Genomic DNA, 1,077,797 nt, shown 5'->3' on the forward strand with positions numbered 1-1,077,797 from the left:
AGCCCAAGGGATGAATGTTGAGTCACATACACACATTTTAAAAATAAAATCTCTTTATTTTTAAAATAAAATTTGATTAACTTATCATCTTAAAAAAACCTTTGCACAATCCATTCACATTGGGCCAATATTAGTGTCTTTTTTTAACTATTTAAAGGAAATTTTTTAAATGGCATTTTATGAAATACAGAACCATGTAGAATATTTTTGCAAATTTATGAAAATATTAAAAGACCAACTATATAAAAAGCTATGTTTTAAACAAATGAAACCATATAGAAATATCTTTCATAACACAAATGGAAGATAATATAAACAATGATATATCTGTAAACCATTCACTTAGAAACGTCTAATCATCTTAAGTCACTGCTCCTGTTTTATCTAAATGTTAGTTTATTTCTCTTTGCATATTAAATATACGTAGCTATGAGCATTCTTTGGAATTCATCAAGTTAGAGTCATCAGTTAGAAAAATCATATTAATGAAACAAAGACCAAGATACTCATAAATTTCTTGGATGAAGTGATATAAAGGCAGCAATTTTACTAATCTCAGCACCATTCCTCACCCATCAGGCATTTTAGACTCCACTCTGGCCATATTTGATCTACTGCTGGGTAAGTATCCATAATTCATGCTTAGGAGCCAAACAATCCCATGGATGATGAGATGATGAGGAAGTCTTGGGAAATCCATGAAGAAGTGATAGCTTATGGTGAACGATGTTCAATTCGTGATCTCCAAAGAAGACAATCTAACTTCAGGACCAGGGACCAGGCTTGATCACTCAAGTGCTTTTGTGTAGCAGAGTTTTATTAAGTGAAAAGGGAGAGAGAAAGCTTCTGACACAGACATCAGAAAAGGGGCGGAGAGTGCCCCCCTAACTACTGTTAACAAGGGAGTTATATACTTTTTTAATTAGTTATTACAGTAAATCAAAAGAATGTCTCAAGGTTGTAAAGATCTTACTAGACCCACTCCCATAATTTATATTTTAAGATAATAGGATTAGCCAGAAGGTTTTCAGGAAGGAGAAACTGTCCTCAAGCAGGATACATTGTTGTTATATAATCTTTACTAAAGAATGTAGAAAAAAAGTTTGTCCTTTCCTCCTCCTTGAGAATTCCAGACCCCTATCTCCTCCTTGAGAGCCTCAGACCCATTTATCCTCCTCGGGGACCCTGAACTTCTTATCAACCTGCCCAGGAACTGACTCTCTCAGCTTAGTACATGCATCCAGGAATCTGTAGAAACTCATCGTGTATTGGAATAGGCAATCATCCTAAAGGCAGATACTTACGCCCCAAATATCACATCATTCATTCACCTGCTCATTGTCCTCGGCGTTTCTTATCAGTAAAATTAAGAAGGATGGGCAATCATCTTGTCCAGGTCTAATGGGTCCTGTAACTACACCCATCGCCATCATTCAATGAAAACAAATTGCTGCCCCGTGGGTTCAAAATAATTCACAGATGTGTCTTGTGAGATATTTTTGAGAAATAAGAGCAATTACCAACATTTGAAAACCATGAGATGTTTGGTTTATTATAAAAGAGAAGATCTGGCCAAGTCCGATGTGCATTTCCACAAGGTAAAGGCTGCTGGAGCTTAGTCGGACAAGGATTTCCTATTTGCTCCTGTTGCTCAGCCTGCTTCAATGCCCACTTCCAGAAGGCAGTGAGGGTGGGTGTGCTCGTGATTGGTCATTTCAGTCATGGCCGACTCTGCGACCCCATGGACTGTAGCCTGTCAGACTCCTCTGTCCGTGGGATTCTCCAGGCAAGAATACTGGAGCGAGTTGCCACACCTTCCAGGGGATCTTTCTGACCCTGGGATCGAACCTGCATCTCCTGCAGATCCTGCATTGCAGGTGGATTCTTCACCACTGAGCCACCAGGGAAGCCCTCTCAACTGTCTGTCCTTCCACAGGGCAGAACTCCAAGACTGAGGGAAGGTGTGTCGTTGCCCTGGGTTGACTTCATTAAACTAACTCCCTGTACCAGGCAGCTGACCCCTGGCCCCATCCAGTTACTAGCCCTGACCCCAGCCCTCTCTCTCCACCCCTGGGACAGTTCCACACCTCTTCCTGCCTTTCCATTTCTCCTCTATTCAATGCTATGAGATCAGACAGGGAGCACAGTCAGAAAGAAAAGAGGAAAATACAAGGATTTTTTGATATAGTTCATCCTCTGTATCTGCAGGTTCCACATCCATGGATTTAACCAATCACAGATTGAAAACATTTTAAAAGAAATTGCAAAAAATTCCAAAAAGCAGGGGTAAAGTGTATGAATTTGCTACAAGCTGGCAACTATTTACTTAGTATCTATATTATATTTGCAACTACGTGCATAGCATCTACATTGTATTAGTTATCCGCCTGCAGCGGGGGAGACCTGGGTTGGATCCCTGTGTTGGGAAGATCCCTGGACTAGGGCATGGCAACCCTTTCCAATATTCTTGCCTGAATCCCCACGGACAGAGGAGCCTGGTGGGCTATGGTCCATGGGGTCGCAAAGAGTCGGACATGACTGATGGACTAAGCACAGCACAGCAGTTACTATGAGTAATCTAGAGATGATTTAAAGTGTCTGGGAGGATGGAGGTTATATGCAAACACTATGCCTTTTAATATAAGGGATTTGAGTGCTTACAGTGTAGAGGATGAAACCAGGCCGGTGTACAGCCAAGACAGTAAACTGTGATTTAGACAAAATGGTTTTCGGGATCAGCAGGTGCTTTGAAACAGAAGTAACTATGAAACACAGGACAGCAAAAATTTGATTAAAATGGGATATTTGTTTCTCATAAACTTATCTGCCCCTACCATTTACTTCCACCAAAAATTATTATCTCATCTGACACCACAGTGAGTAGCTGAGAAAACAATATCAATGCTGAGAAAGAAATTTTAAAATCCATGGTGGGGACACGAAATGCCATGTGCTCTGTGGAAACAGAGAATTCGATTCAACTCTGAAAGGAATCTGCTCTATTAGATTTATGGGTAGATTAAAAAAAATAATTTTATTTACTTATTTATTTCTGTCCGTGCTGGGTCTTCATTGCTGCTCAGGCTCCTCTCTAGTTGTGGTGTGTGGGCTTCTCATTGCCATGGTGTCTCTTGTCGAAGGGCACAGGCTCTAGACCACTGGCTCAGTGGTCAATGGGAACGGACACCCTCTTCCAACAACACAAGAGAAGACTCTATACATGAACATCACCAGATAGTCAACACCGAAATCAGATTGATTATATTCTTTGCAGCCAAAGATGGAGAAGCTCTATACAGTCAGCAAAAATAAGACCAGGAGCTGACTGTGGCTCAGACCATGAACTCCTTATTGCCAAATTCAGACTTAAATTGAAGAAAGTAGGGAAAACCACTAGACCATTCAGGTATGACCTAAATCAAATCCCTCATGATTATACAGTGGAAGTGAGAAATAGATTTAAGGGCCTAGATCTGATAGATAGAGTGCCTGATGAACTATGGACTGAGGTTCTTGACATTGTACAGGAGACAGGGATTAAGACCATCCCCATGGAAAAGAAATGCAAAAAAGCAAAATGGCTGTGTGGGGAGGCCTTACAAATAGCTGTGAAAAGAAGAGAAGCGAAAAGCAAAGGAGAAAAGGAAAGATATAAACATCTGAATGCAGAGTTCCAAAGAATAGCAAGAAGAGATAAAAACGCCTTCCTCAGTGATCAGTGCAAAGAAATAGAGGAAAACAACAGAATGGGAAAGACTAGAGATCTCTTCAAGAAAATCAGAGATACCAAAGGAATATTTCATGCAAAGATGGGCTCGATAAAGGACAGAAATGGTATGGACCTAACAGAAGCAGAAGATATTAAGAAGAGATTGCAAGAATACATAGAAGAACTGTACAAAAAAGAGCTTCACGACCCAGATAATCATGATGGTGTGATCACTGACCTAGAGCCAGACATCTTGGAATGTGAAGTCAAGTGGGCCTTAGAAAGCATCACTACGAACAAAGCTAGTGGAGGTGATAGAACTCCAGTTGAGCTATTCCAAATCCTGAAAGATGATGCTGTGAAAGTGCTGCACTCAATATGCCAGCAAATTTGGAAAACTCAGCAGTGGCCACAGGACTGGAAAAAGTCAGTTTTCATTCCAATCCCAAAGAAAGGCAATGCCAAAGAATGCTCAAACTACCGCACAATTGCACTCATCTCACACGCTAGTAAAGTAATGCTTAAAATTCTCCAAGCCAGGCTTCAGCAATACGGGAACCATGAACTTCCTGATGTTCAAGCTGGTTTTAGAAAAGGCAGAGGAACCAGAGATCAAGTTGCCAACATCTGCTGGATCACGGAAAAAGCAAGAGAGTTCCAGAAAAACATCTATTTCTGCTTTATTGACTATGCCAAAGCCTTTGACTGTGTGGATCACAATAAACTGTGGAAAATTCTGAAAGAGATGGGAATACCAAACCACCTGATCTGCCTCTTGAGAAATTTGTATGCAGGTCAAGAAGCAACAGTTAGAACTGGACATTGAACAACAGACTGGTTCCAAATAGGAAAAGGAGTTCATCAAGGCTGTATATTGTCACCCTGTTTATTTAACTTATATGCAGAGTACATCATGAGAAATGCTGGGCTGGAAGAAACACAAGCTGGAATCAAGATTTCTGGGAGAAATATCAATAACCTCAGATATGCAGATGATACCACCCTTATGGCAGAAAGTGAAGAGGAACTAAAAAGCCTCTTGATGAAGGTGAAAGTGGAGAGTGAAAAAGTTGGCTTGAAACTCAACATTCAGAAAACGAAGATCGTGGCATCCGGTCCCATCACTTCATGGGAAATAGATGGGGAAACAGTGGAAACAGTGTCAGACTTTATTTTTCTGGGCTCCAAAATCACTGCAGATGGTGACTGCAGCCATGAAATTAAAAGACGCTTACTCCTTGGAAGGAAAGTTATGACCAACCTAGATAACATATTCAAAAGCAGAGACATTACTTTGCCAACAAAGGTTCGTTTAGTCAAGGCTATGGTTTTTCCTGTGGTCATGTACGATGTGAGAGTTGGACTGTGAAGAAGGCTGAGCACCAAAGAATTGATGGTTTTGAACTGTGGTGTTGGAGAAGACTCTTGAGAGTCCCTTGGACTGCAAGGAGATCCAACCAGTCCATTCTGAAGGAGATCAGCCCTGGGATTTCTTTGGAAGGAATGATGCTAAAGGTGAAACTCCAGTACTTTGGCCACCTCATGGAAGAGTTGACTCATTGGAAAAGACTGATGCTGGGAGGGATTGGGGGCAAGAGGAGAATGGGACGACAGGATGAGATGGCTGGATGGCATGACTGACTCGATGGACATGAGTCTGAGTGAACTCTGGAAGTTGGTGATGGACAGGGAGGCCTGGCGTGCTGGGATTCATGGGGATGCAAAGAGTCGGACACAACTAAGCGACTGATCTCATCTGATCTGATGTGGGATCTTCCTGGATCTGGGATCTAACCTATGTCTCCTGCAATTGGCAAGCAGATTCTTTACTACTGAGCCACCAGGGAAGCCCTATGGGCTTATTACACTGAGTAAATATTGGACTCCAGACAGTCCAATATTTTTGAGAGCCTTGTTAAGACTGGCTGTAATCTGTACACATCTTTCTTATATTGTGTGATTTCAGGGCTCATGTATGACCGTCTTGAAACCAAATATGGATATGATTGAATTTCCTTTGTTAGAGAATCTTCACATGGTGAAAATAAAGGTCCTGAAGACTTACTTTAAAAATATAAACAGACTAACCAGGAGGCACCTACTGTTGACTTATCCACTAGCAAGGATCAGCATGTACCTAGTTCAGTCCATGAGGATAGGAGCTTTTTGGAGGTGGAGGGCCTGGGGGAGGTTTAACACAGTTTGTTTCTACATCTTGAGCAGGAAGCATGATGTTGTATCCCTCTGGGGTGTCTTCATCTTCTTATGCATCAGCTTTCCAGGAAACCACAAAACATTCATTCTCCATTTATGTATTGCAAGGTTTTAGAAGACCCCTCAGCTTCCTAAGCTTTCCCGAGAATAAAGACTTGCCAGGGTGAACTTAAATGTTGTCATGAAAATTTTAAGTGTCTCTGGAGTGATAAATGCAGTTATGGAAAAGCTCTCTTAATGAAGCAGGTATCCCTTTGGGCAACACGGTTCCTGCAGTTGGCACCCCTTCATGAGGAAGGATTCGTTTCCTAAGAAACCACCATGGAATTGCCCACTCTCGTCCCTCTCCTGCTAGTCCTGTGCACACCCATCATCAAGTAGACCATGGACCAGTTCTGGAATCCCGGTAGATCCTGCACTCATGCTGCCGCGTGTTATCTGAAGCACTAAAAACATGTAAGTGCAACTGGGTGGTGAAACACCATCTGCTGCCTCAGATTTGAGGTTTTGCAAGGTTGTCACATGGGTGTTTAATGTTTCAGTGCTTCCTATTTGCATTCAGATCAGTCATACGTAGAAGACAGGCTGGTTCATCTTTCAACAGCAGATAAAAGAAGGAAAGATGATGTTAAACCTCCAAGAGACAGAAGCTACAATTTTTAAAAATAATTTTATGTATTTCTGACTGTGCCGGGTCTTCATTTTCTCTAGTTGAGGCGAGCAGTCACTCCTCTCTAGTGGTGGTGAGTGGGCTTCTCATCGCAGTGGGTTCTCTTGTTGCCAAGCGTGAGCTCGAGGGCACATGGGCTTCAGTGGTTGCAGCACGTGGGCTCAGTAGTTGCGGTTTTCAGGCTCTAGAGCACAGACTCAGTAGTCGTGGTGCAGGGGCTTAGTTGCTCCGAGGCATGTGGGATCTTTCCAGACCAGGGATCGAACCCATGTACCCTGCATTGGCAGGTGGATTCTTTACCATGAGCCACGAGGGAAGCCCTGAAGCTATGATTTTTTAAACTGGGCAAGGAAGGCAATTAATTTCTCTTACAGAAAAATAAGCTGCCTAATGATATGGAAGGGATTCCCAAGGACAAACTGAACTTGGAAAATCATAGGGTACATAAATAAGTGTGATTCTCACACCATGCCCACTTTCCAGGTTAATTGAAAAAAATTCCTGACTCACGACTTTGTTCAACTTTAGAATTATATTTTCAGGAGAAACTAGATTTTCAAGGAAGATGAAAAAAGATTGTAAAATCAGGAATAAACAGTAATACCAATTAAATGCTCATGCTGGGAGCAAAACAGGGATTTCACTGTCCTGAGTGGCAGCTGAGTCAGCCGCCCAAAGGAACTGGATGATTTCTGAAAACAAAGGTCATGTTTCAAGAGACACAGTTAGTAATGAAATGAGGCATGTTTTGAGCATGCAATAAGAAAAGCTGCTGCCAGATAGGCATAAAGCTTTGAGTCCTGAAAATAACCTTGAATTTATTGTATAAAATATCTTAGTAACCAGGAACTCAGCCCCTTCCAGGTTGATGGTGCTGGGTTGCTGTCTAAGGGAAGCCACCCAGAATAGTGCTCACTGGGAGGAAGAAAGTCTAGACTGCGTGACAGAGAAGAGAGCTGATGACCATTGTGGATCAACTTGGGACCAGCTTACCAAGAAGGCTGTCGTCACCTCACTAATTCTCCTCTTATACATTGCAAGAAATTGGGACCAACCAGGATTCGAGCACAACCATGCCTGCATGGAATAAACGCAATGTGAGAAGCAGGTAGATCTGAGTAGCCAGGAGAGGCAAGGGGTGGATGGCATTGGGTTCTGTTGAAGCCACACCCAGAGCCTCTTTGACCAGGTCAAGGCACCCATCCCCAGCCGCCATGAGGAATGGTGCTAACTTCTCAGCGCTGTCCCCGTTCTGCAGAGAGTGGCCCTCGTTAGAAGATAGGACCTGTTCCCGACCCTGAGGGCAATCAGAACCCAATGATGAATAGGCATGTATGTACAGAAAACTGACCCCCTAACTCAAAATGGATCAACTCTCCCTTTCTCCTGAAGGTACTTGAATAAATCATGTGTCCCTAAATCCCTGTTTCAGACCCTGCTTCTAGGAAGCTAATTGAGGATGACTTCCAATTCTAAAGGCTATTTTAATAAGAGTTAGTAAATTGCACTCTCTTCCTAGTTGTTTTTTGAGCCCAGAAATCTTGCAATACTTTAGTCCTGAAAATTCCAAAAATTTAATGTAGCTGTTTTTTTAAAAGATTTTCTACACGCAAAATTATTTTGTCTCTGGAAAGTGACTGTTTTTCTTCCCTTTCCAAATTTATATATTTTATTTCTTTTCCTGCTTTCTGTGCTGGTCACCTTGAAGATATTGGACACAGAGGTTATTTTGCATCTCAAAGGGACAGCTTTCATTGACTTGATTAAGCAGTATGTAGGATATTTTCTATGTGTTTTTTGGTTGATAACATTTTAGGTAAGGTTATTTCTATTCTTAGTTTACTAAAAGTTTTTTTTTTTTTTTTTTTTACCTCGAATGACTTTTGTTCTCTTAAAAAAAAAACTTATTCCACATCTATTGAGTTAAACATATATTTTTCCTTCAATCTGTTATTGCTATGAATGACAAATTCAAAAGATCTTTAATGTTATCTTACATTATGATCTCCAATGAAAGCACAAACAAAAAATGAGAGCAAACAGACAATTAGGAAAAAGAGTTTTATTTACAATCACCAGCTACTTTGTATCTGGACCAAATAAAGATGCTACATCTTTTCTCATTGGTGTCAACTCCTTTGGTTAGAGGATGGTGATAATTACCTATCATCAGGTAAAATAATGTCTGACACATGTCTTCATACTTGTGGAAAACATTTAAAACTACACAGTTGTCTTCTGCATCACTTTCAAGCCACCATGTCATTACAACTTAAAATCGCTACTTTACAGAAACCTGGAATCTCCATCACAGAATATGCAATAATACAATATTGTCAAGTCAAGTACCATAGTAGCAAGGCTTCTTGTGAAAGTTTATTGATTTTGTGCATTTGTGCTAAGTTGCTTCAGTCGTGTCTGACTCTTTGCAACCCTATGGGCTATAGCCCACCGGCCTTCTCTGTCCCTGGGGTTCTCCAAGCAAGAATACTGGGGTGGGTTACCATGCTCTCCTCCAGGGCATCTTCACGACCCAGGGATTGAACCCACGACTCTTATGTCTCCTGCATTGGCAGGTGGGTTCTTTACCACTAGTGCCACATGGGAAGCCCTCTTTGATTTCACATCACATTATTTCTGCAGATATTACAATATATGCACCTATTTGGGCCAAAAAAATAAACATATTACCTAATATATTAAATACTATAAATTATAAAATATACATATGGGCTATATAAATATAATATGTATATAAATATATACACATATAATTTGGGCTTCCCAGATGGCACTAGTGGTAAAGAACCTGCCAGACAATGCAGGAGACAGAAGAGATGTGGGTTTGATCCCTGGGTCAGGAAGATTCCCTGGAGAAGGAAATGACAACCCACTCCTGTATGCTTGCCTGGAGAATCCCATGGACAGTGGAGCCTGGTGGGCTACAGTCCGTAGGATCACAAAGAGTTGGTCATGATTGAAGCCACTTAGCATGCATGCATATATAATTTAAGAATATATAGTCAGATTTATTCTACTTTATAAAGTTAATGAATCTTGTGCTAACAGATTTTTTTTTTAATTCAATAGCATTTCTGTTCATGGAAGACATCTATAGAGAGAAAAGAGAAATGAGAAAATATACTATCCAGGAGGGGGAAAAGGAAGCTCTTTGGACAATTATCAAGTGAATAAAAGGACTCTTTAAGAAATATGCATTGTGGTTTCTCTCCAAAATTATTCAACCTCATTAACTCCAGTGGTAACCTGCAAAGTTGATTTTGAGGTGTTTTCAGCTGGAATCTATCAGAACATATCTATTTCTTAAAGAATACAAGTATTTGAGGGAAATTTCTAAAAGATGTGAGAAATAAATTCACTTTCTGTATTATTTTACATTAATAGTCTCCAGTGGATAGATTTGTCCTATTCTTGCTTTCATACTGTCTTTTATGGTAATAATTATTTATGAAGATGTGTCTGCTTATTCAGACTCTAACCTAACCTTATAAGTCTTTGCATCCCAATTTTGCTTTGTCTAGTACTTTTTTTTTTTTAACCCAGGGAGGTGCTCAATCAATATTTGTTTAATGAATTAACTAAATACCAATTGGTCCACAAATTTAATTGCTTGAGATTAAGTGCTTTGTGCAAATAATTTTCCCTTTGATGCAATAGGTATTTTTAGTGAGGCCGTCAAATATTTTTATATTAGGAATGGAAAATTTTCCATTCCCCGACCAGAAAGCAATCTCAAAACACAGCGGTGATAATGTCTAATTACTAAACCACCAGGGAACGGAAGCTCCCTACTTTAGTGTGAAAATAAAATAGAGGCTGATGTCCTCATTAGTCTTTGAAACATCCTCACACTGTAAGACTGGAAGCGCCTTCAGAGGCCATTGGATTCATCCTAGGCAGGATGATAACTCCATTATGCAAAAAATATTGTTGCCTCTCTTACATAAGAATCTTCAGTGAAAAAACTTAGAAAATTGTTTAAGTGATAAGTTTTCATGACACTACATAACAAGATAAAAATTATAGACATGACCTGGCTGTTATGTTTATATATCATTAAGCCGTTGAATGTAATGGGTCTTTTTAACTAAAATTGTTCACTCCAGAAATTATTTTCTTGTTATTAAAACCCTTCCAGTGACCAAGAGTATATTTATTTTCCAAACAGTCACCGGAAATCTGCTTCTTTGATTTAAGCCTATTGCCTGCTCTTGGCACATTATTCATGAATATATTAATAAAATGGTTGCTTATTGCAAATTCTATCAGGTATTTGTGTATATACTTACATGCTGTTGCTATTATTATTATACGAATTTTTTAAAATTCACAGAGACAATGGCTAAATCTAGCCTAATCTTTTTCTCCAAATTAAGTAATCAATTACCTCTTGATCGGTCATTCAATATTGAGCCATAACTATTAGATCACTAGAAATGATCAACTTTATTGTCATAAACGGTTGATAGCAACAGTTGCTTATGGATTAAACTAAGATATCCCATATAACATCAGGTGTTACATGTAGTACACAGAAGATAGATGTTTGTTATCTTAATTTGAGTTTCCTAGAAGCAGACATTGGGATGAATACGTGCATGTTAAGCTGCTTCAGTCGTGTCCAGCTCTTTGCATCCCTATGCACTGTAGCCCGCCAGGCTCGCCTGTGCATGGGATTTTCCAGGCAAGAATACTGGAGTGGGTTGCTGTGCCCTCCTCAAGGGCTCTTCCAGATCCGGGGATCAAACCTGCATCTCCTGCATTGCAGGCAGATTCTTTACTGCTGAGCAATCAGGGAAGCCCATTATAATGAATGTGTGTGCAATTATTTTTAAAAGAAGTGCTCCCAAGGAAGATCAAGACGGAAGCAAGACAGGGAGAGGAAAAAGCAGTGATCTGAGGCATAAGACCCACTCACAGAGAGTAGGATTTATCGTGGCTAGTAGTACTCTTGCCTGGAAAATCCCATAGATGGAGGAGCCTGGTAGGCTGCAGTCCATGGGGTCGCTAAGAGTCGGACACGACTGAGCGACTTCACTTTCACTTTTCACTCTCATGCATTGGAGAAGGAAATGGCAACCCACTCCAGTGTTCTTGCCTGGAGAATCCCAGGGATGGGGGCGCCTCGTGGGCTGCCGTCTCTGGGGTCACACAGAGTCGGACACGACTGAAGCGACTTGGCAGCAGTAGGGGAATGCTAGATTATAACTGACATCTCAGAGATGTCTAAAGCCGGACAAATCTGTTGGGCTTTCAACAGTTATTGCTTGGTGGCTTCAGGAAGGTAAGTGAGGGAGGGTAAGGGTATAAAAAGAAACACCCAGGCACTTCTGACTCTGCAATTACTGACAAAGTGGCCCCACAGCCTGAGGGCAGTGCCCGGAAGATCTGTGGGTGCTGGCCTTTGAAAGTAGGTCAAAAGGGTACGACCTACACCAGACTTGTGAATCTGAGGTGGCCTGGGCAGGGAACCAACAATGTCTGCCACCTCCAGTTGGTGCCTTCACGGTGCTGAGAAAATGCAACTAGCACATTTAAGGGCTGATGTAGTACAGTGCAGGGATTAGTAAAAGAACTATCACTGTAAATCCAACATAAGCTGAGGCTGTCAAACTTATCCACATCGGCTGGAGGGGGGCTGAAGAGACTTGTGAAAGGCTTTGAACTAAAGTCAGCCTCTAAAATATGGAAGACTTAATTGCATGGAAGAGAAGAGAGGACATTTTAAGTGGATGCAAAAGCAAAATGTTGTAGACTGGGAAGCAAACGTGGAGAAGGATTTAGGACTGCAGAAGATTTGGGAGGAATAATGCCTGGGGCAGAAGATTTGGGAGGAATAATGCCTGGGGAAGGGAAAGGAGGAAGCAGGATTGGGGAGGGGGAGCCATGGACTCCTCTGCCAGCTGACATGGCCCGGGGTCAGCCCCGAGGACTCTCCCTTAGTGACACCACATTGAGCAGAAAGGGCTGGACTCTCACTACCGCCTTATCCAGTCAGTGATGAGTCATTCCGAGAAGAGTCGTGCCCTTGGCTGGAAAGCTGAGGTAGTCTCTAGAAGGATAATTGATTTCACCTCGGCTTTCTCTTTGATTTATAAACTAGAAAGATATGATGAAAAATAAATGTAAATAAGCATAAAAGAGCTCTTTCAGTCAGTATGAAATAAAACATATACCGGAGAAGAATACATCACAGTGTAGTTGGCCATATTTTCTCTTTCTCAACGGTGCATAAAACAATATTGAATCTTACATTGGATGAAATATGCCACAGAACCTGGCTGACACATCACAGGTTCTCAATGAAAGTGAATGGACTTGATTTTTCAATTATTTGTAAAGTTGTCAATCTTAAAGGACTTAGGCATTTAAGTCATTCCAGTAATGCTTTGGAAAATGAACACAATGGAAAGTAAAAACTAATCATTTAATTAATATCTTTTTAATGTATTTAGAGTTTTATCATTGACTGGAAGAAGTAAATGTCATCTCTCTTTCTAACCACGCTTATATCCAATCAGTTGTAATAGTCCTAGGAAGAGAGTTAATTAAAAATATGACAATAACAAAACAATGAACTCAATTTTCCCATTGTTTTAAATATCTTCTCAGCACACCAGGACAATCTTAAAGATATTTAAGTTTTCAAGAATTGTTGAGATTGAAGCTTCACTTGTATCTGAAATGCCAAAGCAACTGATTTAGGAGCAGAATTAACTAAAAGAGTGAATTGTTTGACCATTTCAGCCAGAGCTCGAAAGGCAAGTACAATTTATGGTGTCTCCATGGTCAAGAGAAAAGCAGAAGAAATCAACTGAGTTACTCAAAGATAAGACCATGAGCTTCTATCTCCTCCAAAACTGCCTTTATCATCCCAGCTCTTTCTCAGCTCCTCTGTTATTCTTCTTTGGGGTTATTGGCCTCATTTCATCCCTCTCCTTTTTCCTAAATCAATTTAATTCTCACCCCATTTGCAGTAATTTATGTAGACTGATTATCAGGCTTCTAGCAAATGAAATTTCTGTAAAACTGAATTTCGTCATTATTCATGCATATATGAAAGTTGCTAACAATTTTCCTCACAATAAGAAAGTGCTTATGAGCTGCTGAGTCACGCATACTACATCAAAGTTCATATAATTTTTTTCATACTTGTGATTTCAGTTTGTAAGTTGCATATTATTATGGGAAAATGTTCATCTCTGATATGGTCTTTTATACACTGTTATTATTATTTTTCCCCAAATGCTTATCAATGGGTCAGACAATGCATTCAGTACCCCAGACTCAGAGCTAGTAGGCAACGTGTGGAGAATCTGTCTTAACTTACGCAGAATGCCTTCGGGCTTCACAGGTGGCCCTAGTGGTAAAGAACCTGCCTGCTGATCCAGAAGACACAAGAGACGACAGGGGTTCCATCCCTGGGTCGGGAAGATTCCCTGGAGGAGGGCACGGTAACTCACTCCAGTATTCTTGCCTGGAGAATCCCCATGGACAGAGGAGCCTGGCGGGCTACAGTCCATGGGGTCCCAAAGAGTTGGATGTGCCTGAAGCAACTTAGAATGCAGGCAATGTGCCTTTAGTTTGCTTATTTTTTTCTGATTTATGTAGAATGGATCCTATTCTTGTTGGAATAATATTGAAAATAATGGAAATAGTAGTATACATAAAAGCTTTGAAACATACACCAGTGTATGGTGTGGTAGTAGTAAGGTAGCATTAGTCACTCAGTTGTGTCCAACTCTTTGTGACCCTGTGGACTGGAGCTTGCTAGACTCCTCTGTCCATGGGATTCCCCAGGCACGAATACTGGAGTGGACTTTCTCCAAGTGATCTTCCCTACCTAAGGATCGAACCTGGGTCTCCTGCACTGCAGGCAGAGTAAAAATCCTAGCAATGATGACGAAGAGAGAGCTGAGGGGCCGAGTCACTGACCAGCCTGCACAGTGAGAAAGGCAACAACCAGTCAGGAGTCCGAACATGAGTTTGAACAAACTCTAGGATATGGTGAAGGGCAAGTTAAGTCTGGCGTGCTGAGTCCATGGGGTGGCAGGGAGTTTGATACGACTAAGTGACTGAACAAGAAGGACAGATTTCAAATAAAAATGCATATAAATTAAATATATTTTTAACTTCTGGAAATATATGTTACATAATCTAGCTCCATATAAATGCCCATCACCAGAAGACTAAATGCGAGTTTCCATCATTTCCATCTCTAATAGATGTGTGCATGTAAGTGAATATGTATATTCGTTTATATTCACTTGCAAGAATATATATTCCTATTCCCTCTTTGTTACTGGAAGACTTTGAACAAATATATAAAGAAAATATAATCACAGAAATTCAGAATTGGGGAAAACCAACATTCTCTTCACCTGTGCCATTTGGGAAACTGAAATTCCTCAGGTTAAAGAAACCCGCCAAGACCTGGCAGTTGGTGGATGGCAAAGCCAGCGTCAGAAACCCTTTTCTGAACAAACAGTTCAGTGTTCTCTCCACTGGCCGGCTCCTGGTTTTATCCCCTCATTGCTTATTCATTTGATCAACAGTCGAGTGTGACTTTAAGAATTAAGAGTCGGGATAACATAATATTAAAGTGATAAGTCTTTTTCCCCTGAAGTCAATGAAAACAGCCTCCATATATTTCGCTTTTCCTAAAATTTCCCTCCTGCATCAACCAGAACTGTGAAAATACTCAGAAGACTGGAAGATTATTTCTTATCCCTGAAGCGCCTAATATTTCCAGGTGTTTTCACTATGTGGGAGGAAAAAAAAAGCTCCTGGTTTTGCTCTGATGTCTGGAAAAGATGTTAACTAGACACCTTTTTATTCCACAGCTCTGGCCCAGATGAAAAGTTCTTTTTCTTGGAAATTGAAGCTTATTTTTTATTGCTGCCCGGGAATACTGAAGCTTCCTGAAAGCTTCGGAGTACCTTTAACTTTTTGGAAACCCAGATGCCTCCTTTCTGCTGAAATTATTACCCCAGTGGATTTTGAGTGAAATTGAGATTTTTTAAAAAAAACTTCAAACTTGATGCTAAGTGATTGAACAATTAGTGTGGCTCATATATGTGGACAGATGAGTAAGAGCTGTTGATTATCTGACTCTAGATTAGCTTTCTGGATTTTATTTTTTTTTGGTGAAACATATTTTCTTGCTGATTTTTATATTTTAATGGCCTTAATGTAGCACATAATGGTGTGTTAATTCTTTCCTTCCATTAAACCTGAAATACCATACTTTGGGCTTCTCAGGCGGCAGCGCTAGTGATTAAAAACCTGCCTGCCTATGCAGGAGACATAAGAGATGGGGGTTCAATCCGTGGGTTGGGAAGATCCCCTGGAAGAGGGCATGGCAACCGCTCCAGTATTTTTACCTGGAGAATACCATGGACAGAGGAGTCTAGTGGGCTATGATCCATAGGGTCACAAAGAGTCCGATAGGACTGAAGCAACTTAGCATGCGTGCGCCATACTTTAGTTCAAACTGTTGAATCTAATCAAACTGCCAAAAAGGCATTCATTTATTCATTCATTTAATCATTCTCTAGGCAAATATTTGCTGAAATATTACTATTCTGTGCCAGGCACTGGAGTGACAGTAAGGAATGATCAAGCAGAAGTCCCTGCATTCATGGAACCTGCATTTAACTGGGAAGAGGTAGATAATACACAGTAGGTGAACAAAAGATGTGAAACCCTGGGCAAGGCTTCAAAAAAAAAAAAAGCCAGAAGAAAAGGTTCTTGGTCTGGGAGGCAGATTTAGACAGAGCAAAGAAGGAGGGGGAGCAGAAAGGGGAGAAAGATGAGAGGGAAGGAGGAAGGGAATAGTAAATTAACAAATAAATGAGGCTTCTCTGATGGCTCAGCAGAAAAATCAGGCTTCTCTGATGGCTCAGGAAAACAATCTGCCTACAATGCGGGAGACACAGGAGACTAGGTTTGATCCCTGGCTTGGGAAGATCCCCTGGAAGAGGAAAAGGCAACCCACTCCAGTAATCTTGCCTGGGAAACCCCACGGACAGAGGAGCCTGGTGGGCTACAGTCCATGGGGTCGTAAAGAGTCTGAAGCGACTGAGCCCACATGCACAAGCGAATAAATACTTCTGAAAAATCTTGCTCAGCCTCACATCTCACACATCTAGTTATCTTCAGTTTTTGAGTCTTTCCTGCCTTGTCAACATGAATCACAGTGATGGACCTGCCCGTCTCTACAATTTCTATATGGGAGGGGCATCAGGAGGTCTATAATGTTTCAAATGGGCATTAGGGAGGGCCATCTGGGATCTGAGCAGTCAGCCCTGGGAGAGGCTGTTCCCAAGGCACAGGGCAATGTCCAGCGAGGGATGCAGCTGTGAGCCATCAGCCATCAGGCAAGGGATGGGTACAGGAGCCTTGATGAGGGGATCTGGATGAGCACCCACCATCGAGACCAACATAAAGTGTCTTTCATGAAATGACAGAGTATTGAGCTTTATGCAATCAACAGTGTACAGAGCTACAATAGGGAGTGAATGTGCTGAAAACCGTAGGTTAGAAAGAACTCCCCGGGGAGCAGGATAAGGACAGAGACAAAAGTCAGAGGCTGGATACAGTGGGGCCAGTTTGGAGGCTGTGGCAGTGGTGGGCAAAATAGAAGTAAAAGATGTTGAAGAGGGATGCTGGATTACTAAATGGTGGAATCAACCTGATTCAGTGACTTACTGGACAATCCAGGTAAACTGTAGAGAGGAATAAAAGATAGCTCTCAGAATAGGGGCTATTGAATTCAGTAAAATGATATACTTAATTGTTGTTGTTCAGACGCTAAGTCCTATCTGACTCTTTGCGACCCCATGGACTGCAGCAGCCAGGCTTCCCTGTCCTTCACCATCTCCTAGAGCTTGCTCAAACTCATGTCCATTGAGTCGGTGATGCCATCCAACCATCTCATCCTCTGTCACCCCCTTCTCCTCCCGCCCTCAATCTTTCCCAGCAGTTCAGGGTCTTTTCCAATGGATCAGCTCTTCACATCAGGGGGCCAAATTATTGGAGCTTCAGCTTCAGCGCTTTTAAAATATTTCTTGAACCCCAGATTCTATGATTTTGTGACCTGATGACTCAGAACTATGTTTAAGGACTGAGATGCTTTTCAGTCCCTTTGAGTTTGGTTTCAGGCACTAGGGAGACTAGGCCTTTCTCTCAGAGCTGTCAGGGGGTCTTTGGGGTCAGTGAGAAGCTCAGAACCTTCCACACAGCAACTGGGTCCTTCCTACCTCTGCTCTCAAGAGGTGATGTCCTTGTGTTTTCTGCAAACTGGGAGAGGGAAGAAAGTAGGTCGTTCCAGGCATTTAGTACTTTGGCAGGAAAAAAAAAGTATATCAAAGTTTGCTAAAAAGAGAAAATGTTATTTTCTTTTATTTTGACAGAGTTTGTGTGGAGGATCTAAGACTTTCTACTGAGTCACCAACTCAGCCGCAATATAACTATTTCAGCTTCCTGGGAATACTATTTCTGAATCGCAGTGATACAATGATCTGAACATTTCAATGCTTTCAGGAACCTAGAACATACCATCTTTGCTTCACAGCTGCACACGGTCCTTATGGTAATATTCGTCATTGCATGGTGCCCTATATGAAAATACCACAGAATAAAAGAAATGTTTTAATTCCTGAAAGAAATGTTCAAACAGCAATCCCCTATTCCACAAGTCTCTTTTTCCCTCAGAAAATATGCAAAAAGCAATACATGAGTCATTTGTTAAAAGTTCCATGTTTTCATTGCAAATTCCTAGTCAGGCTTTGGAATTGATGCTTCTCTTCTACGATTCCCATATTCTCTGAGTCACCAAAGTTTTTGGATGTTGGCAGGAGAGTCTGTTCCTACAATGTCCTCACAGAGTTATACGTGGCCAGGAAGGAGCAGGGTGCCAGGATTTGAACTAGGAGTGAGGGTGGGTATCATTCTTCCATCCAGGCATCCATGACCCCAGTCCTGGGCGCTGTGGTTCCCAAAGCTTCCCCCTATGATGTGCAAATAGAACTCTCAGCAATACTGTTAAAGTGTAGCCAGTGATTCCATAGGTCTGGGGCCGGGGAGCTGAGAACTTGCATTTGTAACAAGTCCCCAGGTGCTGAGGATGCCTGTTCAGGAAATGACTGGTTTAGGGATTCCCTCTGTCTCTCCTCCAGATATGCCCTACTTGCACAGGATGATCACGTGATCCAGGGCATCTAGTAACATGAGATTTGGCTGCTGCTGCTGCTGCTGCTAAGTCGCTTCAGTCGTGTCTGACTCTGTGCGACCCCATAGATGGCAGCCCACCAGGCTCCCCTGTCCCTGGGATTCTCCAGGCAAGAACACTGGAGTAGGTTGCCATTTCCTTCTCCAATGCATGAGAGTGAAAAGTGAAAATGAAGTCGCTCAGTCGCGTCCGACTCTTCGAGACCCCATGGACTGCAGCCTACCAGGCTCCTCTGTCCATGGGATTTTCCAGGCAAGAGTAAGGCTTCTTCTAAACCACACTGTGGCTACCCAGGACTCTGGAATTTCCCGCCCCCTGTTGTGTACACACATCTCCCCAGTCTGTCCTTCCCCCGGCCCCTCCCACCACCAGTGCGAACATGGCGTGGTTCAGTAGGGGTTGGCAAAGGGTCAGCCTTTGGAGAAGAGAGAGAGAAGCGGGTGGCCCTCTGTTCAGGGACCTCCATTTGCCTTTTTGCCCCAGCAGGTAAATGTTAGAGGTGGTCTTTTTTTTTTTTTTAACTTTTTATTTTGTATTGTACTATAACCAATTGATGAACAATGCTGTGATGGTTTCAGGTGAACAGCAACGGGACTCAGTCACACACACACATATATCCATTCTCCAAACTCCCCTCCCATCCAGGCTGCCGCATAACACTGAGAAGAGCTCCCCATGCTCTATAGTAGGTCCTTGTTGGTGATCCACTTTAAATACAGCCGCGTGCACCTGTCCATCCCACACTTCCTAACTATCCCTTCCCCCTATGCTTCCTCCTACCAATCCTAAGTTCCTTCTCAAGATTTTTTGATGTGGACCATCTTTAAAGTCTGTATTGAATTTGTAACAACATTTCTTCTGTTATCCCATTTAGGTTTTTTGGCCGCTATCTTAGCTCCCCAACCAGGGATCCAATCCGAACCCGCCCTGCATTGGAAGGCAAGGTTTTAGGACCAATCCCTGGGCGTGGTCTTACATGTGTTCGCGTGAATGACAGGAAGAGATTCCATCTGGAAATGTTTTCCCTGATTTTAAAGCCAGGGCACAGTTTGGATGGTTCTGTTTCATGAGAACCTACTGCCTCTAAAGGTCTTCTTAGAACAGTGGGAGAATGTTTCTTCCCTTCCATAGAAGGGTCCACACCTTTCCCAGGTGACTGCGCCATGTAGGGGACAGTGCCGGCTTTGGGAGCTCATAGCTTTCAGCTGAAGTCCAACTTCCTGTGTGAATTTGAGTAAGTCCATCACTTTTGAGCAGGAAGGCATGCTTTGGTCTCAGTTTCTTGATCTTTATAATGGGAATACTACCCTACTCTCTGCCACATCTTCCCCATTTCCAGCTAACTTCCCTTCATCCTTTGGCCTTTAGCTCAAATGCCATCATTTTTTTTTTCCATTGAGAACATTTTTATTGAAATATATTTGACGTATAATATTGTGTGAGTTCCACATGGGCAACACGTCAATTTGATACTTTTTTATATTGGAGCGTCTTAACTAGATCAGATGCTTGGAGCTAAGATGGGAGTAACTGGCAGCCTTTCCTCTTTTCATGCTCCTGAGTTTGCTTTATGTCTGCTAGCCCAGTGGATTCCTAGAGCAGGGATCATGTCTCCTTAATTGTCTGCTGCGTCTTCTTTACTGGCACAGAGCCTGACACCTAATGGATGCTCAACCTGTGTTTGCTAAATGAGGAAATGAATGTGTGGCTATTGCTACAATTGCAGAGAGAATTTCCTAAGTGACTGGCACTGAGTAGGTGCTTTGCAAGTGATACCCATGATTTTTCAGTGCCGTTGACACTGGAATCACATGTTGTATCTTCTCATACTCAATCCATGCGGGAGAACGGGGTGAACTTGGAACAACTACAGTCTGAACTGTCCAAGTCAAGAAAAAAATGTGGTGTGATAAACTACTGGCCCGAACAACTAGAAGCATGACACACTTTTTAAAGGCTTAAGGAAACGAGAGATCCATAATTTAAAACGCAGGATCAAAAGTGCAAAAAAGCGGTCCTTAACTCATTTTGCTTGCCCCTCACAACTCACACCACAGGCAGTCCAAGAGCACACATTCTTGAAGAGCAAGGGGTGAAAAGGAATTCCCTCCTGACATCACCTAACTCCCCCCTTCCTCTCCTCATCTCTGGGGATTATCTTATCTGTCCCTTTAATGTCAGCCAGCCCAAATAGCCTCTTGTCAAATATTTCTGGGGCCTGTACTTGAAGAAAGGAACGATTCTCTCAAATCTTTGAACAGGACATTTTTCTTTCTTTCTTTTTTTTTTTTATGTCAAAATAAACCATCTGCTTGTACAACTGTTTCTAATTACTTCCCTGCCTAGACTCTCCACTTGAGGGGTTTGGTACCAGCACCCCGCCCAGAGTGCTGCCGCCCAAACCCTCGCAGGCAGCTCGTCCACGCCCTCGCAGCTCCGGGTAGAGCCCGGGTCCTGCACGCCTGGGTGTTTGCGGGTCCCTCTGCCCGGCCATCTGCTGGGGGCACGTCTCTCCCCTCGGCCTCCCCGCCCCCCCGCCCCCGGGAGCCCCACCTCGCAGCCACGCTCCTTGCTTCTGCAGCCTGGAAACTCAGCATGCGTCCCGCAGGCTTGGCGAGCGTCTTGCTGCTGGTGTCCTCCCTTCTCCTGCCGGGGGGGCTGTCAGCTGTTCCACAGAGCTTTTCGCCGTCTCTGAGGTAAGTCTGGTTTGTTTTCCTTGAAGACAGACCTGCCCTGCCTTGCGTGCGGGACTCAAAGCTCCAGGATGGCTGCCCCAAGCCAAGGGCAGTTAGGAAGTTGGACGCCAAATCAACTGTTTTTCAACCTGTTCCGATGATTCTTCTTCCATCTACACTGTGTATTACCTTACCCCTGTTCATTTGCCCTTCCTTGGGAAAAATACAATCATTGAATACATTTATCATTTCCTCCTACTCCAATACGTATCAGGAAGAATTTTCTGCCATGCCAGGTGTACCTTTGTGCTCTCACCACGTAGAAGGCAGAGCTATTGCGTGGGGCTCGCATTAACATTTTGCATGACATTTTCAAAGAGGATTGGAGGCACATCGCGATAACTAAACTTGTATGCTTTGAAAGTATAGTTTATAAGTATCGCTTCTTGCAATTTGAAAAAGCCTTATGTCTTCTGTTATCATAACCTGTATGGTTCTTTCTATATAATCATCTCTCCTTTTTCATAAAACAACTGCTCCTGACCATCAGCTTGCAACAGGACTTTTGAAAGAGAACTGAAAAGTCAGCCAAGAGTCAGACTTTGGATTAATTTGCATTTAATCTAAATGCGCTGTGTAAGGTTCAGTGGCGGACCTCCAAGGGGCAGGCCCGGATCCTCCAGTTCACCTGGAAGACGGTCCTCTTCTTCGGTGGGGCAGGTCACCACTTAGACATCTGTGGTCATTTCTCCGGTGATGACCAGTGGATAGCATCAGCTTGGTTCTCGGAGAAACGGGGGAGGAGGGGGTGCCCAGGCTAACGATCCCCAGGGGGTTGGCGTTCGGTCTCCAGTTCGGGATCTGGGTGGACCCTGGGAGGCCGCGGCGGCGGGGCGGGTTGGGGGCGGGTGCTCGGAGCAGAAGGAGCAGTGCCTGGACGTGATCGTGGCCCCCGCTGTGGTCTGTCGTCCCTGCAGGAGCGGCCCGGGCGCCGCCGCGTGCAGGCTGTCCCGGGCCGAGTCGGAGCGCAGGTGCCGCGCGCCCGGGCAGCCCCCAGGGGGCGCTCTGTGCCACGGCCGCGGCCGCTGCGATTGCGGGGTGTGCATCTGTCACGTGAGCGAGCCCGGCGTGTACTTCGGGCCCCTGTGCGAGTGCCACGAGTGGGTGTGCGAGACCTACGACGGCAGCACCTGTGCAGGTAAGGGGGCGCGGCGCCGGGCCCTCCGCACGCGCTCCCCAGGGGGCTTCGGCCCCTTGGGGGAAGCGGAGGCTGGGGACCACCGCATCAGCATCCTAGAAGCCACCACGGGGAGCGGGGGAGGGGGGGAGGGCCCTGCCTTCCGCCAGTGGGTTCTGGAATCACCTCTCTTAACCCCGACCTCTGCCCTAGGGCCCAGACTTCAGTGGAAATAATATTTGCTAAGGTTCCCTCGCTCGATTACAAATCTCAGCTTCTACTGTTGCTTCCTCATTACAGACCAATCCTCCCCACTTCCCCGTAAATGGAGTTATTTCGCTGGGCTCTCCACCCTGATCACGCATGTTAATCATCATATTTGCAGAGTGGAAGCCCCTCCACCCTGATCACGCATGTTAATCATCATATTTGCAGAGTGGAAGCCCCTATTTGTTTTATTTCTTAATTGAAGGGTAGCTGATCGACAGTGTGGCCTTAGTTTCTGACCCGTGTTTTCTTTCTTTACCAAGGAAGTACAGGAGAATGTGATTTTCCTAAATTCTAGGGAAGCCCACTGTGTTTTTGAATGTGGATTTGCCCTCTCGTAGGTAGCATGTAGTTGACACGTAGTGGCCTATATCAGAAAACCGTACACCAACACGAGCAGGCCCCTGTTTTCTTGGGAGCGATGGCTTTTGTATTGTTTTTGCTGCTCCCGTTTTTTGGCTTCAATGCAGCTTGGTGTTTTGTAAGGGTGGAGTGAAAATACATTCATTTCCTTTGCACATTTTAAAGGAGTGATTTGGGTTCTCATACTGGAAGGGGTCAAGCTACTTCTTCGAAGAGAACACCCCTCACGTCTATAACCAGTTTCTCATAACAGCACCGTTTGCTTGGAGCCAAGAACCTCAATCAGGTCATTGTGAATGATCCAGGCCCTCGGTCAGTGAAAGTGCATCCTCAGTGCACTTTTGTGGGAATACACACAGTGCGTTCCCACCAGTGTTTGGCAGACTCGTAGGAAAAAAAAAAAAACCCACTTATTTTACCCACAGTGTACTGAGAATAAGAGTCCAACACTAACAGAGAGATCAAGCATGAGTTTATAGAAAAATGTTTTTTTTTTTTTTCTCCTGTGGCATTTGGGCCTAGAAGCACAGGGAGGGTACGTAATATGTGGGCTGTTTGACAATGAAAAAAAAAGTCATATAAGTAATTTGGAGGGCCACAGGTGCTCCTGTGTGTTTGTGTAGCCTTGGAGGCTGCGGTTCAACCCTTTAAAAGTATTGAATGCCACAACTTATTTTAGCTTGTCAGTCCCACATGCTACAGCACTATTAAGGGCAGCCCTTTGGAATGAAAGCTAAGAATTGTCTAATATTTCTCTCCAAATTCAACTGTTACCTGGCTTCTCTGGCTTTGATTGCCTCTGGCAAGGCCTCCTCAATATCGTGAGTTCTGGACACATTTTTCAGGGCATTTTGCATTGTTCTTTGATTGGAAACATCAGAAGCAGAATGCAGTTTTTTAGCCAGTAAGCTAGTTCTGGTTACCAGTAGCTTGAACTCCCCTTTTAAAGAAGCTGATCGGTTTCCTTTCTGTTAGTTAAAGGGTAGCTGTGGTATGTATATGTACTCTGATTATCTCCCATGGAAAATGACTTTTTGTTTCATCCTGACATCTTTGTCACTACATTCCTTCCATCCTGGTGCAAAATGCAGCCCTGAGTCATGCATGGTTTTGTTTGCTTGTGTGTACATTCCTGCTTCTCTATATTTAAGACCGAATGAAAGAACTGCGTTTGTTTCCAGTCCTCATCTTTCTGACTGTTGCCTATTGATGCCGGCTCGCTGGGCCTGGTGTAGAATCTGCGCCTGCAAATGCACTGGCTACATTTGCCAGGTCAGTGAGGACAGCCTTACACACAGTCTATCTGGTTATCTTGCCAGCTTGCCCGCTTATTCTGTGCTTCAAGTTTAGCTACTCCATTCTGTCTGCAAGAAATAATTCCTATATTATGGCCAGTAAGATAGAAACATGGGCTTCCCCAGTGGCTCAGCAGTAAAAAGAATCTGCCTGCAATACAGGAGACACAGGGGACATGGGTTCGATCCCTGGGTCAGGAAGATCCCCTGGAGAAGAAAATGGCAACCCACTCCGGTATTCTTGCCTGGGAAATCTCATGGACAGAGGAGCCTCCTGGGCTACAGTCCATGGGGTTGCAAAGAGTCGAACACAGCTGAGCACTCACTCAAGATAGAAACAGCAGGTTGTCTTTTATGTTTTATGTGCTTCTGGGCCTTGGTCTCTGTGATGAGCTCCTATAGATGATTTTCAAAAATAGAGTAACTTCCAGAGACTTTCCCCACCTCTGTGAAGAAAACACAGTTCTGCTCTGGCAGGGTATCATAGAGTGGTTAAGACTGTGGGCTCTTGGAGAAGTTTTCCAGGATTTGAATCCTACACTTAACATCTGTCTGAACTTGGGCAGTTACTTAACATTCCTGAGCCTTGATTTCTTCTTCTGTAAAATGGGAATAATAAAGTAGCTATCTTATGGGATTTTTGTGAGGTTTAACAGATGCAGGAGACTTAGAATAGTGTTTTGCATAAAGTCAGTACTCAGTACAGATGAATATGCTTGTATATGTCTATATAACATTATTTTGGGATGCGCAAAAGGTGAGCTAGGATGAATGGATAGAAAGAGATAGATAAAGAGCCTGGCTTTGTGTTTGTTAGTCAGTTGATACTGTGAAAGCAATTTAGTTTCATTAATGTCTTGGGGGTGGGGGGGACCTGTTATTGATCCAAAGTTCAAAAGGTCAAGCCAGGACAGCAATTTTGGCTCAACGGGAGAGCAGCTGTAGGAGATACACTGTGCTCTTTTCAAGTTAAGTCCACTGGGATTCTTACACCGTGACTCATAGGAGACATACTTACTTTAGATGAGCTGGTTGAAAGTGATGACGTTTACACACGATCACAAGTGGTCTCTCTCTCCCAGTCTCCACTGGCTCCTGGCACATGGATCTTCCTCCAAATTCTATAGCATAAAGATCTGACCCAGCGATTATTCATGTGGATGTGATGGTCTAATGAGGAGGAAACTCATTTTAGTGAAATATTTCTTTAAGAACAGTCAAATGTTTGATTCTATAAAAACAAATATTTGGTTTGGAATTCAGGATATCCTGAATAACCCCCTGGGTACCTGTGATTACACTTAAAGTATTGGTTTCTTAAACATTTTTCCAATCACTTTTTGAAATACATCACTTAAAAGAGTTTCAGTTTTAGGAACTTGGAAAAGCTAATTGAATCCACTGTAGCCAGTTCTCTAAAGTGCTATTGGAGAAGGGAATGGCAACCCACTCCAGTGTTCTTGCCTGGAGAATTCCATGGACAGAGGAACTTGGCAAGCTACATACAGTCCATGGGGTCACAAAGAGTCAGACACGACTGAGCAACTAACACACACACACACACACACACACACACACACACACACATACATAAAGTGCTATATGGCCTTCCCTGATGGCTCATTGGGTACAGAATATGCCTGCAGTGTGGGAGATGAAGGAGACTTGGGTTTGATCCCCGGGTCAAGAAGATCCAGGGATCAAACCCATGAATCACATGGGCAGAGGAGCCTAGAGGGTTACAATCCAAAGGGCTGCAAAGAGTTGGACACGACTGAGTGACTAAGCACTCACACTTGCACACACTAAGTGCTGTATATTTGCTAGACTCTCTGTTTACTGTTAAAGATGTTGTGCTATTAAAGAAGTGGTGTAGTCGCTTAGTCATGTCTGACTCTTTGCAATCCCATGGACTGTAGTTCACCAGGCTCCTCTGTCCCTGGGATTTCCCAGGCAAAAATACTGGAGTGGGTTGCCATTTCATTCTCCAGAGGATCTTTCTGACCCAGGGATTAAACCTGTGTCTCCTGCATCGGTGGGCGGATTCTTTACCACTGAGCCACCAGGGAAGCCCCGTAAGATGTTGTAAACACATGCATGTGTATAACTGAATCACTTTGCTGTATACCTGGAACTAATGCGACATCAACTGTATTCCCATATAAAAGGAAAAGTTAAAAAATAATAAAATGAAGGTCAGTTAACTCCAGTAATCCCACTGCTGGGCATACACACTGAGGAAACCAGAAGGGAAAGAGACACGTGTACCCCAATGTTCATCGCAGCACTGTTTATAATAGCCAGGACATGGAAGCAACCTAGATGCCCATCAGCAGATGAATGGATAAGAAAGCTGTGGTACATATACACAATGGAGTATTACTCAGCCATTAAAAAGAATACATTTGAATCAGTTCTAATGAGATGGATGAAACTGGAACCTATTATACAGAGTGAAGTAAACCAGAAAGAAAAACACCAATACAATATACTAACACATATATATGGAATTTAGAAAGATGGTAACAATAACCCTGTGTACGAGACAGCAAAAGAGACACTGATGTATAGATCAGTCTTATGGACTCTGTGGGAGAGGGAGAGGGTGGGGAGATTTGGGAGAATGGCATTGAAACATGTATAATATCATGTAAGAAATGAGTCACCAGTCCAGGTTCGATGCACGATACTGGATGCTTGGGGCTGGTGCACTGGGACGACCCAGAGGGATGGTATGGGGAGGGAGGAGGGAGGAGGGTTCAGGATGGGGAACACAGGTATACCTGTGGCGGATTCATTTCGGTATTTGGCAAAACTAATACAATATTGTAAAGTTTAAAAATAAAATAAAATAAAAAAAATACAGGTGCTACAAAAGATGAGGAATACATGACAGGTTCCCGCTGAGTAGGGAGATTCAGAGAAATACCAAATGCCTATAAGGCAAAGAAGAATATAATTTCTATGTATTTCTATGAGGGTTCCATTAAGGTGGGAATTAAATATTGTGATGTAAATTCTGGAAAAATTGTAGCATTTGACATAAGTCTTTTAGTATAAGGAGGTTTTTATTCCAAAGGGTGGACAGTTGGAATTCTGAGTGAAGAAAAATGGAAGAAATGGTTTAGAGGCAGAAAAACATGTGGGTGTGTTTGGAGAAGAGTGAAGGGTTCTGGGGCTGGCTTCACTGGAAATTAGGGCTGTGGGAAGCCTAGTGGAAGATATGTTGAGAGCTGCAGCTCTCATCTGGCAGAGAGCTCTGAACCTGAAGGTGAAAGTGAAAAGTGAAAGTCGCTCAGTCGTGTCTAACTCTTTCGCGACCCCATGGACTACACAATCCATGGAATTCTCCAGGCCAGAATGCTGGAGTGGGTAGCCCTTCCCTTCTCCAGGGGATCTTCCCAACCCAGGGATCGAACCCAGGTCTCCTGCAGAAGAACTGCAGGCAGATTCTTTACCAGCTGAGCCACAAGGGAAGCACGCTGAATGTGAAGCCTGTGCTCAGTTAAACAGTATATAGGAACCATGAAGCAGTTTGAACATGGGAGTTTGAACATAATTGATGGTCAGTGATTCATGGAAAGTAATATGGTGCCTGGGGGCCCAGCAGGTTGGGATTGACACTTGATGGGGAGGAACTCAGGTTAGATCATGTTTAAATACTAGTTCCTGGGGGAGCGAATAAGGATAGAATTATGAGGCATTTTAAAGACTGCTGGAAGATAGAATCATGCTTCAGTACTCAGGGATGAGTAAGATGGTGTCAGTGATAGAACTGATGGAAGAAAGTCAGGAGAAAGAATCAGAAAACTCATCAATGGTGAGAAGGCCCTGCTAAATTAAAAACTCTTATTTTTATCTGGAATTGCTGTGAAATGAAGAATGATCGCTTATAGAATGAGTCTGGACTTTATGGCACTTCTGGGGTTAGATAGGAATCTTGTCTGAATTGTTAACTGGAGTTAACTTGTTTCTGTCATTCATCCCTGAGACAGTCATTTGATTTCTCTGAAAGTTAGTTTCTTTTTCTGGAACATCTTTATGGATATAAAGAACTTGACATTCTTCAGGATATTATTCACAATAATTTTTATGTATAAGTACATTTAATATCTATATAATTTAAAGATTAATTTATTCAGTTCAGTTGCTCAGTCGTGTCCAACTCTTTGTGACCCCGTGGACTGCAGCACTCCAGGCCTCCCTGTCCATCACCAACTCCTGGAGTTTACTCAAACTCATGATCATTGAGTCGGTGATGCCATCCAGTGATCTCATCCTCTGTCATCCCCTTCTCCTCCTGTCCTCAATCTTTCCCAGCATCAGGGTCTTTTCAAATGAGTCAGCTCTTCGCATCAGGTGGCCAAAGTATTGGAGTTTCAGCTTCAACATCAGTCCCTCCAATGAAAACCCAGGACTGATTTCCTTTAGGATGGACTGGTTGGTTCTCCTTGCAGTCCAAGGGACTCTCAAAAGTCTTCTCCAACACCACAGTTCAAAAGCATCAATTCTTTGACGCTCAGCTTTCTTTATAGACCAACTCTCACATCCATACATGACTACCGGAAAAACCACAGCCTTGACTAGATGGACCTTTGTTGGCAAAGTAATGTTCCTGTTTTTTAATATGCTATCTAGGTTGGGCATAACTTTCTTTCCAAGGAGCAAGCATCTTTTAATTTTGTGGCTGCAATCACCATTTGCAGTGATTTTGGAGCCCAAAAAAGATTAATAGATTTAATTTATTCAGATTAGGAAACATCCTTATAAGCATTGATTTAAACACACATGGTATGAAAATACTTAAAATACATGGAAATACCCCTAATATGGAAGTATTAGTAATTTTTTCTGGCAGCTATTTCTGACGTCTACACTGTTAAGTAGTATGAGAACTGTGTATGATTATTCATGAGAGCTGGATTTTCTGAATCCTTATAGTCTGTCCTAGAACTGTGGGACCTACTTGCTCCTCACAGTTGCATTTTACTTAAAAGTTTTTTTCAAAACTGGAGTATAGTTGTTTTACAATGTTTCTACTTTACAGCACTGTGAAGTAGCTATGGTGTGCATATATCCCCTCCCTCTTGGACCTCCCTTCCATCCTCCCATCTCACCCCTCCAGGCCATCACAGAGCGCCGAGTTGAGCTCTCTGTTATACAGCTGCTTCCTACTAGCTATCTGTCTAACATGTGGTAGTGTATACATGTCCGTGCTACTTTCTCAATTCATCTCCCTCATCTCACATGCCTCCACCCCATGTTCACAGGTCCATTCCCTACACCTGCGTCTCTGTCTCTGCCCTGAAGATAGGTTCATCAGGACCATTTTCCTAGATTCCACATACATGCATTAATATACAGTCTCTCTTTTTCTGTTTCTGACCTATTCACTGTGTATGACAGATTCTAGATTTGTCCACATCTCTACAAATGACCCAATTTTGTTCCTTTTTATGGCTGAATAATATTCCATTGTATATTTGCATTACATCTTTATCCACTCCTCTGCTGACTGACGTTTAAGTTGCGTTCATGTCCTGGCTACTGTAAAGAACACTGTGATGAACACTGGGGTACATGTGTCTTTGGAATTAGGTTGCATTTTTCTTTGAATAACTGTCTCCAAACCTATTTTGTGGAATCACTCTTCAGTTTTTCTTTCTTAGTGGTCTTCTGTTTTCCACCTTGCCCCCCCCACACCCCCCCTTAGCTGCAGTTCTGTATCCAAAGATTCAACCTACCTTGGATCATGGAGTACTGGGGTACATGTTTATTGTAACACATCCACATTGTAAGTGGCATTGTGCAGTTCAAACCTGTGTAGTTCAAAGGTCAGCTGATTTAGTGAAACATTAGTACAGGTCCTAGAGACATCAGGGGTGGGCTTGTTTAATCACAGGAATGTAAACCAACTTAAGACTGAATAGTAATCATTCTAGTTCTTGAAACTCTCTGATTTCCAGTCCTGTACTTCAGTCCTCTCCCTGCTCTCCAAACTTTTCTTTCTCTCACTATTCATCATGTTTACTTCATTTCCAAATTCTGCTCATTTGGGGCAAGGAGTTCAGCTATTATTTCTATTATCTTGTTTCTTGGTCATCCACAGTCTTTGAAGTCTTGGTGTCTATTCTAAGAGTTGATGTCTTTAGGTATTAATGTTATATATATATTCACTTTTTTCAAATCTTGCTTTATCATGTATGCTACTGCTCTAAGTCGCTTCAGTCGTGTCCGACTCTGTGCGACCCCATAGATGGCAGCCCACCAGGCTCCCCCGTCCCTGGGATTCTCCAGGCAAGAACACTGGAGTAGGTTGCCATTTCCTTCTCCAATGCATGAAGATGAAAAGTGAAAGTGAAGTCGCTCAGTCGTGTCCGATCCTCAGCGACCCCATGGACTGCAGCCCTCCAGACTCCTCTGTCCATGGGATTTTCCAGGCAAGAGTACTGGAGTTGGCTGCCATTGCCTTCTCCGTTATCATGTATATGTACTTATAAATAATATAAATACCAAGGCCTGGGGAAGTTCTCTTTATGCATATATATTCTGGTTGCCAGTTAAAGCATATATGCTGCTGCTGCTGCTGCTAAGTCACTTCAGTCATGTCCGACTCTGTGCGACCCCATAGACGACAGCCCACCAGGCTCCCCCGTCCCTGGGATTCTCCAGGCAAGAACACTGGAGTGGGTTGCCATTTCCTTCTCCAATGCGTGAAAGTGAAAAGTGAAAGTGAAGTCTCGAAGTCGTGTATGACTCTTCTCGACCCCATGGACTACAGCCTACCAGGCTCCTCTGTCCATGGGATTTTCCAGGAAAGAGTACTGGAGTGGGGTGCCATTGCCTTCTCCGTAAAGCATATATATGTGTATGCAAATATGTATTTGCTACCTTAAATTTATACACATATGTTATATACATCTGAATACATAAATATGTCTTCAGACATATGTTTGCATGTATATGTGTTTATGGCATGTATGTGGGTATTAATATATGAGTATATGCACAATTGCATTTACCTATGTGTGTAAATCTACATGTACCACAAAGACACACCCAGGTAACCCCTCTTTCCGAAAGACTGCTGTCTGCAGAGGGGAGTCCATTCCATTTTCAAATCTTTGCAATGCTAATACTTCTGATAGAAAAGGCACCTTGGGTTGTTACCACATTTGTAAACCTACTACAAACCAACAGCTTATTGGGGAATACTTTGGGTGATTGCCTCTTCAAAACATCTCATGAAGACAGTGGGAAGTTACTTGGTTGGTTCCTAATTTGGTTGTCTTTTTCACTGTTCAATCAATTAGGCTGCTGAAGTCACATTTGAACTACGATTCATATTTGGTAAGAATGAATGAATGAAAGTTGCTCAGTAGTGTCTGACTCTTTTTGACCTCATGGGCTGTAGCCCACCAGGCTCATCTGGCCATGGGATTCTCCAGGCAAGAGTACTGAAGTGGGTTGCCATTCTCTCCTCCATAGGATCTTCCCAACCCAGGGACTGAACCTGGGTCTCCTGCATTGCAGGCAGATTCTTTATTGATGGAGCCACCAGAGAAGCCCCATATTTGGTAAAGAAGTTCTCTAATTCTAATACTAAAACTTTGTTCATAGACAGGAATGAAAAATGACTCCCTTTCCTACTTTTTAAGTGAAAAATAGTACTGCTTTTGTCACTAACATATTTTTATTCTGCATACATTTTATGGAGAATCTGAAAATTCCTTAAGGCCCCCTGTTCCATGCTGAAGCTTTGAATCCAGGGTTAGATGCAAAATCACTGAGGATTCTTCTTACAGCTCGCAGTCCTAAAACTATAAACCAAATCATAAATTTTCTCTATCCTCAAGGCAATAATATTTTCTTGTCTGGTTTTGCCTATAACAATAAATTCTACTATTACAGAAATTTGATTTCCTGGTTAGTTCATCTGAATTTTCTAATCATACCTCAGCAGGGAGAAAAAAGGAAATAAGTAAAATGAGATAAATCAACTTTTATGTCTAACTGGACTGGGCTTCCTGGATGGCTCAACAGTAAAGAATCTTACCTGTAACAGGAGACACAGGAGATGTGGGTTCAGTCCCTGGGTTGGGAAGATCCCCTGGAGGAGGAAATGGCAACCCTCTCCAGTATTCCTGCCTGGGAAATCCCATGGACAGAGGAGCCTGGTGGACTACAGGGGTCACAGAGTCAGACATGACTGAGCACAGGCGCGAACTTCAGGAGAAGACAACTGGATTAGGAGACAGAAGAAACAGTTGGAGGTGTGGTGGGGGACTGAAAGGGAGCTATCTTGTAGGAGGAATTTGGTTGAGCTTTCTACCTTTCTTTCTGCCTAGAATGTATGTGGAGTTCCAGAAGTCTGTCTTTAAAATTGAAGTGTAGTTAATTTACGACATTGTGTTCATTTCAGGCATGCAGCACAGTGGCGTTCAGATGTCAATGTGTGTGTGTGTGTGTGTGCGCACGTGCATGTGTGAGTGTATGTTTTTTTTTCTGTTCTTTTCCATGGTAGGTTAATCTAAGTTATTGAATATACCTCCCTGTTTCGTACAGTAGGACCTTGCTCTTTATTTGATATATAGTAGTCTGTATCTGTTAATCCTATACTCCTGTTTTATCTTTCCCCTTTGGTAACCATAACTTTGTTTTCTATGTCTGTGGATCTATTTCTGTCTTGTAAATAAATTTGTTTGTGTTATTTTTAGTTTGCGCATGTGAGATGTAATATTTGTCTTTCTCTGTCTGACTTACTTCACTCCATAGGATAATCTCTAGGTCCATTCACGTTGCTGCAAATGACATTATTTCATTCCTTTTTATAGCAGATATTTCATGTTGTGTGTGTATATTTATATATTATTGCACCTCCTTTGGGCTTCCATTATAGCTCAGTCGATAAAGAATCCACCTGCAATGCAGGAGGCCCAGTTCAATTCCTGGGTCGGGAAAATCCACTGGAGAAGGGATAGACTACCCACTCCAGTATTCTTGGGCTTCCCCTGTGGCTCAGCTGGTAAAGAATCCACCTGCAATGTGGGAGACTGGGTTCGATCCCTGGGTTGGGAAGATCCTCTGGAGAAGGGAAAGGCTATGAACTGTAAAGTCCATGGAGTCACAAAGACTCGGACACGACTGAGTGAGTTGCACTCACTCACCACCTCCTTTTATTGACATATATACCTTAAGTGCCTCAGCACATAGAATGAAATTCAAGTAAGTTAAATATGTATGTGCTGTGTCTCCCCTTCAGTCTTATTGTTAATTAAAGCCTCTTATTAATATTAAATTTAGGATGTATACATCCCTCTTTTCCCATGATTATATAAATATGTGTTATGAACACATATAGATAGGTTGTTTCCATTCATTTTTCTTGCTTTTTTTCTTTAAGAATAGATCATGGCCCACAGTCTAGTTTTTACATATATGATTAAGAATTTTCATAAGTATATGATGTGCTATAGTATGAATGTATTACGTCATTAGACTGTCTGCCTATTAGTGAACACTCTGGTTGTTTGAAGTTTTTGTTATTTTTGTGTTTTTTGATATAGAGACTTTAAAGAGCATTCGATTTAAAATTGCTCACACATACTCATACTCATACACTCACACAGCTCTCTAGCACTCTGGCTCTTGCACAAGCAAGTACACACTAGAGTGAGTTGGGTTCCGAGACACTTAAGAGGGCATCTCCAGGCAACAGAAGTGTGAATAAAAGTGTCTTCCTCTGTTGAGAATCTTGGCAAAGGGAAACTTCAAACAGGGTGGAACCGGGAGATATGAAGCTTTTGTCCTTTGGGAAATTTCGATTCCAAGCCTGATCTGGGATTCAAGGTCTTGAGTCACATCTGAGAAGGAGGAGGAGTATAGTACTGCTGGGTAGAGAGGGCCACGGGGGATGGGCCAGGGCATTCTCAGAGCCCCACATGGGTAAATTCTCAAGCTATTTCCCATTAACTCTTAAACTGATAAAGATTGAGAGCTGCAAGAAGGTTGCAAATCTCATTTTCTTTGGAAAAGAGTGCTTTGTCTTTTCAAGGATCACATTTCCTGGCAAATAAGAAACTCTATTTGGTAATAGAACTCATTCTTCTGTCTACTCTAAATCATCTTATTTAAGGCTGGCTAGAATGATGGCTTTGTAAAGGGAAAAGAAAAATAAGACCTTGATAAGAGTGCTCACTGGTCTGACCTTGTGTCACCTCAGTCTTAATTTATGTGGTGGGACAGGCTTCTGTGCCAAAGTGCCTATCCTCCTAATTGTACGTGATCGCTTGTTCGAACATCAAATTGTTCCAAGTCAATAGTGACCCACTCCAGTTTCCTGATTTATTATTTCATCTGGATATTTCCTAGGAAAAGGCGGGCTAAATTTTTTTCTGAAAAGAGGCCAGTGAGTTAGGTATTGCTTAGAAGCTTCTCTTACAGCAGTGCATGAATGTAAATTTGTGATTTAGCCAATGAGAATTAGGAGCCCAAAGCTCCTTTTTGAGAATCAAAAAGCACGGTCAATGTATTTCCTAATTGGTCATTACTGCTCTTTCAAAGCTGTCATTTTCTGCTGTGCACAACAATTAGACAAAACTAGTTATTTCTCTAAACAAAATGACTTGGCCATTTAATTAAACCCTTTCTTCTCCAAAATACAGAAGACAAGTTATAAACTTTTTTTTTTCTTTCTTTATCAACACCATTATTTATATAAGTTCTAAAAGCAGTATTGATGTGAAAATAACTCATCTTTAAGAAAGAAAGAACATTTTTAAGAAACTAAGAAAATATTTTTTTGAGAAAGAAAGCAAATAATTGATTTGTTAGCTGTGTACTGGATAGACTTCTTTTGATTTCTTCCTTGGGCTTCCCTGGTGGCTCAGATGGTAAAGCGTCTGCCTGCAGTGCAGGAGACCCGGGTTCGATCCCTTGTTGGGAAGATCCCTTGTTGGCTTCCCTTGTTGGGAAGATCCCTTGGAGAAGGAAATGGCAACCCACTCCAGTATTCTTGCCTGGAAAATTCCATGGACTGAGTAGCCTGGTAGGCTACAGTCCATGGGATTGCAAAGAGTCAGACATGACTGAGCGACTTCAGTTTGAATAGATTTGAGCCCTAAAATTAGTGTTGTGTTAGTAATACAAAAGAATAATAGAAAAATATCTACTTACTTTTGAGCATGCTTTGATGGAAAATATTTTCATATGTATGAATTCATTCACTTTGCTGACAAAAGTCCGTATAGTCAAAGCTATGGTTTTTTCCAGTAGTCATGTGCAGATGTGAGAGTTGGACCATAAAGAAGGCTGAGTGCTGAAAAATTGATGCTTTTGAATTGTGGTGCTGGAGAAGACTCTTGAGAGTCCCTCGGACTGCAAGGAGATCCAACCAGTCCATCCTAAAGGAGATCAGTCCTGTGTGTTCATTGGAAGGACTGATGCTGAAGCTCAAATACTTTGGCCACTTGATGTGAAGAGCTGACCCATTTAAAAATACCCTAATGCTGGGGAAGATTGAGGATAGGAGGAGAAGGGGGTGACAGAGGGTGAGATGGTTGGATGGCACCACTGGCTCAATGGACATGAATTTGCTACAGTCCATGGGGTCGCAGAGTCAGACATGACTGAAAGACTGAATAACAATGAATTCATTCACTTCTTCTATAACTTGAAAGAGGTGGTCAAAATTATTCTTCTTCAGGGACTTCCCTGGTGGTCCAGTGGTTAAGACTCTGTGCTTCCAATGCAGGGGGTACAGGTTCAATCCCTGACTGAGGAGCTAACATCCCACATGCAACACTGCACAGTCAAAAAGTTACATATATATATATATATATATATATATATATATATATATATATATCTCGGAGAAGGCAATGGCACCCCACTCCAGTACTCTTGCCTGGAAAATCTCATGGATGGAGGAGCCTGGTAGGCTGCGGTCCATGGGGTCGCTAAGAGTTGGACACAACTGAGCGACTTCACTTTCACTTTTCACTCTCATGCATTGGAGAAGGAAATGGCAACCCACTCCAGTGTTCTTGCCTGGAGAATCCCAGGGACAGGGATTCTGTCCTGGTGGGCTGCCATCTATGGGGTCTCACAGAGTTGGACATGACTGAAGCGACTTAGCAGCAGCATATATATATATATATATAACATTTATATATATATAAAATTCTCTATCTATCATGCTGAGTAACCCAAGAAGAAATATGTCCCCCACATCAATAGGTAGCTTCTCTTCAAGCATATTAAAGTTGTCCTGAGACAACATATTTAGGGGAAATTGTTCAGTTGCCGAGTCTTGTCCAGCTCTTTGCAACCCCATGGACTACAGCACTCCAGGCCTCCCTGTCCATTACCAACTTCCAGAGCTTGCTCAAACTCATGTCCATCGAGTCGGTGATGCCATCCAACCATCTCATTCTCTGTCATCCTCTTCTCCTCCCGCCTTCAGTCTTTCACAGCATCGGGCTCTTTTCTAATGAGTCAGTTATTTCCAACAAGTGGCCAAAGTATTGGAGCTTCAGCTTCAGCATCAGTCCTTCCAATGAATAGTCAGGGTTGACTTCCTTTAGGATGGACTGGTTGGATATCCTTGCTGTCCAAGGGACTCTCAAGTCTTCTCCAGCACCACAGTTCAAAAATATCAATTCTTGGGCACTCAGCCTTCTTTATGTTATAATATTTAGGGGAAATATTTTCATGAGTTTGGAGTCTTGAAATGAGAACCTCATTATTCAGGAGCCTCATTTTTCCATTGAAAATATATCTTGATTTTTTTCCTTTTTTGTGGAGAAGCAGATTGTGCCTCTCCTTTCTGTCGTATGTCAGAGATAGTGCACATAATAGCTCAAATATTGGGCAGGAGAAAGAACACCTCATTCATTTAGCATCAAAAGAAGTCCAGGTAACAGAAATCACTGAGGCTAAATTACTCATACCAACAAAGAGCTTTTCTCTCAGCTGTAACTGAAATTCTTAGAGTGATTGCATTTAGCACTAAATAAGGATTCACTGGAGTCAGCAATAGGGGAAACGCTTTCACAACCTTTGGTTTTCCTTTTCCATAAAATCAAAAGAAAACATAGGTAGGAGAGTTGAATACATATTTCTTATTTTCATGGACGTGAACTAGTATTATTTTGTGTATTACCCATTTTGGATAGTATGACTAAATCAACTTAGATATTATTTTTGCTCGTATAAAATTAAAGTGTTTATAATATAAAATCCAGAAGTTCAAATACATGCGCTTAAAAATGTATGTATGGCATTTTTTAGAACAAAGAGATATGAATTGACGGCAGTGCACCAGGAAAGAAGAAAAGTGTGCAGAGAAAACTGAACAATTTTGATTAGGTCATCATGAGCGTTACCTTTGTGCCCTGAAGGTGGGCATGTCAAACCTTTGCATCTTGACATGCGGGTTCTGGGGACATGCTACATCTATCACTCATCAATCTGCCTGGCATGTAACGTTTCTGAATGCTTCTATCTCAGACAGCCCTGCTTAAATGCTGCTGCTGCTAAGTCGCTTCAGTCGTGTCCGACTCTGTGCGACCCCATAGACGGCAGCCCACCAGGCTCCCCCGTCCCTGGGATTCTCCAGGCAAGAACACTGGAGTGGGTTGCCATTGCCTTCTCCAATCCATGAAAGTGAAAAGTGAAAGTGAAGTAGCTCAGTTGTGTCAGACTCTTAGGGACCCCATCGGCTGCAGCTTACCAAGCTCCTCCATTCATGGGATTTTCTAGGCAAGAGTACTGGAGTGGGATGCCGTTGCCTTCTCTGTGCTTAAATGCTAGATGAAGAATTTTAAGGCTTTTGAGGGATAGCACACTGATTTGTTATTCATAAAGCCTTTCTGTGCGTGCATATACATGCGTGCTTAGTCATGTCTGACTCTTTGCCAGCCAGGCTCCTCTGTTCATGGGATTTCCCAGGCAAGAATACTGGAATGGGTTGCCATTTCCTTTTTCAGAGGATCTTCCTGACCCAAGGATTGAACCCGAGTCTCCTGAGTCTCCTGCGTTGGTAAGAGGATTCTTTACCACTGCGCCACCTGGGAATCCCAATAAAGCCTTCATTGAATTTAATAATCTGCCCTTTAGGAGAGCTGAGTGAGAATGTTTGGACAGGATGGAAATGCAGAGGCAGACTGCTCTAGAAAATGCCTGGGAATTGGAATTAAAAAAACAAAGCAAGCTCCTTGTTCTTTCTCCAATATTGTTGTTCACTGTGTGTCCTTGTGAAAGTCACTTAACTTCTCTGAGCCTCAGTGAAATTAACTTTCACAAGCATTTGTTAAATATCTCCACAAGAATGTCTAGAGAGGTCGCTCTGCTTTTTCTGCGAGGTGGGTAGGTAGGTGGGAGTGGAGGAGCTGAGGGCAATTATTTTCTCAGCCATAGGATTTAACATAAATATTTGAATACAGTGGTTCCTCAGTGGAATTAATGGATTGATGTGATTGTGACAATCTGATATTTAGATCTAATTTGGGGGTCATTATGTTTCCTTTTGAAGTGTAACTGTGTTAAGTTGATTACATCGAAGATTATATTGGCATCTTGAGGATTTTTATGAAGGGATGAGAAAATTTTTAAGGAAAAGCAAAAATGTATCTAGAAACTAATAGTCAAGAAGGGATTCATATCATTTTCATAAAAAGGAATTCCTTAATTATAAACATAATTTTTCTGTGTGTCAGAGGGGAAGAGTTCCTTTCCACTGTACTTAAATATATACAATCTGTTGTTTTATGGCATCTTCCAGCTGATCTTTGCATAAATGCATGCTCCAAAGGCCATGGTGGTGGTGGTTTAGTCGCTAAGTCACGTCTGAACCTTGTGACCCCTGGACTGTAGCCCGCCAGGCTCCTCTGTCCATAGGATTTCCCAAGCAAGAGTAGTGGAGTGGGGTGCCATTTCCTTCTCCAGGGGACCGTCCCATCCTAGGGATTAAACCCTCATCTCCTGCACTGCAGGTGAATTCTTTACCACTGAGCCACCAGGGAAGCCCCCTAACGCCGTAAAATACAGCAATTTAATGAAAACCAAACTATTGACCCATGTCACCACATAAGCAAATAGGCTCAGTGGCTGGCTGTTTCCATGCGCGTGTTCAGTAAGCCATTTATCTACTTTTAAATTAAATTACTGTCTTTAATTTTCATACCTGTTCTGCCTTAGAAGAGTATTTTATGTAGCATGATGTGTTTGGTTTTTGGATGAGCTATTTTGGGACTTTCTTTTATGTCCTGAGAACTTCTAAAAAGCATTGTAATAAGTCTGTGTATTTGGTATTATCCAGATTTCTGTTCTTCAGATTTTAAACAATGGAGCTCAATTTGTTTAAGAGGAAGAAGAGTGTAAACAGTTTCAAATTGTGTGAGAGGTCAGTGCCCCCAGTGGTTGGCCAGTGAACCATTGTAAAGTCATTGGCACCACTGTTATGCATGTAGCTCAGTAATTTAATGCACAATGTATTTCTTGTTTCTAGTGAAGAACTGTAGGTCCTTTAGGGACTAATTTCTCCATGAAGTTTGATTGATTCTGAAATGCAAAATACTTACAGTTTTATTGGAAGTCAGTATGAGTATAAATATTTTTGACAAAAATGTGTGTAATTAGTATTTCTAATAAGTTAGTTGGTATAAATTAGTCACCAACATTAAAAGCTGAAACTGAAACTGGACCACTTTTTCATATTTAAAAAGGAGAAGGCAATGGCAACCCACTCCAGTATTCTTGCCTGGAAAATCCCATGGATGGAGGAGCCTGGCAGGCTGTAGTCCATGGGGTCACAAAGAGTCAGACACGACTGAGTGACTTCACTCACTTTTCATATTTAAAGACTTATACAGATATAAAATTTAGAGATACAGATCATTGTGTCGTATGTGTGTAATCACTATGCCATTTATTGGTTCAGTTACCAGCTATTTATGGAGAACTATGTGGTTAGTTGGCGGTTTTTTTTTTTCAGTCCCTCGGTCGTGTCCAACTGTTTGTGACCCCATGGACTGCAGCACGCCAGGCTTCCCTGTCCTTCACTATCTCCTGGAGTTTGCTCAAACTCATGTCCATTGAGTCAGTGATGTCTTCCAAACATCTTGTCCTCTGTCGTCCCCTTCTCCTCCTGCCTTCAATTTTTCCCAGCATCAGGGTCTTTTCCAATGAGTCAGTTCTTCGCATCAGGTGGCCAAAGTATTGGAGCTTCAGCTTCAGCATCAGTCCTTCCAATGAATACTTAGGACTGATTTCCTTTGATTGACTGGTTTGATCTCCTTGCCATCCAAGGGACTCTTAAGAGTCTTCTCCAACACCGTAGTTCAAAAGCGTCAGTTCTTCGGCACTCAACTTTTTTATGGTCCAACTCTCACCTCCATACATGACTACTGTAAAAACCGTAGGTTTGACTAGATGGACCTTTGTTGGCAAAGTAATGTCTCTGCTTTTTAATGTGTCGTCTAGGTTTGTCATAGCTTTTCTTCCAAGGAGCAGTGTCTTTTAATTTCATGGCTGCAGCGATTTTGAAGCCCAAGAAAATAAAATCTGTCACTGTTTCCATTGTTTCCCCATCTCTTTGCCATGAAGTGACATGACCAAATGCCATGATCTTCGTTTTTTGAATATTGAGTTTTAAGCCAGCTTTTTCACTTTCCTCTTTCAAGAGGCTTCATCAAGAGGCTCTTTAGTTCCTCTTCAGTTTCTGCCATAAGGGTGGTGTCATCTCTGTATCTGAGGCTGTTGATATTTCTCCTGCCAATCTTGATTCCAGCTTGTGCTTCGTCCAGCCCGGCATTTCTCATGATGTTCTCTGAATAAAAGTTAAATAAGCAAGGTGACAGTATACAGACTTGACTTACTCCTTTCCCAATTTTGAACCAGTCCATTGTTCCATGTCTGGTTCTGTTGCTTCTTGACCTGCATACAGGTTTCTCAGGAGGCAGGTAAGGTGGTTTGGTATTCCCATCTCTTTAAGAATTTTCCACAGTTTGTTATGATCCATACAGTCAAAGGCTTTAGTGTAGTCAATGAAGCAGAATTAGATGTTTTTCTGGATTGCCAGTTTATTATCTGATGGATTGTGTTAGGAGCCAGAAGACTGAACAGTTATACTCTTGAGCTCAACTCATTTTCTCTACAATATTGCATCCAGAGAAGCTTCTAGTTATTGAAACGTGTATTTTGATTTGTGTTTATACTCTTTAAATACAGGTTACCATTTCATTAGGATTGTTAAAGATGAATGAGAAATAAAATGATAGGTTGTATGTTAAACAAATGCTAGTTACAAATCTTGTTATTTTTACTATATTCAAAGTAAAATAAGATCTTTCTTTTTCATTATATTCCTTATGTACACATAATTTCCATTTAAATTAATCAAAAATAATATTCCACATGAAAATATCATGAACTTCCTATTATAAGAAAAAGAAATCTAAGTATTAAATAATTTTTGAGTGTACCTCCAATATTTGATTATAAGATGTGATGAAATTTAATTGTAGCACAGTATGATGTAGGAATAAACCCTGAATATACTATGAAATCGGTGTTGTTCTGTATAATAATTTCTTCATGACTTCCCTTCATATACTTTTCAGTGTATGAATACTTAAATAAGATGGAATAATTCAGGCTTGTATGGAGTGAAGGGGATGTCTTTCAGATGTACTGTTGTGTCTGACTCTTTGGGATCCCATGGATTGTAGCCCGCCAGGTTCTTCTGTGCGTAGAAATCTCCAGGCAAGAATACTGGAGTGGGTTTCTATTCCCTTCTGTAGAGGATCTTCCCGACCCAGGGATCAAACCCTGGTCTCCTGCGTCACCTGAATTGACAGGTGGATTCTTTACCACTAGCGCTACCTGGGAAGCCTGTCATTCAGATACTCATTGGTTTATCAGATCAAACAGTTTTCTTGGGTCCAAATAATAGAAAACCCAACTCAAATATGCTTAAGGAAAAAAAAAAAAGTTTGCTGGCCTACTTAATTGAAATATTTAGGAAATGGTTCTCAAAGTGTGGTTCAACTGGGAACTTGTTAGAAATGCAGATTCTGAGGCCCCTCCCCAGATTTACCTGCTCAAAAGCTCTCACCGTGGGGCTTGGCCATCTGCTTAAACAAGGTCATCATATTGTCCTGATAACATAGTAAAATTTGAGAGCCACTGGTCCAGGATGGAATCTGTCTTCAGGTGCAACTCAATTTCTTGCTCAAGGGATTATACTAGGACCTAAATGTGGGTTGTGGACCCCAGGGACAGCCCCATCTCCAAGCTTCACATGGTAGCCAGTGGCAGCTTAAGATACCAGTCTTCATAGCGTGTCATCCAGTGGACAAGAGAAATGATTTTACCTTCACAGTCTTCAGTACCAGATGGAAACCTGTGTCCACTTGAAGAATGAAGAGAACTAGAAATGGAAACTGTATAGATCAACATATGCAATATGTTTTTCTTTTATGTAAGTCTCTTTAAAAGAAGAGAGTCAGAGGGAGAAAATATGACTGCAATAAAGACAAAAAGATGAGCTACTGGAGAAACAACAGGAGATGAGGTGGCTGGGGATATGAAGGCTATTTGAGGAATCGGAGGAAATGGTAAATAATATAAATCTGCAACATGGGGTTCATATTTTAGAAGTCTAGACCTCTTGCAGCTTTAAAACTTCATAAGCTATTCAAGTGTCATGTTTAATATTGTAAAATAATGATAATTTTAATCATTCATGCCACTGCTATTCTCAGTGGCTACATTACTATTCATTTATTCAGTCAATGCATGTTTAGCACTCTGAGGGCAGTAAACACACAGCCAGCATTGTTCACTTTACTTAGGTTAGTTTTACACAAAAATATGACTATACTGTACCTGTCAAGTGTCACCTTTTTAAAAAATGTTTTCTAAATTGCATCAACCAACTGGTAAAACAAAATCTAAAAATATGTAAAGAACTACTAAAACACACTCTTAGGGTCAATACTTTATAATAAAATTTTCTTTATTATATTTCTTCATAAACCTCGAGTTTGTTTTATGGCTTCTAGGTTTTTCCAGTGATTTTGATGACCTGTCTTATTTTTTTGTTTGTATATCTTCCTTAGATGAGAACAAATCAGATTTAGCATATTACTCAAGCGCATTAAATTTCACAAGAGAAATGTGTGGTTATAGCTGTAAGGCAGGTGTTATGATCCTGTCAAATTGCTCGTGCTAATTTCGAGCCATGTCAGGGAGGTTGCTGGGAGACGTAAGAGGAGCACAGGAAATTACAGGGAGCCTGTTGATAACAACATGTCCTTGTACCGTCACCTAAGATAATCCCTAACCTGTCACATTACCAATGCTCTGGTTAAAACAGAAGGCCTCTATTGCAGGTTTGAAACTTCCCAGGTGGCGCTAGTGGTAAAGAACCCACCTGCCAATGCAGGAGACACAAGGGACTTGGATTCAACTCCTGGGTCAGGAAGATTCCCTGGACGTGGGAATAGCAACCCAGTCCAGTATTCTTGCCTGGAGAGTCCCATGGACAGAGGAGCCTGGTGGGCTATGATCCACAGGGTCCCAAAGAGTTGGACTTGACTGAAATGACTTGGCATGCATGCATGTGTTGGAGGTTTACACCAATATCACTGAGAAAAGAAAATTAGGATGATTCTGAAAATATGGTTGTTATTATTGAAAGTTTAGCAGTGAAAATATGGATAAAATTGGCATTTTTAATTGTGATGGCAAAAAAACATTATTTTTAAAATAAATATATTTGATTATAGTTAAATTACTTTGGTTGTGTTTTGTCAACTTGGTGACCATAAGAATTCAGTTCAGTTCAGTTGCTTAGTTGTGTCTGACTCTGAGATCCTATGGACTGCAGCATGCCAGGCTTCCCTGTCCATCACCAGCTCTCAGAGCTTGCTCAAACTCATGTCCATCAAGTTGGTGATACTATCTGACAATCTCATCCTCTGTCATTGCCTTCTCCTCCTCCCTTTAATCCTTCCCAGCATCAGGGTCTTTTCCAGTGTTCTTTGCATCAGGTGGCCAAAGTATTGGAGATTTAGCTTCAGCATCAGTCCTTCCAATGAATATTCAGGACTGATTTCCTTTAGGATGGACTGGTTGGATCTCCTTGCAGTCCAAGGGACTCTCAAGAGTCTTCTCCAAAACCACAGTTCAAAAGCATCAGTTCTTCAGCTCTCAACTTTCTTTATGGTCCAACTCTCACATCCATTCAAGACTACTGGAAAAACCATAGCTTTGACTTAGATGGACTTTTGCTTGCCAAGTAATGTCTCTGTTTTTTAATATGTTGTCTAGGTTGGTCATAGCTTTTCTTCCAAGGAGCAAGCATCTTTTAAGCATCTGCAGCATCTGCAGTCACTATCTGCAGAATTAGCTGTGATGTTTTCTGTCATTGGCTTCCTAAGGCCGTCTTCTAGGGAAATGCATTTTCTAGGTGTGTGTCTTTAATCAGTGCCCTGGGTAATTATCAAGCTCAGATATATTGGCAAAGTGCTGGCCTAAAGTAAGAGTTTCATTTACTTTTCAAGAAAAGGAATACAGGGAGCTCGTAGACATATATCCAGTCTCAGCTTGTGAATTTTATTTTGTTGCTGATCATTCAGTGTCAGAAAGAAGGTTTAACCTCCCTCCCTCACCCGGTGCCGAGGAAGACAGGTGAAAGGTTAACCAGGTGTGTGTTCGGTGTGTGGTTGGCACAGAAGGAGAGGAGCATAGAGCCATGCAGAAAGGTTGGCACCTAGGAGGTGGTAATGAAAGAAATCTTGGGATTCAAAGGAGGAGACCAAGGGGATCTTCACTGTGATGGGAGAGGGGTCACAGAGGAGGAAATTGGGGCCCCAGTAAGTGGAGATACTGATGTCTGTGTTTCCCAAAAGATGTTTAGATGAAGCAAGTCTTGCCTCTCAACCCAAGGAACCAGCCCTTGGACTGGCATTCGGGGGAGTATAAGGCTGTAGACACATGCACAGTGGCTTGTCTAGTTGGAAGACGTGGTCTTTTCAGAACAATCTGCTCACCCTGTATTTTCTTTTTAAAGGTAGTTTTTATGTTGTTGTTGTTCCGTCACTCAGTCGTGTCTGACTCTTTGCAACCCCAAGGACTGCAGCACAGCAGGCTTCCTTGTCCCTCACTATCTCCCAGAGTTTGCTCAGATGCATGTCTATTGAGTCAATGATGCTATCTAACCTCTCAACCTCTGCCGACCCCTTTTCCTCTTGTCTTCAATCTTTTCATCATCAGGGTCTGTTTTTAGCTTAACATATACATTTAATTGATTCTATATCTTGACTTAAAAGAGTGACATTTCAGAGTTCATTCCTTTACTTTTAAGTAAGTAAAGGACATATGGCTGCTTCGTTTTCCCCCGACTGGTTGTAGAACTGGGAGGGATGGCTTTAGGAATGGACATGGGAGGAGATTCCAGGTCACAGGCTGGTATTCTTGAGCTGTGGAGAAGGCAATGGCAAGCCACTCCAGTACTCTTGCCTAGAAAATCCCATGGATGGAGGAGCCTGGTAGGCTGTAGTCCATGGGGTCACTACGAGCCGGACACGACTGAGCGACTTCACTTTCATTTTTCACTTTCACTTTTAACTTTCACACAATGGAGAAGGCAATGGCAATCCACTCCAGTGTTCTTGCCTGGAGAATCCCAGGGACGGCAGAGCCTGGTGGGCTGCCGTCTATGCGGTCTCACAGAGTCGGACACGACTGAAGCGACTTAGCAGCAGCAGCAGCGGCATTCTTGAGCTGACTCTTAACTCTGCCTTGTGTGAGCTGTGTCAGGATGTGAACGCTGCTAAACCTGTCCAATAACTTTCTTGTCTGTGACCTGAAGAATAGGACAGCTTGATAGAGAGTACTACTCACTCAGCATAAACTGTGTGCCCAGGCACTGTGCTAGGTATCCTATATATTATTCATGGGATTCTCAGTTCAACTTTGTGAGAATAGCACTGTTGTGTTCTGACAACAGCAATAACTATTAATCTGCCTTACAGGATTTTGAGAGGGTAATCAATGAGGTTAGAGACATTCAACAAGCAAAAATCATATTCCAAAGTATGGATAAAATTCTGCTTCTTTTGAGACATAAACTATATACAGCTTTGCAAGATAGTTTCTGCACCCCCCCTCCACAACTCCTACCCATTAAATTTTTATGGAACCCCTCATCTGTTTGCACATGGCATATAGGGAGTACAAATAGGTGGCACTAGAAGTCAAGAACCTGCCTGCCAATGCAGGAGACATAAGAGATGCGGGTTCAATCCCTGGGTCGGGAAGATCCCCTGGAATAGGGCATGGTAACCCACTTCGCTATTCTTGCCTGGAGAATCCCGTGGATAGAGGAGCCTGGTGGGCTACAGGCCACAGGCTCACAGAGAGTTGGACATGATTGAAGCAACTTAACATGGCAATATATTTTGGTTTCCCATCTGTGCTTTGAAAAACCAGATAATATAGATGAATATGTATGGAATTCAGGGTTAAAAATATTGGCCAGATAGAATCTTGTCTGTCTTGATTTGGCTGTGTGACACCTAACAGGTTATTTCACTTCTTCTGAGTCTATTTCATTGGAAGAGTGAGAATCATCTCTCTTATGAAGCTTAAATGAGACCATGGAAGATGACCTATTGCAGGGATTGACAAAAATTGGATCACATTTAAATGAAGTGTCATGGTTGAATGAGAGTTTGCAGAATAATTCTTTATAAATGCAAGTCAACGCCATCAAATCTAATGACAGAATGATTCTTGTCTGAAAAGCGTGAAGGTAAATAATGTTAGAGTAACATTTGGTAAGATCCCTTCTGAAGGAAGAGAGTTAGTAAACTTGTATTCTCTCTTGCGCCAGAGGAAAAAGCCTAAATATACTGCCAGAGATAAGGTCGCTGACATCAAAGGACGCCTGAGTACGGATGCATGCTGATAAAATGGCTTCAGTTTGTCTGACTCACCGGTGAAAAAATAGAAACCATTGAGAGGTGGACTGAAGGTCCTGGTGTGAGGATTGCTAGCTTTCAGAATAAGTGAAAAACAAAATGCTCTTCATCTTGGACTTTGTTTCAAGCTTACTTGCAGCGATGGAAACATTCAATAAGGGTAACAGAACTTTGTGATGGACTGAAAGTTTGTGCGTCCTCCCCCCGCCCCCATCACGTGTTGAAGCCCTCCCTGCCTCTCATATGATGTGTATTAGGAAGCAGGACCTTTGGGAAGTGACTCGGTTTTTTCCAGTAGATAGTTAGACCATAAAGAAGGCAGAGCGCCAAAGAATTGATGTTTTCTAATTATGGTGCTGGAGAAGACTCTTGAAAGTCCCTTGGACAGCAAGGAGATCAAACCAGTCAATCCTAAAGGAAATCAACCCTGAATATTCATTGAAAGGACTGATGCTGAAGCTGAAACTCCAATCCTTTGGCCACCTGATGCAAAGAGCCGACTGATGGGAAAAGACCCTGATGCTGGGAAAGATTGCAGGCAGGAGAGGGGAACAATGGAGGGTGAGATGGTTGGATGGCACCACGGACTCAATGAACATGAATTTGAGCAAACTCCGGGAGATAGTGAAGGACAGAGGAGCCTGTCATGCCGTGGTCTGTGGTGTTGCAAAGAGTCAGACACGACTGAGCGTCTGAACAGCAACAACATAGGTTTAGATGAGGTCATGGCAAGTTCCCCCATGATAGGATTAGTGCTCTTATAAGAAGAGGAAGAGACAGCAGAGCTCTTGTCCTTCTCCACCATGCGAGAATGTAGTGAGAAGGCAGCAGTTTGCAAGCCAGGAGGAGGAGCCTCCCTAAGAAACAAATATCCCAGCACCTTGATCTTGGACTTCCCAGCCTCCAGAACTATGAGAAATCACAGTGTCATTTGAGGCTCCTGGTATATGGTGTTGTGTTATAGCCACCTGCGCTAAGACACTCTTAATGGGCAGCTATTACTTAAGCACAGGGTTCTCTTAGGCAAAAATGAATAGTCCAACCCTGAAACCAGTGAAACCAAGACTGGTTAAAATAATGTAAACACAGTGTGAGAAGCCTTGAATTCTGCCTGGGATTGTCACTTGGGAAGTACCCTTTGAGCAGGGCCTGGAAGAAGGAGAGGGATTTGTATCCTTGGGGTATGATAGCATCAGAGAGGTGAGACATTCATCGCAAATGAGCACAGAGAAGAGGCTGAACTGCAAATCACTGTGTTGACAAAATATGCCAAGTCTGACAAATGGAGGCCAAGTCAAAAGTGGCAGCCTTGGGTCTGTTCATCTTCTCGCTTCAGAGTTTAGTCTGACAGATTTGCAGAGAGAGGGAGCAGAGTTTCTTGGTCATTAGAGAAATCATCACCGAAGGATGCACTTTTCTGTTGATGAACTAGGAGCCCCTTAGTATTCCCCGCATCAGAGTTGCCCCAAAGCCAGACATTTACTGACATTTAGTAAAGACCTCTCAGATTTCTTCTTCGCGCTGGCTCCATGTTAATAAGTGGTATACTGGAGTGTTGCACACCTGAGATCTCTCTGCTTCTGGGCAAACTGTTTGCCTGAAAATTCTATAAAGTGAGTTTTTGAAGGTCTGTTGACTTTTCTACTCTTTCAAATGCTTCTGTACCTCCAACTTCTTATTCTGGAAATCACGGTGAGTTAAGTGTGTCTGAATTTTGTCATTAAGGAAATGGCCTGGTTCTCTGTCTCTGATGAAAGATGGAGGAATCAAGTGTGTGGGGCTCCTTTTCAGCATTTTTCTCCTCTCCCAGGTCAGCAGATGGCAGAGCTGGTTGGGGCCAAGGTCTCCTTCTGACCGCCCTCTTAAATCATCTTCGCATCCTGGTCATGGCAACCATTTGTCTTATAAAGCTCACAGCATCCAAATTAACCCACTTTGGGGATTTCTCATCAAGAGAAGGTTTATATAAACAGGGATAAGCTGTGCAGTTGAATTTGGATTGTTACTGTTGGAAGGGATTGTGAGATCAGGTGGCAGGGGGTTCATGTCTCCAGACAGATTCTGACAACTTTTTCTCCATTATCCGTGTGCCATTTTCTTCTGCTGCACGTCCCTTTGAGGATTTTAAATATTCTTCTTGGTTTTCAGCTGAATCAGAGGATGGTGAAGTCTTGAGTCCCCTGGATGAACATTTTCTTACGCGAGAATCTGGATTGTGAACAGCACCTTCTTTGTCAAGTTTAGCGGCTTCAGATACTGAGCTGTATTTGTGGTCATGCTTGACTGTTATTCAGTTAGGAGGTGATTTTGCTATTTTGGGAGATGAGGGAAATGGAAATAAATGGGGTTGCTTTTTGAGTCCAGAAATCCATTTGGCGCAATGGAGCTGACACACTTTATTGCCATTTTTAGGGTCTCCTTCTAATTTGCAGTGGATACCGATTCCCTGCTTAGATTTCCTAAGGCCACTTCTGTTAGTCAGAAAGGAGACTGGGGTAGCCAGAATTCCCTGTACAGATCTCTCTCCTCTGCTTTCTTTTCTCTGATCCCTCCTTTATTTTTCTTTCCCCAGAATCCCTTAGAGCTTGGTGAGCTTTTCCTTTCCTTCCCCTTCTGTGCTCCTAGGAAATCCATTTTGTAAAGCACCCGGATTTAATTCAGCAGCCCCAGAGGGTGATAGGTTCAAATGTAGCCACCACAGGAATTTTGAAAATCTCTTCAAAGAGCCTGGCTTTTGAGTGTATTGTCTTGTGGTACAATCCTCTTTTGAATTTCAGAAGCCTGATGTTGATTCTTCCTTTCTCTTTGCATTGCTTTTCTAAAAATTCTTAAATTCCCCACTCCCCTTCATCCTCCAAAGTCAAATGGAGATGGGTCAAGCTACCTAGGGTATAAATGCATTGAACAGCATTATTTAACAATAATCTCTCTAGGTAGGCATTTGCTAGGAGTGAATCCCAAGGTTTCTGAGATTACTTAGCACATAGTAGATGCACAAATAAGTAAATAAATAAGTAGGTGAATGGATGGCAGGGAGATGGAAATGACAGATTTTGTTGAATGAGCAGATTTCATGTCATCCTCAGTTCAGTTCAGTTCAGTTGCTCAGTCGTGTCCGACTCTTTGCGACCCCATGAATCGCAGCACGCCAGGCCTCCCTGTCCATCACCAACTCCCGGAGTTCACTCAGACTCACGTCCATCGAGTCAGTGATGCCATCCAGCCATCTCATCCTCTGTCATCCCCTTCTCCTCCTGCCCCCAATCCCTCCCAGCATCAGAGTCTTTTCCAATGAGTCAACTCTTCCATGAGGTGGCCAAAGTACTGGAGTTTCAGCTTTAGCACCATTCCTTCCAAAGAAATCCCAGGACTGATCTCCTTCAGAATGGACTGGTTGGATTTCCTTGCAGTCCAAGGGACTCTCAAGAGTCTTCTCCAACAGGCGCTCAGCCTTCTTCACAGTCCAACTCTCACATCCATACATGACCACAGGAAAAACCATAGCCTGGACTAGACGAACCTTTGTGGGCAAAGTAATGTCTCTGCTTTTGAATATGCTATCTAGGTTGGTCATAACTTTCCTTCCAAGGAGTAAGCGTCTTTTAATTTCATGGCTGCAATCACCATCTGCAGTGATTTTGGAGCCCCCCAAAATAAAGTCTGACACTGTTTCCACTGTTTCCCCATCTATTTCCCATGAAGTGATGGGACCAGATGCCATAATCTTCATGTCATCCTAAGCGTCTTCAAAATTTGGCTCATTGGAGGTGCCATCTAGAGCTAAGAAAGCCTCTTGTTGTTGTTCAGCCCCTTAGTCGTGTCTGACTCTTCTCAACCCCATGGACTGTAGCCCACCAGGCTCCTCTGTCCATGGCATTCTCCAGGCAAGAATACTGGGGTGGGTTGCCATTTCCTTCTCCAGGGGATCTTCCCGATCCAGGGATCGAACCCACGTCTCCTGCATTGGCAAGTGAATTCTTTACTGCTGAGCCACCAGGAAAGCCAAGAAAGCCTCTAGTAGTTTGAAGGAAAAGGCTGTTTTAATTTTCTGGCTTCCTTCCTTAGCAAGAACGGAACTCTTGCCTTTTGAGCTTTTACCCTTCCTCCCCATGAAGGATGGGGAGGATAATGAAGGATGATGATCCTGATGAAGGCTTTCTTTAACAAGACACTGACTTTTTGAAAAACAAACAAACCAACATGAGGCTGCAGTATTTCCCATTAAATCACTTTAATATGCCCAGTGTCCTGTCCTGTTTATTATGATTCTCAGTGTTGCCAGTAAATTGTGTCCTGAATGTCCTTGATTGAAATGTACATTCCGCATTTGGGTATGTGGACCAGTGTGACTCCTTTCTGTGGGTGTGAAATGACATCTGCGTTCCGGACAGGCTTCAACCACCCGACAACTGTTCTCCCAAGTGATCTGTGAGCTGGGCCTTCGTCACCTGTTCAGTCTGCCAATATATTTTCCACATCTGTCCTCCCAGTCGCCCCAAGATTTATTTTGCTTGCCTGACGGCAAAATGTCCTTGTACCTGAGGGACTGAGGCCAGGGAAACATCGATCTCTTCTTTCTTTGACACGAGTCCATTAGCTTCATCTGTCTTGAGGACAAACCCGGCTAAGAGCCTATCTGATTTTTCTTCTTTGGGGACCTTTCAGAGTTTCAAGGTTACAGAGAAATTGGCTTTGTGCAAAGCCTGTTGCCATCTGTTGCTGGTTTCTAACCTCAGAGCCATTTAAGAGATGTGCCACGTTAGATTCACGCAGACGTTTTAACTAATTATATGTCCTCGTACTTAACCCAAGAGCAAATATTAAGGTTTGTCCTATCTGTGCCATTTATCTAAATATCCCCCTATTCAGCCTGTTTTTGGCTTTTTTTGACATAGTGTTTATCTGTGATAAGATGTCATCTTCAGCGGCAGCGTGTGTATTCTGGATGATCATAAAATAATAATGCATGTGAATGGAGATCCGAAAAGCAAGCAGGGGATTTGGAGATTCCTGTTTTGTTTTAATTGAGAAAACTGAAACCCAGAGAGCTTATGTGGCTTTCTGTCAAAGTCTCAAAATTAGCTCATGTTTCAGGTGAAATTTGCTTTTGGATTTTAAACAGATGATAACACTGAACTTTTGGTGACTGTTTGCTTATTTCTCAGTGTTCTTAGATTTCTTAACTAAGAAATGACTATTTTTTAAGGTATAAATATTATTTTCTAGTAAAAATTTGAAAGAGGCTAAAAAGTAGAAGCTTCAGTCAGAATATGCAACTATACAGCTCTTTCTCTCTCTATATACACATATATATGGGCTTCCCTGGTGGCTCAGTTGGTAAAGAATCTGCCTGCAATGCAGGAGACCTGGGTTCAATCCCTGGGTTGGGAAAATGCCCTGGAGGAGGGCATGGCAACCCATGCCAGTATTCTGGCCTGGAGAATCCCATGGACAGAGGAGCCTGGCAGGCTGCAGTTCATGGGGTCACAAGGAGTAGGACAAAGTTGATCGACTATGCACAGCATATATATATATACACACACACTTCTATACAAATAAATATGATAATTATATTAATATTTTATGCTAGATTTTCTTTTATTATATTACATATGCCTCATATTCACTTCCTCACATATAAAGTTCTAATCTTAGAGCTTTTTTAAGGAAACGTGTGCTAAGGAAATAAGGAGAGGAAGGAATATGCTATATGCATGAAGATGCATTTTGCACTGATGCCTATAAAAGCAAAAAGTCATCGGCAGATTGTTTATCCAATAGTAGAAACTGCATCATAGCACAGTAAATTAACATGATAATTTGCAGTCATTGGAATGATAAGTACGAAGATTTTGTCTGTGGACATAGGTTGTAAAATCAGATTTTAAAAACCACAACTACTGTTGTTCTGCCTCCTCTACTATCAGTTGTGGGAAGGGTATGTACGCATACAGACAAATATGAAAAATTCTGTGAAAAGCTAACTGGTGTTGGTGTGATTGTCACTGCTTTTTTTTCCTTTGCTTTAAAGTTCTTCTGTGGTTTCATATGGGTTCATACAGCATGATTACAATCGTGTGATATGTTATGTCAGGAAACGGAAACGCACTAGGTGAAAAGGATGGCAGTGACATGACAAGTACTGAACGTCGTGTGTAAATGTGACAGATATTTCCAATTGGCCAGGGAGGGTTTTGAATGCTCAGTTGTGCCTTGGGAACCATAAATTGAATAAGACCATATGAAAGGTGCTGGTTATTTCCAATTCCCAGCCCTATATTTCCAATAAATTAATGTTTTAGAAAGACCATTGGCTTCAAAAGGCTCCAAAATATGTAAATAGCAGGAATGAAGACTGAGCCCCAAATCCCTGGTGTCCATTCTTTACAAATGTGTGATACCGAAGTGGTGAGGATATTAGGGACTGAGCTTGCTCTTGGCATAACCTTGAAATAGTCCACCTTTGTTTCCGGCTGCCACAAGGATGACGCCCCATCTCTCTCCCAACTGACATGAGCATGGATCCCTCTTCCCCAGGCTTGATTTTCTTTTCCCATCCCAGAGTCTCTCGTCCACCTGCCACCCTCTCAAGGATGCTCAGGACTTAGTCTGGTTTTGGAGTGCTGCTTCCTCCATGGTGCTGTGTATAGGGGTCTTCTGGGAGCAGAAATTAACAGAGGGTAAATTGTTTTTTTGAGCTGATAGTGTTTGGTACTTCTCAAACCATACTGTAGGAGGGGCCTGCCTCACGTAGGGTGAGTCCAAGTCAGGGAGGCAGAAGAGGATTGAAAAGATCTTGACTCAGAGCTACTGGGGAGATGTAGGGGGTGTCCTGGCATCTGTCTGGGACATTCCCCAGTGGCTCAGAGGTAAAGAATCAACCTTCAATGCAGGAGCCACAGGAGACTCAGGTTTGATCCTTGTTTCGGGAAGATCCTCTGGAAAAGGGCATGACAACCCACACTAGTGTTCTTGCCTGGAGAATCCCATGGAAAGAGGAGCCTGGTGGGCTACAATCCTTGGGGTCACAAAGAGTCAGACATGAGTAAGGCAATTTAACATGTTAGCATGCCTGGGACATAATTAGGAAGAAGATTTTCTATTTAAGGTAGGGGGTGGTGGTGGTGTAAACTTACATGGTTCACATAACCTGCATAGCTTCCCTTTATCTTGAGACAAGGATTCTAGTAAAAGGATTCATTGAGCTAAAAATTAATATCTTATAGCTTACAGTGTGTATTTCATAATTTCTTGTTGTTTAGTCTGACTCTTTGCAACCCCATGGACAGCAGCACGCCAGGCTTCTCTGTCCTTCACTATCTCTTGGAATTTGCTCAAACTCACGACCATTGAGTCGGTGATGCCATCCAACCATCTCATCCTCTGCTGCCCCCTTCTCCTCTTGTCCTCAATCTTTCCTGCATCAGGATCTTTTCCAATGAGTTGGCTCTTCATATCAGGTAGCCAAAGTATTGGAACTTCAGCATCAGTCTTTCCAATGAATATTCAGGGTTGTTTTCCTTTATGATTGACTAGTTTGATTTCCTTGCAGTCCAAGGAAATCTCAAGAGTCTTCTCCAACATCACAGTTCCAAAGCATCAATTCTTTAGCGTTCAGCCTTCTTTATGGTACAACTCTCACATCCATACATGACTACTGGAAAAACCATAGCTTTGACTATACAGACCTTTGTCAGCAAAGTGATATCTCTCTTCTTAATATGCTGTCTAGGTTTGTCATAGCTTTTCTTCCAAGGAGCAAACATCTTTTAATTTCATGGCTGCAGTCACCATCCACAGTGATTTGGGAGCCCAAGGAAATAAAGTCTGTCACTGTTCCCATTGTTTCCCCATCTATTTGCCATGACGTGATGGGACCAGATGCCATGATCTTTGTTTTTTGATTGTTGAGTTTTAAGCCAGCTTTTTCACTCTCCTCTTTCACTTTCATCAGAGGCTCTTTAGTTACTTTTCACTTTCTGCATTAAGAAAGGATGGGGTATTTTCAAAAGCTTTATTGTCCTATGTTGATTTTCTTAATACTCTTTAATTTCCCCACCAGCCTGTTCCCACAACTTGTTTACATGCTGACCCTCCCCTTCAATCTATATTTCCTGTCTGTATTACTCCAGGGTCACTATTTTTTCATAGAATATTTCTACTTGAGTGATTTACTGATATCTGAAAATTAACATATCGAAGCCAAGGTTCAAAATCGTTTCCTGTTGCAAGACAACAGAGTACTCAGTATCGAATTTCTCACTGTAATCAAATTCCACTTACTCCAAAGGTAGATAAGCTCCCAGGGAGGCCGGGGGCCAGCAGGGATCAAGTCCAAGGCTGGGAACCAGGAAACTGGGGCTGAGCTTCCTTCTGTCAGTGCACAGCTCTGTGATCATGTAAATCATTTAACTTCTCCCACTTCACACCAGGGGTGGCTTGACCTACTTAATCTGCAGAGCTTCTTCAGCCTTAAAAAATTCTTGTTCTCTTCCCTGATTTTAATATTTAATGATATGCATAGTTGTCCTTTTGCTGCATGAGAATTAGGCATGAATGATAAATGGCTCACAATGAATGGCTCTAATTAGTTATAACCTAGAGAAAACACATCCATTTTTAAGTCTTTCCTCTTCTCATTTTATTGGGTTTTCCAGTGTCAGTAGTTAGTATCAGCGGCATTTCATTTTCCCTGGGAACCTTGCATCCTTTTATTATTGCATCCTCAACCTCTTCTCTCTGTTGTTTTCATCACAGTGGCTGTGGACACATACGTTAAAGACTACTGTAATGTGTCCTCAGTCACTCAGTCGTGTCCAGCTCTTTCTGATCCCATGGACTGTAGCCCATTAGTCTCCTCTGTCCATGGACTTTTTTAGGCAAGAATTCTGGAGTGGGTTGCCATTTCCTTCTCCAGGAGATCTTCCTGATCTAACCCAGGTCTCCTGCATTACAGGCAGGTTCTTTACCACTAGTGCCAACCGGGGAACCCAAAGACTGTTAAGCTGGATATTATTTCCCAAATCACTAGTTGCTCCCTGTTGTAATTCTATGGTACTGTGTTTCTTTCCTCTGTCATTCCCTCTCATCCAGGGAAGATCCCTTGTTGGCAGCTTCTTGCCTATCCTGAACAAAGGTTAAAAACCTAGAGATGAGCATGGAGAAATTAAGAAACAGGGTCTATGCTACAAGAGTTAACAGTCTAGGGAGTTGAATTATTGAGCTGCTTGATCACCTTGGGTAGGGTCTGGAGAACCAAGGCAGCTGAAGGAACATGGCATAGGGCAACACCCACCATGGGAAAGACCCTGGAGCTCACCTTCCCAGCTGGTGGGGGTCTGACATGGTGAGAGAAGAAAGAGGGGGACTTGACATTACAGGATGCAGGGAGCTAGAATGGAGGCTGTCTGATAAAGTGGTCTTCTAGGCTCTGTAAGTTAACTTTACCTGATAAACATCATATTCATTATTATAACTATATTAATTGACCACTGTGAATGGGTTTCCCTAGTGGCTCAGATGGTTAAGGATCTGCCTGAGGTGCAGAAGACCTGGGTTCGATTCCTGGGTGGGGAAGATCCCCTGGAGAAAAAAATGGCAACCCAGTCCAATATTCCTGCCTGGAGAATCCCCATGGACAAAGGAACCTGGCAGGCTACAGTCCGTTGGGTCACAAAGAGTCGGACACAACTGAGTGACTAACACTACATGAATGTAAAAGGCACTATGATAAATCCTATAAGAGGGCCATTTTATTCCTCACATTATCCCTTTCAGGTACATGCTTTTTTAAATTTTTTATTTATTTTATCTTTATTATTATTATTTTTGATATGGACCATTGATAAGTCTTTACTGAATTTATTACAGTATCGTTTCTGTTTTATCTTTTGGGCTTTTGGCTACAAGGCATGTGGAAGCTTAATTCCCAGACCAGGGATGGAACCCACACCCCTGCATTGGATAAATCATGGGTCAGGAGTCTAAAGCATAGCAATCTGGGGAAGCTTGGGTTCAGTCACGTGGGTAGCAGTTGCTGGAGCCAGCTTCTGGAATGTCTATTTAAGGCATGAGGAGAAGACATTTGCTTTCCCCTTATGCTTACCTGACATGACATCCCCAAAGCATGTAATTGCCGTATTTGTGTTTTCCTGTTGAGATGGACCCAGACACTTAAACCAGGAAGGCATCAAGACTCTGAAAGTTCTATGTCATTGAGCAAGCTAGTCATAAAATGAAGCTGGAAAGGAAAGAAAACCTTTGATTCCCTTGGTATCTTCTAATTGAAATTGGCCACATGGAAGTCCTGAGCAAAGATGCTCTTGACCCAAGTGGCCTGGTACTTCTCTTCCTGAGCTGGAAGCACATCACGTCCCTGGCCCCATGTGGCCCTGTAGCACCTCTTAAGGGCTGTTCCTTTGGACGACAGCCAAGTGGTCTCTAGAGAAATTATCTGGAAATTGATTCTGATGCTAAGGAGTCCTTGAGAGAAATAGCATCTGTCTCTTGTTTCAGAGTAATTCAGCCGATAGATATTTTCTTTTTAGGCAGGTACAAAATTCCATGCTGCTCAAAGATGAGTGTTCCTTATGTAGGCTTTAATACTTGGACAGTTCCAGTAGAGGTGGGGGAGATTTTGATGCCAATCTCTGATTGGAATGTTTTTCCAGTAGTAGCATGTGGTTCTGTGGTAGGATTTCAGTCAAGTTTTCCGCTCAGTCATATGATTTGGTGCTTCTGGTATTTATGTTCTCATTTAGTATAGATGACCCGTCACTGAACATTTTTGTCATGCCTTTTTTCCTTTTAATTTAATAGCAAAAAAATAAAAAGAAGAGTTCTCTGTGTGAGACCTCATATGACTTCCATTGGGAGCTGTGTCCACTTTCAACTTCCATTTCCTTTTAAATTCCACTGGCTGGCCTTAGTTTCCACATGTGCAGCTGGGAAGGCTCTTGTGTGAAGCCTGGTCATCATATTTCCTTTGCAGATCTGAGTGCTTTTTTTTTTTTTAATTTCTCAAATATGATGCAAAATCAAGACTGTTGAAATAATTTGTAATGGTGTGGCCAAAGGTGGAAATATGAGGCATACATTTCTATAGAGATATATATTATAATCATCCTTTTGTATATCATTTCATACCTGTGAAACACCTTTATGAATTGTTATGCTTCCTCAGGTCATTTGGGAAGGGCTGGTGTTTGCATTGACTTATGTCTAGAGATCTACAGTGAGATGTTTAGTGAGATTCATTTAGGGTTTTACAGAAATAAAAGAATCAAGCAATTTTGACTCATCAAGCCTTTAGGATTTTACAAAAATAAAGGAGTTATAGTGATTGTAAAATTCCTAGAAGAAAGCATAGGCGAAACATTCTCTTAGGTCAGTCTCTCCAGTTAATGGAAATAAAAATGAAAATAAATAAATGGGACCTAATCAAACTCATAAGCTTTTGCAATGCAAAGTAAATATAAAAAAATGAAAAGACAACCTGTGGAATGGGAGAAATTATTTACAGATGATGCCACAAACAAGGGCTTAATCTCCAAAATACAGAAACAGATCATACCACTCAACAGCCAGAAAACAAACAACCCAATTGAAAAATGAGCAGAAGACCTTAATAGACCTTTCTCCAAAGAAGACATACAGATGGCCAGTGAGCACATGAAAATATGCTCAACATCACAAATTATTAGAAACACGCAAATCAAAACAACAGTGAGGTCCCACCTCATAACTGTCAGAATGGCCATCATTAAAAGTCTCCAAATAACAGATGCTGGAGAGAGTGTGGAGAAAAGGGTCCCCTCTGACACTCTTGGTGGGACTGTAAGTTGGTGCAGCCTATGGACATCAGTGTGGAGGATCCTCAAGAAAACTAAACAGAACTCCCACATGATCCAGCAATCCCACTCCTGGGCATATAACCAGACGAAACTATAATTCAAAAAGATACATCACCCCTATGCTCATAGCAGCACTGTTCTCAATAACCAAGACAAGGAAGCAACCTAAATGTCCATTGACAGGTGAATGGATAAAGAAGATATGGTACATATATACAACAGAATACTACTTAGCCATAAAAACAACAAAATAATGCCATTTGCAGCAGCATGGATGCAACCAGAGATTATCATACTAAGTAAATTAGAAGGAGAAAGGCAAATACTGTATGATATCACTGATATGTGAAATCTAAAATAGGGCACAAATGAAGTTATCTGCAAAACAGAAGCAGACTTACAGACATGGAGAACTGACTTGTGGTTGCCAAGGGCAATGGGGACAGGGAGAGGCTTGAACTGGTAATTTAGGCTTGGTAGATACAAACTGTTATATATAATGGGTGAACAACAAAGTCCTACTGTATAGCACAGGCAGCTATATCCAATATCCTGGGATAAACCATAATGGAAAAAAACTAGTTGTGTAAAACTGAGTCACTTTGCTGTCAGCAGAGATTGGCGAAACGTTGTAAATCAACCCTGCTTCAATAAAACAAAAAGTTATGATGGCTGAAAACTAGAGTTTTGGTGATGATCACACTGCAGTGTATACAGAAGTTGAATTATAATGTTGTACACTTGAAATGTATCTAATGTTATAAACAAATGTTCCTGCAGTTGAAAAAAGGGATTAGTTTACAAGATGGGAAATGTCTTTGAATTTAAAATATATACAGATGGTCCCAATCATTTGTTCAGATGGATATTTGCGTGCACGGTTGTGGTATACCTGGCAGCTGATTACTGCCAGTGGGGCCGCCTCCAGCCTACTAGTATAAATGGCCTCCTGGTTCCCAAATGTTCATTATCAGAACAGTCTTGCTTTGTTTTTGCATTGTGTCTTTAATCACATACTGAGAAAAGAAAGAAAAGTGCTTCCCTCATAGCTCAGTCAGTAAAGAATCTGCCCACAGTGCAGAACACCTGGGTTCAATCCCTGGGTTGGGAAGATCCCCTGGAGAAGGAAATGGCAACCCACTCCAATATCCTTGCCTGGAGAATCCCATGGACAGAGGATCCTAGTGGGCTGCAGTCCATGGGGTCGCAAAGAGTTGGGCATGACAGTCTTGCTTTGTTTTTGCATTGTGACTTTAATCACATACTAGTCATATCCTGCTTATTTGCAAAAAAGAATTTCAGACTTCATCTGTGTTTACTCCATATCCTTTTGTTATACTGTATGACTTCTACATGACATATTGGTTCTTACTTTAATTCCTATTAACTCTATCAACTCCTACCTCAGATCTTTGCATGTAGAATTACACAGAGGTACTTGTCACAAAATTTGTTGAATCAACAGTGTAGAAGGCTACAGTAATTTGCTTTACCATGGAAGGTTATACAGGTTTTAACGGATTTATCTGGAGAAAGAAAGCAGACCGTTTTCTCACAAGAAAATGTTCTTTTCTTTATGTTCTTTGTGTTCGTATTTTCTCTGTGACTTTCACTGTAAAATGCCCTCCCTCAGTTTTGAAATTAAATCAGCAAGAACAAGGACAGTGGTCAAAAGTTGCCGCTTCTGGCTCGGACAAGAAATTTCGCATGTTGCTTCCATCCTCTTAATGTGAATTGCCTGTAAATAGACTTTAGCAATTGATTTTACTTTTTGTAATCAGCTGCCCCCAGAGGGATCATAATGGATGGCCTTGAAAAAGGAAGAAATTTCTATGTGTTTGACATGCTTTCATTACAGTAATTGTGGAAAAAGAGAAGAAACAGGATGTGACTCAGGACTTGGGGGTCTCTGTGCCCTAGTTTGCTTCTCAGATGGAACTCAGTGCCTGAAACGCATTCCTGCCTTCTGCTGCTGGCTCCGCTTGGCTTTCCGTGTGGCCATCGGCTGACCTTGGTCTCCCTGTCCCTGCTCCATCCCCTGAGGCCATCCCCTGCTGCCCTTGTGGGCCACAGGTGTCTCCCACCATGCCATCCCACCTACCAAATGTAGTCCCCTAGGTACTCCCATTCTAGGTGCTCTCTCAGGATAAAGCCATCAGGATGAAGACTGAATTCAAGATCGCCTTTATTTGGTTGATCATGGTTAGAATCGTCTTTGATCATTGCCTGCAAGCTTCAACGCACTAGCAGAGAGTCCAATAAAATGTATCATGCAGTATCTCTTTATAAATTGTTTTCTTTAAGAGGTATGAACAGGACTTCCCTGGTGGTCCAGCGATAAAGAATCCTCCTGCCGATGCAGGGGACACGGGTTTGATCCCTGGTCTGGGAAGATCCCACATGCTGTGGAGTAACTAAGTCCTTTACCACAACCACCAAGCCCGTGTGCCTGGAGTCTGTGCTCCACGGCAAGAGAAGTCACCATGATGGGAAACCCAAGCACCACAATGAAGAGTAGCCCCCACTCGCTGCAATGAGAGAAAAGCCTGCACAACAACAACAACAACAAAAGTTAAACAAAAAGCAAGAACTAAAGAGCCTCTTGATGAAAGTAAAAGTGGAGAGTGAAAAAGTTGGCTTAAAGCTCAACATTCAGAAAACTAAGATCATGGCATCTGGTCCCATCACTTCATGGCAAATAGATGGGGAAACAGTGGAAATAGTGGCTGACTTTATTTTTCTGAGCTCCAAAATCACTGCAGGTGAGGATTGCAGCCATGCAATTAAAAGATGCTTACTCCTTGGAAGGAAAGTTATGACCAACCTAGACAGCATATTCAAAAGCGGAGACATTACTTTGTCAACAAAGGTCTGTCTAGTCAAGGCTATGGTTTGTCCAGTGGTCATGTATGGATGTGAGAGTTGGTCTATAAAGAAAGCTGAGCGCTGAAGAATTGATGCTTTTGAACTGTAGTATTGGAGAAGACTCTTGAGAGTCCCTTGGACTGCAAGGAGATCCAACCAGTCCATCGTAAAGGAGATCAGTCCCATGTGTTCATTGGAAGGACTGATGTTGAAGCTGAAATTCCAATACTTTGGCCACCTGATGAGAAGAGCTGACTCATTTGAAAAGACCCTGAAGCTGGGAAAGATTGAGAGCGGGTGGAGAAGGGGACGACAGAGGATGAGATCACTGGATGGCATCACAGACTCAATGGACGTGAGTTTGGGTAAACTCAGGACTTGGTGATAGACAGGGAGGCCTGGCGTGCTGCGGTTCATGGGGTCACAAAGAGTCAGACACGACTGAGAGACTGAATTGAACTGAAACAAAAAATAGTTACGAACAGAGCCCACAAGGTTCCTCTTTATAACAATGAGTTTAATATAGTGATATTCCTGCTGACCGATCTTGGAAATGAAAGTTTCATTCACAAGGATGAAATTAAAGCACTATCAAGTTTAAAATGTCACGCAGGTCTTTGTCAGTGAGGTTCATTATGCTGTATTATTATATTCGTACAATTTCTGTCTTCTAAGGAGCTTAATGTTCTCACTGAATGTTAAACAACTGCCACAAAATTCTTGTGAGATTATTATTTTTCCCAATGACATAAAATTTCAAAATTATTTACTAATTAATCCTTTTGAATTTCTCCAAAGTAGGGCAAATTCGAACAGTCAGGAGCCCCCTCCTCTCCAAAGCTGGGTTGGTTATTGCATCTCCCATCCTTCACTTTCACGTAAATGATCCTTAGATGCACAAGAGGCATTCTTCTGGGAAATGACATTTTGTAGCCTTTCAAACAGCTTCTTTAAAACAAAAGAGAATAAAAACTGGACACATGTGTAAATCTTCTGGGAACCCTGTGTCTAGAAGAGGAATTTGAGTCAACTCCAATATCCAGTCTGGAAGTGCCTTGGAGTTTTCCAGGACAAAAGCAAATACAACTTGGAATCCTACCCAGTCTGTTACCAGTTGAAGTCACTCACAGTTTGTCTAACCCTAGTTGTTCTTGCTCCTTCCTCTTGACAGTAAATAGAATAATAACTAAAAGTTATTTGTTTTAGACATAGGAAGCAAACTTATGCTTACCAAATGGGAAAGGGGAGGAGGAGGGATAAGTCAGGAGTATGGGATTAATAGATACCCACCACTATGTTTTGGGACTTCCCAGGTGATGCAGTGGTTGAAGAATCCGCCTGCCCATAAAGGAGACACAAGAGATGCAGGTTCAATCCCTGGGTGGGGAAGATCCCCTGGAGGAGAAAACGGCAACCTGCCCCAGTATTCTTGCCTGGGAAATTCCATGGACAGAGGAGCCTGGTAGACTACAGTCTGTCTGTCTGTCTTTTCCCATGGGGTTGGAAAGAGTCAGACATGACTATGCGCATGCATACACACACAATGTATAAAATAGATAAACAGCAAGGGTTTACTGTATATATGGCACGTGGACCATATTCAGTATCTTGCAGTAACCTATAATGGAAAAGAATCTGAAGCTGTGCGCCTGCAACGAACACAGTGTTATAAATCCACTACAGTTTAATAAACATTTTTACAGTTACTTTTAAACAGCACAGTGGTATAGATCTCAATAGTTGTTATTCTGATTATTAATTTTATTGTGCACCTCCTGTTCGGTTTTGTGGTGGAGGTGGCGTTTGGCTTGACTGAGACTCACCTCTTGGCTCTTGCTGTTTGCCTTGATGACTTTGGCTTGTGTTGCCTGGCCTGTATTGTAGGTTCTGGAATCTGTTCTAGGGAGAACTCAAGTGGCTTGGATCTGATTCTTAGGAGGAAAAAGGGATAGGCAGGAAGGTGGTAGGAAGTCCTTTCCTAATTCCAGTCTTTCCGTGACAGCCCAACCTTCTGGAAACGTCTGAGTTATACTCCTCTGCTGGACACTCGCAGCCATGGTTGACCCCGGCATGGGGAGCTGTCCGAGGTTCCAGCCACCGGCAGCAGGTGCCACCAGCCCATCCTCTCGTTCTCAGAGTCTAGATGGGGTGTGGCTCTTGTATGTGCGGGCCTTGTCACTCTTGCAGTGGTTCAGTTTCCAGGCAAAAGCAAGGAAGAGCTTTCCCATAGAGGGTCCAGCTATCTGACACTGATATCCTCACTTGAAATACAACAATTGGGGGAGTTTCCTGGTGGTCCCGTGGTTAAGACTTCAGCTTCCAGCACAAGGGGTTCAGGTTCAACCCCTGTTGTTGTTCAGTCGCTCCATTGTGTCCGACTCTTTGCAACCCCGTGGACTGTCCCTTTTCCCTGTCCTTCTCTGTCTCCCAGAGTTTGCTCAAACTCATGTCCATTGAGTGGGTGATGCCATCCAACTATCTCATCCTCTGTCACTCTCTTCTCCTCCTGCCTTCAATCTTTCCCAGCATCAGGATCTTTTCCAATGAATCAGTTGTTCACATCAGGTGGCCAAAGTATTGGAGCTTCAGCTTCAGCATCAGTCCTTCTAATGTATATTCGGGGTTGATTTCCTTTAGGATGGACTGGTGTGATCCCTGGTCAGGGAGTGAAGATCCCACATGCCTTGTGGGCCAAAATCCAAAACGTAAAACAGAAGCAATATGGTAACAGATTCAAGAAAGACTTTAAAAATGGTCCACATTAAAAAAAAATCTTTAGAAAAATACATTGATTGCAGGAGACCAGAAAGAAATCTTATGAAAAGGCAAGTTACTTTTAGATATTATCCAGCAGGAAAGCAGAGTGTTCCAGAGAATCAGAACGCCCTCCAGTAACCCTTAATTTCACTCCCCACTTAGGATATGTGATTGAAAGATCTGTAAATGCTGTGTGACCTTAAGCTCTACCCTTCAGTGGGGTCAGTCTCTTCTTGTACTGCTTATTGTTGGACTCCCATGAAGCCAAGTTTTCTCCAAGGTGTATTCCATGGATACACTTTTGGACGAGTGATGAGCAAACTATAGTCTGGGGTTTGGGGTGGGGCTCACACACTGCCTAATGTGCTTGCTGAAGTCCCTTATGATCTAATGTTTGGGAATCCCTCATCACAAAGATGGAGGATGTGAGGACTGGAGGATGCAGTGTAAGCCAGCTGCATCCTGCTTCCTCTGCAGTCCTTTTCCCCACGGGCTCCAGTGGTGTGCCTGACCTCCAATGGATGGGTTAGATTAACCCCATTCGCGGAAGCAAAGGGATGCAGGCAAAACAAAGTGAGAATTTACACTGCCCCAAGGGAAATACCCTCATTTAAAGGCGGAGGGGATTTCATAGGCTTAAGTGCACACTTAGAACACCAAAACGGATTCTCTTAAATAGGTGCCCTTCTGAGAGTGAGAGAAACACATTAAGCACTTAACAGTCTTTAATTTTTATGTAAATCGGTATTTTTATTCTCCAATTTAAAAAGTGTGGTGTTAAATAAAACACAGATGAAGAAAACCACACACAACCATGCATAGCTTAAGAAAACATTAGACGATTGAATTCTCAGGACAAGTAATTGAAATCTGCAGTCATGCCAGAAGCCACGTGTCCCATCCCAAGTTTGACCTGACTCTCTGCCTTCGAAAGTGACCACTGACCGGGGCCCGGGTCCTTTACTCATTTATTCACTATCTGATAGGCATTGATAGAGTATGAGGCACTTACATCAGCCTTTCCTCTTCCATCTGAAGCATTTAGAATGACATGTCAGATATCTAAGACATAGTTCTAAATAAACCTGATTCTCCTGATCAGACATGGTTTGATCCCTGGGTTGGGAGGATCCCTGGAGAAGGGCATGGCAACCCACTCTAGTGTTCTTGCCTGGAGAATCCCATGGACAGAGGAGCCTGACCAGCTACAGTCCATGGGCTTGCAAAAATTCAGACACGGCTGAGCACACACACAGAATTTAAGATTCAGCACCTTGTTGGTAATGATGAGAGAAACAGATATGATTAAGTCACAATTTTGTTTGTTTCTATAGGACTTAAACTCTAAGAGCAGCAGACATATTGCAAAGGAAATATTAGTAGTCAAAATGTCAGTGACTTTTTCCCCCTAAGTTCTCATATGCCTGGTTATAGTTTTTGAGATGGGAGGAAAGAGAAAAATGCATTTAGAATGTTTGTTTTCTCCACCAGTCTTTTCCTGGGAGAGAAGAAAGAATGAGGCAAAATGAATTCTCTTTCCCCATTTATCTCTCCATCTAGAGATTCCATCCTCTAACAGTTTCCTTCCTCTGATTTAAATGCGATGCTCCTGGAACATGTTTTACGTAGACCCAATAAAACAGGATTAGTCTGATAGCGGTGTGTTCAAATTGGCACAAAATTTGGAGCAAGTGCTATTTCCTACCTGCCAGATGTTGTATCTGGTCAAAGAAACGTGGGATAATCTATGTTACAATCTCCTGGGCCTTGGTATATTGTGAAATTTAGGGAAGGAACAAAATCAGGATTCAGGCAGAAGGATCTAGAACATGAGAAGAAAGGAAATTGTGTGCTTACCCGTGGGGCTTCCCAGGTGGGACCGGTGGTAAAAAACCTGCCTGCCTGTGCAGGAGATCTAAGAGATGGGGGCTCAATCCCTGGATTGGGAAGATTCTCCTGGAGGAGGGGATGGCTACCCACTCCAGCATTCTTGCCTGAAGAATCCCATGGACAGACAAGCCTGGTAAGCTTCAGTCCATAGGGTTGCAGAAGAGTTGGACACAATTGAAGTGACTTAACATGCACACACACAGCTGCTTACCTACGTGTACATTTTTCTAAATATGTGAACCCACTATTTTAAGGCTACTTTTAGTCAGGATCGGGGTGAGGTTCTCAGGGGCATGACTGCTTCAGACAGTGGGATATTGTAGGGTTTCACTCTCCAGAAGGAACTGCTGGACCTGTGAGGAAATGGTGATAGGAGTTTGAACTGATCATCAAGCCTTAGAGGATGGAAAGTACTATTCTGAAATAATGAAGGAAAACACAGCACATTCCTTCCATGGTGGCTAGGATCAAGGAAAGAGCTCCAGCAGTGTCCAGAATTCACCCCTTTGCTGCATGGATGCAGTGTCTTTGTTCATGATTAGCAGAGAGCATGCCTTTGCATGTGACACTGCTGGGCGGCTCTGAAATGACCTCCCACATGGCCCCTGGAGGATGCCCTTGAAATTTTTCAAAAAAGCAAGAAACCATAGAAATTGAAAGAACTTATCTTCTTTGGGGAGGGGTTCATTCCTGGAGGGGGTCATTTCCCCCTTGGCCTCACCATGTAAAACCATGGGGAGGTAACAAGTACCAGTGCTGAGAACTGAGACTGCCTTCTTTTGCTGTTAAAGATGACAGAGTCGAGCTTTGGGACATCAGGACATCCGAGCAAACAGTAACTAAACAAGCAGCACATCCTGTACCGTGATGAACGGTCATGTTGAAGAGCAGGAGTATTCAAGACTGGGTGTCCATAAATCCTGAAGTCACTACTCTAACCTTGATGGTCATCTTAGGCTAATGTGACTTGGTAAGGAAAAGCTGACTCACTGGAAAAGACCCTGCTGCTGGGAAAGATTGAGGGCAGCAGGAGAAGAGGGTGACAGAGGATGAAATGGTTGGATGGCATCACCAACTCAATAGACATGAGTTTGAGCAAACTCTGGGAGATAGTGAAGGACAAGGAAGCCTGGTGTGCTCCCATCCGTGGGGTCAGAAAGAGTCAGACATGACTTAGCGAGTGAACAAGAACAAAGTGAGGATTATGTGAAAAATTCAGAGTGTAGCTGAAATATGGGCATATCTTTCAATCTGCAAAGACAAAAGACAATTAAAAAAACACCTGATTTTAAAAGTAAACATTTTTTTCTGAATGTTGAAATAATTATTGAAAATATTTTGCATTTTGTGAAGTTTATAAAGATGTATTCCCAGGGGAGCTGTCAAAAGTACCATGGTTAGGATAGATCCATTTTAGAAAATTGAAATATTTTTGTTATAAAACTGCTCATTCCTTAGTAGTTGATGTCTCCATCAAGCAGTTGGTTTCCAGGTGGATACAAAAGTAGATGGAAGGGAATGGAGTCCTCTGATAAAGTCAATCCAGTGAGAATTTGGACATGACAATATGATTGCCACGCCCAGTAACTTAGTTGCTATTTATACTACATTTGAGATTTGTTTTGAAGGTTAAATAAAATAATAAGAGTGCTTTGTAACAATATATGCAAGCAAAATGCCACTACTAAAGCAAGTGTTCTGTGTATGTCTTTAAATATCTCTTTCTAAGTAATCATCAAGAACATAAAAATGCTACCATCCTTACATTGCAATCACCATTCTGACAAATTCATTCTAGTTATGCAAATCTAAATATGTCCTGTGTATACATTTTCCATGAGAGGAGATATTAAAAACTAAATACTGAATGCAGAAATGTTGCATGAACATTTCACCTTCGCACCTATTTTGCAGGAAAATAGTTTAAAGAAGCCACAGTAGCATGAGCCAAATGACTGCCAACTGGCTGATTCCTTGCTTTAACTTGCTCTGATAGCTGCTGCTCCTGCCTTGAATGTGTTTAAGGGGAACATTTTACCTGGCAAATTTCTCTACTGTGCATTCCACTGTGCTTGGAGAAAACGACATCTTCACATCATGTCAGAGAAAAAACAGCATCCCGCAACCTATTTGTACAATTAGGGATAATTCTATGTAAGTGGAAGCCGATGAGGGCAGAATAGAGTGGTCAGCAGGTCATCTCTCCATGCAGTGTTAATACAGAGACATTCTGGGTGTCCATGCTGTGTTTTAAGCTCTTACCAACTCTTAAGCTTGCCTACTTATTTATTATAAACATTAAAAGCAGAGACCTTCACAAAAGGGCAAAATTAACAGTGAGTGCATTCACACAAAGAAAATGTATTTGAATGAGGTGTCTCTGCTGTTACAGGGATTGTCAGTGGGGTTGTCTCAAAGGGTGTTTGTGGTTTTCTCTAAATGGTTTGACTTTGACAATCAAGAGCATGTAGATTACCTGTACCAGGAGTATGCACATAAGTGGCATTTTTTTTGTTTTAATTTTTACCAATTCCATGAGTACTTTTTTTGAGTGCCTACTATGTACTGGGGCTTCTCTGGTAGCTCAATTGGTAAAGAATCTGCCTGCAATGCAGGATACCAGGGTTCAACTTCTGTGTTGGGAAGATCCTCTGGAGAAGGAAATAGCAACCCACTCCAGTATTCTTGACTGGAAAATCTCATGGACAGAGAGAGGAGCCTGGCAGGCTACAGTCCGTGAGGTCACAAGGATTGTACATGACTTAGCAACAAAGCCACTCCTATATACTAGATGTGAATGTCTTTGAAGGACTCAGAGTCTAGCAGAAGATATAAATAAATGAATAACTAGAAATGCTGTATTTGGTGCTGGGAATACACTGGTGGCAAAACATATCAGTGTCAAGAACAGAAAGGATCTGAGACCCTTACTCTCTTTGCAAGCTAACAGGTTAGCCTGGCGATGTCATGAATGGTACCAGAAGACAAAAAATTCTGGTTCAGAGACAAAGGACTATATTTGTTACTCATATCAGGACAGACAGCATAAATCTCATGTTCATATCAGTTCTTCTTGCTCTCCAAATCTTATGGGAAATTGCAGTGAATGTCCACATGAACACCATGTACACAATAGTGAATTTATAGTTTCTACTTCATGAGTGAATCTTACTAATCTATACTTTGTCTCAAAATCACTTACTATTAATACATTCAAATTTTCAAATGTATTACTGTTTATGTTTGTACTACCATTTATCATTGCAATGATAATGACAGTTATCATATAACTCTGTATTATTAGTGGAAAGAATTTTTAACTTTTATTTATGTATTTATAGCTGGGCTGGGTCTTTGTTGCTGTGTGGCTTTTCTCTAGGTGTGGCGAGCAGGGGCTACCCCTCATTGCAGTGCTGGGGCTTCTCACTGCGGTGGCTTCTCTTGTTATGGAGGATGGGCTCTGGGGCCCACGGGCTCAGTAGCTGTGGCTCCCGGGCTCTGGAGCACAGGCTCAACAGTTGTGATGAATGGGCTTAGTTGCTCTGCGGCCTGTGGAGACTTCCTGGACCAGGGATCGAACCCGTGTCTCCTACATTGGCAGTTGAATTCTTTACCACTGAGCAACCAGGGAAGCCCAGTGGAAAATGTTTTAATCTGTATTTACTTTTTATTTTCAACAAGAATTTTCTTATTTCATATGACCTTCGATTTTTTTTTCTTGATAAATATCTGAGCTTTACCTTTCCTTTTGTTGGATTTTAAATACCTAATAGAATTCAAATAACTTCTTGATCAATTTTACTAATTTTTATCACTTTATTTACTATATATTTATGTATTCTTCCTCTGCTGTTATTAAGGCTTTGTGTTATTCTTTTTAATTCTTTCTAAATTTAGCACTTATTTTCTGTACTTTTGCTTTGAACTTGAATTGCTTAACACTGTGGATCTCATCGTATACTGATCTATTACAGTGTGAATAGTAGGTCACAAGGGGTGTATGGAGTACATGGCAGACACTTATGTACTCAAACAGAATTTACACCTTCCCGTACCTACGATGACATTTCTCTCCTGCTCTTTGCTGTGAGGAGTTGACTTTTGTGATCAGGGAAATGACCTACTTCTTTGCACTTTACTGATTCTCATTAAAAGATGATAAAAAAGAGTATAATAATACATTGAAAAAAATATGGTGCATGAAATATTTTTATTCTTTTATTTAAAAAATTGCAACACTAATGTGTGTGTGTGTGCTCAGTCGTGTCTGACTCTTTGTGACCCTGTGGACTGTAGCCCTCCAGGCTCCTCCATCCGTGGGGTTCTCCAGGCACGAATACTGGAGTGGGTTGCCATTTCCTGCCCTGGGGGATCTTCCTGATTCAGGGATCGAGCCCGAGTCTCCTGTATTGGGAGTTAGATTCTTTACCACTGCGCCACCTAGAGCACCCCACAACACTAATAGATCATTCTTATAAAGTAGAAATGCAGTAGAATATAAAAGAAAAAAAAAAAAAAAACTGAGTGTCTCCCTGTCCCCTCATTGACAATACTAAACTGTATTTTTTTAAGAGAATTATTTTTTTAATTAAAAGTATGTTTTAAACTTTTTATTTTCTATTGGGGTATAGCCGATTAACAATGTTGTGATAGTTTCAGGTGAACAGTGAAGGGACTCAGCCCTACATATGCATGTATCCATTCTCCCCCAAACTCGCCTCCCATCCAGGCTGCCACAGAACATGGAGCAGAGTTCCCTGAGCTGTATGGTAGGTCCTTGCTGGTGATCCATTTCAAATAGAGCAGTGCGTACCTGTCCCTCCCACACTCCCTAATTATCCCTTCCTCCCATCTTTTCTTTCCCCCCAGCAATCCTAAGTTTGTTCCCTAAGCACATGTATCTCTTTCTGGTAAACCATGTTCTTAATTCCCTGTCCCCTCCCGTGACCTTCTGTGATTTGGACAAGAGGTCCTACCTCAGGGCTTTTTCTCAACCTGAAGGACGATCCGTAACTGACTTTCCCGTCCTCTTTCTGCTTGCTAACACCCACAGAAGCAATTATACCAAGGCTTTACCCAAGCACTGAACAAGGGCAGCTTGGGGCGGCAGCTTTCCAGGTCTTCAGAAACTTGTCAAGCTAACAACAGAAAAGAGACTGGCCGTGCTGGATCCAGGTCTGTAGATCTGAGAGTTGTTTGGGCAGCAGAACGCCCACATCTGTTCTCTTTCCTGGCTCTGTGTCAGTCCTGGGATGGCCGTGCAGTAGTGACGTTAGGGGGTGCTTTGCCCAGAGGCCCCGCTGCTTTTGAAAGGTGGGTTTTCCTACCAAGTGAATATTCTTTTGGTGGTGGGTCAACTGCGACATGCAGTGAACTAACCCGAGGACATTTGAGTGAACTTCAGATGTCCTAAACTGTGATCATGTCCTGCTGAGCAAAATAAGACGATGGGGTGTGTTTTCCTCTTCAGTTTGATTCGGGATGAATTACCAGGGGGCATAACTTTCTACTTTTATGTAGCACCTGTGACATTGCAGATAGAAGACATTTGCACTTTTTGATTGTGAAAGACAAAACCACAACCCTGTAGTTTCTTCATCATGTTTCTTTGGGGATACACTTCCTGTGTCATGTGTCAGGAGAGCAATGGTGTTTTGACGAGAGGCATTGGGCTTCCATTGTGTGGCGCAGCTGGTAAAGAGTCCGCCTGCAATGCGGGAGACCTGAGTTCGATCCCTGGGTTGGGAAGATCCCCTGGAGAAGGGAAAGGCTACCCACTCCAGTATTCTGGCCTGGAGAATTCCATGGGCTGTATAATCAGTCCGTGGGGTCACAAATTGTCAGACACGACTGAGCAACTTTCACTTTCATCATTGTCCATAGCAACCATAAAGAGCACGTTATCAGGTTGTTAAGATACTTTAGAGATGAGCCAGGTATTGAAGGTGAAGTAACAGGTGCATAAAAGGGGAAGCAGGGAGGGCTTGTTGGCAGTGCTGGGCATGGAGTGGCTCCGTCTTCATGCCGTCTGCCCGCCCTCTGCGTTCACCCAGTGGCTCCAGACCTGGAGGCATTCGCAACTCAACAGGAAACACAAGAGACTCATTAACTGAGATAAAATCGTCTTCAGGTTTCGTGTCTCCTTTGTTGTGGGCTCTGATTTGCATGTGATTTCTGATTTCCTTTGACTTGTGTGACATGTCGGAGTCTTGTCTCCTGAGATCTCTCTCTTGACTCTGAACTGATTACCCAGGGTGACATTGAAAACATGAGAGGCTTCCAGTTTCTAAGGATTGTGGATTTTAAAGACAGGCATTTGTTTGTTCAGTAGAGATGGTGGTCTTGAAGGTGTAATTGGGAGAACTAAGGCTTTTTGTACAAGGAAAGAAAAAATAGAGACACTGGGGAAGATCTGGGGGAGGGGGGCGTTGCTGGGTTTGGGGAAGAGGAAGTAAAGGAAATCTGGTAGCTAAAGGGTGTATCTGAAGAATATTTCCTCTCTGAGCCCCAGTAGGGGACTTCCTTGGTGGCTCAGTGGTAAAGAATCTGCCTGCCAGTGCAAGAGACATGGGTTCAACTCCTGGGTCAGAAAGATCCCCTGGAGAAGGCAACCCACTCCAGTATTCCTGCCTGGAGAATTCTGTGGACAGAGCTGCCTGCTGGGCTACAGTCCATGGAATCGCAAAGAGTTGGACACGACTGAGTGACTAAACAACAAATGCTCCGGTTGGCATCCCACGATAATACAGTAGCCCTTCATGTCCACGGGTTCTGCACCCATGAATTCAGAACCCACAGATACGGAGTGCCACAGTCCTGCACCATTTAATATTAATTACTTAGGCACTGCAGATGTTGGTATCCGTGGGGTCTTCTGGAACCAATCCCCTGCAGATATTCAGCGACAACTGTATGCAGTGTAAACCCTTTTCCTTCTATCCTCGTGCAAAAATTTCTGAAGACATTGCTTTCTCATGGGTCTGTGCTATGTGTGGGTGCTCAGTCGCTTCAATCATGTCCAACTCTTCGTGACTGCATGGAGTGTAGCCCACCAGGCTCCTCTGTCCAGGGATTCTCCAGGCAGGAATACTGGAGTGGGTTGCCATGCCCTCCTCCAGGAGATCTTCCCAGCCCGGGGGTGGAACCCGAGTCTCTTGTATCTCCTGCACTGGCAGGTGGACTCTTTACTGTTTAACCACCAGGAAAGCCCCCATTTGTCTGTGGTGAAGTCAGATCTGTTTGTTTATTTTCTGCATTTTCCACCAGAAGTTCCATAAGGGAAGAAGGACAGCCTTTTCTGTTCTTGGCTTCAGCTCCAACAGCAAGGACAAGTGCTTGGTACAGAGTGCTCCAGTACTTACTGAACAAATGACATTTATTTAGAAATAAATTATTATTTTTATGATTGTATTGACAGATAAATGATTTTTTCCTTATTTTTCATCCCACTTCAAATGCTATCTATTTCTAGCATATGTGGTTTTTAATTTTTTTTCTTATGATAAAAAATATAATTTCCTTAATGTTTTTAAAATACAGAAAAATGTGGGGCAGGGAAAGCACAATTTCATCTGCCATAGGAAACCATTAGCTCTTTTACATTCTTCTAGTCATCTTGTGTGTTTTTATATAGCTGAAGTTAACTATAGCATCATTCTGATAATTAATTCTAGCTTGTGTTTTAAGGAAACACAGATATAGCAAGCTCATAGAACCACGACACAACTAAGCTTTTGGAAATAATATCCCATTGATCCTATTTTCTTTCCACATCTGCTTGATGAAACTTAGAGCTTGGGGAGGCATTGCTTGCAAGGGAGTCTGGGGAATGGAGTTGTAGCACACCAGACTTATTCTTGAGTATTATTTCTTATATTTTTATTTCCTTTATCTAGAATGCTTTTCTTGCTGCTGTTCACAAAAGTGATCCATTGACATATTTTAAGTTGCAATTCAAAAGTCACCTCTGCAGAGAAACCTCACCTGCTCAGTGACCCCCACATGGCCCTTTCTGAGTAAAACCCACCAGGCAGTTCATTTCCTCTGTAGTGTTTCTGACCATCTGTAATTACTGTGTCTCTTGACTCTCTAATCCCCTAGAATATAAGCTCCAGGAGGGCAGGAACTTTGTTTTATTCTGTACTGTATCCACAGGACCTAGCATTTGGCCAGGACTTTACATATTTTATCCACATTTGTTTCTGATGGATTCACCAAGATTGTAACTTTAGACTTTTTCCAGCTTACCACCTTAAGAACTGCAGCAATGGGCATCTTTGCACAAAACTGTCTACGTTTCTGACAGTTTTCTTGGTTTAAGAAAAGATGAGCTACTGGATAATCAGGTTGGGAACATTTTGCATTTGCAGAACTGTTTTATAAGAATACTGTTTCAGTTCAGTTTCCTGCCAGCAATGTGTGAAAGCTTCCATCTTATCTCATCACCACTGGAACTGAATATTTTCATGTTTAAATCCTTGCTAATTTTTTTTCTCATGGAAGTGCAGAGGTTTTTTTTTTAATAATTATAAACATTTTTCAAGTTTTAGAATATTATGAATATTCATTCTTGGTCATATTTTTAAAAACAAAATTTACATCGTTTTGTTTTATGCTAGAAGTTTTCAGTGCCTATGTAGTCAAAGCCATTGATTCTTTCCTTTGTGACTTCTTTTATTGAAAGAAAGTTTTATCCAGACAGCAGGAGAATATTCAGTCTTTAATTCTTTGATGTTTTCAATATTTCAGTTCTTTGAGATACTTTCTGTATCAAATTTATATTCATGAATTATATTTTAGGGGCTTTTAAAGTTATCTTCTTTATCAAATTTGAAACTGGCTTATATTAGTAGGAAATGAAAAAACATCGGTTTAGAAAGTAAACAGAACACAGACAAAAAGGAAAGACCATAAAACTAAAATGTTTTTATATCTTACGTATTTGTCTGTTCTTGTTCCAGCATCGAGCAAGTCTGAAAATCACATTTGAACACTCCCCCCACATTTTAACTGTATTTGCAACATAAATTATTATAATGTTCATGCTCTAAGTGGAATAATGCCAGCAAACCTGGTTTGCTTAGCACAATGTTGTGATTGCCTCAGTATCAATTTATTGGATAATATTATTGTTATCCAGTACTCTTGCCTGGAAAATCTCATGGATGGAGGAGCCTGGTAGGCTGCAGTCCATGGGGTCGTGAAGAGTCGGACACAACTGAGCGACTTCACTTTCACTTTTCACTTTCATGCATTGGAGAAGGAAATGGCAACCCACTCCAGTGTTCTTGTCTGGAGAATCCCAGGGACGGGGGAGCCTGGTGGGCTGCCGTCTATGGGGTCCCACAGAGTTGGACACGACTGAAGTGACTTAGCAGCAGCAGCAGCATTATTGTTACTGGAGGGTGAGGTTGGAACATGGACCTAACTGCATCCTTGAAACTGATCACAGTGACTTCCAATAAGTGAGGAGGAATGCGGGGAGGAATTTGATTTTAGCCATACGGCATGCCAGTCATCCTTAATGCCTGACTCTAGAGTGAATGGAAATAATATGCCCTCCTGTGAGTCCTTTAAGTGCTAACGTATCAGCTGAAACCCTTAGACGAATCTCTTTGAAAAGCAGTGTTCTCCAATTTCCTGTTGCTGCCTTCAGATTGAAATTAAAATCACCAATATTTTATAACTGTGAATAGTTACTGTAATAATTGATTTAATTTAATTTAACAATGTGCCTGCTAAGGCATAGATTATGCAGTGACCTTGAAAGAATGAAGAATATTAGAGGAATTAAATATGCCCTATGCTGATTTCTTAGTTTTCCTAATTTATTGGCTTTTCTTTGAATAGTCATTCTCTTCTCCTCTATTTTGGAAAAAAACAGAGCCCCAGGAATAGAATAGAAGATGATTTTAATTTGAAGAAACTATGGGTTTATCTGTTTAGGTATTATACATGAGAACTGTGAAAGGAAGTTCAGAATTGAGCATGCAGAGAAAGTAATTGAGTGTCTGATTGTGTGGCAGACAAAACCCTAAGGTCACATCCTTGGATAGTCCGTTCCCTATTGAGTGGAACCTGTGAGTTGCCTGTAACCAGTAGAATATGGCAAAAGTGATGAATCTTACGGACAGAGGAGCCTGCCAGGCTACAGTGCGTGGGGCTGCAAAGAGTTGGACACATCTGAGTGACTGAACACTGTTTCTTATGGGTTACTGGAAAAGGGAGATTATACTAAGACCTTGTCAAGTCCTTGAAAGGAAGATTCAGGCCTTCTCTGAAGTTAGAGAGTCAAAGCATCAGATCTTCCCCACTCCCCCACATTCCCCATGGCTTTGAAGAAGCAGGATGTCATAAATCTTACAGCCACCAGGAAAGGAATTTTACCAATAACCAGAGGGAGCTGGCAGGTGGACCTTTCCCTATTTGAGCCACCAGATGAGAACACAGCCAAACCTACACCTTCATGACAGCCTTCTGAAGCTCTGATCAGAAAGCCTAGCTAAGGTGCCTCCAGAATTCTGATCTGCAGAAGCTGTGAGATAAGGAATGGGATAGGCTTTCAGTTTGTGGTCATTTGTTGTGCTGTCAGAGATAATTAAAACAAGCAATCCCCAGGATGGCATCAGCTAAGGCAGGGAGAATTCACTTCTCTGACACAAGATGTGAAGTTCCTTTCACTCTCAGTTTGCAGATTAATTTGAATGGTGTTGTTCTAATTTGAAATTATGCTCATGTCTAAAGAATGATCCGGTCTGATACTCCTTCTATTCCTTTCCTTGTGAACACTTTTTTTTTTTTTTTTTTAATTAGGATTATGTTTTGTTTGATGGAAGTTACTGAAGGCTTAAGCCTGGACAACAGTCTTTTAAGATAGCTCTCCTGTGGACAATTTTTATTAAGAGAGACTGATAAAGATATCAAAAGGATTATTCTTGAAAGAATACCCCCTCTGACTAATAGTTGTACTTACTTCTCTGAGTTTTGAACTTCTTTACGATTCTACTACTCTTTTACTTTTTGTCTATTCTCATTTAAGCCATTTTGCCTCCGAGCTCAAGCTTTCCAGTTGTCTTCGTGTTTGGCGACCTGGTCTCCTTTTCCCCTTGTCATTTGTCCCTTGTCTTTGATGGATGATGCTGAGTTTCCCCTTCAAGTCTACGTGCTCAGGGTGCTTATTTCAGTTTGTATCCTCTTCCATTCCCGTTCTGGGTTCACTCTTAACCCTGCCTCGTTGCGTCTTCCCCATGCCACTCAGCATTCGAGAAATTTCTGTCTCCTTCCCTCTTTAAAATTTATCTCCACTGTAGAATTTCATTTTCTGCTTGGCAAAGTTCAAATTTAGATATGTGGAGCTTAGGCCTGTTCCTTTGTGGGATTCAAGTTTTGTGTTTACTCTCTTCAAGAAGTGAACAAATCGATATGCAGCTTTGAGTGAGCACAGGATTTCTCATCATCATTGGATGGAAGATCACATATGAGCATCTCACCTGAGCTCTAGGATTGTGGACAGTGAATTATAGATTGTAAGTGAGCATGAAGACCATTCCCAGTATAGGTATGGTCCTTTGGAATCAGAAGCATTGCAGGGGAACTTGGTTTTTCTTTGATCAGAGGACATCTGCTATAGATTAAATATTTGTGTCCCCCTTCCCCCAGATTCACATTTTGAAATCCTAATCCCCCAGGTGATAGTACTAGGAGGTGGTGCCTTTGGAGGTGATAGATCATGAGGGTGGACCCCTCATGAATAGGATTAGTGCCCTTATAAAAGAGGCCCTAGAGCAAACATGCTCCTCTCACCACATATTGTTGTGTTCAACTCCTTGTGACCCCATGCCAGGCTTCCCTGTCCTTTACTAACTCCCAGGGTTTGCTTAAACTCATGTTCTTTGATTCAGTGATGCTATCTAACCATCTCATGCTCTGCTGAACTCTTCTCCCTTTGCCTTCAATCTTTCCTGACATCAGGGTCTCTTTCCAGTGAGTTGGCTTTTCACATCAGGTGGCCAAAGTATTGGAGCTTCAGCCTCAGCATCAGTCCTTCCAATGAATATTCAGAACTGATTTCCTTTAGGATGGACTGATTGGATCTCCTTGCAGTCCAAGGGACTCTCAAGAGTCTTCTCCAGCACCACAATTCCAAAGCAGCAATTCTTTGGTGCTCAGCCTCCTTTATGGCCCAACTCTCACATCTGTACATGACTACTGGAAAAACATAGGTTTGACTAGATGGACCTTTGTTGGCAAAGTGATGTTTCTGCTTTTTAAGATGCTGTCTAGGTTTGTCACAGCTTTACTTCCAAAAAGCAAGCATCCAAATCTGTCGACATCATGATCTTCGAATATCCAACTGGCAGAACTATAGGAAATACATTTTTATTCTTTGTAAGCCACTCAATCTGTAGTTTTCTGTTACAGCAGCCTGAACTGATAAGACAGTCTTCTCTCTGGAGTCTGTTTCTCCTCTATGATTACCTTCCCTTCAGTCCCTCTGTGTGCCAAGGTCTCCTCTAGTTCTTGCATCTGTGCTTCATCCTCCAAATCTGGGACTCGGAATATATTATAATAGACATTATAAGAATTGCTTGGGTGTTTCCTGTACCAGGACATAGCGGTGGCTTGGTGTCCTGCCCATTTGTGGGGCAGGAAATACTTTTATTTGTGCTGGTGAATTCATTTTGTCTGGGTTGTCTTTCTTTATTAAAAATCTTGCATTCTTTTTCGTAACAAACATTTAGTGACTAATTATGTTTTTCCAGGCAGTTTACAGAGGGCTGTGGAGAGTTTAAAGATGAATAAGAGTTGCCTTTCTCCTCCCAGATGTAGTAAATGTGAGACCTACTGGGAAGGTGACATTGATGTTTGGTGGGTACACATCTGCTGTGGCATAAGGTCCGTACTTGGCTAGACATACTAAAAATGAGAATTTTGGGCTTTCGAGCTTGAGACACAAAAAAGACTTGTGTGTGATTCTTGTGCAAAAGAAAGTTTAATAAAATTATTACTTGGTGACAAAATAACATTATTGTTATCATGATGATAAAGATAAGATGTAACACCAGAAATTCTCCCAATTTCTTGTTATGTCTTTGCTGCTGCTAAGTCGCTTCAGTCGTGTCTGACTCTGTGCGACCCCAGAGACGGCAGCCCACCAGGCTCCCCCGTCCCTGGGATTCTCCAGGCAAGAACACTGGAGTGGGTTGCCACTGCCTTCTCCAATGCATGAAAGTGAAAAGTGAAAGTGAAGTTGCTCAGTTGTGTCCAACCTTTAGCGACCCCATGGACTGCAGCCTACCAGGCTCTTCTATCCTTGGGATTTTCCAGGCAAGAGTACTGGAGTGCGGTGCCATTGCCTTCTCTGGTTATATCTTTAAGAGAGTATTATAATTTTAAAAGAAGAGAGTATTTTAATTTTAAAAGAGAAATCATATGCTCTTTAAAATTATTTTCATTAATCAAAAAATTAGTATCTGTTTTAAGATTAGAATTCTTGTGCTTTTGTAATTCTCTCATACTTGTAAGTCTGAAGCTTTTAATATGGTCTTTCATAATTATACTTGAGATTAATTGAGAACCATTGACCCAGTGAAATCAAGTTCTGAAATTGACTTACCAGTAATGAATTCTTGATAAGGATGTATTATTCATATCTGCGGTAATTATTTTGGACTAACGATATTCTAGATTAAATTGATCTTGGAAAATACCTTACATGCAATACTTCCTGATCTCAAGACACAACTCAGTAATGAGTAATATAGAGTAAATTTTATATTCTTGCAATAACTGGGAATGAGGTGCTGCCCTGAGTGTGTATAGAAATACATATACAGCATTCATTTGTCTAATATTTGAATTTATTTGTATGTAATTAGTACCCTAAATTGTAATACCTTCTGCATTGCTAACCATTATTTTGTGTCATGAGATTTTAAACATATCTCATGTTTAACGTTTTCATGTGATGATGGGTAAGTGAGGACACATTCTAAAATAGCAAAAGCAAAATAGCTTATATGGAAATATTCCATTCTGTGCATCCCCATCTTTTTGCATGGTATAAAGTGTATTGATTGGTTTATGGAAACTTTATAACTAAATATATATTTATTGCTGGATTAAAGATAAAAGTGGTCAAGATGTTGGCCTCTGTTAAAAACCTGCTAATTTTCATCATTGGAATTATTATGACTTTATATCCTTCAGTAAATAGAATAAAAGTCTCCCTTGGAAAAAATAAGTTACTCAAAGCAAATTAATTCTTCCTGGTCAGCAAGGTGCTATTCCATGAATCCTATCTAATTAGTTTAATTTTTTTAGTTAGGAATCATTTTTAGGAGTTCATTTTCTGAAAGTGTCTCATTTCTCTTTTTTATATCATTTGTGTAGTGAGAGGAATATATTTATAAGTGATGATAAATGTTAAAACAGATTACTTATCTCTAGTAATACTTACACCTGTTAATATATGAAATTTTAATTTTCCTTCTAGCTGTTCAAAATCACTTGCATTTAACATCTGAATTTCAATTCCTTTTATATCCCTTTTATGTGAAAGTGTAACCTTGAATCTAAAACGACCACTGAAAACACCGCCTTAAAAACTCAAGAACTTGAAGATACGTGGCTGTGGCGTGTGCACACCCTCACGTACCTGAACTTGGGTGACTTTAGTTCCTTCCATCTTTGCCTCTGATGCCCCTGGGCTAGAGGAGCCTGAACTCATATTATCAGGCGCTTTAACACTGGCCGCCAGAGGGCTCCCATATTCCTTCCATCTTAGTATAAAAATACAAAGTGCAACAGCTCCTGAAATTCTCCATCAAACAAAAAGTGTTGTAGTATTTATGATAAAGTTATCTTTGGGAGGAAAATGTTCCAAACTCACTGTGTTCTTACAAAATGACTTCAAGGAACAAACTTGAGAAATTCACATTTTCATGAAAGCAAAGCGATGACTTTGTGTGGTTGGTTTCGTTTTTGTTTTTGGAGACCGTGGAATAGACTGACAATTCTAAAGACAGTACTCAGCAACTCCATTGAAAAAAATATTGACATTAGCTATTATGTGCATAAAACCGTTATATATTTATAAATGATATAAAATATGATTCTAGTCATTGGAGTACAGGACAAGTAGACTTGTAGATTATCCTGAAATGGAACTCTGGGTATTTTTGTTAGCCTAGCTTTTGGTATTTCATGCAAGGGTGGGATTTCTTTGGGTGGTCGTTGTGGTAAGAGGAATAATGTCACAAGTGATGTATGTTTCAACTGGAGAGGAAGGAAAGGGTTGCTTTCTTTGTGGCTCTTTCCTCTGGTTCTTTCTGTGCTAACTGAAAACCAGTCCCTGGGGCTGAGACTTTGCCAGGTAACTCGAAGGGTTTCTAAAAAGCAGCTAATGCATTTGTCATTCTCCTGTTTTCTTTAAATTGAGATTTAATTTATTTTTATTTGTTATTAATTTTTAATTTAATTTTTTGGCCATTGGGCTTCCCAGGTGGCACTAGTGGTAAAGAAGCCGCCTGCCAATGCATGAGACGTAAGAGACTCGGGTTTGATCCCTGGGTTGGGAAGATCCCCTGAAGGAGGAAATGCAACCCGCTCCAGTATTCTTGCTTGGAGAGTCCAATGGACAGAGGAGCCTGGCTGGCTACAGTCCATGGGGTTGCAAAGAGTCGGACACCCCTGAAGCGACTTGGCATACACAAAGCCTGTGGGATCTTAGTTACCCGACCAGGGATAGAACCCACCCCTTCCTGCATTGAAAGCCCAGAGTCTTAACCACTGGACCACCAGGGAAGTCCCCTATTTTTTTTTTTTTTTTTGCGATCACTTGTCTGCCTCTGACAATCCAGGCACTATCCCCAGAGTTTATGTCTGCAGGCATATTTCTGCCATGAGGTGGACAGTAGGGTTAGCATTTAAAGGGAAGATTGTAATTCACAGCAAAACAAACTTTGAAAACAAGAATGTAAAGAAATTCTTTGAATTCAGGTGAAACACTTCAAATGAGTCTCTAGATTGATCTTATTCTGTGATGTTTTTAAACTTCAATTTATCATCAGTCACTGAAAATGTGATCTAACTATTCTACCTCTTTCAATTACTTTTTTCTCGAATACATCAGTCATTATTTCTGCGCTTAAATGTGCATCAAGGAGAATAACAACATGGAGGGCCTGCTTAGCTCAATTATACACCCACACCTCCATGCCGTCTTTTCGACTGTGAGACTGCAATATTGTCTTACAGAAGAAAATAAAACAATCTGTTCCCCCTTTCATCCATTATGTTCTTCTGGTCTAAGGATTATTTTGTGTTTTCTCTAGAGAAAGATAATTTAAAAATAGAGCTAATTTTGTTTTATCTTGTACTTATCAAAATCGTTTTAAAGCAGCATTATGAATTCTGTTTTAATCTGTGCTTTTGAAATGATATTTTGCGATGCACACTTTTTCTGAAGCCTCGTCTGTGCCAATGGTTCCCGTCTGCCCATAAGATGAAAGGAAAAGTGAAAGTTGCTCAGTCTTACCTGACTTTTTGCGACCCCATGGACTATACAGTCCATGGAATTCTCTAGGCCAGAATACTGGAGTGGGTCGCCTTTCGCTTCTCCACGGGATCTTCTGAACACAGGGATTGAACCCAGGTCTCCTGCTTTGCAGGTGGATTCTTAACTGGCTGAGCCCCCAGGGAAGCCCTCTCCGCACGATATTGGTGATTGAAAAACACCACAGTCCTTAGGCTTAGATTACCACATCTCCTTGAAAGGTGCTTAGAAATGATCAGAGGGTAAAATTTAGTTTGGAAGTTCAGGTAGAGTCAGTTATGGTTACAACCAGGTAGTAGCCAATCTAGAGCCGCTCAGCCCGGTGATTCACTGGCTTGTGTTTGGTGCCACTCTTGCTCAAGGAAACCCAAACTGTTGCAAGTGGTAATTAACTGCATTTGAAACCATTGTTTATCTCTAGCTCAAAATATGTGTCAGCAAAAGAAAAGATAAAAAAGATTGATAGCAACTATATATCGCCCAAGCCCACAAATTATTAAAATTCTCTTGTGTTTTATATTCCCTGTGGAAGCCTTTGAATTAAAAATGAAGGACAGTCTTTTTAGTGAGATAGGTTTTGCTTAGCAAAGTCTGCTCATTGTCCTACCATTTCTAAGTTCCTCTTATTTAGAAATGAAAATACCTGGAAATGTTTTCATTAATATAGCCAAGCAGTTTTACATAAAGCAATTGGTTCCTGCCTTTCCTGAATCATTACTTCAGTTCTGAAATTCAGTATGTTTCGATGCTGCTCCAGATGTATGTATTTACCATTTAGAAAAGAAAGTGTGTCCCTCTCTAGACTCCGTGAAATCAAATTGGCATGAAATGAACTTTGGCTCCAAAGCTTCTGCTGACATTTATTTGCAAAGGTTTCTGTGGCCAATATTCCTGCTGCCGAGGTGACATTAAACCTGGCTGGTCACCAGGGAGAACTGTGGCTTTTCTCTTCACTCATTCCGGGTGTGAGAAAAAAGGAACTACTTCAGGATATGCCAACCTTGTTTGATTTGGCTTTTTCTGCCCCAAGCAATCCTTGATATTTACATTTCAGCAAAAGACCAAAAAAACTAAACTAAAATAAAAAACTGAATTCCCAGCACCAGGGAGACAATAATCAGGGGGAGAACTTAACACTGCCTGGCTTTTTCTTAAAACGTATGTTAAGTCCCTCTTCCTAAAGCCTCTGATGGTACATAGATACCTTGTGTGCTGGGGCTGTTGATGTCGATCATTTTTATCCCTGGATTTGGGGTATCTTTAACATAAAATATAAACATTTATCTTAGAATTCTGGTTCCCAATCTTGACTGGGAATGCTTTTTAATTCCTAATGCTCAGGCTGCATCACAGACCAGCTGATCAAAATGTCTGTGGTTGGAACCAGGAGTCCAGTTTTTTAAACCTCCTAGGTGCCTACAGTATGGAGCCAAGTTCAAGAGTCACTGTCTCATAAACCCACATCCCCAAGTGATGTCGTCCGTCTTGATGTGTGTAGCAGATGAGGACCCTAGGCTACAGGTCTAGATGTTCTGGAAATGCCTGGTGTTTTCTTATAACTTGATTTAATTTTAATAACAAGTTGCACACTCCAACCTGTGTAATTCGGCCACTGTGGGGGAAAGTTGATCTTAGCTAATTTAGGTTTCTTTCTTTCCCTAGGATTGCAAGTGAGTTTCAAGGGAATTGAAACTAGCTGGAGAGGGTGCTAGTCCAGGCTGCTTCTTAACCCCTTGCGCTGGCCTTAGCCAAAAGGACATCAGCATATCTGTCCAGCGATGGGTCTGTGGTCCACCGGGTCTCCTAAGCACTTCCCCTCCGCCTTGCTCCATCCCACATGAAGGGCTCTCTTTCTCCCATGCCGGGTGGTGTGTGAGGCATTGAGGTGAACTGGCTGAATCTGCCCTGAAGCCCCATCCAACATTTTCTCTTCCGCATCTTCTCCACACTTGCAAAGTGGCTCCCACGAGGTTTGCTGTTTCAGACAAAATGAGAGAGATATTGAATGAAAATATTAAGAAAGGAACCAGAATTAAACTGGAGCTTCTGATCAGCAAAACCAGAGTCTCCTCTTCGTCTTTAGACAAAAGCTGTACATTCCTTTTTAGTTGAAAAGAAACCATAAAAAGAAGCCTCTTGTCTTGAAGCAGTTTTTTCACATGGGAATGTTTGATTGAAAATTATCATTGATAAGTATATTACTATCAAAGTTCAACTTCACATTTTTTGCTGCTGCTGCTGCTGCTAAGTCACTTCAGTCGTGTCCGACTCTGTGTGACCCCATAGACAGCAGCCCACCAGGCTCCCCCGTCCCTGGGATTCTCCAGGCAAGAACACTGGAGTGGGTTGCCATTTCCTCCTCCACGTTTTTTTGCTAGACACGTCTAATTTGTCTCTGTTTCCTCAGGTACCTTTGTCATTTGTCTGCACAGGATGAATCACCTTTAAAACTGTATCAACTGGTGCCACCTCCACTGGATCAGGCAGACTTGTGTTAATCCCATTGGTGCTTCCTCTCTTGTCATTGAGAAATTCTCCCTAATTATTGATGTGGATGAATTACTTCATTTTAGAGAATGTTTGAAGCTGATTTATGGATGATTTCTTAATTAGTATCTTTACTGAGTACGCCTCAGCTTGTCTAACTCAGTTCTGCATAACCTTGGCCTTCAGAAAATATGATTCTCCCTTACAAAGTCCAAGTTAAAGATGCATAGCTTTTCTGTTTCTATTGTTGTAACCACAATATCCACTAATCATGTGCCTGTTATGTACCAGACACCATGTTCCTACTTTACAAAGATTGTCTTGTTTAGTTCGACAGTCTCCATTTTACTGTCAGATGAGGAAACTGCTCAAAACACTTGTCCAGGTTTATTCAGCTTGATAATCACAGTTAGGACCTGCTTCACACTCTTAACTATTAGACTTAGACATACAAATTAAGGCAGTTCTTGATGTTTGAAATGTTTTTGTACACATATGCGTGTGTGTGTGTGTGTGTGTGTGTGTGCTCAGTCATGTCCGACTCTTTGTGACCCCATGGACTGCAGCACACCAGTTTCCTCTGTCTTTCACTGCTCCCAGAGTTTGTTCATATTCATGTCCATTGAGTTGGTGATGTCATCCAACCATCTCATCCTCTGTCACCACCTTCTCCTCCTGCCTGCAGTCCTTCCCAGTATCAGGGTCTTTTCCAATGAGTCAGCTCTTCGCATCAGGTTCTAAAAATTAAATATGTTCAAATTCATAATGGAATTTCAAGAGAAGCTTGGAAATGTTTTGGAAATAAACCCTTTGGAGGTAATGTGATCGGTACTATCGAGACTTCCACAGAAAGTGTCTTGATCCTGTGTCTGATATGGGGGATTGTGCTTAGGGCACCTTGGTCTAACCCAGAGCTGCCCGATGGAACAGGAAGCTTGATGGAGCCTTCTTTCTCTGCACTGACCAGCATGGTACCCTCTTTGCCTCTTTTCTTTTCTGTTGGCCGCTCTGCATGTGGAATCTTAGTTCCCCAGCCTCTACTGCAGGAGGATGGAACCCAACTCTCCTGCAGTGGAGCCTTGGAGTCTTAACTACTGGACCACCAGGAGAGTCCCATATTTTCTTCTTCTCTTCTTTTCTTTTTTCTTATCATTTTTCTTCCTTTTCCTCTTTTTGTTGAATAAAGCAAATAAACACAAGCTTTGGCATCAGACAATGTTTAATTCCTAATAATAATAATCTGAGTAAATAACTGAGTTTTTCCTTTCTAAATGCAAGTAAATAGTAGCACCTACTTGTATGGTTATTTTTAGGATTAATGGGATGATCCTGTAGAGTTACTGCTATACATCATCTGTTCATGGTGATTTGATCGTGGTGATGGTCCTACTTCCCCAGTGCAATGGTAAAGAATCCACCTGCAATGCAGGAGACACAGGAGATGTGGGTTCAATACCTGGGTTGGCAAGATTCCCTGGAGAAGAGAATGGCAACCTACTCCAGTATTCTTGCCTGGAGAATCCCATGGACGTAGAAGCCTGGCCAGCTACGGTGCATAGGGTCGTAAAGAGTTGGACATGACTGAAGCAACTTAGCATGCCTGTATGCTTGCACTAGTGGTAACATTAAAAACTGGTAAGAGAAAGGTTTGCTACAGATTTCAAAGAACTTGTACTCAAATTCCCATCTTCTGTTTTCATTTGCTTTTCTTTCTGCACTATCGTTTTGCATCCTAAAAATAAATAAAAGTCTCCAATTATAAATGTGGGGCTTCATTAATAAAACTTCCCACTACAAAAGAAAACAATAACATACCAGAATCAGTGATTTAGTATGACCAAAATTCCAGAAATTGATTTTTCAGTAGTCTGCTCTGTTTTGTTTTTTTTTTTTTAAACAGACCCTTAGCAGTGCTTTTTAGAGGGCAGCATTTGTTTTGTGTTATCTGCAATTGGAAAGTTTCAGCCCAAGCCCCAGAAACGAGTGCAGAAGGGGCGAGTGATAGAGGAAACCTGGTATTGTTTAGGGAACATAAACTAAAGCAGTCATCTCTTGGCCAGGACACATGCCAAGTCACGAATCAACTTCCACCCTCCACTGTGTCAAAGCTCCGTGGAGGAGATGGCATCTAGTCACACTCCCAAAAAATAATCATCACTGTGTTCAGGGTGTCCTGCTGACTCCACAGGGCTGGTGGCAGGATGCTGGAGACATTGCAAGGCTGACTCACTGCAACCAAGGGACTTAGCACATGGCAGGAAAGGAGAGCAAGTTTAAGCTGAGAGTACACGTGATTTGCTAAGATTCCAAAGCAAGAAGAGTGGAACCAGAGCGTTGCTGGGCACATCACTCGTCTGTGGGGCTAGAGAAGGAATACAGGATACCAGCAGCCAAGACGGGCTTCCAGGCAAACAGGTTGGTGTCTCAGTCTTGAGAAGGAGATGGAAACGAACAACAGGCAGGCTGAAAAAGTGGCCAACTCACTGCCTTCTGTCTGCTCTGGTACAGTCCTTTTGGATCTGACTCCTGTCTTAAATAAAAATGCTACTCGAGAGATACGATTTTGGTAGAAATTAAAGAAGAAAGGACTACCAAATGAAGGAATGATAAGAAATTCTGCAGTGGAAGAATATTTACAAACTCTGGGTGGACCCAGACCAACAGACCTTTGCTAATATGGGAGCCGTGTTTGGTGACATATGGCTTGGGGTAATATTGGAAAGTTATTCCATATTCATTAGTTCATTCGAGGCTTCCATGGTGGCTCAGCGGGTAAAGCATCCACCTGCGATACAGGAGATGCAGGAGATGTGGGTTCAGTCCTTGGGTCAGGAAGATCCCCCGGGGGAGGAAATGACAACCTACTCCAGTATTCTTGCCTGGGAAAGTCTATGAACAGAGGAGCTTGGTGGGCTACTGTCTGTAAGATTGCAGAGATTTGGACACGATGGAGCACACATGCATGTTATCTAAGAGTACTAAAAAGAAAAAAAGCTCATCAACTCATTAGTTCATTTGTTCTTGTACTTACTCATGTTTTAGGCACTGTGGTAGAAGTGGGAGACCTAGCAGGAAATAAAACTGGGTAAAATTCTCTGCTCATTTTTAGCTTTCATTGTAATATGGGAAACAGACCGTAAGCTAGAAAATAAGCAAAAATAAAGTATGTTAGATGGTGATAAATCCTACAGAAAATTAAACAGGCAGGGGGATTAGGGATTGATGGGCTGAGGAGGACCGTGGTGTTACATAGGGTGGCCAGGAAGGACTGACAGTTGCCAATGACCTTCCTTTGTATTCAAGGACAAGAAGGCGGCAGTGTGGCTGGGATGCAGGGAATGAGGGGCAGGGGCTGGAGCTGACGTTGGAGGAGCAGTGGGTGGGGCCAGGGACACGGTAGAGTCTGATGGAGACACAGCAGAGACCTGGACCTGGATGAGGGCCCTGGCAACTATGAAAGAAAGTGAAAGTGAAGGTCACTCAGTCATGTCCGGCTCTTTGTGACCCCATGGACTGTAACCTTCTAGGCCCCTCTGTCCATGGGGATTCTCCAGGCCAGAAGTCTGGAGGGGGTGGCCATTCCCTTCTCCAGGGGATCTTCGCAACCTAGGGATTGAACCCAGGTCTCCCGAGTTGCAGGCAGATTCTTTCTCTCTCAGCCACCAGGGGAGCCTGAAGGCATCGACAAAGTCTTCATGCCCTCAGGGATGCTGAAGGGCTTCCCGGCCCCCTTTCCTGACAGATTATTCATCCACAATGAGCTCAAGTAAAATCGTGATCAAAACTCTATGCTGATTATGTCTGTCCCTCTAGCCTAGTTATTTTTCATCTGGAAAACTACACTAAAAAAAAAATGTAAAAGATGAGACTCCTATTATTCCATCCAGTTTTTACTTCTATTGTCCTAGCCCTGGAGCTTATGATTTCTGTGACTCATAAGGCATATCATGGAGGAATCTGAGTCCAACTGGAGACGCCAATAAAGTGCTCTCAAAAGTGACATATATATACTACCACGTGAGAAATGGGCTTCCACTGTGGCTCAGTGGTAAAGAACCTGCCTGCCACGGAGACATAAGAGACATGGGTTCAATCCCTGGGACAGGAAGATTCCCTGGAGGCGGGCACAGCAAAGCACTCCAGTATTCTTGCCTGGAGAATCCCAAGGACAGAGGGGCCTGGTGGGCTACCGTCCATGGGGTCGCAAAGAGTCGGACATGACTGAAGAAACTTAGCACACACACACGTGTGTGGAAAATAGATAGCTCATGGGAAGCATCTGTAGAGCACAGGGATCTCAGCTCAGTCCTCTGTGAGGACCTAGAGGGGTTCGATGGGAGAGTGGGAGCAGGGCTCAGGAGGGAGGTCATACATGTATTCTTACAGCTGATTCACATTGTTGTACAGCAGAAACTAACACAACTTTGTAAAGCAACTCTATTCCAATTAAAAAATATTGAAAAGAGATAAAACTTCCCTAGAAGCATGGTTTTCGAAGAATGATATGGATGACTGCCTTGTGGGAGGCATGGAGGTTAGGAGTGAGAGACCAGTTGACCAGCCTTTCCACTGATGGAAGAAAAATGTGGTGAGGTTCGTAAGTGCAATGCTGAGGGAGGTTCATCCACTCGGCAGAATTTATTGAGCATCTACTGTGTTCTAAAATGTCCCATGTATAGGGTTCTGGGCTTCCCAGAAGCTTCCCAGAATTCTTTAGTGGTAAAGAATCTGCCTGCCACTGTAGGAGATGCAAGAAACATGAGTTCCATCCCTGGGTCGGGAAGATCCCCTGGAGAAGGGAATGGCAACCCACTCCAGTATTTGTGCCTGGAGAATCCCATGGACAGAGGAGCCTGGCAGACCACAGTCCACAGGGTCGAAAAGAGTTGGACACGACTGAGTGACTGAGCATAGGGTTCTAGGTACTAGAACAAGTCAGGGCTCCTTGCACTCATGATATTTACCTTCAATGAAAATAAAGAAAAGTCAGATTTGAGGAGCCTTAAACCAGACACTGGAGAAGGAAATGGCAACCCATTCCAATATTCTTGCCTGGAAAATCCCATAGACAAAGCAACTTGGCAGGCTAATTGTTCATGCGGTCACAAAGAGTTGGGCACGACTAAAGCGATTTAGCACAAACCCAGACACAGGAACACATTTTATTAATCCAGGCAGAAAAAAAGCAAAGAACACGAACAAAGATTAGCAATTGCATACAGCCTTAGAGTTAGGAAGATGAAGCCGCGTCTTCAAAGGAAAAGAGACTGGTTGATCCAGCTGCAGGCGAAATAGTGCTGGTGGACACAATACAGGTTCATTGCTCAGCCAAAGACCTCATCTCAGGTCAGGCAGGGATTGCTTTCCTTTTGTGTAAATTCAAAATGTAAACTAAATGGAAATAATGCTCCCGCTCAGTTGTGTCTGACTCTTTGTGACCCTATGGTTTGTACTCTGCCAGGCTCCTCTGTCCATGGGATTCTTCAGGCAAGAATACTGGAGTGGGTAACTGTTCCCTTCTCTAGGGGCTCTTCCCGAGCCAGGGATCAAACCCAAGTTTCCTGCATTCCAGGCAGATTCTTTACCATGTGAGCCGCCACTCTTTAGCTCCCTTTCCTGGAGCTTATCTGTTCTATCAGACAAAAATGATCGCCTATCTGAGATGAAATAAATATGGTGCCAGATCCAAGATTTCTTAGAAAATAAATTGATTGCTGGAAGTGTTTCCGCAGTCTGTGAATGACCCTACATTAACTGTTGACAAGAGAAGTGGGGTTGGGTGTAAACAGTTGCCTTCCGTTCTTCAAACGATTTCCCCTTCAAGCCTCTTTGTGAGAACCCAACGCTCTGCCTTTCTGGCCAGCAGAGTTGGCTTAGAATACATTCTGGAGTGTGTAGGTTACCACTCGGCGTATTGGAAACCGGAAGTGTTTTTGCTAACTAAATGTCGAATAGATGAAACTTTACTCTCGAGACAGAATATTTTGACAAAAACACCATGTACCTTTATTGACAGGGTGCCTTCTGCTTTGGATTCATGCTCATCTAAGACTGTTTGTTTCTCGTGTCAGACATCCATTGACTTGTGATGAATGCAGGTGACTTCCAAATGTCAAAGCCTGAACACTTTGCTTGTTCACTCAAGGAGCATGTGTTGTTCAAATTCAGGGTCGCATCTTGTTTTTCTCTTGACAACACTTTGATCTTAAAATCTGGAAATGCATCGGACCCTTGATAGCGTGTCTGTGGCTGTGAAAAGAAAATAAACCCATGTGCTCCTGAGGGGCTCCATCCTAGTAATCTTCAGTCCTTCCAGAAACAGCATGCATCACTTCCAGTGATTCAGGGCCAGCTTGTGGGAGTGACAGCCACTCCACACTGCCATGAGCAGTCGCTGCATGGACCATGATGACTTGCCCCAGAGCTTTATTTCTCAGACCAGGTCTGTTGTGGTAGGGGTGAAATGTGATGGTTGAGAATTATGGATTGTGGCCAACTGAGTTGTCACTCTTTGGTCTAATGTGGGTGAGAAAGAGAAGGTGACAGAACCATTTTTTACTGCAGTTAAGTGTGATTAATCTTTGTCTTCCTAACGCAATTAAAAGAAAAAAAAAAAAAAAAAAAACCCAGTATTTTTTTTCTTTTTTCACCACCTCTCCTCTACACTGCAAGTTAAAGTATTCTATACAAGTGAACAGGAGGGAACAATTGCTGCCTTGCTGGAAATTCTCCCAGTTAAAAGCATGAAAGTGTTAGTCGCTCAATTGTGTCCAACTCTTTGTGACCCCGTGGACTGGAGCCCACCAGGCTCCTCTGTCCACGGAATTCTCCAGGCAACAGTATTAGCCATGCCCTCCTCCAGAGGATCTTCCTGACCCAGGGATTGAACCCAGGTCTCCCACATTGCAGGCAGATTCTTTACCATCTGAGCCACCAGCAAAGCCCAATTAGAGCCTGTCTTTATTTCTTTTTTCTCTTTTTTATTTTTTTAAATTCTGAAAACGTGAAAACATATTTAGAGGAAACTTGGAAAATACAGAACAAAGTTACATATAGTTCCATTATATATTATACAATCATTTTTAAGTAGATAAGTGAAGATTTTTAGTTGGAGTTTCAATATCAAACTCAAAAATTAATAGAATGAATATACAGAGAAATAGAAAGATGTAGTAGACCTGAAAAACACTATTAACTAAATTGATGTAATTAAGCTTTATACAGTTTTCACATAACGGTATGATACAAATTCTATTCAAGTTCTCATAGACTCTAAACCAGTAGACACTGGAACATATCCAGGGACATAAGACCAGGTGCAAAAATTTCATGGTCTAAAGGTATTGAAATCATACAGAGTCTGTTCTCTTATCATATATCTCTTATGATAGCCTGTCTTTGAAAAACAAAAACAATGAATATGGTTGATGATACACTTCAGAGTATATATAACCTGCTCACGTTGTCCAGGTTGTGGTTTATTTTATAGAGGAAATAGTTCAGTACTTTTTATTAGTGAAGATAGATTGGAAAGCTCAATCTTTCTCATTCATTCTTTTTGCCATTATTCATAAATCAAAAGTTAAAATTTGACACTTGATTTCTAAAGTAGGGGATATTAAAAAAAAAAGTGAATCCATCTAAGTTTGGGAAGGATTTAGATGGTCATTAGGTTGAGTTATTTTAATAGCTTTCTCCACTGATGTGATTTTATATGTGTTTGTGTGATTATTTGAGCTGTCTCCTGTGCTAGAGTCTAAGGCGTATGGAGGCAGGGGCTCAGTGTGTGGGCTGACCGCTCCCCGCAGAGAACCAGTCATGGACCATGACCTGGAGTCAATCAGCTCTAGCTGGAATGTTTATTGATATAAAGACTGAGTGATTGAACTACCTACCTATAACTAGTGTTTTGTGCAGTTTCTGTTTAAGGGGGTTGTCTAAAATTTTTTTGAATACTTCTATCAAAGAGGAAGTAAAGTTCCATATAATTTACATGTTTACATGTTTGAAAGTTGTTGTTCAGTTGCAAAGTCATGTCTGACTTTTTGCGACCCCATGGACAGCAGTACTCCAGGCTTCCCTGTCCTTCAACATCTTCTAGAGTTTGCTCAAACTCATGTTCATTGAATCAGTGATGCCATCTCATTCTATTGTTCCCTTCTTCTCCCACCTTCAATTTTTCCCATCATCAAGGTCTCTTCTAATGAGTTGGTTCTGTGCATTAGGTGGCCAAAGTATTGGAGCTTCAGCTTCAGCATCAGTCCTCAGTACTGAACTGATTTCCTTTAGGATGGACTTGTTTGATCTCCTTGCAGTCCAAGGGACTCTCAAGAGTCTTATCCAACACCACAGATCAAAAGCATCCATCTGCTTTATGGTCCAACTCTCACATCCATACATGACTACTGGAAAAACCATAGCCTTGACTATATGAACCTTTGTTGGCAAGGTGATGTCTTTACTTTTTAATATGCTGTCTCAGTCTTAAAGTACCTTGAGCCTTTTTTTTTTTTTTTTTTTAAGTAGTGGGACTGTTAGAACTGTTCCAGTTCATTTTAGGAAGATATCTTACAAGACAATCCTGTTGACTTTGAAAACCTTTGGAGGTGTGTGAGACAAACTTTAAATGATGGCTGAGTTCATAAAGTTCAACTAAAGTATTTAAACTATAAGCTTTAATTGTTATTTTTGAAACTATTATGCTAGTTGGTTCAAATCAGAGGTCTTCAGTATTATTTCATGTAATTAAAATGTGACTAAAAAGTCACTAAGTATTAATAGGAATCATTAAGAGTTCCTTACAAGATCAGATGGTAGGACTCTCATGGTTCCACCATCACTGCACTGAAATTCTTTCTTGTAGCTTCAAGTTTCTCTTCAAGCTTTTTGTTATCATTAGCATTTATTCACTTATTCAGGTGTTAAGTACTAATTCATGTCCTACTATTTTCCCTGGCTTAGATATCATGCTTTTTTAAAGCAATAAAAGGAATAAAATTAGGCATTAAAGGGATCAGATCAGATCAGTCGCTCAGTCGTGTCCGACTCTTTGCGACCCCATGAATCACAGCACGCCAGGCCTCCCTGTCCATCACCAACTCCCGGAGTTCACCCAGACTCATGTCCATCGAGTCAGTGATGCCATCCAGCCATATCATCCTCTGTCGTCCCCTTCTCCTCTTGCCTCCAATCCCTCCCAGCATCAGAGTCTTTTCCAGTGAGTCAACTCTTCGCATGAGGTGGTCAAAGTACTGGAGTTTCAGGACAAACAAAATGTTGTATATACACACAAAAAAATAAGAGTCAAAAAAAGGAGTGGACATAGGTGAAACATACCATGCACATTTCATAGATTTTCATGCCATTTTCATAGATTTTCATTCCATGCACATTTCATAGGCAAAGGGATAAAATTTAGCAATTAGATATTTCATATAAGTGGAGAAAAATATTTCTCCTTTTGTGTTTAGTTCATTTGGCATAATGTTTTCATTACAATCTATGAAATGTGCCTATGAAATGTGCATGGAATGAAAATCTATGAAAATGGCATGAAAATCTATGAAATGTGCATGGTATGTTTCACCTATGTCCACTCCTTTTTTTGACTCTTATTTTTTTGTGCATATATACAACATTTTGTTTGTCCATTCATCTGTTGATGGACATTGTTTCTGCCCTTTGGCTGTTGTGGATGGTGCTGCAAAGAACATTGGCGTACACTTTAAAAAACAAGAATACAATAGTTTTTGAAGTCAAGTTCATTGGGAAGGTTTTCACGAATTTGAAAGAGTGACAGATACTGGAAAGATGTCATGTCCACTTGCTTCATGCTTTTGTTGAGAATCTACCTTATCCATTAAGTAATTTAGGTAATTTATTGGTGATTTTGTGCTTTTCTTGAAGGTTTCATACTTTTTAATTTGCTCTCCAAGAGTCAAGATAAATGTGTACATCTTAAAATAAACATACACCCTATTTAAAGAACGAATCTTTCCAAATGATTCCTTAGAAGGAAACTGTTTATTTGAAGAGACATTAATTTAAAAAAAAAGTGATTTGGGTACTACTAAGTGCATTTTAAAAAACAAAAAGTAGCTCAGGATGGCCAGAGGAATAGGGCATTGGGGAAAATTTCTCAAAACCTGGGTTTAAGGAATCCTGTTTCCTGAATCCCCAGAAGAATGAGGATCCACAGTCTAAAATAGGTTTCTTTGTGCAAAATAAAAACTCACTCTTATTTTTTTAACTTCTTAAAAATAAAAAATAAAAAACAAAAAGTAAATATGCACTAAAATCATTTGCAGTATTTTTCTACTTATCTAAGAAGCTAATTTCTATTTTAAGAGCATATCTAGAGAGGATCAATATTCAGTACATTATCTAACAAGTAGTGTGGTTGTTCACCTCAAATTAAAAATCAAGTTCATAGGGCAACAGTGGAGAAACAGACATAGAGAATCGACTTATGGACAAGGGGAGAGGGCAGGAGAGGGTGAGATGTATGGAGGGAGTAACATGGAAACTTATATTACCATATGTAAAATAGATAGCCAATGGGAATTTGCTGTATGGCTCAGGAAATTCAAACGGGCTCTGTACCAACCTAGAGGGGTGGGATGGGGAGGGAGATGGGAGGGAGTTTCAAAAGGGAGGGGATAAAAAAATCAAGTTCCCAATTGTTCTGCTTAATAGATGCTTAAGTGTATTTTAGCAGAGTCAAAATATAAATGACTGTATTTTTAGAATTCAGTATCAGTGTATTTAGATGCCAGTTGCATGTTAATCGGTCTTCCTGTCAAAATCTAAGCTCCATAGATCATAAACAGCATCTTTATAGCAGATTTTCTAAACATTGTGTCACCTGATAAAGTCCTCTTCACTTCCTAGCACTTAAGATTAAGATGAGGGAAGGAAAGCTATTGAAATATGAAATTCTTCTTTGAATATGAAATTATAAAGTGAGAATGTACAAATGCAGAATAGCTTTAAACTGTTACCTTGCAAAATGTTTTGTTTTCCATAACACTAGCGTGATAAAGTAAAAAAAGATTGATCAAAATAATGAGTCTAAATAATAGCCTTTCACTATCATGAAGATGATTATAGTTATCAGTAGACGCCTAGAAGCACTATGTCCCAACTCCTAACATTAGGTCCAGTTTTTATTGCATGGTTACTTAAAGCCATGTAATTAAACTAACCGAGGGTTATTTAGAATAGAAAAATTTAAAAATCCTGTTTAAGCGATATTAACAATAGATAATTAAGGTACCTTCTTCCCAATGGCTGGATGTTAATATCAACATTCAACTGAATTTAAGCCAGTGCTGAATACCATCATCTAGAGCAAACTTCTAGAACGACAAGAATATATCTGAAGATTGACTACTCATTTCATGCTTATTCATTTTATCATTGAAAGGTTTTGTGGTCACATTTCAAAAGACATGCTGGCTAGACTAACCCAGTTGGAACTTTTATTATTTTCATTCAAAGTATCTTTGAATCCCTCTAAAAATCATGAATGGAGAAATTTCTCTAAACTTCCTCTGATTTGCTGGAATCTAGACTGCCTTGGCAGAGAAGGCAATGGCACCCCACTCCAGTACTCTTGCCTGGAAAATCCCATGGATGGAGGAGCCTGGAAGGCTGCAGTCCATGGGGTTGCTGAGGGTCGGACACGACTGAGCAACTTCATTTTCACTTTTCACTTTCATGCATTGGAGAAGGAAATGGCACCCCACTCCAGTGTTCTGGCCTGGAGAGTCCCAGGGACGGGGGAGCCTGGTGGGCTGCTGTCAATGGGGTTGTGCAGAGTCGGACACGACCAAAGCGACTTAGCAGCAGACTGCCTTGGTGCATGTTTCTGTGGAAAAGTAAGCTTTTGGTCCAGAGTCATTTCTTAAGGATAAGTTGAGGGTTTGCCCAAGAATCTGAGATCAATCTAGAAGTGAAAACAAGTTGACACAAATTGTCATTATCTTCACAAACAACCACAAAAAATGTCCCAAGCTGTCTTTAAGCTCTCAGAAGAAAATTTCATTCCTAAAAACGTTGATGGAGAGAGTTACCAAAACATTTTGCTTGCAAGATTTGCCAATTCAAAGACTTTGTTCATCATCATTTTCTACGGAAAGTTCCAGCTGAACATTTCTCGTGTTACCCTGAGGAACTGTATCAAACATTGACAACAAGCTTAATTTTTGTTATAAAGAAGTTTAGAAAATATATTTCCTATGGCTCTCTAGTTTAGCTTCTTGACATACATTTTGTATTCGATCCTTAGTTTATTTTATTTTCTTGTTCTTAAATATGGGTGCCTGGGGAAGGTTGGTGGTCCTATAGTTAAAAGGACTCTGCCTGGCAAATAATCAGAAGACAAGGCTATACTTATTTCTTCCAAGAGCAAAACTAACTGCCTTTCTCTCCCCCAAATCAGGCTTACTGCTAGAACAATGTTGCATTTTTTTAATTTCTAGAAGCATTTAGTTTCCAGAAGAGAAAATACATAAGACAGCATCCACTTTCTCTAGCATCAGATCAGATTAGATCAGATCAGTCACTCAGTCGTGTCCGACTCTCTGTGACCCCATGAATCACAGCACACCAGGCCTCCCTGTCCATCACCAATTCCCGGAGTTCACTCAAACTCACGTCCATCGAGTCAGTGATGCTATCCAGCCATCTCATCCTCTGTCGTCCCCTTCTCCTCCTGCCCACAATCCCTCCCAGCATCAGAGTCTTTTCCAATGAGTCAACTCTTCCAATGAGGTGGCCAAAGTACTGGAGTTTCAGCTTTAGCATCATTCCTTCCAAAGAAATCCCAGGGCTGATCTCCTTCAGAATGGACTGGTTGGATCTCCTTGCAGTCCAAGGGACTCTCAAGAGTCTTCTCCAACACCACAGTTCAAAAGCATCAATTCTTCAGCACTCAGCCTTCTTCACAGTCCAACTCTCACATCCATACATGACCACTGGAAAAACCATAGCCTTGACTAGACGGACCTTTGTTGGCAAAGTAATGTTTCTGCTTTTGAATATGCTATCTAGGTTGGTCATAACTTTCCTTCCAAGGAGTAAGCTTTTAATTTGATGGCTGCAGTCACTAGCTGCAGGGATTTTGGAGCCCAAAAAAATAGTCTGACACTGTTTCCACTGTTTCCCCATCTATTTCCCATGAAGTGATGGGACCGGATGCCATGATCTGCATTTTCTGAATGTTGAGCTTTAAGCCAACTTTTTCACTCTCTGCTTTAACTTTCATCAAGAGACTTTTTAGTTTCTCTTCACTTTCTGCCATAAGGGTGGTGTCATCTGCATATCTGAGGTTATTGATATTTCTCCTGGCAATCTTGATTCCAGCTTGTGTTTCTTCCAGTCCAGCATTTCTCATGATGTACTCTGCATATAAGTTAAATAAACAGGGTGACAATATACAGCCTTGACATACTCCTTTTCCTATTTGGAACCAGTCTGTTGTTCCATGTCCAGTTCTAACTGTTGCTTCCTGACCTGCATACAAATTTCTCAAGAGACAGATCAGGGGGAGGAGCCAAGATGGCAGAGGAGTAGGATGGGGAGAACACTTTCTCCCCCACAAATTCATCAAAAGAGCATTTAAACGTCGAGTAAATTCCACAAAACAACTTCTGAATGCCAGCAGAGGACATCAGGCACCCAGAAAAGCAACCCAAGTCTTCGAAAGGAGGTAGGAAAAAATATAAAAGACAAAAAAAGAGACAAAAGAGGGAGGGACGGAGTTCCGTCCCGGGAAGGGAGTCTTAAAAAGTGAGAAGTTTCCAAACACCAGGAAACCTTCTCACTGCCAAATCTGTGCCAAGCTTTGGAAGCACAGAGGGCAACATACCAGGGAGAAAAAATAAATAAACAATTAAAACCCGCAGATTGCGAGCCCTACGGTAACTCCCCCAGCGGAGAAGCAGCACAGATGCCTGGACACACCATTAGCAAGCGGGGGCTGGGCAGGGAGGCGCGGCGCGGGCTGCATCGCTTAGAGTAAGAACCTGGCCTGAATACCCTGAGCACTATCTGAGCGAAATAATTTGGGCTAGTAAACCAGACTGTGGGATATCTACCACGCGAAAAGCCAGCCCTAACCTATGACACCGCCAGGCCCACGCACGGAACAAAGGACTGAACAGAGATAGCCGGCTGCAGACCTTCCCCCTCTGGTGACAGGCAGCCAGAGCCGGAAGGGGGCAATTGCAGTCCCAGAGAGACATTATCTATAAAACTGTAAGCAGGCGTCTTTGCTAACTAAAACTTCTTGGTCTGGACGGTCAACATCTGCCTGAGAAGGTGCGCCGGTTGTACACCCAGAAAACCGAGTGGCGGGGTGCCTGAACCTGAGCTGCTTGGACCTGGGAGGTGCATGCAGCTCAGGGCCGGCCTCGGATGGTTCCCGGTGGAACAACCTAGAGCCCGAGCCGTGTGGGCAGGGAGGCTACACGCACCGTGAGCGGGGGCAGACCCAGTGTGGCTGAGGCACTGTGAGCGCACGCCAGTATTATTTGTTTGCAGCATCCCTCCCTCCTTCCCCACAGTGCGACTGAACAAGTGAGACTAAAAAAAAAAAAAAGTGTCCTCCACCGTTCCCTTTGGGTCAGGACGGAAACCAGACACTGAAGAGACCAGCAAACAGAAGAAGCTATAACAGAGGGAAATGCCTTGGAAGCTACAGGCAATAGATTAAAACCCTGTGGTTACTACGGACTACATAGGAAGGGGCCTATAGATCTTGAGAAATATAAGTTGGACCAAGGAACTAGCCAAAAATGAACTGAACCCACAATACTCACAACAAAACCAGAGAAAGTCCTAGATATATTTTTACTATTTTTATGATCATTCTTTCTTTCTTTTTTAATTAAAAAAAAATTAAGTCATCTATTGTTCCTCTAATTTTCACTTTTATAACCTATTACTTTGCAAAAAAGAAAAAAAAAAGACCCTATTTTTTTCTTCTTCAGTAAACTTCATAAATATATTTTTTATAATTTTTTGACCTTGTTTTTTTTTTTCTTCTTCGTTTCTTTAACATTGTATTTTTGAAATTCCAAACTCTACTCTAGATTTTTAATTTTAGCTTTTTGGTATATGTTATCAATTTTGTACCTATAGTTTTTTTTTTATAATTTCTGTGACTTTTTTTCCCCCCTCTGTTTCTTTCTCTTCTTCTTTTATATAACATTCTATATCTGAAATCCCAAACTCTACTCTAGATTTTTAACTTTTGCTTTTTGGTATTAGTTATCAATTTTGTACCTATATTTTCTTTATAATTTTCGTGACCTTGTTTGTTTTTGTTTGTTCGTTTTTTCTCTCTTTCTTTTCCTTCTTTTCTTTAACATCGTATTTTTGAAATTCCAAACTCTACTCTAGATTTTTAATTTTTGCTTTTATGTATTTGTTACCAATTTTGTACCTTTAAGAACTCAATCTTCAGTACCCATTTTTCACTAGGGAGTGAGATTACTGGCTTGACTGTTGTCTCTCCCTTTGGACTCTCCTTTTTCTCCACCAGGTCGCCTGTGTCTCCTCCCTAACCCCTCTCTACTCTACCCAACTCTGTGAATTTCTGTGTGTTCCAGAGGGTGGAGAATACTTAAGGAACTGATTACTGGCTGGATCTGTCTCCCTCCTTTTCATTTCCCCCTTTTATACTTCTGGCCACCTCTGTCTTCTTCCTCCTTCTTCTCTTCTCTGTATAACTCCGTGAACATCTCTGAGCGGTCCAGTTGTGGAGTGCACATAAGGAAGTGATTACTGGCTAGCCCACTCTCCCCACTATTGATTCCACCTCATCTCATTTGGGTCACCTCTAACTCCCTCCTCCCTCTTCTCTTCTCCATGTAACGCTGTGAACCTCTCTGAGTGACCCTCATGGTAGAGAAACTTTTCATCTTTAACGTAGATGTTTTATCAGTGGTGCAGTATAGAAGGAGAAGTTTTGAAACTACTGTAAAAATAAGACCAATAACTGGAAGCAGGAGGCTTAAGTCCAAACCCCAACTCCAGGGAACTCCTGACTCCAAGGAACATTAATTGACAGGAGCTCATCAAACACCTCCATACCGACACTGAAACCAAGCACCACCCAAGGGCCAACAAGTTCCAGGGCAAGACATACCAAGCAAATTCTCCAGCAACAAAGGAACACAGCCCTGAGCTTCAAGACACAGGCTGCCCAAAGTCACCCCAAAACCATAGACATCTCATAACTCATTACTGGACATTTCAGTGCACTCCAGAGAGAAGAAATACAGCTCCACCCACCAGAACACCAACACAAGCTTCCCTAACCAGGAAACCTTGACAAGCCACCTGTACAAACCCACACACAGTGAGGAAATGCCACAATAAAGAGAACTCCACGAACTGCCAGAATACAGAAAGGACACCCCAAACTCAGCAATTTAAACAAGATGAAGAGACAGAGGAATACCCAGCAGATAAAGGAACAGGATAAATGCCCACCAAACCAAACCAAAGAGGAAGAGATAGGGAATCTACCTGATAAAGAATTCCGAATAATGATAGTGAAATTGATCCAAAATCTTGAAATTAAAATGGAATCACAGATAAATAGCCTGGAGACAAGGATTGAGAAGATGCAAGAAAGGTTTAACAAGGACCTAAAAGAAATAAAAAAGAGTCAATATATAATGAATAATGTAATAAATGAAATTAAAAACACTCTGGAGGCAACAAATAGTAGAATAACAGAGGCAGAAGATAGGATTAGTGAATTAGAAGATAGAATGGTAGAAATAAATGAATCAGAGAGGATAAAAGAAAAACGAATTAAAAGAAATGAGGACAATCTCAGAGACCTCCAGGACAATATTAAATGCTACAACATTCGAATCATAGGGGTCCCAGAAGAAGAAGACAGAAAAACCATGAGAAAATACTTGAGGAGATAATAATTGAAAACTTCCCTAAAATGGGGAAGGAAATAATCACCCAAGTCCAAGAAACCCAGAGAATCCCAAACAGGATAAACCCAAGGCGAAACACCCCAAGACACATATTAATCAAATTAACAAAGATCAAACACAAAGAACAAATATTAAAAGCAGCAAGGGAAAAACAACAAATAACACACAAGGGAATTCCCATAAGGATAACAGCTGATCTTTCAATAGAAACTCTTCAAGCCAGGAGGGAATGGCAAGACATACTTAAAATGATGAAAGAAAATAACCTACAGCCCAGATTATTGTATCCAGCAAGGATCTCATTCAAGTATGAAGGAGAAATCAAAAGCTTTTCAGACAAGCAAAAGCTGAGAGAATTCTGCACCACCAAACCAGCTCTCCAACAAATACTAAAGGATATTCTCTAGACAGGAAACACAAAAACGGTGTATAAACTCGAACCCAAAACAATAAAGTAAATGGCAATGGGATCATACTTATCAGTAATTACCTTAAATGTAAATGGGTTGAATGCCCCAACCAAAAGACAAAGACTGGCTGAATGGATACAAAAACAAGACCCCTACATATGCTGTCTACAAGAGACCCACCTCAAAACAGGGGACACATACAGACTGAAAGTGAAGGGCTGGAAAAAGATTTTCCATGCAAATAGGGACCAAAAGAAAGCAGGAGTAGCAATACCCATATCAGATAAAATAGACTTTAAAACAAAGGCTGTGAAAAGAGACAAAGAAGGTCACTACATAATGATCAAAGGATCAATCCAAGAAGAAGATATAACAATTATAAATATATATGCACCCAACACGGGAGCACCGCAGTATGTAAGAAAAATGCTAACAAGTATGAAAGGAGAAATTAACAATAACACAATAATAGTGGGAGACTTTAATACCCCACTCACACCTATGGATAGATCAGCTAAACAGAAAATTAACAAGGAAACACAAACTTTAAATGATACAATAGACCAGTTAGACCTAATTGATATCTATAGGACATTTCATCCCAAAACAATGAATTTCACCTTTTTCTCAAGCGCACATGGAACCCTCTCCAGGATAGATCACATCCTGGGCCATAAAGCTAGCCTTGGTAAATTCACAAAAATAGAAATCATTCCAAGAATGTTTTCTGACCACAATGCAGTAAAATTAGATCTCAATTACAGGAGAAAAACTATTAAAAATTCCAACATCTGGAGGCTGAACAACACGCTGCTGAATAACCAACAAATCACAGAAGAAATCAAAAAAGAAATCAAAATTTGCATAGAAACGAATGAAAATGAAAACACAACAACCCAAAACCTGTGGGACATGGTAAAAGCAGTCCTAAGGGGAAAGTTCATAGCAATACAGGCATACCTCAAGAAACAAGAAAAAAGTCAAATAAATAACCTAACTCTACACCTAAAGCAACTAGAAAAGGAAGAAATGAAGAACCCCAGGGTTAGTAGAAGGAAATAAATCTGAAAAATTAGAGCAGAAATAAATGCAAAAGAAACAAAAGAGACCATAGCAAAAATCAACAAAGCCAAAAGCTGGTTCTTTGAAAAGATAAATAAAATTGACAAACCATTAGCCAGACTCATCAAGAAACAAAGGGAGAAAAATCAAATCAATAAAATTAGAAATGAAAATGGAGAGATCACAACAGACAACACAGAAATACAAAGGATCATAAGAGACTACTATCAACAATTATATGCCAATAAAATGGACAACGTGGAAGAAATGGACAAATTCTTAGAAAAGTACAACTTTCCAAAACTGGACCAGGAAGAAATAGAAAATCTTAACAGACCCATCACAAGCACGGAAATTCAAACTGTAATCAAAAATCTTCCAGCAAACAAAAGCCCAGGTCCAGATGGCTTCACAGCTGAACTCTACCAAAAATTTAGAGAAGAGCTAACACCTATCCTGCTCAAACTCTTCCAGCAAATGAAGCAACTGACAAACAACTAATCTCAAAAATATACAAGCAACTCCTACAGCTCAAATTGCAGAGGAAGGTAAACTTCCAAACTCATTCTATGAGGCCACCATCACCCTAATACCAAAACCTGACAAAGATCCCACAAAAAAAGAAAACTACAGGCCAATATCACTGATGAACATAGATGCAAAAATCCTTAACAAAATTCTAGCAATCAGAATCCAACAACACATTAAAAAGATCATACACCATGACCAAGTGGGCTTTATCCCAGGGATGCAAGGGTTCCTCAATATCCACAAATCAATCAATGTAATACACCACATTAACAAATTGAAAAATAAAAACCATATGATTATCTCAATAGATGCAGAGAAAGCCTTTGACAAAATTCAACATCCATTTATGATAAAAACTCTCCAGAAAGCAGGACTAGAAGGAACATACCTCAACATAATAAAAGCTATATATGACAAACCCACAGCACACATTATCCTCAATGGTGAAAAATTGAAAGCATTTCCTCTAAAGTCAGGAACAAGACAAGGGTGCCCACTTTCACCATTACTATTCAACATAGTTTTGGCCACAGCAATCAGAGCAGAAAAAGAAATAAAAGGAATCCAAATTGGAAAAGAAGAAGTAAAACTCTCACTATTTGCAGATGACATGATCCTCTACATAGAAAACCCTAATGACTCCACCGGAAAATTACTAGAACTAATCAATGACTATAGTAAAGTTGCAGTATATAAAATCAACACACAGAAATCCCTTGCATTCCTATACACTAATAATGAGAAAACAGAAAGAGAAATTAAGGAAACAATTCCATTCACCATTGCAACGGAAAGAATAAAATACTTAGGAATATATCTACCTAAAGAAACTAAAGACCTATATATAGAAAACCATAAAACACTGGTGAAAGAAATCAAAGAGGACACTAACAGATGGAGAAATATACCATGTTCATGGATTGGAAGAATCAATATAGTGAAAATGAGTATACTACCCAAAGCAATTTATAGATTCAATGCAATCCCTATCAAGCTACAAATGGTATTCTTCACAGAGCTAGAACAAATAATTTCACTATTTGTATGGAAAAACAAAAAACCTCAAATAGCCAAGTGATCTTGAGAACGAAGAATGGAACTGGAGGAATCAACCTACCTGACTTCAGGCTCTACTACAAAGCCACAGTTATCAAGACAGTATGGTACTGGCACAAAGAGAGAAATATAGATCAATGGAACAAAATAGAAAGCCCAGAGATAAATCCATGCACATATGGACACCTTATCTTTGACAAAGGAGGCAAGAATATACAATGGATTAAAGACAATCTCTTTAACAAGTGGTGCTGGGAAATCTGGTCAACCACTTGTAAAAGAATGAAACTAGAACACTTTCTAACACCATACACAAAAATAAACTCAAAATGGATTAAAGATCTAAATGTAAGACCAGAAACTATAAAACTCCTAGAGGAGAACATAGGCAAAACACTCTCTGACATACATCACAGCAGGATCCTCTATGACCCACCTCCCAGAATATTGGAAATAAAAACAAAAATAAACAAATGGGACCTAATTAACCTTAAAAGCTTCTGCACATCAAAGGAAACTATTAGCAAGGTGAAAAGACAGCCTTCAGAATGGGAGAAAATAATAGCAAATGAAGCAACTGACAAACAACTAATCTCAAAAATATACAAGCAACTCCTACAGCTCAACTCCAGAAAAATAAATGACCCAATCAAAAAATGGGCCAAAGAACTAAATAGACATTTCTCCAAAGAAGACATACAGATGGCTAACAAACACATGAAAAGATGCTCAACATCACTCATTATCAGAGAAATGCAAATCAAAACCACTATGAGGTACCATTTCACACCAGTCAGAATGGCTGCGATCCAAAAGTCTACAAGCAATAAATGTTGGAGAGGGTGTGGAGAAAAGGGAACCCTCTTACACTGTTGGTGGGAATGCAAACTAGTACAGCCACTATGGAGAACAGTCTGGAGATTCCTGAAAAAACTGGAAATAGAACTGCCTTATGATCCAGCAATCCCACTGCTGGGCATATACACTGAGGAAACAGAAGGGAAAGAGACACGTGTACCCCAATGTTCATTGCAGCACTGTTTATAATATCCAGGACATGGAAGCAACCTAGATGTCCATCAGCAGATGAATGGATAAGCAAGCTGTGGTACATATACACAATGGAGTATTACTCAGCCATTAAAAAGAATACATTTGAATCAGTTCTAATGAGGTGGATGAAACTGGAGCCTATTATACAGAGTGAAGTAAGCCAGAAAGAAAAACACCAATACAGTATACTAACACATATATATGGAATTTAGAAAGATGGTAACAATAACCCTGTGTACGAGAGAGCAAAAGAGACACTGATGTATAGAACAGTCTTATGGACTCAGTGGGAGAGGGAGAGGGTGGGGAGATTTGGGAGAATGGCATTGAAACATGTAAAATATCATGTATGAAACAAGTTGCCAGTCCAGGTTCAATGCATGATACTGGATGCTTGGGGCTAATGCACTAGGACGACACAGAGGGATGGTATGGGGAGGGAGGAGGGAGGAGGGTTCAGGATGGGGAACACATGTATACCTGTGGTGGATTCATTTTGATACTTGGCAAAACTAATACAATTTTGTAAAGTTTAAAAAAAAAAAAAAGAGGCAGATCAGATGGTCTGGTATTCCCATGTCTTTCAGAATTTTCCACAGTTTATTGTGATCCACACAGTCAAAGGCTTTGGCATAGTCAATAAAGCAGAAATAGATGTTTTTCTGGAACTCTCTTGCTTTTTCGATGATCCAGCGGATGTTGGCAATTTGATCTCTGGTTCCTCTGCCTTTTTGAAAACCAGCTTGAACATCAGGAAGTTCATGGTTAACATATTGCTGAAGCCTGGCTTGGAGAATTTTGAGCATTACTTTACTAGCATGTGAGATGAGTGCAATTGTGCAGTAGTTTGAGCATTCTCTGGCATTGCCTTTCTTTGGGATTGGAATGAAAACTGACCTTTTCCAGTCCTGTGGCCACTGCTGAGTTTTCCAAATTTGCTGGCATATTGAGTGCAGCACTTTCACAGCATCATCTTTCAGGATTTGAAAAGCTCAACTGGAATTCCATCACCTCCACTAGCTTTGTTCGTAGTGATGCTTTCTAAGGCCCACTTGACTTCACATTCCAGGATGTCTGGCTCTAGGTCAGTGATCACACCATCGTGATTATCTGGGTCGTGAAGCTCTTTTTTGTACAGTTCTTCTATGTATTCTTGTGATCTCTTCTTAATATCTTCTGCTTCTGTTAGGTCCATACCATTTCTGTCCTTTATCGAGCCCATCTTTGCACGAAATGTTCCTTTGGTATCTCTGATTTTCTTGAAGAGATCTCTAGTCTTTCCCATTCTGTTGTTTTCCTCTGTTTCTTTGCATTGATCACTGAAGAAGTCTTTCTTATCTCTTCTTGCTCTTCTTTGGAACTCTGCATTCAGATGTTTATATCTTTCTTTTTCTCCTTTGCTTTTCGCTTCTCTTCTTTTCACAGCTATTTCCCTAGCATAATCGATCTAAATAAGATTATATAACATGCTTTCTTAAGTCATTATTCTAAAATACTGAACCATGGAGCCAGGTGTGTTCCTGAAAGTTACGTTGGAAGGAGGAAAAATTGAGAGTGAGAGTTGAAACTGAGAAGTGAGGTGGGAAACACAAGTTCATGGGTACTGGATTTGAATCAGATTTTATGATTTGAGACAAGCCAGTTGCTCTCCCTGGGCCTACATGTTGACTTTCTGATTCTAAACTCATAAGGGTTTGGTCAATAACCTACTGCTAATGAACATAAAGTACCCAGCATAGGATCTAACATAAGTACTCAGTGAAAGTTAATTTCTTCCTTTCTTACTCTCATTTTTACTTTATCTTAATGAAAGTTTTTGAGTCAGTTGGTGCAAAACCTCTATTAATTTTCCTGTGATCACCTCAATAGCAAATATTGCCTTATCACAGAGGATGATTTCTGGTCAGATTAACTTATTTTAATCACATGTTAATAATTGGTCCCTCAGAAAATACTGAGGGCCAATGATACTTGTGCATATTCAAGAAACCAATGGTATTTAGGTATTGAAGCCAATGGCATTTAATAAACGTTTACTACATAGTCTTTCTTTGCTTATCTCTGTATTGAAGTAGACCCTTTTTTATTTCTATGGTGAACATGATCTACATTGTCAATAAATTATTTCCTAGACCTCTTCTGGCATCCAGTGTTCCTCTCCCTCATTGTGATCACACATTTTATAAGAACCGTGAGCATATAGAGACGACCATGTTAAAGTGATACATCCTGCTGCATTCCATGATGAGTCTATTGAAATATGTGAATTCATAATATTTTAATCAAGTTGATTATTACAGCCCTGACTACAGAAAAATTATATCAGCTCTGACTGCCAGAAAGTACGTCTTGGTAATCAGAGGATTGCATCTCCAGGACCTTCTCTCTCTCTCTCTCTTTTTTTTTTTTGATGACCACCCAGAACTAAAACAAGTTTTGGCCTAGTAATTTAGACAGTATTTAAAATAGGATATATATCTTAAGTGAGTAAAATCGATTAATATAATTTCATATACAATTTAGTCTTTAGAGATACAGATCATTTCAAAGAAAGGCTTTTTTTTCCCAAAGATTTTTTTTTTAAGAGGACCATTTTTAAAGCCTTTATTGAATTTGTTACAATATTTTCTGTTTTTTGTTTATGTTCTTTTTCTTGGCTTTGAGTCATGTGGAATCTTAATTCCCTGACCAAGGATCAAACCCACATCCCTTGCATTGGAAGGCAAAATCTTCACCACTGGGCCAACAGGGAAGTCCCCAAAGAAGGGCTTCAAGTTCAACCATTCAGACTGAAAAAATGTGGCAGTTTGAGGATGCTGTTGCCTGTGGTGTTGCTTTGGCAAAAGTTAAGTTGAAAGTATAAATTTTGACAACTGGGCAATTAATTTTATTAACATACAGCACAATGGTAATCACAGTGAATTTCCTAGATTTAAGAATCCTAATTAAATAAAATTATTCATTTAAAAACATACACATTTTTCACATAAAACAAAAATGTTCCTCTCCTCTCTTAGCTAGATAATTAAAGTTGTCTTATGGATCAAACCTATTAAATTACTATAATCCACTCCCAGGTATTTTCACCTCAGAATGGACTCTAAATGTTGTCTATATCTTATCTGAAAAAGAAGGGATTCTCTAAGAGTGTTTGCATTAGAAGCAGTTGAGTTTTAGTCATAATTATCTGTAGTTGGTTAGTTGCAGCTTAATCAAAAAAAGAATTATGCAATGAGGGTTTATTAATCCTATGTCAAACTTTGGTTACATAGATGGAAACTATATTTGAACCAAGCTTTAAAATCTCATATGAATTAAAGCTTATTATTAATGTCTGTGCAAACCATACACCATAATTTTGCCAGTATTAGAATGAATAAGAGTCATTTGCAAGTCATTTGAAGGATAATTATAATTCCAAATATATAAAACAGGTTTTTGACCTAGGCTTGAGTCCTTTAATTTATATTCATGTAAATGTGGAAATTTATACAAATGTATGAAAAATATGATTTGCAGGAAGAAAATGCTGGATTCATCACTACTTTTATTATTTACCAGTAGTGTGCCCCTGGACATTAATTTTATGCCTTCTTCCTCATCTATGTATGCATCAAACTTTTTTTTTTTTGGCAATTACTGTGTGCCAGAAAATTGGATAGGAACCAAGGATATAAAATTAAGATGGCACATAGCCTAAAGAAGGTAACCGTTTAATAGGGAAGAAAGCCATATCAAGAGATAATTATGGGTTAGTGAAGTAGTAGATATGTACATAGTATTATGGAGCCTGGAAAAGATTTCTTTTCCAGTTGAGTGTGGGAGGGCATTTCAAGAAGAAGAGAAAACATTAACAATGAACTGACTTACAGTCCTCGGTGGAAATGAAAGTCATTTACAGCCATTTTAGAAAACATTATGGACATATCTATTAAACTTACATATTCATATAACATTTAATTCATCAACTTTACCTTCAGAAATTAATAATAAACTATTTGCATGTATGGGCAAACCAATATTCATGGAGAAGTTCACTTATCTGATTCCTTTCCACAATATCCTTTCAAAAATAATTGTCCCAGGAAAAAAAATCCCTCTCTTCAGTGATTAATAATAAATAAGAAATTAGTATGAGACCTGTAAAAGTAATATAAGAAATACAGAACATAAATAATAATCAAAACTCAGATAATAAGTCAACATCTGAAAGACTGTACTGTGAAGCTAAAAATAAATTATGAACGACTTATGAAATTAAAAAGAAAGGATTATTTTTAATAGATAAATTGCTTCTCAGCAATGAACTTAAAAAGAAGATGCAAGTACTCAAGGAGAAAATTATACAAGACAGAAAAAAATTTTAAGGATTTAATAAATACTTACATAATGGTTATTATGTGACAGTCACTATCTTAAGCACTTTACAATTGTCATCTGACTTAATCCTTATAATAACTATAATACAAATACTACTGTTGTTCCCATTTTACAGACATGAATTCTGGGATATATAGAAAGATTAAATAACTTGCTGAAGTTCACACAGCAAAGATATATGGTGAGGGTACTTATAAATTAAAAAAAAAATTCCTCTTAAAATTCTTGCAGAAGTAAAATAAACCCAAACTGCAGCCTACCAAATATGATGTCATAAAAATTTGCAATATAATGACAGAAAAGAGACTAAATCCTTTAACTTCTAAAATCCACTGCTCATAAAAATCATGAAAATGTCCAACAACCAATAGAAAAGTTGGCAAAATATATAAGCAGAAAATTGTAAGGAAATGAGACAAAGAATGATTTTGTTTATAAAATAAAAATGATTTATAAACCAAAGAAAACATGTTGAATCTCATCCATAGTTGACACATGTCAACAAAATGATCCAATGTAATTTTTGATGCTCAGATCAACTCAGTTTCCTTGGTGATATTCCATGTTATGTGTTGGCAAGTGAATCCTCACACGTTGTTGGTGAGAGTGTACTTAGTATCATTTTGGAAAAAAATCTTTTATGATATGTATGCCCTTTTATCCCTAAACTTCCCTTGTAATAATTTACCCCACAGATCTTTTCAGACTTCTGCTTAAAGATGCCTGTTTAAGGAAGAACCCCTATGACAACACTGTTTGCAGTGGTAAAAGATTAAAACTAGTTAAGTGAAATCATTAAAAGTGGTGGCTACATGGTTGTGGTGTATAGACAGTGGAATATTATGCCTCTGTTAGAGTGAGTAAAGCAGATCTCTATAGGCTAAGATGTTGACATGAATAGGGGTTGGGAGACAATTCTCCATGGGTCTCTTATGTTTCTGTCCTTTTTTCATCACATGCACTGATTGCTTTCATTCCAGAATATCATTTCATGTATGTTTGTACAGTCTTGCAAGACACAGCCAGTGTCTCTTTCTGAAGCAAAGAGGGTCTATTTATAACCTAGTGTAATAAAATAGCACACTCTTCTTTGGCACAGATTCTGGCATGCTTTGTTATTATTCAGTCGCTCAGTTGTGTCTGATTCTTTGTGACCCCACGGACTGTAGCATGGCAGCCTTTCCTATCCTCCACTCCCTCCCGGAGTTTGCTCACAGATTCATGTCCATTGAGTTGGTGTTGCTACCCAGCCATCTCATCCTCTGCTGCCCTCTTCTGCTTTTAACTTCAGTCTTCCCCAGCATTAGCGTCTTTTCCAACGAGTTGGCTCTTCACATCAGGTGGCCAAAGTACTGGGGCTTCAGCTTCAGCATCAGTCCTTCCAGTGAATGTTCAGGGTTGATTTCCTTTAGGATGGATTGGTTGGATCTCCTTGTAGTCCTGGGGACTCTCAACAGGCATGCTTATTCCACATGTATTATAAGAATCAGGATCCCGACCCAGGAGATTTCTCTCCCATAAACCTCCACATGTGTAGGAATCACCCGCTCCTCCTTGTGTTGTCCTGTGGGGACTGGAGCTTGGGTTACTGACAGAAATCAAGATTTCAGTTACTGCTATTGATGTGAGTAATACAGTCCTTAGACTCTGAACCCAGAGTCTCATGTCTTCTGCCAGAGTCCATGAAATGGTGCAGGCTTATTTGTTCTTACTAGTTTCAAATAGAGGAAAATCAAATCTCAGCCCTTTCTTTGTATTTTTTCTTTACTTGTCATGTTATAAACATACAGAATACTTAATATTACAGTGTCTTGAAATTAAGCATGCTTTTGTTGAACAAATATTAAAAGCATAGGTGATCATCTTCTGTTTTTAGGTATATCCATTTTGTGTGACATAGAAGCAAGGGTATTACTTTCTTTATGATTTCTCTACTTGTTAACAGTAGGACGAAGAATGGTGTTCAGTTTGAAAGCCAGTGTTTTCAGAAACAGAATTTGAGTATAAATACACATGGTAAAGTAATTAGCCTCCAATTAAAATTAATTAATTTAAAAAATACATGTGGTGGTTGTTTCAGATGTGCTCCTGTACCTGTAACTCATCTGTTTGTGAAAACTTTTTTTTTTTAATTATTAACTTTTATTGGAGTATAGTTGCTTTACAATGCTGTGGTAGTTTCTACTGTGCAGCAAAGTGAATCAGATATAGCCCCTCTTTTTTGGACTTTCTTCCTATTTAGAGTACTGAATAGCGTTCCCTGTGCCATACAGTAGGTATAATTATTTTATACACAGTATCAGTAGTGTGTGTGTGTATACACACACACACACACACACACACACACACATATATCAGTTCCAGTTCTTCCCACCCCCCTTCCCCTTTGGTACCCATATGTTCTCTGTGTCTCTATTTCTGCTTTGCAAATAAGATCATCTATACTGTTTGTCTAGATTCCACAGATATGCGTTAATATACGCCTTCACAGTTCTTTACAAAATCTCTCCAAGATATATTTTAGGTAGAAAAATAACATCAAAGCTAAGAACAAAGTCTGTTGCTAATTTTAAGAAAACTGATAAGTGAGTATATGTGAGGATTTAACTTTATTTAACTTGAAGCTTGCATATTTGGCTAAGCAAAGGAAATACTGCTTTTAATTCCTTTTCAAATTTTCTCTGATACTTGCTGTGAGTTTTCCTCTTATTTTCCAACTGTTCACTGAATGCCAGTGAAAAAAGTAAAATAATTAAACATGACTTAGTTCAAGCTTGCTTAAAACTTAGTGTGATTCAGTGGTGTAATGATGAGCTTAGGTTTAATTAACTCTCTTCAGAATAAATATTCCAGTCTCTTTTTATTCCTTTTACTTTCCTTAGATTGTCTAAGATACACTGGGAAATATGGATTTTACTGATGCTATGTGTTCAGGCAGGATGGAGGAGGGTGAGGAGGCAGAAAAGGACAAATGGCAGGGTGGGAGAAAGAGGGGAAGGTGCCAAAGGATTGAGAAACAACTGATAAGATAAGGACTTAAATGTCAATTGAATTAAGGAATAAAAAGCATATTAAATTTTCTAATGTCAGTAGAATGGTGGGACTGAAATCGGAATGTAGATAAAAGGTGAGACTGGGAGTGGAACACTACCTACCTGGAGCTTTAAATAAGGAATGGAGCATTGATTTGGAATAGAGACTAAGAATAGGGACTTGGGTTTAATAGAGGGGGTGTTGATTACCTTTAGTAGAGACCAGGAGATGATGAATTTCACGGTGTAAGAGAAAGGTGCTAACAACAAAGCTGAGGTTGAATCAGAGGAGAAAGAAGAAGCAGGGTTTCCAAAAAACCATATGGCAAAGAAATCCTTGAAAAGAATGGACCTCGACACAGCCTCTGGGGCTCAGGAAGGAGGCAACGTGGATGAGGGTTCCTTAAGAGGGAGAAAGGATAGAAAGCTGGGGGATTTCATTCCTGGTCACCCTTGTGGGTACCCAAGCTGAGTAGGAGACTGGACAGCTTCGTTGAAAGTTTAGAGGAATTGTTTAAAGGCATTAACTGAGAATTTTCGCTTCAGTAGGTGAGGATGGTAATACTGGTTTTCTGTTTTTTCATGTCATTTTGATAACCAAATAATACGAATTAAAGTGATTTGTAATTCAGAATTTTAATATGTTTTTTTATTTTTCGGTGTTCTATTATGGTTTGGTCAGAGAAGGCAATGGCACCCCACTCCAGTACTCTTGCCTGGAAAATCCCATGGGCAGAGGAGCCTGGTAGGCTGCAGTCCATGGGGTTGCTAGGAGTTGGACACGACTGAGCAACTTCACTTTCACTTTTCACTTTCATGCATTGGAGAAGGAAATGGCAACCCACTCCAGTGTTCTTGCCTGGAAAATCCCAGGGACGGGGGAGCCTGGTGGGCTGCCGTCTATGGGGTTGCACAGAGTCGGACACGACTGAAGTGACTTAGCAGTAGCAGCAGCGTATGGTTTGGTAAAGCTATTTTCCAGAGTAAATATCTCTATACCAATGTAAAAAGAAATGGAAGATACATTATCTAGAATGATTAAAAAGGGATATTTTGAAATTGAATGGTAGGTGAAACTTATCTATCATGGATTATGATGATAACTATAACTTTTCAGAGACATAACTCATGACTCAGTCACAGAGAGTGCATCCTGGGGGTTGGTAAGTTTAGAATTGTTTGTATTTTTTGTTTAAACTTTCTTTTCTTTTTTTTTTTCTAATTTTATTTTATTTTTAAACTTTACATAATTGTATTAGTTTTGCCAAATATCAAAATGAATCCGCCACAGGTATACATGTGTTCCCCATCCCGAACCCTCCTCCCTCCTCCCTCCCCATACCATCCCTCTGGGCCGTCCCAGTGCACCAGCCCCAAGCATCCAGCATCGTGCATCGAACCTGGACTGGCAACTCGTTTCCTACATGATATTTTACATGTTTCATTGCCATTCTCCCAAATCTTCCCACCCTCTCCTTCTCCCACAGAGTCCATAAGACTGTTCTATACATCAGTGTCTCTTTTGCTGTCTCGTATACAGAGTTATTGTTACCATCTTTCTAAATTCCATATATATGCGTTAGTATACTGTATTTATGTTTTTCCTTCTGGCTTACTTCACTCTGTATAATAGGCTCCAGTTTCATCCACTGCCGGGGACCAGCCCCGGCTGATCCAGGGTATTCAAAGCGGGGACGGCGTCGGCGAGGATCAGGAAACAACTGCTTAATTAAACGTTAATTAAGGATATAAAGAGTAATAGAATAAGGATAGCTCAGTGAGGAAATTCAGTGGAGAAAAGAGGCTGAATAATTCAGCCAGAAGGTAAGAGAAAGAACGACATGGTGAGACCAAGTTTCGGTGAACAAGGCCCGCACTTTATTTTCCAAAGTAGTTTTTATACCTTAAGTTATGCATAGAGGATAATGGGGGAAGGGGTAGAGTCATGCAGTAAGCCAGGCTTTCTTCCTGCAAACTTATCATATGCAAAAGCTTAGGTGATTTGCATCATCTTCTGGCCCGCAGGCCTGTTAACATTTTAAGACCTTTTCTTCAGAAAACTTATTTTTCTCTAAAGGTGATTGGTCAGGAGCCACCCTCCAAAAGCATTAGATAAAGTTGCATTCCTACAGAGCAAAGGTGTGGTGGGCTATAACAAGAAAAAGAATTAACTCAAGGGTCCCAGGTTACAAACATTAAAGCTACTATTTACACCAACTATATTAATCAATACACTGCCAGGGACACAGCAGGTAAGGGATATGGAAACTTAGCAGCAAACACTGGCCCAACAAGTGAAAATCCCTTCACCAATACAATTTCTAATCAATCTTTTAACTACTCAAAAGAATCTGTGTTTACACAGTTTAGAACATCTCCTGCCTCTCACAGTTGGGAGGCTCTGAACAATCACATGTGGCCGGAAAAACCTATTCAGGCAGGCTAGAGGATTTCCAAAGGAGTTTGTAGGTTAAACACTGTCACACCCAGGAATTATTAACTGGAACTGTAAGCTAACTCTTTTTTCAGAGAGGTAGTGGGGGACAGCCCCCCGTAAAGTCAGAGGTGTAGGTGAAAGCACAAAGCAGAAAGTAGGCAGACTCTGGTTTTGGGGGTAGATTGCTTGAGAATTTCCAGGGAGACTCCTGAGGCTTGATCCCGCCTTTGCGTATGCCAAGCCTCCTTCCTCATGACCTTTGCCAGGGGCAGAGCTCGCTCCCCGCAATCCACCTCATTAGAACTGATTCAAATGTATTCTTTTTAATGGCTGAGTAATACTCCATTGTGTATATGTACCACAGCTTGCTTATCCATTCATCTGCTGATGGACATCTAGGTTGCTTCCATGTCTTGGCTATTATAAACAGTGCTGCGATGAACATTGGGGTACACGTGTCTCTTTCCCTTCTGGTTTCCTCAGTGTGTATGCCCAGCAGTGGGATTGCTGGATCATAAGGCAGCACATAGGCAAAACACTCTCCGACATACATCACAGCAGGATCCTCTATGACCCACCTCCCAGCATATTGGAAATAAAAGCAAAAATAAACAAATGGGACCTAATTAACCTTAAAAGCTTCTGCACATCAAAGGAAACTATTAGCAAGGTGAAAAGACAGCCTTCAGAATGGGAGAAAATAATAGCAAATGAAGCAACCGACAAACAACTAATCTCAAAAATATACAAGCAACTCCTACAGCTCAACTCCAGAAAAATAAATGACCCAATCAAAAAATGGGCCAAAGAACTAAATAGACATTTCTCCAAAGAAGACATACAGATGGCTAACAAACACATGAAAAGATGCTCAACATCACTCATTATCAGAGAAATGCAAATCAAAACCACTATGAGGTACCATTTCACACCAGTCAGAATGGCTGCGATCCAAAAGTCTACAAATAATAAATGCTGGAGAGGGTGTGGAGAAAAGGGAACCCTCTTACACTGTTGGTGGGAATGCAAACTAGTACAGCCACTATGGAGAACAGTCTGGAGATTCCTGAAAAAACTGGAAATAGAACTGCCTTACCTTTCATGTATTTATTCATTATTTTTGGCTGTGCTGGGTCTCATTGCTGTGCAGGCTTTTCTCTAGTTGTGGCGAGTGGGAGCTGTTCTCTAGTCGTGGTGCACGGACTTCCCATTGCAGTGGATTCTCTTGCTGCAAAGCATGGGCTCTAGGGCACTCGAGCTTCGGTAGTTGCAGCTCACGGGCCCCGTAGTTGTGACTCCCAGGCTCTTGAGCACCAGGCCCAATACTTGTGGGGCAAGGGCTTAGTTGCTCCAAGCCAGGTGGGATCTTCCCAGATCAGGGATCAAACCCATGTCTCCTGCATTGGCGGGAGGATTCTCTACCACCGAGGAAGCTCCCAAACTGTTTATATTTTCATATGAAGATATTCCTTCTCTTTGGAGCTCAGGCTAATACCACTGTTGTCATACTCTTTTCCTATTCTCAAAACACCTTGAGTTTAATGGCTTCAAAACAAGCGAGCATGCTGGCTATTATGGCAAACTTTCCTTTCTTTCTTTCTGTTTTTCTTTTTTTTTTTTAACTTCAAACAGCAATAGTTTATTTGTGCTCACATGTCCATGGTTTGAGTGGGAGGGTGTGCTCAGTTGTGCTTGACTCTTTGCAACCCCGTGGACTGTAGCCCACCAGGTTCTTGGTCCATGGGATTTGCTAGGCAGAATACTAGAGCGGATTGCTATTCCCTTCTCCAGGAGATCTTTCCCCACACAGGGATTGAACCTGCTTCACCTGCAATGCCTGCATCAGCAGATGAATTCTTTACCACTGAGCCACCTGGGAAACCTTTGGGTGGGAGTTGGTTGACATAAACTAGTCACACGTTTGGTTCAGATCTGCTCCACAAGTCTTGTCAATTGATGATAAAAGAGAAGAAGTCAAGCCCCAGCTGTACAAAGCATATTTCAAGCCTCTGCATAAAGATCCACTAGCATCCCATAGGCCAAGTGAGTTGTGTGTCCAAGCCAATTTCCTTTCCTTTCAATCCTCTAAACATACTGCTCAGTTAAGTTTGCCTCTCCTCTTCCAATATATATGGTTTCTATAAGAACTACTTGTGAATGAACTGTGTGTAGTTTTTATTTCTCCTGAAATGAGTAGGGATGTCAGAATAATGTAACAGTATTATATCCTAAAAAGCAACTTTGCCCTCTGATTTTATTTCCAATTTAATTTTTCTGTCTACTGATCTAGATTTTAATTTTTTAAAAAGGGAGTCAACAGTGACAACTTATTTAAAAAATTTTTACCTTGTCCATGAGTTGCTTTCTTTCTAATTTTCTAAATGACTTCTGGAGTTCCTAAAAAGTTTTAAAAATGAATACTAATGAGCTCAATTTAGTCTCCATGCCAACTACTGATAAGTATTTTTTTTCTGCTGACTGATCTTTGTATTGTAGAAAATGTCTTGACTTAAAGTGCTTTACTTGCTTTTAAGAGAGTAGTTTCATTTTTTTCCAATCAAGTGAACCAAACTGTCAACAACTTTTATTCAGTACCTGCTTTTATGAACAGCTTAGAGAAGAGGTACCTTAGGGGGTTATTGAATTAATAGAAAAGTCCTTGCTATTAGAAGATTTACATTAAAGTTGGACTGAGCATATAAATGTTTATTAATTTTTGAAGTAAGTGAGAAGGAAATAAAATAATAAATTGCTACCATCTGCTCCTTTTTAGTTGGTTGAGGATAAAATACCTCAAGAATCTCTTGATCGTAATGCTTGAAGACCTTGAGGTGATCATAGCTTTGTTTTAGTCATTGCACAGACTTCTTTAAGGAGCAATAGGAGAGGTCTCTCTTAAAAAATAGATTTTTTTAAAAGGTAGATTATTAAAAGTCCATGTTTTTGGTAGTGTCCACTTCTGGGCATATTAGAAGCTCTGTATGGGGAAACTTTCCACAGCCCACTGGAATTTAGGAGTTGCAACAGGGCCAACAGGAAAGGCCCGGTATTTTTTTCAAACAAATAAAGTGGTTTTATTTTCTAGAAAATAGGGTTTGGGGAATGGAGGCGTCCTAGGCAGAATGACTAGAAAGATAAGTCATGGAGAATCATTTTATCTGTTTCCCAATGACTGCCCAGGCAGTGTGCTTTGTTATATGGGGGATTTCTATTGGATTTTTTTCCTACTGACTTTTTAAGATTTGTTTTTATTGGCATGCAGTTGATTTACAATGTTGCATTAGTTTCTGCTGTACAGCAAAGTGAGTCAGTTATGCATGAGTGAGCTACCCAAGAGTGTATATATAGACATATATAAACATGTATGTATGTACATATATGTGGCCTTTGTCATGTGCTTGCCCGTTCACAGCTGTTTCACCTATATATACATATATACGTATATGTATCTCCATTGAGGCCCATATATACATATCTCCATTGACCCGATTCCTTGACACATATGTTTATCTAAATGAGAAGGAGGTGGGTGATGGTAAGCATGGAGCTTCATTTTGTTCCTAGTAAAACTAGGGAGATGTCACTCATTCCCGGTTTCCTAGTCTGGTTACAGTGTTCTGAGATTCTTAGATTCCAGTTTGACTAAGTTCATTTCCATCAACTAAGAAATACTGTTGGTGGATAGTGAGAAATGGCAACCCACTCCAGTATTCTTGCCTGGAAAATTCCGCGGACAGAGGAGCCTGGCGGGCTATAGTCCATGGGGTTGCAAAGAGCAGGACCCGACTGGGCGACTTTCACAAGACTTGAGTGGCTTCTATCATTTGGAGTATTTGAGATGAAGAGACGCTCTTGAATAAAATACCCCTACACAGAACAACAAGCCAAGGAAGAAACTAAAGGAGCTGAGGGTACATTTTATTTTTTTTAATTACAGAAGAAAATGAGGGAATCTTGGTAAAGGTTTCTGATGAAAAAGCTCTTAGAACTGGAGCTAGAGGAACAGAGAACTGAAAGTTTCTATCATCTGGTCCAGTAATCTTTCTTTCTCTTTCCCTTCTCAAGACACCTGAGAAATACAGTACATCCTCTAATGATGGGGTAGGGTGGGAACACCAGCTTCTTGATAAACGTGGATAAAACAGAGCAGGGAAAACAATTCTAATACTTCCCCGTTAAAGACACTTGGGCTTCTCTGTTGGCTCAACTGAAACTGCCTGCAATGCAGGAGACCCTGGTTCGGTTCCTGGGCTGGGAAGATCCCCTGGAGAAGGGATAGGCTACCCACTCCAGTATTCTTGGGCTTCCCTGGTGGCTCAGCTGGTAAGAAATCCACCTGCAATGCAGGAGACCTGGATTTGATCCCTGGGTTGGAAAGATCCCCTGGAGAAGGGAACAACTACTCACTCCAGTATTCTGGCCTGGAGAATCCCACGGACTGTATTGTCTATGGGTCACAAAGAGTCAGACACGACTGGACTGAGTGACTTTCACTCTAAAGACACATGCCCTGCATCCCTTGAGAAATACTGTATCTATGTACGTGTTTAAGTTGTCAGACCAAAAAGAACAAATGATTCCTGAAATGTTAGAATATTAACTCACCTGGTGAGGATCAGAAGACCAACTATGGCAGAATATATACGAGCACCTAGATTTCCCGAATTTCCAAGCTAGGGCTTGTGTCTGAGTGTCTTGTATAATTTTTGACTATGATGTATAATTATATGTTTGTGAAATTTACTACTCAAGATTCAGCCAAAACATTGTGTATTGTTTGCTATAGTTTATATTTTATGTTTTACAATTTGAAATTATTTCAGGTTACCAGAATTCTAATGTTAAATCCCTGAATCTTAGCAGTATTCAACCCAAACCCACTTTAAAAATGAACCTATCAGGATAATGTACAGTATTCTAGTGGGTGCTTTGAGTAACAAGTAGGATTTTGTTTCATGATATTGTCAGTAGCAAATAGATTTGGTAACAATATCCACCACCACCCCCCTGATTTAATATGTTGAATGTGCTGTTTGAAGGGACTACCTTGCTTTATTGTAACAAAAACAAGATAACTGAGGCTGTAGTATGGAGTTTTCAAGGTGAAAGGAAGCTTGGGGGTGATTCAGTCCAATCTCTTAACTTTGCAGATCAGCACAGTGACGTCTAGAGAAATCAGATAACTAGACTCCTGAATTCTTTAATCCTCCAACTTTAGCATTATTTAATTTTCAATAGTAAAGTCTGATGATTTTGCTGTTAGGATTCTTTCAACAAGTATTGAGTAATCCACTTCTGAGCATGTGAGTAACAAAAGGAAACATAAAAAACTAAACTGGTGTCATCAAGCCGCCAGTCCTCACTGACACCACTTTTCCTGGAGCAAAAAGGTGCTCTCGTGTTTGTTGCTGTTCTGTTGCTCAGTCACGTCTGACTGTGACTCCATGAACTGCAGCACGCCAGGCTTCCCTGTCCTTCACTATCTCCCTGAGTTTGCTCAAACTCCTGTCCAGTGAGTCAGTGTTGCCATGCAACCACCTCATCCTCTGAGCCCCCTTCTCCTCTTGCCCTCAGTCTTCCCCAGCATCAGAGTCTTTTACAGTGAGTCAGTTCTTCGCATCAGGTGGTCAAAGTCTTGGCATTTCAGCTTCAGCACCGGTCCTTCCAATGAGTAATCAGTTGATTTCCTTTAGGATTGACTGGTTTGACCTCTCATGTTTACCGCATTGCAACTAAATGGATAATGTTGATTGTAATAGGAAAAACACAACTTTTCAGCTAAGTGAGCTAATTATACTTTGTTCCTCTTATTTGTAAAACAAGGAAACAAAATCTATCTCACTGGCTCTTTATGGAAGCCAAAGAGACTTGCCTGCATAGAGTACTTATCACTCTACCCGGCAACCAATACTTATTAGTTTTCCTTTCCTCTCCTCTTTTCCACTTTCCTGATCCAGGTCACATGTGGATTAGTGTCCAGGCAAGACCAGAGAGCAGATCTTTCCATTTCTGGGCCAAAATTCCCTTCTGCACAGAATCCTTCCATCCTTCACATAGAAGTGGGAAGTAACTATCTAAGAAGCCTTTTTTTAAAATAAAGAAACAGGGAGGGACTGGTGCCCCTGTCTTGAAAATAGTCATTTCTATTACAAACCATGAAATAATTGTAAAATTAGCCAAGGGGTCCTCTTCTTAGAATTTAGATGTGACATTGTTCTTTTGTTTCTCATACCTAGAGAGGCTGGGAGAACTATAGTGGCTTAGAAAGAACAGGAGAAAAATTGAGTGTGTCCATTATTAAATGAGCTTGTTTGAATCCATCGGACATTAGGATACAATGCTGGTCTTGGAAGTTTACCTTTTTGACCAAAGCAAGTAGATCTGTGGGCTTCCCAGGTGGCTCAGTATAGAGTCTGCCTGCCAATGCAGGAGATGAGGGGTAGATCCCTGGGTTGAGAAGATCTCCTGGAGAAGGAAATGGCAACCTACTCCAGTATTCTTGCCTGGGAAATCCCATGGACAGAGGAACCTAGTGGGCTATGGTCCATGAGGTTGCAAAGAGTCAGACACAACTTGGCAACTAAGCAACAAGAAGTTAGATTTGCGGGGCCAACTGAGTTCTCAGATTAAAACCGTCTATTTCAAGGTTACTGTGTGGCTTTAACAGTGTATCTGACATGCATAGACAATAATTTTTTAACATCTATCCTCCTATAGATGAAAAATTATTTTCAGTGGTAATGATGGGGTAGTAATTAATAATCAAGATTTATTTCCAGCTTTATTAAGATACAGTTGACATGGCATTATGTAAGCTTAAGGTGTGCAGCATAATAATTTACATATAAATAATAGCCGCAATAACTTTGGTTAACATCTGTCATCTCATAGAAATACAAAGAAAGAAGAGAATGTTGTTTTCTCTTTGTCATGAGAACTCTTAGGATTGACTTCCTTAACTTTTGAATATACTGTACTTCAGGGTCCCCAACCTCCAGAATTTAATGCTTGATAATCTTAAGTTGACCTGATGTAATAATAATAGAAATAAAGTGCACAATAAATGTAATAATCTTGAATTATCCTGAAAACACTCCCTGCCCTGGTCAGTGGAAAAATTGTCTTCCACAAAATTGGTACCTAGTGCCAGAAAGGTTGAGGACCACTGCTTCATTGCGTGTGTGTGTGTGCGCACGCTTAGTCACTCAGTCATGTCCGACTCTTTGCAACCCCGTGGACTGTAGCCGCCAGGCTCCTCTGTCCATGGAGATTCTCTAGGCAAGAATACTGGAGGGGGTTTCCGTTCCCTTCTCCAGGGGATCTTCACAACCCAGGGATTGAACCTGGGTCTCCTGCACTGGAGGCAGATTCTTTACCATCTGAGCCACCAGGGAAGCCCAGTGTATATTAACTATGGTCATCGTGTTGTATGTGACACACTGGTGCTTATTCATCATACAACTGGAAGTCTGTACCTTTTGGCCACCTTCATCCAATTCTCTGTCCCCGCCCCGTTAAGTACAAACCTCTTTTTTTATGAGTTTGGTTTTTGGCTTGTTTGTTTGCTTGGCTCGTTATTTTCAGGTTCCATGTGTAAGTGAAATTATGCACTATTTCTCTTTCTCCATCTGACTTATTTCACTTTGCATTTTGCCCTCAGGTCCCTTCATGTTGTTCCAAATGCCAGGATCACCTTCTTTCTCATGGCTGAGTAGTAGTCCATTCCACCGCTGCCCCCTAGCCCAAGGAGACTGGGACCTGGCCCTGCTATCACAAAGATCTTCACATGGCTTCCAGAGCCTGCTGTGGCTTTCCGCCCAGTCTGGGGTGGTGCAGATGTCCTGGGACTGGGGGTGATCAGGGACCTCGACTGTGGGAGGAGTGGGGGAGAAGAGGGGCTAGCAGAGCTGTGGAAGCGCATGTGGACCTGGGCCAGGCGGTCGGTGGGAATTCTCAGGCCCTCCTAGTGTAGCACAGAAATGGGGACGGGGGAGCTGCTCTGGGCTCTAGCCATTTATTTTCATATCTAAGAGGGAATAAAAAGACCACATCTTATGTGTGAATATCTTTCCCAGTATCAGGGTCTTTTCCAGTGAGTCAGTTCTTTGCATCAGGTGGTCAAACTATTGGAGCTTCAGCTTCAGCACCAGTCCTTCCAATGAATATTCAGGGCTAATTTCTGTTAGGATTTATGGTTTGATCTCCTTGCAGTCCAAGGGACTCTCAAGAGTCTTCTCCAGCACCACGGTTTGAAAGATAAACTCTTCTGCACTCAGCCTTCTTTATGGTCCAACTCTCACAACCTTATGTGACTATTACAGAAATCATAGCTTTAACTTTATGGACCTTTACTGGCAAAGTGATGTCTCTGCTTTTAAATATTCCATCTAGGTAGGAAAGAGGGTAATCAGGATCTATTACTTGCAGCTCTTGAGGATTAAATTATGCCCCACTAAAGGATGGGTGAAATCCCTCCATCCGGTGCCTTGAATGTGACATTTGGGAAGACAGTCTTTGAAGATGTAATTAAGATGTGGTCCTCCAGAAGTCTGAGGGACTCTAAATCCAGTGACCTGTGCACTTATAAGGAGAAAGATTTGAAGACACAGACACACAGAGGAAAAACCACATGAAGACAGAAGCAGAGCAAGGAAAGCTTGCTCAGACAAGGAGCACCAGGATGGCAGGCAGCCACCAGTAGATGGGAGACAGGAATGGGAGCATGTCTCTGGCAGATCCTCTAGAAGGATTCAGACCGTTGGCATCTTGATGTCAGTTTGGGGGCACTAGAGCTGGGAGTGAGGAAATTTTTGTTGTTTTAAGCCTTTCAGTTTATGGTACTTTAGATGACAGCTGCAGCTAACTAGTACACAGTGGATAAAGTGTTTTGCCAAACGGGATGTTCGGCAAAGCCACGTTGTTGACACTACAGTGGCGATGACCTTGCTTCGATAATACAGCAGCCTCATTCCCTGAGGTTGGCCAAAGTTCTTTGTAACCTTGGGTAAAGAGGATCTTCCCTGGTGGCTCAGACGGTGAAGAATCTGCCTGCAACACAGGAGACCCAGGTTTGATTCCTGGGTCAGGAAGATCCCCCGGAGAAGGAAATGGTTACCCACTCCAGTATTCTTGCCTGGAGAACTCCAGGGACAGAGAGCCTACTGGGCTACAGTCCAAGGGGTCGGAAAGAGTCGGACATGACTGAGTGACACTTTCCCTTTCAAAGAGTAGGACTTATTTAAAGATTCTTTTCTTTCTAAAAACATTGTGTACTTATCTCCTGATAAAGTTATATAGGCTATTCCTTGGTAATTTTTGACAGTAAAAAAAAGTCTACTCCCATGTGCTTTCCTAAATGGAGGAAAGAGAATCAAGAAGACCCTACCGGGCATGAAGTTTAGATAAAAAATAAAAGCAGATGACCCTATCCTACCTTGGCTGTCATCTTTGCCTGCAGTCAGATGCTTAAGGAAAAGCTGAAAACACATTACCTGGCAGCGTGTGCCTAAGATGTTAACATAAGATGTGAGGAAAAGGGGCCTCCTAATAAAAAAAATTGTGTATTCTAAATAAAGTTAAATAGCTTTTTCTTGAAAGGACTGCTGGTGGGCTTCAGTGTGCTGGTATATATCATGACTCGCTAAGAGAAGAATACAGCATGTCTCTTTCCATGTTTATTTTATCATAGAGCCTTTTATGGAAGAAGTTTCTGAAACTGCACCTCCATGTACTAATAACTCTGGGGTATAAGCACCTAAAATATAGCTTCTACTGATGTTTTATGGAGTCATTGTGAGATGAATGAGCCTTTTAGTATCATCTGTACATTGTGCTTATTTTTCCTCTATTTTTCCAAATCTCCATTTTAAAAAGTCTGTAACCTTTGACCCACAAACCATTACCCACCTCTGTATATATACCTTAGTTTGGAGTTTAAGATCTTCCATCCAATATAAGAGATGTATTCTTTTTCTAGATACTTCCTTGTCTCCTAAATCATTCTTATTTTCTTCATAGTTGATATTGGGCTTTCGTTATTGGGATGAACCATAAGAAATAGCTGGCATTTAACTTATAGAAGTGGCTGTTTCTTTGCTGTATGACACAGGGAGCTCAAACCTGTTGCTCTGTGACAACCTAGAGGGGTGGGATGGGGTGAGAGGGAGATTCTAGAGAGAGGGGATGTATGTTTACCTATGACTGATCCATGTTGGTATACGGCAGAAAGCAACACAATATTGTAAAGCATTTATCTGTCAATTAAAAATAAATAAATTTATTTTAAAAGTGGCTATTTCACATTGTTTAACCTAATACACTAATATTATTAAAGAATCATTACAGTGACCGATATTCTTAATTCACCAAAAGAGGTTTAGCCACTTTAAGAATTTGGCTCAATACGTTCATAAATAGACTGGCAGGAGAGATCACTTATGCTTGTCAGTGATACCCAGCTGGCTGAGATTGACAGGATCGTGTAGGACCAGACAGGGATGCAAGATGATACAATCAGTTTGACAAAGTAACATGCTCTGGATAAAATGAATTGCAATTAGGGTGCAGGCAAGGTGTTGTTGTTTGTGAAACAGAATAATTAATTCAAAAAATGCAACAGGAATAGAAACCCTTATGTGGACTGGGCCACATGCAGAGGAGTTTTAAAGTCAGAGCTGATCAGAGACCCAGGCTCTGCCCGACATGCCCGCGTGGCATGCCTTTGAGCCATCCACTCGGACCGACCATCTGGACCTCATCGTGTAGATTTTGGCCTCCACCTCGAATGACTGTTGGCCCCAGATCAATGATTCCGCTTCATTGTGGCCTATGAGAAATTCATAGTGCCTGAAATAGGCACTAAGACATGGCATTGTCATCTTGAATAATATACGAATACTCTCTCCCTAGTGGCTCAGATGGTAAAGAGTCTGCCTGCAGTGCAGGAGACCCGGGTTCGATCGCTGGGTCAGGAAGATCCCCTGGAGAAGGAAATGGCAACCCACTTCAGCATTCTTGCCTGAAGAATTCCATGGGCAGAGGAGCCTGGTGGGCTACAGTCCATGGGGTCACAAAGAATCGGACAAGACTGAGTGACTAGCACCTTCTTCTTCATTCTCCCTGCAACCCATTCAAACTCTGCTCACCTTTCAAAGCCCAGTTAAAGGTCAAAGAAGTCCAGAAAATCTTTCTCCTCTTCTGTAGGTTGTAGACTACATCCTTCAACTTCATACAACATACAACAAATGGTTCTGGCTGAACATAACACAATCCTCTTTGCATATTAGCCTTGACTTTGCAGTTTGTAAATCCCTTGAGGACAAAGACCAAGGATTGTATGTGTTTTGCACTTCTGTCTAATATGCAATCAATGAAGACATTAGCTGGCTTCTTCAAACAAGACTTGATAAAATTAATGACTGCAAAAATTAAAACAGCAAAATGTTGATTTGAGAAAATGAAAGGTTGAGAAACTTTTGTGAAGGTGGATGGCTATGACTCTTATCCTTTTGACTCCTGAACCAAATTTTCCCATCAGGAAACAAAATGTATACTTATTTTTCATGTTAATCTTATCCCAAAGTGGGAAAATTATAAATATATAGAGATATATATTTAATATATCTATGCAATTTATTGCATATGAAATTCAAATAAACATAAGGCCAATGTTTAGTAGAATTTTATCTAAGATTCCTTACTTAGAGTTTGTGATCTTATGTGTTATAAAATGCAGCTAAATGGAAACAATTTTTATTGGGTTTTGGTGTCTTAAATGTGCAAGTGCTTGGTGGACTTTTTTAGTGCTAAATTTTCTGATCATGTGTTTTTTAGACCTCTGGTTAATTATCTAGCCTAATGTCTGTATGAGTTAATGTTTTTAGCATGAGTTATCAAAGTTGATTTTGGAAATAAAGCCCACATAGTCCATTGTATGGAGTATAAATAGTGCCCCCCCCCCGACCCCACCAGCTGCTGCCATATACTTGTGTTTGAATTTATTATGGTTCATTCCTGAGCCAGCATCAGTCTTAAGATTCTTTGGAGAACAATCTAAGTCTAACTGGATGTTGTTAAATTCTCAGGCCACGGTAAGTGTGACTGTGGCAGATGCAAATGTGATGAAGGATGGTTTGGTGACGCTTGCCAGTACCCAACCAACTGTGACCTGACCAAGAAAAAGAGTAACCAAATGTGCAAGAATTCTCAAGACATCATCTGCTCTAATGCAGGTAAGAATTCTGTCCCCAGAGCATCCTCAAATGAAATAATCAAAGTTGGGTTCTTAATGGAAATATGTAGGCATTGAGAAATGTTGAACCTCAGAGTGAGACTGCTTTTGAGTGTATTTTTTTTTTTGAAATGAAATTCAGATAAATCAATTGGGGAAAATGTCATCTTGCTGAGACTGGCAAGTCTGATGCTCTCCAGCTGTTCCACATGCCTCCTTCAAGCAGGATATTTTCTGGAATAAAAACCCCTGACAGCATTCTATGTCAACTGTGAGCCATGTTTTCAAATGCTGGATTAATTCTCTTAAAAAGGATTTGTATGAACTGAATTAATTGTTCTCTGTTACAGATCAAGGGGGCTTTGAATTCATATGTTACCATCATATAGAATTAAACTTTTCAAATTTGACGGAGGTTTCAGGTGCCCTGGATGTGAAACCCATTGAAGAAGATAGTGACAGCAAGAGTTTTATTTAACTGAAATATTTTTCTATCTTGTAGATTTCATTTAAAATTATTTTCTTAGAAATGTACAGAGGAGCTGTTAAAATTAATTACCCAAATCATATAAAATGCAACAACTATGGTTTGGGTTTTAATGGTGTTTAGCCAATATTACTATACTTAAATATTCTTTTGACAGTTGAGCACACAGAAGCTCAAAGTCAGTTTATATTCTCAACCCCGGTTGAAACTGGGAATGCTCCTGTCCTCACTGGAGGCTCTGATTTCATTGCTTTGGTGTCTGATATGAACTGTAGTGGGTTTTTAAAGTTCTCTGGATAGTTCTTCAGCACAGTGGTCCCTAATCTTTTTGTCACCATGTACCAGTTTCATGGAAAAATTTTTCCAAGGACTGAGAGTGGGATGGATGGTTTAGGGATGATTCAAGGGCATTGCATTTATTGTGCATTTTATTTCTATTATTATTACATCAGCTCCATCTCAGATCATCAGACATTAGATCCTGGAGGTTGGGCACCCCTTGTTAAGTAGATCTGGGGGTATGAGTTTTTGCTTTGTGTGCTCCAGGCCAGGGTTTGACGACACGTGAATACCTGCCCTCCTGAAGTTCCTGTGGTTGGGGGACTCCTTTTACAATCAGAGCTGGGACCTTTCCACAGCCTTTGAGGGGAATTGCTCTGTGAAGATTCAGAGCAGTAGGCTATTTTGTTAGTAGTAATCGGGGCTATTTCCAAGGCAAGTTGTGACTGGTGCAACCTGGAACCATGACGGAAGTCCTGACAGTCAGATGTTAACTGTCACTCTCCTGGCTTCTCTCTAGCACTTCCTTCTTTTCTTTCTTCTTAGTAAAATCTTTTTACTTCTGGTTCACAATACCCACCCTCCAAACACATATGTGCACACACACACACACACGCACACACCCACTCTCCCTCTCTCTCAACTTCATGCTTTCTAAACTTCTTTCAGTAATAAGTTTTGAAATCGATTTCAGTTCTGTTTCTTTGTAGTCTATTTTTGGATTGATTGATTTTCAAATCCAGTTTTTCTTTCTTTTTAATAATAATACATTTAATAATTATTAAAAATTTAATAATATGTTTTAACCACCTAAGAATTAGTTTAACTGTGTCTTTTAACTAAGAATTATTTAGCTATTTAATACTTTAAAATGTATAACTATCATGGAATCTAAACGTGTGATTCACTACATCATCATCTCAACACATCCAAAAGGAGGAAATTTACAGAATTGTTTTAGTAGATGATGAAACACGTAGGATAAGGTATAAGATGCATTTCTAAGATATCTTTACCTCTATTTTTTAACATGGATGTAGTATTTTTATGTAATCTACTGTGCCTATGCCAGCTTTGCCAACAATGCCTTTTATAGCATCGCCCCCACCTCTGTTCCAGTCTAGGGGCAGTGTTACGTCTGGTTGTCATAAATCTTCAGACTCCTTTAATGTGTCTTTAGACAATTTTCACAGACAACACAATCTTTTTTACTCTCCTCTCAGTTTCTTAGCCTTTCAAGTTTACTTTGGGGATCTTGTCCTCACATGTCTTTCTTTAATGCCTACTTCTCCCAGCCTAGTTCAGGCCCACTGCCCACAAGTTGTGTTAGTCTGAGTCCCTTGGACAACAAGGAGATCACACAAGTCAATCGTAGAGGAAATAAACCCTGACTATTCATTGGAAGGACTGATGCTGAAGCTGAAGCTCTAATACTTTGGCCACCTGATGGGAAGAGCTAACTCATTGGAAAAGACCCCGATGCTGGGAAAGGTTGAAGGCAAAAGGAAAAGGGAGCAGCAGAGGATGAGATGGTTGGATGGCATCACTGACTCAATGGACTTGAATTTGAGTAAATGCTGGGAAATAGTGAAGAACAGAAGAGCCTGGTGTGCTGCAGTCTATGGTGTGCTACAGTCCATTGGGGTTGCAAAGTGTTGGACACGACTGAGTGACTGAACTGAACTGAAGATGTTGCTAAGAGTCGGATACGACTTAGCAACAGACAACAGCAACAACTGAGTTGTTACTACTGATCTTTCCCCTTCATACAGCAGTGTGGTTTTCAGGAAGCAGCTTGGAGCAGAAAGGGAAGAGGAGCTGTATGGAGTGGGGAAGAAGACCGAAGGGCAGGGGGAGAGGGAGATGGAGCTGGGGACCAAAGGAGTCCCAGAAGGTGGCTCCAGAGGGGCACAGAATGGCCAGGCATAGTCTGCAGAGCTGAGTCAGAGCAAAGCGAGTCTCCTGCACCATCGCATCAAGGATATAGGCCGGTGTTCAAGACAGGGAGTCATCCTAGAAAGAGCCAGCTATATTAGGCAGAACGAAAAGTCAGAACTAAAATAATCCAGCAGGAGACAGAAGACCAATTCTAGAGACTGAGCTAATTGGCAACCAAGAAAGAGCCACGGTTTGACACAGCATGAACGCGCGAGTCTGGCGCGTCTGCTGGGGCTTCCATATGCTGTTTCTTGGAGCCTCAGTTGTGAATTCCACTTGATGAGTAAGACAGGAAGGCTCTGAACTGTTGTAAACTTCCCGCGTCACCCAGGGATGGTTCAGATGTGTGGATTGCAGGGAGCCAGCCTGTGGGGGACGTCAGGGAGGAGTTGTAGAATTCAGAGCAGAGACTATGCCTTCTCATCTTCCCTGAAAACAATGATGGCGTCATAATCCTCATGATGGTACACCTCTCTCCCTAACCGGGAAGTGCTCCTGGTATTCCAACAGATACATTCTAAAATCCTTGACCAATATTCTGGATCCCGTACTTTCTGCCTGCAGCAGACACTTTTCTCCAAACTCAAGTCAGAGTCTTCACTGTTGTTTAATTCTTCATCCTTATTCGTTAGCTCAGACTCTGTCTTCAGCATCACAAGGCTTTTCTCCATCTCCTTTTCTTGAAATTCTATCTGTATACCAAGTGCCAACTCAAAACTTACTCCTTTGCTGTGCCTTTCCTCCTTCACAGAGCCAGCCTGAGGTTCATGCTATCTTTATAGCTTTTGTCACAAATGTGTTGCAAATGCCTTTGTGGCATCTGGTTTCATATCTCCATTGTGTACTAAGTATCAATCATCCAGCACATTCTTCTTGATCTATAATTTACTTGGTTTTAATTTTATTCCTCTTATTATCTCCTATAGCACCTACAACTTCACCAGTGATATAATAAGCAACGAGAAAATGTAATGAATAGAGATGTGACTGGTTGAAAGACAACATAAATAAATGTGAAAATGAAAAAGATGGGTGATAATTAGGGGAAAAAAAAGAGATGAGGCAATCCCATGAATCGTAGCATAGATTCAAAATGAACTTTTATAAATCAAAATAGTTTCCAGGAGAAAAAAAAAAAACAAGAAAATGAAATGTAATAAAAGTAAAATTCACACAGGCATTCTCAAGGAAGAAAAATAACAAGCTCAGATTCTGTGAAATCACCATTTATTTGTGACTGTGAGAGAAAGAAGTGACCCATGTAACAGAATCACACAGAGGGTTGGAAATCAGGAAACAGTGGGATCCATAAATATAAAATATGTCTGGAGAAAATATTTGGGAATATGACTAATGTACTCGAAGTCTTAATGGGAGAAGACAAGGAACCCAGCATTTTCTGGAAGTCTATAATGTGCTAGATACAATAGAGTTTTTAGAAAGATGACAGGGTGATATATTTATCACTTGTTCTTCAGAGTAGCTCTATGAAGTAGACATTATTTGCAGATAAGGAATTTGAGAGTTAGAGATAAAAAACAGTGACCTCAAAAGTGTACAGCTAGAGGGGATTAAGACCTGGATTTAGCTTCAGAGCTTCCTTAGTCCTAAATCCATACTCTGTCTGGTTCAACACATAGAGGATTTCCAATATTCAGTAGCTCAATTCAAATTTCAATATCTTTAGTTCTTTTCCATCCTTTACCTCTCAAAACCAGTCACTGAGTCATCTTTTCTTTCTCCTGAAAATATCCCCATGTGTATTTCCTTTTTTCTAAACTCATGACCGTAACGCGGGTCAGCCTCTATCTTCTTTCCTGCAGACTAATGAACCAACATTCCTTCAAATCCACTTTACCTCATTTCAATGCATTCACCATGTGACAACCAGAATAACCTGGTGGAAGTAAATGCCTGATCACATGACTCCCTTGTTGAAATATTTCAGTGGCTTCTCGTTATTCTTGGATGAAAGTTGGAAATCTTTAATGTGACCTCTTTGTTGTTGTTCAGTTGCTAAATCGTGTCTGACTCCTCGCAACCCCATGGACTGCAGCAGACTAGGCTCCCCTGTCCTTCACTATCTCCTGGAGTTGGCTCAAATTCATGTCCATTGAGTTGGTGACAGTATCTAACCATCTCATCCTCTGCCACCCCCTTCTCCTTTTGCTTTCAGTCTTTCCTGCATCAGGGTCTTTTCCAATGAGTCGGCTCTTCCCATCAGGTGGCCAAAGTATTGGAGCTTCAGTATCAGTCCTTCCAATGAACACTCAGAGTTGATTTCCTTTAGGATTGACTGATTTGATCTCCTTGCAGTCTAAGGGACTCTCAAGAGTCTTCTCCAGTACCACAGTTTGAAAGCATCAATTCTTCAGTGCTCAGCCTTTTAGATTTCCATAAACTTCACCATTAGTTGCCTTTTTTTCCTTTCATGACACCCTCGGCTTTATTTTCCACTATACACCAGCTATTTTTCCCCCTCTTATTTCCTCTTTTACTGCAGAGCGTTTGCTTTTGTCTCTTGCTGGAAGTGGGCTTCTTCACCATCTCACTTCTCTTTGCTGTTATTTTTTCTTGGCTTTCAGTTCTCAGTTTAAGAGCCATTCCCCATTCCCCAGCCATTCCTCTTTGACCACCAGGTCTCAGATAAATCCCTTTACTGTGTGTTTCTGCAACATTGTGCACTTCTCCATTTATTTTATCACTTTGGTTTTTACTCATATAAAACTTTAAGAGGAGGTTATGGCTGAATTGATCACCTGTTGCATTTCCAGAGTCTAGGATGAGATCTAGCGAATGCCAAAGTCTCAGTTACTCTGTGGTGATGGATGTGATGACCAATTAAAGATTAAAAAATAAGCATTAAAAAGGAAGCTACTCAAATGGACAATCTACTTCTCAGTATCTTTTGAATGCTGTTTTATTGTCAGTGAACTCACTCTCAGGGGTTGTAGTCAAATCCTTTTACACTTGACAGGGTATGTGGAGAGCAGTAGACCAGATGGCTGTGGTGCCTCTGTTTCACTCTGAGCTGCCCTGAGAGTCTGGTGAGGTTCTAGGACTCCATGCATAAGAAAAACCCACTCTGGGCCCTTTGTCACAGGGACATGGGTATCACTTTAACACTACAGATATGAAGTTTTTAGGAACATTTGAGTTTTTCATTTATTTAAATTTGATAATGAAGCCACAAATATTTATTGTATAAATAATAAGCTCAAATATTGCACAAAGCATTGAATAAATAGCTGGTGAGGAAGATAAGCAAGGTTACTTTTCTCACAAAGCTTAGCATTTTCTGCTTTAGTTCACTCAGACGCAGGTGTAATCAGAAGATATTCATTCATGCATTGATTGGATGGACATTTATAATGTAACTCTGCTCTTGGGGAGTTCAGATTTACATTCATGAAACTATTAGAGGTCAATCATAATAGCTGTGTGCTATAAAATGTAACTAATGGGCTACAATAATCTCAAAAAAAGAATGTCATTATCCATCTCATCATACCCAGTAAAACCTAATTGGAACATAAAATTGATTGGAATTGTCTTTATCCATGAAAGAGAGGTTAAAATTCATTAATTATAATTTATATGCATTTAACAAATAATTTTTGCTTTGTTTTAATGGTTTAGGTACATGTCACTGTGGCAGGTGTAAATGTGATAATTCAGATGGAAATGGACTTGTCTATGGTAAATTTTGTGAGTGTGATGACAGAGAATGCATAGATGATGAAACAGAAGAAATATGTGGAGGTATGTATATTAACTTTGCAGAAAACAACATAAGTACTTGATTTTGTCACCTGTTTCATTGAACTTCTATCTCTATGAGTTTATATACTGGGTTTACTCATTTAAGCTGAACCTATGTTTATTTGGAAAATACTTCATATAAGGAGATATAGACTAAGGCATTCAGAGCAGATTAATAAACCTTTGTTGTTGTCGTTCAGTCACTCAGTTGTGTCTGACTCTTTGCAACCCCATGGACTGCAGCATGCCAGGCTTCCCTGTCCTTCACCATCTCCTGGAGTTTGCTCAAACTCATGTCCATTGAGTCGGTGATGCCATCCAACCATCTCATCCTCTGTCATCCCCTTCTCCTCCTGCCTTGAATCTTTCCAGGCATCAGGGTCTTTTCCAGTGAAAAATTGTTTATACTTTTTATTTTGTAACCATTTTATTGAAGTATTATTTACAGTGTTGTGTTAGTTTTAAGCGTACAGCATAGTGATTCAGATGATATATTTGTGCATATATGTATATTCTTTTTTCAGATTCTTTTCCATTATAGGTTATTATAAGATATTGAATATAGTTTCCTGTCTTATGCAGTAGGTCCTTGTTGTTTATTTTATATAGAGTAGTGTGTATCTGTTAATCCTAAACTCCAAATTTATCCTAATTTATCCCTAACCCCGGTATCCCCTTTGGTAACAGTGTGTGTTTTCTATGTCTGTGCATCTATTTCTGTTTTGTAAATAAATTCATTTGTATCATTTTTTTAGATTCCACTTACAAGTGATATCATATGATACTTAGAGCAGACTAGTATTTTTTGAGTTTTTCTCTTTAATTTTTTATTATTTTTTAATTGAAGGATAATTGCTTTACAGAATTTTGTTGTTGTTTTCTAGTACTTTTTAAATGCAGAATCACATTGTTCCCAGAGAAGAGCCCGATCATTATGGCAACAGGCCAGTTGCCTGGTTCTGAAGTAGTCCTAGTTGGACTCTATCTTCTTTGCTCAGCTTTTATTTTGCCTCTTTTCTCCCAGTCTCTCTATTGCATGTTTTAATTTCATTTTCTTTCCCATTTTGAACCATAACCCTGTAAATACTCTCATGTGCTATTGGGGACATTGAAGACCAATTGGATTATTAGCCTGGAATCTATCCCTCCCCACACACTTAGATAACTTTTTTCATGATTGTTTCTATGGACAACCATTACTCAATCCATTTTTCTGTTGTATCAATTATTGCAGGCTTGCTAATGTCAAGAGCTGCAATGAGTACTTCTTATTCAATAGGTAACTTACCAGGATCCGAAATGACTTGGCAGAGTTAAATGGAATTTAGACTCCTGTCTATCTCATGCCTGGCTTCCCTGATGGCTCGGTGGGTAAAGAACCTGCCTCAATGCAGGAGATGCAGGTTTGATCCCTGGGTCAGGAAGATCCCCTAGAGCAGAAAATGGCAACCCACTCCAGTATTCTTGCCTGAAAAATCCCATGGACAGAGGAGCCTGGAAGGCTACAGCCCAAAGGGTTGCAAAGAGTTGGACACGACTGAGTGACTATGCACACACACGTACTGTCTGATGCCAAAGACTGTGCTATTGATTGCTCCCCATAGAGACCTGCCCTGGAGTTTGGAGCTCCACAAGGAAAGCCCTTCTTACCACTTGTACTGTATTAATAGTTCCCTTCTCTTCTGCTTCCCTCTCTGCAACTCTGTGCCCAGGGTTTCAACCAAGACTGGCACAGGGCAGGAAAGTAAACAGCAGTGAGAATCACTTCAGTTTGGGAACACTCTTCTCTGCTGTTATGAAACATTTTAACCTGCTTACCTCTGGCCTAATCTCTCTATCCATAAGTAATTAATTCTTTCATTGAAATCTGAAGAGACTCTGTCCACAGAATCCTATCCTGCATACCAAATGGGTGATTTCAGAGGAGTATTTGCCCTGAAAGGATCAGGAGCCAGCGGGGTGGGGAGGAACCAGAAGGCCATCAAGTGTCACTAAGCTGCTGCTTTGTTTACAAAACAAATTGAGGCTTCAGTTCCTGTGGTCATCCAGATGCTCTTGTTTTAGGTCAGCTCGGAGCTCTCTCTCTGGTGTCCTAGCTGTTCCACCAACCAGGATAAAACAGAAAGAGAAGAACCTTCATTTTTTCCTCCCAGTGACCGAAGCTCGATGCTGCTCAGACAGTTCTGCTAAAGGGCTTGTTCCAAAATGATTAGAAATTAGATAAAGCTACCCACACATGTGATGTGTTTGTCTTCCTGGGATTTCATTTGCAGTTATCACAGATCAAAAAACAGGAAGGGAACGTGTGGAGCCAGTGTTTTCTGATACACACTGCCAAAGCAAAGTCTATTTGCGTGTGTAAATATAAACATTGACCTGGAAAGAACAGGAAATGTTTAATGCTCAACCTTTCCACTCATTATTGCTGTTGGTTTGAGGCTAAAGCAATTTCATGGTGCAAACTCTCTGACCACAGATAACCAACATTCCTGTAAAATCCTCCGGCGATGGCACTGTGTAGGATTCTAGATTTTTCCATGTATCACTCACATGAAAACAGTCTGTTGAGAGGTGATTCTACAGCCCAATAGGGAAGCAATTCAAAGAGAGATTTTCTTACTCCATCAGTTTGCACAAAGCCAAGAATGATGTTCATTGCCTGGGCTGTGTATTGTCCTAAGGCTTATATTTTATCTCGGTTATCCAACTATGTCTTATTACAGTACTTTCACTTGAATTATGAAGATATCTGCTTAATTTTCCATATCTGCATATGGTATAGCTTTACATGATTTATTCTAATAATCCTGTTCACCTCTATCTCAATGATTTTTTAGTATAACCTTATCAGTACTGAATTTTATAAGCATACAAAGAATTTGGGTGTGAGGAATGAAGATTTATGATCATTTATTAATCTCATGGTAAGCCTTACATGAGATTAACGAACTGCTGCATGTTACATAAATTTCTTATAATGACAGAGGAAATAAACTTTGAAGATTTCTGAGATTATACTACTTTAAGTATAATCTACTTAAAGGAAATTCTACTTTAAGAAGTTAATCAAGCCTTTAAAAAAAAAAATGACTCCTAGGAAAAGCTTTTAGTAAGCAATTGTCTTGTTTTCTTTCAGTGTAACCCTCAGGTTCCTGAGGCTTGTGATATAACACTGGCTCATGATATTTTTGTGTGCATACATATAGAGATAGTTTTAAGTCCATGAATAAAATGTATAGCTTTTATATTTTACTACTGATGAAATCATTTGATGGTCTTTATGTCAGCTTAAGTGAAAAAGTTAAAATTTGCTGTAGAAATGATCCTTGTCTATTAGCTTATGTGCTTAGTCACTCAATCGTGTCCTACTCTTTGCAACCTCATGGACTGTAGCCTGCCAGGCTCCTCTGTCTATGGGATTCTCCAGGCAAGAATACTGGAGTGGGTAGCCATTCCCTTTTCCAGGGGATCTTCCTAACCCAGGGATCGAACCCAGGTCTCCTGCATTGCAGCTGGCTTCTTTACCATCTGAGCCACTAGGGAAGCCCCATCTCCAGCTTAAGAAGAGATTTTCTGTAGATACTCCAATTGCAGCTCATTTAGACAGAAAACATGACATTATACACTGGGTCCTTGTCTTTTTCTCTATATTTCACTCTAGCACTTTCTCTTCATCTCTGACTCTCTCTGTCTCTCTGATACATATCTACATGAAGGAAGTCTCATCTGAGAGGCAAAAATAGCATGAGACCAGCATATTTTATCGTATTTTCCCCTTCATATGTGTGTGTACCAGGCCCTACTGACACTCCCGCTGTTGGCCAGAAATGCCAGAATGTGTTTAGAAAGAAAAATAGCCTTGCTATTAGTTTCCCATGGAGGCTCTGGGATGATGGCTGATGGAGAAGAGAGAGGCAAGAGCAGACTTTAGCCATAGACTGATAAAGCATAAATTCATGTACAGCAGAAAGAATAGACTAAAAACGAAAATGGTGCTGTTTTTCATCATAGGTGCAAGAACACACGTTCATGGTTGTTGACATAACTACAGAAAAAAAGAGGATATACAAGGAGATTTGGGGCGAAAAAGACTTGTCATCTTTTGGGAATTTGTAGGGTTGCTGGACATGGGCACAGAAAGTGATGAGGTGACATCATTACAGATTGCATGGACATAAGTATGAACAAGCAGAGTAATAGTTTATGGAGCAATGGGAGCTGCAGTGGTGTGGGGGCAGCTAGAGACAAAATGATGGGCTGCCCTTACCCAGCACTTGTATCCTCTTGACAGATAGGAAGGGGATTTGACTTTAATACCAAGGGTCCATGCTGTTTTATTTGTAGTTAGTAGTTTAAGTACTACTAAAAGTTGATTTAGCTGAAACCCTCTGCCACATGGTAAAACACAATAGCTTGTTGGATACTGTTGAATGAAAAGATGAAATGTTTCCTCTGGCTAAAGAAATGGCTCAGTCATTAATACTGTGCATCCAAGGAAGTATGCACCATTGGTTTCTCATGGTTAATTTCAAATGACTCAAGAAATGCTCTCAGAGTGAATGCTTATATACATTTGAGTTTGATGTACATATTTGTGACTGGAGGCCTGGTAGACTTTCTCTGTCTTTCATGCAGTTTCTTGAACACTCTGTCATTTTCCTCAGCCATCTGGCTAGGACAAATCAGAGGACACCTTGACTTGCTTTATGTGTGTGATGATGTAGATGTGGGCACACCTATGATGTTTTGGTGGCACGCTATATAATTTGATTATTTTAAGCAAGAACCATGGAGCAGGTTGATTATTTCCAAAGGCAGAAGTGATCACCAAGAGGTAGAAAGTTAATTCTGCTTTTGAAAGCTGCTTTTTTTCCTCACTGTGTAAAATTCATTTTGGGTAAAGGCCACGGAAAGTGTTACTGTGGAAACTGTTACTGCCAGGCTGGTTGGCATGGAGATAAATGCGAATTCCAGTGTGACATCACCCCCTGGGAGAGCAAGCGAAGATGTACATCTCCAGATGGCAAAGTCTGCAGCAACAGAGGTGTGTCTTTCATATTCATTACCACGTAATTGGGGAAAAAACAAAGCTCTTTAATTATTACTTCACCTTTCCTGTGTATTTCCTTCCATTTGGAAGTCATCTTTTATAGGCTTTGACTTTAATGTAAATCAACATTTCCCATACCAACAAGCGTCCCTTTCTTATTTTTTTTTTTACTGGGCAGAAGGCAGAAAGATAAGAAAGTTGCTGTCATACTTGCAGCTTCACTGAACAAATAGTTAACTCAGGGCCTGTAATTTCTTTGGCAGCCCTCCAGAAATGACATGGTAGAGCAAAAAGGCGATTCTGGTAGATACTTCTGTTAAATGTCTCTTGACTAACAGAACCAGCTACAGCGTGACCATCTCATTATTCAGAGGGTATTCCAGAAAAAACTTGTCTTAATTAAGTCAATCAAAGGCTTGGTTACAATACTGAATTGATATGGAGTCATTTAACTTTGATACACAACAATAAAAATATGATAGTGAATAAAATATAGCCATGTGAGATTGAGATTGACCTTAGGCAGGAATTTAAAAAATATATTAGTATTGCTATCGTGTAATTTAAAGTGAGTTAACTAAGTGTTGATATCAAATCAACTAGTATTAAACACTTGGAAGAAAATTCTTGAAAATACGTGTTCTTTTTCCCTTTGTCAGCTGTCCTGGTAGATAAATAGCCATGTTGGGCTTTTCTGACTACTTGAAGTTATCAGTAAGTAGTCAGTTTCCTTCTATAAACAAGTTAAAATCTAGAAAGCTGGAAAATTATTTTTTTGCATTTCTATAAATGAATGACACATTTTAATAGGTAATGCTTACATGGAAAGCCTAAACACACTACCAGTTTTATCTTTTTAAAGGTTGACACAGAAAAGTAAAATATGCCCAATTTCTGTACATAGAGAAAGGGAAGCAAAAGGCCTGAACTTGGGACAAAAATTATAAGGAAAAGTCCTCTCTTTAACTTATGCAGAGCAGGTCTGATTATTTATCATACTCACTCACTTATATTTTCATTTATTATATAAGCTATGTAGGAACCATCGCTTCACGAATGCCCTATTGATGGACATTTAAATCACCAGTGGTTTTTCAATGACATGATACCACCATATTTAATGTTCCTATACATGTGCTTTTCAGTTCTTTTCCTTGCCTCTACATACGTGAATTGAAGTGAGCTGTTATACGTAACATACATCTAAAGAGTCTATGTTGGGAAACTGCCATCTGGAAAGTTGTGCATTTTATACTCTGCACCTGCACAAACTCTTGATCCTAAAACAATCTTCTTTTTCATTTCTGTCTATCTGATGTCTGAAATAATTCTAACTCGCTGTTGTTTAAAGTTCTCTTAACCCTTAATCATTACAGGTTGAGTGGTAAGCATTTTTTACATTTATGTATCGTCATTATTTCTCTCGACAAAACTTCCAATTAGTGTCCTTTGTCTATTTTTCTGTAGGCATATTTGTCCTTGGATAATTCATTCATAAGAATTGGTTATGTTTGTGAAAGTAGCTTTGTCTTTTAAATACATATGACTGCATGTTTCAGCTGTTTTTATCTTTTAGTTCGTTTTTGGTGTCTTGCCCTCAGCCAGAATTTTAGATTTTTATGTCGTTAATTCTTTTATTTTTTTTTCTTTAAATAATTTGCTTTGACTTTTTTGAATAAAAATGAATTTTATTTTACATTTTATGGTTTTATATCCTTAAATCTTTAGCTGGAATTGACTTTGATGTAAGAGGTAAGAAAGGGATTTAACTTTGTTCCTTTCACAAATGATCTAAAGATCATTGCCCTAAAGATGATTATTAATAGTTCACACAAAATTATATGATTTACAACTTAACACTTCTCTATATGAATCTCCAAAAAGCCAGAGTCCTCGCTCTCCGCCTATGCCAGTGTCGTCTATAGCCTGGGCTCATCTGACCCAGCCATGCCTGCTTTTCAGTCTTTCTGGATATGCTCCTTCTGCTCCAGTAGGTCAGGTCTGCTGAGGATCCCATGTCCATCCCCACCTTCCTTGGCTCACTCTTGCTTTCTTGACCTCCCTTGAATTGTTCTACCTCCAGACCTCCTAAAACATTTCCCCTTCTCTCTTCTTATCCAGACCATCTACCTTAATTACTTCTGCTCACATTGACTTCCACTTGCCCAACTTTTAGAGTATTTGTGTCCTTGTTTACAAAATGTTAGTGCTTCACGTGCTAGTTTTTTTATTAGCCTTTTTTTTTTTTGGTCAAATAAATTGTAAACCTCTTGAGAGCAAGGGTGACATTTTTTGTTAATTGTGTTGGTATTATCTCTGAGTCCTACCAGCACGGTGTTCCTGGCACATCCTGGAATCCCACAGAAGTATCGGCATGGATAATAACTTTTGTTTATGAAGGATCTCTACTGTCCACTCTAGATGGTGTTTCATAATTCCCAAACACGTATATTTTCCAAATATAAAGTGAACAACAGAAGAAAGAGCAATGTGTAAGATGCTTTCTTTCATGATTTTTCTTCATTCGACCCATACAAAATTATTTTTCCCCTCTAGGGATTTGTGTGTGTGGTGAATGTTCTTGCCACGATGTGGACCCCACTGGAGACTGGGGGGATATTCATGGGGACACCTGTGAGTGTGACGAGAGGGACTGCCGGGCTGTCTATGACAGATATTCTGATGACTTCTGTTCTGGTAAGTGCTTTTCTAACTCCTGTTTTTATTTTTTATTATTATTATTATTCTTTTAAAAAAAGATTTATTTATTTCTTTTATTTGATGGTGTTGGGTCTTAGCTGTGGCCTATAGAATCTACTTCCCTGATCAGGGATCGAACCTGAGCCCCCTGCACTGGGAACTCAGAGTCTTTACCACTGGACCAGCAGGGAGGTCCCTAATTCCTGTTTTTAAATAAGAAAGTGTTCATTTCCCTCTTTTCAAGATTTATTCTGCTTCTCCAAGAAACTGTGAAAGAACTGAATGTGCCTTCTGAAGAATTTGAGACCCATAGGACTCCTAATATCAACCCGAAAACCCTTTAGAGAATTTGCCACAATGGGCAAAGATTGGAGATGCAAACACACCCACTCTCTGAAAAGCAGTCTAGTCTTTCACCAAAAAGAACTATTACCTCCACGTATCTAATACTTAGCAGTGAGAACACGAAGCTAGCAGACCTGACCATGAACAGGAGAGGTACCGTTAAGGCAACTGTTATTAACACAGCACAAAACGAAAGACAATGTGGTTCTCGTAGGAATTTATTGCATTGCTTCTTCGGTATAATTTATATACTAAAAGTTGTTCTGCATTAAGTCTACAATTGAATATCAATTAGTAGATTCAAAAATTCTATGTGGACCAGCTACTCTTTGCCAGCATCTGTGCTGCATCCGGGCCACTGGTTCCAGCAACGAAGGAGACAAAGATAATCCTTGACAGGGAGCCTGTAGTCTAAATGCAAGGGGCTTCCCTGGTAGCTCAGCTGGTAAAGAATCCGCCTGCATTGCAGGAGACCCTGGTTCCATTCCTGGATTGGGAAGATCCCCTGGAGAAGGGATAGGCTACCCAGACCAGTATTCTTGGGCTTCCCTGGTGGCTCAGTCTGTAAAGAATCTGCCTGCAACATGGGAGACCTGAGTTTGATCCCTGGGTTGGGAAGATCCCCTGGAGGAGGGTATGACAACCCACTCCAGTATTCTTGCCTGGAGAATCCCATGGACAGAGGAGCCTGGCGGGCTTCAGTCCATGGGGTCGCAAAGAGTCGGACACGACTGAGCGACTAAGCACACACAATCTAAATGAAAGGGAAAAAAAAAAAAAAAACACACTGCCAGAATTTCTAATAGTGCAAAGGAAAACAATAAGCAGTCAGATTTATCTTTAAAAATGTCACTCAACAAAAATGAAGTAATAGATTTTATTACATGGGACAATCCAGGAGGCATAGACACATCTTCATGCTTGATTGCTTGGTTTGTGTAAGGAAATAGATGGGGAACTCTGTCTCCAGAAAAAGTTTCCCAGCAAAGGCAGATAAAAGAGCTACCCTTTTTAATTACGATGATGCAACTGCAAAGACTTCTCTGGCCTGGCCCAGGGGAGCTGGCTCCTGTAGCTTCCCCCTGCAGAAGAATTGCCCTGTTCTGATGATCCCTCGGGCTTGGGAGAATTTCCTGAATGGGCTCTCAGAGGTGATGGGGTCGTAGGCTGAGATTTGAACAATAAGACATCAGGCTGTGATTGTGATTTTATTATTCCTTTGTTGAAGTGAGCTGAATGTGGCCAGTTCTCCACAGTCTGCCTCCCACACCTAACATGAGAAATATAAGCAAGAGGAATCTCATTATCAGAGATCCTACGCTGAGAGATACCTGTCAAGTTCGTTCACACACCTCATTCCATTTTATGTTCGCACTGACTCAGACAGGGATACATTATCATCTACGTGTAAGAGGGAATGTTCAAAGAAATTAGCGACTTGACAAGTTCACACCGCCCTTAAATGTCACCTGAAAACAACTTTAGCTGAAGTGCTCATGTCATTTAATCTCCAAATGATGCACAGAAGATGCTTCAATTTTACTTTGTTTTGGTAAGGAAGAGATGTCCTTTGAATGCTTAAAATTCTTATAAAACTAAGCTTCTCTGAACATTGTTTTGATCTGGGGTGGGCATCAATGTCTGGAGTATTTCTTCATGCTTATTAAATCTTTAGAATTCTGTATACAATGCTTAGCAAATTACTAGTCTTCACAATTTTCCCAATTGCCCAGAGTTGCACCATGAGAAGGGAGCCATGCAATTGACTATTGAGTGTGGAAGTACCTTAGTGTTAGGAGATAGAATATCCACATCCACCCCAAGGATGTGGATATTCTCTAGTGATTTATGCCAGGCTGGAGTGGAATAAGACTCAGATAAAATGAAGCTTTATTTTTAGCTCCCATTCCAGCCACCCTGAGAGTTTTGAGCTTATTTAAGTCCAAGAGAAATCTCTCATTGGATTATAGTTGGCTCATCTAATTGACCTTCTAATTTTATTTATTTATTCCCACTCTTTCCATTCATGTATTCAATAATGCACTTAAATGTAAATATTTTGTGCCTGATCCATCATGGGTACAGGAGACATGATACAAATTTTAAAATATGATCCCTGCTCCCAAATAAATCAGTTGTATTTATTTGTTCTTTCACTCCTAAAGTGTATTTATCACTTCTTTCACACTTCTTTCACTCCTGTTCACTGATACATGAATTCATCCATATACAAATATGACTCATGTACCCACAAAGATACACATGCATGTTCATGCCTCAAAGAGGATACTCTAGACAAATTTTGAGTGTGACTGAAATGACAAGGGCATGACCAGCCATCCTGAAGTATATCAGCTGCTCTGTTATTCCAGTTCTATGAACTGCTCCCCTGAACTGACTTTCTGATTCTGAAATAACTCCTTTCTTCCTGATGACTGCTTACCAATCTGATCCATTTTGCCAAATTCCCAAATAGGAAAAAATATGCTGCAGTGTGACTTTCCACTTTTTCAGCTTGCTCCTGCCTAGCAAAATGATGAAAATATAAGGTTAGTTTTGGCCTGGAGTTCCCTTAGTTTGGAAAGTAGACTCATTTGGTAGAACCGTATTATGGGAGGAAACTTGTCTTTGTGGATTAACAAAGAGTTAAGGGAAGAAATGGAAGGAAATGGTTACATACATTCAGTTTACATTGTCTTGAAAGGGAAAAATAATATATTAAATGACAACTGCTAGTTAGATTGAATTCATTTCCCCCAATGTTTTCTCTCCATGGTCTTCATATTTCCTTGTGAGAAGCAACTTGTAAATATCAGATTCCAGTTCATGAGCATTTTTTTGTTCATTTTCAAGGAAAGAAATAGCCTCTGTGGAAGAAGAGCATTCTGGAATGGATGGAATTACATATGTCCTGGATTGATGTTTCTGAGGTTAGATAGCTTAACACAAAAGAGTGCAATGATCACACACACAAAAAAGCTTTGGTGTCAGCAACCTCTTCTATAATTTCTTGAGAGCCTTTAAAGCTCAGTGTTTTGATTTTTTAAGTAAGTTTTTTTTTTTAAAAAGAATGTTTTTGGCTGTGCTGGGTCTTTGTCGCTGAGCGGGCTGGGCAGGGACTACTCTCCCTTTGAGTGCGTGGGCTTGTCACCGCGAGGTCTTCCCTTATTTCGGAGCACGGGCTCTAGGGCGCTCAGACTTCAGTAGATGTGGCGCATGGCCCCAGTAATTGCAGCTTCTGGACTCTAGGATGCATGGGCTTCAGCAGTTGTGGTTCCCAGGCTCTGGAGCACAGGTTCAGCAGTTGCAGTGCACGGGCTTAGTTGCTCCAGAGCTTATGGGTCTTCCTGGACCAGGGATCGAACACACGTCTCTTGCCCTGGCAGGTGGATTCTTCACCACCGAGCCATTAGGGAAGCCCCTAACGCTCAGCGTTGCCATGATGCTCTTTGATGATGTCTCTTGCTGCCAGCTCCCCACCCTGTGATGCAGTTCTGGCTGTGATCCTGTTTACATGCCAACATTAGACACTGTTGTTTTTCCCTTGTCATGAATGTGTGTGTGTGTGTGTGTGTGTCTAAGGAGTGTTCATAGGTCTTTGAAAACAGTTCTCTAATGTACATTCCATGTATTTAATATCTGCGATAAAACAATACATTCTATATCTTTCATCTCTATTTTGTTGATTCCCTTGTCTACAGAGTTTAAAAGAATCTTTGTTAGAATCAATGAAATGAACTTCTGAAGGCCAAATATATGTGGATACATACACACCTAGATTTGACACACTAGCATTGAAACATGATGTTTCAGATCAGGGTGGTAGAATTCACTTCTTCTAGTTCTCTCATTTTAAAGATAAAGTGAGATGGAGCCCAGAAAGGTGAACCAGTGACTCATTTAGATGGAGGACACGGATCTCCTAACTTCTTCACTTTTCCTTTTTTCTCCATTTGTTTTTGAAAGACTCTGATATAGTATGTTATGACAGTCTAAAGGATTTTCATGATAAATAGATCTTATCATTTCTAAACTTATAAAACAAAAGCAAGCATTTTCATCATCTTCATTTTATCGCTATAAAATTGAGAAATAGTAACCTCAGAAGAGAAATTGCAATTTCAAGTTTTGATTTCCTGTCTTTTCTGAAAAGCTAAATACCTGCTTCAGAATCTGGTATTGATACCTTGCATTTCTAACTGGTTTCCTAAACCCACTGATGAAATACCATAAAGAATTTTAGTAGAAAAAGGTACAGTTTCCTTTAGAATGGAATCCATAACTTATTTTTGGCTGCATGTGACTTTAAGTTATTGAAGAATATATAATATAACTTTTACAACTGTGAAAGTGTAGTTTTGTTTATGTTTTCACTCGTCAAGTTCATCTCTGGTCAACATTTAGGTTAGCATTACCACTGTCAATACTATTCTTCACGCTGCTAGACTAGAGTTACAGTCAAGCCTTTTCTCTATTACTTTTACATTTGCTTCTTCTGTGATATTCATCGGGGTATTGAATTTAGGTATACCTACTTTTCCCCAAACAATGAAACCTTCAGAAACATTCTGTATGCCACTATTTCCTCATTTAAACTGGTTGCCATATACTCACTGACTCTCAGGAATTACTTTCACTGTGAACGTTTTACTCAAGTCATTCATTTTTTTCATAACCCTTCTTCCCCCAGCGTGAACTTGTTCACTGGATGTTGGCTTCTGGTGGCAAAGTGTAGAGGGCACAGCCGTGGATGATTTGAGGAGGCCAGGGCCCATCCTGAACTAGGCAGTGTTCTCCCACTTTGATCCTTTCCTAGTTAGAGGCCAGACCTTTCAGCCCGGCCAGTCGCAGCAATGACAGCATCCCATCAGTTCTTTCCAGTGTGTACACAATCGACCACAGCTGTTTCTGAGAGTGCCTTTTGCTCAGCTGAGGCAGGGGCTGGGTCCAAGCCTGAGGCCACACACAGAAGCTTAAGGATCATCACACATATGGTTTTTGTTTGGAGTTGGCGATGCCTAGAGATGACGCATAAACTCAGAGTAGTAATCCTTGAGAAGGTCCGTGATGCCGCATTAAATGCACAGGAAATAGAGGTGAAGACCTTATGGACCACGTTTCCTCTAGAACTTGTAGAAATGCTCAGAAATAGCAGAAGGACAGAAAAGTGAAGCCGCATAACATTAGGGGGAGAAGCACAGAGAGTAAGGACTCAGCGAGGCAAATAGAACAAAAACAGAAGGGAGTGGATATGAGGGCAACAAGGGGAAGACTTGCAGAGATTTCTTCTAGGTCTAGTGCATCTGTACATTTTTTTAACATTTGTTAAAGCACCCACAATTAATCTGACTTCTTAAGATACTAACTAGACCAGATTTTAATTTCAAGAATCTCTATTAATAGTGTCTGTCCATCTTCATGAATTTGTTTTATGCTACTGAAATTTTTTTTTTAATGTTGACATGTGAATGAACCTCAGACAGAAAGTAATGGCTATTCTTTTTTAAAAAAATGGTTACTTATTTTAAAATTACTTATTATTAATTTATTGATTTATTAATTTATCATTTATTTGCATTCACTGGCTCTTATTTGCCATGCCTAGGATCTTCGTGGTGGCGTGCTGTAGGATCCTTAGTTGCAACATGTGGGATCTAGTTCCCTGATGAGGAATCCAACCTGGGCCATTGCATTGGGAGCCTGGAGTCTTAGCCACTGACCACCAGGGAAGTCCCTGTAATGGCTGCTCTTAAGCCAACTATGGAACTTCAGAGTATCCTCCCATCAGTCCCCATCTTCTTCCACACAGACTCTGACTTTATTCCACGTGCCAAGGGATCAGGATGCTCACTGCCCATGAATTCCAAGCACCTGCAGTAGTAGGTGGCCTTCTCCTGAGTACTTAGGAATTCCCTGGCCTCCTCACCTACTGGATGCTTTGTTCTAACTTCCACAGCTATTTTAAACTTTCAAGAGGAAAGCTTTTTCCCCCCCCTTTCAATCTAACTGTGTTTTTCAGTTTTATTGTTGAAGTGTCAGCTCGTCTTCCGCAAATGGCAGCATGTTCTGTACTTTGTCCAGCATCCTCCTGGCACATTCAAGTGCCCTACAAATGATGCTGCTTGTCTCCCAGAATTTCAAAGTCACTGGCTCTCATAGAACAGCAGAATTGATTGTACTTTAAATGTTAAAGATTTTGTTTTAAAATCTGTTTTTTATCTATGCATTTGCAATACAGCTCTGTTTGCAAATTTTGCTCTAAAAATTATATGAGGACAGGGAAGATGGGGAGGAACTTTGTAAGCTAGGATAAATGGCTAGAATCTAGGGAACCCAATAACCTCAGAGCTATAAGTGTTAGTAAGTTAAATTTTTATAATAAAAATTCCTGTGTTTGAAGGTCTAAATGATCATAGTCACATGTCGTATGTATCTATTAGTAATCAAAAATTTTTCCTTTAAAATTATGAGCTCTAAGACAAAGTGTTAGTATCAATAGCAATTTGTTCCATAGATTCTGTTACATAGCAGGTGCTCAATAAACTTGTTGAATGGAATTTAGTGTAAATGAGAGATTTGGGTTCCATAGTCCCTAATAGCTCATCCTATTCTGACTGTGATTTTATGACTTATTCCATGAAGAAGCCTGTTTATGATGAAAAGCTTCCTGATAGACGGATGCTTCAAACTTGACAGATGGACATCTGCCCACAGACCTCATGAGATACTGATAAAACAGGCCAGTCTTCACTGAAGGCCAGTTTTCATACTCTGTGATATATATTAATATCAATGGACATGAGTTTGAGTAAGCTCTGGGAGTTGATGATGGACAGGGAAGCCTGGCCTGCTGCAGTCCATGGGGTCACAAAGAGTTGGATACGACTAAGCAACTGAACTGAACTGAATACAAAATAGCATGGATTTTTAATCCATTAGCAACATACTTGATTTACTTAAGGAAAGTATGATTCCACTTCCTTTAAAATCCTTCATGCATTTTTGGAGGAATTATTGAAATCTACTTTACTTTGCATTTGTAATAATGAGTTTCAGAACGGTTATGAAGAGTTAGAAAAACTCAGCTAAGTTATTCATTCCTTTTGGTTCCTACTTGGTTAGATGTGTGGGCTCAAATGAATAAAAATAACAATAGCTCATTTTTATGTAGCATTTTAAGATACATTATATACTTCTTGATAAATGTGGATAGATAATGCGGTTTAGAATGAAGAACCTAAATGTCAAAGAGGGTGTCATTTGACCAGCTGTATTCTGTAGGGAGCAGGGTCAGGATTTGAACCTACTTATGTGATTGATAACCTGGTCTATTTTCTGCTATACCATATCACCACTTATCACAGTTTTTTGAAGGCTCTGTGTCCATGTGTAAATAAATTAATTTCTTTCCTGACCTCTTTTGTGTGTATGAAATTAGTCTTCAAGGGTTGTGGGTAGTAAAAAGGTCATGAAAATAAAGTCTGGGAGACTCCAGGAGCTGAGACCCTGTTTCAAAAACAAATTGCTTTCCATTTCCTATGGCTCTCCTCCATATGAATTAATCTCCAGACCCATTAAACCCTCCATTTGGGCCCCAGCAGGCTAATTCAATCTCATGCACTTGGATTTTGAAAGATTCAAGTTGATAGCCCTCCAAACCTGTTTATCTGATCTGGAGTTGTTGCTTTTCTTTACTCTTAACGATCAATCAATACAGCTTGGGTATTTAAGAACGTTGTTGAAAAATGGACTTTTGCCTTAATGTTTTCTATGAGATCCTGAGTTCTTTGTCACACTCACTGTTTGGAAACTAATTCTGACTTCAGTATGTTTTTCTCATATACATGTGTATGTGTATATATATATAATACATTTTTACATACACTAATATACATGTATACTCTTACTCTCATTGTGAAGGTCACGGGCAGTGTAACTGTGGCAGATGTGACTGCAAAGTAGGCTGGTATGGGAAGAAGTGTGAACACCCACGTTCCTGCCCGCTGTCAACGGAGGAGAGCATCAGAAAGTGCCAGGGAAGTGCCACTCTGCCATGCTCAGGAAGGGGTAAGTGAGGGTCTCAGGCCTTGCCACCCACCACTTCTAACCCTGTGAGTCTAGTGAATTCACTTTACACGTATCTTATTTAAAAGGTAGCTGAGATTCCTGAATGAGGAACAATTTGCCTTTTCAGAATAATGACTCCAGTATCCACGAGTGAAAATACGGAGAACTATAATCTCTCTCTTTCTTCCTCTCTGTCATAACCGCCCCCACACACATTCACTCACTCACTCAGTCTACTTTAGCTCTGAGATTTGTTCAATTTCCATCTAGTTCAATGCTGCATTAAAAGAAGAAAAAAAAAGTTTGAATATTTGCTCAGAGCTTTGTCAATAAAACCATCTAATTGTCCACTGACATTTCTGAAACTTAATAACATCCTACTGAATTGTAGTGTTGGCTTTTGAGAAAGCATCGTATAAACAGCTTGGAATAAGCTTTCCTGGTCTTGGATGGCATGTAGCCTCAGGTGTGTTCTTGGTACCAGATCAGTACACACTGGAGGAGAAGGAAGGATTCATCTAGGGGAAAGCTGGTTTCATTGTTTTTGATTTATCAAAATAAGAAATACAATTTCACCTTTCATGCGAAAAATGGCAAAATTAAGGCGAAATATGCTTTTGGAGGAACTGGTAATTGAAGTTATTACAAATTTTATTCATGAAAAGGGAAAATGAGAAAGATTTCCCTTATGTGAATGTTAGATCAGAACCACCACAATATTGTAAAGTAATTAGCCTTCAATTGAATAAATTAAAAAAATTAATTTTATGTTGCAGGGCTTTTTTTTTCTTTTTGAAAAATGAATTTTTGAGATTGAATTCAAGTGTCATAAAATTTGTGCTTATAAAGTATACAACTTAGAGGGTTTTTTTGTTTTACTTTTTACTGTATTCATAGAATTATCTGACCTTCACCACTGACTTGTTCCAGAACATTTTCATCACCACAAAAAGAAACTTGGTACCCCTTCCTGGTCACTCTCCATATTCTCCCCACTCAGCCCCTGGAAACCATTAATCTTCTTCCTGTCTCTGTACTTTTGCCTGATCTGGATATTGCATCTAAATAGGAACTGTGTTCTTTTGTGTCTGGCTTTTCTCACTTAGCTTAATGTTTTCAACGTTGTAATGTGTCAGTACCTCGTTTTATGGCTGCATAATATTCATCTGTATGGATATACCACATTTGTTCATCCACCCATCTGTCAATCAACATTTGAGTTGTTTATTCTTTTTGGCCATTATGAATACCATTCTATGAATATTTATTTACAAGTTTTGTGCAAAGAATTTTTTTTTTTCATTTCTCTTGGATATCTGCCCATGAGTTGGAATCGCTGTGTCATATGGAGTTCTATGGTTAGGTTCTTGACGTACCGTAACACTGGCTTTAAAGTGACTGTACTATTTTAGTTTTCCTTCAGAAGTGTATGAAGCTTCCAATTTCTCCACATCCCCACTGTTATTTATTATCATATGTCATCTTTTCTCTATTATTATTTTTTTGAGAGGTGGGTAGAAAACCCTCCCAAGTCTCCAAGGTTATTTGTAACATACTGTTTTCCTGTACTCTGGTATTTATCCCTAATGATTATAAGAAAGAGGATAAAATATGGATAGAAGGAATTTTTAATTTCAGAAGCATTTCGGATTTGCCCCATCCTTCACTAATAACCCCAGACAGGAACCACTGTTATACCAGCATTAGTAAAATATTGTGATTCTAGTGCTTCAGCAAGCCTATTATGCTCTTAAAATAACAAAGACTAAAAAATCAGTTTTTCTTGGACTATTGTTATTTATTGCTAAGAATAGCAAGCTATATAATAGAAAAATAAGAAAAGCATATAAAATATCTTAAACATAGAAAATGACTTTAAGTATGTGTGTATATATATATATCTGCCAAAGTTTTCCATTTGTCTTGAATTTTTATATGATGTTAGTGCAAGAGAATTATTTATGGACTTCATATATCAATGTTTAATAAACTCTGACAAACATATTTGTCTCCTACCTTTATGAATAATCTTTATTTAGTTCCTATTTTTCAGGACTAGAGTATATTTAAAGTTTATTGTACCAAAAAGGTGTTAATATGTAGAGAATTATACTTTTTATTTTTTTTGAAATTCATTCAAGCCTTTTGATGCTCTTTACCAATTGTAAGCTTCTCTAGTTTCCTCACAAGGAAACAGAGATGTTGATGAGTGAAGAGGTTTTCCAGGGAACTGTAACAAAATGTAAGAATTTTGAGAATGAAGACCAAGGATTTATGACAGGCAGGCCAGTGCTCGGACCAATGGTCAGAGACTTCGTTTTTCATAGGGCTACATCTGCAAACTCATGAGCACTGGAGGTTTTAAAGCAAATGGCCAAGATGGAAACTTCCAAAGGATTAGTTTTGCGGTTTATGAATGACAACTGCAGCTGTGGTTACATGAGTGAAGAAAGCAATTACAAGGCCCATCGGTTCTCCAGCCGGAGAGCCTCAGCAGCTCACCAGCTGGGGCCAAGGGGAAAAAAAAAAAGCAATTCTCCTGGTAGAATTAAATTAGATTACTTGCTTGTGCCAGTGATGACTATGTGTGATCATTATGTCTTAAAGGCAGGGGAATAATTTAGAGGATGTCTTAAATTCTTGGTTAATCCTGTAATTCCTTGATTTCTATCCCTTCATTTAGTTAGATGATTCTCCTGGAGCCAGTGTGGATATCCAGTGATTCATCCTAATTTCTGCTCCTGGGGTTGGGGGGTGGGGTGCAACTTTCTCGACTTTCCTATCAGTGTTCCGCTCTAAGGGCAAAAGAGCCGGACACGACCGAGCACACAGACACGGGCAATGTCTACACATTGGTTTTCAACTCTTCTTGGTTAAAAATACACTTTTATTGTTATTGAGGTTCTCCTGGGTACGTGGTCTGGCTTTGGCCAGAAAATATGAGCAAAAGGGATGTTATCACTTCCAAGTGGAGGATGCGGAGGCAGTGAGAGATTGTTGTGCTGTCGTGTTCCCTGGCATGGGGATTTTCAGTGTTTAAGATGGTAGCTGATCTAAATAAGGAGATGTCTGCTGACCCACCAAAGGTCTATAACACAAATGAGAAATAAACCTTTGTTGTTTCAAGTGGCTGAGACATTGGGGTTTTTGTTATGGCCACAGAACTCCTGATCATACTCTCTTCTGCATGCAGAATTAGGGAACACAGCCAAAGCAACACAACCAAGCTAGCAAATGCAGCAAAAATCACACTTAAATCCAAAGAGGTAGGTATAAAAAAGTTGAGGTTTATTATTGTATATATATTGAATGTATCACATCAGCATGGGTATCTAAATCAGCATAAATAGGGACTTCAATGGCAGTCCAGTGGTTAGAAATCCATGCTTCTGCTGCAAGAGACATGGGTTCAATCTCTGGTTGGGGAACTAAGATGCCATATGCTCCATGATATGGCAAAATCAAACATAAATATATGTATATTTTATAAGTGATATATTTATATTATTCTGTTAATATCAGTAGCATTTATGGGCACAATAAAATGCTAAGAGCATTAAATGCATTACCTTTTTTAATATTCCCAAAACACAATGAGGTAGGAAGAAATATAATTCTTCTACTTTTCACAAAAGAAGAAACTGGAACAATCTGTCATCTTACCTGGTAGGTGCAGGAGGTACAAGTTTTCATAGAAATTTTAATCCAGGCCCTTCAATGCAACAGCTGTCATTTAAGATAATTTACTAACATTCTAATTTGTTAATGTGTTCTTATAACAATTTTCTGAACAACTTGCAGTGAATATATTTTCGTATTATAAGTATTCTTCTGCAAAATTATTGATATGGCTACATAGCATTCCATAATATGGTTGTATCCATAGCAAAATAATTTAATCAACCCTCTTTTATTAGAAATCTAAATTGTCTCTTATTTTATTCAAGTGCAAATGTCATACTTTATACTCTTATAGAAGAACATTTGCATAAACCCTAAGTATTATTCTTAGCTGTGGGTTTGTTGTTGTTCAGTGGCTCAGTCATATCTGATTCTTTGCAATCCTATGGACAGCAGCAGGCCAGATTCCTCTGTCCTCCACTATCTCCCGGAGCTTTCTCAAACTCATATCCTTTGAGTCCATGATGCTATCTAACCATCTCATCCTCTGCTGCCCCCTTCTCCTTTTGCCTTCAATCTTTCCCAGATCCAGGGTCTTTTCCAGTAATTTGGCTCTCTGCATCAGGTGGCCAAAATATTGGAGTTTCAGCTTCAGCATCATTCCTTTCAATGTATATTCAGAGTTGATTTCCTTTAGGATTGACTGGTTAGATCTTGCTGTCCAGGGGACTCTTGAGAGTCTTCTCCAGCATCACAGTTGAAAAGCATCAGTTCTTTGGCTCTCAGCCTTCTTTATGGTCCAACTCTCACACCCATCCATACACAACTACTGGAAAAGCCATAGCTTTGACTCTGTGGACCTATTCAGCAAAGTGATTTTTCTGCTTTTTAATATGCCGTCTAGGTTTGTCACAGCTTTCCTTCCAAGGAGCAAGGATCTTTTAACTTCATGGCTGTGGTCACTGTCCGCAGTGGTTTTGGAGCCCAAGAAAATAAAATAGGTCACTGATTCCGCTTTTTCCCTTTCTATTTGCCATGAAGTGATGGGACTAGATACCGTGATCTTTGTTTTTCAAATGTTGAGTTTCAAGCCAGCTTTTCACTCTCCTCTTTCACCTTCTTCAACGGACTCTTTAGTTCCTCTTCACTTTCTGCCATTACAGTGGTATCATCTGCATGTCTGAGGTTGTTGATATTTCTCTCAGCAGTCTTGATTCCAGCTTGTGATTCATCTAGCCCAGCATTTCTCATGATGTTCTTTGTATATAAGTTAAATAAGCAGGGTGACAATTTGCAGTCTTGTCTTACTCCTTTCCTGATTTGGAACCAGTCCATTGTTCCATGTCTGGTTCTACCTGTTGCTTCTTTGATCCACATATACAGGTTTCTCAGGAGACAGGTAAGATGGTCAGGTATTCCCATATCTTTAAGAATTTTCCACAGTTTGTTGTGATCAACACAGTCAAAGGCTTTAGCATAGTCAATGAAGAAGAAGTAGATGTTTTTGTAGAATTTTCTAGCTTTCTCCATGTTCCAAGCAGTGCTGGCAATTTGATCTCTGATTCCGCTGCCTTTTTAAAAGCCAGCTTGTACATCTGGAAGTTCTTGGTTCACAGTACTACTGAAGCTTAGCTTGAAGGATTTTGAGCATAACCTTGCTAGCATGTGAAATGAGTGCAATTGTATGGTAGTTTGAACGTTCCTTGGTGTTGCCCTTCTTTGAGATTGGAATGAATACTGACCTTTTCCAGTCCTGTGACTACTGTTGAGTTTTCCAAATTTGCTGACATATTGAGTGCAACATTTTAACAGCATCATATTTTAGGATTTAAAATAGCTCAGCTGGAGTTCTGTCACCTGCACTAGCTTTGTTCATAATAAGGCTTCCTCAGGCCCACTTGACTTCATACTCCAGGATGTCCGACTTTAGGTGAGTAGCCATACCATTGTGATTCCAGGTCGTTAAGACCTGTTTTGTATAGTTCTTCTGTGTATTCTTGCCACCTTTTCTTAATCTCTTCTGCTTGCTTTCCTTGTGGTTCAGCTGGTAAAGAATCCACCTGCAATGTGGGAGACCTGGGTTTGATCCCTAGGTTGGGAAGATCTCCTGGAGAAGGGAACAGCTACCCACTCGAGTGTTCTGGCTTGGAGAATTCCATGGACTATACAGTCCATGGGGTCTCAAAGAGTTGGATATGACTGAGCCACTTTCATTTTCACTTTTTCTGTTAGGTCCTTACCATTTCTGACCTTATCATGCCCATTCAAGGGCATGAAATATACCCTTGAAACCTCCAATTTTCTTGAAGAGATCTCTAGTCTTTCCCATTCTATTGTTTTCCTCTATTTCTTTGCACTGTTCTTTTAAGATGGCCTTCTTATCTCTCCTTCCTATTCTCTGGAACTCACTTGGGTGTATCTTTCCCTTTTTGCTTCCCTTCTTCCTCATCTTTTTGTAAGGCCTCCTCAGACAACCACTTTGTTTTCTTGCATTTCTTTTTCTTGGAGGTGGTGTTGGTCACTGACTCCTGCACAGTGTTATAGATCTCTGTCCATAGTTCTTCAGGTACTCTATCAGATCTGATCTCTTGAATCTATTTATCACTTCCACTTTTTAATCATAAGGTATTTGATTTAGGTCATGCCTGAATGGTCTAGTGATTTTTCCTACTTTTTTCAATTTAAGCCTGAATTTTGCAATAAGGAGCTCATGATTGAAGCCACAGTCAACTCTAGGCCTTGTTTTTGCTGAAAGTATAGAACTTCTCCATCTTCAACTGCAAAGAATACAATCAGTCTGATTTTTATATCACCCATCTGCTGATGTCCATGTGTAGAGTCATCTCCTGGGTTGTTGGAAAAAGATGTTTGTAATGACGACCATGTTCTCTTGACAGAACTATGTTAGCCTCTGCCCTGCTTCATTTTGTACTCTAAGGCCCAAACTTACCTGTTATTCTGAGTATCTCTTGACTTCCTACTTTTGCATTCCAATCCCCTATGATGCAAAGTACATCTTTTGAAACAAACTGAGATCATTCTGTCATTTTTGAAACTGCACCCAAGTACTGCATTTCAGATTCTTCTGTTGACTTTGAGGACTACTCCATTTCTTCTAAGGGATTCTTGCCCACAGTAGTAAATATAATGGTCATCTGAATCAAATCTGCCCGTTCCTGTCCATTTTAGCTCATTGATTCCTAAGATGTCAATGTTCAATCTTGCCATCTCCTGCTTGATCACATCCAATTTGCCTTGATTAATGGACCTAACATTCCAGACTTTTAGGCAATATCATTCTTTATAGATGGAACTTTACTTTCACCACCAGACATATACATAACTGAGTGTTGCTTCTGCTTTGGCCCAGCCTCTTCATTCTTTCTGGAGCTATTATTGCCTTCTGCTCTTCCACAGTAGCATATTGGACACCTTCTGACCTGGAGGGCTGAACTTCTGCTTTCATATCTTTTGCCTTTTCATACTGTTCATGGGATTCTCGAGGCAAGAATACTGGTGTGGGTTCCATTTCATCCTCCAGTGGGCCATAGAACTCATCAGTATGACTGGTCCATCTTGGGTGACCCTGAATGGTGTGGCTCATAGATTCCTTGAGTTACACAGCCCACTTTGTCATGATAAGGCTGTGATCCATGAAGGAGTGGATGTGGATTGAAAACATTTAAATGCATAAAAATATAACTTCTTAATAAATGTTCCCAAACAATTTATATTCTCTAGAATAATTGTATCGGGGTGGAAGAGGGTTTCCCTCCGCCTACCAGTAGTGACAATTTAAATAATTCGCTTTCCATGGGGTGGTTTCTGTTTGTGTTGAAACTTTTACCATTTATCAAACTCCTTTCACTGACTTCTGTAATCATCAAAATGAACAGTTTATCTGCAGGCATTAGTACTCAGCAGCTCGTGTTTGCAGCGTTTGCCCTCTTTGGTCATCATTCATCCTTGTGTCTAAATCATTGTCTCGTTTGGTGCCGCAGTCCCGTGTTTGTTGTCTGTCCCCTGTTCCCTTTGGGTTTCTTTGATCAGACTTGTTGCACATACTTGTTGCACGTGTTTTGGCCCTTCAACACACATACCCATACACCCCCGCAAGGGGAGGCGTGAGGTGGGAGGAGAATGACAAATGGAAGCTAATTATTGAATATCATAGCTTCTAGAAAATAGGAACTGTGTCCTCATTTTTATCAATTAGTATGCCTTAATTAATGAATTAAGCAAGTTGGTTCAGTTTCCTCACCTAGGAACATAATTTGAAAGAAGGATAGCATGCCAAATTTGCACCATGTGGAGATTTTTCAATTTAAATTATCATTTATCTCTTCTTTTTATTGGCAAAGCACACCTTTTCTCGTTTTGATCAACCAGAGAAGCTTTTTGTGATGCATGCATTTTTTTTAACCTGTTTTTTTACTCTACGTAATTATTTTATAACTGTAATTTTTCTTATTTATATATAGAGAGATACAATTGTTATTTGAAATAGAAAAAAAAATTTTGTTTTAAGTCCTCTAAAAAATTATTGTCAATTTTTGTGGGTAGGAGGGTCTTTTAATTTTTTAATAAAATTTTTATCAGCTTTATTGAGATATAGATGTAAAAAAAAATTGCACACATTTAATGTATATAATTTGATTAGTTTGGACGTGTGCGTATACCTGTGATGCCATCAGCACAGTCAGGGTGATACAGAGATCTGTTACATGTCCCTGTGTCCTTTTCCTGTGTGTGTGTATGTAGTAATGCTTAGCACAAGCAAACATTGACTATCTAACATAGTCAGACTAACAGAAGCAGAAAATAGAATGGTGGTCACCAGTGGAGCAGGGAGGAGGAAAGGGGGGAGGTTTTTTCCAGTGGGTATAAGTTTTTTTTATACAAGGTAAATAAGGTCTGGAGATCTCCTATACAACATAGAGTGGATAGCTAACAATTTGAACTTTTTTGTGTGGTTTTGTGAACTGAAAAAAATTGTTAAGAGGATAGTTCTCCAAACATTTTAAGTACTGCCCCACCTACTGTGGTTTTGATTGTATTTTTAAAATTCCCAGAGGCTTAATTAGATATCTTATTGTTAGTGAAGTGGGAAATGTATAGACAAGAGAACCCACTATTTCCTTTGAGTAGTACTTTGAGTACACTTTGTCGACAAAGGTCTGTAGAGTCAAAGCTATGGTTTTTCCAGTAGTTATGTATGGATGTGAGAGTTGGATCATAAAGAAGGCTGAGGGCCGAAAAACCAATGCTTCCAAATTGTGGTGCTGGAGGACTTTTGTGAGTCCCTTGGATAACAAGGACTGTTATCCAATCAATCCTAAAGGAAATCAACTCTGAATATTCATTGGAAGGACTGATACTGAAGTTGAAACTTTGGTCACCTGATACGAAGAGCCGACTTACTGGAAAAGGCCCTGATTCTAGGAAAGACTGAAGGCAAAGGAGAAGGGGGCAGCAGGAATGAGATGGTTAGAGACGAACAAGATGGCAGAGGAGTAAGTGAACGTGGAGGACATCTCTCTCTACGAGTACATCAGGAATACACCTTCAGACACAGAAGTGCGTTCAGAATGCCAGCTGAGAGTGGGCAGGAGTACCTGACCACTGGAAAAGAATATATAGAACCACGTAAAACTCGGTAGGCCGAAGGAACTAGGGGTGAATCAGGAGTGTTAGGACTGGACCCGCCCTCAGCAGGTGCGGGCACTGAAGCAGGGGTCCATCCCCACCTCGGGGCAATTGTTTGGGTCAGAGGAGATGGTTAGATAGCATTACTGACGCAATGGGCGTGGATTTGAGCAAACTCCAGAAGTTAGTGGAGGACGGGGGATCCTGGTGTGCTGTAGTCCACGGGGCTGAAAAGAGCTGGACGTGACTTAGGGACTTAACAACAGCAACAACTTTGAGAAGGAGAGTGGGATTCAGATTTTCTCTTTACTAAGTATTCAGTTTGATCGATCCCCTGCGTCTGTCAGAGCTTGGGAACTCTGGAACAGTCATACACTGAATTATGACCTTTCAGACGTAGTTGCTGAGCACCCCAGCCAAAGAAGATGCAGAAATGATCCTGTCAGATAAGCTTCTTTACTCTTCCTTTTCCAAAAGGAATCATCCTACTTTCAGTGATGCACCAAATGGGGATAATATCAGTGAATTGGGAAATCATGCCAGAAGCAGAAGTCTATATTTTGTCCTATTTATAGACATTAAATGATGAGACATCAGTCTTTGGATCCCCAGGGTGTCTCCCACAGATCTCTGAGCACACCTTAAACTTTCAGTGTCTCTTTTATGGCTTTTAAGTATCTCTAAAATCATGGAATGACCCAGAGTAGAAAAATAGTATCTAGGAAGAGAAAAAGCCTCTTTGTTATTTGCTTCCTTTGTACTCAGAAAATACGTATTAGAATGTCTTAAACTGTAGAACATTTCACAAAACCTCGACAATGTGAATGCTATTTATTATGACTTTGTTAGGGCTGCCAGGGTGGCACAGTGGCAAAGAATCCACCTGCTGATGCAGGAGACGCAAGAGACACGGGTTTGATCCCTGGATCGGGAGGATCCTCTGGACGTATTCTTGCCTGGGAAATCCCATGGACAGAGAAGCCTGGCGGGCTACAGTCCATGGGGTCACAAAGAGTTGGATCTGACTGTATGTGCATGCACACACACACAACTTATTTAAAAAATAATATGGGGAGAAAAAGATTGGGATCATGGAAGAACGAAATATAGCGCCTCCATCACTCTTCACGGTTTCATGATGTGCTGGGACATTTTCTACCCTCATGAGGGACCGAAGGTGCAGGTGCCTGTACAGCTGCAGACTGGTGTTTTTCTGGCCAGTCCGTATTAAATCTGATATTTAATCTCTCGATTCTATGAAGAAGCAGCGTTTACTAAACTACAGGCATAATTTGTGTACATTGAAGGAAATTGCTAAATATAATGGAAGCAAGCCAAGAAAAGAAGATCTCATGTAAGATGACTCGGTAGGAATTCTCCTTTCCAGCAGGCAAATAATTATCTCTGTTCCTCTTCTTTATTTCACTGTGCCTTTCCTCTTGCTATTTTAATATTCAGCAGAGCAGAAAGGAAAAAAAAATTCAGAAGCTGAATTGAGTAATTTTTGTCTAATCTTTTAGAAAAGATGGTACAAAGTAACTCAATGGAAAATAATAAATGTAATATTTTTTTCAGATAACCTGAGGATTTTCTGATCCATAGTCCAGAAAACTGTATCACTCCCCAGACAAAGTGAATATTTTGTGTGTGTGTTCCAGTCAGCGATCTTGCTTAAATGGTTTGTCTCCGGCAACAGAACATTTTGTGTCAAAGATAGAAATCAATCCAAATAAATGGACAATTTTTATTACATTTTGCATAACTTTTATGGAGTAAATTGAAAACTGGCAAAATTTTCTGGCTAAGAAAGTTCCCAGTAAAGACTGCAACAAATATTGTCAAAATCTATTTGAAATGAAAATAGAATATTGGGCATGAATTCAATCCTGATTTCTCTAAGTGACCTTAAAATGAAATGTGTGACAACCATGACAGTTTTGTTACTATAATTATTTATTTCTATTAAAACATTAAGCCCACTGTGTAGGATATAGTGTGGGGCTCTAATGGTTATCTACCTGCTTTTATTCAACATAAACAAGCAAACCAGATACATTTCATGGGGAACAGTCTCTTCTGGTTATCAGCAGTAATCTTCACAGAACTACACATTCTATACACTTTGTTTTTAATAGAAAAATCCATGAGGCAGAGTATCATTATCATGTCTAGATTTTAGGGTCATGTAGATGATCAAAACTCTATAATTCCTTTCTTGGATACATAAGATGTCATTAAAAATTATATGGCTTGTCGTTATGTTAAATGTCCATGATAGATACATAAGCAAATATTATATTGTTCAGTTGCTCAGTCGCGTGACTCTTTGCAACCCATGGACTGCAGCACACTAGGTTTCCCTGTTCTTCACCATCTCCTGGGGCTTACTCAAACTCATGTCCGTTGAGTTGTTGATGCCATCCAACCATCTCGTCCTCTTCTCCTGCCTTCAGTCTTTCCCAGCATCAGGGTCTTTTCCAATGTGTTGTCTCTTCACATGCAAATATTATATTCAACAGAAAGTAGTATGTTCAAGGTATAACCATACTAGAGCATATTGACATCTTATGCATCATATTTTCATTAGTGATGTTGCTTATCAAATTTAATAAATCTAATATTCATTGATCATTTTACCAGGTATAGGGCTTCCCCCCTGCCCCCGATGGCTTAGGGGTAAAGAATCACCTGCAGTGAAGGAGATGCAGGTTCGATCCTCAGGTAGGGATGATCCCCTGAAGGAGGAAATGGCAACCCATTCCAGGATTCTTGCCTGGAGAATCCCACAGTCAGAGCAGCTGGTGGGTTACAGTCCATGAGGTCGCAAAGAGTCGGACATGACTGAGCACACACACACTTCATTGTTGCCATAGAAATGCTGGGTTAACCTTCCTCAGTGCCTACTGCAATGCATCCTTGCTAAAATACTAAGTTAAATGTAACTAAAGTGACCAAGATATAGCCTTCTTATACCTGAGGCAAGTATGTTAGCATCCTTTCATGTGGTTTCCTCTTTCCTTTGCCTCCAATCATGTTTACTTATCTAATGGAATAGGGGAAGACACAATTCTACAGTGACTGTTTTATTAAGAGGCATTCATATTAGCAAAGCAGTGAAATAACAACAGTTTAGTGGTTGGACTGGTATTTTGAGGGCCCCATTGTCTATACTGGGTATATGTACATATACCTGCCTATTTTAAATGGCAAAAGGACACAGCATTGCAGCGAGGCAAGGAAGTGGGCTTATGTGTTTGGGCTGAAAGACTCTAGACTGAATCTGGGTTCTCACTGGGGCTACCTTACTGGTGACTTTGAACTTCACTGCTCCAGGCTGCTTTTCCTCTCCTTCACTTCTCTCTGCAGCAAGTGCCCTTGATTCTATATTCTGACTCATTTGGATCCTTAGATTCTACGTGCTCTCATGGGTCCCATGGGTTTCATTTATGACTCACCTTCTTCACAGACTTTCTCTGGTTTTGCATCACTAACCTGACAGCTGAGTACTCTTCAGAAGAATCAGGTGACTCGCTATGCTGTTTTCTAGACTCTGCTTTCTCCCAAGTGACTGCTTTGGATACAGACTCATATTCTTCAGTTAAGACGTCCTTTCATTTGGACTGCAACAGTTAAGATGGATGAGATTTTGGCTCTTCATAAATATTTATTTCTCATGTGATGCCTTTTATTTGGATAAAGGAAGAAAGACAAGATTCTTTGGCTTCCTATTTAAGTTTCTAAATAGTCTTGGCCTCTTTGCTGCTCAAAATATCCATGCCATGTGGATGTTGTAAATAGCACCAAATGGTCTGGCATAGCACTGTCATGAGCTGCTTAAAGTTTGAATGGTCCCAAGAATGAAACTGTAGATATTTGAGGTCACATGTAACGTTCTTTACAAGGACATCAAATCATTTTCCAACGTTTCTTTCTCTGGAGTTTTTCCTGTGGCCCTATATTGCACAATAGTTCACAGAAGGAGCTTAAAAGAAATGTAAAAAAAAAAATTGTCAGCAGATAATGGAGTCTACAGTGACTAGAAAGTTCTCTTACACAGCTTCACTTGATGAATTTGCTAGAAGTTTGCATATCATGAATTATATGGAGCTATAGCCACAATGGTTTGCCTTGGAAATGAACAGAGATCATTCTGTCGTTTTTGAGATTGCATCCAAGTACTGCATTTCGGACTCTTATGTTGACCATGATGGCTACTCCATTTCTTCTGAGGGATTCCTGCCCACAGTAGTAGATATAATGGTCATCGGAGTTAAATTCACCCATTCCAGTCCATTTCAGTTTGCTGATTGCTGGAATGTCGACATTCCCTCTTGCCATCTCTTGTTTGACCACTTCCAATTTGCCTTGATTCATGGATCTGACATTCCAGGTTCCTATGCAATATTGCTCTTTACAGCATCGGATCTTGCTTCTATCACCAGGCACATCCACAGCTGGGTGTTGTTTTTACTTTGGCTCCATCCCTTCCTTTTTTCTGGAGTCATTTCTCCACTGATCTCCAGTAGCATATTGGGCACCTACTGACCGGGGGAGTTCCTCTTTCAGTATCCTATCATTTTGCCTTTTCATACTGTTCATGGGGTTCTCAAGGCAAGAATACTGAAGTGGTTTGCCATTCCCTTCTCCAGTGGACCACATTCTGTCAGCATTGTCACCCTGCTTAAACTTATATGCAGAACACATCATGAGAAATGCTGGACTGGAAGAAACACAAGCTGGAATCAAGATTGCCGGGAGAAATATCAATAACCTCAGATATGCAGATGACACCACCCTTATGGCAGAAAGTGAAGAGGAACTAAAAAGCCTCTTGATGAAAGTGAAAGAGGAGAGTGAAAAAGTTGGCTTAAAGCTCAACATTCAGAAAACGAAGATCATGGCATCCGGTCCCATCACTTCATGGGAAATAGATGGGGAAACAGTGGAAACAGTGTCAGACTTTGTTTTTTTGGGCTCCAAAATCACTGCAGATGGTGACTGCAGCCATGAAATTAAAAGAGGCTTACTCCTTGGAAGGAAAGTTATGACCAGCCTAGATAGCATATTGAAAAGCAGAGACATTACTTTGCCAACAAAGGTCCGTCTAGTCAAGGCTATGGTTTTTCCAGTGGTCATGTATGGATGTGAGAGTTGGGCTGTGAAGAAGGCTGAGTGCTGAAGAATTGATGCTTTTGAACTGTGGTGTTGGAGAGGACTCTTGAGAGTCCCTTGGACTGCAAGGAGATCCAACCAGTCCATTCTGAAGGAGATCAGCCCTGGGATTTCTTTGGAAGGAATGATGCTAAAGCTGAAACTCCAGTACTTTGGCCACCTCACGCGAAGAGTTGACTCATTGGAAAAGACTCTGATGCTGGGAGGGATTGGGGGCAGGAGGAGAAGGGGATGACAGAGGATGAGATGGCTGGGTGGCATCACTGACTCAATGGACGTGAGTCTCAGTGAACTCTGGGAGTTTGTGATGGACGAGGAGGCCTGGCGTGCTGTGATTCATGGGGTCGCAAAGAGTCAGACACGACTGAGCAACTGAACTGAACTGAACTGATAGCCACAATATGCCAGCAAATTTGGAAAACTCAGCATTGGCCACAGGACTGGAAAATGTCAGTTTTCATTGCAATCCCAAAGTATGGCAACGCCAAAGAATGTTCAAACTACCGTGCAATTTCACTTATCTCACATACTAGCAAAGTAATGCTGAAAATTCTCAAGCTAGGCTTCAACAGTACATGAATCAGGAACTTCCAGATGTTCAATCTGGATTTAGAAAAGGCAGAGAAACCAGAGATCAAATTGCCAACATCCGTTTTAGCATAGAAAAAGCAAGAGAATTCCAGAAAAACATCTACTTCTGCTTCATTGATTACACCAAAACCTTTAACTGTATAGATCAAAACAAGCTGTGGAAAAGTCTTAAAAAGATGGGAATATCAGACCACCCAGCTGCCTCCTGAGAAATCCGTATGCAGGTCAAGAAGCAACAGTTAGAACCAGACATGGAACAATGGACTGGTTACAAATTTAGAAAGGTGTACGTCAAGGCTGTACATTGTCACCTTGCTTATTTAACTTATATGCAGAGTGCATCATGTGAAATGCTGGACTGGATGAAGCACAAGCTGGAATCAAGATTGTCTGGAGAAATATCAATAATCTCAGATAGGCAGATGACAGTACCCTTATGGCAGAAAGTGAAGAGGAACTAAAGAATCTCTTGATGAAAGTGAAAGAGGAGAATGAAAAAGGTGGTTTAAAACCCAACATTAAAAAAACTAAGATCATGGCATCCAGTCCCATCACTTCATGGCAAATAGTTGGGGAAACAATGGAAACAGTGAGGTACTTTATTTTTTTAGGGTCCAAAATCACTGCAGATGCTGACTGCAGCCATGAAATTAAAAGACACTTGCTCCTTGGAAGAAAAGCTATGACAAATCTAGACAACATATTAAAAAGCAGGGGCATTACTTTACTGACAAAGGTCAGTATAGTCAAAGCTATGGTTTTTCCAGTAGTCATGTGTGGATGTGAGAGTCGAACTATAAAGAAAGCTGAGCCTTGAGGAATTAATGCAGTCCCTTGGACTGCAAGGACTGCAATCAGTCCTAAAGAATTAGAAGGACTGATGCTGAAGCTGAAACTCCAATACTTTGGCCACCTGATGCAAAGAGCTGACTCCTTTGAAAAGACCCTGATGCTGGGAGAGATTGAAGGCAGGAGGAGAAGGAGGTGACAGAGGATGAGATGGTTGGATGGCATCACTGACCCGATGGACATGAGTTTGAGTAAGCTCCAGGAGTTGGTGATGAACGGGGAAGCCTGGCTTGCTGTACTCCATGGAGTTGCAAAGAGTCAGACGTGACTGAGCAACTGAATGGAAGTGATATCCCAATGGGCTGTCCCAGATAGTACAGGCTGTACAGGTACAATCTGGCTGTCCTAGATGGTGGCTCAGATGGTAAAGGATCTGCCTGCAATGCAGGAGACCCTGGTTTGATTCCTGGATTGGGAAGATCCCCTGGAGGAGGAAATGGCTACCCACTTCAATATTCTTGTCTGGAGAAGTCCATGGACAGAGGAGCCTGAGGACAGGCTACGGTCCGTGAGTCACAGAGTTGGACACGACTGAGCGACTGACTCTTTCATGGTCATTGTCCTGATAAGATGATGGCAAAACTTACACACTTGAGTATACTTTACTGTAATTATAAAGAGGCAAAACCCAAGGAGTGTAATTCATGCGTGACTCTAAATCTGGATGATTCTGTTGCATAAAGAGAGAAACCTGGAAGGACCATAGTGGTAGAGAGTCCTGGGTGTGGTCAGAGGCCTAAAGTCTTGTGGCTGCACGAAGGCGTGGCAGGGCTGGAACATACTGACCTTATGTAACCCTTTCCCGAGCGTCCCTCCCACTACTTGTGTGATCCCTGGGAAAACCCTTGGCAGGCATCGACCTCCTGTTTGGGTTGAGGTGCCCACACACGGTGCTACAGCTCTGTGCTTCCTCTCAGCATCTGTAGCCTCATCCCGTCAGCCACTTTGCAATCCTGGGGCCGCGTGCCTCTGCAAAGGCAGGAATTCCAGACATGGCCACACGGCCTATGAGAACCTCACAGCGTGCTTGTGCTCATCCCGTTCATTGTTTGTGTGGCCCTGGGAAGTTTCATTTCACTTTACAGACTGTCAGTTTTATCTCTGAAAACTGTAGTATAATGGCCGTTTCCTCTAAAATGTTGTGAGGGATGATTAAGATGGTGCATAAGAAATTGTCTTGTTAACTGGAAAACCAACCTGCAGTTGTGAGGGATTACTGGGGTTTAAGCAGATGACGCAACAGGTGAACTCAAGGCCATAGAATGTTAGAGAGAAAATAAGATCAGTATTCATTCACCTCATTCATTAATTAATTCACACATTCGACTTATATTTATTGGGGTCCTACTGTGTGCCTAGAACTGGTCTAGGTGCATAGGATAAAATAATAAATAGGCAGCTAGTGTCAGGCCTCTCAGACAGCTTGTGGTCAGTTTGGTTGGAGAAGTGAAGTGAAGTGAAGTTGCTCAATTGTGTCTGACTCTTTGTGACCCCATGGACTGTAGCCTACCAGGCTCCTCCCTCCATCCATGGGATTTTCCAGGCAAGAGTACTGGAGTGGGTTGCCATTTCCTTCTCCAGGGGGATCTTCCCGACCCAGGGATCGAACCCAGGTCTCCCACATTGTAGGTAGACGCTTTTACCATCTGAGCCACCAGGGAAGTCTAAAGAAGAAAATAAATAGTTTTTCTTAGCATTAGGAGATGAAAGTCAAGATAAAATGGCCAAGGTGGGTTATGCAGCCAGCTCCAGATAAGGGAGTCAGGGACCCTCTCTGAGGATTTCTTCTTGGCCAGATCTAAGTGTTGAAATGGGGCCAGAAGAGGGAAGATGGTCAGAAAACAGAAAAAAAAAAAAAAAGATTTATACCATACTTCAGACTCATGAAGGTTTTCTGGAAGAGATCAAAGTTGGGTGGGCTTTGTTCTTTGAGAATCCAGAGAGGAGACTTAGAATTTGTTGAAGAAGTATTTTAAAAATACCAACATGAGCTCCCACCTGACTTAATCTATCTGTGAGATGGCCTGGGCATCAGGGATTTTAAAAGCTCACTGGTGACTTCGCTGTGTGGCCACATTTAGAATCAATGCTCTGCAGAGTTGTGTAATGGGCAGAGTCCTGCCACAGAAGGACGGACACTTTTGTTTTTGTCCTACTTCCCACAGAGCAAATGGGCCTTCGGGAGTGCTTAAGAGTTGCAGAAAAATTACTGTCCTGTGGGGTCTTTGCCGGATGGTCTGTTGAAAAGGTGGAAAAGCAGTGAGGCAGTGGGGGGTGGGGGCATGGGAAAATTATGCTCTTAGTGAAAAGGATAAAGAATTTTCAAAACAGGAAGTCCCATCAGGAGGTACAGAAATATAAAAGAGTATGCTATATTTGTTCAGGGAATTGCTCCATCCACATTTTTGTATATCTGAGGTGGCAGTGAGAATCTGTATTTTAGAATAGATCCAGTGTAATTATGAAGCTTTTGGGTGTGAATGCTGGGGCTGAACCTCTTTCACAGTATTATCCTTCCCTGGTCCTCAGTTGCCCAGAGCCCTTAGTCTGACTTGCAGCCTTCACGGGTTGCTTTCTGAGAACTAATCTGTGATGGGTTTTCCAACCAAAATTAATTTATATTATAATGAAAGATTCTTAGACTTCTATATCCCAGGATTCTTAACCTGAAATTCACACAATTCTGGCAGTTTATGGTTGGGTGTCAGGGCAATAAGTAACTCATATAATAGTGGAAATGAACTGTACATACCTTTTTATATTTTTATAAAGATGGGGCCTACGGTTTCTTTTACTGGGTTCTCAAAGAACTGCAAGATATCAACAAAAGGTGTGATATTAAAACCACTGCATAAAACCAAAACACTTTTACAGAGAGGTCAGAGCAGATTATTAAGAAACATATTTTGCATTAGATGTGCCTTAACTATACATTGTGTGGTTTAATAGTTAAACTAGTCAATTATGCAAATAGTAATCAAATGTAGAAATACTTGGTGATATCCAGTTGTATTTGTAACTTATGAAGTGACTTCTTTTTCTCTTTATTGAAGTTTAGTTGATGTGCAATATTTGTGTAAGTTTCACGTGTCTGACATAGTGATTTACCATTCTTAAAGGTTATTCCATTCATATTCCATTTACTGTAAAATGCTGGCTAAATCCCCTGTATTGTACTGTATGTCTTTGTAGCTTGTTTATTTTATAGTTTGTAGTTTGTACCTCTTAATCTCCCACCCCATCCTGTTCCTCGCTCCTCCCCTCTCCCCGCTGGTAACCACTGGTTTGTGCTCTATATCTGTGAGTCTGTTTCTTTTTTTGTTATCACATCAGATCAGATCAGATCAGTCGCTCAGTCGTGTCCGACTCTTTGCGACCCCATGAATCACAGCACGCCAGGCCTCCCTGTCCATCACCAGCTCCCGGAGTTCACTGAGACTCACGTCCATCGAGTCAGTGATGCCATCCAGCCATCTCATCCTCTGTCGTCCCCTTCTCCTCCTGCCCCCAATCCCTCCCAGCATCAGAGTCTTTTCCAATGAGTCAGCTCTTTGCATGAGGTGGCCAAAGTACTGGAGTTTCAGCTTTAGCATCGTTCCTTCCAAAGAAATCCCAGGGCTGATCTCCTTCAGAATGGACTGGTTGGATCTCCTTGCAGTCCAAGGGACTCTCAAGAGTCTTCTCCAACACCACAGTTCAAAAGCATTTTTGTTATACTCACTAGTTAGTTTTGGCTTTAGGTTCCACATATAAATAACATTAATAGTATTTGTCTTTCTCTAACTTGTTTCACTTAGAATAATATTGTCCAAGTCCATCCTTGTTGTTGCAAATGTCAAAATTTCATTTTTTTTTATTTTATGGCTGAGTAGTATTCTATTCTAGGTATGTATACATACATATATATATATATATATATATATATATATATACATATGCACACACACATGCCCATAAACACACACACACACACATATCTTCTTCATCTGTTCTTCTGTTGATGGAGTCTTAGGTAGCATCCATATCTTGGCAACTGTAAATAATGCTGCTGTGAAAATTGGGGTTCACGAATCTCTTTGAATTAGTGTTTTTGCTTTCTCTAGAATTAAATACCCAGCAGTGGAATTGCTAGGTCGTATGATAGTTCTATTTTTAGTTTTTTGAGAAACCTCCAGACTGTTTTCCATGGTCACTGTACAAATGTACATTCCCACCAACAGTGTATGAGGCTCTCTTTGCTTTCTTGCCAACATTTATTATTTGTGGCCCTTTTCAATGATAGCTCTTCTGACTGATGTGAGGTGATATCTAAGTGTGGTTGTAGTTTGTATTTCTCTGATGATTAATGATTAATGATGTGGAATATCTTTTCCTGTGCTTGTTGGCCATCTGTAAGTACTCTTTGGGAAACTGTCTATTTAGATCTTCTGTCCTTTTCTTAACTGGACTGTTTGCCTTTTGATGTTGAGTTGTTGTTGAGTTGATGTATGAGTTGTTTATATATTGGGGATATTAACCCCTTATTGGTGTTATCATTTGCAAGTATTTTCTCCCATTTAGTAGGTTGTCTTGGCTTTTTTTTTTTTTTTTAATGTGTTCACAAGATTTGAGTTTGGAATGAAATGATGGACCAAACTCAAAACCATTTTCTTCTGAAGCGTGAGAATTTATCACTGAATTTTCTTATTAGGATAATTAGAAACATAGATAAAATTTCAAAGAGGGGGGGAAAATTCCATTCCTGTGTTTCCATTTGAACAGAGTGACATTTCTTCTCTAATGCTCTGGGTTTTATTCTCTACTCATGACAGGTGTCCATTCTGATTAATAAATGTTGCAGTCCTGAATGCTCAGAAGAGTGTAACCTGCCATTCTAGAAATAACAGGAGTATAGGAACAAGAACAGAAGGAAATTTAACTTGTATGCTAATAAAGTTCTTTTTGAATTTTATTAATATATATAAAAATGTAATAAAGAAACATAATTGGTGTTTTGCAATTCCTCCATGGCTCCAAACTAAGGTTTAGCTAGTCTATAAACTTCTTTCCAATCAACATTCAGTCATGTTATTATTGTTTTAACTTTAGCTAGTTTTGTCCATATGAATCCTGGAATTATGAGGGACAGGGATAAATTATCAAAGAAAATTTCAAGCAGTGTGTCAGAGCACATAACCTGAGGAAATAGTAAAGTAGATAGACAAATAGGTCATGCAGCAGCAATAACTCCTGTGATTATTAATCTTGAATGAACCAAGCTCTACCTTCCTGGGCTTGAAATTGTTTATCATACATGTATCCATTCATGTATTCATTCCTTTATTCAATGCAATTAATTCCATTGGCAATATAAAGTGACAAGTAGACTCTTCTTAATGGTTACCTTAATGGAATGATTTGCATGGCTGTTTTTTGAACTTTGATGTTGCTGCTAGATTCTGGTTCAATCCAGAATCATAGAAATGACACCATGGCATAAACTGGCCTGAGAGGAACGCTGTGAGTGAGAGTAATGGCTTTTATTTGTTCAGTGTAGGCGATAAATATGCAAAGTGTTCATAAGACCGTGGCTGATGCTTACTCGAGATCACAGACTCCCAGTAACAGAAAGGTACGGCATTACTGCTGCTGGATCACGCTGAAGAGCCATCCCCAGTTTGGGACATATTACAAGTTGGATTTTATGTCCTGAAAAAGTCTAGCTTTCTTGATTATGTATTTCATTCCTTTGCCATTACGTACAGTGCTAAGGATATAGCAATATTACACAACATCCATGTCAACTGAGTCTTTTAGAGGTAGATGGTAGAATCCTAGTTCAACCAGAAACAAAGGACTTATGTGCTTACATAACCTTGAAGGTCAGGGGTGAAGATGAGCTTTAGAACTAATGGAAAAACCTTTATATGTGTCTCTCTCTTTCTTACATGTAGGCACACGCACACACACACACACACGCACACTTACACACATAGATGCAGGCACACGACCACACGAAGCTGCCCCCAACACATGCATTTCTGCTGTGTTAGAATTTTATCTTAATCTTGCCTACTGTAGATGAATTATTCTCCATGCAGAAGGGTCATGGGTTCTAGCCACCTAAGGTTATATGTTTCTTTGCCCTCACAAAGGAAAATGAGGGCGTGGAGAAAACTCCCCTGCAGTTCCAGGCAGAAACAATAGCTGGTGCATCACCTTAACTTGGAACCATGATCAATTTTGAACCAGTTCTTATGTCCAAGGGCTTCCCAGCTGGTGGCAGTAATAAAGAATCCACAGGCCAATGCAGGAGACGCAAGAGATGAGGGTTCAATCCCTGGGTCAGAAAGATCGCTTGGAGTAGGAAATGGCAACCCAGTTCAGTGTTCTTGCCTGGAAAATTCCATGCACAGAGGAGCCTGATGGACTACAGTCCCTGGGGTTGCAAAGAGTTGGATGCGACTGAACATACACGTATGTCCATAAAGAGAATTGATGGAGTATTGAACTCGGCTCACCCCAGGAGCAGTGCCAGGGTGGTGATAAGTAACAGTTTAAGACTTCAAAGAAGGATTTCCCTGACAGTCTAGTGGCTAAGACTCCAAGGGTTCCATTCCTGGTTGGGGAACTAAAATCCCACAGGCCCCATGGTGCGATCGAAAAAAAAAAAAAGATTTCAAAGAGCCCTTCTGGGCAAACGAAACAACGTTTACTGGCTACAACCACATTTCAAGCTGTATTGATCTTGAGAATCTTTGATTACATGTAGCACCATCTTCCCATAGCAAGATTGATACGTAGCATATTTTTCAGATTCATAGTATAAGGACACCATGACCTGATTAGGCAATTCATGAATAACTGTGGTAGGAGAATAATAATCCCCAGAGACAGTCATGTCCTGATCCCTAGAACCTGTGATTATGCCAGATTATGTGGGAAGGAGGAAAAAGTCACACATGAAATTAAGATTGCTAAGGGGCTTCTCGGGTGGTGCAGTGGTAAAAAACCCTCTTGCCAAAACAGGAGTTGCAAGAGACCCATGTTTGATCCCTGAGTCAGGAAGATACCCTGGAGAAGGAAATGGCAGCCCACTGCAGTATTCTGGCCTGGTAAATCCCATGGACAGAGGAGACTGGTGGGCTACAGCCCAGGGTGTCGCAAAGAGCTAGACACAGTTGAGTGACTGAGCACACACACATGTACACACAGTCAAGAGAGTGTAGTGAATCATCTGGGTTGGCCCAGTGTAATTACAAGGGTCCTCACAAGGTGAAGAGGAGACAGAAGACTTAGAATCAGAAGGAGGTGACGTGGGGATTGACTTTTCGTTGTTGACTTGGATGATGGAGGAATGGGACCCGGAGCCAAGGAATGTGATTGGCCTCCCGAAATTCGAAAAGGCAAGGGATTATTTGACCGTAGAGTTCCAGAGGACTCAGTTCTGCTGACGCCTTTATTTTTAGCCTACTGAAATCCATTTAGACTTCTGATCCCTGGAACTATAAGGTAGTACATTTTGTGTCACGTTTAGCCACCGAGTTTGTGGAAATTTGTTATAGCAGCAATAGAAAATTAGTACAGGGACTTCCTTGGTGGGCCCAATGGTTAAGACTTCGTACTCCCAATTCAGGGGTGTGGGTTCAATCCCTGGTCATCAGGGAGCTAAAATCCCACATGCCTGGTGGCCAAAAAGTACAACATAAACAGCAGAAGCAATACTGTAACAAATTCAGTAAAGAGTTTAAAAATGGTGTTGTGTTAGTCACTGAGTTGTGTCCAACTCTTTGGGACTCCGCGGACTGTAGCCCGCGAGGCTCCTCTGTCATGGAATTCTCCAGGCAAGAATGCTGGAATGTGTTGCCGTTTCCTTCTCTAGGGTAAACTCCCAACTCAGGGGCTGAAGCCAGGTCTCCTGCATTACAGGCAGATTCTTTACCAATCTGAGCCACCAGGGAAGTGGTAGACATCAAAAAAATCTTAGAAAGAAAGAAAGAAAGAAAACCAGTACAGTGTCACAAGGAAATATTCTTTGGCATAGACACTAGGATATAAATCAATAAATCAGAATCTTTTTCTGAGTGACTTACGTAGGCCCGTGAATTTCTTTAGACTTTTACAATCTGTAAAAGAAGAATACTTAGAAGGTATTTCTTTTACTGCTAGTACTTCACCTACCAGTATAAACCTAAAAAGCTGACTAGTGTATAATTTCCATATTGATTTTCCTTTGCATTATTTTAAAATAATGGAAATTAGTTTTTAAACATAACTTTATATCCTGCTTTTTGCAATTATATGAGATCTTATAGTTTATCCCACTTTGTAATATGGTCTGGATATGTTGGTTTTAATGGCTGTATACTGTATTAAGAGATTTTGACCACATGTAACATTCATCTTTATTTCCTCATTTAATCCATTTCTCTACTTAAATGGCTCATGAACACAATTATATGATTTTCATATTATGGTCTGAATTTTTTTTCCGGTTTCGACATTTAACAATGCACATTTGGGTGTGCATTGTTACCTGGAGTAAGTAAGTAGATCTAAGTTTTCCTGGGCCTACATTTTGGGAGTCTCTTTTAATAAAATGAATTTTAAATTACAGGTACAAAATTAGTTAAGATGCATTTTTATTTAGGATGAAAAGGGAAATCAGCATACTTGTTTCCATCTTATTTACTGTATGTACTTTTGGCTGTGCTGGGTCTTCGCTGCTGCGTGCAGGCTTTCTCTGATTGTGACAAGCAGGGTCTACTCTCCAGCTGCAGTGCACTGGCTTCTCACTGCTGTGGCTGCTCTTATTGCGGAGCACAGGCTGGGCGTCCAGGCTTCAGTGGTTGTGGCACACAGGCCCAGTTGCCCCCGGGCTTGTGAAATCTTCCTAGACCAGGGATTGACCCATGTCCTCAGCTCTGGCAGGTATTATTCTTAACCATGGCATCACCAGGGAAGTCCAACATACTTTTTTAAAGCAGAGAGACACCACAAACATCACAAAATCCAGAGTACGATGGAATTACAATTTTTATGATTTGGCTGTAAGTGACTCTGTATATATACATCAAGACTTGTTTCTTCCCAACTTTCCAAAGTTTGCAAATGAGGGTTGAGCCTTACAGAATACGTTCACTGTTATGACTTGATCTCTGGCCTGAAGGCTCAATATTTCCATTTTTGTTTCTTTTTCATTCAGGTTGCCTGAACCCCTTATAGACCTCAAGATCTTCCAGCAAAATATAATCATGACCTGGAGTCTTGGTTTCACAGTTCATAAAAAGCTAGATTTTTAGGTAATAGAAATTCAGAGTTACAACCGTTCTGACTATTATTTCACCTCACTTGAAAAGAGATAAGGAAGCTGATCAAGGCCAGATTGAAGCTAAGCCTAAAATGAGCTGTGCCTACTCGTTGAAAAATGTTCCCACACTCTAGAGACTTTATTCTACCTTTAAAATGCTCTTGTCCATCCTTCACAAGACTTTGGAGACTGGAGATTTTCAGAGTCTTAACGTGTTGATGTGAAGATAATATGGAAAGAAAGCTTTTTTCAAAACTTTTTTTACCCTCAACAGCTTCTCTGGGGGAGGAAAAAGAGGATTTTATCTCAGTCAAAAGGGAATAAAACTGTTGGCCCTGACAAATTAGGGTTGGAGGGGATCATTGAAATCAGGAAGTGCGAAAGTTGGGGGATTATCCCTAAAGCCTGGATCAGACAAGGAAATCAGCTGGAGGCAGTGCAGATTTAAGTGAAGATGGGCACGCTTGGGTCAAGGGCCCGGGCTGATTGGAGCAAAGAGATAGAACAAGAAGAAATGGGAGGAAATGTTTTAATGGATTGAAGACAGGGTGGATATGAGTGGAAAATCTTTATTTCAATGAATACAGGGCCTTCTTCCATGGATTTAGTTCTACATTCCTGACACTGATCTAAAAGGGAAAAGAAAAATTGAATCTAGAGTGAGGTTGGTATGTGCGTATATATTTTCCTATACCTGTGACTTAATTCTAGAGTCAATTAGCAATAATATGGGAATTTTCCATTATTTATGCTCTTTTCTCTAATAGAGTAGATTCTGTTTTGCAGACAGATGAACAAAATTTGAATTCATTAATAATAGGTAATTTCTGTCACTGTGGTTAACATTATTAATATGGATTTTATTCTGCATTTAACATGTATGTTTTAATCTTTTCTATTAAAAATAACATCATAAATTTGAAGAAAACTTTAAAAGTTGATACCATAATGTAATCTGTAGTTTATTCATTTAACTTGACCCTGTGATAGGGTGATCTAATATTTAGTGTATGATCAACAATCTGTAAGAAATTTGTAGAGATTACCTCTTAAGTAATCCTCTTCTAGGATGATGAATACTTGTTTTTTTCTAAAAGTCTAAAAACATTTGTTTAATGAATTACTCATATTTTCTTGTACTGAAATGGTTTTCTTATTTCCGTCCTAATACCTAATGCAGAATTCTATTTTATTTCTCATCCCACATGCAGAAGCACTGTGTCATCATTTTAAAGTGTAAATGCATTTAGTTGCTCTCTTCTGCATGGTTTCCATATAGATTCCTGACTAGATATCCTGTAAAATTATAAAACTCAGGTCTCCTGTTGATTTTTATCTGAGGATGGGTAATGAGTTTAGCTTTGAGTCATTGTAGTTAAAAGCTGTAAAGAAAATCATTGCAATCACACTTAACCTTCACATTGCGTGGATCCAAGGCACGACGAGATTATAAACTGGACAACTGACGTGAGAACTCTCTTCTTCATGTTGGAGGAGATCATCAGGGTAGTCTACTGAATAATCTGCACATACAACATTTTACTTATTTATTTATGTTTTTATTGAAGAATAGTTGATTTACAATGTTGTGTTAATTTCTGCTATACAACAAAATGATTGTTTTATATATATATATATACACACTATATATTAACACAATCTATATATATATTTTTTTCTTTTAAAATATTTCCTTCCATTATGTTTATCAGAGGGTACTGAATATAGTTCCCTGTGCTATACAATCGGAACCGATGTTTATCCATTCTGTGTATAACAGCTTACATCCACTAACCCCAGCCTCGCTCTCCATGCCCTTCACCTCTCCTGTGCCTTCGCAACCATAAGTCTGTTCTCTTTGTCTGGGAGTCTGTTTCTGTTTCATAGATAGGTTCATTTCTGTCATATTTTAGGTCCCACAGTAAATGATATCATATAGTATTTGTCTTTCTCTTTCTGACTGGCTTCACTTAAGACGATGATCTCTACTTCCCTCCATGCTGCTGCAAATGGCATTGTTTCATTCTTTTTATGGCTGAGTAGCAGTCCATTGTGCATATATACCACATCTTCCTTATCCATTATCTGTTGATGGACATTTAGGTTGCTTCCATGTCTTGGCTCTTGTAAATAGTGCTGCTATGACCATAAGGGTGCTTGTATCTTTTTGAATGATCGTTTTCTCTGGATGTGTGCCCAGGAGTAGGATTCGTGGCTCATTGGTAATTCTGGGCTTCCCAGATGGCGCTAGTGGTAAAGAATCAGCCTGCCAATGCAGGAGATGTAAGAGATGCCAGTCTGATCCCTTAGTCGGGAAGATCCCCTGGAAGAGGGCATGGCAACCCACTCCAGTATCCTTGTCTGGAGAATCCCATGGACAGAGGAGCCTGCAGGCTATAGTCCATAAGGTCGCAAAGAGTCAGACACGGCTGAAGCAACTTAGCACAGCACAGCACAGCACATGGCAATTCTATTTTTAATTCTTTGAGGAATCACCATACTGTTTTCCATAGCAGCTGCTCCAGCTTAAGAATATAGAACATCTTAAAGAAATGAAATCTTACTTTTTTGCATATATACTATAGCCTTTTGAGTCTGTTTTAAATTTCATTCAAAATACTTTATTGAATAAAACAATTAAAGTAACCAATTTAATATTCCATTAGGCTGATTAAGCATGTCCCTCTGAAGTGTATTGAAAATAGCAATATATATAGGGTCTTGTATTCATTTAGAGCAGTCATGGGTACAGGGTGACCCAGAGCCCCCAGGGTTCCTAGAGGTATTCTGGAGATATCCTGGAGGGATCCTAGAAAGGATACTTTGGAGAGAGAAAAATCTGGATTTGTTGCTATTCCATTACCCCTATCTCTTACTTCTTCCAGGTAAATTTCACTTACATATGTATTATTTAGTAAGGATCTATTAATAATTTCATTTGGAAAAAAATGTTTCTGCTGGTTTCTTGTTGCTGTTGCTGTTCAAACGTGAAAACCTTTGCTTTAGTGAAAGCAAACACTGTTTCTTTCCGAATTTATCTCCAGTTTAGGCAAACATTTATATTCTATGCTCTAATAACTACAGTGCATTTCATTTTCCCTGTTCAGAGCCTTTATGTGTTCACCTGAAATGATTTAAAAATAAACTGTCACTCCAAAAGGAAAAAGAAGCATCTGTGGATGGCAGGCTCAGGATTGTAGGCACACCTAGGGTTGGTCACAGACTGAAACCCAAATGTTGAGAAAGAATAAAATCAAAAGAATAACTGTGTCCAGTGCTGCCATGGGGCTTGAACCGCTCTGCATTTTATTTCTCTTAAATCTGTGACTTTCCTGAGAGTTAGACAGGAGGGCCCAGCATCAAGGATTTGACCTCCCTTCAAATCCTGGGCGCTGCAATCCGCTGGAGCCACCCGCAGATTCTTTTGTTGATAAGTGATTCAGGAAGAGACGAGGGACCCTCCCCACCAGCAGGCTGCAAATGAACTGAACTGCAGCCTGGTTCACGACGTGCGTGGCTAACAGTTACTTTCGTTTTTTTGTAGAGGGTGGCAAAGGCATTTTTTATAGTAATAAGGTGCAATCTGTGAATCCTGCCATATACCAGATTAAAAGAGCTGCTGCTACATCCGTGCAGAGAGTAGAGGCAGGTAATTATTCAGAGATAATGCTTCCGGGACAGAACGTTTTCATCCATAATGGTCCCCTGCTGAGAGATAAATGGAGAGGCTGAGGCAGCTTACTTATTTCTTGAAGCCAGAGATGTTTTTTCAGTGACACAATTGCAGCTCTCATGATTACCTTTCCTGTTTTACCAAATGAAAGGTTGTAGATTTTAATCATCATGTCTGATGGAGGGCGGATGTCATAAAGTGACAGAAGGTGACAATGGCCTGCAGTGTGCAGACTGATTTAGTACACAATCCTGGTGCAGGATCGGGAGAACCACTTCCTTATAAATAGGTAGACTGTTGGCTTATGCATCTTCTCAAATTCTAAATTAGTTCTGTTCCTACCAGGTAAGACTTCGTCTGTCTTTGCTTTGACGATGAAAATTCAGCTGGGAAGTGACCTCTGAGATGACAGATTTCATTAGATTTCGGGGATGACTCGGTTTCATCTGTAGCTTGAGGGTTACCTGTAGGACTAGATGGCTCTATAACTGTGTTCTTTGAATGGAGACAGTCCCTTTCTCTGATCTTGTATTTATTAAATAAAGGACTTCATCATTGTGTGAAGTGGACAGAAATAATATTCTGCCTAACTTGAAATGTCTGAGCTGGCTGCTAACTAATGGAACAGAAACCACTTGGTAGATGGTTCAGGAGAAGTTTGATGTGGTTTGTTCCCTTGCAGTCTATTTGCCTTGATCCTTTTGTAACTGTTAATAACTGGTTTTGATTGTCTGAGCATCACCAGTTTTCCTTGATTTTATGAGAAGTTGCCTTGCCTCCTGTGATTTTTGTCCTATCTCATCAAAATCCTTTTCTTTGTATATTTTTAAAGGCATAGAATATTTGCAACTAAAGGTTTTTTCTTGTATGAAACCAAAAAAAAGTTCACCTGGCTCCACTCTGTGTTTGTATTTGGATCCTACGCTCAGTCATTCTGACTCTTTGTGACCCTGTGGATGGATTCTCAGTCCTCCAGACTCCTCTGTCCATGGGATTCTCCAGGCAAGAATACTGGAGTGGGTTGCCGTGCCCTCCTTCAGGGAAACTTCTGGATCCAGGGATCCAACCCTCATCTCTTATGTCTCCTGCATTGGCAGGTGAGTTTGTTGTTGTTGTGTACAACTAGCACCACCTGAGCGGTCCATGTCCTGCCATAGTAATCATTAACTTTTCCTGAGCATTTGCTTCTGTTCTAAGGGCATCACATAAATTTATCATGAATTATATAATGTTTTAAAAAATACTCAGTAGGTGTTTTCACTCTACCCAGAAAGAAATTGCACTCAGGGAGATGACTTGTGAAGGTTCTCATAGCTGAAAAATGGGGGGATTTGACTCCGTTGAGTTGAATGCCAATGCCCAGTCTCAAGCAAGGTACAAGGTGCTTTACTGTTCAAAGTGTGGTCCTTGTATCCACAATAGCAGCATTATGTCATCTTGGAACTCATCAGAAAGGCAGAATTTCAGACCCCACCCCAGACCCACTTAATCAGAATCTGCATTGTTAACACCATCCCTGGGTGATTGATATTCACCAGGAGGATTAGTAAGAGCCGCACTGTTCCTTTGTTACAGGTCTGCAAACCTGTTTTGCCTCTGTTTAGGACAGGAAGGGTTTAGAGAGGATGTCAGGGTGAGTGATGATGCCTGCTTTGGAGAACTTGTGAAAAATTATAGCAATGTCTCAATGTTGAGACTTTTTTCTTAGCACAGTGGGAAAATGATTCTTCTGGTTTCAATGACGACAGGCAAAAGAGTGCCCTGGGAAATATCCCTATGAAATCCTAAAAGAAAATAATGATAATAAATTCAGAAAGACTTATTGAGGTATCCGAGCATGTTTTTAAAATCCTTTTCTGTCCTAGCACCACATCTTTTAATTCTGGATCATTCTACTTCATGTCTTGGCACTGTACTTCTGCCCACTGGAAACACATTTATCAGGTTATTATGAGGGCCTGCCTTTCGGCCTTGATGGAGACAAATTAACGACTAAGGTGTGCTGGCCTCTTCCAAGCTGGATGGTAAATTTGTAGAGGAAATTGAAATCTGTAACTTAAATACACTAGGAATGTACTTAACCTTTAGACTCTGAAATGCTTTCTCAACATGCAACACAGGAAGGTTGATATTTAAGCATTTGACAAATTAAGGTTTAAGAAGGAAGTTCCTTTTTTTATTTTGAAAGATTGTGTTAATTATTGACGAGGCCAGGAAATATACTTTACATGGTTTTTCTTCATGGGGTAGTATTTCAATTCAGTGTTTTGAACAGGCCCTAGAAGTAACATTTAAAAATCGGAAACTAAAAGTGATATATGCACCTCCTGAAAGAGAAGCCTAATTATTTTCATCATTTTTCATAATATTATATTTGTTGTTAACTTTAATTATTCGAACACTCAGTAGAAATGAAACTGATATTTCAGGCTCTGTGATGATTAAAGCTTCTGTCAGCTTTAATCTCACTATCCTAATAGAATAAATTTGAGTTGGTGTGTTCAGTGAAATAACCACAAATTGAAACTTCAGAAACAGGTAGCAGTGGATGAATGTCCATTTCTTTTCTCTTGACAGCTCTGTAGAAAGGGATAATGACGGTCCAGAAAAAAATGCTTACAGCCTGATATAACCAGCAATAGCCTATTTCCTAGATTTAAGACATTCAGTGTTGAAGCAGACCAATGATTTTGTTGCTGTTCAGTCGCCAAGATGTGTTTGACTATTTCCGACCCCACAGACCAATGATTGGCAGTAAGTAAATAACAGTGTTGGGAGTAGAAATGTTACATAAAATGCCCACTTTGAGAAAAAATTAAAATTAGCAAATATTTATTAATTTTATTATCCATAACAAATCTAAGTCTTTTTCATAAACAGTGCTGCAAATTCTTCATAATTTCTTTTGCTATTTTAAAATAGGCATCATCATAACCCATAAATGTTCAGACCCTTTCCCATACTCCTTGATCTGTGAAGCATTTTGAAAATGGCACTCTAATTTCATGGTGCAAAAAAGAATAACAGATTTGTGGGCATTTCAATGTTTTAAAAAGGAATTGTAAGTGAATAACAACTTTCCTCAAGACAAGCAGCTGACCTTAAACGTTAGTCGCTGATTGGCCTTTGTACATGAATGATGGGCCTTCTGAAGAATCAGTCACATCTCTTTCACCTAGTTTTAAAAGTACTGTCTACTCCAGGAAACCTAGCAATTTCTAAATGCCTTGATTTTTGCTTTTCTTGTGGAAGTTTCTTTTTATTGCACACACAATGGCTTCCTTGTATTTCAGTGCTTTGTAAAGGTTTTTTAAAATACACATGAAGGATTTGAATTTAAATTAAAATCCAGCTGCACACATTCTTATTAAAATTAATTCAATTGTGGAGAAAAGCTAATCAGATATTTTCTTGTGTTGTTAATTTGCCTCTCCTCAGGCAATGAAAGTACATCATTTTTAAAAGAAATCATTTCAAGATTCATCCTAATTTCAAAAAACTGAAAAAGTCTTAGAACCCAGAGATTGGCTAATTAAATACTTTTTGATGATGATCTTAGTTTACTCAACAGAGAGCCAATGGGGTATCTTGAAAATTTGCCTGAAATAGAAGACAAGATCTGAATGGAAGTCCTGGTTTGGACACTTTCATGCTGTCACTAACCAGAGGTCATGTAACCTTTCTGATTCTCCTTTATCTTGTCTGCGAGTAAAGATAAGACTCTTGTTAGGATTAAATGAGGATTAATTGTGCAGTTTTCTGTTTCACTAATTTCTGTAATAGGTTTTGTGGTTTACTTTCATTTTCACTGCTTTTCAAAGTGTAGTCTGCATTGAAGAATTTCACTTTCACTTACCTTTTTTCCCTGGGGATTTTATTTCTTTCTAGCTTTATGGCATTGTGATCATATAACATAAATAAAGAAATCACGTTTTAGAATATTTGAGTGATTTTTATGTGAACTAGTATATCATATGGAGGCTTCCCAGGTGGCTCACGTGGTAAAGAATCTGCCTGCCAATGTAGGAGATGCAGTCAGGAAGCCTGGGTTCGATCCCTGGGTCGGAAGATCCTCTGCAGGAGGAAATGGCAATCCACTCCAGTATTCTTGCCTAGAAAATTCCATGGACAGAGGAGCCTGGTGGGCTCTAGTTCATGGGGTCTCAAAGGATCGGACACGATCAAGCACACACACGCATGCATGTGAGGTATAAAGTCAATTTTGGTAAATGTTCTATGGGTGAAAGTGAAAGTCACATCTGACCCTTTGCGACCCCACACACTATATAGTCCATGGAATTCTCCAAGCCAGAATACTGGAATGGGTAGCCTTCCCTTCGCCAGGGGATCTTCCCAACCCAGGGATTGAACCCACGTCTTCTGAATTGCATGCAAATTCTTTACCAGCTTCGCCACAGGGGAAGCTCAAGAACACTGTAGTGGGTAACCTATCCTTCTCCAGGGGATTTTCCCCACCCAAGAATCAAACTGAGGTCTCCTGCATCGCAGGCCGATTCTTTAACAACTGAGCTGTCAGGGAACCCCTTTGGGTAGTTTAAAGAAATTAGCCCTAGTAATGATTTTGTCCAGATCCTAAATGATCCTGTTTAGATTTGATCTATCCAGGACGGAAAAGTGTTGGTCGCTCAGTGGTGTCTGACTCTTTGTGACCGCATGGTCTGTAGCCTGCCAGGCTCCTCTGTCCAGGGGAAATCTCCAGGTAAGAATGGTGGAATTGGTTGCCGTTCTCTTCCCTAGATGGTAGAAAGGAGAGTACTAAATTTCCCATAACAATAATCAATTTCTCATTTTGTTTCTAGTAGTTTTTTTATATCATATGTATTGATGAGACATGATATGGACAAAAAATTCATGACTTTATGTATTGATTAACATTCAAATTATAAAAGAACAAACTCATATGACATTGTTTGTTTAGTTTTTTTATATTAAGTTCTGCTAGGTCTGAAATTTATGCTACTGTTTCTTCATACTATACACTTGATAAATCTTCACCAACAGTTTTACTTATATTCATTTTCTTGAGTCAGATTTATCTTTTATGGGCATCACATATTTGAATATTTGATTTTTAAAAATTTTTATTGAATCTGTGAATCTTTTAAGAGGGTAGGGATTAAAGTATTTGAGTTTATTATCCTGATATATTTTGTTTTACTCCTGCCAACTTCTTTTATCCTTTTTCATGCAATTTTTTATTTTCTGAATTTTGCTTCAATGCCAGTATGAAACGCATTGTATAGGTTTTAATCTCCAATGCTTTGCAAATAAATATATCTCTTTTTATGTTTCTGATTCTCTTATAATATTTTAAAAACATTGTCAGTATAAATTTTTGTAATTATCAAGGTCTTCAGTTGAACGATGTCATTTGTCTTTCATGAAAGATTATCTTCATTTCATTTTCCCCCATCTTTACTCACTGAAAATTATTATTATAACTTTAGATTTTTAGAATTCACTAAATAAAATTAAATTATGACTCTTTCATAATGCTTCTGTTTCAAATAGTATTTTTGACATTTTCATTGAACTGTTTAACCCTATTTATAATAGTTATTCAGAGAAGGCAATGGCACCCCACTCCAATACTCTTGCCTGGAAAATCCCATGGACGGAGGAGCCTGGTAGGCTGCAGTCCATGGGGTCGCTAAGAGTTGGACACAACTGAGCGACTTCCCTTTCACTTTTCACTTTTCTGCACTGGAGAAGGAAATGGCAACCCACTCCAGTGTTCTTGCCTGGAGAATCCCAGGGATGGGGGAGCCTGGTGGGCTGCTGTCTGTAGGGTCACACAGAGTCGGACACGACTGAAGCGACTTAGCAGCATAATAGCTATTAACCCCAACTACTGTAAGTAGTGATTACAGTGCTTATAATTGGTCCTATTTTCCACGTTTCCTGTGTTTTTGATGCCTTTTATTCACATTTCTCTGTTCTTAAAAGAATTTTCTCTGTGTAGTTTACCTTGAATATCTAAAATTATTTTTCTGTTTTCCCCAAACCTTAACATCACGTTCCCTTTAGAAATCTTTATTTTGAGTGATAACATTTTATCTAAATGTTCCATTTCCTTCTGGTATTTTAATTATAATAAATCTGATCCTTTGTAGGTGATCCACATTTATTTGCCATCTTTATATTCAATTTCCATCATGATGTGAATCTCTTTCAATTGCATTCTTTCCCTGGAGCATGGTAAATCATTTGTAGCTTGATTTTGGGTTCAGGATTTCAAATAGGGTTCAAATTTCAAAATTTCAGGATTTGTGGACCTGATTTTGGGTTCAAAATGCTTTGGTCAATGATTTTTCAGTGTCCTTTTGTACTGTTATGCCTGATTCTTCCTAGGACGACCCGTGATTTGTAGATCGGATAGACCTACAGCCAGCATCATCTGCCAATAATTTTGTCTTTGTTCATTTCTTCTGCATTTTTGAAATTATTGTCATTTTTATTCAAAATCACTGATGAGACTGATTTCCACCCCCTTGTGAGTCTGCCCTTTATTTTTTTCTCCATAGAGACTTTAATGTTACAAATGTGCTTGATTTTTTATGTTCTTTTTCCCTTCTCACCCAGCTCTCTTATCTCAAATAGCTCTTCCACATGACTTTTTTTTTCATTGAACCTATATCTCTTATTGCAATCAACAAAGAAAAAAAAGATCTTGTAGGGCTAAAAAACTTTTTAGAAGCATGTGTATTTTCTTAACTTGACTTGTCACTGTGCTTGTTCTGTAGTTCTTGCCATCTCTGGGTGGTTTACTCTATTCTCTTTAGAAATATGCAGCGACCATCAGTTTGCTAAAGGCAAAGGTACCTCCTACAGTAAGGACATTCCTGAACTGTCTCCAACCCAATATGTTTGAAAATTTTAATTGATCCTAGAATGTTTACAAAAATATTTACTTATTTATTTGGCTGCATCTGCTCTGAGTTGCAACACATGGAATGTTTCGTTGCAGTGCGGGAGCTTCACTCTGGTTGTGGAGCGTGGGCTTAGTTGACCTGCGTCATGTGGGATCTTAGTTCCCCAACCAGAGACTGACCCTGTGTCCTCTGCATTGGAAGGTAGATTCTTAACCACTGGACCACCAGGGAAGTCCCTGATCCTAGAACTTTTCTCAAAAAAGTGCACAAAGCATCTCACAGAGCCTATGTTTCATGGAATTATATTTGACCACAAATGGCTAAAGATATATCATTTTATAAGCTGTAAATATTATGAGAAATCCTTTGCTGTAATTATCCGCTAGTATTCATTTTCACTTTAAAGCCAATTTGCTTTGATTTTATATTTAGATAGAGCTTCTTTACAAATGAGAATAGTGATGAAGAATTTCCCAGTGTTTTTCCGTGTTTTGTAAAAGTAGATATAGATGTTCAGTATATATGTATGTATGTATAATAGTTCCTCAGATGAGGAAAATCATTTAATGAGGCTTTTATAAATACATTTTGGACACCCACATAGAGAAACTGCAGAAGAAATTGCAAACATTTTTCACACACATCATACTATCTTAGATTACACTGAAACATTGCAAGAGTGCTAAAAGATGTCAAAGTAATTAATTGCAGCATGTGAACTTGTGTTTTTTGCCTAAATTTGTCAATTGAAGAACTTCGTATTTTGGGGGGAAACATTGTAGTGTCAGTACCTCACTTTTTGGGTATCAAAAAATTATGCTCCATTATTTTATAGTGACAGAATATGATAGAATACGAAAGATGTTTATACAAAACTATATAAAAAACAAAAATGAAGAGAGTTCCCACGGGTATAGTTGGTCATCAAGACAAGCCTTTCAACAAATGTTGCTTACAGTTCAGTTCAGTTACTCAGTCGTGTCTGACTCTGCGACCCCAAGGACTGTAGCATGCCAGGCTTCCTCCATTACCAACTTCTGGAGCTTGCTCAAACTCAGGTCCATCCAGTTGGTGATGCCATCCAACCATCTCATCCTTTGTCATCCCTTTCTCCTCCCACCTTCAATCTTTCCCAGCATCAGGGTCTTTTGAAATGAGTCAGTTCTTCACATCAGGTGGCCAAAGTATTGGAGCTTCAGCTTCAGCATCAGTCCTTCTGATGAATACTCAGGACTGATTTCCTTTAGGATTAACTGGATCTCCTTGCAGTCCAAGGGACTCTCAAGAGTCTTCTTCAACACCACAGTTCAAAAGCATTAATTCTTTGGTGCTCAGCTTTCTTTATAGTACAACTCTCACATACATATGTGACTACTGGAAAAACCATAGCTTTGACAAGATGGACCTTTGTTGGCAAAGTAATGTCTCTGCTTTTTAATATGCTGTCTAGGTTGGTCATAGCTTTTCTTCCACAGAGCAAGCATCTTTTAATTTCATGGCTGCAGTCACCATCTGCAGTGATTTTGGAACCCAAAAAATAAAGTCTCTCACTGTTTCCATTGTTTCCCCATCTATTTGCCATGATGGGACCACACGCCATGATCTTCGTTTTCTGAATGTTGAGTTTTAAGCCAACTTTTTTACTTCTCTTCTTTCACCTTTATTAAGAGGCTCTTTAGTTCTTCTTCGCTTTCTGTTGTAAGGGTTGTGTCATCTGCATATCTGAGGTTATTGATATTTCTCCCAGCAATCTTGATTCCAGCTTGTGCTTCATCCAGCCTGGCATTTCACATGATGTACTCTGCATATAAGTTAAATAAGCAGGGTGACAATGTACAGCCTTGACGTTCTCCTTTTCCTACTTGGAACCAGTCTGTTGTTCCATGTCCAATTCTAACTGTTGCTTCTTGACCTAAATACAGACTTCTTTCACCTTCATCAAGAGGCAGGTCAGGTGGTCTGGTATTCCCATCTCTTTAAGTACTTTCCACGGTTTGTTGTGATCCACACAGTCAAAGGATTTGGCATAGTCAATAAAGCAGAAGTAGATGTTTTTATGGAACTCTCTTGCTTTTTCTATGATCCAATGTGTGTTGGCAATTTGATCTCTGGTTCCTCTGCCTTTTCTAAATCCAGCTTGAACCTCTGCACTACATATAAAAGAGACAACTAATGGGAACCTACTATATAGCACAGGGAACTCTACTCAATGCTCTGCAGTGACCTAAATGGGAAGGAAATCCAAAAAAGAGGGGATATATGTATATAGCTGATTCACTGTGCTACAACAGAAACTAACATCACATTGTGAAGCAACTATACTCCAATAAATTTTTTTAAAGTAATGGTTAGAATTTAAAAAAATGATGCTGAAGTGATGAAATAAATGTATGAAAAAGAATGAATGGACACCATAAATAACCGAATGTCAAAGCTAAAATTACCAGTTTCTAGAAGAAAACATGAGACAATATTTTAGCAACCTTGGGTTAGGTGGAGATTTTTGTAGGAAATGAAAGAACACAAACCATAAAATAAAAATTGATAAATTGAACTGCCTCATAGTAAAAAGTCAACTTCTAGTTATCAAGATACTGGTTCAGTCAGTTCAGTTCAGTCATTCAGTCGTGTCTGACTCTTTGCAACCCCATGGACTGCAGCACTTCTGGCCTCCCTGTCCATCACCAACTCCCGGAGTTTACTCAAACTGATGTCCATTGAGTCGGGGATGCCATCCAATCATCTCATCCTTTGTCATCCCCTTCTCCTCCCGCCTTCAATCTTTCCCAGCAACAGGGTCTTTTCAAATGAGTCAGTTCTTCACATCAGGTGGACAAAGTATTGGGGTTTCAGCTTCAACATCAGTCCTTCCAGTGAACACTCAAGACTGACCTCCTTTAGGATGGACTGGTTGGATCTCCTTGCAGTCTGAGGGACTCTCAAGAGTCTTCTCCAACACCACAATTCAAAAGCATCAATTCTTTGGCGCTCACCTTTCTTTATAGTCCAACTCTCACATACATATGTGACTACTGGAAAAGCCATAGCCTTGACTAGACAGACCTTTGTTGGCAAAGTAATGTCTCTGCTTTTTAATATGCTGAGAGTCCCTTGGACTGTAAGGAGATCCAACGAGTCCATCCTAGAGGAGATCAGTTCTGGGTGTTCATTGGAAGGACTGATATTGAAGCTAAAACTCCAATACTTTGGCCACCTGATGCAAAGAGCTGACTCATTTGAAAAAATCCTGATGCTGGGAAAGATTGAAGGCAGGAGGAGAAGGGGATGACAGAGGATGAATGGTTAGATGCCATCACCAACTCAATGGACATGAGTTTAGGTAAACTCCGGGAGTTGGTGATGGACAGGGAGGCCTGGCCTGCTGCGGTTCATGGGGTCGCAAAGAGTCAGACATGACTGAGCGACTGAACTGAGGTGTAGGTGCTGGTAATAAAATGAAAAAGAAAATCACACGTAGGATAGCTTATTCTCAATACATATGTCTAACAATTACTTGTACTTAAAATGTATAAGCAACTTTTACTACTCAGTAATAAAAGATAAAGAACTCAATTACATGGGGAAAAGACTTGATTAGACTTCACAAAAGAAGACATATGCTTGGCAAAACCATATGGGAAAGTATTCAGCATCATTATCAGGGAACTATCCATGAAAATCTCAGTCAGTTATCCACCCCTGTATAACCATTAGATGGATAAAATCAAAGACACTAAAAACACCAGATGTTGGTGAAGATGTGAAGCCCAGAATTCTCATATTTTGCTGTTAGGAGTATAAAATGGAACACCTATAACTTGGAAAAAATATACTCTGTGCCACTTAGATGTTAACCCAATGTAAGTGATGAATGTCTGCAAAAAAAAAAAAAAGAAAGAAAAGAAAATAATGGATACGTAAATGGTGACAATTCATAAAATGAAATATTTCTCAACAATAAAAAGTAATACACACTACACATAATCATATGGGTTCTCTGGATGATATACACAATAATATGGATCTATTTATACAACTTTTATCCTCATTCAAAAAATAATTTGTGGAGGAAAATGCATTCTTTTCTGTCTTGACCTTAGTTTTTTTGAAAACAGATGGTCAGGTTTTCAATTTTGGAAGTAAAAATGCTGCTTTTCTGAAATATTGATTCAGAAAAGGGAAACTTCTAAGTCACAGACTAAGTTCAGCCATAAGCCATAAGTTCATCTGGTAATACTGTTTTTATCTCTGATGATTGCTGTCAAAGACAAAGCAGTAGTTCTCAAACTTTAAGGTACATCAGAATCTCCAGGAGTTTCAGATCGGCAGATCTGGGGTGGAGCCTGAAATTTTTCATTTCTGACAAGTTCCCAGAAGAATACCTCTGGTCCAGAACAGAGGAATGCTGTTGGATAATGGGCTTTCATGGTACTGGTTGAAGAGCTCAGAATAACAGTTAACTGTCCAGTTTGTATTTCAAGGAGTGCATGAATATCAGAGTATGGTGAGAGCAGCTGCTGAGTCTTGAATTTCAAGGTAGATCACTGATCTGACCTTTGTTTGAGTTCTGGTAAACCACTGTGAAGAAAGCTGAGCACCAAAGAATTGGTGCTTTTGAACTGTGATGTTGCAGAAGACTCTTGAGAGTCCGTTGGACTGCAAGGAGATCCAACCAGTCCATTCTGAAGGAGATCAGCCCTGGGATTTCTTTGGAAGGAATGATGCTAAAGCTGAAACTCCAGTACTTTGGCCACCTCATGTGAAGAGTTGACTCATTGGAAAAGACTCTGATGCTGGGAGGGGTGGGGGCAGGAGGAGAAGGGGATGATAGAGGATGAGATGGCTGGATGGCATCACTGACTCGATGGACGTGAGTCTGAGTGAATTCCGGGAGTTGGTGATGGACAGGGAAGTCTGGTGTGCTGTGATTCATGGGGTCGCAAAGAGTCGGACACGACCGAGTGACTGAACTGAACTGAACTGACTGAAACCACTATAAGGCATACTCATAATGAATATCTACTTCTGGACAAAATTTTCTGTTTCTATATCCACCTGGCCTCTGAAGAGCAATTGTGAGCTGTTATTAAGCCGTGTCACTGGTTTATTTAATGGGGTGGGATGGTGTGGTAGATTTTATTACTGTGTCCAGTTCTTTCCATGTCGGCTGCCTTGTGACTTATATGGCTGTCTTGGGGTGGGGAAAGGGAAAGGATATTTACCCATTGGACAACAAGCTTAGTCATGTGACTTGTCTTGGCCAATGATAAGTGAGTAGGATGTACAGTTCTAAGGAGAAGCTCTAAAAGCCCTCTTCTGCTTTTTCAATTGTTTTTCTCCTTTGCTGTAAAGAGTGGTATTTCACAGACAGTGGCCATTCCATTGACCAGAATGAGAAAAATATGTGCAGAAAAGTTGCAGCCCACACGTAACCTGAGCAAGAAATAAACATTTGATCTTCTATGTCAGTGAAATTTGGTGGCTGTTATTGCAGCAAAATCTAGAGAAAATTATTGAAATATCCCATACCTCGTAGTTTATGCCAGATATCAGACTAGGCTGATTATGTATATTACTTTGCTTTTAGTTACCATAATAATCCTGTTAATTAGATATTTTTCCTTCAAATTATAGGAGAGAAAATAAGATTTACAGAGTTAACCACATTAATTCTGGTAAGAGATTTCTTTCAATTATACAACAGTGTGGTAATACATAAAATGTTAAGCTATAAATAAATAAGATTATGTGGGCAGACGACCAAGTTTATCAAGAAATATTGTCAGAAGAGCCGACTCATTAGAAAAGACCCCACTGCTGGGAAAGATTGAGGGCAGGAGGAGAAGGGGGCAACAGAGGATGAGATGGTTGGATGGCATCACTGACTCAATGAATATGAATTTGAGCAAATTGCAGGAGATGGTGAAGAACAGGGAAGCCTGGTGAGCTATAGTACATGGCGATCACAAAGAGCTGGACACTAGTTAGCAACTGAACATCAACAGTTGTTCGTTGAACCTGGGCTTCCCCAGTGGTGCTATTGATAAAGGACCTGCCTGCCATGCCGGAGACATAAGAGAAGCGGGTTCAATCCCTGGGTCAGGAAGATCCCCTGTAGGAGGGGATGGCAACCTACTCCAGTGTTCTTGCTTGGAGAATCCCATGGACAGAGGAGCCTGGCGGGCTACAGTCTGTGGGGTTGCAAAGAGTTGGACACGACTGAAGAGACAGCAAATCCCAGTATCTTAATCAATGGGCAACTACAGAAAGTAAAACCTTCTCTACCAGAATTGGTGTTTCCATTAAAAGTTAATTAAATAAAATTTTACCACTCAGTGCAAAAACCTCCAGTTAAAAATGTTCACTCTTTAAAACTCTGAATATTATTTACTTGGGATTTTTTTGGAGTAAATGGGCTAGGATTTTGACGTTTGAAAGTTGAAACTAGGTCCCAGTAAGATGAATGAATGGGGAAACATTATTAGCTGATTTTAGAAGCTTTTAGTTGAGTAAATAAACATGTTAAACTTGACAGATAATTGAAGGTTTGATTGTTAGTGAGGCAGTAAATGAGGAATTCAAAGGAGAGGCGGTAAAAGGTCTGGAATCCAAGGTCTGTGCTTAGGAGATCTGTGTTGATGAGTAAACCTGGGGTATTCAAGGTGAAGTACTTTCCCATTAAGATGGGAAAGATTCCAATAAAGATGTTTTATGAGGAAAGATTAGCGCATCTATTGGGCAAGGCATTTGGGACTAGCTTTCTCAAAAGCTTTATTTTTAAAATAAATGTTATGGTGCATCTGCTCTCTGCCAAGTGTTCTCGGTGTGAGTCGTACGCAGTAAACAGGAAATATATCTGCGCTCACAAATCTCTTACATTCCAGTGGGAGAAACAAACCAACAGAAGGGACGAGCTTCTGAAATCCTAAATACAATGAAGAGACTGATAAGAGAGGACTGAGTGTGACCGTGGGGAGCGAGTGGTATTTGCAGGAAGAAGGGGGAAGAAGGGATCAGCAGAAAAGGCCATGGATGAAAACCTGATGTTTGAGCTGAGCTCCAAATGAACTTGAGAGTCGCTTGGATTAAAAGGAGATCAGTCGAGACAATCCTGAAGGAAATTCACCCTGAATATTCATTGGTTGCTTAAGCTGAGCTCAAATACTTTGGCCACCTGATGTGAAGGTCAACTGATTTGAAAAGACCCTGACACTGGGAGAGGTTGAGGGCAAAAGGAGAAGCGGGTGGCAGAGGATGAGATGGTTGGATGGCATCATCGACTTGATGGACATGAGTTAGAGCAAACTCTGGGAGATAGCAGAGGACAGGGGAGCCTGGCGGGCTATAGTCCATGGGGTCACTAACAGTTCACAGGAGTTAGCAACTGAACAATAACAAGTGAATGAACTAAGAAAACAAGCTGGGGAAAGGCTGGAGGGAAGAGTGATCCTGGCACCCCAGCGAGGGAAAATGCTTTAAGGCAGCAGTGAGGTTCTCATGTTCTGTGATATCACCAAGGCCAATGCTTCCCACATTTAGAAAAAATATATAGATCCTTTTGAAAATAAGGGTGTGTGTGTGTGTTTCCAATGTCGGGCTCCTTTTAAAGAATTCATTTTATAGGCAAGTAGACTCAATTTCTATTTTTATTTGTCTTTTGTAGCTTCATGGGTATGTCTTATCTGTAACAGCTGTATTGGGAACATGTAAATTACATATTATATAGTCAAAAAGAAAATGAGAATGCACAATTATCTGGGAAGTTTCCTATCATTCATGCATACTTTAAAAAAAATAATTTTGGTTGCCTAAATGATCTGTGCAACCTCAGCAAATAAGAGTTTCTCAAGCTTTTGTAGCCCAAAATATTATATGAAGCAAAAGATTTAGTCAGTGGCCTATCCCCACCCCTGACCCCCCTTTCCCCAAAACCTCAAACCAAAGAAAATTAAACACATGTTAAATATCTGGATAAATAAACCAAATAAAAAAAAAACAAAATAATATATATATTTTAATAGAATGAATAGAAATATTATCTCTTTGAAATAAACTCCACTTTAATCATAAGCAAATTACTTATGTTAATTACAACATTATGTCATGTCATATAGTTATATGCAGTAAAAAAAAAAAAAAAACTCTCAAAGTTTATTTTAAAGAGAGTATAATTATGTTGGTCTTCCCTGGTGGCTCAGTGGTAAAGAATTGCCTGCCAATGCAGGAGACATGGGTTCAGTCTCTGAGCTGGAGAGATCCCCTGGAGAAGGAAATGGCAACCAACTCCAGTATTCTTGCCTCAGGAATCCATGGACAGAGGCACCTGGAAGGCTGCAGTCCATGGGGTTGCAAAGAGTTGGACATGACGTAGCGACTGAAAACATGATTGTGTTATATTCTCAGAGGTTAGAAATACTTAAAATGTGGCTCCATTTCAATTCTTGCTGTTGTATAAATACTTCATTAGTATAGATGGTAGGGACAGAAAAAACGTCTCTTAATCTGAAAGCACTCAAGTAAAGAAGATTAAATCCATAGCTTCTTATATATTTGGATTAGCTCCAATAATATAAACCTGAACAGTATATACAAGTTATTGATTATATATGAATAAAGATCCAAAATCACTGTGGAAAGACTCTTGAAAGTCCCTTGGACTCAGGAGATCCAGCCAGTGCATCCTAAAGGAAATCAACCCTGAATATTCACTGGGAGGACTGACGCTGAAGCTGAAGCTCCAATCCTTTGGCCACCTGATGCGAAGAGTCAACTCAGTGGAAAAGACCCTGATGCTGGGAAAGACTGAAGGTGGGAGGTAAAGGGGACGACAGAGGATGAAATGGTTGGATGACATCACCAACTCAATGGACATGAGTTTGAGTAAACTCCTGGAGATGGTGAAGGACAGGGAAGCCTGGCATGCTGCAGTCCAGGGGGTCACAAAGAGCTGGACATGACTGAGCGACTGAACAGCAATGAATAAAGATGCACATATCAAGCCTTTTCTAATACTCTAAACACTCGCTGTGTTGATTTTCTACTTTTCTATGAGAATCTGTAGAAAATCCATCCTAAAAATGCTTCACTATTTATATTCATCATAGTTTAATTTTGGCCTAGTTTGACCAGTATCGAAATAAAAAGTGGAGGAAACCATTACTGTTTGTCTAACCATCAACACCCAACCACATATCTACTCTAAGTGACATAGTTTCCAATGAACTATTGCAAAATACAGAGCCTATAGGACTCTAAGAATTACTAGTCAGTTTACTCAGTGATGAGATTGAATGTGCTTTTCCCAGGGTAAGAGACCCACTCCAGTACTCCTGCCTGGAAAGTCCCATGGACGGAGGAGCCTGGTTGGCTGCAGTCCATGGGGTCGCTGAGTCGGACACGACTGAAGTGACTTAGCAGCAGCAGCAGCAGCAGCAAGAGACCACATTTTGACAGTTTCCCTTCCATTTTACTGTTTTACACGATACATTGAAAAAATGCAGAATGTGTTTCCTTTTCAGTTTGTTCCTAATGTTAGCCAATTGATTCCCAATGGCAATTCAGAATAGAACATTTAAATCTGGAAATATACTTGGGGAATCAGAAACCTTCACAGAGGCTTTTTTGTCGGGGAGAACAGTGACTCTCTCATTAGGCAGTGCCAAGTGCACCTGTGCTTCTAATCATCAAACATGTATCTGCTTAGGGCAAAAGTTACCTTAGTTTACTGTCATTTAATCTTATGATTCATTTCCAAGCTGAATGAGTCAGAAGCCTGCACGACCTCTTGTTTAATGAAGGGCTACTGGGGAGAATGTCGGGCTCCCCATAAATGCAGATTCTGCCTATTTGATTGGAACTCTGTTCAAACATTTGTAGATTATAGGCTTGTGATATCCTACTTATATTTTCACCGATTTAAAAATTAATTGGAACCTTTTCTTTGACTTTCTTTAGAGACACTGAGTTCTAGCGCTAGGTAAGCAGGGTATTTTTACGTGCCTTGAATCACTTAAAAATAGCTTCAGTGTGTGCTCTGCAGAGATGGGAAGGAGATGTTATAACATATCATGATTCCTCACATCCTCTGTGTAATAAACTGGTCATGATTTTTAATACTTCAGTGTGTTCCAGTGTTTCCGAATTGATATTGCCACATCTTGTGCTGGGAACAGCGTTCATGGTATTTGTTTGAGTGCCAAAGATTCCGTTTGCTGCCTTGTTAATTTTTGTTCTAGCTGATACCATCAAATATGTTTTATGAAGAAATTTAATTAGAGTCATTTTGTATATGATATAATTAAATAATCACATCCAACTTAATTCTGAAATTAACTGTTCTTGGAGGCTGATATTTGAATCTACTAAATCTAGACACTTGCACGGGTACCAGTTAAAATTTTTTCTTTTTATAGTCATAAAGAGTTTTATGTTTTGATCACCAAAGTGACAAAACGGGAGCATACATCAGGAGTTGTTTAGAGCAGGCTTTGCTGAACCTGAATTTTCAGTACATGCTGGCCTTTTCAGTGACTTCCATGTGATAGTATTTTCAAATAAAAGTATTTAAAAATATTTCAATTCGATCTGTGCTGTATATATCCATAAAGATGTGAATATATGTGAGCATATGTGTATGTGCATGGATTGGCTTTGAAATCAAATCGATGATGGGGGAAGCAAAGTCAAAATGATTGAACAATAATTTTAAGGCCATCAATCATTGTTTCATCATTGGCTTCATCACACAAATAGAAATGTGCCCATTACTATATGCCAAGTACCTCTTTTACTCTTGGTTTTCATGGGAATTCCATATGTGCATAAAAAGTACACTTCCTGGGAATCGGTACTATATTTTCCCATTGTTCAACATTGCCAGCTCTCAAATTAATCTGATGTAATTTATCTGCTCATGACTCTGTTGATTTTGTGCAGGAACTTAGTTCTGTAACAAAAACTAATTCTCACTACTTGTGTTGCACCATTTAATTATTACTGAATGAACACTGATTAAAATAAAAGAAAGCCCTTTATTAAAGGAATGTTCCTAGTACACAACAAACTATGTTGTGTGTGCTCAGTTGCTTCATTTGAGTCCGACTCTTTGCAACCCTGTGGACTGTAGCCCATCCATAGTGACCCTATGGACTGTAGGCTCTGTCAATGGGATTCTCCAGGCAGGAATACTGAAGTGGGTTGCCATGCCCTTCCTCAGGGGATCTTCTTGATTCAGGGATCCAACCAGTGTCTCCTGCATTGCAGGTGGATTCTTTACCAATGAGCCACCAGGGAAGCCCCATAAATTATATTACCAAATATTAATGTAAGGTCCGTAAAGTCAAAGCCATGGTTTTTCCATTAGTCATGTATGGATGTGAAAGTTGGACCAAAAAGAAGGCTGAGCACTGAAGAATTGACACTTTTGAATTGTGGTGTTGGAGAAGACTCTTGAGAGTCCCTTGGACAGCAAGGAGGTCAAACCAATCAATCCTAAAGGAAATCAGTCCTGAGTGTTCATTGGAAGGACTGATGCTAAAGCTGAAATTCCAATACTTTGGCCACCTAAAGCAAAGATCCCACTCATTGGAAAAGACCCTGACGCTGGGAAAGATTGAAGGCGGGAGGAGAAGGGGACGACAGCGGATGAGATGGTTAGATGCCATCACGGACTCAATGGACATGAGCTTGAGCAAGCTCCAGGAGGTGGTGAAGCACAGAGAAGCCTGGGATGCTGCAGTCCATGGGGTCACAAAGAGTCAGACATGACTTAGCAACTGAACAATAGCAACGTAAGGATAGAAGAAAGGAAGGATCTGTAATGAAAAAATATATCAAAAAATATTTTCACTTGTCATTCATTGGACATAATTTTAAGGTGTGTTGAGGGGTCATTATTGGAAGCTAAACTCCCCTTTTCAAAGAAAGTCAGTGACATTATTGTGTAGACAGTTTGGTAGGAATGAAATGTACTTTGCATGCTCAGTAGCTCAGTCGTGTCCAACTTTTTGTGACCCCATGGACTACAGGCCACCAGGCCTCTCTGTCCATGGAATTTTGTCCATGGCAAAAATATTGGAGTGGGGTGCTATTTCCTGCTCCAGGGGATCTTCCAGACCCAGGGATTGAACCTGTGTCTCTTTTGTCTCCTTCATTGACAGGCAGATTTTTTACCTCTGTGCCACTTAGGAAGCCTCCATACTACAGTTGATCTTAGCCAAAAAGCGGAGAAGCAAAATGTACTTTAATTCCATATAAAAGTAAAAACATCATATTTGTCATTGCTACACAGTGTGTATATTAGAAACTGCTGATGCCCTTAAGGGATAGCATTTGAAGAACAAAGGGAAGAGAATATGGTGTCACGTGTATGAGTTGAGAATAAAACGAATTAGCATTTGGCTTCTGATGTTCATTTATTTTCTTACTCAAAAAAAATCAGGCATTGCATTCTTTTTGGGTAATTATGAAATGCAAAATGAGATAGAACTGGAAATCTTTCACAGTAATTTCTTTTGGAGTTTTGGCCAGTATTCCCCCATGATAGAATTTTCTTTTGTTCTGAGATACACGGGATGAAATTGCTTGAACAAGTGATATTTGAAGATACCGATGATTGTTTCATAAGAAGCACAAATACTCATATTTCCTTGTCACTGGGAGTTAGGTGAGTCATCTTCAAATTGCTTCATATGAAATATGATCAAGTCAATTATTTAAAACACAACCTATAGATATTCCTGAAATTGTTATCCTTTTTGAAAGAAATTAAATATTTACTTTCAATATGTTTTCTAAAACAAACTGTTTCAGAACAGTGAATAGGTACAAGATTTCAATTTGAGTTTTTAGGTATAAGGAAGGCTTATTCTTCCTGGCTTTTTAGTTTTCATTTTACTTAAGTTGATGTTATTCTTCTGCATTTCATGCACCGTCTTTGTGCCTTTCTGACTACCTCATTTCATTGGATGCTTTCAACTTTTTCCAGCATCTTTTTTGTTGTTGTTGTTTTTGAAATATTTTGCACTTGCCTCCTCTCTAAAATGCATTAACGCAGTTTCGTTTAAACTTCAGATCATCCAATTATTAGAATAGCACTGTGTAGACAACACATGAAGAAATGAATCATTCATCCATTTCCCGTCTTTTGTCTCCTTTCCTGATTGAAGGGTTCAATAAATTGCTTCAACTCATAATGACTAAGAGAGTTAAATACTATTTTTACCCATTCAGCTGGGTTTTAAATACAGCATGTGGACCCGTCATTCTGTCATGGGCAGGAACTCTGGAAATTCTTGACAGCTTATAATCTTTCCTACTTATATTCACAAGGAAAAATGATTATACTTAAAAGCAGGAACTTTACACACTAATTTTTAAATCAACTTTCAGAAAGGCAAGAACCCCATGAAAATCAGTGTCCTCCTTTCTTTTGCGAAAGTTCTTATCTCAGAGAACAAAGCGGTCAGCATTTAAGGATTTAATGTATTAAATGTGTTACTTTGTCATTTAAATAGAATATAAGAAGTCTATTTGTGATAACACTTGATTTACTTATATGTAGATGTTCTAAGATTTAAATCCATATGTATTTAAATCCAAATTTGAATCCATATGGAAGTCTGTATGGTAGAAAATATTATTTCCGTGTAAGGAAAAAAGTATAACATTGTGACCCGTCAATTTATTTTTGTAGTTAATTTATTTTTAGCTGTGCTGGGTCTTGGTTGCTGTACAAAGGCTTTCTCTAGTTGTGGCGAGCAGGGGCTGCTAGGGAGCATGGGCTTCTCGTTTTGTCGGCTTCTCTTGTTGCGGAGCAGAGGCTCTGGGCTTTTGGGCTCCATAGATGGGCATGCGGGCTCAGTAGTCGTAGCACCCAGGCTTAGTCACCCCACAGCCTGTGGGATCTTCCCAGAGCAGGGCTCAAACCTGTGTCCCCTGCATTGGCAGGTGGATTCTTAACCACTGGGCCTCTAGGGAAGTCCTGGCCCTTCAGTTTAATCTAAATCAAACCAAGCCCTCTCACTGTTTATCATTTACCCTGATATGTATTTTTTTCATAGCACTTTTTATTACCTGAAAGCATATATATGTATATTTTTTTGCTTTACTTCTAAAACTCGATTTTAGCCATTAGAATAGAAACTACAGAACAGGGCACAAGTTTCTTATTTAGACCTAGACGAGTAATGACACATCAGGGACTATGGTGTTACTGTGATGTCCCAATGAATAGCTGATAACTGACTCACTGACTAAATGAATTGCAAAAATCCACTACTTATTTAGTTGTTGTTGTTCAGTTGCTCAGTCATGTCCAACTCTTTATGACTCCATGCCAGGCTTCCCTGTCCTTCATCATCTCCCGGAGTTTGCTCAAACTCATGTCTGTCGAGTCGGTGATGCCATCCAACCATCTCATCCTCTGTTGTCCCCTTCTCTTGCCTTCAGTCTTTCCCAGCATCAGGATCTTTTCCAGTGAGTCAGCTCTTCGCATCAGATGGCCAAAGTATTGAAGCTTCAGCATCAGTCCTTCCAGTGAATATTCAGTTTACTTAGTATGAGTATACATTTTGCTACTGAGTACTTTCCATACCTGGCATTTATGGCTAAAGGTATTGAAATTGAAATAGTCACTGAAGGATATTACCATGGACTTTGGTGTTAGTCAATGCATTTTCTTTTTAAACAAATGTATTTATACATTTTTGATGTGGATCATTTTTATAGTAAAGACTTAATTTGTTTGTAGTATTGCTGAATTTGTTATAGTATTGCTTCTGTTTTGTGTTTTGGTTTTATGGTGAGAAGCACTGTAACTTCTTAATCAACATCAAGTTTTTTCTCCTCTTCCTGGGTTGTTACCTAGTGAGCCTTTAGATTAGCCCCCAGGGTGTTGGCTCCATTTCTACAATAGAATCGACATCTAGATTTCTAGAAACTCTTGGAAAAGCAGTTGTGGTTCCGTTGACCCAGATCCCTGACGGCTGCACGACTGCAGCATTGTTCTCTGCCTAATCAAAGCAGCTAATAATGATTAATGCCAACGAGTGTGTGCTCAGTGGGAAGAACGGAACTTCTGGATGTCGTTCTTAACTGTCCTCTAGATCGATGTGTTTCCATTGGCATAATTTTCCATTTTTTTTTTTATATCCACAAAGGTGTGGACTTTAAGCACCATCTGGAGAAAAAAAAAATTGTTGTTTGGCACTAATTTAGGGTATATTCTACCACTCCACTGAATTTCTCAATGAATAAAGCCCTGCCATGGTAGCTGGTATAATTACTTTCCCTAGTTGGCGTTCAGTAGTGAAAAAGATTATTTCTAATATGAAAAAGCTTAAATATTATAGGAAAAATACAAATATGCTAAAAAGAATCATCAAAGGATTTAAACAGTTTTCTCAAAGGAAATAAAATAATGAAAAATGTATACATAAAAGTTCCTTTGAAATGGAAATTTAAACTTTGTAAATTGGAAGGATTTTCTTCATGCAATTCAGTGTTGAGATAAGGATTCACTATAAGTAACCAGCTGTGACTTAGTTTCTTAGGGTAATTTACAGTGTAAATTATGAATATTCCTGACTCAATACTTTTATTTCAAAGAAGCTACCTAAACAAAAACCACAGAGATGCAAATATTTCTATATATAAAAATACTTCACAGTTTTCTTCCAATAGTAGGAAAATGAAGACAATTTAAATATCTAATAATAGAATTAAATGGCTAAATGCAAAAGAATGAACAGCCCACACTAAAAGTTTTCAAAGGATAAATGAAAGATATGAACAATGATCATGATATATGCAGAATAAACTGGTTTTAAAATATATCCACAAATTTTCAAATATATCCACAAGTAGCTCAAATGGTAAAGAATCTGCCTGCAATGCAGGAGACCAGGGGTCTATCTCTGGGTTGGGAAGATCCTCTGGAAAAGGGAATGGCAATCAATTCCAGAATTCTTGCCTGGAAAATCCCATGGACAGAGGAGACTGGCAGGCTACAGTCCCTGGGGTTGAAATGAGTTGGACACGACTTAGCGACTAACACACGGAACACACACAAACCTATCGAGTTTTATATTATATATATTGCATATAATCTCTTTAAAAGAAAGAATAGAAACAAATAAGCCAAAAATGTATAAGTGGCAATCTCTGAGTGATAATATATAAATTATTTTTTTTAATTTTCTAAGTTTATATTCATTCAGTCACTAAAATGTGATGAAATATCTTGGTTCTTGTTGTTCGGTCACTAAGCTGTGTCTGAATCTTTGGACCCCATGGACAGTGGCCCTCTAGGCTTCTCTGTCATCCTTCACTATTTCCCAGGGTTTGCTCAAATTCAAATATCTTTTGAATCAGTGATGCCATCCAACCATCCCATCCTCTATCATCCCCTTCTCCTGCCTTCAATCTTTCCCAGCATCATGATCTTTTCCAATGAGATAGCTCTTTGAATCAAGTGCCCAAAGTATTAGAGCTTAAGCATCAGTCCTTCCAATGAATAATTCAGGGTTGATTTCCTTTAGGACTGACTGGTTTGATCTCCTTGCAGTCCAAGGGACTCTCAAGATTCTTCTCCAACACCACCAAACACATCTTGGTTAGTATGCTTATTATTGTTTCTTGCTCAGCATGCTTATTAGCAGTTTCCCTGATGGCTCAATGGTAGAGAATCTGCCTCCGGTGCAGGAGACATAGGAGACTAGAGTTCCATTTCTGGGTCAGAAAGATCTCCTGGAGGAGGAAATGGCAACCCCCTTCAGTATTCTTGCCTGGAAAATTCCATGGACAGAGGAGCCTGATGGGCTAGGGTCCATGGGGTCTTAAAGAGTCAGACACGACTAAGCACAACAATATTTACATTTAGCATGCTTATTATACACTGAACTATTTAGAAGGCAGTTTCTAAGACAGATTATATACAAAATACCACAGGATTATGAGAACAGTCTTTTAGATTTCTATTTGCCAAAATTCTATTTGCCAAAACTATTTTTGCCAAAATATAGAAATCAATCATGTTAAGCAGGTGATTTAGTAGTAATAGAAATAGTTACCTACATTAATATTTTCTATTTTCAAAATCCTCTGTGATGAAAACTAAATTTGTCTGAAATTAATTTGTAATAAAATACAAAATTTTGTGTGGCAAAAATTCACTATAAACATTTTATAAATTACTAAATTATTCTGTCTCTCACTATGATTAAATGTTTTTTTTAAAAAAATATTAATTAATTTAGCTGCATTGGGTCATTATTGTAAAATGAGGAGCTTTGATGGTAAAAAATTTGCCTGCAATGTAGGAAATCTGGGTTCAATCCCTGGGTCAGGAAGATCCCCTGGAGAAGGAACTGGCAACCCACTCCAGTATTCATGGCATCCCATGGACAGAGGAGCCTGAGCAGGGCTACTGTTCATGGAGTCACAAAAAGTCAAATATAACTGAGCACTAACACACTCACATGGTGAAGGGTCTTCAGTTTTGGCATGCCAAGTTTAGTTGTGATGTTTGGGATCTGGTTCCCTGACCAGGGATTAAACCTGGGCCACCTGCATTGCCTGGAGGAGGGCATGGCACCCACTCCAGTATTCTTGCCTGGAGAATCCCTAAGGACCTGGGATTCTTAGGGGCCCGGTGGGCTGCAGTCCCTAGGGTTGCAAAGAGTCAGACACAGCTGAGCAACTAAGCATAGCACAGCACAGAACCTGCACTGAGAGCACAGACTCTTAGCCACTGGACCATCAGGAAAGTCCCTAAATAGTTTTAATAGACCAATGCAGTGGCCAAAGATAAAGCGAAAAGCTGCATCAGTTTACAAATATCTATTTGAAGGAGTTGGAATGCTGTTAAAATAGCCAGGGCTCGAGAAGCCAAGATCTCATAGAAAATAGAAGAAATATGCTGTGAACCCGTTATCCTATGCAATGCTTTCCCCTCAGATTATTTGCTAATTTTCACCTTGTGCAGGGAAAGAGGGGGAGAAGCCAACAGAGGGCTTGGCTATAAGGAGAGAAGACATTTGAACTTTCTAGAATCTTAAAGGGATGGAAACTAAATAAGGTTGAAGCTGCCAAGACTGGCAGGGCTTGTAGGATCATGATCTTGGACGTGCAGAAAAGGGAATCAAATACTACACCCTAATTTGTCTCCAGGGGCTTCCCTGGTGGCTCAGATGGTAAAAGAATCTGCCTGCAATGTGGGACACCTGAGTTTGACCCCAAAGTCCTTTAAGATCCCCTGTCACTCCAAGGCATTTGCTCATTCATGAGCAGTGAAAGATTAAAGACCAAGAAGCCAAGAACATAATGACTAACAAACTGATTAGAACTTCAGAGAGTTGTGTGGTGTTCAGGAAACAAACACTGAATTTCAGGGCCCACTGAGAGCATGGATCGTAAACATCTACAGAGGTGTTGGAGAAATCAGACCTAACAAAGGCTGCAACGTAAGTCAGCTCAGCCCTTGATTGGACTGGGGAGAGCCAGCTCTGATTTGGGCATGTGCTAGAAAATAAGACAAATAATCTCAGGAGAAGTATTTCACAAGAGTTTCTTCAGTGTCCTGCAGTTAATTAAAATGTGTCAAAGCAAACCAAACCAAGAAACAACCAACTAGGACCATTTGGAAAACAGACAACAGAAACAGACCCAGAAATACTACTGGAAATTAGATATACATGACCTGTGTTTAAGAAAAGAGCCTGAGATTAGGAGCAAGATAAGGGTGCCAAACACAGTTTAGCACAATTTGGTGAACCTAGTCAGTACATAAAGACAACAAAATTATAAAAAGACATAAGAAATGAGAAGGAAGAAAACTATCATTATTCACCAATGACATGAATATCTGCTTATCTAGATATTCAAAAGAATTTCAGGCTAATTAAAAGTAATAATATTTCAAAAATTCCTAGAAAGCAAGAATCTAAGAAAATACAAGTTTTATAACTTTATCCCAGCAACAATGCTAGACACAACAGAGTATATTCTATGTGATTCCATTTACATAAATTTCAAAAAAAGTATGTCTAATATAGTAGTGATAAAAGTTAGATAGATAGTTTTGTCTAGGGATTGTTGAGGGGGACAAAAGAGGAACATCTGGAGGTTTAGAGAATGGTATATGTCTCCATTTGTGTTTTGCATGAGTCTGTTCACTTTATGAAAATTAATTAAGTCATAGGTCCATGACTGGGCAATTTTCTGTACATTTATATAAAATGACTTAAAAATTAATACACTAAAGTATGAGACACCTACATAAGATTTTAAATATTGAAAAGAAAGGCCACAATTAAAATTATGATTAATGCATTTTTCCTCTTAATAAAGAAGAGTATACATATGAATCAAGAAACACATAATTTTAGTTTTAGAATCTTGTTGACTTTCGAGCATCTGTTCACTTTCATTCTTCACAGGTTTTAAATTTTTATTGAAATTTAGACCTGAAAACACATCTATGTCTCTGATTCATATTTTTATGGTAAACTCTGAAGTGAGACAATTGTTGTGAACCCAGGAAATTATTCAGAGTGCAAGAGATGTGTCTTCATATTATTTATGGGGAAGAAATAGCCAATAAAGTCCTAAAATCATCAACTTGCATTGCCACCTTGTTTACATGATAATTCATGTTAAATATTTACGTTTTTACTTGTATATTTCAATCATTTTCAATCAGAGTATTATAAGACCCGTGTGAGTAAGGTACCTAAGTAAATGATTGAAAAAATGAAAACAGGAATAGCTAGGTTATCTTTTGAATTATAAATAGATTTTTTAAAGTATTTTAAATATTTTTATTTTAAGATATTGGCCCTGTGGATATTTCTCATGGGAATTTTATACGTTTGTAGACACCTTCCTTTTCAGTCAAATGAAGCAATGTCAGATGCTCTGCACACCTCTGCCAACCCGTCACCCAGATCATTGGCTCCAAGAACTCTCAGCTGGTTTTCCATCGTGTGTCTTGTGCACTCTCATTCAGGTTTTCTCCATACTGCTGTCAGGATGATCTATCTAAAATCCAAATTGGATTTTCTAATTTTCCAGCTTAAGGGGTGGCTCAGTGATAAAGATTTTGCCTACTAAGCAGGAGACATGAGTTCCATCCCTGTGCTGGGAAGATCCTCTGGAGAACCCTCTCCAGTATTCTTCCCTGGGAAACCCCATGGACAGAGGAGCCTGGGGGGCTACAGTCCATGGGGTCACAAAAGAGTTGGACATGACTTAGCAGCTATCAAGCTTAATGCATTTTAAACCTTTAGGAAGAATCCAGACTCCTTTCTTCTTCCACATCCACTTAGGCTAACTATAGATCTCAATCATGTGTTACTTTTTCTGAGAAGCTGCCTGGATGTCCATGTTCCCCCAGCTATTTTTTAAAATGTATTTATTCATTTGGCTGCACCAGGTCTTAGCTGCGGCAAACAGGGTCTAAGTTGCAGCATATGGGATCTTAAGTTGTGCCATGTGGACTCTTAGTTGCAGCTTGTGGGATCTAGTTCCCTGACTAGGGATCGAACCTTTGGAATCTTAGCCACTGGACCCCCAGGGAAGTCCCAGCTACTTTGGTCACATTCTTAGCGTACTGTGCTTTAACATGTAGGCATCTTTGTCTGATTTGTTCAATAAAATATTGGATCACAATAAACTGTGGAAAATTCTTCAAGAGATGGGAATACCAGACCACCTGACCTGCCTCTTGAGAAACCTGTATGCAGGTCAGGAAGCAACAGTTAGAACTGAACATGGAACAACAGACTGGTTCCAAATAGGAAAAGGAGTACATCAAGGCTGTATATTGTCACCCTGCTTATTTAACTTCTATGCCGAGTACATTGTGAGAAATGCTGGGCTGGAAGAAGCACAAGCTGGAATCAAGATTGCTGGGAGAAATGTCAATAACCTCAGATATGCAGATGACACCACCCTTATGGCAGAAAGTGAAGAGGAACTAAAAAGCCTCTTGATGAAAGTGAAAGAGGAGAGTGAAAAAGTTGGCTTAAAGCTCAACATTCAGAAAATGAAGATCATGGCATCTGGTCCCATCACTTCATGGGAAATAGATGGGAAACAGTGGAAACAGTGTCAGACTTTGTTTTTTTGGGCTCCAAAATCACTGCAGATGGTGACTGCAGCCATGAAATTAAAAGACGCTTACTCCTTGGAAGAAAAGTTATAACCAACCCAGATAGCATATTAAAAAGCAGAGATATTACATTGCCAACAAAGGTCCATCTAGTCAAGGCTATGGTTTTTCCAGTGGTCATGTATGGATGTGAGAGTTGGACTGTGAAGAAGGCTGAGCACCGAAGAATTGATGCTTTTGAAGTGTGGTGTTGGAGAAGACTCTTGAGAGTCCCTTGGACTGCAAGGAGATCCAACCAGTCCATCCTAAAGGAGACCAGTCCTGGGTGTTCATTGGAAGGACTGACGCTGAAGCTGAAAGTCCAATACTTTAGCCACCTCATGTGAAGGGTTGACTCATTGGAAAAGACCCTGATGCTGGGAGGGATTGGGGGCAGGAGGAGAAGGGGACGGCAGAGGATGAGATGGCAGGATGGCACCACTGACTCGATAGACGTGAGTTTGAGTGACGTCCGGGAGTTGGTGATGGACAGGGAGGCCTGTCGTGCTGCGATTCATGGGGATACAAACAGTCGGACATGACTGAGCAACTGAACTGAACTGAAGGAGTGATGAGGGCCAGAATGAGAGAAAGGGAGAGACAGAGACTGAGAGACAGAGTTGGTTGTTTTCCTAAAAATGCATGGGTCTCTTAAGTTCACAGTGCCATTGAATCTCAGTTTTCTCATCAGGTCTTCAAACCCCAAGAGATTTTTGAATAAGGTAAATATAACTGATGCCACATACCATGGTTTTATATTTTGTCAGATATATACTAACAGCATTAGAAGATGTGCCTTATTTTCTTTCTTTTAAGAAGAAAAAATACGTTTGTTTTCGAAATGAACAAACTGGTTTGCAAATATGTTTTGTAAGGAGATGGTACATATTTTTGTCCCTCTGTTGGTGTTGTTATTATTGTCTTCTTCCCTCATAGGTCAGTTGGTAAAGAATCTGCCTGCAGTGTGGGAGACCTGGGTTCAATCTCTGGATCAGGAAGATCTCCTGGGGAAGGAAATGGCAACCCACTCCAGTATGCTTGCCTGGAGTATCCCATGGGCAGAGGAGCCTGGCAGGCTACAATCCATGGGTTCACAAGAGTCAGACATGACTTAGCGATTAAACACACTGTTGTTGTTTTTCAGTCACTAAATCGTGTCTGACTCTTTGCAACCCCATGGACTGCAGCACACCAGGCTTCCCTGTCCTTCACTATCTCAGGAAGTTTGCTCAGATTCATGTCCGTTAAGTCAGTGATGCCATCCAACCATCTTTTCCCTCTATGCTTGATATTATTAGATACTTAGACGTTTCAATTAGACATTTCCCTAGGACTTCCTCTTGCATTTAGAGTAATTTTAATATCATGACTCTTATTTCATTCTGAAAAGCAAGACGTATATTACATTATATTCTGATAGTGTTAATTACTTGTGGCATTTGTCCAAAATTAAGAATAGGTATAACTTAGTCATTTAAATTTATATTTATGAGTTAGTAGATACTGGATTGAATCTTGGCCCCACTATTCACTGACTGTGTGACTTTCACTTAAGTACTTAAACCCTGTAAATCCATGTGCCTTGTCTGCAAAACAGGGATTAAATCAGGACCTTCTTCCAAGGGGTCATGTTGGAGAAGAAATCAAACAGTGGACAGGGAGTATTTAGTACAACACCAGGAAGTGAGTTGCAGGGCCACAGTCACCCCACTGTCTCAGGGTAGGTCTGTTTCCTTGCTGACAGGACATTGTCAGGAATTCCATCCCAAGACCAACCAAGATGTGGAAAATCCAAATTCACGGCCTGAAGACAATGAAGGTCTCAGTGAATGTCTAATCCCCTGCAAGTGCTTTGTTATAATTATTTAAATGTATCAACTGCTAGATGGGAAAAAGTGGGAGAATGTTCAGGAATGTTCATAGAATGCAGGAGAAGGAAACGGACACTCCAGAATTACCACTTTGATTGATGGTGTAGAATAGGTGTTTGGTTTATCTTCTCTGTTGTCGTGTGTGGGGGAAAGTGGACATATTGCAAAAAGCAATTGTTAGACATGCATATTTAAATGTAGGAAGAGAAGTGGTAGAGAGATATATTTAGTCAAATTAATGCACTAATAATTTATCCTCAGAAAATGCAAATCCCTGTTGTAGTTCTCTTCCTGCATGAAATTAAAGCATTCTTAGTGCAGGGACACTGCAGAACTTGAGATCATCTTGGTGTATGAGCGAAGAAGCAACTTGGTGTATATAATGTTGTGTTGACAATGTTATTTTGAGTTTCTTCTCTGCTTCTTTTTTTTTTTTAAAGATTTTTTTATGTGGACCATTTTTTTTAAAGTCTTTATTTAATTTGTTACAATATCATTTCTGTTATACATTTTGGTTTTTCTGCCACAAGGTATGTGGGATCTTAACTCTCCCACTGGTGATTGAACTTGCATTGAAAGTCAAAGTCCTAACCAGTGGGCGGTCAGGGAAGTCCTTCTCCTTTGTTTCTTAATTAGGACTTCTAAATCTGTAAACCCAGTTTTTGCTTCCCCTTTATGTGATACTACAGAAGAACTGTACAAAAAAGATCTTCACGACCCAGATAATCATGATGGTGTGATCACTCACCTAGAGCCAGACATCCTGGAATGTGAAGTCAAGTGGGCCTTAGAAAGCATCACTACGAACAAAGATAGTGGAGGTGATGGAATTCCAGTGGAGCTATTTCAAATCCTGGAAGATGATGCTGTGAAAGTGCTGCACTCAATATGCCAGCAAATTTGGAAAACTCAGCAGTGGCCACAGGACTGGGAAAGGTCAGTTTTCATTCCAATCCCAAAGAAAGGCAATGCCAAAGAATGCTCAAACTACTGCACAATTGCACTCATCTCACACGCTAGTAAAGTAATGCTCAAAATTCTCCAAGCCAGGCTTCAGCAATACATGAACCGTGAACTTCCTGATGTTCAAGTTGGTTTTAGAAAAGGCAGAGGAACCAGAGATCAAATTGCCAGCATCCACTGGATCATCAAAAAAGCCAAGAGAGTTCCAGAAAAACATCTATTTCTGCTTTATTGACTATGCCAAAGCCTTTGACTGTGTGGATCACAATAAACTGTGGAAAATTCTTCAAGAGATGGGAATCCAAGACCACCTGACCTGCCTCTTGAGAAACCTATATGCAGGTCAGGAAGCAACAGTTAGAACTGAACATGGAACAACAGACTGGTTCCAAATAGGAAAAGGAGTACATCAAGGCTGTATATTGTCACCCTGCTTATTTAACTTCTATGCCGAGTACATTGTGAGAAATGCTGGGCTGGAAGAAGCACAAGCTGGAATCAAGATTGCTGGGAGAAATGTCAATAACCTCAGATATGCAGATGACACCACCCTTATGGCAGAAAGTGAAGAGGAACTAAAAAGCCTCTTGATGAAAGTGAAAGAGGAGAGTGAAAAAGTTGGCTTAAAGCTCAACATTCAGAAAACGAAGGTCGTGGCATCCGGTCCCATCACTTCATGGGAAATAGATGGAGAAACAGTGGAAACAGTGTCAGACTTTATTTTTGGGGGCTCCAAAATCACTGCAGATGGTGACTGCAGCCATGAAATTAAAAGACGCTTACTCCTTGGAAGGAAAGTTATGACCAACCTAGATAGCATGTTCAAAAGCAGAGACATTACTTTGCCAACAAAGGGTCGTCTAGTCAAGGCTATGGTTTTTCCAGTGGTCATGTATGGATGTGAGAGTTGGACTGTGAAGAAAGCTGAGTGCCGAAGAATTGATGCTTTTGAACTGTGGTGTTGGAGAAGACTCTTGAGAGTCCCTTGGACTGCAAGGAGATCCAACCAGTCCATCCTAAAGGAGACCAGTCCTGGGTGTTCATTGGAAGGACTGACGCTGAAGCTGAAACTCCAATACTTTGGCCACCTCATGCTCATTGGAAAAGACCCTGATGCTGGGAGGGATTGGGGGCAGGAGGAGAAGGGGATGACAGAGGATGAGATGGCTGGATGGCATCACCGACTCAATGGACATGAGTTTGGGTAAACTCAGGGAGTTGGTGATGGACAGGGTGGCCTGGCATGCTGCAATTCATGGGGTTGCAAAGAGTGAGACATGACTGAGCGACTGAACTGAACTGAACTGAATCTATCAGTCTTATCTCTGCCTGCATTTAAAGCAAACATCCACTATTACCTCTAAAATTCATTTGCTTCTCTGTTACAACCTCCCACTGACATGTCATGTTCAGGTGCATGAGCTGACTGGTTGTTGGCAGTTCTTGTAACACTGGGCATACCTTTCCCCATTGATTGCTGCCATTGATAATTGCCCTTCAGAGAAGCAACTGGAAGCCTTAATATCCAGATAATATGATGTATATTCACAGAGGAACTTATGTCATCAACATACTACTCTGTTTTCAAAATGCACTCACATTTTAACTTGTTTGTAATAGTTGGCTATACTTCCCTTTTCTTTCTGGATTACTAAAAGGCATCCTTATTAAATATGTTTCTAGGGAGTAATTTAATTGTTTTTTTGTTTTTGTTTTTTTTGAAGCTCCATGTATCGTTATTGTCATTGTTTAGTCATTAAGTTCTGCCTCACTCTTTTGTGACCCCATGGATGCTAACCCACCATACTGCTCTGTCCATGGGATTCCCCAGGCAGGAATACTGGAGTGGGTTGCCATTTCCTTCTCCAAGGATCTTCCCGATGCAGGGATCGAACTGGCATCTCTACCTGCCAATTTTTTGGTCAATAAAATACATCTTAGATATATATTCAGGGTCCTCTGTTGCTCAAATAGTGTTGATTAAGTTGATTAAACTGTGTTCCCAGTATTGCTTCTGATAGAAAACTACTCCAAAGGCAGAAAAGAAAGTACCTTGACTTAGCCTTAAACATAATGAAGCTGATATGGTGTGTGAGGGTTTAAGATTTGAAAACAAATGTAATTGTTAGCATTTAAGTTCAGTGAGCTTTAAAGTTATGCTTAGCCCAGTGTACTTTGGTTTTAATTCAGCTTGCATAAAATTTATCATTTACTGTTTAAATAAATTATTTCTTTGAACATTTCTTGTAATTCATTATTTTAAGTCTTAAACATGCCACCTCTCTGATGATATGCTAATCATGGTAAATGGTCTAATCTAACACATACACCAAATTGCAAACCCCAATGATATAATTTTAACTTCCTCCTCACCTGCCCATCACACATTAATATAAAACTTTAAAAAATGCATCTTGTGATGCATTCTTATCCCCATTTTGCATGTTACTATGGGCCACTTTCTTTCATCTTGACTTACTTTATTTTGTATGACTCCTCTTACCTATTAGCTAAACCTGCCCAAAGCACAATAGTGGTTTTCTTTATACTTACAAAATATGTTGAGGTCAGTTTTCATTCTGTGGAAATTGGAATTCGTATTGGAGGGTAACGTTTTCTTCCTTGGGACCATCAATCTTAATAGTCTCATCTGTTTGATTTAGGTTTTAGACACTCTCCCTCTAAGTTCCGTATTAGCACCTAGAATGCTGTCTACATGGTGGAATATTAATGATCGTCTCTACAGATGATGAAGCAGAGAACGAACGGTTCTCTGTTGATTAATCTGCACTAGAGTAATCCTGAATGGAGGGAGCAAAGGAAAGACTTTCCTGAGTTTCCTGTCCCTTCTTATCTCGTGGCTGGCACTCATGATAAAGAAGCTCATTTGTAAGAGTTCATGAACAGTTTCAAAAAAGTAGTGTAAAAAGATGAATTTCTTCTTCCAGAGATGGCCTACTTACTGATTTAGGTGAATAAATTAGCATTCTGTCTCCACCCAGAGTGAATGGCCAATTAGTCGGGCTTTAAGTAAATTAATCTACACCTGAAATTCTGACAGCAGGCACAGCTCGAATGTGTGCAGCAGAGGTTTTGGCTGGTACCAGATATATCTGCTCTTTAAAAAATATAAGAGCATAGTGTGGGATGAAATGCAGCTACAGGTTAGGTCATGAGAAAGGCTACTGGAAGAATGATCTTAATTAAAGTGAATCCTTTCAAAGTGCTCTTAGCTAGAATATTTATGTTACAATTTGAGATGAAATTACATTGCCTTGTTTACTCATGTAGGTAGAAATAGGTGTAGATAAAAGGCTAGAATTCACTACAAAGTTAACAGTAATTGTCCCTGGAGCTGAGTGTAATGGGGAATTTACTGCCTTATATGTATGTACTTTATTTTTATTTACATTGATCCTGTGTTGATTTATGGTCATGAATTACTTTGAAAATAACACATTTAAATCAGCCCAATCATAGTTTTAAATGCAAAAGGCACTTAGTATTTTCATGCATGTGTGTGTGTCCGTGTATGTAATATTTTAAGATCTACTTGCAATTAGGAACGTGATTTTTAACAGGGGTTATGGGGATATACATTAAAAAATATAGTAAGTGCATGTCTTAGGTCATGGTATGAAGTTTTAATGTCTTGCATAAACACTGAATACAAGATGCAAATGAGAAGCCTAGATTAAAAGGTATCAAACAGACTTCAGCATCATGGAGCACATTTTAGATCCATCAATATCTATATAGATCGATCAGTATCCATGAGTATCAGGCTGGAGTACCGCCAAGGTTCTATTTTCAACATCATAGTGATACCTAATCGAGCCTTCAGTGGTGGTTGTGCATGGGGGCTGGACAAGTGGCAGACCACTTCCTAGAGGATGGGACAGTGGTCAGTCTTAAAGGAGGAAGTGTAAACTTGGGTGAGCTGATTTTCATGTGAGCATGCATATGTGCACATGTATGTGTGTGTGTGTGTGTGTGTGTGTGTGTGTGTGAGTGCAGAGGCCTCTGTATTTGGACCTCTTGAGAAGGGGAGAGGAAAACAAGGAATAAATGCAACTCAGCCTCAGCTGAGCTCTTCTTTATTTGAATTAAGGTGATCTTCCCTCACCTGTCTTAGAGTTTCTCAATAGCAGCACAATTAATATTTTCAGCTAGCTAATTCTTTGTTGTGGGGCTGTCCTCTGCTTTGTAGGGTGTTCAGCAGTGTTTCTGTTTGTTACTAGACACCAGGGAAGCCTGCAACCCATCATTACACTCAAAAATATCTCCGGACATTACCAAATGCCCCTGGGGAGCACGATTTCCCCAGGATGAGAGTCACTGCTCTCTCTGCTTGTAAGAAGTCCAGGACTTCCCTGGTGGTCCAGTGGTTAAGACTCTGTGCTCCCAGTGCACAGGGCAGGGGTTCCTGGTCCAGGAAATAAGATCCCATGTGCTGTGCAGCAAAAGAAAAAAAAAATAAGTGACTTATTTCTGGTTAAGGGACTGTAATCCAGAGACCCTGTACTCTTTTCCTACACAATTTCTGACAGTCAGAGAAATAACAAATAGGACCAAGAAGACCACAACAGACTATAGAAACAGATGTGTAAATGACCTGGTTATTGGTATTATCACGTAACAAACATCAGGGTTCAGTTCAGTTCAGTCGCTCAGTTGTGTCCGACTCTTTGCGACCCCATGAACTGCAGCACGCCAGGCCTCCCTGTCCATCACCACCAACTCCTGGAGTCCACACAAACCCATGTCCATTAAGTCGGTGATGCCATCCAGCCATCTCATCCTCTGTTGTCCCCTTATCCTCCTGCCCTCAATCTTTCCCAGCATCAGGGTCTTTTCAAATGAGTCAGCTCTTCACATCAGGTGGCCAAAGTATTGGAGTTTCAGCTTCAAAATCAGTCCTACCAATGAACACCCAAGACTGATCTCCTTTAAGAAGGACTGGTTGGATCTCCTTGCAGTCCAAGGGACCCTCAAGAATCTTCTCCAACATCACAGTTCAAAAGCATCAATTCTTTTGTGCTCAGCTTTCTTTATAGTCCAACTCTCACATCCATACATGACCACTGGACAAACCATAGCCTTGACTAGATGGACCTTTGTTGACAAAGTAATGTCTCTGCTTTTAAATATGCTATCTAGGTTGGTCATAACTTTCCTTCCAATGAGTAAGCATCTTTTAATCTCATGGCTGTAGTCACCATCTGCAGTGATTTTGGAGCCTAGAAAAATAAAGTCAGCGACTGTTTCCACTGTTTCCCATCTATTTGCCATGAAGTGATGGGACTGGATGCCGTGATCTTCGTTTTCTGAATGTTGAGCTTTAAGCCAACTTTTTCACTCTCCTCTTTCACTTTCATCAAGAGGCTTTTTAGTTCCTCTTCACTTTCTGCCATAAGGGTGGTGTCATCTGCATATCTGAGGTAATTGATATTTCTCCCGGCAATCTTGATTCCAGCTTGTGCTTCCTCCAGCCCAGCGTTTCTCATGATGTCCTCTGCATAGAAGTTAAATAAGCAGGGTGACAATATACAGCCTTGACGTACTCCTTTTCTTATTTGGAACCAGTCTGTAGCAAATATATTTAAGAAAAGATGGCAAGACAGGTATTTAGACAATATCCAGTCCATGTGTGCCTAGTCGCTCCATCTTGTCCAGTAAAAACTACTATCTTTACTGACTGTCACTCATGGTGGTTTATGTATACATTTGTTGGTCTTCAGTTGGGAGCTTGTGTGTGTGTGTTAATTGCTCGGTCATGTCCGGCTTTCTGTGACCCCATAGATTGTAGCCCACCGGGCTCCTCCATCCGTGGGATTTTCCAGGTAAGAATACTGGAGTGGGTTGCCCTGCCCTCCTCCAGGGGATCTTCCTGACCCAGGGATTGAACCTGGGTCTCCCTCATTGCAGGCAGATTGAGTCAACAGGGAAGCCTTATACATGGTTTATTCTAAGCTCTGGAACATTTTGAAGCCTAATTTCAGGATACTTGTGTTCATCAAGGTCTTGTGTTAGATTCTCCCAAGGAAATGACTGATCTTGGATCTCTTTAGCTTTCTTTCTAGTTTACTCAAGGAATCCCAGACTCACCTTCTCCGCTTTTGTTGCTTGAAGTGCTGCTGTGGGCTTTGACCCTCAGGACCTCTTTCATATGAGCTGATGCTAATTGCTCTTATTCCAGCTCACAGTTTTGGTTTTGAGTTTTTTGAAGAATTGCATGACTTCCCATAAGCACAGCCATGGAATAAGCACTGTAAGTCCAGTAAATTTCTATTCTTTTTATTACCAGAAACTAACGCCCACATACTATGTACTTCATTGTAATATATCTTTTGTAACACTTCTTCAAAAAGTGAAAATTAATAAGAACTGATTTAAAAATCACATCTCCACACACACACACACAAAATAAGTAGGGGATAAACAAGAAACTTATATTTGGAAGAGAATGCATTTAGAATGTTTATTAATTATACTTTCCATAAAGCATTTATCATTTCCTAGCCAAAAAAAGAAAATAAATATGTGAATTAAAATCCCCAGTGGAATTAGTGCAAGTTCTCATTACATAATATATCATGGACTTCCCTGGTGGCTCATATGGTAAAGCATCTTGCTTGCAATGCAGGAGACCTGGGTTCGATCCCTGGATTGGGAAGATCCTCTGGAGAAGGAAATGGCAACCTACTCCAGTACTCTTGCCTGGAAAATCCCATGGACAGAGGAGCATGGTGGGCTACAGTCCACTGGATCCCAAAGAGTTGGACATGACTGAGCGACTTCACTTTCACTTTCATGGGCAAGCAGTCAATCCTTTGGACTCTCAGGCAATCAGATGTATTTAAGCCAAAGATATCTCAAAAGTGAAAAGTGAAAGTGAAGTCGCTCAGTTGTGTCTGACTCTTTGGGACCCAGTGGACTGAGGCCCACCATGCTCCTCTGTCCATGGGATTTTCCAGGCAAGAGCACAGGAGTGGGTTGCCATTTCCTTCTCCAGAGGATCTTCCTGACCCAGGGATCGAACCCAGGTCTCCCACATTGTAAGCAAGACGTTTTACTGTCTGAGCCACCGGGGAAGTCCTGATTAATCAGGATTCCTCTGACACTGCTTTTTGTGCGATGCAAACTTCATCATTGTTTCAAGCATCTAATCTCTTATCCTTTCTTTGTTTTCTTTTATTACCTAATTTCATTGGCTGAATAGCTTTTGCAGCAGCGATGTTGACTATTATTGCTAGGATTGATTGACTAGCCTTCCTCTTTGGCTAGATTAGCTGAGAGCAGAAGTCATCTCCCTGAAGAACTGATATTGCAATTTCCTGTTCCTTCAAAGAATACATTGCTTTTCAAACAGTGGCACAAATGTTTTTGACAATTAGCAATTCCATGTGATTTGTTTTTTATTAGTTTGTATTCACTTTGATTTTATCCAAGACTTGAGTAAGAGACACATAAGCAGAGTTTAACTCATAACATGAAGGGACCCAGGGTAAAATTAGGTTTTATTCCAAACAAACGACTATTTAACCTATGTATGAAAGTGTTAGTCGCTCAGTCTTGTCCAACTCTTTGCAACTCCATGGACTGTAGCCTGCCAGGTTCTTCTGTCCATGGAATTCTCCAAGCAAGAACACTGGAGTGGGTAGTCATTCCCTTCTCCAGGGGATATTTTCCTGTAGTCAGGGAGATACAAAGGCTTGCATGCTGCTGCTGCTAAGTCACTTCAGTCGTGTCTGACTCTGTGTGACCCCACAGAAGGCTTGCATGAAGGACTTGCGTTTCAAATACCTTTATTTTCTGACAGTTTTTCCATTACCAGTACAAGCAGCTAATCGCATGTGTTTGAGAGTTCTTTCTCTTGCAACATCATCCTTCTTTTTCTCTTCCCCTTATTTGGAAGCATATTTCTCTTTCTTCCTCCATCTCTATGCTACTTTTAATATTCTTATCAAAGAATATTCTTTATCTTATCAGAGAATATTGAATATTCTTATCAAAGTCAATATCCTTATGAAATGTTTGCTCTTATCAGGTAGTGTCCAAGAAACAGGGAATGCCTCATCTGCTTGGTCCTCGTTCAGTTTTTCTAGGTAGCTAAGATTAGTCATTTGCCTTTCTGCACAGTAAACTTGAACTCCAGGAGATGGTGCAGGACAGGGAAGCCTGGCATGCTGTAGTCCATGGGGTCGAGTAGAGTCAGAGACGACTTGGCGACTGAACAAGATTAGCCATGGAAATATTGATGTTCTCTGCTCAGTATTACATCGTATTGAAATAGTCATTCTGTCCTGTCTCTTGAAACACCTGTTCTTTTGCCATTGAGTATGAATATCGTTTAATAAAATTGGTAAAATTTTGTGAATGATGTCATCTTCCTTGAAGAGATAATTTACTTTTTGTCTGGAAGACATATGTACAAAGGCAGATAACTTCAATCCAATCAGGTATTAGCATGACTTCTAAAGTGAAAACCTGGAATGTTTATGTTCTGTTCATCAATGCCCTCCTTCTCAAAGGTCCCTGAGTTCCAAGTACTACCTTGCCAGCCAGATGAAAAAGCCAAAATCTCCATCTAGTTTATTCCTCTTTTAGATGTTGCTTCCTGCTTAATGCTTTATCCTCTTGCCCTAAAAAGTTCAGGCTTGACAAATGTATGAAGGGGATTATTTGTGTATCAAGGAGAACTCACTACCCTATGGTTCCATTTTCTCTAGAATCTTGGCCACTTAAGTCCAGGCTGCCTTAGGAGGCTTTGACTTAATCTCATATATTAAACTTCTTGCTAGTTAAAAATTGTTTCTGGGGCTAAAGAAAAAATGGAAATAGGACTTTCAGGTGTCATAGGAGTTTGTTGAAAAATAACATCAGAATAAAATACCTTTTAAAGAATTAGCATATTTAGTCTAGAAACCATAAGTTATCTGAAATATGTTTTGGTAAAAATAAAAAAGGAAGTGGACATTCATATAACAGAAAAATGGATTAGCTGTGAAAATGATATATTACTTCCCATTATATAAAATTATATTGATAATTGCTGTTGTTTAGTGACTAAGTCTTGTCTGACTCTTTCGGACCCCATGGACTAAGGCCTGCAAGGGTTCTCTGTCCACAGGATATCCCAGGCAAGAATACTGAGTAGGTTGCCATTTCCTTCTCCAGGGGATCTTCTCAACCCAGGGATCAAACCCTTGTCTCCTGCATTGCAGGCAAATATTTTTTACCACTGAGTCGCCAAGGAAGCCCATATTGATAATTATGTGATTCTATTTGTGGGGACTTCCCTGGTGGCTCAGATGGTAAAAGCATCTGACTACAATGTGGGAGACATGGGTTTGATTGCTGGGTTGGGAAGATCCCCTGGAGAAGGAAATGGCAACCCATTCCAGTATTCTTGCCTGGAAAATTCCATGGACGGAGGAGCCTGGCAGGCTATAGTCCATGGGGTTGCAAAGAGTCAGACAAGACTAGCGACTTCACTTCACTTGGCTTCACTTTTACTCTTTAGGTTATACTTTTTTTTTTTTTTTTTAAGTTTAAACACTGTACCACAAGCAAATATCACAGTGGTGCTTAGAAAATCCAAAGGGCAATATTTTAAAAAATATATATTTCTGTTTTTGTCCCTTTAAAGTTATTTATTAAGTGCATTCATGCTCAGTTGCTGAGTTGTGTTCTGATTCTTTGCGACCCCATGGATGAGGTAGCCCATCAGGCTTCTTCTTCCATGGGATTTTTCAGGCAAGAATGCTGGAGTGGGTTGCCATTTCCTCCTCCAAGGGATTGCCTAATTAAGTAGGTATTCCCAATTTAGTAAATTTTAAATGAAAAGTTTATTTATTTCCTAAGATTATAGAATGTGTAAGTGATAGATATTAAATTCTATCTTAGGTCTTTCTGAACCCAGAGCACAAATTCTTAACTTTTATCAGAGACTGCCTTATTGACTTTAGTTCCTTTAGTGATGAAAGCTTACTCCTTACCATGGCAGTACGTTCCATCAGAGTGAACTACTCTGATGTGTGTAATATTATTTATTACAGTATATTAAACTGTTTCCCTGTACCTCTTGCCTATTAATTCTGATTATGTCAACTGTGCTATAAAATGGCAAAGTTAAAGCAAGTTTGCTATATCCTTAAATTGTAAGATTATTGAGTTTCTGACATTTTTGGCTGTGTAATTCCCAGGCTCTGCATATTTTTGACACTGCTTTATTGAGAAAAAAATGTCTTAAGACCTGAATATGTTTTCCAAAAGTGAATGTAAAATGTATGGCTAAAAGTACACCTAATTATCGATAGGGCTTTATTTTTTACGAAACATTTAGTTACATAGATAAATTATGTTTAGGATTTTACTTGTATATTTTTTTAATTTAAAATATTTTTATTTTAATATACTTTTGATGTTAGAAGACTTAAGAATAGTACAAACTGTCTTTGTTTTTTTTTGCAAGAACAGTTTGAGGAAAAGTTGCTCACATGGTATTAACAATAGCTTCAAATTTAAATGTACATGTACACATATATCCTCATATATGGATACTCTTACGTATATACTCAATGTTCTTTCTAATGTTTCATCATTTGGAAAAATTAATATTGGCAGATTCAGAAATAAAGAATAATTAAGAAATAAGTAGAAAATATTGCTTTATAGTTTATTTTTTCTTCACTGTAAAAGGTTAGCTCATTGATAGAAATGTATTGTTTATTGTTACATGGATTTCATTATTCAATTTGTAAAATAAATTTTCTAATTATCTCTGGTGTGGAAAGAGAGTCCACACTTGTTTCAAATCAATTTAATTAGCACTCTTGAACTATGAAGGAAGTGATATATTCACTCACACTTTTGAATTTTTTAAAGTGACAAAACCAAGCAAGAATTTAAAAGTGATGAGGATTTGATTCCACGTTTTCCCTCTTTGCCCAAATATAGTTTATCTTCGAGAAACTTCCTATAGAAATGTTTCTCCGATTGTATCAGCTCTTTCTCTGGTAAATAGCATTTGTTGCTTTGTCTATCCTTTGACATTTATCTCATAGAGTATTTCCTGGTGAATTACAATTGCTTGTGCTTAGGACCTAGAATGGAGTCATTAATTCAGTACCAAACAAGTATATGCCTGGATGTAATAGGATTTTTTTTTGTAATTTTTAATTGGAGGATGATTACTTTACAATGTTGTATTGGTTTCTGCTATACAACAACAGGAATCAGCTGTAAGTATATATATATCCCCTCCCTCTTGAACCTGCCACGTACCATCCCATCCCCCCACCTCCCCAGGTCATCACAAAGCACCAGGCTGAGCTCCCTGAGTTATACAGCAGCTTCCCACTGCTGCTGCTGCTGCTAAGTCGCTTCAGTCGTGTCCGACTCTGCGACCCCATAGACAGCAGCCCACCAGGCTCCCCCGTCCCTGGGATTCTCCAGGCAAGAACACTGGAGTGGGTTGCCATGTCCTTCTCCAATACAGGAAAGTGAAAAGTGAAAGTGAAGTCGCTCAGTCGTGTCCAACTCTTAGCGACCCCATGGACTGCAGCCTACCAGGCTCCTCCGTCCATGGATTTTCCAGGCAAGAGTACTGGAGTGGGGTGCCGTCGCCTTCTCCGGCAGCTTCCCACGAGCCAACTGTTTTACACATGGTAGTGTATGAACAGCAACACTACTCTCTCAACTCGTCCCACCCTCTCCTTCCCTACCTTGTGTCCACAAGTCTATTCTGTACATCTGTGTCACTATTCCTGTCCTGCAAATGGGTTCATCAGTAGCATTTTTCTAGATTCCGTATGTATGTGTTAATATGTGATATTTGTTTTTCCCTTTCTAATTTACTTCACTCCGTATGACAGACTCCAGGTTCATCCAACCTCACTATAACTGAGTGAGTTTTTCTTTCTTTTTATGGCTGATTTTTGTTTGCAGAATCCCTAAACTTTGTGAAGCAAGGTGCCACCCACTATCTGGCCAATAGATTTACCAGCTAGGAAGATGGAGATTTCTTTTCTCCTTTATATTGCCTCATTTGGGATTGACCACATTGATTAATTACGTAAGCTCCACATTTCCAAACCCATTCATTCTCTGTTGTTGTTGTTTAACCTTAAAACTATTGCTTAGTTTCTGAGTTATACTGGTAAGTGAGTGTGATAATGGCTACCTACTTTAGAAAATTTTTGTTAGAAATAAGTGAGTTGAGTAATGTTAGTCATTATAGAAACTAATCTTAAGGGTGAAATAATGAGATCATCTTACTTCGAGGTCTAATAGACTTCCTCTGTGATATTCTCCGCAAGACCTTGGGAAAGCTCTACAGAAAAGTGAGCTCTGCTGCTGCCATATCGCAATTTCAATTTTAGACAGACAACAGAAAATGATATAAGTGCGCCATTTGTTCAAATGCCTTGCGTGCATGCTCGGTCACTAAGTTGTGTCCAACTCTTTGAGACCCCCATGGACTATAGCCCGCCAGACTCCTCTGTCCATGGAACTTGCCAGACAAGAATACTGGAGCGGCTTGCCATTTTCTCCTCCGTGTGATCTTCCCGACCCAGGGATAGAACCCTCAACTGTTGAGTCTCCTGCATTGGGAAGCAGATTCTTTATCTTCGGCCCAAAGGTCTGTGATTGATTACTTCAATCCTTGTATACTAAGAAAACATGAAAGGAAGGATTGACATTTATCCTCGTTTTTAAAAAGTCACCAGCATCTCTTCCTTGACTAGCTGAAGTAGCATCAGTGTGGCTTGAATTATAAGACATCCTCCTGCTCACTTTGAAGCAGTAGGTGAAGGTGCCTCTTCCCTTTAAATTTGTCTGATGGAAGATGACTTTATTCTCACACACGAAATATTTGTACTTAGATGAAATGGTACAGAATATTATAGTTCTCGAGTGTTTAATTCCTCCTTGTGGAAATTTCAAGGGAACTTCAGATGCATTTGGCAGGAGCTTTTCCTGGTGCAATCAGGTTGCTATGGTAAACCTATTATTTTAGGCGAAGGACGACTGTGTTAGTGAAGTGCTAATCTCTTTTCTGTTTTATGTGAGCCCCTAATTACTCTCCCACTGTTGAGCCTGTATGCAAGTGTGGTTTTGCCGTTTTAAAAAGTAGAAGAAAATAAGGTTGTAGAGAGTGTAACTGCTGCTCCCAAGCTGGCAGGTGCCTTTGATGATGTTGCTCTTCTTAAATCATCTCATTCTGGATCAGAAAATATAGTTAATTTTTTTTTTTGAGAAATAGAAAGAAATGGATTTTATGTGAGTTATTGAAATTACAGCTTCTCAACATGTTTTTAAATTAAATATGTAAATACTAATATCTATCACAGATATTATACAGTTACAGATCCCACCTACAGTTCAGTTCAGTTGCTTAGTCGTGTCTGACTCTCCTCGACCCCATGGACTCCAGCAGGCAGGCTTCCCTGTCCTTCACCGTCTTCCAGTGTTTGCTCAAACTCATTTCCGTTGAGTGAGTGATGCCACCCGACTATCTCATCCTTTGTCATCCCCTTCTCCTTCCACCTTCAATCTTTCCCAGCATCAGGGTCTTTTCTAAGGAGTTTGCTCTTCGCATCAAGTGGCCAGAGTACTGGAGCGTCAGCTGCAGCATCAGTCCTTCCAATATTCAGAGTTGATTTCCTTTAGGATTGACAGCTTTGATCTTCTTGCTGTCCAAGGGACTCTCAACAGTTTTCTCCAGCACCACAATTTGAAGCATCAATTCTTCAGCTTTCAGCCTTCTTTATGGTCCAACTCCAATGTCTGTACATGACTCCTGGAAAAACCATAGCTTTGACTATGCAGACCTTATTCAGCAAAGTGATGTCTCTGCTTTTTAATATGCTGTCTAGACTGGTTATAGCTTTTCTTCCAAGAAGCAGGTATCTTCTAATTTTGTGGTTGTAGTCACCATCTACAGTGATTTTGGAGCCCAAGAAAATAAAGTCTGTCAGTGCATGAATCCACCCACAGCCTGAAACAAAGAGATCACTACTTAGAGTAGGGCTCAGGCATGTATTTAGTAAAAAGCTTGCATTTAGTGATCTACTAATGGTGTGGACTAAGTACTGTGGGATTAGATAGAACACTGCATTCTGACAGGTGACTAAACTAATCAGGGAGGACAAGGGAGGGTTTATGGAGAGATTAAATTTAAATAGGCTAGTGAACACTAGGTTGAATTTTATAGAGAAAGTTGTAGAATATACGGCCAGTGAAGTGTAGAAATTTAAACCCCTATGGGGAGTTCCCTGATGGTTCCACGGTTAGGACTCCGAGCTCTCACTGCCAAGGGCTGAGGTTCAATCCCTGGTTGGGGAACTAAAATCCCACATGTTGTGAGGAGCAACCAAAAAAAGTTTTTAAAACCTCACATGCTATAATATTCTGTTTTGTTTATATACCATAATTTTATTAATGAGTCTGGATCTGATAGATATTTGTGTTCAATCTTTTGAACTATGACTAAGTAATAGATATTGAGTAAATTAATTAATTCTTCCTCAAGTGAAAAATAAAATAAACACATATGCCAGTAGTGTGTTCATGGTTGTCAAAGAAACCAGTAATACGTAGTCAGGAAACTTATTATATGCCTCAAAATGTTAATTAAATGGTCACCATAAACACATGTACCCTCAAACTTAAGAACTGATGTTGCCCTGGTAACCGGGAGTGGATTATGTCTCAGGAATGGTGTGACTGGTGTTTCCCACGTCTGTCTGCCGTGGACTCGTCAACTACGCTCACTGCTGCTGTATGTAGTTTGCCTCTGTCCACAGCCTGGATCATAGTTGTCATTCACGCATCTACCCATGAGAGGACCAGTGTGTTCATGCAGAGCAGGCAATATTATGCACAGCTCAGAAAATCTGGGTTCTAACACCAACACGGCTACATGGCTAATGTCTACTTTGCTAACCTTCGGCAAGTCATTTAGCCTCAGTGTACTTGAGTTTCCTCGTCTCTTAAATAAATTGTAGAGACTCATGGATCCTTATGACATTTTACAAAAAAATAAATGCATGCTGGTATGTATTTTTCCAGGGACAGATCCGGGGTCTACCAGTTAGAGTTCTTGATTGCTAATAAAGGTCACCAACTTCATTCACTGAGATGAAAAAATATTTTATTCCAAGGGCTTAGGCTCAGAGTGGACAGCTCGCTCACACAACAAGCCAGGGAAGCAAGGCACTGCCACGAACCAGCCGTCACTTTGGAGCGTCAGCCTCCACGCCCCTGGAGGCTCATGGCTGTGCTGTCACACTTGCCACTCTGCCACAGTCCCCGTGCCTTGCTCTCACCCTCAAGAATCCAAGCCCTGGCCAAGGGTGTCTGGTGTGTCCCTGCTCGGTCCACCAGTCCCCTGGAAGAGGGGTATCATTGCGGGAGGGGGAGGGCTCTGTCTCCTGCTGAACTCAGCTCTGCCTCCAAGTAGAAAGACGGGTTGAAGGGAGGCCAGAAGAGCACTATCTATTGCTGTATCTTTCATCAGATTCTCAAAGGGACCATGACCCTGACACTTCTGCCAGAAAAGATTATGAATCACTGTGTTAGACTATCTTTAATTACAGCGCTGAAGTGATACGATTCTAAATACTAATTTTTCTTTTTCCTATCGTATCCCAGCTCAGAATTTCTTTAGCATGACACAAATGCAGTAACAGAATGACTAACAGCATTGCAGGGTCAGCCCTGAAGTATCTTATGATCATTTCAGTGGGTGTGTAATTATGATGGTTGGGATAATGACAGGGAGCTAACAGATGTCTTGGAGTAGTCACTCGGCTGAATTTCTGGCAAACCAGTCCCAATTCCTCAGAAAAAAAGAACTGTGCTTTCTCATACAGCCTCCTGGAGCTCCGTGATGATATATTAAGACACAATATGGCCGAATGTTTAGAGGCAAACTTTAAGCATGATGGGAATAGATATAAATTTGGAATCTATCCCTTGAGAGCTGGTTCAGCAGAGAAAGTTACTTGGCCTCAATATGTCTCCATCTCCTGTTTAGTAAAATGATAGTCATAATGTTAGTGCATGTGTGGTATCATGAACACAAAAGGATGGAGTTGAAGAAATTATAGTGTTTGAGGCATAGTTATAGCTCAGGAAATAATGATGAAAGTCATAAGGAAAATAATTAAGAAATTCCCAAACTGTGAACCAAACTCAATTCCAAAACAAGTTTCTACTTTTAAACTTTAAGTCAAGGTTAATAAGGATATTTAGGACATGAACTCTCACCCACGTCCCATGTTAAGATGAATTCTGTGAACTCAAAAACTCACACCAAATCAGCACTAAAATATCATGTTGAAATGTATCCATGAGAATTTTTTTTTGCTTATGTGGCAGACAGACCCAAATTAAAAATATTTTTAATGACCATATTAGTTCAAATTGTGTCAGAATAAATAAAGTTGATTCAGTTATGTTAAATGGTCTCCTCATAGTGGAATATGAAACATCCAGGGAGTTTCATCACTGAATGAGTCTTCAAAAAGGAATGAAACAGAACATGGAAAGTAGAAAACAGGAGTCACCTACGAGCCAGGAGTTGTCGCTTCAGCTCCAGCTCAACCTCCTAGGCATTTATGCTTGACTTTCAGCTTGAGCTTAGGGATGTAGGAGAAGGTATTTGCTGAATTGTTAGCAGACAAAGACTAGATACCGATCCAGGAGGTCTGGTCTAATCAGGTGCTCGTTTTCCTGAAAAGTCTTCCTGATTCTGTGAGTCTCCTAATGAGCGTGTTTTCCCTGTGTGTTTTGCAGGTAAGTGTGAATGTGGCAAGTGCACTTGCTACCCGCCGGGAGACAGCAAGGTGTATGGCAAGACATGTGAATGTGACGATCGTCGCTGTGAAGACTTGGACGGCGTGGTCTGTGGAGGTGAGCAATTCTCACAGCTCTCTGCCTGCAACCTGCGTTATCTGCTTTTCTTATTCTGCTTCTCCTTTAAAAAAAAATTCTGTTAAAAAGAAGATATACAAAAAGCCATATACAGTTAGCATATGGTAGTGGTGATGGTGGTTTAGTCGCTCAGTCGTGTCCGACTCGTGCGACCCCATGGACTGTAGCCCACCAGGCTCCTCTGTCCGTGGGATTCTCCAGGCAAGAACACTGAGTGGGTTGGCATTTCCTTCTCCACAATTAGCATATACATATATGCATATACATACACAATTAGACCTATACAATTAGTCATATACAACTGGGTTGGTAATGACCTCGTACTCTGAATTTATTCCGTGTGTATGTACGTGAAAGGACACAGCATCCTATCAGTAAAAGAAGACAGACACTAAACCAGATTCTCTGAAGACGGAAACGGTTTGCTTCAACCAAGCAGTTTCCAGCTTTTATTCCTCTACTGATAAAAATTGATCCGGGAAGAATCACCTGAGACTTGAAAAGAGAAAAAAAGTAAAATACACTCCAAGTTAATTACACAGTAACAAGAGATACACGCTCTGTTTTCATAGTGAATCTGAGACCCAGACACAAGCTTGTTACTGTTAGTTGCTCAGTCATGTCCAGCTCTTCGCAACCCCATGGACTCCTCTGTCCATGGGATTCTCCAGGCAAGAATACTGCAGTGGGTTGTCATTCCCTTCTCCAGGAGATCTTCTGACCCAGGGATCAAACTTGCGTCTCCTGCATTGCAGGCAGATTTCTTACCGTCTGAGCCACCAGGAATAAGCAACATAGAGGAAGAATGAGGCAGATAGGGGGTCATTACAAAGGTAATACTGCAAAAAGGAGAGTCACAGGGATAGAATGTTGCCAGTGTCCACATGAGCTTCATCCAGGGGAGGGGATGAGGGTCAGCATGGTTCCATTTCAGTCTTGCAAAGATCCATATTGTAGAAGGTGCGTGCTGATTATGGCCCCTCCCAGGTTTCTAGGACAATTGAGGTGAACCGAACCTAGAATCACACAAACAGAATATAATTCTATCTCTTTAAGATAATTCAGTTCAGTTCAGTTCAGTCGCTCAGTCGTATCTGACTCTTTGTGACCCCATGAATTACAGCACGCCAGGCCTCCTTGTCCAACACCAACTCCCGGAGTTCACTCAGACTCACGTCCATCGAGTCAGTGATGTCATCCAGCCTCTCATCCTCTATTGTCCTCTTCTCCTCCTGCCCCCAATCCCTCCCAGCATCAGAGTCTTTTCCAATGAGTCCTCTTTCAGTATCCTGTCATTTTGCCTTTTCATACTGTTCATGGGGTTCTCAAGGCAAGAACACTGAAGTGGTTTGCCATTCCCTTCTCCAGTGGACCACATTCTGTCAGACCTCTCCACCATGACCCGCCCGTCTTGGGTGGCCCCACGGGCATGGCTTAGTTTCATTGAATTAGACAAGGCTGTGGTCCTAGTGTGATTAGATTGATAATTACCATAATGAATTGGGTATTGTTATTGGGGGGAAAGCCCCCCAGGCACATATAAGTGAGGAGAGCTGACCATCCATCTCTGTCATCTCTCTGACCACCACGTATGGCTGTCTAGCAACTCTCTCTTTAACCAACTATAAAACACTTGGAATTTCACCAAAAGTATTTTCCTCTTTCCTTTTTCTGTGAACCAAGGGAAAAGGCCCTTTTTAATAACTGTTGGGCCGGGTGTTTTCTCTCCCGGTTCCCATGACAGCCATCCTCAGAGATTGTTCCTCCTACCCTAGTCTCACAAACGGAAAAGTGAGTGAGGTTTGAGGCGTTAATGTCCCATCTCTGCAAAGTGCCAGACCCACGGTAGGAGCTGTGGAGTTTAGTTCACAGATCTCTCGCTAAACCACAGTTTTCCCGAGAGTGACATACAACTGTGTGTACTTTATGTCAATATTTAGTTTAGATTTTCCCTTTACTTCTAGTAGTCATCAGAAATATCTAAACAGACTATAGTCCCTTTTATTGTTGTCATTAAGTACCTGATATAGTACAGACCTGTTACATGTGCATACCCATAAAATAATGAATCCCCCTCCCCCCAGTGAATCTCTCTTTCTCTCCAGCTTTGGGGAGGAAATCAAGATAAAACGAATCTATATATCTTCTTGTTAGATGAGATCTAATGTTTACTAGGTAAATGAGAAAACATCTCACAGTGATAGCTTTTTAATTTTTGACTCTCCGTGTCTCCACTTGGTCCATCTACCCAGAGTTGTCTGTGCCCTGGGGGTGGGGTGGGGGGTACTGACTCCCATTAGCCAAACCCGTAAATGTACAAACTAAACATCAATGACTTGAGGCTATACAATCAGAAATGTAATTGCCCTAGAGACTAGAATTTTTGTAAAAAAAAACGATGAGAAGTCAGAATCTGAGATTAAGATTTGAATGCAAGTCATCTATTGGAAGGGGATTCCCAGGTGGCTGAGTGGTAAAGAATCTGCCTGCCAATGCAGGAGGCACAGGAGATATGGGTTCCATCACTGGGTTGGGAAGATCCCCTGGAGGAAGAAATAGCAACCTGCTCCAGTATTCTTGCCAGGAAAATCCAAGGAACAGAAGAGCCTGGTAGGCTGCAGTCCATGGGGTCACAAAGAGTTAGACATGACTGAGCACGTGTGAGCATGAGAGATTATTGGAAAAGGAAATGAGTTACCGGTAGGAAAGTGGGAAGACGTGACAATGGAGAGGGCAGCCAATGAAGACCATGCTATCAACCCAATTACTGCTGCGGTCAATTGGAGCTTAATCCCAGTTCAGAGGAGGAAACTCTAGAGGTCCGAGTAAAGCACACAATTCTATCATCAGTCATGGGTTGAGGATTGCTTCTAGGAGGCGTTAATTCCCAGGCCACATCCAGCTTGTCCCACAGGTACCTGATCAGAGCAGGCTTCGGTGGCTGGAGTAAACCTCTGGGCAGAGAACCTCAGGGGGTGCTGAGTGAAAGTCATCTTAACAAGAAGGATGGTGCTGCTGGGACACCCCCGCAGAAGGGCCCCCAACTCTCCTGCCAGGTGGTCTGTCCTTTCTGAAGTGCAGATTCTCATTCTTTGACATGGTCTACATGTTGCTGATCATCCAATCCACCCTCTCTCTGGTTGTATGCAGGATGAAGCACAGTAGATTAGGCAGTAGCTGGAGATGTGTTGATCTATTAATAATCTTTATTCTCCTGGTAGAACCTTGGCTATGATTTTTAAGATCCTTCCTCTCATATTTAGAGATTAATTCCTAGGTGGTCGATCTTCCCCAATATAGATGATATCGGAACGTAATTACCCGAGGATGAATGTGTTTCAGGGTTGGGGAAAACGCTGCTGCTACCTCTGTGTGCCCTGCCGCGTGTGTACTCGTTCAGTCATGTCCCACTCTTTTGCGACCCCATGGCCTGTAGCCCGCCAGGCTCCTCTGTCCATGGGAGTTTTCAGGCAAAAATATGGGAGTGGGTTGCCATTTCCTCCTCCAGGGGATCTTCCCATCCCAGGGATCAAACCCGAGTCCCTGACATCTCCTACATTGGCAGGCGGATTCTATACCACTGGGTGTGTCTGCTAGCACCGGACACACACTAATCAGATAAGCATAGCATCTTTGACCTGTATAACTGGATGGATTCTATCAGTGCTTTTTCTTAAATGGTAGCAACCCGCTCTGCAAAATCACCTGTGCATTTAATTTCATGTTTTACTGACCAAAGGATCTCAGAACACTTTTCAAGTATGTAAAGGAAACACACCTTGGAAATTTCCCTTGAAAATATTTTATGTTGTTGTTCTTTTTTAAAAAAATATTTATTTATTTGGCTATATCAGGCCTTAGCTGTGGCGCACGGGCTTTCTAGTTATAGCACGTGGGCTCCAGAGCATGCAGGCTCCTTAGTTGTGACCTGGAGGCTTAGTTGCCTCACGACATGTGAGGTATTAGTTCCCGAACCAGGGATCAAACCCATGTCGCCCACATTGGAAGGTGGATTCTTGACCACTGGACCGCCAGGGAAGTCCCCGTGTGGTTGTTCTTAAATTTCACTTTGATATTCGAATAACGTCCTTGAGAGAATTGGGGTTAGGATGATACCGTTAATTTAAAAGGTGTCTGTGGATAACGACGCTCAATTTCACTTACCTTCTCCTGCTTTCTCCGAGCTCTGCACCCCAGGTGACAGCATGAATCCTTACATTCTGGCACAGATTTTGCACTGGAGCCAGTGCACACATCTGTACACATTCCAGTGGGTAGTGGTTTTGCTTTCCTTTTCGTTCACTTGTGAATCTTCACTATGATGGTGGCTCAATCCTACTGCTTGGAGGAGGTTAGTTCCAGGAGAGGGGGAGATGTCCGCATCAGCGGTCAGCTCATGTGTATCCATAGTGACTTCTAGCTAGAAATGCTGCACATCATTTCCAGTCCACACTGATGCTCTGGAAGTGTTCCCCAACAAGATAAGTCTAGTCTTGGTATTCCTGGTGCCTATGGTCTATAAAGGGGCTTCCATAGTGGCTTAGATGGTAAAGGATCTGCCTGCAATGGAGACCCAGGTTCGATGCCTGGGTTGTGAAGATTCCCTAGAGAAGGGAATGGCAACCCACTCCAGTATGCTTGCCTGGAGAATTCCATAGAGGAGGCTGGTGGCTACAGTCCAGGGGATCGCAAAGAGTCAGACATGACTGAGCAGCTAATACACACATGGTTTATAAAGGTGCCATGCACAGGGAGTTGGCAAATACTGACTCTTGAGGGAAATATGGGGCTAGCTAGGATCCCACCTCTGCTCCTGGCATTTTCAAAAACCAATCAGTACATAACCTTGTTTCATGTGTGTTTCTATGTGAAGACATACTGGGTCACATGTAGTTGATTCACTGACATGGAGCTCATGGCCAGCAGCCCTGTAACTCATGCCTGAACGAAGATGCTTTGGCTCACAGGTTTCTCCCTAAGGTAGGACCTCACAGCCTTTTTGCACTTAGGAACACTGGCTAGCACTTCAGCACTGTACTTGGAGGCCATCAAAAACATCAAGATCACCAACGGAAGGTGCAAAAATGCGAAGAGTCTAGCACCTCCTATACTGAGAAAAGCACACTGGTCTTCAGTGTAAGAACTGAGCCAAGAAGGCAGAGCATGACCTTCTTTGACCTTCGCTAGGAGTGTGAACCTTGCACACCTCCATTTTTCACCATTTGCCCTGTGTTCTCAAATGCCCTGGAAAGCTTTTTGAGTGTTGATTTTCAGGAATACAAATAAATTTTAGGGAGTAGGCAAGTTCTCAAATATGAATCTTCAAATAATGAGGATCAAGTGTAATTCATATTCTCACTGGAAACATCACTTCCCATGTGAGTTTTGCACTTGGCCTCAAATTATGATTTCTTTAAGACAGTTGTGGAAGGAATTGTTTGAGCCTTGACTATTATAGGGGTTCCTTGGTAGCTCAGCGATGGCAATACCACCCTGAACACACCTGATCTCGTCTGATCTTGGAAGCTAAGCAGGGTTGGGCCTGATTAGGACTTGGATGGGAGCCTGCCTGGGAATATCAAGTGCTGTAGGCTTTGGGCTTCCCTGGTGGCTCAGATGGTAAAGAATCTGCCTGCAATGCAGGAGACCTGGGTTCTATCCCTGGTTTGGGAAGATCCCCTGGAGAAGGAAATGGCAACCCACTCCAGTATTCTTGCCTGGAGAATCCCATGGACAGAGAAGCCTGGCAGCCTATAGTCCATGGGACCGCAAAAAGTCAGACACAACTGAATGAGTAACACTGACTATTATAATCTTGAATTTAATTATTTATTTATTTATTTGGCTGCACCTGGCAGCATGTGGGATCTTAGTTCCCTGACCAGGGATCGAACCCATGTCCCCCTGCTTAGAAGCATAGAGTCTTAACCACTGGAACACCAGGGAAGTCCCTTGAATTTCATTTTTTTTTCTCTGCTGTTCTCTGGAAAGAAATTACAAGGGACATGCTGCTAATTAACAAGTTTGAACATACAGTAATTCCAGTATTAAAATATATGGCATACTAGACCCATTGATAAGGAGACCACAAGTTCCCTTCACAAACATTTATGTAAATGTAATTTGCTGTTTAGAAATATAAATGGCAAATTATAACATCAGTTAAGTCTACAGACATGAGGCTCTCTTGGTTCCAACCTTGGCCAGCCACTTATTCCCAATATAACCTGAGGCAATTTACGTATCCCATTTCTCTTATAAAAGATGATTATATGTCTCTTGGAGGGTTATTGTGAGAGTGAATGAGTTAATGCATATAAAGCACTCAGGGTCGTATCCAGCACATGTGTCACAAGTAGATATAGATATTACTGCCATTAGTGTTGTGTGTGTGCCAAGTCACCTCCGTCGTGTCTGACTCTTTTCGACTCTATGGACTGAAGCCCACCAGGCTCCTCTGTCCATGACATTCTCTAGGCAAGAACACTAGAGTGGGTTGCCATGCCCTTCTCTGGGGATCTTCCCAGCCCAGGGACGAACCCACATCTCTTATGTCTCCTGCATTGGCAGGCTGATTCTTTACCACGAGCGCCACCTGGGAAGCCCATCATTAGTGTTATATACACATATAAAAGATGAAAGAGCCAGTTCAGGTGGAGTTTATGCTGTGGATTACTGTAAACTATGGGACATAGACCAGAACTCATGTTTGCTTATTAATTCTGTTTTATAACAGTTTATTCAGAATGATAACTGTCTGCTTTTTTCTTTGCATAAAGCCATCTTTATCCTCACACTTGACATTAAGCTACCAAATCAAAGTGGCCACATGCATCTCAGGAGTGTTTTTAGTGGCTCTTACTCAGCAGGGTACCTAGAGGGAAGCATCTCATGGGTTTGCAAGCGTGAAGTAACACAAATAAGATGACACTGGCCCTTAAGGTTCGAACCACCACATGCATCGCCAGTTTCTGTATTCCTGAAAATCCCCATTATCATAAGAAAAGATTATCTTATTTCATATTATCCCATCATGTATATAGCACATAACTAAGTCAGCAAATACTCATTGCATACTTGTTCATGTAATGAGCGTCACTGCCTCTCAGACACAAGCATGCCTGTAATTTCTCCTAGACACCTTTACCTCTGACCTGTCTGGTTGCATTCCTCTTGGTTCAGTCTTTTTTTTTTTTTTAAACATTTTTGTTTGAAACTGACTTTTAAGCAGAACACTTAGTTTACTTTTAAAAATGTATATTCATTCATTTGGCTGCAGCAGGACTTGGTTGTGAAGTGTGGGGTCTTTCCTGGAGGCACACAGGTCCCCTCGTTGTGGCGCCCGCTCTCCAGAGCGCTCAGGCTTTGGTAGTTGTAACCCGCAGGCTCGGTTATTCCACGGCACATGGGATCTTAGTTCCCCGACCCGGGATCGAACCTGTGTCCCCTGCGTAGCCTGGTGGATTCTTAACCACTGGACCACCAGGGAAGTCCCATCTTGATTTAATCTTTAACCCATGGAAACTTGCTCTGTCTCCCACTATTCTGCCTAACTGACTCTCTGGGATTATTCATAGTTCCCAGTTGCCCAAATCTGAGGTGCCATGCAGTTCTCATTCTGCGTGGCCACTTTTTAGCATAGGGTCGTGGTTACTCTGCTTTCGATTCCTCTTGACATGGTCTTCTCCCTGGGCCTCAGAAGCACCTTACCCCGTTTCTTCTCTCTCTTCTCTTGTAATCACTTTATCTTATCTCTCAGAGGCAGAAGGAAGCTGTTGGTTTTGTTCAGTTGCTAAGTAATGTCCAATTCTTTTGTGATCCCATGACGGTAGCCTTCCAGGCTCCTGTGTCCATGGGATTTCCCAGGCAAGAATACTGGAGTGAGTTGCCATTCCCTTCTCCAGGGGATCTTCCCAACCCAGGAATCGAACCCACATCTCCTGCTTGGCAGGCAGATTCTTTATCAGCCACTGGGGGAAGCTCTCAGAGCCTGCCAATAAATCTTAGCATTTCCCTATAAATTGCGTTTGGATGTCTTTTCTGCTGACTGTTTGCTGCCCTTGCATAACCTCAGCTTCTTCCTGTTTTCTCTTAAGGTCAGTGTCTCCCAAGATTATTTCTTAGCATCGTTCCCTCCTGGCTTCATACTCTTCAAATTCAAATTACTTATTTCCAATATGGAAATTCCTCCATATTCTGCATGGTTGAAACTGACGTAATCATTTATTTTTTCTTTAATTCAGGAAATATTGTTGAGCCCCCACTGTTAGCCAGCACTGGGGATTTCATGATGAATCTATTAGAGTTGATGGTCACACTTGAAGGGTGGCATTGACAAAGAAAGGACAGTGAGGCGGATGGTCTGAAAGGAGAAGCACTAATTCAATGAAAAGATACATGATAGGGGATTTGGCATAGACTGGAGGCTACAGACACCTTTGCGAATGTCTTAATATCTGGTCAAAACTATACGATGCCTAATATGTACTTGTGTGTGCGTGTTAGTTGCTCAGTCATGTCTGACTCTTTGCGACCCCATGGACTGTATGTAGCCTGCCAGCCTCCTCTGTCCACGGAATTCTCTAGGCAAGAATACTGGAGTGGGTAGCCATTCCCTTCCCAGGGATCTTCCCAACCCAGAGATTTAACTCGGGTCTCCTGTGTTGCAGGCAGATTCTTTACAGTCTGAGCCACCAGAGAGGGGAACTAATATGTGCTTGAAATGTATTAATCAGCTAAACATCGTGACCACCACATTTGGTAATCAGGTCATAATATTTAGCCAGATGAGGGGAGGTGGATTGACCCAGGAGTCACAGAACAAAGTGTGCTCAGGCATATGGCAGAAAGAGAGGATGACATGGTCAAGGAATTTTTGAGAACCAAAGAGAAGCTCTGTGTGATAGATGATAAGATAGCAAAGAGGACAGAATATGATAGATTTTGTAAACACGTTCTTGATTTGAAAGCCTTTACTGTGGCTTAGCTGGTAGAGAATCCGCCTGTAATGTGGGAGACCTGGGTTCGATCCCCTGGTTGGGAAGACCCCCATGGAGAAGGGAAAGGCTACCCACTCCAGTATTCTGGCCTGGAGAATTCCATGGACTGTATAGTCCATGGGGTCACAGAGTCAGACACGACTGAGTGACTTTCACTCTCACTGAAAGACTGATCGGAAACCATAGAAGCGTTTAAACAAGACAATAGCACAATCACTCTGTTTACCAAGTACCCCTGGCTGCCAGGCGAGGTCTGGATTGCTGGGAGGAGTGTGTGTGTGTAGGGTTGCTGGGTAAATGTGATTTTAGGAGATGAGTCCTGGTGAGAGATGCAGGCAGGTTAGCTAGATTTAGGACAGTAAGGATGGAAAACCTGTGATGTATTGGATAACATACTAGAGACAACATGACGACGGGCTCCTGAAACCTTCGACTCACTGCAGGGGACTCGGCCCTCTGTTAGACCCCTCCTCCAGCTCCCCAGAAACAGATGAGTATGGTGGATGCCAACCAGGCCACGTGGCTCATGGCAATGTGACCTATGGCTGATAAATTTCAACTAGATTGGGAGGGATTAAGAATGAACTGTGAAAGTCTTATGGGAAGGCCATGCTTTTCTGTGAGTGTTGTGTCTCAGCCAATAGGCATGTCTCTTGAGAATTTCCTGGAAGCTGTGCTTAAGGAATCATTGGAAGAGATTTTGGGCTCCTATGGGGCATAAGACTTCTAAGCCAGAGAAGCCTCAATATCTGTGCAATGTGGAGTTCATCTCCAGGCATCTGAACTGCATTAACCTGAAGTAAAGGTTATCCCCAGACCGCAGTATAAAGCTGTTATCCTCATGAACTGCTGTAAGGATGCCCATGGAGAGGAAAGCTGACAGGATGTGGTTCCTGTCCCATCCCACATACCTCCAAGGAGACCAGTGTCAATTGTCGATCTAAATGTTTAGTTGAACCTGACAAGAGTGCCCCCCACCCCACCGGGAGTAAAATTCCCGTTTATGGATATTCATGATTGAAAGACATGAGTGAGGGGCAGGGTGACTTGTGGGGTGACTCACAAGTTTCTGGTTTGAGCAGTCAGATGGGTGGAGGAGACTATGGTTTTTTTGTCTTGTTGTCTCCATTTATTGAAAAAAAGAACGCTTTTTTCACAGAGGGCATTGGGAGTATAGAGTCTTAGCCACTAGACCACCAAGGAAGTCCCAATACATCTGTTTTAGATTTCTTGAAGCACCAACTACAGAATGTTTAGGAAGTTGATGTCATATAAACCAGCAGTTCTGTGCCTAGAGGAAAGAGTGGCAGTTACTTTGTTCAAAGAATTTAGTTTCCACATCCTGTGGCCAGTCCTAAAGGAAATCAACTCCTAATACCCACTGGAAGGACTGATGCTGAAGCTGAAGCTCCAGTACTTGGGCCATCTGATGTGAAGAGCTGATTCATTGGAAAAGACCCTGTTGCTGGAAAAGACTGAGGGCTGGAGGAGAAGGGGACAACAGAGGATGAGATGGTTAGATGGCATCACCCACTCAGTGGACGTGGATTTGAACAAATTTCAAGATATACTGAAGGACCGGGGAGCGTGGCATGCTACAGTCCATAGGGTCGCAAAGAGTTGCACGTGACTTAGCGACTGAACAACAACATCACGAGGCAGCCCATGGAGAACAAATCCTACCGTGAGGCATGCGTGAAGCTCACTAGCATCATCCCTCTGGTGTGGCTTCAAAAAGCAAAATTGACATCGCTAATCTGGGTAATTTTCTCAGTTCACTGCCAGACCCTGAGTCATAGTATCTCTGACCTTGCATCTGGAGGGCTGGACGAGAAGCCCACATATCTAATGTGTGTGTGGCCAGAGATCAAAATTCAGATCCCTGACTCCAAAGCTGGGACTCCCTGAGCATTTCCGCAAACAAGTAAAACCCCAAATAATGTAAACCTACTTAGTTAGGGGGCACGTGAGAACTAACAGGCAATGATGTCCATCCACCTTTCCAACAAAAATAGGACTTCCCGGAAGGCTCAGCATGGGAAGAATCTGCCTGCAATGCAGGAGACACAGGAAATGTGAGTTCGATCCTTGGGTTGGGAAGATCCCCTGGAGAAGGAAATGGCAACCCACTCCAGTGTTCTTCCCTGGGAAATCCCATGGACAGAGGAGCCCTGCAGGCTGTGGCCAAATGAGTCACAAAGAGTCAGAAACAACTGGATGGCTAAGCACCGACAAGTACCAACATTAACGCTGCAAGTGATTAAACCAATTCTGGTAGGCTGGGATCAGTTAGCAAGCATTCCTGAAGGTGAATGTAAGCAATTGCATAATTTTAAGCAGTTCAGTTTGGATTACACCAAAATTACAACCTGAAAATGAGGGTCATGAGAGTGACTGGCACAGAGAGAGTCAGCACGAAGACTATGCCTCGCTTAATCAACTTAAACTGGTGAGCAAAGTGATGGTTCAGTGGTAAAGAATCCACCTGCCAAATTCGATCCCTGAGTCAGGAAGATCTCCTGGAGAAGGAAATGGCAACCCACTCCAGTGTTCTTGCCTGGAAAATCCCATGGACAGAGGAGCCTGGCGAGCTATATAGTCCATGGAGTCGCAAAAGAGTTGCACATGACTTAGTGACTGAATGGCAACAAGCAGTGTTCAGTGATCGTAGACTGATGTGGACCTTCTCAATTCTCTATTAATGACAAAAATATTATGTGATCTACACATGCATGGATTTTTTTTTTATCAGATTTCACTACTGAGAAAAAAAGCTTTGGCTGGAGTGATAGTCCCTGGGATGTATTTGTATTTTAGTGACACTAGACTTTAAGATTTCATAAGGAAAATGTATCTATGTGTTGGCTCTTATATGTTTAATTGTTCCTCGTGGCTCAGACAGTAAAGAATCTACCTGTAATGCAGAAGCCCCGGGTTCGATCCCTGAGTCAGCAAGATCCCCTGGAGAAGGGAATGGCTACCCACTCCAGTATTCTTGCCTGGAGAATTCCACGGACAGAGGAGGCTGGTGGGCTACTGTCCATGGAGTTGCAAAGAGTCAGACATGACTGAGGGACTCACACTTTCACTTTCAAGCTTAACCGGAGAACTCCCTCTGGTACTCCGTATATCCAGGATGAGAAGAAGAAGTGGACTGCTTACTGCTTTCCTTTTTCCTCTCAGCTCCTGGAATGAGCCTATGAGTCCAATTTAAGGAACAAGAAAGGATAATGAAGAGCCACCTCTTAATTACACAATCAGTTCACATTTCTTCTAGGAATTCTTTGGTTCGTAGCTGCAATTTGAAGATGATCAGGCAGCCTGAGAGTATGACTGCAGTAACACCTCCGCCGCCCGCCCCCAGGCACTCCTGGACTTATGTTGACGGTCCAGACCACTGACTCAGGCCACGCCTTTCTTAGCTGGATGATCTGAGTGGCATCGTGATTGTCTCCTTGTCTCTGAATTACATCTTAAAACCGCAAACCCCTTTCCTGAGCTTGTACATGTGCCAGTGTTGGGAGGCACCCTGCCGGCCTGTAGGCCTTGTAATTGCCCAGCCTGGAGACAGTGGCAGAGACATCAGTGGATTATTGGACAAGGAGTTGTTTTTTATATGTTTATTTGTCTATTTTTGACTGTGTTGGGTCTTAGTTGCGGCTGACGGGATTGTCTGACGTGTCCCGGGCTCAGTAGTAGCAATGAGCTGGCTTAGTTGCCCTGCAGCATGTAGAATCTTAGTTCCTTGGTCAGGGATCAAACCTGAGTCTCCTGCATTGCAAGGTGGATTCTTAACCCCTGGACCATCAGGGTAGCCCCTGGACAAGAGAATCTTGCAAGTCCACAACAAAAGTTCCTGGAGCAACACCCCACCCATCATATGGCAGGTGGCAGGACATGGCAGCAATCTTTGGTACTCCGGGGAGGAGGAGCTTAACATTTACAGGGGGAATTGAGATCACGCTGGCTCATCATTACCAGAGAGACCAGTGGCTGGGGCAAGAGGCAAGCACATAAACTGTTACTGATTAAGTGTATAATTAAGAGGATTGGATGGTCATATGAGTGAATCAGAGACTGGTTGAGCAGGGAATGTGCAGAGAGCAAGGGAACAGCCATCTTGAGTGGCCTGACTATATAGCCAGTTAGGACTGTGTTCAGCGATAAGTAATGACGCAAATAAGCCTGCCGGTTGTCACTTCGGGGTTGGATGGATGGCAGGGTGACTGCCTGAGAGCCATCAACGTCCCACACACCTTCTCTCTTCCCTCCCACTCTGCCCTTTCGTGCCCATTGAAAACCTCCTGTTGTGCCATCTTTTAGGAAAGAAGAAAGGGAAAAGAATAGGACAAAGGGCAAAGGATATGCGCTAGCTGAGTCTGTCTCATTTTCTTTAGATGACAATAGCTTTCCTGGAAACTTTACCCAAGGGATTTTCTTTTTTATCTCACTTAATAGAGTTAAGTCCTAAGGGCAACTCTAGGTCAAAAGGAGCCTGAGTAATCAAATATTTTCCAGATGAACATATCAGCATCTCCATGAAAAAAATGAGGGTCCTCCTATTATTAACAAGGTGAAAAGAATATTGGGCAGACAGTATGTATTAATAGTAGCTGATGCAATTAGATCCATTCACGTGGGCCAGTTACTTAATTGAGCACCATCTTTACAGTGTATTAAGAAAATGTGTCTCAGAGCCAATGGATTCATTGGAAATGTCATTGTCTAGAACATCACCGCTCAGGAGTATTTTCAAAGATAATGGGAATGTTCCATATCTGTCTTTTTCAACACAGTAGCCGCTGGCCATGTATGGCTGTTAAACACTTGAAATACGACTAGCGCGGCTGAGAAACTGAATTGTAAATTTCATTGAACTTTAATAAATAGTCACGCTGATTAGTGATCACTACATTGGACAACACACATCCAGAACGTTCTTGGTGAATATTTTGGTGTAGGCGAAGGGAAGAGAATAGAAAGAAAAATCATGGTTGTGGGGTTGGGGGGAGGGTCTGCCAGATGCCAGGAGAGGGTGAATGGCCTTGGAAATGAAAATCAAATGGAAAGTTGCTCACCTGTATGAAGACTTGGGAAGCCAAGTGAAGGCAGATTTAGTAGACTTCAAATGTTTCATTAGGCTGGTTCTCCCTACAGGTTCTAGAATGATCTATTACACGCTTATTACATAGATAGGGCTTCCCTGGTGCCTCAGTGGTTAAAGAACCCACATGCCAATACAGGAGATACAGGTTCGATCCCTGGATCCGGAAGATCCCCTGGAGTAGGAAATGGTACACACTTCAGTATACTTGCCTGGGAAATCCCATGAACAGAGGAACCTGGAGGGCTGCAGTCAATGGGGTTGCAAAGAGTCGGACACGACTAGGGGACTGAGCATGCATGTACAAATCACAGATAACATCACTGTGAATTCTACCCCCAAGGAGAGATGCCGTTCTCCCTGAATGTGAATAGATTATTCTCCCAGTTCTGCCACCCCTGGGTGTTCCACACATTGGCCTGGGTCAACAGAATAGGGCAGATCTGGCAAAAGTTGACTGAAACTACTCTTGTGCTTTTTATCATCTTTTTTTTTTTTTTAACTCTGACTTTCAGTATGATTCCACTCAGTAGGTCTCCTTTATGAAATATTCTCCTTGTTATTTTACAAGACAACATAATCATATTTTTCTCCTTCTTTCCTGGATAATCCTACTTGTCTGGCTTCTCCCTTCTACCCTACCATAAATATCAGATTTTCTCAAGATTTACTTCTTCCTAAGTGGGCTCATTGACTTCCAAAGCTTTAAATGCCATCTCCTTTGGGAGACTGCAGCATGGACAGCCCTAGTGCCAACTGTCCTCAAATGCCAGATCTGTGTCAGTTGCTTATTGACCTCTCCTTGGTTGTCTTAAGAGCATCTCAGCCACACAAGGTTCAAAACGGAGCTGATGTTCTGCTCTCAGCTCTCCCTCCTGCAGTTCCGTTGTCTATTAGGCTGCATTGTTAGAGAACCCGGTCTTTCTCTCCCTCACCTGCCATGTATAATCCAGCAGCAAGTGCCATAGGCACCCCCATCAAAGGAGATCTCAGCCAGCTCTCCCTATCGGCATTGGCATCAGCCTTGTTGAAGCCTGCATCACCCTTCGCCTGGGCTCTGCAACACCCTCTCACTTTCCCCATCCTCACCGCTTCCCAACACACCAGAATCTCTCTCACCCAGTTGCCAAAATGTATTTGCAAACTGTAAATTATAACACATCACTCTCTTGCATAACACCTGTCTATGATTTCCCCTTCCTCTTAGAATAAAATCTAAATGCCTTACCAAGGATGAATACTTTGCTATGTTCTGATTCCTAAATATTTCTCCAACTTTATTGTTTTTTTTTTCCATTTTTCTTCCTCATTAGTCTTCAAATACACTGCCTTTTTTCCCCCCACTGCCTATAACATGCCAGCTCTTTCTTATTCTGAGAATTTTCATTCGTTTTTCCAGAACATTGACTGTCTAGCTCCTTCTCAGCCCATGGGTGTCAGAGAGCTGATTCCTCCAGTTAATAATGTTCTCTCTGCCATATATACCACCACCCTCTTTAATTCTTCCATTGCTCAAGTGTATTTGTTCCCACGTTGTTATTTGTTTTCTTCCCAGCAGACTGTAAGCCCCTAAGAGTGGAGCTGGTACAATACCTGGTGCACAAGAAAAAAGTTTTTGAATGGATGACCAAATTATTAGTTTAGAAAGAAGATAGTATTAAAAGCTTTAAAATTTTTTTGAATAAAGAGAAGTCATGTAAATGGCAAAACGTTTAAATACCGTTGGGCTTCCCTTGTAGCTCAGTTGGTAAAGAATCCGCCTGCAATGTGGGAGACCTGGGTTTGATCTCTGGGTGGGGAAGATCCTTTGGAGAAGGGAAAGGCTACCCACTCCAGTAATCTGGCCTGGAGAGCTCCATGGACTGTAGAGTCCATGGGATCACAGAGTCAGACACGACTGAGCGACTTTCACTTTTAAATCCCAATGCATTTTGACCATTGTCTGGGCAAGATGCCAACCTGACTATATGGAAGGGTGTGATAAATAAGCTAATAAATGAAAAACGATCTCCTATTTCCTTGCATGTAAATTATATATTAAATTACTTGTGGTGAGGAGCCATTTATTCATTCTCAATAATATCCTAAATCAAGAGCAGAGTGTCTTTTTCTGGCATAGAGATTAAATTATTCCATTTATGTGAAATGATGGTAATGCTTACTCACCCAGAGTCAGTAAGAAACATAAACATTTGAAAAGTCCAGAGCTTCATGAGATTGATACTAAAAGCTCTTTCTTGTCCTCCTCCTCCTCCTTCTTCTCACCACACGTTATCTACCTTCAAAGGTGCTTCCCTGGTGGCTCAGATCATAAAGAGTCTGCCTGCAATTCGAAAGACCTGGGTTCCATTCCTGGGTTGGGAAGATCCCCTAGAGAAGGAAATGGCAACCCACTCCAGTATTGTGGCCTGGAGAATCCCATGGATGGAGGAGCCTGGCAGGCTACAGTCCATGGGGTCACAAAGAATCAGACACGACTGAGCAGCTTTCACATACATACACATTAAAGGTGGATAACTTGTTCTGAGCTTCTAAAGTAGACTTCACTTTAAGTAGACTTTTGTTTTATTGGGGAAGTCAAGATGGAATCAGTTCCATAACTGTTACTTGAGTATGTAACTGTTACACAGATTTGCTAACTTCATTCCACTCTACAGGATGTAGATAAAACAGAGCCATCTAAGAGCTGTCTGTTGACTTTGAACAACCAGTTATTAACCAGATGACCTGCAAACATGTCCTGGATTCGGTTTATGATTGTCAGTTGGAATTTGTGGGAAAAAGATAAGAGAATTTTGTTGAAAAAAACCTCACTCTACAAGTGTTTTTGGAGGATCCCCTGTGTATAAGGCAGAGTACTTGGTACTCTGAAGACTACAGTAATTTATCAGAAGTGATTCCTTCTGTCAAAGAGTTCTGTCAGGTAACAGGTTTATCTGATACATAACTGCATATCACAAGGTGGAAGAAAAAAAGTTGCACTGTAGAGTTGAAAAATAAGATGGTGTAGAAATTCAGAGAAGATGAATTTCACTTGGGGATATTAGAAAAATCTTCCAGAGGCAGTCATTGCCCCTGTGCTTTGAAAATTCAGCAGGATCTGGTTGTATAGAGTAGATAACTATCTTGGCAAAGTCATGAAGTCAGGAAAACCCCAGAACTACATAGGGAAGGATGAGTGGATCAGAAAGTGTATGGAGGGGACAGGAAGTAAGGTTGGAGAAGCAGCTGGGGCTCTATTTTAGGAACCTAAGACACAGAAGGTTAGACTGGGTGAACTTCTTCCCATTAGCATTAGGGAGTCACATAGTCCTATATCTCAAAGCTATGTCGTGAGTAGAGTTGTTTTATAGGAAGCTGGGAGCCAGAACACTGGAGGAAGACATGATCTAAGGTTTCTCAAAGGTTTCTGATGATGATGCATGTACCTGCTAAGTTGCTCAGTCATGTCCGTCTCTTTGCACCCCTAGGGACTATAGCCCTCCAGGCTCCTCTGTCCATGGGGATTCTCCAGGCAAGAATACCAGAGTGGGTTGTCCTGCCCTCCTCCAGGGGATCTTCCTGACCCAGGGATTGAACCAGCATCTCTTACGTTGCCTGCATTGGCAGACGGGTTCTTTACTACAAGCGCCACCTGGGAAGCCCTCTGATAGTGATAGGAGTGCAGATTTCAGGGGTTGTTTCAACAGAATCTGGCAACTTCTTAGATGAGGTGAGTGAGAGAGATCGAAATATGATCCAAAACATTTTGAACTGGTTGACCAGCAGAGTTGGTCTGCTTGAACGGGTGAGCTACATAGAAAAATAGCTTTTAGAAAGAAAATTATGTCTCCAGGTCTCCAGGTAGCTTTTGGATGTTAGTAGAACACAATGTGTGAAATCCCAAGTGCGGAACTTAGGAGAGATTTAAGGGCTGGATCGCTGTGGTTAGCTAAAATCCTATGATTTGATGAATTTTTCAAGAGAAGATGATTAAGGCTGGACAGTCAGGGGATTCCTACATTGATCCGGTCAGGCAAAAAGTAGAGGAATAAATAGACAAGGGAGGAGTGTTGAAAGGATAAGGCAAGTTCAATGTCATGAAAACCAACTTAGGAGAGACTTTTTAAAAGGAAAGTACCCACGAATGTCAAATGTATACCTTACAACTATGCAGCTATTTAAAAAGACAGGGATTAAGAAAAGTCTCTTAGATGTCTCAAATTGATAGTCATTGTCTGTTGGCTTTTTAAGAGTTACACTCTATTTTTTAAAAAATCTTTATTTCCTTAGTGGCTGTGCTGGGTCTTTGTTGCTGCCCAGGCTTTCTCTAGTTGTGACGAGTAGGAGCTATTCTCGAGTTGGACTGTACCAGCTTCTCACTGTGCTGGCTTCTCTTGTTGCTGAGCTTGGACTCTGGAGCACAGGCTTAGTAGTTGTGGTGCTCAGCCTTAGGTGCACGTCGAATCTTCTCAGATCAGGGATAGAACCCGTGTCCCCTGCATTGGCAGGTGTATTCTTAACCCCTGGACCACCAGGGAAGTCTAGTAGTCATGGTTTATTTTCCATAATGAAAGGTATAGGCATTGTGACACGTGGAAAATGAGGAAACGCTGAAATTAAGGAAAACTGGAGTCAGGTTCTAATCCTGTATGGTTCTGTGATTTGAGGCAAAATTATTTAATCATGTATGGATATGAGAGTTGGACTATAAAGAAAGCTGAGAACTAAAGAATTGATGCTTTTGAACTGTGGTGATGGAGAAGACTCTTGAGAGTCCCTTGGACTGTAAGAGATCCAACCAGTCCATCCTAAAGGAGATCAGTCCTGGGTGTTCATAGGAAGGACTGATGTTGAAGCCGAAACTCCAATACTTTGGCCACCTGATACGAAGAGCTGACTCATTTGAAAAAACCCTTTTCAAAAGACCCTTCCCAAATGGTGGGAAAGATTGAAGGCGGGAGGAGAAGGGGATGACAGAGGATGAGATGGTTGGATAGCATCACCGACTCAATGGACCTGAGTTTGAGTAAACTCCAGGAGTTATTGATGGACAGGGAGGCCTGGCATGCTGCAGTCCATGGGGTCGCAGAGTTGGACATCACTGAGTGACTGAACTGAACTATTTAATCTCTCCAAGCCTTAGGTTCTTGACTATAAAATGGTGATAATGCTTGACTCAATGGGCTATGGTGAGATGCAGTTCAATAAATTAGTGTATGGACAAGAAATAGGCCTGTTAATCCAGGTCTCTCTCAAATTTTCCTCCCAGTTGCTTTTGATTCACTTCCAGATAGTCATGTGTTATGGGGAGCCATCACCTGCATTCATGGGTAGTTAGGTTCTATAAGTCTTAATAATTAATTGCAAGCAATTAAATATTGGCCACCAATCCCTCCTTGGGCAGACCTGAGTGTAGGAGGAGGCAGATGGAATATGTTTTGGGGATCCTGCCAGAGCGAATGGTCAAGGCAGAATGGTCTCAAGAGATCAGAGGGCCTGACCAGTTTGGATGATGATTTGATATGTCCCTGGAATGTAGGGCAGGGACCACCATGATTTTTCATTAGATTTTTTTTTTTTTTGCATTTTCACATTTGATTTTGCATTCCCTGGTGCTAGCAAAATGCTCTGTATATAATCATTAGGAAGAAGTTGCCAAACAAATAGCTGTTTTGTTTGTTTCTTTGGAGAGATCTGGCCATCCGATATGCACATCGAGGTAAAAAGAACAGAGCATTGATTGGAAAAAAGAGAAACGAACGTGGAAGATGGTGCAATCACGTGGGGTGTTGGTGGCCAGCGATTGGCCCGATGTATATGCCGGTGATTAACGGTCACAGATATCATGTTGCATCTACACCAAAGATAAACATCCCCAAACCAGGAACCAGTGACACAAACAAAAGGGGAAAAAAAATATGAGTCTAAGCCTGGTGCTGTTTTTAAGTTCTGTTCAACAATCGGAAGACACCATTACTTACACTTATATCTGTTGTTATTAGCAAACAGAGGGGCACAGGGAGAGAGGTGTACAATCCTGGATGCCATTCGTATGGAAGTTAACCTTCAGTTTTTATTTGGAAATAAGAGAGGGATCAAGAAATGTGGCAGGCAGTGGACCGGTCTGGGTATCAGGGTGTGCACAGTGAGGACAAGCAGGGGGACCCATCCTGGTGACGAAGCAAACGGGCCCTACTGTGTATCCAGAAAGGATGATCACCTTGCATTTTAATTTGTTCCAAGCTTTCTTTCTCTCCGGAGTCCGTCTCTGATGCGACATTCAAGAGGACTGTGTTCAGCTAGAACTTGGGTGTGAAGTTCTTTTAAAGGCTCACATGCCAGATCGACTGTGGTTAAGGAGAGTGTGTTTGTTCGATAGGAAACGAGATTTCCCTGGTTGACATATGTCTCCTTTAAAGAGTGTGACTCACGGCCTGTGTACCCGTCTCCTCCTCTCGCCCCACCCCGTGACTGCCTCGCAGGCCATGGGACGTGTTCCTGCGGTCGCTGTGTTTGTGAGAAAGGATGGTTCGGGACGCTCTGCCAGCATCCGAGGAAGTGTAACCTGACAGAGGAACAGAGCAATAGTCTGTGTGAATCGGCAGATGGCATATTGTGCTCGGGAAAGGGTGAGTATCTGCTGGAGCTTGGACGGGTTCCCTGTTCTTCCGTGTGGTTTGTATTGTACAGCAGCATGGTCCGTACAGCCGGCTTATCCAGGCTGAATGGAAACCATGCTGTCCTCTGCTCCGACCAGACTTTGAGCTTGAATTTCTCCCATTCATACGATCATGGAAAGTATTATCAGAAGGAAAGTCTCAAATTTACCTGTATGCTGCTTTCTTTAGTCGTAAATGAATTAGCGATAAAAACATGTGTGTGCTAAGTGGCTTCAGTTGTGTCCAACTCTTTGCAAACCTATGGACTGTAGCCCACCAGGCTCCTCTGTCCAGGGGATTGTCCAGGCAAGAATACTGGAGCGGGTTGCCATGCCCCCTCTCCAGGGGACCTTCCCGACCCAGGGATCGAACCCACGTCTCCCGTGTCTCCTGCATTGGCAGATGGGTTCTTTACCACTAGTGCCAACTAGACATGTGTAACCTAATATCCAAAAAAAAAAAAAAAAAATGAAGCCTTCAAAGTGGTTACAGTCTTCAAGTTGATGGAATAGGAACAAATAAATTCAAGAAGAAAAGCAACCCCACCCAGTGCCCCTCCCCCACCCCCAAAGGGCACTTTTTTTTTTTTTTTTCTGAGTAGGGAAAGAATACTAATTAATAGACTGAGTTTTAGATTTTTTTTTGCAAAGTGAGGTTTTTTGTAATTGATTATTTTTAATTTTTATTGTTTTTGGCCACACATGGCATGTGAGATCTTAGTTCCCTGACCAGGAATTGAACCCATGCATTTGAAAGTGTGCAGCCCTAAGCACTGGACTGCCAGGGAAGTCCTGAATTTTAGGTAGCTTGATATTGACGTTTTTGTATAAATTTTCCAAGAGACTTTAAAATCCTGCTCTCGGTGCATGTGGGCCTATCTAAAGGCTGTCACATTCCTCTTTGCTATTGGCTAGGAAGCAAAGCTTCCTTGGTGGCTCAGACGGTAAAGAATCTGCCTGCAATGCAGGAGACCTGGGTTCAGTCCCTGAGTTCGGAAGATCCTCTGGAGGAGGGAATAGCAACCCACTCCAGGATTCTTGCCTGAAGAATCCTATGGACAGAGGAGCCTGGCGGGTCCATGAGGTCGCAGAGTCAGACACGATGGAGCGACTAAGCCTTGAGTGGCTGGAAAACACCTAGAAATTCTGGAAATGTGTGTGTTCTCACTGAATGTTCAAGAGCTGCTCTGCATGGAACTAGATGCCTGGGGGCTTCCCAGCTCACTAGGCTCCTTTCAGAATGGATGATCCCCACTTCCCAACGTGGAGCTGAAGCTGAAGCTGCATTTACCCTCAGACACCTACCCTGGGGACAGGATTAGCAGGTAAATACCTTTCTGAAGAAGACACAGGGAAGAAAGAGAATTGCCTAATAGCCAAGGAGGCGTCCTCAGAAGTAGAATAAATATTCTGATTAGAGTCATTACATTCTGAAGACAGAGACTCATTTTTTAAGCATCATTAATGTAGAAAAAATATATAAAAAAATAGATTGACTAAACATTAGCCCAAAGGAATTTCCTTAAAATGAAACAGGATGAGAAAATCTCTCTAGTTAACGCCTTTTCAAATTGTTTGCTTTGGGTGGTGGAAATCTATTCAGGTATCAATGAAGAGTTGAAAGCATATTTGTCTAAACTATCTGTTTGCCCTTCAACGGGTAGAGAGTTTTAAACCTGGAAGGAATGTAAAAGTGTGATCAGTATCAGGACCTCTTATAGCCTCAAGGATGTTCGTTTTGAGGTCCGTGTTAGTGATGAAGCTGGCATGCCTGGTTGGCAGTGGCTGGCTGTGGACTCCTCTGTTTCTTCCTGTTCTGGAAGAATCCTTGCTGAATTGTAGAGCAAAAAAGGCGTTACACATGAGATCATGGAATTGTATTCTGTCAGTGAACAGTGGGGATGCAGAAATTATCCTTGTCAGCATGGAGGAACCTGCACCCCAAGAACCGCAAGAAAAGAATCATGAAACGGATTAAGGGTCTTCAACATGATGGCTGAGAAGAGACACCCCCTTCTGAGTTATTTAAACGGGGCCATCTCTTTCTGGATTCATCTCATGGACTTGCCATATTGCCGTGTACTTTACCCCCGAATTTGTACATGAAAACCCCTCACCCTGGCTTTCGCAAAGGAAATAAGTCTTTTTCTTTCTCCCGTGAAGGGGCAGATGTGAGCAGAGGGTCCTGAGATCCCCAGGGCACAGCAGTTTAGCAGCCCAGACCCAGCTGAGTGTTTCCAGCAGAAAAACGAACCTGCAACACGGGCTTCCCTGGAGCTGGGAATAAAGCTGCCACCTCAGGAGACGATGAAGAAATAGCGTTTTATTTCTTTACAAATTGATAGCCAAGACAATAAATCACTCCATAGAAAAATTTAAAACAAGATACATTGTTGTGACCTTCATAACAGATGGAGGAGTTAGAACAGTAGTGAAGTCTGCCTGCTGGGATGTTGGGTTGCAGCATTTTGTCAGGCTTGATGGATGAAAAAGAAAGTCCGACTCTGTCAATGGAGCAGCAAACAGAGAGGTGCCTTGCCCTGACACACAATGGGCTTTTGTAAATAACTGGAGATGAACGCAGGGCCAGGTCTCCCCTAAACTTAGCTACCTTTGACGGATGCATGATACAATTCATAGGATGTTTGGGGATTTACTCCTCTGGATCCAAGAACACACACTAACCTTCTTGTAACTTCCACCTCGATATAGGTCATGCCCTCTAATATCCTTAAAGATGCTGTTGTGTGACAGTTCTTAATTGTGTGTCATTCAATGACCCCTTACACTCTTACATTGGTACTTGTCATCCAGATTAAGTCCATGGTACACCCCCCCCCACCCCGCCCCATCCCTCATCCCTGGCCCAACCCAGCCTGTTCTTCATGCCTGGAAAAGAGAAAGGGTGAAAAATCATGTTTCAAAAGCCACCCTTTGCTCTGTGTTCTGGTTGCCTCACTCAATGGCTGTCTGGACAGAATCTATAGGATGCACAAATCATTTTTGAAACTGCATGGAAGTCTTCCTCCCCCTCCCCCTGGGAGAAGCATCACAGATAGATGCAAGAGTAGACTGAATCAGATTGGAATCTTAGGTTAACTGATGTACTTCCATTTTCTCATCTTCGAAGGCAGAAGAGTTTCATTTCTTTCCCCTTCTTACATACTAAGGATGCTCTGAAGACAGATGAGAAAATGTGGTTGATTGCTCAGGAATGGAAGCCAGTAAGCAGCACGGAAGGAAGATCAGAGCGCTCTTTAGGGTCCTTACACTAAGACAGACAATAAAGGAGTTAGGTGATGTGGTCATGAACTTACTACCCTAGAGATCCTGCCAAGACGGGCCAGCTGCCTCCTTCAGCTGGACTGGGTCTCATGAGTGTAAGTGGGGCCCGACCGGTGGAGCTGAATAGTCGATCCCCTCTTGGCAGTCCTGTGGCCTGTGTTTGTCTGTGTCTGTCTGAGAATCCTTTGCCTAAGTGGTTCCCTTTCTACGCACGTGCAGTTTGAGCCCTGACTACTGATAAAAACAAGTCAGAGCACTCTACAACAAAGGCGTGGCTCTCAGAGGTCCTGATACCGGTCACACTGTGTTAGTATTACATGCTATGCTAATCCTAATTTTACAAGCAGAAAAAGTTCCTACCTCTGAGAGGCACAAATAGAAAGAACAACACAGCTGGGGAAAATGCTGACTGAGAAAAGCTACTTTTTCATCACATATACAAAAATCAATCCCCATTTTTCACTTGAAGTAGTTCAGTGTCTAGTAGACTTTTGGAACTGGAGTTTACTTGTCAAATGGTCCATCCAAGATACCATATTAACTTTAGCTGAGCTTAACCAGTTTTAGGAAAATACTTTGTTATAGCCTGAAGCTAAACATTCCAGAAGCAAGAGCAGTAATTAGAATAGTTTCAGGGCTAGGGGGTAAGTTTAAAAATGAAACGTGAGATCTTTTCATGAGTTGTGACAAAAAAGATATCCTAGGCATAATTGTGAATATCATGAACATAGAAAGTCATTTACTTCTGCTGCTTTGTAGAAATAATTTTGAAATGTAAAGGGGACAACTGTTTTACAAACAACTAAAAACAATCAGATTCTTCCAATAATCATGGAATTAAAGAATGAAATATGGTATTTTCTGAAGCAGTTACCATGAAAAGTCAATGAAATGCCCCAAGTCTTTTTTGTTTGCACTCAGATCGCTAACCATTTACTAAATGAGCTTATGGTAAACACTTCCATGCCTAGAAATTGGAAAGAAAGTTTTTAAAAGTACGACAAATACATTTCTAAAATAAGGTAACACCGTACCTGAATGAGACCAAGAAGAAGCCAGCATCCTTCACAGACTTTAGCCAGAAGGTCTCTGCTCATTGGTTCCTAAGCAACCACCAGGCTGTCAGTCACTCATCAGAACTGAAAATTGTCTAGAATTTGCTCAAGGAAATGCAAATCAACGAGACCCTCAGGAAAGTAAGACAAGACTATATGAAATTATGCTATGGTTAAGCAAAGACTTCACAAATGTAAACCCAGCTCTCAACTCATAACTAGTTCTGACTACTCCCTTACCTTCTTCTTTAGGAGCATGGCAAGGAATGTGGAAAGTTTAACTTGGCTCTTGGGGATTTTTGCAGCTAAAATACAGATAGTCATTTCCATGATATGAAATACCACAGAATGCTTAATGTGTGAGATGTGTTTATACGGATCCTTTCCGGATTCTGTGATGTCAGGAAATCCCTCTCCCTCAACCACTTGGCTCACTCAGTTTCTTAATTCATTTTTCAAGCACTGTGTTTCCTAGAAGCACTAATGACGGATTGCTGCTCATCTTCCAATATATTTTTTTTCTACTTCACCATCTCTTAAGGTGATTTTTGACCAGAACAATTTAGTGATAAGCATCTTTTAGTAAAAGGAAAACCATGTTTGGAAAAAATAATCCATCCAAGGAAATAAAAGGAAGGGTAAGTCCTTCTTAAGTGTTTTCTTTAAATTTTAAAGTTTTCTTTACTCTTGTTGTAGCCGAAATTTTGCCACATGAGGATCTCATAGCCCATCAGGTGAAAACATTTAGACTGAGAGACCCTCCTTTTGTGACACCATTTAACTCATACATTTTCTTTTAAATATATTTAAGTAACTAATAAAATTATTTCTGGGCAAACCAAAATGTTCTTAATAACCAAAGAGGAGGTTTTTAATTAATAACATTAATTAAATAATTAATTGAAAAGAGGAGAAATGAGTAAGTAATGCAAAAGATACTTTGACCAAGACCCTGAAAAGATGAACATTTTGAGTGATTAGAGCCTTTCTTGATTATGGCAACAAATTCTAAGAATGAGATCTGATAAGGCAAATATACATGAGTTACTGTGTATTTTTGGCACTTTAAAGAGCTACCCAATATGCAGGCGTGTCCCTATTTAAAGAAAATCCCGTAAACAAAAATCTAGAATTGTAAGCACAATAATTTAGTAGTTCTTTTCGTTATAAAATGCATCCCCACCTAATAGAACTTGCTATTCAATTCCTAAAAAAAAAACAAAAAAACAAAGCACCTTTAAGGCACAATTGAATTCAGGAAGAAAAAAGAAAAAAGGAACATCTATTTTTGAACACCTTTTCTGAAGGCCATCCATAAGAATCAGCCACATTCTGCCCTCATTGACATTTCAACCAGGCGGACCATGGAACATTTGCTCAAGGCTAATTGCAACTGTCTAGATCTGTAATGAAGCCTTTCCTGGATAACCTTTATGAATTACAGTAAGTCAGGCTCCCCTCTGAGTGACTGGCTAGTCAATAAACTTCTCCCTTTGATAGGTTATTAAACATCCACTGTCGTTGCATTGATGATATTCTGTTCTCAACCGAAACCTTTAGTTAAGTGATGACGGCAAGTTGTGCCCTTTCTGATTCCAGGCTCCTGCCACTGTGGAAAGTGCCTTTGTTCTGCTGAAGAATGGTACATTTCAGGAGAATTCTGCGACTGTGATGACAGGGACTGCGACAAACATGATGGGCTCATTTGCACAGGTGCCGTATCAACCAACCCTAATCACTCTTTGTCATAGTCGGCAGTGGAGACCACACTCACTGTGCCCTGCCGCAGATGGCAGGGCAGGAGAGCCTCCTTGCAATCAAGACCTACTGTTCATTGAAAGTCACTACAGAAGGGGAGGGGCATTGATTCCCAAATCCAGAGGAATGCACAAGAATAAAGCCAAATTATATGGCTGTTGGGAAACTTCCACAAAGTAACCCCTCTCCCCTATTTACGCAGAAAAGAGAAAACAATGGTCTTGAGAACCATTTTACTTTGAGCCAGATGTAGGCAATGGAATATTACTTTAAACAGGTCCCAGGTGCCTCTTCCAAAGACCATTGGTTGATGTGTTGGTTGTGTGCAAGGAATGGGGTGTGTGTTGAGGGGATGGGAGCAATGAGAACACTTAGCAGTGTAATAGCTATTGCTTTCTCGAGTTATTGAATCCCGATAATCAGTTATGTCAATAAAATACATCCCCTTGAATAAGCTACAGGGAAAAGAGACATATATATCTGCTCTCCTTACTTCCAGTGGCAGGTAAAAGATGAAAGCTTCCATGTCATTAAGCTAGACCTTCACTTTCAGTCCACCCCTATGAAACAAGGCTCCTCTTCTGATTCCTCAGCTTACCTCATTCTATGTCAAGGGACTTGGTAGTTTTCCACATTTATTCATAAGTCAGACATAACTTGCTGTCTACAGGAAAACGAAATTATGACTTGGAAGCCACCTGGAGTGACACAGGATGGTCACTCTTAGATGCTACACACAGGGTGGCATCAAGCAGCTGCCATTAATTGTGTGAAAAATTAGATTTCCCATAGCTGCTAAATGAGATAAGATGGTTACAGAATAGAATCAGAAAATTTGCAGAGGATGAATGAAATGGTCTTGCTGATGAACAGCTACAGTTTGGAATGACATATTTTATAATGTGGTGCCTTTCTATCATGATGATGACTGCCCTGTGTACTCTGCTGCAGGGAATGGGATCTGTAGCTGTGGAAACTGTGAATGCTGGGACGGATGGAATGGAAATGCCTGTGAAATCTGGCTCGGCACGGAATACCCTTAACGATTACGTGGCAGGGAACCGGGTTCTTTCTTCTCGGCCCTCAGAACGTATAAATGCAGAGGAAACCATGTATAATCACCACTACAACAGGTCAAACAAGACTATTGTATGTTTTTCTCTTTCTGAATGCCTGAATGAAATCTGGGTACCCATTAAAAATGAGTTAAGCAAATTCTGATGAAAATAGCATCAGAAAAAACTTTTCCTACCTTCATTTACATCAGTGGTTCTCAACAAGGGCAAACTTTACCACCCAGAAAACGCTTGACAATAATGTTTTCAGGTAATTTTGATGGTCACCCTGGGTGGCGTGGAAGGCATGTTAGGGGTGGATACCCAGTGGGTGGGCACCAGGGATGCTGTGAGCGTCCTCTGGGGCACAGGACAGCCCCCACAGCAAAGAATGACCTGACTTCACATGTCAAGGGTGCCTGAGCTGAGAAACATTGAATTACATGGTTGTTAGAAATGTACAACCCTATACAAGAAAGACCATATTTGTGTCTAAGGAAAAAATACAGCCTCACATAAATCCATTGACCATATTTTGCCAGGATTCCATATCACTCATCATTTCCATGGAGACATAGGGAATCCAGACACCCATAGGACAAGGGGCAGAAACTACATCATCAGTGCTTTTGAAAAAAAGAAATAAACCTGGTCATTTTAGCCATTAAAGTCATTTGTCTTATCCCCCTTTAGACTCACACAAAAACAGACTCTCTTAAAATGAAGGAAGATATTATGAAAAATGTACAATTCAACATTTTAAATAAATAGTGACATAACTTGCTTATATTCTGTGTCAGTATATATTTACCTACTGAGGATTAACTCCCCCAAATGAATTTTTATTCAGGGGTATCTATTTTCTATTTCTAGAACATTTTTTAATATTGGGCAGGGGTTACATGTATAAGAATTCTGATTTTTTACTGTTTAAACTACTCCATGGTAACTTGCCTTTTAAAAAGACAGCATATAGTTAGATGTATGATGGGCCTGAAATATACATTCACCTCCCTTAAAAACCATTTGTAAGGATACATTACTTATTGGAAAAGTAGGCTCATGCAAAGAAATCAAGAAATTATATTAAGATTAAAAGTCTCAAAAGCTCAGAGGGTTTAAAAAAAAAAATCCAGAAATGCCTGAAATAGAAATTACAAGTATTCAGTCAATAATAAGAACAAAATGTTTATTTTCTTAATGGTGAAATTCTGCTCTGTATGAAATTCACATTGAATTATGAAAATGTACAATAATTCAGACTTCCCTTACATATTTACAGTTAAATCTACTTATACACATTAGTTAGGCAACCCTTAATTATTTAGAGCTAATAAAAACCCCACTTTTTTTTTTCTAAAGGTGATTTCTATCTTGTAAAATCCTAGAATAATGTAACAAAATCATTTCCATATTAAGATGAAAAGTTTTACTTGGAAATTTTCCTTGATGATGTAAATATTCTAGAGTTGTGGCTTGGACTTTTCTAAGTCACATCACCAAAAATAAGGAAAATATGCATCTGCTGAGTTACTGAAAATTTTAATATTGAAAATTATTTAAGATAAAATTTAACTGATGCTGATTTTGATAGTACTAATAGTGTTCTCGTACTTTAAGAGATTTATAAAATTGTCATTTCTATCCTGAGATTAAGGAGTGCAACCATGTGATTGTATCTCTAGTCTCAAGTTATCAATCAATATATCAGTTTTTGTAAATGAGGGAAATAGGAGCTGTGAAGAAACAATACAAATTATACTCTTTCCTCTTTTCTATCTAAACACTTTAACCCTCAAACAAAGCTGTTATTGTTCAGTTGCAGTTCTGATGCCTTATGTGATGCTGCACAGACACTGAACTTCATTACCTTATCCAGCCATCATAATTTGCACAAAAGACCTTCAGGTTCCTTTCTTGTAGAACTTTGGTTTCTATAAAGGACCAGATGGTAAATAGTTTAGACTTTGTGGGTCACATACATCTCTGTTACAAATTCTTGTTTGTTTTCATTTAATATTTTAAAGCTGAAAAAACAAATTCATTCTGAGCTCCTGGACTGTAAGAAACATTGGGAGATGGATTTGGCTTGTACCCAAGCAGGAGTTTGCCAGCCTCTGCTCTACTGAAACTGCTCTTAGCTTCCTCTCTTGTCGCATAACCCTCGATGTGTCTTCTTTTTCTTATCATTCTCTACATCTCTTACCCCTTTTCATTAACAGCACCTACAACGAAAGTGCTGTTCTTTTATTTTCATTTAACAAAAATGTCCTTGGCATTCATTTTTTTTAAGAAAAAGTTAAAATATGGAGATATTAGTGTATTATAAAGTTCAAAATGTGATTGGTCCAAATTTTTTGACAAAGCTGAAAATATAATTCAGCTCTATTCTGGGGTTCATTTAGCTCAGAATTATTGAACCAAAAGGAAATTATGGCATTAAGTCACATGGTACCTACACGCTAATGAATATTTTTCTTCTAAAACAAAAATATTTTCATTTTACCACTTTCTGTCTGCTGCAACAGTTCTTGTGTGTGTTTATGTATGATTTTGGGTATCTAGCAATGCAGACATCAATAGATCTATGAAGAAGTGATTTAACTTACATGTTTAAGTTGGAGAAAAATAAACATAGTTACGTACAAGACATAAATTTCTACCCTTCTTAGATGTGATTTTGTATTTTGATTTTTGATTCCATTGCTTAGATAGAAACTCCCTCTTCAAAAAAAAAAAAAAAAAAAAATGGCAGGGCAAGAATAAACTTATAACAGTTGGAGGGAAATTTCATTGGCTTATTCAAGTTGGTCAGTAGTTATAGTGGAAATACGTCAATTGGGAAGGATACATGTTTGCCAATGGTGTTAGCACCAACCCAGTTTGCTTGGCAAACCATCACTGAGGAGTTCCTCCATAAAGGACTTTTGAATAAGAGTCTACAAACATCCTGAGACCTAGGAGAATCACCCTGGACTCTGAGCCAATCTGGATTCTCACCATGCATTGGAAGGAATGGCCTCCACCACCTCAAATGCAAACACAACATGGGGATTAGACCAAATGAGAGAGAAAACCAAGAGAAAACAAAAACAAGACATAACTCAACCTTTGCAGACTCACTATCAAAGATGTTGAAACCCCACTCAGTATTGAGTCAACAGGCCACTTTGTAAGCAAACAAAGCTACTCTAAAAAGTGTATTTTACTCCAGAGTAACACAGTTCACATCTGGAGTCTGAGATGCCTGCTTAGCTCAACAGCTATCCCTGGATATAGTCTCCTTCTAAAATGTTCATACTCCCTCTAATATTAGGGAGATAACTTTAAATGAAGTGGTACATGTTTATCTTTTAAGTCGAAATGTATTTTTTTCTTGTATTTTAAAAAAGAGCCAAATCTATTATTGGTCATCCTGAAAACAGCTGACGGTTTTAGTGCTTTAAGCATTCATTAAGCAACTGGCCAGATATGATAAAGAAACTCCTCTTGCACTCCAAGAGGCAAATAATTAGATGGACCATGGCAGGAGTCTTGTGGGTTCATCATGGCACTTTTGAAGCCAGTCCTTAACCGAAAACACTCAGGGCAAAGGAACATTTAGAGCAAGAACCTCTAAATTCTCCAAGATTTGTAATGGAATGATGCTCAATTCCATTGTACTCTTTATATAGGTTGGACCATTTGCCTCTCTTCTATAATTTTTTCAGGTTAAGTTGTAGCAAAATATTTTAGCAAACATAAGAAAATAAAATGATATCACTTGAAATATGAAAACAATAAACATTCCAGAGCATTGTTGAGGAATGAGTGAAGCAACAGCTCCCATAACAGATGAGCAGACATAACCCTTCCACACCAGACACGAATGCAAAAGGCATGTGATACTGGAAAGACTCGATAAAATCAACATACACACATGCAGGTACAGATCACATGGTGGTCTCCAAATACAAATGAATTCCATCAGATTTACTGTACAGAACATCAATGGTGACAGATTGCACTTAAAACGGCAAACTTAGTTTTTGAGGGGGGAAAAATGGTGGAGACTTATCCTGGAAAAATAGCAAAAGAGGTATCATCAAAGAGCTAAAATCTTCTTTGGCATGGTAAAGGGGGAGACTGAGTTTACTAAACTTATTTACATGACATTTCTCTATATCTGTGGGTGATCCAATGCCATTTTGTTGCATAAAGTTGTTCAATGTTCTGGAATATGCCTTCATATAAATATTTTATTCAATGTGTTGTATTTATGAATACAACAAATGATATTAAACACAGAAACTGTACAATGCAGACAAACTCTTTGTATGTAGATGAGCAATACACACCAATGGCTCTTGAAACACAGGTCCTACAACATGCAGTTCATCAGTGCTGTCCTCGTTCCATGCAACAGGTCAGACCAGACACAGAGGAAGTGATCTAACTAAATCACAACTAACAAGGAGCCCTCTGCAGTACGTCTAAACATATATTAGAAGAAAGTATTTGACATCCATTCATAGGGAAAAATGCCCTTATAGGTAACTCATGTAAAAAACAAAACAGAGGTACACATTTACTGAAATCTCATTCATTTACAAAAATAAATCTTGTCATAATTTTAACCAATAAACAAGCTTGCAGGAGAGAAAAAGAAACCAGCAAGTAGGGCTGATTACCAAAAACATATAGGTGGGGTTTTTTGATGTGTGTGTGTGTGTGTGTGTGTGTGCACCTGTGCACACATGCACATGGTAGGGTCAGTCCATCTAATTGGAATTTCAAGTTGTTATTCAGTTTGTCACATACTATGGATTATATGTCTTCCCTAAAAATTGATTAATGTAATTCATCTAATGTATTTTAACTTAGCCTATTAAAAATAATAGGCTTTGAAACGGTGTAATAAGAAATCAAGAGAGGTCAAAAGAATCATTATGTTGTATTTGTACTTTAGCATTATCAACAATAAATCTACTCAGATGTTATGCTAACTTTTTATTTATTAAAGAGGAATTCAATATGAAAATGAAATAAGCATAAACAGTTAAATTGATAGTAAATCTTTAATCAGCTAAGCAGGCCAAAATTTTTAAAGGCTGGGCAAAGGCTGTCATGGAGACTTAGGAAAGCAGTGACAAAATAATTCCCCAGTAAATACAGTGCGGATGGGAGAAAATGGCGACTGGGTCATCCTTCCACATAGAAAATAACAAGAGGCCAGTACATGGATCCCACATATAGCTTTCTATAAATGAGGTTTAGTTTGGTCTCAATTAACTGTTCAGAGGAGAAAAACATTGAAATTTATTAAGTATATACAGTTAACAAATATATTTCCAAACAGTTTAGTATCAAACATTTTGAAACACTTTAGAGCCAATGGTGAACATTTTGCATGGTTTCTTCACTGTGGAGTCAACTATTCCTGGACTTTCTCAGTTGCTGTCTTCCCTAAGCTCAGAATTCAGCAGTTGGAAATCCCAAAGGAAGTTAAGAAAGCAAAATCAAACAAAAGCAAGGAAAAAAAAAATACATATATATATATATTGGATGGACTGAAAACCTGATATTTGAACGTGTTGGTTTGCCTTTATTTTTAATCTAGAATAATTCAACAGACTGCATTCTGAGATCATGGCAAGGCACCTCTAACTCAGCTACAGGGCCACACGGACCCCAGAAGCTGAGTCAGAGGTATGGACCGGTGAAATACACAGTACCTGACTCAGCATGCTGAGCTAAAAAAAATACTTTTTTTTCCCCTAATGTGTCCGGTTTAAAAACTTGTCATTAAACACCAAAAATATTAAAGTCTAATTTATAACTAACATTTGCATTGCTGCTGCAGGAAAGAACACAACAGCCGCCTTGCCCATGCTCTGCCGAGTATGAGTGGAACGCAGCCCAGATCGGGGATGGTGTTAAGTCTGGTTCATTAAAAACAGAAAGGATTCTCTATCTGAAATGGATTTAGGTAGCGCAATTCTTGTAGGTTGTTAATCATTGATTTTTTTTCCTTTTTTCCCAAATAATGAGGATTCATAGATGAAAAATGAACCTTAATCAGGCCTACAAGGCCTACAGAGTTCTTCTGACCCACTTTCTCAAAAACCAGTGGGTCTTGCTCGCTGGGCAAGGCAAATGTTACCATTACCAGTAAGCTTGTGATATGTATAAAACACACACACACACACACACAAAGAAACTAAGGGGGATGTCAAACCCAGATCATAGAGCGCTTCCCATGACCGCATTTGACCCCGTTTCTCAGCCCAGCCGCGTGGGCCTCGGGAGCACAGTATCTGCTACTGGACGGGGGGTATATGTGTGTTTCATCAGTAGTGTGAGCCGGAGATCACAGTCCTAATCTTTATAGATGCAATTTGTCATAATAGGTTTAGAAGGCTTTCCGTTTCCCTGATCGCTTCCCAACTAAGCCAACCACGACAGTTAAGATTGGGAGGAACACCATCCCTACAAAAGGTCACAGACAGTAGAGCCAGCAGCCCTGGGAAAAATAAATGGGAAGAAGAGAACTCCAGAATAGCACAGGTTTACAGCATCTAACTAGAAATTTACTCAAGAGTATCTGTGTGCTACAAAACTCGAACTGAAACACATGGATTTCGCCGAAACGGGACTCAAAAAGGAATATGGGTAGCTGTCAGCAGGCAAGGTGTCGAGTGGACTCGTGAAGGAGGTCATTCACATGAAGTGTCACAGTCACAGAAAAGATATTAAAAAGGCATTCCATATCTGGTAGGGCATTCCATGGTCTGAGTTGAGCTGGTTGTCCAGGTGTCTTCTTCTTGTGGGGGGGTGCGACGCGTTGAGATTTATCCACTTGCAACCAAGGAGTTCGGGCCAGCAGGGAGCAGCCTACCCCCAGCGGCTCCTGGGCCCCCGGAGGAAGCGGGAGGGTCTGGCCGGGATAAATGGCTCAACGGCGCTCGGGGGCGAGTCAGTCACAACACCCGTGAGGGTCTGGCTATGTCGTCTTACTTTTGTTGACTGGTTTGCCTCCATTCATGATGGCCGACGCGCTCGTGCTTTTACTCGGCGTCACCCCGGCCTTCGGGACCGTTTCTCCGACGTCATGCAAAGATGGTTCTCGGTACATGGCAACTAGTGGTGGGGACAGGGGAGGAGGGCAGAAAAGGAGACGTTACCTGGTTAGGCTCACGCACAGACCTCCGCTGGAGGCCCAGTCTTTTTTCCCGGAAGTCGAGTAACCCCATCTAGAGGGAATTCCTGTTTTAAAAGCAGTAAAAACCAGCCCCTGAACAGAAAGTATGACTTCCTTTTCCATTTTCCGGTTTTGTGTCTCCAAACCGTGCACGTCGGTGTGCCTGGATTTTTGTCGAGGAGAGAAGGTTTAAATGGGGGCTATAGACACACACACACACACACACACACACACACACACACACAGAGGCCACAGGAAGTATATGAGAATGGCAAGCATTTAATCCAATTCTCTTTGTTCAGCGAGAAAAAGCCAGACCCTCCTCCCACTACATGCTGTCAACACAAGGACACTCATTCCCACTCATCTTCTCCAGTCTAGGTCTTTAGGTCATTAAATTCAAACTCTCAAGTGATTAAAAAGCAACATGATAACACTATGTCAGCTTCGAAGCCATACAAAGCAACAGGCAAAGCCAGAACCTTCTGGAGCTCATTGTTTGAATTTTCTCTCCCGCCAGTCGTGCACAGACCCCCTTAAATAACTGAAGGCAAGTGTGAAACGTTCTATATTTTTATGCCTCATTTTCAAATGTAATCCTGAAAATCTGTAATTGATATCCTATAAGGCAGAAGTGCCGAATGGCAAGAGGATTACTGGGACTGACATCCGAGGAGGCTCCAAGGAATTGAGTAGTATCTGGTGACATCACTGATTCCAATAGTTCATGTGGTTTTGTTAGAAAAGGATCCTAGGGAATCCTGGGAAAGGAACTTCCAGACTGACTGGTGCTTGGGGAAAATGAGCTGACTTAAAATCTTCTGCCATCAGAAACACACGTGAATTAGAGCTGCCCAACCTGCTTTTAGGGTTTCGAAAGCTGATATTTTATGAAGATACCTTATGTTTCATTAGGATGAACCACCATATGCATATATACACACATACACATATATACAGTAACGTATACCAATCTTAAATGCACAATATAAGTAGACACCTGTGGGACCACCACCCAGAGCAAGGTAAGAGACATTTCCAGCCTTCCATGAGGTTCCCTTGTGGCCATGGCAGAGTCATGGATGTGGGAGATAAACATGTAATACATCTGATCAGGATACTGCACACACAACACTCACCTTCCAATGGCTTGGGTAGAAAATGAGCTGCTGGTTTGGTTTTCTTTACTCTGTTTCCTTTCATAACTTGCCCTTCTTTATTCAATCCCAAAAACCAGGCTCTGCCAGATTCCTGTTGTCTGTACAGCATAGATGAGTAGATTACATAATAGTTTTCAAAAACAGATTCTTTAAACTTGCACTCAGGGGTAAAAAGTTCCTGTTGAGAGAAAAGGAAGAAGTGAAGGTTAGAGGAAGGGGTGGGAGCTTCCTTGTATTTATTTCCTCTTCCTTCTTGCAAAAACTCGTCTAGGATGGCCGGCCAGGCAGCACTCGGGCATGGATGACCAGATGTTCCTCTTCCTACAGGTGTTAACTTTTATCAACATACAATATGTTGAGAAGAAGCTGCTACTTTGGGGGAAAATATATATATATATATATATATATATATATATATATATATATATACACGTATGTATGGGGCTTCCCAGGTGGTGCTAGTGGTAGAAAACCTGCTGCCAATGCCAATGCAGGAGAAGTAAGAAACGTAGGTTCGATCCCTGGGTTGGGTAGATCCCATGGAGAAGGAAATGGCAACCCACTCCGGTATTCTTTCCTGGAGAATCCCATGGACAGAGGAGCCTGGTTGGCTATAGTCCATAGGGTCGCAAAGAGTCGGGCACGACTGAACTGACTTAGCACACATTCATGTATGTATGTATGTATGTATATAGGCAAAATTATGGATGTCCTCTAATTAGAAAATAGAAGACAGGAGCAATAGTATTTGGTTGAACAGGATACAATTCAAGCAGGGTATAACCAGAAACAGCACGATAAAGTATCACCCTGTGCATGCCTTTGTGCTAAGCTGCTTCAATCGTGTCCAACTATGTAGGGCCCCACGGACTGTAGCCTGCCAGGCTCCTCTGTCCCTGGAATTCTCCAGGCAAGATTACTGGAGTGGGTTGCCACGCCCTCCTCCAGGTGGTCTTCCAGACCCAGGGGACAAACCAATATCTCCTTTGTCTCCTGCATTTTCAGGCGGGTTCTTTACCACGAGTGCCACCTAGGAAGTCCAGCACCCTGTATTCACAATAAATTTAAATAATAATAATGATAATATTGGGTTGGTCAAGAGGTTACTTTAGGTTTTTCTGTAACATCATATGGAAAAACCCAAATGAACTGTTTGGCTAAACCTCTATAAGATATATTGAAGGTATTTGCTAACCTATTTTCAATATTTCTGTAAGAATTATTATTACATGATAATCTAACAGTTTCCAGTTGTTCACTGGATCACTGATATTACAGGATGACATGTTTTACCTACAAAGAGACAAACTGACACCTCAAACCAAACCCCTGACAATCAGTTGGCACACAAGCTAGCCCCTGAAGCTGAGGCCAGGGGTCATGTTAGCTGGTCATAGAGACGGGAGCTGAAAACCACAACCTAAGCCATGGTCTGGAGCCCCCCTGGAACTCTTCAAGAGAACCATCAATGGCTGTTATGCCTAAGTTCCACTCCACATATTTTGAAACAGCACAATGAGTTAACATGACTTTCAACACCATAATCTACATCAACTGATGAATAACACACAGTTGCTACTTTAAAGTTATTATTAATATTACAAATATTCATAGATGAGTTTTACATACTTCTAGAAGTTAACCTACAAAAGCATTTCTGATAGACTTCGTTGAAAAATAATTTAAAAATTCCACCTTCCTAGTTGCATATCATGGAAGTCACTTAACTAGCTTTTGTGGCTATTTTATATAGGCTCAATACTGTGCTATTCCATATTTATGAAATACAGATGCAAAATAGACCTTTATTGTCATTATCTTTTTGAAAATATCACGTACTTAAATTTTTTTTCACCTTAATAGATTTTTATGACTGCTGAAAAATGGTAACTTTGTTTTCTTTTAAAGAAGTTATTTTCTAGGGAGGGGGGTTCAGGATTGGGAACACATGTACGCTCGTGGCGGATTCATGTTGACGTATGGCAAAACCAATACAATATTGTAAAGTAATTACCCTCTAATTAAAATAAATAAATTTAAATTAAAAAAAGAAGTTATTTTCTATACACATTCAGAAAAACACATCATTTAGGATCTAAAAAAATAAAAGCTTTAAGAGTTAAAATTATGCTAACCATAATAAGGGGCATGACATTGTTTCCTGTAGAAATGGTCTTTAAGTATTTCCCATGAGAGTGTTAATTATCAAGTGGTGTCTCTTGCAGGATACAATTTATTCAGAGTGTGCCATAACTTTAATTCAATGAAAGTTAAATTGTTTTCCAAGGGGAACAGGTTTTGTTAATGGCAGATGCTTCTCATGACAAAGATGACAGTTCCAGTGATTAATTTGATGAGATTAAAATAGCAGAAAGATAGGTTTAGCCCCTCCCAAAGGAATTTATGTAGCCCTCATTTGAATAAGGTACCATCTGAATAAATGTTCTGGTCTTCCACTAAGTTTTATTTCTCCAAATATCCTATTAGTTCTCTCACTAATAAATGATAGCCTTGGTAAGTCAATCTCCAGGCCCTGAACAGAAGAAAGACTAATAAAAGGGTCCGAGTTCACACATTTGTGGTGAGGTAAGGAAAATAAACAGCGCAGGAGCAGCCACCCCAGTCCAAGGTCAGGGTGGGCGGCCGGGAGGAGCTGCCCCATGTCCAAGGAGCAGTGGCTGTGCGGGAGCAGGAGGGCCAAGAGGAGCTACTCCACATTCAAGGTCAGGAGGGGCGGCGGTGAGGAGATACCCCTCGTCCAAGGTAAGGAGCAGCGGCTGCGCTTTGCTAGAGCAGCCGTGAAGAGATACCCCACGTCCAAGGTAAGAGAAACCCAAGTAAGATGGTAGGTGTTGCGAGAAGGCATCAGAGGGCAGACACATGAAACTATACTCACAGAAAACTAGTCAATCTAATCACACTAGGACCACAGCCTTGTCTAACTCAACGAAACTAAGCCATGCCCTGTGGGGCCACCCAAGACGGTGGGTCATGGTGGAGAGGTCTGACAGTATGTGGTCCACTGGAGAAGGGAATGGCAAACCACGTCAGTATTCTGGATCATTGAAAAAGCAAGAGAGTTCCAGAAAAACATCTATTTCTTCTTTATTGACTATGCCAAAGCCTTTGACTGTGTGGATCACAATAAACCGTGGAAAATTCCGAAAGAGATGGGAATACCAGACCATCTGACCTGCCTCTTGAGAAACCTATATGCAGGTCAGGAAGCAACAGTTAGAACTGGATATAGAACAACAGACTGATTCCAAATAGGAAAAGGAGTACATCAAGGCTGTATACTGTCACCCTGCTTATTTAACTTAAATGCAGAGTACATTATTAAAAACGCTGGGCTGGAAGAAGCACAAGTTAGAATCAAGATGGCTGGGAGAAATATCAATAACCTCAGATATACAGATGACACCACTCTTATGGCAGAAAGTGAAGAGGAACTAAAAAGCCTCTTGATGAAAGTGAAAGAGGAGAGTGAAAAAGTTGGCTTAAAGCTCAACATTCAGAAAACGAAGATCATGGCACCTGATCTCATCACTTCATGGGAAATAGATGGGGAAAGAGTGGAAATGGTGGCTGACTTAATTTTTTTGGGCTCCAAAATCACTGCAGATGGTGATTGCAGCCATGAAATTAAAAGACTCTTACTCCTTGGAAGGAAAATTATGACCAACCTAGATAGCATATTCAAAAGCAGAGACATTACTTTGCCCACAAAGGTCTGTCTAGTCAAGGCTATGGTTTTTCCAGTGGTCATGTATGGATGTGAGAGTTCGACTGTGAAGAAAGTTGAGCAACAAAGAATTGATACTTTTGAACTGTGGTGTTGGAGAAGACTCTTGAGAGTCCCTTGGACTGCAAGGAGATCCAACCACTCCATTCTAAAGGAGATCAGCCCTGGGATTTCTTTGGAAGGAATGATGCTAAAGCTGAAACTCCAGTACTTTGGCCACGTCATGCATAGAGTTGACTCATTGGAAAAGACTCTGATGCTGGGAGGGATTGGGGGCAGGAGGAAAAGGGGACGACAGAGGATGAGATGCCTGGATGGCATCACCGACTCGATGGACATGAGTTTGAATGAACTCAGAGAGTTGGTGATGGACAGGGAGGCCTGGTGTGCTGCAATTCATGGGGTTGCAAAGAGTCAGACACGACTGAGCAACTGAACTGAACTGAACTGAAGGAAAATAAAATGGAATGCTCTAAATCTGGCTTATCCTCAAAAGATTAATAAATATAATATTGGTTGAACATGGATCTTCTGGGACAAACAGATTAGAATTTGGCATGTCCTTTGTCATTTTACTGAGACAGGCCAAGGCATCCAAAGGGCTTCCCTGGTGACTCAGAGGGTAAAGAATCTACCTGTAATGCAGGAGACCCAGGTTCGATCCCCAGATCAGGAAGATTGCCTGGAGAAGGGAAGGGCAACCCACTCCAGTATTCTTGCCTGGAGAATTCCATCATGGACTACAGTCCATGGAGTTGCAAAGAGTTGGACATGACTGAGTGACTAACTCTTTCACTTCACTTTCAAGGCATCCAAACATAGAAATAAAACCTAAAGCAGGTTTTATTGTTAAAAATCTGTCTTAGAATCAGCTGGGAGTGGGTTTGGTAAAGGCTGACTCAGTTGACCATTCAGGCGGAGAGAGGAGCTGGAACCTGCTGCCTAAGATATTGGGTCTCTACCCAGAGCCTTCCCTTATTAAGAGGATCACAGAAGACTGATCTTAAAGACTGACCTCTAGCTTTGAAAATGCAGGTCCACAGAGTAGTCAATCTTTCCTTCACGGATCCGGTCCCAACTGCTGTGATGTATGAAATGTGGAGGATGCTGCTTGCCTTGCATTGGCAATTAGAAATGTATTGTTTATACTCTAAATTGAGGAAGTTGAATATGAAAGATAGTGAAGACCCTTGACTCAGAAGAAGTTGTTTATTCTCAGAGTGTACCTCAGTATGGTGGTGCTATTGGTAAAGAACCCGCCTGCCAATGCAGGAGACACAGGAGACATGGGTTCAACTCCTAGGTTGGGAAGATCCCCTGGAGGAGGGGATCTACTACTACTACTACTACTACTCTAGTATTCTTACCTGGGGAATCCCAAGGACAGAGGAGCCTAGTGGGCTACAGTCCATAGGGTCACGCGATTAAAGTGACTTAGCACGCACCTTAGTATACCTCTGACACTAAGTCTTTTTAGATACAATGTTTGCATCTTAGGACTCCGAGGAAGTCAATAACACCTCCTTTCTGCAAGCTGTGGCAGTGACTTCACAGGGAGGTGATTCAGTCTTCTACATTAGAGCCAAAGCTTTCAGGCAGTTGTACTGGTGGAGACTGGTCGGTACTTTTTCACCCTTCTTTATTCTCAGTTAAATAATTACTGCATATACACATACTCACATGCACACACACACTACATTTAAGGCTACTATTGTCTAATGCTCTTTGCTAGACTTTTAGAGAATTTAATCTGCTCATGAAATACTGGAGTTGAAAACAATCCCTTCATTCTCAGGAGAACTGGTAGGATTAATAGAAACTGCAATTGGTAACTACTTGTAAGGGACAAATATACTTTTAATTTGCAAATGGGAGACAGAGTAACGGTGAACAACATCTGTGGATCCAGACTGCCTGGCGTCAACCTTGACCCTACTCTTTCCTTGCTGGGTGTCCTTGGGAAAATTACTTAATCTCTGGGCTTCAGTATTCTCATCTCTAAAATCACAAAATCACAGGATAAGGAACTTCCCTGGTGGCCCAGTGATTAAGAACCTGCCAATGCGGGGACACAGGTTCTATCCCTGGTCGAGGAAGACCCCACATGGCGTAGAGCAAGCAAGCCTACGCACCACAATTACTGCAGCTGAAGCGCCTAAAGCCTGAGCTCCAGAACAAGAGAAGCCGCCTCAATGAGAAGGCCACGCGCCCGCAACAAAGAGTAGCCCTCACTCTCAGCAACTAGGGAAAGTCCATGTAGCAACGAAGACCCAGCACAGCCCAAAATAAATAATAAATAATAAATAACTAAATAAACAATCATAGAAGAACAGGCTGGTTGGAGGAACTGAGTGACACCATTGCTGACTCTGGACTCTTTCTTAGATCTTGAAGCTGAGCAAGTACACCACTTGCAGGCTTGCTGGGTGCAGCCCAGCAGAGCACATGTGAGGATAAATGCCCCTCACTTAGTCTCGGAGTTGAGCAGACAGACGGAGTGGCAGAAAAGGTGACGGTTCTCATGGGAAAACAAAAGCCTTAGATCTTTAGTGATCTGGTTTTTCAAGGAATAAAAATACCCAGATTTCTAGATAAAAATCTCCTGTGTGTGTTGGCAACGATTTGTTTGTTCCCGCTTTTGTTTTTCAATATAGTGTGTATCAAGGATCTGAGATGGCCCCCTGAACACATCAATTTGAGACCCCCAGCGTGGACCAGCAAGAGAAGAACTAAGGAAGGAAGGAACCCCAGGAGGCTTGTCAATACAGCCCTAACCTGATAGATGGTTTTTAAACGATTGAGCAATACCAAGATTGTGCCAGTGAGACATTCTACAGCTGGCAATGATAGTATGAGAAGACGTATTTAAGTCTAAGCTCAGCTATAAACTCTTTGAAACTGCCAAAAGGAAATAGATAAGGAGTTTGGTATGTCTTTTTCTCCTCCTTCCAGACTATATTTAGAGCCACCAACACTGCCACAGCAAAAATCAACAGCGATAGAGTCCCAGCAGAAGCTTAAATATTAACCTGTAACTTTGCCAAACGAAATCATCAAATCACAGAAGAGAAAAAAACACAACAATGAAACAAAAATTTCATATCTCCTTTTCTGTTGTGGTTGTTTTGAAAGGAAAGCACCATCTGTGGTGTACTTATTATCTTAACAGTAGCAGCAGAATTCCTCTTTGGAGGGAAACGTTTTTGTTTAGGAAAATACCGTGATGGGCCATTTGCATGCAGCAAGCTAGGCTTCTCCGATCAGAATGAGAGAAGGGGGTGGGGGGAAATAGAGGACCCAGGTTCCACAATTTGTAACCAATGAATAAGCCATAAACCCAGATAACTCAGCATAATCAAAACCTAATAGCTAACAGTAACCTTGAGAATCTGACTCAGTGGTTGGCAAATTACAGTCCATGGGCCAAATTCATGCTACAAAGTTCAGAGGAGAGCTGAGATTGCATGGCCTGCAAAAACTGCAGTATTTACTGTACAGTCCTTTGCTAAAAAATTTTGCCAACTCTCATCTAAAGATAAATTTCAAGGATTTCCAACCTAGGGAATTGGGGGAGGGGTCATTAAGCTAGTTGCGAATATTTCCAAATGAAGTCTGGATTGCACTTATTTTCATATATACAAATGCAGACCATTTGAATCAGTATTTTCATCAGTGTTTCAGCCCTGGAAAAGCCTTAATGGTATGTTTTGGGTCTGGGCTTCCTGTGAAAGTGCTGGGCTAACTCACAATCCATTGAGTTACTACATCTCTTTTGTTTTTATCTCTGACTATATTAAAAATTGTTGTTTTGTTGCTTAGTCACTAAGTCATGTCTGACTCTTTCCAACTCTGTGGACTGTAGCCCACCAGGCTCCTCTGTCCATGGGATTCACCAAGTAAGAATACTGGCTGCTGCTGCTGCTGCTGCTGCTGCTAAGTCGCTTCAGTCGAGTCCGACTCTTAGTGACCCCATGGACTGCAGCCTACAAGTCTCCTCTGTCCATGGGATTTTCCAGGCAAGAGTACTGGGGTGGGTTGCTATTTCCTTCTCCTGGGGATCTTCCCGACCCAGGGATCAAATCCAAGTCTCCTGCATTGGCAGGCAAATTTTTTACCACTGAGCCACCAGGGGAGCCCTCCTGTTACTATACAGAACAAATTAATAAATGATCATGAAATTTTAGTAAATATTGATTCAGTTCAGTCAGTTCAGTCGCTCAGTCGTTTCTGACTCTTTGTGACCCCATGAACCGCAGCACGCCAGGCCTCCTTGTCCATAACCAACTCCCGAGTCCACCCAAATCCATGTCTATCGAGTCGGTGATGCCATCCAACCATCTCATCCTCTGTTGTCCCCTTCTTCTCCTGCCCTCAGTCTTTAAATTGGCATTATTCATAAGCTTGCTATTATTTTTATGATTAGAATAAAAATTTATTAAAGCAAGAAAATGGAAACAAATATATTTACAATGTATCTTTAAATAAGAAGCTTTAAGATTATAATTAAAATATGTGGGAACTGGTTCTATAATGTTAAATCTGTTTTCTCCATAATATAGACATGAATAAATTCCTAAAATAATAATGCTTGCAACATGAACAGATGGTATCAGTGCTATAAATATTAGCAAAACTACCACAAAATAAATATGTTTGAAGAAGTATTAACCCAACCATATACCATTCTCACAATTTGTTATGGCTTAACAATGGATACCTAATAATACTACTAACAATATCATTATTGTGTTAGTAACACAGGGCTTCCCAGTTGGTGCTAGTGGTAAAGAATCTGCCTGCAATGCAGGAGACACAGGTTTGATCCCTGGGTCAGGAAGATCCCCTGGAGAAGGAAATAGCAACCCAGTCCAGTATTCTTGCCTGGAGAATTCCATGGACAGAGGAGTCTGACGGGCTACCGTCCATAGGGTCACAAACAGTCAGACACGACTGAGAGACAGTACACATAATTACAGATAACACTTAAATTGTGTATAATTCTGTACCAAGGACTGTTCTGTACATTTACCTAATCAACTAACTATTCCACACTATAATCTATGAGATTGGTACTATTAGTACCCTCATTTTGGAAATGAGAAACGGAGCCCAGAGGGGTTAAGCAATTTGCCCAAGAACATTTATTTTCATCAAGATGACTAATTTAGCTATTCCTATCCATTTATCATTCAACTGAAGAGAGGTATTTCATTTTCAAGTTTAATCATGTTTTTAATTTTATTTTTTTTAATTTATAGTTTGCTTTTAATTGTAGGATAATTACTTTATAATAGTGTGATGGTTTTTGCCATACATCAATGTGATCAGCTGCAAAAATGGGCTGAATTCTTCACCCTCCCCTGAATCAAAGGTCTTCAGCATGTCATTTGACTTGTCTTCTCACTGTGAGCTAAGGGGGAGAGGGCAGAGGCTTGTCAGGCACGTGTTCAATTGGGTTTGCCCTCTCAAGCTCTCCACTGCCCCGAGAGCACGCCTGGGCTAGCCTGCTGGAGGAGGGACACGTGGAACATAGCCAAGTTGCCCAACTTAAAGTAGCCTGTTTCCAGACAAGTGATCAAGTCCTACCAACATCGACAGAGCCACCTAGCCCAGCTCCATATGACTCTGGATGCACAAGCATTACACATTCAATTGTTCTATCCTACTTCAGCAGTCATTGTTGCCTACCTGGTATCATTAAGGAATTGATAAGCCATACAAATCAGTATTTACTCAGTGAGAACACAGGAAATATGTACCTTAGGGCTTTCTTGCTGGCTCAGTGGTAAAGAATTCACCTGCTGATGTAGGAGACATGGGTTCGATCCCCGGTCCAGGAAGATCCCACATGCCTCGGAGCAACGAAGTCCATGCACCACAATGGAGCCAGTGTTGTGGTGTTGAGCCAGTGTTTTAGAGGCCAGGACCGCAACTACTGAAGCCCGAGCGCCCTAGAGCCCATGCTCCTCAAGAGTAACCACCGAAGTGAGAAGCCCAAACACTGCAACCAGAGAGTAGTCCCCACTCAACGCAACTAGAGGAAAACCCACACGGCAATGAAGATCAGGCACAGTCAAAAAGAAATACACAAGATTATTTTTAAAATGTACCTTTTACAGCTACTCTTTATCTACATCTAACTACGGGTGAAAACAAATATAAATGGAAAATAGTAATAACTGATATATGCTATCACCTTGGCAGAAGTGTCACATGTCTTAGGATATAATTGTTAAGGGGGAAAAAATAGAATAAAAGAGTTAAAAAAAAAAAGAACAAGAATACATAGGAATACTTAAAATGAATCTCTTCTTCTCTTCACCCAAGGCATACACACCTTCCCCAGCCACTGAATGATTGAAAAAACATTTGTACATGCCTCTACAAGCTTTTTCTACTTTCTTTCCTTTAAGCTCCACTTTAAGTTAGACCTTCCCATAAAACTTTTTGTGTGTGTTGGCATTGTGTATTTTTCCTAATAAAAATGCTCAGTCAAAAACCACTTGCATAAATAAAAACCAAACCACACCAATAATCAAAAGTAATCCATTCATCCAACCTACAAAATACAAGCTTCCATAGAAAAATGAACTAGAAGTAGGTTCTGAAATACTCCTAAAATGTCATATTTGTTGAAAAATATTAACCTATATTGAGCTTTATGATTTTTAGAGCCCACCCACATATATTTCATTTGATTCAACAGTGCAGTTAAAAATGCTTTGAGAAGAATAGCATGATCCCATGTCAGAGATGATGATTTTAAGACTCTGAGGGCTTAGGTCCTCATAAGCAATGGATTAAGATGTTTTCATGTATATTTGTGTGATATATTGTGTACATACTGCTGCTACTGAGCAATATTTATTAATAACAACAATGTTGAAAGTATGAGCCAAAGGTAAGGGGTTTCCCCCGCACTCAGAATATCAAATAAATCATCTCACTGGAATAAAAGAGGTCAGTAATAAAAAATTACCAACACTAACAAAAAGGAAAAAAGGAAAAAGAATCATCATCACCATGAATGTGTGGAATACGAGGAAGCTCACGTGGTGCTGAAATGAAAACCCAAGGATTGTTTTCCTTTGCTTTTATTTTATTAGCCAGAAACACACTGGCCATGAGCCCCCAGATTCTGGTTGCAAATTGTTTGATAATTCCAAAGGTTACACAAAAGGGCATACACAGACCACTGAAGAGAAAGGTCAGGAAAGTCAGAAAAGAGGCAACAGCCACACTTCGTGGGACGAAGAGTGACCAGCGAGAGGAGAATGTCAACCTATGGCTAAACGTCCTTACCCAGATGAAGGCAACACCGTGAAGCTCAGTCCTGCTGTGGATTTAATCATATAATTAGCACTGAATTATTTTCATGTTATATTATGAATTTTACAGGCAAAAATAAATTGTTTTACTTTCCAGGTTGTTGGTTGAGAGTATGACACTAGGAAATGGGAATAATTATATTATTTAAAATTGATCAAAATGTGTGTATATATATATATATATACATACACATATATGAAAAATGAAAGGGTTAGTCAGTCATGTCCGACTCTGTACAAGTGCTAAACTTTCTGTCCTAGATATTACATAATAAATTTGAAATTTTAAATACTGTGAACACACATGGTAACAAGTTTCCATTATTCTGCACTTAATAATGTCTAAATCCATTGTTAACTGGATAAATAAATGCATGAAATTTAGGCATTATATTATGGCCAGTCACTGTTCTTGACCTAGAGATACAATTATGAGCAAAAATGATATAATTGGTAGTCTTAAGGCAGGACGGTCTAGCAGAGGAAACAGTTACACTATTGATCATATCGTTGCAAAATAAGACAAATTCTTACAAGAAAAGCAGTTATTTCTGTGAGAACACATAATAAACAAGTCTGACCTCGCCTGAATGGGTAAGGAAAAAACATTGACCTCTGAGCTAAGTGAGTTAGCTAGGCTTAGAGCAGGATAAGGGCTTTCCTGGTGGCTCAGTGGGAAAGAATCTGCCTGCATTCAGGAGACTTGGGTTCAATCCCTGGGTGGGGAAGATCCCCTGGAGAAGGAAATAGCAACCCACTCCAGTATTCTTGTCTGGGAAATCCCATGGACAGAGGAGCCTTAAGGGCTACAGTCCATGGGGTTGCAAGAGTTGGCTATGACTTAATGACAAAGACATAACAACAACAGAGCAGGATAAAGAATATTCCTGGAGGGACTTCCCTGGTGGTCCAGTGGTTAAGACCTCACCTTCCAATGCAGGGAATGAAAGTTCAATCCCTGGTTGGGGAGCTGAGATCACACATGCCCCGTGGCCAGAAAACCAAAACATAAAACAGCAGTAATAATGGAAAAAATTCAATGATGACTTTAAAAATGGACATTAAAAGTAAAAAATTAAAAAGTACATTTCTGGTAAGGGCGACATCATGTGCAAAGGGCCTGTGGCAGGAGCAGACAGATTTTAGAGGACAAAAAGGAAACTGAAATTGGAACACAGAGTGTGAAAGAGACCGCAGTAAAGATCTGGGGTCTGGGTGTTAAACATGTGCCAAACTGGGAGGTCACATGAAGAGTTTGGGGCTTTCCCTAAAAACAATGGAACAGCAGTAAACATTCCATTGCAGGGGCATATCAAAGGCAGGTGGGCATTTGGAAAGACCACTCCGGCAAAACTGTAAAGAATGGAGAAGAGAGCCAGTTTGGATTCAAGGATGCTGGCTGTTCACTTCAGTACCAGGCGCAGATGTCGGCAGCGGAGACAGAGAGAAAAGGGCAGTTTGGGGAAATATTTAGGAGGTCAAATGGTCAGGACCCTGTGACTGTACATGGCGGCTAAGGGAGAAAGAATGTCAAGCACAACATGTAGGTTTTTTTGCTTATGGAACTGGATGACATTTGGTGTGTGTTCACTGCTGTTTTTGAAAGGTCAAATACTGTAGTTCTTGGGCAAAATAAAGCTTCTGTGTATAACACAAGTTTGCATGGTGCTTTCTGTCCTTTTATAGGATATTATTTCAAGTATTTAGAGAGTAACTTTCCACAGTGTTGTACTGAAATCAGTTACCTTAGGTACTAAGGACTTGTTGGTAGGTATGTCACAGTGTGTGTTTTCAAGAGTTTCACTTTCATATTAGTACAGCGGATCAATATTACATTAGCAATCACAAAACAGAGCTTCCTGTGTTGTGCTGAAGGCCTGAGAGGCAGAGTCTAGAAGCGGGCATGTCATTTGCAGTTGTTCAGTCATTTGCAACCCCGTTGCTGTTGCTATTTAGTCTAAGTCGTGTCTGACACTTTGCAACCCCATGGACTGCAGCACGCCAGGCTTCCCTGTCCTTCACTATCTCCCAGAGCTTGCTCAAACCCATGCCCATTGAGTCGGTGATGCCATCCAACCATCTCATCCTCTTTGGCCCCTTCTCTCTTGCCTTCAATCTTTGCAGCCCCATGGACTGCAGGAATAGCCAATCCTGCCTCAAAGAAGGGGATAAGCTTTTTAAATGTTATACTATTTAACTAGGTTTTGAAAGCTGAGTCAGAGTTTGTGAAAGTGAAGAAGAAAGATAAAAACAGCCGATTTGGAAGGAAAAGAACTGTATTTTAGAAATTATAAGAAGCTCTTTGAGGTAGGGGTCCTGGATGAGAGTGGCTGGAAGCTAAGCTGTGTGTGGAGAAGTGAAGCTGGAAGACAGAAAATCATATTGGCCACGCCGTGAGATTGTGACTTTCTATTAAGCAAAGATGAGCTCCAGAGATGTCCAAGAAAACAGATGATGTCCTGAGAATGTGTTTTCAAAAGATAACTGACCGTGTGATCCAGCAACCATGTTCCTTGCTATCTTACCCAGATGAGCTGAAATTTGCATCCTCGAAGAGACCTGCCTAGGATGTTTATAGAGACTTTATTTGTGATTCCCAAATATTGGGAGCAACCAAGGTGGCTTTCGATAGGTGGATGTATAAGCAAACTGTGGTAAATCCATATGTCAACTATACATGGGCGCTTGCCAAGGGCATTTGCCATCTGCCTCTGCAGAGGCTGAATCCTGAGATGCTGCAGCTCTGACCTTCAACTTGTCCTGAAGGGAGTTCAGTGTGGAGAATGAGGCTCTTTGTGCTCCAGGAAAACTGGTGGAATAGGTCTTTAGATAGTTACATATTTCCAGGAACTGATTTCATGAGCCCAATCCTTGCATTTTCTCATATTTAGAAGAACACTAAATGCCTTCATGGTGACATCAGCTCCTCGAAACTAGCAGAAAACCTTTTTGTAAGATAAGTGCTTGATTGCATGAACTCCCTCTTCATCCAAATCACATATAAATATGTCCTTCCCCGCTGCCTCTTTGGAGCAGTTCCTCGGAACTGTCTGAGATGCTGTCTCCTGGGCAGCAGTCCTCATTTTGCCCCCAAGTAAAACTGTGAAGAAGGCTGAGTACCGAAGAATTGATGCTTTTGAACTGTGGTGTTGGAGAAGACTCTTGAGCATCCCTTGGACTGCAAGGAGATCCAACCAGTCCATTCTAAAGGAGATCAGTCCTGGGTGTTCTTTGGAAGGAATGATGCTAAAGCTGAAACTCCAGTACTTTGGCCACCTCATGCGAAGAGCTGACTCATTGGAAAAGACTCTGATGCTGGGAGGGATTGGGGGCAGGAGGAGAAGGGGACAACAGAGGATGAGATGGCTGGATGGCATCACCAACTCGGTGGATGTGAGTCTGAGTGAACTCCGGGAGATGGTGATGGACAGGGAAGCCTGGCGTGCTGCGGTTCATAGGGTCGCAAAGAGTTGGACATGACTGAGCAAATGAACTGAACTGAACTGAAAACTTAACTTACAACTTTCATGTGGTACATCTTTTTTAGTCAACACACACAATGGAATCAGATAGATCAGATATTATTCAGCAATAAAAGAAATGATCAAGTCATGGGGTATCTTAAATGCCTATTAGTAAATGAAAGAAGGCAATCTGCAAAGGATGCTTGGTGTATGATTCCAACTCAATGACATTCCTGAAGAGGCAAAGTTATGGAGAGAGTAAAAAGATCACTGGCAGTGAAATTATCGATATGATAATGATACATTATCTAGATGACATTGTATATGTCCTATATTTACCAATATCCATGGAATGTACAACACAAAGAGTAAATTCCAATGTAAACTATGGGCTTTAGCTCATAGTGCTTACACGCTTGCATGCTCAGTTGTTCAGTTGTGTCCAACTCTTTTGCGGCCGCATTGAGTGTAACCCACCAGGCTCCTCTGTCCACGGGATTTCCCAGGCAAGACTGCCGGAGCAGGTTGCCATTTCCTCGTCCAGGGGATCTTCCCAACCCAGGAATCAAACCCACCTCTCCTGTGTCTCCTGCATTGACAGGCAGATTCTTTACCACTGAGTCACCTGGGAAGCCCTTAGTTTATAGTAGTATACCAATATCAGTTCATCAATTATAAAATATGTACTATAGTAATCTTAGATGCCAATAATAAGGGAAACTTTTTAGGGGTGGGGGTAACTTGGAACTCTACTTTCTGCTTACTTTTTCTATAAACCTAAAAGTCCTTAAAAAGAAAGATAACTCAGAATGGAGGAAGATTTTAGTCCAGGGGCAGAGATTTACAGGTTCTAAATAGGTTCTCCCTTTAATGTCTTAATAAATTCCACATTAGGAATCGCTTACAATTATGCATTGAAGATGCTATATTAACAGTTCTCAAGGACAGTGGTTGAATATCCAGATTGAAGAAGCAAAAATGGAATCTCTAGATCAGTGATGGGCAAACTGCAGTCCCCAGGCAAAGTTTTATTAGCACACAGCCAAGTCCACTAATTTGCTTATTGCTTTGACTATTTTTGAGCTACAATAGTAGCTGATTTGTAGCAAATGAGACAGTATGACCCACAAACCTAAGACATTCATCTGGCCCTTTACAGAATACGTTTGCCAGCTCCTGTGTTAGATTCTTATTGGGACTGGCTGAATATGTATGGCCTTCATGGGATTCCCTCATTTCAGAAGAAATCATATTGAGATACAAGAACCTTCTCAGAAAAAGAAAAAATCCATTTGCTGACAGATCCCTCTGAGAATATCTGAGATTTGGAGATATGATTCTGGAGAAAGTTTTCCAGCCAACAAACTTACGGCTACCAAAGGGGAAGGTGAGGAGGGATAAATTAGGAGTCTGGGATTGGCAGATACAAGCTACTATATACAAAAGAGACAAACAACAAGGTCCTACTCTATACTATGGCTCAGGGAACAATACTTCATATCCGATAGGTAATGGAAAGGAATATGGAAAGAAAAGAGAGATCAGTTTTTCTATAAGGTCGTAACCATAGCTCAGGGAACAACACTTCATATCCGATAGGAATGGAAAGGAATATGAAAAGAAAAGAGAAATCAGTTTTCTCTAAGGTCGTAACCATAGCTCAGGGAACAATACTTCATATCCAATAGGTAATGGAAAGGAATATGGAAAGAAAAGAGAGATCAGTTTTTCTATAAGGTCGTAACCATAGCTCAGGGAACAACACTTCATATCCGATAGGAATGGAAAGGAATATGAAAAGAAAAGAGAAATCAGTTTTCTCTAAGGTCGTAACCATAGCTCAGTGGTAAAGAATCTGCCTGCTAGTGCAGGAGATACAATTTCAATCCCTGTTGGGAAGATCCCCTGGAGGAGGAAATGGCAATCCACTCCAGTATTCTTGCCTGGGAAATCCCATGGACCGAGGAGCCTACCGGGCTACAGTCGATGGGGTCACAAAGAGTCAATACATATATCACAGAATCACTTTGCTGTACATTAGAAACTAGCACAACATTGTAAATCAACTATACTTTATTTTTAAAAAGTCTCATTTTGAGGCTGAATGCTATGGTCATTCCACCTTAGAGATGAGTCATGTGTCTCTTAGGCTGTTTGCATCCCTGAGCTGCAGGGCTTTAAGAACCCAGGTCATGGCTTAGGCTCCCAGCAGGCAGGGGCTGGTCCAGAATGTTGCTTTCTGAAGAATCAGCATCTCAGGGCAGACGGCTGGTGAAATGGCAGGTGACTCAAGGGCCATCCGAATACTCTGCCTCCTCCTGCCTCAAGGTAACTATGGATCAGGTAAAACAAAGTATCCAGAAGAACCTTCTTTGTTGTCAAGAGTTCTGCCAAGAGGGTATATTTTTCCCTGCTGCCTTCTCTGTTTCAATGATTTTAATGCTTTTATACCATATAATTGGGGCAACCCACTCCAGTATTCTTGCCTGGAGAATCCCATGGACAGAGGAGCCTGGTGGGCTGCAGTCCATGGGGTTGAAAGAGTCAGACACGACTTAGCGACTCAACCACCACCAACAACCAGGTGGAGCTAGTGGTAAAGGACTTGCTTGCCAATGCAGGAGACATCAGAGACACAGGTTCGATCCCTGGGCTGGGAAGATCCCCTAGAGGAGGGAATGGTAAACCACCCCAGTATGCTTGCCTTGAGAACCACATGAACTGTATAAAAAAGACAAAAAGATAAAACTCCACACTACCCATCCTCTTAACCCTCGTATATTTCCTTCTAGCTAGCTTTTTTTTATGTCTATTGCCTCTTAAAATTTACCTTAAATAGGAAGAATCAAAACGGTTAGATAAAAATAAATACATGAAGTCTTCAGCTTTCAAGGAATTCAGACAAACTTGGCCAATTGAATCTTAAACTGGGGAGAGAACTGAAGACTGTGATGAGTTGCTCTCATGCGCACGGGAGCTGTTAAATCTTAACAGGTGATAGACAAGTAGGCAAACTAGTCATATGGTTTAGTCACAGTTCACGACTGGAAGGCGAGTCTGAGCGGCACCATCACGAGGTGATTAAATCGTGTGTGCTTCCTCCAACTCCAATTTGCAAATGAGAGTTTAGGTCCATCATCTTTAGGCTTTGGTGGTGATAAGAGTGTATGTTTATACAACACTCCACAGAATTTTCAAGAATCCCTTCTATAGTTTTAAAGTGGGAGTTGTTTAATTCGTGGAGAAATACCTAATTTTAAACATAGGATGACTAATTTTAAACATAGGATGCCTGATTTTAAACATAAAATTATGCATGAACTTGCAATGCATGAGAACTACAAGAGCAGAGTAGTTCTTACCAATTGTATATAAAAACATATGCAATTAAAAGAGAGACACTGTTTTAGTATGAAGTCACAGCAGGCTTATTTTTCAGAGAAGAAAGCTTTCGCTTCAGGCTGTGTTCTCTTCTTTGGAGAGGATAAAAATTGATAAAAACCACCCCTCCTTCAAGGAAACACTTCTTCCAGAACAATCTCTTCTCATGAACTTAGATATAAGATAAAAACTGATTCAGAAGAACTCATGCCACATAAAACCCTTTCTTTGTGTTTTAATCCTTTTAATTTTATAAAAGGCAGTGTTTTTCTGGTTTATAGAGGTGTATGAAAATTAAAATCATTTGTATGTCAGAACCCATGTTTAATTACTGTGGTCTTCTGCATGAGATTAATTGATTTATTGGTAGGATAGCTATCCTGGGCACTAGAAACATTCTTTAGAATAATTTGAGAAAAGAAGCAAATATCAGTAAAATCTACATATTTTAATAGACTTGGCATTATGCTATGCTAAGCTTTTCTTTTCTGTTAAAAATTATTAAAAATCAAGTTAGTATGTAAAACAGAATACATAAATGTTACTTGAATTCAGTGTTGCAAAAAGTTGAGTTTACTTTAAATGCAACAAAAAGATATTTACTAAAATGACTTTTCAAATAACCCTGAATTCTGATGTTTAATTGAAAGATTTTTAGTGGTTGTTAATCCCCGAGGACTACTATATGACGTCATGTATAGATCCAGTAGTCACGTATGGATGCGAGGGTTGGACCAAAAGAAAGCTGGGTGCTGAAGAATTGATGCTTTTGAACTGTGGCTGAAGAACACTCTTGAGAGTCCCTTAGACTGCAAGGAGATCCAACCAGTCCATCCTAAAGGAGATCAGTCCTGAATATTCATTGGAAGGACTGATGTTGAAGCTGAAACGCCAGTACTTTGGCCACCTGATGCGAAGAGGTGACTCATTTGAAAAGACCCTGATGCTGGGAAAGATTGAACGGGACAACAGAGGATGAGATGGTTGGATGGCATCACTGACTCAATGGACATGAGTTTGAGTAAACTCGGGGAGTTGTTGATGGACAGGGAGACCTGGCGTGCTGCAGTCCATGGGGTCGCCAAGAGTCAGATACGACTGAACGACTAAGCACAGCACATTCTAATATTTACACATATTTTTGTTCTTAAATCTAAACTATGAAAGGGAAATCAAATCCAGTGTTCAATACTAATTTCTTAGGGTTTGATCTAAACTGACTCTCTGATCACAGTCTGAACATCTTGGTTGGGCTCTTCTGTGGTATCTGGAAAATCTGTTTGTCTTATTTTAAAATCATCAAATGGAACTTATAACAAAATCCCATTGGCCTTGGTTTTTTTTTTTTTTTTTTTTTACAAAACAGAGTTCTCTTTGTCATATTTTCAGTTGCCTTCTTTTTCATTTTTGGTGGGGTGGACATTTGAGAAGCAAAATTGAAACAGACAAAAATTTTTTAAAATTCAGACATGCACTTATTAAGAAGGAAATTTACACTAAAATAAAAACTGAGAATATGCAACAGCTCAGTTTAAATGTACCTGGTAGTCACTAGATCATTTAGAAACAGGTGGTTATTCAGGTCTGAGTCCAGCCTGAAGTGATGCCTTTGACCTAGCCATTCCCTTCTCCAGGGGATCTTCCTGACCCAGGAATCAAACCCAGGTCTTCCACATTGCAGGCAGATTCTTCACCTTCTGAACCACCAGGAATCCCCAAACAAATAACAGCACAACCTAATCTCAAGATGGCCACAGAAGATGCCCTTGGCTTATCTGCACCCTGACTCAAGATAAAGGTCACCCTCTAGTGGGGTTGACACGTATTTCAATCTCAGTCCCCATTGTTGGAGGAGAAGTGTCACTCACCATGCATTTAAGTTGCAAACTGATTCCATTTGAAAATCAAGTGCAAGCCCAGATTCAGACATTTTTATTTGTGTGTCAAGGATGAAGAGGTGAAGATTATTGTACTTTGCCCAAAGAAACTGGCCTCCTTCTGAGATTAACAAACTGAAACTCTCACTAAGCCTATTAATGCCATGTTAAACTCACCTGTGAATATGTCTTAACATGGCTTACAGTGACGATGGAAAAACAGTCTTGTCCTTACTTTTAAAATGAGGAATTAAAAAAAAAAAAACCCTTCATTTCCCTTCAGTACCACAATTTTGCAATATCTGGATGCCTTCTCTAACTATCACATCTAACTTGTAACATGACTGCTTACATTATCAGCAACCAGTGGGTTCACTGGGACATTAGCAATGAGAAAACAGGAACAGTTTGAAAAAATTAAATATAGACTCAATGACATTCTTCACTATACATCAACACTTTCCCAGGGCCAAGTGCTTCTGTGTGCATTCACTTAGTTTTAGAACTATAATCCAAAATAACAGGAAGGATAACTATGAGGCATGAATTATTATTTTTATATCACAGGCAAGAAAACTTGGATCAGCACTCCTCAAACTTCAGCATGCATCAGAATCATCCAGCAAGGAGTTTATACATCATCTGGGGATAGATTAGGAGAGATTCTGCATTTCTAAGAAGTTCCCAGGTGATACTGAAGCTTCTTGCCTGAGGACCACTCTGAAAATCACTGTGTTAAAAGGTGTATGTGGCTTTTGCGGTGGAAATTCCTTCAGCTTAGCTAAGATGAATGCACAGTAGGAGCTTAATGTATTTCAGCTTTCTGCCCTTGCAGAGCATAAAGACACAGTAACTATAGACATAGTAACCATAAAGACAGTTACTAAATCATTTCAGGGGCCTTGAACACTTTCCCCCACTTTTGGATCTACTTGTAGAACTTTCTAGTTCTTTATGTGACTGGCAAAATGTCAGGAAAGTGAGCAAAAGAATGTAATGCCCTACAGGAACACAAATATTGGACCCTGAGTGTAGATCAATGGTTTTCAGAATTCAGTGTGCACCCTTATCTGGGTCCCATGGATTGGGGTCCAGCAGTTTTGGGTTGGGATAGGGTATCTGCTTTAAGAACCCAGATAGTTCTGATGCAGACAGTATTCCAACATGCTTTGAGAAACTCTGGCTTCTGGTTTAAGAGATGTCTGGTTGCTTTCTGATATGAGAAAAACAGTAACAATAACAATAACCACAAATATGCCTTTTCTGCAAGGACAGAGATTTTGAGCCACATCTCAGTTCAAGCTGCCTGACCATAAGTTACCCAGACCCTGTGACTGCTTTAGGACTCGAGTGTGAAACAGATCTATATGCAAAACTCTGCAGATCTATGCAGGGCATTGGTCATTTGACTCCTCCAAACCTGGGGAGAATCAACAGGGACAAGAGGCAGGGACCCACCTGCCTCCCCTCCTCTACTTCCCATCCCAGCCTGCAAGCCACTAGGGTACCACATAGGATCCAAAGTGGCCAGTGAGATGTTCCAGGTGGGAATCTGAATCTACAGGGGATGAGGCAGGTACTCAATGTATTAGGGAGTCTGGTGAAGTGGGGATTGTGGGGGCCGCTAAGGACCATAAGGACCTCATAGGGTGGTGGAAATGTTACCAGTTATACATCCTATGCAGATGGCTTTGGCCTGGACTGAGCTACTCTCGGTTCCAATCAGAGACTGGTTATCCAACATCTTCAGAGATTCTCTGGGTGCCCACTCCCACTGCACTGCTGACTGTTGTTAAGTCATGTGTTAGTCATAAGTCTTGTCTGTCTTTTTGCGACCCCATGGACTGTAGCCCACCATGCTCCTCTGTCTATGGGATTTCCCAGGCGAGAATAGTGAAGTGGGTTACCATTTCCTCCTCCAGGGCATCTTCCTAACCCAGATATTGAATCCACGTCTCCTGCTGGGCAGGCAGATTCTCTACCATCTGAGCCCCCAGGGAAGCATACATTTCTAAATTCTGCACCTCTGACCTCTACATTTGAAAGGCAGGTCCACATCACCTATTTCAATTTTACATAGGCTCTTTCTACCCATGTTATTTTGGGGGAAATAATCTTTGGGGTCTCGACTGTGAAGTTAAGAGGAAGGACCCAATGATCTCTAAGGCACTTCCCAGTCCTCATGATTTTACCCGTTAAGACTTAGAATAGATGCCCTTGAGAGGGAGCTACTCTAATAGAGGAAAGAGGACCAGATTTATCACCTGGCTCTTTTCTACAGAAGTAGAAATGGAGTTCAGATAAATGAGAGGATCAGTCTGGAATCTTCAGAGGCCGCTCCCATTTCTTCTTACAAGTTAAGTTTAGTGGCAGCTAAATAACCTCATAAACTATGAAGAAGAAACAGGATTTCCCAGCTGTCAGGGAAATCTTACATCTTTTTATCTAATACCAACCCCTGAGCCTACCAGAAATAGGGGAAATTCTGATGGTTCATTTCGTACAGACTACAGCATCAGCGACTAAAGGAAAATCTACTTTTTTAGTTAAAGTAAGTAAACAAAATGCCCTTAGATGAAACTACTTTTGACAGAGATACATCTGAGTGAAATATGAACCAGCATCTCAGAATGAAAGGCAAAACCCTTCCAACTATATTCCCTGGAACCATGTAGCTCCTGGAGTCTCAGAAATAGAATGTATCTATTTGGAGTTTACTGAATGTTCAGTACTTCTTGTCTAGCATGTACCCTATAGTAAAACAGCCTTTGTTTATAAAGACCTAGGTAGTCAGGTGACTTCATGTTTATCCTATCAAGACCTCTTGTCAAATGTTGCCTATTCATATAATTTTCAGAGTCACAAAGACTGTCACAGGGAGAATTAATGTGGTAACAAAATCTGTAAAAATATGCAAAAGTGCACTTTTACTATGGCCTTCCAAGAGTTCTTGCGGGCTCCTGAGTTCCTTTTTGGAACAAAGCTGAGGATGCATGGATGGATGGGTGTATGAATGGATAGAAGGAAAGAAGGAAGGAAGAAAGGGAGGAAGGAAGGAAGTAGACATAGGCTGGCTGATGGCACTTGTAAGGTAGGAAGGATTGATTAGCTTCTGGACTCCAGAAACTATATAGGGAAAAATAAATATTACATGGTACCTGCCCCAGGCCTCAACATAGCAAGTGTTCAATAAATACTAATACTTGTTGAATAAATGAAAAATAAAAATAATAAAATTGCCTTCCAATGATTCAGGTGCTCAAAGCACTCACTCGGTTCCCTTGATTCAGTTCAGTTTAGTTCAGTCGCTCAGTCACGACCAACTCTTTGTGACCCCATGAATCGCAGCACACCAGGCCTCTCTGTCCATCACCAACTCCCGGAGTCCGCCCAAACCCATGTCCATCGAGTCGATGATGCCATCCAGCCGTCTCATCCTATGTCGTCCACTTCTCCTCCTGCCCCCAATCCCTCTCAGCATCAGGGTCTTTTCCAATGAGTCAACCCTTAATTAAAAGCCATCAAGATATGGAAGCAACCAAAGTGCCCATCAACAGACCAATGGATAAAGAAGATGTGGTATGTAGACCTGATGGAGTACTCCTAAACCATGAAAAGAATGAAATTCTGCCATTTGAAGCAACATGGATGGACCTCGAGAGTGCTGTGAAATGTCAGACAGAGAAAGACAAGTACTCTGTGTTACCACTTGTACGTGGAATTCAGAAAATAAACAGATGAACATAACAAAAAAATATGGGCCTCCCTGGTGGCTCAGTGGTAAAGAATCCACCTGCCAGTGGAGGAGACGTGGGTTCCATCTTTGGATCGGGAAGACCCCCTGGAGGAGGAAATGGCAACCCACTCCAGTATTCTTGCCTGGGAAGTCCCATGGGCGGAGGAGCCTGGCGGGCTGCAGTCCGCGGGGTCACAAAAGAGCCGGACACGGCTGAGCGACTGAGCACGCACGCAACGGGAGCTGAGCCCCAGGCCGCTTAGCGCTTCTCCGTCCGTCCCACAGACTCCCGATGCAGGGTTTTGCGTGTGCTCTTTTTTCGACCAGGAATGCTCTTCCCTTCATATCCACAAGACCCCATTTCTTCCTCAGTCTCTTCATCTCTCTGCCTAAACACCCCCTGATTAGAGACACCCTCAGAACCAGCTCTTATAAAGCAGATCCCTTTCCTCACGCTGGACATGCCCTTTCTTGCTCACATTGCTCTGTCTTTCTCTTGTCAATACCCACTGTGCTTTTTGTTTGTTTATTAACTGTCTCCTTCCACTAAAATGTAAACTCCAAGAGAGCAGTGACTTGGACGTATTCACTGGAATCCCAGGCACCAAGAACAGTCCATTAGCATAAAATAAGCGTTCAAGGAGGATTTTGAGAATAAATTAAAAAGTGTTTTTTTTTTTTAATTTCAAAGTCAGCATGCTTGATACTTTGTATAATGAATTACCATCTTGAAAGATAAAAAAAAAAAAGACTATTCACTGAAACCCCTTATTAAGAATTCAGATCTTAGATAAAGTTCTAATACAGCAATCTTACTTTTCAGATCAAAATATAAATTAGGTACATTCCTTTTCCAGTGCTATTTATTAAGAAAAGTTAGAAAGACAAAGGCCTTAAATTAGGGACATTCATTATATGAAAACAAAATGATGCTGTGTGCTTCTGTATCCAATATACACTAACAATAATTTTTGACTCAAATAATACACTTTGTGAATCTTCAGATAAATCATAGATCATGTAGGGGAAACCATAAAACAACCTCCCCGCTGTAATTTACATAATGCTTAAAAATGAGGAAACATAAGATAAAGACACATGGAGAGATATTTTCACCAGTTGAAAAACTCTAAGAAAACCTTATACCATAATGTCAGTTGTCCTGTGGAGTATTTGAAAGTCCAGAATGGCTAGTGTCTGTCACTTGGCCAGCCGAGGGAGAGATTAAAGCGTGGAACCCATCTGACCGTAAGTTCCCTCCATCAAGAGTCCTTTTAGCTTCAGGGCCCGGCCGGAAGGCCACTGAAAGACACATGCTCACTTAGGCGTCTTGGATAAGTTCACAGCCATGAAAAAGCCCTCTGTTCCTCACTGACAGCAAAGGGATGAGTAAATACTCAGTTCACAATCCAAAGGCTTAAAATCACAATGAAAGGCTCCCATCTCTGGGGAAATAAGCTAACAAGAGAGTCCCAGAGGGAGAAACTGGCAAGGAGCCAGAACTGGGCAGAAACGAGCCAAGCCCAGTCCTTTTACATCTGCCGGTTTCAGTTGACGTTTTGAGCACGAACAGGATGTACTGATGATCCATGTGAGACAAAGCATCAGGTGCTGTACTGTACCGTAGGTTGCTGCATAGTAGGAAGGCTCAAATAAAGTTGATGAAGCCCAAAACCCTGATGGCAGGGTCATTTTGTCTAATTCCTAATTGTACTCTTTGACATGTTTGGTAAGGATTTATAGAGCTATGTGCTTATTTGAAGAGTGTTCAATCACAGATGGCTGCATTAAATCTCATGCAGTAATGCAATATTTTGAAACGGCATGCCCTGCTATGAAATTGATGATATTTGCCTTTAGCTGGGTAAACTTTTCAATGAACTCTTCTAACTCCATTTTGGAAAAGCCAGACTTTCAGACTGAATTTGAGATTTTGTCCAATAAACTCACTAATTAATTGTACCAAATGGCTTCTGTTGGGAGCATGACACTTTTCACTCTGTGCATTAAGCTAGCCATTGAAAGACTAAGAAGAAATATAACCTTAAGTAACACATAAATTTAATACCGATTCATGCCTACTATATGGCACAGGGACCTCTGCTCAATATTCTGTAATAACCTAAATGGGAAAAGAACTTAAAAAAGAATAGGTGCATAAATCACTGAATCACTTCGCGGTACATCTGAAACTAACACAGGATTGTAATCAACTCTGCGTCAATATAAAATAAAAATTAAAGAAATATAAATACAGTACCAGTCCAGCAGAAATGTCACTTTGCTGACAAACGTCCAGCTATGTCAAAAGTTATGGTTAAAGCTATGGTTTAACCACAGTCAAAGCTATGATTCTTTCAGTAGTCACATACGGATGTGAGAGTTGGAGCATAAAGAAGGCTGAGCACCAAAGAATTGATGCTTCTGAACTGTGGTGCTGGAGAAGACTCTTGAGAGTGCTTTGGACAGTAAGATCAAACTCGTCAATCCAAAAGGAAATCAACCCTGAATATTTATTGGAAGGACTGATGCTGAGGTTGAAGCTCCAATACATTGGCCACCTGATGCGAAGAGCCAACTCATTGGAAAAGACCCTGATGCTGGAAAAGATTGCAGGCAGGAGGAGAAGGGGGTGACAGAGGATGAGATGGTTGGATGGCATCACTGACTCAATGGACCTAGAGTTTGAGCACACTCCAGGAGATGGTGAAGGACAGGGAGGTCTGGAGTGCTGCAGTCCATGGGGTCACAAAGAGTCGGATACGACTGAGCAACAGAACAGTAACAAACACCAATCCAGACGGCTTTTGTTCATCTGGGGCGTCCTAGGTGGCTCAGATGGTAAAAAATCTGCCTGCTAATGTAGAGCTGGGCGATTATACAGTGTGGGTGAAGAAGTTAGAAAATGACAAAATCAAAAGAGCTGGTCAAGCAGGCCCTGTTGGAAGGGTCCCCTAGTTATTAATAGGTGGAGAGAACCATAGTGCGGTCAACATAATTTTCACACTTTTCTTTACACTTCAATACATATACACTTTCTATATGCTGAAGTACCTGCTGGGAACCCGAAATACGCCGGTTTTCATTGAACTGTGAGGTATTAGCAATTGTCACATTTCATCTTCCCGAATCTGTATCAAGTCAAATCTTCCCTCCCTTGTCATGGTTTCCCTCTTGCCCCGAGAAACATCTTCATGCTAGTCAAGGAGTTGTATTTTGTCAGGGTGCTGACACAGCCGGGGGGAAACATCTTTGAGTGCTGCGCAAAACACACACCCCCACTCCAGCCTGCAGCCTCCCAGTCCACGGCGAACACGTCAGGGGCTATCTTTCAGACGACCAACTGCCAGTTTCCCTTTCATCAAAAAGAAAGTCAAGTGTAGGGCACTGCGTGTGCTGGAAGTTTTCAGAGGCACAGAAGTAAGAGCCTTTGGTCCAGGGAGTTTGGCGGAGTTGGAATTTGAGAGAAAATTACACAGCACAAGGACCCATGATTACGGGTATACCAGATTATTTTATCTGTGCAAAGTAAAAGACATAAAATTCCCTGGCCAGTTGTCCCCAGCAGTGGTAAGACCCGGAGAAAGGCAGGAGGAGCCTTCTAGATCACTGATTTGTATAATAAGTGGAGTTCTTCAGCTGGACTCAATTCACCAGTATTAATATGGAATCTGCCCAAACTATTTGGATTTAACGGTATTTTCAGGGCCTACTTCTTCTTTCCCTTGAAAGTTATAAGACTTCAGTTACAGTATTTGGATTGGGATGGTGACGGGGCCACGTGTATAGAGACCAGAGTTTTGGGATTCGATAGCATACCTATGCACTCGTGTTTCCTCTGATTTTAATTTGGAATAAAGGCACTGTTTCCCAGAACAGTGGAAGACTAGGGTGGCAGGGCTGGGCGAGGTCTGTCTCATGGGAAATAATGCTCATCACTGCCAGTGTTCAGAAGGGCAACACAGAGCAGTCAATTTCAGTTAGTCTCAGCATTATTTGTTCACGTTACTGATTGGGGGATCTTTACAGAATCTAGTACCTATGGCTGCTGGTGGTGTGGTTTAGTTGCTAAGTCATGTCTGACTCTTGCGACCCCATGGCCTGTTGTCCACCAGGCTTCTCTGTCCATGGGGATTCTCCAGGCAAGAATACTGGAATGGGTTGCCATTTTCTTCTCCAGGGGATCCTCCCAACCCAGGAGTTGAACCCAGGTCCCCTGCATTGCAGGGAGATTCTTTACCAACTGAGCTACAAAGTGAGTGAAGTCACTCAGTCATGTCTGACCCTGTGACCCCATGGGCTGTAGCCTACCAGGCTCCTCCGTCCATGAAATTTTCCAGGCAAGAATACTGGAGTGGGTTGCCATTTCCTTCCCCAGGGGATCTTCCCAACCCAGGGATCGAAACCAGGTCTCCTGCATTGCAGGCAGATGCTTTACCTTCTGAGCCACCAGGGAAGCCTTAAATACCTATGGCGAGCTATTTGTTATGTAAGTGAATACTGAAATATGTTTGGATAAGAAAAGACGTATTAATATGTCTCCAGTCAATAAGTTGTTTATTGATTCTTTGCAGACAAGGCCACATTGCTGGAACCCAGGGACCTCTCCCATGGTCTGCACCTCCTCCCATCCATGGGTCTCTACGCTCTCAGCTTCAGTTTTCTGATCTTCGTGTGACAATTTCAGGACTTGCCCGCACTACCTCATAGAATTGTGAATATCACATGTGATAATGGGTTGAGAGAGTGTTGTGTAATTGTCAAGCAAATTGCAGCATTAAGCTCTTGGACGATCCTGAGGTGTGGAGCACATCGAATGTGCTGAGTAATTAAACCTCCCTGGTGATCACCTAACCCCATCTTTGCTCTGGTGTAGAAGGGTCCTCCAACCAACCGGTGCATTAACCATGAAATGAGATTGACCAGCTTGAGAGCCAACGTCTTCCTCTTCCTTGTCCTTGTTTATTCCAAAGCAGAGTCTTTCAACATGGGGACTACTGACATTTCCACCAGATAATTATTTGCTTTGGGCGGGTGGGGGAGATGCTGTCCTCTGTGATGCAAGATGTTTACCAGCATCCCTGACTTCCCAAGAGATGCTATCAGCACCATCTCCTCAAACTGTGACAAACAGAAGTATTTCCAAACAGTGCCTGGGGAGGAGGGGCAAAGTCAATCTGGGTAACTCACGGCTCTGAAGGAATGTCATGATTTAGAAGCAAAATGGGCACAAGGTGGAGGTCGTGAGGGAAGGAATCAGCAAATTTTCAAAGTGTTTAATTATTTTCACATATCTTCAAATTTACCTTTCTAAGATAACCTATTCTGCATTTTAAACTGGTTATATGGCGGTTAACTGGAACTCAAATGAGAATTAGCATTTTAATAAATCACAAAGTGAGAGTGATACCACTGGGTTCAGTATAATCCCTGACAGACAGTTACTTCCTGCATCTGGATTCTCCATGCATCTGCTATAAAGTGACGCTTCATGCACACAGGATATAATTGGCATTTTGTGAGCCAACAGCTCTTATTGTTCCATTTCGGATTGGCTCCTCCACGCTACAACCTGTGTATGTGAGTGGTAGCAAGAGTGTCTTTGGTCGGTGCGACTAAGCAATAGACTACAGGATATCACTCTGCTTCTGAGGCTTACCCCCTCTTCTCTCAGGTCTGTTATTTTCCTTCCTTGCTTCATATTTCAGTTGTAGGAAATCTGAGTTAATGAAAGCTGAATTAATCTTACAAAAAGAAAAACAGAAATAATTAAAAACCCCTCTGTTGTCAATTAAGTGCAGACCCCTACTTGGTCAAAGTTGTAAATCCATGAAGTCTCTAAAGGGCAGGACCCGACAGCTGACAGTGTCAGTCTGGGGACCTCTGCCACAGATTAGGATAATGGTAATAAAAAGATGCTTTGCTTTCAACTCAGTGATACCACTGGGTTCAGTATAATCCCTTACAGACAGTTACTTCCTGTATCTGAATTCTCCATGTATCTGCTATAAAGTGATGCTTTATACACACAGGATATAATTGGCATTTTGTGAGCCAACAGCTCTTATTGTTCCATTTCGGATTGGCTCCTCCATGCTGCAACCTATGTGTGAGAGCGGTAGCAAGACTACCGACATACGTACTTCAGACTCGTCCATCGTGGTTTATTACAAGATTGTGAATATGGTTCCCTGTGCTACGTCGTAGATCCCTGTTGTTTACTTTACATATAGTAGCTTGTACCTGCTGATCTCAAGCTTGTTTCTCTTTCCCTTCATTTTTCCTCTCTGGTAACCACAAATTAGTTTTCTGTCTGCGAGCCTGTTTTTATTTCATAAATAAGTTCATTCACATCATTTTCTTAGACTCCACATATAAGCAGTAGGATACAACCTTTGTTTTGACTTGGTTCACTTAGTGTGATAATCTCTAGGTCCGTCTTTGTTGCTGCAAATGGCCTTATTTCGTTCTTTCTCATAGCTAATATTCCATTGTATGTACGTCCTACATCATCTTTATCCTTTCATCTGTTGATGGACACCTAGGCTGCCTCCACGTCTTGCCTATTGTAAACAGTGCTGACACTTGGGTACAGGTGTATGAGTGTGTGTTCTTATTTGCTCAGTCATGTCCAACTCTTTGCAACCCCATGACTGCAGCCCTCCAGGCTCCTCTGTCCATGGGATTCTCCAGGCAAGAATACTGGAGTGGGTGGCCATTTCCTGCTCCAGGGGATCTTCCCGACCCAGGGATCAAACCCACATCTCCAGCGCCCACGGCACTGGCAGGCGGATGCTTTACCACTGCACCACCTGGGGACCCATATGAGGTGCTCACAAACAGGCCTGAATAAACCACTCCCCTGCCCCCCACGAGTTCACAGACTGTGGGAGAAACAGGTATGCAACAGACTTTTGCAATATCGTGTTGAGACATTTATGACAGAAGTAAGCGAAAGATGCCAAGGCTACGCAGAAGACTTGGGCTGGGGGCTGAGGCATTTGGCAAGAGTGTTGAATGACAGCCAAAGCTGCAGAGAGGTCCAGTAGCCACAAGGATTATACTGGGCTCAGTAGTGTCCTCCCCAGATTCACTTCCACCTGGAACTTCTTGTGATTTGACTTGGAGGTAGAGTCTTGGCAGATATAATGAGTTAAGTGAAATTTAGGTCACCCTAGATTAGGGTGAGCCCTAAATACAATGACTGATGTCCTTATGTAAAAAGGTGCATGAAGACATAAGCACGGCAGAGGGGAGAAGGCCAGATGAAGCTGGAGGTGGAGACTGGGGTGCAGAATCCACAAGCCAAGGGATATGAAGGATTGCAGGCCAGCAGACGGTAGGAGAGCGTCGGGGCTCAGATGTGTCCTCAGAAGCTCTGGAAAGAGCCACCATGTGACACACAAGATTTAAGGTGTCTGCCTGCAGAACGGCGAGGGAATGCACTCCTGTTGTTTAAAGCCACCCCGTTTGTGGTCATATTTTACAGCAACTGGATGAGAATAACACGGTTTCCCAGGTGCCTCAGTGATAAAGAATCTGCCTGCCAATGCCAATGCAGGAGACACGGATTCCATCGCGAGATCAGAAAGATACCCTGGAGAAGGAAATGGCAACCCATTCCAGTCTCCTTGCCAGGAAATTCCACGGACAGAGGAGCGTGGTGGTATCCATGGCGTCGCAAAGAGCTGGACACAACTGAGCAACTAAACAAGGAAACTAACACAGGGACCAAGATGAACTTTCCCTCTAGTCATCCCACAGCAAAGTATTCCAAATAAGAAGGAGAATTTTCCTACATTATATATGACAGTCCTTACTTCACTAAACTAGCGACACAATTTATCACTGTCCCAGAATTTTTGTCTGTTTGTCCTCAATTTATATCGACAGAAGATAATTAATATAAGAGCTTGCCTCAAGTAGCTTAAACTATTGCAGGTCTTTACTTCTCCCCTTTTTTCCAAAAATTTTCCTAGCACCTGTGTGATCACAAACTAATATAGACTATGATTCATATGTCTAAGGAAGCAGCTGGTCATTGTATGGAGCTACGGTTATTCACCATCATTACATTTGAGAATCCACGAGGGAGCTGTTTTAAATACCGATGCTAGAAGGCGGATCCTTGGAGATCCTGATTTAATTAGTCTGGTGTGATACTAGGTCATACTTTTTTTTTTTTAGGGCTCCCCAGAGTTTCAAAAATGCAGACTGGGTTGAAAATACAAAGCAAGGGTTTCCTAGATAGAAGCTGATACATTGCAGCCAAGTATGTTAAATGACTGTCTGATGGAACTAAATTGAGAGTACAAATAAAATCCAAGAATAAGCTCCACATGTGTGTTCACGTTTTACTAAATCTCTGTTACACACTCATGTAATATTTTATCCCAATATGATTTTGATAGAAACTGGGGAAAGTTTATAAAAAAAGGCATGTGACCTGAGCCAGAGAGATAGCAATATTATTAATCTGGGGGCAGTTGGGGGTAAAGCGGTCCTCCCAGAGATGCAGAAATAAGAGATGGAAATTTAAAAGCAGTAATAACCGTTACGGCCACGCTAGCCTTTTGGGACAAACCTCTCCAGAGTAAGCCATTAATTACACAGAAGAGAAAAACGGTCACTTTTGTTACCAAATGTGTTCTTCTAGAAATGACTATATTGCCTTTTTATATTTTTTAATGTGGATTTAAAATTTAAGTGTCTTATTACACGATGGGATACTTTTGAATACAGAATTGAGAATAGAAAATTGAATAAAAAAATGACAGCCTAAAGTGTCTTTCTCATTTTCCTCTGTGATGCCCCCATTTATATTTTTAGTGTTTTTACAATTTTGAGGAACGCACTGCTGTTTCTGGGGCTTTTCATGTGGCGCTAGTGGTAAAGAACCCACCTGCCAGTGCAGGAGATATAGGAGACATAGGTTCAGTCCCTGGGTGGGGACCATCCCCTGGAGGAGGCCATGGCTACCCACTCCAGTGTTCCTGCCTGAGAATCCCATGGACAGAGGAGCCTGGCAGGCTATGGTCCCTGGGGCTGCAGAGTCAGACGCGACTGAAGCCACTTAGCACGTGCTGTCGTTTCTAAAACAGACATCAACAGAAGCTGTAAAAGTCAACAACCTGTAGGCATTTGGTGTGAGCAGAGAAGTCTCTAGCTGCACAAAAGATAAAATGTCTGTTGTTTTTAAAATCATACATCCTAAAAAATTTTTACTCCAAAAAGAGTGAATCAAGCATTAAATATGTGCTAAAAAAACCATACGAACTATTAGGAAGAAAAGGTCGTAGAAAATGTATATATGTCGAGGTTTTTAACTTCTCTGAGTTTTCCAAAATTCGCGATGGCAGAATAATTTAGAAATGGTTGAGTTTGACCATAAATTTTGTCCAAACCATTTGCTAGAGACTAATTAATGTTGATGTTCAAAATAAGTGATTGGTGATTTTCCCATCTTTGCTATATATTCATATCTCTATCTAATCACAGTAACATGTTATTAAAATGCCATAAAGGTACTCAAATGTTTTAACTAGAATATTAGCTAGTGTTTATCAGTGGGACTTAAGCAAATATTTGAACAATACATGAAAGTTTAAATTTTATTCAATTACTAATAAAATAACTATCTCATTAAAATATTAGCCTGAAATACTGATTTTACTCCTATTCTCTACCTCAGAGTTGTGCATAGTTAAATTATTAATGATACAAAACATCTCCCTCTAATTATTTTTTGGATGAAATTTCTGTATGGATAAATGATAACTTTGGAATTGCAGTCAAAAATACTAAGTAAGAAGCTTAAAAATACTGAAGTGACTCAATGTAATGGTTAGATATTAACCTGCTTTAAAACTTTTTTTTCCTGGTCTGGAGAACCCAGATAGAATATACTACATTTTAAAACAACCAAATCAATAGTATCAAAAGATACAGTCCAGTGTGCCAGAAACATTATTTAGAATCAAATAATGATAAAGAACCGACTATAAAGGAACTTACTGAGAAAATATACAACACAAAGGAGGAAACACACAGATTTAAAACTACTTGAAAATTAAACAGTACATCAAAAGTATTTTCAAACTGCCGATATGGTATTTGTTGAGTCTATGGAATTTAAGGGGGCTTCCCAGGTGGCGCAGTGGTAAAGAACCTGCCTGCCAGTGCAGAAGATGTAAAGAGATGTGGCTTTGATCCCTGAGTCAGGAAGATCCCCTGGAGAAGGGAATGGCAACCCACTCCAGTATTCTTGCCTGGAGAATCCATGGACAGAGGAGCCTGGCGGGCAACAGTCCATGGGGTCGCAAAGAGTTGAACACGACTGAGCTCTGGCGTGTGCGCGCACACACACACACACACGGAATTTTAGAAGATGCTTAGAAGTTCATAAACATCTCAATATACCTATAGTGAAAAAGGATGCATTGGAGAAGGAAATGGCAACCCACTCCAGTGTTCTTGCCTGGAGAATCCCAGGGACGGGGGAGCCTGGTGGGCTGCCATCTCTGGGGTCGCACAGAGTTGGATACGACTGAAGCGACTTAGCAGCAGCAGCAGCAGTGTAAATCAACATGACTCTTAATGTTGAAAGACTCAAAGCCTCCAAAGGCTTAACTTCCAAAGGTAGTATATTTCTTTTGCATATATATTAATTGTACATTAGCATTCTATCTCTACAGACACAATGCACTTCAAGAAAGCCTCAGAAAATACACTGAAGCTAATAAGACACATGATGAGAGGTTAATTTAACACGTTACAAGGCTTTAATTATTTAATGTGATAGATGGCCCTTTTTTCCAAGTACTGACCTGAAGGAAAAGATTTCTCCCCAAGATGGTTAGGCTAAAAATCAACATAAAAGCATGAGCAGATAATTATCATCTACGTAAGTCTATTCATGCTACCAAAATGAAAACTTTGAACATGACACAGAGAAGTTCTTTGAAATTATATTGACCGAGAATTTTGGACTTTAGACAAATAAGTATCCTGCTTTTTACTCAATCAGAGCTGTTGTAGTACTGAATATTTATTTGGTCCCCAACACACGACTAGCTCAGACGCTAAAGCAGCAGCCTGCAATGCAGGAGAAACGGGTTCGATCCTTGGCTCAGGAAGATCCCCTGGAGAAGGAAGTGGCAACTGAATCCAGTATGCTTGCCTAGAGAATTCCATGGACAGAGGAGCCTGGGGGGCTACAGTCCATGGGGTTACAAAGAGTTGGACACAACGTGTAACAGATCTGAAATGTGAACTTAAGGAATGGGCTGACAGAACATTTTCACGCAGAACACTCAGAATCTCTTCAACTTGAGTTTTATGAAACTAGGGATTCTACATATTTGATTTTAACTTCTGTTTTCAAGACATTTTAATGGTTTTCAAACTAAGAATATACATCGTTTAAAGGGAACCAGCCTAACAAACAAAACCCACTCTTACATACAAGGTAAGCACTGCTACCACCCTGACTCTGGGCCCGCATTGATTACAAATTAATGCTATCGTACAGATAGGACTTGATGCTTGCCTTCGAGACACTTCAATAAAACGTAGTAAGAAATAATAATTTGAATGAAGTCGCATCAACAGTCCCAAGGAAGGACAGACATTACTGTTATAGAGCAGGGATTACTGGATTGACAAGGACCCCGGGGACGCTCTCTAGACCAGAAACAGCCTGGATACATTATGAGAAGCCTTCAGGGAACTGAGTCACTGAAGAGTGGAAGAATTCTTTTAGCTGCACAGTCTAGCAGCCAATTCATTGTTATTGGCTAATTAGTCCTCCATGGTTTGATATGATTAACACAGAGTAATCTTTCAGAGGATAAAGAAAATATATCTCGTATTGCTTGACATAGTTGCACATTTGGAATTATTGTCGTTTAGTTGCTAAGTTGGGTCCGACTCTTTAGTGACTCCATGGACTGTAGCCCACCAAGCTCCTTCTGTCCATGGGATTTTCCAGGCAAGAATATTGGAGTGGGTTGCCATTTCCTTCTCCAGGCGATCTTCCTGACCCAGGGATCAAACCCAGGTCTCCTGAATTGGCAGGTGGATTCTTTGCTGCTGAGCCACCAGGGAAATTCCGAATAGTCTGTCTTTAAACCATGATACCAGGGCAGAACTTTCTACTTTGCAAAGACGACTCATTACATTTTGGGGTGGGTGCCCTCTTCATTTTCTCTCCTCTCAGGATAGAGAGGTTCTGGCTTCTGTAAGTACTTCCCATTTATCCCTGGCTGAAAGTTGTGAAACTTTCTATTAATTAATGTTTAATTCTCCCTAATTAGCAAGTTTAAAATAATGACAGGACTAAATTGTCACACATACTGCAACCCAAATAGGGCTGATGTAAAACAGGTACACTACGTGACTTAATGAAGCAATATCAAGGCAAAAGAATCCACAAATTACTCAAGTTCAGAGACACAAATTCAGTGTAGCATTAAAGTTAGGAAAGAGGAATTTCCTTTTATTAGACAGATTTTGGAAAAAAGCCTGTGAGGGGTATTGCTTGTAGAATCAAGGATAATTTTCCTACATAGAGGAGAAAAGGGGGGCTCACTGGAGACCCCAAATTACAGACTATTCTTGTGGTGGTGGTGCTTCCGTAATGTCCAACTCTTGCAACCCCAGGGACTGTAGCCCGACAGACTCCTCTGTCCTCGGGATTCTCCAGGCAAGAATACTGGAGTGGATTGTCATTTGCTTCTCCAGGGGACCTTCCCGACCCAGGGATTGAATCCAGGTCTCCTGAATTGCAGGTGGATTCTTTACTGACTAAGCAATGAGGGAAGCCCACAGACTATCCTTAAATGATTATTAGTTTTTGTAATGTCTATTCATTGTTGGTTTCTAAATATTTTTAAAAATAGACACCAAAAGAGACTATTAGGGGCTTCATGAAGTCATTGTCTTAGATTAAGGCAAGGTTTGACAAGTATTACAGTTTGGTCATTTTTGTATGGCTTTGGGGCCAGTATTTACTGGTTTACTCCCTTCCATTGGTGAAGAGGAGGGTGATATCCTTCAGTTTACATCACTGTATGTTCTGTATTTTCCTTTTTGCACACCAGAAGAAAAGGATTTAAAACTCAGCATAATGCTTTCAAACATATTGGATCATAAAACGTTTAATACAGGGAAATCCTTTCGACATTCTCTGGCCCAGTTTCTTCATTTCACAGATGAGTAATCAGATGTTCTCAGAGAGGATGCTGTTTGCTCAAGGTCACTCAGCTGATAGGAAACCTAATTTGCAACTAAGGACAAATGTACGCTCTTCCACACAAGCACTTGTGAGCTTTTTTTTTTTTGGCCAGTAAAATAGGTAAACACAATTTCATAAAACCTGCAGATAAACAGAAACAGAGAGGAAGAACTAATATGTTGGAGAAGATCAAATAGAAGTTCAAAAGTATGCTGGCAACTTAGAGTGATGAGAAAAAAATGACAAAATTAGATTTAATAGAAAATCAGTGTAAAGTTCTCCTTCAAATTGATCATAGCTGTGCAGACCCCACCCAGTTCTACAGTTATAGAAAGGAGAGCATCAATCTCAAGAACAGTTCATGCCAAAAAGACTGGTGGTCAGACAGACTAGCTTAATTGAACCTCATTAATACAAACTAATGTCCACTTCAGTGAAGGCAGTAGTCCTACTGCATTTGTCTGGAGGCAGAAGACTTGTGCAAAAGGTCTAACTCTGCCCCAAATGGGACTTTTATCTGAGAGTCATCTGTAGTGATTTTTTAAAATGTATGCCATCCCCACTAGATTATAAGACGTACAGAAGTGGCACCATATTTATTTTATCCTCTCATATATCCCAGGATTTTCTACTGTGCTTGGCATATAGTAGGGATTCAATAAATACTTGTGGAGTCGATTGTTAAGGTATGTGACTTATCCTTTCTGAGCCTTGGTTTCCTCACTTGTAAAATGAAGAACCTACAGTTGTTGCTGTGCATGTAAAATAAGAGAACATGTGGGTGTTTTAGAAGCTCCGAAGTGCTATAAATAAATAAGCGGTTACTACTACTATTGATCAGTTCAGTTCAGTCGCTTAGTTGTATCTGACTCTTTGCAACCCCATGAACTGCAGCACGCCAGGCTTCCCTGTCCATCACCAACTCCTGAAGCTTACTCAAACTCATGTCCATTGAGTCAGTGATGCCATCCAACCATCTCATCCTCTGTCATCCCCTTCCTCTCCCACCTCCAATCTTTCCCATCATCGGGGTCTTTTCCAATAAGTCAATTCTTTGCATCAGGTGGCCAAAGTATTGGAGTTTCAAATTCAGCATCTGACCTTCCAATGAATGTTCAGGACTGCTTTCCTTTAGGATTGACTGCTTTGATACATGTTACCAATGATGCTTAAAGAAGCAAACAATTTAGCCTGGAAAATTCAAGGTTAGTGAAATGGAATTGCTGCCTCCAAATAATTAATAAATATTAACAGGGCTTCCTAGGTGGCTCAGTGGTTAAGAATCCACCTGCAACTCAGGAGACACAGGTTCGATCCCCGGGCCAGGAAGACCCCACATGCTGCTGTGCAACTAAGCCGATGTGCCACAACTACTGGGCCTGCGCTCTGGAGCCCGTGAGCTGCACCTACTGAAGCTTGCATGCCCTGGAACCAAGAGAAGCCACTGCAATGAGAAGCCTGAACCCTGCAACTGAAGAATAGCCTCTGCTTGTCACAACTAGAGCAAGGCTGTGAGCAGCAACAAAAACCCAGTACAGCCACAGATAAACGAAAACAAACAAAATCTAAATGGTTAATTTTTTTAAAAAAGGGGTGGAGTGGCTTAGAGAATAGAGCAACCTGGTGGTAGACTGGGATAGGAGACTTCAAGAGACCCATGCTAAAAGCAAGTCCAATTCATCACCTAAGCGCAGTGTTTTGCTTGGCTTTTACATACATTTATTGTGGCCAAAGGGGCTGAAGAAGATTCTGTTGGTTCTGAAGCCTTGTCTACTCCTATCTCTGGCCACTCTCTGACACTACCATTGGTGGAAATGTTCAAACAGAGGTTAATATGGATGATAGAGTGATTCATACACTGGGCAAGAGAGTGCACTTTTGAACTCTAAGGTCACATACAGTTGTTCCTGGATATACTAAAAACGGGAGTATATTTTTAGTTGGAGAAACTAAAAAGTTTTAATTTGGTGATGCATGCATGAGCTTAAAAAGGACTGGAGAAAAGGGCTACAGAATCCTCTTTTTGCTTCCCTGTGACAGAGAAAATAAAATTTAAACAATGATTTATATTGGCTACACGTCCCACCTTCCAAGAAAAAAATCACTATATAAAATTCTATATAGGAGATAAATATAATGTTATATAAATCTATGAACATGACAGTTTGTATATATAATATACATACATGCAAACCACACATACATATAATACCATTATCTGATTCATATATTTCATCTTGGCACTTATGTGAACTTAGTGTTCAAGTGCATTAACCCCCAGAAAACTCTTAGCGAATTGATGAACCATGAATCCACTTAGAATCTGTCTTCTCCACTAGAAAAAGAAAAAAAAAATGTGTTTTCAGAAAAACATTTGGCCCAAAGACGATAGAAGGGAGAGCTTTTCCCATTTAAATAGCTCCTATTTTTATAAATGGAACCAAATCAACTTCTCCATAAGGAGAAAACACACTTGCGAGGAGCTGAGAAATTCTGGGAGGCTGGGGGGAGGGAAGGAGGAATGTGGAGTTGCCAAGGAGTTTCTCTTACATTTAAGCAACAAATCTTAGGGGGAAATAAGAGAGAGTCACTGAGACTTGTTTCCTTGCCTCTGTGTGGATTAGCATAGCAAGGGCAGAAGTCTTAAAGGAGGACAAAGATACTAGGGAACATGTACAGTTTATGCCTAAAGGATTTCATGGAAGTCGTCAGGTAATGTAAAGTAAAATTGGAGAGGTATAGAGGCTGTGTTCCCCTTGATGCTAGTATGTGCTTTCATTTGATATTAATAGTCTCCGAGCTGAGGGGGAAAAGCATCTTTACCTTTTGCAGTGACTCCTTGCCACCAACTTATGCACATGAGCTAGAATGCTCAGGTCACATACACAAGCCTCTCAAGTAGAAACACTGTATTCTAAAGATAATTATAACATACATGGCATGGCAGTATTTTTCCAGGATGCTGGAAAGTTCACGAAAGCATTATATAATTCCCTGAAATGAAAAACCAGCCCAATCAACAGGGACTGCCTCCTGACCTTCTGTTTTCTTATTGGCAAGACACGTTTGGCACTTCCATCAATATAGATGAAAATTAAGCCCAGGAATCCAGAAGAGACACCTCAGACCTCAACGCTTTCCATCACTATCAGTGGGAATATCAGAAGGCAGTTTTCTTTCTGCATCATTTCTCTCTCTGAGTGAAAGCCAGTTATTTAACTGCATTTGTCGGTTAATCAGTCAGAACCTGAAGATATTACAATTTAGGACTGTGCTCAAGAAATATAGTTGTTCTGTGAAACACCAAAATGAAAATTACTTGGTGTTATTCTGGCCGTCTTCGCTCGAAGTCATAATTATTAGGATGCTTTCTCAAGGGCAGAATCTGGGGAGCCCACAGGTCATCATCAGAGTTTATTTTCTCCTGAAGCTTGCCATTCAGGGACTTCATTTTCAGTTCAGAGATATTACAGTAAATCCCCTCCCGATTTATACAAATCAGTGTCTGATCTCAGCTGGCAAAAAAGCAGCTTTCAAGCTAAACTCTTCCAAATGTGCAGAAGGCCCAGCTACAGTTATAGACACTGAACATTGAGAAGAGCTGAAGGAGAACCCAGTCCCTGAACAAACCCTGCACTTCTTCAAAGCACATCCTTGTGTCAAGTTACAGTCAAGGCAACATGTCCTAAAGCTACATGTCTGGGTGCCCTCCTGGCAGCTCCTGTGCTCTACCAGCCTCAAGACCTGCAACACTTCCCCCCCATGAAATACCTGGAATTAGATGCCAAAGAGCAAGGCTAGTGACTAAACAGCAGATTCCAACTTCTTCCCCAATCAGCTCAATGGCCAGGTCATTGCAAATATCTCAGATCATTCTCATAAGTCCAAATGCTGCCAGAGGAAGTGTGAGAGAATGGACATGTCCTTTCCTATCTACAGACTGTCACAGAGAGTCAGCCACACTTGGAGGAAGAAAGTGATAAAAAAAAAATACATGTTGGTTCAGAGACATCACTTTGCCAACAAAGATCCGTATGGTCAAAGCTATGATCTTTCTAGTAGTCAAGCATGGATGTAAGAATTGGACAATAAAAAAGGCTGAGCACTGAAAAATTGATGCCTTTGAACTATGGTGCTGGAGAAGACTCTTGAGAGTCCCTTGGACAGCAAGGAGATCAAACCAGTCAATCCTCTAGGAAATCAACCCTGAATATTCATTGGAAGGACTGATGTTAAAGCTGAACCTCCAATACTTTGGCCACCTAATGAAAAGAGCTGACTCATTGGAAAAGACCCTGATGCTGAGAAAGACTGAGGGCAAGAGGAGAAGGGGGCAAGAGAGAATGAGATGGTTGGATGGTATCACCAACTCAATGGACATGAGTCTGAGCAAACTTCAGGAGATGGTGAAGGACAGGAAAGCTTGGGGTGCTGCAGTCTATGGAGTTGCAAAGAGTTGGACATAACTGAATGACTGAACAACAACAAATGTGTTGGTCCATGAGTCACCAAACTTCCACAATTACTTTAAATCAACAAGCTAGAGACATGACTCCCTGGTCTACAGCAGAACAAGGCAAACAGCCTTCTCTCTGAAAAGAGAGTACTGATTGCAAACCTCATCCATCTCACACTTAGAAACCCAGCACTGCTCTTTTTTTGGCCTCATGTTCTTTATCTTATCTCTTCATCTAACTTGTAGCTTCCCAGAGCAGAGCATCACTGTTGACAGTCCCTCTTCCACTGAGATTTCTCTAGATGAGAGCCCTTGGAAACCTGCTTTGTTACAAAAAGGATTTGGTCCACCCTAGTGAATGAAGGAAGCATAGTCATTAAGAGGGGTCATTTGCTCAAATGCCAGTCTTGGTTAGACAGTCGTCGTAATATCATAATTGGCAAGATTCAGAAACTGATGTGAGACCAGCGTAACCATGTTACACTCCAGGGCTGTCACCAAGGAGCCAGGCTGACATCTGAATTTAGCTGACACTGTTCGTTTGCTTTGAGGCTGCTTTTCCATTGTGTCCCTAACTGCAAAGGAGAATGACTCCCTGAGGAAAACCTTTGGGATATTGCAAGTGCGTAAACATCTGGGATTCAAATCCCTTTCAATTACATTCATGATCTACTATGTGCAGGAGGAAGTTTTGAGTCTAAAATAACATTAATTTAGTCTCAAGGTTAAAGAGAGAGGTTTCAGACTTCCTCTCAACCCCAGATGCTCTTTAGAACCCCAGAGGGGAAAAATCTATATGCATTCTGTAATGAAACTGTGATTAGACATGTGAAGGGAACCGTATCCTTGAGCTGCTTGGTGAGAGTAGCTGATAAATCAAATGGCTATGATGCTTGCTTCCATAAATCAGGAAAGAAAGTTCAGGCGGTCAAATGATTGACTTCAGAAGTGGCTGTAAGATGTTATTCTACCTAAGAGCAACTGCCTGCCCACACTGACAGAACCATCAGATAGAGTTAAATTGGGTTGGTCCTTTACAATCTCGATTGTGTTTTTCCGACTTAAAACTCTCCATTGCTATTAGCTAAGCCAACCTTTCCTCCACTTCTTACCAGTACTACCCACATCATGTGAATATTACAGCCCCACTTCACCATGGTTCTCCTCGTGTGAACAATTCCCCAATCAGAAAGCCTAAGCCATCAGCAACTGGCCTAAGCTAGCAATGCTCTTTCATGCCATTCCTATAGGTAGCCTCTTCTAACAGGTAGGCCGACCTCTCTGCTGATCACTGACCTTAACTGATGATACACTCGTTGATATGTCTTGGCATCTACTTATGCTCTGCTAGAGCTTCTTTGTGGCTCAGCTGGCAAAGAATCCACCTGAAATGCTGGAGACCTGGGTTCGATCCCTGGGTTGGGAAGATCCTCTGGAGAAGGGAAAGGCTCCCCACTCCAGTATTCTGGCCTGGAGAATTCCATGGACTGTATAGGCCATGGGGTCACAAACAGTCTTACACGACTGAACGACTTTCACTTTCATTTTCACTGGTGGTTGGTGGTTTGGTGGTTTAGTCGCTAAGAGTGGTTTCCGACTCTTGAGATCCCACGGACTGTAGCCTGTCAGGCCCCTCTGTCCATGGGATTCTCCAGGCAAGAATACTGGAGTGGGTTTCCATTTCCTTCTCCAGGGGATCTTCCCAACCTAGGAATCAAACTCGGGTTTCCTGCATTGCAGGCAGATGATTTACCAACTGAGCTATGAGGGTACTACTCATCCCATTATCTTTATATATTATTAAAGAATCCTTTGAAAGGGCCAGAGACAGCAGTTGGGGCCTAAAGTCAGGCAGACAACAATGTCATTTGTACATATTAATAATAATAAAAGTTCCTTCCTAACTTAGAAATCAGGACATGGCTTCACTACAGTCAAAGAAAGAATAGCAGACCCAATACTCAAAGACTTAGAGAACTTCAGCTGTGTCATCTCTTTTCAGGGACTAATAAAACTTTCAAAGAAATAACAATTCAGGGGAAAATGTGCCTCAACAATATTTTCAGATAAAAAATGGGCTTAAATTGATAATTCCATTTGAAATATGTTTCAAGTGTGTTTCATAAATGTAAAAAATGCTGAACATAAAAAGCATATAAATTAAGGAATTTGCAAGCTTCTAAAAAGAAGTTATAAATATTTCAGGGTTGAACTGTTGACCTGAATATTCCACAAAAAACACTTGTAATCATTGTTGTTTAGTCACTAAGGTGTGTCTGACTCTTTATGAACCCAGGACTGTAGCCCTGGTGCTGCTGTCCGTAGGATTTCCCAGGCAAGAATACTGGAGTGGGTTGCCATTTCTCCTCCAGGAGATCTTCCCCACCGAAGGATCAAACTCATATCTCCTGCTTTGTGGGCAGGTTCTTTAGCACTGAGCCACTAAGGAAGCCCTCATAATCATTATTGTTGTCTTAATGTGCTAATTTTATGTCAAATGGTAATTTGGCTTATTTAAGGTGCTCCAATGGTCCATCCTAAAGGAGATCAGTCCTGGGTGTTTATTGGAAGGACTGCTGTTGAATCTTATACTCCAATACTTTGGCCACCTGTTGTGAAGAGCTGACTCATTGGAAAAGACCCTGATGCTGGGAAAGATTGAGGGCAGGAGGGGAAGGGGACGACAGAGGATGAGATGGTTGGATGGCACCACTGACTCAATGGACATGGGTTTGGGTGGACTCTGGGAGTTGGTGATGGACAGGGAGGCCTGGCGTGCTGTGGTTCAGGGGGTTGCAGAGAGTCGGACACGACTGAGGAACTGAACTGAAGTGAATGGTAATTTGATTTGACTATTATATTTACAAAAAGGAAAACTGGCATCGTCTTTTCTGTCAAACAATTATGTTCTGGAGGAGGAATAAGATAAATTATATGAGCTATGTATTTCGCTAATAAAGTATTTTTCAGCGAATAAAGTAGTATCTTTTTGTTTCCAGTAAGTGTATGCCCTGAACGACCTCCCACTCTGCTGTCCTGTGATAAAATATTAAGGACACAGACTTTGGAAGCCAATGGACTTGAGTTCAAGTGTTGGTACAACTTCTTATTAACGGAGTGGCACTGGGCTATTCCTTTACTACCCTGGAGCACTGGCTATGGTATCCAGAATGGACTGAGTGGCGGTGGTTCAAAACTTCGTATACAAAGTTAAGATGAAGCTGAAATAACTCATTACTAATAATTTGTCCCAGTCATTTGATGAGAGAATTACCATCACTAAGACCCGAGCTACGAAATACTACAAACTGTGTGTCATTATAAAGCCACCCTGCGTTTCTTTGTTACCCTCCATCTTTTGGAAGCAGTTGTCATAAAATTGCCAGAAATATTGCTGCTGACTTTCTGGTTTTTCAGCAGCCACTTGTGAGGCAGCATATGTTCTAATTTTTTTTCTAAGAAATCCTTGCAACATTTCTGAATAAAAGCATTCATTGCGCGTATGCCAATCTACAACTTAAAGTCTTTGCTCCTTTGTACTTAAACATGAAGTCAAAGTCTCCACCGTTAACTTATAATAACTGGTGTCTTTGTCTAAATAGTGAAATCATGTATAATGAGAGATACTGAGACTTCCTTTCCTTTGTGTGAAGTAGGATAGGGGAAAAGAGTGGTGCCCCGGAAATTGGTTTCATCATTTCTTTTCTTTTCTTAATTCAAATCTTCCTAAACCCTGTAAAACTTTGCATTCCCCTCCTGCCCCGCCTCCCCTCAGACTTGGAAGGATCTTTGCTGCAGTTCATCGTGAGCAGGACTCAAAAGTATAGCACTGATACACAGGCCATGGGCTAGGGGAGAAAAGGAGAGTATTAAGAGAAGCACAAGGTTTAACAAGCATTTTTCTAATTGAATTGAGGAACTTGAATTTCCTCCAAAGCATATGATGTTACTGCCTTGCTCTAAAATCACCAATGACATCTCATTCCTCATAGGAGAAAAAAAAAACAAACAAGTAAATTCCTTATTCTACTTCAGAGGACCTACGTGATCATATCTTTGCCTGCAGTCCTGACCTCTGACCCTTACCCATGTCACACCAGGCACAACAGCTGTCTTCTCCCTGTTCCTCCCGTTGTCCACTCAGGGTCACCGTGTGTCCAGGCCCCAGCAATCTCTCTCCAGCAACCTCCCCATGCGGACGCTCGCTCCCTCACGTGCTGTCTCTCTGTCCTCCTCCCTCTCATTTCATCTAAGCCTGCTGTTCCTTGAGCGTCCCATGGAAAATGGAGCTGCTCCCACACAAACGTTGTCATTCTCTTCTGCTGCTTTATTTTACTTCCAAAGAGTTTTACACTGCCTGAAATTGCATGCATTTTCAGTTGGCCTGTTTATTTTGCTTTCGTTCACTGGTCTATGAACCCCCAAGAAGACAAAACTTGGTCACGGTCTTTGATGTACCCTCAGCATAACGCAATCATGATAGAAACTTCAAGTTTAAATGAATGAATGAGTGTCATGCATGAACACTGAATAGGGGCCTTTAAAAAAATTTAAACTCCTTATTGAATTTGTTACAGTACTTATTTTGTTTTATGCTTTGTTTTCTGGGGCTACAAGGCATGTGGGATCTTCACTCCCTGACCAGGGATCAAACCCACAACCCCTGCACTGGAAGGGGGAGTCTTAACCACTAGACTGCCAGGGAAATCCCTATAGTGGCTTTTTAAGGTTGCATTACATTTCTAAGGAAATAGTGAAGAGTTGGGAACTAATACTTAGTTGCTTGGCATAGCCTCTTTATCAGCACATTTACTTATCTATCTAATAACATTGTAGAGTATCTGTCACCTTCACTTAATAGCTGAAGCCTCAGATTTTAGAATTTAAGGAATTTGCCCAAGGGCATATACTCAGCAAGAGACTGCCAGACCCTGAGACCTGGTTTTTAGCTTCCAAATTTGTTAATTTCATCCTGACACAGATGTGAAATAAAACTTACAGAACTTTTAAGAACTTAAAAGACTTTGTCAGTTCTTAAGTAAGCGTTTATTATTATAAGGGAACTCTGATTCAGAAGCTGGGATGAGAGAAATAATTAAATAAATGTTTATATAAGCAGAGAATCAAACCACCATGTGAATTAATAAAACCTAATTATTTCTCATTCTTCTCTGGCTCTCCGTCTTTCCAATTTCCCTTGATTATGGGTGTCTCTTTAAAATTCAGTATGTGTTCTTTTCGATCCATAGTTTGTCCTTCAGAAAATTCATTCTTTTTTATGGCTTTGCAACTTAATTTTGCATTTCTAAAACCGATCTTGTGCTTGAACTCCAATCCTATCTCCTAATACATAGTGAATGCTATCATATTGTAATCTAGGCATCCTGTCCCTAAGCAAAGGCAATATTCCTCCAGGACCAACTGGCTCTTTGTCCTGAATTTTCTCTACCACTGACATCGTAGTCCAGTCATGAAGGAGTCACCGTATTTAACTACTTAACCAAAAAGGAGTTATATTTCATCAGTTCTTATTTAAATCACATATATGACTTGCGTTTGTCTCATTTTCATCATTTTCACTGGCAATACCACATCTCAAATCTATGTGAAACCAACTCAGTTATTAGATGGCCTCTTGATTGATCTATTTTCCATGTTCTCCCTATTAGAATTCATCCTATACATCACTACACATTAGTATCACTTACAGTTTCTCAGAAATTTACTGCCTACAGTTTAGAGTTTGCACTGTGTCACTGGGAAGGAGCCATCTATAATGTAGTCCCATTACTTGTCATGCTAGCTCCTACTATTCCTTAATATCCTCCTGTTCACGGAACTCTGTTAAATATATACCCTACTCAATTCTGTCCTTAGGACTCTTCCACAGCCTCCCATTTCTTGGAATGCAGCCCCTTCTTTCCCTTTTATTCAAATCCCTGGAGGCTCAGCTAATCACCTGCCCTCAGGAAGCCTTTCTTGACTGAGATGCCACATCGTCTCAAGTCCAGGAGACACCATGGACAGGCCTGTGCTCTGGAGAGTGTGTTTCCTTTGTACTCCTGGACACCAGTCTTTCTTCCTTTTTAAATCTTATGTGATGCTTAATGGATACCCTTCTGAGGACGCTTTAATCATTCTAATGCTTGAATTGTTCCACATCCTGAATATAATCTTCATGTTCCCTATCTATTTGCTCACTCCTATCTCACCCTATCTTGGTCTTGCTTGTCAATTTCTCTCTTAGGTCAATTTCCCTTTCAGCTTTGGGAGTCAGCATGTGTTTAATAAACACCTGCTGTTCATCTTGGATTGTTTGAGGCAATGAATATGGAGTGGTGAACAAATCAGACTGAGGTATGTGTCCCTCACACTGTGGCCCATCAGTGCATACAACCCACAGGACCAAGTGCTGTGGGGGCAGCTACCGGGTGCTGGAGGGGCTGAGCAGTGGGCTGGTGGGGTGGTGAACGGTGTAGGCTGGGCCCCAGCCATCTATGTCATAAACAGCCCTCGCGATCATCTCTAGCTTTATCTGTAAAGAGGGAAGGGTGGGTACCACTTCTGCCAAAACACGTCCACTTCCTCCTCCTGTCTCAGCACGCCTCTCTCTGTGAACGGGATGAGAAATGGAATCATTACTCCTCCACGTGAAACCACACCTCTCCCCCATAGACACACGCAGTGTGCACACAGATATGTCACTGGCATGTCTGGAGTTTTCATCGTTGTTGAATTGCATATTTTGAACTACTCAAAGGCAGAGAGCATAGCTCCTCTCTGCTTGGACGTCACGGTCACAATAGGGGGTCAGCAATTTTAGTGGAGGACAACCGCCTCCACTCATATACTCACAGTCTCAAAGGTCAGCTTCACTCACAAGCTAAAAGGAAGAGGGGAAAATCAAAAAAAAAAAAAAAAATACAAGGCAAATGTAAAGCAAAATGATACTATTTTTGAGTGCTGGGCAATTTGACCTATAGGTTTTTGCAAATTTAAACGCCATTTTAAGCCATGCTTGACAGTTTAATAACCAGACTCTGCAATTAAACATATCTATCTTTAAATTAAAATACATTTTATATTGCTTGGTTTCCAGGTGGCTCAGGGGGTAAAGAATCCGCCTGCAATGCAGGAGATGAGGGTTTGACCCCTGGATTGGGAAGATCCCCTGGAGGAGAAAATGGCAACCCACTCTGGTATTCTTGCCTGAAAAATCTCATGAACAGAGTAGCCTGGTGGGTGATAGTCCAAAGGATTTCAAAGAATTGGATGCAACTGATCACATATATTGCTACTTTATTTCATACCCTACTCCATCATCAAGGTTCTTGACTTGACAGTAATTTGAGTTAAAGGACTTTTTCCTCTACTAACAAATTGTTTCTGAGTCTTTTCTAGGTGGTAGAAAGAACTCAGTGTTAAAGATTAAGTCAATTTATTGTTATTTTTTGGTTGTTTGCTTTGATTGGGCTTTTTAAAAAGTTATCAGCATGTTCCTGATATCCTAATAACACAGTGAGAGCATGACTGCCCAAACTCGAGAACACAACTAATCAAAAACATTTTTTTTCTCAAGTTTCATGATTACTTATCATAGAACTGTATTGGACTTAAAACTGCCTATTGATGTGAAAGCCCCTTCACTGTTGAGTCCCTGTCCAGGAGACCGGCTGGTACAGCAGGCACTGGATGTCACCCTGATTCTACACCAGCTGGACCAGACTGGCTGCTAATAATTCCCATCAACCAGCTCACCACTGCCCTGATATCCCAGCCCGAGGCACTGGCTCCTGGCTCACACCATGTATTTTATTCCCTTTCACAGAATTATGAGAGTACCAGTGTTCATTAAGCATCATAAACTGTCTATTCCTATTTGTGTTACCCATTTCTCTTTCCTGGTATCTCAGCTGGTAAAGAATCCGCCTGCAATGCAAGAGACGCCAGTTCAGTCCCTGGGTTGGTCCACTGAAGAAGGGAAAGGCCATCTACTCCAGTATTCTTGGGATTTCCTGGTAGTTCAGCTGGTAAAAAAATCCGCCTGCAATGTAGGAGACCTGGGTTTGATCCTTGGAGTGGGAAGATCCCCTGGAGAAGGAAACGGCTCCCCACTCCAGTATTCTGGCCTGGAGAATTTCATGGACTGTATAGTCCATGGGGTCGCAAACAGCTGGACATGACTGAGCGTCTTTCACTTTCACTACAAGACAGGGATTTTTATTATGTAGGCAAACACTTAACTATTTGTATATAGAGTTCTATTGATTGTCACTATGAAAAGAAAATACTTTTGTATTCAATTGCTGCGGCCGCAATAACATAGACCAGAGACCAGTGGCTTACACTAGTGGAATTGAGTTCCTCAAGAATCTGGGGGCCTGAAGTCTGAAATCAAGGTGCTGACAGGGCTGGCCCTCCGAAACCTCTGTCCCTGGCTTGTGGACGGCTGCCGTCTCACCTGGTCTTTCCTCCTGAGTCAGTGTGTGCCTTGTTGTTGTTGAGTCACTCCGTCGTGTCTGACTCTTTGTGACGCCATGGACTGTAGCCTGCCGGGCTCCTCTGTCCGTGGGATTCTCCAGGCAAGAACACTGGAGTGGGTGCCCTTCCCTTCTCCAGGGGATGTTCCGGACTTGGGGACTGAACCCGCGTCTCCTGAATTGCAGGTAGGCTCTTTACCACTGCGCGTGTCCTCTTAGAAGAGCACCAGCCTTGTGAGATGAGGACTCGACTTAATGGTCTCATTTCAAATGAATTACTTCTTTGAAGGCCAGATTTCCAGATAAAACCACATTCTGAAGTAATAGAGGAGTCAAGACTTCAACATTTTAATTCTAATGGCACACAGTCCAGCCCATAACACTTTTCTTTTTCCAATTTGTCTGATTCTTGGGTTTCCTCCCATGGTTGCTGACTATTAAATCAAATCACATTTGTGTAGGCTGCTAGAAAGTCTACGGTGTCCCTTTTAAGAAACTTAAAAAGAAATCAGCTGTCTCAATGATGGATACACATGCAGGAAGGTCAACGCTAATAGCTCGAGCCATGTTGCTAGTTAATCCTGTCCCATCTGCAAATATGCAATCTGTTTTGTCTTCCCAAATGCACTGTTATGTACTATCTACAAGCCAGAATCCAAGGCTAATTCTGCCTTTTCATCTCCAAGTGAATATTCAAATCACAAAATAAACAATGTGGGAAAACCATGGACTATAATTTAGAAAATATGATATCACCCATGATACTAATTAATGGTGTATTCTTTAATACTTTGTTCAAGAGTATATTGTAAAGCTAAGCCAATAATATTTTTCCTTTCTATACTGTTTTAACAAAGACAGTGAGAATCTATATAGAATGTTCTTTGAAAGCCATAAGGCACTATGTAACTTACTGGGCTTCCCAGATGGCTCAATGGTAAAGAACCCACCTGCCAATGCAGGAGACATAAGAGACATGGGTTCAGTCCCTGGGCTGGGAAGATCCCCTGGGGAGGGCATGGCAACCCACTCCAGTATTCTTGTCTGGAGAATCCCCTGGACAGAGGAGCCTGGCGGGCCACAGTCTCAGAGACTTGGACGCGGCTGAAGTGACTTAGCATAGCACAGCATGACCTACTGGATAGCTGCTATTATCCATTTTTGTGATCATTATTGTATGAGTGAATGGAGGCTCCACTGTTTTCATACCTCAAGCTCTCTTAGTTGAGTCTCCTGTTTATTCCCACAATGCTCTCCACTTACTTTTATCACAGTATTCATTAGATGATATTTTAATTGTACAGGTATTCATCTCTTTTCCCACTGGAATTATAAATCCCTGAAGTAAAGGATCTCGTTTGCAAGCAGCTCTGCTTCTTCAAGGCATAACCTTGCACGGTTTTCAGTGGAAACTCTCCCGCCCTCTGCTTACTGACTGCATCTCCCAGGACACGTCAGCCTGATTTTCATTCTGGGGAGCTCGCAACCTGTCTTCTTTGCTTCCTCCTCTCCAGACGGCGCACAGCCTCTGTCCGTCGGCTGTGGGAGGCCCACTTCCAACGGTCTTAAACAGTCACCCCAGCGTGTGTGGGATCGTAGTTGGGTTTGGTGTTTGTTTTCACCCATCGCTCGCTTCTGCCCACTGAGCACATTGAATCACATAGAAACACCTGACCGTATCCAATTACCTCGTTCTTTTTTCTCTCTAAAATCACCAGAGCGGTTCCACTGGCATGCAGAACATGAGCAGAGCAGGCACACCACTGAAGAGAGCCTCTATGATTTGGGAAAACCACCCAGCTAATTCGAGTCTGCCTTCTGATTCCTTGTCCAGGTCACAGCCATCAGATTAGAGCAATTAACTGCTAATTAGGAGCCTGAAGGAGAAAATTAATTCGGGGGACGTAATCATCTTCCTCCCTCCAGGAAACTGACACACATGCGTGAGCACTGAGGGATGTTCTGAAATATCTGCTAGTATAACAAAAAGCAGCAGTCTTGAGACGGAGTGCTTGGCTAAATTAACTGATTACGAACCCAAAGCCTGTAGTTATCAGAGACCCAATCAATTCCTTTAATGTGACTGGGACATCACGAGCATGCCTTCCTTTCTTACTTTGAATGTGATCGAATTAAAAAACAAATACAAGGGGGTAGAGACGGAGACAATGATTGGATTCTTCAGAGGACATTTTCCACGTAATTCCCTATTTTGTATTTGTCTTATCAACCAGAAGGATTTGCTTTCAGTTCTAGCACTATTAAAAGCCTCACCTGTTTAGAATATTTCTTCACTTGTTTTTTTTTTTTTTTTTTTTCCTCCAGGATGCTTCCTGATTTAAGAGAAATCCTACTCCAAAACCACTGTGGACAGGTGACTGCAGCCATGAAATTAAAAGATGCTTGCTCCAAGGAACGAAAGCCATGACAAGCCTAGACAGCGTATTTGAAAGGCAGAGACATCTCTTTGCCGACAAAGGTCTGTATAGTCAAAGCCATGGCTTTTTCAGTCATGTACGGATGAGAAAGTTGGATCATAAAGAAGATTGAACACTGAAGAATTGATGCTTCTGAACTGTGGTGCTGGAGAAGACTCTTGAGAGTCCCTTGGACAGCAAGGCGATCCAACCAGTCCATCCTAAAGGAATACTGAATACTCATTGGAAGGACTGATGCTGAAGCTCCAATACTTTGGCCACTTGATGCGAAGAGCCAACACATTGGAAAAGACCCTGATGCTGGCAAAGACTGAAGGCAGGAGGAGAAGGAGGGCAACAGAGGATGAGATGGTTGGATGGCATAATTGACACAATGGACACAAATTGGATCAAACTCTGAGAGATAGCAAAGGACAGAGGAGCCTGGCATGCTGCAGTCCATAGGGTCACGTAGAGTCGGACATGACTGAGCAACTGAACACCAACAACTCCTTTACTGTTCTTTGTGCCTTTTGGATTATATTCACTATGACTTCTTCTTCCCTCCTAGCAAAGGACCCATGATTTTCCCTGCCATTCCCTCCATACACATCCTCCTTTTAGGAGTTCATTTGCCACCACATTGAACTTGACCAGCTTGAACATCACCATGACTTAGAAATGTCTCTGACTTTACACCCCCCTTCTTCTCTTCCACTGTGCTTTAGTTGAACAGACCCAGGACTTTTTTCCATTCTAATATCTCAGTAGCTAGAATGAAGTGTGTCTGAAATGGAGCTCTCTTTCCTAAGAAAACACTTCTCCTAATTTTTATGCTTCCCCTTATTCACATTGCCCTTCTATGTCTCCAGGCTTGAATCTACTGGGAGTTCTTTCTTCCTACCTTGCTCCAGACCCTCAAAGGGCATCAAGTACTAAATTTTTTTTTTCAATTTCCGACATTATTAGTTTTTCAAAGTTTCACGTATATTGTCATGTCCCATCTCTGATCTCCACATCTTATAAGCTTCATCTTCCTTTCCCAGTCCAAATCACAATTGGGGGATCACCTAGAAAACCAAGCTGTTTACTGTGCATCAGTGAAATCTTCTCTTCCTCAAATCTTTCAGATTCCTCAACCATAAGGAATTAGCATATTCTAAACTCTTTTCCCCTCATTAGGCTCACTTCAGAATTTAAAGCACAAACTACCATTTCCTTGAGACTCGTGTGTTCTCTAGTTATAGAAGATCTCTATAAAATTCTAAGATTTGCAGGAACTTAAAGTATTATATAAAACTATGGTGAAGGACTGATTTTTGAAATGAACATATGAAAGTCCTTATAGACATCAATAGCTTCCTAGGATGGAAAAAGAGCGACTATATTAAATGAAGAAAATGCAAATTATACATATCAAAATGATGACCAAACTTTAAAGAGTTATCATCTTTGATCATCAGATAATTTTCAGAAGCTCCCTACCTCAATGCTTCAATGAACTACATTACTATTTTAGTTTTATTACAAACAGAACATCTTTTGAGGCTGCCCTCAACTGCTTTTGGCCTTCAGCCAGATGTTAAATGTCATTCTGATTTTATGAACCTTACATTCTGTCTCCTGAGCTGCACCTACTCTTATAACTTTCTTAGCTTCCTCTCTAAATAAAGGTCTAATTCTAACATTTTCCTTTTGTTTTCCTTTGTGTGTATACTCAATTGCTCAGTCATGTCTGACTGTTTTCAACCCCATGGACTGTAGCCTGTAAGGCTCCTCTGTTCATGGGATTTTGCAGGCAAAAATCCTGGAGTGGGTTGCCATTTTGTTTTTCTTTAATTTTCCCCAAATCTCATTTTCACAGAGCTTTGCTTATTTATCGATTTTACAATAATTTTCCTTCAATGACTTCTAACTACTCTACCTCTCTTTTTCTCAATTTGCAATCCAGGAGTTTACTTCTTTTTCTAATAATAACCAATAGGTATTACCACTATAATCGTATGGGAACCAATCTGCTTCTAATTCCTGGAAAGTATCTTCAACTACAGTAGAGTGAGGGAAACTGGAATATGGGTAATGTTATTGGCCAAATTTGTTTTCTTTAAATACATATCTATATTCACTCCAAAATTAAGTGGAAATTCACCTGTAAGATATGAAATACCTAAACTCCATAAGTTAGCTGTATTTCCTGGATTTCAGTGTGCCTCACTTTTGGGAAAGTGTTTAAAGGCTTCCTCCTGGGTCCTATCCACCATCGAGATGTTGGTTAGTTTGGGGGCTTATGGTCGGGAATAAATATCTTAAATAAGGATCCCAAAGTGATTTTGCGGTAACCTCACCTTGGATAGTGTTATGATAAACTTAGATAAAGGATTAGAGGACAGCAGTTAGCTGTACATCTTCAGAGTATCAGTACTTTGTTGTATCTGTTTTCATTATAACAACTAGAATGTGAGTTCGATACTGACATTTGTGCCAGAGGACTCTTTACATTTGAAAACACTTGCTATTTTTTATTCTGCTCAAACAATAAGCCAAATGAAGGGAAGGATTGACAGTGTTGATCGAAAACATTTGCTGGGACAGGCACACAGGTAGCTCTTCCTGAGGGTGGCTATGAAGGAGCCCTGTGTGTGCAAGCAACTCCTGGGCTCCATCTCTGGCCCTTTCGCTTTCTATCTGGGTGGTCTTTGATGAATACATTTCTCAAATCTTGCTTCCCCTATGTATAATATGGGCATGTCATCCCTTCACTTCAAAGGGTTGCTGTGAGGATTAAGTGAGAAGCTGATACAAAGTTCTATGAGCAGGAAACACATATTCGACATTCATATTTTGGAATGAGAAGCATTGTGAGATTTAATATAGTATATGAGACCCTTTGGCCTTAAGTGAAGTTCCTCAGTCGTGTCCAACTCTTGGCAATCAATGGACTGTAGCCTACCAGGCTCCTCCATCCATGGAATTTTCCAGGCAAGAGTACAGGAGCTGACAATTTTACTCTCCTGTTTTCCTACAACCCCTATCCCCACCACCTGTAAATTATAATTTTTGTAAGTTCAGGACTCTCATATTACTCCTTGGGAACTGTACAACATTTAATGGTCTGTAGAGAACAGTGGTTCAATAAATGTTTCAAGTGAGTGATATTTACAAACCCATCTACTCTTCAGTAATTATCTTCTTGCTGCTACTGCTACTGCTAAGTTGCTTCAGTCGTGTCTGACTCTGTGCAACCCCATAGATGGCAGCCCACCAGGCTCCACTGTTCCTGGGATTCTCCAGGCAAGAACACTGGAGTGGGTTGCCATTTCCTTCTTCAATGCATGAAAGTGAAAAGTGAAAGTGAAGTTGCTCAGTCATGTCCGACTCTTAGTGACCCAATGGACTGCAGCCTACCAGGCTCCTCGGTCCATGGGATTTGCCAGGCAAGAGTACTGGAGTGGGGTGCTATTGCCTTCTTCGATCTTCTTGCTAATATTATTATATCTTCAACTCCTTTCTCCCACCAGAAAGAGGATTTTTATTGGTGTGTCCACCAAGACCTTCTGCAGTAGCTCAAAGACAGTAGAATAGCATATTTCTAGAAGCTAGTCTCTGCTCAAGAGTTACCTTACCAGCATCTTTAGTTCAGTAGTGTCCGACTCTTGGTGACCCCAATGGTGACTGCAGCACGTCAGGCTTCCCGGTCTATCACCAACTCCAAGAGCTTGCTCAAACTCATGTCTATCGAGCTGGTGATGCCATCCGACCATCTCATTCTCTGTCTTCCCCTTCTCCTGCCTTCAATCTTTCCCAGCATCAGGGTCTTTTCCAATGAGTCAGTCTTCGCATTAGGTGGCCAAAGTATTGGAGCTTCAGCTTTAATATCAGTCCTTCCAATGAATACTACCCTCTTACCTGATCTATTAGTATTAAAATGAACACTTCCATGGTCAATTTCAAGTAAAGTTTATAAATGTTCACTGAAACCTACAGTATAAAAAGGTCCTACAGATTTAGGATTTATGAACATTAAGGGCATGAAGCCACTGAGTCCAGTTCATCCATTTGGAAAGTAAAGTTCTCTGGATTTCAAATGAGAAGCTAGATATGTTATATATTGGCGTTTAAAGTCAAAATGAACACAGCATTACCTTTTCCTAGAGAATGAGTATAATGAATTATAGCACCTGATAAGGCTAAATAGAAGATATTATTGAAGCCTCATTTAGCCTTTATTTGTGACAAATGAGAAAGCAAATTGTAAATCAAAATGGGTACAGTAAAAAGATCTGTAATTCTCACAGGGAATATTAAGCCAGAAGTCATCTTACTAACAACACAGACTCTAAGAAGAATTCAGGCAGAATAGGTCAAAAGAAAAGAAACACAGAATTAGGGGAGGTAATAAAAAGATGACCATTTACAATGAACTATAAGCTATTTTCTTACGTCTGGTGAAACCCTTATATCAGAGGTAAAGAGCCCCGATTCAAACCTACACACCCTTTGGATCGCTGAAATAATAGGAAATAAAGCAAAGCGGTTTCTGGTACCAAATGACAGCTTTTCATTTTAGTGTCACTTGGGTTGACAATTGATATACAGGACACTCGTCACAACTCATCGCTGCCTATCGTACAGATAGGCACCTTGGAAGTTTCCGGCAAAAAGTAAAAACTCTGAACAGCACAGTGAAGTCTTATTTCATGAGGAGAACTAAGATCAAGGTCATTTTTGTGAAGGAAAAAAAAATTAAAGAAAATATTGCTTTCTGCCCCAGACTGCCACTGCAAGAGGGCTATCAAAAATCAGGCTTGCTGTTAGTCATAATTCTAACATCATGAAACAAAGTCTGTGCACACATATTTTCTTTTTTCCCCCTTCATTTTTGTCTAGATAGCATATTCAAAAGACTCTGATGCTGGGAGGGATTGGAGGCAGGAGGAGAAGGGGATGACAGAGGATGAGATGGCTGGATGGCATCACTCACTCGATAGACGTGAGTCTCAGTGAACTCCGGGAGTTGATGATGGACAGGGAGGCCTGGCGTGCTGCGATTCATGGGGTCGCAAGGAGTTGGACACGACTGAGCAACTGATCTGATCTAATCTGAACCAATTGAACCCACATTTAAAAATCAGGAGGACTTAAATAAAATTGAGATTTCTAGTCTTCTCTTGAAAAGGGGCTTCCCTAGAGGTTCAGATGGTAAAGAAACTGCCTGCAATGCAGGAGGCCCAGAATTAGATCCCTGGGTCGTGAAGATCCCCTGGAGAAGGAAATGGCAACTCACTGTAGTATTCTTGCCTGGGAAACTCTATGGACAGAGGAGCCTGGTGGGCTACAGTTTATGAAGTTACAAAGAGTTAGACATGACTGAGCGTGCACACACACTCACTGCTTTGAAAACAAATTATACGCCATTTCTTCAATTTTAAAATTTATGACCTGAATGAAAATGAAAGTTATCAACCTTAGGGATAAACTAAAACAATTGTTATGAATTGCTCTGTTTTGTGTGTTCAAACTCAATAAAAACATGGATGCTTAGTCAGTACAGTCTTTAAAAAAGCAATATTACCCTTTCATTGTCTTAAAATTATTTCAAAAAGTCAGTTTTTTTATCCAGAGACAGAAAACTATAAGGAAAATATGGATTAACATGTATAATGTCATATATGAAATGAATCGCCAGTCCAGGTTCGATGCATGATACTGGATGCTTGGGGCTGGTGCACTGGGACGACCCAGAGGGATGGTACAGGGAGGGAGGTGGGAGGGGGGGTTCAGGATGGGGAACACGTGTTTACCCGTGGCGGATTCATGTTGATGTATGGCAAAACCAATACAATATTGTAAAGTAATTAACCTCCAATTAAAATAAATAAATTTATGTTAAAAAAAGAATATAGATAAACGCATAAATAAAAAATATACAAAAGTAAAAAAAAAAAAGAAAGAAAGAAAATGTACATGGTTATCAGTAGATAGTAGAGCTCCCCTTGTGGCTCAGTGTAAAGAGTTCATCTGCCAGTGCAGGAGATATGGGTTAAATCCCTGGGTCGGAAAGATCCCCTGGAGAAGGAAATGGCAACTCACTCCAGTATTCTTGCCTGGAGAATCTCATGGACAGAGGAGCCTGGCAGGCTATAGTACATGGGGTTGCAAAAGAGTTGGGCACAACTTAGTGACTAAACAACAAAATATCAGTAGACAGTAAGATTTTTTTTTTTTAATTATGAAAGTATTTGCTAAAGGCATTTTCTGTCCTTAGATACACGCTGGTCCAAAAAATTTTCCCTGTTATCTCCTCTCAGTGCTTTAGGAGGATTTTATTTTATCTATCTATTAATTTTCAGATTTGATTAAGGACATCTGCATTGTCATGCAAAACAATAAAACAAAACTTAACTCAAGTGTCTCTTTTTTTCTAGTGGATGAAAATAAACAAATCTGATCTCCATATATCTTACATATTTGCCCTAGAGTACTAATAAAGATAAAATAAATTAAGAGCAAATGGCACCCCACTCCAGTACTCTTGCCTGGAAAATCCCATGGACAGAGTAGCCTGGTGGGCTGTAGTCCATGGGGTCGCGAAGAGTTAGACATGACTGAATGACTTCACTTTCGCTTTTCACTTTCATGCACTGGAGAAGGAAATGGCAACCCACTCCAGTGTTCTTGCCTAGAGAATCCCAGGAATGGCGGAGCCTGGTGGGCTGCCATCTGTGGGGTCACACAGAGTCGGACACGACTGAAGCGACTTAGCAGCAGTGGACCATTAATTCCACACAAATACTTTGCTGTGATGCAAACCCAACAAATAAGGAGGGAAGGATTAGTTTTTAAATTAAGGATGAATGTTCTAGAAAAGCTTGGGGTAACTTTCTGGTTTTTATCTCAGCCTCTGATCTGAAAAGTATCCTATGATAAAATAATTTGACCTTAGAATAATTATTATGTTGATTCATAGGCAGCTGATTTTATTGAAATTGTAACTCATATGTCAAATTGTCCAGAAAATAATAGGTAAGAAAAAGAAATATAGACTGAAGTTTGAGCAATACTATTCCACATCTCAGATGTCTAATTGGTCTTTGGGGGAGGAAATGGTGACTAAAACTGAATATGCCTTGATCAACTGATGAGAGATTATGATGTCTTAGTTTTTTTTTTTCAAAGACATAACTGTTTTTCTCTCATCCAGGTCCTCACAATTATGCTTCAAAACAAATCAGAAATACAAAAGACTTCTCACACTCTCATACTAAAAAGAATCTTGAGATAAAATAGAAAAAAATGTGACAAAGCATTTCTTACAGAAGTTTCTTATAAGAAGTCATGGCATTCTTATTTGGACACAGGAATATATGTCTTATATATCTTTCTTTTTTCTCTTTAAACTTTTTTTTTTTTTTTAATTTGTCATTGATAGATTTAAAACCATTCCTAAAGATTACATTTTGGTAAATTAAGCTACCATACTAGAAATGAACATTACATCATATAGTTTAATACTTTGATCTCTAAAAACTTAAAGAGGTATCATATATTTGGCCTACAAAAACATAGCAGATGTGTTTTTCAATGTTATATTATCAAATATAATGGAAAAAATGAAAAAAATTCATGAAATATTAAACTGTTTATGTTTTAACCATGGGAAATGAAATTCAAATGGCATTATATGTGAGTCCCAGAGACATTTATAGACTTTAAAACTCAAAACATAGCCTTGGTCACATTCTCTAAGTATTACATTCCATTAAGGACAGAACTTATTCCCATTCATTCACTGACAATGGTAGTTGTCTAAATAGCAGTGAGGAAAATTTCACCAACACAGATGACTGAGCAATGGGATAGAGATCTTTGGGATTAAAATAAAAATTTCTTCTTAACAGAAATGCCTAAAGTGTATGTTAGTCTATTTTTATTTTATGATATATTTGCTTAAAAAACTCATTCTTTAAAAAATATATATAAATATGCCTGTGGGGCAATGAACAATTTTGCAATTAATAGACTAACACAAATTTTAAATCATATGCATCTTGTGAGTTGTCATTTTACATTTTGTGTGGGAAGATGAGTTGTGTTTTCCTGTGTCCATTGGAGGGCTGTTCAGATAAACAATTGCCTGTATAAGCGACTGAACTATGGTATTAGGTAGAGACGTGTGAGTGTGTTTGAGCATGTGTGTGTGTGTGTGTTGGACTTATGATTGTGTGGGTTGGAGTAAGTAATGAGAAAGTCAGGATAACCAACGACCTTGGCATGACATTCATAAAATTTTGAGGTCACTTCAATTTTGAACTATTATTTTCTAAAACCATTAGTAGTTATTGGATTCTACTATTAGGCAGAGGTATGTTTAATTAAAAGCATTAATCACTTGGCGATGAGCTGGTCTGAAGCAAAGACTATCTCATACAGATACAGTAAACATAAAATACTTGCTGCATATGAAAGATCTCTGGTGAATTTTTAATGCATCGTGGGTGTACAGAATTCATGCATATCTACTCGAATCTCAGTGTCACTTGATTTTTTTCTTTAACTCAAGTCCATTTGGGGATGGAAGGTTGGAGATACTTTTTTTTTTCCCTGTCTGATCTTTCTCATTTCACATTCAAAGCTGTTACCGCTGATATCCCTTTTGTCTTTCAAATCTGAAGTTTCTTAGGCTCCATGAGCCCAGAGGATAGAAAAGTCACATCAATGCCTGGGTGTGACATTGATGCCATGTTTCCTAAGCCTCCTTCACTCCTGCCCAAACTCAGCTGTTGTTCTCTTGATAAGCAGAGGGGTGCCTGCGAGCCGTAAGGGCAAAAGCAGTGCTTTTGCAGTGCAGAAGGGATTTGCTCTAGTGAAAGATCTCTTTTCATAGTTTGGTGCTGGAAAAAAAGATTTAGAGCCGAGAAACACGGCTTTACATCAATTTGAATAATGTATGGCGCTAACAGAAGTCAAATGTTGGGTGGGAGGGATTGAATAAATAGATGGTGTGGTATTACTTTGCAATAGTCATTACTTTTTCTCACCATTTCAAATTCAGAATTTTGTTTCTATTCTACCTGGAAGACCACTTCCCATTCCCTTCCCAAAGTGAAATATTCTTAGGATATTAGGAAGACGACCCAAAGCAAGGAGAAAGACAAGAGGACAGGGATATAGTAAAAGATTAGACAAGAAAGACTTCATGAAAATGCTTAGAGAGAATAATTCAAAGAGAAGAGGACAGCTAAAAATGGCCTTCAGTATTGTCAACTGTAACAATTTCACGGAAGTTCTGGTAGGAATGACATGATAACAGTTACGGAGGCAGGCACATGGTCATAAGCTGGAATCAAGATTACTGGGAGATATATCAGCGACCTCAGAAATGCAGATGATACCCCTCTAATGGCAGAAGGCAAAGAGGAACTAAAGAGCCTCTTGATGAGGGTGAAAGAGGAGAGTGAAAAAGCTAGCTTGAAACTCAACATTCAAAAAAACTAAGATCATGACATCCAATCCCATCACTTCATGGCAAAAAGATGGGTAAACAATGGACACAATGACAGACTTTATTTTCCTGGGCTCCAAAATCAAATGATTTTCCATATAAGTAATTACATGAGAACACCATTTACTGTAACATACACATATCTGAATCTACTGAATATCTTTCTGTCTGTCTTTATCTCTCATGCCTATTTCCTCTCTTCTCTTTCTCTTTTTTCGTTTCTTCCATATTTCTCTCTTTCTGTGCTTCTTATAACATTTATCTATTAATTAATCATTATTTAGCAACAAAGTGACTCTTTTTTAACCTAATAAAAATTTGTAATGTCATATTTAATTTTACAAAGCTGTTAATTTAATACTTTCTATATATTAAACATTGCAATAAGAAATTCAGTTAAGATTCCTTAATAAAATATAAAAAATTATGTTTCCATTCCAAATCTAGAGTATGAGAAATCAGCTTTTGCTAGCAGAACCAGAACGAGCTATTAGTAATACAAATATGGTTGGAGGCTGCAATTTCACCTCACTCTCTTGTTGAAAGGCATTACAACACCAAACAGCTTTTATTATCTGGAAATACCTACTGGTCTCCAAATAGATAAGATACTAAGCTAACTTGTCTTTTTAGAAATTTTTTCCAGGTAAAGGCTTTGAACATATATTGGATGAAGGTAGTGATGTCTGGATATCAAATAGAAAAATCCAAAGCTTATGTTATTTTTCAATACTTTACAATTAACGTAAGGAAAACATGCTCATAAAATATAGAAATTTAGTGCATGATATAATTTACAATTTCTTCTTTTCCTATATTATGTGAAAACTATATTTTGGTCCTTACTACAATTCTCAGATAAGAATTCTATGAATTCATCTTACACTCTTTCATTCTAATTAATTACCAGAAAGTAGACAAAATTTGAGAGTAATCTTTAAAGCCCTCTGGAGGCCCTGACTTCTGATAGATTGTAGAACTGATATAGTGCTACTTCATGTGCCTATATGTCTTATATTAAAAGTGTGACAGTGATGCCTATATTTTCAAAATTCAGGCAAATCTTTTCACTTATTGTATATGTTGTACAGTGAAACAATATGTCACAATGAATTAATGAAAGTGTGCATAGAAAAATACTTTACATAGAAAAAAGAGCTCAGTTTAGGTTCCAGGATTTTATTTCTGTTTTCAGAAAACATGATTTAAAATACTTAACCATCTAGCTTTTTACCATGACCAGTAGCCACCATAGCAGTCATTAGCTTCATGTCATATCTGTGACTGTCACCATACATGCACCAGGCTGTCCCAGATGCAGGCTCTGAAGAGCTTATCATAAAATCTAAAAGTAGTAAAAACTCATGATAGCGAAGAAAGGACTTCATATTTCTTCTCTAATTCACAATTTATCAATTATTCTACAAATGAGTACAGAGGGCTGTCACCAGTTGAGATGACTGGTGACATCTCTGGTGATGACCTAAACTAGCAAAGTCAAACAGGTAAGGGGACTTACAGCAAAGCGGTGACAGCTCAAAACAATTTTGCTCTCTGGATCTAGGGTAAAAATTTCATTCAAGATGCATGATAGACAAGGATTTTAATACAACAGAGAACGAAAGGTTCATCCTGAGTTCTAAGACTCTTGGACTAACTGAGATTAAGTGAAAGTGAAAGTGAAGTCACTCAGCCGTGTCCGACTCTTTGCGACCTGTAGACTGCAGCCTTCCAAGCTCCTCCTGGAGTGGGGTGCCATTTCCTAACTCTTGGCTAAATGGGCCATGGTGTTAGCTGTTGATCTTACAAACAGGGCCAGCTATCTAAGAAACAGATTCACTCCTCACAGCAATCCTATTAAGATGTTTTCATTAGGAGCCATGCTTTGTAGAGGAAGAAACGCCCTAAGACAACACAACTAGCGAGTGAATTGGCAGAGTCTGTATTTGAATCAAGAGTCTGACTTCTGAGCTACGTAGATTGCAAGCTTCTTGAAAAGTGAATCTACTTCTCAATCATTTTGGTATTCCCTATGAACTTCCCTGGTAGCTCAGATGGTAAAACGTCTGCCTACAATGCTGGAGGCCCGGTTTCGATCCCTGGGTCAGAGATCCCTTGGAGAAGGAAATGGCAACCCACTTCAGTACTCTTGCCTGGAAAATCCCATGGATGGAGTAGCCTGGTGGGCTATAGTCCATGGGGTTGCACAGAGTCGGACACGACTGAGTGACTTTACGTTCACTTTCATGGTATTTGTGGGCTTTCCAGATGGTGCTAGTGGTAAAGAACCCACCCGCCAATGAAGGAGACATAAGAGATGTGGGTAGGATCCCTGGGCTGGGTACATCCTCTGGAGGAGGGAATGGCAACCTAATCGAGTATTCTTGCCTGAGAGTCCCATGGACAGAGGAGCCTGGTGGGCTCTGGCCCATAGGGTCACACAGTCGGATACAACTGAAGCAACTTAGCATGCACGCACGCATGGTATGTGTACACAACTGTACTAGGACATGATTTTTAAAATCCCACTTCATTACTTTTTTCCTAATGTACATATTATAATAATCACAGCTCTGTACTTCCGAAAATTCATTGCGAGTGAACAACACTGTAATTCACTTTACATGCATTAAAGTGAATAATAATAATGCAGTAATAAATGCAGTTCCTAGCATCAGGTCGGAGAAGGCAATGGCACCCCACTCCAGTACTCTTGCCTGGAGAATGCCATGGATGGAGGAGCTTGGAAGGCTGCAGTCCATGGGGTAGATGAGGGTCAGACAGGACTGAGTGACTTCACTTTCACTTTTCACTTTCATGCATCGGAGAAGGAAATGGCAACCCACTCTAGTGTTCTTGCCTGGAGAATCCCAGGGATGGGGCATCTTGGTGGGCTGCTGTCTCTGGGGTTGCACAGAGTTGGACATGACTGAAGTGACTTAGCAGCAGCAGCAGCATCAGGTAGAGCATGCTTCCTGGCCTACCTAATACCCGAATGACGGCATCACTCCTGGGGTGCCATGAATCTCTTACTCACCCAGGCCAGACCCTTGTCTCCTTAGCGGGAGGCCACAGGACTTCAGCCCTACATCATCCTGGGTCTATTCATCTCTGCTTACAGCTTCCTCTTCACATTCCACTCACATAACTGCTCTGGCATTATGGGTATCACTAACCAACACCTAAGGGGGCTCTTTTATTTAGGCTGGTTCACAGTCCATTCATACAGACAAAGATGCTTATTTTATAGTTTCCAAAATATCTTATATATTTTTTTTTTTTCAGAGAAATCTCTGAATCTTGTATTTTTCATGATGAGGTACCAAAGGGCAAATGTGGAAGAGCCTGGACCATCTCAGTGTGACTTTGGGCAAGACACAACTTCTATAAGCCTCCCTTTTGCACCCCTAAAATGAAAGGATTGGCCTAAATATTTAAGCTTATCTTTTAGGTCTAAAGTTTGAAGGTCTCTAAGAAGTAATTCTGTTACTCTTTGAATTTTCCAGTGAAAGATGAAAAATAAACTTGTTATTTAATTTCCTAAATTGAAAGATGATAGGCAAAAGGGTCCCAGAGCATGTTATTAGATCTGGTACCAAGGGATTTATCACCAACTGGTTACATGACTGCTAAACCACTTCAATTCTATTGAAGCTCCCTCATCTACAATAAAAGTGATTGAAAAATACTTGACTTCCCCAGTTGGATTGCTCTCTGGAAAGTACATGATAGAATTATTAACAGTGTTACATGACTGGAAACTCTATATACTACTACTCAAATCATCATCAGTTAATTGGTAAGTTTTAGATCTTGGAGAGTTCCTAGGGAAGATGCTTTCACTCCTAAGAAGAGAGTGAACAGGATCCAGAAGCTTTGCAAACTAAAATAGGCAAGCACATACATTTATTTTCATGAGTCTTTTACTGAACTTTCACATTTTCTTCCACTGTGCACAAAAGCAGCAAGCCACAATGGTATTATCAATACCTAACATTTTGTTATTTATAGAAAGTAGAGGTATTTTAATTTTATAATTAGTTGCAGAGACCTCAAAATATTTATGCTCATCACTATTTAGATTTGCCACTGCTGCTGCTGCTAAGTCGCTTCAGTCGTGTCCAACTCTGGGCGACCCCGTAGACGGCAGCCCGCCAGGCTCCCCCATCCCTGGGATTCTCCAGGCAAGAACACTGGAGTGGGTTGCCATTTCCTTCTCCAAAGATTTGCCACTAGATCTTACTTAACATGTTAATTAAAAATCTACATCATTATTTCATTTTTTTATATTTTGAAAAAATACATTTCAATGTAATTGCTTTCCTTAGCTATCATTTTGTACATTTCAAAATGCTTTTCTTAGAAGAGGCCCAAAGGATTGAACAGACTGCCAAAGGGGAGAAGTCCACGGGAAAACATTTCTAGTTGGCTGGTGAAGAAAGATGCAATACCAACCTCACCACAGTACACACAGGCAGCAGCCTCTGAGAGCAGTACCAGGCAACAACCTACATTTTAAAGATCAAAGGACCTAAACGCCAACACAGCTACAGAATTTAATCATCAAACAGGTCTTTTCCATATCATAAACCATTGGATGATAGGATGAGCATTTCTGCTTATTTGTAATGGAAGTCAAAAACTCTTGCTGCTGCTGCTGCTGCTGCTAAGTCGATTCAGTCGTGTCCGACTCTGTGCGACCCCATAGACGGCAGCCCACCAGGCTCCCCCATCCCTGGGATTCTCCAGGCAAGAACACTGGACTGGGTTGCCATTTCCTTCTCCGATGCATGAAAGTGAAAAGTGAAAGTGAAGTCGCTCAGTCGTGTCCGACTCTTAGCGACCCCATGGACTGCAGCCCACCAGGCTCCTCCATCCATGGGATTTTCCAGGCAAGAGTACTGGAGTGGGAGTATTTGCCTTCTCCACAAATAATTCTTACAAGCCAAAAAAGTGGAGAGACAGCTAGACACTTCCTCTAAAAGCATGGTCCCCAGACCAGAAACAGGCACCACCTGGGAGCTGGTAAATGCAGAAACTCTGGTCCCAGCCATGACCTAGAATTGCATTTTAGCAAGATTCCCGGGTGAGTTGTGCACACATTAAAGTTTAAGAAACACTGTCCAAAGAAGAGGAAGCTGAAAAATGTGTAAAATGGACCTACACAAGAGCGTAGTTTTGAGGATTTTAAAAAGTATATCTCCATCATTTTTTACATATTAAAGCAGAATTTATATTTTTTGCGGTTTAGTCGCTAAGCTGTATCCGACTCTTTGCAACTCCATGGACTATAGCCCACCAGGCTCCTCTTTCCATGGGAATACTGGAGTGGGTTGCCATTTCCTCTTTCTGACCCAGGGATCGAGCCTGCATCTCCTGCATTGGCAGGTGGATTCTTTACCACTGAGCCACCAGAATTCATATGCCATAAAATTTACCCATTAAGAGTGCAATTCAATGAATTTTAGTAAATGTTAACAATCATGCATTCATAACCATGACTGAAGATTTAAAACATTTCCAGCATCCTTATAAGTTCCTCAGGTCTTTTACAATCTGTCCTTTCTTTCACCTTTGCTCCTAGAAAACTATTTATCTGCTGTGGGAGGCTATGGTTTTATCTTTAGAAAAATCTCATATAAATGCAGCCACATGTTATTTAGGGGATTTTTTGGTCTGACTTCTTTCACTTAGCATGACGTTTTAGAGATTGACCTAAGGGAATCAGTATTATGCTTCTCTTTATTGTTGAATAACATTCCCTTGTCTGGATGTATAGTACTTTGTTCATCCATTTACCAGTTGCTGGATATTTGGGGTTTTTTTTTTTTTTTTTTCCAGCTTTGGACTTACTCTGAATAATAAGGTAATAAACCTTTGCAGATAAGTCTTCATGTCTCCAAAATAGTTTTGATTACTGTCAATCAACAATATGATGTATAATTAATGAGCAAGTAAAAAAAGAAGTAAGCAAATTTATTAGTCTCCTAGACAGTTATTCTTACAATAGCCATTTGTACCAACAAAGTGGGCATTTCTGAATGTGGGGAGAGAGCCCAGGATGTCAAGTAGAGGAAAGAATGGAGATGCTGTAAACTAGAGGAAGACTCAGAGAAGGCAATGGCACCCCACTCCAGTACTCTTGCCTGGAAAATCCCATGGATGGAGGAGCCTGGTAGGCTGCAGTCCATGAGGTCGCTAAGAGTCAGACACAACTGAGCGACTTCACTTTCACTTTTCACTTTCATGCATAGGAGAAGGAAATGGCAACCCACTCCAGTGTTCTTTCCTGGAGAATCCCAGGGACGGGGGAGCCTGGTGGGCTGCCATCTATGGGGTCACACAGAGTCAGACAGGACTGTAGCGACTTAGCAGCAGCAGCAGAGGAAGACTGACTTCCCTACTAGCTCTCGATACTGATATTTGAGCTGGTGGGAAGTAGGCAAAAGTGGGAGTCTACATCACGTAACGATGTTTATGGGTAAATCCAGTAATATCATTGTTGTGGCAAGAAGGTGACAGGGCACAGTAAATCGTTAAGTGCGAGAAACACACGGCAGAGGTTTGTGCAAGGCAGTCGAGGAAAGGTACTCAGCAGTTCATTTTAAGATGAAAGCTTGGTTTATGAAGTGTGTCCAAGTCTCAGACCTTTAAAGAAGGCTCACTGAGCAACATGGCACCCAGAGGGCTAATCATAGACAATGTCCATCAGCCCCTAGACGCCCACCTGGAATTCTTTTGTGATGCTGCAGCTACCAGGCTGTGAGGCTGCCCTTAACCTTATATTTTAAGAAGCACTCGAGACAAGGGAAGAGAGATTGAAGACACTTTGGCAAAAGCAGATGAATGAAACCAAATGAGGGCCATCGCATTGTTAATTCTGCCCTCCCCCCACAACTGACTTAAAAATGTTTTTGTCTGCCAGGCAGCTCACCCAAGATACTATGCAGTGGAAGCTGGAGGAAGAGGATGATGTAACCGTTGGGGTAATATTCCCTTATGTAGATTTCCCCAAAGCATTTTTCCAAGAAAAAACTAGGTGTGAGCTAGGTGTGAAGTGCTAGTCACTCGTGTCTGACTCTTTGCAACCCCATGGATTGTAGCCCGCCAGGCTCGTCTGTCCATGGAATTCTCCAGGCAAGAATACTGGGATGGGTTGTCATTCCTTTCTCCAGAGGATCTTCCCAACCCAGGGATCAAACCTGGGTCTCCTGCATTGCTGGCGGATTCTTTACTTTATCTGAGTCATGATGGGATGAAAAGTTTCCATGTACCTGAGTATGCAGAAGTCAAGGATGGTCTGAGAGGGAAATAAGGAGAGGAACATGGACAGGTGGGTGAGGGGTTATTAGCAAGAGCAGGGATGAGCTCTCTTAGCTTTTTAGGTTTAAAAATTTTGTTCAATATTTAACGTCTTTGACTTTTGAAACTTCTTGCTCTCACACTTGTACGTAGCATGACAAAAGAAAGGGATTAAAAATCTACCTGTAAGTGATATGAATACAATTGTCTAACAAATAACACAATATTAATTTATTCCCTTACATATAATTACCTGGGTCACCATTTTGATATGTCATAAATAAAGGCAAAATTATGCAAAACGCTATAGCTACAGAGATTCAAAATAATTACTGAGCATAGATGATACTTCAGTTTGCCTGGATTAAAAATTCAGTGTATCTCAGCATGATTTTTACATATTTTAAAAATATGCTATTTTTTGTACTTGATTAACCTTCTTATGCCCTCAAGCATATGTTCTATTCTATTCTACAGATGTCTCATTACAAAACTCTTTCGGTTAAAACAGAAATCCCACATACTATTTATAATATTTATTTTCATCAGAAAATAAAAGTCATACATTCACATATAGAACACATGCTTTAAAATTATCTTTATTTCTGCAATGTAAAGATAATCACTGCTAACAATGAGAAATTTTTCTTTATTGCTATGTGAAGTATATTTGTTATTTTGCTAAACTCAACTTCTTTATCAATTCTGACTAAATGCACAGGTTTCGAAAACCATGTAAAATAATTTTATTTTCTTTCAAAGAAACATGTTTAAGATCACATTGCTGCACCTGCTCTTTTTTCTCATCTTTAAAGAACTTTGTAAGAGGAAGAACAGAGCTTTCTTGCTCAATTATTCTAAGAACTCAAGTGGCTATTTCCAAACAGGTGCATGATTTAACCTACGGTTATAATCTCAGGATCACAGGCCTTTTTTTCTCAGTGGGCATCTGGAGTTCTGGCAATGTTCAGGCCACACTCACTTTATTTAATAATCACGTTTCTACCCCCTCTCTCCCCCTCACTTCATCTTTCTGGTTCCATCCTTTAATCAGTGGATGTGAAGTTTTTCTTTCAATTAATGGAATTAGCAAAAGAAGCTTTGAAGTGTCTGACACATAAATTAAAAAAAAAAAAAACCTGAAATACAAAATTTTCTCCAAAGTGTAAACACTGATTAATTCTTTGGGACTTTTCTATGCTTAAAAAATGATACATTATTCAGAAGAGCAAGGCAGAGACAAGCTATGCTCTTTCCTCCTGTCCATTATGGCCCCAGGCACACACCCTCATTACTAATGCTATTACTTGGTTTGGCAGTGTCTTCTTTGAAGAAACACTTAATCTCTTATTTTTCATTTGAATTTATTTTTTCCCCTCTTACTAGCGAGGAACTGAAGAAATAAGAGGTTAAGTTTGCCCTCTGAAGTTCTGAGAAAGATGCTCTATTGAGTTACACCCCCTGACTTTCTTCCTATAACCTTAACCAGGACCCTGGATGTCATCAGGATCTAGCTGTGGCATCAGCATGAGTTGATGTAAAATAGAGAAAACAGTAAAATTTACCAGTGAACATAATAGTCTGAGATATGTCTCTACTCTTCGGTCTCATAGAGGACTGTTGTGTGTGTGCTAAGTTGCTTCAGTGGTGTCTGACTCTGCGACTCCACGGACTGTAGCCTGCAAGGCTCCTCTATCCATGGGATTCTCCAGGCAAGAATACTGGAGTGGGTTGCCATGCCCTTCTCCAGGGGATCCTTTCCTACCTAGGGATTGAACCCGCGTCTCTTATGTCTCCCGCATTGGCAGGCAGGTTCTTTACCACGAGCACCACCTGGGAAGCCCAGAGGGCTGTCAGCAAACGTAATCATCTGAGAAACATCTTTACTCTTCGGTCTCATAGAGGACTGCCAGCTATGGTCTTGGTGATCAAAACAACACAAAGGAGAAAACCAGAGACTATAAGAAATCGTAGTGACTATGCACAAAGGTATAGGACACAGATAATCTAAGCAAAGAGCAGATCATCCTCATCATTCTTCACTCACTTGCCCATTCAATCCCTCAGCCAAGATGCATTTACTGAGTGCCTATTATCCATTAGGAACTGAAGGCTCTCAGAAAACCAAGGTGACTAAGACGTGAACCCTGACTTCAAGATGCTCTCGTTTTCAGCTTCTGACCAAAGCCTTTGTCTTAGGAAAAAATATCCACTGACATATGAAACCTTCAAAAGCTCAACGAAGCCTGAATCCACAAAGAATATTCTGTGTCAGACTGTCAGCAGTGAAAGGTTAGTTTTTGCCTCTTTTGTTATTTTCTTAAAACGTCTTTAGATGGAAATATTCCTGGACCAAACCCAAATGCTGCAACTGTGATAAAGAAATCATTCCCAAGCAAACTATGTATTTTCCCATCAGCTCTGGAGCCTCCAAAGGACTTGAGCTTGGATGCCTGCCCAAGCGGCTCCTCCGTCTGCTGTACAGGGTATTTTGGATAATACACTCCACCCTTATTTTTTTGTTAATCCTTCAGCTTTCTTATAATGGTGAAAGACCACTGAAAAAGATATATATGTATGTCATGTGTCAACTCAAGCAAGACTGTCACGATGTCCCTGTCACAGCCACAACATCCATTAAAATCTTCTTGGCTTCTTTTGAGGATCACAGCTGTACTCTTAAGTGTTTGCATGGTGGGGAGAGTTTTATCAGTATTTATGAAGAGATATCTTAGGCAGAATTGCAATGTACCAATACTATTTCCCAACAAATTATATTTCTAGCCATTCTAGAATAGTTTATAAGCTAAAACAGAATAACACAACTTAATTTGAAGAACAAACATCTATTTTACCAAAGAAAGTACAACATAAACCTGCAAAATATAATTATCTTGGTGTAGAGCTAAGCCTACCTGATTTGTTTTTACTTAAAAGATTTCCAGTCTGTCTGTCCCAATCTCGGCTTGTCTAGCCATTGCCCATCTGTTACTCCAAGTTACAGGAATGGGTAATCTCTTTATCCTTTCTTCAGTCACTTCCTGTGAGGCCCATTTTCCAGGTCATCTTGAGTTGTTGCTGTTGTCTGGTCGCTCAGTTGTGTTTGACTCTTGTGACCCCATGGATTAGAGCCCGCCAGGCTCCTGTGTCCATGGGATTTCCCAGGCAAGAATACTGAAGTGGGTTGCCATTTCCTTTTCTAGGGGATCTTCCCAACCCAGGGATCAAACTCACATCTCTTGTGTCTCCTGCATCGCAGGCAGATCCTTTACCACTGAGACACCTGGGAAACTCCTTCTCTTGAGTAGACATCAATAAAAACACAACAAAACCATGATAGAGACCATTTTTGTGCACGTACCTTCTTCCAGGTGCTTTGTACCTATTTAAGCACTTTACACTTTCTTTTAGTCCCCATAATAAGCCTCTAAGGCAGAGGTACTTATCTCAAACTGAGAGGAAAGGAAAGAAAAGCTCAGGGTTTAAGAAACTCATCCAGTACCCCAGAGCTCTTCTATTAATTGAGGTGTTAAATTAATTGGCAACAAATTAAATTGTTGAGAAGGAAGAGGTGGTAGGAAAACGACCAAGATCTCTCCTTTACAGTCAGTTATTTTTCTTAAGAAAAATCAAACAGAGTCGATTTGAAAGACCTAGAAGGTAACATGGAGAGTTCAGAGGTCCACTCTGAGAGCTGTGTGCAGCGGAGAGAAGGCTTACATCAAAACTGGGTCCAAGGACTTGGGGTCAAAAGGAGAGAAATCTATGTTTTAGTAAGGAAATCCTATCCTTATATTTAGCTATCAGTAACTTAAAAGTTAACCTATATTGCAGACAGATAGGAAAGTATATAATTCTGGTACTGTAGGTAAGAATGTGAAATTGAATTTTTCAGGTAAACTGCAAACCTAGTGATCTGCTTAATTTAAAATCCCACATTGGACATGACTCAGGTATCTACACCTTTTGTAGCACTGCCCCTTGTTCATGCCCCAACCTGTTGTAATACTGGATGTTTAAATTTTTTGTGACGATACATAATAGATCAACCGCAGTCATAGTGAAAACACGCCTTTATGTCTTTCATGCTGGGACTTGAAATCCTTGCCTTATGGTCATGCATCTCTCCCTCAGACGTGGGGACCCTGCTTGCTGTGTATGACCGACAGCTACGCCAGTGCACAGGTGTATAATTAGAAAAAAAGAAAGTGCTTGAGACTCAAGTGCACACTCATCGCTTTTCTTGTCTACGATCGACGAACTTTGACAATTGAGCTTTCCATAACTGGTTCTTGGCTGACAGCAGGTGAAAAGATTTAAGCTGAGAATTAATTACACTGATATAAAGCCACCAAGGGACATGCCAGTGGGAGATGCTCATTGACCCCAAAGGATATAAAATTTCAGAGAAGCAGCAGCTGCAATATATCAGTGGACAGATGTTTCTGATGCTTGGGAAAACACATTATGTCAATAAAAGTCATGATCTGTAATGAGCGTATATAAGAAAAAAAACCAGCACCACTTTTCAGCAGATAGACTGTTTAAAACAATATGGTTTCTTCGTGCATACCGATGACCAACAGATGACCAATAATGGTCTAATATTTTTGCTATTAAAAATTAGGGAAAATAAATTAAAGTAAGCACTGCTTAATAATATAATTGAAATTGTGAAATATGGCCAAAATTAATATTCCAAGGGGTGGGTGAAAACTCCATGTTCAGTTTCTGCTTCGGAGTTGAGATATCGTAGGAAAATCATAGTTTAGTTAACATTTTAGAAGAAAATCGGAATTTGAATTTTGAAAAAAACACTTAGTGTGCCATACCAAAGTTATCAAAATGTAGTCATGTCATATTTTTTTCCCATATAAGTGGAGAAAGAAGCACCCTTAAGTGTTCAGAGACACATAGGTGAATTTAAACAAATCACCTGCAAATTTGACTCTTAAAAAAAAAAGTGGCACTGTGGTAGGCTCACCCTAGGAAAGTAAAAATTAGGGACTTCACTCAGTGTCATGTCTGAATTATTATGAAATCTACTCCTTATTCTCCTGTCCCAAGTGTAACTCATTTAGATAAATCATTTGTACATTACAAATAAAACATTATGTACTGGGTTGGCCAAAATGTTCCTTCAGGTCTTTCCACATTTTACACACATATATTTGTCTCATATATGTATAATATTATGAATATTTTCAAAAGATTAAAGCCATGGTGAGATGATCTGCAATTGTTGTAATATAGTAGTTGCACTATCTACTCGGGTCAATTTGTGAACTTCAGCAGGTCCAAAATGTGAGCTGTTTTGCTTCTCTGTGACTGATTCAAACACAGTACAGTAAGTCACTTCCAAAATTGAATATCCCCACTAGATCCTCCAAGCCATTTAAAAGGAACATATTCATCCTTGGTAACTGTTGTCACTGTGTGATACTCATCAACTGTTTAACAATTCCTAGAGCTACTTCAAAGACTTTAAAAATAAAACAGACCTTTATTTTTTGGCAAGGAGATGAGAGCAAGCATGCCTCGTAATAACTGCCTCTTAGTTTACTGGGTAATCAATGTTATCACGAGATTTCCAAATTAAAGACTGCAAAGAGGCCCAGTATCCTTATTCAGCACAGAGTCCAATCTCTATACAGCCACACAGCCAACCCTGGTTTTTAGATTAGATCCACAATAACCGTGCTATCCTGAACTGATGGGTTTAATCCATGGATCAATTCAATTCCTTACATGCTCTAATTTTATTCCAATCATGCTTGCTAGGTTGAGTTAAAAATATCTCTGGCTTAAAAAAGAAATAACACATTTTAAAGAAATCTCTACTGATTTGCTTTTTGTTGCATTTCATTCTACATACACCCTCAGGAAGGGAAGTCTAAGAGGGAAGCCCCACCCTAGTTCTATCATACCTTCCTGACTTCTCAGTAGAAAATCATTACCAGAGTCACACTGGACAATAGAAACTTCTGATGCCACCTAAATCAGGGTCAAAGAAGCTCATTTGTGGCCCTTGCCCTTCAGGATCTGAATTGTGTTCCTGGGGCTTTCAAGTTCAATTGTTCGCTATCTACCCTGGGCAGAGACCAGGTGTGTGGGTGTACACCGACATCAGGAAGAAAAGTAATAAAAAGGAATTACGGAATAATATTCAGTTCAGTTCAGTAGCTCAGTTGTGTCTGATGCTTTGTGACCCCGTGGACTGCAGCACTCCAGGCTTCTCTGTCCATCACCAACTCCTGGAGCTTGCTCAAACTCATGTTCATCGAGTCAGTGAGGACATCCAACCATCTCATCTCATCTTGTCCCCTTCTCCTCCGCCTTCAATCTTTCCCAGCATCGGGGTCTTTACAAATGAGTCAGCTCTTCGCATCAGGTGGCCAAAGTACTGGAGTTTCAGCTTCAGCATCAGTCCTTCCAATGAATATTCAGGACTGATTTCCTTTATGACTGACTGGTTGGATGTCCTTGCAATCCAAGGGACTCTCAAGAGTCTTCTCTAACATCACAGTTCAAAAGCTTCAATTCTGCGGTGCTCAGCTTTCTTTATCGTCCAACTCTCACATCCATGCATGACTACTGGAAAAACCATAGCTTTGACTGATCAGACCTTTGTGGGCAAAGTGATATCTCTGCTTTTTAATATGCTGCCTAGGTTAGTCATAGCTTTTCTTCCAAGGAGCAAGTGTCTTTTAATTTTAATAAAGGAATAATATTATTTCCATGCTATACTCTTTACAGGAAGCACAAATCGGTCACATTGGAAAAAGAACCAGACTGGTTATTATACATCCCTGTAAGTGAATCATCTTTTAAAATGTGATGACCTACGGGAGTGGGATAGTGAGATGGGAAGGAGCTCAAGAGGGAGGTGATACAAGTATCCATATAGCTGATTTACTTTGCTGTACAGCAGAAATTAACACAAAGTTATAAAGCAATTATACTTCAATAAAATAAATAAAATACAAAAATTAAATTAAGCTTTAAAAAGGCCAGTGTCAAACAGTAGAGAGATATCAATTTTGACTGAATCTGTGTGAAACCAGTTCCATGTAATATGACAAGGTATTATCATAGGGTTCTCCTCTGTTTGGGGCATCCCAGGTGGCTCAGTGGCAAAGAATCTGCCTGCCAATGCCGGAGAGATGGGTCTGATCCCTGGGTTGGGATCCCTTCATTGGCAAAGTAATGTCCCTAATAGGCATGGCATTAAAAGCTTATTTGTTTTTAAAATACAAATGAAATGTTGACTCTAAACTATTTGTATACAGAAGTACTTTTCAGAATGGGGAGCATTTGTGTGTTAAGCGCCCATAAAAACAGATGATTTATCAAGTCTGTTCTTTTATATATACTTTTCTTTTTAACTTGGGAGGGAAAAGAAGGATTCCCATATAAGAAACATTAACTGTACTGGCTGAATAGCTTCTGTGGGCATAAATGGGATATAGAAATGAGAAAGCAGAGTTCTTGGTCTCCAGGAAAAAAAATATGGCATGTAAATTTAGTTAATTTATAGCTAGAAGGCCAAAAGACAGTCTTCAGAAAGTTGTTTAATTACATGAGACACTTGCATTTTAAGATGGTCTATACAGCATATGTAGGACTACTGATAAGTGTACATCAATAGGGAAAACCACAGACTATTTGCTTTATGTTGGCTAGTCTGTACACAGTTGAAATCTGTAAGTAATTCATCATCTCCACTGGTTTAATTACAATTCAGCACCCCGCCAATTGCCATTACAATTCAAAGGCTGTTGTGTCTTGTTGCTTAATTGTAGACTTGAGGAAACCAAACTGATGCTGAATGCAAAACACCTAAGTTGATGAACGCACTTTGTTATATCCTGACATAAATCCAAGAAATTTAATGGGATATTCTATCCAAACAAGATCATATTTCTAATTCATACATGATGCTATCTGAGAGTTAACACTGTGGCTACTTTATTTCTCAAACCAATAATAGATATTTCCCTAGTGATCAAACAATTACCTCCAAGTGAGCGTACGACCCAGTTAGAAAGATGTGTTAATAAAATTTTAGAACTTGAACTGTAATGTGCTAAAGTGTTCCTGGAAAATTCCGATAGCACATCTTTATTGAGTATACAGTCTCTCTGATTTTGTATGACGGTTCAGACCCTGGGTGGGGAAGATCCCCTGGAGGAGGGCAAGGCAACCCACTCCAGTATTCTTGCCTGGAGAACCCCATGGACAGAGGAGCCTTGCAGGCTGCAATCCGTAGGCCTGCACAGAGCAAGACACAACTGAAGCGACTTAGCATGCACACACGCACGACTCAGCAAAGAAAGGTGTGGTTCAAGAATTGAGTACTTTAACATCTTCGTTCTCAAAGGAACAACCACATCAGATTTAATTCTTTCTTTACATTACAAACAACTCAAGACAAACAGGACTGGAAACGAATTGTAGAAAGCAGTTAGCTGCTTAAAACCTCCTAGATGTCAAGAAAAGTGAAAGTGAAGTCACTCAAACGTGTCCGACTCTTTGCAACCCCATGGACTGTAGCCTACCAGGCTCCTCCCTCCATGGGATTCTCCAGGCAAGAGTACTGGAGTGGGTTGCCATTGCCTTCTCCAGGGGATTTTCCCGACCCAGGGATAGAACCCTGGTCTCCCGGATTCCAGGCAGACGCTTTAACCTCTGAGCCACCAGGGAAGCCCAGATGTCAAGATGATAAGACACAAATAAATGTATAAGAATCAAAGTTCAAGATCTTCCAGCATAAGAGTCATATATGAGAAATGAGTTAGGGATCTAAATATGCTGTTTAAGATATGCTGGTACCACAACTTTCTTGCTAATATTGATCAAGGCAAAGTAAATTTTCTATAAATAGTGTCATTCACAGGCCACACATGCTCTAGACAGAAAATATTTGTGGCTGGTTCCATAGGAAGAATCAAAGTTTAACTACAATGGCACACAGATATTTGGAAGCAAAAGAAAGAATTAATGTTAATTGTGACAAAGAATTGTACTTTAAATCATTTCTAGTAAATTTATAATCACCTTCTCTTATTGCATCAAAATAAGAAAGCTTCATATTTGCTCTTTAGATTGGCAAAAAGCTTTTCTTTAGATAAGTAGTGTTGCTTCCACTCGTCCTTCCTAGAGGTGTGTGTGTATGAAATTTATGTCTTTCAATATATTCAATATTTAAACAAACTTCTAAATTAACCCAGCCAAGATCAATTTAGACAACAAACTTTTTGACTTCAGGAGAATCACAAAGCATTGAAAATCCAAATATGACTACACAGAGACATATTAAAGTTTTCTAAGCTTATTTTTTTTTTTAAAGTTATAATTGGACAAAAACTGTGAAGATGACAAAGAGAAATGTACAACAGTCACGCAGCATGTCATAAACCAGCGGTGTTGGTGATAAACCTTATAACTTCAGCCGGATCTTCCCTTTGGGTTGGTATCTCCCCTTCCCTCAATGTGCACATGTTGATACACCTCTCTGGGAGTACCTAAGGGTCATGAGACAGTGACATATGCCTATTTTAGCCACAACTGTATCCTCAACACTATGAAGAGCGCCTGACACATAGGATAATAATTTCATAAATACCTAAAATATAAATAAATATTTGGTGAGTGAATGAAGGAACACTTTATTCTCTGCATAAAGTAAAAAATCTGAACATGCAGATTGCACCTTTTGATCTTCAGAAATACATGTTTCATTGCTGTTGACTCAATAAAAAAGACAAGAACTTATCCTCACTTGCTTAACTGCCTGTAACATAGAAGATATCTGAAAGCTTTATGGCTTACTTTTTTTTTTTTTTGGTATACAGCTAATGAAACTGTTTTTTAAAACTATGTTCAAATGAATGTTTCATGTCTAAGCAATCATTTAGAAAGATAATGAAGTGAAATGAAGTGGAAGTCGATAATTTTTTAGCTCCCCTGTTTCTCCAGGGGAGCTTCCCAATCCAGGGATCGAACCTAGGTCTCCCACCTTGCAGGTGGATTCTTTACCAGCTGAGCTACCAGGGAACACCCCCTCCCCACCAAAAAAAAAAAAAAAAATGCATAGCACTTTACAAATTACACAGTACTAACATGTATTATTACCTTATGCAAATCACACCTCTAAGAGACAGATATTAAAAACTACCATTTCTCATGTGCAGAAAGCTCAACTGAGAAACCTACCCAAGGCTAGACAGAGAGTAATTGTCAGAATGTGAAACATCCTGAGATAAGAGTCTAAGAAGCTTACCCCTAACACCTCAGTAGTTGATTAAACACTGCCAAGCAATTTTGTAGCATCTGTAAACACACAAACCACTTCCGCTCTATTATACTGCTGCTGCTGCTAAGTCACTTCAGTCCTGTCTGACTATCTCTGTCCTAATGGAGAAGTCAGTGGAAACAAGAATGCCTAGTATGTGCTTGAAGCCACACAAAGCAAATAACCGTAGGTGGTGGTTGAACAGGGAAACAAACAACGCATGTGTGCTCAGTCCTGTCTGGCTCTTTGCAGCCCCACCGACGGAGTCCACCAGGCTCCTCTGTCCCTGGTATTTTCCAGCAACAATACTGGAGTGGGTTGCCATTTTCTCCTCAAGGGGATCTTCCCACCCAAGGATCCAACCAGCTTTTCTGTGGCTCCTGCATTACAGGTGAATTTTTTTTTTCTTTTAATCACTGAGCCACTAGAAAAGTCCAAGAAAAAAAATAATGTCATAAATGTTTACATCTAAAACACAAATCATGGAAGCAAGGACAAAATCACCATAGTAAAACCAGTGGTTATTAAACTTTAGTGTGTATATAGTATCATCTAAAGTGCTTCTTACAATGCAAACTACAAGATCCTACATACATCTGGAGACTTGGATTCAATCAGCTGAGTAAGATTTAAAGCAATGTTTCCTAAATTTTGCAGTATGTGAGAATTACCTGGGTTGTTGTTAAAAATCCTAAAGCCCAGGCTGCAAGCAGAGCAATTAAATCAGAATATTGTATGTCCAGTGGTAGGATAAATACAGCATCTTTTTTAGGCATTGTTTCCCTCACAGATTAACTCTAAATTGGTATTTAAATATCTTTGTTTTGAACAAAGATGAGAAAATTTATATAAAATTATACCAATATATTCTGAAATATATTTTAATTGTCTTCAGTAGGAATTTCATCTTAACCCTGCTCATATTTCAAATAAACACAGTCAACTCTGTAAGCCTGCAACTTTCTACAGATCTGGGGAGTTTTGTTCAATGATGTTCTACTTCTTCTAAGAGGAGACCGGGAACCAGAGGGCTCCCTGGTAATTCCTGTTCGCTCCTTTGGGTGCTCACCTCCATTTCTGACAAAGATTTTGCTACAAGCACAGTGATTCATCCTGAAGCCTGAAGCCAAAATATGCATAAAAATTACAATTCTCAGAAATTAAAATTTATATTTGAAAGGGAAATGCTGGTAAGACTAAGGCGTGCATATGCAAAGAATTTTGGTTGCTTGGTAATCAGGTAACTTTCAAAAGAACACTTCGAAGGTAGAAGTACTTCCAAACATTCTGCTTTTATAAGGATATAAAGTAAATAAGCAAGAAGTCATGGTGCTGTGCAAAGTAAACCAAAAGTAAGGTGCTCTCATAAATGCACTTTTGCATAACATGAGCTTTAAACTAAGCAAGCAACTCCGTAAAAACACAGTTATTCAGAAAGAGAGGCTGCAGATACTACAAATGACTTTTAATAATACCTAATGACCACTCCCAACTAATGAGAAAGCTGATAAGTAAAGGATATCCAGGCAAAAAGTTCAAGGGATGTAGATTATCAGCGGGGCAAGAATCTACATCTTCCAATTGCTCTCAAAGGATTTTGCTTGTTTTTTTTTCCCTGTTGTTGTCCGCTTTTTTGGCTTGGCTATGATTACAGCCATAGGCAGGTGAAACCTGAGATATCTATTAAAATTATCTAGGAAATTTTCAAAATGATCAACTCAAATGCATATACCCCTTCCCAGACCAATTATATCACACTCTAGGATAGTGCAGCCAGTCATGAATATTTTTTGAAGATTCCAATGTGTATCCAAGGCTAAAATCCACTGCTTCAGTGGATCTTTCATAATAAGAAAGATATGATAATGCTAATAATGGTGCACATCTAGTAACAAATAGGACCTAAACATTAACACTTCTCTGCTGCTCTGCACTGTGTAGTGTCTGATGAAATCTACAATTTTAATTTAGTATTGTAAAGGCATTAAATGAACTTTAAATTAAATGCAAAGTTAGGTTCTCTTTGGCTTTAATTTGTAGCCTATATTGTACAAATGCAGTCTTGAGAAGAGCCTTGGCTTTTGAATTTAAAGAAATTAAAAATTCAACATGAGAAAAGAATATTTAGAAATAAAGAGAAATGTAAAATTATGAGTCATAATAAAGGTAAACTTAAACTCAACTTTTAGCACTTCCAGCTAAATAAAGGCCACAACAAACTGAGAGATGATTCAGAATACTCTCGGTAAGCATAATTTGAATAACTTTTGTCTAATGTGTTTTTCTGACTGCTCTCTTTTGTTTAAACTGAATTATAGTTCATGGAATATTAAAGCAAGCCCCGGTAAATGACACGTGATTTAGAATATCACTCCACATGTATAGACTCAAAATGGAAAAAAAAGAAAGAAAGTTTGCTCTAAGCTTGTAAAACCGAACAGATAGTTCTTCCTAGCTCTAGAGACGTTTTGTCTAAATAAATAAGACAAGAACCTACCCTTCTGGACAGAGTTGGGAGCAAATGAAATCAATTCTTCAGCTGATATGTTTTAGTGTCCCCTTAACACTGGTAGTTTTATAAATGCTTGTGATTCAAAGTCCAATGAAGACATTATTGATGGAAAAACAAACCTCAAACTCTTCTTGGCAAATGAGAATTGTCCTGAACTGTGAAATATTAGTTCAAGTAAGTCCAAGGTAAAGTGGATTCTAGCTGACATTTTGAATCTGATTTTAAGAAGAAATATTGACTGTCTCTATTTAAAAAGGATTATAAATTTGTTTTTAAAATTGTGAAATGATTTACAGGTGCTCTAGTCTATTCTTCTCAATTCACAAAAATTAATGCAGTCATTATGTAATTATACATGTATTACATATACATAAATATGCATGTATAATTTAAAACACATTATGGAGAAGAAATTCTTAATTTCTTACACCTTATTTTATTTTTTGAAGCTGTGCATGTATGCTAAGTTACTTGAAGTGTCCAGTTCTTCATGACTCTTAAGGACTGTACCCTGCCAGGATACATGCATGCATGCCTTCAAACTATAAAATAAGATGTAAGAGATGAAGAATTTCATCTCCATTAAGTGTTTTAAATTATACATATATTTTCCTTTATTTCTCAGCTATTTAAAATATGCATCATAAGTGTCAATTATTTAATTTCCCTCACAATTTACAAATAATTATGAATATCTTTTCAGTAAGATGCAACAACTCTCTTAATCCACTAATATAATGATACATTTTCTAGTAAGTTGACAGACTCATCATGTAAATAAGAATACACATTTACAAACTGTTGGTTAAAAGATGTGTTGTGTTAGTTGCTTAGTTGTGTCTGACTCTTTGCAACCCCCATGGAGCCCTCGAAATTTCTGTCCACGAAATTTTCTAGGCAAGAATACTGGAGTGGGTTGCCATTCCCATCTCCAGGGGATCTTCCTGACCTAAGGATCAAACCCTGTTCTCTTGCAAACAGGAAGCTTCTTTAGTGCCTGAGCCACCAGAGAAAGATATTATTGAAATAATACTAAAAAAAAACTCAGAGATTTAAGTCAAAGAATTTGCAATTTAAGCCTTTCATGGAAAGTAGCAAATGCAGTGTTTTGTACGTGTATAGCAACCAAACATACACTGGCTTAAAAACATACAGGTAACCAATACAAAATAAAAGTTTCAAAAAAAAATAAACCAACAATACCCAGGTAATTACATAGTTACACAACAATTTTCTCTAAAATGTCTTCTACAATTTTATTACTGTAACTTTAACTCTTCAGACCTATCTATATCTAAAGACAATCAAAGATATGTGCTTTTACGCTTTAATAAGTAGTCTAACCATAGTTCAATAGTTTTAAATGTTTATCTCTAGATAAAAAATGGGCTGATACAAACATATTATTAACAGAGCAACTATTATATGGATTTCCATGTAGTAAGGAGTCTATAACTTCAAGTGAGGGGCTATTTACGATTTCAAGTGTGGACCTCAATCAGGAAAGTCCTACAGGATAAACATAATGGTTAAATTATATCTTCCAGGACAGACACTATCAACTCAAGAAGTCCAAGGACTATGTAGAGACATGGCAACCCATTGATATTTTGTATCTTTTCTATTAGAAACAATTACCCTTTGATTTCTAGAGCAATCTTACAGGACTGATAATAATTAAAATGACAGCAGCGTTGCTTATTTTCCTACATTACTAATTTGCTATTTTACTATTTTGTCCATTTGCAGGATGCGGTCCACTCAGAATAGTGTGGGGACGGCCCAAGGGGATACTGGTTCACCAGGAAATGTTCCAAGGGGCATGGACTGAGCTAGTATGATCCCATATACTCTCCGACTAGTTTTGAGAAACCAAGAATATGTGTGGATTATTTTTTCCCATAATAAAAATTGCCTTCCAAGTCAAAGGAATTATGTTTGTGTGTCAATTGCTCTGTCGTGTCTGACTCTGCGAACCCATGGACTATAGCCCACCAGGCTCCTCTGTCCAGGGGATTCTCCAGGCAAGAGTACTGGAGTGGGTTGCCATTTCCCTCTCCAAAAGGAATTATGAGTTAGTCTATTTTAGGTTAGGTTTTAGCTCAGAGGTTTGTTTTCCAACATAATTTATTATTGAGCACACATGCTATTTGCTTTAAAGCATACACGATGCAAAATCCCATCATATTAAACTCAAACAAATTGAGTCTCTTCCCGTGAAATCACAAACATCAGGCGACAAATGGAAGCCATTAAAATAGAACTTTTTAAAACCATGGCAGATGAGTCAGAGAAAGATCCCTGCATTGCTGCCCATTATGGACAGTCACTAAAACTAGGAACGCCAGATACATAGAAAGCCTAGAGTCACTGGTGAATTCTGCCGTTATGTCACCCATACATAGACTCACTGTCCCAAAATGTCATGTTCACTTCACTCCTGTCCTCACTAAAAGACATCATTCCTTGAAACTGGCTTGAAGACCACCCACAAAAACATCACCTTCCAAAGAAACCATTTGGCTTTGGGGCTCTGATGAGTACATGACATGTACTTAAAGCTCATTTATCATTATAACTACAACTTTGTAGGCTCTAACCCTTTTATTCAACATATATCACAGTTCTTATCTCTTACCATATAGCTGAGTTATCTTTTTGTTTTATTCTTTGCTCTGTGGCTGAACTGAATTGCTCAGTTTATAAAACATGGTACTTTAGGCTTAGCATAGGTAGCACCATTATGCTTCTCCCCTTTAATAATTCTCAAACAGGAAGCGTTAAATTCTAGTCATTACCTAATTCTCAGTGCACATCCTGATTGACTTTCGTTTTAGGAAGAATATACTGGACAGAGGAGGCTGGCAGGCTACAGTCCATGGGATCACAAAGAGTCAGACACAACTGAGCAACTAACTACACACACACACACACACACACACATACACACACACTTTCCCTAAGTCATGTGCAGCTATTTGCTTGCAAGATACTCCCATGGAGGTACGTGTGCGTTCTTGAATATACCTTGGTGAACCCATAACAATTAACTCAGAGGACAGAGTTATGATGTTGGAAATCTAAATGATTGTATGGCAAGTGCCAGAGACCAACATTCCCACTGCCTGTGATATGTGGAAATATACACATATGAATTCAGATCAAGAAAACCTTTACTTTGGGCTGATTCTCTCTAGGATTGGTAGAAAGATGGGAAAATCCCCAACATCAGGTTAAAATGGGAACTCCCAGCCTGGAAGGACTTGTGTTTTGAGGTCCTCATCACATACGTCTGTTGGTCCTCGGTAAATGTCATGATTTGGGAGCAATGCCGAAGACAAAAAAAAATCATAAATTCCTTACGCAGCAGTAAATATGATATTTTAGGGTTTAGTGGTTTTTGTTAAATGTCTGGGATAAGAAAAATTGCTGTGGAACCTGTAACACAACCTTAATTGGTAAAAGCAGAATGTCTTTAAAAGTGTAACATCAGTGGAAATTTAGATATGTGCTGGATTTTTTCAACAGTCATCACAACAGCTTTCACAAACTGCTGTATGTTGAAATCACCTCTAACCTAAGTGATCTGCTTAATAAGTCTTGATATGCCCGTAACTCACAAAACAGCAAACAATAGGTCTAATCCCCAAGAAAACTTGGGGAGCGATTCCTCTAATTCTAACAGCTAAGTGGGGAGAATTGCTGCTGGCATGGAAAAGAACAGACTCTAAAGTGGTTATTTACGAAGATTACATCCAAAGGTGAATGATTAATTTGAAACTATCCAGTGGCAGAAACTAAGTATGATCTGGGGGTAGTGGTAAGGGTCACAGGATGAGACAGGGAAACAGAGAAACGACATTGCAGGCGTGCTGAGAGAGACAGAAGCGAAATCAAGAGGAGAAAGAAAGTGACTTTTCAAAAAGGTAACTTGAGAACATCTTTTTCTCCAAGCAAAACAAAAATGGGATCAGAGCCATTAGTGAAGCACAAGTAACACACGGTGAGTATTTCAAGAAGAGAGTAGATGTCTTCTTCTTTGGGAACGTGCTGAGGGTAGAGGCAATGGACCTCTAGAAAGGCTTTAGATTCGAGGTTGGCAGAAAGCTTTGAACTCCAGGGGAAAGAGCCCTGGCTGTCCCTCGTGTGGCAGAGGTCAGTGCATAATCATACACTAGCATGGATGATGGGCATATCTGGTCAGCATGCCAACTATCTGGTCACCGGGCAACCGTGAGCATCTTTCATCGTTTCTCTATAGTGCTCTGCGCTGAGCCTTAGTAATCCTGTTGACAGCAGCTTGATCTAGTAGGAGCTGTGTCTAATTTATTTGCCAGGTGTACACAGCTTATTACTGGTGCTATCAATACCCAAGTAAAAGATTTTTTTTTAAAAAAGGATACTAAAAATAAAATATATAGTCCAAGAAGAAAGATATAAGCATATATAATCCGAAGTAATGCCTTATTTCACCTATGAATATTAAAACTATTTTTAAAATGTATCAGCATTTGGAAAATCAATCACGAAGCATATAAAAGTGGAAATCTGCACAGACTAAGCATCTGACCGGCAACCTCATCAAGGGTCCTAGCAGGAAGGAAAATGAACTGAAATACTATTATCTGGGTTGTTTCGTTGTTTAGTTGCTAAGTGGTGTCTGATACTTTTGACCCCATGGACTGAAGCCCCTCAGGCTCCTTTGCTCGTGAGATTTCCCAAGCAAGGATACTGGAGTGGGCTGCCATTTCCTTCTCCAGGGCTTCTTCCCAACCCAGGGATCAAACTTGCATCTTCTGCATTGGCAGGTGGATTCTTTACCACGGAAACACTAGGGAAGCCCCATCGTCCAGGTACCCTCCCTTTAAACTTGAGAGAAAAGCTGAACTAAGGGTGTCTTCTTCCTCTTTTAAGTATCTTTTACAAGGGAAACATAAGCATTTCATCCTGGCAATTTGGATACCCAGAAATTTCCCTGGTTGTTACATATACATTAAATAAAATAATCATATACTTCTTCAATATGGCAGGATAACAAATGCTAAATGGAAAATAAACCAAAACCTAAATATGGATGAAATACTTTTCTCCTAATATACACATCAGAACCTTGAATGCTAGTCTTTTCCTTGCAATGGGGTGATTTCTCTGATACAAATTTGAATAGAAGTATGATTACCTTTTTAACAGTTAGGAAACCCAGTTAGGGGACTCACTTTTAGGAGACCCAGAAATGCATCACAATTAAATAAATTACATCTTCAAAATCAACAATGTGATAAAAATACAGGTGGCTTTCCATGAAGTGCTTTTTCCAAATAAAGTGACAAAATGGCCCTCTTAACGATATGACATAGGATACATATTACTGCAAGTTGAAACAAAAATTTCATTTTAAAATACTGACCAAAATGAAATTACATTCTGTGTTTAAAAACCATAAAACCCACAGAATGAATGAATTTAGTTTTCCTGGAAATCAATTTAAAAAGCAGTTAAAGTTCCCCTTTAGAATCATGCATAAACTTTTTGATAATATATTTATTTATACTATATTGATTTTTGTCTAGTTTCAGGACATCAAAAGATGCCACGGAAATGTTCTTTTATGGGATCAACTTTCATGGGATTGTTTCTAGGTCATTTCAATGAAACAGTGAAAGCAATGTGACATTAAGAAAAGATAGTAATGACAGTTGTAGGCATGAGAAAGAAACCCTGAGGTCTACCAATGAAGTGAACTGAGTTGTAAAGCTTAAAAGACAGAAAAGAAAATATTTTTTACCCCAAAGCTCCAGATTTTTCTTTCCTATGAACGTATTGCTTTCATAATTGGAAAAGGATCTCAGAAAGGTTATTTCCTTTGTCTTTGAAACTCATTAGACTTTATGAAACTTAGAAAGGCATTACGTTTGCAGATCTCTTACATGCATGGACAATGTGTGAGTGCTAATCTGAAGAACGGTACCTAAGTGTGATCTTTACTTGAGATGACAAGTATGTAAACACACTGATGGATAAATATAAATGCCCTTTGTGGATAATCATAACTTCAGTCTTTTTAAAAATCTGAAGCGAGATCCTGGGGCAGATGAGAGGAGGAGAGGAGGAGGGCCCCTCTCTCCCTGCCAACCTGGTGTTTCCACTCTGGGATCTCTCTGGCACGTCCTCCGTGCCAGAGAGAGGACCTGCTGCTGGCACCATGCCCACCAGGCCGACCGCACAGCTGGGGAAGTTCTGACTTGTTCATGATGTGTCTGTGATAGGCTTGGCAGTGTTTGCTGACCTTATGTAATGAGTTGCTGTCATTCAGCCAGAACATAATCCCAAGATCTGAAGATCAAAGAAAACATGATTGGGCATTCCATCCATTTCTTGGAAAGCATTTCAAATGTCATCATCATGTTATAAAAAGTCATTCAGAATTCTCAAGGTCACGCAAAGGGCCCAAATGCTTCAGTTTGTGCTGGTCGCCTCACCTGCTATGGTGAGTCTTCTGAGCTAGCTATTTTCTCCTCCTATGATACAAGTCCACCTACCAATCCCACTCTATAGTTCATCTAAGAAATGAGTTGTAGAAGAATGAATTCTCTAAAGAAATTTGTTAATTAAAAATCTTATGTTGTTGCTGTTTAGCTGCTAAGTCACATCTGGCTCTTTTGCGACACCATGGATTGTAGCCCACCAGGCTCCTCTGGCCATGGGATTCTCTAGGCAAGAATGCTGGAGTGGGTTTCCGTTTCCTTCTCTAGGGGATCTTCCTGACCCGGGGATCGAACCTGCATCTCCTGCATTGCCAGGCAAATGTCTTTACTGCTGAGCCACCAGGAAAGCCACATAAATCCTATACACTATCCCAAATACTTCATGATGTGTGTTCAGAAGAAGGTCTAGGTAAGTAGGAAGAGAAAATGCCCACATTTACATATCAGAATCCTAATTTCTGTGTGTGTACTCTTTTCATTGTGTAGGAAAAGAGATGTCTTCTCGATGGTGGGTTATGGTTATAGAACATCTAAACACACACACACACACCACAGTCACCCCTGAAGATTACTGAGTTAGTTATCCTTTAAAAACTCACTTTGAAGTGGAGTTACCAAGATTAGTTCATGAATACATAATACTTTGGGACTCTGCAGTCTGTATATTCCTGGGACTTGGGTATGATATTTCTACATCTTTATCTTACTAGTCTCACCATCGACATCTCAAATGTAAAATCACTTCAGGTAACGGATAATGCAGTTCTACCACTTTTTTTCAGAGTGAAAAATTATTTTAAAGCATGAAGGGCTTGTTGGTAGAACACTGACATCAATAGGAAATGCAATTAAGTATTGAGCAGAATGGTTAAGGTAATTTTAACATGCTATTATTGAATCAATTAGTACACAGTAATTTGCCAGATATTCAGTGTTTCAGCAGACCCTTGGGCGACTCTCTCGTTAAGCAAATGATTTGAATATTGAATAAATGAAATTAAGTGCGATGGTGTACCATATTCCATAGTTTTCCGTAGTCATGGTAGGAACATAATGTCTAATGAAGCTATTATTCATTAAAAATTTAAACAACATGATATTTTAGTACTGGTAGTTAACATTTTGACAAGTCTGAGGAATTTCTAAGCAGTCCCAAAGACTGGCCATCAGGAATAAATAATAAAATCAGGACTGGTTTTCGGGACCCAGAGAAGCAAAGTCAGACTTTGGCTTAAGCAATCGCATATTGCTGATATGGTTTCTTTCCCCTCTTTTGGTTATTGTTATTGCATAAATGATGTGTAAAAATTAATAAGAACCTTGTGTGCATTCAAATTCCTACAAGGTACTGATTTTTTTTTTAGATAAACACAGGGGAACTATTGCCCAAGGCATTTCTTCTGTCTACCCATTTCAATGTACAAGCACTCTCACGAAATGTAACGTTAAATTAAATAAACGGTCACTGCTATTTCTCCTGGGTATACATTTGGCCTTGCTAAGTCTATAAAAACAACCTTTTAAAGGACTGAAACTGCATTAGATAAATAGTTAACCCATTTATGGTACCTGTGGAACAATTTCTTAATAGTTTCCTTCTTTATTTTAATATGATATTTCATGTTACAATTTATTTCTCCATGGATACTAAGAAAATGCCTCTTACCTCACCTCTAGATAAAAGGTGCCTAGAGAATTTTGAATAGTTTGAAAGTTGTTTTTTCTGTTATTAATATTTCTAGAAATACAGATTTATGATTGAAATTTGTGAACATTTAACATGCCTTCTAATAAAAGCAGTTATTTCTAATACCACAATAAACATACAACTCTGTTAGGTATGTGGTAGGTAGAGTTACCTATACTGCAAACTCTTTTTTTTAATGTAACTTTTTATTGTATATTGGGGTATTAAAAGATGCCTACTCCTTTGAAGGAAAGCTATGACAAACCTAGACAGTGTATTAAAAAACAGAGACGTCACTTTGTCGATAAAAGTCCGCGTAGTCAAAACTATGGTTTTCCCAGGATCTATGGATGTGAGAGTCAGATAATAAAGAAGGTTGAGCACAGGATTGATGTCTTTGAACTGTGGTGCTGTAGAAGACTTTTGAGAGTCCCTCGGACTGCAAGGAGGTCAAAACAGTCAATCCTAAAGGAAATCAACACCGAATATTCATTGGAAGGACTGATGCTGAAGCTCCAATACTTTGGCCACCTAATGAGAAGAGCTGACTCACTGGAAAAAGACCCTGATGTGGGAAAGATTGAAAGCAAAAGGAGAAGAGGTCGACAGAAGATGAGATGGTTAGATAGCATCACTGACTCAAAGGACATTAATTTGATCAAACTCTGGGAGATAGTAAAGGACAGGGAAGCCTGGTGTGCTGCAGTCCTTGGGGCCGCAAAAAGTCAGACACAATTTAGTGGCTGAACAAAAATGATAGCCAATTAGCAATGTTGTGATAGTTTCAAGTAGATAGCAAAGGGACTCAGCCATACATACACATCAGCGCATTCTCCCCAAAACTCCCCTCCCATCCAGACTTCCACATAACATCGAGCATAGTTCCCTATGCTATACAGTAGGTTCTGGTTGCTTATCCACTTTAAATATAGCAGAGTGTGGGATCTTAGTTCCCTGATCCAGGATCAACCCCAGGCCCCCTGCATTGGGAGTGCAAAGTCTTAACTGCTAAACCACCAGAGATGTCTCCTACACTGCCAATTCTTAATACAAAACATTTTTTCATTGCTTCTATTGATAACATTAATTGACGATTGCAGGATAGAAGCAAAATGATAAATGGCAATATTGGAATAATTAACAATGCAGTAGATGCTCAGTCGTGTCTGATTCTTTGCAACTCCATGGACTATAGCCCACCAGGCTCCTCTGTCCATGGAATTCTCCAGGCCAGAATACTGGAGTGGGTTGCCGTTCCCTTCTCCAGAGGATCTTCCCCAACCCAGGGATCGAACCCAGGTCTCCCACATTGCAGGCAGATTCTTTACCGTCTGAGTCACCAGGGAAGCCTTAACTGGAAAAGTTAACACAAATGGGGAGTCAGTGAAGGTCAACCCTTTGTCATTATGCCCTTGTGAAGGGCATTCACAGATAATCTCTTACATGACATGGGTATAAGCTTCTCCATTTGTCAGACTAGCACCTGTAGGTACTACTTGGACCAGCATGAGAGTACAGTAGAGTGAGATTTCCTCTTTGTCCGTGTAACTATTTCTACTAAATGGTGACCTGGATTAATAACCAAATAAAAATCTCCATCTTGTCAGAAATGCAGCAATGCTAAAGCCTCATAAAAATATCTTGCTCCCATTCAGTGTCTGTCTTTACTGGGACAGCAAATAACTACCAATTAGGATGCCTCTGCATGGACTGAGATGTACCTATTAACAAGTGACTCATCTCCTCACTTTATATAGTTGTCAGATCTTAAAACCAATATCTAACTCTAAATAAAACTCTCAAGAAATCTCCTCTGTCTTTACTCAGAAGAACATTATGTACCTTTTCATGAACTTGCAATCCAAATTGAATGCATTTCCTTAAGACAACCAACCAGAGTGAAACCGTATGTAGCTCAGAGCACAAAACACCCTTCTATAACACAGAGAAATAATTCAAAGTTAAAATTTACTGTGTATGGAGTTCACATATATGGAAACAATAAGTTCCATGAGGCCAGGGGCCATGTCTGTCTTTTTCATTATTATTTCTCCAGGTTCTAGTATGTGTTGGATCAATATTGATTGACAGGTAATGTTAGAAAGAAGATGTGACCAATAATTTTAGATGAGTAAATAGTCATTATTCTTTCAATAATACCATAGCTCTAAAATCAGTGGAAACAAATAGCATAAAGAAGAAGAAACAAGGAAAATCATCATAAAAGGAACAGCTTTGCCAATTTTAGTAAATAACGTGATATAAAAAAGCCAATTTGGTTTTTGAAAAATGGTTGCTAGAGTAGTTTTTCTGAAGGAAAAAACAGTCATATTTTTATGATTTATTTTATAAATTATTTTTGTTAATTCCCAAGTATCTAAGAAGTGGAATATAAATTACCAAGAAATGAGTTGCACTGAGGAAACTTAGAGAAATACCCAACTTCTATTCAGAGCCCACCATGAACTCATGGTTCTTAGGTTCTCAGAGTAGCTTACATACAACCCCATTCCCAGAAATAAAAAGAATTCTCTAAAAGTAAAATATGGAATCAGAAAGAAAAACCTTTGATTTTACTTGAATGGATGGTGAATGCAATTTCAGTAAGGAGGCCTCCCACATACACAAACAACTTTTAAATATCATAATTTCCCCCCAATTTTAGTAGTATTAATTATGCTTTAATGTTAGAGCTGATTTATCATTCCTTATATAGTATACCCACTCCAGTGTTCTTGCCTGGAGAATCCCAGGGACGGGGGAGCCTGGTGGGCTGCCGTCTATGGGGTCGCACAGAGTCGTACATGACTGAAGCGACTTAGCAGCAGCATATAGTATATCTGGAAAAGGAAATGGCACCCACTTCAGTATTCTTGCTGGGAAAATTCCATGGACCAAGAAGCCTGGAGGACTACATACATGGGCTCACAAAGAGCCGGAAATGACTGAGCGACTGGGCATGCATGCATACGGTATATCAACCTTCTTAGCATTTATGGAGTTTTTTGCAGTTTTTTTCATGGTGTGGAGAATGAAAACAAAGATAGTTCATTCTCAAATATTATCCTTTGATTTAGGATTCAATTTTTCAGGTAGTCCTCAAAATTCCTTACATATAAAAATTCCTTTCACCATCTACCATCCATCCTCTACAAACACAGATTTTTTAAATGGAAACATTTAGATATAACTTAAATTTTGTTGCTATCTACAGTACTTTATATTGATATTTTTCACTCTAGAGTAAAATAGGATACAATTGCAAACTGTGATGATTTTTTTCTCACTATATCATTACAAACATATGGAAATAATAAAATCCTTTCTGCATCGTTATTCTAATTACCATTATTCATGCTCTTGCTTTAAATTGTTCAAGTTTAAGTGGTAGCGACATTTACTAGAAGTCAAGGCTTACTTTTTTGCTTGAGATTCTTTTTTTTTTTTTTTCAGGGGAATGCAGCATCACCACTCAACTCATTAATGCAAATAAGACCATGTTAGAGGCAGACATTGCATAACTGAGTTCTGCCTCTGTGGGATTATCATGCCCTTTCAGAAAAGGAAATGTGTAAATAACTGCTTTTCTGCAATTCCAACTCAAGAAATAAACACACTCATCTCCTCTCTGCTGATGTTTAATGTTTTTCGTGGGGAAATGATAAGTGGCATGCATAATAAATATCATGCATAAGGAAGGCACTCAAGGAGCAGATTAATAAAATCTGCTGGTGAAACTGATTCCACCTGAACAATGAGCAATCAAGAACTACAGGCTGAAGACTTCCTATGTATCCATCGCTATCGAAGGAATGATAAGAAATGTACAAATAGAATCACGGAATTACAGATTCGGCGAAAAGATAGGAGAAAAGAGTCTTAGAATTATTCATCTAGTCAAGATGTCCTCTGAATGGTTTCCTCCTATCTATTTCACTTTAGAGGGTTTGTTTGTCTGTTTTTAAATCAGGAATTTTTCACACATCTTTGAAGCCCCAGTGCATACAACACACAATAGCTGTCAATGGGAGGCATGGGATAATGTGGGTTGATCTGAATGAGCAAATAACTGAATTTATGATTATACACATCTCTGCAGAGTTCTTGGCTCTTCAGCCTACATTTAAATGTTGAGTAATTATACTGAGCAGCAATAATATTCTATATATTTCTTACATACTTTTTTCATATCAGACCTGTGTTTAATTTTTGTGAGTCTTTGGAATAGTTAAAATATGTATATATATATATATATATATATATATATGTATGTGTGTGTGCGTGTGTGTGTGTGTGTGTATAAAATGATGGGCCCACATGGGATCAATCCACTCTACTCAAGACCCAGAAAAGATGCTCAAAACCCCAGGAACATGCTGACCATCTAAGGCAGGAGGGAACCTCCTTTGTTTCAGGAATGGGACTTGTGTAGGAGGGTCCTGCAGAGAGAAAACCAAACTAGTCTCAGAGGAAGCACAGGCTTAGGAAAAAATAAACAACAGATAGATATATTTATTTCATTAGTAATTAAAAAAAATCTCAAAAGAGTTCGCTTCTGAAGCAACACAGATTCGTTGTCACTGGAAACCTGCTCTTTACAGGATGCCTTGTTTTGAACCACCCTTCAGGCCAGGAGGTGCCCACCAGCTCCAGGCCCATCATCTCAGGGAGACCCCTTGAGCTTTACAGGAGGGAGACGTCTCTCTTCCAGGATTGAAAACCAGCTGTTATTAGTTGGACATTCAATGTCTTTCTTTCTGTTTCTCTTACTTTATTTTCTTAAGTTTCAGCAAGATTCCTGTCTTTCCCTATTTTATCTTGATGCTCCAGGTCACATTTCTTGTCCTATTCTTTCGAGATTGAACGGAGTGATCACAGCTGGGATTTTTCTCTGTGCATTTCCTCAAAGGCCAACTCACCTGGTCAGTGGGAAAGGTGAGCATTTTTACCCGTCATGTCATTCTGCTTATTTCATCAGGCTTGCCCGGTGGCTCAGTGATAAAGAATCCACCTGCCAATGCAGGAGATTTGAGTTTGATCTCTCAGTTGGGAAGGTCCCGTGGAGAAAGAAATGGCAACCCACTCCAGTATTCTTGCCTGGGAAATCCCATGGACAGAGGAGCCTGGAGGGCTACAGTTCATGGGTTCATGAAAGAGTGGGACATGACTGAGAGGCTGAACACACAACACACTCTGCTTACTTCATGGGGGCTTGAAGTGGACTATGAATTTGTAAATAACAACAACAATGATAATAATAAAGCAATGATAAATATAAAATCATTTGCATTTTATATAATGATGCAGTGATGCAGACCCTTGTTTATCAAGGGTGCTCCTTCAGGCACATGTGTTAGAAATGCATATTCAAAGTTCTGAATTGGTGTTTAATTAACCTTTTAGGTGAATGTCCTGGAGTCTGGATATTTACAATGCTATCTGAGGAAGTCGTATGTATAATGAGGATTGGGAATTTTTGTAAGAATATCCAAAGGTCTGATATATTATCATGTTATTAGCATCATTTTTATAAAGGTACAAGATATGAATGTACTCAGCAAGTCCTCTGCTTTATTACCTGGTATCCAAAATTGCTCCTATTGATTCTGTATATTTACAAATCAGGCAAAATATATTAGAAAGCTTTTTGAAGAATTCATGCTATTTAATAAGGTTCTTTCTAACATCTAACTTCCTCCCTGCAGATGCTGTTGACCCAACTTCTTCAGCTCTGTCTGATATTCTGGAGGAAAAGGAAAACACCATCATCCATCACAGAACAATTGTTTCTCCACCTGCAAACCATTCTTAAGACAGCCTCAGATGGATTCTTCCAGGACACACGAGCTTCCGCATCATCCAGTCGTCATTTAGTGGGGTTATTAACCCACCTGGATATCCTGGTTCAGCTGAAGGCAGCATCTTCATCCACCCCAGCTCCCTCCTCCTTTTGGGTTTTATTTTCTTTGAGGGAAGCATCATAACTCACCAGGTTCTGACTTAATCATATCAGAGTGAGCCTTGATTCTGTTGCCTCCCATACCCAGGCAACCTCAGACTTCTTTCCATAACTTCTTCCTTTATTTATGCATTTTTGGCTATGCTGAGTCTTCATTGCTGCATGGGCTTTTCTCTAGTTTCAAAGAGCGTGGCTACTCCAGTTGTGGTATGCAGGTTTCTCATTGTGGTAGCTTCTCTTGTGGTGGGGCGTGGACCCTAGGGCTAAAGGGCTTCAGTAGTTGTGGCATCTGGGCTCATCAGTTGTGGCTCCGGGGTTCTAGAGCACAGGCTTAACAGTTTGGCACATGGGCTTAGTGGCGCAACTTCATGTGGGGGTCTTCCCAGACCAGGGATTGAACCCACGTCTCCTGCATTGGCAGGCAGAGGCTTTACCACTGAGCCACCAGGGAAGCCCTCCATAACATCTCAAGAACCATCTTCAAATATCTCTCCACCCTTTCAGTTCAGTTCAGTCGCTCAGTCGTGTCCGACTCTTTACGACCCCATGAATCGCAGCACGCCAGGCCTCCCTGTCCATCACCATCTCCTGGAGTTCACTCAGACTCATGTCCATCAAGTCAGTGATGCCATCCAGCCATCTCATCCTCTGTCATCCCCTTCTCCTCCTGCCCCCAATCCCTCCCAGCATCAGAGTCTTTTCCAATGAGTCAACTCTTCGCATGAGGTGGCCAAAGTACTGGAGTTTCAGCTTCAGTATCATTCCCTCCAAAGAAATCCCAGGGCTGATCTCCTTCAGAATGGACTGGTTGGATCTCCTTGCAGTCCAAGGGACTCTCAAGAGTCTTCTCCAACACCACAGTTCAAAAGCATCAATTCTTCGGTGCTCAGCTTTCTTCACAGTCCAACTCTCACATCCATACATGACCACAGGAAAAACCATAGCCCTGACTAGACGAAACTTTGTTGGCAAAGTAATGTCTCTGCTTTTGAATATGCTATCTAGGTTGGTCATAACTTTTCTTCTAAGGAGTAAGCATCTTTTAATTTCATGGCTGCAGTCACCATCTGCAGTGATTTTGGAGCCCAGAAAAATAAAGTCTGACACTGTTGCCCCATCTATTTCCCATGAAGTGATGGGACCGGATGCCATGATCTTCATTTTCTGAATGTTGAGCTTTAAGTAAACTTTTTTCACTCTCCTCTTTCACTTTCATCAAGAGGCTTTTCAGTTCCTCTTCACTTTCTGCCATAAGGGTGGTGTCATCTGCATATCTGAGGTTATTGATATTTCTCCCGGCAATCTTGATTCCAGCTTGTGCTTCTTCCAGCCCAGCGTTTCTCATGATGTACTCTGCATATAAGTTTAAAGAAGCAGGGTGACAATATACAGCCTTGACGTACTCCTTTTCCTATTTGGAACCAGTCTGTTGTTCCATGTCCAGTTCTAACTATTGCTTCCTGACCTGCATATAGGTTTTTGAAGAGGCAGGTCAGGTGCTCTGGTATTCCTATCTCTTTCAGAATTTTCCACAGTTTATTGTGATCCACACAGTCAAAGGCTTTGACATAGTCAATAAAGCAGAAGTGGCTCCACCCTTTCCAGTCCCTTAGTTCCCGAGTTGCCAACACCAGTGTCTCTTGGCCCAGAAACAAAGCTAACATGTGTCTAGAAACAAAGTTACTGTGTGTGGCATGTCTTCCTTTATTCAGTCAAGGAGCTGTTGTCACTGTGGCCACACTGATTACAGGCTTCATGTCATCCACTGCCTGGTACATAAAGTAAAACAGGAAGCGGGAGGCATGGGTGGGCAGCCCACCAGCAGTCAGGTAAACAGCAAGCAGTTTCCTGAGGATGGGTGTCCGGAGACGTCATTCAGAGACAAGACGGGTATCTTCTGACACACAAGAACTCACACAAGAGTTCACGGGCACAGGGAAGAACTCACACAAGACTCCATGGGCACAGAAATACAGGGGAGGGATTGTGTATGCCTGTGGACGAGAAACTTCCAGGCAAGAAGAGAAAGCGCTGGAGGAAGTTAGATACCGCACTGCAACATAACAAAGGGGCTCCATCTTTATGCCCAAACCTGAGCCATGAACAGAGGGCCAAACGTCAAGAAGGAAAGAACACTGTTCCATCTGGTTTTGCTAGAGCTGTGGACTGGGCGGAAAGATGTAGCGCTGATGGTAGGAGGTGGCCGGGAGGTCCGAGACTTGCCTGTCTGGGTGTTCTTATTAAATGGAGGATAGACAACCACACAAATAAAGAAGAGCAAGTGAGAGACACCCACCAGCACAGAGCAGGACAGTGGGGCCCCCTTTGTAGAGAGGGTCATGAAACTGTTTCTGAAAGAGACAACTATAGTATCAGAAAAACCATCTCAGACCAACTAGATAAGACTTTGAGGTCCCTGAAAATACTTTTCTTCAGAATACATAGCATTTAGCTTTCCTCCTCCTTAATTATAGACTACTTCACTACCCCGCTGCCCCATGCCAGCACACACAATCAGCGTGCATGTATACTTTCAGCATCCAGATACCCCAGGGCTTGAGCGAAGAAGCGTGCAGCTCTGCTTCAGATTTCTACAAAGTTCAACTTAGCGGCAGATGAAGTTAGGAAAATCAAATATTTTATTCCACCCAGTGTTAATTTCTGGGCCTGGGTCGTCTGCCTACCAATTTTCACCAAATCTACTCTCACCATTTTGGTCTAAAGCTACCATCAACGCCCCCATCAGCAGTGGAAACAATGCTTGTTGCGTGGAGGTTGGTCATTGGGCTACCAGCTTTAGAATCACCCACCAGTGAAGGAGGGATTCTTATTAAACTGTGGATTCCTGGGCCTCCCCTCAGACATATTGGATTGAAATATCTAGAGGTTCACCCACGGAATCTTTATTTTTCCCATTTGTCCATGTGACTCTTACGAGTCCTGATATTTACAATGCTTTTTCTTGATTTGTTTTTAAAATCTACATGGAAAGGAATTGTCTTCCTCTCCACTTGCATCTCTTGGTTAAGAGACTCAGATGAAATACAGATTTCAGGAGAACACCAGGGCTCACTGTTTCTCTAGATGCCTGCACTGGGGTAACAGAAACATTTACAGCCCCACTTTGGGGTGGGGACATATATTCACATAAATGTCAGCCTGTGATAAGACAATGAAAATGAATCTTTATACACTTTATGTACATTTTTTTTTACCTCATCATTGAGAAGTAACCAGATTGAAACTAGAATTTTAACACCCCAAATTATTAAAGCATCCAAGGAACATGTTTTCCTGACTTAGATCCAAGATCCTGGGTTTCATCCATTTTATCATCAGTCTCCTTTCTCTCCTTCCCCCACAACCCCTCACTTTCTTATATCAGAAACACCCTTTGGCTTCCACTATTCTCTATTTCTGCCCAGCTGATGAATGCTATTTTTCTTTCATCCCAAGTTTTCTTGAGTGTTTGGAATTTACATTCGAACCTTAACTTTCTATGGAGGATTAACTTAGTTTTTCAAAGTTGTAGGTTGTTTGGAAGGGAGAAAACAAGCGAACAAACAAAGGAACAAAAAGAAACCCACCCTTGACTGTTCCTCACAGCACTATAAATAGTCTGGAGTTGGTCAACATGCATTTTGTTCCCTAAACATTATTTTAAACTAATTCTTTTAAAAAATATTTCCTTGTCAGTTTCTGTTCTGTGACCTTACAGCCTGTGTTCTACCTTCAAGCAAACTGCATCTGACATCAAATCTCTTAGGAGGCCTCTTCAAGTAACATATTAGAATCATTATGACCACAAAAGAAATGACTATTGTCATGTTGATGAAAAGATTCCACAGGGAGCAAGTGCCTTCAGCATCAGAAATGTGATTGTTTACATCTCAGTCAAGATTCCTTCTTTCATCCCCCTGAGGTGAAATTATCTGACAAATTAAATATCTTTATTTGGATGGCAAGGGATTATGAGAGTTTCAAGTCAGATTCCAAGAGTGACTTTCAGTTAATGGAACTCACTTTGAGAGATCTCAGTATTTTATTGCCTACATTCCAAATCTATAGATTCTCAGTAAAACTGATCTCATGTCAGACACTAGTCTAATTTGATCTTTTAAAAGTGAGCACAAAACAGACTCCTTCATTTCTCAGACTTCAATCTTTATATCAAATTTTTTCTTTAAATCATAGCCTGGGTGGAGTTTTCCTTTTAAAAAAGTTACTCAGCTTAGTTCAAAACTTCTTGGTTAGGTTAACCCATGTTAGCTTTAAAGTTTAAGCTCAAACGTTACATGGAATACATTTTAAGAATATGAAACACCCAGTATATAGTAGCGATATGTACTTCCCAGGGGATGTTAATATCAGTATACACTTCCAGGTGGTTCAGTGGTGAAGAATCCGCCTGCCAATGCTAGAGAAGCATGAGATTCTGGTTCAGTCCCTGGGTCCTGAAGATCCCCTGGAGGAGGAAATGGCTAGCCACTCCAGTATTCTTGCCTGGAAAGTTCCACTGACAGAGGAGCCTGGCAGGCTACAGTCCACGGGGTCGCAAAGAGCCAGACACGACTGAATGAGCACGCACACATGTGATATCCAACCTTCCCCCCGACAAACATTTTCTGATTTTCTTTTACTTGAGATTCCCCGAAAGAAACAGATTATGTTTCAAATGATACTTCTTAATGTTTGAAATTAACAATTCCCTAGGTAACAACTCCCTAAAGGTTTGTATGACATCATCTTGTGTATATAACTTCTCGCTAGAATAGGTGCCAGACCATATTATGAAAAATGTCTGGTGCATGAAAGCCCTATGGTGCGACAATTAAAAGTGATCTGATGAGTCTGACTAATAAGGCTCAAATCCTATCTTCTCTTTTTACTGGTGACTGACGACTCTTTAGGTTCTCTGTGTATCCCTAAGATAATTTTAATGGTATTTGCTTAATTGGCTGGGAGGATTAAATGAGCTAAGACTGCAACACACTTAGAACAGTACTAGGGAGAGTGCACTAGGTAAATATTAACCATTGTTATCATTATATATTATAGTAACTGTGATGTTATCTTGTGCTAGATTCTCATTTTACTAGGTTCTCAAAAACTAATTACGGAATAAAGGACTGAATGTGGGGAAACATTCCTTTCTCCTGAAGTATTGAAGTTCAAATTCCATTACCTTGAAATAAACAGAGCACTTTCACTAGATAATATTAGTCAAAACTGGAAATCACACTTAATTTGAGTCTAAATCCTTTTTCTATAAGATGCTGAGGATTCTAAGGGCCTGGCCTGGGCAGGCGTAAGCTGGGTGAATAGAGTGCTCCTTCCTACATCCTGTGTTCAGAGCAGAGAGTCAAATATGAGAAGAAGAGAAAACCCAAGTCCTGCAAATCAGAAACTCAACGACCTCAACTGGAAGGCCCCAAACCAAATAACTGGAGAAACTGGTAGGTGACGGCAGAAAACAGCAGGTCGGATGAAAAGCCTGACGTTCTTCCCGGGACAAATCCTGGTGCGTGCTGCTCCCCCAAGATGCGCTTCTTGGGTAGAAGGACCTTATTCAAGGTGTTGAGGACTGAACCAGGCAGCTGGCTCTGTCCTCATTCTGTTCTTGTCCCACCACTTACACTGCACCGAACATAACCAGGACTTGGATTTTAAGCTAAGACCCAGACGCACTCTGATATTCTCTACCTTTAAAAAAAAATGCCATCCAGGTGCAACCCCATCACAAGAAAACAGCATCTCAGAAGCAAAAGAGATCAAACAAACATTTACACTTCCCCTGACATCAATGCCTACGCTAGAGCAGGAAGACATGATAAAATCATCCGTAGAATCAGAACTAGAGGCGACGGCAGAAACTGCATCTGATCACTTTTAGGCATCTCAGAGATGACTGGGGGAGACGAACAAACAAAAATAAGAGCACACACGTCAAATCAATGAAACTGACTTCATTTGAGATGAGGCATCTCTAGGAAATGATCTTTATCTGAGTAGAGCTTTTCTAAAGGGGAGATAGGGAATTCCAGCTTCCTCTGGCTCCCAATATGTTGAATATTCATCTTGGGCAACCGAATGCAATTTGCATAATACGGGGCCCAGGTCTGCTGCAAGAATGGCCTTCAGGGAATGAGAAAGAAGTTTGCAGAAAGACTAGAGCATGTCTCAGCTCAACAGGAAGGGAATCCACGGCTCACATTTTATTTTCCTTGACAGGATTTTCCCAGATTTTGCTGAAGAAAATGTATCATATTTCATGGGAGTCCCCAGAGAACCCTTCTGCTCTGCTTAAGTTTTAGTGGTGTGTGTGTGTGTGTGTGTGTGTGTAAAATGTACGTATGTATACATTTTTTCTGACAATATTTAACAACAGAGTTTTAAAGAATTCATAGGAAGATGACAGGAAAACCCAAATAAGAGAATCTCCTCTGAGGCTCCATGACTTTAATCTGTCAGTTTTTGCTCAAGGGATAATGGAAAGAAGTATTTCCATCTTAAGTCTCTATTGCTTGGACCTCTGGCAGATGCGAATTCTAACTGCATTATAATATATATACACAGCACATCTGAATGCAAATCACTTGTAAACAGTAAATATTGCAGAAGAGAATGGAAAGGTGCTCAGATGGTAATACACATTAATACAAAACCAAGATTTGTTTACATTTAAATGCGATATACATTTTGATATTAGAAATATTTTCCCAGTAAAACACTTAACTCAATCTCAATTCTTGTTTTTTAAAAGAACTACTCTCTCCTAAATTTTCTCTTCTAGAATTACATTTACTCTGTTTCTTTTTGCAAAATAATCTTTTATAAGAAACTCCCTAAGAAAAGTACATTTCTAAATAATAATAGAAAAGGATTACATTAATATCAATCCTTTCTAATAGCAATTAGGTAATAAAATTTCATTTGGGTTTGAAAGTGGACAGATATTACTGCATTTTTCTTAGCCTATAAAGTATCAGCCTATTGTGTTCTTTGCCTTACATTTAAAAAGAAGGAAAGAAAACAATCTGCTTATATAACATCAACCACTTAACAGAAAACTTAAAATTTGGAATATTTGAATAAAGTGGATAAGATCTCTTAAAAAAAAGTCAATCCCTTCAAAATTTCTCAATTTTCGATGAACTGGGACATATAAAAATATGCAAACACACAACTTTAAGAGGTAATGCTCCTCTTCTGCTTGATACACTGATACATTACCAAACATTGCTGAATCATGAATTAACAGCTCCTAGGCATTGTCATAAAGGTCAGACACTAAAGCCAAACTGAAAGCATTCTCCTTTTTGTGGTGGCTGCATCGCTGTGTTGGTGGCCAAGACCTTGGATGTGTTACTTACTGATGGGTAGAGGTAACCTTCTCCATTCATGGCTACGTACAACCCCGTCTTCACTCCCTGGATTGCAACGACGCGCAGTCCCACTGGTATGAGGTTGAACAGTGCTGCGAAGAGAAAGACGGTCTGTCACCAACGGGCAGGGGAAGCAGAGCACCTCCCCCCATCACTTTTCTGTTTCATTTATTCTATTTGAGAGATATTATGTCCGTTATAACCTTCTGAGAGGCTCCCAATTCATTACCTTCTATCTCTCTATTTAAGAAGTTTCTGTTATGAGTAAAGATAGCACTTGAGCTCTGATTTGTAGATCTTAGCAGGCTCCCTATAGCATTCTGAAGAATGGTGGGATAATAAACAGAATCAGGCCTGTAATCACGACTCCAGCATCACAGTCTCCGACACCATTTGATACCAGAAAAAATCAGCTAGGAAGACTCTCAAAGAGCAGAGTTTTATTTTAAAGATTTTTGTTTTTTTTTTAGTGTGGACCGTTTTTATAGTCTTTATTGAATTTGTTACAATATGGTTTCTGTTTTATGTTTTGGTTTTTTGCTCACAAGGCGTGTGCGATCTTAGCTTCCTGACCAACCAGCAATCACATCCGTACTCCCTGAATTGGAAAGTCTTAACCACTGGACCACCAGGGAGTCACCCTAAAAGAGGAGAATTTTAAAAGCCCAAATTGAGTGTTTATCTGGTCTTTTAGGTGGAAGGTTTGCTTCATTACTGCAATGTTGTACAGGCAAGAAGTTAAAAAGGTAATTCCAAAGCTAAATTACTCTTGCAGAACCAACACGACATGCCAGCAGAGCCCAGAAAAGATGTTCACCTGCCCAAGTGCTAAATTTAGAAAGAACTAATCACACCGAACGGCGTAAGAATTTCAGAGAGGGAATCTTCTTCATTAATATTTCATAAAATTATGAGTGAACACGAAAACAAAGAGGGAAGAGTGTTCAATTTTACCCCCTGAAGAGATAAGAATGTTTCCATGTTCTATTTCTTCCTTTATTGACCAAAAATGTATTCGTATGTAAGTTTCACATTGCAGATAGCAATGTTATCATGATTTTTTTTAAAGTCCTAATTAACATCCTTAATAATGCATTTCCTTGCCAGGGTTATATATGACTGTGTAGTGAGCATTTTAGCATCATTCCTATTTTTCCCTTTGGCCACATGGCATGTAGGATCTCAGTTCCCAGATCAGGGATTGAACCCTCACCCCTTGCAATTAAGTGCAAGAGTCTTAACCACTGAATCTCCTAGGAACTGTCTAATATCATTCTTGGTGAAGACTGCTTGAAGATTTTATTATAGACACATTTATAAGATTATCATTAATTATGAGAGGTTATCTGCTCCTATTTGCATTCTTAATTCAAGTCTAGAATTAAGAGAACCATCCCAGAAGAGGCAATGAAAGCACTAAAATGTTGAAGTAAATGTACAAGGAAAATATCTTAGGTTTAGGCTCTTGCTTGTATTCCACGAAGAATAAATAATTTGAAAGATGTGGGCAATTTTGACTTAAATCTGTGGGTCTACTCAGTACATAATTTTAAATGGACTTTCTACATTGTGTTCTATTTAATTCCGAGGCACATGGTTTCTCTGATCGAGTTGGGGGAGATTACACCTTCTCTTCCGGTTACTATATGTTACTGATCTTGGGATCTCAAGATGTCTGTGCTACTCAGATGATGAAATGAGAATGGCTGGCCATGACCCTTGAGAATTATCCCTACAAGAACATTCAGGGGCATCAGGTTTTGTGGGTATTCACTTTCAGGATGCAAACTAGCATTGAACTGTCTTCTGTAGGATTCTAGGGGCTTATAATACCCTTATGGAGGAATGAGGCTTCTGTTTGCTTATTTCTATTATATTATTTAATGTTAAACATGAATGTGGAGTGATTGAATACTTGTGGCATGGCAACTTTCAGTATTTCTTCTTTTTTAATTTTTTGGCTGCGCTATGCAGCAGGTGAGATGTCAGTCACCCAACCAGGGATTGAACTCACACCCTCTGAATTGGAAGTGCAGACTCTTAACCACTGGACCACCAGGGATGTCTGCTCAGTATTCCTTCCTCGTGGAAGAAAGTCATTGGATATTTTTACTCTCTTCTATATCACCTGAACTGTCCCATCTTGCTAATATTTTGAAAGGATTGGCACCATAGGATAATTCCTGATTTATTTGGAAAAGTTTTTAGGGAAAACCATAATTGTGCATCTGCCCATGCAAACTTTTCTATCTGAACCTATTCAAATGTATTTATTCTAACCTTCATATATGTTGGAGAAGGAAATGGCAACCCACTCCAGTATTCGTGCTTGGAAAATCCCATGGACAGAGGAGCCTGGTAGACTACAGTCCATGGGGTTGCAAAGAGTTGGACACGACTGAGTGACTTCACTTTCACTTCACTTCACTTTCATATATGTCTGGTGGTGTTGTGTGCGTGCTCAGTCATGTCCGACTCTTTGCAACCCCATGGACTATACAGTCCATGAAAATCTCCAGGCCAGAATACTGGAGTGGGTAGCCTTTACCTTCTCTTGGGGATTTTCCCAACCCAGGGATCAAACCTGGGTCACCCACATTGCAGGTGGATTCTTTACCAGCTGAGCCACAAGGGAAGCCCTGCACTGTATTTAAAAATATACATATATATATATATATATACACTTTTCCCCTCCACAGGGTTTTGACTGAGACCTGAATTGTAATAGTTATTATCATTTATAGGAAGAAAACAGAAAGTGAATCCATAGAACCACTGTAATGCGGAAGCCCACTCAGAGCTGACCATGACGGATCCATGGTGCTTGTCGTAACAACAGATACTCACAGTAATTGAAACATTATTATGGGTTTTCAGCCTTTTTATGTCTAACACAATTACAAAGCGATCCCACAAGGCCTGGGGGATGTTCATGCTACTTTGTCCATTCTGTGGAACACTCCAGTCTCCATATGATAGTGAATTTCATTCAACCCTGGCTGCACTTTAAAACTAGCTGTATTCATAAGACAGGATGAAAGAAAGTGAAAACTGAAAGTAAACTCGATGAGCCGTGTCCGACTCTTTGCAACCCCATGGACTATAGGCTCCTCTGTCCCTGGGATTTTCCAGGCAAGAGTACCCGAGTGGGTTGCCATTTCCTTCTCCAGGGCATCTTCCCGACCCAGGGATCAAACCTGGGTCTCCAGCATTGCAGGCAGACGCTTTACTGTCTGAGCCACCAGAGAAGCCTTATAAGACAGGATGGCTATGCCCAACTCCAGAGCAATGAAATTAAATCAGAACCTCTGGGAGTGGGTTTAGGGCATCAGGAACTTTTCTTTCTTTCTTTCTTTCTTTTTTTTTTTAAAAAAAAAAAGCTCCTCAAACGATCCTAGCCTACAGACAAGGTGAGAACCACCTTCCTGAGGCCTGTTGAATAGTGGGCATTGTGAGGGAACAGCTGGTTTTATACATCAGGTTACCAGGTTGGGAATCTCTCAGGTAAGAGGGATTGGTTTGGATGGGGCTTTAATCTAGCAATAAAGACTGACACATGAATATTTCTATAGCCCTCTTCTGCTTTCAGTATCTCGTAGTGGGAACAGTGACCTTTAAGAGCACAGGAAAATCCCAAGCTTTTGGCCACTTGCCAAAAGTAAACTGAAGAAAAAAATCATTCTGTAATCAAATACCATAGTCATGGTAATGCTTATCTCTGGTGCATAGAAGGGAAGCTCTAAGAATTTCAGAGCAACACACTCTGTAAAATGAGTGTGATGATAAAGTACCCCAGGATTTCACTTCTGTTTGTGAAAGATGTTTCCAGGGCACTGGAAGCCTTGGTAAGCAGGTGAGTTGCTTCAGAATCTCTCAGTTAGGACCAATTATCCACCCTTCCCCATTTTCTTGCCCAAAAAGCTGTAGATCTCACCCGGTGATCCGGGGAGGGCACTAGCGTCAGGGCGATAGGTTTGCCTGCCACCCTTTCTCCCTTTGAAGGTGTTTAAATTTTTTGACAAAGAAAGCTTAGCAGGGTGGTTCTGACTTTGCCTAGTTCTGTGCTATGCTGTCACATCCAACTCTTTGCGACCCTATGGACTATAGCCCGCAAGGTTCCTCGGTCCATGGGATTCTCCAGGCAAGAATACTGGAGCGGTTGCCATGCCCTCCTCCAGTCCTGACCCAGGGATCGAACCCAGGTCTCCTGCATTGTAGGTGGATTCTTTACCAGCTGAGACACCAGGGAAGCCCTTACCTAGTTCTAAGTAATCTCGTATTTACTAGTGGGCTAGCAATGAGCTCCAGTCATGCAGGTTCAAGCCTCAGTTCTCTCATTTGGTGACTTTCGGGGTGCCATCAGGGTGACTTTTAGGTTATTCCTCTTTATTTTTCCTACCAATGGGTGACTGATCTTTGTTTTGTATTCAGAGAAATAGCAAAAAATTGGAATGTTTGTGAATAATTACATTACACTCTCAAGCAAAATGGAGAAGGAAATGGCAACCCACTCCAGTATTCTTGCCTGGAGAATCCCATGGACAGAGGAGCCTGGTGAACTACAGTCTTTGGGGTTACAAGAGTCTGACATGATTGAAGTGACTTAGCTTAAGCAAAGAGGGCAGTGCTCCACTGAGGACTTGTCTGTCTGTCAGCATCTCTGACGCTCTCACCTTCATTTCTAAAGATCACTTTTCAGGGCTAATGATTTTCCCAGAACATATGAGACTACTGTGATGAACCAGAGAAAAGAAGATGCGTTAAAATTTATCCTATAAGCTTGTGTTTTTCAGTTAAGATGGTGATAGTATGAAAAAGTTGAGTTAATTAGTAATTCCCATTGCTTTTACAAAGCTGCTATAATCCTGCAATGTTTTATAAATTTTGCAGTCATGCAGTTTTCATAACCTTTTGAGGAGGGAACATCTATCTCAACCTGTTTTATTCTGTTCTGCCTTGTCTTTGCAAATGTTAAAACAGTAAGAAACTAACCTAACTGACTTAAAGGGCACAGAAAACACAGTGGCTAACTTGTAAGAAAAGAAGCTGTGGGCTAGATCTTTGCAGAGGAATGGAAGCCCTTGCAGCCTGGTCACTATGATTTGGTTCTGATTTGCTTGTCCACTGGGGTTCCCATTCCTGCCTGGTTCCCAGAACTGCTCCTCAGCAGCATTGAGGGGGATTAGAAAGGATTTCAAGAGCCACACAAAGATTCTCTTCCAGGGGAAAAGCCTCATACATTTACTGAACAGAAGGCCCAGTATTTTTTAGTATCTCAGCTTCCCGGTCCAGTGTTTAATACCATGCAGATAACCAGATATAATCATGTGTGTGTGTAATTTCTACATCTGCACTTTCATAATTTAGAAAATATTGTGCTGCTTATTCAATTGTGATGTAATACACTGTAAAAAAAAAAAAAAACACAGTGTCTACTGATACTTCTTAACTTGATATTGATTCCATCATGAAAAAACCAACTTGTTTGATGCTACAAAAACAAAAGGAGAGGTAGGGAAAAAACTCATAAAACATTTGCTTGAAGGAAGCTATTTTTTCAGGAAGTCCAGCTAAGCAGCATTTTCGTATAGCTATAATTTTTTTTTCTTTCTTTGAAATTGTTTGTCTGATGGATGACATCAGCCTCTAGTCTGATAAATCAGAGTGTCATAGGTCTTATCGTGATCAGACTTACAGAAAACGTGCTTTCATGCTCTACTAGACTCTGGCCAAAGAAAATCAGAGACACTGAAGACATGAGAACTTAGGAATCTAAAGTCCATGACCCTCACGACTCTAACATACAAAAAAAAGAATGCCTTTTGTCAAAGAGTGGGTGAGGAGTTTAAAGTAGGGAAAGGAAAATTAGCAGATGTATATATTCATACATATATGTAATATATATTAACATGAATCAAAAGAAACTAACATCTTCTGTAGGTCAGAGATGGTTAAGTGCTGACGATTTTGAGAGTTCAACCTAATATCAAAATCCCAACAGGTAAACAATGTTTGATGCCAACCTTATGAATAAAAACGTCTTCTATTTCTTCCCTTTGCCTGAATTACTTTACTTTCTCTTTTTCTAAATCAAGAGGAAATAAAGCAAACAAAAATCAATGAACAAATATGACAGGGAAAAGTCTAAAGTACAAAAGGATGACATAATAGAGACAAGGAGATGAAAAGATTAAAAACTGAATAGGAGGAAAATATAGATAAAGAAAATATTTGAAGTTGAAAGAAAAATTTTAAAATGAAGTAATGTCCAAAGTCTAAAATACAAACACAATGTTTGGGAAAATAATGATATTTCACTTAGCAACACCAAATGCAAAAATAGCCTACTTTATATTATTAGCTTCTCTCAGAATCAGTGTATCTGAACAGTTGATGACTAGACTTTAAAACAGGAACTGTCTATAATTTGGTTATATGTATTCAAAGCCTCCTTCTTCCCATGGAATAAAGTTCTGTATGTGAAGGATAAATGCTAAATCGATGAAAAGATTCATATCCACTAGTAAAATGTGATAAAATATTTCCAATAAAATTGATTTTTGCTTTTCACTCATTCTCCTGAGCAATGAAAAGTGTCTACTTTTGAACTGATGTGCTAAATTAAAGGGAATCAGAGGCCAGGATGCACAGAAAATAGGAAACAAAAACAGAGAAAATTGAAGAGAAGGAGTGCCAGAATAAAAATACAAAGAAAAGTTATATGTAAAGAAATCGTAAAATGAAGACAGATATGAAAACAATGGAAGGTAGGTGGCTTTTTTAATTTAAAAAAACAGCACAGATCCAATTTTATAAATAAATAATTCATACAATGTGTTAAAAAGTACACAGCCTTCATGTTCCCTCTATAAAGAAAAATATTATCTTGTTGAACACAAAGAATTTGAAAAATAACACTTCCATTATTTGAAACAACTAATCCTTATTGTTCTTGGAAACACAAGAACTAATCCTTATTGTTCTTAATGATAACACAGTTATCATTAAGAAGCTACACACATGTACACCCGTGGCTGATTCATGTGAATGTATGGCAAAAACCACTACAATATTGTAAAGTAATTAGCCTCCATTTAAAATAAATAAGTTAATTTACAAAAAAAAAAAAAGAAGCTACAGGTCTCACAAAAATAAAACTTCCAAAGTAAATAGGTAATCAACTTTCATCTGAATGCATTAGTGCAATTACTTTGATGATAATGAGATTCAAGTAACAATAACACTGGATATGACAACTGCTTGGGGAAAAAACTGAAAAGATGAATAATTCTCTTAAAATGACAGGTGTCTTTAGTGGCTCTGTGAGTATTTCTATCCAGGTGGTCCAAAGAGAATTGTCAATGGCATTCTAGGGTATAACATTTGTAAAAATGAACGCACGTAACCCAATATTTACAACTGTACTTGGAAAGTCACGTAAGCAGCAGCGTCTCCACCGATTGTGTGAGCCGGTGGCCTGGGGGGTCACTTACTAGAATTAGTGCTGTCCTCCTTGGTCCCGTCGAGAGCTCCATCGGGGTGCATTTGCAAGTAGTAGCCTTGCCTGCAATATAACCTGGTCACTATACCCTTGAGCTGGGGATCTGAAAGGCAAACACAGAGGTCATAAGCCTCACAACGCGTCACAGTGGAGTTTCTTTTTTCTTCCCTGCTTCTTTTCTTTCTTTCTCAGAAGTAAGAGGGTATTTTATAGAAACATTTTATAGAAGCACCTTTTATTTTATGTTTCCCAGAAATGTCTCTGCATTTCTCAAACCTGGAAGATGCTGATCACAGGAGGTGAAGAAAATGCCGTCGTAAACTTATTTTTCGTAAAGTTGTAAAGCCAGAAACTTTAGATAACAGGTCATTAAAAAAAACTGACATGTATGTATTTAAATAATTAGTTAAAATGATTAAACTACTTAATCTATTTAGCTATGAGCTAAGTCCTAAACTAACTAGCTTAATAGTTTAAACTAATATCATTCAGGATGGTGGGACAAGAATTTTGCAAACTCCTGGCTTTAAGAAACCATATCAAAGGCTTTTTAAGAGAATTTTTTTTTTTCACTTAACTTGACAAGTAATCCCCAAATGTGAAAAACTTCTATTAAAAAAAAAAAAAGCCATACTAACATTTGGTACACATTCTCAGAAAAAGCCCTGATATGGAGGCTGTTTCCTTGCTGCTTAAACAGTCACCCTAACTTGCACAGAAGTATTGTGTACTTAGAGGTGATCCACAGTAAAATGTGAAAACCAACTTCTGAATTCAGGGCGAGACACAGTAACAAACCTAAGCTCTCTGGCCATCAGTCAGTCAGTTCAGTCGCTCAGTTGTATCTGACTCTTTGCAACCCCGTGGACTGCAGCACGTCAGGCTTCCCTGTCTGTCACCAACTCCCAGAGTTTACTCAAACTCATGTCCATCAAGTCAATGATGGCATCCAACCACCTCATTCTCTGTCATCCCCTTCTCCTCCTGCCTTCAATCTTTCCCAGCATCAGGGTCTTTTCCAGTGAGTCAGTTCTTTGCATCAGGTGGCCAAAGTATTAGAGTTATACTGCATTCAGTATTGCATTCAGCTTCAGCTGAATCTCCAATAATCTCTGGCCATAATCCAGACCAATTAGATGAATTAGACAGATAATCCTATATAATTTATATAACCACAAGGGATAGTAAAATTATACACTATGGATTTTTATTCTTGTCTCAAATGGCTTAAGCTCAAGGACAGTGGAAGTTTATTAAAACTAAAAGGAAAAATACACAGTAACAGACTTCTCATTAGATGATTCATAGAAGAGATAGCCGGTCTAGTGATCCGGTGCTTCACAAAGAGCCAACTGTACCTTCAAAAATAAATATTTGCATGTAGCTTTTCAAAGGTCACCACCATCTCATGACTCAATTTGATGGGAGACATCAGAATCCTCCCCATGGCAACTAACATGTCTCCACAACCCCTGAATGAGACATGCAAATGTGATCATGCTGTCAAAACAGGCAGTTGTTACAGAATGATGAAACCGAGCATGTTGTAATTGATCAAAAAATGATGGATGGCAAACAGGTGAACACACACAAAAAAATGTGCAAAAACAAACCAAAAAAGCTGTTCAAAACAGAATATCCTCAGCCTTTTGTCTAGTTCTCAAGAAATTAAAAAGAATGACAGCATCTGTTTCTATGTACATCTGATGTATCTGATCATTTGAGAAATGCCCCCATGGCACTGTGATATTGAAGAATCTGGAAAATAATGCATGAAAACCACAGCATGGCAGCATTCATGTAATCAAGCATGTCAGAATACAGGTGTTCTTGGAGGAGTAGGATTTTAGAAAGAAACACCTAAGTGATTATTAAGTAGTAAAGACTCTGCCTGCAATGCAGGAGACCCGGGTTCCATCCCTGGGTTGGGAAGGTCCCCTGAAGAAGAGAATGGCAATCCACTCCAATATTCTTGCCTGGAGAATCCCATGGACAGATCATGGGGTCACAAAGAGTCGGACATGACTGGGTGACCAACACTCACACTAAAAGTGACTATTACAATTGTGTCATGCATGTTCCTTGTGTGTGTGTGTTCAGTCGCTTCAGTTGTGTCTGACCCTATGGACTGTGGCTCACCAGAATGCTCTGTCTATGGGATTCTCCAGGCAGGGATACTTAAGTGGGTTGCCATGCCCTTTTCCAGGGTATCTTCCTGAGCCAGGGATCAAACCCACGTCTCTTATGTCTACCTGCACTGGCAGGTGGGTTCTTTACCACTAGTGCCACATGGGAAGCCCCGTATGTTCCTTACTCTGTAGTATATAACTTAAAAAATCACATAATTCTAACATGTGCCTAAGTGAACCTTACTCTGCTCATCACCCAATAAGTACTACTGAACCTTTAAGTACTGACGATTTTTCCTAGTTTTGCTGTATCATATTTATGCTTGTCACTGGAAGTAGGTAGCCCAGAAAAAGAAGGGAACAAAAGTGAAAAGGTGAGATAGGGGTGGCAATGCTTAGTTGCCATGAAAACATACAGAGCATTTCAGAGACAGAAAATTTTTTCTGCAAAAGCTTTATGTTCTGGATCACTTACTTTTAGTAATCCTATATTTTAGCTATGATATCTTCTGGACTTGAATTAAGTATACCAGGCAAGAAAGTGAGAAGACAGGTGACCCTCACAAGTCCCTTCACACTTACAGAGAGGCCCCTTCTCCTTTGTTTCTTCTATTAAAAAGATAGCACAAGCACTGGAGAGAAAGTGGAGAAAAGCGAACCCTTGTGCATGGTTGGTGGGGTGTAAACGGGTGCGGTCACTGCGGGAAACAGCATGGAGGTTACTCACGCTGATGAGTGAAACTGACCAGCATGAAAACTGAGCCACAGGCTCCAGAGATCCCACTTACGGGTATATATACAAAGGAAATGGAATCAGGATCTCAAAGAGCTATCTGCACCCCCGTGTTCACTGCAGCATCATTCGCCACAACCAAGACGTGGAAACGACCCGTGTCCATCAGCAGATGAATGGACACAGAAATGCGCAGTGTAGATGCACAGTGGAATATTATTCAGTCATAAGAAAGGAAACCCTGCTATTCGTGATAACAGGACTGAACCTGGAGGACATTAGGCTAAGGAGCTAATTTGTAACCCCACCTCATGCCTGCCAAGAAATTACAAGTAAAAGACAAAATTGTATTTTTGAGTTCTTATTTAATTTCAAGAAAAGAAAACCAAACTGATTTCTATTTATCTGCTTTCACAGTATTTGTTTTTTCTTTTTCTTTTTCTTTTTAGAAACCATAGTAATATTGACTGTTCTTCTCAGGTGCCACAATTCACTCACTGAATTTTCACCACAGTTTACTTACAAAATGGGAAACCCATTTTGATAATGAGAAAGTAAAGACACAGCACAATGAGGTAATTCGACAAACAGCACATGACTAATAAGTGCAAAGCTGGATTGACGTGATCCTGCCCACTTAACCACTAAATTATGTAGCCTGTAAAAATTGAACAATCAGACTAAACTATCTTAAACAACTGAAAATGAAATGCAAACATCTATTCTTTAAAACTAGATTCTCAAAGGTTATTTTGGGCTGTGTCTAACCCCGCTAATCCTGCAGAGTTGGAGCTGAATCTATAATGTAAAGCCATAACATAAAGTTAGAGATGACCAAATTTCCTGAAAATCTCTTCTAAGATCTTTCCCACTTTGCCATTGACCACATTTCCAATAAATCTCCACGCATGAAATCCTCATCAAAATCATAAATATAAGACTAAGTTTAAACTTCCTACAGTATCATTTTCACTTTAATTCCTCCATCTCCATCAACTTCAGTCAAAGATCTACTCTGACTTGACCACTGATGTTAATTGTTAACCCCCTCAGATTAACACCATGTTTGCCTTTTATATTCCATCCAATGAGTTGCCCAGTTCCTATAGACACTGTCTTCAAAATCTCTCTCACTGTTTTCCCTTTCTCTGTTTTCACTGCCAGCAAGTGTTCAGCCCCTCATGGCCTCTCCCAGGCCATGCAGAGTGCTGTTCTTGTCCATCAGATCAGGAAATAAGCAGCAACTCTCCAACACCCACCAAATGTCTCACTCTGCAGCAGCAGGGGCCCACCTACCTGCCTGAACTTGGTTTCTACTGTTCCCCTGCCATCTTCAGCATGTAGCCCACCCTGGGTCACTGGGTTGTTCTGACTCTTTGCAATCCCATGGACTACAGCACATGTGGGCTGCCTACAAACATCCCATGGTCTCCCACATTGATTCCGTTCCCGCAACCTTACTTGTCTCAAATACGCCCACTTGTGTAGAGACGTGAGACTCTGGACTGGGAGTTTCACGAGGAAAAGTGAAATGTACAGTATTGCTCACCATGGCATCTCCTGGGTCTAGATAAATGAGAGCCTTGCACTATTTCTTTTGTGAATGAATACTAACAAAGATGTAATTTTTCCAGTAAGTTCATATTGCAGGTAAGAGTGAAAACTGGAACAACATGAAAACCAAAACGGCAATCATAGTAAAGGCTTAAAAATGTCCACAATTTTTGACTAGGTAATTTGACTTTTTGGAATTCCAAGTTAAAAATAAGTCCTTAGTGTTTTACAGTTTTGTGTAATAACTTGTGTGTATAACTTGAGCATGGCTATGTAAAACTACTATTCATAGGAAAAATGAGAGACAATATGCCAAAATGTTAAATGTAACTGTACTTTGATGGTTATCAGAATATTTATTTTTCAATATTAAATATTTGTAAAATGTCCAATCATGATGGCATGTTAACTTTATAATGTTAATACAGAAACTATAGTAAATCTATGAATGCCTTTGGGAAAGAATGAGTTAAAATAGCATTTTGTACCTACTTGCAAAGAAGATCGCATATGTATATGGAAATCAACTGAACACCTATTACTGCTGTAGATTAACTGGTTGCCCCAAATTTTCAAGAATTCCACTTAGTATTTTCTCATCGTACGTAATCACATGTTCATAAAAGCTTTACTGTGATACTCATTTATACAATTGTTCAATGTAGCCCTGTATAGCTTAAAGTCAGTCTTTCAAATAATGAAAACAAACCCTTTCTCCCTAAGCCTAGAGTGAAAATATGCAACCAAAAATCACAGCAAAAACAAACAAAACAACAATTTTACTGAGAAAATCACGACATCAGTATGTGCAGTCAGACAAAGGTAAGACCAACCTTCTAGATCTCTGTGCAAGAAGGCTCTAAGCCTTCATTTTCTTACTTTACTTCCAGTACAAGTCTCAGCTTCCATCTATAATAATACATGCTGAACCCATCTTGACTCTTTGAGAGAACAGTTAACAAAAAAAGAAACACAAAAATCCCACATAACTGCAGGAATGGCCAGGATCCAGAATTTGCAAATATTTAAAGCAAACAGCATCCAAAGTGGGGCGGGGGTGGGGAGGTGCTTCTCCCCTTGCAAGGTTTTGCAAGATCGCACGACCCAGTGGTAGAACTTACTGTTGTTATTACCTCCAAAAATGACAAGGAACTTAAGCATGGATTGACATTGGTATCTTCAAAGTCACATGTCACATGCTACATTAGATCCTTGAAGTATGTGGGACACGTGGGCCATCCCATAATACTGAGGGGCTGGCCCAGTGACCCTGCCTCTCAGCCACTGTTTCCAATGAATGCTTTGCATAGGTTGAAATTCACGTGTTCCTGGTTAAGTGGCTTATAAATTATATTATCTAGTTTAAATAAAATTAGGATAGTCGAGGGGAAAAAAAAAAATCCCAGAGATAATATGGGTCAGAGGTGCAATTAAAAAATAAGAAAAACAAGCTAAAGCTTAACATCAAGAAAAAAAGGAAGATGATGTATATTCTATGTGGATTATGTGGCTAAAAGAAAGGATGAAAATAAGAAATCAAAACAATGATGATCTATTTAGATCTCACATGAGCTCAGCCAAAGGATTTTAAAGGTGTTTAGAAGACAATGTAAAATGCATCTACTATAATAAAAATGGAGTGTCATCCTAAATAAGTGTTATGACTTGAGACATAAAAGAGTGGAAGTATTGCTTGTATGAAATAAACTTATATTGAGGTGCCTGCTCACTTTTTTCATTAAACTAATGGGACAAGAAGATTTGATGATGAAGTACAAAAAAATAATTATTTTGTTTTCAATAATGATATAGCCCAAACTCCTATAACTTGGACTCTCAATTAATAATTGAAAGATGAATCAATATCTGAAGTCCTACACCTATATTTTAGTTAGCCATATAAAAATGCAAAATATTTTCCAACTCAAAAAACTGTTAAGGATCTTTATTCTCTTTTAAAATACTTATGTATCCACAGCATCTTATTCTGCTCAAGAAAATATGAAAACTTAGCCCATATTAATTATGTTTTTTGTTCTGTCTTTTCTATTTGCTGTGCCTGGACATTTCACTGAAAATGTCCTGAGGATACTCCTTGTCTGAAATTCTAGACTAACTATGTTCTCTGATATTAATTAAAATAGAAATAATGAAAACTAATACACATGTATATGAAGAGGAAAAAAAGGTATTTCATAATATATTAGCCTCAACACTTAGAACTGAAAGAAACTCAAGTCAGTCCAACTGCCTTTAGGTGCAAGGAAATATCTAACATTTTTAATTAAAACAATCATTTTATCAGAAGTAGGTTCATCTAAATAAATCACTGTCACAAATTATTTTCACAAAATGTTCTGACTGACAGAAGAGAAATCAGAATAACTCTTAAGATGATGAATACATTTTAAATCATTTAAACTAATAAATGTACAGTATGGCATGGATTTTTATGTGGCAAATATATAAATGGATATACACATGTACTACATTTGTTTACTCATAAACCTTGGTACTAGTTACAATATAGGTTCTTCAGCGTCATTCCTCTATAGCTATGGAAAATCATATATTTTTTAACAGGGTAAAAGGCAATTTTGGGAATATACATTTTTGTGGTAGATCTAATTAGATTTTGGCACTCCTAGCAGCAGAAAATAGTATTGTGAATAATTTATCCAAATCCATAAATTATCATATACTCCAATCATAAAAATAAAACATGCCCAGGAACTCTTCCAAAGGGCTGGAAAAAAAAAAAAAAAAAAGGTGAGAGCACTAAGGAAAATGATAAAGAAAACTGAAGGTGGGAAAATCTGCTATATCTTTCTGTTAATTTCTGAGACTGGTACTCACGTTCCTCTTGGAACTGACCCCATGCCACCCTGAGAGCCTCGCTCCCCTGGGAACCTTGTTTCAGCTATTTCAGAATTGTTACTCAACCCACCAACCCAATCCAATGCATTATCATGTCTGCTGAATTTTAACTGCTGATTCTATAGTCTACAGTATCTTCTTCACCTCTGCCTACCAGAATCCTTTGCCTGATGGTATTAGGGATACAATCTTGCCTGAAAATACAGTTCTTGGGCTCAGCGAGCTTGCTGTCTATTGAAAGGAGAAGAGGCGAACTCGTAATACAAATTTACATCAATTAATCATGCGTTAAATTATTGGATTTACATGTCTGTCTGCCCAGCAAATACATTATACATCTTTTAATAATTTGCATCATGTATTATTCAAAGTAGCCTGTCACTATGCTTTGGACAGAACAGCTGCTCAACAAATATATATTGAACTGAATTTATTTTCTGTTGATTTTTTCAGATTGATAAGTTCTAAATGGAATTCAAGACAAAATGCATTTTTCTATATCTTATTTAAGACTTAGAGGAGTAGAGTATACTTGAGATGAAGGCAAAAGTAAATGTGGGTTCTTAAAGGGAAACACCACAACATTTTAAGCAGTTATTTTTTTCCAAAAATTATTTTGGCCCAAAAATTCCCTCTAGGTAAAATATACTAAAAAAACGATAGTAGGTAAAGCCTTTCTTGGGGAAATGTCTGAGAAGATCATTAAAAGGAAGGCAAGCAGTAAAGATCCTGCTTAATATTTGACCCTAAGCTCTGAGAAGCAGATGGACCTTGAGCAGACCTAGGTATCTAGGGATTCCTGGTACAATGTTGACCTTTTCGAATATTCAGGGTCTATAAGTTCCAGAAAGAAGCACATCTTTCAAGCTCAGTTAGAAAAGCACCCTATTCCAATGCCATTCAAAATCTTAGCAATATAATTTCAGTAAGGACATATTACTAAATATATTGTTACTAGAACATTCCATATTTGCTCAGCCAGTCCCTAAATATTTAATAACAACCTTTTTTCTATTTCTTTATGATGGGATTATTTTCAATTAAGAAAACCACCATGGGAAAAATTGCTGCAAACCTCCTTTGGAATGATGGATTAAGGCAATGGCACCCCACTCCAGTACTCTTGCCTGGAAAATCCCATGGATGGAGGAGCCTGGTGGGCTGCAGTCCATGGGGTCGCTACAAGTCAGACACGACTGAGCGACTTCACTTTCATTCTTCACTTTCATGCATTGGAGAAGGAGGTGGCAACCCACTCCAGAATTCTTGCCTGGAGAATCCCAGGGACGGGGGAGCCTGGTGGGCTGCCGTCTATGGGGTCACACAGAGTCGGACGCGACTGAAGTGACTTAGCAGCAGCAGCATCTTGAAACACTCCCAAGTTCTGTGTTTAACTTATGATACCTTGGCACAATAAACACACACATGCACACACACACACACACACACACACACACACACACACCCCAAACAGCACAGAGTGAAGAAGTTTTCACTTCGCCATATATGTGGCCAAAATCTCATTATTTTTAATGGACAATCCTTTCACTTTCTACTGCTCAACACAAAAGCCATTTTATGCTTATTATAATACAAAATAGAATTGCATATTATTAATCAGGCCTCTTACTGTGTTCTTCATAAAGTTTGAGACTAATCAGATGTAACTGAATGGCTTAAGGAACAAAGGCCCAAGAGTATTATTAGCATTTGCTAATATTTTGTAGTCAAACACCATAATGAGCAAATTTCAATGCTGGAAATATGACTGAAAAAGAATGTGAATGCTATATGAGCTATACACCACAATCTGAGAGAGCTTAATAATTATGCAGAATTTCTTTAAAAGTCAAAATGACTTCTATTTCTGACCAAGAAAGAATAATGAGGACCAGACGTACTCTCTAATATGAAACAACAAAAAAGGACAAATTGAATTTTGCAAGACACTGGATACCAGGAAATGAAGGACAGAGGTTTCCGGGAGATGGAAAAGAAATAAGGTGAGCTCTTTTCTTCCCGGATTTTAAAGGCTTAGAGATGTTCCAGGACCTGGTGAAGGAAGGGGAGCCCGGTGGACTCTCTAAGTTGAGATGGAGTTGAGTCCAGGGAAAGGAGAGGGTTGCAGAGGGATACAATTTCTGGAATCTACATAGGGTCTCTTTCGGTCTTCAGCTGAGTACTAATGGACAACTGCACATGAGGAGACCACTCAAGGCTGGGCAAAGTCATCCGAGAGGAATAGAGGCAACAGTGCCTCAAACACACACAAGACCGGAAACAATGCCTATTCCCACTAGCCAGACTGGAAAAACTCATAATTCATGGGGCAATGAGCAGAGTATAAATAAGAGGCTTGCCTCTGTAGGAGGGGAATTAGCTTAGTCTGAGCAATGCTTCAGTCTCCCCTAACAAATTCTGAAAGCAAGAGCATACTGTTTCTGAGTAACTTAACTGCATCCCAGAATAAGTTCAAGAACATTTGTAGGAATACAAAAATATCTAACATTCAGGGAAGCAAAATTAAAAGTATTTGGAATCCAATAAGAAAATGCAATAAAGCATGCAAAGAAGCAGGGGATCTGACCCATAACAAAACGGAGAATCAGTAAATCAAAACTGACCCAGAGCTGCCCCAGATGTCGGAATATCAGACAGGGACATGCAAACAGTCTTTACAACTCTATACCTTCCACACATCCCAAAAGTTAAATACAGATACAGACAGCCCAGAACAAACTTTGATGGGTGAAAGCTGCATTTCATGAAATGAAGAAAAAAATTCGGGGAATGGCATTAATGGCAGATTAAACTAATCACAGAAAAAGTGGTGAACTTGGAGACACAGTAATAGAAATGATTGCAAATGAAACCCACGAGAAAACAGAATTCTAAAAAGAAATTAACAGAGCTGTCAGATAACTTTAAATGATTGGAGATATGTCTAATTGGAGATTCCAGGGGAAAGTACCAAGAGGGCAAGAAAGAAAGATATTTGAAGAAATAATGGCTGGAAATTTCCAAATTGATGAAAACAATAAAGCCAAAAATCCAAACTGCTTAACACATTTCAAAGACAGGAAACATGAAGAATACAATACAAAGACACATCGTATTGAAAGTGCTTAAAACCAGTGATAAAGAGCTCATCGCTTCTTTCCCCAAGATCTGTGACTACTTGGAGACTGGTGAAGAGACTGGGAGGAGCAGGGGTCAGGAGTACAAAGGGGCATAAGGAAACCTCTGTGGTGACAGACATATTTATAACCTTGAGTGTGATGATGACGTCACATGTTAAAACTTATAAAATTATACACTTTTAAATACAGATAATTTTTATGACCATTATACCTTAGCAGAGTTATTAACAATCAAAGTAAAAGGATAGAAAACAGTATGCCATGCTGGGAATAATCAGACTATTAATCAAGGACAAAACAGATTTCAAGGCAAAGAATCTTACAATACATAAGGAAGGATCATTTCCTAATGATAAATAAGTCAATTTAGGAAGAATGCATAACAATCCTGAATGTTTTTGCATCTACTAACAGTGTTTCAAATACATGAAGTAGAAACCAATAGGATTTGAGGGAGAAATAGAAAAATCTGATTTGAAAGTCAGAAATTTCAACTGTATTCTCAAAAAGAGAGAAAAAGTAGGAAAAAAAAAAAAAACCCTAAGGCTTAGAGTATTATATGTTAAATTTAACACGCTCAGTTAATCACTAGAAAGTATGATTCACTTCTTTCAGAAACTAGAAATGGAATTCTCTAAATGTAAGGAATCTGAAAAGCAACAACTATTTGACTCACTCAAAGACTTTTTATAGCAGGCCATACAGATTTGCGCTCCAGCCATCATTACATTATCAGAAGTTGAGAATTAGTGTAACAAAAAGGAAGATATTAAAGAATCCAAGGTCATCTGCTGAAATTAAAGTGCACTCTTGTTTAATAGAGTCTTCCCAGGTGGCTCAGTGGTAGAGACCTGCCTGCCAATGCAGGAGACGCAGGAGACGCTGGTTTGACCCTGAGTTGAGAAGATCCCCTGGAGAAGGAAATAGCAACCCACTCCAGTATTCTTGCCTGGAATATCCCATGGAGAGCCTGGTGGGCTATACAGTCCATGGGGTCGCAGAGTCAGACATTGCATACATTGTTTAATAAAATTCAGCATGCAAAGCCTTTAGTGAAAATTATATTGGATTAGGATATGTCATATTCATATGAACTATGAATACAGGAATTAGAGCAGAAGTATAGTTTTATTAGCTTTCTTATGAGAAGGCATAGAGCAGTAAACTGGGAATTTCACATGAAAAAAAATGGTGTTTTCCATTTTTTAGCACACATTTGCTTTACAGCCAGGAAGCATTTCCCTAAATGTGTTATGCCAAGAAAATAATCAGGACAGGGGGAAAGTTTTTAAAAGTAACTGTAGGTAACAAGGACTGATCAATACATTCTCCAGAGTCGAGGTTCACACTTTAGTGTTTCAGAGCAGATATTTAAAACCCACTTTGCCTGTTTACACCTAGAACTACAGAGGCAACTCCGTCTAATGGGCAGAGTTGTAAGAATAGATGGAAACAGTACCAGTAAATACTTGGTTTACTTCTATTTAAGGAAGATGCAAATAGCTGAGGTGTGCTTCCTTCTAAAATTTCTGTTTCAGACTTTGTCTCCCAGCTACTTCTCAGAGATGAAAGTTGTAAAAACCCTTCTGTTAACAATGTCAGTCCTCCTGGAAACTCCAGAGCAGCAGGGTCACAGACAGGAAGGAGAAGGCATTCGGGGTACTTATTCATCATGTAAAGTCACATTGTCACCTTTAACTAGAGAGGGAAAACACTGAAGCCAGTGGTTGTGAAAATAAATGAAAACACACAGACACAGTCTCTGAGAAATCAAGGTGGAAGTTCCATGAACAATGATGTAGAATTTGGTCTTGAATTTAGAGTTAAGCTGTAGACAACCCAGGTGTATTTTAAAATTAAAATGTAGTTCATTCACAATGTTTTGATAGTTTCAGGCGTACAGCAAAGTGATTCAGTTACCTATATACACATATGTGCGTGTGTGTGTGTGTGTGTGTATATATATATATATATATATATATATATATATATAAAATGATTGCTACTTGGAAGAAAAAGTATGACAAACCAAGACAGCATATTAAAAAGCACGTGAGAGTTGGACCATAAAGAAGGCTGAGTGCTAAAGAATTGATGCCTCTGAACTGTGGAGATGGAGAAAACTCTTGAGAGTCCCTTGGACTGCAAGGAGAACAAACTAGTCAATCCTAAAGGAAATCAATTCTGAATATTCATTGGAAAGACTGATGCTGCAACTGAAGCTTCAGTACTTTGGCCACCTGACGCAAAGAGCTGACTCATTGGAAAAGCCCCCGATGCTGGGAAAGATTGAAGGCAGGAGAAGAAGGGGATGACAGAGGATGAGATGGGTTGGATGGCATCACTGACTCAATGGACATGAGTTTGAGCAAGCTCTGGGAGATGGTGAAGGACAGGAAGCCTGGCGTGCTGCAGTTCATGGGGTCACAAAGAGTCAGACACGACAGCAACTGAACAACAACATATGTATATATACACATATATATTAGGTTCTTTTTCATTATAGGTTATTACAAGTTATTAAATGTGTGCTGTGCTCTACAGTGTAAGTGAAAGTCACTCAGTCGTGTCCAATTCACTGCTATCCCATGGACTATACAGTCCATGGAATTCTCCCTGGCCAGAATACTGGAGTGGGTAGCCTTTCCCATCTCCAGGGGATCTTTGCGACCCAGGAATCGAACCCAGGTCTCTCGCGTTTCAGGCGGATTCTTTACCAGCTGAGCCACAAGGGAAGTCCTACCGTAGGTCCCTGTTGTTTATCAAGCCAGGCACATTTTAAAGGGAGTTTCATCCACTCAAGTCTGAGAGCAAGTTTGCACGGACTTACACTTTTTATTCTTTTTTTTTTTTTTGTATTTCCATTTTCTTTTGGTTCTACTTCAACTTCACAGAGTTATAGAGTCATAGTATGCTAATTTAATAAGCAATGTTGCAGTTTGGACATGTTTTCAGGGTGCTGAGTGGGCAGGAGGAAGAGAAGTCTGTGAGAAGTTGGTTGAGAGTCAGCCTCCTTCCGCCCTCCCCCACCCTTCCAAATGCACGCTTGAGTCTTAAGTCCTGATTTCCTCTGCTTAAATTGGATTTGTGGTTTGTGGCTTTGGCATCACATTCATACTTTTAATTTCTATAAAAAGAAGAGGGAAAAAAAAACCCACTGGGAAAGGCATTACTCAGAGAGCGCATTTTGGCACAAGTCCTTTAGAGATGGGACAGAGAACTACTTCTCGCCCGTCCCCACTGGTTCTGTGCACTCACATCCACTCTTTTGCTTTCTTCAAGACACAAAGTTCTTCTTCACCCCAAAGCGTTTCTGACCTATAACTGATTTGCTCTGCCCCCTGGGAAAAAAAAAAAACAAAACAAAACGTAGTGTCCTGGAGAAGAACCAGACAAGTCGAGGAGCCTGAAGCCACAGAGGAGAACACGATCCACAGTCTGCAGTCACTGCTTAGCGATCCTGGTCGCAGGTGACAAAGAGCAGCACAACCAAGACCAAGAGCTGAGCTTGAAATCACTACACTCAGAAACACCGCTTAAGCATGTGCTTTTTTTTTTTTTTTCTAAGATCATTTCACACAGCCTAGAAATTCCAACATTTTTACCAGTTTTAAAAACCGGCTTCAGTCCTTCAGCCCACCGATACGGAAACAAATGGAAAACTCTTCATTCCATTCCAATTCTGTGTGAAAGACAATGTGAGAACCCAAATTTACTAGGGAGTTTAAGGCACTTCCTTCCTGATAGAATTTACAGTGTTATGTGGATTTCAAGGTAGATTAGACAGCAAAACTGAAGTGAAAGTTGCTCAGTCGAGTCTGACTCTCGGCAACCCCAGGGACTACACAGTCCATGGAATTCTCCAGGCCAGAACACTGGAGTGGTTGGCTTTTCCTTCTCCAGAGATTAGACAGCAAACAGCTCAACAATAATAAAAGACTTAATAGTCATTTATGAAAGCCACTGGACAAAGAAGATGGCCATTCTTGATTGACTAGCTGAAGAATGTGGGCTAGAGACACACATACTACCTACTAAGAGCTGTCCTTCTAAACCAACGTGGTTAGTGGAAGACTTCAGAGAGAAAGTGAGGTGTGGGCTAATCAGAGATGGACAGGATGTGGGGATGGAAAGAGACATGGACTTCTCAAGTCAGGAGAAGGTCATGATGGTACAAGTTTGTGAAGACCTTTTGACTGACAGGCTGGGTTTGGGGGATGTAGGACTGGTGGCAGGTAAGGCTGCTTGCAGTCTGCAGGCAGCTTTGGGCATCCAGAAAACTCAAGGTGAGAAGCAGGCACATTCATCAGTGGAGAGAGTCAGCATGCTCTGGGTTTTATTTTTGTTATTTTGTTTTTCTTAGTTGAAAAGTGATCTGATTTTAGAGAATGCTATCAACTGCAGACTTTTACTCTATGCACAATCAAAGCTTGGGGAAATGAATTTTTAAAAATTTAATCTGATAAATTAATTTGGCTGTGTTTCTAGATCCTAAAGGAAATCAGTCCTGTATATTCACTAGAAGGACTGATACTGAAGCTGAAACTCCTATACTTTGGCCACCTGATCCGAAGAACTGACTCCTTGGAAAAGACCCTGATGCTGGGAAAGGGATTGAAGGTGGGAGGAGAAGGGGACAACAGAGGATGAGATGGTTGGATGGCATCACCAACTCGATGGACATGAATTTGAGAAAGCTCCAGGAGTTGGTGATGGACAGGAAAGCCTGGCGTGCTGCAGTCCATGGGGTTGAAAAGAGTCGGACACGACTGAGCAACTGAACTGAACTGTGTTTCTAAATTTCCATGTACAAAATTGTAAGCTTTGCTGTAGCACATGTTAGCAAGTTAGCTGTGTGTGTGTGTGTAATGAAATTTAAAGGCTGTTGTAGTCTAGTAATGGAAGACTTTTTTTAAACATTTTATTTTGTGTTAAAGCAAAGCCAATTAACAATGTTGTGATAGTTTCAGGTGGGCAGCAAAAGGACTTATCCAAACGTATACATGTATCCATTCTCCCCCAAACTCCCCTCCATCCAGGCTGCCACATAACACTGAGCAACGTTCCCTGTACTATATACAGTAGGTCTTTTTAAATGCTGTGACTTTACGTCACTCAAGATCATTCCTACTGACATTTCACAGGGGATTCATTTAAATAATATTTTAGGCAAGCTTACTCTATTGTTTCATGAAGGAGGGAAATGTAATAAAATCATTAATAAAAAAATGTCTAAATCCTTACCAATATTTTTCTGAAATGTGTTAATATAAATAAGCTAAATATATTAGTATCTCCCTGGTCAACTCAAAGGCAGACAACTTTAAAATGCCATGTTTTCTTTTGGATATTACTTTTGCATGGAAAACAGCCAAAAAATACATCTTAAGAGATCTATTTCTACTCACATATGTACAATAACAGGAAAGCCTCACAGAGAATATCAAATAAAAAATAGTTTAACTGTCATGAATATTGGAGGAGGACATGGCAACCCACTCCAGTGTTCTTTCCTGGAGAATCTCATGGACAGAGGACCCTGGCAGGCTACAGTCCATAGGGTCTCAAAGAGCTGGACACAACTGAAGTGACTTGGCACGCACGCACATATGCGTATTTGACCTAGAAACTTCAGTGCGTATTATTTAATTAAATCTTTAGCCTAACCCATATAATACACAAAGAAAACTTGAATCTGTGAACACACAGCATTTGCCTACTCTTGCCCAGTTGGTGAGAGACGAAGTTGATTCTAAATCCTAAAACGTTTTGGGATCTGAAAATGTCTTTGTCTTCTGTCGCCACTTCAGTTACATATACAGGTATTTATCATCTACATCGTTATCCAAACTACTTCCTCTTCCTCCACATCTGTCAAAACATTGCCCTACATCAAGGCCTTGATGTTTAGAAACATCCCCCTGTTTCTAAAATGGTCTCTCACTTTCTCTGTGGGGAAACAGTCTTTGTTTCCTTGATTTGCATATTTTACTAAATCATCTTTGTTGAGTTTTATTTTTTTTAATTTTTATTTTATATTGGAGCATAGTTGATTAACAAAGCTGTGTTAAGTTTCAGGAATACAGCCAAGCGATTCAGTTACACATATACATGTATCTATTCTATTTCAAATTCTTTTCCCATTTGGGTTATTACAGAATATTGAGCAGAGTTCCCTGTGCTGTACATAGGTCTTTGTTGGTGATCTACTGATATTTTAAATATAGTCGCTTCTTACATTTTAATGCTCAATTTATTTAGATAACACAAGGCAAGTGCCGATATGTGGGATTCAGAGCTTTTCTGGGCAGAGGGTACGGGGCATTCTTGTATGACAGCTTCTTTCTATCCTCGTCACTCTACATCTGTGGGATCCCAGTATCTTCCATTCAAAAAAGCATTTCCTGGCATGCCTAAGAAAACACTGACCTTGTAAAATGGATGAGTGCTGACTTCCAGGGCTCCTGTATGAAACCTTTCCATCTGTTTTGCTCTGCTCTGTGCCAGGGAGATTCATTTGGTCGCTGTTGCTCATTAAGCCCCTCGACTAAAATAGGATCCATAGTTCAGAAGGTCATCGCAGAAAGGCAAAGCTTTAAATACAATTGGAACTAAAAAAACCAAAATCCTCAAATCTCTGAGAGGACAGCATACAAAAAGTTATAACAATATGACTTGTAACAACAAAGCTCTACACCCACACAGGCTATAGGCTGGCACAAAATGTTTCCCAGAGAAGTTTCCTATTCTGCACATTCATGACCGCAGACCTATCCACGGGGTCCTCGTCTGACTGGCGAGCAGGATAAGCACCTCACCTTCCAGAGTGTTTTCTCGTCCATAAGAACACACGTGGAATAATGTCAAACCACCAAGGTGAGGCCACCAATGAGATCAGATGTAAATCTGGCACTCAGGAGAGGCCAGGCAGAGGTTAAATTTTCCTTCTCCTCCACTATTTATTTCTTCTGCTCCTTTTATTAGAATTAAATTAGAATCCCCAATCTCCGCTTTTTGTAGTTGTTGTTCAGTTGGTAAGTTGTGTCCAACTCTGTGCGACCCCATGGACAACTCAGTAGGCTTCCCTGTCCTCCACTATCTCTCAGAATTTGCTCAAACTCATGTCCTTTGAGTCACTGATGCCATCCAACCATCTCATCCTCTGTCACCCCCTTCTCCTTTTGCCTTCAATCTTTTCCAGCATCAAGGTTTTTTCCAATGAGTTAGTTGGCTCTTTGCATCAGGTGACCAGAGTATTGGAGCTTCAGCTTCAACATCTGTCCTTCCAGTGAATATTCAGTACTGATCTCCTTTAGGATTGACTAGTTTTCTCCTTGTAGTCAAGGGACTCTCAAGAGTCTTCTCCAGCACCACAGTTCAAAAGCATCAGTTCTTCGTCTCTCAGCCTTCTTTACGGTTCAACCCTCACGTCTGTACAAGACTACTGGAAAAACCATAGTTTTGACTATACGGATCTTTGTCAGCAAAGTGACGTCTCTGCCAGATTTGGTGAAACTAGAAGCAGCAATGCAGCAAGATGGGGAAATACTCTACCCTTTTCTCTGTGCCTCTTCTTTCACAAGGGCCTCTCCAGTCACACACCCCAGACGCCTAGACCCTCACAATGCCCTCACCCGCCCCTCTCCCCAGCTGTATAGAAAATAACCCAATTCCAGATGGAGCCCCTTGACTCCCAGTGTTCAGATGGGAGCATCCCAGGGGAATGTTTCGTAGCGGCCTCCTTTCCAAAAGCACCCGCACACCTAGAAATGCCAGAATGCATCCTTCCTTCTCCTCACCTCTCTCTGTTTCACAGAGACAATGGTCCTCCTCTTCTGCTGCAGTCCATGGGGTCACAAAGAGTCAGACATGACTGAGCATGCATGCATGCACAGTATAATGGTTAATAATATCAGTGGTTAACTTGTAAGGTATTTAGACTTTGCACAGTAGGGAAAAGAAAATAAGGAAATAAACAACTCACAGTCACTACAAAGATACAAAATAAATACTTTCTTTTCTACATTTATTCACTGTTTTTAAAAAGCTGTCCCTTATTCAAACTCATAATTTTCCCCTAAGGAAAAGCGCCAGAGAATGATTGGCCAAAAAGTTCATCTGAGCTTTCTGTAAGATGTTACAGAAAAACCTGAATGAACTTTTAGGTCAGTCCACAATATTACATAAAGGATTTTAATATGAAGACTTCCATATGAGTTCTCTTTACATATTCTTTTTAAAAAAAGTGTTGTAGGAACAAAAGAAAATTATCCTCACCCTAACTGTTTACCATTTAGCCACATATATTATTTGGGCATCAGAAAAGCTAATTGGAATCAAGACTTTCTTAACTTGATAATTCTCTTAACAGCAGAGAGGAAGTGTCTATACTTTGCAATTATGTGGGCCATTGAACATGTAAAGTGAAAGGAATTAAACTTGCTATGACTCACTACCATGCCCCCAAAATACCCCAGTCCTAGTATTATCTGGTTTAAGTGGAAACGAATTTGCAGAAAACAGTGAGGCGATTTGGCTCTGAATACATGAGCCCTCCAGGAGCAGACTGTACACTTGGACAGTGGGGGTGAGGAGGGTCAGGCACTTATTAGCTGTGTGGTTTGAATTAAACCATAGCCTCCCAAATCTCTCTACATAGTGCATAGAAAAGCTCTTGGCCAACCAATGTCAGAGGATGCTATAAGAACCTCAGACAGCATCTTAAATTGGTAGTTTAGTCACTAAACCATGTCTGACTCTTTTGCAACCCCATGGACTTTAGCCTGCCAGGCTCCTCTGTCCATGGGATTTCCCAGGCAAGCATACTGGCGTGGGTTGCCAGTTCCTTCTCCAGGGCATCTTCCCAACCCAGGGATCAAATCAGTGTTTCCCGCATTGCAGGCAGATTCTTTACCAACCAAGCCATCTGGGAAGCCTTATCTTAAAGTAGTGAAGAGAAATATCAAGAAATGATAGGTAAGTGTTCCTGATTAATTGTGTAAAAAAATGAATTTTAGCCTGAGAATATGCCAGGTCATATTCAGAGGATGAGATGGTTAGATGGCATCACTGATTCAATGGACATAAGTTTGAGCAAGCTCTAGGAGTTGGTGATGGACAGGGAAGCCTGGCATGCTGCAGTCCACGGGGTCACAAAGAATTGGACATGACTGAGTGACTGAACTGACTGATGGCAAGTCAGGAAATTAAAACAGGCAAGTGACAAAATCCTGTGGAGATATTTAAAGGATGGCTCTCCAGGACTTCCCTGACAGTCCAGTGGTTAAGACTTTACCTTTCGATGCAGGGGATAAAGGTTCACTTCCTATTCAGGGAGCTAGGATCCCACATGCCTCGAAGCCAAAACACCAAAACATAAAACAGAAGCAATATTGTAACAAATTTGATAAAGACTCTAAAATGGTCCGCATTAAAAAAACCTTTAAAAAATAAAAAAAGGATTGCTCTGGTCACTGGACTGATTGTCAGATACATATGATGTGTGTGTGTGTGTGTGTGTGTGTGTGTGTGTATGAGTTGCCCAGTTGTGTCTGGCTCTTTGCAACCCCATGGACTGTAGCCTGCCAGGCTCCTGTCTCCATGGGATTTCCCAGGCAAGAATACTGGAGTGGGTTGCCATTCCTTCTCCAGGGGATCTTCCCAACCCAGGAATCAAACCCAGGTCTTCTGCATTGAAGGCAGATTTTTTTACCATTTCAGCCACCAGGGAAGTCCGTATGATGTGTGGAGTTAAAATATTATCCCTGTGGCTGTACTATAGATGGCCCAGCCTTTCTCTGAGGTGGGATCAGAGGGATGGTGAGAATGCATCCAAGTGAGAGCCATATAGGAGGTAGAAATGACGGGCTATTTCAACAATGGCTTGCTCTCTTTATTGGCTACTGGCTTTCTAATGGCAGCCTCTGCATTTTTTCAAATGGCTGTTTCCTACTCATCTCACCATCGTGTCCCTACCCAGTACCACCTTTCCCAGGACCTCCCTGCACCCACAGCTGCATGAAGTTAGCTTGCAAGGTGCTCTCATAATACGTTATGGCCAAGTGCTGCTGTTTCTTTGATTGTGTTACTTGTGATTAGTTCATGGCATTGCCTTGTTGTGGTCAACAAAATATGGCTCCCCAAAGAAGTTCATATTCCATTTCCTGAAATCTATGAATGTGCGTGCTAAGTCACTTCAGTTGTATCCGACTCTTTGCGACCCTATTGACTGTAGCCCACCAGGCTCCTCTATCCATGGGATTCTGCAGGCAAGAATACTAGATTGGGTTGCCATGCCCTCCTCCAGGGGATTTTTCCAACCCAGGGCTCAAACCTGCATATCTTACATTACCTGGCACTGGCAAGTGGGTTCTTTACCAGTAGGAAGAATCAAAATCTATGACTATGATACCTTTGCATATAAGGTTAAGCTAAGGACCGTGTGAGATTATACTGAATTATCTGGGTGGGTCCAGTGTAACCACAAGCATCCTTAAAAAGAAAGTGGAGGTGGGATGTAGTGATGGAATAATTATAAGACAGATGCAACATTGCTGATTTTGAGGATGGAGAAACAGCCTCATGCCAAGGAATCCAGATGGCCTCTAGAGTTTGGGAAAGGCAGATAAGTGGATTCTCCTCTAGAGCTCCCAGAAAGGAATGCAGTCCTACTGACACCTTGATTTAGTGCAGTGAGACCCATGTTAGAGTTCTAAGCCTATAGAACTCTTAAGATAATAAATCTGTACTGTTTTAAACCACCAAACTTGTGGTCATTTGCTAGAGCAGCAATGTGAATCCCCAGTGGCTCAGTGGTAAAGAATCTGCTTTGCCAATGCAGGAGATTCGGGTTTGATCCCTGGGTCGGGAAGATCCCCTGGAGGAAGAAATGACAACTCACTCCAGTAATCTTGCCTGGGAAATCCCATGGACAGAGGAGCCTGGTGGGCTACAGTCCAAGTGGTCGCAAAAGAGTCAGACATGACTTAGTGACATAACAACAAAGAATAGCACTTGTACTAGGGTGTTAGCATTTCAACAGGAGGGACTGTACCTGTGACCCCCTGAGAGGCATCATATGGTTAGCCCTCTGCATCTGTGCAAGTATTTTCACTGAATAACACAGTTTTTTCCAACCCTTCCTGTCCTGTTCTTAAAGAACTATCCCCTTGTAGCGATGTGGTGAGATGTTTGACAAAGAATCTGAAGAGCAACAGGCTCCCTTTGCCTTTGGAATGGCCCTTTAGAGTTTTGAAGGGTTCTCATGCACCTTCATTCAGTTGAGATCCACTAACTCCAGCTACAATCGGATTGGATCTATATTACAACAAAATAAAGTACAAATATGGAAGAGAGTATAGAAACATGAAGATGGTTGGCAGGAGTGGTAAAACAATAATCACACTGTGAGATCACTGTGTTCACACTCTGTTTTGTTTGCTGTCACTAAGTGAACACTCACCTCCCACATAAGGCCACTGTCCTGGTAGACAGTATCTTAGGGAGTGCTAGGAACCCAGCGATTCTCAGAGGACCTAATGAGACTCCTCCCTGCCTAGAGTACAAGGAAGCCCGCTGAGAGCTGATGTCCCGCTCCACGCCCCAGTGCTGCTCTGAAGTGTGAGTGAGGATGTCCGCTCTCCTCCACTATCTGTACCGAGGTGCTCTTTGTCACCCTTACCCTTACCATATAACTGCTGGTGGGCTCTGTTATTAATTGAGCTGAGTGGGTATCAATTGGGAAATTGAGCTTCTCAAGTTTCCTAGAATGGTTTTGGATATGTAGTGAGTTTCTCTTTAAAAGTAGAAGGAAGGAATATGAAGAGGCATTCTACTCAGTAACAATGTCAGTAATCAAGTCTGTCAAATATATTTGCACTTCTTTATTCTAATACCAGTCATCTTCTAAATTTGCACTGCAGCACAATTTGCATTATTAACAACCTAGTATGGAAAAAAGAAAAATACATTAATTCTACGTAAGACAACAAAGTCAAGTAGATGATAAAATATTTCCCCATTTAGGGGTCACATATGATGATGCTATGAAAGTGCTGCACTCAATATACCATCAAATTTGGAAAACTCAGCAATGGGCACCAGACTGGAAAACGTCAGTTTTCATTCCAATCCCAAAGAAAGGCAATGCCAAAGAATGCTCAAACTACCACACAATTGCACTCATCTCACATGCTAGCAAGGTAATGCTCAAAATTCTCCAAGCCAGGCTTCAACAGTATGTGAATCATGAACTTTGAGATGTTCAAGCTGGATTTAGAAAAGGCAGAGGAACCAGAGATCAAATTGCCAACATCCATTGGATCATCAAAAGAGCAAGAGAGTTTCAGAAAAATATCTATTTCTGCTTTACTGACTATGGCAAAGCCTTTGATTGTGTGGACCACAATAAACTCTGGAAAATTCTTAAAGAGTTGGGAATACTGGACCACCTGACCTGCCTCCTGAGATATTTGCATCCTTATGGCTCAGCTGGTGAAGAATCTGCCTGCAATGTGGGAGACCTGGGTTCGATCCCTGGGTTGGTAAGATCCCCTGGAGAAGGGAAAGGCTACCCATTCCAGTATTCTGGCCTGTAGCTCTCCTACCAAAAGCATTTCACTCTCACAGGAAGCAACAGTTAGAACTGGACATGGAACAACAGACTGGTTCCAAATAGGAAAAGGAGTACGTCAAGGCTGTATATTGTCACCCTGCTTCTTTAACTTATATGCAGAGGACATCATGAGAACGCTGGGCTGGATGAAGCACAAGCTGGAATCAAGATTGCTGGGAGAAATATCAATAACCTCAGATATGCAGATGACACCATCCTTATGGTAGAAAGTAAAGAATAACTAAAGAGCCTATTGATGAAAGTGAAAGAGGAGAGTGAAAAAGTTGGCTTAAAACTCAACATTCAGAAAACTAAGATCATGGCATCTTGTCCCATCACTTCATGGCAAATAAATGGGGAAACAGTGGAAACAGTGACAGACTTTATTTTTGGGGGCTCCAAAATCACTGCAGATGGTGACTGCAGCCATGAAATTAAGACACTTGCTCCTTGGAAGAAAAGTTATGACCAACCTAGACAACATATTCAAAAGCAGAGACATTACTTTGCCAACAAAGGTCCATCTAGTCAAAGCTATGGTTTTTCCAGTAGTCATGTATGGATATGAGAGTTGGACTATAAAGAAAGCTGAGCACTGAAGAATTGATGCTTTTGAACTGTGGTGCTGGAGAAGACTCTTGAGAGTTCCTCGGACTGCAAGGAGATCCAACCAGTCCATCCTAAAGGAGATCAGTCCCGAATATTCATTGGAAGGACTGATACTGAAGCTGAAACTCCAATTCTTTGGCCACCTGATGCTAAGAACTGACTCATTTGAAAAGACCCTGATGCTGGGAAATACTGAAGGCAGGAGAAGAAGGAGATGACAAAGAATGAGATGGTTAGATGGCATCACTGACTCAATGGACATGAGTTTGAGTAAATTTCGGGAGTTGATATTGGACAGGGAGGCCTGACATGCTGCAGTTCATGGAGTTGCAAAGAGTGGGACACGACTGAGTGACTGAACTGAACTGAGGGGTCACAGTTAATATTAACATCTCTCTCTGAGTTTCCTCAAATTAAGGTCTAAATATATTCCTTTTGTCATAATTTTAGTGTGGGCATGGGACTCAGAGATCTTACAAGCCATTAATCTCCTAATGACTACTTGAGAAAGATCTTTTTACTTTCTCCAAAGTACATATTTTTAAAGAAGCCATTAGATTTTCAACAATTTTTGAAGTCTGATAATTTAATATCCTTTCAAATGCTTTGAGTCCTTTACAAAGTGCAGGCATCAATTTCAGTGCAGAATTCTGTCAGGTGAGTCACTTTATGCATTTCTTCTCCATTGCTTCCTTTATTTCCTCCCCCACGTGTTCATTCAAAGTTGGCTTTACACAGTAAAAATGCTTCCTTTTTATCCTGGATGTGAATATCACATGTTCTTTCATGTTAGGCAAATTTGTGAAATCTTTGAAAGCCAGATGAAAAATAATTACTCTCATTAGAAGGGCCATGAGGTACAAACACAGCTGCCCAAGAGAGGAAGTTTGGCAAATTAAAATGTAGGAGGACAATTACATCAATTTGAAAAGAATCAACCATATATACTTTGCACTAGGAATTATTACTAGAAAAGGCAACATCTGATATTATTCTGCCAACAAAGGTCCATATAGTCAAAGGTATGGGTGTTTCAGTAATCATGTATGCACGTGAGAGCTGAACCATAAAGAAAGCTGAGCGCTGAAGAATTGATGCTTTTGAACTGTGGTGTTGGAGAAGACTCTTGAGAGTCCCCTGGACTGCAAGGAGATCCAACCAGTCCATCCTCAAGGAAATTAACCCTGAATATTCATTGGAAGGAGTGATGCTGAAGCTCCAGTACTTTGGCCACCTGATGTGAAGAACTGACTCATTGGAAAAGACTCTGATGTTGGACAAGACTGGAGGCCAGAGGAGAAGGGGATGACAGAGGATGAACAAGATGGTTGGATGGCATCGCCAACTCCATGGACATGAGTTTGAGCAAGCTCTGCGGGATGGTGAAGGACAGCAAAGCCTGGCATGCTGTAGTCTGTGGGGTCGCAAAGAGTTGGACACGACTGAGAGACTGAAAAACAGCAACAACATCTGATATTTGGCATTCAGAAGGTCTGAAAGTGAAAGGAAAGGTTTGTGGGAACTATAAAAAGTGACTACATATTGAACAACACACATGCTCCAGTGCTTCTCAAACATTTTACTTAAGCACTTTTAAGAGCAGAACAAAGTAAGTTGTCATATTTACTGGTGGGTCTGAGGAAAGAAGCCTCAAATAGTACCCAGTAAGCAGGAGTGTCTTTGGAATCGTGTATTTTACTGAAAAATTTGAAATACGTATTCCACTCTATAATCTGGCTTTGGTTGATATAAATATTTTTAAATGCTTCACTAAAATTATGCTACAGGCTCAGTTGCTCAGTTGTGTCTGACTCTTTGTGACCCTGTGGACTGTAGCCTGCCAGACGACTCTTCTGTCCATGAGATTCTCCAGGCAAGAACATTGGAGTGGGTTGGCATTTCCTCCTTCAGGGAATCTTCTCAACCCAGGGAGCAAATCTGTGTCTCCTGCATTAGCAGGCAGATTCTTTACCACTGAGCCACCAGGGAAGCCCCAGTTATTCTTAATCACTAACTACAACTGATGCTGCACAAAGATATACCTCTGGGCTCTCATACCCCCGTGTACTGTTCTGTCCCCCAAGAGTATCCACACCCCTTTGCAAAACATGGTGGTGAGCAGAAAACACTTTGCCTGCGATCGAGGCAGAACAACAACAGTCCCTGAGTGTTATGTCACCAAGTCGATCTCAGCTAAATATTTTGCCTTTTATTTTCAAATCGATCTTCCCCACAGCCTGGAGGACAACATGTAAAGCTCTGACACACACTCAGGTGCTGTGTCTTTTCTTTCTCTCCTTGACTACGTTCCAGAGCCTCCTTCTCCACTTTCACCCCCTGCGAGGATTTTACTTCTGCATAAATCGCTTTTTTTACTTCTGCATAAATCGCATTACTCTCCAGCCATCACACTGTTCTTCAAGAACTTTATGGGTCCTGTTCACAGACTTTGGGCTCTAGTAGTCAGATGTTCTCACAGTGTGACTCCAAGGTAGAAAAAAAGATGCCGGTTGAGAGGCAGTGAAAGATTCCAAGAGGAACAACTAATGCCTGGAAATAGGTGTATCTGAATGGAAAGGAAATCTACTTTGGAATGAAGGAAGAGGTGTGAAATGAAGTCAGATCCTTCCACGCAGCCTATGGAAAGTTATTTTTCTTCCTGTGTGTATATGTGTGCACATACACAGACGTGTGTATCTGTGTGTATCTGAAATGGTGAAATGCTACGTCATACTCACAGCACACCAAGAAAACAAATCAAGAGAACCATTTCTCATCTGGCTCTGGCAGGGCCTACCCATGAGACCATCGTAGGAGTCCCTACGTATTTGGGCTTTATATTTGGAGGTTACCTTATCTACACAATGAGATGATTGAACTGGGAGGTTTTCTAAATTCCTTCTAGGAAAGACATGGGCTTCCCAGATGGCACAGTGGTAGAGAATCCGCCTGCCAACGCAAGAGACGTAGGTTTGACCCCTGAATTGGGAAGATCCCTTGGAGTAGGAAATGGCAGCTCACTTCAGTATTTTTGCCTGGGAAAATCCCATGGACAGAGGAGCCTGGCAGGTTACAGTCCATGGCAAAGAGTTGGAAACAACTGAGTGACTGAGCATGACAAAGGAAAGATGTAGGAAAATATACTACAGCACAAATAAAAATAAGAAATGCAAAACTTAGTAACCAATAACTTTACGTTTTCCTCCCAGTCTAGATTTCCAAAAAGAATTTATGTTAATGTTCCTGGGAATTAAATTAGAGACAGAATGTGCTGGGAGATACGTTGTTATATATTAAAGGAGGAGTGACCTGATCAATAGATGTTCTGAAAGGTTTTATCCAGGCCTAGGGCTGGCCCCCCATTGTATGCATATAGAGTTTGGGAGTTTACAAAGCACTTTCACATGTATTATCTCATTTGAGTCTTACTTATGAGATAAGCAAAATAGATATTATAATAACTTAATTCACAAATAAAAATACTGAATATTAGAACAACTGAATCAATGATTCAAAAATACACTGCCTTAATCTGACACAGCTCTGCAAAATCAAGGCAGTTCAGGGTGGGTCCAAGCTAGCATGAGCATTGTAGCACACCATAGGATTCAAGCCAGAATATTTGGACTTCTTGTCAAGTGGACTCCAGTCTTTTAAAGTTGTTTGTAAATAAGAATAAAACTGTTTCCCAGAGTTATAGCAACCTGGAGCATGGGCTATGCCATTTCATCTTTCTTGTAAACTTTAAGGACTCAGCCAAAATTAGAACACATGCAAATTTTTATATTACTCTTTGCAAGTCCACAAATTTATAACATTCTGGAAGCCAATTTGATAAACTACATCCTTGTCACTGTTAGCAACTGCCAGGGAATGGATTTGGAAAATGAAAAAACAACCCAATTTTTATAATAGAACAAAAAGCCTTAAAATACTTACAGCTGGCAATACACACAGTATAATAGCATGACAAGTAATATGCAAAAGATTTACATCCAGAAACAGTTATTGACAAAAATAATCATTGCTCCAGATTTTACTAGAAATTAGAACTGAAAATACGTTTAGCCAGTAGGTAATGTTCCAAAAGAGGAAACAAACCAAAAAGATTGTCAAGAATTTGTCTTACAACAAAACCAATCAACTTATAAGAAAACTTGTAATTGAACTGTTGATCATACCTCTGTATCCCAACAACAGTCAACTTTCATCAAGATACTGATATTCTTACTATATTCAGGAAATGCAGACCAAAAAGCAAAATTCATTTTTGTTGTTTAGCTGCTAAGTCATGTCCGACTCTTTTGTGACCCCGTGGACTGTAGCCCACCAGGCTCCTCTGTCCATGGAATTTCCTAGGCAAGAACACTGGAGTGGGTTGCCATTTCCTTCTCCAGGGGATCTGTCCAATCTAGCGATGGAATCCGTATCTCCTGCATTGGCAGGTGGATTCTTTACTGTTGCTAAGCCCCCAGTGAGGCCAAGAAAGGAAAACAGTATTTCCTAACTGCCAGTTTCTCTGTGAGTTAGGATTAAAAAGAGGAAACCAATTTCACTGCTAGTTACGACTGAGTAAACAGCACAGGACCAAATTCATCATATACGAAAGCCAGATACTTCTAAAAGGAAAGAAAAGGGGAAGAAGGAAAGAAAAGAAGTTTGTCTGAAGGCCCTGGAGAGCATCCCAGGCAACCAGAACTGGAGGGGCCAACATCCCAGAAGGAAACATGGAGACGAGCACGGTATTGCCCTTCATTTGTTCTCTAAGAATCTTCTGTTCAGAAGCAGAGGAAGGAAAAAGACCGAAAATCAGAGCAGAGCTTTTGGTAGTCCACAAGACTAAAGAGACAGAAATTGGAGCTCAGGGCTTGCTAAGGAGTAGCGGCCTTGGTAAACATCCAGGCTTTCAGCTGGAACCCCTAAAAAGTTCTCTTTTGCCAAAACACTATCTACAAACAGACAAGCTAACACATACACACACATACAGTTGAAAACCAACTTTGAATGCAATTCTCACTAGAATAATTAGGGGTTTCCTGCCCTTACTCTGTGCATGCACGTATGCTCAGTCACTCAGTCCTGTCCAACTCTTCACGACCCCATGGATTGTAGCCCATCAGGCTCTTCTGTCCATGGGATTCTCCAGGCAAGAATACTGGAGTGGGTTGCCATTTCCTTCTCCAGGGGACCTTCCTGACCCACAGATCAAACCTGAGTCTCTTGCATCTCCTGCATTGGCAGTCCTTACTCTAATTACCTGCAAAAAGAAAAATATATATATCCTCTCCAAGGGAGATAAAATCATAGGCAGTCTGTAAGGTTCTCTACCTAAAATGTTCAAAGCTCAGTAAAAACTGCCAAATTATCAAAGAAAATATGACAAAGTACAAGAGAGAAACAGAAGATAAACACACACTGTTAGGTGTTCCAGATATTAGAGTTAACAGACACAGACTTTAAAATAACTAATTGATATGTTTAAGAAAACAGAAGAAATGATCATCTAACCAGAGAACTGAAATAATCAATGAAATTTCTAAAATTGAAAAATATATAGTAATGGAAAGAAAAATATCAATAGATTTTTGTTTAGCAGAAAGAGAAGAGATGATTAAATAACTGGAAAAAAACTCTTGAAAATTTGCAAACTAAAGTAGAGAGCATAAAAATGTGCAAAATCTGGAAAAAGGAGTAAGAACGTGTAAGACATAATGAAAAGCAATAACATAGAGGTAACTGAAGTCCTAGAAAGATGAAAGTGAGAGAATGGTTATATTTGAATAAAATGTTTACAAATTCTGAAGCTGACCTAAAACCTTATACCCCAGGTTCAAAATGTGCTGCAAACCTCATGCAAGAGAAATACAAATAAAACTATACCTAGGCATGATAAACTTGCTGAAATAAAAGAGAAGGGGAAAAAGGCAAGAAAAAAATCTTTTTGAAAAGCTTGAGAAAGATGAATGCATATTCTTTTCTAATGAGTGACAATTAGGTGACACTTGAATTTTCTAGAGGAAATAATGGAAACTGGAAGACAATCAGATCAGATCAGATCATCGCTCAGTCGTGTCTGACTCTTTGCGACTCCATAAATCGCAGCACGCCAGGCCTCCCTGTCCATCACCAATTCCCGGAGTTCACTCAGACTCATGTCCATCAAGTCAGTGATGCCATCCAGCCATCTCATCCTCTGCCATCTCCTTCTCCTCCTGCCCCCAATCCCTCCCAGCATCAGAGTCTTTTCCAATGAGTCAACTCTTCGCATGAGGTGGCCAAAGTACTGGAGTTTCAGCTTTAGCATCATTCCTTCCAAAGAAATCCCAGGGCTGATCTCCTTAAGAATGGACTGGTTGGATCTCCTTGCAGTCCAAGGGACTCTCAAGAGTCTTCTCCAACACCACAGTTCAAAAGCATCAATTCTTTGGCACTCAGCCTTCTTCACAGTCCAACCCTCACATCCATACATGACCACTGGAAAAACCATAGCCTTGACTAGACAGACCTTTGTTGGCAAAGTAATGTCTCTGCTTTTGAATATGCTATCTAGGCTGGTCATAACTTTCCTTCCAAGGAGTAAGCGTCTTTTAATTTCATGGCTGCAGTCACCATCTGTAGTGATTTTGGAGCCCAGAAAAATAAAGTCTGACACTGTTTCCACATAGAATGCCATTATTAAAGTGATGATAGAAAATAACTTCCAGGGACTTCCTTGGGGGTCCAGTGGTTAAGACTGTGCCTTCTGATGCAGGGTGTGCAGGTTTGATCCCTGGTCAGAGAGCTAAGATCCTACATGCCTCGCAGCCAAAACCAAAACATAAAACAAAACAGAAGCAATACTGTAACAAATTCAATAAAGAATTTTAAAAGGGTCCACATCAAAATAATAAACGTAAATAAATAAAACAAAAAATCCACCAAGAAAACAAACAAAAATAACTTCAAATCTAGAATTCTATGATCAGTAAAAACACTGTCTAAAATAAAAGGCAAAATAAATTTGCACACAAAGAAAATGGAGAGCATTCATAACCAATAGACTACACTAAAATAGTACTACTACTAAAAAGTTGTTTAGGCAAAAGGAAAAAAAAATTCCCAGATGGAAACACAAAAATGTAGGAAGCAATAAAGAGCAAGGAAAAACACAATTATCTAAACAAATATTGAGTGTACCAAATAATAAAAACAATTTCTTGTAAGTTTTATGCATATATATAAATAAAAGCATGACAATAGAAAAGAAAAAAACTAGAGATTATGTAGTAAAGTATAATAAAGTTCTAATATTGTATTAAAAGTGGAAAGGATTCAAATTTATATATTAAAATCTCTTAACTCAACATTAAATGTGATATTATCCAGGACAATCACTAAAATATTTGTAATGGATGTATAAACCTCAGGCTAATAATGGGGGGAAATGGAATAGAAAATATTCTTAACACATTAAAAGAACACAAGGAAATAATAATAAAAGGAATATTGAATAGGTTGGACAAAGAGAAAACAAATGTTAATATGGTGCAATTAAATTCAACTATATCAGTAATTTCATTAAATGCAAATAGACCAAATATATTCCCATTAAAAGTCAGAGATTGACAGTGTATTTAAAACAAAAACTAAAGTAAAACAAAATAAAGTTACATTTTAAATGTCATGGTTAAGTATAAGGATATATAAAAATTAAAAATATGAAGAATAATCACCATGGAAATACTAAAGCAAAGAAAGCTGGCATAGTTATCCTAATAGCCAACAAAATATACATTAAAGCAAGAAAAAAATAAGATATTATGATAAAAGTGTATATCTACCAGTAAGATATAATAATTTTGTATTAACCTATAAAGAACAAAGGCAAAATCTGATGGAGCTAAAGGAATACAGAAAAATCTACAGTCATATATGGGAGATTTTTAACATAGCTGTCTCTGTAATGGACAAAAGTAAAGAAAAAAATCAATTCTTAACAGAAAAAGTTTGAACTATATAATTAACCAACTTGATATAATTGATACAGATAAAATGTTCTACTTGCCAACCGAAAAATATAAATATTTTGCTTTCAATCTGCATCTTTCATTTGTTTTCTGATTACAGTGGATTTGACCTAGAAACTTAGCAAATAATTATAAAAAAACTGGATAATCCCTAAATGTTTGAAAATCAAACAAGCACCTCTAAATAACCATAGGTAAAAGAAGAAATTACAATGGGAATTAGAAAATGTTTTACTGAAAGGAAAATGAATATATAACATAGCATAACTTGTGTAACATACCCAAAGGTAAATGCTCACAAGCCCATGTTTTCAGATAAATTTATAACTTAAATGTGTTTAAATTCCCTAATGACTTAAATTAATGAACTTCTACTTTATACTCTCAAGAAGTTAAAACAGCAAATTTAATCTTTAGAAAACAGAAGGATTTAAGGTTAAGAACAGAAGCTTTTGAAACAAAAAATATACGATAAAAAAATCAACTAATCCCAAAGTGTCTTCTTTTTTTTCCCCAAAGTGTCTTCTTTTAAAAAGACCAATAAAATATAGTACATATAAATAAAATGGGTATTTTGTATGTGCAAGTCATATGTATTTGAGAAAAAGGAGAAAAGGCACAAACTATCCTTATCACAACAAAGGGAGACATTGCTACAGATGCTATAAATGACTCCCAGTGATTATAACAATAGATCTCCAAATATAACGTGAAGGAAAATGAGGCAGACTCAAAAAGCACATGCTGTTTGTGTTTTTATGTTTTGAAACAGGGAAAGCTATTATATTGTGTTAGAAGTCAACACAGCGCCTATGTTTAGGGTTTACTAATAGGAAAGGCATGTGTGTGGAATTTCAAGGGCATCGCTTTATTCTCGATCCAAGTGATCTTTATACAAGAGTATTCATCTTGTGAAAATTCATTAAGTTGTATGCTATTTGTGCACTTTTCAATGTGTGTATTATACTTCAATAAAATACTGATTCTAAAGTTGAGATATGCTTTAAATGTAAAAACTGCCATAAAACTTATAAAATAGAATTAGATGACATACATTTCAATCTAAAGTTCATTTAATAAGCCTTCGGAAGTGTTTAACGCCAGGAGTTTTTAATGTCTTCTACTCTACTGTTATATGAGAAATACTGAGGGGATTTCTTAATCAGTAGAAAAACAAATGCCTTTTTGTAAAAGCAAAAGCTTAAGATGGACAAAAGCACAAGGCACACCATTTCCCAAAAGTTGGGGAAGAGCGTTTATTCGGTTGGGTTGTCACCTGGATTTTACTGTCTTACAAAATTTATGAAGCAATGAAAGAAAATCTTTCTGAAAAAAAAAAAATAGAGGTGGAATTGCCCATATTTAAATAGAAGCATGGAAGAGAAATAAAAGATGGGAGAAGATGAAGTAAAGCCATAATTCTTAGCATCATCCCCTGTTCACATCCCAGTGGGTAAATTCCAACCCTGGTTAGGAAGAATGTTCTGAAACTTGCAAGTATTCCCTAATTGTAAAGAATGTCCTGTGTACATTGTTCTTAATCATTATCAAGAAACTTTGGGGGGAAAGATAGCTATATGATAAAAGAGCAGACCTTACAGTAGAAATCCCAAACTATAGGGTTTTAATCCTACTGCTCCTATAGTATAGACTATATAACCCAGGAAAAATGACTAATATCCATAAATTTCCATTTTTAAACTTAAAATTAGACATAATGTGGTCTACAAGTTTCTATGATTTTAATGTAGATAATGGTAAAGTTTGGTAAGTTAAGATACTAGTTGCTTTATACTTACTTGCAACAATTGGGGTATCTCAGACTTATTATTTCAGCAACACCCTTAAATTACTCAAGGCAACAAATGCTTAAAGACGACCAGACACAAAGAGCCACTTTGCCAGGAGAATACATGTAAGTGCATACAAGTCTCAGCCTTAAGGACTCTGCTTGATGATTGTACCTTCTACATTCAGAGGGTTTTCTCTCTCTATTATCTTTTCTGTCCTTTTTCATTCTGTCCTCACTTTTAGCTTTCTGATGGTAAATGTTTACATTTAAGACTTTCTTTATCATATACAGGCATATTTTGAATTAATAGAACTTACATATTTCTCAAACATAAACCCAGAAGACAAGTATTACAAGACAAGTAGTTCCTTAGCTGCAACTTGAAATCCAGTAGCAGGATATGCATGAACAGGATGTCGCATCCAGTATTGATACAGTAGCTATTAAACCAGTGTGTTTAATCAAGCCACTCGTGGATAAAGCACTCTTTAAATGGAATCACCTTGGATACAAGCTCTAATAACCAGCTCCCTGAAGCACAAAGGAATCCTCTTGACTTATAATTACTTTCTTCACCTGGAAAATTACTATTTACTGAGATTTTTACCAAAGACTGTTTATCCTGTTCCAAACTCTGTCATGGTTTTTGAGAATCTTGAAGTTTCCCTGGCTGATTGCTAATCAGAAATACATGAGTCTACGCTACTTTCAAAACCAGCACTTTTGATACAAATCCATTAGCTTTAGTCCTATGTTTGACTAATTCAGCTTCTTAAAATTGAGAATTTCACTGACTTAGTGTTTCTCCCTCTCCTCCAAAGAAGGAGGTGCTGCAGTCAATTCCAACTGGCTACAATCCAATGGTCTTGTTTTTTTCTATTCCAACCAATGCTGCCATGTAGATTACTTTTTCCAATTTTCTGTTTGTCTTTCCTCACTCTCTCACAGTTGCTATTTAGGGGCCAGGTATGCTGCTCTTGACAAATGTGTGCAATTTTACATAATGGACTTAAAACTGAAGATTGAAATTCCCTGCTGCTGCTGCTAAGTCGCTTCAGTCGTGTCCGACTCTGTGCGACCCCATAGACGGCAGCCCACCAGGCTCCCCCGTCCCTGGGGTTCTCCAGGCAAGAACACTGGAGTGGGTTGCCATGAAATTCCCTATGGGTTCCATAACAATCCATTTAAGTTGCAGAACATGGTTGTGAGATGGGTGTGAGTGAATGTGTGTGTGTGTGTGTGTGTGTGTGTGTGTGTGTGTGAGAATTCATTTCAGTTACATGTATCACTTACAGGCTTGTCACTGCTTCGAAATTTCTTCATTGCAACTTTATTCCTTTCAAATGGATTTTGTCTTAGTACCTACTGGGTCTTATTAAAGCTTTGAACAAAAAAAAATTCTATGCAAATATCAATCCCAGAAAAATATAATGAGGTTGGTTATGGAAAAACAAAAAAGATGTTTGAAAAATTGAGTTCTAGAAGTACTGGGAGGCATTAAACTAACTTTTAGTAGAGACTTAAGCAGGTTTCTCTTTTATTTTGTCTCCATATTCACATGTGTAAGCACATCGAATTTAAGTGTATATATATATATATATATATATATTTGGAATTGAACACACTTAGTACTTTGTTTTTATACCTCATGTGATATCTGTATCACATAGCAAGCTTCACATTAATCTTTTAATTTACACATAAACACACTCATACATATGACACATTTTCTCTGTCTTTCACAATTGGACACAAAGAGAAAGGGAAGGAGGAGCTGATAAAAGTGCCCTTAGCTACAACTTGTCTCAAACTTGAAGCTAAAAGGTACTCTTCCAAAGACAAATATGGGGAAGAGTCAGGGGAGGGATAGCTTGGGAGTTTGGGATGGACATGCACACACTGCTATATTTAAAATAGATAACCAACAAGGACTTACTGTATAGCACAGGGGACTCTGCTCAATGTTCTGGAATAACCCAAACAGGACAAGAATGTGGAAAATAACAGATACATGTATATGTAAAAAAAGCTTTTAATAAAAAAAAAAAGGTATCCACAGACTCTGAAGTTCATAGCAGCAGTATTTACAATAGCCAGGCTATGGAAGCAACATAAATATCCATCAACAGAGGAATGGATAAAGAAGTTGTGGTACGTATATGCAATGGAGCATTACTCAGCCATAGAAAAGGACCAAATAATGCTATCTGCAGCTACATGGATGGGCTAAGAGATTGTCATACTGAGTAAAGTAAGTCAGACACAGAAAGTCAAATATCAAATGATACAATCTACATGTAGACTCAAAAAAAAGCAGGGTACAAATGAACAGAAATAAATTCATGTGTGTAGAAAGAAATTATGGTTACTAGGTGATAAGAGGGATAAGTTGAGAGATGGGGACTGACATATGCACACTACCATATATAAAATAGGTAACTAATAAGAACCTGCTGTATAGCACAGAGATCACCAATTCAATGGACATGAACATGGGTGAACTCCAGGAGACGGTGAGAGACAGGGAAGCCTGTGTCTCAGGGTCCATGGGGTTGCAAAGAGTCAGACACAACTTTTTGGCTGAACAGCAACAGCACAGAGAAGTCTACTCAATAGTCAGTAATGGCCTTTAAGGGAAAAGTGAAAGTGAAAGTCACTTAGTCATGTCCCACTCTTTGTGACCCCGTAGACTGTAGCCCACCAGGCTCCTTTGTCCACAGAATTCTCCAGGCAAGAATACTAGAGTGGATTGCCATTTCCTTCTCCACTATATGGGGAAAGAATCTAAAAAAAGAGTATAGACTGATTCCCTTTGCTGTACACCAGAAAGAAACACCACATTGCAAATCAACTATACTCCAATAAAAGGTATTCTCCCAAGTCAACTTGCCGGGCCTGCTCCTTGCATAGAGGTCTCTGTATATCAACAGAGTTTGCTCAGCCAGAAGAGGTATAGTGAAGCCCCAAGGCCCAGGGTCTGAGTCCACACGCTCTCCATCACCAACCACACCATGGAGGGCAGTGTGATGTGTGGAGCTCGGGGCTGTGTATGGCTGGTGGCTGGATGCGTATGGGGCAAAAGAAAAACCCATGCAGATATGAGAAGTTTAAGTGAAAAAAAGTGAAAGTGTTGGTTGCTCACCCATGTCCAACTCTTTCTGACCCCATGGACTATAGCCCACCAGGCTCCTCTGTCCAGGGGATTCTCCAGGCAAGAATACTGAAGTGGGTTGCTATTCCCTTCTCCAGGGGACCCAGGGATCAAACCTGGGTCTCCCACACTGCAGGCAGATTCTTTACCATCTGAGCCATCAATGTTTACCTCTAGACTAAGTTGTTAGTGTAAAGATGTTGCCAAAAAGCACTTACTATTGTCCTCAAAGTCTGTTTCATTTCACCCTACAACCATGAACAATCCAGAAAGTAAAATGGTTACATTCATGGGAGAAAAATTGCATCAGCCCAGCAGCAGTAGCAGGGGAAGAGGAAATGTTTGCTTATTAACCACATATTCTTGACACTTCAACAACTTTTATTACTTTTATAACTTTCCAAACTGCAAAGTTCTGGGGATGAAGTATATAAAAGTCTGACATATGTAAAATACTCCAAACCTTCCAGGAAAACGTTTATATCACCACACTAGCTAGGAGGTGTGTGTGTTAGGTTAGTCGTCTCCAACTCTTTGAGACTTCACGAACTCTAGCTTGCCAGGCTCCTCTGTCTATGGGATTTTCCAGGAAAGCATTCTGAAGTGGGTAGCCATTCCCCTCTCCAGGGGCTCTTCCTGACCCAGGGATTGAACCCAGGTCTCCTGCACTGCAGGCAGGTTCTTTACCATCTGAACTGCCAGGGAATGGCTGCCTCTAAAAGGGAAGTCTAAAGGATTATGGAATGAACCCATCCAGGCTCTGCCTTTCTGTTCAGCTTGGTGCCCAGTGTCCCAAGCATTGGACAGAAACGTGGAGATATATATATATATATATATATATATATGTATATATATATATATATGTATATATATATATATGTATATATATATACACACACACACACACACACACTACTATATATAAAATAGGTAACTAATAAGAACCTGCTGTATAGCACAGAGATCACCAATTCAATGGACATGAACATGGGTGAACTCCAGGAGACGGTGAGAGACAGGGAAGCCTGTGTGCTATAGTCCATGGGGCTGCAAAGACCCCATGTGTCAGGGCTTGGGACACACTTCTGAGGGAGGGGGTTACCCTGTTGCAACACTGTTGGTTGCAGTGTGGCTGGAACCCCCAGGAGAGAACATGGGGAACCAGTAAGAGTGGAGCGAACCTTGTGCTCGACGTTCTAGCTCAGCCTGAGGATGGATCTAGTAAGATACTGGAATATAGTGAAGATTCTACGATTATTTGAGGTCCACTGAGTTCATTTTAAAAATGTACACCCTGTATCAGTCAGATCAGCATGCAAATATTTGGGTTGTCCAAAAAGCTTATTCGGGATTTTTTTTCCCCCATAAGATGTTAATCCTTCTGCCAAGTAGAAGTCCCCGGAAAAAATTACCTCACTTTCTCTCATCAATGAAGATAAAAATAATGCTCCTTATATCCTGAGGTTGGGAGAAATAAGAGATGGGATGTACAACACTCTTACCTCCAGCAGGTTCAGTAAAAAGGTTTGATTAGTTTCCTTATGTTTTCCTTTAATATGTCCAGTAGGAAGCCAAGACAGATCCTTCTACCTTGCATAGATCTGTTCAGTCTCTCCATCCTTCCATTCAAGTCTGAGCCCATTCCCAGAGAGAAGGGAGACAGCAGATGTGTTCAGTGCTCTCTATGGCAAGGTTGGCCTCGGCATGAAATTTTCTTCATGCAAACGGCAGTGATCTGATTTACTGGAATAAGGATGAGGTAATCAGTGAACAATTGAAGGTACAGAAACGATTAAGCTGCTGGTGGCATTTACTTATGCAGAAAGATTAACAGAGTTAAACAATTGTAAGCTGGCCAAATGGTAAGGAGGATAAAAAGCCATGAACAAATATTTAAAGGGCATAATGTAGCCCAGGCTAGGCAGGAATTATTCACAGAAATCTAAAGAGCTACCATGAAGCATGTGCTGGAATAAAAAGACATTAAGCAATGAGATTCTACTTTCAAGATCCTTTCAAAAGGGAGAAAATTGTTGGATTCTGAAGAAAACATCTGTCCATCAAACAGTCAAGAGTTTCCTGAGAAAAGATACTATATTCACGTAACCACTGAACCCAGTGGTTACATAGCCCTTGGAGAAACTAACCAGAAGATATAAGAGAACTCTATAAATTTATTCCTGAATTCTTAATAGATAAAACTTTTACCATTTCCCCTATCTTAGAAGTCCTTTGTCATACTAACAGGATATTTTAAAAATTCAAAAATACAAATGTAAAAAAAGTTACCTTAAGTTTTGCCAATAAAAGATAATTGGTTTAATAGCAAGAGAGGAATGTATGATCAACAGGAGATTAAATTCTAAGATAAACTATATTGTAGTATATTTACATGCTGATGAGAATTGTACAGTAGGATATAGAAATTACATGATGCAGAAGAGAGAGGAAAATATTGGATTTTTGTCCCTAAGTAGGGGAAAGGTTCTGTTCCTCGATTTGTGGAGGTCTTGACCTTAAATAGGAACACTGAGAGTTCATTCCCAAGTTCAGCAGGAAAAGGGGGAAAGTGGGTAGATCAGCAGATAGATCTGTAAAAGCATCTGTGGAGTATATGGAAATTTATTTTCAATTATTTCTATTTTCTCAGAAAAATAGAAGTAAGAACACAGTTGATGGAGAGGATACGAGAGGAGGTCTAAGATGTTTGAAGAGAAAGAAGATAAGAAATATAATCTATTGAAGTGTAAATAGATTTTTTAAAATGTACCAAGAACTCACTTGATATTACTGACTATGAACTTAAAGCAGAACCAATGCATGCATATGCGTGTTTCTCTTCAGCCAAAATCAGACGTGTAGGCGCAGGCACAAAGTAGGTGGGCAGTTGGGTTAACCACGTAGTTTTGCCATGTAACAAGCAAGATAACAAGAAAAGAAGAGTCAGATAATATGTCAATAAAAGTATCTAAATAACATAACTAGACTTGCGAAGGCTGTGGTGGTGATGGTGGTTTAGTCGCTAAGTTGTGTCTGTTTCTTGCGACCTCATAGATCTTAGCCTGCCAGGCTCCTCTGTCCATGGGATTCTCCAGGCAAGAATGCTGGAGTGGGTTTCCATTTCCTTCTCCAGGGAGACTTGCAAGGCAGTACCAGATTTAAATATTCACATGTGTGCAATCGTTATAAAGCCCATAATACAATTTACAAACAATTTTTAGCCTTGACTCCATTACATTTTTCTGGTATTGGTATTAGGAAGAAGATCTAAGAACTCATTAGAAAAGGACAATGAACCAGTGTTACTAACAGTCTGAAATTTTCATGATTAATTTGTGACTCTATAACCTTGGTGGTTAGCTTCAGTTTATCATGGAATATAACTTAACAGACACAAGAAATATTAAAAAATATATTATCTGAGACAATGAAAAGTTAATGAAAGACCTCACATTAAAGTCATTACATGCTAGTGAAAGCCCTCCTAATTAATCCTTTTCAGAATTTCAGGTCAATGTGGCAATTCATTAAGAAGATAACACCAACTTATGTCACTTCCAAAGACTTGCTGGAAAAACCAAAGCTGCATTCCTATATCAAAAATGGCTTGGTAAAACATGGCTTTTTTTTTTTTTTTGTCTCTTTCCCCAAATCCCACAAATAAATCTCTGCTTCCAGGCAAACTTTCCTGCACCCTCAGTTTTAAAAAGTTAATAACACATTAGTACATGCATTTAGGGCTTCCCTCCTGGCTGAGCTGGTCAAGAATCTGCCTGCAATGTGGGAGACCTGGGTTTGATCCCTGGGTTGGAAAGATCTCATGGAGAAGGGAAAAGCTACCCACTCCAGTATTCTGGCCTGGAGAATTCCATGGACTGTATAGTCCATGGGGTCGCAAAGAGTTGGACACGACTGAGTGACATTCACTTCCCTTCACTTCACATGCATCCACTCAACAGATACATATGATACACATCTACTACGTGCCTTGAAATAATGTCTGCCATTAATGCTAACGCCATAGAGAACTGAAAGAGTGGAAAGTGGTGAGAAGGATGGAGTATTGAAGGACAAATTTGCTTTTGAATTTTGGTTGTGTCACTTGCTACCTGTAAGTCTTTTGGCAAAACACAAATTCTTTGAGCCTTGGTTTCCGTTGAGATGGTGATGAATCTCAACTAATTGAAGTAATGAAATCAAATATGTGACAACTGATATTCAGATCAGATCAGATCAGATCAGTCACTCAGTCATGTCCGACTCTTTGCGACCCCATGAATCGCAGCACGCCAGGCCTCCCTGTCCATCACCAACTCCCAGAGTTCACTCAGACTCATGTCCATCGAGTCAGTGATGCCATCCAGCCATCTCATCCTCTGTCGTCCCCTTCTCCTCCTGCCCCCAATCCCTCCCAGCATCAGAGTCTTTTACAACTGATATTGGGCACTGGTTAATAGAGGGGACCGTGGAGCCACCCTGGAACCTAGGTTTTAATCCAAGCTCCATATCTTAACGTTATGTGAACCCGGACAACTTACTCATCCTTTTCTTTGGTTTCAGATACCTTATTTGTAAAATGGGTGGTTGGGTAATATTTTAGTGTGTCATCAAATAATGGATAACATAGCGTGCCTACTACATCTGCTTGTTGCAAGGATAGGGGGTACTCAGGGGCAGTGCCTGACATTGTGAGTGTCATATAGGTGGTTGGTGATGCGTTAATAAGTTTCCAGTCAATTACAGCCATTGCCATGTGCTCACTGATCTCAACGGCCACTCTATGCCACTGCTACTCATAAATTCTAAGAAATACAGGATTTTTCATTCATTCATTAAATGCTGTGGAGTGTTAGCTATATGTCAGGCACCGGTGGGACACTGCCTTTTGAGTGGTTGCTGCCCGTCATCATAGCATATGGATCCCTATTAAACCTGATGTCAAAGAGGTATAAAAACATAGGGTGAAACCCATATTCCATAAAAAAATATTTTACACAATATAGCTTTATGAAAAGAATCTTTTTTCCTGAACAACAAAGTGGTAACATAAAATGATTTTTATAAAAGGTGTCTAGATGCCTACTACCATGCCTTACAGCTAGCCTTTCAGCCCTAGGAAACAGGGAATGGTACCATATTCATTTAAATAAAATTATTAAATCATAGCTATTTCTTAAGTTGAACGTTGGAATCATTGTAGATAAAACGATTAAATTAGTTTTCTAGTCATGTCAACATAGTGTGGTTGACTTTCAATTGCATCAAACCCCCTAAAATGGTCTCTTATATTTTTGAATCTACCATTATTATGTTTTTAGCCTTTGAGTGCTAAAATGACTATATTTACAATATCATATACAATCTGTACTATCTAAATATCATAGTTCTTTTTGACTAAAATTCCTGACCATTTGGAGAGAAATTAATATAAACTATATCTAGAAAGAAACCTAGATTTCAGAACAAAGTGATAAATCAGATTGAAATATAATTCATTTACAACTCCCTTTCAATGTCTGCCATGATTTAAAAGTAAGGAAATAAAATTTAGAAGATATCCTTTCTACATTGAAGAGAGGGGAGGTTCATGTCTATTTTAAAATGACTTTCTTATAGGAACATTGCATAGACTAAAATTGCTAACAGAAAAAACCAGAATTTAGGAGCTAAATGTAGAACAGCTGCACTAGTGATTCTACTAATCTGAAATATAAACTGAAATCTGTAGCTGATAATGGTAACCTAGTCAGGGGAGTGGAGGAGAATTGGTGCTTCTGAAATCCTGTATTTGAAGATATGTCAAAGGATTTCTTTATCAGTTAATAGTACTATTTTCTCAATATATGTAAACTCAACTCAAGCAATGAATCTAACCTAACCCAAAGGAAACCATCTTACTTACTTAACCTAACGTGCATCTTACCTGGCCTACTCTGCTATCTTATACTTTATATATTACAACACTAATTTTTTGCACCACAGTGGTATTAATCTTTTTTCAGAAGCTTTCAGCAAATGTAGAATGTCTGAAATCATAACAAGTCACAGAAAATATACATAAGGAAGTAAGGTCAATTAAAAAAAATAATCTTTCAAATTGTTTTATGTACCAATTCACTAATATCCCCATAATATCTCTCACGTAGAAACCCTGCATTTGACAGAATAGCCCTCATGAAAGATAGAAAATGTATAATTTTTGTCTAGCCTTAATAAAACTAAGAAGTAATAAAACTCTGCTTATCAAAGTTAGCAACAGGTATTATCAAAAGATAGATAGGAAGACTCCCACAGACATCATTCTAGAAAAGTAAAAAAAAAATATACTTTCAAAAGTAAAACAGGATGATCTTTTGGGAGAAAAATACTCCTTCCTTATTTTGACCTAAAGAGCCCAAATAAGTAGGCTGTCTTTTTCTTTTCAATGGTGATGGCTCAGAAGCAGTAAGACGCGATGGTGGACTTCTGCTGAAACAACTTTTTTCTGTTGATTTTTTTCTGAAAGGGTGTGTTTGGCTTTCCTTACACAGTACCGTGTAAGAAGAAAGACCACTTCTCTTTTGTTAGGATAGCTGATGGGTTTCATTATCACAGTGTCGCAAAGAAATGTATATATAGGTGTGTATATATATGACAGAATACGTTGAAAACAAATTTTCAGTAGCTCATTTTTCATTCCTTGTTTCTTATGACATCCTGTAATTTATGTTAGGTAAAATCTGTTAGTGAGAAACCCACATAATTACTGATTAAACATATAAATACATTACACATGATATCATTGCTCCTATGAAAACAGCCAAAAAATGAAATATAGAAGATTTCAAAACACAATTGCATTAGCTATACCAAAGATTTTGAAAAGTTATTATCCTACAAAAATGAAAGTTCTTCTTTGGTTTAAAAACTGATAACAAAAATGTAACACTTTTAGAATATAATGTTCATATATATCATCACAGGTAGGTTCTATTTCAGTTTTCCTTTTTTTTTGTTTTTGAGATTCCAAATAATAAAACTAGATGCAAATTGTTGGTTTCCTTGTGCCTTCTTTTTTTAGCTGTCAACAGATATTCTAAGTATCTATTTTCATAAACTAATTAAGCCTTAAAGTGAGGTTGGTTATTTTCTTGCATTCTTGAGAATAACTTGCAAATATGTAATCACACTCCAATCCCTTAAAAAAAAGATAGAATATATGTGTACTCTTAGGGAAAGTAAAAAAAAAAAAAGATATAAAATTTTGAAAAGTATATTTACTTCTAAAATAGTCTAGTTAGAGTACCGTGGTCCAAAAACACTTTTTCAGCTTTGGACATATTGACATTCCCTATTTCAATTCAATTTGAGGGCAGTGACAAGTACCCAGGGCATGGCAGACACACTGCCAAGATTTGAAAGTCCAGGAATACAAAAAACAGAGACACTGCTCCCTACTACAAGCTACTGAATATGTGTGCTGGATTAATTATTATTGGGCATAAACAACAATCATGAGGTATAAAATGAGTTCTTTTTACTTCTCAGCAATGAGGGAAGACTTCTTAGGGAAGTTGGCATTTTTTCCAAGCTTTAAGAAATGGGCATCATTTCAACAGGTGAAGGGAGAGATTCTGTGCCGAGTGAAGCACAAACTAAAGTGCAGAGATTTGAAACCATGTGGTTGAACCATGAATGATGTTTGGAGTCCAAAGAGTTAAGGGTGGAGGGAGATGAGCCTGGAAGATAAGATAGAGCGTGGTGCCCACCATGACCACTAAGCCATCTAGCAAATTTCCATCCTTTACAGGAGCAACTCAACTGGTGAAAAAACCATCTTCTATGGGGTCAGGAGGTGATCAGAGTTGGGGGGTAAGGTTTGACCCAAAAGGGGTAAAATAATAATGTGTCATACTTTTTATATTAAATAAATTACTACTTAAAGGAGGATTAAAAAGAAGAAAAAAATCTACATCTAAGATATGTATACTACTTTTCCCCAAAAGACAAAATATCAAGCTGTTCTTTATTTGTTGGCAAACATGTAAAATGTATTTGCATTTCTGCGTCAAAAAGCAAACTGCAGACAAAATAGATGTAATGTGAAATGGCAGTATACCTGAAGTTTCTACACCTTCTCTCCTTCTCCCAACAGGCTAAGATTATCCCCACTTCAGGGGCTTCACACACATTGTTCTTTAGACCTCTGCACCCTTTCTCAGATGGTAGCCTTCAACCTGTAGCTCTCAGTGTCTCCCACCCTGTCTCTTGGCTCTGACTAGGGCCCCCTTCCCCCTACCCTTGCCCCGTGGTTCTCTGCTTCAGCCCTCTTTGTGCATTTCAGGACCTCGAGTTTTGTAATTTCTTATTAACTTGTTCCTTGCTACCTTGCAGTGACTTTTTCTCTCACGTCTATAAGCTCTATGATACAAGAAGAATCGTCTGCTCTTTTCAACACTACACAAGTCCTAGAACAGGACTTGACACATTATAAAGATTCAATGACCATTCACCAAATTAAGAATTTTCAAATAAAATGATAAATTGTCACACATAAAAGTTATATCTTTAAATCAAGAAATCAGAATTTTAAAATTTCCTTGGGTCAGTTCCTATGCAAAGAATGAGTACAGGAGGAAAAGGTAAACATGCTTAAAAATATTTCCTAAAGAAATATTTAATTAAATAAGAATTGTGTATAGTTATATTTAGTAGTATATAACCATGTAATTATATATTAATATACAATTTACACAATATAGTTTCAACATTTATTTTGCTTAAATTAAAAATGATTCCTTTCTAATACTCAAAGGGTTTATCTACATTTTCTTCACTAAAGAATATATGTCTTTATATAGAAAATATATAAGGATAAAAGAAAAGGTCCTGATGAACCTTCCTTCTATTCTATTTCTTTTCCATTCTTCCATCAAAAATAAGGTAGCAAAAGTGCCCTCAAATATATTTTTCTTGCAGATCACTGAGGCTTGCATATCACTGCAAACTCACGAATGTCAAGGGAGCATCCAGGGTTGCAAATGTTGAAATAGACAGCTCAGATGTCTTTTTCACTGGTAAAAAGTTTACCCCCATCCTAACATTCACAAGTGTAAAGCAAACCTTTCTTCATGACTCATATGATTCAGAACATTTATTGTTCATATTTATAAAATAATCCACTGGTTTACATTTAAAGAAAACACACTAAGTTTTCATCATCGTTCATATCAAAATAATCCTATCTAGAAGAACTGTGCTTATTTACTCAAATAGATGGCAGAATTGGAGCTCTAGAGCTGGTTAAAACTGGGTTCTAAAAGATATTCAGATGAAATTAGGGGAAAAGCAAACAGGTTAAATCATGATAACGTGACCTTCCATGGAACAACAAGGTTCAAAACAATCCAGTTGGTCTTATAATACCCAGGTTTGCTGGGCAGTTGTTGCTAAGTCACTTCAGTCGTGTCTGGCTGGACAGGGCTCTAGGCTAAAGTGAAAAATCCATTTTCTTAAACAGCTTCAACACTGGTCTGAAAACATCATTGTCCCCAAACTCCTCATCAGGAAGTCTCTTCTCTTATAGTTCTATAATTTATCTACCTCAGAACTTCCTCTCTGATCCTGCTCAGAAATTTGCCTTCTTGATTCTAAGAGCCGGTAACTTCAATTTCTATCTGTGACAAGGAGTGGCTTAAAAAAAATACAGTTCTAGCTTTTGTTTAAAGAAGCATTGAAACTTTTGGTCATAAATCTGCAAATGTGTGGGATACACACACCCTCACATAGATACACACCTAAAACACATGCTTCTCTTACCCGTCTTTGGAACAACAGGGAACTTAAAATAAATACAGCTGGGCACCGGGAATATAATGTGCTGGACAAACATATACTCCTATTAACGTAAATATATTCTTCAGTGTTTCCTGCCGAGCCCACTTAGTGATGAAAAGCAAGCCATCTCCATTTCTCCCACGGAAACATCCCACATGCTCGCCAAACAACCTCCCCTAGCAACTGGATGCCCAGCCGACTAGCAGAAGAAACAAAAGCCTCTGGGCTTCAGCTCAGGGGTAAGTCCCTTCTGAGACTCCGGTCATTTTAAAGGCAGCACCAGAAGGTCTTGCTGGGCACTAGTTATTTCCCGAAAAATACGTCCAATGAGGCAACTATTCCCGTCATCTGACTATAGTAACTGCCTCTTTTGCCTCGTGTAATTCTTGAGTCCTTGAATCAAGACTACCACGTATGGGGTTGTCTGCCAACCCCCCTACTCCCATGCGTTCTTCCTACTCTGCGCCCTTCTCCTCGTCCCAAGAGGCGATCCCTAGACTTCAAAGTGACCAGTGCTGCCCGCTAAGCAGCTTTCTGGTAAATCTCAACCCAGCTGGCTCCCAAGGCAAACACACCCCCACTCACTTCTCTCGCACCAGCCCCCCGCCGAGCGCCTGGCGGAGATCACCACCCTCCGCCAAGGTCTGAGAGCCCAGCGGGTTTCCAAGAGCCCTGGAAACCCAGAGAGGCCAGACCCAGAAATTCCCGGCATCTCCAAGCGGACTGGAAGCTGCCGGCGCGACCCCGAGGTGTTAAGGGAGGTCCCCCCTCCATCCCGCGTCCACCGCCCCAACATTCCGGAGTCAGACTCTACGCCCCGGGCGGGGAAGAAGCCCAGAGAGAGTAGAGATTCTCCCTGGGGGGTCAGCCCACATCCGCCTGGAGAGCTAGAGGCAGCGGTGGGAACGGGCCACCCTGCGGGCTTCTGGCCGGTGGAGTTTTCAGGGGCTACAGGTTGCCAGAGAGCCGGTTCCCAGCTCCCGGGGGCTGAAGGCGCTCGGAGCGCTCGGAAGGGAGACTTGTCTGGGAGGGGAGCGAAGTGGGGGTGCGGGGGTGAGATGAGAGATCGAGGGCGGGAGGGGGGCCCGAAAAGGCCCCACACAGGCGAGGAGATGGGAGAGGGCCGAGAACGCGCCTCCCGACCGGGACCCCCCGCACAGACCTTGGCGCCGCAACCTGCGCTTCTTGAGGCCGAAGATGCGAACTTTGGAGAAGATGTCCACCAGGTTACCGTTGCAGAGCCCGCGGTTCTTGCTGGGGCTGCTCCGCCTCCTGCTGGCGGACGGCCGGTCCCAGTGTTGCTCCCGCGCCTGCCGCTTCTGGCGGATCAAGCCGCTGGCGATGGCCGCGGCCATGGTGGCCCCGGCCCGGGTCCGGAGGAGGGAGGCACGGAGGGAAGGGAGCCGAGGGACCCCGGAGAGGGACGGGGAGACGCAGGCGGCGGCTTGCCCTCGGGGAGGCGGAGAGGAGGGCTGGGGAGAGGGCGCAGGGGCGCTCAGTCCCCACTAGGACCCATCGCCCTCTCCGCGGAGCGCGGGGCCCGGCGCGCAAATGCGCCTGGGGCGCGGCGGGAGCCCGAGGTGGCGGCCGCGTCGGAGCCGGGAGTGGGGCCCGGGCTGCGGGCGCCGCCGGTCACCCCGCGTGCCGCCCGAGCCCTCTCTCCGACGGGCAGGCGCCGCCACTCGCGCGGCCTCGCTGTCCGGCCCGCCTCCCGGACGCGAGAGCGAGCTGGCCGCCTTCTTCCAGGGCAAGGAGTGGAGGAGCGGCGCCCGCAGGGTCTCCGCGTCGGTGCGTCCAGGGCGCGCCGGGCAGGACTCAGCGCCTGACTCGAGCTGCCCCCCGGCCGGTGCCGCCGCCGCTGCCCGCTCGCGGATTCTGCCGGTGATTGTCAAGTGCTTTGGAAATCAGCATCTGGAGAGAGCAATCTTCTCCCAGGAGATCTCTAATCAGAGCGCTTCGTTCCCACCCAACTCCACTCCCCTCCCGTCCCCCCCTCCCCTCCTAGGTCAGTCTTCAGGAAAAAAAAAAAAAAAGGAAAAATGGGGGAGATACAAGGATGACTTTAAAAATATTAATAATCGTATAAAAGAAAGCCCAAAATGGGTGGCAGGGGGGTGGGGTTCTAAGAGGCTGAACCAAAGCAGGTGGAATTGAAGGAATGATCAGCGCGCTTTTTCTTGGATGAAAACTCGCAGGTGTCTGAGGCTCCCCAGGCTTAGCGAGGGTTTCTGGATCTTAACGTGCCTCCTGGTCCACGGAAACTCGCGGGCGCGGCTGGAACGCGAGGTGGTTTCCACCCTCCTGCCTAATCCCTCCAGCTCCGGAGCCTCTCCACCCCGGGAAGGAGGAGAGGGGAGGAGGGAGCTTGGGAGGGAAGCGAGTGGGTCCTGAGAAGGGAGGCGTCTCCACTCCCTACCTAATCCACCCAGACTCGCCGGACTATTCCTTCGTCTAGCTGCCCGGAGAAGTAGGCTTGCCATCCTGAAACCGTAGCAGAGCAAGAAGGAGGGAGGAGGGGAGGGGAGAAGACCCCACCTCACCCCCTACCCCGCCCCGCCTTCCCAGATTTACTCTGTAGCACTCGGAGGAAGAGATGGCTGCAGCTGTAGCTGCTACAGAACAGCAGCGGGGACGGAACATTGAAGAAGTCACTACAGAATATTAAGGGCGGGGAGAGTGACACAGTATTCCAGTAACAAGAGAAAGCAGCCAGACTGAGGGACACTCCAATTAGAGCTGGTGTCCCTGGGTAGAGAGCCAGGGAGCAAAGCGGATGAACTGTGTCTGACATTCAAACACAACAGCTGCTGCCTAGTCTCCCTGATTTCCTGTCTGTGTCCCAACAGCAGTTCCGTGTTGGGTGAGCGAAAATATGAAGGTCCAGGAGGAGAGGAGCAAGTGGAGGGCGCCCTAGAAAAGGAGGTTGGGAGAGAAACAATTCACGCCTGGGTGAACGCAGATCCATGGTTTCTAGGATACACTCGGAGCGTCAGAACTAGGAGTAGCTTGTGCTCCTGTGGTTTCTCACCTTTCCCTCTTTCCTTTATACTGCTTGTCATTCCAGGAAGGCAAAGAAAAGAAATGGGCGAACTAGACATCTCACAATCGGGTGTGAAGAATGGAGGAAAGAAAACTCATTTGGTAATTGCTGCTTGTAACAATCGCTTCTCTGGTAACTGCTTTAGAGCTGGGAAGAGGACAGCAAGCAGCCTGGGAGCAGTTCTGAACCAACACACACTTTGTCTTTGTCTCAGGAATAGGCGGCAAAGTACCACGCAGACCTGCAACCAGGCAAGTGGGAGAAGTTCAGACAAGGGCTGATGACAAGGATGCTAGACACCTTTTGTTCTATGGAAGAACTTACCCACAGTCTCACCACGGAAGCAATTACTGCTCAGCTGTTCTTCGTTGTATTTACAACATATTTACTAACAAGTCTCTTCGGAGGAAGAGAATTTAATCTAAAAGGAGTATGTAGATTTCAGTCCAATGCAGATCAAATTGGTTTTAGGATAATGTACATAATGTTTAACATTAAAGAACATATTCTGCAAGCTGACTTTCCCTGCCTTATTGTGTTTTATGCACCTACGAAATCTGTCTATCTAATAGCCATGATTATTAACAGGAATATGCATGAAGAATTCTTCCAGAGATTTGCAATCCTTAACCAGCTATGAGATAGGAAAAGTAAAGGAAGAAGGTGTGTTGACTGTTTTACTCTATGCCTACCTTTTCCTCCCTGTGTACATGTCTTTGTTCTTATCTTTTTACACTATGTGTTTAGTGTTGCCATGTTCCTGCTGCAAAAGGAAAGGTCATCGGCAGAGATGGATACACCTAATAAAAGGCTATTAAAAACGCACTGAAATAAGTCGTGTTGAACAGAAGAAGTAGCTTCTCCTGCCTTCCATTATTGAAGAGTGGCTATTTGGACATTTCAGACATTACAGATTGCAATTTCCTAGTGACTTTACAATTAAAGCAAACATATTTACTTATAGTAATGAGTTTTTCAAAGAAGCAAAATGTTAAGTATAGTAACCTTTTAAATATAGTACAATTGCCCCAAACAACATAACCCAGTTTGCTTTGAAAGTTTTTTTTTTTAATCCTTGTAATAAATGTGTCTAGTATAATAACTTGAACAGATTAAAGCTTCTTATTATTAGAGCTGTGTTAATTATTTTCTTTCCAGGCATTTTCTTATAATTCAGTCTTCTCTACAAGTCTCTGGATTGTATAATCCATAGGAAGGTTGGTGTTTTGGTTTCTTTAGACCCCCTCCCTTCAACGTCAGCCACCTCCAGACAAGGGTGCGATTCAGCACCGCGGACAGAGATTCTGCCCAGCCTTAGCGCTGAGCGAGGAAGCAAGTTCCCTGAGCGTGGGAGCGCCTCTGATGCTCTACCTTAAAAGCAGCTTTCCACTCCCCACGCCATCCAAGGCGGGAAGGAAATTAATCCTCACTGCTTCCACTGGCATTAATAACCCACCTTGGAGCTCAAAGCCTTTCAGCTTTTTGATAACCGAGAAATACTATTTTATTCCTGATGCATTCCGACCCCTGGCGCAGTGGACTCCTCAGTCTCAGCGCATCTACGCAGGACTGTGAATTTCACAAGCCTTAAACGGGGTCATTTCTATCTTGTGTGGTTTCCTGTCTTAGCGGAGCATGGGTTGAGGGCAGCATTGGGAGAATCCCGGTCTTTTCGCTTAATCCATGCGTTTTCCTTTTCACCTCCCCAAAACACTGTTTAGTTGTTTACAGATGGAGGTAATGAAAAAAAACGCAAGAGAGCCATCTGCTGTCTTAAACTGTGATAAAAGCATGTGCAAAAAAAAAAAAAAACAGACCGGGTGAAAACCGTTCAGGACAGGTGAACACAAATCCATACCTTGCTGTGATTCAGAAAATAATTTCACACTCATGAGGACCTCCTTGGTGTCACTAATTTCACATTTGACTTTACAAAAGCAAACAATGAAGTACTGCCGAGACAGCAATGCCTCCTGACCAACCTGTCAGGAGTCTGAACTCTCATTTCAGACAGCCTCGTGCGTTCATTTCTTGCCTCTGCTCCATCCTGCCTGTATAAAGATCTCCAGTGAATTGCTTTAGTCTCCTTCAGCCTCAGTTTCCTTATCTCTAAACCTGAGATGATAATGAAATCTCCTTTTCAGTTCTTGTGAGATTAAAATTAATAAACAATTGTAAAGATCCTTGTCCAGTGTCTGGTAACATCCTCAGTGCTTAAAAATGATAGCTATTATTTTCATTGTCTTTCAGATCACTTACTTCTATCTTGGAAATTATGTTTCAATTTCCATGGCTTTTTGGTATCAAAATATGTGTAACCTCATGTATATTTCTCCACCTTCTAAATAGGTACACAAAAATGTTTTAAGTACTCAGAAATGTAAAAATTATTCTAAGTTTTGGAAAAAGAAGTTCAAGGTCAAACCTTAGTTCACAATTGACCAAATTTGTGAACTTAGCTCTGTAAGCCTCTTTCCCCACTCATTGAATAGTGATAATAAAAACATTTCCCTGCCTCACAGATTTTCTGTGCCTGTAAGAAAACAATTCTAACACTGCAAAGTATCACACAAGCATTAGTTCATTGGAAGCTGATTACCAACTACTTCCCTGTGCTCGCAACTCTCCAGAAGATGCCAGGTTCCCTTTGGCCCTTCTAGTTTGCATATGTTGTTCCTGGTTGCAATTGTTACAGATGCAATGTTCCTGGAACATTTTTATTGCCTCTTGCCCACACTCCCCTTGGCAATATAAAACAGTAGCTAAAATTACAATTGGAGTAAAGCAAACAAAGACTCTACTCTGCACCCTTGAGCAATTCATCTAAACCTAAGTTTCAATCTCCTTTGCTGTAAAATAGTCATAATAGTGCAATAAGGTCACTATGAGGATTAAAGGAGAACATGTGTATAAAATACAGCAGTGCACACTCAATGTGCAACTCCACATAGTGCAAACTCAATGTGCTCAGTCGTTCAATCATGTCTGACTCTTTGTGACCCCATGGACAGCAGCCCACCAGGCTCCTCTGTCCATGGGATTCTCCAGGAAAGAACACTGGAGATCTTCCCAAATTAAATGCATGATAGCTCTTGGTAATTCCTTAAATCCTCATTACTCAGGTCTTCATTTCCTCAATGACCAAGTCCTACCTTGAAATTTCTATGAAGGTGTCTGGTAGGCATCTCAGACTTAACTTGGCCAAGATTACACTCTCACTTTCCTTTCTCTAACGTGCTTTACAATGTCCCCCATCTCTGCAATGACATCTGCCTTCTGCTTGTTCTTCTGGCCCAAAGCTTGGGCATTGTACTAAGCTCATTTCTTTCTTCAGTACCTTTACGCAATTCCTCAGCAAAATGCATTCACCCTGTCATCAAAATAGATCTACAATACAATCACTTCCCACTGTCTATGTTGCTACCTGTTACCATCATCTATTGAACTGTTACAGTAGCAACCTGATTGGTCCCTTGGGATTCACCCTTGATCTTTAACATGCCCTCAACACTGTGGCCAAAGTGTTAAAGGTATAAATCCTATTATTTTATGCCTCAGTTCACAATCCTACACCTACACTTTGTGAAACCAAAGTCATCACAGTGTCTACAATGCTCCAGATGATTTGTATCCCTCATCTACCTTTGTTTGCTATCTGCTGTCATCTCTGCTTCTCTCTTCATTCACCAGTGGCTGTTCCTCAACCCACCTGGCATGCTGCTATGGAAGGGTTTCCATGCTGGCTCTTCCATGTGATTTGCTCACCCCCTTCAAAATTTTGCTTACTGATTATCATCCCAGTTGAGATCTTCTCTTGGGGCTAAAATACCAACTGCCACCCAGTCAATCCTTTCTTCCTTCTACAGAGCACTTACAACTTTAAAAAATTCTATGCATTGTTATATATGTATTTTAATATGTATCTTATTTATTTGGACTATCTTGCTGTCTTCAAACACAAATATAAGAGGGGATGTATTTTGTGCCTCATTTGTCAACTGTCACATGTCCACTGCTTAAAATGGCACAAGGCAAAGTGGGTGCTTAAAGAATTAAGAAGTTGGATACATAGACAGCCAAACAGTTAATACCAAATAAGAGGAACGGAAAATCTCACTTAGCCCAGTCTGTCAAGGATAAATTACCCCAGGATGCTTGATCTGTTTAAGCACCAAGAAATCTAAAATTCCATTTGGAATATACACAACCTCAACCTCATAAATAGGATACACAGAGACGTCTTTATACTTTGCTATATCACTTAGGCTTAACTTAACATGACACGCAGTTTGAGTTGTAAATTCCAGCAGTGATTCCCAGGGCTTACTGAAGGGAATGAGACAGATTCCGCTCGGATTGGAGAGGACAATGCTACTGATCTCCGTGGCTCATCCTCGCCCCCAACACCCTGTCTTCTCCTTTGCTTTCAGGTTGTAGATTAGCTGCTCTGTCCTCTGACTTTGCAACCCAGCTCCGGGAACTGCAGCTCACCAGGCTCCTCAATCCATGGGATGTCCCAGGCAAGAACACTGGAGTGGGTTGTCATTTCCTTCTCCAGGGGATCTTCCAGACCCAGGGATGGAACCCGACCCTCCTGCTTGGTAGGTGGGCTCTTTACTACCGAGCCACCTGGGAAGTCCTGCGTTCCATTTGCCAATTGACAATATGCCCCATTTTCAAACTTGTTACATCAAATCAATCATTGGAAGCTAGATGAAATATAAGTTAGAATCATCTATAAATATAAAACTAAATAAAGTCTAAGGGAGGAGAGTACATAAAAAATGAACAGCTTTATTGACACTGATTTCATTACTAAAAAAGCCTTTCCCCCCCTTGCCTTCAGAGTTTTTGTTATATTCTAGGTTATTTTGTTGATTAGGTTGTTTAAATATATGTTTTTGTACAGTTTACTAAAAACAAGTATATTATCTCAACTTCAAATAAACAAAAAAGTCTAAAAATATATTTTGTGATACTGATTTCACTATTGAATGCAAATCCTTCTTATTTTCACTAACTGATAATCTGCCTATGTTTTATTCATATATGCCACAGCCACAGACATCATTTCTATGTGACCAAATTCATCAGATCTAAGAAATTATTGACTTTAAGAAGCATCGTTTAAGTACAAAGAAAAAAATATGTTTTATTAAACCATATCATGTCATAAATCACAAGGTGTATATCAATTTCAGAGATGTTTATACAAAAATTATTTGCATGGTAGAATCAATGGAATAGGATATAATGGCACTATGCAAGGCTATGAATGGGAGTTCTACCTTTATTAACTGTGTCGTGCTCTGTATTTTGCTTAGAAACATCTTACATCTTTTGATTAAAAAAGATTTTAAGTGCTTCAGGGAACCTGTGTTCAGAAATATCTTTAGTTTCATTATTGTCATTGTTATCTTAATTCCTTTGTCTCCCAGTGGGTCTGAATTGGAAGGCTAGTTAGGGTGGAAACAAATATTCCTCAAATATTCACTGCTTACTTATTTGATCATCTCCACCCAATAATTGACTCACTCCATTTTGTCACATGGTTTGCTTTGAATGTCAATCACTTGTGAACCATTTAAAGTTAAGGATAAAATATGAGGGCCCAAGATTGTTTCACAAATAAATTATCATAAATTAATTTCGGGTGAGCTTGGGTAGGTCATAAAGGATATATCGGCATTTATGTTTTTATTCTTTATTCTGGATTAAATAGGTTCTGTTTGAAAATGTGTGAGATAATTCTGAGAATTTAGTCAACACTAATGACCCTTTTTGATTTTTACTCATTTGGAAGAACATCAAAAAGTAATGTTAAGATGTACTTGGGACACAATTTCAGGTAGTTAATTAAGAACGGTGTGTATCCATTCATTACAGTTCAAGTTCTAAGTCTTATTTTTTCTGTGATAGTATTATTGATCTTTATTTTAGATTTAAAAAAAATCTAAATGAATGTTAAAGTGTTTTAAATTAGATTTTCAAGGAGTAATTGATTACATTAATGTTATAATAGCCTCCTTGATTATTTTTTCTGGATATATTTATTTCTAGTAGGGAACAGATTTCCATCTATTAAAAAACCTGGAAGGCATTTTATTGTTGCTTAATATTTTGACTCAATAAAGAAAAAGTGGAAACTATTGGTACTGAAAACTTGTGAACATTCTTCACTATAGAAGCAATACCAGATTGATATGAGCAGATGGCTTAGCTTTATAAATCTAATGTATTTTTTAAATCTGACTAATACGCTGTAAAAATAGTCTCAGTGCTTTCCAGTCTCCTATATTAAAATGAACCTGAAACATACATAGCATTCATTTCAGAACTGAAAGTATTGACTTATGCTTCCTCACTCTAATAACATCAATTTAACCATTAACCAGTGAACTGGGTTTTTGAAAAGACTATTAAATATTTCAACAGAAAAAAATATTATTCAGTTTTCAACAAAATGAGAAATGAACTTGAATTTATATTCTCAGCACAAAGAGTCTGTGTGCACATATGATATAACCTTATCAGAGTATCACATTGTAACCAATTTCTATTCAACGATTACTACAATGGTCTCTTCCATTGCTGTGAAAGGTTCTAGGTTAATTATGTTCTTTGTATGTAGTAATAAATGTGAGTGAAAGTCATTCAGTCGTGTCTGACTTTTTGTGATCCCATGGACTATACAGTCCATGGAATTCTCCAGGCCAGAATAGTGGAGAGGGTAGCTGTTCTCTTTTCCAGGGGATATTCCCGACTCAGTGATTGAACCCAGGTCTCCTGCGTTGCAGGCGGATTCTTTACCAGCTGAGCCACCAGGGAAACCCAGTCATATATGAGCACAGATGCACATGTTTGTATTTGTGTTTAGTAATATACGGGCTAAACACAAACATGAACATGTGCACCTGTACACATGTGCACACGCATGCCCACGCATGCATGTGCCAAAGCACATGACTGAACTCCTGGTGCTGGTAAAGGTCATCAGAAAGCACCAGTGATTTCTGAACACAAGTGATTGCAAACTCCCCATTTAAGAATCTCAAAACACTATTTTCATCACTACCCCAAGAGTGTAGACCATAGCTATGTAATTTCAGTTTTGAAATTTTTTTTCAATAACAGTGAAATAGAAATTAGGAATAAATTAGAGTGTAGGTTTAGGTCATAATTCTTTGAACACAAATTGAGAGTATGTCTCTCTCAATACACCCAAGTAATATTTGTGTAATAGTCTGTGAAGAACTTTTACATGTACTGAAGTGGGTGTCGTGATCTCTGTTTAGGGGAAATGTTAAGCCTCACAGATGATAAATGACTGTTATGTTTACAGTGCTAGAAAGAAAGAAACAGATCTTAAGTATATCCTTTTCCTACAAAGCTACCTCCATCCATCTACTTAAAATGTGACCGCTGTCACAGCACCAAGTCTAGGATGGGAAAACTTAAATGGGATTTGAGGACTTTCAGCAGTTTTGTGGATGGATTTGGATTATCTGTGATTCCCCATGAATTTTGTACTAAAGGGAAAAGAATGTGGGCATGTGCATTTTGGGGGTGGCTTCCCAGGTGACTCAGGGGGTAAAGAATCCATCTGCAATGTGGGAGACCTGGATTTGATCCCTGGGTGGGGAAGATCCCCTGGAGGAGGGCATGGCAACCCACTCCAGCATTTTTGTCCGGAGAATTCCATGGACAGAGGAGCCTGGTGCACTCCATGGGGTCCATGGGGTCGCAAAGAGTCAGATATGACTGACTAAGCATACACATGTGCATTTTTAAGGAACCTGGGTTCACAGATGAACAGAATTCATCCAATTCTCAAAGTGACTTGTATCCAAAGCAGGAATAAAAAATCACAACTGTAGAGGGAGACAGAGAAGGAATGAGCACACAGCATCCAATACTACATTGCTGACTATGAAAGTAATACGTACTCATTAAAAAATTGGAATATAAAAACAAATGATAAATAAAATCACCTCTAATCTTGACATGAAAACCTGGGTGTATTTCTTCTGGTTAAAAAAAAAAAAAATCACTTTACAGCAAAATTTGCTCTCATTTTTTGGCCACAGTTTAGTGACTGAGAAGATGCAACTGATGCAAAAGCCAGTGTATCAAACTTCATACACTTTCACTACATGACCTGGAAGTCCATCAGAAACTAGTATATTCTACATGTCTCTAGAAACTCTTTAAACTCAAGAGATCAGTTCAGTTCAGTCACTCAGCCGTGCCCTAGTGATGACCTCGGGCTCCCCCAGATAACCCGGGATCATCTCCCATTTCAACAACTTTAACTTAATCATATCTGCTAAGTCTCTTTTACCATGTAAACATATTCATAGTTAGAGATTAGCGATAAGGACTCAGACATCTTTGAGGAGTGTATTATTCAGCCTACCACGACTTGTTATCGTCGTTTAGTTGCTAAGTGGTGTTTGACTCTGCAACTCCGTCGACAGCAGGCAGCTCTGTCCTTCACTATTGGCTGGAGTTTGCTCAAACTCATGTCCATTGAGTCGCTGATGCTATCTAACCATCTCATCCTCTGCTGCCCCCTTGTCCTTTTGCCTTCAACTTTTCCCGGCATCTGGGTCTTTTCCAACGAGTTGGCTCTTCACATCATGTCGCCATGCCTACACGCCATCTAAAGCACGTGAAAACAGATCCCTGCCTACCATTTGACAATCACACCCCAACCTCACAGCTATGGACAAGATAGCTGCTCCAGAATGCCAGTTTTTAAATGAGAGCGCTGTTTCGTACAAATGAAATTTTTTAAAAAAACACCAGCGGTTTACTTGATTGAATATGACTAGCACTGGCTTCTGCAGTCCTGTTGCTTTAGTCCCTGTTCAGAAAGATGTCTTGTTATTTGCTGGGCTTCTCTGATACCACCTACTTACCTGAATGTCTTATGACTTTAATTACTGCATCTCTCAGGAAAAAAAAAAAAAAAAAAGCATAGCAATTCTCAGACGTTGCAGACATAGAGCCATTTTGTTCCCCTGTGGGTTGTGAGGATGCATTTTCCAAGTCCCATATAAATCCACGAAGAATTAAATTTCTTGAGTTTACAACATGCCTTTCATTGAGATTTAGGACCATAGAAAGGAGCTGAATAAAACTAAAGCTAGACGTGTGATGCAGTGCAAGATGAGATTTAGGGCCTGAGGCTATCATCAAATGAAGGAAATAGATTCAGAAAATCTTTTTTTTTTTTCCTTTTCTCCATTCCATTTTCATTTTTATTTAGCTGTAGGGGTAGTAGATAATTGCTATTTCCTTTTAGAAATGTAGACTAGCTCCTTAGGTAAGAATTTGTGTTCCCTGGGGATTTGACACTGACCGCAAATGAAGGGTATCATTCAAGTCAAAGATTTTTAAAGGAACTCGGAAATTTTTCAGTGAGTTTGATGTGCACAAAGGAAGGAATTTCAGAGAAAAAGAGTAACTTCAGGCAGAACATCATGGAGAGTTTTAAATTGACAAATTCTGTTCTCCTATTCTCTAAATGCCTCTTAGCTCAATCTTGTGCCCTTTCCCTCCTTTTCATGTTGTCACTCACTTTATTTTCCTCTGAGTCCCTACAGAGACGTGAAGCTAGTTTCCAGAGATGAGAGTACCCAATGCTTGCAAGAAATCTTTAGCTATCAGTCTGGAATAAGGGCCATTCTACTTTGCAGACAAATATATATAATTTTGAAACACTGACGCATATCAACACATGGATCTCTTCCCAATGAACAGAGATAAAGGGTCCAGGCAGAACTATTCCTTCCCCAGATGCTTAGCTGGTGCAGCCACCTGGGCTAAAGAGGAGAGAACTCTGGCCACGCTCACCGACCTCTGTGCATCTCCCCCTGGGCTACGTCGCTCAGTTTTGTCCTACTCTTTGTGACCCTATGGACTGTAGCCCACCAGGCTCCTCTGTCCATGGGATTCTCCAGGCAAGAATAATGGAGTGGGTTGCCATGCCCTCCTCCAGGGGATCTTCCCAACTCAGGGATCAAACCCATGTCTCTTACGTCTCCTGCATTGGCAGGCGGGTTCTTTACCACTAGTGCCGCCTGTTCAGTACAGTTCAGTCACTCAGTCATGTCCCACTCTTTGCAACCCCATGGACTGCAGCACACCAGGCCTCCCTGTCCATCACCAACTCCCAGAGCTTACTCAAACTCATGTACATTGAGTCAGTGATTCCATACAACATCTCATCTTCTGTCGTCCCCTTCTCCTCCCACCTTCAATCTTTCCCAGCATCAGGGTCTTTTCTAATGAGTCAGTTCTTTGCATCAGGTGGCCAAAGTATTGGAGTTTCAGCTTCAGCATCAGTCCTTCCAATGAATATTCATGACTGATCTCCTTTAGGATGGACTGGTTGGATCTCCTTGCAGTCCAAGGGACTCTCAAGAGTCTTCTCCAACACCACACTTCAAAAGCATCAATTCTTAGGCACTCAGCTTTCTTTATACCAACCACATCTGTACATGACTACTGGAAAAACCATAGCCTTGACTAGTCGGACCTTTGTTGGCAAAGTAATGTCTCTGCTTTTTAATATGCTGTCTAGGTTGCTCATAACTTTTCTTCCAAGGAGCAAGTGTCTTTTAACTTCATGGCTGAAGTCACCATCTGCAGTGATTTTGGAGCCCCAAAAGATAGTCTGTCACTGTTTCCATTGTTTCGCCATCTATTTGCCATGAAGTGATGGGACCAGATGCCATGATCTTAGTTTTCTGAATGTTGAGCGCCACCTGGGAAGCCCATAAAATGGGCTTAGTGGGCCTCTCCAGAGATTTAGTTCTAACAGGACACGTCTCAGATGTGTTCATCTCAGGGATTTTTGAGTATAAACTGGCGACAACAATTTGACGTGACTTTACACTATGAGGTTCCGGTTTTAGCCCCTGAGGCCCTGCTACAGGAGTGAGAGCAGACACTCAGGTGCTGCCTTCTGCTTTTCATGTCGCCGAGGCAATGATACACCAGGAGTCCTATTCCAGGACCTTTGTTGTAACTTCTTCACTGCCTCCCATGGGGGCACTGTACCCTCCACTTCTGGAAACTCACTTCCACCGACTCAGCTTCTGGGGATGGTCTCTGCCTCCCAAGCACCCAACCACCCCAATGCAGGGCTCCGGACCTCAGGGCATTGCCTTCCAAGAGCCTGACACATGTCAACAATTTTTTTGTTGTTGTTTTTTGAAGACATACACACTACACTGACTCAATGTACATGAATTTGAGCAAACTCCAGGAGGTGGTGAAGGACAGGGAAGCTTGGCATGCTATAGTCCGTGGGGTCCCGAGAGTCAAATATGACTCAGCAACTGAACAGCAACAATGCTATTACTTAGATAATCTGAGTTGTCTACGAATCGCTTCATCTGACATTGGCAAGGTCAGCTCCCTTCAGTTAAGATTTTCATTAAAAAAATTTTTTTAGACATAAAGGCATATGTCTTCATTTATATAATCAGCCTTCATTCATTCATTCATTCATCCACTCAATAAACATATCTACTGAGCACTAACTCTCCATCACTAAGCTTGACCCAGTATTTAGATATTAATAAAAAGCAATTTTACCCTCAAGCAGCTCAGACTATAGGGGAAGATGGCATATACATAAGTGGGACTGAGTGTTAGACAGTCAGAGTGTGAAGCTTGCACAAGGAGAGTGGAAAGAGAGTGAGTCTATCTGGTGTGGGTCAGGAAGTGTCTCCTGGAAACAGCCACGTGGCAAGCTGAGATTTAAAAGCAGGTGTTCTACCAGGTACACAAGAGGGGCTTGGGGACTCCAGCAGGGAAGTGTTAAAGGAGAGAAACCCCAAGTTAAGACACAGCTTAACATGTGAATTCAGTGAAAATGGTTTTGTACACCAAAAGCGCCCAGTTTGTGTTGGTGGCAAGAGTATGAAGAATCTTAGCTGGCGATCACGTTAGGAGTCATTGGGGAACTTGCACCAGCTTTAGAATCAGCTGAGCATATAAACAATATGTAATGATTCATGGAGTATTGTCTTTCCATGTATGTTTGCAATATGAACCACTCGCTTCCTGGAGTATTTGCACGTCATCTCACAATTCTCACCTGCTCTTTATCCACACTTCTCTATTAACCTGAGAGCCAGGGTCACTGGAGTTAAACTGTATACAAAATAGGATATGTGTGATATATGTCATTAAACATACACACACACACACACACACTCACACACACACACATGTATCTGCTGTTGTTCAGTCAGTAAGCCGTGTCCAACTCTTTGTGACTCCATGGACTGTAGCCAGACAGGCTCCTTGGTCCATGGGGTTCTCCAGGTAGGAATACTGGGGCGAGTTACCATTTCCTTCTTCAAAGAATCTTCCCGAACCAAGGATAAAACCCTCATCTCCTCCATTGGCACGTGGATTCTTTATCACTGAGCCATCTAGGAAGAACTATATGTATATATAAACTGAAGGGCAATATTAACTGTTTATCAGTGGATGGTGGGGTACACTTTTTATATTTTATTCTTTGTACTTTCACCCCAATATTTTACAAGGAACATGCGCTAACTTCCTAACCATAAAAGGTTGCTTTAAAAACAAAACAAAACAAAACAGAGATGTTGACTTTAGAAGGAGGAGGAGGACATCACACATACCAAGGGGAAAGAAAGTCTCACGTTTAGCTAGGGATATCATTATCCTAGCTGTAGATGTCATTAGCTGATTAGATTGTTCTTCCTTCTAAATTGCAATTAGTCTTATTACTCCTTTTAAGGTGAGAGCATATTCTATTTATATGTAGCAAAAGCCTTGTGTTCAGAATTCTTAAACATTAACATCTTTCCCTTTCTTCTTTGTTATAAAATTTTTCTGTTCTCACAATCACTCTAAGAACACAAATAAAACCATGAAAAGAGTGACATCTTTGTCCTTGAAAAATCAAGTTGCAATCTCTAAGACAACCTCCACTCAGGGTTGAGAGTGTTTACCAAATCTGACGTCATAAAGAGCAAAATTAATTTCCTGTGATAAACTATTGGTCTTTTTACGACCTTGCCTTGGCTCCTAGATGAACAGGTCCAATTTTAATTACAACACACTCATGTCCCCATATTCCAGTATTAATGCTGTGCTGGTAAACACAGAAATGCAACTTGGTCACTGGGATATCTGGTTTTCATGATGCTCTCTCTGTATTGTGATTCAATCATTCAGTCATTTTCTTTTTACCTTACAGGGTATCGTGTGCATGTATGCTCAGTCACTTCTGTCGTTTCTGACTCTTTGTGACCCTATGGATGCTCCTCTGTCTACAGGCTTCTCCAGGCAAGAGTACTAGAGTGAGCTGCCATGCCTTCCTCCAGGGGATCTTCCAGACCCAGGGATCGAACCTGCATTTCCTGCATCTCCTGCATGGCAGGCAGATTCTTTACTGCTGAGCCACCACCCTTCTGCTCAAAATTCCCATAAAGAGGCTTTAAATCACCTAGTCCTGTTTTATCTAATAACACTTCCCAGAGGATACCTGGTTTCCATGGGCACCCTCCAGGGACTGAGGACCCAACAGGCCCAGAGTCACCCTCTCCTTTCCAGGTGGCTTGAAATTTGGAAGGTCTTTCCCGGTATTGGGCCTGAAGCCTGATCGAGTACAGCTCACTGGAATAAAATATGTTTCCCTTTTCCACGTAACCCTCTTTGAGTATTTTATTACAATGCAGGCCCTCACAGTTGATTTCTGTCCCTCTAGTTTTCATGCTTTTAATGACATTGACACACCCATGAGAGCTGTCGCCAAGGTCACACAAAACTTGCAGGGTTTTTTCTGCTCATCTGTTGACTTTTTCTGCTTGCTTCTGGAACTCAAGTGAACCCTTCCCCTCTTGACATCTCTGCTTCTCGCCCGCGGCTCCCTAAGTCCTATATCCACCCTCACGTTCTTTCAGTGCCAAGCCTGAACACCCATGTTTTCTCTTCGCCTTCCATTGGCAACTCAGTTAGTAGTCAACACTCACTGTCCTTGGCACTTCTTCTGAGAATAGGTTTTGATGTTCTCTTTAGTTGCGAACACTGAGACTTCTAAACGAAGCTGTGTTTATCTAAATTCTCTTAAATCCTTTGGACTGTCTGCTCACCTCTCCACTCCTCCACTGTGTGTGAACAATGAGGGAGATTTTTTCAGCTTCACTAAGTCAGGACCTTGTCTGCCTTGCCCACTGCTCATGTCTGATGCTCCCAGAGCCTGGGAGCCTGGGAGCCTGGGAGCATCATGCTTGGCCCCAGAAGGGATTCAGGGATGAGTTGTCCCATAACTTTGGAAGATAAATTTGCTCTCAGCGAGCTGGACAGAGTGCTAATGGCCATGTTAAACCTTCGGATCAGAAATGCACACTGTAGAGACATGTGGAGCCCAGATCTCAGGGTCTGTGTCCTTCACTGGGGTCGGGTGGCGGGGGGGGGGGGGGGGGCTCCCATGTGGCACTAGTGGTAAAGAAACTGCCCGCAAGTGCAGGAGACATAAGAGACCTGGGTTTGATCCCTGGATTAGCAATATCCCCTGGGGGAAGGCATGGCAACCCCCTCCAGTATTCTTGCCTGGAGAACCCCATAGACAGAGGAGCCTGGCGGGCTAAGTCCATAGGGTTGCAAAAAGTTGGACATGAATGAAGTGACTTAGCATGCATGCATGCAACCTTCGCTGAGCGGAGGGTCAGAAGAACAAGGTTGATCCAGCCTGACTTTCCCTTTAGACCCTATGTCTTCTTCACATTATTTCCTATATAAATTAGATTGCTATTTTAGCCCAGTGGATCTCCGTAGTTGCTGTTCATGGAATCACAGAGGAAACTTTTAAAAAATATCTCTGGGGGGTGGGGGTAAGTCCTGAGTACAAGAACCTTCTCTAAAGCTCTCCAAAATCCACTACAAATATGGTATTATATAAATGATCAGAACAATCCATTACAATTAATAGTATATCTTTTCAAAGATTTTTCTGGAAGCATATTATTTGTTTCATTTGTCAACTTATAACCTTGCTTGCAATTTTTCTCTTAGTGTATGGGGGAAAAAAAGTCCTTTAATGGAAGACAGTCTGGCCTTTATTTTAAGCCCATTGGAAAAGAGGCAGTTGTTCTTTCCATGATTTTTAAGAAGGAAATCATAAGTGCATAAATAAGCCATATCATCCCAGAGGAAAATTTGGTTCTTGGATCTCTAGTAACTACCAGCTGAGTTAAAGCAAGCTACAGGCAAGTTTTCTAAAAGAAAAGAGTTATTTGTGTTGTTGTTTCTGTAATTGAAGTTATTAGTCAGTCAGTTGCCCTTAGCCACTTTTGTTAAGCTGCTGCTTTTTTTTTTTTTAATTACAATAAAATAAATTTGAAAAATCACCTAAGAAGAATTCTAAGGGCAAAAATCAGATTCTAAAATTCTAGTTGAAACATTTTTATTCAGTGTTTAACATAGGGGGCAAATTTAGAAGGAAGAAAAAACTGCAACCAAGTGATTTTGGAGTCAGTGTTACCGAAGAGGAAAAGAGAAGTAGAGGGAAGGGGGAACAGCTAACTGCCTCTCATGACCCTGGAGTCCTGGTTTCCCTCTTCTGTTTCTCTTTCCTTTTTTTTCAAGTTCTTTTTAGCCTTAATTTTTCACTGTATCCACCTTCATCTTTCTTAATTAAGGAAAATAACTAAATGATCATGAATAATATTGGTGATATTTTACATGTTTTCTTATTTTCATTCTAAAAGCTGAGTCATTTCTATTTCTCAAAACGTTCAAACAGATACATTAAAACTAACCAAAACTAACCCAAACTCCTCCTTTTCCTTAAAACATGGTTTGTATGTGTCTGTGGTCAGAACCCACTCTCTGCACACCTCTAACTTCCCATTGTGAATAGAGCAAATGCTTTAATAGGCATAAATCAGAAATTGACTAATATAAGATTTTCAGATTGCCTCGCAAGTATGTTTGTTGAATCAGATTGAACTAATGTTACTAATTATACATTGGTGTATTTGCCTAATTAGTTTGTGATTGTAGTTTCACATATTATTTTAATCTTTGCAATTTAAGTAACTGAATACTAGTCTATGTATTATTATGGCTTTTATGTACATAAGTATGCATACCAGCATACAACATACACACTTTTTCTTTTGGTTTTTACAACTATGACTCAGAGTAGAGAATATATTTTAATTTCACAAGTAATATACTTTGGATTCTATTTCTTGGCAGAGCATGAAGCTATAAACGTCCATATCTAACTTGGTCAATATTTCCAAGTGATAACTTTTCTAGTCGCAAAAGGGAGGAGAAGCATTTTAAGTACTTGCTAGTTTCAAACTTTTAATTTGCTTCATCACCAAGGCAAGGAAGTAGACCTTGAATAAATCAGTAATTCACTTCAAAGACGGAAGGCTTGAGTTGATAAATAAATGCCGTCAATGCAACAGCAGAAAGCGGCCTCCACTCCGCAGTGGTACGTGACGGCGGCTGATTCGCCAACACACGGCAAAAGGAGACAACCCAAACGCCCTCCAACAGGAGAATGGACAACAAACCGCATGAGGTTTATTCACACACACCCCACAGGACCCCTCCCCAGTCACAAAGAAACCTCAACAACATGATGCTGAACAGTTAAAGAAGCCAGACGCAGACAAGTGCAACCGTGACTCCATTGAAAAAGTGGAAAACGTCCTCTCTAGACATCTGAAGAGTCTGTCTCTGAGGTGAGGGGTTGACTGGAAAGGAAAGAGGGAACTTTCTGGGGTGATTGAGATGCTCTTTGCTTTGATCTGAGTAATGACTGTAGGGATGTGTACATTTGCCCAAATTCACTGAGCTGAAATGCCTGCAGTTACTTTGTGTATGTTATATACTTCAGTAAAATTCTACTAGAAGAAAACAAGTAACAACAGCAAAAACCCTTCTCAAAGGAGTGTGGGGCTTCCCGAGTGATGCTAGTGATAAAGAACCCACCTGTCAACGAAGGAGACACAAGAGAAGCGTGTTCTATCTCTGGGTCGGGAAGATCCACTGGAGGAAGTCAAGCAACCCACTCCAGTGTTCTCGCCCGGAGAATCCCAAGGACAGAGGAGCCTGGCGGGGCTACAGTCCCTGGGGTCCCAAAGAGTCGGACACGACCTTGAAGCCACTTAGCACACAAGGTAGGCTGGTGGCAGCTCTACGAACAACCACAGCTGATGGAGAGTGTCTGGAAGGCCGCACTGCCCACCCTCTCTGCCGTTCTCGGTTCTCTCCGAGACCTGTGACAGCGGGTGGAGACTGGAATGCCAGGCCCTCCTGCAGCAGGCTGTCTGGGGCTGGGCCGTCCCACGGTCCAAACTGTGATGAAGGAAATCCAGCTCCAGCTTTTGTGTTAGGCTCAGGGAGATACAAAATGCCTTATGGAGATACAGACACACTTCACTGAAGTCAACGAGGAGACAAAAAAAGGCACTTATTCCCAAAGTACATTTTAATAAAACATTTCCTGCTAAAGTTGAAATGATAATGGGAAGCTCACAGCCCATCACTGCATATAATTAGGTTTAGGCAAATTGTGACTCAATTGATATGAGACCAGCATCTTCCTTTCCACCCCTTCAGACTCACTTCGAGCAGCCACTTGGCCCCCAGATACCCTGTAACAAAAGTGAAAGTGAGTGTTAGTCACGCAGTCGTGTCTGACCCTTTGGGACCCCTCGGACTTCTGCCCATGGAATTCTCCAGGCAAGAATATTGGAGTGGGTTGCCATTCCCCTCTCCAAGGGATCTTCTCCACCCAGGGATCGAACCCAGGTCTCCTGCAATGCAGGCAGATTCTTTACTGTCTGTGCCATCAGAGAACCCAGCTATGCTCTAATAAATACTTACTAGCGAGGCAACTCTATCAGCACACCTTCTCAGTGCTTCTTGGTCCTGATATCCAAGCTGCCCACCCCCTACACACACACAGCTACATGAAACCTCAAAGACACATAGATGACCAGAAAATTCTCTCTTCCCCACCTGACTTCCAAGTTGTCATCCAGCTACTGTCACCAATCAGTCTTAAAAACCATTCAATGTATTCCTTTTTCCCGCTCAGGTAAGAAGCTTGAATTCTTATGAAAAGATTTTTAACCATATTGCGTCATCTCAGAAGAATAAGACACTTATAGTTCCTGCAGCAGGTCAGTGAAGGGAAGTTGCTGGAGGCTGGATGGTGGTGGTGGAAGGTCTCTCAGGATCTCAAATGTCCTGCCTAAATGAACATTTCCTGAGTGCCAGGCTTAGTCATTGTTTTTGAGTCGCTAAGTCATGTCTGACTCTTTGCGACCCCATGGACCATAGCCCTCCAGGCTCCTCTTGTCCATGGTATGCTCCAGGCAAGAATACTGGAGTGGGTTGCCATTTCCTTCTCCAGGGGATCTTCCCCACCTAGGGACTGAACCCATGTCTCCTGCATTGGCAGGCAGATTCTTTACCACTGAGCCACCCCAACAGCTCATCAGGCTTAGTAGCAAGCCCTTAACATACATTATCTCTTAATCCTGAGACATCCTGACCAAGGAGAGACCCTCGCTCCCATGCCCCAGTTGGCAAAACGAGTATGCTGCAGGATGACAGTGTCTGAGTCTCCTGAGACCAGCTCAAAGCAGCTCCTTAGTATCCACATCATGAAGGTTATGAAAATTTACAAGGTAAAGGAATGAAAAGAACTTCAGGGTGATTGGAAGGTCACCATTCTCACATGACCAGAGACCGACCACTTTTAGCAACTTGCTGAATGCACAGCCAAGAAATTCACTGGCCCAGAGACAGGCCACCATGCATATGCACAAGGAATGACTTCCTTTCATTAAGCACTGTTAAAATTAGTTATGATGAACATCTGGTGAAGAATGTCTTCATGAAATTAATGTTTATAATTATTCCCTCTGCTCTTACCTCTTGGGTTAGTATTAAATATGAACATGGGAATAATATTCATTTAATTCCTAATAAAAGTTGGTATTAAAATAACAGAGTTGGACCATAAGGAGCACTGAAGAATTGATGCTGTTGATTTGTGGTGTTGGAGAAGACTCTTGAGACTCTCTTGGACTCCAAGGAGATCAAACCAGTCAATCCTAAAGGAAATCAACTCTGAATATTCATTGGAAGGACTGATGCTGAAGCGGAAGCTCCAATACTTTGGCCACCTGATGGGAAGAACTGACTCATTGGAAAAGACCCTGATGCTAGGAAAGATGAAGGGCAGGAGAAGGGAGTGACAGAGGATGAGATGCTGGGATGGTATCATTGACTCAGTAGACAAGAGTTTGAGAATACTTCAGGAGATGGTGATGGACAGGGAAGCCTGGCGGGCTGCAGACCATAGCGTCACAAAGACTCGGACACAACTTAGTGACTGAATAACAACAACAAATAACAAGATGTTATACTTCTAATAATATCCAGGCCAGAAAGAAAACCTCATTCAAATAAAACTAGTATTTATTTTTTTCTTTCATCTGTCAATAAGAATTCATCCCCTTGGAATCTCAAAGCTAAATATATGATTTAAATATAATTGCTATCTTCAGCCTAGATTTCTGGATTAACTTTCCTTCCACACCATTGTATTTTACCTTCAGCCATTAAACTAACACATACAGCAACCTATGGCTTTTTCCCATAAATGTATTCAAATCCTTCTCTAGAATTAAACAGGACATGAATAATAAGTAAGAATCATCCTTTGGAGAAAAAGGAATGCCTTTATCCAGGAGCCAGTGATTTTCCACTGGGAATATTTTGCCCCCCACGTTTTATATGGCAAAACCTAGAGACATTTTTAGTTGTCAAAACTAGGAGTGATGGGACTTCGAGCATCTAGTGGTCCGAGGTCTGGAGTGCTGCTAAGCATGCATATTACTTCCCACAGCAACAAGTTATCTGCCAAAAATGTAAATAGAGCCAAGGTTGAGCAAGCCTGCCTCGGAGCTGGTACATTTGCAAGAATTAGGAGAGCCAGGTAAGACTGTGATTGAACATTGACCATTGATGAATTAACGAAGTTTGGTAAGTTTCGGATTCTCCATCCATCTCTAACTTTTCCAAGTGATACTTTCTAGTTCCAGCGACATAATATTCAGTACAATTCTGTGCAATTCATAGACTTCTGACCTTGACTTCTCTCTGTGTGTTGGTGGCAGGGCTTCTCCAGCCCTCCTGGGAAAGGCTTTAGGGTTATTAACGGCACCATTTCACAAGCTCATTGAATGATGATTAGTAAAGACTCAAAGCTGTAGCCAGCTTCCACAGCCCTCTCAGTCCCTCCCCTCCTTTATTTTTGTCTGATCTTCCATGATCCCAGGAGTGAAAACACATTCCTTCTGTACATTATCCTTTACTGTAAGCCCAGCTCTGACCTTTAGGATGGTTGAGTGAAGCAGATAGAATTCAGCCAGGAAGGCCCCCAGAAGTAACTCAGACACTTAAATATAATACACCGCCCTGGCTGGCTTTACATATTGAGTAACAAAGCTTTGTAAAAATCTTCCCGCGTGATCAGCGTTCCATCTTTATTTTGGATTCATAGACTCAAATGCCAGTCATTCTCCTATAACGGCACTGTCCACCTTAAATAGCCTGAGTGGGAAGAGAATTCAAAGCATGGAGAGCCTTACTGTTTGTGTTCACTACATTTAAATGGGGGAAAAGCTATTGGGTCCAAAGGCTACCAAATGCTCCTGTCAAACGGCAGTGGGGCCAAGAACTGGCATGCTTTGGAAAGAAATAGTATGAAGGCAAGAGTCAGAAAGCAAAAGAATCGTGAGATCCAAGAGGAGGGGGTGAAAGTTGGTGGGAGGGGGCAGACGGAACATTGCAGAGGGCACCAGGCAGAACAAGCGAACGCAAAGAGCTCTGGAAGGCAAGGCAGAACGCCTGGACTCTTTTCCTCCTTCAATTGTCCAAATGGCCTTGTCCAAGTCACTCAGGCTCCGTGGGACTACAGCACAGAGGACTTAACTTGAATGATCTCAATTCAGGTCCTTGCAGGCAGTAAACGTCTAGCTCCATCTGTGCCTTGGGTGGGCTAAGCTAGAAAGAAACTCAACAACCAGCGCGCCTAGATAAACAGGCTTTCACACGCAGGGTTTAAAGTGCGCAAGAGTGAGGCAGAAGGGTGACTGGGAGGGTTAAACCAGGTCTCCTCTCCCTCTGTGAGTGTGCTGTTATGCAGTCAGGAAGTCATGTCCAACTCTTTGCGACCCCATGGGCTGCAGCATGCCAGGCTGCCAGGCTTCCCTTTCCTTCATTATCTCCTGGAGCTTGTTCAAACTCACGTCCATTGAGCTGGTGATGCCATCCAACCGTCTCATCCTCTGTCGCCCCCTTCCCCTCCTGCTGTCACTCTTTCCCACATCAGGGCCTTTTCCAGTGAGTCAGCTCTTCGCGTCAGGGGACCAAAGTGTCGGAGCTTCAGCCCCTACCAACTTTGAATGATCTCTGTTCAAGTCCTTCCGACCAGTAAATATCTGGCTCTCTCTGTGCCTTGGGTGGGCTAGCTAGCAAGGAATTCAACAATTAGCATGCCTAGATAAGCAGTCTTTAACATACAGCATTTAAACTGCAGAAAAGCGATGTTAAAGTGTGATTGGGAGGGTGGAACCCGGTCTGCTCTTTCTCTGGGAGAGTGGAGGGAGGCACAGGCACTCAAGGGAGCCATGATTCTTCCGGGGTAGATGAATGAAAAGCCTCCTCTGTGCTCCCCTGTCCTTTTCAAGGGGAACTGGAAAGCAGCAGAGGGAGAGTGAGCGGCCTACTTTCTGTTCTCCCAATGCACAAAGCTTGAGGCTCTGGAATCAAGTGCCTTTTTCTACCTGAAATCCTTGGTAGGGCCTGACCTGTCTTGTCATCTGGGTTTTCACCCCTGTATCACCTGTGCAGAGAGCTCTTTCTGCTCGCCCAGTCTACAGTAACTGCCCCTCTCAAGTACGACCTGCGCTCTTTAGATCTCATCCAATTTCATCTACAGAGATTTTTTTTTTCCCTCAATGTCACAGCTCATCTTGATTTTTATCTTTACGCGCTTGAGACGTGCTTCCCTCCTCGGGAGCAGAGCCCTCGTAGGTCTTGTTCATTACTGCTCTGTTCCACCTGACACCAGGGTCAAACTCAAAAATGATTTGTTGAAAGAATCAATGAATCAATGCACATGAAATAATGTGGATAAAATTTGCACGTGGGAGAATCTGGGAAACAGAGAATGGAGACAGAACATGGGAAGAATAGTTTACATCCTTGGGAAGATAAGACCCCCAGGAGATGCCACCCGAAAGACTCAGAAAGGGACAGACTTGATCCTGCAGGTCGAGTGAGACCTGGAGGGTCACGAGAGATGACCTTGTGAGCTGGAAGTAGCAAAAGCGTGAAGAGATAGAGGTTATCAGTCTACCTGATATCAGCCTACCAGGTTATCAGTCCTGATGCCCAGAGGCCTACAGCTTCAAATCTCAAAAACCAGACTCATCACAAAGCAGGGGAAAGGAGTGCAGCATTTCCACATAATTTAACATTTTCATCAATATGCAGAGTTGTCTTGAAGGGTGTATACTCCCTGTGATAGCTGTGGTTATCTGATCTCAAAGCTAATAAACATTGAAATTCTACTCTTTTCTACCCAAGCTAAATTTCTTCCTTTAGAATAAATTGCTATGTGTTGATTTCCATAAATTCCACCAAAATGATAAGACCATTTTATCTATGCATCTTAATGCTTTTTTCCTTGTAGCAAAAATAAATAAATAAATCTCCTCACTTTGATCCTATACTAATACAAATTTTAAGGAGAAATACAAAAGAGGAGCAAAAAAAGCCTGTCTTTGGTTTCAACACATCTCAGGGTTACAATTCACTGGGCCCTCTGCTGCCTGCTTTTGGCACTGAAATCCAAGAAGCCTTTCTAAAGTGCACAGAAAACTTGGAAAAGAGACCATTTCTAGTCAGGCTTTTATCCAACTGTCTATTTAAAGAAATTAAATTCTTAGATTACATGTTGCATTTCAAAGGTTTAACAAACTGAGTTGTCTTTGAATATTTTGAATAAATTTAAAAAAAACCTCTCATTCCAATAATCTTCTATGATTCCTCTTCCAAACCTATGAAGAATGTCCAGAAGACAATAAACTCAGGCAAATCTCTCATGAATTATTGCTTGAAATTATCAAGAAAATTCAGTTGCATCACTAGCAAATAACTGACTTTACTTGATATCACTAAGTACAATTTGCTTGGTGAAAGTTATATTTCCTACTTTTTTAATATATTAAGTCTTTCTTAAAAAAAAAAAACAAAGGATCTATTACTAGGTGATAGTCTTAGGCAAATTTTTGTATCCTTAGATTGATAGTGGTCAATCATAAATTGATGTTTGGCCTAGTAGAAAACTAACATTTTTTTTTTAAGCTACAGTAGTATCCATTCTGCATCCTCGTGAAGGTTACATGTTATTCCTCACATGGAGTAAGTAGCTCTATGAAAAAATACAGTGCAATTATCTGATTTGCCAGCAGTGGACACTGTTACTCTAGTTATCATCACACAAGGACTAGGAGAAAAGCCTGCTCAATATCTCCGGAAATGCTTGCTCTGTATTCCCTTGAATAGCCACACAGACAATTCTTTTGGAAAAGTAATAAATTTTGGGGAAAAAAAAAGAAAAACCACAGTGTTATTCTTAGAAACCCAAAGATTATTAAGAAATAAATATTTACATTTTAGATGGTTCTCATTTGATTTTGTGTTATTAATTTATGGAACTTATCTATTAGCTGCAGAATAACCAATCATCATCAGGTTTAAGTATATCCTATGCATCTACAAAAGCTCAGTCTCCAGAAAGATGTTGCCAATCAGTGTGAGACACACACAGAACTCTTTGGAAGGTTCCCTGCTTCCAGCCCTGGCTTCCCACAAAGCAGCTCTGCCCCTCTAGACCAACCACCAGCCCTCTCTGATCTTTGTCATCTGTCTGGAAAGGAGCTACCTAAATTCACAAATCACCAAAAATGCCTATTCTGATGTTTGTATTTCTAGGACTCTCTCAGGACAGACAAGAGCAAAAAGGCTTTGTGATGCTTGTGCAATCAGGCAAGGTGTTATTTAATCTCCATCCAAAAGCTACCCTTATAAAACAGCTATTCCTTCTGTGATGAGGCCAGAAACAGAAGCTCCAGCCCTCAGGGCAAGCATAATGGATCCGCCTTCAAAGCTAATGGAAATAAGGCTTTCGCAGTGGGCTCATAATAGAAAGCCTCTTACTCTCTACTTTCTTCTTTGCCTAGCAGAGGAGAACAACTTGCCCCAATCAGGGTGTTTACTCTGTGCCAGGTAGGTTATTATCATTCCCATTTTATCGATGAGGAAACTGAAGCACAGAGAATTAATAAACAGTCTACGGGTGCATGCATGCTCAGTCGTGTGTGACTCTTTGTGACCCCATGGACTGCAGCACGCAGGACTCCCTGTTCTTCACTATTTCCTGGAGTTTGCTCAGATTTGTGTCCACTGAGTCAGCGACACCATCTAACCATCTCATCTTCTGCCATCTTCTTCTCCTTCAGTCTTTCCCAGCATCAGGGGCTTTTCCACTGACTCTGACATGATGCTCTCTACCTTGTCTGCTGCCATCTACTAGATTGTGAATTGCTTTGGGGTAGAAAATATTCAGGACTTCCCCAGTGGCTAAGTGGAAAAGAATCTGCCTGCAATGCAGGAGATGCGGGAGACGCAGTTCAATCTCTGGGTCAGGAAGATCCCCTGGAGAAGGAAATGGCAAACCCAGCCGGGAAAATTCTATGGGCAGAGGAGCCTGGCAGGCTGCAGTCCATAGGCTCAAAAAGAGTCAGACACAACTGAAGAGACTAAGCAAATGAAGTAATGCAAAAATCCTCTTAAACTCTCCAACATACAACATATCCTTAAAAGTGATTCTTTCCACTCTTCAAAGTATATGCTTATTATTTCTTGTGTGACTAGTATGTAAAACCCACTCACAAACTACATTCCTTCTTTCCCAAAGCAAATCCAGTTTTGTTCAGATGTCTACCCTAACTCAGGCAGCCAAGCGCCTTGGGAAATGACCCCATCCTCCAAATTCAGAAATGAGACTCTATTAAGCTGATCCAAGGTCAATCCAGTGTACCGCATAAGTGATAAATTTAGCATCAGTCATGTGACCTAGTTCTGGCCAATAAATTCAGGGGAACTTTGCAGAAAGAGGTTTTCATTCCTAAGTAGTCCCTGGCAGAGACAATCGCATTTTTCCTTTGGAAGTATTTCTTTTTTGTCTGTGGTTCCAGGAACTGCTGTAGTCACTTTGCTACCAGCCTCAGGAGGAAACCCACCCCAGGGATTGCAGAACAGGGACATAGGCAGTTCTGAATGATGTAGCTGGAGGTCATGGCTGAAATGAGTCAGCCATGTGAACCACAGTCCCTTTGGACTTACTGCAATATGTAAGAATAAATTTTCTTATTGCTTAAGCCAATTTGATGCAGAGTTTCTTTTACCTTCAGTCAAAACACATTCAAATGGTTATAAGCAGAGCCTGGGATCCCACTTCTGTGTCACAGTCTCCTGACACCATCACCATGGTATAAGGTTCACTCAATCTCCTGTAATAGTTATATGTGGGCAACCAGTCTAATGGGCTTCTCTGGTGGCTCAGCGGTAAGGAATCTGCCTGCCGATGTAAGAGATGCGGGTTTGATCCCCGGGTTGGGAAGATCCCCTGGAGAAGGAAATGGCAATCCACTCCAGTATTCTTGCCTGGAGAATTTCATGGACAGAGGAGCCTGGTGGGCTGCAGTCCATGGGGTTGCAAAGAGTCAAACACAACTTAGCGGCTAAACAACTGCAACAACAGGGTCTACTGGCCATTGTCAAGTGGAACTGGACTACAGCAATAGCAAAGAGCTTTTTGCTCAATCATTTTTTTGTTTGTTTGTTTTAAATTGTGGTAAAATATGCATAACATAAAAATTACCACTGAAACCATATCTAAGCCTATTAGCATTAAGTACTTTCACGTTGTAATCCAAAGACCACCACCACCTACTTCTAGAAACTTTTCATGTTATAACACTGAAACTCTGTACCATTAAACAATAACCCCCATCTCCCTCTCCTCTCAGACCCTGGCAACCGCCACTCTACACTCTACGAACTCGACTACCCTTGGGTGCCTCATCTAAGTGGAACCAGACTGCATTTACTCTTTTGTGACTGGCTTATTTTGCTTAGCATAATGTCCTCAAGGGCCATCCATTCCATCCATGTTGTAGCATGTATCAGGACTTCTTTCCTTTTTAAGATGGAATAATAGTCCAATGTACGTTTACACCACATTTTGTTTATCCATGGATGCTTGTGTTTCGTCTACTTTTTGGCTAGTATGAAAAATGCTGCATGGTTGTAAATAGCAAGTTTTAATACGGCAATCAAATGCATATTTAACAGTCTAAATCATGGACTAAAAAATTGTGACCCTTATGCCAAATCTAGCCTGATGTCTATTTTTATAAATAAAGTTTTATTAGAACACAGCCATGCCCATCTGTTTATATGTTGCCAAAGGTTGCTTTCACACTGCAGCACAGCCTGGAAGTGTTACAAAGAGACCACAGGGACCACAAAGCTTAACCTATTTACTCTGGCCTTTTACACAAAACTTTTGCTGACTTTTGGTCTAAAGGATGCTTAATGATCAGATCAGATCAGATCAGTCGCTCAATCGTGTCTGACTCTTTGCGACCCCATGAATCGCAGCATGGCAGGCCTCCCTGTCCATCACCAACTCCCGGAGTTCACTCAGACTCAAGTCCATCGAGTCAGTGATGCCATCCAGCCATCTCATCCTCTGTCGTCCCCTTCTCCTCTTGCCCCCAATCCCTCCCAGCATCAGAGTCTTTTCCAATGAGTCAACTCTTTGCATGAGGTGGCCAAAGTACTGGAGTTTCAGCTTTAGCATCATTCCTTCCAAAGAGATCCCAGGGCTGATCTTCAGAATGGACTGGTTGGATCTCCTTGCAGTCCAAGGGACTCTCAAGAGTCTTCTCCAACATCACAGTTCAAAAGCATCAATTCTTTGGCACTCAGCCTTCTTCACAGTGCAACTCTCACATCCATACATGACCACAGGAAAAACCATAGCCTTGACTAGACGAACCTTTGTTGGCAAAGTAGTGTCTCTGCTTTTGAATATGCTGTCTAGGTTGGTCATAACTTTCCTTCCAAGGAGTAAGCGTCTTTTAATTTCATGGCTGCAGTCACCATCTGCAGTGATTTTGGAGCCCAGAAAAATAAAGTCTGACACTGTTTCTACTGTTTCCCCATCTATTTCCCATGAAGTGATGGGACCAGATGCCATGATCTTCGTTTTCTGAATGTTGAGCTTTAAGCCAACTTTTTCACTCTCCACTTTCACTTTCATCAAGAGGCTTTTCAGTTCTTCTTCACTTTCTGCCATAAGGGTGGCATCATCTGCATATCTGAGGTTACTGATATTTCTCCTGGCAATCTTGATTCCAGCTAGTGTTTCTTCCAGTCCAGCATTTCTCATGCTTAATGAACTGGACTCCAAACCAGTCTCTTGCATCTCTTATTGACCACCTATCCTTCCTGCCTCCAGCTCATCATCTATAAGACTGAAAGATTTTCTGAAATGCAAGCTCTACTCCAATAAGCTGCTTTCAGAACTTCAATAGTTCCAGTCTCTCCCAAAGATGGCACCATGGCTCCCTGGAACCATCCATAACATCCATGATCCATCCCCTCCCGTCCCCTCCCCTTCTCCCTCTTCAAGCCCCAGTGGCCCTTCACTCAATCTCAATTTCCCTTTGAGAAAGCATTCCTTAACTCTCAAGAACTTTGCAAACACAAACTAGTTGTGCAGCCAAGTGAGTAAATGAATGAATGAACTTTTTAACCACATCACAGCTACCCCTTGAGGAGGTTAATTTTTTGTTCTTACCTCTTTGTCACGTAAGCATTTGGATGATTTTCTAAGCCTGCTGAAGGTGCCAGACAGAAAGTGCATGAAAATAACCGGCAACTGCTGATGAATTTTATCAGCCTTGGGACCCTAAATTCAGAGTGGTCACTTAGAATGAATTTTTAGAGATGGTTGGACGATGCAGTCTTGGTAATTAGCTTACATTTTAATTTTTGTGTTTTAAAGTTGCACATTTTCAATAAAAGTAATAAGTATCACACAAAATGTTCATTCTGAATTCCATTCATTGTTCTAAAAAGCAAAATTTTGTATAATGTTAGAAATGGTGGAGGAATGACGGCTATTAGGAATTCCTATTCTATCGTGTCAACACACTGCTGTTGTTCAGTTGCTAAGTCACGTCTAACTCTTTGCGACCCCATGAACTGCACCACACCGCGCTCGCCAGTCCTTCCCTACCTCCTGGAGTTTGCGAAAATGCATGTCGATTGAGTGGGTGATGCCATCCAACCATCTCATCCTCTGCTGCCCTCTTCTCCTTTTGCCTTCAATCTTTCCCAGCATCAGGGTCTTTTCCAATGAGTTGGCTCTTCATAACAGGTGGCCAAAGTGTCGGAGCTTCAGTATCAGCCCTTCCAAGGAATATTCTGGGTTGGTTTCCTTTAGGCTTAACTGGTTTGATCTCCTTGATGTCCAAGGGACTCTCAAGAGTCTTTTCCAGCACCAGAATTCAAGGCCATCGATTCTTTGGTGCTCAGTTGTCCTTATGGTCCAATTCGCACATCCATACACGACTACTGGAAAAACCATAGCTTTGACTTTATGGACCTATAAGTGTCAACATGGCTGCACTCTTATGAAAGACAGATCTGATTTAAAAAAAAAACAAAACAACTATTCTATATATGTGTGTGTGTGTGCTCGGTTGTGGCCAACTATTTGCAACCCCATGGGCTGTAGCCCACAAGGCTTCTCTGTCCATGGAATTTTCCAGGCAAGAATACTGGAGCGGGTAGCTGTTTCCTCCTCAAGGGGATCTTCCCAACCCAGGGATTGAGCCCAGGTCTCCTGCATAGCAGAAGTACAATTCTATATATAACTTTCCGTAAAGAGCATAATGTTGTCATTTATGATTAACAAAATACTACCATATTATCTAGAGAGCTTGCTTTTACAGATAAAGTTCTGTATTGACATAGTGAGACTATGATATGTTATATCTAGAGGAAGAAGTCTTTAGTTCTCATAGTTTTTATTAATCACTTAATGCTGAGATTTTCCAATAAAGTAATCCTGGAAATAAACCTTTCTTTAAAATGAGTTGTTCCCCCCAAACAAAAGTATTATGTAAAAGGCAATAATTTGGCAGTTTAATGGTAGAAAATAGACTTTCTGAAATAGGACAATTCTTCCAGGGAAATTAATGGATATTAATTCAAACTATAAAGCTTCACTTTTAAAGAGAGGGAAACTTTCTTGAGAGGCAGAGATGTCCAGATAGACCTTGAATATGCATTTCCAATGCAATTTTATCTTTTGTCAGCTTTGAGAGTCGTACTCAAGAGGTCTTTTTAAATATGCTAAACTTTACCAATGATGTATAGGAAGCAAAGTCTTTTATCTTTGGAGGGGTATATGATATATTACTATTGGAATTTACTTTTATCATCAGTACTTATTAGTCATGAAAATAAATTTAAAAGTATGTTGGTTTCATTACCCAATATACAGAATGCCAAATACATGCTGAAAATTAGTGCTGTTAAACAATTCAGTAGGATTGACCGAGAAAGAGAAAGAATGTTGTGAGTGTGTGTGTGTGTCTGTGTGTGTATGAGAGAGAAAGAGAGACAGAGAAAACAGAAGCGGTTGATAGAACTTCATAAGGTTTTCACTGTCAAAAGGACAGACTTCTAGACTTCTTTAATGATGTCAGCTTAATCAAAAATACATATATAAAATAAGCTCGTTAGTAATAACAGTAAATGAGTTCCCAATGCACAAGCTTCATTAGTGACAAAGAAGCAAAAATAAGAGGGTTTTTCTCTTTTTAAAAAATGTAGAAATAAGAGAGAAGTTTGACACAATTTTCACATCTGCAAAAGTCCTTATAATTAACATAGTCATCAAACATCTCTGGCATATACCAGAACATATACCAGGACATATACCAGTTCTAATGTGCTGCCATGGAATTTTTAACCTTCCTCCAACTTTACAACAGGCATTTTTTTTTTTTTTTTGGACTCAATATTCTATCCATTTCCAATTCAAGTGACTAGGATGGTCTCAGTTGGCACAATTTGAAGAGACATGAAAGAGACAAGATAGATTTCCTTTTCCTTTTGTGTGTGTTTTGGGGTTTGGGGGTTTTGTTACAGAAATTATACTTTATACGAAGGACACAAGACTGGCATTTTCCTACCTCATCAGGGTTTCACTGTCTTACATTAGATGACTATTTCTGTGCCTCAGCTTTCCCCTCTGAAATGGCCCATGGCTCTCATATTGAGACTGAATTCTATCCGTAACTGAGAAGATGCCCCAACACTTTCCTCTTCCAGGAAACTTTTCTCGTAACCAGATCTCTGAGCTATTGCCTGTTGTCATCACTGCCCAATATGAGCTTCTGTGATGACACACTTCAATGAGTACTAGCTGGCAGCTCTATGTATCTGCAAATTTTCTTTGCTACTCTTCCCCCATGCCAGTCTGCTCCCCAGTGGCTCAGTGCTAAAGAATCTGCCTGCAATGCAGGAGACATGGGTTTGATCCCTGGGTTGGGAAGATCCCCACAAAGAGAAAATGGCTACCCATTCCAGTATTTTTGCCTGGAAAATCCCCATGGACAGAGGAGCCTGGTAGGCTACAATCCATGGTGGCAAAGAGGCAGACATGACTGAGCACACTCACACACACACACACACACACAGCTCCTCAATTGCACGTCAGCAGAAACTGGAGGGACTGTAGACATTAGCAGCTCTTTGGGGCCACTGATGCTATTTAGCAAGTGAATGCTATTTTTAAACACTCAATTTGGTAAGTGCTAAAAAGCAAAACTGTGGTGTTGGAGAAGACTCTTGAGAGTCCCTTGGACTGCAAGGAGATCCAACCAGTCCATTCTGAAGGAGATCAGCCCTGGGATCTCTTTGGAAGGAATGATGCTGAAGCTGAAACTCCAGTACTTTGGCCACCTCATTCGAAGAGTTGACCCATTGGAAAAGACTCTGATGCGAGGAAGGATTGGGGGCAGGAGGAAAAGGGGACGACAGAGGATGAGATGGCTGGATGGCATCACTGACTCGATGGATGTGAGTTTGAGTGAACTCTGGGAGTTGGTGATGGACAGAGAGGCCTGGTGTGCTGCGATTCATGGGGTCACAAAGAGTCGGACATGACTGAGCAACTGAACTGAACTGAACTGAAAAAGTAAAAAGAAAGGAAATTCAGTAAGGCACATGTGTGCCTGCTAAGTCGCTTCAGTAGGGTCCGACTCTTTGCAACCCTATGGACTTAGCCCACCAGGCTCCTCTGGCCATGGGGATTCTCCAGGCGAGAATACTAGAGGGGGTTGCCATGCCCTCCTCCAAGGGATCTTTCCAGCCCAGGGTCTGATCCCATGTCTCATGTCTCCTGCATTGGCAGGAGGGCTCTTTAGCGCCCCCTAGGAGGCCGAGTAAAGGCACACTGGTTCTTAACAATGCCTGCCCTTTAGTGACTGTGCCACGGAGATTTTAAAAAGCTCATGCAATTCCCCAAACGCCTAAAATTGCACTCAGAAAGATGTTTAAGTATCTCAAAGAACCTAGATAAGAGTTAGCAAAAGATTTTTAATTGCTTGGTGTGGGAAATAGTAAGTTCTCACCAGATGGCATCCCACCCATTTTTGTCAAATAAATCCTGACTGTGTTCACCATGGTGACCTGCTCCACCCCAAAGAGTGAATCACAGTTGCTCTGAACCAACTGTGACTAGACCACGTGCTTTTTTTTTTTTTTTAATTAACTTTTATTTCTGTACAGTGGCTTTACAACATTGTGTTAGTTTCTGCTGTACAGCAAAGTGAGTCACCTATACATATACATATGTCCCCTCTTTTTTGGATTTCCTTCCCATTTTGGTCTCCACAGAGCACTGAGTAGAGTTCCCCGAGCCATGCAATTGGTTCTCATTAGTTACCTATTTTATACATAGTACATCAATAGTGTCTATATGTCAATCTCGATCTCTCAATTCATTCCAAGCCCTTGTCCCCCGCTTGGTGTTCACACATTTGTTCTCCACGTCTGTGACTCTATTTCTGCATCCGTTTTCTAGAAACTCATTTCCCCAGATTTCCTTGGAGAAGTGTGCAGCTGTGATACCAGTTCCTGGCCCATGAGCTGTAAAGGGAAGTCTTCTTGTGGGGAGGAAGGGGTGTGGTGTGAGAGGTGCTAAGGCAGATTTTTGTGTTTTCCTACCCATTTGGCCTAGCCCCTTCCTTTTTCTTTGGGACTTTGGTATAAGACAGAGATTCCTGCAGCTCTGGGCTTCCCTTGTAGCTCATTTGGTAAAGAATCTGCCTGCAGTGCAGGAGACCCAGGTTTGAGTCATGGATTGGGAAGATGCCCTGGAGAAGGAAATGGAACCCACTCCAGTATTCTTGCCTGGAGAATCCCATGGACAGAGGAGCCTGGTGGGCTACAGTCCATGGGCCGCAAGAGTCGGACACGACTTAGCAACTAAACCACCGCCTGCAGCTCTAGAAGTCATCTTGTGTCTACGAGGCATTCAAGAAGGGCAGGAAAAGCTGAGTTTCTAAGTCACTGATGAAGCCACTGAACAAGCCTATAGTTTGATCTCCCTTCAGACATTCCAATTATTTTTTTTTAAAGTCACATCCTCATTAAGTTACTTATAGTGGAATACATCTTGACATACTTAGGTATTTTCTAGGCATAGCAACATTATATTATTATATATACCATAACATAATATTGGAGAAGGACATGGCAACCCACCAGTATTCCTGCCTGGGAAATCCCACGGACAGAGGAGCCTGGAGGGTTACAGCCCATGAAGTCACAAAAGAGCTGGACACGACTAAGTGACCAAACAACAATAAATATAACATAACACTGTAGTTTAGTCACTGCTTCTTGCTCAGTTCTTTTGTGACCTCACTGACTGTAGCCCGCCAGGCGCCTCAGTCCACAGGATTTCCCAGGCAAGAATACTGGAGTGGGTTGCCATTTCCTCCTCCAGGGGATCTTCCTGACCTAGGGATTGAATCTGCATCTCCTGCATTGGCAGGCAGATTCTTTGCCACTGAGTCACCAAGGAAGCCCAAATATTATATAATAATTATTATAATGTCATCTAGCTGTCCTTAGAGAAACTTAAGTTGGGAACTCCAGGAACAGGAATATTGTAGTAACTGGTGTTGATCTGTGCCATTTTCATCTTCTCTGTTAGTGGAGTTCTTAGTGATCAAAAGCATGTCCTTTACTGATTTTAAAGTCTTATCTGTAAACTCTACACCTAGAGTGAGGTGCTTGAGAAATACTCAATTAAAATTTGAATAACTGTCAACCCAGTAACGTCAAGAAACTTAGGATCACAGGACTCAGCCTCTTAGTAATATCTCTTTATTCAGCCACAACCTCAAAATACCCTGTAGTTCAAAAGGAAAAGCTAGTTAAGCAATGTCTTTGTTCTCAGCAGGCTTTGTTTTTGAATGTCCAATTCAACCTTTAAAAAGTGTTCGATTATGAGATTAACTAGACATAGTTCTTGCTGTAAGGAGTTTTTAAGCTAATGGGAGAATAGATCTGCATAGCAAAAAGAAAATGGTGGCTTACATGGCATGATAGCAGGAAGAGAAAGGGGTTATTCCTGACTGGAATGTTCACAGATGCTACATAGGAGACAGAAGTTGAGCTCCACTTTGAAAGCTGAGCAAATTTTCAATATGTAAAACATATCTATCCAAGACATACAGATGGTCCACAGGCACATGAAAAAATGTTCAAAATCACAATTATTAGAGAAACACAAATCAAAACTACAATAAGGTACCTCCTTACTTTGGTCAGAATGGCCATCATTAAAAAATATACATATAACAAATCCCCAAGAGGGGGTGGAGAGAGGAGAACCCTCCGACTATACACATAACAAATCCCCAAGAGGGGGTGGAGAGAGGAGAACCCTCCGACATCGTTGGTGGGAATGTAAAGTGGCATCACCCCTTTGGAGAAATGAATATGGAGTTTCCTCAAAACACTCAAAATTGAGTTTCCACAGGATCCAGCACTGAACCACTGAACCACTTTGCTGGACGGCAGAAACTAACACAACATTGTAAATCAACTACACTTCAGTAAAATAATACAGTTAAAATGAGAGTGAAGAATGAAGATTCCATCTAAAGAGAATAGCTGGAGCAACAGCATAGGTTTTTGACAAAAAGAAAAAGAAAAGAAAACGTGATGCAAAGAAAAGAGTATAGTAGGCTAATCAGATTTAAGATCGTATTACAGAAGACTTTATAGTTAAGGCTCAGACCATTACTCTTCATTAAGAAAAAATGCAAAACTGTCCAAGGTTTGTGGCCAAATAATCATGTTACTATAATCAGAGGCATGCTGTAGAACATAGTTAGACTAGTAAAGAGGTCTTCTTACAGTACAAGTTAAGACATTTGACAGCCTAAGAAGAGACTGAGGGATGTCTAAGTACAGACTATGGTAGTGTAACAGGAAGAGAAAAAAATGTAATTCCATTTTCTCAGTCTTCCTAGTACCCAATTATAATCTCCAAATTGAACAGTGTCAGTAATTATGTTGATAAGCAAATCACTGCCTGTATCTATTCAACAGGATCTAGGAAACTGGAAACATTAAGGAATGGAGGAGAAGAATCAGACTCAATTTATATTTCCCAAGAAGATGAGTATATCCTGTTTGTTCAAAGAGATGAATTTCAGCATTTAATCATCTTTTTATGAATGCTCAAGCTTGTTGGATTTCCATCCCATCTATATCAAGCCTCCAGATTTCACCAATATGTAATTTGACAATCCTCAAATAATAACAAAGATTTTAATAAGACTTTCAATTTGGAATTCAGCTACTAAGTATGTGACCTGCCCTTACAGCTGTAAGGTATAACATCACCTCAATTCATTTATTACTATTGTTGTCAATAATAGCCTTAATCATCCAGACTATACTCATCCTCTCTGGTTCCTCTTTACATTTCTTAACACCAAAAAGAGAATAATATTAACATGTCATATTAAATTTCTTTGAGTCACCTATTAAATATTTGACAATGACCAATATATCATCTACTACAGTTTTATTATATTAATAAAACTGCTCCACTTTGTCCAATAGCTTGTGCTTCATGAATTTGATACAGTGTATTTAATTAAATCCCATCAACGTTTATGAGGTACCTACTATGTTAAACATGGGATGATATTTTATGCATTAAACATTTTTATCTTTAAAATAGGCATGCAAACCGTAAATTATTATGCTACTGCATAGATAAAGGAAATTAAGAATGAGAAAATAAGTTGTCCATAATCTAGTAACAGTCATTGGTAGAGCTGCTCAGATGCTCCCAGTGAAGGAGAAAAAAAGAGATAAAATATTTTTCCTATGGTCTTGTTCCTTGTTCCTTTTCTCTTTCCTTCCCTTCTCTCTCTCTTATATATTTTATTATCTCATTTTAGATGTTGAAAATTAAACTCTTGCTACAGTGACACATTTAATTGTGAGACTAATGAGACCATAGCTAAATGTAATCAATATAGTCAAGATAATCAAGATAACATGTAGGAATATAATCAAGAATCTGCTTCATGAGCACAGATGGTTTCCAAGCTACAAAGAAGATACTGAACCCCAAGGAGGGCCCTCATTTCCCAGTGTTTCCTTCCAGGGACTTAAATTTGCATTTAGAGATGAAGTTGTGATGCAAAACAAAATCTCAACAAAGGAGCTATGAATCAATATCCCCTGGATACTGTGTCTAGCTTGTCTCATTTCAAAATTAGTTTTGCTTTTTGTAAATGAGGTACAAAAGTAAATGGATAACTAGTTCTCCTTTTTGGGCAAAGAAAGCAAGAGGTGAAGCAGAAGTTGTTACGAAAGTAGACCTTTTCTTTCCCCCAGGTTTATTGAGGTGTGATTGATCATTAAAACTGTCAGATATGGGGCTTCCCTGGTGGTCAGTGGTTAAGGATCTGCCTGTCAATGAAGGTGGCAGATCCTTAGTCTGGGAAGATCCCACACGCTGTGGCGCTTACAAAGCCCCTGCCACAACTGCGGAGCCAGCGCTCTAGAGCCCGGGGGCCACAACACTGAGGTCCGCACGCCTAGAACCTGTGCTCCACAACAAGAGACGGAGTGAAAAGTCTCTTTTCACAGTGAAGAGCCTGTGCACCGCAATGAGGACTAGCCCTTATAGACACCTAGAGAAATGCAGTGCAATGGAGATCCAGTAGAACCAAAAATAAATAAATACATCTTGAAAAAAATGTAAGATATTTAAAGCCCACAACTCGGTGATTTGGCATATGTATACACAGTGAATGTTCATTGGAAGGACTGATGCTGAAGCTGAACCTCCAATACTGTGGCCACCTGATGTGAAGAACTGACTCCTTGGAAAAGACCCTGATGCTGGGAAAGATTTAAGGCAGGAGGAGAAGGGGACGACAGAGGATGAGACGGTTGGATGGCATCACTGACTCGATGGACATGAGTCTGAGTGAACTCCGGGAGTTGGTGATGGACAGGGAGGCCTGGCGTGCTGCGATTCATGGGGTTGCAGAGTCAGACACGACTGAGCGAGTGAACTGAACTGCCTGAACTGATACACTGTGAAAGGACTTCTCTTCACTGAGTTAATGAAACACAATCATCACCTCACATTTGCCCTTTTGTTTTTTTTGGTGAGAATATTTAAGTTTTATTCTCCTAATAAATTTCAGTTATATAGTACAGTGTTATCTACTCTAGTCATCATATTTATAAATTAGGTCCTCGGATCTTATTCTTTTTTTTTTAATCATTGAAAGTTTGTACCCCTTTGCCAACCTCTCTGTATTTAACACCCTCCACTCCAGCCCTTGGCAACTATTTTCCTACTCTCTGTGTCTATGACTTGGACTTTGTTTTTAGGATTTTTTTTGGTTTGTTTTTAGATTTCACATATAAATGATCCTATGCAGTATTTGTCTTTCTGCTTACGCCCCTTCGCAGAATGCCATCCAGGTTCATCTATGCTGTCATAAGTGGCAGGAGTTCCTTCTTTGTAAGGCTGAATAATATTCCACTGTGGATACAGACCCTCTATTTTTATCCATTTATCGATCCACAGTCTTGTGTTGTTTCTATAGCTCCAGTGTGGTGAATAATGCTGCAGGGAACATGGGAGGATAGACATTGCTTTGAGAGAATCCTATCATTTCCTATGGACGCATTTCCAGAAGTGGGATTGCTGGAGCAGGAGAATAGATCTTAAAGCTTACCACCCCGCCACGCCCCACCCCCAACACACAAACAACGGCAATTATGTCAGGTGAGGGTGGCATTAACCAACCTTATTGTAGTAATCATTTTGTAACATACATGCGCACCAAATCATTAGCTTGTATGCCTTAAAATGACATATATTATGTGTTTATAACAAAGCTGGAAAGAGAAAACTTATTAAATATAACTTTAAATAATATACATTTTTTTTAATTTAAAAAATATAAAAGAGAAAAGAAGCTTAAAGCAATGCTTGAGAAAATTACTTCTTCTAGAAATGTAAGAGTTTGGTTAGTCTGCTTAAACTCGAATTAATAGCTAACTAACCCAGTCTCTGATTAAGAACACCAAGCGTCAACACAATGCTATCTGTAATACTTAGTTCTTTGAAAGGAGCACACATCTAGCACTTATGTAACATTCATTAGGTATTTTCTCTAACAGAGCATCTCTGTGTGTGGCCCTGGGCTTCCTGAGTCAAAGTCACACAGCACAAACCTTAAGCTCATGTCTTCTGTGTTCACCTCAGACCTACTGAATCACCCAGTGTCTGAGGATGGAGCAGCCTCTTCTGTTGCATTGGAATGTCTAAACGGATATATTTGTAAAATTACCATTCTGTTTATTTATTCTAAATTACTCATTAACTTATTTTAAATTTATTTTTGGCTGTGCTGGGTCCCTGCTGCCATGCCCAGGTCTTCCTCAGTTGCGGTAAGTGGGTGGCCACCCCTCATGGGTTTCTCTTTGTTGGGGAGCACAGGCTCGATAATCATGGGGCACAGGTTTAGTTGCTCCACAGCATGTGGGGTCTTCCCTGGCTAAGGATCGAACCCATGTCCCCTGCATTGACATGGAGATTCTTAACCACTGGAGGACCAGGGACATCCCAAACGCATTGTTAATTACTCAGTTAAACCTCAAACACATCACGTTTGAGAGTCCCTGCTCTATGTTTTCCTTGCCTATTTTCATAATGCTTCCCCTCTGACTACGTTAAGGTTTAACTGTGTGCCAGTATCAGTTTCTGCAGTACAGGCAAAGCATCATCATTTCAAGGTCATGTGGTGTGAACTTTTATGTTGTGTGGGAGGAACTTACTCTTTCTTGTGAATAACGCACACAGCAAGGAAAACAATGGAAACGCTAGAAGTCACTAAGTAAGCAAATCTGTTCTTTAGATGCTCTCCTTTCATAGCTTCTTCTAAATTAAGGTTGTTCCTTTGAAGACCCTGGGCATGGAATTGTTATGCATCTGTGTTCAGCTTCTTGTTATGCCACCTTTGGGGTGATACCACTTCTTGTTGATGACGTCTTTGTAGCGCTTTTGAATTCTCTACAGAATCTATCACATGCCTTAGATACAGGAAGGGCCAAATAGATACCTGCTGCCTGTTTAGAAGAAGAAGCTGATAAATTAATACTCTTGGGATAAGATGGGGTGAGGCCTGAGCACACTGGTGACAGGAGAGAACCATTTTTTCTGAATTTGGAGCTCACCTACGATTAGAGGCTGAGATGGTTGGATGGCATCAGCACCTCAATGGACATGAGTTTGAGCAAACTCTGGGAGATAGTGAAGGTCAGGGGAGCCTGGCGTGCTGCAGTCCATGGGGTTACAAAGAGTCGGACACGACTGAGCAACTGAACAGCAACTATGATTGTGCTGTAGATGAGTCACTGCATCAATGACCAGACTAAGAGTTTGTGACTCGGGGCCAACATGTTAAGATATTTTTTAAAACGACTGTCTACCTTTTATTAGTTAAGATTGATGACTTGGAGGGGAAACTCTAATTGATTACATATTACAACCAATTTCAAACAAGTGAAAGTGCAGCAATAAATAGATAAATGTTGTTTATCTTCAGAAATGAGTTATAAGTGAATAAAGGTGAAGTTATGATGTAATGGCTATCCCTAATTTATGAGGAGGGTTGTCATAAATCTGACAAGAAGTCTGAAAAATATCTCTTCAAATATTTTTCCCAATCTACCAAACTGGAATATAATATTTTAACTGTTGGATGTACAAAATACTGTTTTCTTCTAACAGCTATTGCACACATTTTTATTTTAAAGATCTACAAGGAAAATATTGATGAAGTCCCCATAGCTTAAGAGGTCTAGTCCTTTATGTTTAAAAATGCCCTAAAGATTCCCTGGTGGCTCAGACAGTAAAGCATCTGTCTGCCTGCAATTCAGGAGATCCGGGTTCGATCCCTGGGTTGGGAAGATCTCCTGGAGAAGAAAATGGCAACCCACTCCAGTACTCTTGCCTAGAAAATTCCGTGGAGGAGCCTGGTGGGCTACAGTCCATAGGGTCGCAAAGAGTCGGACATGACTGAGCGACTTTACTTTCACTTTTTCAAAGTTAGAAAGTCAGAGCATGGAGCTGTGAAATGAAGTTCCCCCTGTTCCTTCTTCTCTTATCTCATTCATTCTTTAACCATTCATTCATTCTTTTATTCATTCATCCAATTAGCAGACTGTTTATGATGTGAGCACTGTTTGAGCCGAACAGAGCTGGGCATTTGAAAGCAGTGGCGGGGAGGTACTTTCAGGAAATGGATTTCTAACGGCTCGTTGATGCCCATCCATACTTTAAACGGAGGATAACTTTGGTCAAGAAAAAAGAGGAGGACATACCCAGTTATCATAGAACTCACCAGCTGACAGGGGTAAGAACTGTTGATGAAAGAGAGGATGGGGGACATTTGGCCAATAGGCTCCATGTTTGGGGACATTCGTGGATCCTCCTTCATAAACAGATGGATCGTGTAGGCCTTTTTAAACTACCTTTATCCAATACTCAGCTCCTAGGTTGCACTTATAAAGTATTGGTAAATTAATAAATAACACATTTATCTGACCCTGTGACTGACTGAAGGATAAGCAATGGTACTGTCAGTGTTTCTGGCTGCCCTCATTTGGTCAGACCACTGCCTCGGATGGTCTCTGGCGCTTTGTGAATATCCTTTGCCAGCAAAGGAACAGGAGTTCAGATGGGTCCTTTGGAGATCCTATGCAATCGGCTGGTGGGACCCCCTCTTCCTTACTTATGCCATTGCACAAAGTCCCCATGGCTTTTTATGACTATTTTCACCCTCAATTAAACTCAAAACTGGCATATGTCCATCTATTTTAAATTTTGCTTTATGTTAGTTTTTATATGAAGGATTTTCTGCCCAGAGGAACAAAGCCGCATCTAATTAGGTAATAGGAGAAAAAAGCGGAGAGTTGTGATGACTGGGGGTGAAGCAGGGGGTTTCCAGGAAGGCCGTTCCTTTGTCCTAGCACAAAACCCCCCACATCCTGACAGAGTGACCTCAAAGGGCCAAGACAGAACGTTCTTTTTTTTTTTCATTATTCATCATGTTATTAATACAGTCATTGTTATGGGTGCTCTTTCTTCCGGTTTTATTATTTGCCTCATGACAATCTCTGAATCTCCCTTGACTGTCTTTTGTTCTAGTCAAAATAAGTACTATATAACAGCTTTTTCTAATTGGCTCCACTGGCTATCAGTCCTCAGGGGGCCAGATTTGGATCTCGTATTTTCAAGTCCAGTGGAGGCTCCCAAAAAAGATACTATTTGTCAGCTCTCACAGGAACCATACTTGGGAGATGTAGACCTTGAACTCAAGTGCTTTCTTTCTGTCTCTATCTTCAGCACATTCAGAAAACATTTCATCAAGGCAACATGTTCCCAGGATATTTTTGAAAGTAACCCCCACCCCTTACACCCCGCATCTCGCACTTTGCATATGGCCCTTCGTGCAAAGACATTTTTGAGGTATTCCTGTGATTCTATCTGCCAAGAGGACCCTCTAAGTGACATTTAAAGACTGGGGATCAATCACATATGCAGATACTAGAATCCTAGATGAGAAAAATCACAGGACCATGATTTTATACTTTTCTCAGTGATGTCTCCAGGTACTTAATGGGGCACATAGAAATTCTCTAGGCAAAATCAAATTCTGGTTCAGTCAAGTGTTTTTAGAGCTACACAGCACTTTTAGGCTGGGAGGAGTGATGTTTTGCTGAGAGGGTCTAACAAGAAAGTTATTTTCTGGTATAAAGTGGCTTCTCCTATGAAACCAAGTCAGTGATGTATACTGCAGCAGATACATTAACATTTGAAACAGTTTAGTGCATCAGATACATTCAAGTGTGCATTCTATGTAGCAGGGCATGCCCTCACATTTTCCATGGAGCTAGGGGTCCCAAATGGGAATTTAATACAGAGTAACCCAAGGGACGGGAAAGAGAAGAGCTCTCCTCTATCAATGTTATTTTAAGCTTCCAGTATAAATCCCTGATGAATCAGACCGAACACAATATCAGGTGAATATAAGATTATATGCTTCCAATAAAAGCCTGCTTTCCGTGGGGATCTGAGTGTTCGTCTGTGAGCACAGCATGTAGATTTCTTCCATCTTTCTTCCACCTGCACCCTCAACATCAAAGGAACTTGTTGACTCAACAGTAGATATTGATGAGGCTCCCTGAACAGTGAACAGCTACCAGACTTAGTCTGTTTCAAAGCCATCGAAACTATTAGAGCAGCTGGAAATATTAAAACAAATGCAGAGGGCTTGCTGTTTAGTTATGTTAAAACAGGCAACTAATTTCAGGGCTCTTTTTGCCCTAGGCAGCGATATTTCAGCAGAAGAAAGGCAGAACTCAGAAACCACAGTGTACTCTCTTTATCTACAGCATTGACTCCCTTCAAATTCTTCTCTAAATTCAAAATGAAAGTGATAGTCGTTCAGTCATGCCTGACTCTTTGTGACCCCAAGGACTACAGCCCACCAGGCTTCTCTGTCCCTGAAATTTTCCAGGCAAGCACACTGGAGTGGTTGCCATGCCCTCCTCCAGGGGATCCTCCCACCCAGAGATCAAACCAAGCCCTCCTGTACTGCAGGAAGACTGTTCACTGTCTGAGCCACCATTCAAAATATTTAGGAGTAAAAGTGCCCTGAGAGGTCATGTAATCTGGCTTTCTCTTTTCCACACTTCTAGAAGAAAAAGAAATTCTTTCACCCTCATTACTCATTGCAATCTTATTGAGAAAGTCTTTCTTTCAAAGATTTTTGGAGTGTTTTACTTTGAGGGAAGTAAACCAAATGCAAGAATAATGGCATAGGGATTCTTTTGCTTGAGGAAATATTCAACTCTATGGAGAAACAGCAGCTTTGGTGCGTAAGCTTTGCTACAGAAAACTGTGAACTGGAGATCTGATACGTATTATCAGAAACGTTGATTTGCGAGGTGGGTTGGGCAAATGACCCTTAGCACTGTAGTTTCTCTGCCTTTAAAACTATCTTCACCTTTCATGGACATACGATCTCTAGCTGATGGGATACATCCCACAAGTGTACTTAATTTTACTTTCTTTACTTCTGTTTTTAAAGTTCTTGAGAAAGCATTTGACCAGCTGGTTTGGTACATAATGTGAACTGAATAATACACATGCATGTTTAAAAAAATTATCCTCTTCCTCCAGAGGTCGTAGTCATAGAAACCTTCTAATACTTTTAAGTAAAATATAGCCATTCTTTCAAAGGAAATGTTAACATCATTCACAAAGATACTTCTCTATGAAATAATGTAGATTGGCATCGAGATAGTCTCCTTTGCTGCGGTAGTTATCTTACTCTCTCTTTTATAGTTGATACAGAAGTCTTGATTTTGTGGTGGCCGCTATTCAATTCATTTGCTAATTACTGCACACTTAACTTTCTCACCTATCCCTTTAAAGGTCTGAAATTTTATTTTTATCAATATTTTTAAAAACTCAATCAATATCATTTATTATAATCATTGAATGCTATTGACAACCCTACAGGCTGGTTAAGAAATTATGTGTCTTATTAATCCATCTTGATTTGTTGTAGATTCTGCTATTTAGCCACAAGACAATAACATTTATCCTTAGACAAAGGGAATAGATATAAATAAGTTAATGCCTGTCCAGTTCTCAGAGTAGCAGAATAGTTACCAATTGAACGTTCACTCTTTGGGCCCACCCTTGGGACTCATAGATAGTTCCTCATCTTCAAAAGAACTTTCAGAGTTAGGCATTCCTTTTCAAAGATTTTTTTTTTTTTTTAAGAGTTAGGTATTCTTTTCTCTAGCTTGATGATGAGGCTCTTGAGGCTCAGAAAGGTAAAGTAACTTGCTTAAGGTCACACAGCTAGCCAGTGGTAGAGCCAGAACTCCCCACAAACATCTGACTCTAAAGTTGCCTGTGCAGCATACTTCTCCTATGAGATTGCAATTGAACACACCAGTCATTTGAAGTTCATGAACATAAACTAGTTTTAATGACTGGGGAGTCCACATATGACACTGCAGTGCTGCCTGACAATATTTTAAACTATCCATTACCTGAAAATGATATCCCTTATCTATCTGAAAGAGTTGCAACATGGCACAACTCCAGGGGGCACTGAAAATGAAAGTTGCTCATTTGTGTCTGACTCTCTGTGACCCCATGGAACTGTATAGTCCATGGAATTCTCCAGGCCAGAATACTGGAGTGGGTAGCTGTTCCCTCCTCCAGGGGATCTTCCCAACCCAGGGATGGAACCCAGGTCTCCTGCACTGCAGGTGGATTCTTTACCAACTGAGCTATCAGGGAAGCCCAAGAATACTGGAGTGGGTAGCCTATCCCTTGTCCAGCGGATCTTCCTGACCCAGGAATCAAACCAGGGTATCCTGCATTGCAGGTGGATTTTTTACCAACTGAGCTGTGAGGGGGGCATAATTCCCATCATCTTCTATGAGAATAACCCCTCCTGGAGTCATGCATTTCAGACCCTGAACTGCCATCCAGGGCAGCCCTGATAATAAACTCGTTCTGACTCAGTAGTTAAAAAACAATCCCGTGGGTAGTGAAAAAAAAAAAAAAAACAGTAAATAAAACCACAAACACATTTGTCATTTATAATTCTCAAGCCAGGTGGCACTGGTGGTAAAGAATCTGCCTGCCACTGCAGGAGACATAAGAGATGCAGGTTCAATCCCTGGGTCGGGGAAGATCCCCTGGAGGAGGGCATGGCAAGCCACTCCAGTACTCTTGCCTGGAGAATCCCATGGACAGAGGAGTCTGTTGGGCTATAGTCCCTGGGGCTGCACAGAGTTGGATACAACCGAAATGACTCAGGATACAAGCCAGAAACCCAAGCAATATACTATAAAGTATTTAACATGTTTCTGTTGACTGAATGTACATCCAGGCCCAAAAGAGGAATAAGAGATTTCCCACTGAGTGTCAGTGCATGCGTGGGTGTGTGCTCAGTCACTCAATCGTGTCCGACTCTTTCCTTTTTTTAATGTGACACTTTCTCTGTTTCAACTGGACAAGGAAGTAGGTGATTCCAGGAATGTGGACATCAATCCTGCAAGTGTAAACTGAACTAGCCTTGGGACAGAACCAACATCACAGAAGGCAGATTGGAGAAAACATACAAACAAAAATCACAAAACAATATATGTCCCACAGTTCACCATAGGGTCACCGAGTCACAGCCGCACTTTATGTAAACTAATAAATTCCAATTTTGTATAAGCCAATTTGAGCTTTCTTCAACTTATATACTTATCAGATCGTAAGATTGGCTAAATATCAGCTGGCTGGAAACTTCAGTCATGTACAACAACCCCGTTCCCAATGTGGAAAAACTAGAATCTCATTTTCCTGACAGAAAAGAAAATGCTAGCGAACTAAAATCTCCATTTGAAAGACCAATCAGCTAAGGCAGTTTTTGCTATAATTACATTATATTTCTGGGGCTCCATCGCTAACCCTCCACTCACTCCTCCTGCAAAAGAGGGAGACTCAAACATGTTAACCAAAATGGGGGTGCTTTCTCATGGGTTTACATTAGTCTGTTGGGTGAAAATTTCCATTTGCAATAGACAAATCTCCTCTTTTAATAGACATGTATTTTCAAAGCAAAACCCCCTCACTGTCCTTATCTGGCTAATGAAGTTCCTGCTTACAGATAATCTTACATTACCTGTAATCTGTATAGAACAAGGATATTTGATGTGGCATTTTCTTGACATTTCTATCCTACTATAATCACACTCTTTAATTGTCTCTGCCTCATCTGCATAGTAGAACTGAAGTCCCAACCTAGTTTCTGATTTTAATCAGAATTCATGGAGCCAGAAGTATCACTAAACATCATTCAGAAAACACTGCTATCAAAGACATTTTCCCAATGTTTTAAAAGGCAAAAGCAAACTATATTTTTCTTTGAAAAAAAAATGAGGTCATTTGCATATGTGGCAAAAAAACAAAGGGATGTTTTTAAAACTAAATTTAAAAAAACTGAAAGCCCAAATGGACTTTTTAAGCCTTAATATAGGAGAAGTACAAAACCTGATTAGGATGTACCTCTTAAATTATTAGGCTGATAACACCATCTGAACTCATTAGGCATTTGCAAAAAGCAATGATGATTCTAGTGAAATGTCAGATCTACTTTCAGAGGATCTCTGTTGAATAAATTACCTCTGTCAGGTCGCTAAGGGCTCCTGCAGTTCCAGAAGCAAGCCAGTACCCCTAATGGAGGAGTCCTCCCTTGAAGGTGATAATTCACTCCCCCTCGCCCCCCAAAGGCCAGCTTCAGCTACACATCATATCACCCCTGCCACAAAGTCCTGTAGAGACTTTCCTGGAGGGATGGCCAGTGTGTGTTGGAATCTATACAGAAGCAGCAGAGCAGAGAATAAAGAGGACCAGGAGCCAAAGTAGCAACCATGGGCCAACTTCCTTTAAGGAAACTTGTCACCATAAACCCTATTGTTTGAGCAGAGAATAAAGAGAAGGCATGGCCAGAAATTAGGGGTATGGTCACGACCACAGCCTCCTTGGTCAGGCCTCCCAGTGCAAATCCCGTGAGAACAATGACTAGCTGTATGGCCCTCAGTGAGATGGGTAACTGCTCTGTGGTTCAGTTTCCTTGAGTATAAAAGTGGGGAAAAAAACAAGACCTATTTCTTGAGGTAGTTATGAGAATAAAAGAATATGCGTAAAGTGCTTATAGCACTTAACTAAGCACCACACGGATTTGGTAAAGAAATTAATTAGAAAATAGGACTAACATTTACGGAGACTGTTTACTGCAATTTCACTCTTTTCTTGATTCCACAAAGGGGAAGGAGTGAAACTGTATTGAATTTACTTAGTAAGACAGATCTTATAGCTCATCTATCTCCCTGCTGCTATTGCTAAGTCGCTTCAGTCATGTCCGACTCTGTGCGACCCCATAGACGGCAGCCCACCAGGCTCCCCTGTCCCTGGGATTCTCCAGGCAAGAACAGTGGAGTGGGTTGCCATGTCCTTCTCCAATGCATGAAAGTGAAAAGTGAAAGTTAAGTTGCTCAGTCGTGTCCAACTCTTAGCGACCCCATGGACTGCAGCCTACCAGGCTCCTCCGTCCATGGGATTTTCCAGGCAAGAGTACTGGAGTGGGGTGCCATTGCCTTCTCCAATCTATCTCCCTGGATTCCGTTAAAAAAAAATTTCAAAATAGGCATTACTAGCTCTAACTTACAGAAGAGAAAAATGAGCACAGAGAGTTTAAGTAATTATCCCCAGCGCTCTGTGATTTGCATCCAGTTCTCTGTGGATCCAAAATCGAAACTGTTTTTCCCATCTCACAACCTTGTAAGCTAAAGGTTAGAGTATGATGGGAAGGCTTGAAATTGACATAGAAAGAGGAAAAACAAAAGGAATCAGATAAAGACAAATATGAAATAGGTTGAAGGCTAAGGGGAGGGTCTCTCATTTCTATTGTCACAATTAAAGTTAGTGCATCCCATGGAATAAAAAAGAATACAGCTTTACACAAAACTGGTTAATGATAACTTGCATATGAGCTCAGTCACTTCAGTCGTGTCCGATTCTGCGCAACCCCATGGACTGTAGCCTGCCAGGCTCCTCTGTCCATGGGATTCTCCAGTCAAGAATACTGGAGTGGGTTGTCATGCCCTCTTCCAGGGGATCTTCCCGATCTGAGAACTGAACCCATGTCTCTTATGTCTGTCTGCACTGCAGGCGAGTTCTTTAGCACTAGCCACACCTGGGAAGCCCCAGTGATGAACAGGAGATACCAAAAAAGAAAAGGAAAGAACATTATGGAAACCCACTCGGATGACAATGCAGAGCCATTTCCTGCAAGCAGAGGGCAAAGTGGAACTAGAATAAGCATTGGAAGAAGCATAGAGACTTCCATATTCCCATCTCAGCTATCAGTCAACATTTAATTGTTGGCTGCAGAGAAAGCAGCTGCCCATCGTCAGTCCTAAGTCAAGCAATAGACTTTATGTTAGATAGAAGCGCCAAGACTCAACAGTGTTATTGCTACTATTTATAAAGAATGAAAGGATTAATTATCTGCAAGTAACGCCAGCTCATTACTTCTGGCATTCTCCAGGGGAAAAAAACAACCTGTTGTTCCTAAACAGATAAATATGCAATGAAGTCTGGTTAATTAACTAAAATTGCAAAAAGGCAAGGTAATTGTTTCTAATACTTCAAGTTACCGAAGGAAAACATATACATAAAGACTATTATATTTATTTTGACTTCTGTGGATTTAAGGGTTAGTTTTATATTACTCATTAGAACAAAAATGACAAAAAAAAAAAAAAAAACAACAGAGCTCAAAGACATGCAAAGGTTTTCTATTATAGGAGTCCTGTTGAAAATCCCTGCTTCTGTGAGAATGTAAAAGGAGTCTATTAAAAGTGGAGAAAATGATAAAATTTAAACTGGAACATCATAATGATTTTAATAAAATTGCTATTGGAAAGCAGTGGGTAAGGGAATAATTTCCACATGTGAGTTCATATTTGATTTGTCTAGAAATTTCAGAGCTTTGGAAGAAGTGACTATTTTCTCAAAAACATCCATATGGATTCCAAAATATTCAAATACATGTGTTGCAATGGATCAAGTCATTGTGTGCAGAAAACTCCTCTGTCAGTGCCAGCCTGCCAGCAGTGGGGTAAAACGCATCAACATGTAAACCTTAATGTTACATCTGAGTTTCACAGCACAGGGCAAGATTAAGAAGAAATGAGGTGGACAAAAACGGTTTGGAAACAAACCTATTCAGGACAAGTGACAGAGATGGAGAATTCAGCTGGGGTCTAATCAATGCTGTAGTAAAGTGAGGACTGTAGGTTTTAGAAAAATCAGAGGATGAAAACCATAGGAGAGAACACTGCTATACAATGAAAAAGGTAAACTCAAAGTTATACTAGGTTGGCAAGAGGGGATATGATCCACTGATTCTTAAGATTATTTCAAGGTAGGGTGTTTAGGGGTCCATTGAAAATTAGGAAGCTCCTTAAAAGAAAGACAAAGTCCTCTGACTCTTGGCCAAGTATGCCAAGAAGAACAGAGAAACTGGCCTTTCCATTAGCAACAGTAGCAAGAGGGGGGCTGGTGAAAGGCATCAGGCCAAGTTAGTAATGCCAACCTTTGGGGGAATCCACCTTGAGTTCCGAAGACTTAGCTACCATAGTTAGTTCTACATGTTAGTTGGGGAATCTCAGGAAAGAAAAGGTGGTTGGGAAGGAGACAGAATGGCCTCAGGTATAGACAAGCCTTCTTAGTGTCCAGTGTGTGTGTGTGTGTGTGAGTAAGTGAAGTTGTATCCAACTCTTTTGTGACCCCATGGACTGTAACCCACCAGGCTCCTCTGTCCAGAAGATTCTCCTGGCAAGAATACTGGAATGGGTTGCCATTTCCTTCTCCAGGGGATTTTCCCAGTCCAGGGATCGAACCTGTGTCTCCTGCATTGGCAGGCAGATTCTTTACCTCTGAGCCAACTAGGAAGCCCAAAGGATGGGTACTAAACACCATATTTCTCTAATTTTACCAATTAGTAGGGTGACCATAAAGTTTGACATTCGAAGAGAACCCTTGTGAGAAGTGTTGCTAGCAATAATTGTGGTTAAAAAAAAAAAAACAGAAACAAATTAATCTAACAATTCTAATTCCAATTCTTATTTGATATAATTTTGCTCTATCACAGTTACAAAACACATCAAATATATATTTCTAATTAATACACAGATTCCAAATTGTATCTCCATTTTGCACAACAGGTTTTAATCTAAAAGGATTTGTTTTCAAAATTAAATTCATCCTCGAAATATTAAGGAAGGTTTGGCACTATGAAATCTTCAAAATTGTGCTACAGTGTAAGATAGCATTATAAAGAAAATTTCCAACAAGACTTTGAATACTGCAATATGCTAAAATAAGAATGTATACATCTTGCTGTCCTGCAAAGTGATGAATCAAAAGGCAGCCTCTTTTATATGGATGTCTAACTTGTAGGATGTTCTCTAACAAATAGATCACAACAATTCATACATTATCTAAAAGTGAAATTTGCATTTTAAACATATTTGGGAGCTAGACATGCTACATCTCAGAGAAACCTAAGGAATGTGTTAGAGAGACAAAAAGCCCTATTACTCATGTTACTAGAGATACACTATGAATATAGATGAATATAGCTGGCCAGCTCTATCCCAGAGAACAGAAAGAAAAACTGGAAAAATTAAACCTGTCTTATTGCCTGATTTAACTATCCTATTTTGGGTAAATCTTCAGAAGGCTTTTAAACTGCTTTACCAAAGTCAGTCTTCTAGCAAGCAGATGGAACAAACTAGAAAGAATGTTTTCCTGTCCAAACTCATATTACCTAAGAGACGGGATATACCTGACTTGCTCAGATGCGATAATGTTATGTAGACACTTCTGTGTGAAATTTCTAACCTAAAAATTATGGATAGAAGCAATCTAGATGCAAACATGAAAGCATATTAACTGAGTCCTGCCAACATTTGATATGAGTAGTTGTGCAGTGGCTCTTTGGAGTGGTAAACAAATGACCAGGTAAAGAATCTTTGAGAACTAACTTGTTAGAATGTAGACAAACTTTTGTGCAGCTACGTTCTACCCAGAATCATTGGTATTCCCATATCCCTCTGGACCAGCACCATCATTTAGTATTCCTGTTAAAGCAATTAACCTATGCACCAGGGTTAATTCAATATGCATATACCAGAATTATAAAAGATTCCACTCAAAACTGAACTATCATTGCAACATCATTTTACAGCTAAAATATTTCCAATAATGTGTCATTATTTGTTTGAACTCTGGGCAGTTCTCAAACACTAACTGAAAACTACATTTAAATAGTTAATAGTATGGAGAACAGTGGGCTTCCCTCATAGCTCAGCTGGCAAAGAATCTGCTTGCATTGCAGGAGACCCAGGTTCAATTCCTAAGTCGGGAAGATCTCCTGGAGAAGGAATAGGCTACCCACTCCAGTGTTTTTGGGTTTTCCTTGTGGCTCAGCTGGTAAAGAATCCACCTGCAATACAGGAGACCTGGGTTCGATCCTTCGGTTGGAAAGATCCCCTGGAGAAGGGAAAGGCTACCCACTCCAGTATTCTGGCCTGGAGAATTCCATGGACTGTATAATCCATGGGGTTGCAAAGAATCAGACATTACTGAGTGACTTTCACTTCACTATGGAGAACCGTATGGAGGTTTCTTAAAAAACTTAAAATAGGACTACCATATGATCCAGCAATTCTACTCCTGGGTATGTATCTGGAGAAAAACGTAATTCAAAAGGATATATGCACTCCAGTGTTCACTGCAGCACTATTTACAATAGCCAAGACACGGAAGTAACCTAAGTATCCATCCACAGAAGAATGGATAAAGAAGTTGTGGTACATATATACAGTGAAGTACTACTCAGCCATGAAAAAGAATGAAATAATGCCATTTGCAACAACATTGATAGACCTAGAGATAGTAATATTGAGTGAAGTAAGTTAGACCAGTGAAGACAAATGCCATATGATTATCACTCACATGTGGAATCTAATTTAAAAAAAAGATACAAATGAATTCATTTACAAAACAGAAGCAGATTTATAGATAATGAAAACAAACTTGGTTACCAAAGGGGAAACATGGGGTGGAGAGGAGGAGGGATAAATCAGGAGTTTTGGATGAATACTATATATAGGCTAAATAAGCAACAAGGATGTATAACATAGAGAACTCTACCCAATATTCTGTGGTAAGCTATATGAGAAAAGAACCTAAAAAGAGTGAATACATGTATATGTATAACTGAATCACTTTCACTAATAAAATTAAAGCATTAAAAGACAAAAAACATTTTAAATTAAGTATGATTCTTATTAGGAATGATGAGATAATACAATCAGTAGTGAATCCACCAACCCCCCCACAAAAGGGTAAGAAAACATTTTTGAGTCTTTGATTGTTAGCCCTGGATCCATCCCATAAAAGAGGAATAGCAGGCCCGATTAACTGTACTTTTCTGTGGTCAGTTTACAGTTTTCCTGCCAGTAGATTCCTCATTTGCTGGAATACATTTTCTTGAGGACCCAAGGGGCTGACCCTCGTGTTGTCTGCAGGTGTCCCTGAGGCAAAATTGATAGGAGAAATATTTCAAAAGATTCAAACCCAGACACATGCTAAAGTCATTTCTGGGCAGACATCAGTTACCCGAAAAATAAGACCAAGACTTGTGCTTGGATAAAAATTGAGCCTTGCCTTTATGCACCTGTTCCCCAAGGGTGTGCAAAGGCTCACCAGCTGGGTTCTCCATGAGACGAGAGCTTGATGGCAGGTGGCTGTGGAGGAGATGGCCTTTCCTGATGATCTGGGTTCACTGCTTGGTCACAGTGGGTCGTCTACACTCTGGAGTCAGAGACACCTGAATTCACTTATTATTGCCACTTCTTCTTCCCATGAACTCAGATAAATCACGTAGCTTCTCTTTTAGCCTGCCTATTCATCCATATAACAGAGATAATACATCCTCATGGGAATATACCCTCATGTCACAGGAATTCAACAGGATGATGCATGTAAAGTAACAGGCCCTCCAAACTACGGCTGCCCTGTATACTGATATCATAGAAGGCCTGGGAAATACATCCCAAGCTTGACTTTGTGATGCTTTCCAGCTTTGTGTCTTTCACATAAGTATTTCACACAGAAAAGGTGCAAAAGAAAATTGCATCTATAAGCCATTTTGCAGCCATAACTTTTCTAGGAACCAAGCTGAATTCAATCTATCATCTGTTGTCACCATTAACATTGAAAAATATAGATAAAGCAAGTTAAAAAAATTTTTTTCCATCTGTCTAGTTTAGGATTTCTACTGTCTTTGGTAACAAGGAGAAATCTCATGGGATTACTATTCTTTGAAAGTCATTGGGGCAAAAATGAATAAAATGGATTTTACTAAAACTCATTTCCAACTGCAGTTTTTAAGAGTAGTTGAAAAGGGTTTATTTAATTCTACATTATTTAATTATTATTTAACTAAACCTAACCTACCTTATAAGTCTACCAGAATCACCAATTTCTGTAAAATGTAGCACTTTCATGAGAGGGGGCCTATGCAGGCCATCAAGATCTGTATTGCCCAAAAATACATACAGAAATTTTAGAACAAATGTGACAACTAAATTGCATAGAAGACATGTTAATAAAAATTTAAGAAAGGTTGTATTGTGTGGAAAAACATGCCCAAGTTGTGAAAATATTACATCTATGAGGACAGCATCATAAAATCTAGTAATCTATAATAAGAAAAGCACAAAAATATTTTTTAAATATAAATTTTTATAGGCCTCAGTTGACCTACAGATTAAAATCTTATTTTACTGATTGGGAAAGACAAATAATTAAAATGCAAATAAAATTTTACAAAAACACCATCAATAAGTCATTCTACTTGTCATGAGCATATCAGAACTGAAGAATTGATCACAAATTCAAGGTTTGCAGCACAACAAAATCATTTCAGATATTTGCTTTAGAAAAGAGTTTTTCTAGTTTCTGTATAAGCAGATCATCAGGTTACTTCTATTATTTTCTAAAAGGATCAACCTTGAGTGGATGCTTAAGCTATGGAGGGATGTTCCAAAATACTAACAATTTTAAAGTTAGCTTTAAATTAAGGAAATTGATCAAATTCCCATGTGTGCATGTGATTAATATTTAGAAAAAGAAGAGTTATATTTATCTGTGTGCTGTATTCTTTTCACAGAACCCATTCTCATGTTAAATAACTTCTGGAAATAAAAAAAAATTAACACACTCATAAAAATATCCCATGGACCATGTGTTACAATGATTGCATTTATAAAATGCCGAAAATCCCATTATTTCAGTATCTTGCTGTGTTTCACTGAGTCATCAGCATTAATCATAGATGACATATTGCTAATGCATTAGCGCTGTCCTTCATGGTGTGAGAATATCTACCAGGGAAATAGCTTTTCTTTGTTGAAAAAAATCCATGGCTCAGATAAAGAAACCTGAAAATACATGTTTTTCATCTTTATCTCTGGCCCCTTTTTTTGCAGCTGCAAATGACATCCTGTAAGATGCTGTGCATAGATTCTCAAACAAGTTATTACTATTCAGTTCATAATAAAAAAAATTACTCAAACTATAAGCTGAAAAAGCACAGGGACTTTAATGCAGCTTACATATTTAAAAGTAGGATAAAATAGTATGCCAGCTTCCCATTTTCTCCAAAGTTTTGTCAAAACAGCTATTTATTCAGCTCTGCCATTTTTACCATTCCTGCAAAATCTGCAAGGAATCAGAAGACTCTCAACTCCAACTGAAGCCCAGGGTCACATCCGGAGTTCTTAGTGACTGATCCGTGTGCACACAGGAGACAGAGCAGAGAAAAATCCAATTTCAAGGTTAAGAAATTAATTTTGCAGCCGTGTCCCTGCCCCCACCTCCATCTGTTAGGAAATCATCGACTTTACCTTCATGACACGTCTAGGACTTAATCACTTCCCATCACTTCAACTGCCACAGCCTCAGTCCAAGGCATTATCACCTTCGGCTCAGATTACTGTAAAAATCCCTAGCTACGACCCTAACTCCAGGCTACAACCTGACCTCCACATACTATCTTCTTTCTTTGAAAACAAAATTCAGATGCTGTCACTCCTCTCTGAAAAATCCTGCAACAATCCCACTGAAGGTGAAAATGCCACAGTCTTGCCCTGACCACTACTGTGATCTCTTCTCCTGTGTGTGTTCATGAATAGTTCAGTCTTGTCTGACGCTTTGCGACCTCATGGACTGTAGCCCACCAGGCTCCTCTGTCCACCGGATTTCCCAGGCAAGGTTACTGGAGTGGGTTGCCATTTCCTTCTTCAGGGGATCTTCCTGACTCAGGGGTTAAAGCTGGGTCTTCTGCGTTGGAGGCAGATTCTTCACCATTTAAGCCACCAGGGAAACCCAATCTCTTCTCCTAATAGCCTCCTAATCCCACCTCTGCTCCCAGCACACTGGTCTCCCTGCCTCCTCAAACACACCCAGGAGGCAATTACTCCAGGGACCTGCCGCTTCTTGCAACGTTCCTCCCCAGGATACCTGCATCTCTCACACCCTCACTTCCCTTAGGTCTCTGGGACGCTAGTCCTGACCACCGTGTATTTCAACCCTCTGTGTCATTCTCTTCTCTTTCCCCTGCTTTGATTCTTTTTCACAGCAACTTTTAGTGCTTAAACGTATTGATTCATCTTTTTATTAATTATTTTCCTTTTCCCTCTACCAGAATCTTAGCTCCAGGACAGCTTGATGTCACCTGCATTTTTGTCCTCGCTGTTATCTTCGGCACCCAGAACAATGCTTGCATGTGGATATTCAACAAATATTTGCTGCTTTGACCAATACAAAAATAATATTAAAGAATTGAAGAGGCTGTTAAATCTATTTTCCTTATAATTTTTAAGGCAAGTTTGCTGTAGACATTACCTGAGTCACTGGTTGAATGATCATCTCCTTCTGTGACAGCATAAAGTCCATAAGAATAGGAATGGATTGTGTCCCGTTTGCTGACCTACTGCTAGTGCCTGTGACCGATCATGGCACACTTGTTAAATGTTAAGTGGACAGTTGTGTTATTTTCATTCCCACTCTTGAACCACAAATGAAATGCATACAAAACAATATTTTGGAAATTAGAAGCCATAAGTAAATTTCTTATGGACACTTGCATTTAGATTGGGAAATACAGACATTCAGATTTGGGAAGCTGAGAAGGATTCTAAGTCATTAGCAAAGACAGATGATGAGTAAGGGTCTTAAGGGGTTGTAGCAGAGATGCAAATAAATGGTGATGATCAAATCATCAGAAGTTTGCCCTAGTGTTTTGCTGAAAATTTTCCAAAGAGTTGAATCTGCTTAAGAGGGTTAATGAGTTTTAAAATAACTGAGTAATTTTCTCCCCTCTCTGGAATATACCATTACTTGTAAATCTCAGTGTAATAAATGCATAAAAAGTTGAAAATTTTAGATTATAATTATTAAAAGCTCCAGTTCACAAAATTGTCATGTGTATATTTGTCTTCCATGTCATCTTCTACCCACAAAACAATTATCCATTAGTTTTCATTTTTATGAAAGACTATAGGGAATTCTGTGTAGATTATAAAGAAGGAGATATATATTTGATTTAATATATCAAACATGTTTTCTTCCACTACACAAATACTGGACAATTCTTAGTATGATGGGCAAAATAACTAAGAAGACAAAGGTCATTTAGAATGGTGACCACAGTCAGGTAGACACACAGACAGGTCAGTAAGCTGGGCATGAGCTCATGGCCCGATTAGTCAAAATAGTTTAGAAAGAAGAAATGAAGACAGAATAACTAAATAATGCCACAAATAGTGCTCAACAACATATTTTCCAATGGGTTCAATCCAACCCAAATAAATGCTTTTAATCTGCCGAGACAACTTCCCCCTGAAGGCTTTGTCCCCTGAGACGGAAATTTGATCTGAACGTTTTATGTTGAATCTGACTTCCCAATGTCAAGCAAACCTTGAATTTACTGATTGCTAGAAAAATGCTTCATAGATGACCTTATCAGTCTTCTTCAACCTTTTGATTCCTCTGATAGTACACTGATTTAAAAAGAATCTTTGGATAATCACTTCAAAAAATTTTTCCAAAGAGCTGTATCTGCTTAAGAGGGTTAATAAGTTTTAAAATAATAGGTAAATTTCTTCCCTCTCTGGAATATGCTGTTACTTGTAAATCTCAGTGTATTAAATGTATAAAAAGTTGAAAATTTTAGTTTGTAATTATTGAAAAAAGCTCCAGCTCACAAAACGGCCACAGCACTTCTCTGTCTTCCGTGTTCGTCTTTCACCCACAAGACAATTATCCATTAGTTTTTGTTTTTATGAAAGATTATAGGGAATTCTGTGTAGATTATAAAGATGATGTACATTTGATTCTCTATACCAAAACATGTTTTCTTCCACTACATAAATAATGGACTATTCTTAGTCAAATTCACTGTGGCCATTTTCTAAATCCACACACAGGGGTAATTAACTGATTGATGAAATTCTATAGCTATTACATTAATAAAGAAAGCTTTCAGAGACCAAGTCATATATGAATGCATATGTATTTGTGTGTGTGTGTGTGTGTGTATATATATATATATATATACACTGATTCTGGCACATTTATTAAATATTTAGTGACTATTTAGTGTGATAATATATATGATAATATATCATATATAATTTAACAAATGTGTTTAATTAATAAATATGCTTTAAACTGTTTGGTAAACAAGTAAGCGAGCCTTAGAATTTTCCCCATGATAATAATTACCAGTTTTAAATGGGTTTTCAAGGATGGAGGTTCCTGTAAGTATTAATCAGGCATCTCATTGTACCTATTGTATTTTATCTTTTTGGATATCATCCTAAAGTTATTTCACAGCAGACATCTAACCATAAATCCTTGCCAAGTTCTCTCTATTACTCACTCCATCACAAGCAGATTTATTATGAGATTAACAAATTATCCCCTAAGAAAGCTCTGTCTCACAGTTTCTTCCAAATATTTTTTGTCACCTTTTTATTTGAAAATAACTTTCCAAAATCACAAGAGCTGTGGTGCTCTTACTCATAAAATACTATGTCAGAACACAAACAAGAAATATTCAGTTGATGCCTACCTGCTATTTCTGAGCTAGCACCTTGATTCGGAGCTTAGTGGTTATGGAAGGATGTGATATTCAACAATAATTTAGGATGGAGGTTATCAAGGCTGTTACATGTTTACTCCAGTTTCTGTTTTAATTAAATGCCCATTCACATCTACATCCAATTCTGTACTTACAACTGTACTGTCCGCCTCAAAGTTATTTGACTTCTAAGAGTGACTGTACTTCTAGGGTGATGTGACCGTGAGAACAAAAGGGTGACTCCCTCGGCACCGCATTAGTGTGGGCTCTGAGCACTGCACCAGGTTGGCTACATACTGGTCTCTGGGGATACTGACTTAGCAATCAAGATGGTAGGAAGGTGAGGGCGGCAGCATCACAATGAACTACAGATAACGTTATAACCAGAGAAAACAGTCACAAGCAATCTTAGCTCTTTAGGAACTGAAAATGAAGTGTTAGTCGCTCAGTCACGTCCAACTCTTTTGTGACCCCATGGACTATAGCCTGCCAGGCTACTCTGTCCATGGGATGTTCCAGGCCAGAATACTGGAGTGGTTAGCCATTCTGTTCTCCAGGGGATCTTCACAACACCCAGGTCTCCTGCATTGACAGGTGGATTCTTTACCACTGAGCTACCAGGGAAACCCTCAATGTCCTTTCTTAACTCAGCATAAAAAACTTTGTATTGCATATTTTAAAGAGATTAATTTCTCAAGATTAATCATATATCATATATATATATATTTTTTTAAATAACTTTGGGATACAATCCACATACCATAAAATTTACCCACTTAATGTATACAAATTAATGGTTATTAGTACTCTTGCCTAGAAAATCCCATGGATAGAGGAGCCTGGTAGGCTGCAGTCCATGGGGTCACTACAAGTCAGACGCGACTGAGCGACTTCACTTTCACACAATGGAGAAAGCAATGGCAGCCCACTCCAGTGTTCTTGCCTGGAGAATCCCAGGGATGGCAGAGCCTGGTGGGCTGCCGTCTATGGGGTCGCACAGAGTCGGACACGACTGAAGCGACGCAGCAGCAGCAGCAGTAATTCACAGAATTGTGCAACAGTCACCACCCAAAACCCAATATATTCTTGAATTTCTTACACAACATCATCAAAGGATGCGCCCTCCAAGGGGAAACAATCTGACAAAATGATCATGTAAAGCTTCAATAATTCAACTGGCAATGACAATTTTAAAGAAGTTTGAGCTCAGTTGAATGGTTTCCAGATTCAGGTGGCCACAGGGACAAAACAACCAATTGACATGTGTGGAACTTGACTGGTGTTAGAAAAGCTATGGGTTTCCTGTTTCTAATCTGATAAAGAAATTGAAAGTTGTCATTCCCATCTTGACACTAAGGAAAGCTAGACAAGTTGAAAATCAGTAACTTCTCTTAGTTCTGTCTGAGAACTGAGATCACAAGGCAAACTGCTTCCCTGAGACTGTAAAGACAGGTGGGCCCAGAGGATCACAGCATGTCAGGAGCGGAGACCCAGAGTCAGAAGATGCGATACATATGTATACACAACGGGATACTCTGCAGTCATAAGAAAGGGTGACATGATGTCATTTGTAGCAACACGGATGCAACTAGAGATGATCACACTAAGTGAAGCAAGTCAGAAAGAGAAAGACAAATGCCATATGATGCCACTTCTATATGGACTCTAAACGTCACACAAATGGACCTACCTATGACACAGAAACAGAATCTCAGACCTATACAACAGACGTGTGGTTACCCCAAGGGAGGGCTTTGGAGGAGGGATGGAATGAGAAGTAGGGGTTGGTAGACATACACTTTTATATATAGGATGGATACAAAAGATCCTACTATATAACACAGGGAACTATATTCAATATCCTATGACAAACCATAATGGAAAAGAATTTTAAAAAATGAGGATGAGGAAAATGAAATTGTCCTCACCCTGAAACAAAAAGATCTTGATAAAAATCGTCATTGAACTTGTAAGGTGTCCTGGAAGAACCTCAAGACAGAAGCCTTACTGTCAATGAACTTCATGATTTCTGTTCTTTAAAAAATAACAAAGTCTTTGTGTATGATGCTGTTTATTTTTATTCTTATTTCCAGAGAAATTGGTTTTGCCCACAAGAGGTAGCCAAATCATTAGCTACTGGTTACTTAAATCCATAAATCACAAATTGTGAAATTTTTATTTCATTTCCCAAGTAATATAATACAATTTTGTAATGAGAAGTAATTTGAGGTTTATAAGAACTGTAGGAAATAAATTAGTAGTATGTGAAATTTAAAATGAACGAATACACATTTTGGAGAAGGAAATGGCAGCCCACTCCAGGACTCTTGCCTGGAAAATCCCATGGACAGAGGAGCCTGGTAGGCTGCAGTCCATGGGGTCTCTAAGGGTCGGGCACGACTGAATGACTTCACTTTCACTTTTCACTTTCATGCATTGGAGAAGGAAATGGCAACCCATTCCAGTGCTCTTGCCTGGAGAATCCCAGGGACGGGGGAGCCTGGTGGACTGCCATCTATGGGGTCGCACAGAGTTAAACACGACTAAAGAGACTTAGCAGCAGCAGCAATATACGTTTTGCTAGATTTACAATGATATCGCATGCTACTCCTTATTGAAAAATGTGTTTCCCCCTTAGTCAATGTCCTAGTTATTTGAAATATGTACCATGATCTCACCATGATTAAAAGACCTGTTACAGTGCTATTAGGACTTGTGTTATGCAATTAGGCATGACACATTAACATATGGCTAATCGAACTACAAAACCTTTCTAAACATCTATCTTTCTACTTTAATTCTTTGTACTGTATCTTAACCACAAGATAAAAAATAATTATAGCAATCTGAAGAGAACATCTGTTGGTTAAAGTAAGGATCATAAAGACTGTTAGCAACTGTCATGTGTGAATGATCATAAAAATATCTGAAGGGCAGTAATTTTCTAAAAATTCATTGAAAGCTTCACTTACTGCTTTGCTTTTTCATCATCTTTTGAAAGAAATATATTTGCATGCTTGTGTTTTGTGTGTGTGTTACTTGATATAAGATGGATAAATGAGGAATTTCTCTACACAGCACAGCCCTGAGCCAAAAAAATCACATTTTAAGGGAAAAGAAGAAAGTTCTCAATAAGTAGAAATTCAGAAATATCAAGTAAACATAGTTTAGGAAGAAAAATTGTTTTCCAGGTTTGGTAAAACAGAAGTGTAACAGTAAGTCAAATGTTTTGCTTAAGGAAGAGCTAAGTCATGTTTTTATTTTATAATATATATCTTACCTATGTTGAATACTTAATTGAATTCAATTTAGCAAGTAATTACATGTATAACATTGTCCTAAGAATTGGAGAAAAATTAAAATGACTAAAACCTCACTCTAAAATAGATCACAATCAAACGAGAGAAAAAGGTCAACACATAACTGTAAAACAAGACAAAGTAGAAATATAACTAACTGCCATATCACAGGGAGGAGCAATCCCTCTGTAGCTGGAAAATCAGGGCAGCCTGCCTGCAGGAGCTGGCATTTGAGCTGTATCTAGAAGTGCAAAAGGGATTTTGAAAACTGGATTAGAGAACGCCAGCTTCTTTGGGTTTTGAGCTGTAATAAACAGGAGGGTATATGGGAAGTGAGAGTGGGAAAAAGCAGTTTGGGGCAGATTATGGAAGATCTTGATTTGGGGCCTGAATAGATTGGACTTGAGCACTGTGTCAATAGAGAAACTTTCTGAGGAGGGTTGTGACTAATGCCCATGTTTTTGTAATTCGTAAAATTATGGAGGATGAATTGGAGTGAATGGAGATTGGAACCAGGGATATTAGTTAGGGGCTGTGAGGATAATCCAGGTGAAAGCTGATGGAGGTAGTCACAGAAACCTTCAGGAGATGCAGTTGACAGATTCAGACTAGACTGCAGAGAAGGGGATAAAGAAGAAAGATGAGATCAAAGATAACCCAAGTCTCTGACTCAGTTGAAATCTTGCCCCGGCAGTGAAACAAAGAAAGGAGCAGACCCTAGAATAAAGAACTGAGCTTTATGAATCTGTCATAATCTCCCACTCCCCTCCAAATCTAGTTTGCAAATAGGTTAGAGGTTTGTGATCAACAAATTAAAGGTACACCTAACGCACCAGGCAATCTTCTCTTTAGGTCTCCTTTGTTCTTTCCAAACTTATGAGTGAGAGAAAGGACACTGGTTTACAAAACTACTACGTGGAACAATTTCTTCTCCCTCTGGAACACAGATCAGCAGAACCCACTAGATCCTAATTAGAGGCAATGCATTAATAGTAAATGTGTTGTCTGATGCTTAGCACATTCTTGACTTAAGATGCTTCCACCCACAGCTCCCTCTGCCTAGGAAGCTACCAGATTTCTGCACAGCTCTCCCAGTCCCTCCCTTTAAATGATCAGAGGGCTTTTGCAGCAGCTGAATAAGTAGCACGCCTCAGCATCTCCATCCTTTCAATCAGCTTCAGACCACCTCTCACCACTAATCATACAGAACAGAATACTCAAAATGGAAAACAGATTCCAACTGGTAATCTGTTCCCATTTGGAAAAATACAGAAAATTCCATGAGAGTAGGGATTTTGCTCACCCACATCTGTATCCTTAACTTCTAGAAGAGTTCCCATCAAGCAGCTGGTCCTACATAAAAGTCGACTGAATAAATGTTACTTTTATTTTGGCCTTAGAACTGTCAGACATCCTAGCTTTAAGAGTTCTCAAGATGATTAGTTACTACCTGTGAAATTCTCAATCACCTGCCTGTATCATAAGGCAGTTATGCCCTTTCTTATTTACTACATTTAAAGGTGATTTTGCTGTTTCTTGGGCTTCCCTCATGGCTCAGACGGTAAAGAATTTGCCTGTGATACAGGAGGCCCAGGTTCCACCCCTGGGTCTGGAAGATCCCCTGTAGAAGGGCGTGGCAACCCACTCCAGCATTCTTTCTTGGAGAATTCCATGGACTGAGGAACCTGGAGGGCCACAGTCCATGGGGTCACAAAGAGTCAGATATGACTGAGCAGCTAATATACACATGTCTTTTCTTATTTACTAAATTTAAATGAATTTTTTTATATGTGCAATACTACTATTTCACTCACAGTTGACTAGACAGTGGCTCGGGATAGCAGCTGTTCTTGGACCCAAGCATCCCTCTGAATCATTTGCTGAAGTGGGTTGTTGGCCTCAGTCCTGGAAATTCTGATTCAGTAGCTTTGAGGTGGGTCCAGTAAGCTCCCACGTTAAACTGGTATCGCTTCCCAGGGACCACACTTTGGGAACCACTGCATTTCCAATTATGACATAATTACAGCAGAAATAGGCTGCAGAGTCAGGGAACTGGGACGTTTCCCTGTCTTGGTGACAGAAGAGTGGGTCTCCAGGAGGACAGATCACTGCTCCTCTGTTTACAAGGCTTATGCTTCCTAACCTACTTTAAAAATACCTAGAAGACCTCTTTGCTTCCTTAACTGGATTAGGATTTTTACACTCGGTTTCATTCAGTTGTATTACACTGCTCAGAAGAACCAACTTCACAGTCAAAGAGTGTTGAAGACGTAATAGGAAGCAGGGAAAGCTACTATTACAAGGAGAGGGCACTGTATGACTCCCAGTTCCTGTCAAGACATCATGAGGACCACACCATAGGCTGTTGAGGACGTGTGGTTGCAAAAATGCACGAAAGGCCCTGGAGACTTTCTCTTTAATGAGATCTCTTGGCTTTTATAGATTCCTGACCTAAAACCATATTTATCTTCATTATTCAAGAGAAATATAAGGATCACATTATTTATTACACAAACCAGGACACTGCTGAGAGAGCAAGGGTTTCTATCAATTTCACCGGTTTATCTTATTAGTTGCTCATTCGTGTCCAACTCTTTGCAACCCCATGGATTGTAGCCCGCCAGGCTCCTCTGTCCATTGAATTCTCCAGGCAAGAAGACTGGAGTGGGTTGCCATTTCCTTCTCCAGGGGATCTTCTTGACCCAGGGAATGAACCTGGGCCTCCTGCACTGTAGGCAGATCCTTAACCATCTGAGCCACTGCTGCTGCTAAGTCACTTCAGTCGTGTATTAGGTGCAAATAGCTATCAAAGTGGAATGTCACAGGGCAGGCTATGGTTATCCTTGTGAAGTGAGGAAATTGTATTAAATGAAAATTGGGTCCTGACAGTTTGCTTGTTCTCCATTGGTTGGTTTTTGTTTCCTCATTCTTAAGGATTTCTGAAAATCACTTGCAGTTGCCTTGCCAGGCCTTCAGAAAGGCCTCTCCACCACCCTGGTGTGCTGCGGACCTTCATATGAGCATGTAAGCTGGGATTCCCATTGGTGTGTGCGTGTGATGGAGGAGTAACCGGCGAGCTTTGGAGCCAGGTGACATGCAGGTCACAGTCTGGCTTTGCTGTGAGGTCTTGGATCTCTCTGCGCCTCTGTTCCCTTATGGAGAAGTGATGGACAGTAATACTTATCCCATACAATTACCTACGAAGACAGCACAAACCACCTAGAGAAGGCCCGCTGTATAGTCCCTGCTTAGTAAACCTTCATTTTTTTTTTCTTTTTTTGCCAAAATGTACACAAGGCAAAAATTTAACCTTACTACTCTAAAAGATTCATGTAATTTATTAACTCCCATAAGTGATTTCGACTGTGCTTTTCAGACTATCAGAGAACAGGATGTGGGGGTAGGGAAAGGTAGATTGGAGGAGGATATGCAATTTAGAAATTACATATGCAAAAATGTAATGAGAAATGAGAAAACCTCAACTTTGTTGTATAAATAGCTGTGATATTCTTTATAGTTTGACATTTTGTTAAAGGAGAATGTAACTTTTACAATCTTCATCAAAGGTGACATGAGTTTACAAGCGATGAGCGAAACACTAACACAAATCAATAAATAATTAGCTGAGTTTCTGGATAGGTTTCAAAGGAAATGAAGAAAATCTGACGACGTGCAGAGACTCATTTAGAGGCCAGGGAGCCACAGGGTGGTAAGTGGGTGACCCAGTGTCACTTAACAGAAGTTAAGTGCTTCTTACAGCTTCTGGCTTTTTGTAGATTCTTTATTTTATTCCCCTCTTAAACACATAGATTCTCTAAAAGTTCTAAACTAATTTTTCAAGTGCTTTTTCTTGGTGGAAGCAGCTGCTTGCCAAAATTGGGAGTATGGGGAGGACCACAGAATTCACTAATGGGTGAACTGGAATTACAAATTGGTACCTTGTAAAGAGGATAAATTTTATTCTCATTCCAGGAGCTTAGGCCCGAGTTCCATATTTCTGGGCTTCCATCAGAATCCCAAGCTACACAATTGACTATTCTTCATGCATTATCCTAAGTCATGCAGAATTTTTAAATGTCAGAGCTGAAAGGACCTGAGACTTAAACTAACCCAAGACCTCAATTATATAAATGAGGAAAAGCAGCCACCCAAAGTGTGCAGCAACTTACCCAGAGTCATAAAGATGGTAAGACATATAGCCTGGAAACCCATTCATGGCCTGGAAACCCATTCCTGGCTCCTAGAACGATGCTCCTTCCAGTGGATTACATGTCCTCTTCTCTCCTTTAGTCATTAAAGATGGACCCAAAGGGGGTTTCTCCATGAATCCCTCAAATGGGTCCTTGGGTGTTTTTTTTTTTTTTTAATATCTATTTATTTATTTGACTGTGTTGGGTCTTAGTTGCAACATATGGGATCTAGTTCCCCAACCTGGGATCAAACCTGGGCCCCCTGCATCAGGAGTGCAGAGTCTTAGCCACTGGACCACCACGGAAGTCTTGTCCTTGGGATTTTTAAAAGTTGCTCTTAAATTACCTGGACATCCAATAATAGGGGAATGCTAAATAGATTATATAAACCTATATGCTGAACCACAGTGTATCCATAAAATTCATACTCTAAGATATTTCAAAACACGTGAATATGTGAGATAGTCACACATACTGTTTAAAAAGCGGGTTATAAAGGTGATTATCTTATGACTTGTGAGTATTTGTAAATGTCAAAGGAAGGTTATGAAAGATTATACACCAAGATATTAACAACCACTAACTCTGGGTATTGATATTGCTGGTGGATGTGTAGTTTACTCTGATTTCCACATGCTCTTCAAAAGTATGTGTTATTTTTCTAGCTATAAAAGAGAGGGAAAAGAGCTGGATAGCAAGCAAATACTTCAGTAAGTAAACAATCTGAGCCTTTTCTGACCCTGTTCTTGGCTTTCTCCCTTTTGCCCTGACTCCACTTTTCCTCAAATTTTCTTCCAAGACTCCTTAAAACTGCTATCACTGTTTCTGAATAGAAATGTTCATTTCAGTCATCAGTCCAGCCCCAGACAGCACCTCTGGTCTCCATTATATTCACTTATGATTCAATAGTACTAGAACACTCTGGAACCAGCTGAAACTACAAGTGAGAAAGAAGACTGGCGGTGAAGGCTGAGGAGTCATCTACTTGCAGGGAACAGCAAAAACCAAGAGCATGGAAGCCAAGCAAGTCTTAGAGGGCTGAGACTAGGATGGCACTTCGAGGCTGGAATGTAGGGAGAGAGCCAACAGCTGGGGTCGGGATGAAGAAGGGCATCAGCGAACAAACAAGAGAGCACAGTCAAAAGTTGGATCGTGGAAACTGAGAAGAAAAATCAGTGTATGAAATGCTGCTTGTTTATGTGTAGGCGCAGAATCGGGTGGTAAAGAATCCGCTTGCCAATGCAGGAGACATAAGAGATGCAAGTTAGATCCCTGGGTTGGGAAGATCCCCTGGAGGAGGGCATGGCAACCCACTCCAGTATCCTTGTCTGGAGAATCCCGTGAACAGAGGAGCCTGGTGGTATAGTCCATGGGGTCGCAAAGAGTCAGACACAACCAAAGCGACTTAGCACACAGTATTGGGACAATTAAAGAATAAGCTGAAAACAGTTTAAATGAATGATAGCCAAAACATTATTTAGATCACTTAAGAACATGGAAGAGCAATTCTGGGAAAAGAGCACACTGAAAAATTTCCATGTGTTCTTTCATAATTAGAAATGAGGAACATCACCCTTAGCGTAATACCTGGTCTCAGAGGAAAGATAAAATCAGGAAAGAAATTTGTGTGTGATGGATACTCATCAAGGGAGCCTTGTGACAGAAGAACCAGGACACCTTTGGCTCAGAGAGACATCTGGAAGCCATGTGTTAGATCACAGAGATGCTAATGCCAGACACTTCTTTGCAAAGAACAGCCTCAGGGGCAAGAGATGACTGGCCCCTCTCTAAGCCCCCAGGGAAGGGCTCCAAATAGTTGAAATTTACTCGCAACATGGTATTGAGCTGTCACTGTTTATGACGAACCATGACCTTCTCCCAGCCTTTGGATCAGCTGAGCTCACAGCAAGTTCTTTACCTTTTTCTATTTGTGCCTTTCCCCTCTTTTTTCACCTTTCATAGCTTACCCTGATGATAATAGAATGGCTAATGATGGAAGATGGTCAAAGCATTTTTTTTCTATTAAGGTTGAGATGATTTTTTAAGAAATTAGGATTTAAAACAATTCAGGAATTTAAGACTGCTAATTGATTTTTTATTCTTTTTGCAATCATACTATAACTTGGTGCATGGAGAAGGGCTGTGTCTTGAAGACATGCATACAAAGATGACTTTCCTTGTGGCTCAGCTGGTAAAGAATCTGCCTGCAATGTGGGAGACATGGGTTCAATCCCTGGGTTGGGAAGATACCTGGAAGAAGGCAAAGGCTACCCACTCCAGTATTCTGGCCTGGAGAATCCCATGCACTATACAGTCCATGGGGTCACTAAGAGTCGGACATGGCTGAGCAACTTTCACTTTTTCATACAAAGATGACTCTTGGGCCAGTATTACTATAAATCTAAGTTTCCACAAAAAAATACCTGGATCACAGGTGCCTGAAAGGCAGCCTTTACATAACAATCATGACAAAGACCCGTGCTGCCATTAGGTGAATGTCAGATGTTGTTTGAAACATCTTGCATACATTGACTCATTTAATTCTCACACAGCCTTAAAAGGTGGGTGCTGCTATTGTCTTCATTTGTAAAAACTGTGGTGGGGGGAAGTTCCCACAACCCACTCAGGAGCCCAGAGTCAATAACAGAAGAGTCTGAAGATTTTCATGCAGTCAGGCTTCAAACCATCACCCTATAAGCTGTCTGTACACAACAGCAGTTCATGTCCATTTCCCATACACAGGTAGGCTGCAACTATGAATTCACTTTTAGATCAAATCAGTCGATCCTAAAGGAAATCAACCCTGACTATTCTTTTCAAGGACTGGTGCTGAAGCTCCAGTACTTTGGCCACCTGATGCAAAGAGCTGACTCATTGGAAAAGACCCGGATGCTGGGAGATTGAAGGCAGGAGGAGAAGGGGACGACAGAGGATGAGATGGTTGGACGGCATCACTGACTCAATGGACATGAGTTTGAGCAAACTCTGTGAGACAGTGAATGACAGGGAAAACTTGCATGCTGCAGTCCACAGGGTTGCAAAGAGTCAGATACGACTGAGCGACTGAACAACAACAAAAGTCAGGGAAAGCATTCCCAGAATATCAACTGGTCATTAAATGGTTATGAGCATTCAGCTATTGTTTCTTCAACTTTCTCTATTCCTACTCACAGCCTGTGAGATAGGCTTGTGATGCTATGAATCAGAAAAGACTCAGTCTTCCTAGAATGAACTTTTTCTCACTCAGTAAATATTTATGAGATTCCTGTTATGGGTCTGTCAGGCACTGTACCTGGTTCTGGGAGACTGTGATGAAATAACCTGACATGGGTCCTACCATCAAAGACCTTACGGTCTATCATGGTGGTGATTCCCAAGTAGCTTCATACCCAGGCTCAAAGGAAAAAGTGACAGCATCTGTACTGGAGTAAAGAGCTGAGACTCTGTGTATCAGCACCTGACCCACTCCACTGCCCGACTCTGTGGAGTGTCCTGGGGCTGAGGGATCAACTATCCTGTACATATGATCCTTTCTAAACACATGGGTGTATCCACACCCATAAGAGAAACTTTGGAGGAGTGAATGTAAATAAATAAATATACTATTACATTGCGGGGACCAAAGTCCCATGCTGGGGGACATCACAAGGGATTATAGAACCACTTATAAGGGAAGCCTAACTCAGTGTAGGGCAGGTCAGGCAAGGAGTCCCAGGGAAGCAACATCTAAGTTAAAAACCAATGAATGGGTTGACCAGATGAATAAAGAAGAAAGGGAAGAATGGTCTAGGAAAATAAGAGAAAAGCAGGAACAATCAAATCGACTGGGTCACTGAACTCAATTGGACATGTGAGCTGGTGTGTGTCATGATGGGCAGGGAGTCTAAAGGATGAGCTGACTCATGAGCCACATACCTGTTTCTTTGGAAATACATGATGTAAGCTGGAAACGTTCACATTGTGAGACCGTGAGCCACCATGGAAGCTACATCAGGTACATCAAGGATGTCAAACTAAGTGTCTAGTTTTTGTTGCAAAGGGTTGGCTGGCTTTTGTTAACGTGGACATCTGAGCAATTCCCAGAGGACGTGACTGGGGGAGTAACATGTGCCTTTTCTTTGCCAGCTCTCCTCGGGTTTCAAAAACAGCAGCCTCCAGCAAGGACTAATGGATTTGTTCAGTGTTTCTTAATGCTCAAGTGTAGAGCCAAAAGAGACATTCAGCGTAACAAAGGAACTGAAGTCATCATCCTGTTAGAGATGAAGCAGAATACAGAGCTCAGCCTTTCAGCTCACTGCCTGGCGCTTCTGTGGTTGTCCCAAGCATCCCTTCTGCTTTCTCATTCCTCTCCCGAGAGAGTTAACCATGCCTGATCCCCACTTTTAGGAAAGCTGCCAAGCTGAATCAACTGCTGTGGCATCTCAGAATTCATCAGGGAGTTGGCAGCCCTGGCTTCTGCATGGACTGGCATTATTCAAACAGTCTTTGCTCATCACATTGGGAGATAAAGCATCCAGCACCTTCAGCAGAGAGGAAGGGAATTTCTAAGAGGCTTAGAGTTGAAAAGGGACTAGATTATCCCACACATTTTCTATCAGCCTGGTTATGCTTGGGGAGAGAAAAGAGATGAGTCACTTTAGAAGGCTATGCTTATGTGATTCAACACAAAAGTAGAAAAATAGATGTTTCATCAGATCAGACAGGAACCAAGTCCTGGCAGAAGCAGAAGTGTGACCTGGAGCCCGATTTTGGACCCTTCAACCCAACTATTCCTTAATCTCCACCTGAACACCTGTCAACTTGAGTGATGCTCTCCCTGTGTGACACCTGGTTATCTAGAGTTATGGCCCCTCCCAGTACAGCTTAGCCTGATTAACTACTGGACCCAAGGTTAGCACATCCATCAGTAATGGTCTTGGCTGATTTGTCTTTGAGAAACAAACATACATAGGGTGGCATCAGTTTCTTTCCAAAGAAGAGACTGCTTTACGAATGTCAGGCAATGAATGACGTTTTGGCATTTTGGACACTTGATTTAATTTATCCTTGGAATTTATTCTAAGGAAGCAATCCAAAATTTAATACAAATTGTTCAAGTTTTGCCTTACTATCTATTTTCCACAGACAAGGCTGTTTTTCGTTCTTATATCCATTTAGTGAGGCTGTTATAAAAATCCCCACATAGATACATAATCAAATGCAAATAAGCTCAAGAAATGTTGATTTTGCTCTTGAATTATAGCATTCTCTATGCAAATAGTAGCTTTTAAACTTGCTCAGAGCTTTCTCTGCTCAATGCCAGTGCCAGACAAAATATTTTACTGTGGCCTTGGCTTCAAGATTTTATTGCTTTCATCTTTACACATAGGAACAATATCAGTCCACAGGTCTTTCCAATATGCTCTGTGTGTTTTTCTGACTTGTTTTTGAAGGGCAGTACACCTTCAGGACAGGACCTAGCTAGCAGACTTGGGTAATGAGCATATTTACAAAGATGATTCTTAACTAAGAATTTCAAAGCCAGCTGAGAAAGGATGTTGGGTGATACCCCCTTTCGATGGCTTCTCATCACTAACCAAATTTGAAATAGCTTCTGTTGATGTGAGTTAATCTTATAAAACTAGCTCACAAAATACGTTATTCAGGTATAACATAATGAAATAAATGTCAGTGTTTCCTAAAACATGATTCCTATGATAACCTGCCATCAATTTAGAGAAATGGACCACATCTTATCTCTCTCAAAGTCTCAAGTACAACATTTGCAGAACTGAAGCCACCATTATAATCCCATAGAAAAGACACAGAAAATTTAAAATAAATGATAGCTTGTGCTGAACTTGCAATTACTTTGGGTGTTTGTATAGTATATTTACTAATTACAATAACTGCCCTTATTTATATATAAGATATAAATCAGATAAAATGTGTTTTTGCAATTGTTTATCTATCCTCAATGTATTAAGATCCAGTGAGTAAGTACTAGGTACATGAAAGGTTCTCAGTGCTATGAAGGGCTTTAGAGACAAAAGGGACATGTTCTTTGTCAGTAAAAAGTTTAAATTCTTACTGTGTAAAATGGAGATAGCTGGGAAAGCATACACAGAACCTTTCTTTACTGCCTTTGCCGCTTTTCTGTAAGTCTGAACTTCTTCCAAAATAAAAAGGTTATTAAGAAATTGTACTGGGAAAAGGGAACCCTCCTACACTGCTGGTGGAAATGTAAATTGGTGCATTTCCACCAATGGAAAAGAGTATGGAGGTTCCTTAAAAATCTAAAAATAGAACTACCATATGATCCTACAATCCTACTCCTGGGTGCATATCAGGAGAAACCGACAATTCAGAAAGATACATGCACCCCAATGTCCACTGCAGCACAGTTTACAGCAGCCAAGACTTGGAAGCGACCTAAATGTTCACTGCCTGATGAATGGATAAAGAAGATGTGGTACATATATACAATGGAATATGCTGCTAAGTCGCTTCAGTCGTGTCCGACTCTGTGCGACCCCATAGAGGGAAGCCCACCAGGCTCCCCCTCCCTGGGATTCTCCAGGCAAGAACACTGGAGTGGGTTGCCATTTCCTTCTCCAATGCATGAAAGTGAAAAGTGAAAGGGAAGTTGCTCAGTTGTGTCCAACTCTTCGAGACCCCATGGACTGCAGCCCACCAGGCCCCTCCGTCCATGGGATTTTCCAGGCAAGAGTACTGGAGTGGGGTGCCATTGCCTTCTCCAACAATGGAATATTACTCAGCCATAAAAAAGAATATATAATGCCATTTATGGCATCATGAATGGACCTAGACATTATCATACTAGGTGAAGTAAGCCAGACATAGACAAAAATCATATAATATCACTAACAGGTGGAATCTAAAAAATGTTGATACAAATGAATTTATATACAAAACAGAAATAGATTCACAGACACAAAAAACAAACTTATGGTTACCAAAGGGGAAATTCCAGTTGAATTCCAGTTGAGCTATTTCAAATCCTAAAAGATGCTGCTGTGAAAACGCTACACTCAATATGCCAGTAAATTTGGAAAACTCAGCAGTGGCCACAGGACTGGAAAAAGTCACTTTTCATTCCAATGCCTAAGAAAGGCAATGCCAAAGAATGCTCAAACTTGCACTCATCTCACACACTAGTAAAATAATGCTCAAAGTTCTCCAAGCCAGGCTTCAACAGTACATGAACTGTAAAGTTACAGATGTTCAGGTTGGATTTAGAAAAGGCAGGGAACCAGAGATCAAATGGCCAACATCCACTGGATCATCGAAAAAGCAAGAGAGTTTCAGAAAGACATCTATTTCTGCTTTACTGACTATGCCAAAGCCTTTGACTGTGTGGGCAACAAACTGTGGAAAATTCTGAAAGAGATGGGAATACCAGACCACGTGACCTGTCTCCTATATGTAGGTCAGAAAGCAACAGTTAGAATTGGACATGGAACAACAGACTGGTTCCAAATAGGGAAAGGAGTATGTCAAGGCTGTGTATTGTTACCCTGCTTAATTAACTTATATTCAGGGTACATCATGAGAAATGCTGGGTTGGATGAAGCACAAGCTGGAATCAAGACTGCTGGGATAAATATCAATAACCTCAGATATGCAGATGACACCACCCTTACGGCAGAAAGTGAAGAAGAACTAAAGAGCCTCTTGATGAAAGTGAAAGAGGAGAGTGAAAAAGTTGGCTTAAAGCTCAACATTCAGAAAATGAAGATCATGGCATCTGGTCCCATCACTTCATGGCAAATAGATGGGGAAACAGTGGAAACAATGACAGACTTTATTTTTGGGGGGCTCCAAAATCACTGCAGATGGTGATTGCAGCCATGAAATTAAAAGACGCTTACTCCTTGGAAGAAAAGTTATGACCAATCTAGACAGCATACTAAAAAACAGAGACATTACTTTGACAACAAAGTTTCATCTAATCAAAGCTATGGTTTTTCCAGTAGTCATTTATGGATGTGAGAGTTGAACTATAAAGAAAGCTGAGCGCTAAAGAATTGATGCTTTGGAACTGTGGTGTTGGAGAAGACTCTTGAGAGTCCCTCAGACTGCAAGGAGATCCAACCAGTCCATCCTAAAGGAAACCAGTCCTGAATATTCATTGGAAGGACTGATGTTGAAGATGAACCTCCAATACTTTGGCCACCTGATGTGAAGAGCTGACTCATCTGAAAAGACCCTGATGCTGGGAAAGATTGAGGGCAGGAGGAAAAGGGGATGACAGAGGATGAGATGGTTGGATGGCATCACCAACTCAATGGACAGGAGTTTAAGTAAACGCTGGGAGTTGGTGATGGACAGGGAGGCCTGGTGTGCTGCAGTCCGTGGGGTCTCAAAGAGTCGGACACGACTGAGCGACTGAATTGAACTGAACTGACTGAAGGGTGAAGTGGGAGAGGGATAAATTAGGAGTTTGAGATTAACAGTACATACTACTATATATATAATAAACAACAAGGAGCTGCTGTATAGCACAGGGAACTATACTCAGTATTTTGTAATAAAGTATAAGGGAAATGAATCTGATATATATATATATATATATATATATACACACACATACATGTGTGTGTGTGTGTAACTGAATCACTTTGTTGTACACAATATTGTAAATGAACTATGTTTCAATAAAATTTTAAAAAATCTTATTGGGGAAATAAAATATATTTGTATGTAATTATAAAAAGATAGGACATAAAGACAGCTGAGAAAGGTTAATAGAGGTGCTTGTGCTTAATTGTTAAGCCAATTATATTAACAGTAAGTCCTAAAGAATCTTAGGGCAATCCAGCCATGAGGTGGTAGATTTTTATTTTAGAATAATATATATATATTTTTAATTTTTGAGTAATTTCAAATTTATAGAAAAGCTTCAAAGCTTCACTATTTGAGGCCAAATATTCTCAACCCATTATAATTAGGTCAGTGAAACTCTGAAGGAAAACTGATTTTACAGATACCACAAGTTAGCATAGAAAGTCTACAGACAGTTCGACCTTTTATAAAAGGTGGCTCTCCTTTATTCCACCTGGGCACAGGAATGAAACCAGCCAAAAGTAGCCAAACTGAATGTTTTAATACACAGGCTTTTGTTACCTGAAATAAGCCTGAGTAAACAATCAAGAGCTTTGGAAAATGCCACAGTCTGAAATATGAATCATAAACTCTTACTTCTGAGAGGGGGACAAATACCAGTAGGTCAAAAAGAAATTAATTTCCTAGAAAACAACAGATGTGGCAATTAAACCCAAAGTCCTCAACCACAGTTCCTGGATTTGTTTGAGAGAAGGTAAATGGAGAGGAAAGCAAGCAGGCTCTCATGAAAAATGGGGGCCTCAGGGATCAGTCCCTCTGAATCACAGGACGGTCTAAATGAGATGCCATGTACAGTGGGTGGGGGGGTGCTCACACAAGTCTGAGGCAGCCTTATCAGCTCTCATGTAGAGCCGAACGAGTCCAGTGATCAAAGTGCCCTGAGCACTGGTACAATCCAGCGCAGATGTGAGAAACAGGATAAAAGGAAAAGTGGGCAAACTCTAGAACTGTGAGCGTGTTTCTGAACTAATAGTGAGTGAAGGACACTTATCAAGGGTGGATGGGGAGATGTGAGCTGCATCACTACTCTGACTCCATCCAGCAGGTAGTGACAGTCAGTGACTCCATGACTCTATTCTTTGTCTTCCAAGCTGTGTTCATCAGTCTCAGCTTGTCAAACAAATCATGCTGTGGTGAAATGCCAAAAACCTCATGTCTGTGAGAACACAGGCTAAGAAGGGGCTCCCTATGAAAATGCCTGTGATATTGTGATTCTTTTCGAAACAACCACAGGTGGTTACTGAGCTTTCCTCTATACCGTTACATTCCAAAGACAGGACCTTCCTGGGGATGCATTTGAGTTAATCTAATAATGAAAAAAAAAAGCTACAGTGAGGTCCCATTCTACTTCTAAGACATTTCATTATCTGTGAGAATAAACTGGAGAGGCAGAAGAAGAAAGAAATCAGGGAATTGGGGAGGGAAATAATGAGCCTTAGATGCCACTGAGGATCCAGGTAGGGAGGCAGCTAGACTGCAGGTCACAGGTGAGTCATGCAATCTCACAGCGTCTGTATTCGTAATTTATGCAGAAATTAGCCCAGAAATGCAGAATGTCAGTTTTCTAGAAGCTTAGACATCCTCCACTTGCATCATACTAGGCAACACTTTTATGACCACCAAGAGAAAATGAAAAGAAATCAGATCACTGCTTGCCATCTAATTGGTTTGTATGTGCTAGGCAGGCAGCAGCTTCCGGGGACTCCAGCATGGATCTTTCATACCTGAAAACTCATCTACCCGCCTTGAAAACATATTGATTCTTTCTTCATTGCCCACAGTTACAAAATTTCTTCTTCTTTTTTTAATTTAGAGTATAATTGCTTCACACTGTTGTGTTTGTTCTGCTGTCCAATGAAGTGAATCAGCTATCCATGTACATATATCCCCTCTCTCTCGTACCTCCCTCCAACCCACCCCCATCCTAGCCCTCTAGGTCATCCCAGAGCACCAAGCTAAGCTCCCTGTGCTTTGTAGCAGGTTCCCATTAGCTATTTTACACGTGGTGATGTATCTATGTCAATCCTAATCTCCCAATTCTATCTCACCCTCTCCTTCCCCCTCTGTATACACGTCTGTTCTCTACATCTGAGTCTCTATTCCTGCCGTGGATCCAAAGTAAGGGAAATCCTCTCCAAATCACTACACAGTTATTAAAATCGCTCTGCCCGAGGGTCCATTTGATGAACAGACCTCGGTACTGAATGGCTCTCTCCTGTGCTTCTTGAGGCATCTTCGTATTTGGGAGTTATCTATGTCTTGCCATTTTAAAGTGTGTATTGTAGGGCAGGTAGTAGAAGGACCTGGCATCTTACACTGGGAGCTACAACAAAGCTGATGCTTAACCAAGTAATAGCTTCCTGGATGACTCAGTGGGTAAAGAACCTGTCTGCAATGCAGGAGATGCAGGAGACGCAGGAGATGCAGGTTCCATCCCTGGAGGAGGAAAATAGCAACTCCTTCTGGTATTCTTGCCTGAAAAGTCACATGGACAGAGGAGTCTGGCGGGCTACAATACAAAGGGTTGCAGAGTCTGACATGTCTGAGCAACTAAGCATGCATACACAACCATGGAATAAATGTCCTGCTGCCTTTGGGTCACAGCTTTGGACAATTCACCACTCACTAGGACAGTAAACAGCAACATGGCTGATAACGCATCTCAGTTCTTTCCATGTGATGATCTGATTGCTGTTGAGCAAAGAAAGTATAAAAGTGGATGTAAATGAGAGTGTTTTGAACTTGTTACAGAAGCTGACCTGTTTAAGTCAGTTTTCAAGTTTCTATAAGGATATTTAAGACCACTGAAACCGATTTGCAATCACAACCTAATTCGGTTTTAGGTGGGAAAGACGGAGAGTCACTTGTCAGTCAGTTATCTCTGCTCTAGGATCTAAATTTCCAAATTCTGTATCTAAGTTATATCATCAATTAGTAACAAATATCTCCACCTTGATTTGCAGAAAAGTAACTGAAAATTTAGGTCAATTTGAATATTTGTCAGTTATGAAGAGGGAATTACAAAAATGTTCTCTTTTAATGTAAAAGTCATACTTGCTGTTTGAAATAAAAATATAAAAAGTAGATTAATGAGGAAAAACACAGTTCCATGTATATTACATTTTTAACATCTTGTATATTCTTTCATACCTTTTCCGTAGATACTTGTCAGTTTGGATAAGATCATATTGAATATATTTTGTAGCATCATTCTAAAAATAATACTATATTTTATATATAAAATACATAAACAAAGACCTACTGTATAGCACAGGGAACTATATTCAGTATCTTGTAATAGCCGATAATATAGTGGAAAATAGATTTCCATTTATATTATAATATAATGGGCTTTCCTTGTGGCTCAGCTGGTAAAGAATCTGCCTGCAATGCAGGAGACCTGGTTTCAATCCCTGGGTTGGGAAGATCCCCTGGAAAAGGAAAAGCTGCCCACTCCAGTATTCTGGCCAGGAGAATTCCATGGCCTATATAGTCCATGGGGTCACAAAGAGTCAGACACGACTGAGTGACTTTCACTTTATAATGGAAAGGCATATGTATATATGTGTGTGTGTGTATATATATATATGTATATATATATATCACTTTCTTGTACACCTGAAACTAACACAATACTGTAAATCAACTATACTTCTATAAAAATATAAGTATCTTTCCATGTAAATAGATTTGATAGAAGTAGATAGATACAGAGGTGATAGTTACAACATCATTTTTGTTGGCTAAATACTATTATATTCTATTGGTAACTTTTCTAACCAATTTCCTATTGTTGATTAGTTGAAATGTATTCTTTATGAGTTTGATGTTCATGAGTTTGTGGTTTCATTGGGCCTTGCAATAAACAAACTTAGCGTTTATAACTGTATATATGTTCCAAATTATTTTTTAGGATATGACTTTAGAAATAGAAAATTTGCATCAAAATAGATGTTCTTTTAAATATTTTTATAGAAATTTCAAAATTTTCCTTCAAAAAGTCTCCACCAATTTACACTAAACTACGAACGTTCGTTTTCATCAGGAAATGAACTTGAAAAACCTAGTTGTGTCTTTCTTCAACATTCCAATACATTAATAATCTTAATAAAAGATTCACCTTGTTTATAGTGAAGTGTACTATAGACTGATTCAGTTCAGTTCAGTCGCTCAGTCATGTCCAACTCTTTGTGACCCTATGAACCACAGCACGCCAGGCCTCCCTGTCCATCACCAACTCTCAGAGTTTACCCAAACCCATGTCCATTGAGTTGGTGATGCCATCCAACCATCTCATCCTCTGTCGTCCCCTTTTCCTCCTGCCCTCAATCTTTCCCAGCATCAGGGTCTTTTCCAATGAATCAGTTCTTCACATCAAGTGGCCAAAGTATTACCAGACTCTTAAAGGAAATAATGTAAAGAAGTCAAGTACCTCCTGTTTTTATTCTCTTCTTTTCCAGTATGGAAGGCAATGGTCCCACTTTAGTACTCTTGCCTGGAAAATCCCATGGATGGAGGAGCCTGGAAGGCTGCAGTGCATGGGGTCGCTGAGGGTCGGACACGACTGAGCGACTTCACTTTCGCTTTTCACTTTCATGCATTGGAGAAGGAAATGGCAACCCACTCCAGTGTTCTTGCCTGGAGAATCCCAGGGATGCGGGGAGCCTGGTGGGCTGCCGTCTATGGGGTCGCACAGAGTCGGACACGACTGAAGTGACTTAGCAATGCTAAGATATAGCTTATTAGCCAAGTTTCCCAAAGCCAAACAGAGAGCACACAAAAAGCCCCTATCCTTTTCAGTTCTTTACAGAAACTCTCACAAGGTTGACCAAGGAATTCCAAAAGTCCTTGGATTTTGAATAATGAAAAAGTACACCCAGACTAAAATGGAGGCAAGAGTCATGTTGTTCTAAAATTAAGAAATAAAGGAAAAGAAGATGGTGCGGCTGCTTCCTCACGGCCCTATTTAGCTACTTTCACACTTTAAATGAACCATCTCTCTTGACTAAGTACATGGTTGAAATAGCATAGCTCCTCACTTCAGTTTAGAAACAGAACATTCTCTCACAGTGGGTTTATGTTATATAACTGGTTTGAGATGGAAAATAAAATTGATGCGAAGCCATTAAAACAAACAGTTAAAATGGCAGCAGATGGCACCAGCCGTGAAGGCCGTGGCCATTCCTGCAAAGAGAGGGAAAGCCTTGAGGACAACTTCAACCTATTTTGATCCACATTTCAGAGTAGAGGGATGCCTGTATTCCGCAGAGTTAACAAGTGGGTCTAATCAGCAAGAGCTCTGTCCACAACCTACTTCCTGGTCTCAGGTGTAAACACAGAGGAGAAAAGGAAACTGTGTTTATCTTTTCTAAAGACAGGGGTTCACTCTTGTGTCTATTTACACGAAAAGCATCTATTAAACATTTTTCCGTTGCCAGTGTAGAATGAGATCCTGAGCTCAGTGTCTGGAAAAGTCTAGGGTTTTAAAACCAAGGAGACCTATGTCCAAACTCTGTTTTACCACTTACCAATCATAGTACTCGTCTATGTTAACTTCACTCAATTTCAACCTTCTCCTCTACAATATAGAGATGATAATAATAATAATACTCTCAGGATGACAGTGTTATAAATAATACATCCAAAACAAGGTAGAATTGATGGCATATCAAAGTGACAACCGCTTGCTCTATTTCAGTCATCAATCAGCAGAGATGAAGGATGAGAGGATGTGGAGAAAAGAACATCAAAAAAATCAAAGTGGGCTTTTATTCTCTTGACATTGCATAAGTAAATGAGAACATGCAATCCATGGGGTCACAAAAAGTCAGACATGACTGGGTGACTGAACAACAATGCTAAATTTAAAAAGCAAGTAACTTAGACTAGGTTTTCTATTTTTAATAATGCCATTGTTCATTTTTGTGCATTATTTTAGTGATGTGCCCTTTAAGAGAAGCCAAGAGTCCCATCTCCATGGGAACAAGGTTGAAAACCTTGAAGACAGTGTCTTTCTTACAGTGCATTCAATGGAGAATCCTTTAAAATGGCATTGTTATAAAAAATTTGATTAATCGCATAATCATGTTTTATATTCTCCTAAATACTACTAATATATGGAGAGAATTACTATGGTAACATACCTTGATCTTTCCCTCAAAGAATTTCCAGTAAAATTCACTAAACATTAAAAAAAGCAACTTTCACCTACGATTCACACTTCTTCCCTTTTTCAAGATTCTCAATACCCAGGAAGAAGGCAAGACTTAGGTGTATTTTCCTTATGCTGAACAAGTATTTAGCTGAATCACGGAGCTTAAAGAACAGCCCAGACAAACACTACTCCAGGATGGCTTTTTGACGATGTTTTTTCATCCAGATAGCGGCAGTCCATATGAAAGTGTTTCTGGGAAGACCACAGAAAGGTAAAGTCTTTGGTTTCCCAGATTACAAGCACTCTCAGCCATCACATTACTGAGGACACTAATTCTGCAAATACCAATCTCCAGATCATTTCTCTGCCAAGGAAATATTTTTTTCTGCACCTGAGGTAAATGGAGAACTGTCTCACCAAAAAAAGGGGGAAAAATGGATGAAGAAAATCATCTATCTTTAGCTGTCACTCACAACTTTATGAATAAATTTGTGGCCATGTATTTATTTCTTTTCTTGATATCATATAAATTTTGTGTTTTGAGATTTTTTTTTTCTAGGTTTAGCTTGGAGATCAAACCAGGAACAGGAGTAGAACTGTCATGATCCCTTACCCTGCCACAAGGAGAGGTATCACTGTAAGCCTTGAATAATCTCTAATTCTTTAAAGTAAATGAACTCATCAGTTTGCTTGTCTAGTGACTCAACAATGCCCTGTGGAACCAGATAGCAGGCAGGGATGCTGGATTATAGAAAAGACCATGGCCTGAGCCACATAGTGCCATGAATGTTATACAAATTAAAATTTGGCTATAACCTTATATCTCACTCTTCATAATTGGGTTTGGAAAGAAAAATGAGGTCTTTGATGTTAATGTGAAAGTAAGTACTCTCATAATAATTTAGATGCCTTCACAGGGCTCCCTGCTATGGGGAACTTTTCTCCGGATTATTTTGTCTTCACGAGAAGGGTTCAGAACCATGCTTCTGCCAAAGTTAGTGACCTGGAGAAGCAGCTGTAGTCCCTGGCAGGATATCGCGGGACAAGCCCAAAGTGGTTGATAAAACACAGGCAGGATATAACCTCAGGGTGTTTCACAGTAGATTGGTGTGTGCAGATGTAGATGTAGATTGGTGTAGCACAATGAAATAAAACAAGTTAAACAGGTTAAAAATAAAGTCACGTGGTAACATAATAGCCTGGGTTTTCAGAACTTGACGAAGTCAAGATGGTAAGAGAAAGAAGAGGAAGCACTCACTCCCAAGCTGGAGTTCGTGAGGACAGAGATGCTCGCCAGTGGTACCACCTTCCTCCCTGTCTCCAGCCTGTCCTCCAGGGCTCTGGCTCCGCCTCTGCTGGGTGCCCCATCCCCCTTATTAAGCCCTCTCTGCTTGTTCTTTCAAAGTGATGCCAAGTAACCAACTATTGATTTTCTATACAAATGGAGGAATGAATGAGTAATAATGGTGCGATGAAGCACTGGTTCAAAGTATCTTATCATTCCTTTCAGAAGAACACAGATATTAAAACAATCACTGGAAGTTGTACCCACACAAAAACCTGCGTGTGGATATATAGCAACTGCATTTGTAACTTCAAAAACCTGGAAGCCACTAGGATGTTGTTCAGAAGGCGAGTGGGTAAATAAACTGTGGAAGATCCAGCAATGGAATTTTATACAGTGCTAAAAGTAAATGAGCTATCAAGCCTTGAAAAGACATGGAGGAATCTTAAATGTATATCATTAAGTGAGAGAAAGAAAGAAGACTAAGTGCTGAAGAACTGATGCTTTTGAACTGTGGTGTTAGAGAAGAGTCTTGAGAGTCCCTTGCACTGCAAGGAGATCCAATCAGTCAATCCTAAAGGAAATCAGTCCTGAATATTCGTTGGAAGGACTGATGCTGAAACCGAAGCTCCAATACTTTGGCCACCTAATGCAAAGAGCTGACTTGTTAGAAAAGACCAGGATGCTGGGAAAGATTGAGGGCAGGAAAAAGAAGGGGACGACAGAGGATGAGATGGTTGGATGGCATCACCCACTCAATGGGCATGAGTTTGAGTAGGCTCCCGGTGTTGGTGATGGATAGGGAGGCCTGGCGTGCTACAGTCCATGGGGTCAGTCACAAAGAGTCAGACACAGCTGAACAGCTGAACAACAACAACAAAGTGAGAGAAGTCAATCTGAAAAGGCTACATACTATTTGATTCTAACTATATGTCATGCTGGAAAAGACAAAACTAAGGAGACCGTGAAAAGATCAGTGCTTGCCAGGGGCTGAGGAAGAAGGGATGAATAAACGGAGCACAGAGGATTTGTAGGGCAGTGAAAGTACTCTGTGTGATACCATAATGATGGATACACGCCATTACACATTTCTGCAAAGCTACAGAATGCATAGCACCAAGTGTGAACCCTCATGCAAACTGTGACTTTGGGTGATTGTGATGCATCCACGTGGGTTCAGTTGTAACTAATGAACCACTATGGTGGGGAATGTTGATAACCCGGGAGGTTATGTGTGTGGAGGCAGGGGGTGTTTGGGAAATCTCTGTACCTTCAGCTGAATTTTGCTGTAAAACAAAGACTGCTCTGAAAACATAAATTCTTCACACGTGCAAGCTCAGTTGCTCAGTCATGTCTGACTCGTAGTGGCCCTATGGACTGTAGTCAGCCAGGCTCTTGCCAGTCTCCTCTGCCCAGTAGAATTTTCAAGGCAGGAATACTTGGGTGGGGTACCACTGCCTACTTGAGGGCATCTTCCTGACCCAGGAATTGAACTTGCATCTCTTGCATCTCCTGCACTGACCAGCAGATTCTTTTCCACTAGCATCTCCTGAGAAAACATAAATTCTTCATAAAAACTTAAAAATTCATAAACAGGGAGAAGAAGGAAGAGGAGGAAAGTGGGAAGAAAGAAAAAGAGAAAAAGACAAAATTAAAACCACAATCAGCCTTTCATATTAGAATTTCCTCCTTAGTTTGTGCTAAACTTTATTTTTTTTAAAAATTGACTAAACACAAGGATTACTGAAAAAGCCATTCGAACAAATTTCAAGAACAAAGAGACTTCAAGAAATATTACTGACTGCAGGAATAACAGTTTTTCTAAGGGTCATCTTCCGGGGAAGGAAACACTCTCAGATGGCATTTGAAGTTTCTGTCACAAATTCTGAGAGATTCACAACCTATCTGCTGTCCTGCTAAGGGGTCCCTTGAAATTTTCCACTGAAGCATGAATTTATAAACAAATAGTTTCTTAAATTGAAAGGAATTATGCCTTCTTGAGTTACAGAACCCATCAAGTGCATGATTTGACAGCTGATATGCACTAACACAGTTTCTTAGATTTAGCCAACTTCCCTCCTAATTGCACTGCATAAAACACAATAAATACCAAAAATTTATTTTCGATGTCTTTTGTTTCGTAGCCCCCTACCACATACCAGGCACTGCCATTTATGCCATTTCATTGAATATTTTGTCCCTCGGACAACTGTGTCAGGTCAAGATGAGACTGGACTTGTTTGGAGCCTAACAGCTTAATCAGGTTTCGAGAAGAGGTGGTTTCCTAACAGCAAGGGCATAGAGAAAGATCAATAGCTAAGATCAATGTTTATACATAAAATATCTCTATGTATCAGGTACTTTCAATGTCCGAATGAATTCAGTCTCCACAACAATTTTATTAAGCCTCTATAAAAGCTGCTTTGTAAACGTGAAGAACTTGTGGCCCAGTAGTGAAGAAATGTTCAGTTGCTAAGTTGTGTCTGACTCTTTGCCACCCCGCGGGCTGCAGCACGCCACGGGGTTAAGAAACCTATCTAAATCTAGATGGTGGAAACAGGATTCAAACCCCCTGAATCACTGCACATCTGGCCTAAACATAGGCTGTGAGAAGAGGAGAACACATTCAGCAGTGAACATTTAAATACACCGTGGGGATCTCAAAATTCTCTGCATTTCTTCTCTGATTTTTTTTGACATAGATTTTTTTTTCTATATCCAGTTTATTATGGAATAGCTATCTCTACCTGACCATCAGTGCTCAAATGACACCAAATTATTAATTTAAAACATTTTAAATTAAATTTACATATATGAAGAAAGTAACATGTCCATTGCCAAAAGCAACTTCTAGTTAATTTTTTAAATGAGATGTGTCTTTCCACCAGTTTAACAACTCTGTAACACTTAGTGTAGTCATAACATGTATGCGTTGAGCAGAACCAAGCCTCTGTGCAATAGCATGTGTAAAAATCTGCAAGTCCTAGAGGACAGTGCTTTGTAGCAATGGAGTGGGGTCAGAAAAGAGTGGGGCTGTCATGGTCAGGGGCGAGGCAAGCTCTCTGTAAACATGTTTTGTGGGCTGGGAAGTGCTGGGTTCTACTATGAGTGCCTGGAGCTGTGCCCCGTTCACACCCCACATTCTCCTCCAAGCATGAGTGTTAAGGTTTACAACGTGGGGCCACGGGGTCACAAGGGGCTGTTCAGAGAACAAAATCCAACATCTATTCAAAGGCACTTGGAAAACCATAATGTGCAGCTAAAACGTAAAATACTGTGGCAAGTATTAAGTTGGTCTCGTGCAATGTTGTCAGTATTATTCTAGTGTTTTGTCCCTGGATGTGATATGCAGACTGATTATCACAGATTTCTATGCACACACCAATCCTGGATATGATATATGTCCAAATGCAAACTTCCGGGGGGGTAGTTTTGCTTTTTTTTTTAATGGTATTTAAGGTTGTACTAAACCCATGTGTAGGTGGATGGTGTGATAAGAGAACCATCACCTATTTCTGTGCTATTTTCCAAAGAACCTGAAGCAGAATTCTTTAACAAAATTAAAAGTTCAATGCATGCTGTTACCTGAATGTAAACAAATTTGACTAAGAAGCACAATTTGCATTTCCTCCCCAGTAGACTCTGAAAATAATCTAAGTTGAAGTTTATTTTTCCAACTTCAATAGCAATCTCAGCAAGCAATGTGCTTCTTTTCAAAAATACTCACTAAAACAAATGGAAATATTCTCTCATATTTGCCACCTCATTAGTCCTCAAAGCCAAGCTGTTGAAATATAGAACTATTAGTCTCTCATTCCAAACCTCCCTTTGGAAGAGAGTTATCTGGATATCAGTATAAATAACATGTTTTCTCAATAAAAGAAAATAAAATCCATTATTGTCATGAAAAACAACTAGCACTCGAGTGACCAATATAAGCAAAAGCATAATTTGAAGTATTTTAAGTGAATTATTAATTTAATCATTAAAATTATCCTATGAAGTAATTCAATTTTAATCTATATAGTTTTCATTTCACAACTGAGAAAAATTGAAATGGAAGAAGGTAAGGAAAACTCTATTCTCTCCATATTTTAATGTTTATCACTATTTCTAAAGTATAGGACTTTTAGCTAGCTTGCTATTGGAATAATATGAAAAAGTTTCAGCATTTTAATACAATGCAAAATGTACATTTTAAAATTAGCAAAATTGAAAAGGCCACGTAGGAGAAATAGGGAGCAATGTGGTAAGCTGAGATTAGTTAATTGCTTACAGATTATTTTGCTAGGAGTTTTCATTGTTGGGTCAAAATCTATACAAATCCATAGCATTAAATATAGCATAAGCTGCCCTGCACAGCCTTTGAAGCCAGATAACAGTGAATACTATTTTCAAATATGGTAGCTCTTTTAAAATGTGGTACATCTGAATCATTTGTGGAATTGACAGGATTACAGACTCCCAGGTGACATTCTGGATTTGCTTAATCAACATCTCCAAGTGTGGGGCTTGAACATGTACATCTCACAAATATCCACAATGAATTTCATGCTCAAAGTGGAAATGAGGAAAAATTTACCACACTTAAAACGCTTCCTTATGTATCGATCCAATAAAAACACAACCAATAGAAGAGCACGATGCTAAGAAAATGACTCAGCGAATACCTTTGGCAAGGCATTCAGACGATATGCTTAGCTTGGGGAGGAGCTCACCTGACACAGGGAAGGCAATGTTAAGAAGATGGTTAGTGGGTCAGACCCTCTGCTCACATCCTAGCCCCTCTCAGGTCTTCATCTTGAGGCCAAGTGAATTAGAGGGCACCCAACCTTCCTCAGAAGAGGACATCTGAGAAACTCTTGTCCTAACACCCAGTCCCTCCTAAAGGAGATCAGTCCTGGGTGTTCACTGGAAGGACTGATGCTGAAGCTGAAGCTCCAATACTTTGGCCACCTGATGTGAAGAGCTGACTCATTGGAAAAGACCCTGATGCTGGGAAAGATTGAGGGCAGGAGGAGAAGGGGACGACAGAGGATGAGATGGTTGGATGGAATCACTGACTCAATGGACATGAATTTGAGTAAACTCCGGGAGTTGGTGATAGACAGGAAGGCCTGGTGTGCTGCAGTCCATGGGGTTGAAAAGAGTCAGACACGACTGATAAATTATTTATCTGTCCCAGGACAGATAAACACCCCACTTTCCCCTGACAGCCCTGCGTCTCTCTTGGAGAAGTTATAAGCTGCTTAAATTCTCATAAGTAGTAAGTGATAGAGCAGGTATTCAAATTCAGGTCTGTGATTCTAAAGGTCATACTCTTTCTACTTCACAGCATACTGATTTAATGTTTCTCTCAAGAATGAGGTGTTTTAAGCAAGCCTGTGGCAGGCGCTGACTCCTAGGACATTCATAATTAAATTTTCTCTACGTTGTACTTTGACAGCAGATAGGCTCTTTTGTTTATTTACCTAAGAACTGAAACACTTTAAATGTCAGAGCCTGGGGCAGCAAAACTGTCCTGCTATTGGAGGATAAGAGCTGAAGTTGTATTCTCGCCCACAAAGACAGTCATCCCATTTCAGCACAGGTGTGAACATTGCAGATCTCTTCAATTTAGTCGAATAAAGAAAGAAACATTTTATCTCTGTCAAGTACTTCAGTTCAGCTCAGTTGCTCAGTCGTGCCCAACTCTTTGCGACCCCGTGAACTGCAGCACACCAGGCTTGTTTGGTCGGTCAAGTACTTGCTTGCACCCAAACAAAAGCAGGAGAGGCCGCATTATACGAAGAAATATTTAGGAAAAACATACATACTTGATCTTCTCAAGAACTTAGAGAAAGTGTCATCTGATGATGGTGATGTTGGTGATGATGGTGCAAGCATAGTAACGCCGTGTATGTGGGCACGCTCAGTCGCGTCTGACTCTTTGCGACCCCATGGACTGCAGCCCACCAGGTTCATCTGTCCATGGGATTTTCTAAGTGAGAATACTGGATTGGGTAGCCATTTCCTTCCCCAGGGAGCTTCCTGACCCAGGGACCGAACCTGCTACTGGTGTAATAGTGTTTCCAGAAAGGGGAGGAATCAGGAGGAAGTATGGTGTGAATGGCCTTATTGGAGGTGGGGTGTAGAAACAGGTACAGATATGGCTAGATGTGTAGATTCTGTAGTGGAAAATTGAGGGCATTTATTTTATTTTTTAATTTTCTCTGGGAAGAAGGAGCGTATGACTGAAAATTGCAGAAAGGTCAGGTATTTCAAGAGTAGAAAAGGAAGATGACTAGAGAAAAAGATCAGGACATGGGGAAGTGCTGAGGGCATAATAGAGGCGAAAGTGAAAGTCGCTCAGTTGTGTCCGACTCTTTGTGACCCCATGGACTATACAATCCATGGAATTCTCCAGGCCAGAATAATGTAGAGTGGGTAGCCTTTCCCTTCTCCAGGGGAATCTTCCCAACCTAGGAATCAAACTCAGGTCTCCTGCATTGCCGGCAGATTCTTTACCAGCTGAGCCATAAGGGAAGCTCATAATAGAGGTGGGTCACAGTGAATTCTGCTTCCCTAGCGTTCATAGCTTCCTCTAGTAGAATTAGCAACTCGAGTGCAGGAACACTTAACAAGGATATCTGGGGAACTCCAGAGTTGGAGCATGGCCTGACAAGAAGAGTGGGTTCTCAAAGTCAAGTGAGTTTAGGACATGGGCATAAGGTTCAGTGAGACGGTGCACAGGAGGAGAATGGGAAATCGACCTGTCCAAGAACACAGGGGGTTTCCCCGGTAGCTCAGTGGTGAAGAGGAGCCAGATCAGGAGCTGCAGGAGACCCAGGTTTGGTCCCTGGGTTGGGAAGATCCCCTGGAGAAGGAAATGGCAACCTACTCCAGTATTCTTGCCTGGGAAATCCCATGGACAGAGGAGCTTGGTGGTCTATAGTCCATAGGGTTGCAAAGAATCAGACACGACTGGGCGCACACACACCCATGAACACAGGGGTTCAAACAAGGCTGAAGAACGGTCTCAGTGGGAGAAGACAGACAAAAGATGGAGGGAGAGTATTAGGGTCAGAACACATGATATTTATATGAGTGGTTTGGAAATAAACACCTCTCAATGATCACAGCGCTTAGGGTATGACCCTTGGGTGTGTGTGTGGCTTAAGTTGAGTGGAGAAAGACACTGGAAATGAGGGAATCAAACATTCAATGGCCCAGGAGGATGGATTTGACATCATTAAAGATGAAACAAGGTTTAGAGTTGAGAAAGACTGCTAGCTGGGTGCCAAAGTCTTGGATAAGTGAAGGCTGAAAATAGTCTGTAGGTCTGAAAATAGGAAGGGAACACAGTGATGCACTTAAATAGCAACATCCTTGAAGGAGCAGAGGTTTTAAAAGAGGGTAAACAGTAATGGTCTGATGGCAGCGGGCTTCAAGTTGAATATGGACTCACCCTGTGAATCTGCGGAAGTGTGATAGGGGAGAAAGAGACCCTTGAGAGACCTGCATAGCGACCCAGCATTTCTAAATCCCCTCCTTTCCCAACTCAGTCCTATATGAGTAGCCCTTTCCTATTTCTCACTCAGCAGCAGTCCTGAATCACAAAACAGGGATGCCAGAAATGCCGTCAGTCTGATGCTAAGGGAAGGACAATCAACAGAATAGATGCAAAATCGGTTTGCCCTGGACAGCGCAGGGAAAACTGTTGATCCATTAAATTCAAGAGATATTTACCAGGAAATTACTTTGACTGAGAATCCACAGATGAGACAATTCTTATTAGCTGCTAGAAATGCCAAACTGCTTCCCAGAGCCCAGCATCCTCACAGCCTAATGAATCCATCTGAGACAGGAGGCAGTGTGTTTCTTTACATTCCACAAGGGAGGGGCCGGGAGCTGTGACTTCTATCTTTGGATTTTCTATTAACTGCCAGACCTTGAGCATCCTCTTACATTTCCCGAACCCCAGACTCCTCACCTACAAAGTGACTGATGATGGACTAGACAATAACGAGTGACCTTTTCCGCTCCGAGGAACAAAGACACCATCCGTGATTTACTGGGAATTCTGAGACAGACCGGCCCTGTCTGTTTGATTTCCGTCTTGGTAACTACCCTCCCCAAATTCCATCCTACCTCAGGGTCCCTTCCCATAAACGTCAGGGTCCCACTGGGTGGGGCCTGCCTCACTCAGCGGTCTTGCTGCACCATCAAATAGAGCTTGCTTCATATGACAGAGGGGACCCCCTCTATTATTTAGGGGACACGGAGGGTGGCCACTCCTGGAATTCTAAAAAATGACAAACAGCCATCACATCTCTCTAGTGCCAGAAATTTTTTTTTTTTAAACAAATAGCAGAGGAAGGGGAGGGAAGTAAGAATGATTGGAGGTTTTTCTAATAAGCCTTTTTAAAAAGCCCACAAAGATAGGTGGTCTCTTCAGATCCAGTGCAAGGAGCCCCTCCAAAATGAGATGAGGAACTAACCTCTCCCAAACAGACAGTGATATCAACCTCTCTTTTTTGTTACTGTTTTTTTTTTTTTTTGCCCCTGCCCCTCCCCACAACTCCATCTGCTCAGAGGAACCAAACCTTCCTGGATTGGCATGAAGATTGCCAGAGAATTAAAAATAAATGGGAAGGAACTTGGAGAAGATAAATAGATGCCACAGCCTCAGATAGCCAATAATATTATCCTGACTTGGTTTAATATTCAAACAAAAGCCAAGAGGTCTTTCATTTAATGTATTTTAAGTGCTACAAAATCCTAAGAAGCCGATTACACTAAAATAATACTCATATAAAATATATGTTAAGTTCCATTTTAAATTAGAAAAAAGAGGAAATCTTTGGATAAAGATTTGCATGTCAGTTTTGGATGCTATATTAAGGCTCCATACCACTTTTCACAAAGTACACTCAAAATTACCTGTTTCCATCATCACAGCATTTAAGCAAATTTCTCTATCAACAAATCAAAACAAGGCTTCATGTTGTGTAAAGCCCTGCGCTGGGCTCCCTGGTGAATAAGAAAGAGCATGAGGCAGGACATCCGATCTAAAGTGATTGACAGTCTAGTAGGGAAACTGTGTTCATGTAGCAAAATGTTTTCAAACACGCACAGGTATTTACTCCTACACAAAACAAGTAACAGAATGACATCACCAGATAATGCTTAACTGGTGGGTGGACAAATACCAGTAAAAGCAAGAGCGGTATTTCAGAGATGGGATAGCTCAAACTGGCGGGAAAAGTTTTTAGAGGAAGATTTTAAATAATTATACCACTAACCATTCATCTTTTTAACCTTAGTAGGCACTACGTGAAGAATGAGTCCTTTCTATCTGGCAGGTACTTTTAATGTACTGGTGAATGTAATAATCCTCTCACCGCGCTGTGCCAATAACCTAGCTTCTAATAATGGGAAGGACAAAACCATCAATAAACCATCCGTGTGTCTAATGTTCAGCTCAGGGTTTATCTTGGGATACCTCTCCCAAGATAAGGGAGAGGTATTATCAGGGTTTACGTCTCCCCTCATCTATGCCCAAGTCAAGACTGGACCTAGAGTCAGACTTCCAAATAAGAGCAATTGGTAAACCAACTTCCTAATTAGTAAGAATTCACTGACCTTGAGAACTAAAAAGAATACATAAATATATACATAAATAGATTACTCCTTGAAAGAAAAGTTATGACCACCCTGGACAATATATTAAAAAGCAGAGACATTACTTTGCCAACAAAGATCTGTCTAGTCAAGGCTATGGTTTTCCCTGTAGTCACGTATGAATGGGAGAGTTGGACTATAAAGAAAGCTGAGTGCCGAAGAACTGGTGCTTTTGAACTGTGGTGTTGGAGAACACTCTTGAGAGTCCCTCCGACTGCAAGGAGATCCAACCAGTCCATCCTAAAGGAGATCAGTCCTGGGTTCATTGGAAGGACTGATGTTGAAGCTGAAACTCCAATACTTTGGCCACCTCATGCGAAGAGCTGCCTCATTGGAAAAGACCCTGATGCTAGGAAAGATTGAGGGCAGGAGGAGAAGGGGATGACAGAGGATGAGATGGTTGGATGGCATCACCGACTCAATGGACATGAGTTTGAATAAACTCTAGGAGCTGGTGATTGACAGGGAGGCCTGGCATGCTGCAGTCCATGGGGTTGCAGAGTCAGACAAGACTGAGCAACTGAAATGAACTGAACTGAGTATGCACACAAAAGCACACACATATAAAATAGCACAAGTATGACACACATTTATGATGGTCATTATAGTTCAGCAGAAGAATAGTTTTGCCCTTTCACACTTTAAATCACAAATATTCCTCTTCTTTCAGAAAAAGTAAAAATAAAAGCAGGCAAAAAGGGGATATTTAATCAAATTTCCTCTAATATGTGTCTGTTAACACCTTAAATAGCTGACAAGAAAGATAATTCTAATGATACTTTCTTTTTTAAATGAGATAATTTTTTTTTTTTTAAGATTTGGTTTCGATGTGGACCAATTTTAAGTCTTTACTGAATTGTTACAATATTGCTTCTGTTCTATGTTCTGATTTTTTGGCTGCGAGGCATGCAGGATCTTCACTCCCGAATGACAGGCATGCAGGGATTGAACCTGTATCCACAACATTGGAAGGTAGAGTCTTAACCACTGGACCACCAGGGAAGTTCCTAATGATACTTTAAACACTCAGCATTTCCCGAGGGTTGCAACTATTTGAAATCCCTCAAATTTTCCCATGGTATACACACAAACAAGAAAAGCTAAAAAAAAAAAAAGAAAGAAAAAGAAAATGGCAGGTGTGTTTTCCTAAATCTGTGAAAAATGCCAACTCTATTATAAAAGTTTAGAAACATTTTGCATATGGCTATCTTGTTTATTAAACCACCCAGCCTGTGCTTGACTTAGTACAATCCGATTTGCCAACTATACCCTTTAAGATTAAAGAAGAGTCCAGATGTAAATAGATCATTGGAATTCAGGGGTGTGTGTGTGCATGTGTGCGTGTGTATGTGTGTGTGTATCTGACTTAAGCTATTGGTCATCACCCTCAAAATTTACATGCGTTTATTATAGGTCAGGCTATTGATATTTCTATTGCAAACATCTCACAATGATTTTCATTTTGGGGTCACTCCAGGTAACAATCTTAGGCACATTTTTGCTTTCAGTGGAGAAACCCAACAGAAGCAGTTCTGTTCTCCGATTATTCGTCACCCATTATTTGCAAAATAACACCAGCGTTTTGATTTGGTATCAGCTGACTCCAAATTTCTCTCCTCCCTATTCTCGAAGGCACAGCACAGCTCTGCCACCTGTCACTATTAAATCATCCCCTAAAGAGAAAGGAAGGCAAAGAAAAGGGAGGAAGAAAACTGAAGTGTGTATTTCCAAAGGCAGCTGCACCAATGCCGCTTCTGTCTTCCTTCCTCAAGCATTTACGAAATGCTTACTATGTAAAAGCAAGTGCTCCATGCGCTGAGGACACAGAAAATTAACCATTGCGCTGGCCCTTGAGTCTTCACTGCAGCTTTCTTTGTTTCCATTTTAAAGCTTTCAATAACAGAGGCCCTTCTGCTTTCAGAATAAATGAAAATTGAAGGATGAGAAATTCGAAAGTATAAACAAATTTCACCCAATGAATCACCTAATGCTCCCACCCCGACCATTAGTTCTGCGCCCAGTATCCCGGGCTTTGCGAGTCTCCCACTTTTCATGGCTGGCTCTGGGTTTTGTAAAACAGGAAGAAGCCGTCTCTGCCCACAGGAGAAGAAGCGCTCAGCTGGGGATAAGGCTCACAGAACATGGAAGCATGATAAGGCCCCGTGCACATGAAAAATCCACAGCTCATCAGTGCAGAAATCAAACATGCCTGATTTATATCCAAACAATGGTGACGTGATTGTCACAGCACACATGGTGACTTCACTGGCTTGGGAAATTATCCAAAAATCAGCTAACAAGCGCTTCAAAGAGGAGGGCAGAAGAGGACTCTCGTATTGTCTGCCATGTGTGTCTTTCTTCAAAGTCAAGTGCCCAGATCTATGTGGAGCAGATGTTCTGAGGTCTGAAAAAGGCTGATTTGGTGAATTTACTGCTATTATGCATAATATCAAACTCTTTCCTTTTATAATAGTATAACTTAGAATCCTAAGACTTTCTCCATCTCATCCTCATTAAGCAAATACCATATCTACAAACTGCCCCTCTGGCTGTGTTCAATCCTTTGGGGATTAAATTGGTGAAGAGACACAAGGATTCATTCTGAGGTCTGATAGAGCTCAGTTGATTCCAGCACTGTCTGGATCCAGCAGATAAAGAGCTTTGTTACTATCTTGTAAAAAGCTCTGAGGTGTAGGAAGAGGCAGTTAGTTTAAAACATTCATCCCTCAGCCAGTCTTGCTGCTGCTGCTGCTAAGTTGCTTCAGTCATGTCCGATTCTGTGTGACCCCATAGACAGCAGCCCACCAGGCTCCCCACCACCACCCTGTCCCTGGGATTCTCCAGGCAAGAATACTAGAGTGGGTTGCCATTTCCTTCTCCAGTGCATGAAAGTGAAAAGTGAAAGTGAAGTCGCTCAGTCGTGTCCAATCTTAGATCACTGTGAATGTCTGGGAACAGAGCCTCTCTATTTTATTCATTCTGCAAAGTGAAGAAGAAACAATGCAAAAAGCAGGAAATTTTATTTACTCATCAAATAGTTACATGCCGTTTTATCTTATGCTAGATTTAATCAAGTGAAAAAAATGTCTTGAAGTAAAGGCATTTGAGAAATGAAGTGACTTGAGCCACTGTTACACTGTGTACGTCGACTGACATGCGTTATGTCATCATGAACACCCAGAGCTCAAGCAGATTAAACTAGATCATGAATGCCTATTGTAGCTCTTCAGTTTATGATTTTAAAGCACCTAATCCAGAGTAGAAAGCTATGGAGATATTTGACTTAGATATTTTTACCAGAGAAAAAAATTGAAAATCTTTGGAAAGATATGATTGATGAAACAAAATTATTTTTTTCTCTTCAGTCCCATCATTTATCCATAAAGGACAATAACCAAAATAGAAGCAGAACTAACATGTTCTCTGGGAATCAGGACAACTATTTAATACTGATGAAGATTATTCAGTTCTTTAGATTATTTGCCACATGTTAAGTCTGCATTATGTCTTAGGCTCAATGATAAACACTAGAAATATAGATGTAAACAGAAGGGAAATGAATTTCTTGTCTTCATAGAGCTTATGATCTTGTGTGGGAGGGAGAAAGTAAGTGAGTTACTAAGCACACACATTATGAATGCTCCATGTTGGAGGGTGAAAAAGAGGTATTATGTGTCAAGTACACATTATAAATTTCAGGAATACTAGGTCAACTATATGGGAGATTTCTATCCATACCACCATTATTTATGGGGCCCCAAAAATCCCTATGAAAAATAACATAATTTAATAAAAGGAATATATCTTTGTCTATAGATTTGTTTCCAGACAAACTTTTTAGAAGCCAAAGAAGAAAAAAATAGACATCTTGACCTTGTAAAGTCTACTGGAAGGTAAAAATTAATGGGCATATCAAATCACTAGGCCCCAGGTTGAGGAGACCAGGATTCTGGGGAGGACAGGCCACGCACATGGTTTCAAAAATGCAGCAAGGAGACCAAGGAGATAGATTGTGTAGACATGGTCTTGACCATGATCACTGTTAAATAGCTTAACCCAATCAATAAATTTTCAACAGCAAGAGTTGTCAAGGCACAGGGAGACCAGTTAGCCAGGGAAGGTCAGTGGGCAGTGAGAGGGGGCTGGATGGGATGTGTTAGGGGGGAAATATTAACGTAAACTTTGTGGTTTCAGACCAGCTCCTTAAGATAGTCTCTGATCCTTTTCTTTGCAAAATATTGAATGAGAAGGAAGCCCAAAAGGAAGAGGATATATGTATACATATAGATGATGCTTTTTTCCAGTAGTCATGTACAGATGTGAGAGCTGAGCACTGAAGAACTGATGCTTTCAAACTGTGGTGCTGGAGAAGACTCTTGAGAGTCCCTTGGACTACAAGGAGATCCAGCCAGTCCATCCTAAAGGAAACCAACCCTGAATATTCATTGGAAGGACTGATGCTGGAACTGAATCTCTAATACGTTGGCCACCTGATGCAAAGAGCCGACTCACTGGAAAAGACCCTGATGCTGTGAAAATGGAAGGCGGAGGAGAAAGGGACGACAGAGGATGAGATGGTTGGATGGCATCATCAACTCAGTGGACATGAGTTTGAGTAAACTCAGGGAGATAGTGACGGACAGGGGAGCCTGGCGTGCTGCAGTCCATGGGGTTGCAAAGAGTTGGACACAACTGAGCAACTGAACAATAGCTGATTCACTTTGCTGTACAGCAGAAACTAACACAACATTGTAAAGCAACTATACTCCAATAAAAATTAAAGAAAAACTGAACAGGAAGAGTCCATTTCAAGGAAACCAACTTTACCAATGACTTTGGTTGATTCCTATTTCGCCAATGTCCCAGGTCAGTCTGAGTCTTGGACAGACCTTAGGGCAAGCCTGAAGGCAAGGTGTGGAGGCAGCCGCCTCTGCCTGCTTCCCTCTGGCTCTGTCTCCTATCCATTTCCCTTCCCTCCCAGGAAGTAGCTATGTTGCCTTTGTAGTCATAACTATCCAGGCTCCTGAGGTTATTCTCAATTGAAAATATAAGTGAATTCTCAGTGTGAATTTCAGTGAGCTCACATTGCAATTTCTGATATCACAGGGAAAAATTAAGATCCACATTACACAGAAACACTCTTGACAATACTATCTCCATGTGAAGCATGACTTAAGCAAGGGGTGTTTGGCAACAGCTTTATAACATAAGTCAAAATAAAATTGGTTTCCATGCCACCCATACAGTTACATAAAAATCACAAGTAGCAAAAATGTTCTTGCTTTACATTTATGGCTTACCAAGCATTTGTACATTGTTGTATTATATAAGTACCCACAAAGAACACATAAGCTGGTTAACTTTTTTCCTTCTATATAACCACATAGGAAATGGCAACCCACTCCAGGATTCTTGCCTGGAGAATCCCATGGACGGAGGAGCTTGGTGGGCTACAGTCCATGGGGTCAAAAAGAGTCGGACACGGCTGAGCGACTTCACTTTCACTTTCATATAGTCATTTACATCTTTTATAACTTGGAGCTTTATTGTGAAAAAGATCCAAGTTTAGAAAGTTTTCTGTAGTGATAGATGAAATTTAAATTGTGCTATATTAGCATGAGATAGATGTGGATTTCACTTAACGATGTATTGTGTGTTAGTCGCTCAGTCGTGTCTGACTCTTTGCGACCCCATGGACTGTAGCCCGCTAGGCTCCCCTGTCCATGGAATGCTCCAGGCAAGAATACTGGAGTGGGTTGCCATTTCCTTCTCCAGGGGATCTTCCCACCCCAGGGACTGAACCTGGTCTTCTACATTGCAGGCAGATTCTTTCCATCTGAGCCACCAGGGAAGCCCTAGCAATGCATTAAACCTCATTTGTTTCTCACAGAAAGATAAATACCCTTATGAACTGATCATACTTGAGGCTCAGAAATGCTAAGTAATTGGCCCACGTTTGTGTAGTCAGATCTAGGATTAGAACTTAGATCTGAGTTACTATGAAGCTCATTCAACTCTTTTTATGAAATTAGAAATGCAAATATCTCTCCAGATGAGAAACTAGAAAATCTTTATTTTCTTATTTAATTGAATTTTGGCTACAGCCCATAAGATACAATGAAAGTGTATGTAGGATAGTTAAAAAAAAAAAAAAAAGTAAAACAATATTACCAGTCTTTATCTTGGAACTTTGAACAGCTCTGGTCCATTAGAGTCTCAAATGACCCTAGGAAATTTATTTCCTTGAGACTGAAAGAGCATATACATACAGCCCATGAAAATAACTATAGCTGAATCTCTGTAAAGAGAACATTTTGGAAAAGAATGAAACGTTAAAGAATCATGAAGATAAGGTTTCTATTCACTTACTTCTCAAAGCTTTTTAACGGTAACTATGAAATTATCGTATCTATTGTACATTTCTAAAATCACAAGTCTAATAAGTAGGTTCCTAGAAACAGAATCATGAAAATGATGGGGGTGGGGGGTCGGGCTTGAATTCATACCATTAATGTAGAGGTTATACACGTGCTACCCTTGATATTCTAAATACATGATATACGCCTGGCTCCAAACCTCCTGCTGATGCACAGCTCCGTGTTCCCTTCACATCAGCTGCTGCCAGCACACGGACTCTGCCCACTGGAAGCTTCTATTTCTGGTGGAATAAAATGACTTAAGGGCAACTGTCTTCCCCTTCTCCTCATCCCTGCCTGCCAGATACGATTTGCTTCACTTTATTCAGCCTCTTCCTTCTCCTCTCTTCTAAGGAGGGTCCTGCTTTGTCTGCCTGTTGCCAAGCTTAGTGATGAACAATCAGAAAGAAATACAAAGGAAAAGAGGATGCTATGATAGGCCAAAGGCAGAGGACTGAGGGAATTTTACAGGGGGAAGAAAAAAAAAAAAAACTTGGAAGAAAGGAGAGAGAGAAGCCACAGTACCTGAAGACAGTGGATGGGAGAGAAAATTAGTAAGACCTTAAGATATTTTGAGAAACGATGGTATTCATTTCCTTCATGCTATTGAGGTATTCCAGCAGAGACCTTGAGTTATTGTGACACATGGTTTGTTCCACTGTGTTCCTTTACTCTTACACTCTCTAGGTCTGCACCCGGGGCTTGCCAATGTGTAAGTGTTGCACAGGTTGAGAGAGAAGGAGCCAGGGACGGGGAGACGCTGCACTACCATGCTGCCCCAGAGTTGCATTGTCACAGTTCTATCAGGACGGCATCACCCAGGGGCAGACATCCACGAGAGAGAGTCCCAGGGGCAGATGTCAGGAATCCCAGGGCTGTCCTCCTCACCCCCTCCACCCGCCGCCTCTCTTACCAGTCCAGATTTTATTCCCTGTAAGTGTCCTTTAGGAAATCTGCCTGAGACGGAGCAGCGACTGATCGCTCAGAGGCTAACTTTGGTCCAAGACTCTCCAAAAGAATAAACCTAATGAGATTTCTTCAACACTCAAGACCTCACTTGACCCCAACTATGTATTTGCTTCCTGGAATTTCCTCATGTGCTAGAAAATGGTTTGCAATAAAAACAAAAAAATAGTTCTTCAGTACTCTACATATAACCTTTAGACATTGGAACTTCTTTCCATGAAAACTCATGCTAATTTTCATAGTATCTTCACGACCTTTGTTACTTTTTCATTGTCTTTCAAGCACGCTCTGATTTACAGAACATTTTGAATCGCATCTGATTGTAACAAATCCATGTAAAACCACAGTGTGCCAAAGAGAAGCAAGGTCAAAGAACAGCACAAATGAAATGAAATAAAATAGTTCTATGATAGGATCAGCATGAAGAAATGACTTGAACAAGAAAAGATTTGGAGGTTCGGGTTGGACTGAATCAGAGGAGAAAGAACTTTGCTATATTTAACATGGACGGGGAGCCTGGCGGGCTGCAGTCCAAGGGGTCGCAAAAAGCCAGACACAACCTAACGACTAAACAACAATATATAACAGAATACTCGGTTTAACAAACCCATCCCAATCAATATTTCAGCCTATACACATGCACGTGCACACACATACACACTCTTAAAGGGCTTATGTACTTAGGCTTGTCATCTCAGTGTCACCTTGATTTTTAAAGCCCCTTTCAGGTCAAGATCTGAGCTACTTGGACTTAAATAGACACTCAAGAAAGGGGAGGGCCTGTAACTAGACTGTATTAGGGCACAATGTCTATTTAGCAAGAACTCTCACTGGTTCTAAGGTATTTATGTCCCTTTGAAAGTTTATATGCAAAGAATCATTTGGTTTCAGCAAAACCAGACCCTGAATCAGTTCCACAATTGTAAATCCATGAACTCGAACCAGTGCTGCCTGTCAGCTGGCCTTCCCCCACCCGCTGGGCATGTACCCTCTGGGGAGGTGGAGCCTGTATGATTCAGGGTGTCAGTGTCACCCATCCACCTGAAAAGCAAAATGCTGCATCTCTGGAGAACAAGCCTAGACCAGCGAGGCTCTCGCACCAGAGGAAAAGGCGGGCTTTGTTTTCACCTTGATTCCAGCAGCTGTGCCTCCCTTCTTTCTGGGATCGATGCACTCTTATCTCTCACAGCAGGGGAGGAGGTGCTCGTGTAATGAAGCAGTAGGTATAAAAGCAGAGGATGTTAATGCAGAGTCTACAACTCAACATCCCTGGAGACTGTACCCTCCAGGAGCCCACGACTCCAGGGTCTGACAGAATGAGATGGAGCTGGCCCAACGGAGCGTGACAAGCCATCACATTACAAGTCAGCTGGAGTCTCTGATGGAGTGGCGGTGTCTTCTGTCTGTTGGGGAGGGAACAATGGATAAGAAGGCTCTTAAAGAGTTATAAGCATAGCTGGCGGGTGATTTGTACAGATGACTCCCTAGTGATGCGGGCTGTGCAGACAAATAGAGGATGCTCGTGGTGGCATAAGTCACCGCACCGAGACTTTCTATCTACAAAATAAGGAAAGCATTGCTCTCCCGTTTACCCACCCCCCTGACCACAGTGAGGTTGCCGCAAGGGATGCACTATCCTTGAGCACAGATTTTTAAAGCCGTGCCCCAAAATTCAGAATCAGGATAATATTCCAATACAACATATATAAATAAAAAACAATGCAGAAATATTCATGAAGAAAATATCACATTTTTAAAATTCAAATTGGTTGCATGCTAAATCACTTCAGTCATGTCCAACTCTTTGTGATCCTATGGACTGTAGCCCTCCAGGCTCCTCTGTCCAAGGGAGTCTCCAGGCAAGAACACTGGAGTGGGTTGCCATGTCCTCCTCCAGGGGATTGTCCCAACCCAGGGATCGAATCTGGTCTCCTGCATTGGCAGGCAGGTTCTTCACCACTAACGCCACTTGGGAAGTTTCTAAAATAGGGCTGGAGCCTGATTTTGAACCACACAACTCATGAGCCTTTTTACAGCCCTGCTTCGCTCTTCAGAGAGCTGTTGAGATCATTACATGATGGATACAATGGAAAACTCTACAAAGAAAGGATGTTATTGCCCCTGAGTGCCTACTAAGATCCATGCATGAACCCACAGGGTTCTTTAGAAACAGGATCCCATTTATCCTTGTAACTTTCTGAGTTCATCTTCATTTTCCATTGTGCAGATGATGGAAATAAGGTTCTCACAAGTGTCTGGGCCAGGACTTGAGCCCTGGGTGTCTACCTCCGTCTGCTGGGTTCTCATTACCCCTGTGGTGCTATTATCCATTAAAAATAAAACTTGTAAAAAAAATAAAAAATAAAACTTGTTCTCAAACTTCTTTGATGCATTCTAAATACTTGAAGTAATACGAAGAGGCCAGGTGGGGCTGTCGGATGCCTGAGTTGAGAGTGAGACAACCGGATGCTCCTCGAAGAGCCCCAAATCCCAGGAGACGACACTGTCAGAAAAATCCACATCAGAAAAATCCAGGTCAGAATCATGCATCAAAGGAGACAATAGCGTGAACTCTGATCTGGATGCAGGAAGAGAACATGGAGGTGAATGTATGGCTCCCTTAATTGTGGTTATTTCCATCTATGTTTCTCTTTGGCTGAAAGGAGTCTGGACAAAGAAACCAGGTTACTTTATTTATATGTGAAACTTGCAGGAAATGTCTCCTGTTCCCACCCCATCTGTCCTGTCCTGAAATACTTTCTAACAACCAGCAGCAACTTGCCGGCTAGGTCTCTCCTAGACTGGTTTTGGGCTCTAGGCTGCATGTGGCTGAAGCGGCCGTCCCAGCCCTGGAGCAGGTATGAGCGTGGGTACCCCTCAGGCTGCTGATTTTACAGCCAGTGTTTTCGGGGTCACTGTGCCACGCACGCTGGCTGACTCAGGGTGGTCAGTAAACCTAATCATCGCCTCTGGATCTGCACCTGACGTTTTCATATGTGCTGTCCTGCTGACTTTCATTTCTCACTGCCAGAGCTATTCTCAGTCCCTCCCAGTCTCATGGAAAACAAAGCTGGATTTTTATAATAACTTCTTCACATGTTTTAGCACACTATAATCACTTAGGTTCTTTCACTCCAGGATCTTTCTGTTGAGTCAGAGAATGAATATCCCACTCCTGACCTGTGCGATGGGTGTAAAGGCAGTTGCTGTACTTGTGGAAATTTGCATCATCGAGAGTCACCCTTAGTTCTGTGTCTGTTGTCTAGGAAGAGACACTAAGACTAAGAGACTGGAAGCAGAAATTGGAGCACATACAGGGGAGATGAATCAGAAAGAATGGCCTGGGGGAGAGGAGATCAAGTTCAGAGAAAAATACTGCGTATTTTATAAAGAAAGATTCCCTTTATTTTTTTTAGAAAAAGCAATGGCAACCCACTCAAGTACTCTTGCCTGGAAAATCCCATGGATGGAGGATCCTGGTAGGCTGCAGTCCATGGGGTCACGAAGAGTCGGACATGACTGAGCAACTTCACTTTCACTTTTCATTTTCATGCATTGGAGGAGGAAATGGCAACCCACTCCAGTGTTCTTGCCTGGAGAATCCCAGGGACAGAGGAGCCTGGTGGGCTGCCATCTATGGGGTCGCACAGAGTCGGACACAACTGATGTGACTTAGCAGCAGCAGCAGCTTTTTTTTTAATTGGAGAATAATTGCTTTACAATGCTGTGGTGGTTTCTGCCATACAACAACGCAAGTCAGCCATAACTATACATATACCCCCTCCCTCTTGAGTCTCCCTCCCACCCCTCCCCATCCCACCCCTCTAGGTCATCACACAGCACCAAGCTTGGCTCCCTGGTTTATAGAGCAGCTTCCCACCAGTTCTCTATTTCACACATGGTACTGTGTATATGTCAGTGTTCCTCTCTCAGTGCATCCCACCCTCTCCCCCCGACCCCACTGTGTCCACAAAACCATCCTCTATGTCTAGAGCAGAAAGATTAATGTTTAACAGAAGCAGAAGAGGAATAGCTGCCAAGCTGTAACCAGGGTCAAGGTGCAGGGAGTAGGTAAATAGAGAGAGGGAGACTCTTCTAGATATTATAGACCCAATAGATGTGTTTCAGCAAGCCCTTTGGATGATTCTCATGCTCACTAGTGTGAGAACCACTGGGCAAAGCAGAGTGTCCATGCTTTTCAAAAACATTTTTGTTAAATGACCCATGTCAACACCAAAATGACTGAGGAGGAAGCAGGCAGCTCTAACAGGAGGTGTGTGTGTTGTACGAGATCTTGGGAAATGAGGATTAATCTGCCAGCCTGCACATCCATTTCACACATGTCCCTTGGGAGGTGTGATAGTCTTCCTGCCCTTATAATGATAAGATGCTGAGCTATGGGTCTGTCCCAGATCTGTGACTCTGTAACCAAATGGTGGGACACACTTTACCTCTGACTGCTTGAGGGTTCTCCCCCTAAAGATGGGGGAAGGGAAACCACTCAGGCTCAGGCTGGGCTGGGCAGCGTGAGAAGCAGCAGCTTTGAAACTGACAGCTTAACTGGAGCTGTCTGATGCTGCAGGATAACTTACACAAGTGTATCACAAATTCCTGGAGAGCTAATGAGAGAAGAAGAAATTAAAAGTCTAGATCAAAGAGAGGAAAGAAAAGGGGGCAGGGGGACTAGGTCCTCATGATTCCATACTGAGCAAAAACAAGTATAAAAACCCATCATGTCTTGGATCAAAGTTAGGGACCGCTCTATTCAGTTTATGAGAAATGCGAAATTCTAGGTTCCGGACACATTTTGAGAGCAATGAAGAATACTAATGTGGAAAAAGAAAAAAAAAGGAATGCTAATGTTTGTTTTTCTGTTTTCATAAAATTGGAAAGCTAAGACTGAGGAAGGAAAGGAGACATCCTGACCTCTTAACAATCTCAAAATGAGAAACAGACCAGAGTGAAATGCACAGAAGAGCGAATTTCTAGAAGAATCTATGTCTGAATTCTAGACACTCTTCATTCGGTTGGGTGCCTAGGCGGATCCGGCAGCATTTGGGAAAAACCACCTCTTGGGTTCTTAAGAGTTTCTTAGTTTTTGTTTGTTCTGCAGCTGTGGCTTGTGAACTCTTAGTTGCCGCACGTGGGATCTAGTCCCACAACCAGGGATTGAAACTTGACCCCTGCCTTGGGGTGTGAAGTTTTAGCCACTGCACCACCAGGGAAGTCCCTTAAGAGTTTATTGGTGAGTAGCTATTATTGCCAGAGAAGACAATGGCACCCCACTCCAGTACTCTTGCCTGGAAAATCCCATGGACGGAGGAGCCTGGTGGCCTGAAGTCCATGGGGTCGCTAAGAGTCGGGCACAACTGAGCGACTTCACTTTCACTTTTCACTTTCATGCATTGGAGGAGGAAATGGCAACCCACTCCAGTGTTCTTGCCTGGAGAATCCCAGGGACAGGGGAGCCTGGTGGGCTGACATCTATGGGGTCGCACAGAGTCGGACAGGACTGAAGCGACTTAGCAGCAGCAGCAGCAGCAGCTATTATTGCAGATCAAAACAAAGACTCTTTAACTCTTAACCAGTTTTCATTATTAAGTGAAATATCTATGCATTAGACATTACAGTCTTACTGTAATGTACAGACTTACTCTATTGTATTACAGTCTTAACTCTACTGTATTAATTTCCTGTTTTTGCTGTAACAAACTGCCACAAACTTAGTGGCTTAACACGAATATATTATCTCACAGTTCTCTAAGTCTAAAGTCTGGTAGGTCTCACTCGATGTAGGCACTGCTGGGTTGCTGCCCAAAGACTTGAGAAGAGAGTCTATTCCTTGTCCTTTCCATCTCTTGTGACCCTCAAGAGGTCTTCTTCCATCTTCAAAACCAGAATCATCACATCTCTCCTTGCCTTTCTTCCAAAATCATGCCTCCCTCTCTGACCTCAGGCAGGAAAGGTTATCTGCTTGTAAAGACCCATGTGATTAGACTGAGCCACCTAGATAATCCAGGATAATCTCTCTTTATCCAAGACTCTCACTTAATTATGTCTGCAAAACTCCTTCTGCCATGAAAGGTGACAGGTGCACGTGTCCCCAGGTTCCAGGGATTAGGACATGGATGTCTGTGCAGGTGAAGGAGGCATATTATTATTCAGATGAGCCCTGAACCATGATAGATGAGATGTTTAGTTACATAAGAGTAAAAGGCTTTAAAATGCCATCCCCAAATAGTCAAAATTTCTAAAGAAATCTATCCTGAAATGAAAAACAGGAAGGGTGAAGGTGAAGAGAGACCATTCATCAAGAAAAGGGAGAAAATACTGGAAGGGAGGAAAGACCATGGTACAACTAGAAATCCTTTTTTTTTTTTTAGTATTCTTTTTTCTTAAATTGAAGTATAGTTGATTTACAATGTTTCAGGTGTGCAGAAAAGCGATTCAGTTACATACATGTGTTTATATGTGTGTGTGTGTGTGTATGTATATATTTCTTCAGATTCTTTTCCATTATAGGTAGTTAGAAGATACTGATTATAGTTCTCTGTGCTATACAGGAGGGTCTCAAATTACCACACAGTTGCACTCATCTCACAAGCTAGTAAAGTAATGCTCAAATTCTCCAAGCCAGGCTTCAGCAATACATGAACCATGAACTTGCAGATGTTCAAGCTGCTTTTAGAAAAGGCAGAGGAACCAGAGATCAAATTGCCAACATCCTCTGGATCATGGGAAAAGCAAGAGAGTTCCAGAAAAACATCTATTTCTGCTTTATTGACTATGCCAAAGCCTTTGACTGTGTGGATCACAATAAACTGTGGAAAATTCTGAAAGAGATGGGAATCCCAGACCACCTGACCTGCCTCTTGAGAAACATATATGCAGATCAGGAAGCAACAGTTAGAACTGGACATGGAACAACAGACTGGTTCCAAATAGGAAAAGGAGTATGTCAAGGCTGTATATTGTCACCCTGTTTATTTAATTTATATGCAGAGTACATCATGAGAAATGCTGGGGTGGAAGAAGCACAAGCTGGAATCAAGATTGCTGGGAGAAATATCAATAACCTCAGCTATGCAGATGACACCACCCTTATGGCAGAAAGTGAAGAGGAACTAAAAACCTCTTGATGAAAGTGAAAGAGGAGAGTGAAAAAGTTGGCTTAAAGCTCAACATTCAGAAAACGAAGATCATGGCATCCGGTCCCATCACTTAATGCGCAATAGATGGGGAAACAGTGGAAACAGTGTCAGACTTTAATTTTTTGGGCTCCAAAATCACTGCAGATGGTGACTGCAGCCATGAAATTAAAAGACGCTTACTCCTTGGAAGGAAAGTTATGACCAACCTAGATAGCATATTAAAAAGCAGAGACATTACTTTGCCAACAAAGGGTCATCTAGTCAAGGTTATGGTTTTTCCAGTGGTCATGTATGGATTCGAGAGTTGGACTTTTGAACTGTGGTGTTGGAGAAGACTCTTGAGAGTCCCTTGGACTGCAAGGAGATCCAACCAGTCCATTCTGAAGGAGATCAGCCCTGGGATTTCTTTGGAAGGAATGATGCTAAAGCTAAAACTCCAGTACTTTGGCCACCTCATGCAAAGAGTTGACTCATTGGAAAAGACCCTGATGCTGGGAGGGATTGGGGGCAGGAGGAGAAGGGGACTACAGAGGATGAGATGGCTGGATGGCATCACTGACTCGATGGACATGAGTCTGGGTGAACTCTGGGGGTTGGTGATGGACAGGGAGGCCTGGCGTGCTGCAATTCATGGGGTCGCAAAGAGTTGGACACGACTGAGTGACTGAACTGAACTGTACTTCTTGTTTATCTGTTTTACATATAGCCACGTGTGTCTTTAATCTCAAATTCCTAATTTTGTTGTTTTTCAGTTGCTAAGTTGTGTCCAATTCTTTGCAACCCCATGGACTGTAGCATGCCAGACTTCCCTGTCCTTCATTGTCTTCTGAAATTTGCTCAAATTCATGTCCATTGAGTCAGTGTCTATTGAGAACCCTAAGTTTGTTTTCTATGTCAGGGAGTCTATTTCTGTTTTGTAAATGAGTTCATTTGTATCATGTTTTTGGATTCCACATACAAGTGATCTATTAGTCATAAAAAAAAGAGAATGAAATAATACCATTTTCAGCAACATGGCGTTTGTTCCAAAATGGCTACATAAAACCAACAAAAGACACGAAAATTAACTAAAGAAAATCAGTTGCACATCAGCCACATTACCTACAGATAGTCAATGAATTGAGCTTAGTAATGCATTCATCCGAGAAGGCAATGGCACCCCGCTCCAGTACTCTTGCCTGGAAAATCTCATGGATGGAGGAGCCTGGTAGGCTCCAGTCCATGGGGTCGCTAAGAGTCGGACACGACTGAGAGACTTCACTTTCACTTTTCACTTTCATGCATTGGGGAAGGAAATGGCAACCCGCTCCAGTGTTCTTGCCTGGAGAACCCCAGGGACGGTGGAGCCTGATGGGCTGCCGTCTATGGGGTGGCACAGAGTCAGACACGACTGAAGCGACTTAGCAGCAGCAGCAGCAATGCATTCATGCCCTGTGTTTGAGTCACCCTCATGTTCTTCCACTGAAAAACAAGTAACTCCCTAACTCGTATAAAGATCTCTTCTTTCAGATCAAGCATTTATTGCTCTTCCATGTTATACCTGTAGTTTGAACAGACAACCAAGCAGGAAAAAAGATAGTAAAAATTATGCAAAAACATAAGTAAAACTGATTTTCTATACTGTGCAGTCTAAAAAGAGTAGGGTATGGAAGAATGTAGTTTAGAGCTAGGAAGAAGACTTAGAAGCCAATTAAAAATTTCCAGACTGGAGACCCACATTACACCTTCATAATTTTGCAAGAAAAAAAAAACAGAAAAGTTGCAATATTCATATACAGAAATGCCCGTGTTGAACTGTATGTTCAAAAATTTTTTCCAAAGTCAAATAAAAATAGGTTTGGGTCAATCACCATTGCAAGTTTCTTAAGTTCTTTTATTCCAAATGGAAAATAAATAATATTACTTAGGGTCGCAATTTGCTTCAGATTATATGTTTTAGTAAGCACAGCCATTTCAATAAGCCATTAAGTTGCTCTACACTATAATTATCCATACAAAAGTGGAGCAGATTGACTGAAGCCCTACTCCTAGGTCACGCAAAACTGGAAAAATCACTATGAAGGGCGTTTGCCTGTGGGCGGTTGAGAACAGTTGTATTAGCCATCTTTCCATATTCTAATTTCCTGAATGTTTTAAGGTCCTGAATACAACAATGTCAACCAAAATTTTCATTTCGTTCATCACAGATAATTTGTATTCAACAAATTGACTGAGTAAGGACTTGGTGTGTTGCCCGCATACAAGTAGTTTCTTCATAATTTGATTCACTCTTTAGCTTATTAATATTTAGTTGATTACATTTAGTATGTGCACTAGTTTGTGCCCTTGAATGGGAGTGACTGAAAGGCCTTATTATGTCATTTATAAAGCAAAGGCAACATATTTGAATCCAGTGTGAAGTTTTTAACATGATATCTCCAAATGATTAGGTGAAAAGTATATTTATTATAATTTATTATTGATACTTATTCTTAAGTTCCGTCTAGTCAAGGCTATGGTTTTTCCAGTGGTCATGTATGGATGTGAGAGTTGGACTGTGAAGAAAGCTGAGCACCGAAGAATTGATGCTTTTGAACTGTGGTGTTGGAGAAGACTCTTGAGAGTCCCTTGGACTGCAAGGAGATCCAACCAGTCCATTCTGAAGGAGATCAGCCCTGGGTGTTCTTTGGAAGGAATGATGCTAAAGCTGAAACTCCAGTACTTTGGCCATCTCATGAGAAGAGTTGACTCATTGGAAAAGACTCTGATGCTGGGAAGGATTGGGGGCAGGAGGAGAAGGGGACGACAGAGGATGAGATGGCTGGATGGCATCACCGATTCGATGGATGTGAGTCTGAGTGAACTCCAGGAGATGGTGATGGACAGGGAGGCCTGGCGTGCTGCGATTCATGGGGTCGCAAAGGGTCAGACACAACTGAGCGACTGAACTGAACTGAACTGATTCTTAAGTGAAGTATTATGATAAAAACATTAAAAAAAATCCTTTCAAAAAAAAAAATCCTTTCACATGGAGAGAAGGGAACCTTCTTACACTGTTGATGGGAATGTAAATTGGTGCAGTCTCTATGGAAAACAGTATGGAGGTTCCTTAAAAAACTAAAATTAAAGTTACCATATGATCCTACAGTTCCACTCCTGGGCATATACTTGGAGAAAACTCTAGTTCTAAAAGACACATTCACCCCAGTGTTCAGAGCAACACTACTCACAGTAGTCAAGACATGGAAACAACCTAAATGTTCATCGACGGCTAAATGAGCAAAGAAGATGTGGTACATATATACAATGGAATCTTAGTCATAAAAAGGTGAAATGATGCCATTTGCAGCAACATGGATAGACCCAGGGCTTATCACACTAAGTGAAGGAAGGCAGACAGAGAAACACAAGTACCACACAGCATCACTTATACGTGGATCTAAAATACGATACAAAGGGACTCGTTTACAAAACAGAGACAGACTCACAGACATAGCAATCAGACTTCTCCTGATTACCAAAGGGGAGCAGGGATGGGGAGGATTAAATTAGGAGTTTGGGATTAGCATTTACAGCGACCACATATAAAGTGGACAAGCAATAAGGTCCTACTAGAGCACAGGGAACTATATTCAAGATCCTATAATAAACCACAGTGGAAAAGAGTATGAATTTTTTTCATATTGATATATACCAATCGACTTGTCTGCCCTCACAGAACTCAGTCAACTGGGAGTTTAAATTGTAATATTAGTGATATGCTTGCCAACACATGTTTTGTATATTCCTAGGAGAATACCAAAAGCAGAGAGAACTAACATTCTTTGTAGCTCAAGAGACACTTGATAAAAATTGTATTCAAACAAAAGCAGGTATCCCACCCTCAGCACAGCTGACACTTCGGGCTGGGTAACTGTTGTGCACAGGCGGCTATCGTGTATTGCACAGGCTTGACTGTCACCCCTCATCTCTACCCAGCAGATGTCAGAAGCGAATCTCCAGTGTGACAACCCAAAGTGTCTGAAGGCATCCCAAATGTTCCCCCAGAAGAGGATCACTGGTCTAAACAACGTGGGCTTGCCAGATGGAGGAAAGGAAGTGGCAACATCCCTTAGGTCCTGATGAGCTGTATGTATCTTTGCATTCTGGTAAATAGATTTGTGTTGATAAAAAGAAACAATAATTTCCTCCTACTTATATCATTCTTATGAAATGCATTCATGCACATGTGATCCTAATAGTCTTGTAGGAAAATAGGGTTGATATTTACTTCTGTTATAAAATGAAAATGCAGCCCAAGATAAGGGAAGTGATGTGCTGAAGGTCAGTTTGAGATTTTAGCACTTTCTGTGTTTTTCAGGCCTTTCCCTCAAGGATTATTATGTTTGAGCCATTCTAACCACTCACATCACTTATTCTTCCCATCTGTACCTGGCTAAATCAAATCAAAGTTGTTCAACAACGTTCGAGGAACAGATTTCATTGATTCATTTAACAAAGTGTCTGACATAAAGTAGACATTGTGTATTCCACTTTATTCCATTGTATTAGGCACTTTGCTAAATGCCAAGGCTTAAATTCTGAACAACAGTTTTTATTTTTTGATTTCTTCCCCAGGCAGCACGATTTTCAATTAATATACTTGTGTGTGGCCTGCAAGGACCAGGTCTACCTAACCTCTCCCTGGCAGAGGACAGGCAGCCCCTAGTCTGAAGTCAGTTGAACAGCAGGTTTCTTTTCCCTCAAAAAGAGTGAGGAGAAATGTCTTATAACTCTTAAAGTAGGTTTGGGGAAGAAATTGAAAAGAGAAGGAATGCATTGGCTTGCCAGGTAAAAAATCTGCCTGCAATGCAGGAGACGCAGGAGATGTGGCTTTGATCCCTGGATCAGGAAGATTCCTTGGAGAGGGGCATGGCAACCCACTCCAGTATTCTTGTTTGGAGAATCCCATGGACAGAGGAGCCTGGTGGGCTACAGTCCATGGGGTCACAAAGAGTCGGACACAACTGAGCATGAACACATGCACTTTGGCACATGCCAACTGAGATGCTTCTACAAAAAGGAGCAGAGAAGAACACAAGTGAAGAGCAATCGAGAATGGCCTGTATGCGAAGTGCGACACTGATGAGGAACTCAAAAGCCTAACTTCTCTTCCAGAGGTTCTTTTTGAATGGTTGACCTTGAGCATCTTGTTTCATCTGTTTGGGTCTCACTTCAGATTATCTCAGATGCAAAAGGCAGCTTAACTGACATGCTTTGGTGATGCTACAGAAGTTCCCAGATGTCACGCAGCTGCTAGGCTGTTGTCCACTGACGCTGTGTTGTCGTGGTGTGTGTCAATCAGAAGGATCTCCAGGTTTACAGTTTCAAGTTCTGTAAAGCTTTGACCCTGGGGTACTGTGAGTGAATTGTGTAGATGGAAGAGTCTAAATTGTGTAGATGGAAGAGTCTAAATTCAAGGCCAAGGGGGCTCCAGCCAGCTGTGTTAATGGGTCTTGAAACCTATTTGCACAGAAGATATTTGCAGAGCAGTTGTGCCCCCACTAAGCTTCTCCTGGGTTGGGACCAGGCTGCACCCCTGACATCTCCCGTGACTCTTTAGGAAGCTGTAATTGAAGGCACTTCCTAATCAGATTCTCCACTTTCAGGGGTACCCTCCTCTTCCTGATCGACTCTACCCTAATTGTTAATTATTCAGGAGAAGATCTCTCTCTTTGTGTTTCTCCTCCCAACTGCCAATAAAGATCGAAACTATGAAAGCTACTTTGTTAAGTAAATTAAATGGGTGCTGTATTTGGGGGGGACGAAGGAAATATGTCAAAGAATTTATAACAATTCATGAAAACCTGAGCTACACCTTCATCATCCGGTGGCAGTTATTTTTCAGATCAGTGGTCCTGTTGAGAAAGGAATGAAAGCAAAGACTCCTCTTGCTTTTAAAAAAATGCACACGCATCCAATTTTGTGTCCCTTTCAGGTGACACAAAATGCTTTAAAGCACTGAGTTAAACCCAGTTTGGAAAGAGCTGCCCTGAAAAGACTACAGCATTAATCATTTGCAAACCCATGATCCCTCAAAGCTACATCACGGTGGTATAGGCACTTTTAGGAGGAGATTGTAAACTCACCACCATCCAAGAGGAGGAAGGAAATATAATGTTAGACCCTACACCTCTATCCAACCCCACTGCTGCTGCTGATAAGTCATTTCAGTCGTGTCCGACTCTGTGCAACCCCATAGATGGCAGTCCACCAGGCTCCCCTGTCCCTGGGATTCTCCAGGCAAGAACACTGGAGTGGGTTGCCATTTCCTTCTCCAATGCATCAAAGTAAAAAGTGAAAGTGAAGTCCCCACACTAAATCCCAAACATATTATCTGATCAGATGTATGCAGACCATGAATAGTTGAATGAAAATACTGATGAAAGACATCAAACAAAATATCTCCCATCTATTGGAGAAACAGTGGAGAAGGAAATGGCATCCCACTCCAGTACTCTTGCCTGGAAAATTCCATGGATGGAGGAGCCTGGTAGGCTACAGTCCATGGGGTCACAAAGAGTTGGACACGACTGAGCGACTTGACTTTTTTTCTTTCTATATAGTTCCTTTTGGAGAAGGAAATGGCAACCCACTCCAGTGTTCTTGCCTGGAGAATCCCGTGGACCGAGGGACCTGGCAGGCTATGGGGTTGCAAAGAGTCAGACACGACTAAGCAACTAACACACACGTTGGAGAAACGTGAGTTATGTGCCCTGACTCCCCAACATGGCCTACAAATGGGACATCTTTCTCTCATCATGCTTGCTCCAGGAGAGAACCGCAGGAGGCCCAAAAATAAGTGGCTGAACCCTCGCTGACTTTCCACATCCGTGTTGGTTAAGCCATCCTCAGAGTCTGAGGTTGTCTGTTGGCTTTCGCTCATCTGATAATTCTGATGACCCTTTGTGTTGTCACAATGGACACTGGAGGATGAAGGTCCAAGAATCATCTCAGCTGTGCACAGTCAAGCGCTTGAGTGAGCACAGGTAGATGGAAGACGTTGCAACAACAGTGAAATAGACATCCTGGAGGAGTGATTCAGGGAAAAACAGCTGTACAGAGGAGAGAAAGGTGTAAACCAGATCTAAATACACGTCCATACTCACAGGAGTTTCCGTTCTCACAGGATGCTGGAAACAGGAATGCCTGATCTCTTCCACACACACTGAAGTTTTCAAATTCTGTAAAGAGTGGCAAAAATCTGCAGGATGGCACAAGAGGCTGGGATACAAGGACTTGGTTGAGATACAAACAACCTATGAGCACAAATCAGTTTTCGGATGTTGATCTACACAGAGCTGTGGTGCATCTGTCTTGAAATTTTCTTAACCATCTAGAAAGGGATGGAAAGGAGCCTGCAGAGAGAGGGTGATGGGGACATAGAACACATAACGTTGTTCCTAGGGACCCCCTGAGAGAAGGAACCTCGAAGCTGTGTGTCTGAAAAGTTCTCATCCTGATCCCTGATGCAATTTAGAGAAGAGAAATGGGTACATATCCCCCCCCACCAACCCCTGCCTTGATTCTGGTGTGTGTTTTAAATTTTGCACAGTTGCATGACTCCAACATCTCAATTTGGTCTGTAAAGTTCTTCTCCTTGAACTATAGGCTGGCTTTCCTGGTGGCTACCTAGACACTCCTATAGCATGAAGAGAGTCATTCATGAAGAAGGAATTCGAGACTGAAAATCAATATTAAGGGCAAGATGGGCAAGATGATGAGCATAGCAGTCCCTCTCCAATGTGCCCTCCCAAGAGTGATCACCAAGTCATCACCCACTAACCACGGTCTTCCCTTCCCACCAAGGGTCACTGTTCACCTGTCGATGTCATCTCTCTAACTCCCACTCCACTCATGAGGGAAAAAAAAAAGAGAGATGTCTTTTATCTTTGCCCCAGTCAAGACACTCTGGTTGTCCAGTCATCCAACTACTAACTCCGTCTTCCACAGCCTGTCTCTAGTCTCTAGATCATTTCCAAAAAGATATTCAGAATAAGATTATTAATGGGCAAGAAGATACTTAGATATAAAAGAATTATTGACACAAATGGTTGGGGTTTAGATGTACCCACATACAAATACTTTACTATAAATTTGCCCAGAGTGCCTGGGAAAAAATTAATGTGTATTTCCAGGAAATAATTTTGAGTTTTATTAATATAAAGAAGACCAGCATAACAGCTCAGACAAGTTCTTTTATAGCCACATGAATTAAACATGAAGAAGCACAAAGAGGAGATATGATAATGCAGCAAAGATGACAAGTGAGCATAGGTGCTCTGACTGACATTTGAGGTTTTAGTCACCTAGTTTTATTAGACAATTTGGCTCTCTGTTGTGTTAAATTACCCTACTGTTTTCCTTGGTTCCCCCACAAATGGCGCATTGAACAAATTGCAAGTGCTGTTTTTGATATCAAATAAAAGGTGAACCATCTTGAAAAGGATTCTTAAAATGACTTTATCTCATCTTCAGCTAATCATCATTGTAAAGCACAAGAATGTGTTGATAGACCAAAAGCCTAAGTGTCTACTATCGGAAGGTGAGAATTAAAAAAACAAAATATAAGTGCATAGATTTGCTAGACTGAAAGTATGATTCACACATCCATAAGTTAGTTCAGAATACACATTGCCACCCAACCAGTTTAGGTCTCTCCACTGACATATTTAATTTTAAAAATATGTTAGTTGGGCCATAAAACCATCAGATATGTCTTTTGGGGAGGTGTCTGGTTAGTGCTACATTAGCATAATAGTATTAAGAGTGTGTTATTTTTAGCATTCAAAGAACCAAACACACACAACTCTAGAAATGAATTAAAGAACTATATTTAAAATGCAAAACTCACACATCAAAACAAGTAAATATTATATATTCTTGTTTGTAGCCTAAATAAGAAGAGAATGACCAGATATTGAAATAAGAAATTTTTGAAATAAAATACACCTACATATCATAAAAGATCATCTAGAGTTTATTTTTGCTTTACTAAATAAAATTAATCAGTTCATACACCCCCTACTCCCCTTCCTGCTATAGGCATACACCTTGCTTGGCATCTCAAATATTTGGTTTATTTTAGGAATAAATCAGATGACAATGCAAGCCTGAAAGATTCTTTATCATAATCAGTTCATCTCTTGAGAGATATTTAGAGATGCTCATTTAAAAAAAAAAATTGTTAGCCTGTTAAGCATAGGATAAGGATTGAAATATTTTAAACATCTTCCTCTTTACATATGTCAGCAAAAAACATATTTTCGTTTAAGAAAGAGTATGGGTCTCTTTAGTGGATCCAGTGCACATTCCTTTGAAGTGAGACTTTTTTAAGCCTGGTTTATCATCTTGGCTGTTAAAAGAAAAAGCAGCTGGCACAGAGTTTTTCTTTTTAAACACACTTTACAGCAAAAGGCTTAAGGGAGTTTCAGGTCCCTGAAATGGTTTACTCTGGGCTCATATAATCAGATTTTTGTTTCTTTTTTTCTGCAGAATGACCCAGTACACATTGTTTAATGGTGCAAGAGTGGGGAAAAGTCAAGCTGTTATGTCATACTCTCCCTTTGCCACTTACAAGCTGTTGTTTTCTTAGGGAAAATATTCTATCTCATTTTTCTCCTCTAACAAAAGGAGGAATAATAAATACCTCTGCTGAGCGGCTATTGTGAAAATCTCGTGGGATAATAGGCGTGTGTGAAACAATTAGCAGAGCACTGGCTACACTCCAGATTGTGTGTGCGTAAGGGGTCGCGAGAGTCGGACACGACTTAGCGACTAAACCACCTCCACCACGTGTGCTCAGTTGCGTCCAGCTCTGCGACCCCATGGACTGCAGCCCACCAGGCTCCTCTGTCCATGGAATTTTCCAGGCAAGAATACTAGAGTGTGTTACCATTTCCTTCTCCAGGGGATATTCCTGACCCAGGGGTCCAACCCATGTTTCTTGCATCTCCTACATTGGCAGGCAGATTCTTTACCACTGCACCACTTGGGAACAGTAACTATAAGACCACTGTTTGGTTGCATCTTCCATATGCTTTCCCAGGTTTTACACTCACACCATTACTCTGAGATCAGTTACCGTCTCCATGTCATAGCTGAGTCATCTACAGCTTAGAGGTACGTTGAATTTCCTGTTGTCACATAGAACTTCTCTGCAGGTCGTCTGATTCCAAATCCAGAGCACGCTTACCCTGATTTCTCACCTATACCAGGTAGGGGGCAGTCAGGGAACAGTGTGTGGTGAGCATCTGGGTGAGCACCTGGGTGTCCGCGGCATTTGGCAGCTCATCCAACAAGAAGAGATGGCCAGGAATGAGTGATGTCAGCCATGGAAGCCCATAGTAGCCAGACCTCAAGTTCAAAGGTAGAACCCAGGTTGTCTAGACTGAAGGCACATTTGTAATATTAATCGGTCTTTGCTTTATTGGCTCTGAAGGAGAAGCAGGTTTTTCTTATTCAGTCCTCTGGATTTCAACACTTATTCTTCAGATACTGTCACATTCATTATTTAAATCTGAAAAACTTCCTGCCCTAAAGCAGCAGTCTTTGACATTGCCGCCTTTCAGCTGAAAATGGGGAAGATGTTGGATTCAAAGAAAAGGCAAAGATTATGAAAGAAAATGAAACACTCCTGAGAAAACAATGAACTGCCAAAGGAAGCCCAGTCAACCTCATGAAAGAAAAAAGTTTGAAGAAAAATGAAATCCATACAAATTTGAGACAATGTTCATCTTGAACATGCTGGAAAATCCTCACAGGCCATATATAATTTATAATAAAAGGCACAAACTTCGTCTTGCACAATCCAATGCCCTTTCTGTTACCTCCACATTTTTGAGCAGAACGAATCAATAAATGTGCTCTTTCTCCATCTAAATGAATGAGAAAATCCAATTTCTTATTGACTCTAAAATCATTGTTGCAGGACAGAGCACCCAAGCTGCACACACTTTCAGGAAACCTCACTTCACTGTGAACCATTCTGTCTCTTTTGGATGGGTTTAATAATCCTGAGTCTTCTAATAGTTTGTTAGATGCCAAACAAAAAGTTAGTGAAAGTGAAAGCATTGGTCACTCAGTCATGTCCAACTCTTTGCTACCCCATGGACTATAGCCCACCAGGCTCCTCTGTCCATGGAATTAATTCTCTAGGCAAGAATACTGGAGTGAGTTGCCATTCCTTTCTCAAGGAGATCTTCCTGAACCAGAGATTGAACCTGGGTCTCCTGCATTGCAGGTGGATTCTTTACCATCTGAGCCACTAGGGAAGCCCCATTAGAACACGCAAATATTTTTTTTTAGTTCCAAACCATAAATATCCATTATTTGCCTGCCTAAGTGTTATGGTTTGCATTGGGTCCTGTGTCCTCCCCCCAACCCCCCACCCCCAGGATTTGCAAGTTATGGTCCTAATCCACACCACTTCAGAAGGTGACCTTAGGTGGAAATCAAGTTGTTGTCAGTGGCATTATTTAAGATGAAGTCATGCAGAGGAGGGCTGGCTCCTGGTCCAATATAACTGAAGTCCTTACAGGGGCTAGAAATTTGCATACAGATAAACACGTAGGAAAAACACCTTGTGAGCCTGAAAGGAGATACGGGGAGAGGCATCTGTGAATCAAGGAAACACTGAAGGTGCACAGCAGACTATCAGAAGCAGGGGGAGAGGCACAGGAAAGATTCTCCCTTAGCTTGAACTCCCAACCTCCGGAACTGGGAGACAATAGATTTCTATTGTTTAAGGCCCCCAGCTCATTTTACTGTGTTGTATCAGTCCTCCTAGCAAAGTAATACTCTGAGGCTGTCTCAATTATGGGCTCTGAGGACTTGGTGTTCAGTTTTCCAGTTTTAAAAGCTATGTAAATAAATGGAAATATCAAAGCGAAGTCTCAGAGAGTTTATTTCCTTTCAAGGTTAAGTGTGAACGATGTAAAGATGTTAAGAGGAAAATAAAAGAGAAACATCTGACACATGCCTATTCTTCCTTTGCTTCAGGAGCCAGTGTATGTCAACAGTTTAATAAATTCATAAAACTAAAGACTTTCTAGATCTTATGCATCAGAATACCTTGGAAGTTGAGAGAAAAATCTGATTAGCAAAGAAACAAAACCATGGAGTTTAGGAACGGCACTTCATGGTCTTTATATTCTCAATCACAATAACCACTAATTTTTACAGATCACTGTAGAACTTGCAGAAATTGTAGCTACGCCTCACATAGTATAGACACTGAGTATCTGACAGCCATCAGTATATACCCATACCTGTCTTAGAAAATAAGCTGATGTTTTGACTGGGGATTGGGAAATCAGATGAGTCAATAAATGCATCTCTATCTATTCCCTCATTTTCAGATCCAGTGCACTGATTGGGAAATTAAATGAAAATGAATAAATCTGTAACCAAGTATCATTACAATATTTTTTCCAAAATGTATTATACTAAATGGTCATGTATGGATGTGAGAGTTGGACTGTGAAGAAAGCTGAGCACCGAAGAACTGATGCTTTTGAACTGTGGTGTTGGAGAAGACTTTTGAGAGTCCCTTGGCTTGCAAGGAGATCCAACCAGTCCATTCTGAAGGAGATCAGCCCTGGGATTTCTTTGGAAGGAATGATGCTAAAGCTGAAACTCCAGTACTTTGGCCACCTCATGCGAAGAGTTGACTCATTGGAAAAGACTCTGATGCTGGGAGGGATTGGGGGCAGGAGGAAAAGGGGACGACAGAGGATGAGATGGCTGGATGGCATCACCGACTCGATGGATGTGAGTCTCAGTGAACTCCAGGAGTTGTTGATGGACAGGGAGGCCTGGCGTGCTGCGATTCATGGAGTCGCAAAGAGTCGGACACAACTGAGCGACTGAACTGAAATGAAATGCTCCTCTTAAAGGTTCATTTCAGAATAATTTGCAAACTTTTAAAATCAAAACCTGGTTAAAGTCCTTTATCAATAGATAGGGCTTCCCTGGTGGCTCAGACATCAAGAATCTGCCTGTAATGCAGGAGACCTGGGTTTGATTCCTGGGTCAGAAAGATCCCCTGGACAAGGAAATGGCTACCCACTCCAGCATTTTTGCCTGGAGAATTACACTGGCAGAGGAGCCTGGCGGGCTACAACCTGTGGGTCACAAAGAACAGGACATGACTGAGCAACTAACACTTTCACTTTTTTTTTTCACCAGTTCTCTTAAAAGTGGCTGATTATTTAAGAACTGATTTAGTTAGCAGAAAATGAAGCCCTATATTGTAGTCTCCACAGCGATATGTTAGATAACAGATCATCCCACAACCTGTGAAACTATTTTCAAGCCTCTCTCACTTTGACTGACAATATTTTCAAGGAATTCTAGCCTTTTGATACTTGGGTTTTTTTTGTGTGTTTTTTTTTTTGTTTTGTTTGTTTTTTTACTTTCTATTAAATTATTTGGATGGAAAAACTCTGGTCTCGTGTTAGAAATCTTAACCTCTTTGACTTTATACAACAGAAAACTATACAAAAAATAACTTTTGAAACATATATTTGCAGAAAGTTTTTGTGATACATACATATGCAAACACCAGAATGATACAGATCACCTATATCTTTCCAGAAGATTCAAATTCCCGTATCAACCATCAAAACCCTAAAATGTCTGAAAACCAAAAGTTCATAACACGTTTAGCAGTAAAATCCACCTGATCAGATGTGAAGATCTTTGCAGCTCTTGCTTATCCCACTTAGTATGAACAATCACAGTTTTCCTGCAGATATGAAAGTGCTGGTCTACTGCACAGATCCCATGGGTTATGGACAGTGCATGATACATGATATTCCAATATATACTATTTATAGATATAATATTAACATAGATATCTAAAATGTTTAAATCTTAATTTTGTAATATATCTTCCTGTCCCAAGGATTTAGATAAGGAATTATGAATTTTATGCTTTTTCAATACATTCTAAAAAAGGCAAAAAAAGAGTTGTGTCCAACTCTTTGTGACCCCATGGACTGCAGCCCACCAGGCTCTTCTGTCCATGTAATTCTCCAGGCAAGAATACTAGAGTGGGCTGCCATTTCCTTCTCCAGGGGATCTTCCCGACCCAGGGATCGAACCCTGATCTCCCACATTGCAGGCAGATTCTTTACCATCTTAGCTACCAGGGAAGCCCCTTAATACATTCTACGTCACACCAATAAATGAAATTCATCAACAAATTCTTATTAGATATCGATCTTGTACTAGATTTTACAAATAAGAGAGTCTTCACTCATTAACAGTTTGTAATCTAATTGAGCTAATGAAAACATACATCCACTAAAAGAAAAACGATTCTATAACAAATGTCACAGATTTTGGTGACATTTGTTACAAAAGTTAACTACCAAATCAGAGACCTCAGAACCCCCATTTTTCTATTCTTTACCCAAGGAGGAGTCATTCTTTCCCTCTGAGGAAGAGATGGCCTGAAAACACCCCTCATCCAGACAATCCCACTTGGGACATCAGAAGACATTACCTCTCAGGCAAATAAACCTGAAAAATAATGGTCTTCAATTCAAAACACAGCACATTAGGTTGAGCTAAGTTGACCAGAGACCCATGAAGACCCTGCAGGGCTTAGTGCAAGCTTCCCCACCCCCTTTCTCTCCCCTGATGAACCGATATTTATTCCTGCACTTGCTAAGTGTCAGATACAAGCTCAGTGCTACAAATGTTACATCATTTAATTTTCATACAAGCCCAGGAGGAGACATAAATCATATTCATTCCCCAGAGGAAAAACTTCAGAGAAGTGATACATACAAATGGCCTGGGACTTCTAATTTGCAGATTTGGGACTTGGAAATGGATTGCTATATCTGACTTGAAAATTTATAACAGGGACTCCCCTGGCAGCCCAGCGGTTAAGACTTTGTCTTCCAGTGCGGGGGTGCAGCTTTGATCCCTGGTTGGGGAGCTAAGATCCCCCATACTTTGTGGCCGAAAACCCAAAACATAAAACAGAAACAATATTGCAGCAAATTCAATAAAGACTTTAAAAACAGTTCACATCAAGAGAAAGAAAATCTTAAAAAAAGGTTATACTCTTTCTATCAATTTTCCTTATAGGCAATGGTCAGTATATTACAGGGAAAAAGACTGAAATGATCCACTGAAAATAGCTGGGAATTCTGACCTTAGTCACCCCACTTTGTAGATTCTCCTGAACTGTGACTTCAGTGATGATATCATTTCATACAAAAGTAAATAGAATTTCAGTTCTTTTTTTTTTTTTTTTTCATCTCATCTCCTTTGTTTTTACTAGATTGTCAGTCACAGAAGAACAGAGGCTCAACCTTTTTTCCCCCAACACTTAACACAGTCCTGGAAGATAGAACTCACTCAACAAGTTTTACAGGAATGAATGAAGCTCTCAGTACTCAAAGGCCTAGCAGGTACATGGGCAACCTTTATCTAATGGCTGGTACGTGTGTCTCCACAGTTATAGGCATTTCCTCGTGGTTTCTGCAGCATCCTGGGGAATAAGGCAAGACAGAATGGACTAAATTTAAAGAAGGAAAAGCTAATCTATTGTCACTTATGCAAGAGACTACTAAGTTTTCTCTTAAAAAAAATGAAACTTCTCAGAGACCTCCAGGACAATATTAAACGCTACAACATTAGAATCATAGGGGTCCCAGAAGAAGACAAAAAGAAAGGCCATGAGAAAATACTTGAGGAGATAATAGTTGAAAACTTCCCTAAAATGGGGAAGGAAATAATCACTCAAGTCCAAGAAACCCAGAGAGTCCCAAACAGGATAAACCCAAGGCGAAATACCCCAAGACATATATTAATCAAATTAACAAAGATCAAACACAAAGAACAAATATTAAAAGCAGCAAGGGAAAAACAACAAATAACACACAAGGGGATTCCCATAAGGATAACAGCTGATCTTTCAATAGAAACTCTTCAAGCCAGGAGGGAATGGCAAGACATACTTAAAGTGATGAAAGAAAATAACCTACAGCCCAGATTATTGTACCCAGCAAGGATCTCATTCAAATATGAAGGAGAAATCAAAAGCTTTACAGACAAGCAAAAGCTGAGAGAATTCAGCACCACCAAACCAGCTCTCCAACAAATACTAAAGGATATTCTCTAGACAGGAAACACAAAAATGGTGTATAAATTCGAACCCAAAACAATAAAGTAAATGGCAATGGGAGCATACTTATCAGTAATTACCTTAAATGTAAATGGGTTGAATGCCCCAACCAAAAGACAAAGACTGGCTGAATGGATACAAAAACAAGACCCCTACATATGTTGTCTACAAGAGACCCACCTCAAAACAGGGGACACATACAGACTGAAAGTGAAGGGCTAAAAAAAGATTTTCCATGCAAATAGGGACCAAATGAAAGCAGGAGTAGCAATACTCATATCAGATAAAATAGACTTTAAAACAAAGGCTGTGAAAAGAGACAAAGACGGTCACTACATAATGATCAAAGGATCAATCCAAGAAGAAGATATAACAATTATAAATATATATGCACCCAACACAGGAGCACCGCAGTATGTAAGACAAATGCTAACAAGTATGAAAGGAGAAATTAACAACAACACAATAATAGTGGGAGACTTTAATACTCCACTCACACCTATGGATAGATCAACCAAACAGAAAATTAACAAGGAAACACAAACTTTAAACGATACAATAGACCAGTTAGACCTAATTGATATCTATAGGACATTTCATCCCAAAACAATGAATTTCACCTTTTTCTCAAGTGCACATGGAACCTTCTCCAGGATAGATCACATCCTGGGCCATAAATCTAGCCTTGGTAAATTCAAAAAAATTGAAATCATTCCAAGCATCTTTTCTGACCACAATGCAGTAAGATTGGATCTCAATTACAGAAGAAAAACTATTAAAAATTCCAACATACGGAGGCTGAACAACACGCTGCTGAATAACCAACAAATCACAGAAGAAATCAAAAAAGAAATCAAAATTTGCATAGAAACGAATGAAAATGAAAACACAACAACCCAAAACCTGTGGGACACTGTAAAAGCAGTCCTAAGGGGAAAATTCATAGCAGTACAGGCATACCTCAAGAAACAAGAAAAAAGTCAAATAAATAACCTAACTCTACACCTAAAGCAACTAGAAAATGAAGAAATTAAGAAACCCAGGGTTAGTAGAAGGAAAGAAATCTTAAAAATTAGGGCAGAAATAAATGCAAAAGAAACAAAAGAGACCATAGCAAAAATCAACAAAGCCAAAAGCTGATTCTTTGAAAGGATAAATAAAATTGACAAACCATCAGCCAGACTCATCAAGAAACAAAGGGAGAAAAATCAAATCAATAAAATTAGAAATGAAAATGGAGAGATCACAACAGACAACACAGAAATACAAAGGATCATAAGAGACTACTATCAACAATTATATGCCAATAAAATGGACAACGTGGAAGAAATGGACAAATTCTTAGAAAAGTACAACTTTCCAAAACTGGACCAGGAAGAAATAGAAAATCTTAACAGACCCATCACAAGCACGGAAATTGAAACTGTAATCAAAAATCTTCCAGCAAACAAAAGCCCAGGTCCAGACAGCTTCACAGCTGAATTCTACCAAAAATTGAGGGAAGAGCTAACACCTGTCCTACTCAAACTCTTCCAGAAAATTGCAGAGGAAGGTAAACTTCCAAACTCATTCTATGAGGCCACCATCACCCTAATACCAAAACCTGACAAAGATCCCACAAAAAAAGAAAACTACAGGCCAATATCACTGATGAACATAGATGCAAAAATCCTTAACAAAATTCTAGCAATCAGAATCCAACAACACATTAAAAAGATCATACACCATGACCAAGTGGGCTTTATCCCAGGGATGCAAGGATTCTTCAATATCCGCAAATCAATCAATGTAATACACCACATTAACAAATTGAAAAATAAAAACCATATGATTATCTCAATAGATGCAGAGAAAGCCTTTGACAAAATGCAACATCATTTATGATAAAAACTCTCCAGAAAGCAGGAATAGAAGGAACATACCTCAGCATAATAAAAGCTATATATGACAAACCCACAGCAAACATTATCCTCAATGGTGAAAAATTGAAAGCATTTCCTCTAAAGTCAGAAACAAGACAAGGGTGCCCACTTTCACCATTACTATTCAACATAGTTTTGGAAATTTTGGCCACAGCAATCAGAGCAGAAAAAGAAATGAAAGGAATCCAAATTGGAAAAGAAGAAATAAAACTCTCACTATTTGCAGATGACATGATCCTCTACATAGAAAACCCTAAAGACTCCACCAGAAAATTACTAGAACTAATCAATGATTATAGTAAAGTAGCAGGATATAAAATCAACACACAGAAATCCCTTGCATTCCTACACACTAATAATGAGAAAACAGAAAGATAAATTAAGGAAACAATTCCATTCACCATTGCAATGGAAAGAATAAAATACTTAGGAATATATCCACCTAAAGAAACTAAAGACCTATATATAGAAAACTATAAAACACTGGTGAAAGAAATCAAAGAGGACACTAATAGATGGAGAAATATACCACGTTCATGGACTGGAAGAATCAATATAGTGAAATGAGTATACTACCCAAAGCAATTTATAGATTCAATGCAATCCCTATCAAGCTACAAACGGTATTCTTCACAGAGCTAGAACAAATAATTTCACAATTTGTATGGAAATACAAAAAACCTCGATTAGCCAAAGCTATCTTGAGAAAGAAGAATGGAACTGGAGGAATCAACCTGCCTGACTTCAGGCTCTACTACAAAGTCACAGTCATCAAGACAGTATTGTACTGGCACAAAGACAGAAATATAGATCAATGGAACAAAATAGAAAGCCCAGAGATAAATCCACGCACATATGGACACCTTATCTTTGACAAAGGAGGCAAGAATATACAATGGAGAAGAGACAATCTCTTTAACAAGTGGTGCTGGGAAAACTGGTCAACCACTTGTAAAAGGATGAAACTAGAACACTTTCTAACACCATACACAAAAATAAACTCAAAATGGATTAAAGATCTAAATGTAAGACCAGAAACTATAAAACTCCTAGAGGAGAACATAGGCAAAACACTCTCCGACACACATCACAGCAGGATCCTCTATGACCCACCTCCCAGAATATTGGAAATAAAAGCAAAAATAAACAAATGGGACCTAATTAAACTTAAAAGCTTCTGCACAACAAAGGAAACTATTAGCAAGGTGAAAAGACAGCCTTCAGAATGGGAGAAAATAATAGCAAATGAAGCAACTGACAAACAACTAATCTCAAAAATATACAAGCAATTCCTACAGCTCAACTCCAGAAAAATAAATGACCCAATCAAAAAATGGACCAAAGAACTAAATAGACATTTCTCCAAAGAAGACATACAGATGGCTAACAAACACATGAAAAGATGCTCAACATCACTCATTATCAGAGAAATGCAAATCAAAACCACTATGAGGTACCATTTCACGCCAGTCAGAATGGCTGCGATCCAAAAGTCTACAAATAATAAATGCTGGAGAGGGTGTGGAGAAAAGGGAACCCTCTTACACTGTTGGTGGGAATGCAAACTAGTACAGCCACTATGGAGAACAGTGTGGAGATTCTTCAAAAAACTGGAAATAGAACTGCCTTATGATCCAGCAATCCCACTGCTGGGCATACACACTGAGGAAACCAGAAGGGAAAGAGACACGTGTACCCCAATGTTCATCACAGCACTGTTTATAATAGCCAGGACATGGAAGCAACCTAGATGTCCATCAGCAGATGAACGGATAAGAAAGCTGTGGTACATATACACAATGGAGTATTACTCAGCCATTAAAAAGAATACAGTTGAATCAGTTCTAATGAGATGGATTAAACTGGAGCCTATTATACAGAGTGAAGTAAGCCAGAAAGAAAAACACCAATACAGTATACTAACACATATATATGGAATTTAGAAAGATGATAACAATAACCCTGTATATGAGACAGCAAAAGAGACACTGATGTATAGAACAGTCTTATGGACTCTGTGGGAGAGGGAGAGGGTGGGAAGATTTGGGAAAATGGCATTGAAACATGTATACTATCATGTATGAAACAAGTCGCCAGTCCAGGTTCCATGCACGATACTGGATGCTTGGGGCTGGTGCACTGGGACGACCCAGAGGGATGGTATGGGGAGGGAGGAGGGAGGAGGGTTCAGGATGGGGAACACATGTATACCTGTGGCGGATTCATTTTGATATTTGGCAAAACCAATACAATATTGTAAAGTTTAAAAAAAAATTTAAAAATTAAAAATAAAATAAACCAGGAAAAAAAATGAAACTTAAAAGTAAGGTTGGATTTTGAGAAACCAAAGTTAACCATGATATTAAAAGGCTGAAACTTCTGAAACTACTTTCTTGTAGGAGATTTATTGGTGTATTTAGAGATTGTCTCTCCTGATGGTTTAGCACCTTTTTTATAATGGACATCATCTAGAGACTTTGTGTTTAAATGACATGTAGCTGAACACAAGCCATTTTGTAAGGTGATGGAGGGATTCATACACTTCAGCGTGGCCAGCTCCCCTGTAAGAGAAATGGACAAAGCATACTGAGCTGGAGAATTGCTTTCAGGATTAGAAAGTGTCCATTTCCTTAATCTCCTGCTCCTACACTTCCCCTTAGAGGTCAGGGTTAATCAGATATCCTTTGTCTTCTTCTTGGTCTTCAGACTTTTCCTTGGGTTTTCCTAGCTTCTTTGATGGCATCAGCTGCTATGATTCTCTGCTGACACCCAAATATTTCAACATCCCTCATCTTCAGCATCCTGATAGACTTCACACTGAATGTCCCAACCCAGGTTCTCCTTGGGCTACCTTGGTGGGTGGCTCAGTTGTAAAGAACCAGCCTGCCAAAGCAGGATACCAGGGTTTGATCCCTGGGTTGGGAGGATCCCCTGGAGAAGGAAATGGCAACCCACTCCAGTATTCTTGCCTGGGAAATCCCATGGACAGAGGAGCCTGGTGGGTTACAGCCCCTGGGGTCACAAAAGAGTCAGACACGACTTAGCAGCTAAACAACAACAAAACAGGTTCTACTTCTGTGTCCAAACCATAAGTCACCCTGTTTCTCCCCTCCTTTTCTACCCCTCCTTCCATCACAAAACGAGGTGTCTCTCCTCCTACAGTCCCTAGGTCATCATCAGAGTCACCCCTCCTTTTAACTTATCCCCACCTAATGCCAGTTACTGATTCCCATTAGTGTTAACTCCCGAGTATCTTCTGAAACCAGCTTCCATGCCTGTCCCCACAGTCCAGCTTTCATTTTCGGTTCTCATTACCTACTTGGATTACCGCACAGGCAGGTGACAGGTCCCCCAACTCCAGTCCAATATCTACACCACAGTCCCAGTTTCCTACCCCAAAATAAAATCTGACGCTACCCACCTCAGACTTGGCCAGTTCCATATTTGTCTCTCCCGGTTCAATGCCCCATTTGCAGCACACAAGGATCCAACCCAGTTTTTCAGTCCTATCTCTGCCTCACGCACATATTTTTCCCATCACTGGGATTTTTTTCCATTATCTCCCGTATATGCTGAGTCCTTTGTACATCTCTGATTTTGCACACACCATTTCCCTGTGCCTGATTAGTCTTTCCCTGCCTTGATGTCGGGCAAAACTCAACTCTTTTGCGACCCAGATCCAGTGTCATCTGCTCTGTGAAGCATTTATTGATTTCCTCTGCAAGGACTAATCTCTATCTCTCTCTTTTTTTTTTTTTCTGAAAACAAAATGAACTTCTTACGCTGTCTTGAATCAGCTCCATTAGCACTGGACAGTGGGCTTCTTTCCTGAACCCCAGGCTTAAGCGCACCAAATACACACCCATGATTCACTTATTAATGTGCATGTGGGTGCCTTTGTCGCTTACCACTTGCATCTGGACTTCAGTGATGGTGTGGCCCTTTACTGGGGGTCAGAGGGAGGAGGTGCAGCAAACCGTACAGTTCAATGCCCGGATCCAGCCTGCCTGTTGCTATTAATAAAGCTTTATTGGAACACAGCCACAGCCATTCATTTATTTGTTGTCTAAAGCTGTTTTCCTACCACAATCATAGCACTGGGTAACTGTTGCAAATTGTATGGCCTGAAAAGTCAAAAATGTTTGGCACTTTACAAAAAAATTCACCAGTCCCTGAAACAGTCTGCAACCCGGAGCTTCTGCCGTTGTCAGCACCTACTTCAGGTCCAAAGAAGCATTTCCCAAGGTCTGTTTACCTTTCTTCTCAAAAGGAAGGCTACTTTACATCCCAGTGATATAAAGGTATGTAGGTTGTGTCATCGGTATCAAAGACTGACATTTCTGGGAGTTCCCTGGTGGCCGGGGGTTAAGATTCCAGGCTTTCTCTGCTGGGGCCCCAGTTCAATTCCTGGTCGGGAAGCTAAGATCCCACTAGTCATGCGGCAGACAAACAACAAAAAGACTGACATTTCTTTGGGAGCAAGAGAGGAGCTGAGTGCTTTAGCTGTAAGAAGACACAGTATATACCCTGTCATATCCTTCCTCTAAGAGAATATGGATGTAGTAGAACCTATGTAATAAAATATTTCCCCAAAATGCTAAGTGTCCATTTTCTTACTTCTCTTCATATTCTTATTTGTGGTTCCAGAGACACTCACAATTCATCACAATATATGCAATTGTCCTACATGGCATTTCAGAAACATTTTGTGATGGTAAAACATTCATTTTTGTCTTAAATTTAAGTTGATCTAGACGTAAAATGCATGAAATGTGAGCCTAACTTTACACTCACAAATATGCAATATCGGTAATAAATATTTATAATATATAATATGGACATATATAAATACCAGCAATAAATATTTATAATATATAATATGGACATATATAAAACTAAAATGGACATAATTTTAAATTTATGTGGAATATAATTAAAAATTTAAAATAAATTTTACATGCATGTATTATAATTCATATTTCCATTTTATTATTATATGCAATTTTGAATATAATTATTTTAGGAAATATATGCAAATGGTTTTCAACTTTTAAAAATTTTTCCTTGACTTGCATTCTTGGTGACATTTAAATTTTGTACACTTTGAACACAGTTACATGTTGTTTTTTAATTCTTTAGAACATTGCTGCCAATAAAATATGCTACAGACCTTTTTTAAAATTTAAGCTTAATTAGTGATTTTGCTAAAATGAAATCAAGAAAAATAAAATCTAAGGAGTAATGATATCATTGTTTCTATAAATTACAAATGTGTTTCTTAAGAATACTAAATCACTGGCCCATTGACAGAACATCCAAAAATAAGCAATAATAATGAAATTCTGTCATCTTGCATTGTTTGCTAACACTTACTCACGCAAATCTTATAGATTGATGGGTATTTTAAAATCTTGTCTTTATGAAGACATATTTGCTTCCCTTGTGGCTCAGACAGTAAAGAATCTGCCTGCAATGCAGGAGACCTGGGTTTGACCCCTGGGTCAGGACAATTCCCTGGAGAAGAGAATGACAACCCACTCCAGATTCTTGGCTGGGAAATCCCATAGGCAGGGGAGACTGGCAGGCTACATAGTCAGTGGGCTCACAAAGAGTCAGACATGACTGGTGACTAACACTTCACTCCTTTGTCAGGATAGAAGAGAGAGATGTAGTCCCTTTCAGTCAAGGTAGTCCAATGAGCTTGACGTCTGAGGTTAGGGGATTAGACTGTGGCGTGTGGGTCTCCATTTTCCCTCCTTCCTGTGCCCTACACCTGGGGGGAGGGTTTGTTTCCTGGGGGCCACTCTGTAGCCCCTGCTTCCTGGGTTCCTGCCTCACTCCTAGCCACTCTCCTCAGGAACATTTGCACCTGTCTTCTCTCTATGGTGGGTACAGAGATTCCTGAGCTCAGATTTGATTGATATTCCGACCCCAGGTTAAGTCAGCTCAGCTTTCGGTACCAAAAGTAAGCAGATTTCCCAGATTCCTTATCACACCAGTTGTCTTGTTTCCACATAACATTCATGGCAACCAAATATCTCTTAATTCATTTGTTAATTAATATCTGACTCATCCAAATGGACTGTAATTGGTATTTGAACAGGGATCGTATCTTTTAACATTGTATTCACAGTAACTAATACACTATTTGAAATATAGGAGGCACACAATAAATGTTCATTGAGTATGTACCTATTTATAGCATGAATAATGCAATTTCCATGACCAGGAAGTTCTCTTAGGTGTTAACAAGTTCTTAATGCATAATTCAATGTAGACTCAAAATTACTTCTTGAATGAAGGAAGGAGTAAATAAATGGATAAATGGTTGAACCAGTTCAACACCTGCAAGGAGTATGGGGTTCAGTCACTAAGTCATGTCCGACTATTTTGCAACCCCGTCGACTGTAGCCTACCAGGCTCCTCTGGCCAAGAGATCTCCCAGACAAGAATACTGCAATGGGTTGCCATTTCCCCCTCCAGGGGATCTTCCCATCCCAGGGATCAAACCTGCATTTCCTGCATTGCAGGTGGATTCTTTACCCACTGAGCCACTGGGGAATTTAAATAACTGGAGTATTTTTGATCTGGAGTTAATTCTTTCAGTACCTTAGTTTCTCCATGTGCTGAATATTGGAGTTGCTGTCTTCCATCACAAGTGGAATTCTTATGTTTATTTGTGTAAGCCCATGAAACTCCTCCGGTGAGAATCCTGTAACTTTATTATTGTTATGTCTCGGCCACCAGCTCAGTACATGTCATTTGCCAAGAACATGTTCAAAGCAGATGGACATGAAGTCTGTGAAGCTTTCATTATTTTTATTATCACTTGTTCTAAAGGACATGAGCCTGTAATCAAACATTGCTACAGAGAAGCTGCAGTTCCTGGACAGCTGCAGCCCCTGAAACAGCAATCCTGCTTCGGGGAGTTTGATTGATATGAACATAGAGACTTCAGTCAAGTGCAGTAAAAAAAACAAGGGACTATTTTATTAACAAGTTCTGGGCTATCTAAGAACCTCCTTGACACATATTTGAAAACAGAATAACATGATAATGCAATCTAGACATACTCCTTTCAGAAGACATCTGCATTGATTTTCTCACTAACTCATTTTTTTAATCACATAACAGACCCAAAGTTAGTCTGCATGTCCTTCTTCCTCCTTAGAAGAAAATTAGCTGCTTCATTTTTTATCAAGGGATTTTATACTGGCCCATGAAGTTAAGAAAGGCTATAGTCCTTTGTTTTAAAAAATAAAATTGATATCTTATTATTTAAAAAGTATACATGGGGACTTCCCTGACAGCTCAGGGGTTAAGTCTTCACCTTCCAAGGATTCGATCCTTTATCAGGGAGCTAAGATCACACAAGCCTTGAAGCCAAAAAACCAAAACAGGGAATGGAAGCAGTATTGTAACAAATTCAATAAAGACTTTAAAAATAGTCCACATCAAAAAATATTTTAACAAATAATGCAATAAATAAAAAGTAGCACATGTGCACTGTAGAAAGCAGGCACAGATACATAGGAAAGGTAGAAAATAAAACAATCACCTCTCCAATTAAGAGTTTGCCACCACCACATCTCAGGGTATCACTGCCAACAAACACACACACGTGTATGCATTTCTTCAAAGTAAGATATACAATAATAGATTTTGAAATTTTTTAAATTAAGGATATCTATACCTCCTTTTGAATAAATTCTCATGTCATCTAATACCCAGTCCTAGTCAAATGTTCAATTAGCCTCCAAATTTCTATTACTGATGATTTGTTTGAGTTGGAATTCAATACAGGACCACTCGTTGTTTCCAGCTGCCATGCCTCCTAAGTGCTTTTCAATCGGGCCGAGTTACATTTCTTAGGATATTGAGTTGCTGGGGAGACCAGAAATTTCTTATTTCTTAACTCAAAAGTAAACAGAGGTTCATGGAGATAAATAGCTATGTGACCACAGGTATATAACTCCATACCACCAAATTCCTGATGAAATAACCAACAGGATACCCCAAAATGAGGATGACAGCTCTATATGTTCTAGAAATTTAATGACACATGCTACTTTACATGTCGGAACCAAATGTCTTCTAGACATAGGGTGGATTGAATGGGATTGAAGGAAGGCAATTTCCTCTGAAAGCCTAAGATGTCTAAGAGGTAAATAGAAGACAGTGAGGTTCCATAACGGGAGTCATACATGGGGGAAGTGCTCAGCACAGCAGAGGCACCCAGCTGGGCATCTGTGTTGCCTCTGTAGACCAGTATGTTTTAGAGTGCATCAGTCACTCTAGAAGACTAAGGACTCCTGCCATGAGTGTGCACACCAAGCAGAGGGCACGACATGAATCTCTGAAGGAAAAATATTGGGATTGAAAGGCTACACAAAAGCCTGGTTGGTGTACAGGAGTGTAGACAACATTTGAGGAAAGCAAGGACTTAGAAAACGCACCATCTACAAAGGCCTCCTAAGCAACCCAACTGATGATCTATGCCAGAATAACAGAGAATGAAGCAAGACCACTAAAAGAAGGATGAAGAAATAAAGTTATCCAGGGAGCATGGAATCAGTCAAATAAGACAAATAAATTTTGACATTTAGTCTAAACAGCATTGCAAAATTAATGCCTCAGAATATTTTGATAGAGATTATCTATTCCTGAAAAGAAGTTTTATCACTTTAAATGAATAAGAAAAAAGAAACGAGCAAGACAAATCAGCAAAAATCTCCAATTCCAAAAGAATCATGGTCACTAGAAATAGTGATTTTGAAGAATTTTTAGGCTTTATCATTTAAGTAAAAACAAAAGAAAAAGATTAGAAAACTATAGTTGCTGTAACTACAAATTTCCAAATGCAATTTTTAAAATCAAAGGAAATAAAAATTAACAGTGATCTCTAGTTCATGAAGCTATTGCTGATTTTAATTTTATTCTTCATGCTTTTCTGTATTCCTCACATTTTCTAAAAGGAGCATACATTATCACTATAATCGTATTTTTATTTCATTTTTATTGGTATAATATGTTAATTTGGCCTTTTATTATCTCCAACAACCGACTTTAAATGTAGTTGAGTCTATGGGTCCTTCCTTGATGTCATAATTTCTCACTGTATGGGCTAGATGGCCTTTTTCAAAGCCATAACTTCAAATGTGATCTGTGTACTGATGACACGCCCAAATATATTAACTACTTATTAAAAAATGGAAACCATTCTTTTTCAACAAGTCATTCCTCTTTTCTAGTGTTAACTATTTCATTAAAGACACCTAATTTACCCAGCTGCCCAGACGAGCTTTCCTGGTGGCTCAGATGGTATAGAATCCAACTGCAATGTGGGAGACCTGGGTTTGATCCCTGGGTTGGGAAGATCCCCTGGAGAAGGGAATGGCAACCCACTCCAGTATTCTTGCCTGGAGAATCCCATGGACAGAGAAGCCTGGCGGGCTACAGTCCATGGGGTCACAAAGAGTCAGACACAACTGAACACAGCACGTTACCAGACTATCAGAAGGTGCTGAAGAATCATAGTATTTGAATGAATGACGGTTTTATGAAAGAAATGACATATGTGATGGGTCTCAAAAAATTTCTAAGGTACCACCAAGCATATAACTAGGACGTGATTTGCTAATGAAAGACCACCATGTCTTATCAGAGTAAAACCTGCAGGCATGAAAATAAAGCACTTTTAGATATCTAAAAACTTAGATAAGTTCCTGCTTAAAATAGACTAAGCTGATCACAAACATAGTTGAAAAATTATTGTTCGTGCTTTTGAGAAACAAAGTGCAAAATAAGCCTCTACTTATAGTGGTCTAGATAAATACTGGCTTCACCCTTTCTTTCAGAAGGCTGAAGATATGTTTCATGCATGTACTTAGAAGTGGTTTATACTTTTCTTAAAATTTCTCTTTGAAATTTTAAGAAAAGAGTCACAAAGAGTCGGACACAACTGAGTGATTGAACAACAAAAACAAAATTTCAAAGCTTATGTATTGCTTAGGTTAATTCCGAGAACATCATATACATGAACACCTGAATTTTGATAACACACAATGCTCATTTATATTGCATTATCTTGTATCATATTTAATACAAATTGATGACCCTCTTCAAGACAGTTTTAAATAGTCCAAAAAAAGAAAACTTCATCACCTCTATTGTGCAAATTTTAAAAATCAAACTGGTATATGTAAAATTTAATCTAAACATATGTTATATTTATGGAGGAAAAATGAAAATAAAAGGTAGCTTTAAAAATCAAGGCATTTATATAAATACACAATTCAAATATGTATAATTGTTTCTTTTAACAAGCTATAGTGCATAAAAAGAAAGTTGAATGCTAATTTACATTATTATAGATAAATGATATTATAATGTCACTCTTTTTCAAAACTAAAATATTTCCATGAAAAACAATTCCAAAAGTTTCAACATTGTTTAACTAAATATCATTATTATTGAAATAATTGATTAGTTTCAGCCCATATTCCAGATTCACGAACATCTATTTGGTCAGGATGAACCAACATCATAAGGAGGAGAAAAGAGATTGGACTTGTAGAAGTTTTCAGTATAGAAATACCTCTTTCTTCAGGGATATATACAATCACTGCAAATGTTTACAGCCTCTAACTTGTGGCTCAAGGTAAATCATTCCTATATGATCTACTAGGCTCTTTTGCTAGGAATCAAGGTCAAATGGAGCCTAGTACCGTTGGCTCCTTGGCTGATAATTTACAGCAAAGCTCAGAGTTCTGGATATGTAGCGACAAAGCTTAAAACACCCCTTCAAAACATTTCTCCTAAATTAGCTTCTCTACAATTTTGAAAACGTGTCCTGGGAGTATAAGAAAGATAACATTGCTTATTTTAAAATACATGAAAGGGCAATTAAAAAAAAACACACATGCTTGGAAAAAACAATACATACAATAGAAAGGCAACTGTCATTTGACTAGGATTTTACCAAATCATCAAGTAAATTCATGACGAATAAACTATCGATCATTTTAATCACTATATATGGCTATTTAATGCTGAAGCTGAAACTCCAATACTTTGGCCACCTGATGTGAAGAGCTGACTCATTTGAAAAGACCCTGATGCTGGGAAAGATCGAGGGCAGGAGGAGAAGGGGACAACAGAGGATGAGATGGTTGGATGGCATCACCGACTCGATGGACATGAGTTTGGGTAAACTCGGGGAATTGGTGAGGGACAGGGAGGCCTGGCGTGCTGTGGTTCATGGGGTTGCAAAGAGTCGGACACGACTAAACGACTGAACTAAACTGAACCTAGTAAAAGAGTATTCAAGCAATTCTGTTTTCAACATATTAAAAGGCATTTTCATGATGTAGATTTTGAGTAGAGGAATGTAGCTCTAGGCTCTACTTAAGCATATTTCAGATGTAAGTAATTAAGAAAGCCAGCACACCAGGGTACACTTAAGCAATACATTAATAATAACATTCGGTTTAAAATATACCCTGATTTTAAGCAGGGGATTATTAATGTATTATGAATCCACACTAATTATCACAGTAGAATGCCCAGAATTTTAAATGAGAAACTAATTCATAATAGTAATTTCTATTTTCAAAAAAATCAAGCTTAGTTCGATGTCTAATTAGTACCTTATGACTTGCCCAAACTTCTTTATCATTGTTACTGTAGCATGTGATTTGAGAACATCTTAAAAAGCTATTACTTTTTCTGACATCTAATTTGCATCAGGTTCTTAATTTTCAACTGAAAATCAATTAGGCACTCAAAAATAGAAGAACCAGTGAAATTACGTTATCAATAACAGTGCTATTTTACCAAAACCAGTGAACGGTAAAGACAATGCCAGGCCGGAGTTTTTCACTATCAAACATATTTTGCTCTTTAAAGACATGTTTATAAAGCTCCCATCAAAATGATTCCAGATGACACATTCAAACAATGTTTCTAAAGTTTCTAGAAGGAAATATTCCTCTTCACACACATTTCTCCCTTTATTCTTATGAGTCCTAAGTCCCAAGTGTCTTTCTCTAATTATGGCCGAATTATTGTTGAATCCTTTTCATGCCTCCATGAAATCTCTCTTGGATCTGCAGAATACCTGCCACCTCTTAGCCGAAGCATTTATCACTTTGGACCCAGACTGTTGCAGGTACCTCCAGGCCTCCAGTTCAGTTTTATTCCTCCCCATCCACACCCCTGGAATAGGATATGGCAAACCACTCCAGTCCTCTTGCCTGGAAAATTTCATGGACAGAGGCTCCTGGCGGGCTACAGTCCATGGGGTCACAAAGAGTAGGACACCGCTGAGCACACAGCATATCCAAACCATCCCTGGTTCATGTCTGTATCATGAAATATACATCTTGAAAGCATGGGACACCATGGCTTGCAGAGAAAAAAAAAAATATATATATATATATATATTTATATACTCGAAATTTTCCACCATCTGACATTAACTTATTCACTTACCATTTCTCCCATTGTTTCTCAATTAAAAGTTCCTGTCCCCCACTTCACGCCTTGGAACCATGCCTCCAGAGCCCACACTGGCTTACTTAGAAGCCCTATGTTTCCCAAGACCTCCAACAGAAGTGTGCACAGAACAAGTAACATGTACAGGAAAGCTTGACTTATTTCAAGTCACGAGATCACCATATTATCCTGCTGAAAAGGCCGTCTGAAATCATGTGGTTCGGTCCTCTCATTTTATAAACATGACTCTTGTGTTGTGGTGAAAGATAATGACCTGACTTGTGTATAGCCACCCAGCTGGATTTTTAAAAATCAAAACAGGAATTCTGCCTCCCAGAGAACTACCATTTTTTGTTATTTTGTATCATGCAAATAATTTAGAAACATCACTAATGGTGATGAATAAGGTGCAATGACATGCTTTCATTGTCCACTGAAAAACTGCTGAGACCTTGTTCTCTCAAAAACCAACTCCTATTTTTGAGCTATTACATAGAAAGTGCTTCCATTTACACTGTATGATCAATTTTTGACAAAGGAATTGAATTATACCAGTGAGTTTTTCATGGTCTATGAGACAACTATGAGATACCTATTTAAAGAAAATATGTTGTTTTTTTTTTAAACAAGATTTAATTTTTCCTCTGTGGACTATAATATAAAGAATTATTTTCATATCCTGTCTTCATGAGTAATGCCAGGAAGTCAAACCACATACATATGTTTACTGCATCGGTAAGTGGTTCTCGAAGGACTGCAATGTTATCGGGCAGAAAAGACGAACCTATTCACAGGGCAGCAGTGGAGACTCAGCTGTAGAGAACAGACTCATGGACACAGTAGAGGAAGGAGAGGGTGGGATGATTTGAGAGAACAGCACGGGAACGTACAGACCACCATGTGTAAAATAGATAGCCAGTGGGAACTCGCTATATGACACAGGGGGCTCAACCGGTGCTCTGTGACAACCTAGACAGGTGCAAAGGAGATTCAGGAGGGAGGGGACATATGTATACCTATGGCTGACTCATGGTGATATATGGCAGGAGCCAACACAATACTGTAAAGCAATTATCCTCCAATTAACAACAAACAAATTAATTTTCTTTTCTATGCAAACCTGAGGAGAAAACCAAATGTGATGAAGTAACTTACAACTTTAAGTAACAGCTTATACTACCAACAAATCTGTTGGCCTAGCTCCTCCCTAAATCATAGGTAAGCATCACAGGAGGGGAAAAGCAAAACAAACCCGAGTTATTTCCTGTCCTTGGAAGCTCTGCTGTGTAGACAGTAGGTGGCAACACAACAGGGGGATAGAGAACAGAACCAAGATTGTAAGGGAAGTTTAAAAATAGTGTCTCTGTAGATAAGCAGAGAGAAAACTACCCAGCCAGTGATATCCACGGAAATCATAGTAAAATGTGTGTTTCTGGGAGGTTCGGGGTTGACAATCTGACACTCCAGCTGTCTTCAGGGAATATTTAGTTTTAAACTAAAGTCAGTAATCTAGCTGATACATTACTTGCCTTCTTTTTACTTTCTACCAGTCTCCCTCTGTTTACTATTTGTTCCATGGTTCCTTCATCTTCTTTAATAACTTTTAATAACCATCATGTCAAGACAATACCCACCCCCAGAAGTGAAACAGTAAACTGAGCTTCGTCGCTGTCTTTATTGTATAGATATAATATGTATGAGCAATTTTCTCAAACGCAACAGAAAGAGATCAATTTATTTTCCCCACGTCTGCATCCCATCTTTGTAAACAAGTGGTAGATAACTTGACAGATAAACCTCCAGTCTTTCTCTAGTCTTCATCTAGTCTGCCTAGGAAGACACCTACTGGGTAATAGTATAGCGGCAACACTTTCCAATTTTTATCACTGAAGCGAAACTTGAATGCAGGAAATCTAGGTGATAGCGATAGGAGGAAGTCCAATTACAGTCCCAAAATAAAATGCACGTGAGGACCTGCTTTGGGGAGGGTGGGGATGGGCACTGCATGCTTGTAAACAGACTCGCTACCACACGCATGCTCAGTCACATCCAACTTTTTGCAACCCCATGCACTGTAATCTTCCAGGTTCCTTGGCCCACGGAATTCCCCAGGCAAGAATACTGGAGTGGGCTGCCATTTCCTCCTCTAGAGGGTCTTCCCGACCCAGGGACTGAACCAGAGTCCCCTGCATCTCTGGCATTGGCAGGCTGATTCTTCAGCACAAGCACCACCTTGGAAGTCCCACTGATGGAAGAGTGAATCACTACCCAGAAAAAAAGTGTGTGGGGGGGGCTAGGACCACCCCACGAATGCACAAAATGGAAATGAGAAATATAATACCATGGTCTCCATGCAAAATAAGAAAAAATCATGAAAACAGAGGAGCAGAGCTCACTTCTGTGATGGAGCCATATCAGTTCAGTTCAGTCAATCAGTCGTGTCTGACTCTTTGTGACCCCATGGACTGCAGCACACCAGACCTCCCTGTCCATCACCAACTCTTAGAGTTTACTCAAACTCATATCCATTGAGTTGGTGATGCCATCCATTTCATCCAATGTCATCCCCTTCTCCTCCTGCCTTCAATCTTTCCCAGCATCAGGGTCTTTTCAAATGAGTCAGTTCTTCACATCAGTTGGCCAAAGTATTGGAGGTTCAGCTTCAGCATCAGTCCTTCCAATGAATATTCAGGACTGATTTCCTTTAGGATGGACTGGTTGGATCTCCTTGCAGTCCAAGGGACTCTCAAGTCTTCTCTTGAAAGTATCATGCAAAATACCATTCAAAAGCATCAATTCTTCGGCGCTCAGCTTTCTTTAGAGTCCAACTCTCACACCCATATGTGACTACTGGAAAAACCATAGCTTTAACTAGATGGACCTTAATTGGCAAAGCAATGTCTCTGCTTTTTAATATGCTATCTAGGTTGGTTATAACTTTGCTTCCAAGGAGTAAGCGTCTTAATTTCATGGCTGCAATCACCATCTGCAGTGATTTTGGAGCCCAGAAAGATAAAGTCATCCACTGTTTCCACTGTTTCCCCATCTATTTGCCATGAAGCAATGGGACCAGATGCCATGATCTTAGTTTTCTGAATGTGGAACTTTAAGCCAACTTTTTTTACTCTCCTCTTTCACTCTCATCCAGAGGCTCTTTAGTTCTTCTTCACTTTCTGCCATAAGGGTGGTGTCATCTGCATATCTGAGGTTATTGATATTTCTCCCGGCAATCTTGATGTCAGCTTGTGCTTCCTCCAGCCCAGCGTTTCTCATGATGTACTCTGCATAGAAGTTAAATAAGCAGGGTGACAATATACAGTCTTGACATATCCTGTTCCTATTTGGAACCAGTCTATTGTTCCATGTCCAGTTCTAACCGTTGCTTCCTGACCTGCATACAGATTTCTCAAGAGGCAGGTCGGGTGGTCTGGTATTCCCATCTCTTTCAAAATTTTCCACAGTTTGTGATGATCCATGCAGTCAAAGGCTTTGGCATAGTCAATAAAGCAGAAATAGCTGTTTCATAAGGATGAAAATTCATAGCCTTTGTGACAGAAGAAGAGAAGGCCATAGCGCAGGAAAGGTGGTAGACAAACATCTTATCACTAGATGTGAAAAGAGGGTTGAACTTCAGGACACGGAATTGCTATTCTCACTGATGGCGGCAAAGAGTAGCATTGATTCAGGGGGCCAAACTGAATCACTGATATAAGGACAACCTACAGAAGAATTCCTAGAAGTTACAGGAAAACAAAACCCAACTTGCAGACAGTAAGATAGAAGAGGCTCAAGAAATAAAGGAGGGAGGGCAAAATAGCTTCTCAGAATTAATGGATCCCTGAGGAATCATCAAGAACAGAAGAAATAATTAAAAGCCCAATGAAAGAAACATTTCCTAACTAACAAAAGTATTAATAACTTGTATTTCTGGTTTTTTTTTTTTCAGATATATACCCTGGAATGGAATTGCTGGGTCATAAGAGCTACCAAGTATTCATCAAGAGATGAACAGATAAAGAAGATGCGATATGTTTCAATCTATGCAATGGAATACTACTCAATCATAAAAAGGAGGAAAACATTTTGCCACTTTCAGCAGCATGGATGAATTTGAAGAGCGTTTGCTAAGTGAGGTAAGTCAGGCAGAGAAAGACAAATACTGTATAATATCATTTATATGTTAAATTTCAAAAAACTCATGATTTTGTAAAAAGGTGGCAAATAATATATCAACTAGATTACTGTCTTAATTTAAAACTTGTAAGAAAGAAAGAAGCAGACTCACCAAGAGAACAAACTAGTGGTTGCCAGTGGGGGGAGTGGAAATTAGGGCTGGGGGAACTGAAGGTACAAGCTACTGGTGTAAGACAGGCTGCTGCTGCTGCTAAGTCGCTTCAGTCGTGTCCGACTCTGTGCAACCCCATAGATGGCAGCCCACGAGGCTCCGCCATTCCTGGGATTCTCCAGGCAAGAACACTGGAGTGGGTTGCCATTTCCTTCTCCAATGCATGAAAGTGAAAAGTGAAAGTGAAGTCGCTCAGTCATGTCCAACTCCTAGCGACCCCATGGACTGCAGCCTACCAGGCTCCCCTGTCCATGGGATTTTCCAGGCAAGAGTACTGGAATGGGGTGCCATTGCCTTTTCCGGTAAGATAGGCTACAAGGAGGTATATACAACATGGGGAATAGAGCCAATATTCTGTAGTCACTGTAAATGGAGTGCAACTTTTAAAATTGTATACAAAATTTTAAGGACGTTTTAAAGTCATTTGTGTGCAGGGCTTTACAAGTTTTAAACGAAATTAATAACAATCCCTTCCTCAAATCCTGTCAGCGTTGTCAACCGAGGAATATAGAACAATGGAGGGATATATGTACAGAGTCTGGAGGCCAAGCTCTTACAAATGACTAATTTTATTTCCAGCTGACTCACTTCACTGCGTGAGGAAACAAGAAAGATATTTCAGATAAGCAAGACCTGGACAACATATCATTCATTGACACTTCTAGAAAAAATTGCCTGAAAGTTCACTCAAATGAAAGAAAAATAGAGGCAAAGAACTTGGGCAACAGCGAAGTAAAGTTGTAAATTGAGGTCTCAAAAGCAAAGGCCTTACCAGAGGAAAACTAGTAATATAAATGTGCAGATTGGTTGATGCAAAGCCACAGAAGTGGGGATATTGTGGCAAACTTGAAAAATTCACACGCCGTCCACCACTGACATGCAAATGCTGAAAATGCGTCCACTCTCTCCATCCAGCCCAGAGAGGCAGCAAAGCTTGATCTCTGCTGTGAAAGCACACTAGGACTTCCCCTTCACAGGTTCCCATCCCGACAGAGCTGCGAACTTGGACATCAGGAAATTGTGAAACCACGAGCAACCTTGACCTTGCAGGGTGACCCGAGTTCGTGCCTAACTCACTCCTTTTACTGCACCACTGGGCATGCATCATGCCGCATCCTTTACCAGATAGCTTCTGAGGAATTGAGTACCACTTGTGATGATGGCTAAAATAACTACAAGTTTTGTTCTATTCCAGGGCCAACTAATAGAGCCTAACATTTGTACACGATTGAAACAATGTGCCAAGAAACCTAAATTTACCCAGCAAAACATATTCTCCCTTTCTAAAGTTACATAGAGAAAAACTTGCCAATTTCATTGCGAGATATCTTTGCAATACATTTAAAATCAGTGTTTAACTGGTTCCTTAAATTTTACAATAATTGGTGAAGTCTTTTATGCTAATCAGGAAGAAGCAGCACCTACCAAGTGGACGAAATCTCTGCTGCACAGAATTCTATATCAAAGGCCTGATTATACTTGTATTAATTATGTTAAAAATTCATATTAACTGTTGAACTTAAACTAAGTAAAAATTAATAGAAAAGAGAGATAACCAACAAGGACCTACTGTATAGCACAGGGCACTGTACTAAATATTCTGGGATAACCTATATGAGAAAAGAATCCAAAAAAAGAATGAATCCATGTAAATATATAACCAAGTCACTGTGATGCACACTGAAACTAACACATTATAAATCAACTATACTCCAATAAAATTAAAATTTTTAAAATTAAGAAAATAGAGCAAAATATCTATTTTGTAAAATTCTGGATTATTTTCTATCTTAAAATTTATATGTTCAAAATTTTCTACATATGTAGTTTTTATAGATAAGCCAGCTGGTAATTTTAAGTATCACTCTAAAATTTGGGCAATGGATACGGATGAGCTTAAAATGAGAAATTATCTTTCAATAATTTATTTATAACAATGCATCATAAAGGATAATAAAAGAAATAAAGTTATAATCTGATCATTTGAAATGCAGATACATCATTTTCTCAGAATAGCTTGATTGGAATTAATGGTACAGTTGTTCATACATTCTGAATATCCAAAACTCTAATTACCAGTCAATGTGTGAAACACATTTCATTTGAGCCTTTTTTTCTGAAAGGACACCAGTGAAAAAGAAAGTTAAGATGAGACCTTTCCTCAAGACTTTTGCAAAAAATAAATTCTAAATTATTAAAAAGGTTAATATTAATGTCAATAAGAAAGAAGAAAAGGTGTATCATTAAATATATGTGTGACTATGTTGCACATTCCAAATGTAAACAAAGGGAAAAGGATATAGATCCAAAATACCAATAGACGAAACTACAGATATGAAGATTTTTGCTAGCATTGTTAGGTAAAATCTTGAATGATTGATAAGATGCCCATCTCAATAGAAAAACATGCAAAGGACATAAAAATAAATTCATAGATGCACCAATTCAAACCTCAAATTAAACATCAGCACAATGACTCTTTTTTATTTTTAATGTTTTTGTCTAGAAAATTGACAGATTTTTAAAAAAATGTTAATATCTTATTCTGGTATGTATGCAGGGAGTTTGATCAGTGTCTACTCTGCTGATAAGAGCAAATTGCTATTTCTATGAAAGCAACTAGTCACTACAAGTCTCAGGTTTTATTTCATAGCTTTGGTTTAGTAATTTCACATTAAGGAACTCCTACTAAGGATATAATCAGATCTATGTCTGTGTATCTATGTATATAGTTAACAACATTTTCATTGTGGTCTCATACCTGGTTTATAGAGCTGCTGCTGCTGCTGCTGCTAAGTCGCTTCAGTCGTGTCTGACTCTGTGCGACCCCATAGACGGCAGCCCACCAGGCTCCCCCATACCTGGGATTCTCCAGCAAGAATACTGGAGTGGGTTGCCATTTCCTTCTCCAATGCATGAAAGAGAAAAGTGAAGGTGAAGTCGCTCAGTTGTGTCCGACTCTTGGCGACCCCATGGACTGCAGCCTACCAGGCTTCTCCATCCATAGATTTTCCAGGCAAGAGTACTGGAGTGGGGTGCCATTGCCTTCTCCAGTTTATAAAGCTATCACTTATCAATAGAATAACTAAATTCATTTTTGTAGTCCATATATTAAAATAGTAAATAGCCATCAAAATGTTTTCAAAAATAGTTGAATAGTGGGAAAATCCTCATAATAAAATGCCAAGAGGAAAAAACTATATGTACAGCATGATTTTAATTACATAAATAAATACTCCAAAATCTCCATCATGGTTATCTCTCAGTCATGATTTTCTGGGAAGTTTTTATTCTACATTTTTTTGTGTATTCTTATTCTATGATGAGTATATCCAAATTCCATAATTATAGGCTATTTTTCTTTTGCAGGTTAGACTTTTTGCTCATTCATTCATTCACTTTGCAAATACTCACTGAGTACCTAATATGGGTAGAGTTGGTATTTAACATCAAGTTCTAGGTAATAAAGTTCATTACTCTGTCTGTAAATTAAATATCACTAAATCGGCAGTCTTAATTATGACATAACTATTCCAAATTAAAAAACATCAAACCTTTTCAATGATAATATATTCACACCATCAAAAACCACTTAGTAATAAGAGAAAGTACATAAGCCATGGATATACATGTAACTACATGGATGAACCTAGTTCTGTATATTTTTAACATTTACTTCAAACAAAATTATTCTACTGACAGTAACATCAACAGCATAAAAATGTACTGTTTGGAAGGACTTTGTTTTTTTAAAAAATAATAATGGAATGCCAGAATTCTAAGTAGTCTTGCACATTTTAAATCTGTCCTTGGCCATGGATGATACTTCCTAACATAACTTGCAGGGTCGAAAAACAATGACCAAGAAAAACCACTTTCAAGCATCTGGAAAGTGATGGATGCTATAGTTGGAAGTACCGCAGAGGGGTGAGAACCTCCTTGTCAGACGCAATCTGCATGCTTGCCTTGGTGAGCTCTCATGAGAGGACGTGGGGGAACACCTTAGCTTGGTCCTGCTCTTGGTCCTGGTGTGGTGGCCCAAATGCAGGCTTTTAAAGTAAACAGACAGTGATGGGCGCATGGGAAAGCAGAAGATTAACTTTGGGGCCACTTCCAGAGTGTGAACTTCCTGAGACATAAATAATTTAAGACACTTTAATAGATACTTTAATTTAAAGATACACATTAAGATACTTTAATTTAAGATACAAAATAGATATATTATAAAGTATAATTCAAAATCCATGCATATTCCGTGAGTAGAATGTAAGTTTTCAGGTAGTTATTAATACTTGGACTCCCTATCCCAGTGCCTGAAAAATGATTATTTTTTTTCCTTTTCATCAGCCACTGGGGAATCTTCACAGAAAAGATGTGGATCACACTCTGTAAGAGGGACCCCAAAGTCCAAACCACATGTGATGTCCCAGATGGGGTGGAAGGTTACTCTGGGGAAGCTTAATGGAGCTGGGCACCTGTGGCTTGGGTTGGAGTTCTCACAATGGAGGGGCTGAGAAATGGACACGTCAGTAAATGCTCTGATGAAGGATCCATAAACTTCACTGAAAGAACCAAAAACCAAACAAAGGTAAGAGTAAAGAGTCAAGGGTGATGCCCAGTGTTGGCGCTGCCATCATCTGAGACAAGCCTTGTAGACAAGTCTATGGGAACCATCCTCAGTTCTTCTAAACATGACTCCTCACCCTCTGAATGCTGGTGCCCCTATGGGCCAGTTTCTTCTCTTTCAAGACTGGAAAATGTACACATCACTCTCTTAATTCTCTACCCCATCTCCTTCCCCAAATCAACCATCTCCATTCCAAATGTGTACAATGTTTGGGAAGACTAAGCTATTTTTAAAAGTGTTGTAAGTGATTAAGAACTAAAAGCATAAATGTTGGCATTGTGTCTGCCTGGCCTCTTTTCCTCCCTCCAGAACTAATTCTCAGTATAAAGACAACAGAATGGGGAATGAGCTGGCTTGCAGAAGAGTTCATCTTATTCTTTAGGTAATGATCTAATTTGCCTGCAATTTTTAAAAGTTCACTTACTAGATACATCATATTGTACCATTAATTTGAAGACCAAATAAGACTTGCTTCTCAGCGGACATATAATCAAGCTGAGAGCACCAGGGACTACCCAGGGGAGATCACTAGGCAACTGAGATCAGAGGAGACCTGAGTGTCCTTGCGGCTCCAAGGTCCATTTCTTTGGATGAGGATGCTCTGATGAATTCATTCTGCCTGAAACCTTCTCTTCATTTTCCAGGACCATTAAAAACATTTTAAAGAGACAACTGAAGAGCAGGAGGGAAAATGGAAGCTCTTGTAAAAGAACATTAAAAACTGAAGTAATGTTTATGAGGATAAAAGAGGCACCCCAAGCTATTCGGCAAAAGTTGAGCCATTCCTTCTCTTTCCCATCACTCAGTCAAAGTGTCAGCCTTAAACCAGGCAAAGATAAAATTGCTTCATCTTGCTTTCCAGGACCTTCAGAGCAGGAGTCCCCAACGTCCAGGATCTAATGCCTGATGATCCGAGGTGTAGCTGATGTAATATTAATAGAAATAAAATGCACAATAAATGCAATGCACTTGAATAATCCCCAAAGCATCCTCTCATCTGTGGAAAATTTGTCTTCCAAAAAACTGGCCCCTGGTGTCAAAAAGTTTGGGGATCGCTGCTTTAGAGGACCACAGATTCCTTGAAGCTCTTAGTAGATACCTAGCATGTTTAAGTATATCTACCAAAGACTTTGGGTAAAGCAATACAACTCTGATGACAGAGTTTAGGCATCAATCAATGAGGAAGAACTGGAGGGGACACGTTTGCCTTCACTGAGGATGTGATGGTTTGCTCATTTCAGTTCCACATTTTCAGCTCTATGTGATTGCTCATCCCAAGAATCTCACTGACATTGGTTGAAATAGTCTCAGCAATATTTTCTACCTTCTTTTATGATCTTCAACCAAATGCAACTTTTCATTCTTTTGCTCCTTCATTGTAAACTAATTATTATTTTGAGTAGATACGCATGTTCCAATACTTAAGATCGTGACGTTGTCACATAGCTATAAGTATTTTATAGATTTTTAGTTATTTATATGCCTATGAATACATGCCTTTGCCTTCTATGTGAAATCAAAAACTTCTTATTTCTAAGGATAACCTGGTAAAATGTGCCAAAATTCTGACACAGTGTGATAAAGACTTATGTATTAACTGCAAACATGATTGGTAAAATCCGTGAAAGCAACACTAAATGAGCTTCCAAGCATAAAATTATAATGTTTCCGTTTTAGTATCTACAAATGGAATCTTATGTATACAGCAGTATATTATTTCAACTGTAATCCTGAAAGTAACAACTGTTTTTTAAATTAGCTGTAACTGTTTAAGCAACCAAAACAAATAGAGAAATCAAAAGTCACATGGAAAGTGAAAGTCGCTCAGTCGTGTCTGACTCTTTGCAACCCCATGTACTGTAGCCCACTAGGCTCCTCTGTCCATGGGATTTCCCAGGCAAGAATACAGGAGTAGGTAGCCATTCCAGTTTCCAGGAGATCCCCAGAGGTCAAACCTGGGTCTCCCACATTGCAGGTAGATTCTTTACCATCTGAAACACCAGAGAAGTCCATAAAAATTTCCATATCAAGATACTCAACTTATCCATTCTAACTATACCATGACTATACTTAAAATTACAAAGAGATTTAAAGGATGACTCCAAAATGGAAAAGGAAGAAACCAAATTAAGACCATAACATTTTGTCAACAGCATTCAAAAGAGATCACAATGCAAATAAATTGGAAAAATTATTGTGAAATGCTTTTATATCATAGAATGAACTTAAAAGGAAAAAGCCATAGAGTAGACTTTAGCTCATTTAGAATTCAGCAAGCCTTCCTACAAAGCTATTCCTCAGTCTTACTTAAAATAAAACCTGAAGCTATGTCTTTGCTTGTTAGCTTGTGTTCCTTATAGAAGAGAAAGCCATGATAAGAGACAAAATAGAAGTGGCATTTGCCAAACGACTCTAATCCATCTTCCCAAAGACTAAGTTCTCATTAATTTCAAGAACTGGAGTCACAACCAGAAAACCAACAACAGCAACAAAAATGGCTAAATGGCTACTTAAATGATGGGCTTTGACCCTGTTCAATCTAAAAGTCAGAGCAATGGTAAAACGTTTTTAAAAAAGGTCAACATTCAATATGAAAATAGATGCATAGATTCGTGTGCCTTGAATAAGTAACATATTCTAAACTCAAATTTCTCATTAATTTCTTAGAATATACCACAGCAACTTGTGCCAGAATTGAAATAAACCCATTTTCCTATAAAATCATTTGACTTGGTGCATTTATTCAGTTTCAGTAACCTTCCATCTGTTGAAGAAACTTGGATTCATCCTTGAGGCGTTTCCATCTCTCAACGTGACACATAATTCATTAGCAAATGTTGTCTAATCTTTACCTTTTATGTTAGGGCTGCTTGGCATCACCCTCACTGGTCCAAACTTCCATCATCTTTCATCTGGATTACTTAACAAAAAAAAAAGCTTCTTATTTCCAACTGTTCTCTGTTAGTCTATTCTCAATCCTGCAGCCTTTTAACAGTTATCGAGACTGTCATTCCTCTGCTCAAAGCCATGAAATAGATGAAGTAGCTTTTCATGTCAGTCTAGGTAGAAGCCAGTTCCTCTAACACCTTGAGATCAGTCTCTCTTACCTCTCAGATCATCCCCTGCTTTTCCATCCCTCTCTCCTGCAGTGACTCACCTTATGTTTCATGAAATCCATGCCCCAACTTGGAACCTTTGCTGAGGGCGTCCTTTCATGCTGGAATGCTCTTTCCTCCTGCCCACATGGTGACCTCACTTATGATCTCCCAATGTTTACCCAAATATCATCCGACCCATGAGGCTGACCCTACTGAAAATTGTCACTATCCCCACATATTATATCCCTGGGCTACATTTCTCTCCTTTGCACTCATCGTCTTTTAACACACTCTATACTCATTTATGCAATTCTTCTTGGTCCACTACAGTATAAACTCCATGTCGATAGGATGTTCTGGTCTGTTTTGATTCACAGATATATTCCTAGCATCGAGAATTAGTTGTCAGTCTCACACACACAGAAAACAAACTTCTGCTTACTGAAGGGGAAACAGGGGGAGGGATAAATTGGGAATTTGTGATTAGCAGATACACACTGCTACATGAAAAATGGATAAAGAACAGAGACCTGCTGTATGGCCCAGGGAACTACCATCAGTATCCTGTATTAATAATAACCTATTACAGAAAAGAATCTGAAAAATAATAGATATAGACACATAAATGTATAACCAAGTCACTTTGCTGTCTCCCTGAAATATTGTATATCTTTACTTCAGTAAAAATACATGTTTGTTGAAAAAAATTAATGAATAAGCACTTCTTTTTCTTTCTCCCATTTAGCTTTCCTACAAAAAAAAAGCACTTTTAGTTACATATTTTCTTTTCATTTGCTAACAGGCATTCAAAGAGGGAAATACATAGACCAGTAATTAAAACGACTTGTATTATTTGCTGACAATTTCAAAATAAGGCATAGAATGAAGACTGGTTCTGATAGAGGCAGATATCATTATAATAATGGTAGGAGTTATAAATAGTCAAAGGAAGCAGGAAGTTTTTAGAGCAATCACATTAGAAAAATGGCAACAGCAAGGGCTTTGAAGATGTATTCCCCAGACAACTTACAGTCAAAATCAGCACAAGAGAAAACATTTTGAAGGGGGGGGGGGGCACCTCCTCATCCAGGTGTGAATTTCCTCATTAACATGTTGGATGGATCGCTTTTTAAGTGAAATGATGTTGATAGTCCCAACCACAAAGAGCTACACAGGCAGAAATGGCTGCCCAAAACACTCATTAATATTGATTCCCAATGCCTCCTACTACCACCATTTCTGGTCTTTATTCTTTAAGTGGAAAGTTCCTACAAAATCCCCAAGTTATCCATTGACTGTACTTGAAATTCTCATAGGGAGTACCACTGACCAAACTAACAAAGTTAAACAAAGGAAGTTAGAAATTAGTATAGTAGGCCTTAGCCCTTATCATCTTTTCTCTGCACACCCTGCCATGCACTTTTTATATACTTTTTTACTCAAGACAATTCTATTTTAATTAAAGCTAAGTTTCTCTCTTTTTCTTTTTCTTTCCCTCGACTCCTGTGTGTGTCTCTCTGTGTGTGGCATATGTTCCAGTGAGGTAGAATGATTTATTAACCTCCCTGTATGTACCAAGCACCATACTTAACCCCAATTCATTTCATCTGAAAATAATCCTTAAATGAAAGTTCATTTGCCCATAATCCTTCAGCTGATAAGTGCTGGAGAAATTATTTGATCTAAGTTTGGCAACTTAACAATCTTATGTTATTTTTCTAAACTACCTGTTAGAAACAATGGGAGTGATGACACTCCATTTTCTGATTAATTATTAAGAGAAGAACTCTGATGTAATAAACAGTGACTACGACATGGTTTAGGAATGTAAGACAAAAGCAAGTCCCTGACTTGATATCCGAAACAATAAAACTGAGTTCCCTGGTTTCTCAGAGAATAATATAACCCTGGGGAATTTGTAATTTATGTTGATTCAGGTGAGAATGAATGTCCTCTGGTAGGATGAAAAGATTGGGTACCCAGAGACCTCGGCAGTAAAACCCATCACCCTACTTTTTCTTTGGTATTGGAAGATCAGACATGCTAAAACAGAATTTCCTTAACTGAACCTTAAGGTATTCATAAGTTGCAGAGTTGAACACAACTTAATGACTGAACACACATACACACACAAGTTGAAAATATTAAAAGGAAAATAATTCTACCTCATGCATAAAGGAAATGATGAAGACAAGCTTAAAAAAGAGATAAGAAACCATCTTTAGCATCAACTCTTAGAATTTTGTTTTAGTAGCTGCCTTGACAATAAAACTTCCCAGCTCTATTAAATTGTAGCTAAACATAAATTGTTGTTTTGTATGTATTTACTTCCCTGGCTCAGACAGTAAAGAATCTGCCTGCAATGTCAGAGGCCCGGATTTGATCCCTGGGTCAGGAAGATCCCCTGGAGAAGGAAATGGCAATCCACACCAGAATTCTTTCCTGGAAAATCCCGTGGACAGAGGAGCCTGGCAGGCTATAGTCCATAGGGTCCCAAAAGTCAGACACGACTGAGCAACTAACAGTTTTTTTAACTTTTCATGTATTTACTATCCAAGGTCCCTGAAGCAGGCAAAAGGGCAGGCTACCATTTTGAAACATTGATCAATATAGAGATTAATCAATAGTTAGAAGGACTCTGAATGTAAAGTTGTGATGAATGACAAGTCTTGATTAAAAACTAAAGCCAATTCTTTTCTTAAACCAAATTTTCATACAAGTGGTTGATCTCAACTTTAAATGCTATTTGCTAGCTAATTTCAATTCAAATTAAATGTAGACTCTTAGAATTGAGTGGTACCTCAGACCTAATTTCATCGCATCGCTACATTTTACACATGAGAATGTAAGTGACTTTCTCAAGAAAATTAAAAATCATCAACAACAAAAAGAAAGAACACAAGGAAATGTATATATGTATTTTTTTTTTAAATCTCAGAATTCACATACGCTAAGATGGCTGTATGTGCGTGAAAGCTAAGTCACTTCAGTCGTGTCTGACTCTTTGAGACCCCCTGGACTGTAGCCCGCCAGGCTCCTCTGTCCATGGGATTCTCCAGGCAAGAATACTGGAATAGGTTGCCATGCCCTCCTCCAGGGGATCTTCCTGACCTAGAGATTGAAACCCCATCTCTTTCCTCTCCTGTATTGGCAGGTGGGCTCTTTACCAGTAGTGCCACCTGTACATTAGTTAGTAAATTGGTTTTTTTCCTCCCCTCTCATTCTCATTCCAGGCTCAAATAATCTACCTAGCTTGACTGAATTCAGCACATGCATTTGTAAATACCTTTGAAGGTAAGTAAACACATATGAAGTTGGCATTAAGCTTTCAAAACTTTCCAGAGTTCACCGGGGGAGAAAAGGCAGCTTAGACAGCAGGTGGTCTCATGAGGTGAGGTGAGTTAGAAACCATGATACTCCCCAAAGGCTCCCATGCTTGACCTTCTGTGTCATCTGAAAGTTCTTCCCTGACTTGCAGGATCTGAAGCCAAAGGAACCAGGCTTTAGAAGGCAAATATGTCACCTGTCAGGACAAGCACACAGTTCCAAAAGGAGCCCTGCCATAATTTAGTTCATCAGATTCATTGGCTTATGAAATCGGACACAGGACTGGTTCAAACTGATGGGATTGGAGTTGGAAAACACCATTGTACATTTCTGGAAATGATATATACACTGGTGGGCCCTCCATTGTGAAAAATCTGTGTAACCAGAAATAGCATGCAGGGCCATATAGGTGAAATATTAAAGGAAGAGAAGAATTAATGCAATTTAAGGGCTTCTTAACAGTGCGTGCATGTACGCTCTGTCGCTCAGTCATGTCTGACTCTTTGCAACCCCATGGACTGTAGCCCATCAGGCTCCCCTCTCCACGGGATTTCCCAGGCAAGAAGACTGGAACAGGTAGCCAGTCCCTTCTCTAGGGGGTCTTCCCAACCCAGAGATTGAACTCGTGTCTCCTGCGTCTCCTGCACTGGCAGGTGGTTTCTTTACCACTCAGTCATCTGGGAAGCCCCTCCTAACAGTGTGACCTAAGCTAACAGAGTGACTTGAGCTAAGTGTTCTCATGACTACCTTGCCTGGACCCAGTGAGAAGTAGAGATTGTAGCTCTGAACACAGGATCTAGCACAAAGCCGGTAATGGGACAAAAATGGTGTTAGGAGTGGTCGCTTTCTGCACTGCCCTGCACCTTCTCTATGTCAGACACTACACACATGTAGCGTTTTGCACACAACTCCTCTAATACACCAACCATCTTTCTGAGATGTCAATTTCAGAAACAGAGAAGACGGTATTTATACAGATGTTTGATTTCAAAGCCCATGACTTTGCTACTTCTCCGTATGTGTGTAAAAGTACTGTGGAGAATCAACTTACACTGAGCCCTCACCTGGTGTTAGATCTCACAATATTCACGTGCACCTGAGCCCTCACGTGGTGTTAGATCTCACAATATTCACGTGCACCTGAGCCCTCACGTGGTGTTAGATCTCACAATATTCACGTGCACCTTTTGAATTTGAAGCTATTAGTCCCATTTTACATTCCAAGGAACTAAAGTACAGAAAAAATGGGTCACGTGCCCAGAGTTCTAGTACTTTAGTTAGTGGGTTAGCTTTCCATTCTTGTGTGAGTTCATTTCTCCAAAACATGTAGCCAACAGAGAGTAAATTATATATATATATAACAGCTTGACCTAACTGTCAACCTGAAAAGAGCCAGAGACTAGGTTTCTCTTGATGTTTTGTCAAGTTTGGGCTCCAACAATTGCCAAGTTAAGAGAAACAACAAAATGGTAAATTTGATAATCAGACAGAATTCTTTATTTCCTATTAATGAAAATGGACCTCAAAGTGTAGCAAATATACCTATACCATAGATTCAAATCAAGTTGATGTTAAAATGTACAATTTGCATAACTTAGAAATGTACTGAAATTAATTAAACCAAGTGGAATATTTGTTTATGCCTCAAAGTCTGAAATAATATTTAGATTTAAAATGTGGCCTATTTCCAAGTCCTCTGGTAAACATACCTTAATGTTTTCTTCTTGAGAAAGCAAAGTCAGTCCACAAGGTATCTGACATAGACAATTGGAAAACATAAATATGTCATTGGAAATGTATAGATTTGAAATTCTATAATCTAACAATTAGAAACATATCCTAATTAAAATAACTTTTCAAAATCGTCTAAATTTGAACATTTCATACTAAAAGAGGAAATGGCAACTCACTCCAGTATTCTTGCCTGAAACATCCCATGGACAGAGGAGCCTGGGGGGATACAGTCCTTAGGACAGGGGAGCCTGGGGGGGATACAGTCCATAGGACAGAGGAGCCTGGGGGGATGCAGTCCATAGGACAGAGGAGCCTGGGGCGATGCAGTCCATAGGACAGAGGAGCCTGGGGGGGATGCAGTCCATAGGACAGAGGAGCCTGGGGGGATACAGTCCATAGGGCTGCAAAGAGTAGGACATGACTGAGTGACTGAGCACGCACACTCTTATTAAAAGACACTTGTTGGGGGGGGGGGGAAGAAAAAAAAAAAAAGACACTTGTTTTGTCATAAAGCTCTTATCATAGCAGATATTGTAGGGAATACCATAGGCCCATGGTTTTATACTTGAAAGCTTACAAAGATAAGTGCTTCATGCATAAGCTCATTTAATTTCCACAATTATCAAATGAAGTGGTGTATGTGTATATATTTTTATTTATAGCTCCAGCTTAGGAAATTGAAACTCTAGCCAGAATTTGGACCCAAGTCACAAAAATGTCAGAGTTTCCCTGGTCACTCAATTAGTAAAGAATCTAACTGTAATGCAGGAGACCTGGTTCAACTCCCAGGTCAGGAAAATCTGCTGGAGAAGGGATAGGCTACCCACTGCAGTATTTTCAGGCTTCCCTTGTGGCTCAGCTGGTAAAGAATCCGTCCGTAATGCGGGAGACCTGGGTTTGATCCCTGGGTTGGGAAGATTCCCTGGAGAAGGGAATGGCTACCCCCTCCAGTATTCTGGCCTGGAGAATTCCATGGACTATATAGTCCATGGGGTCACAAAGAGCTGGACACAACTGAGTGACTTTTACTTTCACAATAATGTCAAGATTTTGCCTCCATAAAAGGGTAATGGTCACACCTCTTTCAACTCTAACTATTGAAGATATTTGTGAAAGCTATTTATCTACCTAAATAGATACAGAATTCAGAATACAATCTTAATTTTAGAGTGATGTTTTCAAGACTATAGGGAAAACAAATTGAGTACCAAGGTAACAGATTTTAAATATTTGTTCATATTCACTGGACTATAGTCCATATAGTATATCCTTTATGTTCACAACAAAACCAAATTATATTCTATTATCATTTGTTTCCCTTCTCAATTGAAAGAGAAATTGTCTGGCCCATATGTCAAAAAAGATAGATAATTTCTATAAATATATTATATTTTATCCAGAAGAGGGCAGTGGCAGACATTCAACCTAATGTCTGATATTTTGGTCAGAAGAAAGCTAAGCTCAAATAAAATAAATGCCTATTTCAGCAAGTTGCACTTCCTTCCGTGGCCTGCAATGCGACGAGAAGGAGCATTAACACATCTGGATAAAATGTTTTGAAAACTGACGCTAGTATTTTAGCGGTTAGTTCATTTTACCAGCCAGCGGAAGAATGTGATGCTGTGTGATTCTGGTCAGTGTTACTGCCTAAAGGGTCCACACTTTCCCCAAGCTTGAATTTCAAGGAAGTTTACATTTGGCATTTAGGTACAAAAGTCCTCTCTATGTACAACTATGCTCAGTTATTATGTAAGGTGCCTACAGACAAAATTTTCATCATGATATCAAGTCTTCAAAAATGATTCTGCTTCATCAAAAGCTTAAAAGCCAGAGAAATAGGAAACAACGGTAGTTTTGATAAGCCTGATTTCCTGAGTGGCTGAGACAAGTGATTTATGAATCACGTACCTGCTTCAGCTCATTTTAATTGCTAGCTTTGTCTTCTAAGCAATTCTTTTCAGCTCTATACAGATATGAAAGTACCCTTTATTTGGGGTCCATGGTTTTATACTTGAAAACTCTTTGAGAATAACTGCCATTCTTAGGGCTTTGTCTCTTTCTCTTGTGTTTTGAAATTCCGTTTGCCTATAGTTCAAATGACAGGAGATTCTGTTAAAAGAAAAATCATTTTCTAGTATTTAGTAATTAGCTTTACTGTGTACATCTGATCTTTTTAGAAAAACTGGATAGATGGGGTACTTAGCGAGGTCAAAATGGAGCAACTTGAATGTTATCATTACAACAAACATTTTTATCAATATACTCCCATAAATTCCACAGATACTTGTAAGGCTCTATCTGTATCAAGCATTTATATTATGAGTTTATTCATTCTTTCAGGTAATTACTGTCAATTATCTGTTGACTAACTGTGCTGTTTGCAAAAATAACCCCTCACAAAAAAGGAGTTTGTGTTATGAATTGCTACAGGGAAACAGAGTGAAAAGAAGTTATAAGTTGTAGAAAACATATAGAATGGAGCTGGGTTGTCTTAGTTAAGTCCCACAGTCTCTGCCTCAGTTACCACATCCATAAAATGGGGATATAATATTTACTCCTGAGAAACTGCTGTGGGTCAATAGATTGTGTTTATAACCTCTACCCGAGTGCTCAACTGCCCCAGAGGCTCAACAACTGTAACCATTGTTTTGGAATATAACTTCCATATAAAGCCCAGCTTTGACTGCAACGGGCAATCAGAATTCTGCTACTGACTAAGATGGCAGCGCTAGAGAATGCCACTTCCCACGTGTCCTTCCCAACCATTAAAAATGGCCCTAAAAATCTGGGGACAACCAGAATGATGGCTGGAACTCACATCCCATCTGTGCATGCCCATTCCAAAAAGACATCCATGGATGCCAACTCTGAGAGGATGCTTTCAGTGTGGTCAGAACCTAAAAGTACACGAGGTCCTTTTCCATGTATTAGCCTTGTAGCTGAGAGCAGATGGCACAGTCACTCTGAGCTGGCAAGAAGCTGAGAGTCTAAAGTCCAAATGGATATTATACCATCTAAACCCAGACAGGGAAGCTTAATAATAGGAGCTTCAATACCCACTTTTTATAACAAATATTTTATAATGTTTCGTTGGCTAGTCCAAAATGAAATTATTTCCTTCTAAACACAATTTAAATCAATGTAATATGATTATGTAATAGAAAAGAATAGGAAACAAATACATACATTATATGTACTTGTATTTTACATTATTGCATGTTATAATATGCATATCTGCATTTCTATTTCAATGTTTGTGAGTGCCAAGTCGCTTCAGTGGTGTCCGACTCTTTGCGACCCTCTGGAAGCCCTATAGCCCGCCAGGCTCCTCTGTCCATGGGATTCTCCAGGCAAGAATACTGGAGTGGGTTGCCATGCCCCCCTCCAAGGGATCTTCCTGACCTAGGGATCGACCCGGATCACTTATGTATCCTGTATTGGCAGGCGGATTCTTTACCACTAGCACCACCTAGGATGCCCCTAGATATGTTTAATGTAGTATCATACTCAAATGCCTAGGTCCAGCTGTACTAGATGACATGGTATAATGAGTAGGTTTGGGTTCAGGAGATACAAGACAATCACCGAGTTTATAGGTTACTAATTCATTTGTTTCTCAGCTCCCCAGTTCCACCTTGTAGGGCTGGGCATGGCACCCCCAAACCTCATTTCTGCTTTGTCGAGTTTCTCCCCATTAGGCTCTGCCTCTGGGGGCCCTGGAGACGTCACAGCTGGAGCAGGAAGGGGAAAGTTGCAGAAGGAAGTTGCTCCTTCCATCTCTAGCCGAGGAGCCTCCTGGCAGCCTAGAACTCCCAGGAGCCTCACCCTGCCATCTGTCATCAGCTGCAGAGCCTTTCCTGGGAGGCACCTGAACACAGCTTGTGGTTCTGTCCGCAGCCTCGCGACCCAACTTCCCTTAGATGCCAGCCAGCCCTTATTCCCCCGTCAGAGGTCTGGATCCCAAGTTCACGGCCCCTTGCTCTGAATCAGATACACAAGCCCAGCTGCCCTCCTCCCTAGAGATCTGAGTTTGAGCTTCACGGGGTCTAGCCTCCACGTTTCTGTGTCTTCCCTTTGTTCCCTATCGGTGGTGGCAGTGGTTGTCAGTTCTCAGTCATGTCTGACTCTTTGCAACCCAGCGGCCTGCAGCACACCAGGCTTCCCTGTGCTTCACTACCTCCCACAGCTTGCTCAAACTCACAGCCATCGAGTCGGTGATGCCACCCAACCATCTCATCCTCTGTCGCCCCCTTCTCCTCCTGCCTTCAATCTTTCCCAGCACCAAGGTCTTTTCCAATGATTTGGCTCTAAGCATCAGGCAGCCAAAGTACTGGAGCTTCAGCTTCAGCATCAGTCTAGTGGTGGTAGCTGCTTCTTGAAGCTGCCTTTTCCAGGATACCTTAACCTTTTAAGTTACCAGTTGACAGCGTATTCGTAAGAATTCTTTAAATTTCTCTGTTCAACTAACTTGACATTTCTCTCTCCTGACCAGACTCTGCTACACCTACTGAAGACTGCTAAAGTGATTTCTTTTTTATTTGAACATTTAAAGTCAGGACTAAAGGCATGTTTCTATATGCACATAAAATGGTCATAAATGCAATCGCTATGGATACTGACTGAGCCGAGGCGGACACACTGGGGCACAGCAGTGCCTTTGACGATGCCGCTTTCAGAGATGGTGAGCAGCGCTTTACAACATGCTGAGCAAAACCGACTGCCCCTCCTCTGATTTACAGTCTCATCCCTGGAAAACTCAGCACATGTCTTAAAATGCTGGAAAAAAAAAAAAAAAGAACGCTTTGTGTTTCTACATAAAATACAGTCATGGGAGACATGGAAGAAGACTCGTACAGGGCAGTCAGGCATTGCTGGACATCTAAAGACGCTGACTCTGAAACTCAGCCCCAGAGCTGCCCAGAACCTTCCCAGATGCCTCCAGGAGTAAAGCCACATCTATTGAGAATCAAAAAAGCCAATACAGGCATACTTCATTTTATTGCACATCACTTTATCAGGCTTTGCAGTTATTGAGTTTGGGGGGCTTTTTTTGCTTGCTTTCTTCCCCCCAACAACTTGAAGTCTTATGGCAACCCTACCTTGAGCAAGGCTGATAGTGAAAGTGATAGTTGCTGAGTCGTGTCTGACTCTATGCAACCATACGGACTGCAGCCCACCAGGCTTCCCTGTCCATGTAATTCTCCAGACAAGAATACTAGAGTGGGTTGACATTCCCTTGTCCAGGGGATCTTCCCAACCCAGGGATCGAACCCCAGGTCTCCTGCATTGCAGGCGGATTCTCTACTGTCTGAGCCACCAAGGAAGCCCCTTGAGCAAGTCTATCAGCATCTTTTTCCCATCTGTGAGTTTATTTACCCATTAAAACAACCACACAAGGAGGTGATTTCCTGATTTACTGCTGACATCTTTGAGGTACATCTCAAAGAAGGTATGTGACTTCTCCAAGGACATGCAGCATCCAGCTGTCAGTGGTCAAATTCGAACCCACAGCTTTGGATTCCCGATGCCACTCACCACCTGTCTCTGGACTCTTCTTTCTGAGTGGAGGATGGGCAGGTACAGAAGACAATGAGCTAGGAAATGCAGAATTCTTGGACAGCCAGGAGGAAAGAAACCAGACTAGGCACAGGCCAGGACCTTGTTTGAACAATGAGAAATTTTACCAATGAAGAAATCACCCACAAGATATCTGTGAAGCTGAACTAATTTATATCCACTGCCAGCACCTAGGCTTGCCCTTTTTTATAGGTAGTTGCCTATGAGTGCATAGAGTCTGTTCTCATACAAACCCGACACTTATAATAAAATAGCTCTGACTGCCTCAGCAAACAATTGGAGGGCATAATCTTTTCACTGATTGTGGGATTCGGTTATAAGACCAAAAAAGCTGTGTTCTTACAAAGATGCCTCCCAGGTAGAACTCCAAAATCCTGAAGAATTGCCCCCGGAATGCCTAAGACAAACATTTGCTGCTTTGCAATTCTGACTATGTTCAATCTGTAGGTGGTCAGCATGTTCCTTTCAAAACATAGCCACGTGCAACTCATTCTAAAATGGCTAAGGCCTTTAGAACAGAAAGATTCAGAATGGAGCATTTTCCTGCTTCTGTAGATGGTCAGAGCCAGTGTCAGAAATCTGCTATCACCTGGTGAATCTATCTAGGATGACTAGTTTCCTAGCATCAATTCAGTTCAGTCGTTTAGTCATATCTGACTCTTTGCAACCCCATGGACTTCAGCACGCCAGGCTTCCCTGTCCATCACCAGCTCCTGGAGCTTGCTCAAACTCGTGTCCATACAGTCAGTGATGGCATCCAACCAAGTGTCCCAACTTGCTTCTCGACGAATTAATAGTGACCTTAATAAATTCTTTTGTCTACTTGAGCACAGTGCTAACTCAGATCTATTTATCACATCCTTTTTCAGGGAGCAGCAAAAGAGACTGGGCTGACACCCGGCCACGTTCTATGTGACCCAAGTTGTTAAGACTCCGATGTCTTAGACCAACTCAACAGCACACAGAGGTACAGAGGCATCTTTGGAGCTGAAGGCCAAACTCTTGACATCAGAAACTCTCCGTGGGATGGAAAATGATTGACAGGGTCTACCATCTTCCCAAATTGTCCCCCTTTCCTCCACCATGGGAGCATGTTTTTGTCCTATAGCGCATCTGTCAAACAATACTCCTAGGAGCATTTAAAGCCACACAGTATGAACAGAACAGAGGTAACAGGAGAATAAAACTGCCTCATGTGTAAAGTTCACAGCCGACTGAGATCTGGGTCCAAACTGTGAGCCCAGAGCCCTGCGTCCACTTATCATGACAAGCAGTCCACCAAAGGAAAACCGCAGCCCTGGGGCCCCAGTCTGGAGGAGCAGCCACTTACTGGAATGCACTGGAGCTCCCAGGGTAGCCCGAATCGCATCTTTAGAGTCATGCTGAATTGGAGCAGAACCCTATGGTCCTTGCCCACCCACACCCCACGTCCTCTGCCTGCCTTTGTCTCTGGAAAAACTTTAGCCAAAGAGTAAGTTTAGTCAGAGGACTGAGAACATGCAGAAAGAAAGAAAAACAGTCGCAGGAGCTCAAATAATAACAATGTAATCATGAGCACAGTCATGGATCTTTAGTTCCTTCTCAAGACCATAGCGGAGAAGGCAATGGCACTCCACTCCAGTGTTCTTGCCTGGAGAATCCCAGGGACGGAGGAGCCTGGTGGGCTGCCGTCTGTGGGGTCGCACAGAGTTGGACACGACTGAAGCGACTTAGCAGCAGCAGCAAGACCATAGGTAATATTCCCAGCCATATTCTGTGAGCTGTTTTGTAGATATTGAAACCCCTACCAAATGGAGAAGTTAACTACATGATGACCGGACTGTAGCCACATGACATCAGCTGCCCCAATTCCAAGAACTGGCCTCAAAGAAATGAAAACAAACGGACCCTGGAACTGAAAATTAACTGTACCTAAAACAAGGATGACGCTGGTCAGCCCCTGATGACCAATTTCAAGTTGACTGTCAGAGCTGACTGTGCTGTTTCTGCATATAGCCCCCTCCCTCTGTCTATAAAAGCTCTTGCCTCTGATTGTCAGTGCAGTGGAGGGGGCAGGGGAGGAGTTGCTTTTGGACCGACATCCACTCTCCTTGCCCCTCCAGTTGCCAGCATTCAAAATAAAGCAAGCTTTTCCACCAACCTGGCCTCTTGACTGGCTTTTGAGCAGCAAGCAGCGGGACCCCACTTTCTCTTACAACATGCTGCCCTCTCCCCCGTGATGCTGGCCCATCTCCAGCTTCACCTGAGTTTCTGTAAGTGAACCTGCCCTAAGTCTGCACATGCGATACAATTGCCTTAACACCCCCCCCCAGCCCTAGCTCTGTGCATCCTCACTGGTAACAGACAAGGGTTTCATTTCCACCCCATGCACCCTGAGTCTCTATACAGAAAACCAGCGGACAGTCCGTCGCCAATTTGCTTTTCTGTTTAATAACCTGTTTCCAGAAAGGCATGTCCCTGGATATTCACACTTAAAATGATCATATGGCTGATATACCCAGATATAACACCAAGACTGTCTTCTAAGATTTTTCTCTTACAAACAGGGCATCTATGGGCTTTTCCTGAGCAAATGCTGCAGAATTATGTGTGTGGGGGGGGGGAGGGGCTTTTTTTCAGCAATTTACAGATAAGGTTCATGTTTTGATGCCCAGGCACTAGGTGATCTCAGAGATACTTAGCATTTATAGCAAGTCATGATGTACTACTGCTACATTCTATTGAAATATTTCTACAAATACACTGTGCATGATAATTAGCTTGATGAGATTTAGACACTGAACCATGAAACAAGAATATGCTCAGAAAGCAAGAGATGTTAAAAATGTTGCTGCTATGAAAAATGACTAAGACTAGAGGAAGTCAGACAGGATATGAGCTGAACCCCGAGATCTAGGGGCTCTGGGCATGCCCCTCACCCCTTTAAGATATACAGTCTGTGCCTTAAAGATGAACAGCCCTCAGCTGAGAAAGGCCCAAAGACACAGAGCTCACCTTCTACTTTGGTAATAGATGATCTTTCATGTCACTTCTGCTTAGTCTCTGGCCTTCCAACAATGACCTTTTATCCAGAGAGGGGTTACTTGTAAACAAGAAAAGTAAATAAACCAGGAAATCAGTCCTGAATATTCACTGGAAGGACTGATGCTGAAGCTGAAACTCCAATACTTCGGCCACCTGATGCGAAGAGCTGACTCATTGGAAAAGACCCTGATGCTGGGAGGGATTGGGGGCAGGAGGAGAAGGGGATGACAGAGGATGAGATGGTTGGATGGCATCGCAGACTCAATAGACATGAGTCTGAGTAAACTCAGGGAGTTGGTGATGGACAGGGAGGCCTGGCGTGCTGCAGTCTGTGGGATCACAAAGGGTTGAACATGACTGAGCGGCTGTTGGGACTGTATTTGGTCCTTTCCCTATAATTATATAACATGATAGGGTAAACTATTTCCTCTGAATGCTGAGAAATCCAAACGTAAAATAAGCAGACACCTCCTCGACACACCTGACAAAATGGAAAGTGGCCTAAATTCACAATTTAAGTCATTTTTTAGTTGTTTGTCAAACATAAGAAGCATGAACAGTCTTCAAAAGGCCTTAAAAAACTGGAAATAGAACTGCCATATGACCCAGCCATCCCACTGCTGGGCATACACACCGAGGAAACCAGAATTGAAAGAGACACGTGTACCCCAATGTTCATCGCAGCACTGTTTATAATAGCCAGGACATGGAAGCAACCTAGATGTCCATCAGCAGATGAATGCATAAGAAAGCTGTGGTACATATACACAATGGAGTATTACTCAGCCATTAAAAAGAATACATTTGAATCAGTTCTAATGAGGTGGATGAAACTGGAGCCTATTATACAGAGTGAAGTAAGCCAGAAAGAAAAACACCAATACAGTATACTAACGCATATATATGGAATTTAGAAAGATGGTAACTATAATACTGTATACAAGACAGCAAAAGAGACACAGATGTATAGAACAGTCTTTTGGACTCTGTGGGAGAGGGTGAGGGTGGGATGGTTTGGGAGAATGGCATTGAAACATGTATATTATCATATGTGAAACGGATCGCCAGTCCAGGTTTGATGCAGGATACAGGGTGCTCGGAGCTGGTGCGCTGGGATGACCCAGAGGGAAGGGATGGGGAGGGAGGTGGGAAGGGATTCAGGATGGGGAACACATGTACACCCATGATGGATTCATGTCAATGTATGGCAAAACCAATACAATATTGTAAAGTAATTAGCCTTCAATAAATAAATAAATAAATAAAATTCACAATTAAAAAATAAATATCTTCAAAAAATTTTAAAAAGGCAATACAGCATGTCCATTTTTAATCTCAAATATACTTTGTGTTTTTTTCTAAAGCAAAGTGCATTTTCAGAGCCTATAAAAATTTGTAGATGAATGAAACTCAGGTGTACAACTTACGTGCCTTAGGAGTAGTAACTGTCCACATTCTTTCCATGCTTTTGTGTGTGTGTGTGTGTATGTGTGTGTGACAGACAACCCCCAAGAAAGTCTCCAAATCCTTATTTTATAGAATATCCTTTCAAGGGACAGAAGACAAACCTTACTAAAAACTAATCTAATAAATTTGGGCATCAGCGATTTATTTTGTGCAAATAGTGTTAAGTATCAGCTATTTCCTCAGTGCTCCCAGTTAAACCATTTTAAAAGAACTCTAAACCAGAAGTAGCAAGAACAAAATGTAAGAAGAAATAGCACTGAAAGGTATTTTGTTGCTAAAAAGCCACCCAAACATTTCACAGGGTTAGAAGTTGATTCCTTAGCATTCTGGATGGCTGTTGAGTCCAGGCCTGACAAAACACTTGGGCAGTTCTAACAAGCAATGCTAATGAACATTCTCTTGGTGGGCTATTCTTACCTTGAGCTGAAACTGGGAAAACTCTGCGCTAATTTGTTGTAAGCATCATGGAAAACCTTGAGGGGCAGAAGAGCCCTGTTTTGCCATTGACGTCATCATTCTTGATGATCAATTAAGATCATCTGGAACTCTGCTGGGCCACTGAATCTTAAAATAATTCAGAGAAGCCAGTGAGGGATGGAATCTCCAGGCAACACAAATACTACTCATAATTAATTTATACACATGCTAATGACTGACCTTCGCGTGCATTTTTCATGGTATCCTTCTAACCCTGGTGCAAGTAAGACAGGCATTTTTTACCCCGTTATCACTGGTGGGGTAGCTGATACTTGGAGAGTCACAGAGTAGCAGAGAAGTACCTTATATCCAGGTCTCCTCCTACTTCCCCAGCCCCCATCTAGAGCTCCTCCCAGGAAACCCGCTCTGGGCAATCTCAGAGAGAGCAACCGTTCTCCCTGCAGTGTCCTCAGGGACTGGGGATGCAGGCCAGCCCCCAAGCCTGCAAGTCCTCATCCTAGTGTGCTGAGGAAGGAGAGGAAAAGAACTGCCACAAAAGATCCAAACCACAAGGGAGCCACTGTGAAGTCTGACTGGCAAAATATTATTTCTCCAAGAACTTAGCTTTTCAAAGATGACACTGAAGGTCTATTTGCCATCCTTAAAAATCTGATGAAAGTTGCCGAGTAGGAGATGGCAAAAATAAGAAGAGATTAACAGGAAAAATAGGTAACGATCCCTGATTGAACTCTCTGTAAATCCCCCAAGCAAGAGAATGAATACCAGTGGTATTGCATGAGCTCACGGCTCAAGAACTGCAAAAAAAAAAAAAAAAATCTCTCTGCTCTGGAAAAAGGAGAAGGCAATGGCAACCCCACTCCAGTACTCTCGCCTGGAGAATCCCATGGACGGAGGAGCCTGGCGAGCTGCAGTCCATGGGGTCGCTAAGAGACACAACTGAGCGACTTCACTTTCACTTTTCCTTTCATACATTGGAGAAGGAAATGGCAACCCACTCCAGTGTTCTTGCCTAGAGAATCCCAGGGACTGGGGAGCCTGGTGGGCTGCCGTCTATGGGGTTGCACAGAGTCGGACATGACTGAAGCGACTTAGCAGCAGCAGCTCTGGAAAAAAATGAAAACTCTAGACGCAGAGAAACATCCACTTTCTCAGGGGGTAAAATCGCCACATAATTCTAGATCACAAGTCTTTCAGAGCAGAAGGAATAGGCTTACCTTCAGATGGACTCTAGCATTTTGACTAATTTCAGGAGATGAAGATGCAGTGGTACTCAGATACACTGTGAGGTCGTTACTCAGATTTTGCTATTGAATCCATGCTCTTTGTCTAAAGGTTCAAAGAGCTTCAGGGTATGAGTAAAAGCATTATCTCCTTCCAGACTTGATTTGCTTCTTTTAACAACAATAACAAAAAAGTCAGTGTTCTAAGGTATGGCCACTCCATTCAAAGTGTGGTCCTCACATAGGCAGCATCAGCAACACCTGGAAACTTGCTAGAAATGCAAATCAGGAAGAGGAAGGTCACAGAAGGAAGTTGCTCCCTCCACCTCCCACTGAGGAGCCTCAGACTCCAACTCAGACCTGCTCACAGAGTCTGCATTTTAACAAAGGTGTCCAGGGGTTCTATGTGTACTTTAAGTTGGAGAAGCACTGTTTAGGGTCCTCGATCTGAGCATGCAATAAACAATAAATGCTGGAGAGAATGTGGAGTAAAGGGAAGGCTTTTACAGCTTCCCTGGTGGCTCAGTGGTAAAGAAAGTGCCTACTATGCAGGAGACCCAGGTTTGACCCCTGGGTCAGGAAGATCCCCTGGAGAAGGAAATTCTCCTGTTGTTGGGAATGTAAATTGATACAGCCACTATGGAGAACAGTATGGAGGTTCCTTAAAAACTAGAACTACCTTATGAGCCAGCAATTCTGCTCCTGGGCATATACCCAGAGAAAACCGTAATTCATAAAGATGAGTGCACCCCAGTGTTCATTGCAGCACTATTTAAAATAGCCAAGCCATGGAAGGAAACTAAATGTCCATAAACAGAAGAATGGATGAAGAGGACGTAGTACCTAGATACAATGGATTATTACTCAGCCATAAAAAGGAAAAACATTCTACCATTTGCAGAAACATGGTTGGACTGTCATATAGTGAAGTCAAAAAAAGAAAAATAAATATGGTATATTAACGCATATATTTGAAATCTAGAAAAATGGTACAAGTGAGTGAAAGTCGCTCAGTCATGTCCGACTTTTTGTGACCCCCCTATACAGTCCATGGGATTGCAAAGAGTCAGACACGACTGAAGCAACTGAGCACACATGTACTATACAGTCTGTGGAATTCTCCAGACCAGAATCCTGGAGTGGGTAGCCTTTCCCTTCTCCAAGGGATCTCCCAACCCAGGTCTCCCACATTGCAGGTGGAGCCTTTACCAGCTGAGCCACAGGAGAAGCCCAGAAAAATGGTATAGATGATCTTATATGCAAAGCAGAAATAGAAACACTGATGTAGAGAACATATGTATGGATACTGTAATCGGGAAGGGTTAATTTTGAATTTATGCTGGATCTGCCTCTGTGACTTTAACCCTCATCCTGCCACTTGTTTTGTTACTGTGCTGCTGCTGCTGCTAAGTCGCCTCAGTCGTGTGCGACTCTGTGCGACCCCACAGACCAGGCTCCCCCGTCCCTGGGATTCTCCAGGCAAGAACACTGGAGTGGGCTGCCATTTCCTTCTGCAGTGCATGAAAGTGAAAAGTGAAAGTGAAGTCTCTCAGTCGCTTCCGACTCTTTGTCATTGTAGGCGCCCATAATGGCCTGCCTCGGGGAGATAACCTGAGCTGCCCACCTGTGCGGGAGTGTAAGGAAGTGAGACTAACGCATTCCCCTGCCCAAGGCTTGCCATTCTAGGCGACATTTGCAAGGACTGAAGAGTCTTTTTACTTTGTTTCCTCACCTCCCCCCATCTCTGCTCTGATCCAACAAAGAACCTGGCAACCAGGCCGCACCAAGAAGGTTATTTTGAGGCGCTAGCCTGCCATATTCTTGATCAGCAGGCTCCCAAATCAAAGTCCCTTCCAACACTCCATCTTATTTACATTCATTGACTTATTGTGCCAGGAGCAGAGCAAGCCTGGACTCTGTAAAGGTAAAAACAGCAAGCGGGAAAGGGAGGGGAGGATGAATAGGGAGATTGGGATGACATCTATATACTATTGATACTATGTATAAAATACAAAACTAATAGGAATCTACTTTATAGCACAGGGAATTCTACTCAATGCTCTGTGATGACCTGAATGGGAAGGAAATCCAAACAAGGGGAGATAAATGTAAACATATAGCTGATTCACTTTGCTGTACAGCAGAAACATGCACACCATTGTAAGGCAATTACACTCCAATAAAAAAAAAAAAAGAGAGAGAGAGAAAGGTTAAACTGTCAACAGCCAGAGCAGGAGAGCCTTCTTTTGCCCCGAAGTCACAAACCCGGCATCAGTGTCCTGTTTACAAACGCGAAGGGACCTTTAGTGATTAAATCAAGAGTAAAACACATTTCCAGAATTCAAATTAGGTTACAGCAAGGATCGGATCCAAAACCTAAGTGAAGAATGTGTGGCGAGATGCATCTCATGCAAAGAAAAGTATCGATTTTTTTTTTAATGTAAGGAGATTCTGTTTCACCAAACTGTTGCTGTGCTATTTTGATTAAAAGGACATTTGCTGAAGAACTTAGAAAAATGAGGCTGGTTGGCTCATTTCAAAATGTCAGTAAACTAATGATTGTGATTAAGATCTGCTGCTGGAGGTTAGAATTCCACATTTTAACTGAAAAAGAAGTATTTTGCCACTGTTTCAGGCAAAGTCTTTGCATTTTTGTTTTTTTTTTTTCCAAGAGAAAAGGAGAAGATTGCTGCCAGTATTAAGTAGGTCTAGAAGAATAATTAGATATTCTCCCCTGATCATTTAATTGACCATGGTTGACCTCTATTGGAGCCAATTAAATTTTTTTTCATAAGGAACCACTGACCTATTTTATTCCATTTTCATGTCTCTCAATATTTGACAAGATGGTGAAAAAAAAAATCTAGTTTGATTGTAACTGTTTTTGAATCCCTAATGGCTAGAAATTCTAAAACATCTCCAGGTATTTTTATCACCGATAATCAGTAGCTTTGATGCAGAGCTTTTATGTATGATTGGAGAGTAGATTTCTAAAAGTGTGAAATACTACAGTGTTAAATATAGCTAACTGGGACATGAAGCCTATTCCACTTATTTTGTTTTTCCAACAGGGCTTGACTGACATATTGGTTCTTGCAATACCTTCAGTCATCCAGAACCAGGAGTCTTTTAAGTGGAAGAAATTAAATGAGAACTGCCTGTCATTTTGTAAACCCAATTTTCATAGCATTTCAGTGCACTCAGCCAAATGACTTAGGCAGTCAGAATATCACAGATACTGGATTCAATACAGAAGGTATTTAATTTGAAATGGTAATGTCATCATCTATTAATCACTTTAAGTGTCTGTATATACTGACACACACTACAATCAATAGTCTGCATCTTCAGTAAACAATTATTGAAGATGATGATAGATTCCGGATAGTAGTAAACACATTGATTACAGGGTCTCCATGTATAGAATTTTATATTCAAACAGATCAGTAGATTTGACACTGGATCACAGGATTACTACAGAGAAGCAGCTCCAAAATGGTTGAGGTTCAAAAATTTTTTCCAGAGAAATAGGATTTACTTTACTAAAAAATACTTAACTTGAATATGTCTATATTCAGTAAGCCAACTTAATGCTGAGTGATTCATGCCAAGATACACAAACCCATTTGCTTAAAGGATCCAAAGTTAAATCAGTCTTAATTACTGAAAAAGCTTTAGGCCAAAGAACATGGTGCGAGGTAAACAGTTGTATGCTAACATATCCATTTGTGTTTATAGTAGCTTCCAATATTTCCCACGGGGCTGATGTAAGAGAAAATATGTTTACATGCTTTTTTAAAATCATAGGGATAATATTTATTGGGCTTTCCTGATAGCTCAGTTGGTAAAGAATCCACCTGCAATCCAGGAGACCCCGGTTCAATTCCTGGGTCAGGAAGATCTGCTGGAGAAGGGATTGGCTACCCACTCCAGTATTCTTGGGCTTCCCTTATGGCTCAGCTGGTAAAGAATCCTCCTGCAATGTGGGAGACCTGGGTTCAATTGCTGGGTTGGAAAGAGCCCCTGTAGAAGGGAAAGGCTGCCCACTCCAGCATTCTGGCCTGGAAAGTTCCATGGACTGTATAGTCCATGGGGTCACAAACAGTCGGACACGACTGAGCGACTTTCACTTTCAGTTCACTTTCAGGGACAATATTTATGACATTGAGTTAGTAAATAGTTATCTGTATATTCATTTCATCCTTATTTATGCTAAAAGATCATGTTCATTAAAGTCAAGAATTTGAGTACGGAAAATGAAACAGGTGGCCTACCCCTGTACTGAGGATAATCGGAAAAGTTCATAGAAACCTTTTAAGAAATTCATCTATAGTGTGGACTGTTGCAGAATTTAAGCAACACACATTTATGTCCTGATGATTTTCTCTCTTCCTTAGGCTCTAGCACACCTTGTAACCCATCACTTGGAAACTTGAGCAGGTTTTCTCCACTTGTGAACTTCAATTTGATGAGTACTCATATTTTATGTAAGAGACAGTTTAGGAACAACTTTCATAATGAAACAGAGGTGGGTACAGAAATTTAGCAAACTGGCCTGTATGCTGACCGCTTTGAGATCTGGGTTCCATGACTGTCAGCAAATTGGCATGGAATGTGAGTGGTAGAATATTTAAAGCTCAAGTCAGAACTGATAAAAATGTATTGAAGTGGCAGGCCTGGAACGACATCTGTAAAGTTTATTTTGTTTTGATTTGCCCAATTTTGACACTCTTTTATAGTGAGTAAAATTCAACTCAATTCAATACATATTTTCAGCACTTTGAGGTGTTCAAAGATGAGGAAAATAAAGCAGCTAGCCACAGAGGAAGAGAATAAAAATAGGGAGCTGCATTTGAGCATTTACTATGCCCTAGACACGTCTGAGCACTTGTTATGATTTAATGCATAAAGGGAGATATAATTGTTAATGTGCATTTGTGAATAGTTGTTGCAAGAAAGAGAAGTAGTTATATCTTAATGCAGAGCTTAACATAGTAGCTGGCATTTAGACTTTAAAGATGGAGCTTAATTTCAGAAGTAGAAGAAAAAGATGGCATTTCAGGAAGATGGAGCTTCCTAAGGCAAGGCCCATATGCAGCAGCGATTATAAGACATGATCAGAAAACAGTCTTACAGTTTGCATCACAGGCCTGTGGGGCAAAGGGGAAATGTTTGCTTTCTTAGAATTAAAGACAGAGTTCCCTTGTGCAGTTTATCAGAAAGACATCTAATCTCATTTGGGAATTCAGTACATATAAAATATTCTTAATGACTTTAATGGAGTATATAAATATATTTTTAAAGCATTTATTCAGGACACTTATAAATTATTTAGACTAAATAATGGCATTAAATTGAATTACATTAAATAGTAATCATTAAATATTCATTAAATATGAACTCATTAAATATGAATTACATAGCATATGTGATGTTTTTCATCTCTGAAAATGATCATATTTTTGTGCTCTAGATTGATTTTTAAATTTCATCTATTGCATCAATTTGGGGTAAATCAGTGCAGTAGTTTTATTTTCTTTCCACATCATAAATTTGTGTTACACATGTAACTATTTTTATTTGTAAACCATCCCAATTTTTCTACTTATTACAACAGGTGATATGGCACCGTGTGTCTGGAAGATACAGAGCCATGTAGTAGTAGACAGTGGCAAAGAATTAGAAATACTTGCTGGATTGGAAATATTTGCTAAGAAGAGATTAATGTTCAAAAAGTGAAACCTAGTCTCAAATTGGATATCTCTTAACAATGCTAAGAAATTTTATCAGCAATTTGTAAAGACAGGTTCTATGTTTTCATTTCCCCCATTGTTAGGTATATATTTAAACCAGTATGTATATATAGGTGAAAATGCACAGGTGAATAGGGTGTGTATGTGTGTGTATGTAAATTTACGTGCATACAAGGAAATTTGCACATTACTTGTATAACTCTCGTTCACAGATGTGGGGTCTTCCATTCTTAGAGGGACAATTTCATTTTTCCTATAATCTGCCTGATTTGACAAGAAACAAATGGGCCAGTTTTCAAGTACTATCCAGGACTGCTTTCCTGGTTCAACTGCAGAGGAGAGTAGTTGCACTGCGACCATATGGCCTCCAGCTGAATTTACCCATCCCTGACCTAGGACTGGGGGCAGGAGGAGAAGGGGACGACAGAGGATGAGATGGCTGGATGGCATCACTGACTCGATGGACGTGAGTCTGAGCGAACTCCGGGAGTTGGTGATGGACAGGGAGGCCTGGTGTGCTGCGATTCATGGGGTTGCAGAGTCGGACACGACTGAGCGACTGAGCGACTGAGCTGAACTGACCGAGGCAGCCACGGACCCCTCAATGTCCGCCACTGAGCCTTGTCACTCTGAGCCTCTGCTTGTCCCCACTGTGGCCACGGTGTCCTGGTGAGGAAACCGTGCTGGTCTCTGCCTTCCTCCCTTCACTGCCAGCTCAGTTCCCCTTCACCCAGGTTTGGATTTGTTGCAACAGCCTCTGTGTTTTTGCTACGCCCATCCTACTTCTTCCCTCATTAAAATAATAATTTACCTTTCCTGAAATACCATTACCTGATGTTATTGTTTCATTGCCAAGTGAACGAAACACTTTTGCTACCTGACTCTTTTGCTACCCCATAGACTGTAATCTGTGGGGTAGATTACAGTCTATGGGGTAGCCGCCAGGCTCCTCTGTCCATTGGGATTTCCCAGGCAAGAATACTGAAGTGGGTTGCCATTTCCTTCTCCAGGGGATCTTTATGACCCAGGGATTGAACCCACATCTCCTGCACTGCAGGAGACTCTTGTACCACTGAGCAACCAGGGAAGTGCACCATTATCTGATACTCCCCTAATAAACTGATGAAGTTTCCTTTAGCCTCAAAAATTTTTTTTAGAATCTTTATCCCAACATAGAAGACTTGACAAATGAGCAAATCAGATCCTGGTTCATAAACTCCTCTTACAGGCAGCCCTCTGACCTTCCACCCATTTATTTCTCTTGTCTTCTGAGCCCTACCTACCCTTGCTGTCCATACCCCAGTGAGTCCCCACATTTAAGAAGGCCTTCCATGAGCTTCTGACTCTCCAGCAATCTCTGTTTTCTCCATGTCCCTCAGCTACTACTAGGTCTTGACATATTAGAACTGGACACACACATTCATTTCTGGAGCTGGGTTTGGGCTCCAATTCTCTATCCTCTCTGGATTTAAATCCATCACAGCAGGAACCATGCCTCAAGTCCTCTGACACCTCAAAACTTAGCACAGTGCTTTGGGCAGAGGAACATGTGAAATGTGGGCTTCCCAGGTGGCACTGGTGGTAAAGAACCACCCTGCCAACACAGGAGACACAGCAGATGCGGGCTTAATCCCTGGGTTGGGAAGATCTCCTGGAGGAGGGCATGGCAACCCACCCCAGTATTCTTGCCTGGAGAATCCCATGGACAGAGGAGCCTGGAGGGCTATGGTCCATAGGGTCACAAAGAGTCTGATACAACTGAAGCAACTTAGCACACACAAAGATGTAAAATGTACTCTTACTTGTGCTGAATAATAACACCAATAATAGCAATTACTGAATACTTATTATATACCAAGACTGTGTCATGTTTAAAGGAGTTCATTAATCTAACAGAAAATAATTAAAATAAAATAGAAACAAACAGGAATCCTCCAGAAGCTTATAATCAGTTTATTTAGAACATAAGAAAGTAAGTGTGAAAGATTCTCAGTCGTGTCCGACTCTTTGCAACCCCATTGACTATACAGTCCATGGAATTCTCCAGCAGGTAGCCTTTCCTTTCTCCAGGGATTGCCTTTCCTTTCTCTGAACCCAGGAATTAAACCCAGGTCTCCCACATTGCAGGTGGATTCTTTCCAGCTGAGCCACAAGGGAAGCCCAAGAATACTGGAGTGGGTAATGTATCCCTTCTCCAGAGGATCTTCCCGACCTAGGAATCAAACTGGGGTCTCCTGCATTGTAGATGGATTCTTTACCAACTGAGTTATAGGGAAACCCTTTAGAATATAAAAATAACCACAAGTTAAAATGAAACCAATTGAAGAAATATATCACCAACCACAGAATGCTTAGGGCTTTGTGTGTCGAGTAAAAAGAATGAGTTACCAGGGTGAGATACATTTAGTTAGCAAAGATTTTGGTGGAGGAAGTGAAATGGGGGATGATCATAGATTTGGGAGAAATGAAGTGGAAGAAAGTATTTGTAGTGGAAATGGAGGGGAGTGAGGATTCTAATAACTCCTAAAACCAGAAGGGATTGTTCAATTGCTCATTGCATTACTCAGGACACCCTTCCCCAATAACCTCTGCTGCTGCTGCTAAGTCACTTCAGTCGTGTCCGACTCTGTGTGACCCCATAGACAGCAGCCCACCAGGCGCCCCTGTCCCTGGGATTCTCCAGGCAAGAACACTGGAGTGGGTTTCCATTTCCTTCTCCAATGCATGAAAGTGAAAAGTGAAAGTGAAGTTGCTCAGTCACGTCTGACTCTTAACGACCCCATGGACTGCTGCCTACCAGGCTCCTCCATCCATGGGATTTTCCAGGCAAGAGTACTGGAGTAGGGTGCCATTGCCTTCTCCACAATAACCTCTACATACACCAAAACTCTTGAAATGCCAATGTATTAAACAGATAAAGTACTTAACCATGGTCTAAACTTGGATCCAATCTTAGGAACGCTTCTATAGATCTTATTTTCAAAATATTTATAAACTGTCTGGTGGGAATATAACATATTAGAATATTATATATATGATATATATATATATATAGGTTCTTCATTCTTGGTCATTTTTTAGATACTTTTTTAGATATACTGAGGACTCTTGAGAGTCCCATGGACAGCAAGGAGATCCAACCAGTCCATCCTAAAGGAAATCAGTCCTGAATATTCATTGAAAGGACTGATGCTGAAGCTGAAACTCCAATACTTTGGACAGCTGATTCGAAGAACTGACTCATTGGAAGAGACCCTGAGACTGGGAAAGATTGAAGGCAGGAAGAGAAGGGGACCACAGAGGATGAGATGGTTGGATGGCATCATCAACTCAATGGACATGAGTTTGAGTAAACTCTGGGAGTTGCTGACGGACAGGGAGGCATGGCGTGCTGTAGTCCATGGGGTCGAAAAGAGTTAGACACAACTGAGAGACTGAACTGAACTGAGGATCTTTTAAATATAATTCAAAACTAATTCTAAGCATGTCTGCACTGAACACATTAAAACACAAATCAATTATACTTCAATGCTGTCTAAAATTGCTTGGATTGAGTAAGGCTGAAATTGTGAAAAAGCCCCACATAATCTTTATGCAAATAGAGAATCTTCCCTTGGTGTGTCACACTTAAATGTCACAGGAGCAGGTTGGAGGCATATCCTCCAGACTGGAACTCTTGCTTTATTTCAAGCTACACAACCAAGGCAGAGACTCCAATAACCTCGTTTTAGAAGCACCGTCTTACAGCAGACTTTTAAAATATGGCGGCAGTTACCTTTGAAAATATTTATTACATATTTGATTGCTTTCTAGCAAAACCCCTTCCTCCTCCTACTTTTGCTCTCTTATGCCTTTCTGGCTTTTAACCACTGAATATCTTTGCTGTTTTTGTTGTTTAGTCACTTTGTTGTCGTTTAGTCGCTAAGTCTTGTAGGACCCTTTTGTGACCCCATGGACTGTAGCCCACCAGGCTCCTCTGTCCTTGGGATTTCCCAGGCAAGAATACCGGAGTGGGTTGCTATTTCCTTCTCCAGAGGATCCTTCCAGCCCAGAGACTGAATCTTCTCCTCCTGCATCGGCAGGCAGGTTCTTTACCACCGAATAACTCCAAATTTTTAGCAGAAATTCTTCTTTGTACAGCAGTAAGTGCTTTTCTGCCTTGTTTTACTAATAGCATTTCGGTTTCTGGTTTAATTGTTTATCTGGGTAATCAATTCCTACCCCTCTTCCATCCTGTTTAGTATCAAACAAATGACTAACATCTTTCTTCCAGATTGTGTTATAAATTGAACCAAAGCAGAGGTATGGTTGTTCCCACAATTTACGCCTGGGAAGCATAAAGAATTCTAGGTGTAGTTAATTCATATAATGATTGCTATTAAATACAGTATATTTAAAACCCCATACTTAAATAGAATATGGAAGCGTTTTGAAAGAAATTGTGTTTTATTCAATTGTAAAGATCTTAGATTTTTTTCAATGTGTTAATACTTTTTCAAGATGTGCTAAGCTGCTTCAGTTGAGTCTGACTCTTTGCAATCCTATGGACTGTAGACTGCCAGGCTCCTCTGTCCATGGGGATTCTCCAGGCAAGAATACTGGAGTGGGTTGCCATGCTCTCCTCCAGGAGATCTTTCCCACGCAGGGATTGAACCCATGTCTCTTGCGTCTCCTGTATTGGCAGGCAGATTACCACTAGCACCATCTGGGAAGCCCTTTTCAAGATACTGATAGTAAATTTTCTCTCTGCTTTCCACCAATGGCTGGGCATTTTCTCCAAATAATTGGATTTCAGAAAGATGATAGTTCATTTTAGGAATTTATGTTCATACTCATGAAAAAAGTTTTCAAATGAAATCCAAGTACCTTTAGATTCTGCGTTTTTTAACTAGAATGAACTTGGTATGGCAAAAGCAGTACAGGCTTCCAAGTTTCAGATTTTGTTCTTTATTTATGCAAAAGATAGTCAACCTCTCCAAAGCTCTCTTTCAAGTACCTGCCCAATTTGAGGTGACCATTTCCTATTTTATAGGTCACCCTGGGCATGAAATGACACACGTATGTAATATACCTGGCACAGGATAAAGGTGAGTCCCCCTCCCTATCATTAGACAGATAATCACAGCCTGACTTGACTCTTAGTAATTTTGCATCTTATTATCTCATGTGTCGAGCAAAAACTAAAAATTTCTTTAGAAATATTCCTTACACTTTAAAAGATTAAGTTTGTATGTTCTCTATTTAATTCTCATGTTATCCTCAGCTCTGTAGTTTAGGCAATACATTTAGCCCATTGCACAAACAAAATCTAATATGAGGCATACCCAATTTGTGGAAAGAATCGCTGCCCTTTACTGAGCACTTATTGTGAATTAATATTGTTCTAGTACTTTATAGGCTTCCCTGGTGGCTTAGATTTTAAAGAATCTGCCTGCGATGCAGGAGACCCAGGCTTAGGTCAGGAAGATTCCCCTGGAGATGGAAGTGGCAACCCACTCCAGTATTCTTGCCTGGAGAATTCCTTCGACAGAGGAGCCCTTCATGTCTAATTTAATCCTCCACAGCCCTGGGGAAGGTGTTACTATTATTATTCCCTTTTTAGAGATGAGGAAACTGAGACACAGAAGGCGACTCACAGTGACTGGCCCAGACAGTAGGTAAAGAGGCCAGGTTTCAAGCCACGTGGTCAGGCTCCTGAGTGCAGACCAGTAGAGGTGAATCTAAGTGGCAGGGGCAGTGGCAAGGAACTGTGGCTCTCCCTTCTCACTCCTGCCACCCGCTAGTCCCACCAGCTCAGTGTTAGAAACCTGGAAGCCCGCTGGGAGCCACATCTCACGAGTGGAATTCCTATACATCACCTGCAAGCTTTCTACTGACCCCTTTTTCAGAAGATTATCAGGTCATTTGAAAAGTATATTTACTCCATTTCAAAGTCTAGGTCTTGAAATAAACATTCATTCATTTAGTCATTCAATCAACATGTGGTCCATTCTGCTCTAGGCATGGGGAATAAAGAAAGAAGTTGCTCAAATTATCTTTGGGAATGATATGATTAAATAGGCATGGTTCTGGGTTATTTTAAAAACAACGTGGATAATAAAAGTAATGAATTAATTTGCTAAATTATTTTATTTTAAAACCCATGCAGTCAGCACTTTGTAGTATCTGCATGTTACACTTTCATTTCTGGTCCTCATATAAACCTATCAGGTAAGTAGATATATTCCTCACTTTTAGAAGAGAAAACAGATTTATCTAACTTGAGCAGTTTGGGCATAGTCCTCTCACTGAGGTCTTCCACGTTCAAGTCCAGAATTCCAGAGACTTGGAACACAAGGCGCTAGAAGATGTAGTTCTCACAGGCTTACATAGTAGATCACAATTTTACAGAAAGAGACATTTAGCTATACCTTCACTGACACCTATTTAGAGCAGGATGTAACATTCTATGGGCTTCCCCAGTGGCTCAGCAGTGAAGAATATGCCTACAATGCAGGAGATGCCGGTTCCATCCCTGGGTCGGGAAGATCCCCTGGAGGAAGGCATGGCAACCCAATCTAATATTCTTGCCTGGAGAATCCCATGGACAGAGGAGCCTGGCAGGCAATAGTCCATGGAGTCAGACACTACTGAAGCAACTTGAGCATGCACACACATGACATTCTATGGCATAAAATTATTTTGATTGACTTTCATGCACAAGTTCAATTAGCAGCATGAACAGATCCAAAGACAAATATTTTTCATTTACTAATTGCAAGAATCCAAGTCACATTTACAAGCCATGGCTCTCCACTGAGTGCTGGACAATATATTGTAAAAAGTGGATTTGCTGGTATAATGGAAATGGAAGACAGGATGTTCCTGTCTGGTCTGGGTACCATGTTCATTAGGAAACTAGACCAGGGTTTCTCTTCCTCCCTCTCCCCTCACTTGCCCCTCGGTGGCATGGGCACATGCTTCAGGGGTAGGACACTGGCAGCTTTGTCCTAGAAGAGGTGGAGAAGAACATGAACCCCTCCTCAAGTCACAAAGACCCCTGGAGATCATTTACTGTCCAACACGCGTGTTAAGTTGCTTCAGTCGTGTCCGACTGTTTGCGACCCCACAGGCTGTAGCCCAGCAGGCTCTTCTGTCCATGGGATTCCTCAGGCAAGAATACCGGACTAGGTTGCCATTTCCTACTCTAAGGGATCTTCCCAACCCAGGGATCAAACCCGTGTCTCTTATGTCTCCAGCGTTGGCAAGCAAGTTCTTTACCACCAGCGCCACCTGGGAAGCCCCCCACCCCACCTAGAGTATCATAATTAGAATTCAACTGTGGAGGTATCACTAGTCTATGCTAGTCTCCCTAAAGTTTTAAGTCAGAATTACCTGTGGCGCTTTTTCAGAATATGCATATCTAGATCCATTCCCAGCCCTACTGATTCAATTGTGTATGCATACCATAACTTCTTAATCCATTCATCTGCCAATGGACATAGAGACAACACTGTAAAGCAATTATCTTCTAATTAAAAAAAAATAAAAACACCCAATGGCTAGTACCAATTTGCAGCCATGTTTGAGAGCCACTGACAGAAGTGGCTCAAGACCAGGAGGCAAGGGTCCTGACCCACGCTCCCCATCTCCTCAGAGGCAGACACAGAAGATGACGATGTTAAAGTTAAGACCGAGGTCACAGAGAATAAAAATATTTTACATCAAATGTCTTCCAAATGCATAAGCAGTAAAAAGAATAAGATGGGAAATGGTTACTACCTAGGCTACCTCACTGCAAGAAATAGACGCTGAAGAAAAGACCAGGAAATGTCCCTGACAACACGGCTGCCATGCTGCAGTTCTCCTGCCTGTGGGAACAGCTTTTTTTTTTTTTAATTGGAGGATAATTATTTACAATGTTGTGTTGGTTTCTGCCATACATCAACCTGAATGAGTCATAGGTGGTGCATATGTCCGCTCCTTCTTGAACCTCCTTCCCATCTCCCTTCCCATCTCACCCTCTAGGTGGTCACAGAGCAGCACTTTTGAGCTCCCTGTTGCACAGCAAATTTTACACATAGTAATGTATATATTTCAGTGCTACTCTCTCCATTCGTCCCACCCTCTCCTTCCCGCACTCTGCCCACAGGTCTGTTCTCTGTGTCTGCATCTCTGCTGCTTCCCTGTAAACAGGCTCATCAGTACCACTTTTCTAGATTCCATACATATGCGTTAATATACAATATTTGTTTTTCTCTTTATGACTTCACTTGTGGATGTATCACTAGTCTACACTGAGTCTCCCTAAAGTTTTAAGTCAGAATTATTTGTGGAGCTTTTTCAGAATACGCATATCTAGATCCATTCCCAGCCCTACTGATCCACAGTCGTATAACCAGCTCTAGGCTCTTTTACCTTGATCTGAGAGAGAAACCTGGTCCATGCCAAACAGAACACTGAAACTTCAACCATCAACTAGCAAAAAAAAAAAAAAAAATCACGATTTGGGATTGAAAATTAGATTGATCTTGAAGGGAATAAAGATGATGCATTTGCATCACTTTTTAATTTACAAGACAGAAACAGATTCACAGATTTAGAGAAAAAATTGTTGGTTACCAGCGAAGAAAGGTAAAGGGAGGGATGGTTAGGGAGTTTGGGATGCACATGTACACACTGCTATATTTAAAATGGATAACCCACAAGGACCTACTGTATAGCACAGGGAACTCTGCTCAATATTATGTAACAATCTAATCAGGAAGCGAATTTGGAAAAAGAAAAAACAAAGAGACACGTGTATATGTACAAGTGCATCACTGTGTTGTACTCCTGAAACTAACACAAATTGTCAGTCAGCCATGTGTGTGTGTGTGTTCAGTTGCTAAGTCATGTCAGACGCTCTGTGGCCCCATGGACTGTAGCCCGCCAGGCTCCTCTGTCCATGGGAATTCCCCACGCAAGAATACTGGAGTGGCTTGCCATTTTCTTCTCCAGGGATCTTTCCAACCTAGGAACTGAACCCTCATCTCTTGTGTCTCCTGAATTGGTATGTGTGGGTCAATCAACTATACACCAATAAATTTTTTAATAAAATAAAAATAAATTAGGGAATGTGTTCCCCAGAGCATAATGTCAGCACTTTCGAAGGTATTCAGGCATTGGTGGTTTAAAAGAATCAGATTCCAAACCCTCAGCCTCCATGGGAACTCTTTTCTAAAATTCTTCTGCCTCAGACGTCTGTCTGGGAGGTCTCATGCCCACGCTAAGGTGCTTGTCCACCACCCCCTCCCACAGATGGGCTTCACCCACTTCATGAAGAGAAAACAAACCTTTCACAGACCTAGAACGTTACTGTGATGCATTGCCCAGTGACGGAAAATCTGGTCATGGGACAATCCAAACTACTGGTGTTGGCAAAGTCTCCTTTTGCTCCACTATCCCTTCACCAATCTCCCCCCACAATCCTTCTCAGGAAGATATGAACACCTGACAAATTTATTTCTATTTACCAGAAAATTCTCTCTGCCAGTAATTACCTCTTTTTTTTTCCAAAAAAAAAAAAGGCCCTATTTTGATTCATTATTTGCTACTAATAATGATAAATCAGTACAGAAAAAAATGTTAATCCTTAGAACCTTATTTCCCAAGAACGTTTTTAAAATTCGGCTTTCATTTGTAATCATATTTTGTTGCTGCAACTATAGAGTGTTGAGTATGCAGGTAGAAACTTATCTTAATTAATACATCCTTGTATTTTACCCTGAACATATTCTTAGATGTATAAATTGCACATACTCAAATACTTCCATAAGGTTGGAGAGGATGTCTTTGAATTCAGACTGAGAATGTAATGGGATCATTTTTGCTTTATTGGGTGGGTTCAGAACACAGCTAATAGAGTGTGAATATCATCAAGCTCCTAATCTTTTTGAGTTTAAAGGCACTGAAACATCAAATTCTTGATGTCTAATACAAACAGAATTATCCTAGCTTGTCTTAGAGGGTCTAATAAAACTGTGTTTTGCCAAGGGAATCTTTTTTGGCATTTAAAAGTCATGTTTCAATCAAATACAATCAAATGTAACTTGACCAAAACAAAATGAGAAGTCACTAATGACTGAAATATTGTTTATAATCGCTACCAATCCTCAGGCTGTATTAGAGTCACGAGTTCTGTTCTCCTGGGCTGTTTTTGCTTTTAAAAGAAACCAATTAAAAAGCAACTTAATTTATTCACAAGCTCACCCAAGCAAAATGTCATCCAATACACTGATGACTTCTGCATATTTCGGAATTTTCTAGTTTCCCAGTTGTATGTCAGGCTGTTATTTTTATATCCAATCCACATATTGGTAGCCGGACTTCTGGTCTTCGTTGCCATTCTCTCCTCCTCCCCATTATAGCTCTTCCAACTTCATTCTCTTGAAACTCTTATCACCTTCCAACCCTGCCCCAACCCTCAGGCTTTCAGCTTGTACCTTAACCCCTCATCCCATACTTTCCTGACAACAACCCCCTAAATCTCATTTGCCTTCATGCACTTTTTCCTTTGTTACAGATGATGATGATAATAGGAGTATCTCACTGTATATGTGTGTGAGAAAGACATATATATGTCTTTCCACATGTTCACTGGGAAAAGTCCTCTTTACCTCTTAAGAGACTTCCCTATAAGATTCCTAGTTTCCACCTTACCACTAAACTCTTGGATATTCTTCAATCCTTATGAGTCTTGATTATTTGGTTGCATTTTACACTGCTGGGCTTCCCTGATGGCTCAGCAGGTAAAGAATCCACCTGCAATGCAGGAGACGCAGAGACCTGGGTTCAATCCCTGGGTCAGAAAGAGTCCCAGGAGTAGGAAATGGCAACCCACTCCAGTATTCTTGCCTGGAGAGTCCCATGGACAGAGGAGCCTGGTGGGCGGCGGTCCAAAGAAAGGGTCACAAAGAGTTAGACATGATTGAGAGACAAACCACACACTACACACTGCCTTACATTGCTGAAAATCAAAACACAACTTTTTATAAGCATTTTGATGAACTAGAAAGATCTAGCTAGATCCCCTCGATTGGAAATACTCTGGCAGGCTAGTGAACTTTTTGGGGTTTTTTTTTTTTGAAAGATTATTAAAATTATTTTTGAAATAAATATTTTCAATAACAATGGCAAATATTGGTTAAAGACTTAAATGTTCCAAGTTCTCTTTTAAATGTTTCATATTTATTAATGCATTTAACCCCTCAAATAACCCTGAGAGTCATTGCAATGTCACAGGAGCTAAGAAGAAAGTTTAAATGGCTCAAGTTCATAGAGGTGGCATGTGTTTGAACTTAGGCTGCCTGACTGTGAAGCTCATCCTCCTGTTCATCAAATGATGCTGACTCACCCAGTAAATTACTTACCCAGAATGCCTCATGCCCCAAGTAATCAAATTAATTGTGATTTGGGTCTAAGGAATATAGCACTTACAGAAAATTGTATATAGAGATGATGATGAAGAAGAAGGAAGAGGAGAATGAGGAGGAGGAGGAAAAGATGATAGACAGCTACACAGATAGATGATAGATAGCTGGATAGCTGTAGACAGACAGAACCTGGTGAGAACGAACTAATTAAGATGACACCTCCGTTTCAAGTAGCTTATCAGTAGCAATGCTGAAACCAATGCAGAAAAAGATTAAAGAACTTGTTGAAGGTCATAAAATCAGGTTCTGCCACAGAACTTTCTAGGTCATATGCAGCCGACCATGTCTGCAACTAGATTGAGAAGAAGCTACCTTTTTTCTTAAGCATTTTGCTGAGTAAAATGACAAAGATGGTGGGAGGAAAAATGCAAAGCTAATCAATAATTGAATGAAGCTACAAAATGAACTTGTGCTTAAGAATAAGACATTAGGGAAAAGCATTAGCACGATGAATATAAATGCATATGATGTTGCTTATATAGGAACTTAGCCCAGGGGGAAAGATTAAATAAAAATTGATTTTTCTCAAGAGACACTATCATTCAGAACATCAAGTGGTGGACACAATAGATATGGTAATAAACAAAAATTTTAATACCCAGATGATCAAAGCTTTGCTTGATTTTCCAAATTAAAATAATATGAAGCTTCCAAAGTCCCTAGATAGGGCCCATGATCCCCATTACTTTTCTATTTTCATATTGCTCTACATCTTTAAAAGAGGTTTTTTTGGCATTATATGTAGCTTATGTCATCTGTTTTTAAGGGATTTTTGCCAAGTCTTAGTCCACCAGCACATATTTTAAATTCTTCATATGGTGAGGCTTGCAGTGTTTATTTTTTTTTTAATTCCTACAAACTTACACATGTAATAAGCATGAAACAAAAATAAAAATAATTTGTGTGAATTAAATATTTTAAAGTGGAAGTGCTTTGGACCTAGAAATACACAAGTGAACTTAGTTAATGAAAATACTGCCACAGAAGAAAATTCAAGACTTCTCCAGAATGCAAGATGCAGATTTACTTGTTGATAAAAGGCACTCTGGGCTTCCCTTGTGGCTCAGATGGTAATCTGCCCGCAATGCAGGAGACCTGGGCTCGATCTCTGGATAGGAAAGATCCCCTGGAGAAGGAAATGGCTAACCACTTCAGTATATTCGTGCCTGGATGATTCCATGGATTGAGGAGCCTAATGATCCATGGATTCCCAGACAGTCAGACACAGTTGAGTGATTAACACAAAAGGCACCCTCCAGCCACATTCTGCACAATCCAGGATGAGCATTGGGGCAGGAATAAGAAAGAATGGCGACATGAAAATGGCAAGAAATAGAACTGTTTGGCCTCAGATAAGTTCTAGGGAACAAGGCATGCGTTACAAAGGGACAGAAGAATAGACAGTAATATTAATTAAAAATCACTAAAAATTAAAAAGCTGTCCCATTTGAAAGTACTAACTAGGTTGCTAGCAGAAACCTTGAAAAATGACCATGGACTATGAAGTGTGGATCTGGGACAAAAGATAGTATAGGAAAATGTAATTTATAGAAGGGAAAATGGTTTTATTTTAAAGAACATTAATTTTGACCACCAAAATGGAGATAATTATACTCTCAAGAAAGGAGGAATGTTGAGTGTTACCATATTGCGGTTGTGTTACAGGAAAAAGTAAGATTATGGAACTTAGCTATTAAATTAGAGAAGAAAAGGCCAACTTTCTATACTAAAAGCTTTTTTTTTTTGGCACTTGCTGAAGTTAGAGATTTAAAACAAAAGGGAAAGCAGAATTCCTCTTATGCTTAGAATACACCAGCGGGGAATCAGATCTAGAAGCATTTTGTAGCAGTCATCTGTTCAATTCTCTGGACAGATTTTTTTTTTTCTCTCTTCTCTTACATGAGCTGGAGAGCTAGCTCACATCTTGCTTTTACCAATTTGAGATTTCCAGTATTTTTCCTTTTATCGTTTTCTACCATCGCTAGCTTTCTCTTGAGCCCGTTTGTTTTTGCTCCATTGTCTGTGTTTTTAAGAGAAAACAAAAATTCTTTGGCATTCAAGGGAAGTTCAAGAGGGAGGGGACATATGTGTAGCTGTGGTGATGCTGATGAATGGCATAAAGTAGCACAACATTGTAAAGCAGTTATCCTCTAGTGAAAAGTGTTTTAAAAGCTTATGGTAGTAAATATCAATGTTATTTTTAGCCTCTTTTTCCTTCATACTCAAAAATAGTCATTCTTTTACCTTTTGCTCTTAGAAATACTATTTAATTACTTCAGTATTTAGAACATGCTTCAGTTTCTCCAGGTTAAGTTTATAAAGTTCAGCAAACTACATGAAATTCCCATAATACAAAATAGAATATAATAATGTATTTCCATGAGATATTACTACTGTTTTGTCACTTTTTAACAAAATTAAACTATTGACTCCTTCTTTCGGTAAATTAAGCCCTCAGATATAATTGATTGATGTGTAAACTTGATCAAACTATCCCCATTTTGTTACTAACAGAAACCTAGAAATTTTATTCTTAATAATAACTTATTTTGCTAAGGTTGTCAAATCAGTTCTCCAAGTCATTAGCCAATTAGGCTTTTTTTTTTTTTTTTTTTTGCCTAATTGGAAATCTATTGACTTTTCTTAGTATGTATATATTTAAATTACAAAAATAATTTGTACTCCTAGTAAAAAATATTAGACAACTTGGAAAACTATAAGAAAATCATTCATAATTCCTCAACCTACAGAGAGTCATTGTCAACATTCTGCTATGCATTCATATTTATAATCATAGCAGTACATCCCAAAGAGTAATAAAGCACTTTAGAGATGTGTGAAAACTAGTCCTCTAATTAGTAGAGTTAGAAAGAAAATGCTGGTGCATGGTAACTGTTTATGTCTGTGTGTATCCATCAGCCAATGGACACTAGCCATTCTGGCTTTGTGAATCTTCTCTCCAGAAGACCGCTGGATGTCAGGACAAGAAAGCTGGCCCTTTTACCCAATAAAAGCAGTGTGCGTGTGTGTGTGTGTGTGTGTGTGTGTGTGTGTGTGTGTGTGTGTGTGTGCGTGCGCACGCGTGTGCTCAGTCGTGTCCAACTCTTTGAGACCCCACGGATGTAGCCTCCCAGGCTCTGCTGTCCATGGGATTTTTCAGGCCAGAATGCTAGAGTGGGTTGCCATGCCTTCCTCCAGGAGTTCGTCCCAACACAGGGATCGAATCCACATCTCTTGAGTCTCCTGCATTGGCAGGCAGATTCTTTACCACTCATGCCATCTGGGAAGCCCCAATGCAGGCAATAAACATTTGAAAGACTATTTTCTTGTTTAGTCTTACTTTCTAGGGCAGAAAATTATAAAATGGATCTGAACTGCTTCTTTGTAGAACAGATTTTGCATAGTACAGTATAGTTTAATCCATGTAACAGTATTTCAATAAATATTTATAGTCTAATTTTTCTTTTCAACAACCTGATGTCGTAGCATGGAAGGTGAAACAGGTTAATATAAAACCTCTAGGAAACTGATCAAGATGGCACGGTAGGAGAATTCAGAATTCACTCCCCTCCATGAGCACATCAAAAATATATCTGCACGTGGGGCCGTTCTCACTGAAAAGGAACTGGAGACTGGCAGAAAGACTCCTGAACACCTGAGGCTTTAAACAAGATCCACAAGTAGTCAGGGAGGAGGGGAGGAAAATCCATCAGGTCGGAATCTATGGTTCTGGGAGAGGAATCAGAGGGAAAGGAAGGTTACCTGGGCAGAGACCTGCCCTCGGGAGCGAGCAGTTCCAGCCGCAGTTGGGGTATCCCAGTCCTGGGATCCTACAGAGAAGATGAGTCCCCGGATTGGCTTGGGGGTGGCTGGACTACGAGGGGGTCTGGGGAAACCTGGAGTGGCATCTGGGTGGGGCAGAAGCGGCCACCACTGACACTTACACAAGGAGCACATCGGGGAAGTCCAGGACCCTGACGGCAGCCAGCCCACACCATCCACCGAGCCAAGAGTCCACGCGGCCCCAAGTGCTCCACAGCGGGGCAGAGGACGCAGAGGCTTGTGGGGGGTGGGCAGTGACCAGCTCCGAGAGACAAGGGAGACCTGGACCTGAGGTTGTGTCCCATGAGAGAGGGTCACGATTGCTGGCACCTGCCAGGCAGTGTGGAGGAGACAGCTCAAACCTCCGTCTGCAGCTGACACCAGCAAAGGCCCCGCCTTGCTTCAGCATCACCCCCCGCCCCCACTCTGGGGGAAGCACCCCAGGGCTGGGACAGGGGAAGCACTCACTTTAAGGGGAATGGGGTCAGGTCCGTCCCGACCCTACGGGCTTCTGCTCCAGCACCTTGGGACAGACTCTGCCCCGGCAGAGCAGGGATGGCTCCTGAACAGAGGGGAGACCCCACCTCACACTGGCTCCAGTTCAGGCCCCTCTGTCTGTAGCACCACCTCCTACCAAGATGATAGTGGCCAGCATATCCTTAAGAAAGATGTGACTGGGGTCCAGATCAAATCCAGCCCTCCCGCAAAGACACGGGCCACACATAGTCTGCGGAGGAATGCTCCCATATAAGGACATACCTTCAAGATTGCAACAGGGAATCGTGTTACCTAAACTTAGGAAGGCAGATAAAGTTTGATAGGGTCCACATGGGGTCTCATTAATAAGGTGGCTCGCTATGTCGACCTTGCAAACAAAGAATAAAATCACAGTGATCTGTGAGATTGACCAAATTGCCCAAATGGCATCCTGTTATCTCACTGGCGCTTATCTTCTCAAAGCTGCAAGACCACCAGATTCCAGACCCCGGGCTACGTGACCATCCCTCCAGCGAATTTTTCATTGGCGGGGTATAAGAAGGACTCTGTCAGAAAGGGAGAACATTGGTTCTCCTTAAGGGCCAGTCACCCTCCCTTTTCCCTCTAATAAATTTCCTCTTCTTCCCTGACTACCTGGCTCGCTCGCTTTTTCTCTGCACTCGCCTTATAAAGTTGAGCAAAATGATATGGCAGAGGAACTGCTCTCAGTTGAAGAGCAAGAGAAAAACCCCTAAACCAATAAATAATGAAGTAAGGAATCTAAAGCATTAGTTATAAGAGTGTTAACTGAATTAGGGAAACAGATAGATGTACTTTCCTTTCTTTTATCCCGACACATCTGTCTCAAGCGTCCACTTCGTATCTTTATATCACACCCACTCTTCTCTCTGGGAATATCTGGGCTCTGTGCTGGAGCCCCGACTGTCTCTCACGCAAGATCCCTCACTGCTGCTGGACTTGCCTCATTCATGTTTTACAGTAAAGTCTCCAGAACCTGATTCTACAACCTGTCCCCACTCCTGTCATATGCCTGTGGCTTACCGCTAAACATTCCCTCTTCATTCACTGCTCTGTTCAAGATAAATTCCAAATGCCTTAGTGAGCTACTGCAGACCTTTCACTGCCTGATCTCCAGGCGTTTCCACCCCTTTCCTTTCTCCACCCCCTAACCTTGTACTTTGGGCTTCCCTGGTGGCTCAGATGGTAAAGACTGCACCTGCAATGCAGGAGACCCAGGTTCCATCCCTGCATCGGGAAGATCCTCTGGAGAAGGAAATGGCAACTCACTGCAGTATTCTTGCTTTGGAAATCCCATGGACAGAGGAGCCTGGAAGGCTATAGTCCATGGGGTTGCAAAAGAGTCGAACACAACCGTGCAACTAAGCTAAATGAACAAACCTTGAACTTTCTGCTCTAGCTACATCATGAGTGTCAGTCCCGGAAGCACAGGCTCCTCTTCCTGCTGTAACTTCTGCCTCAAGCATTGTCTTTCCTCACACCCTCTCTCTCCCCATGTCCTCTTTGCTTTGCTAATTCTCTGTCCTCCTCGAGGTCTGCATTTAGGCATCCCTTCCTCTGGGAAGGCTGGTCTGACCCCTCTTGCCTGCCTTGTCTCCACCACTGTCTGCCAGGCCATCTTCTCCCAAGACCGAAGCTCCTTGAGAATGGACTGAGATTTTGTTCCTCTGAGTCTTTTCACCCACAAAGTGTTTAATAAATAAAATTATGACATTTCTATCCGACTTTCATTATTAGCCAGGATCGCAATCCCCTGATTAATCAAAAGAAGGCATTTCAGTGGAATGCAAGAGATGTGTCTTTTCACTGTTCCCAGTCTGGTCCCCTCACCTTCGCAGACATATGCTCAACTCACTCTGACCCTCTCGATCTCACTCACCTGGCCTGTAATCTCAAAACCATTATAATATCTAGATCCTACTTTCTACAGGAAGCCTCAAATATTACAACACAGATTAATCTCATTCTCCAAAGTCCTATAGTATTTAAGGCCATAGATCGCAACTTTGTTACTATATTATGTTTATGATCTTCAAACATGTTGTCAGATCAGATCAGATCAGTCGCTCAGTCGTGTCCGACTCTTTGCGACCCCGTGAATCACAGCACGCCAGGCCTCCCTGTCCATCACCAACTCCTGGAGTTCACTCAGACTCACCACCTCCATCGAGTCAGTGATGCCATCCAGCCATCTCATCCTCTGTCATTCCCTTCTCCTCTTGCCCCCAATCCCTCCCAGCATCAGAGTCTTTTCCAGTGAGTCAACTCTTTGCGTGAGGTGGCCAAAGTACTGGAGTTTCAGCTTTAGCATCAGTCCTTCCAAAGAGATCCCAGGGCTGATCTCCTTCAGAATGGACTGGTTGGATCTCCTTGCAGTCCAAGGGACTCTCGAGTCTTCTCCAACACCACAGTTCAAAAGCATCAATTCTTCGGCACTCAGCCTTCTTCACAGTCCAACTCTCACATCCAGACATGACCACAGGAAAAACCAGAGCCTTGACTAGACGAAATTTTGTTTGCAAAGTAATGTCTCTGCTTTTGAATATGCTATCTAGGTTGGCCATAACTTTCCTTCCAAGGAGTAAGCGTCTTTTAATTTCATGGCTGCAGTCACCATCTGTAGTGATTTTGGAGCCCAGAAGAATAAAGTCTGACACTGTTTCCAGTGTCAACAACTGAATGTTGAGCTTTAAGCCAACTTTTTCACTCTCCACTTTCACTTTCATCAAGAGCCTTTTTAGCTCCTCTTCACTTTCTGCCATAAGGGTGGTGTCATCTGCATATCTGAGGTGATTGATATTTCTCCCGGCAATCTTGATTCTAGCTTGTGTTTCTTCCAGTCCAGCGTTTCTCATGATGTACTCTGCATAGAAGTTAAACAAACAGGGTGACAATATACAGCCTTGACGAACTCCTTTTCCTATTTGGAACCAGTCTGTTGTTCCATGTCCAGTTCTAACTGTTGCTTCCTGACCTGCATACAAATTTCTCAAGAGGCAGATCAAGTAGTCTGGTATTCCCGTCTCTTTCAGAGTTTTCCACAGTTCATTGTGATCCACACAGTCAAAGGCTTTGGCATAGTCAATAAAGCAGAAATAGATGCTTTTCTGGAACTCTCTTGCTTTTTCCATGATCCAGCAGATGTTGGCAATTAAGCTCAGTTAAATTACATCCCGCATCTTGTATTTCTCCCAGTACTGAGGATAGAGCTAAATGCTCAAGCTCACTAGTAATCACAGAAACACAATTTACAGCAATGGAAAGTAATGAAACAACGCGTGAGATCCATCAAAATGATAGAATTTGGAAACACTGATATTATCAACTGTTAGTAAAGCTATCAGAAGTCAAGAAGTCATATGTATGTGTGGACATAACATGGTGTAGCCACTCAGGATTCAGACTGGCAGGATTTGTGAAATTAAGAATTTGTTTGCCTTAAGACACAGCAAGCTCCCTCCTAAATATATATCCCAGAGATATTCTCAAAAATCTCATCAGGGACACAGATGAAAACGCTTTCCCTGACCTTTTATGTGACAATGGGGAGTTGGAATTCGCCCCCAGGGTCCTGTTCTCAAAATCGATACAATGGTAGGGGCTGAATAGTAGAACATACCGGAAGCCCATTTTAGAATAGTACTCAGAAGAGAGACAACATGGCAAGACAGAAAACACATAACACTCAAAGGAAAAAAAAAAAATCTATCGCACAGTAACTAGTCTTGTAAATTTAAAATATAAACACACAAAACACTACATACTGGTGTATTTAAGGACATTTAGTGTATATACTCGGAGAAGGCAATGGCATCCCACTCCAGTACTCTTGCCTGGAAAATCCCGTGGACGGCAGAGCCTGGTAGGCTGCAGTCCATGGGGTCGCTAAGAGTCGGACATGACTGAGCAACTTCCCTTTCACTTTTCACTTTCACGCATTGGAGAAGGAAATGGCAACCCACTCCAGTGTTCTTGCCTGGAGAATCCCAGGGAGGGGGGAGCCTGGTGGGCTTCCATCTATGGGGTCGCACAGAGTCGGACACGACTGAAGCGACTTAGCAGCAGCAGCAGCAGCAGTGTATATACTAGGAGAAAAATAACAGTAAATAGATTAGATAAATTGGACAGATGATACATCGATGCATGTGATAGATGATGATACATTAGATAGAGAAATGGAAAGAGGAAGGACCTTGCTAAGACAGTTTTTTCACATACAGATGTTAAAAGTCAAGGCGTGACTGTTTCAATCTGAGGTCCCAATTAAAGAAGCAGATGACAGACAGACAGATGTCAATGCACAGATTCTAGGAGTTCATTATTTAAAAGTCATAAGTAGTTTCCTGCCTCCTAAGAGGGTTTATTTTGGGCTACAGGTCACATTACTTACCCTTTATTTACACCTAAAAGTGACCAATGAAGCATTTGGGAGAACTGTTAAAATGACTTTCAGGTGTTCTGTTGACCTAAATGCATTTCCATTTGAGCAGTTGCATTTATCCCTGAAAACACAGCCAGCAGGGAGCTCTGAAACATCTGCTATCAAAACCATCAAAACAGAAGGCCTTTCTATCCCATCTCCTACAATTACATTGAAATGAATCACTGACCATTATTTTATACCCTCGACACAGTTATTTTTCATCAACAATTTCCCACTAGTGCAGCACTATAATATTTTAATGGAAGTGTGATTTTAAAATAATTATTTTTTTATTTGCCCTTCTATGTCTGTAGTGCTTTTAATCTGACAAACCATTCCAAATAGTTCTTTATTCATAGTTACTATACAAGATTTAGAATCATATGGCTAGTTTGGGATTGCTTCTCCTAATTAAACAAATTTGTATAGAAATATATATGTGTGTGTGTGCATATGTACATATATATTGTTGTTTATACTTTAAGGAATAATAATCACTTTTATGAAAGTCTTATTAAATGGACTATAATTTAGATCATGCCAATAAATTTTCTATAATATTTGTATATATGTATCCTTGTGTGCATGTTTCATAGAAATATATATATTATGGGAATATATATATGTACTCACATATACTCTAGAAGATTAAATATATGATAAAAGACTAGTGTAGAGAATAATATATAAACTAAGAAAGTTATATATAACCAGGAATTGAGAAGATAGAATTTCCAAAAGAGAAGAACATTCATGCTAATCTATATATCATGATTCTCTAGATTGAGAATCTAGTTAAAACAGTCCCACCATCTTTAATCTACTAATTATTAGCTGACAATGGACATAAATGCAGCAGGATTAATTAGTTAACAGTCTCATTTGGACTCATTAGAAGCATGTTTTTAACTTCTGTCATAGAGCAGCATCAGCCTCTGGTTTCAGCAGGAAGAGGTTCCTACCCACATCATGAGCACAGGCCAGCCTTGCCCACATACAGGGGAATGGACTGTTTACATGTTTCCTTACTATCTACTATGGAAAAACATACACTCTGCTTCCCTTGGTCTCTTTCTGAAACACACACATAGTAAGCAAATGTCTGAAGTGTCAAAAACCAAAACCAAAAAATTTTGGTTTGAACAAAAATTCCATTTACGTTGTCATCTTTCCTCTCCTGATGCAGTGTTTATTACATTTAAGCACATGTGTTGTCTGTAGGTCCTGAACAAGGCACCGGGCTAGACCTTGAGCATCAAACACAGACAGGTAAGACACAGACCTGCCTGCAGGAAGACAAACATCTCATCCAAGAAATGCAGGTGCTTTGCGTTATCAAGAAGTCCTGCTGTGAGCTTTCCCTGAGCATGCTCAGAGAGTGACAGAGCATGTGTCTGCCACCTCCCTCCGTCATCAGGTCCAGTGGATGGAAAAGCAGTGCCTAAGACTGGCGTCTTCTCACAGGCACAGGCTCTGGAGGAGGATGTGGCAACCCACTCCCATATTCTTGCTAGGAAAATCCCACGGACAGAGAGGCCTGGCTGGAGTACAGTCCAGGGGGTCACAAACTGTTGGACATGACTGAGTGATTAAGCGCACATGCATTGGCACAGGTATATACTCCCATGGAACTCCATAATTAAAGTAATTATGGGCCTCAAGTATTATTTAACCTGTCTTAGGACTTATGCCTTTGCACATGTCAGAGTTAATAGTCTTCATCACTTGTGTAGCAGTTGTGGGAACCCAGTCACAGCACAACCCTGCAAAGAGCTTTCCTCTCCAGTGACAAGGTGGGCTCATCGATGGTGGCTGCTGGAGGCGCCATGCTGAAACTCAGCAACGTGAAGTCATGAATGCTCCTTCCTAATGATGGAAACGGCATCTGAGATGGAGGGACGCAAAATTAATGCTTTGTATTATCTTCTTACAGAGTTGCTTGAGTTAAGAATTTTAACGTTAAATGAAAGAAAAAAATCTCTGTTGGCACCAATGTCTCCTGGACATATTAAGTTCAACTCAAACCTCTTCAGTGTCCCCTCAGGTCAAGTGTTTCTGAATAAGAAAATCACGGAAGAAAATTCCTAGAAACTGTTTCCATGCACACTAGAAAAATGTGACAATTGTCTCTTCGTAGAATCTTTGCTTTCATCTGACCCAACTGAGATCTGTTGTCAAGTTATATCCAACAGGAAGTCCAGGGACTTCCCTGGCAGCCCAGGGGGTAAGACTGTGCTTCCACTGCAAGGCAATGTGTTCAATTCCTGGTCAGGGAACTAAGATCTCGCATGCTTCAAGATGCAGCCAAAAACTAAATAAGTTTTAAAAGTAAAATAAAAATAAAATGAAGTCCGCTTGCACAGTGAAAAAGCTCAACATTTTGTTCTACATGCTATATGGACAAATACTGCATTGCAAGAAAGCAATGACATGGGGACTTTTCTCTGAGCTATATTCTGAATTTTCTCTACAATTCCTTTAACTGGCTGTTCTTATTACAAGCACTGTGGAAGAGTTAAAAATGAATAAGATACTAGGACTTTGGAGGGCAGCTCTATAACAGAGTCTATGACATTTGGAAAACTGCCTGTGAATAGTACTATCCTACATGTGGGTTTCAAACCTCAATTCCAGGGGATCTTTAAATAAGACTTTGGCTGTAATTCTTTTCTCTTATTTTACATGTGTCAATGCATTTGCTTTGCAGAATTGTGTTCTCCAAAAGAACCAAGATCTCAAAAGTGAAATATATCATGATATGACCCAGAATTTTTTATCCAATGATAGTTTTTAAAATTAAACGCTTTATAGTATTTTGCATCCTAATAAAAATATTATTCATATCTGGAACGCAAATGCTAATAACTGGTATTTCTCAGACTTCAGATACTATATCAACCACTGTATGTGCTTTAGGTTATGCAATGCTCCCAGCAACCCTAGGAAGTAGATACTATTATTATCATTATTGTGCTCAGTCGCTCAGTCAGGTCCAGCTCTTTACAACTCCATGGACTGTAGCCCAGGTTCCTCTGTCCATGGACTTTTCCATGCACGAATAGTGGAGTGGGTTGCCATTGCCTACTCCAGTTATTATCATTATTACCCCTATTTTACAGATGAGAAAATTGAGGCACAGAAAGTTCAAGTAACAGGTCCAAGGTCACACTGAGAGCTGAAGGCTGAACTCAGGTAGCTTCGTTACGAGTTTGAGCTCGTGGCTGTTGCACTAATCTGCCTCCCATATTAACAACAACAAAATCTGTAGAAAATAATCAGCTCCAATACACCCACAGCCTTGCTTTGAAAATGGGTCGTCTTATTCAAAAAGCTTTAATTGCAAAAAGCACTATAGCAACCAGAATGGTCCTGCTGGAAGAATTAGTTTTCCTAGGATCAACATAGGCAGCAAGCCTAGCGATAAAGCAGCCCACAGATGAAATAAATAAATTTTGAGAAAAAAAGAGCTCAGAATGACAAAGTGAGTCCACAGGCTTGAACACATGAAACAATCCAAAGTAACAATGACCGATATTAATAAGAACACTTACTCTGTCCTGTTAGCCAAAATACAAAAATCTGGGTAAAAAAAAAAAAGAGTAACATCTCCTCTCCATGGTTGTTATTTTAATTAACTCATTTGCATTTGGCTTATTCTGTATAAAAGTAAATTAATGCTTCCAAACCACTCCCTTCCTGCCTCCCATACTTGGCTAAGGGACCAGCCCTAGAGACTTGATCGAGGTGAGGATAAAAGCTGAGATGTTAGATTTCTCAGGCAAACAGCCACAAAATTTGGCACAATGATAAGAGTCTGAAACTAGGCCACTCTGCCTGTTATAAATGGCTACTCTGCCCATTATATTTTAGAAATGGCAATGAGGTCAGTTTAAACCTTGCAAAGTTTTGGGGCGGTCTTGTGGGGTCCCTGGTTCACTGTGCACTTACACAGCTACATAGTCATTCCTCGGACACCTGCTGTCTATCTGGGGCTCTTTAATAAACTTGATTTTTCCAGCATACACAATGTATTTATGCTGAAGCGACTTCTTCTCAGGCATCCATCTATCTTGTCAGTTAAATCAAGACAATTGACAGAGGCTAAAATCCAAAAGTGAAAGTATTAGTCACTCAGTCATGTCCAGCTCTCTGTGACCCCATGGGCTGTGGCCTGCCAGCCTCCTCTGTCCATGGGATTCTCCAGGCAAGAATACTGGAATGGGTTGCCATTTCCTTCTCCAGGGGATCTTCCAGACTCAGGGATCAAACATGGGTCTTCTGCATTGCGGGCAGGTTCTTTACTGTCTGAGCCACCAGTGAAACCCCAAATCCAAAAGTAATGACCAAATAGTGCTTTCTGCTTTTATGAATTATCTGCAGTATTATCCTCTACAGACATATTCTGTATAAACAAAAAAAAATTATTTGAGCAAGAAAATCTGGAGACACCATATAGTTGTCTAGATCATGGATTGCTTCATCATAAAAAATAATATGCAACCAAAGTTAATGTGCATATGTGTGATGTGTCTGGATAAGACTGGACTGCAGTATTTGTAAATAGTAAATGAGTTTGGGGGAATGAATGGACTGAAGTTTGGTGAACCCCACTTGTAGTGGACTGTCAACATCCCAAATTTGTAGGGTGATGTGTGGCCCAGCTGCTAAAGAATCCGCCCGCAATGCGGGAGACCTGGGTTCAATCCTTGAGTTGGGAAGATCCCCTGGAGAAGGGAACGGCTACCCACTCCAGTATTCTGGCCTAGGGAATTCCATGGACTGTATAGTCTGTGGGGTCACAAAGAGTTGGATATGACTGAGCGACTTTCACTTCACTTCTGTATACATCCCATTTTTTGTGTACTGTCCTGGAATAGTGAATAATAGCCTCATTTCACTCTGAAAATGTCTTGATTTGGGGGAATGAATAGTACAGTCATCACATATCAGCATCCTTCAAATCTGGTAAGCATGGCTTATCTTTCAAGAGTATCTAATCTAATTCACATAATCGTTTCACTCTATTGTAACTGTCTCATTTTAACTTAGTGGAGTGAAATTTTCACAGAAATCTTATTATAAACATGTCTTAAAGCAACATCAACTTTATTGTGACAGCTTTAGGTCAAACTCCCCAAGACCCGTCTAAACTGATCACTCAGCCACACTTGGTGCTTTGGAGGAAAACAGGGTAGAAATATCTGGAACCAGAGCTGGGAAAACTCTCCAACATTGCTCATTTATAGTGGAGGCATTAATGGAGACCTGGAAATGTTACCGTAAAAATTAAAGCTTAATACAAATAAAATGATTCCCCAGCATCTGGCAAATAATACTCAATAAATACTGCTCTATAGTTCACCAAAACTTATCAGTGTTCTTCTCGGTACTAGACACGAAGTTGGGTGTTGGGTCATTTCAAAATCAAAGCAGTATGGCCTCAGCTCACCAATAAGTTTCCATACTTTACATAATCTATTTTCAAAAATTACTTCAAACCAAGACAAACTTTATCTTTCCTTTATCTAAGAAATAAAAGGCTGAAAAATTACCTGGAAGAGGTAACACTTTGCTATGAAAGGACTCGAGTCTGCCTGTAATTTAGTATTATGCAGTCTTGGTAAGGGAGAGTAAAAAAGTAGGAATACAGTATGTATTTTAAAAGGAGATAGACTGCCTCTAATTAAGGGTGATGGAGTAGAAACTAGACTTGATAAACCCCCATAGTGAATAAGCAAAAGGGCACAATTTTCTGCCACTTTCACAGAAACTCAATTCCCTTCTCAATGCCCCCTGTATAAATTAGGTTATAAGAAAGCTTGAACATAACAATTGACAGTATAGCCTATACACCTGTAGCATTATCATATTACTCTGGTGACAAGTGATAGAAACTAAACTTAAAATCAGATTTACCTAAGTGAAATAAGAGTTGATTGTATTACAAAAATCCAAGGATGGATTAAACAACATAAAAAAAAAAAAAAAACAGAACAATACAACAACATGCAGAGTTATAGGGAAGGCAGATGGCTGGATCTCAGAACAAGTGGAAACCAGGAGCAGAAATGTCAGCAAGACTTATTTTTTCTGTCTTTGACTCATCTTCTGTACTGAAATCTAGCAATAAACACAGTCACCAACATTTTCCCTGTGTGGTAGGCCCTTCTGTACTAGAAACAGACTTAGCCTCTTTCTCAAGTTCTGAAGGATTCTAGTCAGCTAGGTTTGCATAAAGAGTCCATTCCTGGACCAATCAACTTTGATCATATAAGAAAATGGATGTTTCAAATGGAGGCATGGAGTTTCAGGAAGAGGAAAAAGAACTAGGCATCCGTCCAGTAGAAGTCCGGTGGAGCTCTCAGGCCAGGATCTAGCTCTTGGTGGGTATTTTCTAACAGGGTCAATTCTTGCCACATTAAACAAGACAGTTTCCTTTTTTGTGCAGCTCTTTAAGGATACTCATCAATTAAAAAAAAAAAAGAAGAAGAAACAGGTTATGGATTAATGCAGCAATTTAGAAGAGTTTTCGTAAAGTGCATTCTAAAAAGAGAAAATGCATTTGTGGAAAATGTCCTTACTACTCAAAAAATCACAGCATTTGCTGAACAAATGGACCATAAAAATCATGAGGAAATAGACTTGTGATCTAAGAATTTTCTCTAGCTAGATAAATGGTGGATTTATTTTTCCCATATGTAACTTCGATGCATTTTGAAAATACATCAAACACAGTCACATGAGATTTTTCTCTGTGTGTGGATCATCGCTATTACTTAGTTATGCAGATGCTGAATCATTATACACTGAAAGAAAAATAAGTCAGTTTTCCCTGACTTATTCCAAAAAACTGTGTGCATCTACCGCTAGAGGGCACAAATAAGACTTTCTGTGGGGGGGAAAAAAGGTCTTGAAAATGACAAAATAGCACATTTGGAATCAGACTGAATTAAGATATGTAGATAGTGCGTGTTTTCCTTAAATCTAGGAAGAAAAATCAAAACATACTCACATTTTGCCATGGACCATTTTGTTATGTTTTCTCCCTATCTTTTTCTCTCCCAAAAAAAAAAAAAAAAGAATTCATATATGAGGAATATACAAACTATCAATGATTCATAAAAATTTAGACATATGCAAAATTACTGAAGTTAAATGACTATCAATGAATAAGGTAACATAAAAACACTGCTACAGCAACATGGTAAAAATGTCACAAGTTGGTAAAACTATTCATAGTTGCCTGGGCTTCCCTAGGGGCTCAGAAGGTAAAGAATCCGCCTGCAACATGCGAAACGTGGGTTCAATCTCTGGTTGGGAAGATCCCCTGGAGAAGGGAAAGGCTACCCACTCCAGTATTCTGGCCTGGAGAATTCCATGGATTGTATAGTCCATGGGGTCACAAAAAGTCGGACACAACTGAGCGACTTTCACTTTCAAGCCACATTTAGGATGTTTGAGGTAATTCTCTCCTGAAATAATCAAGCACAATACAGTTCACAAAACTGATTCTAAATCTTGTAACTATCAGATATACATTGCATCTCTCCTAAATCTTGTAAGTATCAGATATACATTGCATCTCTTCTTAGCTAATGAGGCACTGGGGTAAAAATAGGATATGATTTGGTTGCTATCTTCACACAAGAATGTGCTTGAGTCATGCCTGCAGAATCTCTCCGTCTTCAACAGCTGTTTTACTCTTAAAGAAAAAAGAGAGAAAAAAATAACCCAGCTTCTCCAGAAAAAGCAAACACTCCTTAATCTTGTCACTATGGATGTTTGACAAGTACCGATAACTATGGCAAGGTGTGATGTCTCCCTTGATTTGTTTTCGGGTTTGTTTGTTTTTTCCTAAGGGAGAGGGCTTTTCTAGAATCAGTGCTTCCACCGGAAATAAAAACAAGAACAAAGTCTGCTGCTATGCTTTGAAGGTAAAGAAAAGTAGTCAGGTGGTGATGGCATACTGATTTGACTTTGTGATGAGTGAAAGCACCACCGTGAACTGGATATGCCTTTTACATCTTAATCTTTCCTCCCATATGTTTCAAGCCACTACTTTGCAGGTAGCATCAAGAATGTATTAAAATACAGGTTGCTTTCATTTTATTGAAATTTCCTTGCAACACAAATTTTAAAAGTTGTAAACAATGAGTTCTAGAGTTTCATAGAATCGCTCAGCTTAGCCCTGTCTAATGCTGCTCTTTGAAAAAAAAGGCCTATTTTTACAAATCTGATACCTTCCAAAAATGTTTTCTTGTATTCAATTTCTGTTTCCTGTCTTGCTTCAGATTTTGTTCCTTTCCTCCTGATTCCACTATGGTTCATCCCCATAACCTGGACAGGTCCATAGGAAACAGCAATTACGACATGACCCACATTTATCCTCCCACTGATGGACATCCATGGAGCAATGAGTAGGTATCCCTTTTTTTTGAAACAGCTTGTCTGCAGATCTGAGCCCCAAGATGGTTTCCTCCACCAAATGCTTTTGGATGCTTTGTCCTGTGGGATTTCATATCATGGTTTTCGGAGATATGGGATGGGGGGCACAGCTGCTCCCACAGAAGGACTACTGCCCCCCTACACAGCCTCTTTCACTTGCGTCATATGTGTGTGTTAGTCAGTCAGTCGTGTTCGACTCTGCAATCCTAGGCATTGTAGCCTGCCAGGCTCCTTGGTCCATGGGATTCTCCAGCAAAAATACTGGAGTGGGCTGCCATTCCCTTCTCCAGGGGATCCTCCTGACCCAGGAATCAAACTCGGGTCTTCCTTGCATCACAGGCAGGCTCTTCACCACCGAGCCACCAGGGAGGCCTGTTTATGGCACTATTCTGTCCATGCTATTTTCTTAGAGAAGCCCTAGCAAGCAAATACATTCATAAACCCAGAAGATAAACACCCAAAGCCTTTAATATGCTCATAGCCACCTACATGATAATAATTTAACGGAACATGCATAGGCTATGTCACACACTGCCTAGGCCTTTCTGGCATTCAGTTAAGCCAGACTTCCATGTACTGTGGGCTTCTCTGGTAGCTCAGTGGTAAGGAAATCCCCTGCCAATGCAGGAGACACTGGTTCGATCCCTGGGTCAGGAAGATATTCTGGAGAAGGAAATGGCAACCCACTCCAGTATTCTCGCCTGGAAAATCCCATGGACAGAGGAGCCTGGCGGGCTACGTCCATGAGGTCACAAAAGAGTCAGACACTACTTAGTGACTAAAACAACATAGATGGTAGTACCAATTGTGCCATTTTATGCACTTGTGCATAATGTCCTTGATAAAGGACAGAAATGGTGTGGACCTCACAGAAGCAGAAGACATTAAGAAGAGGTGGCAAGAAGACACAGATGAATTGCACAAAAAAGATCTTCATGATCCAGATAATCACGATGGTGTGATCACTCACCTAGAGCCAAACATCCTGGAACGTGAAGTCATGAGGGCCTTATAAAGCATCACTACGAACAAAGCTAGTGGAGGTGATGGAATTCCAGTTGAGCTATTCCAAATCCTGAAAGATGATGCTGTGAAAGTGCTGCACTCAATATGCCAGCAAATTTGGAAAACTCAGCAGTGGCCACAGGACTGGAAAAGGTTAGTTTTCATTCCAATCCCAAAGAAAGGCAATGCCAAGAATGCTCAAACTACCGCACAATTGCACTCATCTCACACGCAAGTAAAGTAATGCTCAAAATTCTCCAAGCCAGGCTTCAGCAATACGTGAACCGTGAACTTCCTGATGTTCAAGCTGGTTTTAGAAAAAGGCAGAGGAACCAGAGATCAAATTGCCAACATCTGCTGGATCATGGAAAAAGCAATAAAGTTCCAGAAAAACATCTACTTCTGCTTTATTGACTATGCCAAAGCCTTTGACTGTGTGGATCACAATAAACTGTGGAAAATTCTGAAAAAGATGGGAATATCAGACCACCTGACCTGCCTCTTGAGAAACCTATATGCAGACCAGGAAGCAACAGTTAGAACTGGACATGGAACAACAGACTGGTTCCAAATAGGAAAAGGAGTATGTCAAGGCTGTATATTGTCACCCTGCTTATTTAACTTATATGCAGAGTACATCATGAGAAAGGCTGGGCTGGAAGAAGCACAAGCTGGAATCAAGATTGCCGGGAGAAATATCAATAACTTCAGATATGCAGATGATACCACCCTTATGGCAGAAAGTGAAGAAGAACTAAAAAGCCTCTTGATGAAAGTGAAAGAGGAGAGTGAAAAAGTTGGCTCAAAGCTCATCATTCAGAAAACGAAGTCATGGCATCTGGTCCCATCACTTCATGGGAAATAGATGGTGAAACAGTGGAAACAGTGGCAGACTGTATTTTTGGGGGATCCAAAATCACTGCAGATGGTGATTGCAGCCATGAAATTAAAAGACGCTTACTCCTTGGAAGGAAAGTTATGACCAACCTAGATAGCATATTCAAAAGCAGAGACATTACTTTGCCAACAAAGGTCTGTCTAGTCAAGGCTATGGTTTTTCCTGTGGTCATGTATGGATGTGAGAGTTGAACTGTGAAGAAAGCTGAGTGCCGAAGAATTAATGCTTTTGAACTGTGGTGTTGGAGAAGACTCTTGAGAGTCCCTTGGAGATCTGACCAGTCCATTCTAAAGGAGATCAGTCCTGGGTGTTCACTGGAAGGATTGATGCTAAAGCTGAAACTCCAATACTTTGGCCACCTCATGCAAAGAGTTGACTCATTGGAAAAGACTCTGATGCTGGGAGGGATTGGGGGCAGGAGGAGAAGGGGACGACAGGATGAGATGGCTGGATGGCATCACTGACTTGATGGACATGAGTTTGAGTGAACTCCAGGAGTTGGTGATGGACAGGGAAGCCTGGCGTGCTGCAGTTCATGGGGTCACGAAGAGTCAGACACAACTGAGTGACTGAACTGAACTGATGCACATGTGCAAGCCAAAATTAAAAAGAATGAGCTAGTGTAGAGTTACAACTTTTGTCATTAATAACAGCTTATAATAAAATCAATTATGTATTGTTATGCCTGAAGTCTTTTACTAAAAGATTTTTCCCCTGAAATAATTTAACTCACAGCACAAGTTGATGGTCTTGAACATATTAAAACTGTACATATGACACATTTGTGTGATAATTACCATAGTTTTCAATGAATTTTAAAGATATGCTTTGAAATTAAGTTCAAAAACAGTGTTAGCAGAATCTCAGAAGCTTCTCCTCAGAATTGTATTATTTCTTGAAGCACACATTGAAAACATCTAAGTGAGATTATAAATACTGCCTTTTATGGTCAGTGGACGGTCAACATGAATGATACCAATTTCCACTTCCACTATTCTCTGTCCGCCTAAGCACCCTAACGGAGGCACGTGTATTCCTAAGTTCTGCATTCATCAGTAAGTCAGTGAGATTCTCGACCCAGCACATTTTGTTCTCTATTCTTGATATTATGCAGCTCAACGCTTAAGTAACAAACATCAAAAGTACATGTGCTTCAAATGGTTTTCATCTGAATAAACACCACACAAACATAAAAGGAAAAATAATTCTAAAAATATGATCTAAATCAGAAAAGTTAAATCATTTTAACAATGAGCCTTTCTAAGTCAAGAAAACATATGACAACCAAGTAATTTCCCAGTAATGTATGACACAAAAATTCCAAAAAATAAACATTCCCGGATTTTGTTCGGTTATTTGACAAGCATGGCAGATGATCTTGTTGCCGACAGCCATTATCTCCTTTTTTTCAGTTCTAAAAGAACCTCAATTTTGTTCAAGGTGTTGTGAGTAGGAGTATGAATCGTGCTGCTGAAGGAGACGAAGCCCTCACAAGTGCTACTCTGTGAATACCGATTAAGTGAAGGCAATCAGGATCATCACTTGTCAGTGACTCATTTAGGAATGAGCATGAGACCCAGTGCTGGCCAGGGAGCTCTGTGAAAAGTTCTGCTGGGGATGGGCGTGCTTCAGACATCGTCAGGCGCCTTCTGAATCTCTGCCCCCATCTTGCAATCAGGGAAGTAGAGGTCAATCCCCCCATGGTGGCAGGGTGAGAGGATGCAAATCTGGATCCCAAATGAATGTCATTAAACTTCTGGATTAAGCAGCTCTAGAACTTCCCTGACTTCAGCCTTCTTAATTGCATTTAAACCAATTTTAGTTGGGTATTCTAATGTTTCCTTCTGAAAGTATGTTAAATCCTATGACCCAAATTTCTACATATGAAATTTCCTTCAGTGGATCAGTTATAGCTATAAATGTCTTTATGCTCCAAAGCCTCTGAGTGTTGAACAGTTGAAGTAATAGCCCTTCTCCATAGAGCTACATAGAGCCCCCAAACCACCCCAGGAATTATGGGTGCATTAATAAAATTCTTGGTTGCCCTAATGCATTTTTGGAACAGGAAATCCTGCCAAAATGGAGAGTGTTTAGAGAAGTATATTAACATTATTTTATTTGAGTACAAGAGAAATGAAATTCATTTATAGTAAAAGAAACAAACTAGAAAACACCCACACAAAATAACTCCTATTTATTTTTCAATAATGTTCTACTTAGACACCAAAGGAAAAAATGGTGAGTATGGCATAAAACAGCAAGTCTAATCCAGCACTCTGATAAGCAAAGCACATTATTGAATTCAATGACTCAAGAATTTTTTTTATCCTGCAAGTCTTGTTCCTGTGAGTCATAAAACTCTTTCTGGTTGCTTGTCCAAAGTCACTTCATACTGACTATCAATGCCAGTGGGGAAAAGAGTCTTGCCCTGTTTGTGTTCTCACCATTTACAGTGTAATGCACAATATACATGCATGAAAAGCATGGTGGTTTAGACTCATTCTAGTAGCTGTGGGTAGGGCCCTAAAGAATTAACTGACTAAGGAAAGTGAGTGTTGATTTTTGTGGTTCCTAAGGCATTTTATGAGATGAACACCAAAGTCATATGATCTCTAACATAATCATAAACATGGTATAACAGTATTTTCACATTAGCACATTAAGATAGATGGCCCTTTTCCTATGTTTGATGTCTGCTAGAGAACCCATACAGAGAAGGCAATGGCACCCCACTCCAGTACTCTTGCCTGGAAAATCCCATGGATGGAGGAGCCCGGTGGGCTGCACTCCATGGGGTCGCTAAGAGTCGGACACGACTGAGCGACTTCACTTTCACTTTTCACTTTCATGCATTGGAGAAGGAAATGGCAACCCACTCCAGTGTTCTTGCCTGGAGAGTCCCAGGGACAGGGGAGCCTGGTGGGCTGCCATCTATGGGGTCGCACAGAGTCGGACACGACTGAAGCAACTTAGAAGCAGCAGCAGCAGAGAACCCAGATTCAGCAATATTTCATTAATTCCCTAATTCATTCATCAGATACTCTAGACACTGCCTCTGTGACACGGTTATTGAGGAATAAGTGTTGTCACTAGAAAACACTCTTTTCCAAGACCTTTATAAGTGAAAAGATGGAGGCCCAATAACGTGATGCAATTTACATCAGTGTATCTATTTAGTGACAACATCGTAACTCAATTCTAAATGCCTTACCTCCCAGGCCACTGCTCCGTCAGCCATAGCATGCTGTCTGGACAACAATAATAATCCTCCAAATGACTGCCTATGTTCAACTTCACCAAGCAAAAGCATGAGCTTCAGATGCAAAGAATAAAATATTCTTTCAAACCAGTCTTAATTTTCTGACTCACTTATGAGGAATATTAATGAAAATGAATTGCCTAAAAGGCAAGGGAGACTATCACATCAAGTAACAGTAGCCAGGGGGAAAAGAACAAAGTTCAAAGAACTGATGGGAACTTAATGACCAAGCCTTGGTTCCATTTCAGCTTCTGCCAGTGGGCTATGGTTTAAACTCTGACACCATGGGGCAGGGATAAGTCAGGAGCTTGAGACTGGAAGATACAAATAAAATAGACAAACAACTATATACTTATATATAAAACCAAATCACTTTGCTATACAGCAGAAATTAGCACATTACAAATCAACTATACTTCAATAAAACAATTTTTAAAGGAATATATATATTTGTATGTATAACTGAATCACTTTTCTGTACAACAGAAATTAACACATTGCAAATCAACTATATTTCAATAAAAATTTTAAATAAATATACTCCAACACAAAGAGTTACCAGTGATGAGCACTGACCAAATCTGAGTTGGTTGATAAATAGCACCCACCAGCAAACCCCTAAAATGAACGAATGATGGTATGATTTAGTGGCTATAAAGTATGTTGCTGAATTATTTTAGATCACACTCGGACAAATATTTATTGAAAATACTTAGATACATATGTATTTAAAAGTACCTTGTTCATATCTAGGCAAGACACTGTATTAGCCAGGTGAGAAAAATGAGATTCAAAGTGAAGCAACTGACCCAAAATGAGCCAGGAAATAACTGAGAGCATTCAAATCTGGGTCTTCTGAACTTTAGGTCACATTTTCTTCTGCCCTGTGTTTGACCAGCTAAGATTCACGGCTTTGTTGGGATGGCAGTTCAGGCCTTATGAATATACAGTGTATATGTTTACACTGCAAGTCAGGTATTCAGCATCTCTGTGTGCCAGACACTGGTTAGAGGGTATGACATCAAGATGAATAGGCAGGGCCTACTTTCAAGGAGCAAATGTGACCCAAAGGGAGACACATCCGTACACAGACAAGCCATCAATACGTGGTCAATACCACTGCAGTGGAGTGCTTTCCAAGTTTACCCAAAGGGCATCTTTTACATACCCCCTCTCCTGGTGGCTCAGATGGTAAAGAGTCTGCCGACAATGCAGGAAACCTGGGTTCGATCCCTGGGTCAGGAAGATCCCCTAGAGAAAGGAATGGCTACCCAGTCTAGTATTTTTGTCTGGAGAATTCCAAGGACAGAGGAACCTGGAGGGCTATACTCCATGGGCTCGCGAAGAGTCAGACACGATTGAGCAACTAACATACACACTCCTGTATACGTCAAAAATATCATCATCAAAAATGTCATTCTTTCATACTAATCATTGGTCTATCCATCTAAGCTTTTGAAAATGCAAATATTTCAGCACAGAAACCCAGCGTACTTAGGGCCCAAGGTGGCTGGTCTGCCTGGTTCTCTGAGAGGGGAGGGGTTAGAAAGAGGCTGAAAGGAGTCAAGTCAAACTTCCCTTAATTTCCATTTCTGTTACCAATCTGGTGTTTGCTCTACTGAGAAGCTTTCACCAGCCAAAAATGATTTTCTTGTTAATTTTCAGGAACAAACGTGTGCCGTTTTAGTCCATCCTGTATGCTAGGCCATGTTTTTCGGGAACTGCTGCACACACGCAGTGTAAATAATAAGTGCTCTTCAAAATTTGGCAAATGCCCAAAATGCAGCAATTCTCCCATACCTAGGAGGTATGTAATTTTTAGCAAAACTTTTATTAAATAAATTTGAATTAAAATGTTTTCTAAGCATAGCACCTCCAAGGCTCTAATATATAATGTGTCAACAGTCCTTGCATGGAAAATGAAAGTTTTACTGTCTGTAAAATATTCACTTTTGTTCTGTCCAGTTGCTTTCTAAAGTCCCATACTCGGGTGTCCTGCAGGGTAGTCCCCTCTCCATGCACAGTTTTATATATTTTAGAATGCAGAAAATGGATTATAGAGATACAGAAAACTGTGGGTTTTTTTTTTTTTTTCTTTACTAATAATTGCTCACGTTTATTGAGAACCTATTATGTGCCAGGCTATGTGCTCAGGGCTTTACTTGGACTACCTTACCACTTAAAAGAATGCAATTTAGTCAAAATAGAAATGTCTATGGCAGCATGTCATTAATTAAAATAAGTGATTCCCAAATAAGTATTTGCAACATGTATTGATACAAAATCAATTCTTCATGCTTTTGAACTGTGGTGTTGGAGAAGACTCTTGAGAGTCCCTTGGACTGCAAGGAGATCCAACCAGTTCATCCTAAAGGAAATCGGTCCTGAATATTCATTGGAAGGACTGATGCTGAAGCTGAAACTCCAATACTTTGGCCATCTGATGCGAAGAACTGACTCATTAGAAAAGATCCTGATGCTGGGAAAGATTGAAGGTGAGAGGGGAAGGGGATGACAGAGGATGAGATGGTTGGATGGCATCACCGACTCAATCAGTTTGAGTAAACTCCAGCAGTTGGTGATGGACAGGGAGGCCTGGTGTGCTGCAGTCCATGGGGTCGCAAAGAGTCAGACACGCCTGACTGAAATGAACTGATTGATATAAAATGATGTTTCCCATGGAGATTTTAAGAAACACTAGTTTTTTTTTCAATACTAATAGGTATTACATTTTAAAAAAATCTTGTGCTGGTTAGTATTATGTGTCAACTGGACTAGGTTAGGAGATACCCAGATAGTCGGTAAACCTTTATTGCTGGGTGGGTGTGCGAGGATGTTTCTGGAAGATTAGCATTTGAGTCAATAGACTAAGTGTTGCCTTCCTCCTGACCAACGTGGGCATCGTCCAATCCACAGGAGGCCTTGAAGAGAACTAAAGTGTATAGAGAGGGAAAGTTCTCTCTCTCTTACTGAGTTGGGACATCCTTCTTCTCCTGGACACGAGTTCCTGATTCTCAGACCTTCAGACTCCAGGACTTAGACCTGGAGCCACCGAACCTACCCTCCCTGGCCCACACCATTGGCTCCCCTAATTCTTAGATCTTTAGACTCAGGCTGAGTGATACCACCAGCCTTCCTGGTTCTCTGACTTGCAGACGACACATGGTTGAATTTCTCAGCCTCAATATCCACCTAAATCAACTCCCATAATGTCTCCTCTTATATCTCTATACACGCCCTAATGATTCTGTGCCTCTGGAGAACGCTGACTAATAGGGATGGCAAATACGTTTAAGAGAGGATAAGCTAAAGCAGTCAAAGACATCTCTATGCCATAACTCTGCTTAAAGCCTTTATTACACAACCATGTATAACCTCTGTGAGAGAGCGCGATTGCAGACAGACATGCACATTCACGTCAAGGCACACACCACATCAGAGGGCATCTCTCCAACCTGGTGTTCCACAGAGCACAGTTTGGGAAACGCTAATACAGAAACTCAAAATACAACAATATGTTGGTATCAGGTGGGAAGGACATACTCCAGGGGCAGATTCAATGTGAAATGTGTTTGAAAGGAGACTTTCCTTTGATTGATGGAGGGAAGAGGGTAAAGAGTTGGAGGGGATGAAAACAACAAAGGCACAAGATAGATGGAGACAAGATGGCAAAAGCAGACCCCGTCAGACCTGGGAAGACCTTGTCAACCACATCAAGCAATGGGGTAACAAAGGCAGCCCTAGTCTGATAAGCTTGCTCTTCTTTTCTGCACTGAGCATAACAGAAAATCACAGGCCCCTGTCCTACAGCCTCGACTTAGTCCTGACAAAAGTGTAGGACTTTTCACTGAGAAGTTTAAAACCAAATCAGATACAAAAATCATCATATGTAGACATGACAGAGAACCAGCCTCATTAAGATGTATGCACTGGAGTATCTCCCAATATTCTTAATTGAAGGGAAAATGTGGCTCTTGTTTAAGCAGCAGCAGATGTTGGAAAGAGCACTGACCAGAGAAGGGAGAGATTTATTCTGGTCCTGGTTCAATAATCTGGGTGCCTGGAAACAAGTCCCATAGACCCTCCTAGGGCTCATTGGTGAATGCAAACAAGTGGCTGGATGGTCTATAGTCTTAGGATGTCCTCAATAGTCTATGCTTTCAAACTGTGGTGTTGGAGAAGACTCCTGAGAATCCCTTGGACAGCAAGAAGATCAGACCAGTGGATCCTAAAGGAAATTAACCCTGAATATTTACTGGAGGCACTGATGCTGAAGCTAAAGCTCTGACACTTTGGCCACCTGATGCAAATAGTGGACTCATTAGAAAAAAGACCCTGATGCTGGGAAAGATTGAGGGCAGGAGGAGAAGGGGACAACAGAGGATGAGATGGTTGGCTCGCATCATTGATTCAATGGACATGAGTCTGAGCAAGCTCTGGGAGATGGTGAAGGACAGGGAAGCCTGGCGTGCTGCAGTTGATGGGGTCTCAAAGAGTCAGACACGACTGAGCACCTGAAAAACAACAATAGACTATGCTCTCCAGAGCATGTTTGGTTTGATTGCCTTTCAAAGAGCAGCAGTAAATATTGTGCTATGAAGTGGGGAAGGTTAATACCCACCTGGAAGAAGTGCTCCAAGGATTTCATGTAAAGACTAACGACATGGTGGAAATCGTTCCCTTACTTCTCTAAGACACTGGGCTTCCCCACGGGGAGCCCCCATTCTCACAGAGTTCTTCCAAGTCAGCACTCTCCCTCCATGCTATAGTCATCCGTGCTCCCCATTTTTCTTGCCTCCTTACTGTGACGAGTCCAAGAGTAAGGCAATAAAGAACACTGACAGCAGTGACTGAGGGTTGGGGACTGAAGGGCAGATGGACTTGGCTCTCATCCTGGCCCCAGCCTGCGCATCTCCTTCTCACATTGTTCTCTGAGACCCCGCCAGCATCATTCCCCTGATCTAGACCAAAGGTCCTCAGATACAGGCACTGTTTTCCCCTGAACATTCGGTGATGTCTGAAGACATTTTTGGCTGTCACACATCGGAGTGGGGACTTGCCACGGTTGGCCCCTGGTAGGTAGAGGCCAGGGACACTGTTAAACCTCCTGCAAAGCACGGAACAGCTCCTCCGCCTCCCCGCCCCGCACCAGTAAATCAAGTGTATAGCCCCAAACATCAGGAGTGTGGAGAGTGGGAAACGGCCTAGCTGAAGTTTTCAGTTTAGCCCAAGAAAGACTCTTTCTTAAGAATTTATGGGGAAAGGGTACCTTAAAAGGGTAGGTTAACAGAATTGCAGGGATCATACTTTCGTATAAGTTGAGTCCTTTTGCATTTTAAAATATTTTTTGATAAACTTATTTTAAAATGTTTCCTACCATGTGGTGAGGCTGAGAAGGGAGCGCTATTGAAGAACTCCATGACTTTTGAGGTTTCATTATGATACAGCACAAACAGACAGGTCACTATGAGGCCAATTGCCAGGCTCTTTGATTCTTTGCCACTGGCATGAGCTATAAACTCACGGATCAATCTCTGAACGCAAATAAAAGTGACTGCTGTGGGCCATGCTGATGCTGGGATCCCAGCTCATCCAGAGTGAGGCTGTAAAGCGCATTTTATCTCACCTTTCCGGGGACGCTTTCATCATCTTATTTTCATATTTATCTATTTATTTGTATTTGGCTGCATCGTGTCTTAGCTGCAGCATATAGGCTCAGTAGGTGTGGAGCGTGGGCTTGGTTACCCCATGGCATGTAGGATCTTAGTCCCCCAACCAGGGATCAAACCTGGGTCCCCTGCATTGGAAGTCAGATTCTTAACCACTGGCCCACCTGGGAATCCCTCCATCATCTTCTTAAACCTCATTTAAAAAAAAAAATCAAAGAAAAGATGAGGGAATTTAGCAGCCATACTAAATGTTCAATCACATGCTGAAGAGGAACTGAGCGTCTTCATTCAACTCAAGGGTCCACGTGAAATAATGACTCACGTTATTATGTAACAGTTTCATTTCTATAACTCTTATCCTTTACATGGGCAGAGTTTCACAGCCATTAGCTAACTTATTTCTCACAACAATCTTATGACACATTAATCAGCCCATTTTACTAGTGAGAAAACATCCAGGAAGTCCACACAGCTCACGGGGACTTTAAGCAAATTCAGATTCCCCAGCGGCTTCTTTCTCACACCGCCCAACACACAGCATGAAAGAGCAGACATTGCAATACACTCTGATACTCCACATTTCAGGACACAAATGCTGGATTTCTACCCGTAAAAATAAAAATGGTGGTTTTCTTCACCCAAGCGAGGTTAGGGCTACCGCTGATAACATTTCACTTCATTGAAAATTTAAGATGTGGCAAACTCCTAAGCCCTGCTCACTAGTTATCTTAGTTTTCTAGGACTGCCATACGAAGTACCATGGGCTTAAAAGACAGAAGTTTATTTTTTTCCAATAAGAGGCTAGAAGCCAAGATCAAGGTGTCAGCAGGAGTGGTTTCCTCTGAGCCTCTCTCCTGGCTTGTACGTGGCCACCTTCTCCCTCTGTCTTCACACTCTCTCCCCTCTGTGTGTTGGTTTCATCTCCTCCTCTTAATAATGACAACATGCATGCATGTACTAAGTCGCTTCAGTTGTGTCGGACTCTTGGCGACTCTGTGAACTGTAGCCCACCAGGCTCCTCAGTCCTTGGGATTCTCCAGGCAAGAATACCGGAGTGGGTTGCCATGCCCTCCTCCAGGGGATCTTCCTGATCCAGGGATCGAACCCGTGTCTCTTATGTCTCCTGCACCGGCAGGTGGGGTCTTTACCACTAATGCAACCCACTCACACTGAATTCAGGCCCACCCTAAGGGCCTTATTTTAACTTCATTTTCTTTCTAAGGAAATTTCCTCCAAATACAATTGTATTCTAAGGCACTGGAATTTAGGAACTCAACGTATGAATTGGGGCCAACACAACTCAGCCCAAAACACTGATGTCAGGAAATTTTTTAGAGCACAGATCTGAGTTCCATGAAAAGCTAAAACTCAATTCCAAAATATATCCTTTTAGAGTTATGAGGTTCTGCTTTCACCTATAATTTTTTTCACCTGTTAAAATATACCTAAAGAGTGCATTTTATTCTTAGAGCTTAGCTTTGTGCAGTGATGTGGAAAACGTATTGACATGTTAATCTACTAATGTTTCAAGTTCTGCTGAACATTTAATTTTAAAAGATGTGAGGGGGTTGTTCACGAGGTCTGTTTAGGGCTGCTGAGGAAACCACTTTTTGATTTTCCAGGTGATTCACCTTCCTCCAGCACAGCAGCCCCAGGTCCCTGGCAACATCAGCTGGTCCATAGCTTCAGCGGAAGCTGCTCTGAGCAGACAGGTCCCTACTGGCCCTGTCTCCAGGTCCATTAATCTGAGGTTCTCCCAAACAATAAGTGATTAACTGAATTTAGAATCATCTCAAATAAGACGAAGCCTTTTCAAACATACCTGACATTTTCTCAAACTTTGACAGAGGCTGGAAATGGGGAAAAGAGCCTCAGAGAGAAAGGAACTGCCCAGGGCAGGCCTGTTCTGTTGGTGGAGAATGAAAAAGAACTAGAATTTCATAGGTAGATCCTTGGGTTATAAAGTCTGGATTATATTCCCCAATCTTCCATTTGTTTCTTGCATGCTTTAGGGCAAATTGCCATCTTTTGGAGGTTGACTTTTCCTGTACAACCAGTGGTTAACAATCTCAACCTGCCTGTTTTACAGGTTTCCTATGGGCCAAATGAAGCACAGCATGAGACATGGTAATGTAAACTGTCACCCTTTGGAGAAGAATTTTGGTTGGTTCTGTACTTCTGAAACAGGCAAATTTATATTCTACAGTGTTCTACTCATTTTCTTGAAGATAAATGGTCTTAAGTTGTTAAACATATACAGGCAGATTTCAAGTATTAGCCCAACTCCCAGTGTAGGCTAAAATTTGAATGAAGCTCGTGTTTTCTAGAATAGAATGCCAGGAGTGATCAGTGTTCTTTAAGGATCACAGTTACCTCTCTGTAGGCTAGGGTTTGCAATCTCCTAGTAGCTTCCATTTTCCTTCTCCGTCAAGGGCACTGGGAATGTGTGGGGAAGGGCAGGAACGCAAGTTTCCACACCTGTGAATCTAGTTCTTCTTTCTTTAGTTGGAAATCCTTCTAATCTCAGAGGATGAGAGAGGGGGAGGAATCATCAGATCAGATCAGATCAGTCGCTCAGTCATGTCCAACTCTTTGCGACCCCATGAATCACAGCACGCCAGGCCTCCCTATCCATCACCAACTCCGGAGTTCACTGAGACTCACATCCATCGAGTCAGTGATGCCATCCAGCCATCTCATCCTCTGTTGTCCCCTTCTCCTCCTGCCCCCAATCCCTCCAAGCATCAGAGTCTTTTCCAGTGAGTCAACTCTTTGCATGAGGTGGCCAAAGTACTGGAGTTTCAGCTTTAGCATCATTCCTTCCAAAGAAATCCCAGGGCTGATCTCCTTCAGAATGGACTGGTTAGATCTCCTTGCAGTCCAAGGGACTCTCAAGAGTCTTCTCCAATACCACAGTTCAAAAGCATCAATTCTTCGGCACTCAGCTTTCTTCACAGTCCAACTCTCACATCCATACACGACCACAGGAAAAACAATAGCCTTGACTAGACAGACCTTTGTTGGCAAAGTACTGTCTCTGCTTTTGAATATGCTATTTAGGTTGGTCATAACTTTCCTTCCAAGGAGTAAGCGTCTTTTAATTTCATGGCTGCAGTCACCATCTGTAGTGATTTTGGAGCCCAGAAAAATAAAGTCTGACACTGTTTCCACTGTTTCATCATCTATTTCCCATGAAATGATGGGACCAGATGCCATGATCTTTGTTTTCTGAATGTTGAGCTTTAAGCCAACTTTTTCACTCTCCACTTTCATTTTCATCAAGAGGCTTTTGAGTTCCTCTTCACTTTCTGCCATAAGGGTGGTGTCATCTGCATATCTGAGGTTATTGATATTTCTCCCAGCAATCTTGATTCCAGTTTGTGTTTCTTCCAGTCCAGCGTTTCTCATGATGTACTCTGCATAGAGGTTAAATAAACAGGGTGACAATATACAGCCTTGACGAACTCCTTTTCCTATTTGGAATCAGTCTGTTGTTCCATGTCCAGTTCTAACTGTTGCTTCCTGACCTGCATACAAATTTCTCAAGAGGCAGATCAGGTGGTCTGGTATTCCCATCTCTTTCAGAATTGTCCACAGTTTATTGTGATCCACACAGTTAAAGGCTTTGGCATAGTCAATAAAGCAGAAATAGATGCTTTTTTGGAACTCTCTTGCTTTTTCCATGATCCAGCGGATGCTGGCAATTTGATCTCTGGTTCCTCTGCCTTTTCTAAAACCAGCTTGAACATCAGGAGTTCACGGTTCACATATTGCTGAAGCCTGGCTTGGAGAATTTTGAGCATTACTTTACTAGAGTGTGAGATGAGTGCAATTGTGTAGTAGTTTGAGCATTCTTTGGCATTGCCTTTCTTTGGGATTGGAATGAAAACTGACCTTTTCCAGTCCTGTGGCCACTGCTGAGTTTTCCAAATTTGCTGGCATATTGAGTGCAGCACTTTCACAGCATCATCTTTCAGGATTTGGAATAGCTCAACTGGAATTCCATCACCTCCACTAGCTTTGTTCGTAGTGATGCTTTCTTTCTTTCTTTCTTTTTTTTTTTTTTTTGTAGTGATGCTTTCTAAGGCCCACTTGACTTCACATTCCAGGATGTCTGGCTCTAGGTCAGTGATCACACCGTCGTGATTATCTGGGTTGTGAAGATCTTTTTTGTACAGTTCTTCTGTGTATTCTTGCCATCTCTTCTTAATATCTTCTGCTTCTGTTAGGTCCATACCATTTCTGTCCTTTATCGAGCCCATCTTTGCACGAAATGTTCCCTTGGTATCTCTAATGTTCTTGAAGAGATCCCTAGTCTTTCCCATTCTGTTGTTTTCCTCTATTTCTTTGCATTGATCACTGAAGAAGGCTTTCTTATCTCTCCTTGCTATTCTATGGAACTCTGCATTCAGATGTTTATATCTTTCCTTTTCTCCTTTGCTTTTCGCTTCTCTTCTTTTCACAGACAGCCATTTTGCTTTTTTGCATTTCTTTTCCATGGGGATGGTCTTGATCCCTATCTCCTGTACAATGTCACAAACCTCATTCCATAGTTCATCAGGCCCTCTATCAGATCTAGGCCCTTAAATCTATTTCTCACTTCCACTGTATAATCATAAGGGATTTTTCATACATAGTATTAAAAGGAATTATAAAAACTCCTATCCTGATGCTGGGAAAGATGGAAGGTAAAAGGAAAAGGGGATGACAGAGGAGGAGATGGTTAGATAGCATCACCGACTCAATGAACATGAGTTTGAGCAAACTCTGGAAGATAGTGGAGGACAGAGGAGCCTGGTGTGCTGCAGTCCATGGGGTCGCAAAGGAGTCAGACATGACTTAGCAACTGGACAACAACAACTACTTAATAACCTCTTACAATGTCCCAGCACTGTTTTAAGGAGGTATAAGCTCTGCCTTGCCCAGTCCTCCCAACAGTCCTTTGAGGTAGGCATTGTTCTTCTCACTATTCTAGTTCTGAGGAAATGAGACCAACGTCTAAAGAGGTAACAGGCAGGGCAGGATCCATACAACCTCAGTATCTCTGCTCTGGGTCCTGTGATACATGGCGTCCATGAAACAACAAGAATGTAAACATAGTTAAACCTTTGAGATTAAACACTGACTCTGCTTTAAGGATTCCGAGTTGAAATTGGGGATTTCCAAATTGATTCAGAACTCGTACACCGTGAGTCAGTCATTAGCCTGGGGAAACTACTGAAAGCCATTGAATATCAGTCAAAATTGTAGTGTTTCCCACTAGCAAAATATAAGGAGTTGCAAATATGGTCTTACGCACATAGGCAAGACTAGCCATAACAGATTATGGCAAATGGAGTAACTAGTGATACAAACAAATACTGCAAAGGGAAAACACAGGGATGAACTGAATCTGACACCATCAAGGCAGGCTTCATGATTTTGGCATTTTAGCCAGGGCTCAGAGAAGTAGGCTTTCTTCAAATGAGGTGAATGGGGTAGCAGAAAAAATATGACATCAGTAGACAGTAAAGAATTGAGGGATGGATGGTATAATTCTTCACTAATTGTAGCTTAAATAGTTCCTAGAGGAAAATTATAACTCTTTTCCCTTATTCTCCATTAAACCAAATGGATTTTCAGAAAAACATGCCTACAATGACATCTTAGAGCTTCAGAAGCCATGTCAATAATGAAATGAGAGATGTGGCTAACTGTTCACTTCTCTGTTACAGAACTCATCAAACTGTAGCAGAATTATGTGCTTATTGCTCTATGAGATCCTCCCCTTTTTATCTCTGTACACCGAACACTCTTCCTGCTGCCTGAACCACAGTATAGCTTAACACACATTTGATTTAAGTACAAGTTGCAACATCCAGTCAATATTGACTGCATTTCCATTAAGGCTTTATTTCTCCTTTCAAATTTTACAACTAAAAGTTTTCTCTGTCAGGTACCTAGAAAATTAGAACCTATTTACTTAAAACCAGTTTATTGAAGTGACTCATCTCAGTGAGATAAACACTTGAAACAGTTTTATATTTTCCTAATCAATATGAGAGTCCCTTGGACTGCAAGGAGTATGTCAAGGCTGTATACTGTCACCCTGCTTATTTAACTTCTATGCAGAGTGCATCATGAGACATGCTGGACTGTAAGAAGCACAAGCTGGAATCAAGATTGCCGGGAGAAATATCAATAACCTCAGATATGCAGATGGCACCACCCTTGTGGCAGAAAGTGTAGAGGAACTAAAGTGACTTACTTTGGCCACCTCATGCGAAGAGTTGACTCATTGGAAAAGACTCTGATGCTGGGAGGGATTGGGGGCAGGAGGAGAAGGGGACAACAGAGGATGAGATGGCTGGATGGCATCACTGATTCGATGGACACGAGTCTGAGTGAACTCCAGGAGTTGGTAATGGACAGGGAGCCCTGGCGTGCTGTGATTCATGGGTCGCAAAGAGTTGGACACGTTAACTGAACTGAACTGAATCAATATGACTCATATGCTACCTCAAATCCTCTTTTCCTGCTAGGTGGAATATCTGGTCATTAAAACTTAGTCCAGAGCTTCCCTAGTGGCTCAGTGATAAAGAATTCTCTTACCAATGCAGGAGACATGGATTCAATACCTGGGTCAGGAAGATCCCTTGGAGTAGGAAAAGGCAGTGCGCTCCAGTATTCTTGCCTGGGAAATCCCATGGACAGAGGAGCCTGGCGGGCTACACTCCATGGGGTCACAAAGAGTTGGATTTGACCGAGCTACTGAGCACGTGCACACACACACAGCTTGGAGAAGAAGCCTAGATGCTGAAAGGCAGGGTAGATTCCCGGAGTGTTCACCACTGGGTAGGCAAGGATGCGATTTGGGGTGTGTGAACACTGCAGTGCGGTCTACACTGAGTGGGGAAAGTGGCCTAAGGTGGTAAAACAGCTGGTAGAGATCGTCTTCCAACCAAAGGGCATTGAATCACGACTCAGCAGAGACACTTAAAACCAAACATCAGTGCTTCAGTTGGGCAGTCTGCAAAACCACATCAAATCATGTATGTGTTTCTGCTTGGAAGATATGAAAAGGGATATTATAGTTAAGATCAACATAGAGAAAAATAAAAGAGGGAAATCATCAGAGGGTAGCTCCTAAGAGAAAGAAGAGGATGAAGGAAGGGAGAAGAAAAACTCTTCTTCAGAAATCCCAATGGATAACTAGGTCCAAATGTCTTCTACAGCTTATTAGGCATCAAATAAATGTTTTGAAGGAATGAATGGATGAGTAAAAGAAAAAAAGAAAACTAAATGAAGAGGGAAGAAAGGAGAAAAGGAAGGGCAGCAACCAGAACTCCGTGTTCGTATTTTGTGGTGGTTTCCCTGTTCTGAACAAGGGATTCCTGCCATTCTCGATGGGAAATCAAGCTTGCTGTTCCATTGCCGCTCACGTAACGGTGCCTTTCTCATCTCCACTGTATTTTGGTGTCCACTTGGCTAAAGGGACAGGAAAGCAGCAGGTATGCCCTTCTGGGGAGCACATCTTACTCAGGACAGACAAGAGTTAAACAGGTGACATAATCTTGTCTTCGCAAATGGAGGGAAATAGTTGAGGGGAGCTTCTTAGGAACTCTTTTTATTTCATAATATTTTCATTGTAAATATCAATATTCAATGCCACCAACTTTCCACTAATTATTATCCCAAGAAAAAGAATACAGATAATAGAAACTTAAGAATTCCTCAATCAAGGCTGAAGGGAAATTGGAAATGACCACTAATGGATACAGTTTCTTTTGAGGGTGACGAAAATGCCCTAAAAATTGATTATGGTAAAATGGTTTGTACAACTGCATGAATATGCTAAAAATCTTTGAATTGTATAAGTTAGTGAACTGTATCATATGTGAATTATATCTCATTGAGGCTGTTAAAAAGTCATTTGTAGAAATCAATCAATGTGAAAAGAAAGAACTCCTCAGTCAGACTCTAAGCTCTGTGAGGCCTTTAATTAATCACTATATTCCCAGCATAGTGCTCTTAGAAGATAATTTAAAAATGTTTTTAGAATAAATGAATGAATGAATTGAATGAATGTTATTGCTCATTCTGGACATTGATTTTCATCTCCTTATCAAGAAAAATAATAATATTGTGTTGGGAGCTGGCGTGAGGACCTCCACCCATGGCAAAGGTCATAAGGAAGGAGGCTTGACATACGCAAAGGCGGGATCGAGCCTCAGGAGTCCCCCTGGAAATCCTCAAGCATCTACCCCCATAACCAGAGCCTGCCTACTTTACTACTTTGTGCTCTCACCAACACCTCTGACTTTATGGGGGGCTGTCCCCCACCACCTCTTTCGGAGAAGGAGTTAACTTAGAGCTCCAGTTAATAAAAACTGGGCATGACAAGAGTGTTTTAACCTACAAGCTCCTCTGAAGGTTCTCTAGCCTGCCTGACAGGCTTGTCCAGCCACATGTGATTGCTCACAGCCTCCCAACTGTGAGAGGCACGAGATGCTTTAAACCTTCTAAAAACAGGTTCCTTAGAAAAGTTAGAAAACCATTAGTATAAGTATAGTGGGCTGATTAGAAATTGTATTGGTGAAGGGTTTTTCATTTGTTGAGCCAATGTTGCTAAGTCTCCACATCCCCTGCCCTTACACACATTAATGAATATATAGAAGAAATAAGTATTAACCTTTGATATTAATCATGTTAGACCTTAGGCTAAGTAAATTCTTTCCTTAATTAAAACCCACTACACCCTCACCCTATAGGAATGTAACTTTATCTGGTACCTTCGGAAGGTGGAGTCTTTTTTAAAAATAATCACCCCTGGAGAAATAAGTGTCCTGGTTGACTGACCACTGTCACAAGGAGAGGGTCATAAATTGTCAGCAGGCCCCCTGGCCAGAAGATGATGTAACACCCCTAAGACCTCTGTATACATTTGTATGAAGCACCTGACTTTGATAAAAGTCAGGACTGCTGACCCCGCGTGACTTTTGCATAACATCTCAGTGTATAAAAGTAGACCATGGAAAACAAAGAATTGGGATCAGTTCCTCGAAATACTGGTCTCCCCATGTCGTTCTCTCTTTCAGACTCTGGCTGAGTTTCCATCTGGAACTCGGAGCCCGCCATGCTTACTAATTATGCCTGGGCTTCTAAGATCCGACAGGGGAGGCCTCAGTGTCTCCTCTCCTTCTGGAGAACGGAAAGACACCTGCGGCCTGCGTAAGTGGTGCAAGCTTCTTGTCTTGAAGTTTTATTGGTTTCCCGTGTAAATCAAGCTACTCGGCCTCTTTTCTCCACTGAATTTTCCTACTGAGCTATCCTCATTCTATTACTCTTTACATCTCTAATTAATATCTAATTGAAGCTATTGTATCCTGATCCTCGCCGACACCGTCCCCGCTTCAAACTCCCTGGATCAGCTGGGGCTGGACCTCGGCAATATTGCCTTTGTCCTTTATCTTAAAGGTAACATATGGTGGATGGTGGTTTAAGAATCTCTATGAATAATTTCTGATCTATTAATACGATGCTATAACTTAGGATCTAAATGTAAAAGCTAATAGAACAATGAAAATCTGAACCATGTAAGACATCTTAGTTTCAAGTATTTTTAGATATGTTATCTCTTGGTTTGGGTTTTTTTTAAGATTTTTTTAATATGGACCATTTCTAAAGTCTTTATTAAATTTGTTACAATATTTCTTCTGTATTATGTTTTGGCTTTTTGGCCATGAGACAGGTGGGATCTTAGCTCTCTGACCAAGGATCGAACTTGCATTCCCTGCATTTGAAGGCAAAGTCTTAACCACTAGACCACCAGGAAAGTCCCTATCTCTTGGTGTTTAAGAAATACTAAGAAAAGGAACTAGAGCCAGTTGCAGGTGTCCTGGACTGGAGCTATGTGAAAGCTAGTTGCTGGCACATTTCAGCTTTTTCAACAAGTGCTGTTTTAAATGGCAACTGAAGTTTCAGCAAACGCAGAAGCTCTTGGTCAGGGGTTGAACAAAGCTTGCTATTCTAGGCATATTGTGATAAATTATAAGAATGGATCACAGGAATACATTTACTGGAAAGCAATTGAAGGGAAAGCTTTTAGAAAAACAGATTTTTGGCGAAAGCAGCCATTGAGCTATTCTGGTCTTTGGCATTATGAAACCAGAGAGCAAATTTCCAAAGCAATTATTATAAACCAACATCACATTAAAATCAACTCTTTTATATCAAATGCCAGGAGATGGAGATTAACATCTTGTCTTACAAACGAGCACTTTGCATCATTGAAAGCAGCACAAAGGCTTAAACCAGAAGAGTTGATCAAGTTTGTGGTATTAGTAATACTGCATACCTTCCCAGACAGAAGACTTGATCTTTGAACATCATAAAGTTTCTAGCATCTCCCCATGTAACATGCAACTCTGTTAACTGAGAGTGAACTTGGATTGAAAAATGGAGCTAATGGAGACATTAAATTACCTGGGGAGCCACAGCTATGATTCCTAGGTTTCTCTTGTGGCTAGAAAACACGTTAACAATGTGACCTTGCATGACCTCTGTTTGTGCTCCAGACTTGTGTGTACGAAACTGCCCAGCTTCTCGCTATTGTACGTTCAGTCGGTACTTTTTTGGGACGATGGTATAAGCCTGGGTAAATATTTTCCTCTGGTCAGTAGCAATGATTGGCAGTGTCTCTCATTTAGATGTAAGCTAGTGGTAAAGGCACAAGGATAAAATAAAGGATATTTCTAATTCTCAGAGGAACATTTTGAAAATGCTTCTAAATAAATATCTGTGCTGTCAACATACATCCACCTATTTCATATGGAAGGATTCATAAAATTTCCTCCCATGTATGAAACATTTTTCTTTTTATAAAAAGCTCATCAAGTGCCAAACACACAGTCACAAGTCACAGTAAATGTAAATCCTCTGAAATGTTCTCTGCCCAATTCCACAAAAATACTTCTCATAGATAAATTCTATCTTTGATGATAAATCAGAGCATCTGGGTAGTTTATGGGTATTAAACTCATTCAATTTTAATTGTGTAAATTGCCCTGTAGCAAGGAGATAAACATAACAAGTACAATATGACACTTTGTGTAATATGCATGTTTAACCAGATAAGAAATTTTGTTTTTTGTCTCTGGCTTAGATGGTAAAAAATCTGCTTGTAATGCAGAAGACCTGGGTTTGATCTCTCGGGTGGGAAGATCTTTTGGAGCAGGGCATGGCAACCCACTCTAGTATTCTGGTCTGGAGAATCCCATGGATAGAGGAGCCTGGCGGGCTACAGTCCATGGGGTTGAAAAGAGTCAGACATGACTGAGCAACTAACACTTTCACTTTTTTTTCTCATACAGGAAGGATATTTATACTAAGCACCTGCTTGTATAAATGTGACAGACAGACACTATACTAGGCATCAAGTTTATACATATGAGTAAAACAGTATAAACAATATTTCATAGGAACCTGGAATGTCAGGTCCATGAATCAAGGCAAATTGGAAGTGGTCAAACAAGAGATGGCAAGAATGAATGTCGACATTCTAGGAATCAGCGAACTGAAATGGACTAGAATGGGTGAATTTAACTCAGATGACCGTTATATCTACTACTGCAGGCAGGAATCCCTCAGAAGAAATGGAGTGGCCATCATGGTCAACAAAAGAGTCTGAAATGCAGGACTTGGATGCAATCTCAAAAATGACAGAATGATCTCTGTTCGTTTCCAAGGCAAACCATTCAATATCACAGTAATCCAAGTCTATGCCCCAACCAGTAACACTGAAGAAGCTGAAGTTGAACGGTTCTATGAAGACCTACAAGACCTTTTAGAACTAACACCCAAAAAAGATGTCCTTTTCATTATAGGGGACTGGAATACAAAAGTAGGAAGTCAAGAAACACCTGGAGTAACAGGCAAATTTGGCCTTGGAATACAGAATGAAGCAGGGCAAAGACTAATAGAGTTTTGCCAAGGAAAGGCACTGGTCATAACAAACACCCTCTTCCAAAAACACAAGAGAAGACTCTATACATGGACATCACCAGATGGTCAACACCGAAATCAGATTGATTATATTCTTTGCAGCCAAAGAAGGAGAAGCTCTATACAGTCAGCAAAAACAAGACCAGGAGCTGACTGTGGCTCAGATCATGAACTCCTTATTGCCAAATTCAGACTTAAATTGAAGGAAGTAGGGAAAACCACTAGACCATTCAGGTATGACCTAAGTCAAATCCCTGATGATTATACAGTGGAAGTGAGAAATATATTTAAGGGCCTAGATCTGATAGATAGAGTGCCTGATGAGCTATGGAATGATGTTCGTGACATTGTATAGGAGACAGGGATCAAGACCATTCCCATGGAAAAGAAATGCAAAAAAGCAAAATGGCTGTCTGGGGAGGCCTTACAAATAGCTGTGAAAAGAAGAGAAGTGAAAAGCAAAGGAGAAAAGGAAAGATATAAGCATCTGAATGCAGAGTTCCAAAGAATAGCAAGGAGAGATAAGAAAGCCTTCTTCAGTGATCAATGCAAAGAAATAGAGGAAAACAACAGAATGGGAAAGACTAGGGATCTCTTCAAGAAAATCAGAGATACCAAAGGAACATTTCATGCAAAGATGGGCTCGATAAAGGACAGAAATGGTATGGACCTAACAGAAGCAGAAGATATTAAGAAGAGATGGCAGAATACACAGAAAAACTGTACAAAAAAGATCTTCACGACCCAGATAATCACGATGGTGTGATCACTGACCTAGAGCCAGACATCCTAGAATGTGAAGTCAAGTGGGCCTTAGAAAGCATCACTACAAACAAAGCTAGTGGAGGTGATGGAATTCCAGTTGAGCTATTTCAAATCCTGAAAGACGATGCTGTGAAAGTGCTGCACTCAATATGCCAGCAAATTTGGAAAACTCAGCAGTGGCCACAGGACTGGAAAAGGTCAGTTTTCATTCCAATCCCAAAGAAAGGCAATGCCAAAGAATGCTCAAACTACTACACAATTGCACTCATCTCACCTGCTAGTAAAGTAATGCTCAAAATTCTCCAAGCCAGGCTTCAGCAATATGTGAACCGTGAACTTTCTGATGTTCAAGCTGGTTTTAGAAAAGGCAGAGGAACCAGAGATCAAATTGCCAACATCCGCTGGATCATAGAAAAAGCAAGAGAGTTCCAGAAAAACATCTATTTCTGCTTTATTGACTATGCCAAAGCCTTTAACTGTGTGGATCACAATAAACTGTGGAAAACTCTGAAAGAGATGGGAATACCAGACCACCTGATCTGCCTCTTGAGAAATTTGTATGCAGGTCAGGAAGCAACAGTTAGAACTGGACATGGAACAACAGACTGATTCCAAATAGGAAAAGGAGTTCGTCAAGGCTGTATATTGTCACCCTGCTTATTTAACTTCTATGCAGAGTACATCATGAGAAACTCTGGACTGGAAGAAACACAAGCTGGAATCAAGATTGCCGGGAGAAATATCAATCACCTCAGATATGCAGATGACACCACCCTTATGGCAGAAAGTGAAGAGGAACTCAAAAGCCTCTTGATGAAAGTGAAAGTGGAGAGTGAAAAAGTTGGCTTAAAGCTCAACATTCAGAAAACAAAGATCATGGCATCCGGTCCCATCATTTCATGGGAAATAGATGATGAAACAGTGGAAACAGTGTCAGACTTTATTTTTCTGGGCTCCAAAATCACTACAGATGGTGACTGCAGCCATGAAACTAAAAGGCGCTTACTCCTTGGAAGGAAAGTTATGACCAACCTAAATAGCATATTCAAAAGCAGAGACATTACTTTGCCAACAAAGTTTCGTCTAGTCAAGGCTCTGGTTTTTCCTGTGGTCATGTATGGATGTGAGAGTTGGACTGTGAAGAAGGCTGAGTGCCGAAGAATTGATGCTTTTGAACTGTGGTGTTGGAGAAGACTCTTGAGAGTCCCTTGGACTGCAAGGAGATCCAACGAGTCCATTCTGAAGGAGATCAGCCCTGGGATTTCTTTGGAAGGAATGATGCTTAAGCTGAAACTCCAGTACTTTGGCCACCTCATGCAAAGAGTTGACTCATTGGAAAAGACTCTGATGCTGGGAGGGATTGGGGGCAGGAGGAGAAGGGGATGACAGAGGATGAGATGGCTGGATGGCATCACTGACTCGATGGATGTGAGTCTGAGTGAACTCCAGGAGTTGGTGATGGACAGGGAGGCCTGGTGTGCTGCGATTCATGGGGTTGCAAAGAGTTGGACATGACTGAGCGATTGATCTGATCTGAAAGCAGTATCAGGACTCTATGATTAAGGGACTTTTGGTACATACGAGAGGACAACTGGTAAACCCTTGATGTTTCAGTTTAGGAAATGCTGTCTAACCAGAGGTGTGTCCTGTGTCTCACAGAAACACCAATGAGGGTGTGAATCTCTCAGCAGGGTTGCTGGTGATGATTCTCCGAAGTAATTTTGTGCTGGGTCTCTACAGGATGGTCATCATGGATATGTCTTCTAGTAGGTGATCTGGCTATTTACAAAGACCAGCAATTCAGGGGCACAACAGCATAGGGTAGTTAATGAGAATGTGACCCAGAGAAGGCTAGACTGTGAAGATTCACAAATACTATGCGTAGGAATTGGGGACTTTCATAAGCAAAATGAGGAGCCTTCGAAGGCTGTTGTGCAGGGTGATGAAATGACATCTGCAACCCTGGAAAACATTCTGGATGCTCCTTAAAGGAGCGTCTGCAACAGGGAGAGACGGAGGGAAGTGGGTTGGTAAAGCCATTCCAAAAACAGAAGGCAAGGGGCGGAAACCTAACCGAGACATGTGATCCCTGTTGTAGATGACATGACTTTTCACCAACTGTCTTGATGTCCTCCATGCTAGAGGGTCATGCATGCCCTCCCATTGACCCCAGCAGCAGCCAGGCGATTTGCTTTGGCCAATAGAATGTTGCAGGTTACTAACTAGCAGAAGTTTTAAGATTCTGATCAGTTAGAAGAGACCCTGTATAGAGCCATAGTCATGTTACATGGATAGAGCCACAGTCATGTTACAAGGGACATAGGATGTAAACGAGAAACACATCTCTGTCTCTATAGGCTAAAGAGATCTGGGCATTTTTTTGTTTCAAGCCTAACCTTGTAGAAGCCTAACTTCTACAATCCCCTTAGAGTATATACATTTTATGTCTCTTACTGTCTTGTGCTGCAAACCCTGCTGACGATTGATCCATAGGTATTTATGGGACATCTGCTTGAATGACAGACACTCTGTTTTTGTGAACCAGTTTTCACCCACCTGTCCAAGACTTGGTGATGGACAGGGAAGCCTGGTGTGCTGCAGTCCATGGGGTCCCAAAGAGGCAGACACAACTGAGCGACTGAACTGAACTGAGCTTTCACCCACAGAGACTTTGTGGTTATGTTCTCGAAAGACATGACATTAAATGAAACAGTATCTTTAGCAAGTCAAAAAGCACAGAAATCCCTTCTTCCCTCTGGCTGGGGTGGGTCATGGATGGTTTCCCGCAGGGTGGATGATGAAAAGGGAAAGCTGAAGAGGGTAGGAAATAAAGGTCAGGTTGGGAAACAGAAAGAGGGAGAAGTTATACAGGCAAAAGCAAGAAAGAGGAAATCTGTAAATCACCTTTCCTAGCGAGCTGACCACTCTTAATAAGCAGCTGCTGTCTGCGTTGTGCAGTACATTGGTTGGAGCCTGAGTCCAACTAGCAATAACACTTTAGCAGTTCCTCAGTCACATTAGCTGTGTTTTGAGCACTCAGTGGTCTCATGTGCTAATTTGGTGCAGACATAGGGTCGCAAAGAGTCAGACACAACTGAGTGACTGATCTGAACTGAACTGACCTTATAGAACATTTTCATCACTGAAGAACATCGTATTGGACAATACTGGTCCAGGAGAAATGAGATAGAAAATGAAAAATATGTATATAACGAGAAAGTCCTTGAACGCCCGGACAATATTTTATTTCATTCGAAAAGTTTAAAATTTGAGAAAAGTGTTAACAATAACAAAGAAATTGAAAAGATCAATCAAGGAAGAAGAATAAATAGAAGACAAGGCTTGGAGAAAACTAAGATTGAGGGGTTTTGCAGCAACCCAGAATTCACTGACCTAGATCAGAGTGGTGACGGTAGAAACAGAAAAATAGGAATACTTGGACTCTCAGCATTTGCAGAGTCTGTGTTTGCAAGTTCACCCACTCACTAAAATATATCCGTAACCCCCCCCAAATTAATATTGTCTGTGCCTTCGCAGTCATTCACAGATATGTGCTGAGTGGAGAAAATTTAAGGCACCGATGGCTGTGCCCGCTCTCATCTGAGGTTTCAGCTGATGCTGTAAGGGTCCTTTTTGCAGTCTGCTGAGTGCCACGTTTTCCACGCATTTGTGCTGTTTGTTGGTGATTTCCCTGTTTAAGTGGCCTCCTGATGTACAGTTGAAGTGCTGTCTGGTTTCTCTAAGCGCAAGAGGGCTGCGATGTGCCTTAGAGATAAGCCCTGCTCAGGCACGAGTTGAGTGCTGGTAGCTGGGAGTTGCAGTATCATGCATGGTGCATACTCGGTCATGTCTGACTCTTTGCGACCCTATGGACTGTAGCCTGCCAGTCTCCGCTGCCCATGGACTTTTCCAGGCAAGGGTACTGGAGTGGGTGGCCATGCCTGCCTCCAGGGGGTCTTCCTGACCCAGGGATTGAACCTGTGTCTCCTGGATTAGCAAGCTTATTCTTTAGCACTGAGCCACCTGGGAGTGCAATTTTAAGGAGTACATATTAAATAGTGTCTCTAATCAGAAATGCACAGAAAACAAAGCTCTGAATTGATCATTTGGTCCAAATGGTGTGAGCAGAGGCTCACAGGAATCTAGCCCTGCATCCTAGGCACAATGGCACAGGATTCCCTAATGCAGTGCTGGAAGCAACGAGACAGGGCATCGCTGCAGCGCCTGTGCAGAGGCAACTGTGGGGAGGAGGTCTTGCAAAGGAGACACGACATAGGCAGGAGACCCCATTAACGATCCTTCAGGCTGCACCTATTGAAACAATGTGCACCACACCCCAATCCAGAAGTTTCCGTTAATTAAAATATAGGGTTTGCTTGGGCTTCCCTCGTACTCAGTCAGTAAAGAATCTGCCTGCAATGCAGGAGGCCTGGATTTGAACCCTGAGTTGGGAAGATCCCCTGGAGAAGGAAATGGCAACCCACTCCAGTATTCTTGCCTGGAGACTCCTGTGCACAGAGGAGCCTGGCAGGCCACAATCCATGGGGTTGCAAGGGTCAAACACGACTTAGCTACTAAAGCACCACCACCATGATCACTGGAAAGAAGCCATCCATAAGGGATGGAATTTTTAGCATGCTAACTCAGATTTTTTTTTATCTACTATTATTGAAAATCCATGCAATACCTTTCATAATTTACCTTTTAACTGAGGAAGAAGAAAAAAGAAACAACACTGGATCTGGGAGTTTTAATTTCTATGTCTCTATGTGAATCAGTCAGCCTGGATTAGTTTCTATCCTATTTCTCAATCTGAATAATAAGTAAATGGGAAGTCTGAAAAATAAGTGATACATTGAGCCCACTGATTTAACAACTAAGAGCATGTGAGACTTTAGTTGAAAAAGCCATGAACTTTGAAAAATCTGTTAGAGTTCCTCATTAAAATGTTAGAAACTGAAATGCCAGATCTTTTTTGTTTTTGTTTTTTCAAAATACGGTTTGGAGGATGCTGAACATATTTCAGGGAGGAATCAATTTGCAAGAGAATAAAAGGTCATGAATTGTAATCCTTCAGATGAAAGATCAATAAAATTAAAAAAATAAAAGGGCCAGGTTATTATGTACCCCTCCAAAATCTGTTATTTAACCATCTCGCCTTTTTGTTGTGGCTTCTTAGTATATGTGAGCTTCCTTGGTGGCTCAGTGATAAAGAATCTGCCTGACAAAGCAGGAGACACAGAAGACATGGGTTTGATCCCTGGGTTGGGAAGATCCCCTGGAGAAGGAAATGGCAACCCACTCCAGTATTCTTGCCTGGGAAATCCCATGGACAGAGGAGCCTGGGGTCCATGGGGTTGCAGAGAGTCAGACAGGACTTAGCAACTGAGCACATTTTCCACAGGTATCCATTGAATTCCTTTCAATAAAGTTACAGCTTCAAAAACCCTGAACCAAAATTTTTAATTTAGACCACAAGTTAAAATATGAAGCAAATCACCAGGAGTCTATCCTTAAAACCCCACTGTCTGTCATTAAACATTACAGATTATGTTTGCGCAGTGTTGCTGATCCTAGTATCGATAGAAAATATTTACTCCTACAATGTAAACAAGACTCTGATGCTGGGAAAGACTGTGGCAGGAAGAGAAGGAGGCAACAGAGGATGAGATGGTTGGACGGCATCATCAACTCAATGGACATGAATTTGAGCAAACTCTGGGAGATGATGAAGGACAGGGAAGCCTGGCCTGCTGCAGTCCGTGGGATCGCAGAGTCAGACCGGACTTAGTGACTGAACAGAAACAACAATGTAAACAATTTTTGGAGAATGAAGAAAAACATGTACATTTTGGGGACATGGGGTGAAGACTTAAAACCTTCAGTGTCTCATCAAGTTGTACTCATTCTTCAATATGTGTCCAACCCAGCACCATGTTGACCGGTCTATTACCATGTCTTTTGTAGCTCCCTGGGATCACCCATAGCTTCCTGGGATCACCTTCCTGGGATCAAGGGATCCCTGTGAAATTCTACAGTCGCGCACCTTTTAAATTATTAACTCTCTCCCTAGAGGACTGTCCGGGGAACTGTTTGCCCACCACTGCCTTCTGGGTGCCTAGCACAGAGTCTGCACACAGTAGATGCTCATTCAGGGAAACAGTTGTTGGATGAGTGAACGGGTCAGTGAACCAAGGAATCCGTCCTTCTCTAAAGCTGAAGGTCCGCCACTCTCATTTAAGCTCTTGGGCAGAAATAGAACGCCACACAAAGATAGCGCACGCCTCTTATGATCAGACTTAAAGTTCTAAAAGCAGGGCTTGCATGTGCACAGGTCTTTAAGAAGGTGTGAGGACATTCATATTTATAATAGCTGTTTCCTGGGGATTTTGTAGAACCTCCACTATCAAAAATGCCCTGACTTTATGAATGTAGCTTCCGTCTCTGGAATCCAAGAGTAGGTTTCCTAGCTAAAGCTTGCTTTTTTTCCCCTAAAAAGAAAATATGGTCTTTAATTCCTGGGGAGGCTTGAGCAAACTAGTGTAGTGAACAATTGAAAGGATGATACATGGTAATCACTTAAAGCTAAGAGACTTGTTCCTCCGTGCCAAGCTGGGAGGACTCGAGATTCAAATTTAGGTCTCAACAAAGATCCAGGTCACCATATATCCTGGAACTTAGAGAATTGTTGAACGTATTAGTCACTCAGTCATGTCTGACTCTTTGTGATCCCATGGACTGTAGCTTGCCAGGCTCCTCTGTCCGTGGGATTCTCCAGGCAGGAATACTGGAGTGGTAGCCATTCCCTTCTCCAGGGATTAAACCTGGGTCTCCAACTTTGCAGGCAGATTCTTTACCATCTGAACCACCAGGAAGCCCTGGAATTTGGAGGTCACGATCAAAATGCATGGTAGTCACAAATTCAATTCCTTAGACGCCAAGGGTTTTCTCTATACATACTTAAAAGAAAAATTATCCGTCCCTTGTTGTACGAGTGGTCTGATGTTCATGATGTAAGCCACATTTCCAGTGCACAGGATCTGGTAATTTACAATAAAATATTACTGACCTCTAACTTAGCCACTCACATTGACAATGATGGTTATGCTGGTTGTCTTCTCCCTCATTCGTGGTTCTCAGGAAACTGCCATTCAAGTGTCCTTACCCTTGACATTACTGCTAATTCTGACACAATTTGGATGTGCTGTGAGCAGAGATATGGCTTCTTTCCTTTTTTTAATGTGACCCAATTTGCTACCGCACACGATTTTCCCTTTTGTGGAAACCGTGCCTTTAAATGTTGAATTAGAGGCTTCAACCCTCATGGTCAATGTTGTTTTCTCCCAGGGGAATACAGCTGCCAAAGAAGGACTCTGCACCCAGGGGAACTTGTACAAAATAAATCCTGAGAATCTGACTGTTTCATCTGGCTGCAGAAACACTCGTAACTGAAAATCAGCCTGAATAATAAACGGTTATCATCCTACTGCTGAACTAAGATAGGTCAGATGAGTGACAGAGGAAAAGGAACATGAGATATATTTGCTTTCATGGAAAAAAAAAAAAGCAGCTGCCTTCTTTATCATGCTAAAATAAAAGAACGAACGAAAGCAAAAAGCAGGGGGGGTGGGAACTGTGTAAAAGGGAGCCAGAGACTGCTTTCATTTTATTATTTTTAGAAGCAATGAGCACATGTTTGATAAGCCCTCCAAAGTGTGGGGGGAAGCATGGCGTGAGCGCAATGAATCCTTCTCTCGGGGCCACATCAGGACAGGGATGGAGGTTAAATAGTGAGTTTTAGAGGTGCCCTGGATTGATGTGGTGAAACAGCCTGTAGGAACTGAAATTTACTTTGAGAAAGCCTTGTTTAGTCGCTAAATCGTGTCGACCCTTTAATGACCACATGGACTGTAGCCTACCAGGCTCCTCTGTCCGTGGGATTTCCTAGGCAGGAATACTAGAGTGGGTTGCCATTTCCTTCTCCAGGGGATCTTTCCAGCCCAGGGATCAAGCCCGTATCTCCTGCATTGGCAGGCAGATTCTTTACCACTGAGCCACCTGGGAAGCCCTTGAGAAAGCCTTGTTTGAATGCAACGCACATAGCATGATGAGAGCTGGACTTTTTACTGTGACCTTCTTATAAACCTTATAAATGGTGCACAAACACCATTTCTTTAAAAACAAATTAGTATTTTATGGCTGGGAAAATCTGCCTTAAAATTCACAGAGGCAGGATCTTATCACCCTCTGTTTATTTTTCCCAGACGACAACAATGTTCCTCAGAGGGAGAGTCAGTCTAGCAATTTTTAAAATAAAAGAACCCAGAGAAGAGGATGGAAATCTTAAGCTCCTTTTCTCTTGAGCCGGTGATTCTGTTTACCCTCTCTTGACTTCTGATGAAGGCCGAGGGCATCAACAAGATCACATAAGATGCTGAAGGCAGACCCTTGCTCTTCACAGCTGGGCCACCAGAGCGGGGTTCTACATGAACAAAGAGACCAATGAAGCCCCATGAATACACTGCCGAGAGCCTTGGGAAAGACACAGAGGCGATTCCTGGGACAGAATAGCCCCCAGACAAAGGTCTGCTCCCTTCCTGAACTGTTTGTCAAAAAACACACGCTGAAGATTGACCCTGTGCCAAGGAAGATCCATGACAGTGTGATCTGCTGCTGATTCTGGAGTTGAAGATACTGAAATATAGTTGCGAGAGTCAGATGGAGCAGTAAAGACAGTTAGATGTGACACTGTATCTGCAACAACACAGAGAGAAGGAAGAAAAACTCCATACTCACAGTTTCCAGTCTGTCATTCATCCCAAATCCTATCTTTGGATGCAAGAAAGGTATAGATGGTGCTAGTTAAGAATCCACCTCCCAGTGCAGGAGATGCAAGAGACAGGGGTTCGATCCTGGGTTGGGAAGGTGCACTGGAGGAGGAAATGGCAACCTACTCCAGCATTCTTGCTTGGAGAATTCCAGGCCAGAGGAGCCTGGGGGTCTATAGTCCATAGGGTCACAATGATTGGACACGATTAAAGTGACTACACATGCATTATCCATCATCTTTAGACAACCCGATGATGCTGAAGGGTCTGCGCCTTTAAGCCAGGGAGCTTGTTCCCATTCACAGGTTGGGCTCTTTCACACCCTCTCCTGTGGAACTGTTTTGCCCTCAGTTTTGCTTCCCACGTTTCCCTGACATCCTCAGTCTAAGAGCTCTCACTTCCTACTCTGTTTCCAGCATCCCACTCACCCCTCCCACCCAACACCTGGTCACCCCTCCAAGCCTCCCTGAGACACCTGTCCTTGGTTTGGCAGCCAGCTTCTTGCAGGCCCCTGAAGACAGGACTGGGACCAGATCATGAGATCAAATTTTTCATGTTTCTTTGCTCAGATCATAAAGGATCCACCTGCAATGTAGGAGAACCAGGTTTGATCCCTGAGTCAGAAAGATTCCCTGGAGAAGGGAATGGCAACCCACTCCAGTGTTCTTGCCTGGAGAATCCCATGGACAGAGGAGCCTGGCTGGTTACAGACCATGGGATTGCAAAGGGTCAGACAGGACTGAGAGACTAACACTTACCTGTACCAAGTGCAACAGAAATCATAAACCCCAAATGAAAAGTTGCAAAAGAAGAGCAATCATCAGCCCTCACTAAGCAACAGCCCATCAGACATTCCAGAAAGCAAAAGTGGCAACAGAAGCCCACTGCTGAGAAGAGAAATAGTTCCCTTCTGCAGGGTTATATGATCAAATGTGCAAATTCACACTGCTGCTCAAGAGGCTCAAATAAAAAAATAATATTTTTGTGTCCTTTAAATAATTGATTTATTGTTGTTCACTGTTCAGTCACTAAACTGTGTCCAACTCTTTGTGACCCCATGGACTGCAGCACTCCAGACTTCCCTGTCCTTCACTATCTCCCGGAGTTTGCTCAAACTCACATCCATTGAGTCAGTGATGCCATCCAACCATCTCATCCTCTGTCACCCCCTTCTCTTCCTGCCCTCAATCTTTCCCAGCATCAGGGTCTCTTAATGAGTCAACTCTGTATATCAGGTGGTCAAAGTATTGGAGCTTCAGTTTCAGCATCAGTCCTTCCAGTGAATATTCAGTGTTGATTTCCTTTAAGATTGACTGGTTTGATCTCCTTGTAGTCCAAGGGACTGTTAAGAGTCTTCTCCAGCACTGCAATCGGAAAGCATCGATTCTTCGGTGCTCAGCTTTCTTTATGGTGATCTAATTCTGCTGAAAAGCCCTAATCAAAAGTCATCTAACTGGGTAAACTTAATCCCAGCCCATGGGAGGAAGTTCTTTCAGGAAACCAGCTTCCCCGTGGGAAGAGCAGTACCATCCAGTAGAATCTTCTGTGATGGTGGGAATGTTCCAGAGCCACACAGTCCAACAGGGTGACCACCGGCCACACATGGCCATGGAACACTTGAAGGGTGGCCAGTGAGACTGAAGAGCTGAATGTTTAAAATTAATTTAAAATGTAAATGTGTATAGCCACATATGGTTAGTGGCTGCCAAACTGAAGCGCCACTGGCTAACTCAGAACTCACTAGTCCTCAACTATAGAACACAGCTGCCCCTTTTGAGTGTGTTACTGACATCACATCATGGGAGGGTAGGGGGTCCTTGTCCACATTCATTTTAGAATAGAGGTTGGGCCACAAGTAAGTGGTGAGGGCTCCCCATTCCTTCTCTGGCTTCTCCTCTTCTATCGCTGGGCGGTCAGTATAACACCAGGATACTGTCAGCTCCCGGTTAAAGGAGAAGGGAAGGGTGTTAAGATCATAATTTTCTCTTTTGATAAATTACGGCTTTCATGTCTATGATGTCGATGAAGACACAGAAATCCTATGTAGAAAATATCAGCTCTCTTTCTCTTCCTCTTCTTCTCCCTGCTGTTGTCTTTCTCCTCTTCTTCTTCTCTTCTTTCTCCTCCTTCTCCTCTCCCTGCTTCTCCTCCTCTCCCTGCTCCTCCTCCTTTTTCAGCAAGGTTACCACTCTGTCTTGCACCCAAGCAAATGGCTGTCCTGGTCTACCAGACAGAGAAAGCCATTTACAGACAAATGGAGGAGCGGCAGCCAGGGTGATATTTCTAAACACATCTCCCATCACAAAAGCATTTATCTTATCATCAGTTCAGCACTGCAGTTCAGGGAAAGATTTACAGCGCCCAAGAACATAGGGCATCTTTTGTTATCCCAAAATGATAGGCTGGCCAAGATGTTCTTCAGTAATCATTTTAAAAAACAAAACAAAAACCCTTCTGTGAAATTTACCTACCCAGGATTATATTCTTCCAGACCTTGCAGACCAAAGGTAAGCCTTTGTAACATCAGGAAGTGAGGACTGTTTTCCTGCTATACTCTTTAGAGTTAATCCATACCTGCATCTTTTAATATGTCATTTGATATAACTTCTGGATTCTTTCATCTCCACTTTAACCCCTTTTCTTGCAAAAGTCTTCCTGTGAATAACTCACAAAGCATCGTAAATTAAAAAAAAAAAAAAAAAAAAAACACCACACACACATTGTTCTAAAATCATTAACAATGGAAGTTTTTTTTTTTTTTAACGCAAACAAGAATTTTAAATGTGGTCGGTTTTCTTAAAGTTATTTTAATCAAAATGAAACTACAGGATGGTAGCAATTGAAAACATGCTATAGCTTGAAAATAAGCATAAACTGAGGATATAAATTGGAGTAAGAAATGGCAATCCACTCCAGTGTTCGTGCCCGAAAAATTCCATCGACAGAAGAGCCTGGTGGGCTACAGTCCATGGGGTTGCAAAGAGTCGGCCACGACTGAGCAATTGAGCACATCAGGATATAAATATAAAATATTTGAGACAATGTGGACAGAGACACTTTAAATAAACTTGCACAAAGTTGTTATGCGTTGACTCCTCGTTTTCAGATGAGTGTACCTGTGCTGTTCCTATGTCAGTTTTTACAAAGAAAGAATCAGTTGTGAGCAAGACACTCACCAGTCTCCAGAACACTGACGGAACAGTGACCGAACTGATGAATGAATGCTTGTACAGTGACGTATTCAAGAAAGAGCTTTGTTAATTAACAGTGTCTTCAAGAAATTCAGACAATGAAGCACTTAAACTCATCAGAAATCCTTGACAAATGCTAAGGGAGCTTCTAACAACAGACTCTTCATCTGGGTTTATAGCCAAGAAGGAAGTTTCTTCTTTCAAATTAAGTTTTTACTTTAGAAAATCTTTCCAGAGGCTAAAAGCCTAACCTTAATTTTTAGCATATGAATAAACATAAGAAAATAAAAACAAAAAACCTTCATGTCTTTTATTCCTCATCTTAACTTTGCTGGACAATCATTATTTATGCAAAAAATGAATAAAATTAAGCAACAAGCAGTTTTTCAAATGAAAGTTCTTTCCTGTCTGCTAAAAATAATTATATGTGTTGTTGAATTTAATATATCCAGACTGGAAAAGATTTTTGTTGCCAGTCAGTAAAACATGTTTAATGCCAGTTTTTATAAGAGTGGCTATTTTCTTAAGCAGCACCACAAGATACTGCCACATTTTGCTGACTGGACACTGCCCACCTCCAGCAACTCTTCAGTAAATGAAAACACAAAAATCTTGCAGTTCTGTCTTTTCCCTGCACTATATATTTTTAAAAGAGATTTCAAAATAAATTTTGCAAAAAAGCATGAACTATTTACTTTCTAAACTGAAAACTTTTGTGTTTCTAAGACATTGCCATAAAATACTTGCATCAAATTTCAGGAAGAAAAGAATGTACATATGAAATCAATTCTTACCAATGGTTTAAAACAAACCTATTCTACTCAGATAACCCAGCCTCTCCCCAGTTTTGCTTGGAATGGTCTTCCCTCAAAACTGTTTTTTTAGTTTCCAGGATTATAAATTCTCAGAAGGTTGTTCGAGGGGAAGGGGGCAGGCACAAGAACAAAAAGACAGGATTTAAGAGAGAGAATTGGGGTGTTTTGCTGGAGAAAGGCAGGAGGCTTAAGGCCTAGAATCCAGTTCAATAATATGGTGACACACACATACAATCCCTGGCTCCTGAACATGAATCGGCTAGAGAACTTTGGTCAGTCTTTCTGGAAATATGTTCTGAAGCCTCCTAATATGTCTTTGCTTAGTCCCTGGAACACACTCTCCCCTTGAATTATCTCCTGTGTTAAGAACACCCTCAGCTCAGCTCCTCTGCACACCTCTCTCCCATGTGTTTAAGCCACAAATGAAGAGCATCAGTTAACACAAGACAGACACTTCCTCCTTCAATACACTCAAGAACTAGAGGTCATCTTGTTGATATGGGGCAAAATTAGTGAGGCTCTGAAACCCAAGGGAATACGTGGGTACCCTAGCACATAATCTGGAAGTATCATTAGGTAATTTCTTAGCTTTTTGTCAGTTAGTTACCAAGCATGGGAGATGATGTTTAATAACAAGTAGACATGGAAACCCGTCAGATCTTCTGCTGGCTGTGAAATACCAGGACAATCAAAGCAGGGCATATCAGCCGTATCCCAGCGTTGGACAATGATTTATGAACTTAGATCTACTTAATCCAAAGCATTTGGGAGCTCAGACATAAGCAAAAACTGGGAATAAAAACATATGTTATTTGAAGGAGTATGTACATGACTATTTTAAAATATTTGCACATGTTTATAATATATTAATGGTCCCCTCATTTTTCGTGCTTTCTATGTTCTGTTTCTCTGCCAGTCTTATGACAAGAAAAGCGACCTGTGAGCAAAGCACTCGCTGCTTCATAACAACAGCAATGAATGATGACTTGATGAATTAATGCCCACATGGTGAAGTGTGCATGGGGTCTATTTAGCATACAGATCCAAATCCAAAGCGTACCCAATGATTCTTACCAAAGATTGGTCCAGTGGGAAAAATGTCTTTACAGAGCTTCAATTTCAATATTAAACTACTTTGAAAGACTCAGATTTTCTAGAAAGTATATGTTTTTCCCATTAATTCATAAGGTAGAGAAAACCTTGAGTCTAGATTGTAGACCCCTCAGGAGTCATGTCATGTCTTACAGGAACCAGGCTGAACTCGAATAATGTCAGTGTTCTCAGTCTTAGTGTGCGTTCCACTGGTTCTTGGTGGATGGGTCATTCTCTAAATTGCAGACTCCTCATTTTAGGGGAAGAAAAATGTAGTGATCTTTTCCTTTTCTCAAGGAAAATCACTTTTTCAATTGATGTGTGCCAGTGACTACTACTTTTCAGAAATGCCACTCCTTTCTGTATGGTCTCTCTGATCTAGCATCTTCTCATGTCTGTGCACCAGATATATCCTAAACTGTTTCATCAGCAAGTTCTTCACAGAGTAAAAAGCCAAACCTTCACAGTCTGCCTGGGTGTTTTCTCGGGGACCTTATGGCTCATTGAAACCCTACCTTCACTCAAAGAGGAGTCTATTCCCAAGAGCTATTCAAGCACAGAGGAAATGATAAAGAAAAAAGATCCCATCTCAAAAAAAAAAAAAGGCCCTTCACGTCATAATTTTTACACAAAAGTTGATATCACTATACTCCTTTACATCTGTTATTAAAGAAAATAGACAACATTTAATCATATCCCAACAAGCACATTTAAAGTATCACCAACCATGATACTGATCCATCACTTTCAGTACCCAGCTCATGCCCTAGGCCTCTCGTGATCACAGCACACATCACAACTCACATGGATGGCCTAAATGAGCAATCCCCCCGCATCACATAAGTACAGGGCCAAAGCCTCCATGATCAGCTTCCCTGGCTTCACTGGTATCTTCAATGATCCATCTGCTTGGTAAGTCCAGCGTGTTGACTTTGAGAATGCCCAAAGCCCAGTGAGTGCCCTTCAGTAGCTTGACAGGAGTAAAGTGAGGACTGAGGAATGGAAAAGTCCAGCCAATGGGGATTATAGAAGCTTGGAAAACCAAAACTCTATAAACAGACTCCTAATCCTCCCACTGTGTAGACCATTGCTCCCAAGGCCACTGAAAACCAACTTTGGGGATGTAATCCACCAATTTCACTCCAACTCCCCTAGCTTTCCAATACAACTACTTCATACTCACCCATGAGCTATTTTAACTTTAAGGTTGTATCTACCATTATCATTTGAACCCAAATGCAAAGATTTTATCTGTCTCACCTTTTGTACTCAAGGAGCTATGTATCCCTTGGGAATTTGATATTGTGGAGACAGTAAGCAGTCATGAGGAAGAGATACTAAAGGGAACCATGTTAGGAAAGGAAAATTTTAAAAAAAGAAGGAATGAAGGTTAAAAGCAGAATGGGAATCGGTAACATAACCTGCAGCCATAGTGTAACCACAGATCAAACAGCACAGAAGTGGGTTTGTGACATAAAGCCCCCACTATCTCAGACTTCCTGCAGCAAATGATAAAGAAATAGGAATACTAAGGAGAAATACCATTAAGCATAAAATTAAGTAGCTGAGAAACCCTGGCTTATCCTCAAAACACTTGAACCAGAACTGAAGGAAGTCTATTGGGCAAGGAGATCAGAGCTGGCACTAGTGGTAAGAACCCACCTGCCAATGCAGGAGACATAAGAGACTCAGGTTCAATTCCCAGGTCGGGAAGATTCCCTGGAGGAGGGCATGGTAACCCACTCCAGTATTCTTGCCCAGAGAATCCCCATGGACAGAAGGGCCTGGGGGACTACAGTCCATGGGGTCGCAAAGAGTCAGACACGACTGAAGCAACTGAGCACTCACTGCATTGAGAAATACCCAGTTTGCCCCAAGAATCAGCCCCATCCCAGTAGCTGCAGAGAATGGCCCGTCTCTGTCTCCACTACCCGCGTGCTCCTGGTCCCTGGGTTGATCCCTGTAGCAACGGTCTGATCTCCTTCACCAGTAGATTCCTTCAGCCCTGGTTCAAGTGTTTCCAGGATAAGCCAGTGTTTCTCAGCTACCTAAGTTTATGCTTGGGGACGACAGCATCTTCTACTAGTCCTCGGCTTCCGCAGTGCTTAACAGATATGTTCACTAGTACATGGAATCTTACTGCTGCCACCACCATCAACACTACTACTGCTATTGATAATAATAAACAAATAGCACTAATATAATGTTCATTTCTTGCCAGAAACTCCCCTGAACATGTTATACTTAGGTACCGGCTTTATACCCATTTCGTGGAGAAGTAAATCAAAATTTAAAGACATCAAGTGACCAACTTGGCAGAGTACATCTGAAATTTAAACCCACACTGTCTGGCTCCAGAGACCATGTTATTTATCTCTATTCTATGATAATTCTCAAGAGTGAAACCTAATAATGAGTCCAAATAAATAACTAAAATTGTGAAGAATATAATTCCTCCCTTAAGAAAGCCCTTTGCATGGACCATTGATCATATATCCCCTTTCAAAATACCTTTATGCTTGGTGTATTTCTTAATAGCATATGGATTCTAAAATAGATCTGTCAGTGAAACTCGATCGGATTTATAAATATGATCACTCCTCACCCCTACTTAACATTTCCAATCCAAATTACCTCCTTAACTTCACATTTTACTACTGATACAAAAAAAAAAAAAAGTGTGTTTCTGGCAAAAGGTTATAAACTTTCATGGAAATCTTTTGAGAGAAAGTTTATTTAGCATTTTTTTAGCATTATTTACCCCAAGGCAGGACCATGGGGTAGCCAGTTGAATGCCAACAGATGTAATTTCCTTATTTGAAAGATAAATTGTTTGAAATTGATGATGCTTTTCTGTTGACAGTATGTATGTCAATCATTATGACTATTTACTATCATTTCCATGAGGTAACTCTGCTCAGATATGGAAGCTTGTTGATAACAATTAAGATGAGTCATTTTATAAAAGAAATATGCTTTACTGGTTAGTGTTTTCCTAAATTAGAAGCCTGATCATATTATCCTGCTTATTAGTAACTGCCCAAGAAGAATGCATGTAGTATATGAAATTCATTGCTGGGTTATATCTATCTATCTAGTAGCCTAAAGAAATATAAACAGGCAGTAGGATACCAGCATTCCTTTGAAATAAATCAATGATAAATATTAAGCAGCTTAAACCTGGAAACTTTGTTCAAACTTCCCCAAAGGTCCATTTATCATGTGAGTCACTCCCATGTATGTATTCCATACTGTCTAGGACTATAATTTCAAATGTATTTTTCAAATCATATTTATCATTACACTAAATGGGTTTTTTTGTACCATGCTGATGCTGAAGTTGAAGCTCCAATACTTTGGCCACCGTGAAGAACTGACTCATTAGAAAAGACCTTGATGCTAGGAAAAATTGAAGGCAGAGGAGAAGGGGACAACAGAGAATGAGATGGTTGGATGGCATCACCAACTCGATGGACATGAGTTTGAGCAAGCTCCAGGAGTTGATGATGGACAGGGAAGCCTGGCATGCTGCAGTCCATGGGGCTGTAAAGAGTCTGACATGACTGAGTGACTGAACCGAACTGAACTGAAATGGTACTTTAGTAACACTCTAGTAGCTTTTAACTTAAATGCTGTTTTGTTTAAAGGAAGAGTCAGCAAAGTGCAGCCTGTAGGCCAAAACTAACTCCCTACCTGCTTCTGTGTGACTCACACTCAAAGGGATTTTTCCAGATTTGCAATCAACTTGATGACAGGGAATGCTAATTTTGAATCCCAATTAAACCAAATGTTATCTCAAAAAATATAATGTTCTTATTAGTAAGTGTAGTTGACAGAATAATGGTTCCCAAAGATGTTCACACCCTCATTCCCAGAACCTATGAAAATGTTTCCTTACTTGTTAGAAGGGATTTGGCAGATGTTATTAAGGTTGTGAACTGTTTGAATCATGTCCCCAGAAAGGTGCGTGCGTGTGTGTGTGTATCTGTGTGTGTGTGTTAGTTGTTCAGTCGAGTCCAACTCTTTGTGATCCCGTGGACTATAGCACGCTAGGCCAGACAAGAATACCGGAGTGGGTTGCCATTTCCTCTCCAGAGGATCTTCCCAACCCAGGAAGCAGACCCTTGTCTCCTGCATGGCAGGTGAGTTCTTTACCATTGAGCCACCAGGGGAGCCCCCCAAGGGCTGATGGCCACCACCAGAAGCCAAAGGGAGACAAGGAAGGATTCTGCCGTGACTCTCAGAGGGAGCATGGCCCTGCTGACACATTGCTTTGGGACTTTGAGCCTCTAGAACTGTGAAAAAATAAATTTTGGCTGTTTTAAGCCACCCACTTTGCAGTAATTCATTACCATAGCTCTAGGAAACTAACTCGTGGACACTGAGATGGAAGATCATCCTGAATTATCCAAATGGTCCAGAGAGAAACACAAGGAACCTTCAAAGTGAACAACCGGTCTGGGTTGTGGTGAGAGAAAAAAAAACTGTGAGGCTGGAAGCAGGATGAGAAAGAAGCCATTTGCTGGCCTTGAAGACAGAGGAAGGTAGACATAACCCCAGGAACACAGGCAACCTCTATACTGGAAAAGAAAGGATGCTCCTTTTTCAGTGGAGCCTCTAGAAGGCACACCTTGGTTTCAGCCCAGTGAGATCTGTAATGTATTTCTGAACTCCAAAATAGTGGGATAAAAAATTTACATTGCTTAAGCCACCAACTTTGTGATAATTTGCTATGATTACAATAGAAAAGTAATATAACAGGCCAATAAAGTTGTACTCAATTATAATTATTATTGTTATCATATGACTGTTATCAAATTTTATGAAAATTGCTTATTTTTCCCTTGTACCTACAAAATATCTTTGATTTTTTAATCTCAGATCACAAAGCCTAGATGTTCTCTATCTGAAACTTCACAAACAATGTTTGCTAACACCTAGTTTTGAGCTTAACAAGTTTCAAGTTCATCAAAAGGAAAATACAGACGGTCCTGATTTATGATGGTTTGACTTAGAATTTTTTGACTTCACGATGGTGTGAAAGCAATATACAGTCAATAGAAACTACTTCTAATTTTGAATTTTGATCTTTCTCTGGGTGAGTGACAGGCAATATGATCCTCTCTCATGATGCTGGCCAGAGCCAGTGAGCCCTGGGTTCCTGGCAGCCACATGATCACTAGGGTCAGAAACCGATACACTTCCAGTCGTTCTGAACACAAACAACCATTCTGGTTCTAACTTTCAGCAAACAGACCAATACAGTAGACAAAACACTCAATGCTTTCTTATAAAGTAGGCTTTAAGTTAGATGATTTGTCCCACTGTAGGCTGAGGTAAGTGTTCTGAGCATGTCTAAGAGGCTCAGCTATGATGGTCATCACGTTAGATGTATCAGATGCATCTTTGATCCAGAATATTTTCAACTTAGGATAGGCTGATCAGGACATAATTCCACTGTGAGTTGAGAAAGGTCTATACTTAAAATGCAGATCTCTCATTTCTCAATATTTCTTGTTGAATAGTTTATTGAGGTTCAGAACCTTAATTAAACAGTTAATTGAGGTTCAAATTAGAGAAGCAGATCTACTGTCTAATTGTAGCTCTCAAAAGGAATTTTAAAATAGTCACTCTATGACTATATTTGCTCATCTTTAAAGTCCATTTGGGCAGTTTGGGGATGTGACACCATAGTGCACAGCAGACACGTGAGTCAAGAGTCAGAAGGAGATGTTAGACAACATGGAACAAAGGCAAGTCCTGACCTCTATTTCCAGAAGCATATGCAAGCCCGCTGGTCCCAGAGAGATGGATAACACACCATTCCTACCAGCAGGTGGGCTGTAGCCTTAAGTCAATGTCACATGTTTGCTGGGAATGTCCAAGACTGGACTGTCCAAGTATATTACTATTTGAAACATGACACTCACCTATTAGTAAAATATGTTTAGAGTCCATCCCTTTATGAATTTCTTCAGAATTCAGAAATTCCAAATTAGGTCACCAATAAAATTAAATAAAACACTCTTCTTCTTTGCTAGTCATTTGTTCAAAGAGATCAAAACTTATTCATCTTAATAACACCATTCGGAGCTTGGTAGCCTCATTTTGAAGAACTGATGGTTAAGAAGACGTAAATGGATTGCTGAAGACAGGCTGAGTCAGGAAGAAAGGGGGTAAGCATTAGCAGGTTGTGCCTACTCTACAGACTAGTTAACCCTGCTTTTATTTGTGGGAAGATGGGAGCTTAAAGTAAAGCATCTTTCATTCAAGAATCACCAGTAGGTGTTGAGTGTCTTACCATGTTCTGGGAACAGAAAACCCAGACTTGCCCCTGCTCCTCAATGAGCTCAGTGGTTCACAGTCAGAATAGGAGGTGGCTTTGACTTTTTCTTCCTCCCTCCTCACTGCACCCCACCCCACTCAGTCTCGTCCCACAAGAGCTGGCGCATGTGCCCTTGAGCAGAGAGCTGGTACAAGCAAGGATCCCCTCACCCACCACCAGAGAGACCAAGAAATAGAGCAGAGAAGTCACGCCTGGCCTTCAGAATCCGTCAGACGGAGGTTCAAATCTACTCCCCTCAGTAGCTACGTGATGGCGGGAAAATAGTATGACAGAGGTGGCCCCGGTTCTCTAGAGCTCAGATCCCAAACCACGAGCACAGCTGTCCTTTGGGGGCTGCTGGGAGGGCTGAGAAGGCACACAAACGCTTAGCAGTTCCTTGCACAGTTCTGTAGGACTCCTGTTCACCAGAGAGGCTTCTGTCCAAAGGCAGCTCAGTAAAGGAGCTCGTGTTATAGGTGTAGGCATCTTGAAGGCACCCATGGTGGAACTGTCCCAGGATGATGGAGACGTGCGAGAGGACAGCATGAGACACCAGACAGCCTGGGACAAAGGCCAAGTTGTGGCTGTTGTTCAGTCGCTCAGTTGTGTCTCATTCTTTGTGACCCTGAGGACTGTAGCCTGCCTAGGCTCCTCTGTCCGTGGGATTGCCCAGGCAAGAATATACCGGAGCAGATGGCCATTTCCTCCTCCAGGGGATCTTCCCAACTCAGGGATTGAACCGGAGTCTCTCATATTGGCAGGTGAATTCTTTACCGCTGAGTCACCAGAGAAGCCCACACAGAGCTTACTAACCCCGGTTTAGTACAAGGATGTCAACAACTTTAAATTGAGGGGTGAATAAAATGGTGAGAAAAGATGTGTGGAAGAAAAGAGAAAAAGTGAAGGGGAGAGGGGGCAATAAAGACAGGCAGGAGGCACAGAGACGTGTGTCACTAATTATCCAAAGCTTGTCGTCAGGCCATCCAGACTCACATGCAGGGAGCAGCTGGGCCATTCTACTCGCAGCTCTAAATCTCTAAGATTGAAATGATTCTGTTTTTTTTTTTTTTTTTGCGGTAGAGTGGTGATAGATGATAAATGAGGTAAGAAGATGCTTTAGACAGTTTTCAAAAGAAGATGATAAATGGCTAGTAAATATGAGCAAAACAAATGGCCCATCATTTGTTAATAGCACAAATTAAATCAGTATGATGCAGTGTTTGCCTATGAAAGGAACAGAGGCTTAAAAAGGAGAATCTCGGTGTGGTTAAAGACACAGTGAGTAGATACATTCAGACATCGCCGACAGAAACATACATTGGGATAAGAGTTTGAAAGGCCATTTGGTGATATTTATAAAATTAGACTGTGCCTATCTTTTGACTTATTAACCCTCTTTAGAAACTCTCATAAGGTAGCTAATTATTAATAAAAGACGATACGCCAAAAGGCCCACAAAAAAAGTGTTGGACAGAAGTGTAGTACTACAGTGAGAAATTGGAAGCCCCCCAGCTGTTCAATATTAGTAGGGTGTTTTTAAAAGACAGGGTATATCCATATGGTGGAATACTTTGTAGCCATTAAAAATGAAGGGTTTTCAATAACATGGGGAAGTTTAATAACATTAAAAATGTCAACCAAAGAAAGCATATGTTCTCACAAAAGCTAAGATTTTATTGAGAAAAATACACTGAGATTACTATTGCTGGAATTATGAACGCACATTTCCTGATTCTTCCTATTTTTCCAAATTTTCTAAGCGCACACCCATTCTTTAAGCTCAGAAAGGACTTAAAGCTAGTAATTACCATAATAAGGAAAACAAAGGATGAAAGGGAGCAGTGGTTCTCTGTTTCCTTTCATGGTTCTGAGATATTATGTCTCTGAGAGGAAAATGTGCGGTGGAAAAGTAATTTTATTAATTGATTTCAGAAAGGCCATGAGATGTAGGGAGAGAATTTAAGAGGTAGCAACAAATTCTTGAAGATGGATCTATATCTAGGAGAAGAAAACTTTCTAAACCTCTCTTCAAACTCTATGCTTCTTAATGTGGAATTTTTCATTTTCATTTTGCAGGCCTATTTTAACTGAATAGTTACTTAACAGAACTAAAGCTTTAGAATACACCCAGGCTATGCTTACTTTCAAGATGCTTCTTAAACTCATTCCACCTGTAATAAATTTTTTTAGAAGTTAGGGACAGAAAAGATTTTCTCTCTGTAAAAGTCTTCGGGGTTTCATTGCATTTGACTATAAAAAGTTTGTTGTCAACTTCCAGGAAGTTAAGAACAAAATTTTATACTGTGGTCCTTTAACATTTTCAGCAGAGACCTTTCAAAAATTTTATTTTCTCCTTATCTTCTTTCTCTATTACTTGAATTTTGTATTTTTACATGAGTTAAAGGATCCATTATATAGTACTGTGTTTTATCTGAATCCTCTTTGGTAGTCAGCAGGAATATATACATTCAGTTTTATATGTATTAATAGACATGTATATTTATGTCAGTCATATATATAGATTCAGTTATATATTGTTGTTTTTCAGTCGCTAAGTTGTATCTGACTCTTTGCGACCCCATGAACTGCCTTCACTACCTCCTGGAGTTTGCTCAAATTCATGTCCATTGAGTTTGTGGTGCTCTAACCATCTCATCCTCTGTCGCCCCCTTCTTCTCTTGCCCTCAGTTTTTCCCAGCATCAGGGTCTTTTCCAGTGAGTTGGCTCTTCGCATCAGGTGGCCAAAGTATTGGAGTTTCAGCTTCAGCATCAGTCCTTCCAATGAATATATATATATGTATATACTTTTTCAGATTCCTTTCCATTATAGGTTATGACAAGATTTTGAATACCATTCCCTGTGCTATACAGTAGGTCTTTGCTATTTACCTATTTTACATATAGCAGAGTATATATGTCAACTCCAATTTTCTAATTTATCTCCCCCCTGCCACTATCCCCTTTGGTAATCAAATATTTTCTATGTTTGTGAATCTATTTCTGTTTTGTAAATACATGCATTTGTATCGTTTTTTAGACTTTACGTATAAGTGCCATCATGTGATATTTATCTTTCTCTGACGTCACCTAGTGTGATAATCTCTAGGTCCAAGCGTGTTACTGCAAATGGCATTATTTCATTCTTTTTCATGGCTGAGTAGTATTCCACAACATTATATGTATTTTAAAATAAAATAATAACAGTACAGTAACTAGAGCAATAATAATGATGTTAACTAAATGTACTGTAATAATCATTTCACAATATGTTCATATATAAACATAATGTTATACACCAGAATCTAATATAATGTCATGTCAATTACATCTCAGTAAAAATGCATATGTAGCAATAATAAGAATGATTTTGATAATGAAAAACCATACCCAATGTAGAGTAAGACATTTAAAGATTTCCTTACGAGTTAATATATTAATATCTTTCCTAGATAATTCAGTTTTTATCCAAAAATGAGTTTAAATTTTATTTAGTGAAAGGCACTTGAGGTCTGAAAGCAGAGCACTTGCAATCAGAGCTGGATCTCCCAAGTTCATGAAAGGAACAAGTCACTCCACTCCTGTCATCTATTGCATGGAAATGATACGGTCCCTGGCATCTTATCCTGACAATATGAGATAATACACATAGAAGTGAATATAGGTTGTGAAGCTATTATTTTAATTCTTTCACAATAAAGGAGGGGAAAAACTTTGGCAGGGTTTCTTCACTCGATAAACATGCTGTATTTTCTCAAATGAAGGAAAGATTAAAAGTAAACTTTGACGACCCACTCTGGAAAATTCTTAGCCTGGACACATTATGTTGAATACAGCCTCAAGAATTTACCAGTTTTAACATGAGGTGACACAGTGGTAAAGGATCCACCTACCATGCAAAAGATGCCAGAAATGCAGGTTTGCTCCCTGAAGATTCAGGAAGATTCCCTGAAGAAGGGAATGGCAACCCACTCCACTATTCTTGCCTGGGAAATCCCTTGGATAGAGGAACCTGGTGGGATAGAGGAACCTGGCAGGCTACAGTCCATGGGGTTGCAGAGAGCTGTACACGACTGAGCATGCATGCATGCATGCAATTCTTTTCTAGGTAAAAGAAAATGTGATTCAGGAAGTACAGCTGATAGTTTAGAAAACAGAGAGGTCACAGCTACTGTACCAGTAAATGGGACATTGCCATTAATAAGCTTAAAATATCCCTGAGTAACGTAAACATTATTTTGCCTAAACAACTCACTGGGGACAACAGGTTAGGACATCTGTGCACTTCAGTACAGAATGGTACAGCGTTTTGCAGACTTAAGTATAAAGTGTGTGTTAGTTGCTCAGTCATGTCCAACTCTTTGCAACCCTGTGGACTTAGCCCAACAGGCTCCTCTGTCAGTGGGATTCTCCAGGCAAGAATCCTGGAGTGGGTAGCCATTTCCTTCTCCATAGGATCTTTCCGACTCAGGGGCTGAACCCAGGTCTCTTGCACTGCAGGTGTATTCTTTCCCATCTGAACTACCAGGGAAGCCCTGTAAGTAAAGAAGAAGATCCTCTCATTAACTGTAAAATGTTAGCAAATTGTTTTAGAACAATATTAATATATAAAACTATGTATAATCTGCCTGCTGTATCCTAATGGCTTGTTTACAACTGCGAAGCTAAAATTAATTTATAAGTTACAAGCAAAGAAAACTACCAAAATAGTATGAAAAATAGTAATATTAATGTGAAGGACTACATCATTCACTGAAACAACGGCTCTCAGTATGAATGTGATGGTTCAGTTCAGTCACTCAGTTGTGTCCGACTCTTTGCGACCCCATGAATCGCAGCACGCCAGGCCTCCCTGTCCATCACCAGCTCCCAGAGTTCACTCAGACTCACGTCCATCGAGTCAGTGATGCCATCCAGCCATCTCATCCTCTGTTGTCCCCTTCTCCTCCTGCCCCCAATCCCTCCCAGCATCAGAGTCTTTTCCAATGAGTCAACTCTTCACATGAGGTGGCCAAAGTACTGGAGTTTCAGCTTTAGCATCATTCCTTCCAAAGAAATCCCAGGGCTGATCTCCTTCAGAAAGGACTGGTTGGATCTCCTTGCAGTCCAAGGGACTCTCAAGAGTACCCATGCGCAAAGTCTGACATGTTCAGAAACACAATTTTCTTAATGTTTTTCTCTACTCAAAATTCTATGAAATCCGCACTGCTATGGTGCATGCCTGAGTTATACATGTGGTGCACACACAGGCACATACAGTCCATGTGTGTGTACACACAGATCACATGCAGCACACACTGCAGTCATATATGTAGTACACACGGAACACACGCAGATACAAGCCTGGCTGACGTGTGGAGGACAACTTGAGTCTTTCCCATTAAATCTTGGACACATAAACAGCACCCCTCACGCTAATCATGATCAATCCAATAGAAAGTATAGGGACAGAAACTACATGACCGAAAGGAGCCCCAGAAAATCTGGAACACGCTTATCTCATCTTCTCTAGACCAACAGACATGAGTCTGAGCAAGCTCCAGGAGTTGGTGATGGACAGGGAAGCCTGGCGTGCTGCAGTCCATGGGGTCACAAAGAGTCAGACATGACTGAGCAACTGAACAGCAACAACAATAAAAATGGAATTACAAAACTGATCATTTTCTTGAGGAACACACAGACACTGGGAAAATGTTTATACAACCCCGTTTGAGAAACTCTGGCATCTACGTCATGTCCTTAGCTGCTCAGTCCTGTCTGACTCTTTGTGACCCCATGGGCTGTAGCCTGCCACACCTCTGTCCATGGGATACTCCAGGCCAGAATACTGGAGTGGGTTGCCATGCCCTCCTTCAGGGGATCTTCCCAACCCAGGGATCGAACCCAGGTATCCCGCAATGCAGGCGGATTCTTCACCATCTAAGCCACCATGAATTAAGTCTAAATACTTTGCAAAGTTTTTTATGAAATAGAATTCTAGAATTCCTGATTTGAATAGAACTGTCAGGGGGCCAGGTCCAGCCATATCTGACAAATTGATTTTGTTGCTGGCTTAGGCCAACAACATCAGCAACAACACTCCTGGCATCTGATTTAGTCTAGTCTCCGTTCTCATCCATTATCCTCTTCTCTTTCCTACCTTCTTTTCTCCTCTTTTCCACCTTCATGCCCAGTCCTTGATCTTAAATACCACCCTCACTGGGGCCAGGTAAGACAGACATACCAGTGAAGAAGATTTGCTTTCGTCTCGAAAACCCGTAAAACAGCTTCTCTGTGGAAGGAAAGCCTCAGTTACAGTTGTTTACAGGGCTAGAAATTCCAAACTCCTGGCAAATATTTAAGACTGAGGCCTTTTCCTTTATTGTTGGTAGTTTCGTCACCAAGTCATGTGTGACTCTTGGCAACCCCATGGACTGTAGCCAACCAGGCTCCTCTTGTCCATGGGATTTCCCAGGCAAGAATACTGGAGTGGGTTGCCATGCCCTCCTTCAGGGGATCTCCCTGACTCAGGGATCGAACCTGGGTCTCCTGCATTGCAGGCAGATTCTTTGCCATTTGAGCCACCACAGAAGCCCTTTGTTAACACAAAACAAATAGATTTCCAGGCCTAGTTACCTGCACAAAAATGTAGAAGTTAATGAACATTTCACATATATGAGGTAGATGCCTTAAGCACTTGCTCTTATATACAAAGCTACAGTCTGCATAAAGGAAGCACAAAGAGTAATAGACCCCCAAAAAGCTGATATATTCCATTTTTAGGAATTCATCCAATTTAACAAATAGTTATTAAGTGCCTATTGTCTGAAAAATACTGCACACTTTTGATTTTTCTCTTTACATCAATAATGAAATAAAAGACCAAGATACTTATGTTCCCGGTTTTATTTATCCATCTCCTTTGTGCAGAATATCTATTGGCCATCTATGATGATGTACTAGAAATTGTGTTGGGTTCAGTAAGAGGTTAGAGAGGGGAAAGATTGTTTTTCAGTTGAAAGAATGGAACATGTGTTATGCATGAACTGGCATATAAATTTAGACTAGAAAACATCAGAATTGCAACTTAGAGAAAGGAGAGGGAGAATGAAAAGGATCAAAGATAAAACAATACAGTTCTGCAGTGATGAACATGGCCAATTTGAAAAGATACAAGTTTCAGGTGCATTTTTTTTCTATTAATATCTTTGTGAACTTGGGAAATTATTTAACCTCTCCAAGCTATAATTTCCTTTATGTGTCAGAAGCTTTTAAATAGAAACAGTCATAGATTGCTTCATTTCTGTTTTGTTTTGGAGAATTAAATGAGATAAAATATAGTGTCTGGCACAGGGTTAGTGCTCAATTGAATCAATAAAGGCTACATATTTTCATTATTTTTTCAATCATTTTCCAGTCATTATTCATCAATGATTACTTTTAATATTCTAGTGTCAAACATAGCATGAGAGTATTCACAGAGAGAGAAAATCTAGAACCAGCTCTGGGAATGGTGAGCATTCTAATTTGATTAGTTTAGATCTCAGAAGAAAAGTGAAAGCTGATAGGTTTGAAAAGTTGATTCTAGTCAAGCTGAAAAACAGGCTGAGATACCGGGTTTAACATGGAGATAGGAAGGAAACCTCAGAACAGCGGGTGGTGATAATTTCCGAGGTGTGCTTTGGAAAGATAGCCAACAGGATGAGCTGAGTGGAGGGATGTAAAAAGAGAGAGGACACTTCTGGAAAAGTGTTTCAATTAATCAATTGAGATTTAAGAGACAAAATGGAAACTAGAGAGTTGAAGTGCTATGAAAAGGAGGGATTGGATTTGACAGAGAGACTATGGTGGGTACCATCCCTTAAAACTTTCTGTAACATCTCTAAGTTCAGGAATCTTAGCTTCAGGAGTTCTCATGAGGAAAGCAAATGCCATGGCATAGGCCAAATTTGTATCTTAAAAGTCTAAGTATCTATTACTTACAAGGGACCCACTGTGTATAAGACCATTTTAGCTTCATGTTAAAGCTGAACACCTAGTGGATTTTATAGTCTCACACAAGGCCCAGCTAAGGAGAAAGAAGAAAACTTTTCCTCCAGCTGTTTCTGGCAACCTTCTCTCATATCCCCTTTTCTTGAATTGGTTACACCTTCATTCTTGAAGCACTCATTGTGATCATGGAATTTCCATGTGTTTTAGGACTTTAAACCTTGTTCGCCTGAATTGACTTTTGTGCCTAAAAGCATGAGACTCTATTAATATGGTTAGAACAGTGTTCTCAACCAGAGGCAATTTCTCCCTGCAGGAGACATTTGGCAGTGTCTGGACAATTTTGTGTTTGTCACAGCTGGAAGGGTGTTACTGGCATCTAGTGGGTAGAATAAACGGATGTTGTTAAAAATTCTACAAAGCATAGCACAGCCCCCTACAACTCAATTATTGAGCCTGAAATGTCAACAGTATCAAGGCCAAGAATTCTGGATTAGAACCATCAGGGATTACCTCTGAATCCAAGGGTGGGACCAGCTCCAAAACCAATTTCACCTTCACAGAGAAATGTAAAATCAGTGTTAGGAAGACAACCACAAAGTACATTTAATTCATATGTGGAGGAAAATGTTGCCTGCTGTCAGTAAACAAATGATGCTACATCCATCAAGTCATCAGCAAGGCAACTGTCCCTGACTGCATGCTGAGGGGATTCAGGATGGACAAAAACAGGATGCTGGACCTCGATGGATAAGGTGCATATCAAAGAAATGATTTAAAGGAACCCAGACTTACATCTTCCCCTACATAGAAAAGTGCTAAATTCTTTAACTTGAAATGTCTGGTTTTCTTCAATTGATAGTAATATTTCGATGTTCCACTGTTTGGTTTTTGCTGCAAAAACTTCAATATGTTCCTCCCTTACTTCTTTAGCGCAGTCCCTTAGAACTATCTGAGAGGCTGCCTCCTGGGTTTACCTCCTCAGCAAGTCTGCTGAATAAAACATAATTCTCAGGCATTCCCTGGCTGTCCAGTGGTTAGGACTCAGAGCTTTCACTGTTGTGGCCAGGGTTCAACCTCTGGTCTGGGAACTAAGATCCCACAAGCAATGTGGTGCAGCAAAAATAAATAAATAATTCTCAACTTTAAGGCTGTGTATTTTTTTTTTTTTCAGTTGACAATATACTCATTAAAAATTAACTGGGTGGGGGAGCACTGCGGAAATGTAGTAAAGATCTCCAAAGATATTTTCTTCCATAAGAGCAATAAAGAAACTAACCATAATGTCAAAATCAACGTATTGATAGCTCTGGAAATTAGCCAACAGAGGAATCCAAGGAATGTTTATTTTTAAAAAATCAGCTGAATCTCAATAAGAACAGTGCCCTATTTAACCTGCCCTATTCCCATTCCTTCCACTAGCTTTGTTCATAGTGATGCTTTCTAAGGCCCACTTGACTTCACATTCCAGGATGTCTGGCTCTAGGTCAGTGATTGTACCATCATGATTATCTTGGTCATGAAGATCTTTTTTGTACAGTTCTTCTGTGTATTCTTGCCACCTCTTCTTAATGTCTTCTGCTTCTGTTAGGTCCATACCATTTCTGTCCTTTATCGAGCCCATCTTTGCACGAAATGTTCCCTTGGTATCTCTAATGTTCTTGAAGAGATCTCTAGTCTTTCCCATTCTGTTGTTTTCCTCTATTTCTTTGCATTGATCATTGTGGAAGGCTTTCTTATCTCTCCTTGCTATTCTTTGGAACTCTGCATTCAGATGCTTATATCTTTCCTTTTCTCTTTTGCTTTTCACTTCTCTTCTTTTCACAGCTATTTGTAAGGCCTCCCCAGACAGCCATTTTGCTTTTTTTCATTTCTTTTCCATGGGGATGGTCTTGATCCCTGTCTCCTGTACAATGTCATGAACCTCTGTCCATAGTTCATCAGGCACTCTATCCATCAGATCTAGTCCCTTAAATCTATTTCTCATTTCCACTGTGTAAAGTGGAAAATTCTGAAAGAGATAGGAATACCAGACCACCTGACCTGCCTCTTGAGAAACCTATATGCAGGTCAGGAAGCAACAGTTAGAACTGGACATGGAACAACAGACTGTTTCCAAATAGGAAAAGGAGTACGTCAAGGCTGTATATTGTCACCCTGCTTATTTAACTTATATGCAGAGTACATCATGAGAAACGCTGGGCTGGAAGAAACACAAGCTGGAATCAAGATTGCTGGGAGAAATATCAATAACCTCAGATATGCAGATGACACCACCCTTATGGCAGAAAGTGAAGAGGAACTCAAAAGGCTCTTGATGAAAGTGAAAGAGGAGAGTGAAAAAGTTGGCTTAAAGCTCAACATTTAGAAAATGAAGATCATGGCATCTGGTCCCATCACTTCATGGGAAATAGATGGGGAAACAGGGTCAGACTGTATTTTTGGGGGCTCCAAAATCACTGCAGATGGTGACTGCAGCCATGAAATTAAAAGACCCTTACTCCTTGGAAGAAAAGTTATGACCAACCTAGATAGCATATTCAAAAGCAGAAACATTACTTTGCCAACAAAGGTCCGTCTAGTCAAGGCTACGGTTTTCCCAGTGGTCATGTATGGATGTAAGAGTTGGACTGTGAAGAAAGCTGAGTGCCGAAGAATTGTTGCTTTTGAACTGTGGTGTTGGAGAAGACTCTTGAGAGTCCCTTGGACTGCAAGGAGATCTGACCAGTCCATCCTAAAGGAAATCAGTCCTGAATGTTCATTGGAAGGACTGATGCTAAAGCTGAAACTCCAGTACTTTGGCCACCTCATGTGAAGAGTTGACTCATTGGAAAAGACTCTGATGCTGGGAGGGATTGGGGGCAGGAGGAGAAGGGGATGACAGAGGACGAGATGGCTGGATGGCATCACCGACTCGATGGACGTGAGTCTGAGTGAACTCCGGGAGTTGGTGATGGACAGGGAGGCCTGGTGTGCTGCAATTCATGGGGTCGCAAAGAGTTGGACATGACTGAGCGACTGAACTGAACTGATTCCCATTCCTTTTCCCTGGCTCCACAGCAGCCTTGAAAAACAATAGCTTTGCACTCACCATAAATGTGAAAATCAGCAATCTACCCACCACTGGAGAGAGCAGAAAAGGTTCAGAGCTCTGCCCAAAGCACCATTAGTAGATGTTATTATATTACTTGTTTAGTTTCCTGGAAACCTCCGCAACCAGGGGTTGCCTTTATTTGGCCTGACTCAGAGATCTTTCTTTTTAAACAATCTTCCCTCAGGGCCTTTGTCCAAATCAATCAGGGATAATTGTTTAGCATCAGAGCTACCTCAGAGAGTTGGGGCAAACAAGAAGCTGACCAAAAACTTAAGGAAATATCTGGTAAATGAGTCATTCATAGGGACATGTCTCAGACTGCAATTAAAAAAAAAAAAATACCACTGGAATATTCCCCAAGGTAAAATAGTCTTGATAAATTTAAAAAGATTAAAATCATCTGAAGTGTGTTATCTGACCACACAAAATGAAGTTAGAAATTAATAACAGCAGAAATATGAGAAATTCACAAATATGTAGAAATTTAAAAACATATTACTAAATAACCAATGGATCTAAGAAAGTTTAAGGGACATTAGCAAATAATTTAAGACAATGAAAATGAAAACAAAACATACCAAAACTTATGAGAGTTAGCTAAATGAATCCTTAGATTGAAATTTATGCCTGTAAATGCCTACATTAAAAAGAAGAAAGATTGCAGATCAAAAAACATAACCTCCCACCTTAGAATCTAGAAAAAGAAGAGCAAACTAAATCTAAACCATGCAGAAAAAAAGTAATAAATGTCAGGCTTGAAATAAATAAAACAGAGAGCAGAAAAAAAAAAAAAAAGAGAGAAAATCAAGAAAAATCAAGTTGGTTCTTTGAGAAACCATTAGACTGACCAAGAAGAGAGAAAACTGTATTATTAAAATCATTAGTGAAAAAAGGGAAATACTACTGACCTTACAGAAATAAAAAACATTATAAGGGAACATTCTGAACAATTGTATGCCAACAAATTACACTAATCCAGATGAAATAGGCAAATCCTAGAAAAATACAAACCAATGAAACTGACTCAAGAAGACACAGAAAATCTGAATAGACCTATAACAAATAAGGAGAGTGTGCTAGTAATCAAAAAACTTTCCACAGAGAATCCCAGGCTCAGATGGTTTCCCCAATGAATTCTGTCATATCTTTAAGAAGAACATGAATCCTTCACACAAAATTTCAAAAAAAAAAAAGAATAGAACAGAATATGTCCCATTCATCCTTTATGACAAGTGTTACTGATAACAAAACAAAAAAAGACCTCCCCATCCAAAAACTTGCAACCATATACCTTATGAATTATAAGGTAAATTATAAAATAAATGAAACTTTGTCAACCTAATAAAGAACACGAAAACCCACAACCAACATCATAGTTTCGGTGAAACACTGAAAAGTTCTCCTGTAAGACAAGGAAGAAGAAAAGCATATCCACTCTCACCACTTCTACTCAACACTGTACTGGAGGCTCCAGATAGTGCAACTAGGCAAGAAAAAAGATTGGAAAGGAAGAAGGAAAACTATTTACATTCAGATATGACATGATCTTGTATTCAAGGAATCCACTAAAAAAATCTATTAAAATGGATAAACAAGTTCATCAAGGTTACAGGATACAAAATACAAATTAAAAGTCAGATCTGTTTCTACGCACTAGCAAGGAACATTACAGAAACTGAATTTAACAATAGAATTCCATTTATAATAGCACAAAAAGAATAAAATACCGTATGAATACAGTTAACAAAAAGACATGTTCACTAAAATTCATGAAACATCATTGCTGAAATTAAAGAAGATGTAAATATATGGAAAGGCATTCACTTTCAAGAGTCAGAAGACATATTATTATCAAGATTGTAACATTTCCCAAACTGATCTACAGACTTGACACAATCCCTATCAAAATCCCACCTTGGTTTCCTTGTAGAATTTGACAACCTGATCCTAAAATTCATATGGAAATGCAAAGGACCCAAAGTAGTCGAAACAATCTTGAAAAAGGTGAAAACAATTGGAGGACTCACCTTTATAGATTTCAAAATGTACTAGAAAGCTACAATAATCATGACAGAGTGTTACTGGCATAAGGAAAGACATAGAGACCAGTGGAGTAGAACTGAAAGTGTAGAAATAAATCCTAACATTTACAATCAATTAATTTGGACAAGCATACCAAGACAAGGGATGAGTTTTCAATATATGAGAAAAAGAACTCTTTTCAATTACATGTTCCTTGGCCAACTGACTTCCACCTGCAAAATAATGAAGTCAGACCTCTACCTCACACCGCATTCAAAAATAATTCAGTGCATCAAAAACCCAAATGCCAGAGCTAAAAATATGAATCTATTAAAAGAAAATACAGAGGCAGTTCTTCTTGACCTTAGACTGGGCAATAGTTTCTTAGGTATGACAGCAAAGCACTAGCAACAGGGGAAAAACTGATAAGCTGAACTTCATTGAAATTTAAGAGCTATCTTTGTGCTTCAAAGAACACAATAATAAAAGTGAAAAGACATTTCTTCCACAGAATAGGAGAAAATATTTGTAAATTTTATATCTAATGATCTCATATCAAGAATATGTGAAGAACTCTTACAACTCACAATAAAAAGACAAACGACCTAAGTACCAAAAAAAAAAAAATCAGCAAATGACTTAAATAGACATTTCTCCAAGGAAGATATAGAGAACTGACCAGCAAGCACATGAAAAGACAATCAAATCATTGGGCATCAGGGGATGACAAACCAAAAAAAAAAAAGACACCACTAGGATATCTATAATCAAAACACAGATAGTAACAACTATTCGTGAGGATGTGGAAAAACAGAAATCCGCATACACTGCTGCCGCTGCTGCTGCTGCCAAGTCGCTTCAGTCGTGTCCGACTCTGTGCAACCCCATAGACGGCAGCCCACCAGGCTCCCCTGTCCCTGGGACTCTCCAGGCAAGAACACTGGAGTGGGTTGCCATTTCCTTCTCCAATGCATGAAAGTGAAAACTGAAAGTAAAGCCGCTCAGTCGTGTCTGACTCTTAGCGACCCCATGGACTGCAGCCCACCAGGCTCCTCCATCCATGGGATTCTCCAGGCAAGAGTACTGGAGTGGGGTGCCAGTGCCTTCTCCATACACTGCTAGTGGGAAAATAAAATGGGGCAGCTACTTTAGAAAACAGTTTAGCAATTCCTCTAAAATCTTAACATAGTTTATGATTCTATGACTCAGCAATCACAATCCAAATTTATATCCAATATAATTAAAAACACATCCTCACAAAAACTTATAAATAACTGTTCAGAGCAGCATTATTCATAATTGATAAAAAGTAGAGGAAACTCAAATGTCCATCAACTGATGAATGAATAACACTAGTATATCCATCTGATGGAATACCGCTGCTGCTGCTGCTGCCAAGTCGCTTCAGTCGAGTCCGACTCTGTGCGACCCCATAGACGGCAGCCCACCAGGCTCCCCCATCCCTGGGATTCTCCAGGCAAGAATACTCACCCATAAAAAAAGGATGAAATGTTTATACAAACCTCAACAGGGATGAACCTTGAAAACATCGTGTTCAGGTAAAGAAGTCACACAAAAAAGACATGTTGCATGATTTCATTCTATGCAATGTCCACTGTAGGCAAATCCAGAAATAAAGTTGATCCATGGTTGCCAGCGGCTGGGAAATGAATGGGGGAATAATGACTGCTAATGGGGAAACCCTTTTTTGAAGAGGGGATGATAAAAATTTTCTGAAATTACTATGTTTGCACAACTTTGTGAATATAGTAATTGCCACTGAATTATACACTTTTGAAAGGGTGAATTTTATGGTAATAAATTATATCTTAGTTTTTAAAAAAGACATTGAGAAGAACTGAAAGGCTAAGAAGAGAAACATTAAAGTAATTTTATTTAATTGAAAAAGTGTGTGCTTTATAATGAAAATAGGGCTATGAATATGACAATGATGATGATAGTTAAAATTACTAACTTTTACAAAAATTCTATGAAACAGGTATTATTTTTATCCCCAGTTTTCAGATGAAGAAAATCAAGTTTAAGGAGACAAGGCAACAGGCTAAAAGTTACACAGTTAGAAAGAAAAAGTAGCAAAAATAGAATTCAAAATCAGGTCCTTTAATTTCTTTAGACACTGGCAGTGATAATGTCCCCGCTCTTGAGATCGCATTTTACTTATAGAAAAAGACAAGTAGAGAAATAATAGTCATCAGGTAAAAGAAGTTTATAACAGAGAGCTGTGTGCAAAGTGCTTTGGTCGAAAAGCAAGCAACACAAAAGATGACTCCATGTTCCCCAGGAAGAAAGGGCAGGAACATCCTTCGTAGATAACTAGAGTAGCTGAGGACCTGCAACCAGGATTTTAGACATTTTCCTGATGCCTTGTAGCGTCTCTCTCCTTACTTCCTAGGTACCCCCTACACACACTTGCGAGTGAAATTTAGTCTTGTCCAACTCTTTTGAGACCCCACAGACTGTAGCTTGCCGGGCTTCTCTGTTCAAGTCATTTTTTTGTTGTTCAAGGGATTTCCAAGGCTACAGTGGGTGGGTTGCCCCTGGAGTGGATTGCCATTTCCTTCTCCAGGGGATCTTCCCGACCCAAAGATCGAACCTGTGTCTCCTGCATTGGCAGGCAGATTCTTTTCCACTGAGCCACCATGGAAGCCACCATTTAGATATGAACTGAGCTTCTAACTACACAGTTGGCTGCCCCACACTTTCTAAGGTGTATTGGTTTCTCATATTGTTTTGAAGTCTGTGCTTATATACTTTGTGGACAAGCCTTTAGGTACAGAGACCTACCTCCTGAGTATTTTGAACTCTTATGGGTTCTTCTTTGAAGAGAGTTCATTTAAACTCATTTTTTGCATGCAGTTATTAGTAACCTATTCAACGAACTACAAACCCTATTCTGAACAAAATATATGTAAGCAGCTGTTAATCACGAAGGAACTGCACCAAGCATCTACAGAGGAAAAGAGTCACTGTTTCAAACACGGAAGGAACAACATCACATCTGGATAATGGTTTTTCTGATTAAATTTGTTGCAGACAGACAGAAGGCAGAATTAGATCAGTAGTGAGTTTATGGAGTAGCATTAGCAAGAGAAAGGAAGTGAATCCACAAATGTCACTTTGGAGAGAGCAAGCAGGATGTATTCGCCATCTCCTAATAGATTAATTAGGATAAACTAAACAGCATGTTCAGAAAGTTTATAGGATTGGCAAATAATGTTTTGGTAAGGTCATTATAAGCCATTCAGTGGCCATTATGATGGTAATTTACAGCCGTGACAATTGTCTAGACGAGAGAATTAAGACGTTACTGGTTCCAATTTTAATTTGAAACAAAGCTAACTTCATTATATTAAGTATCCTGGTCTTGTGGCCTCCAGCCACTGGCTGCAAATGTTAAACTCATTTGCTGTTTTTCCCAGAACAGATAACAGGAGTGGGCAGGGGCGGGAGAAAGAAATGAGTCAATAGTGAAGCAATTTGGATTCAAGCAAAAAGACTCAGGGAAGGAAAAAGATCCTTCTTTGCACAGCAACGTTATCCGAACAGCAGGGTCCTCAGATTGCCTGGCAGTGGGAGACATCCCATAAACTGCCTCAGGTAAAGCGAGGGGTTTATCTTTGAAAAGAGTCTACAGCTGAGCATAGACTCTGTTTGTCCTACCCTTACAAGCATAACTTTGAAGCAAGGCTTAAAGCAAGACAGGGGCTGAAAATGCAAGTCGCTCAGTCATGTCCAACTCTTGGCAACCCCGTGGAATGTAGCCCACCAGGCTCCTCTGCCCATGGGATTCTCCAGGCAAGAATACTGGAGTGGGTTGCCATGCCCTCCTCCAGGGGATCTTTCCCAGCCAGGGATCAAACACAGGTCTCCCGCACTGCAGGCAGATTCTTTACCATCTGAGCCACCAGGGAAGCCCCAGGCAGGAACTAGTGGTCTCAGTGAACAGGAAAGAAAGTAGGAGGGAGAGACCCTCCTTCTCCTGTGCATGGGACCCTCTAGGCTGATTTCTCAGGAGCACCGTGATGTAGGACCATGCATTCATTTGTATTTGAAGCAAATTAACCTTGTGTGGTTTTCCTATTGAAGTTTTATTTATGCCCTCTAGGCCAGTTGTGTGTGTGCTACATACTCAGTCGTGTCTGACTCTTGTGACCCCATGGACTGTAGCCCACCAGGCTCCTCTGTCCACGGGATTTCCCAGGCAAGAATACTGGAGTGGGTTGCTATTCTCTTCTCCAGGGGATCTTCCCGACCCATGGATTGAACCCACGACTCCTGTGTTTCCTGCGATGCAGGCAGATTCTTTACTGCTGAAGCCAACTGAAAGCCAGGCCAGTTACTTCTTAACATGTCTCAATTTGGTCCTTCTTCAATGGATATCAAGTCAGAGTTAGAGGAGGAACATCTCAGAATTGCCCTTAGGGGACATAGCCAAGACCCCCAGCCCCCTCCTTCCACCAGCACCAGGAACCCCTGCTGTAGACTCAGGGGCGTGTGGTGGGCATCCCAGTTTGGAAAGAGTGACGTAAGTTTTAGGTATAGTTCTGCCTTTTCCTATGACCTGGGCCAAGTCACTCTACCCTCACACCCTCAGTTTCTTTATCTGTAAAAAGAGGAAAATAAACTTGTACCTTTAAAATTCTGTGATTTTAGGTGCCCATCCCATATGCAGTAAATGCCCCACTTCCTTTAAAATAAGTGAATATATAATATGTAAATATATATTTATCTATAAACATATTGTATAGGTAATAAAATAATATGTATTATGTGTCTATATATAATAAAATAAATAATCTCCATCCATATGTAATCACACATATATAGCAGGCTTCCCAGATGGTGCTCCTGGTAAAGAACTCACCTGCCAATGCAGGGGATGTAAGAAACATGGGTTCCATCCCTGGGTCCGGAAGATCCCCTAGAGGAAGACATGGCAATCCACTCCAGTATTCTTGCCTGGGAAATCCCAGTGACAGAGAAGCCTGGCAAGCTACAGTCTATGGGGTCACAAAGAGTCAGATATGACTAAAGCAACTTAGCACACATGCATACATATATAGCGTATTGCACACACAGATTTATACTCCATAACCAACATAGACTACAGAAGCGCATCTTCAGTCTCCAGACATCCCTTCCAAAGTATTTTCAGGTCAGTATAAGATTAGTTTAGGTCTCAGAATCAGAAGACAGAAAGCCTCAGGGCTCACAGTAGCCCGCTCCTGAGTGAAGGTGGTCCTTATAAACGTGAAACCTCTAAATGGCTAGAAGCCAACACCCTGAATCATTTGTGTTGGGAGAAAGGGCCTCCGACACTCGGACATCACGGCGAAGTCGACAACTTTTATTGCTCCTCTTCCTCGCCGGCACCAGCTCCTCCCAGCTTTCTCCTCCACCCACACGCCCTGATTCACAGTTGGCATCTTCTTTTCAATCACACCCCCTTCCAGTGAGGTTTTTCTGAAACTCGCCCATTCAAGGTAGACCATGGCAACGACGGCAGCAAACCGCAGGGCTTTCTTCAGGCACCAACAAGACGCAAGTCTCAGTGACAGACAAGAATCAGAGCAATGAAGACCATCTTCCAAGGCTAAGGAAGGGCTGGAAGAGGCAGGTAGACCACAGTGGTGTCTTCCAAGTACAAAACCCCAGGACAGATCCATTCATACCAGCATAAAGTATCATACATGAATTTCTTCTAGAGAGGATGGTCCAGCCACTGTTAGTGATTCCAAGAGTGGATATTTCAGGCACATGGGCCTTTCCTCTTCCACCAACATTATATTCTACTGGCAGGAACCCATTCCTCAAATCATGTAGTCATGTATGGACGTGAGAGTTGGACTATAAAGATAGCTGAGCACCAAAGAACCAATGCTTTTGAAGTGTGGTGTTGGAGAAAACTCTTGAGAGTCCCTTGGACTGCAAGGAGATCAAACCAATCAATCCTAAAGGAAATCAGTCCCGAATGTTCATTGGAAGGATGGATGCTGAGGCTGAAACTCCAATACTTTGGCCACCTGATGCAAAGAACTGACTCCTTGGAAAAGACCCTGATGCTGGGAAAGACTGAAGGCAGGAGGAGAAGGGGATGACAGAGGATGAGATGGTTGGATGGCATCACCGACTAGATGGACCTGAGTTTGAGCAAGCTCCGGAGTTGGTGATGGACAGGGAAGCCTGGTGTGGTATAGTCCATGGGGTTGCAAAGATTTGTACATAACTGAGCAACTGAACCAAACTGATTCCTCAAATCGCCCCTAGGAAGAAGCCATAGGAGAAAGAACTACAAAGCGTAGCCGGGCTGAAATTCGTGCTGAAATTGAACACAGCCTCCTTCTGAGTGGGGAAATGGGAATGTGATCATTCTAGTTCCTCCTTCTGAAGACCAGAGAAAAGATTTCTGCTCTGCCTGACAAATTCCATATCCTTTTGGACTTTTAAAATAGTGTTCCCGAAATTGACTGCTACTTAAATATGGAGAGGAAAATCTGCCAAAGTGATTCAATTATTCAAATGCTTCAAAGAACCATTAAAATACAGGCTCTGGGGGATGAGAGGAGCTGGCCCGCCCTCTCTGGACGCCTTCCCCTCACAGCCTCTGACACAGCTAACGGACTTCCAGAGGCTCTCCCCAGCGCTTCAGGGTTTAAGCTCACTGAGCAATGGAAGGCATTAGTTCCCACTCTTTGCTACGTCTCCTCAGTGAAGCCCCTAAAATACCCTCCTACATCTAAATGTCCCAACCACGACAGAGGTCCTGAAATATATCAGCAACTGGCTCAGTAACATGAAACTTCGTTATTCCACAACTTCATACCTGTTAAGGTTTGTAAAATGTGTAGGTGATTCTCTTACTATCTTTGTCAAGTCACTAAGATTGCATCAGCTAGAAACTCTTCATCCAAATTAAAATAAATCTTGTCCACAGAGAAGGCAGGCATGGATTGCTTATTAGTGAAAACGATCTAGTGCCTTGATTTCTTGTTGATGTTGTTTATTGGCTTACTCGTGTCTGACTTTTGGATTGTAGCCCACCAGGCTCCTCTGTCAATGGGATTTCCCAGGCAAGACTAGTGGAGTGGGTTGGCATTTCCTCCTCCAGGGGATCTTCCCAACCCAGGGATTGAACCCATATCTCCTGATTGGCAGGCAGATTCTTGAAAGCTCCAGTGTCTTGGTTTAATAGAGCTTTATTCCTTCCAGGAATTAAAATGCTTGGGATAATATGCCATCCTTTTAAATCTCAGCTCTTGCAACTTTACCTCCAATAATAGTTTAAAATACAAATCTCATGTATGTTTAAATAGTGTGTTCTAAACGCTGGGTACTGGGTTAGGATTAACTTGACGTGGATTGGTTCATCTAGCCTCAAAACAACCAGATGAAGCAGGAGCTCTTATGACTTGTCTGGGTCACAGAGCCAGTTAGCAGTGGACCTAGAATCCCAGTCCTTAACACTAAACTAGCTGATATATTGGGCTTCCCAGATGCAGTGGTAAAAAAAAATCCACCGGCCACTGCAGGAGCGGCCAGAGACACAGTTTCGACCCCTGGTCGGCAAGATCCCCTGGAGGATGAAATGGCAACCCACTCCAGCATTCTCGCCTGGAGAATTCCAGGGACAGAGGAACCTGGTGGACTACGGTCCATGGGGTCACAAAGAGTCAGACATGACTGAGAGACTTCATGATGGAGCACACATTCATAGCTGATTACCAAATCCTTCAAAAGGGTTCTTACTATCCAGCCTTATTTATTTTTTGCCTTTCACCGTTGCTGCCGAGTTCCTCTGACTCATGTCTCTGATTCCAGGCTGTCACCTAGTCCACAGAGGGCCCCCCTCAAACTTCCTTAAGTGCTTTTCATCCCGCACTGTGTTGCATTCGCTCCAAATCTTCAGAAAAAAATCCAATCTCACACCTCCTCCACATTCAGACCCCAAGGGCCAGAACAAGAGATCCCACTATTTCCATTTAAAAACACGGAGGTTCTTTCTCCTTCTCCTTCAATATGTCGCATTCCAAACTCTCCCTGTCCTTTTCTTCTGCAGGTCCAAGGTTCTCAAGCTCTGCTCTCTCCGAGCAAGCCTTCTTCAGCATTTCCCAGTTATATTATGCACTGGGGACTCATTCTTACACTAGTTTAAGAATTTATGCTTCAGTAGAAACACCACAGGGTTTAGAATCCAGAGACCCATACTGAAATTCAAGTTTTACTTACAAGGTCACTTAATATCATGTGGCCTTAGGATTTTCATTTATGATGTGGAGTCATTAACAATGCTATAAGGATGAAATGAAATTATAAATGCATACACAAGTATGTAGAAATACAAACAAATATATGTAGCCCACCAGGCTTCCCTGTCTGTGGAGTTCTCCAAGCCAGAATACTGGAGTGGGTAGCCATTTCCTTCTCCAGGGGACCATCCCGACCCAGGAACCAAACCCAAGTTTCCTGCATTGCAAGTGATTCTTTATAGTCTGAGCCAGCAGGGAAGCCCTATGTATTAGTCTACATAAATAAAATTTCATAAAGTATATTTTATTTAATCTTTACACAATATTTATACATGAGTATACATATACACATGCCTTCCCTGATGGCTCTGATGGTAAAGAATCTGCCTGCAATACAGGAGACCCATGTCAGGAAGATGCCCTGGAGAAGGGAATGGCTATCCACCCCAGTATTCTTGCCTGGAGAATTCCATGGACAGAGGAGCCTGGCAGGCTACAGTCCATGGGGTCACAAAGAGCTGGACACAGAGCTGAGCAACTAACACTTTTACTTTATACATATATATATATATATATGTATAAAATCTAGTATACAAATATAATAGATTGGAAAACTATAAAATGCTCTAAAGAGATAAAAAATCATTACAGTTTCTTAACTGGTAAATAGAAGGATAGAGATAGACATAGAGACACAGATAAAGAAAGACAGACACTAGATTCCCAGAGGGTAGCAATCTTTTTTGTTGATATCCTTCTTAGGTTCTAGCATAATGATACACACAATAAATAATGCTCAAAAATACTTGAATACGAATTTTTCAGGACCACTAGGGAAAAATCATCGTTCCCATGTTATCCACTGGAAAAACATACAGACTAGGGAGATATATCAGTGACCAGGCAACTATTCCAGGGCAAATGCAGATCTCCAGATTCTCACTTGAGACTTTTATCAACCAAGCTGCTCTGTTAGCTTTTTCCTTGATGAATCGGACTTCATTTTTCCTAATAACATCCAGAGAATGTACTCACTGTTTGTAGATAGCACCGAGTGGGTGGAGTGTCAGCTACACTTGGAGGGTGTCACTGCAACTCAAAACATTGCTGACAACTTGAAGATGTGGGAAGATACAAACAAGAGCATTGAAAGGACCATGCGTTAAAAAAAAAAAAAAAAGGACTAATGCCGTCTTTATCACGAGTCTCCTTAGAAAAGTTTAAAATGCAAATGCTAAAACTTTTGACCTAGTAGGTAATCTCTCCATCATAGTAAATGGTACCTTTACTATGGTACCACTCACCAGGTACCCTGGAATCCATCTTCACTTGAAGATCCCCTAGCTGGACAAGCATAGTGGATATGGAGATGGCTGGGAGAGAATAAATAAACATACCTAAATGGATGAATAAACTGTATTAGTGAGTATATACAGTTCACAGGGAAAGAAGAGACGACTAATGGAACATACTCACAGACATGCACAGAGCAGCCACCATCTTCTTCATATCCCCCCAAAAAGATTTATATCCCTTCAAAAGATTTACCCTATTCCTTAAGAATAGGGTTTGGATGCAAAACAATCTCTGAAGTGTAAGACCAGGAACTTACATTCTCTCTTCTTTTGTATTACTGAACATCCTTTCCCGGGCAGATATTGAAGTGTCTTGAACACACGCATCTGATTCTTTGGCAAGAGTTTAGATAGTCTCAATCTCGGATACTCTCTGATAGTTCATATAGTCTCAATCTCGGATAGTCTCAATCTTGGATAGTCCAGAACTCCAGTGATGAGCAACTGAGCAGGATTCTTATGATAAAGTGGAGAAGAGAGTGGGGAAAGTGTTTGAACAAATATTAACCTGGCACAGTTGTGATCCTGAAGTGGTAGAGAATAGTGAGAGACAAAAAGTGCGGCAGGGGTTTGAGTTACTGGAGAGGAACACTGCTGTGTCTGTCAACTGATGACACATAATATGACCAGCTGTGCTCCTCTAAGCCAAAGCACCAGGAAAAGTTACCATGGTCCCTACAATACACAGCTGGTCCAAAAAGCCTGTCAGCGTGCCGACACTGACCAGCAGGGGAAGGAAGATGATAGCATTTGTTCTCATTCAGCTACAAGGAAAGGAGTCTCATTCGCAAGAGGCTAGGTTATGATGCTTCACAGAAGAGTCTGGGAACGTGATGAGTGGGAGAGGTGGCCAGGAAGCAGAAGGAGAAATCGCAAGCGTTCATGCACCCCACTGGTCTGTAGTTAATATTACCTGAAAAACACTTTTTACACCAGGCGATATTCTACTGCATTGGGAAAAAATCCTTTTTAGCTCTTTCCCAGAATTAAACTTTCTCATCCAAGCAGTACGGCTGCTGCTGACACGACAGGCTTCTTGGAGAGGGCAAGCTCGGCTTAGAAAAGGTCTGACCTTGTTGTTTTAGAGTTACTGTTTTCCACTTCTAATTGCAGACCTTCCAAAACATTTGCAGAGAAGCAAGAGCCTTAAGCAGTAGACATTTCGGCCACATTTGCATTTCTAAACGCGTGGCTTTACTCTGACCACCAGCCGCAAAAAGGGCTCAGAGTCAGGATACCTCAAAGCTGATCATTTTTTTTTTCAAGCTCTTTCCCAAATTCTCTGAGATATGGAGACTGCAGAAAGGGGTTAACAGGCCTCTTTATCAGACCTTTGGGGGCAGTACTGACCCAAACATTACGGCAGGCCCCCAGTGAAATCCCTTCAGTCTCACTCTGGATAACTAACAACTTAAGCATCTCCTTAAAGGTGTGCAAGACTGAGCTGGAGCCCCCATTTCAAGACGGTTATGATGACCTGCAACCAAAGTGATCCAGAGCCTGGGGTGAATCCTACTTCGCTTTGACATTGTGAAAGGCCTTGTGTTTTCCCTTTGTTCTGATAACACTATATTTGCTTATGGAATTATGTTTTGCTTAAACAAAAACCACAACAAATAGGTTTGCATTTCCCAAAATGATTGTTGTATGGATCAACACCTAACGAGGTGACGCAGCTCCCCAGAAGGGCAGGGTGGTGATGAAAGAGGACCTGCTTCTTAAAGTCATGTTTGCAAATCTCAAGTCGGATGATGCACGTGCAAATTGGAGGCAGAATTTTCAGAAGAATAAAACAAAATCTTGAATTACTCTAGGAAAATAAAGCAGTTAGGTCATTGCCTCTGGAGAGAAGCGTTGGATGGCTCTCTCTTCCCACATGCTTTTTACAGTTTAGTATCAACAGTATGTATCTATTATCTCTTTGAAAATAGATGAGATAATTCATCGATTTTAATAAAAAATGAGACCAATGAGAGGATAGGAGTGGAATTAAATCATATGTATTATAATTGAAATCCAAAAAAATCTCAAAACTATGATACTTATATTATTTTAATAAAATCTTTTGAACAGTTCATTTTAAACACTTTTCTGCCTTGCTTTTAAGTATATTTCATGGAGTCTAATTTTTTCTTGTGGAGCTGGGTTGCAATGCCTTATTTTTCTTCCCCCAATTAACACAAGTATTGACACCAATTTGCATGGGGGCAAACACAGTTTAGCTCAATGAGCCCATTTGCCCCTCCCCCCATTAAAGGTTAACTGTACAACTGGAAACAACTGCTAATTAAAGCTTAATTGTTACCTACCCTGCACTTCTCACTTTATTAGACAAGTGGCTACTGTTGGAACAACTAGCTTGACTACGCTCAGTGGAAAAGACTAGCAACCAGGTCCCTTCAGTGGGTGAGGTCTCCACTCTGGCAGAACGTGGACTTGCACTGTGGCTCCAATTACAACTTTCAGTTAGAACAAACTGATTCCGCAGCAACAATACCAACAGAGTGACACATTCCATCACGTTCATAGGGTGAGGGAAGGTTGGGAGGTGGGTAGTCTGACTCGCTTCTGCCCAGCTTATCTCACGACCTTAAGGTTGTCCCAAACAGCTTTTTATTAACCCACTTAGCTGCGTCTCCCTAGGAGGCACGCACCCCCCCCTCCTGCCTCCCCTCCCCTCACAGACATCTCAGGTAAAATTTGGGCTGGATGAAGCGAACACTGTCCCCTCTTACCACCTCCCTGGACCACACTTCACTGGTCAGGAAAGCATTGGAATAGAGTAGGTCGATTTTGCCCTTCAGGGAAAGGATGGATGCAAATCAGATTGGAAGTACTGTCTTCTCCACAGACAGACACACCAGCCCCATCCTGAAGATGGTAACAGGATGGCTTCCTTCCCTTCTGCTTATGAAGCAGCAGAAACTGAGGGAAGAAGGGCTCTGTCGTGGGGCAGTGGTGTTTGTGTATGTGTGTGCACACACGTGCATATGCGTTAACTCAAGCGAGTTATTTAATCTCTATGAGCCTTGGTGTTTCCATCTGTAAAATGGGGATGATTTCTCAGAGTGACCTTACAGAACGGATGGAAGGAATAAATGAGGTGATGCCTGTGACATGCTTAATAGAAAACAAGGCACAAAAAATAAAAACCCTCCATAGTAACTATCACTGTTGTTCATGAAAAGTACTAGACGTTTGGCACACAGAATTTAGACATTGTATATGTGAAGTACATTGTGCTTTGGGCGATACAAGGTATACTGTATGATCTCTGATCTCAGGATGCCTTCCAAAACCAGAGGGGAAGAAATTTTGGGCACAGGAAGAAACTGGTGACCTGGACTTCATATGAAAGGGTCCCCCAGAGTTGGGGACCTGGATTAGAAAGGGTACAAAATGTCCAGAAAGGGAGAGAGACATAGCAACATACCCCCACCTCCCAAGTTAGGGTGGAGAGACCAAAGGGAACCTTCTGGAAGAAACTGCCTAAATTTCTATTGTAATTCGGTGGATCTTCAAAAGGCTGAAGGAGAACATCTGGGATGGGAAGTGGGAAGTGTGTCCACGGCCAGCAGTGACTAGTACACTCAGGTTCGAGGCAGGGAGGATTATCATCCACCCAGCTGCCCCACTGGACATACAAGGACCTCGCCCTTGGACTTTGCTTCCACCAGAAAGCAACTGAGAATCTACCAGTGGCTGCTACAAGGGTCACAGTGTAAACATTTGGTGTTGGAATGAAACTCTATAGCATTCAACTAATTCACCCCAGATAAACGTCAACACCCACACACTCCTACACATGAACAGAGGGTACTTCATTTTTCAAAAAGGATGTTGCTAAGTCTAAAGAATTGTTAGTATTTGCTATAATTTGGGTAAATATGGAAGAACTATTTGGGCCACTGTCTTATCTTAAATCACACAACTACCTACCTGTCAGAGATTCATGACAAGCTGTATCTGATAGAATGCTCAGGCATAGCTCTTCCCCCAACACCTTAGATTTCACATTTTCTCAATTTTGTTAACGTGAACGCTTCTAAGAAGCCCTCTGATGCCTCTAAGTCTCTAACTCAGGAAAACTGTCAGAAGACAGTCATCAAAGAAAGCCAGATTTGAAAGTAAGCAACTGACCTCTTTCCAGATTAACAGGTTATCCCCACAATGGTGGAAAGCAGGCTCCAAATTGTTTTAACAACTCCTCCAACAAAAGAGAGAGAAGAACAGAGAGAGAAAGGGAGGGAGAAACCAAAATGTCTGAGAAGAATTTAGATGGGAAAAATAGCAAAGCATTTAAACAATGTTTGCATCATATCTTAAGAGAGAAAGGAGAATCAGTTTTTATAAAACTTAAATAGTGTTTATGGACTTAGAGCCCATAATGAATATTTTGATGGTGAAAATCAAGTAGATATAAGACTCGTAAAAATGATTGTGCTGAAAGAATGTGTGAAATCACCTAGCCCAGACCATGCATTTCTCTAATTACAATGGTGAAGTTCAGAGAGGTTGAATGACCTGCCTGTAGCCACCTAGTCAATTGGCCATTGTTCTTACCCAGTGATAGGAGCTGGTTCTTCTGTCAGGAGGACTTTCTGCCCAACTATGGTAACTCAGAAAATCTGCAGATTATAGAGTTAACAAAATTTCCTTGGTGGGATTGTGCCTTTCGGTTTACAGAGAAGAAAATGTGCTTTTCTGCTGCTTTCCCTAGGAACTCTTGCTTCATTAAAACATTCATTCCCAAGATAAGTTTCAAGGTTAAGTCGGCATTCAAAACACACAAAGGTCATCCCTCCTGGTGCAACCGAGTCAACATGCAGCCATAGAGAAGCGGTCTGAGTGACAAGTCAGCAGGGAAAATATGGAATCGTGGCGCTCACACCCATTCTCCTTCTGAGCCATCTAAGGTGCAACCAGAAAGAGTGCTGGCAGTGCTAGGAGCCCCTGGAATGTGATAAGACACAAATCAAATGTCACCCATTAAAACAAATGTCTGGCTGTTCCAAAGTGTCTGCGTGGTTTGTGTTGCTGTTTTATTTCCTAATCCTCATCTCCTTGGAGTTAGAGTACATGGCACCATTCTTCCATAAAAACAGTAATTAAAGACTTTTTTAAAAAAATATACATATTAGCAGCATACACACACTATCAGTTTATCTTGTGACTTATCAAAAATATTGTGCACACAACAGATGGAAATGGCATGAACAACAAAGTTTTGCATTATTCATAAACTACGCGGTTAGCTCTTCCCCAGGCTCCACGCTACTGAGGATTATGTGTATATATTTATATGTTCTCTGTTAGAAACCAAGTTTTTAACAACAACATGGTTCTTAACAGAAGCATTTTAATTGGGGGGTTATCAAATTCTTAAATTTGAGTATCCTGCACACTCGAGTTTATCCTCTCAAACCAGAATGAAAACAGCTAATCCAAAAGACAAAATATTTGGGGCTCATTAGGAAAACATCAAGGGAGTATTTACTAAGGATGGATCATATGCGCCTGCAATGAAGGAGACCACCTGCAATACGAGAGACCCAGGTTCCATCCCTGGGTCGGGAAGATCCCCTGGAGGAGGAAATGGCAGCCCACTCCAGCATTCTTCCCTGGAGAACCCCATGGACAGAGGAGCCTGATGGGCTACAGTCCGTGGAGCTGCCAAGAGTCAGACACGATTTAGTAACTAAGTCGTGCACCACCTAGCACCGTCTTAGTCGTGCACAGACTTAGCAACCACAGCAACATATTTTCAGCAGAGGTCCTTGTGTTGAACACAAATATTTCATACGAGAAACACCAAAAAGAGATAGCATCAAAAATAACCACAAGTGGAATAAGCCCACTGTATCATTTCCACCCAAAACAGAGTGATTTTTAAGCTGTCTTCTGCAGAACCACACTCTTGAAGTGCAAGTTGATGAATAGGTGTTTCACAGTGTTTCCTGAGAACAGTCTCGAGAGTCAAATGGTGCTTGAGAGGTGCTCCCAGGAATATACCTCCAACGATGTGAGAAAGGCAGGATCAAGCAGAACAAAAAGTGAGCTCTCGGAACCTCAGGGAGCTCTGGGGCTGGGATGACCCTGAAGATCTGTCCCGAGCTGAAAGCAGACTTTGTATCTCTGTATCACTGGTGGCACAGTGGTAAAGAATCTGCCTTCAACGCAGGAGACCGGGGTTTTATCCCTGGGTCAGGAAGATCTCCTGGAGAAGGGAAGGGCTACCCACTCCAGTATTCTTGCCTGGAGAATTCCACGGACAGAGGAGCCTGGCTGGCTACAGTCCATGGGTGGCAAAGAGTCAGACAACTGTGTGACTAACACTTTCACTTTCAATCTCTGCACCAGCCAGTCACTGACGGTAGCTTGGCAGGCAGTTCCTGGCAGCCACAGTTCCCCATGAACCATAAGCCATCGATGGTCCATGTTGCCAGCATGGGGGACGGCACTTCTGATTTGAAGGATCTAGGACGAACAGTACAGTATTGCCTTCAAAAGGGATTTTTCATTGTAGGAAGCACCTCCAAGTCAGATTTCAAACCATAGAAACCTTGATTTGGACTTTTAAGACCTCAAATACTCTGGAAGGGTGCCTAGGCAATGAAAAAGAAGCATCTACTAAACAAGAAAGAATTAAAATTTAAAAAAAATTCACCACGGGGAAGAGAAGAATGAAGAGATCTTTCTACCAGCTTATTCATTTGAACAAGTATTCTCAGCACTTAAAGCTATAAAAATTAAAATAGTGTTGACTCTGGAGCTTTTCTCATTCTAGCAATAAATAATACTCACCCCAGATACAAGATCTAACAGATTTTTTTAAAGCTCCATCCATTTCATTGGCATGCATGCATGCTAAGTCGCTTCAGTCGTGTCCAACTGTTTATTATCCTACGGACTGTAGCACTCCAGTCTCCTCTATCCAGGAGATTCTCCAGGCAAGAATACTGGAGTGATGCCATGCCCTCCTCCAGGGGATCTTCCCAACACAGGGACTGAACCCACATCTCTTATGTCTCCTGCATTGACAGGCGGGTTCTTTACCTCTAGTGCCACCTGGGAAAACCTCAGGGGCATGCATTCTAACATAATTTTAGTTTTTATGTTTATTAAGCATAAAATTATAAATTACATTGCTTTGAACAATGATTCTAATAAAAATTCAATTTAGAAAATAATATTTTTAAAGTCATATAAGTATTTTTATTACAGAGATATGAAAGAATGATTAACAAAAGGTTTTGAGGAATAAACCTATTACTTTAAGTTCTGCAAGGGAAGTTTAAGTGAAAATACAAGTTCATTGAGGAAACGAAATGATGGAAATTTTCCAAACATCAAAGAAGAGCTTGCTTATGTACTTTCCAAATGGAAAATGCGGGGACTTTCCTGGTGGCCCAGTGGTTAAGGCTCCACCTGGCAATGCAGGTTTGATCCCTGGTCAGGGAACTAAGATCCCACATGCCTTGGGGAAGCTGAGCCTGAGTGCCACAACTGCTGAGCCCAGGCACCACAATAAAAAGATCCCCTACGATCCAACAAAAATCCCATCACAGACAAATAGTAAATAAATAAATATTTTAAAAAGAAAAACTTAAAAAATTAAAATCTAAAATGGAAAACAGTGATTAACAAATGATTGTACTTTCCAGATGTGACTGTGACTCAAAAGAGAGATGTTATACTTCGATTTTTAAAATACTGAAAATACACTAAAAATTACATACTCTGCAACAACGATGTAAAATTTAGGCTTCATTGTGAAATGTGCAAGGAACAGATAGTTTCCAAGCTTTCTGGGGGTGAGAGTAAGCAGGCAAAAGAGTTTAAAGAGCCTGTATTTGAAAGTCTCTCCCAACACTTAACTACTCATAATTATAAACTGTGAGCCGAAACTGTTGCCCTTGTAGCACCTCAGAACCACCAACAGAAACATGTTTCATTAAATGTCAAGGAAGCATTTTAAGAGTTTCCTATTCAGCACAGCAAAGGCGACCACATCCAAACCAGTCTAGGAGAGATTGTCACTGGATAATGAGGCTTTGCACGGGAGAGAAAACTCCAACTGAGGGAAATTGAGGGCCAAAATGGTACCCTGTATTGAGTCTATCGGTACCCTATTATACACCCTGTATAATAGGTAACTGTATTACCTGTAACTGTAACCCTGTATACCCTGTAACTGTAACCCTGTATAATAGGTAACTCTTGCCTTAGGAAGGGGACAATGTCTTGGGACAGAGGCCAGACCCCCGAGCGATATCAGCAGGAGGAAATGCAGCCACCTCAGCACTGCCTTTATTTTTTCTTACTGTCTTACTCCCTTCATCTTTTCCTTCTTCTTCCATCTCCTCCTCCTCTGCCTCCTTCTCTTCCTCCCTTCCTCTCTCTTTGTCTCTTTGTCTCTCTCTCTCTCAAGAGTCCTATATCAGCAAAAAAAAAAAAGAGGAAGGTTTATGATTATAATGAAAAAACAAGCAACATAAAAACCATTCATTATTTTGCCAAGATGAAAGACAGAATGGTCAACACAGCTTTATAGGAAAAAAGGGTAAGTGAACAAAACTCTGATAAGGCTCCCAGGGCCTTATAGCTAACTATTCCCCCCAACTATTCATTACATATAAACATTATGTGCGATTTATCCCAGCCTTATCTAATAAAACATTTTAAAGACTGTCTAGCTCTATTGCCTTTGAAGAATTGATGCTTTTGAACTGTGGTGTTGGAGAAGACTCTTGAGAGTCCTTTGGAGTACAAGGAGATCCAACCAGTCCGTCTAAAGGAAATCAGTCCTGAATATTCATTGGAAGGACTGATGCTAAAACTGAAGCTCCAGTCTTTTGGCCACCTGATGGGATGAACTGACTCATTGGAAGACCCTGATGCTGGGAAAGATTGAAGGTGGGAAGGGAAGGTAACGACAGAGGATGATATGGTTGGATGGCATCACCAACCTGATGGACATGAGTTTGAGCAAGCTTTGGGAATTGGTGATGGACAGGGAACTCTGGCGTGCTGCAGCCCATGGGGTCTCAAAGAGTCAGACACGACAGAGAGACTGAACTGAACTGAGCCCTATTGTAAATCTGTGTGTTCCCCTCATTCTAATCAATATTTACATAATATGACTCCTTTGAAATATCTTTCAAGGTTATTTTGGTGTCTACCATTTTAGCTTGAAACTAATCAGACTTTTGGTTCAATCACTTGCAAACTTCTTGGAAGGTGGAAATAGAAAAACACAAAGATACACATGCAAGCTTAACATCTCTCTTGCCACTTAGATGCAATAAATCTATGCTGGATCCCTGTGTGCTAGGTACCTGCTAGGCTCAGAGGAAGCATGGCTTGCAAGTCTACTTTTTAGATTATTTTTCACAGACTTTTCTTAAAAGTGGGCCACTTTTAAAGTCCTACTGCATTTCTTACAATATTGCTTCTGTTTTACATTTTGGTGTTTTGACCAAGAGGCATGTGGAACATCAGTTCCCCGACCAGGGATCAAACCAGAATCCCCTGCATTGGAAAGCAAAGTTTTAACCCCTGGATCACCAGTTGCAAATTGCAGACTCGCCTTTGCAAGTCTCCTTTAAAACTGATTTTTTGTTTACTAGTTTTTCAGCAAAATTCGGTTGCTCTTTTAAACTCAAATACCAAGAATTATAAGATTGATGATGTTACACAGGACTCTTGTTCAGTTTACCCAGCAGAGCCCAGGGGCTGGAAGGAAGTGTCTTAGGTAGCTAGCAGCCAAGGGTGCATTTTGGACTGGTTTTCATAAAATCGGCTTCCATTTTGAGACTTATTTTTGTCATGAGTGCTTCTTGTTCATTTTGATGAGCATGTAATTTTGCCCTAGCTTTTCCATTTCAGTCCTCAATTCCTGTTCAACCAAACACTCTGATTTTACTTAAATTTTCCTTGCACGATTGCACGGATGTTTTCTGAGAGAATAGTTAGGGCCCCTTCATTTACAGGGTTTCTCTTAGTAGAGTCTAGCAGGAAGTGATCAGATGGCCCCAATTCCAGTCCCCTAACTGGCTCCACAACGCGCCTCCCCAGAGGCAGCCTCTGTGCTGTGAGTTCACACCAGCTTCTGCTGACTTTCTTCTCAGCAGTTTTAGGCTTCCTCCAAAACTCTTGTTGTTGCTGTTTATTTAATATCGTGCATTTTTGTTAAACCACTAAGGCAGTTCAACCTGTCTCCCAAGCCAGAAGCAAATGGAGAGAGAGTCTCTAGTTGTTGTTCAGATGCTAAGTCATGTCCAACTCTCTGAGACCCCATGGACTGCAGCACGCCAGGCTCTTCCTGGTCCTTCACTTAGTCCCAGTTTATGTCCACTGAATCGGTGATGCATCCAATCATCTCATCCTCTGCTGCCGTCTTCTCCTTTTGCTTTATATCTTTCCCAACATCAGGGTCTTTTCCAATGTGTCATTTCTTCTCATCAGGTGGCCAAACTATTGGAGCTTCAGCTTCAGCATCAGTCCTTCCAATGAGTATTCAAGGTTGATTTCCTTTAGGATTAATTGGCTTGATCTCCTTGCTGTCCAAGGGATTCTCAAGGGTCTTCTCCAGCACCACAATTTGAAAGTATCAATTATTCAGTTTTCAGCCTTCTTTATGATCCAACTTCAGCCATGAAATTAGTAGACACTTGCTTCTTGGAAAAACAGCTATGACAAACCTAGACAGAGTATTAAAAGGCAGAGACATCACTTCACCGACTAAGATCTGTATAGTGAAAGCTATGGTCTTTCCAGTCGTCATGTACGGATGCGAGAGAGTTGGACTAGAGTTGTAAAGACAGTTGGACTAGAGAGTTGGACTAGAGTTGAGAGTTGGACTAGAAAGTTGGACTATTAGAGTTGTAAAGAGTCTCTAGACCAGCACACAGATGCCTTGAATGGTCAAGTCTAAGTGCAATAGCCCAGAACTTGCCAAAGGAGCTCAAAGCACCACTGCTCCTGAATCCCCTGGACCCTGCTCAGAACCATCATGATGCTACCTTCACTCAGCAGTGCTCCCCATCTGATCCATGTCGGGGTTAATCCATCACGTGCCTTCCTCTACCACCAGACCTTTAAGCTTCTTGAGGTCATAGACTATATCATTTTTCTCTTTCTCTTGACTACTTTCAGTTCAGTTCAGTTCCTCAGTCGTGTCCAACTTTTTGCGACCCCAGGGACTGCAGCACACCAGGCCTCCTTGTCCATCACCAACCCCCAGAGTTTACTCAAACTCAGGTCCATCAAGTCGGTGATGCCATCCAATCATCTCATCCTCTGTCATCCCCTTCTCTTCTTGCCTTCAATCTTTCCCAGCATCAGGGTCTTTTCAAATGAGTCAGTTCTTTGCATCAGGTGGCCAAATTATTGGAGTTTAAGGTTCAGCATCAGTCCTTCCAATGAATATTCAGGACTGATTTCCAACTATTTTATAGGTTGCTTAGTTGCTTTAGTCGTGTCTGACTCTTGCAAGCCCGTGGACTGTAGTCTGCCAGTCTCCTCGGTCCATGGGATTTTCCAGGCAAGAATACTGGAGTGGGTTGCCATTTACAAATGATTCATTCTAGGCACAGCAATGAGAATATGCATTGAATGAATTAAACAGGGAATTATGATTCTGACTTTATTATCAAATTAACAGGAACTACTTACAATACTGACCATTAGGGGGAGAAAAAACTACTAATATCTTTATCTTCAAAACGAACAGCAAAGATATATTGGTGTAGTGGAAGCAAGGTGGCCTGGCATCCAAGCTTTGCAGAAAGCTTTGCTCAGGCAGGAGTCTTCTTTCTAACCAGGCAGCATGCTTCCATTAAATCCAAATAAACTCCAGCTCCACATCCCCCTCATGGGGCAAAACACTCTCAGGCTTTGACTAAAGGACAGAAAAATAAACTGAAGGATGCCAGCTGTCAGGTTTTTAACATATTGTTGCAATTGCCAGTTTTAAAATTATTCAACACCTAGAAGAAAATAGTGACAAAGATGGAGATTTCTTAGAAAAGAGCTTAGAACCCTCTAAGCAGGCAATCCATGTCTGCAGCCAGGGTTCTCCCAGCCTGCTTTGCGATTTAAGGATCAGTGTACATTGAATGAAAATGCAGTGCTCGGGAAATTCGATCATTACCTTTTTTTTTTTACAAACATTATAAACGTTAACAGAGCTTTACTTCTCTTCCATTAAGGAATACTATATGTTAATACAGTAACTCACACCGGGGCGGGGGGGGGGGGGGGGGGGGGGGGGGCGGGGCGCGGAATGCAAATGAAAGGGTTTAGAAATCTTTGCTTAGAGAATAACCACATCCTCCTGGAATGTTCCTTTCACTTGTGGATCTCACTGTACTTCAGCTAGTGGCAGGGCTAGGGATCAGATCAGAATATTTTTCAAATGGTAGGTGAACATCCTACTCCGGGAAAAAACATCCCGGAGTAAATATGTCAAGCTGATCTTTAGGGGTCCATGAACAGATTCATCAAGCGACTAAAGTTAAGAATCTGTTGGAGTAACTGCCAATAAATCAAGAACCAAAAGAAATTTTCTGGAAACCTTGACCTATTGTAGATATTTAATCATTACTGTTGCTGTCACTGTTAATTAAAAAAACAATAAATCAGAAGGGTGGCACTGAAGAGTAAGAAGAAATAGACTTGACTAAAGAATTACTCTTCATTCCCTTTCCCCAACAAGCACCCTCAAGAGTATCTGCTTCTGCCTGCCAGATGGCCAGTCTGACTTAGAGAACGTGCCTCTCTGTGCTCCAGGCGCCAAATAAATGTGCAGGTAGCCCAGCTTCTCTAGATGGTGCTAGTGAAGAAAAACTTATAGTCTACCCGTTTCCAATAAATAGATGGCATTACCATACTTCAGAAGGTCTCAGTAGTCTTTGTTTAGAATGCCCCAGCATCAGGAAAGGGGAAAGATGCTGCCTTTCATCTGAGAAAGCCTGAAGGTGAGAACTCGGATCATTATTCAAATCAGGTCCTATAGACAAGATGCCTCTCTCCTGAAATGGCTGGAAAACTAGAAAACGAGCTGGGACTCTAACACCGGAATGCCTTAGCCCTGACCTAACTTTTGACTTCCCAGTCTTGAGTTGCACGGTCTGACTTCTGGATGTTGACTTAGTTGTACTCAGCAGGATTAACAATACTGCCCATCGTGGTCTCCTGGGGGAGACCCTCCTACTTTCTCCACTTGCTCATTGATTCCCTTCTTTTGCCATTGTTTACAACCAATGTTCACTGGAAGGACTGATGCTGAAGCTGAAGCTCCAATACTTTGGCCACCAGATGTGAAAAGCCGATTCATTGGAAAAGACTCTGATGCTAGGAAAGATTGAGGGCAGGAGGACAAGGGGGTGACAGAGGATGAGATGGTTGGATGATATCACCAACTCAATGGACATGAGTTTGCTCAAACTCAGGGAGATGGGGAAGGACAGGGAAGATTGGTGTGCTGCAGTCCATGAGGTTGAAAAGAGTTGGACAGGACTGAGTCACTGAACAACAACAATTTACAACCAAATCACGAAAAGGTCCTGTTTGTTTTGAAGCCATGATTGAGAGTCATTTCATTGTCTCTTTTATTCTTAATATGAGTATATGGCCCACCATTTAAGATGCAGAAACTTTTTTAAAGAGAGAGAGAGGTTTTCTTTCCAAGGGATCTTGGATAGCTCCAAGGTGGGTGCACAGTCTTCAATGGAATTAGGAAAGCACATTGGTCATCACCCTGTAAACATGACTAAAACACATAATGTGCTCAGTTCATCATTCACACTCTCTGAATGCCACTCTGAACCCTCAGCACTCCTCACAGAAGTCTGAGAGCCATCTGGAACAATCTGCTCCCACTAATCATTACCCAGGTCATCATTTGTCATGTATAATTCTAGACCGGGCATGCGTGCGCACTCAGTCCCTAAGTCGTGTCCGACTCTTTGCAACCCCATGGACTGTAGCCCACCAGGCTCCTCTGTCCATGGAATTCCCCAGGCAAGAATACTGGAGTGGGTTGCCATCTCCTTCTCCAGGGGATCTTCTCAACCCAGGGATTGAACCTGGGTCTCCTGCCCTGGTAGGCAGATTCTTTACACTGAGCCACCAGGGAAGCCCTATAATCCTAGATCTGGAGTTCTCAACTAGCAGTGTCTCTGCTCACTGCTCCCCAGGGGATATTTCGCTGCTACTGGAGACTCTTTAATCATCACAACTCGGGGACAGCTACCATCTTCCAGCAGCTAGAGGCCAGGAACGCTGCTCAACATCTTACAGCTCTCAGAAAAGCCCCAAAGAATTATCAAGCCCCAAGTGACTGTAGTGTCAAGGCTGAAAAAGCCTGGTCCAGATACTCTCTCTTGCATGCCTTGTTGGTATACAACGAGGCATATTTGGTGCGGAAAGCCTCTTTTTACTCCTCAGCCTGAAGAACTCCCATAAACCCTGAAAGGATGACTCACCTATAAATAAAGGAGGGGAAAAACAGCTATACTTTTTTGGTGGGAACTGAATGTCACCACCCACATTCTGTGAAGGAGAGGCAGATCACTATTCACTCTTCTAGGAACATTAAGTTGAAAATTTCACAATTTACTTCTTTTCACTTCACATGCAAATTACAAGGCACTAAAAATGGGAGATGCTGACAGGTTAATTGCTCCCACTCCTCTGGTCCAACTGCACTGAGCTGAGGTGGAGGAATCACAGAGCAGGAAAAAGGCATCCGAGAGGGTCAGCCTGCTCCGTGAAGCTGGGTGCATCAGCACCCTTTGAGTGTTGAATTACAGTGACAGCTAATACAAGATGTACTTAACATTTGCTGGTTCGATGCCAGCTTTTTAAAATAGTCTTTTAAGAAGAAATTGGCACTTCTTTTACTCCTTTATTATTTTTTTCCCTTGTACTTCTTAAAAATAAGATATAAACGCAACATATGTTTCAGGCACATTGGCTCAGAACTCCGACAAGGTAAAAAAGAACTCTCCTAGACAGCCAGAACTCTCAAATAAAAATCATCTCCAGGTCCCAGGCCTTTCTAGTGACACAGTTTTTGGCCCCAATAGTCAGGTTAAATGACTGCACATTTATCTTCATCCTGAGTCCCTTCCCTGTGACCAGCAACCTTCCCGCTACCCTTTGTGTGTGTATATGTATGTTTAGGCTATTTATACAACTCCCATTAGAACATTTTGCATCCTTCTTGAGATGATGAACTTTTCAAAAGCAAACTGTGAGTCTCTGAATCATCTCAAACTGCTTTTTCCAGCACAGGGTTATATATACAATACTCAGCACATGTTAGTTGATCATTTTTATTTCTGAGTGGAAAGGGAGTCGGGATGCTATGTACATTATTTTAACCACATGCCTCCTCTTCTGAGAGCACTGTTCTTATTCATGGTTGAGTTTGAGCTGATGTTGTACTGTTCAAGCTCTTAGAGCAGTCGGAAAGAGAAATGTAAAAGTCAGAGATGAAGGTTGAGGTTCCAGATAGAGACATACATGTGAACTGAAGGCACAAGAGCAGGTGAGCTGGGCAGAGGAATATTTCCAGAGAGGAGCCAGGAGATGAAATGGAGCAGAAGAAAAGTGTCAGGAAGGAGAGAAACCATAAAAACCAACGCAATCTGGGCAAGAGAAAGAAGAGTGATCACGTGGCATGGAGATCCCCAAGATCTCTCAGCATGGAACCCAGATCTATCATGGGCCTCATCCTAGACTCTCAGCACAGCTTGGCAGGAAGGCAGGAGGAAGCTGAGGAAAACGTTAGCCAGACCAGACAGAACAGACGTCAGTGGTTGCACCCCCTGCTGGCTGGATGACCTCAGACAAGCAACTTAAAACTCCCCAAACTCCATGTCCTCATCTTCAAGATGGAGACCATCAGGATGACATAGCAGGGTTGAGGTGATGTGTGTGATGAATCGGGTACATTGCCCAATGCTATGTGAGTGCTTTCTCATAACATCATCCAGTTCTCTAATTTCTGGAGACAAAACATATGAGTAACAGCAAAAGCAAAACTGTATTATAAGCATGCTTAATCCGCTTAAAACTTCATGGGCTAACCACTAACTCCCAGGGGAGAAAGCATCGTGTTCTCTTGGGAGACTTTAAAGCACAGAAACTACACATAAAATTGGGGGGGGAAAAAAAAACAACTGTTTTCCTGCTATTTCCTTCCAGGGGAGCAAAAAACAAGGCATTCTTAAAACCTTCATCACAAGACATTTCTGTTCTGAAGGAAACAGGAATCTTTTACAGAAATCTCCAGTCCGACATCAGTGTTATCATCCACTGTACAGAGAATTCCTCAATGTATTACTAGCCCCCCAAAATAAATTTGTATGACTTAAGAAGTCATTTGCTAAAAATGAGAAAAGTAAGACATTTCACGCTCAGGAAATAGTATTTCATTTTATCAACAGGTAACAAATCAAAGCCTACTCTGTATGTTGATATTAGAATTTAAGTTCCCAGAACAGTGGCAGCCATGAAATTCAGGGCATGAAAAATATTGACCCAGAAAAATAAAGGTAATTCATCAGTCAGTCAAAAGTCACCCCCCTCCCAGCCCGTCTTACTCCGAAAAAGCAGCATGCAGCCAGCATCAGCAAATTCAGCATCCTACTGACAGAGCCATGCAGGCTTGGATGGCCAAAGATGAAGAGCCCTGGTGGAGCCTGTGGGGGACGGATGGAGAGCCAAACTCGTCAGAGGCAGCTACGAAAGCCAGGAGGACTGGAGACCGTGACCAGGCCCAGCTCAACCCAACTGCCACTGCAAGAGCAAGTCAACATTGTAGGAAAACAAAAAATGTTTAAAAATTAGCACTTAAAATGGCTTAGGAAAATTTTCCGCAGAGGCGGAATTCTGCTCCTGTTTCAAGAAGAGAGTCCTCTCTACTGCTCACGTGTTCCGGTTTCAGGAGCACAGTCTGCCTTTGGACCCTCATCAACTTCAGCTTTGCCTAACTCTGCAAATGCAGTATTGATTTCCAGAGGCCCAGCCTGAAGAGCTTTCATCAAATCCCCATTTTTCTCCTCGATGCCAGAGCTCTACTTGAATAAAAAGCATGGTCTGCCAAGCCAGAGTTTCTTTCCACGTTATTTGTTCAGCAGACAGGACTGAGAGCTTAGATTCCTGATCACATCAGGATGGCCCTTGACCAAGGTGACAAGAGACACATCAGGCCTAAGCCTGACCTGCAGTGCTTGGTAGGCAATATCTGGGCATTTGAAATGCAGATCAGAGGTGAGTGTGGACTTTCTGGGTTGGAAATTGCAACCAGAACAACTAGAATCTCCAGCTGAATTATAAGGAGCTCAGAATCTTCTAGGAAGTGCAAAAGAAAATATTTTAAAGTGAAGGAAGTATTATACGTTAAAGGGAAAAAAAATCAAATCCCTCAGAGTTTAGGTTTATTTTGTGTTAAAAGGCAGCAAGTTAAGCTAGAGTGCTAATGGCCCTGGCTCTTCCTCTTTCCTCTGGACTCACACCTCCCACAATCTCCCCTCATTACACCCCAAATGAGTATCTTGGTGTGTTTTCACCCACACTTTTATACTTGCTGATAAGACAATATGCTAAGATATAGGAATAATGCATTGGAGGACGGTATGGCAACCCACTCCCGCGTTCTTGCCTGGAGAATCCCTGTGAACAGAGGAGCCTGCAGTCCATGGGGTCACAAAGAGTCAGACACGACAGAATGACTAAGCACAGCACAGCACGTGAGTATGTACATGAGTATGTAAAATACAAACACGTAGAATTTTTTCTTTTATGAACTTGAGATTATAAACTGATCGTTTCAATTAGGAGCAAAGTCGTGATTCACTCATTATGTGTCACGTCTGCATAATACTCCCATTGCTCTTTTTCAAATTCTCCCCTACTTCGAAGGAGCTAGACTGGTTAGATCAAAGACCATTTTTTCTCTATTGCGCTTGTTGTAAAGTGATGCTGTATACCCTGCCTATCCCCAGCACGTCTAGGCTCTTCCCGCTGTAATTTACACGGAGGCAGTCTCCCTCATGGAAACTCCCCAGGGCCGCTCCCCTGTGCGATGGGCACCCCAGAGGCAGAGAAAGGAATTCTTAGGACCTGGTTAAACTGTACCCTCCAGGGTTTATACTGTCAAGTGAGAATTCTCCATTTCAATCCTTGCCAAAATTGCTTGTAGAGTTGAACCTTCTGAACTTACTGTGGAGTTTGGTTTAGAGCTTGTGTAACAGGGTGTTCTCAATCATTAAAAAAAAAAAAAAAAAGGAATATACGTCAGGGAAGAATTTATGTTTACTTTTAACTTCCTCCTAGAACTGGAAGGCTGGATTACCATTTTGATGGATGGAGTTCAGCTGTTGAAACTGGTATTAAAATGCTCTCAATTTATGTATCTCAAGCCCCAACTCACAACTTACAGCTCTGGATTCTACGAAATATCTCTAGCACAAGAGTCAATACAGCAATTAAAAAGCAAAAGGTTTCCTTTTAGTTAAATTTGGGCCATGTTCAGACCTTCTCAAGAAATATTTATTCAGTAAACCTAAGCCTGGGACACTACTGATACTGTATAGCTTGGATATAGTTTAAAGTTGTTAACAGTATTACTAACATAATCATATGAAAACTATAAATGTATGGCTTTGGGCAAGTGACTTTACATTTCTGGCTTTTTAAAATTTTCAATTGTATAAAATCTAAAAGTTGGATGAGAATCAAATTTCTAAAGTTTCTATTTGGTCTTTTTGAGTTCTAAACTTCTAAGATTGAATGACTCAGCACTACATAAAGAAAGATGTTTTTACCTGAGGAGTAATAATATTAATTCTCCTTACAAAAATATGTGGCTACACTTATCATTTCAGAAGATAAATAAAAGTGCTACACAAACAATTCAGAATCCAGATTGATTCTAAAAGGGAGAAAAACCTCTGAATAGATCTCACCTTAGGTTGTCAGCAGGAAAAACTCTTAATCTACACATAAAATCCAAAATGTGATTTTTTTTTTAGTCATTACTAAAAACAAATGCAGAAATTTAAGGAAGAGAGCTAAATATCTAGAAGTTTCAAGACGTTAAATGCATTTTTCCTCATGATACTTGGAAAATACAACGCAGGTTGCTTGAGATGATTCATATATTGCTATATAACTCCTGTTCACCCATCCTTGACTAACGCACTAGAGTAAAACATTGGGTCCCCTCCTTGCTCTGAAACACAGCAGAAGTTTTCAAGGTACAATGTACATTTTTCAAAAGCACATTTTGTAGGTTGCTGTGACTTGGCACCAAGAGGCACGTCACACAATGTTCACAGCTACCCTTGACTAATGGGTTTCCCCACTGAGTTCACGCTATGTGGACATTCCACAGCATGAGGATTATCAATACATGTTAGCGGTATGGTTTGTGCAAGGAAGAAGAGAGAGCCCCGAGCTGAAGTTTGCATGCTGATCTCAGCTCGGCCCTTCTTCAAGCCATATAGACAAACCCTTAAACCCCTCAATGTTCTTCTCTTTCTCTGAAAAATAAGGAAATGCACTGCACACGCATGCTGAGCTAACAGCTGGAAAAGTGAAGACCGTTCACTCTGTAAACGCCTTATGACCACGTTGACATTCACCATGCTGAAAGGACAAACATACAGTGGTTTCTAGAAAGAATTCTTCCTGAGTCCTTTTTCATATCTAACATGTCCAATGAACTTTAGATACCCCAACACTGCAAAAAATTAAAGAACAGAATTTTTAAAAATGTGTGCATGTGATTCTAATCAAACTGTGTTATGGAGGCAATTATTATCAGAAGAGAATTAGATTTGGAGATAAAATGATTTTTTTCAGATGGAAATTTTATGAAATAAACCAGAACTCCCAATCCCCTACTGAACCCAAACCCACAAATAAAGGAAGGATGTTCAACTCGTAAAAATGTAGCTCTCTCTCAAGAGAACTGAGTAAAAGAACAACAAAGTTTAAGACGCTAACTCTAAACCTGAGGAGAAGAACTGACTCATTAGAAAAGACCCTGATTCTGGGAAAGATTGAAGGAAGGAGGAGAAGGGGGTGACAGAGGATGAGATGGTTAGATGGCATCACCGACTCAGTGGACATGAGTATGAGCAGGCTCCGGGAGTTGGTGATGGACAGGGAGGCCTGGCATGCTGCAGTCCATGGAGTGGCCAAGAGTCAGATACGACTGAGCAACTTAAATGACTGACTGTCTGAACTCTAAACCTATTGCCTATCACTGCTCTGAGCACTGAAGAAATCCCAAAGAAAAAGGCTAGATCCTTGTCCTCCAAGAGCTGAGAATGCAGGAGTGATAAGAGATGAAGGTTTGATTCCTGGGTGGGGAAGATCCCCTGGAGAAGGGCATGGCAACCCACTCTAGTATTCCTGCCTGGAGATTCGATAGACAGAGGAGTCTGGTGGGTTACAGTCCACAGGGTCACACAGAATCAGACACGACTGAAGCAACTTAGCTCACACACACCCACCCAAGAAATTCTGACCAGTGGTTTGCCAGCCCCAGCCTGAATTCCTTTAGTAGCCATGACTTCCTGAGACAGCTCTGGTTGTTACAGAGAGGAACGGCCCTGGTTGTCAGAGAATTCTCATCTGAGCTGAAATCCCTCTCCGTATGCCTCCTGCCTAACGGTTCTAACCCTTCATGGAGAGAAAGACTGAATAGCTTGTTCTACTATGCCTAGAGGATGTTCGTTTGAAATGCAAGTCAGCAAGTTTGTCTCATTCAGGACATTTCTTCCTCAAGGTAAGGGTCCCGTTTTCCTTGAGTGGTCCTTGCGGTATGTGATCTCTGCATCAAAGAACGTCTTGGTCATTCTCCCAAATACTCCTCAAATCTATGCCCTTCTGGAAACACAGATCGGAAAGGAACACAGCCCTCTTAAGGGTACCGACTGAATACCACAGTTTAGGCACAATTTCTCCATTAAGGCAGCATAAAACGCTACACAGGAGAAAAACGGAGGGAATAGATTTAAAGGATATTTGAGGGGGCTTCTTAGCACTCAGCTTTCATTAGCCATCTTTCATCATCTATTGGAATCCTATCTGGGTCAGTTAAACTATCCTAGAATATGCTAGTTTTCACTTTAAAACCTCATTTCCTACAGTTCCAAATATAGGTTTCAAATTATCTAGAGAAAAATCAGCCTAGAAAAATGGTAAAGCCACACACATTTGCACATTTACCAAAATCCGCTATGAGGGGGAATAAGGGTGCAGGCAAGACCCTTTGTTAGAACGTGTGGTTGGTGACTCAGTGTAGACATTAGTGACTAGATACAGATACGGGTATATGGCTGGGGGCAGAGGGCAATGCATGGTGATAGGAGACCATCAATGCCAGCGCGACAATTTTTATGGCTACTGGAGATCCAGAAAGGGACCAGAATTATCAGCCTGGAGAAGAGAATGGCTACCCACTCCAGTATTCTTGGCCGGAGAACTCCATGGACAGAGGAGCCTGGCAGGCTATAGTCCATGGGGTCACAAAGAGTCAGACATGACTGAGCATCTAACATACAAACACATATATGCAATATATCTATCAAATACAAGACATGATTCAACTTACGCAAACACAAACTTAAGTTTTATCCCTTTGAGTAAGGACAATTTTAATGATCAATGATTATGGCGATCCTAAATGATGCTTTGAAAAGGAAAGGTTTTAGCTTAATCTTGGCACATCCTCCATCTTCTAGTGACTATTTTTATGCAGTTCTGTGTCTTCAGAGACTGATAATCAATCATTTATAGCTTCCATTGCTTTCTCTTCTCCCAGCGTCCACAAAGAAAAGGAAAAAAGAAATTTCAACATGTTCTCGTTGACATTGGCGCTTCAGAGCTGCAACTTGGCACTTCATGCTGAACAGAAAAAAAAACATTTCACTCTGATTGATTCCTCTCTGCACAGAAATGTTCCAAATCTCTTCCAGCTCCCAAGTCCAAATTCCCCCTCCCAATTCCCAAAGTGGTAGCACACTTTGCACTCTCTCAATCTGCCTTCCTTCTTGACTCCGAAAGCCTGCCTCAACCCATGAACAAGCCCTTCCATCTCAGAGCATCTTCCTGCAACCCTGGCTTCCTCGGATGTTCCAAGACTACAGTATACGTCTCTTCAGTGTTACAATCCTAAGCTCAGTAACTAATGCCTCCATCCTGGACCAGCCCATAATATCCAGCCCTTTATTTTACAGTCTCCAAAAGAGACAGTTTTCTATTAATGTAAACTGCATGTTTCTCTGTCAGTTCAAAACATGAGCTTTATTTCTGCTACTAAACCTGTGCTACTCTTAACTAATTTAGACTTGCCTTTCACTTGACACTTTTCCAATCACCTCTAATAGATGATATTAGTCTCTCTGAGGCCATACTAAAGATAAGAGCAAATTACAGATTAAGGACAAAATTCAAAAAGCTTATAATTTTTTGTTTTTACTTTCTGATCAGCAAAATCTATCTTCCCTTTGGTTTTCTCCTGCTGTTTTACAAACCAGACTGCTTCTTGGAGGGATATTAAAGAAATTCACATTTATGTAATAAGGTAAATAGTATTTTCCTTGAAAATAACATCCTGCCATTCACTGGCTTCCCTGGTGGCTCAGATGGTAAAGAATTGGTCTACACTGTGGGAGACCTGGGTTCGATCCCTGAATCGGGACAATTCCCTGGAGGAGGGCATGGCAACCCACGCCAGTATTTTTGCCTGGACAATCCCATGAAGAGTCTGGTGGGCCACAGTCCACGGGGTTGCAAAGAGTCCGACACGACTGAGCAACTAAGCACTTTCATTTGTTTGACTAGTCAGAATTCAAACCTTTTTAAATGTATTTATTTATAAAAAACTATCTGATATCAGGCATAGATCTGCTTCTAACTCAAAAGTTTTACTAAGCTTTTTTTATTTACTAAGTTATATTATTTAGATTTTTCCTTCCCAGAAAGACTTACTACCGCCTAGAATAACAGATACAAGTAACAGAGAAACATTAAGTATCAAAAGAAAAAAAAAAAGAGTCGTCAATGAGAGGGTTGTGAAAGTCGAGGACTCTTCCCATGGTGTGCTGAGAGTAGCAGGTGGGTGCTTCCTTGTCTTGGGTGTCTTTCAATCAAGCATACACACCATCTGGCAACTTGTCTGCAGAGCTACGTAGACCACGCGTCTTTGTTTCACATCATATATTGCACGCACCACATCTTTGACTCACAGACACTTCCAGATTTATTTGAAATACGCTCACAAAGGGAAGCTCACATATGACACCCTCCATTGCTGACTAAGTAAGAGCCAGCTTTCCTTGTTGAGAGTTGATGTTGACCAACATTTCCCTTCATGTTTATTAACTGTAAAATGACTAAATGGAAACATACTTTCTTTGCTGCTTCCTCACAGCAGAGTTTCCTATTCCCAAGATTTTTTTTCATGGAAAATGACATTACCTATATCCTATTACATTCTCAGGAATGTTGGACAGTTCTACTTCTTTACCAACACAAATGTAGGCGAACCTAAAAATTAAGATTCATTAACATGTGGCGGGCGTGCCACTTAAGAAACGGTGAAGATGAAATAAACAGAATTCTAAGCCACTCAAAGTCTCAATATCTTCCTTTCTGACACCAATGATGGTTTAGCTTTCTCAGAGTATTAACTGAATAACTTATGTGATTAAGGAATGTTAAGATTAGAATTAATACTTAATATCTATTTTTCCTAGGATTGAAAACAGGATCTATCTATTAATCTATCCATCTATCACATTCTATCATCCTACAATATCTGGCTGATATTTTTCCTATTGATCCTTTCCCATGCCCCAGGCCCTCTGCAAAGTTTTTTTCTAATATTACACAATTTCATCCTTAAATAACCCAGGGAGTTAGCTCTTATATCTCCCATTTGACAGATAAGAAAACTGATGCTTAGAAAAGTAAAGAAAGCTCACACAGTAAATATGTCCTAGCGCTGGGATTCTTATCGTGGGTTTTACTGGCTCCAAAAGTGTGCTCTTAACAGCTCGACTCTGCTGCCTTCTAAACATAGCACACCTTTGTCGTCTGCAAGCTGAATATTAAAATATAAAACCGCCCCCTCGGTCATTAAGTGTCTTTTTAAGAACATGCATTTGGGGTTGATTTAAAAATAATACTCTCAAGACTACTGGCTTTGAACTTCTTTCCTTTGCTGACTCCCTGCTCGAGTCCCTGTTTCCTACCCTGACTCCTCTTGGTCACCTTGAATGGTTGTTCAGCCCAGGTGAGAGCTGGCCCAGTCTGACCAGTCCTGCAGCCTGGAAGATTGAGGAGCAGGTGCTTCTTGGACGTTCTCACTCCCGGGAGGTTCTTTGTTAAAGACAAAAACTCTTACACAGTGATATCTAGTTATATTTTGCTAATTTCATTTGGATCACACCACCACCAACAGTATTAGCAACTAGTGCCTCTTCAGCACTGACATTTCACGGGGCTCCGTGCAGGGAAGTCCGAAGTGAAAGTCGTGTCTGACTCTTTGCAACCCCATGGACTATACAGTCCATGCAATTCTCCAGGCCAGAATACTGGAGTGGGGAGCCTTTCCCTTCTCCAGCGGAATCTTCTCAACCCAGGGATGGAACCCAGGTCTCCCACATTGCAGGTGAATTCTTTACCACCTGAGCCACAAGGGAAGCCCACCTGACTTTTACAACTTCATCCCCAGGATAAGCTAATGGCTTAGGAAGGACTCCATCCCCACTTCACGGATGAAGTGAGACCAATGATGATGTAAAGAGGCCAAGAAGTGGTACTTTGTGCTCGTGCCTGCTACTCTTTCCCCTCATTACCTCTTGCTACTGGTAATGGTGGGTGCAAAAGAAGGCACAGTGGTGATGATGGCACAGTCACCATCTACTGACCTGCGACTCTCTTTTCCTGAAAACACCCTGCCCACTCGGCTTGGGAGACTCCACTCCTCCAGTTTTCCTCCTCTGTTTCCAGTGGTTCCTTCTCAGGCTCCTTTTCTGGAATCTCTTTCTTTATCCCAACTCAGGGCTCCTCAGGATGTGGTCACAGTGTAATAGAATAGGCCCTACCCTTCCCACACCTACATGTGTGGTTGCTAATGGCCAGAGTAAAGCCAGACTTTATAAATATCTCACTAATATTCCAACCCCATGGGGGTGAAGAGGTATCCCTCTTCACCTGGTGAAGAAAGAAACTTTAAGAGTTAAAGTGACTTATTCAAGGTCTTAGAGGAATTAACTGGTTAGAATCTGACCTTGAGTATATTAACCTAAAATATATTCTTTCCCCTAAATTATTCTCCTTCTTCTTTTCTTTTGAAATAGTATATTTTGATGTCTGCCAACCTGGTGAACCAAGTTGCCACCAAATGCATTTTTTTTCTTTCTCCCTGTCTCAGAAACCGGTTTAATATGTTGTGGAATATATGAAATCATTCTTTAAAAGTCTTCCATTGTAAATCGATGGGGGCAAAGTGGCAGATTGCAAATCAACAGCTTATCACAGGCACATAAAATAAGCACCCTACTTTGCATTTTTATGTTTATTTCTTTTAAAAGTAATCTTCCCTGCCTTTCTGGCCCACCGTGAACCTAGAAAAATATCCTTCATGAACAGCAGTGTCAAGAGGTGAGCTGGTTACAAGGATGAACTAGAAATATTTAGAAATGAGAGGCACGAATTTAAAGCCAGAGCAGAAGGCAGAGTTGGGGTTGGTAGGGGAGGCAACACCGTAGATAGAGGTAAAGAACTGTAAGATGCAATGTTGAAAATTTATAACCTGGATACTCTAATTATGCTGCTTTAGAGTTATGTTGTTTCTTAAGTATTCACTAACTGAAAATCCAGCAAAGAAAGGTCCTTCTCCCCCCTAGGATCTGTCCAATGGCTATTTCATACTCAAGAGAACCTATTAAAGAATAAGCGAATAGTAAGATACCCTCCATCCAGGGAGGGTAAGAGGACAGACAGAATTCAGATTCCCATCTCCATTTCCTTCTGGCTGTAAGTCTCTGGGTAAATTACCTAAGCAGCACCTAGCTCTGTTTCCCCATCTGCAAACAGTATGACAGTGGTTCTTCTCCTGAAGGCACCACACTCATTCTCGGGACCAACTCCCAGCCCCCTATCTCTACCTGGACATCTAAGAGGTCAACCATTTCAAACAAACTCTGCACATCCCCTCTTGTGCCAGCTCTCCTGAAGTTTCTTACCTGAGAGTGTGACAGCTCCACCCTTCCAGGTTCTCAGGTCAAACACTGCAAACTCAGCCTTCTCATCTTTAGGCAAATCCTGTTGTTTCCACCTTCAAACCATGGTTGGCTACCTCTATCACGACCATCTTGGTCCAAGCTACTCAATATAAATCAACTGCATTTGCACAACACTCTCTTTACCATCACTCTTACTTCTGCTCACAACCCCTTCACAGTCAGAGTGCCTCTTCCAAAACATGTCATATCAAGTCACTGCTCCAGCTAAAAGCCCTTTAGATGCCCCCATCTCATTCTGAGCAATAGTCAAAGTCCGTATCATTGATTACAAGGTCTCCTCTGCTCCAGTCTTCTGCTAGCTCTCCAGCCTCATCACATCCCAGTCTTCCCCTCGCTCCCAACTCTGGCCACAACCCCATCCTTTCTGTTCCTCAATTGTACCAGGCAACTCCCACGCTGGGTTTCCCATCTGTGGGAGACACGCACACAGCCCATGTCTCTCTCCCTCTGAGTTCCACCTTTCCTGATCCTACCTTACACTCTCCCGTCTCCTTTCCTGCCTCATATCTTAACAAAGCATTCCTCCCCACTGAATATGTAATATCATTTTCATATTGAGCTTACTTTTTTGTCTAGCTTCCCCCAATCAAGTGAAAGCTCCAGGAGGCAGGAACCCTCTTTCTGCAGCTGTACTCACAGTACTACAACAGGGGCCAGCCAAAGGAAGAGCTCAGATTCCTGAGCAAAGGATGAACTTGGAAGATCATCCCTGGTTCAGCCCCCCAAGACTGTCAATGAAATATATCCGAGCTCCTCTTAGCTGAAAAGACAGTCAGACGTGAGAGTCTTCTCTGATCTCATTCTGCCTCCATGATTTAGTAGAAAGTCTAGCAACCCTATACTCAGTGGTGAAGGTCAAAGTGTTAGTTGCTCAGTCGTATACTATTCTTTGAGACCCCAAGGGATTCTCCCAACCCAGGGGTTGAACCCGGGTCTCCTGCATTACAGGCGGATTCTTTACCAATAATACCACCTAAGAAACTCATGCTCAATGGTGTAAACACACAAAAGAAGGAAGTCCTTGAGAAACTGGGCTCTTGCAAGCTTGCCTTTGCATCATGCTGACTTAAATGTACTTCTGACTGGTTTCCTGGTTTATGTTTTTAAACAGCTGCAACCATTAGACTATACTTCCATATTTGACTACAAAATAGTAGATAATTTTCCACTAGGTACCTGGAAGAATCAAATTCACAGAGACAGAAGGTAGAACAGCAGTGACCAGGGGCTAGGAGGAGGGGAAGTGGGGAGTTGCTTAATGAGGACAGAGCTTCTGTCTGCAAGATGGAAAGAGGTCTGGAAATGGATAGTGGACAGTGGTGTTGATGGATGCACACAATGTGACTGAGGTTAATCCTGGGACACCACACATAAAAATGGCTCAGATGAAACATTTTATGTTATGGGTAGCTCAACACAACTAAAAATCTGAGAATTAAAGGAAGAAAACACTAGGTGATATTCAACTGTTTTTTCTGAAATGGCTACGTATATTAATCATCTTCAAAGGTTCACAATTATTCTCTGAAGTTATTTATTGCTATATACACACATATGTATGTCAGACACATTATAAATGCATATTATTCATAAATTATATCTGATGCAAAAGCTGAAGTTCCAGTACTTTGGCCATCTGATGCACAGAGCCCACTCATTGGAAGAGACCCTGATGCTGGGAAAGATTGAGGGGAGCAGGAGAAGGGGATGACAGAGGATGAGATGGTTGGATGGCATCACCGACTCAATGGACATGAACTTGAGCAAACTCTGGGAGATGGTGAGGGACAGGGAGGACCAGCATGCTGCAGTCCATGGGGTCTCAAAGAGTCAGACACGACTTAGGGACTGAATAAAAACAACGTATCTGAGCTTATAGAAGTTAAAGGTTTGACACCTTCCCAGTGGTGTACAGTGGGATTGGGAATCACATTTACTGTAGTCAAACAGTATGCAGGAAAGACTCTAAGAGTTAGGAAAGCTTTAAAACACTGAGTGGGAGAAGTCAAAACTTTTGCTTCTCAGAGGAGCATGAATTCTGTTTACTATGTATTTCTGGCTAAGATTACTCATAGCAGACACCGTCCACACATATACTGAAAGATCTTCAGAGAGCAGGCTTTTTCATCTGGTCAAGGCAGTGTATCTTTTGATAATCATCTGATTGATAAATTTGTTTTACTGACCAATTCTATGGCATATATTTCCACTGAATTTCTGAAACAGAAATCCAAAACCAAAAAATCGTTTGGCAGCATTTATTCCTTTGGAAATTATATTTGAAGATTTATTTATATTTTTCTGCAATGTTTAATCATGCCAAATAATAAGATTTATTAATTATGTAGACTACATTAGAATTCCAGCATGTCATTAAAGTTTTACAAATGAATAAATTAAAATCCATGAATAATTCAAAAATCTAATCTCCACTGAGCTAGCAATATAACCCAATAAAATTATTCACTGTAAACTCTCCATGTCATTGTCACCCAAAGTTTGGTCTATAGGCCAACAGCATCCACAGGAGAAATTCTCAGATGTGAAAAATCTAAGACCTCCCCCAGACCTTGTTTAACATAAATGACTCAAGATTTGTGTGCCCTTTAAGAAGGACAGCCCTAAGGATCTATAAAGATATATAGTAATTTTTTTCAACTGGTCTCCTTTCCAAATTTAGGATCATCAGGGACCTGAATCAAGGAAGAACATTCATTTATTTTTCTGATCTCCTGAGCCCTTAGTTCTTAGCTGGTGAAACACACTTTCTAGAGAAAAGTGTATCTCTTTGGGAGATGTGTTGATAGAGGATCCCTGTCTTTAATCTTTGGGATCACCAGGTCATAGAAGTCTGAAAATTACAGGCTTCTCCAGAAAGGAAAAGCTTCAAGAGCCTCAGGAAAGAATTCTGCACACAGTAAATAACCCATGGGTGCTGGCCCACCAAACGAACAGTTAGACTGAGAACTGTCCCGGTAAACAATGTCTTTGCCCATCCTTGTACTGACTGTATAAAAGCCTGACCCTATTAGTTAAAAGGAGTAACAATTCGTGGCAAAAATACAACAAAGTACATGGTCCTGGGATGTCACCAGTACGCTCAGAACTTTAAAGCTATCATGGGAATTTGCTGTATGACTCGGGGAGCTCAAACCTGGTGCTCTGTGACAACCTAGAGGGGTGGGGTGGGGAGGGAGGTGGGAGGGAATTTCCAGAGGGGGGGCATATATGTATATAGCTGTGGCTGATTCATGTCAGTGTATGGGAAAAACCAACACAATATTGTAAAGTAATTATCCTCCAATTAACAATAAATAAATTTATTAATATTTTTTTAAAAGAACTTTAAAGCTATCCCAGGAGGTGGAAAGAATAGCCTCTTTTCTGGATGGTGCCTGCCCTCCTCCATCAGCATGTACCCCACGACCATGTCACTGGCCTTAGCCCAGGGCTGTTCACCCTCTAAGCAAGAAAGGCTGTGATTAAGAGTTTAAAATGTCCCTGGGTTCAGAGGTTGTATGCTCAGCAAAAAAATTGGAAAGACAAAAGGTATGAGCATTTTCTTGTTCAGCTATCAGTGTTGTTCAGTCACTAGGCATGTCTGACTCTTTGAGACACCAACTATGGAATTCTCCAAGCCAGAATATTGGAATGGGTAGCCTTTCCCTTCTCCAGGGCATCTTCCCAACCCAGAGATCAAACCCAGGTCTCCTGGATTGCAGGTGGATTTTTAACCAGCTGAGCCACAAGGGAAGCCCAGAAATACTGGAGTGGGTAGCTTATCCCTTCTCCAGGGGATCTTCTCAACCCAGGAATGGAACCCAGGTCTCCTGCATTGCAAGGGGATTCTTTAACAACTAAGCTATCAGGGAAGCCCTCACTATCTCCCAGAGTTTGCTCAAAGTCATGTCCATTAAATCAGTGAGGCTAAATTCACAGGCTATGGAGCCCGTCTGTGCAGCTCCCATCTGGAGCTGGCCATGGAGATCCCCTCCTCTCTGCTGACCCAAGTCCATCAGAGAGACCAAGAAAAAACTGGGCTGGTGGGTGGGAGCCGAGTGCTCAGAGGGTCCCACCACTCCTGGAAAGATGCGGGGGCGGGGAGGGGCACCAGGACACAGGGCCGGGGATACCGCAGAGCCAGGAGCGGGGGACCGGGGGCCCGGAATCGGGCTCCCAGGTTTGCTCCGTGACTGGGCATCTCCCTCCTGACCTGGCCTGCAGGCCTCCTCCCAGTCTAGGGCTGGAGGAAGGGGGACTGCCGCTGCTCCCTTCCTGCTGTGGGCTCCATCCATTACGAACATGGAAACTTTTCTGCCAGCTTCATCTCATGCGCATTTGCTCGCCTGAGACCTTCCCACACTTATTCCCCCGCAATCGGCAACCCTAGAGACTCACTCTGTTCTTTATCTGTGCACATCAGAAAAAAAAGAAAAAAAAAACAAAAAACAAAAAAAAACACGGGACGAACTCCCGACACAGGCAGACCTGGGTTCCTGCGAGGGGCTTAGATCCCACATGCCTTTCTCCAGCTCTGGAAAAGCCCTGGAGAGACATGCAAGAGAAGCAGTCAAGGGAATAGTGACCCATCCTCAGCTACTGCAGCAGACGCCCTGCTCTGCCGTCCTCTAAGAAGTAGTAAATGTCACAACGAATACTTAAAGGGAGGGACAACAGCTGGCACAAACTGTATTTCAGCAGAACCAGTGTTTGCACCTAGCTTCTACACCACCTGGGAACCTTTTTCCCCACAGAAAGAAAGCGTTCCAAACCCAATGCCAATCAAGAAAAAAAATATTTTTTTAATGTTATAAATAATGTTCAAGTTACCTAAGCCATAAATTAAATACATCTTAAACATTATCTTCAGGCTTTCACTGTAGAAATTTCATGGTACAGAACTAACAAAACTCTAATCTGCAAATTAACAAACAATAATTACAAATCTAAAATAACAAATGTCTTAAAAGTAAAATGTTGAATTCAATAACAGTGATTTGATTTATAATCAGTTCAGTTTAGTTCAGTCACTCAGTCATGTCCAACTCTTTGCGACCCCATGGACTGCAGCACGCCAGGCCTCCCTGTCCATCACCAGCTCCCATAGCTTACTCAAACTCACGTTCATCTAGTTGGTGATGTCATCCAACCATCTCATCCTCTGGCATCCCCTTCTCCTCCTGCCCTCAATCTTCCCCAGCATCAGGGTCTTTTCAAATGAGTTAGTTCTTTGCATCAGGTGGTCAAAGTATTAGAGTTTCAGCTTTAGCATCAGTCCTTCCAACGTACACCCAGGACTGATTTCCTTTAGGATGGACTGGCTGGATCTCCTTGCAGTTCAAGGGACTCTCAGGAGTCTTCTCCAAAACCACAGTTCAAAAGCATCAATTTTTCGGTGTTCAGCTTTAAGTTCAACTCTCACATCCATACATGACTACTGGAAAAATCATAGCTTTGTTTGACTAGACAGACCTTTGTTGGTTGTTAATTTATAATAGATTCATATGCAGATTTTTGAACCACATATCTAGAGAAATCAAGGTTGGCATCCACTCTGAACTGATATTAGGGATGCATATACCTAAAAAATCATGTTTTTAAAATCTACTTATATTTAATTATGCAGCTCTTTGTACCCCTGCAAACCTCATTAATTACCATTTATGTGCTCAACTTGCACATAATGGGCAACATTTTCTTTTTCATCATTAAATTTGTCTCTTGACTAAATTGACATGTTTACTAAATGAAATAATTGGGACATAAGATATTTGTATTGTGAAAACTGCACCAAGTCAAAATATTCTGAAATATACTGAAGAGACTATTTAACAAGAAAATAAAAGGTGACATTTTAAGAGAATGAGACAAAGATTAATCGGATGCCACAATGCAAGATAAAACAGGTTGCAGGCAGTTTTCCAGAGAACATTAAAAATGTATAGAATACAATGAACTTTTCCATCTTATGTACTGTCTTGTATATATCCTGTCTTTCTACCTCCACTTAAGTCATAGAGATACTTTCTTTCTATCACACTTTTCTAAATTACAAAAGATACACATTCCATCAGCATGCCTGGCACTGTCTTTTTCAGTGAAAATTCATTTCCATATGTCATATCTAAGTCAGACAGTATTTCAGAGAGAAGCTTAAACTCCCTTTGCCTTTAAGATATATTTATGGACATAGTTCCTACTAATGTAAAACGTGTAAATTTGTCAGTGAGTCAGAGCATCATATCTTCATTAGAAATGTCCTCATATTGTTACAGCCAGGAAGTCAGGTTAGAAAGAGACAAGGATGAGAGAGTCAGGGTCATTGATTCGTTTTTATAGAAAACTGGGAGAATATTTAATTGAAAATTTAGTAATGTAAATTAAACTATTAAAATAACCTAATAGTTTAAATACAGATGTCCCCTTACCTCTAACTCATTTATATGTCTGTGTGTATGGTTTATGTTTCTGCCTTTAGAGAGGCAGTACATAAAGAATGAAATTAAGTCATTGAAATGAATGACCTGACTGAATATAATTATGCAGCCCCTGAACTATTTTGCTTATCAGCCTGACATAGTGGAAAACACAGCACAAGTACAGTGGAACTGAGGGTCAGCATGCTGCATTTCAGCTGAGAGTAGAGAACGTGTGCAATGATTTTCTGGTAAGGAAACTGGTAAATCACAAAACCAGGATTCCAGCCCCGGTCTGCCAGACTGCAAAGCCCTAAGGGAGCTATTGCACTGAATAAATTTCCATTTCCCGTTTAAAGTAGATTTTTTTCCTTCTCATCATACTCTGGCCAAGCTAGGCTATTTCTTCCATTCAAAGAAATATCTGATGTACTATTTTTCAAAAGAGTTAAAGATAATAAGATCCAAGTGATGTTTAGTTGATCGGTGCTACAGAACAGTGATTCTCAAACGTTAATATCCTTTAAAAAAAACGCAGGTTCTGATTCACAAGGTCTGGGTGGGGGCCCTCCTAGCAAGCTCCGGGGTGCTGCTGCTGCTGCTGGTCCAAGGGCCACACAGAACAGCAAGGCTTGGGGAAGGCTATGATCAATTTTCTGCTTCGGGGTTTGAATGAGGTTGACTGAACTGCTAAATTGGGTGTCTACACTTAGAGCATTAGCTGTCCATCTGACACAGTGATCACCTACATGCTGAAAAAACAAACAAACAAAAAAAAAGGTAAAGATATGAAACAAGCTTCTTATTGAAAAGGGATTTATATGGTTTCTGGAACTCCTCCAAACCAATGGAACCCCCGTGACCAAGAAAATCTGGACACAGTTTTACTATGTTCTGTAATTTAGGATTTACTTTTCTTACTGCAGTCCCTCTAGCATTTTCTTTAATTAGTTTTGATTCTTCACCCACTTAGAATAGGATATCTCGGAGCAAAAGAAACCCCTCTCCTCCAACATAAAGTTGAAGGCAACACATCTTTAACGTACTGTATAGAACAAGGAACTATACTCGACATTTTGTAATAAACTTTAAGGGAAAAGAATCTGACAAAGAATAGATATAGATAGACAGACATATAACTGAGTTACTGTGCTGTATTCCTGAAACTAACACACTATTGTAAATCAACAATAATCCAATAAATAAATAAGGAAATACACCTCCTAAAATGTCAGTGGAATCAAGAAAATCTTCCAAAAGCACAGCATTAGGATTGAAAACTCTAGAATTTAATCTTATCAGGAAAATGCAAAAGGCATATTAGTATTTCACTCTAATTAGGCAAAGCCTCTTTTTCCTCCGAAGAACCCTTCCCAGTTGTGCTGTTTCACAGTGGAGCTTTAACAGCATGCATTTCTCACTTCACATCACAGCCTGTCTCAGGGATGTTACCAGGAACGCTGGTTGTCCCCTTGCTCCTGAATTATTATTTTTTTTATCATCATTGTGAGGAAGAAAATCCCTCTTACAGATAACATGCCTAACTCTCAGCAAGATTACAAACCAGCTCTCGGAGGTTACAGATAAAATATTTCTATGTATAGCGATCTTAATCCAAGACAGAAGAGAAAGCATATGGCCAACCAAATGCAGGCATTCTGGTATCTCTGCGTCTCCCTGCTCCATGAAATCATGCTTCCTCAGCTCACAGGTTACATAACTTGAAGGACTTGTCTTCACTTGAAAAGCACGCTCTCCCTTCCTACCTTCCCTGCCACACTGAGCAACTAAAATCAGTTTTTTCAGCAAAGTTGAGAGTGGATATTTGCCTCTTTTAAAAATAACAGGCCAATTTTCTGTGTTTTGCCCTCTTCCCCTTCCTGCACTGAGCAGCATCAGAGAAAACGCACAACTGTCGAGTCTGCAGCCGCAGCCCCAGATCTCCCCGTCTAGGGACCACTCTTTAAGTGCTGCTGCAGGGACCATTCTGGAGTGTTGCTATGGAGGAAGCAGAAGAAGAAGGAAGGTTAGCTATACCCCAGAATAATGTCTGTAAATTCCAGAAAGACTGAAGAATCAAACATCAATTGGGGAAAGAAGTAGCATTGGGAGAAACCACACACGAGAACGACTTTTACCCTCTTCCCGGGGAAATTTTCTCAAATACATAGTAGTGACATGGCCAAGGTGTGTAACAGGAAAAGCATTTCCACAAATCCCAACAGAAAGGTGAGCGACGTATAAAAATAGACATGTGTGCTCAGTTGTTACGTTGCGACTGACTCTCTAAGACCCCCTGAAATGTAGCCCGCCAGGCTTCTCTGTCCATGGGATTCTCCAGGCTAGAATACTGGAGTAGGTTGCCATTTCCTTCCTCAATAAAAATGGACACGGGTTCTGAAAAGATTATTCCCAGGGGAAAAAGGAAATGCCAAGTTCCAGTGAACATGAGGAAAGATTTTCAGTCTCACCAGTAATCAGGAGAATATAAATTAAAATAATTGGATTCTCTACTTCCCATCAGATTGTGTAATAGCCTGTGGTTGTAGGGCTGTGGTTGGAAGGTTGTGATTGGAGGGCTATGGTTGGAGGGCTGTGATAGGAGGGCTGTGGTTGGAGGTCTGTGGTTGGAGGTCTATGGTTGGAGGGCTGTGATAGGAGGGCTGTGGTTGGAGGGCTGCGGTTGGAGGGCTGCAGTTGGAGGGCTGCGGTTGGAGGGTTGTGGTTGGAGTGCTGTGACTGGAGGGCTGCGATTGGAGGGTTGCAGAGGAAGGGACCCTTTTACACGTCCTTCTGGAAGACTCTATCTCTCAGGTAACACAGTGCTTTCCCCCACGCCTCGCTCCATGCAGAGAGAGGACAGACTACACATGCGTGAGCTACTCCTCAAAAAGGAGGCATAATTTCAGATTCTGTGTTCCTCTACCCCAGTCCACAGGAAGTCACAGGAATCACGATACTTCACTCTCCCAGGGCTGTCCTGGATTGTACCCTATACCACCCATGTGTGCATGCTCAGTCACACAGTCGTGTCCAACGCTTTGTGACCCCATGGAATATAACCCTCCAGGCTCCTCTGTCCATGGAATTTTCCAGGCAAGAATACTGGAGCTGGTTGCCATTTACTACAACAGGGGATCTTCCCAACCCAGGGATTGAACCTGCGTCTCTTGCATCTCCTGAATTGGCAGGTAGATTCTTTACCACTAGTGCCACCTGAGAAGCACACCCTATATCATCCATGCAGCCAAACATGGCAGCCAGATTCTTTCCCCGCCATAAAAAAAGACTCTTTAGAAGAAACAACAATCGAGTCAAAAGATGCAGATTTCCTTGCTGAGAATCCGTCAAAAGGAACTGGGACAACTAACAAAAGCAGCTCAGACTCCTGCTGCAGTTACATGATGGAGAAAATATCATTTGTCCACCTGCTTTTGCTAATTTCAGCTCGAGAAAGTCAATATAGAGATAGTCTATTTTTTTCCATTATTAAAAAAATCCTTTCCATGAGTAGCAGCCAACCTGTCCTCCCATTACCTACAGAACAATCCACTTAATGAAGAGGGAAAGTATTTGTTTAGAGCACAATGAGGCTAGATGAACCACGGGAGACAAGGTTCTGCCAATGAGAAGCCCTAAAGCTCTGATCCAATAAACAGCTCCTGCCAGGAAGTCTTATTTTTAGTTAGGAAGTGATTTTCTACAAGCCCTGCAAGTTTTGCTTGCTTTGTATATAAGATTTAAAGAATCTTTGCTCCTGGCAGCCTGAAAATGGAAAATAAACTAAATGCTCTCTTCAGGTTCTAAGACCCCAGAGTGGGGAAATGAGAGATACGCTGGCTTCTGGTGACAGGAAACCAAACCCCTGCTCCTTCCATTCACTGGCCTGAATCTCAAATCTAAAGCATGTGTACAATGGGCATGATCAGAATAACCTAGTTTTGGAGACTGAAATAAAATAAGAAGCACGGAGATTTGTAAACTGCAGAATTAAGTTTTGAGCCCACAGAGGTCCTAACCAGTCCTCCCCACACCTCTTCTTTCTCTAGTATTTCTCAGGAAATAGAAAAAAAAAACATTACATGGAAGTGAAATACTTAAATTTTATATCTAAATTGGTTCAATCTCTCAGTAGTGTCTGACTCTTTGCAACCCCATGGACTGCAGCATGCCAGGCTTCCCGGTCCTTCACAATCTCCTGGAGTTTGCTCAAACTCATGTCCATTGAGTCAGTGATGCCATCCAACCATCTCATCCTCTGTCATCCCCTTCTCCTCCTGCCTCCAATCTTTCCCAGCATCAGGGTTTTTTCTAATGAGATGGCCCTTTGCATCAGGCAGCTAAAGTTATTGGAACTTCAGCTTCAGCACCAGTCCTTCCAATGAATATTCAGGATTGATCTCCTTTAGGATTGACTGGTTGGATCTCCTTGCAGTCCAAGGGACTCTTAAGAGTCTTCAACACCACAGTTCAAAAGCATCAATTCTTCAGCACTCAGCCTTCTCTATGGTCCAACTCTCACATCCATACATGACTACTGGAAAATGTATTAAATATCTAAATATATGTGAATCTGTAATTTTGGGAAAAAAAAAAAAAAGGCAGAGCCAAGCCCTGGACGTACCATGAAGTGACAGGGAGGTGTAAATATCCACTTTGCCTATTTAACCTTTATCCTCTCAGTGTTTTCCTTGGAAACTATTCATTCAACCAATCCTATCTCTTTAGAGTACAATTCCATCCAGTGTGTGGCAGACTGTTAGGTTTCCCTCCAAATCACTTCTCAGTTGGTAAAGAATCTGCCTGCAATGCAGGAGACCCCAGTTCGATTCCTGGGTTGGGAAGATCCCCTGGAGAAGAGAAAGGCTACCCCCTCCAGTATTCTGGCCTGGAGAATTCCATGGACTGTATGGGGTTGCAAAGAGTTGGACACAACTGAGCGATCTTCACTTTCCCTTTCACTCTTGCCCTAGAGCAGAGGGTTATACAGCTAGAGACTATATTTCCCAGCCTCCTTGGCTCTTTGACATGTTGTGACTAAGTTCCTGTCTGCAGAAGGGATTCTTGGTCATTGAAGTTGGTCATGCACTCTACCATTCTTTCTCCCATTTCTTACAAGCTAGAACAGGGATATATTTAACAGTGACTCAGCTACAGCCATGAAGATGAGGACAAAGCCCAGAGGACACAGAGCAACAATGTGAAAAGAACCTGGGTCTCTGAATGACCTCTCAAAGCAGAGCTAAGCTGTCAAATTGAACTGGTTAGGCTATTACATAAGAAAAAATAAAGCTCTATCTTCTTTAAGTGACAGAAAAAAAGGGGGGGATCTGTTTGTCATAGCAGCTTAATCATTACCTTAATAAATGAAAAAGAAACCAATTGTTCAACCAAATTCTGCATTTACTTTTCCAGCAGAAACTACATTTTGGTATGGACTTCCAGCAAGTCAGAAAAGTTTTAAAATCCAAAATATATGATCTAAGTTTTATAAATCCAAGTCACTGGTGAAAAATAATTGTCTAGGACTGACATTTATAACAACTAGTTGAATTATTTAACTAAAACTAATTAAGGAGGTTGTGTGTGTGTTTGTGCTTAGTCATGTACAACTCTTTGTAACCCTAGGGACTAGAAACCACCAGACTCTTCTGTCCATGGAAATAAGGAAGGAAAAGGGCCAACTTCTAATTATTTCTGTGACATAAGTTGGGGGTATCAGTGTGGAAAAATGGAAAGAAAGCAGGCAGACCACTGTTTCAATACAAGACTGCACAAATACTAGGCCTGTTAGTTAATTTCTCTGAGTCTCGGTGTGATGTAATGTAATGAAATACATGTAATATGGGGATAAGACAATCCAGCAAGTGATGTTACAATAAATGTCTAGTCAGCAAATGGCAAATAGTAAGCTGCAGCAAGAGTGTAGCTACTACCAGTAGTCCTTTCATTAATAAGCATATTTACATACAAAGCTGTAAAGAACAGCGCGTCTCACTGAAATAATAAAATTCTTCAACAACCATGTTGATGAGACCTCTTTCAAATCCATTCTCTTTTCCTCTTTTGGGATTGTCTAGATGCAGTGGATGCCCTTGCGTGCCTCTCCTGGATCTTATCCCATACTTTCTGCACTGAGAAATTTTCTTACTTCTAGAAGCCCCACATCATTATATTTAGGAGGTGGTCATCTTTTATCTACAAGTGCTTCAAAGTTTTCTTTAAATTCTAAGTGTTTAACAAGAGCACTGCTAAGGAGGCTTGCATCCTTCGTGTATTCTGTAAAAGCTAAGCTGGTACTTATTATGCGGGGATGGAATTTCCATGTAATTTGTGCAGCGATGCAGATCTGCACTGGCTCAGAATTTGTCTGCATTTTGGGTTCTGTACTTGGTCCTGAGTTGTTCTTTAACTGAAAAAGCGTGACTTGCTGGATGGGTGTGAGGTGACTTCCTTCTTTCCAATGCACAGGAAGAGGGAGGCAATGGCTCTCTCTAGGCAGCACCTACATCCTCTCTGTTTTCTCAGAATTCTGCTCTTTGACCAATTCACATGCACCATAGGGTGGGCTTAAAAAACGGAAAAGAGAAACCCAAACATGGCACTTTAAGTGAAATAAAAATTCTCCTTCAAAATTACATTATTGAGCCTTAAAATTGAGCCGTCAATAAAATTACACTATCGAACCCTCACGCTAAACTACAGATGAGATGGCTGACTGTAAAACTATCAGATGAATCCGTATAAATTATCCTGAGTCCTTTTAGACTGTTCAAGCTGTGGCATGCAACACTCTGAACCCTTTAAACCAGCTACAGATTAGGGTGTCACGTGGTTACTCATTGATTGCTTGGGTTCAGCTGGTCTGTGAAGCAAGTATATTTTCTTCTCAAATAAAGAGCACTGAAAATAACAATGAAATGTGCCTCAGAGAAGGGGTCTATTCTCCAAGTGTACCATTCCCTTATTGTGAATATCCTTGGACTCTTTTCAAGGAAGAAACTCATATGTTTCTGTGAACACACTTAAGTACACAAGGCAAAAAAGATTCAATGTATCTGAAGCAGGCAATGAAACAATTTCACAATGATAGCCCTTCAAAATTGTGGAAGAAGACCCACCAATCTGCTCCTATTATATAAAATGTAGAAACTACCAACTGTTTCTAATCAATGTCAAGGAAAGAAAAGGAAAGCTGTTGCCCCCTGCTTAGCAAATGGCAGCAGAGATACTTATTTCATCTTCCCTGCGGAAATTCCAACCAGTAGAGAAATCAGCCTTGCATGCATGTGTGTGTGTGTGTACGTGTGTACGTGTGTGTGTGTGTGTGTCTTCTCTAAATGATCACTAATGCCTTCTACTGGCTGCCTAAGCTTGGGTGAGTTATTAAATCACATCTAAAAGTAGACATGATGCTACCTGAACCGCCTCTCTTAAAGGTTACTCTAAGAACTGCTCCAAAAAGAGTCAAGTAGGCATGTCTTGTCAACCTTACAGCAATATGTAAAGGTAAACTCTTCTCTTATAATCTGTTAGAACGTAGTCATCTTGCTTACGTGAAACTGTATGCCTGTTAATTAGCAAGAAGAATCAGCTCTAGAGATCTGCTCCACAACACGGTCCTCATAGTCAACAATAAGTATTTTATACTTAAAAATACATTAAGAGGGGAGATCTTGTGTTTAGTGTTCAGGGCACAACAGAATAGAAATCTGAAAAAGAATCATCCAGAAAACTTAGAGAACAATTATTGGAACTTTCTTTAAAGTATTTCAGGTGTTTACAAAATGTAGACTTAGTTTCACCAGGGAGGGGATCATGTCAGTTTTATCAATAGTTGGATGGCAAGGATTCATCAAAATCTGAATGCCTGGCATATAGTAGGCATTCAGTAGAATGGCTACTAAATGAAGAACTGAATTAAATAAGTAATAACATCACAAAATTATAAAAAAACTCCCATAATTGCTAACTCAACTATCATTAATATATATTTTGATACAGATTTTTCTAGCTTTTACTGCTACAAGGCCCTCATGAAAACTGATTTGTATAAAATGATAGTAATAGCTAAGGTTTATTGACAACCTACTGATAGTAGGTTTACTGACAACCTATTGAAAACCTATTTGCTAGACTACATGAACACCTAACAGCATTATCTCATTTAATAAATATAACTGCATGTGTTAGGATTAGGAACCTCTTTCATTCTCAGAAAAGAAATATGAGATTTGAGATATGGATTTAAAGTGTCATTTGATGGCCACATTTGGTTTCTGTTCAATATTCAGGGACAAACCTATGTGTGCAAGAGATCTATTGTATAAAGTTTAAATGTGTAGTAAGGAAAGCATTAATTTATCAGCTTACAGTCAATTGAAACAGTATGTCATCATCTTTCCTACTTACTTCTTAAAAAACTTCACATGCAATTGAATATAGTGTGTGCTGCTGCTGCTGTTAAGTTGCTTCAGTCATGTCCGACTCTGTGCGACCCCATACACGGCAGCCCACCAGACTCCCGGGTCCCTGGGATTCTCCAGGCAAGAACACTGGAGTGGGTTGCCATTTCCTTCTCCAATGCATGAAAGTGAAAAGTGAAAGTGAAGTCGCTCAGTCGTGTCCAACTCTTCTCGACGCCATGGACTGCAGCCCACCAGGCTCCTCCGTCCATGGGGTTTTCCAGGCAAGAGTACTGGAGTGGGGTGCCACTGCCTTCTCCGGAACATAGTGTGTAAAACATAAATATTTTGTTTTATTCCTTTCTCTTTCAAAACAAATTATGTAACAGATGGACATTATCGCTTTTGTCTTAGAAAATAACTGAAGCACAGAAAGGTGAGGTAGCTTGGCCAAAATATGCAGTAGGCTAAAGAGAGATTTATTTTCAGAATTCATCTCTCCTTAATCTCTAAGCTACTACTTTTGCTACATGTCCTCCCCCAAAAAAAGTTAATGATGCTCACACTAAAAGTGAGAATTGAAAAAGGCAAAGAACCATCCACAGTTAAAACTGTTACGCTACCTTGCAGTTATGGCAGCGTTGTTAAGATTTTCAAACATCAATTAGTCCTCAAATGTTGAACTAACAAAGGAAAGCAAACAATGCTCTCACAAATGCAACTGTGTCAACGTTTTAAAATCAAGATGAGTTGGCAAACACATGTTAATCCACACTGTGCAAAGGTACTTGAAAGAGATGGCGTTGGCCCTGGCAGAGAAGCCAAAGCAAATCTGGACACAGGAAAAGACAAATCGCAGTTATAGATAGGGGAAAGTGAGGAACTGTCATTTCCAAGTTTGTTCGACAATTTATGACACTCCTATGTTTCAATCAGTCCGTGTTCAGGTCTATGTGCTCCATTTGCAGGTGGACTGTATTCAGCATTGTTGTTGCTGTTTTTCAATTGCTAAGTGTCTGACTCTCTGTGACCCCATGGACTGCAGCACACCAGTCTTCCGTGTCCTTCACCATCTCCTGGAGTTGGCTCAAACTCATGTCCACTGCGTCAGTTATGCCATCCAACCAACTCATCCTCTGTTGCCCCCCTCTCCTCTTGCCCTCAATCTTTCCCAGCATCAGGGTCTTTTCCAGTGAGTCAGCTCTTCCCATCAAGTAGCCAAAGTACTACAGCTTCAGCATTATGGGAGGTATAAAGAAGTAGAAGTCTCTGCCTTCTAGACACTTAGAAATTATTAACATGTACTTCTTTACCAACTCAAGTAAAATCAGGGAACAAATAAAATGAGAAAATATAGATGTGTATTGTCACAGAAGTTTATGGAACATATATACTCTTTAAGATTTGCAAGGCTCAAACAAGAGGAGAGGGTTGGGAAACAAACAATAAATTCAGTATAAAATCATGCATGTTGAGGTTTCCCAGAAAACAACAAAATTCTGTAAAGCAATTAACCTTCAGTTAAATAAATAAATAAACATACAGGCCAATGTGACTCACACCCAGGGCTTATGTAGAGGACTAAACCGAGGCTAGATTGACAGAGGAAGGTTGAGGCCAAATACACAAAGCTTTGGATTCCAGATTAGATTTGAACTTAATTTGTCAGGAAATTGTGAGCTTATTTTGAACTAAGAATTAATATAATCAAAGCTGTGTTTCAGAGTGGTTTCAGGTGAAACATACAAAACAAATTGTGTGCAAAAACAATGGAAGCCAAGAAAAAATGTGCAGCTACATGTCCATCGACAGATGAATGGATAAAGAAGCTGTGAGACATATACCCAATGGAATATTATGCAGCCATAAAAGGAAAGAATCTGAGTCAGTTTTAGTGAGGGGGATGAACCTAGAGCCTGTAGCACAGAGTGGAGTAGGTCAGAAAGAGAACAAATGTCATATATTAAGGCATATGAATGGAATCTAGAAAAATAGTACAGATCACTCTATTTCCAGAGAAGAAATAGAGGTGCAGACAGAGAGAATGGACTTGTGGACATAGCGAGGGAAGGAGAGACTGGGACACACTGAGAAAGTAGCATTGACATATATATACACTGTCGCGTGTAAAATAGGTAACTAGAGTGAAGCCGCTATGTAACACAGGGAACTCCATCTGCCACTCTGTAACAACTTAGAGGGCGGGAGTGGTTGGGGGAGAGAGGCCAAAGAGGGAAGGGCCATACATATAATCATGACTGATTCTCACTGACGTATGGCAGTGCCAAGCAATTATCTGCCAGTAAAAAGATAAATTAGAAGAAAAATGTGCAGACCAGTGTCTCGTGATATTAAAAAAAAAAAAAAAAGACTGAACAAGATGAGTAGTGGGGAGAAAAGAGAGAGCAGCATTAAAGGAAAGACCTGTTGAGATTGGTGGCTGATCACATAGAAAACAAAGGAGCAGGTGGCATCTAAACAGCAAGCTTTGGAGCCTGGATGGTGCAGAGGAAATGATGACATTGCTCCAACAGGGACAGGCCAGGAGGGAGCATCCCAAGAAAAAGAGCTGAGCTCTAGGGAAGAGTTCAAGGATCAGCACACCTCTGCACTGCCCCTGGGACACGGAGGGCAGGAGCCGTGGAGACGGAGGCCAGAAGGCGGGTCAAGGCCTGAAGCTGGAGATTTTAGAGCATTGATTAGAGTGCGTGGGCTTCCCGGGTGGTACTGGTGGTAAAGAACACACCTGCCAATGCAGGAGATGCAAGAGACGTGAGTTTGATCCCCAGGTTGGGAAGATCCCCTGGAGGAGGGCATGGCAACCCACTCTAGTATTCTTGCCTGGAGAATCCCATGGACAGAGGAGCCTGGTGGGCTATGGTCCATGGGGTCCCACAGAGTTGGACACGACTGAGTGACTGAGCACACTCTCAGTGAGTAAGATCTTCAAGAAGGGGAATTACTAGCAATGGACTGAGAGTTTATCTTCATATTATCCCTTCCTTGGGATCAAGGGAAAAAGAGACAGTGGGGGAGGAATGTTTACAAAGGTAAAGAGAACCCTGACAGTAGACTGCTATTTAGCATAAAAGAAAGAAAGTGAAGTCGCTCAGTTGTGTCTGACTCTTTGCAACCCCATGGACTATTGCCTATCAGGCTCTTCTGTCCGTGGGATTTTCCAGGCAAGAAAACTGGAGTGGGTTGCCATTTCCTTCATGGAATGAGAAAATTTTGAGCCAGTCAGAGAGCATGAGACCTGGAGCAAGACAAATGGATTGCCCAGCCAGAAACAAAGTGGTGATCTTGCAGATGGCAGCTGTGCAGGATGATGGTGACAAGAGCTGAAGATCAAGGGTAAGACAGACTGCGGAGAATGGAGGCCAAGTGGGAAATATCACCAAGTACTCAGAAGGGTACAGAACAGTACTGAGAACAGTGTGTGTGTGTGTCTGTGTGTGCATCTGTGTGTGTCTGTGTATGTGTGTGTGTATGTGTGTTAGGGGGTATCTTCCATGGTAAAAAAAGAAAAGAATGACATCAGGTGTTATACAGGACTTTGTCTGAGTCCATTTCAAGCGAGTTGCCAAGCTGGAGGTGTTCACACAGCCGAGGGAGGAAGAGGATGAGAGAGCCCCCTACCCTGGCCCCCAATTCTTAAGCAGGATTTCAGAAGAGAATGGCTGGGGAAGCTCTTCCATGTCTCTTGAACTCCTTGGAGAGATAGAGATCCAAAGAGGATTTCTTCAGTGTTAGAGCGCCATAGCACATCTCCTGTCTCCTCCTCATGAGAAACCTGAATTGGATCCCAGGACCCATGACTGTGGATGAGCTAAGAGAACTGACCATCCTCCCCATCGAAGGCAGACCCAGGGTGATTCGAGCGCCCAGGAGCCTCCAGGCAGGGATGCGTGAGTGCTCGCAGACCAGGTAGGAGCCAGGCAGGATGGAGAGTCGGCCTTGGCCTGTTCCTGTAAACCTCCTGGCAGAAGAGGAGACTCCGGCAGAACAGAGTGGGGACCATCATGGTCCAGGGACTGGGAGGAGATCACCTCCAGGTAGGAAGAGGCATGTGCTCTGTGTCAGTGTAAGTGCAGGAGGGGAAGCCTATAAAAGCACCGCCTGGAGAGAAGGATGAGCGTGACCCAGGGCGGAGACCAGGGAGAACTGGCAGAGATGGGCCACACCCACTGCACCCCTTTTCCTGAATTTCCACCCTGCCAGGGAACTAAGTAGTTGTTGCTCAGTCATGTCCAGCTCTGTGCGACCCCATGGACTGGTAGCCCGCCAGGCTCCTCTGTCCGTGGGATTCTCCAGGCAAGAGTCCTGGAGTGGGTTGCCATGCCCTCCTCCAGGGCATCTTCCTGACCCAGGGATTGAACCTGCATCTCCAGCTTGGTAGGTAGATTCTCGACTACTGAGCCACCAGGGATGCCCAGGGACTTAAGTGGCAGCTGCCAAGGGGAGGAGCCAAGCAAGGAGGCATCAGTCACCACTTCCTGGGACACAAGCGTCCAACTGAACCACACCTGACCTGGGAGAAGTCCAAGAGCAAGCTAATGTACCTGTTTAGAGCCATAATTACTCCCATTATGTTGTGCATATGCTTTTTGAATGGCCTGTTTTCATAGCAAAAGGAATGTTAATCACCTGAGAGTGATCAAACATCATGGTATCATCCACATCTCAGGCAAGGAGACCTCCACCCAACGTGTAACCAACAGCAGGCAGAGTGGAGTTAAGTTTCAGTCATGAGTTTATGCATGAGCGTGACACAGGTTGCATATTATATTAATGCACTTTACCATGTTGAAACTCCTGAAAAATGCTGCAATGGAGAAGTGTGTTTACTTCATTAATCTTCATGTTTCCCAAATGTATTTATCCAAGGGGTATTTTTTTCAGAGAACTCCAATTAACATCCCCATAATCTAATATTTCATTGAATTTTTTAGTTTTAGTTTTCAGTTTTACAAACATCATTCTAGACATTTAGCATATTACAGAATCTCTACCTTCAAAATATTTTTGGAATATTTCATTGTTTAATGGCTCCTTCTAAAGAATGAGCTGTACAATGTTATTCCCTTATTTACAAATCGTTATGACAAAATAATTGTTACAGTAACTTTACTTTGCAGTTCTCTAACTAACCTCATCGAGAAATTAATCACCCTACATAAGTGAATTTTCATGATAACTGGAGCTCAGTCCTATACATTTTAACATTTAAAATGTCAAGCTATTAAAAATAAAGCCTCCAAAAACAACATCTTATTACTCGGGGTGGCTGTTATAAACAGGAAAGTTACCTAGAGTCATTACTCATTTGGTAGAGGGTCTGGGCCCTTGGAGACTATGTGGGTGGGGGCACTAGGTTCCCTCCGGGATGGTGACTTTTGGTGGCTTGGGTGCCTGTTGTAAATTTCCTTCTGTTGCCTCTCTTACAACCCATCTGTCAGCTGTCAGTCATAGTTGGCAAGCTCTGAGTGAGAGCTCTAAGAGCCTGGCCTTTGTAAAAAGCTTTTCTTTTCAGGTCCCCCAAGAACCTTACCAGTTGGAGTGTTGATTTTGTTTTATTCTTTTCTGGATTCAATCTTTTAAAATGTCAGGAGGTGGGATTTCATGATGAAACAGTATTTCCGTAGTCCTCAGGGCTGCTGCCTACAGTGAACAACTTGTGCACAGCATTCAGGACCAAGGACAGAGGTGAGCGTGGCTAAAATCCAGTGGGGGTGCCAGGCATGCAGTCACGAGCCTGCGGGACTTTGCCAGCCAAGCTCCGCACCCCCAGGCCTGCCCTACCAGAGCGGGTACCTTGACTAAAGCTCCCAGGAGCACCCTGCAGGCAGGGTCACTATAGGCTGCAGGGCTGGTCACCCCCAAAGCCCTGGTGCTTCAGCCTGCATGAGGTGCCACTCGCCTTCAGGCGTTTCAGCTTTCTCTTCCAGCATCCTCCAAATAATCCGGCCAATTCTGTCCTTCTGCCAAGCCTCTTTTAACCACCAAACAAGATTTCCTTTATTGGTAACGGTGCACCATTATCGAAATATCACTGATAAATTAGAACTGAAACATACCCACCCACAAAACTCATTCCCCTTGTTCTTCTGCCTCTCAGCCTACACAAGCTGTAACCCACAAATGGATAAAATTAAGTCAACCTAATACTGCACTGGCCCAGTCATCACTCATTACTGACCCCAGACACCTAAATATCCCAAAATATATATCTATGAAGCTAATCCAATCTGTCCGGATCGTGTTGGGAAGGAAAGACGGGAACTAGGAAAAGCGTTATGCACATATAAAATCAAATAGAAAAAAATAAATCAGCCATTTGCCAGAGGTAGGTGGCACTGAGGAGAGTGAGAGCAGGCAGGAGATAATAGAAAATATGCGTTGGTCTCTGCCCCCAGTTCCTTGCACAGACCTCCTAAAAGCCTTGTACGCTCCAAATGATAAAAGCACTCGGAGCATCTTTTATTTTAATGTGGCAACTCTGGCTGGGCTCCCGGATGGCTCTTGGCTGTCGGCTGCTCACCAGAACACCCAAGCCATGGTTGTTGTTGTTCCGTGGCTAAGTCATGTCCGACTCTTTTCAACCCCATGGATTGCAGCATGCCAGTCTTCCCTGTCCTTCACAATCTCCCAGAGTTTGCTCAAAGTCATGTCCATTGAGTCACTGATGCTATCTAACCATCGGCTTCAGCTTCAGCGTCAGAGGGTGATATATACATCCCATTTTTTGTTTACTGTCCTGGAATAGTTAATAAAAGCCTTCATTTCACTCTCAAAGTGTCTCGATTTGGGGAATGAATTGTACGGTCAACACATACCAGTTCCCTTCAAATCTGGTGAGCATGGCTTTACCTAAGTATCTAATCTGCATCATAGTTTTGTTGGTAAAGCTCAGGGTTTCTCAATGCAGCACTACTGATACTGGGGGCCAGATGATTCTCTGGGCGGGGGCAGGGGGGGAGTTCCCAGGTGCACTGATCAGCACCCTGACCCCTACCCACTAGATAGATGCCTGGAGCGCTTGCCCTCAATTACGACAACTTAAAGTGCCTCAAAAGTTGTCAAATGTGCCCTGCAGAGCAAAATGACTCCTAGCTGAGGCCTACTGGTGCAGCTGAAGTCCCAGAGAAAATGTAGTAGAGACTGCATGCTACTGACCAACTTGCTTTCTTTTACAATCCATGATTAACTGACTGTTTCACCAAATAGCTGGGTGACACCTCTAAAATCATTGATCATCTAAGATAGTTCCATGTAAATCTACCTGATGGTTATTGCTTTGGAAGAAAAATTCAAATTCTAACCCCTTTTTTCTAACTCCTTGTTCTCAGGGCTGTTTCTATCAATTAAAACTGAACCACACTGTCCTTGTCAATCAGAAAGACAGTGGAGGCCACCTCAGAATTCCTCTGTAGTTGCTGCCTTCCTGAGAAGGCAAATGATTCTCCTGTAATCTGTAACTCCTCTGGCCATTTATTCTGATCAAAGTTGAGCAAAATTGGAGCTTTAAAGGGACTGAATGAAAAACCCAGGACCAAGAGCAAATATGAGTGTCCAACCACCTTTGGTGACTCAGTCAGTGCATCTGCCTGCAATGTGGGAGGCCTGGGTTCGATGCCTGGGTGGGGAAGATTCCCTGGAGGAGGGCATGGCAACCCACTCCAGTATTCTCGACTGGAGAATCCCCATGGACAGAGGAGCCTGGTGGGCTGCAGTACATGGGGTCGCAAAGAATTGGACACGATTGAGCTACTAAGTACAGCACACAGCACAACCATTTTGGGGTATTAAATACAGTGATAGGGAAATTTTACTGAGCTACATTCAGTCAGTTAAACACAACACAGATACGCACACATAACAAAGAACAGGAAATAAAGCAGAGTTGGAAGGACGGTAATCCATTTAACGAAGTAAATTAGAATTCTAAAACAGGCAAGAAAACAGGCGGTCAGGTACAGTCAGGTGTCTTCCTAACCCATAGACAGAGCCATCATCAGAAAGGCTTGTGATGGAAGATTTACCCTGGCTTGTAAATGAGGCAAGATTACAAAGTAATGTAATTTCCTGGATAAGGTGTAAGTAAGTAATTATCTCATCAAGGAATTCTGCTTCTGGTGGGCAATTAGAGGGAAAAAAGAAAAAAAGACAGAAACAGAGCCTTTCCTCTGTCTCAGAAACTTCTGCTGGGATATCAAAGGCTATTACTCAAAAAAAAAAAAAAAAAAAACAAAGGCTATTACTCCTTGATGTAGAATGTGTCTACTTGGGTTAAAACCACAAGTCTGCAGAGAGAAAAACAACTGTTACCACCTAGCTTCTGAAAGGCTAATCTTGTGACTATGTAAACTCATCTAGCTCTTAGTACATCAGCGCAAGCTTCCTCTAAGCTTTCCCACGTCAGGATATCTACAAGGCATACTTGATGTGGGACAGACTGGTAGAGAACGTAGGTTTTAGGAGATGAAATGTGAAGCTGACAATTTTAATAAAATACTTCTACTGACTGGATAAGGCTCTGAGACCATTTGATTGCCACCTGGGAACTCAGTTTGGGTGCAGCACCCAACCAAATTCCAAATTATTACTGAGCGGTATTTTAATTTAAGAATTATAAAAGGATGGTATAGTTGATGGAAGGGGGAGGGGGGAATGAAAAGAAGGTTAAGAACCCAGATGATCACACACATCCACAAGGTCTTTTAAGAGTAACCATAGGAAAAACAAAACAGGGCACCCAGAAACTCATCAAATTTTATTGGAATGTTTCCAAAAGTTTTCTTGGAAACTATTGCTGCTGCTGCTGCTAAGTCGCTTCAGTCGTGTCTGACCCCATAGACGGCAGCCCACCAGGCTCCCCCGTCCCTGGGATTCTCCAGGCAAGAACCCTGGAGTGGGTTGCCATTTCCTTCTCCAATGCATGAAAGTGAAAAGTGAAAGTGAAGTCGCTCAGTCATGTCCGACTCTTAGAGACCCCATGGACTGCAGCCCACCAGGCTTCTCCATCCATGGGATTCTCCAGGAAAGAGTACTGGAGTGGGGTGCCATTGCCTTCTCCTGGAAACTACTGAATTACTCTAAAGAGATCTTCTAGAATTTTCCACACCTTAAGCAAAACTTACTTTCTCTGTAAGATGTAGTCTAAATTAATATATCACCTACTAGCAATTGCTCATGCTAAAGCATAAGGTAAGCTTAGCAAGTGGGTGGCATTTCTTGATTTAAAATTAAGACACTGCTGAAAATACAATAAAATCAGTTTACACAGAACATTGTTTAACTTTAAATTTGTGCTATAAATTAAATTTCAGTAGCTTGGAATAAGGGAGAAGGCAATGGCACCTCACTCCAGTACTCTTTCCTGGAAAATCCCATGGACAGAAGAGCCTGGTAGGCTGCTGTCTACGGGGTCGCACAGAGTTGGACACGACTGAGCGACTTCACTTTCACTTTTCACTTTCATGCATTGGAGAAGGAAATGGCAACCCACACCAGTGTTCTTGCCTAGAGAATCCCAGGGACAGGGGAGCCTGGTGGGCTGCCATCTCAGGAGTCGCACAGAGTCAGACATGACTGAAGCGACTTAGCAGCAGCTTGGAATAAAACAGTAAAAATGAACCAAAAATCTGTCGAAAAGAAAAACGGTATTTTCTCCTGTGAAATAACATTCATTTGCCTTCACTTTTTAAATGAGATTAACATCCTTCTATCTAAACTGAGTAGTTTGTTTCAAATTCATTTCCTGGTAGATAAGGAAAAGGGAGGTCTGGCCTGCATAGTAATCATAATAATTGGCATAATAGAAACAGTAAGATTATTGCAAAATTAAGTGTTGGCTGGCTTAAACTGACATTTTTCTGATGACAGTGGCATTAGAGTAAATAATGGTGAATATATACAAGTTACTCATTAGAAAAAGATACCCATCACCAGAAGAAAACTCATTACACCCAAGAATAAGTCTTCAGAATACTATTTTTCTGGAAGTAGATTCTTTCGATAGTTATTAGACACAAATGATTTCAACAGTCTACTGATGGTTTGGATGGCATCTTGGTTTTTTCTGTTTCCTCTTCACGTGCATGTACATTTCTAATGAATAAAGTCCATGTGATAAAAGTCCATTTATCTTGTGACAAATGTGTATTTTTTCCACCTCTACTTTCAGTTTTCACAGTTGCTTCCACCAGCCCACGAGGAAAGGACAGAGCTGCAGCAAGAAATAAAGGATGCTGACAAGGTTGCTGGTGTGCAGTGTTTCTGAGGAGACCAACTTTAGTCTCCTTCCTTCCCTTCCGCCCAGCTCTTCAAGCTGAGTTAACAGGGGGCCTGTCCTGGGCTTTCCCGATAGCTCAGCTGGTAATGAATATGCCTGCAATGCAGGAGACCCTGGTTTGATTTCTAGGTCAGGAAGATCCCCTGGAGAAGGGATAGGCTACCCACCCCAGGTATTTTTGGGCTTCCCTGGTGGCTCAGTCAGTAAAGAATCCACCTGCAATGCAGGAGACCTGAGTTCAATCCCTGGGTTGGGAAGATCCCCTGGAGAAGGGCACAGCAACCCACTCCAGTATTCTTGCTGGGAAAATCCCCATGGACAGAGGAGTCTGGCGGGCTACAGTCCGTGGGATCGAGAAGAGTCGGACACGGCTAAGCACAGGGCACAGCACAGTCCTGCTCCAGATCCTCAGAGAGTTTTGCCTACTTCTGGGGGTGCAGCCGGGACCTTGGCCCCTGCATGGGGCAGGGGTGCTAATCCATCGCTCCTGGACCCACCCCAGAGGGGGCAGCCGGAAGTGGGGCAGACATGGATCCCACTTGCCTCTCCCCGCCCCTGATTGCCTGGTCTGCTGACTTTTTTCTTCATGCCCTCACAGTGCTCAGTTACTTTGCTCCCTCCTTAGGTCTAAACACTGGCCTGCCTACCTCGGACCCTAACAGCTTGCCCATCACTTGCCAAATCCCTATTTCAATGGCCATCCCCTGTCCTCCTATACCTTCAGTCTGAGGACTGGGAGCATATGGGGAGAATGTGGCAGCGTATGGTAGCACTCTGATGACTCCAGGAGCTCTGAGCCCCCAGAGTGACAGCTGTCTCTGTGAATTATTTATTCCACCTAGTTGATGCCATGGATTATGTCAGAGGGACCCCACTTGAACACGCACGAGATGTACTCTTGGTTTCGTTTACTGAATGTAGGATATGAACGATAACGTGAAAATTTCAGGATTAGTTAAACAGCTTTGGGACAAATTGCAAGGATGTAAAGCTAATAAGAACAAATACACAGTGTTAGTGTGTTATCCACTCTGATCCTGGTTGTTCTTCAGGGGGTCTCTCCGCCTGCTGTAACTATAGAGATGTAGATTTACCTGTGGATGCATTGTTCTGCAGGTAATTTTAATGTTCTCCAAACAGAACGTGATCTGAAAAAGTTAGAAACCAGTCTCTTCATTCAGCCGCTCCTTTTATAAATGTTGCTTCCAAGGCACAAAGAGATCATCCTGAATTTTTGAGAACATTCTAGTGGCCCCCACCACCACCACTCTCCAGATAAGATCGAAAGCATGACAGACCCAAAGCCAACACTTTTTTTTTCCTCTCTACACTCCCTAGTCTTAGTCACATTAAATGATTTTTTTCTTTAAGTCCAGAACTGATGATTACACAACAAACAACTCAGTTGGTGGCTCAGAGGTTAAAGCATCTGCCTGCAATGTGGGAGACCTGAGTTCAATCCCTGGGTCGAGAAGATCCCCTGGAGAAGGAAATAGCAACCCATTCCAGTATTCTTGCCTGGAGAATCCCATGGACGGAGGAGCCTGGTGGGCTACAGTCCATGGGGTTGCAGAGTCGGACACGACTGAGAGACTTCACTTCACTTCACTTCACCTCACTTCACTTCACTTCACTTCAGAGGGATTATATAACAACAATGTATCCTGCTTGAGGACAGCTTCTCCTTCCTGAAAACCTTCTGACTAATCCTGATATTTTAGAATGTAAATTATGGGAGTGGGTCTGGTAGGATCTTTCTGTTGTTAAGTTCTAATCCTGTTATCCTAAAACCTAAATTATGGGTGTAGGTCTGGTAAAATTTTCACAAACTTGAGATGTTCTTTTGATGTATTGTAAGAACTAACTTAAAAAGTATATCATTTCCTTGCCAAAGACTAGGGAGTGGGCACTCTCCACCCGCTTCTGATGTCTCTGTCAGAAGCTTTTTCTGTCCCTTTGCACTGTAATAAAACTTCTGCCACACAAGAAAAAAAAAAAAAGCCAACACATGGGTATCTAATCGCAGCCTGGCTGCCCAGATTCAGCCCAGCCCTGATCAGCGCACACAGCCACTGCAGACAGACTGAGTGCCCATAGCGCCTGAGGGCACCGACCTCCTCTTTGTCAGCAAGATCTCCCACCTCCACCTAGACACAGTCACAGGCTAATCTAGCATCCGATCCTTTATTAAAAAAAAAAAAAAATGTCCCTGACCACAGCACCAGAGCTCCAGTCTCCATCAGCTAAAATCATCTTTGTTCTTTTGCAACTTGTGAACACCTCTCTCACGGCACATATACCCTCCCCTTATCAATGTATATTTGCTTTGGGTTCATCACTCTCAGGGAAGCCAGCCTCCCACACAGCTCTTTGAAGGTAAAACTCTTCTGCCTTCATAACCCTCAGCCCTAAAACAGCTCCCCAAACCTTCTAGGTTCTCCCACAAATGTTTGCTCTATGAGTGAACAAGTGAAGGAAGGAAACCTGAATGATAGAATACTAGGAGAAAAGCACTGAATATCTTCTATAGTCGAATATTATATTTTATAGCTAAAGCAGTTAATGCCTGATTCCATACAGCTGGTTTGTGACAGGGGCCAGGACTAAGAGCCTCCTTCTGATTCCAGGGGTATCTCTCACACACCCCAGCGCTTTATGTCTTTGCCCTGAAACAAACAAACAAAAAAGCATCAGGAACACTTTTTTCTTTGCAAAGTATGAAGTAACCGGTGCCTTCATAGTGGTTTTGAGCGGCGCGAGCGGCCTGTCACCTTTCCTACAAGGTTAACTCTGCCCGACAGCTTTTCAAGGGATCTGTAACTGGCAGATTTGGTAAGACGGAGGGCATCACCAGAGAAGCCCTTCATGTTTAACGCAGAGAGAGAGAAGGGAGGGAGGGAGGGAAGGAGGAAAAAGAGAAAAGGGAGGAGAAAGAGAAGGCAGATGAAGCAGAAAGAAGTGAACAAGAGAGGAGGGTAGAGGAGGAAACAGGAGAAGAGAGGAAGGAGGAGGTGAGAATAATTTTAAGCAAATTTTTAAAGACATCAGTTGAAGCCTAATTACCTTGTATATACATAAATGATACTCAACTCCTCAGCTGTTTATATCTTCAGTAAAAACTCAGTCTCAAGTACAGATACATTGGGTCCCCCATGACTGTGGTAACCCTGGCACACGTTCTGGAAACCAGGAAGTTTGTTTTCACACCCAGTGAAGACTGAGCCAGCGAAGAGCAAAGCGATACCCTGCACGCGCAGTGGTGGCCGCGTGCCAGTCTGCAGGCTGTCTGGAGCTACTCTGCATTCTCTTTCTGGACAGTTCCAAGGGGAGGATCCGAGTACTGCTCTGTTTTCATTTCCTCTGCAAGCCTGCAGTTGCTTCTCTTCTCCGATTCACCACAACATACTGAAGATAACCATGTTTTCCCCTCCATCGCAGAACGAGTGTCCATTGCCCCAAAAGAGCCAAGAAATAGAATGGACACCAGGCTTGACAGGAAAACAGCCGGCCATCTTCTAAGCCATTCTGTAAAGAGGTCGGATCCTACACAGCCCCTTGCAGTGTCCCAAGGCCAGCCTGTCCTTTCTCATCTCCTGGGGTTAGACGTGGGACCCCTCTGCTTCCAGGGCTCCCTGCCCTGTGCCCCTTGTCTGAATGCCACTTCTTTCACCTCATGGCTCAGCAGAGAAGGTACTCCCCCAGGAAGCCCTTCCAACTCCTGCAGAGAAGGGAGCGGCCCCTTCTGGGGCTCCCATGGTGCCTGCATTGTAACCTTCCCTGTCTCTCTCCAGTACACTGCCCTGAACCATTCCTAGGAGACACTTAAAGTATCTGGCGGGGGGGCGGGGGGGGGGGGGAATGGATAATTTAGACTGCTTTAGAAATAAAATGCATGTAATTTTAGTGTGGGCTTCCCTGGTGACTCAGACCATAAATAATCTGCCCGCAATTCAGGAGACCCGGGTTTGATTCCTGGGTCAGGAAGATTCCCTGGAGAAGGAAATGGCTACACCCTCCAGTAGTCTCTCCCTTAGACCAGCATCTAGGGAAAATGGAAAGGGCTGAGGGTACCTGGTAAGATCCATCGGGGCTGTCCTACTTCAACTAAGCACCAAGAACAAAGCAGAAGTTCTATAAGAGGCAATTACAGGATTTTGAGTAACATTTAAGGAGCATTACCCTTAGCTTCTTGGCTGGTATACCAAGTTTTAAATCAGTCTTGGCTGCAGGTTGTAGAGAAAAATCTTTGCACTATTTAAACCAATCACTGTGCTCTCAGTTATAAAGAAATGAGAAAAAACAAAAGTAAATGAAAACCAATATGAATGTAGCATCTTTAGAGAATAATAAATTAGCTGGAACCAGCAATCAAATAGCAGTTCCCAAGATGGCACTCTGTAATTATAGCTCATCAGAGTATGTCTTGCATATTCCAAAATAACCTGTTACCCTACCCGCTGTCTTCCAAACTGGGAAAGTAAAGATGGCAGCAGGCCTCAAAAATAATGACTAACTGGTTCCCAACTAACAAGGGTGGCTATCAGCTTTGGAAGTCCAGAATTTTCTATAAATACATCATGCAGAAAGAAATCTGAAAGTGTATTCCTAGAATTTGAATTACCCTTAGTCTATTTTCAGGGATTTTCATAACACTTTAGAGACAAAATGATTTTCTTTTCTTGAATTTCAAATAAAGGGGAGATTATTACCGTACAAATGGTGGGTAACCAACAGGTTGGGCTGGGCTGAGTAGATGGAGGAGTCTTTCTGCTCATAGTCTCTGAGATCTCATCATCCAAGATGACTCACAGATGACATAAATGGCTTCATTAGAGAGTGGTACCAGGAGCTGGGGCTGGCAGGGTGGGGTGGTGTCTTAGCTCAGTCCATGGGGTTCGGATGCATAAAACGCAGGCTCATGCATTCAGCCCATATCAGCTGTGTGTGCTAAGTCGCTTCAGTCATGTCTGACTCTTTATGACCCCATGGACTGTAGCCCCGCACCAGGCTCCTCTGTCCATGGGATTCTCCAGGCAAGAATACCGGAGTGGGTTGCCATGCCCTCCTCCAGGGATCTTCCAGACCCAGGGATCAAAAACATGTCTCTTCCTTCTTGTGCATTGGCATACAGACTCTTTTCCACCAACACCACCTGGGAAGCCCAGTATCAGCATCACAGTATCAGCACAGCATCAGCGGAGGACTGGGTAAATTTCACTGGACAAAGGATTTGAATATTACAAAGCACAGGCTGATCTTCAGTATGATGTAGTTGGGGAGAACTGCCCTTCATGGAGAGTGCAATAAATAACCTGCACTGTTTTTAATATGTTTAATGCTCAAGAGAGAACACTTTAAGGTTCATACATCAGAAATAAACATTTTAAATTAAATACTTAGGTTAAATGATCTAAAACTTTTCAGAAGCAATAACTTACCATCTAAAGTGGAAACAAAACTTCAAAATGGTTAATTTTCTACCAATTATTGCTTGAACCTCCATTGCCAGTGATGAAAGGCAAAAAGTTTTACTTTGTATTCCAGGCTGATTCTGTCCCTGTGAGGAACTATAATTAGGGAAAATGATGCTACAATCAGTCCCCACTGCTGAGATTCTTTCAGCATTACTGATTCCTAAATAGGCAGTTGTTTATTTTAGGTGGTCTTTCTAAAATTCCTAGCAAAGAAGAGTACTTGGGCCAGTTTTTTATATAAACGTAGAAGGCAATGGCACCCCACTCCAGTACTCTTGCTGGAAAATCCCATGGACGGAGGACCCTGGTAGGCTGCAGTCCATGGGGTCACTAAGAGTGAGATACAACTGAGCGACTTGACTTTCACTTTTCAGTTTCATGCATTGGAGAAGGAAATGGCAACCAACTCTAGTGTTCTTGCCTGGAGAATCCCAGGGATGGGGGAGACTGGTGGGCTGCTGCCTATGGGATCACACAGAGTCAGACATGACTGAAGCAACTCAGCAGCAGCAGCAGTTCTAAGAAAACCTCGACTGCATTTATTACATCATGTAATAAGTGAAAGTCACTCAGTTGTGTCTGCCTCTTTGCAACCCCAGGACCATAGCCTGCCAGGCTCCGCTGTTCATGGGGATTTTCCAGGCAAGAATACTGGAGTGGGTTGGCATGCCCTCTTCCAGGGGATCTTCCCAACCTAGGGATCAAACCCAGGTCTCCTGCAATGCAGGCAGATTCTTTACCATCTGAGCCAACAGGGAAGCCCAAATCATGTAACAGTGATCCAATATAGCCAGTTATAGAGCTTCTCAGGTGGCTCAGTGGTTAAGAACGCACCAGTCAATGCAGGAGATGGGTTCAATCCGTGGGTCCAGAAGATCCCCAAAAGGTGGAAATGGCAACCCACTCCAATATTCTTGCCAGGATAATCCCATGGACAGAGGATCCTGAAGGACTGTAGTCCATAGAGTTGCAACTGAGCAACTAACCACACATAGCAAATCATAGCCAAAGTTTAGCAAATTATAGCCAAAGTTTAGCACTTACTAAGAGGTAGGCACGTGGTAGGCAGTACAACTAAGTGGCTGAGCAACTAAGACACATAGCCAATTGTAGCCAAAGTTTAGCAAATTACAGCCAAAATTTACAGTCAGCAAAAACAAGACCAGGAGCTGACTGTGGCTCAGATCATGAACTCCTTATTGCCAAATTCAGACTTAAATTGAAGAAAGTAGGGAAAACCACTTGACCATTCAGGTATGACCTAAATCAAATCCCTGATTACACAGTGGAAGTGAGAAATAGATTTAAGGGCCTAGATCTGATAGAAAGAGTGCCTGATGAACTATGGAATGAGGTTCGTGACATTGTACAGGAGACAGGGATCAAGACCATTCCCATAGAAAAGAAATGCAAAAAAAGCAAAATGGCTGTCTGGGGAGGCCTTACAAATAGCTGTGAAAAGAAGAGAAGCGAAAAGCAAAGGAGAAAAGGAAAGATATAAACATCTGAATGCAGAGTTCCAAAGAATAGCAAGAAGAGATAAGAAAGCCTTCCTCAGGGATCACTGCAAAGAAATAGAGGAAAACAACAGAATGGGAAAGATTAGAGATCTCTTCAAGGAAATTAGAGATCCCAAGGGAACATTTCATGCAAAGATGAGCTCGATAAAGGACAGAAATGGTATGGACCTAACAGAAGCAGAAGATATTAAGAAGAGGTGGCAACAATACACAGAAGAACTGTACAAAAAAGATCTTCACGACCCAGATAATCACAATGGTGTGATCGCTCACCTAGAGCCAGACATCCTGGAATGTGAAGTCAAGTGGGCCTTCGAAAGCATCACTACAAACAAAGCTAGTGGAGGTGATGAAATTCCAGTTGAGCTATTTCAAATCCTGAAAGACGATGCTGTGAAAGTGTTGCACTCTATATGCCAGCAAATTTGGAAAACTCAGCAGTGGCCACAGGACTGGAAAGGGTCAGTTTTCATTCCAACCCCAAAGAAAGGCAATGCCAAAGAATGCTCAAAGTACTGCACAATTGCACTCATCTCACACGCTAGTAAAGTAATGCTCAAAATTCTCCAAGCCAGGCTTCAGCAATATGTGAACCGTGAACTTCCTGATGTTCAAGCTGGTTTTAGAAAAGGCAGAGGAACCAGAGATCAAAGCGCCAACATCCACTGGATCATGGAAAAAGCAAGAGAGTTCCAGAAAAACATCTATTTCTGCTTTATTGACTATGCCAAAGCCTTTGACTGTGTGGATCACAATAAACTGTGGAAAATTCTGAAAGAGATGGGAATACCAGACCACCTGACCTGCCTCTTGATAAACCTGTATGTAGGTCAGGAAGCAACAGTTAGAACTGGACATGGAACAACAGACTGGTTCCAAATAGGAAAAGGAGTACGTCAAGGCTGTATATTGTCACCCTGCTTATTTAACTTCTATGCAGAGTACATCATGAGAAATGCTGGGCTGGAAGAAGCACAAGCTGGAATCAAGATTGCCAGGAGAAATGTCAATAACCTCAGATATGCAGATGACACCACCCTTATGGCAGAAAGTGAAGAGGAACTCAAAAGCCTCTTGACGAAAGTGAAAGTGGAGAGTGAAAAAGTTGGCTTAAAGCTCAACATTCAGAAAATGAAGATCATGGCATCCGGTCCCATCACTTCATGGGAAATAGATGAGGAAACAGTGGAAACAGTGTCAGACTTTATTTTTTGGGGATCCAAAATCACTGCAGATGGTGACTGCAGTCATGAAATTAAAAGACGCTTAGTTCTTGGAAGGAAAGTTATGACCAACCTAGATAGCATATTCAAAAGAAGAGACATTACTTTGCCAACAAAGGTCCGTCTAGTCAAGGCTATGGTTTTTCCTGTGGTCATGTATGGATGCGAGAGTTGGACTGTGAAGAAAGCTGAGCACCAAAAAATTTATGTTTTTGAACTGTGGTGTTGGAGAAGATTCTTGAGAGTCCCTTGGACTGTAAGGAGATCCAACCAGTCCATTCTGAAGGAGATCAGCCCTGGGATTTCTTTGGAAGGAATGATGCTAAAGCTGAAAGTCCAGTACTTTGGCCACCTTATGCGAAGAGTTGACTCATTGGAAAAGACTCTAATCCTGGGAGGGATTGGGGGCAGGAGGAGAAGGGGACAACAGAGGATGAGATGGCTGGATGGCACCACTGACTCAATGGACATGAGTCTGAGTGAACTCTGGGAGTTGGTGATGGACAGGGAGGCCTGGCATGCTGTGATTCATAGGATCACAAAGAGTCGGACACGACTGAGCGACTGAACTGAACTGAACTAAACTGAAGATGTAGGCACGTGGTAGGCAGTGCACACACAGAAGCAACACATTTTCACACGGTATTTAGACTTTCTAGGGATCCCCTCCAAAATAGTTCATTTTTACCCGTATTTAATTGACATTTTCATTACACATCCTCTTAGGAATCAGTGATTCTTTTTTTTTTTAAAAGAGATTTGATAAATAGTTTTTTGGTGTTAAGGAAAGAAGACCTTTCATTTTAAAGGTAATGAACTATAACATAGGCAGTGAAAAATTACACGGTATTAGGATTTCAGAATATAAGAAAAATTCACCCCTAGGTATTAAGGGTTTATACACTATCATGTATTCTTCACTCTTCAAAAAACTTCAGAGATACAGTGAAGATAATATCTGTTATGCGTGAATATTAGGGTTTATGAGATTAATAAATGCCAATACTCTCATTTTATGCCAACTTTTATTAAATCATATACCTAACAGCTTGTTTTGTACTTTATCAGTGTTGATAGTTTAGATCCAATATGTTTTCATGGACCCTGGAATAATATTCTGTTTTTAGATACTAAATATTAGTAAAGATAAAATATCTCTAGCACAGCGCTTCAGGACATAAAGTTGGCTTTAATTCATGAACTATTATTAAAATTCAGATTAAAAAAAAAAAAGCAGCCTAGAAGGAAAGCCACAGTAAACACTGTTACACAGTTTAATGACTTAAACTCTGGCACAAGGCCCTGTTTCAGGTAATAGCAGAAAGTCCAAGAATCAGAAAAGGTAATATTGTCAATTAAGAGCTCCTCTTGACCATAGGATTTCCCAGGCACAAATACTGGGGTGGGTTGCCATTTCCTCCTCCAGGGGATCTTCCCTACCCAGCATCCGAACCCAGGTCTCCTGCATTGGCAGGAGGACTTTTTACCACTGGCACCATCTGGGAAGTCCATTTACGACCAGAACGCATCAGAAGCTTAAACTCAGTGTTTCCAAGTCTGACATGATTGGAATCACCAGGTAGGGATGGGCGGGGCTAATAAAAAGAAATCCACAGGTGGCACCCTTCTAGAGAGACATTTTTTCAGCTACTCTGGGGTAGTCCCAGCAATCTGGATTTTTCGAAGAGCTCCCTATATACTTCTGAGGTTAGCTGGTTTGGGACCCAAGTTTGATGGAGTAAGATAGAGTTTGCATCATAGCTCTACCATTTACCATTCTTGGGACACTGGGCAATTTAAGACAGTCTAACTTTGATGACAGTCTAACCTTCAGAGATCAAACTGCCAACATCCATTGGCTCATCAAAAAAGCAAGAGAGTTCCAGAAAAATATCTACTTCTGCTTTATTGACTATACCAAAGCCTTTGACTGTGTGGATCACAACAAACTGTGGAAAATTATTAAAGAGATGGGAATACAAGACCACCTGACCTGTGTCCTGAGAAATCTGTATGCAGGTCAGGAAGCAACAGTTAGAACTGGACATGGAACAACAGACTGGTTCTAAATCAGGAAAGGAGTATGTCAAGGCTGTATATTGTCACTCTGCTTATTTAACTTATATGCAGAATACATCATGAGAAATGCTGGGCTGGATGAAGCACAAGCTGGAATCAAGATTGCCAGGAAAAATATCAATAACTTCAGATATGCAGATGACACCACCGTTATGGCAGAAAGCGAAGAACTAAAGAGCCTCTTGATAAAAGTGAAAGAGGAGAGTGAAAAAGCTGGCTTAAGACTCAACATTCAGAAACCTAAGATCATGGCATCTGGTCCCATCACTTCATGGCAAATAGATGGGGAAACAGTGGAAACAGGGACAGACTTTATTTTGGGGGGCTCCAAAATCACTGCAGATGGTGACTAAAACCATGAAATTAAAAGACACTTACTCCTTGGAAGAAAAGTTATGAGCAACCTAGACAGTATATTAAAAAGCAGAGACATCACTTTGCCAACAAAGGTCCATCTAGTCAAAGCTATGGTTTTTCCAGTGGTCATGTATGATGTGAGAGTTGGACTATAATGAAAGCTGAGCACTGAAGAATTGATGCTTTTGAACTGTGGTGTTGGAGAAGACTTGAGAGTCCCTTGGACTGCAAGGAGATCCAACCAGTCCACCCTAAAGGAAATCTGTCCTGAATATTCTTTGGAAGGACTGATGCTGAAGCTGAAACTCCAAAACTTTGGCCACCTGATGCGAAGAACTGACTCATTTGAAAAGTCCCTGATGCTGGGAAAGATTGAAGGAGGGAGGAGAAGGGGATGACAGAGGATGAGATGGTTCGATGGCATCACTGACTCGATGGATGTGAGTCTGAGTGAACTCCGGGAGTTGGTGATGGATAGGGAGGCCTAGCATGCTGTGGTTCATGGGGTTGCAAAGAGTCGGACGTGACTGAGCAACCGAAGTGAACTGAACTGAACCTTCATGACACTCATCTATAAAGGGGAGGAAAAGATACATTTCTTTGGAGAGTCTTACTTGGGTTCCATAGTATAATAAGATGTTGAGCACTGACACTAATACAAAATCAATGCTGGGGCAGTGGGGGGTGGTGGGGGGGCGGATACATTGGGAGATTGGGACTGACATACACACACTCAGTTCAGTTCAAATAGGTAACTAATAAGGACGTACTATAGAGGACAGGGAACTCATCTCTATACTCTGTAACGACATATATGGGAAGAGAATCTAAAACAGAGTGGATATATGTATACGTATTACTGATTCACTTTGCTGTATACCTGAAACTAACACAACATTGTTAATCAACTATACTCCAACAAAAAATGATTTGTAAAAAAATTAAAACGGAAGTGGTTATAGTGTTTCTGCTCAGTAGACTATCCTCTGATGAAGAAGATGTAGAAGTATCTTACATCATACTGATAGGCTAATGCTTTTTTTTTTAGAGGAAAATTGATTTTATTAACAAATACATCTGTATTAAATAAAGATAGGACTGCCTATCTCCTTCTCTTAAAAAAAAAAAAATCCATGCTCAAAAATGGTTTGTACTCAGCCATAAAAAAAAATGAATTTGAGTCAGTTCTAGTGAGGTAGATGAACCAAAAGTCTGTTACATAGAGCGAAGTAAGTAAGAAAGAGAGAAACAGGTATTATGTATTGTAGCTCAGTCGGTAAAGAATCTGCCTGCAGTGCAGGAGACCCGGGTTCGTTCCCTGGGTTGGGAAGATCCCCTGGAGAAGGAAATGGCAACCCACTCTAGTATCCTTGCCTGGAAAATCTCATGGACACAGGAGCCTGGTGGGCTGCAGTCCATGGGGTCGCAAAGAGTCAGGCACGACTGAGCGACCAACACTTACTTACTTACTCACTTGTATGGAATCTAGAAAAATGGTACTGATGAACTTATTTGCAGGGCAGCAGCAGGGATGCAGACACAGTAGGGGTAGGGGAAGGAGAGGGAGAGACGGAACGAGAGAGTAGCACTGCAACATACACATTACCATATGCAAAACAGATAGCCAGTGGGAATTTGTTAAATGACCAGGGAGCTCCACATGGTGTTCTGTGATAACCTAGAGGGGTGGGATGGAGTGGGAGGTGGAAGGGAAGTTCAGGAGGGATGAGACATATGCATACCTATGGCTGATTCATCTTGATTTAGGGCAGAAACCAACACAACATTGTAAAGAAATTATCCTCCAATTTAAAAATAAATTTTTAAAAAATAGCAAAAAAAAAACCCAGTTTGCATCCTTTCCTCTCTTTCCCTAAAATTAGCATCTACTAATGACATTGAGGCATACTTGCTGTTCTCCAACTTGGTGAAGTAATATTATGTAGGCTTCCATTTAAAGCATGAAAGTTGGCCAAAAATAAATGTCCTCTCCATTTCAGCCGATTGAGCTGTATGGCCACCAGGCCATCTGTGTTTGTTCTAGGGGAATTCCAGAGACTATAAAAATACTTATATATGCCAAGTGAGTCCAAGGGCCTACCGTGGCATCATTCAGGCTTTCAGCAGAAAGAAGAAGGCTTCAACTGGATAATTGGAGAAGTGGGTTTATAGAGGAATTGTATGTAAGAGACTGGGCAGAGCATATAGAAACTGCAAGGGATTGCAAAAGGACCCTGAACTTAAGATGGGGGCCAGGGGGTTCCAACCATATCTGAGCCAAAGGGGTAAGCAGCAAGTGATTATTCAAGCCTGGGAGACGGAGGACCCCCCCCCCCCTCACAGGAGCTGTGAACTTTGGTCAAGGGACTCAGTGGCCCACAGTGACCCTTCAGATGACAGTATGAGGAAGAAGTCCCCAACCTCACTTCCTGCTAGTTGCTTGCTAACGCTCCCCATTGGTCAAAGGTCAAGATCAGTCTTCTGGGTGGGACGAGGAAGAGTTGAGAGGAGACTGGAGTTAGTTCAGGTGGAATTTTTTACTCACCCAAAAGGACGAAAAAGAATACAGTCAACTGAAAATAGATCAGAAGGGAACTCATGAAAACAATAAATGTAAATGGAACAAAATCAATTTTTAAAAAGAAAAACGTTGCAGAAACCTACACAACATTGTAAAACAATTATCCTCCAATTAAAACTAAATAAATGAAAAGGGAGGAAAATGTTGCAAGAGTGAAAAATTGCAAGTGATATAAGTGTCTACACTATGAGCACAAACTCTGTGCACCCTGAGGACAGAAGTCTGAGCTGTGCTGTTTACTGCAACCCCATCAGCCAATGTAGGTCAGGGCATTGCAGGAGCCACTACTGACTCATTCCTTAAGGGCCGGTGGAGTAATTCACAACAACCCATGCAAAGATGTAATGTGCAACTGTGAAAACAGTTTAAAAAAGATTGAAAAATGGCAAATGGGAAGATTTGCATGATTAAGTGAAAAGAGGACACTGCAGAATAAAGATCTCATTTGTCTGAAAACAAGATAGGTAGATATTATAAATAAAAGTAATACAGTTTCACTGCCAACGATTCTGTTGAATAATGTAATGGTGGATCCGTATCATCACAACCTTGTCCAAACCCACAGAATGTACAACACCAGCTGGAAGCGGTAATGTGAATTATGCACTTTGAGTGATTATGATGTGTTAGCGTGGGCTCATCAGTTATAACATATGTACCACTGCAGCAGAGGATGTTGATAATGGAGGAGGTTATGCATTTCTGGGGGCAGGGAGTATATGCGAAATCTCGCTACCTGCAGCTTAATTTTGCTGTGCCTATAAGTGTTCAAAAAATAAAAAGTCTTTTTAAAAAAGTAAGATAAGTAATACTACATCATATACACATGTAATGTTATTTATACAGAAAAATGCCTAAAATTATAAATACAACTCTATATGAAATCTCAGTAGAAGTTCTAATGAAGTGAAAAATGGAAAAAGGAGAAGAATTTTAGTCTTCATTTATGACCCGTTGTATCAACCTTTTATAATGAACATGCTAATTTTATAATTTAAACCATTTAGATTAAAAACAAATAAAAATTACCAAGGCCATCTGGAAATTTCTAGCATTAACCATTAGGTCACTAAAATATACAGGGAAAAACACACCATATCCAGTTTAATTGCTTCTATAACAAGATGGGTTTAACAGGTCACCAAGAAGGTAGAAGTGTCAGTTAGATAAGCTTTAGATTTTTATACTTTGGAGAGTGAAAGTGCTAGTCACTCAGTCGTGTCCTCCTCTTTGCAACTCCAAGGACTGTAGCCCACCAGGCTCCTCTGTCCATGGGATTCTCCAGGCAAGAATCCTGGAGTGGGTGCCATTTCCTTCTCCAGGGGATCTTCCTGACCCAGAAATTGAACCCAGGTCTCCTGCGCTGCAGGCAGACTCTTTACCAACTGAGCCACCATCGAAACCCTTTTTATACTTTACCACCTAGGAGAAGGGGGCCACAGAGGATGAGATGGTTGGATGGCATCACTGACTCAATGGACATGCTGCTGCTAAGTCACTTCAGTCGTGTCCAACTCTGTGTGACCCCATAGACGGCAGCCCACCAGGCTCCCCTGTCCCTGGGATTCTCCAGGCAAGAAAACTGGAGTGGGTTGCCATTTCCTTCTCCAATGGATGAAAGTGAAAAGTGAAAGGTAAGTCGCACAGTTGTGTCCGACTCTCAGCAACCCCATGGACTGCAGCCTACCAGGCTCCTCAGTCCACGGGATTTTCCAGGCAAGAGTACTGGAGTGGGGTGCCATCGCCTTCTCCGTCAATGGACATGAGTCTGAGTAAACTCCAGGAGACAGTGAAGGACAGGGAAGCCTGGCTCGCTGGAACCCCGTGAGGTCGCAAAGAGTCAGACAAGACTTAACGATTGAACAACAACAGCGCCTGTTTAGAAGCCCAAGGTTCCAATGATGGCAAAATCATCAGAAAGATTTTTATCTCCTCGTTTTAAATCTATTTTGAATTAATTAAAAACCATATCTGATGAGTTGAAAGAAGAACACTTTTAAAAATAAAGCAGATTGAAATCATATGTTAAGACCTGTCAGGAGATAAACAAAAAGCAGTGACAGGAGAGCTAAATCCAACGCCTACCCTCAGGAAAAGGCAAAGATTTTCTCTCTCTTTAGCTGAGGGCAATGCATGGGACCCAGCTGCACTGAATTCTCTTTACGAAAGAGCAGCAACACTGGACATATGGTGTGGTTCAAACCCTGCTGAGGAACTTTTGGACAGGGACACTAAAAGATGCACCTAACCTGGTTACTAATAGCAAACCACTGATCCGTCAGCTAATGGTGTTCCTAGGAAATAGAATTCGTGAGAAGAAGAAATAGCAGCATGAGACAGAATTAATCCACAACAGGTAATTTCCTTCTCTGTGCACAGCCCTCACCAAGAGGAAATCCGAAGATGTACCACCTGTTCAGCTGTGTCTTTCATGAGATTTAGAGTGACCTACCACCAGAATTCCAGGTTCCTATGCAATATTGCTCTTTACAGCATCAGATCTTGCTTCTATCACCAGTCACATCCACAACTGGGTATTGTTTTTGCTTTGGCTCCATCCCTTCATTCTTTCTGGAGTTATTTCTCCACTGATCTCCAGTAGCATATTGGGCACCTACTGACCTGGGGAGTTCCTCTTTCAGTATCCTATCATTTTGCTTTTTCATACTTTTCATGAGGTTCTTAAGGCAAGAATACTGAAGTGGTTTGCCATTCCCTTCTCCAGAATATGAAATAACTCCAGAAAGAATGAAGGGATGGAGCCAAGCAAACACAATACCCAGGTGTGAATGTGATTGGTGATAGAAGCAAGGTCCGATGCTGTAAAGAGCAATATTGCATAGGAACCTGGAATGTCAGATCCATGAATGAAGGCAAATTGGAAGTGGTCAAACAGGTGATGGCAAGAGTGAACGTCAACATTCTAGGAATCAGCGAACTAAAATGGACTGGAATGGGTGAATTTAACTCAAATGACCATTATATCTACTACTGCGGGCAGGAATCCCTTAGAAGAAATGGAGTAGCCATCATGGTAAACAAGAGAGTCCAAAATGCAGTACTTGGATGCAATCTCAAAAACGACAGAAGGATCTCTGATCGTTTCCGAGGCAAACCATTCACTATCACAGCAATCCAACTCTATGCCCCAACCAGCAACGCTGAAGAAGCTGAAGTTGAACGGTTCTATGAAGACCTACAAGACCTTTTAGAACTAACACCCCAAAAAGATGTCCTTTTCATTATAGGGGATTGGAATGCAAAAGGAGGAAGTCAAGAAACACCTGGAGTAACAGGCAAATCTGGCCTTGGAATATGGAATGAAGCAGGGCAAAGACGAATAGAGTTTTGCCAAGAAAATGCACTGGTCATAGCAAACACCCTCTTCCAACAACACAAGAGAAGACTCTACACATGGACATCACCAGATGGTCAACACTGAAATCAGACTGATTATATTCTTTGCAGCCAAAGATGGAGACGCTCTATACAGTCAACAAAAACAAGACCAGGAGCTGACTGTGGCTCAGATCCTGATCTCCTTATTGCCAAATTCAGACTTAAATCGAAGAAAGTAGGGAAAACCACTAGACCATTCAGGTATGACCTAAATCAAATCCCTTATGATTATGCAGTGGAAGTGAGAAATAGATTTAAGGCCCTAGATCTGATGGATAGAGTGCCTGACAAACTATGGACAGAGGTTCGTGACATTGTACAGGAGACAGGGATCAAGACTATCCCCATGGAAAAGAAATGCAAAAAAGCAAAATGGCTGTCTGAGGAGGCCTTACAAATAGCTGTGAAAAGAAGAGAAGCGAAAAGCAAAGGAGAAAAGGAAAGATATAAACATCTGAATGCAGAGTTCCAAAGAATAGCAAGAAGAGATAAGAAAGCCTTCCCCAGGGATCAATGCAAAGAAGTAGAGGAAAACAACAGAATGGGAAAGACTAGATATCTCTTCAAGAAAATTAGAGATACCAAGGGAACATTTCATGCAAAGATGGGCTTGATAAAGGACAGAAATGGTATGGACCTAACAGAAGCAGAAGATATTAAGAAGAGGTGGCAAGAACACACAGAAGAACTGTACAAAAAAAATCTTCATGACCAAGATAATCAAGATGGTGTGATCACTCACCTAGAGCCAGACATCCTGGAATGGGAAGTCAAGTGGGCCTTCGAAAGCATCACTACAAACAAAGCTAGTGGAGGTGATGGAATTCCAGTTGAGGTATTTCAAATCCTGAAAGATGGTGCTGTGAAAGTGCTGCATTCAATATGCCAGCAAATTTGGAAATCTCAGCAGTGGCCACAGGTCTGGAAAAGGTCAGTTTTCATTCCAATCTCAAAGAAAGGCAATGCCAAAGAATGCTCAAAGTACTGCACAATTGCACTCATCTCACACGCTAGTAAAGTAATGCTCAAAATTCTCCAAGCCAGGCTTCAGCAATACATGAACCGTGAACTTCCTGATGTTCAAGCTGGTTTTAGAAAAGGCACAGGAACAAGAGATCAAATTGCCAACATCCACTGGATCATGGAAAAAGCAAGAGAGTTCTGGAAAAACATCTATTTCTGCTTTATTGACTATGCCAAAGCCTTTGACTGTGTGGATCACAATAAACTGTGGAAAACTCTGAAAGAGATGGGAATACCAGACCACCTGACCTGCCTCTTGAGGAACCTATATGCAGGTCAGGAAGCAACAGTTAGAACTGGACATGGAACAACAGACTGGTTCCAAATAGGAAAAGGAGTACATCAAGGCTGTATATTGTCACCCTGCTTATTTAACTTCTATGCAGAGTACATCATGAGAAACACTGGGCTGGAAGAAGCACAAGCTGGAATCAAGATTGCCAGGAGAAATATCAATAACCTCAGATATGCAGATGACACCACCCTTATGGCAGAAAGTGAAGAGGAACTCAAAAGCCTCTTGATGAAAGTGAAAGTGGAGAGTGAAAAAGTTGGCTTAAAGCTCAACATTCAGAAAATGAAGATCATGGCATCTGGTCCCATCACTTCATGGGAAATAGATGGGGAAACAGTGGAAACAGTGGCAGACTTTATTTTTGGGCTCCAAAATCACTACAGATGGTGACTACAGCCATGAAATTAAAAGATGCTTACTTCTTGGAAGGAAAGTTATGACCAATCTAGATAGCATATTGAAAAGCAGAGACGTTACTTTGCCAACAAAGGTCCGTCTAGTCAAGGCTATGGTTTTTCCAGTGGTCACGTATGGATGTGAGAGTTGGACTGTGAAGAAAGCTGAGCGCTGAAGAATTGATGCTTTTGAACTGTGGTGTTGGAGAAGACTCTTGGGAGTCCCTTGGACTGCAAGGAGATCCAACCAGTCCATTCTGAAGGAGATCAGCCCTGGGATTTCTTTGGAAGGAATGATGCTAAAGCTGAAACTCCAGTACTTTGGCCACCTCATGTGAAGAGTTGACTTCCAACAAGAGTTGGAAAAGACTCTGATGCTGGGAGGGATTGGGGGCAGGAGGAGAAGGGGATGACAGAGGATGAGATGGCTGGATGGCATCACTGACTTGATGGACGTGAGTCTGAGTGAATTCCGGGAGTTTGTGATGGACAGGGAGGCCTGGCGTGCTGCGATTCATGGGGTCACAAAGAGTTGGACATAACTGAGCAACTGAACTGAACTGAACTGGCCACCAGAATGATCAAAGGCATTTGCTCATTTATACCACATGATGAAATCAAACATTGCATTGGCCTAGAGTTAAATTTTGTGATAAGAAAGAAAGGGGTAACAACAAAAAAGTTACATTCTTCATTCTTAATCTCTTCATTTTAGTAACAATATTTTGCCTGTACTGATTTAAAACCTGAAATTTAATGCACAAAGAATAGTGATTTTTTATGTTTGCATATAGTCAATCCATATTCCTAGGTCACGGGAAATGCTTTCCTCATCTTAAAAATATTCACCTTTCATTTTGTACAAGTCAAGCTTTAATATCCTTTTCAGTACACACACACACACTCACACACTCACACTAAAAGGAGCTGAAGGTGGAGGAAACGTGGAAAACCACTGCTTTAAACCATATCCTGGTTCTGTCTGATTTGGCGTATCTCATCTTTGATCCTCAGCTACGAAGTTCAGGAAACATGCCTATATATTTTATTCCCAATGCAGACATTTTGCTTTGTTTTCACTCATCATTATTTAATAAATTATTCACATAATGGTAATGACAGCATTCAACTCATAAATATGTGTGAAATCCACAAGAAGTAAATGTATGCTGATTTTATGTGAACAAGATTTTATGTTGCCTGTAAGAGAATCTCAGCATATATTTGAAGCGTTTTCTCCCGAGCACTTGCAGGCACGTCCTTCTGCCTTCACATTAAATGACACAGGTTGACTGCTTTCTCTGTGATGTGGCTTCTCTGTAACACATGCACAAGTAGCTCCTCTGGCCCTTGACATCTCTCTTTTTTTTTTCACTCTAAAATTATAAATGATTTGTCTTTGGTATTTTTAACAGATTAAAAGCACACTGTCCAATGAAGAATTAAAATCATGATGTTTGGACTAGGAGTTATTACGGTCTCATTTTTTACAATCTGTGAAAAGTTTTCATTAAAACTGGAGCGATCCCTCTACTAATCCTCAAATTAAAAATAACGTTGGGAATATTCAGAAAGTAAAGGAGGTAAAAATGAATTTGAGACTAATGAGCTGACCTCTCAGACGGACAGGCCCTCCCCTGGGAAATAACCCGGCCATCATTCCAGGGCCTCACAGGGCTCCTTGCAAAGAACAGCAGACCCAGAACTTGGGTCTCAGGCTTCTGTGACTGACGAACTCCTAGATGTCAGCACAAATATGATACTTCTGAAGTCCTGTCCCATGACATGAGTCCAAATTCCAGAACCTCATAGGCGATTTCTCTTCCCAATGTCCACCTCTGCCTAATTAGCCCAATAAACTCTTCTGCGTCTAACACAACACCCTCTAAAATCTTCCCAAGCCTAGCGAAAAAGGAACAATTATTTAAAGTGATTTTTTTGTATATTAACTTTCAAGTGATGTAAATCCACTGTGCAAAATGAACTGGACAGATAGGATCCCTGGTGTGTATCCGTCTCAATCTAACACAGATACTAATGAACTCGACTGTGATAGGAATGTTGACAGATGAGATGGCTGATGGCTGATTGGTCATGCATAAAAGCAACACCTTCTCAAGCTGGGTTTAAGAGCAATAAGCAGCAAAATGAACAAAACTTGAATCACACACTTCTTGGGCGAGCATCTTACTACTGTGCAAATATCACTACTATTCATATGACTTACCGATATGAACGTGGAATGGACATACTATTATTAAGAAGCACTGTGGGATATGAAATGACCATGACTCATGCACTGATGGAATGGTTTTCTGCAAATTACCCAATCTGAGATTTTGGCTAGTAACACATTGTCCTGAGGAGGACTGCATGGGATGATAGAAGTTAACGCCGTTGCATGGTTGAGGTCTCAATAATCGTGCTTTTAGCTTTAACTTCTGACTTAGACTAATTAAGGTTTTCTGGAAATTTCTGTCTGCCTCAGATGATAAAGATTCCTCCTGCGACCCAGGAGACCTAGGTTCGAGCCCTGGGTTGGGAAGATGCCCTGGAGGAGGGTATGGCAACCCACTCCAGTCTTCTTGCCTGGGGAATCCCATGGACAGAGGAGCCCAGCGGGCTGCGCTCCACTGGGTCACAGAGTCGGACATGACCGAGCAACTAAGCAAACCACAGTTTGGAAACATACACATATATAATACTGTATATAATTATTTTATGATTGCTATATCAGAAGCACATAGGCAAAGATCACTCAGAATCTTCTCCAAACTACAGACATGTTTAGACGATGGAGTCTTTCTTACAGTTTATTGCATTCACTGCATGCCATCAAACAAAAACTGTGCAGCTCTGAAAAGACTGTTCACTGCCAGTTCAAAGAATTCTTTTTCCTTTTAAGAAGAGTTGTAAAGCCTTGGGTGCAGTATTCAAGTTGCCTAAAAAACACGGAACTGTCATAGCATACGTAGTCTTCTTTTCAAAACACTACAAAGGGATGTATGCATCTGACCTTTAATTTTTCAGAGAACTTTTTTCTATTCAGGCAGTATCTTACATAAGCAACTGCAAAGACATGAATGATGTGCTTAGCTGTGAACATGACATTTTAAAGTTGACAGTAAATGATGCAAAGAATTCGAGGTGGCAAGGTCTTAGAGTTGCCATTAATAATGGAAGAACGTGACTTTGACTAATTTGGTGGCGTGTTTCTGGGAGCTGTGCTGGTGAGCGTCCTTTTCAAATTAGTGGAGGCCAAAGAGCACAGATAATGAAGCCACGATGCTTGCTAAAGCATGTCAACCTAGAAAGATGATGCAACGGCTAACACTTGGCCTGACTTTTTTTTTCACTTTAATTATTTTATCTGTTCAGGTATTTCTGTAGCTTTTAATTTTATCAACTGCCACATTACCAGAATATGGCCAATTTTATCAACCTTATTTTTAAACAGATGCTAGACAACAGCGTTTGTGGTTGATGAAGTTCTATTTTAGAATGACTGTCAAGAAAATCTATTTTAGAAATCATTATTGACTTTATATTCCTATTTTAAACAACCGCGGTGTCGCTTTGCCTTAAATGTATGCATTCCTGTTTAATTCCCAAGTTGTGCTTAAGCTGATTTTCAGAATTTAGAAAAGCCACACTAACGGTCTTCTAGGAGAGACAGTCCTAGCATCAACTTTCACTGTCAGTCTGTCCCCATCCTACGCAGAATGCCCTGTGGCCTTGAGACCCTCCAGCCAGTACACACTCTTTGCGTTGGTTCCCTGCCATGCAAACTGGGATTATGTAGAAGGTTCCTCGTAATCATAACTCATCAGCCCTCTTGTAGCTGCAGGCTTTCTCTTCCATCCCCAGGGAGAGGGAGCGGGAAGTGGTCCAGGCAGAGACCAGCCCCAGGCTCTGCTCTGTCGCCTTCTATTATCCTGCTGGAGAGCATCCCGTGCAGGGAAGGAGCAAATCCTCAGTCGTGGACTGGACCTCACCAAGGGGAGGGGGAAAGAGCCGAATGCTGAACACCCTTTTCCCACTACTGGTGGGTATTCGGTCTTTGAAGAGCCCCTTTAAGAACTGTAGTCAAGATGGGAACCCACCCATTGTTTTGCTTAAAGGGCTCTCCTACCAGTTTCCACAACTGAACTCTTGAGAAATAACATGAATAATGCTTAAGTCTCTTTGATATCCTACTAACGTCTGAGCCCATTAAAAGAGGCTCCCTGGTCACAGGCTAAGGGTCTAAAGAGTCCCTTTTTTCACAGATGAAGAAACAGAGTCTTGTAGGGTGAAATGGTTGGAGAAGAAAGATGGAGCTAACTATAGCTATCTCCCAAGGCTCAAAAGTTTGACCATTGGAGAATGAGCAGTGGACACACTTAAATTTCTAGAAGGGTAGCTTCTAAGATAAGAGTGAACAAAACAGCAATATATTTTGACATCAGCTCTGAGCCATTCCTAAAGTCATTCTTTTATAAACTAATGCATTTAATCAGCAGACTGGGTAGGTGAAACAGGGGGTGGCTGAGCATAGGTTCAAAATGTATCACTCTTTGGAAAACAAAATCAAGATACTCTCAAACGCAGGATTTTAGACATGTAACCCCTAAAAGCTTCACTCTACATATATTTTAGGTACAAAAAAATTTTTCATTAAGCTCCAAGGTACGAACCACTCTGCAAAATTCTTCCCCGCTGCTCTCATGATGTTCATTCATTTACTTTTAAGCTGAATGATTGAAAGTAAATGACTGTAAAGAGGGAATCACGTTTAACCAGTGTGGTGCCATCTGCTCCAGGTATGATGACGGCGCCCACTGTGAGGCCACAGATAAACACAGGGCGGGTCTGAAGACCCTCCTTCAGGGGCTTTGCACAGTGTCTAGGAAAGAAAGATGATGCTTTCTGATGATACTTTATATAGAGTATATATTTTGTGGCTTATATACCACCTAGGTTCATTTTTATTTTATTCTATTTCAGTGGCATTGTATGACTACAAAGTATTGGGAACTTGTGGAAGGAAAATGGAGAGGGAAAATCACCGGTAATCACTTATTGAAAGATTACTGTTTCTCATATACCGTTGTATTTCCTTCCAGTCCTTTACATGTGTATGTAGATAGATAAATAGATGTAGATTAATTAACTACAATGTCTTAATCCTTTTCCATGTAGTACATTTATGTGGAAAGCATGATATTTTGGTAGTTACCACTGTTGTATGCCACAGAGCACAGTCAGTAAAGAACCTGCCTGCAATGCTGGAGACCTGGGTTCAATTCCTGGGTCGGGAAGGTCCCCGGGAGAAGGAAATGGCAACCCACTCCAGTATTCTTGCTTGGAAAGACCCCATGGACAGAGGAGCCTTGAAGGCTACAGTCCATAGTTATCAAAGTCGGGCACAACTTAGAACTATCTTTCTTTCTTTCTTTATTGTATATAAGCTTATATGTTTAACTATTTCTCTATTGTTGGAAGTGAAGTGAAGTGAAGTCGCTCAGTCATGTCTGACTCTTTGCAACCCCATGGACTGTAGCCTGCCAGGCTCCTCTGTCCATGGGATCTCCAGGCAAGAATACTGGAGTGGGTTGCCATTTCCTTCTCCAGGGGATCTTCCCGACCCAGGGATCGAACCCGGGTCTCCCACATTGGAGGCAGGTGCTTTAAACTCTGAGCCACCAGGGAAGCCCATTTCTCTATTGTTGGAGGTTCAGGTTATGTCTACCCCTGGGCTATCAAAAGAACACTACCACTAGCACTAGCTTAACAAAGTGTACATGTTATATGCAAGCATATGCACCCCCATGTGTGACGTAGATAACCAATGGGAACTTGCTGTACGACTCAGGGAACTCAAACCGGGGCTCTGTGATCACCTAGGAGAGAGGAAGGGGTGGGAAAGGGGAGGGAGGTTCAAGAGCGAGGGACACATGTCAACTTTTGACTGACTCATGTTGATGTATGGCAGAAGCCAACACAAAATTGTGAAGCAATTATCCTCCAATTAAAAATAAATATATTTTTTTTAATGTACATGTTATATTTAATGAATTCAGTTGCTGGAGTTTTCTTCTTAATAACTGTGAGCTACATAGGGCTTCCCCTGTGGCTCAGCTGGTAAAGAATCCGCCTGCAATGCAGGAGACCTGGGTTCGATCCCTGGGTTGGGAAGATCCCCTGGAGAAGGGAAAGGCTACCCACTCCAGTCTTCTGGCCTGGAGAATCCCATGGAGAAATCCATGGGGTCACAAAGAGTCGGACACGACTGAGTGACTTTCACTTCACTTCTCATGTGCTCAGTTGCTCAGTCCTGTCCGACTCTTTGAAGCCCCATGGACTGAGGCCTCCAGGTTCCTCTGCCTGTGGGATTCTCCAGGCAAGAATACTGGAGTGCAGTGCCATTTCTGACTCCAGAAGATCTTCCCAAGATGTCTCCTGCATTGGCAGGAAGATTCTTTACCACGAGCCCTAGCTAGGAAGCCCTTTATGAATGTCTTTATTATTCCTCATCAACTTACAGTGCTAACAAACTTACTGATCCCTTACTATGTACCAACACTCTTTCAAGGACTTTCTATATATTTGCACATCTTAAACTTTACCAGCACTACAAGATCATTCTTACCTTTTATCATCTTTAAGGAGGAAAGGAAACTAAGCTACGGAGAAAATGCTCTAATTTCTCTCTAAGGCCACAGGGCTGACACAGAATGGATCAAGTGTTCAAACCCAGAATCCTTGAGCCTGGCTCTGAATCGGGTCAGTTATACTACCTCCCTAAAGAACGAGTTCGTGGGTTTATTAAGCATGCTATTTTAATATTTTCTGCATTTTTAAAAACATCACTTTCAAACAGGAATGTTAATGTATTTGGATAAGGAACAGTTTTAGAAAAAAAAAAAAAAACATACAGAGGAAAGCAGACCCAGTGACTCAACTCCTTTGCTGAAACAGCTCTATCCTCCCCACAAATGACATGTGTCTTACTCCTCCTCTTGTAGAATTACACAGTGTCATGCTCACAATTTTTTGAGAGAAAGAATAGGAATACAAAGTCATAAGTTCAAGAGGTGAGAAGTGGAGACCTGTGATTTCCATGTACTGAACTATGGTGGTGAGTTGGCCCTGAGTCAAATCCTAACCCTACTCTTTTCTTCTAGACGCAGCCGTAGGAGAGGTACTCACCTCCCTAAGTGCCCCCTTTCTAATCTGAAAATAGGGATGTTAACACCTTCTCTTGCAGAGTTACTGTGAGAATGAAATAAAAAACCGTCACACAGCCGCTGGCACCAAAGCGAATGCATTATGTCATTGTTTTCTCTCCCCTGGCTGGCTTCCCTCAAAAAATTCATGGAGACGTATGGCAAAAACCACCACAATATTGTGAAGTAATTAGCCTCCAATTAAAATAAATAAATTACATTTGTTTCTAAAAAAAAGCACATAAATAAAACCCTTCTCAGAAACAACATAGCTTAAAAGTCTAACCTTTTATAATATAACTATTAACATCTTCTTTGGAATAAAGATCCTTTAGGAACTCCGTTTGAAATCCTTTGGGCTTTCCCCTGGAAAATATCCAGCCATCCTTTCTCCTACTAAATGCACAGGATGCCTTCAGAGTCTGCTCCTGAATTTATGCTGATTGCTGGAGTTTCTATCTCCAGAGTTTATAATCTTACTGGAAACAGAGTGACTTGTAGACACAGAGCCCAGGGCCCAGGCCTCGAGTGTAATGATTTAATATATCAGGGAGGAGGTTCTCCAGATGGCAAATAACAATTACCAGCATCATTTGAGTATATTGTAGATGCAGGTCTGTACGTATTAAATTATTATTATTATTTCGTTCATTCACTCTGTTCAAATAACAGTCCCTATGTAGACATGCTGCAGGGAAAATAGGCAATTATTTCAGCAGTATCCAGACACATCAGCCACTGAAGAATAAATAACATATTTATCTTTTTAAAATTATGTAGCAGGTTGAAAAAAAAAATGTCATTTTAACAGCTGGCACCAGAGTTCTCCTAAAGGAAGGCACTGTCTTTGCTTAGGAAAAATACCTAGACAGACTGCTTTAAGCAGGCAAGTGTGACCCAAGGGGAATGCTTTATGTGAAAACAGCAAAAGCAAGTGATAGCTTGACTGCTCCGTGAAATGTTAACAGAATTTGGAGGGTGGAGGAGGCATCTAGAGAGGCAAGAAGACCAGCCATCAGTGAGAGTGAATGGGGCGTGTGTGTGTGTGTGTGTGTGTGTGTTAGTCACTCAGTCGTGTCCGACTCTTTGCAACCCCAGGAACTGTAGCCTGCCAGGCTCCTCTGTCCATGGGATTTTTCAGGCCAGAATGCTGGAGTAGGTAGCCATTCCCTTCTCCAGGGCATCTTCTTGACCCAGGGGTCAAACCCTAGCCTCCTGTGTCTCCTGCACTGCAGGCAGATTTTTTTTTTACCCGCTGAGCCATGAATAGGGTAAGAGACAGTAACTTAACAGAAGGTCTGATCAGGCAAAAAAGGAGGTCGGTTAAAAAAATTCCAAATGGCAGGGAAGGCAAGGCATTGAGTTATTAACCGAGTCAGAGTCTGGTTCTTTGGGGTAAACGGGCTTAATTACTGCAAACCTTTAGTAAAGCCATTACACACCAATCCCTTCCTTGAATGGTGGGTTTGGCTTCACTTTTGAGAATACATGGACAGAGAAATACGAGTGGCTCCAGGAGCTGAGATAAAAGTGAGATTTAGAGTCAGCAGAAACACAAAAACAGCTCTGGGGTGGAAATAAGAACGTGAGCCCCAGGGAAAAAAACAGAAATTGTCAGGAGGTTGTTGAGCTTCCTGCAGAAAGTGGACTTGGGAGTTTGAATCAACTGTCTGTAAATTTCAAAGGGACGTAACACCAGGGTGCCGTTCGTGAAGAGAAGCAATCTCTGGTCAACAGTCACAAAAGGGACAGAATCAAGAAGTGCGTTCCCAGGTGCTTGGGGAAGTGAGTTCGGATTTCATCTACTTCTGCTTTGGATTTCTATTTGTTTTCCAAATGCTTGAGCTCTTTGAAGAGTGATATTTTCACAAAGGTAATAAAAATAATTTTCAATGCATTCTAAATGAAATCAAGTCATTGTTTTGATGAAAAGCCATTCCTTTTACAGGTTATCGAGTAGCATCAGGACCGAGTTACCTGGATGCAGGCTCTGAGCGTGCTCAGAAGACAGGAAGGCCACCCAATGGCCTGTACTGCTGCTGTTCTTGAAGCTTTTATGACCCTAGAATGTCCAATGAAGAGGAAGCAAGAGCGACCCTCCCCATGAAAAATCTGCTCAGCAGACTAGCAAAGTAACATGTGTCCTGTCTACCTTCTAGCACATTCTGGCCTCCTTTCCTCTTCCTCTCACAGCCATTCTTTTCTCAAAGCAGAGCAACCAAATCCCCACCCCTCCCACCAGAACAACCCTACCATGGTCACTAACAACCTCCTGATGATCCCAACTAACAATCTGCCCTTGTTGGAATCCCTGATTCTGTTTTTCTTATTCATCCCATTATTATTGTTGTTCAGTCGCTAAGTCTTATCTGACTGTGGCCCATGGAGTGCAGCACACCAGGCTCCCCTGTCCCTCATTATCTCCCAGAGTTTGCTCAGATTCATGTTCTTTGAGACGGTGATGCTATCAAACTATCTCATCCCCTTCCTCCCCCTTCTCTTCCTGCCTTCAATCTTTCCCAGTATCAGGGTCTTTTCCAATGAGTTGGCTCTTGCATCAGGTGGCCAAAGTTTTAGAACTTCAGCATCAGTCCTTCCATTGAATATTCAGGATTGATTTCCTTTAGAGTGGACTGGTTTGATCTCCTTGAAGCACAAGGGACTCTCAAGAGTCTTCTCCAGCACCATAATTGGAAAGCATCAATTCTTTGAAACTCAGCCTTCTTTACGGTCCAACTCTCACATTTGTACATGACTATTGGAAAAGCCATAGGTTGGACTTTACAGACCTTTGTTTGCAAAGTGATGTCTCTGCTTTTTAGCACATTGCCCCATTATTATCTTGATCCAAATTCCTCAGTCATTCTACTGCTCTCCTTCCTCCACCAGTGCCTTAAATCGTCTGTTTCCCAAATCCTATCCTGGGTTTTGTCTTTTAATTCCACATACATTCTGTGCTTCGACTGTCACTGAAAATGACTCCCAAATCAACTTCTCTAAGACTTCTCATCTCCAGCCTTAAACCTCTACTCCTGAAAGCATGCTGCACACATCCACCCAGATATCTCACCAAGCATCTCACTGTCTGTATGCCCCAACAAGTGGAGGCCACAAGGGATGACCTTGCCAGGATCTACCCTTTGTCCACCAGATATCTCTCCTGACTACACCAAAGAAACAGAATCACACATTTGCACTGTGAGCACTGTACCTTTTTCTAGCCATATAATGACCAATAAGTTCCACATATATAAATTCAGAGGACATCAGGGATATCAGTCTTGCTCCTGCTCATAAGCCTATCTCCTTATAGGTATCACATAAGCAACACCAGCCACGTCTTATTTAGACATCATTTCATTCTGTCTTAACATCATAGTTATCTGAGTGCTTATAATAATAACTTATTTATTTTTCTTTCTAAAAGAATGTTTCTTTCTCCACAACAATTAATATTCCCTAGTGGTATGCTGATTGAATGGCTCCCCAGGCCAACACTTCCTTGTGCCTATTTCTACCCTCAATGTACCACCTTCAACATTTATCTTAAGCTCAGCTACTAAGAGCTTTCTAAAGTTGCAGGTCTCAAAATGCAGTCCACACACATAAGTCCATAGGATTCCCCACTCAAAAATGATCTTCATAATTAGAAATGATGCATATCCCCTCTTAGAGATTCACCCCTAACACTCATCCAATAAGAGCTCTGAAAAGTCCTACAACTAAAAACGCTTTCTAGCTTTAGGTAAATTTTTGTCTTTGGATACTTCTCTTTCAAGTCCTACTTATTAATATCCGAAAAAGTTAGGGGACAATTTGTCAATACAAACGTGTGCAGTGGCTGCAATAAGATAGAAGTTAATCTCTTTCTCTGAGCCAGAGAAGCAGTCAGTGCAAAGCAGATCTGGTGGTTCCAAGATGAGAGGGGCCAGGCTCCTTCTACAATGCTGCCCAGGGGTCGTCAACAGGCACTGCTTCATATTCTACGATGACTCCACCAGTTCCTACTCACATTCATATTCCATTCAATGGAGAAAAGAAAGGTGAACACACTACATCTTCTATTTTAAGCAATTCCCTGGAAATTGTTCACACTATTTTCACCCTTATCCTGTTGGGTATGACTTGATCACGTGAGCACAACTGCCTGCAAAGGAGGCCGGGAGATAGTCTTTAAAGACGTGACCAAGTGCTTAGCTAGAATGTCTATTGCTATAAAAGAGGAGGAGCATGGAGAGACGAGAAGAACTAGCCATCTCTGCTACAACATCCATAAACCCCACGCGGGGACGAGAGACTCATCAATGTGAACGAGAGACTTGACGAATGTGAATGAAATTACAGGGGACGCATATTAAGCAAACTAGAAGAAAGCGTTCACGGGCATTATCCAAAAGTTCAACTGAAAGCAGCAGCTTGCCATCAGCTTATTTTCCCACATTCTAGCCATTCTTTTGAAATAAAAGTTTTTTCAAAGATGTACATTGAAATAGTTTTCGGAACTCATCGTTCAGTTCAACCATTCTACAATGAAAAGATGTAACAGAATTATTTTTCTCTAATATACAAGTTCATAGGGAGACATTAAGGGACATTAAGTCATCACTTTTATTACCTAATCCTTAATTTCAAGAATGTTACTCACTGACAGTGTCACCTTGGGTGGGTCAGTAAACATTCTCAAGTCTCAATTTTTTTCCGCTGTAAATTGAAGATAATAAATGCACACTGCAGTATTGTTTAAATGGTTTACATAGAATAATAATACATATAAAACACCAGAACAATTTTACATGCTAAAAATGGGTGTAACTAGATGATCTTTAATATTCTGTTTCTATGACCAAAAAACTGTGAAGGGTAAAGAGGTGTTGCAGAAACAATCCTGGCATGGGAACTTCAGGAAACGCTGGAGTCAACCTGTGCTTTGTCCTTTCCCAACGACAGAGCAGTACCTGGACATAAGATGATGTCCTGTAGCTTCTCAAACTCTAGGAAACAGCTCTTGAACACACACAAGTATATTTCTGGTAGCCCACCAAATCTTAACTCTTTTACAAAGAACATTCACAAAACTTTCTAAGACCGTTTTGATCTACTCATCACCTCCCTGAAGGAGTCTATAGAATGCAAATCCTCAATAAAATTTGTGGTTTAAGGAAATAATTGAAGTTCTAGATAAAGGAAGAACTTACTAAGGATAAATATGGCAAAACCCTAAGGGAGAAAAAAAAAGAACCTCTTTAGCAATTCTATACTTTGGCTAACTTCTTACCTTTCATAACATGAACAATCAGAATAAACAGTGCATCCAGCTCTCACTACAATTTCTTATTTTAAAAATGGAATTAGACCAGAGACTCTGTACGGTATTTTCCTGCTTTGAAATTCTAAGAAATTGTTTCTACGTTAATTTTACTGTGAATGTTTTTAAAATTAGATGCAGATGTGCACACTGATTACAAGTATAGGACCCTGTGTGAGTTTGTGCATCTACTATAAAATAATAGAAACATAAAACTAGAGCCTTTCAATGGAGATTTTAAACCCAGGTGCTTATTTGTGGTTTAAATGCAAGCAATTCTACTTAAAATTTTGAACAATATGTCTTACTAACTGCTGAGTGTGGAAGACCCTAAATAATCAACAGAACCACAGTTTCTATCGCAAACAATGTTTATAGGTCTTTAGCTATCTGTGTGTGTGTGTGTGACCACTCTGTCTGAACTGTATAAATCACATATTTTGCAAAAAGGCAATGAGAATCACCAAAGGCATAAAAGAAAGAAAAAAGAAATCTTGCAGGACCATAAAATTAAACATTTTTATTCACTTAAAAATTACTGCAGACTTGTACCTTCCTGACGGCAGATGAAATTTTTCATAGAGCAAAGGAAAGATTCATAACTCCATAATAACCCCTCTGGTGATCTGACGAATGTCCTCGGCATGCAGATTAAAACTACGCTTTTGGTTGTGAACACAGCTTCAAGGGCTGTGTGTCACTGCTTCGTTAAGAACTTTCACACTGCATTTGGGTGTGTTATATGAAATATATGCATGGTAGCTCTTTTCTAAAGATAAAAAGTCTAGAAAAATAACCTCCTTGGAGTTATTTACATACATACATTTATAGAAAGAGAATGAACAAAGGATGGGTGGGATAAATGCTAGCTGACACTTTTATCACATCAAAAAGAAACCCAGTTCCTAATAACCCGGAAGGTACAGCAAGAATTAACACCACCTGATCTTGGCCCTGAGTTTTTCTCTGTTTTCTTCCTAGATGCTTCGAGAGTACACCACATTCCAGCATTGCTGGTGACTTTCTTCACAAACTCTCCACTCTTTTAGATGTGTATTTAGTCGGGGAATGGACAAGCCAGATCTTTGTAAACAAGCCCAAGTAACACTTGGATAGTTTTTTTGTGCTTTTATCGCGCTTAGTAAGTTCCAAGCACTGTTCTAAATGTTCTCAGTGCAGAAGTTCCAATGAGGTAGCAACTATTTTTATCCCAGTTTACAAATGATAAAATGGAGGAAAAGAAAGGGTAAGCAATTTGCCCAGGGTAACAACAGCCAGTTGCACACAGCATGAAGCCAACGCAGACACTTCAAGACAAACAGAGGAGCCACGGCAGAACTGTGATACAAGGCAGGGTAGGTAACAAGCACCGAGGAGAGCATGTTCATCCCGGAACGGGGTTCACAGCGACACGGCTGCAGAAGGAAGGAAAGCGACCTGAATCCTTGGTTCTCAGAACACACTCTGACTGAGGGCAAAATTGGTCTCATTGTGTAGGGCAGCTCCGACCCTACAGATGGAGTTGAGTGACCTAATCGACAGATGTTTTCTGTAAGCGCCCAGAATCCAAGGCAATCACTGATGCTTTACCAGGTTTGCCCACATCCTCTAGCCTGAAGACCCTGCACTGACTCCCGGCACCATCTCTGCTCATGCCATTCTGCCTACCACTACTCACCCGCCTTTCCTTGAAAGAAATGTCCTGCCTCTCAAAGCTTCCCCATCACAGAGGAGCTGGTCAAGCTCCCCTTCTTCCTGGCCTTTTCCTAAGGCTTAACGAGCCACAGTATCTGTCATCAGTCATCCGTTCGCTGAAACGTTTTGGTTTCTGTATAACATCTTAACCTCTGTGGCCAAAGACCATGGAGTGCAGCATCATTTGTCTCTCATGGCTCATGATGCTCGCTGTGTGATTTGCTCGTACAAAATGCTTAATGGACATTCGTTCAATGAAGATGCTAATGAATATCATAATTTACGTGCTAGCCTACTTCTTCCACTAGGCCATCCATTTGTGGAGCTCAACAAGTGCTCAATAAATCTTTATTGATTAATTACTTCTCTACTGAGTCAGAAACCATTTGCAGTGTTATGAAAAAACGATTATGAACACAATCTAGCAGCTGTTTTTAAATAAATGGTATTTAATAATATGAACCTAAGGTACTTTGTGTAATTCCATAAAAGCCACACTATGAACACAACCTCTGGGATTCGTTTCGAGAGAAGGCACACATTTTTCTTCCTTCCTTCAAGTGAGGATGCATGGCATACCTTCTGGACCTGAGGAGTTCTCCTCCTTTTAGAAACACAGTTGAGAAATTTGAGCTTTCACAGTAATAGCAATCAAGAAGAAGGCTTCTGAGTCAAGGTTACCAAGTTCCTCTCATAAATATATTTTGCTTTTGTTCAGACCTTTGTGAAAACGTTGCATATGCATGCAGCACGTGTGTATGTGTCCTGTCTGGTATTAGGCTAAGAGTTTGAAGTTAAATATGATGGATCCTTGGTTTATAACATTATCTGGGATATGACAACTATTAACATCTCTATTTTAAAAGGTGTGTGTGTGTTTAGTAGATCAGTCGTGTCTGACTCTTTGGGACCCCATGGACTGTAGCCTACCAGGCTCCTCTATCCATGGGATTTCCCAGGCAAGACTACTGGAGTGGGCTGCCATGCCCTCCTCCAAGGAATCTTCCCAACTCAGGGATCGAACCCAGGTTTCCTGCATGGCAAGCAGATTCTTTACCATCTGAGCCACCAGGGAAGCCCATTTTAAAAGTTAGACATGCAAATCTTTTATAGTAATTTTTATGGAAAAAATTTTTTATGTATATATGGCCCCTCCCTCACAAATGTTTTCTACTAGTATTTATTTAAATTTCAGACCAGAACTCTAGAGCAGATCATATAACTTATATCTCTGTAACAAGAAAATATTTCATCTGACTAAATATCTAATACTGAATGTTTGTTAAAATTTTCTGGGTCTTAGAGATCAATGCAAAGAAACAGAGGAAAACAACAGAATGGGAAAGATTAGAGATCTCTTCAAGAAAATTAGAGATCCCAAGGGAACATGCCATGCAAAGATGGGCTCGATAAAGGACAGAAATGGTATGGACCTAACAGAAGCAGAAGATATTAAGAAGAGGTGGCAAGAACACACAGAAGAACTGTACAAAAAAGACCTTCACAACCAAGATAATCACGATGGTGTGATCGCTCACCTAGAGCAAGACATCCTAGAATGTGAAGTCAAGTGGGCCTTAGAAAGCATCACTATGAACAAAGCTAGTGGAGGTGATGGAATTCCAGTTGAGCTATTTCAAATCCTGAAAGATGATGCTGTGAAAATGATGCATTCAATATGCCAGCAAATTTGGAAAACTCAGCAGTGGCCACAGGTCTGGAAAAGGTCAGTTTTCATTCCAATCTCAAAGAAAGGCAATGCCAGAGAATGCTCAAACTACCACACAATTGCACTCATCTCACATGCTAGTAAAGTAATGCTCAAAATTCTCCAAGCCAGGCTTCAGCAATACGTGAACCATGAACTTCCAGATGTTCAAGCTGGTTTTAGAAAAGGCACAGGAACCAGAGATCAAATTGCTAACATCTGCTGGATCATGGAAAAAGCAAGAGAGTTCCAGAAAAACATCTACTTCTGCTTTATTGACTATGCCAAAGCCTTTGACTGTGTGGATCACAAAAAACTATGGAAAATTCTGAAAGAGATGGGAATCCCAGACCACCTAACCTGCCTCTTGAGAAACCTGTATGCAGGTCAGGAAGCAACAGTTAGAACTGGACATTGAACAACAGACTGGTTCCAAATAGGAAAAGGAGTACGTCAGGGTTGTATATTGTCACCCTGCTTATTTAACTTCTATGCAGAGTACATCATGAGAAACGCTGGGCTTGAAGAAGCACAAGCTGGAATCAAGATTGCTGGGAGAAATATCAATAACCTCAGATATTCAGATGACACCACCCTTATGGCAGGAAATTGAAGAGGAACTAAAAAGCCTCTTGATGAAAGTGAAAGAGGAGAGTGAAAAAGTTGGCTTAAATCTCAACATTCAGAAAATGAAGATCATGGCATCTGGTCCCATCACTTCATGGGAAATAGATGGGGAAACAGTGGAAACAGTGTCAGACTTTATTTTGGGGGGCTCCAAAATCACTGCAGATGGTGACTTGCAGCCATGAAATTAAAAGACGCTTACTCCTTGGAAGGAAAGTTATGACCAACCTAGATGGCATATTCAAAAGCAGAGATATTACTTTGCCAACAAATGTCCGTCTAGTCAAGGCTATGGTTTTTCCTGTGGTCATGTATGGATGTGAGAGTTGGACTGTGAAGAAGGGTGAGCGCCGAAGAATTGATGCTTTTAAACTGTGGTGTTGGAGAAGACTCTTGAGAGTCCCTTGGACTGCAAGGAGATCCAATCAGTCCATTCTAAAGGAGATCAGTCCTGGATATTCATTGGAAGGACTGATGCTAAAGCTGAAACTCCAATACTTTGGCCACCTCAGGCGAAGAGCTGACTCATTGGTAAAGACCCTGATGCTGGGAGGGATTGAGGGCAGGAGGAAAAGGGGACAACAGAGAATGAGATGGCTGGAGGGCATCACTGACTCGATGGACATGAGTTTGGGTGAACTCCAGGAGTTGGTGATGGACAGGGAGGCCTGGCATGCTGCAATTCAAGGGGTTGCAGAGTCGGACACGACTAAGCGACTGAACTGAACTGAACTGAACATAAATGGCCCTAGAAGACATAGGAAACAACATCAAATGAAATTTTTAAAATAATAGACATAAAATTATTAGTATGCAAAGTATTACTCGTTTCACTTCCCCCAGTAAACCACTTGTGTGCTATACTGTGTGCTTAGCTGCTCAGCCATGTCCAGCTTTTTGTGACCCCAAGGACTGTAGCCCACCAGGCTCCTCTGTTCATGGATTTCTCCAGGCAAGAATTCTGGAGCAGGTTGCCATTTCTTTCTCCAGGGGATCTTCCCAAACCAGGGATCAAACCTGTGTCTCCTTCATTGCAGGAGGATTGCAAAAGATTCTCTACCCACTGAGCCACTGGGGAAGCCCACCCATTACAAAAATTTATCTTTGGGTGGATTAATCCTCAGCCACTGGAGTTCCACTTTCACCTTTGTCTTTGCCCCACGTGAGCAGGCTTTGAACTCGCTTTAGTCACCCTGCTATTTCCTGCACTTCAGGCACAATGCCTGGCATGCTGTGGGCACTTGATAATTGTTTGATTAAAGAATAAATGAGAATCTCTTAAAGCCACACAGATGAAATAAAATCTTTTGAAGACGGATGACAAAAAAATTGCTTCGGAGAATAAAGTAATCTTTGAAGCTGAATCCAAGAATCTAATAATTCAAAACCTTTTCTACATTACCCTGGCAATTTCCTTTTATATCAACACCACTTTGAAACAATGAGTTTACTTTATCAAGTTTTTTATTTCTCTCTGTTGTGATCAGAAAAGACTGATAAGGTGGTTTGTGTTCAAAGATGCCTACAAACCAAAGCCTATTGCAGACTCATGAAAACCATCTGCCAAAATTGGAGGAACCGCCTTACTCTCACTTGTCCCCAAATTCTCAGTAAATAACAGGAAAACCAATTCAAAGTTCAAAGCTGAATTAAAATTGATTCAGCTTTACATTCATTCTAAATGCAGACTAAGATATTTATTTAGGTTTGTGTTGTGTACTCTTCTATAATACTATTAAGGGAATTAAAACAAAAGTACTCTGAATCCTTCAGAAGAAAAGCATTATTCTCATAAACTTTAAATAGTCACCCCACTCAGTCAGTAAAGAATCTACCTGCAGTGCAGGAGACGTGGGTTCGATCCCTGAGTTGGAAAGATCCACTAGAGAAAGAAATGCCAGCCCACTGCAGGATTCTTGTCTGGGAAATCCCATGGACAGGGGAGCCTGGTGGGCTAAAGTCCATGGCGTTGCAGGAGTCCAACACGATTTAGTGACTAAACCACCAGCAACACAAAGATAAGCACCTTTCACTCATTTATAGAGAACAATATATTTCTATCACTTCATGTACCTGAAGAGGTGCTGTCTTTTCTCATTTTTAAAAGTGTCTATCTTTTCACATTTTTCTCAATCTACTGTGAATTTATCAGTTTCCTTTTCCAGTGCTGGTTAAGTGCCAAGGGTAAGAAATGAAGGCCTGGGAATTAGAGGCTGTTATTAAACTTATTGGGCTTCCCACGTGGCACTAGTGGTAAAGAATCCACCTGTCAACGCAGGAGACTCAAGAGACGTGGGCTTCATCTTTGGGTCCAAAGATTCCCTCGAAGTAGGAAATGGCAACCCACTCCAGTATATTCTTGCCTGGGAAATCCCATGGACAGAGGAGCCTGGCAGGCTACAGTCAGTCCATGGGGCCGCAAAAAGTCAGACATAACTAAGCGACTGAGCACACACACATTAAACTTATTTCTGGCCCTTTTGCCTTACAAACCATCAGCACCAGATTGGAAGGGATTCAGTCAGAAATCCCTAAACACTTAGTATTACTCGAATCATGTTACCAATTACAATTTGTTTATCACTCCTTGAGTGTGGTCCCTTGTGAGCCCTGCAAAGAATTAAACACGATGAAGGTATTAAGGCCACTGCTTGTCTGCTTTACTATGGTTACATCTCTAGGTCCATTATACAAGTTCATAGATTTATACACCTTTCCTGTCCAGCACGGACCCCATGCATTGATGTGATAATCTGATGAATGTCTTTCTATCCCACTAGAAAACCCAACGACAAGTTTCTTTGTCAAAGAGTCAGATACTAAATATCTTGGGCTTCATGGACCAAAAGCTGTCTAATTGCTCAGGCTGGCCATCATAATCTGAAAACAGGGTACTCAATACATGCTTATTAAATGATTCACACTGAATAATTTATGGTTCTCACAACACCATGATTAACTTATTTATGATGAGAGACTGTGTTGGAACCTTTTTCACCCTCTCTCTCTATCAAGACTCTAGTGAGGCCAAAATATGGGACCCTTACAAAGGTAAGTCATTTCCATTGATGTTGTTCAGTCACTAAGTCGTGTCTGATTCTTTGCGACCCCATAGACGGCAGCATGCGAGGCTTCCCTGTCCTCCATTATCTCCTGGAGTTTGCTCAAATTCATGTCCATTGATTCTATGATGCCATCCAATCATCTCATCCTCTGTCACCCCCTGGTCACCCTGCCCAGCATCAGTGTCTTTTCCAACAAGTTGGCTCTTTGCATCAGATGGCCAAAATACTGGAGCTTCAGCTTTAGTATATTCCAATATACTTCAGTATATTCCAATATTCCAGTGAATATTCAGGACTGATTTCCTTTAGGATGGACTGTTTTGATCTCCTTGCCGTCCAAGGGACTTTCAAGAGTCTTCTCCAGCACCACAGTTTGAAAGCATCAATTTCCATTAAGTTGAAGATATTTAGAAAGGGACTGACTGAGTCATCAAAATAAACCTTGGTTAAGTAAGTGGAATGGTGATTAGCCATGCAGAACATTATTAACTGTCACAGCCGTTCCCCGTCCAGGCCAGCCTCTCAATGTAGTAGTCACTCACCTCCGAGGTTCAGAGGAACCACCCATCTTAGGCTCTTGGACTTGATCTACTTCATGCTGGTGCCAACTACAAATCTCTCCATTAAATTCTAGTACTGTGCCTGAGCCCAGCCTCAGTGTGGCATTGGGTCTCTCTGCATACACAGGACTTGGCTGTAGCCTTGAACTTCTCTCTAGAGTGAGTGATGGGGACAATCCTAAGTGGGTCTAAGGCCGCTGTCACCCTTGCCTAGCGGTCTTACTGCCTTGTCCCTCCACACCCTACCTTTAAATCACATAGTTTTCATCCTACGCAGTCAACACCAGTCCTCGCTGGGGCCACTGAGCCCTAGAGAGGACGAATCAGCAGCAGAGGACCACCCTATCTTAGTGAAACCTGCTCTACGCACCCATGCAAACCTATATAGTGTATTAGTTTCCCTCAGAAGAACATAGAATGTTGCAGAAATCAAAGTTATATAACCACTCACATTTTGAAAAATAACATTATTCTTTTCCACTTTGTATCACTTTCACAAAGAAATGTAATAATCAAAATAAAGAGCACATTAATATTGAGCAATTGCAATTTTTTTAGTAAGCAGCATGTTTTACTGTACATGACTCTGAAAGTATTAAAAACATGCATGCATGCTTAGTCACTCAGTCATGTCCAACTCTCTGCAACCCCATGGACTGCAGCCTGCCAGGATCCTCTGTCCATGGGGATTCTCCAGGCAAGAATACTGGAGTGGGCTGCCATTGCCCTTCTCCAGGGGATCCTCCCAACTCAAGGATCGGACCCATGTCTCTTGAGCCTCCTGCACTGCGGGTGGATTCTTTTCCATCTGAACCACCAGAGAAGCCCATTAAAAAGATGCTTTTGCTAAAGAGTAATTTAATTATCAAATGACGCAAAATAACATTATCTTCATTCCTATGTAAACGATCATTTAAATGTTAAAATTAAGCATTTTCTTCTTTTGAAACTGACAGATTTCAAAATATCACCCTGGGCATTTTATACACTGGACTTGATCCTTGCCTTTAGAGCAGGGAAACTATATTTAGAGACCTCAGTGGAGCACAGAGAGGAGAACTTGCTAGTGTGCTCAGAAGGCTTGGGAGGGGGAAACAGTAGGGAAGATTTCACGGTGGTACTAACAGAAGCCTGGCGGAGCTCACCTCTTCCCTGTCTGAAGAATTTTTATCTATCCACCAAAGGAAATAAATTCACAAACATGTAATCGATGGAGGGATCAAGTGTTTTAGAACCAAGTAATTATCCACCGAGCTAAGGGTCCTCCATGCTCTCAAGCACTCTTGGGCAAGAATGTCAGAAATTTCTCCTAGGCAAGAAACTGAGCAAGAATGTCAAGGACTTAATCTGAATAAGGCGGGGTCCTAAGAATGAGGCTGGCAAAGAAGACAGAGCTCAGAAACCAGCAGCCACAGTGCACCTGGATGGATTCAACAGGTGGCCTTCCCTGGTCTGGTTCTGACCACCAGGAACAGGACTGGAAGACCCCAAGCCACCCCTCCTGCTTGCCCATATGATGCCCATCCAGCCTTCTCTCCACACACAATGTGGAAGTGCCTACAAGAGGAGAGAAAAGCTCCCATCGCTGCAATGACTCAGCACCCCAATGCTGACTCTCCACTTGCCTGAGTTAGAGCCAGCCTGGCTGGTGACTCGGGTGCCCTTCGGCCCAATCGCAACAGCTGCAGGAGGGCTGGCTAACCAGAGCCGGTGCAAATCCCTTCTCCTGGCGTGCACTTAATTCTCTAACGTGAATCAGTGGTCAACCCTGAACTAGCCTTCCCATTTGGAAGTCTGTCGTCACAATTTGAAACGTGCCGAGAAGTTTTTGAAAATGGCTTGATCATATTCCACTTACGAAAGCCTAACTTTTGGGGGGCTTTGTTACAGTTATTAATAAAAGGGCTCCTTTTACAAATTTAAATGAAGTGGCAAAAACTCATGGGGTTTACTAGAAGTCAAGTCTTATCTGTCAAATATTTCATAATATATACACTGCAGAGCAAATAAATATGGAAATTTCTGAGCATTTTCAAAGCGGGAGATTTAAGTGTGTCACTTCTTGAGGGTAAGTCTTTCATGTTATTATCTGCCAGAATTTCAAATGCAATAGGAAAACGTGAAATCAGTATCCTACACCGTTTCCACAGACGTTAAGTGTTAGTCACTCAGTTGTGTCCGACTCTTTGCGACCCTAGGGACTGTAGCCCTCCAGGTTCCTCTGTCCATGGAATCATCCAGGCAAGAATACTGGAGTGGGTTGCCGTTCCCTTTTCCAGGGGATCTTCCAGACTCAGGGACTGAACCTGGGTCTCCTGCATTGCAGGCAGATTCTTTACAATCTGAGCCACCAGGGAAGTCCTCTTACCTGTTTCCACAGATAAGAGATTATTATTTTTTTTTTAAGACAGCACATCAGCTTGTTCTGGGCTTTCACATATATAAAGTATTTACTCTATCAGACACTTACTAAGTGCTCAGCAAACATGAATTCTTAGCTTTTTCTTTAAGGCTTTGGTAAGACTTGGTAATTTCCAAGCCAAAAGTTAACAAAACCAGACAGAAGAAATCACTTCACCTAAAACACTGAGCCTGAGATGCAACAAAATATGAAGCATCTATACATGAATACATTTTGAAAAATCTGGAGTCAGGGAGCTTCCCAGGTGGTCTGGTGGATAAGGCTCCCAGTGTAGGGCTCCCAGGTTCGATCCCTGGTCAGATAACTAGATTCTACATGCTGCGGCAAAGCCCGGGGAAGACAGATAAATAAAATAAAAATTAAAGAAAAACAAAAAAATATGGAGTCAACCTATGGAAAAAACAGCAGAGCAGAAGACAGCACTGAGAGCCAAGAGGCAGTTTGGGCATCTCTTCTGAACGCAGTAGACCCCAGCAACAGGCCTGGATTCCTTCCACTGGCGGGGGTGGCTCTGGGCCCGCTCTGCTGGAGACTGTGCAGGAACCAGGGATTTGCAGAGCACTTGATACCTATTCATCCAGATGACATGAAAACTCCCCTCGTCCTCTTCCACAGCCCTCTGCTCAGTCTCTCTGGAGTCAGTGAAGGTGGGAGGGAAAGTGATGAACCCCAAGTTTTTCAGGCAGCAGGAAGACAGCGTCCACAGATTGCTGTCCCCTCGCCAAGCCCACATTTCCACCTCTGGTATCCCCTTCACCCACCAGTCAGTAGGCTCCGAGGTTCTTCCTCCAGAAAACGGTGACAGACGGAGGTCAGGTGTCTGGAAAGCCACTGAAGGCCCTCTCTTCTCCATCATGGCAGCCTCTGGTGTCTTATCAGTTGGCCACCAAGTCTCAGCATTGACTTTGCAAAATGAATTCATGTATAAGAAATCCACTGAAAGCTGCAGGCTCAGCACTCCCCATACGAGGAAGTGACAAACCTTACTTATTGACTTTGTTTTTTAATGGCCCTTCTTTAGAGAAGAAAGCCTTCTGACTCTTCCATTGCCTTGGTTCCCCCTGATGGTCCCGACCCACGTGTTAACACACAGGGACCACATCTGGGGCAAAGGTTGGCTCCACGCCTCATTTCCTGGTTCTCTGCTGAGGGTGTTGCTTACTTCCAGACATCTAAATGGTTTGCACTTTAATGTAATCAAAGACTGCAAAAAAAAAACAACAAAAAACCGCCACTTGAAAACCTTTGGGGAAAAAAGAAAGGAAGGAGAACAGGCCTCCAAGACAGTGCCTCTAAAGCAGCACAAGTCTCACGACCTTCACGAACAAGGACTCGAATGTTTTACAACATTTTCCCAAGGCATTATTTTCTAATAAATCTCCCCTGGTTTTGCATTCTTTTTGCCGTATAATATGCAAAGAAGAAAAGAACAATGACTGGAAATTAGGCGGCTGTGATTTGAAGGGCTCTCACTTGCATGCTGAGAAGTGTTATAAATGAATATTTCTGGCATCAGCTGCTGATAACAGCTTGGTACTAGCAGTGCTTGATTCAAGATGTCATATGATACAATAATACACAAATTGAACACACAGAGCGGGGAAGTAATCACGCAACCTGTCATAGGTGTGGTAGTTTTTCGTGAGCATTCAGGGAGGGAAAGGCAGAAGTAGAAACCTGAAGTATGAAATAAACAAATGAACAACATCTACCATACCGGGAAAAAGCATTACTGACAAATGGGGCACATGATTCTTATGTTGTTGTAACACGAGTGGTTTCTTTAATCAAAACCTTAGAGCATAAATTCATGAATGATCTGGTCCAACTAAAGTACTAAAGCCCATGAGAGTTTATTTACCCAATGTGATCACATGCTTTTCCTATTAATACTTAAAAATTAATTTTCTTAAGAATAGCCCTTTCCTCCACTACTTAACCTTTGTATCCCATTGGTCCTTCAGAGTCAGACTTAAAAAAAAAATATCTATCTATATATCTATATCTATATCTATATATATATATCCTGAATGTGATTAGGATAATTTTAGAATAGTGAAGTCGCTCAGTCGTGTCCGACTCTTTGCGACCATGGACTGTAGCCTACCAGGCTTCTCCGTCCATGGGATTTTCCAGGCAAGAGCACTGGAGTGGGTTGCCATTTCCTTCTCCAGAGGATCTTCCCGACCCAGGGATTGAACCCGGATCTCCCGCATTGTAGGCAGATGCTTTACTGTCTGAGCCACCAGGGAAGTCCTAACTTTAGAATGGCCTTATCTAAAAAATGTTTAAAGATTAGCCATCAATTATCTAAGATCAAAAGCAAATACATTCCCAACATTAATTTCCATGATGTTTCCTTTCACACTGAGGCATTCTCTTGTCTTGTACACTGTCCTTTGTCTTTGAACATTTGAGTAGATACTGGTTCTGAATTTGTCAGCCCCTCTTCCTTTCTAAATTTCTTTTCCCAGTTGCCAAAGGAGCTATTTTGTCCCCTGAGTCTATTAGTGACAGCTTTCCAATTTCAATTTTAATATTTGTAGTTCAATGGCCCCTGTACAAGTCCTGGCTCCCCAAAACCAGCTACACGACCCCCATCAAATCATCCCCTCTCTCCGTGCCTTGCTTTCCCCATCTACCTCATCAGGTTGCCAGGAGCACTACAGAGTTAGGGTGGTGATGGGAACAGTATTTGGCTCACAGTCAGCTCTCTGTTAACGTGCTCCTCTTGAAAGCTGATGCTATTTAGACGTGAATGCCTATTACTCAAAATGTTTTAAAATACTCCTTTTTATTTGTTTTCCCCATTGGTCTATGGATTACTCCAACTTAAGTAATTGGCTTGATTATTGCAAGTTGGCCATCCATGCATTTTTTTTCCTTAGTATAACTGCTTTACAATGTTGTGTTAGTTTCTGCTGTACAACAAAGTGAACCAGCGATACCTAGACATATGCCCCCTCCCTCTGGAAACTCCCTGCCACACTCGCCAGTCCACCTGTTTGCCATCACAGAGCACCGAGCTGAGCTCCGTGCGGCACAGCAGGTTCCCACTAGTTCTCTGTTGCACACGTGGTCGTGTGTACATTCAGTCCTTCCCTGCCTCCCCTTCCCGCTCTGTGTCCACTTGTTGGTTCCCTACGTCTGCGTCTCTAGCCCTGCCCTGCAACAGGCTTATCCGTACCATAATTCCAGATTCCATACATGTGTGTTAATATATGATATTTGTTTTTCTCTTTCTGACTTACTTCACACTGTATGACAGACTCTAGATCCAGCCACATCATCAGTGGGATTTTAAAACAAGAATAACCTTTCAAGTTCTGTTGTCCAGCTTCCATTTCTGTAGTGGATTCTCAATTACCATGATTATTATTATCAGACTTTCATTCAACAACTAACTGCACTTCTCACAGTTCTGATGCCGCTGAAGAATAGTTGTCATCCAAACTTTAGGCCTGGAGATGTTCTCAGCACTGTGGATCAAGTCACTATCTTCTCTGTCCCTTGGGTCCACTTTTTTTTTATTTTTTAACAGCAGGGATCTTCTCCACACCCTGCACAGTGATTCCTAACAGCAGTGTAGGCAGAAAGGGCTCCTGTAAACTTTTCCTTCCCTTTAGCAGATTCCCATTCTTTCTTTTCCTGTGACTTTTCAGCACTGTGTGGTTTATAATGCATTTGCACAATTAGCATGCATGGAATCCCTAAAACCACCTTCCTAAAGATAAGGAAGGCAATTATAACTGTCCCCTCAAATTCTCCCAGGCAACGCGGAGTCAAAGGTTAAGATTTTTAAATCCTAGAATTAGAAGAGTCAGAGGAAGCTGTAAAACCCAGGTCTCAGGAGTTCCCTCCCAAAGCTGTGTTCACAGTGCCATGCTGGTTCTTGAAATTCTGAACCATAGTGCAGAAGCACAAATGTGCAGCCTCAGTGTTCTCTTTTCTTTCCAAATCATTGCCAAAAAAAAACATCTTTGGAGACTGTGTTTCCTTCAGTTAGATACTAGAGCTCAAGAAACATGAGACAAGACAGCAAAAGTGGAGTTCAGTAGGAGGGCTAAGACGACATTAAGTGCGTTTCAGCTATTGACAAAACCCTCACAAAGAGGCCACAGGAGCTAATTCTACCATGAAGACAACACAGTTGAAAGAACTGCCCACCAAAAATCAAAATCACACAAAATTAAAATGAAAATTTGCGAGAATCAAAGTCACGCAAATGCAGCAGAGGAGATACTTGACGGCACGACCTGAGCCAGGGGATCAAGGTCAGCGTCAACAGTGATAAGTCAGATTGATTGTATTGACAAGTGCCCCTGCGTATGAAGTGATGAGACTGGGCACTTTACCTCTGGGATCCTCCCCATAAAACCCGTAAGCCCAAGCTACATGTGAGGAAAAGGTCAGGAAAATCCAAACTGAGGAACAAAACACTTGACCACTGCTCCCCAAAGGTGTCAAGGCCATCAAAAAACAGGGAAAGTTTGCAAAACAGTCACCGCCCAGGGAAGCCTAAGGAGACATAACCACTCAATGTCATGAGGTATCCTGGACGAAACCCCAGACAGAAAAACAACATTAAGTAAAAACTAATGAAATCATGCGAAGAGTTGACTCATTGGAAAAGACCCTGATGCTGGAAGGGATTGGGGGCAGGAGGAGAAGGGGACGACAGAGGATGAGATGGCTGGATGGCATCACTGACTCGATGGACATGAGTTTGAGTGAACTCCAGGAGCTGGTGATGGACAGGGAGGCCTGGCGTGCTGCGATTCATGGGGTCGCAAAGAGTCGGACACGACTGAGCGACTGAACTGAACTGGATGAAATCTTGAGTATGAGTGCCAAGTCACTTCAGTTGTGTCCGACTTTTTTGCAACCCTATGGACTATAGCCCGCCAGCCTCCTCTGTCTATGGGATTCTCTGGGCAAGAATACTTGACTGGGTTGCCATGACCTCCTCCAGATGATCTTCCCAACTGATGGATGGAATTCTGTCTCTTCTGTCTCCTGCATTGGCAGGCGGGTTCTTTACCACTAATGCCACCGGGAAAACTTGCATTAATAACAATGCATCAATATGAGTTCATTCATTGTAACACATGTACCACGCTAGGATGCTAAGTAGGAGAAAACTGGGTGTAGGGTACATGAGAACTCTATGTGCTACTATCTTTGAAACTCTTCTGTAAACCTAAAACTTCTGAAACAAAAGTTTTCTTAAAAATAAAAAATAAAACAAAGTTGGGACTTCTCTGGCAGTCCAGTGGTTTCACTGCAGAGGGTGTGGATCTGATTCCTGGTCGAGGAACTAAGATCCTACACGCCGTGAGGCCAAGAGGTAAAAAAGAAAAGAAAAATAAATAAATAAAATAGGGCAATATATTTTTAAAACTACTAAATACATTTTTGCAATTCATTCCTTTTATTTTACTGATATCTATGGATCCAAAGACAGTGGAGACATCACTTTGCCCCCAAAGGTCTGTACGGTCAAAGCTATGCTTTTTCCAGTAGTCATGTGCGATGTAAGAGCTGGACCAATAGAGAAGGCTGAGTGCCAAAGAATTGATGCTTTCAAACTGTGGTGTTGGGGAAGACTCTTGAGAGTCCTTTAAACAGCAAGGAGATCAAACCAGTCAATCCTAAAGGAAATCAATCCTGAATATTCATTAGAAAGACTGACACTAAAGCTGAAGCTCTAATACTTTGGCCACCTGATGCAAAGATCCAATTCACTGGCAAAGACCCTGATGCTGGGCAAGATTGAGGGCAGGAGGAGAAGGGGGCAACAGAGGATGAAATGGTTGGATGGTATCACCGACTCAATGGACTTTAGTGTGAGCAAACTCCAGGAGATGGTGAAAGACTGGGAAGCCTGGCGTGCTGCAATCCATGGGGTCACAAAGAGTTTGACATGACTTAGCAACAACAACAACAATGGACCTAAATAACTGAATTAACCAACTATTGTTTATTTCTTCTGTTTCACAGAAGAGGAACGTGATGGATCCCAGGGGAATCTGACCACATGGCTGGGCTGCCCTCATAGACCGTCCTTGCAGTGGGGCTCTGTTCCTACTAACACATGCCCCCAATCTTGTTTATACCAGATGTACTTGTTATTTTAATTATGTAATTTAATTAGTTTGAAATCACAAGTATAATTGCAAAAGAGTCGTTATTTCTTTGAAAAAAAAATAGACTGAATGGTTTGAAAAAACTTGATAAAGGCAAATAGCTAAAAATACTCCTTTGAAGATATATATTTTTGTACCATAAAAGATCGGGAGAAAAAGTCATGAAAGTCAGGGAGAGTTCTGTACTCAGATTGTTCACATCCTTCAAATTTTGCTCTACTTAAAGACACCAAAATTAGGAATCATAGATTGTGGGTGTTATTTCTGCGGGAATCCAAGTCATTTCAACCACAATCAAAGAAAATGGCATGGTGCTATCTCAAAGGACTGTTGAGTGCACATTTATATATTTAATATAAAATAAACTGCTTAAGACATGTGTATCCTTTTTAATAATATCCCTGCTTTACTGCTTTTTCATTATCTTTTCAATGAACCAATTACCACTGATCCCAAATAACTAACCAAGGCATTCTATATATTGGAGACGATTTTTATTTTCATTTTTCATGCAATAATTTATAGTCCATTTTTGGCTGCTTTTCATTTTACTGGTAAACTCATGTTTTTATTCTGCACTGTTTTATAATGACCCCCTCCATGCAATTCTGTCACCTTTTCCCACCAGTGGACTCTAGATACAAGAGCGATTGCCTAATTGTTCTGTGCTGCTCATAAGAAATAAATGCATCTTTTCAAATTCCTAAGGACCAAAAGTTTCCTTCTTAGATGAACAACTGTAAAGCATCCCGTGACGGGGAGGAGAAATCTCTGAGAACAAAGGAATGCAAAAATGTTTGTCTGTCTGTCTGTTTTAGATTCAGTGTCTGGGGAAACAATATCATTTCCTCAAAATGAAGTGAGTCTCTTTTTGAAGAACTCTAAGTAGGAGAAAGGATGAAAACTGAATAAATGCAAGATGATGGCACTGGATATGAATTTGTTTCTTCGATCACACTGAAAGCAAGATCACGAAGACATACTTTACCCTTCCCAAGAGAATCTCTCTTTCTTGATGATGGTGACAAAGCTGTTTCTTTCTCCATTGCTAGTAAACTCACTCTGATAAAAGCTGAAGTGTAACAAACTGTTAGAATTTTCTAAGCAAAATGAACTGCAAAATGCCCTAAGGATACAACAAATGGAATTAAATGGTTATTTACAAATTCAGCTGTTCACCCTCAAAAAAAAAGGGTCCTTGGAAAATTAGTGTGGTTTTTGTGTGGGATACACTTTGGAGGAATAATTTTTTAAATAGGGCATTTATTAAAAACACACTTGGGAGACAAACAGAGAGCTGAAACGGATATCAGCTATCCACCGAGAACATAAAGCAGTACAGAGGATCCAGCATCATGCTTCCCCAGAGTAAGCAAGATGAAAGTTTAAAGGTGAGGCTTTGCAGCCTGCACTTAGGCTTGGATGCACTTACGACGGTTCCATTATGAGCAGACTATTACCAGAAATGCGAGTAGGCAGGAGACCAAGAGGAAAATCAAACAGGGAGAGGATTGTTGGGGCTGCGGGCTTCTACCCACAACCCGCACCCCTCAGACACCCCCCATCTCCCCCAGCTCAGGGGAGGAGACGATGGAGGGTGGGAGGTGAGAAAGAAAGGTGGGAAGTGAGTGAAGACGGGATGTCCAGGAGCAAAGTCTCCGGAAGGAAAAGCTTCCTCTTTTTTCCCCTCCCATGCTCCACACAGGCTTCCCAGGCGGTGCTAGTGGTAAAGAACCCGCCTGCCAATGCAGGATTCGTAAGAGATGCGGGTTCAAGCTCTGGTTCAGGAAGTCCCCCTGGAGGAGGGCATGGAACCCACTCCAGCATTCTTGCCTGGAGAATCTCATGGACAGAGGAGCCTGGCGGGCTACAGCCCATAGGGTCGCAAAGAATCGGACACGACTGGAGTGACTAGCATGTGTGCATGCTTTCCACAAGAATTAACCTTGACACTAAAAGTGCCACATAAAAAGGAAAGAGGCAAACAGGACGGTCTGAGCTGCATAGCACACATTCCCTAGGTCTGAGCAAGGTCAGATTTTGAGAGTACATCAACTTGGCTAACAAAACGTGAGTATCCCCCAGTAATATTTTAGGGACGACAGGGAGAAAAGCAAATACATAAACCAAATACCGAAATGCAGTGACACTTTGAAAGCTTGTTCATCTTAGTCCTGGGCAAACTTCTGTTTGTATATATATTTCATCTTTCCAGTGTTTGAAATGAAATTTGACTTAACTGATATTATTAGGGCTAGTTCTTCTACCTTTAGAACCTACTGCTATTTCCTGGTACATTCCCATGTAATTTCAAATCTACTGTGTGGGAAAAATACAAACCTCACATTCAAAAACTAAGATTACACACAGTATACCAGCACTGATTGTGTTAATGGAGGCAGGAACAATCAGCATTCTTCTCTTTACAGCCTGGCTCAGAACTCATCACTCGCACCGTTTCTCATATCTTCCCTTTCCTCCGCCCAGAAACCGCAGCAGTTCCATTTGTGTGTGTTCTGCCTTCTCATATAATTCCCACCGGACATTTCCATCCACAAGTCCATGTGGACCTTCTAGCTAACCTTGCATCATCAGAGTCAGCATGTTTCCCAGACACTACAGTCCTCTCAACATAAGTTACACCACCATCTTCTCAGGATTGAACTTCTGTGTGATCAGCTACAGCCCTCTCTTCCTAACCCCCCACATTTCGTCAGTTATCCAAATTTTCCCACTCTGTCTCCACAAGGATTCTAACTTATAGCCCCATTGGATTTTGAACCCCATGATAGTATGAATCTTATCTTGCTGTTCATCTGTTTTAATTACTGTGGCCCCAACACCTAGCACAGCATCACGCGCAAGAAGATACACAAAACACACTTGTTGATGAAAGTCACACATTGCTAACCTCAAAAGTATACTTGTGGCTGTTCATCTTTAATATAAGGCAGGCACACACAAGAGGACTACTTTTAGAAACCCTTTGCCAACCATTGACCTCTGATCTAACTTTTTTTGTATTCCATGTTCTCTTCCTGGCCCCATCAACCCCCTATCAACACACGCGCACACACACACACACACACACACACACACACACACAACACACACACAGCTACCTAGCTTTAATAAAATTTTTAATTTATAATCATTATAAAAATATTATTTTCAAAAGGAAAAAAAAGATGGTTGCCTTTTTATCTTCTAGACTTTCCTCAAAATAAAACGGAAAATTGGCAAGAGTTAGGTCAATTTGATTAAATGTAACAGGTCAATTCAAATAGTTCAAGCCAAATGCTTTACTGAAATATTTCTTTTTCTCCATCTACTTAATTGACAAAATTGACCATATCGTCAAAAGCTCAGTCTACCTCATCTGTTCCGATACACAATCAAAAGTAGCATTTTGGTGCAAAATAGTTCTTTATACATATTTATATGGAGCTGACTTTTTTTGGAGCTGACTTTTTTAAAGTGTTTTCAATAAAATTTCACATAATGTGACTGATGTATAAGACTAAGAAAAATATGAAAGCACAATCCAAGTGACAGTTATGAATTTCCTACTTGGGAGAAAAAAAACTGCCACAGACCATGTTGGGAACATCAAAGAGTGAGACACGGGCTTATAAGCAACTGAGAACGTAGAGACAAATTATTGATAATCAATGGCAAGATGGAAATACAGATGGCTCTGATTGCTAAGCTTTCCTGGCCCTCCTCGGCCCTCTCACCTTGCCTTACCCAAGTGGATTGCACAGGGCATCATGATTACCACCCCCACCCCACCCTCCTCACTTTGACCTACCAGTCAAACCCTGGTCCACACTGTGCCAAGCAGCTGAACAGGACTGGAGAAAACCACCCAGCTTCCCTGGCACTCTCCTTAAAATCACAACTGCTAGGGCTTCCCTGGTGGCTCCGTGAGGAAGAATCTGCCTGCCGGTGCCGGAGACACGGGTCCAATTCCTGATCTGGGAGGATCCCACACACGGCAGAGCAGCTGAGCCCCTGCACCATGGCCAAGAGCCTGTGCTCTAGAGCCGGGTGGCCGCAACTACTGAGCCCCCATGTCACAGCTACTGAAGCCTCTGCGCCGTGGAGCCCATGCTCTGCAAGAAGAGAAGCCCTGCGATGAGAAGCCCCGACAGCACAACTACGGAGCACCCACACACCACAACTAGGAAGCACCCCCACACCACAACTAGGGAGCACCCACACACCACAACTAGGGAGCACCCACACACCACAACTAGGGAGCACCCACACACCACAACTAGGGAACAGCCACACACCGTGAGGGAGCACCCCACACACAACTAGGGAGCACTCCCACACCACGAGGGAGCATTCCACACACAACTAGGGAGCACCCACACACCACAACTAGGGAGCACCCACACACAACTAGGGAGCACCCCACACACAACTAGGGAGCACCCCACACACAACTAGGGAACAGCCACACACCACAACTAGGGAGCACCCCACACACCACAACTAGGGAGCACCCCACACACCACAACTAGGGGGCAGCCCCTGCTCACTGCAACTAGAGAAAGCATGAACAGCAATGAAGACCCAGCACAGCCAAAAATAAATAAACAAAAAAAATTTTTTTAAATCATGACTGCTAATCTCTACCGAGTGGTTTGTAATGGAAGGCAAGCCTACAATATCCCAAGGAAATTATTTGATATTTCCTTTTTCTTCTAAACTCCAGCACTCTCCCCTGCTTCCACACGTTCCCCCCATGATCCTCCAACCGCCCACACGTGCCCCCAGGCAGGCTGTGTCCCTTCCTGTGGCTTTTCTTGACACGTCCAGACTCTGATATAAAGCCCCCTCCACCTGGGGAGCAGACCCTCCTCACACTGCCTGTCCAAGAGCACTGCTATGGCAAGAGGTTCTCTCCCTAAGGATTCTTTGCTTCCTTGCCAGTTCGTGGAGAATTCGAAAAAAAAAGTTTTAAAATAGAATATCCAGCTTTTTTCATTGTTTTCTCCAGAAGGTCAAATGGAACGCCTAGTTTGCCATGTTGTTGGTTAATCCTCTGTCCTCATCTCATTTGCTGTATCAGCAGCAATGAATATAATTGATCTCTCTTTCTTTCACATGGTATCAGGAAGCCTGCTTTCCTAGCCCTCCTTCGTATCAGGGGTTCCTGTATGTTCTGTAGACTTTGGTTCATCATCACACCACTCCTCTTCCCCATCTACACTGATTCCTCAGCTGTGGATTCAATCAATTACCCACAACTCCCAAATGGAAGTCTGCAGTCCCCACCCTATCCCCTGAATTCCAGACTTAGAGATCCAATTCTATTGACTATCACCACTGAAGTGTCTCTAAGAAACTTCTGAAACCTAGCACATCTTAACCCAGACTCTTGATCCTGGTTCCCAGACATCCTCCCACAAACTTCCCATCCCCACAAGTAACCCCATCTGTCCACTTGCTCATCCTCCAAATCCTGGAGTTCTCCTTGACTCCTGTCAACTCTCCTTTTGATCTAGAGTCTGTCCAGAGTCTGACCTCTTTTCCCTCCACTGAAATCTGCCTGGTTCGAGCAGCCACTCTTTTGTTCCTGAATCATTTCAACAGTTTCTTTTAACTCTCGCCCCTGCAGTTGATTCCAACACAGTAGCTAGAGTGGTCCCTATAAAATGTAAGTCACATCACGTTACTCCTTTGTTTGAAATTCTTCAGTGTCTTCCTATCCCTCTAGTAGTTAAAGACAAACTCTTCACTATGACTTTCAGAACCCTCAATGACCTGAATACCCACTGCCTCTCTGTTGCCATCTGCTACCACCCCCTACCCCCTCTGCTCCACTTGAGGTGGACTCCTTGGCATTTATCAGCATGCCAAGCATTCCATCAAGGCTTCTCAGGTGGCTCAGTGGTAAAGAATCCACCTGCCAACACAGGAGACATGGGTTTGATCCCTGGGTCAGGAAGATCCCCTGGAGAAGGAAATGGCAACCCACTCCAGTCTTTATAGCCTGAGAAGTCCCATGGACAGAGGAGCCTGGTGGGCTACAGTCCACGAGGTCTCATGCCACCCCTCAGGACCTTTGCACCCACTGTTCCCTTTGCCCAGACGGTCTTCCCAGGTACCTTTGTAACTCTTTTCTTCACTTCTTCCAGTTCTCTGCACATATGTCGTTGAGTATTTCCTTGATGATCCTCTATAAAATAGCATCTGCCTCCAAAATTCAGCACTTGCTCTCATCCTTCTCTGTTTCGTGTTTTTATGTATCATTATCTTACACACTTTATGCCCCGTGGCTTGCTTTATCGCTATCAATACCACACCATGAGGACAGGGATCCTGGATACTTTATTCAAGTCTGTTTCCCAAAACCCAAAAATATGCCTGGCAGATAAAAAGAAATCAGAAAGTAATTGTTGAATAAAGGAATTAACTGCAATTGGAGAAGGGACGTTTCTATGAATACTGACATAACACTTACTGAGTGCTCCCTATCAGGCGCACTGAGTGCTCTGCACGTTTTGTCTTTCTAAACCTTCACAACAAACTCTGAGGTAAGCACTTGCTGATCCCTAATTGTACAGATGAAGAAATTATAGCTGGGGGAAGTCAGATAACCCACTCACCTCCCAGGGCCACCGGGCAGTGGGCTTGAGGCTGATACTGCCAGCTGCTTCTCTCCACAGTCCATTGTTTTCCTGTCGACTCCACACATCTCTCAGCTGTGTCGCTGGGATGAACCTTGAGAGTAACCTTAGTGTGCAGTGAGCACTCAGTACACATCAGCAGTTAGTGATTAAAAAATTAAACTCCACACACAGTAGGTACAATACTAAATGGTAACTTAACAGATTCACAAAGCTACGTAAAAACAAATTCATGGTAACCAAAGCGGGAAGGGGTGTGGGAGGGTTAAATTAGGAGGATGGGACTAGCAGATACAAAGTACTATGTATAAAATAGACAAACAACAAGAATCTACTGTAGAGCACAGGGAAATATATTCAATATCCTATAATAAACCACAATGGCAAATTTTGTTAAAGCCATGTAGATTTCCAGACGCAACATTCTGCAGCAGAGATCTGGTGTAACGTCACTGTCTTGCTAAATGGATACCACCACTGTAAGTGTGGACTTTTCATATCTTCAGTTTTGTTCCCCAAAGCTACCTGCTCTCTGTGGATGCTGAGGTTCAGGTTGTTAAGACTTGATTACTTGCCAGGGTGATGCTGAACCCAATTCAGCATCCCCACAGGCACACATCAGAAAAACCCATTCGATGAAACATCCTCTCTGAGGATAAACAGCTAGGGGTGCCTCTTGCCCAGCTCTCTGGGACCCACTCTCCATAGTCCTGTCTTCCTACGTAACCCCACAAATCCTCCTAATCAAGGGGGGTAGCTGCCCTGAAATGTGCTTGGTTAGACATCTTCTCTTCTCTGCATTTGTCTTCCTGACCCAGAATCCTGCAGCTACTGATTCTGAATCCAACCCTCCCATTTCCAACACTGTTATCTTATGTTCTAGCTCCTGAGGCTTACCAGACACGGGTTCTCTAGTCAAGCCTGTGCCTGCATGCACACGTGCTCAGTTACTTCAGTCGTGTTCAACTCTGAGGCCCCATGGACCATAGACCCCCAGGTTCCTCTGTCCATGGGATTCTCCAGGCAAGAATACTGGAGTGGGTTGCCATGCCCTCCTCCAGGAGATCCTCCTGACCAAGGGATCAAACCCAGTCTCCTGTGTCTCCTACTGAGCCACCTGGGAAGCTCCAGTCAAGCTTAAGTAAATTTAAATCATATTTTCTAAGTAGGCAGCATCAGCAGTTACACAGCCAGACAGGCTTAAGGAAAAAGGAAGAGGAACAGGTGTGTGATAGCCTGCTGTCACAGGACTCCAGTGCTTCTCATATCTTGCATTCAGTTTTTATAGCCCCCTCTGACATGGAACAGGAAAGATCTGTGTGGCTAAGGCTAGGTCCTAAAGACCTTGTGGGGTCTTCCTTGCACTCTTGGCCCATTCGCTCTGGAGGAAGTCAGCGATCACGCCTGGAGGACACTACAGCAGCCCCAGGAAGAAGTACAGATAGGATGGAACTGAGGCCTCCAGCCAACAGCCAGCACCAAGTTGCTATCCACATACATGAGCCAACCAAGAAGAGGATTCTCCACGCTGGTCGGCCTTCAGATGACTGAGTCCTCAGCCAACATCTTAAACGCAACTCTGTGAAAGACCCTGAGCTAGAACTACCCCTCAACTCCTCTCCTTGACAAACTGGGTGAGAGACAAAATGTTTCTTCTTCTTTGAAGCCACTGTGATTTAGGGCAATTTATTATGCAGCCAAAGATAGCTAAGAAAATGTGCATTCAAAATCCATTTATAAGTAAACCTAGAATGTCATGAGCCCTGTAACAAGAAAAATTGTAGATAAATACAACTCAACATTCAAAATACATGAGGAATATAAGAGAGATGAAATAAGGGGCATCTTTTTATAAAACTCAAAGTTTTGATTGTGTTTGTGTGTGTGTTTAGTTGCTCAGTCATATCTGACTCTTTGTGACCCGCTGGACTGTAGCCTGCCAGGCTCCTCTGTCCATGGGACTTTCCAGGCAAGGATACTAGAGTGGGTTGCCATACCCTCCTTAAGGAGATCTTCCTGACCCAGGGATCGAACCCAAATCTCTTGCATCTCCTGCACTGGCAGGTGGGTTTCTTACCACTTTACCACTGGGCAGCCCCTCCCAGATGGTGCTAGTAGTATAAAATCCCCCTGCCAATGCAGGAGACAGGGGCTTGATCCCTGGGTTGAGAAGATCCTCTGGAGAAGGAAATGGTTACCTACTCCAGTATTCTTGCCTGGGAAATTCCATGGACAGAGGAGCTTGGTGGGCTACAGTCCATCATGTCACAAAGAGTCAGACACAACTGAGTGACTAAGTGTGTGCACACACACAGAGACACATAGACACTCACACAGGTTTGATCTCTGGCTGGGGCACTAAGATCCCACATGCTGCATGTCTTGGCCAAAAAAAAAAAAAAAACCACAAAGACCACTGTTTAAGATCCAGAAAAGCTGTCAGTGATACCACTTATTTTTATGGATCATTTCTTCTAAAAGGGAGCAAAGAATAAATAATAAGAAAGGCTACTATTTAATGAGTAAACATCACTGAGTAGGTTTTGCATTAATGGCTGTACATAGCAATAGTAATTGCTGATTTTTTTTTTAAGTTAGTCAGTGAGAGGCATTGTCCAGAGCACTTTACACATATTGATTCATTTAATCTTCACAACTACTTTATGACTCGAATTCCAGTATTGTCCCCATTTTACAGTTGAGGTAACTGAGATACAAAGAATGTAAGGAATGTACCAAGGTCACACAGATAGAAACCACTGAATCCCCACAGCAGCACTCTGACAGACACAAGCCCTTCTTAGGAGCATAAAGTGTTCCCGGTTCAAGGCCAAGCTCTTCCATGCTTTTGCACACGACAGCCCCAGGGCACCTATTTCACACATAAGGGACCTTGGAAATTCACTCAGTGTCTTACAACAAACAAACAGCTCAGGTTGGAACTGACCCCAGAACAGACCCTCTTACCCATTCAGCTGTCTAGAGAAGCCCAGTTGGGCTTGGCCAGTGGCATAAATGTACAGCTACTTGAGGAGGTCTTCTCCTGGACAGTTGCCAGAGGAGCATTTTAGTTAAAAGCTTTCCAAATGCTTGAATCATGCCAGCTCTCTCCCAAAGGACACTGGAGATCTTCTCTGTTGGCAGAGGGAGGATTTTACCGATGCCAAGTCAACGATTGGTAATATTTGTATTTAACAACAACAACAACAAGCTTTAGACACCTTCCCACTTTTCATCTCATCCTGATTACAAAACTGATTCAACATTTACTGAATACCAACCAAGGGCCATATAATCAAAGCTATGGTTTTTCCTGTGGTCGTGTATGGATGTGAGAGTTGGACCATAAAGAAGGTTGAGTGCCACAGAATTGATTGTGGTGTTGGAGAAGACTCCTGAGAGTCCCTTGGACTGCAAGGAGATCCAACCAGTCAATCCTAAAGGAAATTAGTCCTGAATATTCATTGGAAGGACTGATGCTGAAGCTTCAATACTTTGGCCATCTGATGTGACAAGCCAACTCACTGAAAAAGACTCCGATGCTGGGAAAGATGAAGGGCAGGAGGAGAAGGGGGCAGAGAAGATGAGATGGTTGGATGGCATCATCAACTCAATGGACATGAGCTTGAACAAACTCTGGGAGATACTGAAGGACAGGGAAGCCTGGCATGTTGCAGTCCATGTGTTGGCAAAGAGTCAGACACGACTGAGCATCTGAACAATAACTGATGCAAATCAGTATGATGATCATTAAGGAACATCCAGTTACATATAATTTACCTGAGTATATTGATTCCGAACTTACAACTCTCAAGAGAAGTTAAAAGAGCTTCAGTGATCTGTGGGATAACAGCCATGGCACTAAAGAAACTTACAGGACACACAGGGGGAAATTCAACCTCTGCATCATCTAGAAAAATTCAATACAACTATTTCAGAAAAAATAAATTAGACTAAAGGTCAGTAGACTTACCCGAATGACTTTGAACAAGTCATTTCATTTGTCCATTTCCATGTCTTCATTTGTAAAACAAAAAGATTGGTCTACAAAACAGCAAATCTCTTCCTAGTGCTGACTTCTGTCCTTGCACAATTAGAATGTCTAGATTCAGACAACGTGCAAGACAGCAGGACTGAGGTGGGGCTTGGTACATGGAGTGGTGTCAGGGACAGAAGATGGTAAATATCCAAACCCCAGAGCCACTCATACATGAATTAGTAAGACTTTATTTATATATATATATATATATATATATATGTATATATATATATATATATGTATATATGGCTTCCTAGGTAACTTAGTGGTAAAGAATTCACCTGCCAATTCAGGAGCCGCTGGAGCTGTGGGTTCCATTCCTGGATGAGGAAGATCCCCTGGAGGAGGAAATGGCAACCAACTCCACTATTCTTGCCTAGACAATTCCATGGATGTAGGAGACTTGTGGGTTATCATCCATAAGATTGCAAAAGAATTGGACATGACTGAGCATGCATGTGACACAATGCATATATATATATATATATATATATATATGCACACATATATATAAAGACCCAGGGAAAAGAGCATTCCAAAGTATCAGCAAAAATGTACTGAATTTTCCAAGCCTTGAATAAAACTGGGACACCAGAAATAGTAACCTTGCTAAGTAAGTAATGGCAGATGTACTTGACACTTGGTTAATGGGATCTAAAGAAAAGTAAACACGAGCCCACACAAATGCATACATGCATATACTGCACACACACACACTCAATCCCTCGCACAGAAGTGAGGGAGGCTTCCCACTCTCAGTGGAGCACGGAGCCTGGGCAGGCGTCAACATGAGGCTCTTACCCAGTTTCGCTGCACTGCGCCAAAGCCAAGGAACGCGCAGTACGCCTGCGCACACCACACGCTTTCCTGAGAGCGCAAAGGAGGCCCGGGAGCTCTTCCCGACTGGGACGCTTTCACCAGGCAGGTAAAGGCGCTCATTGAACCAGTGGAAAGGACTAGAAGCCTAAACTCTGACTTCCTTGTTAAGGCAGCTTTACACCCGACTCTGCAGTACCAGGAGGAAAGTATATTCTGTCCGGATCCTGCTGGGAACGAAAGAAAGGATGAAGAAAGTTGCTTTTTGGTGCCTACGAGTGCCTTTTCTTGCTCAGAAGGATCTTCCAGTTTGGGCACAGAACATAGCAAAGTAAATTCAAGAGTAAATGGCAGAAGGGCACTGAAGTGTTCAGCAAACAGGAGGCCAAAACGGCTGTCGTCTGTTGCAAAACTGCAAACAATGCTCCATGGTCATCCACTAAAGGGATGCGAACAAAAATTCTACAGAATTAAATGGTAACAGTCTTTCAATTCCCTGCTCTGCTGCGCATAAGATGTCAGGTCCTCTCCAGATCCTCATCATGCATTTGGTTTAGCCTGCGAATCTCAGTTACTCTTGAATCAGTTAAATTTTAATTTAATATTTGGTGGAAACCACTGATAAGTTCTCCATGACCTTTCATTTTTCACCCACGCATAGATCTCACTCACAAGATAGTCAAGGTGCTCACTGCCCACGATGACGTGACCCTAAGTCATCCCTTCACTGCCAATTAGAAAATGATTTAATTTAGGGCTCATTTTGTTTCCCTCGAAAATAAGGACTTTCTTTCTAGCTCCATGATTCTGACATCAGCTTTTATTGGGAAAACCTTGGAAGGGCTTTAACAAGTCCAAATGATGGAAAGAAGGGGAAATGCCCCTTTATTCTTGCCCTCTTTAATCTTGTTAAGGTGAAACACACACATTCTCTGTCTCTGTCTCTCTCATACATCCTTCCCCTTCTCCACTTTCCTTACTTGAGAGTCTTTGGGGGATTTTTTTCCCCTACTCTTTATTTGGTTATTAACTACTTAAAGTGAGGAATCCTGGCAGACAGAATCCTAAAATTTAAAAAATAGAAATGACCTTGAAGAGTATATGGAATGAATGAAGCTTATAAATATTAAGAGAGTTAGTTTTTTAAACTATTAAGAGAATAGAGCCTTTTCTCTTGAATGTCAACTGCGCTTCATGTGTATCTCTGTTGTGTCTGTCCTCAGGATTTGTGCCCACAGGGGACAGAGGAAAGCAAGGAACAAAACCTCCTTTCTTTCTGATTTTTTTTTTTTATCCAGCTGCCGTACAACGCCCTCTTCCTGTGTCTGTGGAGTGACAAGCCCTGAGCTCTCGGGGAGGGAAGCCTGGCCTCCGCCAGCTCTGACTTTCCTTCTCTCCAGAGTTAACCCATCATTTGGGGCCAGGTGCCAGGCCAGATTGTTCTCCCTTGGGGGTGGGAAGTGACGGCCAGGGTCTCATCTTCAGGAGCTCAGAACTGCATCCAGGGCATGACCTAATTCAAGCTTGTGTCCTTCTACCGTGCCAGCATTACCTCTGCTGATATTACCAGCTGTGTCCCATATGGCCCACGTCCGTTCATTTACACACACACACACACACACACACACACACACACACACACACTTCGGAAAGGTCTGGTCAGCCATTTAAATAGGCTCGAGGCTCTGACTGTATCTCCATTCAGTGTCCTTCCATTCATTACACCCGGCGTGGTCCAGGAGAAGAGGTTATTTCTGAAGGGTGTGAGGAGAGATGCATTTGAAAGTGTGTTCCTCAGGGAGAACTGAGCTGTTCTTTTCTAAGAAGGTCATGAACAGATCACATTGCATTAGGAGTCTCTCTTGCCCTGGTTTCTGGGCCCTGGAGGGTTGAGCTTTATGATCTACCAGGTGCAATTATCAGATCAGTGCTGAAGAAACATGTTTTTCTGTGTGAAGCTTTCAAAGCAAAACTAAGTTTTATCAATGATTTTCCCCAGAAAAGATGAGTGTCTTTAATTTGAGCTCCAATGCTCCTGCTGGCAAGCATCCAGACTTTCCCATAGCTGAACTGGGCTGATTTAAAAGTCACCTTGTGAATTGGGGACAGGATGCAAGTATGGAAAAACACTACCATCACTACTCAGAAGTACTGTCATATTAGCAATAACCAAAAAGAAAACTGTAGAAAGGAGAAGGGGGGGGGAGGGGTAAGTTGAGAAGATTAAGGGTCAGCGCCAGGTGGTACGGCGGTAAAGAACCCACCTGCCAATGAAGGAGACACAAGAGACACAGGTTCCATCCTTGTGTCAGGAAGATCCCCTGGAGGAGGGCATGGAAACCCACTCCAGTATTCATGCCTGGAGAATCCCATGGACAGAGGAGCCTGGCTGGCTACAGTCAACAGGGTAACAAAGAGTCAGACGTGACTGATGCTACTTAACACACATGCATGAAGGAAAATACCTTTTTTTAAGGTGTATAACACAGGATATTTAAAATGACAAAGAACTGAGCTATTCTAAAGCACAACTGCAGAGGCTATGCTTCAACCTCTGATATCTGTGATCACATTTGAGAACAGATCATGTTGCCCCCTTCTCTTCCTACTCCTTGGAAATACAGAAGACATATCACAGCATCTACCAAATAAAGCATAAGAATGTAAGTAGAAAACATACTGATGCACTTAAATGTTTCTTTCATATCCAAACCAGACAGAAACGAGTATTTGAATATTATTAGGGACTCATATTTTCCAACACTTGTTTACTATAGCTCACAGTGGGGATCTTTCATGGGGAAAAAAAAAGGAGAGAGGGAGATTGTCGTTCCCATTTTCCAAAGTATCAACTACACTGTACTATACTTCATACTTACGGGTCAGTAACTTTGAATTTAAGAACCAAGGGACCCGAGTTTCTGTTTAGCTGTGCTGCCAAGGACTCTTTGGCTTTTCCTGAAAAACTCTGAGTTTCAGTTCCCCCTCTGCTAAATAAAGGGCTCCATTCTCTCTGAGGTTGCCGGAGATTTACGGAACTACCATTGTCCCCTTTAGTATCAACACTCCTCGCGTTTCCATCGTGTGACATGATGAACAACGCTCAAAGCCTAGGAGAAAGGTAAGTCTGACTTGTTCCTTTTGATGGAAGTAGGGAAGAAAAGGTCTGAAGTGGGAGAGAACTGACAGTAGCACCTACATCTGGACACGACTGATGTTCTGTTTCCTAAGAGGCTCCATGGACAGAGTCTCATTCAAGTCTCACAACAGACCTTGGAGGCTAACATTCATGGGTGAATTGAATGTGGAAATTGAAGGGTTATCCCAGGACACTGAAAAATATCTTTATGTCCATAAGATGTGCATGACTCATGCACACAAGGCATTCCATGCGCATGACATGGAATTTGGACCAAAAGGTGGGAAATGTCTGTATATTCCATCACAATCAAATCTACCAAAAGACGTATTTTCCACAGACACTTGCTGCCAGCATCATGTCATTTCCCTCTTCATCCCAGTACTGTTTTGGTGTTCCAACCACTTCCTGGAAACCTTGAACTGATAAAGACACTCGGCGCCAGCCCGAGGAGCACTCTCACAGCGGCTGTTTATACTTGAAGGTGTATTTTCCTTTTTTAGGGCACAAGTCAGAAAGCTGCCTACAGCAGAAAGCTACTGCCAATTATTTTGGTCCCAATCCTGTCCTCAGACACAGAGAGAGGGAAAAACAAAGGAACCAGCCCTCTGGCCACGGCTCCCCCAGGCTGTGTGAGAAGGAAGTAGGTGGGTAGAGGAGACCAAACCCAAGAAAGACAGCGGAGTTGCGGCTCCTCCTCCGTGGGACACGGGCCCGTGTGACGTAAGCACCCTCTCCTCCTCCATGGGACGCGGGCCCGCGTGACGTAAGCACGTGTGCTCTGTATGACGCCACGCACACCCGCCTGCCTCTGCCTGGGCCATAGCCCCTGGAGCAAGTTTACATTTAGTTCAAGGACACTGGAGCCCACTTAGAACATTGAGAGCGTTACAGTGCTGCAGGGGTAAAGGAAGCTCCAAGCAAGGCTCCATAGCAAGGTTCCTGTTGATCTAACCAACAGGAAGTTTAAGGATGTATTAAACCTGAACTGTGAACAGAGCGCTCTGCCTTGAAGGTACAACTCAGCATAAGACTGTCTTGAATTTGAAAGAACTCACAGGCAGTGAAGGCTGGTGTATAAATAGTCAAATTACACCAAAGTGCTTGGTCTTTTTTATAAATTACAGCAGAATCAGAGAACTCAAATTGTCTGAGAACTAGAAGGTAACAGGGCAGGCTCAGTTGGTAAAGAATCTGCCTGCAATGCCTGAGACAAAGGTTCTATCCCTGGGTTGGGAAGATCCCCTGCAGAAGGAAATGGCAACCTGCTCCAGTATTCTTGCCTAGGAAACCCCATGGACAGAGGAGCCTGGTGGGCTAGGCTCCATGGGGTTGACTGAGTGTCAGAACACTATAGATGGTAGCATTTGAGCTTAATCATGAAAGAGGAATAAGAGTTTATCATCAGAGCTGCAGGAAGGGTATGCCACTCACAGGGAAGAGCCTGGATTCTACAGGAAATAGTGAGAAGTTTAGTGTGGGCTTTGTTGTGAGAGGACCAAACAAGAGATTCTTTGGGAGTTACCTCAAAAAGGCAAAGGGAAGGAGGAGTCAAAACACTTTTATTTCTTGGATTTATTTATTTTTTTGGCCACACCGCACAGTATCCTTTAGAGGGTCTTAGTTCCCCTACCAGGATTGAATCCATGTCCCCTGCAGTGGAAGTATAGAGTCTTAAACACTGGACGACCAGGGAAGTCCTAATTTATTTTTAGATTAATAAAACAATTATATTTGAAAGGTATATTTCCACCTTCAACCCAAGTGAAACTGAAAGTCACTCAGTCGTGTCCAACTCTGCGACCCCATGATCCAGAAGGCTCTTCTGCTCATAGGATTCTCCAGGCCAGAACACTGGAGTGGGTAGCCGTTCCCTTCTCCAGGGGATCTTCCCAACCCAGGGATCGAACTCAGGTCTCCCGCATTGCAGGCAGATTCTCTACCATCTGAACCACCAGAAAAGCTCAACCCAAAGAGACATTTTTATTTTCTTTTAGTTAAAGAAGATATTCACCACAACCTTAAATTCTATGGAAAATTGCCTCTAATCATTCATTAGTCTGTACGATTTCAACAGTCCAAATTGGAGAGTAACAACATGACCCAAAAACAAAATAACAAATCCCTCCACAAAATAACGCATGGCTGTTTAAGACAAAGAAATAAAGTAAGTTTTAAAAGTCCATAGTTAAACAACAAGGACTTATTGAATAGCAATTCTCTACTTTGAAACCACCACACCTGTTTTTCATCATCACTCACAGGAAAGGCAGCAATGAGGTAAGAGCTCTGCCAGCTTGAGGCAGAAAGACACAGCCAACAGACACACACCAAGATGTTCCCTGCAGCTAAGAAAATGCCCCTTGTGCCACACAAGCCACAGTCACGAGGTATTACATATTGAAAAGAAATGGTGGCTCATAAGCTGAGATGTCAGTGGGGGCGGGGGAAGAGTGAGATTTCTGCTGCTGCTTGTTAAAATAGAAAATCTATCTTGTGCCAAAGCAATTAGCAGCATTGTGGTTTCCCTGACAGGTGATCACACAAAATGAAGTTATCAATAAAGTTACCAACATCTCCATGTAGGTACCATCATGTCTTAGTCAAATGGAATGATTGTTCTTTCCACAGATTTTCCAAAGCAGCTCTCATATGCACTTACCCTTTACTGAAGCCCCATCCCTTTATGGCAAATAGATGAGGGAAAAGTGGAAACACTGACAGATTTTATTTTCTTGGGCTCCAAAATCACTGCAGACGGTTACTGCAGTCATGAAATTAAAAGACACTTGCTCCTTGGAAGGAAAGCTATGGCAAACCTAGACAGAATATTAAAAAGCAGAGACATCACTTTGCTGACAAGGGTCCGTGTATTCAAAGCTATGGTTTTTCCAGTAGTCATGTTAGAATGTGAGAGTTGGACCATAAAGAAGGCTGAGTGCTGAAAAACGGATGCTTTTGAATAGTGGTGTTGGAGAAGACTCTCGAGAATCCCTTGGATGGCAAGGAGGTTAAGCCAACCATCCTAAAGGAAATCAACCTGAATATTCATTGGAAGGACTGATGCTGAAGCTCCAGAGCCAACTCATTGGAAAAGACCTTGATGCTGGGAAAGATAGAAGGGAGAAAGAGATGGGGGCGACAGAGGATAAGACAGTTGGATGGCATCACCGACTCAATGGACTTGAATTTGAGCAAACTCCCTGGGGGATAATGAAGGACAGGGAAGCCTGGCATGCTGCAGTCCACGGCATCACAAAAAGTTGGACACAACTGAACAACTGAACACCACCATACTAGTTTCTGATGACTGTGTCCTCAAGTGCCACATCCACTTCCTGAAGTGAAGGGGCCAAGTCCATACGTTCTCTCGTACAGGTCACTTCAACCAACCAAGCGTATCTTGAGTTTTCCATGTGTTGTACCAGGTACAAGGATTGAACAACTAGTGAGAAAGCATTCCCTTCCCCATGAGAGTTGGCAGTCTCATCTCATCATCACAGGAACTCACAAAGCAAGTGTTCAAGCTAAGCATTCACGAAATACGGGGCGAATAAACAGGTGGATAGACAGGCAAGTAAAGAAATGCCAACTGCTATTTCAGAAATGTTCAAGACGAGAGTGGCAGCTTTTAATCTGAAAGTTCATTTCTTCTCTCAGAAAGGAAATCCTCTCCTGTATTTCGACTGTTAGACATTTCCCACTAGGCTCCAAACCAAGCACTTGACCATATCTGCCAGGAGGGTTCATCCTATTAGGAACCAGGTAGAATGTGTTATTTATCTCACTTCTATCTGCTTTAGCTTCAAAATTATTCATATATATATAATACTTATGTTAATATAACATAATATCCAAATAATATTGTATTTTTATAAACACATATATATACACACACATACATACACCCACATGCTTTCCCTAATAAATAGGTCAAAGAAATCAGTGGTAAAGAAAAGGTATTATGAAGCCTGCTATTCTCTCCTTTTACGAAATGTCATTACCTTTTCACAAAGAAACACACATTGCTCTAAAAGTCAGCCACACGTCCACACACATGAGGCCCACTGCCAAGGTGCCTTGTAGACTCCATCCTGACTGGGCAGAGAAGGCCAGAACTGAAGTCCAGTTCAAGGACGATGACGTCCATGCACTCCCTCCTGCAAGCCACACCTGGAACGTGCCACCGCCTCCTTTGCAGGTCTGTTCTACTTGACTAAGCTCCCTGAGGGCTGGCACTGTGACCCTTTCTTCTTTAAACACCAGGTACTCAGCACAGTCCGGCTCAGACCCCACAGCTTCAAGAAAGCGGACTCAAAGGCATATATCAGTTTGCTAAAGTAAATACGAAATGCATTTCCTTTTGAGATATTTTGTCATCCTCCCTAAAATCGCTGAGGATCCCCTATCATATCACAAAATCAGAGTTGGAAATTTCTGTCCCAAATAGCATGCCTCTAAAATATATTAGCTTGAGTCCTGTGTACCTTAGGGAGAACCCCAGGCCTGAAATAAACTAGGTAAGACCTCAAACACAGCAAGGCAGTGACTCTAACACAGATTTATTAAAGCCTTAACTCCTTCTTCTTGCCTTTATAGCCAATTACTCCCCTTTACAATATCCCAGGATATTAAAAAAAAATGTATATTACATTACACTCTTTCATGAGTATAACAGCGCTGTGAACGAGTAGAAACGACATAACTACTTTGATGCATAGTAAGTGCATACTTTGGCCACCTCATGCGAAGAGTTGACTCATTGGAAAAGACCCTGATGCTGGGAGGGATTGGGGGCAGGAGGAGAAGGGGACGACAGAGGATGAGATGGCTGGATGGCATCACTGACTGGATGGACCTGAGTCTCAGTGAACTCCAGGAGTTGGTGATGGACAGGGAGGCCTGGCGTGCTGCGATTCATGAGGTCGCAAAGAGTCGGACACGACTGAGCGACTGATCTGATCTGATCCGATCTGAAGTGCATACTGCGTGGTCCCATAGCTGCATTGTTCAGGGAAGAATAAGCATTTGGCCAGTGCCATCTAGTTAAGGGGAAGTATGCCCTGCCAGGACATAAAGGTCTAAACCAGAAGACTGTACGGAGTCTGATATTAATCCCAGGGTGGGGGCAGTACACCAGAAGTTAAAAGCAGGTTGAGCTTTGTGCCTGGAGAAAATGCAACACTCTTAAATCCTAAATTCCTCACTTTTCAGCTACCGTAGTCAACCAAGTTGCAATGACATCCTATTATGTTACAATCAGTTGTGGGTCTGTCAAAAGTAATCCTACCCATAATAGCTAAAATATTATATTTTAAAGCAATATATTTTCGATAAATTAAAGCAGATTCAGAATTAACTCCCCAACATCATTACTGTCAGCTGCGTGCCCAGTAGGTTTTCTTGAGTGTGCGAGAGGAATAGACGCCCACAAGCACGTCAAGGACTGAACATTCAAAAGAAAAGGCCATGTGCCATGCAAGTTGAACACATAAAACTTGAAGGAAGGCTGAGGATGGGATGGTTGGAGGGCATCACCAACTCGATGGACATGAGTTTGAGCAAGCTCTGGGAGTCGGCGATGGACCGGGAAGCCTTGTGTGCTGCAGTCCATGGGATCACAGAGTCAGACACAACCGAGGGACTGAACTGAACTGAAGGAAAATCTAAACAAACTGTATTTACAGATTGCATGAACTAGCGCTCTTGAACTCTGTGTGTGTGTTTGCATATAAAATGTTACAAAAGTTGACACCTTGTTTCTCAGCCATAATATTATAGAACTTGATTTTTTTTTGTTCAGATATCCCAAGTAGACCTCTGTAAGAATCAGAATTTTAATTTTAAATGCTTTTTTATAAAGCTGATCCTAAAAGCTCTGAGACATATGAAAGATTACAGTAAAAATAACATAATCCTCACTCAGAGTATCTCTTGTGATCATCACCATTAGACATTGACTTCCTCCGGGATGACTGAGGTGTGACAGGCACGTGCCTGCCCACAGTGGGTCATAGCATCACACTTCCTTAGGTTGTACTGTTACTGAGTCCAAGCTCGTTCTGCTTGCCACATGACAGGCCAATAAATCCGAGATGAGGATTTGAGGCAGGAAAGAAGCCGGCTGACAGAGAAGATGGCAGGCTAGCGCCTTAAAATAACCATCTTATTGGAGTCTGGATTTCAGACTCTTATAGATAAGGGATTGGGGGGAGGGGGGGAGTTGAGGAAGCAAAGTAAAAAGGCCATTAATCCTGCAGACATCTCCTAGAATGGCAAGCCTCAGGCAGGGGATGTGTAAATTCCTTCCCGCCTGCCATTAGCAGGTGGACAGGGGTCTGAACAAAGGCACTTTTACTTTAAATCAGGCAGAGGGGCAGGGTTCTCTGCTGGGCCATTCTGTATGATTATAATAACAAAAGTAACGAAATGCAAGTTGAAGCAACAGTTACAACAGGGTGTCAGAATTGGCTTCTTCTCTGAAAGAGGTGAGTGAAAAGTTGGCTTAAAGCTCAACATTCAGAAAATGAAGATCATGGCATCTGGTCCCATCACTTCATGGGAAATACATGGGGAAACAGTGGAAACAGTGGCAGACTTTATTTTGGGGGATTCCAAAATCACTGCAGATGGTGACTGCAGCCATGAAATTAAAAGATGCTTACTCCTTGGAAGGAAAGTTATGACCAACCTAGACAGTATATTGAAAAGCAGAAACATTACTTTGCCAACAAAGGTCCGTCTAATCAAGGCTATGGTTTTTCCAGTGGTCATGTATGGATGTGAGAGTTGGACTGTGAAGAAAGCTGAGTGCCGAAGAATCGATGCTTTTAAACTGTGGTGTTGGAGAAGAGTCTTGAGAGTCCCTTGGACTGCAAGGAGATCCAACAAGTCCATTCTGAAGGAGATCAGCCCTGGGATTTCTTTGGAAGGAATGATGCTAAAGCTGAAACTCCAGTACTTTGGCCACCTCATGCGAAGAGTTGACTCATTGGAAAAGACTCTGATGCTGGGAGGGATTGGGGGCAGGAGGAGAAGGGGACGACAGAGGATGAGATGGCTGGATGGCATCACTGACTGGATGGACATGAGTCTGAGTGAACTCCGGGAGTTGGTGATGGACAGGGAGGCCTGGCGTGCTGCGATTCATGGGGTCGCAAAGAGTCGGACACAACTAAGCGACTGAACTAACTGAACTGAACTGCAACAGTATCGGAGAAGGCAATGGCACCCCACTCCAGTACTCTTGCTGGAAAATCCCATGGACAGAGGAGCCTGGTAGGCTGCAGTCCATGGGGTCTCTAAGAGTCGGACACAACTGAGCGACTTCACTTTCACTTTTCACTTTCATGCATTGGAGAAGGAAATGGCAGCCCACTCCAGTGTTCTTGCCTGGAGAATCCCAGGGATGGGAGAGCATGGTGGGCTGCCGTCTATGGAGTCGCACAGGGTCGGACATGACTGAAAGGACATAGCAGCAGCAGCAGCTACAACAGTATGCCTGCTTTCTGTTGCTTTTGTGGGTCATGCCACGTTTGTTCATTCAGTTCAGGCAGTCATTTAACTCTTCAGACACATGGTGTAAAGAGGACACCTCACTAAGGTCAGTATATCTACCTGTGGTAAGGATGCATTTTACTCAATAGGAGTGAGAATCTTTATTGCTCTCTGGATTGGAGATGTGCTGGTTTCAAAACCTCATTTGTTTTACACCCTTCCCCAAATGTAGGACCACATTCTCGGGGTGCTCGGAGGCTGGAGCAAGCACAGGAGGCATGAGAGCCTCGCTTGACCTCCGTCGTCATTCCCCACTGGGGAGGAAGCATCTGGCCCCATCTGACCAGCCCAGAACACCAAGACCTGTCTGACTGGCCCTCTGCCCGCCCCAGATCTCTGACCCACTCTCAGGCTCTCACACTCTGCCTGAGGGGCAGCTGGTGGAGTTTGATCAAGAGGAAACCAGTTTGATCAAGAGGAAACCCTTGCTTAGTTCCTGCCAGGTCCCTCCAATAAATCATCCTATTTACAGTATATTTCCTCAACCCAGATAAACCCTCCCCTGCCCCAGTCTAGCCTCCTACAAAAACTGCAATATCATAAACTCCCACAAGGTGAAAGTTTGAAGCTATCACGGGCATTGGCCTTCACTCTACATCTTTGGAAATCAAAACTGACCCCAATGCCATACTTTATTTCTTCTTCGGGGTTGCTTAGGTTAGAGTTTACCCATTATTTTCCCCTCGTGCCACACATAAAAACTGATAACAGCATATGGCATTCTCCATAACTGGGAGCGGCTGGAGGCTCCAGCCACCTTGAGTCCCTCCAGTCCCCTTGAAGACTGAGAAGATAAACAGGTCAGCATGGCCATAGGACATTCAAGGCACAGAGGTGAGGAAGATGTTAACCACTGGAAGATTCAGTTGAGACTCTGTCCACAGAAGGAGCTCCCTAGATGCTGTGTGAGCTGACCAAACCTCAGAAGGTCCTGCCTGCATGCTAAGTCACTTCAGTCGTGTACAACTCTTTGCAACCCTATGGACCATAACCCACCAGGCTCCTCTGTCCATGGGATTCTCCAGGGAAGCATCCTGAAGTGGGTTGCCATGCCCTCCAGGAGATCTGCCCAGGCCAGGGATTGAACCTTCGCCTCTGGCATCTCCTGTATTGCCAGGCATGTTCTTTACCACTAGCACCACCTTGGAAGCCCCAGAATGTCCTATCCAACCCCACCTGGGTTCACAGCTGTATTAGGCTCCTGGGACTGCCATAACAATGTATCACAAAGTGGGGCCAGGGAGGAGGCGGGGTGGTACTTCACCAACAGGAACATATTGTCTCACAGTCTGGAGGCCAAAGTCCAAGATCAAGGTGACTGCTGCAGGGTTGGTTCCTTCTGTGGGTTATGAAGCAGAATCTATTGCGTGCTTCTCCTTTTGCTTCTGGGGGTGACTGGCCATCTTTGGCATTCCTTGGCTTGTAGTAGCCTCACTCCAGTCTGATATATGCCTTCATTTTCATGTGGCATCTGCCTGTGGGCATGTCTGTGTCCAAATGTCCCCCTCTGTATGAGGACACCAGTCCTGGTGGATTAAAGGCCCACCCTACTGCAGTGTGACCTCATCGTAGCTAATTACAGCTGTAGTGACCCTGTTTCCACATAATTTCTCATCCTGGGGTTCTCAGGGTGGGATTAAGCATCAACATGTGAATTTGAAGGGAATACAGTGCTACCCGTGACCCAGGGGTGGTACTGATCACTGTCTGTGCATCAGCTGACACAGCAGCTGGCCCACAGCAGGTCGGCATTCAACACGAGGACTAAATAAATGAGCGGGTGCGTGCACAGCCCTTGCTGAGGGTCACTCATCTGGTCTGGGGTGATGTGGTTTTCCTGATCCTATTGAACTCTGTACACTCTGGAGAGAAGCTGCTGCTGTGAAAAAGTTTCTGAGACTGTTGCCTGAAAAAGTGAGGCCCTCTGAGCTGTCTGATCACAACAGAAGGCTCTGAAGTTGGAGTCCTATAAATAGCAGGCAGTCTTAGCCTTCCAAATATCATAGGTACTTATAAAAAAAAAAGATTTTAGTGTCAGATAAGAGTTTTTGAATGATTTGATTTTTAAGAAGAGGAGACCAGGGAGAACTACCTATAGTTTAATTAATCACTTATGAAAATGGTGCACTACATATAGATTCACCATGATGTATCTAATCACACTCGCGGAAGGTGGGAAATCGCGAGCATGGACCCAGGAGTGTGCCCCTCTCTCCACTCCGGTGCTTGGATGCCCCTCTCAGGACCATTCAGGCTCTGGATACTGAAAAGGAAACCTGAGAACCTGGTCCTGGAGGAGCCCACCTTCCACCTCTGGATCCATGGTGTCATCACTCAGTCTCTGGGACTTGCCCCAGGGCGGGGTTCTGGGGAGGGCGGGGAGCCAAGTCCAAGCTGGTGTCAGTGATCACCTACACGTGCTACTTAAATGCGAGCCTTGTCAGGAAAGTCTTTCTGAGTTCACGAGAGCTTTCCAGGCACTCAAGCCAGAGTGACACGTTGCCTGTGTCTTCCCATCAGCTCTGAAGCAGTGGGTTCTACAAGCTGATGCCCATGACTGCTGAGCCATGGAAACGGGAGATGTCAGCTAAGGATGGTGATTGACATATAGACATAAATATACATGTGCTAAGCACTGTGTGTGTGTGTGTGTGTGTGTGCATGCGTGTGTGTACAGAGAGAGACACTGATGAAAGCCACTTTGCTAATATCCCCAAATAGATTTCACGTTTACCAAGCAAATTGCAGCTGCTTTTCCTGAAACTACCTACAAAAGTGTATTGTGGACAGATACACATCTGTATGGTGTCTAATGCAAAATGCATGCATATGCCTGTGTGCGTGTGTGTGTGTCCTCCCAAAGCAGCTGTAGGTACTGCAAAGAGTAATAGTTTGGGTGTTATTCGGGAATCCAGAACTTGGGTTCCAGTCTTGACACTGGTGAAAAGGGGAAATAATGATTTCTACTGCCCAGTCTGTGAGCACGAAATGAAAGAGCTGATGTGAAAGCGGCTTATGAACCACGAGAAGGACAACACTCGTGAGTCTCGCAGGTTGAGGAAGGGAAGATAAGAAGCATGTGGGGAAAGTTTCAGGCGAACTTGTGGTCTAGATGGAGACGTGGGGGACCCTTCCCCATGTGGATTCAGTCGATGCTGGCCTAGAGCCGCCATGTAATCTCCTCCTGGACCTCTGCTGTAGGACTGGGGTTATCCGGGGGCAAGTTTCTCTTCATGTTTATGCTTAGCCTTTCCACGCCCATTCCCTCCTTTTAGAGACTAATCCCCTCATGCAATCTGAGAGGGAAGGAATAGGTTCTGCTCATTCATCACAAAAGGCTGAATCAAGGAGGTGCCCCCACTTGGAACAGGTGCTCTTTGAAAGGGGACGGGTTAGGACAAGCCTGGGAACACGAGGAAGCATGCTGACCGCATCTGTCTTGTCACTCACACGCCCCACACCTGCGGAACCATGGCCCCTCGAATGGGTCTGAAACCTGGAAAACGGCCACACGAGATACGAGGAGGCCGTGGTGTGTGTTTCTGATGAACCCCTTAGGGAATGAGGCCTCATTTCCTGTGCCCTTTGCTCCCCCCACTAAACTCTTGGCCATCTCGACATATAAACGAGACTCCCTGTGGAGCCAATATGGCTGTTCTCGGAAGCGAGAACACAGGCTCAACTTGTAACCAGCCCAGGTGGCTGGTGCAGTTCAAACACAGAAAAACTTGAGGCTGTTCAAAAAGCATTCAATTGTCTAATGTCTGCTTGACATTCTGCAGAGACAGAGACACCAGTCTGTAAGGTACATGGCAAGACTACAACTTCTCCTTGGCTGCCAAGCAGCTGTATGGTTTTGGAAAAACTCCTTCATTCCTATGGATTGCATTTTCTCATCAGTAAAATGACTATATGTGTGTGTGGGTGGGTGGGTGTGTGTGTGTAGCTTGTTCAGTCATTAAGCCATGTCCAACTCGTTGAGACCCCATGGACTGCAGCACACCAAGCTCCCCTGTCCTTCACTATCTCCTGCAGTTTGCTCAAACTCATGTCAGTGATCCTATCTAACCACCTCATCCTCTTCTGCCCCCTTCAACTTTTCCTTCTCCAGGGGATCTTCCTGACCCAGGAATTGAACCTGTATCTCCTGCATTAGCAGGTGGATTCTTTACCACCAAGCCACCAGGGAAGTCTGTGTGTGTGTGTGTGTGTGTCTGTGTGTGTGTGTGTGTATGTATATATATATATATATATATATATATATATATATAGCTAGAAATTCAAATTATACTGATTATTTTAATTTCCATAATATAGATGAATGAGATGGTATGCATGGTATGATATCTTGGTTAACAAGGAGTTGCCATATAATGAATTCTCAATTTTCAAAGTACCATAGTATAAAAAAAAAGTATTTAACAACTACCCAGAGTATAATTTTTAAATGAATTTGAAATGGAATACCTCTCAGAGTCATTATAGATACACATTTTCATTTAGTAGTAAATATTGAAGTGCTCGTTAATGGAAATTTTTGGTCAATTCTTGTTATTAGACTTTTCCATACTTTATTTTTACAAGTATATGTGTGCATGAGATTTTTATAGGTGAAGACAACTGAACATTTGGACTACTGCCAAAATGTGCTTGTATTTCATTGATTTTGCTTGGGCCTCAACGTGTATTCTAAATTTGAACAGGGCACACTAAATACAACGAAATTAGATCCCACATCTGGTTCATAACCAGTAACTTTCCAGTAGCTTTTGATTCTATAACTAATAAAGCAAATCATGGCTCCTCCTTATTAATTGATTTGGATTAATTTGCACCCCTCTCCCCACCTTACATTTCGACTGTCTTCAAACCCAGAAGTTCAAAATGACCTTTAATTTCTAAAAATCTTTTCAGCCCAGACTACACCAGAACAGACCAAATTCCCTCAGGCAGACCCAGGCCAAGAGTAGTCTGACTCAGACACAGCCTGGCTCAGGTGAGACTGAGCCCAGGAACACAAGGACCAGGCGGAGGACAGAGCTCTGGACACAGGTGGGCTCTCCGAGCGCTTTCCCCTGTAGCATCCACAGGAATGAAAAGCTAATGGGCTGGAGAGATGCCTTCTAGGGAGAGAGGAAGCAATACTTTCCTAAACACACCTACATATTGCTTCTAAACATCACACCGAGATGCACAGAGTCCTGCCGTGAACACCTTGAGCGGTTAACTGAATGGCTTAATGCTTGCAGTTTAAACTGTAATTTCCTGAAACGAGCTTTACCACCAAGACGGAGACCTCACCGTGGTAATGGAGGAAATCAATAAAACATCCCCTGGTGTGGAGAACAGGGACATATTTATTACAAGTGGGGAAGACCGATTAGGCCTGTCTGTCATGATGCCGATACACAATGGGTCCTGGCGGTTTCGGGGATCCCGTAACTGTCCTGACTTAATGGTGGTGAGTCGTGGGCCCTGATGAACATGAAGAACTTCAAGAACTACCCACTGGACTCTCTATAGCAGTGCACACACTCTTAAAAAAATTATCCCAAACTTTGCTTAGAATGATAAGTCTTCTCATGTTGATAAAAAAGATTTGGTTCAATATTTCCTTCCCTGCCTACTACATGGTTTCCCTGTGGTAAAACCATCTATTTTTTTTTTTAGCTGTGTCACACGGCTTGTGGGATCTTAGTTCCCAGACCAGGGATCAAACCTGGCCCACAGCAGTGCGAGCGCGGAGACCTAGCCACTGGACCACCAGGGAATTCCCCAAATCATAGTTATTAGCTTTGCAAAATAACATGACACAAAAGCCCACATAGAATTTTTAAAATTTCAAAAGATCGTTGTTTATTGCTTCATATTAAAATGTGTATAGATCATTCCTAAAACAGATAATGTAACGTGTTCTAGTCTCACCCATCTTTTAAGAAATATACATTTGTTCCCTTTATGTCTAATCTCTACCTCTTCCCAGCTTATCTTCAAATCGAAAAAAGAGAAAGAAAGAAAAGAAGGAAAGGAAATAAAATTCACTACGTGATACTAAAAACAACAAAATAAAAACTAGAGAAATGTTCTATTTTGACCTCTCCAGCCCTTGCTTTTCTCAAAAACTGATCCTTATGCCAGCATTTCTTAAACTGGAAAATAGCACAAAGGAGAAATGGAAGGTCTGTGGTTTCTGCTTATAACACAAATTTGGTTAGCATTGATTCCAATGATTTTTTTTTCCTTCTGTCCAAGTGTAAGATTAAAAAAAGTTCCCGCAATGTCAATTTATGAGTTATTGTAATTGTAATTAATACTGTGTCAGCATTCGACACACTTCAGTATATAAGAAATACTGAGAAAAAATTGCTACATGTCAGTTTGAGAACTTTTAAGCTACATTAGTCACAAATTTCTCTAAGAATACTTGGAATTCTGGGTCTTCAAAGGCAGGATCACATGTACCTATGGATTTATAAGACCACTTTTTCTGTTAGCTCATTAACCTGCTCCTTTGTATTTTGTTTCCTGTCTTTATCATCAATGAAGCAAGCTAACTGAGTACCATTAAAGAGTCTGATTCATAATTTTCTTTTGAGTTATCTAACAAAAAAACACAAAACCTGATGATATTCAAAAGGTATTGATATGACATTGGTAAGAATAAAACCCTATCTCTGAGTCAGATTGAAATCACATTATTTATATAGCAATCCAGATTAAATTTAGCAAAAATGTTTTCTTTTAAAAAACTTTACTGGCTCCTTTGTGAATATAACCTATAAAGTCTAATCACACTCCCCTTGATTCTCTTTACCTTTTGAGAATTTAAAAAGATATGTGACCTACAATAACCAATAATCAGTCATTGAGGGAAAAAAGATTGGAGTAAAATTAACTTCCTAGTAGCAATAAAACATATTACCTGTTGACATTGTTGTTCAGTTGCTAAGTCATGTCTGAGCATGCCAGACTTCTCTGTCCTCCATTATCTCCCAGAGTTTGCTCAAACTCATGTCCACTGAGTCAGTGATGCCATCCAACCATCTCAGCCTCTGTCTCCCCCTTCTCCTCTTGCCCTCAATCTTTCCCAGCATCATATTATCTGGGGGGTGGGGATTTAAATCCAGGTTCTGAGTTTCATTTGCTGCTCTCCAGTTTGTTACATACAATGATTAAGGAAACAAATTTAGTCCAGATCAGTGATTATTTCACTGCAGCTAAAGTACTGCTCAAGGAAACTTAAGAGTTGTGAAGCCTAGGACTGCTCCAAGGGTCCCAGTGTGCAGCGTGCGTGTGTGTGTTCTGAGCCTGTGCTGCTGTTTGTGAGCACACGCACGTGTTTGGAGGCGTTGCCACGTCCACCTTGGCTGACGTTATAGGGGGAAGACAGACAGACATCAAGACGTGACAGTAATTTTGTATCCAAGGACAATAATCGCAGCTATGAAACTCAGTGTGCCTATTACATGATCCCATTCTATGATCAAAGTGGAAAGGAAGGGCTGCAGACTCTAAAGAATGGAGGGAGAGTTGAGCTCTCTCTTGCCCAATACACACACTTACAAGAGCCTTCTGGTGTCCACGAGAGCTTGGGCTTGGCCCGGGTCCAAAGTCCGGCTCCACCATTTACAACAAACACCAAACCATACAGATGAGGTGTCTTCCCTTGTGGAGGTGCACAGCCTGGGTGCAGTGACCCTGGCTGCAAAGCCTTTACATTCAGACTGCAACAGAGCGACCCTCAGTGAATGTTGGGTAACAGGGTTTTTGTTCTTACTGGGCACCAGACATCATGTGAGGCACTGATGGTTATGAAACCAACTGCAAAAAAACCCACGTATGAACCCTCTTTTACTTGTGAGGTACTGAGGTTAAATGAGGTGAAGTCACTTGCCCATTTACAGTTCTTTCTTTCCTTTATTAAAGACAGACACTACACTTTCATATGCGAAATTCTGTGTTCTAAGCCGCATTACAAATATTAACACATTTAAGCAGTTCATTAAAACTCACAGTTTTTTCCCACATTCTCTGCTAACCATTAACTGATATCTGTTGTTATTTCTGCTAATAATTTTAGAAACATTAAAGGCAAATTTTTTAAAACTTTACTGTGATTCTCAACTCAATATCATAAACACACACAGTGCAGTCATAAGACTTTTTTTTTAAAAAGGAAGGTATTTTTGAAATCATAGTACATCAAAGAGAAAATGCTCAAAGGAAATGAAAGGAGCCTAAAGAGATGGGGCAAGATTTCCACAAACAGCTCTCAAATATCACCCTACAGAAACAAAGAAGAAAGGATGCCAAGGAAAGATGAAAAGATTGGACAGGTTTTTTAATTATACCTGGCATTACTCTTTTTTCCAAAGAATTTTAAAAAGGAGTGGAGAGTATTCAATCAGATTAAGGCTATCAACAAAAGGAAAAGGAAGCTTTTAGAAAAATGCTACTATGAGATTATCTTTCTCTTTTGTTTACTAGAAAGAATAGCCCCGGTCCTTCCAACAGCACCGTGGGCCATCACAGAAGGACCATCCCCTCTGATGAGTATCTCCCTCCGGTCTTGTCTCCTTCACATCCCATCGGGTTCCGATCACCCAGCCCTTCTGGCCACCTTGGTATGATCTCAACGTGCAGTAGACATTCCCGGGTCTTTCCCTCTGCCTGGAACTCTGTTTTTCCAGATAGCGTCATGGTTAATGCCCTCATCTCCTTGAAGAGACCTGCCCTTACCTTGCTATTTAAAATTCAAATGTGCAACCTCACCCCCACCCCAGCATTCCTAATCCTACCTACCTGATAGCATTTTTTCATAACGCTACCATCCTCTATCACCCAATATACCATGACGCTTGCTTTTTATTTTGTCTAGTCCCTTGGTCACCCTCTACCTCTTCAATGGAATATAAGCTCAATGAAGGCACAGATTTTGTTCTGCTTTGTTTTTATCCATCTTTTCACTGATATACCCTAAGTGTACATAAACAGTGCCTAATATAAACAAAGAAAAAGTGTTTGTTCAATAAAATTAAAATGTGATTTTTTTTTTCACACTTGTTCAGATGGACATACGCATGCTAAGCTGTTTCAGTCGTGTCTGACTGTTTGAGACCCCATGGACTGTAGCCCGCTGGGCTCCTCTGTTCATGGAGATTCTGCAGGCAAGAGTACTGGAGTGGGTTACCATGCCCTCCTCCAGGGGATCTTCCCCACCCAGGGATCGAACATGCATCTCTTGCATCTCCTGCATGGCCAGGCAGGTTCTTTACCATTAGCGCCACCTGGGAAGCCCGTCCAATAGACACAGTTTGCTTTTGATGCTTAAAAACAAAAAAATTAGTCCCTGTGCATATGATTTGAGTGTTCTTGAGAGAAAAGGAAAACTTATACTCCCTATTATTTATGGAGTTGAAATGTGAGATGAATCATAATCATTCTGATGTTAATTCAAGTTTTAAATCATAACCTCAAATAACAAACTAATCGCAAAATGTAAAGAATAATCCCCCAAAGCCTAAGAACAATCACCAAATATCAAATGCAAATGACTAGAGAAAGTAAATTTCTCTGCTGAAAACATGGCAGCCAATTTCTTTTTTCAAAAATGTTGCTTAATATGCTAAAAGGCACAAACAGCATAATGCCAAATCAAACTGGTGATATAATTAGGTCAAACTTAGTAGAGAATTATCCTATAGTCTAAGTTCAATTTAAATAAATGAAAACCAGAAGAAGAATGCTGACTCCCTTCTTAAGATTTCCTTAGCCTTGTGAATTATTTTCCTGAGACAAATTAATACCTAGTAAACAGACAAGGGACAGCATATTTAGCACCATTTCCTCAACACGCTTAGGAGGAAAAAGTACTCATCTATTATCATGTCACTTAGGAAATAGGGTGGGGTAACAGGAGGAACAGGCATACAAGAAAATGGCTCAAAATGATTATAAAGCCTTTTAAAATCTGATATCTTAAATCCTACATTTTAAAATAAATTTAAAAGGGGGGAAAAAAAAAGGACTCCCAAAAATGCATGTGAGGAAATGAATCTCAGTGTCCCGGAGCTTGTGGCTGAAAAAGAAAGTCCATAAAAGACCAAAATAGATAAACGATTGAAAATGAACAGAACAAAAAGTCAAGGCAATAGTTCCACTTATTCCTCCACACAAGGCGGACTTACAGAGAAGGTTCTGTCCAGCTCATGTGTTAGACCGGAATAATAGTTCAATCTATTAAAGGAGAAACCCAGCGAAAATCCAGAGGCCCAAATTGAAAAAAAAAAAAAAAGTTAAATGAATAATTAGCTTCCAGCAACTGGGCTTGTATCTCCATGTTCTTCATCTAAATAAAGTGGAAGAATGTCAGGTTATCACATCCACCTAGGAATGGCTCTCTGGTCCTCCAAAATTGTACAAACTATATCAACACCTATTTCTTTGCTTTCAGTACCATTAATGATAATTTTTAAAAAATCATACATGCAGTCCCTCACATTTGGCTGCCCTGTGATACATCTGTTAGGATCCAACAGTTCAGACGACTTGGGAGGAGCAGGGCAGGGGGAGGAGGGGAACCAGCACAGAACAACATGAAATCACTTAAAAATCACCAGTGATAATTATGGCTCTCTCATGTGAGCTCTTGTTTCAATCTACAATGCAGAGCAAAGTAGCCATTAAGTGACTGAAAGGTACCTACAACTCCAGATAATTCTTTTAATTCAAATAAATACGTTCAGGTGGCCAAATCACTTCTGTAAATCTCTTTTATCTGATAGAAGACAACTGTATTAATAGCCTCAAAACAGAAGAGATACAGATTGGACTCATTTCTTAAAAAAAAAAAAAAAAAAAACGTCATAGGCAAAAGACAGCATTAAGGGAAATGGAGAGATCAACATAAAAGACTTCGAGCAAATACTAGAATGTGACCTCAGAATCTGTGACCCAGGAGGACTCCTCTTCTCCTTCCTGGGGAAAATAGGAAGAGAGGGGGCTGCATTTCATGAGCTTTTGTTTTTCTATTGTCTCCAGTGAGAGCACAGACGGTCTCCTCGCCTCCATTCTCCCGTCTGAGCTTCAAGGCAATGCAGTCCAACTGCTTCACTTTGTCCTTGAGTTTTAACATAAACAAGCAAGGCTTACAACTAATTCAAGTCAATCATCTGGAAGGCTAAAGTCCTCCATAAGTGCATGTATTATTTATCCAGCTACCCATTCAATTATTGATCAAAGATATTTGAACACATACTATATATATAAATATTGTGCTAAGAACTACATAACTTCCCAGAAATCAAGTTCTTGGCAGGGGGGCTGTAAAATTCTGTTAATAATCTGATGAAAATGGGTGAAATGTGTCCTCTAGATAGAATGTTCTGTCATCTCCATTTCTAGGATAACTGACGTTTAAACATGTCCCTATCTCCTCCGTCCCCCCGTATATATGTTAGTTTTCTCTTGCTACCTGTCAGTACACTTGTCCAAACTCCTCAAAGAAGGACTCTCTCCATCCATGGACCTCCCACCTCCCCGCATACTTGAAGCACAAACAGCCATGTCTGGCACGTGGTGGAAACAGGATGCAGGAGCAGTGGCATGGATGGCTAACGGGGGAAAATCTGCAGTTCCACGGCTGAGTGTTCTCACAGATGAAGAAGAAAATGAGTTCCTCAGCATAAATATCTAGTAGGAAACAAGCCTGTGCCCTAACACTGCTCGCGTTCTAGGAATCAGAAGAGCCTTCCAGACATCCTGGTGCTCAAAGTGAAACTTATACTCTACACCATCATTTTCAGGAAGAGGAGAATCGCAAGACCCCCATATGCTCTTGATCAACCTCTCTTTCTCTTCTCCAGTGTCAGCACCACTCTCTGCCCAGCCACCAGCAGGGCTCACTTGATTTTGCCCTTTTAAGTAGCCCAGACATTCTGGTTCATTCCTTCTCTGTCTGCCATCCAGTCCAGCTCCCGACATCCTCTTCGCTGGCCCTGCGCCCCGTGCCCAACGCTTCAAGTTCTTACCCTGTGTCCACCACAGCTCAGCATCACCAGCGCAGGTCTGCCTTGCCCCACCCCCTCTGACTCCCTCCTCCAGCTTCTTGCCAAGACACGGTTCTCCCCCGAGAATCAGCTTCTTCTCAGCCCTGTGAGAGGAGGCTGCCTTCTCTTCCACACCCCCAGGGTGATGCAAGGTTGGTTTCCTCCTTCTGCTCACCAGGAGATCCCCCCTGCGCTCCCCGCTCCCGAAAAACACATGGCTCCTCCATCCTACTGGCGAGCAGTGCTCACTCTGATCAGGCTTTTCTCCCTTCAAACCCATCCATGACCTCCTCCTTCCTGCAGCCACTGCTGACCTCTGGCTGTGACCACTCCCCTGCCAGACCTCGTTCATTTCAGCTCATCACCCATCTCTAGAAGAACCCCGAAACAATGCTTGGTGATTTCCCTTTCCAGTTAACCATGATCTTTCAGATACTGCCCCTCCCTTCCGACGGTCTAGTCCTCCGCCCCTCCTCAGCTGCTCAGACCTGTGGTTGTAACCAAGAAGACTTCATCCACCAAGAGGAGCTCGTTACCAAGCACTGCACTGTCAGACCTGCCCCCCTGTTTCCACCTCAGTCCCTTGCTCTTGGGCCCTTCCAGGGCTCATATCCATGGATCTCATCACGTGTTCATGTGTCCATGTTCCCCAACCTCCACGGCCTCACTTCCTGCCTTTCCAGTTTAAATTTCAGTTATTATTTCCTCATCATGCTCTTCTGTAAACCCTTTCCACCTCCTCTGTGCATCCCAACCTGGTTTGGGAAGCATGCTCGCTCCCCAGAAACTGAGCCCACAGTCACATTGAAGATTCTCAATCTGAACACATGGCCACTAACCCCAAGTGGACCCTTAATGCTGGCAGACCATGAAACTGTGCAGATATATCCCAGCCATTCTGTTACTCTTCCAGTGGAAAATTCTGTGCTGTTCCTTCCTCAGATTTCCAACACAGCTTCCCCTCATCTGCTCCTTCAGTCTGAGGTCTGATTTTGCTTTATCAATGAGAAAATAGGAGCAATCTGAAGAGGATGCCCTCAACTCCCACAGGTTCATCTCCCCACCCACCAGCACTGTTCACCTTCCCTCTGCCGTCTCTCCTACCTTTATGAACCAGGATCCATGCCCAGAAGATCCACCCCTCCACTCCTGCACTGGGTCCCCTCCATCTCACCTGCTCTGGAGTATTCTGGTATGACTCTCATGTCCCTCTCATGTTCCTCTCATGCATCATCGATCAATTTTCCATCTCCACTAGACCCTTAGCATTTAGCATATAACCATGCAATGAAACCTTAAACCTTTAAAAACTAAAAGATCCCATACTCTCTGATCCAGGATCAGTTTTTGATACATGACTTCAGAGTTATCTTTCTTCTTTCTCTCTCCAGCTCCTGTCTCTCTCCCCAGTTTCTCTTGAGCCCTTTCCAATATGTTTCAATCTCACTGCAATTATGCATTTCGCTCATGACTTTGTTCCAGTGTGACCTTCTCAGCAAGGCCTCCCTGACCACCTTACTCAAAGCTGCAAGCCCAGGACCCTTGCTCAACTCTCCCTACTCCTTTCTCTGCTTTATTGTTCTCCAGAGCTCCCATTTCTGTATGACGTCCTATACATTTTACCCATTTCTTCACTTACTTTCTTGCCTATAAGAATGACATTTGCATGAGATCAAGATTATTTGTATATTTTATTTTCCATTCTCCTGGCATCCAAAAGAGTAATATGCCAATTAAAAAAAAAACGTGGTCAATGATTGAGTGGTTTGGGGAAAACCATAGTGTAGTGATTAAGAGTAAGGCTTTGGAATTGGACAGTCCTCCTCTGGAATGGGCAGTAAGAAAACACTTCTCGTGAAAAGAAAAGTAATGTCCCTTGAACAAATCCCCCACAGCAGAGACAGGCAGGCAGCATCATAGAAGAAAAAGGGCACAGAAATAGCAACCAGCGCAGCACCCAGCACCAGACATCTTTGTGCAAGCTCTGAATTACGAGAGAGATGAGTTATTTCACCTCTTTGGTCTCATTTTTCTCAACTTCATACTCACATCACAGTCAATATTTTCCACTAATCTGAGGGCTTGTTAGGTGGTTGACTGTAAGTTGGAAGGGTAGGGAAAAGAAGAGAAGCTTTAAATTTGAAGTGTTTTCGTGGTAAGACTCATGGTGCTTCCCTGGAACACAGGGGCCTAAAGGTAACATTCTATTTCATACATTTGAACACAAGGGTGAGAATGAAACAATCGGTAGCTGACTGCCCACTTCCCCAGAGAAAATGCATAAGTGAAGCAAATGAAGTAAAATAGTCATTATTATAAGATGCCATTATATGTTAATATTTTGAAATATATCTTTAAGATATAATTTTTAATTATCACAGATTTTATTGACTCTACATGTGTGTGAAACATTAAAGAGAATCCAAAAATGCAAAATAATGAGGATCCCTTCTGCCACATTTGTAAAGCTGAGGGAAGATTCCATTTTCCCAGAATTTAAGGCTGCAATCCATGACTTCTCCAGAGAGAGCTTTACCAACATCTTTTTTAAAAAATTCAACTGCTTTGCAGACTGTCCTGAAATACATCATCCACAGAGGATGACTAACTCGCAGCAGACCTGTCTCCTCTAGAGGGCTGGTTGAAACGTTGCCATCCTTCCTGACAGTTTTAAGTATTTCAGTCATTAATAATTTTTATATCTATCTTCACATTTATAAGGAACCCCCTCCAAAGCCTTGCAAGTTGGACAGCTTTATTTTGCATATATATATTTTAAGCATCAGTGAAGAGACATGATAAGTGTATTTTTCAAGAAATAGTTCAGTTAGAAACCAAATCGAAAGAAGACCAGAAGTCCCACTTTAAATGCTCTGACCTGACTGGCTCACAATGCTTCTAAGCTAACTAGTGACACAACTTGAAGCAGATCACAAAGTAAAGGTCTTATGAAGCTATTTCTATTTATGGTATTTCTAGAAACATTACCAGTTCTATGTGTCAAGCTATGTAAAACTTGGGAACAAGATTATCATACCACACTAAGTAAGTCGGGATATCCAACATGCCACCCACAGGCCAGATGAAGCTTTCAAAATTGAAAAGCCTCATACATATATATACATATATATGTGTATGATTCAGTCCCAAAAGTAAAACTTCCCTTCTACCTTAAGCCAACAGAGCTCTCACATATGTGCATATGTGAAATGTTTATTGTTTGAAAACACATCAACGTTTATGATTTACAACTAGAAAATCAGTTTGCATTTGGGAGAATATGATTCATAGGTTTACAAGCAAGGTGGGGGAGGGGGCGCATCTTTTCCAAATAAAGGGAAACTGGGTCATAACACAGTTTAATACAAGGTCAACTTGTTAATACACTAATGATTAGCAATTTAATCATACTTTAAATCTTAAAAAATAAAGATTCTACACTCTCCTGATCCAGAGCCAAATTTTTCTGTGACAGGTGACTCCAAAATGTTGGCTGGCTCAGGGTCCACTTGTGAATACCAAAGAATAAAGCAGAGTTAAAGCTTGTGGCATTGGTCTTACTTAAACTGAGTCTCTTGCCAGACAGTGTCCTTGGGACTCAGCAAGATGTCAGAAATATACACGTGACCTCAGACGAGGCCCCTCAGCCTTCAGTACAGTGGGAACACAAAGGCTCTGCCAGAGAGATTCAGCGTGATTCCTGTGTGTGATTTCCTGTGTTCTGAGGATGGGGGATGTGAACAGTCACCAACCAGTCACCAAAAACACTGCTCACAAAGGACACACAGCTGCTGGCAGTGAGCAAACAACGCTCCTTCCAAACCTGCTGCTGCCCATTTGGTGCCAACCTTCGGTTCTGACAAAAAAACTCCCTTCAGAGGCACAAGTTGGCCATTTGTTTTGTTCATCTCCGGTGTGTGAAGGGCTCTTTCTATCAGAGAAATTCACCCAACAGCCACCACAGGATGTTTCTCATTTTTGATGACTGAAAGGTACATGCCGGGTCTGGAGGAGGGAGCCATTGATTTATTTTCACCACTTCTCTCTGGCTGACAGCTATTTAAGAGAGAAGGAACAAGCCAGATCACTCATCTGCCTGCTTGGCATGCCTGGTAGTCATGGGAGCCCAGATCGAGGCCATCTGTTCAGGTCCCAGCCTCTCCAAACACACACAGAAAGAGGATGTCTAAAGGGGTGTGCTCCCACCCTGCTCTGGAGGACTGTGAGGTAGACCAGAAGACCCAGTCCGAGCCACCCACCCACCCACCCACCCACTCTGCTGGACTTGGGCTGAAATAGTTATTTCTAAGTCGATTGGCCTAAATGAACGTTAAGTCGATTTGAACATCCCTGGCTCAGTCCTATCTTCCAGACACGTAGGCAGGTAAACCCAGTGAATCGATAGAAACGTGTGTTGCACACAACCTACAAAATGAAACCCGCCTAAGAGGACATCCTGCTCAGTGCCTGCCTGATGGTGCGTTACTGCGCCTTCAAACTCAGCTCTCAGATCCCCTAGATGACTGCAGCCAGAAAGGCTGTCTGCAGCAAAGCATACAGATGATGGCCACTCTTCAGAAACAGCAGAGTCATGTAGCTCCACTCAGTGAAATGAAACCAAATGAGATGTTCTCTGTCGCTTCAACATAGCCCTGTTGCGCCAAGATTCATGATCTATTATGAAGAACTGCCAATCAACACAGATGCGGTTCGGAGAAAAGAATGCATTAGTATAAGATTTCCGTGATTAGAATTCTAACCACGTTTCACATATGTTATAAACCATTTTGGAAATAATTTAGCTTTCTGAGACATTTTGAATTTTGCTTTTTGTACTCTAAAAGGTGCTATGCATTTCAGTTATCATTGAGGTAATCATGTGAAGGCTGCCCTGGATTTTCCAAATGAATCCACTATGATAACAAGGAAAATTCTGGAATCTAGGGCCATTTTGGCAATTGTGTTGGTGACACCTCTGCCCCCAAGAAAGCACCTGTTTTCAACTCATACCGACATCAAGGCTACCTGTCTGACTAGAAGCCACAATGTTAGATCCATGTCCTTTTTCTCTTCTGCAGCCCCTTCCACCTCTAAACCTACTTTCCCATCAACACTCATCCACAACCCATTCCTTAGGGGCCTTCCCATATCTCAGTACAGGAAAATAATTCATGACCACATATCAATATTTTAGGTCTCTCAATTTATATACCTGCATTTCCAGTTAGGCTCCCTGTTTTACACAGCCCACTATAGGAAGTAAATGCAGAGAGAGCAAACAGCATCATCACAGTTACACTACAGTACCACAACGACAGCACTCGATTCTTACTTTGTGGGAGGCTTCCTGCTGAAATTTGTGCTGGTTAGATTTTGGACCGTGTGGACTTTCTAAATTACTTTTAGTTAAGTTATCTCTATATCTATATAGCAATATATTCCATGCATAATGTAAGTCCTCTCAAAAAGGCCAACCTTTTTTTATGATTTAGTAATTTTAGCAGACATACACCAAACCCAGTTCCCACCAAGAAATGAGATAGAGCCAAAAATGTTAGTAGAAATAAGGAAGGTGCCCTATCAAAGGAGGATACCAGCGAGATGCGCTTCAGTTTGCCCTTCAGAATCTGAGAATGCTTAGGAGTTGGAGGTACAGGTACAATGTAAGGGAAGAGTATATTGGACTAAGAAGCTTGAAAATATTAATGAGACTATTTTGAGAGCCTAGAAGGAGTACTAATTTTCCAGGATCCCCATCTCCAATGCAGTTATTATGAGATTACTCATCCCTCATTCCCATAGGAGTGTTGAGAAGTATTCTACAGAGAAATTGAGCCTGATAATATTAAGACTCAAGGATATCATGGAGAGTGGGGAGAGGGGAGATACCAATACACCCATCTCTCCTTTCCACCCAGCTCTAGGGTGTCAACAGCCAGGCTTATGCTTCCTTCAGAGGAGACCAGAGGATTTTGCTCTAGAGAAATGGGGAAAAAAATGTATTTAGACTGACTTCTAGGGATTCTCAGGCAAGAATGATCTGGCTGGTCACAGAAGAGTGAAGAGTGAACGAACCCAACTTTCTCACAAAGCTTCTGAGCATGAAGATGGGTAGAAAAGCAAGAATTACCAAATTCTTGAGAAAAGCCTCCAACTGAAAGAGAATGAAATGGGAAAAAAGAAAAGAAAAGAAATGAAAATTTCAAATAATTGACAATGATAGCATCATAGATAAAAGACATTGCATCCACGAATTAAGAACAAAATGTCATACAAAGGATAATTAAAAATACCAAAAATAAGAGTTCTCTGAAATTAAAAGTATAAAAGTAAAAACAAAATTTAAATTCAATAAAAGAATAGGAAGATGAAAGCAAGGAATTAAGTCCCAAAGAGGAACAAAATGTCAAAGAAAGGGAAATAAACAACCACAAAAGGACTAGTTTAGAAAATCCACATGGTCCAAAATCTAACTGATAGAAATTTCAGCAGGAAAGATCAGTCTATATAGAAATTATAAAAAATAAAGAGTATTTTTCAGAACAGGCTGATGTGGGTGTCCAAATTGAAAAGTCCTTGAGAATGTCGAGCCCAATCAATAAAGGTCCACCCCATATAGTTAGAAATTCTAGGGAATGAAGTGAGACAGAAGGTCACATACTAAGAATTAGGAAAAAGTGGTTATCAGATTCCCATTATTAACACTGCTGCTACTGCTACTGCTGCTGCTAAGTCGCTTCAGTCGTGTCCGACCCTGTGACCCCATAGACGGCAGCCCACTAGGCTCCTCTGTCCCTGGGATTCTCCAGGCAAGAACACTGGAGTGGGTTGCCATTTCCTTCTCCAATGCATGAAAGTGAAAAGTGAAAGTGAAGGCACTCAGTCATGCCCAACTCTTAGTGACCCCATGGACTGGAGCCTACCAGGCTCCTCCATCCTTGGGATTTTCCATGCGAGAGTACTGGAGTGGGGTGCCATCGCCTTCTCCAATTAGTAACACTAGAATCTAGAGAAAAAAAAAAAAAGAGAATGATGCCTTCAAAATTCTAGTGAAAAGTAATTTTCATCTAAAAGTCTAAACCTGGCAAAATGCCAGTTCAGCATGAGGATAAAATAAAGACAGTTTTAGACAAGTCTTTAATAAACATGCCATGTCACATGTTCCTCCTTTCTCAAGGAATCACCATAGTTAGGAATGATATGAGATTTGACAGAGAGAAGGTCCCACGTATAAAGAGGTTAAAGAAATTTCCAAAATGATAGCATGGACTACATAGCTCATAGCAAACAAGAATAAGGAAGGAACATGTCATATGAAGTGTGCTGGGCATCTGTCACAGGCGTTTTACATTTTTACTAGTTTGGTAGAAGGAACTGGAGGCGAGAGTGGAGGTTAATGACACACTGAAGGAGGAAGTTGTCTACTTGGGTTTGGATAAAAGGTTAATAGATTTTCAAAGGCACTTTGATAAGTTCAGCTAACTTAAAAATAATAATAAAGTAATGCTTAATATCTTCATATTTTTGGCAGACTTACAAAAACATCAACCAAATTCAGTTCAATTGCAATTCTGCCCAATGAAGTGTGACCCTGAATTTCTTTTCAGTTGTATTGTTTTTAGATTAAAATTGCCCCTTCCCCTGCCTTTCCCCCCGCCCCCCCCCCCACCAATTTTGGCAAATCTCTTAGAGGGGAATCATGTAGTTTGGAATTGGAAGCAATTGTATTTCACATCAAAAAGTACTTTTCTTTGAGAGAACTAAAAGAAAGAAGCATAATAATAACAAGAAGTTAAAACATTGATTCTCTTTCTAGTTAAATCTAGGATTATTATCAATCCTTTCCCTCTCATCCTTAGTAAGTAAGTGTTAATGGCTCAGTTGTGCCCGACTCTTTGCGACCCCATGGAATGTAGCCCACCAGGCTCCTATGTCCATGGGATTCTCCAGGCAAGGATACTGGAGTGGGTTGCCATTCCCTTCTCCAGGGGATCTTCCCAACCCAGGGATCAAACCCATGTCTCCTGAATTGCGGGCAGATTCTTTACCACTGAGCCACCAGGGAAGGCCCCTGGTGCAAAACACACACACACACTCCAAAGAAGAGTGTTAATCATTTCTAGATGGTCCACAAGGTAGGTAAGACTTTTACCACGAATTCTTTGTTGTGCATCCCAAGATGTCCTTTTAGTTTACAATCAGAGATTCTCTGGTATCTCATCACTCCTTTTGTCTATCGATCATGCTCTCCTAATTCTGAAATAATAACTCACAACTATGATGAAAAGGAATATGGTAAGGCGTCCAACAAACCAACCTTGAAATCGATATACGGATCTAGAAGACAGTAATAAAGATGCAAGGAAAATTCTTACCGTAATAGCTAAAGTTTCTACAAGAGGAAAAGGTAATCAATTAAATTACCATGATGAATGTACTTTTGTGGACATTTAGAGTCCTTAATAAATTAGCAACCAGATTTACTCAAAAGAGCAACTCCCTCATATTTCTATAATCGTTTAGTCAATTTAGAAGTGTGCATTAGTTACCTAATATGTGCTTGGCACTGAATTAGATATTGAGATTTTGTTAAAGTAAAATATAAGCTATTACTTTGCCTTATGTGATTGTTGTAAGAAAACTAAATAAGCAAATAAACGTCAAGTAGAAACAGGAGCAAAGTTGAATAACCAATGAGAAGCTTGACGGAGGAGGTGCGGTTGGAGCTGTGCTTAGTCACTCAGTCATGTCAGACTCTTTGCGGCCCCACGGGCTGTAGCCCGCCAAGCTCCTCTGTCCATGAGGATTCTCCAGGCAAAAATACTGGAGTGGGTTGCCATGCCCTCCTCCAGGGGATCTTCCCAACCTGGAGGCAAAATTAAGAAAAAAAGGATGGAGGAGAAGAAAGCCTCTCCAAGCCGGGGACTACAGAAGACTTTTGTTTGGGAGAATTGTCCACCCAAACCATCATAATTAGAGAAACCATTTATCAATTATGAGCAAGCACACAGTAACCGAATTTTAAAAACCACCTTGTCAGGGAGCATTACAGCTTCCGTCTTCCATGTGAGGATGGATGTGTGCGTGCACGCTCAGTCGCTCAGTCACGTCCCACTCTTTTGTAACCTCATGAACTGTAGCCCACCAGGCTCCTTTGTCCAGGGGATTTTCTGGGCAAGAATACTGGAGTGCATTGCTATTTCATTCTCTAGGGGGATCTTCCCTACCCAGGGACAGAACCCACATCTCCTGCATCTTCTGTGTCTCCTACATTGGCAGGCAGATTCTTTACCACTGGGCAAGCTGGAAAGCCTATGTGGGGATATTCATCCTCAAAGAGTTTGAGCCCACTTGCAGGAATTAAGGGGCTTCCCAGGTGGCTCAGTGGTAAAGAACACACCTGCCTACGCATGAGACATACGAGACTCAGTTTCGATCCCTGGGTCGGGAAGATCCCCTGGAGGAGGGCATGGCAACCCACTCCAGTATTCTTGCCTGAAGAATCCCATGGACAGAGGAGCCTGGCAGGCTACTGTCCATGGAGTCACAGCTGAGCGACTTAGCACTCAGGCACACAGGAATTAAGAAGTAACTGAGAGGGAAAGCAGCAGGTACCCACCATCCCTTTAAAGAGCTGAGTGTCAGACAAGAGAAAATGGTGTGGCGGAGTTGAGGCCTTCCAAATGTACAGACATTAGGAAAGCAAGAGAGATGATTAAGGGGTTGAGCCCCAAGGAAGTAAGATGGGAAATAATCCCCCCCAAAAGTGGACAGCTTTACAAAGAAGGCTTTTTTTTTTTCATATGAGACTAAATAAAAATAAGAGGATGGTTCTTTTATTTAAACAGGAAGAAAAAGTATTGCATTGTGAGGAGACAAATGTATTAATATTTTAGAGCTCCTATGTCATTCAAAATGACACAAAGTGGATGTAAAATATCCGTATCCATCTACCCATCCATCATCCATCCAATACACCCATTTACTCCTTCAGCGACCTCCTTAAGGTACAGACTATGTGTTTAGCACAATTGTGGGCTTTAAAGGATACCAGACAACATGGAGTTCCTCCCTTTAAAGCACTCCTGATGTTTAATTAAAGGCTGTTCTTTCCCCTCCCCCAACCCACCCACTGTCCCTGTTATCAGCTCAAAGCAAGAAGGCTGACAAAGCTGCTATTTGAAATATTTTTATGACTGAAAGGGCTACCTTCCTGCAAGGTTTCCAAGTCAGGGCATTTTGTCAAGAACTTTTTATGTTCTCTTACTATGAATAAAGGCGGAAAGCTGACACAAAGCTCTGGCATTACTTTTCCTTTTTAACTTGAAATTGCAAAATGATTAAAGCCACCTAGCCACAATAGTTGACCTATTAAGGAAGAGCCCCGGTCAGGTGCCAGGCAGGGAAGGGTGTGGAGATGGATTTATAAAGGACTCCCCAGACCGCGTGCATTTTCCTCTGGGGCTGTTCTCCCTTCCTCACCTCTCTTATTAGCTTGCCTGTAGCTTCACGAGGCCACCTGAACTGACCCTGCTCGACATGGAGTCTCGCAAGCCACAGGGAAGTAACAAGTACAGTGGTTAGGAGGAGTAATTATAATTTGAGATCTTCACTCACCAAAGTTGGCTAATTCAAGTAGAAAATCAGCTTTTTTCTTTTGACTGCACCATGCAGCATATGGCATCTTAGTTCCATGACCTGTGCCCTCTATATTAGAAGGGCAAAGTGTTAACCACTAGACCACCAGGGAAGTTCCACATTTTGTAAATCAGCATTTTGGATACTTCCTCAGTAGCTCAGTGGTAAAGAATCCACCTGCCATGCAGGAGATGCGGGTTCGATCCCTGGGTCAGGAAGATCCCCTGGAGGACAGCATGGCAACCCACTCCAGTATTCTTGCCGGGAGAACCCGATGGACAGAGAAGCCTGGCAGGCTACAGTCCACGGGGTCACAGAGTCCACACGACTGAAGTCACTTAGCACGCACCCACGCAGGTTATCACCTAAGAGTGCACAGCCACTTTGATAAGGCCAGTACTGACAAAGCAGCTTTGTGCTCCACATGTTGAGGACTAATTATTCACGTTGCAGTCTTCTACAAGGAGACAGTGAAAAAAATCACTGGAAAGCAAGCTACAGAGTGACTCCCAGCTCCACCCCTGGTACCTCCTGAATATTGTCTACCCGACACTGCCACTGAAATGATGTTCAAATCCATACGCAGGGGAGGCATTTCAGACATACTTTGCATAGGGCTTATTGCTTCTCTGAATTTGCCATGAAATCCTAGATAATCACTTCAGATTCTAGACTTCAGCCTTCTCCACTTTAAAAATAAAAGACCGACAAAACCAACCCAACGCTCTGTTACTCTACACAGAGATGTTGTCTTCTTCAGAATTTACTTTTAAGCCCACAGACAACAGCAGCAACTAATTCTGTAACTGTATAATACCCGACATGATCATCTCTGACTTTATAGAATTAAAATAACTCAGACATAACAGCAATCCAGCAGCCAGGATTACTGACAGTTCCAGGAACAAAACAACATAGAAATCGCTCCAAATGTTTAGGAATCCAGCTACAGATGGTGATGCCTTTCCCATGTTTGCTCTCCAGAATATCCTAAACCCATCCAGGACACCAGTGGAGGGCAAAGTGGATCAATGGGCAGACTTTGGAAGACACATTTCTATGGGGGAAAAAAGGTCAAAATTGAGCATTTTGCCGACTCTTCTGGTTCTCGTAACTGAAAGCATTTCTTCTTGTAGGAGCCTAAGTATTTGAATATGTAATTCAAAATTATAAACCAAAGCGACTGATCGCCAATGTTTTAAGCTACAACTTGAAAACAAAATCAGTAAGTATAATAATAAGAGCTCAGGAAAACACCCCAAGCTGGAGACCATTTATTTTGAAACTGTTGGCAAAACTCCCACGAAGGATATTGTTTTCAAGAGAGAGCAAGCACGTTCAGGTATGTGTGAATCCATTCATAAATATAGTCAACCAAGTGCCATGCAGAGATAATAAAAAACTTAGAGTCTAAGAGAGAAGGGTAACTGCATACACAGAATGTTAAGAGTGGTGAAAGGAGAGGGGTGTGGAGGTAACTTACGGGTGCAGAAGTGTGTGCAGGCACGCTAAGTCGCTTCAGTCGTGTCCAACTCTGTGCGACCCACAGACTGGAGCCCTGCCCCCACCAGGCTCCTCTGTCCATGGGATTCTCCAGGCAAGAATACTGGAGTGGGTTGCCATGCCCTCCTCCAGGGGATCCTCCCAACCCTGGGATCGAACCTGCATCTCTTAATGCCTCCTGTGTTGGCAGGCTAGTTACCACTAACACACCTGGGAAGCCCTGGGTGCAGAGACAGGGGTGATCAATTCCCCTGGGGGAATGGACAGAGAGTGCCCATTCCAGGCTGACAGAGATGGTAGCATTATAATAATAATAATAAAAATAAAGTAGTCGATGGCTGAGGCGTTCTGCATACTGGGAGTTGCTTCTTAGAGTTCAGGCACGATTTCAAGGGCAGTTATTTTCAAGACCCACTTACGGAGGACCTAGTCGGCCAACCTAATGAGTAAAAATTCTCCCACTAAAGGGCTTGCAACAGACGAATAGCATAATCAGATGTGCCTTTAGAAAGATAACTGCATGAAGAATGGATTGGAGGGGTGTGACAGAGTCACATGCCGGAGTGTTGGCTTTCAAACTAAATTTAAGTGACCCCTTTCTGCAAATTCTATGGGTCAAACCTTCTACTAAACATAGCTCTCATCTTCTCATATTGCCTCGTTAAGAAGCAGGGCAGAATCTAAACACATTTTTAATATCCTGTTAGATTTCCTTAGCTGGAAAAAGAAAAGCTACTTAAGGCTGACATTCAGGTACATTCCTTGAGCGGCTGAGCACTCTAACCCGATCTTTCTCTGACTGTACTATTGAATGTAACATCATTAAGTTTTGCAGGGAAGAAATTCTAATAACCATATTCTCTGCCTTGTGTGTTTCATACTCTGTCACAGAATGAATATGGAGTGCTTTTTAAGCTGATTATATAATTTACAGTGAGATCTGTTTCATTCTTAGTTATCAGGAAAATTATTAAGTTAGGAGCTGCAATCCACTTTTTTATACTTCTGCCAGAAAAGGAGGAATGAGATTTATCACATACAAAATGATCCTCCATGAATAAATTATCCTGTGGTTATAATATTTTAAAATTCCCTCATACCTATTAAAAACTAAATTAATCAAATCACTTGGATGTTAGGATGTTTTAAAAAGATAGATATTGTCAAAATGCTGCAATTTTTGGTAAAGATTTCTCCAACCACTTAGGGAACCTGAATGAAAATAGAACTGCTTCCTTAAAGAACCTTACTAAATCCATTAACTATTGATACATAACATGCTGCTTCTGGATAAAAAATCCTCATGGTTTGTCCACTTGGGCAAAACACTAATTTGATGTGTAACAATACAAACAGTGGCTATTAATAGAGTAATCATTTGAAAACTGAATTTTCAAAAATCAAACTAAATTTCTTTCTAAATAGAATACAGACCAAGGGCATTTGTTAACAAATTGATTTGGATTTATTCTCATATCCTATTTGGTACAGAAAATCTGTCAGTTTAGCCCACTTGAATAATGTTTGAGCACTCACTGTATGCCAAGTTCTGAGTGTGCAAAGAATCTATAGTACAGAAAAAGTACGTGCAGTAGTGCTCAGTCGTGTCCGACTCTTTGCAAACGCATGGACTGTAGCCTGCCAGGCTCCTCTGTCCATGGGATTTCCAGGCAAGAATACTGCAGCGGGTTGCCATTTCCACTCCAGGGGATCTTCCTGACCCAGAGACCAAACCCCCGTCTCCTGTGTCTCCTGCATTGGCAGGCAGATTCTTTCCCATGGAGCCACTTCAGGAGCGCCCCCTGCCATGAAGCACACCTAAAATGAGCATACTGGAAGATCCAGAGAGACAAGACTATCAATTCACGATGACTTACTGGAGTCAGCTAGTAAGTAGAATCAGGCCCAAGAAACCAGATGGTGCTAGAGGAAACAGTCTACCTTGACCCCAAACTGGAGTAAGAGTGAAGGTAGCAGAATATGCCATCCCAAAACATGCCGCCTTCAATTATTATTTTGAACTTATAGGCAGCAAATGCAGAGAGACGTTTTCTCTGAACTCCTCTTATCTGATTCAGCTTCAAGACAGATTTTTCAAAAGGAGCTTGGAACTCCCCCCAGAGTTACACCAACCAGAGAGGACTGGCCCTTCCCACCAAAGAGAAGACCAGAGGTCAACACTACACTCAGCCAAACTCTGTCACCCATCTGCTCCTCCATAGAGTCTTCTTAGGACCCATTTGTCTTTCCTAAAAACCATTTAATCTCTCCTCAAAGGCCTACATCCCTTCCCCCCTTTGCCTATTAAGATGGTTTTTAAGTCTGGATTCTGATCCACTTCTGGGAGTTATTCATTTTCCCTGACACAAACACACACAAATACGATTGCTTGTTTTCTCTTGTTGGTCTCTTTCATCACAGGGATCTCACCTAAGCACACAGAAGGGAAGAGGGACATTCTATATCCTCTCTTACAGAATCGTGTGATGCTATTTCCCATGGTCAGTGAGTTTGATATCAACATGCAGCAAAGGGAATGCATTTGTCAAAATATAAACAATGACGGTCTTCTGAGGACCAATCTATACCTATTAAAACATACAAAGCATTCTAACGACTAAGAGAGAACAGGATGTGGTGGTATCTCTGAGAATGCATATGACCCTAAGTAATCTTTCCTGGGTAATAAAATGCAATCTGATAGGGATATCTCATGAGGCTGTGTGAGTGGGCAGGAAATTCACAGATGAGCTTTGATGTGGGTAGGTGTAAAATTATACATTTATGCAAAATAATTCAAATGTCCCTTGTAGAAAGATGAGTTCCAAGAAATCACTTACAGCTTAGAAAAGGATCTAAAAGTCAGATATTTCCTTAAAATGTGTTACTACAGTCAAAACAGCGTATCAAATCCTGAGTGACTCCAGATTTTTGACAACTGTGGTGTATCTTCATAACACATTCTTACAGCACAGATGTCCCGAAAGATGGGCAACCTTGGGGATGGTACAGGAGGTAGCATGAGGGAAATTGAGTCTCGTTCAGATTTGAAGCGAAGGGAAAAACATGCCCAGTGAGAGAAGTAAAGGAAAGAGGAGACATTTTCCCTTCATCCTTCAGTGCAGAATGTGAATCAAGGAAGACAGAATTAAGAACCGTGGGAAGTAAACAATGCAAAGACGAGAAGAGCAAATGGTGAACAAGAGAATCTGAAGGTAGCAAGCCTGAGCTTGAAGGAAATCATAAAGGTAATCAAGAAAGAGCTAACGCCAGATAATGGCACAGAAGTGTATTATAGGAAATTGGTTCTCAAAATGTGGTCTCTGTGATACAATACTGTCATCTGGGAACTCATTGGAAATGTAAAATCTCTCGGGCCCTTGGATCTATTGAAATAGCAACTCCAGGGGCCCAGCAGTATGAGATTTAATAAATTCTCTAGGTGATTCTCATGCACACTCAAACCTGGGAACCACTACTCTGAAAGCTAATAGCTATGAAGGTACTATAGTCACCAGGTAGTTACCTGGGAAGTTGGGTTTATAGGTGGCTTCTTTGGTCAAAGGGCATTGGACATCGCTTTAGTGAAAAGGTACTTCTTCCTCAACAAACTCCTCTTACTGAAGCCTTGAACACAGGTTGCTATCCTAATTCAAAGCTTCCCACAGGGTTTATCTAGACCAGTGGTCCTCAACTTGGGCCATGTTGCTTCTCAGAGAATATATGGCAACGCGAGGGGCAATTTTGGTTGTCAAAACTGGGGAAATGGAATGGTACTACCATCATCTATTGGGTAAAGGCCAGGGGTGCTGCCAAATACATTACAACACACAAAACAGCTCCCCTTGGCAAATAAGTGTCCTTAGAGCTGCTGTTGAGAAACTGATGCTGATCAGTTGCCCTGGAAACTAAATTCACACCAAACGTCATCTATTGGCCCTTCCATTCCCCCAACCCAAATTAGTTCCACTAGAACAGACTCATTGGAAAAGACCCTGATGCCGGGAAAGATTGAAGGCAGGAGGAAAAGGGGACGAGAGAGGATGAGATGCTTGGATGGCATCACCGATGCAATGAACATGAGTTTGAGTAGGCTCTGGGAGTTGGTGATGGACAGGGAAGCCTGGCGTGCTGCAGTCCATGGGGTTGCAAAGAGTCGGACATGCCTGAGTGACAGAACTGAACTGCAAACTTGTGAAACACGGTTCCACTGATTCAGTCAATTTTCCCTTTATACACAAGCTTTTCCATGATCTGCCTTCCATTCCCTCATCTTAATTATATATGACTTTTCTCAGGTAACACAACCCTCTCAGCTACACCCTCCATGTCAGTGTTCAATCTACCATTGAAAAATCCTCAAAGAGAACTGAAGTCATATTTCCAGCACTTCGTCTTTCCTGACTTGAACATGTTGTATAAATACAGAAAGATAGTTTCCATCACGATGCCACTTGGTGGGGAGCCGTACAAATCTGTGAATTTTCATTCCACAAAGATAATACAAAATGTCTATCTACATAAACAGTTTTAATTTTTTTTCTTTTTATCAACAGAAATCTCAAAGCCAAGAAGCTGAGAGTTGATGTTTTTTCTAGGAATAAAGGTAAAAACCCTGCACACGTTTGGTTCCTTGTTTGTTGTTCTTCCATTGCTAAGTCATGTCCGACTCTTTGCAACCCCACGGACAGTAGCCCTCCAGTCTCCTCTATCTACAGGATTTCCCAGGCAGGAATACTGGAGTGGGTTGCCATATAATGTGTTATGAACCCATGGGTTTAGGTTAAATTAGGATAAATTCTGAGTACTCCATCGGAAATTTCAGTGCAGTAAACCTATAAAATATTTTAAAAACAGTGCTTCCATGTATCATCAGGTCCATAGAAGTGATGGACTGTTTTTCTCCTTCAGAGTGACTACTAAGCGATTCTAGGGAGACCTGTGTGTTCTGAACTCTGACACACTGTTTTCCAATACAAATCTGAAAAGGGAACAGAATGAATATGGACTATGGGTGACCTGTTACAAACTCATGCTTGTGAAAATATTCATCAGCAATGAGTTAATATGTATTTACCAAAGCCCTGTGTGATAGCATGTGGAAGGAAAATTAACTTGTCAGCAGTCATTTCCATCTGGGCACAGAGACTGCCCCCAAATGCCACCTGAAGCATCTATAAAAAATGTACTTCTCCAAAGGGCTTCAAGAAAGCAGCTTTGGGCATGACAGAAATTATCCTTTGACCTCACTTGGAGCCAGACAGATTCTTCTCTCCACATTTCCAGCCGGGGGAAGAAATTCTGACATCTCTCGTTTTGAGTAAGTTCTATTTCCTGTATCACATGGTTCCACATCTGCCTTGGCAAACTGCAGAACTTATTGGGAAAGAAAGGCCTCTCTTGTATGTGGCGAAAGTCATGCTGGCCTTTCTACAGGACACAAGCAGAGAGTCAGCCAGTTGACAAGAATTTACTGACAACAATCCAGGTATTCAGGTATAAAGCAATGACATGGGAATTCACAGGAAGTCGGGTAGGAATGATGAAGTTTGCACTGAAGTCAGAGGGGTGGGAGATCCACCAGATTTCATAAGCAAGGTTTCTGTATACAAATGGTCAGTGGCCACTGCCTCCCGCTCACCACCTTAAACTCAGGGTCCGTCCAGCTTAATTTGTCTCAGGGAGCAGCAAGTTCCCCTCGAATTAGAGGGGAAGTAACTGCAGCAGCGATGCAGCACCCTGGTAGCTCAGCTGGTAAAGAATCCGCCTGCAATGCAGGAGACCCCGGTTCAGATTCCTGGGTCGGGAAGTTCCCCTGGATAATGGATAGGCTATCCACTCCAGTATTCTTGGGTTTTCTTGGTGGCTCAGAAGGTAAAGAATCTGCCTGCAGTGCAGGAGACCTGGGTTTGATCCCTGGGTTGGGAAGAAGCCCTGGGGGGAGGGCATGGCAACCCACTCCAGTATTCTTGCCTGGAGAATCCCATGGACAGAGGAATCTGGCAGGCTACAGTCCATGGGGTCGCAAAGAGTCGGACATGACTGAGCAACTAAGCGACTAAGCACACGTGCATCTGCAGCAGGATCACCTTGTTCTTGTTCAAATACACTTACGTTCACTGTGTTTCCCATTCTTCCACTTCCCCTCACTCTCTGCCATGTGACTCCCTCTTCCTTCTCATTCTTCTCTTCAACACCCTCTTCCAACTCGTGCCCAGGAACACCATTCTTCTCTCACTTCTCAGTCTCTCATTATAATCCTGCACTATGCAAATCCAAAACACCCCATGATTATAATAAAATTTTGGAAAGTACAGCTGTAAGCACAAGTGGCAGTCTCTCAGTCATGTCCAACTCTTTGCAAACCCATGGACTGCAGCCTGCCAGGCTCCTCTATCCATAGAATTCTCCAGACAAGAATACCGGAGTGGGGAGCCATCCCCTTCTCTAGGGTATCTTCCCAACCCAGGGATCAAACCCAGGTCTCCTGTGTTGCAGGCAGATTCTTTACTGTCTGAGCCATGAGGGAAGCCCTTAAGTATAATACAATTATATGCAATTTAAAACTCTTAATGAGCTTCTGGAAGTCCCCAAAATTCCCCTTCAGAATCTTAAAGCAAAAATGTCCCAACTCCTTTCTCATTTTTCTCTAATTAGATTTGCTTCTCCCCACCAAAGTTATTCAGATCATATTCTTAATTCAATTCTACAATGTCTACTTTGCTTAGAAATCATATTTTTAAATAATATATCACGGGAAACCTTCAGAGTATTTCAGCTTATTAAAAAAAGATTTTGATGAGTCTATTAGTTATGTGTAACAAACTATTAGAAAATTCAGTGGCCAAAAACAACAAACGTTCATCATCTGATGGTTTCTGTGAGTCAGGAGTCCAGCAGCTGCTCAGCTAGGAGGTCCTGGCTCAGGGTCTCTCAGTTTCACTCAAGTTATCCACAAGGAGGACTGCTGTCTTCTCGAGACTTGATGGGAACTGGGAGGTCCGCTTCCAAGATGGCACACTCAGAGGCCGTCAGCAGGAAGCCTCCATTCCTCACCATGTGGAGGAATGACCCACCATGTGGGCCTTTCCAGAGGCTGCCTGGGTGTTTAGAGGCAAGTAATCCGGAAAAAAAGAAATCGGGCTACCTTTTCTAACCTGGTCTGAAGTAACACTCAGTCACTTCCATTTTTCTCCCCTGTGCCTTAGGAGTAAGTCATTAAAACCAGATCACATTCAAGGGAGAGGGGTTAGGTTCCAACATTTTAAGGAAGTTTCAAAGAATTTCTGGACACATTTCAAAGCACTTGAGTGGGCAAGGCTTGAAACCAAGGCCCACTCAGAGTGTTATTTCCATGAGGAAAACTCACGCTGTAATGTACCTGCAAGCATATGTTTAAATCAGAGATTTTTGTAAGGGGGACACACCCCATGATGTGTGAATACGGCTAAGGATGTTGCCAAATACTACAATGTGTTATTGAGACAAATTTGTTGAAAGCTACAAGTTCATAGCTTTTGCCAATATAAAATACTCGAGCAACCAGATTATCTACGTCTATATAAGCTGACCCCTGAATAACACAGGTATGGACTGCACAGGTCCACTACAATGGGTATTTTTTCAACAGTAAATTCAATAGCACTGTGGTTGGTTGAACGTGTGATTGAAGAACCCAGAATATGGTGGAAGCTGGGGTACAGGGGGCTGACTATAAAGTGTACTCTGATTTTCAATTGCAGGGAGAGTTGGCACCCCAATTCCTGTGCTATTCCAGGGTCAAATTGTATATACATACATCTCCAACACTTTAGTCCAGTAATTTAACCTGACAATTAAAATAACTACGGAACACCAATAGGGTTCTATAGAAAATAACGGATGACTCACAGATGAGAATATGGGGACACTTTTAACTACCAAGGAAACAAGTTGTTTTAATAGCTCATAAAAATGGTCTACATTTACTCATACATTAGGACACGTCCACTGTTAACTATCAGTGACCACATAATCTAGGTCATCTTTTAAGATACAGTTATGAAAAAGAACATTGTGTTTTTAGGAGATAAACATTTCCCTCTCAAAATATTCTCTCTTATAATTGATTGCTCTAATTCCCACCTCGTTCCCACTGCCTTTTCCTCTCTCTCCTGTCCTGGAAGAAAGGTGTCCTGGACCAGAAGAGTTTAGATTTACTTTTGTCCTCCTCCACATGAAAGTATGGTCCAAATCCTAACGTGTACTGTCAGAAATAATTGCAGTTCCATGTCTAGTTCACAAGGAATCAAAAACTACTATATCTAAAAATAAAAGCAGAATTTCCTGGTGGCCAGTGGCTGAGATTCAGTGCTTTCATTGCCACAGGTGCAGGTTCAAACCCTGGTTGGGGAACTAAGATCCCAAAAGCTGTGCCGTGAAACCAAAAAATAAATAAAAATAAAACCAGTATACCTAGTAAGAAGGCATATTTAACTCACCTGAACAAATATCAGACACAGCCCATGAAAGCATGAGCAATAATACATTTACATTGCTAATAAACTACTGCTTTTTCTGTGTCTTTCCATGTATTCTTTCTAAAGATCTTTGCTGGCTACTTCCCTATCCAGGTGTTCAATGTTGGTGTTACTTAAGATTCCTTTTCTTCTCATCTGAAGTGTTTTCCCTGGTGGGCTTGTCAACTTCTACGGCCTCGAAAACCAGCTAAATATCAGGATCACTCCCAGTAGTGAACTTCCAACCTAGGAATCAATCAACCACAGAACCTGCCCTACTTCAGTATTTACTACTGAAAAAAACCCAACTGTTAGTGACCTGCAGAGTTCAAACCCATGTTGTTCTAGGGTCAACTATATATACCACTGGCTGAAACTGAGAATTTTGATACAGTGGGAATACCTGCTTAAAGCAAATTTAAAGAGCCCCTCTTGTGTGAGACAGAAAGTGTGAATGTGTGAAATCCTAGTACCTGAATTAACACAATTTCCACATCCTCCCAAATTTAGACAAACCTGCATGTGCTATAGAAGGAATAGAATTTTAAGTAGTTCTACTCTCTAATGTCACAAAATTATTTATCGACAGAATATTCTCTATTGTAATTTACACCTTCAGCATCGGAAAATCTTATGCAGTACATTTGAAATAAAATGGATGTGAATATATTTATAACTCTTCCTTATAATTTTTATAAAAATTACAGAGAATGCTCATACCAATTCAACAAAATGCAATAATAAATTGTCCTAAAGAGCCTCTTGATGAAAGTGAAAGAGGAGAGTGAAAAAGTTGGCTTAAAGCTCAACATTCAGAAAACGAAGATCATGGCATCTGGTCCCATCACTTCATGGGAAATAGATGGGGAAACAGTGGAAACAGTGTCAGACTTTATTTTGGGGGGCTCCAAAATCACTGCAGATGGTGACTGCAGCCATGAAATTAAAAGACGCTTACTCCTTGGAAGGAAAGTTATGACCAACCTAGATAGCATACTCAAAAGCAGAGACGTTACTTTGCCAACAAAGGTCTGTCTAGTCAAGGCTATGGTTTTTCCTGTGGTCATGTGGCTATGGTTTTTCCTGTGGTCATGTACGGATGCGAGAGTTGGACTGTGAAGAAAGCTGAGTGCCAAACAATTGATGCTTTTGAACTGTGGTGTTGGAGAAGACTCTTGAGAGTTCCTTGCACTGCAAAGAGATCCAACCAGTCCATTCTAAAGGAGAACAGTCCTGGGTGTTCATTGGAGGGACTGATGCTAAAGCTGAAACTCCAGTACTTTGGCCACCTCATGTGAAGAGTTGACTCACTGGAAAAGACCCTGATACTGGGAGGGATTGGGGGCAGGAGGAGAAGGGGACGACAGAGGATGAGATGGCTGGATGGCATCACTGACTCGATGGACATGAGTTTAATTAAACTCTGGGAGTTGGTGATGGACAGGGAGGCCTGGCATGCTGCGATTCATGGGGTCTCAAAGAGTCAGACATGACTGAGTGACTGAACTGAACTGAACTGAACTGAAGACTAATTCAGTCCTAAGATTTTTGTTTCATCTCATTCCACTTTGCAGAGAGAGCAGGCAACAGCTGAGTTAGCACAGTGTTCCCATCCCTCACGGACATCAACTTTATTGCCACTTAGAAATCACTTGCTCAGGATAACTATTTTTGGAACTTTTCACAAAACAGTCTTACTGCCTGAAGTGAGGTCATACTAGATTTTTAAGTAGAGAATGGGAGAAGAAAGAGATAATATTTCAACAAAGGAAGAAGACTCTGAAGGAGTCCTCCGGGGAAGCCATTGAAACACCTCCTCCATCTCAGGTGAAGGTAAAACCAGACCCAGAAATACACCTCTTCCTTAATACAACTCTGCTCCTGACTACAAGCGGAGCCTTTTTAGACCCAACCCTGCAACTTTCAGTGAGACGGAGGAGTTCCTTCCAGGACAAGAATAACTGAAGCAGTTGGATAGAAACCTAGAACTTTAGGTTTGAAACCCTCGTATTTGCCTGATCTTTAAAAATACAATATTCAGAAAGCTAATACCTATGTCTTGCCTGACAAAAGGACATTGAGCCTTAATGAGTCAAACACGGAGAGTTCCTTAAGCTTCCACAGGGCTGTGTGTCACATAAAATCTGTCATTATTAATGAGAAACCTTGAAAATCTGATAGATGGATAAATACCCAAGAGGCAAGAAACGCACTAGACTCAACAACTGAAGGCAAGATCAGGTCCCTTCACCCTCAGGACCCACGTCCCCCTGTCAACTCACTCACTGAATCACACAACTGGGACAGAACTCAATTTCCATTAGTCAGAGATTTGTTACACAAAAAATTTTACTACTTTAAATGCTATTCATTTTATTTGCGGTAAATAGATCCATATAATAGGACATTCAGCAAATATTTTTTAAGATAAACCAATTCTCAATATGCTGACTTGGATTTCTGAAATTGAAAGAATTTATTAAGTGAAAAAAGAAAAAGAACAATATGTATGCAAAGTATAATGTTATTCTATAAAATGCAAATATGTATATGTTCATTATAAACTATACATAAAAAGAGAAGTAGATTCATTTCTATGGGTACTTATTAAATATCTGGAAAGTTTCATTTTAAACTGTTATAAGGTACTACCTCTGAAGTGGTTAAAAAAAAAAAGACAAAAAAAAGCAATAATCAACATTCATTTTGACATCATAAAACCTGAGTTGTTTCATTTTAACAAGCTTGGATATTTTTCAACATGGACTACTTTCATTATAATGTTTTCTTAAAAAGAAGTGTCCTTAAAATAGAAAACTAATAAGGAATTAGTACATGACGTGGAGAACTCTACTCAACACTCTACAATGACCTATATGGGAAGAGAATCTTAAAAGGAGTGGATATATATGTGTGCATAACTGAGTCACTTTGCTGCACACCTGAAATGAACACAACTTTGAAAATCAACTATACCTCACTAAAAAGAGTTTTAAATGTGTGCCGGCCCTTCCTCAGGGTCGATTCCTCACGCACCACGGAGGCCTCCAGCCCCCAGCACACCATGTGCGTCGTGCCTGTGGACATGTCATCCACAGCGTGCTTGGAAGACCTCCACAAGGTGGAGACGCACCTGCACACACCCACCCGGCCCTTCTGCAGTGGGGGGTGCGGGGGTTGCAGAGAGGGCCATTGCCTGCAGGAGGGAGCTGCCAAAATGATACACAGAAGGTCACTGGCAGCAAAGTCAAGGTCCAGAAAGAAAAGAAGACACTGTTGAATTCTGGAATGTTCATCCTCCCTTTAAAGAAGGCAACTCGACGTAGCAGTTAAAACAGCCTGCTCTACACACTGCTTAAAACTGAATCCTGAAGCCATATGTCATTAGCTGGGGAACTCAGAAAACTGCTTCTCTGTGCCTTATTTCACAATCTGTAAATTAGGGGTATTAACAGGGATATTATGAAGTTTAAGTGACTAAGTGCAGAAAAAGCTCTTAGAACAGTGCCTCAGACAAACATAATACGTATTCAACGCATGTCCCTTGGAGACAGTGTTCTTGTGTCTACACCAGTAAGTGGTCGGAAGAAGGGGTGATGGTGGAAGAGGTAGGTGGCAGAGAAGGTATTAAAACCGGGGCTCACTCGTTGTGCCACCTTCTAAACGTCTCCAACCAGTTAAGCTCAGACAGAACTGGGTATAAGCCCTCAAGATCTGACTTACTATTCTCTAGAGCTAGATGTACATACATAAATAAATAATAGTTAAATAGGCATAAATAAATAGTTAAATGATTACATGCCAAAGTACTGTATAAGCAGGGACGTTAGAATGGAAAGATTTTCACCAACTGCAACACTATTATTTCCATTTTGATAGAAGACCTCACATCAGGAAAATCTTATTTCTAATGGGCAAAACTTGAACTTTATACAATAAAAGAGAGTTGTTTGCCTTTGAAAAATGATCATTTAGTTTTTAAACTTTTGGTTTCTTCTAAATAGTGATTTCCCAAAAAACAGTTGAAATATGAATCAATAACAAAAATATATCCAACTGATACATGTTCAGTAGTACATCAATTATATGAAACAAAGAATTCCTGCATCATGACTGTCTATGGTCTTTACTGAGATTTGTTTTAAATTCATTTTTGATACTCAGTAGACACATCACCAAAATTAGAAGGATTTTCTAATATCAAGTGGGTATCCTAGTGAATGTATGAGGTTTCCTTACAAACAGGCTTTAACCATACACTGTTTTGTTAGGAGGCCTGATTGTCTGATGCTATCAGAAGTTCCAGGGCTGCGGTCAAGAGAGCACATGAGCTGTCGGGGCCCAGTTCAGCTTATGCTTTGAGCATTTACATGCTAACACGGTATCTGTGTGTGTGCACGCTTGCTCACGTGTATTCTTAACTCTCTACTTGAAAGTATGATAGGCATGTTTTGGTTCATGTTTGTTTTTACCTCCATGACACAAATCCATTCTCTTCATCACCACAAAAATACCTTTCTTAACATAAATTAGAGCTCCACAATGAAGGCATGGAAAAGAAGGACTCACATGACAAAATTTCCTTTTTCAAATGTTGTAAATGTTTACCTGAGATACAATTCTACAATGAATACCAGTTAAACCCTAGAAAATTTTTCATTCATCAATTCAGATAAAATTTATAACCACCTAATAAATGCCAGGCATAATACAAAAACATGCTTTCACATATTGCATCTTAATATTCCTCTCCATAGTCTCACTTTTAAGATATAAAGTTCTTTCCACATTTTGGTGATTTAATCCAAATACCATGGACTCCTGCATTCTATACATCTTGCTAGTTTTCACTTCTACATTTTTTTCCCCAATACCAACTAAAAGGCAGCTCTTCTATCACTCAGATTCCCTAAAGAAAAATGGATACAAGGAATTTTGAAGTTAGTGCATCTGAAAATGTACAGTGGTTTAAGTAAAGGTACAAGCTGCTTTTCCAAATAAAGTTTCATTTTTAGCCCTTCATATCTCAGCAAAATTCTCCTTGTACAGTAAACTTTTGAATTATATAAAGTTAAAAAAAAAAAACTCACGTCCTTTATGTGTTAACTTTCTGAAATTCTAAATAGAATTCCATTGGGAAACTACTTATAGCGGTTTAGAAAAGAAATTAACCAAAATTAACTTTATGTTAAAAAACAAGCAATCCTCAGGGAGAAAGATTTACTTTTCCACATTTACAACTTTTTCTGGTACCTAAAATACAATGAAAGAAAACATTACAGTATACAGAATATACATAGAGTGAGCAGACTGGATTTTCAATAAAAATATTATTTCAACCCAAAGTATGAGGATGATTTTAAAACAAAGCTGAAAAGCTATAAAGATTAGAAACTGCTATAAAACCTTTGAAGAATGAATTGATTATCCATTTTCACCTTCAGCCATCCTAACTTTGCTTTTACTTGGCAATAATTAATACCACAAAAAGCAGTATCTTAACATACACCCAAAAGGGGGTCCAGGGGGTATAAAAACCTGCTTTGAAGGAGGGGTCCAGATTATGTCTTTTGTCAGCTTGTTGTGATTTTTAAAACCATGGTGCATCATATTCTTGATTTCAAATTTATGAACCACATGTGGATACAATTACAAGAAGACATTATTGGGAAATCCTCCAATTTTGAAAACTAACCTATAAAATAATTAAACTACTTGCCCCAAAATGTATACTACTTGTACTTCTCTGCGGCAGATAAACCCAAGCATTTTAGCCTAGATGGAAATATCTTGATTGAAAATGTTGAATGTCATGAATGAGATGGAACAGGTTAAAAAGGAACGATGGAGCTTTTCCTCATCCTTTAAAATTAGGTACATTATTTTAAGCCAAAATGGTATTCCACACAGTGCTAGTTACTTAATGAGCTTAAACCTCAAGAGGTAATACAAGATGAAAATAAGTTCTCACTTCAAGTTTATGTAAATCATAGGTAGTATCTCCGCAGTAAATTGAGAAAAATTGCAAATAAGAGGGCAATCATCTTTGGAAGTCGATGTCAAGGAGGAAAATGACCACTCCCCCTAGCTAATCATTCACACCTGTCTCAAGTTGCCTTCGGTGGACTTTGCTCTCCTTTGAAACACTATTCTTCATGTTCTCCTGTCTTAGCCAAGCCAGTTCCCACTGTACATTCACCCTAAATGTTGCAAAATACCCACACACACAACTGCATCAGCAGCAGATACATTCATTCTGATGGTGCACAGAGCCGATCTGTTGAATAAGTGATGCAGAAAACAGGCCATGAACGCCAGGACGTAGGGTCTCCGCACCTAGGGCATAAACTACAAAGCAGAGAAGAGAGCAGATTGCTGCCTCGTTTGAAGGTAACTCTACAATATCTCCTAGTCAAATGCTATCACTTTCTTTTTTTTTTTTAATTTTATTTTTAAACTTTACATAATTGTATTAGTTTTGCCAAATATCAAAATGAATCCGCCACATATGACTTTCTGATTCATAGAATTTGTAATGGAGACAAGGAGGGGGTGGGTTAAGACCTCCGCATTAAAATTCCAGAACAAATAATATCTCAGTGTCTTGATAATAAATTTAAGGAGTGAACTGTAAAATAGTGCAATGTTAACTGATACGCTCTTTTCAGAGCCCCTCATTTCAAGACAGTCAAATCAGAGTAGTCTCACAGTAAAATGTAAACATCCTCATCAACAGCATTTCAAATGCCCAGCTGTCATCCTGTAATTATCTATGGCCCAAGAGAAGCATTAGCGCAAACAGGACAGAATTTTTTAAATTTAAATAACAGTCCAATCCAGGGCTGATACAGCAGTATCATGGTGTCAGGAACCCAGGCTCCACCAGGCTTATCTCTTGAATTCACATCCTCCTCTCCACTCTCAAGGCCGCCATCTTAGTTCAGGACGCCATCTTCTCTTCCTTAGACTATCGTCATGGCCTTCCTTCTAGTGTCATTGTTTCTGGGCAGCTTCCTCATTACTCCCATAAACCAATGGGATCTGAGTGTTCTCAAGAAGATTCTAAATTAATTACCATGGGAGTCCAGGCCCTTCAAATTATGGCCTGGGTTTACAATTCCATCTGCATTTCCAGCCAATCCTCACACTCTGTTGCCATTTTCCAAACACTTCAAAAACTCTTGTTCTTTCCTGATTTTTGCTGTACTGGAACTTCCCTTCTCACCTCTACTCTGTCCTTTCTCAGCCTCATCACTCTTCAAGGCCCACCTTGGGTGTGATCTCATTTGCTAAGTGCTCTCTCCTTTCTGGGCTCTTCTGCCCACCAAAATGAGCTCAATAAATATTTAATGAGCATAAAGCAAAGTAAAGGACTAGAGATAGTGACATAAATAAGAGTGCTTCTGCCCAAAGTGGTTAAATATTTAGCAGATGAAATGGAAACTTTACTCATCAGAGTAAAACATTATCAACAGGATAATGGCAATATGATCAGACTGCTATGGGGGCACTTAATCTCGCCTCCAGACAAAATCGAAGGTTCTACAGCTATGTACAATACTACTTTCTTAATTTAGTACTTGTATGGTCAATAAATACACTTGTATCTTTCTTCCCTACCAAATTATGAGTTTGTGGGGAAGGGGGCCCAGGGCAGGCCACTCCAAGATATGCTTCAATAGAATATTGATTATTTTGAATTAAGGTTACTTAAGAAACAGCCAATTCAAGAGGTACACTTTGACCCTCCTTTGTCTCTCTGAAAGCAGGAAATAAATCTCCCATGGGAAGGGACCACTCCCTGCACCTGAAGGTAGAAGGAAAGAGAGAGTTCCAGGCCTGAGAAGCCTATATAAATAAACTTATCACTTCTTTATTAATTTACTACCCAAACTTTGCCTAAACTCCTTAATAATTAAGCACCCAACCTAAGTTTCTTTGTCCTGTCAATTCCTCTCAAATTTATTGTTTCTTTGTCTAAAAAACATAAAAATTGCTTGCACTAGCCTCTTTTTCGTCCTATTTCTGAGAGACTCCATGCTAACCAGTTAAACTTGTTTCTTTTTCCTCTATTTATCTGTCTTGCATCCATTTCAGGCATAAGAACTCAAGAGGAGTGGGTGAGGAGATTTCCCGCTCCCCAACACTACCCATACCACTATTTCATTTACTGCCAAAACAAATAAGAAGGATTTCATTTTGACACTTATTTGCGAAGTCCATACAAATACAGGAAAAAGAATTCAAGCTTTAAATAAATATATTGCAGCAAAAAAATTTAAAACCTGATTGAAATAATACTGAGTTATCTTTAGTCATATTATGAAGAATAAAAAAGACATGCTAACTAAATCCAAGTGGAAAAGATTACTTTTTTGAGGTACTGAAAAAGAAAAAGATTTACCTTCCATGGGAAAAAATTAATTATCAATAACAAGCCTATGTAGGTCAGGAAGCAACAGTTAGAACTGGACATAGAACAACAGACTGGTTCCAAATAGGAAAAGGAATATGTCAAGGCTGTATATTGTCACCCTGCTTATTTAACTTATATGCAGAGTACATCATGAGAAACGCTGGGCTGGAAGAAGCACAAGTTGGAATCAAGATTTCCAGGAGAAATATCAATAACCTCAGATATGCAGATGACACCACCCTTATGGCAGAAAGTGAAGAGGAACTAAAAAGCCTCTTGATAAAAGTGAAAGAGGAGAGTGAAAAAGGTGGCTTAAAGCTCATCATTCAGAAAACTAAGATCATGGCATCTGGTGCTATCACTTCATGGGAAATACATGGGGAAACAGTGGAAACAGTGGCTGACTTTATTCTTCTGGGCTCCAAAATCACTGCAGTTGGTGATTGCAGCCATGAAATTAAAAGATGCTTACTCCTTGGAAGGAAAGTTATGACCAACCTGGACAGCATATTAAAAAGCAGAGATATTACTTTGCCAACAAAGGTCTGTCTAATCAAGGCTATGGTTTTTCCAGTGGTCATGTATGGATGTGAGAGTTGGACTGTGAAGAAAGCTGAGCACCAAAGAATTGATGCTTTTGAACTGTGGTGTTGGAGAAGATTCTTGAGAGTCCCTTGGACTGCAAGGAGATCCAACCAGTCCATCCTAAAGGAGATCAGTCCTGGGTGTTCATTGGAAGGACTGATGAAGCTGAAACTCCAATACTTTGGCCACGTGATGCAAAGAGCTGACTCATTTGAAAAGACCCTGATGCTGGGAAAGATTGAGGGCAGGAGGAGAAGGGGACGACAGAGGATGAGATGGTTGGATGGCATCACTAACTTGATGGACATGGGTTTGGGTGGACTCCAGGAGTTGGTGATGGACAAGGAGGCCTGGCATGCTGCAGTTCATGGAGTCACAAAGAGTCGGACACAACTGAGTGACTGAACTGAACTGAAACCATTTAGGCATAGCTTTTGATTCTACTAAAGAGTGAGTTATCACATGAAACACAATAATACTTGGTTATTTTAAGAGATGTATACACATGAAAGAAAAACATTGAAATACCAGTGATACTGATATATAATTCTGCACCAAGCTCTTCTAATCATTAATTTGTAAATTTAATGCACTCCAAAACTCAAATTAAATAGTTAACTCAACTTAACATTTAGATCAGTTGATTCTGATCTTCAGGTATTGTGGTTGTTAACTTATTTATAGAGAAAACACACTCTTATTAATCTATTTGAAAAAAAGCCCAGTCATTTAGGATGGCACTAATTTCCTAATTTTGCAAAAAAAAAAAAAAAAAAAGTGAATCTGGGAGAGGTTTCGCAGTTTCTGCTTTTCACATGGTAGATCAGCTGGGAAATCAGAAATAGGACTCCAGCCTATTCAGTGAGATAATAAATGTTCAAAGAGCTTTGTAAACTGTAAAGAACTATAAAAATGTACGTTCCGTACAAGCTGGATTAGAACACTCTGTGCTCATAGAGACTTCAAGTAAATTCTGTGACAAAAGACTCCTTTTCCCAAGGCATGAGACTGCCATAAAGATGAATGTTTATTGTTATTCTGAAAGGAAAAACAAAAGGCATTTCCTTGAACTGAAGAAAATAAATAACATTTTATTTTTTAAATATGATGTCTCTATCAACGGTTTTCTGACAGCTGTGGGAAGCCCTTTGTCTTATTGCCATTTTGAGTAGCTTGAATGAGTTTCTCTCTATCCATCCCTGCCAATTTATAGCCAAGATTCTTTACCCTCATATTTAACATTAAACAGGGAGACATTTGAATTTTTCATACGATCTTGTCTGGAAGAAAAGTCTTTAACTGTGATTTAACTGCACTTGAAAAAATCTTAGCCCCAACACTTTCAAGTTTCTGGTCTCTACCTGAGAGAGAGGATGAGCCAGACCACTGGAGATCATTTGGATACCCTGGTTCATGGAGGTGGGTCTGAAGGTAATTGTTATTGCTACCTTTTTACTAGAGAGAACATGCTGTGAGTGCCACAGGACTTTGGTCTAAGCTTTTTAAACTAGTTGCCAACAGCACAAATGTGCACATTCATACTGATGTGCCAACATTGATCTCCTCAGTAAACACTCAAAGGATCAAGAACTGTTGTGTTGCAAAACGCTTCGGGGGCCACGCTTGAGGTTGTGAGCCATCAGCAATGCTTTACTCTGACATGACTTTCATGTCGATTTGTTCTGATGGTTTCCAAGTTTTTATAAAAGCCAAACCTCACAGTGGACACAGTTCAATTTCAGAAACTTGCTAGCATGTCCACAGTAACTCCTACCAAGTCCTCGTCTGCAGGCTATGTTCGTCCACGCAGTCTCAGACTCCAGCCTCACCACTTTAGTTCTTCCCTGTTTTCTGCTTAAGAATGTTTCCTGTTTACTACTGCTGAGGAGGGGGGAAAGAATTGTGGCAATTAGAGAACTTCTCCGTAGACATTTTCATATAGAGCCACTTCCACTTAACTAGTATTAAGTGGATACTAACAAGTATTCCACTCATAGAGTATCAGTTCAGTTCAGTGAAGTCGCTCAGTCGTGTCCGACTCTTTGCGACCCCATGAATCGCAGCACGCCAGGCCTCCCTGTCCATCACCAACTCCCGGAGTTCACTCAAACTCACGTACATCGAATCGGTGATGCCATCCAGCCATCTCATCCTCTGTCATCCCCTTTTCAACAGACCTATTGGATGTTAGATTATAAAATGGCAGAGAATGGCTCTTGATAACAAAATTTAAGCTTGTTTTACCAAAAGGCACCCACAGCGCCCTCACTGAAACTGTCCACAGCACCCCGCTGACGGTGGTCAGAAACCAGTCTCCCAGTTCCTCTGGGACAGCCCAGTTCCTCTGCGGTTGGTCATCAGCCCACAGCAGAGTGAAGAACCTACTGTCTGTGGGAGGAAGGCCAGAAGGGACTAGAAACCCCACACATATATGGGTGAGCTCTAACCCTTTCGCAGAGTCACGAAATCTGAGACCTAAGCTCTTGAGTCCAACCTGTTTCCCCAACTGGGATCCAGAGCCAGCTCCTTCCCAGGTAAAAAATTTCCTTTAAAAATTCACTGAATTCCACAGTCTTGCTCTTTTTTTTTTCCCTCTTTTTATTTGGAAGATAAATGCTTTACAGTATTGTGTTGGCTTCTGCCATACATCAACACGAATCAGCCACAGGTATACATACGGCCCCTCCCTCTTGAACCTCCCTCCCATCCCTCTGGGTTGTCCCAGAACACCGGGTTGAGCTCCCTGTGTCATATAGCAGATTCCCACTGGCTGTCTACTTCACACATGGTGATGTACATGTTTCCATGCTACTCTCTCCACTCGCCCCGCCCTCTCCTTTCCCTGCTGCATCCACAGTCTGTTCTCTGTGTCTGCACTTCTATTCCTACCCTGCAAATAGATTCCTCAATACCATCTTTCTAGATTTCATGTTAGTATATAGTATTCGTTTTTCTCTTTCTGACTTACTCCATTCTGTATAACAGGCTCCAGGTTCATCCCATACTCAGGAGTCTTCTCACCATGAGGCACCTCCCTTCTGGGAGGGGGCTTTTCCACAATCCAGTTACTAGGTAGGGCTGCCCTTCCTACCTAATCATCCTTTCAGTCACATGGGCCAGACAGTAACCAAGGAGAAACCAAGTTCTTAAGTTCTTTTGAGACATGACCCCTTTGAGAATCTCCAAGTCTGAGTCCCCCGGTGAGGAAATTCAGACTATGCTCAAGCATACAACATTTTATCACCTTACGGGTCCCCAGAGAACTATCCAAGGACTGGACTGAGGAATCTCTGGGAATGGAAAGTTCTAAGCAGATCTGAAGACAGAACCCCCAGTTCAACTTTCAGTTTTGTTCCTTATTGACTATAAGACTTTAAGCAAGTCAATTAAAATTCTTCAAGTCTCTATTTTCTCATTCACAGGACAGTAATTCCTGCCATCACCACACCTCTGGGTTCTATCCATAAAAATCAAAATTTTGTAATTATATATCCCTATGAGGTTAAAGGCAATGGCAGCCCACTCCAGTACTCTTGCTGGAAAATCCCAAGGATGGAGGAGACTGGTAGGCTGCAGTCCATGGGGTCACGAAGAGTAGGACACAACTGAGCAACTTCAGTTTCACTTTTCACTTTCATGCATTGGAGAAGGAAATGGCAACCCACTCCAGCATTCTTGCCTGGAGAATCCCAGGGATTCTGGAGCCTGGTGGGCTGCCGTCTATGGGGTCGCATAGAGTCGGACACAACTGAAGTGACTTAGCAGCAGCAGCATGAGGTTAAAGTATGTCTTTTAATTAGAAACCTTGGAGTCATCTTTGAGTCTGTTTTTGTCTCTCATCTACTCACTCACCTTGGTCAGGTCCTTATGCCTGAACCCCAATCTCTGCTTCCCAGTTGTTATACATATGCATTGTTACATATGAGTAAGTAAACATAAATATACATATATAACTGGAGAAAGAAATGGCAACCCACTCCAGTATTCTTGTCTGGAGAATCCCATGGAGAGAGGAGCCTACTGGGCTACAGTCCATGGGGTCACAAAGAGTCAGACACCACTGATCGACTAAGCACACACATATACACACACACACACACATACATATATAACATCTATATCTACATTTGTGTATGTAAACATACAAAATTTTATATGTGAATACAATATATATTCATTTATCTCTCTGCCTTTGTTTGTTGCTATGAGACAGTCATGTTTCCAAAATGAATTATTGTTTGATCTAAATGATGTTCTTACTAATCACTTCTACAGTGGCATAAAGTTAGCCAAGATAGAGAATTTAGAGCATAGAGAGAGAGAAAGAGAATTTGCTGATGGGGAGGTGGGGAGAAATGGGCACAAATAGGCAATGAATCAGCTTTCATTGAGGAAGTTTCTTCTCACTCAATAGAACAAAGATTTTGAAACAGATATTAGGAAGATGTGATGCAGAAGTATAGCATCCTGTTGGCTTACGGGTCTTCACAGACTCTGGTAGGAGCTGACTCATCTTAACCTTCCTTCCCCTGGAACCCTAGGAAACGCCAGGATCCCCAGTTGACAGGCCCACTTCTGAAAGACTGTACAACTTTCAAGAGTAAAATATGAGTGACTAAAAAACATAAAGGTACTAGATATTAATCAATGTCATACTGGTGTTCTGGATTATCATATTTCTGAAAATAATTAGATTTATAAATATCACATGCTCCTTGATTAATAGTCTAAGTATCAACAACATACCATCACATGAAAGTGACGAGTCATGGCATTAGGGAAGCGATGGAATCTGTGATCCATGTATGGATTTGGTGAGCATTCTGGCTCATGGGTGGTGCCAGTCACACAAGCCTCACATGTGTGCCCGCCACTGCAGGATTCTGCCTTTTATAAACTCTGCCCACATTCTGCCTGGGCAGTACAGCACTGACTAAAACACTGAAAATACCCCTCCCTGCCAAGAAGCCAGCAGTTACTTCTATATTCTGTCTTCCTCCCTACAACAAACTCTTCATAAAAAATGTCCAAGCTTGTTCTTTCTCCAAACTTCACAATGTGATTTAAAACATAAAATAATCTCAAACACATAATATCTTAAAGAGGAAAAACACACATTTGTTGGGAAATAGGTTACAAAAATTCTCTTCTGCACAAGCCTAGTATATCATTTTTTAGTACAGACCTTTACACCAAATTTGCTTGGAACTACTAGATGTGACTACAACTTCCTTACGCACTATTGTGTGACAATCACTATGAAAAGTACCACTTTACAATTCAGTTAGTTTTAAAACTCACTGTCATAAGCAAGAAGAATTCTAGAGTTGAAGGAAAAACACAAAGTAAGGAAGTAATCCAATAGCATTAGATGGCCTCAAAGGGAAAGAAAAAAACCACCCAGGAAAATACAGAATTCCCATGTATTGCTATCTTCTCTTTTTGCATAACAAATCACCCCACAACTTATCAACTTGAAACAGAAGCAAATATTTACCATCTCACAGTTTCTGTGGGACAAGAATTATCTGGGAGCATCTTAAGACATAACGTACATGACAGAATTGGTAACAGTTTTAGAGATTTATCAGTCCTGACAAGAATGCAATGACTGCATTTCAGAGTTACTCTACAGAAGTCACTATTTCCTCACACGTAAAGAAAATACAATTCATCTGCTCGTTAATGTTGATATTAAAGGCCCACAGATGCCATCTTTCAGGGCCTCTGTCCCAACAAGAGAACTATGTAAGAAGTAACTAGACCTGCCTCACCCCTTGACTCAGTAACATAAAAAGCTAAGGTATAACTGGATCCTCTGGACCTAAATGAATAGGCATGTGTGCATGACAAGTCGCTTCAGTCATGTCGCACTCTTTGTGAACCCATAAACTGTAGCCCACCAGGCTCCTGTGTCCGTGGGATTCTCCAGGCAACAATACTGGAGTGGGTTGCCATGCCCTCCTCCAGGGGATCTTCCCACCCAGGGTTTGAACCTGCATCTCCTGCAACTCCTGTGTCGCAGGCGTATTCTTCACCACTGAGGCACCGAGGAAGACCCCTAAATGAATAGCAGAAGAGTCAATTAGGAGAAGACTTTTCTTTAAGAGAATCCAGCCATCACCACAGACATCACGCCGTTTCAGAGGATTTGTCCCCGAGAGAGTTTGTCAGGATGTACCGTGAGCTCCCAGTCAACAGACTAGTCAACTCATCAGTCACCTCGCTGAGGGAACGATCACGTGTGTCTCTGTGACCTAAATCATGGGACCACTGGCCCACGTGTCACACATCCGGGTCACACAGCCAGACCCTAGAGCGCGGGGTGGGTGGAATGTGGGTTTTCAGCCTCACGGAGGCTCCGGCCACCTGGGTCTTCTTCTGTCACTGTCCTTCCCTGGAAGGCCCCCGAGGTGGCCACCACAGAGCCGCAGCACAGAGAAAAGAGCCTAGCACGCAGCGGCTGCCCGCCCTCCCGTCTGCGGAAGCTGGACCGGAAACCGCCCCGGAGTATCCTGCTTTCTTCCGTCCCGTCGTCAGAGGTACAGGGCCTGAGACGCGCTGACGGGGATCCAGGTGCCCTGTCTCACCAACCGCCATCTGACGGGTCAGCTCTGCTCCTTGGTGTGTTCCCCTGGCTGCAGAATCGATGGGTGAGTAGATTCTCAGCAGAATCGATGCTGAGTCATGGTGATACAGGATCTTGCTGCAGACCTTACTGAATGGGATATCATAAGGTCACACTCTCTCCTGAATCCATGGAGTCGGAAGTGGCTCTTTACCTGTTCGAGGTTAAGCATTGCCACCTTACAGTCTGGGTGTTTGAGAACCTCGCTCAGGACCTCCTCAACTGGTGTGTGTCCCCGAATGCACCCACGTGAACCTACATTTACAATCCAATAGCATTAGATGGCCTCAAAAAGGGGGGGTGGGAGTTGGGGGCGGGGAATCACCCAGGAAAATAAAAAATTCCCATGTAATAATATTTATTATAGTGCATTGGCTATTTTTTGTATGAGGTAATACACTTCTTGGAACATGAAAGCCTTTCTATTAGCATCACTGCTTGTTGTTTCCTGGTCTCAGGGTTTATGACTGAAGCTTTGAGCTACAGAACTACCACTGAGAATTCCAAGTTCAGGATTTGGTCTGTCTCAAACTGCCCTAGCAGAATTCTTCAGCTGCAAAATGGGAAGAACAATTCTATTGACACCCCAAATTAAAAGGATTATAGACAATTACATTTTAAAGGAAATGGTAACAATCAGAAGAGTGAACACATTATTAAATACAAAGATTAATTTTAATGAGATCGCTATGTTGTCAGATACCCGGATTATTTTATTTAACCAAAGGTGGTGAAGAGTGAATTTTCCACTATGCATCCAGGATTATTCTTGTAATATCCCATAGATTTATCAAAATAATAAAGCATACATATACAAATACTCCAGATCTTATAATTTTATGTTTCTCACTCAAATGTAGTTATTTATTGAGTACGGTTTGATGCACTGTGGGTACCAAACAAGTGTTAGAAGTGGGTCCCTGCTGCTAATGACCTTTAGGCCTTGGGAAAACCACACACACACACACACACACGCACCAAAAAAAACTTAACCCTTTCTTTTATGTTCAAAACTCTTCCCTCATACAAAAAGCAAAACCAGCCAGAAAACTCATTCAAATCTCTTAACTCCTGCTATAATTACGCTATTCCTGTCATCGAGTTATCAGCCATAAACTTGCAACAACGACTAGCCACCTGGATTTCTATATTCCAGGTACATTCCTAAAACACAAGTAGGTCTCACGGACTCAAAACTTTATAAAATCAAAACTCATAACCGGATATAAAACACTCATCATGGACCCATCTTCAGTTCAGTTCAGTTCAGTCTTTCAGTTGTGTCCAACTCTTTGCAACCCCATAGACTGCAGCTCTTGCCTATCCTTAAATCTGATCACCAGTTCCGCAGGGTTCACTGTGTCCAGAGCACTCCCCACACCATGTCTTCTTACAAAGAGTTCTGCCAGGTGATCCATAGGCTGCTATGTTGGAGGGTTTTGTCTTTTCTCTCTCTCCTTAAAATGGCCTTAACTCTCCTCTTCTCCAACAAACTTTTATTCATCCTTGAAAACCCCAGTTTCAATGCAAACTACTTAACTATTTTAAGTTAATAGCCCCTAAAACCCAGGGGCTATGGTGAGACTTTATATGCATTATTACTATCAGTCCTCACCACACCCCTATAAGATATGTGTCATTATCTCTACTTTACAAACAGAGATATGAGACTGAGATACAATGATAATTTTTGCCTTAGGATACTTTTGAACTGTGGTGTTGGAGAAGACTCTTCAGAGTCCCTTGGACTGCAAGGCGATCAAACCAAACCTAAAGGAAATCAACCTTGAACATTATTGGAAAGACTGATGCTGAAGCTGAAGCTCCAGTACTTTGACCACCTGATGCGAAGACCTGATGCATTGGAAAAGACCCTGATGCTGGGGAAGATTGAAGGCAAAAGAAGAGGGTGACAAAGGATGAGATGGTATTGCCAACTCAATGAACATGAGTTGGAGCAAACTCCAGGACAGAGTGAAGGACAGGGACTTCTGACTTGCTGCCGTCCATGGCAAAGCGTCAGACACGACTTAGCGATGGAACAAGAATAACAATGAGGAGATGTGGAGATAAGACTCAAATCCAGGTTTGTCTGACTCCAGAGCTACATGAATACTTAGTAATGATGTTACATACTGACTTTTAGCACGTAGATTCTTTTAAAGGTTCAAAGGGAATGCAAAAGTGCTCAAGTGAGTTGACATACAGATAAGCAGTCTCAGGACAGATAAGTTCCTAGGCACGAATGCAGGCGTGTAGGTATCTGTGTGTGGTCACATACAGCCTTCTCTAAAAATTCTCCTCCCAAATCAAAGAGCTGTACAAAAGCTCACCTTCCGGTATACCTCAAGTTTCCTAGATGGTACGTTGCAGTCCTAAGAAACCAGCACATTTCCAAAAGGGTCTCCCTAACGGGTGCAGGCAGGTGAATACAAAAGCAATCTGCCCATTTCTTCTCTGTTTTCCCAGGTACAGGAAAGTGAAATGATCCTAATACTCTAAGAGCAGACTGTTCATCTGAGTCACACCAAGTAACTTGATTACTGCTAAAGTAGAATTTGAAAATGAGTAAAGTGGTTCTTTATGATCAGCCTTTTGGAAGTCATTCAAAAGTGCAGCAGTACTACTTCAAAGAGGATAACTCGAATTTAAATCTCACTCTCTCTTTAGCGTTGTTTATCAACAGCTCAGTATTTAATTGGGACTCTTGATTTATGTTATGTAATTTAACTAGTATATAATTTAAACATTCATAATTAAGTCACTATTGGAATAAATGGAATAAACACAAGATGAAGTTGGATAGTGAGGCGCTCATCACCAGAGGAGTTCGATCAGACAGGGAAGATACTTGATACTGAGTTTCCAGAACCATGGTTCTGAACCTGGAATGCACACTGCAACCACCCAAGGAGTTTTTTCCAAGATGGAGGCCCAGGTCCCACCCACAGAGATGCTTATAAAGCTGGAGTAGACGAAGCATGAAAACAGGTTTGTTTTTTTTACCTCAGGGCTTTTGAAGCTCAAGTCACTCAAATTGATGGCCAAGGTGGACACCACTGCCACAGAAGGAACTCGGGCACTGGATGGAAGGTTGGAACAGGTGCCATTTCAGGACCCTTCCAACCCTGAGAGTCCAAATGGTTTTTTTAATTGGAGGATAATTACAATATTGTGTTGGTTTCTGTCATAACTCAGCCATAGGTATATATATAGGTCCCCTCCCTCCCGCCTCCCACCCACATCCCACCACGCTAGGTTGTCACAGAGCACTGGGTTTGAGCTCCCTGTGTCATACGGCAAATTCTCACTGGCTATCTGTTTTATACATGGTAATGCATATGTCTCAAATGCTACTCTCTCAAATCATCCCACCCTTTCCTTCCCACACTGTGTCCAAAAGTCTGTTCGTTATGTCTCCGGTAAGTCTGATTGTGGATATGATCCATGCTACAACATGGTACTAGATTAGACCTGAAGTTTCTCTGGATGTGCAAATTCAGAATAAACTGTTGCAGTGATATTGTTTCCTGGGTGTAGCTTCCAAGTACAAAGAGGCCGCTACTATTCCTTACACCTCCTTCTTGTAGTATCCTATCTTCTGCAGATCACCAATTGAAGAGATATTAAAAGTGAATAATTCAATCAACTCAATGAGGAAATATCTACTGAGGATCGATTATCTGCAAAACACTCCTCTGGGCACTGAACATTCAATAACAAGTTATTGGTCTCACTGGAGTCTCAGATCTCACTGGAACTGACAATTTAACGGGCATGAATGGCTGCAATACAAAACTAAGGTGATAACTTTGAAGTTTAAGTGCATGATAGTCCATTTAAGAGAGTACACCCAGTTGGCGAAGAAAAGACTGATGCAGGCAGAAGTATGTTATCTTATTTTCGTAAGCCATGGTGCAAAATCCATACCTTATATGTTTTACTAAAGGGGAATATATATCAAAGGAAAATGTAGAAGTTGTAGGTCAGCCTTTAGGTATACCAACACGTACATATACCTCCCTAAACATCTACCGGAAGAAATTCTATTAAGCAAAACCTTCTAGAGATTTTTTTTTTAACCAAGGGCTAAAGTGAAATTTTCTAGAGTGACACAGATATATTGTTGGTTTATGCAATTTAACCAAATTCCCAATAACTTGAAACAATTGCCTAAAAACAGCCACCTTGCTAGTGAACCATGCTGATCCCACAGGATGAAGAATACTTGAGGGCTTCCCTGGAGGCTCAGTGTAAAGAATCCACCTGCCAATGCAGGAGACACAGGTTTAATCCCTGATCCAGGAAAACCCCACATGCTGGGCGGCAACCAAGCCCATGCGCCACAACTACTGAGCCTGTGCTCCAGAACCCAGGAGCCACAACTACTGAGCCTGTGCTCCAGAACCCAGGAGCCACACTACTGAGCCTGTGCTCCAGAACCCAGGAGCCACACTACTGAGCCTGTGCTCCAGAACCCAGGAGCCACACTACTGAGCCTACGTGCCGTCACTACTGAGGCCTGAGCACCTAGAGCCCGTAGGCGACAAGAGAAGCCACTACAGTGAGAAGCCCGTGTGCCACAACTAGAGGAGGCCCGGCACAGCCAAAAAGAAAGAAATAAATTAAATTTTAAAAAAGAAAGAACACTTGAGGGACTTCCCCGGTGGTCCAGTGGCTAAGACTCCGTGCGCCCAATGCAGGGGCCCAGGTTCAATCCCGGGTCAGGGAACTAGATGCCACAACCAAGACCCAGTGCAGCCAAATAAATAAATGAAATAAATATTCAAGAGGAAATAAAAAAGAATACTTGAGATATGAGAGAACATCAGCTAGCCGACATTTGCTGAACTCTATTTCAGAAAACTAAACTTCCACAAACAAGAATTCAGAGAGGCAGAGCTGGAGTCAAAGGAAGACATGGACTAAATCTATCATGTGTGTGTATTAGTCGCTCTCTTGTGTCCAACTAACTCTATGCGACCCCATGGATTATAGCCCGCCAGGCTCTTCTGTCGGTGGGATTCTTCAGGCAAGAATACTGGAGTGGGTTGCTGTTCCCTTCTCCAGGGGATCTTCCTGACCCAGGGATCAAACCCGGTCTCCTGCGTTGCAAGTGAACTCTCTCCATCTGAGCCGCCAGGGAAGCCCTACCTATCATAATAACCAGCCAGTCGCCTCTGGCTGACTCCACCTAACAGAACTGGAGCTGCAGAGGGTGCTGGAAAGGTCACTCGCTCTGATAAAAAGTAGCACCCCCGCTGCCACAGTCACACCCCGGAAACGAAATCCACGTTCATGTGTGTTCCTGTTAATCTTCACCACCAGACGCAGGGTCGAGCTAGACGCAGGAGCCTGGCAGTCACCAGGAGGAAGCTGTGTTCCGTATCCCTGATTCAGCCTGGGTACCAGTCACTGCTGTGCTCGAATCCGAGCCCTCAGACAGTGCATCCAGATAATAAAATGCTTTAGATGAAGAGATAAGACTTGGGGGTAAACTAATGACTAGAAACTCAGCTCTTCGGCACAAACTATAATTCTTTCATGACAACAATATAGAAGACTTATCTATTGTTTTTAAAGAATCAAGCGTATCATATAAAATCTACCTTCTAAATAAAATAAAGACCCAACCTTTGGATGTTAAGACTATTTACATGGGAAGCTATATTTGGAAACATGAACTATAGTTTCTATTTTAAGACTGTGTCCTCCAGATTTCAGAAACAAAAAACACTCACCTGAATTCCTTTCCAGACAAGATAACTGCTTCTTAGTTTAAGAAAACCCAACCTCAACTCAGCAGATAAAGTGTCAATAAAAGTCCTCTGCCTCCTTTTTTAATATAATTTTTCAATCCCGCTTCTTAAAAAAGATCAACAACAGATTAAAAACTGTATACATAAAACAGAACATCATAAGCAAAAGAACAGTGTGTCCTAATGTATCCTCCTCCTTTATTGAGTTCAAAGCTAACTGAAAGGAAAAAAGAAACCTATTAATTTAGAAGCTGTAGATTCTAGAGTCCATTTATTACATTGATTTTTGGATTCTAAGGAGTAAGCCAGCTAATTCTGCTTTCAATAAAGATGCCTGGCTGGCTTATTATTTTATTAAGCGTTGGAGTCTGTGAGGACCCTGTCCTGGGCTGTCTTCTCCTTCCATGCCTTCTCTCCTCTGTCCTTCATTCATTCCTAAATTTTCATTTACCAGCCACATATGGAAGCCAGCATGTCTTTCTGTACCCCAGCCCTGTCTTCTGAGGAGTAGATATGCGTAACTACAGTCTACAGTGTTCTTAAAGTTATACGTTCCTCCTGCACAGCCTCTTCCAGAAAGAACTTCCACTAACACATAATTCTAAATAAAGTATATATCAAATGATACATCAAGTAACTTTTAGTGAAACCTCATTGCTTCTGGTGTCATATTAAATATACAATAGGAAACAATTTAATGATTGGTTGATTGACATTTTGAATCAGGTCAACTTCACTTGGGCTTCCCTGATGGCTCAGCAGTAAAGAATTTGCCTGCAATTCAGGAACTGCAGGTGATGCAGGTTCACTCCCTGGGGTCAGGAAGATGCCCTGGAGGAGGGCACGGCAACGCATTCCAGTATTGTTGACTGGAGAATCCCGTGGACAGAGGGGCCTGGTGGGCTACAGTCTATGGGGTCCCAAAGAGTTGCTGTAGCCCACTAGGCTCCTCTGTCCATGGGATTCTCCAGGCAAGAATACTGGAGTGGGTCACTTGCTAGGTTCCCTAAGCTATCTTTTCCTAGCACATGAAAATTATGTATTGTCCAGTGGTACTGTCAAGAAAAAGAGAGTCAGTTATTGGGGGTCACTCCCATGTATTGACAGAGAAGGCAATGGCACCCCACTCCAGTACTCTTGCCTGGAAAATCCCATGGATGGAGAAGCCTGCTGGTAGGCTGCAGTCCATGGGGTCACTGAGAGTCGGACACAACTGAGCGACTTCACTTTCACTTCTCACTTTCACGCATTGGAGAAGGAAATGGCAACCCACTCCAGGGTTCTTGCCTGGAGAATCCCCCAGGGATGGGGGAGGCTGGTGGGCTGCCATCTATGGGGTCGCACAGAGTCGGAGGCAACTGAAGTGACTTAGCAGCAGCAGCCCACCTATTGATAATAAGTAATCACCACAAATCCAGTGGTGCCTGGTGTTAGAAACAGCCCCGGTCACCTGGGTCCTAGGGTGGGAAGTGTGCTCTTGGGGTCCAAGCTCCCTCCCAACAGATCAGAAGTCTCATTTACAAGCCTAGCAGTTCCTACAAGGCTCTTGAAAGAGGCAAATTCAAGCTAGACTTTAAATATCAGGTTATTTTTTTTCCTGAAGAAAATAAATGAGTGACAGAGCCTGAAGTAGCCAGGTAGAAACAAAGAAACGGGCTACAGTTTTCACGGATAATACAAAATTGGCAGGATAAGCTATTTACAGTTTTCAGGGTGTGAGCAGCAAGGCTAGTAGCAAAACTCAGACTTAAATACACAGTGTGAGCGGGGAGATGGGGTTTGGAAAGGAAGGAAAAGAAAGAAAAGCCCAGGAGCAAAACAGAGTTCGAAGTTGCAAATGAGATTTTTAAATTCAAAGAAGTAAAAAAAAAAATAATTGGGCAATGAATGATAGAAAAAGTTTGCTTTAAAATGTGCTTTCTTCACTTAGGTTGCTGTTATTTAGTTGCCACACTGTGTGTGATACTGCGACCCCAAGGTCTGCAGCACTCCAGGCTTCCCTGTCCTTCACCACTTCCCAGAGTTGCTTGAATTCACGGCTATTGAGTCAGTGATGCTATCTAACCATCTCACCCTCTGCCATCCCTTTCTCCTTTTGCCTTCAATCTTTCCCAGCATCGGGCTATTTTCCAATGAGTCAGTTCTTTGCATCAGGTGGCCAAAGTATTGGAGCTTCAGCTTCATCATCAGTCCTTCTAATGAATATTCAGGGTTGATTTCCTTTAAGATTGACTGGTTTATAACTTCATTTATAACTAAGGTAAAAATCCTCAGTGAGAATAACCTATAAAGTTTACCTCAAAATCGTGAGGTAATTATTATTAGATATTAGCAATCGAGGAAGATAATAATAAAAATAACGTAAAATATACTAATCAGAAAAGCCTATTAAATATTTTAATATTCATTTTGGCATATGTAGATGACTAAGGCTCAACTCAACAAGATATACAGGAAAAGCAGATAATATTGTAATATTCTAGCAGGTATGTGTGACAATGTTCTTTAGCTTCAGAACAATATATGAACTTCAAAACTGTTTCTTTGCAGCCAGTCCCACTTCAAGCAAAACACAAAATGTTCCAGTCTCCTTTGGCCCTGAAGGCTTGTGAGTAAAGAACTGGTTAGGCCCATAAAGTACAACAAGGGACTCAGGGAAAACATGGCTTCTACCGGGGTTGGCCAGGAAGTTCCTTTAGGTTTTTCTGTAACATCTTATCGGAGAAGGCAGTGGCACCCCACTCTAGTACTCTTGCCTGGAAAATCCATGGACGGAGGAGCCTGGTAGGCTGCAGTCCATGGGGTCGCTAAGAATTGGACATGACTGAGCAACTTCACTTTCACTTTTTACCCAAACAAACCTTTTGACCAACCCAATACCAGGCCTCTCAATCTGACTCCATTCAGCCTTTACTGGGGCATTTTAGTTAATACTATAGGATACACAAGTAAATTCTTAGGGTTTTGCTGGTGACTCAGCAGTAAAGAATCCACCTGCCAATGCAGGAGACATAAGAGATGCAGTTCGATCCCTGAGTTGGGAAGATCCCCTGGAGAAGGGAATAGCTACCCACTTCAGTATTCTTGCCTGGGGAATCCTATGGACAGAGAAGCCTGGCAGGTTACAGTCCATGAGGTCGTAAAAAGTCAGACACAATTGAGGAACTAAACAACAATAAAAGTATTAACTATAGGTAAAGCTTTAAAATTATATCAATTGATAATAATAATAATTTTAGCATAGATCACCCACTGGAAAATGTCGGAAAGAAAACTAAAATTGTTTCTGGAAAGGAAATGTGAAGGAAGGGGCTGATAAATAAATGTCCACATGCCGGGTGTTTCCGCAGGCACTTTACTTACATGTTCTCCTTCAGTCACTACAGACATTCAAAGGAAGTATGCTCTCTCTACTACCAAAAGCAAAATACGCCCAATAAACAGAAACAACTCTGAGCTAGAGAGGAATTACAGGTAGGATTCCAATCTTTAACTCCAAAGTTCACACAGTAAAAAAAAAAAAAAAAAAAAAAACAGCAACCAAAATTGTTTTTTAGATACACAACTATTAATAGGAGTTGTCAAAGAAGACAATAAGGACACAGAGGCTCTGCGTGGCCTTTAGACAGGGGTCACAGAACTGGCCATCTCAAGCAATAGGGCTGGGGACATCTTGGCAAGCACAAGCCAAAAGAAGATAGAGAAGATCCTTCATGTAGAGGACGACATTAAAGACGGAGAGTTTTCTATGATTCCTGTTAAAGAAGTGAAGTGAATTCGCTCAGTCGTGTCCAAAACTCTGTGACCCATGGACTGTAGCTCACCAGGCTCCTCTGTCCATGGGATTTTCCAAGCAAGAGTCCTGGAGTAGGTTGCCATTTCCTTCTCCAGGGGATCTTCCCAACCAAGGGATTGAATCCGGGTCTCCCACATTGTAGGCAGACGCTTTACCATCTGAGCCACCAGGGACTTAGGGAAATACACAAATCAAAATTCAGATTTTTAAACATTTCGTTTTTTAACATGATAATAATAGCATCAAAAACCTCTGTGAAAGTGGTTATTTGTACTCAGAGCTCGATTCCCCAGTTTTAAATTGGAGATATCTAAAATTAAAAATATTAAGAAAAATATTATTTTCAAGTAAATCAAACCTATTCTGAACACATTCATTCAGCAAAGCCACCAGGCATCAGGAAGTAGTAAGTTTCTCACTGGACATAAGGAAATAGCCAAGACGTAGTCCTATATTTGATTCATTTGTATGTATCACATGTATCGTGTGTATCCTGAGGGAATGTGGAGCTAGATACACACCCATGTATATGCACATATACACATATGTACAGAATTCAATGGGTAAGCCTTTACTGTATGTTTCCGGATGTTAAATGTGCACACAGATTAAGGCAAAAGGATGCCAGCATGCTGTAAATAATTCCACCTTGTTCCCTTCCTTCAGCATTTTACTTGGCTGTGCTGGGTCTGGGTTGTGGCGTGTGGGATCTTTTGTCGCAGCACACAGACTCTCTAGTTGCAGAGAAAGGGCTCTGCAAGTTGCAGCGAGGGCTTACCTGCCCCTCAGCATGTGGGATCTTAGTTCCCCTATGACCACCAATCGAACCCACATCCCCTGCATTACAAGGCAGATTCTGAACTACTAGACCACCAGGGAAGTCCCTCCACCTTGTTCTTTTTTGTTTTTTTAATTTATTTATTTTTTAATTGAAGGGTAATTGCTTTACAGACTTTTGTTGCTTTCTGTCAAACCTCAACATGAATCAGCCATAGGTGTGCATATATCCCGGGTGGGGAGGGAGACCGGAGGGAGGCCCAAGAGGGAGGGGATATATGTACACCTGGTTCTTAAAGCTTAGAGGCCCACGTAAGCAAGTTAGGAAAGGGAAGTAAAAATCACCTCATAACTGCACTCTTCCCTGATGATGTAATTACAAATAAAATATCTTTGATGTCATAAAAAAAAAAAAAGCTTTTATTTTTAAGCAAATAAAAACCATGATCTTTCAGTTTTCAAGCCAGGCCTTTTGGAGCTTTGGTCATGTATCCTGAGATGCACCTCCCCTGTGTGTGTCCCACTAGTGATGCCTGAAAGACAGAGAATAGTAGCACTGCTCTGAATTTACTACTCTGGTTCAAGCCTTCTCTTAATTCCCCATGCACAGCCAAGGGAAGGCTGCAATACTTAAGTATAAGGGAATTAAATACTTGGAAAGAACACAAAGAAATCAACATAGAATGCCATGGAACTGGACAGTCTAGCATACAGTTTAGCCATTTTCAGCTTGCAGTTCAGTACATGGATGGCTCCCTACTCAGCCTCCAACCTGCCAAAATACCTACTAACATCTAGCAGCCTAATACTCAAACCCAGGAGAAGTTGGGAGAGCATGACATTTCTTTTCCTAGGTGGTTAACTCCCACTCTTAGGGTTCAGGTTCATGTCTGAACTTTTCCACAGATGACTGGCCCTGAGACTGTCCACCTACTTTAGGAAAGTCTCTGCGCATTTATAGTGACAGGGCTTTGAAAAGTGAAAGTGTTAGTACCTCAGTCGTGTCCGACTCTTTTTGGCCCCATGAACTCTAGCCCTCCAGGTTTCTCTGTCCATGGGATTCTCCAGGCAAGAATACTGGATTGGGTTGCCATTTCCTCCTCCAGGGCATCTTCCTGACCCAGGGATCAAATCCAGGTCTCCTGCATTGCAGGCAGATTCTTTATCATCTTTACCCAACTGGAAAATATGGTGATTTTTTTAAACAAAGCTTAATATACCTAAATATATATTAAGGTATAACAGGAGGGGTTGTTCTCCTACAACTTCAGATGACATTCTTATCACGGAATATTTAAGTTTTACATGAGATATTTCTTGAAAAATCTGTGTGCAGGTCAGGAAGCAACAGTTAGAACTGGACATGGAACAACAGACTGGTTCCAAATAGGAAAAGGAGTATGTCAAGGCTGTATATTGTCACCCTGCTTATTTAACTTATATGCAGAGTACATCATGAGAAATGCTGGGCTGGATGAAGCACACACTGAAATCCAGTTTGCTGGGAAAAATATCAATAACCTCAGATATGCAGATGACACCACCCTTATGGCAGAAAGTGAACAGGAACTAAAAAGTCTCTTGATGAAAGTGAAAGAGGAGAGTGAAAAAGTTGGCTTAAAGCTCAACATTCAGAAGACGAATATCATGGCATCCAGCCCCATCACTTCATGGCAAATAGATGGGGAAACAGTGGAAACAGTGGCTGACTTTTTCAGGGGACTTCAAAATCACTGCAGATGGTAACTGCAGCCATGAGACTAAAAGGTGCTTACTCCTTGGAAGAAAAGCTATGACCAACCTAGACAGCATATTGAAAAGCAGAGACATTACTTTGCCAACAAACTTCCATCTAGTCAAGGCTATGGTTTTTCCAGTAGTCATGTATGAATTTGAGAGTTGGACTGTAAAGAAAGTGGAGCGCCGAAGAATTGATGCTTTTGAACTGTGGTGTTGGAGAAGACTCTTGAGAGTCCCTTTGACTGCAAAGAGATCCAACCAGTCCATCCTAAAGGAGATCATCGTGGATATTCATTGGAAGGACGGACGTTGAAGCTGAAACTCCAATACTTTGGCCACCTGATGTGAAGAGCTGACTCATTGGAAAAGACCCTGATGCTGGGAAAGATTGAGGGCAGGAGGAGAAGGGGACGACAGAGGATGAGATGATTGGATGGCATCACTGACTCAATGGACATGAGTTTGGGTAAACTCCAGGAGTTGGTGATAGATAAGGAGGCCTGGCATGCTGCAGTCCATGGGGTCGCAAAGAGTCAGACACGACTGAGCAACTGAACTGAACTGAGATATTTAAGAAGTGAATTGGAATAAGTTTAAATAAAAGTATAATTTATATCTCAGTGAATTCTGAGCCTCATGGCATTAATATTAAAGCTAAGTAGGCAAAGTAAATATAAATACAGTTTTATTATTGTCAGTATATTAATGAAATGACTGTGCTTTGAACATTTTAGATAAACATCAATAAGTCAGAGAACTATTTTAATCAGAGATAAATATATAAAAATTGCTCTTTCCATATACCTATGAATAGTCTGTTTTATTTTCACAATGGTATTAATTTCCTTAAAGTCCTTGTAAGTTTTACAAGGGTATTAATTTTTTAAGTGCTTATAAGCTAAACTACAGTAAAGGTAGGCATTAGATAAGCATGCCCATGATAGCCAAGTAAATAAACTTAAAAGTACAAAAAAAAAAAAATGCACAAAGACCCCAAGGGCATTGCCAGTCGGTTTTGTGGAGCAATAAACCAGTTTCCAGTCATAACCTATTTTACAGTTATTGCTACTTTCACTGCATTTTTCAACTTGAACATGTACCAAATTTATCATGAAATACTACCTAAGGACAGCTATGGACTCCTCCATTCCACTTAGAATACTCCAAATCCATCCTTCATTTGGTCCAACAAGCAGAATCTCATGACATAAGTGGCAGTGGTAAAAGGAAAAAGAAATGAGAGAGCAAAGGGCAAAGGGGAAGGAAGATACATGAGTTTATGATAGAGTTTCAGTTCAGTTCAGTTCAGTTCAGTCGCTCAGTTGTGTCTGACTCTGCAACCCCATGAATCACAGCACGCCAGGCCTCCCTGTCCATCACCAACTCCCGGAGTTCACTCAAACTCATGTCCATCGACTCAGTGATGCCATCCAGCCATCTCATCCTCTGTCGTCCCCTTCTCCTCCTGCCCCCAATCCCTCCCAGCATCAGAGTCTTTTCCAATGAGTCAGCTCTTCACATCAGGTGGCCAAAGTATTGGAGTTTCAGCTTCAGCATCAATCCTTCCAATGAACACCCAGGACTGATCTCCTTTAGGATGGACTAGTTGGATCTCCTTGCAGTCCAAGGAACTCTCAAGAGTCTTCTCCAACAGCACACTTCAAAAGCACCAATTCTTCGACGCTCAGCTTTCTTCACAGTCCAACTCTCACGTCCAAACATGACTACTGGAAAAACCATAGCCTTGACTAGACAGACCTTTGTTGGCAAAGTAATTGCTCTGCTTTTCAATATGCTATCTAGGTTGGTCATAACTTTCCTTCCAAGGAGTAAGCGTCTTTTAATTTCATGGCTGCAGTCACCATCTGCAGTGATTTTGGAGCCTAAAAAAATAAAGTCAGACACTGTTTCCACTGTTTCCCCATCACCTCTGTCAATATTGCTTCTTTAGCTCCAGGACAGACCATCCCCAGCAACTCTTCCATCTGTATCTGACCTTCCAATCCTCTCCTCTCCCTGTATGAAGACTAAGATACCAGATATTTGGAGGTAACAGAGTGAACTTCTAAATTACCAAGGTGACCTACTTATTTGAGAGAAGTTTAAAGTGCTAGTTAGATTGTGGTGGTGGTCACTAAGTCCTGTCTGACTCTTGCAACCCTGTGGACTCTAGCTCTCCAGGTTCCCCTGTCCATGGGATCTTCTAGACAATAATACTGGAGTGTGTTGCCCTTTCCTTCTCCAGGGGATCTTCCCGATCCAGGGATCGAACCCATGTCTCCTGCACTGGCCCATAGCTAGATTGTACTAATCCGTAATTACCAATGCCAAGGTGCCTGCCTAATAAGCCTGATACAGGAAGTAAACACACTTTAAAATGTCCTGTTAAACCTATCCATCCTAAGCTGCACACCTAAGCATCTAATTTTACTTCTCTCTTTTTTTCTTGCTTCTAAAGGCATTTAATGAGACTAGTTTCCAAGTTTTACATCACTTGATAAGAGGAACCAGCACAGCAGAAAGGTTTCCCTGGTAGGTCCCGTGGGGCTCAGTGCTTAACAGAGAGGAAGAGACTTCCTTCTAGGCCCCTGCTGTGACCGGAGAGACAGCAATAGGATCTGTACGTGTACCCAGGACTATTTCTTGATCCACGAACCTGCCACCCTGAAGGACTTTGCCTTGTATCTGTTTCTTCATGTCTCAGCTGAACTGTGACAAGGATGGTGCTAGGTAAACTTAACACTGGTTGGTGTGGTCAGGTAGGTAGAGCACTGCTCCGAAGTAGATGTTCAGACATAGATGCCATTGCAGACACGTTGAACCATATCGTTTGTTAGTGCTCATCATGGCCCATGAGCCTGCAGTGGGTTTGAGCCAGGACCTTTAAAATAAGGACGTATTAGTGGTAGATTTCCTCATTCTAATTTACCATTACTTCCTTATTTTGGTGGTGATGGTGATAACCTACACACATGGACCCTATGTGTGTAGGATGTCTTTTGGTTCAAGTAACTGGAAAATGACTGAAGTTTCAGGGCAATAGAACAGCAGGTGGATGTTGGCATGAATGAAGAAGAAAGGCAGGTAGTCCTGGATGGTAGTGGGTAATACATCAAGAAACCAGATGCGAAATGGAGACAGCTGAGCTATGAGTTGAAGGTCTATGGATTCTTTGACTACTGTAGCTTGAGCACTTGGTAGTGCAAAAGAGAATTCTTTTAACTTTATTAAGTAATAAAAAAGAATTCACTCATTCCTCCCACTCCATATATATATGTATATATACACATACCACATCTTTCTTATCCATCCAACTATTGATGGATATTTAGGCTGCTTCATATCTTGGCTAGTGCTGCAATAATTATGAGGGTGCAATGTCTTTAGTTAGCATTTTCTTCAGATAGATACCCAGAAATGGAAGTGCTGGATCAGATGGTAGTTCTAGTTTAGATTTTCTGAGGAACCTCCATTGATTTCCAGAGTGACTGCACCAATTTACATTCCCACTGACAGGGCTCAAGGTCTCCCTTTTCTCCACATCGTCCCTACTGCTTGTTATTTCTTATCTTTTTGATAACAGATATTATAAAAGGTGTGAGGTGATAACCTTATTGCAATTCTGATTTACATTTCTCTGACAATTAGTGACTTTGAGTATCTTCTCACATACCTATTGTCCATCTGTACGTCTTGACGTGAGAATAGGTATATTCACATCCTCTGCTCATTTTTTAATCAGATCATTTGTTTTGTTATTGAGTTGCATGAGTTCTTTATATACTTTGGGGATTAGTCCTTATCGAATATATGATTTGCAAATATTTTCTTCCATTCAGTAGACATTGCTGAGCAGAAGCTTTTCAGTTTGATGTGTTCACACTTGTCTATTTTTGCTTTTACTGCTTTTGCTTTTGATGTCAGATTCAAAAAATCATCACCGAGACCTATGTCAGGAAGCTTGCTGTCTATGTTTTCTTCTAAGAGTTTAAAGGTTTCAGGTCTCACATTCCAGTCTTTAATCCATTTGTAGTTAATTTTTAGTGTATGATATAATACAGTGGTCCAGCTTTATTCTTTTGCATGTGCCTGTCCAATTTTCCCATTTATTGAGGAGACTGTCCTTTCCCCATTGTCTATTCTTGGCTCCTTTGATGTAAATGAATTGACCATACGGCATGGGTTCGTTTCCCGGCTCTGTATTCTGTCCCACTGACCTATGTGTGTGCATGTATGCCAGTACCACACTGTTTTAATTGCTACAGCTTTGTAATAGAGCTTGAAATCAGGGAGCATGTTGCCTCCACCTTTGCTGTTCTTCTCAAGATTCTTTTGGCAATCTAATTTCAATTGGCATCTAATTTTAAGTAAAAATGATCTCAACAAAAACTATTTGAAAGCCATGAAATGGACTGGTGTGGGTATAAAATATTCTGGTTTTTAATTTCAAAATCACAAGTTTAAAAACCCAAAATATGTAACTTATTCATTATTTTTGCATTGATCCCACTTCCAAGCTACTCATTTCTGCCTTCAAATTGCTGTTAACACAAACCCTTGCCCAGTGGCTGTCTTAGATGAAAGATTCCGTCCGTCTATAGATTAGGTGAGCACACAAGCATCCAGAATTTAGTCATGTCTAACATACTTCCAAGTCCATAAATACATTTAACATGCTTAGCGTTTGTCCCTCAAGTTGGAAAAATCCAAACCAAAATTTAGCTGAAAGAGTATTTCACTATTCAGCAACTTAAAATATGGATATTTTACCAAGATGTAATAATATGACAGTTAGGAAATAAATATAATGTATATTACCTGAAATTACTTTTAGGCAATTTTTTAAGTACTCTGTACCTGTTTTGCCATACTTGTTAGCAGTACCAACATCTATCATTTTCCTTAATTTTCTAGTAATTCTAAAGTGAAGAGAGAAAGAAGAGCTCCTCATAAAACATACAATAATATTTAAAAGTATTTCTACCAATTATAAATTTTATAGAATACAAGAAAGAAAGGGTCAAAGTTCCATCTTCTGTTAAAACTGTAACAGTGGGAGCTTCCCTGGTGGCTCAGATGGTAAAGAATGCACCTGCAATGCAGGAGACCTGGATTCGATCCCTGGGTCAGGAAGATCCCCTGGAGAAGGAAATGGCCACCCACTCCAGTATTCTTGCCTGGAGAGTTCCATGGATAGAGGAGCCTGGAGGGCTACATTCCATGGGGTTGCGAAGACTCAGACACAACTGAGCGACTAACACACACACAGACGTGTCAGTTCTGGGAGACAGGCATTTGCTTACCTGTATCCTCAGCAGCTAACACAGACCCTGGCCCATAGCAGATGCTCAATAAATTTTTTTTTTAAGTTGAAAGAAAAAAAAAAACAAAACCTGTAACAGTGAAAGAAAAGCATAGTCAAGCAAAAACTGTTACTAAGATTCACAGAGGTAACTGCTTCTGCTCTGGGCAATAAATGTAAGAGAGCAAGACTACGATTCACAAAAAGAGCTGATGACCCTCCTTTCCTTCCCTCGAGGCTTTCACAGACATGATAGCGGGCAGCAAAGACACTGGGCGAGGAAGTGCAAGTGTAACTGTGCCAGTCCTTAGGACATGGCCTGGACTGTGGCATCTTTATATGGCAGTTTATTTTTTTACTCAAGACTATGTTAATGCAACAACATTCAGAGCCTTTCCTTAACTCTGCACTAGTCAGACCGACCTTTTTTTTGCATTGTACAGTTGTCTACTGCCTTTACCCTAATTGGCACCAAAAAAAAAACCCACAAAAGTTTAATCATTTACTCACTCACTTCCCACTGAAATGACAGAATTCAGGGTTTTGCTGCCAATTTGCTCCTACCACAGTGTGTCTACAACTGTTATCACCACCTTTTTAAAATGAACCCCTTCCCCTTCTTATATGAATTATGCTGTGGCCCTGTAAATACCCATTTTATAAACTTATAACCTAGGATCTCTAAGAAGGATGCTAGTTCTAAATCGAAGAAATTGAAATTGCTTATTATAAGGCATTACTAGGTATGTATTTGTAAAGTTTAAATGGTCATTAATAACTAAATCTGTGCTCTTGTTTTAACAAGGGATCACCCTTAAAATATCATTTTATATATTTTGTGACATTCTGAAGCATTAAGATAACCAAGAAATAGATATTCACCCCCTCCCCAAACACAATTCAAATTTTATAAAAGAAAGGAGAAGAAAAGCAAAATACGTTTCCAAGACTTGTGCTTTTAGCAAACTGTTTCCTTAATGCATCTCTCCACTAAGCAACAGTCATCAGGGGTTACTCCAAAGCATAGCCAGAGTAATGTATTAGGATTCTTGTATAAGAAGTTGTGGCTCACGTTGCTGAAAAGTTCCCTGTAGCTCAATAGCCTGTGACATTTTCAGTCTGGTGATATTTCACCGGAAACATCATCTTGCTGGGAAGTTCGCTGCTGCCCCATGGACCTTAAGTGCTACAAACCAAGTTGTTCAGTCTTCCCATTCCAGAAACATTCTCTAGTTCACTAACTGTTACCACATCCAGTTTAGCTCCTCTGCCAGGCTTCTGGACTCCGAATTATGATTCTTCTCATCCTCCAAAGTAAAAAGAGTCCCTTAACATTACCCAAAGTCCCCAAACATGAACCTTTTGCTCAGCCTCTGACTTGCACTCACACTATACTCCCCTTGCCAAGAATATACTCATCTCTCCTGCCAAAAGACACACGCATTTAAAAGTCAGCTCAGGTCACACTTCTCAACGAGATTTCCCTTTCTTCCCGGCTCATCCTTCCATGGGTCTCCTACAGCCTTCCCGTGGGCCTTTCATATCTCATTACCAGTGTTCTCTATATGTTGAGCTTCAGTACGTTGGGGCCAAAGACCAAATCTTTACAGAGTGTTTTAAATCTCTCCCAGTAACTAACATGGAACTTACCCCATACAGTTATTGTATAAATGCCAAAAGGAAGATGGAGACTCAAGGAAAATTTTGGAGGTGATGGATAGGTAATAAATATCTCATCTTTGTGGTGAGAGCACCAAAGTGTATTCATATGTCCAAACTCATCAAATCATACACATTAAACATTCAAGGTTTTTGTATATAAATTATAGCTCAGTAAGATGCTAAAAAATTTCTGCTCCAAGGCAACTAAAGGTCTCTTGGATCCAAAATAAATAATGGCATAAATTACTTTTTACAGCAACAAATGTCACTTTACAAAATTAAATAAATAAATGCTGACAGGTTTACCCAGATAGATTGTATAGTATCTGTCTTCTCAAAACCTCAGGATCATCTTTTCCATAATTTCCAAATAAGATGTTTCTCTACATTATGTGCATCTTCAGAACGACAGCCCTGAAGACACCAGAGAGGAAAGACAAGGTTGCTGTGTGGAAACAGACTTAAAGGACAACTTACCCAGGGGATTTCTGCCCTGTCTGCAAAAGAGCTTCTGCTTTAGACTGTCTTCAGGAGGATGTTTGCATTGCAGAGCGACCTTGGCATCTAAAGACTGCTTCCAGGTTGCTGCTGTTCAGTCGCTCAGTCATGCCCAACTCTTTGCAACCCTATGGACCTCAGCACGCCAGGCTTCTATGTCCTTCACTATCTCCCAGAGTTTGCTCAAACTCATGTCCACTGACTCTGTGATGCCATCCAACCATCTCATCCTCTGTCACCCTCTCCCCTTCTGTCCTCAATCTTTCCCATCATCAGGGTCTTTTCCAATGAGTTGACTCTTCACATCAGGTTGTTAAAGCATTGGAGCTTCAGCTTCAGCACCAGTCCTTCCAATGAACATTCAGGGTTGATTTGCTTTAGGATTGACTGGTGTGATCTATTTGCAGTCCAAGGGACTCTCAAGAGACTTCCCCCGCACCACAGTTCAAAAGCATCAATTCTTTGGTGCTTAGCTTCCAGGTTAGAGGGTGGATTTGTTTTCCATTCAGGATAATAAAGACCATGGTTCCCTGATGGGCAAAAACTGGGCATTTTTTCAAGAAGCTCCTTAAAAGAAGGCAGATTTCCTAAACTCAGAGGTCTTCAGCTCTAACACCAACCCACTGTGTGCAGATGCCCACCTTGGCCACTCAGCACTGCCCCCTGGCAGACATGAGGACTCAGGAAACAAGAACCTGAAGCCTGTTGACCCTAAGTTGTTGCTGTTGTTTAGCTGGTAAGCCATGTCTGACTCTTTGACCCCATGGACTGTAGCCCACCAGTCTCCTCTGTCCGTGGGACTTTCCAGGCAAGGTTCCTGGAATGGGTTGCCATTTCCTTCTCCAGGGGATCTTCCTGACTCAGGGATGGAACCCACATCTCCTGCATTGACAGGCAGATTCTTTGCCACTGAGCCAGCTGGGAAGCCCGTGTCCTGAGTAATCCAGTCCTTCATCTCTGACCCAGGAGCCTCTGTCCTCAACCAGCATCCCTGTAACAGGGGAGGACCGGCTTGTTAGTTAGCTGGAGAACCCTTTGTAGTTTCGGACAACTGCTGGATGTTAGCCAAAAGTGAGTGTGTTCAGTTAGGAGTTTTTAGTTCACAAAAGAAAACAGAAGTTACCACATTGAGGTCTACACATCTCACATGCTATGGTACAGGCAAATCTCAAAGTCAACAAGTGAGAGGTCTATACATCTCACATGCGATGGTACAGGCAAACCTCAAAGTCAACAAGTGAAAAGCACAGGCTCAAGGGCACGAGGATTCCAGGATTTGATCACCTGAGGCTGTGTGTGTGTGTGTATGTGTGTGCGCACATGCCCACTCAATCGTTTCCGAGTCTTTGGGACCCCATGGACTGTAGCCCACCAGGCTCCTCTGTCCATAGAATTTTCCAGACAAGAATACTGGAGTGGGTTGCCATTTCCTTCTCCAGGGGATCTTCCCGATCCAGCGATCAAACTCCTATCTCTTATATCTCCTGCATCGGCAGGCAGGTTCTTTACCCACTGAACCACCGAGGGAAGCCATCTGAGGCTCTAGGCTAAGGTAAAGTCAGAGAGAGTAGATCGGGCTGCCTCTCACAGGAGGCATGGGTGGGAATAGAGAATGAGGTTTCTGGGGTGATGAGAACACTCTAGATCTTCAGTAGGGTGGTTGGCACAAAAATACACACAATAGTCAAAGATATCAAACTCTACTGTAAAGAGCTGTGCATTTTAATGTATGTAAATTATGCTCAATTAAAAAAAAAAAAGCACTACAAATTCTAAATATCCAAACACTGAATATGTTGCATTCCCCTTTAGTTTCAAGATAGAATGATTCACAGAGACACGGAGACAATACCAGCCACTCTCATGTATACCCTTTGAACCTGCCTTTAATCGGTGGCTGCAATATAAGGATTTAAGACGACACCTCTAGAGAAAGACTGCTTGTGTTTCAACTGCTAGCTGAGCGCTGCTGCTGCTGCTACGTCTCTTCAGTTGTGACTGACTCTGTGCGACCCCATAGACGGCAGCCCACCAGGCTCCCCGTCCCTGGGATTCTCCAGGCAAGAACACTGGAGTGGGTTGCCGTTTCCTTCTCCAATGCATGAAAGTGAAAAGTGAAAGTGAAGTCGTTCAGTCGTGTCCGACTCTTAGCGACCCCATGGACTGCAGGCCACCAGGCTCCTCCATCCATGGGATTTTCCAGGCAAGAGTACTGGAGTGGAGTGCCATTGCCTTCTCCAGCTAGCTGAGTAGCATCAGATAAATTCCTTAAACTCTTCATGCCTGATCTTCACCCTTTATCAGATAAATGTAAGAAAAGTTCCTACCTATGGTTCTGAGGACTAAATTAGGTAATATAAATAAAATATCTAGTACAGAGAATGCACCCTATAAAGATTATTTTTATTATTACAGAGAGCACAAATATTAATACAGGATTCAGAGTAATTCAGGATATATCAGTTAAAATAAAAGAGTAATATGTTTTTTAAAAATCTAGTAAGTATAGACTATCATTATTGGAAATATTAGGTGTAATAATTATATTGATAATAATAATACTCCCAAATTGTTTAAGTATATAATCCATTAAAGCCACAGATACACATCACAGTTTTTTCTAACATGTTATTTGAAGCCCAGAAAGAAAAACATTATAGTCAAACAAGTGCTACTTTGGAAAAATATCTCAAGTTCAGACTGATGTGTCTCATTTACTGTCTGACAACTGTACTGTTGATATTTTTTGCCCTTTTTCCCCCTTATGGTAATATACGTCAAAGTTGAAAAGCCAGTTGTATAATATACTAATCCCAACCTTGCCTGAAGAGTTAAATTGACGACGAACCTTTTGAAAGACACAAGTAAAGGAAAGAAAGATGTGAGGACAAAATCTCGGGTATGCGGGTACAAATACTGGGAGAACGGGCGGGATCCTTGGTGATGGAAAAGCAGTTTACTGAAGCGACGGGGACAGAGCGGCCCGGGCTCCTGCTCTGCAGAGGAGAGCACGTTCAGCACCTTTCCAGGAAAAGGGCCATGCGCCATGGGGGGCCAGAAACCCCTATGCACGGTGTGGTTTAAGATCATTCCCAAGACCTTTAAAGGAAATATAATTCCAACTAAAAAATGATAAACAGCATCAACAAATATAAAAAATAAAAATTTAAAAGAAATATAATTAGGAAAGGTAAAATAAGTAAACAATCATGATCCCACAAATTTCTGTTTTAAAATTTATTTTTTAATGTGTTGCTATATCATGAAGGTATTTCTAACATTTAGAAGCCATTCTATTAAGAAGTATTTCCAATATTTTATATTTATTATTACATGTCTGATATATGAGGGATTTTGCGCCACTTAACTGGCATTTGGGTGGGAAGTTTAAATGTAAAAGAAAAGCTAATTAAGATGATGGAAAAAGTGAATTTCTAGGAAACAAGTCATTGGATAATAAAGGAGGAAAGAGCAGACTGGGTCAACTGTTTTCAAGCTGCCCCCTCCCCCAGGAAAATGTTGAGGCAGAGCCATTGGTAACTACTGCCTGTTTAATTTAGAAAGTGACTCAGGCCTCCAGGCAAACAAAGCCCTTTCTTTGCTTTCAAATGGTAACACCTGGATTACAACAGAAACACAACCAAGAAAGATGAGTTTCAGACTTTCAAATAAGTGGCTATTTAAGAAAAAAACAAAAACCCTACAACTGTTTTAGCCTTAGAGCCTTCTTATTTTCGGAGCTGCCCTGATGGCCCAGCTGGTAAAAAATCCACTCACATCTTCTTTTTTTAAAGTCTGTCATGTGCTCCACACAGGAAGTGGGAAAATCAGAGATTACAATCCCTCTCAAACTACACTTTATCTAAGAAAGAGGCAGCATTTCAGTAGAGGCTACCACACACTTCACTGATCCACTCTAATTGTGCAGACAACACAATTATGTTATGGGGCAAAAACAGACATTTTAATTACAACTACATTTCTATCCAAGATGCAGGTGCACAAACCTATGTATGTATATTCAGTGAAGTTCACACTTCCTTTTTCTTGCCAGACCTGAATAATCTGGGAAATTGGCTTTTAACTATTATTTGACTCCCCAAATGGAACAAAGTATTGTGCACAAAAGCATCAACTATCAACAAAGAACTGTATAACATCTTTGAAAAAACAAAAACAAAAAAAACCTTTGACTTATCTTTATTGTAAGGCATTATTTTTTCATCCCTATGGACTTTGGAGTCAAGAAAATGAACTCTTTAACCCAGAGCAACTCTCCCAAGAACTGCCCATTCAAACTATGATCTAGATGGGAAAACTTGTCAAAGTTTCCTACTTGCCATTGAAAGTTACCACAGCCTCTTGAATGTAAACAGTCTGGAGAGAGGCAAGTTTTGCTCTGTGTTTCAAGGAGACAGGGGTGTTTTATTGGCAAATGGTCAGTAGCTCAGAATCAAAAGGAATCGTCCAAACCATTTAAACCTTGGTCAGAACATCCTAGATGCCTCCCTCTTGTCCCTTCCCAAATTCAAACTGGCCACGGAGATTACATGGACTCCACTTCCTCTCCAGCCCCTGTGTCTGCCTTATTTTCGACTTCCCCGCTTCCTCTCTGGCAGTTCTTACCTTCAACCCAGCTCCACACAAAGATTTTTCCACAGTATTTCCAAAATTGTCAAGAGTCCAAAATAGCTTAGTTGAAAGATTCACTGAAAATGGCTAATGAAAATCTAAGGACACAAGAGGTACGTAAAACAGAAGACTGTAAGACCCTTTACTCCCCTCTATCCTCCACGTCAGTCCTCACCGTCTACCCATCCTCTATCTGAATTGCCTCTCCACTCTGAAGAAACGACAAAACCATAAACAAAACAAATTAGTGACCTTACACATGCCCCCACACATACCCTTGAAAGATGGCCCCCAAATGGGCCCCTCTCGGAACTAACAGGACTCCAAGGGCTTCTCCAGGAAACCAGTAAACCGATACTAGTTATTCCCTTGAGCAGCCTGTGGGAAACTCAAGTTAAAATTAATGAACAACCTCGACAAATTCATAGATACCAGACTTACACTCTGCTTTAAACCCCACTTGTTCTGGAGCCTGACAAAACTGGTAAGACTGCCGAAGAATTCTTACCACACTCAGTTCTCCTGGATCTCAGTGCCCGGTTGAGAAAGGAAGAGAAAATCTCACAGTTTCTTCCTCTCCAAGCCCCACTGGTTATTGATCCCTTCTCTTCCAGCAACAGCTATTGGCTTCTTGTTTGTCTCATTTCAGGTTCCGAGAACTCAGCCTGGGAACCATCAGACTGAGGGTCCTCAAAACATGGTCGGACAGAAATGTAGGTTGCACTCCATGTGCAACTCCACTCCAGGTGCAACTCCATTAACTCCACTTCAGTTAATGTCCTGATGACCGAGGCTTTCTTTGGCTGTCTTTGGATGTGGCTCCGGATCTTGGGAGGGTGGGACCTTTTGCACATTCTTTGGGGACACTTCTTAGAATCCAACAAGTTTTTCATTACTGCCAGGAATATTTACCATTTGTCTCAACTGAAACCTGACAAGATATTAGAAAAAATCTTTTTTTTTATTTAAAATAGCTCTACAGTGAGAAGTGGGCCAGACTGAAATCTGACATTCAGAGCCTGATAAGAACTTTTTCAAGGACTCCTCCCCCAAGTTAGGCTTCCCAGGTGGCTCAAGGGTAAAGAATCTGCCTGCCAATGAAGGAGACTCAGGAGACGTGGATTTGATCCCTGGGTCCAGAAGATCACTTGGAGGAGGAAATGGCAACCCACTCCAGTATTTGTGCCTGGAAAATTCCATGGACAGAGAAGCCTGGCAGGTGGGCTACGGTCCATGGAGTCGCAAAGAGTCAGACATAACCAAACATGGGCTTGCACGCGCATGTGCGCATGCACACACACACACTACTGCTACTACTACCACTACCCCTAAGCTAAGTGAAACTATGAACTCAGAAGGAAAGAAAGATCTTCTGAAACAGACAGCTCTAAGTCTAGTACACAGAAATCTTTTTATTTCCATGTTAGTTGAAGAGCTTCTCCCGGCTCCAAAGCAGCAAACAGAAGATAACGTAGTCCAATGAGTGATCAGCTCTTTGATGTCATAAAAGTTGTAACACAATTCTTTGAGGAATTCAAAACTATTCCTTGTTTCAGAAACTGAGTTCTTAAAAGAACAGAAATGCAGCCCATGAAGCAATTCAAAGTCCACCTATCCGTTTTAGCTATCCCCACATCTCCCCTACACTGGTAGGTATTACAAAATCCTGGATTTAGGAAACAAAAGTCCTTCTTGAAGGATCTTACATTCTTTCCCTGTGTCTTGAGATATAAATAGTCTACCCAGTTTTCTTGAGGAACTGATGACCAGTTCTTTGAAAAGCAAACTTAAAGGAGGATATTATCATAAGATGGGAGAAAAAAGGTTAAAAGACTGGAAACTAGGCCAACAAATGTCTTTTAAAAGTGTAAAGCCATCTGAGCAGGGAACCTTAACCTACTCCATCTGCCAGAAACATAATTTGGGTCTAGCGTTCTTTTATAAAGCGGGGAGCCTGCCTTATCATACCCTCAAAATAGTCTTATTCAACTTTTAAATTTACAGTGAAGTTTTGTGTGTGTGTGTGTGTGTGTGTGTGTGTGTGTGTTTTAAGATTTGAAAATGCTTGAGATTTTTCCCAATAGTTCAGAATAACAGAAGGAAAAACAAGACAACGTAGGCCGAGTCCTCTCCAAAAAATGTTGAGACTGAAGGAAAAGACATCTGGGGAATACAATAGATATAAAGGAATGCCGTCTGTTTGAGCACCAACCACACAAGTCTGTAAGATGCAAAAAGAGCTCTTGGTGGTGTCACCAGTGAAGTACAAAGCTTTTCTTCTTCCAAATATCAAAGCTGGGAGACGCGCTATCTCTACAACTCAAAACCGGCTCTTCCAACATGAGGGAGCCGCCACACCTCTAAAAGGTCAATCATGAGCCTGAAGGTGACCTTCCATCTCTGATCTCAAATTTAAACTACAACTTAAAATATACTCAACATAGACCAGGAGAGACAGGAGGAAGAGGATAAAGTTCATTCAGAATCCGGATTGGGTGGAAAAATGACAAGAGGCTTGGCATGTGAGAACTGCAACTGACTTGAGACTATTTTAATCAGTGCCCAAGGATTGCAGGGACAATATTCATTGGATATTCATTGAAAGCACTGACCCTGAAGCGCCAATCCTTTGGCCACCTGATGCAAAGAGCCAACTCACTGTAAAAGATCCTGATGCTGGGAAAGATTAGAGGCAGGAGGAGGTTGGGGCGTGACAGAGGATGAGATGGCTGGATGGCCTCACGGACTTAATGGACAAGAGTTTCAGTAAAGTCTGGGAGATGGTGAAGGAAGGACAGGGAAGCCTGATGTGCTGCAGTCCATGGGGCTGCAAAGAGTTGACCCGACTGAGCGACTCAACAACAGCATACACTGCAGGTGAGGAGACTGAGGACGGGAGAACTAAGGGAGCCAGCGGGTCTGCCCATGTCGAGTGGGGACTGGGCTCATCCTCTCCCACTCCTGAACTTGGGCGCCTCAGCCAGCAAGTTAGCTCCTTCCTGCCTCCCAGCCCTTTTTCCTCTGAACGCCCGGGCGCCTCGGGTGAAGGCGGCCACCTGTGCGCCGGGACCACACTCCCTCGCCGTCCTCCGGCTCCGGGGGCGCACGGGGACGCGCGCGTGGTAGCCGATCCTGGGGTATCCCGCAAAGACACGCGCCGGCGTCAGGCTGCCGGTCTGGCACGCGCGTCCAGTATCGCCCACACCGCCGCTTCCGGCCACGTGGTTTCCATAGCAACGGCTGCGCCGGCCGCCAAGCCCTCCTCCCCCCAGAGACGCCCCAGGGTCGGAGGTCATCTCTGTGGCAACGGAAACGTCTCGCGGTACGGCGGCTCGGACGGGCCGCTTCCACCGCATTGCGTAGCCGAGCCCTGGGCGCTCTGAGGAAGCGCGCGCGCTGTGGCCGGCCCCCAGGGCTCTGGCTGCCCGCGGGTCGTGGTGGACTAAGGCCACGCGTCGCCTGCCTGCCCCTCCACTCTCTCCAGGGTTCCATGAGGCCGACTCCGACCCCGGTCCGGCCAGATACCCAAGGGGCTCGTCTCCTGGAGGCTGAGGTGGCCGGGTTGGCGGTGGCAGAGAACTCTTGGGGTCCACTCGCTGCTCTGGAGGCGGGAGCTCGGCCCAGTCGTGCCTTTGATGGTGGCTCCGGGGGGCGGAAGCCGAGTAGCTGAGTGTGGTTGTGGGGAAAACAGGAGTTTGCAGATGACGGCTTAAAAAACGGGAAAGAGCGAACCGGGTAGGGGCGCCTCCTTTCCCAGCAAGTGAAACTCGAGGCTGCTGGTTTAGGGACTGTCCCCTCAAGAACAAAAACGTGCCGCATGGGAGAGTGCCGTCTTCAGAGGAACCTCGGAAATGAAAAAGAGGATTCAAATTCACTCAACTGTTTTGCCGAATGCTTTGCTCTTTAAGGAGCATATTAAAGCTTAGAAAAGAAAATGAAGCGGGCTTCTACAGAGGGAACCAAAGGGTGCCCTAACACTTGTTATTTAAAGGCTGAGCGGGTCAGAACCGGTGTATGCCCGTCAATTCAGTTCAGTCGCTCAGTTCAGTTCGTGTCCAACTCTTTGCGACCCCATGGACTGCAGCATGCCAGGCCTCCCTGTCCATCACCAGCTCCCGGTGTCTACTCACACTCATGTCCATTGAGTCCGTGATGCCATCCAACCATCCATCCTCTGTCGTCCCCATCTCCTCCTGCCCTCAATCTTTCCCAGCATCGGGATCTTTTCCAAAGAGTCAGTTCTTCGCATCAAATGGCCAAAGTATTGGAGTTTCAGCTTCAGCATCAGTCCTTCCAGTGAATGTTCAGGACTTAGCTCTTGGGCTTATGTGTTTAAGGAAGGTCTGAAGTTTTGAGATTTAGCATAAGGGCATGAGAAAATGTGGGCCCCGGGGAATATTGCAAACCATGTTTCAGGATGCCCTGGGATGAAGGGTCAGAAAGCCACTAACAGCTTTTTCCTTCCTTGTTTTATCATTTAGAGGCCAAATTCTTGGTTGGCACTTTTGGAAAGAAGTAAGCATCAAGTGAACTTAACCAAGTAAATTGTATGATACTGGCAGTTACAGTCCCACAGTTCACTTTCTCAAGGAACCCTGTTTTTCACTATTCATTTAAAATGTATTGAAAACCTGTGATCTGTCACAACGAGTTTTTGTCAGGGAACAATGATAAAGGCAGTAGTGCTTGACAGTTGTTAGGTGACTTTCTTAGATGGTGTTAGTAGGTTAGATAAAAACTTAAAGGTTCCCTGTAAAACTTGTCTGCAGCATACCTCCTTTTTGCTTTCATGTTTAGGAAGACCCTAAGAATTCCTCCGTTAAACTTCTCTACCCTTCATCATTCTTCCTTTTACTTCTGGCCAAAGCGAAAAAAGAAAAAAAAAAATGAGTTTGTACCAACTACAGAACTATACAGGGAAAACATCAAGACATACCTGGTCTTCAAAAGCAGAACAGCAGAAAAGTGCCTTTCTGGAGGCACACAAAGGAACTGAGAAATCTTGCAATTCCCTGCCTTTCTGTCCTCAGGTTCAACTCTTATAACTAAATATAGCACATGGTACACAATCTAAAACCCCAAGAAACACAGCACAGACTATGGCATTAGGCAGCTAGACATGTCAGTAGGTATTTCCCTGACCCACTGTCCCTCCCGTAGGTAGTACTAAGTTGGGCTCAAAGGTTTTAAGAATATAGACACAATGCAATGTCTCATTTAAAACTTAATAGAAGAGCTTCAAATATACTGTTTAAACATCCCGACTGTTTCCCCTTAAGGCATAAGGAACTATTTTGAATAAATGCTTCCATTTTGAGACATCTACATATTTAAAGAAAGCTTATGAGTCAATTGAGTGAGTTATGATGCCAGAATGTACAAAGGAGCAAAAACTTCAGTGATTGTCCTTGTTACCACATTTATAAAAATGCTTCACAAAAGTCCTCAATGTTTGTGTTGCTAAAATATGGAAGACTGGGTTTGAACGTTTTTAAAGGAGTGGTTCCGCGTGGGAAATGTGAAATATAGAATCAGCTTTCACACCTTCTGAGAGCAGTGCATCGTTTGAGGGAACGTGCTTAGTTATGGATGCTGCCTGTGTTGAGAACAGGCTGGATATAGGTACAGCTAAAGTGAGCTCCATTGTTAAAACCAAGTTCAGATGATCATGCGTTTGGTTTCACACTTGTTAACTTGGATAGAAATTAAAGCAAACATAATGCAAAAACACAACACTCCCAACAAGTCAATACTTGGAAGCCTAACAAACATTGAATCGTTGGTTCATGAAGTGCCACTGCCTGCAAAACTCATTTTGCTACTTCAGTAACTAAAGCTTCCTGGATGGAGCCCAAGGTCAACTGGTGTTATTGGGTTGGCCAAAAAGTTTGAAGTTTTTCCATAAGATCCTACCAAAAAAAAAACCCAAATGAAATTTTTGGGCAACCCAATCCATGGAATCCCACTCTGAAGGCAAGCATATGAGAAGGAGAAGGGCCTGACATCTGTTTGGTGTTCCAGCCATGCAGTCCGAATCTGCTGTCTCCATACTATATCTGCTCTGTGTTTAGAAATGCAGAGGTTATGGCCCATTAGTGGCTCACCCAGCTCTACGGGAACCTAGGATGAGTCGGCAGGTGCAGGAGAAGAAGTGAAAAATGCTCACTCTTTTTTTCTTCTCCCTCTTCTTATTTTCTCACTTCCCAAAGGCATGACCTCCCCAGATGTAAAGCAATTAGCTTTAAAAGACTAGCATATATTTACATGAGTAACAGTGGCACACCAGATGTTTTTGGCACCTAAAACAGCTTAGTAAATGGCAAAAGCAAAGCTGGAAGACACCCTTAAAAAGGAGGAAATAGAAAGTGACAATGACTTCTACCAAGCCCTGCTTGTTTCATCTCAAAGTTACACAGCAGAGAGAGTGAGTTTTGAAGAGGAAACTCAAGGCCACGAGTTTGTCAATTTTCTAAATGCGCTTTGCAGAACTAAATCTAGGGCACCCGCTTCATACCCTCCTTGCTGCTAGCACTGGCCCCTGATAAAATTACCTCTAGTTACAAATTTTTCTTAAAATCTGTGCTTTCCAAAATCCACCAAGCCATGGAAATTTGTGTGTGGGAGTAGCTATACATAAGTCCCCTGTATATGACCCTTCATGTTGCAAACTTTCTAAGATGCATTCCCATGTCCAGTCATGTTTGTTCGTGTGTCTGGTGGAGATAGTCATGTGCACGCACCCTCTACAATTGTTTGCGTTTTGTGTACTTAACTATACAGTACTGTACAGAGTACAATAGTACAGTATCTTTATTTCAAGCCCAGGTTGTACCCAGACATCACTGGATCATTTTTCTAAGAGGGTTGGCAGAATTGAATCCAGCAAGGAACCAGAACCTGTCTGTGCAGTTGCAGCTCGCCCTCTGTCTCCTCTCTGGGGTCTCAAAGAGTTGGAAACGACTCAGCAACTGAGCACATGTGCTCACTGCACACTCTGTCTCCTATGGCTGAAAATCCTTCAGCTCTACCATCTCTCGCCTCCTCTCCCTTCTCATATCAGTAACTCTTCTTACCTGTTCATTCACGCAATGCCAGCTCCTGTGTGCCAGCTGTTGTACTGTACTTTGTTTTTTATGTATTATTTCTGTGAAAAGTACTATAAACCTATTACAGACAATACTATATAGCTGATTGTGTTCTTGAGTACCTAGGCTAACTTTGTCAGACTTACGAACAAATTGGACTTACGAACAAATTCTTGGAAGTCATCCGTAGGTAGGGGATTTACTATATTTGCACATCTGTGGCTTCCTTTGCCTGGTGGACAGTATGTATCTGAATAGACATCCATGACATGACCTTCCTATTTCTCTTTATTGTGGACTTCTTTTTTCCAACTGTATTGATTTCCTTAGCAGCCATCGGTCAAAGTTTAGTGACCTAGATTATTTCCCAAACTGGCCTGGGATACACATTGGTCAGTCCAAACTATCAGTACGAGTTTAAACAAACAGATCAAGCCCTCCTCCAGGCAAAAAAAGTGCCTTGGACTCAGTATTCCCTACTTAATGATCTGCCTAAAATACAGTCACTTTGCATGACTCATGCAGTGAAAGTTGAAGCAGGTAACATCTATTCTAAACATATAGCTATTCCTCTCCTAGGAAAATAGGAGAAAGTAGGACATTTAAGCAGAGGCATGCACACCCACGTGTGTGTGACTGTGTGTGTCTGATAATAGCTATATTGTGAGATATTGGACGTCTTTATGTAGACAGTAAATTTACTTCCTATCCAATATCCAAGCTATTGCAATTTAATTTAAAGAGCATATATTGTACAAATGCATTCTTCATGCTCTCCTCCATTTAAGTTTTATATAAAAAACAACCACCAGTAAAAACCTATTTAATTATCACTTCTTATTTAAACACTAGTCAGTGACTTTGGGGTAGGTGAATAAAACGCCCTTAAGTCTATGACTCTATTATTTGCTTATTTCCACACCAACCTGGTTATATAGCAGTACTCTGACATTTCTCTCAGGAACCCCAGAGCAAACTCTGTACTTGTTGATAAAGCACTGGGAATAAGCAGTAAATTACTTTATAACTTGGAAAAATTAGAAAGAAAAAGATTCCTCTAATAACAAGTCTTGACAGCAAATTCGTGATCCTAGTACTGGTACTTGGAGGTATTCTGCTAAGCTTCTTAGTTTGAAACCAGTTAATTGTCCTCATTTGAGATGTAAGATAATATAATAGGTAGTAGTCAATCTGTTCTTTTTGGTTTTTAACAGTTAAGAAGGTTTTAGTCTTTGTTTTATTTTAATTACCCAATTAACTTCTTAGTTATACTGCTATCTTGGGATCAGAACCATTTTAGGCCTCGTGTTAATAGCAGAAGGAAAAGAGAATTTACCAGCTACCATCATGAAAGTGAATGGCTAGGCAAGGGTTTGATTCCATCTAGGAAGGCAAAACTTTAGAAGGTAGACAAATAGAGTGACACATCAAAGTCCCATTTTTAAAACGATTTACAAAATGCTGCAACTCCCAGGTTGGCGCTCTCACCCCTGACATTCTAAGACTTAAACTATCCTATTCAAGTAGTTGAGGCATTGTTAGACGCAGTTGGAGTTAACCCATCAACTCATACCCAAGTACTTTAGCATTCATAAGCTGCAAAATAAATTGCTCTAAAAATAACATCTTTTATTTGACACCTTCCAAAACGCCTCTGAAGCAAAGAAAAAAAAAAAAATCTACTTTATTCCAGAGAGATGAAAGTGGGTGGGGTGGGAGAGGTGTAATGAAAAGATCTTGAATCGTGTATGGGTGAAAATTAGTGTTTCCAGTAAAACTGTTTACCAAAAAAATAAAATAAAAATTTATAAAAGGCAGTAAGGAAACTTACTGTTCCCTGCTGAATTACTGCCCACTCTCAGCACTATGGAGAGACAGATTCTAGATCTCTATAACAAACGGCCAAGTCCAAAGAAATGCTTTTACAGTATTCCTTTCTCAGAGGGAGATAAATCTTTTCACTGGACACAAGGGTTTACAGACCACTGATTTGACTGTGTGAGGGAGTAACCCTTGCCTCAAGGGTCTTGGCGTGAACTTGGGAGAGGGTAGTGTTGCAGATTTGGGTATGACCAGGCCATCAGCAAGTGTTGGGCCTGATGCCGGCTTGGTCGGGGTACCCACAGCTCAACGCCCAATTGGAAATGCGGCTGGGGAGGTGACCACACTGCTTTCTCCTTGGGTGATGCTCAGGATGGTGGTACCATCTCAGAGTTGCTAAATACTGAGGAGTTAAGAGAGAGGAGGGTGGAAGGACAGGGCATGGAGCGGGTGGTGGAGAAAGAGGAGAGGGGGACGGAGAGAAAGCCGGTCAAGCTAAACAGAGCAGGGAGCTGAGAACTCCAGGTCGGAGGCAGGGAGCCACTGCAGCACCCCGCCGCCCAGAGCTTCTCTCAACTGCCACCCAAAGGTCCCGGCAGAAGGCAACTGCCAGGCGTCCTCCCCGCATCCGAGCACCTGCCCTCTGGACTGGCAGCACAGAGGGCAACAAGGGGGACCCAGCCTCCGCATCCACCCCTCCATCCTCGCCCACCCAGCCTTCCTCCCCCCTCCCCACCCCTCCTCCCCCTCCCCACCCCTCCTCCCCCCTCCTCCCCCCCTCCTCCCCTTCTACTCCCTCCTCCCCCTCCTCCCCCTCCCCCTCTTCTCGCGCCGCCCAGCTACGCTGCATCAGCCAGCACCGGAGGCAGGGAGGCGGCCTCCACTTGCCGCCCGGCCGGCGGGGCTCCGGGAGCCAGCGCGCCCCCGGCGGAGCTCGCAGTGTCAGGGTACCCGCGGGAAGCCATGATCTACTACACCGCAGTGCCGGCGTCAGGAGCCCCGGGCGCCCCGGGCTGCCGCGGCAGGACGGCCAGGGCCCCGCCCCCGCCCCCCAACACGGCCCCCAGACACAAACACCGGCCTCCCGCCCCCGGGTCCCTCCCCGACCTGGGCCGAACCGGGGGACACCGCGCTCCCCCCGCCCCACCGCCTTCAGCGCTCGCGCTCTCGGACCCGCCGCGCCCGCGCGCCGCCGCCACCACCACGCAGTCCTCCGGCATGGCCTCCCCAGGGCGGCTCGCCCACAGGTCCGCGGCCGCCCCCAAACGCCTCAGACTGAGATCCCGGGAAGTGAGCCCCGGGGACCCGACTCCCCCGAATCACCTGCATTTGCATTTCTTATGTAACGTACTGCAAGTGTCCCGGCTGGAGCCTTTTGGAAAGGGGGCGCACGATCGCCGCGAGGCTGAAGCAGGGACCCGGGGCAGGCGCATCCCACCCGGGGGACACAGACACGGGGCGAGGAGACTGCTTTATTACAGGGAGAGACCGGGCTCGTCGGCTCGGTGTGGGGTTCCCTCCCGACAGGAGCCCCGCTCAAGTGTCCCTAGTGACAGGAGGTGTCGGAGGCAGAAAACGGGAGAAGGAGTTAAAACTCCCGCACGGCGAGCTAGACGGGGGCGGGAGGCGGGGGCCGCGAGGGAGGGGGAGCCCCTTCTACTTTGGTAAAGGTGATGGGGTGGCGGATATTGTGCAAGCTAATCAGAAAGTCTCGAACAGGTTCTCGGAGCCGAGCTAGGTCTCCCCGAAGCCTGCAGCACGAGTCGGCGAAGCTCTCGGCTTCTTTTTCCTGGCAACGAACGAAGCTTCAGCTGCCTCGGGCCAAACCTTAAGCCATAAACCCTTCAATACTTCACCAAACATCGGCAACCAGATACATTAATTAAAAAAAAGTTTCCTCCTCCCTCCAAGTGACGGATTGTGTCACAGCCAAGGGATGCTGACACGGGTTTGGGGGCTCAGAGACGCGGATCCAGCTGTTCCTTGTTTATCCATGCAATAGCTCTATACACTACACTGTCCTGGTCCTTTGCTGTCTCCCCTGCCTTCCTGCATAGCAGAACTGCAGATCTAGCTCAGTGAGCAACAGACAGGTTATTAGGAGGAAAAACATAACATGATGCATGTTTTGCTTACCAGTTGGGTTCTTGTTTTTCTTAAGACTCTTGCCACAAAGACACTGCAGCATATGCGTTCCTTTGCTGAAAATGTTCCAAAGAAACCACATTGATTTGGGCGAAAAGCAATCCAGCAGCTTAGACACCCTGAGAAAGAAGAGATCCTTGTGGTTGCATAATAATAATTTGAAATCAGTTCTCCTGAAGAGGGGCACCGGTTTTACCATAGGAAAAACGATGATATTCCGGATCTTCTCCCAGTTTTTTCCCCTCACGTGGTGTATTTCTTTGAGACTTCTCAGTGATTGTTTTTTTTCGGCCAGGGTGAACGATTTTATCCCCCTTGATCACCACTGGATTATTACCAAAGGGTTGGCCAAAAAATCCTTTTTCAGCGTGAAGACAAACAAAAAAGCAAAGAAATCCCAACTGAGAGCAGAGTTAATCAAGGAGAACAGGAATGCACAAAAGATCCCCGAAGAGAAAACCATAGCCTTTTTACTTGATCGCTATGAGGATGAGTGAGTCTGCAGGAGGCTGAGCAGGATTCGTCTCACTGAGAGAAGACTGCCATTGTGTTGTCCCTAGGAGAGAAGATTAAAAAAAAAGAAAAAGGAAAGAAAGAAAGAAAAAAGAAAAAAAAAAAAAAAAGGAAAAGGAAAAGAAAAAACCACCACCAGCACACACACACACTGATACCACCTCCGAGTCTGACAGCCGAAGACACAGCCTCCCTTCTGTGTCGATTTTTTTTTTTTTTTTAAATAATCAATCGCCGGTGCTCAGTGGGATCGGATTAAACCTGCAGTTCTCAATCACCACGAAGAAAAGATGCAAATCGAGGTGCTTGGGCAGGCTGGTCGTAGTAGGTAGACAGCGCCACGGACCCCCTGGCTCCTGGCTCGCGCTCCGCCGGTTTCCAACAACGGTGAGCATGGGGAAAATCTCCCCTCCGGATTCCTCGCCCAGCCTCGGATGTGAGTTACAGGCATTAAAGGGAGGAGGAGTTGAAGTTTGCATTGAAAAGACTGGCTTTCCATGACGTAGCCACGTGCTTTCAGACCCGTCACCAGTGAGATGCTTGCACCCGCCCGGGGAGGGCAGTATCACTGCAGTCTCCCCGCCGGTTCCCCTCTCGAAGTACCCCCCACACCCCACCACCGGCACTCAGCCCCAGCCCCACCGTTCGACCCCCTCCCTCCTCTCCCGGCCTGATGAGGCTTGCTGCTTGCCCTCCGGCGCCAGCTAACAGAGCCTTCTCTTTCAAAGTGAATTCTGAAAAGGAGAATTGATGGTAATTAGCAAACCTTCAAAAATACATGGGATGGACCGGAGGCAGGGGTTTAAGCGGAAACAGCAGTTTAGGACCACTCGGGCAACATTAGTTGAACCTTACACTTTCCAAAAACAGCCTGGAAAGCATCTAAACCCTTAAGGAAAACTCAAGTTCCTTTAGTTCTTATTTGAATCCTACTTGAAGAGCTGTTGGAAAAATATAAACTAGACATATGACAAATATGTACTTGCAGATACTGCCTGTTAAAAGAGCAATCACTAAGATCAGAGTGAGGAGCTATACTTTGTTGAGGAGGGTCATATGTAAATGGGAATATTTATGCCTTTTCTAGACAACCCATGATCTTCAAATACTTTTTTTTGGTACAGAAAGCACTCTGCTTGATTCACACACTAATTCATTGCTTTTTTTTCTGCACTCATTAATTGAACTAACATTAAATTCATCCTTATTCTGTTATCTACGCTTGTCTACAAATTTGTCACCTGCCACCACCATTTAACCTAACAAAATGGCAAATTTTTTTTCTTTTATCAAGATGTAACCCAGTTTCCTAATTTCCCAGAAAAATGAAAAGATTTAGGGCAGCGTTTTTTATTTATTTTATCTCATTTGAGGAAAATATACAAGATAATACAAACTGTTACTAAGAATCATATAACAAATTCCAGTGTAGTTCTTAATCAGAATTAATAAATGTTAACATTTCATATTTGTGTGCTGAGCATTTTCAAAATGTAAAATTCACCACTTTCACTGTTGTTAGGCAAAGGACTTAAAGTTATGCCAGCTTATTAAGCTCTGTCTTAATTTCAAAAAATTTAAGCTATTACCTCTTCTGCATGGGATATCAAGCTATCTTATAAACAAATAGATGTAGATTTATGTTGTTGAAGACAAATAGAAACTGATTTAAAAAAAATTTAACTGCTTACTTATCAGTTACTAAAATAATAAACAACTTTCCATGCTAGTGTTTTCTAATATGTAAGAAGAGTTTTGAGGTGTCAAATTTGTATCCAGTATCCATAACCCTTTCGGGAAATGTCAGTTGATTTTTAAACATGGTAGAAGAGGAATTTAACTCCAGCAAATTTTAAGTTAAGAAGCTTGAAAGTTAAATGCTGATGTCCTCAACATACTTAAGGAATCATGTCATACAGTTTAAAGAATTTGCTTAAACAAAGTTGGAGAAAGCAAGGAAAGAGAGAATATATAAAAGTCTATGAATATAATGCCAAATGACTTATAAGCAGCCTGAAAAAAAACTGAATAGTGGAGTTCTTTTTTTGAAAGAGGGAAAATGAGACAGCATGGCCAAATAATTAGGACAGAATTTCTGATATCAATCAATCAGGGTCACACAGCACATGCTGCTTTTATAATGTGTCCTGTCAGGGGTTCCAGAATGTCCCAATGTATTACCACTGGACATAGGCCAGGTGCACAGCTGGATAAAAAATAGTCCTCATCAAGGTCTTCTGAACTCACACAGCTCAAAGTTTCTGTAAAAGCTTGCGGAGTTCCCTGGGGTATCCCACAATTAGAGTAAAATCTGGGGCCCTGTTTGCATCTTCTCATATGCTATTTGTGTGGAGAGAGTGTTTCTCAAAGCAGCTCTTCTTGCCTCTCCAAATTAGAATCTCTTCTACATTTTGTGACAGTGAACTTGATCCCTATTAACATAGAGAATGATTGAATGACTGCCAGAAAGTTATGGTTTGTCTTGTACTGGTGGAAAATGTATTAATTCTTTGTCCTGTGACCGAAGGAGCAACATAAAAGGTGATTAGTTGTGACTACTATTTACTGAGAATCTATTATGCCAGGCACTGTGTTGGTTGCTTCTCCTTTATTTTGCTGTTTAAAGCAAGGAGAAATCTTTTCTTACACTGAATGAAATTTCTATGGTTTTTTTTTCTATATTTACCAACACATTATTCATTTACATTATATAGGCTATTAATCACATTATTAGGGCTTCCCAAGTGGCGCTAGTCATAAAGAACCCACCTGCCAATGCAGGAGACATAAGAGACTCAGGTTTGATCCCTGGGTCAGGAGGATCCCCTGAAGAAGGAAATGGCAACCCACTCCAGTATTATTGCCTGGAGAATCCCATGGACAGAGAAGCCTGTCAGGCTGTGGTCCAAAGGGTCATAAAGAGTCTGACACAATTTAAACAACTGAGTACACACGCATGCAATCTCATTATTAAACAAACAAAAAATACCAAATACTTTTGCCTGAAAAAGATGTCGTAACATTAATCCAGGTCACCTTTGGTCAAAGGGAGTTGCAATTTCTAACAAGCTTTGAGGAACCCTATATAATTATTCAACTAATATTTATTGAGCATTTATGCTGTGAAAGTAACTGTAGAAGTAACAGAAGTAACTGGCTGCAGCACGCCAGGCTTCCCTGTCCATCACCAACTCCCAGAGCTTGCTCAAACTCATGTCCATCAAGTTGGTGATGCCATCCAACTATCTCATCCTCTGTCGACCCCTTCTCTTCCTGCCTTCAATCTTTCCCAGCATCAGGGTCTTTTCAAATGAGTCAGTTCTTCACAGCAGGTGGCCAAAGTATTGGTGCTTCAGCTTCAGCATCAATCCTTCCAATGAATATTCAGGACTGATTTCCTTTAGGATGGACTGGTTGGATCTCCTTGCAGTCCAAGGGACTCTCGAGTCCTCTCCAACACCACAGTTCAAAAGCATCAATTCTTCAGCACTCAGCCTCCTTTATGGTCCAACTCTCACATCCATACATGACTACTAGAAAAACCATAGCTTTGGCTATATAGACCTTTGTCAGTAAAGTAATGTCTCTGCTTTTTAATATGCTGTCTTGGTTGGTCATAGCATTTCTTCCAAGAAGCATCTTTTAATTTCATGGCTGCAGTCATCATCTGCATTGGTTTTGGAGCCCAAGAAGATAAAGTCTGTCACTGTTTCCATTGTTTCCCCATCTAGTTGCCATGAAATGGTAGGACCAGATGCCATGACTTAGTTTTTTGAATGTTGAGTTTTAAGTTAGCTTTTTCACTCTCCTCTTTCACTTTAATCAAGAGGCTCTTTAGTTCCTCTTTGTTTTCCAGACTCCATGGTGCATGCTAATTCATGAAACTAAACCAGATTTCCAGTTATGCAATAAAGAAAACCAAGGGTGGTTTGCCTCCAGCTTAGAGATGATCCAAAGATACTCACACCCACCTGAGTTCAGACCCTTACTTAAGTTTTGTTTTGGAAGACATCAAAATATTTACTTACCCTTTGCCATGCTACATTCAAATCAATATTAGATGACAAAAATAGTAGCTATTAGAAAGTAAATGTAAGCTTTAGAGCTAAAGAAAATAAGGGAAATTTCATAGTAACTGTAAAACTGTCAGGAAAACCTTTAGTATATACAAATAGAAAAAAAAAAAAAAGACTGTTATCACAAAGCTCAAGTAAAATAAACCCAGTTCTTATAATCAGGCTCACTCAAGAATTAATTTCACATTCAGCATATTATAGTAAGCAAACCTAAAAGTAAGTATAATGACCAGAACACAATAAAATATATTTTTTAATCTTAATATAGATTCTATAAACTTTCATGAGATTAGTTATCAAAAATCTTTGTAACTATCTTTTTATAATTGTTCCAGTTACTCTTCTACTTCATTCTTCCTTTTAGCTATAAAACCCCAACCCCACCACACTTTGGGGAGGGAACATGGGTATTCAAATAGAGAATATAATTCCCAGCTCCTTTGCAGTTAGGCAAGGTCATGTGACTAGATTCTGACCAATGAGATATGAGCAAAAGTGCCACATTCAACTTCCTAGCCACACTCGCCAAAGGAAGTTGCTTGTTTCCCACGTCTCTCTTTTCTTTCCTGTGAGCAGAAAGCAATGGTGTGAGCGGCTTTGAGAACAGAGATAGGAACACACACCAGGAATGAAATAACAATATAGAAGGACCTTGGACAGAGCAGCCACACTTTTCCAGGATTACCCTCCTGCCTCTGTTCAGATCAGTGACAGAAAAAGGAACTTTTATTTTTTGAGCCACTGTATTTTTGTGTGATTTTGTTCCAGCAGCTTATCCTCTCTACTATCTTATGGACTGGCCTGATGTGAATAGCAATACACCTATCTATTTGGGTTATTTACTTATATTAAAGCTGAGCACCAAAGAATTGATGCTTTTGAACTGTGGTGTTGGAGAAGACTCTTGAGAGTCCCTTGGACTGCAAGGAGATCCAACCAGTCCATCCTAAAGGAAATCAGTCCTGAATATTCATTGGAAGGACTGATGCTGAAGCTGAAATGCCAATACTTTGGCCACCTGCTTCGAAGAGCTGACTCATTTGAAAAGACCGTGATGCTGGGAAAGATAGAAGGCAGGAGGAGAAGGGGACAACAGAGGATGAGATGGTTGGATGGCATCAGCAACTCAATGGGCATGACTTTGAGTAAACTCTGGGAGTTGGTGATGGACAGGGAGGCCTGGTGTGCTGAAGTCCATGGGGTTGCAAAGAGTTGGACATGACTGAGCGACTGAACTGAACTGAACTTATATTAAAAGGATAGGCACTTCCCTGACTACTTTGCACTTCCAATGCAGGGGGCACCCAGGTTTGATCCCTGGTCAGGGAACTAGGATTCTGCATGCCGTGTGGCACAGCCCAGGAACAAATTTTTTTAAAAAGACAAAGAGCACAAGTACATCACATATAATCTATGGATTAATTCAGGCTGCCACTCTTCTTTCCAATCACTGTAGCACCTACATATCTCTTAGATGTTTCTTACAAGCCACTCTTGCTTACCCTCACCACCAGTGCAAATGTCTTATTGTTAGATCTTGCCTCCCCTTGCCTCCTCTGCCCTGCTCCCTGCCAGTCAGATGCAACCTATGACAGTTTAGACCTTATGACCACGACAGTAAAGGAGAAGAAAGACAGAGGGCAAAGCTATTGGAAGACGAGTTGGTCAGAAAAAGAAGACCTGTGTGTAGCCAAGGCCCTCAGTGTCTATATTTACTTTGCAAACCTTTTTTTGGACAGCATGATGCATTTTGTGATTTGCACACTCATTCTTTCTCTTATCAATTATTTCTCAATCATTCTTTCTCTTATAATTATTATCGCTTTTTAAAGAATAACTCTCTTCTTCACATCACTGAACTAACTACTCCATTAGTAACTCTTTCTTCTTTTCCCCATATTCCTCCATTGACTCATAGCGTAGATACCTCTGGTCATCTCTCCTGGAGCAAACAGTCTGGAAAAGGAACTGCAGTCCTTCTCTCTGCCACCTCCCAGCTTCTCAGTGAAGATGGAACGACTTGAGCAGCCCAGGGTTCTCTGTCCCCGTCTCTTGCTCTCTCTCTCTTTGGATCTGCTGGCCTTCAGAAAGCTTTCAGACCCCTCTGCTTCACTTTCTCTGCTCAGGAAGCACTGGACCAGCCTGGAAGCCCATAGTCCATCTTCTAGAAGTGGGCCTGGAGACCAATCTCTCTCTGAACTCTTTAAGGGGACTTGGAGCAGACTCCTTTCGCCCTTCCACATCAGTGTGCTCCAGATGGCTCTCATTTACCAGCATCTCCATCTCTAAACCTAAGGAATTTTGTCCAAACCACATAAGTCCCCTCTGCCTAGGCAATCCCAGAAGTAGCATACCGTAGGAGAGTTTCTCCACGACTCAACACCCAGCTCCCGGGCCCCTTGGGAGGGATAATGATAAAGCATGTGCTTATCCTTCTTTCCCAGAGTTTTCCTGTGGGAGGAAGACACAGTCTGCCACCAGGATAGTTGGCTTAACAGACGACTGGCCTTCTCCCCTTCCCCATGGAGCCGTGATCCACCGGTCCCTCATCTGCTACATTTGTTCCTAAAGAAACTACTTGTACTAGAATCTTCTTTCTCTGTGGAAACTCAAACCATGACCAGGCTTGCAGAGGGAAGGCAGGGTTTCTGGGGGAAAGTGTCTACTCTCCAGATTCAAACTCTGCCTTGAGCGGTCACTGCAATGCTCAGATGTGGAGGAAGCAGTTAGAGAAACCAACTCTTGTCCCCAGGTTAAATTTCATTCCCCAACACAAACCTTATCAGCAATCAAAGTTAATATATCTAAAGCCATCTTTCTAACTCATGTGGCCATATTTCTATATTGAATCTGAACTTCGAAGTGGAGTGAAGGGGGAGAATTAATTATCACGTCTTAAGATGCCCTCCATACTAGAAAAATAATATAAGAAAAAAATCTTCCTCATTTTTCTTATTATGTTGGCAACTTTAATAATAAAACAGTGAAGAACTTGCCAAGAGATACAGGCCAAAGCAGGTGAAACCCTCTGAATCCTCAGTAATACGATCTTCTCTTGGCAAAATGCCATGAGGATTCATTTCTTACCTAAAGGAACTTTATCTCAGCCAATATATATATTTGTTGTTCAGTCACTAAGTTGTGTCCAACTCTTTGAGACTCCATAGACTGCAGCACGCCAGGCTCCTCTGTCCTTCTCTATCTCCCTGAGTTTGCCCAAATTCATATCCACCATACAGATATGTTGTTGTGTGTGTGTTAGTCACTCAGTTGTATCTGACTCTGCGAACCCATAGACTGTAGCCTTTGTCCTTGGAATTCTCCATGCAAGGATACTGGGGTGGTTTGCCATTCCCTTCTCAATGGTATCTTCCTGACCCAGGGATCAAATCCAGGACTCCTGCATTGCAGGCAGATTCTTTACCATCTGAGCCACCAGGGATATGCATGACAGTAAAGCCCTAGTGTCCTGTACAGCTTAGGAAGAGTCCAGAGGGCCCTTCTTCCCATCCTCTGAGGCAGATAGGAATTAACCTTATACAAGTGGAATGGATCCTAAACAATTTGAGAACCTGCACAGCATGGCCCATTGTATCAAGATCTCTGGACATTCATAACTCATGCTTTCCATTGATACACATGTTAAACCTTCTTTACTGTGATTTATGACAAATCTAGACAACATATTAAAAAATACAGACATCACTTTGCCAACCAAGGTTCATATAGTCAAAGCTATGGTTTTTTCCAGTAGTCATATATGGATGTGAGAGTTGGACCATAAAGAAGGCTGAGCGCTGAAGAATTGATGCTTTCAAACTATGGTTTGGAGAAGACTCTTGAGAGTCCCTTTGACTGCAAGGGACTCATACCAGTCAATCCTAAAGGAGATCACTCCTGAATATTCATTGGAAGGACTGACACTGAAGCTGAAGTTCCAATACTTTGGCCACCTGATGTGAAGAGCCGACTCATTGGAAAAGACCCTGATGCTGGGAAAGATTGAGGGCAGGAGGAGAAAGGGGTGACAGAGGATGAGGCAGTTGGATGGCATCACTGATTCAATGGACATGAGTTTGAACAAACTCCAGGAGATAGTGAAGGACAGGGAAGCCTGGCGTGCTGCAGTCCATGGGGTTGGAAAGACTCAGACATGACTTAGCCACTGAACAACAACAACAGTGTGATTTAAATTCAGTGTGAATTAAATATCATTACTAAAACCATATCAAACCAGTGGTAACTATACAACTACTTCAAACAGCACTCTACTTTCTCCCATTAACCCCGAATTTTGTTGCACCATATTCTGTGAAAGTATGGCCTCAGTTGAAAGATATTGTCATCCATGATTTGAGATGTTCTGAGGATTGCAAAGAGTCAGACATGACTGAAGTGACTTAGCATGCATGCAAGGGGGAACTACCTTGCCTGCACCTGGAAGCTGGCCCTTACTCGCTATCACCATTGAATAAGACCACTTTGAAGATATCATTTTACACTGGTAGGAGAAATTTATCCACTAAACTTTCTCAATTTGGGCAGAGATCTGTACTGTTTCAAAATTTAGAATATTATTTGCCCTGGACCAGCGTTCACTTTATAAAGTGAGAATAATTGCAGAACAAGGTTAACAGTATTGAATATGAGCCTGAAGAGAAGAGGAAAGTGCCTCATTCTCAGCTTTTCCATTAGTTTTAAGTCCCCAGTTCCCACATGAAAACACTTTGTAAGTGGAATATATCAGATGGCTTCAGTTTTCCTGCTTGATCTCAGATGGACACATTGTTCTCTCTGCCTAGATTCCAGTTGTTGCTATCCTTGCTTAGTTTTAGTTGCTAAATTATGTTGAACTGTAGACCTCTAGACTCTTCTGTCCATGCGATTTCCCAAGCAAAAGTACTGGAGCAGATTGCCATTCCCTTCTCAAGAGGAATCTTCCTGACCCAAGGATTGAACCCTGGTCTCCTGCATTGGCAGACAGATTCTTTATCACTGAGCCATCAGGGAAGCCCATAGATTCCAGAAACTTGATACCTTATTGATAAAGAATTCCCTTAGACCTTGTGATGGTAAACAATAATACCCCAAAATCCAGTGTTATAATACAACCTTCAACCCAATATATACGTGTTTTATTACACACTCTTAAACATGTAAACATATTTCCTCCCATAAATGTTTGCTGAGCACCCAACCCAACAGGCTACTTTTTAGAGAAAATCAAGTTGACTCCATAGCACATTTTACTCTGAATTGAATATTTGAAAATGACTTGGTTGGGCTTATCTCTCATATTTCCTCAAAAAAGTGGTTTAAAAAATCAAATTCAATGCTCATATAAGAAAATGTGAATTTTCTTATGTGTATGGAATTATTTTTCCCACAAACAAAAATTTCCTGTCCTTAAATTAACATGTGTCATTCATGCAATTCCAAAAAAAAAAAAAAAAAAATGTGTCATATATTCTAACATTTTGGTTACAAAGTCAATGAAGAAAAATGCCCACTCAGAGAGAATTTACATTCCAAAAAATAAATGGCAGAAGTCTATTGGATCATAAATTTCCAGAGGTCAAAAATTAAGGCTATTTAACTCACTTTATATGGTACCCTAATAATCTTAAATGTATGTCTAGCTAATAGTTTGTGTCCTGAATTTCCACATAAACTTAGATTCTGAAGATAATGGGGAAAAAAGTCCCATTTCTTTGTTCATGTCAACCAACAGCTTCATGAAGATTTACAATATTGTAAATTTAAGTGCACATAATTGAATTCCTGTCCAAGAAGGTGTGAAAAATGTTTAAAATACTGTGTTTGAACACTGACTTGATTTAATGTATTGTTGGTCTCTGGACAACAATGCATTTTACTTTATCACTTGTTTGAATGAGATAAATAATAGAATGCACACACATGTATAAAGGCTCAAGATAATTACTACTTAACATTGACTTTGTTTTTTGTAAATAAACATTGTAATGAACAGTACATAAGTAATTAGTCAAGCACATCATGGCCAGTATTTCAGATTATATTTAAGGAATTTACAATTAGGATAAAATCAGAATAAAAATCATATTGTAATTTCAATATTAACCACTTTCTCTTAGCAGATATTTCTCAAGCTCTGCTACACATTAGCATATTCTTGTTCATTTGTTTTTAACTTTTTAAATTAATTTACGTTTTAAATAGGCATTCCCAAGTGTTTGGATGTGTGTAAATTTCCATTAGTAAATTGAATCTGATATTATTCCATTAAGGCAACACTTTTAAGTAAGATTTTCAAATATGCTTAGGTAATAGACGGCAGGAAGTATGATATTGAATGCAGAGCCATATGAAATAGTGCTACAGTAAACTTCAAGTTACTAAACATGTTTTTCTGATAATAGACATAACATCTTTATAACAGTGTGAACATTAGCAACAGTGTTCAAAATCTCAAGTCAAGAAGCAAAATCTCAAGTCAAATCTGGGAGAAAAAACAAAATCAAAAAAAGAAAATCCTATCATGTTTTCATTTCATTTCCTACAACACAGAGAAAAAGACCACTGCTTGCAGCAAAACATTGTCATTTAATTTTTGAACACTGGAAACTCAAAGGCAGCTAACCAAGGCGGTTGTGAGTCAGGACTAAAAGGCAAGCTGGGTTCCATTTGTCAAGCCAGGACTCAAGGCATTAGCCAAGGACATCTTCTGATTAGTTCACCCTGAGAGGCTGCCTTTTTCTCATTTGTCCTCCAAAGGTGATGCCTTTTTCTAATTGGTCAGACTAGATGGTATGCTTTTTCTGACTGGTCAACCTAAAAAGGGTGCCTTTTTTCTGATTGGTCCATACAGAAGGGACTTTTTTTTTCTGACTTGCACAGATCTCTGAACGCCTGGCCTTCCTGCCAACATATCCACCAGACCAAAGAAACACTTGTTAAGTATCCATGACACCAGGGGGACCCACCTCTAGAGAAGGGAGGGTCGGAGAAGGCAATGGCAACCCACTCCAGTACTCTTGCCTGGAAAATCCCATGGATGGAGGGGCCTGGTGGGCTGCAGTCCATGGGGTCGCTAGGAGTCGGACATGACTGAGCGACTTCACTTTCACTTTTCACTTTCATACATTGGAGAAGGAAATGGCAACCCACTCCAGTGTTCTTGCCTGGAGAATCCCAGGGACGGGGGAGCCTCGTGGGCTGCCGTCTCTGGGGTCGCACAGAGTCGGACACGACTGAAGCAGCTTAGCAGCAGCAGCAGACACATAAAGCTGATCAAAGAAGACAGACTTAGATTCAGAAGAAATGGTAAATTTTGAATTCAATCCGAAGTATGAAATTCAGATAAATTGTGCCTTATTTTCTACCTTTTTCTAATTGGTGTGCACAGAGAATAATGTGTCTGGTGATATTCTAAACAAATCATTTGTCATTCCTTGAAACCTGAGCGCTGAACAAATATCTTTGTACCAGAGTCCCTTCTCACCACTTCTCTGCTCCTGCTGATAGTGGTTCCGTCATGTCCAGCTGTTTTGTGACCCCATGGACTGTAGCCCACCAGGCCCCTCTCTCTGTAGGATTTTTCAGGCAAGAATACTGGAGTGGGTTGCATTTCCTTCTTCAGGGGAATCTTCCCAATCCAGGGATGGAATTCACATCCCCTGTGTCTCCTGCATTGGCAGGCAGATTCTTTACCACCGTGCCACCTGGGAAGCCCTACCACATCTCTCCAACATATTAAATGTCAATTTCTGCAGCTGATGAATATTTATCTCAAACATACAAAAGTCAGAACGGTATTCAACCAAAAGCAGAGTGGACTGGTGGCCTGAATCTAATGTATTTGAGGATTACTAGTTCTATTTATTTAAAAAATATTTGCAAATCTATATCATGCATGCTTACTGACTTTTAACTCTGGCATTTAGCCAGCCAATTCATGAGAAATTTGGCCAGGTTCTAGGAGTATTCAAAAATCTAAGTCTCTAGAGAATTTCAGCTTTGTCTCTGTGAGACCAGCCATTGAAAGTTTGAAAATTCAGACCATCGGCCTTAATTTTCTCTCTCTGTCTCTCTCTGCCCTCTCCTATCCCTCTCTCTCTCTAATATGAAACTTGCATGAACACACACATATGCACAACTCTGTGAACTTAACTTTTCCTAAATTGACCATTCATTTTTGTCATATTTAAAAAAGAATAGAGAAACATGGTGCTACCTGCAAAGGGAGATTTTGCGGGTGTTTCTTTAAAAATACTGGCTTTAGGGACCTGAACACGTGGTCTAGGTTTGGAGCACTTCTGTAAAACCGGGCTGAGTAAATGCCATTATATCACTTTTGCAAGGCCAACACCTCCTCTTACCTCCTGTCCACCATCCCCATCCACATTGGAATTATGGAAAATGAGCAAGTTAACCAGAAAGCCATGAACAGAAGACTTCCTTAACCCTTCTCACTCCCCAGTATTATACTTGTGTAGTTAAAATTGGATTGATTTGTGAAATCATAATGTGTATTTTCATTTTAAGCTATTCTTCACAGTAACTTCCAAGTCCTGTCTTTTAATTATACATCTACAGTAATTTCTATCTTTTAAATTGTTCTTCTTTTATTCTTGTATTCTTTTCTTTTTATAATTATTCTCATTCAGAAGTGTTGTATTCTCAGAATATGGTGTGTTGAGCCTTCCATAGGGCCTGACACATGGTAAATTTTTATTCTTGGGTAATTCTTGAGATTTTCCTCTTTCTCTTTGGTGATCTGCAGTTTTCCCATGGTGTGCTTATGAGTGGATTTATCTTTCCTGAGCCTGCATTCTATATGGTGGAGACTCTTCAAGTCCAAAATTCTCGATCATCACCTCTTCAGATATTTATTCCTTGCCATCCTTTCCATCGGAGAAGGCAGTGGCACCCCACTCCAGTACTCTCCTGGAAAATCCCATGGATGGAGGAGCCTGGTAGGCTGCAGTCCGTGGGGTTGCTAAAAGTCGGACAACTGAGCGACTTCACTTTCACTTTTCACTTTCATGCATTGGAGAAGGAAATGGCAACCCACTCCAGTGTTCTTGCCTGGAGAGTCCCAGGGACGGGGGAGCCTGGTGGGCTGCCGTCTATGGGGTCACACAGAGTCGGACACGACTGAAGCGACTTAGCAGCAGCAGCAGCAGCATCCTCTCCATTCTCTTTTCCTGGAAATTCTAACACAGAAATATCGATTCCTGTTCCTTTGTGTCTTGGGTCCATGATTTCTGGCTTATGGTGGACATGTACTGTGTTTTTGTTTCTCTGCTCAAGCATCTTAGCATGCATTAAAGTCTCTGTCAGATGGTTCTAGAAAGTAGATGTAATATGGATTGCATTTGCATTCCAATGGTTCATATTCTTAGTGGCATTCCTTAGCACATGATTCAAATGCATGTTGGAATTTTGGCTTTTAGGTGGTGAGCAGGAAGATTTCTGTCTATATTTTTGTTCTCCTCCTTCCTGTTCCCTTTCACTCTGTTCTAATGGTGCCTTCATCCTGCACTTCTCAGGATCACAGTTCATACCAGGATTGATGGCATTGCTGGTATTCACAAGCTCCAGTAGTACTCAGGACACTGCATCCAGTTCCCAAGGGAGTACTTGATCATGCCACCTGACCTTTATCATCTATTTTCCTAAGTTCATAACTTCCCACGTCCCTGGGGATAGTGAGAACAATGATGTTTGAGTCCTTTACAAGACAGGGAGTCCCATTCCAGCTCCTGGCCTCCAGATCCCATTACCCCTCAAGAACCAAACCCTCAAATTTTTATTCTTATTTCTGGTTCCTGAAAATAGCAATCTTGATTTTTGACCCAGATATGTAACTTTGGCTTCTGGTTTTTATAGCATAGTCATCATTGTCGAGTGATTGGAGTAGTAAGAGTAACTTACAATGTGAATTCACTTCACATGGTAAAGAATCTGCCTGCCGTGCAGGAGATGCAGGTTCATATCCTGGGCTGGGAAGATCACCTGGAGAACAGAATGACAACCCACTCCAGTGTTCTTGCTGGAGAATCCCATAAACAGAGGAGCCTGGTGGGCTACAGTCCATGGCATCGCAAAGAGCTGGACATGACTGATCAATGCTTTCACCTTTTTTTATATATTAACTATCTAAATATTACCAACTTTAATCATAAGTGTTTATCAACAAAGATTACATGGAGGAAGCACTAAGGAGTGTGAATCTATTTTTTTTCTGATTACTGTGGAAAATAGTAGTTCTTACTTCTCTATTGGCCATTTTTTGGTAATCTCTATGACTTTATAAACTTTCCCTAACAGCCTAGCATCAATATTGGCTGATTACAGACTAGCCATCACAACTGAGCAGTTTCACATGGTCTGAAATATTTTTTTAAAGGGTTTTTTGGTTGCAAGTGACAGAAACACGTTAACTATTGACACCATTAAGTTCAAGAAGAGCAAAAATTCCACTGATTCTCAAGGCTGAAAGGAAAATGAGTTTTCCATTTGTTGTCTCTGTTCTCTCAGCAGGTCAGATTCATTCTATCAGAGGGGCTTCCTCTACCAATTCAGGAAAACAATGATTCCTGAAGTCCCAAGGTTTCTGGAGCAGTCAAGGTTTGAAACTTGTCCTCCAGACCCAAGTTTAGAAATTCTAGGGAAATGTTCTGACTGATGCAGCTTGAGTCAGTTGATCACCTCTGGGCAAATTGAAAGTGATCGTGGATGTAGAGGGTATAATAACATGGTAGCACTCAACTCAAACCACGTGGATAAAATAGGATGGTGCTGATCATGGCAGACAAGAGAATAGATTTCCATTATGGCTTTTAAATAAACATAAAAGTAAAGATTATGTTTGAACTCTCAGGAGACAAAGATTGTCACAGTTAGTGTTTGATTCAGGAAGGAGACACCACTCTATATTACATTAAGGATGTAACAGAAGCAAATAGTGGAGAAGGAAATGGCAACCCACTCCAGTATTCTTGCCTGGGAAATCCCATAAACAGAGGAGCCTGGCGGGGCTACAGTCCACAGGATCGTAAAGAGTCAGAGGTGACTTAGTGTCTGAACAACAACAGAGGCAATTAGACATTTACAAAGTAATTGGAACCAAGGAAAGAACTGAAGACACAGAGGCTGGTACTGAACTAACTTTAGGGATAAAATAAGACGATGAATTGTAGAAGTGTTGGGCAATAATTGTTTTAACTACTGAGTCATTTCTTTAGGTAATACAAAGATGAAGAAAGCATCATCAGAAACTTGCTTATTTTCTCTTAAAAAATGATGAGGAAACAGGTGCAGTTGGGGAGTTATTCAAATAAACAAGATACTGAGTAATGTGTGGAACATTATCAAGGATCAGTAAAATTTTCTGAGCTGTATTTTACATGCCCCACTAATTTGTGTGATCTGGAAGCCTGCTCCCTGTGATAAAATAGACTCTCCATTTCTGTGTGTGCCCTGTGTTTTTTGAGAGTTGTTTGTGTCTCTTTCTCCATTGCATGGAACAAAATCAACCTATTACAAGATACTTGCAAGAATATAGAACTATAAAATAAGTATAAAGTCAACCAAGGATCAATCTGATCAATGTGCCTATGTGTCAAATTTGAGTTTTGGGGGAGCTTGGGAAAAAGGAAAACATTATGAATTAGAAATATTTTATCACAGTAAATAAGAAGACTATCAGATCATCAAGAAAACAAATGTTGTCAGTACCTGGAAAATACAGTGAGTGTCTCCATGAGAAAGTAGAAAAATAGGAAATAAAATTTACTTCAGCTAATAGTAATTGAAGACTAGATATAACATTTATCTTGGAAAAGAAGGAAGGCTGAAATTTTAATAAGCAAACAGTCAACCACAAAAATTTAGTGAACGAAGAGCAAATTGCCCAAATAATGGGAAGGAAAAAAAGAAATCAGCAAAATGAATATTAAAATAAAGAAGATCAACAAAGCCTTGAAAAACTTGCAAAACTGAGAGCGGCTGCCTCCCAAAAAAATATATGAGGAAAGCACACATACACACTCACACACACACACACACACACACACGTTAGGCATGAAGAAAGGGGCTATCACTACGGATAGTGCAGATATTTAAAGGGGAGGAAGAGGAAATTATGAGCAACTTCATGTATGTTTTTAATGCTACTTACTTGATTGATGGTGACTGCAGCCATGAAATTAAAAGATGCTTACTCCTTGAAAGGAAAGTTATGACCAACCTAGATAGCATATTGAAAAGCAGAGACATTACTTTGCCAACAAAGGTCCGTCTAATCAAGGCTATGGTTTTTCCAGTAGTCACGTATAGATGTGAGAGTTGGACTGTGAAGAAAGCTGGGCACCAAAGAATTGATGCTTTTGAACTGTGGTGTTAGAGAAGACTCTTGAGAGTCCCTTGGACTGCAAGGAGATCCAACCAGTCCATTCTGAAGGAGATCAGCCCTGGGATTTCTTTGGAAGGAATGATGCTAAAGCTGAAACTCCAATACTTTGGCCACCTCATGCGAAGAGTTGACTCACTGGAAAAGACTCTGATGCTGGGAGGGATTGGGGGCAGGAGGAGAAGGGAAAGACAGAGGATGAGATGGCTGGATGGCATCACTGACTCGATGAACGTGAGTCTTAGTGAACTCTGGGAGTTGGTGATGGACAGGGAGGCCTGGCGTGCTGCAATTCATGGGGTTGCAAAGAGTCGGACATGACTGAGCGACTGAACTGAACTTGATTGATACAGCTTTGTGAATTATTATGAGGTGCACAGTATTGCATCCACTTCACAGATCCAGGAAAAGAAGCAAACCAGACCCAGAGTAGCCCCCAGTATGTCCAGTCCCAGCCCCAGCTGTCTCCCTCCACAAGTAAGGACTCTCCTGCCCTTTAAGGCACTCGCTTGCTGGAGGAGGTTGCAGGAGAGGAGCTGGAGGAAAAGCTGCCAAACAGGGAGAAGGAAATCAGCAGGTGAAGTGTAACGAGACAGGACAAAAGAGGCGAATAGAGAAACCAAATGACGTGGAAGGAAGGGAAGTCAGAAGAGTGACTCGAGTCCCCTCTTGTGGGAGGCGCTGCAGAGTGGTCATATTCCTGGGGGCAAGGTCCAGCTGAAAAAGAGAGAGGTTACAGTCTGAGCGTGGAGAATTCATCACAGAGTGTGAGAAAGCTAAAAGAGTTAACCATATATTAACCATGATTAACCATATATTAGTGTGACATCTAGAAAAATGGTATAGATGGCCTTATTTGCAAAACAGAAGTAGAAACACAGACAGAGAACAAACATATGGACGCCAAGGGGAGAAAGAGGGTGGTGGGATACATTGGGAGATTGAGATTAACACACACACGCTGCGCTTCCCAGGTGGCGCTAGGGGTAAATAACCTGCCTGCAAACACAGGAGACGTAAGTGAGGCGGGTTCTGTCCCTGGGTTTGGAAGATCCCCTGGAGGAGGGCATGGAGATCCACTCCAGTATTCTTGCCTGGAGAATCCCACAGACAAAGGAGCCTGGCGGGCTGCAGTCCATAGGGTCACAAAGAGTTGGACACGACTTCAGTTCAGTTCAGTTCAGTTGCTCAATCGTGTCCGACTCTCTGCGACACCATGAATCGCAGCACACCAGGCCTCCCTGTTTACATTGTCAACTCCCGGAGTTCACTGAGACTCACGTCCATCAAGTCAGCGATGCCATCCAGCCATCTCATCCTCTGTCCTCCCCTTCTCCTCGTGCCCCCAATCCCTCCCAGCATCAGAGTCTTTTCCAATGAGTCAACTCTTCGCATGAGGTGGCCAAAGTACTGGAGTTTCAGCTTTAGCATCATTCCTTCCAAAGAAATCCCAGGGCTGATCTCCTTCAGAATGGACTGGTTGGATCTCCTTGCAGTCCAAGGGACTCTCAAGAGCCTTCTCCAACACCACAGTTCAAAAGCATCAATTCTTTGGCGCTCAGCTCGACTTACCATGTACATAAAACAGACAACTAATGAGAATGCCCAGGGAATCCTATTGAGTGCTCTGTGGTGACCTAAATGGGGAGGAAATCCAAAAAACGAGGGGATATATGTGTATGGCTGATTCATTCTGCTCTACAGCAGAAACTAACGCAACATTGTAAAGCAACTGTACACCAATAAAAATTAATTTAAAAAAAGAGGTGATGCAGAACCTAAATGAAGTTTGGGACACATTGAATTTTTAGAAAATGCTCTCCCACCCTCTGGAGGGAAGAAATACGTGGGTTTTGATGCTGGTAGGTTTCTAGACTTGGAAGTGAACAGATGAAATTCTTAGCTGATGACTTCAATGTTTAAGTGAAAGAAGACTCAAAGTTAGGAGTAGGGATGAAAGTAGAGGGATGGAGTAGTTAGTGGAGAACAGAAATAGGACAAAAAATAGAGAGTGAGAAACTTATAAGACAAATCCAATCGAGTTGTCAGGCAGGGCTGGGTGCCCTCTTGGAGTTTGAGATGATTTATTTAAAGGAAAGCTAGGCTGCCTGTCTGCATTTCTCTCCTCCTGAAACATTCATCTGTCTGTGTGTAAGCACAGAAGTCATGGTCGGGTGGTTGAGTCATCAGAGACCGGAGTTTGACCAGGCAAAAATGACAGAAGAAAAGAGAAGAAGGTAAAGGAGATGGCAGGAGAGTGACAATGATGAAATAATGATAAGTCAAGGACTCTGCGTTGCAGAGGAAGAAAGTGAAGACACGTGTGCATGTCTGTGGGGCAAGGGTGTGAGATGGTGAGAAAGTGCTAGGGTAGGTTAACTGCAGAGCATTCACTGATGAGAGTTTTTGCCGTGAAATTATTTAAGCCCATGAGCGAGGAAAGGAGATGGTCAAAGAACTGGGGTAAGTTGAAGATTTCGAAGATGGTACAGTTTATCCACATGACAAGTTTCAGGTTGGACTGTGAGAGTGGAAGGCTGAGGGAGTGGGGGGAGGAGGAGAGGACGACTGTGGAAATAGGGGCCAAGGAACCAAGAGGCTGGCATCCCAGATGGGACATGCCCCAGAATGGTGAAATCCTTGGGAAAGACGGTGTGAGTCAGGGAGAAGGGGAAGGCTGGAGCCAGAAGGATTTGGGGAATGAAGCACAGAAGCCGTGGATGAAGTGGATGAAGCAGTGACGGAGAGAAAAGAGTGACTACGCTGGCTGCCATCTTTGTAACGCTGAGACTCCTGTGTGGGAAATCCTCACGGGTCCCCTTGCCCTCTGGTTTCTTGTTCCACCATTGGAGAGCCCTCTCAGGAGACTGGCGGCGGGGAGGCCTGAGTACTTCTCCCCCAGGGGGCACCCGGCTGACTGTGCCCCTCAGCTGAAGGTCACTAGTAGCTCAAGGCAGCCAACCCTACGTGAGTCTCTCGTCCTGGGTTTTGATAACAGTTCCCTCCTGCCTCCCTTGAGGCAACCAAGGTTACTAGCTCCCGGTTTCTGCCCCATTCCTGCGCTATTCCATGTGGCTTCTCTACACCCTATTTGTATCTTTGTAGAGGCTCCCTTTTTTAAAATCCTATTTGAATTTTCCTACTCTGAGGTGCCATCTGTTTCCTTGCTGAATCTCTGATACCACGATAGGATCCAATGGTGTGAGCATGAAGTTTAAAACGAAGGAAGGAAGGAGAGGGAAGAGAAGGAGAGGAAAGAGGGAGGCTGGGAGGGAGGGAGGAAAAGACCAAAAAAGACTGATAGTCCAGAAGGGGTGATGAGAATTAAGGAGGACGCCTACCCCACCAAGTGTCTTGGAACCTTGTGGTGTGTGAGAGAGAAAAACAATGCCTCCAATTGGGAACAATGTCCTCAAAAACCTGCCAGACATCTGTTAGAGGCCACAAGTGGGAAGAATGGCAAAAATAAAAATAAAAATACCCACAGCATTTGAGGATGGAGGGGAAGATGGGACAAATAAAGGAAGACGTCACATTTCTTCCATCCTGTATTGATCTGTTGAGGTGCGGGTGTACCCTGTTCTTCATGACAAGGCAAGAATGACACAGAAGGCAGTTCAGAAGTCACCAGGGCTGTCTCTTCTGCTTCAAAGAGTGAGGCCATCATCTCGGTTTCAACAGGCAAGATGGTGGTCACCTGGAGCCTTGGGAACAGGACGCTAGCCCTGCAAAGCAGCAGAGGCAGGACCTCCGCCTCAGGGGGTCTGGAAAACAGAACACTGAACCAGAGAGGATACTTCTTGAGACTTAAGAGCCAACGGTATTTAGCAAATGGTATTTTCTGAGGACACATCACCTTTTTTCTCATCCCAATTTCTCCTGTTTGGAATGGGAATGTCCATCCCATGCCTGTCCCACCAGGAAGTACATGAATTACCTGGGTTCACAGGTTCACAGCTGGAGAGGAATTTTCCTCGGAATGAATCGTTCTTCAAGTCTCACCCATTTCTGACTGAGATCATATTTAGACTTGGGGCTTTAGACTTTAGAATTGGTGCTGGAAGGGATTAAGACTTTGGAGCTATTTGGAAGGAATTAATATATTTCACATGAGAGGAGAATGTGAATTTCGGGGCCCAGGAACAGAATGTTATGGGTTAAATGTGTCCTTCCAAAATTCAGGTTGAAGTCCTAACCCCTAATCTGATGGTACACGGAGGCAGAGCCTTTGGGAAATAAACAGGTTTAGATGAGGTTATGAGGGGGGCTTCCCTGGTGGCTCAGCGGTAAAGAATCCACCTGCCAGTGCAGGAGACACAGGTTAAGATTCCTGGGCCAGGAAGATCCCGTGGAGAAAGAAATGGCAACCCCCACCCCAGCATTCTTGCCTAGAGAGTTCCATGAACAGAGGAGCCTGGTGGGCTACAGTCCCTGGAGTCGTAAAGGATCGCACATGACTGAGCACACATGCCCACCTCACAGACTGCAATTGGCAACTCGGGTCATAGCAGTTTTGTTTCGTTTTGTTTAGTCAGGAAACAGGGCAAAGCCATTCCTGTAGCCTTTGGTTAGTATTTAGCTACAGATAAGGAGCACTGCTCTCCAAATGCAGAGATTAGGGGGCGAGTCATAGAAAGCTTTTTTAAGATGGAAGGGACTGGGATGTGTTTAAAGGCTGATGGGAAAGGTATTAAGATAGAGCAAAGGTTGAAGGCTCAGAAGGAGAGACGGCGTAATCCAGGAGAGGAAGTCTCACAGGCAGCTAGCTCCTGAAGGTAGGGTGATGGGACTGGTCTCCCTCATTTTGATGGGAGATAGGAATTTCACTAAGAAGCCACAAGGATCTGTTGAGAATGGCATATCGTGTACTCCACATATTAATCACTCACTCTGAATTAGTAATGACACATGGAGGTAGCAAGCTCTGGGCTGAACGAGTCTATACCCTCCTCGGTGTATTCCTTGTTCCCAGGTTGACCTGCCCCAGGATATCTGCATTTTTTTTTTTTTTTGCCTCCATGAGTGTCACCCGTGACAGGACTGCACGTCTCCCCTGTATCTGAACACTCACAGTTTAAAACAGGGATCTCTTTTCTGCCCTCTTTTGGTCCAGCAGAGACATTCTCCATGCTGTGAGGATGTTAAAGATCTTAGAGCTCCTATGATGAGAGGAGCCCTTTACTGCTTGGGGTCTAAACATTGTACGATGGTTCCTCTCATACAGCATCCTAAACGTGCTGAGTCTTTAGCAACCAGCGAGGGGAGTGGTTACGCTAGCCCCCACGAAGGTGGTCACCATGTTGCACATTGGGAACAGAGGCAGGAAGGTCACCATCAAAAGATCAGAAGGATGAATACAACGAAATAAGGGAAGCCGTGGTGTTTGCCTGAATGATCTGAACATCGGAAACCAGGTCCAAAGTCCAATAAATCCAGACAGATCCCAAATCCAAACCTCGGTTCCGAGGGAAACAGAGTTCAAGTCAGAGGGAATGTGGACTGAACAGGGAATCTATCTGTAATGTACAGGACAAGGTCAATGAAAGCATTTGAGTTTGTTACAGAGTGACTGTGATGTAAATAGGGAAGGAACCAGGGACGTTTTTTCAGCCAGTCTACTGCAGGAATTAGACCCATGAAGGGTAAAGAGAAACACTCTCAGATGGCCAGAGGAAAGGGGAAAGAAATACTAGTTTGGGAATGAAGCGTGGGGTTGGAGAGGTCACCAACTGAGAGCTTAGGAAAGTGCCTGGCACCCCCTCTTGGGCCCCAACCAGTGACTATTTCCAAACGATTTCTGGGACAGATGCTATTAACAGCCTGCCAGTGGCTCAAGGGAAACGTATTGAGTAGAGGCTTATTGCTGGGCTGCTGCTCCACAGGAATGGTCACATACCCACACAGTATGACCTGCGTACAAGAGATATATGTAGTAAAACTTTGATAGAACTCGCTTAATGTACATTACCAGGTCTCTATTTCTTCTGAAGAAAATATCTCCCACTCAGAAGACAGAAAGTGAAGCTGATCTGAGAGAGGAGAAAAGGTTTCTTCCACCCTTGAGACTCAGAGATGCTGAGATTGAAAGGATGGGACTCCGGTTCCCAGAGATGGTGAAACCAATCAGGCAGGGGGAAGGCTTGAACCTAGATGGGGGGTTGTATGCATGTGGTGATTCTACTGCATCTGCTCTGCACGCGGATGCAATCTCACATTACTTGAATGTCTCCCAGCTCAATTTAATATGGCTCAGCACCCAAACACCAGATTGACATGAAGTCAATCTTAACCCTTGAGGGTTCTCCCCGCTCTCTCTCGGATAGTCAAAGAAACTGAATACCCTGCGTGTCCCCAAGTTGTTGTTCAGTCGCTCAGTTGTGTCTGTTTGCAATCGCATGGACTGCAGCATGCCAAGCTTCCCTGTCCTTCACCATCTCTCAGAGTTTGCTCAAACTCATGTCCACTGAGTGGATGATGCCATCCAATCATCTCATCCTCTGCCATCCCCTTCTCATCCTTCCCTTGATCTTTCCCAGCATCAGGGTCTTCTCCAATGAGTCGGTTCTTCCCATCAGGTGGCCAAAGTATTAGAGCTTCAGCCTCAGCATCAGTCCTTCCACTGAATATTCAGGGTTGATTTCCTTTAGTCCATTTTTGTTCTAAAGAGTTCTCCCCAAACGTCCGTTTTTGTCCCAAAGAATTCTCCCCAAATGTCCACTCCTCAGAAAGGAAATGGACATTTCCTTCTCATTTAGGACTTCCAACTGGCCCTCCCGCATGTCAGCAAAACCCCAGCTGTCACCAGCTACAGGCTCAGGCCCATCAGGTCCTTTGAAAGCTGTGGTTGAGGTGTCAGGACCCAGGTGGCCCAGTGGCAGGACCTGGGCTTAGTGTTCAGGTTTGTTCACCAGCATTTCCCTGAGCCTGGACCACAGAGCAATGTGTCAGAACACATGTGTCCCGCCCACAATAAAGCCACGCCCACCTTCCCCTTTCCCCCGAGTTTGGGGATACCCATAGAGTCAAGGTGCTTTTCTTTTCCACCTCTGAAATATCAGCTCCTTCTCTCTGAAAGAAAAATGATTACCCAAAAGAAGCCCTGGGCTTTTGAGATAGAAAAGGAATCTTTTTCCTTTCTCTAAGAGAAAAACTTGGAGGTTAAAAGTGTAAAAGCATTTACGCCCCTTCTGAGCATATGTGCTTAGTCACTCAGTCGTGTCTGACTCTTGCGACCCCATAGACTGTAGCCTGCCGGGCTCCTCTGTACATGGAATTCTCCAGGCAAGAAACTGGAGTGGGTTGCCATTTCCTTCTCCTCTGAGCATATAGAGTTTGGGTAAACTCCGGGAGATGGTGATGGACGGGAAGGCCTGGCATGCTGCTGTCCGTGGGGTTGCAAAGAGTCAGACACGACTGAGCAACTGAACTGAACTGAACTGAGCATATAGGGTAGAAAGAACACTCTCCACCCTCCCTCCTTCTAGTTGAGTAAACAGGCTCCCCTCAGTTCAGTTTAGTTCAGTCGCTCAGTTGTGTCCGACTCTTTGCAACCCCATGAATCACAGCACGCCAGGCCTCCCTGTCCATCACAAACTCCTGGAGTTCATTCAGACTCACGTCCATCGGGTCAGTGATGCCATCCAGCCATCTCATCCTCTGTCGTCCCCTTCTCCTCCTGCCCCCAATCCCTCTCAGCATCACCCAAAATCAAAACAGGAGTTGTTTTTTTTTTCTTGGCTGATGGGAGGGGTAAAAATGGGTAGACCTATTTTTATCAGCTCACCTCCGCTACATGTCTAAACTCAAGAAGCTGTGTGAGCCATGAGTGAAGCTGAACCTAGGTCACTGGTCTGGAAGGTCCGAGAGTCTGTGGGCTCCATTTGCACACCTGAGACAGGTAGCGAAAGCACCTGCGTGTTGTGGAGGAACATGGAATCCATGATGGTGACTCCGCCTGTGGAAAGAAGTGTCTGAGTTGGGGAGCAGCGCCAGACAGCAGCCAGAGATGACGTTAGACTTCCAGGCCACCAGACCATTTAGGGAGGGGACACCGAGGTTGGGGGGCCCTGGCCCAGTTCTGGGGACAAAGGAGATAGCTCTGGGGCAGCTGGCCGGCCTGTGTTTCAACAGTGACACCATGTGGCAGCAGGGCTATGGGGACAGCAGAGGACATGAGGCTTCTGGTTTTCTCTCTGACATCAATGACTAGTGACTCTCTGATCCCCTGGAGGAGGAAGGGGCAACCCACGCCAGGATTCTTTTTTTTTTTTTTAATTAATTTGTTTTTTTTAATTGAAGGGTAATTGCTTTACAGAATTCTGTTGTTTTCTGCATGAATCAGCCATAGATGTGCATAGGTCCCCTCCCTTTTGAACCTCCCTCTCTCCTCCCTCCCCACCCCTCTATGTTGATACAGAGCCCCCGTTTGAGTTCCCTGAGGCCTACAGCCAATTCCCGCTGGCTTTCCATTTTACATATAAGATGGTACTGAAGACTTTATTTGCAAGGCAGGAATGGAGAAACAGACATAGAGAACAGACTTATGGACACGGGGAGAAGGGAGGAGAGGGTGAGATGTATGGAGAGAGTAACCACTCCAGTATTCTTGCCTGGAGAATCCCACGGACAGAGGAGCCTGGCAGGCTACAGAGTCGGACAGGACTGAGCGACTAACACTTTCGCTTTCATGAGTAGCCCAAACAAAAAGGGTTGTCACCCCCTCCAGGCAACCCTGAGGGGTTCGTACACAGGGATTCAGGGCTCCTATTGTTCTGCCAAGATTCTCTGCATATGGTTCATTCAGGAACCTCAAAAGAGAGAGTAGCTCACCTAGGGCAGAAAGGTCCAGTCCTTCCTCCAGTCAAATGTCGTCTTGAGCTCAGCCCATTCATTGTCTGAAAAGACCTCCAGCGTTCGGGATGCGAAAGGGTATACTCACAGAAGGATCCATGCCCTCCCCTGCCCAGCCCAGCAGACAGCAGGAGGTGGAACAGAAGTACCAAAGACTTGGACTTCTTTCTAAATTCCGAGAGGAAGATTCTTTGCTGTGGGAGGACTTGCAAAAGACAGGACAGAATGTGCGTGAGTCCAGGCACCAGCACGTTGAAATCCAGCCTTCAAACCTGACAGATGGCCACAGCCAAGAGCCCTTGAGTGTGTGTGTTCGAAGCACACATTATGAGGAGCTCGGCAAAGAAAACGTTGCCTGCGCACTGACACTTCATGTATGACAACCCGTGTTTTCAGAGTCACTTGCTCCAGAGCGAGTAAGTGAACAAAAGTGGTGAAACAGTCTGTAACTCTCAGAATTTCACGGCAGAAAGGGGAGGGCAAGGGGAATGGAACTCCACTGGCTAGATTCAAAGGAGGATACGTTTTTTTAAAAAAAGAAAAGAGGTATAGGATTTGCAGAAATCAAAGAATTTCAGGGCCAAAAGAAACCCTACGTTTCTAATTCTATCCTCTCACTTCCAGGAAAGACTGTGGGTTTCTTTGTTTGTTTACCTTTTGGTGTTTTCCAGAAAAGACTCTTCTAGGTTTTTTGCAAATGTATCATAGCTCCTCTCACACACCACCAGTCACCTGGAGGGCTCAGAGGTTTTATCTTGGTTTGTATTCCTAATTGCATACATTTCTACATCAAAAGAAATCTTGCTTTTTGCCTGAAGTATAAACTTGGCTACTGAAGTGCACTCAGGAGATCACTGTAAATGTAAATCAGAACTGTTGATTATAAACAATAAATCCAAGGCTTTTGAAAAGCTTAGTTGAAATAGCACATGCGGTTAGTAGGAACTCCTTCCCCACGAACTAAAGCCGCAATTCCATTGCTCTCAAAAGGCGGAAAGGCAGTAAGTTAACACAGCATATTTAATATCTTCACTCCTTATGCAGTTTTGATATGTGGCGGTTACTTGGGGCTTTCCAGGTGACTCAGTTGGTAAAGAATCCTCCTGCCAAGCAGGAGACTTGGGTTTGATCCCTGGGTCAGGAAGATCCCCTGGAAAAGGAAATGGCACCCACTCCAGTCTTCTTGCCTGGGGAATCCCATGGACAGAGGAGCCTGGCAGGCCATGGTCCATAGGGTCACAAAGAGTCGGACACGACTGTGACAACTAGCCATGCACGCAAATGTTGTTAATGTTTTGGTTCAAAGGAACAGCTTTATAACCTGGGTCTCATCCAGTAGCAATACAGAGGAACGACCAAAGCTTTGAAATTTTAGTCTTCTATTTGTATCTCTTTTTCTCCCATCTTTACAAAAGGTGAAGAGCAATAGGGAAGCACATTTTCCCTCTAAAATGCATTATTCTTCCACAACAGCCATTATAAAAGCAGTCACTTTTGGTTTAGAATAACACTTTTCCTTCATTACATAGAAACTAAAACTGACACCACACAAGACAGAGGGAGGGGTTGCAGGGACGTTTACCCAGTCTAGATGCATTTTCGAGGATATCTCATATCTCTCATTTTCCTAAAGACGTGATACTCTGTAGTGTTCATTTGTCCATGTGGTAGACACTAGCCACATGTGGCTGCTTAAGTTTTCAATTTTCATTAATTAAAATTAAATAAAATTAAAAACTTGACACCAGCCACATTTCAAGTGCTCAATAGCCACGTGCAACTGGTGTCCAGTCTACTGTCCACTCTATTGTGGGTGCTCAGTTGCTAAGTCGCATCTGACTCTTTGCTACCCAGTGGACTGTAGCCAGGCTCCTCTGTCCATGGATTGCCCAGGCAAGAATACTGGAGTGGTGTCATTTCCTGCTCCAGAGGGTCTTCCCAACCCAGGGACCATATCCACGTTTCCTGCATCTCCTGCATTGGCAGATGGATTCGTTACCACTGAGCCACCTGGAAGGTCCCATCAATTCTCTCAGGGCAGAATTATAGAACATTTCCTTCAATGCAGAAATCTCTATTGGACGGTGCCATTCTAGGTGGGAAAAAAAAATATGTACTTACTTTTGTTAACCTGTTACACAATTTTATAACACTTATCTAACCTGTGGTTAATCTTGTGGAAAACGTATTGAATATACCACAGTTGATGAGATTCGGGTTTTAAATCATGAGATACGTAGTGAACAAAGAACTATCTTTGAATTTTGAAGTGCCCACCAGCAAAATTTGATTTCTTCTCACTGCTTCCAGAACTTTCAAGGGAATGCTCACTGATGACTTTGTTAGCTAACATAAGAATGCTGATTAAAGTTGGGGGAAGTACACGGCAACTCCATCGTAGTGACCAAGGACATTTAAAATGAGGAGATCAGACATTTACTGCTTAAGTCACCTCTTCACCTGAACCCTAGAATTCTCAGCGCACCAACTTCAGTTGGTGAAGTGTCGATCAAAAAATAGCACATTAGTGTTAGATCTTTATCCTCTGATCAAAGTAATTTCTAATGAGATAATTGAAAGAAAATATCATGTGAGTCTCCAAAGAAATCTTAGGAGTTTTTCTATAATTTATTCATAGATTTTAATGCAAGGACCTTCCTATCAATTAGAAACAATCACACATAAAAGCAAAACTGTAATTAATTAAAATAGATTTATTGGATTGGCCAAAAAGTACATTTAGATTTTCCCAAACTAATTTTTTGGGCTAACTCAATGCAATAATGCCTACATACATATGCATTGCACCATTTCATATATTATCTCATTAAAATTCTTAACAGTCTCCTGGTGCAGGTATCATGATTCCATTTTACACATGAGGGCATTGTAGGGAAGAGATTATTCTTAAAGACCACATACCCAGTAGGTGAAGAGCCATGTCCCCCAAATGTTCTTCACTCTACTTTAGAATGTCAAAGAGTTGGGCATTCAGGGAACACATGGAAGGTCAACTCTTTGTTATTCATCGACTCTGAAGACCAAGTGACAGCAACCAACAAGGAGAGCCGTCAACCGCCTCCAATGTGCTGCTTAAGAGAAACAGGGTCCCATGAGCCCCAGGCTTGCCAGTGGTCATGCATTTGACACTGGCATCCGCCAATGATAATAAGCAGCACATCATTCGTTTCTAAGCTCATTGTCATAAAACACACCATTCATTCATTCAACAAATGTGTCCGGAGTTCTCTTTCAAGTCAGGACCTCTGCTAGGCACTGCACTAGACAAAGGCTTGGATGTGGTCCCTGCATCCCAGCCTTAGTGGACTATCGGCCCCTAAGACTGGTCTTCTCCCTGTGTGATGCTTTAAAAGATATTTGATTTTACTCACCCTCTCATTCCCCACCTATGTCCACAAGTCTGCTCCCTACGTCCGTGTCTCCACTGCTGCCCTGCAGATAGGTTCACTGAAACATACACATTACCATATGTAAAATCGGATAGCCAGTGGAAATTCTCTACATAATGCTGGGACTAAAATCCGGTGCTCTGTGATAACCTGAAGGGGTGGGATGGGGTGGGGGGTGGAAGGGAGGTTCAAGGGTGAGTGAAGTGAAAGTTGCTCGGTTGTGTCCGACTCTTTGCAACCCCATGGACTATACAGTCCATGGAATTCTCCAGGCCAGAATACTGGAGTGGGTAGCCTTTCTCTTCTCCAGGGGATCTCCCCAACCCAGGGACTGAACCCAGCTCTCCCTCATAGCAGGCGGATTCTTTACCAGCTGAGCCACACAGGACGTAGATAGACCTGAGGCTGATCATGCTGATGTGTGGCAGAGACCAACACGATGTTGTAGAGCAAGCATCCTCTAATTAAAAATAAATAAATTAAAACATTGACTGAAAAAAGAAGATATTGATTTAAAAGTCAATGGAAGTTTAATATTGACTGAGGTCTGTTGAACGTTAGGTGTTTAAAAATATACCTAATTAATCACCTCCCACCCATCCATTAGGATGGCTATTACTAAAAAAAAAAAAAAAAAAAACAGGAAACAACAAATGTTGTCAAGAATGGGGAGAGATTGGAATCCATTATAGGTGGGAATATAAAATCGTGCAGACACTATGGAAAACAATATTCCTCAAAACAGTAATAGAACTACCATATGATTGAGCAGTCTTATATCTGGATATATACCCCAAACTGTTACAACTACTAGACGAATTCAGTAGTGTCAGGATACAAAATCAACATACAAAAATCAGTTGTGTTTCTTTACACGAACGATGAAGTATCTGAAAAAGAAATAAAGACAAAAGTCTAATCTATAATAGCATCAGAAAAAAATAAAATACTTAGGAATAAATTCAGCCAAGGAAATGAACGGAATAGAGAGAAGAGGACTGACAGAGAATATTGTTAGGAATCAGTGAAATGAGAAAGAAATGAGAAAAGTTAAACCTATACAAGGGTGTGGGGAAAAGAGGAGGAAAGATGGATTTAAAGGTGTTTGGAAAGTAGAATCAACGATGCTAAGTGGCAAACTGATGTGAAAAAGGAAATAGAAACCGTAATTGAATTCTTTTCTGGTGCTCTTTTGTTACTTCATAAATTGGACCTTATTGATGTTCATCTTTTCTTCCTTATGTGTATTAAAATTTAAGGATATACATTTCCTATTAAGTATGGTGTCAACTGTATCACACGACTTTTTATATGTTCAGTTCAGTTCAGTTCAGTCGCTCAGTCATGTCCCACTCTTTGCAACCCCATGAATTGCAGCACACCAGGCCTCCGTGTCCATCACCAACTCCCGGTGTTCACTCAGACTCACGTCCATCGAGTCAGTGATGCCATCCAGCCATCTCATCCTCTGTCGTCCCCTTCTCCTCCTTCCCCCAATCCCTCCCAGCATCAGAGTCTTTTCCAATGAGTCAACTCTTCGCATGAGGTGGCCAAAGTACTGGAGTTTCAGCTTTAGCATCATTCCTTCCAAAGAAATCCCAGGGCTGATCTCCTTCAGAATGGACTGGTTGGATCTCCTTGCAGTCCAAGGGACTCTTCAGGAGTCTTCTCCAACACCACAGTTCAAAAGCATCAATTCTTTGGTGCTCAGCTTTCTTCACAGTCCAACTCTCACATCCATACATGACCACTGGAAAAACCATAGCCTTGACTAGACGGACCTTTGTTGGCAAAGTAACGTCTCTGCTTTTGAGTATGCTATCTAGGTTGGTCATAACTTTCCTTCCAAGGAGTAAGCGTCTTTTAATTTCATGGCTGCAGTCACCATCTGCAGTGATTTTGGAGCCCAAAAAAATAAAGTCTGACACCATTTCCACTGTTTCCCCATCTATTTCCCATTTATGTGTTGTATAGCTATTATCGGAGAAGGCAATGGCACTCCACTCCAGTACTCTTGCTTGGAAAATCCCATGGACGGAGGAGCCTGTTAGGCTGCAATCCATGGGGTCACTAAGAGTCGGACACAACTGAGCAACTTCACTTTCACTTTTCACTTTCATGCATTGGAGAAGGAAATGGCAGTCCACTCCAGTGTTCTTGCCTGGAGAATCCCAGGGACGGGGGAGCCTGGTGGGCTGCCGTCTATGGGGTCGCACAGAGTCGGACACGACTGAAGTGACTTAGCATAGCATAGCTATTATCACTTGTAAGTGATTTCACATTTCCATTAATGTGTCTTGTGGGAGAATGTGTTATTTAATAGGCACGTTTATATTTTCAGCTACACAGTGCTTTTTAGTTATTTTTATTTCTTATTTTTTATTGAATTTCACTGGAGTAAGAGGACATATTCTGTATAATAATCCTTCTTAAGCTATATTGATACCTTGGGTACGGTGTGGTATGAAGTTCCTTTTTATAAACGTGTTGTGTGTGTTTGAAAAAAATATGCATTCTCTAGTTGTTCAGCACAGAGTTCTACATATGTCCATTGGATAAGATTGTTCACTGATTGTATTTTTTAAATATTCTATATCCCAATCATTTATTTTTCTTCATCTATCAATGAGAAGCATTTAAAATAGTCTATCAAAAGCAATTGTCTTGTGAATTTCTTGGTCCTCCTCATTTCCACTCGATGTATGTTGAGGCTGTATTATGGCTATAGTTTGGGACGGCTATACCTTTTTGGTGAACTGAAAATGTTATCATTATACTGGGCACCTCTTTATTTCTTAAAATCTGTTTCATTTGGTGTTTGAGTCTGTTTCTGTCTAATGTTTGCCTGATGCATCTTTTTTTATGTTTTTACTTTTCAAACTTTCAGAAATACAACTCCTGAAAATAACAAACACATAGATGAGTTTATTTTTAAATTTTGTGTGACACTCGTCTCTTCAACAGATTTTAAACAAAATTTTAAAATGGTTCCACCAAAATAAATTGCTCTGAAATTTGAATACTGAGAGAGAACTGTGTGGGTTCCCTAAACCCTTGTCAGTCTTTGCTCTGGAGTCACATGGTCCAATATGGTAGCCACCAGCCATATAGGCCTTGTGAGCACTTGGAATGTGACTACTTTGAATTAAGATGTACTATCAGTGTAAAATACACTCTAGATTTCAAAGCTTTCAGTTCAGTTCAGTTCAGTCACTCAGTCATGTCCGACTCTTTGCGACCCCACGAATCACAGCATGCCAGGCATCCCTGTCCACCACCAACTCCTGGAGTTCACTGAGATTCACGTCCATCGAGTCAGTGATGTGATGCCATCCAGCCATCTCATCCTCTGTCGTCCCCTTCTCCTCCTGCCCCCAATCCCTCCCAGCATCAGGGTCTTTTCCAATGAGTGAACTCTTCACATGAGGTGGCCAAAGTACTGGAGTTTCAGCTTTAGCATCATTCCTTCCAAAGAAATCCCAGGGCTGATCTCCTTCAGAATGGACTGGTTGGCTCTCCTTGCTTTAGTACCCCCCAAAAAAAGAATACAAAATATCTTAATATTCCTGTGCTGATTACAAAATTAAAACATTTTTCATAGATTTGGTTAAGTAAAATATATTACTAAAATTAAATTCATCCGTTTCTTTTTTTTTCATGTGGCTGTTAGATTAAAATTACCACGTGTCGTACATTTGTGGTTCATGTGATGTTTCTATTGGACAGCATTATTCTAGATCTTCCTAATGTGCAACTGCATTCTTACCCTTGGGTCTAGATGATACCTTTGTTATTATTGTAACAAACCCCATCTTTCTTCCTTACTATGGTTCAAGTTGATTTGGGGCACTTGCTGGCAGAAGTCATAACTAATATACTAACTATAAAGACTTTCTTTTTGGCATATCATTTATTAGGGACTGAATTGTGCCCACCCAAAATTCACAAGCCAGGAAGAGAGTTATTAGGAAAGGAATCAGCCAACACCTTGCACTTGGCCTTCCCAGCCTCTAGAACAAGGAGAAACCAATTTCTGTTATATAAGTCAGCCAGTCTGTGGTACTTTTTATAGCAGCCTGGATGAATCAAGATATTATTTCATCATCCATTGATACCAAATTCTTACTGTACTGATCCTGAGATGTAAGTTTTCAAGAAGACACTGAGTCGTGCAAATAAAAGTAAGCTGAATGAAAATATCTGTTGCCAGAACATGGAGGACAACATTTTTTAAGTGATTCCATTAGCATGTAATTACTAACAACTTTCTCTCCTCCTAAATGTTCCACAGAAAAGAGGTTGAGAAATATTCTCTGTGATCCTGAGAATTGATACTCGATAACTCTAGCCCAGTTTTCATCCCTCTGGAGATTCACAGCAGGCATTATCACATTACAGATTTCGAATTGTTCTCAACTAAAGAAATCAGATTACCTTGGTTGCATTCCCCAAGTTTCTGAAATTCATTTGATCGTAGTTATGACCATGTCTCTGGCCAAATTTGACCATTATTTTCTCAGGAGACGGAGAAGGCAATGGTACCCCACTCCAGTACTCTTGCCTGGAAAATCCCATGGATGGAGGAGCCTGATAGGCTGTAGTCCATGGGGTCGCTAAGAGTAGGACACGACTGAGCGACTTCACTTTTCTCAGGAGAACAACCAAAATCTCAAATAAATTTGGAAAATGCTGCCCTGGTGTTTTAAAATGGTTTTGAAACTTCAATGATAAAGTTTTTTTTTAAGACTTTCTTCATTTTCTTTCCAATAAGTTACGTCAGATTTTTAATCAACAAATAATTCAGAGGCATATGCTCTCATTATTTTGTTGGCCCAAATTGTCAGGAAATCACTTAATCATATCAATGGTTGTTCAAGAGGTTTGTAGCAGAACTAATGAAAAAATTGAAGCGTTATCCTTCATGTAAGAAAGCATGGATAATAACTCACTATTAAGACAGCAAAAGTTGTTTTTCACCAGTCGTGATGGATACAAGCAAATCCATCTAGTCTCTCTTTTCCTCTCACTGTAAATGACAAACTTGTCTGTAACAGCTGGCAAAGTCTAGGGAAGGGGAAATTCACAGAAGCAGGATGTAAATAAAAGCATCACTTTTTGAACCATAGACTTTATCAATGCAGCCTCATAATAGAATTTTTTGGTTTAAAAAAAATTTTTTTTTTTTTTGCCATACCACACAGCATGTGGGATCTTAGTTCCTAGACCGAGGATGGAACTCGTGCCCCCTGCATTGGAAGGTGGAGTCTGAGCCCCTGGACTGACTCTCCAGGAAGTTCCTAGAATGTTTTTAAACATATCCCTGCCTCTTATTGTTTAGGGTGGTCCCCAGTTGGCCTACTTATTTCTTAATTTCTAATGCATCAATTTATAGCTTATCTACAGGACATTTCAAAAATCTTAATTATAATTAAGACCTAAATCCACATTTATATGTTCAACTGCTAATATTTCTCCTTTAGTTTTTCTTCCATTACCTTTTTTAAAATTCTGTTGCTGTTTATAGATCATTTAGATGTCTGCATATCTGATGACTGTTCCTAATTTAACACTCAATCCAGTTCAGTTCAGTTCAGTCGCTCAGTCGTGTCTGACTCTTTGCGACCCCATGAATCACAGCACACCAGGCCTCCCTGTCCATCACCAACTCCCGGAGTTCACTCAAACTCATGTCCATCGAGTCGGTGATGCCATCCAGCCATCTCATCCTCTGTTGTCCCCTCCTCCTCCTGCCCCCAATCCCTCCCAGCATGAGAGTCTTTTCCAATGAGTCAACTCTTCGCATGAGGTGGCCAAAGTACTGGAGTTCCAGCTTCAGCATCAGTCCTTCCAATGAACACCCAGGACTGATGTCCTCTGAAAGTCTTCGGTTAATTTGATGAGTGTTAAATTCTTTAAGATAGATTGGTATACTTATAGGATAACAAAGGATATTCACCAAATTACATCAAATGACCTTTCTCAGAGTTTTATCAGCCATTCTCACATTGCTTTCCTTCTCTAACATGGTAATTAGGAATGAGAGTTACCAGTTATAAAGAGCATGATTCAATTTATCTCCAATAATCTACAAAACCACATTATATGGTAATTACCGTCATTTCGATTCAGGTAACAAAACTGACTTAATCGTCAGCTTGTCAATGAGACATAATCAGTTCAGTTCAATTGCTCAGTAGTGTCTGACTCTTTGCAACCCCAAGGACTGCAGCACGCCAGGCTTCCCTGTCCATCACCAATTCCCAGAGTTTACTCAAACTCATGTCCATCCAGTCATTCATGCCATCCAACCATCTCATTCTCTGTCATTCACTTCTCCTCCTGCCTTCAATCTTTCCCAGCATCAAGGTCTTTTCCAATAAGTCAGTTCTTCACATCAGGTGGCCAAAGTATTGGAGTTTCAGCTTTAGCATCAATCCTTCCGAAGAATATTCAGGACTGATTTCCTTTAGGATGGACTGGTTGGATCTCCTTGCAGTCCAAAGGACTCTCAAGAGTCTTCTCCAACACCACAGTTCAAAACTGTAAATTCTTTGGCACTCAGCTTTCTTTATAGTCTAACTCTGACATCCATACATGATTACTGGAAAAACCATAGGTTTGACTAGATGGACCTTTGTTGGCAAAGTAATGTCTCTGCTTTTTAATAAGCTGTCTAGGTTGGTCATAGCTTTTCTTCCAAGGAGTAAGCGTCTTTTAATTTCATGGCTACAGTTACCATTTGCAGTGATTTTGGAGCCCAAGAAAATGAAGTCTGTCACTGTTTCCCCATCTATTTCCCATGAAATGATGGGACCAGATGACATGATCTTAGTTTTCTGAATGTTGAGCTCTAAGCCAACTTTTTCACTCTCCTCTTTCACTTTCATCAAGATGCTCTTTAGTTCCTCTTCACTTTCTGCCATAAGGGTGGTGTCATCTGCATGTCTGAGGTTATTGATATTTCTCCTGGTGATCTTGATTCCAGCTTGTGTTTCATCCAGCCCAGCATTTCACATGATGTACTCTGCATATAAGTTAAATAAGCAGGGTAACAATATACAGGTCTAACTCAATGAACTATGAGTCATACCATGTAGAGACATAACAGAGAGAGAACAAGTCAAGGTCAATTGCAAGTCTGTCTGCCTCAGCTTTCTCACTTGTGTGCCCTTAACATATTATTTCTGACGGATCTTGTATGTTGTACTCCACTTGACTTAACCAAACACTATGGGACTTCCATCCTATTAAAACTTAACAACAAGTTTTCTATCACCTAAGGGTATAATTGTGAGGTCAATATCCAGGAGATGAGGAAAGTCCAAAGAGTTCATACCAGCGTTTGGACCAGTTCTCCTAGAGAGCATCTGACAGTTCTGGAAGTTGCAGATGAGAGTCTCAAAATTGAGCAGAGCCCTCAAGAGACTCGAAAGCCAAGGGGATCAGCTGCAATGAATGAGTGAAGAAAACAATTCCAGTAGCAATCATATCCAAAGGAATAAGATATCTAGTTATAAAAGTAACCAAGAGGGTCAAAGACTTATACACTGAAAGTCACAAAACATTACCAAACCACAGGCTCCTGTGGAATGGTCCAGCTGATCCCATGGACACACCCAGGGCTCCAAGGACATGACCTGAGCTTTCGTCCACAAGGTGACCCTTGGCAGGACATCCCAAGACAGGGAACAGGCTGCAGAGGGTGGAAAAGAATATTGGGGGAAACTGCTGCAAGTTTCATGTAGCTTATGAGTGTGTACTTTGAATTCCACTCAGGATAGTGGGTTGCTTTTTCACCAAGCTGCACAATCTCTCTGCCTCAGGGCTTCCCACTGTCTGAACCCCTTTCTCCCCCAGCTCAGCCCCACAAGCCCCTGCAGACCCAGGTGACAGACAGAGAGGGTGCTTACAAAGTGCTGGGAATGCTCCACTGTCTGAGCTTGCTCATGGTGACATGGTAACTCACTGAAGTATACTTTATGGTCTGTGTGTTTACCCTTATCTGTGTATGTTCTGTTTCAATTAAAAAGTACAGCAGAGACTTCCCAGGCCGTCCAGTGGTTAAGACTTCACCTTCCAGTGCAGAGCGTGCAGGTTCCACCCCTGATGGAGAAGCTAAGATCCCACGTCTCAAGGCCAAAACACCAAAACATAAAGCAGAAGCAATATTGTCAGAATGGTCTACAGAAGGCCTGCTTTTGTCATGGGTCTGATGACTTGCTGTATCTTCTTAATCTTTTTGTGTCCTTTTTTTTTTTTCTAATGAGTAAAGTGTGGTGGGCACATGAGCCAAACTATCTCCAAGTGTTGTTACATGAGTTGATGGGTTTGGAAAGGTTTTGAATAGCATCATCTGTAAGGAATGACAGTAATGAATGCCTTAACATCCTTGAAAGTGAAAATGTTAGTTGCTCAGTCATCTCTGACTCATCTACAACCCCATGGGCAGTAGCCCGCCGGGCTCCTCTGTCTATGGGACTTCCCAAGCAAGAATACTGGAGTGGGTTGCCATTCCCTTCTCCAGGGGCTCTTCCCAACCCAGGGATCAAATCCAGGTCTCCTGCATTGCAGGCAGATTCTTTACCATCTGAGCTACCGGGGAAGCCTTAATCCACAATAAAATTCCCATTTGCCTTCAGGGAAGGTCTTGAAGGAAGCAGCATCCTATCTTGTCTGTACATATAATTTCAGTGGAACACTGAAGAGGAAAAATGATCCACATAAAAAAAAATCTTTAAAAAAAAAGTAAAACAAATCAAGTGAATAAAAAATTTAAACCTCTCTACCGAAGCCTAATCATGCCCTCCATACTGATTCCTGCTTCTCCCTGCTACATCCTATCATATTCCAGCATCTGCCAGTTAGCCTCTGATTTTACCTCCCGTGAAGAGGCCCGCTCCCATCTCTGGCTGCAGCTGTTTTCACCAGCCCTCAGCCCCCCTCCTGCTCCACTTTTAGCAGCCCCAGTAGGCCCAGACCCCTCAACCAGGTGAGACCCCATGACGAGCCTTTTCCTCGAGGTAGAAGCAGACACACTTACGTGGTCTATCTTACCTCCTTTGTACAGGTCTGACTCACCCAGGAGATCATAAACTCCCCATCTAAAGAAACTGTTTTCCAAACCCATGGTTGCCATGTTGAAGGGATGGTTAAGGACTTAGGGCAGATCATGTCCACACTGCTATATTTAAAATGGATAACCAACAAAAACCTATTGTATAGCACATGGAACTCTTCTCAGTGTTATGTGCCAACCTGGATGGGGGGAGGTTGGGGGAGGATGGACACATGTATGTGTCTGGCTGAGTCCCTTCACCATTCGCCTGAAACCAGCACAACGTTGTTAATTGGCTATATCCCAACACAAAATGGTTTTGGTATTAAAAAATAAATAAATAAGTTAAAAAAAAAAAAAGAAACTGTTTTCTTCATGTGTCCATTCGGCAGAATATCTGGCATGGGCCTGGTGTGCAACAGACATTGAACAGATGAGGAATGGCGTTGCCTGGGCAATGTATTTGGTGAGCCACTCACCAGCATCAGAAGAACAGAAGGGGTGGTAGAGACCAGGGTGGGGGTAGGGGGCGGATGCTTTCATGCTTCTTGTTCTTAACAAAATGGATTTCATTGCATATATCTGAAAGAGTTTAATGTTTTGTTTTGTTTCCTTTGATTTTGCCCTACCCTTGAATCCAAATACCCCTCTGCAAAGCTCTAACCAGGGTACTCTTTACTACAATTACCTCACTACCAGAGAGATTAATAAGCCTTGTCAGCTTGACTCATAAGTCACAAATTTCTACAAGTAGGAGATTTTCAAATAAGAGGCAAAATCCCCTTGCTTAGTCACTCTGTTGTCTTCTTGAATCAGCTTAGAGTCTAACAGCACTTCATGTTCACAGGCATATACAGATATTGACTTTCTTGGGGAGAAATATTATGTTCTAATGACCAAGAGTGATGAATACTGTATTGAATGAAAATAAGAGTAACCCAATATCTCAAATGACTATAAATCTTCATGTTCTCCCAAGCAAAAACACATTCCTATTTCGTTACCAGGGAACAATTTGAAAGACTTGAACTACTAAAGAGACTAAGTAATATTATACTTGGTAAAAGAACTTGGGTCTTATTGAGTCGCAGAGAAGTTGACATTAAAGAAACATGGAGTAGGGATTAATTCACTTGATGAACCAAGTGAAGAAACTTTCAGGAGCTGCCCAGGCTGGGAAGTTCTAGTGAGGGTTCTAAGGACAGTAACCAAGGATTATTTAGCTGAGAAAGCAGGTGTTTGAAACACAGGAAGCAGTGGCTGGTGTTATTCAGTTAATTCTACTGTGTGAATTGTTTTTCAACAGACCAGGCCAAATGACAACTTAGCACCTCCCACCGGAACCATGGGAAGTTAAATCCAGCTGGGGAACCCCCACCTGTTTCCACCATAATGTCCTTCCCTACTCATACCTTTGGCATTACAGGTGGCTCAGTGGTAAAGAACCTGCCTTCCACTGCAGGAGATGAAGGTTTGATGCCTAGGTCGGAAAGATCCCCCTGGAGGAGGCCATGGCCGCCCACCGCAGTATGTTTGCCTGGGAAATCCCACGGACAGAGGAGCCTGGGGGGCTGCCTTCCACGGGGTCGCAAAGAGTTGGCCACGACTCACCGAGTGAATAACAACAAAGAAAAAAATCTGTAAGAATAGGCATTGGGATTCTCTGAACCAATCATTTCTCATTTCAGTGGGTGCCAACACAAGACCAACAGAGGAGAGCTTAGTCAATCCCCCCTACAATTCCCTTCAGAGACCTTTCAAACCTTACAGCTAAGAGCAGTGGTGAGAACACAGGGGTCTCAGGCGTTAGGAGGGTGGGGTTGTCTGAATTGGGCTGGTGGAGGGCAAAACGCGGTACAGACAGGGAAGTCTCTCAAGCAGGGAGGGTGGTAGGGAAAGGTTGAAATTGTGTTGCTGGGGAATCATGGTGTATGAGACCCTCTGTCACGATACCTGCCTGGGAATGGCCCAAAATGCCCCTATGTCTCTGTCTGACAGCCCTGTATTCCAGAACATGGAATTCTGTATTCCAGAAATGGAAACCTTAAAAAAAAAAATGTGCACCTGGACAGATGGCCTTGTATACGTTGTCTCCTGGGGGAGACTCTTACTCACTGGGTCAGCAGCCTGAGTCAGCCCTGAGGAAAACATGGCCCGAGGGAGTGAACAACAGATTGAGAATAATTGCTCCCCCGGGGCCCCAAGGAAATTTTCTCTTTTTTCAGAATGGCTAGAAGCCTATATACTTCTAACTTAGGGAAATAAGAAGAGTAGACAAAAAAGAAACCCCTGAAATTTCCCATTAAGAATGCTGATAAGGATCAGCTTCATTAATTTAGTTTTTAATTTTGAAACATTCTCAAAGAAAAAGTACAATTTTTTTTTCCTGTAGTATTTGGGAGGGGGTTGTTGACCCGATGTCCTATGACTGCTGTATATATTAGGGTTTATTTCCTATAAATAAGGACATTCTCTTACATAACCACAGTTCAATCAGGAAATTAACATTGATAGTTATTACTACTTTACTTTTTAGAGCAGTTTTAGGTTCTCAGCAAAATGGAGTGAATGCTACAAAGTTCCCATATACCTGCCTTGTTCCTGCTTCATGCACAGCCTTCCCTACTGACAGCACCTTGACATTTGTTATAATCCATAAACCCGCACAGACACGTCATTACTGCCCTAAGTCCACTGTTTACATTAAGGTCCATTCTTGGTGGTGCACAGTCTATGAGTTTTGACAAATGTAATGATATGTACCCACCACTGTAGTATCATACAGAGTAGTTCATTGCCCTAAAAAAGCCTTTTGACACCCCTGTTTATCCCTCCCATCAACCTAGAGATCACTGATCTTTTCACTGTTTCCATTGTTGTTGTTCAGTCACTCAGTCGTGACTCTTTGCAGCCCCATGGACTGCAGCACCCCAGGCCTCCCTGTCCATCACCAACTGCTGGGGTTTACTCAAACTCAGTGAGTCGGTGATGCCACCCAACCATCTCATCCTCTGTCACCCCCTTCTCCTCCTGCCTTCAATCTTTCCCAGGATCAGGGTCTTTTCTAACTCTAAAAGAGTTCTGGCTCTTTGCATCAGATGGCCAGAACTGTTTCCATGATTGGAATCATAGAATAGGGACTATTTCAAACTGGCTCCTCTCACTTAGTAATACAAATTTATGTCTGTTTCCTCCATGTATTTTCATAATTTGGTATTATTTAATGTTGAATAATATTCTATTACCAGACAATGGTACAACCATTTATTTATCCGTTCACCTATTGAGGGATGCTTGGTTACTTCCAAGTCTGGGAGATTATGAACAAAGCTACTATAAATGTATGTGCAGGTTTTTGTGTGGATGTAAGTTTTCAAATCTTTTGAGTAAATACCAAGGACAGTGATTGATGAGTCATATGCTAAGAGTATGTACAGTTTTTTAAGAAACACCAAACTTTCCGCTTACCCATGACCATTTATGTAGACTTCAATTTTTGATATTGCAAATAAAGCTGTAAAGAGAATTTTGACACACGAGAATGTCTTTAGACCATATTCTAAGAGTGGAATTGCTATCACACAGGTTTTGTGAATATTTGTTGGAATCAGATAGTACCTAATTGCATTCCTAAGTGACTGTAGTAATTTACATTTTTATATCAGTGCGCGCATGCTCAGTCACTGTGTCTGACCCTTCTGTGATGCTATGGACTGTAGCCCTCCAGGCTTCTCTGTCTGGGGGATTATCTGGCAAGTATGCTGGAGTGGGTTGCCATTTCCTCAGCAGTGTGTAAAAAATTGCCCATTACTCCACATGCTAACACATAGTAACAGGTTTCTTTGCTTTTTCCAATCTAGTGATATAAAATGGCATTGCATTTTTGTCTTAATTGGCATCTTCTGATTACTGATGAAATTGAGAATCGTTCCATAAGTTTATCGGACACTTGTATTTTCTTTTCTGTACACTGTCTGTCAATATGGGTTGCTAAGTTTTCTGCTGAGCTGACATCTTATTGGTTTGTAATGTTTACGTGGTCCGTATGGGTCACCATCATAGTCAAGACACAATTCTATCCATTCAAGAACCCCTCCTCTATCGTTTTACAGCTACAACAGCGTCCGTTTCTCCCGAATCTCCAATCCCTCTCTAACTCCTGGCGTCAGCTTATCTGGTCTCTCTAATGTTATCATGCCAGAAATGTTATCTGAGGGCTTAATGGTGGTTCAGCGGGAAAGAATCCACCTGACAATGCAGGAGACATGAGTTTCTACTATTGGTCCAGGAAGATCCCACATACTGCAGAGCAGCTACCCCATCACCACAACTGCTGAGCCTGCGCTCTGGAGCCTGGGAGCCGCAACGACTGAGCTCACAGCTGCAACTTCTGAAGCCCACGTGCCTGGAGCCCATCTCCGCAACAAGAGAAGCCGCCACAGTGAGAAGCCCAAGCACCACAGCTAGAGAGTAGACCCCCACTCATCACAACTAACCCTCTCACAGCAATGAAGGCCCAACGCAGACAAAAATAAATCAATCATATAAAATTATAATCGAAAGTTACCTGAATGCAATCATACACCATGGAAGCTTTAGGGGTTGGTTATTTGATGCAACATAATTTCCTTAAGCTCCAAACAAATGATTGAATGTATCAACAATTTCTTCCTTTTTATTGCTGAGAAGTATCTGTGATATGAGTATACATATGTTTAACCATTTACCCTTTGAAGGACATTTTAGTTGTTTTTGGTGTGGGGCTCATAACTTTATTCATAATAATGAATAAAGCTACTATAAACATCCAAACAAATGTTTTGTGTGAACAGGTTTTCGTTTCTCTGGAGTAATGCCCAAGAGTGCAATTGTTAGGCTGCATTGTAAGCACATGCATGGCTTTAGAAGAAATAGCCAAACTGGTGTCCATGGTACGCCTGCTCCATTTCACTCTGTTTGTGAGATTAATCCAACTTGCTCATGTTACACTATCATGTTTATATATTACTGGTCATTTTTCATTAGCTTGATTATGTCACATTGATGTATTACTGGTCATTTGGGAGAATCTCTTCCAAATTTTTTAAAAAATTTCCCTTTTACTTTGTTAAACAGCTTCTAAATTGATACTGATACTCTGTATCTGATGATGCCAAAATCTGAAATGTTGGAGCCCTAACTCAATTTTGTTTTTTTCTGTTAAATTTCATTCATGGTGATTTATCTCCTTGTAGATTTAATGATTTTTTTTTTAGCTCTTTTTTTTTTTTTTTTTTTGGTTGATCTTAATCTGTGGGGGAAACAGAGGCCATAATTGAGGGTAGTTTCCTTGTAGAAGGATCTGTGTTTGTCTCTGCTGGGGGTCAGAGGAGGTACCACCTGCCTGGGACATTTTAACTCCTTTTCAGTGCCCCCAGTTTAATTTGGCTTCCCTAGTAGTTCAGATGATAAAGAATGTGCCTGCAACATGTCAGATTTGAGTTTGATATCCAGGTCGTGAAGATCCCCTGGAGAAGGGAATGGCAATCCACTCCAGTATTCTTGCCTGGAGAATTCCAAGGAGAGAGGAGCCTGGTGGGCTGCAGTTCAACACAGAGTTGAACATGACTGAGCCACTAACACTTTTCACTTTCAGTGTAATTTAGGACTCAAATTCCATTCCCCCCAAGTCACACTTATTTCACACCCTGGTATCCCAATTAAAAGCAGGTCTTAGATTTATAGGATAAAGGCAAGCAAGGAGAGGGAAGAATGGAACCAAGTGCTGAGTGGCTTGGGACCATGGCATTCCACAAACCAAGCACCCCACCTGGGTCCCCCAAAATGCACGCTGAGCCCTGCACAGGAAGAGGCAGAATAAGAAAATAAGTACGAGGATTCAGTGTGGAAAGGGTTCCCTAGGAATCAAATTGGGGATGAAATATTTCCAGGGGCAAACTAGGAAGTACTGTCTTTCAAGTTTTACCAAAGACCACCCCTGGAAAAAGCCCTTTTGGGCAGCTTTCAGATATATGAAAGTCTTTTTTCCAACCTTACTCAGAGCATTAAAATAATGAGAACTCGTATTGCTAGAATCCCAGCTCATGCAAACTGAGTCATGTCAGTTAAACAGTGACTTTAAGTGGGGAAGGCTGTAAGTGATGTTCACCAAGATCAGTGTGAACTAGAACACTCTCCATTTATGGGGTTTGTAGCCCAACTTTTGGATGAGGTCACAGTTACTTATCCTGAGCTAGGGGATATTTCCATGCACATGGAGTTAGCCAAACCTGGATGCTATATTAAGTGGCCTATTTCCGTGTCTATAACAATCCTTTTTGTTGCATAAGGATACTGAAACACAGACAAGAATGTAAGCTCTTAGTTATATATCCCTCACCAAGTGGCAGGAGGCTGAGTCTACCAGTGCTTGAATATTTCTATTCTGAATATTTTCAAACCTACCTAAAAGTAGAGAGAACAGCATAATAAACTCCCATAGATGCACCACTCAGAGTTAAAAATTTATCAAAATTTTTGTCATAATTAGTTTATCCTCTTTGAGATTCTTTTGTTTGTTGTGTCTTGTTCTTGTTTTGAAATGGGATGTTGTTTTGTTTTAGCTAAAAGATTTTAATGCCACTGATGTGATGTTGTTTCAACACTAAATCATTTAATATTTATTACTAATATTTTCAGACAATAAATTTCCCTCCCATAAGCACAATACCATTCATTGTTCAGTCACCAAGTCCTGTCCAACTCTTCACAACCCCACGGACTGCCGCACACCAGGCTTCCCTGTCCCTCCCCAGGGCAAGGAGAAGATGGTGACAGAGGATGAGATGGTCAGATGGCATCACCAATGCAATGGACATGAGTGGACGTGGGAAAACTCAGGCAGATGGTGAGAGACAATCCCATTATCACACCTAAAACCTTTAACACAATGCAGGCTGCGTAAGGATTTCTCATAATTTTTTCTGCTTGTCCTCTTTTGAGGATCATTTGGGATATTTCTGGGCTTTCCTGGTGGCGCAGAGAGTAAAGAATCTGCCTGCAGTGCAGGAGACCCAGGTTTGATCTCTGGGTCAGGAAGATCCCATGGAGAAGGAAATGGCAACTCACTCCAATATTCTTGCCTGGAGAATCCCATGGACAGAGGACCCTGGCAGGCTGCAGGCCATGGGGTCACAAAGAGTTGGACATGACTGAGTGACTTCACTTTCTTTTTCTTCGTTGGGCTATTTCTACTCTTTTGTTTTTGTAAGTAATTATCAGACCTTTCATGACTAAATAATTCCTAATAGAACATAGAAATTTAATTTGGCTTTGGAGCTCCTTTTCCCAATATATGCTTGTTTTTATACATTCAAGTCCCCCTACATGTGACCTGTTCTGGATTTCAGCAAGAAGAGTAGATGTGTTTACTGAGAGTGTTTCTTGCACTGTGCTAATTCGTTTTGGTTTCACTGGGTGAAGAGGACTGAAATCAATGGCAGACAGACAAACGTGGCCCAAAAGCATGTAATTTACAAATAAAAAGCAAACCCAGCCTCTGGTCACACTAAAAGAGAATGTAATTTGGACCCCACTGATTTTTAAAAGAACAAGTCTTGGAATTTCCTGAATTTTATTATAATCTAACATGTACTGGCCTCCATTTCCATGAGTTCTTTTTAATCAAATGAAGCTTTTAAATATCTGAGTCAGTGTGAGGTCAAGCAGCAGATTTTTGTATTCACCATTTGTTCACTGAAATGGAACATCGGCAAGACAGTCAATAAATCACTCTGTCATTTGAAAAGTGAGCTAGAAAGAAGATAATAAGAGTGGTAAGAAAAATTATAAAATGCCAAATATATTCATTGCCATTCATTCATAAAACAGAAGAAAACCAATTTCAATCTTTGAAGCATAATTCCAAGATAACCTTTCTTTTCTTTCAGTCAAGGAGCTCTGAGAACCAACCTCAGCTCAAACGTCTCTAAATATAGAAAATCAGTTTAACTTGGGAAATGGGACTGTAAAATGTTAGCAGCCTTTTTTTAAGCTTCTGAAGTCCCAGTTTTCGCATGCACACTCCATTTCTAGTATAAAGGATGAATAATGAATAACTAAGGTCCATCTTCAACTCTCATTTACCCTTCCCGCCCTGCTCTTCAAAAGAAGCCATCAGACTGCATATCAGCCTGTGGAAAAGCCCAAACTCTGGATTTGAGCTGAACAGCATTCTAGCCCTTGCTTTGACACTTACTGGCTGTGTGACTTTGTATAATAAGATTCCTGAATCTTACTTGCGCCATTATCTGTCACGAAGTCATGTCCATCTCTTTGCAACCCCCTGGACTGTAGCCCACCAGGTTCCTCTGTCCATGGGATTCTCCAGGCCAGGATGCTGGAGCGGGTTGCTATTCCCTTCTCCAGGGGCTCTTTCTGACCCAGAAATCCAACCCAAGTCTTCTGCACTGACAGGCAGATTCTTTACCACTAGCGCCACCTGGGAAACCCATGCCACTTATATAAATTTGGATTATAATACCTAGTTTCTAAGGTGCAGGAAGAATTAAATTGAGTGTTTCTCAAACTTGTTGGTAATTTTGTGTCACCTGGGAAGCTTTGAAAAACCCAGATGCTCAAACCTCACCTTTGACCAATATGATCAAAATCTGTGGGGGCCACTCAGGTCTCAGTATTCTCTGCTAAGTTGCCTGGCGGATGCCATTGTACAGTCACGTTCAAGAACCCCATGGCTCTGATATATACACGCATCTACTACACTCCAGCCCCTCAGCAGACTCTCCATCTGTGTTGGCTGTAACTGTCACGTCCTATCAAGTTTCAGAATGCCTTTTCTCTCACCATTCCGTCACCTGAGGTGTCTCCAGACTATTGACGTGAGTAAAATTTGACATTAGAGCTTCCTTGCCATCCACATCTCATGTTTATCCCTTTGAAAGCCCACTTTCATTTCTTTTTTAAAACTGATTTCTATTGGAGTAGAATTGCTTTGCAAGTCTGTTTAGTTTTGTAGATTCTACTTAGTTTTCCACAATTCTACTTAGTCTTGGTTTCTATTGTGCCACATAGTGAATCAGCCACGTGCACACACATATCCCCTCTTTCTCGGATTCTCTTCCCATCTATGTCTCCAGAGGACACTGAGTAGGGTTCCCTGAGCTCTACAGCAGCTTCTCATAAGTTATCTATTTTATATGAAGTATCAATAGTGTATACACATCAGTCTCAATTTTGCTGTCCATCTCACCCTCCCTTTCCACCCCTGGTGAGAATCCCCTTTCCTTTATTATCTCCCCATCTACTCACTCAATAGTATAGCCATCCAGGGAAATGTACTCAGTATCCTGTGATAGACCACAAGGGAAAAGAAAATGGGGGGAAAAAGGTAGATATAACTGATTCAGCTGTGCAGTAGAAATGAGCACAACATTGTAAATGAAATATACTTCAATAAAATAAGTTTGTTTAAAAAAAGCCCCCAAAATAGCCAGCTTATATAACCAAAATTAAAGATGCCAGGCAAGGATAGAAAGTTACTCTTTCCAAGTAGAATTTCACACTGCCTGGACTCAGAAGGTGAGATTCAGATCAAGAGGTCATCTTAGTGACATCTCTGTGACAAACTTCATGACTGCTCACTGCTCTAGGGTAACCATGGGGTTGAAATTTATGATTCACCGCTTCCAACTCTACTCAGTGACACAGTGTGGCTGTTTGGGTTCCTTTGCCATCTGATTCCGTACTTTTATTCCAATTCTTCATGTCATGCAGTAATGATTGTCCTGGTTAATTTCACATCGCCATTGTCAACAGTGTCTTGGCACGTCGCCAGACAAACCCTGCAAGCATCTTATTTGAGACACATCCATTCCCAGGGTGGCCAGATTGTGATTTGTTTGCTTTTAACTGAAATGAAAATATGAGTTAATTAAGATGAGATGGTAAAGTGATGAGTCTCTCCTTAGTCAGAGAAGTATTGCTTCTAGAAAACAAGTTGGAGTATTGCTACATGCATGAGCCACCTCATTTTTATGCTGATATGCTTTACAAGCATGTGTCAACCATCCTCAATAGAGTTCTCACACAAAGATGAATAAATTTCTGCAAGACTTGTTAAATCAAGGTGATGATTGAAAATCAACAGATGAAAAATTGAACCTCCCAAGTAAGCCAAACATTGGAACCTAACAGTATGAAATTTCAATCTCTGCCTCTTTAACGTCTCCAAATTCTTCTATCAGTTTATAGCTCAGACTGATAACACTAATCGACAAAAACAGTTTCACCGTGGTTGAGCTATTTCTGAGTCCATGAAGATAAGGCTTTGAGGGAAGGTGTACAGCAGCATTTAGTGTCCACCTTTCCGAGTTTGTTGTCAACTACTTTAAGGAGTAGTTGACGTGTACACACTGCTATATTTTAAACAAATAACCAACAAGGACTTACTGTATAGCACAGGGAACTCTGCTCAATACTCTATACTAACCTTAATGGAAAAAGAATTAAAAAAAAATAGATATATGTGTAACTGAATCACTTTTCTGTATACCTGAAACTAACACAACATTGCTAATCAAATATGTGTGCATACTAAGTCGCTTCAGTCATGTCTGATTCTTTGCAACCCTGTGGACTTGGAACTATAGCCTGCCAGGCTCCTCTGTCCATAGGATTCTCCAGGCAAGAATACTGGAGTGGGTTGCCATGCGCTTCTCCAAGGGATCTTCCCGACCCAGGGATTGAACGTGCATCTCTTATGTCTTCTGCAGTGGCAGGTGGATTCTTTACCACTAGCGCATCCTGGGAAGCCCTAATCAACTGTACTCCAATACGAAAGTTAAACTTAAAAAATTAACATTGCAACATATCTTTAAAAAAAGAGTAGTTAACGTTCATATCACCCATTTCACTGCTCAACTTCCCGCAGTTAGTGGACGGATAATAAGAAACCAAGTTGGAACTCAGTGTCCAAGTACCTTTGTTTTGATGGCCATCTCTTGACTCCATTGGTGAGGGAGGGATTCTCACCCTGAGATTTCAGTCCAACCTGCAGCACCCCAGCTGGGCAGAACTAACAGGGGTTATGAGTCACAGGGACTCCCAGCCCAGGACAAAAGGACACCCTGCCATGCAGGGCCACCTGGTGGGGTGGGAGGTGTGCTCTGGAATAGGGTGGTCAACCACAGGCTGGCAGAGGCAGGTTTTGCAGTAACAAGGGAGTGGATGACCCTTGGTTCCTGGTGGGAGGATGTGATTGGCCTGTTTGAATAATTCCAGGGGCAGTCAGAAACCCACTCTTCAGGGGTGAACGGCCCTGTGCCTAGTACCCTCGATGAGTGAAGTTGTTTGCTGGGGGACCCCATCCTCAGGAGCAGAGTAGGGAAACTTAAACCATTCAAGGTTTTCCCACACGTCAAGGCACATGTAATACTGAGCTTTTAACTTAAGGTCATGTTCCCCAGCTTATACATTGAGGGCTCTCCAGTCACTTGACGGGTCAACGAGAGGGACAATGATAAGGCAAGAGAAGCGGTGGTTGGTATACTTAACAGGCACTTCCTCGTATAACTGTATTGTTATTCAGTTGCTAAGTCATGTCCAGCTCTTTGAGATCCCATGGACTGCAGCACGCCAGGCTTCCCTGTCCATCACTATCTCCCAGAGTTTGCTCAAACTCTGGCCACTGAGTCAGTGATGCCATCCAATCATCTCATCCTCTGTCATCCCCTTCTCCTCCCATCCTCAATCTTTCCCAGCATCAGGGTCTTATCCAGTGAGTCAGCTCTTCCCATCAGGTGGCCAAAGCTTTGAATCTTCAGCTTCAGCTTGAGTCCTTTCAATGAATATTCAAGGTTGATTTCCTTTAGGATGGACTGGTTGGATCTCCTTGCAGTCCAAGGGACTCTCAAGAGTCTTCTCCAGCACCACATTTCAAAAGCATCAGTTTTTCGACACTCAGCCTTCTTTATAGTCCAATTCTCACATCCGTGATTGACTATTGGAAATCTTTCCCATTAAGCTGGGATGAGGATGATCCACCTCATCTTGTGGATGAGGGCTGTGTCTCTCTCCTTTCCCACTCTAGTCCCAGCTCCACACAGAGCACATTCTTTAATTAGTTACTGTCTTCCTCAGCTTTCTCAGATCCTCTGCACTTAACCATTCTGTACTTCTGATTCAAGGATGCTAGTTCAGCTTCATGTTGACGGAGGAAAAAACATGATAGTAATTTCACCACCTTGTCATCTTCAATTTTGCAGCATCGCTTAATTGTGTCCTATTTTGTAGGGCTCTCAGGAAAACAAATACCAAATTTCAGTCTCAATACTGTTTCTAGACATGCTTGTTGAGAGTCTGAGGGCCACAAAAGTGTAACCTCTGCAGAAATGGAGATCAAAAAGAGCCTATCTTTAGTCAGGGGAAGTGAGAGTGGTCATGCTGGCTGGTACTCACCAAGCATCCTTTCCTTCGGTGCTCGCTGCAAATGTCAGGAATGGTACACTCCTTTAGGCTGCTCTCTTCAACATGTATAATTCTGGAAAATGAGTCACCCTTTCGCCTCCCTTTCTCTGCCTCTTTAAAATTCAAAACCAAAGCCCAATCCCAAATACAGTTTATTAAGCGCTGGCTCAAGAACAAAACATACTGGGAGACCACTGTTTAAAGTTAGTTTAGCAGAACATATGTATGGATATCAAGGGGCAACGGGGAGGGAAGGAATTGGGATATTGACATTGACACACTATTGATACTAGGTATAACATAGATAACTAATGAGAACCTACCACATGGCACAGGGAAATCTACTTAATGTCCTGTGGTGACCTGAATGGGAAGGAAACCCAAAAGGGAGGGAATATATGTATCTGTATGGCTGATTCAGTTTGCTTTACCGCAGGAATTATCACAACATTGTAAAGCAACTATACTCCAATAAAAATTAATTTTAAAGTGTTTTAAAACTTTTTAATCAAAAAATTAAGTCAATTTAGCAAAAGCTGCCCAGAAAAGAAGTAAAATAACAAACACCAATATCCAGATGGCTTTTCTGATTAACAAATTGAATTAAACTCTGTCTCTGATCCATGAGCTTCCTTCTTATACAATTGCAATTTTTCATTATTTTGGCTTATTACAATTTCCAGTAATAAAGTGCACTCGACACAGCAGCCATTTGAAAGTGATTTCAGCAAGAAGAAAACTCTCTGTAATGAACTATTTCAACAGAGATTAGAATATATTTCATTCTTCACAATTTTCCCCCTGGTAATTAATCCTTAGTGGAAAGAAGTCTGAAGAGTTGAATCTCTATTTTATAAGCTATCTGGGCTTGGAGATCACTTAATCTCTCCAGGCTTCCATTTCCTCATCTGTGTAAAGTGGGGACAATAATACTTGTCTTGCCAAGTCATTTTGCAAAATCAATGAGACAGTACCCCTGAAAACGCTTTGCAAAGTACAAAATGTTATGTACAAATGTAAGATACTATCAGACCAAAAAGTTCTTTGGTATTTTCATTTCATGCTTTTTTTTTTCTCCCTGAATCCTCCAGCTATTTTTCTGTCAATGAAGGAAATGAAAACTAAAATGTTGCTCTTATTACTGAAGTTGATCTCTGTAATTTCACTGCTCTTCCATGGACAGCCCAAATACAATCTCAGACTCCAAACAGCTCACCTATGGAATACTAATTAGGAGCCTGGTCTCTAGACAAAGTGCCTGGATTAGATTCTTGTTCTGCTCTCTCAGGGCTGTGTAGCCTCTATGTGGGTGTGTGTTCAGTCTCAAAGTCATGTCCAATTCTTTGCAACCCCATGGACTGTGGCCCACCAGGTTTCTCTGTCCATAGAACTGTCTAGGTAAGAATGGGTTGTCATTTCCTCCTCCAGGAATCTTCCCAACCCAGGGATTGATCCTGAGTCTCTTGCCCACATCTCCTGTGTTGGCAGACAGATTCTTTACCGCTTGAGTCACCTATGAAACTGCTGTGTGGCCTAGAATACATCATCTAACCTCTCTGAGCCTCTCGGAGTTTCCTACCACAATACTGGAATAATAATAGCTTTTCCCTCATGGTTCTGATGAGTATTAAATGTGTCCATACAAGTTATGTATTTAGACAGTGCCAGACAGTACATTTTCAACAGACCTGGTTATATTTAATAGAATTACCTCCAGCCATTTTCTTTTCTCTTTTTTAAAAGACATTTTACTTTGTATTGGGGTATAGTTGATTAACAATATTGTAATAGATTCAAGTGAACAGCAAAGGCACTCAGTCAGGCATATACATGCATCTAATCTCCCCCAACTCCCCTCCCATCCAGACTGCCACAGAACATTGAGCAGAGTTCCCAGTGCTGTACAGTAGAGCTTTGTGGGTTATCCATTTTAAATATATCTGTGTGTACATGTTGATCCCACACTCCCTAACTATCCCTTCCCCCCATCCTTTCTCCCCACCCCCGGCAACCGTTCTCTAAGTCTGTGAGTCTCCATTCTATAAGTTCATTTGTATCGCTTCTTTTTAGATTCCACATATAAGGGATGTCATGAGATACTTTTCCTTCTCTGTCTGACTTACTTAACACAGTGTGATATTAGAGAGTGTCCTAAATCCATCCATGTTGCTGCAAATGGCATCATCTCATTCTTTTTACCAGCTGAGTAATATTCCATTGTGCATACGTACCAAATCTTTATCCACTCCCCTGCCTATGGACATTTAGGCTACTTCCACGTCTTGACTATTGTAAACAGTGCTGCAGCGAGCACTGACAGCTTCTCTCTGCTTCTCCCCACCTGGCGCTCTGCTATCCAGCAGGTCACCTGTTTCCTCAGGGGTCTGATGGCCAGAACTTCCAATACTGCCAGCTTGCTGATGTCATTCCTTTATTCCTCGATTTTTAATCGATTTGCACTTCTTTCTCCTCTTTCTTGTTTTCTTTCCTTTTTCTTTTTTTTTTCTTGCTTTTTTCCCCCTTTTTTCCCCTGTCCCCTCTTGTCTAATCCATGTCACTTAGACCCATGTGTTTTTCAGTTTAACAAGCTTTATAAAGATACTCAGGTATTTGGGCCTCACAAAAATGGTGTTAGTCAAGGTCAAACAAGATTTATTTATTTATTTTTAATTGGAGGATAATTGCTTTACAAAGTTGTATCGGTTTCTGCCATACATCAACATGAATCAGACAAAGGTATACATCCGTCCCCTCCCTCTTGAAATTCTCTCCTACCTCCCACCCCATCCCACCTCTCTAGGTTGCCACCGAGCATAAGGTTGAGCTCCCTGTAAACAGGGCATAGTGGATATGAAATGAAGGTAGTCAAACTTAGAAAAAGAAACAACTCTTCCAGGGTGGTCTCTTAATATTAGAAGTCACTATTTAGCCAAACAGAATCTAAAATATGATACAAATGAACTTATTTACAAAACAGAAACAGATTCACAGACACAGGAAACAAATCTAAGGTTACTGAAGAAGAAAGAAGGTGGGCGAAGGATAAATTAGGACTTTGGGATTAGCAGATGCAAACTAAAATATGTAAAATAAACAGCAAGGTCCTACTGTATAGCATAGGAAAATATATTCAATATCTCACAAAAAGCCACGATGATAGAGAATATGAAAAAAGCATTTATTACTGAATGCTTAGCTGGATTCGGAAAGTAAAAGTTTTAATACTCTCAGTGTAGTTTATGGTTCTCCTGGAGAAGGAAATGGCAACCCACTCCAGGATTCTTGCCGAGGGTATTCCATGGACAGAGGAGCCCGGCGGGCTACAGTCCACGGGGTCACACAGTTGAGTGCCTAAACCACCATCATGTTATGGTTATGGTTTCATCCAGAGATGGGGCTGTGTAACCAGGATCCTCAGGACGGAGCACACTAATAATGACCCTGGAACCAGAAGCCGCTACATAGCCCATCAGCTCCAGGGCACATTGAAAGTGACGAGTCCCAGCTGGATCGGGGAATGGATCTCCCCTTCCCACCAGGCCCTCTGCGTCTCCCACAGCAGTCCACCGACCCTCAGGAACAGCAACCTCCCCATCGGTTCCTGCATCAGGAGGTGAGCAGTACCTGGAGGGCTATGGGCCAGAGCCCCTGGTGCTGCTGCTCCCTGCATCCAAGACTCCCTGGGCGTGGACAGACAACGTCCACCCAGGGCCACATCCAGGTCCCCAGGCAGGGAGAAAACAGTGGCCAAACAGGGCCTTCCTCCCAACCTCACCATCGGTTCATTGGATGAGGGTGGGCAGGGACAGTGCAGACACCAGGGAGCCAAGAACCCATCACGGGAAGTGGGAAGGAGGTGAAAGGAGGCAGAACCGTGTGTGAACCGGGCTTGAACCCCCCTGCACATGCCTACAGACTTCTTTACAAGTTCAAAGAAAAAGTATTAAGAATTTTAAGACTGCAATTACTGAACATTATACCCCAAACACAAAGTTCTTCTAACTGAGGAGGTCAGTGCAACCTCACTGGCCACTCTTTTCATGGCTCAGCAGGTAAAGAACCCACCTGCAATGCAAGAGATAGAGGAGCCACAGGTTCGATCCCTGGGTTGGGAAGATGTCCTGGAGGAGGGCTTGGCAACCCACTCCAGTATTCTTGCCTGGAGAATCCCAAGGACAGAGGCGCCTGGCGGGCTACAGTCCACAGGGTCGCAAAGGGTCAGACACAACTGAGCGACTAACAAACATTTGTTCGCTGGTCACTCACCCGTGCAGCTGATCCTAAGACGTAGTCCTATGTTAGCTCAGCCGAAGGAGTGCAGTTAAATGTCAACTGAAAAGGAAAACGAGCATATTATCCATCAAAGTTAAGGTTCTCACTACTCAGCCATAAAAAGAATGAAATGTCATTTGCAGCAACATGAATGAATCTAGAGACTATCATGCTAAGCGAAGTAAGTTAGAGAAAAACAAATATAACATGATATCACTTATTTGTGGAACCTAAAATATGATACAAATGAACTTATTTACAAAATAGAAATAGTCATAAACATAGGAAACAAACTTAACAGTTACCAAAGAAAAAGGGGATGGGGGAAGGATAAATTAGGACCTTGGGATTAGCAGATACAAACTGAGGAGGGCATGACAACCCACTGCAGTATTCTTGCCTGGAGAATCCCAGGGACACAGAAGCCTGGCTGGCTGCAGTCCATCGGGTGGCACAGAATTGGACACAACTGAAACGACTTAGCACACGCGCCCACAAACCACCATGTATAAAATAGATTAACCACAAGGTCTTACTGTACAGCACAGGAAACTATATTTGCTATCTCACAGTAAACCATAATGGAAAAGAAGATATATATATATATATATATATATATATATATATATATTACTGAATCGCTCTGCTGTATCCCAGAAGTTAACACAATGTTATAAGTCAGTTATGCTTCCATAAAAAATTAAAATAAAAACCCAAGCTTCTATCTCTATTCTTACCAGTCAGTAACTAGTGTTTGCTCAGTACCTACTGAGTCTTGTATTGGGATTAACTAAGGATGCTGCATTTTGGAAAAGATGGAATTCAGGTACATATTTAATTGCATGAAACAACCTCTCTTGGATAAAATTAGATTATTAGCATACTGATGATGAGAAAGAGGAGGAAGAAGAGGCGGAGAGAATGTGGAGGGGGAGAAGGAGGAGGGGGAGAGAAGAAAGAGGAGGTGAAATGAGAGGAAGAAGAGTGGAGACTTCCCTGGTCGTCCAGAGGTTAAGAGTCTGCTTTGCAACGCAGGGGACGGGGTTCAATCCCCGCTTGGGAACTAAGATCCCACTGTGCTGCGGTGCAACTAGCCCCACTCACCACAGCTAGAGAGCCCAGGCCACAGTCACAATCCTGGAGAGATCAAAGAGAGCAGTACTTTTAGTAAATCCAAACAATTACTACTAATTTCTTCTTGCTGGTAAAAAAAAAAAAAAAAAAAAAAAAAAACCAGTCAGATAATATGTCTGAGTTAGTCATGATTAGACAGAATTCAGCCAGAATAATGTCAACTGTTTATGTCAGTAGTCAGGCAACTAGTTTAACTTGCTCTGAGTTTTCCCATTTTAAAGCAAATAGAACGCAATTTACTCAAAGCCTCTTACTAGAATTTAAGAGCACCACAAGCTAGTTCTTTTGTTTTCAGGGCATATACTTATGCAATTTTGCTTTCCTAGTGTGTATAGTTTGTCTTTTAAAAAATACTTACAATGATGTTTCTGCAAATGTTCTTATTTACTGGTTGAGCTGTAGTTATAAAAATTCATTTCGTTTGCATCTAACTGAATTTCAAAGTTTATAGGAAGACATTTATATTAGTCAACCCTCCCCAAATAAGTTTTGTTTCAATGCTACTATTAATTATTAGCTCCAAGCAAGATAGAAAATCAAAGTTAACCTTTAAAAGCTACGAAAATGGAGTAGGAGTTGTTGTTTTGGTTTTTGGCCGAGCCACGTGGATTGTGGATCTTCGTTCCCTGCCTATGGATTGAACCTGGGCCCCCAGCAGTGGAAGTACAGAGTCCTGACCACTGGACTGCCAGGAAATTCAAAAAAGATGTGTTTTTAATGATGTTCAAATTATATTTTACTTGTAAGTACTAGTCCAGTACCGGTCTGCTCTGCCTTTCCAGTTTCAGTTTTAACTTATGATACAAAAACACACTTTTAAAAGACGTTTTTTCCTTATCCTAGAAAGAACCATGACTGTTGGGTATATGGGATAAACTCTAATGACTATATACTGAATGCCGTGAGTATGCCGTATGGACTTCCCAGTTCAGTTCAGTTCCGTTCAGTCGCTCAGTCCTGTCCGACTCTTTGAGACCCCATGAATCGCAGCACGCCAGGCCTCCCTGTCCATCACCAACTCCCGGAGTTCACTCAGACTCACATCCATCGAGTCAATGATGCCATCCAGCCATCTCATCCTCTGTTGTCCCCTTTTCCTCCTGCCCCCAATCCCTCCCAGTATCAGAGTCTTTTCCAATGAGTCAACTCTTTGCATGAGGTGGAGTTTCAGTACTGGAGTTTCAGCTTTAGCATCATTCCTTCCAAAGAAATCCCAGGGCTGATCTCCTTCAGAATGGACTGGTTGGATCTCCTTGCAGTCCAAGGGACTCTCAAGAGTCTTCTCCAACACCACAGTTCAAAAGCATCAATTCTTCGGCGCTCAGCCTTCTTCACAGTCCAACTCTCACATCCATACATGACCACTGGAAAAACCATAGCCTTGACTAGACGGACCTTTGTTGGCAAAGTAATGTCTCTGCTTTTCAATATGCTATCTAGGTTGGTCATAACTTTCCTTCCAAGGAGTAAGCATCTTTTAATTTCATGGCTGCAATCACCATCTGCAGTGATTTTGGAGCCCCCAAAAATAAAGTCTGACACTGTTTTCATTGTTTCCCCATCTATTTCCCATGAAGTGATGGGACCGGATGCCATGATCTTCATTTTCTGAATGTTGAGCTTTAAGCCAACTTTTTCACTCTCCACTTTCACTTTCATCAAGAGGCTTTTGAGTTCCTCTTCACTTTCTGCCATAAGGGTGGTGTCATCTGCATATCTCAGGTTATTGATATTTCTCCCGGCAATCTGGATTCCAGCTTGTGCTTCTTCCAGCCCAGCGTTTCTCATGATGTCCTCTGCATAGAAGTTAAATAAGCAGGGTGACAATATACAGCCTTGATGTACTCCTTTTCCTATTTGGAACCAGTCTGTTGTTCCATGTCCAGTTCTAACTGTTGCTTCCTGACCTGCATACAGGTTTCTCAAGAGGCAGGTCAGGTGGTCTGGTATTCCTATCTCTTTCAGAATTTTCCACAGTTTATTGTGATCCACACAGTCAAAGGCTTTGGCATAGTCAATAAAGCAGAAATAGATGTTTTTCTGGAACTCTCTTGCTTTTTCCATGATCCAGCAGATGTTGGCTTCCCAATTAGTACAGTGGTAAAGAACCTGCTTGCCAATGCAGGAGATGCAGGTTCAACCCCTGGGTCGGGAAGATCCCCTGGAGAAGGAAATGGCAACACACTCCAGTGTTCTTGCCTGGAGAATCCCACAGACAGAGGAGCCTGGCTGGCTACAATCCACAGGTTCACAAAGAATAAGACACAACTGAGCACGCACACACACACACACACACACACACATAACCTATATGTCTTCTAAATAGCATGCAATAATGACACTCACAAGAGCCATTTGATGTAAATACTACTAATCCCCATGTATTTCTGTTTATCTGATGAAGAAACCGAGGTTCAGCTTGAGTAAGCAATTTGACCAAGGACGAAACAATCCCTCAGTGGATCTAATCTATTCCTGAACAACTTCAGAACTACTGCTGTCTGAGAGGCTGCCTTCCTTCTCACAGTAGATAGCTTTACAATTCATCTTGTGAGGCAGTAGTCCTAAATTTTACTTTGAAAAGCAGTGAGGTATGGGTGGTGCTAGTGGTAAAGAACTCACCTGATGATGCAGGAGATGCAAGAGACACAGGTTCAGTCTCTGGGTCAGGAAGATCCCTGGAGAAGGAAATGGCAACCCACTCCAGTATTCTTGCCTGGGAGATCCTATGGACAAAGGAGCCTGGTGGGCTACGATCCACGGGTTCACCAAGAGCTGGACACAATTGAGCAGGTGCACACACACACGTACACACACACACACACACACACACACACTTGATAAGCCTCAATGTTTTCCGAAATAAGCCTCCTAACATCTCTGATTACATATGATATGTTTTGACATTTTTTTCATTGAGTTGAACTTAGAAACTCCAGTAATCAGTACCCTCAACTCCAAATCAACAGTATTTTAAGTGTTTAGTTTCTGACTTTGCTTTCACTTGAGTCACAGTGGGGCTGGAGTGAAGGAGGTGTTGGGCTAGGTCCATTGTCCAATCTGAACAGCTTGGACCCTGAGAAGGGGAAGGCTTCCTGGCAAATGCGAGTAACCTGCTTTACAGCAAAGGATCAGGGAGTATGTGCTGGCCTGGGTGGTGCCTGCTCCACCGTTACCACCAACAGAGCATCGGGATCTTTCTCCTTGTTCCATAAGTGCCTGGGAGTGAGTCTTTAGACCTATCGTACTGAGGGACCCAGATAAAAGAGGAGCAAATTGGTGGTTTCTGATTCCCTTGGCTAATATAGGAGCCATCAGAGTAGGTGTGGTTTATTCACATATAAATGAATGATTTGGACTATGGAGCCTTTTCATTTCCACCAGACTAGAATACAGGGCCTATTACAGTGCCTGATACACCAGGAACTCGAATTTTGAGCAACTAAACATCTGAGACTTTCAAAGCTTTGAAACAAAGAAATTTTACTTCCCTCTGACTCCTTTTAAATGTCAGAATGGATCAGTATATTCTACAAATGTCTACTCTACTAAGAAACTCTCTTGGGGGGGAAAAATGTTTTTCAGAAAAATCACTTCTATAGTCTATGTATTAAGAAAACCTATTTTGAGGGGGAAAAATTGCCAGTCTTCCAGTCCTGGCAATGTAAGTGAGAGAACCAGGCAAATTACATCTACACTCTGACAAATTACATCCATCTCTGACAAATTTTTCAGAGATCTATGACGGTATTATTTAATACACTTAAATAACAAGGAATCTACCAGGAAATTGTGGAGTCAAAGATATGAAGTGTGTGAATTCAACCCCTGCCTGTTCTAGATGAAATCTTGAGCTATGAAACCCCAAGTCTTAACCAATGAAACATCGGTCACACAAGAACATGCAGAGGTGCCATACCTGAAGGAAGAAAAGGATGAAAATGTCCAGAAAGACTTCTTTATGGTGTAAGTGCTCACTGCAATGCAGACTTTAGGGAAAGACACTCTTGTTTCAGTACCAGGAAAAACGCATTTTTTCTTAATTACAATAATCCCTGTTAACATTGTAAGGTGGGTCTCAAGGCATTTAAACACTGTCAATATATAAACGAAGGTGTATTATGTCTTTAATATAGGAAGTTATAATCTTTTTTGAATCACAGAGCCTTTGAGGTCTGGGTCTAATTTTCAGAAAATAATACATTCACACAAAATTGTGCCCCAGATTGCAGCTGATCCATGGACCTCAGATTAACAGTCATGTGTCTATGAATATCCAGGAGCTGCTCAGACCTTTGGACTTCCCAGGCGGCACTAGTGGTAAAGAACCCACCTGCCAACTTAAGAGACTTAAAAGACTCGGGCTTGACCCCTGGTTAGGAAGATTCTCCTGGAGGAGTGCATGGCAGCCCACTCCTGGGTTCTTGCCTGCAGAAGAATCCCATGGGCAGAGGAACCTGGTGGGCTACATACACTCCACGGGGTCACACAGAGTTGGACACAACTGAAGGGACTTTACACACACGCACTCAGCTCTTTAAATATATAGATATTTATTACATATTATTTCACATAATATTATACAATATATATTTATCTTCTGCCACAGAATAGTTTGAAACTACTTGCAAAAAGGAATCACATTATATCAGAATTTGTTACAAAATTAAACTTACAGGAAATAAAAATGATTTAAATTTTTATCTAAGTAGCAGGGTTTCAGGACTTCCCAGGTGATGCTAATGGTAAAGAATTCGCCTGCAAATGCAGGAGATGTAAGAGACTTGGGTTCGATCCCTGGGTCAGGAAGATCTCCTGGAGGAGGGCATGGCAACCCACTCGAGTACTCTTGCCTGGAGAATCCCACAGACAGAGGAGCCTGGTGGGCTACAGTCCATGAGGTCACAAAGGGTCAGACACGACTGAAGAGACTGAGTGCGCACGCACGTAGCAGGGTTTCACTAATCTCTGATGGATAATGTAATAATGAAATAAAAACCAGTCAACAAAGAGAAGATCATTTTTGTAATGAGCAAATTTGGAATATATTAAGATATGAAGAAACTTCTTTTCACTGGGCATAATAAATCAAATTACCATGAGAAAAGAGAATATAAATTGTTTTAATCCACTTAGCTTATTTTACCAAACATGGTTTCAAGATGGTCACTAGTTTTCCCCCCTTTACTTGACTGTGACATTTGTCTAATTTTAGGGGCAAGGAAGCTTGTATTTTCATTTCATTCATTCACTTTCTCAAAAACATCATCTTATCTCCCAGGAAAACATGGGCTGTCCAGGCTCAAAACTCTCTTCAAAAGCTCTATATTGAAAAATAATAATAATTTCCCTGGTGGTCTAGTGGCTAAGACTGTGCTCCCAATGCTGGGGCCCAGGTTTGATCCCTGGTTGGGGAACTAGATCCCGCATAGGACGTGGCGCAGCCAAATAAATAAATAAAAACAGCCTGCAGTGACCTTTGTGCCATGAACTGCTGCAGAATCACAATAATTCCTTCCAAAAGAAGCTTCCAGAAAGGAGGGCTGCCACATCTGACACGCTTGTGGGTGGAAATACAGGTTCTGAAAAGAGCAGGTTTATCTGATTCATCTTTCCGTCTTTCCCCCATGACAGCTCCTTGGTGACTCATTCAGCAAGGAGGCTGATCGGAGCCACAGACACACAGATTATAAGGTTCCAGAACTTCAGGCTTGCACACCACGAGCACTGTGTATAACGGTCTACAGAAGCCACTGCTCCTCCTGCACAGAGCAGCTGCTCCATGTTTCTGCAGGGAAATGAAATTCTTTTCTTGTTGATTTCTTTTCCCCTGTGAGTTAGACGCAAACATTTGCCACCTGGACTCTTTCCGATCTTCAGCTTCTGTCTGATGCTAAAGCAAGCCTGGTAGGCCAGTGGATAAAAAGTAAGGCTTCAAAGAACCAAACTAGAAATCAGAGTGAGGCTTGTTCATGTTTTCCTCAGATTACTGAAGCAAAGCCTCAGCCACATTACAGCTTTGTGACTTCTGCACCTGCCAGTCAAAAGCAATGAGGGTAGCCAATCCAGTTGCCTAATCCTGGATGCATATTTCTTTCTTTGAATTCTTCTAATAACTGCACACATCACACTTTAAAGTGAAAGAAAGTGAAAGTGAAGTCGCTTAGTTGTGTCCGACTCTTTGAGACCCCATGGACTATAACATATCAGGCTCCTCCGACCATGGGATTTTCCAGACAAGAGTACTGGAGTGGGTTGCCATTTCCTTCTGCAGGGGATCTTCCTGACCCAGGGATTGAACCCGGGTCTTCTGCATTGCAGGCAGACGCTCTACCATCTGAGCCACCAGGGAAGCCTGATAGTACTTTAAGGCACTCTATAACATGCGTGTTTTTGTAATTGTATGACTTAATAACCAGATTGCATAACCCCTCTATGGTCATTATACACATCCTTCTTTCCTGCCTCATACATCCTAGGTCCTCAGTAATGTGTCCATCCTTTTGTTGAAATGAGCATCAAATATGTGGTTTGCTTTTCAGTCTATTTACAAACGGCATACAGATCAATGGCTTTAATTTCTTAAGTGGGTTAACCAGAATTAAAACTACACAGTTCTTCACGATGTGCTCACGAAGGACCACATAGGACACTCGGAACAGTGAGTGCAGGTGCCAGCAGGGCCTCGATCGTCACTATTTTTGTTGTTGTTGCTTAGTTGCTAAGTTGTAACTGACTCTTTAGTGACCCCATGGACTGTAGCCCCCATTCCCCCTGGCTCCTCTGTCCATGGCATCCTCCCAGGCAAGAATAATGGAGTGGGTTGCCATTCCCTTCTCCAGGGAATCTTCCCAACCCAGGGATCGAACCCACGTCTCCTGTGTCTCCTGCATTACTGCTTAGCCCCTGGGGAAGCCAATATTTTGGTTGTTATAGTTTTCTCATCAAGCTCAGAAATTTTTAAGTTACAAATATTTGGCTGGATAGATGAGTCAAAAGATGAAGAGAGCAGTATCCCAGCCTTGCAAACAGATTTTTTTTTTTTTGAAAATAATTGCTTGGCATCAATAAATTAATGAATGACCAGTAAAGTTTTCTTGAGAGTTTTCCATATACTTTAGTATCACAAAAGAGATTTCTTTATGGACGTTACACTCTATTCTGGTGAAGTCGAAAGGTTTATACTAGTCCTGAAAGCTACATGCCTTCTATTAATATAAACCAATAGACCAAGACCTACTCTTTACAGTTATTGATTAATACTGGTAGAAGGCCCAGGAGGAGTGACCAATGGAAGTATCACAGCTCATGACTCTCGAGGGGTCATAAGAAGATCATTCACCAAAGGTGAGATGACCTTAGGCCCCAGCTGACTAATTTCTCCAGCTGAAAAAAACCTCATTTTTCACACAAAAATACAAATTACTCCTCTTTAATCATTTCAGTGTAATAATATGTAAATATAGAACATAATAAGTATATGTTGCATGTATTATAAATAAATTTAAGTATAAGAATAAAGATATATATGCAACCTGGGTTAATATAGGGTGTGAGTAGAGACCAAATAGTGGGTTGGGAGGACATTCCAAACTTCATTGCTATTATAATTAAATAGTGTCACTTTTATACTCAAGAAGGGCAAGCTTTTACCTCTTCTAAGGTATTAAAACAATATTGAGTAGGTCTCGCTGCCTAGAGGAAAAGATATTTTCATTTCACTACCATGAAGTGGTGAAGAATCTGCCTTCCAATGCAGGAGACATGGATTCGAACCCTGGGTCAGGAAGATCCACTGGAGGAGGGCATGACAACCCACTCCAACATTCTTGCCTGGAGAATTCCATGGACGGAGGAGCCTGGAGGGCTACAGTCCATGGGTCACAAAGTGTCAGACTTGACTGAGCAAATAAACAACAAGCATATGAAATTACAGGTTGTTTTCCTTTATTCCTTGATATAGTCATTCAATCAATATTTACTGAGAGTCTGCTAGTTGATGAGAGGGTAACCACTCCATACGTGTACAGTTCTTATGTGCTGTAATTCTTGAATTTACAAGATCTTGTTTTACTGTGGGGACAGCTGTGTGGGCAGAAAGATGAATGGTATGTGAAAGGCAAAATTTCACAGCAAACAGTAAGTCATCCCTTTTGCCACTCATATGAGAAAGACATCTTTCTAAGCCCCCAAATCAGAAATGAACAGCAGGCTTTAGTTGGTCAGAAATCAATATAAAATATTGTGCCTGGAAGACTAGAAAGGTCCCTTGCCTGAATATACTACAAGTCAATACAAAGGGAGACTTTACTTTCTTTGGATAAATTCTTTGGTTTTGATTCAACATAAGAAGGATTCAGAATAAACATCAGGGTCCTGTATTGTTTGTGCATTTTTCTCCTTCAAGACCTCGAATTATCACTAGATCATCAGTTAGTAGGAGACGAGAGGAGACAGCATCTTGCATACAGTTTGACCGGTAATACTTGGAATGTTGCCAGAAATCAGAGGCAAACTAAGTGATCCTCTGGTTTAGGTCAGCACGTCACTACTGAGCTGGGGTTTGAAGACTGAGCAGGGAAGGAAGGATGTTCCAGGAATCAGGAACAGCATCAGCAAAGGCACAAGGGTGCCTTTGGGGCACCCTTTCATTTGGGGACTGGAAGTGAGCAGTGTGCTATGGCCAGAAAACAAAAAGAGGTAAGTGATTAGCAAAAAAAAAAAAAAAAAAAATGTTAAAGCCCTTAGTGAGGGAAAAACACCTTAGAACATAAATTTTGATGCGGGACCTTAAACAAGCACCCCAACCGTCTTGGACCTCAACGACAATAGAAACAAAGGCAGGTAAATAATCTCCAAGACTCTTTTCTGGGTGAAAAACTCAATGATTTAAAAGCCATTCATGTAAAAAATATACCTGAGTATTGAGATCCAACCAGCCAATCCTAAAGGAAATCAGTCCTGAATATTCATTGGAAGGACTGATGCTGAAGCTGAAACACTAATACTTTGGCCACCTGGTGAGAAGAACTGACTCATTGGAAAAGACCCTGATGCTGGGAAAGATTGAAGGCAGGGGGAGAAGGGGACAGCAGAGGATGAGGTGGTTGGATGGCATCACCCACTCAATGGACCTGAATTTGAGCAAGCTCTGGGAGTTGGTGATGGACAGGGAAGCCTGGCGTGCTGCAGCCCATGGGGTCGCACAGAGTTGGACATGACTGAGCAGCTGAACTGAACTGATAGCATACTTGAATATAGTGCAGACATTGGGTTGACCAAGAAGTGAATAAGGTCTTATGGAAAAATCCAAACTAACTTTTTGGCCAACCCAGTATTTATTCAACGAGTTTGTATTACGTCATAATCTACACAGCACAAAGAATGAAACCAACACAGGATTTTTAAGGCCGTGCAAATGTTCTGTATGATCCCATCATGATGGATACAGGCCTTTTCGCATGTGTCCAAATCCACAGGACCTACAACACCGAGAGTCAGCCCCAATATAAACGATGGACTATCAGGGCATAATCTCGTGTCCACATAGGCTCATCAGCGTTCTTGGAGGGACCATTCTGCCATTTCGCTGAGTCACTGTCACTGTCTAGAGCCCTGAGTGGCCCCTTCTCAGGGTCCGTCTGCAGCAACTAGCATTCCAGCACCACTCGCGCTCCTGGAGTGGGGCCTACGAAACTGCCTTTTAAGCAAATGTCCCAGTTTACTCTGAGGAAATAGTCTGTGAGCCACACTGCAGAAAGGCATTTCAAACACAGAGACTTCAAGTCAGATCTGTCCCTTCGTTTTCGTGTTTTTGCTTGTTCGATAGTACCAAAATTCCCGAATTAAAGAGAAACACCAAATAACAAAACAACCCCTTATCTAAAATACATTAGGACAGGCTGTCTTTAGACTGCGTCCTCTGTCATTAACAATGATTGCTAAAGTAGAGTGGCCTCAATTAGCTGAGAACAAGGCAAAGCTATTATCAGAACTAGATGGCTGAAGCTGTTAACATCCCTGGGACGAGGAAAGAGCAATAAATGGGTCTTTTCAGGCAAGGAATTAATAAGGGGAATGGATTCACTTGCCAAGAAAATAGAAACTATTCCTTATGTCAAGAGAGGCCTGGCAAAGAAGCTTGACGTCAAAGCTCGTCAGTGACAATTAGAAATGAGCAGTTCCCACCAGTGTCTCACAACAGAGCAGGTTTTCCGTAGCGTGGGCCCAGGGCAAGTCCAGCAGCATCGCCTGTTGTTGTTCAGTTGCTGAGCTGTGTCTGACTGTTTGTGACCCCGTGGACTGCAGCACGCCAGGTCTCCCTGTCCCTCACTATCTTCTGGAGTTTGCTCAAGTTTATGTCCACTGAACCGGTGATGCTATCCAACCATCTCATCCTCTTATCCCAGCATTACCTGGGATTCTAGTAAAAAGAAGAAAAGTAACATCTTAAAACCCCTCCCAGTCCCAGCATGTAAGAAACTCTTAGAGATTAAGCCCAGCGACCTGCAGGTTAACAAGAGCCTTCTGGCTAAGACTGTGACAGCTGGTGAGGAAGTGGAGAAATTGGAACCTGTGGGCACTATTGGGAATATATAATGGTGAAGCCACTATGGAAAACAGTGTGGAGCTCACCCAAAAAATTAACACAGGATCCCGCAATCTCATAGCTGGGTATATTTCCAAAAACAGTGGAATCAGGATTTCGAAAAGTTATCAGCACGCTCATGTTCATTGCAGAATTATGCATAACAGCCAAGGTGTGGAAATAACCTAAATGCCCACAAGCAGATGAATGGATCAAGAAAATGTGGCATATACATACCATGGAATACCATTCAGTTTTTAAAAAGAAGGAAATCTTGCAACATGCAACACCATGACTGAAACTTGAGGGAATTATGCTCAGTGAAATAAGCCAGTCGAAGAAGGACAAATACTGCATGACTCCACTTACAGGAGGTATCTAAAGGAAGGAAAGTCATAGAAAGCAGAGAATAGAATGGTAGCTTCTGGGAGTTGGTGGGGGAGCAGAAATGTGAATTGCTAATCAATACGTATAATGTTTCAGTTCAGTAAAACATATAAACTCTGGAAATCTGTTGTACAACATTATACCACCTAGAGTCAACCATGTATGGAATTGCACACTTAAAATTTTGTTCAGAGTAGATCTCATTTCAAGTGTAATTACTAATATAAAGTAAGAATTCCCTGGTGATTCCAATGCAGGTAAAACTTTGAGAACCCGTAAACCTAGACAGTATATTAAAAAGGAGAGACATTACTTTGCTGATAAAGGTCCATCTAGCCAAAATTATGTTTTTTCCAGTAGTCCTGTATGGATGTGAGAGTTGGACCCAAGAAAGCTGAGCGCCGAAGAATTGATGCTTTTGAACGTGGCGTTGGAGAAGATTCTTGAGAGTCCCTTGGACTGCAAGGAGATCCAACCAGTCCATCTTAAAGGAAATCAGTCCTGAATATTCTTTGGAAGGACTGATGCTGAAGCTGAAACTCCAATACTTTGGCCACCTGATGTGAAGAACTGACTCATTGGAAAAGACCCTGATGCTGGGAAAGATTGAAGGCAGGATGAGGAGGGGACAACAGAGGATGAGATGGTTGGATGGCATCACTGACTCGATGGACACGAGTTTGAGCAAACTCTGGGAGATTGTGAAGGACAGGGAAGCCTGGCATGTTGCAGTCCATGGGGTCGCAAAGAATCTAACACGACTGAGCAACTAAACTGAACTGAGCCATAGAGAGAAGTCAGGAGCCAGTTATTTCCTTATCATTCGATTGTTGTTGTTAATCAGTCACTCAGTCAAGTCTGACTCTTTGCAACCGCCTGGACTGCAACATGCCAGGCTTCCCTGTCCATCACCAACTCCCGGAGTTTACTGAAACTCATGTCCATTGATTCAGTGATGCCATCCAACCATCTCATCCTGTGTGGTCCCCTTCTCCTCCTGCCTTCAATCTTTCCCAGCATCAGGGTCTTTTCTACTGAGCCGGCTCTTCACATTGGCCAAAATATTGGAGTTTCAGCTTCAGCATCAGTCCTTCCAATGAATATTCAGAGTTGATTTCCTTTAGGGGTGACTGGTTTGATCTCCTTGCAACGACTAAGTGTGAAAAATAAAATGCAAAATTCAAGTAGTTATAGGAAAGGGTTAAGAAGCACAAAGGGAAAAAAAAAGTCTCCAACACAAATCACATTTACACTAAGCAATCCGGCTATTTTCAGACAGCTGAATCAGATGCTTTAACCTTTTATAGCATCCTACGCCCACCTCAGGTCTGTGTCTTTCTCCCACTGGAAAAATTCTGCAGTTCATTTTAATTAGCATGACAGTTTACAAAGTGGGTTCATACACATTATCTCATTTGATCTTCGTAGTAATCCACACAAGAGGCAGGGATCATTCCCACTTTATAAGTGAGACAACTGAAACAGAGAGATAAAGAGACCAATGTGAAATTCAGTTCAGTTCAGTCGCTCAGTTGTGTCTGACTCTTTGTGACCCCATGAACTGCAGCACGCCAGGCCTCCCGGTCCATCACCAACTCCTGGAGTCCACCCAAACTCATGTCCATTGAGTCAGTGATGCCATCCAACCATCTCATCCTCTGTCATCCCCTTCTCCTCCTGCCCTCAGTCTTTCCCAGCATCAGGGTCTTTTCAAATGAGTCAGCTCTTTGCATCAGGTGGCCAAAGTATTGGAGTTTCAGCTTCAGCATCAGTCCTTCCAATGGTTGGCTCTCCCTGCAGTCCAAGGGACTCTCTAGAGTCTTCTCCAACACCACAGTTCAAAAGCAATTCTTCTGCTCTCAGCTTTCTTTATAGTCCAACTCTCACATCCATACATGACCACTGGAAAAACCGTAGCCTTAACTAGAGGGACCATTGTTGACAAAGTAATGTCTCTGCTTTTTAATATGTAACGTGAAATTACACAACTCAATTAACAGGGTCAGAACCTGAATTCTAGACTTTGGCTCATTCCCTAATTCATTCTGCCTTTCTGTAGACTCAGGTTACTGACATTCAAGAAGTTCCTCCTAAAGGACTTAGTGCAGAGTTTCTCAGTCTCGACACTCTTGATGCTTTGGCCAGGTGAGTTCTGGGGTGCTGTTCATTGGCGCAGGGAGGACTGCCCCATACGTTGTAAGAAGTTGACCCACATTGCTGGCCTCTCACCACTAGATGGCAGTAGCACTCCTACCTCCAGTTCAGTTCAGTTGCTCAGTTGTGTCCGACTCTTTGCAACCGCATGGACAGCAGCACGCCAGGCCTCCCTGTCCATTGCCAACTCATCATCATCACCTCAAGTTGTGACAACCCAAAAGGTCACCAGACATAGCTAAATGTCTTAGGGACAGCTTGGCGAGTAAAACCATTGTTGTAGAGAATGCCTGATTTAGTTTAACTAAAACTTGGAGAAGGCAATGGCAATCCACTCCAGCACTCTTGCCTGGAAAATCCCATGGATGGAGGAGCCTGTAGGCTGCAGTCCATGGGGTCGCAAAGAGTCCGACACGACTGAATGACTTCACTTTCACTTTCACAGCCTAGTGAACTCTAGTCAATGCTCTGTGGTGACCTAAATGGGAAGCAAGTCCAAGGAAGAGGGTTTATAATACCTGTGGCTGATTCACTTTGCTATACAGCAGAAACTAATAAAACATTTAAAAAAAAAAAAAATAGTTTAACTAAAACTCCATCAGAATCACCTGGAGTGCTTCTTAAACCTCAGATGGCACTACCCCAACCCCTGAGTTTCTGATTCAGTAGGTCTGATTCAAGACCTGAATATTTGCATCTCTAACAAGTTCTCCAATACTTTGGGCACCTGATGCAAAGAGCCAACTCATTGCAAAAGACTCTGATGCTGGAAAAGATTGAAGGGGACGACAGAGGATGAGATGGTTGGATGGCATCACTGTCTCGCAGGACATAAGTTTGAGCAAACTCCGAGAGATGGTGAGGGACAGTGGGGCCTGGAGTGCTGCAGTCTATTGGGTCAGTGACTAAGAGTCAGACACGACTGAGTGACTGAACAACAACAAGTTCCCAAGTGATGCTGCTGCTGGTGGTTCAGAGACCAGCCTTTGAAAAACCCCTGTCTAAACCACTTGTGAAGTCAAAAAGTATATCCCTAGAAAGGATGCTTGCTTTTTGAAAGATTTCTTTAGCAAACAATGAATAATGAAAACAAGCAAAGATTGCCTTGATCCACAGTGAAAGTGAAAGTCGCTCGGTCTCCTGTCTGACACTTTGCGACCCCATGGACTATACAGTCGGTGGAATTCTCCAGGCCAGAATACTGGAGCCTTTTCCTTCTCCAGGGGGTCTTCCCAACACAGGGATTGAACCCAGGTCTCCTGTATTTCCCGCAGGTAGATTCTGTACCAAGTGAGCCACCAGGGAAGCCCAAGAATACTGGAGTGGGTAGCTTATCCCTTCTCCAGCAGATCTTTCTGACCCAGGAATCGAACCGAGGTCTCCTGCATTGCAGGTGGATTCCTTACCAACTGAGCTATCAGGGATTGATCCACAGCCTGCAGCTCAATACGCAACATCTTCCTGGACACCCAAATGAGGTTTCCATTATTAACACATGGCCCTTGAATATTATTTTAAAAAAAAGCACTCACGCTGCAGACAGGAAAATACCTCTTACTTCTTCCCACGCTCTTTATGAAAGTTTAACATTTATTAGACCTTCAAATTCCTCTTATGATACAAGAAAGACGACACTCTAGCTTTTTTTTTTTTCTTGCCCACCACTACTAGAGTTAGCAGACCAGATCAAGAGATGGCCTGAATAACACTCTCCCTCTCAGAATTATGGAGAGGACCTTATTTTATAATGAATTTAAAGTGCTCTCCCTGCGAGAAAGAAATTCTGAAGTTCTGGGTGTAGAACTTTTCATAGATGTTTTCAAGAGATAAAGCAGGTCTGTTTCAGAATAAAAGTTCTTTTTTATTGCTTCCTACATTTTGTTATTGTTGTTTGGTCGCTAAGTCGTGTCCAACTCTTTGGCACCCCACAGACTGCAGCACGCCAGGCTTCCCTGTCCTTCACTATCTCCCAGAATTTGCTCAAATTCATGTCCATCGAGTCAGTGATGCCATCCAACCATCTCATCCTCTGTCACCCTCTTCTCCTCCTGCCTTCAATCTTTTCCACCATCAGTCTTTCCCAATGAGTCAGTTCTTCGCATCAGGTGGTCAAAGTATTGGAGCTTCAGCATCAGCATCAGTCCTTCCAATGTATATTCAGGATTGACTTCCTTTAGGATTGACTGGTTTGATCTCCTTGCAGTCCAAGGGACTCTCAAGAGTCTTCTCCAGCACCAAAATTAGAAAGCATCAATTCTTTGATGCTCAGCTTTCTTTATGGTCCAACTCTCACATTTGTACATGACTACTGGAAAAAACATAGCTTTGACTACTCGGACCCTTTGTTGGCAAAATAATGTTGAAGTTATTATGAGAATAATTGATGAAGGAACAGTTGCTAATTTCTTCCACCTTAACAGAGAAAAAAAAGTGATGTTTATGTAATGTGACTAGAAATTCTCTTACTGTAGTGGCGCTAATTGAAATACAACAAACACTTTTCTGTTGCATATCTTCCTTTTGAAATCTAAGTTAGCATTTTAAAAACGAAGCATTGACATTTTAACAGCCAATAATTACGTAATTATAGCCTGTATACTTTTAAATGATTGAAAGGGTAATGGCCCAGGAGAAATGTCTTATAATTAATTGGATGTTTTTATGTGAAAAATAGCAAAATGACTCAAGGGTGAAGCAGGGAAAATTTGCAAAATTATTTCTTTGAAATAAGCTCACTCTATATGCTATTTAACTAGGATGTACATGCACAATGGGTAATTCAATCAAATGGTAGCTTTGCAAAATAAATGCATTTTCACGGCAGTCTTTTTTTATGTTGGAATATAACTGCTTTACAATGTTGTGTTAGTCTCTGCTGTACAGCAAAGTGAATCAGCTATATGTACACATAACATCCCCTGCCTCTTGGACTCCCCCCCTCCCCCCATGCCTCCCCTCTAGGTCATCGCAGAGCACAGCGCTGAGCTCCCTGATATACAGCGGCGTCCCACTGGCCATCTAGTTCCCACATGGTAGCGTGTGTACGTCAATGCCACTCTCTCAACTCATCACCCAAGAAAGGAAGTGCTTCAAGCCCCAGCCCCCTAGTTTTTCCTTCAGCAGTGCCCCCCACTACCACCCTACCCCCTGCCCCACCAGGCTGGGGCCTGGTTCATACGGACCTGAGCCTCAAACCACTTTGAAGAGCCAAAGACATTCCTGAACGAACCCCTGCTATTAGGACACTCCTGATGATAGTGTGGGGACCAGTCTCACAACCCTTATAACCACTCAGTAGTTCAACTCCTCCTTCTCCTGAATTATCTACTGTAGGGGCTTTCCTGGTGGCTCAGACAGTAAAGAATCCACCTACAATGCAGGAGACCAGAGTTCAATCCCTGGGTCAGAAGGATCCTCTGGAGAAGGAAACGGCAACCCACTCTAGTATTCTTGCCTGGAGTATTCCATGGGCAGTAGCCTGGCAGGGTACAGTCTAGGGGGTCGTAAAAGAGTTGAACACAACTGAGCAACTAACACTTTCACTTTCCTTTTTCTCCTGAAATATCTATTGTAGGTTCTCCCCTTATTGTTCTTCTGTTGAAAAATTGGTTTCATTATGACTATCATTTAGTCATAGGAAGGGAATCTAATCCCCTGAAACTTATCAATCAGGAAAGGAAACCTAAGACAATTATCTGAGTGACTCAAATAAACAACTGCTTCCGCTGTTTCAGCATAGGAAAGAAAAAACAGACTTGGCAATTATTTGGTAACAACAACAACAAAAAATCTGGCCATTGCAATACCTAAGGTGGATTTTATCTTAAATTGGCCATTTGTGCTGTCTTCAAGATGGTAAAGAGTCTGCCTGCGATGCGGGAGACCTGGGTTCAATCCCTGGGTTGGAAAGATCTGGAGATGGAAATGGCAACCCACTCCAGTATTCTTGCCTGGAAAACCCCACGGATGGAGAAACCTGGTGGACTACAGTCCATGGGTTTGCAAAGAGTCTGACACGACTGAACAACTTCACTTTCAACCTAAACTAAACAAATCATATTTTGTTTACATTTCTCCATGAGGTGAAGTAAAAGTTGCTCAGTTGTGTTCGACTCTTTGTGACCCCATGGATTGTGGAATTCTCCAGGCCAGAACACTGGAGTGGGTTGCCTTTCCCTTCTCCAGACGATCTTCCCAACCCAGGGATCGAACCCAGGTCTCCCACATTGCAGACAGATTCTTTACCAGCTGAGCCACAAGGGAAGCCCAAGAATACTGGAGTGGGTAGCCTATCCCTTCTCTAGGGGGTCTGCCTGACCCAGGAATCGAACTGAGGTCCCCTGCACTGCTGGCGGATTCTTTACCAACTGAGCTATCAGAGAAGCCCTATAACGTCTCCCCATAACAGCTTGAAATACTCAGACTCTATTGTCTGAATATCTGAGAGAAATATGTTTCTGTCTCAAACCATGCACACGTTTCCCTTGCTTGCCTACTTCCCACCAAGGTTGCAGACTGCCTGAGAGGCGCTGTGTGCCATCAACCAGTCTCTTGGCCAACACGGAAATTCAGCAAGAAGGAGGTACCCACATGCCTAGCACTAAAGTGACACGGAAATCCTGGTACTGTTTAACATGTAAATATTGGGTTGGCCAAAAAGCCTGTTCAGGTTTTTCCGTATGATAGTATGGAAAACCCAAATGAACATTTTGCCCAGCACAATATTTCAGTGACAACCGTGGAGATTTTTAAAAGGAAAACTGAGCTGGGAAAAAACATGTGATGCCCTCCTTGATTTTGTTTCCTCAGTACCATGTGTCTCAAACTGTTCATGATAATGGGCATGAAAGTTGAATCAGGTACAGTCTTTGTCTGCAAATATTTCACGCTCCATTACGAAACATAGACAGAAACATCACCAATCATTGTAGCTGTTGACTAGGACTATACACAAAAATGCCCCAAGAGCTTTAAGAATAGAGTTGAAGGCCCCGAAAATGGTGGAGGGGAGTTAGGTTTGAGTGGGGATGTGGGGGCCTGGAAGATGAGTGGCATAAGATAGAAACTGTGTCATTAACTTTGAGGCTTTCCCTGCAGTGATTACAAAGGGGAGTCACTTATGTATTGGCACAGCTAATTTATATTTTAAGAAGGGAAAGTACACCCAAGGTGATATAAAAACAGCCTAAAACCTGAGGCGTGTTTAAACGCCTTCATTTTACCCTTTTAATATTTAAAGCTCAAGTCAGCGCTTGTTATGTGTTAAGCTTCTGTGTTTATGAATCTCCCAAGGTGGTTTCTATTAAATGCCTTGTTCCTTAAGTAGCAGATATTCTCCTGTGTTTAGCCTCTCAGCCTCTCAAGAGCTCACTCTCTCTGCGCACTGTTTTCTCTACATTCCTCTGCTCCCTGAGGTTAATAATAATGAGTCAGTGTGAAACCTTCATAAAACACTTTAAATTGCCCCAGAAATGAAAATCTCAATTATTGTGATTAAGTAAGCCCTCTATGGAAAAATGGAGAATAATTGGGGACTGCTAACAAATTTAGGCAAAATAATATCCTGAAATATGACTTCCTTTTACATCTCTTCAGTTCCGTGTTAATGCTGCCTGGCCTTCTAGCACTATTTCTGGGTGAGATGTAGCCACCTCTTCCATCTCCTTTGATAATAAACAGGACAGCAAAGACCATAACAGCTTCAGGACAGAATCTAAAGGGAACCTTGGAGTAGAGGCGATTTTGAACCAGAAACAACAGAAGGAACAGTTCCAGAAATATTTACAAAGCAGAAAACTAACATCATCACGAGAGCTTTGTGAGAGAGTAAATTTTACCAGCACAAGAACACAGAGTCCTATTGACATTCTAATGGAGCTATATACATACATATACAAATATGAATATATTCTATAGATGAATGCGTGTGAAAGGGAAAGTTGCTCAGTTGTGTCCAACTCTTTGTGATCCCCTGGATTATATAGTCCACAAGGCTCCTCTGTCCGTGGAATTCTCCGGGCAAGAATACTGGAGTGGGTTGCCATTCCCTTCTCCAGAGAATCTTCCCAATCCAGGGACCCAGGTCTCCTGCATTGGCAGGCAGAATCTTTACTGTCTGAGCCCCCAGGGAAGCCCATACTCTATATATGAATACACAGATAATTATATATACATTTTTATACATACATACATAATATACATTTGTACAGATACCATATATAATACTTATATATAAAGATATCTACTTGTCTATGTATCCAAAGTATATATGTATTATATATCTTATATATATGTGTACATAATATGTATACACATATGTCTATAATGTAAAATACACATACACTGTGTGTATATATAGTATATGTAAATGTATATATTATATATAGTAGTCGTAATAGTTGTGCCTACTCAGTCCTGTCCAACTCTTCGAAACCCCACAGACTGTAGCTGCCAGGCTCCTCCGTCCATGGGATTTTCCAGGCAAAAATACTGGAGTGGGTTGCCATTTCCTCCTCCAGGGGATCTTCCCAACCCAGGGCTCAAACCCTTGTCTCCTGAGTCTCCTGCATTGCAGGCAGATTCTTTGCTGTTGAGCCACTGGGGAAGCCCTATTATGTATAGCATATATGTGTATACATGTGTGTGTGTATATCTATATCTAGTATATGTGTGTATATATATTATATATAGTATGTGTGTATATGTTTTATATATATATCATATATGAAAACATGTCAACAGTTGCACAGAGGAAATTTTCCAGATTTGTAAACTAAACAGTGAGGTTCTTTCATGCAATGACTATCAAAGCTTTGTGACACAGTAATAAGATATTGTCTCCATAAGCTCTTAGGTATTTTTAAATCACCTTCTCACAGGAAACTATCTACAGTATTGTTACTGTTGTTCAGTTGCTAAGTCACGTGTCCAACTCTGAGAGCCCATGGACTTCAGCATGCCAGACTCCTCTGTCCATGGAATTTTTCAGGCGAGAACACTGGAGTGGGTTGTCATTTTGCTTCTCCAGGGTACCTTCCTGACCCAGGGCTTGAACCTGCATCACTTGTATCTCCTGCATTGGCAGGTGGATCCTTTACCGCCGCACCACTTGGGAAGCCCCCGAAAATCTCAATATCTCGTTTCCATTGCGAACCATGTGTCTCTAGTTACCTACTCAGAACAAAGCATGGAGACTTAAGACACAAAGGTAAAGACGTGTGAGGTCCTTGGGAATGATGGGGGTTATATCTTATCTGTCTTTGTGTTCTAATTATCTAGCATTGTGCCTTTTCTAAAATGGACACAAATATCCATTAAAAGAATATAATTCAATTCAAGCCAATGGCGTTCTCACTGTTCACTGCCTATGTACATAGATTCATGAGTACCAGGCTAATTACAAAATAAATGGGAAAAAAATGGAACTGTCATTTGTAGCCCTTGATCTCACGGAGGTTACAATCAGCTATGGAAACAAACACATAAAACAATTCAAGAATAATAATCCAACTCTTTGGGTTGCTTAATGAGGTAAAGGTGAATTTTTCCCTGTAGATTTTCAGAAGGATGAAAATGAGCTAAATGAAACTGAAAGTCAATTTATCAACTGCTTCTTCATTGAACATGCAGATTTGTTCTATGTTCAGTTACAAAGACATCTGAATTTGATTCATAGGTTTACTATTTTAGTTAATGGAATGAGGCAGAAATTAACAGAGTGACATCATAACAAACTCGAATGGGAAAAACAAAACACATAAGCCAATGCTGATTCACTTGAAATTTAACATCATCTAATCTGGGGATATATCCTAAAGAACTGAGGGATTGCTGCCCCCAAGAGGTTAACCAAAAAACTCCAAAATTAAAAGGATGACTCATTTAAGTTCAGGAGTCAAACAACAGAGAAATGAAGACGTAGGGTTGGCCTTATTTTATAAGAAAGGGAGACCCAAGCCCACTAATTCTGGAAGGAAAAACAGAAAAGAAGGTTGTATGAAGCTTGTGAACAAGGAGAGGAGTTTGTAGCAAAGGAAAGCAAACAAGGTGAGTTTCGCTCCAATGAGCATCAGTGGCGACTTCTTCAGGGAGTCTTAGCAAAGTCTCAGTTTTTTCTCTTGTCACTTTTGCCCTTATTTCTCTGTAGATACTAGTGTTTAATAACCGTGAAGCATACCTAAGGGGCTCTGTCAGTTCAGTTGCTCAGTTGTGTCCGACTCTTTGTGACACCATGGACTGCAGCACGCCAGGCTTCCCTGTCTATCACCACCTCCTGGAGTGTGCTTACTCACATCCATCGAGTCAGTGATGCCATCCAACCATCTCATCCTCTGTCACCCCCTTCTCCTCCTGCCTTCAATCTTTCCCAGCATCAGGGTCTTTTCAATGAGTCAGTTCTTCACATCAGATGGCCAGAGTATTGGAGCTTCAGCTTCAGCATCAGTCCTTCCAATGAATATTCAGGATTGATTTCTTTTAGGATGGACTGGTTGGATCTCCTTGCATCCAAGGGACTCTGAAGAGTCTACTCCAACACCACAGTTCAAAAGCATCAATTCTTTAGCGATCAGCTTTCTTTATGGTCCAGCCCTCTATGCTCTATGCTTATTTCAATTATTTAAGAAAAGTATGGGGTCTTGTCTTACTCAACAATAGGCCAGAGGAGGGTAACCTCCATCAGAATTAACCCTTGGCATTTCCGTGGCAGTCCAGTAGTTACGACTGCCAATACAGGCGACACAGATTTGATCCTTGTTTGGGGAATTAAGATCCCACATGACCCCAAGATTTGGTCAAAGAAAAAAGAATTAACTCTTACATGTAGTAGAAGTGAAAGCCTGTAGACAAAATCTCTGCACCACGGAGCTCTTCTTAAAGTAACAGGCAGAAGGAAAGGAGTGTGGGGCCCAGAGTCTTCTTGTTATTCAGTTGCTACAAGTGTCCAACTCTTTGAGACCACATGGACTGCAACCCGCCATGCTCCTCTGTCCTTCAGCATCTCCCAGAATTTGCTCAGATTCATGTCCATTGAGTCGGTGATGCCATCCAACCATCTCATCTTCTGTCATCCCCTTCTCCTCCTGCCTTCAATCTTTCCCAGCATCAGGGTCTTTTCCAATGAGTCAGTTCTTCTCCTCAGATGGCCAAAGTATTAGAAGTTCAGCTTCAGCATCAGTTCTTCCAATGAATATTCAGGGTTAATTTCCTTTAGGATGGACTGTTTTGATTTCCTTGGAGTCCAAGGGATTCTCAAGAGTCTTCTCTGGCACCACAATTCCAAAGCATCATCTTAAAATATGAATAGTTTAATTACCAAAAGTCTCTAATAGCAAATTGTTATCTGTGTCAGTTTCAGGAACTCCTCGTATTAACTCAAACTTCTAACATTCAGTTAGAAAAGCATATGTAAATCAGGTGGGCAGAAAGAGGAGACAGTGGAGGCTGAAAACAACCTTCACCTCTGTCACTGGATGTATTTGGGATTTATGCTTAGAGATTCACATGCCCACCAACTTGAGAGCTTTGTTGTAAATGCTTTGCCCCTGAGTACCATTGACTTATGTCTCCCTGTGCCTGTCCTGACACCCACTTTGTAATCCCACACAGGGGGACTGGTCATGTAGACTCCTTTGCCAATTCACACATGTACTGATGCTCCTCCAGCCAAATCCACGTCATCCAAGATGAGGACTGCACCCTCCCTTGCACAAAGACAACATCCGCCAGCCAAGCGGAGTTACACGGAAACCGAATCTACCCCTACGAGGTGTCTTCTTTCCCTTAAGAGCTAGAAGAGGCTGGTCAAACTGGCAATGACAAGAGCCCTGCAATACCAGGGCTCTGAAAGCAGAAAGAGCTGCAGAAGGGAGAGGGGAGGAGATTAACAGCACACAGAGTGACGCTTGTGATGGAGACACAAAGATGGGATCCAAGGAGTCTGGAAGCGAAGGTAAATCAATTTTAGGACAGATGTCGGCTGGTAAGGATGGAGCCAAGACAGTCAGAAGCAACAGCTGAGGATTCTCTAGGCAAAAAGCCCAAAATGAGTTTGAGGGGAAATTAGCATGTTTAAAGGGGTAACTTAGAACTCACTAGTTCTAACATGGTTGCTGTTTGTTGTTGGTTAGTCATTAAGTCGTGTAGGATTTTTTGTGCCCCCATGGACGTAGCCCACCAGGCTCCTCTGTCCATGGGATTTCCCAGGCAAGAATACTGCAGTGGGCTGCTGTTTCCTTCTCCTGACCCAGAGATTGGACCTGCGCCTCCCGCTTGGCAGGTGGATTCTTTACCAAATAGTGTTTGGTCCTAAGTTCATCTTCATCAGGTGGATGGTACAAAGAGCATCGGATGTGTTCTTAGACTTACTTTAATTACTAAATTACCCCTGCTTCGTTGCATGAAGGATTTCATAGTGGCAGTGATGTAGGTATTGAGCAATGGAGAATTTTCTGCTATAGCAGTAAACAAGGGTGTCACAATCATCAGCCTTTGCAGCCCTCCACCTTGAGCCCTGAGGGAACTCAGGGCTGAAAAGAACACCTGCCTTCTAGCAGCCATCAGAGTGCAGGCACTCCCTGCTTTGAGCGTTAAGGAAACTCATGTGAAAACACAGGATACTGGCCCCGGAGAGTTGAGGTGCATATCAAAGGAAGGATCTCAGAGAGCCCTGGCTCTTGCCTCTTCTCAGAGAAAAGCCCTAAATCCCTGGACATATCCAGTTTCTTTAATTAGCTGTATCTTTTGATGTTCCCAAGTACTTGCCCTTTGTTGCAAAACTCCTACATTTCCTAGCTCCTCCCCTTGCAGAAACAGCTTGGAGCAATTTCTCAGAGCTCCCTGAAATGCTGTTTCATGGGCTGAAATAAAACTTAACTCTCGTCTCTGACATTAGGCCTTTTTTTTTTAATCAGCAGTATCCATGCCAAACAGGCATGTTGTCTTAAGCTCTGCCTTTCTGAGCTTCATACAGAGATTTGTAATATATCATCCATAGATGTTTATGAAAATGTCTGTAATCGCGGGGAAGCCTCATGCTCAGTTGTGTCTGACTCTTTGCGACCCCATGGACTGTAGCCTGCCAGGCTCCTCTGTCCGTGGGATTTTCCAGGCAGGAATACTGGAGTCGGTTACCATTTTCTTCTCCAGGGGATCTTCCCAACCCAGGGATCGAACCCGAACCCAAACCCGAGTATCCTGTATTGGTGTCTCCTGCAGGCAGATTATCCCTGGCCTTCAGTAAATGTTGTTTTTTGTAGTTGTTGTTATTGTTTTAGCTCAGACTAGAAGTTCAGATTATACACAAAAGTTAAAATCAGAAAGAACTTTCAATGTGGAGACACTTCTGAAGACCTAGGGGGAGTTGAATACAGATGAGGAAGCCATGGGGTTGTAGTGAACTCAAAGAGACGCCGCCAAGATCCCACTGCAGGAAGCACTGGGTCCCAGCTGCTGGCTGTGAGGTCACAGGCAGCCTCTGCATGTCAGCCCTATGAAATGGAGTCTTTCCTGCCACAGCAATAAACAAGGATGCCACAGCCATCAGCTGTTCTGGCCCTCCAAATGTGAATTTCTGAACCCACAGTGCGCCCAGGCAAAAAAAACAATGCCTGTGATCTGGTAGCTCTCAGTCTGCCACCACTCCCCACTATGAGGAGGAGTGAAGCATTCGAAAAATCAGATCACAGGATGCTGGTCCCAGATAGCTGAGATAATCATTAAACGAATGATTTCAGGAAGCCCAGATTCTTGCATCTTCCCATACATATATATAGCACAACAGGGCTATATATTCCTTAACTTGAGATTTCCTGGTTTTCTTTTGGTGTTCAGACTACCTGCCCCTTATTATAAGCTTCTATATAACCTGATTCCCCATCCCTCACCCCAACCTCCACCCTCCCACCCCACCCCCACTCCCCCGCCATTGTTTAGAAGTAAATTTTCAGCTTATTGTCAAAAACCAAGCTATGAAAAACCTCCTTTGGGGTTCAGCTTTGTTACACTCTTTTCTGACTTAGAGTGGAAAGTGATTTTTCTGCTGAGATAATATTTCCATGTGTCCGCATCAATTTTTATCTCAGGAGTAAATCTTTTCAGATATTTGGTGAAGAAATTCTCCTCTTTGATCATTTCACTCTGTAACTAAAACAGTGACTATTTTTAGCTAGCAAAAACAAGTCCTTACCTTGTATATAAAGACCCTGCATCCTCCAGAAATAGACGGTAAGTGTGAAACACCTCACTAAAAAAGAAATGTAAGGAGCATCTCGTTTGGAGAGTACACGTTCCAAAAAAACTGATTCAATGACAAAGTGAGGACGTTTTTAGCATGCCTTCCCAGCTGAGACCAAGCAGATGCCTTCCCGTTTGAGGGGGTGCCACGGGGAATCGTCTGAGCAGTCGTCATGTACGTATGCTCAACAGGATTCAGCGTAAACAACGGGAAACTGCACTCTGGTAGGAAATTGACAATATTAGATTGTTTCCTCGGATAGAGTCATACTTAGAAATACAGGGATGGCTTGTTGTCTCAAAATTTTCATCTCTCTAGCCAGAATGGTGTGTTTCCCAGGTGGGGCAGTGGTAAAGAACCCACCTGCCAATGCAGGAGACGCAAGAGACCTGGGTTTGATCCCTAGGTCAGGAAGATCCGCTGGAGATCTGGACTACTGGAAATGGCAATCCATTCTAGTATACTTGCCTGGAAAATTCCAACGACAGAGGAGCCTGGCAGGCTGCAGTCCATGGGGTCTCAAAAGAGTCAGACACGACGGAGCACGCACAGGTACATGTAGACAGAATGGTGGGCTGCAAAGACGACATCCATAATGCCAGTCCTAGAAACCATTAATCCTAAATAGTTATGAGGTACCTATTGTGCATGAGACACATTGCTCAGAAAACCTAAGAGCCTATTGTATTAGACTTCTTGCAAGTGACCTAGCTCTTAATGCATGCAGTGCCTGGCTTTGCCTCACAGCCAGGAAGAGTCTGGCATACCACCTGCCCCCTCCAGTTTGGGTACCTCCCTCAATCCTCAACTAAGAAGGTTGTACATCCTGCGGAATCCACTGAAATGTCAAATCTGGGGGACAGGGAGGGTGGTCGCTCAGGAATGAAAGGCAGTAGAAGATGGAAATGACACAGGAACTGCGGATGGCAGTCCACAAAGGAGCACGTGCCAGAGATCTACACGCAAACGTCATGGCACAGTCGTCCTTCTGTGGTTCAAGGATGATTCCTCCAGCTGTTCCTGACACTGAGTGTCTCCCCTCTGCTCCAACTAAAAAAAAAAAAACAAAAACAGTTCCATTACATCTTTCTAAAAGAGAAAGGGTCAATTAGAAGTAAAGGAGCATTCCAAGTTTACAAGGTTGGTTTTGTTTCCCTGGTAGCTCAGATGGTAAAGAATCCGCCTACAATGCAGGAAACCTGGGTTTGATTCCTGGGTCGGGAAAATCCCCTGGAGAAGGGAATGGAAACCCACTCCAGGATTCTTGCCTGAAAAATCCCATGGACAGAGGAGCCTGGTAGGCTACAATCCATGAGATAGCAAAGAGTCAGGACTGAGCAACTAACACTTTTAGTTTCTTTTGTTTATATACTTGACATAACTTCTTAGTTTTTGAAGCATCCCCTATGCTTTTTGTCCTCTAGCATCTATCAGACCAACATCTTCAGGGTGGTGCTCTGCTGAGATTGATTTACCAGAATTCACTCACTGGAACAGAATCACAAGTTACCCAGCAAGGTGGGACACCAGCCTGTAAAGGCCAATTCTAACCAGACAGTGGCACTGTTGCAAAGGCAAAGCTGAGTGAATAAACCTAAACGAACTGTCGGATAAGGAACGTTTCCCAGAATTGACACACACAGACACGGAAATAGAATTAAAGCTTGTATATGACATTTTTACCCCTTTAAGAATAATTATAACTGTAGAACTAAACACATATTTTAACCTTGTGACCACTGCAGCACGCTTTCCTACAATGTGTAGCTTTGCAGTTTACTTTCTTCTATCATCAGTTCTCAGTTGCAAATATCACAATCATTTAATCACTAAGAAACAATTGAAATGGTTAAAAATCGGGAATGTTTTTAAAAATTTGGTATATTCATGGGACTATATAAAGATCATGTATATAAATGTTTTAAACTCTGAAAATGAGAATAATGCAATGCTAGATGAAAAGTTTGCATATGAAATTCTAATCCATAGTAAAAGTCTAATTTTGGCTATTGGTCTCTATTTCAGAGCAGTGGAATGACAATGGTTTTAATTATAATCAAAGGTGCAATGAGGTATCACCTCACACCTGTCAGGCTATTATAAAAAATTTTAAAAAGAGAAGTGTTGGCAAGGATATGGCAAAATTGGAACCCTGGTACACTCTTGATGGGAATGTTAAATGATGCAGCTGCTATGAGAAACCGTTCGAAGGTCACTCAAAAAATTAAAAATAGAACTACCAGATGCTCCGGGAATCCCACTTCTGGGTATATATTCAAAGAATTGAAATCAGGATCTTGACGAGACATCTATAGTCCCATGATCTTTGCAGCATTATTCATAATAGCCAGGATATGGAAACAACCGAATGCTCATCAACAGACGAATGGATACAAGAAAAGTTAGTGAATATGTTGTCATGCTTCTAGTCGCTCAGTCATGTCTGACACTTTGTAATTCTTTGAGACTGGAGGTGTATGTAGTCAAAGCAAATTAATTTTTAAAATTCTTTTTTTTTAAATTTTATTTTATTTTTAAACTTTACAATATTTGTATTAGTTTTGCCAAATATCGAAATGAATCCGCCACAGATATACCCGCATTCCCCATCCTGAACCCTCCTCCTTCCTCCCTCCCCTACCCTCCCTCTGGGTCGTCCCAGTGCACCAGCCCCAAGCATCCAGTACCGTGCATCGAACCTGGACTGGCGACTCGTTTCATACATGATATTATACATGTTTCAATGCTATTCTCCCAAATCTCCCCACCCTCTCCCTCTCCCACAGAGTCCATAAGACTGATCTATACATCGGTGTCTCTTTTGCTGTCTCGTACACAGGGTTATTGTTACCATCTTTCTAAATTCCATATATATGTGTTAGTATACTGTATTGGTGTTTTTCTTTCTGGCTTACTTCACTCTGTATAATAGGTTCCAGTTTTATCCATCTCATTAGAACTGATTCAAATGTATTCTTTTTAATGGCTGAGTAATACTCCATTGTGTATATGTACCATAGCTTTCTTATCCATTCATCTGCTGATGGGCATCTAGGTTGCTTCCATGTCCTGGCTATTATAAACAGTGCTGCGATGAACATGGGGTACATGTGTCTCTTTCCCTTCTGGTTTCCTCAGTGTGTATGCCCAGCAGTGGGATTGCTGGATCATAAGGCAGTTCTATTTCCAGTTTTTTAAGGAATCTCCACACTGTTCTCCATAGTGGCTGTACTAGTTTGCATTCCCACGAACAGTGTAAGAGAGTTCCCTTTTCTCCACACCCTCTCCAGCATTTATAAGTAGTAAAAAAAAAAACTTATCTGTCCATGTTAAGTTTCACCAACAATGGAGCAAGCTGTCTGATCTATTCACCTCGAGAAAACAGGTGTTTAAGGTCTCTTTACTACATGCCTCGGTTGATTTTTTTTTCTATTTAGTTATTTTCTTTAGGGCTGAGCTGGGTCTTCATTGCTGCGTGTGGGCTTTCTCTAGCTGCTGCTTCGTTTCAGTGCGCGGGCTTCTCTTTGCCGTGACTTTTCTTGCTTTTCTTTGATTCAGTGAGCATGGCGCTCCAGGCACGCGGGCTTCAGTAGCTCCATGGCACGTGGGATCTTCCCGGGCCAGGAATGGAAGCAGTGCCCCTTGCATTGCAAGGCAGACTCAAATCTTCCCTGCACCACCAGGGAAGCCCAGCCTCAGTTGATTTTTACAGATCATTTCTTACAAACTAAATAATCCTTTTTTAAAAAAACTGATTTGCCTGCTCTCTGGAAGTCTTACCTTTTGGTGGCAGGATGCCACATGATATGATTGGCCCCCACACACTGAGTCACTAGGGCATCCGAGCCAGCTGTAATAATAGTGATTATTTGATTATTTATTGTCTCTGTGGAAGGTACTTTTTCTCATTTAACCCTGATAAAACCTTCAGATTTGTAGTTGAGGATACTGAGGCCTTCTTAAAGGTCATGAAGCTAATCAGTGGCAGAGCCAGTCCCCCGAGGCAAGATCCCTTAGCTTCTAAGTGCTTTTGCTGGCAAATTCTTGGCCTCTCTCCATCGAGTCAGGAAACTTGGGCTCATAATTATGCTGTCTGTGCTTAGTCCTTCAGTCATGTCTGACTCTTTGTGACTCCATGGACTATAGCCCACCAGGCTTCTCTGTCCATAGGGATCGTCCAGGCAAGAATACTGGAGTGGGTTGCCATGCCCTCCTCCAGGGGATCTTCCCAACCCAGGGATCGAACTCAGGTCTCCTGCATTGCAGGAGGATTCTTTACCAGCTGAGCCACCAGGGAAGCCCTGGGACCATCATTAGGACTGGCCTTTAATTGGATACTGAAACTAACAAGTTTTCCTGGCACTCTGAGTTTGGGCAGATGGATGGGACTTCAGAAATCCCATACAGGTGTGCACATATCAAGAACTGCAGTGGTTGGGCTGGTCCGGCCTGTGCCTGCCCTGTCGAGAGAGACCCACTGCCTCCTGCAGTGACATCTCAGAGGGCAGGAATTGTCCTTGGGTAGCTCCTGCATTGCACAACTTAATTCATGTCTGTCCACGTAAGTGTGATTTATTGTCCTGGGATTCAGTGGGAGCAATGTGTTTGCTAACTGATACACATAACTAATAAGGGTGGAACAAAATAAATACCACATGCTCTCTTCTAGGTAAAGCTCTTTCAATTAAGTAAGACAAAATTCCAAAGACTATGAAATAAAAGTATTTAATATAAGGAGGGTGGTTCAGTGGTAGAGAATCCACCTGCCGATGCAGGAAATGAAGGTTTGATTGTTGGTCCAGGAAGATGCCCTGGAGAAGGAAGTGGCAACCATTCCAGTATTCTTGCCTGGGAAATCTCACGGACAGAGGAGCCTGGCGGGCTACAGTCCAGGGGATCACAGAGAGTTGGACAGGACTTAATGACTAAACAACAACTTGGGGGGATCACCATAATCAAACCAAAAGCAACAGCTCAGTGGGCTAGGGCTTTTCTGAGAATATGATAGTCCTGGATAATGGAGTGTTCTCAGCCCCCCAGCAGTGGGGCTCAAGAACCAACTTTCAAGAACCTCGCTCCAACCCTCCATCACACACTACATGCCGTCTGCTTCTTTCATCCGCCTGAGCACAGGACGACTCTTAGTCCCTTCAGCTACAGCCAGATAGAACATGGGGACATCCTTGCTGCCCACATAGCGGGGACCATGTGCCTTGTGTGAAGGGAAGCCTAAGCTCTCCCCATACTTCTTAAATCACGATCCATCTTAAATCCCCACCATCGCGATCTCCACAAATAATCAATCCCAAACCACTGCATGTATTTTGTGTGGCCATTAAGTCTACCGGCTCCAAATGTCCTCTGGAAGCCAATGGATTCGCTATTCTTCCCATTTTCTACTGATTCTGCAGAAGGAAGGGGTGGTCTCTGGTCCCAGGGACAGCTGGTCAGAGGGGTAAAGAGCAGCCTGGTCCCAGAAACGAGAGAAAAATGGAGAGAGACTTATGCTGTGGCATGTGCTTGTTTGCTGCTGCTACTGCTGCTAAGTCACTTCAGTCGTGTCCGACTCTGTGTGACCCCATAGACGGCAGCCCACCAGGCTCCCCCGTCCCTGGGATTCTCCAGGCAAGAACACTGGAGTGGGTTGCCATTTCCTTCTCCAATGCATAAAAGTGAAAAGGGAAAGTGAAGTCGCTCAGTCGTGTCCAACTCCTAGCAACTCCATGGACTGCAGCCCACCCGACCCCTCCGTCCTTGGGATTTTCCAGGCAAGAGTACTGGAGTGGGTTGCCATTGCCTTCTCCGGTGTGCTTGTTTACCTGCACTAAATATCTGCAGTTAAACGCATCTCATCTCTCCCAGTATTTATTTCCTTCCAAAGGCACCTCTCTCTCGTATGTGAAAAACTCACACTTGTCCTATTTATATAACACTGACTCTATTTCTCAGGAACTGACAACTCTAGCCTTAGTATGCTAAGAGCACATACCCTGGGGGACATGTTTAAACTTTCCTAGATTAACTGATAATAAAATGTACTGTTTTGCAATTGATTCAAAATCTCCCCACACTCCGCCCCCCACCTCCCGCCCCGGCTGTAACTACAAAGGAAGGGGGCTCCGTTAACTCTTTCCCATTCAAACGAGTAAACTGAAGTCCGGAGAGGTTCACTGTCTTGTTAAAATGACAAACCAATGAACTAGGACTAAAGGTCAGGTCTCCAGATTCCTAAAGCCAGCTCCCAGTTCAGTTCAGTCGCTCAGTTGTGTCTGACTCTTTGCGACCCCACGGACTGCCACATGCCAGGCTTCCCTGTCCTTCACCATCTCCCAGAGCTTGCTCAAACTCATGTCCATTGAGTCGGTGATGCCATTCAACCATCTCATCCTCTGTTGTCTCCTTCTCCTCCTGCCTTCAGTCTTTCCCAGCATCAGGGTCTTTTCCGATAAGTCAGCTCTTCGCCTCAGGTGGCCAGAGTATTGGAGTTTCAGCTTCAGCAGCTCACATCCACCTCCCAGTGCTAATTTCTGCGCGGGGGAGACATGAACGGCCCTCTGACATGGCCTACCCCACAGGCACATGATCTTCACCTTTTCAATTTTTCCAGGATTTTTCTCCCCACTTCCCTTTGCCCTGAAAGGCAAAACTGTACTAAATGTTCAGCTCCAGGCTCTGGGTTTATATCTACTCCAGAAATTCTTCACCCTACTGCTAGCCCTAGGAGGCCTACAAGCAAGTACTTTTCATATGTCGTCCAGATTTCCCTCAATATTCTCAGTAGGAGTCTTGATCCAAATTATCTAGTTTATTATTTCTCGTATTGAAGTTTCTTGGAGCTGGACCTGTGTTACATAGTTTAATTGAGTTCGGAAGTAGAAAGAACAGAAATAGAGAGGATGGCAAGTATCACTTAAAGTATTTAGACTCATATAAGTCTTAAGACTAAACGAATAGATATTATTTATATGTTGGTATAGTGAACGTTCGGTATGATGAACAAATCTTTTGAACTGAGGCATCTTTGGAACGGCCTTGCTATGGTTATAGAATTTCCCACATTATCAGTCCTGCCTGCCCATGCAAGAAGTCAGAACTTAATCTCCCAGCCTCCTTTACAGCTAAGCGCAGACCTGGGCCTTAAACTTAGAGGAGCACGTTGGTCCATCCGGCTGTGCCCAGGAGATTGTCCAGGCAGTGGGCCTGTTATGCGAGGCAAGGACGGCCTTTGCCTCCGGGGGGCGGCAGTGCTCAAGTCTGAAGCATCTGAATCACCTTTTCTCTGGTGTGAGCTGCTGTAATCCGCATCCTCCGAGAAGCAGATGCCAAGCCTGGCTTCAAGGAGCAAAGATGCTATCAGGGGAAATGCCTGCGCGAGGAAAAACGGTGAAGAGTCCACCAAAGCTTTGGGAGAGCCGTGAGGGTTTGCGAGCCCGACCCCTGAGTAAAGACGAGAACAGCCAGCGCTGGGTGCCCCGTAGCCTAGCGAAGGCTTGGCAAAGCCGCCGGGGGAGTCCTCCAGCCCCAGTCTGCTGTCAAGGAAGTTGCTCATCTTACAGGACCCGAGCGTCCCTCTCGTTCCTTCTCCCCCGCATCATCGCCCCGGGGGGGTCGCCCACGGGAGGAGGGGCCTCGCTGGCAAACGGCGCTGAATTGCCAAGCCCGGCATCTGGACACGTGGGATGCTTTCCCAATCTCGGCGCGGCCTGGGATGCGATCAAAGGATATTCTGTAAATAATACGGTGCCACAACAGTTACAAAGCAGGTGAGTCAGGGGAAGAGATTGCTCTTACCCGCGCCTCTGCCTTGGTACGCTGAACACCCCCCGCCCCGCCCCGCCCCGCAGGTGATGCGGAAGGGAGGTGGGCCTGGGGACACCTGGCTCAGGGCTTCCCGCTCCGACAGTGCTGCGTGGGAAGGTGCGGGCGTCCCGCCTGGCACTTCACTCCGGATACCAGGCCTTGCCCTCCTGACCCTGCCGCGTCCCGTCCTCCCCTTCCTCCTCCTCCCCATTCCTAAGCCCTCGTTACGTTTATCTGTATCTTCATTGTTTCCTTCGGAGAGCCAATGATGGATGAACCATTGAGCTGTTTGTCCGGTTGCGCAAACGGACTGAGCATTGAAAGAGTTGCCTTAGCTGGGAATGTCATTAAATCCAGAGAGCAGCCGGGGTCAAAACACAGAGTGAAGAATACTGGGGCTCCAAGACAAAGCATAAATGACTTCGTCCTGAGCTCAAGTGATTTCAGAGGTTTTAAAAAGCAGTGGTCTTCAAACTGTGGTACAAAGTCCTGGATAACTTCAGTCCGATCAGTTTCCAGAGGCTTAAATGTCCTATCTCCTCTTTTCCAAATTGACCTGCTTGAAGACGTGCCTGTGATGGAAGGACATACCGCCTTCCCCCCTGTTTCACAGCTGGGTCTCCCGCTTTAAAGATAAAAAGGCATTTTACAATGGGGCATCTCCTGCAGGTGAAATAGCTTCTTGAACATCAAATAAACGGATGATTTGAAAAACCGTCAGCAAAATCTTTAATCACAGCCCCAAAGCATGCATCTCGTGCATCTTTTTAAGACCTGCATTTTCAATAAGAATTTTCTTTTTGTTCTGTAATTTTTATCTTAATCAAATAGTGAAGCTTAGGATGTATATTGTTTTGATCAACCTGCCAATAATTGAAAGGTAATCCAAAAGAAAAATATTAACATTTTGATCCCAGGAAAAATTTTAAAATATTAACATACATATTTTTGTTGCAGATAACAAATGATCAATAGGGCTTTCCATTATAAATATAAATTACATTAGGATAAAATTCTGTGTAGAATGATAAAATTTCAAGAAGGAAGAGAGATGTCAAATGTCTGACTGAATTTAAATGGATATGTTCAGGTATATAAACTACAATGCTAAGTGTCAAACAACAACAGAGTATCAAAGAGTAACATTCAACTAGCTATATTTAAAGAAGTTTAAAGAATGCCAATATTTACAAAATGTCAGATATTACATCCTTTATTTCTTGAGAGTATGATGACAAATTCTAAGTTATATTAAAACTATATAAGAGGGTACATAATCTTTCTAAAACATTTTTATGGGAAACATAAGCAGAAGAAATTTTTTAAACACTGTTACAGGAGTCTAAAAAAAAAGCCTGCCACTTTGGTTTCATAGTGAACAGTTCATTCCCCGTCCATTCATTGGGTGACACTCCAGCAGAGCTCAACTGGTGTGGTAGAGAAACATCAGAGACAGAATAGAGATCCAGCTTTTTCCTCGATTCGTTTTGTGATCTGTGGCAGTCAGTAACCCTGTCTCTTTGCTCCTCATCTGTAAAATGAAACGACTGGACAACAGTTGAGCCTGGAAGCTATGCCACTGGCACTGTATGTTTACTGAATGTCTTCTGGGTTTGTCCTTCTCTTTTCTTTCTCAATCACTGTAAGTCCTTTTTGAGGTAACATAAACACAGTTGGGAGTAGGAAGGAAAACTTTTAACTATCCTGTTTCCTCTTCACTAAAGAGAATGTGCTTCTCTAAGACTTACGGAGTAGAATGAACGGGCAAGTAATCAATTCAAAGGAACTGCACAGCCTTTACGGTAATTTCTGAGACTTCATGGAGAATCCCCCAATCCCGTGAAGTGCAAACTGGTGTACATGGGATTTCCCTTGACACCGTGCATTCATAATCTGGAGTCCATGATAGAATCTGAGGGGTTCAAAAACTTGAGTAGAAAAAGATAAATACAGCCTAACTTCCACTAACCTTTTAGTTAAGTATTTCCTTCAATTGTAGATGTAGGTAATAACCAGAATGGTATTAGCATTACTGTTTGTTCCTGTGTCACCCATAAAAAATCAGCTTCTTGTCATAGTACAGGTCTCAAAATATTTATGCTCATTACTATTGTGCAATTACAGGCACTTATTAGATTTGGCACTAGCTCCTGTTTTTATGCAAAGAAGCATATGTATAACTACATACACACATGTATAAAACTATTTCTGTATAACAAAGTTGGTTTTCATATTTTGATAGCTATTCCAACATAATTTCTTTTGTAATTCTCTATATTATATTTTATGAGTTTAAAATTGTTCTGAGAAGCTGACCTTAAGGCTGACCAGATTGCCAAAGACATCCATCCTTGGCACATCCTCACAAAGACTGAGATTACCCTGGCATGAATACAGACAGAAAAATCATTAAAGGGCCACTGGGCCAGCATGGAGCAATTGACAGCAGCCCCCCTTATCTGGAAATTGCCAATTATGGCTCTATCAGGGTTTCCCTGGTGGCTCAGATGGTAAAGAAATTGCCTTCAATGCAGGAGACCCAGATTCGATGCCTGGGTCGGGGAAGATACCCCCTGGAGAAGGGAATGGCAGCCCACTCCAATATTCTTGCCTGGAGAATTTCATGCCCAGAGGAGCCTGGCAGGCTACATCCAGTCCATGGTTCACAAAGAGTAAATAAGACTGAGTGACTTTCACTTTCAGCTGAGTGAAGAACCCTGAGGATCAACCAGGAACACCAACTTAAAGAGAGAGTCGGGGCGGGGGGCGGGGGGGGGGGCAGAAAAAAGAAAAAAAAAAATGTTTTTCAGAAATCCCGGAAGCCCAGGGTAAGGCAGGAGGATAGGAGGGGCCCCTTTGCGATGCTACTTTGTTACTGGCTACAGAGGCCGATGGAATGGCCAGCAACCCGCTTCCTGTTGACTGCAGACTGCAGCCCTGGCCCGTGCCCACCACCACCACCACCATCCTTCAAAGGGACACACCTTCGAGATGGGAACACCAGCCCGATACCACTAAATCAAAGAGCTCCCAACCAGAAAAATCACTTCCACTCTCCCAAATCAAAAAATTGGTTTCCTGGCTTTTCGCCAATATCCGATACGCCTAAGGAGTTTAAGCGAGCTCGCGTGGGCTCCCTTTGCTCGGGGTCCACCCGGAGGGTTCCGCCGCAGCTGACCGCAGTTTCATTCATCCACCCCTGCACGTTCAGAAACCATCGACTGTCAGAAGGGGGCTTCCCGCTTCTCCAGAGGGCAAGCCCCCACTTCCTTCTCTGTCCCCCGCGGTGGGGCGGGGATACGCGGACCCTCTGCTTAAGAAGCCGGCCCGCCCCTTAAAAAAAACAAAAACAAAATCCCCGCCCTGCAGTTCTCTCTGGTTTAAGGCCCCCCGGGGGCTCCAGCCCCCTAAGCCCTCCAGCCCCCTAAGCCCTCCGGCCACGCCTCAGGCTCCGCCCCCTTCTCTGCGGCCCCGGGTACCTCTCGGGCTCGGCTTCCGGAGAGCGGCGCCGTCGGCTCTGACGTAGCGGCGCGGGATTGGCCGGCCCTCCCTGGCGGCTCGGCTATTGGCCGGACGCTGGCCCCGCCCACCCCGACCGCACCTCCCCTCTTAGCCCAGGCCCGTGGCCGCCCGGGTTGTCCTCGCGCCGCCGCTTGTCCGCGCGCAGCCCGGCCGTTTGCCTCCCCGCCACCCTGCAGCCTACGTCCATGGCCACCGCCGCGACCGAGGAGCCCTTCCCCTTCCACGGCCTCCTCCCGAAGAAGGAGACCGGGGCCGCGGCCTTCCTGTGCCGCTACCCGGAGTATGACGGGCGAGGGGTGCTCATCGCCGTCCTGGACACGGGGGTCGACCCCGGGGCCCCGGGCATGCAGGTGCGGCTGCCGCCAAGGGCCCCAGCGCAGGGGTCGGGGGCGGCGAGGGGACGCGGGCCTCGGAGCCCTGCTGTGCGGCCGAGGGCGAGCCGGGTGCCGGGAGGAAATCTTGAGCTGGGAGGCGCGGGGCGCCGGGGCTGGGCCCCGATGCCGGCCCAGACAAAGCGGAGGGGCCCGGCGCGGTCGGACGGGGCGCCGATCGTCGACCCCCCCACCCCCGGGAAGTCCCTTCCAGTCTGGGCGCCGCCAGGCCCCGGGGCCCGCGGGCTCCCTCCTACCCAGCCCAGCGCCCTCCGCCGCCGCCGCGGCTGCCTCGTGGACCCGAGCGACCAGTGCCCGTTATTTACCATTTTATTATCCTCGGGAGGGTGGTGTGGTGCTGGTGGGGAGGCTACAGAGAAGGGGCAAATCAGAACTTTAAGTGGCTTTTTTTTTTCTCCTGTTTTTTCTCACTGTCGTTCGGGTGATTTGATTTGGGGTGGAATGGTTTGTTGTTTTTTTTTTAATCTCGAAACAACGAAAGCCGCCGGTTTCAAGAAGATAAGTCAACTTCCGGAATTGTTTCCTCCGGTAGTTTTCTGTGTGCTATTTTTAAACCCTCTTCTGCAGTGTACTTGTTTAGGGTCAGCTGAAACGCAGGGCTTATTAGGCTTTTACGTAAAGAAGAAGCCGATTGAGTTTTTTTTTTTTTTTTTTTTTTTTTGCGAACTCTTCCAGGGTGCATTCAATTATGCTTGCTTTTTTTTTTTTTTTTTAAATTTTTCAACCTCAAAATGTAAGACCACGTACTTTGTGATTTTTTAAAAGACGATTTTGTTTGGCCTTCGGCACCTTTGGAATCGCTGAATCAAGGTACCCTTGTGAAAAAGGTAATTTTTTTAAAACGTCGTATCTCCGTTGAAAGCCTTCTGATTAAAGTTTTCAAAGTTTGGCTTTTGTAAATTTAGCCTTAGACTTGCAGGGAAACCCAGTAGTCAGCAGAACCTCACCGTTGCTCAAGGTCCCATCTCTGGGACGTCTAAAGTAGCTGGTTGCTGATCTCTTCCCCTGTGTCAGCCCTTCACCTGTATGTCTTAAAACCCTGAAGTTGAGGGATTCTCTTCCTCACCCATGCCTCCGCCCTCTCAAATCCTTGATTGTGTTTTCTTATAAGTGAGATAGCATTTGGCAAGTTAGGGTGTAATTCAAGGGAAAGAGGAAACAGGTCGGCTCTGTAGAGAATCCCCCCCGGGGGGGGGGGGGGGGGGGTATCTTGCTTCCTCCCCTTAAAGCTCCTGGCCCTGTGGGCCGCTCTGGAGCCTCAAAAGAGAAGCAGGTGACGCCTTTCCTCCTGTGCTGGAGTGGTCCAGTTGTGTTAATAACTCAGGAGACTCACAGCAGTGACAGCCATCACCTCCTCGAGACTTTATTCCCGGGTAGTAATGGTTTCCATTCCGGGGTGGTGTGTGTGTTTCCTTTTTATAGGGATAAGTGGGAGGAGAACGGCTGGAGGACATGGTTCACTGGCTCTTGTGTCAGGATAATAAAGGGATCGGAAGAGTTTGGAGGAGTACTGTCTGGAGAAAAGACGCTTTTGTAGAATCTCCCAGACCTGCTCATCCCATCATTCCGTTCCTCCCTCTATAAAGTATAGGCAGTGACTCTCATCCCACCGCCCTGCTCTGAAAATTGAGACGATTAGTTACCTGTGACTGTTTAAAGAGCTCAAGAAAAGCCTTCAAGAAACTCATGCTTTTAAGCAAGGCTTAAATAACCTTGAGGGAGTTTATGCTGGATCTTAAATCACCAGCTCTCTGAGGGATAAATGTGCGTTCGATGTGTGTGTGCTCAGTTGCTTCAGTTTTGTCCAACTCTTTATGACCCCATGGACCATAGCCCGCCAGGCTCCTCCGTCCCTGGGATTCTCCAGCCAAGAATACTGGAGTGAGTTGCCATGCCCTCCTCCAGGAGATCTTCCTGACCCAGGGATTGAACCCTCATCTCTTACCTCTCCTGTTCTGGCAGGCAGGTTCTTTACCACTAGCACCACATGGGGAGCCCTTAGGTGTGTGCATGTAACAATAAATGTTTGCACGACAGTGTATTTGAAGGGAAATGAAAACTTAACTCTTACCTTCTAACAGCTTTGAGAGATTGGCCTAAACATGGCCATCCAAAAAGAATTCAATAAGGTGACTTGCAAACATGAGTGAATTTTTAAGGTTTTTTTTTTTTACCCTCCTTACCTGTAACAAATGTGTTTTGTAGATCTGTGTATGCATCATTAAGGTAAGAAGGTAGATAGAAATAAAGTGGAAGGAGCCAGTGAAATAGGAAGAGGCTCTTGAACTGGACATTTGAAAAGCCAGTGAAGTCTGAGCAGAGGACTGGAGGTGCAAGGAGAACTCTGAGGAATATGGTGGAGAGTCCCGTTCTTTGGAGATAGCCTCGGGTTCAGTTCTTTTTTGTGACAGCGTGTAGGCTTGTTAAATGCAGAGGGTGGCAGGATGAGAGGAGTAATAATTAAATAAGTGGTTAAGTCTTTTCTGTAGCAGATATTCAGGCATCTACGGTTTTGCATTAAAAGATGCTGGAGTCGTGCAGACTGTAACTGTTAACAGAGATTGATCAGTGAGCCAACCAGAGTTCACGGAGGAGCGGCGGAGCTTGGACAGGACCTGGAATTCAGGGGCCTCCCGGCCACCACTGGTCATCCTCCACATTGCCAGAGTACCCTTCCTTAAAAACTAAGAAAAAACCCCGCCATCACACCCTTGCTTAATATCACAGTGACCCATTTGGGCCTCCCAGTTGTCTTTACATGAAAAGCCCCAGTCCTGAACTTTGCACTGGGCCATCGCCACCTGATTGCGGCTCCTTGCGTAACCTTGGTTCGCGTCTCAGCACTTCTGTCCCACGTCCCTGATCCTGGGCTTCCACCACCAACACTCCACCCCTTTCCCAGATCTTCCAGGTCTTTCCCCAGCGCATGCCACTACACGTGGGGTTTAATCTGCCCGCAGGCCTTCTACAGGCACCTGTAAAGGCCTATTGAATCCCGTAACCCCTGGCTGGGCCCTCACCTGTTACCTTTGGGGATATCTACTGATTTATTTCAGCCATCTCCCACCGCACGTATTGTGTATTTTTGTGTATATGCCAACCGCTGTGTCAGGACCTGGGACTTCAAAGAGGGATAGGGCCCAGTCCCTGCTCACAGTTCCTTTTCTCTCTTTGTTCTCATAGCGGTTTATTCATATCCTCCTGTAGCACTTAGCATTTCGTTTTAGTCTCTTGCTTTTCATACCTTTTTCCTGGTTAAGTTAAAATTCCTCAAAAGCACCTATCCAGATTCATTTTCTGTGAAATGTGCTTGTGTTGAATGGGGGGAAAAATGTATATGTGTGATAATATCTGTAATTTCCTCATGGGGGAAAAAATATAATTTGGGGACAGAGGTTACAAGTAGTCCTGTAAATGTCTTTTTAATTTTGTATTCACTAAAATGTAATAGAGGGGGCTTCCCTGGTGACTCAGTGGTGAAGAATCCACCTGCCAATGCAGCAGATCCGAGTTAGATCCCTGGGTCCTCCCCTGGAGGAGGAAATGGCAACTTACTTCAATATTCTTGCCTGGAGAAATCCATGGACAGAAGCCAGCGGGCTACCATGGGGTCATCAGACACCACTTAGCGACTCAACAGCAAGACAGAGCACAGGGAAGAAACTATCACAGATGTGTGCTTGGTTACTAATAGCAGTGCTGCCGGATTTAAGTTTGCCTCTCCTGATTTCCTCCGAGCTGGGTTGTGTGTTCTTATGTGCCTTCCTGGACACTGTCCTTCATCTTTATTATTCATTGTCCTACGTCACTGTTCTCTTGTCTCATTTGTCTTCCCAGCTGGATTGTAAGCTTTCCGAAAGCAAAGCCTGTCTTACTCATTTTATCACTGTGTTCTTAGAACAAGAGTCATTTCGTAGTGTTTGTTTGCAACATAACCATGCTTTGCTCACAGGAGTGTTTTCAGCGTTGTCCCTGAAATTTCAAGTGAGCGCTTGCTCCTTTACTGCAGTTTATGCAGAAAAATGGGCGAACTTCCCACTCTGATTCTGATCTTCTGTAAACCCTCGCCAACTTTGCCACAATAAGTGTTTCACTGGAGATAAAAAGTAGCTGAGGTTCTTGATGTTGGGGAAGAGCCTTTGGGCAAGTTCTGTTCTGTTCAGTCAGCATCGCCCAGGAAGCATCTCTCAGTCTCCCACTCCATTCCCAGGGCTTATCACCTTTGGTCTCGTCACAGTGGCTGTGTCTTCAGTCCCCCGTGACCATCCAGTCCTCACAGTAGAGGGACAGCGGTCTCAGGTTAGCAGTGTAGTTTCCTCTCCTCCTCCTCGAGCTCCTTGCAGAACTCTCAGCCGGTTTGCCTTTCTAAAACCTTCCTACCCTTAAATTCCCTCTTGCATCTTCTCTCTAGTGGAGTAGGTCCCTTCACCTAATGATGAAGGGAGAAGTACACAGATAGAAAACGGTACATATGAGAATTTTTCATGGATAAGAGAGAGGTCCTATTGAGTAAAGCTGATCGCAGTAGCAGATGCAGAATAAAGCACGAAATCCCATCAGGCTCTCTTTCTTTGGTCTCACACTGATGAATGAGGTCTCTAATGAGAAGGATCCGTGTCGGACTTGTTAGCGATCTCTTACGATTCTTGATCTCAAGGCACTGATATTGTTTGCTTTTTTGAATGAGAAAATGAAGGCAAATGGTTTGTATTCTTAGTGCTATTATGCAGCTTTCAAATCACACACTTACTTGGAAAACGTTTTAAAATGGATTATTTGTGTATGGTCTTAACACATGATCTAGCTAGTTTTATAGGAGAGTTTATAGGAGAGTTTGCACTTCCTCCTAGTGGTTTCTGTTTTTATCTTGTTAGATTCTTCATTCCTATATTTTCATTTCATGTTTGAAGATACTTAGCCAGTCCCTTCAAAATCACTGTCTGATTTAAGTCTTATCATAATCTTGTCGGGGTTGGATGTGATTTCTGCCGTGACTTTTAATTATGATTTGGAGCCTTCTGAGTGTATTAGAATACTTATTCCTAATATAGATAGCCCCCGAGAAATAATCACCTAGTTTAAGAATTTTGTCACCTAAAAATAACAGCACTGCAGCCCCCGACAGAACTCTCAGCCCCTGGTTGGGCGATGATTGAAGTGAGATCTGAGATCCACCAGCCACCCCCTAATTTTCCCTTGTAAAGAAAAAAGCATGTGTGTTTCCTCCGTATAGCGAGCTCCCCGCTCCTCCTCTCCGGTGCACCGTAACTGCAGATTCTGAGGACCCTGCAGTGGTGGGTGTGTGTGTGGCGGCGGTGTGGCGGGAAAGACTCCAGGAATGGACCCTGCACTTCAGCTCAGCTCAAAGAGGGTGAATTCTCGGGTGCAGGGGGAATCTGCGGACTGGGCTCTTGGCACCCTGTAGGCATTTTTTTTTTTTACATTCCTGTTTCTCTCTTTTTTAATTAATTTGTTTTTAATTGGAGGTTAATTGCTTTCCAGTGTTGTGTTGGTGTCTGCCACGCATGAGCATGAGTCAGCCACGGGCACACGTGGGTCCCCTCCCTCTCGCACGTCCCTCCCACCTCCTACCCCTCGTGGGCACACAGCGCCGGCTTTGAGCTCCCTGCCTCGAGCTCCCTGCCTCATCCAGCAGATTCCCACTGGCTGTCTGTTCTTCTTTCTCTTGTGAGGGCAGGGGTCTTCTGTTTTCTATCTTTTTAAGGCCTCCGGACCTGATTCCCACTGCTCACTCAACACGTGTCTCTTGAATGTGACAAATCCCCTTGGCGAAGCTAGCCCAGAAAGAGCCCCAGCAGGGTCCCCCCCATAAGGGCAGTGGGGTGTTCAGTGTTACCGTGGGCTGCAGCAGTCGGAGGCCACCCTGCAGCTGAGGAAAATCCATCTTAACGCCGAGTAAGGAGTGTCAGGCTGTCCAACAAGCCAGGAGCCTCATGTACCTGACAGACGCTGCCGGGTTTGGAGTAATTTGGGGAATAAGACAGACACGGCCCTCCCCCCGGTGCAGCCTCGCTTCCACTAGTGCGAATCGGGGAAGAGTCCCAGCCGTGATTACGAAGTGAGTGGAGTTCTGCAAAGGCCCCACGGTACTGTGAAGAGGAATGATTGGGTTTAGGGTGACGAGCGCTTAGACCAGGCCAGCAGGGAGGTCTCTGTGAAGGGGCAGTGTTCTCTAGAAAACGGGGTCCCTGAGACGAGACCAGGACCCTGTGAACAACTGAAGGGACAGACAGTTCTTAGCAGAAGGCCCTGGTGCAGGAAGGTGGCGGCCATGGCCGACAAGTGGAAAGCAGGCCAAGTGGTCTGGGTCGGGAGGGTGCGCCTGTTGATCCTGGAGGGCCTCCCGGGGGTGGCATCCCGTTCGGAAGGCAGGAGGTGACGGTGGTGGAGAAGCTCAGGATGCCCGTGTGATCATCCAGAGAAGGTGGGTCTGAACCGCACTTCAGAGGTAGAATGAAGGACCTCGGGAAGCTGGCTGTGGGCACTAAACTAGAGAGGCTGAGAAGGCCTTCCTGCGTTTCTGGCTTGGGCACCCAAGTGGGTGTTGGCTTCCTGGGCTGGCAAGGCCTGGGGAGGGGGCAAGTGTGAGTGGTGAGTCTGAACCTGACTTAAGAAGTTTGAGTGCTAGTGTGGGCTCCAGTAATGAAATGTTAGTAAGCGTTTTTCCCTTCAAGCTTTGTACTCATCCAGCCCCAAACTCACCTTCTTCAGATCTCTCTTCAAAAATGTTAGCGTTCTCAACGAGACCTTTCTTGAGCAGCCTCGTTAGCTCTGAATGCCCCATACCACCTGTCTCCTTTCCCTGCTTGATTTTCTTGGTTGTAGTGATTACCGACTGACATGTTGTATATTTCTTGGTTTATTGAGTCCATATAACACAAAGTCTTTGAGGTCAAGAATTTTCTGTACTGTACACCTAGTGGAGTATGGCCTATGGTAAGTGCACAGGAAGTATTTACCTAAATATATGACTATGTTTTCTTGAGAGTATTTGTCAAGCTTTTGGCTTAAAACCATTCAGTTCCCTTTTTTAAATGAATGCAGGTTTTATAGGATATTTTATGTATTGGGACGTGTACACACACACACATTTGGGGGTTGGCATTGCTTTCAGAATAAAAACTGGATTCCATAATTCATATTTTAATGGTCTCTTAATCTTCAGGTTACAACTGATGGGAAACCGAAAATCATCGATATCATCGACACAACGGGAAGTGGCGACGTGAACACGGCCACGGTGGTGGAGCCAAAGGACGGTGAAATTGTTGGTCTTTCAGGAAGGGTACTCAAGGTTGGAGCCTTTATCTTTTCACTGATTTTTTCTCTTTATTTTTTTGTGCTGTCACCTCAAGGCATCTTATGTTTTTACCTTACGTTCCGTGGGGTAATGTTGGTTACCTGTTGCTGTGTCACAGATCACCCCGAGACGTCATGCTTTCAAGCCTCAAACGTTTACGGCTTCTGTGCGTCAGGAAAGCAACACAGTAAAGTCTTCACGTTTCTCTGACTTAGCTGTGCTCTGGTTAAATAACTTATATTCTAATTCTGCTTCTTCCAAATAGCACATAAACTGCCGATGGTTGATGTCTAATTCTTCCGCCAGTATAAGATCAGCTGCTGGTCAGGTGCTTTGAGGATGCTCGTCCTCTCATTCTCTAAGGATTCTATTATTGCTAAGCCGTCTTGAGTAACTGGTGGTCGGTTACTTAACGGCCAGTAGTAGTTAGGGGAACAGATAAGAGCAAAAAAGTGAATAGAAGCAAGACGCCTTTCATGATTAATTGTACAGGCAAAAAGAAAAGTGACAAGGCACATACGCACAGTTGAATGAGTAGTTTAAGTGAACACCGCTTTGCCTGCTATAGATAAGGCAGAGCCTTGCCTCAGGACTTCACTGTGTTCTCCAGATCACAACGGATTTCGGCTTTTGTGAAATCAGTTCTTTGCTTTCCTTTACGGCTTTACCACCTCTGTGCGGATTCATGGGATCTATTGTTAGTTTTGCCTGTTTGTGGGCTTTATATGAATGGCCTCACTTCCGTGTCATTTCGTGTCCTCTGTTCCTGGGTGTTTATGAGATTCATGAGATTGAGCCCTGATTCGCATGGGGCAGTGATGTGTTCGGTTTCATTGCTGTCTCTGGGACATGGTTGTACCACGGAGTGTCCCGTTGTGCTGGGAACAGTTGTTTCCGCTTTGGGACTGTCACAGTTCTTGAGAAAACGTTCTTGCAGACATACTCTGCGCACCCATGCGCAGGGAGCTCTAGGATGCATGCCTGGGAGTGGGATTGCTGAGTCATAGAGACACCTTTCCTGGGTGGTACACCTTCACCAGTTTTCCAGCTGGGTGTACTGAAATACGTCTCCACTAGCAATGTGGAGGCCTCTTAGTAGCTGCGCTGCTACCAGTTGATGTTTTCAGGCTTTTTAATTTTTGCGAATAGCTTAGAATTTAGCTGTATCACTTTGTAGTTTTAATTTGTGTTTCTCCGACGACTATTAAGATTGAGCCCCTTCTCATGTGTCACTTAGGCGTCTGGATCTTCTCTTTTGCGAAGTGCCCCTCCGCGTGCCTTTGCTGGTGGTTTTGAATCCTGAGTCATCCGTCACTTTCTTCCTCGTGTGTGGGGTGACCTGTCCTTGGGTCACATATGTTTCGAGTGTCTTTTCCCACTCTGTGCTCGTTTTCACCTTCCAGGCGATGTCTCTTCATGCGTAGGACATCAAATCTTTTGTAGTTGGAAATCAGCCCTTTGCCTTTCTGGTTAGGGCTTTTTGTGTCTTACGAAATCCTTCCTCCAGCTGACAATGAGTGAGAAGTACCAGCCCTTAACTTCACAGACCACAGGGAAACGAACACCCCCAAACCTGCCACCAGACCAGCCACAGATGAGAGTAGGGCCCTGGCCAGCACTTCAGTTGAACCCAAGTGGAGGATCCAGACCAGCTTCTGATTGACAGAATGTGTAAGACAGGAAATGTGTGTTCTTTTAAATCACAACATTTGTGGTAATTCGTAACACAGCAGTAACTAATAGACTCGGCAGAAGATGTACAAGCTGTAAAAAACACTCAGATGGATATTTTAGAACTGAAATATTTTTATGATAGGTGAAACTTTTTAAGACAACATCTTAAGACAACATCACTGGAAGGATGCAGTAGCAGAAAGCAGATGACAGAAGAGTCTGAGCGAACTTTAAAATCAACCAATAGAAAATAACCATTCCGAATAACAAAGAGAAACACTGGGAAGTAACGAACTTAGCTTGAGGAACTTGTGGGTCAGTAATGAATGGTCAGATATTTGCATCATTAGACCCTAAGAAAGATGGGAAAGGGGTGTGCTGCGGGAAAAAAAAATTGGGGGAGAGGTTCTCCCAAGTTTGGCAAAGATACCAACCTACTAATTCCAGAAGCTGAGTGAACCCCAAATAGGATAAACTGAAAGGGATTCATGCCCGGAAACATCCAATCAGATTGCCAAAAATAGCCGGGAAAAAGTGACCCACTATATAGATGGGAAGGATTGATTGACTTCGGCCTTCTCATCAGAATCCTAGGGTGTGGCGTGACATTTTTCCAGTGCAGAAAGAAAGGATCTGTCGATCCCAGATTCTGTATGCACTGAAAATATGTTCAGGGGAAGAGGGTGAAATAAAGACATTCCCAGATAAAGTAAAAGTAAGAGTATTTATAGCCAGCAGATACACTTTTTAAAAATAGTTTAAAAAAAAAAAGACTTTTCAAAGGAAAACATGGGGCAGCAGAAATGAAGGACAAGCAAAAGAAACTGTAAAGGTCTTGAGTAAATATGATCACCTGCTTTCATTTTTTTTAAATTGTATTTGATAGCAAAGAAAAAAACCCTTCCTGACCTGAAATCAGGATATTCTCCCATTTTTATTTTCTAAAGGCATCCATCATTTTTCTTTTCTTGTTTGTTCTAGAATTCACCTGGAATTGATTTAACACTTTGTTTAAAATAGGAGTCCCTATATTCTTTTTTTCCATTTGAACACCCACTCGTCCCACCGCATGTGTTAAAAGTCCATGGTTTGCCCACCAATTTTCAGTGCCGGCTTTTACTTTGCAGCCTTCAAAACGTGACTTTTGGCTTCTAAAGCCTCATTTCCCATTCTTTGTCGTTAGGATTTTTGGTTTTTTCCTTTTCCTTATTCTACTTTTAGCAGCATTTGGAAGGAAGCACAGTGCCTTTTAAAGTTCTGCCTCATTTAACTTGAAGTCATTTTTCAAATCATCACTTTTTAGCCTAGTTTAGGCTAGTTCAGAGACCGTGAATGCCTCAGCCACACTTCACATCGAATTTAGGTGCAGTGACAGCTGAAGGGAGAGGGTCCCTGTGTCCACCCCGACCGTGAGGCTGACAAGTCTTAAGTACCATTTTGAGGCAAAAAACTCAACATAATTTTCTTGCATGGAATGTCAACAACTCACGGTGACAATTGTCTCATTGAGAAAACCTTTAGTTCATTAAACAGCCTTTCTTTAAAAGAGTCAGTAAAATGAGGTGTAATTAGTAATTAAAGAAATTCTGTTTCTTGTTTGAGAATCACTCTTATCACATTGTTAGTTACTATGTAATTAAAACTTTTAAAGAGAGCAGCTTAACATGGTAAAAAATAAATGAAATGCTTTGATTTTTAAGAGAGACCCAAAATAACTTCATTTGTATGGAATACTCAAATATGTAAAATAACATATTCTCCGATGGCCTCAGAGTAAAGGTAGCTGAGTACAGAAGAACTGATGCTTTTGGACTGTGGTGTTGGAGAAGATTCTTGAGAGTCCCTTGGTTTGCAAGGAAATCAAACCAGTCAATCCTAAAGGAAATCAACCCTGAATATTCACTGGAAGGATTGATGCTGAAACTGAAGCTCCAATACTTTGGCCACCTAATATGAAGAGCCCACTCATTTGAAAAGACCCTGATGCTGGGAAAGATTGAGGGCAGGAGGAAAGGGGATGACAGAAGACGAGGTGGTTGGATGGCATCGCTGACTCAATGGACATGAGTCTGAGCAAGCACCAGGAGATGGTGATGGACAGGGAGGCCTGGCGTGCTGCAGTTGATGGGGTCACAAAGAGTAGGACTCAACTGAGCAACTGAACAACAAGCAACAGAGCTAGCTTTAACATGGTGAAGGTTAACTAGTAGAACTGTGATTATGCATAATTTTTATTTTCTTATTTTTTTGTTGTAGTTACATTTTTGTAACTAACTAGTCCACATGTACTGTGAAGAAAATGCGTGGTAGCAGTTTGAGAAATACCTGGTTCGTGGTCCCTGCAGAATTTAGTCTTGCTTTACTTCAACACAAATTATGTCTACTCATTATTTTTATTGTATTACATACATAGTTTAAGTAATTGTGATTGTCTCAACACCTGATTATTTTGCAGTTACTTTGATCGGTTATTTCATTTAATCCGTTGGCATTTCACAGCTTTTCGTAATCTCTGCACAAAGGAGATGTCAGTAGCATATGGGAACAAAGCCACCTGGGTGGTGGGACACCTGTGATTAAACAGGCTTGTGGCTGCTCGCTCTTTTATTGTTGCAACACGTTATTATTGTGTGTCATGGGTGTTGCGAGAATAAGAATCTCTATTATCTAAAGAAGGCTGGTCAGTTTTGAATGAAAAGCGCTAATTTGTATGCCAGCATATTTAAAATTTCACAAACTCTAGATGTCGTTGGTTCAGAAATGATGACTGATGTGCAGACTTTTTAAAAAAATTTTTTTTAAATTGAAGGATAATTGCTTTACAGTATGTGCAGGCTTTTGAAGGTCAGTAGATCTTGGAAGTTCTGTGCACAATTGTCTTCCTCTCTTGAGTTGTGAGAAAATTTCCTCCACAGGCTTCCTGCCTGGGGAATAGTCTGATGAAGAGGGACTTGAGGATCCGAGTCGAGTAGAGATCCTGCACAAGTGAGGACTGTGAGTCAGTCCACAGCTTCTGGTGGTCGTTAGTTCAGCTTCGTAACCTGTACACTTTAAAAGCTGTTTTTAGTGATCATGGGTCCTGAGATGATAGAATGTGAAGGGTCCCCATGGTCTTATTTGACAGTTAAAGTTGGTTGATGTTCACACAAATTCTTATTCATGGGACTTGTGAAGTAAAGATGATTTTCTTCCTTTTGCACATGAGGAAGTGGAAGCCCGTGGCTCCCGCCTGGTGAGGAGCAGAGTCTGGGCCGTAGCCAGGTTTGTCTGGCTTTAAATTCTGTATCCTTTACACCAGGTTTTTGTCTCTTGATAGAACTAGATTCCAGCTTTCTTTTCAACCCTCCTGTTTGGGCCAGAAGTTTAATTTCTCTTTGCCTGTTTGCTTTCTCCATTTGTAAACTGGGCATGCTCTTTGTATTTTATGTAAATTAAAAGCTTGAAGTGTTATTTTTAAATACTTTGAGAGAGCAGGAAAGACTATTATAAGATGTTGTATGTAATTATCATGATTTTATAGAGCTTTTTTCTTAAGAACACAAAGAGCTCTTTTTATAGGCTCTGGGCCCATCCCTATAGTATCTTGGAAGAGAGTGAAGTTCTTTTTCTTAGCGGGACATCCGAGGGCGGAGAGGTTCTGTAAGTTGCTTCCCTCCCCTGGTTGATGGGCAGTTGGGTGATGGGGGAGTGAGCTGTCCTGAGCGCTTGGGAACTGAATGTCTTAGCGGTTTAATGTGATGTTGATAGCCCTGCGTAAACTGTAAAGCATTGTGTAAATGAAAGTACTCTAGTTAAGCTATCTCACTGTTGAGACAAAAGGAGCCAGAGATATGTTAAATGGCAACTTAGAGTATTAAAGATATGCTCTAAGGCGGCCTGCTCGAAGTTGAGCCCCAAGGACAGATTTTCCCCCAGGACTGTACCATTGGAATTGGGAAGCATTGAGTGAGTGAGAAATGTTCTTTTTTCCCATAGATTCCTGTGACCTGGACAAATCCCTCAGGCAGATATCACATTGGCATAAAAAATGGCTACGATTTCTATCCAAAGGCTCTCAAGGAAAGAATTCAGGTAACGGACAATCTAGTATCGATGACTTCTTCAGATTCTATTCAGACTGAAGAAAGAGACTTCCTTAGCTCTCACTAACCTGATGATTATTAAGGGGATCTGGAGACTTTCAAATGATATCTGCTTCAAGAAAGATGGTATCCGGTGAAATGTTACCCATTTGTGTTTCCTAATCTGAGATACATGGATAAGTTTAGGGAATCTGAAAACCTTGAAATTTTATTCACATTTTGTGTATTTGTGTTTTTCTGGGAAGAGGGATATGCTTTCATTGGACAATCAATTTAAAGCCTAGACTGCCTTATTTATTCCTGTTCCTGTCATTTCTCTGGTAATTTTTCCCATTTTCCTAGTCTTTACCTTGCTTTCTTGATCCCAGTTAGTGATGATTCAGAACTAGGGAAGGAAGTAACTCAGACCTAATGCAGCTGAAGGACGGGAAACATAGTCTGTCTTTGGAGAGCTAAGAATTGTAAAACCAGTGAGATGGAGCCTGCTTTATGACAGCACAGTCGACCTTTCGGTAGTTACGGGAGCGTTTGAAATGTTCATTATCCATCCATTATAGGAGCCACGAGCCACAAATAGCTATTGAGAACTTGAAATGTGGTTAGTATGACTAAGGAAGTGAAGTTTTAATTTTATGTAAGATTTTAAAGTAGTAAAACAAGATGTGATCCTTGCAAGTTGGGCCTTCAGGGTGAGACCCATGGGCCATGTAGTCTAGGGGTGTGATTTGCTTCTCCAGGGGTCAGTGAGCCAGTAAGAAGTTACTCAGTATTTTACATATAAATATTTACTTGGCAGATTCCAGTCATTCTGAAAAAAAAAAAAAAATCAGAAAACAAATGTCATGTAACTCAACTTCTATTAGATACTATTTTGTTTTAATATTTCAGGCTGAAATGCACAGTATTTTTATGCATTACATTAAATTTAATCAGCCACGTTCAGGTATGGATTAGGTTCAAGCAGATCCCCTTTTTTAGTCCAGTGGAGTTGATTCTTTTACTGGAGAGGCTTTCTTTAACTAGCTGACTTCCACTGGGAGGCACTGTGGTTCAAGACACTCGGGATGGCGGGAAGACCAGTTTCAGCAGCAAAGAACCATCAAGTCAACGAGGGTGGGAAAAAAGAACAGGCCAGGGAGGTGGGAGACAGGAAGTCCACCAGAGTGTAGCTGTGGGCTTACCCTGTCTTCTGCTTGCTCTTGGCTGAAGGCATTTCTTTTTCCTCAGATGATGGTATTTCAGGCTGTTACTTGACATGATATTATCTATTCTTGGAGAAGGATTTAAATGGGGGCCTATGATGTATAAAAATAACATCTGGTTGTGCCTTGGTAAACTTGGGCTTTTAGAGTCTAGGCATGGTGAATTAAGTAATCAAGCTTTTTATAACTGATCCGTTCATTGCTTTATCAACTTGATTATAAATGATTTTTTTTAACCTCTGTATGAGCATTGTATAGCATCACAGCTAATAGCAACTCTTAAGTTCCTATCTCAGTTTACCTGCATATTAGTCCACCTCATTGGAAGGCCATTTCTCTGTCTTTGCAGAAAGAACGGAAGGAAAAAATCTGGGACCCTGTCCACAGAGCAGCCCTCGCGGAGGCCTGTCGGAAGCAGGAAGAGTTTGACGTTGCCAACAACTGTCCTTCTCAAGTTGGTGCTAGTCGCTTTTATTTAAACATTAGCGTGTTCTTGGAGAATTAACAGTTCTTAGAGAATGCACAGACTTTTCCCCCAAGTTTGTTTTCTCCCCCATGTTTTAACTTGTCTAATTTTACTTATTTTCCTTTCCTCATTTGTCCTGAAATCAATTTATATATCGGTTGAATGTTTAGAAGTTTTTAATGAACATAGAGTGCCTGCACGGAAAAGTGCGCACACCTAGATGTGGTGTCATGAACCGTCACAGAGGGAGCACCCCGAGCGCCAGCACGCCGGCGCTGCTCGTGCCTCTGGCTGCTCACCGCCGCCTCACCCGGGAGCAGCCACTGTCCTTGATGGCTGACACCGTCAAGTGACCTCACCCGTATTGGATTTTGTAAAATGGAATCATACGGTGTCTGTCCTTTTACGCATCACCGCTTTCATCCGATGTTTTCCGTACGATCCTCCAGTGCGGGGTGTTGGAGTAGTTCACTCTCGTTACTCTGTGAGGGCTGGACCACAATGTATGTGTCCGTTCTGCAGATTGATCCTTGCTTTGTTTCCAGTTGTGGGCCAGGGTGAAAAAATCCTGTTTTGGAAGTTCTTGGGCCGGTCTTCTGGTGGGTTATAAAGTGACCGTACCAGTTGCATAGGAAGTGTACGAGAGTTCCCATTCTTCTACATTCTTGTGTTGCATGTTTTGTAAATCAGTCTATGAGATGAAAATAGCATCTCAGTTTATTATGAAAGCTGTAAGTGCTATTGCAGAAACTGGAGCACCAGAGGTATGTAACGGTTAGCAGGTGAAAGTCTCTGGAAGGTCACCACCCAGGGATGCTAGCAGCAACTTGATGTTCGTCCTTCTGAATTTTTCTGTTAATGCATGCCACTTTTTAAATGAATTTTTTAATCAAAGTATAGTTGATATACAGTGTTTTAGGTGTACAGCAAAGTGATTCAGTTATACATACATATATATATATTCTTTTTCAGATTCTTTTCCATTATAGATTATTACAAGATATTGAATATAATTCCCTGTGCTATACAGTAGGTCTTTGTTTATCTATTTAATATGTAGTAGTGTGTATCTGTTTCGCTCACATTCCTAACTTACCCCTTCCCCTCCCTCCCCCCCTGGTAACCATAATGTGTTTTGTGTCTGTGGGTCTTTTCTGTCAGTCAGGAAGTTCATTTCTGTCATTCCTTTTTAGATTCCACATATAAGTGATGTCATGGTATTTGTCTTTCTGCTTCTGATTTAGTTCATGTAGTATGATTATATCCATCCGTGTTGCTGCAGATGACATTGTTTTGTTCTTTTTATGGCTGAGCAGTCCTCCATTGTGTGTGTGTGTATTTATATACGTGCCACGTTTTGTTTATCCAGCCACCTGTCGATGGACATGTAGGTTGCTTCCTGTTTGGCTGTTGTAAACAGTGCTGCTGTGTATACTGGGGTGCATGTTATCTTTCGAATTGGAGCTTTTCTCTTTTCCAAGTATATGCCCTGGAGTGGGATTGCTGGAGCATGTGGTAACTCTATTTTTAGTTTTCTGAGGAATCCCCAGACTGTTTCTGAAGCGTAGTGGCTGTACCATTTACCTTTCCCACCAACAGTGGTAGGTGGGTTCCCTTTCTCCATACCCTCTCCAGCATTTATTATTTGTAGACTTTTTGAGGATGGCCATTCTGACCAACATGAAGTGATGGCTTCATGGTAGTTTTGATTTGCATTTCTCTAATAATAAGTGACATTGAACATCTTTTCCTGTGCCTGTTGGCCACATGTGTGTCTTTTTGGAGGAAACGTCTACTTAGCCTTCTAGGGCGTGCATTTCTTAATCAGAAATGGGATTGTATTGGCGGTTCTGAACCCTGGCTCCCTGCTAGGATCACATGAGGAGCTTTAAAAATTCCATGTTTGTGTCCTAGAGAGGAAATAAATCAGAACCTTACAGAGGAGGCAGATATTTTAAAAACTTGTCAAGAGTTTTCATTAACATGCAGGTCGGGTCAATGCCCACCAGCCTATATAGATCTGCACACGCACACTTTAATTTACTTTATCTGTGTTCATTTTTAACAGCTGTATAATTTTTGGTTAGATCACTTTTGGTTCTTCAACCTCCTGTTGGAGACGTGAAATGTAGTATTTCAGGTACTACATATAGAGCACTAACTATAGAAGAGGGATCTGAATTTAATTAGCCATTTTATTTTGTATGCCAAAAATGTTTATATAATTGTCTTTTTCCTTGAGGAGGAGTAAACATTGAATATATTGAATAAGGAAAAAATGAAGCATAACTTAAGATTTTGGGAACATGTGAAATCTAAGTTTTTATTCACCTGGACTAGTCAGGCGAATGTAGGACCATCTCATACAGTACTTTTTTAAAAGTGCTTAGATTGAAGCATACAAATTTTCCATTTTTATAGCTCAGAATGGTTGAATAGCAGTTTATATGTACTTGGTCAAAAATACAGTATGTATTTAACTCAGCAAATTCAACAGAGGCGAGACTATTCATAATTCCTATTATTTATTTGGGTTCTTAAGAAACAGATTTGAAGTGGAAATGTTCCTGGCTACAAAAATCTAAAGGTAGATGAACTGACGTGTAGCAGTTTTGGTGTTGCTTTTGGAACTGAATCATGCAGGTGCAGGCATGTGACTAATGCCCTTGGCCAAGTGAGGTCCCTGCCATGTAGCACCGTGTCTTCCCCAAAGCAGCTGTAGTGAGGGGCTGACTGTGATAGTGAGGGAAGGATTTTTTTTATTTAATATTTTAATTGATATCTGCCACTAAATTGAATTTCAAATTGTACAGATATAAAAGGAAAATCTTCTTCCATTTTTCCAGGGTAAAATGACTTTACTACTGGGTCACATTGTCTTTGGTTGTCTGTTACTGTCACTTGCCAAGAGCACAAAATGCTAACATTAGCACATGTTCTAATTGATTAGGCAAATAAATTAATCAAGGAGGAGCTTCACAGTCAAGTGGAATTGCTAAACTCTTTTGAGAAAAAGTACAGTGATCCTGGCCCTGTGTACGACTGCTTGGTGTGGTTTGATGGTGAGACCTGGAGGTAAGCCATGTGGATTTTATACATCTTCATTTAAACATGGTCTTGCCTGCTCTGAAGAACATTAAGCCCTCAAACTACCCAGAGATTTGGTTTACACGACATTAATATCTCTAAGCAAAGCTCCTTGAGAGCCGGGTTGGCTTTTGAGTAGTTTTGGATAAAGCCTCTTAAACTTCTTAGTATTTTAGGCAAGAAAGCTGACTCTTACCTCTCTTAGAGAATCTTACCCCCTTAACCAGACAGCAGTCATTAAATATACAACAGCAGGTTGATCATAGAAATCTTCCTGATTGAAGCTGGGCAGTTTGTAAAGTAAGTGCAGGAGGGTCTGGCAAGAGTATCTACTATAAATGTTTTAAGGGCAGAGGAGGAAAATGGCATAAAGATTTACCACCAGAGACCTAGACGCTAAGTTGGTCTGATTCCTTAAGCAGGTGGGTGGTTTTCTTCCTGGGGGTCTGTGAAGGACGGTTCCTAGAGACCCTTGTGCGTGACTTCATTTAAGGGCTGGTTGCTTAAATCACTTTACCCAGTCTTTACTGAGGCCTCTGTGACAGAGGAAGCTGCCACATTTGTGCTGGTAAACAGAGATAGTGTGGTAAGAAGATCCTCGAGAAACAGTATTGTGTGATTTTTAGAAAGGTAGAAAAAGAAGATAAATTGCATTACCTGCTCTTAATTCTCCTTTTGCAGAGCCTGCATTGATTCGAGTGAAGATGGGGATCTGAGTAAATCGACTGTTCTGAGAAACTACAAAGAGGCTCAGGAGTATGGCTCCTTCGGTGCTGCCGAGATGCTGAACTACTCTGTCAACATATACGACGACGGGAACCTGCTCTCCATAGTGACCAGTGGAGGTATTCTGTCTTAGGTTTGCTAACTAGAGATGAACGTGCAAAGTACCGGGAGGATAAATTCCTCTACCCAAAAACAGCCCGAAGGAGAATTGACCGATCCCTACGACAGAACTAGGTCTGGAGTCACGGATGTGATTTGATTTCCTGGAAAGGTATTGTTTTTTTTTAAGGCCGAAACCATGTAGGATCCATTCCAGGAGTGTGAGCATGGTCCAGCTACAAAAAATAATGTAAACATAGTTCATTCTATGAACAATAATTTCACCTCCAAATACTAACTCTTGAAAATTCACCCATGAGTGTGAAGGATCAGGTAAAAGGATCCTTAACACAGCTTTCTGTGTAATTTCAAAAAAGTTATAAACTTTCTTGAAATTTGTGTGTTTTTTTATAAATTATGTTATTCATCCTGTGGAATATGTTATATAGTAATCATAATTAATACATCTGCATATAACTATATGTATAAATCTCAGATATATAAATTTTACTGAAAAAAATATATTGATATTAAAAACATTTGTGTGAAAATTGTTTATGGGTGTGTTTGGTAAAAATATAAAAGTATAGGTGTGAAGACGGTGTGCACCAGCTGCAGGGCAGTGCTTGCTTCTGGGAGGGAGTGAGGAGGGTGAAGTGGGGTACCCAGCTCCCCCCGCCCATAGAGGCACAGCTCAGGTACAGGAAACTGCACACACTACACACTCATAATGTGGTGAGTTCTGATGTGTGCACACACCCGGGAAACCATCCCCACAACCAAAATAACATCTCCATCACCACCACCCTCAAAGGCTGGCTTATTCTTCCTACAATCCAGTTGTCTCCACTCACATCCTCTGGTAGCCGCTGAATGGCTTTCTGTCCACCCTTGATTACTGTACATTTGATAGAATTTTATATAAATGGAATTTAAAAAATGAAGTTTGTTTTTGCCTGCCCATTGCAGCATGTTGGGCTGAATCCGTGCTGTGATTATAAGTGGCTTGTTCCTTATTGTGGAGCAGTGTTTCACCGTGTGTGTCCACCATGGTTTATTTATCCATTCACCTCCTGATACACACTTGGGTTGTTTGAACAACTGTGTACAGGTCTGTGTAGAAGTTGGTTTTTGTTTTAATTGGAACCCATGTCTGGGAGAGCTGGTGGGGTGTGGTAGGGCCATACAGTATTGAAGACCCTCCGAGCTCCCCTCGGCAGTAGCAGAGGCGTGTCGCACCCGCCGCAGCGGAGAGTGCACGTCCCCGCCCACAGCAGCCACCCTCAGCCTCAGCTCTTCAGAAAGGGGTGGCTCTGCGTGGCCTTCCTCTGCGTCTCCCAGGTGACTCGCCTTTTCATACGTTTATTTGCCATTTGGTCATCCTCTTGGGAAATGTTTTTCAAACGCTCTTTACCCATTTTTGGGGGGGGGTTCTTTTTTTTTTTTTTTGAAAGATTATGTTCTAGATATAAGCACTTTGTCAGTTACATGTGTGCGAATACTTTCTCACCTTTGTGACTTAACAGCGTAGAATCCAGGATGGCAGAATAGCGTATGTAAATCACAGTCACTTTTTGTGAATTATTGTTAAGAGACGGAAGAAACAATACCCCCTTACACGTTAAGATAACCGTGTTTTTATTCTGATTATTACTACGCAGATTGAATCTCGTGGTTAAAACTTTTAGCCTCTGAGGGTGTTTCCTCGTTTTCTCCCCTTTTTGCCTCTAGGAGCCCACGGAACACACGTAGCTAGTATAGCTGCTGGGCATTTTCCTGAAGAACCTGAGCGGAATGGCGTAGCTCCTGGTGCTCAGATTCTTTCCATCAAGATTGGAGACACGAGACTCAGCACGATGGAGACAGGCACAGGCCTCATCAGAGCTGTGAGTGCTCCTGAGCTGCTGGTGTCCAGGACTGATGGTTCACGGTCGTGGATACTTGGATTAGCAAGCTGCTCTTGCCTTATCAAAAATACATGGCACTGTATTCAGTGTATAGGACTTTGTTTGCAAAAGCCCAAAATGCTTAACTCATTTAAAAATATTTTTATTAGAAATTATTTGGGTTAAAGAGATTTGGGGAAACATGAAAACATTGTTTACATTATACCTCTCACTTGTAGTAAATCCCTTAGCAAACTATTTTGAGATACTTTTAAAAGCATGAAAAAAGACAGGAAGACATCTCAGCCAGCCTGCTCCATCAGTGTAAGAATTTATTCTTCATTTGACTTTAACATATGAATTCTATTTCACTTGAGTGAATTTAGACTTTAAAGAGACCTCCCTCATTTCTCCAACTTAATTCTGCAGATGCTGGTTTGTTTTTTATTGACTACTTCCTGTGCCATGTATCAACACCACCCCCAAACACACACACACCTTTTTTTAAGTTCGTCAGCCATATGTCTGGCAGTAATTTATGAATTTAGGTATGAGTTGGAATATGATTGGTTACAGAACTGTGGGATGCCTTTTTTTGCTGGCTTTTCTGTTTTTATAAATGGCTGTCTAAGCTGGACTGTTTCTCTTTTTAATAGATGATAGAGGTTATAAATCATAAATGTGATCTTGTCAACTACAGCTACGGAGAAGCGACTCACTGGCCAAATTCCGGGTGAGTGTTCTTTGCCACTCGTCAGCCGTGGGGGCGTAGCTGGTAAGAGCAGTGAGCGCTTCTGTGTAACTGGAGCGAACGTCACAACTGACGAGGAGCAGACTTGGGCAGATCCTGTGCGGCCCCGAGGCCCTTGGTCCACAGTCATGTCTTTGACGCTGGTGTCCCCTTCTGGCCGGTGGACCCGACGGCCCCTCGGACCCCCGTCCACAGGCAGCCGGACCTTGGGTGTGCACCGCGGGCCCTGCGGTGACGGCGCCCCTCAGCTGCCGGCTCTGCAGAGGCCACCCTGGCGGCATGCTCGGGGGCCGTGAGCCTCGGGTGTGCGGTCAGCTCTGTCTCTGGTCACAGTGCGTGCCCTTCCCTCTGGGACGGCCGTTGCACACCTTTTCCTGGGGACTCTCGGCGACTTCCCCGTCAGTCCTCAGCTGGCGTCCTTGCTGCTTTCTTTCCCAGAGCAGATGAAAGCGCTCAGAGGGGACTCCGGGCCCTCCTGTGGCCCGCCTGACCCCACCAGCTGCCGTCCCTTCTTCTCTCATGGAGTGTGCCTGGGATGAAGAGCGGCTCTGGTCCCCTCCGCCCTCAGAGATGCCTTCCAGCATCGACTCGCTCCTTTCCTGGCTCTCTTTACTGTTAGACAGACCTGCTCAAGTATCCACTAGCTTTAAAACTAACTAATAACAAGCCTCTGCATCTCCCATGGCCTTTGCTTTTCCAGCAAAACCGAGACAGGTGTGTTCACCATTGTCCATCGCCGGGTCTCCCTGCCCTGCTCCCCTCCCTGTGCTGTAAGGGTCTTCCAGCCTCTGGCTTAGCGTGACCTCATGTTGCCTCAGCCTTTCTGTCTTCATAGCGCTAACTTGGCAGTGACCCTATCTGGAGAGTTTCCTCCCACCACCCCATCCAGATACACCCATTGTGCATTTTCTGCAGCTCTGTGACAGAGCTCTGCCGAAACGCAAATGTCACCAAACTAGAGCCTGTAGTTGGCTGTCGTCAGTGATTGAGTTTTCATGGGTGCATCATAAATGCTTTTGCTAGATGCAAAGAGCCATTTCAGTGGCTGTGTGTCTCAGGATTGTGTTTAGGTGACATGAACAGTGACAGGGCTCCAGAACGATCCGTGAGCACCTGGGAAGGGGCCCTGTACCTGCAGATGGCCCGATAACCCCGGGAGATGGCTTAATGCGGCGCTGGAACCATTCCTGTACTTAACGGTGGGGGTCTCACAGTCTGTACATATGTGCAGTCTCAGAACTACGCACCGAAGAGAAGGTCGGTTCTACCACATGTTGATTTAAGAAATAAAAATTTTAAAACCCATAATTTCCTCAGCTGACGGGTACACGGTTCCTTGTGAGACAATTGCTCATTTCCAGACCTGGAAGCGAGCACGCTGTCAGCGTCAGTTGTGAACGTAACCTCGCAGGAGGGAGAAGGAAGGATCTGCTTCCGTATCTGCATTATCGCGGTGTATATCTTTCTCTCCTGGGACCTTCTTTCTTCTGCAGTCTTCTTACTCTAATGTGCTTTTTCCTTCACTTTTATGATTTTGGAGTATCCCTGGCCCTTAACCTTTTTTACATTGACCTCATTTTTTTTTTCCCTGTGGTCTAACTTTACCTCCTGTAATGACTACCAGTGTATTTTTCTTCCTTGCTGTTAAGCTCTAACCAGATCTCTTATACGTTAAATCTCTCTCCCTAGGGCCTTATTTCCCCATTCACCTTTGCTGCTTGTGACAGCTGTGTGAGGAGTTGGTTCTCCATACTTCATGTCGGGGGGGAGTGGACCCCCTGTGGCCCCTGACCCAGTCTCATGTCGGGGGGAGTGGACCCCCTGTGGCCCCTGACCCAGTCTCATGTCGGGGGGAGTGGACCCCCTGTGGCCCCTGACCCAGTCTCATGTCGGGGGGGAGTGGACCCCCTGTGGCCCCTGACCCAGTCTCATGTCGGGGGGAGTGGACCCCCTGTGGCCCCTGACCCAGTCTCATGTCGGGGGGAGTGGACCCCCTGTGGCCCCTGACCCAGTCTCATGTCGGGGGGAGTGGACCCCCTGTGGCCCCTGACCCAGTCTCATGTCGGGGGGAGTGGACCCCCTGTGGCCCCTGACCCAGTCTCATGTCGGGGGGAGTGGACCCCCTGTGGCCCCTGACCCAGTCTCTGCTAACGCTGCAGTCTTTGCCTTTGGCCCCTTGGCAGTTTCTTTTCCCCACATATATACAGTTTTGTTTTTAGCACATTCCCCACTAAAAACGGGGCCTCCTAACTCCCTCCACTGAAACCCGACTGGGGTATGTCTCTGGGCATGGCTCTGTCGCGCTCTGCTAATGGCACATGTGCCGGAATTTACCTGACCTCGCGTTTGAATGTATTTTAGTTTTATAAACACTTTGTGAGTAGAAGCAAGGCACTTGCAGTGTGAGAATGTCCCTGAGTGATTCTGAGCACCCCTCCTGACCTGTGACCGCCATTCTATTGCTGCTGCTACTCGCAACCCATGTTTTGTTTTGTTGTTTTTTTTTTTTCATATAAACCATGTTTGAAAATATTTTCACATTACAGTAATCCATTTCCTGAAAAGTGGACAGTTCGTGTGTTCAACTGAATCCTCTCCCTCTTTCAGGAGAATATGTGAAGTAATCAATGAAGCTGTGTGGAAGCACAATATAATTTATGTCTCAAGTGCTGGGAATAACGGCCCCTGCCTGTCTACAGTCGGGTGTCCGGGAGGAACCACGTCCAGTGTGATAGGTGAGTTTGTAGTGTTAGAAATAAACTTAAAAACAAGCAGACAAAAAGATTTAGTCCATCCAGTGTTAATCGTATCTCTCCCACACACAGGACACTGTGAGCCTATAATAGACCTCAGGAAAGTGAACTCTAGTAGGGACCCACTGATGTAGAATTTCATCTCCAGCAGACTGGAGTAAGTGTGGAGGTACAGATCACGGGTAGCAGAAGTATAGATCAGGCCTGTTGTTGTTTAGTTGCTAAGTCATGTCCAATTCTTTGTGACCCCATGGACTGCACCATGCCAGGCTTCCCTGTCCTTCACTGTCTCCCAGAGCTTGCTCCAACTCATTGAGTCGGTGATGCCATCCAACCATCTCATCCTCTGTCGCCCACTTTACCTCCTGCCTTCTGTCTTTCCCATCATCAGGGCCTTTTCCAATGAGTCAGTTCTTCACATCAGATGGCCAAAGTCCTGGCACTTCAGCTTCAGCATAAGTCCTTCCAGTGAATATTCAGGGTTGATTTCCTTTAGGATGTACTGGTTGGATCTCCTTGCAGTCCCAGATCAGGCTGTGGGATCACAAAAGTGCTGTTCCCTCTGATTTGAGGATCTGGGCAAGGCTTTCTGGAAGAAGTGTGAGAACAAGGGTTTCAGTAGGTAGACAGAAGCAGGAGAAGGGCTTTCCAGGCTAAGTGAGCAGCATAAATGAAGACACTTGCTTCACTTTTTATTTATAGTGTCCGGCTGTGTATTTATAGCAGAGTTTCCTCCTTTAGTTTCTCTTGGAGCATGCAGGAAGACCTAGAGGTAGAGGAAGGGAGCTTCCTTACTGAGAAAAGCAGTTGAAACACATTTACTGTGTGCCTGTGGCCTTCCCCACCCTTTGTCTTCAGGATCGGATACGGTATTGTCTGCTTCACTGGAATCCAACAGGAAACAATAATGCCTGTCAACGAAAGTTGTAAGAGATCGAATTATTTGCAGTCATAATATGAAAATAATAAAATTAGCTTCTATTATACGACAGTAGCTGCCATCTTGTGCAAAAAACAAAACCCCACAAAACATGAAATCCACCCCTTGGTTTTTTTAATGTGAGGCATGAATGAGGAACGGTGAATTGAGATCCCTTAAGTAGTAAATGAGACCTGAAGATTTTTGGTTTATTTTTAAATGTGGGCTCAAAACACTTAATGTTTGTGACTGAACATGTGACCATAAAAGCTGGTCCCAAGCAGTTTTCCTGGTGTATCCACCATTAACTGCACAATACATACGTATCATAGAGTTACTATAGTTGCATAGGTATTAGAGATTTTATAGATACACAGCAATATTTGGGCATTAAAGGTTAGAGTAGAAACTGGTCCTTTTAAAAATATTTTTGTTTTAAAATATCAGTGATCTTATATTTATGGGACATGCTTGTATTCGTGGCTTGTAAATTTTAAGCGTGGTGTCGCTTGCTTTCAGTGACCTAAAATCTCTTGATAAAGTAATTCTGTTAAATCATGTGTTAAGACAGCAGTGCCTGCCAGTGATTCATGCATTGTGTGTTCCAGATCTCTGGATACTTTTAAGGACACAAAATGAAACAAAATAATCCTGAGAGGTACCTAGTGATAAAAATGCACTGCTCCGCTACAGCGCTCAGCATTTTGTCATTTTCTTATCCCCACATTGGCAGAACACTTTAACCTAAATTCTACAAAATGACTACAGTTTCATGTGGCAGCACTGTTGACCTAAGTCCTCTTAATTCACTCATTCTGTCCAGCCTTCTACCCAGGAGATGTGTGTGTTGTGAAGGAGAATGAGGAGCTGATAGTCTTGGATTCTGAGTCTTGTCTCTGCCAGTCATTATCTTCAGTACATTTTTTTAACCCCTCTCTGCCCTGTTTGCACATCCCTGGAATGAAGGACCTGACTTTGATCTCTGAGTTCTGTGATTTCAGAGTCTTAACTAGTTTCATCTGCACGTTTATCTAGGAGACCGTAGCATGTTACTGCAGCCACTTTGCAGGGGAGGCTACTGCCAATTTCACGGGTAGAATTTTCTATACCATGGCCATTTAAAAACGAAGATCAATCAACTAATTCCTTTATTTTTCTGAAGTTATATTTTTACAGTTTAAAACACATTTCTCTTTCTCTTTAACGCATACACACACTTTTAGTTACATTATCCTGTTTAGTCCACATAATAGTCCTGGTAGGTATTTTTATATACAAAAGCCAGCACCTCGTGTAGTGTCTGGTATGTAGTGACCTTGCCTGGGTCGTTAAGTTTTTTCACCTTTCCATCTTGTGAGAGAGAACGGTGGTGTCCAGAGAACAGGGGCTTCGCCGGGATCCCACGGCTGGGGGAGCAGTGGGGTTCAAGTCGCGACCCCTGTTCTGTATCCTTCTGTCAATGACCACATTCCCCACCCCCCGCAGGTGTCGGCGCCTACGTTTCTCCTGATATGATGGTTGCCGAGTACTCTCTGAGAGAGAAGTTACCTGCAAATCAGTACACGTGGTCTTCTCGAGGCCCCAGGTAGGTCGCGCGTGGAAGTGGAGTGGAGTGAAAGCCGCTCAGTCGTGTCCGCCTCTTTGCGACCCCATGGACTGCACGGTCTGTGGAATTCTCCAGGCCAGAACACTGGCGTGGGTAGCCCTTCCCTTCTCCAGGGGTCTTCCCAACATGGGATTGTCACAGCCATTCTGTCCGACTGCCTGGGGGGGGGCGCAGGGCTTTGCCCTGAGTTCATTTGCCCGTTGGCCCAGTGCCCACCTCCCTAAGCAGACTCTGCCTTGCTCTCCTTCAGCGCTGACGGGGCCCTCGGAGTGAGCGTCAGCGCCCCGGGCGGCGCCATCGCCTCCGTCCCCAACTGGACGCTGCGGGGCACCCAGCTCATGAACGGGACGTCCATGTCGTCTCCCAACGCCTGCGGGGGCATCGCCCTGGTCCTGTCAGGTGAGGAGCGCCTCCCCGCGGCCCAGCTAACCCCGCCGCAGAGTCTCCTGCTGGAGCTGCGAGTCGTCGGCTCTTCCACACGTTTCTGTCAGTTTAAGTACTCTTAATGAGATAGAAGTGACACGGAGAAATGGATTTTCAAAGTATCATTTTATACTTCGCCTTGCTGTTGTTCAGTCACTGTGGTGTCTGTCTTTGAGCCCATGGACTGCAGCGTGCCAGGATCCTCTGTCCTTCCTGTGCTTCACCTCAGTCCTAGCTCTAAAATCCACTGCTTACTTGTTTATAAGCTTGCTTAAGGAGGTGTGAAGTGTCTAGACAGTTTCATAAAATAAATTTGATGGCATAAAATAAAGACAAATTGTAGCCATAAAAAGTAATTGAGTACCTTTCTCTTCTTGCAGACAGATATTTTTGTTCTCTAAAGTTCTCAGGGCAAGAAAACGTGGTTGAATTGGTAATGACCTGGCCCACAGTAAAGTGGTGGAGAATCATTTATGGGATCTTAATGGTTTGAACGTGCATTCACTCAGCAAGCATATTTATTGGCTGTTACTGACTATTAAGCTTTATTTTGGCCTGGGGCTAAAGTAGGGAACAAAACATCAAAAAGACCTGCCTGTGTGGAGTTGATATTAAAGTTGGAGGAGGAACAGACTATGAACAAAGTAAAAAATCGCTTCCATGACATAGTAGAGGGTAGGAAGCGTTGCCATGGAGCCGGTGAACCGGACCATGGGGAGGCGGGACTTTCTAGGTTGATGGGCAGGCGGCTGCATGCTTGACGTGGAGGATGGGGCCATCGGCACTGACTGGGCTCCACTCTCGCTCTACTGTGCAGCCTCTCCAAGCATCTCGGGCTCGCTGGTGCCTCTTGTCTGTGGCACACTATTCTGTCTGCCTGGAATTCCTTTCCCGCCGAGTCTTGGCCCTGTGAACGCCCGTGTATTCCCTGAGAGCCGACACAGTATCTGTTCTGATGGGAGCATCGCCTCTCCAGATCCTGACAAAATCGTTTGCGTTTTCGGTTGACTCTTAAAGTGCCGTCATGTTCCCATGTTTTTTGGTTCACGTTCTACATTCCTCATGAGTATTTGCATGTTTAGTTCTGGAGAGGACAGGCGTGCTGTCTTACTCGCTTCCACCTCAAAACAGTCAACATCAGAAGGTGGGCGGCTGGGTGGCCTCCGCGTCATGTAGACAGTCACCCGCAGCCTCATTGTCCCTGTTGTCGACCAGGAGGCTTGTCAGCAGCCTCCTGGGATCCGGTCTCCAAGGTGCTGATTGGTTGCGTGGGGCCTGAGCATCTTGCTGGCTTGTTTCGTACCCCTGGTGCACATCCTGTGTGCCCTGGTTGAGACCTTCTGCCAGTGACCATGCTGATTGACCAGCACTGTCTTAAGGAAAACATGATTGGAATGCCTTTTGGTCCCTGTGCCGAGCCCACCTTCATGCTGCGTCACAGTGGGCATGCGGAAGTTTTCATTGAATGAAGTCGTTGTGTTATGAGTCATACTGTAAAAAAAAAAAGATTAAAAAATGAGTGTTGAGACACAAAAACATTAAAAGCAGAAAACGTACACATTATCCATACTAGGGCAGGGGGAGGCTGGGGAAGCGTTTCCAGTAACTGTCTTCTGTAATAAACACTAGTTTCTTGATTTCATCTTTTGATTTTAGGTCTGAAAGCTAATGATGTTAACTACACAGTTCATTCGGTCAGAAGAGCTCTTGAAAACACTGCAGTGAAGGCTGACAACATAGAAGTATTTGCCCAAGGACACGGTATTATTCAGGTATTGTCGTGTGAGAAGCAGGCTGTAGATCAATAGGATAATATTTTAGCTGTTATTGGATAATATCCCTACTATAGTGATTGAGTTTTTCTAATTGTTGACTATATGGCCAGAGTAGTTCTCTGAACCATAAACGAAGAAGGTATGAAAAGAGACTTTATAGTTGAATTTGTGGTGGTAAGATAGAGAAATGTAATTGATGTAAGACATATAGAGAGATGGCAGAGGGCAGCAGGTAAAAGCTGACCAGGCATAATGGCACGTGGAGGATTCCTAGCATCATCACTTGGGAGTAAGAGGGTGAAGTGGAAGGTGAGTCCCGTGGCTGGACCAGGGTTTTGTCCAGTGAGGTAGAACTGTCCTCCTGATGGGCTTTGTCACGTAGTTCAGAGAGGAGAATGTTGAAGCTGACTCTTGCTTGTACTTTGCTATAACTGAAATGAAATGGGTGATTTGCAACAGAAGGGTTTTTTGACCCAACTATGTGTATCTTACTGTTTGTATCCTTTTAATTAGGTTGATAAAGCCTATGACTACCTCGTTCAGAACACATCGTTCGCTAATAAATTAGGTTTCACTGTTACTGTGGGAACTAACCGTGGCATCTACCTCCGAGATCCTGTTCAGGTGGCCGCACCTTCGGATCATGGCGTTGGCATTGAACCTGTATTTCCAGAAAATACTGGTGGGTGATAGCCAGAGAGTAAGCTCACCTGTTCACATTTTTGGTTTGAATTGTACTGTAATAGAGAGGTGCTGTTTAGGCTGATGTTTTAAAGAGGAGATAGGAATGAACAATGTTAATATTACTGTGCATTTCAGAGCAAAGGGAAACTGATGGCAACTGGGGACCCTGATACAGTGGCAGTTGAGTTAGCAGTGTGACTACAAGAAAATAGTAGAATGGACCTTCAGTCACCTAGAGCTCTTAATTAAATTGTGGATCATAAAGCGTCAGATGCCTTTTCTTTCCCACCTTTACTGCTTGAGTGTAAGAGCCAGATTTTGGTTGCAGAGTGGGAAAATCAGAAGCAACCAGGGAGAAGCCCAGCTCAGTGAATGTAAACAAGACTGTCGTGCCTGTAAATTAGGAGTCTCTTAGATTCTGTTGACTGCACGCAGTATGAGAAAACAGCACTAAACACCTTATGTTAAGGTTGTGGCCGTGCTGGGTGGGCGTGTGGATGGACCCCAAGCGTGCTGAAACACGTGTGAGGGAGGCTGTGTGACTGGTGTGTGTGGGCTGTGCTTGGGGAGCCTGTGCCTCCTACATTTTATAGCCAACGGTGCTTTCCTGCTGCTGAATGTTCTTGAGAGACTAGAGAACGTTTTAAAATGGAAGAAGAGGAAAACAGAGCTAATCTTCACTTTTTGTTTTTTTTAATGCCAGAAAACTCTGAGAAGATATCCCTCCAGCTTCATTTAGCCTTAACTTCGAATTCGTCGTGGGTTCAGTGTCCCAGCCACTTGGAGCTCATGAACCAGTGCAGACACGTAAACATCCGCGTGGACCCCAGGGGCTTACGGGAAGGACTGCATTACACGGAGGTACGGCCTGCGCGCCTTTGCTCTGCCTTCTTTGCACTGTGCAGAGTGTTTGTGTGGCAGACCGTTCACCCATTAGTCTGAGTTAGTCAAGGCTTGGCCTGCATGTAGTTGTTCAGGCCTCTTGCCATTGATACGTGCTGTGACATCAGAAAATTGATGCTTTTACTTAGGACGTTTCACCTTTAATATGAGATTAATTTATTCTGTGAGTAGGTCCACCTTCTTTCATTCTCTCCTTTTAAAGAAGCTTCGTTTGTGGATACTGACACTTAACTCTTTTCTCAAGGTATGTGGCTATGACATAGCGTCGCCCAACGCAGGTCCTCTGTTCAGAGTCCCCATCACCGCGGTCATCGCAGCAAAGTAAGTGCCCAGTCACCACCAGTGTGCTGTTCGTTTAAGTGTGAGGTGGCTGTTCATGGAAACAGGCTGAGCTTGTAAAGGATCCGCAGGCCAGAACCAAGGAACTGGATTTTAGTTCTGCTCTTGCTCAGCATCCAAGATGGCACGTGGTCGGTCAGCTGCTCCTGTTCACAGGGAGGAGGATTAATGGCGTCTGCCGCCTGCCCTCCACCAGGGTGACGGCGCCCTCCCGACCGCCCGGGCTGGAGGCCTGAAGCCTCTGCAGTGTCCTGACAGTGATTTTGTCCCCTCCCACCCCGACCTTGCCACCGCTACCCCCATCTCTGGAATCATATTGTCCCCTGGTTCTTCCGCATTTCTAGTCCCCTCTGTTTCCAGGCTCTTCCCTTCCCATCTTGCCTTCCACCCCAGACTGAAGGGTCAGGTCTGATCATACTGCTTCCGTATAAGGTCCTTTATCATCTCGCCCGAGGATCCTGCTCTGCAGATGGCCAGCGGTGGTCCTGCAGAGCCCGTGTCTCCTGCGGCTCCATCACCACTTTGTATATTCCCACGAGCTCACCAGAGCTGACCTTTCCGCTGTCTCCAGGACGGGCCTGTTTGCACAGCTGATTCTTTGCGTTAGGCCCCTGTCTCCTAACCCAGCGACCAGGCAGGTTCCCGGTCATCCCCAGCTGAAGGGAGTCCTTCCTTTCTGCTGCTTCTCGCTTTTACACACCCGTGGTTTAGGCTTGAGCTAGTGTGCTGTCATTTTTAATTGACCCCATTTGACTGTGAGCCCACAGAAGACTCAGGGCCTGCATCTTATGTAATCCCACATGGAGCCCACTGTACAGAACAGACACAAAAAATGGTCCAGTACATGAAGGGGAAGACCGAGATGGGAGTTCTGGAAACTGGGAAACGCGAGTTAGCACTTTCTTTTGACTTAGTTGCATAGTAATATTTAACATGCAGTAGGTCTCAGCCTGTATGAGGCATAGAATGAAACGGAGATAACTAGTGACACAGGTGAGGAAATGCAGAACGGCTAAATTCTCAGCCGCGTTTTCCCTGCAAGTCCGACAGGAACTTACTAGACGAGGTAACGTGTAAGATTCAGGAATCGGCCAAGACCTCTTCTCCTGATGGAAGCTGTCTGGGACCACTCCGCACAGATGAAGCACTTGGCATCTTTTCCACCAGCACTCCCCGCCTCCCAGAGCATGCTGCGTTCAGCATCTCTGCTGGGCGCTCTGTCCCACAGGACTGGCCGAGGAAAAGGAAAACAGAACATTCACTGCTGCGCCTGTAGCTTCTAGTAGCCGTGCCCCCGACGGAGTAGGCACTCACTAAATGTTCGTCACACTGAGTAGAGTTAGTCCTTAGTGTCTACTTTAGCTTTCCAGCGTGGATAAGTAAACATTTGACTTTGGGGTTTCCCTGATCCTTTTTAAAAATCCTATGAAAGTAGTTTCCTTCATACTGTGTCATTTCTGGCATGGGTGCATTTTGAAGCTACAAAAGGGATTAAATTTAATAGCAGTTTCAGAGGATAAGACAGTATCAGAGTCACAAAACATTGCCTTTGATTTTAGCATTTTAGACTCAAAACAGTCCAGATTCTGGTTTTTGGAAAATTATGTGGATGTTGTAGAATTCCGTTAACAACAGCAACAAAAAAGAACTGTGTGTCTGGGTGTATTATAGACAAATTATAAAACGAGTAAAAAGCAGAAAAATCATCTACACTGGGCTCCCCCCAGTTCTCTCTGCTGAAGTGTTGCAAAGATGAGATGATACTGTGCATACCGTTTTGTTCCCAGCCTTTAACTTCCTGTGTTCATTTCTCAGGAGCTGTTGAAATCTAGAGTGCCAGTTGGTTTACAATATGAAGCCCTTTTTAATGAGAGTATCATGTTTAATCATTAATTTTTATTAATTTTTAGAGTAAATGAATCAACACATTATGACCTAGCCTTGACAGATGTACATTTTAAACCTGGTCAGATTCGAAGGCATTTTATTGAAGTTCCTGAGGGTGCAACATGGGCTGGTAAGTAAAATTAAAGTCTGTCTTGCCCATTTGTCTTTTTTTGTTTTTTGTTTTTCTTTTTTTTTTGCTTTTTTCTTTAACTGGAGGATAATTGCATTACAATGTTGTGTTGGTTTCTGCCATACAACAGCGTGAATCAGTCAGGACACATGTCCCCTCCCTCTTGAAACTCCCTCCCACCACCTGCCCCCCCATCTGTATGTGGATTCTGAAGGCCAGAGCAGATAAACCAAGGGGGAGAGATTAGGAAAACTTATCAGTGAAGTTGAATAGAGGGAAACTAATGGAACTTTGGCATGGTAACAAACAGAGGTTTCTAAAAGTAAAGTCCTCTTTATCAGGGACTGATTGGCTTTTAGCTAAAGTAAGAGAAAAGGCTGAACTTAGCAACAGAGGAGGAAGAGATTTTTAAAATACCCCAGCTAGGATAATTGTGTGTCCATCTATGGACCGCTTCTGTTTCATGTTCTTTGTAGCATAGCGGTTGCTCACTTAAATCCTGATTTGTTTATTTTCCATAGCTAACTTTCCTACCCTCTCATCTTAATTAATATTCTGTCAATTCATTGTTTTTAAGGAAATATGCAGGTTTCACTTGAATGTATCGTTTTATTCTTGATAGCTGATTCCCCTAATGTAGGCGTAGGCCTTACGGAATTTGTCCATTTGAAACCTGAGTGACAGTGTTGCCTCTTGCCTTCTCGCCTCAGAGGTCACCGTGTGCTCCTGTTCTTCTGAGGTGTCTGCCAAGTTCGTCCTCCACGCAGTGCAGCTTGTGAAGCAGAGAGCGTACAGAAGTCACGAATTCTACAAATTTTGTTCCCTTCCAGAGAAGGGAACGCTCACTGAAGCTTTTCCAGTCTTAGTAAGTTTTAATTAACAGTCTGAAATCCTAAAACTGTTTTCCATTTGTCTTTCGTGTGAGCTGTTGTTACTCAGTCGCTAAGTCGTGTCCAATTCTTTGTGACTGCAAGGACTGTAGCCCAGCAGGCTCCTATATCAATGGGATTTCCCAGGCAAGAATACTGGAGTGGGTTGCCACACCCTCCTCCAGGGCCTCTTCCCAACCCAGGGATTGAACCCAAGTCTCCTCCTTGGCAGACAAGCAGGATTCTTGACCACTGAGCCACCTGAAAGCCCTTGGTGTGACCTAAGACTTAAGTATTTTGATTTGATTTGGTAGTTTGCATTCAGAGCACTCTGGGCCTGTGTGTTTTATTAATGCTGAGTAATGTCAGAAGATAGGTCATCTTACTAAGGCACTTAAGACCAAGTGAGGTAAATACTAATCTCTCTAACTCTTAAATAATTTAGTCAAAAGAAAGTTCTGGTATGCTAGATGCTGGCACTTGACAAAGTGGACCCTGGTTGAGATTGTTTTCTCATTGTACGGTAGACTATTTCCATATTTAAGACTTTTTTATTTACTTTAGTCATTTTATTACTGCCCTGTTGTTAAGAATCCATGAGGTTAATTTGCTCTATAGGTGAAAACTGCCACTCCTTCCTACAAATTACTTCAGTGTTGCAGATTTCCACACTTAACCTATAGTGTGAGAAATGGGGGCTTCCTTCTAGAAGGGGAATACACTGGTGACCTTCTTCAAACTTGCTACCTAGTGTTTTGAGTTGGATCCCTTATCTTTATCTCTTCTCAGAAGATAAGTGATGAGAAGATAAACTTCCACTTGTGTTCTTGTATGTGTTCACTTTAGTCGCACAGTCGTGTCTGACTCTTTGCAACCCCATAAATTGCAGCATGCCAGGCCTGCCTGTCCATCACCAACTCAGTAATATGATTCATCTTTAAACTTTCTAGTGCAAAGAATGTTCAAACTACCACACAATCGCACTCATCTAACGTTGCTAGCAAAGTAATGCTCAAAATTCTCCAAGCCAGGCTTCAACAGTATGTGAACCACGAACTTCCAGATGCTCAAACTGGATTTAGAAAAGGCAGAGAAACCAGAGATCAAATTGCCAATATCTGTTGGATCATGGAAAAAGCAAGAGAGTTCCAGAAAAACATCTATTTCTGCTTTATTGACTACACCAAAGCCTTTGACTGTATGGATCACAACAAACTGGAAAATTCTTCAAGAGATGGGAATACCAGACTACCCTACCTGCCTCTTGAGAAATCTGTATGCAGGTCAAGAAGCAACAGTTAGAACCAGACGTGGAACAACAGACTGGTTCCAAATTGGGAACGGAGTACGTCAAGGCTGTATATTGTCACCCTGCTTATTTAACTTATATGCAGAGTACATCATGAGAAACACTGGGCTGGAGGAAGCACAAGCTGGAATCAAGATTGCCGGGAGGAATATCAATAACCTCAGATATGCAGATGACACCACCCTTATGGCAGAAAGCAAAGCAGAACTAAAGAGTGTCTTGATGAACATGAAAGAGGAGAGTGAAACGGTTGGCTTAAAACTCAACATTCAGAAAACTAAGATCATGGCATCTGGTCCAGTCACTTCATGGCAAATGGGAAACAATGGAAACAGTGAGACTTTATTTTCTTGGGCTCCAGAATCATTGCAGATGATGACTGCAGCCATGAAATTAAAAGACGCTTGCTCCTTGGAAGAAAAGCTTTGATCAACCTAGACAGCATATTAAAAAGCAGAAACATAACTTTGCCAACAAAGATTCATCTAGTCAAAGCTATGGTTTTTCCAGCAGTCACGTATGGATGTGAGAGTCGGACCATAAAGAAAGCTGAGCGCCGAAGAATTGATGCTTTTGAACTGTGGTGCTGGAAAAGACTCTTGAGAGTCCCTTGGACTGCAAGGAGATCCAACCAGTCAGTCCTAAAGGAAATCAACCTGAATATTCATTGAAAGGACTGATGCTGAAGCTGAAACTCCAATACTTTGGCCACCTGATGTGAAGAACTGACTCATTGGAAAAGACCCTGATGCTGGGAAAAATTGAGGGCAGGAGGAGAAGGGGACAACAGAGGATGAGATGGTTGGATGGCATCACTGACTCGATGGACTTGAGTTTGAGCAAGCTCAGGGAGTTGGTGATAAACAGGGAAGCCTGGTGTGCTGCAGTCCATGGGGTCACAAAGAGTCAGACATGACTGAGAGACTGAACTGAGTACACTGATTACTAGAAAATTGAAAACTCAGTATCCAAGGAACAGCTTTTGTTTCTGATTTTTTTAATAAAAAGAAAGAATGGAGGGACCATAATTTCATTTGACCATGGTTGCCAGGCAGCTCTGAGCCCAAGACTACTACCTGTGACTACTGAAAATTCCTACACAGCTGTCATACCCCTTCTCTTGCCATCGTTCTTAATGATTTTTCCTTTGGTCCTGTTTTTATTCTGGTTGTTTTCACTGTTAATTTATTATATGTACTTGGAAACCGTCTCAGATCTCTTACAACAAGCAGTTTAGGATTATGGGTAGATAACTGTGTATTTAAATACCTGTGCTCTGTCTCTGCAGCTGATTTGGGTAACTCCAGGCGTAGCTAAAATCCCATGGACGGAGGAGCCTGGTAGGCTGCAGTCCATGGGGTCGCTACAGTTGGACACGACTGAGTGACTTCACTTTCACTTTTCACTTTCATTCACTGAAGGAAATGGCAACCCACTCCAGTGTTCTTGCCTGAAGAATCCCAGGGACGGGAAGCCTGGTGGGCTGCCGTCTATGGGGTTGCACAGAGTTGGACATGACTGAAGCGACTTAGCAGCAGCAGCAGGCGTAGCTAATAACAAGATTCTTGGAGTTTTCTCTCTGTGCAAATCTGTTTGTATTTTGTGATTCACACATTTACAGTATGTTTCATTTTTCTCTGTAGGGTGGGAAAGCAATCGAGTTTTGCATTGCTCGCTGGTGGGCAAGTCTCAGCGATGTCAACATTGACTACACTGTTTCTTTCCATGGGATTGTATGTACTGCTCCACAGTTAAACATTGTAAGTTCACCTTTCCATCATTTTCAAGGTCAGTTATGCATGTCACTGTGAAATAATGTCGATGGTTAGATTTAAATTTTAATGGGGACATTACCTATGTTCAGGAAATAGCAATAGTCTTTTTTAATGGGTGCTTACAAACTTTGTATTTGACACATTTATTTGAGGTTTAAGTATTTTAAAATGTAGTTCATTTTCAGTAAGTTGGAGAAACTAATTTGATAAATATCCTTCATAGCATGCATCAGAAGGAATCAACCGTTTTGACGTGCAGTCCTCCTTGAAGTATGAAGACCTGGCTCCCTGCATAACTCTGAAGAGCTGGGTGCAAACACTGCGGTATCTTACATGCTTCAGGGCGACAGTGTTGGGTTTCAAGGGGGTGGGAGGGCCCTCTGCGCTCCTTGGAAAGGGTCTTTTTTTTCCTTAAGTCACATGAAGGCTGGAGATGAAAATTCACTGCATGACTTTCCAGCCTAGAAAACTGGACAGGTCTCTGGGGAGACCTTACGTGACATGCACCTGGAGCCCTCGGGGGCACCTGACAGGACCCACCCTGTGACAAGGGCAGGACTGTCTGCGTTCAGACCTGTCCTTCAGCCCCATTAAGGATCATCACGCTAGTACCAGGATCTGATTACATTAGGACTCTTAGTTGGTAGTTGAAAATGTTTTTATCATGAAAAGGGTGTTACCTTTTTAATGCTGCAGAGTTTTAACTTTGTGTGTTTCTGTGGTTTGGTCAATAAAGAATTATGTAAGTTAATGATTAAAGTGTTATAAAATACACTGGGAAGCATAGTGTCCAGGAATGCTCATTTATCAGTTATTGTGATTTGCCATAGTTTTCGCTGCTTATAGTTTTTTCTCATTGAAATGAACCTTTGACTCTTATGCAATTGTCTGATTACAGCCCACTGAGTGCAAAAACAAAACCTTTAGGATCGAGAGATGTTTTGCCAAATAATCGTCAACTTTATGAGATGATCCTGACTTACAACTTTCATCAAGTAAGTGTTTGTGTGATCAGGTATACCCTTGCAACAAATTTCTGTGTTTTTATAAATCATAAAAAAGGGAAGGACAGTGTGTTCAATGGGGGTGTGTGTGTATACATACATATATATGAAATAGAATCAAATAAATAACACTGGCTAGTTTAGAGTTATTCTTTGGGAAATTATGATATATAATGATGTAAGCACCATTCAGATCTGAAGTCACAGCTTCTTACTTCGTGGCGACCTAACCTTTGAGTCTTAGTTGTCGTCACTGACATCTGTCCTCCGGTACCTGTCCTCTGGTTCAGTGTCTTGTCGAAGCCAGCTGCCTTCTGATTAGGAAACTGGGCCTCTTTGCTCTCTGTGTTGACACAGTGAGACGTCAGAATGGCTCCTTGGTTGAATGGGTGGTAAAGGTAGTTGAGATGAGCATAAATGTCAGATCGAAGTTTATGGAGAATCAGTAAGATTTTAGTAAAACTCTTATTGAAGCATAATATGAGCTACCGCTGGGGAGAGGTTTGATACTGGTGGATTGTCTAATTTCAACCTTATAAATATATTTGTTTTATTAAAAACCAATGAATTAAGCGTCCTAAAGAATACATATTGCTTTATAAATGAATGCAGTTACCTAGGTTTGTGTTTTTTAAACCTTGTAAAGGAGAAATACGTTTTTTTAGTCCCTAAATACTGAGTGTTCTGCATTTTTAAGATTGGTTACCTCAATAAAATGTGTTTAATACTTTTAATGTAAGTTTCATCGATAACAGTATTACAGATCTGTTAGAAATCGTATAAACCATTTCAAGTAATCATTCTTTTTTTTTTTTTTTTACAGCCCAAAAGCGGGGAAGTGACCCCCAGCTGCCCGCTGCTCTGTGAGTTATTGTATGAGTCGGAATTCGACAGTCAGCTCTGGATCATATTTGACCAGAACAAGAGACAGATGGGCTCCGGCGACGCGTATCCTCATCAGGTAGGAAGTGGGCAGTGATTTTTAGAATTCACAGAAGCCGTTTCCTGAGCCAGTGAAGCCCGGATTCTTGCTCTGGTGACGTCCCTGCTTTGTGATGCGTGTTCAGTGCTTGACACGAGGCTGGCAGCTCCTCTGTCTGCTGCAGCTGCACAGCTGCACCTTTGGGCTCCGTCTGGCTTTGGGTCAAGAGGGGCCCAGAAGGACGCTCACGGACACCGGCTGGCAGAGCCTTTCATTATTCTCCTTCCGACCCTGTGCTCACTGCCATCTGAATGCTGAGAGCAAACCATCAGGATACGTGAGCACCGAAAAGTGGTCCCAGGTCTGAACTGGATCTGAGCACCTGTCCTCAGGTTATTAGAACTCTGGGATGTGTTCCTTGTCGGCGGGCTGAGTACTGATCACTGACTGTCCGCCAGGCGCTGTGCCTGGCACTGTCGTTTGGAAGGAAAACAGTCTCTTAATCCTAGCATTTATAAGAATTTTATCCCTGATTGAAATGTTATGACCAAGAAATTACATATTTCCTGTAACATTAATAATTCAGTGCTAAATAGTAAAAATAACCTCTGTAGGGTTTCAGTCACTTAAGGAATGGTTTCCATTCTCATCACGGCGAGGCCAGGCACGTGTCCCGAGTGCGGACGGGTTACTGTTGCAGCCGCTCCTGCGGTTGCTTTAGTCTCAGAAGAACCTGTTGGTACAGAGAGGACAGTGTTCCATCCTCTTGAGCAGCTTGACTGGATGGAGCACAGTGCTGAGTAGATTCATATTCCTTCATGTCCACGGGCTCCCGTTTCTGCTGTCTGCAGTAAGCGGGGTGGCGTGTTGGATGTAATCCAAAGGTTACCAGTCGTGTGTATGGAAACAAGCGTCTGTGTCTGTCTGCGATATTACACAGCACCTCAGTTTCGCTCATTCTCGTGTTGTTTTATACGTGCCTATGAAGACCCATGAACAGGGAGGTCATTGCCTTTGAGTGGAGACGGAGTCAGCTGAGAGCGTAGGAGTAGCCTGTTGTTGTAGGAGGCACAGGGCTCCAGAGCCAGAGCCGCCTTCAGCTCCCTGATTCTCTACTCTGCACGTGACCCGGCCAGGTCACGTGACGACTCTGGCCCTCAGCCTTGCTCACCTGCACAGTCGGGATGTTGTGCCCGTGTAAATGTGTGCGTCGTAATGTGCCCTGCGCGTCGCACACTGAGCACTGTGTAAGGGGGCGTCTACTGTCTGTCCCCTAGGTGATGGCTTTCGTTCATGTGGCTCAACTTCACTCTTCCCAAATACTTTTCTTTTGCAGTATTCCTTGAAACTGGAGAAAGGAGATTACACAATTCGACTGCAGATCCGTCACGAGCAAATCAGTGATCTGGAACGTCTGAAAGATCTCCCATTCATTGTTTCTCATAGGTTGTCTAATACCCTGAGCTTAGATATCCATGAGAATCATAGCCTTGCACTTCTAGGAAAGAAGAAATCAAGTAACTTGACGTTACCCCCCAAATACAACCAGCCGTTCTTTGTCACTTCCTTACCCGATGACAAGTAAGTGATAACATGACTTGCTTTCAGTGTCTGTCTGATTCTCTGTGGTCTTTAAAGTGCTAGTTTATTGCCTGAGGCTACACTTAGACTGCGTTGTCATGCCCCTTTAGAGATAAGTTATTTCTCCCTTTGGCTTTTGAAATCTTAGCTAAGGGAATCATTTCAGGATGCAGTTGTTGTGATGTTTTTCCCCCTAATTACCCTTGTGAAACACTCTATTTTGTTCCTTTTCTCCTCTTTTGAATCTTCTGATTAGAATACCTAAAGGGGCCGGACCTGGGTGCTACCTCACAGGATCCTTAACGTTGTCAAAGACTGAACTTGGAAAGAAAGCTGTAAGTAGTTTTTTTGTTTTTTTTTAAATTGAAATTGCCTGTTCTAAAATTTCCTTTTCTTTAAAAATGGAAATTAATTCCACATTACAGTAAAAGAGAAAATCTCTCTGGAAAATGAAATTTAATAGTTTTTTTCCCAAGTTATTAGTAAAGGTTAATTAATGTTTGGTTGTATTTTTATATATTTAGTATTCTTTTTTCCCAAGTCTAAGTTCTTGGGCCTTGAACCTGTCCTGTCTTGCACGGTTACTGTACTTGAACTTCCCATGAAATACATAGATCCAGATTAAACTTGTCTTAAGTGAATGGGATGTTTAAAATTAGAGAATTTATTGAGTTTTAAGAATGTAGTATTGTGGATACAGGGAAAAAATCAGATCTTCTTGGGTGACTTCTAAAAACCAGTCAGAACAATTGTTGCTAATAAGCAGTAATTTTCACTTGCACAGACCTTTCTCTTATGGGAATTTTGTGTAATTATAGAGATAACTGCAAGATGATTCTTTTGGTGTTGTAGTTTCAAAATTGCGCCTCTTGTTAAAAACATATCTGGTGGTTATATTTTAGAGGTAAATGTTGGGTTTGATGGTATCTGTTTTGCTTTCCATCTGTTTTCATTACAGATTTATTGTGAGAACAGTGTTTATTATATGGGTATATTTCCTTTTGTCCTAAAGTCATTTCATCTCCATGCCAATAAAAGTTGTCGTTCTTAACAATTTTACATTTCTCTTCAGCTTTAGTTCTTACAAAGTAAATCTACCACTTAATTCTGGAATTTATGAGTGCTGTTATCAAAATGAATAGATCTCAAACATCTTAACAAGTATGCTCATTGATTTTTTAACCACTGTTGAACCAAAGATGGTTTATTTGCTAACAGAGAAGTGTCATCAGTTGTGACTTTTGTCCTTAGGAGTTGTTTTCCCTAACATTCCTTGAGTCTTACTTCAGTTCATACTGTTTGCTTATGTGTACTTTAGTGTAAGTTATAAACATTCAGTGTAATGTGCAGTGAATCCGTAGTTTCTGGAATTCATAGATGCACTGATTTTGAGAAGTCCTAGTAGTCTTTTTTAGGGAGATTTCATTTTCCGGTAAGGGAAACATTGCTGCCTCTGCTCTGGGGCCTCACCAGCGAGGCTTCTCATCCAGACAACTCTTCTGAAGTGTCCGCTACCTGTAATGAGTAAGGCAGAAGAGTATTGTGATCGTGGAAGTTCGCTTTTAGCCACTCAGAGCTCTGCTTCCTGGCTGTATTCTTTAAGAGGCCATTGTGAAATTAAATTGTAAGCAGACGGGATTGGCTGTAGTTATTACTTACCAGGGTAGATTTTCTTGAGGAATCCTAAAGCCATAGAGTTAATTGTCATTCGCAGCACATTGTTTATTTCATCTGACCTCAGTCTGGGGCTGCGTTTCTTAAGCTTTGGGCGGTGGTGAAGGTAACTGTGGTCCATGTTGCTCCTCGCTGATGCTCCCAGTCACCTCGGATGATGCTGTCCTAGCGCCTGGACGTGTGTGCTTGCTGTGATGTCCTTGAAAATCCGGCTCTGAACCGTCAGCTAACTTTTAACATCTTCAAAACTGTTGTGATAACTGATGGGATTTTGCTTTACGAATTGTTGCAATACATTGACCCTTAGGAATAACATTTTTGAGTGCACTTTTATTCCCAAAAAACACAATTCAAGTGGCGGGATTGCTTTCTTTAAAAGCCTGCCATTTTGGTGACAGACCCGACCCTTCTAAGACACATCCAGGTAGAACGGAAGCTGGACGAGAATTAGGCAGAGGTGGTGTCACCATCCTGTGTAGATTTTGCATGTTTTCTTACAGAATGTCCTTCTAACTCCCAGGGGCAGTCTGCAGCAAAACGACAAGGAAAATTTAAAAAGGTACTGATTGTCAGTTCTTTACAAAGATGTCTTAAAGCCTTATTTGCATATTAGTTAAACTTCTTTTTCTGTCACTATTATCTTTTTAAAAAAATCTCTCCCTTAGTTTCCTTTCTTTGAGTTCTGCAGTATAATGCTTTTAGCTTATCAGTGTTGACATACTGCTCTCTGAAATGTTGTTTCCTGCCATAAATTTCTTGAAGACCCCTGGTTTATTTGTGTATAGAGAAAATTCTAATACTGTTCATTTCGTACTCTACGTGTATGACCAAGGAATAATACTTGAACTTTTGAATTTCTAAAATCATATAGAGAGATGAATGTGTTGTGTTTTTTTTTTTTTAGCTATATATGACAAAGTTATTTTTAAAGTCTAAAGACATTTCATAAGTGGGATGATTTGATTAATAAAATATTATTAAAATATTTAAAGTGAAGTGTATTTCCTGCCCTTGCGTCTTCTTAGTTCTAGAAAGGCAGAGACAAAAAGAGCAGCGGGTGTAGCAGGAACAGGAGTTAAGAACTGTTGGCCCCAAATTAAAACTTACACTGAGCATGAGCAGACCTTAAGACCATAACTAGTAAGTGACCTGACCTGCTCCCCTGCTGCTTTTTAAGACAGTCTCTGACTGGCTGCTGGAGCGAAATTTAACTTGAAAAACTCTTCTTCAAGTCTACTTTAGAGAAGAGGACCTGCTGACATCATGCATTGTTGTAGAGATGTATGGCTCAGGCAGTAAGTACTGCAGGGTGAGAGTTAGTGCTTTGAGATAGAAACAAAAGATAATGCTGTTTCTAGTGATCTAGAAAATTCATAGTGATCTGAAAATGGGGATCACCATTTTATAAAAGATCAATTGTCTTTATTAAAATGACTTCTGAAATTCTGTATTACTATGTAACGGTAAAGACTGTTCAAACAAAATGCACCACAGGGGGATAAAGGAACATTGTCTTCTCTGAAGACCACATTCCTCAGCTGAGCATCTTGACCCATTGGAAGGCCCTGCCGATTCATCCAGTGGAACTTAACCAGCGTTAAAACAAAAACAGAATGAAACAAAGTGTCAGTTCATCAGGCTCACAAAACTGTAATTTCATTTTGTGTGTAGCTGATCTTTGATTCATTTTGAAAACATCCTGAATCCTGAAAGCTACTACTTCAGAGAATGAGGGCAGGCATTCTCTGCCTACTCAAAAGACGGTGCACGTCTCAAAGGCAGAGCGGGTGTTTTCTTCCTGTTGTGTAGTCTGGTTGGTCTTTGGGAATTTTGGTGAATTTTGTTAGTATTAGATTACTTGAGATAAGAAACTATCATATGAATAGAAACCTTATTCCTGTGGTTAGGAAGCTTCTAGAGCTGATAGTTGGAGTCACCGCCTCCATTTCTCCCACGTCTTCAGTGCAAGTGCATGGGACACTCTTATTTTAAAAATAATCATTTTTATAGTTTTCTAATCGCATTACAATGATAAAATTATATATATAATTATGTAATATAAATTTATATAAATTATAATTTCACATTATATATTTTATATAAACATATAGTTTATATTTTAATTATATATTATAAAATTTTATATATATATAATTTATCACCTGAACAAAATACCAACTTTTTGTACATAATCTTCAGTGGATTTGTCCTCTGGGTCTCAGTGACTTTTGATTTGAAAATGTATGCTACCCATTTTTAAGTTCATTGTAATGTGAAAGAATATAGTTAACATCATAAATAGCACTCAAATATGATATTAGTTTTTAAAATAGCTATTTTACTTTGTGTGAAGATATTAAAATTTTGAATTTATATTTTTTAAATAATTTAAGAGATAAAGGTATTATGTTTTGAACCAGAATTTAAATGGTGGTGTGTTTTATTGTCCAAAGAATAGTTACTGATTTGGCAGATAGGTGTGATTTTCTAACTGTTGATAAATTCAAACACTGCTGAAATTCTTTGTGAATAGCTGGAGTGATTTTTTTTCTTTAAAAAAAGGCTTACTATTGTCTGCTGTAGAGAAACTTCTAGCATTTCTGCTCTGAATAGTCTTTTTTGACTGTCTTTTTAAATCATAATCAAGATTTCTTTTGATTTAATGGTATAAAATTATTTCTGTTAAATTGACCCTATACTAAGCCCTTTAGAAGTTGAGTTGTAAAAATATGTTTTGACAAAAAGAACAGATGACCATGATAAAATAAATAAAAAATAACTTCTTTTTTTTGGTTGGGGATTAAAACTGCCATGTCCATAACATTTAATAATAAAAAGTAGTGCTTGTCTTGGACTTTTGTTATGGGACAGTGTTAACATTTATAATTACTAATTTGTTATATATTTAATGTATATAATGCTGATTACCTAATCAAGATCCTTCATCATTAACTTCCCCCGTCTCTTGCATTTTCAGTGTAGTTTATGGTTGCTATTATATATGGTTTTTCTCTATCTATATATAGATCTTTGTTAGAGTTCATTGTTAATCATCAGTTCTGTTTAATGGATTGTTCATTTTAAATTCAACTGTTTTCTCTCTTTACTAAAACATCTTAGCCAATGCCTTACCTGTGGGCCTCAGAGGAGGCATTGCCTCACAACAGAGAGGCTTCCCCTCCTGAAGTTTGTCCCTCTCCCTGCTCAGGCGAGGAGGCGGGGTCCCCAGGGGGACGCACATTCGGTCAGAGGGAGTGCTGGTTGCCCAGTGCCCTCCCCTGGGCAAGTCCAGCACCGCACAGGAGCGTGACTCCAAGGGAGTGGGGCAGAGGTTGGAGTCACTTCCCCCTCGAAGTTTTAGGTGTGTGGCCTCTGCTACACAGATGACACAAAGTGTCTGTCCCTTTAAGAACTTGGTGACGAATCATTGACTCCAGGGTGCCAGCACTTCTGACCTGGCTCCAGCGCAGGCCAGCGCCCACCCAGGACAGTGAACCTTGAGGGGTGAGCAGGGTGGTGGCAGGGACCCTCTCCTCTCCCCGGGCTCACATGTCTCTGGAGGCCTTTGTCCACGGGCTCTGGCCCCCTGACCTCAGAGGTTGCATGGCGCCAGAATGGCCAAGAGTGGATTTCTTAGATTGCTCCCCGCCCGTGGGTTTCTGCGCTTGGAGTGAGTCCTCCTGAAACAGCAGTTGTTGTTTTCTTAGCACTGCTACCCAGTGGCTCCCGTGCTTCCTGTTACAGTACCCCCAGGTAAAGTTTAATTGTGGAAGCTGTCAGAATGGACGTATTTTATGTAGCATTCACACCTCAGAAGCCTGTTTTAGCAAAGATGAAGCCAGTACTGTTTTGTGGCTCAACCCGTGCAGAGTTTTTTCCTGAAATTACGTGATTGGGGCCTTAAAAACATCAGAAGTGCCATTTGTTTCAATTGCAGCAGCTCCGTTAATGAAAACACATAGAAGATTTTAGCTTAGCACCACTTTTACTATAAACCTGAAGATAGAATTTTAGAAGTTGTCTTAATAATGATGTAATTAGGGCCGCTTAGTTATTGGGTCAAAAACAGCAAGTATAACATGGGCTGTCATTGCCCAGACACCGCTTTAACTTTTCTCAAGAGTAGATGTACACGTTGATGAAATAGATGCAGATCGAGGTAGTTACATGGGCTCTCGTCAAAGCAGAACTTCTCAGAACCATCTCTACCTGTTTACTTCCCCTTCTCTCCTCGACTCCCTCTCACTCGGCCTTCACTGCCGACCCCCTGCCCGCCTCCCCTGCAGCCACTCCCCCGTCAGTGCCCATGGCCACTGTGCAGCCAGGTTGACAGTTCCCTCTCCCGGTGGCCTCAGACGGTCCCCCCGCGATGGAGCGCTGTGGCCCACACCAGGGCCCACTGTCTTCCCTCTCTCTACCCCTGCTGGTCTCGTCCAGCCCCTCGTCTTAAGCACCCCAGCAGACACCATCGGCCCTGCACTCACGGGGCATCCCCGGTCTGTTCATTTCTTCTCTCAGCCATTCTTCCTTTCCAAGCTGTGTCAGGAAACCCGGGCTTCTTGCCAACTTGTTCCGCTCTCTCTCCACTTTTGCCCTCTGTCATCCAGTCTCCAAAATATCGTATTAAAGAGTTCTTAAGCGCCAACCAGAATGGTTCATCCATCCAGGATCCAGTGTTAGTCAGCCAAGAGCACAGATCTTTGATCATGCCACTGCCTTGTGCCCGGCTCCTCCTGTTGGGCTCGGAATAACCCCCGTCCTCTCTAACCGTGTCCTGTCAGCTCGGCTCCCTGTGCCACCGCCCGAGTCTCAGCAGCTCGCCCTGCGCTTGCCGCCCCCGCTCAAGTTTCTGCCCTTGCTCGTCTTGTCCCTGCAAGTGCTCCTTCCCCGCCTCGTTTTGGTTCTTTAGGTTCATTGCAGTTCTCTCATTTAGGTCACTGAGGCTCCATGAGCTCAGACATCAGCTCCTTAGACTGTCTCTGTTAACAACTTTGTCTACACAGGCTCCCCACCAGCCCCCCTTACCCAGCTGTCACACCGTGCCCTCACCCTGGTCTGTTCTCCTGATACTCTGTGTCGTTACCCAAGTTGTTTATTTACTCACCCGTTACCCCATTTGTTGGCTGTCTTCCCGCAGCGCTGAAGGCCCTTGTCTGCTTTGTTTTAGAGCAATTACCTTGCACGTCTTGGGGTCTCAGTTGAATAAAGAAAGAAATTTCTCTTTAAATTTACTTAGAAAAGAGGATCTTTCCTTTTTTCAATTCTAATTAATTTCCCTCCTCAGAAATAAAATGTGATCGCTCAGTACTTTTTTGTAGTTAATCTTTCACAGAAAACCAAGAATACCAAATACACATACATGGGGAAAAATTTGTCCTTATTTCCTTTGTTTTAAAGGAGATAGTAGAAGCATCATCTCCCTAAAGTTTGGGAGAAAATGACTTTGATCACAGATTGGAACTTGAGATGCATTGTGGCCCTTAGAATCCAAAGTGCAATGTAGTACCGCTCAGGGGCAGCCCGTGTTAACGTGCTGTTCAGCTAGTGAAGATTTCTAAGTAGGCAAAATAATCAGGCGTGTTAATTTAAGACTCTCTCCGCAGGATGTAATCCCTGTTCATTATTACCTGATATCTCCTCCAACAAAGACTAAGAACGGCAGCAAGGACAAGGAAAAAGACTCGGAAAAAGAGAAAGATCTGAAAGAAGAGTTCACCGAAGCGTTACGAGATCTTAAAATTCAGTGGATGACAAAGTAAGTTCTAAATGGCTTTGAATCTTCCAAGTGTTTACTTCTCTTTTCCCAGCTGCACCAGCCCTTAGTAAATATGCAAAGACTGTATTCAGAAATGTCCACAGTGAATAGGATTGCAGGTGCTTCTAAATTTTTCCTATAATTCTGTTTATTTTTGAATTCCCCTTTGTAATGAGAGTTTTTATTTTAATCCTATCCTCATTTGCTCTTGGAAGGGAACTTTATTGGAAGGTGCAAAGAAAACCTGTCACCGTTTGCCCGCTCTGCGGAGATCATCAGTGTCCCGTCGTTACCTGTCTCTGTGTTTATACACGTAGCAGGTGGGCGGATCCTGGTTTTCCAGTTACAGTTTGGTTATGAGCAAATTTAAAACCACATTTTCAGGCATCTGGAAATGATCCTGGGAACACGCAGACAATGGAGGAACAGCAGTTGCTGAGGCCAAGTCCTGGGTGAATTTGGTTAAGAGGCAGGGACTCCTTCCTGCTCAGCCCCTGATTTTGAAGCGGAGGGTCTGCCCGGCCGGGCACCGCTGAGACCCCGAGGCCCTGCCCGCGCTGGGAAGCAGTGACATCACACCCAGTGTGGCAAACCCCAACCTCAGCTGCTGTTCCTCCCAACATATAATCAGCAAGAATATAGTTTACTCAGCTTCCCTAGCCGGGAACATGCAACATTTGTCTCTGTACTCATTCAAGACTTCAGATTTTTCAAGAAAGTGTAAATTTTCCTTCTTTGTAGATCTTAGACCTTTCTAGATCTTTTCATCTTAACTCTTTTTGAATTTTTCCTGCTTCCTTTTAATAAATTGAGTTGTAGCTGGTATGTAGGAAAGCTGTTGATGCTTATTTTTATCCAGCCATCTTACTGAACTCATAATTGAAATAATTTTCAGTTTTATTCTTTTGGTTTTCTAGAGACATGGATTTATACTACCTGTAAATCTTTGTCAATAATTATATTTCAGATCGATGCATTAGGATATTGACTGGAGCTTCAAAACAGTATTAAATAGGAGTGACAGATATTTTTCTTTCTAAAAGAACTAAATAATGACTGTTTCTTTCTTATTTCCATAGGCTGGATTCTAGTGACATTTATAATGAATTGAAGGAAACGTACCCTAATTACCTTCCTTTGTACGTTGCACGACTTCATCAGTTGGATGCTGAAAAGGTTGGGCATGCTTATTTTTTACTATGAGTGTATTACTTTGCTTGCAGTATTATATAATGTTTGCATTTGAAATAAAGATCCAGTCCTGATCATCTCTTCCTGGTGACTGAAAACATGTTTCCTCACCTTGAATGATCTGTTGAGCTATTTTCCTAAAGCTCTGGACTTGGCCATTACTATATCATTTGGTTGAACGAATATTCTTAGCTGGTCTTGTTCGGTCAATGGGAGAAAGAGGAGATAGGAAACCCTAAGGATTGCTCTGTTCACCTTGACCCGAAAACAGCTGGAAGCAGAAGGCAGTGGTCCTGGCCTCCTGGAAGCCTGAGCAGCTGCAGCAGAAGCAGAGTGATCCTCCTGTGTGTTTGATTGTCCTAGCTCCCAGCTGTCTTGACTGGACCGGCTCCCGCTGGGAGCCGTGGCTGTAGACGGTGCTTATAGCCCTGATCAGCTCAGAGTCCTGAAGGGTTGAGCGTGAGCCAGAAGGTACCGATGGGAGCAGATTCCTGGGGCCGCCACACTGCAGTCCTCAAAGTGAGACTCATCAGCTAGTGCTTTTCTTACTCCTGTTTGCGTGTGGTGTGCAACCAGGGTAACATAGCCAATCACATTTCTTAAGTCTTGATAAGATACCCGGGAAAGGGGTTGCCTTGGAGAAAACACTTTACGTCTCTATGAGCTTGGTCTCTGGCTGAGTCTTACTGTTCATTGCTGGCTGGGAGTGTAGGGGCAGGTATTTTCCCGTCTGCGCTCAGGTTCTCTAGAGGTGCTGGTGGTCACGAAGGTCACTCCGGGAGGTGGCACCCGGCCCTGGCCTGCAGCCCGCCTGCTCCTGCACCACTGCGGTTGTCACTCCTCAGAGTCTGGCTGCTCAGAGATACTTCCTTTTTCTTATTTATTCTTCTCTTTCCTCCTCAGGAACGAATGAAAAGACTGAACGAAATTGTTGAAGCTGCAAATGCTGTAATTTCTCACATAGATCAAACAGCCCTAGCAGTTTATATTGCGATGAAGACTGACCCCAGGCCTGATGCAGCTATTATAAAAAAGTACCTAACCAGTAAATACTCTTTCTTGCATCTCATTTCTTGGTGACTTTTTTTGGTTATTGAAAATATCCTCCTTTTCTGGTATTTGTTTATATCCTTATCGTTGGGAGTTATCAGGTTGGGGATACTCCATCCTTAAATATTTGGTGGTAGTTTTCTCTAGTCGTTTAAGAAAAAGCAAAGTCATTGGCTTTCTCCACCATCAGGTGCTGTCGTGGTGGAGAGATTAGAGTGACTGTCATCACACAGTCCAGCCATTTGGGGGTTTGTGTGAACTGGACATATGGAGAAGCACATAGCAGCCTATAAAACTAATTTTTCAACCTTTTATTGACGAATAATAGTATGACATACTCCAAATTCAGCTTGTAACGCTTAATAAAATGAAAAGAAAATTAGCTTAAAACTATTATCTAGCAACCTCAGTTTTATGAAACTGGTTGACAGAAATACTTGAGAAGGGGGATTATAGTTTAGCCGTAATAAACCCTAGTGTGATATGTAAAACTATGTGAAGCCAGATTTGTGCGTTTATTAGTTTCCCTCCATGTGAGAGTGTTTCCACGTGCTGCTGTGACGGTCTACCCGTCGTGAGCTCCTGCCTTCATCTCCTGATGGATCGTCCAGGATCACTTCTTCCTCTGTAGCCTGGGTTTGTTTCCAACCCCAGGGTCCTTAACTGACAAGGGTAGAAAGTCCCACCTCCTCTTAGAGTTGCTATAAACTAATAAACAGAAACTGTGCAGACTGCCTGAAAGGACGGTCATTTCCTTTCGAGATTCCACCTGCTGCAGTCAGGATTTTTTTTTAAATACAAAATGCTTGATGGTAAACTGCTGGAGCTCTTGGCATTACATCATTCATACTGCTGATAAAGGTCTTATGAATCTTACAAGCAGCAGTTTTGCAGAATAAAATGTTTGCAAGATAGGTGGTTGGCCATTGTCAGCATCCTTCCACGGAGCCTTCTTGAAACATTGCTATGTTCTTGTTACTAATTATAGTGGAATTGACTTATATCCCAATACAAAATGTTTTGGGTGTTTAAAAAAATAATAATAGTGGACAGTGTAGCTGCCAGTTATGTACAAGGGATTCCTAGGAGCATTAATTTCTCATTTCCATGCAAAACTGCTTTTTCACTTAAGTCACTTGTGTCAACAATTGTAAGACAGCCATTTTGTAATCTTAAAAATTCTAATTTTTTTAGGTGATCTAATACTAAGTTTTAATTACATTTAGACTACAATTTACTCTGGCCACTAAAGTGTCTGATTGAAGTTGCTTCCTCAAATGTATCTGTTGCCACCTTTATCAGTCCCTAACTAAATTTGATTCAGAGGTGTTTATTGAGCAAACACTGCTTGGGACACCCTTGAGAGGAATGTTAAAAAAAGAAAGAACCAGACAGTCTCTACTCTTAGAAAATGTACTGTCTAATATGGAAGATGAAATGGTGAGATAGAATGTGACTGAGAGAAGAAGTATTTTAAATTGTGAACGCTTATGGGAAGGAGAGCTGACTTTTTTTTTTTGAGGAGGGAAAAACCTCATGGAATGATATGTATTTAATCTGAGCAGGTCAGTTCTCGGAAGAGGGGAGGAAAAGAATATTCCAGATATATGGAATCTGAACTGTTGGATCAGAAAATGTGGAAATAGCAGGGCATCTTACAGGTGACCTAATCCAGGCCCGGCTTGTCCAGCACAGCCTCCCCCCAGCCTGGCCTCCACCCTCTGCGTCCTCCAGCCCTTCTTGGGGCAGCAGGCACAGTCGGTCAGGATGCCATGGGTGACCAGATGTCCAGACCCTGCCATGCTTGCCCCTTCTTGTTCCACGGCCCTGCTTCTTCACAGAGTGGGCGCCGTGCCTGTGCCTGACTCCTGGAGTTACTGTGAGCACAAGTGAAATACTCCTGAGACGTTCCAGATGCTGCCCAGCATCTACAAGGTTGGGGGTGAGGGGACCCCATTAAATAAAAAGCTGCATAGTTGCCCCAAGCCCATCCGTCCTTCTGTTCTCAAGTCCAGAGTGACCAAGCATGTCAGGTCCCTGGAAACGTCTCCATGAAAAGATGTAAGAGTGGGCTCTTTTAAAACTTTGAAACTCTTTGCTGATAAACTCTTTGGCATCTTTTCGGCATAATTTCATCTGCATTGCAAATGTATCAAGGTGGGTAGCTTAGGTTGTAGCAGGTTACTGCGTTGTTTGGGGGTTTTTTCCCTTCTCGTTTTAGTTGTCTATTGTACTGATTACTGTTGACTTGGTAGTCTGTGGATTTTATATGGGGCACGTTTCACTCTGCATCCTTCAGAATCCTCCTTATCATTAGACAGCCTGTCCGTCCTGTGTTTGAGTGCCTTCTGGTCGTCATCTGAGCACTTTAGTCCTTGTTTGCGCACGAGTTGGACAGGGTGCCTCAAGTAAGCAAGCTTTCTGAAGCGCACGCTGTTCCCCAGAGTGTAGGCAGTTACTGCGTTTCATTCTTCAACGGTTTATTGAGTGTTCCGTGCCAGGCATTATTCTGGGCACTTGGAATACATCCAAAAACAGAGACGCCTGCCTGGAAAGCAGGGGACCTTGGGAATGGGAGCAGCAGTGGCGGGACCAACCGCGGAGCTGAGTCCTGGCCCTGCCACTTCCTGGCTGGGGCCTTGAACAGATGGCCTGATCGCTTTGTGCCTCAGTTTCCTCCTGTGGAAAATGAGGGGCCATTGGTGGTCGCTTACTCACAGAATTATTCTGAGTATAGATGAGTTAATACGTTAGAATACTGAGAACACTTGCTGGCACATGCAGAGTAAACGTTGCATTTCTGCGCATGTACAGAAGTTCACAACTACAGAAATATGTAATAAGTGATATTTACGAGAAGCCTAAACACTTAGAAGATGCTGTTCTAAGACTTCTGTAGCCAACAGAATTTAGAACCCAGCACTCTCCCCTCTGTTGCCTATGGCTGCTTCAACCAAGTACAGCGACCCCACTCATGTAATCCGTGCGTGTGAATACATGGCTTATGTTGTCACACCAGCAAACATCTATCCAGGGCTATACGATGTTGCTGTGTTGTAAAGCTCAGGCGAAAGGTGCATGAGTTTAATCTCAGATAAGGCTGTGTTCTTAATGCTGTGTTACTGACCTGTGGACTGTTCTGGGCTTGGTGTGCAGTGACATGGACAAGCAGAAGTCGACGCTGGTAGATGCGCTCTGCCGGAAAGGCTGCGCCCTGGCTGACCACCTTCTCCAGGCCCAGGATCAAGATGGTGCCGTGTCGAGCGACTCAGAGGGGCGAGAGGAGGAAGGAGAGAGCACCCTGGACTCTCTGACGGAGACCTTCTGGGAGACGACTAAATGGACCGATCTCTTTGACAATAAGGTACCCTTTCTGCTTTTTGTTTGGGCCCAGCTCTTGAGGATGTGTCCCAGGCCTCTCTTGGGCCCGGCAGGCTGACCAGAGAGGACAGAGTACATGGATGGAAGCTGAGCTGGGCTCTGAAGAAGCCATGGTCCTAGCAAGGTGTCCCCCTGGCTTCCCAGCTTTGAAAACCACTTGACCGTTGTTCTGTCTGTGTGCATGGTTACCAGTGGCCACGCTAGTTTGGAAAGAGTTGGAGAGTATATATGGAGCTGGAGGCTCGGGTCACGCTGTTTACGTAGGAGCCCAAACTGAGGCACCTGGGAGCTGTCTTCTGCCTCCCACACCTGTCCACATGCTCGCTTGTCAGGGTTGGAGGCGAGGGTATTCTGGTTAGTTCCGGTGTGTGTTATTTCCCTCCAGGCTCTAACTGCTGAGGAGATACCACCTCGATTTATAGCTGACCAGTTTTTAAAACCTAGTTTTAGAAAAAGCAACCTGGATGAGCTTTTTGGATTTTCATTATAGAAGCATTTTAAATCCCTTCTGGCGCTCAGCCATAATTCTTAGGGTAGAGATTATGTAACTGCAGGAGCGGTCAGCCTGTCTTTTTCCTGGACATAAAGGAAATGAAGTCAGTGGAATGCTTCTTACCCAGCACAGACTCTTGGGTGTGTTGTTGATTTTTGTTTGTTTGTTTTAAGCAGACAGATGCTTGTTTTCAAGAACAGCTGTGGTAATTAGTAGTAACGACCTCTGGATGGAAGTAGGAGGAAATTCTTCCTGTCCACCAGGGTTTTCCTCCTGAGGACAGAAGTGTGGTTAGAGAAGGAACTCAGTTGCGTTCTGGAGACTGAAGGAGTCAGCCCCAGAGGTTAAGAATTTAGATATGGAATCAGCGCCTGGAGCTTGAGCCAGGCCTGCCCCTGCAGCGCTGACCGTGCGGGCCAAGGCGGGTGGCTGGCTTCTGATGTGGGCTGTGGGCTCCCGCAGGCTCTCAGGAGTGAGTGTTGAGAGCCGGGATGGGCATCAGCAATACTCACTGTTACTGCAGCAGCTACCACATGTCTGCCGTGTGCCAGACACGGCACTTGCTGCTGGGAAAAGATGAGTAAGAACCTGGCTAAACACTTGAGCGTCACAGTAAAATTGTTACAGTAATTCTCTTCTTGCCATAGTGCTTCTGTCATTCAGGGCCGCTTCTGCATTCTATTACCTATCTGTTTACTGTGTTTGTAGCAACGGGTGTTGAACCCTTTGCTTGACTCTAGAGTACATATAAATGGGAGTGGGTTCCTTTCTTTGAGGACATTCTCCACATTCTAAAAGTAGAGACTATTGCATATAAACCCCTTTCATGGATGACAGCCTTGTGCTGAAGGGGCTTGTGTCATTGAATGAAGCCATCAGCCATGCCATGCAGGGCCACCCAAGATGGATGGGTCATAGTGAAGGGTCTTGACAAAACATGGTCTACTGAGGCAGGAAAAAATAAATGGTTACAAGTAACTGCTAATGATTTATCATAATAGCTTTATTCCCCCAATCAATTATCTGTTCTTTGCAATACTCCGGTCTTTTAAAGACACCAATTGTTCTTTTAAAAAGTTTCAAAAATTGGCTTGATGTGATATGTTCATTTGAAAAATTACACTTCTGTTAATGCTTCAGTTCTTTCATTATTAAAGCAATAGCTTAAATTGTAAACTATTTTGTAGATAAGCTGTATCTTGTTTTATATCCTAGGTTTTGACATTTGCATACAAACATGCATTAGTGAATAAAATGTATGGGAGAGGCCTTAAATTTGCAACCAAACTTGTAGAAGAAAAACCAACAAAAGAAAACTGGAAAAACTGTATTCAAGTAAGTGACTTGTACTCAGTACTTAAATCAGCAATGTGGAGTGTCGTTTCAGTGTCGTTAGTGGCAAGACAGAAGCCTCGTGGTGACAGGATAACACCAGCTTCATCGTGACTTTTAATTATTAGTCTAATTAACGTGATGGGAAATACACTATAAATGCATGAAAGATAGTAAGCTGTTTACTTTTTTTTTTAACATTTTTCACTCCTGTCTAGAAAACCTATATTTAGCCTCTAGTGTTTTCAACACAGGCAAAATGTGTTGCAAATATTGTGTAGTTAGAAGATAGGTTTCCTTTACGAAGGAAACAAATAATTCTCTTTAAATACATGTTGGCTCAGAGCCAAAATGGTTGAGCTTTTAGAGTCTGTTTGATTTGCTTTGTCATTTAAAAGGATAGGCCATTTTTTATTTTACCATGTGTTTATATGCAAGCAAGTTCTGTGCCTGAGCTTTCTGCACAAGTTAAATGTCAAGTGTAGAAACTTGGTGAATTCTGAAGAAATTGTTTCAGCCTCATCTTGTCTTTGGACCAACATGATTAGTTTATGCCAAAAAGGTAGATGACAGTTGAGAGCTGGTCACGCCAAGGCGGCCAGGGGCCTGGTCTTCATATTTCAGGTGGCAGTAAAAACTCACCTGTGGCCGTTTTTGGTAAACTATAGCTTACCTTTTCTCTTGGACCTCTTCTGTGTATCTTTACCAAGTCAGTTCAGATTATAAAACATTTGAAATTTTTGTTTTATCAAAAAATGTTTTTATTACCTTGGGAATCTTCATTGCTGTGTGGGCTGTTGTTGAGTTGCCGTGATTGAGGGCTCCTCTGTGGTTGCGCTGAGCGGGCTTCTCATCGTGGTGGCGTCTCTTGTCGCAGAGCAGGGGCTCCAGGGCGCACAGGCCTCAGCAGTTGCAGTTCCCAGGCTCTGGGGCACAGGCCTGGTGGTTGTGGCGCACATCAGCTTAGCTGCTGCGAGGCAGGTGGGGTCCTCCCAGATCGGGAATCCGTCCCTTGTCTCCCGCGTTGGCAGGCGGATTGTGTACCTCTGAGCCACCAGGGAAGCCCTGTTAGATCTCAGTTCACGTGTGCAGAGCTTCGAGGAGGTGGAGGGAGCTCTTCCTGGAACCAGCTAGTAGTATCGTCCTGTCACGGACTCTCTAAACCCAGCGCTTGTACTTGTGAAGCCAGCCGTCTACCCAGACTCGCTCAGCAGGGCACATTGCACACCTTGTCTCTGTCCGCTCACCGGCTGTCTGTTCTCCACACAGCAGCTGGAAAGGACAGCTTCATACCCTCGGGCTGAAGCTCCGTCACATTCAGAGTACTATCCACATCCCCCGTGGCTCGTGAGGCCCAGGGGGTCCTGCTGCTGCCATTCTCCCCCGCCCAGCTCACCGATGTCTCACGTCTCATTCTCATGTCGCTCACGTCCGCCCTCTGCTTCCCCTGTCTGTGTGACTGACACCCACCCCCTCCCAATCTGCATTAACAGCAAATTTTATTTTTACTATATACCGGATATATTCTTAATTATTTACTTATTTATTCATCTGTTCAATAGCTTTTTACTTTCCTGAACAGAACATAAGTTTCTTGCAAGTGGGAAGTGACTTTGTTGAATGCTTTTTCCTAACACCTAGAGCAGGGAAGCTAGGATGGGAAGGAAGAAAGGAGCAGGTCAAGTCATGTTGATGGGGAAGAAGACGGGAGGGAAGCAGGAAAGTCTCCCTGGATGGTGATAATCACCAGGGAGGTTGGTTGGTGGGCTTCCCTGGCAGCTCAGTTGGTAAAGAATCCACCTGCAATGCAGGAGACCCCGGTTCTATTCCTGGGTCAGGAAGATCCCCTGGAGAAGGGATAGGCTACCCACTCCAGTATTCTTGGGCTTCCCTAGTGGCTCAGATGGTAAAGAATCCGCCTGCAATGTGAGAGACCTGGGTTCGATCCCTGGGTTGGGAAGATCCCCTGGAGAAGGGAAAGGCTGCCCACTCCAGTATTCTGGCCTGGAGAAGTCCATGGACTATATAGTCCATGGGGTTGCAAAGAGTCGGAGATGACTGAGCAACTTTCACTTTCAGGTTGGTTGGTAGGAAAGTTGGTAGACTAGTTGGTCATGAAGAACACTGGTTGGTAGGAAGGAAGGTGGGTGGGTGGGTTGATGGTGGGTTGGATGGAAGGAAAGTTCTACCTGCTACTTCTTTATTATTGCTACGTATTTAACACAGAATTTACCCTAAATTCTGAGCTTGGAACATCTATTTTTTAATAGTATTTTTGTATGTTTTATTATTTTCATGTTTTATTACAGCTGATGAAGCTGCTTGGATGGACCCATTGTGCGTCTTTTACTGAAAACTGGCTCCCCATCATGTATCCTCCTGATTATTGTGTATTCTAAGATAGGAACCAAGACTTTACATTTTAAAAAAGAAGGTTTTATAGTGAATGGATATAAAAGCAAATCTGTGGCATTTTTAGTCTAATGCATGTTTTCATCCGCTATCAAATACTGATTATTAAAATGATGTGTATTTATCAGAGAATTTGCTGGCGTGTGGCTTAATACATGTAAATCTAGACCTCTGACATCATGGTGTTTTCTTAATGCCTCACATTGCTGGCAGCGGGCTGTGCCCTGGGTGCCAGCACCAAGGACTTTCAGTTGGGTTGCAGCTCTTACATGCATGAGAGGATTTGAACAGTAACTTTTAACTGCAAACCTGTAAAATTCTATTTTTTATTTTATAAATGAACAGGGTTTTAACATGGTTGACTTAATTTTTTTGAATGGTATGAAGGCCTTAAAAAAGCTACATTAAGCGTAGCTAAATTATTTATTGGACTAAAAAGTAACAGAACTTCATTTCCAGATTTTTTTTCTTTTTTTTGGCAAACGTTTACATTCAATTAAGGGGAAAAAATAAAACCGGCACAAATAAATGCGTGGCTATTGCTGGAGCAGATAACTGCTTCAATCACTCTTCATCTGGGAGTTCTTTCAGGCCAATCATTCTTAGTATCTCTTGACGTGCAGAGCATCAGAATGAACCAAAATACATGTATAAGTGCCAGACAGCTTAAATCTGTATCAGGTATTGTAAAGATACCCTATGGTTTGTTTATTACAGTTGAAATAATGTAAACAACGTGAATAAATGTGCAAAACCAAGATCGCAGCACACCATATGCACTCTGATACCTTAATTTTTTTTATAAATAATAAAGGTGAATATTGAAGCTTCTTAAAGTTGGTCTTAATTTTTCATGAATAAAATTTGGGGTTAGAACAGAAATAATATATTAAACCTACAGATAAAAAATTCAATATGAAGTAATCTAATTTATACTGTTTATTATAGGCTTGCAATTATTTGAATATATTTCCGCATCTTTTATGTGATTAACTTGTGTATGTTTAATTTTATTATTCTTATCTTTCTGGCTACTATCCTTCTTTCATCTTTCTTCTGTAAAATAAACACACATAGACAATATTAAGAGGCCTCTACTCACTTATAGCAAATACATGTGTATGCATGTGTGTGTATGTATGTATGTGGCTTCTAAATCTTCTTTCCTTAGAATTCACTACTGTAAAAGGCCTACCAGAGATCTGGTCTTATTAATCATTCATAACTATTTTTGAGTAATTGACTCCTGTATCTGATGAAATCAGATGAAAAAGTGCAAATATGCATGCAGACATTTGTAGTTTCTGAGCCGTCTTTGTTCATCTCAAGTCCATCCATGAACAGCCACATTCGTGTTCTCTCACACACACATACTTTGACCTAAACATATGGGCGCCCACATACACAGCTTCAATCCAGTCAGAAAGTTGAGACGTTCAGGAGGGGTAGGGTGGCTCCCCAAGGTCGTGCTGCTGGCTGACTACTAATTAGAGAAGGTGTTGTACAACGAGTTTTTCATTTCCGAAAGAACTTCCTGCCGCACAGAGCCTCAGGCTCAGCCATGGGTAAGTGCCCAGGTTTTCCGTGAGGATGCGTTCAGCCCCGCGACATGTGTGGCTGACGTCCAGGAATATGACAGCTTTCAGAGCCCCTCTGAGCATCTCATTTCCCTTTAAGCTTTTGAATTAGTCCCAACAGTTGTCCGTCATCTCAGGCAGCCACAGAATTATACAGTTGCTTGTAATTATCTCAACAAACACCCCCGGGAAAAGGCTTCTTGGTCCATGAGAGAGCGGAGTCCTGTCCAGGACTGCCTTGCGTGTGGTGTTTTCTGGGAAATGACTGAGTTTTAAAAAAGTTGCTTCTGAGAATTTTTGTCAGTTTTCTCTTAACCTGATGGAGGAGAGAATTTTCAGAGGTGCTCTTTCATTGACACCATTTCATTGAAATCACACCTTTTTTTTTTTTTTCAAGAACATGACTTTAGTGTCCAATTTTAATGTAATTTTAAGATTAGAAACTTCTAGTAACAGATTTTGAAGATTTTACTACCTTCTGAATTGTCTCAGGATATAGTGAATCCTTCAAATAATTTTTTATGTAAAATCACCATTGTTACAGAGTTCCCTGATTTCTCACTTTATTATTCAGGTTTTCGTCTTTTTGCTGTATTTTTTAACGTGGAAGGAAAAATTAAGCCCGTGGAGAGTTTTGGATACGCTCTTTAAAGAAAACTTGGAGTTCCGAGTGCAGTGAACCGCCAGGCCCTCATGGCAGGCCAGGCCCACAGGAGCCTGGTCCTCTGGTGCCGTCAAGGTCCTGATGTAGTGCGAGGCAATCAGGTGGGGTGCCAGTCTGCAGAGAGAGCTGGTGATTGACAGTGCTTCTTAATAGAATGTGTGATACAGCATGAATGTATTTATGATAACACCATAAAATTCATACACAGATGAATTTTTTTTTCTTTTTAATATGAGTCATGTCTGGCTGTCTTGTACCAAGGACTTTTGTATCCAAATACTTCTTTCAATGAGATATAAGTCTTTCTCAGATAATTTTAAGCTCACTGTGGAAGTTAGAGATAGGTCCACAGGCTGGCAGAATCTGCTGTGAACTGTTTATCCTAGGAAGACCAGTCCCTCAGTTCTATCCACAGGCAGTGACACGAAGCTGCCTTGTTGGCCCCTCTCTACTGAGATCACTCGGTGCCTCCATGCTGACAGCCAGACCCTAATGCATCCTGGAAGAAGGCACTCTTCGCAAAACTTACATTTCTATGAGATTGAAACCTGAGGAAAAGTGATAACCTTCTTAAAATTTTTATTTAAGTTCAGTTATACACATACATACATTCTTTCTTTACACTCTTTTCCATTATGGTTATCACAGGAAAATGGGGATTTTTTTGTTTTGTTTTTATCATGCCACATGGCTTATTGAGATCTTAGACCCTACCAGGGATCAAATCCACACCCTCATCAGTGAAAGGGCAGAATTCTAACCACCAGACCACCAGAGAATTCCCAAAATGGTAGTCTAATGGTGTGCACATTTATTTTTTATACATACTTACTTCAAAAAAAAATAAAAAAGGGAATTACTAAATTAATTTGGAAAATGTACATCAACCTCAAAAAATGCTTTACAAGTTAACACATGATAAGTCTCATAAATACAGTATTCAGTGGAGAAGCATATCATAAAAGAATATACACAGTTAGATTTCATCTATGTAAAGTTTAGAAACAGAGAAACAGTCTTTAGTGATAACCATGATTATGACTGAAATTTTGTTAAGGATAACTTATCTCCTGAGGAGATAAATTGTTTCAGCAAATTGTTTGCTGGTTGTTTCAGAGACTGTCTTCGCCAATAATTTACTTAACAGAGGTTCATTGTGAGAGTTATGTTACAAGCCAACAGCATACAGGATATATCATCTCTTAATAAGCCAATAGAGAAATACTACAAAGCGGCTGATGGTTGATTCAAATGATGACACTAGCAAAATAGTACTATTAAAAACTTAGACAGTTTTCCTCTTTGAGGTGCTGCTGGCCAGTGTCTGCACCACACCATTGAAAACAGTGGAAAGAGCTGGATGCAGGTGAAACCTTCTGAAAGAAGCACCAGGGGCTGGTACACTGTGCTCAGCACTAGTTCGAGGCCTCGTCCCAGCACTGTTTCTGTATTTTTCAGTTTCAGCCAGTGTTAACGCCTATCAGTCATTTCAGTTCAGTCGCTCAGTCGTGTCCGACTCTTTGCAACCCCATGGACTGCAGCACGTCAGGCTCCCCTGTCCATCACCAACTCCTGGAGCTTACTCAAACTCATGTCCATCAAGTCAGTGATGCCATCCAACCATCTCATCCTCTGCCATCCCTTCTCCTCCTGCCCTCAATCTTTCCCAGCATCAGGGTCTTTTCCAATGAGTCACTTCTTCAAATCAGGTGACCAAAGTATTAGAGTTTCAGCTTCAGCATCAGTCCTTCCAATGAATATTCAGGGCTGATCTCCTTTAGGATGGACTGGTTTGATCTTGCAGTCCAAGGGACTCTCCAACACCACAGTTCAAAAGCATCGATTCTTCAGTACTCAGCTTTATATTCCATCTCTCACATCCATACATGATTACTGGAAAAACCATAGCCTTGACTATTTGGACCTTTGTCAGCAAAGTAATGTCTCTGCTTTTTAATATGCTGTCTAGGTTGGTCATAGATTTTCTTTAAAGGAGCAAGCATCTTTTTAATTCCATGGCTGCAATCACCATCTACAGTTATTTTGGAGCCCAAAAAAATAAAGTCTGTCACTGTTTGCATTGTTTCCCCATCTATGCCATGAAATGATGGGACTGGATGCTATGATCTTAGTTTTCTGAATGTTCAGTTTTAAGCCAACTTTTTCACTCTCCTCTTTCACTTTCATCAAGAGGCTCTTTAGTTCCTCTTGGCTTTCTGCCTTATATAAGGGTGGTATCATCCGCATATCTGAGGTTATTGATATTTCTCCCGGCAATCTTGATTCCAGCTTGTGCTTCATCCAGCCTGACATTTCACATGATATACTCCGCATATAACTTAAATAAGCAGGGTGACAATATACAGCCTTGATGTATTCCTTTCTCTGTTTGGAACCAGTCCTCTGTTCCACGTCCAGTTCTAACTCTTGCTTCTTGACCTGCATACAGATTTCTCAAGAGGCAGGTAAGGTGGTCTGGTATTCTCATCTCCTTTAAGAATTTTCCAGTTTGTTTTGATCCACACAGTCGAAGGCTTTGGTGTAGTTAATAAAACAGAAGCAGATATTTTTCTGGAACTCTTTTGCTTTTTCGATGATCCAGTGAATGTTGGCAATTTGATCTCTGGTTCCTCTGCCTTTTCTAAATCCAGCTTGAACATCTCTAAGTTCACATACTGTTGAAGCCTGGCTTGGAGAACTTTGAGCATTACTTTGTTAGCAAGTGAGATGAGTGCAATTGTGCAGTAGTTTGAACATTCTTTGGCATTGCCTTTCTTTGGGATTGGAATGAAAACACCTTTTCCAGTTCTGTGGCCACTGCTGAGTTTTCCAAAGTTGTAAGTTAAGCCTATAACTTTTCTATTACTCTGTACCCTCTCCTTTTGCTACAGCTAAAATTTGTATGAAGTAGAGTCTGCTGACAAAAGTATATTGACAAGTTTAAGACCATGCTCTCCAGCAGAAATAACAAGGGGACATCCACTTGTTAATGTGTTCATGTAAAATTTATTAAACACTTAGTTGAGAACTCTAGGAAGCCAACAAAGCTAGTTTCATGTTTTCGTGCTGTGCCTGTGTATATTTCGATTAACCAGGTAATCCTAAATAGGTTATTTTAGAGAGTTGCTGTAACAATCAGGTTTATTCTAGGTAGACACGTTGATTCTACACACTACCTTCGCCGTCTTATAAAATTTCTAACACTGTTCAACAGACCCGCTAATGTTTTGAAAGGCATTTTGTTTCGTTCAGTCCCATTTTAGTATTCCTTTAAAGAGTTTGATCGATGACTCTTGAGATTCAGCCAAGAGCGTCGTGTCAAAAACTTGCTTGAATTTGTCTAAAAATTCGTAGTCGGTGCTGAATCTGAACTTGTTGGCCCAAAGCAGCACCGTCCCTGGCTGACAGAGGTACACCATGGTGGCGAGCAGCTTGTCCAGGAAGTAATGGTGGTAGACCACGTCGGAGGCCAGCACGTAATCGTAGTAAAGCGTGGACTTGGGGAAGCTCTGCTCCAGGCCCTCCCCCCACACCAGCTCCTTCACTTCCGGCAGATACGTGGTGCAGTTGAGTGTGTTCTTTAGGAGATTGTATTGTAGGTTCCCCAGCACATCAGGCAGATCTGTCGCCGTGACCTGAGCCCCTAAGAGAGAGAGAAAGCCTGTCTTAAGTACCTGGAAACACCGGGGCAGCCCAGTGGACACATACTCTCGGGGGGAGAATGGAGCTGGGTTTCCCACCTTGGCCCTGTGGACATCCGGGCTGGATTCTTTCTCGTGGGGTAGACCCCGCGCTGTGCCCTGTAAGACGTTCAGCAGCATCCCTGGTCCCCACCCACGAGATGCACAGCACCTCCCCACCCAACCCCCAGGCAGGATGCTCAGAAATGTCCCCTGACATTGCCAAATGTCCTTCAGGGGTCAGACTCTGCCTTTGGTTGAGAACCACTGAGATAGAATAACGGTTCCATCTTTTAAGAAACTGAAACCATGGCTGAAACCGGGAACTCGGCTCAGTACTATGCAATAATCTAAATGGGAAATGAATCTGAAGCAGGATAGATACTGTATACATGTAACTGAATCATCTTTCTGTATACCTGAAAGTATCACAACATTGTTAATGATACTCCAACAAAATTAAAAGTTTTTTAAACTTTTAAAAAAACTAAAACAGTGTTTGGGGAGATTTCAGAATAATTAACATACCAAGGTTTGGAGCTTCCCTGGTGACTCAGACTGTAAGGAATTTGCCTGCAATGCAGGAGACCTGGGTTCGATCCCTGGGTCGCGAAGATTCCGCTGGAGGAGGGCATAGCTACCCAGTCCAGTATTCTTGCCTGGAGAATCCCTTGGACAAAGGAGCCCGGTCGCAGAGTCATGACTGAGTGACTAACACTTTCACTTCTATAATAATGCATGATGTTTTCCTTCTAAAACTGTGTTTATCTGAAGATTTTGGGTTTCTCGTCTGGAAGGTATCAGCACAAAGCTTTCCACAGGGGATGATCTATTTTGTATGATTCTCCCCCCTATTAAATGTACTAAATTAATTTTTAGGCATTTTAAAGAAAGTGATCAGTGTTCACAAAGTAGATGGCCGTATTTCCAGACTGATTTTGATAGATGTGTAATCACACAGGCAGAAGTAGACCAGACACAGCCACCTCTTACGCAGCGTCCAGGACGCACAGCTGGTGTTTGGGGTGTAAATCTGTTTTCATCTTGGATTCACTGACTTGGTTTCTTTTTTTTCTAAAACCTTAGTTATGATAGTTGCAATGAAAAGCAGGACACAGCATAACATAGCTGTTTACAACCGGAACTCGAGAGTCACCCCTTCAGGATGTCAACTTTCTCACATGCTAAGCACTGGGTTGGATGTTCGTGTCTCTGCTGCTGCTGCTGCTGCTAAGTCGCTTCAGTCGTGTCCAACTCTGTGCGACCCCATGGACTGCAGCCTACCAGGCTCCTCCGTCCATGGGGTTTTCCAGGCAAAAGTACTGGAGTGGGGAGGCATCGCCTTCTCCAGTGTCTCTAAGATGCCATTATCTTATCTCAGGGATAACAGGAGTCATTCTGGCCTGGACGTTTGCGGGGACTCGGTGAGGGCGATCACGGCCAAGCACCTAAACCACAGCCCATCATTCAGTCAACATGTATTACTACTGTTGTCCTGGTAAGCATCTTTTGAAACAAGGTCGAGAATAGACACACAGACACACCTAGAATACTGGCCACGATGGAAACGAGGCCTGGTCCAGCCCCGATTTCCAGGATCTTAGCACCTCGGAGATTGAGTTCCTCTGTGTGTTCTTCCAAATACTGGCACAACGCCATGGCCTGGGGAACATTCACACTTGTCACTGGGCACTGAAAACCAGAGACCCCTATTCCCACCGCCAGTGAACTGCTAGAAGGCATGTTCACAGTCCAGCTTACTGAGGAGTCCACAGGAATCAAAGCACACGTGCCACGGAGTGTTTTGACCTGTGGAATATGAAAGGAGCAACCAGGGACGGGGGAGCCTGGTGGGCTGCCGTCTATGGGGTCGCACAGAGTCGGACATGACTGAAGCGACTTAGCAGCAGCAGCAGCAGCAGCAACTTGCATCAGAGGAACTCGAGATGCCGACTTGCTAAAGGGCCTGTATCCGAAGACTCTTGATCAACCCCCAGGAGGAAGAGCAGCTCAGCTCTTCCAGAAGCAGGAGTTGAGGAGCTGCAGGACAGCAGCCCCTCACCCTGGGCAAGTCGCATCAGGCCCCCAACCTGCTGGAAGACCGCTGGGCTCTAAAATTCTCAACACCTCCCTCCGGAGCCCATCAGCAAGCGGGTCGCCCCGGACCTTGCCTGCTACACTGGACAGCGGGGCAGTCATTTTTCTTTTAAGTAGCTCATCTAATAAACACTCTGGGAGGACAGCGCTTCCCAGACTCTGGTGCATACTCGGACCACTGGGGAGCCTGGTTAAAGACGCCCCGCCGCGTGCAGTAGGTCTGATGGGGCTCAGGACTGCAACTCTTAACAAGTCTGCCTTTCTAATCAGCCAGCCCATGGACCACGCTTTGGGTGGTAGCAAAGAAATTGCATACTTTGCACAGTCAAAACAAAAACAACTCCGCCCCAAAGAACCAAGGTGAATACATTTAGATCCATTTTTACACAGAAAACCAAAGGTCCCTTTCCTTGTTTCTTCACTCCCTTCTGCCCGCCTCCTGTCTGTGAAGAGATAAAGGGAATTCGATGTGTGTGGATGTGGGAGGTGTTTTGTGTGAGCCAACGGGGGGGTGTGGGGTGGGGGCGGTCAGCTAGTGATGCCGGGGGGCCACAGAGACTAGGGGAGTGAGCGTGAGGGCGCGACCCGGGTTGGGAACGTGAGTCCTGAGCTGAAGAACCAGTGTGAAAGCTCAAGTGTGCACACACCTTTAGGCCTCGCCTTCTGACAGATGCTCGGGACTTGTCGTGACTCACTTTCTATTTGTAGCTAAGGCTGGAGTGGCAGGGGTGGGGGGTGGCCAGGATCATGTGAGACACGCCAGCCGCACTCACGGTGGCCTGCCCCAGGGCGGGTGGCATACCCAAGGCCGTGGGTCTGTCCATTTCATCCTTAGCTCCTCTCAAGGGGCTTGGAGGGGGCGGCCAGGAGTTGGGGGATGGAAACTGAAGCACAGGTGCGAGGTGGCTCCAGCATCCAACCCATGGCATGAACTTGCAGGCTGGGAATGGACGTTTTGAAGAGAGGCGTCCTTTGGATCTTGAGAAAGGATCGTTACGCAGAGTGGGGGTTTCACCATTTGGAAGAGTGTCACCAGGGCCACCAAGACTCACATGTGACTTGAGGGCTTCTGGAGCGGTGGCTTAGGTGCCCTTCCTGTGAGGTGTGCCCTGTGAGAAGCTGGTCCGGTGGGTGCCACCCGGGGATGGGTCTTCCCGAAGGAGCAGGTACATCTTTTAGCAAACCCTCCTCCACCTCCCCGGGGCTTCCCTGGTGGCTCAGACGGTAAAGAATCCACCTGCAATGCAGGAGACTCCAGTTTGATTCCTGGGTTGGGAAGATCCCCTGGAGAAGGAAATGGCAACCCACTCCAGTATTCTTGCCTGTGAAGTCCCATGGGTGGAGGAGCCTGGCGGGCTACAGTCCACACGGTCACAAAGAGTCAGACACGACTGAGGGACTAACGTTCACTTTCAGCCACACCGTGAAAGCGGGGGGACCCCCTGAGGGTTGTTGGACATGGCCCCAAAGATTTTGCCCACTGCAAAATCTAAACCCTAAAGACTTCTGATTTTCTTTCTTAACAATTCATACGAATTTTTCATCCTACTTCCCAATATGCTCAAGTTTATGTTAATGTTAAAAAAGAGTGTTTCAAGAAACACAGCGTGGCAGAAATGGTTTCTAGGAGAGATGCTGTGTTCTTGCAGCTTCTAAGCACACCAGCCTCACCCTCAGGGCCAGCCAGGGACCCTCCATCTGAGAAGCACAGAACGTTAAAGCATTTGGCAAGGCGCCCAAGGCAACACAGTTGTACAAAAGTGCTGTTCCCATCCCCAGAAACCCGGACGCCCCGACGTCATGGCCCCCTCACCCCCGGCCACACCACCGCTCCGTAACTCTCGATGGATTCCTGAATGACAATCTTCTTGCCCACAAACCGATAGTACTCCTGGGTGTAGCTGGCGTAATTCGTAGGAACAAATTTCTGGAGGCTTCGAAGTGATGCTTCTATCTCATTAGAGTCTGTGGGACCAAAAATAACAGGCTTCATGATTTGTGAAAGTGAAAGTCATTCAGTCGTGTCCAACTCTTTGCAACCCCATGGACTATATAGTCCATGGACTTCTCCAGGCCAGAATACTGGAGTGGGTAGCGTTTCCCTTCTCCAGGGGATCTTCCCAACCCAGGGATCGAACTCAGGTCTCCCGCATTGCCGGAAGATTTTTTACCAACTGAGCCACAAGGGAAGCCCAAGAATATGGGAGTGGGTAGCCTTTCCCTTCTCCAGGGGATCTTCCCAACCTAGGGATCAAACCCAGGTCTCCCACATTGCAGGTGGATTCTTTACCAGCTAAGCCACAAGGGAAGGCCCCCATGATTTGTGGATCCACTGCAAATATACTAATTATAGGTACAGTTAGTCAAATGGGAAAAGATTGAGCCATCTTCTAGAAACAGAGAATGTTATTGGTGACAATGGTCACAAACTAGCTCAGACAGAATGTCATGGGGTGACTGGGACGGAACAGTCCGATGGGGATTTTTATCAGATGACATGACGCCTTGGGATGCCCCAGGCCCCTCCCTCAATTTCGGACAGAGATGGGTGTGGATCCGCCCCTCCCTCGGTTTGGGCGTGAGGAGGCAGCTCTACTACCAGGCAGGATGGCACGACTGAGCCGTCTGCAATAAGGAGGACCCGGGCAGGCACACACTGGACTATTTTTAGGCCTTGAAGTGAAGTAACATCCCACATGGTGGCTGGAACATGTTCCTTAAGTCCTTCTACAACCGCTCCTCAAAAGGTACAGGTCACCCAAAGACAAGCCAGCTGCACAGCCCTGGGGGAGGCTGTCATTTGAGCCCTGACTATTAAATTACTCTTCCTTTAAATACTCCTTTACACTCATGACCCACTCGAGCGGTGCTCAGATATCATATAAGATGAGAGGAAACGAGCACCTGATCAGGGATGATATCATGGAAGCCCAGAAGTCACAGGTTTCCCAGAGGGTTTCAGCATTTAATAAAAAAAAAAGAGTGAAAAGGTCAGAATGAGGATGCTAATCACATGGAGGGGTCATGTACAGAAGAGGGGGGCACTGCTGGTGTCCCCAGGGAGAGGCATGGGTAGCGAGGAGTTTGGGTGGGGGACGGTGCATGAGACCAGCCTTTGTTGCCTGAGCTGTGCCTGGGGAGAGGTAACCAGGGATGGAATAGCAGAAGGGAGCTGTCAGTGAGCTTGTGTAGGGCTCTAGTCAGAAATAAATGTTCAGGAAGGAAGACGAGGCTGAGTGCAGGGTGAAGGGTAGGGGGCCTTTGAAGAAGCCAAATCAGGGGTCCACCCCTCGGAGTTCACATTTCACTGAATTCCGCCTGCACTAGAGCAGTTCTCTGTTGCAGCTTTCTCTGCAAATCCCTGTAAGAGGGTCACAGTCAGAAGAGTCTAGACATGTGGAGTAAACACTTACAAACATTTACGAAAACTTGACCATGCCTACTGAATCTGATTATGAGAAACTGAAGCTTGTACTGGGTATTATGCCTTTGTACGTTTTTTCATCTTGTTTTTCCAGAAATTCATTTGTGTTGCATTTTATAAAAAAGTGTTCAAATGGTCTTTGATTGTCGTGTGAGCCAAGTGCTGCTGCCGCTGCTAAGTCACTTCAGTTGTGTCCGACTCTGTGCGACCCCATAGACGGCAGCCCACCAGGCTCCCCCGTCCCTGGGATTCTCCAGGCAAGAACACTGGAGTGGCTTGCCATTTCTTTCTCTAATGCATGAACGTGAAAAGTGCAAGTGAAGTCGTTCAGTCGTGTCTGACGTGTAGCGACCCCAGGGACTGCAGCCTACCAGGCTCCTCCATCCATGGTATTTTCCAGGCAAGAGTACTGGAGTGGGGTGCCAGTGCCTTCTCTGTGAGCCAAGTGACCGGTTTGTGAATTAACAGAATGACACCTGTAGCTCTCAGCCGTGGGTTCTGATCTAGACTATTCCAGCCCCGGAAGGAGAATTCTCTGTCCTGACCACAAAGACAAGAAACGCAGACTTCATTGAAGCCTGTAAGAACCTTCTGAGGCACAGTGGCCAAGTCAGTCCTGAGACATCATCTTTTCCTGCCATGTGCCCTGGAGAGACCCTGGGGAGAGAAGGGGGCCTATGATTCTCACCAACTTCTTATAAGGGAAGCTATTGACATCTAACAACATGAACCTCAAATTTATCACACAGCAAAGAGGACCCATCTTCTCCCATAGGCTGAGCAGCTGACTCTGAGTTCTGGTTTCAGAGGCAGCAAGAAGGCAGAGGAACAGATCATGTGGTGCCCAGGAGCATGCAACAACCAGGCTGGGAGCATGAGGAACCACTGATTTGTAGGGTTTGGCCATCACCATGGTGACAATGCTCCCAACATGGCCGTCCCCCGGGAAGAGACGCAGCTGCTGAGTATCATGGGCATTTCTACCACAGGTGCGACATCCACCAACAGCCTCAAGAGCACAGATCATCGTAAGATGTGGGAAGATAATTCATGATGAGACATGAGTATTTATTACCTAAGATTTTTCATATAACTTTCCCCTTTATGTAATCCATTTCATTGTATATTTATATGACTTAAATTTTAACAATGGCCATGTTTAAAAAAACAGCTTGCAAAAATTCCCAAAATGCAGGAGCTGGACCAGCCATTGGGTAAGAGGAGGGAGTCGTGGGCTGCCCTCCTTCCATCTGAGCCTCTGGTCACTGGAGCAGGCAGACCATCAGGGACCCAGGGCACTTCCTGCCAGTTTCCAGCCCTTCCACGTTGGCCAGACTGGTCCTTCTTTCCTTCTTCTCACAGATCACCACATGGAAGCTAACTTTTCTCTCAAGACTGAAAGAAAAGTCGATGGGCTGCTCTACAAATGGCTCATCCTTTCATAGGATGACAAACAATATGTTGATGGTCTTCCTTTCTGGGTCAACATTGTAAAGAAAATGGGCATAAAAATATCCCTCCTATAAGACCCCTTTCTTTGCTACAAAGATAAAGAAATTTGTGTTGACTGCGCATGATTTTCATTTATTGTATCTATGCTCACCTGTAGGAGCTTCCCTGGTGGCTCAGACCATAAAGAATCTGCCTGCAATGCGGGAGACCTGGCTCCGATCCCTGGGTCAGGAAGATCCCCTGGAGAAGGGAATGGCAACCCACTCCAGGATTCTTGCCTGGAGAATCCCATGGATGGAGGAGCCTGGTGGGCTATAGTCCATGGGGTTGCTAAGAGTTGGACACAACTGAGCGACTAACACACACACACACACACACACACACACACACACACACACACACACACACACATGCTCACTTGATAGTTTTAGAGAGGTCAGCTTTTGGAGATAGGCAGAGTCGCATTTTTATGTAAACAACTTAGTAAAAATAAATACCGTCCTGGTTTAGCAGAGTTGGAAGAGAATTTCCCAGGATCAACAACTGTACATGTTTTGAATGTTATAACTTGGCTCTTATGACATCATTTGTTATGTCTGTTACTTATTTCCTACTGATTCGCTGTCCAGAAATGCAAGCCTGACTGGTTATGTTGTCCTAATGGGAAAATGGCTTTACGAGGATTCACTGTAGACTGCGGCTGCCAGGAATACATTTTGGCCAAGAGCAGGAAGGAATCTAGATTTCATTTCTGTTTTAAAAGTTCTTGTTAACAAACATCTGACTCTCCTAGAATTTGGAGAAGACAAAGTTGTGGACGTAGGGATTATTACCATTACTGCCAGGCTTCTGCTGGCATAAGGGCATCCTACCGTTTCATGATCAGAAAAAGATCTAGAGTTCAAAGGAAATGGACTGTCTGGCCCCTGAGGTTCACTGGAAAATGCCATCCCCAAGTGAGAGCGTGGAGAGGTGAGGAAGGAGGTTACCTCCCGGGCGTTTGCTGGTGCCATCTGTGTGCAGAGCCTCGTTGTCCGGGGGGCTCGGGCCCTCGTCCAGGGGCCGGGGCTGCTGCTCGGAGCTCAGACACGCGTCCATCACGGGGCCACTGGGGAGGAGAGAGCCGGCCAGGTCCGAGTGCTCCGCCGGGTCTGAATTGCCCAGAGCCTCCGCAAGGTGCAGGTTATCGCCTTAGCATCTGCTGAGCCGGAAAGAACACCTGCTTTTCAGCTTAGTTCCTTGGACGAGGAACGCAGCCACCCCGAGCTGCCATCCTGGTGCTGCAGAGAAAAGTGGAAGGAGACGAGGAAGCATTGCTCCAACTTTCCTGTGCCTGGAGAAAGGCAGAAACAGAGCCTCTGGTAGCGAGACAGGCGCTGCCTCGCTGTGGTCTGAAGTGTATCTCTAAGAGCTTTGGGGACTGAATGTTGACAAACAAAGCCTGACCCAGCGGTACGTATGGTTGAGAGTATCTTGTGGATCGAGGCTTGATGACATCATGCATTTGGCCCAAAGGGAAGACTCCTCCCTTTCCATCTGAGGCTTTAGCGCAAGATAGTAGAAAGCTCTAGGGGCTGAGCGCCAGGAAGCTTGTTGGCTCCCTATTCTGACTCTTGGCGACTCACTTAATTCCCTCCATGCCATTTCCTCATCAGCAAAAAGGGAAAGATAATGATATCTGCCTACCTCCCAGAGCCGTGGTGAGAAACAGGAGAGCAAAAGTGAAAAGCAGCTCAGGAAAACCCTACCGATTCAGGGAGGGAAAAAAAAGGACCTAGCTGGGGGGACCACTGCTCAGCGTCCAAATAAGAACGCGTGGCATTCCTGCGGGACGCCGCGGGTTGCTGCCAAGCTCTGTTCTCGTGCTTTTAGCGTATCGATTCGTCTCATCCTCACAACAAACCTATGAAGCAGATGCTATTCTTACGCCTCTTCTCAGATGAGAGAAATTCGGGCACAGAGAGACTCGAAAGCAGCCCAGGATCACGCAGCCGGCCAGAGGCAGAGCCGAGAATTCCGTCCAGGAGGCCCAACTGCAGGGGCCACGTTCTTGACCATGAGGTGGGACGCAGCCCGAGTTGTCTCACTTCAGCCATGGGTTTTCTGGCTGATTTTTTCCCTAAAGTGACTCATAATGCTTAGTTGTCACAGGGATGTTTTCTAGTCTTCCATTTTTTTTAAACAAAATGTAAATTATTTTCCTCATCTGCTTTTACACTCCGCAGTTGCCCCATCATATTTTTTTCAGCCAACCTCGGACAGCAGCCAGCCACACTGGCCACACCGTTACTAAATTATGCTGTACCTGGAAGGGTTGTGTGCCCTGCCATCAATGTTTAGCAGGACTCAAACCATGGAGGCTGCTGTGAATGTAATTTAGCATTTTCACTTGCTCTAGAATCACTTTCGAACCATGGTGCTGGAGCAGACTCTTGAGAGTCCCTTGGACTGCAAGGAGATCCAACCAGTCCATCCTAAAGGAAATCAACCCTGAATATTCATTGGAAGGACTGATGCTGCAGCTGAACCTCCAATACTTTGGCCACCTGATGCAAAGAACTGATTCGTTGGAAAAGATTCTGCTGCTGGCAAAGATTAAAGGAGGGAGGAGAAGGGGACGACAGAGGATGAGATGGTTGGATGGCATCACTGACGCCATGGACATGAGTTTGAGCAAGCTCCAGGAGATGATGAAGGACAGGGAAGCCTGGTGCACTGGAGTCCCTGGGGTAGAAAAGAGCTGGACATGACTGAGGGACTGAACAGCAACAATAAAGAATCAAACAAATATTTACCCCAATTTGCTGACCCAAGAAATTTTTTTCTCTTGCAGATATTTACTTGCTTCATCTTTTCAACTTGTCCCCAACTCCAGGAAGTTAATTGTTCCCCTAAAAAGACAGCTGACTGGTTGTTGGTGAGTACCTAGGGTATTTTCAGCACTCGGGGAGGGACCCCGCATTTGGATGTCGGCTCTGCCATGTAGTATCTTTGCTGAAAATGCAGATAAGGGTGATTCTGATCTCAGGTGATGGTTGTAGGAATTAATCAAGGTAATCTCTGCAAAACCTCTCACACATACAGTATTAGATGCTACTCTCATCTCCGAAGTCAGAGAATAATCAAGACAATGCTCTTTACAAGACACCCTCCCAGCACCATGGGACCCCGAGCATCAAATTTAAGACATTTCTTCATTTTGCATGCAAGGAAAGGAGATCTGTTTTCAGTTCAGTAACAAGTAATAATTTTCCTTGTGGAATGAGATGACTCCCTTCCCCATTATTGTAGTTGACATGAAAAATTAACTTTTCCTCCAAAAAGCAACCTTGAAAATAACTACAGTAGTCTACCTAGTGTTCATTATTAGCTCAATACACCATAGGCTCTATAACATAGGTTAATATTTAATAAAGAATTGGGAAGTTCTGAAAAGGACTTCTTGTTAGTACCTTCAAAATAATTTCAAACTGTTAGTTTAAACAGATCTTTACCTTATGTAGCAGAAGAGAGTTGAGATTTCTGTACAGCCTTGTATCCTCAATGTTTTATAGAGGTCTGCACCTGAGTGGATTAGCATTTTATGAACAAAAGCCAGCCAGTGGAAATCCAAGTTATTTAGGGTAGCATTATCCACCAGTACCCAGACATATTTTGCTAGAATTTTCTCCCTCTCTCTATGGCTTTCTCAATTTTCTATCTTACACATACACGCACACACAATTTTTTCAACATGAAAAGGAATCACTCTCAAAAGACACAGAAAATCACAGCAGCAGAATAGACCTTTTTCTCTATGGTATCCAGTGGCTGTGATGTGGACTGAAATGTAGACTTAACGTTTCACTTTGAAAAACAGTGGAGGGTGGACAGTTGGGGTTTCGTACAAACTTGCACTCTGGATGCTCATCAGCCCAGCTCCTGTGGGGGAATGAAAGGGCCTGTCTGGAGTGGTCTCTCTCCTAGACCCTGATTCCAGCAGCCAAAAATAGCAGAAGACTCTGCCCAGAGAGGGACTGGAGAACATCTATCCATAAGAAGGGGCTTGAGTGAAAGGCTTACAGTCATATAAGGAGTAAAGTTAGCTGGGGCAGGAGTGAATGAGAAATCAGAAAAGTCTTCCAAGAAAAAAGCAAGCTGTTGTCATTGATTTCAGTGAAATAAAGGGCAATTTAAGAAGGAGGAAGATCGTGTGCTCATCAAGGTAGCCTGGAAACATTTAGAGTAGAAGATAGGGCTTGTAAACTAAAGCCTTGGGCAAATGGGAATTTAAATAGATCTTCACATATATGAGGCACCATGCTTACCCAATGAGCTGAGTGAATGATTGAATTTGAATAGATCTGAGCCTATTTTGTTACCCAAATTTGGAAGCCTCTCCTCTGCTGTCACTTTTTTCCCGCTAGTCCATTTCTGTTCACTCTGGGTCTTCATTTAGACGTGCTCTGCTCCCGACTGTCTCCTCTCCTCCTCCCGTAAACGAAGGAGGTGACCTGCAGTCTTTTTCAAGTCTGGCATTCGGTTCGCAAGCTCTCTTATTCCCCAAATGGTCCAGTCCTCTGACTGCGGCTTGCACTTGCTGACTCCTTTCCACCAGATATCATCGTCCCTGGTAGAGACAGCAGTAAGAGGGCCATCATTACATGTCCATAGATAACTCTTCAAAACTGATCGCAAGTTATACACTACGTGGGTGCGTATGTTTACATGCACACACATTTATCCTGCATGCCTTACAATGAAGAAAAGGACAGAGGAAAAAAAAGATGTTTTGGATCTCTTTAATTCCAATATCTGGGAAAGGAAGCCTGGCCAACGTTTTTTAATGTCAACTTCTAGGCTTTTTTTTTTTTTTGTATAAACCTTATAAAAGCTGTTTGACTAGAAATGAAACCAGATAGAAGTATGTGTGTCTTTGAGCTACTATGGAATATTCTATTAAGAGTTGCTTTTTTAATACTGCTTTCAGAATCGATCTTTTTGGTAGCTGCTTTTGGAAGCAAATCAGAAGTCTACTGTCCAGAGCTCGAGTAAGTTAGTCCAAGGTTCCTGAAGGCTGAACTGTGGATGGGGTACATTGGAACCACCTGGAGGCTTTACAGAACACAGACTCAGCTCCTGAGAATTCTTGGCAATTGGTCTAAGAAAGAGCCTAAGAGTTTGAACTCCCCACTGGACAACTGTTCCTAGCATGTCTGTAGCACCCGGCGGGCGGTAGCTGTCCATCCACAGGGCAGGGGACAAGCGGGTTGTTTTCACATAGCTGAAGTGCCGCTGGTTGAGAGGGATTAGCCTTCTGCCTGGCTCTACGGGGCACACTGGTGAAGTAAGTTTCCAGGAGGCAGATTTGGGCACAATCGGAAAGAATTCTGTAACAAGCCGAGCCCCGAAACAACTGATCATGGGGAACTAGCTTGATGGACAGTGGGCCAGGTTTAGAGCCAGAAGATGCAAGGTTGGATAAAAGTCTGTGTGTGTGTCAGTTGCTTCAGTCGTGTCCTGCCCTTTATGACCCCGTAGGCTGTCCCTTCCCAGGCTCCTCTGTCCATGGGATTCTCCAGGCAAGAATACTGGAGCGGGTTGCTATTTCCTCCTCCAGGGGATCTTCCAGACCCAGGGATCCAACCCGCGTCTCCTGAGTTGTGGGCAGATTCTTTACCAACTGAACCACCAGGGAAGCCCGGATAAAGGTTTACGCAGGCTCAGGGAGAAAGCTGCATATATGGGGCCACTCTGCCTTCCTGCATCAGCATGGATCCCAAGGTACCACTGGGCTGTCTTCCAGCTCTCTCGGCCAGTGGTCCTCGACCAAGGGGAGCCTTCCTTTCCTCCCAGAAAAGTTTGGCAACTTGGAGACCATCTGGCAATTTTGGCTTGTCACAGCTGGGAGAGGGGATACTGCCAGACGTTTTACGTCACTCAGGACATCCCCCGCACTCTCACCACCCTGCAAAGACCCATCCCACCAGAAAGGTCAGCAGGGTCCAGGTTGAGAACCCTAGTCTAGGTGATGGGTGGGAGTTGTCATGCAGAGTAAATTCTAATTGCCATCCTGCAAATACCATCTACCAGCAGGCTAAACCCTGCCTCCTCATGCTCAGGGTCTTCATCCATAAAATGGGTGCGTTTGCACTTACAGAGTGGCTAATACACGCTGGATTCTGAGCTACAGCCCCACAGAGACCCAGCATTGCAGCCCCTGGCTTTTTCTGGTTTCTCCCAGGACCAGACCTAGAGACAAGGATTTGAAAGAATTTTGAGGGGTGGTGGGGGGCGGGGCGGGACAAGGAAAGGAGAATAATCCAGAGAAGGATGTTTAGAAGTGGTATATATACCACAGAGGGGCTTCCCAGGTGGCTCAGCAGTAAAGAATCTGCCTGCCAATGCAGGAAACGCAAGAGATGCCAGTTCAGTCCCTGGGTTGGGAAGATCCCCTAGAGAAGGAAATGGCAACTCAGTACCATATTCTTGCTTGGAAAATCCCATGAACAGAGGAGCCTGGTGGGCTACGGTCCATGGGGTTGCAAAGAGTCAGACATGACTGAGCAGACAGGCACGCATGCATCTACCACAGGGGACAATACAAACTTAATCACGTGGGAAAAGGCTTGGAAATGAGGCAAAACACAGCCCTCAGAACCATTCTACTCTATGTTTGGAGGGCTTCTGGGCCGTCTTTACGCCAAAAAGTCAGCATAGGTGCAGAGACAGAGGCTGCAGCGCTCAGATGTGTCCAAGGAATAGTGAGATGGTCTCAGTTCTCTGCCCACGGTAAGAAGTGAAATTTTATACACTGGAAAGAATCTGGCACAGCATCTGGTGGCCTAGAAGGTCATCAATAACACATCTTGTATTAAATTGTATGTTGTCTAAGTTGTGGGCTGGACTAGAATTTTGCTTGGAAGGGCTCTGGGTCATTCTCTGAATCAAATGAAAAAGCTGAGCATCAGGGCTTCAGAAATAACAGACCCAGGGCAGCTCTGGTCCTAGACGGCTCAGTAGCATCAGGCGTTCATGGCCTCCTCTTTGAACAGTGCCGTGGGGGCCTCAACCACAGTCACCTTCCACCTGTGCAACTGCAGATTCAGGACCTGGGGGACACGATTCTGACTGGTCTAACTTGGTCATAAGTTCTGCCTTCTAGACAGGGCTGGTCCGGGTGAGAGAAGCATCTGGCAGGATCACAAGGAGGAGGGCTGGCAACTCCAAGAGGGAAGCTGAGCCCCAAACAAGTAATTTTGTGTGTGGCCCTCCTCTCCTCCCGGCCATCCTGTACATGCCCACTTTCTTATTTTCATAAACACAATTTAAAAATGGGGACCCATCTTCTCAACAGTGGAAGATAACTTCATAGCTCAGTTGGTAAAGAATCTACCTGCAATGCAGGAGACCCCGGTTCAATTCCTCGATCGGGAAGATCCCCTGAAGAAGGGATAGGCTATCCACTCCAATATTCTTGGGCTTCCCTCGTGGCTCAGCTGGTAAAGAATCTGCCTGCAATGTGGGAGACCTGGGTTCAATCCCTAGGTCAGGAAGATCCCCTGGAGAAGCGAAAGGCTATCCACTCCAGTACAGTCCATGGGGTCGCAAAGAGTTGAACAGGACCGAGCGACTTTCACTTTACTTTTCATTGGCCACTGCATCCTGAGAGAACGGAGCTGTTCTTCAAGTTGAAACCTCTAGATGATGCCATTTTTTTCACTAGTTCCATGCTTCCCTCTCAATAGACAGACATTCCCAGGAGACCAAAGACAATAACTGTTTCATCACCACTTATCATGAGCCACTGGTCCCGACCCAGAATATGAACAAGAGACTCACTGCTTTTCACATAACCTTCCCCAAAAGTTCTGCCAAGGAAGAGTTGCTGATCAGACAAATATGTGTCCATTATCCTTACTTACAGCTTCTCTGGTGGCTCAGATGATAAAGAATCTGCCTACAATGTGGGAGGCCTGAGTTCAATCCCTGGGTCAGGAAGATACCCTGGAGAAGGGAATGGCAACCCACTCCAGTATTGTGGCCTGAAGAATTCCATGGACAGAGGAGCCTGGCGGGCGACAGTCCACAGGGTCACAAATAGTCAGATGTGACTGAGTGACTAACACACACCATCCTTACTTATAAGGGAGACTGTGGTGGGAATACGCTTCCAGGGAGATGAGAGTCTTGGTGGAGAACTAGATGTTCTCCTAAAGCCTGGTAACCACTAACATTTAAAAAGCGTGTGGCTTTTCAGTGTGTTATGCAGATAATATTTGGTCACAATTCCAGAATTTCTGACCCCTCAATAATTTGGAAATACAGTGCCTCAAAGTCTATGATACTCATGTCAAATACTGGGTTGGCCAACCAATTGGTTCATACTTTTCCACATCATCTTATAGAAAAATATGAACAAACTTTTTGACCAACCCAATAATCTAGGGCTGCAGCATACCCCTTCGCCTGCCAGACTTCTTGGGGAGTCCGTGAAGGTGCCAGGGGCAAGGGTTCACTGATGCTGCTAAGGGGAAATGTAAAGGTCTAGACCAGTCAGCACTGTGGAGAATCAGACATAGGAAACCTGCCCAGCAGGACCTTACAGTAGAATTCTTCTTGTCTTGGTTTGGCTGAAACATAAAGAAGATGGATGCCTTGTCTTGTTAAAGAGAGACTACCATCAGAAATTTTAAAGTCAGAGTTTAAAAAACATTCAGGTAACACTTAAATTTTGTTAGCCATGTGGACATAGAAGCATATGCTTCTGTTTCATTTGAAATACCCTTTGTATAATGACACACATTACCAGTGAGAAGAAAGAATATGAGTGAAGCGATCCAATATGTTCGGAAAGAGCGAGTGACGTTCCAGTCTTTTCATTTTAAAAATAGCACAAGCCTGGTCCTAAGCATCTGAGTCCACACTCAATCACATGGAAAGGGCTGGCTCCCTGTCAGTTATCCTCCTTATCAAATGGCTCTGACAGGAAACCATAGTAGTCTTGAAGGAGTTCCATGCATTTTGGAGAAGAGATGTACTTGGTTGTTTGTTTCTATTTTCACTTTTTCCTCAAGCCAGTTCTTAAAGACAGATGTCCCCTCAAAGAAATGTCATCATTATTTTAGAAGAATCTTCGACTGTCACCATGTACAAATCACAATTGGTCATCGCCAAGGTTCATGTCATCGAAATAGCCAAGAGTGCTTTGGAGCTGAGCTATAAGCCTGTGATACTCATCACGTGGAGGAATGTCATACTTAGGAAATAGGTTACATAAGAAATCCTGACATGGAAATATCTATGAAACAAGAGTGAGCTTGCTAATTGTTGTTTAGTCTCTAAGTTGTGCGATCGCTTTTGCGATCCCATGGACTGTAGCCCACCAGGCTCAGTGTAGCCCACCGGGCTCCGCGCACCGTCCATGGAATTCCCCAGGCATGAAAACTGGAGTGGGTTGCCATTTCCTTCTCTGGGGGATCTTCCTGACCCAGGGATCAAACCCGCATCTCTTGCATTGACAGGCAAATGCTTTACCACTGAACTATCAGGGAAGCCTGGTTTGCTAGTAACATCGCTCTTAATTTAAAATTTAGTAAAGCGTAACTTTTTGATGTTTATCTTAATAGTAGGCTAGATGGAACCAAATGAATTTATTGGTCTGGAAAAAAAAAACAAACTCTCACAGTAAGGCAACTTTGAGAGTAAGTATGGGAGATGCTCCCTGGGTTCCAGGTTTATTGTCAGATCTAGGAAGCAGAAGTGACTGCAACAACCTCCCAGCTCCCTGCCAGGAGCGGATGCCTCCAATGCCATCTATTCTTTCCGTATCGCCATCAGCTGCTTGGAAATGGTGCTTTTTAGAGGGGCTTAGCAGTAACTCATCATGCTCTGGTTTTAGCAACAGCAGTTGACCCGTCCGTGTTCAGAAAGATCATTTTTTCCCAACAGATTTTGCCTAGGAAAGAATGTTTACCTGGTGGGACTATTCTGGGATGAGCCGCCATGGAGCGTTCCTTTCATTCTTTCCCCTCATTCTCGGGCAGACTCAATTTGAGAAGCACGGGTGCTCATCGAGGGCCGTGCGGTCGTGGATTTAGGAAGATGTACTGAATGATTTCAGTATCGATCCAGGTGAAAGGCGTGAGACGGGCATGAAGCAGTAGAGAGGCGGTTCCCTCGGAGCCAGCCCTCCCTCTTGCCAGCTGTGTGTTCCCAGAGAAGTCACACCCATAGGCTCCCTTGCCTTCCTCTGTTAGAGATGATAACATCTCCTAAGTACTTCTCTGTAGGTCCTTTTAGGAGTCAAGGGAGACAAAGGATACAAACTGGCTACGAAAATTACAGGGCTTCTGTAAGCTTCGGGCTTCCCAGGTGGCGCTCGCGGTAAAGAACCTGCCTGCCAATGCAGGAGACACAAGAGACCTGGGGTTCGATCCCTGGGTCGGGAAGATCCCCTGGAGGAAGGCGTGGCAACCCACTCCGGTATTCTTGCCTGGGAAATCCCATGGACAGAGGAGCCTGGTGGGCTACAGTCCACGGAGTCACAAAGAGTCGGACACGACTAAGTGACTAACACTATTTTCAAAGATGCTTTAGAAATGCATATCCAAGAATGAAAGAAAAGAAAACCTCTACGTGCCATAAACGAAGAGGGAACTCAAAGCCACAGTAGTAAGTGAACGGATTCCTACCACCACAGTCTGGGCTGTGTTAGACTTAGGTGCAGGCCTGGAATCCAGAATCCTTGGGGTTTTGATGCTTTTGGAAGCCAGAAGTTACGACCTTGGGAAGACAGGATGGTTCATCTGGGACCAGGGTGACTCCAGCTTTGGGGCAGGCTCTGATGTTTATGCAATCTGGGGGGAATATACTCTTTAAGAAAAAAAAATTAATTATGAATACAAACTCAGGTCCAAAAGTAATATTTATTTAAAATAAGAAAGCACCAAAATTAACAAAATCTTAAAAGGTGAAAAATAATATATTAACATTCATGATTTATTATATATAACAAATATAATTATTATAACTATATGATATAATATATAACAATAGAGTATAATAATTATTATATATGTAAAATCTAAAAAGTACAGCAAACTTGTGAATAAAAAAAGTAAGCATGCTCACAGATATAAAGTACAGACTAGTGGTTACCAGTGGGGAGAGGAAGAGGGGAGGGACCAGCCGGGGGTGGGGAGGGAGATTTATTATGGGATTATATAAACCATATATGTGAAGCTTTTGAAAACTGTAAAGCACTATAGAACTTAAAAAATCTTTCATTCAATAAAAAATTTTAATGAAAAATAGAATATTTTAAAAATAATGTATTAATAATCATGATTTACTACATATAATAAATAAAATGATAACTATAACACAGTATACAATTACAACTATACAATGTAATAATTGTGTATTTTGTAATAATTAACTGTATTATGTAATATAACTATGTAAGAATATATTAAATTTTTGTATTAGTATAATACAAAATTAACTTACTGCAATGTTTTAAAAATATTTCCTAAATTTTAGGCTGCCTACTTTTTGACTATTTTATATGGTACCAATACATTTCTTAGAGAAGATAAAACATTAATAAATTTTTTTTCTTCTGTCAAGGTTCATTTAAATTTATTTCAATTAAGATATATTGATAAAGTTTCTTTGGCTTGAAAACCCATTATTGGTAGTATCATGTGAATTTTTGGTGGTGGTTTAGTTGCTAAGTTGTGTCCAACTCTTGTGACCCCATGGACTGTAGCCCACCAGGCTCCTCTGTCCAAGGGATTTCCCAGGCAAGAATATTGGAGTGGGTTGCCATTTCCTTCTCCAGGGGATCTTCCCAACCCAGGGATCGAACCCGGGTCTCCTGCATTGCAGGCAGATTCTTTACTGACTGAGCTACAAGGGAAACCAATGTAAATTTTTAGGTTGTCAATTTTACTTCTTTCATACATGACTTGTAAGATTATGGGGCGCTTAAATTATTCTTATGAATAGACTGGCTGTAAATATTCTTTGAATTGACACTACTTATTGACAAGATTGTGATCTATGCCCTTGTTTCTGTAGTGAAGTGTAAGCTTTATATTTATCTTCTCCAGTGTCAGTATTTCATATTAAGCACTAAGAAGTTTAATCTTTTTTCCCAATGTGTTCATATTACTCCTTCCTCTTTATTAACTGGTAGGAGAATTATGCTTAAGTCCTTGAACTCCAGGCATCTGTGGGCTTGAACTCCAAGATGCAGACAGAGGAGAAATGAATGAACTTAAGTTAAGGGGATGTATCTGACAGAGAGAGAGAAGACACATATCTCACGCACACACACACATACACATACACTCACACACTCACCCATGCATAGACGGAGAGAGAGAGTAAAAATATTGGAAATGAAGATATTGTTAAAGAAAAGCCAAAATGGAGGCCCCAGCTTGAAGACAACCCTACACCAAATTCTGAGTCATGTGACCAAAGTTTAACCTGTCTTGATTTCCCCCAAATGCTGACTCTGACCTTCAACAAAACTCCCATTTCAGCGGGATAGAGGTAAGATGAGCTGTCATAAACCACCTCGTTAGGACGTCTGCCAATAAAGATCTTTCTTCTTACACTTGTTTCCTGGATGTTCAGCAAGAACACTCAAACTCAAACCACCCCGTGCGGGGTGACCTTCCAGCCTCCTGGCTGGCCAGCCTGGAACGAGCCGGCCTCTGAGGGCTCTGTCCTAGAAGGAGAGTGACTTTCCAGGAACCCAACACAACAGAGAGTGAGGTGCTTCCTTCTTCCGCTTTTCACCAGTCGTGAGAGCCCAACTCTTACCCTTTGCTCTGTAAGTCTCCTGCTCTCAGAGTGGGTTTCTCATGAAATAATAGATCCCTAGCAAGCAAGGCACTCTGAACATTTTTTTTTGACAGATCTAAACTCTCTCTTTTTAAACTTTTTATTTTATATTGGAGTATAGCCAGTTAAATGGAAAATATACATTTACATCCAGTTAAATGTTACAACTCTACATTCAGAAAACGAAGATCAAGGCATCCAGTCCCATCACTTCATGGCAAATAGATGGGGAAACAGTGGAAACAGTGACAGACTTTGTTTTGGGGGGTTCTAAAATCACTGCAGATGGTGACTGCAGCCATGAAATTAAAAGACGCTTGCTCCTTGGAAGAAAAGCTATGACCAACCTAGACAGCATATTAAAAAGCAGAGACATTGCTGACAAAGGTCCATCTAGTCAAAGCTATGGTTTTTCCAGTAGTCATGTATGGATATGAGAGTTGGACCATAAAGAAGGATGCGCACCGATGGATTGATGCCTTTGAACTACGGTGTTGGAGAAGACTCTTGAGAGTCCCTTGGACTTCAAGGAGATCCAACCAGTCCATCCTAAAGGAGATCAGTCCTGAGTATTCATTGGAAGGACTAATGCTGAAGCTGAAACTCCAATACCTTGGCCACTTGATGCGAAGAGCTGACTCATTGGAAAAGACCCTGATGCTGGGAAAGATTGAAGGCAGGAGGAGAAGGGGACCACACAGGATGAGATGACTGGATGGCATCACCAACTCAATGTACATGAGTTTGAGTAAGCTCTGGGAGTTGGTGATGGACAGGGAGGCCTGGTGTGCTGCAGTCCATGGGGTTGCAAAGAGTTGGACACAACTGAGTGAGTGAACTGACAAGGAGGCGTTGGCAGCCCACTCCAGTATTCTTGCCTGGAGAATCCCATGGACAGTGGAGCCTGGGGGGTCACAAAGAGTTGGACACAACTGAAGCAACTGAGTACACACGCACGCACACAGAGCCGATTAACAGTGTCATGATAGTTTCAGGTGGACGGCAAAGGGACTCAGCCCTACATACACATGCATCCATCCTCCCCAAACGCCCCTCCCATCCAGGCCGCCACGTAACACTGAGCAGAGTTCCCTGTGCCCTACAGCAGGTCCTTGTGGGTTCTCCATTCTAAACATAGCAGTGTGTACAAGTATCTCCCAAACTCCCTGTCTAGCCCGCTCCCCCTGTCCTTCTCCCCGGGGAACCATAAGTTTGTTCACTGTGAGTCTGCTTTTGTTTTGTAAATAAGTTCATTTGTATCATGTCTTTTCAGATTCTGCACATAAGGGATATTACACAGTATTTCTCTTTTTCTGTTTGACTTACGTCACTTACTGTGACAGTCTCTAGGTTCATCCATGTTGCGGTGAATGGCATTATTTCATTCTTTTTTATGACTGAGTAATATTTCACTGGGCTTCCCCAGTGGCTCAGCGGTGAAGAATCCGTCTACAATGCAGGAGACTCAGGAGACATGGGTTTCATCCCTGGGTCAGGAAGATCCCCTGGAGGAGGGCATGGCAACAAACCACTCCACTATTCTTGCCTGGGAAACCCGATGGACAGAGGAGCCTGGTGGGCTGCAGTCTATGGGTCGGCAAAGAATCAAACACGACTGAAGTGACTGAGCACGCACGCCGAAGCAAGGGAACTTCATGAACCATGATAAAATGGATCCTCTGAGAGCCCTCAGCACCATGTACATTAAATGGAGGGAAATGACAAAGACAGGGAGGAAAGAAAGGTATCTGCGATCACTTTTCCTAGTCAGCCTTGTACTCCTGGTATGGACAGTACAATAAAAACGAGGAAATGAAACCAGAGGTATTGTGGTTAGAAAGGAGGAAAGAAATTTCACACAGAAGGATTTTCAGTCTGGATTAATCTATACGTTCTGTCAACAAACTGGTAGAACTAATGAAAGAGTTTAAGTTTGTACAAGACCATGTATAAAAACCATGTCATCTGCTGCTGCTGCTAAGCCGCTTCAGTCGTGTCCGACTCTGTGCGACCCCACAGACGGCAGCCCACCAGGCTCCCCCGTCCCTGGGACTCTCCAGGCAAGAACACTGGAGTGGGTTGCCATTTCCTTCTCCAATGCATGAAAGTGAAGAGTGAAAGTGCCTTCTCCAATGCGTGAAAGTGAAAAGTGAAAGTGAAGCTGCTCAGTCGTGTCCGACTCTTAGCGACCTCATGGACTGCAGCCCACCAGGCTCCCCCGTCCATGGGATTTGCCAGGCAAGAGGACTGGAGTGGGGTGCCATTGCCCTCTCCATGTCATACGCTAACCCCCAAATTTTAGAAAGTGTAATTTTTTAAAATATGCCATTTACAATATAACAAAAATGATCAGGAACCAAGGAATAAACCTTTTGAAGATGTTCTGGGAAACTGTCTTTTCCAAGATCCTTCTGTAGAGTTAGTGGAAAACCAGTTCCAGATGAACACTCCCATTTAAGTGGCATAAAGACAGAAGAAGCTGTGGTAAGCCACCTCATTAGGACATTTGCCAAGAATGACACTGCTCTTTCTACAGCTGTTGACTAGAATTTCAGCAAGAACACTCTGAAACTTTTGGAGCTTCACATATTCTCTATTTTCTTGTCTTCACTTATTCAGTTAAGGTGTACCACACTTTTCTTCACTTATATCAAAATAAATGCAAAGAAAAATCCAGAAGCAGGAAATAAAAGTAAACTGGGAAAATCTTGCAAAATCACAAAGTAATTCTTGGTGCCTTCAGAGACAGAAGGCCCTGGAACAGACCCACTCTCTCTGTGGGAGGGTGAGCACTGACAACCTCTGGAATGAAAGATGACATTTGACTGTGTGCTCAGTCGTGTCTGACTCTTTGCAACCCAATGAACTGTAGCCCCCCAGGCTCCTCTGTCCATGGGATTCTCCAGGCAAGAATCCTTGAGTGGGTGGCCATTTCCTCCTCCAGGGGATCTTCCTAACCCAGGGATCGAACTCCCATCCTTTACATCTATCGCCTGCATTAGCAGGTGGATTCTTTACCACTAGCGCCACCCGGGAAGTATTTACTGACTCATTTCTTAGATTCCAAATGGTATTGTCAGTGGTAATAAGAACGCGATCTCTTTTTAATTGGTATCATGAATACAATCCACTGGCCAAAGGAAAACAAACGTGTTTGCTACCAAGAGACTAGTAATGCTGCCTGACACGGGCACACGTGATTTTCAGGTTTCAAAACCTACTCATACACATCACCTCATTTGCTGCTCATAGCAATGTTGTGAGATCCATAAAAATAGCATCAAAAACAGGGGATGGTAGCCTAGGAGGAATGTTTCTATTAAACATTTCTCCAAGGGCAGCAGCAAGCTTATAGGACAGCAACACTTCTCAGAGTAAAAAGCAAAACAATGGGTCCAATAAAAATAAACTTCCTCCATGAAAGAAAGAATTGATAAGCTGGACTTCATTCAGATTAAAACTTCCACTCTGCAAAGGGCAAATATATATCCAGAGAACAAGACAGGCCACAGATGGAGAGAAAATAATTGCAGAAGATATATCTAAAAAAGGTACATCTGACAAAGGACTGTTATCTAAACTGTACAAAGAACTCTTAAAATTCAACAGTAAGAAAATGAGCAACCTGATTTAAAATGGGCCAAAGCCCTTCGCAGACACTTCACCAAAGAAGATACACAGATGGCTAATAATCATATGAAAAGATGCTCCACATAGAACGTCATCAGGGAAATGCTAATTAGAACAACAACGAGATACCACTGCCCGCCTGTTAGAATGACCAAATTCCAGAACACTGGCACACCAAGTGCTGGTGGAAATGTGAAGCCACACGAATCCTCATTCACTGTTGGTGAGGATGCAAAATGGTACGGCCACTTTGAAAGACCGTTTGGTGCTTTCTTAGAGAACTAAGCATACTTTTACCATATGATCCAACAGCCTTGCTCTTTGGTTTACCCAAAGCAGTTGAAAATGTATGTCTACACACACAAAAGAAACTGCACATGGATGTTGATGGTTGCTTTACTCATAAATAAACTCTTAATTGCAGAACTTGGAAGCAATAGATGAATGGATAAAGAAATTGTGATCCACCCGGATAATGGAATATTCTTCAGTGCTAAAAAGAAATGAGCTAAAAAAAAAAAAAAAAGACATGGAGGAATCTGAAATGCGTATTACTAAGTGGATGAAGCCAATCTGAACAGTCTATGTACTGTATGAGTCCAACTATGTAGCCTTCTGGGAAAGGCAAAACTATAGTAAAAGATCAGTGGTTGTCGGGGGCTAAAGGAAAGGTAGGGATGAAAAAGAATTAAGCACACAGGGTGTTTCGGGCATAAAATTATTCTGTTGGATGCTATCATGGTGAGTACACACCATCACAGATTTGCCAAAATTGGTGGAATGCACAACTCTACGAATGAAGGTTAATGTACACTGTGAACTTTAGGTGAGGCTGGTGCTGTGGGGCAGGTTCACAGATCTGTCACAAAGGTACCATCCTGGTGGGAATGTTGATGGAGGCGGTGCCCAGGGTGGGGGGTATTCGGGAACTCTTTGTACTTACTCCTCAGATACGCTGTGAACCTAGAACGGCCCTAAACAATAAAATGATTGATTAAAAGCCCCAAATGGCAATGAAAAGCCTCAAGATTTAACATTTTAGTTAAGAAACTTAAGTGACAATACAGGGTGGGTTCCATTTCAGTTTTCTTCGAGAAAAAAATTTCACAAGTTGATCTTTTGCTAATCCCTTCTCACAACGTTTAATAGAAAACCCTGAGCAGAAATCAGAATTCAATCATCAAGTCAGTGCAAGTTGAAACCCCGAATTGCACGGCAGCTTAAGTGCTTTACACATGTGTCAAGAGATCAGCTGATTTGGTTACAGTCTTGGTCATCTGCCCAGCACAGCAGTAAGGGTGGCATTATCAGTGGAACCGGTCCGGGATCATCTTTTCATTCCGGACATATGAATCACTCTAGGTCCTGGAACAACACAGTGACTGCTCCCAAAGGAAGGGGCTGCAGGATGCCTCAACACATAGACAATATGATCGGAAATACTCAATTACACATACGTGGAAAACAGCGATCTGATCTTTGAGAAGCCCGAGATAGACAGGAGAGAATATGCAAATGCTCTATTTCACTTAGAAGATGAATGTGATAAAATGCACATTTCATGAAAGATGTATGTGTTAGCTGTCCCAGAATGTGTTCATTCCAGTCCAAAACGCATGCTGAGTTATCCCAACCATTTAAAAACCTCTGGTGTTGCAGATGGTCAGAAAATTGTGTCCCAAATTTAGCCTCTCTCTCTCTTTCTCTTAACTCTTCTGGCACAATGAGAGCTCTAGGATCATAGACCATTTATAATTGCTTCAACTCCCTCCAACTTATCACTCATTTTATTTAGAATATATCTATCTCATTTTTATATTTTTATGGATGTTTCTTATTTAGAGTATACATCTTTCCACTCTCTTGGTTTAATTAATTTATAGGTGAAATACTGAGCTAGAGTCTTTCTTTTTTGAAACAATTGCTTTTCTCTCTGAAACAGTCTATCCTGGAAAATTATTATTATTTCCTTCAGCACAACTCAGGCATCCTGGTACCAGGAGAACTTCCAACACTTTCTGAGTATAAACCTCTCTTGCATTCTCTTCCATTTTGGTCCACTTTAACTAGCCAAGATTTTATCTCCTGCCCCCTGGACTGTGAGGAAATTGAGGGCTGGGGGCTGGGATGATTATCATCATAGAAGAAATGCTCTTAAAGGTTTAATGAATAAATTAAAGTATGAATAAATAATTGGCTTCCCTGGTGGCTCAATCAATAAAGAATCCGCCTGCAAAGTGGGAGACCTGGGTTCGATACCCTGGAGGAGGGCATGGCAACCCACTCCAGTATTCTTGCCTGGAGAATCCCCATGGATGGAGGAGCCTGATGGGCTACAGTCCATGGGGTCGCAAAGAGTCAGACACGACTGAGCGACTAAGACAAGTGACACAATGAATAAATGATGGGAACAAGTTATCTCTTGTGTCTTCAACAGAATTCAGGATCCTACATGTTTAAAAAGTTTATGTAGGTCAATTTCTTTAAATGTAGAGGGATTATGCTTGGAGAATCCCTTGGACAGAGGAGCCTGGTGGGCTACAGTCCATGAGGTTGAGAAGAGTTGAACACGACTGAAGCGAATTTAGCACAGTACAGAGGGATTTATCTATCACCTCAAGGGTTCTCAAGCTGAAGTAATATATCAATCACTTTTTCTCACCAGGACTTTTCTTTGCTAAGCTTAAAATATCTAGAAAGTTACAAAACAGATATAATAAATACCAAAGTCCCACCACTTAAAATTTTAACATAACCTTTTACTG

General features: G+C 41.6%; 4 protein-coding genes, 3 long non-coding RNA genes, 1 other non-coding gene and 1 pseudogene across 12 annotated transcripts; 6 read left to right on the forward strand and 3 right to left on the reverse strand.

Moving 5' to 3' along the window:
• The first annotated feature begins 21,205 nt into the window (after nt 1-21,205).
• Nucleotides 21,206-256,671, forward strand: ITGBL1 (integrin subunit beta like 1). The gene is given in 11 exon segments (NM_001206834.1): nt 21,206-21,542; nt 22,499-22,719; nt 129,026-129,172; nt 135,515-135,637; nt 140,541-140,681; nt 143,244-143,384; nt 151,653-151,799; nt 228,322-228,438; nt 249,027-249,173; nt 255,142-255,255; nt 256,252-256,671. Coding segments are annotated over 11 exon segments (1,491 nt in total). The 5' UTR covers nt 21,206-21,441; the 3' UTR covers nt 256,344-256,671.
• On the forward strand, nt 233,935-234,053 carry LOC112449148 (uncharacterized; annotated as a pseudogene).
• Nucleotides 256,672-257,529: 858 nt separating the features above from the next.
• FGF14 (fibroblast growth factor 14) lies at nt 257,530-895,165 on the reverse strand. 3 transcript variants are annotated; one of them, XM_024999962.2, is made up of 5 exons: nt 413,547-413,767; nt 375,433-375,543; nt 367,928-368,031; nt 264,675-264,873; nt 257,530-263,474 (listed from the first exon to the last, which is right to left on the reverse strand). In XM_024999962.2, the coding sequence occupies exons 2-5, from the start codon at nt 375,482-375,484 to the stop codon at nt 263,338-263,340; spliced, it is 492 nt and encodes a 163-aa protein (XP_024855730.1). In that variant the 5' UTR covers nt 375,485-375,543; nt 413,547-413,767; the 3' UTR covers nt 257,530-263,337. The 3 variants fall into 3 exon arrangements, with proteins under 3 accessions (XP_024855730.1, NP_001193761.1, XP_024855729.1); NM_001206832.2 differs by lacking the exon at nt 413,547-413,767 and adding an exon at nt 894,958-895,165 and having other exon boundaries at nt 260,471-263,474; XM_024999961.2 differs by lacking the exon at nt 413,547-413,767 and adding an exon at nt 423,023-423,348 and having other exon boundaries at nt 261,394-263,474.
• LOC104973657 (uncharacterized) lies at nt 423,565-426,031 on the forward strand. Its single transcript, XR_003037575.2, has 4 exons — nt 423,565-424,782; nt 424,925-425,001; nt 425,115-425,563; nt 425,648-426,031. It is a non-coding gene; the product is annotated as an uncharacterized lncRNA (long non-coding RNA).
• LOC132346793 (uncharacterized) lies at nt 859,393-862,430 on the forward strand. Its single transcript, XR_009496743.1, has 3 exons — nt 859,393-859,774; nt 861,449-861,835; nt 862,219-862,430. It is a non-coding gene; the product is annotated as an uncharacterized lncRNA (long non-coding RNA).
• Nucleotides 895,166-957,414: 62,249 nt separating the features above from the next.
• TRNAC-GCA (transfer RNA cysteine (anticodon GCA)) lies at nt 957,415-957,487 on the reverse strand. The gene has a single exon. It is a non-coding gene; the product is annotated as a tRNA-Cys (tRNA).
• Nucleotides 957,488-974,038: 16,551 nt separating this feature from the next.
• Nucleotides 974,039-978,501, forward strand: LOC104973658 (uncharacterized). Its single transcript, XR_810351.4, has 2 exons — nt 974,039-974,213; nt 977,921-978,501. It is a non-coding gene; the product is annotated as an uncharacterized lncRNA (long non-coding RNA).
• A 9,394-nt stretch (nt 978,502-987,895) lies between these two features.
• TPP2 (tripeptidyl peptidase 2) lies at nt 987,896-1,046,507 on the forward strand. 3 transcript variants are annotated; one of them, XM_005213952.3, is made up of 30 exons: nt 987,908-988,168; nt 995,397-995,525; nt 1,001,181-1,001,276; nt 1,002,839-1,002,943; nt 1,005,906-1,006,030; nt 1,006,724-1,006,887; nt 1,008,599-1,008,753; nt 1,009,410-1,009,486; nt 1,012,112-1,012,239; nt 1,014,662-1,014,761; nt 1,015,033-1,015,181; nt 1,016,862-1,016,977; nt 1,017,494-1,017,662; nt 1,018,368-1,018,525; nt 1,018,812-1,018,888; nt 1,020,817-1,020,923; nt 1,021,634-1,021,788; nt 1,024,745-1,024,861; nt 1,025,100-1,025,200; nt 1,025,775-1,025,871; nt 1,026,704-1,026,841; nt 1,028,139-1,028,383; nt 1,028,640-1,028,718; nt 1,030,578-1,030,616; nt 1,035,661-1,035,812; nt 1,036,892-1,036,988; nt 1,037,907-1,038,037; nt 1,041,210-1,041,417; nt 1,043,143-1,043,262; nt 1,045,569-1,046,507. In XM_005213952.3, exons 1-30 carry the CDS (start codon nt 988,004-988,006, stop codon nt 1,045,656-1,045,658), a joined length of 3,789 nt encoding a protein of 1,262 aa, XP_005214009.1. In that variant the 5' UTR covers nt 987,908-988,003; the 3' UTR covers nt 1,045,659-1,046,507.
• A 4,391-nt stretch (nt 1,046,508-1,050,898) lies between these two features.
• METTL21C (methyltransferase 21C, AARS1 lysine) lies at nt 1,050,899-1,059,981 on the reverse strand. Its single transcript, NM_001100383.1, is given in 4 exon segments — nt 1,050,899-1,051,555; nt 1,053,137-1,053,254; nt 1,055,503-1,055,654; nt 1,059,555-1,059,981. Coding segments are annotated over 4 exon segments (774 nt in total). The 5' UTR covers nt 1,059,664-1,059,981; the 3' UTR covers nt 1,050,899-1,051,160.
• Nucleotides 1,059,982-1,077,797: the final 17,816 nt, after the last annotated feature.

Source organism: Bos taurus, chromosome 12, assembly GCF_002263795.3.
Source record: "Bos taurus isolate L1 Dominette 01449 registration number 42190680 breed Hereford chromosome 12, ARS-UCD2.0, whole genome shotgun sequence".
In the NCBI taxonomy this organism is placed as follows: domain Eukaryota; kingdom Metazoa; phylum Chordata; class Mammalia; order Artiodactyla; family Bovidae; genus Bos; species Bos taurus.

What these genes read in the sequence shown, in the direction of transcription:
- FGF14 (NM_001206832.2), bottom strand. Translation starts at nt 895,165, where the DNA reads ATGGTAAAACCGGTGCCCCTCTTCAGGAGAACTGATTTCAAATTATTA. An exon ending in GGAGGACAGCACTAATTCTA is followed by an intron (nt 368,032 to 375,432) that starts GTAAGTGACCCC and finishes TTCTCTTCGCAG; the next exon opens with CACTGTTCAACCTCATACCA. An exon ending in AAGGTTACCTCTACCCATCA is followed by an intron (nt 264,874 to 367,927) that starts GTAAGTAACACA and finishes TTCTCTCAACAG; the next exon opens with GAACTTTTTACCCCTGAGTG.
- TPP2 (XM_005213952.3), top strand. Translation starts at nt 988,004, where the DNA reads ATGGCCACCGCCGCGACCGAGGAGCCCTTCCCCTTCCACGGCCTCCTC. An exon ending in AACCACGTCCAGTGTGATAG is followed by an intron (nt 1,012,240 to 1,014,661) that starts GTGAGTTTGTAG and finishes CACCCCCCGCAG; the next exon opens with GTGTCGGCGCCTACGTTTCT. An exon ending in CATCGCCCTGGTCCTGTCAG is followed by an intron (nt 1,015,182 to 1,016,861) that starts GTGAGGAGCGCC and finishes TTTTGATTTTAG; the next exon opens with GTCTGAAAGCTAATGATGTT.